The sequence below is a fragment of the Dermacentor albipictus genome, chromosome 7 (genome assembly GCF_038994185.2).
Source record: "Dermacentor albipictus isolate Rhodes 1998 colony chromosome 7, USDA_Dalb.pri_finalv2, whole genome shotgun sequence".
Lineage (NCBI taxonomy): Eukaryota > Metazoa > Arthropoda > Arachnida > Ixodida > Ixodidae > Dermacentor > Dermacentor albipictus.
In genome coordinates, this window is record NC_091827.1 from 3,715,692 (window position 1) to 4,856,985 (window position 1,141,294).

The 1,141,294-nt window shown below is 48.2% G+C and overlaps 7 protein-coding genes and 2 long non-coding RNA genes across 24 annotated transcripts; 3 read left to right on the forward strand and 6 right to left on the reverse strand.

Annotated features, from left to right (window-relative positions):
- Positions 1–38,286: 38,286 nt before the first annotated feature.
- LOC135920771 (polyamine-transporting ATPase 13A2-like) lies at positions 38,287–97,348 on the reverse strand. 3 transcript variants are annotated; one of them, XM_065455022.1, is made up of 6 exons: positions 97,099–97,348; positions 96,905–97,017; positions 64,781–65,089; positions 62,005–63,324; positions 48,146–48,735; positions 38,287–38,910 (listed from the first exon to the last, which is right to left on the reverse strand). In XM_065455022.1, the coding sequence occupies exons 2-6, from the start codon at positions 96,932–96,934 to the stop codon at positions 38,496–38,498; spliced, it is 2,664 nt and encodes an 887-aa protein (XP_065311094.1). In that variant the 5' UTR covers positions 96,935–97,017; positions 97,099–97,348; the 3' UTR covers positions 38,287–38,495. The 3 variants fall into 3 exon arrangements, with proteins under 3 accessions (XP_065311094.1, XP_065311092.1, XP_065311093.1); XM_065455020.1 differs by having other exon boundaries at positions 61,057–63,324; XM_065455021.1 differs by lacking the exon at positions 96,905–97,017 and having other exon boundaries at positions 61,057–63,324; positions 97,099–97,347.
- Positions 97,349–111,438: 14,090 nt separating this feature from the next.
- LOC135920784 (serine-rich adhesin for platelets-like) lies at positions 111,439–769,706 on the reverse strand. 9 transcript variants are annotated; one of them, XM_065455044.1, is made up of 25 exons: positions 769,497–769,706; positions 766,527–766,630; positions 641,106–641,194; positions 567,517–567,638; positions 470,759–470,922; positions 466,220–466,545; positions 461,415–461,566; positions 453,252–453,422; positions 433,956–434,163; positions 429,794–429,921; positions 231,007–231,345; positions 225,802–226,505; positions 224,057–224,372; positions 219,668–219,867; positions 208,333–208,594; positions 207,403–207,513; positions 196,473–196,658; positions 194,906–195,076; positions 192,163–192,256; positions 174,420–174,703; positions 172,244–172,401; positions 130,635–130,725; positions 130,116–130,171; positions 118,288–118,536; positions 111,439–115,878 (listed from the first exon to the last, which is right to left on the reverse strand). In XM_065455044.1, exons 6-25 carry the CDS (start codon positions 466,332–466,334, stop codon positions 115,851–115,853), a joined length of 4,023 nt encoding a protein of 1,340 aa, XP_065311116.1. In that variant the 5' UTR covers positions 466,335–466,545; positions 470,759–470,922; positions 567,517–567,638; positions 641,106–641,194; positions 766,527–766,630; positions 769,497–769,706; the 3' UTR covers positions 111,439–115,850. The 9 variants fall into 9 exon arrangements, with proteins under 9 accessions (XP_065311116.1, XP_065311112.1, XP_065311113.1 ...); XM_065455040.1 differs by lacking the exon at positions 766,527–766,630; XM_065455041.1 differs by lacking the exons at positions 567,517–567,638; positions 766,527–766,630 and adding an exon at positions 630,861–631,039.
- Positions 199,169–200,164, reverse strand: LOC139047379 (tigger transposable element-derived protein 6-like). The gene has a single exon (XM_070521205.1). It carries the CDS (start codon positions 200,162–200,164, stop codon positions 199,169–199,171), a length of 996 nt encoding a protein of 331 aa, XP_070377306.1.
- LOC135920788 (uncharacterized) lies at positions 654,192–667,599 on the forward strand. The gene is made up of 6 exons (XM_065455050.2): positions 654,192–654,687; positions 655,545–655,708; positions 656,703–656,832; positions 658,902–659,045; positions 661,305–661,612; positions 661,697–667,599. Exons 1-6 carry the CDS (start codon positions 654,544–654,546, stop codon positions 662,061–662,063), a joined length of 1,257 nt encoding a protein of 418 aa, XP_065311122.1. The 5' UTR covers positions 654,192–654,543; the 3' UTR covers positions 662,064–667,599.
- Positions 769,707–769,827: 121 nt separating the features above from the next.
- On the forward strand, positions 769,828–796,233 carry LOC135920783 (DNA mismatch repair protein Mlh3-like). 2 transcript variants are annotated; one of them, XM_065455038.1, is made up of 11 exons: positions 769,828–770,351; positions 770,444–773,700; positions 773,767–773,886; positions 774,608–774,684; positions 774,779–774,883; positions 776,441–776,510; positions 776,578–776,649; positions 777,903–778,153; positions 780,630–780,732; positions 787,457–787,608; positions 796,036–796,233. In XM_065455038.1, the coding sequence occupies exons 1-11, from the start codon at positions 770,134–770,136 to the stop codon at positions 796,120–796,122; spliced, it is 4,512 nt and encodes a 1,503-aa protein (XP_065311110.1). In that variant the 5' UTR covers positions 769,828–770,133; the 3' UTR covers positions 796,123–796,233. The 2 variants fall into 2 exon arrangements, with proteins under 2 accessions (XP_065311110.1, XP_070377667.1); XM_070521566.1 differs by having other exon boundaries at positions 770,258–770,388.
- A 4,988-nt stretch (positions 796,234–801,221) lies between these two features.
- gek (serine/threonine-protein kinase gek) lies at positions 801,222–1,110,880 on the reverse strand. Of its 5 annotated transcripts, none has more exons than XM_065455026.1 (44): positions 1,110,060–1,110,880; positions 990,726–990,817; positions 984,229–984,312; positions 981,895–981,990; positions 980,817–981,059; positions 974,260–974,316; positions 966,488–966,631; positions 962,269–962,437; positions 957,993–958,075; positions 951,448–951,664; positions 948,889–949,008; positions 946,768–946,901; positions 944,708–944,814; positions 944,478–944,613; positions 942,900–943,051; positions 935,795–935,936; positions 922,959–923,002; positions 920,278–920,383; positions 909,260–909,384; positions 907,742–907,847; positions 902,982–903,130; positions 900,358–900,467; positions 899,213–899,403; positions 894,869–894,940; positions 893,966–894,071; positions 890,224–890,295; positions 889,352–889,416; positions 885,037–885,176; positions 884,646–884,727; positions 883,337–883,480; positions 877,398–877,470; positions 877,253–877,315; positions 875,372–875,452; positions 873,747–873,910; positions 872,739–872,904; positions 869,350–869,454; positions 846,784–846,864; positions 839,245–839,342; positions 835,276–835,541; positions 831,144–831,243; positions 823,767–823,830; positions 816,585–816,727; positions 806,137–806,248; positions 801,222–801,864 (listed from the first exon to the last, which is right to left on the reverse strand). In XM_065455026.1, exons 1-44 carry the CDS (start codon positions 1,110,256–1,110,258, stop codon positions 801,746–801,748), a joined length of 5,322 nt encoding a protein of 1,773 aa, XP_065311098.1. In that variant the 5' UTR covers positions 1,110,259–1,110,880; the 3' UTR covers positions 801,222–801,745. The 5 variants fall into 5 exon arrangements, with proteins under 5 accessions (XP_065311098.1, XP_065311097.1, XP_065311101.1 ...); XM_065455025.1 differs by having other exon boundaries at positions 816,585–816,730; XM_065455029.1 differs by lacking the exon at positions 1,110,060–1,110,880 and adding an exon at positions 992,445–992,484 and having other exon boundaries at positions 816,585–816,730.
- A 1,710-nt stretch (positions 1,110,881–1,112,590) lies between these two features.
- Positions 1,112,591–1,116,922, forward strand: LOC135920775 (uncharacterized). The gene is made up of 3 exons (XR_010570305.1): positions 1,112,591–1,112,783; positions 1,113,601–1,113,704; positions 1,113,916–1,116,922. It is a non-coding gene; the product is annotated as an uncharacterized lncRNA (long non-coding RNA).
- A 3,406-nt stretch (positions 1,116,923–1,120,328) lies between these two features.
- On the reverse strand, positions 1,120,329–1,124,808 carry LOC135920786 (gem-associated protein 5-like). The gene has a single exon (XM_065455049.1). The coding sequence runs from the start codon at positions 1,124,584–1,124,586 to the stop codon at positions 1,120,393–1,120,395; it is 4,194 nt and encodes a 1,397-aa protein (XP_065311121.1). The 5' UTR covers positions 1,124,587–1,124,808; the 3' UTR covers positions 1,120,329–1,120,392.
- A 5,366-nt stretch (positions 1,124,809–1,130,174) lies between these two features.
- LOC135920787 (uncharacterized) lies at positions 1,130,175–1,131,024 on the reverse strand. The gene is made up of 2 exons (XR_010570309.2): positions 1,130,866–1,131,024; positions 1,130,175–1,130,801 (listed from the first exon to the last, which is right to left on the reverse strand). It is a non-coding gene; the product is annotated as an uncharacterized lncRNA (long non-coding RNA).
- Positions 1,131,025–1,141,294: the final 10,270 nt, after the last annotated feature.

Genomic DNA, 1,141,294 nt, shown 5'->3' on the forward strand with positions numbered 1-1,141,294 from the left:
GGTCTGGTTTTTCGTGTAAATCGCTTCCCACGTACCCGCTAAAGCCTATTTACACGTTAACATAAACGAATAGGCGCCGAATAATTTCCTCTAAAAAGTGAAAAAACGGTAAGCCTATAGCCCATGAAAATATCGTCTCACCCTCGAAAAATAAGTTCTCTCTAAAGGTCTGGTTCTTCGTATAAATCGCTTCCCACGCACCCGCTGATGCCGATTTACGCGTTAAAATAAATGAATAGGCCCCGAATAATTTTCTCTAAAAAACGGAAAAACGGTAAGCCTATAGCCCATGAAAATATCGTCTCACCCTCGAAAAATTTATTCTCTCGAAAGGGCTGGTTCATCGTGTAAATCGCTTCCCACGCACCCGCTGACGCCGATTTACGCTTTGAAATAAACGAATAGGCCCCGAATAATTTTCTCTAAGAAAACGGAAAAATGGTAAGCCTATAGCCCATGAAACTATCGTCTCAACCTCGAAAAATAAGTTCTTTCGAAAGGTCTGGTTCTTCGTGTAAATCGCTTCCCACGCACCCGCTAACGCCTATTTACACGTTAACATAAACGAATAGGCCCCGAATAACTTTCTCTAAAAAAACGGAAAAACGGTAAGCCTATAGCCCATGAAAATATCGTCTCACCCTCGAAAAATAAGTTCTCTCCAAAGGTCTGGTTCTTCGTATACATCGCTTCCCACGCACCCTCTGATGCCGATTTACGCGTTAAAATAAACGAATAGGCCCCAAATAACTTTCTCTAAAAAAACGGAAAAACGGTAAGCCTATAGCCCATGAAAATATCGTCTCACCCTCGAAAAATAAGTTCTCTCCATAGGTCTGGTTCTTCGTATAAATCGCTTCCTACGTACCCGCCGATGCCGATTTACGCGTTAAAATAAACGAATAGGCCCCAAACAATTTTCTCTAAAAAACGGAAAAACGGTAAGCCTATAGCCCATGAAAATATCGTCTCACCCTCGAAAAATTAATTCGCTCCAAAGGTCTGGTTCTTCGTGTAAATCTCCCCACGCACCCGCTGACGCCGATTTACGAGTTAAAATTAACGAATAGGCCCCGCATAACTTTCTCTAAAAAACGGAAAAACGGTAAGCCTATAGCCCATGAAAATATCGTCTCTGCCTCGAAAAATGTATTCTCTCGAAAAGGCTGGTTCTTCGTGTAAATCGCTTCCCACGCACCCGCTGATGCCGATTTACGCGTTGAAACAAACGAATAGGCGCCGAATAATTTCCTCTAAAAAGTGAAAAAACGGTAAGCCTATAGCCCATGAAAATATCGTCTCACCCTCGAAAAATAAGTTCTCTCTAAAGGTCTGGTTCTTCGTATAAATCTCTTCCCACGCACCCGCTGATGCCGATTTACGCGTTAAAATAAATGAATAGGCCCCGAATAATTTTCTCTAAAAAAACGGAAAAACGGTAAGCCTATAGCCCATGAAAATATCGTCTCACCCTCGAAAAATAAGTTCTCTCCATAGGTCTGGTTCTTCGTATAAATCGCTTCCTACGGACCCGCCGCTGCCAATTTACGCGTTAACATAAACGAATAGGCCCCGATTAATTTTCTCTCAAAAAACGGAAAAACGGTAAGCCTATAGCCCATGAAAATATCGTCTCAGCCTCGAAAAATAAGTTCTCTCCATGGGTCTAGTTCTTCGTGTAAATCTCCCCACGCACCCGCTGACGCCGATTTATGAATTAAAATTAACGAATAGGCCCCGAATAACTTTCTCTAAAAATCGAAAAACGGTAAGCCTATAGCCCATGAAAATATCGTCTCTGCCTCGAAAAATTTATTCTCTCGAAAGGGCTGGTTCATCGTGTAAATCGCTTCCCACGCACCCGCTGACGCCGATTTACGCTTTGAAATAAACGAATAGGCCCCGAATAATTTTCTCTAAGAAAACGGAAAAATGGTAAGCCTATAGCCCATGAAACTATCGTCTCAACCTCGAAAAATAAGTTCTTTCGAAAGGTCTGGTTCTTCGTGTAAATCGCTTCCCACGCACCCGCTAACGCCTATTTACACGTTAACATAAACGAATAGGCCCCGAATAACTTTCTCTAAAAAAACGGAAAAACAACAAGCCTATAGCCCATGAAAATATCGTCTCAGCCTCGAAAAATTAATTCTCTCCAAAGGTCTGGTTCTTCGTGTAAATCTCCCCACGCACCCGCTGACGCCGATTTTCGAGTTAAAATTAATGAATAGGCCCCGAATAACTTTCTCTAAAGAACGGAAAAACGGTAAGCCTATAGCCCATGAAAATATCGTCTCTGCCTCGAAAATTGTATTCTCTGGAAAGGGCTGGTTCTTCGTGTAAATCGCTTCCCACGCACCCGCTGACGCCGATTTAGGCGTTGAAACAAACGAATAGGTCCAGAATAATTTTCCCTAAAAAGCGAAAAAACGGTAAGCCTATAGCCCATGAAAATATCGTCTAGGCCTCGAAAAATAAGTTCTCTCCAAAGGTCTGGTTTTTCGTGTAAATCGCTTCCCACGCACCCGCTAAAGCCTATTTACACGTTAACATAAACGAATAGGCCCCGAATAATTTCCTCTAAAAAGTGAAAAAACGGTAAGCCTATAGCCCATGAAAATATCGTCTCACCCTTGAAAAATAAGTTCTCTCCAAAGGTCTGGTTCTTCGTATAAATCGCTTCCCACGCACCCGCTGATGCCGATTTACGCGTTAAAATAAACGAATAGGCCCCAAAACACTTTCTCTAAAAAAACGGAAAAACGGTAAGCCTATAGCCCATGAAAATATCGTATCACCCTCGAAAAATAAGTTCTCTCCATAGATCTGGTTCTTCGTATAAATCGCTTCCTACGGACCCGCCGATGCCCATTTAAGCTTAACATAAGCGAAGAGGCCCCGAATAATTTTCTCTAAAAAAACGGAAAAACGGTAAGCCCATGAAAATATCGTGTCACCCTCGGAAAATAAGTTCTCTCCAAAGGTCTGGTTCTTCGTATACATCGCTTCGGTTCTTCGTATACATCGCTTCCCACGCACCCCCTGATGCCGATTTACGCGTTAAAATAAACGAATAGGCCCCAAATAACTTTCTCTAAAAAAACGGAAAAACGGTAAGCCTATAGCCCATGAAAATATCGTATCACCCTCGAAAAATAAGTTCTCTCCATAGATCTGGTTCTTCGTATAAATCGCTTCCTACGGACCCGCCGATGCCCATTTACGCTTAACATAAGCGAAGAGGCCCCGAATAATTTTCTCTAAAAAAACGGAAAAACGGTAAGCCTATAGCCCATGAAAATATCGTCTCACCCTCGAAAAATAAGTTCTCTCCAAAGGTCTGGTTCTTCGTATACATCGCTTCCCACGCACCCTCTGATGCCGATTTACGCGTTAAAATAAACGAATAGGCCCCAAATAACTTTCTCTAAAAAAACGGAAAAACGGTAAGCCTATAGCCCATGAAAATATCGTCTCACCCTCGAAAAATAAGTTCTCTCCATAGGTCTGGTTCTTCGTATAAATCGCTTCCTACGTACCCGCCGATGCCGATTTACGCGTTAAAATAAACGAATAGGCCCCAAACAATTTTCTCTAAAAAACGGAAAAACGGTAAGCCTATAGCCCATGAAAATATCGTCTCACCCTCGAAAAATTAATTCGCTCCAAAGGTCTGGTTCTTCGTGTAAATCTCCCCACGCACCCGCTGACGCCGATTTACGAGTTAAAATTAACGAATAGGCCCCGCATAACTTTCTCTAAAAAACGGAAAAACGGTAAGCCTATAGCCCATGAAAATATCGTCTCTGCCTCGAAAAATGTATTCTCTCGAAAAGGCTGGTTCTTCGTGTAAATCGCTTCCCACGCACCCGCTGATGCCGATTTACGCGTTGAAACAAACGAATAGGCGCCGAATAATTTCCTCTAAAAAGTGAAAAAACGGTAAGCCTATAGCCCATGAAAATATCGTCTCACCCTCGAAAAATAAGTTCTCTCTAAAGGTCTGGTTCTTCGTATAAATCTCTTCCCACGCACCCGCTGATGCCGATTTACGCGTTAAAATAAATGAATAGGCCCCGAATAATTTTCTCTAAAAAAACGGAAAAACGGTAAGCCTATAGCCCATGAAAATATCGTCTCACGCTCGAAAAATAAGTTCTCTCCATAGGTCTGGTTCTTCGTATAAATCGCTTCCTACGGACCCGCCGCTGCCGATTTACGCGTTAACATAAACGAATAGGCCCCGAATAATTTTCTCTCAAAAAACGGAAAAACGGTAAGCCTATAGCCCATGAAAATATCGTCTCAGCCTCGAAAAATAAGTTCTCTCCATGGGTCTAGTTCTTCGTGTAAATCTCCCCACGCACCCGCTGACGCCGATTTACGAATTAAAATTAACAAATAGGCCCCGAATAACTTTCTCTAAAAATCGGAAAAACGGTAAGCCTATAGCCCATGAAAATATCGTCTCTACCTCGAAAAATAAGTTCACTCCATAGGTCTGGTTCTTCGTATAAATCGCTTCCTACCCGCCGATGCCGATTTACGCGTTAAAATAAACGAATAGGCCCCAAATAATTTTCTCTAAAAAAACGGAAAAATGGTAAGCCCATGAAAATATCGTCTCACCCTCGAAAAATAAGTTCTCTCCATGGGTCTAGTTCTTCGTGTAAATCTCCCCACGCACCCGCTGACGCCGATTTATGAATTAAAATTAACGAATAGGCCCCGAATAACTTTCTCTAAAAATCGAAAACGGTAAGCCTATAGCCCATGAAAATATCGTCTCTGCCTCGAAAAATTTATTCTCTCGAAAGGGCTGGTTCATCGTTTAAATCGCTTCCCACGCACCCGCTGACGCCGATTTACGCTTTGAAATAAACGAATAGGCCCCGAATAACTTTCTCTAAAAAACGGAAAAACGGTAAGCCTATAGCCCATGAAAATATCGTCTCACCCTCGAAAAATAAGTTCTCTCTAAAGGTCTGGTTCTTCGTATAAATCGCTTCCCACGCACCCGCTGATGCCGATTTACGCGTTAAAATAAATGAATAGGCCCCGAATAATTTTCTCTAAAAAACGGAAAAACGGTAAGCCTATAGCCCATGAAAATATCGTCTCACCCTCGAAAAATAGGTTCTCTCCATAGGTCTGGTTCTTCGTATAAATCGCTTCCTACGGACCCGCCGCTGCCAATTTACGCGTTAACATAAACGAATAGGCCCCGATTAATTTTCTCTCAAAAAACGGAAAAACGGTAAGCCTATAGCCCATGAAAATATCGTCTCAGCCTCGAAAAATAAGTTCTCTCCATGGGTCTAGTTCTTCGTGTAAATCTCCCCACGCACCCGCTGACGCCGATTTACGAATTAAAATTAACGAATAGGCCCCGAATAACTTTCTCTAAAAATCGGAAAAACGGTAGCCCTATAGCCCATGAAAATATCGTCTCTACCTCGAAAAATAAGTTCTCTCCATAGGTCTGGTTCTTCGTATAAATCGCTTCCTACGGACCCGCCGATGCCGATTTACGCGTTAAAATAAACGAATAGGCCCCAAATAATTTTCTCTAAAAAAACGGAAAAATGGTAAGCCCATGAAAATATCGTCTCACCCTCGAAAAATAAGTTCTCTCCATGGGTCTAGTTCTTCGTGTAAATCTCCCCACGCACCCGCTGACGCCGATTTATGAATTAAAATTAACGAATAGGCCCCGAATAACTTTCTCTAAAAATCGAAAAACGGTAAGCCTATAGCCCATGAAAATATCGTCTCTGCCTCGAAAAATTTATTCTCTCGAAAGGGCTGGTTCATCGTGTAAATCGCTTCCCACGCACCCGCTGACGCCGATTTACGCTTTGAAATAAACGAATAGGCCCCGAATAATTTTCTCTAAGAAAACGGAAAAATGGTAAGCCTATAGCCCATGAAACTATCGTCTCAACCTCGAAAAATAAGTTCTTTCGAAAGGTCTGGTTCTTCGTGTAAATCGCTTCCCACGCACCCGCTAACGCCTATTTACACGTTAACATAAACGAATAGGCCCCGAATAACTTTCTCTAAAAAAACGGAAAAACAACAAGCCTATAGCCCATGAAAATATCGTCTCAGCCTCGAAAAATTAATTCTCTCCAAAGGTCTGGTTCTTCGTGTAAATCTCCCCACGCACCCGCTGACGCCGATTTTCGAGTTAAAATTAATGAATAGGCCCCGAATAACTTTCTCTAAAGAACGGAAAAACGGTAAGCCTATAGCCCATGAAAATATCGTCTCTGCCTCGAAAATTGTATTCTCTGGAAAGGGCTGGTTCTTCGTGTAAATCGCTTCCCACGCACCCGCTGACGCCGATTTAGGCGTTGAAACAAACGAATAGGTCCAGAATAATTTTCCCTAAAAAGCGAAAAAACGGTAAGCCTATAGCCCATGAAAATATCGTCTAGGCCTCGAAAAATAAGTTCTCTCCAAAGGTCTGGTTTTTCGTGTAAATCGCTTCCCACGCACCCGCTAAAGCCTATTTACACGTTAACATAAACGAATAGGCCCCGAATAATTTCCTCTAAAAAGTGAAAAAACGGTAAGCCTATAGCCCATGAAAATATCGTCTCACCCTTGAAAAATAAGTTCTCTCCAAAGGTCTGGTTCTTCGTATAAATCGCTTCCCACGCACCCGCTGATGCCGATTTACGCGTTAAAATAAACGAATAGGCCCCAAATAACTTTCTCTAAAAAAACGGAAAAACGGTAAGCCTATAGCCCATGAAAATATCGTATCACCCTCGAAAAATAAGTTATCTCCATAGATCTGGTTCTTCGTATAAATCGCTTCCTACGGACCCGCCGATGCCCATTTAAGCTTAACATAAGCGAAGAGGCCCCGAATAATTTTCTCTAAAAAAACGGAAAAATGGTAAGCCCATGAAAATATCGTCTCACCCTCGAAAAATAAGTTCTCTCCATGGGTCTAGTTCTTCGTGTAAATCTCCCCACGCACCCGCTGACGCCGATTTATGAATTAAAATTAACGAATAGGCCCCGAATAACTTTCTCTAAAAATCGAAAAACGGTAAGCCTATAGCCCATGAAAATATCGTCTCTGCCTCGAAAAATTTATTCTCTCGAAAGGGCTGGTTCATCGTGTAAATCGCTTCCCACGCACCCGCTGACGCCGATTTACGCTTTGAAATAAACGAATAGGCCCCGAATAATTTTCTCTAAGAAAACGGAAAAATGGTAAGCCTATAGCCCATGAAACTATCGTCTCAACCTCGAAAAATAAGTTCTTTCGAAAGGTCTGGTTCTTCGTGTAAATCGCTTCCCACGCACCCGCTAACGCCTATTTACACGTTAACATAAACGAATAGGCCCCGAATAACTTTCTCTAAAAAAACGGAAAAACAACAAGCCTATAGCCCATGAAAATATCGTCTCAGCCTCGAAAAATTAGTTCTCTCCAAAGGTCTGGTTCTTCGTGTAAATCTCCCCACGCACCCGCTGACGCCGATTTTCGAGTTAAAATTAATGAATAGGCCCCGAATAACTTTCTCTAAAGAACGGAAAAACGGTAAGCCTATAGCCCATGAAAATATCGTCTCTGCCTCGAAAATTGTATTCTCTGGAAAGGGCTGGTTCTTCGTGTAAATCGCTTCCCACGCACCCGCTGACGCCGATTTAGGCGTTGAAACAAACGAATAGGTCCAGAATAATTTTCCCTAAAAAGCGAAAAAACGGTAAGCCTATAGCCCATGAAAATATCGTCTAGGCCTCGAAAAAATGTTCTCTCCAAAGGTCTGGTTTTTCGTGTAAATCGCTTCCCACGCACCCGCTAAAGCCTATTTACACGTTAACATAAACGAATAGGCCCCGAATAATTTCCTCTAAAAAGTGAAAAAACGGTAAGCCTATAGCCCATGAAAATATCGTCTCACCCTTGAAAAATAAGTTCTCTCCAAAGGTCTGGTTCTTCGTATAAATCGCTTCCCACGCACCCGCTGATGCCGATTTACGCGTTAAAATAAACGAATAGGCCCCAAATAACTTTCTCTAAAAAAACGGAAAAACGGTAAGCCTATAGCCCATGAAAATATCGTATCACCCTCGAAAAATAAGTTCTCTCCATAGATCTGGTTCTTCGTATAAATCGCTTCCTACGGACCCGCCGATGCCCATTTAAGCTTAACATAAGCGAAGAGGCCCCGAATAATTTTCTCTAAAAAAACGGAAAAACGGTAAGCCCATGAAAATATCGTCTCACCCTCGAAAAATAAGTTCTCTCCAAAGGTCTGGTTCTTCGTATACATCGCTTCCCACGCACCCCCTGATGCCGATTTACGCGTTAAAATAAACGAATAGGCCCCAAATAACTTTCTCTAAAAAAAACGGAAAAACGGTAAGCCTATAGCCCATGAAAATATCGTATCACCCTCGAAAAATAAGTTCTCTCCATAGATCTGGTTCTTCGTATAAATCGCTTCCTACGGACCCGCCGATGCCCATTTACGCTTAACATAAGCGAAGAGGCCCCGAATAATTTTCTCTAAAAAAACGGAAAAACGGTAAGCCTATAGCCCATGAAAATATCGTCTCACCCTCGAAAAATTAATTCTCTCCAAAAGTCTGGTTCTTCGTGTAAATCTCCCCACGCACCCGCTGACGCCGATTTACGCGTTAAAATAAACGAATAGGCCCCAAATAACTTTCTCTAAAAAAACGGAAAAACGGTAAGCCTATAGCCCATGAAAATATCGTCTCACCCTCGAAAAATGAGTTCTCTCCAAAGGTCTGGTTCTTCGTATACATCGCTTCCCACGCACCCTCTGATGCCGATTTACGCGTTAAAATAAACGAATAGGCCCCAAATAACTTTCTCTAAAAAAACGGAAAAACGGTAAGCCTATAGCCCATGAAAATATCGTCTCACCCTCGAAAAATAAGTTCTCTCCATAGGTCTGGTTCTTCGTATAAATCGCTTCCTACGTACCCGCCGATGCCGATTTACGCGTTAAAATAAACGAATAGGCCCCAAACAATTTTCTCTAAAAAACGGAAAAACGGTAAGCCTATAGCCCATGAAAATATCGTCTCACCCTCGAAAAATTAATTCGCTCCAAAGGTCTGGTTCTTCGTGTAAATCTCCCCACGCACCCGCTGACGCCGATTTACGAGTTAAAATTAACGAATAGGCCCCGCATAACTTTCTCTAAAAAACGGAAAAACGGTAAGCCTATAGCCCATGAAAATATCGTCTCTGCCTCGAAAAATGTATTCTCTCGAAAAGGCTGGTTCTTCGTGTAAATCGCTTCCCACGCACCCGCTGATGCCGATTTACGCGTTGAAACAAACGAATAGGCGCCGAATAATTTCCTCTAAAAAGTGAAAAAACGGTAAGCCTATAGCCCATGAAAATATCGTCTCACCCTCGAAAAATAAGTTCTCTCTAAAGGTCTGGTTCTTCGTATAAATCTCTTCCCACGCACCCGCTGATGCCGATTTACGCGTTAAAATAAATGAATAGGCCCCGAATAATTTTCTCTAAAAAAACGGAAAAACGGTAAGCCTATAGCCCATGAAAATATCGTCTCACGCTCGAAAAATAAGTTCTCTCCATAGGTCTGGTTCTTCGTATAAATCGCTTCCTACGGACCCGCCGCTGCCGATTTACGCGTTAACATAAACGAATAGGCCCCGAATAATTTTCTCTCAAAAAACGGAAAAACGGTAAGCCTATAGCCCATGAAAATATCGTCTCAGCCTCGAAAAATAAGTTCTCTCCATGGGTCTAGTTCTTCGTGTAAATCTCCCCACGCACCCGCTGACGCCGATTTACGAATTAAAATTAACAAATAGGCCCCGAATAACTTTCTCTAAAAATCGGAAAAACGGTAAGCCTATAGCCCATGAAAATATCGTCTCTACCTCGAAAAATAAGTTCACTCCATAGGTCTGGTTCTTCGTATAAATCGCTTCCTACCCGCCGATGCCGATTTACGCGTTAAAATAAACGAATAGGCCCCAAATAATTTTCTCTAAAAAAACGGAAAAATGGTAAGCCCATGAAAATATCGTCTCACCCTCGAAAAATAAGTTCTCTCCATGGGTCTAGTTCTTCGTGTAAATCTCCCCACGCACCCGCTGACGCCGATTTATGAATTAAAATTAACGAATAGGCCCCGAATAACTTTCTCTAAAAATCGAAAACGGTAAGCCTATAGCCCATGAAAATATCGTCTCTGCCTCGAAAAATTTATTCTCTCGAAAGGGCTGGTTCATCGTTTAAATCGCTTCCCACGCACCCGCTGACGCCGATTTACGCTTTGAAATAAACGAATAGGCCCCGAATAACTTTCTCTAAAAAACGGAAAAACGGTAAGCCTATAGCCCATGAAAATATCGTCTCACCCTCGAAAAATAAGTTCTCTCTAAAGGTCTGGTTCTTCGTATAAATCGCTTCCCACGCACCCGCTGATGCCGATTTACGCGTTAAAATAAATGAATAGGCCCCGAATAATTTTCTCTAAAAAACGGAAAAACGGTAAGCCTATAGCCCATGAAAATATCGTCTCACCCTCGAAAAATAAGTTCTCTCCATAGGTCTGGTTCTTCGTATAAATCGCTTCCTACGGACCCGCCGCTGCCAATTTACGCGTTAACATAAACGAATAGGCCCCGATTAATTTTCTCTCAAAAAACGGAAAAACGGTAAGCCTATAGCCCATGAAAATATCGTCTCAGCCTCGAAAAATAAGTTCTCTCCATGGGTCTAGTTCTTCGTGTAAATCTCCCCACGCACCCGCTGACGCCGATTTACGAATTAAAATTAACGAATAGGCCCCGAATAACTTTCTCTAAAAATCGGAAAAACGGTAGCCCTATAGCCCATGAAAATATCGTCTCTACCTCGAAAAATAAGTTCTCTCCATAGGTCTGGTTCTTCGTATAAATCGCTTCCTACGGACCCGCCGATGCCGATTTACGCGTTAAAATAAACGAATAGGCCCCAAATAATTTTCTCTAAAAAAACGGAAAAATGGTAAGCCCATGAAAATATCGTCTCACCCTCGAAAAATAAGTTCTCTCCATGGGTCTAGTTCTTCGTGTAAATCTCCCCACGCACCCGCTGACGCCGATTTATGAATTAAAATTAACGAATAGGCCCCGAATAACTTTCTCTAAAAATCGAAAAACGGTAAGCCTATAGCCCATGAAAATATCGTCTCTGCCTCGAAAAATTTATTCTCTCGAAAGGGCTGGTTCATCGTGTAAATCGCTTCCCACGCACCCGCTGACGCCGATTTACGCTTTGAAATAAACGAATAGGCCCCGAATAATTTTCTCTAAGAAAACGGAAAAATGGTAAGCCTATAGCCCATGAAACTATCGTCTCAACCTCGAAAAATAAGTTCTTTCGAAAGGTCTGGTTCTTCGTGTAAATCGCTTCCCACGCACCCGCTAACGCCTATTTACACGTTAACATAAACGAATAGGCCCCGAATAACTTTCTCTAAAAAAACGGAAAAACAACAAGCCTATAGCCCATGAAAATATCGTCTCAGCCTCGAAAAATTAATTCTCTCCAAAGGTCTGGTTCTTCGTGTAAATCTCCCCACGCACCCGCTGACGCCGATTTTCGAGTTAAAATTAATGAATAGGCCCCGAATAACTTTCTCTAAAGAACGGAAAAACGGTAAGCCTATAGCCCATGAAAATATCGTCTCTGCCTCGAAAATTGTATTCTCTGGAAAGGGCTGGTTCTTCGTGTAAATCGCTTCCCACGCACCCGCTGACGCCGATTTAGGCGTTGAAACAAACGAATAGGTCCAGAATAATTTTCCCTAAAAAGCGAAAAAACGGTAAGCCTATAGCCCATGAAAATATCGTCTAGGCCTCGAAAAATAAGTTCTCTCCAAAGGTCTGGTTTTTCGTGTAAATCGCTTCCCACGCACCCGCTAAAGCCTATTTACACGTTAACATAAACGAATAGGCCCCGAATAATTTCCTCTAAAAAGTGAAAAAACGGTAAGCCTATAGCCCATGAAAATATCGTCTCACCCTTGAAAAATAAGTTCTCTCCAAAGGTCTGGTTCTTCGTATAAATCGCTTCCCACGCACCCGCTGATGCCGATTTACGCGTTAAAATAAACGAATAGGCCCCAAATAACTTTCTCTAAAAAAACGGAAAAACGGTAAGCCTATAGCCCATGAAAATATCGTATCACCCTCGAAAAATAAGTTCTCTCCATAGATCTGGTTCTTCGTATAAATCGCTTCCTACGGACCCGCCGATGCCCATTTAAGCTTAACATAAGCGAAGAGGCCCCGAATAATTTTCTCTAAAAAAACGGAAAAATGGTAAGCCCATGAAAATATCGTCTCACCCTCGAAAAATAAGTTCTCTCCATGGGTCTAGTTCTTCGTGTAAATCTCCCCACGCACCCGCTGACGCCGATTTATGAATTAAAATTAACGAATAGGCCCCGAATAACTTTCTCTAAAAATCGAAAAACGGTAAGCCTATAGCCCATGAAAATATCGTCTCTGCCTCGAAAAATTTATTCTCTCGAAAGGGCTGGTTCATCGTGTAAATCGCTTCCCACGCACCCGCTGACGCCGATTTACGCTTTGAAATAAACGAATAGGCCCCGAATAATTTTCTCTAAGAAAACGGAAAAATGGTAAGCCTATAGCCCATGAAACTATCGTCTCAACCTCGAAAAATAAGTTCTTTCGAAAGGTCTGGTTCTTCGTGTAAATCGCTTCCCACGCACCCGCTAACGCCTATTTACACGTTAACATAAACGAATAGGCCCCGAATAACTTTCTCTAAAAAAACGGAAAAACAACAAGCCTATAGCCCATGAAAATATCGTCTCAGCCTCGAAAAATTAGTTCTCTCCAAAGGTCTGGTTCTTCGTGTAAATCTCCCCACGCACCCGCTGACGCCGATTTTCGAGTTAAAATTAATGAATAGGCCCCGAATAACTTTCTCTAAAGAACGGAAAAACGGTAAGCCTATAGCCCATGAAAATATCGTCTCTGCCTCGAAAATTGTATTCTCTGGAAAGGGCTGGTTCTTCGTGTAAATCGCTTCCCACGCACCCGCTGACGCCGATTTAGGCGTTGAAACAAACGAATAGGTCCAGAATAATTTTCCCTAAAAAGCGAAAAAACGGTAAGCCTATAGCCCATGAAAATATCGTCTAGGCCTCGAAAAAATGTTCTCTCCAAAGGTCTGGTTTTTCGTGTAAATCGCTTCCCACGCACCCGCTAAAGCCTATTTACACGTTAACATAAACGAATAGGCCCCGAAAAATTTCCTCTAAAAAGTGAAAAAACGGTAAGCCTATAGCCCATGAAAATATCGTCTCACCCTTGAAAAATAAGTTCTCTCCAAAGGTCTGGTTCTTCGTATAAATCGCTTCCCACGCACCCGCTGATGCCGATTTACGCGTTAAAATAAACGAATAGGCCCCAAATAACTTTCTCTAAAAAAACGGAAAAACGGTAAGCCTATAGCCCATGAAAATATCGTATCACCCTCGAAAAATAAGTTCTCTCCATAGATCTGGTTCTTCGTATAAATCGCTTCCTACGGACCCGCCGATGCCCATTTAAGCTTAACATAAGCGAAGAGGCCCCGAATAATTTTCTCTAAAAAAACGGAAAAACGGTAAGCCCATGAAAATATCGTCTCACCCTCGAAAAATAAGTTCTCTCCAAAGGTCTGGTTCTTCGTATACATCGCTTCCCACGCACCCCCTGATGCCGATTTACGCGTTAAAATAAACGAATAGGCCCCAAATAACTTTCTCTAAAAAAAACGGAAAAACGGTAAGCCTATAGCCCATGAAAATATCGTATCACCCTCGAAAAATAAGTTCTCTCCATAGATCTGGTTCTTCGTATAAATCGCTTCCTACGGACCCGCCGATGCCCATTTACGCTTAACATAAGCGAAGAGGCCCCGAATAATTTTCTCTAAAAAAACGGAAAAACGGTAAGCCTATAGCCCATGAAAATATCGTCTCACCCTCGAAAAATTAATTCTCTCCAAAAGTCTGGTTCTTCGTGTAAATCTCCCCACGCACCCGCTGACGCCGATTTACGCGTTAAAATAAACGAATAGGCCCCAAATAACTTTCTCTAAAAAAACGGAAAAACGGTAAGCCTATAGCCCATGAAAATATCGTCTCACCCTCGAAAAATAAGTTCTCTCCATAGGTCCGGTTCTTCGTATAAATCGCTTCCTACGTACCCACCGATGCCGATTTACGCGTTAAAATAAACGAATAGGCCCCAAATAATTTTCTCTAAAAAACGGAAAAACGGTAAGCCTATAGCCCATGAAAATATCGTCTCACCCTCGAAAAATAAGTTCTCTCGATAGGTCTGGTTCTTCGTGTAAATCTACCCACGCACCCGCTGATGCCGATTTACGCGTTAAAATAAATGAATAGGCCCCGAATAATTTTCTCTTAAAGAATGGAAAAACGGTAAGCCTATAGCCCATGAAAATATCGTCTCCCCGTCGATAAATAAGTTCGCTCCAAAGGTCTGGTTCTTCGTATAAATCGCTTCCCACGCACCCGCGGACGCCGATTTACGCGTTAACATAAACGAATAGGCCCCGAATAACTTTCTCTAAAGAACGGAAAAACGGTAAGCCTATAGCCCATGAAAATATCGTCTCTGCCTCGAAAATTGTATTCTCTGGAAAGGGCTGGTTCTTCGTGTAAATCGCTTCCCACGCACCCGCTGACGCCGATTTACGAATTAAAATTAACGAATAGGCCCCGAATAACTTTCTCTAAAAATCGGAAAAACGGTAAGCCTATAGCCCATGAAAATATCGTCTCTACCTCGAAAAATAAGTTCTCTCCATAGGTCTCGTTCTTCGTATAAATCGCTTCCTACGGACCCGCCGATGCCGATTTACGCGTTAAAATAAACGAATAGGCCCCAAATAATTTTCTCTAAAAAAACGGAAAAATGGTAAGCCCATGAAAATATCGTCTCACCCTCGAAAAATAAGTTCTCTCCATGGGTCTAGTTCTTCGTGTAAATCTCCCCACGCACCCGCTGACGCCGATTTATGAATTAAAATTAACGAATAGGCCCCGAATAACTTTCTCTAAAAATCGAAAAACGGTAAGCCTATAGCCCATGAAAATATCGTCTCTGCCTCGAAAAATTTATTCTCTCGAAAGGGCTGGTTCATCGTGTAAATCGCTTCCCACGCACCCGCTGACGCCGATTTACGCTTTGAAATAAACGAATAGGCCCCGAATAATTTTCTCTAAGAAAACGGAAAAATGGTAAGCCTATAGCCCATGAAACTATCGTCTCAACCTCGAAAAATAAGTTCTTTCGAAAGGTCTGGTTCTTCGTGTAAATCGCTTCCCACGCACCCGCTAACGCCTATTTACACGTTAACATAAACGAATAGGCCCCGAATAACTTTCTCTAAAAAAACGGAAAAACGGTAAGCCTATAGCCCATGCAAATATCGTCTCAGCCTCGAAAAATAAGTTCTTTCGAAAGGTCCGGTTCTTCGTGTAAATCGCTTCCCACGCACCCGCTGATGCCGATTTACACGTTAACATAAACGAATAGGCCCCGAATAACTTTCTCTAAAAAAACGGAAAAACAACCAGCCTATAGCCCATGAAAATATCGTCTCAGCCTCGAAAAATTAATTCGCTCCAAAGGTCTGGTTCTTCTTGTAAATCTCCCCACGCACCCGCTGACGCCGATTTACGAGTTAAAATTAACGAATAGGCCCCGCATAACTTTCTCTAAAAAACGGAAAAACGGTAAGCCTGAAAAGCCTATAGCCCATGAAAATATCGTCTCTGCCTCGAAAAATGTATTCTCTCGAAAAGGCTGGTTCTTCGTGTAAATCGCTTCCCACGCACCCGCTGATGCCGATTTACGCGTTGAAACAAACGAATAGGCGCCGAATAATTTCCTCTAAAAAGTGAAAAAACGGTAAGCCTATAGCCCATGAAAATATCGTCTCACCCTCGAAAAATAAGTTCTCTCTAAAGGTCTGGTTCTTCGTATAAATCTCTTCCCACGCACCCGCTGATGCCGATTTACGCGTTAAAATAAATGAATAGGCCCCGAATAATTTTCTCTAAAAAAAACGGAAAAACGGTAAGCCTAAAACCCATGAAAATATCGTCTCACCCTCGAAAAATAAGTTCTCTCCATAGGTCTGGTTCTTCGTATAAATCGCTTCCTACGGACCCGCCGCTGCCGATTTACGCGTTAACATGAACGAATAGGCCCCGAATAATTTTCTCTCAAAAAACGGAAAAACGGTAAGCCTATAGCCCATGAAAATATCGTCTCAGCCTCGAAAAATAAGTTCTCTCCATGGGTCTAGTTCTTCATGTAAATCTCCCCACGCACCCGCTGACGCCGATTTAAGAATTAAAATTAACGAATAGGCCCCGAATAACTTTCTCTAAAAATCGGAAAAACGGTGAGCCTATAGCCCATGAAAATATCGTCTCTACCTCGAAAAATAAGTTCACTCCATAGGTCTGGTTCTTCGTATAAATCGCTTCCTACCCGCCGATGCCGATTTACGCGTTAAAATAAACGAATAGGCCCCAAATAATTTTCTCTAAAAAAACGGAAAAATGGTAAGCCCATGAAAATATCGTCTCACCCTCGAAAAATAAGTTCTCTCCATGGGTCTAGTTCTTCGTGTAAATCTCCCCACGCACCCGCTGACGCCGATTTATGAATTAAAATTAACGAATAGGCCCCGAATAACTTTCTCTAAAAATCGAAAACGGTAAGCCTATAGCCCATGAAAATATCGTCTCTGCCTCGAAAAATTTATTCTCTCGAAAGGGCTGGTTCATCGTGTAAATCGCTTCCCACGCACCCGCTGACGCCGATTTACGCTTTGAAATAAACGAATGGGCCCCGAATAACTTTCTAAAAAACGGAAAAACGGTAAGCCTATAGCCCATGAAAATATCGTCTCAGCCTCGAAAAATAAGTTCTTTCGAAAGGTCTGGTTCTTCGTGTAAATCGCTTCCCACGCACCCGCTAACGCCTATTTACACGTTAACATAAACGAATAGGCCCCGAATAACTTTCTCTAAAAAAACGGAAAAACAACCAGCCTATAGCCCATGAAAATATCGTCTCAGCCTCGAAAAATTAATTCGCTCCAAAGGTCTGGTTCTTCGTGTAAATCTCCCCACGCACCCGCTGACGCCGATTTACGAGTTAAAATTAACGAATAGGCCCCGCATAACTTTCTCTAAAAAACGGAAAAACGGTAAGCCTTATAGCCCATGAAAATATCGTCTCCGCCTCGAAAAATGTATTCTCTCGAAAAGGCTGGTTCTTCGTGTAAATCGCTTCCCACGCACCCGCTGACGCCGATTTAGGCGTTGAAACAAACGAATAGGCCCAGAATAATTTTCCCTAAAAAGCGAAAAAACGGTAAGCCTATAGCCCATGAAAATATCGTCTAGGGCTCGAAAAATAAGTTCTCTGGAAAGGTCTGGTTTTTCGTGTAAATCGCTTCCCACGTACCCGCTAAAGCCTATTTACACGTTAACATAAACGAATAGGCGCCGAATAATTTCCTCTAAAAAGTGAAAAAACGGTAAGCCTATAGCCCATGAAAATATCGTCTCACCCTCGAAAAATAAGTTCTCTCTAAAGGTCTGGTTCTTCGTATAAATCGCTTCCCACGCACCCGCTGATGCCGATTTACGCGTTAAAATAAATGAATAGGCCCCGAATAATTTTCTCTAAAAAACGGAAAAACGGTAAGCCTATAGCCCATGAAAATATCGTCTCACCCTCGAAAAATAAGTTCTCTCTAAAGGTCTGGTTCTTCGTATAAATCGCTTCCCACGCACCCGCTGATGCCGATTTACGCGTTAAAATAAACGAATAGGCCCCGAATAATTTTCTCTAAAAAAACGGAAAAACGGTAAGCCTATAGCCCATGAAAATATCGTCTCACCCTCGAAAAATAAGTTCTCTCCATAGGTCTGGTTCTTCGTATAAATCGCTTCCTACGGACCCGCCGCTGCCAATTTACGCGTTAACATAAACGAATAGGCCCCGATTAATTTTCTCTCAAAAAACGGAAAAACGGTAAGCCTATAGCCCATGAAAATATCGTCTCAGCCTCGAAAAATAAGTTCTCTCCATGGGTCTAGTTCTTCGTGTAAATCTCCCCACGCACCCGCTGACGCCGATTTACGAATTAAAATTAACGAATAGGCCCCGAATAACTTTCTCTAAAAATCGGAAAAACGGTAAGCCTATAGCCCATGAAAATATCGTCTCTACCTCGAAAAATAAGTTCTCTCCATAGGTCTGGTTCTTCGTATAAATCGCTTCCTACGGACCCGCCGATGCCGATTTACGCGTTAAAATAAACGAATAGGCCCCAAATAATTTTCTCTAAAAAAACGGAAAAATGGTAAGCCCATGAAAATATCGTCTCACCCTCGAAAAATAAGTTCTCTCCATGGGTCTAGTTCTTCGTGTAAATCTCCCCACGCACCCGCTGACGCCGATTTATGAATTAAAATTAACGAATAGGCCCCGAATAACTTTCTCTAAAAATCGAAAAACGGTAAGCCTATAGCCCATGAAAATATCGTCTCTGCCTCGAAAAATTTATTCTCTCGAAAGGGCTGGTTCATCGTGTAAATCGCTTCCCACGCACCCGCTGACGCCGATTTACGCTTTGAAATAAACGAATAGGCCCCGAATAATTTTCTCTAAGAAAACGGAAAAATGGTAAGCCTATAGCCCATGAAACTATCGTCTCAACCTCGAAAAATAAGTTCTTTCGAAAGGTCTGGTTCTTCGTGTAAATCGCTTCCCACGCACCCGCTAACGCCTATTTACACGTTAACATAAACGAATAGGCCCCGAATAACTTTCTCTAAAAAAACGGAAAAACAACAAGCCTATAGCCCATGAAAATATCGTCTCAGCCTCGAAAAATTAATTCTCTCCAAAGGTCTGGTTCTTCGTGTAAATCTCCCCACGCACCCGCTGACGCCGATTTTCGAGTTAAAATTAATGAATAGGCCCCGAATAACTTTCTCTAAAGAACGGAAAAACGGTAAGCCTATAGCCCATGAAAATATCGTCTCTGCCTCGAAAATTGTATTCTCTGGAAAGGGCTGGTTCTTCGTGTAAATCGCTTCCCACGCACCCGCTGACGCCGATTTAGGCGTTGAAACAAACGAATAGGTCCAGAATAATTTTCCCTAAAAAGCGAAAAAACGGTAAGCCTATAGCCCATGAAAATATCGTCTAGGCCTCGAAAAATAAGTTCTCTCCAAAGGTCTGGTTTTTCGTGTAAATCGCTTCCCACGCACCCGCTAAAGCCTATTTACACGTTAACATAAACGAATAGGCCCCGAATAATTTCCTCTAAAAAGTGAAAAAACGGTAAGCCTATAGCCCATGAAAATATCGTCTCACCCTTGAAAAATAAGTTCTCTCCAAAGGTCTGGTTCTTCGTATAAATCGCTTCCCACGCACCCGCTGATGCCGATTTACGCGTTAAAATAAACGAATAGGCCCCAAATAACTTTCTCTAAAAAAACGGAAAAACGGTAAGCCTATAGCCCATGAAAATATCGTATCACCCTCGAAAAATAAGTTCTCTCCATAGATCTGGTTCTTCGTATAAATCGCTTCCTACGGACCCGCCGATGCCCATTTACGCTTAACATAAGCGAAGAGGCCCCGAATAATTTTCTCTAAAAAAACGGAAAAACGGTAAGCCTATAGCCCATGAAAATATCGTCTCACCCTCGAAAAATAAGTTCTCTCCAAAGGTCTGGTTCTTCGTATACATCGCTTCCCACGCACCCTCTGATGCCGATTTACGCGTTAAAATAAACGAATAGGCCCCAAATAACTTTCTCTAAAAAAACGGAAAAACGGTAAGCCTATAGCCCATGAAAATATCGTCTCACCCTCGAAAAATAAGTTCTCTCCATAGGTCTGGTTCTTCGTATAAATCGCTTCCTACGTACCCGCCGATGCCGATTTACGCGTTAAAATAAACGAATAGGCCCCAAACAATTTTCTCTAAAAAACGGAAAAACGGTAAGCCTATAGCCCATGAAAATATCGTCTCACCCTCGAAAAATTAATTCGCTCCAAAGGTCTGGTTCTTCGTGTAAATCTCCCCACGCACCCGCTGACGCCGATTTACGAGTTAAAATTAACGAATAGGCCCCGCATAACTTTCTCTAAAAAACGGAAAAACGGTAAGCCTATAGCCCATGAAAATATCGTCTCTGCCTCGAAAAATGTATTCTTTCGAAAAGGCTGGTTCTTCGTGTAAATCGCTTCCCACGCACCCGCTGATGCCGATTTACGCGTTGAAACAAACGAATAGGCGCCGAATAATTTCCTCTAAAAAGTGAAAAAACGGTAAGCCTATAGCCCATGAAAATATCGTCTCACCCTCGAAAAATAAGTTCTCTCTAAAGGTCTGGTTCTTCGTATAAATCTCTTCCCACGCACCCGCTGATGCCGATTTACGCGTTAAAATAAATGAATAGGCCCCGAATAATTTTCTCTAAAAAAACGGAAAAACGGTAAGCCTATAGCCCATGAAAATATCGTCTCACCCTCGAAAAATAAGTTCTCTCCATAGGTCTGGTTCTTCGTATAAATCGCTTCCTACGGACCCGCCGCTGCCAATTTACGCGTTAACATAAACGAATAGGCCCCGATTAATTTTCTCTCAAAAAACGGAAAAACGGTAAGCCTATAGCCCATGAAAATATCGTCTCAGCCTCGAAAAATAAGTTCTCTCCATGGGTCTAGTTCTTCGTGTAAATCTCCCCACGCACCCGCTGACGCCGATTTATGAATTAAAATTAACGAATAGGCCCCGAATAACTTTCTCTAAAAATCGAAAAACGGTAAGCCTATAGCCCATGAAAATATCGTCTCTGCCTCGAAAAATTTATTCTCTCGAAAGGGCTGGTTCATCGTGTAAATCGCTTCCCACGCACCCGCTGACGCCGATTTACGCTTTGAAATAAACGAATAGGCCCCGAATAATTTTCTCTAAGAAAACGGAAAAATGGTAAGCCTATAGCCCATGAAACTATCGTCTCAACCTCGAAAAATAAGTTCTTTCGAAAGGTCTGGTTCTTCGTGTAAATCGCTTCCCACGCACCCGCTAACGCCTATTTACACGTTAACATAAACGAATAGGCCCCGAATAACTTTCTCTAAAAAAACGGAAAAACAACAAGCCTATAGCCCATGAAAATATCGTCTCAGCCTCGAAAAATTAATTCTCTCCAAAGGTCTGGTTCTTCGTGTAAATCTCCCCACGCACCCGCTGACGCCGATTTTCGAGTTAAAATTAATGAATAGGCCCCGAATAACTTTCTCTAAAGAACGGAAAAACGGTAAGCCTATAGCCCATGAAAATATCGTCTCTGCCTCGAAAATTGTATTCTCTGGAAAGGGCTGGTTCTTCGTGTAAATCGCTTCCCACGCACCCGCTGACGCCGATTTAGGCGTTGAAACAAACGAATAGGTCCAGAATAATTTTCCCTAAAAAGCGAAAAAACGGTAAGCCTATAGCCCATGAAAATATCGTCTAGGCCTCGAAAAATAAGTTCTCTCCAAAGGTCTGGTTTTTCGTGTAAATCGCTTCCCACGCACCCGCTAAAGCCTATTTACACGTTAACATAAACGAATAGGCCCCGAATAATTTCCTCTAAAAAGTGAAAAAACGGTAAGCCTATAGCCCATGAAAATATCGTCTCACCCTTGAAAAATAAGTTCTCTCCAAAGGTCTGGTTCTTCGTATAAATCGCTTCCCACGCACCCGCTGATGCCGATTTACGCGTTAAAATAAACGAATAGGCCCCAAATAACTTTCTCTAAAAAAACGGAAAAACGGTAAGCCTATAGCCCATGAAAATATCGTATCACCCTCGAAAAATAAGTTCTCTCCATAGATCTGGTTCTTCGTATAAATCGCTTCATACGGACCCGCCGATGCCCATTTAAGCTTAACATAAGCGAAGAGGCCCCGAATAATTTTCTCTAAAAAAACGGAAAAACGGTAAGCCCATGAAAATATCGTGTCACCCTCGGAAAATAAGTTCTCTCCAAAGGTCTGGTTCTTCGTATACATCGCTTCCCACGCACCCCCTGATGCCGATTTACGCGTTAAAATAAACGAATAGGCCCCAAATAACTTTCTCTAAAAAAACGGAAAAACGGTAAGCCTATAGCCCATGAAAATATCGTATCACCCTCGAAAAATAAGTTCTCTCCATAGATCTGGTTCTTCGTATAAATCGCTTCCTACGGACCCGCCGATGCCCATTTACGCTTAACATAAGCGAAGAGGCCCCGAATAATTTTCTCTAAAAAAACGGAAAAACGGTAAGCCTATAGCCCATGAAAATATCGTCTCACCCTCGAAAAATAAGTTCTCTCCAAAGGTCTGGTTCTTCGTATACATCGCTTCCCACGCACCCTCTGATGCCGATTTACGCGTTAAAATAAACGAATAGGCCCCAAATAACTTTCTCTAAAAAAACGGAAAAACGGTAAGCCTATAGCCCATGAAAATATCGTCTCACCCTCGAAAAATAAGTTCTCTCCATAGGTCTGGTTCTTCGTATAAATCGCTTCCTACGTACCCGCCGATGCCGATTTACGCGTTAAAATAAACGAATAGGCCCCAAACAATTTTCTCTAAAAAACGGAAAAACGGTAAGCCTATAGCCCATGAAAATATCGTCTCACCCTCGAAAAATTAATTCGCTCCAAAGGTCTGGTTCTTCGTGTAAATCTCCCCACGCACCCGCTGACGCCGATTTACGAGTTAAAATTAACGAATAGGCCCCGCATAACTTTCTCTAAAAAACGGAAAAACGGTAAGCCTATAGCCCATGAAAATATCGTCTCTGCCTCGAAAAATGTATTCTCTCGAAAAGGCTGGTTCTTCGTGTAAATCGCTTCCCACGCACCCGCTGATGCCGATTTACGCGTTGAAACAAACGAATAGGCGCCGAATAATTTCCTCTAAAAAGTGAAAAAACGGTAAGCCTGAAAATAGCCCATGAAAATATCGTCTCACCCTCGAAAAATAAGTTCTCTCTAAAGGTCTGGTTCTTCGTATAAATCTCTTCCCACGCACCCGCTGATGCCGATTTACGCGTTAAAATAAATGAATAGGCCCCGAATAATTTTCTCTAAAACAACGGAAAAACGGTAAGCCTATAGCCCATGAAAATATCGTCTCACGCTCGAAAAATAAGTTCTCTCCATAGGTCTGGTTCTTCGTATAAATCGCTTCCTACGGACCCGCCGCTGCCGATTTACGCGTTAACATAAACGAATAGGCCCCGAATAATTTTCTCTCAAAAAACGGAAAAACGGTAAGCCTATAGCCCATGAAAATATCGTCTCAGCCTCGAAAAATAAGTTCTCTCCATGGGTCTAGTTCTTCGTGTAAATCTCCCCGCGCACCCGCTGACGCCGATTTACGAATTAAAATTAACAAATAGGCCCCGAATAACTTTCTCTAAAAATCGGAAAAACGGTAAGCCTATAGCCCATGAAAATATCGTCTCTACCTCGAAAAATAAGTTCACTCCATAGGTCTGGTTCTTCGTATAAATCGCTTCCTACCCGCCGATGCCGATTTACGCGTTAAAATAAACGAATAGGCCCCAAATAATTTTCTCTAAAAAAAACGGAAAAATGGTAAGCCCATGAAAATATCGTCTCACCCTCGAAAAATAAGTTCTCTCCATGGGTCTAGTTCTTCGTGTAAATCTCCCCACGCACCCGCTGACGCCGATTTATGAATTAAAATTAACGAATAGGCCCCGAATAACTTTCTCTAAAAATCGAACACGGTAAGCCTATAGCCCATGAAAATATCGTCTCTGCCTCGAAAAATTTATTCTCTCGAAAGGGCTGGTTCATCGTGTAAATCGCTTCCCACGCACCCGCTGACGCCGATTTACGCTTTGAAATAAACGAATAGGCCCCGAATAACTTTCTCTAAAAAACGGAAAAACGGTAAGCCTATAGCCCATGAAAATATCGTCTCACCCTCGAAAAATAAGTTCTCTCTAAAGGTCTGGTTCTTCGTATAAATCGCTTCCCACGCACCCGCTGATGCCGATTTACGCGTTAAAATAAATGAATAGGCCCCGAATAATTTTCTCTAAAAAACGGAAAAACGGTAAGCCTATAGCCCATGAAAATATCGTCTCACCCTCGAAAAATAAGTTCTCTCCATAGGTCTGGTTCTTCGTATAAATCGCTTCCTACGGACCCGCCGCTGCCAATTTACGCGTTAACATAAACGAATAGGCCCCGATTAATTTTCTCTCAAAAAACGGAAAAACGGTAAGCCTATAGCCCATGAAAATATCGTCTCAGCCTCGAAAAATAAGTTCTCTCCATGGGTCTAGTTCTTCGTGTAAATCTCCCCACGCACCCGCTGACGCCGATTTACGAATTAAAATTAACGAATAGGCCCCGAATAACTTTCTCTAAAAATCGGAAAAACGGTAGGCCTATAGCCCATGAAAATATCGTCTCTACCTCGAAAAATAAGTTCTCTCCATAGGTCTGGTTCTTCGTATAAATCGCTTCCTACGGACCCGCCGATGCCGATTTACGCGTTAAAATAAACGAATAGGCCCCAAATAATTTTCTCTAAAAAAACGGAAAAATGGTAAGCCCATGAAAATATCGTCTCACCCTCGAAAAATAAGTTCTCTCCATGGGTCTAGTTCTTCGTGTAAATCTCCCCACGCACCCGCTGACGCCGATTTATGAATTAAAATTAACGAATAGGCCCCGAATAACTTTCTCTAAAAATCGAAAAACGGTAAGCCTATATATAGCCCATGCAAATATCGTCTCTGCCTCGAAAAATTTATTCTCTCGAAAGGGCTGGTTCATCGTGTAAATCGCTTCCCACGCACCCGCTGACGCCGATTTACGCTTTGAAATAAACGAATAGGCCCCGAATAATTTTCTCTAAGAAAACGGAAAAATGGTAAGCCTATAGCCCATGAAACTATCGTCTGAACCTCGAAAAATAAGTTCTTTCGAAAGGTCTGGTTCTTCGTGTAAATCGCTTCCCACGCACCCGCTAACGCCTATTTACACGTTAACATAAACGAATAGGCCCCGAATAACTTTCTCTAAAAAAACGGAAAAACAACAAGCCTATAGCCCATGAAAATATCGTCTCAGCCTCGAAAAATTAATTCTCTCCAAAGGTCTGGTTCTTCGTGTAAATCTCCCCACGCACCCGCTGACGCCGATTTTCGAGTTAAAATTAATGAATAGGCCCCGAATAACTTTCTCTAAAGAACGGAAAAACGGTAAGCCTATAGCCCATGAAAATATCGTCTCTGCCTCGAAAATTGTATTCTCTGGAAAGGGCTGGTTCTTCGTGTAAATCGCTTCCCACGCACCCGCTGACGCCGATTTAGGCGTTGAAACAAACGAATAGGTCCAGAATAATTTTCCCTAAAAAGCGAAAAAACGGTAAGCCTATAGCCCATGAAAATATCGTCTAGGCCTCGAAAAATAAGTTCTCTCCAAAGGTCTGGTTTTTCGTGTAAATCGCTTCCCACGCACCCGCTAAAGCCTATTTACACGTTAACATAAACGAATAGGCCCCGAATAATTTCCTCTAAAAAGTGAAAAAACGGTAAGCCTATAGCCCATGAAAATATCGTCTCACCCTTGAAAAATAAGTTCTCTCCAAAGGTCTGGTTCTTCGTATAAATCGCTTCCCACGCACCCGCTGATGCCGATTTACGCGTTAAAATAAACGAATAGGCCCCAAATAACTTTCTCTAAAAAAACGGAAAAACGGTAAGCCTATAGCCCATGAAAATATCGTATCACCCTCGAAAAATAAGTTCTCTCCATAGATCTGGTTCTTCGTATAAATCGCTTCCTACGGACCCGCCGATGCCCATTTAAGCTTAACATAAGCGAAGAGGCCCCGAATAATTTTCTCTAAAAAAACGGAAAAATGGTAAGCCCATGAAAATATCGTCTCACCCTCGAAAAATAAGTTCTCTCCATGGGTCTAGTTCTTCGTGTAAATCTCCCCACGCACCCGCTGACGCCGATTTATGAATTAAAATTAACGAATAGGCCCCGAATAACTTTCTCTAAAAATCGAAAAACGGTAAGCCTATAGCCCATGAAAATATCGTCTCTGCCTCGAAAAATTTATTCTCTCGAAAGGGCTGGTTCATCGTGTAAATCGCTTCCCACGCACCCGCTGACGCCGATTTACGCTTTGAAATAAACGAATAGGCCCCGAATAATTTTCTCTAAGAAAACGGAAAAATGGTAAGCCTATAGCCCATGAAACTATCGTCTCAACCTCGAAAAATAAGTTCTTTCGAAAGGTCTGGTTCTTCGTGTAAATCGCTTCCCACGCACCCGCTAACGCCTATTTACACGTTAACATAAACGAATAGGCCCCGAATAACTTTCTCTAAAAAAACGGAAAAACAACAAGCCTATAGCCCATGAAAATATCGTCTCAGCCTCGAAAAATTAATTCTCTCCAAAGGTCTGGTTCTTCGTGTAAATCTCCCCACGCACCCGCTGACGCCGATTTTCGAGTTAAAATTAATGAATAGGCCCCGAATAACTTTCTCTAAAGAACGGAAAAACGGTAAGCCTATAGCCCATGAAAATATCGTCTCTGCCTCGAAAATTGTATTCTCTGGAAAGGGCTGGTTCTTCGTGTAAATCGCTTCCCACGCACCCGCTGACGCCGATTTAGGCGTTGAAACAAACGAATAGGTCCAGAATAATTTTCCCTAAAAAGCGAAAAAACGGTAAGCCTATAGCCCATGAAAATATCGTCTAGGCCTCGAAAAAATGTTCTCTCCAAAGGTCTGGTTTTTCGTGTAAATCGCTTCCCACGCACCCGCTAAAGCCTATTTACACGTTAACATAAACGAATAGGCCCCGAATAATTTCCTCTAAAAAGTGAAAAAACGGTAAGCCTATAGCCCATGAAAATATCGTCTCACCCTTGAAAAATAAGTTCTCTCCAAAGGTCTGGTTCTTCGTATAAATCGCTTCCCACGCACCCGCTGATGCCGATTTACGCGTTAAAATAAACGAATAGGCCCCAAATAACTTTCTCTAAAAAAACGGAAAAACGGTAAGCCTATAGCCCATGAAAATATCGTATCACCCTCGAAAAATAAGTTCTCTCCATAGATGTGGTTCTTCGTATAAATCGCTTCCTACGGACCCGCCGATGCCCATTTAAGCTTAACATAAGCGAAGAGGCCCCGAATAATTTTCTCTAAAAAAACGGAAAAACGGTAAGCCCATGAAAATATCGTCTCACCCTCGAAAAATAAGTTCTCTCCAAAGGTCTGGTTCTTCGTATACATCGCTTCCCACGCACCCCCTGATGCCGATTTACGCGTTAAAATAAACGAATAGGCCCCAAATAACTTTCTCTAAAAAAAACGGAAAAACGGTAAGCCTATAGCCCATGAAAATATCGTATCACCCTCGAAAAATAAGTTCTCTCCATAGATCTGGTTCTTCGTATAAATCGCTTCCTACGGACCCGCCGATGCCCATTTACGCTTAACATAAGCGAAGAGGCCCCGAATAATTTTCTCTAAAAAAACGGAAAAACGGTAAGCCTATAGCCCATGAAAATATCGTCTCACCCTCGAAAAATTAATTCTCTCCAAAAGTCTGGTTCTTCGTGTAAATCTCCCCACGCACCCGCTGACGCCGATTTACGCGTTAAAATAAACGAATAGGCCCCAAATAACTTTCTCTAAAAAAACGGAAAAACGGTAAGCCTATAGCCCATGAAAATATCGTCTCACCCTCGAAAAATAAGTTCTCTCCATAGGTCCGGTTCTTCGTATAAATCGCTTCCTACGTACCCGCCGATGCCGATTTACGCGTTAAAATAAACGAATAGGCCCCAAATAATTTTCTCTAAAAAACGGAAAAACGGTAAGCCTATAGCCCATGAAAATATCGTCTCACCCTCGAAAAATAAGTTCTCTCGATAGGTCTGGTTCTTCGTGTAAATCTACCCACGCACCCGCTGATGCCGATTTACGCGTTAAAATAAATGAATAGGCCCCGAATAATTTTCTCTTAAAGAATGGAAAAACGGTAAGCCTATAGCCCATGAAAATATCGTCTCCCCGTCGATAAATAAGTTCGCTCCAAAGGTCTGGTTCTTCGTATAAATCGCTTCCCACGCACCCGCGGACGCCGATTTACGCGTTAACATAAACGAATAGGCCCCGAATAATTTTCTCTAAAAAACGGAAAAACGGTAAGCCTATAGCCCATGAAAATATCGCCTCACCCTCGAAAAATAAGTTCTCTCCATAGGTCTGGTTCTTCGTATAAATCGCTTCCCACGCACCCGCTGATGCCGATTTAGCCGTTAACATAAACGAATAGGCCCCGAATAATTTTCTCTAAAAAAACGGAAAAACGGTAAGCCTATAGCCCATGAAAATATTGTCTCACCCTCGAAAAATAAGTTCTCTCCATAGGTGTGGTTCTTCGTATAAATCGCTTCCTACGGACCCGCGCTGCCGATTTACGCGTTAAAATAAACGAATAGGCCCCAAATAATTTTCTCTAAAAAAACGGAAAAATGGTAACCCCATGAAAATATCGTCTCACCCTCGAAAAATAAGTTCTCTCCATGGGTCTAGTTCTTCGTGTAAATCTCCCCACGCACCCGCTGACGCCGATTTATGAATTAAAATTAACGAATAGGCCCCGAATAACTTTCTCTAAAAATCGAAAAACGGTAAGCCTATAGCCCATGAAAATATCCTCTCTGCCTCGAAAAATTTATTCTCTCGAAAGGGCTGGTTCATCGTGTAAATCGCTTCCCACGCACCCGCTGACGCCGATTTACGCTTTGAAATAAACGAATAGGCCCCGAATAACTTTCTCTAAAAAAACGGAAAAACAACAAGCCAATAGCCCATGAAAATATCGTCTCAGCCTCGAAAAATTAATTCTCTCCAAAGGTCTGGTTCTTCGTGTAAATCTCCCCACGCACCCGCTGACGCCGATTTACGAGTTAAAATTAACGAATAGGCCCCGAATAACTTTCTCTAAAGAACGGAAAAACGGTAAGCCTATAGCCCATGAAAATATCGTCTCTGCCTCGAAAAATGTATTCTCTCGAAAGGGCTGGTTCTTCGTGTAAATCGCTTCCCACGCACCCGCTGATGCCGATTTACGCGTTAAAATAAACGAATAGGCCCCAAATAACTTTCTCTAAAAAAACGGGAAAACGGTAAGCCTATAGCTCATGAAAATATCGTCTCACCCTCGAAAAATAAGTTCTCTCCATAGGTCTGGTTCTTCGTATAAATCACTTCCTACGGACCCGCCGCTGCCGATTTACGCGTTGAAATAAACGAATAGGCCCCAAATAATTTTCTCTAAAGAAACGGAAAAACGGTAAGCCTATAGCCCATGAAAATATCGTATCACCCTCGAAAAATAAGTTCTCTCCATAGATCTGGTTCTTCGTATAAATCGCTTCCTACGGACCCGCCGATGCCCATTTACGCTTAACATAAGCGAAGAGGCCCCGAATAATTTTCTCTAAGAAAACGGAAAAACGGTAAGCCTATAGCCCATGAAAATATCGTCTCACCCTCGAAAAATAAGTTCTCTCCATAGGTCTGGTTCTTCGTATAAATCGCTTCCTACGGACCCGCCGATGCCGATTTACGCGTTAAAATAAACGAATAGGCCCCAAATAATTTTCTCTAAAAAACGGAAAAATGGTAAGCCTACAGCCCATGAAAATATCGTCTCAGCCTCGAAAAATAAGTTCTTTCGAAAGGTCTGGTTCTTCGTGTAAATCGCTTCCCACGCACCCGCTAACGCCTATTTACACGTTAACATAAACGAATAGGCCCCGAATAACTTTCTCTAAAAAACGGAAAAACAACAAGCCTATAGCCCATGAAGATATCGTCTCAGCCTCGAAAAATTAATTCTCTCCAAAGGTCTGGTTCTTCGTGTAAATCTCCCCACGCACCCGCTGACGCCGATTTACGAATTAAAATTAACGAATAGGCCCCGAATAACTTTCTCTAAAAATCGGAAAAACGGTAAGCCTATAGCCCATGAAAATGTCGTCTCTGCCTCGAAAAATGTATTCTCTCGAAAGGGCTGGTTCTTCGTGTAAATCGCTTCCCACGCACCCGCTGACGCCGATTTACGCTTTGAAATAAACGAATAGGCCCCGAGTAATTTTCTCTAAGAAAACGGAAAAATTGTAAGCCTATAGCCCATGAAATTATCGTCTCAACCTCGAAAAATAAGTTCTTTCGAAAGGTCTGGTTCTTCGTGTAAATCGCTTCCCACGCACCCGCTAACGCCTATTTACACGTTAACATAAACGAATAGGCCCCGAATAACTTTCTCTAAAAAAACGGAAAAACAACAAGCCTATAGCCCATGAAAATATCGTCTCAGCCTCGAAAAATTAATTCTCTCCAAAGGTCTGGTTCTTCGTGTAAATCTCCCCACGCACCCGCTGACGCCGATTTACGAGTTAAAATTAACGAATAGGCCCCGAATAACTTTCTCTAAAGAACGGAAAAACGGTAAGCCTATAGCCCATGAAAATATCGTCTCTGCCTCGAAAAATGTATTCTCTCGAAAGGGCTGGTTCTTCGTGTAAATCGCTTCCCACGCACCCGCTGATGCCGATTTACGCGTTAAAATAAACGAATAGGCCCCAAATAACTTTCTCTAAAAAAACGGGAAAACGGTAAGCCTATAGCTCATGAAAATATCGTCTCACCCTCGAAAAATAAGTTCTCTCCATAGGTCTGGTTCTTCGTATAAATCACTTCCTACGGACCCGCCGCTGCCGATTTACGCGTTGAAATAAACGAATAGGCCCCAAATAATTTTCTCTAAATAACGAAAAAACGGTAAGCCTATAGCCCATGAAAATATCGTCTCCCCCTCGAAAAATAAGTTCGCTCCATAGATCTGGTTCTTCGTATAAATCGCTTCCCACGGACTCGCTGACGCCGATATACGCGTTAAACTAATCGAGTAGGCCCCGAATAACTTTCTCTAAAAAAACGGAAAAACAACAAGCCTATAGCCCATGAAAATATCGTCTCAGCCTCGAAAAATTAATTCTCTCCAAAGGTCTGGTTCTTCGTGTAAATCTCCCCACGCACCCGCTGACGCCGATTTACGAGTTAAAATTAACGAATAGGCCCCGAATAACTTTCTCTAAAGAACGGAAAAACGGTAAGCCTATAGCCCATGAAAATATCGTCTCTGCCTCGAAAAATGTATTCTCTCGAAAGGGCTGGTTCTTCGTGTAAATCGCTTCCCACGCACCCGCTGACGCCGATTTACGCTTTGAAATAAACGAATAGGCCCCGAGTAATTTTCTCTAAGAAAACGGAAAAATTGTAAGCCTATAGCCCATGAAATTATCGTCTCAACCTCGAAAAATAAGTTCTTTCGAAAGGTCTGGTTCTTCGTGTAAATCGCTTCCCACGCACCCGCTAACGCCTATTTACACGTTAACATAAACGAATAGGCCCCGAATAACTTTCTCTAAAAAAAACGGAAAAACAACAAGCCTATAGCCCATGAAAATATCGTCTCAGCCTCGAAAAATTAATTCTCTCCAAAGGTCTGGTTCTTCGTGTAAATCTACCCACGCACCCGCTGACGCCGATTTACGAGTTAAAATTAATGAATAGGCCCCGAATAACTTTCTCTAAAAAACGGAAAAACGGTAAGCCGATAGCCCATGAAAATATCTTCTCTGCCTCGAAAAATGTATGCTCTCGAAAGGGCTGGTTCTTCGTGTAAATCGCTTCCCACGCACCCGCTAACGCCTATTTACACGTTAACAGAAACGAATAGGCCCCGAATAATTTCCTCTAAAAAGTGAAAAAACGGTAAGCCTATAGCCCATAAAAATATCCTCTCAGCCTCGAAAAATAGGTTCTTTCGAAAGCTCTTCTTCTTCGTGTAAATCGCTTCCCACGCACCCGCCGCTGCCGATTTACGCGTTGAAATAAACGAATAGGCCCCAAATAATTTTCTCTAAATAACGAAAAAACGGTAAGCCTATAGCCCATGAAAATATCGTCTCCCCCTCGAAAAATAAGTTCGCTCCATAGATCTGGTTCTTCGTATAAATCGCTTCCCACGGACTCGCTGACGCCGATATACGCGTTAAACTAATCGAGTAGGCCCCGAATAAATTTCTCTAAAAAGCGAAAAAGCGCTAAGCCTTAGCTTATGAAAATATCGTCTCAGCCTCGGAAAATAAGTTCTCTCGAAAGGGCTGGTTTTTCTTGTAAATCGTTTTCACGCACCCGCTGACGCCTATTTACACGTTAACATAAACGAATAGGCCCCGAAAACTTTTTTTGTCTGAAAAGGGAAAAAACGGTAAGCCTATAGCCCATGAAAATATCGTCTCTGCCTCGAAAAATAAGGTGTTTCGAAAGGTGTGGTTCTTCGTATAAATCACTTCCCACGCACCCGCTGATGCCGATTTACGCGTTGAAATAAACAAACAGGCCCGGATAATTTTCTCTAAAAGGGGAAGAAACGGTAAGCCTATAGCCCATGAAAATAACGTCTCAGCCTCGAAAAATAAGTTCGCTCCAAAGGTCTAGTTCTTCGTATAAATCGCTTCCCACGCACCCGCTGATGACAATTTACGCGTTAAAATAAACGAATAGGCCCCGAATAATTTTCTCTAAAAAGGGAAGAAACGGTAAGCCCAGAGCCCATGAAAATATCGTCTCAGCCTCTAAAAATAAGTTCTTTCGAAAGGTGTAGTTCTTCGTATAAATCGCTTCCCACGCACCCGCTGACGCCGATTTATGCGTTGAAATAAACGAATAGACATGACATGGCAAGAACTTTATTTGCTTCCTGAAGGACTGAGATCTTGGGGAGCTAAAACCGAAGGCTCCCGAAGATCAAGTGTGTGGCGCCAACCCCGATGGGACCGGGAGATGAAGTTCCGCCGGAATGTCGTGGACCCTCTGGATAGCCTGGAGTTGCATGTGGAGGTTGCTGCTCTTGAGCGATTCCTGCCATTGTTCTTTCGTGATTGGTGGAGAGGCGTTAAGGGCTGGGCACAGCCAGAGCATGTGTTCAAAAGTGCATGAGTCATGACCACATTTGGGGCACGACTGTGAGTGGGCAGGATCTATTCTGTTAAGAGACCGAGGAGTGGGATATACGAACGGGTTTGCAGAAGTCTGATTGTGCTAGCCTGAGGTTTGTTCAATTTAGGGTGAGGGGGTGGAAATGTCCTCCTGCCCAGTCGATAATGGGAAACAATTTCGTGGAAAGTACATAATCTATCTTTGTGGATGTTGACCTCGTTACGAGCCTGGCTACCCACGACAGCGTGGTACGTGAAATCACGCGCTCTCCGGTGGGCCTGCTTGTTAGGATTACATCCAGGCGGGTAAACTGAGCTATCTACATGGGCTGGGAACCACGAGATGTGGTATCCTTCGCTGCTCGCCGTAGTCCTTTGAAGTGCTTTAATTAAAATACTGTTCGCCTGTTCAGATACGAGAGCGGACGAGAAGGGTCTAACCGTCGTGCGCGAGTCCGAGAAGATGATAGCGGCGATCGCTCTCGCTTTTCACAGCTCAAAATAAACGAATAGGCCCGGAACAATTTTCTCTAAACAACGAAAAAACGGTAAGCCCATGAAAATATCCTCTCAGCCTCGAAAAATAAATTCTCTGGAAAGGGCTGTTTCCTATAAATTGCTTCTCACGCATCCGCTGACGCCGATTTACGCGTTAACAAAAACGAATAGGCCCCGAATTATTTTCTCTGAACAAACGAAAACACGGCAAGCCTATAGCCCATGAAAATTAATTTTAATTATGGGGTTTTACGTGCGAAAACCACTTTCTGATTATGAGGCACGCCGTAGTGGAGGACTCCAGAAATTTCGACCACCTGGGGATCTTTAACGTGCACCTAAATCTAAGTACACGGGTGTTTTCGCATTTCGCCCCCATCGAAATGCGGCCGCCGTGGCCGGGATTCGATCCCGCGACCTCGTGCTCAGCAGCCTAACACCATAGCCACTGAGCAACCACGGCGGGTACCCATGAAAATATCGTCTCTGCCTCGAGAAATATATTCTCTCGAAAAGCCTGGTTTTTCGTATATATCGCTTCGCACGCACCCGCTCACGACGATTTACACGGTAATGTGAGCGAGTAGGTGCAGATTAATTTTATGTAAAGAAAGGTAAGCCTATAGGCCATGAAAATATCGTCTCAGCCTCGAAAAATAAGTTCTCCCGAAAGGGCTGGTTCCTATAAATTGCTTCTCACGCACCCGCTGACGCGGATTTACGCGTTAACATAAACGAATAGGCCCCGAATAATTTTCTCTAAACAACGAAAAAACGGTAAGCCCATGAAAATATCGTCTCAGCCTCGAAAAATAAGTTCTCCCGAAAGGGCTGGTTCCTATAAATTGCTTCTCACGCACCCGCTGACGCCGATTTACGCGTTAACATAAACGAATAGGCCCCGAATAATTTTCTCTAAACAACGAAAAAACGGTAAGCCCATGAAAATATCGTCTCAGCCTCGAAAAATAAGTTCTCCCGAAAGGGCTGGTTCCTATAAATTGCTTCTCACGCACCCGCTGACGCCGATTTACGCGTTAACATAAACGAATAGGCCCCGAATAATTTTCTCTAAACAACGAAAAAACGGTAAGCCCATGAAAATATCGTCTCAGCCTCGAAAAATAAGTTCTCCCGAAAGGGCTGGTTCCTATAAATTGCTTCTCACGCACCCGCTGACGCCGATTTACGCGTTAACATAAACGAATAGGCCCCGAATAATTTTCTCTAAACAACGAAAAAACGGTAAGCCCATGAAAATATCGTCTCAGCCTCGAAAAATAAGTTCTCCCGAAAGGGCTGGTTCCTATAAATTGCTTCTCACGCACCCGCTGACGCCGATTTACGCGTTAACATAAACGAATAGGCCCCGAATAATTTTCTCTAAACAACGAAAAAACGGTAAGCCCATGAAAATATCGTCTCAGCCTCGAAAAATAAGTTCTCCCGAAAGGGCTGGTTCCTATAAATTGCTTCTCACGCACCCGCTGACGCCGATTTACGCGTTAACATAAACGAATAGGCCCCGAATAATTTCCTCTAAAAAACGAAAAAACGGCAAGTATAGCCCATGAAAATAACATCTCTGCCTCTAAAAATATATTCTTTGGAAAGGGCTGGTTTTTCGTATAAACTGCTTCCCACGCACCCGCTGACGCCGATTTACGCGTTGAAATAAATGAATAGGCCCCGAATAATTTTCTCTAAAAAACGGGAAAACGGTAACCATCTGCCCATGTTTGTTCCTAATGTTTGTTCACAATGTCGCCCAAGCTTTAACTTCTAGTACGCTGCAGTTTTATTTGCCATTTCCAACAGCGACGTTCAAATTTAATGCAGATGCAGGGTCATGTACTACACTTGACCGCGGTAGTTGGAAAAGTATGGGAGAGTCCTTTGCCCTGCAGTAGGCGTAGCCAAGATGATGATGATGATGATGATATGCTTGACTGACATATTTTGGCGCTGAGTGCGTTTTTCAACGCCAGCGGTCCGAGAGTTCCGCGGCGCTCCTGAGACGCCGGCAGCGTCCAGCAAGCCGCTTAATGGCCGTTTGAGCGAAACGAGACTCGCAATGAGGTTCTGTCCAGTGCACAGTATGGCGTGGTGTGATGTAGTGTGGTGGGGTGTGCCGTTGCGAACATGCACTACACCCATTTTAAGATTGTGGCTATAATACCATCTGCAAAAAGAACGAAAGAACAACAGGAGGTCGACCCACGCAAGAGGCCGCGTTCCTATCAGAAAGCTTGCCTTCGTGCATAGCGTTCGCCGCCAGCGTTTCCCGGTGAGCATTACGGTTACGTGAGCTGCAGTTGCCGGGAAGCGCGAGAAGCAGTCAGGGGCAGTGCAATGCTATCGCGTTCCACTCTTAAAGGCAAAGCTTGAGCGCCCTCCGGCTTTTTTTTTTCAGTTTTGGCGTGAAAGCTACCTTTTCGTGCGTTTGTGAAGCGCCCACTCGCATGTCAAGTGTAAAATTTTCCATAGAGACTACGGCGTGTCTAAATTATCAGAAACGGAGCTTTTTACGCGGTCCATAATTTCGTTGCAGTTGACCTTTAAGGGAGCTTACGACAATGTAGACAGGGAGTTGCTATGGGATATTCTGAAGCACGAGGACATCGACGACGATTTCGTGGAGGTGTTCAGCTGGGACAACCGAGTATAATTCGTATATTGGAAGGCTGGAAATGCACCAAGGATTGAAGCATGGATGATCCTCTGTCCCCCATTGTTCATGCTTTAGTTAAAGACATAAAAAGATGCCTACGAAGCAATTAATTAGGTTTTGAGCTATCTTACATTCGTAACGGGCAAAAGGTACAGCATAAGGTCGCTGGGCTGATGTATGCGGACGACATGATGTATGCGGACATTTCTAACAGTGGATAATGAAAGGTATTTAAGGAAACTTGATAATGTTAACTGACAATGCAGCGACGAATGCGTTAGGTTTAGCACAGCAACATCGGGAATTGTGACCTTTAATGAAGAGACGAGCGATGATGTGGTCGTAATTCATCAGGAAGTCATACCCATAGTCAAGCGATATAAATACCAGGTTGCATACATGAACGAAGGAAAGAACTACTTAGATGTCCACCAAGCAAATCTAGAAATGAAAGGGAAGTGGAGTGCAGCAATTAGGAAACATAGGGCACCTTGAGGCGACAGGAAATAAATTATGGTGCGAGGATACCAGCACTAATTAAGGTTCGGAAATGCGATTCTGTGCTACAACTTGGAGGTCTTGTCGGCGTTGGAGATTAACCAGAGGACGGCGGGCCGACTAGCTTTGGGCCCACAAATGAGGCGGTTATAAAGCGGCCAGGGTGGGGCTATTTTTTTTTTTAATCCGGCGAAGCGCAAATATTAGTTTTAAGGGAAGATTCAGGAACCTGGATGAAAAACAAGATGGCCCGCTACAGTGCAGAAATATCTGTACCTCAAGGGCGTGGACACGGAATGGAGGAAGAGGTCAAAAAAGTTAAATTTTGGGGAGCTTTTTTTACGTGCCAAAAACCTAGATATATATGAGGGACGCCGTAGCAGCGACTCCGGGTTGAATTTTCATCATCTGGGGTTCTTAAACGTGCACCCAATGCACGGTGCATGCTTGTTTTTGCCCCTCCCCCCCCCCCCCCAATCGAAATGCGGCCAAAATTTGATACCGCGACCTCGGGCTTAGCAGCGCAACATCGATGCCACTCCACGGCGGGTGTCAAAGTTGGCAACCGAATATAGGGTAATTGAAAGTGTAAATAGACAACCAAAAGGCCATAAACAAAGGAGGTGACAAAAACAGAGTCGGTAAATTGGATCCAATGGACGAAAAAAAATAAGACCATGCATATCTATATAAACGGCAAGAAAGAAATTAAGAGTGAAATTTTGAATGATAACGCAAAGGGGGAGTGCCTCACTATTTGAGCTGGCTGCCTCAGGACAACATGCGGGAGCGAAATTGCGCCGCAGGATGAGGCGTGTGTTTGGTGCAAAAAAATACAATAAAATAAATAATAAAGGATGCCCGGAAACGACTCGGCATATCGTAATGAAATGCCAAGATATTCGGCCAGTGGGACCCGTAGGGATCAGTGTGTCTACCTTCCAGAGGTGCTGGTATTCGAAGAAGTTTGAAGGGATAACTAACTGGTCTGCAGTCTAGAGAAGGGAGAAACGATGGGATTAGTGGTGAAAAAAGGAAAAGGCAGGGCAGAGATTGATAGAACCGGAGTCATTGCAAGCGTAGGTAATGGTGCAATATATATGTGACAGAAATACGAAAGATAGAGATCAGATAGGCAAAAGAAAGGGTAGATATCGATAGATGTAGTAAAACCAGATTAAATCAAGCATGCTGGGTGATTATCTGACCTCGCCCGTTTCAAAGGGGATGCCAATAAACACGATCATCATCATCGGCGTACGCAACGTCATCACTCGCCGCTGCGATTTTAATGGCGCTGGAAGTACGCCGACCCTTCAAACACGATTGACCCTCCAGTTAAGTTTTCTTTTCTTGGTACGAGACAAGCCCTGCGAGATTTCTGGAATGGTACTTTAATAGTCCATGTTAACTTAATATTAGCATTTAGTGTCCTTTTTAACAATTCCGACTTTCGAACCAACCGGACCAAGCTTCCATCTTAGTCACTCATCTAAACGGTTCTGCAGCACTATCAAACGTATATTGTTTTCTTTTTTTTTTCCACCAGCGGGAAGGTCTTCACACGCAATTCCTTTCACGTTCGGTTCACTGCCTCGCTCCAGTGCCCACACCGACGTGGGTCTCGGCGACAGGAACGCGCATCGCATCGGCGGGCTGCGCGTCGCTTCGAAACTTGGGAGCCACGAACAGCTGCGCCAGAGCGTCAACCAGCAGGTTGAGGAGCGCGGCCAGGACAATGCCCATCCTGAGCAGTAGCGTCTCCCTGTCCCTGGGCCACCGAGGCAGGCCGAGGGCGAGAGAGGCCGACGCGGCCCAGGGAAACATGAGGGCCGTGGTGGCTGCAATGGGCAGCACGCAGGCGACGGCCACGGGGCGGAGCCCGCCGCGGAAGGCGGCCAGCTGCACAGCCAGCAGCGGCAGCTGGTACGACGCGAGCAGGCACACCACGCTGGCGTCCAATCGGCGCTGCAGTCGCTCGGGCAGGCGCGCGTACCAGCCTCTGCAAGGAGGGCACCGACACATCCTCTTTTGCGAAGCCCTTGTAAACGGTGTATATAGGCTGTATAGGCTGTGTATAGGCTGTATATAATCTGTCCGCTTTAGATGCGCTAACGGTTGCAGTTTACAAAGCTGCGACATAACTTTTTGGTGCGGAAATGAGGATCTGTAAACTTCGATCGTGCACCAGTTTTTATTGCTGTAGCAATTGTATCCCGAATTTTCGCCATCGCCTTCGGCGTTGCCATGAGGTTCTGCATATGTATGTATGCCAAGTGTTTATGCATGTCGTATATGCAAAGTAGACAGCATACAACCGCGAATGTTGCTCACGTACACCAGGTCTTAAATTATTGACTGAATAATTCCTCAGCATTTTTGAGAATCATTATCATCATCATCATAATCATCATCCTATTTTATTTCCACTGCAGGACGAAGGCCTCTCCCTCGAATCCCTCGGTCTGAATTTTGCGCCAGCTGGCGGCTTGCTCTCCATTGAGTTGTGGGTGAGAGAATCTCCCGGGCATCCGTTGGATTGGGGTTATTACAGTGGCTTCCTGGGACCGTCCCAGTCAAGCCGGCCCGTTTAATGATACCTCGGGCTAGCGAATCGGCCGGTTCGTTCCCCTCAAGGCCTGTGTGAGCTGGGCACCATACCACCACCAGATGATATGGGCGAATCACAGGAAGATGGAGATCAACAGTGATCCAGCAAGAGATATGTACCACCGTAATGTTGCTGCAGCCAATTTTTCGACAAGGGGTCTTGTCGAATCTCCAAAGAAATCCCTTGCTTGACCACTGTTGGCACAGCGTCCGCGGCGCCTGTGCATACAGGTGTATGTATTGTGCGAGGTACAGCCGACTCAACGTGCTGCGAGCGTGTCTGCTCATGGTGGCATTCGACCACGTGTAGAGCTGCTTCCGCTGGGCGGTTCTTCAACCCTGCAGCGTGCAAGGCGCAGGTTACGGACAGGACCCATCTGGCCGTTGTGCAGGCCACACATCGGCGCGCAAGCCGGCCGAGGAGGATTGCTAGAGAGGCCGCTTGTGTCTATATACGGGAGCTAGAAGTATATAGCGGTTCAGCACTCTTTCAACAAGTCTGTGTGCGTGTGTTCTCTTTTCGTCCACTTTTTTTCCCTTTACCATTTGTATATTTCAAGATTTTTAAATTACCCCGTGCTTTCCTTGCTTTCATTACCTGTTGGCTTTGTGTGCTGCTTTCGATTTTTTGTGGAAAAGGACGACTCTGGACGGGAACACACCACACAGGGTTCGACGTGTGCGACTGTCCAGTTTCAAGGTTATTGCTTTACACAACAGCGCGTAATCGAGAACAATGTACATGACCAACCGTAATATGCAGCCGTACTTGGCTTCATGTGGTTGAGGCAATATATACGGGGCGCGGGTGATCATTCTTAAGTTCTATGGAATTTTAAAAAATCGTCTGTTGCAGATAACACAATTCTAGTCCTTGAGCTGGATTATTCAGAGGCGGACATGCACGAGGAATCGAAACACATATTCAGCACATTGTATTTAATGTCACTAATTAACTTCTTAATTAATTACTTTACGCCACACAAGGGAATTTACGAATTGTAGCCAGTAAGTTTGCAAGGCGTATCCAGTTGGAATGAATTTCCAGAATGACACTACTAGTTTGGTGATATGCACCATTACTCGCCGTAAAAAATGCACTCTTGTTCCACTTACTTTTTCGACAAAAAAGCTGTTTCAAGCATTTAAAGGCCTACTGCAACGAAATTTAACATGTGCTAGATTGGCTATAGATGCTATAGATTGGCTATACATGCTCTCAAAGTAATCTTGGCAAAGCCACAGGGCTGGTAATTACCTAATTTTGTTATTAGCAGCTATTAAATAGCGCCTGTGCAGACGACGCGTGCACCTGGCGGCAAAGCGGTAGCGATGCGAATATATTGAAGAATCGTACGTCACTGTTGATCTCTCAGTTGGGGCATTTCTCGCTCATCACTTGGGAGTCTGTCGGCGTGCGTTCTCCCTGTCGCGCTCGTGACTTGAGTGCCGATGCGTGGCGTGGCCGTCGGGGGCTCGAATACGTACTGCTCGGACACGAGCAACGTCTGTGCAGTACACAACGCCGAGTAGAGGAAGGCCGAACACATGCTTCCTGTCCCAGCTTTCAGGGCGAAAGCGCGCACCGTAATATTATGGTCCCTATAGTAACATCGTAATTAAAGAAAGTAAAACCGGAATAGACACTGTTTAGTATGGATTACGGTTTGACGTCACGGGGCAAACCAAGTAACCACATCTCAGTTCCACGCGTGCAGTGAAGACTGCGGAAGAACAGCGCGTCTGCGAACAACAAAAGCGTCGTGAACAAAAGCGGGAATGTGAGCGGCAACGGCGGGCGGCACGTAATACCGACGAAGATCGCGCCGCAAACGCCAAGCGTATGCGCGGCTTTGGTTGGATCACCGCTACCGACTGCGCTCCCATCGTAATTGTGGGTGATTTCAACATAGATGTGTCTAGGCCAGACGGAAAGGGGTTCGTGGCGTTTCTCTTGTAAAGGTTCGGCATTCAATGTTACACAAACATCAGGTGCCCACGACGCGTCATCGGTCGTGTATGGACCTCACATTGGCCAAGAACCTTTCCAGTATCGCCACAGAGCCACTGGCCGTATCATAGCGATCACAAAGTGACAGTCCCTTTGGTGACCGAATAAATCCAAAAAAGCAAACAAAGGAAGGTTAAAAATCAAGAAAGCATTGAGCATGCAATTTAATGAAACAGCAAAAAAATTGTGAAAAAGATCAGTTAATTGTGGTATGTTGTTCTTTTTTTTTCAATCTATACCTATTGCACGGATAGAAGGGAACTGAGATAAGGCTATGTGGTTTACCTATACAGCCCGTGACGTCAAACCGCGATCCATACTAAGCCGTGCCTATACCGGTTTTATTTGTTTAATTAAGATATTCATTTAACACAATACATACTGCGATACGCCTTGTGTAGGCATATCTACAGGGTGCGCCCCAGTTAATTTTGACTAGTAAGAAAACCCAAGAGCTCTAGAGAAATCTTACCGATTGCATATATATATATATATATATATATATATATATATATATATATATATTATCCACAGTCGCGTGTACTTACAGCCAATATTTTTTTCATCGCGAAGTATTAATTAATTGCTTTTAATTAGTGAACATTTTAATTATTACTTGAATCGCTAACATATCAATTACAAAGCTGTATAGGGCACCTCAAATAACCTCCGAATCAAGCATTTGTTTCGTGCTCAGCTTTGCCTCGATGGTTTTTCCGAGGAAAAAAATTACCGACGATTACGTTACTTCCTAATGCGAAATTTGAGCGCAGCAAATAAGCTCACACTTCCAAACGGATTGTCTGTAAACTGTCGCCGGAAAGCATTTGTTGCACCCTGACTGTTTGCGAGCCTTTGTTTGCGTTTGGCCTCGGCCTCGGCCGCGCGAACTGCAGGGTCTTCTCGGCGGCGGCGCTTAGCCTCTGCTTCGGCGACGCGTACTCCTGGATCATCTCGACGGCGGCGACGGTAAGCTTCTGCTTCGGCGGCACGCACCTCTGGATTCTGACGGCGACGGCGCTGGGCCTCTGCTCTGGCAGCTCGTTTAGCAGCAGCAGCAGCAGCAGCAGCAGCAGCAGCAGCAGCAGCTGCAGACGGAGGACTTCCATCGGTCGTCTCGCTCATGGCTCAGAAAGAACTGGCAGATAATTTCGCAGTGGCGAACGGCAGCGGCGATTTCGGCTAGGGCGGTGCACATATACAGATCCGCCGCCACCGATCTGGCTCTCTGATTGCCACCGCACAGGGGTTGCATTGGAGGAGGAGCGAAGAAAGGAATTAAGTTCGAGCCGGCGCTTTGACAACCGGAGACTCGCAGGAAGAGGGGGGAGGGGGGCGGCGTGTACACCCAGCGGCAAACGATGGGGGCAGAAGCGCGCGCAGCAAGCGGACAACACGATAAAGGGAGGAGGGAAGAGATAGCAGCGACTGACTGATGCCGCTGACGCCGATAGTGAGTCAACCCCAGCTGCGGAGTTGGTTTCAGGGACAACGCCGCCGATGCCGACACAAACAATATGATACCCTCGCTTCCGCAGCGCTAAGAACCAGGTCTAGCCGTGGGAAGGTGGTCACGTATTCGTCGACGTGCCGGGGCCTACGAGAAATAACCGGCGCGTCGGCAACTGAAGAGCAACCTATCCGCCACACAAGAACAGGGGGGGGGGGGACCCTTTCCTCCTCTTTCTGCATGGCGGCGACGGTGTTCTATGCAGTCACGTTATCTTGACTCTCTAGCGGCGTCAGCGGCATCCAGCGGTATCAGTCGGTCGCTGCTAGCGCTGGGGGGATGAAAGGGGGGCGGAGCTGGTTACGAGGCCGACGACAACGCCGACGACGACGCGAAACCCAGGAACGGACGCCAAAGAGCTGCGCTCTAAAAAAAAAGCGCGCGAAACATCCAAAATACGAAATAAATACCCGCTCGCGCGCCGCCCTCCCAAGCGAATAGCCATGGATACGCGGCTTTACTAGTGGCGGCAGCTCGATACAGGGCTTCACGCTACGTGATGGTCCCGGCATCATGAAAACACACCGCTGACACATCGATGAGCATAGCAGAGCCGTATACGGGGGGGATTTCAAAGTCAGGAAACCGTATCTTGTTCTGTAGATAGGCGCGCCTGGAACTTATGTTCCTTTTGTTCTCTTTAGCAATAGAAACAAACCTTGTGCATGCTATGTCCATCTAATGCGTTTGGTGGATCTGGACGGCCAACATATGCTGTTGTCGATTACGTAAAATATTTTTGCTTGACGTGTCAGTGCATAGATAATAGACAGTTTAAGTTTAGCGTTTGCAACCGAACGTAAACGCATTACGTACGTAACGAAATAGCGTCGTCCACAATGCGCATGCTGGCAACGTCATTGGGTTTCTGCGGTTTACGTGCATTGTTACGATCGGCCTGCAGGGGTACTGGACTGCAAACCTTTCACAGCTGCAGTGTTAGCGATCTTCAGAGAAGCGACCTTCGAACCCTCCCCGGCCCGCTGCAACGACTGGCTTTGTAAAGCAGACAATGCGCCTCCTGCAGACAGCCAGCGGCGCCATCGAGTCTAGCCACGTCCGGCGGACCGAGTATTGTTAGTTGATTCGCTGTCGCCTTCACGGTCTACTTGGAGCAAGAGAACTCCTGGAAAGGGTGTTTTGCGGTGCTTTCTCACGGGCTCCAGAAGTCGTCACAGTCAATGGACAGACGCGGCGGCTAGCTGCGGAGTCAGCGCTGGGATCAAGAGGCGCCTGCTTGGGTCGAGCGTATCGACCCCTGTCTACGACAACCCACTCTCTTCGGTGTGTTCAGTGAAACCAAAGTGCGAAAGTGAGTGTGTGAACCCTCCCCCTCAAAGGCGTGTCGATTACGATGACTTTGGACGCTCCCATTAGACGAAGGTTGAACGGCCGTTTTCCCTCACCTAAAGATCTAGGGAGGACAGATGGTTTTTAAGCAGCCGTTGTCGGCTGTTCGGTGTGCTTTTTTTTTCAGTCATGCTAGACTGATGAAATATAACGTTCTCCACCCCTTCATGTAGATGCTGTAAATAAATCCCATATTCCTCGTTCTCGATGAGAACAAGTCACTCCCTACAACAACGTCCTTAGTGTGGATGAGTTGGACGACGGCATGGGCCAGCTACCACTTAATTCATTCCCGACCCCAACTCTTACAGCATGCGCTATGATAATGTATACGTTATTTGGCGAGTTTAACGTTCGTAATGTTTACGGATGCTAAGAAATAGCGTTGTCGAACATGGCGGCACCCATGGCTCCCGCTTCAGCTTGAATACTCGTAATAGCTGCGCTCTCACTCGCTTGGATCACCAATAACTATTGCAATGAGCTTTCGTTTTCTCTAAACTGCACCTGAGGTCACCGGAGAGGTTAGTTATGAGCGCATAGCGCGTCAATTTTCTGAGATCGTTCGGCGATTCTGGCGCCCGTAGGCCTAGCGAGACGCGTCCATAATAGCAACAGCAAGATTGTTGCTAATGGATCGTCTTGGCTTGGATACGCTTGGCGCAAAGCACCAGTCAGCGCCCTGTTTTATAACCTCTTTTTTACGTTTGCGTTTCCGTGCGGTAAACTAAAGGACTTGAAAGTACGCGCACCGTAACGGCCCGCAGAGGTGCTTACGTTTAACGTAGGTAAGGCGACAAGCGCTACTCTAAAGCTGTCTAATAACGGGAGATCTCAACGGTACCACGCCAGTGACCTGCTCTTCAAGAAGAAAGTCATGCCCTTCACGAATGATGAGAAGGCTAAATGATCCTGGCTGTGGGTGCGCTTACGGCGACAAGAGGAAGGCAGCTAAGCTATTCCGGATGTGGCATCGTGGAGGGCGCCCTCGTCCGTCAATAATACTTAGAACGTACGAAGCCCGTGCGAAACGGGTAGCTTCACAAGAAAGCGACACAGAACTGCGACGGTAGTTCAAGAAGCGGAAACGGATGTTTCGGCATTCTTTGCTGCTAACCCTCAGGGTGGTGTGCGCGACACCAGTGCGGAGGCCGCAACCTCAAGGTCACCAGTGTAGAGAATTTTAAAAAAGGTCGTATGCACCCATACCATGTAGATTTTCACCAAAAGCTTGAAGACCTAGATTTTGACAACAGACTTGACTTTGCCAATTGGATTTTCACGAAATGTGAAGAAGAACCGGACTTTCTTACTCGTGTGCTTTGGACGGATGAGGCTAATTTCTCCAGAGACGCACAAGGTAATCTTCACAACACGCACTACTGGAGTGAGAGGAATCGCCACTGGATGACACTAACACGACACCAATACCACCTAGGGGTTGTTTTGTGTGTGGTGCGGTATTTTTGATGGCAACATCATCGGGCCCATCTTTTTTGGCAACAGATTAGAGAGTTATAGCTCAGCGAGCCAGCGGGCCAACTGGACTCGCTGAGCTGTAACTCTTTGCTAACGACGCAACGCTATACGTCAACGACATCCTCGAGGGCACCGTGCACGACGTCTATTGCAACGTTCCACTTGCGCACCTTCGGAACACCCGATGGTGCTCCTGCGCATAGTCAGCCTTGAATGTGGCTCGACAAGCTTTTTCCTGGACAGTGGATTGGACGGCACGGACCTGGCCTGCAAGATCACCGGACATAACACCGCTGGACTTCTTGTGGGGCTACGCGCAAGATCGCGTGTATAGCAGCGAAGCTACCACACCGGATGCTCTAAAGGCAAAAATGAGCCGAGTCTGCCGCGAGATTCCAACGTCGTTGGTCAAAGCTACAACAGCACGAGTGTTGGAAAGAAGCAAGTATAGTGTATTGCTTCAGATGGTGACCTGTTTGAGCACATGCTATAAGTGGCAGTGGAAAATAACCCCTCAAAACTGGTGTAAAACGTGACTGCTTAAGGCGCCTTCATGATGTCACCCCATTCTTGGATCAAAAAAGCTTGCGACAAGGATAAAAATAGGTAAAAAACTGCTTTGTTTTGCCTCTTCTCCGGAGTTCAAGAGACAGAAAGGGTAAATGACTAAACCAGTTAAACTTTTGGGTGTTTCTTTGTGGGCGGCTGAGACGCCTTACGTGCTTTTGGTTTATTTTTTGTTGAAATAAACTCCTGAGTAGCTCCTTTCTGTTCTTCCGACAGCTGCCTTTTTTTCTTTTTTGGTGCTCTTTTGCGCATTGTTTATTTTTTAACATTGGTTGACTTTCTTTAGTAGCTTTTTTTCATTCTGACGCTTATCGCACCACGCTAGTTAGGTCGCGAAACCTCTCGAGCCATCCTACATCAAGAAGCCTTGTACGATGCGGCGATAAACGAATGCAGCCGCATACGTTTCAAAGGTTGCTTGGAGGCGCTTGAATAGCGGTGCGCGAGCGCGCATGTATTTCATATTTCGCGGGCTTTTGTTTTTTCTTGGGTATACAACCAGGCACACTTGAGCACGAAGTAAATGCTTGATTCGGAGGTTATTTAAGGTCCCCTACAACATTGTAATTGACATGTTTGCGATTCAAGCAATGATTAAAAAGTTCACTAATTGAAATCAATAAATATTTCGTGATGAAAAAAATACAGGCTGTAAGCACACTCGAGTGGAATCAGTTGCCGATATCAGCAGATGACGTAGTCAATGCAGGTAAACTTTCAGACGCACTGAACGAATTTCTTTCGCTTACCAAAACACCGTTAACACACACACACACACACACACACACACACACACACACACACACACACACACACACACACACACACACACACACACACACACACACACACACACACACACACACACACACAACTGCCGTCACTGTTTAGTGGTTATAGGGTGTTGGGCTGCTAAGCACTAAGTCGGGGGATCGAATCGCTGTCACGGCGGCCGCATTTCGATAGGGACGAAATGCGTAAACATCCGTTTACTTCGATTTAGGGGCACGTTAAAGAACCCCAGGTAGTCAAAATTTCCGGAATTTCCCACTAGGGCGTGCGTCATAATCAGATAGTGGTTTTGGTACGTAAAACTTCATAATTTCATTTTAATCTCTCGAGCTGTTTTCAAGTGATACCGCTGTATTTTCTCTTTTACATTGCTGCGTTGTATTATCCAGCGCAAGTATTTCTCGTATATTCCTACCTTTGTAAATCAGGAACTCTACATGGAATTCTTTTGCAAGTGTTTTCCTATGATTTCTAGGAGCACTGCACAAAATTTTAGCGCTGCTGTAATCTTTGTTGCAGGAATGAAATTTTCGGTGTTCGTTGTACCAAAATGTATACACGCCCCCCTCCCCCCTATGTAATGCCTGATTAGCACTCAGTGTAAATGAAAGGAAAAAGAGAACACAAAGAAAAGTAACTGAAAAGCCATGCATGTGTTTCGTCCCACACATTGGGAAATAATATCTCCAAACTGGTGTAATCCTGGAAATATATTTCAAGTGGATACGTCTTGCAAACTGACCGGCTACAGTTTGTGAATTGCAATACGTGGCGTTAATTCGTGAATTTTCGTTCATTAGTTCAATGTGCGTTTCGATTTCTCGCCCATCGGGAATAATACAGCTCGAAGGCTGGAATTATGCTATCCGCCACAGGCGATCTGCGAGCAAGAGCGACGCAGCCCGCTTCGACACATACCTGCAGTGGAGCTGCCCGAGCAGGGCGACCTGCGCGGCCAGCCAGCACAGCGCGTGCAGGACGAACGCCGCCGCGTCCTGGCGCGGCGGCGGGGCTCCGCGCTGGCGCGACACGGCGAGCGCCGCCGTGGGGCCGCCGCACGCCACGAGCTCCAGGTACACGTGCATGCGGTCCGTGAAGGTGGCGCGCTGCGCGTACAGCACCAGCAGGGCGCAGGCCTGCAGGCACACGCTGAGCGCCACGTAGTCCAGCGTCGCGCCCCGGCAGCCGAGAACGCGCCGAGCGGCCAGCGCCACCCGAGGAACGTCGGCCACCGAGTCGCACGCCAGCGGAGGCCATGGGGCGCGACCGCCGACGACGATGGCGCCGCGCTGGCTGGCCGCTAGGCCTAGCGTGGCGCCGGCACACACGGTCTGGATGCCCAGCTGTCGCATCGCGGCCGCAGCCCTGTCTGCGGGCAGGCCTCCCAGTACGGACACCGAGTCTCGCACCGATGACAGCAGACCCGGGAAGTGCTTGCGCAGCACGACGAGCGTGCGATAGCTCAAGGCGTAGTGGAGCCTCTGGGCGCGCCGGACACAGGCGTCCTCCTGCATTGAAAGGCGCCACCGAGAGATGAACACCTTTAATTGGTCCAAGACCCGCGAAGAAGAGTTGCCAGATCTTCGGGAGAAAAAGTAGCCGAAAAATTCTGAGAAGTAGCCAGAAAGATGGCCAACTGCGGCAAAAGCTTTAATTAGTAGCCAAAAAAGTAGTCACGGTGCGACAAACCAGCAATTGTCAATTTTTGACGCGAAAATAATGAAGAGAGAAAGCAGAAAAGCCCGTAGTTTCCAGCGCTACCGATGGCAACCCAAGTAGCAGAACAAAACAAATGTTATCTAATATTTTTGTGTGATAATTTACCATAATGACTAGTTGACGTTATTTGATAATTTTCGCCGCCCACTTTCTTGCTTTCTTATAGCCGAAGAGGTATCGCCAGTTTCAGTACAATAAACTCGCTGCATGCCGTCCTTGCACTACTATGACTTCAAACGTTCCCGTGCGAACTGTATGACGTCACACGCTTCTCTCCCTGGTACGCAGTCGCATGGTCACATAGACATTGGCACCTGTGATGTCATGGCTGCGATGACGCGTTTTCGGTTGTTGCAGTCGTTTCTGGCGCCAAGAGCCATGGTCTTCGAGATTCTCTATAGAGGTAGCCGTCGCTGGTGGTGATATTAGGCCACCACCTATTGCTTCCGTCGTACGAAGGACGCAAAACCATTTCGTTTACGATTGGTCAATTCCTGTTACTCAGAGGGAGCTGCTCGGTCCTGTTCAATTATCCATCCATGAAAGTCCCGGACTGCCCGAAACGTTGATTTCAGCAGAGTGTTGAATATTGACACGTGGACTCTATCTTTTACGGGTGAGCGCTTTTACCGTCTAAGGAATGTTATCGCTCAGCGCAGGACACGCCTACATGTATCGGAAGTTTCTAGAATGTTATCGATGCTTCTATCCGCTGTCTGTTGTCGCCGAACCTTGTCTAATCTGATTGCATGTCTGCGCGACGCGAATGGTGCAGAACTTTGTGGAAGGCACGCGGCTCCCAGCGATTACTCTGGAACTTTCGACGACTGACGTACAAAAGCCGACGCGCTTGACCCGCTGATCAGATTGAGACGATCGCCGACTGTGTTCGCCGCTGTCGCCGTTCTTTGAGCGTAGCCTGTTTTTGTGGGCACAGGTTCGTCCAATAAACGTTAGTTTCGTCTTTCACAGTACTGCTACTGTGTTCTTTACGGTCACTACCACGTGGCAATATGAATCGCCTTGGGCCGTCCTGGACAGCCCAGGACAAGTCGAATGGGCCCACACACGATATGGCAGCGTGATATATTTTCAGCTCCTGAATTTGCTTCCACAGCTTGCACGACACAAAAGCATGGCCTTCAATATCTAGCTCTTGGGGCTGTTGCTTCGAGGGGGAAGTGTGATTCGCGCACTACCTATACGAATTACCTCCACCAAAGGTTGGCAGAAAGTAGCTAAGTCGCCAGGCACAATTTTCTGTCGCCAGAAGCCTTTAAAAGTAGCCGATTTAGGGAGAAATCGCCAAACCTGGCAACCCTGCCGCGGAGCACGGCGTAATAACATAGTGGGCCTGAGTCAACGTGAGTTGATCGAAACGGCGGAGGAGGTTTTTCCTTGTTCGTTGATCTTACGGGGACACTAAAGCAGTGTTCTTTTGGAACTGCATTGTTAATTTCGAGCTTATAAGTCGGTCTTTAGAACAATAAAGTCAAAGTTTAATCAAATTTTGCGCTGACGTCCAAGTACCGGTACGGCAGTCGGACGTCAATTCCAGTTAAGCAATTTGCCTCTTTAGAGGGCAGTAAATCCGTACCAATAAAACGTTAACTATAGGCCCGAGCTGACGCCGTCAAAATCCATGACGTCTAGGCGAGCTGGGCCGGAAGGATCACGGAATGGAGTGGAATGCTTGGTTCTACGACGCCAGAAAGGATGGAGTCGCAAACGGTTGCACACTGCGTGAGTCCACGGGGATTTGGTACGCGCACTGCAGCCCAGGAGGTGCGATTAACAGGTGGTCACAGAGTTATGCCGGAAAAGAATGATGCCCGTTAAAATATGCCACTGCATATGAAACAAAAAAGATGGTCCTGAACATTATAGCAATTCGTTTACTTTTCAAAGGAACCGAATAATATCAAGTACGCGAAAGAAAATGCAACATTATTTCTAACGTTGTTAAAGTGCAACTCCGGCGATTTTTCGACCATGTCAAGGTAATGGAATATTTAGGTTCCCGAGACCCTATTGTCACGCGTCTGATAAATTTCCTTTCGCAAATTCGCAAATAATTTTAAATAAGCAGAAAAGCGGAAAAACAAAACGGAAACCTGACCAAGCAGCAGAGCGAACCTCTTCGATGACGTCACGAGTGTTTCCACCGGGAAGAAAGGCGCGCAAGGCATGCCGGTCTCGCCCGCTGGCAGCGAAGAGCAGACGCTCTTCGCTGCCTGAGTTGGCGCTGAATCGTGACCGCGCCGGACGTTCGGTTGACAATGTCAGCTGCACCAGCTCTTCGGATCTGTCAGATATTGACAGATATGATTCTGACGAATTCGGTTGCCCCGAATCGCCGTTCCCATTCGACCGGCCACCACGAGAGCCAGCGCCCATGCGCTACATATCGTGCTGCAACATCAAGACCAAGGGTAGCCCAAACAACTGATTTAAATATAAGCGGTGCTTGCTATTTTGGGCGTTTTACCCCTTCTCAGGAAAACGCTTCGCATGCTCACTATAAGATGTGGAGCACGACCATTGGAATCCCACAAGAACGCCGCTGACAGTCCAAAGCACCGAACGGTGCATTTGTTTACACCGGCAGGCGCAGCGACTCACCGTTGTCATCAAATAATGGCAGAACATATCAAAACAGGCAGATTTTGTGCATGTAAGCACCGTTCCATCACTCTGAATCGCGCTGATATGAGCGACCACGCACCTTCGAAAACAGCGAGCGGGAGACTGTATATTACGGGAGGGTTATGCTGGGCATACACTTATCATTCTTCGTTTTCTCTTCATGCACACAATGTGTTCCGTAAAGTGGACATAGATAAGAACTTTGCGCGTATCGTCGTTTATTTAGAGAATGCGTAGTTTATCCCGGAAACGCCGATACCAGTATATATATATATATATATATATCGTTGGCAGCTGATCGATCGAAGTGGCTGTTTATGCTGCTGTATCGAGGGGCCTACGCTTGCTGCAGATTTGGGATGTATACGAGGCAAGCAGTGCACCTCGGAAGCTAAATAACGAGTCGGCATGACGTAAAAATACACCCATCTTCGTAGTCGCATTTAATTTAGGTAGGTGCCGGTGAGTGCGGCGGGCAGCTTTCCGTCGAAAGCGGCAACGTATCGATGTCGATATTGCTCCGTGTCGTCGCTTCTCGCTTTTTGTGTGTGCACTGTACGAAATCACGAATGGTTTATTTCAAATCCGTATGGTCAAAACTGAACTGCAGAAGTAGTTTTATTCATCCTGATAGCTTAATTAGCTTCATGTCAGTCGTTCAGGCCCGCCTGCGGCAGCCGCATCAACTATCTAGCCAAATCTCGACCTTACCTCTACCATTAAATCCTCCGAACCCTTACCCCACTAACGAGCTTTGGGAGAGAGCCTTGGCCAGCTCCGACCTCGAGGATCAGCAACGGCTGATTTGCGAGGGCCCAGGACGCGGCCCGAGCTCAAGGCATTCTGGAATGAGGACGCCTCTCCAAAGCTTCATTCACCGAATAAAAATGTTTATTCTCCCTCTCTCTCTCTACGGCCGCCAATTCAAAGTTGTAACCGATCATGACTCGTTATGCTGGCTTGAAATTCTGCGGGACCCTTCTGGACGACTGGCACGGTGGAGTCTACGTTTGCAGGAGTACGACGTGACCATCGTGTACAAGTCGGGCCGCATACACGAAGACGCTGACGCACTCTCGCGCGCCCCTATCGACACTACAGACCAAGACATTGACGGCGTTTTCCTTGGGGCCGTAAGCGTTACTGATTTGACCACACGGCAGCGCGCAGACCACTACGACCTATATTCGAACATTTGGAAAAACGAAACCCATCAATATCCCGGCACATCGCTCGAAAATTGTCGTCTTTTTGTTTACGACATGGCGTCTTGTATAAGAAAAACTCCGCTGCCACCAAAAAGACATACCTTCTGGTCGTTCCAGCAGACCTCCGTGCCGAAGTTTTATTCGCCTGTCATGACGCGCCTCCGTCTGGCCGTTTGGGTTTTACGAGAACGCTTGATCGAGTGCGCAAATCCTGCTACTGCCCGAAACTTGCCGAGTGTGTTAAGCGGTACGTCCAAGCCTGCTGTGAATGCCACTGCCGAAAGTCGCCAGCTGTGAAGCCGAGTGCGCAAATCCTGCTACTGCCCGAAACTTGCCGAGTGTGTTAAGCGGTACGTCCAAGCCTGCTGTGAATGCCACTGCCGAAAGTCGCCAGCTGTGAAGCCTGCGGGATTGCTGAATCCGATTGACCCACCTGGCAAGCCTTTTGACCAGGTCGGCATGGATCTTCTGGGCCCGTTTCCACTGTCATTTTTTGGCAACAGGTGGATAATCGTAGCCTCAGACTATTTAACGCGGTATGCTGAGACATATAATGTCACGATTCATAAGCAGCAGGAACTCATAAAAAGGGCAGGATCCTTTAATTGTAGGCCAACAGGAAAACGATCGCACAGGGACCTTTTCCGCAATGCGCGAGATCTTCGTCTCCCTTACATGCCGCGTACTGGAAGTGGCATTTGCCTCCCTCCAAAGAGAGCATCGTCCCGATGCTCACCTAGCGGCAGGAAGATGGGTCAGACGAGGTGTGGGCACTTCATTCCGAACAATATGGCTTCATGCGCCCAATGTGCACAACGTCTAATGGACGCTGCCCGGAGGAAGCAGGGCTGTCAGGAATTAACTCATAATTCAGGTCGCTGAGGCGCCGTAAAACCTTTTACGGGCCAAAGTGCCGCCTATAAGTAGCTTTTCTGAAAGTCCTCGCCGACGGATGGGCCTCCAAACCCATACTTTGTCGCCTGGCTGATATGTGATGTAGCGGTGCCGTAGATTGTATAGCGTCGAGCGTCATAGTCCTGTTGTCGGGCGATTTTGACGCGGGCGAGTTGTCTCGCTTCTTCAGCACGTTGAGCGAAAGCTTCAGCGTCCGTGCCTATATCACCGCAGTCATGTGGCAACATCGCATCGAGCATCGTCGTCACTTCACGGCCATGAAGAAGGTTAAATGGTGCCTCTCGCATTGTTTCCTGTTGAGCAGTGTTGTAAGCGAATGTGATGTACTGTAGAATGTCATCCCAATTTTTGTACTCCACGTCTACGTACATACTCAGCATGTCGGCGATAGTCTTGTTCAAGCGTTCTGTTAGGCCGTTCGTTTGCTGGTGATAGGCTGTGGTCTTTCGGTGAGCCGTGCCGCTGAGGCTAAGCAATGTCTTTAGGAGTGTAGCCGTAAAGGCAGTCCCTCTGTCCGTTATTATCACCGTCGGTGCACCGTGCCTCTGAACCACGTTTTCAATAAAGAATCGCGCTGCTTCAACTGCGGTGCCACTTGGAAGGGCCTTGGTTTCTGCATAGCGTGTCAGGTAATCGGTGGCAACTATTACCCACTTATTGCCAGTATTGGAAGTCGGGAATGGTCCGAGAAGGTCCATCCCGATTTGGGCAAATGGGCCAAACTGTGAGCCGACGAGCCTCGTCCGCGGATGCGGACGGCGTGAATGAGGAGGAGACACACGAGGAACCCTGCGAGACTTATTATGAAATAGCCCATCGGTATCGCTTGAGGCGTCGCGCGCTCCCACCACCGGCCAAGCAACTCGACAAAACGCAAGCGGTCGCGTTTCGGCGACTTCAGACAAATACATACCCACACCCAAAATACATTAACAAAATCACAGGGGGCAGGGAAAGCGACAAATGTAGGCTCTGTCCAGAAACAGGAACACTCACACACATAATGTGGGAATGCACCTCGCTCCCGTTCTCTCATCCCCCCGTCAGCAGCGAGACTGACTGGACAGCCTGGCTCAGTTCCGGGGACGTCGACCGACAATTGGAACTGGTGGACTGGGCGGAAAAGGTCAAGCAGGCCCAGGGCCTTACTTGAGCCCTAACGCTCAGCCACGTCCCTCTTTACCCTTCCCTCTTTCAATAAAGTTTATCACCACCACCACCAAATGGGGTCGAGGGCACTTGGACTGGTTGTAGTAGCCCAACTGGTTTCATATATGGTGGTTGCGTCGCTGACAATCGATCGAGGTACGTGCACACGTAATATTTCACAAAGGTGGCAATCCTTGGCCAGTAATATTTCTCTTTGACTCGGGCCAGTGTTCGCGTGTAGCCGAGGTGGCCAGATATCGGTTCATCGTGGCAGGCTTGCAAGACCTCATGACGGAGGCACGTTGGGACGACAAGTAGGCGGCTGCTTCCGCTTGCAGAGAAGTTCTTGTAAATAACATCATTACGGAAGAAGAATGATGGCAGGCTCCTTGCAAATGTTTTGGGCGCGCTTGTAATCCGGCCTTCTGAAAATTCAATGAGCGGAATCAGTTCGCTGTCTTCCCGCTGCTGACGAGCAATCGTGTCCCTGTCTAGAACACCTATAGAAGCCACGTCTTCGTCATCTTCTATGACTTCCTGCTCAATCGGTGACCTTGAAAGGCAGTCGGCGTCGGAGTGCTTTCGTCCGGACTAGTACACCATTGTCATATCGAATTCTTGAAGCCTTAAGCTCCAACGCGCTAGTCGACCGGACGGATCCTTCAAGTTGGTCAGCAGCAAAGTGAGTGAGGATCGCTGACAACACTGAAAGAACTACCGTAGAGATACTGGCGAAACTTCATAATTGCCCATACCACCTCAAGGCATTCCTTTCCTGTGGTTGAGTAATCAGACTCAGCACGTGAGAGCGTCCTGCTTACGTGTGCAGTGATTCTCTCGGCTGAGTCTTGCCACTGCACGAGCACAGCGCCAAGACCTACGTTGCTGGCGTCCGTATGAATCACGGTAGGAGCGCCCTCGTCAAAGTGAACCAGTAAAGGAAATGTTTGCAAGCGCTGTCGGAGATCATTAAACGCAGCTTGTTCATCGCCCCATACGAAGGTAAGGTCTTCTCTTGTAAGGCGCGTTAACGGTGAAGCTATATGTGAAAAATTGGCTGTAAATCTTCGGTAATACGAGCAGAGGCCTCTGAAACGCCTCACTGACTTCTTATCCGTTGGCGTTGGAAACATTGCGACGGCCGTGATCCTGTCGGGGTCAGGGCGGACGCCTTGATGACTCACAACATCGCCTAATAACTGGAGTTCCTCGAAGCCAAAGTGACACTTTGCTGCTTTCAGTGTTAAGCCGGCGGACCGGATCGTTTGTAGAACCACCAGCAACCATCTCAGGTGCTCCTCGAACGTTTCCGAAAAAACTATGACGTCGTCGAGGTATACTATAGGCATGTCCGCCACTTCAGGCCTGACAGAACCATATCCATGAGTCGCTGAAAAGTTGCTGGAGCTAAGCATAAACCGAAAGGCAGGACCTTCAATTCGTAAAGCACATCAGGCGTTACGAAAGCAGTCTTTTCTCTGTCTCTCTCCTCAACCTCGATTTGCCAATATTTTGGGGTCTACCGACGAGAAGTAGCGGGCATGCCTCAGCCTCTCGAGAGAATCGTCGATACGCGGTAATGGGTATACGTCTTTGTCACATGGTTCAGCTTACGGTAGTCGACACAAAACGTAGACTGCCGTCTTTCTTTTTGACCATCACTACCGGCGATGCCCACGGGCTTTTTGATGGTTGGATAACGTCGTCGTCGAGCATTTTCTGCACTTGCTCTCGGACCGCTTCGCGTTCTTTTGGTGCTACACGGTACGGGTTTTGTCGGTTTATTCTCGCTGTCTCCTCCGTGATAACCTGGTGCTTCGTCAGTGGCGTCTGACCAACTCTGTATGTCGACAAGAAACAATCGCGAAACTGGTAAAGCAGGTCCACAAGGCTGCCTTCCCGCTAGTGATAAGCTCGCGCTCACGTCAAGAACAGGCAACGGTGCCGAAGCGTCTTGCTCTCCTTGTTGAAATGGAAAGCATTCGCCGAATTCCACAATCTCGTCGAGGTAAGCAACTGCCGCGCCTTTTGCAATGTGTCGTCGTTACTTGCTGAAGTTTGTCAGCAGTAGTTCTGTTTGCTCATGCATTACTTTGACGAGACTTCTGGGCTTGGCAATACCTTGAGTGAGCGAAAGCGTAATTATCTGCTTGACAATACCTTCCCCATCGTACTCTGTGTCGCACCTGACGGAAACAAGACGGCAAGATAACGGTGGTACGGTCACGTCGTCTATGATGCGCAAAGACTTGCGTTGTAGTCCTGCACTTTCTTCCCCAGAAAAGGTTAGTATACCTTGTAGTATGTTGATGACGGCGCCGTACTCACGTAGGAAGTCCATACTTAAGATTACATCTTTGCAGCAGTTGGGGAGACTAACAAAATTTGCGATGAATGACGAATCCCTGTTGACCCTTGCAGTACACTTGCCAGTCGGTGTCAGTAGCTGGCCTCCAGCACCTCTAATGTGCGGCCCTGACCATTCCATTTTCACTTTGCGAAGCCTGTCCGCCAGTTTTTCAGTTACGATTGAAAGGTCCGCGCCAGTGTCTTCTAGCGCCGTCACATCGCAGCCGTCAATTGACACAGTAACATCGGCGCTAACAATCTCGTCTCTCGTCAAATCATCCGGCTCTATCGGCTTCTCGTTCGACGGCAATGGGGAATTTTCGGCACTTCGACGTGTGGCAACCTTCCCCCCTGAGGTCGCGGCCTTCAGTATCCCCAGCGTGGGCTGGGAGATCGCCCTCGGGCCACGTCGTTGGAACTGTGTCTTGCCGCGGGAACACGATGTCCCGGAGAAGGGGAGCGCGACCAGTAACCGGGAGTATCGGCTTGCCAGCTCGTCGAATTCGCGTCGATTTTCGCTCGGCTGCCGTCAAAAGCACGACGAGAAGCAGTCGATGGGAACGCTTGGTACCCTTCGACGCGGTAAGGGCAATGACGGTAGATATGGCTCGCTTCCCCACAGTGGAAGCACAAGGGCTTGTAGTCAGCTGTGCGCCAAATGTCGGTTCTGCGAAACGGTGGTCGCGTCGGTTGTTCCCTATGGTACCAAGGTGATGCCGGTGCCTACTGCTGGTGATACTGCGGCGTCGGCATCGGAGGTGGCGGTCGACGGACATCTGCGTAGCTGGGCTGCCACGTCCGGGAATTCGGCTCGGGAGCCGCAAACGTTTGCTTTATTTCTTGACGCACAACCACCGACACAGCTGTGCATTCATTTGGCGTGGCAGTGGGCTTCTTAATTTCTCCCTGAACAATTTCGCGTATCAGCCGGTGCAAGGAACCCTCGTCTGTGACCGTCACTGCTGCGGCGCTTGCCGGTCCAGTGCTCGTCAGGTGATCATACATGGCGGTTGTAACGCGCGCTCTGTGGCCGTCGATTCTTGAGTAAATTCATCGATGCTCGTCGGCGGGTTCCGCACAAGACCGGAAAACAGCTGCTCCTTTGCGCCGCGCATGAGGTGGCCTAGTTTTTTTGCCTCGGGCATATCGGGATCTGCATGACGACAAAGACGAGCCATGCCCTCAGCGAACATAGCAACAGTTTCATTCGGCTTTTGAATCCGTGATTCGAGAAGACGCTGCGCGCATGGTCCAGCCTTTCGGTGCTCCCGAACGTATGGAGGAATCGGCGGCGGAACTCATGCCAGCTTTGCCAGATTCCTTCGCGATTTACGAATTACGTGCGGGCTCCATATTCAAGAGATAAATACACACTATAGATAGCTTCTGTCCAGCATGCCACTCATTATACTTGGCTACGCGCTCGTATTCCTCGAGCCAGTCTTCTGCATCCTCGTAGGCATTGCCGTGGAAGCTCACGGGAGATCGAGGAGTCAAAAGAGTCACCTTTGCAGGGGCTGTGTCTGCCATGGCTTGGACACTCGTGGTAACACGCAGACTTCCTGGTAGGGCACCAAATTCTGGGCCTAGTAGCTAGACGACGACTGGCGCGGTGAACGGGCGTTTCGAAATGCGGAAAACGTCCTGGGTTTGATGTGGGGCTGTTGACAGGTGTCCCAAAATTTACCCAGCTGCTCCACCAGTGTCACGATTCACAAGCAGCAGGAACTGATAAAACAGGGCAGGACACTTTAATTGCAGGCAAACTGAAAAACGATTGCGCAGGGACCTCGTCTTACGCAATGCGCGAGATCTTCGTCTTTTAGGAACGGCCTGCAGAGGTGCCGACATGCAAAGTTTTCTCGGCCAGCTGCAGCTGCGAGCGTGGCGAGCTTCCCTGAAGAGACCATGGAAGCCTTCACCACCTGCCGCGGTGACTCGTTTCATAGGGATCGACGACGATGTGCCGCGTCAACACCCCCTCGGAGCCGCTATGATTAACGCGATCGGCGGACCAACTATTGTTAGTGAAATCGCCAACGTCTTTACGGTTCGACTGAAGCAGGGGGAATTCCTGGAGATGCTTTGCGGTGCCTTCTCATGAGCCTTTGAAGACGCCAGACAATGGACAGCCGAGGCGGCGGCTGTACGAGGTCAGCTCGGGGATTAAGAGGCGCCTGCTCGGGTCAAGCATCGTGACCACGAGTACCCACTCTCCTCGACGTGGTCAGTAAAATATGTGTGGAAGTGTGCGCAACCGTCCCCCTAAGAGGCGGGTCGACTACGATGACGTTGGACGCTACGAATTGGCGGTGAACTGCCGGTTTTCCCTCACCTAGGGATCTAGGGAGGACAGTGTTTATAAGCAGCTGTTGTGCGGCTGCTAAGTGTGCATTCCTTTGGTAGTCATGTTAGACTGATGAACTGTAACGTTCGCATGTAAATACTGTACATAAACCCATATTCCTCGTTCTCGATGAGAGCAAGTTCCTCCCTACAACCACGCCCCAAGCGTGGGTGAGTTGGACGACGGCATGGGCCAGCTACCACATATTTTATGGCCGACTACAACCCTTACGACTGGATGCCAGCGGTGAAATCGTTCTACAACTCTTACAGTGCCGCGTACACGACGTGGCTATATATATATATATATATATATATATATATATATATATATATATATATATATATATATATATATATATATATATATATATATATATATATATATATATATATATATATATATATATATATATATATATATATATATATATATATATAGCCGATTCCAACATGTGCGTTGCATCTGCATATGTTGGAATCTATGCGAAGCGGTTATTTAAATGGTTTACCACTAATGGTGACGCGTACTATTTTGTTGACTTCATGCTATCTAACGTGTAATCTAGTAGAATGCTTATACACCAGAAATGTCACAACTTTACTGTCATTCAATAGTTATGTTTATGCACAGTCGTCGCCCGCAATTTTTGATCCAGGCTGGACAACAACAGTTGGCGTCGTCGTCTTCTGTATGCGACTACATATGCTTAATAGACAGGTTTAGCATAGCAGAGAGGGACACGTATTGCTAGTCGTGCGAAATTAGGAAACAGGACACTACAGGAGAAGCGACAAACAGAAGGATCAATCGGTCACGTAAAGCCAGCCGGTCGTGGTCCGTACGAGCGCCGGCTTTTGTGAGGCCTTACGACGGAGTGAAATTGCGAGACGGTAGATGACGCACTTGGCGAGCACGCGCCATTACCGCCATCGCTGGGTTTCACAAAAGTTGGTGCTCGCCTGCGCTATAGCTAAGCATTTGACGGGCTGCACGTGGACGCACTGCCTGCACCAGATGAGGTATAGGCAAATTAACAGCAGCGCTGCTGGCGACATTGTGTTTAATCTAACGGGCAGAATATTTGTCGCAGCCACTGACAGAATTCCGCTTATATGCGAATGAATATAAGCTGAACGCTGGTAGCGGCAATTATCATCACGAATATTAATTCAAATTTGATTTTACGGAAAGGTTGTGCTGGATGAAATGCGCTATATATATATGGCAGCGTAGCAAGGCGCCGCCACCAGCTGTTGCTGCCGGCTTGTTGGTACAGCTAGTCGAGCCGCGATATAACAAACACGGATATAACGAATTTAAAGTGTTTCTCGCTAATAGCATCTAACAAATAAAGGCCTATATTGGACATAACGACAGCATTTCCAAGCCGGATACGACTTCGTTCTAGCGAGTTTCGACTGTATTCCGGCAGACGTCGACGACGTCGTCTGCTACGTCTGAATAGCATTACGAAGGAATTTGCACGCTGTTACTTTTTGTTTCGGTAGCTCGAAGAGCGAGGGCGTCGTCAGGATACGAATGTCGACGGCGGGGCCTCCGAACACGGTTTTGCGCGTGGCCACGAGCATGAGCGGCTCGTCGGGCAGCACGACGCCAGTGCTGCGGGCTACGGCGATGCAGCGGTAGACGTTTGCCTCGTCCACGACCACTGGACGGACATCAATGCGCCGCAGCTCTTCAATGGCGGGGGCAGCTTGCGGGTTCATCACGGGTTCAAAGAACAACAGACCTTCGAAGTTCAAGTCGCAGTCTCTCGCGGTGTCGGCGCGAGAACCCTCGTCAAGACAGCTTCTGCCAGCGATGGCGGCTATGCCGAAACCGCGTTCGTGAAACGACGCTGACACGGCTTTTGCGTTACATGGCGCCGGGTGATCGCCCTGGCACAGCGGGAATACGTCACCCGGTCTACCGACGCAAACGATCTCTCGGTGGTTTCTGGTTTCGTACACGATCGTGGTCCAATCCCTGCCCGCGCGACGGGGCTCACATTCTAGTACGCACAGTCTTCGACACTCGCTTCTCTCGCGGAGCAAGTCCTGTGCCTGGCGTTCTTCGATGACTGGTTTCATGTCGTTTCGACATGTACTCGCGGGTTCTGGCAACTCCGGCGTCACAGGCTTTGACGCTTCCGGCGCCGGTGGAGGGGGCCGCTTCTTGTGACACAGCGGGCAACTGTTTGCCACTTGGCCCGACAGGCGCCGTATCGCCCGCGCGCCGGCTAACAAGGCGGGATACGGAGAAAAGCGGCTGGGGGGCGCTAGCTGCACTCGTACTTGAGGAATCTCGGCTAAAGGCGGCCGTTCCCCGACGCTCGTGCGTTGGCTTCTGACGGTGCTGACAGAGGGAGCGCGAGGCTGATAGTCTCCCTTGCTACCTTCGCAGCAGTCATTGGTCCAAGGCGGTTCGCAGCTTTGGCTCACCTCTACGACGACAGATGATATCACATCCGGTGGGTCACGGGTCTCCCTTAGGTCTTCGTCGAGGCGCTGGGTACTCCAGAAGGGGTTCACAAAGGGAGCTAGCCTCAACGGTGGTCCTGGGGACTCTGGGGGTGTGTCCAAGCCGTAGCCGTCACCATCTGCTTTAAGGCCGGAACCCGCGGCCGCGAAAGTTGCCACTTCGTGCGGATGTCCCGCGGCGTGGCTTCCTTCTTTCCAGAGCGCAGCCCCCACGGCTGCCGCTGCCCACCGAAGCGGGTGTCCTCGTGGTAGCTGAGACAGCCCGCGTGCGATGACTGGCGCGAAACCGTGGCACCCCGCCGGGAGTACTCCGGCCAACTTCTCTGCGGCCTCGCACAACGCGCCCGCACTGTCGATGGCGACACGACTCGTTCTGCCCCAGCAGGCGACCGACGAGAGGGCGCTCCGCGAACTCGTCGCTCTAGCCGAGGCTAGAGCCGACACCGCGACCTTCTCCAGAAGCCAGTTGGCGAGGAGCGCTCGAGGAGGGAACAGCAGCAGGTGAAGGCTGAGCGCCCGGAGGAGCACTTCATCCCACGTGAAGCGGTCTCGGCCAAGCCAGAACAGTAGCGAGAGCAGAAACGCAGCGGCCGCCACTGCCCACTGAGCCGGCCCGAGCCCTTCTTCGTCTTCTACGTACAGCCATTCCGGGCGTGAGCACAGCATGGCGCTTTCTGTGGCGGCACCGGTCCTCAGGACGACGGCGAGGAGTTGGCCCCGCGAACAGGCGATTCTGGAAGGGCGCAGGATGACGCTCGTTCGGTGCTTGTGGACACTGAAGAGCTCGCACTCCGGCGCTGTCAAGGGCCACCTCGCGGCCAATGCGGGCAATGCGACGTCGCCTTGGTCCACGACGCAGTCGCCGGACAGTAACACCATGTCGCAGGGTGCCCTGTCTCCTTGCTTCAAGGCGATGACATCGCCGGGAACCAGCAGACTGGACTCGACTTCCTCGGCATTTGGTAGAGCTAGGGTTGTGGGAGAGTGGACGACGCGGCGGGAGCGGAACCTGCCTATTAAGCACTCGCAGGTTTGTGAAAGCCAGAGTGCGGAGACCACGAAGGCCGCTATCCCGGCTGTTAAGTAATGGCTGCGCAGCAGCCACAGGAAGGATCCAATCGCCAGCCATCGCGTCCCCGGGATCCGAGAGCGTCGCGCGACGGAAGTGTACTCGTTCAGGCCATGTTGCTGTAGCAGAGCTGACCTCCGATCGGAGTGCACCCCGGTGCTGGCGAGGAGTTGACCGCAGGTCAGCTGGCCATCGTGCAGGCCTCGTTCTTCCTGGAGGAGCCAGGGTATTGCCAATTAGGTTGGACTGCACAAGGCCCGTACCAGGGACCTGAAACTACGTCGTGCTCTGCGTCAAGCCTAACCAAGCTACCCCTAGAAATTTGCCAATCGCATCATTCGATGGGCGCGTTCTCTTTCGCACGTCTACTGTGTTTTCGTTCCGTTCGCGCCCACTCCGCTGTTGATTTTGAGCAATGCTTCTCCGAGTGAGAGATGATGCGGTGACATATGTCACTGGAGGACTACACATGATGTCAGAATCAAACTTTCTCGCGGTTAAAAGTACAGTACAGAAAAAAAGCAACTTCAGCTGTACGTAGATTACGCAGTCAAAAGGAGTCTGGCGGGGATGTTTATCGTCGTTAATGCGATTGGCATTCAAGTGGCAGTGCAAATGTAATTTGGTGGCAGGAGATTAATTTTATAGAGTATGTCACTTGATAACGTATAGTCGCTATTTTCGTATTGAGTAATCTGGTTTTAAGGTCTGTAAAGAGAACTGAAGTAGCCGCCGCTGAAAACGCGTCACGAATGAGCCGTGTGTAGCCGGGCTCCTTGCGCGCGCTTTCTTCTGGACATCGAATGGCATTTGAAGCTGGAGGTTGGGCTAGTTGACTCTGCAGTCTAAGAATTTCCAGCAAAAAGAAAAACTCCCAAAAATGGAAGCAAGTGGTCCGAACGACGTCGTTTATCAACTGGCGGTTTGAAGGTTCGCAAGGCACCAAGAGCGTAAATTAATAAATATCGTTGGAAATGCAGAACTATACTGCAGCGCATGCGTGTGTCATCGTAAAGCCTGACGTAGGAACTCCACCTACTTCTCTGTCCAGCCGACAGCATCTTTCTGTTCACCTGCTTCCTTCATTTGTGTGTTTTATCTGGAAATTATTATGATGCGCCTAATTGCGCGCGGGCTTTTTTGCGTGGCCTCCGAGATTGCAGTCGGTAGCGCGCCGGTGTGTGCCAACGCTGAGAAACAATCCCTTGTTGGCCAGCCCGCGACCGTACGTGGCTGATAGTATACACAATCGGGCTGCTGTGCCGAGGGACTCGCGACCAGCGCCGAAGCATTTCAATCTTTATTCAAAAGAACGCCACGGTATAGAGGCTGGAAACGCGATACAAACCGCAAGGTAATGTGGAAGTATTGAGTTTGGCTTCCACTGGGCGGCAAATTGTTTTTTCATCCACAATTTCATTTGCCTTTAGGTCATCATTTTTACGTTTGAACTGAAAGCTACAAATAATTTTCTGTGTGCTTTCTGTGATGACGCGGCAACAGATGCCGTTTTACGTTGTGCTTACGTCACGTGCCAAGTAGGTCGCCGTCTTTCAGTGTATGCAATATCGTACGGAATAAACTCCTATCGGTACCCCGTTGTCCAACACCGGCGCCACAATTTGCTCGGCTAACAGAGCGCGGTCGCGGTTAAGCGGGCCCACTCACGCGGAATGTGGCGCCGTCCCAGCGGAAGCGGACGCCGCGGTGCCGGAAGGTGCCGTCGGGCGCCACCCTGCGCACGGCCAGCAGGCGACCCGCGCCGTCGTGCAAGCTGACCAGCGACGCCCGCGCCAGCGGACACCGCCACGCCGCCAGCCGCAGCACCCAGCCCTTGGGCAGGAGCCAGCGCAGGGGCTCGTACCCGCCGCTGGGTTGCCAGCCGCGCAGGGCGCCCTCCTCCTCGGTCCCGTCTTCGCCGCCGAGCATGATCGCTTTGGTTGACTGCTTGCTTGCTTCCCGTGTGGCGCTTACCCACTGTCGGGGGGGATTGGCCAAGGAGCCGGCGGTCAGAGGTTTTTGATAATTCCAGTAAGCATAAGTTGATACCGCCTGGTTCTTGGCCAATCACCCCCCAGTGGGTATGAGCCAGCATTTGGACACAAGACAAGGTTAAAGGGAAGGGGTGAGAGAAAAACTTCAACGAAAAAGTAGGTCGGGGTGAGGTAGAACCTTCATGATAATTAGCAAATAGACTTACCTGGCAGTTACAGAATTAATGTAATTGTAATTATATATAAACAGCAAATTTTCCGGTATTTTCTGCGGCATTAGAATAATTTCGAACACACAATCAGCGATTTAAAGAGCCATCGAAATGTTGATTTCGAGAATTAACGTAACGTCGATCATAATCACCAAAATGATGATGATGAGCCTTAAGCATGGCAAGCACAAACAGTGGGGCACGCACTCTAAGGAAAGCTTGCACCAATATTTGTAAAATACCTTACAAGGCCCCTACATGGGGATTGAGTACGGGGGACATACAATCAAGTACACACAATAACAATAATAACAATCAAGTACATACAATAAAAAAACAGCAGCCAGGTGCACAGCCTCAGAGTCAGAGAAACATTAGCTATAGCTGCATATGAGTACAATAAAAAGGAACTCTATAAGTTTGTTACAAACGAATAACAGTGCAAGAAAAAGGTAGAAAAAATAACACAGAACAGTGAGTGTGATATTAATGTTTAACAAGGGTTAAGCCAGTTCAGTGAGTGCTTGAATTTTTCGCGGTCAGTTTCCGCAACTATGTTGTCGGGAAGGTTGTTCCAGAGGCGAATGGCACGTGGGATTGCAGACCAGTTAAATGCCTCTGCTTTGCCATAGATGCGCATGAAGCTATGATGATTGTATAATCTGTGCGACGTGTGCGATGACGTTTCTAGGTGTAGGTAACGTTTGTTAGTGTGGTGGGCGTATTTATGAAATAATGACATATTGGTCTTGCCTTTGCCCCAGGCGGTAATCGTCGTGCATTTTGCATGCCGTTCCTTTCTCCAACGCCGCACGCCCGGTGCTTGGAGGTCGCGAGCGGCATACGCGTCATCAACATGGCGCAGCATTCTTGAGAGAGAGAGAGAAATTACAGAAAGGCAGAGAGGTCGGCCTGAGCTATCTACTCTGGGGAAAAGGGACAGAGAGGGCTGGTGAATGATGATGGTGGTATTAGGAAGAGATGCAGTAAAAGGCACGCCCCAAAGCGTGTTTTTAAGTATAAACCGCACGCAAGCGATTTTTTGCGCGACAGCGACAAGCGACGCGATGGAGATGGCTGCCGCGTTCGCTCGTCGCCCAGAAGTCAAGCTCCAAGCGAGCGACCGCTTCGCGCGACGGCTCTCCAGTGTTGCCGGTATTGGGGGATCGAGTTAGCGCCAAACCTGGTGTGGCACTTTCTATAATTATTTAAGTTGATTTGTTTGACTGTACAAAGCAGCATAAAGTATTTCTGAAGGCCTTGCAATAGGTTTAATTTGTTTACATATCAAAATTTGGTACTTTGCTCGTTCCGTTTGTATACTGAGAAGTGCGCTCGTGCGCAAATCGGTAGTACGTCACTAATGTACATCCCGCTCCGGCTGCCTACTATTGGCTAGTCGCTCATAGCACTGGGCGACGAGCGACGAATTCTAGATTTGCAGAACCGAGTGAGCGCGCGACAATCTGCTCACGCGATGGACCGATCCGTCGCTTGAAGCCGTCGCTCGTCGCTGTCGCGCACAAAATCGCGCCCATGGGGTTTAGCCTTTAAGAGCAGAGGAATAATCAAGCGTCCTTCCTTTCCTTAGATCACTATCAAGCGCAGGCGAAACGCGATCAAGAGTAGCAAGTACACAGTTAGGCGATCTGAGACATCCCTCGTTCATCTCCACAGTTTATCACCTCCATCTTTTTTGTGGTGTCTTGTTAAGCAAATACAGTTAAATCTCGATCTAAATTAACCAAATCGATGGGATTCTTATAATTTCTTCGTTCAATTAAGAACGTCGTAAAATTGTAAACGCTTAAACCCGCCTGTTCGCAGTACCGCGATTTTGTTATGTGCAGCTTGATTACTTGAAGTGGTGGAGATTAACGATGAATAGCAATATCGGATTATATTATCGAAGAAAAAAATCACTACATTGGTTATTCACTTAACCTTCACGTTCTAATTGCGGAATTGAAATGCGAAAACGCTCGTGTGCTTGGTAGACGCTAAAGAACCTTCGGCGTTCAACGCAGAGTCCTCCAATGCGGCGTTCCTCATAGAGGGCCGTGTGCGATTTCGGAACGTTTAAGCCCCGTAATATTTTTATCCGAGCAGTCACGTAGTAACATACATTTACACTTATTTTGATAAATGCGCATTGCTGTTCCAGTCTGGGCTTGATCTTTCTTCATTGCTGAAATGTTTTCAATTGAACATCAATTTCTAAGGGTACCTCCTTCTAAATAAACATGCATATGAGCGTGGTGAGCAACAGTAACATATATGCTCTAAAGTAACTTATTTCGTACAAAATTGTCTATTGGCCGTAGAAGTTTTTTTTTAATATTCTGGAAATATTCAGCCTAACCTGAGTTACCGTGTCACACCTTGCGTCAATTCTATCATCATCATCATCAGCAGCAGCAGCAGCAGCAGCCTGGTTACGCCCACTGCAGGGCAAAGGCCTCTCCCATATTTCTCCAACAACCCCGGTCATGTACTAATTGTGGCCATGCCGTCCCTGCAAACTTCTTAATCTTATCCGCCCACCTAACTTTCTGCCGTCCCCTGCTACGCTTCCCTTCCCTTGGAATCCAGTCCGTCACCCTTAATGACCATCGGTTATCTTCCCTCCTCATTACATGTCCTGCCCATGCCCATTTCTTTTTCTTGATTTCAACTAAGATGTCATTAACTCGCGTTTGTTCCCTCACCCAATCTGCTCTTTTCTTATCCCTTCACGTTACACCTATCATTCTTCTTTCCATAGCTCGTTGCGTCGTCCTCAATTTAAGTAGAACCCTTTTCGTAAGCCTCCAGGTTTCTGCACCGTACGTGAGTACTGGTAAGACACAGCTGTTATAAACTTTTCTCTTGAGGGATAATGGCAATCTGCTGTTCATGATCTGAGAATGCCTGCCAAACGCACCCCAGCTCATTCTTATTCTTCTGATTATTTCAGTCTCATGATCCGGATCCGCAGTCACTACCTGCCCTAAGTAGATGTATTCCCTTACCACTTCCAGTGCCTCACTACCTATCGTAAACTGCTGTTCTCTTCCGAGACTGTTAAACATTACTTTAGTTTTCTGCAGATTAATTTTTAGACCCACTCTTCTGCTTTGCCTCTCCAGGTCAGTGAGCATGCATTGCAGTTGGTCCCTTGAGTTACTAAGCAATTCCATACTCTTTCTCAAATATGACTTGACGTAGTGGACAGTACATCGCAGATCTGCATACTGACACTCGCTGGACGTTTGATTTATTTTCGCGGCTTTGGAAAAAGAAACACAAATCCACGATTAATTTCCCTATACTCTCAAAGTTGCTTTTTTCGCATGTCTCATTGTCTACGGAGACTGACAGCGCCGGCTGTCAAAGCGCTGTCATGCACTCCATTTCGCAGGAAAGGCTTTGCACGTGCAGTTTTCAAATCGGTCGATCCAGTTTCCGACGCAACGCGTGTAACCTCTTGCCGGTTCGAGCTTAAACTAAACGTCGCGGATCTTGCTAACCACCTGTTCGGCCACGCGTAAACCATTCAGACTAACAGGGCCACTAATAACAAGAGCTTATGTCAGTGAATTAAGTAACAATACCTTGATTTGGGCGAGTCGTTTCATATTGACGGCGTTCATAAAACGAGCTAAAGACGACAGGAACACGCACGACAGGACGGCCGCTTTAAATTACGCTTCTGCATGCGATGACTCACCGAGAATGAAAAAAAAAAAAAAACGCCAGATACAGCTTTCCGGGAAAGGCACATAGGATTATAATAACGCGGGCAGCAGGAGACACCGCTACACGGTGTGACAAATAATAAAGGGCGCATTCATCTAGAATTAGTTACATTGTACTAGCAAAAAAAAAAAAATTACAGCCGCTACAGAAGTTCAGCTAGCAACGACATTACCAGTAAGTGGCAAAGATGAATGCATCCTTAAAGTAAGGCAGCACTTCAAAATTCACTGCTGGCCACGTTATTTAAACGATGCACATGTAAGCGCACATGCCCTTTAATTCTACACTGCCATGAATGTGTTAATGTGTGCCCCTCGAGGAGGATGCACGCGGCGAGCGCGCATTGATGCACGCGTTACACAACGCAGTGCACTTGCGCCACTTGCAAACAATCTGCGATGGAATGGTTCAACACAATAATAACAATCACGTCGAAGCCAATACAATAAGCAATTACATCGGTTGCGTCAAATTACGTGAGTTACGTTATTGCATTCGTAATAAAACAAAAAAACGTATGCAGAACATATCAATTTAGTGAGAAGCAAAATATGGCCAAAGTGATTTCGTTGCAGTTTTCGTGATCGGTATAAAAAAATTTAAAAATTCAAGAAATCTAGCGTGGCGTATTACATTCAGGAATGGTCAGCGACCGCTACATGAAAGATAATATTGACGTGCCCGTCTGTTTGGCCGGCCACTATTGAGAGGTGTATTAGAACTGCTAGACATTATGACAACGCCTATGTAGCATATTGAACGGACGTTGTTAACCAATGTAACCAAGAGCGTACAGCCAATTACGGCATCCTAAGGGCAAGGCAGGGCCGGGACAGCCATTAAAGTGCATTTACCGGCAAGGCAGGGCCAGCGCTGGATGTCTGACACAGTGGCTTTGCCAGCAGCGGCATTACGGAGGCAACGGTGGTCTTCGCAGGCACAGCCAGTGCCGGCTCAAAAGTAACATCGGCCCTAGTTGGCCCCATGTAATGTGCTGCCTGGGTAAGTGTACAGGGGTTTCTTTTTTTTTTCCATTTAACGCCGCCACAGAAACGCGGCCGGCATCGCACCCGCAACCTCGAGCTCAGCTGCGCAGTGCCATAATAATCGCTATACTCTGACGTTGTCCACAGAAGGTTGTTCTTTTCTTAACTTCCGATCACCAAACTTCCGATCACCAAATAGTATGCATATCACGTTGAGAATAACGAAAGCCAAAAACGGTCCACATAAAAGAAACTCCTTATCCTGCGCTATCTATCTATCTATCTATCTATCTATCTATCTATCTATCTATCTATCTATCTATCTATCTATCTATCTATCTATCTATCTATCTATCTATCTATCTATCTATCTATCTATCTATCTATCTATCTATCTATCTATCTATCTATCTATCTATCTATCTATCTATCTATCTATCTATCTATCTATCTATCTATCTATCTATCTAGCTATCTATCTATCTATCTATCTATCTATCTATCTATCTATCTCACTAGCTAGCTAGCTAGCTATTTTTTGCGCCGCTCTTCAGTTAAAACAACTTAAAGGAGTCTTAGCGCACCAGTTGACACCTGCGTACGGAGAATCAGTCTTGGTTTTGTAGATAACGGTTTTTATTACGGATGGGCTTTCAAATGTGGATGGGATTTATTCCAAGTTTAGAATACCAATCTAATACTACACACTAGTCATTAGTGTTCGTATTCGAAAAGAAATTACGAGATGTCAAATATTCCAATTAGCCAAATATTTCGCAACAACCGAATGTCAAAGTTAGATAACTGTTCTCCGTCCACCAAAAAATGTATCAATTTATCAGGAACGAACAAGGACAAAACTTTTCGAAGCTAAAAATAACAAAATACGTAATGCAAGCTTTGTTTTAGGTTTTGCGGTGGAAGTTTATATGACAACCTGTCAATTTTGCTTGTAGTGTCATTCGTGTGTCTTTGGCAGTCTAGTCATTCTGTCCTCCTTCCTGAAGCATAGGCAATCGTTGTGCCCTTCCCAGTGACAGTTGCCAGCCTGCTCCCTTCCTATTTCCCTCCTGTTCATTGCATGTGTTTCCGTATCGAAATTCAATCAAGCAATCAATCAATCATATATTTAACGTGCCCAGGAACAGCCCCTAAGGTGCCACTGCTGGCGCACGCATACATTAAAGAAGAAAATAGGAAGAAAACAAAGAAAGAAAAGAAACTCCAGGGTAAGATAAGCAAAAAAAGAACATCTGAATAAAAAGGACAACTATGAAGGTAACAGTGCACATACAACAAAGCGCAAGGTAACTACAAAAGAAAAATAGAAAATGCAGTCGAACATTGTGTGAAACTATAAAACAACACCGCAAAACTCGGAAAAGAACAATGACAGCGAGTTAGGGGGAAAAAATGGTCTCAAATCCACGCTGTGAAGGTGGTTGGACAGCTAAGCTGTAAATGACAACTGTATACGGCGAGTACCCATTGCGACGTAGGTTGAAGTTATTCACGTGGCGACGTTCACATGCATGTACTCCAACTAATTATTCGCCCAATGCATTTCGATGGCCTGCAACTACAGGCTCGCGCCGCTAGTTCGTGCGCCTATGCGGGGAGTGTGGACCAGAGCGAAGACGAGTTCGCCGCGCCTCGTATGCACGCGCGCTGCTCTTCGGGAGTCCTCGTTATATGTGGCCTTCCTAGTAAGGCGTCCTTTTCGTGCGCTATGGGCCTCGTCATGTCATACCAACACGGCCAAAACGCTGCGCCACTGAACTTCCTTTAGCAATGTCACAACACAAACCAGTTGTGGGTGCTTCTTTTACGTATACGAAAGTGTGGTTACGTCACTCCCTGCTTCGTATGCCACAGTCAAGCTGCCGTCGCCGCGACAGCTTGCGCAGCAGCAATCTTTCTACCGGGAAACGTACGCGGGGAGCGTTTCGCGTTGCACGTATAGGCGCGCAGGGGCGCCTTGTCATCAATTACGTGGTTCGGATGATTGTTCTTGGCATGTTCTTTATTGACACGTACGTTGTTCTGTATGTTGCACGCGCGGTTGCAAGAGGAATGCGTGCACTGTTCCCTTCACGATTCTGCCTTACGGTGTACACTTATGGGGCCGTCGATGACGACGGTTTTCCGCCCACGTTATACGTGCACGAGGAAATCTCTGGATCTTAGACAGCTTCAATGTAATATCTGTAGATTATGAAAGTAAGCGTTATATGTAAGGACTCTGTATTCTGTGGACGGTTGAGTGTTGGTGATGACAGGCGGGAACATGGAAAGGTCTATGTTCTCTGGTGAACTTGCATGGAATACGAAACACGATACAACTGATGAGTTGGGGGCAGGGGAGGATACCGTGAAGGAGCTTGAAGATAAACAGGCGGTCAGCGCAATTACGTCTCCAGTGAAGTAAAGGCAATGACAATCCAGCAGTGGTAGAACGAGGCCCAGTGTCCGTGTTAGCAAAAGGATGATGATGTATGCTTAGAAACGTTTTCTGGAACCGATCTACGGGAGTGATCATGTTTAAGTTTACGGAAATTTGAAAAAAAATCGCTTGTTGCAGATAGCATAATTCTCGTCTTTAGCTGGATTATTCGAAAAGGCGGACATTACTAGCACGAGACATCGAAACACATATTCAACTAATTAACGAAAATTTACGAATTAGCTTCTTAACTAAATACTTTACGGCACATATTGTAATATGAGTATTGTATCCGGTGAGTTTGCAAGAAGCATCCACTTGAAATAAATTTCCAGGAGGACACTTGTTTCTAGATAATTCCCAAAATGTGGGGTGAAATACATACGGGTGTTCCACTTACTTTTGTGCTTCAATGCATAAAAGAGGGTTGTTAAAAAAGGAAGTGGAACAACAGTGCATTTTTACTGCGAGTTTGATGGCGCATATCTCGAAGCTGATGTCATTCTGGAAATTCATTCCAAGTGAATAAGCCTTGGCAACTAATCGGCTGCAATTGTTAAATTGCAGTACGTGCCATTCAGATATATTCAGAAGCATTCAGAATATAACTTCTGTTTTTGCAGCCGTTTATTTAGCGTTTTGGAAAGTTAAGCATTCAGGAGCCATTCATTTTTTTTTTTTGACATCTTGTTTTATTCCAGGCTCTAACATTGTTGAGAAGCTATTCATGCAGTTTTTATTAATGAAAATTAGTGATTGTATTTTTTAAACTGATCATTTGTCCCTGATAGCTGTGTTTCTTTTCTTAGATTAGTCATTACAGGAGTTCTGCCCAATTATACCCAAGTAAATATTCCTGCTATAAATGTATGCGTATGCGTTTGGATATTCGATATAATATTCGTATTATAAAAAGTTCATATTCGCCTAGCTCTAGTTTTTATGTATCATACAACTGTTCCGCAGCGAACGTTTACTGCTTTTGCGATGTGTTGGAAGTGAATCGGAGTGCCGGATGGTCGGGGCGTAAAACGTGAGTGGCCGGAGCGGCGCAGCCGCCGGGTGGTGTAGAGCTCAACCAGGCAAACACACAGCTAAAATTGCAGTAACCTACTATATTCTGCTTCGCTGCTGGTGCAAATTTTCGGCAGCAGCGTAATTGTGAACACGATTACGCCGCCGTCGAAAATTTACACCCCAGCTAAGAAGAATGTAGTAAATGGCTCTCTGTGTGGTTGAACTTTGCACCACCTGCTGTTGTGATCCCACGCTGGCGTCAAAGAGGCTCAAAAGAGGCTCCGATTGAAGAGCGCCATATCGGCCCACCAGGCACATACCCAGGGTTGGAACGGCTCACAGATGCAGGCGAATACGCGCAAGGTGCCTCGAGCGGCCAGGCGCGCGGCAATTTTGCCTGTATTCGTGGGCTTCTTTCATGCTCGGAAAAACACTTTTGTGCATCCCGTATTGAGCGGCATAGAGCTGTATATCGGGAGTTTTTCGTGTTGCTGTACAGTCTCCTCATTGACATTTTTCATCTAATTATAATAATTGAATAGTTGATTTAGTAATTAATTGTCAATTAAGACTAATTATGCGATTAGGCTGAAGGCAAAAAAATAATCTTAGTATCTCCAAGCGACGGCAAACAATATTACCTTGGCTCTGTTCAGCTACAGGGTATTTGCATATTTTTAAATCTTGGTGCATGATAGTTAAGACACCCTGTATATTGTGAGTTTACATATATATGAGGCGAACGTAAATGTGCATTTTGTGGAGAAACTTTCCCGTTCCTGGCATCGGCGTTGCAAATAATTACTAATTAATTAAATTATGGGGTTTTACGTGCTAAAACCACTTTCTGATTATGAGGCACGCCGTAGTGGAGGACTCCGGAAATTTCTACCACCTGGGGTTCTTTAACGTGCACCTAAATCAAGTGCCACAGGTATTTTCGCATTTCGCCCCTATCGAAAGGCGGCCGCCGTGGCCGGGATTCGATCCCGCGACTTCGTGCTTAGCAGCCCAACACCACAGCCACTAAACAACCACGGCGGGCGCAAATAATGACGAAAGTTTAGAAAATGTGGACAGGAAGATTGCTAAAATCTGGACAATTTTCGGAACTAGAACAATAAAAGAAGGTTCCGGGACAGTGTATTGAGCACCAAATTAGGTTCATATTGCTTTTATTGGCATCAAAATATTTATCATGCCTTGGCCACCAACTTACGTGCTGCTTTATTATCCACCACTGAAATAAATTGTCAAGAGCATCTCAAGCAGCGCTGCTAGCTCAGCTTGCGCCTTTAAGATATCCTGAATGTCGGCTGAAGAACAAGAACTTCGCTTCTATAATGACGAGAGGTAAAAACCACCCGTGTGTTCGTTCTACGTCACAGCCGTAATCGTCATTCGCAGTTGTTAGGGAGCGCACACACTCAATGTCAGTTGCGTAGCACGACCGTCGTATATATTTTTCTGTATACAGAATCTAAGGCGCCTCTACTTCAAGTCGTGCTGTTTCCAGCCTTGAAGTCTAACTCGGTATAAATCCACACACTTATCAATGCTTCTTGAAGCTCCATAAATGTGGGCACACATGTCGGGCGCACATAATGCTCGGAAGGAAGGAACTGAGAAGGAACCGAAACAGGGGCAGCTGCTTCCGTTTCTCGCGTGGGCTGGGCGTATGCAACGGTGCGGGACTTCAAATGGCACCACACCGTGGTACAATAAAGCTCAGTGCAGCACACACTACATTTCACACAGGACACAAAGCATTGTGTGCCAATATGCAATAGCCACATGGATTCGTAGTAAACATCTGACGTTTCGTGGGCGAGTGCTCTTCGAGTGAAAATGAAACTATGCGCTTTCGATAAAGTCAAGCTCGCAGTGGTAAGAGCTGTTCTGAAAGCAGACGCTCCTTGCCAAGGCATCCGCAGTTTAATGGCAAAGTGAGCACAGTCACGTGCAATAATGCGCCAACCCAGTGGAAACATTACAGAAAGCCTGCACAATTAACTGGACAATATGTACTTTTCAGGGACACCCTACGTAAATTAAGGACATTTCGGGACAACGAAGTTCGGGGGAAAACGGTACAAGCAGTTTGGTAAATGTACGTACGTAGCTGACACTGACAGCGGGACATTTTACAGTGGAGCTGTTAGAACCTCGCGCTGAGTTTCTCTTGACGTGCGCAGCTTAGCCGAGCTGGGGGAGAGAGACTGAAAGCAGCGTATAAAAGTAGCATCGCGTAGCATAGCGACGCGGCGAGGGTCGGTGGAGCCTAGTGGGGGAGAAGGAGCGGCGCGAGCGAGAACGCGGCCCGGATGCGTGACCTCTCCTGTGGCGCGCGAGGGAGGAGGGGCGTTCTTCTCCGGCGGCTGGTGTCTCGATGTCCTCCTCGCCCGCCGTTCCGTACAGAGTGGAGACAACCGCGGCCACGCGGACGCCGTAGTAGACACGTTTGGCGGACGCCCCAGGGACGTGTTGCCCGCTGTGTGCTGCTTGGCACTACTTTACTGGCCTCCTCCCAGCCCCGCTGGTCTGGTTTTGCGACATATCAGTGCCACGCACATTTTCCATAACCGGGACATGTCCCGGAAATCTCAACTGTAATAATTACTGAACCATCGCTTTTCCCCCCTGTTTTCATGTATTATACGATGTTCGTAGTTAGTCTCCCTGGTGTTTTCGGTGAACAACACAATAAGGGACTTAGTTTATATTTGGCAAAAATAAGGGGCGCCTTATGAGTATTGTGCAGACAAAGTTCGAAGTGTGTGGGTTAACTGCGGCCTTAACTGTAAATTACCTATGCAAGTGATACGGAGCGTAATAAGCGCATTTTATGAACGCAGAATTCGTCCCGTTGTGCTGGCAGAACTATAACTGTCACCTATCTTGCGTCTTACCAGTACTCACGTATGGGGCAGAAACCTGGAGGCTTGCGAAAAGGGTTCTGCTGAAATTGAGGACGACGCAACGAACTATGGAAAGAAGAATGATGGGTGTAACGTTAAGGGATAAGAGCAGATTGGGTGAGGGAACAAATGCGGGTAAATGACATCTTAGTGGGAATCAAGAAAAAGAAGTGGGCATGGGCCGGACATGTAATGAGGAGGGAAGATAACCGATTGTCATTAAGGGTTACGGACTGGATTCCAAGGGAAGGGAAGCGTAGCAGGGGGCGGCTGAAAGTTAGGTGGGCGGATGACATTAAGGCGTTTGCAGGGACAACGTGGCCACAATTAGTACACTCTAAGAAAAATCCCGGGGAAAAGGGGAGTAACTGCGCCGTTAGTCCTAAAAAGGGCGCTTTCGTCCCTCAAAGGACCAACTGCATGAATGTGCGTGCCGTGTGCAAATTTCGGAGAGTAAGTGTTTAGTCCCTGGTCGGAAAGAGAGCAATGGCAGGACGAACGGCAACAGTTACTCCCCGGGCACTTCGCTGTTTTCGTCCGTGTCATGGAGCGATGCGGCGAAAACCGTATTGTCTATAAATCGTGAATGGTTCGAAGTTCGTGCATTGTCTATTGAACTGCATGCAAAGCAGCGCCTTGTCTCTTCGTGAGAAAATTACGTCAAACTTAAAACTGGAATGTGAAGAGGCATGTCCTTCGTGAGCGATACACATTAAACGCGCGCAAGTCATTGATAGACGGCTATATTTTCTTGGTCAATAGTACCTAAGTTCCTTCCGTTCCAAGGAGGTTGATAACTGAAGCGATGTGTACCTCGAACGGCACGTGCTAAGCGATAGAGAAATTGGCCTTCTCTGTTGTCTTCGGTGCGCCGTCTGAGCTCGCTACACGTATACATGGCGTAGTGTCTCAGTTTAAATCACCCTAAGAATACTCGAGCTGATTTCTTTTCGCAGTCGCTTATGGTTGCAAGTACACTCAACGTTAGACTCTCACTGCATAACTTGCACAAAATACGGAGTCACTGTTATATTGCCGCACTTGCGTTCCCATGCTTAACCTTCCCAAAATATCCAGTTTTGTCAACCAGGCGGCGTGGTGGAGTGGTTAGAGTACCAGACTTGTGAGCGAGAGGGCGTGTGTTCGAATCCTACTCTCGGGCATGTTTTCTTTTTTTCAGCTCATTATTTTTTTATTAGGGTATAATTGCCTAATTTCATTAATTCCACCTTTGCGGAGCATCGGAACGAATTACCGTTACTCCCTTGAGGAGCATCGGGAAAGGGCAACTGTTAGTCCCCGAAGGAGTAAATGCATGGGGAGTAACAGTTCATCCCATGTCAGTTCGTCCCCAAAAGGACTAATGGTTGTGGCAAATCAGTTAGTCCCCAAAAGGACTAACCTCCCTACCCCTTTTAGTCCTTTTTTTCTTAGAGTGTACATGACCGGGGTAGTTGGCGAAGTATGGGAGAGGCCTTTGCCCTGCAGTGGGCGTAACCAGGCTGATGATGATGATGATACCGGAGGCAAAGCGGGCACAAGAGAGAGCGCTTCTGAAAACAGTCCCCCGTTTTCATGCACGTTAGTTTAAGCTTGGTAAGAGGAAACATAAACACCTTATTAGCAGCCGTTCAATAGGACAAAACACGCCACTGAATGTCCCTTTTGTGTCTGGGCAAACGTGAAACTGTCCCACGTGGAAGCTGCGTCGATTCGGCGTCTGTTCCGAGCAACCAAAAGCAATGTCAAACTCTGGCTGACTACTTGGCGCGGTAGCACATGTATGTGCAGGAGCTCCGACCCCTTAGCTTTCCCTTCATTGTCACATAAAGTTCTCTGCGAGTGCAGGTCAAATTTAGTGAAAACGGGGGAAACGTTATGGCAAATGTGTGAGCGAAGTTGAGTGCGTGTTGATACATACTCTGCAACTATACAGCCTCAGCAAAACATTTAAGTGTCATAGAGTGTTTAAGCTATGCTTCCCAGTGTACTGAGATAACTCTACGTTACACGAAGGTCATAGTTCGTGCAAATGGGGGTTATTTTAAGTTCAATGTGTGGCGGAAACATCAAATTTCGTGGCCCAACTAGAAGCGTTGCTAATAATTATTTTCAACGGTAAAAACATGGGCACAGTAGTCACTGCAGTGCCTTTGTTTTTACCCTTTTTTATGTGTTGTAGAAGATTGATAGCAGGTTTTTCCGGTTCCCTCGTTATAAACAAGGCACCTTGTTAATATTTGTTTAAAATTATAGTGAAGCAGGTTATAGGTAATACGTAGGCGAAATTCAATGTACAGCAAATTACGTTCTTAGCAGTAAATTACGTACGCAAGTGATTCGGGGCGTTAAGTGCGTTTTATGATCAACACCTAATTTATCCCGCTGCCTTGAGAAAACTATGAATGCAACAGATGAAATTTATCCAATTTAGCGAGGGGGACATTACATAACCACTGTCATGGTTTAGTAAAATTTGTGGGGATTATTGCCTTTGCAAACACTCTTTAACAAGTGCTCGAAAGCGTTATATGCGGGCATGTTTTCAAATCACGCAGCCATGATACGGGCAACGTTTTCAACTACATGATTTAATTACAGGCCACTGAAATTCTTATTGCAACTGCCCGAAAGAAACAGCTTCGCTAGAAATTGGATTGTGATCCTGCTAGGTCGCACAAGTATGCGGTCCTTTCCTTTCTCTGTTTTTCTGTGTGCGTGTTTCCAGAACGGGTCTGCACTGTCGTTAAAATGCTGTAGGACCTCACTGGGATTACTGTATTTGCAGTTTGTCATACTGTGATATATTAACATAATTGCGTAGATTTTAGGCGAAACAGAATTAACACCCTTTCTACATTGTCCGGAGTCATTGCAACTTAAACTGAGTGTATATGAGCAGGTGCCAATATCTTTGAAGCAGGGAAGACGAGCCGGGTGGCGCCTAGGCTTATTTTGGAGCAGCGTTCGACAAAGACGCACTTGCAAAGGAACAGGTGCGTTTGATGAACTGCATGCAGGTGGCGTTAACCGGTTTTGTCCCAATCACTTCCACGTTGGTGGGGCAAAGTACAACGCTTTTAATCACTCACAAACACAGCTGACCGGGCACCTCCGTAATTCTCCTAAAATGAACGGCAAATATTGTTGCGAATGACCGCCAAGCGCTGCGAACTGGACAAAAGTTACGAGGTATGGGTGGACAGCTTGCCTGTTCTAGAAGATTGCACATCAACGCGATGGTTTCAAGTCGTTATACGTGTTCTGTCCACGTGAGTTCGATCCCCCCCCCCCCGCTCTGTCCCATTTGTGGTAAATCGTACAGGTGGCGAGCCACCTGTGTAATTCTTTATGGACAGAAACACTGTGCCCAACACTACGACCTGAACGACTCCAGCGTGTTTGTTCTAGCAGGTTGCACATCCCCCCCCCCCACAACCCTCCATATTGGCGCCCAGGAAGCAACTCCTAAAAGAGAAAGGGGAAAAAAGGAAGAAAAATACACACATCACGTGACTTTTTTTTCGGGCAGCAACAGTGCGCTGTTGTTGCCACCTGCTGCAGTGCACCACGTTTGTTGTCGACCAGTCGGCGACCTGGCGCCGTGTGGTTGTTTGCGCACGACCCACCACTGCACCCTGGTCGCCTCGCGCCACACTATCGGCAGCAGAAGCGCGCACGCACACGTGTCTACCAACGGCGCTGGCTGGCCCAAGGACAGCTGACGCCTATCGGAAGAAACAGCAGGGGTGCACACTTTCTTGGTCTCGGTTTTGTGCTTCTATACTTTTCCTCGTCATGGCTGTACGGGGAAGACCGCGCTTCAGCTCCCGACCCGCGGTCCGGGAGCGACCGACCGATCGCTCCGCTCTTCTGTCCGACGGGGGGGCGCCGTGAAAGAAAAAGCGCTCCCCCTTCTCGACAGACAGACGCACACGGGCCGGGAAGAGAGTTGACGAGATGACCGCGACAGCGGAGGCTGCACCTGGCGCTGGCCGTGCTGTTTGGAGGATCGCTTTTGGCGCAGCAGCACACATTCGATGCCTTGTGCAGAAACCAGTTACACGAGGGTTGTCGGGGCGGGGAAGAGAAAGACGAGGACGTAGCGCGCGGGCGACCAGGCAAGAGCAGAGAGAGAGAGAAAGATGCAGATAGAGAGAACCCAGCTGAAAGCGACAGGAGAGAAAATAAGAGGAGGAAAGCTGGTCACGTGACCGTGCGGCGGCGGCGCCGCACAGACTTGGACGAGTCACGTGATGTTTGCGTCACGTGTCATCCGCATGGGGGAACGCCCGCGCGCTGGAGAGCCAGTAGCAGCAGTGCTGGGTACTACTAGGAAGCAGCAAGGGGCGACCGCGGCGTGCCCCCCCCACATTCGCGCGCGCTCGGACATGATGGGGGACGAGACGGCGGAAGAGTTTGGCTGTTCGTCATCATGGCCACTTCTTCACAGTGAATCGCTTCCGTCGGATGCGGACTCCGGCTACGAGCCATCGCCTGCATTCACCTCGGCGAGAGCGTCGTTCGAGTGGCCCGCGATGGCGAGCGAAGACGACGCAGCAGCAGCAGCGGCGGCGGCGGACTGTCTTCCTCCTCCGCCGCCCAACGAGATGCGTTCGGCCGCCATCCCGATTCCGAGGCGCAGGCAGCAGCAGGCGCTCTGGCCCAGCGACGCGGTGGACGTTGCGACGCAGACGTCGCTTCCGCTCGGTGAGTGGCCCGCACCGAGCAGCCTGCTGGTGGTGCAGCCGAGCGAGGCCGCTCACCCCGCCGCCGCCGGCAATCCCCGGCCGACCCCTGACCTGCTCTTCTTGCCTCCTCCCCTGTTCTCCGCGGCCCCGGCCGCTCTGGTGAACCTAGTGGGGACCACACTACCGCCCGACCTGGTGCCCAGGATCGAGGAGCAGCGGGTGCCGAGCTATCGGCTCCGCTGGGTGATGGCCGGGATGCAGCTGCGGCGCATCGCTGACGACTTCGCGCGCCACAGGCTGGCCGTTTCCGCGCCTCCCAATGGCCGGAGGCGATCTTTTCCTCTCGCGTTCCTCCGCTTCGACTAGCCTTGATTCCTTTTCCCGGGTGTAGCCACGCCGCTGGTTGTGTGTGCGTCCTTCGACCAAACAGCCTGGGTGTGCGATGCTCAAGGGAGTGATTCGCTCACGAAGTGCCTTCGAAAGCTGCGGGATCATGCTGAACTGTGGACGAGTTCAAACTTGTTGCACGCCTTCGCGGCTCCAGAGAAACTTGGCGCGGGATCGTGTGAGCAAGCAGACACAATCGCGCGTTGGTCTCTTTTTTTTTCTTTTTTTACGAGACATTTAGCGACACTCGCAAAGACTCAAAATGTCATCAGACCATTTTGTAATCGTAGTACAGTTGTTCACATTGACACAAAGCCTACTTACAGCGTTGTTAATCACCCGCGCTAACTCTTAAACTAGGCGCAAGTTGTTTTGGTCACATGCACCGCTTTGTCATTGCGCATAACGGGAAATATTGATGGGTGCACAAAACCACTGTTTGCTTACTTTCATTCTGTAAGCGAAAGATCGTGGTGGTTTCCGCATTCGTTACGCTAAAAGGAACAGCATCACTTGGCCTTGAGCAACCGCGTGTACCACACATTGTGTGTCAACAAAGGGGCGCGGCGTCTGTTCTCGCTTTTTTCTTTTTCTGATGCGTGTTTTGTGTCTCTTTACAACGCTTCCATGCCACATGTTTTCTTACGCCAATGTGTACGACTAGTGAAGTGTCAGTTATCCTACCAACTCAAGTGCCTTCGTGGGACACTCCACGCCCGCTCAGAGAAGTCGACGATGCTCATATTTTTACGGACTCCCTCTCTCATCTTCTAGAAGCGCTGGGCGTTTTGTCTTGTGTGCCTTTAAAACGGCTTCGTTCAAGGCCGTGGCGTAGTGGACATCATTCGGCATTTTCATTGTTTAGTGTTCCTGTGTGCCTGCTTCGTGGTGGCCTAGAACGCAGTCCAATGCGCCGACCGTGGGTGTGTCTTGTCCATCCCGCAGAGCTTGCCCAGCGCACGCAAGCTTGGGCAAGCATACGCAACAAAACGCCTTCGCATGGTCTCGTCGCGACCTCTTTTGGCGGCGTAGGGAAACATCGCCGCCCGGAGCGTGGCCTCCGAGATTAAAGGCCGACGCCATTGGGCGCGTGCCAGTTACCTGACTTGTGTTAGCGCGCACTGGCCTTGAATCAATTCCAACGGGCTGCTTGTCCTCCGACTTCTGGGAACCGGAAGCAGGCCCAAGTCCTTCGGTCAGCGCATTGGGGTGCGTGCTGGGTATCTTAAGGCCTTCTCTGATCTATGTCCACGAACGCCACGACGTATTTTTAGAAGCCTTTTCCTCTTTTATTTGAATAGAGTTTGGTGCAAATGCGCCTTATACTGCCGGAAACGACTGCGTTCCTGAGCGGGGGCGGGCAGATATGTCTCCGTAAGATGTTCAGGAAGGTGTTTTTTTTTTTTTAACTATCTATACATGTATACCAGGGATGTGCAACGTTTCATGGCGGCGTGTTCATGTTATCGAGGCGCGCGAAATGTGGACGCTGCATTTGTTTCGTCACATGCGTTTGTTACTTGAGCAAAATAGTGTGGTGGTGGTCACACGTGCTGTGCCATCCATACTGTGAAGTGTCTGGTATCTCCCGCAGCTTTCTTAAAATGAAAAATATTGGCAAATTCTTGCGCTCTGTGGCGCGACTGTGTCTTGCAACTTCGGCGGAGACATTTGCATGAGACAAACGACGGAGCGTTCTACTTAAGAGAAGTGTTGTCATCACCACACTTTGCCTCACCTGTTTTCATGCTGCAGGTGTGAGCGCTGCGGTTCTGTACAGTGAGTTATATGTTATAACGATGGCGTCATCCATGGACCACTTTTGGCACATCCCTGCATTTACATTGCCTGAATATGTATTTTTGACAGTTTTATGGGCGGCCGCCATAATATATATATGTATTTGCCGCTCCGATCTCATTGCCTGTGTGATAGTTAAATGAAAAATAAATGCGATGCTGTTTCTGGCCATCTTTCTGTGTCTTCGTTTGGGATATACGCATCGCATGCTACGCTGCCACATCACAGATCATCAGCCTAATTTATGTCAAAACGGCCCAGGCACCGAAAATACACATGCAGAGAAGGTACATACGTTGAAATCCCTGACTTGACTTAACTGCGCCGAAGTTCCGGCTCGAAGTTATAAAACTAGAAAATCAACTTATTCACAATTAATATATAGAAATGAAGATGGGAAAGAGTGCCCGTCTAAACTTAAAAGTGGAGCTCTTTCATGATTACTTTATTATGGCGATAGCTTTCTTTAGTTAATTTCCACTTTGGGTGGTTGGGCGGTCTCGCCCAATAAATAGTTCCACGTACTCATTGATCACCCTACAATTATAGTTGTCTACCAGTTTGGGCCAGAGCATCAGCGCTCGCGCCCCTGCCGAGCAGACATTAGCCCGAATAACGACTTCCTGTCTGGCTGGACAACTTGGTTTACTGGTACATGTGCCCGCAACGACAGCTTAGGCACTGTGCATGTGCACATTTGTGGCCAATTCCCCCAAATGGATGAAAGGCGACACAAGGGGTGAGTAGCCTTAAATACATGAAAACGATAGCGCAACATCATCGAGCGCGGCCGCTTGATGGATAGTCACTACAACGAAGTTGCAGCCAGGATACTACGGATAGTAGGGGTTCGTACGGAGTTTCAACTGGTATGCAGTGACTGCAGCAGCATTTACTGTTCATGGCGGGTCTTGCAGCGCGAAGTGCGGAAGGACCGAAGGGCTATTGTTATTTTCTTTCAGTGCTTTGCGCTGCAAATCACGCCATGTACTTACACCAACTCGACCGAGTCGTTGTACTGCGTCGCGGTATCATTCCGCGTTGTGGTTGGCAGCGAACAATTGCCACTTCGCGTCTCTGCTGATGTGCCCATAAGGCTTCGTGATTCACGGATGGCATGGGGATATGCAACACAGGAAAGCCATCGCTGACTTTGGTAATCATCTTCGATGGTTTCTGCTACCATTTTATTTATATCCACTAGTTAGGACGAATGCGATCTGTTAAAGGTCAAGTACCCTTGTATTGCGACAGCTGCACGACTTCACCCTAGCTGCGCCCCCAAATTTCCGAATTTCATATCACCATCGCGTTCTCTGCCAATCGCTCGTTACGCCAGCCATCAGCTTCTCAAGTTTCCTTCACATCGTCCAACTTTCTGTAACATACTCCATCTCGCAAGTAGTTCGCACCACTGCCGAAGGGCGTGCACAGGTAATATCCTTTCGTAGCGGAATATAGTTCCGGGTGTTACTGTGTGATCATTGGCGAGATTAGGGAGTTTTATTTTTCCTTAGTACATGGCACGTTAGAGCGCTGCATGACATGTTAGGACCTTTTGCGCATGCACGTCGTATTGGCGGCGAGGAGTTACGGAGTCGCCATCTATCGGAAGCGCCTCGCTGGCGTAGTATGAGGGATCACGCGGCGCGCTCCTCATAGGTTTTGCTGTCAGCGCTCACTGAAAACACCACGCGCGAGCTCTCCCGCACATTTATGTAAGTACTTTCGAAACGAGAGAAGTTTTTTACTGTCTAAATAATAATCTTGGGCATACTGAAAGCACACAATCGTTTACAGACGCTATCTCTTTACCGAATACGTACAGTGAACGCCACTGCGCGCGGTCGCCGCGATGGAGTCTCCCGAACCGGCTTCTTGCGTGAAGGGTAGGTAAACGCTGAGACCAAACGATGTGAAATATGTTCTTATAGTGTTTGTGTAACTAAATGGAGCGTAATAGAACGAAGCCTCAATGCAGCGATCGCGCAGATTCGCAGCGACCGACTACGCGTCTTCATGCTTGTCCGCGCACTGTTTCGCTTTCTCCGCGCGCGCGTTTTCGCACCGTGCCATGAGCTTTAGTCCGCAGAATATGAGCATTTGACAGTATACAAGCAACCATTGTTGAGTGGGCGCTAGCAGAGCTGTTCAAAAATAATTTCATTGTAGAGAGTTCGACGCCGTCGCGACGATTCAATCTTTTTTTTTTTCGAAATTCTTTGACCTTTCAATATTATTTCTCGAGTTGCGCCGCACTGTATGTTTATCGGTGTTCTCAGCGTGCAATTTCCCGCTGCTCTTTTTTTTTTGTAATCCAGTGCATTAATTCATAACACATACATGACCATATGTCATGCTTTTTTTAAAATGTGCTTCTTACCGCTGCCTTTCCACTCCACTGAACTTGCCAGTATCTATAGCATCGACAAGTTCATAGACCAAACCGTCATGACATTAGTCGGGCAGCGGACTCGGGCGAGCGTCTCAGTGCGCGTTTTCAGAACATCGCAGACGGGGCGCCGTAGCAGAAATCTTCCTCGCGTCTGTTATTGGTGCATACCCGAGTTGTAGCCGATGACTGTTTGCCGGTTTTATGTTTCGCGAGCCAAGCTTCACGCAGCTTCTTGTCCTGCGGCTACGTCACCGGCCTCCGTTACGTGCGTCCGGCCCTGCGGCACCGAGCAGTAGCCTACCATGTTGCGCACCTTCAAAGGCAGCCACTACCTATTGTAATGCTTTGAAGCGTTGTAAAGGAGACACTCGAAGCGGGAAAATTTCGCCTCTAAATGGGGACCGCAGCGTACGAGGGAATTTAAACTCGTTTTCAGCTCGCTTCGGCGCGCCCGACGCAGCCGACGCGGCCGCTATGTCCACGTGATCCCTCCTAGAACGTCACGCCGACGGTGGCGCCAGCTTTTCCAGTGGTGGAGCTCGAGGCCAATACGGCGAATTACTGTGGCGGTGAGGAGGCGAAGCGGCGCGCATGAACACATCTCGAAGGCGATTCTGCCTTCCTATTGGCTAAGGAGCCCTGGAGCTTCCGCAGTGCTGAAAACGACTTGACAAGAGTATAGCACCAGTACGTCCCGGTAAAACGTGCCCTTTGGTGAAATTCAAGAGAACGAAATAAGGGCATACATGTGCATTCACAGGGCATACATGTGCATTCCAGTACAACTGTGCTTGTCCATCGACTACCGACACCGGTGTTCTTCGTGCTGCTCTTTTCGTGCATGCTTGAATACCTTTACAAGCATGCCGTTTTACTCAGCATAATGCAGCAAGCAAGCAGGCAAGAATTTGTGACGCACGCGTCATATACGTCTGAACAGCGAATTTTTTTTTTTTTTTTTTGGCCGGATACGAACATTCGTAATATAAGGGCTCCGCATATCGATTCCAATAGTTTAACTTCTCGCAAAGGAGAGGCGGCACAAAGATGTCCCTAGACTACTCCTGTCATGACTTGGAACTCCAGTGGACTGAGCAGCTTGCAAACCAGCAAAAAAGCGTACCACAACTTCTGGTTGGCTTTCCACGTGCGCTATACTTTTAGCCGATGCACTCGCGCTCCAATAACCGTAACAGACCACATATTTGCCACAATGTAATGTTTGAAGTTGTCGAATGCGTAATGTGTTGAGGTGAAACGCGAGCATTCGGTTCGAGCTGAAATATAAAGTGCAAATTTATACATGCACCTTTACAATTTATATGAATCAATAAAAAACTCCGTGCAGTAAAGCGAAACATGTTCCGTCAGCCAACCCGAATATAGGACCAAAAGAAGGGCAGGATTAGCAGCGCACAATGGGCGAGACCACCTGCTCTGCTCTGTGAAGCCGGCTCTGTTTAGCATACGCACAAGTGCTCGTGTCAGCCCACATGACGTGACATTTCCGACTTGCAACTTCCTTTTTTGCATTCACTGAAGGTACAAAAAACAAAAACTCAGAGCGACCGAGATAATTTCAGCCGGTGAATGAGTTATGGGAACAAAGAAAAACTGCGCAAAAAAAGGACAAGACAGAGAAAGAACCACACGACACAGGCGCAGACTAACAACTGGTCTGCGCCTGTGTCGTGTGGTTCTTTCTCTGTCTTGTCCTTTTTTTGCGCAGTTTTTCTTTGTTCCCATAATGTCATACCAACTAGCCCCTCACCGTACGCTTCTAGGCCGGTGAATGAGTGATGACATCATGACACACTGGCTCGTTTCGTTCCTGCGATGGCTGCGGCTTCGACAAAATAAACAAATGGTTCATTTTTCGTATGAGCTATGCTGCGCCATACCTACCATTATTGCTACTCGACGTCAGAATATTTTATGCGTGATTACACCACAATAATGTCGATGACACCATGATCCGACGTTTCAAGACCAATTTTAGCATCAAGTGTATCATGTATGGCAACTTTCGCAAGTTCGTCCTAACCTTCGCCGAGGTTCCCGAGAAAGGAAACGAGCCGTCTGGGCGAGGAAGCAGCCTCGCCGCCACGGCTCATCGACGGGTCGCGGAGAGCGAGCGACTGCCGTGACTCCAGTCGGTGCGCATTCGAGTGCGCGGCCGGGGCATGTCGAGACGCGCGCTCGCCCCCCTGTGTCTCGCGAAGGCTCGGCGACGGCCGTGGTACAACGCCGTACATTTTGGCCATAATTGGAAGACAAATCCAACACTTGGGTTCAAATTTCCGAAACCATTTGATTGTTGTTAGAAATTATGATTATATACGAACACCACAACGCATTAGCGGGAAATTAATATGGAACAAGAAAATAATAAGGTACGCGCGTTCTGCTCCATTTTACTTTAATAAAGTATAGCTACCCAGTGATATCGTATCTTTGCTAAAGCCAATATTTTTTTTTATATCTTGTGTTAAGCCCGGTCCACATGGTGCGATTGTACACTGCGTTTTCCGCATGCTATGATTTCCGCAAATGCGAACTTCGCCTTTTACCGTTTCATATGCACCGAGAACGGCAGCTGCGATTTTTTGCGTTTGCGAGCAACTAGCGGAGGACCGAATTATTCTAGGCGTCAGTTCGCTTCGGTAAGAACAAAGTAAAGGAACTTAAAAAAGTTTTTCGTGAAAGTTCTTTGGGTTTCAGTGCGTTACTCCATCGCAACAAAAATTAAGTAGGAAGGCCACAGTGACGTGTCTTCGATCCACATTGTGATTGGCTACCCGTCATTGCCGCATGTCCGTTTTCCCAGAGAAGTTCAGCACTCCGAACATCGAAAAATCACACATCGCACACACGAAGGGTCCGACGGTCCATTTGGCGCAACTGCGAATTCGGAAGTGCGAAAACGCAGTAAATTCGCACCGTGTGAAACGGGCTTTAATTAAAGAGGTGCAACTAATGTAAGAGTTTCAAAATTTGTTAGTAGAAGTATTTATTGTTTTCCGCTATACAGTATCTGGACATTGCCATAAAGTTACACTGTTTTCTTTATTAACATGTATTATTTCATCTTAGGTTTTACTTAACCGTATAGTCATCGTCTAGCTGTGGCATGAAAGCACCGCCCACAAGCTTATGCGGGGTGGTTGTTTCACTGTGCGTGTGCGCGGGCGTGCGTGCGACAATTCGACTATTATCATTATTATTGCTGCTAACCACCTTTTCTCAATCTGCCCCTTCTCCCTCGCTCATATTTATTTCGCCTCTATGCTAGCATCTCTGTTTTTACCACGGTCACCCATGTGCCGAGATTACTTGAGGGAAAATCGTGGAGTGCATCTGTGCGAGCGGTGCATCAACATTATATGCTGCACATTTCCTCAAGTTCGTGCGCTACAGCTTACCTGTGCTGGGCAGGACCTGAAGAACAAACGTACACGTCCTCCAGTTGGTTCAAGCTCAACCACTGAGATTATGCCTTCCGAGATGTCCATCTTCAGCAGCCACTGTGGTAACCGCGCGTGGTCACCCAATCACAACATATATTCGTGTCGACGCCTTAAAAATGCACATCAGGCATTTCGCCCGGATTCCATCACACCACCTCGCCTCACTTCCTGCTTCTAGGCCGCAATCTGTGTTCGGCGATATTATTGCTTCCCATCGCGCAGTGCTTCCCTCGAACTTCATGCCTGCAGCAAGATCACCATTGACGTTGTGGTGCCTATATCTCCTCGAAGCCCTCCCAAACCATTCCTGGAATCCCAAAGAAACCATGGTGTCGTCATTTTTAGCCTTACAACAAGCCACACTACTGCTCCTGCATGAGAAACGCAGCTGACGCCTTGATATTTACACGGATGGTTCAGTTTCTTGTGCAAGCTCAACAGGAACAGTGACTATTCCCGCGAAGACCGTCACCATAAAAATCAAGACATCGCACTCTACATCATCGACAGCTGCAGAACTCGCCACCCTCCGTGCTGCTCTACAGATCGTAATTGAAGAACCGTAACAGGCATGCATGGTCAATCTTCTTCGACTCCGAGGCCGCTCTCCAGTGCATTATGTCGCCATTTCGTCATGGACCGAATGAGCAATTAGTCACTGCCATAAGACTTCTTCACGACCACGCAATAGACAAAAACACACACACACACGCACACACACGCACGACATAGCGTATCAGTAAATATCGGGCCATTGTGGTATTTACGGAAACGACTATGCAGATGAGGCCGCCCGATCTACTTATGATGGTCCCCCATTGTGTAGCTATACCGTTATCCAGAACAGACGCAGCTGCAGGGCTTTGTTCGCTCGAACGTGAACTTACGCTTGCACAGCGGAACTTGATGGAATTTACCAACGCTCGTCTCCACAACTTTGATCACAACCTATAGTATACGGGTCCACCTTCCGTAAGGACTGAACCTAGAGCTGAGGATACGCTTCTGTGCCGCTTTTGGCTTGGCGTGTCCTTCACGAACGCGTACTCATTTCGGATGGGAATGGCCAACAGCCCTACATGCGATAACTGTAGCTTCGAGGAAACAATCGACCACCTTCTCTGTGAGTCCCCGCTTCAGTGCGCCCTGAATGGACTTTCAAGAGTTATATGTAGTCTTGACAAACGCCCTTTGTCGGAGGAAAAGGTCCTGGGACACTGGACGAGACCGTCCTCAGCACAGACCTTAAGCAGTGCCGTATTCTCATTTCCTTTTCATCTTTTATTTTTTCTCTTCCTTCCTTATTTCCCTGTTTTGTAATATCTCCTTTCTATTATATGTTATTCCCATTTTCCCAGCACAGGGTAGCCATCCGGTCTGAGAACTGGCTAACCTTACTGTCTTTCAATCTATTTCTCCTCCTCCTCCTGTTTTTACCTTGTTGAGGCGCACGTTGAGCACCGATGCCGGGAACGTTCACCCGATATTTCTTGCGCTGTTCCTTTTTCTTGTCTCTCTCTCTCTCTCTCTGTGTGTGTGTGTGTATGCGGCTATCGTTTTGGTCACGCTCTAGGCGCAAGTGGCGGCTGAAGCTGCGTCAATGCACTGCACAGAGATGTAGACAGGAGCAAGCGCCAAGCACAAGTCATCTGCTGCAAAGCAGATCACGGTCAAGCGCGCACAAACAAGAACAAAGTGAGGAGCAGATAACAAGCGCTTACTTCGAACTGGCCGTGTGCTTACAAACTTGCATCATTTGAACACTTTCCTTCATGACGTCACAAGACCGAAATGCCGACATCAAGGTGGCCATGCTCAGAAACTTCTTTAGACGGCAACAACAGAAGGGGCGCTGACACACGACACACCCGCCTTTATAATGCAATCTGCTTCAATTATCTCCCTAACCTCCCGATTCTTATTTTTGGCTACACATGTGGAACAAGGGTTTACACAGCTTCTTGTTCTGTATTCCACAGTCATGACGACGTTCAGAAAGATTCTTATCGCGGTAATTCCCCACCTTCCTCCTGTGTTCTAAAGGTATTTCATTCAGACACCTTCCAGTATGACGGATATAGCTGGAACCGCACGATAAGGGAACTTCATATACCACGCCAGACACACACGTTACAAAAGGATCACGATGTTTGACAGTGCACGGCTCTTTCTTTTTCTGGAAAGGATTAGACATGTGGCAAAGTTTCCCTAGCTTCTCAGGGGCGGAAAGCACTACTCTGTTATTGCTACGATTTCCTATCTTTCTTAAGCGGTGCGAAGTATTGTGCATATACGGAATTACTACAGTGCGTAATCTATTTCCTTCTTGAAAAAATTTTTCATTTTTTGTTCCTTTTTTCAACTTACCCTCAGCTAGAGATACTAGAACACTGCCAGGATACCCTGCTGACAAAAGTCGTGTCACTTGCCTTTCGAAACTTGCCATGGAATGAAAACAATTAAGGTTTCTTCAGGGCGTTATCTTAGCACTAAGGAAATAGGGAGTTTTATTTTATCGGTAACAGACCTTTAAAAAAAATGGCTGTGGCTTAGCTAAGGTTAAGCCCAGGATGCGAAGCATACTAGCCTTTATTTTAACGCGACAGCGTTAAGGAGCTCGTGTCGCAGAAAAGCCGGTGTCGTCGGCTCAGGCGTGCGGCGCTTGCTCAGGCGCACATTTCGTTGTCGCGCCGAACGCTGCGTTGCTCGTCGCTCACCGCGTCCGATGCGGGGCGCGTAGTCGCTGCGCCGTAGCAAAGCCACCTAGAAACAGTCTCTGTAGCACGCCGCAACCTTCGCTTCTCATTCCAACGAGCAGCTCTGTCTCCAGGAGGCATCTCACCTCGTGAGTGTCTAGCAGAGGCAAGCGCAGCTGCTTATATACCGCCGCGACGCCGCGAGCGACGGCGCGAGTTGGAGCCCCGTTTCTCCTCTGTCGTGACGCCACGGTGTCACGTGGTCAGCCTTGAAGGCGACGCCACGAGTTGGAGCCCCGTTTCTCCTCTGTCGTGACATCACGGTGTCACGTGGTATTGAAGGCGACACCGCCGCGCCTGAGGAGCTGGGTTGAGCTCTAGTAATATGCTTCGCATAAAATCACCCGCGACATGTAGCACAATTCTACTTCGTGAGCTAGATTACTCTCTGAGCCACATATTATCTGCAAAAACTAGCGAGATTGAATGTTCGACTAATTAACAACCCTGCACGGGGGAAGGGGGAGATAGAGAGAAATAGATACGAGCACAACCATACCGCGTACAATACAGAGCGGTAGGGTGCGGCGTTCCTACAGACTATCATGAAGCCCCGCAGACAAATTACCATAATCTGCGTAGCTGCTGTTGTAAATTTTTCACAGCGGCGTAACGGTGTTCCCAATTACGCCGCTGCCGAAAATTACGCCGCTACCTGTCTCGCTGCTGCTGCCCTGCGCCAGCAGCGAGACAGAATATAGCAGATTACTGAAATTTTAGCTCTGTGTTCGTTTGGTTGAGCTCTACGCCACCAGGGAGCTCCACCGTTCCGGCCACTCACGTTTACGCCCCCGCTCATCCGGCAAACCACCCAAACCATCCCCATTTGCCTGAATAGCGGACATGCTAAAGGACTCTAATAACGCGAGTAATGCCTTTAGCGTGGATGTTCTGTGGGAGTACTGAGCTAAAGCTTTGAGTTCTGATAGCGGACGATTGTCCAACTGGTCCAGTACTCTGCACAGCACTTGTCTCTGAGCGCTATATCGCGGGCAGACACAGATGAGTGTCTCATCGATGTTGCAAGTGGCGCACGTGGGGCTGTTGGCCATTCAAGCATACGAGTTCGTAAGTGCAACGCCTAGCCACAGACGGTACAGCATGGTCTGTTCACGTCGTGGTCACCCAGGCGGTAGGTGTATCCGTATGTTTGAACACAACGAAGGTAAACGACACATGGTGAAAGCGTTCGAGTCCCACAGAGGCAAAGTACATTCACGGGACATCAGTCGCAGCCCAGCCGCAGCGTCTGTTCGCGAAAGCATAATCAAGACACGTTGACCACTTTCATGTGCAGATTGGTTGGCTTTGTCGGCGTGGTCATTCCCGCTGATGCTGCAATGTATTGGAAACCATTGAAACATTATGTTGTGTCCCTAATCATGGCTGCGATGATACATATGTCGAATTTCTGAGGCCAGTTGTTCATTGGGTCCGTGGCGAATTGGGCTTTGTATGCACTGAAAGGCTGCCTTGGAAGTGCAGCACGGAGGGCCGCAAGTTAAGCACCCGTCGATGTGGTCACACATGAAGTTTTTAATTTGATTTATTCAGATATTTCCGGGATGAAGACTGCAGCAGTTGAGCTGTTGAGTTTTACCGAACCATCTGCGTAGACATGTTGCCGGAATCTGCGTACGTTGTGAATGTGTTCCAAAGTTACTTGTTTCAAAGCTTGCAACGGCGCCCCAGCTTTCTTTCTGATTCCTGGAATTGTCAATTGCACTTGCGGCCGGTGCAGACACCACAATGGGTCTGATAATCGTGTAGTAGGCGTAAATTTTGATGGCAAATAGGACTGATGTTTTAGAACACTTTTGGCAAAAGTTGAATATGGCCTCTTCTCTGGCAACCAAGCAAGCAAGATGGTGTGAGGGGTTCCTAGTCAGGTGACGGATGTGTGCTCTCAGGACATCTGTATCTATATAGACTGTCAAAGGAGTGTCTCCGGCAATGGCCACTGTTGCAATCGATGACGTAGTTTTGGGGAGACCGAGACACGTTCTGAGCGCTTGTGCTTGCACACTCTGAAGTTTGTAGATATTTGTAGTGCAAGTATATCCTAGTACAGGTAAGCTGTACCGCAGGAAGCCCCAAAATAGTGCTTTATATAGTTGCAACATTGATGGTACTTTTGCTCTCCAGGACTTCCCTCCGAGAAATTACCGATTTGTATCCACTCGTGTAGACCGTTGACCATTACCGACGAATACCAGACACTTGGCGACAAAGTAGAATGAATTTAATTTATAAGGGTAAGGGGGACAAAGTAAGAATTCACTCGTATAGACCGTTGACCATTCCCGATGTTATGGTCAACGTAACAGCAACTAACATTTCGTTCGTAACAGCAACTAACATTTAAATCGCTCCCTTGTCACTCTATCACCATCGCCACATAGACATTTTCATCGGGCGAGGAGGAAAGGGGGCGCGGCGAGCCTTTCCTCCTCCCTGGCTTGCGCGATCCGGCGCGGCGCTGCTTGAAACTAATGCTATAGAGGCTAGAAAGGTTCTTCTAGCCTCTATAGTATTGCTGTCGCGTGCTGCGGAACGATTTCGATATGTTTCAGATCGTACTTTGTGAAATTTATGCAATGTCCGTTCATATAAGGTCGTCAGGGAAGCAATTCGGTGCATCGGTAACTACAGTACGCGGAAATATCTCTTGGGGTCGCAAACATGTGACGCGCATTATCAGCCGGTGTGTATATGTGTTGCGAACTATTTTGCGTATATCGGTTTTAATTCAACGAAGAGAACCGGTGTCCCTATTACCAGCATGAAATGGTAAACCTGCTCACTATTTGATCGCTTGGCGTAGGGACTGAAACATAAATATATAAGAGCGCATGCTCGTTTATACGGCCAACCTAAGGCAACCACGAAACATCTAAGCGGCAGGCGCTATCAAATATTTGTGATACACCGGCATCGTTCTCACGCATTTCAAGTCCATAGTCTTGAAATCATTATATGTCTGCGCTGGCCTTCCTGCATGAGGCCGATGGCGCTGCTCAACACAGCGATCACTGCGGTTGGTGAGCCAGCATGATACATGCATAAGCTATAGATATATGTGCTTCGGCATTGCCTTTTTGCCCTGTAAAGCCGTAATATATTAGAGGGATCGCATTAAAAGATCGCGATGGCTATTCTTGAGGGCAAAATTTCCGTAATACGTGTGAGTGCGTCGTAGAGAACGGAACACAACCGAAAAAAAAAAAAGTTCGGTTATCATCCTATTTCTCGAAAAAGAAAGAGAAAACGGGCTTAACGACCTCGCATAGTCACGCCGCACAACGTTTACAGAACTATAAACGTTGATGCCGCATGCTTGGACCACGCGCTACACGGAACAAAGATATATGTAATCCAGTACCTACGACTGCTTAGGACGCTCGCGCAGTTCGTTAACGGTCGCTTTGCTGGACAAGCTTAATTCATACTGTAAGGTGTGCTGTTATTACTAATCAAAACAATTTTATTCATGGGTGGAAACCTCATCCCCCGAACCAAGTAGTCACGCAACCTAATCTGCAGTTAACAGTTCGAACGCTTGTCACAGTACAGCTCCTATCGTAGCAGAACGGTACCCGCGCACTTACAACCGTCTCGTGTATGTTTAATTGCTCCTAAACCGCAGCTTAGAACTAGAGGATAATACTTCAATAAGGTCACATTAGTGAATGGAGCATTCAGAAACACACAATTGATCTCTGAGGCTGATCGTAGGCTTAAACACGCGCACACGCATCGCGCTGCGTGCTCCGTCCGCCTCAACGCCGACTTAAACCACTTCAGTGCGTCTCACAGAACCGTTTTCCACGTAGAAAGAACCACGTCACACTAAATAAACTGCACGAGCGCGAAAAAAAAAAAAAAGCGCCAGAAACTACCGCCGAGCGCATACCTACCATGAAAAACGGAGCACTCGCCCACGCCAGCATGCCGACTGCCCATAGATGGCGCCACTGCGATAACGGTCTAAACGGTCTAGTGCAACGACAACAATTACCCCTTTCGAGAGCACTGCTGTCGCCCACTCACTTCGCACCCTTGTTCGCGCTCTGCGCGATGGTGTTAGAAAGCGGAAAACTTAAGACGTTGCGTACTCGAAACAACTGAGCGTGATGTTTTGGGATGTGATTTACAACCTGACATGAGAAGTTAGGTAATTGCGCAAGTAGTTAGGAATGCCATTTTCTCGAATTACGTATACGGAATGCTAACGGAGAAATTCACCAGTTTGCGCAAGACGCACTTTGTTTCAGTCACATGTTGTTCGCTCTCTCTCTTTTCAGTTAGCGTGGCCCGGGTTGGCTGGGACATACCCTGTATAGTGTCCATTTACATCAGCCACCATCTTAGATCCCTAGCACGCCTAGAACAGGCGTTAAAATAAGTCAGAGAGGTCACATGCCAACCACTGTCTGAATCAGTCTAAGCGAAGCTTGAAAAGATAACTGCGCAAAACGGCACTAAGCGCGCAGTCGTTTTCGGCGACCAGCACGTCCCGAACATAGCTCACTCGAAATGATAAAAGCCGCGACGGCGCACAATGGCCAAAGATAAAGGACAAATTGATAAGAGTGGTAATCCTGCGAAAACCGGTTACTGTGAAAAAGCTAACCATGTTCATGTGCTCATAGTAATAATTGCTAGGGTTTTACGTGCCAGAACCACGATATGAGTATGAGGGATGCCACGGTAGGGGACTGGATTAATGATGGCCTCCTGGGCTTCTTTAATGTGCGCCTAAGTACACGGGGGTTCCTGCATTTCGCCTCCATCGAAATGCGACCGCCGTGGCCCGGAATCGAACCAGCGTCCTCGAGCCAACAGCGCGACACCTCACCTGCTAAGCTAACACGGTGGGTGATGTTCACGTGACGTGTTGCACTGATGTCATCGTGACAAACATATTTCGACACAAACACGATGAGTATCTACATGTGTTCCGTTACGGGCAAACCACCAGGACCCACCTTTGAACTTGCGCCCATTCTTGCGCCCATTCATTTTTATAGGTTCTCGCATAGTTAGCCCACTTCCTCGTGGTTATTCTCCTCTCCGAAGAAGATCCGATCTTAGGTCCAACCTATCGAAATGAACCCTGAACGTTAACGCGAACAAAAAATTCATCTTTCACGAAAAGGCAAAAGCGGCAAGAAAGGCTTACCGTGAGAAACGTGGAGCCCGTTTCACCCAGAAGCCATGGCCATGAACACACTGGAGCGTGACCCGTGCTTCCCTTCTTACATGCTGGCGCCACGATCGCCCTACATACCCTGTTTTAATGCTCTCCCTTTTTATGCATAGCCATGTTAGCACAGTGTACTGTGAAACATCCTCTACTCCTCGGATCATCCCGATGCCCGGGGATCGGGTGTCTAATGAATGAAATCGATAACATGGAGATGAAACTATATGTTGCTTACGCTGAGCGACTCTGATAACGGTACAGAAAGGAGGGCATTCCACGCACGGCCGCGCTGCGAGCTCGGCGAGCTAAAAACATGGCCTTCGAAATTCATTTCCACTCGATGAGGCCCACATCTGGAGCGTTGATTCATCGCATGCTTTCGCATGTTTTCAGTGACCCAAATATAGCCACATACCCAACATGGCCCAAGCCGACGGCAAAAGTTCTGTAGCCCGATTTGGCTATATATAGCCAAACCTGGAAACACTGCCGCGCACACGAAAAAGAAGAAACTATCCAATTATTATTCAAAGGCTAAAATAATCAGCAAATCAGAAGCAAAAGCAAGCTCAAAGCATGCACAAAGATCTTATGATTTCACGCCACCACGGAAGGTGCCGCACGGAGCCCTGAAAAGCACTGAAAAGGGCGTGCGTCTATTTGTCGTACAAAAACCCCTCACGTGACCTGATCCTAGGTGCCTAGGGAACGCATCGTTTAGAGATTTTTGAGAAGGCGCAATGCTGGCGCCGAGCGACGCCGTGGCGTGTTGGTCCTCGTTCTCTGGACTGCGCGTTGTTCAACATTTCTCACGTGATTGTACGTGCGTTGCTTGTGTGTTGGTTGTAGGTTCTGTCTTACTTGGCGGAAAGCCGTGAGTAGTGGCGGTGCGGCAGTGCGGCTTTGGCCTCGGTGAGCTCTGGCAGTACAGAATCTGCTGCGTTGTGTGACCCGTGCTTTCTTGGCAACCCGGCGGTGGTGACAATTGAAATATCGAAGTGACTAATCGTCTCGGCAGCGAAGTTCTGCGAACCGCGATGTGGCGTCGCCGTGTCCGACTTTGCTTAACGGACATCGAGGGGTGTGCTGCTCGCTGCAGCAAGTCATGTAAATGCAACTGCGTCGACCGCCCGCTGTTCAGCGCTGAATGTGTGTTTGGTGTGCTGTGCTTGAAACGAGTGGTGCAGCCGTGCAGCGGGGGTGGCGGAGGAGCAGAGTGGCTTAGGGCTCCGTTTGCGCGTTCACAGACATGTGCTCTCGTCTTGGTCTCATTAGCGGCTGTCGCGGGATTGTGGTGTGCTAGCTACTTGCCTAGTGTGAAGTTTACGACGCTAACACACAACATGTTCACGTTTTTCCGCGCTATATGTCATTTGCATGACGGCCGAGTTGAAAACGAGACATATGTCTGTGTTCTTTGCGTTTGTGTGTTGTAAATTGTGGAAGTTCTGGGAGTCTTATTACGCAAGGGGTGCGAACGTAAACATAAACAAATATTTGTCAGTAATTTTGAATTACCCATAATGCCCTTACGACTAATAAGTGGGCTACACGGCCTGTGTGAATCAGCTACCGTATGTTGCGACGCTCTTCCATGTGGTAGACTGATGCATGGTGCGCGATTATTACTGTAGTGTTGTAAAAACCATTTGTTTATTCACTCAATACAAATGTACGGCTTCTTCGCCGCAGTACGTTTTAGTTACGCGGTGAAGCATACTAAAAGTGGGAGGGGGGCCGCTGTCAGCCAGCATAGTATGTCCACTTAGGCGACCCGAGAGGCGGCGGGTGCGCGAGTGTAATTCAAAATTACAGACACATATGTGTTTATGTTTACATTCGCACTCCTTGCGTAATAAGACTCCCAGAACTTCCACAGTAGAAAGTAATTTACAACACACAAACGCAAAGAACACAGACATATGTCTCGTTTTCAACTCGGCCGTCACGCAAATGACATATAGCGCGGAAAAACGTGAACATGCTGTGTGTTAGCGTCATAAACTTCACACTAGGCAAGGAGCTAGCACACCACAATCCCGCGACAGCCGCTAATGAGACGAAGACGAGAGCACATGTCTGTGAACGCGCAAACGGAGCCCTAAGCCACTCTGCTCCTCCGCCACCCCCGCTGCACGGCTGCACCACTCGTTTCAAGCACAGCACACCAAAAAAACACATTCAGCGCTGAACAGCGGGCGGTCGACGCAGTTGCATTTACATGACTTGCAGCGAGCAGCACACCCCTCGATGTCCATTAAGCAAAGTCGGACACGGCGACGCCACATCGCGGTTCGCAGAACTTCGCTGCCGAGGCGCTAGGTCACTTCGATATTGCAATTGTCGCCACCGCCGGGTTCTCAAGAAAGCACGGGTCACACAACGCAGATTCTGTACTGCCAAAGCTCACTGAGGCCAAAGCGGCACTGCCGCACCGCCACTACTCACGGCTTTCCGCCAAGTAACACAGAACCTACAACCAACACACAAGCAACGCACGTATGTACAATCATATGAGAAATGTTGAACAACGCGCGGTCCAGAGAACGAGGACGAACACGCCACGGCGTCGCTCGGCGACAGCATCGCGCCTTCTCAAAAATCCCTTAGCGATGGTGTCTCTAGGCACCTAGGATCAGGTCACACGAGGGATTTTTGTACGACGAACGCACGCCTGAAAAAGCACTTCATCGACGAGACGTTCATTCCGTTCATTTGAGGGATCGCCAGCCATTTGTAAGCAGGCGCGAGTAAGAGCGGGCGTGAGAGAGAAAATCTGGAGGCTTTTGCTCCTTGAATATATCACTCTTTACGTTGTAGGTGTTTGTCCCCTAGACACGCCGGCACTGCGGAGTGCGGCCGAGTTTACGCTCAGCCGCTGGGTGCCCGCGCGGTGAGGCAGTGGGCACGGACGCCCCCGCTGTCTCTGAAGGGACATGCCTGCGCGGTAAAATAGGTGACGCAGCGCGTTCTGGCGCCCGATTTGGCAACCGCAGTGTCGGACAGACTGTCTCGCACCTGCGGCGCTCGTGCTAAGTCAGTCGTGACGCGCTTTACGGCAATGTACCTTGTATATGACATCAGAGATGTTTCTCTGGGAGCACTAGCGACCGTACTAGAGCCCGGGCCGCATAGTGAAAATCTAGAAGGCAGAGCGCCTTAGCAACCGCGGTTGAACGCAAGTGGCTGAAAGGCCACCGGTGACGATGACTAGCGCCGTAGGCGCGAGAAAGTCTGTCCGACGTACGTTCGGAGGCAATGTTCTAACTGGTGTTGCAGAAGTCGCGGGGCAGGGTAGTGCTGAACTTAGCGTCACAAGTTGGCGGCTGGACGTAATTATCCCCTCTGCGGCGGGTCGGCCCGGCATTGCAGTATCTTCGGGATGAGTCCACGAATGGGGACTGCTAAACGCCTGCTTAACCTCCGCCGCCTGTCGTGCCGTTATTGCACTATCTTCGGGATCACTCGTGTCTTTTACTAATTGTAACAACGTGCCATTAGATGGGCTGTCCGCTATCGCGGAGAGCCTATTCTTTATGCGAACACCCCCTGGCACGCTTCTGCCTCCGCGGCCCCAACCCATGGGCTGCCCTGCTTCCAGCTTAGATCCCCCCGCTACCCCTTGGGTGCCCTGGAGATCCTGCGCCGCCTGAGGCCTCCGTTTGCCGGTTACATGTGCCCTCCTGGAGCAGTGCTTGTAAAAAAAATTGGCTGAAGGCTTAGCTTGGTTAAGCCTGGATGATTGCGAAAGCAATACCCTTGGCTGCGCCTTGGTTCGGCTGATGGTGTGGACATGGTTGCCCGTTGTTAAACTTATGGCTATACGTTGTTTTGCTTGGTTTCTGCTATTGATATCCTTGGTACACTTATGACTTATCTGTGTTATGCATGGCTATACATGGATTCACAGCGGCGCGCAAAGCTTCGCCTCCGCTATCGATGCCGCGAGCTGGGGCCCCGTCTCTCGGTCTGGCGTGACGTCACACCAGCGAGCGCCCTCTCTTGGCAGCGCCGCAGCCATTCGCCTCCACCATCAATGCCGCGAGCTGGGGCCCCGTCTCTCGGTCTGGCGTGACGTCACACGGTCACGTGACCAGTGGTGTAGCAACAGGGGGGCCGTGGGCCCCAGGTGCAAGGGTCCGGGGGGGGGGGTGTCATATACAGCTGAAGACACCCCTCTTTCCGCCGGCTTGACTGGGCGCAAATAGCAAAGTATGCTCCGGTATCTAGTAGCCCGAGCTCATGTACCCGATGGGTTGCGCCGCAGTATTTTCGGTTACAGCTCTATCAACACCCCACGAAATAATTGCACGAATGTGCGGGCTAAAAAATTTACTTCACCAAATGGTCGCTGAACTACTCGCCTTAGCGGAACGTTTCATGTGGGGTGCGCTCGTGCCGTGCGTTCATGCTGGGAGCAGGCGTCGCTAAACATACAGTCAGGTGTTATAAGGCGTTGAGGCTCTTGGGTTCTTCTTCCGTCCCGAACGCGCAGCGAAGACGAACGAAGACAGCAGCGAGAGGGCGTTCAACGAGCGCGCCCGGCGCTCTCGTTTACGGCGAAGCGTTCGTTGAGAGCGACATTGCATAAGCGCGGCCGTGAAAAGTCGCGAATGGGATTCTCTGGATCGTCTTCAGGCTCGGTGCTTGGAGTTCCTGGAATTTATCGCCAAATGGAACTTCTTACTTACTGTTATCTTTCGCTTGTTCCTCACGATCTGCGTGTCAGTTGCATCATGCGAAAGGAACTGTTCGAAGTTAAAGCTGATCAAGACGTCTCTGCGCTCCACCATGAGTGATGAAATTCTGTCAAACTTAGCGATACTGACCATAGAAAAAGAACACGTAAAAAATATATAAACTTTACCACTGTAATGAGTTTGCAGAAGCGAAGTGTCGGAAAAAGAACTTCTGAAGGAAATGTGTCCTTACCGGTCATTACTTTAGTGCAAAAGGCTCGATGTCCCACCATGGTTTGTGCATCAGCAATATGTATACTATGTTCTATTTATCAATCTTGAATCGTTGTATTCGTTCTCTATCAGTTTCGCGGTGTTCAATAAAAGATATTTCTCCTAACCCTAGCTAACCGTTTCTTTATCATTTTGTTGTGTGACTTCATGTTACAAGTACAGTGTCTGTGTCAGCTACACGGAATTGTATAAAAAAAGATTAATTTTGTAATAATATTTCCCGATATTCTATGACGTTACGTGTCTTTGTGATTACTAGGAACTCGGTAGCGTGAAAAATATGGCAGATAAGTTATAACCATATCCTGAATAATCCTTTAATTAGTACTTATAGAGGAAGCGCTTCAATTCGAGAATCGAGGACTCAAAGTCATAGTATTAACTCATGAAAAAACTTCTTAAACAAAATCGTTTTGGGTGCTACAGCCTACAGTACTTTGGCACTGCGGGCGGCGCCCAGTATGGCAGCAGCGACAGAAGTATTAAATAGTGGACCAGTGACGTTGATCGCTCAATCATCTCCATTGCGAGTGCAGACCAACAGTAGTGCAAGCTTTCGCTGGCACGGGCTTCATCACGGTCTTTTTTTTTATGGTGACGCCAAGAATCGACGCGAAGCGTGCTCTATTCTGCTCCCAATCTTGTGGTGGTACCGCAGCTCGGATAATCACGTTTGTCCGTATAGCAGCAAATAAAAACAAGGCTTTATTGATCAGAACAAAGACAACTCGCAATTGTAATAGCATTGGCGCCCGCGCCGCAGGGAGGCAGGTGGAATTTTCTAATAGGGTGGGGGGATCAGCGTCACTGACACACAATTTTCATTTTCGTTCAGGGCTGCCCGCAGCCAAAATACTGCGCGCCATAGTACCTATGACGACTTTTGTGAAGTTGTTGTAGGGCAAGATATTGTCACGTGGTGGTGACGTTAAGAACACAGTAGCAATACTGTGATAGACAAAACTAACTTTTATTGGGCGAACCTGTGCCCACAAAACAGGCTACACTTATAGTGCAACGATAGCGGCGAACACGGTCGGCGATCGTCGAAAATCTGATCAGCGGGTCAAGCGCGTCGGCTTTTATACACAATCGTCGAATGTTCCAGACTAATCGTTGGGACCCGCGTGCCTTCCATAAAGTTCTACATCATTCGCGTCAGGCGAATAAATCAGATAACACCAGCCCGATAAATATAAATACACGTGTCAATATGAATGTCGGGGTTCAATTTCGCAAATGCAATATTGCCGCTAAAATTGGTAATTAAAACTTTATAAAGATGTTTTTTGTTGCCTGAGACGTGAGCCACATTTTTCATGATGCCGCATTTGCATTGGCTGCCAAGCCTTAAAGTTTGACAGAAGATGTGCACATGCGCTTATCGCAAGTAATCAGTGCAGCACCCTGTGTTATTTGGCGCAGAAGAAACAGCGTGTATACCTGCTGCATTCGCGATCTCTGAGAAAGAAAGCGAAGGAGAGGGGGACCCGGGCGACGTGCGCGGTATCCAAGGTGGCTGTAGTGGTGCTGAAACCCGGAAATTGTCGACATCCTCGCCTTCCTCGACTACACGTGGGCGGGGGGGGGGGGGTTGACAGAAGACCTATGGGCCCCGGGTGCAAGACCACCTAGCTACGCCACTGCACGTGACGCGCAGCTGTGTAAGGAGGCGCCACGACCACCGATGGGCCGAAAGTGCGAGCAGTATTGCTTAGCAATAAAATTCAATCTGTCGTCGCGACTAAAAAAGCGACCCGCAACTTATACAACACCAGTCAGCCAGCGTCCGAGCGTAAACAAACTCGACCCCACTCCGCAATTCCGCCGGTACGCTAGGGACAAACGCCTACAACACGCGCTAGGAAACCTCCTCGGTAGTGCCTAGGTAGGGTCATACATTCAAGGAGCCAAAGCCCCCACATTAGAGAGTTTTAGCCCAGCGGAGCGGAGCGGGCGAGCGGAGACGCGACTGCGCATGCGCACCACGCTGAGGCGGCCAGCGGTTTTACGGATCAGCGTTTACGCCCGCTGGAAAGCACTCCCCAGCGGAGGGTATTGGCGGCGAGGAGTTACGGAGTCGCCCTCTATCGGAAGCGCCTCGCTGGCGTAGTATGAGGGATCACGTGGCGCGCTCCTCATAGGCTTTACTGTCAGCGCTCACTGAAAACACCACGCGCGAGCTCTCCCGGACATTTCTGTAAATACTTTCGAAACAAGAGAAGTTTCTTACTGTCTAAATAATAATCTTGGGCAAACTGAAAGCACACAATCGTTTACAGCCGCTATCTCTTTACCGAATACGTACAGTGAACGCCACTGCGCGCGGTCGCCGCGATGGAGTCTCCCGAACCGGCTTGTTGCGTGAAAGGTAGATAAACGCTGAGAGCGAACCGTGTGAAATATGTACTTATAGTGTTTGTATAACTAAATGGAGCGTAACAGAACGAAGCCTCAATGCAGCGATCGCGCAGATTCGCAGCGACCGACTGCGCGTCTGCATGCTTGTCCGCGCACCGTTTCGCTTTCTCCGCGTGCGCGTTTTCGCACCGTGCCATGAGCTTTAGGCCGCAGAATATGAGCATTTGAAAGTATACAAGCAACCGTTGTTCCGTGGGCGCTATCAGAGCTGTTCAAAAATAATTTCATTGTAGAGACTTCGACGCCTACGGGGACTGTGATGTGCCGTCGCGACGATTCAATCTTTTTTTTCTTCTAAATTCTTTGACATTTCGATACTATTTCTCGAGTTGCGTCGCACTGTATGTTTATCGGCGTTCTCAGCGTGCAATTTCCCGCTGCTCCTTTTTTGTAATCCAGTGCATTAATTCATAACATAAACATGACCATATGCCATGCTTTCTTTAAATGTGCTTCTTACCGCTGCCTTTCCACTCCACTGAACTTGCCAGTATCTATAGTATCGACAAGTTCATAGACCAAACCGTCATGACATTAGTCGGGCAGCGGACTCGGGCGTGCGTCTCAGTGCGTGTTTTCAGAACATCGCAGACCGGGCGCCGTAGCAGAAATCTTCCTCGCGTCTGTGCTTGCTGTATACCCGAGTTGTAGCCGATGACTGTTTGCCGGTTTTATGTTTCACGAGCCAAGCTTCACGCAGCTTCTTGCCCTGCGGGTACGTTTGAATAAGGCTGACACCGGCCTCCGTTACGTGCGTCTGGCCCTGCGGCACCGAGCAGTAGCCTACCATGTCGCGCGCCTTCAAAAGCAGCCACTACCTATTGTAGTGCTTTCAAGCGTTGTAAAGGAGACACTCGAAGCGGGTAAATTTCGCCACCAAATGAGGACCGCAGCGTAGGAGGGAATTTAAACTCGTTTTCAGCTCGCTTCGGCGCGCCCGAAGCAGCCGACGCGGCCGCTATGTCCACGTGATCCCTCCTAGCACGTCACGCCGACGGTGGCGCCAGCTTTTCCAGTGGTGGAGCTCGAGGCCAATACGCAGCGCGCGAGCGTACGTAAGGGCGCGCGGGCGTGTATGGGAAATGCAAGACGGCAGCCGCGAACATGAACGCCGGCAGTTCTGCATCGAAGACGACGACTGCCGCGCTGACCCGTACATCAGTACTCAGTACATTATTAAAAAATAATGCACTGAGAACATGTAATATATCTTTATTCAACATTTCTTGCATAATAAAAGCAAGCGTAATTCAATTTCATTTCTCAGTAACTCCTATTCGAACCACTAGGTGGGGCAGCAGAGCGCCCCGCTGTAAAGCCCCTCAATTTTCCAAAAGTAGCGCCATTCTTAGATCTTTCCGCCACCCCGCTCACCCAGGCGCTTCCTCCTCCACTCCTCCTGTCGCCCCAGCCTCCTCCGCTCCCCCATTGGCCAATCTGTGTCACGTGAAAGCGGGCCCCGCGCTTTTGTATATTTTTTTCTTTCTGGCGCAGAGCAGGCGCCGCGCTTTTGTATATCTTTTCTTTCCAGCGCGCTGCGACCCCCAATCTTGGGCCTGCGACCCCCATTCTTGGGCCTGCGCGTCGAAGTACGGCAGGCGGTTTGAAGGAGCGCTGTAGTTTTATACAATGTGTTAGGGCCGAGTGCTTAATTGCGATGCCGTGCTGCTGCGCCTACGGTTGCCACAACAGACCCAGTGACGGCAAAAAGCTTTTTGTTTTAGCATCCGCCGGGCGCAACGCAAAACGAAGAAAAGTGTGGATTCACAAGATCGGGCGGGCTGACTTCGAGCAAGTGGCAAAGAACGCGCGGCTTTGTGAAGTGACACGGCTCCTCCAACCTCTTCTTTTGACGCCCGTGTCAAAACGGGCCCGTGTCCAGTGCATTGGGGGTGCGTTAAAGAACCCCAGCTGCAAAAAAAAATTAATCCACAGCCCCCATTATGGCGTGCCTTATGAGATCGTGGTGTTGGGATGTAAAACCCAAGAATCAACTTTTCTTCTGTCTTGTGTGCCTTGACTGTTCCAGTTAACGCAACACTGCTTCCTTGTGAAAACTTACAACGCAAAAGAATAAAGACGCACGTAGTACACAGAGATAAAATTAGCACTTCAACAAAAGTGTTGCTGGTGCCAATGAGGGAGGGGGATAATTATTTTCTGAACCTCTTTCCAGTTGTCCCATCAAGTTCCTTCTTTCTTTTCTATCAAATTCTAACCATTTGCACTGCAATAAATAAATAACGATTTCATATGCTGGTACGTTGTTAAAATTATCTATTCCGGCTATGTGTGAAAACGTTGCTCATGGCCACCACAGCCTGTGCATGAGCTACGTACATCTGTAAAAGGCGCGGAACAGAAACGGCCCTGCTGCCAGGCATTGCTGACCGCAGACAGTCGGAATCTCTCACGCGCCGGCCGAACAAAAGCATCCTGCAGGTACGTAAATTAACCTACGAAACCATGTGCACATACTTTCGCGCTGTCAAAACCTGAAACTCTGGTAATTACTCGCGTGTCTGAGCACACCGCGTGCTTGTGTCGTGTTTCAGCAACACGAACTTTCAACGTGCGCGCGCTTTACGCCTTAAATCGCCTTGAATAATGGTGCTTTTCTCTATTTCTTCCGCAAATCCGACACGACATTCTTAAGGCCAGTTACCGACTGACAAAGCAAGATGTAGATTGAAAAAACTGCTCCGCAGGACTCGAACGAACTTTTCCGCGGATTTCCTCCCGTAGCGTGTTAGCCGTCGTCTGCTACGGCAGGCCCACCACCAGCGGCGCCACCGTCGAGGCCGCGCCGAGCGGAGGAGGAGGGAAGTGAATGGCGCTACTTTGGGAGATTGAGGGGCTTTACCCCGCTGTTTACCACTCTCTTTACCCCGCTCGAGCGGGTGATCCGCTGGGCTAAAATTCTTTTTTCGCGAGCCGCTCCGCTGGCGCAACGGTGGAGACCGCTCCGCTCCGCTGGCCGTACCCGCTGGGCAACTCTCTGTTTTCTCTCTCGCGCCCGCTCTTACTCGCGCCTGCGCACAAAGGGTTGGCGATCCCTCAAATGAACATCTCGCGTCCATTCGCCACAAAATGGTTGACTAGGTTGACGCCACAGTTCATGGGGCTTAGCACCACCTGTGTGAGGAGGGAACACTTACGGCAGAATTAAAGAAAAAAAAAGAAAACAATGCGATGCCGTATCCATTAAAAGCAGAAGTGACGTCGTTTTGCTCTCAAAGGCGCGAAATTTGTTTTGGCGGCCTGCCTATGTACAGAAAGCTGAGCTAGTTGGTGTTGGTAAGGATTCATACCTGCCTATAGAGCTGTTTGTTCAAATCGCCCGCCATTCCACTTGATGGGCGTTTTAAGCTTTCAGCAAAGAAAGCGATGCAAGTAAAGTTCCGCCGTACGGGTGTTCAGATCGCACCCCTGAACACAACTTACTTTCTTTCGAGCCCAATGAAAGCTTTAGGTGTAGAGTGGTGGTTCTGTCGTTAGACGCCAAGCCCGTTGGCCTGCGCAGTTACGCGAAAACAACGAAAGTAAGCAATTATCTAGCAGCCGTAACTCACTTTTGACTGAACATGCTGCGAAACGAAGCTACCCGCGTCGCCAAATTCAGACAAACATCGACAAGTAAAACAGAAGAATGTGTGATGGGGGCTTATTGTAACAGGTGAACTTTACGAGCGCGCCTTTCTACACACTTCAAGAGCTACATTGCTTTGCAACCGATAGCGGCGTCAACGCCCCCCCCCCCCCCCTCCCTTACGATGGGCGCTGCAAAAAGGTATTTCTTTATAACGATAAAATAAAATTGAGTTTTAATTTCTTTACTCGTCGCACATATATAAAATTTATTAGTAATTTTACTTTCGTTGAATGAATCTAACTGTGTCTCGCTTTAATTCAAGTACGCTTTTTTCTTTCCCAATGTTTGTTCCCTACAAAATAGTCGCGTTCAATTGCTGCTCCCATAACGATAGTTTTCTATTATTACTGTAAGAAACTATATGCCCATAACCAAGAATTGTCATAACCACCCTTGCTGATGTCTGTGACAATTTGTTCTGAGCCTCTTTTCGCCCGAAGCTTCGCAACCTATTTGGATTGACCTTGCCTAATCTGCCGCACCTGGGTCGAAGAACATGTCGCGTTGTGTGTTAGTTGGTAACAAGCTTTCATAGATGTTGCCTTAGCGTAGATAAAGTGCATGCATGTTTTCATTTTATTTTATTTACTTATTTTTTCCACGAAACCTGTCACCACAAAAACGAATTGACAACGTCAGTGCAAGGGTTTAAAGGTGCGTTTTGTTTCGTCCCATTCGCCATGTGCTTCTCTAAGAGCAGAAGATAAACATGATCCTTGACCTGTGATCAGCAGATGGCAACAAAAGGAAGGCCGCAAATCAGTCATGGAAGTGTGGCAATAGACCAAACGCATCCACTATAATCAGAAACTAAGAAAACATGAGACAAACCGGCACCTTCAAGAAACAGCGACAGAGGACTCGAGTCCTGGCCTACGCACGGATGTTCTAACATTTCTGGCCTCAAACCCTCATGCTAGCCTGCGGGACCTGGCCGCCCAGGTACCGATTTCCAAGTCATCAGTTTGGAGGATTCTAAACGATTGCCTTTCACCCGTACTGCCTTAACCGGCACCAATGCTTAAAAGATAGGGACCTGTAGAATCGTCTAGATTTCCCGAATTCAGTTCTCGCAAAAGGCATTGAGATACCAGACTTTCTTGAGCAACATCAGGTGCACAGGTGAAGCCTATTTTTGCGTTAACGCCTAGGTAAATTTGCATATAGTGCACACTATTGGAGGGACTCCAATCTACATTGGGTAAAGCAAAATCGGCACCAGTACCAGTGGTCGCTCAATGTGTGGTTCGGGATTTATGCCGATGCTATAATCCGTACCATCTTCTTTGATCACACACTGACTGGACAACATTATGTGAACAAAATTCTTGAAGGAGTGGTGGATGAGTTTCTCAGCAAAGTCCCGCTGTCACGTCTTCCACTTCGGTACTATCAGCAAGATGAGGCGCCAGCACACAATAGCAGCCGAGTACGAAACTGGCTGGATGAGACTTTTCATGCACAATCGATTGGAAGGCACAGGCCTGCAATTTAGCCGGCTAGGTCACCTGGCCTCACTCCACTTGATTTCTTTCTTTGGGATTATACCAAAGATCGTGCTTACACGATCGAGATGGACGTCAGTTTATTACAAGGCAAGGATAACGGATGTCGGCCGTAGAATTCTGGCGTCGGTCATCAAGAAAGCCACTGAAGATGTGACAAAACGGGCACAGCACTGCGTAGCTGCAAAAGGAGACCTACTCGAACACGTCCTCTAGGCAGCAGCTGGTGTTCCACGGAGCTTACGTATCTTAGATAAGAAGGGCACACTAAAATCCAATGTATTTCTTTATTTTCTGCAGACATCCCGATTGCCGATTTGGCCATTTTAGTTTACTTCCTTGAACGCATCGGTTTTGCCTTTTCTATACATGTTGGTCGCTTCCCGGTCTCTTTACTTCGCTTTTATTTTTTGACACGAACGTTTTATTTTTTTTTTGCAGCACGTATACACTTTCATGAAAAATAAAACGGTCACATCATTTCGCTTTGGTCCGAGGCAAGTTTATGGCACGAAATATAGCTTCGTGCACACTCTTTCGATGCAGTGCGAGCAATGCTGGGATTTCGAAAAATTCTATGCCTATTCCATTGGTTTTCGCATTTCGAGCATGGTCAGAGCAGCCCTTCGGCTGCGTTATCAACTGGCTTTTGTTATCAATATGATCAGTCGGCCTCGAGAGACGGATAATAGGTGTGACGTAGAAATGAGAGGAACAGTTGCGAAGCCGCGAAACTTGCTGTTGGTGCTCCTTCCATGCCATTGACAAGGCAATGCAGTTGCTTTCAATCAGCTAATTTCAGGTCGCTGCTTTATAATGCGGGTGGGAGCATGCTCACATGATATTTTTCATACTTCGCGAGGTTTCTTTGCCAGTCGGGAAAAATTTTATGCAATTAGTATGTCGCTGAAAACACTGCATTTATATGTATGTTATTTTGGGGCGCCTACAAATGCCTCACTGACACTTTGAAAATTAGGACAGTACTTCTCGAACATCAACTGCGATTACTGAATTAAAATCTCAATAATGAAACAATTACTGGTGGCTACTCCACTGTAAAGGAAACAATATGCACTAGGTTTCCTTCGAGTAACCCAACTGCTCTTTTTGCAAGTCTTGGTGCACGATAATTGGGGAACACTGTACAATTAACTCAGTAACTGAAATCAGGCCAAACCGGATACTCGTAATCAGAACAGCAGTCATGCAGAGCAGTGCTTATACTCAGCCTGTAGTTTCACCAGAAAGGCGAAGCAGTATTAGTGATAGCAAAGTATGCGACAATTACGCAAAGGAAGATTACACCACCGAGAGGACTTGAGCTGTGAAACTGAACTGTCTTCTACTACGAGGTCTTGTATATACTCGTATAACGTCATCACTTCAGCACTAAATTTTTCGAGGTCACACGAAGTTTCTTCAAGTGTAACGAATATATGTGGGGTTCAGAAAGCTAAGCCCCCCCCGCCGCGCCTGAAAAATGAAACCTCTCAGCTTATGCCACAGCCAACATGGTCAAGACAAGTGCAGAGAACTGCCGTGTTCTCTAATGTACCATTTCTTATTAGCATTTTTTCTAGGAGTGTGCGTACCATGGCAGTCATTTGATCACAGCTTGCATACTTTACTCATTCGTAATCCTAATACAGGCTTGCTAAATTATAGGCTATTTTTAGGGATAGCGTGGGGAATTTTATTTCTAATCTGGCAACCTTGCGTGTGGCAATAACAAAATGTGAATGCGACAGTAAAGGAGACAGGCTGGACAATAATGGTCACTTTATTCCACACATCTAGAAAGGCCACTAGTGAAGTCATACATAGCATACAGTGTAGCACCTGCGTACAGTTCTGCTTGGTGCTGGCCAACTGCATCAGAAACAGCACTGGAAAACAATGCGAGCTCTGTTTCTGAAGGAGCATCTGTGAGACATTCAACGCGTCTAAAACCGGATGTTTATCATAGAGTCTTTTTTTGTTGTAAATAGGCTTGTTTCATAGGGGAAAAAAACAAACAAGGATAAGAGACAACTGGCGAGAAATTTTTTTGCTCTGACTAGATAGTGGCAACGCAAAGCATAAATCCTGCCTTCGCAATGAGCTTGTGTTGACATTTTGCACTTAACGAAATCGTGATTCAAGGCGGCACTAAATTGCATAATAAATACTACAAGAAAGTAAATGAAAAAATTAATCTGCCACTGTGGGCTGTTTTGACTTAAAATGGATATATCTAAAAAAAAGGGGGGGGGGTGCTAGACCACATCAAATAGAGAGAAATAATAAACATGCTCTAACAAAAACAACTGAAAAATGATACCCAGTGAGAAAGTGGGCTACAGTCTGCAACAACAGAATAACAAGATGTGGTCATTCGCACGACATTAAAAAAAATATCAACAAGCTCTATAGAAAATAGTATTGATAAACTGGTATGTTCTTTTTCTTCTTTTTTTGCAAGTTTCTCGAATTCACAGCGTGGGACACATGTCATCCATTTGTGGAGACTGGAGTACACCAATATATTAAGCACAGGCATTGCATGTACTATTCAGTAGAAAAATATTTCCTCCACAGCTGAGGGTAAGCTGCAGCAATCACAGCATCAAGGCAATTGTGGCCAACTTTACCTTTCCAAGCAACTTCCTCAAGCAGACCCATCACCAAAAAAATGAGGAAACAGGTTTTGCAACAAATCTGAAGGCATCAAGATACCACACTGCAATGCTCCTATGGAAAGCATTAAGATAACTTGCCCAGACCTAATGGTTCATTCTTTTTAAAGAACATGCTTCATGTGGTAGGAATAAGGCACAATAAATTTCTCTCAAGGTACTTAAGTATTGTTATATATATAAAACAAAGAGAAACTTGAGCCAACATTTTTGATGATGGGTACGAGCTGCATAATATCAATGGACTGAATCTTTAGTTCACGTGAAACCCTAGAGAGCTGAACACAATTTTTTTTTTCACTTTGAAACTTAAATTTATATAAAACAAATTATATAAATTCAAGTTTTACATAATTTTCATGCAGTGTAAAATACGCGGGTCCTTTAAAAAACAGCAATCATTTAAACCTGAAAAACTGATTATTGTTTCAAAGGTGCACACTGACCTAGAATGGAAATGCACATGATTAAGATAAAGGGTCAGGCACATCAGCTCAGGACGTGAACAGGAACTTATCCAAAAGAACTGTAGCACTGTGCCACCCTACAGTGACACAAGAGGAAATCTGCCAGTCACAATGGTGAGCAGCTGAAGCGCCAAACCTCGCTAGTCGAAGTTATGGTTCCCAGGTGCCTATGGTTTAAAGGTCTATTACAGCCCTGCCTCAAACTCTTGACAATGATGCCAGAACACCGGAAAAGAAGTGTGAGAATGAATGTTTTAGAACTCAGCATGATTTCTCACAAGATGCTCTGATTGGGAGTCCAGAGAATGGAAAATCTACAAAGACAACAACAGCTAAACCATAATATGCATTAAAAGACACAGCTAATGCAACAGGAGAAATAAAAACAAGAAAGCATGGCATACAAGGCATGTCCTTCGTGCCACGCTAGCGCACAAAACACTGTGAACTTAACACTGCAGAACAAGACAAGGACAATGAACTAAGCACTTAATGAGTTCACTGACACGAAAAACCTGCATGCAATACATGTTCAAAAACTTGATTTGGCCCCTGTTTCATGGAAAAAGATAGTAACATTAAAGAAAAAAGAAAAAAAACTTGCTTACTACCAAAGAAGTGTACTGGCTTTATCACTAATCATCGCTGGCGTAACAAGTGCACTGATAATGCCCTCTGGGCAGTGTTTTAACATACTTCCTCTCCTTAAAGGGGCCCCGAACCACCCCTCACGCTTGGTGAAATAACATAGTCTGCGGGGAGCATGCGCTACTGTGAACATCTCAGCCAAGTTGTGCTGCCGTATACGGTGCGTGGAGCTTGCAAGCCGATTGTGAAGTCACTTTTCTCTCCAACACACTCTTTTCAACAGAAGCCTTCCTCCTTACTCTCTTAAGGACGCAGGCTTTACACCTTATTTCATATTAAAGTGGATTCCCATACGCCACTACTATTGGTAGCTGCAGTCGGCTACATAGCGTAGGTTCTGTGGCCGCCGTGGGGTTCCGCCACAAGTCCAGTGGCTAAGCGCACTGCGGCTCGCTGAGGACAATTGCGTTTGGCTTATGTTTGGCGCATCGTAAGCACCAAAATCGGAAGTCATGACGTCTACGTTAACATCCAAAATGAAATTTCAACTACGTGCCACAATGACAATTAGAAGGCACAGCGCTGTGGGCATGCACCACTGCGCAGTAGCCTTTGCAGTGCAAGGCATCGAAGGAACGGGAGCCCACTGGAGGCCATGTTTGGTGGCCAATAACTCCGCTTCTGCAGAATGCATTGAAGTAATTTTTGCGGCAAAGTATTTCTTAAACAGCCTATTTTCACTTCAAATGCCGTTTGTTACTTCAATCAAAAGTGGTTCGGGGCCCCTTTAAGGGCAAGCTATATGTATAGTAGTTCCATCTCGTGCAATCTTTTCTATCGGGTGAAAATGTTCTCTATCAGCAGGCTTGTGAGCAGTTCTGTAAATGATAGCTATATCTCATGCTTTTTCACTACCATGATTTGTTTAAAGTGCATTTCTTTAAAAGCACTACTGCCTTGCATTGCAAACAGGGCTACTACCATTATAGCTTTCAACTGGACCAGCCGGTACTCTGCCGATAGCCGCAGTTGTGAACTTTCCAGTCTCGTCTGGGTGGCTGACTGAAAAACCATGTCCCGCCAGAATCCATCAGGTAGTATAACAGCAAATTAGAAGACACAGTAAAGTGAGCAAATTAAGCTTCTGAGTCCTCGCAACACTTACACTCGAGAAAGTGCAACACCTTTCTTTACTTTGTATTGTTTTCATCTGCAATCGATGTTGCACGTAACTCGGTAATTTTGTTTCGCTTGAACCAACGATAGATATTTGCAGCAAATCTAACAACAGTCACCACTACAGCAGACTCCCATGGTTACTTTTTTTTTTCCCCACAACAAATGTGGCAACCTTAATTGCAAAGCAACACCATAAAATCATACACAGCCAAGCACTTGACGCCAACAGTGATAATCAAAGAGCCATGTCACACATTGGACACAGCTCCGATATGTATGATCTCATAAAAGACAACACAGCTGCTAGCAAATACATCACCATGAGATAAAAAAAAAAAAGAAGCAAAATGGAAACTGCTGCCTCAGTCATGCAGTAGAACATCTGCTACCTTCTTCTACCAGATGCAATGATGAATGCGTGAATGGCATGATCAATGTGATGTGGCGGTTTTGTCGTTGAGCACTTTTAGAGCATCCGCTAATATTAATGGAGTGCTTGATTTTTGCATATGGAAGTAATAATGACTGGCGACTAACGAAAAGCCAGAAATGGCTGTTTCAATAGCTAAAGGCAAGCCTATGTTTTCAGTTTGCATAGTAAGTGGAAAGTGTCACCAAATCTGATCAAAATAAATAACGATGAGATTATGAACTTTGATAAATTGAAGCAATGAATTTCAAACCATTTGCCTGAATAGACCAAGGTCGCTTCTATTTCTACAGGAAGTGTGTCACATTTGTTTTCAACATTCTTGCACTGTCTACAGACACTTCTTATAATGAAGTATTCCACAGTGGTATGCCTTGTGTGCAAAGATATAATAATGATGTGTGTTGTGATAATCCTAAGAAAATGCACGCAAGAAATGTTGATGTGCCATCTCGCTTTGGTTAATGAAAACCGAAGCCTGACGAGTATGCACAAACAACGAAACACCACAGACAAAAAAGAGAGAAAGAAAGCAACCTGACCACAGAAGAGAGCAAGCTGAATCAAGTGATGTCCCGAGCAAACTGAGGCTGCTCGTTGTTTTTCGACATGGGTCAATGGTGGCAGTGTCTTTGTGTGGACTTCTCCTCTCCTTTACCGTACAATGCAATGTGCTGGGGAGGGATGCTTCGTCTTGTTGGATGGATTCAGAGTCATAGATCAGTCTGGCCAGTCAAGAAATCCTTGCGGGTCATCTTGGACCCAGTTGCACTGTGGGGCTCATTCTAGCAAGAGGATGCGTCAAATTGTGCAACTTGGGGTGCTCCACCAACACTTAAATGGGCGGTGGCCCATGTGTGTATCTGCAAAAATACAGGGAGATGGGCAGCGTTAGCTTTTTAATAAAGGTCGCAGTTTCGCCCAAAAGGCGAAGCATCGATTGCGATAGCAGCTTAGTAGACAGCTATACGAAGTAAGGATAGTATACTTATCGGCCGTATCAACTTGGAAACATTCGCTTACTAACTGAATTAACAAGCACTGTGTCAGCGCGCACAGGCAAACATCAACACATCACACTCAATGAGCACAGACACTCGCTGTCAAAATGCTGGTGTGAGCGATCGTGGTAGCAGCATCCAGCGAAGTGGCCTTCACACAAGAGCCTGCGCACAAAGGTATCAGCCGTCTGCAGGTTCATTTAAAGATACCGTATTTACTAGAATCTAACGCACACTTTTTTTTCCCCGATAAAACGGGTCCAAAAATTGCGTGCGAGTTAGAATCGAGTAGGAACCTAAATCTGTGTTACCATATCGCCGTCGGCATTTCAAGATGGCCGCCTCGTACGCGCTTCGAGCCTAGCTGCCGTAGCTTTCTCCATGTGCTGTAGTATGTGTGCTTTGGGTAGTGCACCGTCGCCTTCCCGGTCTTCCCGTTTTCCGCATTTGCTCTATCAGCATAAAAGTGGCGACTGCAAAGACACGCCGAGTTCATCATAATGCCGCAATTAAAAAGAAAGCGATCACATCTGCAGAGACGGACGAAAATCAGGCTGCATCACAGGCGTTCGGAGTTCTCGAAACTTGCTTGCGGGACTGGCGCAAGGAGGAGAGGTGTTCTACACCGGCAGCTGCTAAATATGGCACAGCCACACGGCCCCTATCTTGAAGGCAATCTGCGGCGGAGACAAGAGTCTACAAATCTAAGCGCGCATTGCGCTGTTCACGTCGGCTAGTTTCCATCGAAGCGAGAAGCCACACCAAGGTCAATTCCCTCTCTCCTGCTATCACACTTCCTCACTCCAGAGTTTAAAGAGTTTCCACGGTCACTCAGTGAGACGTGTTCGTGCTTGTGTGTGCGTGACACCATGCTTGTTCATTTAGTTAGTAAGCGAATGTTTAAAAGTTTATACGGTCGATAACACTACTATCTTTACTTTTTGTATAGCTGTCTACTAATTTGCTAGTGTAATTGATGCTTCACTTTCGCACCAAATTGTGACTTCTTTTATCTATCGCAACTTTAGTGCATTGGGAGTTGTAGTTGGTAGTTGTAAACGAGAGAAAGTTGTATTTCTGTATGAAAGAATGAGCTGCACGGTACTGTAAAGTTCTTTTCTTTCTTTAGGTCAGGAAGAACGGCTGCGCGGTATGATCGAGGACGCGGTAGAATTGAGTAACTACAGTAACGCACGCACTGCTGTGCAAAGTACGCACTTGTTGACAGAGTTAAAGGTGCCACTTTCTCCCTTCCGCACTGCCTCCCCGCATTCCTCTATACATGACGCACGAGCTCGAGTGATGATCGTCAGTTCCCCTTGCGCCTGGTCGCGAAATGCGCAATTGTTGCCATAGCACAACGCCGCTCCCCTCCCTCCTGTACCCCCCATGGCCTTTTGCACAGTGGAAGACTGCGTGTTTGCTCTCCGCTTTCTTCCTTCGCGTGCGCCTGATTGAGCCACGATCGTCAGCTTCTCTCACGTCTGTTCACTCGCACATACAGCATATGACGCACGGCGATGGTGTCATCGCCATCAGATTTTGTCCTTGGACTTTATACGGAACATTACAGCGATGCCGACAGCAAAAATGTGCTTGTAGTTTCCATATAATTGCTATCACAATAAAAGCAAATCTAGTTTATTGATTGCTATTCAGTCAGGTAACACTCATTGCATCACACTGCTTCTTGTGGTTGTATGGTGGGCTTCACCGAAGGCAAAGCTTTCATTATGCTACAAGTTCTGGTTTAGATTCTTGGTGCTTGTTATACGTGAGCTCGATGTTTTTATGTCAAAGGCGACAAAAAGTCAGGACATAAACTCAAAATTCGGGACCGTCCTGCTAAATTCGTGATGGTTCGCAACCCTACTGCCGGCAAACCCCATTGAGAAGTGTGCCCGTTGCCTAACTTGTCAGAAGTATTTTCAGGCAGTCCATTATAACCGATATTTCATCTTGTCAGCTGCACTGTAAGTGTTATACACCAAGTATGAGATTCATGAAAGGGCAAACGAGAGTCAGAAAATATCCGGTCCTGCAAGGTAGGCAGTTATGTTATAAGTCGTCTGAGGTGTATCTAAACACGAAAAGCAGGGGTGGCCGTGAGCTGAAGCTATCTCTTAAATGCTGTTCAATGAAAAATGTTTAAGTGCATATTTTCTTTTGTGCCGGGGGAGTTGTGACACACATTAAATGTCTGTTAGAGTCAGTTGAAGCCTAAAGTAATAGTTGATCAACATACGGAAAGCTGTAGTACGTAATGTGTACCTGAGCTGTGGCCCAAAAGAGGTGTGGAAGTTATTGAGCAGATCACAGCAGTGTGGTTCCAGGAGACAGGCAACACAGTAAAGCAGCACCAACGCCACCTGGACAGGCAGAGCAGCTTTGAGCACCCGCCAGAGACGCTTCCGCCTGCTGCCAGCCCCTGTCGAGTCTCCCGATGTGCACCGTGCCGCCAACATGCCATTCGTTGTGATCTGGCTGTGGGACTGCTCAGTCACGGTGCTGGATTTCCTGCTAAATATAGAGAGCCAATAATCAACACTAAAAGCCAACAGACAATGCATCAGAGATAGCATAGGGGGAATTATCTGTTATTTTTAATTGAAGTGTAGAAATAACAAGAGAAAGCGAAATGAAATGATAACTTGCCACTGGTGGGAACCGAGCCAACATCGTACAATGCATTACATGCACAGCCTTTTGCTGTTAACCTATCATGGCACTATGTCCCCGTCCACTTTCATGGGCATCTGTTTGTGTGCACTAGGTCTGGCGATTGTAGTGCGAGGAAAATGTGGCAGGCAAACGACATCAAGTCCTTGTATACTCCATGCCATCAGGAGTGACAAATATGAGGTCCTCACTATGTCATGAACGAAAAGAGTAAGGAAACCCGAGGGGCTTCAATTTTTTTTTTTTACTCGCAACCATAGAAGCGAACAGACAATGAATCCACAGAATGCCCCTATTCCCCTATTCTCACCCACAAGAATCAACATTATGTTATAACATCTCAGCGTGATATCTGTACTCTAGCCTCCGAGAGTCAAAGTGATGAAAAAGGGAAGAACTGTGTGTTTTGAGCTAATGAAGAAATCCATCATCAAAATCCGAAATCCACTGCTGGAAAAAATGCTTTGCCCAGAGAGACCTGCCTCAGCTCAAAAGTGTCTGCAAATTTCCTTATCTCATTAATACATGAAACCCTCTCCCAGCTGCAATTCTACTTCCCGTATGTAGGAAACACTCGCATTCTCAAGGAAACCGCCAGACATCAGTTATATGGATTACAATGCTCGTGAGATTCCCCTTCATCCTTTTGATCAAGCTTTGTCAAGCTGTATTCTTGCAGTTCTTTTGCCGTGCCTCATAATCAGAAACTGGTTTTGGTACATAAAACCCTATAATTTAATTTTTAGTTATTTTGCCAGGGTGGCCATTAACACAGTACTACTTTGTGTATGTTGTAGATGAAACACCCTCGCCTATCCCCATTTGGTCATCCATCCATGTAAATTATTTCTTTCAGCTTCTTGGAGTCGGATCAATCATTTTCTTTTCCACTGCTCACTGTAAGCTTTTAGCATTCTTTCAAGTTTCCCTGACACTCCCAAGATCCAAGAGATCTCACGTAAAAATAATTTCATCCAAGATTGTGTAGAAGAACATCAAATTAAATGAAGTACATTGATCATAAACTGAGTGAAAAAAATAGCGAGACATTTATTAACCAGTAATAGTCGGACATTCGGAATATGACGCTACTTCGCTTGGAGAAGCAAATAACTTTAAATAAACCTCATTCACTGTTTCAGTGTGCACTGACGGCTCAATAAGCCAATTGCCTTTATAATTTTTGCATTTGACACTAGTGGAGACTGTTTCATCAGCTGATTCTGCAAGGAAATGCTCTCGAGCCTTGGACAATGGTTTAGTCAATTGGTTAAGTGCAGTGGCAAAACCGGTATGGCACGCTATTTTCAACAATAAGTACCCTATTTTCGCGCCTATAACCCACACCAAAAATTAAAAAAAAATAAAAATATCAACAGTAAAGTTGGGGTGCAGGTTATACATGAATATTGTCTGGAGGTGTGGCTTCACGGCAGTCCCGGCTTGTCTCCACACCTCGAGGCAAAGTTCTCCGCCATTTATTTTGTCAGCTCCTGGAAAAACCCACCCTCTCTCCATCACTATGTGTTGAAACACTTTTTTCCCCTTCTACATGGTTGTCCATTCTCCACTTAAGAGGTTGCCATTTTGCGTTAGCAAATACTATTACGCCCAGGGGTAGCACACTCTCAAGTTCAACAAATGGCCACAGAGGGCAAAAAAATCGACCGCGCAGCACTGCTAATAAAAGGAAGGCTGCCTGCGTGAGTTCAACATCCCCCGCTAGAGGTTCCATAATAAACGCAATATTAACCTACAATCTTTCTCCCACACTTATTGAAGCATTTTTATTACAAACAACATAACAAAGAGTACAAAATGATCATTGCTAATTAGATATCGTACTCTTTATTAGTAATTTTGGTGCTTTTTTTGCCATTATAAATGCAAATAGCCTTCAGCATCATCGATCTTCCACGTGACCTCCAGCCTGAATTTTAAATTTTTACTGGCATGTTTGCGTGCACAGTAGGCACGGATTCATTCGTTCATAGACTTAAGCTGGCTGCTTATTTTGTGTTAAAACTAGTGTGTTGCGATTCAATACCTTGCATTATTCAACTTGTGGTAAAGAGGCGCGTTACGAGCGGAGATGTTAGCTCGAAAGCAAGGTTTCTGTCATGAACCTTGCGGAACACATCTGTATTGAAACGGGAGCCGGTTTCTGTTGCAACTGACGATGGAAATAGCAGTGAATTGGTTAACATCGCTGCTTGGATTGTTACATAATATTCGTCTTGTTATCTTACACGTGGAGACAATTTAACTCTTTCGTTACTGAAAAAAAATGGTTGTTTTTTATAGGTATCGGAAAAAATTATTTATCACTATAAATAATAATACAGCACACATTGCAGCATAGCATATTGTGCATAATGATATGCTCTGTTCAAAAACATATGCTGCCAAACAAAAATAGTTATTAGGTAAAACAAAAATTTTAGAAATCGTCATTCTTGCTGCCAGTTAATAAAAACAGCAATAAAAAAACATGGTATCTACAAAAACAAAGAAAATTCAGAATATACATTTCAAAGATGGCTAACCCAGGAATAGCGTCTGAAGAACTAAATGCTCAGTAAGCCATTTTTTGGATAAAGAAAAGAAACTAAGACCAGTTCATCGCTCATGCCATGCGGTAAAGCAGTTTCTGGATATTGTGAAGCATTGGTGCCCTCTGCACTTTTCCTGCAAAACATCTGGTTTTTGTTCAACTTTGTGGTCCTCGTAACAAATTTTTCAGTTCCGCCTTTTCGGCATCTTCTGAGGATGGTCCAGTGAGAAACCCAAGGAACATACTTCACCACTTCGTCTAGAGTCATGCACCTCTTCCAGGACCGACAGCTCTCGGCATAGCTGGGCAAACTAAAAGGTTATGCATCCAAGCATATATGTTTGCATTTTTTCAGATTGCCTTTATCACCTCTGCAGAGAAGAAAAGTAGAAAGAAATCCCACGCCGTTGTAAACTGTCTTGCGCTGGGTGAGATGTGCTTCTTGGCACGAATGGAGTTTCTTTGCTGCCGATGGCAGCACATCATAACCAAGTGCAGTGTGCACTCTGAAGATAATCAGTAGAGCTCTCAGTTCATGCTGTTAAGAATGGCGAGTTGCAAGGCAAAATTGCCACCCAATTACGACAAGGGGGGGCAAGACGCGCATTCCGCACTCTCCGTCACTACAGCTAGGAGGCGTTCGAAGAAGCGGCCTTTGCGCTGAAAACCGCCTCCTTCCACCAGCCCCATCGACATTGTGACGGAACGAGTTCGGTGAGTGAACAATGGTTCCAGAGTTCCCCAACGCGGAGCTGATTTGACACGCATGGACAAGCTGCCGCGGGAACAACGTATTTTGGTGCTTCTCACGCTTCGGCGTGACGCAAAACAACGAGCTACCCTCGATTGGCACCGATACTTCCCGGAACGGCACCCCTCCAACGCCGTCGTTTGGGCATCGGAATGTGTGTGCCTTTGTGTCTGTAAACTGATCTGCGGAGCAGCGGCGAGTTGGTGATGAGTAAACGAACAGTTGCCGCCTCGTATGGCCGGCGGACCAAGTGTATAAAAACTGTGGTTGTGCGAATGCTGAACACACTTCTCTTGAGCAGTCATGTTAGACTGAGTCACTTCTCTCATGCAGTCATGTTGGACTGATACTCTTTTTCTCAAGCAGTCATGTTAGACTGATTTGATTTCTGTAAATAAACCTTTTTCCTCGTTCTCGATGAGAAACAGTTCTTCACTTCATCAACGATCTCAGCGTAAATAAGTTGGACGACGGCATGGGCCAGCTACCTTCGAATTCATGCCGTACTCCAATCTTGGCAAAGGACCACGGACGATGGGATTGAGCCCCCAATCCTGACAATGCAAAAAGATCGACAGATAGGTGCACATAAGGAAGGATGCTGCTCAAGGCTGCAAAGAAAACTCGTCGATGAACAGGGGCGGATGTCCCCATGCCGACTCAAAACATTGTCACTGTCAGAGCTTGAATCTGCTTTGCTGTCATCTTCGGAATCATTACTCGAGTGCTCATCCCTAAATTGAAGTGCGGGTGCAGCATAGTTTCGAGCACAACCCTTTTCTCGCGACACAGATGCGCGGGATGACGCCATGGGAGTGAATTTCAATAACTGCAGAGTGACACCGGCAGAGCCCCTTGCCGGGATTTTACAAGCTAAGCAAAACCGAAACGGTTGGAAACTGGCTGAAAATGCCAGGTCAACATGTTGAACATGCAGTGGATATTAAGAAATACACTTTGGCGCAACAAAGTGACTCGGACTCCAAACCAAAGCTCGCTAATGAAGAGCTGGCATCATATTCAGTTAATTATCACCGCTTAGCACTGTCGGATGGCAAATCCGGCCATATTATTTAATTCTTGCATTGCTGGGAGTAATTTGATTACCAAATTTTGATGCTAGTGCAGTGTAATCGTGAGTGGCATGCTTTTTTTCTCGAGCACTGTGGAAGGTGACAGCCACATCTCCTTTTCATTACAACATACGCACATTAGACCGCAAAAAGGTCCGTCAAAAATCACAACATTGCTGGAGCGCAAAAATTTAAACTGATTCTGAAAGTTAAGTGCCTGTACTAACTACTAAATTGCCTTGAGTGGATAAGAAAAGTCTCCAACATGTTGAAATCGGTGCTCTAAGGCATCGATCACCGGTGATCGATTTGAGTAGGCGTGGTAATGAAAGAGTTAATGAATTAGATCCTGCATTACACATGGGCAGTCGGGACCTTCTGTTGCTGTTTCCTAAATAAACTTTTAGTTGCGAGGCCGTCGTTATCCACACACACAAAAAAAGAAGGAGTGATATCATAACACAAAATTTTTCATCTCGTAGCCATGGCCATGGGTGACTGAGTAGCCTTATCAATTTGTTTTTTTTCCCGACACCGCCAACTTCTTTTTGTCCACAAAACTGAATAACCCTTTGGTAAATTGAAGTGAAAGCACTGAATTTAATGTATTAAACAGTTGCATGCATGATAATTTGCCCGTATTTCATACTTATTGGTTCCAAATAGTCTTGCTGTCCAGTTTGGTATTCCTTAAGTGAAGCGGTGCATCACGTTCGTGCGGAAAAATAATGCATCCGTTCTAACAGCTTCATCTCCTCCATGCATTTGCTTGTGGAACCAGCAGTGTGATCTCCTCTAGTGTATAAATGAGTACACAAACGTTCGCATTTGTGATCTTAATAATACTTCAGCTGTTGACATGCATTATAGTTAGGCAGACATCAATCTCATGGACAGTAGCAATATTTATTTAACATGCTGCTTAAGCACCCTAGAACAGACAGTGTACACCTGCATGTGCTCTGCAGCCACAAACCATTACAATACATATGCCACACCATTTTGCATTTCATATCGCAAAATTGTGCGTTTTCAATTCCTGATGCAGTCAAAATTTCCGTTCCAGACATGCAGTAATGAGGATGCCACCAGTGTAAAGCAAAACACTCCACGCACTAAAGAGAAGCTGCTGCCTGCTACAACAAGGCTATTGTGTGGACTCTGGCTGCTACTGTAAGGTACACAACACCAGGTTCAGAAATAAATATACTTGAAATATGCTGTATTGGCTTGCTAGTCTTGAGAAACATGTCATTTGTTTGTAGCAGATGATATGAACGTTTGTTCATGTTTACAGTTCAGCATAATTGGTTCAAACATAAAAGAAAGCACTACACGAGTTTGGATAATCTCTGCTGTATCTCAAGTGTCACTGTTCTGCTCTAACAGAGTCTGTGTGCCAAGCACATCTTGGTCATCACAGGAGCCCCCATTTCAGGCACGTACGCAGGATTTTTTTTCAAGGGGGGCTCCAAGCCATGGTAACTTTTATATGCAAGTGAGGTGGAGGGTACTTTTACTAGCACAAACTGAATAATGCCCACCATTTGCCATAAAGACGAATGAAGCCACAAAAGCGAATTGAAATAACGTGTATCTCACAGGTACGCATGTGAGATACACCTATTCTTTACTTGGTAAACAAAGAACCACATCAAATGGACTCGCGTACAAAGATGTGCAGGATGAACCTTGACAAGAATAAGTTAATAAGCGAAAATGCAAAATAAAGATTTCTAGTAACGTTTTTTGAATTAGCTCTGGAAGAATTTGAGAAATGTATATTTGTGGAACCATCACAGTTCTTTTGCATCCCTCGTTTACTGCTCTACCAAGTAGCAAAACCTACTCGTGTTATTTGGGAAGTTGCGTAACGATGCGTGGTCACCAGTGCCGTACAACCACGTAGAGCGCAGGACGCTGCGGTTCTAGATGCACTGCACCCACCGCGGAAGGTTAGAACACCCCCCCCCCCCCCCTGTTAGCACAGCAGGGAAGTGGCTGTGCCAGGCAGCTTGAGTGATAACTGTAGAAGCGTCATTCAAAACACGCGGAATTATTCTCCAGTTCTGGCGGCATTTTCTCTACTTCCTTTTCAAATAAGATGTTGGTCCATATATTTTTCCACAAACAATTTTAGCTTTTCCTCCCTGTTTAGCTGTTGCTTTGGCTTTCTCGCTTAGTAGATCGCTTAATTTCTCATCTCCTTGAGACTCTTGTTTCCAGTTGCCAATTTTGCACGAAAAGTGCTGTACAACAAGGGAAAAACCAGACGAGGTAGCAGGTGACAGTCATGTTGCTTATGGGTTTAAGGGTTATTGCAGGGTCTGATGATCGACGCTGTTTCGCAATATTTTATTTTCCACCTTATCTAACCGATTTTGCGGATATATGGTTCCGAGGATCTGCCAGCGTCGCAGCGAGCCGTCACTCGAGGAAATAATGAAGCCAAAGGAAAAGTTAAATGCAACTGGCGTTTTCTCCGGCCACAACTCGTTCCACGAGCATTCAGACCACCCGACTATGAACCGAATCCCATTCCTGGCCCCTGGATCAGTCTAAACAAAGAAGGTTGAACTAACGAAGCACCAGGGATGCGCGTGATCGTTGAATAGATGGTGACATAAATATTGCGTTGGGCAATATAAATACAATAAAATATTATAATTTAAAAAATAAACTACGCCCTACTTGCTGCAATAGATGGCAACAACTGAATTCATCTTGAGTTAATCACACGGGCACCGAATTGATGACAAAACTGGCCTCCACACCCCAGGAGATGCTGATAACTATCGGCATCAAAAATGAGTGAAAAAAATTGACTATTCCACTCCGTGAAGATGGAATGGCAGCAAAAGCTGACGACAGTCAAAGCTCTCAAACGAAAAGCAAAGTGTTTCACATCCGCTGCGGGTCAGCCTGACGATAGTGCAATATCGGGCTGACCAGCGGCGGAGGTGAAGCAGGCGTTAAGCGCTCCCCACACGTGGATCCATCCCGAAGGTAGTGCAATGCTGGGCCGACCCGCGGTGGAGGTGAAACAGGCATTAAGAACTGCCCATATGTAGGCCGATCCCGAAGATATTCCAATACCGGGCCCACCTGCGGCAGGGGTAAAGCAGGCGTTAAGTGCTCCCCTCACTTCGGTCTATCCCGAAGGTAGTGCAATGCTGGGCTGACCCGCGGTGAAGGTGAAGCAAGCGTTAAGCACTCCCTATATGTGGGACCATCCCGAAGATTCCGAAGGGCGCGTTATAGGTTCCCGAGTCCACAGGGGTATGTGCCATTGATCTTGGACCCTTTTCGCACTGTCACCAGGATAGACCCACATGCTGATTTGTTCTGTTAACAGACGCCGAAAGAAACTACGGAAGTTAGTCATACACTACTTTCACTTTAAAAGGCAGCAAAATGTTGACCACTGAGTAGATTGATTCGTCGACGCTTTAGGGATGTGTGTGAGGAGTGGTGCCTTGGGCGGATAGGGGAGGGGGGGGGGGGGTTATGCCGCTTAATTTCAAGGGGGCGGGCCCCCTCGGGCACGTGCCTGCCCCATCTACACTAACAGGAAGGGGCTGGAGCCGAATTTGCAAGGCTTTACACCCCTAACAAAGAAGCCATTCCAGAAGTATCTGCATGAGATATCAAGTCTACGGACGACTGTGTCAAGAGTGAAAAGAGCTTCAGCCATCACTCCACCAGCCTGGATATTCGCCGAGTCATCCAGGTACCTCAACAAAGACTTTTTAGAAATTCTTTGTGTTCAGATGCACCTGCAACCCTCTGACCAAGCACGGACCACGCTGGCCAAAAGAGTTCCGACAGTTTGCCCTTAATCAGCTTCCTGGCGATGTCAAATTCCATTTTTGCCAAGTACAATTTTTTTCTCTAAGAATGCAAGCTTCTTCATTGCCCATTCTTGTTAGAGGTCATTCTTCCTCACTCAAATACAAAGGTCAGTGGATTCTTTGCTCACGCTTGCATAATGCCAGTCGCTGTCTAATAGTATAACATATCTGTAGCTTTATTTTTTAGTGTACGTTGCCATGTGCAATTCCTCTCCTGAAATAGCGGATGCAGCATCGGCATGTGCTTTTCATTAACCTATGCAATGTGTGCTATGCAGCATTTTACTTATCTTAATGTATTTAGCCTTCAGTGCTTGCAGAGCAGAGTGGCTTCTTTCTTGAATGCAAGTTTTTTCCATTCCTATATTTATTTCCTAGGCTCGTCAGGATTGCTATTCTTGCTCGATAGCCTGTGTTTCTGCGCAAGCTACACTGAAGTGATTGACTGCCAAATCTAGTTTTGCTGCCCCACTTGGTCGTAGTCATCCTCTCGTGTTTCTTGGATGTGGGGGCCTGGTCACTTGCATTGGGAAGCAGTCTGTAGAGGTAAGCATTTGCTCCTGCAGTATGACATAGACTCGCAATTTACACACACCTAGATTCGCGCTACCCATTCGTCCTTTCCTGCTGCAGCCGTGGGCAAATAAGTTGTTCCTGTGACCTTTCTCGGCCGCGATTAGGCATGCACGGAGACCAGTATACATGCTACATGGTCCGACGTGTGTGAAGTTGACAGCCACATGGGTGTAAAGGCAGCAAAATTGGCTGCCAAATGTGATGCTCTCAAAACTGATTTGCCTATACCGAGACAAAGTGGGGAACCAAGTGCAAGCCACACATTAGCGGCCCCTGAAAGAAAAAAAAAACATGCAGGTTGAAAAGGAGTTAGCGCTAAAATGCCGGGTAGTCCACGTCACTGTGTTCGCTGCAGCAGCAGACGCCTGCGCCACCCGATTGCTTCACAATGCAAGTTGCTCATCTTTAACAGCGACTGTCGGCGCTAACAGGTGGGACACTCTAGCCAATCTGCTTGCGCTGTTGGTTGTCACTCGTTGCCAGACCGCCATGTGCGACAACGGGGAGCCGTTTTATGAGCTCATGTCAATGATCCCGGCATATCTCAACATACAAATTTTATTTGTGCTCTTGCACAAGAATGCGAACTGTTTGTCTTCTGCCAATAAAGTTGCACATTCTGTTAACTCACTTGTGGCTTGTTTGTATGGGTATCAGTAGAGGCTCTTTGGTCTCCTGGCAATTAGAACACACCAGCTACGCGGCAGCCTAAACAGTGAAGCATGCCGCATAGCCAGCAGGGTGAGCACGGCGCGTACCAGCGCGCGCTACCAATGAAAGCAGCCATATTAGATTTTGCTCTAAAAAAAAATAATTCATTTCCGCGTTCTGTTTGAGCAGTGCCGTCTGTCGTCCACCCACGCAAGTTCCATGCACTTCTGCTTCTTATTTTCATACCGCTGTGGAAGGTACAGTTTCTTTATTCTATGCGGCGCCGGCGAACTCGTACATCACCCGCTCCTGCGGTGCTCTCTCGGTGCACATGAAGCGCTTTGCAATACGTCAAATGGAGAGAGCGAAATCACCATTGGGATTTTCGGTTTGGTCACGTTTTTGCTCCGTTGCCAATGCAAGGGCTGCTCCGTCCACGCTGTCATCCTTTGTCACGTTAATGCTAGCTGCGCCTGCGATGTGGTCCGATTCCCGCCGGATATCACGTGACTGATTCGTGCGCGATCACGCTGTCATGTGAATTGAGCTTTTATCAGCATCGCCGAAGAATGGAGGGGACAGAGTCGCTGGCCGAAGATATTATGGACGAGTCATGAATCCGTGAATGGACTGTTTTTGCAAAGTTTTGAGCGGTTGTATGCAGTTATTTCTGCTGGTTAGACACGCGGATATCTTTTTTTTCACCCCCGGCTGTTGTAATTGTGGGTGCGGGTTATACACGGAAAAATACGGTACCTTGTTTCCAACATATGCTAACCTAAAATGGTTCACTTAAATAAATTGACACCTGATGGGTAGCCCAGTGGCTATGGCATTATGCTGCAGAGCATAAGGTTGGCGGTTAGATTCTGGCCACAGCGGCCACATTTAGATCGGGGTGAAATGCAATAATGCTGATGTGCCATGCATTGGGTGTGCACGAGGAACCCCAGGTGGTCATAAGTAATCCGGAGCCCCCCACTACAGTACCTTTCAGCAGTTCCGAAATGTGAAACCCCACAATGTAATTTTTTAAATTGAATATAATAACATTCGCAGTGACATGAAAATATACCAGAATGAGAACAAGCACAATGAGCTGCATACTGTACACTTACGTACAAGGCGACTGTTCCTTCCCACCTGCTGTAACTGTTTCAATCATTTTTCACAAGTGGTTACACCAAATTGATGTTTCATGCGGTCCCAGTATTTTGCATCTGGCTACGCTCGTGTCTCCACAAAAATTCATATCAATCAAACTTCATCAAATTAGATTATTATGCAAATGCATAAAAATGTTACTTACAGATGCCAATCACTTCACAATCACTTCCATGTTATCAGCTACTGATAAGTTTCATCGCAAATCACTTCTGCGGAAGCCCACAAGGTGGAGGAAAGTACATGAAAGGGAATGAGTCCCAGACCAGGATGAATTTTTCTTCAACTGCAAGGCTTTCTTTCTGAGAAACCTGTATGGGTTTCCTTTGTAGCTTTGTGCAACAGTATGGGTGGATGCCAATTTTTCTGTTTCATGATAAGAAGTTTATTAGTAGCCCACCAAGAAAAGCAAGCATAGATTTACAGCAGTACATTAAGAGGTCCTAAAGTAGAATGACCTGGGGGACCTGTTTCACAATGCATACAAGATAACGACATAAGAAGCAGCATGATGGTTCCAACAAGAGATTGCATATTATCGAATGACACACACACACACACACACACACACACAAAATCACAAGACGAAATCATAAAATAAAGAACTTTGCTAATAAAAGAAGAATACCTTATCATCATAAGCTAACAGAGGCATAAAGGCACAAGAAACCTGTGCAAGATCGTATAACTTATAAATATGTTAACGATACAAAACGAACATATCTGCATTGAAGCTAAGCCTACAATTCCAGTTTGAAATTACGAGCTCAGAAGCTTGCCATCTTATTGTGACCTCTCACCTTGTTGAAGGCTTCTCCAATGAACTTGGGACTCCTGCTTGGCCCTGCAACAAAGTCTGTTGAATAAAAAAAAGAAGTTATTGCCATAAGTGGGCGATAGAACAATTAATTACATTACTAAGGCACCGTAAGCTCTGTGGGTATTTAAGCAGACTTCTCTACGCTCTTTGCAAAACATACTGCAGTACTCATTTGAGTGACCAACATACCAGCCAAAAAAGATGCTCATAATCGCCCAGAACAAAAATTTTTAAATGCTTTTTACTGCCAACAGAGTACCTCTGCAATACACAAGTATAAGTTAAAGCTAAATGTTTCCGATCATTAAAGAAAACTAGGATGGCTAGTAAGGCATTGTGCATATATGCAAGAAAGAAATACAAATCCTAACTATTACAACTCAGAAGTAAACAGTGACTAAACTCAGGAGTACTGCCGACTAAAATTACAAAGTTTGGTTACCTACCGAACAGACAGATGTAACCTCCACACATTACAGCACAAATAAAAAGTGCGCACCTTTGCAGCATCTGGGCATTTTGGAGGTGAATCTTTCAGCATCTTCCACTCGCTCTGCATCTTTTGCAACTCAGTCAGCTTGGTGCCGCTCCTGGAAAGGTTGTACATGAACCTGATGCTAAGTGAAATTCTCACAACAACCTTGTTGCATTTTTGTGGAGCAAGTATCATCATCGGCATATTTTAAATACTACTTCTGGACAAATGTCTCTCTTAGAGATTTACAATTATCCCCATTTCTGGGTCAACCTAACTCGTAGTCCAGCTAACCATAAGTCAATGACTCAGCAGATACCACACTCTTCTTAAGCCTGAAATTTGCTTATATCTCAACATTCTATTTATCATCTGCCACCAAATATTGCATCTGCCTTTGCTTGGGACCAATTGTGTTACTACGTATAACAAACCGCCGATTATCTGTTGTGCATACTGAATGACCCAGTCTAGATGTAAATTTTCCCAGCAATACTGAAAATACGCCACATCAGTCTCAAGTGCCAAGAGGGACCTCAATGACTAAGAAATCAATGCCCCCCCCCCCAAAAAGACGGATAGAGAATGTGCTTTGCACCACCTGTTAAAAAGAGAACATGGAATGTGGAAGTCTTCAACTACACGAGGCTTCACACTGCACTGCAACTTTGTACGACAGTAAGAACTTAGCTTCGAAACGCTTTTTAACTATAGTTAAAGATTAACAAGAGTACAAGATTAACAACTTTAAAAAGTACTGAGTCAAACTAAGCTAAAAACAGGCATTTATTTTTCCTTTGTTAAGTTGAGGGCACAAAAAGTTTGACAAATTCTAGAAGATACATTGCTGTTATTCTATGAATTCCTTTATTATATTATGTCCCGAATTTGCCTTGGGGCTACGACTAAACATTGGCAGCTGCTGTAGTGCCGCCAGGCAGTTCACAAAAAGCACACAATGGCTCCGTAAATACCACCTCTCAGATTACACCGTGGCACGTTTTCATGCACATGGCAGAGAAAGAGGGGAACTAAAATCCTCAGATCATCAATGAATAGTACAACACCATACAATACCGGATACATTTTATTTTTTTTACTTCCCTTCTCGTTCTCTGTCAAGGCTTGCTGAAAATATCTAGTGTGCCTAGCAGACTTCATGGTCACCTGCTTACGTGCGCTTCAGAACCACAATGTTAGAGCCATTTGTAAAACTTTTCTTGCCCTTTCTTCTTCTCTCGTGTCTCTCGACGCGGCCAGAGACAATGGAATGTATAAAAAAAAGCTGGCAGATCCCACAACCTGGTGGGAATAGATGTTGTGTGAAGCATTGTGCGGGCAGAGCTTACCAAGTTAACGTTGTTTCATGAACTACCTGACACTCATGTCATGACCTATCATTTATGTTCATCATACACTCTTGTCGCACTATGCCAACTGTGGTACATACCAAGTTAACAAAACGACCGTGAGAGCACCAAGACGTAGTGCGTCTGGAAGACCTATCATTTATGCTAGTCATACACTCTTGTCGTACTATGCCAACTGTGGTACATACCAAGTTAATGAAATGACTATGAGAGCAACAAGACATAGGCAGCTAGCTAGCTTGTCAGATATCTCTACCAAACCGACCGGACCCACACTGTCAAAGTGAGAAATGTTCACCAAGAAATGCTTCGCACTTAAAAGCAGGCTGGTGAACAAGCAATTGGCAACTACGGCATCGATTCTAGTGGACCTGGAAAAGCTCCAATGGAGAAACAAGAAATAAAATTGATTTGATACTCTCTGCTGATTCCAGCATTGTGCAGGGTGTAGAAGTGTTAAGTGAGGCAAATTGCAGTGATCATAGGTTAGTGAGGTCTATGATTTCCCTCAATATGAACAGAGAAATAGTAAAATTAGTCAAGAAGAAACAGACCAGCCTAGACACAGTAAGGGTAAAAACATACCAACTTAGGCTGGTGCTTGCAAACAAACATGCAGCTATAGAACACACAGATGAAGATGACATTGTCCTGTTCAGCAACACTGGGGATGAATTACAACAAATGATTGAAGACTTTAACAGAGAGAGCGCAACAGAAGAGTTGAAGATTAATATGCAGAGGACAAAGAAAATGTTCAATATCTTGGCAAGGGAACAAGAGTTCAGGGGCGCGATCGGAGATATTTTGTTCGATACGCGTTCTGTTCAGTTGCTGCAATGTCACAAAGTTGCAGTATGCAAAATTTGTGACAGCGGGGCGGAGAGAGCAGCCAATCCGGAAGCGGTGACCTGCCCGGAAGTTTACCTCCGTTGTTTGTCGTCTGCTTGCAAACAGTATACTACAAAGCCAAATGCTTCTCGTCTTCCAATTGAATGAAATCTTTATCTAAAAAAATGTATTTTTTCTTCTCAAGCCCAAACACGTTTTCAAATAGTAGTACGTGTGACTACTGCAATTTATAACTATTAGGTTCTTTGCGTCGTCCCTAGGTGGTGTCGCGCACAGCGAGAAGGAAAAAGAAGAAAAATACGACGGGAAGAGTGGCGCACTTTTCAAGAGGCAGCAACAACATCCCAGTGGCTCACTGGCACCGATGATGTTGTCGATTTCTCTGCACAACCAACGAATTATTTGTTTCGAGAAACAAAAACGACGCCGGAATTCACTCTCTGCCATTTCTTCAAACGCGTTTCGCACCGCCACCCGCTCTTCTCCTTCCTCTAGAAACGCCAGCACAACAACCTAAGTTTCCAACGGAAGCGCCATTTTCTAGAATTAAACTATGGATTGGATTCAAACGTGCCATTCCGCAGCCGAACAGGCTGCCTGTTGGATCCAATCCAATCCACCAGACGCGCCATGCGAAGCCGTATGATCGCTCCAAACTTCTCAACTCCCGTCGCGTTCGGACGAAATGCTCGGTGGGCGGATGATTGACAGGAACGTGTCGTCATTTTGACGTCACCAAAAACGGGGCGGCGCCCCGCGGCTGGCGACGTCGGCGCGGAGTAGGCCAATCGCGCGCGCCGGTAACCGAACGAACGCGCCCAACAACCATCTCCGATCGCACCCCAGGATTGCCAATCAGCCTCTAGAATCTGTGAAGTACATTTATCTAGGTCAATTACTAATACGGGTACCCTAACCAAGAGAAGGGAATTTACAGAAGAATAAAAATGGATTAGAATGCGTACGGCAGGCATTGACAGATCCTGACTGGGAGCCTACCACTATCACTGAAAAGAAAGGTTACAATCACTGCATTCTACCAGTACTAACATATGGGGCAGAAACTTGGAGGTTGACAAAGAAGCTCGAGAACAAGTTAAGGACTGTGCAAAGAGTGATGAAACAAAAAATATTAGGCATAACGTTATGAGACAGGAAGACAGCGGAGTGGATCAGAGAGCAAATGCGGATAGCCGATGTTCTAATTGACATTAAGAGAAAGAAATGGAGCTTGGCAGGCCATGTAATGCATAGGACGGATAACTGGTGGATAATTAAAGTTACGGAATGGGTGGCAATTAAGAGAAGGGAAGCGCAGTCGAGGACGGCAGAAAATAGGTGAGGTGATGAAATCAGGAAATTTGCAGGTGCAAGTTGGCATCGGTTGGGGCAGGAGAGGGGTAATTGGAGATCGTAGCGAGAGGCTTTCATCTTACAGTGGACATAAATAGGCTGCTGCTGCTGATACAATTCTAATTGTGCAACAGGTCGTAAAGGTTTCGTTCAATAAGGGCATCGTTATACCGCCAATGAAAAACAACTTCAGCCGAATTCCACCTGTTGTGCGAGTCGGTAGCAAAGAAACCCCGAAATATCAGTTATTTGGGCAGCTGGTATGTGACTTTCTATTATGGCAGAGGGACGAATGTATTGGAAAGAAATTTCATATAAATGAAACCCTGGACCTGTGAAGAATTCTAGCGTACCACAAATTTATTGCAAAGAGATTTTAAATAGCTGATGTGGTTTGAAGACTGGAAGTATATAAGAAATTTTGTAGAAGATATACAAGAAATTCGATAGAGATGAAGCCTTCGGCCAGTGAAACATCGCAGCATCCCAAACCTCCGATTGCTGTTGTACAGCGGCATCATAATAAGTTCCATACTAGAGGAACGACGTCTCGCTACCAGAGGAGGAAAACTAGAGCTCCATACTGCCGAGCATGTGAATCGGTTTAAAAGAAACGATTTTAATACGGCAGATGTGGCCGCGAGAGGCGTGTACCAGGCAATAAATGCAGCGGCGAGGCACTCACCGACGTGCGGCGAAGGCCAAGCGGGTACGTCAGACGAACAAAACGCAGAACGGGACAGGGCGAAGCGGGCCGACTCGACCAAGCGCGCGTCTGACACTGGCGGTCCGGTTCCTCTCGCAAGAGTCCGAGAGTCGTGCACCGGCACCAGCGAAACGTCGCGGCGACAACTTGCCTACGCGAGCGATCGTTCGCGATTCGGGCGTCGCAGGGCGGCGACAACGGCGAAGCGGGCAGACGCCGTGACCGCTAGACATCGCGGGAGGAAGAACGCGCACCGCTTTCCTCTGGGCTGCCGCCGCGGAGGACGCCGCCGCCAACACAAGACCCTCTCGAACATGGGGAAAGGAGGATCACGCGAGAGGACGGGAGGAACCTCAAACTGCTTCCTCCCGCCCCTGATCTCTCTCTCACAACCGCTCACAAGTCAGCAGAGGGGGAGCACCGCCCGCACCGCCTCGTTCCGTAGTTGAGTAGAGGCTAGGCGGTTCACACTATTTGCGCGCAGCGCGGTTCGGCCGGACGGGAGTGAACGCGACAGAATGCAGTCCCTCCGCGCACTGCTATCGTAAACAACGGTATGACTTTCGTAGCGGAACAGACTTTCGTACGAGAACAGGAAGGTGCGGATGAAGAAGCTAAACCGACGAGGAATTGATTGGCATTAAATATAAATACATAAATCACGCATCTTTGAAGCGTATGCTAGAATTGTCCAGGTGTTCACTCTACCGCCGCCGTCTGTGGGCCTCTCCGATTGTCCATCCCTGACAGTGCCGGACTGCTGTCCCGCATTCGATTTTCTCGGGCAGCTTCGGCAGCTCCGCCGAGCCCAGTCCGAGAGCTGCCAGTATCGCGTTCGTCTTTCACGGAACTGAAATCGCGGACTGCCGGCGGCAGTCTTTGGACTCGGAGCTACCAGATTTCTGCTCGGACCAGCGCAAGCAGTTAGCAGACGACGGCTGGACGTGCCCATCTGAATAAGATGCGCCCGCCGTCTGCTGCCATGTTATGAAAGACGTCGTGTGCTTCTGCGTACTTTCTTGCGTGCTCCAGACGGCTAGCATTGAGCCCTCAGCCATCACATCTGTTCATCGGTGCTTTCTGTTCCATCACGCGATCTTTTCATGAGCGCACCGTTTTGCGTTTCGCATCGGCCTCGTACCTCGGCGTAACCGAGCGAACAAACAACGAATGATGAAAAAAGCGAACGCAGAGCGCAGTGGGGAATGAAAGACGGCGAAGGGAGCGCGAGGAGGAGGGTGCAGCGGAACCAAAGTTGGTTAACGTTGAGCGGAACCATGAGGCGGAAAGTGGAGGAGGAAAGTATGGCGAAAGCGTGCGAAGGAAAGCGTAGTGCAGCGCATAACATGCTCTGCGGCGACGACCGCTACGAGATGGCGCCAGAGTAGCGCGCCGTCGTCTGTTCACCGATGGCATGCGGAAACAAAGAGCTGCATGAGCGGAGGTTGCTGTGAATCGCGCCCGCGCGTCAGCCACGCGCTACCTCTTGCGACCTCCCGATTAGCGACACAGTCATGCCGCAGTTCGCTCCGTTTGCAATGTGCTGCACGAGACAGATTGTCCTCGCCAGCCAATATATCGCGAAATGGAAACACGTATAGAGCTGCGCTCAGAGTTGGAATTAGGGAGTATCGTAATCGTCGGGGAACTTTTCAAGAGGCAAACACAGCGATCAGGCGCATATGCTTGCTTTCCTCGATGAGCTTCGTGATATCTGTCATGCTTAATACTGTGTGTATTAAACAGGCGGATTTCGCGTTTCAGGTGAATGAAACTTTCGTGCGAGGAAGCATATATTTAGGGTTCCAAGTTTTTGGATTAAGCCGAAAAACATCCACCAGTAAATTTTTTTGACGATTCTGTTTTATCTGAAATAAGCGGATTTTTCCACCGCGCCTGCGAAAAAAAACAAAAAAAATTTTTTTTTTCGGACGGGAAAGCAACACCGGCCCGAAGAAGTTGACTACTTTTTAGAGCCAATGAGGAAAGTTTTTTTTTTTTCAATGCTAAGAGTGATTTACGGAAAGAATCGTGCAACTATCACTGACATGACCGTTGCTGAATATTGCCGTAGGTACTACAACAAGCTGTAATGCGCGCTGTACTATTGCGCTTGTGTTGACCCAACATCACTCTAAACATTTCATCTGATTAAGGTCACTTTCAGAATTCTGGATGCGTTCTTGTGTGGTTGGTGTCCGTTTATAATGCGCCACCATTAAAAACACGAAAAATAACCTCCGAATTTCGGATAATTATAAAGTAAAAAAAATACAGGCATATAAACGCCGATAACGCCCCTTTTTTCTTTCTAGGAATAAACTCTCAGAAACATCCGTCGAATTTAGTCAAAAATAAACACCGATAACGCGGAACCCTAATAATTATATTGCATGCGGCTGTTTCTGGCCAGCAGCTAGGGTGGTATAGAATCGAAACTTCACCAGTTGCTACTGTTCACATATGATGATCCCATAATTCTGCTGCCAAGTTCGAGCGTTCGATTTTTGACGCGTACGACATGTTGCGATAAAACGCACGCGCCGTCTGTCCGAGATCCGCGTTGCATGTAGTGACGCGGCGATGGGCCCTTTTGCAGACGGGTCTCTCGAGCTTCGAGGACCACACACACAACTTAGTTGGGCTTTCTTGTAGTCTCACGAGTTGCTTTCATAACTTATGAGTGTGACATTCGCGTGCGCTTTTTGTGTGAAAAGCGATGCGGTGCGATCGCGATTTCGTTTGTGTTCGTGTAGAAATATCGCTTAAGTTTCGCACGTAATCAGTTAAATTACAGTGGTTAGGTGACACGAAGAGGGAGAGAGAGCGACGTAAACTACTGTGTTTTGTGGTTGCGTCGGCAATGTGGCCTCCGAGACTGTAGTATCTCTGAAGCGGCCACACTAATGAATTCGCTGAGTACTGGTGCGATAGCTACGAGCAGACGCGGCAGCCAGGAGATTGACTCCGGTCACGGTATTATGGGCTGAAACTTCGGTCCACCGGATTCAGTCACCCAACGCCTGGGTCACATGGCTGTGACGTGCCCTTCTGCTGAGCAGCATTCAAAACAGCTGCGCGGCGCCGATTGTATCGGAGGCTCATACAAAAAGGCTGCGGGCGGAGTAATACACTCAGTCGTCGCGTAACAGATCTCTCACCAGTATCGCGTTGCGCTGCACACAACTGCGGAGAGCCCAGGGCGGGCGTCTACGGGAGGAGTGATGCGAGTCGGCGAGAGCGCGCGAGGAACGGGGGAGCAAACGAAACATAAAAAGCGCGGCCCAACGCGAGACGCCGGCGGGCGGGCATGCGCGGGAAAGGAGCCCCACGGCGGAGCTGGTTTGGCGCGGCGCGCGTCAAGGTTAGGCACAGTTTATTTCCGCCCGCCCGCTGAGGGTCATACAACTACTCCGATACCAGGAAGTAGCAACAAAGAGCTCGCCCTTTCTTCGTAGTATTTGCAGTTCAAACAAATAGGACGCACTTGACCGACGCTGAAAGCCGTTAGTGCAATTACACGAGTACTGACCTGACATTTGCGACGTGTTACTTTAAAAACTAAGATTTTGTGGTTTTACGTGCCAAAACCACGATCTCATTATGAGGCACGCCGTGGGGGACTCCGGAAATCTGGACAACTTGGGGTTCTTTAACGTGCACCAAAATCTAAGTACATGCGTGTTTTCGCATTTCGCGCCCATCGAAATGCGGCCGGGATTCGATCCCGCGACCTAGTGCTTAGTAGCCCTACACGATAACACCACAGCCACTAAGCAACCATGGCGGGTGACTTGTTACTTTCTTTTGCTTTAAAGGGGTCCTGAACCACCCCTCGGGCTTGGCAAAAAAACACAGTCTGCGGATAGCATACCTTGCAGTTGTTAGGAACGGCCTGCAGAGGTGCCAACATGCAAAGTTTCTCAGCCAGCTGCAGCAGAAGGGTTGGCGTTTTCTAGGAACCGACCGTCCTTCTCCAGCCTCTTGGCGTCACGATGTCTACCGTGTGAGGAGGACAATACGCCGCGTCCGCGACTAGGGTGGTTGCTTGGGCTAGTTGGTAATTCATGATCAAAAATAACGTACAGCGCGAAGGACAAGGGCAGCGATAGACGACATACACAGCGCTGTGTTGTCCCATCTCTGCAATCGACATACACAGCGCTGTGTTGTCCCATCTCTGCAATCCTGCGACTCTTCGTCGCGGGATTGCAGAGTTCGACGAACCAGGCTTTGTTACTGAACCCGCCACTACCGACCTGGTCTGCTGTGAACGGGGGAGTTCCCGAGGGAAGGCAATTGGCGGCACCTCCCCACGCGCCTTTCAAGACGTAAGCCCCGAGTTCTGCGAAGCCCGTCTCACCTCGGTGGGGGCAGTGAAACCAGTGCGGAAGTGTGTGTGTAAGCCCTCCCGCTCAAAGGCGGCTCCGCTACGAAGCCTGTTCGAACGTTTTTCCCTCACCTAGGGATCTAGGGATGACGGAGTGTTTATAAGCAGCTGTCCGTCGCCTGCTAGGGGGTGCTCTGTGCTCGTGCTCGACAAGCAGTGTGTTTGGAGCTTCGTGCTCGCATGCTGTATGCTACGTCTTGCGTGCTCCATTGGGGAGCCATGCTAGACTGTCGAATGTATCCCGTTTGAATGTAAATTTCTGCAAATAAATCCTGCTCGCCTAGTCCTGTCCTCCTAAGTTCCTCCCTACGTCCTACAACTCCTCCACAGTGGGCCTCTTCGATTTTGGGAGTTCTGGCAGCCAGCTAGTTCCGGTTCTGATAGGAAGTCACGTGGACTGGGATCCCAAGACAACCTGAACCTGCCCGAAGTTTGCAAAATCGAACAACGGGACAGCTGGCCGAATGTAAACATGCCACCAAAATGGCAGCGCCCGGCGAGGCCGGCGCGCACTCGGCGTAGTCGGCCCATTTATGCGTTGCCAGCTTGAAAATATATAGTTGCATTCAGGGATACGATCACTTTCGCGCGACTCGGCGGAGGACGCGCACGGGGCCAACCTCACCTTGCGCAGCGCAACAGATGGCCACCGACGTGGCGCATGACAAGACTCGAGATCGCGCGTAAGTGATTGTATACTCGAAAGCGATAGCTTGAGGATCCCTGCTGGCAGCGATCACGTCGCCCACCAGCGACATTGATAAGTTGGCGTTGTGTCATCACATGACATGAAAAAAACAGGTTATCGGGTAACGTCTCATACGCGTGAAATTTCGTGCCGACCTGCTTGGGCTTCGATTTCAGAAAGTTCGTTGCGGCTGATTGTGCTTCTCATTTTGACCCTAAGGAGCTGGGGACGCGGCTGGCGCATGAAAATGCACGCCGCCTGTGACCAGAAAAAAAAAAAAACGTTTCACACATTGGTCGCGATCATCAGAGCAATAAGCCAATGTACGTGTGTCTAATGTACAGAGTGCAATCATTGCATTCTTAGATCAACGGCCTGCAGTCGAACACTGTTAGATATGGAGCTGTTTCCTGCGATTACTTCGAGTTCCCCAAACCACATCGGATTGTAGCACAGCTAATTGAGGAATGCAGAAGCAGGAAAGCGCATTCCAGAGGAGACACGTGCAAACAAGTTTGCGGCCCCCAGGTCGTGTGCCGCCGGGATTAGAAGGGGCCCTGGGACAACGGAGCTCAATCGTCCCCCTTCGCCTTTGGAGAAGGCATTTGCCACCGCTGCGGAGCCGAGTCACTGGAAGCAGGTGGGCCCTTGTACAATGGAGCATGAGCGCCCCCCTCCTTCTCCATCTTAGAAGAAGTGGGTTGCACCACTGCGAGGCAAGACCGCAGAGAGCCGCCGGGTGTGACAACGCGATACGGACGCCAACCATTGGCTCGGAGCGGACTCTCCTATTGGTCGAACATGACGTGACTTCCAGTGCTCGAAGGGTTTATAAGACGCCTTCCAGAGAGACCTGAGCATTCTGGGACAGTTCCCTGATGCCCTGATTCACCTCTCTCGAACTTCTTGCCGCGGGCCGCAGCGTCCGAGTTGCTGCCGGCCCGTAATGACCGTACAACTGTTACTTGTCGCTCACCTCCCTGTACATAATGTAGAATAAATCCCTCCCAAGTTTGGGTTTTCATCTCAACGTCCGTCCTTCAACCCCGACATCTGGTTGGCAGCGGTAGGATCGCCTCCGAATGCATCAGCTGGTGGCAGCGCTACGAATCAACCTTCGTCGAGAGAGATCCTAAGGAACCGGGAAGAGCGAAGAAGAGAGAGCCTTACGCCGAAAGAGGTCCGAAGAAACTGGGAGTAGCGAAGAAGGAGCGAGCCTTCGACCCAGGGAGTCCGGATGAACCGGGAACAGCGGACGAACGAACCGGATGGCAGGGTGCTGCAACCGTAAGTGAGCGCGTGTTTTTTTTCCTTATGATTCGCCAGACTCAAATGTTGTGTGTTCATTTTGATAGTTCTGGGAATCGGGAGTTTGTTGCATTGTGTGTTTGCACAAATTAAGGAAAACAGTTTTAACCACCTGTCGGGGCAGCTGCCATGGATCTTAGAAGGTTGACGAGGTTAGATTTGTTGTTGGTGTGCGACGATTTGGGAGTCGAGGCGGACGAACGGATGGAAACGCCAGCTATCATAAAGGCGATTAACGATAGTGGCAATGATGAGAAAAGCATTGAGCTTGCTTGGGAGGTGATACAGGAGCCACGGGAGCGTGTACGTCGTGTACGTTTGCGGGAGCGTCGTGAACTTAGGAGTGAGCTTAAGCGTGAAGAACGCGAGAATGAACGGAAGCCGGAGCTTCAAGAACTTACTCTTAGGTGGGAGCGTCACGAACGTGAGAATCAACGCGAACGTGAGCTTGAACAAAAGTATGAGAGAGAGAAGGCAGCACTGATCAAAGAGATACAGTATTGTGATCAGTTATTGGCACAGAGACAACGGCTATCTGAGAATTCTGTAGGTAGTACAGAGCGAAAGAATGAGGAAGTGTCTAGCGGACTTTCGCCAAAAGCCGATGAGAAGAGAAGTGCCTGTGAGATTAGCTGCAGAATCATAAGTGAAGGGAAAAGGCTAGCTGCTAACGATGCCTTAGTGGCAACAGCGGCCGTTAAAGGCCGTAGTGAGAGCGACGAGGTGCTGTGCCAACAGATGACTGTAGAGACAGCTAGGCCAGCTGCGAACAAATTGGCACAGTTACCGAGCGTGTGCGTCGCTGGTAATGTTAGCGAGGTTGCTAGCGAAGAAAAGGGTACTTCTGACCCGACAGAAGCGAGCACCCATGTAGAGCCAGATGTGCGTGCAGAAGTGAAGTGCGAGCTGAGCGATGCAGTTGAGGGTAATTCTCAGGATTGCGAGCTGTGTAGCTCAAGAGAATACAACTGCATTGTTCAGGGATCGGTGCGGCTCTCCGCCAGTCTAGGTAGCCTAGAGAGGGATGATTCAGTTATTAATCATTCGGACTGTGCGCGTGAGACAGCGATCGATACCGACGGGCTGTGTGCCGATGCACAGCGTGAGCTGGGCAATGTAGTAGAGGGCAGTTCGCAAGAGTGCGAGTTGTCTTACTCGAGTAATGCCTGCTGCATTATGCCAGAGTCGGTTGAGCTGTCCGCCGGTCGAGGCAGAGAGAGTGTTGATTTAAGTGAGAATCACTCAGACTGTGCGGGTAAGAGACCGATCCGGGCCGACGAAATGTGTGCCGGCCAGCACGAGGCACGAGAAGGCGACATGAAGGCGAGTGCAAAGAGAAAGCGCCGTAAAAAGAAGCGCGGTAAAGACCGAAAGTCGGTAATTAATGTAGCGCCGCCAAAAATGGCGAGAAACCCAAAAGGGCAGGGCGCGAGGAAGAAGGTGCGGTCGTCTAGGACGATGTTGACGCATCCAGAACGTTCGAGCCACCGGTCAAAGGGGGACCGCGAAGAATGTTCTGCACGGACGCGGACAATGGGCACGAGGCAGTTAAACTCCTCGTCGTTCCGTAGTTCTTTTTACAGCTCAGCGTGCAGTTCGAAGAAACGCAAGGTGGCAGGACGAGACCAGGTGGGGAGTAGCGACGCGGTCAATCGAGTTCGTGTTGAAAGCGGGGCGCGGGGACGCAAATTGGCAGGAGACCGTAACGTCTTGGGGGAGCTGATAGTTAGTCAGCCCTTTTGTTGTCTCTCGGCAGCCAGAGCAGTTTTCAAGCCGCGACCAGCTCGGGGACGGCTCAGAGTAAGAGTCAGACATAAGCGTTCGGAAAAGGAGGCCAGGAGAGCTTCCGTAGAAAGGAAGTGCTTTGTTTTATTTTTGAGCATCGGAAAGTTTTCGCGATTTGAGACTGGGATTTCTTTCAATGTGTAAGGCTTGAGCTTTGTTTATGTTTTCGTTCGAGAAGCTCGAGATTTGAAAGACGCGTTTTTATGTAAACATGTAGTCTCGCGAGATGCTCATTAATAAGTAGATAGGCTTTTTTTGTGTGTGTGAGTAACCTGAAGGTCAAGGTTATCGTCGAAAGGCCTATGGTAAAGCGCGTGTGTTATTTAACCTTCTTTCTTTTTAAGTGTTTTTGAATTTTCTAAGGTTAAGCGCGTAGGTTTTTAGTAAGTGCATGAGTTGCACTGAGAGGCGTTCTTAGTTCCATTAGCGCGTGTCCTGTGTGGACGGAAGGAAGCAGACTTTATGACTGGGTTGCTAGTGTGTGTGGAGGGCAGCCGTATTCTGACTTCTATTATAAGTACGCGTGGAACGAGTTATTAAAAGACGCATTAGTTTAAGGGTTCTGCGGAGTGTGTAAGTCCCGCAATTTCAATTGTTCGTTTACGTCACGTGTCCAGTAGGACTTTCAGGGAAGAAACGTGAGTAAGCGTAAGTGAAAAGTTTGCCTACAACGCAAGTACGCGTTTTGTTTAGTGACCACAAGGCTAGTGCGCTTGTGATTACGTACTTGTGAGGTTGACCAGATTGTTCAGTGGCACCATTACGTGCGATAAGTACGCCACTGCGATAGATTGGAAACATGCTGTTCGTGTAGTTAAGCCACTTAAGGTATGTTCGGCTGTTTTCATTTGTTGTTTGCATCATCAACGACCCCTTTGTTTTGCAACAACAATAGTACTCTGGTCTTGTCGGCAATCGAGGAGAAATGGATAGCTGTTTGGAAGGGTGGTTGGAACTGCTTTGTCAAAATTGGGGAACTAAAAGATGAGGGTTGATTTTTGACTCAGTAATAGCCTGGCGAGTCAGGGGTGAAGAGCCTGCGCTTACGCGTGGTGCAGCGCTGTGTTTTTTGGTTTGTTTGACGTATGTTCTCCAGGGCCCAGGATCCCGAGGGTTGTCAAACGAGGCTCGACCCCAGTACCCTGCAGCTTCTTTCAGCGTTCCTCATGGCCAGCGAATTGAGTTCACCGGCCATTCAGAACAACCGGGGCGAGGACGAGCTGTTAGATATGGAGCTGTTTCCTGCGATTACTTCGAGTTCCCCAAACCACATCGGATTGCAGCACAGCTAATTGAGGAATGCAGAAGCAGGAAAGCGCATTCCAGAGGAGACACGTGCAAACAAGTTTGCGGCCCCCAGGTCGTGTGCCGCCGGGATTAGAAGGGGCCCTGGGACAATGGAGCTCAATCGTCCCCCTTCGCCTTTGGAGAAGGCATTTGCCACCGCTGCGGAGCCGAGTCACTGGAAGCAGGTGGGCCCTTGTACAATGGAGCATGAGCGCCCCCCTCCTTCTCCATCTTAGAAGAAGTGGGTTGCACCACTGCGAGGCAAGACCGCAGAGAGCCGCCGGGTGTGACAACGCGATACGGGCACCAACCATTGGCTCGGAGCGGACTTTCCTATTGGTCGAACATGACGTGACTTCCAGTGCTCGAAGGATTTATAAGACGCCTTCCAGAGAGACCTGAGCATTCTGGGACAGTTCCCTGATGCCCTGATTCACCTCTCTCGAACTTCTTGCCGCGGGCCGCAGCGTCCGAGTTGCTGCCGGCCCGTAATGACTGTACAACTGTTACTTGTCGCTCACCTCCCTGTACATAATGTAGAATAAATCCCTCCCAAGTTTTGATTTTCATCCCGAAGTCCGTCCTTCAACCCCTACAACACATATCGGTTTCGAGCTGCCACCTAAGCGTATACGATGGAGAGACGGAGCGAACACGGGCTAGCTGCAAAGCCTTCGCTAACTGCAGAAAAAAGAGATATATACATACGCCAGTTATGTGAAAAGGAAGGCCACCAGAGAAAGACGAAACCAAAATGTACCGCAATGTGTGAATGAGCGTCTACAACTTGTGTGGAACACGACGCAGATAACATGCACGCATGAGCGTACAGCGCGCTGACCACCGCCGCGAAGAAGCCCTCAGGGGACACACACACATACACACACGAAAGCTTCAAACGGTTCACCACTGCTTGTATCACACCGCTTCGCAATGCGGAACGGAGCGCAAGCACCTAAAAAGATAACGCTAGAAGTATGGAAATCCGAAGATGACCGTAGACAGTTGGCGGAGCGAGGTAAAAGTCCTCAAGCGCCCGCGTTGCAATCCGTGAAGTCCCCGCAAAGATGGCGGCGAGCGCCCATCGCCTCTTTTAGTCGTCTGCTAGTCAGAGAACTTCCAGAGAGCAGCCAGACCAAAATCGTCCTGGCAGGTTCTGGCAGCCCGCGGGTAGCCAGAACCGTCCAGCGCGAGCAAAACGAACGCCCGGCGGAAGTGCGTAGCGCGGTGGGCGGAGCAACCCGAGAAAAACGAAGACGCTCTGGCTGGCTCTGGCAGCCCGCGGGTAGCCAGAAGTGGAAAATCGAAGAAGCCCAGTGAACCACATCTCGGCCAATTTTTTGCAGTCGTTCGCGGCGTGTGGAGCTCGTACGCGGAGCGCGAAGTCATATTTTTCTCAAACGCTCTCTCTTCAACAGAAGCCTCACTCTTCGTGCTGCTAAATTTCGTCACATAGTAGATTCCCATAATTGGCCAATGGCTGACATCAATCAAGAAAGGTGTTTGGATCAGTGCGCTTCTTCCTATTGTTACACCCCTGTCAAGCGGGCAAGTGCACTTACGGGGAGTGCACTTCGGGACCTTGGGTGACACTTTAGGCTATGCGGTGCTAAACGGGAAAACAGAGCGCACTCGCATTTAAAAAAAAAAAAAAGCGACAGACTAAAATACTGTTTTTTGAAGATGTAGATTAAAATAACATAACCTTCTAAAAGCTATTGCTTTAGCTGTATTATTAATTAAAAAGAAACAATCTTTATATGTACTCGACAAAAAAACGACAATATTTTCTATCATAAGAGCGTTACAAGTCAAAGCAGGCCAATACGAATAATTAGCCAATAAAGAACAAGGTGGTGGCCTGCGACGAGGCGGCATTTGATCCCGCTAGAACAGAATACCAGCGAGTTCTGTTCCGGTTATTTTGTGAAAAGCTGTTAATAGCTAGAATGAACTTCTACGTCCTTTTTCTATGCATTACACTTTGTATCGTTGAAACCGCTGGCAGCGAGGCTGCGCACTCGACCAGCAAAGTGCGTTCCGTGAAAGCGCTCCGACAGGAGTGCACTCTTCTGCGAGTGCGCTCGGCTTGGGACGTTTAGATTTGGAAAAGTGCACTTAAAACCGAGTGCACTTGCCCGCTTGACAGCGGTATTACGCTGCATATTTATTGACGCTGCTCAACAGGCTGAAGTAAGCGAAAAAACTGCCATGGCTGAATGCGATTAAACCAAGTTTGTCGAGTGATAGCACGGTTTTGCTTGCTTCGGGAAAGGACGAAGATACTGCTCGGCGCCGTCAGCAACTGCCGCATCTACAACTGCACCACAAGACAACACGCAGACGCTGCTCGGCGCGGCAGCAGCAGCGAGTGAATTGACCTTCACGCTGCGCCTCGCTTCAACGCGAACTAAACGTCGAAAGCACAGTGCATACGAAGCTATCAGCACCTGGCGCACTTTGTACACATCGCAGATCGAGTTGAAGATGAGGCCCGCGTGATCGCGCACTTCTTCCACATCGCAGATCGCGTTTCAAGATATGGACGCCCACGCGGCGTACGCAGCAGCTGCCGGTAGTGGCAGGCTACTCAGTTTGACCTTGGCTGAGCTTGAAGGTAATATTTACGGAACCAGGCGTTTTCTGGGTTTGTACCTGGAGTAGTAGAGCTATCGCTCTAAAATGGGCGTTTCGAATTTCGATAGCAATTACGTACTTCCGGAAGTACGACTATCGCCGACCATCGTCTGCGGACGCTCGGTCGCGCCTGCCCGCGTAGGAATGGAACTTTGGTCACACACCTTATCACTGTCGTAGCTGTTGGGTCTCGCTAATTTCTATTAGTCTTGAACCATCAACTACGGTAGCTTTGAACCACACGAAACTCCTAGACGTACGCTTGCCAGCGCGCGCTCACTCTCCTGTGGGGGGGGGGGGGGGGTGATATTGCGCAAGGTGCTGCTGAAGTTCCAATTGGCTGGGCTGGGGCAATCAGAAAGAGACCGGCGCACCTGGCCAATCAGCATTTCAGCAGCAGACGAAATGGTCATGTCCACTAGGTGGACACTTACAATATATCCCTAGGCCCCTCCTGGCTAGACGACTTGGCAGACTTCGCTTAGTATTGAGCTATTGCGAAAAATGCGCAATTTAAATGTGGCTACTATCCATTGGTCAAGCTGTTGCAGGACAGAGCTGGCCCGAAACACATAGCACGACCAGACTGGAGCACATGAGCGCGCACTCCATTCTTGCCGAGCACATAGACGAGGCAACCTCGAGTTTGCCCGCGCAGCACCAGCGCCGAATGCTCCCCTAGCGGACCGATGGAAGTTTCGAGGGTCGTCGCTGCGCTAGCACGCGCCCGTGTTCTGACGGCGGGAGCGCTCGTGCGCGTGGTTTTTGCGATGCCGAGTGCGACCTCATCAGCCAGGAAAGGCGGCACGCAATACTGATGTGGTGTTGTTGATTGCCACAGCAGCCTCGAAAACACGACAGGTCGTACGCCGCCCGTGAAGTTCTACAGATTTCCTGGGAAGTGGTACGAGAAGGACAGACGACAAGCGTGAATAACTGCAGTGCGCCGAGTCAAGCAAGTCTCATACTTTCGCATTCGCGTGTAATATCTTGAAAGTGGAATAGTCATATGCCTGTTTTAGTGCTCGGCCATTTGTTTAGTCGTGTCGCGTTGTTGAATTGTGGTGGCATCCGCCGTTTGTTAGCGGTAAATGATTGCGTGTTGCGCCGCTAAGCTCTACGACGTGTGCTCGATTCCCAGCCACGGCGGCCGCATTTCGATAGGGGCAAAATGCAAGAACACCCTTGTTACCGTGTGCTTTGATTTTTGTGCACGTTAAAGAACCCCCAGAGGTTAAAATTATTCCTGAGACTCCCCATTACAGCGGGCCTCATAATGATTTCGTGGTTTTGGCATGGTTTTGGCCCTTAGAACCCCCGAATTTATTTGATTGCACTGTGCCTTTCCTCGCGATCGGCATGGACGAGCTCAAGAGAATTATTTCAATTTTCCAAACGCTGCAACTTAAATTACTAGTTGTGCAGGTAACGAAAGGGGCCGCGCGCTACTTTTGTGTGGTAGCAGACTGTATTTAATGCAAGCCGCGGTCGTCGCGTGCGTCGGGAAGCGGTAGATCGGAAAGCAGCCGCTCGAGACGTGCGCGTTATGTTTGTTGTTTGCCCATGCTTTCTAAGTATCTAAGTGTGCAAGTATCATAACTTGTAGTGGTACCACTCTTGTAGAATAATATATGCACACAATCACAGGAACGTTACCTTTGCAAACATATTATTGGGAGTAATTTAATCCCCACAACAAATAGGCACACATACTGTTTCATTTATATTCGATGCAGATGGAAGCGGCGCCAAACAGACCAATGGCAATCACAACAGTCTCCTCAGCAGTCAGCACCACCGGGACATGTGCTTTCGTACTGCAGCGACACAGCTCTTGAACAGCAGCAAGACACGTGTGAAACAGACTCCAGAACATGCCTTTGTGAAGTGACGGAACCGTCAAGAAGCAGCCCAATGGATCTGCAGTCATCGAGTATAGTATGACAAGTTCCTGCTGCCAGTGTGACTTATGTTGTAATTGAAATAAAAGTGGCCAAATTTCTGAACATGGTGCGTACCTCTAACTCGATGTCGTCTACGATCTTGTCGGACACTTGTGACACGCACTTGGCTTTCACTCTCCCATCACCGTCCACAATTTGTTCAACGCCGTACACGATCGGAAGCAGACGCTCCCCTATCGTGAGGTTGCCGCCACGAAAAAAAGCTGTCGGCGTCGGCAACCTTCTTGAAACCGCAGGGCAATCTTTGCATCGTTGTTGCGCAAGCAGGCGATCTGCCGCCGTCGAAAACGGAGCGCCGTGAGAACGAGCAGCGAAGAAAAGCGCGGACGGCACAATGTAAACAAAGCAGAGACTGCGCCACGGCGCGACCGCGCTGCTTGACGTTTCCACATCGGGGCGCTGTCAGGAGGCGCAGTATCAATAACTACCGGCCTATAACAGTGACGTCAGTGGTTTACAGGGTGGTTATGCAGATTATAAAGGACAGGCTGCAGGCATGGGTAGAGAACGACGGGGTACTTGGAGAGCTACAAAATGGGTTCCGGAAGCATGGGAGGCTAGAAGACAATCTGTTCTCGCTAACACAGTGCATTGAAATAGCTGAAAAGGAACACAGACCCCTATGGCTGGCTTTTTTGGACATCAAGGGAGCCTATGACAGTGTACTTCAAGAGGGTTTGTGGGGCATTCTGGAAACTTTAGGAGTGCAAGATGGAGTAACCAATTTTTTAAAAGATATCTATAAAGGTAACCGGGTGATTATAAAATGGGAAAAGCAGGTTTCCGAGCCTGTAATGATTCGGCGGGGGCTTAGGCAGGGGTGCCCATTGTCACCTCTGATGTTTATGCTGTACCTACAAGGTTTAGAGGCCAAAATACAGCAAAGCGGACTCGGCTTCAACCTATCATTTTTCAAACAAGGAAAATTGATTGAACAGTCATTACCAGGACTGATGTACGCGGATGATATTGTATTAATGGCTGACAATGCAGAAGATCTGCAGGAATTAATGGACATATGTGGTACAGAAGGAGACAGATTAGGCTTGAAGTTTAGCAAAGAAAAAAATCAGCAGTCACGATTTTTAATGATAACATTTGCGGCGAGCATAAGATACAGGAGGCCACGCTGGAGATAGTCGATAAATACAAGTACCTTGGGGTGTGGATAAATAATGGCATTGAGTATCTGACAGAGTACGAAAAATATCTAACGACTAAAGGTAACAGAAGTGCAGCGATTATGAAGAGTAGGGCACTGTGGATCTACAATAGGTACGATGTAGTACGAGGGATATGGAAGGGGGTAATGGTACCAGGCCTGAATTTTGCCAATGCAGTTCTATGTATTAGAACAGAGACCCGGCAACAGTTGGAAATTAGGCAACGTGGTGTGGGTAGGCTCGCTCTGGGAGCACATGGCAAGACACCAAATCTTGGAGTGCATGGGGGATCTGGGATGGTCTTCTTTCGAGGGCAGCGAGGCTAGTAGCAAGGTAGCATTTGAGGAGCGATTGAGAAAAATGGGGGAAATTCGGTGGGCTAGGAAGGTTTTCAGTTACTTATACACGATGAATGTTGACACGAGGTGGAGGAAGCGAACTAGATAATTGACAAGCAAGTACTTGGGCAGTAGCGGGGGGACAAGTAAGGAATCATCTGTCAAGAAAAAGGTTAAGGAGACAGAGAGGGGCATGTGGAGTACAGAGATGCAAACCAAATCGGCATTGGAGACATACATGGCGTTTAAGCAAGAAATAGCCAAAGAAAATATTTACGATAACTCTAAGGGAAGCTCATTGTTGTTTGAAACCAGGACAGGTGTACTGCGGACTAAAACGTACCGAGCCAGATACCAGGAGATAGATTTGGTGTGCGAGGCGTGTGGAGAGGAGGAGGAAACGGCTGAACACCTGATACTTGCTTGTAAACAACTTCACCCTGCAGTTTAATCTAACGGGGAACTATTCAAAGCTTTGGGTTTTAAAGACAGTGAAAGTAGAATAGACTTTGAACAGGTAGAAATAACTAAACGGAGACTATCTGATTGGCGGATAATATCAACGCAAAAGTAAAGGAGTAAATACATAGGTATGCATGCATATAGAACTATTAGGCTAGGTGGCGCGCGCCGCCGCCGCCCGATTCAAAGGGTTGAGCCTCAATCATCCATCCATCCATCCATCCGTAGCGCCGCCTGGCCATGGTTTTCTCGTCACTATATATGGCGGCATGAAGGTGGGCCTGCAGCGTAGCGTGGATACTGCGGCCACCGCGGGGTGCCGCGACGAGCGCGCTCGCAGAGTTTTTGCGGTTTGCCGAGGACAACAGCGTGCTCTGATTGGTATGCGTAGGTGAAGTCACCCAAACCCCGAGCGCCAACATATGATGAACAGACCGTCTGCTTCCCGAGTTGCACACCCTCGAGGTGTGTCGCCATCATAGCGGCTCCGGGGCCCGAGCCCCCTCCGGAGCTTTCCGCCTATCCTCCCAACGTTACTATAGTCGGATACAACTTTAGAAAAAAGGGGAGGCCCCGCCCAGATGACCGAAGCGCGACAGCCGATTGCCTCCGCGAATAGAATAGTCGTGGTCGAAAAATCCTGCTCCTGAAACGCGCAATTCTCGGTATAAATAAAGACTTTTGTATTTTGATGACTGGTTTAGTAGAGCTCTCATGTGCTACAGCACATGCCGGATAGCGACAGAAAAATAACCCCGTGCCTTCTACAACGCTGCCCGTCGTCTGCTCTTAAGCTTCATTGCAAGTGACAAAAGTAGAAAGAGCAGCTCTGCATCGCTTTTGCGCTTGTTCGCATTTACATGGCGTATCTACTGCTCATTTTCCAAGCTTAAAATGAAGCAGTTGCTATTGAAAAAGTACTTATATAAAACAATGCATTGATCGCTGAAGCGCACAGCTGACGCGACTTGGCCCAGTTCGAAGCGCGGGCGGCCATCTTCTTCATCGGCGGGGTCACCGGCCGTACGGCTCATGACGTCAGTCCGGAATGCGCGCCCATTGGTGGATGCTCGTGTGCATCCGCGTCGGAGGAGTAAACGCCCCCTTTTTTTTCTAAAGTTGTATCCGACTATAGATAGGGTACCCTCCGACTCCCCCCCCCCCTCCCCCCATCTCCCACATCTAACGTGTCATGAGTTTTGCCACCACATCATTTGAGGTTTCTTTTGACTTACCTGGTCCTTGTCACTTAAAATTTGATTGTGGCTAAAACCTTGCTGCATCATTGTTGGTGCGCGGACGTGCACGGATATTAAATCATACTTTTACTTTATTGCTACAAATCCTTACAATAGGCGGACAAGCGCATTAGAAGCACCGGCGGCGGCGGCTGCCTCATCCGTATTTTCTCACTCTAACATTGATTTAAATTTCCACTGTAAACACCATGCACATACAAGACATGTTTAAATGCACAGACAGGACAATCTACTTTATTATATTTTTTAAAGAGAAGGAGGTAGCCAATCAACAATTATTTCTAAAGGCATAGATAACCTACTATGCCTAGATAATGAATATGTTGATGTGTGTTCGCCTCGCTTCAAAATGCTTTGCGTGCTTCTTTGACCCTGTAAGAAACCTGTAGACTTCAGTGACCCCTTCGGCAGTCTTTTACCAACGGCGTACGAAATGCACGTGAATGATGTGTGTCTCAGTATCGCTTCTCTTTCCAGCAAGCACTGCTAACGACTCATGAAAAAAAAAACACAAATAATTTACAACATTTATTAGGGGTGGAAACATCGTCACTTGCATGCAGAGGTGATAAATATATACAAGGTGTCCCAATTAGCTATCATGCACCAAGGTTAACAAAACGCAATGCGTTACTTAAAGAAAACCTAGTGCATATTGTTTGCAGTATAGTGGAGCAGCTGGCAGTAACCTTTTGGTTACCGAGGTTTCATTAGGTAACTGTAAATAATAATTTAACTCAAGATTTACTATCCCAAATATTAAAGTGTCAATGACGCAACTGTAGGCACAACCAAGAGACATATAACTGCGGTATGTTCAGCGACTTACTAATTGCGTGGTAATATTTGCCGACTGATATATAAACCCTGCGAAATATGTAGGGTACCACGTGAATATGTTCCCACCTGCATCATAAAGCAGTGCTCCTTCCGAGTTAGCCAAAAGGAAATAACGAAGAACATCGTAATCGCGATAGTCCTTATCTACCGCGCCTCGGCCGAAGTTACACGTCGCGTTTGGTGTTAGTTGGAAACAAGCTGTGATAGCTGTTGTTTTAGCGCAGATAAAGCGCACGCATGTTCTTTTAATTTGTCCCCACAAAACCTATCACCACAGAAGTGAATTGACAACGCCAGAGCACACGTATAAAGGTGCGTTGTTTCGTCCCAGTCGCCATGTCTTTCTTTAATGAGCAGAAGGGAAAAATGATCCTTGCCTTGGGTGCTGCAAATGGCAACAGGAATTCCAGCGTCGGTCACCAAGAAAACCACCGCAGATGTGATAAAGCGGACTGAGTGCTGCGTGGCTGCAGAAGGAGACCTATTCGAACACGTCCTCTATATAGGCAGCAGCCGGTGTTCAACGGAGCTTATGAATTCATATTAAATAAAGCCACACTGAAACCTGGTGTTATTTCTTCCGCGCACGCGCGCGTGTGTCTGTCTTTTTTGTTTTTGTTTTTGCGTAGGAGCCCCATTATCAATTCGGCTCATTACTTTCTTGAACGCATGGGTTTTGCCTTTTCTCTACACGTTTGTCGCTTCCCGGTCTGATTTCGCTTTTATGTGTTACTATGAACCTGTTTTTGCAGCACGTATACATCGCTTAGCGCAAAACCGGAGTAATTGAAGATCGCAGGGAGAAGCCTTCGTCCTTCGTCTTGCAGTGGACATAAAACAGGCGGCGGCGGCGGCGGCGGCTGCTGCTGCTGCTGCTGCTGCTGCTGCTGCTGATGATGATGATGATGATACACTCTTATGAAAACTGAAGCCGTATGGTATGAAGAACTTTATTGGGTCCTGAAGGTCAACCCTAGGTTGACGCGGGCCGGTCCCACGTTGGGACTGTTAGGCCGAGCCCTTCAGCCACATCGCGAGCCTTCTGGACTGCCCGTAATTGGTCAGAGAGTGATTCGCTGTGTAGCATTTGCCGCCACCATTCTTGTTCCTTGTCACAGTCTGTGAAGACCACGGGGCACTGCCAAAGCATGTAGTCATTGTAGGCAAAGCATGCAGTCAAGCATGATGCCATTGCAGTCACTTTAATTTGGCTTTGGTCCGAAGCAAGTTTCTGCCGCGAAATATAGCTGTGCGCGAGCAGAGCCGGGATTTTGTAACATTCTGTGCCCGTTACATTGCTTTTCGCGTTTAGTGCGTGGTCACAGCTGCGCTTCGGCCGCGTTATCAAGGGGCGTTTGCTATCAATGTGATCAGCCGGCCATGAGAGATGGATAATAAGTGTGACGTAGAAATGAGAGGAAGGTATAGCTGCGAAGCCGCGAAACCTGCTGTTGGTGCTCCTTCAGTACATTACCATTATCAAGGTGATGTGCTGTCTCTTCGGGTTTGCGACAGGCAAATCAGTTGCTTTGCATGAGCTTATTTGAAGGCGCTGCTTTATGATGCAGGTTGGAGCGTAGTCACGTGGTATTTTTCATATTTCGTGAGATTTCTTTACCAGCCGGAAAAAAATTAGTACGCTATTAGTGCGTTGTTGAAAACGTCACAATTAGATGTCATTTGGGGGTGCCTACAAATGCCTCAATGACACTTTGATAACTTGGACAGTACTTCTCGAGTGGGATAATTGATTACAATTGCCGAAATAAATCTCAGTAACGAAAGAATTACTGGCGGCTATATACTCCACTGTACTGGAAACAATATGCACCGCATTTTCTTCCAGTAACACAATGGCTCTTTTTTAAAGACTTGGTGCATGATAGTTCGGACGCCCTGTGTGATTCACTCAATAACCGAAATGAGGCCAAGTCGGATTCACTCGAAATCAGAATCAACAGCAGTCATGCGCAGCAGCCCTTATACTCGGAGTCACACACACACACACACACACACACACACACACACACACACACACACACACACACACACACACACACACACACACACACACACACACACAGAGAGAGAGAGAGAGAGAGACTGCAGTTTCGTTGGATAGGCATAGCAGTATTAGTGATAGCGATGCCAATTAGACGAAGGAAGGTTACACCACCGTGAGACTCCAGGTTCGTGGTGGTGCGAGGAGACACAGGCTGTGAAACTGAATTGTCTCCTATTATGAGATCTTGTAAATTCTCATAAGGCTGTCACTTCAGTGAACATTTCAAAGTCACACGAAGTTATATATATATATATATATATATATATATATATATATATATATATATATATATATATATATATATATATATATATATATATATATATATATATATATATATATATATCGGTTCGGAAATCTGGTCGCGCCTCAGACCCCTCCACCCACCTCCCCGGAATAACGAAAACTTGGCGCCTATGGCCGCCATCATGCTTGAAGCTCCTTACGTTAGAACTCCTTTCAACGCGAATCCGAAGCGCGGCATCCATCGCTCGCCGCCGATGTGCGCGTCGCCGAAGTGCTCGCACGCTCAAGATGAAGTTTGTTCGACCCTCGGAGACTGTGCGACTGTCCTAGAGGTAAGAGCAAACGGAAATGTGCTATTCACGTCACTCGGTGCGAAAATAACCACGCGTAGCTATTACAGTACAGTTTAGCAGAGCAGCGGGATGAGACACCGTAAAATTAACCCTCAGCTGACGGATAGCCCCCTTTAGTTTGGCACGTCGTAGGCGCCAAAATCGGAACTGGCGGCGTCTATGCGAACATCCAAAGTTAACACAGCGCGCACGTTTTCTTTGCGGAGCGGTGCACTGCCGCATCTAAACATTCAGGCGCATGCGCAATAGCACGTGCGTATGAAATAGTTGAAGATACATACATGCATCGCCACCCGTATTTGTGTCTTTTCTGGCTCACAGCAATCCTGCTCCTCCTCTCAGGGTAGGAGCCACGTTGCTATATTGCAGAAGCGTGATTCACTATAATGCGGCTTCGCTATCCGTCTGTGTTGTCCATTTAAGTGGGAACACTTTCCTGGCAACAGGTGGCAGTGGCCCCAGCGAACCTCTACGGCCGAGGTGCGATGCCCGGTCGAGATAACCATCAGCGTGCTAATTAAGGGGTTTTACGTGCCAAAACCACTTTCTGATTATGAGGCACACCGTAGTGGAGGACTCCGGAAATTTTGACCAGCTGGGCTTCTTTAGCGTGCACCTAAATCTAAGCACACCGGTGTTTTCGCATTTCGCCTCCATTGAAATGCGGCCGCCGTGGCCGGGATTCGATCCCGCGACCTCGTGCTCAGCAGCCCAACACCATAGCCACTGAGCAACCACGGCAGGTGACCACCAGCGTGCTCAGAAGTGGTATACTACAACAGGATGCTGCGCATCAAATAATTATGACTGCAGCGATCGCGTGCACGTAATCTGGAGAAATGTGGTTAATTAGATAAGGTCTCATCGCAGTCGAAAATAGTCTTATTCAATGGATGGCTCGAAAAATCGTAAAGCCGGATAAAAGAAAAGAAACACATCAGCACTTCATAGTCCTACAGCTCAGTGGGGCTGTATTGCAGGCACGTACCCAGGATTTTCTTTTTCGGAGGGGGCCCCCAACCCATGGCAACTGTTCTATGAAAATGAGGGGTGGGGTGGGGGAGGGGTACCTTTACTAGTACAAACGTGAATAATGCCTAGCGTTCGCCATAAAGACGCGTAAACCCACAAAAAGGAAATGAAATAAGGCGTATCTCACAGGTGAGATGCACCTCTCCTTTACTTGACAAACAAGGAACCACATCAAATGTCCTCGCGCAGGAAAGATCAAGTACACAAGCGAAAGTCTAAAATAAAGATTTCTGGTAGTGTTTTTTGAATTAGCTCTGGAAGAATTATATAGAAATATATTTTGCGGAACAATCACAGTTCATTAAAACTTCTTTCTGGGCGAGTTGGTGCACTTGATTTGAAAATTGTCACAGCGTCAACGCATGCATTCACAAAGTGTCTCGTCCTTGTTACTTTGTGGATGCATGTGTTTAAGCTGTTACAATTTTCAGATCAAATCACAGTTCTTTCAATACATCGTTTACTAGCTCCACCAAGTGCCAAAACCGACTCGTATTGTTATTTGGGAAGTTGCCTAACGGTGCGTAGCCACCGGTCCCGTATAGCCGCGTAGAGCGCCGGACGCTACGGTTCTAGACGTACTGCACCCACCGCAGAAGGCTAGAAAAAAACCCACATATGCACCGCAGAGAAGTGGCTACGTCAGGCGGCTCGACTGATAACTGCAGAAGCGTCATTCAAAACACACGGAATCACTCTCCACTTCCGGCGGCGTTTTCTCTACTTCCTTTCTTAAATAAAAAGATGTTGATCCATAAATGTTTTCACAAAAAACAATTGATTTCTTAATTTTCGCTTTTCCTTCCTGTTCGGCTGATGCCTCGGCTCTCTTCCTTAGTAGATCGCGTAATTTCTTAACTCGATCCTTGGCCTCTTGTTTTCAGTTGCCAATTTGCGCGAGAAGTGCTCTACAATTAGGGAAAAGCCAGATGAGGTAACTGTTAACACTCATATTGCTTATGGGTTTAGCGGTTGATGCAGGGCTTGATGAAGGACGCTTTTTCCCCCCGATCTAATTTTCCTCCTTTCTAACGCATATCGTGGTACCGAGAACCTGCCAGCGTTGCGGTGAGCCTTCACTCGTGGAAGTGATGAGGCAAAAGGAAAAAGCAGCTGGCGTTTTCTCCTGCCGCAACTCGTTCCACGAGGATGCAGACCAGCTTACCACAAACTGAATGCCTTTCCTGGTCCCTGGATGAGTTTAAACAAAGAAGGTTGAACTAACGAAGGAACAGCGATGCGCGTGACCGTTGCAATAGATGGTGACCACCGAACGCATCTCGCGTTAATCGCGCGGGCACCGAACCGATGAGGAAACTGGCCTCCACATCCCAGGAAATGCCAATAACTACCGCCATCCAAAAAGGAGTGAAAGAGGCAGCAAAAATGTTGACCGCCGAATAGCTGTCAATAGCGCTTTAGGAATGTGTGGGAGAAGTGGTGGCGTGGGCGAGGAGCGGGGGCCCTTGGGTGCGTGCCTGCTGTGCGTTATATCATGCTATACGTTACATGTGTTATCTCGGCGTCGAATTCAGCGTGCGTTCGCTCCGAAAAATAAAAGGTAAGTCTTAGGAATACATTTCAAGAGCGGTTCGGGATTCGTATCCTTCAGTGAAACTATGTCTGGGCAAGTCTTTTGCGCTGCACATGCAGGAGTAAGCTTCATGCTGAGGCGGCCAATTTGTGAAAACAGGGAGCTGGTGCAATAGATTTACTGCAAAATTTATGACAGGAAATCTCGGTTAAAAATATAAGGAAGTGACTTATTCCGTTTGTGCTCAGTACGTAATGCTCAGTGCTACCTCTTCACTGCACTGCAGCTAGCATGCTGCGAAGATGCAGTGCGGAGCAATGCTGGGGACCCATATTAGTTCCCGCTTTTCTTGTCATTTTATTACTGTTCTTTTTCCAAGGACAAGAATTACCACGCATAACTTTCTAAAATGCGCTTCACTGTATCGTAAGTGCCAGATCTACCGCGTTCCACTATTTAAGAGAAACCACCTCAGTTTGAGATTTACGCTTGAGCACACTTGACGGCGTTGGATGCAAACCGTAGGGTTTCTTGGGCGAAGGGCCTCGGGAAATGGTCCGCAGAGGGATGGGTGCGCGTGTACGCTTATCAGCTCGACGATTAATTTCGACGATAAGCGGTGTTTAGTAAAGCTGATAATAATCGATTATCTGTGCGCTTCGTAAACCTAGTGTCACTGAACATTGGAGTACATGCGCATCAAAAAGTGCCCTTCAACCTTTTGGTTGTTGTTGGTGCTTTTGACATGTAATAAAGGTGGTTGCTCCATCAACAATTTTTTCAGCTGGCAGTTGGGCGCTCGCCCTGTCGCGTTCGCTTTCAGTTCCTCTCTTCGTCGTCTTCGCGCAGGTTTAAGACCAGCTCGCCTAAGTCAAATTGTTGCTGCCCACATGTGACGCTCATTGGACAATGCGCTAATTAAACCATAGTACCTACGTCACGGCACCTCAAGCGACAGAAGGAGGACACGTCGTAGACTTTTCATGCCGAGATAAAAACACAACAAACCAGTAAGTCTACTACACGCAATAGCGAGACAGAACGGGGAGGGGAGGGGGGAAGAAGAAAGTAGCGATTTCAACCGAAAAGCGAAGCATCAATTGCGACAGCAAATTATCAAACAGCTATACGAAGTGAGGATAGTAGTTTTATTGGCAGCATAAACTTGTAAACTTACGCTTACTAACTAAACGAACAAGCATGGTGTCACGCGCGCACAAGCAAACATAAACGCACCTTACGTGACCGCGCACACACGCTGTCAAAAACGCTGGAGGGAGAAAGCGCAGCAGCAGCAGCGAGCGAACTGACATTCGTGCTGTCTTCAACGCGAACAGAGCGCACGCGAAGCTATTAGCCCTCGGTGCACTTAGACTATCGCACGTCGCTTTCAAGATAGGGCCGGACTATTGGCGGCGAGGAGTTACGGAGTCGCCATCTAGCGGAAGCACTTCACTGGCGTAGTATAAGGGATCAGGCGGCGCGCTCCTCATAGGTTTTGCTGTCAGCGCTCACTTAAAACACCACGCGCGAGCTCTCCCGGACATTTCTGTAAGTACTTTCGAAACGAGAGAAGTTTTTTACTGTCTAAATAATAATCTTGGGCAAACTGAAAGCACACAATAGTTTACAGACGCTATCTCTTTACCGAATACGTACAGTGAACGCCACTGCGCGCGGTCACCGCGATGGAGTCTCCCGAACCGGCTTCTTGCGTGAAAGGCAGGTAAACGCTGAGAGCAAGCTATGTGAAATATGTTCTTATAGTGTTTGTGTAACTAAATGGAGCGTAATAGAACGAAGCCTCAATGCAGCGATCGCGCAGATTCGCAGCGACCGACTACGCGTCTTCATGCTTGTCCGCGCACTGTTTCGCTTTCTCCGCGCGCGCGTTTTCGCACCGTGCCATGAGCTTTAGTCCGCAGAATATGAGCATTTGACAGTATACAAGCAACCATTGTTGCGTGGGTGTTATCAGAGCTGTTCAAAAATAACTTCTTTGTAGAGACTTCGACGCCTACGGGGACTGTGATGTGCCGTCGCGACGATTCAATCTTTTTTTTTCTTCTAAATTCTTTGACCTTTCAATATTATTTCTCGAGTTGCGTCGCACTGTATGTTTATCGGTGTTCTCAGCGTACAATTTCCCGCTGCTCCTTTTTTGTAATCCAGTGCATGCATTAATTCATAACAGAAACATGACCATATGCCATGGTTTTTTAAAATGTGCTTCTTACCGCTGCCTTTCCACTCCACTGAACTTGCCAGTATCTATAGCATCGACAAGTTCATAGGCCAAACCGTCATGACATTAGTCGGGCAACGGACTCAGGCGAGCGTCTCAGTGCGCGTTTTGAGAGCATCGCAGACCGGGCGCCGTAGCAGAAATCTTCCTCGCGTCTGTGCTTGCTGCATACCGGAGTTGTAGCCGATGTTTGCCGGTTTTATGTTTCGCGAGCCAAACTTCACGCAGCTTGTCCTGCGGCTACGTGTGAATAAGGCTGACTGCGGGCTCCGTTGCGTATACATCCGGCATTGTGGCACCAAGCAGCAGCCTACCATGTTGCGCGCCTTCAAAGGCAGCCACTACCTATTGTAGTGCTTTTAAGCGTTGTAAAGGAGACACTCGAAGCGGGAAAATTTCGCCACGAAATTAGGACCGCAGCGTACGAGGGAATTGAAACTCTCGTTTTTAGCTCGCTTCGGCGCTCCCGAAGCAGCCGACGCGGCCGCTATGTCCACGTGAATTGAATTGAAAACTTTATTGTTCCACCGAGCTGGGGTGCCCGCCTCCCAACCTACACCTAGGTAGGAGAGGAGGACGAGGCAGTCCCCGCGCGTTGAGGACGGTGAGTCTTCACGGCCTCAACGGCCAGGCGGATTGCGCGACGCTGGTCGTCTTCAGCCTCGCTCTGGAGCAAGGCCTCCCAGGCTTCTCTACTGACAATGTTTTCCTTGGCCCCTGGGGAGCCAGCACACTCCCATATTATATGGTCTAGCGTACCTTTTTGCTTACAAATTTTGCAGAGGGCGTCGTTATAGTCCCTCGTCTGTGTTAAGTAGATCCAATGTGGTGATGTGTAATTGTTTCCCTGGAGGCGTCGCCAAATGCGAGCGTCCTCCAGAGAGAGAGACCGATGCGGAGGCGGAAAGATTCTTCTTTCGGCTTTGTAGTGATCGACAATTTCCCTGTACGTGATCAGGCTATCTTTTATCCCTGGAACTGGCTGCTCTAGATTTGCCCGGTGGTAGAGTGCTCGGGCGAGCTCATGAGCGGCTTCGTTGCCTGGGACTTCTTCATGGGCTGGTACCCAAATAAAAGTTATGTCCCTCCTGGGAGGGTTTTTGAGTAGAATGTGGAGGGCTTCTTCCGAGATTCTCCCTTTGTTAAAATTTCGGATAGCTAGTTTGTTATCACATAATATTACTCCCGCTTTTGTTCCCGCACAAGCGAGCGCTACTGCAACCTCCTCGGCTGTACAGGCGTCCCTCGTGCACGTGGAGCACGCTATTTTAACGCACCCGTCGCCATCAACCACCGTCGATACCGCAGCCCCGTCTCTGCCGCAAGCGGCGTCCACGTACGCTACGTTATGCGCCGGTGTGTCTTTAAGTTTATTTACTAGAGCCTTAGCCCTGTGAGCTCTCCTCTCCTTGTTGTAGATAGGATGCATATTTTTAGGTAGGGGCGCGATTCGGAAGCGCTTGCGCACGTCCAACGGAATGTCTTTCTTGTCAGTCGGGGCTCCCCTGTCACATTGAATTCCTACCCATTCCATGATTTTTCTCCCTGTCTTAGACTGGCCTAATCTTTCCAACTGAGACACTCGTACTGCCTCAGTGAGTTCAACTAGCGTGTTGTGTACCCCCATTTTGAGGATGAGGTCTGTCGAGGTCGAGTCTGGGAGCCCTAGGGCTCTCTTAACGCTCTTCCTAATGATCGCATCTATTTTATCCTTTTCTTCTCGTCTAAACACAAGATACGGTGTGGCATACGCTATACGGCTGGTAATGAAGGCTTGCATGAGTCTGAGGAGGCTGTTCTCTTTGAGGCCCCTGCCTTTGAGTGAAATTCTCCTAAAGATCCCCGTTACCTGCGCCGCGTATCCTTCTAGCTTTTTGATTGTCGTGAGGTTGCATCCATTTCTCTGGATATACATGCCCAGAATTCTTATTTCCTCCACCTTGGGAACCTCATTTCCGTTTACGAAAACAGTGATGGGTCTGCTGCTTCCAGCGTGTCTCCTTTGATGTTTTGGCTCAATGATTAACAGCTCCGATTTCTGTGGCGAGCACGCCAAGCCTCTGCTGGCCGCGTACTCTTCCACCATATTCGCCGCTATCTGTAGCTTAAGTTCGATGGCTGCGTCACTCCCACTGTTAACCCAGATGTTGATATCATCCGCGTACATGCTAATTTTAATCGATTTAATCTTATTGAGTTCCGCTGGGAGACCCCTCATCGCTATGTTGAATAGGAAGGGCGAGAGCACTGACCCTTGCGGGGTTCCCTTGCTCCCAAGTGTGATGGGAGGGGATTTTACATCCAGAAATTTTATATTTGCCTCCCTCTGTGACAGAAAGTCTTTGACGTATGCATATACCCTGTGTCCCACACCTACCTCTTCGAGGCCTACCAAGATAGCCTTATGGCTAACGTTGTCAAATGCCTTGGTGAGGTCGAGACCTAGGATCGCCCTGGTGTCAGTTGAGTCGTATCGGTCTAAGATATCATGCTTAAGTCTGAGCATGACGTCTTGTGTACTGAGCCCTGGCCTGAATCCAACCATTTCATGCGGCCAGAGATCATTCTCCTCCATGTATCTGGTCAGTCTCGTTTGAACAACATGCTCCATCAACTTCCCTACACACGAGGTGAGGGAGATTGGTCGCATGTTGTTCAAGCCGGGTACTTTGCCCGGCTTGGGAATAAAGACTACGTCCGCCTGTTTCCATGTTTTTGGGAGTTCTCCTTTCTCCCACACCTGGTTCATAAAGTTGGTTAATGCAATGATGGACTCATCGTCTAGATTCCTAAGAGCGGTGTTTGTTATCCCGTCCGGACCGGGGGCCGATCTCTTTCTGAGGTTATTAATCTCTGCTCTAACCTCTGTCGTGGTGATGGGAGCATCGAGATCTGGATTGGGAGGTCCCTCGTAGTCCCTAAACACCTCGCTCTCTGCTTTTCCAAGATATGTCTCTTGGAGCTCGCTAATGAGCTCGTCATCTGTGCCAACGAAGCCATGCCTCGCTCTCACCTGGTTTGTACTAGCTTGCATTTTTGATTTACTAGGGTCGATTAGATGTCTGAGAAGGCTCCATGTTTTGGAGAGACTCATATTGGTTTCCATCTCATCGCACTTGCTGTACCAATTTTGCTCGTTGAGCTGAATCGCATATGTTTCTATTTCTTTGTTGAGTCTGGCTAGTTCGCGCCGGATATTCCTGTTCCATCTTTGTGCCTTGAGTCTTTTTTCCAGATTACTCTTTCTGCTCCACATGTTCAGCAGTTTGCTGTCTAGTGCTGGGGGTGCGTCGTCATCCTCTATAGTTGTGGTCGCTTCCTCTATATGCGTTTTAAGGAGGTGTGTCCACTCGTCGATATTGTAGATATCGTCCGGCAGTGAGGCCTCCTTTCTTATCTCTCTGAATTTATCCCACTCCGTTAATTTCGGTTGTTTGATGAGGCGTGTTTTGACGCCTTTTCCTAGCGTGAGCGAAATAATAAAGTGGTCGCTGCCTAGATTTTGTCCTGTGCTTTTCCATGTTACTGTTCCCGCCATATGGCTTATCGTGAGGTCGGGTGCTGTGTCCCTGGTTATGCTGTTGCCTGTGCGCGTAGGGACGCATGGGTCAGTATGTAGAGTAAGCCCTAGCGTTTGTATATCTTCCCATATTCGTCTACCTTTGGGGTCCCTGTATGTATATCCCCATTCCTCGTGAGCCGCGTTGAAGTCTCCCATAATGATGAGAGGTCTCCCATCTGCGGCTTTGAGCGCTTTGCGGAATAAAGTAATGAATCTAATTTTCTTTTGCTTGGGTGTGCTGTACACATTCAGCAGGAATATGCTATCTCTATTTTTCTTCCCTGTGATAATCTCGACGAGAACAGCCTCTGCCTCGCTGGGGGAGACATCATGGACAATGGTTGCAATGTTTCGCTTTACGAAGGTGGCGACTCGGCATTTGTCCCCCTTGCCGCTGTCAAAGCTTTGGTAACCCGATAATCTAGCAGGGGCCTTTCCCGTTTCCTGCAGGACTATGGCTACGGGTGTTTCCTGTTGCAGCTCGAGGTATTGTTGCAGCAACGCTCTTTTTCTCTGGTACCCCCTACAATTCCACTGCCAGAATGTGGAGGCATTTTTCTTAACCGAATTTTTATCCATTTCTATTAAGAATAGCTTCTATGGCTCCGAATTTCTCGCACAGCCTAGCTATTGTCGTGCCTAAGGTATCCATTGAAGTGCTTAGGGCGTCTATTTTGCAAGATTGTTGGTTCACTTGCGCCTGTAATAGCGCAATTGCTCCTCCATTCTGTAGCTGCCCTGCTTTCATGGTTTCGTTCTCCTTGTCCATTTTCATCAGCCACGTTTCAATTTTCTTTTGCCAGCTCGCCAGCGGGTCGGTCTCCCCCGCCTTACGTTTGGATGGGGGTTGTCTCGTAAAATCCACATTCATATCCTCTTCCTCCTGACCAGATGCAGCTGGCACATGAGCAGGAGGAGTGATGTGGGTGTTGCATTTTTTGGGAGCCTCTGCAGGTACCCTCTCTGTTTTTAGCGCGCTCAGCTGATTTTGGGTTTCCCTCAGCAATCGTTCTATCCTCATGTTTGCTTTCTTCTGCTCCTCTATTTCTTTCTTAAGTAAGCTAACCTCATCTTTTTCAGCCTGGGAGCCCTTGCTACCAAAGCTTACCAAGTGGGTATTTTCTTCTTTCTTCTTTTTTCCCCATGGGTCCTTGGGGTCCCTGGGCGGCAAGCCGGGTCCCCGGCCCTGGTTAGCAGGTCCCCGGCCCTGGTCAGAAGGCCACTTGGCTGAAGTCTGCTGGCGGCCTCCTCCGGACCACGAATTGGACCTCCTTCCGGGTCTCGAGCTAGATCTCGCTCTCGACTGCTGCCCCGCGTGGTCTCTGGTAGCATCCCTTGCTCTGCCTCGGTGCTCCTCGCTAGGTGCCGAGGTGGTGTCCTGGGGCTTGCCTTGAGTTGGGGATTGCACCTGGAGCTTCTCTTGTTCTATCTTCTTCTCCCATAATTTTTTCTTGATGATGTACGGCATGCGATATATCTCCTGGCACTTGTTGTCGCCTAGGAGGTGGGCTTTCTTGCATAGCAGGCATCGAGGCTCGCAGCTGTGATCTGGTTCGGGGTTTTCGGCTCCGCACCCCCGACATCTGACGTCGTTGGGGTTCGGGCAAACATCCGCCCGATGTCCAAGTTTTCCGCAGGTGACGCATACTTCATATTTTTTCTTGTATAGGTAGCAGCGTGTGGGGAAGCATCGGAGGTAAACTTGCATCGGCACTTTCCAGTCTTCAAACAGGATCAATACAGATTTGGATTTCGCCCCAAGTCTTCTGACTCCAATGATCGATGGGTTTTTCTTATTTCTTCTAAGTGCATCGAGGATTTCCTCGTGAGTTGCATCCAGCGGGACGTCGTGGATCACTCCTTTCCCTCCGCTTTCCGGCATGGCAATATACGCCTTCGTCTCGACCATCGATCCACCGATGCGAAGGGCCGTGATCGCAGCGTATTTGCTTGCCCGTGCCGCATCTAGCGTAGCTATCATGATCGACTGCTGCGTCAGGTTTGGTGATGCTACGTCTTCGTCTGCAGCCTCCGGGTCGACCCCGGCTGCCTGGGCCAGGTAGACGTGCATGCGCAATCTTCCAACTTTCTCCAGGATGCGATTGATACCTCCTTTCGGGCGAATAATAATTTTCTCAGCACCTTCCGGAACCTCCGCGTGCTGCTTCTCGACCGATCTTGCAGCCAGCTTCTTCCCCAGCCGGAGGTTGGGCCTCGTACCGCTCCCCGTCGGCTCGCGCACGGCGGATGTGTCGCTTTGCTCGGGCGTGAAACGGCCTTTTCTCCGAATAAACCACGTCCCCCCGCTTGAGAGCTCGTCCGGGGGAGCAGCATTGTCCACGGTCTCCATTTCCAGGTCTTGTTAGCTTGCGAGAGCCGCACGGCCTCGCCTAGGCTTCGGCTCGGCCCCTTCGCGCGGGGAACTCGGTTAGGCCTAGCGCTCAGCTGGCCGCCTTCGAATTTCAAATGTCCGTAAAAGTCGAAAAAGGGGGCCTACCGCCAGAAATCCGGTATCCCCATGTTTCTTGTAGGTTCCGTCGGTCGCTTGTATGTAGAATTTCCAGGAAAAGTTCGATAGTCCGCCAAAGCACAGGAAAATAGCAGAGCCGGCACGAAGCACGTCCGCCCCGAGCGCTCCCCAAGGCTCTCCCCATGTCCACGTGATCCCTCCTAGCACGTCACGCCGACGGTGGCGCCAGCTTTTCCAGTGGTGGAGCTCGAGGCCAATACTCAGCGGCCGCCGAAGTAGACCCCCCCCCCCCCCCCGCGGTGCCTTGCGCACGACGGAGGACTGCGCGCTTCCTCCCCGCTTTCCTCTTCTGCGCGTGCGAGCTACCATCGTCGGCTCACCTTCGCACGCTTTCACTCGCACACACACAGCATACGGCGCGCGGCCATGTTATCGCCCTTAGACTTTGACGGGACACTACGGCGACGCCAATACCGACGAGAGAAACGCGCCTGGAGTGTCCGTATAAGTGCTATCGCAATAAAAGAATCGCAGTATACTCTCGGCGTTCACAGGTTAGTCGCAACTTACCCTCAAGCCCAGCGCCAACTTCGAGACCCGAGTGTAGCGAGTGCAGCACAGAGGTGAAGAGATGCGAAAGTAGCCCAGTGCGACGCCCCTTCAACTGCATTCTTAACTAATGAGCGGCGTAGATAACGCTCGAGAACGCCCAACACACAGGAGCAACTCCCGCATTGCAGTGCGCCGCGCTCCGTGACGCATTTTCGTGTGCCCCAAATTTGCACGTTCAGGATTCTCCCACAACGGCAAGAGGTGCGATACAAAACAAAATACTGGGAAAAAATAAAGGTGAGGAAAAGAAGCGAAGAAAGGAAGACCTCGGAGACTATGCCCAGGCTACGCAAAAACGACGGCCCTCTCGATGCCAAACTCGTCCCAGAGGCTACAGGCTACGAAGCAGAGCAATCGGCAATCGGCCCCGCGTGCACTTTTCCTGCTCCTGGGGGGCGCGACGACGAGCGCTGGACGCGCGCCTGCCCCGACGCGCGCGCCGCCCGGCGTGGCCCAGGGGGAAAGACGCGCGCTGCGTGCAGTTGCGGCTGTCGCCTCACTCGAACGGCGTTCCCGTTCGGCTGGGGTTCGTGACGGTCTCATTAAAGGCTCGCTTCGCGACTGCACGGGACATCTCGCGCCTGCAGCGTGCTCGTGGGCATGCTCGCGCAATGTGGCATTAACCTAATTAACCCGTTCCGCGCGGCCACTGCCGCGTAATTTTCACGCACCGCTGATTTACACAGGCGCGCGCGCGCGCACACACCTGTGGAGCAGGGCGCTCCGCCGTCTCACGGCCCGCGGCCTTCCCCGTGCACGGGGGGGGGGGGGGGAGGGCAGTGCGGGCACTGACAACAGCTGCGGCCGCCGCGGGGCAGGGACGACGATGCATCCAGCAGGCTGAGGTACGCAGGAAAACACGGGGGCTCAGCCGGGAATCACTTGGGGCAAGGATCCACTGGGGTGCACCGCCCGTGCTTTCTTTGTCGCCAGTTCACGTTGAATTTCGGAAGGAGAAGACGCGCCCGCGTTTGTACCACGCGAAGCACCGCAAGAACGCCTGGCTCGTATACGCAGCGCGCAGCAAGTGCTGGGGACTCCCGCACGGCCCCGGACTTGCACGGGCTGCGCCGAACGAGGTGTCTCGGCGCTCGTCACATTCCGGACTTGGGCTGGCCGTGAAAATTGACAACAAACGTTGCAAGAACCTGAGGGTGCTCGTCACGTACTTGGAAATTTCGAAAGAAACAATGTAATTTTTCTCATAGAGTTCCTTTTTTTTTCTCGTCAAGGAAGAGCGGCAGTGTAGTCTTAGCTATCTTCGAAATTCTGGCCGTGCTGTTCGCACTCAAAGCTGTTCCGGCGTTTGTGTCTTAGTAAGCGAAAGAAGACGGATGTCCTCAGCGAGTGAAACCCCAAAAGGGCATTAACGCAGTCATAAAAATGCCGTTTTCTATTTTTTCTAGTACACAAATATTTCCCGAATAACGCTAGGTTTACTCTTCTCCTTGGTATCTTAGTGTTGGTTGTTTTATTCTTGAACGAGAAAAAGGGGGGTTAACCGAGGGGCCCGATTTTTGTTAATCATAAGATGCCAACAAACAAAGACGCCAAGGACAAGACTGGGGAAATTACTTGTACTTACTAACTGAAATAAAGAAATGATAAATTAACGGAATTGAAACTTAGTCAAGCGTCACTTAGTCAAGCCCTTCAAGCTGTAGAAGTCTGGGCCGCGAAAAGTAAAATGAAAATTAACGAATCTAAATCAGTCATGCTCAGAATCACAAACAAAACAAAGCATGTTATTGAGTGTAATTATGAGATGAACTCAACAATTGTAACCGAAGCTGAAACGATAAAATACCTAGGTTTAACAATTTCGAAAGAGTTAAGTTGGAAATCACACATAGACAGAATTTGTGGAGCTGCAGAAAAAAAAATTATGGTTTCTTCGCCGAAAATTAAAGCTAGCAACCACACCCGTCAAACTACTTGCATATTTAACTTACATTAAACCGACGTTAGAGTATGCCAGTGTCATTTGGGATCTGTTTCAATCAGGATTAATAAACCGCATTGAGAAGATACAGAGAAAATCTGCAAGGTTCATTCCTTCCCGGTATTATCGTACTGACTCTGTTTCCGAAATGCTTTGGTTGCTTGATTTGCCTCCACTGGCTCAACGGCGGAAGTTGGCTAGACTTAAATTTCTTTTTTTGTTATCAAAAGGCCGCTTCAATATTGAAGCCGCACCCTATCTTGCTCCCAGGCAGGCTAGAAACGTCAGGTCAAGCAATCATTGCATGTTCTCAATTCCAAAAGCGTATCTGGACATGTACGCTTATTCATTTTTTCCGCGAACGATTAAGGAATGGAACAGTTTGCCGGCGTCTGTTTTGCAGTCAAGTAGCATTAAAATCTTTGAGGAACGCGTTAAAAACCTTTTATGAAATTGAATTTTAGTTGTGTCGTGCAAACGTTGTCACACTATTCCAGAAATACATATACAGCGAAAGCTCGTTAATTCGAACTTCAATAATTCGAATTTATGGATAATTCGAACTGTACGATTTGGTCCGGCCAAGCTCCACAGAAGTCTATGTATAAAAAAGTTCGTTAATTCGAACGCCAGAAGGTTCCCTCACGGTAATTCGAACTACGCTCGCCTGGCACACGGCCAGAGAAACGCGCTTTCTGCCTACACACAAGGCGGTATTGCCTCCGAAATTGAGAGAATGGCGAGAGAAGGCAAAATTGGAAAAAAATCTAACCGACGCGGGGTCAGCCAGAAGGCAGCGGCGGCTGCCGCCTCTCCGTTCTACGTATCCTCCGAGACTTCTTGCCCGCTGCGAATCTCGGAGGCTTTGCAAATCTTGTACAGCTGCTAATGTTATGCGGAGATGGCACGGCAAGCGCCAAAACACAGCGAATCAAGTACGTCGCAGCAGCGCTTGCAATCAAGAACCAACGAATCAGGGCCTTCGCCACGTTCACATGTTCAGCGTCTTTGTCTCGGCAGTCTTCATAAGTTGTGAATCTCTGTTTTCAGCTTAGGAGGTATTGGCCGTCGCGATTCATTGTGATGGTGTCAAGCCTCAGCTAACGTTCGTTTCGGTGGACATCGGTGGTGTGGCACAGTCGGACCCAGAGCTTCGACTTGAAGGTGGCGTGTGCCCGCGGCACACGCCATCACTTTTTGACAAGCCAAATTTCTGACATGCCCTACTGCTTCCAAATCGCAGTGTACTGTTGCTCTCCTTCACTTTCGTTAGTTCGAACTTTCGTTAATTCGAACTGAAGCGGCTTCCCCTTGCGGTTCGAATTAAGGAGCTTTTACTGTAATAGTCTTTCTTTTATGCTGTTTCCGATTTCACTGTCACAATGTTACAAACACGCATTTCTTAGCCAGAAGATTGTATTTGTATTTGGTTATTTGTTTTGCATTGTATTTACAACATTCATTGCTTCATGTCCTATTTACGTTTGTAAAGTGTTTACATTTTTTACGCTATGTGCAAATTTGCTGTACCCACCCTGTTACGGCCAAGACGGCCAACAGTATTTGAAAATAAAATAAATAAATAAATCTGAAAAAACAACTTGCCACAGGTGGGGAACGATCCCACGTTTTCGCAGTACGCGTGCGATGCTCTACCAATGGCAGAGTAGAATTGGTAGAGCATCGCACGCATAATGCAAAGACATGGGATCGTTCCCCACCTATAGCAAGTTGTTTTTTTCATCCACTTTCAATTCCGTTAATTTATCATTTCTTTATTTCAATTAGTAAGTACAAGTAATTTCCCGAGTCTTGTCCTTGGCATCTTTGTTTGTTGGCTTCTTATGATTTGTTTTATTGTGGGATTTTATCCCGGCAGCAACAACTATTCTCGAAAGGCTAAATGAGGTGCTCCTTGAAAGTGCTTAGCACACACCTTCTCAAGCTGTAGAAAGTGCCTGGGTATAATTGTCACAAATAAGTGCTGCATTCTTGTGCCCCGAAAACAGTAACCAATTTCAGTTCTTCCTAGTTATTTAACACTTGTTCCTATTGCATTAGATGTCCTACGTAGCAACACTCAAACAATGAAATCATTATCAGCAAAGCAAATTACTTCTGCTATCGTAGAATATGAGTATGCCACTGGTCAAGGAGGGCTTGCAGTAGGTTAGAAAGTAACAAACATTCTTGGCAGAAAAATTACTACTGAGCAAAAAAGAGAGGAAAAAATAAATGTGACTGTAGTGGCATGTGCATAAAGAAGGCAATGCGTTGTGATATGCTGCAGTCAGCTAAACTTTGTAAGGAAGGACAAAAGAAAATATTGGGCTCGAGACAACTATGGCACTCGGTATGAAAATACAGCACCTTCGTTACGTCCATTATTCGTTACAAACACATATTTGCTGCATGCTGGTATCGTAAAGAAATCTGACTTCATTAAATGTGGTATTTTGTGATATCCATGTTCGTTATACTGATGTTAGACATATTTGATATGTTGGAAAAGCTCTGTTACACAACACTCACTGAAAGCAGATATTCCATTAGCAAAGCAACTTTTACGTATTCGCTATGAGTCTCTCAGCTGTGCCCGCGAGGATTAACAGTTAAAATTTTCCTCACCCAAGTGCCTCAAAATGCTACAGCCAGTTTATGTACTTTCAGATGAATCAGCATCATTTATAAATTCTCAGTATGAAGCCAATACTTAGATAAAATTGTAATAGATGCAAGAAGGGAAGGCAAGGGCATCTCTAGTCTTGCACATTCATTTTGACATTTCGCTATGCTTCGAACCAGCTCCAGAGGTTCCCCTTTCATTTCATACAGTCAAACCTCATAATAAAGAAACCGCATCCGACATGTAAATACCATCGTCATAACTGGAATTCGATATAAATGCATATTCTTTAGGTGCTGATACTAACGATAAACATTTTAGATGTACTTCGTTATATCCAATAATTCGTTATATCGAGGGCAAACTTCGATGGGACTGCTTTAGCCGGGCGACTTCCTCACCAACACATTGTCAGGCACATAGGAAGGCGTGAGCAATAGCTACTCAGCTTTAGCTCGAGTGTTTTGACGCATTAGACTGACAGTATTGGCACAAAGTCATTTCTTGTGTGTGGTCGCAAACAAAGTGTGCTGCAACACTCAACTGTTCGTAGGCGTCATCCCACTGGCGGTACAGAGCCTGGATGTGCTTCCCAATGGCCAAGTCAACATCTTCTCCGCAGCCGCTCGCACCAAGCCGGTGGGCTTTCACCTTCACTTCCAACAGGGCATCGCGGATGTCGTGCAGTGAAGCCAGTGCCACCTGAGCAATAATAAAAAAAAAAACCCGCAATCCGAGCTGTTGTAGTTCAATCACAAACAAAATGGTTTCATCAGGAGTGTTTCAGCACAGGAATCCCTGCTGTATGATGTATCGCGCGACTTGCGGCTCAGTTGTTGTGAATTGCTAGCAAGAGCATAGTAGACAACACATTTTCTACATTACATGCCTAAAGAGGTCACAAGGACATGCTGTCAAGAATGGCGAGCTGCGAAACAAGATTGCCACACAGTTACGACAGGGCGACACGACGCGCACCTCTCCCTCTCCGTCGCTGCAGCTGGGAAGCGGCCTTTGCGCTGGAATCCGCCGCCTTCCACCCGCCCCATCGACATTGTGACGGAACTAGTTCGGCGTGTGTGAACAATGATTCCGGAGTTCCCCAACGCGGAGCTGATTTGACATGCATGGACAAGCTGCCGTGGGGACGACGTATTTTGGTGCGTCTCACGCTTCGGCGTGGCACGGAACAACGAGCGACCCTCGATCGGCACCGATAGTTCCCGGAACGGCACCCCGCCAACGCCGTCGTTGGGCATCAGAGCGCAGTTGCCTTTGTGTACGTAAACTGATCTGCAGAACAGCGGCGAGTTGGTGATGAGTAAACGAACAGTCGCCGCGTCGTATGACCGGCGGATCGAGTGTATAAAAACTGTGGTTGTGCGAATGCTGAGCACACTTCTCTTGAGCAGTCATGTTAGACTGAGTCACTTCTCTCATGCAGTCATGTTGGACTGATACTTTTTTTCTCAAGCAGTCATGTTAGACTGATTTAATTTCTGTAAATAAACCCTTTTCCTCGTTCTCGATGAGAAACAGTTCTTCACTTCATCAACGATCTCAGCGTAAATAAGTTGGACGACGGCATGGGCCAGCTACCTTCGAATTCATGCCGTATTCCGATCTTGGCAAAGGACCACGAGCGATGGGATTGAGCCCCCAATCCTGACAATGCTCACGACAAAAGTGCCTGAGCTATTAGTGTACGATTATTCTCTGCTAACCAATTACCTTTTTGTTCGATAAATAACAGCTTTTCGGTTAGAAATTATTCACAGCTTCTCATGTGACATGCAACAGTGATGCTTCGTGAAACTTTCCAGAATTTCTGTTTTAGTGAAAATATCTTGCAGTTTGTCAAAGAGCTGTTTTTCAAACATGGCTCTGTCTTAAGGCAACCAGATCCATGGATGTGACTAGTTACTCAGGTCCTTACTGATATTACTTAAATTGACTATAAATAACTCTTCCTGAAATTACCCATAAAGCTAAACAAAAAACAAAGATCCATAGCAAGAACAATAAGGGGATGGATGAGTCATGTGGGATGGTACATAATGCAAAGGTAAAAGCATCTCGAAAAGTGACTAATTCAGAATACAAGCCATAGAGCTAAGACTGCCTGATGCAATCTAAGCTCAAAACTACCAGAGAGCCAGAGAGGATTGGTAGAGTGGCACAAGAGGAAAAAATTAGGAAAATGCCCCCATGCGCTGTGCATTCCGACTTTCCCTTTTAATTTCTTTTCCCCACACTAGCTGTTATTATGTCATGTTCTAATATATATAGTTTCCTTGTTTCTTTTCACATTCCTGATTATGTTTGTTGCTGTTATGTATTACTCTGAGCAAGTTCCACATTGCACCTACACCTCCTCTCAGCCTTTGTAGGACTGCAGTATGTAAAAACAAATAAATAATATTTCGGCACAGACTACTTGAACATGATTCGTCAAATTGTGTGATTGCATTCTGGTTAGCCCGCTGCGTTCCTCATATTTTCCTTGGACCATGGGGTACTTCTCAATCCTCTGCGCATGACATCATCAAATGAACCAGCCAATCACACCCGCTCCCTCCTGCCCCGCGTGTGTGCTGCACTTTGCTCCTCACTCTTGTTGTTCCCCATGCTGTTAGAGCCGTCCGCCAACAATGCAGTGCCCAGAGAAGAAGGTAAACAAGGCTGTCGCTCTAATTAAAGGGGCACAGCAGGCCACGTACCTTCAGTTCCTGTGCTCTCCGCTCGACAGCCTGGAAGTCATGGCACAGTGGCCTGGCACAATCGCCTTCGGTCGTTGCCATTGGGTGAGGGCGGTTGACGAGCACCGTCAGGTTGCTCAGCTCTTCGCGAAGCGTGTGGATGCTCCGTAGCACATCGGCCTGGCTTGACGCACCTTTCGGCATGGCCTTCTCGCCGCGGCCATCGCTTGTCGACCCAACTTGAACACGGCTGCTGCTGGCGTCCTGCAGTTCCCTCACCAGGGCCTCCCACTGGCTGATGAGCTCTGAAATCAGAAAATGGAGGAGGTTTTCTTAAGTTTTTTTTTAGATTTAGCTTTGCTTTCTTCAAAGGTAAACTTCAGCTAGTACATAAACATGCATGCACACTAAGATTTTGAAGTTCCTTCAAGCCCTACCTGACCTTCTCATACAAGAGGCTAGCGACTGAATGTGGATCTGGCTAGCTACCGCGAACAAACATATCTCTCGAAAGTGTACAAAAGAGCATGTCACTTTTTGAGGAAGAAAATTGAAAAGTGCAGCGCCGTAACGGTCTCTTACAACAGCGGCCTACGCTGCGGTATCGTAGCGCCGCGTTCGAAACGAACGCCGCGCGTCGCGATAACGCCACTTCCGCCCCCTGGCAGCTAAAACCAATCTTCACGGCCACACTTGCCTCTCGCGGCGTGCTATCGATCGCAGCCGGCATTTTCTTTTTTCTTTCGTCCGCGCTCGCCGGAGCTAGAAAACGAGGCAATTCGTAGCCATCGCAAACCACTGGGAATATACTGACCACTCGACAGAACGGGTTGCGTGCGTAGCTTCCAGCCACGTCGGTCGACGCACGAACCCAAAACTGCGGTCCATAGCGGCTCGCGCCAGGCTTCAGGAACAAGACACCGCCAGTCGGCCAGACGTCGTTGAAGGCGGAAAACGAGGCCGTCCGATGCCAGACGCGAAGAGCGCGCCGCAAAAAGCCGCCGTCAAAACGCCACCAGGAAGGAGAGGAGGCACCGGAGAGGAGGAGAGTGTCACTCGTGCACCTGTGGGCTGCCTCCCACCGGGCCGGGCGTACAGTGGGTTTGTGTTCCGCGCGGCGCCTGTTCTCTCGTTTTGATTTTGCTGCGCCCGCGTGCACGACCTGCCGCTCGGGAAACGAAGGTGCGTTGCTCCGCCGTCAGCCGCTCGAGGGGTCGCGCGGCGGTGGCTGCCCTCCCGGCGGCCGGCACGACTTCTCCCCAAAGACAACACCCGCTGACGTCGCGTCTCGCAAACTGCCGACGGCTGTTTACTGCCGCCCGTGGGGTGGCTGTTGCATTCCTCTGCCGAGGTCGCGGGTTCGATTACCGGTCGCGTTCCCATGGGTGTGGAAAGAACGCTCGTGTTCCTTCAAAACTACATTTTCGTTCATTTCGCAGTGAGAGGTCGATTATTATGGAAGAGAAAATTAAAGCCAACGTTTTTGTATCTTCGCGCCGAAGTATTTTCTTCTACTGGGACCTTTGTGTGGCGCAGTTGAAGTGATCGAAAGTTGCCAAGTTCGGTGGCTCCTCTAAAATGCAAGTTAGTGCATTTTAAAGATAATAAATTATCCAGGCTGGTATAGACACCGTCTAATATATGACATCACAGGTAGCTGGTGCCGGAACTTCAAAGTGGCGGTGTTGCCATCCTTATCAAAGTGTCGCGCATTTTCTCGCGCACCAAGTGTCCTCTCAGGGTAACGGTGATGTTCTCTCTTATTAGTTTTTTTTTATGCGAAGCATATTACGAGAGCTCAACCCAGCTCCTTAGGCGCGGCGGTGTCGCCTTGAAACCACGTGACACCGTGACGTCACGACAGAGGAGAAGTGGCTTTGGCTCAACTCTTGCAAGACGGGCTGGGTGGGAATCGAACCAGGGTCTCCGGAGTGTGGGACGGAGACGCTACCACTGAGCCACGAGTACGATGCTTCAAAGTGGTACAAAAGCGCCTCTAGTGAATGCGGTGTTGCCTTAGAAACGAGCTGTTTCTAAGGCGTGCGTCTCTTGCTCAGGCGCACATTTCGTTGCCGCGCCGAACGCTGCTTTGCTCGACGCTCACCGCGTCCAATGCGGGGCGCGTAGTCGCTGCCCTGTAGCCCATTGTCTTACACCCCTTGGCGGGTCGACGGGAACGCTGTCGCGTACCACTCTTGAAGGCGAAGCAGTAATGCATCAGTTGTTTCTTCGTCTAGCCGAACCAAATATAGCCAAGCAACAGCAGTTCACCTGGCTAAACAGTGGTTCAACAACTAAAATAAAGGCTAGTATGCTTCGCATCCTGGGCTTAACCTTACCTAAGCCACAGCCATTTTTTTTGTATTGCAGCATATAACTTACGAATACACATGTGAACGAATTTTCCACCGTAGTGTCCCTTAAACAACCACGGGGTCAAAAAATAATACATTTCCCCATTAGCGTGTCCTATACAATCCATTGTGGCCCCAGCTTCGGAATGTTAAAGCAAACATTCTTTTTACTTATTATTTGCGAGCGTATGTCACACGGCACATTACGCTCAACCAACGCGCTCGACTGTATAGTAGCAACGCTTCGAAAAACCATCCTCTGCGGATATCGAATGCGTTCGGTGCGCGAAGCATTCTTCGCCTCATCATCCCACGCGCTTCGCCGCGGCCCGGTTCGCCTCGTTTCAGCTATTCGGTCATTCCAGCGACTATAGGCGGCGCGACGGTAGGTCAAAATGGCTGCCGAGACGGTGATAAGGCGATCTCGCAAGCGTGTGCATCTCGAGCAGCAAAGCACGTCAGGCCCTCTAGTTTCGCTGCAAACCGTACTTCCTCTCTCGCTAAAGAGACGCCAAGGTGTGTAAATGAAGGCGAAGCTACGTTCAACGCCGGTCACATCATGTGCTGCGGCATCAAGACCATTAGAGGCGATTTTTGCAATGGCGAGCGCAGAAGCGTTGCGGAAAAAGGAGACGTGGACAGCAAAGACGCTCACTAGCGACCAAGTATATATTCGGATACAAACCACCAGGAACGTGATTGCGCATGCGCTGACATCGAGTATTGTAAAAAAAAAAATGTTTACATTTTTTATATATATAAAATTCGCCTAACAGGGCATGCATCACTACATCATAATAGGTGATCACAACAACGGCACGTGCAAGTGGCCTGACAGATGTCATTCCAAAGAACCCTTCGGGGAGAGGGTGACAGAGGAGGCGGCATAGAAACTTCAGCCAAGGGCGAGGAACGTAAATTACTTATCCATCAAATGCACTGGCGGGGCACCAATACAAAGGTTAGCATGCGCGTGAATCTGATCTGGCTCGAGGATTTCCCTTTCCAGTCTGCCTTTGGTCTGCTTTTAATCTCGGTTTTATCGAAACGGGGTTTACAGCCACAATCCCTGCAGTGCGTAGGAACGTGCGCGGAGTTGGGGCCTTTCAAAATGAACGTTCTCTTAGCCTGTCATTTAGACAGCGCCCCGTCTGCCAAATATAAACTATCCCACAGTCGAGTGGTATCTTGTATACCACTTCGGTAGCACAGGAGGCGAGCGGTTTCGTGTGTGGCTTTTCACAGGTCTTGTTCTTCTTATGGCCGTTTTGCAGGGGCGCACAACCGAGAGAGCTTGAGAGGAGATATGAAGAGGAGGTCAACGCCGTGCTTTTTCCCCGATCCTTTCTAGGTTGTGTGAAATCGTTTTGTCACTGAATATATACTTAGTTGCAAGTGAGCGTCTTTCCTGTCCAGGTCTCCTTTTCCCGCAACGCTTCTACGCTCCCCTTTGAAAAAATCGTGTCAGATAAACTGGCCCACCAGCTTACTATTCCATTAGAGACACCGAGGTCAGCGTCGAATCGCTCTGCCTGCAGACGAGTGCAGTCAAGGGCTCGCCGCAGTGCGTTAACGCCGCAGTACACGAAGGTACAAACTCTGTAAAGGTCAGTATGTCGTTACTAGCCTTGAAAAGGCTCACGGGCATGAAGCCACACATTTGTGTTTTCCCAAACAGAAGTTGTTTTTCAAGCGCTCCTGGTTTCAACAAATTAATCCTGTGCGGTAAGACACAAACTTCAGTGCGTTTCGAAATGTAAACTGAGAAAAAAAAAACGGCTCTATAATGCAATTTACTAAACTCGTAACGTACAGAGGTGATCACGTTCGTCTAGAGCCTCGAGCAGCGTACGGCGGAGCAAATGAACTGAACTTAAGCGTAGCTGTTTGACTAAGGACAAAGTGCTTGGGCCTGAACGGGTTTCACGTTTTTCCACTTGCGTTTCGAGTTGTTTCTTCGTAACTCGGTACCTCCCTTAAAATGTGTTTCTTCCTTGCGCAGAGCTCGGCTCGATCGCTGTAGACAAGTGGGATCCCCTCTGTACGCGATTCAGTGTCTTGAAAATGTGGTGCGAGCTTCGTAACTGGTTCCAGTGCCTCAGGTCGTTACGCCTGTCCTGAAGTACATCTTAACGATACCTTAGCAGTGAACACTCGTTACGGCACAGTTTGAGCACTGCGGCACGCTGCACGTGTGATCACTATTCCCTTTTTTTTTTTCCTAATCGTCGCGTCCACGCATAGCGCCAGACCGAACCGCCGAAGTGCGTCGCATATTTCTATCACCGGGTGACTGCTTCGTAGGAGGAACGCGTGGCGCCGCTGGAGAGACCGAATACAGTTCCGCACTGCTTTGTTCGCAGCACGGCGGAGCTGCAGAATCGCCGCGTCTCTTGGCCGGCCGACTTCTCTCGTCGCACGCACGCTCGCGTCACACAAACACGTCGGTCCTACTGGTAACGTTCTGCAGAACCTCAAATCTAGACGCTGTTAAGTACGGCCCGCTGAAGTGCAAGTTTTGCCAGCCAGTTGCGACAGCGGCGTCAACTTTTCGTGGAACGCCACCGCAACCCTCTAGCCTCACGGCGTCAACAATAGCCGCGACCTCGACTTTCCGTCGCAGGAGCCAGGATGAGTTCGACGAAGCAGGCTTTGTGCCTGAACCCGCCACCGCCGACGTGGTCTGCTATGAACAAGGGGGTCCCCGGGGGAACGTAGTTCGAGGTCCCTTCCCAGGCGCCGTTCAAGACGCAAGACAATGGGCAACCGGCCGCGCTTCGGGGGTCAGGTCGGGGAATAAAAGGCACCTGATGTAAGCCCCGAGTTCTTGAGGACCGTGAACCTCGCGCAAAGAAGTGTGTGTGTATGTGTCCCACCCGCAGATCAGCGACTCGTTTACGATGACTGGTCGAATGTTTCCCTCACCTTGGGATCGAGGGAGGACCGAGTGTTTATAAACCGCTGTTGTGCGGCTGCTCAGTGGACTTTCTCTCGCCGTCATGCTAGACTGATGAACTGCAACGTCCTTATGTAGATACTGTAAATAAACCCATATTCCTCGTTCTCGATGAGAAGTAGTCCTTCCCTTCAACAACGTCCTCAGCGTGGATAAGTTGGACGACGGCATGGGCCAGCTACCTTCTAATTCATGCCCGACTCCAATCTTGACAACGGGTTATGAGCGATGGGATTGAGCGCCCAATCCTTACAACGCGAGATGGCTAGCTAGCTGGAAAATGCTTCGCTTAACTCGCACAGTGCGCGGGGTCTGCATAACGTTATTTAAGCTTTCGCCGATATCGTTATCGCATCTATAGGGTTCGGTTGTGTCGATCGTTAAGTATAGACAGGCAGCGCCATCTCCAAAAGCCTTTAATACGGCCATTCGCTCTCGTGCAATACGGTCGGGGAACGGTACTGCATGCCCTACAAAGGTCGTTACAGAAATGGGCGCTGCAATGCTGCAGTGTATGGGAAACAGTGCACATACGCTTAGTGTGCTAAGGAAAACGATACAGAAATATACAGGAATTTCACAGCGTATTCCTGAAAGAAACTAAACGTGAATACAATCACGCGCATATTTCCAGTGCGTAGTTACCTATAACTAATGTGTATACTTAAAGCAGCTCGATATTCGCATTCCAAGTGCCTCGCTTGACAAGCGCATGCAAGACAGTGTAAGATGGCCCACAGCGCGTTCGCATTATTTCTCGCTTCCCACGCTGCGCATTCCATGAGACCGTGCCGTTCGTAAACCGCGCTGACCGCATTTTTTTTCTTCTCTTCAGCGAGAAAACGGCGCGTCATACGTGGCACGCGACGGCGCAATAAAACCGCGCTGCGTCGTCAGCGATTCGTCGCCCCGAGAAGGAAACGCGCACTCGGCTCGATGCAGCTGCGACGCCAAACAACAAAAGCAAGCGGAGGCAAGGTGCATCAGTAAATTGCGCTGTCGTAATGCCGTATATTAAAACGAGTGTTATGAGGCAACCCATGGATCGATCTGAATTTAGGGGGATGGAATATTTTACAAAAATTGCCGAAAAAAAATTTGCTGAGGTTTTAACTCTCGTAAACGTATAGTTATCACAAGCGAAATGTCTGTTTGGCTTGGTTTTGCAAAGACTATGCACGCTGTGTTTCCTTATTAAAGCTAGGCCACACTGTTTCACACATGCGGCGCACGCTGCCGAACTGGTCGTCCGTGAAGTCGCGGTGAAACGTGGCCGTCGGGCCGGAGTTCGTCAAACGTTCGTTTCGGGTGCCGTATCCACCGGCTGCGTCTTCCTCTCCATGCTGTTCGTGTTGCAGAACGGCGGCGGTTGCAGTACGCTTGGTAAGCTTCTCTATAATGTGCTAAGCTGGCCTCCCTTTGCTTTCGCTCTAAAAAAAATTCAGGCACGAAGTTTACAAATCCGTAACTCTGTACCAAAAACAGCTGTTGCAGTTATGTAAATTGCATGTTAGAGCATCTAATGCGGCCAAATTTGATATATAAATATGCAGCCTCAAAGCCAAACATTCCGCAGAGATATGCCATGGTTGGGGACAATAACTGAATTAACCAATAAAAAAAAATACAAAACTGCAACCGAAGTATGTTTCAAGAAACCCGACGTTTCGGAGCCAGAACTTCAGGGGAGAATAAATGGCGGACATGGTGATGCGTTTTTGGCGGATAATTCGACAGGCATGCGTAGACTTTGCGCAGTCCTTGGTGGAATAAAGGTCACATTGTACAAAATGTTGGTTTCAAATCACTTGCTGCGACTCAAGTCAGCGGTCAACTCCCATTTCCGCATTGAAATGAATGCTCGGGTCTCAGACGGTACGAATTGTTACATATTTTAGAGGGGTCTTTCGGCGGTTCGCGAACGGTTGAAAGTGCTCTAGACCATCGGGCCTCATTGCAAACGCGGGCTTCAGGAATAGGTAACGCTGAGGCGACATGCGGCGATGACTGTTCACCGAAGTGCTGCTGGCAGTCAAGTCAAACAACGCCCGATTATTCTGAAGCAGCTCAGATGCCTTGCGGCAAGGATAGAGGCGAGAAAGAACCTCGGACTCAATCTAGACAAAACGAACAGACACTGGAAAGGTTGATAGTGTGAGCGTCAGTGGATCTACTGCGCTGACACCAAGCGAGATTACGTTCCTAAATCAGTTCTAAAGGCTCTACGTGTGCATTTTGAATTGTTAACACGCAACAACATGTTTGTTGGCTTCTTATGATATGACTAATGAAAATCGGACCCCTCGGTTATCCCCTTTCTTCTCGTTTAACACGTGACAAGTGGTATGTCCATTCTGTTGTTTGATAAGACGCTTTAATTTGTTGCCTTCTCTTTCTGCGCACGCCTCGCGTATATGTAGCCCTTGTTTCTTCAATAAAGGTTACTGTAAGTGTTTGTGTCTGCGTCCCCGTTTTGCGCGATATGCCATCAATTACCAACTTGTCCGAGCCTTGCCGATCTCACTTACATACAGCCAATCTGACTCTCTCGCTCGGCTCAAGCATCGTCACCTTGGATCTGCGATTTACCGACCCGGGATCGTCGAGCAGGGCACAGAGCGACGAGAACCGAACTCCGCACTCCCTTCTGAGCGTAGAAGCCACAACACCCCTCGCTGCATCATCTTCGGTTAAAGCAACGATGGCGCAAAAGGGCGAACAACAGGAGACGAACACAAAAGCGCCGAATTCCAATTAAACATGTTCATAAACACGTGACCACTAACTGCAAGAAACGTGGTAACTTTCACGAGAGTTACGATATGTGAAAATGAAAACAAGCCTTCGGCAGGAAGTAAGCGCTTTTCCTGCGCTGCCGTTGCTCGAATGTGGCCTGTACCATGGCCGCTCGATGAAAACGCACAGCGCTTTCATCGAGCGGCCGTGCCTGTACGTATGCCAACCCGCAGCCCCCCGTTTCGAAAACTAAAAGCTATGTGCAGAACGCTTTGAAAACGCTGGGTTTCGTCAAACACACGCGCTGCCGCGGATGCAGCGATGAGCCCGTGCAAACCGCGGTAAAAAAAAAAAAAAGAAGAAGACAGTAACGCGGAAAGAACAGGGTCCACGCACCACCACCGTCGAGTCTTTTCTCCCTCCGTTCACGTCCGCAGTGTCGTCGCCACACGCCCTTTTTTTGATCACGCGAGGCACGATTGTACCCGAACCGTCTTCACAACTGCTTCGCGCACGACTATTTTTGGGTCCACCTCCGCCGCGGCCCGAGAACGCTGTTGCGAAGAGCACCACGAGACCGGCCTTCGGCGACGGAAATACAGTGGCGCGAGACGGAAACACTTCGCGCGAGTTCGGCTCCCGACCCCTTTGGTCACGGAGTACGGCATGGTTATAAGAAGCCGTGTTTCTTTCGGAATAAACGTTGTTGAAAGTCAGCGCTTGTGGTGTCTTCTTGTCTCGTCTCTTGCCTACATTTTGCGCTGTTACTAGCAGGGAGTACGCGTGTCGCCGCGTCACCTCTCGGAAGACGAGCGAAGTGGTGGCGAACACCCGGCTCGTATACGGAGCGCATTTGTTTGCTAGCACCTACAGTAACTCTACCAATAAATATTTCACGGCAGGTGACTGGACCGTACAACAGAATTACACGAGCCTAGGAATGCGGTACGCGAGAAATACACCGTTGTCCACTTCAAAAATAACTTGTATCCAATTTGAAACTGTGCCGAACCGCGATAGGCAATTAATTCCACACTGGCAGCCTTCACTTTTTGTCAGAGGTGGCTTCGGACCTTCTGCTGAGAAGCACAATGCGGCCGCCATGGTAGGTATCTGGATATTATAGGAATATACCAGACACGTTTTTTCAAGCTGGAAAGGAACTACCACGGGCTACTAAAAGGATGATATCCTGGTCAAACCGGTAGATGTTTGAATTCTAGATTATCTACGCGCAAGTACAATGTAGGCAAGTACAAACAAGATAATCTGGCTCGACACAGTGCAAGGTGCGTCCCTGTGTTTGAAAAATGCTGTGTCGTTAAACAAGCAAGGTAACTGACCAGAGGAGAAATTACCGATGCAGATTTGCTTGACAGACTTCGCGAGCAATGCGTGAGCACCCATTCCAACTCTCATATTGACAAAGTGCTTCTGAGCAAGGTGTAAGCTATTTTCTTCGTGCTGTGTCGACTATAATTGTGCGACCGCAGAGATGAAACTTCAAAATCAGTACTGCGTATCTTTTCTCGTTCTAGGCGCTGACATATCAGGTGACTACGAATAACCAACTAGCCCAATTTGCGCTCTAGTGAAGGCGGCAAACTCTTAAAAGAAGTTTTCATTTGTTGACGCTAACGTTGGTCTCAAAATTCCTTATCTAGCAACATCGACATCTAGGACTCGTGCGACAGTAGTGCGTTAGCATTAGTCTTCCCCCATGACGGGCCTGGCCTCCATCAAAATTAAAGAAATCTTGCCACCATAAGATCTATACGAGTCTTATGGATCGGTCGGGAAGGTTATCAGCAGCTGGGTTTCCGGAGTCGGTGCAAGTTTTGGTCGTAGAGGGGCTGCTGAAAAGATGCGGGTCAGACAGCACAACTCAAGACGCGGCAAATCAACGGACGGAAGGCAGAGGGAAGGTAGCGGTAGTGCCCATATCTGCATAGAACGGCACATAGCACAAGAAAATGGCTAGCTGGGTGGACACAAACGTGGTCAACAGCGCCAGAAAAACACGGGAAAATATGTCGGTTAACAGACCCGTACCGTAAGCCAGCTGTCGGTTGCTCTACGAATCATCGTAAAGCACCAGTGGGTCGCGTAGAAGCTGTTGTTTATGAGCACCCGCTGTCCTGTGGGAAAAATACATCGGACAGACAGGAAGGTGTCTATAATGACCGGTTATACGAGGTATAAACGTGAGAAATAAGCTATGCGGTCATCGGGCAACTCACTGTCAGGAATGTGGTTGTGCGCCGGTGTATGCATCCTGCCGGGTTCTTGCGAAGCACAAAGATGTGCGCGAGATTACTGAGGCTCAGGCTACCTGTCGGAATAGCGATACGTGTGTTAGTGCCCCTTCGGTCGACTTGTCAGATAAGGAGGCGGCTTTTTTTTTTTTTGGACGAGTTGGCGCCACTGTGCATGGGTTAAATAGGTGGGTGTTTCCTGAAAATCAAGATGTTGAAGTTAGCGCATTGTGGTGCCGTCTCCCTTCTGTCCTTGTTCGCTGGCGCTAAACATGCTTTTCACGACCTCAGTCGCCGGTGAGAATGGCGCTGCGAGCTGCCACATCACGACGTCACTATACGCATCCTCTGTAAACTCGTTCGCTGAAACGGTTGTTACATACTGTAAACGAGTTGCGAAGCTCTGCCAGTCTCAAGTTTCGAGGGCTCAAACGTTATCAAAAAAAAAAAAAAAAACGTAGCAGGAACTACCTCGAAGGCCCAGGTATAGTAGAAAGCAGTTCACAGGAGCGAACATTCACCGCAACAAAGTCGCCGCTAAAGCTAAACAGTGCTCCACGAAGCAAGAACGAAAAACAAACAAACGCGGTTAGTGTTTTCAGAAGAGAACAAAGGCGAGAGAGTACCAGTTTGACATCTCGGTGCCACTAGTAATTATCGTAGGATTACACACACCGGCCAATGTGCCGTTTCTTTTTTTTTTTGCAATGTTTTGTCGCAGGCGACGGGACAAACAAGAAAGGCGATCGCTGAATTTGCAGTGCGCCAATCAAGGAGAGGTCAGCATACAACCTCAGTGGTGCGGCTGTTGTCGCCACGCTGCGAGGTTTCAGGAGGTTGGGGGTAAGGCCCCTCCATCCACCGCTGGCGCGTGTATGGAGGGGCTTTAGTTGGTCCGCAACTGGGATGTCGCGAGCGAGACGCGGGAGGCGTCGACCCATCCCCACGGTTTCTCGGCGATAGCATCTTCATCGACGAATCCCGCCACACGAGGCAGCATGCGCTTGGCTGGAGAAAAATCGTCTCAGCTCGGACACCCACGAGACGCCGCACGAGTGGGGATACGCTGCGGTCGACCGACCATGCGCGACCGCAGCTTGCCGTGGGGCTGCGTATTTACATAGACGCAAGCGCGAGGAAGGAAAGGCCGATGGCAGGTACAACCGCCAGTAGGATTCACGGGGCGCGTTCGACAGAGAGCCTCCCGGCTTGGTTGTTGTGGCCGCAGGGGTCATGTGTCTGAAGGGCCTGAAGTCGGTTTTATAGCTGACAGGGGGAACCTTTATTTCAACAGCTCGTCACGCGAAAAAAGAAAGCTGTTAGGTGGATTCAAGCGCTGTTGTCATCGAATATGGAGACTTTCTTTATTGAAGAATTCGGAGTGACTGTAATGTGGCAAGCATATTTGATGAATTTCGAGCGGGCAATGGTCAGCGAATGCGCCACAGCGGTGATAACCTCCGCAAGCGATAAAATTGCCTATGTGTGTAACAAGTGCATTGCCTCTGAAGAGCAAGAAAGATGTTATTAAGCACAACGACGAAGACAACAGCAATGTTTCAGGTCCCCCGCCCTGTGGGCATTAATGTTATGCGGCGCATGCTATCCAGCAACGCTTGGGGTTCCGCCAAAGCGTTACCGGTTGCACCAACGTGCTCGTGTAAAGCATGCTTCACATGCTGCGACCGGAGCGAAAGAAATCGGTGCATTCGCACGCGACTGCGATTTCAAGAATGCGACTCGTGCGACGCCCAGGCTTGCCTGCTGCCAGATATTGTGGCCCACGTACGCCGCATAATTCTTTTATAGTAATGTAAAAAAAAAACCACCGTGCTTTACAATATTATTGACCCACTATGCGTGTAACAACAATTGTTGCAACATTTGCACATCCTCAACTAGAATTTGCAAGCCCTGTGTGGTCGCCTCATCAAAAATATCTTATCAATATGCTAGAAGCTGTACAGAACAGAGCAGCACGTTTTATTTTTTGCGATTATAAGTGTTCTCATAGCGTAACTGAGATTAAACAAAATCATGACATCATTTCGCTTGAAACTCGCCGTTGCATCGCACTTCTCTGTTTGTTTCACAAGTACTTTCATGGTAATAGGCTGCCTCCGCTACCTCTCGCTAGGCCTTTGCGCATATCAAAACGCCTCCATAACAATTTCGGTTACTGGCGCATCTTCGGTCACACATTAACCTTCAACAGCTCTGCGCTTCCACGTGCCATTTCTCTGTGGAAGGATTTGCCCGACACTATCACTTCCCTTACGAACCATGATTCCTTCCGCAACCAAGTCAGCAGTCGTCTTTCAATAACACCTTTTTAATCTGTTCACCGACTTATCGCTTTTCACTGTTATTTCTCGGTTGCATTCTGGTTTGTACTGTGCATCAGTTACATTTTGAAAGTATGCTGTATCTCTTGTGTTTGAATGCTTTGTATTAGAAACGTATAAGTGCCACTTGCTACATAATATGTTTACTAGCTCTTATAGTACTGTTGCCGTCTATAACCCCCTTATGCCATGCTCCTATATATATATATATATATATATATTTTTTTTTTTTCATGTTTCAATCCCGTGAATTTTACTTTGCATTGTATACGCGTGACAAGAACATTTTTCTAATAGTGTAGAGTGTACACTCTACACTCTTAGAAAAATTTACACCCTTTGGGGCTTATCTTGTCCCACAACGATAATCGTCATCTGTCTTGCCCGCGTTTCCTTTCTTTAACGCTGCGAGCACGGTACTTTCCAGTCACGAACGGCATGCGCCTTATCAGTGTGACGCAGCATTCTCGACAGGAAAGTAGCGAGCGCCGAGTTTTCGAGAAAGGAAACGCACGCAAGGCAGATGACGATTATTGTTGTGGGACAAATATACACCCCAAAGGGTGCAACCATTTTAAGACACTCTTAAAACGGTTGCACCCTTTGGGGTGTATATTTGTCCCACAACAATAATCGTCATCTGCCTTGCGTGCGCTTCCTTTCTCGAAAACTCGGCGCTCGCTACTTTCCTGTCGAGAATGCTGCGTCACACTGATAAGGCGCATGCCGTTCGTGACTGGGAAGTACCGGGCTCGCAGCGTTAAAGAAAGGAAACGCGGGCAGCACGGATGACGATTATTCAATCTAAAAACTGTTTGCACCCTTTGGGGTGTATATTTGTCCCACAACAATAATCGTCATTTGCCTTGCTTGCGTTTCCTTTCCTGAAAACTCGGCGCTCGCTACTTTCCTGTCGAGAATGCTGCGTCACACTGATAACGCGCATGCCGTTCGTGACTGGGCAGTACCGGGCTCGCAGCGTTAAAGAAAGGAAACGCGGGCAAGACAGACGACGATTATTGTTGTGGGACAAATATACTCCCCAAAGGGTGCAACTGTTTTTAGAGTGTTGTTGTGGGACAAGATACGCCCCAAAGGGCGTAAATGTTTCTAAGAGTGGAGTGTTGGGCAAAGTGGGGTGTGTATCTTTGGGGTGTATCTCTGCCACACAACAATAATCGTCATCCGCCTTGCCCGCATTGCCTTTCTCGAAAACGCCGCGCCCGCTACTTTCCGGTCGGGAATGCTATGTCATGCTGATAACGCGCATGCCGTTCGTTGGGGCCACTTCCAAGCCGGAGGTGGAAGAGGACGCGACCAATAGACGAGAGGGCGCCACCTCTGAACTGTACGTTGTTGTGATCGGCTGTTCGCTCCGCGACACCCTTCGGTCACGGCTCGCACAATTATGGGGAACGCTTCGACGGCCTCATCAAAATGGTTGTCGACACGGATTATTTATGACCAGCGCGAGAGTACCTCGTTCAGGTGAGGTTTGAGCAATTAGCATGATACGGCCATCAGCTGTCAGCCGCACGAATTGGCATGTCCAAGCCGGAGACGCGGTCAGTGCGATGATCCGGCCATCACCTATCAGAGTACGACCGGAGTCAGCATACGTTCCCCTCTGGTCCCTGTTTGTGCCCATGTGACGTGCGTGCGTTTCCGAGAATGTCCCCCCCCCCCCCTTTTGTGGGAAAAGGCAACCGACCTCCGGATTGGTGGGACCTGATGTCATCGGTCTCCTGACTCCGGATTGAGTGAAGTGACTGAACAATGATCACGCAAGGCATAAAACGAGCAACAGATGGCGGCAGTGATCGGCGACTACAACTTCATCATCAAATTTTCTGTATTACTTTGCATTTTCTTGTACTAGCAGAATAATTTCTAGCAGAAGAAGCTTCGCAACCACTGACACCCACAGCCAGCGAGCAAGGCCTACCGTCTTCATCGGTGGTAGTTAGTGCGTACAGTCGAGAAAATGGCGTGCCTTTTGAGACATTCCCCTATTTACTGTACGCGAAAAAGGACCGTCGTAATAAGACAAACAACTCCGTGAAACTTTGATTTGTTGCAGATGGGCCATATTAGTACAGAATAAACTCTCCTAAGCAGAGCATCATGCTCAGCGTGCCGACTTTGTTGGCAGCCGCCGATCGCTCGAGCTGGTAGGCCTAGCTCCCGGTTGTCGAAGCAGCAGCTGACGGCGCTTGCAATGAAAACACAGTGAGTCATAAAGCGTTTATTTTCGTGAGCATTTTAGCGTCTGCACAATTATGTCGCGGTTAAATGAACACAGAGTTGGTTCTCTCTATACTCTGCCGGCAGCAAAGAGCAAAAAGGCGAGCCGCCTTGCACGGTAGTCGCTGCGCGCGGCCAGCGTGCGAAACCACGTGTGGGCAGTCGGCGACACGCCGTCCGTGTGCTTTGACGACTCCGCTCTTTGTTGAAGGAGCACGTGTCGCTCGCATCAGTCCCGTGCTGGCATCAGCAGCCTCTGAATATACAACATTTTTAACGCAATCTTCCTTCAGTGCGGAGCCTCGATGAGCCTGGCGAATAGCAGCAGTTATGACGTAATAGTTATGCGAAAGCCCGCAAGGTGGAGAGATGTAATTAATGAAAGGAAAATCAGACATCCACCAGTTCGTAGCAATTGCTACAAAGGAAACCCATACGGGTTCCCCGAAACAAAAGCCTCACAGGTGAAGAAAAATTTGTCCTTGTCTGGGACTCGAACTCGGGACCACCGCCTTTCCGGGGCAGCCGCTCTACCATCCGAGCTAACCAGGCGGCTAGCAGATGGCAGGGCGAAGTCGAATTTGTCAACAACTTGAGGCAAAGGCAACAGTTTGACATAATAGTTCTGTGGAAGCCCGCTTGGTGGATGTCTGATTTTCTCTTTATTAGTTACTTCTCTCCACCACTCGTACTGGTACCGATTGCGCTTTACCCAATGTGGATTGGAGTCACCCCAATATAGTGTGCATTATACAAGCTTACCTAAGGATTTCTGCGAAAATTGGCTTCATCTGTGCACATGATGTTGCTCAAAAAGTCTGTTGACTCATCGGCTTTTGTAAGGACCGAATTGAAGAAATCTAGACGATTCTGCAATCCCATATCTTCCAAGCATTGGTGCTGGTTAAGATGGTATGGACGAAAGGCCGTCAATTATAATATTCCAAACTGATGACTTGGAAATTCGTATCTGTGCGGCCACGTCCCGCATGCTAGGACTCGAAAGATGGAGTCCTCCGCTGCTATTTCTTGAAGCTGCCAGTTTGCCTCGGGTTTTAATCATTTCTGATGATAGTCGATGCGTTTGGTCTACAACCACACTTCCATAACTGATATATATTTGTAGCCTTCCTCTTGTTGCCATTTGCAGCTCCCAAGGCAAGGATCATGTTTACCTTCTGCTCATCATAGAGACATGGCAACTGGGATGACACAAAATGCACCTTTAAACCTTTGCACCAATGTTGTCAATTCACTTTTGTAGGGAAAAGTCTTGTGGCAAAAAAAAAGAAAGAAAACATTTGTCCACTTTATCTACGCTAAGACAACTATCACAGCCTGTTTCCAACTAACATCAAAACGCAACGTGTTACTTCGGCCTGGGCACGCCAGATAAGGAACTAGCTCGATCACAATGTTTTTCTTTATTTGCTTTATTTCGTTGTGGCGAACTCAGAGGGAGCCTGCTTGAGGGCACTGCTTTAAGATGTGGATAGGAGTGCAGTCGCGTGGTATTTTCCATACTTTGTGGGGTTTATTTATTTGGTTATTTTGAATACTTTCCTGGCTTGAAGGCATTACAGAAAGGAGTGGTAAGTACAAAATTAGTACAAAAAGTAAATTAGTGGTAAGTACAAAAAAGTACAAAGCAGCCCATAATTATACAATAATAAGTTTTAAAAGCGGCCGAAAATACAGTGGTCTTGAATTTGTCAATGTCAGAAATGGCAGTAATGGAGGGAGGGAGCTCGTTCCAGTCGACACTGGTTATTAGTGCGCAATTTGTATGTCACTGAAAACACCACAGTTAGATGTCCCTTGGTTGCGCCTACAAATGCCTCATTGACACTTTGATAATTAGGATAGTAAGTCTTGAGTTGGATAATTATTTACAGTTACCTAATTAAATTTCAGTAATTAAAAAAATTACTGGCAGCTGCTCCAATATACTGCAAACAATATGCACTAGGTTTTTTCTGAATAACGCATCGCTCTTTCTTTTAAATCTTGGTTCATGATAGTTAATTGGGAAACCCTGTGTATATTTACGACCTCTGCATGCAAGTGACAATGTTTCAATTTCTAATAAATGTTGTAAATTATTAGAAGTGTTTTTTCTTTTTTTTTCATGAGTCGTTAGCATTACTTACTGAAAAGATGAGTGATACTAAGGCACATATCATTCACGTGCATTTCACACGCCGTTGATAAAAGACATTGCCAAAGGGGTCACTGAAGTCTACAGGTTTTTTCAGGGTCAAAAGAGCACGCAAATCAATTTGAAGCGAGGTGAACATACAGCAGCATATTCATTCTCTAGGCATAGGCTATCCATACCTTTAGATATAATTGTTAATTGGCTAACTCTTTCTCTATTCAAAATATAATAAACTTTATCCTGTGCATTTATTTAAATATATTGTGTATGTACGTGGTGTCTATGGTGGAAATTAAAAACAATGTTGAAGTGAGAAAATACACGAGGCAGCTGCTGCTGTTGCTTCTAATGCGCTTGTCCTCCTAATGTTAGCATTGGCAGAAATAATGCGAAATTATGAATTAAAAGGTGTGCATGTCAGCGCCAACAATGAAGCAGTAAGCTATTAGCCACAATAAATTTTAAGCGAAAAGGTTGAGGCAACTCAAAAGAAACCTCACAAGATATGGGTGACAAAACTCTAGCAATGACACTTTAGGTGGGGGGAGGGGAGGCTACGGCATTGCAGGGGGGAGGGGAGGGGCACTCCGGAAAATTCCTGAGCGGACTTGGACTCCGGAGACCCCCTGTAGTCGGCACCTATGCACACACATACCCCATACAAAGCATACCCAGAAATTAGAGAAAACAGCTGGTGCTCGCAGCACCAAACTCACGTTGTAGCTGTGGTGAGTCTTCTCCATTCTGGAGGTGGATGCGGATCATCTTCAACCAGTGCAGGTTGGTCTGGCAGGTGGCTACCAGCTCCGCCTGTGGAACACTTCATCATTAATGACATGATGTCTCTCCTCGTGACAATGGAATTGCTTTAGAGGGACTGACAAGCGATCTTTAAGGACCTAGTTTGTTTATGGCACAACGCAAAGCTCACCATTGGTAGCGTTTACACATGCAGTGGTTACTATCAGAAGCACGTAGACATTTTGCAAGCAGAATTTTTAGACCTAAGACGCCTCCAAGAGAGTGAGAGTCCCTCCTCCAGCAACGCTGAGAAGTGAAAGCGATGTCGATAGCCTGCCTCACAAATTGTGAAAGTCGCTCATTGTTCTGCTTTCACCGAAGTGAGTGCAACTGTGGTTAACCACTTACATTGTGACCTTTTCAACCACTTTTGAAAATAAAAAACTCAGTGCCCTTCCACTCTGTGAAGAAGGATGACCAGCGAAGCTGTGTATGTGGGCCCCTTAATGGTGAACTGCACCTCTGCCGTGGGTCGGCCCGGCATCGAACTATCTTCAGGATCGGCCCATGTATGGGGAGTGCTTAACGCCTGCTTCACCTCCGCCACGGGTCGACCCAGCATTGCACGATCTTGAGGATCGGCTCAGGTATGGGGAGTAATTAACGTCTGCGTCGCCTTTGGCGCGGGTCGGCCCGGCATTGCACTATCTTCAGTTTCGGCATACGTATGGGGAGTGCTTAATGCCCGTTTCACATCCGCCGCGGGTTGGCCCGGCATCGCACTATCTTCAAGATCGGCCCATGCATGGGGAGTGCTTAACGCCTCCTTCACCTCTGCTGTGGGTTGGCCTGGCATTGCACTATCACCAGGATTGGCCCATGTGTGGGGAGGTATTTTTTTGCTTACCATGCCAATAACAGGAAAATTTGCTTGGACGGTAGAGGTATACAGCTTCGCTGAAAAAGCTTGTACTATAAGTTCGCATTGTTGTAAAAACCTTTCTTATATTTGTACGGTGTTTTTCCGAAAGTACAAACCTACGTCATGGCTCGCTGGCCCCTGTCGTGATTATTCTGTCAATAGATGAGCCAAGCCAACTCATAGAAAACGAAGGCGATGGCAGCGCCACTTTTCTACTCGCTACAAACCAAGGCCTATTGGGACATTGTAAGTTAGAAAAAGCTTGCATCAGAAAAAAGTGTACTGCATTTCTATACTAATGAAAAGACTACGAACCGCATACACTAATAGAAGGTCATATGACAGGCCTCTTATATACCCATTCATGTTTTTGCCGTGTGGGGTGCTAAAGGTCATTTTTCGTGACTTTTCGCAAATAATTGAAAATATAAATCCATGTTTAACGAGAAAAACGTGGCTTGTTTTTAGCCACTGTAATAGGCAATCTTTCCATCAGTAAGGTTACCTCAATTCATGTTCTAGGCGGTTGTCTGTTCCTTTAACTAAGCTACATACGATACAGCGTGTTCGCAAACAAGTCCTGGAAGATGTTTATATGGACCCAAGTCATTGCAGAGTAAAGAAATTGTAGTAGAGGTACTCAATGACCTATGGCATCATTGTACGAATGATTGGAATTTTCGAAAAGATACCATGAATACATACAAACTGACCCAACTTTCCATTATACCCTGAAATGCCGAAGGGCTGAAGTGATGGCACAGTTATGGGTGTTTGCTAAGCTGGCAATGCTGGGCTCAAAGCATAGGTGGAGCAGTTGGCCAGCGCTTTGCAGTGCTCCATTTAATTTCCAATTCTTTTTATAAATGTTATGCTTTCTTTGGCTCTTCGCAGCCCTCCACGTGGATGGCTGTCTGGCTCAGTAAACTGGACCTGTACTGGAGATGGTGTAATCAAAGGTTGCACATATCATTGGGTGAATCCTCATATCTGTGCACTGCATATGTTCCTGCCAGGGTTTCAATGTGGTTTTTAATGCAGGCTGATCCTGGAGGCAGCACATCATCACAACGCTCGCATGCCTTGTAGCATTTACCAAAAGAGCTAACCAACAAGTGTGCTCAGAAGTGTATCTCAGCGAGTCTATAGGGAAGCTATTGCCTGAGTGACAATCACCCTCAGTCCTGAAGACAAGTCCACTTGTCGAAACGTTGGCTCTTGCTTTCATCTTGTTTTCATTTTGCTCATCGTCCTGAATTGCCACCTTCCGCATTCCCCGTGTTTTCCCTGAATCACCTTCAAATAGTACTGGCATTTTTTTTTTTACAACCATCACACTAAGTGACAAATCCTGGTGATTACGGTGGCATTAGGACAGTGATGAAAGGTAAAAAGCACAGAAGACAAAATGAATTGCAACGAAATGCACCCATTGGTCTTCAACTCGTGGGCATGCACATTTCATTCCCTGCTAAACTACAGGCACAATAATTGAGCCGATGTCCAAGAGCTCAATACCCGACGTGGTAGCTTAGTAGGTATGGTTTTGCACTACTAAGCACAACGTCGCAGGATCAAATGCCGGCCGTAGCAGCCACATTTCAATGGGGGTGAAATGGGGGAGAAAAAAAAAAAACGCTATGTCCTTTGTATAGGGGTTATGTTAAAGATCCCCTGATCGTCAAAATTTATACGGAGTCCCCCACTATTGCGTGCCTCATAATCAAATTGTGGTTTTAGCATGTAAAACATCAGAATTCAATTCGATTTCAAGAGATTAATGAGGTAGCACTCACAAATTTAGGTGGTGACATTTTCTCCCGGGGCCCCTGAGGAGCATCCATGCCAGAGGCAGCGATCTTATGCAGGCTGTTGCGAATGAATGTATAAGCACGAGTGCTCTGGCCCAACAGGTGGTGAAGGTCCTCGATGTCTGAATCCGAGTCAAACTCCGTAGTGCCCCCAGGCTGCACAAATGAAAGCAACGATGAAACCAGGACAGATTTCAACCAGGAAGCGAGCTTACAAATGAACTTTATGTACTCTACCAATGTGGAACTTTAAGAACTTGAATAAGTCATAATTCCAATAATACATCAAAACAAGTCAACAATTGAGATCCCACTTGGCCTAGGTGAAGAATCTTCAGAGCATGTGCAATGCAGATTTATCTAGCTTACGACAATGAGGTACATAATTGGCAGGTTTGCCATGCTTCCAGCAGTCCTTGCTACTTCACTGCCATGCTGAAGTGCTAAGCAATCCAAGTGCCAAAGTTGCGACCTTTCCGATAGAGGTTTATCCTGGTGTACTACAAATGGCTATACATTGTAAAGCACTGGCAACAGTTCATTTATTTTAAAATGTTAAAAAGATATATAGAGAGAAAACTTACAATGTTATTCATCATTGAGCAAATCAAGTGCACTAAACAAGAGCTGACCTTAGGAATGTGAAGACCACAAAAGAAGCTATTATCGTTTGCAATGACCACAACAAGATCAAACTTGATGTAGCAGTTCTGTGGAAACCCACAAGGTGGAGAGAAGTAATTAATAAAGGGAAAATTAGACATCCACCCGTTCGTAGCAATTGCTACAAAGGAAACCCATACGGGTTCCTCGAAAGAAAAGCCTCAGAGTTGACCAGGACAAATTTTTCTTCAACTCTGAGGCTTTTCTTTCGAGGAACCTGTATGGGGTTTCCTTTGTAGCGATTGCTACGAATGGGAGGTTGTCCGATTTTCCATTTAGTAAGATCAAAATTGCATGAAATAAATATCTCCCATGTGCAGCAGTGCTGAAGAAGCTGCATTGTCCCAACCTGTTTCATGTTAGGAATGTGAATTCCTAGCGTCCATTTCGAGCATAGGTCAGCAGAAAAAACCGATACTCACTCGTACTCACTCATCAATATTTTCACAGCCTACGTACTCACTCACTGGCATTCACAGCGACTTCCATTCACATTTACTGGTACTCACTCACACACATGATCCTTGTGTCTACTCACACTTGCTGACTGTCACGCACGTACACTTAAAATCACTGTCACTGACTTTCGTTCATACCCGTGTTAACTGGCCCTCACTCCTGCTCTTACTTAGGTCCATTTCGTACGGTTCATTCGCCTTTCATCCTTCGTCACTCATGAAAGCTCTATCGTGCACCTGGGAAATGAGTGTGGCTGATGTTTGTGGTGCTCTTTCTGTCCTAAACCTCAGCAGCTATGCACCAACTAGCCCTACACGCTACTTTGCTAAATGAGTGTGAAGTGAGCATTCACCAGTGCACTCGTGAGTGAGTATGATGGACACCAATGGTTTTGAGCTCCTATTTTATCGCAATGTAAACGTCTAAGCACCTTGGTGGCAGGGCGGCCTTTGTGTGGGGATCGTCTTGGGAGGTCTCTGGGCTGGCCGCTGAGCGAGGAAGTGTCCGATGGGCTCCCGATGAAGGCCCAGTAGTCGTCCCCAAAGTCTAGCAGCTTCTTCACCTGGTCCTCATCTGCAGTCTGCTCGGAGTAGGGCTCGCTGAAGTACGGTGGGTCCTGCATTGTATGAGTAGAGGTGCACACTGTGTTTTCAAATCTATCAGTGACATACTTTCTTGTTAAAAATGAAAACACATTTTTGCAAATGCTGTTGGTTAGGATTGATAACCCATCAAAACTACACATGCACAGTATATATGGTCTGCTCTTAACCTAAACGACACCCAAGTGGCATTAAGAACAATGCTGGATCAACTTTATGAGAAAACAGGGTCTTGTATGAAGGGCCAGGGAGGAAACTGCAGTATGCCTGCCTTCAGTCAGATCTCCGCTGAATTTAGTGACGAAGTTTTAACTGGGTGCCTCCTTTAAGAGTGAACTTTACTGAATGTGCCCCGGGACAGAGCAAGCACTTCACCTGCAAAGTTCTCTACAGTGAATTTTACATCTAAGAAGAAAGCATATTTTAAAAATTTGAGCACTAATGGATTCATTTAACACGTCTGGGTGCACATTCTATCATTTGGGCAAGTTAAAAGTTATCAAGAGGTGCTTTCAGGTGTCAAGAAAGAAACAAAGTAATATGTGCAGTGTTTCAAGCTACCACACGCTGCAAAGAGAGGGTAATCCCACAAATGCCCAACATGAAGGTGTATGGTTTGTGCAATCTTCAGATTTAGCGAATTCAGTGCACTTCAACTACTTCTGGCCCAGTCTCTTTAGTGTAATTTGCAATGTTCTCCATGAACAGCTACAATATACGGTGGAATCACGATACGATAAACATGGGTACAGTGAAACTTCGTTAAACCGTAGTTGGCCAGGGCTCGGAAAAAGTACATACTAAACAGTAGTACTGCTTAGCCGAAATAGCATGAGATCACCTACTTACATGCCAAAAACGGAACTCAAAGAGAGTGCGATGAAAGGGGAAAAAGACATGCTGTATTTATTCCCTTCGTGCGGCAAAAGTGCTACTTTCGTTTGATGCTGTGGTGCCCTAGTAGCGTTGACAGCGGCCTCAAACTTACTGAAGCAGCGAGTCAGCCCCCTTTTTTCGGCAAACACTCGTATGGCAGATTCCTCGCTGGCGTTGCATATTCTTCATGCACAGGCACGGTAGCGTTGCAGAAGTCGTGGGGCGCCTTTTTTATTGTCTGGTGCTGTTCTCGTCGCAACAATTGCATTCATGAGGCCGATGTAACACGCAACTTCTGCCACTGTCCGGCCTGAATCGCCTGCGCTGTCACTTCCCGTGTCGCCCTCATCACTGTAGCTAGGTGACACTTAGGCAACAACAAAGGCAACGATGATGAAAAGTTGAACCTCGTAGCCAACATCTCTTCGCGGTCGCAGCAGTGCTGCCGAGCAATTTCTTCGCATTCCAAATGCCACACACCATAGTCAACAGTAGACCCATGTCGCGTGCTAGTGCCGACTTCTTTGTGTCACATTTGATAGCATGAACTATGTCTAATTTTATGCGAAGCATATTACGAGGGCTCAACCCAGCTCCTCAGGCGCGGCGGTGTCGCCTTGAATACCACGTGACACCGTAACGTCACGACAGAAGAGAAGTGGCTTTGGCTCAACTCTTGCAAGATGGGCTGGGTGGGAATCGAACCAGGGTCTCCGGAGTGTGAGACGGAGACGCTACCACTGAGCCACGAGCACAATGCTTCAAAGCGGTACTAAAGCGCCTCTAGTGAATGCGGTGCTGCCTTAGAAACGAGCTGTTTCTAAGGCTCAGGCGTGCGTCGCTTGCTCAGGCGCACATTTCGTTGCCGCGCCGAACGCTCCTTTGCTCGACGCTCACCGCGTCCAATGCGGGGCGTCCAAGGCGAAGCAGAGCAACGCATGAGTTGTTTCTTTGTCTAGCCGAACCAAATATAGCCAAGCAACAGCAGTTCACCAAGCTAAACAGTGGTTCAACAACTAAAATAAAGGCTAGTATGCTTCGCATTCTGGGCTTAACCTTACCTAAGCCACAGCCATTTTTTCTTCTACACTGAGAACCTGGCATCTTTTTTGATCCTAGCTTCGGCAATAACGCGAGTCCTTGCTCGCATGACGCCACAACGCTCTTTGGCACGGTGCCAAGTTGATGTTAATGTTGATGTGGCTTCACGCACAAACACACAGGGCACTTGCAGGTCATTGTTCTGATCTCTGAGGCTTGTTGTTCTGCCGGGCCGCCCGATGGAGACGACATACCGCCGTGTTTGTGCGACGAAAAGTGGAAACGCTGTGTGTTAACTGATACGTACGCAATAAACTGGTACGGTTTATGCGGATACAAAACACATTATGTTCAATGGCCGCTGAGTCGGAGATTTCACGCAATGCCAAAAACAAAACTACTGTTTAAGCAGGTACAGTTTAACAAGGTTTTATTGTAAAACCAATTAAACAAGAATGTTTGTTCCAATACACATTACAAATACAGTCGAGTCCCGCTACAACGAAATTGACGGTGCACGAAAAAAAATTCGTAGAAGCGAAAATTTCGTTGTTGTGAAATTCACAAAAATATGGCTAACCTGAACTGGTAAACCACAAACAAACTTTTATTTCCAGAAGTCAAGCAGTGTGGACTGCTTCCCTTTTTTTCCTAGGAGCATCATGACGCGATTTTCGCATTCGGAGAGTAGCTGCATCGCGACGTCGTCATCATGCACAGCCACGCTGTTTCTGATGACATCCAACGCATCCAGTACGCGAGATGTGGCCGGTGGATGCAGGTCTGGAACTTCGTCGTCATCCGACTGCCGCCCGTCGTCGCGGACACTTTTTATGATGTCCTCATCGCTCAATTCTTCACGGGCGATCACAATGACGTCAGCGTCGATGAAGTCGTCCAGCTCGACACTGGATGGCACACTTCCGGCACCTTGAAGGGCCGCCCAGGACGCAATTACGTCTGCTGGCGGTTGCACTGCTCCGTTGCAGTCAGCAGCATCCTCAGCGGAGTCGATGTCTGGGTCTCCGAGCTTGAGGCCAGCGTGCGTGAAGCAGTTCGCGATAACTGGCCGTCCAGTGGTAGCCCACGCAGCAGCCATCATCTGCAGCGCCATGTACAGGTCTAACTTCGTGTCGTGACCGGTCTCCACGTTCAATAGGAGACGCTGCATCACTCGCTGGCGGTAGGCGCACTTCAGACTTCTAATGACACCTTGGTCAAGTGGTTGTATGATCGAAGTGCAGTTCGGCGGAAAGTACTTCAGCTCCACATTTGTGAGCTCCACATCAATGATATGATGGGCGGAGCAATTGTCCAGCAATAAGCACACCCGCCGGCCCTGCCTCATGTCGCAGTCAAATGACGCGACCCACTCGGAGAAAATGGCCCGCGTCATCCAGGAGCGGCTGTTGGCGACATATTTTACGGGAAGGCTCCTGTTACCTTTAAAGCAACGGGGCCTCGCACTCTTCCCAATGACTAGCGGTGGGCGCTTGTCGGATCCGTCCGCATTGGCGCACAGCAGCACGGTCACACGCTTCTTACTGTGTTTCCCACCGTGGCAACGCTGACGTTTCATTTCGAGGGTTTTTGACGGCATCATCTCGTAAAACAGGCCTGTCTCGTCAGCGTTGTATATGTCACACTTGGCATAGTCTTTCAACAACGCCGAAACGTTTGTAGAGATCCAGGCAGATGCGCTGCCTGTGTCTGCCGATGCCGACTCGCCAGAGAGCGTCTTGCCGACAATGTCATGGCGGGCCTTGAATCTGCTGAGCCAGCCTGTGCTCGCCTTGAAATCTTCAATTCCCAGCAGGCAAGCATAATTCAGGGCCTTCTGCTGCACGGCGTTTCCACTGATTGGTATGTTTTTCGCCCTCGTCTCGACAAACCACGTGTACATGGCCTTGTCGAGGTCTTCGTGCGCCGACGGCGTCAGCTTCTTCCGCTTGGCTGATGTGCCCGAAGCAAGAGCTTGCGCTATTGCTTCTTTTGACTTCAAGATGGTGGACAGCGAACTGGGAGAAATCCCAAACTTCTTCGCAACGTCGCCTTTCTTCTCTCCGCTTGCGACTTCGGCCAGGATCCGAGCTTTATCCTTCAGGGATAAAAACTTTCGACATGGCGGCGCCATGTCGGAAAGCACGCTAAAACAGAACGGCTTCTCTGATCAAGTCGAATGCCGCAACACGTGCACAACATGAACTGCCAATTGCACTAACACTATAATTACACACCAATGGCGCCGAGATGCAGCATGGACTGACGAGACGACTGAGCGTCGGCTTTGGATTGTCTGCGGCTAACAAGTTTCAAGCCAATCCCAAAGGTAGGCCAGTCTCATCGCCGTCGCCATCGAGCAATGGCGGCCCCCATGCTCGGTCATAAACGGCAGCTTCTTGTGGTGCAAACACGCGATGATAACTTTGCAGACGCTTTTTTATGTGCAAAATCTTCGAAATTGCGTTTCCTGCGCGGCAAATTAAGTTTCGAGCCTGGAATCACTTCGTCAGATTTCGTTAAAGCGGAACGGCATAAGAAAAAGTGTTCATTGTGGTGAGGATATTTATGCATTTACTCCTATGGGCAGCTGATGGGGAACTGAGAATTATTCGTTGAGCCGGACATTTCGTTGAAGCGGCGTTCGTTGTAGCGGGGTTCGACTGTATATGCTTATAATGAAATGAGATATTGTTGCGTTTGCTATGAGCCAGATGCACGACCTGCAGTAGTGTAGACGGAGCCAAACACAACACACCCCCCAGCATATTGCACATCGACCAATTTATGCACAGCTCGCAGCACAGAGCTGCTAGAGGCCTGTGCCCTCTACATCTCTGCCTTGAAGAACATATCTGACCACCATCTTTACCAGTCCAGCCTATCAGGTGGTAGAACTCATCACCCGGACCTAGTCTCTTGCACTGGGCCGGTGTGGCGGTTGAATGCTGTAAAGGGAGGCATCCTTGTTGTTCTAGGTGTAGTCGCACTCCTCTGCTGCGACATGGTGTTGCCTCGGCGCCTTCCCCATGAACCAGTTCTTGAAGGCATTGCCTCTGTGGCCTGCGGTACACCTCTGAGGTGGCAATCCTGTATTCGTCTGGTTGGAACAGGACCAGGTTGTGCCAGATAAGCTGCAGGGTTTCTCGCTTTTCTGTTTCTACTGTGAAACACCTTGGACGCCATGAAGGGGTGAGGACTGCTGCCGATACATACCATTCCTGGTTGCATCCACACCCAGGTACCTTCTTGAGGTGTCCGTAAGTCCCTGTGTGATGTCAGCTACCGAAGACAGCTGCCCGTTTTTTTCTTGGATTGAGAATCTTTGTCACCCACTTCTTGACGCGCTGCTTTTGATGCACTTGTTGCTCCTCCTAGGGTAGCCTTGTTTGGAGTCTTCTGCCCATCAAAAGTTGTGCAGGGCTGAATACTGTGACATTGACTGCATCTCTGTAGTTCACAAGGCCCAAGGAGGGGTCCGCTGCTTGTCACTGTGCAACAAGCTCTTCACTGTGCATGCCATGCGCTCAGCCTCTCTATTGGACTGAGGTTAGTTTGGGCTGCTTGTGACATGTACAATGCCATATGAAACCATGAAGTGCGCGAATCCCTTGGACTGGAATGGAGTCCCGTGGTCAGATTGCAGTATTTTTGAGATGCCGTGCAGTGAGAAGATGCTTTTTGAAATTTTCATGACTCGGCATGCTGTTGTTGGCTAGAGAGTGACTATTTCCAGGTACTGCGAGTACAAGTCAACTAGAAGAAGGATTTTTCAAGAAGTAGTAAAGTCTGTCCCTTTATATGGAGCAAGTCTGTGCCAAGCACTTCCCAGGGATGATCTGAACGCATTGTGCTGCAGAGAGGCTCTACTGGATTCACACGATACGAAGCAAACTCCTCACACCTGAGACAAGATTCTTCAAGTCTGTACTGATGCCAGGCCACCACACCGACTCACGGGTTCGGGACCTACATCTGTTGATGCCTTAATGATCTTTGTGAATCAGCACCAACACACTTGGCGGGAAGGTGGCTGGGATGACCCTACAAATGCCTTTGAGAAGAAGGCATTTGTGAGAGCGAGTCGATGAGAGCAGCGTACTTTGCAAGGTGCAACGGAAGCTTGTTTCTCCTTGGGAAGCCACTCTGGCAGAGAAAAATTTGTGCACTGCACTCACCACCTTGAGCATGCACCATTTTGACGTCTTCTGGCTGCAGCGCTGCTACTGTTGCCAAAAAACCTCAGTGGCAATGCCTCAATTTTGTCCACAGGATGAGGAATATCTGCTGGCTTCATGAACATGTGACAATGTATAAGTTGCGGTAAGTGGCTTTCCTGGGACTTGCTACATCTTGAAATGGCATGACATCACTTTGAGTCTCAAACGCTGGATGCGAGGTGGCAATGCGTCCATGTATAGCTTGCCAAATAGTGAGGCTAGTGGTTGATGATCTGTTTCAACCTCAAACAACAGGCCTCACAGAAATGCGTCAAACTTCCGAACGGCCCGCACAGCGACTAAGGCCTCGTTTTCGGTTTGGCTGTACTTTTACTCTGTCAAGGAAGCAAACATTGCATTTGCAGGACTGTTCCCAGGCCAAAGGACCTCGCATGGGCAGAGACGATCATTGGGTGTGCAGAAATATACTTTGCCATGCAATGGTTGGAGGTGAGAATGTTTTTCACTGCAGCAAATGCAGATTCATGCTCATGAGACTATGTCCATGTGACATTCTTGCCAAGAAGAGCCCTGGTCATGGCTGTAGCTTCTGATGCATGTGGGAGAAAGAGGTCCAGTTGATTGACCACGCCTAAGAGTCGCCGCACACCAGCTACATCTGTGGGCAGACTCGTGTCCTTCACTGCCTTGAGCTTGTTGGGCTTTGGCTGGATGCCTTGCACTGGTATGTTAACCCCAAGAGAAAACTTCTCTCTGGCAAAAGCAGCATTTTTCGTTATTCAAGGTGATTCCAGCCTGAGGAAGCCTTAAAAAAACTAAATTATGGGGTTTTAAGAGCCAGAACCACGATCTGATTATGAGGCACGCCGTAGTGGGGGACTTGGGAATAACTTAGACTAACTGAGGTTCTTTAATGTGCACATAAATCTAAGTACACGGATATTTTTGCCTTTCACCCCCATCGAAATGCGGCTGCCATGGCTGGGATTCCATCCCACAACCTTGTGCTTAGCAGCTCAACACCATAGCCACTGAGCAACCATGGCGGGTGACAAAGCCTTGCGAGGACTTCTTGACGGCCAGTGTCATGTTTTTCCAAAGAGTGGCTAAAAACCAGGATATCATGAATCATGGAGACCATGCCTTCCAGCCCTTCCAGAATTGTTGACATTTACTTCCAAATAATTCTAGTGCTGATGTGATGCCGAACGGTATCTGAGGAAAGCAGTAGTACCCAAACAGCTTGAAAAAGTTTGTGAGCTCTTGCAATTCTTCCGCAAGCTTGACTTGATAAAAAACGAGACGTTGCCTCCAATTTGGTGAATACTTCCGCCAGAGCTTCCAGTGCCAGAGAGCCAGACAACGGTACTGAGAGGGCCTTGATGACATGCACACGTTGTGCAATGGACTTGCCGTTCCATAGCAAAGTCGCCGTGAAGGATCTCAGGATGTTGAGTGGCTGTGCACCCAGTCCCGAGAGGTTGTCAACTCTTGTCTTTGAAGACTTCTGTGTAGTTGTCAACAGTGATTTCAACATACTTGGCGTTGCCCAAGCTGTAAAATGTATCCAGCTGGACTGCAGACACCTTGGCCTGTTTTGCTTTCTGAGCACGACAAACATCAGCAAAATTGCCTTTTTTGTTGCAGTAGTTGCACTGCGAGTTGCATGCTGGACACTTGGAGGGGGTATATGGGGCGCGACCGCAGAAGTCACACGAACTCTGGCTAGTGGCTTTCTGTTTTGCTGGCATCACCTCGGCATGGCTGCCACGTCACGGCTGGAACCGACGTTGCTTGGCTGCATCGAGATTCACTGGACTTTGCACTGTTGCGTGTGTCCCAAGCTTACTCTTCTGTTTTTCGGCATCTTCCACTTGCCTTGCTTAAATCCACACATCCTTTAGGCTCAGCTGAGGGTTCCTGCAGAGCTTATCGGCAAGTGAGGAATTGTGCAGTCCCGCTATGAAGCAGTCGCAAACAAGACTCTCTTCGACTTGAGAGGGAGGGTAGTTGCACCTTTTATACAGTTTTTAGGGTTCCATGTAGAAGCTGTCCATGGTTTCACCCAGTTGCTGAACTCGTCTATGAAACTGCACCTACTCATAAACTTCAATGATCGGATGGACGAAATCTGCCGTGAACTTATTGACTACGACCGAGTAGTCGTTCAGAGATGTGTCTTGGCCAAAAGTCACAAGAAGCGGGCAAGCTTCCGGGCCCATGCAATACAGCCGAGTCCAAAGTTGAATACCGTGTTTACTCGAATCTAGGCCGACCCCGACTCTAAGCAAACTCCCTAAAATCCGAAGCCAACAATAAAGTATATATATTACTTTGAATGTAGGCCAAACAAAAGAAGTGAGGACAGCGTTCACAAAATGCAAACAGCATTTATTGAATCTGAATGTGCAAAGCTCATTCAATGTCGTCGTCGCTGCTAGACTCGTCGCTGTGTTCCTTGTCAATGTCACCTTCAGACAGTGCACTATCTTTGGTACCGTCAAGCGCATTAGATATGCTGCACTTTTTAAAGGCGCGCACGATCAAAGTACCTGGGATGTTGTCCCACGCTGCAGCTACCCAGTCCACCAGCTGCGATAGCGATGCACGTTTGATGCGGCCCCTTGCCGTTAGCATGTGGTCTTCGTCAGTCAATCAGTCCCTGTAATATTTCAGCAGACGATCCTTGAAAGGTTTGTTGATGCCGACATCAAGTGGCTGCAACTCGCCCGTCATGCCGCCCGGTATGACAGCGAGGTCCATGTTCGCTTGGGCGAGCGCAGCCTTCACATTGTCGGTTAAGTGTCCACGGTAAGAGTCGACGACAAGGAGCGAGTTCATTGTCAAAAGGGCTCCTGGACGTCGTCGCCACACAATCTTAACCCACTCTTCCCCCATCGCACCTGACATCCACCCGTTCTCATTTGCCTGCACAATGACATTTCTTGGGAAAGTTTCTCGAGCAGGCAGTATATCATATAAGGAGGGAGTTTATGTCCATCAGCTGTGCAGCACAGCGTCACAGTTGCGCGCTGCTTGTCGAAGCCCACAGAGTGCACCTTCACCTCCTTGGCACCCTTTTCATTCATGGTGTATGCCACTGGCATATCAAAATACACAGCCGTCTGGTCAGCATTGCCGATTTGCCCAAGGTTGCAGCCTGCCGCTTCTCTCTTTCGCAGCATGTAGCGCTGGAAAGCTATCAGCTTTTCTTCGAAATCGCTTGGCAGCTTCTGGGTGATTGAAGTGTGAAGTTGGAGGCTGAAGCCGACGCGCTTCATGGATTTCTGAAGCCAGCCCCGTCTGGCTTTGAAATCCTTTGGTGTTAGGCCTCATTCCCTCGAAATTTCCCTAGCTTTCACTTGGAGCACTTCTGTTGTCACTGGAAGGACAGCTGCTCTCTGTGTCTGAACAAAGTCGGCCAAAACTGTCTCCACTTCGTGGTGACGGCCTTTCTTTGGTCCACTAAATGCCATCCTCGTTGCGGCGCACGCAAACAGCTGCTGTCATTGTCCCCTCCAACGACGGACGTTTTTCTCGTCGACACCAAAGTCCCGCCCGGCTTGAAGTTTTGACAATGCCTCTGTGGCTATCACAACTTTTCACTTGAAAGCGGCACTGTAGTTGCATCTCCTGCTTGGTGCCATTGCGATAACACCACGCTGCACACCGATACAGCCAACACGACACAGGTCAAAATGGCGACCTCGCTTGTGTACGGTCAGCTACTGGCATGGCTAGTAGCGGCTGCGATACTAACTTTGCTATATGGTGCTAGCTATGCACCATATTTAGCAGTTTCAATGAAAAACTGGCAGGTCTTTTTAAAATCCTCGAATCTAAGCCAGCCCTAGAGTTTGCAATATGATTATTTGAAAAAAAAAAACTATCGGCCTAGATTCGAATAAATACAGTATCTCCCAACGCATGTTGAAGGCCTGAGGCAATGCTTAGTCTACGAATAGGTTTGACCAGGAACCAGCACTCTCCAAGTCAGACCGACCTGGCAGGTGCAAGGAAAGACTAGCCCATGATGTGGTCACCAGTATGGGTGCAGCAGCCAGATGAAATGAATCAGTATGTGGAGCAGCTGTTTGCAACAAATCCTTCTCCACGGACATGGTAGCTGCTGAGTGCGGCGGCTATGACATTTAGGCAACTGACTTGCGTGCAGTAGCCCAGCTGGTGATGGCAAGCATTGGCGAGGCCAAAGGAGGCGTTGGCGAGGCAGACGAAGGCAACTATGCAGTTGCTGACTGGAAGCTTCATAGATGGTGGATGATGGCACTGCCCTCGCAGTTAGTGGCATAAGAGGCCTCATTGGCAACGAAAATGAAGCAGTGTGTGACGCCATGACCACTTGTAACACCAAGCTGCACTTGCTACGAGCCAGATGCACAACTGGTAGCAGCATAGACTGAGCCGAACACAACACAACCTCAGCGCACCGCATGTCAACCAATTCATGCACAGCTCGCAGCACAGGGTTGCTAGACGTCTGTGTTGGTTGAAAGGCTGGGCCCTCTACAGATATGACAAAGGTATTTTCGTGTCTGATGTGACTTCGTTATAACAAGGTTTAACTGTAAACCCAGTATTTCAATTAACCATGAGAATGTTTATGCTACAAAACAGTAACAGCACAGTGATTTTGGCTCACCTGGTAATCATCCCAAACCTGGTCCGAGACTGAGCTCTGCTCCTCTACATGGGCCAAGGTGGGCGCCCGCGAGAACAGGTGGCTCTTGGAGCTGATGTACGGAAGGCAGTCCTGCACAGATGTGCAGATTCCACGTTCTCTGCCTGTCTATTTCATGAGGGTGGCAAAAGCAGTAAAAAATACTAGCAATACCAACAAGCTCTTTTAGGTCGTAAAGTTAGAATTTCTGCTGTTGGTCTGAACAAGGCTAAATACAATTCTATTTGGCCTAAGCTACATCGTCAAAAGTGTCTACAAGTTATGAACAATTGATCCGCTTGCTTGAATACCATTTGAACAAATGATTCCCATTATTGAACAATGGCAACATCTTTGTACTGAAATGAACCTGATGTTGTGGCATTTCACTTGAATGTCTTTTCACTTATGCAAAGCTTCTTGAGGCTCCTTGAGGTTTTTCAATGAAGAGTTAGCCACATTAAAGCTTATCGCAAGAGTTCAAAACAAAGATCTAAGCTACCATATCTTGCAAGCTGAATTTGCTTTCAGCCAACATGAGTACACTACCTTCACTGTCCTTTAAGACTCCAGTTGGTTTCTTGCAATCTGTATAGCAGTAACATGGAAGAAAAGCAAGAGCTTTGCAACACCTGCTAGTGGGCTAGTCGCTTCATTTCTTAATTGTGTGGTAGTGTATTGTGTAAACACTACATACACAAAATACAATGCCCAGTGCATCATACTTGCATGTGTTGAGCTTATGCGAAAGGCTACTGCATATGAAGCTGTAGCTTTGTGCACATGTCTTGCTATCTGGAAGTGCACAACTCACAAACATAAAAGAAGCGAGGTAATCTGAACTAGTAAGCTGCCTTTTCGAACAAGAGAGCACATATTTACAAACATATGGTGTTATAACGACGTCCTTACCTGGTAGTTCTCTGTGCCCGAAGATGAAGACACATTCTGCAGAGACCCAGTGGTGCCTGTTGAAAGGGATGTGGCGGAGGCCCGTCTAAGGCGGCGTCCGCTGTCGTCACCACTTTTCTGCCGCTTGTGTGCTGATGAAGAGCCAGACAGAGCCTCCGAGCTCGAGCCAGAGCGCAATCCCCGTAGGCCACGAGACCTTTGCGGTCGGCGGTCAGGAGATGAGGGGTCTTTCTGAACACCCACTGAGCTCGTACGTGGCCGACTGTAAGCAAGCAAATAGACCAAGAGAAAGAGTACAATTAATTTCGCCTGAATAGCAAAAACTGACAGCTTTAATTTCTAAAAGGTGTGGAACATTTATTTGTACAGGATGAATGCACAACAGTACCCTCCTGTTTCTACACAGTGCCCCTTGTTGCAAATTTTGTGAACTGCAAACTTTGCTGCAGTGCTGTGTGCATGTGGCACCAGATCGGCCAGAAATTCTATCGACCACTTGCAGAAAGCACAGAAATACACTTCCTCTTGGAGAACAAACAAACTAGTGACAAGCTTCCTGCAATTGCGTACTGCACAATACACCAGCAAGCAGCATCATTTTTGAAAAGAATATGCAAATGGCTCATCGCCACTTACTGCTGTCCGCCAAGCCTAGCCAGCATTGCTTCAAAGCCATAGCAGATGTTGCTTTAAGAAACAACCAATGGCAATTGCTAAATGCGATGTTGTGAGAACTCCTTACCTTCTAGTCACAACAATTCGCACAGAAGAGAAGATAGGCTGCTATCTGGGGCATCTGGGCTGTGAAGCCCGTGATGGCGCACTGCACGGGCTTGGGCTAGGCCAAAAGCCCGGACCCAGGCCGGCTGACAGGCTTAAGCCAGGTAAGCAGTTGTTAACTCGGACCCAGGCTAAGCTCGGGACTAGGAGCTTCGGGCTTGAATCAGGCCCGGTTGCAGTCGGGTCCGGATTAGGCCCAGGCACACTATTTGCGACTCCACAAAAGTGAAAACTATAGAAACTGCAGCCCAATGCAAATTTAAGGGCAGTGGTGTCTGTCAGTTCATGGGAAAGTCGAGGCAAGCAGGCCACGACACAGCAGCTGTGCATTGCGCAGATTAGTGTACATTAGCGGCGGTCTTCAGCAATGGAGAAAATGAAATCGGTGATCAAACGCACCCACTGTACACCCCGCTTTTTAATACGATCATCATTGTTTGCCTACTTCAGGCACATTTTATCTACCTATCTATCTATGAGGGACATTTCGAAAGTAAGTTTCATCATTTATTTTCACATGGAAACTTTACTGCCAAAAATAATACATCATGGCAACATGGACTATACACCTTGCACTATTTTTCCACATAGTCGCCACTGACATTAAGCCATTTTTCGTAGCGTGCATTCAGTTTGAAGAAACCATCTGGTAAAACTTGGTGCCCTGTGATGCAAGGAATTGTTTCAGAGCCTGCTTCAGCTAAGCATTGTTTTGGAAGTGACATCCCGAGAGTGCAGCTTTCAATTCAGGCAACAGGTGCCTATTCATGCCAGATAACCGCACACACTTCCGTTGGCGAGCACGTTGTCAGCACACGTCTGTCTGCCATCGTGATTTGTGCTCAAGTAACCCTGAGTTTCAAGGACTGCTGCTACTCTCTCTTCTTCAATACTCTGCGCATGCGTCATCATTCCTCCGCTGACGCTCCTTCCATCGTTGAACCAGCAACGGGCGTGGATTCTTATGGCGATTGTTTGTTTAACCTGATGCACCACCATCTCATTCAATAAAAATGATGAAACTTACTTTCCGAATGTCCCTCATCTCCATCTGTCTGTCTCTCTCTCCCTGTGTGCGTGCGTGTGTGCATGTGTGTGTGTCTTATGCCACATCACCCAATTGTTGTCTACTAACTTGAGCACTACGTATGTCCTCGGGGTCATGGTAGTTCCATTGCTGCCATACAGTCATGATTATCCCATTCTAGTCATGTCGTTCTTGCAACCCTGTCATACCATCATCATCTCATAAACGTCATCAAATTGTCGTCCTATAACTATCGCAGTTCCATCGACGACATTCCATTGTAATCATGCTGTCATTATTCAATCCTGATTATGTCGCGGATGTCATGCCATCGTAGTCATTGCGTCGTTGACTTACGGTCATCGTATGCATTTGCCGTCATACTGTGGTCCTGATGGCACCGTGGTCATTCCATCATTGGCATTCCAGCTTTGTTGTCAGATTCCCATCACACTGTTGTCTTCCCGCCATTTTTGTCACACCGTCATCGCCATGCCATCGTCATACGCTTGTCGTCATTTTATTGTCATCAGGCCGCCGTCGTCAAGCTGCTATTGCACCGTTGCAATCATTTCAGAAATTTAATCCAATTGTTGTCATGCCATCGATATCATACCGCCTTCGTCGTTCCAGCAACATAATTTCTCCTTCACTCCATTATATTTGTGCTATCGTCAATCAATTGTAATTATACTACTGTCATCATACCATTGTAATTGCGTCATGGTTATTTATCGTCATTGCATCAGAATCATCCCGTCGTCGTCACGTCATTGTCCTCATAATGCCTTCATCTTTCTATCACTGCCATTCCTTCTTCGTAATTCCATCATTGTCCCTGCATGCGCCATCGGCGTATGGTCCTTGTCCTACCATTGAAGGATAACCTTGGAGAGCAATGGTTATAACAAAGCGGGCCAATCTCAGGGGCAGTCTATGTCAAATATAGTTGAAGCACTTAAAAATCTCAGCAGCACCCCCACACATTCTAAATAAAAGTGTCTTAGTGAATACAGTGTGTCGCTATATCTCGCTACATTGCATGAATGCTAATCGCATTAACTTCGATAGTCAACTTAAGAGGAAGCTTTAGCTCAGGACCTCCTGTCTAAATACATGAGAAAGGAAAAATTGATTTCTCGGCAATCACTGTGGTCAATTTGAGATGTTTGTTGCATTTAAAAGAAAGAGTTAAAATCTAGTGACTTTTGGTCAACAAAAAAGTGACAAAAATTGAAAATTTTTAGATAGCGTAACTACCAAGTTCACAACTCTTATTTCAGCAATGAAAAGTGATATCACAATTCTATCCATTGCACCTAATAGTACATCTAAAATGGACAAAATTGATGTACAATACATGGCTCTCAAGTAGACCCCTAATTTGTGAGTAGAACTTTTGTGAAACACTTACAAACACAGTAAAAAATTCATGCAAGGTATAAATTGACATATCCTAATGTCTGCTTTGGTTGCTCTAAAGGATGCTGTTTACAGAACTGCGATATCTGTTATGGGTGCAGAGCTACGAATTTGTAAACTTCATGCTTCTATTTTTTGCAAACTTCCCAATTTTTGAAAATTCCATTAAAAATATTCGCGCCCTAAATCGAAATTCCGCTTCCAACAGTCCCTAGGATTTAACTTTCTCCCTCAAATGCAGCAATTGTTATTAAAATCTTCCCAGTGGTTATTTCAAAAAAAGTGTTTCTGCATTTTATATGTATTAGAATAGGCGGTGTCAGAGTTGAGTTCAAGCTAAAGCTTCCTCTTAGGAGAGGTTCTGCTGGAATTCTTTTGTCTTCAGGACACTAAAATACTCTGGCCTGTTCCCAGGTTATTGGAACCTCAAATTCCTAGGAGTGATCATGCTCAGGCGTGAAACAAACGACCTGACATTCGATGGAGATAGTGCTGCAAGTTTGACAGCACTCCTCGAGGTGGTTGGGAGCAGTGCTCCAAAGGCAAATTTCAAGAGTTGCTAGACATCCAGAGCTGAATCAAAATGACAAAGAGTTAGAAAGACATTTGCATTGCAATCACGCTAAAGATATTGGAAACTATTTGATTGGTGTGAGACTAGCTGAAAAAAATTCCCCATAATGTCTTCAGGAATCCCAGCTATCCTTCATATAGCAACCACACGAGGAAACAATGAGAGGAGTTTCGTTACAGTTACATTTTTAAAGAGATGAAGACGTGCCATGAGGCATAGTCGTATGCAATATTTTGTTGATGCACAAAAATATGCAGATTTTTGACAGCGATTACTGATGTGCCGCTTTGCACTGCCTGTGCAGGATCAATTTAGTGGAAAAGCAAAAATAAAAACATTTTGAACAAGTTCTTAGAGCACTTAAATAAAGTGGTAGAAAATAAAATCTTGAAAGTTCTTCACAATTTTTTTTTTTTGTGTGTGTGTTAAAGACATAGTGCAACTCGCTACTGGCTTCCATTATTCATTTTCATTATTTGGTCAAGTGGGTTGAATATTCTGCCACAGTTTATTGCACAATTTATACTTTCAAGTCTCCATTGTTCTCAGATATATCATGTAAGCCTAAGCGGGTATGCAAAATTTCTCAACATTAGTGAGGAGGATGTCAAAAAAAAAAAAAAACGCAGAAAATGTTGTTGTCTCAATGAATTTTTATGTTGAATGCTATTTTCACATGTTAAGTGCCTCGACCTTTGTGTTCGCAGTCTAGGTGAGTTCCCTGCTAATTTCCGTGGGCAAACAAACATCATACTCCAATCTGACAGGAAAAAAAACTATGCTGCCTATGTTGTACATGCGCTATACTGAAACAAAAGAAGACAGAGGCCAAATTTGCACATAATGTGAAGTGAGGATGCCTTAATTGTCGACTGAAAAACTGATACCATTAGAATGAAGCCAAATAAAGCAATAAAAACGACACATTTTGTGTGAAATTATCATTGCACATGAGCTTTGCAGATCACCAATTTCTGTTTAATGAAAAATGCTTCAAGTGGCCATGTATTATGGTATTCCTGAAAACCAATAGATCAGCTTATTTAATTTACATTCGCGACAAATTTATTGGCTCGAGTTCCATCACTGTACATCCCAATGATTATACGAGATTCAAAAGCAAGATGAAATGGCTGGCAGTGTGTGCGAGAGTGTTCACGTATGCCTTTGCTATAGTATATTCCTGCAGAAATATTTAGAGAGTGTAGTACGGCCGTTCATATCACACTTTAAAGCATGAGCATGGTGACCAATGAATGTACTTTTCGATTTCTTCCTCCCTAATTGTAAGCAACGTTATGCAACTCCCAGTGGCTTTTGCCAGCCTGACCCCTCCCTATTTTCCTAACTGTCCATTGTATATGTGTTTTCATACCAAATACTCGAATACATGGCACTTCGTACATACATGGTATTTCAAGATGCCTCATTAACCATTCGAAAACTAGCCTATCAGACTTTTGTTCGTCCTCATCTTGAATTCGCCTCGCCCATATGGTCACCGCATCAGGCTTATCTAATACAATCACTAGAACGAATTCAGAACCGCGCGGTACGTTTTATAACCAGGAAATATGACCGAGACACTAGTGTTACTAACCTGAAATTCTCGCTATCACTCCCGACACTAGAGCTGCGAAGGAAGGTCACTTTGCTCTGTCTTTTCCACAAAATAATTCATAGTCAGTATCCTACTACCCTTCCCCTTACCGAACCACATCGTACATCCCGTCGTCTTTGTAATAGCCACAGCTTTAGGCACATATTTAGCCGAACCATGACATTTAATTCATCAGCGCTTCCGCTGTCAGGATTTGGGGCTCAATCCCGTCGCTCGTGATCCGTTGCCAAGATTGGAGTCCGGCATGAATGACAGGGTAGCTGGCCCATGCCGTCGTCCAACTTATCCACGCTGAGGACGTTGATGAAGGGAAGGACTGCTTCTCATCGAGAACGAGGAACATGGGTGTATTTACGATATTTATATCAGTCTAACATGACTGTTTGAGAAAGTACATCAGTTTAACATGACTGCTTGAGAGAAGTGTCAGTCCAACATGACTGCTCAAGAAAAGTGTGTTGAGCCTCCGCACAACAGCAGTTTTTAAACACTCGGTCCTCCAGCGATACAAGGCGGCGAATGTTCGTTTCGTCAATGCAACCTACCCGCCTCCCGCAGGACGGTTTACGCACACAAAGGCACACACATTCCAATGTCTGGAGCCGACTTCAGAGGGGCCCCGTAGCACTTTGAGCCGTTCCGGGTAGCGCGTTGGGGAGTTTGGGAACAATAGTTGGCCCGCCGAACTCATTCCGCCACAAAGTCGATTTAGTCACGCTGTGGCTAGAAGTTGGCGGAGAAGCTCCCGGTATCTTGCCCTCATAGTCATAAGCGGGCGGCAATCCGGCACTGCAGGTGGCCATTCTTAACACCGCGTGCCATAAGCTAATGGAATGATCTTCCTGATCGCATCGTTGCCATTCATGACTCTGCAGTCTTCAAAGACCAAGTACTGCTCTGGTTTTCTCAGCAGTTTTATTCACTGCCTTATACTTTGTTAGTCACCCTTTTAGCCGCCATTTCAATGCTCCTTCAGAGATTGCATATACTGTACAATATTTTTCTTGCCTTAGATTTGTAGCTTTATACTTGTCATTACTTCTCTGTGTCCTGTGAAACTGTTACCCATTGTATAATGATGCATGAGCTGCTTTTCTGTGTCCTTCATTTTCTGTACATGCTCCCCTCACACAATACTCCTATTTGGAGCCTGTGAGTATTTTGAATGAATGAATGAATGAATGAATGAATGAATGAATGAATGAATGAATGAATGAATGAATGAATGAACAAACAAACAATCTGTGTGAGTTTTGCTAGCAATAAAATGAAGTGAAATGTTTATTTTTCTCACAGTTCAAGTAGCCAGCAAGAGAGGACACAGGGCAAAAGCTGCTTTGATGCAGCTTGAATACCACCCAGCGCCCGTTAATCACTGATTCACATGACAGTAGCTTCACAATAACCGAGACCTTGACCTAGCTTTGGATAAGCTCAAGGGCTAATGGGCTGAACAAAACCAGGCCGAGCTGGAATTTTTTGGGCTCGAGCCAGGTATAGGCCAAGTTTAACATCACTGGGCTGGGCTCAAGCGGGCCGACGCATGGTACTTTCAGGCTGGGGCTAGGCTCAGGCCTGAAAAACCAGCCCGTGCAGTGCTCTAGCAGGTGATGCGGTTGAGCCATCTCAGCTCATATTGGAACAAACACCAAGATGAACTTGCCTCTTGCCACAGCTTTCGTTTATGCTAGAGGTTTGACAGTGGTAGTCACTTATTATGAAAGATAAAATTTAAACGTCAATTTATTCTATCATTCTTCTATGAGTGATATGAAAGCAAAATACAGTTGCAGTTTTGCCCGAAAGATCGATTGCGATAGTGAATGAGTGGACAGTCATACGATGTAAGAAAAGTAGTTTTATTGGCCGCATAAATTTGTACACATAGGCCCACTTACTAAATTAATAAGCATGGTGCCACAAGTGCACAAGCAAACATGAACACATCTGACTCGATGACCACGAAACTCGCAGTCAAAACGCTGGTGTGAGAAAACGCAGCAGCAGCGAGCAAAGTGAGATGCGTTGAGTCTATCGCTTCAACGAAAAGTGAGCGATGACAACACACAGCACGCACAAAGCTACAAGCCGCCGATGCACCTAGACTCTACCTACAACACAGATTGCTTTCAACATACAGCCGGGCGACCACGCGCAGCCGTCACGTACACAGTTGCAGCCGGAGTAGAACGCCACCTCCCCCTGCCCCGATGCTTTGCAACGTTTGGTGCCTCGCACACGACGGGAGACAGCATGCTTCCTGCCTGCTTTCTTCTCTCTCACGCGAGGCGAGATTGAGCTGCGATCGTCTGCTCCCCTCGCACACATTCACTCGCACATACAGCGTAGGGCACGCGGCGACCGTGTTATCACCATTGGACTTTTTAAGGAACCTCACAGCGATGGCGGAAATGCACTTGGAGTGTCCAGATAATTGTTATCGCAATAATAAACTGTAACATCAATGGTGTCATTAAATCAGGCACTTTATAATAAAATCGTTAAACTTGGTAGTTATACACATGGCTATATCTTTCTTTCAGTATGACACACTATTTCCTCATCGCAAGTGCGAGGTCTCCCTAGCCTTCATGGCATTGCCCGCTGTGGATGAAACGGAATTGGTGCTGTAGTTGCTGGTTCTAATGTCTACAGGAGCTGAAACCATGGTGTAAGCTGCTGCAAGCAAGGTGGTTTCGCCAGGGGTCGAATTAAACATAATGCAGAAAGAATGCTAAGCACTGATTCCTTTGGTACTATTTGCCAGATTGTAACACACCTCCGAATCAAATACGCGCCCCATTTTTATGTGTTAAAAGTAGAAGACTAACACAAAAATGACATTAAAGCTACTAAACAAAGTAAAAATCAAACCTGCACACAATCTTTTAGTAAGAAAAGTTGTTGTCTGCCGGTTCCCTAAAGTCTGCTTCACCACAGGAACTTTTAGTCAGCTTCGCCGCAGTACACCCATGTAATGTGGTAAAGCCTACTAACATTGCAAAGGCGGTTTAGGTTTTATGTCCGATTGCACAGCGCAGGCGATTTCCCGCTCAACTCTCCTAAATAAAAATTGATAAAAAGGAGAGAGAGAGAGGCATGCGTTCAAATTAGGTAAATACTATAATCAAACATTGGGAGCTACAGTTTTTGCTTGAAAAACTTCCTAAAGCGGGCCAAAAATACGGAGGCTTAGCGGGCCCACACCGTCGTCTGAGCCTTCTCGACGAGGGTTGCTTCTTTAATGATGAGGTCGAGGTCGAGAATATAGTGGAACGGAACGGGCGGAAGGGAGGGGGGTTTATTTACATAGGAGATGCAAACTTATTTACAGAACAAAGGGTACTCGTACTAGCTGGAGCAGTGAGCATAGTACATCGTTCTTGTAGCATGAACTACATGTAACATGTAGCATGTACATGAGCTACATAGCATGAGCATGAGCTACATTGTTTTGGGAGAACACACCAGAAGAGACGAAAAGGTCAGCTTTTAAAACAGACATCCTCTCTAAGTGATTAGACTAAAGAATCTGATCACTGTGTTACTCGTAATCGTCAAATCTTTCACAAAATCCCACCCATGACTTCGCACCGTTCCAACGGATTCTGCCTCAAATGTTGCGTGATCGCCCCCACATGCAATGTAACCACGTGGCAATTTGAGAACCTGAAGTTGATGCAATTCCTACGGAAGTCCTCGACATTGTACTTTTGCATCAATTAGCGGGCTCTCCATGACGGGCAGCTTATCAAGGTCAGGATACTTGCCTTTGCGGTCGTTACTGCTTTCACGGAGGGTGGCAGTTGTTATTGCCTCGACGTGGGCTCCTTTGTCGTCTATGTTGGGCCTCATCGCGGTCTGGGCAATGCCAGTGGGACGTACCGTTAACTTCACAAAGCTGAAGCGATTCATCTCGGGAAAGCAGGAGTGGTTCGAAGGTCGCTTCCCCCACTGGCTTATCGTAACAGCGTCTATACCAGTGGCTGGCTTGAGGAACTGAACAGAATTGAATTCAGTCGCTTGAGTGACTGACTTGAAGCTAATTAAACCATTCGTATGAAGAAAACTGCTTTTGAAGTTCATTTTTCACCATACAGATTTGAAATAAATAGTTGATTTCTTATTGTGCCCACACAAAAAGCGAGAAGGGGCAACACGGCACACTATCAACATTGGTACATATGTTGCCGTTCCCGAAGGCTGCCAGTCACATTCACCGGCACTTCCCTAAATTTTGACTATGCAACAGGTGTATATTTACGTGCTGCTATCTCGACTCATTATTTAGCTTCCCGAAGTGCGCTGCTTGCCTCTCATCCCCAACTGGCAACAAGCTGGGGCTTCTTCGATAGAGCAGTGTAACCAACTGCTGCGTGCAGCTGCCAATGGTGTCAGTGCTTGCATCGGCGTTTCTGCGAGAAACTATGCGTTCTCTGAATCAACAATCATATGCACAAAGTCTTAATATATGTCTACTTTATGGGACACTGGAATTGTGGGCATGCTGAGAACAAATAATGATAAATAGGCACCATAATGACGCATACTACTGCTTCCCGTTCGCTGTTTTCAAAGGTGTCCGGTTGCTCATAACAGCGCAATTCAAAGTAATGCAACAGTGTTTGAACACATGCATGAAATCTGCACATTTTTCTATGCCCTGACATTTTTGATGTCAGTGATGCACAGCTTGCATTATACTTCAAGCAAACGACTAGCGGTCGCTTGTCCAATGCCGGTGTAAACAAATGCAATGGTCAGTGCTTTGGACACTCAGCAGCGCTCGACTACATCGTTTAGAATGTATGCGAAATGCTTCCCTGAGAAGGGATAAAACACATAAAATAGCAAACAGCACATATCAAACCAGTGGTGAGGGCTACTGCTTGTCTTCATGTTGCAGCGCGATGTATTGCGCTGGGCGCTGGCTCTCGTGGTGGCAGGTCGAATGTGAATGGTGATTCATGGCCGTTGAATTTGTCGATATCGTAGTTTTCACTGCGACTGCTACGAAGAGCTGATGCAGCAAACATTATCCCCCGAAGACATTGTGCCAATGGTCCAGCGCAGCCACGAAGCAGCCGAGTGTCTGCTCTTCACCGCGTTCATTCTCCATGCTGGCAGGACCAACATGCCTTGCGCACGCGCCTTCCCCTCTGGTGTGCCTTTTGTGACATCGCCCAAAGATGTTCACTAGGCTGCTCAGTCAGGTTTCAGTTTTGTTTTTTGCGCTTTTTTTGGTTATAAAGATATTTACAAACTTGTGGAACAATTCTGTAGCAAGATGCGCTACAGGGGTGACAGGAACGTAAAAATGCCATTACCTTTACATGGTCAAAAAATTCCCGGAGTTGCGCTATAAACACTCGTTTCACATTACCACTACGGAAAGCTATATGCTAGTTGAAGAACCCTCTTTTCAAAGATGAAATGCGAGCAAGCCGGTCGACTGAATATTTTGTCCTTCAGCCGCAGAAACATCAACTAGAGATTAAAAAAAAGAGAGATAAAGAGACAGCAAAGGCGCTGGACAATGGAAACGGGCTTATTTTGCTCCTGTAAACTTCCAGTTGTAAGTCTAATGTCTTTCCCACTTTTTTTTTAATCTTCCACAAGCTTTTTTGCCACTGGAAAGTGGTATCATCAATGTTGTGGCAGCCTCCTTTTCAGGGCCACTGTTGGAGGAGCCTCAAATTGTTATTTACTTGCATGAGAGGCGAGTGCTTGAGGTGATCATCTGGCCTCTGCTCGGCTTGTTCTTGGCCACGTGTCTCAACGACAATCCTATCCAGCTAGTTTTGGAGAATTTATGGCTACTTTTTCGAGTTTGGTTCCTGCCACCCCCATTCATGGTTGCACCATTCCACAAGCAGATATTTTTCATTGTGGACAAACGAAAAAGGCATACCTCTGTGCCTTCACTGTTGATGTGGATGCCAGCAAGTTCAGAGCCGTCTCGGACGTCGAGTGTGGGCACAGCTGCAGAGCTCCACATGGACCTAGCTCAATAACACTCCAGGGACGCTCGCGTGAGCGTTTCTTGCGCAGGCCCTGGCGCAAGACAACTTTCGGCGCTGCTGCGTCCCCTTCGGAGAGGGCAGAGCCAACCTGTTGGCAACGATCATAAAAAGAAGATTAACGAGGAGCAAGTTCAACTTTATTATAACAAAGTGGCCAAAGGCTTGGTTGGCTATCCAGAACAGATGCAAACACAAAGGATGGGTGGGGATTGCAAGATATGTTCTAAGCTAGCTTGCTGTGATTTTGACAGTGTCCACTTGCACCTAGTGAATCGTTTAACAGCAAACAAGGACTACACTGGATTCTACAGGAATCAAAAACTCAAAACACAGCATAGTGTGAAACTTCCGAGCCAGAATGGCCGAAATACGAGAAATACTTTTAAATCCATGAAATCACACTGATGTCCTAGCGATGACATTGCACCACGAAATTAAAAGAAAGGAGAAGAAATACTGATGTTTCATTTTATGCAGTAATAATATACCATTCCCCTTGCCCGCCTTCACTCGCACATACAGCACAGGGTGCACGGCGAAGGTGTTATCGTCCTTCGACTTTATACAGAACATGACGGCGATGGCGTAAATGCGCTTATATATTTGCTATCACAGTAAAAAAGATTAAATTCTGGGGAATTAACCCTTTCATATGACTGACGCAGCTGTATGTTCTCCCCTTTCTCCGTGAGCAGCAACACGAAGACGGCGCGCTCCGAGGTAGTTCCGCCATCTGCTGTATATTTCTGGAAGCATATTTTCTCATCTCTCGGGCTGCTCAGTCCAGGTGCTTGTTAGCGCACTGTGGAACGAGCCCCTTTGTGAGCGCGGCTGGGCCGTGTGTAGTGCACAAGCGTTGATTGGAGAGGTGGCTACAGGACCAGTGCTACCACGGTGATTTCCCGTTCAATCGTGCCATAAAGCAAGGACAACTCTTGCATGTTTCTGCCATCTGTCATGTGTAGCTAATTTTTTAACACTGCCATGGCGGCGCAATTGCGAAAGTGTGCACATCAGAACAAAACTAAATAGGCGGTGGAAAACAAAGGATAGGAATGGGAGGACCACAATAGGAGTGCATTTGACTTATCCGTGTCATTTTTTTTCTGTTGTGAATATCGAAAATAAATCACTGTATTTGCTTTATAATATCCGATGAAAGAACCCGTCAATGAAAGGGTTAAGTGAAAAGACCAAGCCCCAATTATAAAGCATGTGGTAGCCAAGTACACAAGCATTATTGCTTTTCATTGCCATTCAAAGGGTTGCTGAAGCAGTTAAAGAAAAAGTGAGTTTACAGCCGATCGTTATAGTTTTTTCACCCCCCGAATATGAAACTCATAGTGTAACAAGCCACAAGCCACCACAAGGCATTTCAATTCAGGAAATACGAGCAGCGGCAGCATCTGAGGGAGACGCCGCGGGTCGGTTAGTTGGCTCTAATGGCAAAGAGGATTCTGACGACATCGACGAGCAGATGATTTGAATCATGTGACCCATGCGTTGATGGCAACCATGCGCCGGGTCTTTCGTCACTAAACTTAACGCGCACAAGGGGTGGAGCTTTGACGAAAGTTCAAATGGCGATTGCGGCACCGCTACGCACACAATCGAGAAATTAACTTCAGGAATCAAATTGAAATGAAATGAAATGGTTTATTTGCATTAGTAAGATCTTGATGAGGGCTAGTTGGTTCATACTTAGAACTGAGGTGAAACAGCGCGAAAAAGACGAGGACACAAGGAAACAAAGTGCAAACAGTGCTTGTCTGTGGTATTTGTTTCCTTGTGTCCTCGTCTTTTTCGCGTTGCTTCACCTCAGTTCTATGTTGATTTGCCATCCTGTACATTTACAGATGGAGGGACTGTAGATAAAAAGCTGTCCTTCAACAGCTTGACGTGTCCACAATCCCTGTTTCTGCAGGGAGGCAGCATAACATATGTGCACATACATATACATAGATATATATAGCTGTATACATAGCTTCAGTGACATGTTACTCACTCACACCTTGCTTCATGTCAACAAAGAAATGCAATAATACAGATACATAATGCTACCAGATATTACATAGAAACCGTATACACCAGTTTCAGTTCCTTGGATGATGACGTGAAAAGATCAAATCGGACCGAATTATAGTAATTTAACAGTGTTGGTATTATTTATTTAAGGCATTGTTTCCCATAGTTTGAACTTGGTACACTACAATTACAGTGTAGCAGCCTTCAAAAATCTGCGTAAACATTCTCATTCTAAAACTTATTCAGCTTCCCTTTCAATGTGACTCAATGTGACACAATGTGACAATGTGACCGCAGTTGGGATTGTACCCACGAACGTGGACCCAGCTTAAGTGCAACCAATGTGGTCAGGGAGAAAAAGAACCCTTCACATCATGATCTTCTTCATGACTACACTGTGCCGTGCAAACTTCCATGGTTCATTACTGACTGAAAGCGCTTCCTTCTGCGAATGCAAGTACAAGTGTATAGAAAACAAGTAGATGCGATTACAAATTTGCCGTGTTTCTGCGTGCAGTCAAACCCGTACATATTGAATTATTGAATTACATTGAAGTACATTGAATTATTGTCTATATCAAACAGTTGTAACAGGCCTTTGGAAAACCCATGCAAAAGTACAGCTCTGTACTACGCGCTCATCAAATTCCCGTTCACCGCCAGATTTGATATATCGAATGCTGTGCAGCGCAGTGCCCCTGCTAGCGCACTTATAGCGATACTGCGATCACTTCTCACATCATCGGAAATGATGATGTTGATGAAACGGCACTGCTTTGGCAGGCACATGCTGTCAATGCATTGAATATGAAAAGCAGTACATGCCATGGAGAAAAAACAGGCAAGCTGCATGTCTCAAAACATGGGGAGCTTGTGCACCAAGGGTCATATTGACGCTCCATAATGCCAGATTTGTTTTATTAACCTTCACTATCTAACATCCGCATATTGTGATGAAGCATACTGACAGTGCAAAGAACTAACCGCTACGCAGTCAGATAGGCATATAATATATCGAACTATTTCGTGATCTCCTTTGGGTTACATAGACCCAGGTCTGAATTACAACCCGCACAACATTAAAAAAAAATTTTACGGAAAGTTGGAGCGGTGGTTATGCAAGACTTTCACCTTGAGCTGTGGCTCCAGGGCAGCGCTGCACCATGTTAGCAGTTGGCGAATAATGCATTTGGCGCTGGTGAAACACAATTTCAACTACGATGAGCTGTGCAGAATGGCAGCCTTTTACAGTGCAGCAGAAGCTGAAGATTATCAGCATCGTCAAAGAGGCAGTGAGCTTCTGACCGGACATACAACATGGACAAGCCATGCAGGACTTGAGCGTTGTATGCAGTTATTTTCCCCTGGGTGTTGCTATTGGCAGTGTGGTTTACATGCGGAGGTGGGCTATAAGAGTAAAAATACGGTGTAGTTTTTAGTCATGCAACCCATGTATCTTACTTGTTGGAACAATCGTTTGTCATTAACAAATCTCTAGCTTTTGTTTGGTCACATGCATTGTACTAGAGTTCCTATTTGCCCATTTGTGATCCTATTTTGCCACATTTCCTGATTTCACTAAAATGTCCACCTGCTGTGCTTTCAATTGAGAGCAGCACTATGGAAAAATAATAAGCACAGTACACTCTTAAACAAAATTACACTCTTTGGGTCGTATCTTGCCAAACAACAATAATTGTGATCTGTCTTGTCTGCATTTCCTCTCTCTAACGCTGCGAGCCCGGTACTTCCAAGTCACGAACGGCATGTGCGTTATCAGCATGACAGAGCAATTTCAACAGGAAAGTAGCGAGCGCAGCATTTTCAAAAAAGGGAACCCAAGGAAGACAGATGGCGATCATTGTTGTGTGGCAAGGAACAACCCAAAGAATATGTTTTTTGCCGCAACTGAACACACACAAAAGGAAGACACATAAAGACAGCACAACCTTTTGTGTGTGTTCAATTGCGGCAGAAAACATGTCTTTTAGCAAGCACCAACTAGGCCAACAAGCAGTTTTGACCCAAAGGATGTACATTTGTTTAACAGTGTACCATGACAACTGCTTCACTGAAGCAAATATAATATCTGTTATATGACACGAGCTCCAGATCTTCACGCTGCTGCAGCTTTTCCGGTGTGCTACGCAGAGCTGCCAAGACAAGCTGTTCAGTTTCAGAGAATTTAAAAGAATCTTTAACAAGTTTCTTGCTATGATACGATTGGTGAGCAAATAACTTGCCGCACCTACCTGTACGACGGTTTCCACAGAGCCAGTGCCTGACTTGCTGAGAAGCGACATACTGCGTGAAGTGTCCAGGCCCTGACTGCTGCTGCCACGAGAAGAACGGTGAGACGAGGCAGCTCCGTCGGACTCATCGCCAGGTTCCTCGGATTCATCGTTCGTTGTGTACTCGCCACTTGCATCGCAAGAACTGTCGACGCGACCCTCATTGCCTCCTGTCACGGATGTGTCTTCCTCCTCCTCTTCAGCGGATGCAGAAGTCAAAGGCGCAGACTCGCAGTTCTGAAGCCAGCACCGAACTCGTTCCGACTTGCCATCGACACTACAGACAACATTTGGCAACTAGTGAGCCAATGAAACTGTTACAAGTTATCTATGGTAAGCTCAGGATACGGAAAACAGCAAAACCTCATTGGTACAATCCCATTTCATACGACTAACCTAATACCGTCCACTTCTTATTCACCAGGTAATAAGGTCCCGGAATGCACAATCTTTCAGCACCAACGTTCAGTACATCACCAAAGCACAAGTGTATGATATGTTTTTTGGCCACAAGATCCCGTGTTAAAAAAAAAAAAAGAAGGGGTGCAAGGAGCATGTAATCAAGAACAGCAAGCAGCTTCCCTGCAGTAGTCACCTGTTTGTGTCACGTGAAAATGCTAGCGCACACTCAATTTCCTCTTCCGGTCCATGCAAATCTACTCACAGGTCATTGCTCGTCACATTCACAGCTTTCGACGCCAACCCTATTGCGATAAGTACCTTCACAGATCTGTTTCACAGCTCATGTGGCATAGCACCGTTGTAAGCGTACTGCACGCTCTTAATGGGCGACACCCCAAACGTGCCACCATTCCCTGCTGCAGGCGTCATCCAGTAACTAGATTTTGTTTCGGTTTCCCGTCACCATCTTAAAGCACTGTGCAATAGGAAAATGTCAATGTGTGCCGCAGGTTGGTCAGGCCCCACGAGGCACATCTTGTGATACAGCAATTCACGCGAGTGGGTGCACCCTGCCAAACTTCACTGCATGAAGAAGCTGCTCACCCAGCCCGAACTCTAGAGGCACCAACAAAATCTTGCTGAAGCCGCAAAAACGACAATGTGCATCTTGGGCCACTAGGGCCCCACGAGCTCGGCTCTTGTTCGCATCTCGTTATGCAACAATCTGCGCTATGCTTCATCTTACGTAGACGTCAACTACAATTGAGTTCACCAAATTTTTTTATGACTTCTGATCGGATGTCTTACCAGTTAGTATGTCATCTTAGCATTTCTTTACAGAACATATGAACAAGGTTATGTGTCAATGAGCAAACACAATATTAATGGCTCTTCCTTTGAAATTATCAGCTTGTTGGTGTTGAATTTTTGTGCATTGGTAGCAGATAGCAGTGCATTTCATTTATGCTTAGAGCCATTACTTTCCCATTTAATTCAAAATAAGTTATTAGTACACTTCCGTTATATTCTCCATTATAGTACCATCAAAGCAAGATTATTTCTCTAAATCGCAATACTGGTTAACAAAAAATAGTGCTGCTCATTTGCAAATTTTATGAAGAAATTGGTTTGACTGTATGAATTTTCAAAGTGAGGCTTGATTGTGCCAATACCCAGACGTCTAAACTCTGGCACCAAATTACGGCCTGCTACGAAACACGCAGTTACAAGTTCTCAGGTGAACGATTTAAAAGAATGAATAACAACAATCATATAGACTTTCTAGGAATTACAGTATTACAAACCCTGCTGCAGAGGCCTTTGCATCACCACCAAGCTGTTCCAGCTCCGCGAAGTCCATCAACTCATCATCCAGCTGCCCTGCAGCGGCCATGACATCATCTCCATTATGGTCCGAGAATGGTGCTTCTTCGAGCAGTGTCATCTTGTAGAAGTCGACGTTTGAGACGTTCGACTGGATGAGCGGTGACGCCTCGTACTCCCCTTCCTCGTACTCTTCTTCGTCAGCAGCCTTGTACAGGGCCGCACTGCCATTGATGTCGCCTATGCCACATCCGTCGATGCCATCTTTTGCCAGGCTGTCACGATATTCCCGGAAAACCGACTCCGCCAGCTCCGGGGAGTAGCTGTAGATTCGGATGCAGTCTTCGCTGGAGAGCTGCGTCGAGCTCTCACTCGAATACCCAACGTCGTGGAGCACCTCGAAGCGCCGCCCTCCTTTGCAGGCCAACTTAAGGTCCATGATGCCCGTCTGCCCAACCATGACACCCTTCTCGAGCCTTGCGGGTGGTACAGAGACTGTTGGAGGCACGGAGGTCAGCTGGTCTTCAGCGCGGGGTTCCTTGGTGCCGGTGTTACTGCTGCTGCCGATTTCCATGGTTCTGTCGCTTGCTGTGCTGCTGCTGCCGTCCCATTCACAGCTCAAGCGTGGTTGCTTGGTCTTGGGCTCATCACCGAAGCAGCAGTCACTGCCCGTCTCCCAGAGACCCTGAGCCAATGAGAATGTGTCAGTTCTGTCAGCAAGTACAGCCTCTGTCGTGACTTGGTGGTCATGAACATGCAGAAATACTAATGCTGTTGGCTGAGAAAGTAGAAAATGCATCAAGTGTGAAAGCCACTTATATCTTAGATCAAAGCATGCCACTATTCAGACACATGCAGCAACAGAGTAGCAAGCTGGGCTAGTTGATGGAAGTTCATATTGTAATATGGGGGGTACAGCGCTACAAACATACGGACAAATGCAGTAGAAATGGAGTGGTTGCGTGCGTCCTGTCCACTTCTACTTCTGTTGTCCGTGTGTTTACAGCACTGTACCACCTACCCACAACCCCTATTGCAAGATGAAATGCAGCAATGAGAAGAGAAATTACTTCAAGGGACACAATGCCTCATAAGAAGGGTGAGCGCTCTGGCAGCTCACCACATCAGATGAGAGTCCACGTTAATGGTTCAAGCAAGCAAAAGAACAGACATGGGAAAATTGTACTTTGTATATCTACATTATTGTGAAGTTCCCTGTCATATCTGCTACAGCAGGGATTGTAGAAGCGTTCTATGCCACCATGCCTACATCCCACCCAACATGCTTGCAGTTAAAGGGACACTAAAGGCAAATACTAAGTCCATTGCAGAATATCATTGCAGAAACCTCACAACGCTTGTTTCTTGAGAAGAAAAGACTTAGTTTACAAGAAAATTGAATCTGAAGGGTCCAAATACCTTTATCGCAATTAAAATCTCCCGCCACTCAACTGGGGAGTGGTGACGTTGCTTACGCTATCACTGCCTTTTGCTGCTGTCAATGAGTACAACGGCGCCTGACAGACGGCGGTACGGTTATTTGCACAAAACGGAAATGCACAGTCATGGAGGAACCGATCTAAGACAGAATGGCAGATTTGCTTCAGCTTCGGCTGCAGCTGCTTTTGGTCAAGCGGCGTGGACCGTTTGGGCATCCCGTGACATCACATGGAAGTGGAATTTTCTGCTACTTGCAGTTTGTGAGAGTTTCGCGAGCCAGCAAAACCAATGCAGCACTATGCGACAATGAAACTACTGAAACAGGAAAGTGCAGGCGGAGCAGAGTCAAGCGAAAATGAAACCTTTCGACCACCCCCGTCGCTGTCAAGGGTAATGTCAATCATACAATGATGTTTTTATAACGAGTGGTTGAGTACTAGTGACAGAATTTAAATTAGGAATGCCTTCGTCATCGGGCAAGTACTTAAATGTCCCGGTGGAGTCTCTAATCGTGTCCTGCATTTACCTAAATTTCTCTATTACTAAGGCTCTGTTCACGATAATATTAACACCTTAGAGATTCTCGAGCACTAATCGATCCCTTTAGCTTGACTTAATATTTGCCTTTAGTGTCCCTTTAAGACTCCATGGCAAAAATAAGAGACATGAAAGTGAAATTCAGAAAGCAGAATGGCAGAGGTGGTAAGAAAATGGATCATTCCAACAACCTGCAAAGTGCTGCTAAAGGCGAAGCCATGCAAGTTTTGGCCTGGATTATTGCGTTTTCAGTTTTGTTCTCAATGCTGATCACTAGCGACAACCCGTGCTTAACGTTGTACGACATTTCGGTCACGCCTGTTGATGCAGCATGCCGTGTGGGAGGGAGTTTTCGGCACACACTTGACATCGAGTGAAGGAAAAGGCAGGAGACACAAAACAAAAACAAGAAAAAAAATGGCAATAGCTAACAGGCCGTCCCATGATCCAATGCCCACGTGTTATTTGAAAGCGCGGGTGTATTAAAAGAAAGTGCAGAGCAGATTGTCCTTAGCATGGAGAGGAAACAGAGATGGTGAGGGCAGACGTTACTGTACTATTGTGAACAATATGAGCAGGAACACGCAAACGCATGGCAAATAGACTCGAAACCAAGTTAGAGTGATACGCAGAGGACGCTGCCAAAAACAGAAGGGAAAAGGGGGCACTCTTCCGTTACCTGTTGGCACTCCTGCCGCGCCTGCGTTTGTTAAAAAGGTCAGCCTAGGACATTTCTCTGGCAACCGATGGCTGATAAGACAGTTGCGTGCACAGTTACTTACAGCAAGTCTTTTTTTTTTTCAGTCAGGGTGATATATATATATTTTTTTTATGAACGCAGCTTTGAGGTGCTCGTTGCTGTGTTTAGCGCAAGATATTTTCATATATACCTCCATAGGACCTCATGTACATCTTATGGAATGCATTGTGTCACGTGTGCCAGATAAACGGACAGATTTCTCAGGGAAGTAGGCTTCGAATGTTTATGCTTCAAAACAGTGCTGCTATTGGCCACACTTCAGTGCACAAAGTTATCAGTAACTGCAATATCAAACAGCTTTATATATGTGCTTTTGCGATGCGAAGTTTCGCACTTTGTATAAAGATACACATGGCGGGAGTGCCAACAGTTATTAGAACAGCGTCCTCCTTTCCCCTTTGTTTCCGACGGCGGCCGCTGCGCATCGCACATAGCAGGGTTCGAGACTATCTGACACTCCTGCTCCCGAGTTCCCACTCACATTGCTCGCGATAATAGACGCAGTGGGTTATACTAGTGTTGTGCTTACATGGCACCATGACTGAACCTCAATAACATTGTCGGCTCGACTGTAAAATAGAGAGTAGGAAAGGTGTGCCAGGAGCAAGTTCATTGTAGTGCGTCCATCTCTAGTTTCGACTGAGCAAACAAGAATGTTTCGTGGGAAATCTTATAATGAGAAAATGAATTTACGATGGTATATATTACAGTAAAAGCTCGTTAATTCGAACCGCAAGGGGAAGCCGCTTCAGTTCGAATTAACGAAAGTTCGAACTAACGAAAGTGAAGGAGAGAAACAGTACACTGCAATTTGGAAGCAGTAGGGCATGTCAGAAATTTGGCGTGTCAGAAAGTGATCAAGTCGAAGCTCTGGGTCCGACTGTGCCACACCACCGATGTCCACCGAAACGAACATTAGCCGAGGCTTAACACCATCACAATGAATCGCGACGGCCGATACCTCCTAAGCTGAAAACAGAGGTGCACAGCTGATGAAGACTGCCGAGACAAAGACGCTGAACATGTGAAGGCGGCGAAGGCCCTGATTCGTTGGTTCTTGATTGCAAGCGCTGCTGCGACGTACTTGATTCGCTATGTTTTGGCGCTTGCCGTGCCATCTCCGCACAACATTAGCAGCTGTACAAGATTTGCAAAGCCTCCGAGATTCGCAACGGGCTAGAAGTTTCGGAGGTTACGTAGAACGGAGAGGCGGCAGCCGCCGCTGCCTTCTGGCTGACCCCGCGTCGGTTAGATTTTTTTCCGATTTTGCCTTCTCTCGCCGTTCTCTCCGTTTCGGAGGCAATACAGCCTTGTGTGTAGGCAGTAGGCGCGTTTCTCTGGTCGTGTGCCAGGCGAGCGTAGTTCGAATTATCCGTGAGGGAACCTTCTCGCGTTCGAATTAACGAACTTTTTTATACATAGACTTCTGTGGAGCTTGGCCGGACCAAATCGTACAGTTCGAATTATCCATAAATTCGAATTATTGAAGTTCGAATTAACGAGCTTTCACTGTATTGCTTTTGCGATTTCATTTATCGAGTGCATTGTGAACTGTTCCGACGTCTTACGTATCCTGTTAGAGAAAGCTGAAGCATTTTACGTCATAGAATTGGCGCACAAGCAGCCTATGGCAATGTTGTTGCGAGCTTCCCGATTAACAGCATGCAGATGTCTCTCAAGGAAGCTTGAGAGGCATCTCAATGAGCTTGCGGGATTTGATCCCGCAACCTCTTGCTTAGCAGCGTAACACCATAGCTGCTAAGCCATCACAGCGGGTCTGCATTGTCATCAGTGTTTGTCATGGGACACATAGCCTACAATCCACTCAATGAATGCTGCTATTTGATATCCTCAAGGCTCCCCAAAATGGCCTATGATCGTCAGATAGGTGCAAATTTGATCCCTGCTATTGCACGTTTGCACAGTTCCTTATTTATCATCTATATTTTTCATAGCAATGCTTGAAGTTGTTATGGTAAACATCATTCACACACACGCTGGCATGTGTAAGCCTATGCATCAGACACGTAAATACCACCAATACATCCGCTGTCACTTGTAAATACATTGAATCCAACGAGCGAACAAATCTGGCTTCTCCCCAAGGCTTCTCGCATAACAGTGAAGCTAGCTTTCGCGAATGTCTTTCTTACGAGCTACGCATGCGTGCAGGCACTGTCCTTGTAGCATACCAGAAGTTCCACAGGTAGGCGGTCACCCCCAGAAGTGTCTTTCGGGCACTTACCCCCATTACGCACACGGAAGCAGTTCGAAAAGGCACAGCTTCTCTAAAGAGCGGAGTCACAATGCGTAAGCAAATGGGCTTCTCTATGCAATGCCTGCTATGAGGTGAAGCCAGTTTTGACGAGCAGTGTTTTTTTGGCACTACGCACGCACGCAGGGACAGCTGCACGGGTCACTTGTAAGAACAGCTACAGGCAGTACTCACCCTTGACCCCTGGAGAAGCTGTTCCAGCAGGCACTGCCACTCTAGAGAACGGAGCCACAGGGCGTGCCAACGCTTTTCGAGGTTCGTGGCGACGCGTCGGATCCGCTGGGCATCGTTGGCGAACAACGGCTGGAGCGAAGACGCGGGACACTCGGCGCCGCCGTCTTGGGCTGCCTGCTGCTGCTGCGTGACTGCTGGCTTAGCATGGGATGGTGGCAGCTGCGATGGACTCAGGGTCGAATTCTTACCAGCCGCGTTCGTTCCCGCGCACAGTGCCTCGCACTGCCTCAGCAGGGACTTGACCAGCACGCTTCGAGACTCAATCTCATGCTGTAGAACCTGCAGAAGGTGACAAGAATGGTGAATTGTATATAACCAAACAGTGGAATACTCGGCTCTGAACCCTTCACTACAAGGCTGCCAAAAACGACACTAAAAGGACACTAAAGGAAAATGTTAGGCCGAGCTAGATTGAAAGATTGGGCTTCTTTAATAACGAGTTCATCCTTCTGGCCAAGGAACTTTTGGATGCTAAAAAGTGACGAAAACGAAAATCAAGGAGGCACCACTTATGTTGGACTATGGTACCTCTCAGCTGGCATCAGCACTGGTTCTTTATAACTATAGAGAGCGGAAAAGAGGCAGATGCATCTGCATTACGTCAACTCGTTCATGTTGATGCGGACAATTCAAATTGAGCAGCAACAGCGTGACCTTCGGTGACGATTTTCTACACAACAAAGTGATGCGTTAGCAAACAGAAAACAATGATATACTTCTCGGCGAAGAACCTATCGATGTAGCTCAGCTTAATATTTTCCTTTCGTGTCCCTTTGAGTTTTGATCGTTTCGACCCCAATATACCAGCTAAATCACTGCGGTACGGTGCAAGAATATCTCTCATAACACACCCTTCATTGAAGGTGGGAATGCATGCAGCGTGTGTAATGGTTAAGTCTCACATGTAAATATCTCCATGCTCTAATCAGCAATGTAATGAAGCCGCACTAGCTTAAACATGCACGAAAACATCCCACATACAAAGCATAAAGTAATGCGCAAAGTCCCTGTTTACAGTAAATGCCTACATACTCTATAAATGATATATCAAGCACTCCTGGAGCACAGCACCTATTCATTTACTTAAGAGGAAGCTTTAGCTCGGGCCCAACTCCGACGCGGCCTATTCAAATACATGTAAAACGCAAAAACGTTTTTATGAGATAACTCCTCGACCGATTTTGATGAAATTTGTTGCATTTGAAAGAGAAAGTTAAATTCTAGTGACTGTTGGAAGCGGAATTTCGATTTAGGGCTTGAATTTTTTTAAATCGATTTTCAAATATTTGACCGTTTGAAAAAAAATAGAAGCACAAATTTTACAAAGTCATAGCTCTGCATCAAGAACTGATATCGTGGTTCTGTAAGCGGCATCCATTAGATCATTCAAAGCGGACAAATTCAATATGTCATTTTACATCTTACGAGAATTTGTTACGTTGGTTACAACGGTTTTGCAAAAGTTGTATTTCCCTATGATAAATTTTTGTTTATATTCATGTGTAACATATCAATTTTGTCCACTTTAGATGTACTATTAGATGCTATTCACAGAATTGTATTATCGTTTTTAGTGGTTGAGTTACAGAGTTGTAAACTTGATAGTTTCGTTTTTCAAAAATTTTCTATTTTTGCCAATTTTTAATAAAAAATTGACGACCTAACTCAAAAATTTGAAACCAACAGTCACTAGATTTTAACTTTGTCTTTTAAATGAAACAAACCTTGTCAAATTTAGTGCAGTGGTTGCCGAGAGAAACGAATTCTCCTTTTACATGTATTTAGATAGGAGCACTGGAGCTAAAGCTTCCTCTTAAAGGACATGGATCTGAATGGAATTTGCTGAGTGTGTTCTTCTGTATGCTTCCGTAATTTCTTGAAAACATCAGACTTGAGAGTAGCGCACATTTTTTACGAATTAATTTCGTTCATTCCCTCGAAACACCTGCCTTGCCTGCTCCTCAGCTACTGGCCACATTGCATTATGAAGTAACAGGTGGTACTGAGGCAATGGCAGAGCATGGTGGGAATGAATGGCAGACGACAGGGCCGAGGAGTGAGCCAGGGATCGGCGTGAGAGTTGCTGTCGCGAAAAGTTACGTTCCTCCGTGTGAACGGGCACGAGATGAGAAGCAAGTGGTGTCGCTTTGTTGGCTGTGTGAACTTCAGCCCTCCGCCGACCGCACACAAAGTTTGAGCCGACGCCGATCGCGTTCAGCCGAGCTTAAGCCTATATGTCACAGTCGCAGAGTTCGTGCGTCCATACTGCTGGCGGACTTGAGCGACTAACCTGAAGCAAATTAAGCCATTAGGGTGGAGAAAACTGCTCATGTAGTTCAGCTTTTACCATACGGATTTGAAACAAACCACCCCTTATTTCGTACAGTGCACACACAAAAAGTAAGAAGCGACGACACGGGGCCGTCTCGACATCGGTACGTTGCCGTTCTCGAAGGAGCGCCGCGCCCTTGCACTCGCCAGCACTACCCTAAATGAAATGTGACTGCGTACATGGGTGTATTTTTACGTATTGTTATGCTGACTTATTATTTAGTTTCTTCAGTGCACTGTTTGCCTCGTACCCCAAATGGGCAGCAAGCGGAGGCCCCTTCGATGCAGCAGCACAAGCAACCGTTCAGCAGCCAACGGTGTCAATACCAGCATCGGCGTTTCCGCGAGACAACCACGCGTTCTGTAAATGAACGATCATGCGCGCGAAGTCCTCATCTATGTCTACTTTACGCAACACACTAACTGTGTGCACGAAGAGAATACGAGGAATGATAACTAAGCAGCATAACAACGCTACTGTACTACGGACACCCACCCGCTGTTTTCTAAGGTGTGTGGTCGCTCATATCGGCGCGACTCAGCGTGATGCAATGCTGCTTACATGCACAAAATCTGCCTGTTGTAATATGTTCTGACATGAATTGATGTCACCAATGAGCGGATAGCATTATATCTTAGGCGAACGACGAACGGTCGCTGTACCTGCCGATTTCAACAAATGCACCGTTCGGTGCTTTGGACTGTCAGCGGCGTTCTTGCAGGATTCAAATGGTCGTGCTCCACATCTAACAGTGAGCACGCGAAGCGCTTCCCCGAGAAGAGGTAGAACACATAAAATAACAAGCAGCACGTATAAAATCAGTGGTTAGGGCTAACCATGGTGTTCATGTTGCAGCGCGATCTGTTGCGCATGGGCGCGGGCTCTCCTGTTGGCGGGTCGAATGCGAATGGCGATTCGTGGATATTGAATTCGTCATAATCATAGCTGTAACTGTTTGACAGATCCGACGAGCTGGTGCAGCTGACATTGCCACCCGAACATCCGGCGAGGTCACGAATCAGCTGAGCGTCTGCTCCTCGCCGGTTTCGTTCGTCCCGCGGGCGAACGAATCCCTTGCGCGTCTTCGTGGCTGGTCGGGCTGGTGTACCTCTCATATGACGTCACACGAACAAGTTCGCTCGGCTGCACGGCTGGGTTTCGGTTTCGTTTTTGCGCTTCTTTGCATATTTAAAATTGTTTTCGAATTTACGGAACAATTCTAGTATCAGACGCGTGACAGGCCGGGGGCAGGTCTCGGGAGCCTAAATATTCCAATACCTTGACATGGTCAAAGAATGGCCAGAGTAGCCCTATAATGCTCTCATTGGACATAAGCCATCTGTTCCACCTATTTTGCTCAGATGGCGCACGGGCCACGTTATTCTATAAGTGCTTGTGGCCTCGTAAATACAAACGTTACTTGGAATTCGTTGTAAAGGTCGCACCGCGCAGCCCAGTACATAAATTATTCCTTCGTCATAATTGGTTGCAGAGGCGTGCGCTGTAGATGCGCTGGACTGTATATATTACACAGCAGAGGATACGAGATTGAGAGCATGAATAAACGGAAACTGATGAGTGTTACCAAAGCTGCAAACAGTTGAACGGAGCAGTGAACACATCACCATGGCTATTTAAGTTATCTGGCAAATTGAGTGAATCTGGAGCCCTCCAGTACGACGTGCCTCATAATCAAATCATGGTTTTGGGAAACCATGCATGCTCACAACAAGTTTCAGAACACTGAAAGTACTAAAAAATAAAACAGCACGTACGAAAGAGGAAAAAGAGAAAGAAAGCTATTTTATTCTTGCTTGAGGTTAATCAGCATAAATCTAAATGAGGGCGCGCTGCGAGAGTGCACGCTTATAGCGCTGTGAGGTTCTTTAGATTTCAGTGATGCTTGCACTAACGAATAAAATAAAATAAAAAGTAAGTGTAGCAGCACACATACCGATAATGTGAGACACGATATGTCTCACATTATCGTGCCACAACCTGCCTATAAATTACTAAAGCGAAACCATACCCAATGTTTCAAGATGTCATCAGTTCAAGTCATGTTGATCATATACACATCAAGTTGAGTATGTATGTGAAACCGTCTGAAGTTCGTCATTGGATTCACGTCAGCAAAAGTTAAATTTCGAATGTAGCAAACGTGATTGATTGATTGATTGATTGATTGATTGAGTTAAGAATCCTGAAAGAAAAAAAAATACTGCTTTCGGAGTCAAAAATTGCGATAGAAGCTTGCAACTAACGATAACCAAAATCGCATCTCTCCCAATCTCAAAATTAACTGCAAAAGCAGTCAAACACGCGCAGAAAACACGTACTCATAAAAGTCAAAGGAAAAATAAAAGAAGCAGAAAGACAGAGGCCTACTCACCGGCGGCGCTCAAGTGACCTCCTTACATCAAAACGTCAGCGCATTCACGACTAGCTCAACAAAAGAAGGGAAATCTGGTGCGGGCATACACATAGGCCAAGAAGGCCAAATTCGATCAAGGCACGCGAACTACTCGCCGGGGCAGGATCGGAGAAAGCTAGCCGACATGCAGTCGCGCATGGAGACACGGCCGGACAGCTGCGCGGGTTCCGCCAAGTGCGGTCAGAGGGGGGGTGCGGCGGCAACACCTGCCACGACCGCTCGCAATACTGCGACTCCAGCTCATGCCGATACCGTTGCAAAAGAATACAATCACTGCATTCCACAAGTACTTCCCTAGGGAACTTGGAATCGATTAACAAAGAAACTTGAGTATATGCTCAGGACTGCCAACCATCGAGCCACATAACGAAAAAAGTGGTAGGCACAACGTTACAACACAGGAGGGGTCTGGATTAGAGACCAGCAAACGAGGGTGGCCGATATTACAGTTGAGATGAGGAGGAAGAAACGCCGCAGTTGATGCGTAGAGCTGTTTGCCTGTATTAGGGCAACGAAATGGCTGCCATGGGAAGGGAAGCCATAATCGAGGACTGGGCAGGTGATTACACGGTTTGACAGGATACAGCCCGCCATCGTTGTGTCCAAGTGGAGTACCGCACTCCAGTGTTGCATGGCGTTAGATGATGAATCCTTCCATTTCTTCGTATTTGACGAGGACACGTACCTTTGGCAAACACTGGCTCCATCCAAGCTGAAGCGTCAGATGTACGCCCCTCTGGATCAATTAATCTCTCCATTTTCTAGTGGCCACTTTGTCCAGCTTGAAATGACCAGTAGCTGGTGTCCACTACATGGCAACTACGACGTGTTTCCGGCTCTGAAATTGCTTCCGGCGCATCGAATTTGGAATAGCATCGCCTTTGAAATATGCGTCTTTTTATCCAAGAATGTGATCGCTGGACTGATTTGGACACCAAAATATTCCATGACACAACGAAAAACCAAAAAGAAAACATGGCGGCTCCGCAATTATTTCTGGCGTTACAGAGCTCAGACACTGTAATGGCGTATGCATCCTGCAAAAGCATGGCCTTCGAGATCCTAAAGGGTTAACAGCGCACACAGACGGCGACAGAGATGACAACAGGACACAGCGCTAATTATTCTCGTTCTCTCTGTAGCCGTCTGTGTGCGCTGTTTACCCCTTAAGATGCTTTACCAACTAGCCCACCAAGCCATCCTTGAGAACTTAAGAGATCCGTTTCGTTTACTCAGAAGCGACGGTCACGGGGAAGGGAAACCTATCCCCCCCCCCTTCCCCTTCTGCAGTGCCTTCTGCTCTGTCCTGAAGGGTTCAATATATTAAATTATGACAAAATGGGCCTTTATTGTGGTACTCGTTCCTGATTTATTGGCACGAACTGTACGAACAGTACGATGCAGTGCACGGATTCGATAAAACGTGAGTACAGGCCCTGTTAGTGGGAAGAGGACGTCGGAGCAAGAGAGGCAACAGAGGGGGGGGGGGGGGGGCGGAGGTGGCGAGCGACGAAAATGACTCAAAGGAGGAGGAGAACCGGTTCCGACCCTTTGGCCACGGCGGCAACGCAGACGATTGCACACGACCTTCGAATCCGCTAAAAGACCAGTCATCCAACCCTTTCGTTGAACTACAACCATCTTCTCAACAATGACGTAACAGTCTAAGCGTAAAGAAAGAAAAGAAGTGCGGCCAAGCACAAATGACCTTCACGCCACGGAGAAAGGTCGCTCACGTATACGTATATACTGTTAAAGAAAAAGAGAAAGATGTCGGTCCCTCACAAGAACAGCGGCGAACGCAAATGAGAAGAGACAAGCAAGAAAGTAGAGGAATAAAAAACAGTGCGCGAATAGGGGGGAAACCAAGGCTAGCGAGGATATCGCCCTCTCCGGGTCGCGACACGGCAACCTCTTTCTTTTTCTCCACCCCCCCCCCCCCCTTCTCTGCGGAGAACAGAAGTTTTCACGTGAAGAAGAAAATGTGATTTAACGGGCAGGGAAGGAGTGCAACAGGCCCATCCTCCCTACAATGACCCGGAATGAGTCATCCCTGCGCACGCATGGACAAGCCGACTTCGCTAATGGTCCACACTTCGACAAATGGTTTCGAAACGCTTCGAAGGCGCAACAACAGCGTCAGGACTGCCAAGCCGCCTCTCACTGCCTCCACTATTCATGCTACCCGCCATTTTAGTTTCGCAATAAAGCTTACTTGTCGCTTCCTACACATTATTTGTCGACTTCCTAGACGACCAGCCGAAGGTGCCAAAAGTGCACGTCGCAGGCAACGAACACATTGCGAGTATATGCGCCCGTTATTGCGAGCGCACACAAAGCGGCCAACAGATGTTCGACTGCGCCTGCGCGGGGCGAGCAGAAGAACTCCAGGCGACCTCGATTCTCGTGGCGAGACTGCACGAGTGGCCTCGCGTTCGCTCAGTGCGCGTGCAGCCAACGAAGAAGCACGCAACGGGCGCGCCACATCTCGCGATTTCGCTTAAACGAGAATCTATATCGCTTTTGAGCTTGGCCGTCCCAAGCTTTCCTGCTTTGTCATACATTATCCCTCAGTGGAATTTCATGTCACGAAAGCGCGCGCCGAGACAAACGGCAAGACGCAGTCAAAGAGACAAAGTCGAACAAGCAAGATCGACACGTGCAAAAGAGGCTAACAGAGCTACGTTCTGGAGTGAACAATCAGCACTTCGCAACGGTTATCGATCGTGTGATATAGCAATCATAATATGATATTGGTACTGCGACACTGATAAAGCCACAGTACGCTCAGATGAGCATGGTTACACAACGATAACTGTAGATTAGCAGGATGCGTTGTTGGGCAAGTCGGTTCATTGTAATAGGAAAATTTGGTTGCGCTTTCTAGACAATCACATGTAAGAAGACAGAAGATTGCGCCTGTCCTGTCTTCTTACATGTGATTGTCTAGAAAGCGCAACCAAATTTTCCTATTATTATGATAACTGTAGAGTTGGCGAACACCCATATCTGAATTTTCAAATGATATGCTCTTCCGGAAAGTGTCCCAGGATACTATGCTGGACACTGTCAAATGCCGCCATATTGTGCAGTTGGCCATTTTGCCCTGTAGAAATGCTTACACCCTTAAGGGTATTTTCTTGTCGCAAGGTTAACTCCCCTACACTCTTCACTCTTACAACGGTTGCACCCTTTGGGGTGTATATTTGTCGCACAACAACAATCGTCATCTGCCTTGCTTGCGTTTCCTTTCTTGAAAACTCGGCGCTCGCTACTTTCCTGTCGAGAATGCTGCGTCACACTGATAAGGTGCATGCCGTTCGTGACTGGAAAGTACCGTGCTCGCAGAGTTAAAGGAAACGCGGGCAGCACGGATGATGATTATCGTTGTGGGACAAGATACGCCCCAAAGGGTGTAAATTTTTCCAAGAGTGTACACACCAAAGGGTGTACATTTGCTTAACACTCTTAGAAAAATTTACACCCTTTGGGGCTTATCTTGTCCCACAACAATAATCGTCATCTGTCTTGCCGCGTTTCCTTTCTTTAACTCTGCGAGCACGGTACTTTCTTCCGCCTTATCAGTGTGACGCAGCATTCTCGACAGGAAAGTAGCGAGCGCCGAGTTTTCAGGAAAGGAAACGCAAGCAAGGCAGATGACGATTATTGTTGTGGGACAAATATACACCCCAAAGGGTGCAACCGTTTTAAGAGTGTATATCGCCACACAACGATAATCGTCATTTGTCTTGCTTGCATTTCCTTCCTTGAAAACGCTGCGCTCGCTACTTTCCTGTCGAGAATGCTCTGGCATGCTGATAACGGGCATGCCGTTCGTGATTTGGAAGTACCGGGCTCGCCACGTTAAAGAAAGAAAATGCGGACAAGACAGATGACGATTATTGATGTGTGGCAAAAGGATATAATTTTGCTGCTTAAGAGTGTACACTCTTAAACAAAATTACACCCTTTGAGTCGTATCTTAATTGCCGCACAACGATAAACGTCATCTGCCTTGTACGCATTTCCTTTCTTTAACGCTGCGAGCCCGGTACTTCCCAGTAACGAACGACATGCGCGCTATCAGCATGACACAGCATTGCTGACAGGAAAGTAGCGGGCGCGGCGTTTTCGAGAAGGGAACGCAAGGAAGGCAGATGACAATTATCGTTGTGTGGCAGATATTCACTCCAAAGGGTGTAAACTTTTTTTGGAGTGTAAGTCACGAAAAGAATGCGCGTAATCACCATGACAGAGCGTTCTCGACAGGAAGGTAGCGAGAGCAGCGTTTTCAAGAAAGGAAACGCAAGCAAGACGATTATTGTTGCGTGGCAAATATACACCACAAACGGTGTACATTTCTCTAAGAGTGTACCATGAGGGCGTAGCAGAAATTTATATAGAGGACGACAGCGGAGCTCTAACTAGACGTGAGATGACAAAAGGCCTAGTTGAAAACTATGTAACCATTCTGACAGCCTTGGGCGCACAGAAATATCGGACACGAGAATGTCACGGGTATAGATATGAAACTCTCCCTGTGGGATACGTTTGTGCGCCCAAGGCTGTTAGAATGATTACGTAGTTTTAACTACGTCTTAGTGTCATCGCACGTCTAGTTAGAGCTTCGTTCTCGTCCACTATACATTTTTGTGAGGCCCTAACGGTAGGGGTGCTACCCCTGCTACAAGAAAACACCCTTAAGGGCGTAAACATTCTTAGAGTGTGTCAGCTCCAATTGACCCACAGGGCCGCTACGGCGTCTCTGATTGGCTCAAAACGCCGCACACAACACGGCGGAATTTTACAGCGTCCAGAATAGCACTCACGTTCTCCGTTTGTTGCTTACTCACTCTGCTATGATACAGGGAAGAGGCCCGGACGTTAACACGATCAAAGTGCGTCCATGGAACAAACAGGCGCCACGAAATCAAATAAAAACCCGCAGATCGTCTTCGAAAGCCAATGAAAGTCACGCAAGCAAACCAGCACCAAAAGCCCAACCTGGCTATAAATTGCGCCGACAAGAGCGCTTCACGCGGTCGTCCCTTAAGCCGTATCTTATGCGTCACTAAGCGTGCTAGGTCCTCCTGCATGTCTGGCACTCTTTTAGGCAGGTTCTTACCATACGATGCCAACGTGCACGTTCAGGAACAGAGACACGGGGGAAAGTTTACAGCCGTTCGTAGCGGCGCGATACGACGAGAACCGGGAATCGGCCGAGCCACGTGGGACAAGCGCGCCGCTCGGGGCTTTGAGAGGGGGACGACCTTGCGGCCCGGCGAGAGACACGCCTGGCGCACGAGTATACGTGCGTGGGACACGGGTCGACGCGATAACGCCGCGGACGAGCGCGGTAAAACAAAGATAAGCAGGCTGCGCGCTCTATATTTACGCCGATCGAACGCCCGCATCGACGAGCGTGCAAGCGACACGAAAAAAAAAAAAAAAAGGCTATTTATTTCTCGCTTCGCTTCGATGCCGAAAACGCGAGCACTATTCAGATACAAGGGCATGACCTCTAGACACGGCCTGGGACACTACGCAGAGGCATGCACATATAGCAAAGCTACGAAGCGAAAGCGAAGGTGGAACAGTAGTAAACCGTGCGGCAACGATAAGAATAACCAAAGGCGAGGTCATCGCATTCGAAGCGCCCGTACGTCGGCAAAAGAAGAAACCTCTACCGAGGCGGGACAACGAGTTGACACGCGTGATCTCTTGTACGATAAATAATGGACGTTGTCTTCAGTAGTTTTCAAAATTAACTCGGAGGCGATTACATAACATGTTTATCCGCAATATGAAGTATGAAGCGTGTGAAATTGAAGTACATGAAAGTTCTTTATGAGCCCATTCTTATCGTGAGCTTTCGTCAAAATTGACACTAATTCAACACATTCACTGATCGATCGCCACATACGAGGATAAAAACTCCTCTCTCATTTTCGTGCGCTAAAAATAACTATGGATTACCAACATGCCCAAGCATATGCACTTCCAAAATAAACATCCGTGACGCTTGATTCGAATACCGCGAGTTGACATGCACATTCGAGAAAGCATTAACGCACGCTGCAACGCGATGTTAAGCCTCCCTCTCCGTGATTAAGCAAAGAAAAGCTTTTTGTGCAAGAAACATGAAGATATGGTTACTTTCTATACGTACATAAAGATGCTGTCATCCGCATGTGACAGCGTGGTATTAAAGAGAGAGAGAGAGAAAGGGGGGAGGTGTCACGTTCCTAACACAAAAGTTGGAAATTTAATATGAATCGACAAGAAATGCGGTTATGTCACTAACCTGTCTTCGGGTCTTACGAGGATACAGACACAGTCCCAAAGGGGGCGTACAGCGTCGGAAAGTGAACGTAATGAGTAGAAGGAAAAGAAGGTAGGACAAGTAATGTATACGGTAAGGTAATATGCAACAGAGCCGCGTGACTGCGCTCATGCGCGATCTGCGCGCGGACCGTGGCGTACGTGAGCGGCCGCAGGGGGCGAGCTCCGCCACGGGAAAAGCTGGCGCCACCATCGGCATGACGTGCATGAGGGATCACGTGGACACAGCATCTGTGGCGGTGGCACACGGGAATGAAGCGCCGCCGTCCCTGATAAGCGATAAGCTCGACGCGCGGTTGCGAGCGCTGCAATACGATGGCGCACAAGCGCAATCACGTGGCTTTATTTCATATCTCGCGGGCCTTCTTCAAACGCCGAAAAAAATCACCACGTAACATGTACATTGCCACACAATCTCGGATCGGTCGTTTCTGAATCCCCTCTACAATTTAACGAAACACGCTTGGTTCCAAAGTGAAAATTTAAGAAAAATGCATAACTAATCTTAGTTAACTGACTCAGTAAGTGTAATAATAATAATAAAAAAACTCTAAGGAGCGCCACTTGGCGGCAAACCATATGTTGTTGGTTTCATTCAGCTGCGGTCAACCACTTTTTATAAGTCCTTGGTTGAAGTTACGTGAAACACCCTGCATATGTAAACAGTGCAGCGCCGAGCGTTGGCCGAACACGCAAGGACGACGTGGCCGTTCAGCTTTTTCGCAATGTCCCGATGTAGTGCAGGCCACGAATGTAGGCCACGAACTAAACTCAACACACAACGTGCCACTGTGACGCCCCCTCTGACCGGCCTGTTATCCATTTTTCACCGAGGCACTTCGCACAAATACCGCTAAGCCGACGGCAAAGGGCCAGCTCGAAATGTCGCCTTGTGGGCATCGAACCCACAAGCTTTCCACGTTGACAACAGCGCCAGATCACGTGCCTGCAGCGAGCGGAGGAATCGCATCTTGCAGGAACGCGTTCACGATGCGCTCTAACCAGCGGTGCCATCGAGGTTTCCACATTCTGTACGTACAGGGTCGTTCAAAATATGTGCGAACGCGGCGAATCGTGGCCGCGCTCCGCGGAGCGTCAGCGCAGCCGGCGCGGTCGCGCATCGAAACAATGTGGCGCAGGCGCACAGCAGTCTGGAGGCGGTGCTTCGTGTCGTCTGCTACAGTGCTGAAGCGCACCGTGCTTGCTTTGCTGGGAAGCGCGCCTAACTCTGTGCTGGCAGCGTCCAGACGTGGTGCCGAGATGGCACTGTCGCATTTTACTGATTGCAGCGCGTTGTTCAGTCCTGTGGAAGGGTATCAACTGGCAGAGGGAGCTAGCTTGGGCACGGCAATCTCTTATCCGATGGCGCGGCTGATAAGCTGCTGCAAATAAGTGCCAAGCTAAGCGACTGCTCTGTACTAGCGAATGATTCTCGGATGATTCTCGAATGATTCTCGGATCTACACTAGAGCTGAGAAATTTGAAACAACGCCTGCATTTAACCGAGAACGCTGCATTGCAAACACACGCTGCTGAGTTGCCGTATGCGGAACCAACAACAACGCGCTGCAGTCAGTAAAATGCGACGATGCCATCTCGGCACGTCAAGGCGCTGCCAGCACACAGGTGCGCTTCCCAGCAAAGCGAGCATGGTGCGCTTCCGCGCTGTAGCAGACGACACGAAGCACCGCCTGCAGACTCCTGTGCGCCTGCGCCACATTGTTTCGATGCGCGACCGCTCCGGATGCGCTGACGCTCCGCGGAGCGCGGCCACGCTTCGCCGCGTTCGCACATATTTTGAACGACCCTGTGCATCATGCATGTGTATGCGTACACGTACAGCGCTCGCCCACTGAATCGCGATCCTCGTTGCGCCGCCACCGGTGGCCGCTGGGGACACCCGAGCTCGTGGTGCACACGGCACGAAAGCGAGAACAGCGGCGGAGCCGACCGCCGTGCGGTCCAAGTATTTCGTTTCGATCGCTGGTCACGCGTTCGAACGCTGACGTGATAAGTAAGCTCGCTTATCAACAAGCCATGGAACGCCATGGAAGACAAGCAAGCCATGGAAAGCGTCAGTCGCTGTTCAGAATGGCGTCTCATTACTGTCATCGCCCAAGCGCGGCTGGCATCAGCAGATCTTGTTTACAAATAGCCGGAAAGCCACCTGGTGGACCAGTGCCAGTGGGGCACACCTCCTTCCAAGCACAGAAACGTCTGAGGGAGCCCGGGTGTCTTCACGCACTTTCATTAAACAGGACCGCACAATCTGAAATGCCTTTACACTCCACGTGGATTATCTTAGTCCAGCGTCAATAACCGTCATCAGTTCTCGCGCACCTAGGCCTGTTATTTAGCGCCCCGCTTAAGGCGCGGAAGACGCAAATGTTAAGAGCAGTGCTGTAGCGCGACTCGTCTAGATTTGCACAATGTCGTCGTCCCAGTTCCCTAGAGTTATATACACAGTGTGTCTCACGTAATTTGAGTCACGGTCTAAAAATTACTGCTCCGATATAGAGTTCACAGAACGTTTCTTTGACTACTCGTCCTTCGATAGATGAAGCATGGTGAGCACAGGCCCATTGCACTTGCGCAGGAATAACCGTTACCTGTATACGCGCGCATAAACTTCTTTTTTTTTTTTTGACCAGCGCTTCGTATATAACGGCTCTTTCATTCCGTGTTTCGAGTTACACGGGAGGAGTGCTGAAAACAGTGTTCCCGAACGCCAACAACGACGGTGGGCGCCTCTCAACGAGATTAGAATTCTTAAAATATCACTTTTCGGCCGTTTGTATTTCCCATCCCTGTCTTCCCAGTGGAGCGCCCGGCAAGACTCCTTCGACTACAGGGAACAAGACAAGGGGGCGAAGCGGGTCGTGCGTGCCGCACAGATGTACAGCGCAGCCTCCTGTCCATTGCTGGTCAGTCGTCGAGTTCCGTAGCTGCACCCGCGTCTTCGCTTTGCATGCAGGGCACCGTTAAAAAGAAAGCATTCTCGTGGCCGAGATCGGTATGTGCGAAGTGGCTGGATCGGCTTCAGAGAGGAGCCACGAATCACGCCCTCACGAGAAGGCGTCTCCGTTCCCGATAGACGCGCCACGGCGCCGCCGGCAAAGGCATCGCTGCTGGCCTACATGACGGAGCAGCGCTGCGACGAGCCGTTGCGTTTGCGTGGCCGATGATTGCCCAGGTGGAGCAACCGCACGCGTGCACACACACGGCCGCACAACAGCGCGGTCGCGACGCGCGCGTGCACGAGACCCGCACGCATTTTCCGAACCGCGATTGCGCATCACTTGACGGAACGCGTCTACCGTGAACTATTCTTTAGGACGTGTCTCCAAACGATAACCGCCATCGATTTCGCGCCGGTTTGCTTTCTTTAACGTCGGGCATCCGGTACTTCCGGGTCACGAACGGTATGCGCGTTATCAGCGTGAAATAGTATTATTGACTGGAAAGTATATCGGGCACAGAATTTTCCAGAAAGGAAACGCAAGCAAGACGGATGACGATTATTGTTTGGGTAGCCCCAGGGGATGTGAACTTTATAGTGTGGGGTCGTACGCGTGCGCAGAGCACCGTCAAGTAGAAGCAACGACATATCTGCTAGATGATGCAAACACTCAGGCTAAGGCGAGAAATGGGTGGAATGCGTTAATTCTGTACAGGGGGGTATTCTGTAACAGTACACCTAATGGGCATGTCCATTTCGTCTGCTGCTGAAGTGCTGTTTGGCTGGAGTGCCTGCCTCCTTCTGACGCCGTACCCCAGCACTTCAGCAGCAGACGAAATGGACGTGTCCGCAAGGTGGACTCTTACAGAATACCCCCCCCCCCCCCCAGGCGGGTAAACACGCGCTGCAGTCTATACGCGCCGTCTGCAAGTATACAAGAGAGCGTGGGATGAGACGAGTCGCGCAGCGTGCAACCAGCCACACCTCATTTGCATGAACTACAGAAAGAAGGGTGTGACGCCGAGGGTTTTGTGGAGACAGAAAAAAAACGGGACAGAGACTCGTCGGCGCTGACACCCACGTGGCAGAGGTGCCGTCTGTGTCCATGCCCGGATCGAGGAGGTTTACCGTGGTGGCGTCAACGGCGAGTGTTATTGTTAATACGTATGTTCACCCTGCGCAGATGAGAGAATAGAACGGGCTGGAGAGAAAGTGGAACGATCGAATAGTCAACATAGGGAAAGAATAATCAAGCGACATTACCAGCTGGCCCCGACACAACCGTGATGAGGCGAATGATCGCGTATACACGATTAAACGGTCGCAGCTCCAACGACAAACATTCAAGCAGGCACTTTTTATGGGACCAACGCGCCGCACGCGTTCCCCTCCCTCGCTTCCCATGCATGCATGCGCGACGAAAGACGACGCGCAAAGCTTTAATTCGGCCTAAGAGAAAAGAAGCCATATTCGGATTCGAGCTCGCTCCGGGAACTAGTGCACGGAACACGACGTCGATGTCTTATGCAACGCCTGCCTGCATGCGTATGCTAATTTACTTAGGTATTAAGCGGTGTATTCAAACGTCAAGGCATGCAGCTTCTGGGACGACGCAAAATTAAAATGACCCTTGAGCTGGCAGTACCCAAGCGAACGTGGCACCGGTGGCCACGTGTGCCACAGGGTAGAACGTATGTGCTCCTCCGAGGCCACGCAAGATACGATTAACAGGGTTAACGGAAACTTGGTTCTGACATCGAGGCCGAATCGTTGCCCGAACTCGCAAGAAGCTGCGTGTACAGCTCTATAAGGCCCGACCGTTACACACCAGGTTGTGCTCGTATACGTGTATACGGCGCCTTGTGTAGTTACAGCGAGCCGAGTGGCGGCGCACTTTTGAATCACAGAATTGAGTTCCTTTTACTTCTGGTTTGCATAACAATGTCGGGCGCCGCCCTAATACATGCTTCAAACGCGCACAGCCTCCCACAGACAAAAGTGGTCGACGGCACACAACTCCGTTGGATAGGGCAGATACATAACCTTGCTGAACGAGTTAGCATTGAAAGGATGATGCGAAACACGCATAAATTTGAATTCGCTTTGCGCACCGCCTATGCTGGCGCAGTGGTGCGGGCCTTTCTTTCTTTCCCGGGAAAGGTATTTGAATATCTTAAGGGAATGCAGCGAATAGTAAGCTGCGACATGTCCACATTAGTGCGCGTACATTTTAGTACGCGCACTAAAGTGGACTTGTCGCAGCTGGCTATTCACCGTATTCCCTTAAGATGTTCAAATACCTTTCCCGGGAAAGAAAGGCCTGCACCACGGGAACCAAACCCTGGCGCGCAATGGGAACGCGGTGGGCGTGCATCCAACAAAAGCAGGTTGTAACGGCGACCCCTTGCGACGGAGTCCGTGGTCCAAGCACGCTGCGGTCCACGGAAACGCAACTATATATATAAAAAAAAAAACGCAGACGTACTGACGATGGACGCGAAATTAAAGATAAGGAACTCTGAAATTAATTTTCTCTTCTAATTGCAACCTCCGTAAAATTAGCGGCACAAGACTGTTGAAACAGAACTTTATAAGCGTAAACAGACTTAGCGTTTCACTTTAGTGTACCTTCAACTGCCATCACAATAGGGGCCGTGCGCTGAACATGCACACTTCGGCATACCGGAGTGTGCATGCCCATGCTCCCGAAGGAAACGTGGTCCCACAATGCGGAGACTTCGACGAAGCGAGGGCGGGCATGAGGAAAGCCGCCACTCTTCGCAGCTTCCTGGATGGAAAGCTTCAAGCCTCCTCTCGACAGGGCCTGTGACACGACAGTGGGTGCGCGCGTATACAGGTACAGTCAAGCCGGGGGGGTGGGGGGGGGGACCGAAGACCCCCGCGCGCTTTCTGCAAGAAACAGGAAGAAATCTGCGGCACGCCAAACGCAGCGCAGCGGCTGCGGCTCCTGCTGGGCTGTCGAGAAGAGAGAGCGCAGCAATTTTCTTCAAAGCGCGCTTTCAACTTCCGTCAGCTGGCCCAGAAAAAAAAAAAAAAAAAAACGGCCCGGCCGCGCTGTGGGCGACTCGTTGTCGAGCAGCGAGCCTGGCCACGTGCCTCGCAACAACCTGGAAGCGCGTGCACAGCGCAGCAGCGTGCGTGCGCCGCGTAACGCGAGAAGGACCCGCGGGGCAAAGCGCGGGACCCGACGAGGCCTATTCTGGAAGCCGTGTCGGGCGCAAAAGCGTAACGCTACACAAGTATCAAGGTTGGAACACACCTGGGAGATATTTTCTTACGTGATGCTGAAGTTGATTTCAAAATGCCGCGGGCCTGGCGTTAGTGACGTTATTGACACACAGCAAGTTTGACGCCGTCGTGAAGCAATAAGAGCAGCGGTACGATAACGTTGCACCTCCTCCCCTTCCTTGTCGGTCTGCTCACGAGAACAGCGTACAGAGGACGTCGCTCATACGCACGCATACGTACCCTGCCGGTTTTAAAGAGATACTATACAACGGCTGCTCCAGGCTGTCAGCAAGTTGAAATTGCCAAGACGATACACGTCTGATCCCCACTGGAATCCCAGAATGTCACAAACACTTTTTCGCAGCACCGCGCGTTCGACAGGAATGCGAGGACATGAGCCCCAGTGCATTCTGCAGCAAACGAGTCACCGAACGACACCGACCATCACGCGGCGCAGCAGCACACGCGTTCACGGAGAGAGAGAGAGCGCACCTCAAAGGCGGCTGCAGCGCGCGCTTCGTTCCGGCCACTGCGTAGACGGACCAGCGCAGACAAGCCCTCGAGTTTCGCGCCAAAGATCAGCGGCACGACCAAAACGGCCCTCTGTGCCTCTCGGCAACACATAAAGTAAGATGCTTCCGGCGACTCCTTCTATAGAACGAACGGTAAGCCGCAAAAAGCACGAAAAGGTGCTTCGCGAGCGCGGTACTCGAAATCCTGCTCGCTCGATGCACAAGCATATGTGACTGAAACGACGACAGCCCAACAGGGCACGGAGGACTACCTCCGAGGCGGGCTTTCGAAAACAGGATCGCCGCTAGCTGCCCGGAACGACGCCGCTGATGACAGCTGCGCCACGCACAGACGCCACTTGGCCGCCACGCTCGAACGGCACGCAACGACGGCGTCTGGCCGAAAGAGCCGCACAAAATGGGGGCATCTGGCTTGTCCATAAGCGTGTGGCCATTTACGGATTACGTGTGACGCAGGCGTGAGGTGATTATGACACGAGCATACAATTTGAAACGTAGTTGTGGCGAAAAAAGTATGCCACCAAGCCGGTTACCTTTCTGGCCTATCTTTCTCTATAAAAAAATCACCCTTTGCACCACGCTACGGCGACAGGAGCTGTCTCTCATAATAACAGTGGTTACTTGGCAATCCCAGAAGCGGAATCCACTAATATAGTTAACTCACACCGATCCTCTATAAATGTATCTTTAAAGGCAGCGGTTCCAGGTGCGGTTCGCAAACGCGCACTATAATATCACGGCATTTCACGGGGCACGTTTTCGCACACCGCCCCATACCGGAATGCGAACGCCACCACGGCTGCAAGATGCGCGCACACCACACCTGGCGAACTCGCGACTCCAGCTTTGCTACACTCTTGGTTTGCCGGCGGGTCGGTCCAGCGGCTCGGGCCTCGGCGCCCGTTCTGGGAACAACGACGGGCGTGGCTCCACGGGCGCTACGACGCTCGACGCACACGGCGCCGACCGCCGGCGCTGCAAGTCGCGCACAATGAGCGGCAGCGCCACGCATTTGGTGGGTCCCCTCGTTTGAACACCCTCGCCTTTCGCAACCTCCTCAGGGGGAAACAAAGGGAATCCGACGGCGCCAGGGGCGCCACAACGCGACTGTCGTCGGGTCGCCGTACCACCCACCACCCATGGAGAGACGCTATATTGTGCGCTCACGGAGTTGCGTGCAATGTACCCGATGCGACATTCAGCAGCGTCACGCGACAGGTTGCCATACGGTCCTAGCCAAACTGAGCAGAGCTGTAGCTGGCTCAAACTTTTACACAATTCAGCGGGAAAACTGGACGACACCGAAGGCGGGAGTATGCGGCACAGTGCTGACGCAAGGGGGAGCCATTCCGGAAAGTTTGGCAACCAAGTAATTGAAAGTGTAAATAGACAACCAGGAGTCATAGTAAAGAAAGCGAATGAAACATACAGGGTAATTTGGATATTTACAAAAACGGCAAGGAAAAGATCGGGAGGGTAAAACTGTGCGATGACGCGAGGGAGAGTGCCTTGCTATAATATTTCAGGCCCGAGCCGCCTGCCTGAGGACAAAAACACGCCGGGACAAATATGTGGCAAGTGCGTGCTGAAAAAAGCGCCCGGAAACGACGCAGCACGTCGCACTGGAATGTCAAGATATTCACTCACCGAGATCCGCAGGGTTCAGTGTCCGCCTTCCAGGAGCAATGTCATTCAAAGAAGATGAAAGGAGCAGCTGGTCAGCAGTCGAGATAACCAAGAGACGATGAGAGTATCGGTGGACAGAGAGCAGGGAACAGGTTGATAGAACCAGAGTCATTGAAGCGTAGGTAACGATAAAATATAGTGACAGACATTTTAAATAGGAAAGTGAAGATCCAGATCAGGTAGGCAAATGGCTAGATAGCCATAGACGTAGTAAAGCCTAATTAAATCAAGCGGGCTAAGTGAATAGTTCTCCTCGCACCCCCATTCCTCACCCCTTCCCCCGTTTCAAATGGGGATGCCAGTAAACATAAAACCCCAATCATCATCAATAAACGTAATCAGCAGCAGCAGCAGCAGCAGACTATAGGCGACTATTAAGTACCACTCCTTTTCAAAGGAGATGCCAATAAATCATCACCATCACTTTGAGCCACGCTGGCGTTTCGAGCAAATCAGAGAGGCCACTTCTTGAGCCAATCACAGCTGACAAGATGGCGAATTAGATAATATGGCGGAATTCGACGGTGTCCGGAAAAACACCACGGAGTCAGCAATGTGCCATCCCTACCTTCCTTCGTGTCCGTCTTCTTCGACTTGAATCTTAGAAAAGTCGATGGGTTCTGGAGCCGTGTTTGCTGCTCAGACTTGTATACGTGCACCGTGTCACACTGATCGTGCTATGCGACGAAACCTACGCGTGGCATGATTCAATCACGAGCTGGCACCACAGGCGCTGGCGGCACACGTCTACGTCACAGGTGTTTCGTAAACGGCAGCATGTTTAGGGACAAGTTAACCTCTCTGACATCGCGGAACCCGTCTCTACGTTCTACTGGGAAATATACGGCGCATGCGCGTTGCCAGCCTTAGGAATCCGGAAATAGGAAGAAAAAAGCGCTATACGGAAATATGAAAGACAGGTAGCAATAGCTGCAAACGAAGTACCCACGAATGTTCTTCAAAGAGGAGTTGCCACACAGGAGGTTGCTTCTTTCTTCTATGTTTTTTTTGGGGGGGGAGGGGGGGGGGGCTTCCCCATGCTGTAACATCAGCGCATGCGTGGTGTACGAGAAAATCGTAGAAACGGAACGAAAAGAAGAACTCAAGATGCTTGCGATGAAGAAAAGGGCTGCAATGGCTGACTGCAAAACCGTACTGCACAGTTGAAACCATGAGGCGTGCCCAGGTACACAATAAAATATTCCGCGACAAAAAATCACCGCATGTATCAATCACCCTTTGCGTTTAGAACTTGACCATATACCGCAATAACGTCTAACGATCAAGTATAGCTTTCGTTTCACCATGCACGAAGTTTCTACTCCAGTCCCCCCCCCCCCCCTCTCCCCCCTTCCTGCCCTTATGACGCCTCGTCACGCGTGTCTTCTGCAGCATCGTCTGTCCGACAGCAGACGACTTTCAGGCGTACGACATGGAAGCACCTGCATATGGTAGACGTTAAAAAGGTTTTAATTAAATTATGGAGTTTCACTTGCCAAAACCACGACCTGATTACGAGGCACGCTGTAGTGGGGGACTCCGGAATAATTTGGACCAACTGGGGTTCTTTAACGTGAACCTAAATCTAAGTACACGGGTGTTTTCGCCTTTCGGCCCCATAGAATTGACGTTCGCCATACTCAGTGGTGTCGCTCATTTTAAACCAGAAGGGGCATTATTCTACAAATACCTTTTCTTTACGATGTGTGTGTCCGGTTATTTAACATTCGAAAGAGTTGCGAATGCCTTAAGGGAAAGCGACTATAACCTCAAGGAACTTTTATGATGTATTAATAGGACGCGAAAATGTCACATTATTCCGAAAAGTGCAGAATTTTAAGTGTTTATACTCTCTTGCTAACCGTAGGCTTTTCAACGCGTAGCTTGTCATTTTTTTTTATTATTGCCATTATATATGTCATCTTAAAGCGCGCTTATACTATCAAAAGCCCGCAGCGCCGTCTGGCCTCCTCAAGATCAAAATAAAGCGCGCCTATAACCATCGCCAACGAGAAAGCACAACCGCGACACGTAACGCTGAAAAATAAAAATGCTGTTTAGAGATGCTATACGGGATAAGAAAAGTTCACTTCGAAAAATGCCGAACAATACGTGCACCATGCGAATGAACATGGCGCGGTCTTGTGGTGCTTGGTTGACATCGAAGGTCTGCTTCTACGGCCAACGCAATGCTGCACCAATTTAAGACAGGAAGAGTCACAAACGATGCGCAGAGATTGGAGGCTAGTGCCATGCACTGCGTGCGATTGTCGTAATCGCACGCTAGAGCAAGCGCTGCTGCAGCGTTTGTTCCCTTGTCCTGCCACGCGGCTGCAACTTACGGGAAACCCAGACAGTTCCCTTTGTCTTTCAGTGGGAGCCACGCACGCGAGTGGCGGCGGCAGCGGCGGCATACCGGTGAACCCGGAAGTGGTGACTCGACGTGAAGAGACCACAGCGGAAGTGGTCGTTTGGCGGCCGTCAATGGAGAGGAAATAAAAGGGGGAAACGAGGCATTGAAACACAAGCATGCTCGCAGCTGTATATACGGTGGCACTCGGGACCCCAATGCGAAAAGAATGGCCGCATCATGATCGTACCGCCGGCGGCCAAATGACGTGGCACGGCCTATACGCATGCACGATATGTACACAAAGGCGTTTGTATTCGATGTTCCCTAGGCAGAAACCGCGATACGCCTGACCCCGAAACGACGCGCGAATAACGGGCGACGCTTCGCAAAAAAAAAGAAAGAAAAAGAATACGGAAGGCGACAGCGTGTACAATGCCCGCACTCCGAATATAATTCGTCGACTGCACCGAGACGTATCCCGTACAAAGCGGGTGCGTCTGTTACTATTCCGCAACGAACGTGACGCCATGTATACGTACAGCACGTTTGCGTAAACGCCGTGCAGTTAAGTATAATAATACAAGATGACCAGTGAAACACTGCCGCAGGTCGAGTACAGTGCCGCCCACTGCTGTGTGGAGCGCGCGGAGGGTCCGCTTTGCTCTGCGGGACGACACCTGGTGAGGTTTACTGGGTCCGAGACGGCGTGTCCAGGAACATGCGCGGCCTAATAAACATGCAAACTTGCGCTTGTTGCATTTAACAGGAGGTGATGTTCGTAAGCGCTTTTCTTATCTCTAACCGTCCGCGAGCGCGCTTCATTTGTTGCGCAAGCACCGGCGCGCGTTATCAGCCCATCCGCTTCATTCTGTTACGTTTGCCGTGCCGCAAGCGCTATCAGCTCGAATGCATATTAGGGTAAACAAAGGCACTTTTCAACGTCGCCACTCGTCAAAAGGCGTTCTGCATGTCTGTTAGGCGGCGCATGCTCCTGGGCACACTATATCGGATCCTGCCGCCAGGTGTCTCTGCAGAGCAAAGCCGGCCGGTCGCGCGCTCTACACAGCTGTGAATGGCACTGTACACTTGGTTGGAAATCGAGACGAAGCCGCTGTCGCGAACGCAGGCATGCGCCGTCCACTGTCCAATTGGTAGATCGATGAAGATTAAAACGTGCACAACCTTCGGGATCGCCTTTCTACGGTAAGTGGGCGTTTGATTACATCGGAACGAGTCGCGGCACTGGCCGAACGCAAAGCGCGCCATGTTTTCGGCGCCGGCGCTTGACATACACAGGCAAAGAGTTTCAGCGAAACGGGGCATCGTGACATGGAGGTAGAATGTGGGAACCTATTGGATCACTTTCTGTGCTTGAAAAAAAAAAAAAGGGGGGACAGAAGAAAGGGTAGCGCTGCAGCAATGGCTGCGGAGGGATCGCTGTGAACACTGTCGAACGTCCACTGATGCTTCGAAGGGCAACACCCGATGCGATGGGCGCGCGGACACGATTACTAATTAACGGACCATTTTTGTTCATCGTCGCTTACGGTCCCTTCTGTTCACATACCACACGCGCGGGCACTCCAGAGAACTGCGCACTTCTCTCGCATTTATTATAAGCGCGTGTACAAAAGACGAGAGCAAGGCGCGGTCAGTTAACTTGTATGTAAAATGACTAAGCCGTGAGGACGCACCGTCACGTGTAACGTCGACTGGTTCGAAGACTTTAACGCCCCAAAGCAGCACTTGATGATGGTTACGAGTTAACACTGACCGCCTTCTCTAACGTGTACCCAAATGCAAGTACACGAGCCTTTTTGCATAATGTGCCCCCAATCTAAATGCGGCCGCCGGTATTTCAACCCACGCACGCAGCAGCACTGAGCCAGAATTTGCAAGTCTCCTCCTGCTTGTGTGCGTTGTTATTCTTTCTTCAGCGCTGTCATAATGCATGAAAGTTCAAATGACTAACAAGCCCGTACTTCTGCATTAACTGCGCTCGACTTTCGTAAGCGGTTGCCGTGTACGAGACACACCCCAAGTCTTGGTTCTGGACACGGCCAAACTCCGCCATGATCTCGGCTTCGGCCACGTTGGCAGCTCGCAGCCAAGCAGAGAGGGCGTAGCACGAGAGTGCATCCAAAAGTCCCCTTGCTAAATGTGCCGTTGCCAATAGGGTACTGCACGAAAGACGACGACGCGCTTTGCTCCCCCCTTTTAACGACCGCTTGAACTTCCGTCCAAATGGGATCGTAGCGAACGATACAGAGGGCGTGTTCCACTACTGGCTGCAGCTTCGGAGACATTCTACAAGGTATAAGTACGCCTGGTAGCGAAGCTGCTATACGTCCTTCAATGGCGGCTTGTGGAGGCACGGCAGCGCCGTCTACATTTTGCGGGGCCAACTACTCGGTGGAGAAAAAAAAAGCATTTGCCGTTCCAGGCCTGTTGCGCCAAGTCGTCTACTGCACAAGCTCATATCATATTCACACATACAGAGCACATAACAGTACAAATGAAGTGTAAGTAAGTGAGAATATTGGCCACAACATCGCGTCATAATCTAGCCTGAATACACCGATCTGTACTCATAGACCTCATTCTATAACGGCACGCATTACACGGGTGAGGCTTGCGAGTGTTGCATGATTTCAGAACAACGGGTTCACCCAGATTTTGAACTAGGAACCATATGCACGTGTCTTTAGCACCGACACACATCTGTTATTTTGGCGTTAAGATAAAATCAACATCGAAATAATTCACAATAAGCACACTTTGTTCTTCACTAACAGCACGCGTGCCACCTGCAGCTTTTCTCCGGTAGTAAAGACGGTTAAACAGAATATTTAGTAAAAAGGTAGTTAAAAAATAAAGTTAGTGATCAAATCTCAAAAGATTAATACTTTATACATTGCCATTACATTTTATAGCCGCGCATAAGAGAGCCTTGACGACATTACAGCATTACACAATCTCGGCACATCTCAGCACGCATCGCCACGAGCGAACTTCAGAAAGCCTGCAATGTTTCGTACTGATAATTATTCGTAGATGGAAGAAAAAGCCTGAGACTTCACATTTTCCTGTTCTAATGACCTTTCGAATTATTTTCCAAATAATTCCATTGGTGACGCATTAAATGCATAATTTCCACCAACTAGTGTTTTTTTTCCCAGCAAGATGTAGTCGCGCTTCCATCGCACGACCGTGATTGATGTCGCTGCTCATTGTTTTGGAACCGGGTTCAGCCTCGCCTTCGCGACGGTGTGAATTCTAAGCCGAGACAGCTTCGAGGCCAAGTAATGGAACTCGTTTCGATGGAAGACGTTTCTGTGACGTGACGCCACCTCGCAACGACGAAAATAAAAGTTGAGACAAATTTCTGTATTTGAAGTCCTTGTGACTGCGAACCTAAGAAAAACACGATGTGACCTAATTACATCAAAGGCATAGGAAGGCGTGTGTACGCTTACTTGTGCGCAGACGACATTCGCGTCGACTTACCAAGCATTCTGCTCGGCCGCCATCTTGTTTGTACAGGAAATTACGCCATTTTTTACTTGGACGGCGTCCTACCGAAGCTGTCTACGTTCACTTCTTAGTGGGAATTGGAAGGAGACTTAAGACGGCCGCTGTTCACTTAGCAATCTGCTTTGCCGTCCACGACGAGTATTGGGACAAAGCCAGAGCGTGTATGGCCAAGCGTCAGTTGTCTTGACACTTCGCTTCCCAGTGCGTTTTCGGCGATCAGCCAGTAGTGCGGCCGTCAGCGACAAGAGGAGTGCGTGGCACGTGGGCACGCTCCGCGTACGCGCCGCCCAGCCATGAAAAAGAACTGCACTATGATCTGCAAGTGAATGTTTAACACAAACGGATTTGCAGCATAAACTTGTCATCATTAATTCGTCTGCGGCCACTAGATCGGCACCTACCAGACACGCAGCGTTTTTTGAGTCATCCTCCTCCTTAAATGCGCAAGCCTTTCTATGCCTATCCAACGAGAAAGCCCGTCCGTCCGCCTGTCACATAAGACGAAGCACGGCGCAAGCATCGAGCGCATTGACCTTCGTGATGCCTCTCGCTTCAACGCGAACTAAGCGGCGAGAACACAGCGCACACGAAGCTATCAGCACTCGGCGCTTCTGTACCCATCGTTTTCGATAAAGGGCCTGCCACTCCACACGCCACCGGAGCACGGTCGATCACGGTTTAGAATGGTTGGACGCGGATAAATAAGGCGGTAAAAAAAAAAAATGATCGGAACGTCATCAGGGCACCTGGCCGGCGCCGCCACCTGCTGCAGTTTGCTTGCGTCATCAATTCAACTTGCGGCGCAGTCCGCAGTAATTCGTGTTGCCGCAGCGCTGTCGTTTCTACCCGAAAGATCGTTTCATAACATTGACAATAACACCAGCAGGTTGCGTCGAGATGAACAAGTGGCACAATGCTTACGCATGCATATGAACTCCCAGAGGAGTTTCTGCGTACAGCTTTTTCTGACGCTGTGTGACCTTTCGTCTGATTACATAAAGAAATTGAATTTTGAGTGTTTTACGTGCCGTAACCATGCGCGATCCCATCATAAGGCACGCCGTAGTGGGGGACTCCGGATTACCTTTGGCCCTTTAAGGTGCACCGCAATGTAAGTACACGACATTTTCTTGCACATCGGAATGCAGCCGCCACGACCAGGACCGAAGCCGCGACTTTGAGTTCAGCAGTGAAACGCCACAGCCACTCTTTCAGCTGATAGTCGGCGTTCTGCCTCGTCATCCACGCTCTCCTTGCGTCCGAATTTCGCGTGCCTGCATTTCTCTACCACAAGTAATACACTTCCACAGCTTGCTCTGTCATTCAGTCAAGATAGGGAACTTGCGAATACGGCGGAACTCCGCGCAGAGTATACCCTCCAGGTTAACACGCGCCTACAGTTAGGAGACTGCGTACAGACGTTACGCCGTGCTCGCCTTCGGAAGTAGCGACCCACCCTTCTCCATCAACGTTCCAAGACAGGTGGTCGGAACGTATAACGACTACATCACGCCGAACGCGCGCTACGGACAGAATTACTGACGCCAAGACGCGCATGAGAGTGGCCCAGATACACAAACAGCGAGACCCAGGAGGGCATAACCAAATGATACGTAACCACACGGCTGCAGCAGCGACGCGGGCGTTTGCAATGCCGTGAGCTGGTCCATTTAGAGGAGCGGACACTGGCGCTCTTCCCGAGGGCAACTCAACGCCTCGGCTTCTCACCGATAAGCTAATTGGCGCGCGCATTGCGCTACACGACCCGCACGAGCACGGTTCCAGGTCGCACGACAAAAAAAAAAAAAAAAAAAAAGAAAAAAGAAACGAACGGTATCCGAAGAGAAACTGGAGCAGGCGTTATTAGCGTGACTATACCACTGTGCGACGACACGCGGTCTAACTAGACGAAATGTCGATAACTGAAGGTGTGCAATGAATCCGGGGCAAGGTAATTTACTGCAAAACCACGAGCCTCCGCGGTATCCCCCCCCCCCCCCCCACACACTCCTTGTTTTTTTCTACTGCACCTTTTAGCATGCCGCGTGGTAACAGAACGTAACAGTTTGAAGGCGCGATATATATACGACCGCGGTGCCTGTACAACCCCAGGACGCGTTCGTCAAGTGTCCGGGAGGCCCGCTGCAGGCGGTTTTGGCTTGCTCCGAGTTCTGGTGGCGATTATCTCGGCAATACCAAACCCTTCCGCCTGCCGTAATTAGAGACCAGCACACTTAACAGCATCCGTGCCTACCGTGGTGAGCGCACTGCGACGGGATATCCCGTATATTCTCGAATATACGCCGCAGCTAACATTTCTCTTTCTTTACGTCACAAAGCCCGCCAATTCGCCTTAACGTGTAACAATGTCGACGAACCCCATGGTCCGGTTTTGCATGTGCTGCGCCACGGCACGGAATCGAACCTCCGACCTCGCCCACACGAGGAGAACGTGGACGCAGCGTACACGCGAAGCACACCGTTCTGTTTCGACGGTCACACAATAAGGACAAGCGACTTCCGTAGTTAGGCCAGTTGGCACGGATACAAAGCTCGCGAAGGCCGGACGCAAAAGAAGAGAAAGGCAGCGTTGACTTGGAACATAGTTTGTTGAAAAAACAACGAGCGTGAGGCTCTCAACCGGATTTCGTGAATGCAGTAGTTCTTTCAAGAGGGAAGGTTGGGTAGGAATTCCATATCGGGGGCAGCTGGGGTGTGTGGAGCGACCCTTCAGTTGAACTTTCACGCAAGGAATACGCTACGCGTGTAACAAGAACGCGAATTAAGGTGTTCTTTAAGTACGCCTGTATCTGTAACCGTGACAATAACGAGACGTTAGATCTGGCGCCGTGTGTACACCATATAGGATTTTTTTTTTGTTTAGTTTCCTCACTAAACTCCCTTGCACGTCTACGCTCGTCTGTTCCCTTTACTACCTTGTTCCTCGTTTTGTGGCGCAGTTCGCATCGATTAATACAGGAGAAAGGACTTGCCAGCACACTGCTTTTATTCGAGAGCGCGCGTGCTATACACAAACACGGCCCATACACGAACGTGCGTGCGGTATCCGGGCGATGCCAAGCCCACCTGGGAGACACCCTCCCAAACCTGTGGCCGCCTCACGCAGCGTGCGCACTGCGGTCGCCCAAATTGCCGCCGGCGGGATGAGCCACGCACCGCGGTGCATGCTGTAGGGGTTGGAGTACGGACTCCGGGATGAAAACCCAAAACTTGGGAGGATTTATTCTACATTATTTACAAGGAGGTGAGCGTCAATTAACAGTCGTACAGACATTACGGGCCGGCAGCAACTCGGACGCTGCGGCCCGCGGCAAGAAGTTCGAGAGAGGTGAATCAGGGAATCAGGGCATGTCCCAGAATCCTCAGGTCTCTCTGGAAGGCTTCTTATAAACGCTTCGAGCACTGTAAGTCACGTCATGTTTCACCAATGGGAGAGTCCACTCCGATGACGCCACTTTCAGCCAATGGTAGGCGCCCGTGTCGTGGTGTCACACCTGGCGGCTTGCTGCGCTCTTGCATCGCAGACTGGCAATACACTTCGAACAAGGAGAAGGGGAGGGCTGCACCTGCTCCATTGTCCGACGCCCACCTGCAAATCCCGGCGGTGCACGAACTTGTAGGCACGTGAACTTGATGCCTTAAACTTGTTTGCTAGGCCGCTTCTCTGGAATGCGCTTTCCGGCTTCTGCATTCCTCAATTAGCTGTGCTGCAATCCGACGTGGTCTGGGGAACTCGAAGTAATCGCAGGAACCAGCTCCATATCTAACAGCTCGTCCTCGCCCCGGTAGTTCTGAATGGCCGGTGAACTCAATTCGCTGGCCATGAGGAACGCTGATAGAAGCTGCAGGGTACTGGGGTCGAGCCTCGTTTGACAATCCTCGGGATCCTGGGCCCTGGAGAACAAACGTCAAACAAACAAAACAGCACAGCGCTGCACCACGCGTAAGCGCAGGCTCTTCACCCCTGACTCGCCAGACTATTACTGAGTCAAAATCAACCCTGATCTTTTATTTCCCCAATTTCGACAAAACAGTTCCAACCACCCTTCCAAACAGCTATCCATTTCTCCTCGATTGCCGACAAGACCAGAGCACTATTGTTGTTGCAAAACAAAAGGGTCGTTGATGATGCAAACAACAAATGAAAACAGCCGAACATAACATAAGTGGCCTAACTACACGAACAGCATGTTTCCAAACTATCGCAGTGGCGTACTTATCACACGTATTGGTGCCACTGAACAATCTGGTCAACCTCACAAGTACGTAATCACAAGCGCACTAGCCTTGTGGTCACTAAACAAAACGCGTACTTGCATTGTAGGCAAACTTTTCATTCACGCTTACTCACGTTTCTTTCCTGAAAGTCCTACAGGACACGTGACATAAACGAACAATTAAACTCGCGGGACTTACACACTCCGCAGAACTCTTAAAATGATGCGTCTTCTACTAACTCTTTCCACGCACGTTCACTAAAGAAGTCAGAATACACGGCTGCCCTCACACACACACTAGCAACCCAGTCATAAAGTCTGCTTCCTTCCGTCCACACAGGACACGCGCTAATGGAACTAAGAACGCTTCTCAGTGCAAATCATGCACTCACTGAAAATCTACGCGCTTAACCTTAGAAAATTCAAAACCCTTAAAAAGAAAGAAGGTTAAATAACACACGCGCTTTACCATAGGCCTTTCGACGATAACCTTGACCTTCAGGTTACTCACACACAAAAAAAAAAGCCTATCTACTTATTAATGAGCATCTCGCGAGACTACATGTTTACTTAAAACACATCTTTCAAATCTCGAGCTTCTCAAACGAAAACACAAACAAAGCTCATACCTTTACATATTGAAAGAAAACCTAGTCTCAAATCGCGAAATTTTCCGATGCTCAAAAATAAAACAAGACACTTCATTTCTACGGAAGCGCTCCAGGCCTCCTTTTCCAAACGCTTCCGTCTGACTCATACTTTGAGTCGAACGCGGGGTGGACGTGGTCTGAAAGCTACTCTGGCTGCCGAGAGACAACAAAAGGGCTGATTCACTATCAGCTCCCCCAAGACGTTACGGTCTACTGCCAATTTGCGTCCCCGCGCCCCGCTTTCAACACGAACTCGATTGACCGCGTCGCTACTCCCCACCTGGTCTCGTCCTGCCACCTTGCGTTTCTTCGAACTGCACGCTGAGCTGTGAAAAGAACTACGGAACGACGAGGAGCTTAACTGCCTCGTGCCCTTTGTCCGCGTCCGTGCAGAACATTCTTCGCGGTCCCCCTTTGACCTGTGGCTCGAACGTTTTGGATGCGTCAACATCGTCCTAGACGACCGCACCTTCTTCCTCGCGCCCTGCCCTTTTGGGTTTCTCGCCATCTTTGGCGGCGCTACATTAATTACCGATTTTCGGTCTTTACCGCGCTTCTTTTTACGGCGCTTTCTCCTTGCACTCGCTTTCATGTCGCCTTCTCGTGCCTCGTGCTGGCCGGTACACATTTCGTCGGCCCGGATCGGTCTCTTACCCGCACAGTCTAAGTGATTTACATTTAAATCAACCCTCTCTCTGCCTCGACTGGCGGACAGCTCAACCGACTCTGGCACAATGCAGCAGGCGTTACTCGAGTTAGACAACTCGCACTCTTGCGAACTGCCCTCTGCTACATTGCCCAGTGCACGCTGTGCATCGGCACACAGCCCGTCGGTATCGATCGCTGTCTCACGCGCACAGTCCGAATGATTATCAACTGAACCATCCCTCTCTAGGCTATCTAGACTGGCGGAGAGCCGCACCGATCCCTGAACAATGCAGTTGTATTCTCTTGAGCTACGCAGCTCGCAATCCTGAGAATTACCCTCAACTGCACCGCTCAGCTCGCACTTCACTTCTGCACGCACATCTGGCTCTACATGGGTGCCCGCGTCTGTCGCGTCAACAGTACCCTTTTCCTCGCTAGCAACCTCGCTAACCTTACCAGCGACGCACACACGCGGTAACTGTGCCAATTTGTTCGCAGCTGGCCTAGCTGTCTCCACAGTCATCTGTTGGCACAGCACCTCGTCGCTCTCACTGTGGCCTTTAACGGCCTCTGTTACCACTAAGGCATCGTTAGCAGCTAGCCTTTTCCCTTCACTTATCAATCGGCAGCCAATCTCACAGGCACTACTGTTCTCGTCGGCTTCTGGCGAAAGTCCGCTAGACACTTCCTCATTCTTTCGCTCTGTACTACCTACAGAATTCTCAGACAGCCGTTCTCTCTGTGCCAATAACTGATCACAATACTGTATCTCTTTGATCAGTGCTGCCTTCTCTCTCTCATACTTTTCCTCTCGCTCAAGCTTACGTTGATTCTCACGTTCGCGTGCCTTCTCACGTTCGTGACGCTGACACCTAAGAGTAAGTTCTTGAAGCTCCTGCTTCCGTTCATTCTCGCGTTCTTCACGCTGACGCTCACTCCTAAGCTCACGACGCTCTCGCAAACGTACACGACGCACACGCTCCCGTGGCTCCTGTATCACCTCCCAAGCGAGCGCAATGCTTTCGTAATCATTGCCACTATCTTCAATCGCCTTTATGATAGCTGGCGTTTTCATCCGTTCGTCCGCCTCAACTCCCAAATCGTCGCACACCAACAACAAGTCTAACCTCGTCAACCTTCTAAGATCCATGGCAGCTGCCCCGACAGGTGGTTAAAACTGTTTTCCTTAATTAATTTGTGCAAACACACAATGCAACAAATTCCCGATTCCCAGAACTATCAAAATTGAACACACAACCTTTGAGTCTGGCGAATCATAAGGAAAAAAACCACGCGCTCACTTACGGTTGCAGCACTCTGCCATCCGGTTCATTTGTCCGCTGTTCCCGGTTCCTTCCGGACTCCCTGGGTCGAAGGCTCGCTCCTTCTTCGATACTCCCAGTCTCTTCGGACCTCTTTCGACGAAGGCTCTCTCTTCTTCGCTCTTCCCGGTTCCTTAGGATCTCTCTTGCCGAAGGTTTATCCGTAGCGCTGCCACCAGCTGATGCATTCGGAGGCGATCCTACCGCTGCCAACCAGATGTAGGGGTTGGAGTACGGACTCCGGGATGAAAACCCAAAACTTGGGAGGATTTATTCTACATTATTTACAAGGAGGTGAGCGTCAATTAACAGTCGTACAGACATTACGGGCCGGCAGCAACTCGGACGCTGCGGCCCGCGGCAAGAAGTTCGAGAGAGGTGAATCAGGGAATCAGGGCATGTCCCAGAATCCTCAGGTCTCTCTGGAAGGCTTCTTATAAACGCTTCGAGCACTGTAAGTCACGTCATGTTTCACCAATGGGAGAGTCCACTCCGATGACGCCACTTTCAGCCAATGGTAGGCGCCCGTGTCGTGGTGTCACACCTGGCGGCTTGCTGCGCTCTTGCATCGCAGACTGGCAATACACTTCGAACAAGGAGAAGGGGAGGGCTGCACCTGCTCCATTGTCCGACGCCCACCTGCAAATCCCGGCGGTGCACGAACTTGTAGGCACGTGAACTTGATGCCTTAAACTTGTTTGCTAGGCCGCTTCTCTGGAATGCGCTTTCCGGCTTCTGCATTCCTCAATTAGCTGTGCTGCAATCCGACGTGGTCTGGGGAACTCGAAGTAATCGCAGGAACCAGCTCCATATCTAACAATGCTCGCGGGCCAGCAGGTGCGTTCCGCCGGAGCGCACGTGACCACCTTCCAAGGCGACGCGCACTCTGTGTCGCAGGGTGTTCACGTGATGCCCGCTGCAAGCAAATGGGTCCACGAAGCGTTGTAGAGTCTGTACCTAATGATTACACACTACTGTTAGATTGACTGATTGATTGATTGATTGATTGGATTGAATGACAAGTTTCATTTCATGGGGACGAGGTCACTACATTGGTATTTTTGATAGAAGCTGTACATAAAGGTGTAGATTACATAGGGGGAAGACGGGTGTAGCTGATATGACCATCGATAAAAAAAGGAAATGGCCAGGCTTAGCTTGGTTAAGCCAAGAATGCGTTGCATATTGCGCGAGTTGGTGTCCAGCTTTTCCTCCGGTTGTCGTGACGTCACGTCACGTGGTTGCGCTAAAGGTCAATGGTGGCTGCCCGGCCGCGCCCAAGGGCTGAACTGAGTGATTGCAATATGCAACGCATAAAATTAAGGGGAAGTGAAGTTGAGCAAGTCGATTGATCGCGCGGTCTATCAGCGCAACCAGATGGCTGGCCAACGGAAGGAAGACACAGTAGTCTAGGTTGGGCGAAGAGACTAGACGCCTGTGTAGCAGGTGAAAGAACAACGACGTGGCACAAAAAGCGTTCAGTGGCTGCAATCTCCCAAAGAGCTGCGCTATTGAACGCGACTGACGCGCTGTGACAGCGCCGTGGCTTTGCTCGGAATACATTTCTCGGATGAGGCACAATTGGCGTGTGTGTCGATCTAGATGTGCGCCATCGCTCTCGCGCGTACTACATAAACATACAAAGCGAACATGCTTAAATTTCCACCTTAAGCTTGCAGTCGCTAAATATAAGAAAGGCCATAGGGGAAGAGAGGGCTTCGTGGTAAAGAACAATTAAGAAAAATATGACACTTTAAAACGGCGTGAGAACGTCATGATACTGAATACCGGCACGTGAAATACACTCTCAACCTTCTCCGCAATTCCGCAAGATCAAGCGACTTTACTATGCAGGATGCCTTTTGTGGGGCGGGTCTCCCATACTCCCGTCTCATACTTGGCGTGCAACGCTGTGGAAACTACACGCAAGGACACTCGCTAGCCTCCACGGAGTTGCACGCTACGTACGTACAGGGCGAAGTACGGCTTCAAACGCACTGCACAGGCCCGAGACACGCTGCTAAAGCGTGTCTCGCGCCCGTAATTCGAATATATACGAGGAAAACTAATTCCGTTACGCTGAAACTCGAAGACAAAGCATTCCAGCTGCCGTTTGTTTTGAGTGAGAGAAACTTCGCACGGGGGCACAAAAATTCCCGAACCAACTACAGAGGCTAACAATAGCAGCTTGGGCTTGTTGGTTTTCCATCCTGGTGTTAACAGCGCAAAACGTAGACGGACGAGAAGACGACACCACGAGCGTTCTTTCCGAACACGTCCCCACTCGTCGCACAGGCCGTGCGCATTTCGCAGCGGGCGACCACGCCCGTCGGACACGCGCACCCGGCACTTGCAGACTGTGGCCCAGCGCGCGCAACTCGTCGCACCACTGCCAGTGGTTCCGGTGCAGAAGCTCGACGGCGAATTGCGGTCCATGACGCAGCGCTTGTGGTGTCGTCTTCTCGTGTCCGGTCTACGTTTTGCGCAGTTAACACCAGGACAGAGGCTAACAGCTTCGCTGCAAAACAATTCCTCAAAGGGCCTTGCCGGAGACGCCAATTGTCGTGGACCGCTTTTCGCCGGTGGTCCACAGACTGCCCTGCGCGAGCAGCAACGTATCGCGAGCGTTTTTCCCGCGCTTTATCCGCACGGCGTATCTCTCCCGATGGCCCGTAATCTGTCGTTGGTTGCGTTTTCTGTTTATCCCCCTCGTCCAGAATCGCGGCGGTTACCTTGTCGACGGGAGAACTGACCTTTTCCTTCGAAGGGAAAGACAGCCGCCACAATACTCGGGCCAACACACTACTGACAGCCCAAGTCGAAGACGCAAAACTTGCAGCGATGAGATCGATTGCCCGACGTCAAGGCGGTGCAGCAAGGAACGCGAAGCACAATTTGTTTTCTCGTGCCCGCCGTTGGATTGCGATCTAAACGGTCGTGCAGCACACGAAGTGTAGTGTAAGCAAGACTAAGGCAGCGAAAACGATAAGTACGTATAGAGGATGAAGTCCGATAACCCGCAAATGTTTTTCGAGAAGTGCGTGGATAAATGTACGCACCACGTGCTCCTATTCAGATTTCCAGGCGCGCGCACGACACACGCACGCACGCACAAACGAGCACTTCTCCCCCAAAATAACAACAGCATGTAATCTATCCAAAGCAGCATGCATTTCGCGGTACATATTTTCAGGTCACGAACGGCATTCGCGCCTCTGCACGGGAAGCGCACGCAAGGTATGCACACACCAGCGATATACGGTTAGGGGACAAGCCACGCTCCAAAGGACGCAGACTTGTCTTAAGACTGCACAGTTGTATTTCTTCGCCTTCGATATTCCATTCTTGGATATACTGCAACGCCAATCATGGCAACTCAGCAACAGACTTTTAAATACGTAATAAAAGCGCTCTGTCCACGAAATTTACAGCATATTCCAAGCGCGCGCTTATAAGGGTATCCGCATCATAACGGACACAGCTTGCAATTAGAAATTGAACTAAAGGAGCCTATCAGAATGGAATCGTAGTGACAGCAATTCGCTGAGCGAAAACCCGGAAACGATTAAGCCCACCGGCTCTTTCGCACGGGGCATTCCGCAAGTGCGGCACAGACTCCATCGTTTCCATTTTCAACTCAACGCTGTCATTACGATCTCGCTTGTTTGTGCGCTAGAACAGAGCTCGAGCAAACCGTCAGGCTCGTCGCTGCAGGTAAAGATCCCAAGAGTACAAAGCGAAATGATATTACAAAGCTGCGCAGGCATAATTCAGGCGTCACGAGGGCTACCTGGCAGCAGGCTGGAGCAGAACGCAGCCCAGCAAGACCAACAAAAGCCGCACCACAAAAGAGGAAAACTATGGCAAACACTTGAGAGGGATCGGCCGGAAGACGCGCGACAAAGAGGTTCGTGGGCAACGGTCAGCATGTTGGCCATCGATGTACAACTGCTGAAGCCGCGGCTGGCTTCGCGAGTTGCCTGCACTGCACTACACGTGCGAGGGCGAGCTTCACAGTGAAGCCAACGAAGTACGGGTTGGCCACGTGCTTATGTAGGGTGGTCGAGTGCCACTCTGCAGAGCAAATAGCACCGAAGTGGCTAAGCTAACCATGGGTTCAAGATACCGCGCAGAAAACTGCGCGCCTTACGTTTCCACGCGACTTTCCACGTGAAGCTCAAGCCGATCCGTACGCCTTAGTTCTGCAATAAATTCTCGCGAGACTGCGCTACGTTGGCAAAGCCGAAAATGCGGTGAAAACAGGCTGTCCCCATCACACGCGAGCGAGGCGTCGTTCTTTTTCCCCGCTGACTTCCTTGGATTGAAACAAAACGCGGTTCTTGTATAGTTCAGCGATATATACTTGCACAGTTCGTGCTTTCCCGGATTTCAGCGGTGCAAATAAGTAATTGTTAATTTTGACAACATGGAAATAAGTGTGTCGTCAGCAACGTGTCGTTTTCTTTCCTTCCGTGTTAAAACAAGCGTCCGATGAACTACATTACTGCAACAACATCAAGGAGAAGAATGTTTCATTGCAGCACTGAGTGGGCCATGTCTGCTCAAACAAAACTGGATAATAGTTATCTGGAATGCGCTGATTCACCTTCCTTTTTATAGACACAAGGCACCGAGTATTGCCAAAGGGAAATGCTATGATGCAAGAACCGCTGCTCATGCAAGCCAACAAGAAACTCCTTTTCGAGAATGCCAACAACCCAGCAGTGCACGTAACTAAGGGCACGGAGGTGAATAACGACGTCTTTAAACGGCCATGGAAGTGACGCACAGCACGGTTCGTGATAATTTAGGGGACGCAAGCGGCTTGCGTCCCCTAAATAAAAGCTCTCTAATCTCGCAGCATGTTGCGAACGTGGGATTAGCGCGCAAAGGTATACGTGACGACGTCGCGAGTGGTCCGGTGCAAGTCCGGAGCACGCAAACAAAGAAAAGGGGGGGGGGGAGAGCATTTGTGCACACAACTTTACTATATATGCGCGGTCCTTTGTTTGTTTAGGTGTGCCGGTCAAAGCCAATTCGTGTGTACCGACCTACGGTACACGTATACTCGACCCGAAGAATACTGCGAAACTTTTAGAACACGGAGACCGGCCGCGTCTTACGTGTGTACACATTTCGGCGCTTCGCGAGGGCATCCTGCACATTATAGTCGACATAGCACCTCCACAATGGTTGACCTTAAAGGGCCCCTCACCAGGCCCCATAGCAAATTTTGGTTATGCGCTGGAAGTTACGTGTCCTCTAGGGAGCGTTCTGCTGCAAACATTTTTCAAATCGGCTCATTAATAGCCGAGGTAGAAATATTTCAGTTCCGCGAACCCACGATTTCAGCAGGCGGGCTCCACTGCCAAGCAAGACGTTTTCTCCGCTCGCCCCATCTAGTCTCCGCAAGCGAAATTCCTTCCTTGGGTACCCCCATACCAGACCTCGAGGATCGTGTAGCGCATGCGTCACAGGCCCCACCTTCAGTCTTTTTTTTTCTTGGCTTTTTTTTTTATTTTTCGGCACTACGCATTTTCGCCGACCTCGTCGCGCGCGAGCTGTTCTCTCGTTCGCGCAGCGAACTGTGCACAAAGAAACATGACTAGCGGTAAAATTCTGTGCTACACGAATACTGAAGAACAAGCGGATCGCAAAGCGTGATCACGCGCTGGAACACGGTAGAAAATGGCATAGTTTCGGAACCTGCGCACGTGACCGCCTGACAGCGGGAACAAGCAGACGAAGCCGAAGTGCATCTCTCTTGCTTCAGTGCGAAGTAAAACAAAGAAACACGCAGACATTCCGTTTGTGTGTTTTCAAACTTCAATTCGTCAATTCCAAGCAACAGGTCGCACAGATAACAGCTGGTGTCGTCAATAGTTATCGAAGTCACGTGTCACCACGAGCGACGTGAGAATGCGGGCACGATTACGTAAGCGCAGGAGCCCGACTACGTCGCCGTGCCTCTCCGGGCAGATTCGCCGCGAGCGAAGATGGAAACGGCATTCGGACTGCAGGCATTTCCGCGGCGCGTAGCGATGTAATACTTTGCAGACACGATCGTTATCGCGCTATGTATGCTGTGCGCTTGTCAGCTCAAAATGGCCAGACCTGGTGAGGCGGGGCCCTTGAAGAGTGTCGCGTGCGCGGTGCGAAGCTTGCGGTCACCACACGTTCGGTCGCAGACAGACTATGCATACACGCACGAAAAATACGCTTAGAAGCAGGACCGAGCGACAGATGCGCCCAGACTCCGCGTGTCCTAAAGGAGACAGATTTGTAAGAACTCAGCCCGACGCGGTCTGATGCTCAGTGCGGTTAGAACACCAGAAACGTATGAGCAAGCAGAACAAGTTTCGCGGCATGGGCCATCGGTCCGTTTCACAAAGAGAATGTTCGTACGATTCTCATCGCTACCCGCTGGTCGCTCCCCCGTACACTTTGAGCATTACCTGTCCCCACAGTAGACGCATGCTCAAACACGCACAGTGCCACCAACAGAGCAGGCCATCACCGCCTGGCAGTCGAGCGACCACTGGGAGCTGAGCTAAGCCGCGCAACGGCGCGTGAAAACGACTCGAGTACGCATAGCACGGTCAGCAGAGAAAAAAAAAAAAAAAACGCACCGAGTCCAACGCAACGAGGAGGGGTGACAGCCGTCGCCTGCAGGAACCGGCAATGGCGTTGCGTCGGACACAGTGTGCCTTGCCAATAATGGGCTGTGTGTATACAGGGTGGAGGCTAGAATACGCAACGCGGCGAGGAAAAAATAAATAAATAAACGGTGGCAGTTCAAGGAACCCATAAACTCTTGGTCGTGGGCGACTCCGAAAGGAACGCTCGTGCGCAACGACAGCAAAACGCGCGACTCTTAAATGACCGAAAAGCGAGCCCCGAACGGCGCCAGCAGCGCGTTTAAAGGTGCCTGCAGACAAAGGGGGCCACGTCGCCAAGCGTGCCCCACCCCCGAGGGGAGAGAACGAAAGAAATGCGACAGAGGCCAGCCGACACACGCAGCGCGACTACAAGGCGCACTCGCGAATAAAAAAAATAGAAAATAGCACGCACGCCGTGCCTGTATATATGCGGCACTTGTTATAGGGCGGGCCTCGAAAGTGCAGCTCCGGCACCGACGCGCAAGAAGCTCCCTTCCGCATATACAGTCCACCCATACATACTACACGTCCTTCTACTCAACCGACTCGAGATGTGCCGACCATCTGTGGTTATCCGCCGGGTGCGGACGGGCCCTCGTCCGTTCGGGTGAAACCAGAAAACGACTGGCCGACTCCGTTTGTCTGGCCAGAAATGTAGTCGCCGCGGGTTCGTGTTAACGCGTGCGCGTCGAAACGAGCAAGCGTTGTTTCCAATGCTTTGGTCAGCCCGTCAGCCGAAGGCAGGTTAAACCACTCGACCCGGCAAAACCGCATATGCAAACGATCACTGTTGTTCACGTGCGCGGTTTAAACCAATGGAATCGCGACGACCGCGCGCTTCGTCTCGGCAAGTGATGCTGACCCAACTTTTTCTTGTTGACGTAGCATATGCATTTTTGCATATATATATATATATATATATATATATATATTATTTCGCTATACTGTCGATCTGATCAGGGATCATAGCAGGAAAGGCATTTACATAGTTATCTTACAATGTAACAATATATTAGAACAATATTAAGCTTACACACAACAGAAAGCCAATCAGCAAAGGCAAACAATATAGTAGGCAGAAAAATAACGTAATACACTGTAATAATGTTACGAAAAAGGAAGAGGTAATCAAAAAAAAGTAGACAATTTACAAAGGTTAACAAAATGGTAGGCATTAATTATACAGTAATACATGGCAGTAAACTTAAGAGCAACAACGGGTAATGAGATTGTCGAATAGCAATGGTGGTACGTAATAAATATAAGAGGAAAAGAGGTAAACAATTTGCATAAATAAACAATGGTACTGAGTAATGGAAAGTAATAGAAGTTATAAAAGGTATACACAAGAGGTAGTAATCCATAAGATACGTTTCAGATGTCGTAAAATAAATTGGGATGATGTACACAATATAATGAAATAAAAGAAAATGACACAGAAATAAGGGTGACACAGGTACTTCATAATTGTGAAGCATGCAATTAATTTTCGGCAAATGTTAAAAAGTAGATAAGGTTGGGCTGTCTGTAATACTAGGGTCCAGCTTATTCCATTCATGCGTCATTATAGATTTCCCGAAGCGCACAGTAGACACCAACTGGACGCTTTTTAAAAATAAAATGATCGAACTCACTACGACTTACATACCAGCTATCATTTTAACAGAGCGACCTTCGTCCCCATGGTTCAACAACACATTAAAACGACTAAACAATAAGAAGAAAAGATTGTTTCGTAAAGCCAAGCGTACTAATACCGCTCCGGCATGGGAAAAATATTACGTCACTGACAAGGAGCTTGATTCTTTGGCCGCAACAGCTAAACGGACCTTCTACTCAACTACACTCCCTAAAACGCTGCAAAACAATCCCAAACAATTCTGGAAATACATTACCCCAAATAACCGTAAACCATTATTATTATATGATAACGACAATAACCGTGTTCCAGACCATAAAGTATCTGAAGTACTAAACTCTGTCTTCTCTTCCGTGTTAACTTCTGAACTTAACACTGACCTCCCAGACTGTCCTTACCTTAACAACCCAACGATGCCAGACATAACAATCGAAGCAGATGGTATCACCAAGCTAATTGAATCCCTCAAATTAACATCTTCAGCCGGCATCGATGGAATCAATTCCAAAATGCTTAAGAACACTGCGCACATCTCTAGTGTATTTTTATGCCACATCTTTCAGCAATCACTATCATCTTGAGTGCTGCCGCTTGATTTGAATATAGGTAAATAATTCCAGTACCAAAAAAAAAAGGATCATCGTCATCGTGCCACAATTACCATCCAATTTCCTTCATCAGTTTTTGTTCTAAACTAATGGAGCATATAATTTATTCTCATATTGTAAACTTCCTAACCTCCGCTATTTCTTTAATTTCTTTAATCCTAATAAACGCGGTTTTCAGAAAGGCATGTCCTGCGAGACTCAACTAGCTCTATTCGCAAATGACATCAGCTCGCATCTTGATCAAACCATACCCATAGACGCCCTCTTCCTAGATTTCCAAAAGGCTATCGACAAGGTTCCTCATGAACGGCTCTTTCTAACACTATCATGCCTTAATCTTAACCCTTGTGTTCTCCAATGGATACGCAACTTTCTGACTAACCGTCAACAGTTCGTTTACGCTAACCAATGCTCGTCCAATTTATCACCCGTTATCTCCGGCGTGCCACAAGGCACAGTTCTGGGGCCACTACTCTTCTTAATATGCATTAACGACTTACCGATAGGTTGTTTTTCCAAAATTCGTTTATTTGCTGATGATTGTGTAATCTATCGTCCTATTACTAAGGACGCTGATTCTCGCGCTCTCCAGTCCGACCTTAACGTCATTGAAACTTGGTGTAATAATTGGCTAATGTCCCTCAACACCAAAAAAACGTCGCTACTTACTTTCCATCGTCGCCAATAATTTATTTCAGCTAATTACATCCTCGCCGGTTCGGAAATATGTGCTGTGACTTCATATAAGTACCTAGGCGTTAACTTGTCCAATAACCTCAGTTGGTCCTCGCACATTTGCAACATTAGCAATAATGCCAATCGTGCACTATGCTACCAGCGCCGTAATCTACGTCTTGTTCCGCACTCAGTAAAACTACTCGCATATTTAACAATCGTTCGACCCAAACTGGAATACGCATGCTCAGTGTGAGACCCACACCAATCTAACCTGGCAACAGCACTAGAATCCATACAGAATCGTGCAGCAAGGTTCATTCATTCTGACTACGCTTACCACACTAGCGTTACTAAACTTAAATCATCTCTGAGCCTTCCCACCCTCGAGCAGCGCCGCAAAACAGCAAGACTGTGCCTCTTTTACAAATTTAATCACTCACTACTTCATCAGACCGACATCACCCCTGCGCATCGCACTTCACCCCGTCATAGCCATTCCAAAACTGTTTATCCCCCTCCAGCTCGCACCTCCGCTCATCTTAACTCTTTCTTCGTTCAAACAGCGAAAGACTGGAATCATCTACCTGCTGAAGCCGTGCACCACTCCAGTCACTCATCGTTCAAGGCATTCATTGAAAATGTGATCTAAATATGCCCACCCCTCAAGTAAAACCCCAAATGGGGTATTTGAGGTACCAATAAATAAATAAATAAATAAATAAATAAATAAATAAATAAATAAAAGGGAAAAACGAATGTTTATTAGTTTCCGTATACAATGGGTGTTCGTTTAATGATAGTGAGTGTTTATGTCGGGTGAGTCGTGTTTGCGCTGTATATAAGTATTTGGAACTGCCTATTTTTAATTCATTATGAATCAGTTGATACGTAATTTTTAATCATGCAAGCTCGACTCGGTTTTGCGAGATCAGTACACCGGCCTCTTTTAGCAATTCTGTGGGTGAGTCTGTTAACATATATTTATTGTAAATATATCTTACCTTATCGTAGTGCCTTCGTTTGAATTGCTTCTAGTTTGTTAATGAGTTCTTTGGTGAAAGGAAACCAAAGAGCGTTAGCATATTCTAATACAGATCTGAAAAATGTGTTATATGCTAGTAGTTTTGTGCTTGGTGGTGCTAGTTTGAGACGTCTGTTTAGGAAAAACAATTATTTTCTTCTGTACGGTCGAGATAACGTTGTTAACATTGCGCTCCCATCTGAAGTCGTGTGTTAACGTTAAGCGAAGGTACTTGAACTCCTTCACTTTGTTAGGTGTGGCGTTATTTAAAATGTAGGTAAATTATGATCTCAGCTTTTCTGTCGTAATTGACAAAGTAGGTGATTTCGTTACACAAAAAAGGCATTGCTTACGCCATTTGTATACATGTGAAAAAGCATGTGTGTGTGTGTGTGTGTGTGTGTGTGTGTGTGTGTGTGTGTGTGTGTGTGTGTGTGTGTGTGTGTGTGTGTGTGTGTGTGTGTGTGCGTGTGCGTGCGTGTGTGTGTGTGTGTGCGTGTGTGTGTGTGCGCGTGCGTGCGTGTGCGTGTGTGTGTGTGTGTGCGTGCGTCCAACCACGTTCGAAAACGATAGCACTGAAACACGTGGTGCGCAGGATGACAAATTATCACCGCATTCACACTACATAGGTGGCGATGCACCGGGCACGTTTTGACAAATCGTGCTACGCAAGAAAATGCACGCGAGGCAGCCAAGGAAAACTGCGGAGCGGACGTGGCCAAATGTGGCGTCGTACGCAGATAGCGAGTGGAGAACCGGTACACTCTTTTCGTCGGGGAGGCTTATCAGAGGCTGTAAAACGGTCGCCGCTAAGCATCCCGTATAACAAAACGCGAGCAACGGCGCGCAGGAGCGCGACATTCGAGATGCAAGCGGGCCACATTTTGGGAACGCATACGGCTCGTACGCTCGGCCCATCGAGATCCGCCGAGGCTGAAGTCCCGCTGTACAGGAAAGGGGGCGGAGGTCACCGGTTCGCGGAAGAAGCGAACGCAGTCGCCTCAAACGGGTCTGCGGACGCGTAAAAGCAAGCGGCAAGAACATGCGCAGTTCGTACGCAATGAAGCCGCGCGCCGTAGTCGGGCGGGGAAAAAAAGAAATGCCGCGACGCACGTGTCACTGGCCACGAAAGCCGACTGACCCCTCCTGCGCGCGTCGGGTCAAAGGTCGGACGCGACCGACCGCATACGAACGAGGGGTGTGCACGCGGACAACGCCGCAGGAGGCGCTCCGCCGGCGTCGCTTCCTCGACGAGCCGCGCGGCAACCCGGCCCCGCAGACGATGTGCCGAGCCGAGAATGCCAGGCGCAGAACGAATGCGAACGTACGCCGCCAGCACTCAGCGAAACCGACCACGGCTCCCCCAACTTCCTCGCTGCTCCGAAGTCGAGGAGAGCCTCGCATTTCGCTTTTTACACGGCGGGATGCAAAACCCTGCGTCAGCTGGGAACGCACGAAACACCGACGACCTCGCTTTAAAGTGCGCGAGACCCCTGGGCCTGTCAGCGTGCGCAGTTTTAAGCGCACCGAAAAAGGGCCGCAGTGGAAGCACTCCCTGCCTCAAGAGGCGTGCCGCCACACGCGGCTTGGTGCTTGCACACTGGCTGCGAGGTGCCTAGGCTCGTTGCGCCAGGAGTCGTGCATTTCTACGAAAACCAACTAGCCCAGCTTATTATACCCTTATTGCACAGAAAATTCGTGCGCTGACAAAACTGAGCGCGCAATGAGGCCTACTTGATCAGCTGCATCGAAGAGAAGAGGAGGGCGGGGGCAAATTTATTTAGAGCGAAGTAAATCTACTCGGAGAAAACGATTTCCACAGAAATTGTGTATTAAAGCTACGCTGTGATCAGTGCCGCTAAACTAATTAGGCGTTCCCGGGTACAAGACTGGATCGAAGTGCACACTTGACTATACAGAGAAGTTTGTTCGCACTTCTCGCAGCACACACGTATTCGAAGCGCAACATTTCTGCTCCGTCCCCTGCAGTGCCCCTGTGCGCCGAGGATCGCTGCGAGTCGCCCTGCCCTCCTCGTGCGTACTGTCCCCTCGCAGGGCGCGGCGCATTTCGCGGAACACCGCGACCAGCCGAGGTTCCACACTCCACTTGTTCCACGTCGCGCTCGGTGCGGGGGGCCCTGCACGCTCGCGTCTACAACGCCTGCGGACAGACACAGCGCGCGGCCATAGGCCCGCCGGTGATCGCTCGGAAACTGTCTCGTTTGCCGGATAACGTTGAAACGAACGTCCGGACAAAGAAAACTAAAGTGGCGAATGAAGGAAGAAAGAATTGTCCGACGATTACGGCACTCCCTAATCCCAAATTTGATAGGTGTTTTCACTTTGCGATATACTGAGGCAAGGAATTTGACACCGAAATCACCGCACCGACTGGCAGTGGGCCGGTGCCGTCAGTTGCTTCGCAGAGGGAGGGGCAGTATGGGAACGCTAGAGAGAGGGGGGATAAAAAAATTTTAAAAAAACAAGCCGACATAAAATTGTAGGAGCACGGGTGAGAGGAGCTTCGCTCCTTTTCGAGGAAAAGTGCGGTGCGGAAACTGACAAATGGAAATCGCGCGATGTGAGACACACGCACAACACACCACCGCTACAACAGGAACAGAGGTAGCGTGCACTGCTGCTACCGCCACTGGTGACACACCCAGTGTAAAACGTATCGTGCACCAGAGGGCGTGCCAACCAACAAGCCGTTCCAGCAAATATGTACAACCTGTACAGTGAACTATAGAAGTTTACGGACCACGGGATCCCAAAAGAAAGCGTAGAATTTCTGGGCAGCCTGTAAAAGTAGCCAGTAAAACCGTAGCGCTACGTTGTTCGCATATACTAGCAGCGGGTGGAAATGCGAACACCAGGCTCCGTTGTGAGGCTGCTGCGATTTCAAGCTTTTTCTCGGATTCCATGGTCTGTAAATTTTTTGTAGGCGATTGTACATGCACAGCATACCTGATTAAATGAAGCAGGCTATGTAACCATGTGTCATTGCCCCGTTTCAAAGTGGATGCCAATAGATCATCATCGTTCCAGGCCGGAAGCACGGAGCAAAATTAGTTTTTTAAAGAAGACTCGGGAACATGGATGAAATGGGTGGCTAAAGTGCACAAATAAAAAGTGGGCACGGGTAATGGGAGAAAGAGTTGGATAAAATTGGCAACGAAGTACAGTGTAATTGAAAGTGTTAATAGACAACGAGCAGTCATAAAAAAGAAAATAACCGAAACAGAGACGGAAAATTGGATACAAATAACGAAAACGATAAAGGACTACGGAGCTCTAGAGTCACGAGAATGGCAAGAAAGAAATGAGAAATGAAAATCTGCACCAGAACACAACGGGCAGTGCCTTGTTAATCGAGGCACGAGCTGGTTGCCTAAGGACAAAAACATAGCGGGTCGAATATTCGCAACTGAATTAAGTATGCGGCTGCTACGGAAAACATCCAGAGACCGCTTAGTGCATCCTAAAGGAATGCGAAGGTATCCATCCGGCGAGAGTCGTACACTAGATGTTGGATTGCGCAATATTTTTACGGGACACGCACAAGAGAAACACGGATCGTTGTGCGCGCGTTTCTCTCGTGCGTGTCCCGCCAGGAGGATTGCGCAGTACGACGTCTACAGCATGCTATACCAAAACGCCCAGTCTACAACCTTAACCCTTATACGTAGGGTTGAAGCGGATTCAAAGCGGAAGGAGGCATTAACCGTAACCGGTCAACAGTCGATACAAGCAAGGGACATGGGGACTACTGGTGGAAAAAATCTGGGAAGAGGTTAATAGGACCGAATCCGTTACAGGCCTGGATAGCTGTGCGAGGTATACATATACAGGTTTCAAGGAAGAAAGAAAAGATCAGGGAGAAATAGGCAAAATGGTAGACTGATAAGCATGTATAGATTACCCGATTAGTTCAGGTAAGCTGTAGGTAACTATGTTTCACCGCCCCGTTTCAAAGAGGGTGCCAATGGATCATCGTCGTTGTGAAACCGAGCGTGTGACACTCGATCGAGGCTGCGCCGTTCGAAGACGAACTAGCTGCGCAGCCGGCCCTCGCTGCGGGCGTGAGAAGTCCGGCGACCGGGCCCGCGGTGACCAGCAGGGCTAAAGTAGCGGACTAGCGGCAAACGCGGGTAGCTAGCTGCAAGAGAAACAGAACTGACCCCCGCTTCGGGGCTTGCGAAAACACATTGGGAGACAAGGAACGGATCTACACAGCCAACGGCAATAATCTTTTATTTCATCTCGAGTCGTCGCTAAAATTACCACTTTCGCTAGGTCAGATCCTACAAACGATTGCAGGAAATGCATCTGGTATACGCGCAGACAGTGATTATATTTCTATGGCTGACAATGCAGTTCCCGCATACTTCTTCGTAGAATGTCGTCAGCCGAGAATTCGCGCACCCCCGCACGTAACTTTTGAGCAAAGCACACACCACGCCCGCGCTCGCGCAAACAGCTTAGTCACGCCGTCGGCGGCCGCAAAAGAAATAAACACGCGAATCGTGTCATGACCCCGCGGCTCCGCCACATCACACACACGCGCGCGCAAATTCGAGATGCGCACCGTTCGGGCACGGAGCTCTGTACAAAGGGAACGTGGACAAGCGCGCGGCAAGACGCTCGACAAAATGGCTGGCGGATGTTAAAAATACGCACAGCGAAACTGCGTCCCGCCGACTGCGCAAACACGTTCCGGCGGCTGTATATACGAACTGCGTCCGTTGCGCCGCCCCTCCGCGCGACCTGCTGCGAAGGAGTCGCGAGGGCGTCGGGCCGGGGCTCGGCCGAAGCGGTTCCCACGGGAGTGCGACACCGCCCGTGCGCGAGCCACTGCGAATCCGTATGCACAACACAAACATGGCGGGACATCGAGGAAACGCGAACAGCGCCGTGTACCTGTGGAGGCGCGAACAAAGGCTGCAGCTAACACACCGTGTAGAGGAACAATAGAAGCAGATTTTAGGAATGCGCGCGTGTCGTGGGATTACAGCGCTGCGTTCCGCCGAGTGGTGCCCAACGCTCGGAGAAGCTTCGAACTCGCAACTCGGAGGAGGAATGACCCAGCTGTGTACGGCCGATCCCTGGTGGCAACAGGCCTAATCGTTTAAGGTATCGCGACATGCGCGGCAGATAATGAATAACCGAGAGTCAGGCATAGTATACATAGTGACGTTTCTACGGCAGAGTCCTGGGCACGCCTAGCCCTGGCCTTCTCTCGGTCTTGTTCAGCTTGTGCCCGACGCTCGTCGACGACTTCGGGGTCTCGCGACTAGCGCTCGATAAACTCGGTACATCCACAGGGCACATCGTAGCAAGTGCGAACCCAGAGCGCCCATGTGTCCCCCCGTTTCGCCGCGCGCTCGTCGGTAGACGCGATAAACGGGGGACACTTCTGACGCCATGTGAGGTTAATTTTAAATGCGTAAGCATTTCCATGCCTACTCAACGAGGAAACCCGTCGGGCACGTAAGACGAAGCGCAGCAGCAGCACCGAGCGAACTGACCTTCGTGCTGCCTCTCGCTTCAACGCGCGAACTAAGCGGCGAGATCACAGAGCGCACACGAGGCTATCGGCGCACTCAGCCCCCACGAAGATAGGGCCCACGCAGCCGCCACACGGTTGATAATGGTACGCCGCGGGCGGATGAGGCACCGCAGAGCGATAACAGCTTATAATGATCGGAAAGTCATCATCGCAGCTAGCGCCGGCACCTGCAGCAGTTTTTGCTTGCGTCATAAATTCACCTGGCGCCGTTGTCCGCAGCAGTTCGTGTCGCCGCAGCGCTCTCCTTTATACATGGTCGCATCAAGCTTCATAACGTTGATATGACACCGGGCTGCGTGAAGACAGCAACTGGTACAATTCTTCGGGATACTTCCAGAGGAGTTTCCGAGCTAATATTTTTCTAAAATCGACACCACGCGGCAGCACGGGAACGTGCTTTATGTAGAATTTGGTACGATCGAGATAAGCTTGTTTTCAACAACCGAGAAAATATCGTAGAGGTCTCAATCTTGAGTGACTGCTTGACTGCTCTACTGGAACTCCTAGCAATACCTGTGTAACACGCCTGTATTGACCCAGCGTAGACGTAAAACTTCGCGACGGTTGCACTGAGGTGCGCGTATATTCCAAAAACTAGCGCACGCGACCGCAGCGGATGGAAATACGTGCACGAAACAAACGGTCAAAAGGAGGCTCGAGAACAACCCCAATTCGATTTCGCCCTAGACGTGCGATTGTTCTCCCTCACGGACATCATATATATATATATATATATATATATATATATATACCAGAAAAAAAGCAGTTCTGGGTCCGGGTAAATATACACAGTGAAGTAGACGCGCGTATGAAGCGGTATATTGACGTTTCGGCCGGGGTCCGGCCTTCATCAGAATACATTGCATGGTGTCACTACAGTTAATATACATGCGCTTATCAACCAAATGAAGATACGTTAACATCAAAAACGAATAAAATGGGCGAACAAAATACATCCGAATCGTTCAAAGGATAGCTGACACGTGTATAGACCGATGGCGATTGCAAACATATAGTATAAAAACATACCGAAATGAATTGTAAGAACCAATCGCCACGTGACAACAAAACGTCTATATGCGCTCAATATGTGCTATGTTATCAAGCAAACACAGACACAGAAAAAGGGGAATAGCGACGTACTAGTAGAAGGGACAAGTGACAGGCTACAAAGACAGGCAACTCAATTTTCCTACACATTCATTCATACCACACGCGACAGTATCAAACTTATAGATAAGGAAGGATTCGCGGGCTTCTCTATCATAATTTGAGCGAAATCCAGATTCAAGCAACGTGACTTTCAGTTTATCAAATGAGTGGTCAGGAAGATGTACGTGTTTTGAGATGGGCAGGTTGGGCAACGTGTTAGCGTGGGATTTATGATTGTTAAAGCGGAATCTGAAAGGCCCTTCTGTTTGTCCGATGTACCGTTTTTTGCAGAGCGTACATTCAAGCATATATATTACGTTTTTTGTGTCACAATCGAAATCGCCTTTGATTTTTAAACAAAAGTTTGAAGACGTACTGGTAACCTGTTGCGATGTGGCCATGTAGGGACATACTTTACATCGCGGTTTTCGACAAGGATGGCATCCGATGGCATCAGGGCAGTCAGTCTTAGATGATGATGCTAGTATATCTCGAATATTTCTAGCTTTACGGTATACTGCTTTAGGCGGATCAGAGAATATGTTTTTGAGGCGTTCACTTTGCATTAGAATATTGTGGTGTTTCTTTAATACATGCGAAACATTTGAGACTGACGCAGTATGGGTTAGGACAAGATTTGCCTGGGGTGAGGGAGTCGGTTTGTTCTTAATGCAAAGAAGCGTCCTTCGGTCATGCACGTCTGCGCGTTTTATTGCATCGTCAATTAATTGTGGTGGGTAATTTTGTTTGGCTAAAGCGTTTTTTAGGGTACCACAATTCTTTTGAAACTCTGATTGCTCAGAACAAATTCTTTTAAAACGTAAGGCTTGGCTATAAGGAATGCTGGTCTTGCAATGTTTAACGTGACTGCTATCGAAGTGTAAATATTGACATCTATCTGTCGGCTTTTTGTATAAGGCAGTAGATAGTTTATCATTTAGCGCTGAAACGCTGACGTCAAGGAAGTTAATATTAGATGCAGAATACGTGTGAGAAAATGATATAGATGGATGGGCATTGTTAAAGTCAGATATGAAAGAAAGCAGTTCCTGTTCCCCATGAGGCCAAATCAGAAAAATATCGTCAATGTAACGTTTGTAGTAAAAAGGTTTTAAGGTCCTGGTTAGCAAAAACTTATCTTCTAGCTGACCCATAAATATATTGGCGTAGTTCGGGCCAATTCGCGTACCCATAGACGTCCCACTAATTTGCACATAGTGTTGTCCTTCAAATTCGAAGTTATTTAGTTCCAAAATAAGGGCTAGCAAACTTGCCAATGTGTCGCTGTCGATGAGTTTCTCGGGTGATACACATTCGTAGCAATTGACGACTGCCATGATGCCATCAGAATGTGGAATGTTAGTATACAAAGATGCTACATCAAGTGTGACCAAAAGAGAACCTTGAGGAATAATGAGATCGATTATATCCGACAGGAAGTGGGTAGTGTCTCTTACATAAGAGGAAAACGTAGCTGGGATATTACTAATCAGGGAATCTACGTAGCTGGACAAATTTTCTGTGACTGTACCTATACCAGAAATGATGGGACGACCTGGATTGTTTATCTTATGTATCTTAGGTAAAAGGTAGAAACGACCAGCGACAGGACTTAGTGGAATTAGAGAATGAACCGCATTGTCAGGCACCTTTTTCTTCTTGACGAGATCTAGCACTGTGCTTTTGATCAGAGATTTATATTGCTCAGTGGGGTCATGATCAAGGCGTTTATAGAACGTCGCGTCTGCTAGCTGTCTGTGGGCCTCTGCGGCGTAATCGGACTTGTTCATTATGACAACGGCACCACCTTTGTCAGCTGGCTTAATGACGATGTCTTTGCGAGAGGAAAGGGTATCTAGTGCTTTCATTTCACTGGCGGACAAATTACGGCGGAAGGGTGCTTGTTTTTGATACAATTGCAGAACGTCTCGTTGTACTGCTTTGATATACATGTCCAAAAATCTATCGCGCTGTGTGGGAGGGACCCAGTGCTTGCCAGAGGGTAACGCCTGTTTCGAATCGCTTGAATTGGAGCGGTCATGGAAGTATTCGCGCAAGCGTAAGTTACGGGCGAAATTATCCAAATCTTTCAGTAGTTGAAATTCATTATGTCCACCTGTTGCTGGACAAAAATTAAGACCACGACGTAGAACACTGCACTCCTCAGTTGTTAGCTGAACGTCCGAAATATTAACAATATTATTTAGCTCCTGATGGGCAAACCTACTAACAGAGGATGACGAAGAAGTGCCGGAGTGTACTTCTAGAGGTTTGGTTTGAAAAGGGGCAGAGTTGAATACTTTGTTCTGGCTTCCAGAAGGGCACACAACACCGTCACGGGACAGTTTCTTGGCTTTCAATGCGTAGATTTCATTACGTTTTTTGGTTGCGAATGCCTCTAACGCGGCGGATTGGCTAGAGGACAAGTTCAAGCTCGCAGCAATTTGACTTTCTTGGTTCATGAATTTCTTACTGGAAGAACGATAGTGATCTAACACGACACGGGTGAGTTGTAGTGAAGCATTTGTTAGTATGTTATCCCATCTAGCTATATTGCGCTCAGACATGTCCGACAGGGCGGGTTTTACAACAATACGGAGACCCTTTGGTGCAACAGCCGCAGCTAGGTAGGTATTTAGCGTATCTACATGTAGAGCATTGCGAATTCTTTTTTCTGTAACCTTCCTTAGCCTTAGAAATCCATGCGAACAGAGGTACGAAATGTTCCTACCGGGAGACACAGCCTTTAGTCAATTTGCCGGTGCATCATCCACGGTTTGCGTGTGGGCTCTGCGAAACTCGTAGCGGGGACCTTTCGGGGAGGAACCTGTAGCGTCCTGTGCTGAAGGCGACTGTTCAGCTGACGGAGCTATCACTGCGGCGTTCTTTGGGCGATTCTTTGAAGTAGCCTTCTTGCGGTTCTTTGGAGCAGCCTTCTTGCGATGGACCTGTGTCTTTCGATTGTGGGGTGATGACTCCTTTTGAGAGGGACTACTGTTCGTTGTCTGTTCTGTCAATAGCGCCGGGTCAGAAGATGGGCCTTCAACGCTCGGTTCCTTGGTGCAGTGCTGAGGCGGATTGCTGGGAGCACTGTCTGACCAAGAATGGTACATAGCACTGGACGGCTTGTAACAGAGGTGCCGAATGTGACAGGCCATGAGTGAGACGCCTTCGAAGTTCGGGTGCAAACCATCAGCTGCGAGCACGCGATGCGGGGGCAGCCATTCGAACCCATGGTCCAGGAAAAATACTAGTCGGGAGTGACTGCAGAAGTGTTTCAACAGGGAGTTGAAATAACACGCTTCTTGGTTAAAGCAGCGAACAAATGTGGCGCTGGGGTACCCTCGTCGGCGGTTCCTGGTCCTTGGCAGTACGAGAGTGGCATAGATTCTGGTGATTTCAGGACGTTCCTTGGCGATGTGATCAATGACTTCACAGTAACTTTGGAAAGCTTCTCGGGCTGATACTCGAGCTAGGTCGATGGTGCCTACATGAAGAACGATTGTTGTGGTGTTCTGGGGGACGAAATCCAATAGTGCTGGTACGTCGCTGATTGATGCACCGCACTGAGACACAAACGCTGGCGTTTCGTTCACCGCAGGATCGAAGTACTGGTAAATATGCTTCGTCTGGGAGTCGCCTACAACGGTCACTGACGGAGCTCTCTTTGGGTACTTCCAGTAGACGTGCTTCAACGCGGTCTTCTCCGGAACCATTGTTCCAATATACCAGAAAAAAAGCAGTTCTGGGTCCGGGTAAATATACACAGTGAAGTAGACGCGCGTATGAAGCGGTATATTGACGTTTCGGCCGGGGTCCGGCCTTCATCAGAATACATTGCATGGTGTCACTACAGTTAATATACATGCGCTTATCAACCAAATGAAGATACGTTAACATCAAAAACGAATAAAATGGGCGAACAAAATACATCCGAATCGTTCAAAGGATAGCTGACACGTGTATAGACCGATGGCGATTGCAAACATATAGTATAAAAACATACCGAAATGAATTGTAAGAACCAATCGCCACGTGACAACAAAACGTCTATATGCGCTCAATATGTGCTATGTTATCAAGCAAACACAGACACAGAAAAAGGGGAATAGCGACGTACTAGTAGAAGGGACAAGTGACAGGCTACAAAGACAGGCAACTCAATTTTCCTACACATTCATTCATACCACACGCGACAGTATCAAACTTATAGATAAGGAAGGATTCGCGGGCTTCTCTATCATAATTTGAGCGAAATCCAGATTCAAGCAACGTGACTTTCAGTTTATCAAATGAGTGGTCAGGAAGATGTACGTGTTTTGAGATGGGCAGGTTGGGCAACGTGTTAGCGTGGGATTTATGATTGTTAAAGCGGAATCTGAAAGGCCCTTCTGTTTGTCCGATGTACCGTTTTTTGCAGAGCGTACATTCAAGCATATATATTACGTTTTTTGTGTCACAATCGAAATCGCCTTTGATTTTTAAACAAAAGTTTGAAGACGTACTGGTAACCTGTTGCGATGTGGCCATGTAGGGACATACTTTACATCGCGGTTTTCGACAAGGATGGCATCCGATGGCATCAGGGCAGTCAGTCTTAGATGATGATGCTAGTATATCTCGAATATTTCTAGCTTTACGGTATACTGCTTTAGGCGGATCAGAGAATATGTTTTTGAGGCGTTCACTTTGCATTAGAATATTGTGGTGTTTCTTTAATACATGCGAAACATTTGAGACTGACGCAGTATGGGTTAGGACAAGATTTGCCTGGGGTGAGGGAGTCGGTTTGTTCTTAATGCAAAGAAGCGTCCTTCGGTCATGCACGTCTGCGCGTTTTATTGCATCGTCAATTAATTGTGGTGGGTAATTTTGTTTGGCTAAAGCGTTTTTTAGGGTACCACAATTCTTTTGAAACTCTGATTGCTCAGAACAAATTCTTTTAAAACGTAAGGCTTGGCTATAAGGAATGCTGGTCTTGCAATGTTTAACGTGACTGCTATCGAAGTGTAAATATTGACATCTATCTGTCGGCTTTTTGTATAAGGCAGTAGATAGTTTATCATTTAGCGCTGAAACGCTGACGTCAAGGAAGTTAATATTAGATGCAGAATACGTGTGAGAAAATGATATAGATGGATGGGCATTGTTAAAGTCAGATATGAAAGAAAGCAGTTCCTGTTCCCCATGAGGCCAAATCAGAAAAATATCGTCAATGTAACGTTTGTAGTAAAAAGGTTTTAAGGTCCTGGTTAGCAAAAACTTATCTTCTAGCTGACCCATAAATATATTGGCGTAGTTCGGGCCAATTCGCGTACCCATAGACGTCCCACTAATTTGCACATAGTGTTGTCCTTCAAATTCGAAGTTATTTAGTTCCAAAATAAGGGCTAGCAAACTTGCCAATGTGTCGCTGTCGATGAGTTTCTCGGGTGATACACATTCGTAGCAATTGACGACTGCCATGATGCCATCAGAATGTGGAATGTTAGTATACAAAGATGCTACATCAAGTGTGACCAAAAGAGAACCTTGAGGAATAATGAGATCGATTATATCCGACAGGAAGTGGGTAGTGTCTCTTACATAAGAGGAAAACGTAGCTGGGATATTACTAATCAGGGAATCTACGTAGCTGGACAAATTTTCTGTGACTGTACCTATACCAGAAATGATGGGACGACCTGGATTGTTTATCTTATGTATCTTAGGTAAAAGGTAGAAACGACCAGCGACAGGACTTAGTGGAATTAGAGAATGAACCGCATTGTCAGGCACCTTTTTCTTCTTGACGAGATCTAGCACTGTGCTTTTGATCAGAGATTTATATTGCTCAGTGGGGTCATGATCAAGGCGTTTATAGAACGTCGCGTCTGCTAGCTGTCTGTGGGCCTCTGCGGCGTAATCGGACTTGTTCATTATGACAACGGCACCACCTTTGTCAGCTGGCTTAATGACGATGTCTTTGCGAGAGGAAAGGGTATCTAGTGCTTTCATTTCACTGGCGGACAAATTACGGCGGAAGGGTGCTTGTTTTTGATACAATTGCAGAACGTCTCGTTGTACTGCTTTGATATACATGTCCAAAAATCTATCGCGCTGTGTGGGAGGGACCCAGTGCTTGCCAGAGGGTAACGCCTGTTTCGAATCGCTTGAATTGGAGCGGTCATGGAAGTATTCGCGCAAGCGTAAGTTACGGGCGAAATTATCCAAATCTTTCAGTAGTTGAAATTCATTATGTCCACCTGTTGCTGGACAAAAATTAAGACCACGACGTAGAACACTGCACTCCTCAGTTGTTAGCTGAACGTCCGAAATATTAACAATATTATTTAGCTCCTGATGCAGTACAACGAGACGTTCTGCAATTGTATCAAAAACAAGCACCCTTCCGCCGTAATTTGTCCGCCAGTGAAATGAAAGCACTAGATACCCTTTCCTCTCGCAAAGACATCGTCATTAAGCCAGCTGACAAAGGTGGTGCCGTTGTCATAATGAACAAGTCCGATTACGCCGCAGAGGCCCACAGACAGCTAGCAGACGCGACGTTCTATAAACGCCTTGATCATGACCCCACTGAGCAATATAAATCTCTGATCAAAAGCACAGTGCTAGATCTCGTCAAGAAGAAAAAGGTGCCTGACAATGCGGTTCATTCTCTAATTCCACTAAGTCCTGTCGCTGGTCGTTTCTACCTTTTACCTAAGATACATAAGATAAACAATCCAGGTCGTCCCATCATTTCTGGTATAGGTACAGTCACAGAAAATTTGTCCAGCTACGTAGATTCCCTGATTAGTAATATCCCAGCTACGTTTTCCTCTTATGTAAGAGACACTACCCACTTCCTGTCGGATATAATCGATCTCATTATTCCTCAAGGTTCTCTTTTGGTCACACTTGATGTAGCATCTTTGTATACTAACATTCCACATTCTGATGGCATCATGGCAGTCGTCAATTGCTACGAATGTGTATCACCCGAGAAACTCATCGACAGCGACACATTGGCAAGTTTGCTAGCCCTTATTTTGGAACTAAATAACTTCGAATTTGAAGGACAACACTATGTGCAAATTAGTGGGACGTCTATGGGTACGCGAATTGGCCCGAACTACGCCAATATATTTATGGGTCAGCTAGAAGATAAGTTTTTGCTAACCAGGACCTTAAAACCTTTTTACTACAAACGTTACATTGACGATATTTTTCTGATTTGGCCTCATGGGGAACAGGAACTGCTTTCTTTCATATCTGACTTTAACAATGCCCATCCATCTATATCATTTTCTCACACGTATTCTGCATCTAATATTAACTTCCTTGACGTCAGCGTTTCAGCGCTAAATGATAAACTATCTACTGCCTTATACAAAAAGCCGACAGATAGATGTCAATATTTACACTTCGATAGCAGTCACGTTAAACATTGCAAGACCAGCATTCCTTATAGCCAAGCCTTACGTTTTAAAAGAATTTGTTCTGAGCAATCAGAGTTTCAAAAGAATTGTGGTACCCTAAAAAACGCTTTAGCCAAACAAAATTACCCACCACAATTAATTGACGATGCAATAAAACGCGCAGACGTGCATGACCGAAGGACGCTTCTTTGCATTAAGAACAAACCGACTCCCTCACCCCAGGCAAATCTTGTCCTAACCCATACTGCGTCAGTCTCAAATGTTTCGCATGTATTAAAGAAACACCACAATATTCTAATGCAAAGTGAACGCCTCAAAAACATATTCTCTGATCCGCCTAAAGCAGTATACCGTAAAGCTAGAAATATTCGAGATATACTAGCATCATCATCTAAGACTGACTGCCCTGATGCCATCGGATGCCATCCTTGTCGAAAACCGCGATGTAAAGTATGTCCCTACATGGCCACATCGCAACAGGTTACCAGTACGTCTTCAAACTTTTGTTTAAAAATCAAAGGCGATTTCGATTGTGACACAAAAAACGTAATATATATGCTTGAATGTACGCTCTGCAAAAAACGGTACATCGGACAAACAGAAGGGCCTTTCAGATTCCGCTTTAACAATCATAAATCCCACGCTAACACGTTGCCCAACCTGCCCATCTCAAAACACGTACATCTTCCTGACCACTCATTTGATAAACTGAAAGTCACGTTGCTTGAATCTGGATTTCGCTCAAATTATGATAGAGAAGCCCGCGAATCCTTCCTTATCTATAAGTTTGATACTGTCGCGTGTGGTATGAATGAATGTGTAGGAAAATTGAGTTGCCTGTCTTTGTAGCCTGTCACTTGTCCCTTCTACTAGTACGTCGCTATTCCCCTTTTTCTGTGTCTGTGTTTGCTTGATAACATAGCACATATTGAGCGCATATAGACGTTTTGTTGTCACGTGGCGATTGGTTCTTACAATTCATTTCGGTATGTTTTTATACTATATGTTTGCAATCGCCATCGGTCTATACACGTGTCAGCTATCCTTTGAACGATTCGGATGTATTTTGTTCGCCCATTTTATTCGTTTTTGATGTTAACGTATCTTCATTTGGTTGATAAGCGCATGTATATTAACTGTAGTGACACCATGCAATGTATTCTGATGAAGGCCGGACCCCGGCCGAAACGTCAATATACCGCTTCATACGCGCGTCTACTTCACTGTATATATATATATATATATATATATATATATATATATATATATATATATATATATATATATATATATATATATATATATATATATATATATATCGGCGATGTTAAAGTCCTGCGGTCTTGAACTATTGGAAGATCGGTGCAAGAAGCAGAGAGTAAAAACGTTATTTCAAATAATTCATGGTGAACTAAAAATTAATAAAGAGTTGTACTTAAAACCTCCAGGCAGACTGAGCTCCCGCTTAAGTCATAGTGAAGCTATTAAACCGTACTTGTCCCGAACCAATGCCTTTCGTTGTTCGTTCTTCCCAGATTCAATAGAGCTGTGGAACAAGCTGCCTGCAGAAATTGTTCGCAGTTCTGATACTGCATTGTTTACAAATGCAATCAATGTTCTTTACTAAAACTGTACCATGTGGATATTGTGAAGTGTTTTTCTTTTCTTTTTTTTCTCTTTTTCCTTTTTTTCTGTTTGTGTGCGTGCGGCAGCTGGTTGAACATTTGAATACATGCCTTACAGTCTGTATATAGTATCTTGTATTGTATCCGTAGGACACTGTAGTGTATGTGCATATTTCTTTTGTATTTGGCTGTTTTGTATGAACGTATATGTAACATCCCTCCCTGTTATGACCCTCAACTGAGGGTTGACAGTATTTCTAAATAAAATAAATAAAAATAAAAATATATATATACTACCCAGGTCGCACGCGCTTGTGCCACTTCGCCACGCTCCATCTCACCGTTTCTCGTCAAAGCTCAAGTGGAACGCGCACTCGAGTCTAGCAGACACTGCCTCGCCAAATCCGTGCAGGACGCGCGGAATCTATAGCGAGAGCCGGCATAGAGAATTGGCGAACGTCTGTTTTTCGACAAGGGCTATAGCCGATGAATTATGCACTGCGGGCGCACTAGTGAATAACGCCTCTGGCCGTCTGCTTTCGAAAATGATCACAGATGCAAGAGCAGCAGTGCTGCGTTTTTTGCACGGCCAAAGGAAAGAGATAGGAGGGTGCATTACGTCACGCAGCCTGCAGCCTTGGCAAGCGAACGCTCCCTGAAGCCGCAGTGGTGGCCCGACGGAGGAAATTCGAGATTTTCCGAGACGTTTGGTTACCGGTAGTTGTTATTCGGTGCGCGCTCGGCTGGCAGCTGCGAGCTGCTCATATATGGAGGCCTCCATGGCTGCTCAGCTGCCCTGCCTGTATCTCTGGTCACATTTTTCACTGGATGCTTGTTCTGCTTCGGTCGTTTCCTGCAAGGCATACGTGTGTTCTGCCCTTTTGGCGAGTTGTGAGAGGTTCACAATCCAACGTATACGCCAGCGCATTTAGGCTACAGGTATACTTTGGCCAAAGTAAGCAGACCGTTGTGAGCGATAAGAAACGATATGCATTCTTAACATTTTTGACCGAGGCCTTGGCCCGTGTGTACTTTGCCCTGCTATGCCAGCTTTATTGATTTGTATTGTCGCTGGATCAGTGGGACCCTACGCATGAGGGTTTGTATGCATGCGATTGATCGCATTGCGGGAGCGGAGTCATCCTACGGGCCAAACGCGGTGAAGCTTATTGCCTCAGATGACGCTAACTCCCGGAAGAAACGGCGAATTGCATTTGCTACGTACGTGCTATGCTGTTACGCGGTGCGTTGTCAATTTATCTGCTCCCAAGAAAAGCAGCAGCAACTGCAAACAGCGCTTGTTCCAGCTTTTGGAGTTTGAGACCCATATACGGCCGGGTCATGTGGTCTCCGCTTTGTTCTTAAGCACTGACCCTGCTTCGAACAGAGCATACTGCGAACACGAACAAGTGGTAAGTAATCGGACGCATACGATCGCATTATAAAAAATTATGGGGTTTTACGTGACAAAACCACAATCTCATGAGGCACGCCGCAGTGGAGAACTACAGAATAATTTAAACCACCGTGCTTTAACGTACACCTAAATTTAAGCACACGGGTGCTTTCGCATTTCGCCCCAGTCGAAATGCGGCCGCCCTGGTAGGGATTCGATCCCGGGATCTCCTGCTTCGCAGCCTAAAGCCCCTCCATCCACGCGCCACCGACGCTGGTCGGCGGTGGCGCGTGGATGGAGGGGCTTTACCGCAGCCCAACAACTATAGCCACTACGCAACCACGGCGGGTAAAACCTAACATGTACCGGCGAACGAAAGAGAAAGGTGCGCTCCAACTCTAACTAAACTTCGCTTTATACCTCACACGAAAACTGACCAGTTTACAAAACAGTTTTTGGCCTCCCTTTATAAGTGAAGTATATATGCGTGCTTAGCTTCTGAAATGACAACAGGCATTACTATGCAGTTTACTGCAACACGAACCGCTGCGCACGCTTACCGCAAAAGCAGTCAGCAGTGTAGCAACGCCGCGCACCTTTCGGAGAGGCCTGCAACGTTTCCCTCCAGCTTCCGACGTGCTTGAGAGGCTTTCTGATGCGGCTCGCCGAACGGACACGCATAGCGCAACAGCGCGATTCGATGCCACAATCCAGAAACTTCAGCACGGCATTAAGCGAAAGTGCCGCAGTGCTAGCCATGTTTTTGTTGATTTGAAGAGCCTCAAGTGGTTTCGAATGTGTATCGAAAAAAAAAAGAATCAACCGGAAGTGCTGAAACCTGCCGCACGCGCTGACGTTTTTATCACGTGTTTGGCCGCCCCATCGGATTCGATCAATCGCGTTGCGGCATGCTCCCTCCCATCACTTCCTTCCTCCATGGTTTTCTGCGCCTCCGAAATCGCCACGTTTCGGAATGGGCGAGCAGACGACACCCGGTGCCGCTGGACTGCACGCAATAAGCGCACCGCCAGTGATACACATCGCCATAATTTCATTCGCAAACTATCGCAGCTGCAACAAGAGGCATGGCTTGCAGCTCTCCTACAACGCTGCACGCATTTATGCGGTGAGAATTGCGGGGACTCACGCATTCTGTGCGAAAATCACTGCCAGCTGATAGCTACTCCATGGACGACCCCGCGGGAAGAAACACCTCCCGACCCAGTAACTCTCGCGTTGGCTTTTATCCAGTTCGCATCGCATGCAGGCCAGGTAATGGCTCGCTCCGATTCCTCGCATTATTTGTTCATGCCTGCCCTCCTTTTACTTCAACGCAGACGCAACGTTCCGCAGGGCGACGCTTCTCAGCGGAAGTGCAAGCAGTCGTCGCGTCAGGGGCGGCGCTGTCAAAAGAACCCAGCGACGTCGATGACCCACCCCACATTTGAACGCCCATGCAGGCGCGTTATGTGCAGAAGTGGAACCAAACAACGATGCCTCGCTTGCTGGCACAGGTGTGCGCGTACAGCAGCTACGCAGGCACTTTTCTGCGCACGCAGATTCGGAAAAGAGCGTACCACGCTGCTTTCACAGCACCAGCAAAGTCACCATAGCAGACGCACACGCGCCTTGTGCAGCGAGCGAACGAAGCGGTACGTGTCTTCTGGGGCCGCTCCTGCCCAAGATGCGCCCGAGAGCCATTCGCGTCTACGCACTCGTCTCGCGCAATGACTCGCTCCCTCGCCACCGGCACGGCATTACGAACAGGCGCCATACATTTTGCCGACCTTATAGCGCGCATCATGCGTGTCGTTGCAGTCTTTCTCAGCTTCTCTGAGACACGTGTTTAAGACGACGGCTAACAACAAGAACGCGTCAAAGAGACGATGTCCGCGGCGCGCTTGCGTACGCTACGAAGAGAAAGCAAGGAGGTATTTCCCTCCGCACGCGAAAGTAGGTCCCAGCGAACGCGAGAGCGATGGCTTGTTCTCCGTTGCCGCTGCTGCTGCAGTTCGCACGGACAGACAGGTACACAAACACGCGCACACACGCGCGCAGGGCGTGAATTCATTTACTGCCTTTATGGTGCAATGCGTCCAATGGCGATGGGACGGCCGCGCACTCTCGCGGGAACGGCGCGATTTCGGGCCCTCGAAGCAGCTTCGCGCGCGATCTGGAACGAGAGCATCCCGGCCTTTGTGCGTCACGCCGAAGGCACGCTCGCACGCAGTGGGTAGACAGACAGCAGGTGCTTAATGCGCGCCTACAAAAGCCCGTCCCAGCCGTCGCGCTTTCTATCTTCATCGCAGTGCAGATTCGGCGAAGATAAATTAGCGATGCGATTTGGGCTGTTTGCGCGTTTGTAGGTGTCAGTGTTGGTGACTGCGTATCACACTGTTGCAGGGACAACCCCCTGAGCAGCGAAACGGCACTAACGAAATAACTCGTCATATATACGAAATTGGACGCAACGAGGTCAGTCCGCGGTTGATCGCACGGTGCGCGAGGAGCAGGACAGCTTTAAGGGAAGCTCATTACTTTTCGAAGCGAGATCGGGATGCGTTAGAACACTCACCTATAAAGCGAGATATAAGAAGGAAGAAGGAGCATGTGCTTGCTGCGGTAAAGCTAGGGGAACGACGGAGCATATTTTATTAGAATGTGAAGACGTCTACCCAGCGGTCGATTTAGGCACCACTGGCCTCCTTGAAGCCCTTGGGTTCAGCGGGAGCAGTGGTAAAGCAAACAGGTCCGCAATAGACATTAGTAAGAGGCGATTGGAAGAATGGTGGAAGAAAAGTAGGGAAACGACAAAAGACGGAGACGTACAAAAACACAGTTCGCAATAGGGGATCACAAAATTTGGACGTGGTAGTGCATAGTGTTTTTCTTAAAGAAGGGAATTGCGCTAAAAAAAAACACGGACGAGTAAGGACATGGGCGGGCGCAAACTCGCGACTGATTTTATTCAGAAGGAACACAAATATATATACCTAGATTCTTATTGCCTAATCATTGCCTAAGCGCACATGTCAAGAATGTTTTTTCTTTCTTATACAAATTTATACTGGAATCGCTTACGCAATCATCACCTGACCTATCAATGTAAAAAGCTTCTGCGAGTTCACGTGCTACCTGGTTACGACTGCGCCTTAAGATTTTGGTTCTAGCCAGCAAAGGCTGGCATGCTTTATCAGGCGTAGCCAAAGGGCATGCGCCGCAATGTAAGGGCAAATTTGATCCTTTTTCGTTAACCATAGAGAGCTTGTGTTCCCTAACGCATAAAGCATGCCAGCCTTTGCTGGCTAGAACCAAAATCTTAAGGCGCAGTCGTAACCAGGTAGCACGTGAACTCGCAGAAGCTTTTTACATTGATAGGTCAGGTGATGATTGCGTAAGCGATTCCAGTATAAATTTGTATAAGAAAGAAAAAACGTTCTTGACATGTGCGCTTAGGCAATGATTAGGCAATAAGAATCTAGGTATATATATTTGTGTTCCTTCTGAATAAAATCAGTCGCGAGTTTGCGCCCGTCCATGTCCTTACTCGTCCGTGTTTTTTTTAGCGCAATTCCCTTCTTTAAGTATGTACGACCGACTCGCCCAACAACGTGCTCTCCTGAATAGTGTTTTTTTTCCTTTTTCATTGGTTAACCTAGGTAGGATATTAGGCAGGATAGTAACAAGAGCTTGGTGGCGCAACCCACCGCCCCGTTCCAAAGGGGACGCTCATAACATCCATCCATCCTACGATCACGCTTGCGCCGGCCAATCCAGCCTGTGTCTGTACGCTAATGGCAGAGAGAAGCCGCAGCAAAACCCAAACTGAAGAAAGAATGTACTCGTTACAATTAAGAGGAAGCTTTAGCTCGGGCCCAACTCTGACGCGGCCTATTCAAATACATGTAAAAACGCAAAAACGTTTTTCTGAGATAACCCCTGGACCGATTTTAATGAAATTTGTTGCATTTGAGAGATAAAGTTAAATTCTAGTGACTGTTGGAAGCGGAATTTTGATTTAGGGCTTGAATTCTGTAAAAAAGATTTTCAAAAATTCAGAAGTTTGAATGAAATGGAAGCACGAAGTTTACAAACTAATAGCTCAGCATCAAGAACAGATATCACGGTTCTGTGAACGGCATCCATAAGGTCATTCAAAGCGGACAAATTTCATATGTCATTTTACATCTTACGTGAATTTGTTACGTTGTTTACAAGGGTTCTGCAAAAGTTGTAATTACATGTTAATAAAATTTTTTTAGATTCATGTATAAGATGTCAAATTTGTCCGCTTTAGATGTGCTATAAGGCACAATTCACATAATTGCGATATCCTTTGTCCTTGCTGAGTTACGGAGTTGTAAACTTGATAGTTTCGTTTTCTGAAAATTTGCGATTTTTGCCAATCTTTCATAAAAAATCGAAGCCCTAAATCGAAAAATTCGAAACCAACAGTCACTAGATTTTAAGTTTTTCTTTTAAATGCAACAAACCTCGTCAAATTTGGTGCAATAGTTGCCGAGAAAAACGAATTCTCCTTTTACATGTATTTAGATAGGAGCACCGGAGCTAAAGCTTCCTCTTAAATCCAACGCAACAAAACAATACGTTGTCCGATACCGCTTGACAGCACGCTCACGTTTGGACTCGGGCACAAACATAAAAATTAAGGAAGAAAGGAAAGAAATTAAAAGAAAAGAAAATGTCCTATAACGAAAAGCGATTGCCCGCCATGGCCCCGTTGCTGTAGTGAGGTTTTTGACCCGACGTTAATAACATATATATACGCGGCTCGAGCATAATAAGATAGGTGTTCGCGAGGTGTGCCGCGAAGCGGTACACTATAGCGGGACTCGTCCGCGGGTTCAGCTGGCGCTCTCGAACGCAATGCGTGCTCCGTTCGCACTCCAAGGTGCGGTCTCTGCTGCGGTCAGTCGGCAGCCGCACGAAAAGTGTGCTCGACGAAAGGACGGCGCAGTGGAGCCGCTCCTCGGAGTGGTGGCGGCGGCGCATCGCTACACGTGGCACTTGGCCGGCAGATCGCGAGCAACGCATAGCGGGGCGCCACGTAAGCTGAGAGAGAGACAACGATGGAACAACCTCGGAGGAGCGCCTCCCTCGCGAAACGAGCGAGTCCCGCCAAAGGGCACCGGCGTCGCTTCAACTCCGTGACAGGCGCGCCGAGGAGGAAAGCGCAGGCGCCGAGACGAACGGGCAACGCAAAAACGAGCCGCGCGCTGCACCAACCGCACACGACGTGCAACACGTCGTGAACCCGCCGAGAATCCGGAGAGAGGGAGCAGGACGAAGGGGTTCTAACTGACAGAGGCATGACCACGATGGAGGGAGCGCTCACGGTGATAAGGGGTGTGGAGCCGACGGGGAGTCATCACGATACCGGCGCGTTGCGGCACCGCTGGATCGGCCGCTCATCAACGTGCGCTAGGCTCCGCAAGTACACTGCCGTGCCAGGCGGCCAAGACAGGGGACGCCGTCGTGCGCAAGCGGCAAACCATCCTTGCCGGAGAGCGTCGATGCTTCGGGCACGCCCCGTGACCCAGAGATACGCGGGCCGTGCGGGCGACCTTGCAAAGGCCGCAGAGCAAAAGCAACACAACTGCGCTGCAGCACCAGCCGTGCCAAACACCGGAAACGCGCAGACTGCCTCTTTGATGCCGTTCGCGTGTTTAGCCCCTGGCTGGCACACGCGAACTCCTCCTCCCCGCAACAACGGCCCTGGAGCGAGCAGACACCGATGGAGAAGCGGTCATTACACAACTCGCGCCGGACCCTTCTCTGATCGCTCCGTCCGCAAGCGGGGTACGTCCGCGCGCTTCCTGGGTGGTGGTCACTCGTCTGCTAGCTTTAAAGGAACACTAAAGACAAACACTCGATCTGCTCGGGCGATAAAGTATTCTTTGAAAACTCTATTTTCGTTAATTTCACAATGATATGTTCACTGTTAGAAGAGATACTGAAGGTCAAAGCCCCAATTTCTTTTAATTTCCCGTCAAGACCCCCGCGCCGGTACGCGAGAACAAGCTAAACGCGACTATTACTACTACATGTTTGACGGTATCATTGATGCAAAACGGACTTGGAATAAGCTGAATTCTGTTATACCATCAGTAGTATTAAAGAGCTCAAGGCGGGTGATCAGGTTCTTAAAGATGAAGCGCTAGCCAACAAATTTATTACTTACTTTGTATTTCTAGTTGAGAGCACTTATGATCGAGATGCCTTGATGTATTTGCCCAGTACATTGAAGTTTTTGATATATTTGAAAACTTTAGGCAAACGAAAAGTGAGGATGTGAACGGATTAAAAATACAACCAATTCTTTTTGTTGTCGAGCTGCTCATTTCCTGCCTCGCTCACATTTTCAACATCTCTCTAACCTCTGGCATTTTTCGTCAACAGATGAAAATTGCAAGGGTAACTGTGGTGCACAAAGGCGGAGAAACAGATAATTTAACTAGAGACCAGTTTCAATTCTTCCATTGTTTTCAAAAGGTTTACAAAAAAGTATCCTCCTCAGGATGACTAATGAGTATTCTGTTTTAACACCACGTCAGTACGGTTTCAGGCCAGGCTGCTCGACTGAAACTGCTCTTCTTAAACAAACATAACTAATTTTGAAAACCATAGAGACAAGGAAACCAACATTGGGAGTATTCCTTGATTTCTCAAAAGCTTTCGACAGAATTAACCATGAAACACTATCAGAAAAATTGAATTGTTATGGTACACGCGGAATAGCTTTAGATGTAATAATAAGGTATACATAACCAACGGAAAGCAATGTGTATCAATAAACGGAAAATTATCTTCGTTTAAACTTATTAAACAGGGTGTACCTCAAGGTAGCATATTGGGACCCCTTCTATTTATCATTTATATAAATCCCATTGTGAATATCGATGATTCGATTAATTATATTATTTACGCAGACGATACTAGTTTATTCTACTCAGGAATTAAGGCGGACGAACACATGCATTTAGCAAATGAAATAATCATTAGCAAAATATATAACTGGCCGGTAAAAAACTCTCTCAAGTTAAATTGCGCCAAGGCAAAAGCGGTTCTCTTTAGAGCGAAGTCCACGCCTTGTGATCTCGCTCAGTGCCTCACACTCACACCAAAATGGAACATTCCGCTACAGTAAAAACTTTGGGTGTTATCTTTCGTGAACTGATGCTATAAACCACCACACCGATTACTTACAGGCGACGGGACAATGGAAAGAGATCGCAAGAAGGCTCTGCCGCACAAGGATAAGATCTGGACCACCTCGCCCCTGATACAGATTTACATCCTGAATGCAAACGTCCATTGTGGTGCCTCCGAGCGCCAGCTGGAGGCGCCAGGCCAATAAAAGGGGCTTCGATGGCACTCGAAGCTAAGTCGTCTGCATCTACACGCAGAAGAGCAGACGGCACACAGGCGGAGAGAGAGAGAGGAAAACGAAGAAGGGATCATTACTTAATTGAGTTGCGGAGGTATAAAAACAGCCGTGGCGGAAAACAACTGCAACAGCTTAATGCGCGTGATCTGTGCATTTGGCCGCAGCAACGCCACGCAGTGCAGTGGAAACTACACCGGGTGTCACAACTATCATGCAGCCAGATTTATAAATATGCAAAGGCCACGTAGCTGGGCAGAACGGAAGTGAACGGAACGGAAGGCTCTGCCGCTCAAGCCTTCAAAGGCTTTGGCAGGCCTGTATGAATGTACTGATTTCATTGTTGGAAATAAAGGTATTATTATTATTATTATTATTATTATTATTATTATTATTACGTTTGCCGTCGGTTGAAGATACTCGAATTACTTTTTGCATTGACTCGCTAATCGTTACTTCACGGTGGACAAAGTGATACAAAAATGCACCATAGTGACACATTCGTTAATCTATTTAAAAAATAGTTAATATGATTTCGTAATATATCAAAATTGGCAGTGGCTTAGCTCGGCTATGTCAGGATATACGTAGCGAAAGCTAAGGCACAGTATGGTTAGCCTTGGTTAATCTTGATTGCTAGTCCAGGTTAGTCTGGTTGTCTAGCTATGTTGCGGCATTTAGCCAGTCATTCGGCGCACTGTTCGTCTGTTTACTGGGCGATTCGTTTCCTCTTCATCTCGTTCCGATGTCGATTCCAGGCCTCCTCCTGCTTATCAGAATTGTCGCCGTCCATACTGCCGCCTCAACTGTGGTTGCGGCGCACGCGAGCTCTCCTTTTCAATCCTCCGACATGTTATCAGACAGGCGACGCAGCTGGCGAAGCGAGCGGAGGCGAGCGCAACGACGAGGGACGCGGTGTGACGTCATACCAAACGGCGACGGCGGAAAGGCGCGGCGCTGCGGCGGAACACCTGTGGCTCGGTGCTACTAGTGGCGCATGCGCAGTAGTGACTACGGAGAGAGAGAGAGGGAAATATCCGCGGCGAGGAGCGCTTTGTGACGTCATGTGCCTCCTCGTAGCCCCGCCACGGCGAAATCGCAAGTTCACGGCCCGTAGAGCTTCCGCTTTAATATACATTGCTCCAGTGTGCTAACGATTTCACCATTGCATCTGCCCATATCTGAATGGCAATGCATGTTTATGTATTTTTCGGAATATAAATAACCAGCTGTTAGTGAGTGCTCATCCTCTTCCTCTTTTCCAGTCTTCTCTTTTTCTTCCCTACTGGTGAACGTTGTCAGCGCTTTCTTTTCTTTAACTGCTCCCCCCTTTCCCAAAGCAGGGTGGGTCACGCTAAATCTGCAGGCGCGGCGAAAATGTCGCATTCGACACGCGTTCCTTCTCGGCGTTTCACGGAACTCGAAGCTGGCCATTCCTTCCCGCTTTATACACACAGCTGCAAAGAAGAGAAAGGGGGCGCCCGCTGGAACGAGAGCGCGATTTCCCGCGTAAAACACACTGCTCGAAGTCGCGTCGCCGCAATCATTAATCTCATCTTGCGACCTTCTTCTGCCTCGATCCACTCTACACTCGGCGACGCAAGGCCAGCGTTCTGGGGGGCAACGCCGGCCGACGCTCGAAATTCTTCCCCCTTCTTCCGGCCCAGGAGGCACCGCCGCGACTGGGTCAGAGAAACCGGAGCGCACCACGGACGCGCGAACACTCGATCGGGCTGCTGCTGCGCGCACCGACGGGGCTCCCCGTCGACACACATTCGCACCAGCGATGCGTCGAATTAGCCGCCGTGAGCATCGCGCAAATGAGCACCGCGGGACACGCCTGATCGGATCGCCGGCGCCGTTCGTGCTTTTTTGGGGGGGCGAGCCAACGAAGCGCGCGTGTGACCGCACGAGTTGCAGACAACGCGGCACATCGCACGGCACGCCTTCCTCAGAGCATGTCATGCGACGCAAATTAGTCGTCGTCGAAACCGACTGCGCGTCCAAAATAACCGGCTCCGCGGCACATCACAGCCATCGCCTCTTTCCTTTAACGCACGAATTAATGACATACGACGCGTATCACGGCCAGCCCCTACCGCACTCTTAAAGGGGGTACAGGCACGTGTTTTCGAAGCTGCACAAGTTGTATCGCACGCTTTTCGCGCACGTAAAAGCATGAAGGCAACCACGAAAGCCAGCAAAACACTTAAAATTCATAATGAAAGCCGGGCCAGTTGAGGTCATCGACTTTATCGCGGCGTCATATGACAGAACAAAATTTGCTGACGCGGTGTGGTAAAAGTCAAGCAGACCCGTCCAAAATTTTGAATTTTGGACGGGTCTGCGAATTTTGAAACCCCCACCTCCATAGCTACATGCGGGGTCGCTCACAGTCCTCGTGCTTATTTGGGACATTAAATATACGAAATCGATCAATCAAGCAATCCCTAGCATGAATGTTACCATATAAATGAGCCCGCGTCGTTTTAATGCGCACACCAAAAGCAGCGTCGCGGATATAAGCAGACGAAAGTGCTCGCCGGTTGAGGCGGAAGAGAGTGACACAGTGTTGTATACCAGACGCGACTTAGCGTCAGGTTACAAATAACGGAACGACGAGAGCGGAACACGTGATCTGCGCGCGCTCGCCCATAGGTTGGCGTAAAAGTAAATTAAGCTCTCGCGCTACGGGCACACCTTAACACCGAACTAGCGAACTCAAGAAAGAATGACCGGCCCGTTTTTCATCGCGGCTACAAGTAGATTTTAACTGCATTCGGAACAGAAACCAAACGGAGGCTGGGTTGTTCCGCATGGGTTGTTTGTGATCACGGGGTGTACGCGAGAAAGAGGAGGCTGCGCGTCGTTTCGCGCATGATGCACGTGGGCCGAGCATCGGGGAAAACGAACAACGCGTGCGGGCAAACGAGCGCGACCGCGCTCTAAATGCCATTATTTTTTTCCCCGAAGTTTATCCTAAAAAAAGAAAGGAAAGGCAAACGGACGAGTGTGTACTACGGCTTCTGTTCACGAGACAGGAGAACCACGAGAAAAAGAAAGGTAAACAAAGAAATACTAAAATTGAAGAACGGGGAGGAGGTCAGGGCACACGACACGCGCGGTGCTCCCGTGGAAGGAAGGAAAGGCGCCACTGCTTGGCGCGATGAGCAGGCGAGATAGACGAGAGCAGGCGTGGACGCCCGCGTTCCCAGCACGGAACGGCGGCGGCCGCTTCCTCTCGGCGGTGACAGAGCACGGGAACAACGCACGCCCGCCTTCCCTGCGGGAAAGTCCGCGCGAGTGCGCGACCGAAGAAACGCGCCCCGACATGGAGAGGACGCCACCCAGCGCCTACAATTACACACGCGAGCGAAATCAGGGACGTGGTATATAAACGGCATCTCGGAGCGGCAGCACGTCGCTGGACAGCCGAGGGGCGTCCCTCTTGGGGCACGAAGTTCGGAGAGACGCCGCTCGGTCTTTGGCAAGTGGACGAAAGGCAGGAAAAGTGGGCGCGGTGAAAAATAAAAAAAAAGAAGAAGACGAAACCGCGATTCGTTAGCATGCCGTACAAAAGATAGAACGAAGGATTCGGTATAAGGTGCTGGAAAGCTAGGGCTAGTTTGTCTGGTTCCACATAATTGAAAAACATCGATGTCAACTCGCGAACCAGGGCGCAGACTACGCTGTTTTTCAAGCAAAAAACACCAAGAATGGCGGTAAATGCAAATGTCTGCCAGTATCTGCAATTAAAAGAAACTTCGGCGCATCCGTGATGTTAATAAAAGAGAAAAAATAAGTGCTAGCTGTCACAGGAACGATATGACACCGACATTTAAATCAAGAACGCGTCAAGGTTTACCGTGCGAAGACCAACCACGAGTTCACGACGTGAATGCAACGCAAAGCACAAGAGTGCGTTAAGACAGGTGTGTGCACGGTTAGCGCAAAGCTGCAAACAAACACAGCAGCTGCATTCACTTCGTGCAATCATGTTAACGATGGATCACGTTATGAGCTATAGACCGATTCGCAGAAATTGCTACCGCTCTAAGGCTGATCACACTACCACAGATGTTCGGTAGAGTCATTCTTGCAAGGAGGAAAAACCTTTATTCTGACAGGGCGACCGCCCAGGACCCCTGCATGGGTGCCCGCACGACCCCACAGCCCGCGTCCATGTAACATATTCGTGACGCTGGCAGCCCGGCTGGCGGTTGTTTTCTGCCTTGCCGGGTCACCACCATTTGCCAATGTCAACGAGTCGGGTAATTCAATGTAACGAGCCAATGGAGATAAAAGTGAACAACGAGGGCAAGAACGCGGGGTTCGATCACTGGGCCTGTTCCCCACCACTTCCACTCGTTCAGAGACTCGACCATTTCGTGGTCGTTTATAACAGCAATAGACAGACAACCAGCTTCGCAAGTCAGTAAGCAATTATAGGCCACCTTCGATACGGACGTGGCGATACACGCATTGACCCGGATTAATTCGGACCATCAGGTTTTTATGCAACGATCAAAGGGAACCTGTTTCAGATTTCGGAAGCGCACCTGTGCATCCGCACTGCCGTCGAAATCGGTCGACGCCCTGCACGCCGTCTATATGGTATACGAGACAACGCGGTTGGCACCAGAACAATGCCGCGACGGTTACGAAAGCCTCGAAGGCCAACAAAAGTGCGCTTTCTATAGTATGTGCGCAGTCCAAAGTATGCGGCCTTGGCGGCTACAGAAGGGCACACATGAACGGTTCGTGGACCAGGATGCAAGGACGTATATATTCAACGCAACTCGTGAGCAGACACCGAGACGGACGCCACGAATATAGTTCCAGACAACTATTACTCGTGGGTCGAAGGGGACGCGCTCCTTGAACCGTCATTTACGAGAACCGCAGCAGAACACATTTGGCAGCGTCGGTAGGTTCCAAGTGCATCGTACAGAAACGCAGGTTCGGAAACCTTGATCCGGTCTTTGCAAGGACGCACTGAACGTAAATGTCGTAAACAGTCGAAACGGGACACTCGAACAGACGTCAGGAATGCAGTCAACCTCAAGCAATTGCAAGTGGGTCGAAAGGCACTGATGTCAAATGAGAATGCAATTTGCTAACCTATATAAGGTCAAAGGGCCTGGAAGCAAAGAGGTTGCGGATCGCGAAACACAACTTACGAACCATCAAATGAGTCCGCGGCGCTGTAAGCTATATAACGGGCAGTATGTAATACGTACATAGCTAGTAATGTAATGATATATATATATATATATATATATATATATATATATATATATATATATATATATATATAGCTTATCAACCTATACGGCCACGAGCCGCACAAAACCGGTGCGTCTGCAATTGCATGGGCCCGCAGCCACTGCAGGTGATGCCTGCCAGCGAGCGATGATTTCGAGGATCGAGCGAGCGCGAAGGAGATTGCAGGTTAACGACATAATTCGCGCAACCCTCGGAGGCTGCAATGGTCTGCGGACCAGCGATGCTCGAGGTCGCCGAGGCTGCAGTGCGCGGTAGAAACGGCGCTGGCGCGTCTCCCAGCTGGCGCATTAAAGGTCACGCTATGCGCGCACTGCGAACGTATTATGCGATGGCCGCGGTTGGAAACGCTGGCAACATGCACTTCGATCCCTTAATTCTCGCAGGCTATAAACACCGTGCGGCCATTGCACAAACGCATCGAGGACGGCAGCCGCGTGAGTAATTTTTGGCTTCATGTAATGCGATATACGGCATTGTAAGCGGGCCACCCCTATGAAAAATGTGGGCCGATCTCGAAGATGCAGTTGAAAACAGCGCCTCGAAAACGCCGCGCTGTCACGTGGGAATCACTGCGATAACCTGCCACGTGACGCACGGGCCACGCGTTTCAAGACCGACTCGGACACGATTGCGATCGCGGCCTGCGACGCGGTGCCGGACGACATGTCCTGCCACCACTCGGTCGTCACGCAATTCGTTTCACGATACTTTTCTCGGTGTGCGCGCAGAACGCCGTAACTTTGCTTCGCATGCGCAATGCGTTATCGTGCACAGACGTAACACTAGCCCACTTCGTTCCTGCGGCAATTCAGGGATTCAGCGGCACTCGGAAGGCGTCGCACGACATTTTTTTTATTCGCAAACTAATTCCGCTGCAAACGGTCCTTCACTGGCGTGAAGGGCAATTTGCGTCGCCGGACGACAAGCGTTTACGGTCGCGAGCACCAAAACTGTACACGCGGAAGCCGTGCCCACCAGGTGAAGCGCATGTGCAGATCGCTGGCGTGGCGGCAACCCAATCTATAACTGCGGAAAGAACGTGCCATACGGAACAGCTATAGTAAACGCAATGGCAAAGTTGTTTACCAGTTCTGGGAACGGCGAAAAATGGCACGTTGTCTTGTTCCTTTGTTTATTTTTTTTAATTTTCGTTCTGAGCTTCACGTGTCGCAAACCGGGAATACTTGAAGACAAAGCGTCTAGTATAAAGTCAGGGTAAACTGAATAACCTTAATCGCGTCCTTCTGACCCCTGCTTCTTTTCCATTAGTCAAACGAAAAAGACCAGCACACCACATAGTGTATATATGTTCGGGCAGAGCCTCTTAACTCTAAACAGCGCTTTAAAATCACTGTGAATACGCTGACACGCACGCACGCACGCACGCACGCACGCACACACAAACGGGGGGGGGGGGGAATCAGCTATAAGCACGAGGAGACAGGGGCCATCAATACGGTTATGCCATCATTACACCAGCGTCTTTTTAAGGTGAACCAAGGTAGCGGAGATTTAAAGCTCGCTGGTAGAAGGTTGAAATTGCCGGCCATTTCCGTTGTGTTATATGCCTGGAGGATGGGTAAACGCAGACACACACGCGCGATACATTTACAAGACATCAGCGGCGTGAGCGCGCAATTTCACATCTCTCCTCATCTTCGAACAGCCAGCATAACGGTCTTACCGCAATCACGCCGCCACTGCTGTCTATGTATAAGCTCGGAATCACCGCCAATCTCTCTCGCGGGCACGCAACTACCGCGCGAGTACACACACACACGCACACACACAGATAGAAAAGAGAAGCCGCCGATGCTCTCTTCGGAGGCGCCCACGAAACCGCTGCTGCTGCTCGCCCACCGCCGACGCCGCAAAGCTTCTCGAAAGAGCGCACCGTGCGCGCACCTCCAAACGCCGCGCTGTTATTACGCAAATCGACGCGCCGTATGTGTGCGCACACACGCACGCACACGGTGTTTGCGTTCTCCGCATACATCAGGGCTGATGCCGTGATCCGGTACACGCCCGCTGCACGGCCACCGCCGAGGGAGGAACGACGCCGCACCATGCAAGACGCGCCGGTACACGCGTGAGGGCGCGTGGCAAGCGATGAAGGCCGCGCGATTGCCCGATCGGCATCGGCGCACCACTTGACCGCAGCCTGGATACCCCCGGACCGGACGAGAAGCGCACCGCTATGCGCGCTATAAAAGCACACACACACACACTACACAGTATGGCGATTACGTAACGCACACCCGTGCGGATCCTTGCGAGCGCGCATATATGCCACGTGCACGACGCAATTCGAGACGGCCAGGCGAGCTGGGTGTCCGCGCGCTTGTCCGTGTGGTGCATATAACAGCGGCGATGGTTGTGGTTGTAGTCATGACGTGCCGGGAATGCGCGGGTGTATACGTTACGCGTGCAGGACAGCGCCTCGTGCAGGACAGCCAGTGGACGCGCAGCGGGTCGTCTATGTACAGGCAGCGCGTCCTTGACGGCGCAGCAGCGGCAACCTCCAGCAGTGATCGGATCATATGCGTACAAAACTAGATCAACATATTTGTGGTTACGTACAGTAGTGAAACAAGAAAACGGGGTCAGCAGGCGGGATGTATCTAGGTCGTTTAGCGCCTGCACTATGCTAGATGGCATTCCTCTATGTAGCGCGGCCGCAGACGTATCGGCGTTTGCTGAATCCGGGTTATAAACCGGAGAGATGTGTGTACGGCAGCAACAACGGTGCTAGCGACGTCTTGTGACGCGCGGTTTGACCACATGTAGAGTACAAAGCTAACACTGAAATGACTTGACCATAATCTGCTTAACTGCAGCTGTAAAACGTAGGTAGCGACACGATAAGTGCGCATGATTTTCCTTGGGCACACGCATTGTAACTGCACAAAGCATCACAAGATGTCGCTTCCTGATTTGCTTCTGCCTTCGACGGCTTCGGTAACCTGTTGATCCGTAAACGGTCACGAGCCTTGTTACGGAGAAGCTAAATCTCTCTAATGAGCACGTTAGGGCGTGGGTCGATCGAATGATTTGAATCGCGGCGTTTAACGTTCCAAGACGACACTGGGTTTATCAGAAACACCCAATTGGAGGGCTTCGGGTTAGTTTTGACAACGAGGGATTCGTTAACGTGGACCTAAATGTCATGCGTACACCAGCGACTGTTGATAATTCAGCCCCCGTGCGGCCTCCACGACGGGGAACCGAACCGGCGACTATACAGATTCTCGGCAGCAGAATAGCCGCGGTACCGCCTCGGTGCGCGAACCACCGATGGACAAAACACCGCTACCTTGGCACATCCTGCGCGATCAACGACCGATAACTGTGGGCTGTATTTACTTGACGGAACCGAGACCGACGCTACGACACATAGCAGAACACCGTACGGCAGGTTGCGCCACGCGGCTGACACATGCGGAACTCCGCCGAGCACTCCTCGCGATTCGTGCAGCGGCGTGTAGAGTACAGCTCTATACGGTGGTGATCACTGATTTCGAGCAGTACGTGGCACACAAATGCGAAAACAGAGTAAGAAAGAAGAAAAAAAGGACAGAAAAGCGCGAGTTTTAAGGAAATTATGCTACACACTTACTACCAATAAAGCGGAAAGGCCACTCGTGCACCTATTTAGGTGCACGTTAAGGAATGCCAGATATTTAAACCTTATGCGGCGTCCGTGATGACCACGGTGTTGGTTTAAGACGAAGAACTCCGCAACTCATTGAAAATTATTAGTAGTTTTATGCAGTATTATTAGTACGATGAAGTGCGTTCATTTAAACAGATGAAAAAGGGGGAGAAGGGTTGCCGCGCCGACGTCGGGCCGCTCCAAGGACGGCCGCGCACTCGGTCCGCCCCTTCTTCAGTCTTCGCAGTCGCTTTGGCGTAACAGCACTGACAGCTTGTTCCGCACAACATGCAACAACGAAGGCGGAAGTACAGAACACTGCCTGCACATTGTACTGCAGTGATGGCAACGTTAAGAACAAAAGTGGACGGATACTACGATGCCAGCGAGACTTCGCGTGTTACCCAGAACTGGGTCGTGGGAGCTTTAATTTATGCTTCCGACACCCCCAGATGACGCGATACGAGCTCTGCAAACGTCTCCATGCACTGCGGTCCCAAAACGAAACGAGGACGTTTATTGTATCAACGACCATACGAGGCGCCAACTTGGCGCGCGCACTCTCATGCTTATGCAGGAGTCGGTGTATGCACCGCACTCGATTCCGATGACGTAAGCGCGCCAGGGCAATGAACCGGAGAAAAGAAACGGTCAAGCCCGAGCCATACATCGCGCCGGCAGGCACACCGCGCATGCAACGCTATGGCCGCCCGGGCCTACGGATATACGCCGGCCGGCATACAGATTTCTACAGGGGGCCTAAATTAATCAGAACAGACGGAGAAGAAGAACTCCCGCAATTGCACGCAAGCACGGCAGGTGCGGCTCGAGCTAGCGCGCGTGCGGGCTCGAGAGAGTGCGCGCACACACACCTGCAGAGCGAAAGCGGCGACTTGTGCTCGGAGGCACGACACGCTGCGCCTCGTCTGCAGTGCGCCCGAGAGTTGCGGAATGTGGGGAGGGCGCACAGGTGCAGGCCGTCGTGCACGCAGTGCAATACACGAGATGTGAAGGCGGCGCTCTCCAGTGCATTCATGCATGCAAGAAGAAAACGGTGCCGCGATTTCACTAGGCGCTGAGTGATCGAAACGCGGCAATCGGCCCGCGTAGCGGACGGCGCTTTTTGCGCCACCGGTGATTGGAAAGGGGGGGGGGGGCGCAGACGCAGTCACAGATAGGTGTCCCCAGCGCCGGCAGCCACGCAGACAGAGTATTGCATTTCAATGGCCGAGCGCCGTCTACCTGCCCAAATGTAGACTGTTCCAGTTTGCACGCAAAATTGCTGAATGTGCGCTTATTTACGCGCCGTCCAACGAAAGAAGCAGCCGAAATACTGCTAAAGCGCCAATCCATCATGGCGAACGCGTTGTGTAGAGACGGATGACACAGGCAGACGAGAGCATCGGGTACAAACGCGTGCGTTCTTCGGAAGCTTAGACGATCGCGAAAGAGAAAGCGACGTTTTGCTTCGGCTGCCCGACAAAAGCGAGCGGTGAATACGCGATTGCGAACGCGCGCAGGAACTCCCGTGGTTTACAGGCTCGATTCGCGAATGGCTCACGCGGACTGTCGTCAGGCGTCGTAGCAACGGTCACGGTGAGACAGTGTTACAGTTTGGAGAACACGCAAATGCACGCACACACTTGCACGCCCGTTCGGATGCGAAGGAAATGTACGAGAGCCTCCCGTCTTCTTGATATATAGCCAAAATGTTGCGCACTGCAAGAAGCTGCGTAGAAATTTGGGTAACAGCCCACAAACAGTCCTGCGAAATCTACAGAAGGCCTACACGGAACGTCGACTGACAATATATTCACGGATAAACAGACGTAGCGCGCCGGCCAAGCACCCGGGCTTGTTGGCTGTGGCCGCGCACGTACTCTCTCTCGATTAAGTTGCCTGACGCGACTGGCGCGAGAGCACCGACCATTAATCACGGACGCATATTTATGGGCCCGTCAACGTGAGTTATACTGCGCACGCATGTGCAGGCCAGCCGCCGCCAATGGGCCTTCTGCACGAGGCGTGCTTCGCTCATTTCCCGTAAACACGAACAGGCGACGCCCGCTATTGTAAGAAAAGGTTCGCGGGACGAGAGGGCTGCTGAAAGAAAGACGGTTCGATCGCGCGCTTCATATAGCACGCTGAATGTTCTTCTAGTGCACCTAAATACTTCTGTAGACTGAATCGTAGAGCCTATCTAATCGCCCTGACAAGATGCCCGGAACAGTAGCCGCCAAAATCCTGCATGCCGCACTGCAGCGTGACTGTGTCGGAAGTGACGTATTTTTTCGCAAAGGCTACTTCTCATGACTGCAGCAGCAGATTTATGTGTCTGACGCACCGTGATCAGTAGAGACAGCGCGTCACGAGGTGTCGCCATCGGTGCTGCAGCTCCCCGTCGGCAAAGCGATAATACGGCAGAGTGAATGCGCATGCGCTATATACCGCATTTATCGCTCTCTCGTAAGTGGCTATACACTGTTGCTGTCCCTCGTATCATATTTCCGGCGCATGCGCACTGCAGCTCACGTTATTCCACGCGCAGCTCGCACGTAAGTAGCAGCGACGCTTATGAAATGGCAAAAGGGCTAGCGACATGCTACCCCGTATTCTCATCGTCATCATCGTCATCATAAAAGCTTCATTGTAATACTGAGGAGTTTGGGGCACGCAGGCTCCCGGGCCCCCGCACGACCCCATTGCATTCAAGCGTTTATGTTGATTCGGTCCATAATGCTGGCAGCCCGATCAGTAGCCATGGTCTGCACGACCGGCTCTCCAGAGCGCAGCAGGGTCTCCCAGTCCTCCCAGGTCTTCAGGTGCTCGAGGCCCCGCGGGGGAGGATCCGCCGGGCAATGAGAAAGGAGGAGGAGAGCAGAAGCGCGAGGTTCGGGACAGGGAGCACAGGCTGATGCGAGGAAAAGTGGGCGATGGTGAGAAAGAGTCAGAGGAGATGGGAGCGTGTGTGTTTGTAATCGGCGCCAAAGGGTTGCTTGTCGATTGCTAAGGGATTTGTGCGGTGCGGGGTACAGCTGACGCGCCACCTTGGAGGCATTCGTCAGCTCGTTGAAAGTGTGCGCGCGCTCCTTCGTGAATCCCGGATCGGAGGCCGCAAGAGCCCGGATTGAAGAACCTCGGGTAAGAGGTTTACGGCCTCGTTTCCAGGATTCCCGCAGTGCGCGGGCACCCAAATTAGCTCCCCATGACGGGGCGGGGGTGCAACGGGCGAGTCCAGTATGCAAAAAGCAGGGACGTGGACTCGGTCTCGTGCGAAATTTAGGATTGCAGTTTCGGAGTCTGATAAAACGTACCGTTGCTTCTGTGTTGATGATAGCTAGGGCAATGGCGGCTTCTCTCATACGATCCCCGATTCGAAGGTCGTCCTTCGCTCTACCCTGTTGGGCGCAGCGCCAGCCATAGGCCGCAGAATATATGCTACGCTCTTCAAGAAACGCCGCGGGGTGCGTCGTTGACGGGCAGCCACGGCTTACGTCGAAGGGCGGCGCCGTCACCCACTTTCTCGCGTTGAGGTGGAGGAACGCTTTAGAACACGGGGGACTCTCCCAAGGTCATACTGCTGCCGTTCCTGCTGGAAAAAATTTTAAGAGGAAGCTTCAGCTCGGGCCCAAATCCGACGCGGCCTATTCGAACAGCTGTAAAACGCAAAAAACGTTTGTCTGACATAACCCCTGGAGCAATTTTAATGATTTTTTTTTTGCATTTGAGAGGGAAAGTTGAATTCTAGCGACTGTTGGAAGCGGACTTTCGATTTAGGGCCTGAATTTTTCTAAAAAGATAAGAAGCACGAACTTTATATAAATTAATAGCTCTGCATCAAGAACAGATATCGCAGTTCTGTAATCGGCACCCACTAGATCATTGAAAACGGACAAATTTGATGTAATTTTATATCTTACGTGAATTCGTTACGTTGCGTACGAGGGTTCCGCAAAAGCTGTATTTCCGTATAAAAATTTTTTGTTTAGATTCATGTGTAACATAGCAATTTTGTGCGCTTTAGATTTACTATCACATGCAATTCACAGAGTTAAGCTATCATTTTTCCTTGCCGAGTTAGAGTTGTAAACTTCATAGTTTCGTTTTCTGAAAATTTTCGATTTTTGCCAATTTTTTTATTAATAATTGACGATTGAAATCAAAAATTCGCAACCAACAGTCTGTAGCGAAGTGACGCCGCCGTTAGATATCAGACCCATCAGCTCACCAGCGAGACGGAAGACGAAAGGGGATGAGCGCTGGCAGGGGCGAGGGCAGGACCGCAGGCACAACGGCGAGAGTAGCATTTGAACAACTAGGTTTATTCACTTGGCATTTACCCTAAGTTTAAACTGTACAAAAATATCTACAAACAAAACGGTGCCATACCCGTCGTCGACGGCTTGCCTGACCGGCCTGGTCTCCCCTGGTGAAGTTGCGCCGTCTGCTGCTGTCTACTTGCTCACCCAAAACTCCTCAAACTATTCCTTAGAGAGTTTTAGTATTGGGGACGCAAGGCGTTGGGGCCCCAAGCGCTTGGGTGCGTTTGCGTTTGCGTACGCAAGCAGAAACGTGTTATGGTACGTCCACACTAGCGACAAAAACGCGCGCGACACAACGCGCGCGGCGAGCGGTGCTGTCGCGCGCGGCAAGATTCACGAAAAGCGGCAGCAACGCGCGGCAAACGCGCAAATGGGTGCGAGACCCATTTTTCGCGGCAGACGCGAAACGTCCACCAATCAGAAGCGAGCCGCTTTACGAGCCGCGCTGTTGTGGCGCCACCTGTCGCATAAGCAAAGAATCATAACCTATGGGCTCTGAGACTGAACAGTGACACGCGCGCCGTAAAATCTCAGAGGCCATTTCCAGTCAAGGGGGCTGTTTTTGTTAAGCCTTACCACACCGCTACTGAGGCGTCGACGAAGAATTCGCCTCGCAATGGAGGCGTTTTTGGAAACCGTTCGCGGATATGCGTACCTCAATGATAAATCGAGCGTCGGACAAGGAGCTGCGCGCCAACCGCTGGCACATTATGGACAGCAGTTTGGCATGACAGGTGAGTAATTGGTGAAGGTGGGGAAGCAGAGTGTGCGCCTGGCCCTCAGTGTCCCTGTACCGCACTCAAAACTTTCTCGTCCGCTGTCTGGCACGTCGGCGTCGCACAAGTAAAGAACAAGCAAGTATTATAGTGTTCACAGTCACCAGTAGCTTCTCGTCCGTATCCGACATGCCTGAGCGTGGCCGGCAGTGGCGCAAAAAAACACACACACTTCCGATGGAAGACGAAATGGGCAGAACGGAGAGCGCGTTGTCGCGAGAAGTATCGAATGGAACGAGACAACGCGGGACTCCACGGGCCGCTGCCGCGTGCCGCAAAACGCGACTGTGGACTTCCCCGCACGCGTCTGCCGCGCGGGCGCTTGCCGCGTGCGGCCTGTCGCGCGCGTTTTTGTCGCTAGTGTGGGCGTACCCTTATAGGTTCGCGGCCCCAAACGCAAACCGCAAAGAGGTCGCATGCGCTCGCAGCACCACCAACGTCTGATCGTTGCTGCGTTATCAAGTTATAAAATATGAAATGAAGCATATGAAGTAAAGTACATTGAACTCTTTTTATTAGAAGCAGTTAATAGAGAGGTTTACAGCGTCCGGGAATCGGGTAAACGCAGGCTGGGGCGTTGGGGCGGAGCCATGAACTAGAGCGGCCTGCACGGTGCTGCCACCTGGTGGCGCAAAGCTCAAACAGACAAAAACAGCTAATATTGCAGTAACCAAGTGTATTTTACTTTTCTGGGAGTATAAATTTTTGGCAGCAACACAATTAAGCCAGTGCCGATAATTTACACCAGCAGCGAAGTAGAATAGACTTGGTTACAGCAATATTAGCTGCTTTTGTCGATTTGAGCTTTGCGCCGCCAGGTGGATGCACCAAGCAGGACACTCCCGTTTATGGCTCCGCCCCAACACCCCAACTGCGTTTATCCGAATACCAGACACCCTAAGCCTCTCCAATACACATAAAAACGACGTCTGTCGACACTTGACGAAATATTTATTAGATTATCTACCCGCTAGCTGCTCGTAAGTTCTCCTACACCGCAAGAGTCACGTGGGTAACGTGACCTCTTAGGGGCAGCGATGTTTTCGGCCGCTCCAACAACCCAAGGACGCAAGTAGACGTTGCGGTCTGCGCATGCGCAGTAACGTCGCCCCTAGTTCTTGCGTACGCAAGCCGCTTGCGTCCCCAACACTAAAACTCCCTCTTAAATAAGTTTCCGCAGCATCCAAGGGACAGGCTTCTCCACAAATGGGTTATTTCGTTACTCCGACCGATCAGGCAGGATGACAGCATCCAATAAGCGACAGAGTTTAAGGGGCCAAGAAATGGTCGCGTCAACACTCCGTATACAAAAGCACTGTGACCATAACTAATCAGCTTTTGACAGCCGAGCGTGGGAAGAGGACGCGTCATGTGCACGTCGTGACGTCTCGGGTGCGGCGGCTGCGGCCGGGCGGGAGCACATGCCCGCGGCGCCGTCGCTATTATTTCGGTACAAAGGCTTCCCCACGTCGAGGAGCCCACAAAATTCCCGGAAAGAAAACAAGGAGGCCCGCGGTATACTCTTTAGGCGACAAGTCGCTAGATTTTAAGTTTTTCTTTTATATGCAACAGACCTCGTCAAGTTTGGTGCAGGAGTTGCCGAGAAAAACGAATTATTTATAGATAGGAGCACCCGAGCTAAAGCTTCTTTTTTAGGCCCGAGTTGCATCTCGCGGTCCATCAGCCCGCTTGTTGAATGCAGGTGCGCGTGAGTGCACGCGAGCCAAGTTGAGACAAGTGCAACGAATGGCCGTAAAGCTCTGGCGCCCGCACCGTGCATCTTCCAGGTGTTCGGCGACTTCAGTTCGAGTGGCGCCACCTCAGCGAGTGCTCATATCGAGGGACGACGAAGGCAGCGCGCTTGCGTTCGAACGATTCGGAAACGCACTTCCTCCGCGAACACGTCCGAGACGGCAACGATGCGTTACTCGGAATACTCGGCACACGCAGGAAAAATGCGGAAGAAAGAAAAGAGCTGGCGGATGCCGACGCACAAGCCAATTGGCGACGTTAGAGCAATCGCCGAAAGGTTCACATTTAAAGGCGCCCAGTTATTCCAGCCCGCTGGCGCGAAAATAGAGACTTCAATTAGGAATTCTCAAAGAACGACCCGCTCCTATTTAAACGAGGAAAAGTACTTAGCTTCTTGAAATTAGTTCGGCAAGTTTTTCTTTTCTCGTTTTCCGTGCCGCCGAGTGGTAACAAGCAAGCCAGCGTTATACGCGTACCAGCCAGGCGGAAAAGTACGCGAAACCACGTGGCCCGGCCCGCTTTTCGGGGCACGCACCACACATCACCGGCAGACGCGCAGACGGTCGTTAATTGTGGCCCCGGGGCGAACAGCAGCGCCCCGGCAAGGTGCTTGTATGGCCAACGCGGTACCGTGCCGGAGGAGGCTATTCGCGGGCAATTCAAAAGAAATGAGGGGCGGACAAAGACGTTCCTAGGAGGAGGCAATAAGGCGAACGGACGGCAAGTCATTAAACAGAGAGAAACCAAGCAGCCGTCGTACACAGGCGAAGTCGACGCGCAAACGGAGCTTCGCTCGCACGCGCACAATGGGAAAAAAAGAAGACTTCGTTACACTTTTTGGCAATTAACGCGAGCGCACAGCTGACAAATGGTCAGTGGCGCAAACGCAAGAGCTGCCGCGTGCCAGCTGCCTCCTCGCGCGCGCAGCTACACGGCCGAAGCCGCGAGATGGCTTCGGCACAAGGCCCTCGGTGAATAGGCGAACCGTTATTTCGGGTGGAACGCAATTACGAGAGCGCGGTGGCACAGAGACGCAACGAAGGAGGAGGGAGGGGGGGGGGGGGGTCGGAGCCACGCGCTCGCTCCCGAGGCACAAGTATGGCGCATGAATATCGCGTGCATGTAGCAAATCAAACGGCGTTTGAAAAAAAAAGTGGGGCGAGATAGACTACGCCACTGTATGCGCACGTGCAGCAATGCTGGCCCACCACGCGCACACTGTACACGGCCGGGCAACGCGCCAGCGGAGGTGAGACTGGAGGAGGCTACACGCCAAGTCGGGCGGCTGCTTTCTGCGCGTGCACACACGCGCGCCACGGAGCGCGGGAGACCCAGTTTTCTATTCAAAAGACCACCGCGCGAGGAGGTCGCGCATACACGACCACGCATCGAGCCAAGATGAGTCATGAGGCGAGGAAGGCGGTGGCTGTCGACGGGACACGCGAGTCTTTTTCACGATCCGCGCACCCTATACGTACATATGCACGCACACACAACACACGCAGCTCGCCGTTATTACAACGCACGGCCGTGCGCGCGCGCTGGCTGCCTTGCTTACACGGAAGTCGAGCGAAAACTGCGCTCCATTCGAGGAACAGAGAAGGGGCACGCGAGATGACTGCAGGAAGGCAGGACGCGGAAAGCGCGCCCCAACCTGCGAGCGCCTCGCAACACGACGAAAGCCGCGGCGCGGTGCCTACAGCAGCGAGCCTGCGAACAGAAGCATTCCCCACATTCGGCGCCCGAGGTGGGAGATCTCACGACTCGAACACACGGACGCGGCTCCCGTTCTCAAATGGGATCGGTTTAGGTTTCATTTGGAAGCGCACGCAGCCAGATATTGCCCCATGTCTGCCCAATGCACGTAAAAGGGGACGGTGTCAGTAAATTACTCTTCTGTACAGTGCCGCAAAAACCCACTCCGATACAGAGAGACGGTAACAAAAGGACGCAAGAAACGAGAGACGCCGTCTTGAAATTCCCGCACCAGCTCGCCGTGACGTCATGAATTTCGACGGCGCTGCTCGGGCTAATAAACATTTATCAGTAAGGACGAGCTACTCTACAAGAGGCAAAGTGTGAACTTAAGCAAGTCTTAAGAACTTTTGCCGAGCCATAACGGCCCTACACAAAAATATATTTTGAAATAAGTGACGTCACACTGACACACCGGCGATTCGGTATCGGCGCGAAATTCGAAAAATAAAGCTGATTTATTTTTGCTCATAATAATCGTACTCTCACCGCGCAATTGGCCAAGATGGACTCTTGAACGTATGTACCTATCAGTCTGTTTTAGACAGACTTGGAGTTTCGCTACAGTTAATTCCTCGACTCATGTCGGCATACGCTCTTCAAAACCGTGCGTCCCTGCGTAGGGCGTAATTTTGGCGCACAACATTTTCCGTCATCAATCGCGTGTGCACACATTTTCCGCTATGTTCCTGTCAGGTACACCACCGTACGTTGGGATGCATATGGCGTCGGGGACAAAAGTGTGCTCGCCCAGCATTACACACACGTTTGACGCGGATTATTGTTCTGTGGCCAAATTACCACCGTGTCGGTGTAACACTCTTTTCAAGAGTACTGCGACGCTATAGGAATAAAGGTAGTGTGCACACTATGTCGCTGTGGACCCCGGTTACCGACGCACGTCTGATGAGGTTGTTCAACACGTACGCTAAACGGAGCTAGCTAACAATTGCCCTAAATGTAAAATCTACGCGAAGCACCGGCGCCCAGCCTCCTTTATGCTGGCATCCAACAAGTAAATTAAAGCTGCCGAAGCAAACGTCATTTGTGTGAAATGAATGGCTGGAAAAAGTGAGATCGTAAGTGCTGCTGTACATGCGCAGATTACATGCGGTTACATGGAGGTTCATGTATAAGTTATAACCCTTCTCCCTGTTAACTGCGCACCGGCTTCGTCTAGATTTTACTAAGAATTTATAGCACATTTGGACTGACACTGCGTGTTCCGTTGCCTGGCGTCCTTGTCGTTGAGGAGGCCTTACGACACAGGCGGGCATAATTTCGTTGTTCCAAAATGTCACCAAGCACTCTGTGGAAAAAAGACAGCCACACGTTTCTATGCAACGAGCAAATGTTATCGTGTTGTCGTACACGCAGTCTTCTTTTCTTTTTTTCAGTGCAGGCACCCGCGCAGATAGGCCGTCGCAGAAAACAGCAAGCTTGCTGGCTGCAGGCGTTTCGAGGAGTGGCACGCAGACTATCTTTTCCCCGCGATCCATCTTCCAAACAAATTACGAAAAGGACAAGCGAGCAAACCTTCCGCGCGCCATACACGGCCACAGCGCTCGCAGTGTGCACGCCTGCGCTTCGGTCGGGGTGCGCCGCCGAACGCGAACCTGCGCGTGGTACACGGGAGGCTCTCCCCGTGGACCGATAGAAACGAAACGCGGCCGAATGCGGTGGAGCTTCTCAAAGTAACAATTAAGATACGCCTCACCCCTACACCGGCCAAGGAGCGAAAAGTGGCCACAAAACAATGAAAGCACGCGTGGTCGCGTACTTGAAGCAGCGCTCGAGCCGCGGCCACGTAATCACGGGAGCGAGGCGATAGGACCGGCCGAGCCCCAGCGCGCACACCGCCACCAGGGGAGAGGAGCGGAAGGGTTTTCGGCTCGCAAACGGAGGGCGCGAAAAGAGAGGAGATACCTCGACGGAGCGGGCGCGCGCATCCAGGTAACGAGGTTGGTTATTAATTGGCATGCATGCCGGGAGCCCCCGATTCTTAAATAGCAACGGGGAGGTATCTTGACGCGTACGCTTTTTACATGGCGTTTACATACACGGTTACGCACGAGCACCCCTCCTTCGTTGCTCGCAAAAGAGTACCGCAGGGGCGGCATTCTTTACCCTGCGGAGCGCTTATTGCCTCGCAGCTCTTCGCTTTCCGCCAGCCTTTTGCCGTGCAGAAAACGCGCCGTATCAGAGCCGATACGCGAAACAACAACGCGTTCGCCGATTGCACAGCCCGGCGCACCGCCACGTACGCGCGCGCCGGCCCGTGAAGGCCTGCGCTTCTTCGCACCGCCCAGTTTTCCCCCGAGTCGCGCGGCAGAAAGCTACGCCGCAAGACGGTTTCGCCGCGAAGCACTGCTGGAACGACGCGCGCTCTTCTTTGAGCACCGACATCTTCGGAACTTACGCACTGCAGCTAGGCGGCGTGTATACCCGCATTCCAAACAATGAGATTCAAACAAATGGAGCTGCACTGTGCAGGCTACAGTTCAAGCACATCCTCCGAGAACGGGCTGCGCGCGGGACGACCTTTCGGGTGACACGCAGGCGCGCCCGCTTCCGGAGGCTACGGTTTAGCAGCTGCGAATTATTTCAACGAACTTAGTTCCTTCCGAGGCGCGCCTATAATTATGCGAGCAGGGAATACTGTGCCAACAGAGTCGCCCGAGGGAAATTTCGCACGCAGTTCCTCTCCTCGTTGGCTGCCTGCGGCCAGGGCATAACCTGCATAAATTGACCACTAATAAAGACGAAGACAGGGGAAGATGATACAAAACGACGACACGGGAGGTCAATATATGATATGCAGCAAACAGCAATTAGGCCAAACGGAAGTTCTTCGGTGCATAATCGGCGCTTTTCTGGCGTTCATTCTGCCGGCAGTCTGCGCTGCGCAATCTGCGCCAAAGCGCTTTGCCAGTAGTCAGGTTAGGTTTGGTCGCGACAGCAGTCAGTTGACCGCAGTCAGTCAAAGAGGACCAAGTTGCCACCAAATTATCTTTGCGGCGGCGAATGCAAGCACGCAAGCCTTTGGCTACCGTAAATGTGCGGGCCACACGTGGTATAAAGCAGCGCGAAAGGATGAGGTAACACGCGCGTCTTCCTTCTGTCCAACCGACTGGCCCAAGCTTCCAGCACACTGGCGCTTCGTCGGACAACGCGGGCCTCGCGTACGAAGGCTGGGGTCGGACAATGCCGGTCCAACGTCCGCACCGCTCGGCTACGTAAACACGCGCATTCCCGCCTCCTGTCCTCGCTGGCCGTCCCGCTTCACCGCCGCGTAGCCGGCCTTGCCCAGGGGCCGTTACGCCACGGCGAGTTCCGCTGCACCGCAGGCGCGACGAGGCCACGGTCACCTGGTGCATGCGTCATCGTTCGGAAACGCCGCCGCGCCACCCGTCACAGCAGCAGCGACCTTTTCACGCACCGCTCTGCGGGCAGCGCAACGCAAAGGAACGAGCGGCGCCCATTTGATTCGACTCGCTTGCGATAAGAAGTACAAGAACACGAGACAAGAAAATGAATAAATGCGAGAAAATGCCCGCTCCATCCTCACATCTACGGGCTGAAAGCGGATCAGCGAGGAATAACAATAATAATAACAATGAAAAGCAAGCCGCTTAAAGGGAAAGGCCTAAGAAAACCAGAAGAACGGAAGTGTTCGAATAGCGGTAGTTCTGAGTCGAATCGAATACGCATGTCTGAGCAAAACGATCAACCGTATGGCATAGGCCTGCCCGGCCGACCCGCCGCCGCGAGGGCTTGCGATTTTAACTCCCAAGGATCGGGAGGCTGCTCTGCTCGGCCCGCAGACCAACACCGGGTCGCCGTCCGTGCAGCGGCTGAGGGAGGCCGCCAGGGTGTGCGGGCTCCTGGCCGCGTATAGTGACCGTTTGATCCTTGATGACAACGAAGCTTTGCGAACGACCTCCCGATATCGAATAGGACATCGAATATTTCCTCGTTTTTACACATGGGAAGTCTTCTTAGAGTCCGTCTGATATAAAAAAAAAGTAATAGAAAGACAGAAAGGGAGGGTTGTTTAGTTCGCGCATGCCGCTGGACGCCCCGTCAATCAAGGAGCTTGTAAAGGAGGAACACTTGCTTTCACTTATCCGTGAAACACAGCATAACACAACAGGGGAAGAGAGAAATTCACCAGTCGCGCAGATTGCGGTGTACGTTCAAAAAGAGAAGTGCGATTCTATAGCACCTCGTATTGCTCTAGAGCGGTATGAAAACGAAACGAGACTAACCAAACAATAAGTTTCCTTGCCTAAATCGAGACGACAAATTCGTATATAGGCTGCCTAAAAGAGAGACATTTCGATCGAGCGAGACGCAGCAGAAGTCACATCGCCCGCACTTTCGCTCGAGAAGTGTGATGCGGAACAACCACGGCTCTTCTGCAGCAAAAGCATTCGGAACATTCATCGCCCTCTCTTCTTCGAGACCTCTAAGCGTCGTTCGGATTCTCAAATATTCGAACACAAACGAATACTGCACGATTTCTAAAAGCGAGGTCTCGAAATCGAATAGGAATCGAAAATTCTATTCGACTCGTATTCGAAATTTTGAATATTGGCATTGTCCTACTAGAGAAGAAAGCGCTAAAGATAACTTTCTGGGAGCGAGCCCCTCCAAGAGCGCGCTCACCGGAGTGCTATCCCGTACAGCACGTAAAATAAACGGAACGAGAAAGCGACAAGATGAAGCTAAGATGAAGCAACAAAGACGCTAGAGAGAGAGAGAGGTGCCGCGGCGGTTACGTTGGGACGCCGAAGCAGTTGCGCCACGTCCTTCACGGATGAAAACAATGAAGTGTGTGTGTGTGTGTGTGTGTGTGTGTGTGTGTGTGTGTGTGTGTGTGTGTGTGTGTGTGTGTGTGTGTGTGCGCGTGAGAGAGAGAGAGAGAGAGAGAGAGATAGAGATAGAGATAGAGAGAGAGAGAGAGAGAGTCCTACGTTGACAAAAGAAAGCTTCGAGCAGTCGTATACGTCACAAAAGGAACGTGACCGATCATTCTGACTTTTCAGCTGGCCGTCCGCCGCACGACAACAGGTGAGCGAGGCTGGAACTGCAGCGGCAATCTCAAGGTCGTTCCCAACTGGTCGTGGGGCAAAAAGAGGCGGGCGTAGCCCAACTTCAGTCAGGCCGTCCGCACGCATGCGAGCTTCGCGACGGAAGCTTTATTACGATAGCGGAAAACTGGTTAACGGAAGACCTTGGCGTCTTCCCGGGACTGAACTATAGGCCCTGAAAAAGGTACTGTACTTGTATTACAGAAAATGGGCTTCCATAATATTTCTATAAAATGGAACGAAATGGTTTCACATTAAAGCGCAACAGATCGAATGTTCGCGTTCATACGCCTCCCATAGCCTATGCATAACTCACGGAAAGCTATGTCGGTGGCGGGGTTGCTGCTAAATAATGCACACGATCGGCGAAGTTCTCTTCAATCTGGCTTCAGCGGTCCTGCAATCATGACGGATGTCAAAATACGAATGAGCCGCAATCGTTATGACGCTCTAATTAACTAAAATCAATTACATTTCTTTTCTCATAGACGGTTCACAGTAATATAGAAGTTGAACGCAGCTCACCGTACGTACTAAATCATCGTTCATGTATTGAAAATTGAGGTTTCCTGTGCAGAGCCATGAAGTGGGGCTCTCTGCTAGCGGCCATGCCGCCGAGCACGCGACGTCGTGTGTTCGATTCCCGGCCGCGGTGGGCACACTCCGATACCGCCAGAGGGCGGAGTGTGCAATACCGCCACCACTCGCGTGCTTATTACAGGCGCACATTAAAAGGAACTCCAGGTGCCCCTACACTGCGGCGCCCCTCGGGAGTCATGCGTACATATGATCCCGTTGCGATCACAAACTCAAAGCTGGTGTACCGTCTTGCTGAACAAAGTTGTTACAGGTACAAAGTATGGATTGAAACCGCACGCCTGCTCCCACAACACGCGGTGTTAAACCTTTATTGCTGCACACGTGTGTCTTTGTTGCTTACTCATAGCACTCTTTTCTGTAATATGCCTTGGGGCGTCGAAAGTACTTTAACAATAAAATAAAGAAGTGTGCCAGCAGCGGGAAGTTATACGTAGTTTCAGAAGGCTGCGAGAACTTCGTATCTGCCGAGAAGCACCGTGTACAACTAAAACCCGAACGAGCAGGTGATGCGTAACTTCCACGCGCAGACACGTATTGCAAATTGACGACGCCGCTTCCCTTGCGCATGCGTACACGTAACACCGAGAAGTCCGCGACAAATGGCGCACCTTTTCGCAAAACGCGCGTTTACGAAACCGCTCGAGGCCAGACATGCCGTTGGGAGGGCGAGTTGTACACACAGCGGTGCAGCAGGGGAATGTCTGGAAGCATTACCCTGCGAGCTCGACTGGAGCTGCAGCGGCTTGCAGTGAAACGCGAGTGCGTGGACAATAGCAGTGTCGATTGCAGAAGCGCATGCCGCGAGTAAATGGATCTTGAGGGACGAGCAGCCGCTGCTGCGCGTGCGCAACGGTGCTACAAGATTGAGAACGTGACTAGCAGCAGAGCGAATTAATGGACGATCCGATAGCGAGTAAATCATCAAAACAAGCAAAGCAAACACAGAAGACAAGCGCCGAATCTTTGAATTCAGTAGAAAGGTGGAAGGAAATTATGAGTGAAAGGAACAAAGCATTGTCCAGACGGTAACACGCGGGCGCTTTGTGCACATCGCTTCTCTGTCGTCCACTGCTGTTTGCAACGAATGTCGAAGCTCAACCGACTCGCCCAACTTGAAGCTACATCCTAAACGCCGAGTGTGTCGTTCGCTGTGCTCTCACGAAGAAGACAAAGCGCGCGCTGGCGGTGGAGTGGTACGCCTGGTGTGCCAGCTGCATAATATAATCGCGCGCGTCCCGAACCCGTTACGCAAGGGGGGTGGACCTCCACCAGTCAACGACGACGCGACGCCGTCCGCGCGAACAAGCGGCCCGGCGCGCAACGCTGGGGAGAACGCGCCGAAGCTGTCGTTACGGGGGCGGCACATTTGTCCGAGCGAGACGCAAGAAAAGGCGGCGGCGGCACCGATATCGGCCCACCGCGGCCAGGGACGCCCCGAACACGGCGGCTCCCCCGCGGGGGGGGGGGGGGGGCACCGCTGTGCGCGCACACGCATCGCCGACACGAGGGCGACGAACATAGACACCGCCACGCGGACCCCCACGCCTGCCCACACCGAGAGGAAGCTCGCCGAACCGGGAGGATCTCGCGCGAACAAAAAATATTCGCTTTTAAATGTCGACGTTGCCGGCGCCGCAGACTAGATATCACTGCGCGCACAGCCATTTACAATGCGATTGGCGTTCTTGGCCCGCTTGGTCCGCTTTCGCGTGCTGCTGCCGCGGGCTCATATCTATAGCCCCTGGAACGACGCTCTCGGTCGCGAAACAAAGAATATTACATGTCCGACCGATAGTAGTGAGGATGCGCGATAGCTGACGATAAAGGTGAACGTCTAACGCCTAAAATAAAAATAAAATAACGGATGCCTATGCAATGGCGCCGTATTTCATTCGAAATCACAAATGCGGAACACAGATTTTAGTGGCGCTTTCTCGGTGGACCTCTGACGCTGCGGTGGCGCTGTTGCACGGCTGCGATTAAGATTCTTAACCTGCTTGCACGTAATGGTGTCTTCAGCAGTACGGTGCATCGCTACACAGTGTTGTGTTGAGTTGGGTTTACTGGCGCATAAGCAACTCAGGCTATCATGCGCCAAACACAAGGTAAATTTTCTTTTAAAAAGTTGGGTCACCTCAGCGACGATCCTTGTCTGCGCAAGGACTCAGAGGATCCCAACAAACTAAAGACCTCAGTCTTCTTCTCAAATATGAGGTGGGTGAGGTGTATCACACAATATGAAGTTGTGGGAAGGCTCATTTATGGTTTTTCAAGGATAGCTGCTTCTCTTAAGCTGTACAATGATTTCAATGCTGATCGTGCAATATTGTCGACAGTCATCGCGAGATAGCATTCTTTTTTTTTAATTAACAATTTCGGATAATAGCCCTTTGTTAGTTTTGAGGGTTTCATCATTTTTTCGCCGACACTACCGCCGACATTGACTGCCGCGTAACTAGCGCGAAAAAAAAAAAAAAGCGAGAGAAGCAAAAACGCAGCAGACCCGTACAGCAGAACGCACTCGGGTGTCCGCTGAAAGTGTAGGTCCATTCGTGTCCGACACGAAGAAATCTTGCGTCACACAAACGTCCGCGACGGAGACGGCTTCCTTCGTCGTGGCCTCGTTAACGTGACACCGGGCCCAGGAGCGCGCAACAACGGAGCCGAGAAAGGAGAGAGCGGCGTCCTCGTTGCAGCCGCGTAATGTGACACCCCAAGGGCGCGCACCGCACACGCAACAGCAGCGACAAGAAACGGGCCGAAGGAAACGTATTGACATCTCGCCTCTGGTCCTGAAGCGAAATGCACGACAGCGTTCTTGGGTCGTTGCAGCGAAGGACGACCAAATAAAATTTAAGCCGAAGGAAAAAAAAAGAGAGCGGGGGGGGGGGGGAGTAGACTGTCGTTGGCGGCGCAAGGGCGAGGAACGTGAGTCATGGCGAAAAAGTCGCGACCCGCACGCTCCTGCCATCGCAGCAGACGTTTCGGCCTACGGCGAACACAATCCGCCCGTCAAGGCGCCCGCTGCGGCGCGTCGCTTCCTGACCCAACGCATTCGGCGGGCGACGCACACTGAGCGAGCCTCGGACATTTCTCTCGCGCGTCCTTCTGCCCGTTTCGTTGCAGCGCTTTCTTTCTCGTTTCAACAAAATCTCGCCCCTTCACGTGGGAGTTTGCGGAGCGTGTCTCCCTCGCATCTGCATGGCACACCCAAGTGCCGAGCTCCGTTTCCTGGTCTAAACAAACACCCAGTTCGGATTCGAGGCGCGTTCGCTATTCTTGGACCGCTGTCATACGCCGGCGCCGTGCATGCCAGCCGAGTGCACAAAGAGCAAAGGAGAGCAACGTTGCCCTCATTCGAAGGTGTCAAGATGCCTGGGCGGAAAATGCGTGAGGAGCTGCATGCGCGCCTATGGACTAAATGAAAACACTTCTGGGTTGCCACATCGTCCCTGCAGAATCGCAACCGCAGACTGTTTAGGATGCATTCGCACGTTCACACGAACGACAGGGTACGTGACACGAAAACGTAGAAATTGCTCCGTAGATAAGGCGGCGTACCGCATATGGGCAACCACACATTTCTGACCATACATATTTGGAACATCGACAGTAAGGCGTTATAACATTTCAGTTTGACGGTAGCTAAATTTTAGTTCATGTGTTCACTGACTCGATCGCATTTCTTGTTCGCAATTATTTGTTTGTATTTCCTTCCCTTCGTCGCTCCAAATGCCAACGTTTGCGAAAATGAATGCGCTGCCGATTCCAGTTCCCTTCCTGCACCGCGCCTGGTGCACTTCGGGAGTAATCCTTCGAAACGTGGGGTTTCTACCCTGGAATTCGCGCGGCTCCCACTTCCGAGACGTGGAGGCGCTGTTCTTACTTTTACGAGCAACAGCGTTCAGCGTATACACACACTTGCGGTGCGCGCAAACAACGCCATCGCCGCTGCTGTTTATGTGGCACACCACGCGAGCGCTGTCGCCTTACGTTCACCCGACTGCTGAAAAAGAAAAAAAAAGAAAAAAAAAGGAAGAAGAGCCCGTGCGACTCTCCAGCGTGCGCGAGCGAAGCGCCTCGATTCGCGTGCTCGCACGCATCGTACGAGAAGGGGGACAGGGCTCGCGTATATTCACCGTGGAGGCAATTAAAAGCAGAAGGCCCAGTTCTCGCATTCTGAAAATGCGAGTGCCTACTGCGGCTCGCCCGAGAGACGCGGCGAAGCAGCAGGGCGGCTGGAACAGCGCGTGCGCGGAAAACGGGTTGAAACAAAAAGTGGCTCGCGGCGGCGTCTCGCGTAACTGGTCAAGCAGGCGGGTCAGGGCGCCTCGGCGGCATGCGCTGCTCTCGCGTCTGCCGAGGTGCGGCCAATGGGCAAGCCAGTACGGATCGAGGGAGAAAACAGAAGCACGAAAAACGACGACGACCGAATGGACCGCTACAAAATACGGGCCCAGGGCTTGAGACGGTTCTGTGCGCGCGATAACAGCGGCGAGCGCGCGGCCCCAAGAAACGTCGTATCACGGGCCTTATCCGTATACTAGCTACGCCGGAACAAAAAGCTGTCAACCTCTAGTTCGTCGGAGACTTTTTGTGGGCTCGTTCTGTAGTCGCCTAAAAACAGTACCGCCACCTGGCGGCCGCGCCCAATGGGACACACCTCAAACGGCAACTGGAAAGGGTCGTTGTCTGTCGAGTTTCTGCATGAGAGAAATATGTTTTCTCGAATATTCGAATTACGGTCCAAAGCTATCGTGTCTGCGGCTTGTGTGTAATGCTATGTTCAGACTACGTTCGTAAGGCGCCGATTTTTCGTAACATACGTAAGCGGAAGCGCAACAAGCGTATGCGTCTAGTTCAGACTGCGAGCGCAAAGGTACCAACGTGCGGAATTCTCGCAAAAATCGTGGGTGAGAGTGTTAAAGGGTCGGCAACATTTACGACTGTTATGTTACGACCGTTGCGACACAGCCAATGACCGATAAGCTTTCGGCTTTCAACAACCGGTGACGACACTTCCGTCCTCCCGTCTGCAGACAGCTCCGGAAGTGCCATTCCGCCATTCCGTGCGCACGATTGGCTGTGTTCGTGAAAATTTTTGCAGTGCGGCTTGCGAGACTGTTTTCAGTTCATCTGGTTTATCCGCCGAGGAAATCGATGGTCGCAAATGCGTGCTCCGAACTTCGATGAGTGGTCTCATTAGGTTTTCAAGGAAGCGGAACTGCGATGTTTCATCTGCGATGTTTCATAACATCATGCGCGACATGCGCATGATGTTATGAAACATCGCAGCGTCACCAACTCGGAGCTTGGCGAAAAGGTTGTGAAAATCGCCGTCCACGGCCCTGTCCAGAAATACTTGCCGCACCCAAACCCTTCTGCGTCGCCTTCGTCGTCTTTGGGCGATTGAATACATGACTATAAGTTTGTTTTGAGCGTGAATTTCTTCGATCTCGGCCAGCGCTCGCATGTTGGCAGGAGCCATATTGGACCGCTGGTGACGTCGATTCTGCAGCCCGAAATTTGATTGGCCTGTTGTAAAAGCCGTAATTTAAGCAGCAGTAAATGTGAACAAAGGTGCCGGCTTAACTGCCGTAACGTTTTTTACAGCCGTTACGTTCGATACGCCAAAAGAGCTGTTACGCGCGTTACGATCGTAGTGTGAACATAGCATAAGTCGCACTTTACAAAATTCTGTGAGGCAACTGGCCGAGAAATTCAATCAGTTCAATGACGCACTTGCGCCTGGCGAAGGGCCTAAGAGAATGACGATGTATGCTGCCCTTCCGCATACGCCCGTGCGACTTCGCTTGTGTTGGTGGCGCTTGTCTAACGTCGGACACATATTCACCTTCATAGGGTGGAATGGAGGCGGATTTTAAAAACTTATTCCAGTGTATACGGAAACATCTTTTTAGGTAAGAGGCAGGCGCGTAGTGTCTCAACGCTAATACTTACTATTGCTCTTTTAACTTAAGTGCGGCAAGCTTTACCCATATAATTGCGATTATGTACAGATGAAAATATCAAAAATCCTTGAGCTCCTGTTAACGTGCACCAGCAATTCGCTCTTGTACTAAATGCAGAAACCGCTTGGGGCACATGTTCGTAAGAAGCGAGAGCATCTACGAGCAAGCACTTCATCTGTCTATCAGGTATGCACACCAAACGCGCCGAGACGTCCGAGTCGATGAGGAGTAAAAGAAACTGCGAGATTCGCAGATGTTCCACTCACCCCCACGTATTGCAAATGCCTCGTCTTTTGCAAATCTGGGCTTGTTGTAGGGTTCTACCAACGTTGCGTTAACTTTTACGAAAAAAAAAGAAATTATGTTTCCCTGGGTGGATGTTGCGAGCAACGCTATTCAAGCTGGGTCCAATCCCGTTATCCGAACCTTCAGCGAAACGAACAACAAAACGGACCGCGGCGTGTACGAAGTGGACCCCGTGCACATCGCCTGCCTCGAACGCTTGTTATATAGGCGTCACAATCCTCGGAGCTCTCCGCATTTCCCCACCAGATCCACGTGTACACCGCCGCCTGTCACCATCTTCTTTTCCCAGTTTCTTAAGAGCTGATGGTTTCATCTTTGGATATAGACCACTGCATCTCAGGTCCGCTGTTCCCTGAATAAGACAACGGGGTAAAATCCACGCCTCTCTCCGCTTACACAGCCACAAGGAGTGCATGGAACAGACTATGCGAAACGAGTTCCACTGCCACGAGCCAAGGATTAATTCAAAAGAATAATAAATTAAAAGAAAAGAAGAAGAAGGCCCAGGCAAGGGGACACGAGTCCATCAGTGGACCTGCCAAGACGAAGAAGCGCGCGCGCACAAAGGGGGAAAAAAAAAGTCGCGCGTGGCCCAGCGATCTGCCGATGGAAAGTCACCATTTGCGAGCAACGTGGTACCTGCAGCCGCGATATGCTGGGACGCAACCTGCGATCGTCGCTCGGAAGGGAACGGCGAGCTGAGAAATGAGCTTCGCGAAACGATCCTGACGTGCGCTAGGGACCGCGTACGAAACGCCACATGCAAACAATGAACGCGGAAGAAGAAGAAGAGTAACGCGGGGTTCTTGTAGTTGTGCAAGGCACCGAGCAACAGGGAAGCACGTAGAAGGAGGCTCCGCAGTAATAAAGTCCTACGAACGGACTGACGAACGGGCGGTTCGCGTCGTACATACATTGCAGACAGCATGACGCGGCTCCCACCGCCTTCTTTCAGTGCGATGGTACCTAAAGTCATATACTCTTCAAAAGACTGCTCTGCCCATCGCAGGAAAGAACCCCAAGCAAGAAAAAAAAATAAGAAAGGAACAAGAAAAAAAAAAGAGGGGGAGGGGGGTCGCAAAGAAGCGAAGCAGATCACATGAAAAAGCAATGGCTCGAAAGATGCTCGAGGAAAACTGGAGGTAGAGAAGGAGGAGGCTAAGCGAAAGAGTGAAAAAAAAACAAATAATCACCACAAATCAAATATGAGGAACGAAGAACAAAATAGAAAGAGAGAGAGAGAGAGTAATGGAGCGAGGAACGAGCACGCTGACGCATGAGGCGGCAACTGAAGCCATCGCTGGAACTCCAGGAGCGCACGACTAAAAGAAAGAAAAAGAGGGAGGTGCGGGGGGCGTAGAGGAAACAGGGTCGCCACCGTAGTTAGCCTACTTCGCGGCGTCATTGTTGCATAGAAGAAGGGAAAAAAGCAGAAAAAGAGTGCTACACGCGGTACGCGGCGTCGAGGCACGCATCTCGAAAGAGTCAACCCGACCGACCAACGATGGTGGCCGCGAGGGGAGCGCTCACGTCCGTCACGCCGGCAGCAGAAGGGAGCCGGACGAGAGGGGCAGCACTGAGAGGCGCTGCTCGCTCCAGCGGAAAGAGCGAGCAGAGCAGACGAGAAACTTCTCTCCCTACTTCTCTGCTGTCTCTCGGCGCGATCGGCGAGACGCGTAGAGCGCGAACAGAGGGAGAGAAGGCGGAGACTGTCATTGTCATCATGCCAAAGGACATATCTGACGTCACCCACCCAACTCTGGAGAGGAGCGCCGGCACGAAAGCATGGTCGAGCACAGAATGAGTACGCGAAAGAGCGCAAGACGAAGAAACCTTTACGGCCCGAATGACTCCGCACTGCGTCGCGCGTGCCAGGAGCGAGTCAGGCGCGAACAGTAGCGGGAGGACGATCGCAACATCTCGGCGTCGAGAGAGAAGCTGGATATTCGCGCATGGAACGCGGTCGGACACGCCTTCCCGTATACCATTGGGAAGCAATGAAGATTTCTCTTATCACCCACGGCCCCGCCGGCGCGCCCTGGCGGTACCTAATAGAGCTCCGCCGCACTCTGCGGGCCGGGTGTCGTAATGAATCGTGAGCGGCGTCTTTTGCGCCTTTTATATAGCGCGGCAGAGGGCGCGCTCTACTTTTTTTTCCTTCTATTTTTCTGCGGCGCTAACATGGGGCCACGCCCCGCATCTATAACGACGGGCGCACGCCTGCAGGCTTACATTCAAAGTGAGGGAGCGTAGTGCGAGGACGCAAGAATGCGTGACACTCGGAGAATACCTCTACGACTGTCGACAAAATAGATATGTGACGTTTCGTTGCCGGGTCGGGAAGGTCGTAGCCAGTCAAATTAAGAACGCCGGCGTTCACGATTGCCCCACTCGAACAGGATAGTGGACATATCGATGAAAATTTGGCGCAAACTGTGCCCGAATGAGCTTTCCATATATAGTGTGTGAGAGAGAGCGATGTGCAGTGCGGATAAATCTCCAAGAAAATACCGGATTTGAACTAAATAAATGAACGGTTCGGCTTTAAGCGCCAAAGCAAATACAAGGGTTATGACGTACACCGTAAAGTACGAGGCTCCCCAAGTTATTTTCACTATCATTTTTTCTTTGTTCGTTTTTCTCGTTCGTGCGTTAGCTGTTCTGTACAGCAACATTCTTGCGAATCACCCCCATCGAAATACGACCGCCGCACAGCCGGGAATCGAACCCAAGGCATAATTTGCAGCAGCAACAGCCCAATACCCTGCGTCAAAAATAAAGCGAACGGAAGCGCCGGGGCATGCGCGCCATTCGCGTGCACACAGCTAAGGAACACTGCGGGAGCAAGCGAGATGGAGAAACGTCATCATTAAATGACAATAAAAACTCCCATAAACAACGTAGCCTCAACGAGACAATTGAGAAAGGCCAGCGTAAGGGCTGCAAGGAATGAAATGACGCGCCCGATGCGACAATCACGCACGTTTAAAGTGATGATATATATATATATATATATATATATATATATATATATATATATATATATATATAGAGAGAGAGAGAGAGAGAGAGAGAGAGAGAGAGAGAGAGAGAGAGAGAGAGAGAGCAATTTGTGCCGCTCACATCGGAAGTCACGCACAGTTCGTCCGGTCAAACGGAACGCGGGCAGCCGTATTAATTACAACACGAGTGCAAACAGCGCGCGCTGTGCGACACGCACTCGCGTCAGTGGCGGCGTTCCCCGACTGCAGCTGCCCCACGAGTTTGAGCGACAGGTGGGAGGCGCCGCCGAAGCGCGACTCCCCCACCTGTATCATTTTAAGCAAAACCGGTAAAAAAGACGTCGTCGTGCAGTACAGCCCCATGTTCGGTAAACCGGCGATAAAAGCGGAGGAGCTCCTGCAATCAGCGCGGCGACATGCGGAAAGCCGACATGCGGAATTACACGCCACCGATCACGCATTAGAGTCGCGACTGAAATGCGCTGCTGACGGCATATACCGAACAATGGTAAGAATTGATCAGTGATACAAAAGGAGCATCGCATAAGACTGCGCTATAGAGTCGTCTTGCGACTTCACAAAACACCCAGAGACAAGCTGCATAAAGAATGCACATGCGGCCGCTTGATTGGAGAACACGCTGCCGGCACTATAATGTAACGTGCAACGATCACAACGATATTTTCTAGGCAAGCGATGTTGCGTTACAACAAGGACGAGATTTACTCGGACGGTATGAGGCCAGTGAGATTCGCACTAAATGTTTTAAACTCAGGCAGTGATGAACAGCGGTATAAAGAACAAGGAACGCCGCTGTGTTCGACAAAGGAACTTGAATTGGCGAGGACGACGTCCCTCGTGAATACAAATGCACTCGTGGAAACGTTGACGCTGTACGCAGCTAGAGAGACAGTCTCAGCCAAAGGTTCCGGGGGCACTGCCACTGATCTACTATAGTTCATCACTTCAAACTTCTGTCATGCTTTAATTAAACTGCCGCTTTCTCTGTCAAGCTTTCTCCGTCATACTGATGCACCTGATACACAAAAACCTTCAGTCGAGTGCGGGCGGTCGATTATTACATGAATTCATGGGCTGTACTGTGTTTTCAGATTGCAGCAACACAGACACCTCTCCAAACAGTCAGGTCCTCCCTCTGACGGGCGCAAGTAACCTAATCGCGCACGAAAAAAATCTGGATCCCGCGCACTGTGGTAATCAATTTAAGCGAAGCTTTGTGTGCTGTTTTCTTTGACTGAAGTAAACATAGCGGTGATTTCAGCAGCGAAAGTGTAATATTTCTTCAGCGTTTAATCCGATACGACAGTGTTGAGTTGATTACGTCGCATTCACCACTGCTGTTGTCTGCGTAGTCCACAGAACACACAGTGAGACGCGTTTGCTCGAGGCGCTGTTGCGCGTCATTGTTCCTAATCTCTCAGAGGGTTGAGCATTATCAAGACCTCACGTGGCACATTGCATCGCGGCAGCAGCGGTCTGCACTATGCTTCGCTGCGTAGATGAGACGCTCCTGTTGCGCGCGACGCTTCTTTCGGGGCCTGGGCGTGCGTTCTCGACGCTGAGTGGGCGCTTTGGAGCCATTCTGCTGGCACGTGTTTACGTGCTCCTTCATACGCGGCCAGCACGCTGTTGAAATGCCTGTTCCAAGCGCTCTCTTCGGGCTATGGACGATTGTAATGTTTACACTGTCGAAGACCAGCACGCGACCTCCACAGCTCAGCACCTGCATTTTTGTCGCATAGCAAAGCAAGCACAGCACGTGTCAACCGCCCAAACTGAAACACTGCCGCGGCGGCGCCGGCCGGGGCGCGTAGGGACGCGTAGAGTCACTGGAAAAGATTTCAGAGTACCGTATTCGTTTTCCCCGCGCCACTGACGCGTTCATTGGTCCAACCGTACCATGTGACCTCTGGGGTACCATATACCTTCAAAGCGCCTGAAGTTGGTTTTGGTGTGTGTGTGTGCGTGTGTGCGTGTGTGCGTGTGCGTGTGCGTGTGCGCGTGCGTTCCGATTGTCGCGCTCGCATTTGAATGCAAGGAAATCATGCCTGGCTGCTGCGCCTTCGGATGCAGCAAATGAACTGAGTCTGGAAAGACTTTTTTCTAGATTACGACCGGGAAAAATGACCGAGAGCGTCGTTCTGCCTGGTGTCAGGATTGGGGGCTCAATCCCATCGCTCGTGATCCGTTGTCAAGATTGGAGTCCGGCATGAATTCGAAGGTAGCTGGCCCATGCCGTCGTCCAACTTATCCACGCTGAGGACGTTGATGAAGGGAAGAACTGCTTCTCATCGAGAACGAGAAATATGGGTTTATTTACAGTATTTAAATCAGTCTAACATGACTGCTTGAGAAAAATGCATCAGTCTAACATGACTGCTTAAGAAAAAGAGTGTCAGTCCAACATCCTGCTCAAGAGAAGTGTGTCGAGCATTCGCACCACAGCAGTTTTTAAACACTCGGTCCTCCTGCGATACGAGGTGACGCTAACGTTCGTTTACTCATTGTAAACTCGCCGCCGCCCCGCAGGACAGTTTACGCACACAAAGGCACCCACGGGCGAATGTCCGGAACCGACGTCAGAGGGCAGCCGTTCCGGGTAGCTCGGAGCCATTCTGGGTAGCTCGTTGTCCTGCGTCCCGGTCGGCGCGTGGGAAGCAACAAAAAACGGCTTTCCCGCGGCAGCTCGCGCACGCGTAGCGGATCAGGTCCGCGCTGGGGAGTTTGGGAACAATAGATCGCTCGCCGAACTCATTCCGTCACAACGGCGATGAGGCTAGAAGATGGCGGAGGTTTCAGCACAAAGCCCGCTTCATCGAACGCATCCTAGCTGAAGCGACGGAGAGTGGGGGATGCGCGTCTTGTTCCCCGATACAAAGTCGTTTTAGTCACGCTGTGGCTAGAAGTTCGCGGCGATGCTCCCGAGATGTTGCTTTCCCCAGTCGTAACTGGGTGGCAATCTTGCATTGCAGCTCGCCATTCTTAACAGTGGTTACACAGAATCGGCCGGCAAAATTTCAAGCCTACAAAAAACACCCGCGTGTTCGAGGTATAAGTACACCTTGCTTGTGCTTTTCGGCAATGTTTTAGAAGATATTTAAGCGAAGTGCACGCGGTGTTAGCGATGCCACGAAAATAGTTCATTGCAGGGATCGTTCGCGTCTTGCACGCTTGACGCGGGTACACGTGTACGCGTTTGTTGCTCAAAACACGCGGTTATTCCGTGCTCATGGCAAGCGAAGGCACATTTGCCTTGCGAGAATTCCGCGTCCTCACGTGCACCAGGTACTCGCATGATTTCTCCGCGCACGTGAGCGCGCTCGCGCCTCGAGTCACTCGACCCATATGGCACTTGTTTTTCAAAGATCGTGACGATCGCAGTCAACACGAAGCCCATGATACCTCCTTTTTTCCACTTATCCTTCGCTCACTTATACATATGCATTTCGAGCTTGAAACCAATGGCCAGGTGATATTCACAACACATGTTTCAAATTTAGAGCTTGTAAGCCGAGCACATGCAATGAACTGAAGTCAGCATACATATTATGTTTTATGTTGAAATGCTACGGTGCATATCCAAATAATGTTGTGCTTGATGGATAGCAAGAAATACAAAACAACAGAACACCCAGTAGCTTTAGTTTCACTCTGTCGCTATGGATGCTACATAAAGCGCTCTAAAAGCAGAAGAATGTTATACATCGCCTATGTAACTTAGAAAAAAAAAGTGCCGCGTCACCAGCGGGCGTTCCTTTTTTTTTTTAAAAAAAAAGCAGGCAGTAAATCCTGGCAGTCTAAGAAAACAGTCATTCATAAATAAGTCGAGAAGAGTAGCCGCTAATGAACGCACTAGACAGCCGCGTTCATAAATCGCAATGTAGCAAACTCTAGCTCATTATCAGTGTACAGAGGTACATATAGGTTGCTGTAATCACGCAAATGGCTCATATTGGCCTTCCACAAGATTTAGTGCGCAAAATGGTCATCGAAGTTGGTTTTTACGCCTGCTGTGCACAGATCGTCTTACGATCACGGCCAAACACCGGTGCGCACACGGCAGTCGCAGTGTGTCGTGCGCATACGGCGGACAAAGTCGCCCTGCAGAATCGAGAACGCGTGGTATCCGTCTACAAACTGAATTAGATGTATCCGATTTAGCTTGTGAAATTATACAATGAACGTACGTGACTGTGACACTGTCAGGTGTTAGTTTCGTCCTGCTTGGGAAACATTCAATAGAAGCCGACGGCGGTCCACGATGTTCATGCCCAAAAGCACAAGCTTGCCTGATTCCGGCTCGAAGTGACGAAATGTTTTCTCCGTAGCTCGCACCACGGAAGGAAAAAAAAAAAAACGCGTGCATAAGCTCCCGATAGAAGCGCTTTATAAGCTGCTGCCCACAATCGTAGCACAGTTCTAGCAGTAAACACGATGGGCGTGCAAAACAACCACCGGCTGTATTACTTCGCACAACATTTTATTTTCGTTCTTAGCAACCATTATCTCCGGGCACGAAGTATTTGTACTTCAGTAAACATTCAACCCGATGTGTCACCGAATATCAAGCTCTTCCAAAACGGCGGCCTTCCCGCGACGCAGTCGGCTTGGAAGGTATATGGCGGTGGTCGCTCAGTGTTGCCAGTCAACTTCCGACATTTGCGGTACTCAGAAAATTTTTCCAGTGACTCTAGGGACGCGTAGTGTTCCTGTATACGCTCCCGCATGCTCCCTGCGGGAGCATATACAGGAACACTAGGGACGCGCAGTGGTGAGCGCCATCTGCTGGTGCTGCAAGAAACCCAGCGGCGCGCGCGAGCAGAACACACAACAGCAGCACCCGAAGAGTAGGGAGAACAGCCAAAGACAATTTGTTTACTTTAAAACTAAAACGAATTTGGCCCCGTCCTTCACCGACGGCTACAGAAAGTAACCTGCGAGCTTTCGAAGCCACAGCAATATAGATTCAGAAAAATGAAAGCGGGTAGACAACACGTCACGTTTTTACGCGCATGTGCTCGTATAATATTCGGCACTCGGAAATGGAAACAACACAAAAAATGACATTGATTGGACAATCCCCGCAAATCAGACGAGGCTCATAAAAGGAACACACGGCAGACTTTCCATTTGTGGACGCAGCACATGACCGAGATGTTCATAACACGATACCTCACGTCAGCAGCAGCAGCAGCAGACGGCGCCGAGCAGACGAAAACGAGCTACCGCCATCATGGATCATGGCGCCGCTCGATCACGTCTGCTGCTAGCAGCGGCCGGAAACGCGCCGATGAAGCGGCGTGAGTCTGCGCAGTCGCAGCGCTTCTGTGCAGCGCTGTACGGAGCTAGGGAGAGAATGTTCAGTCAAAAATTGCCCGGAACTTTCGTCGGGTCGCGTATATTCATCAAGCCTGAGCGCAGAACGTTTGCTAAATTCCAATGGTCGACAGATCGACATGCATATAGTGCTCGTGAGACACTCGATGCGTCGGTTGTGCTGCGGGAGTAGTGACCGAACATTCATAGAGCACAGTAGTGGCTGGGAGATCTCTTGGGAGTAACCCCCAGTGTACTGATGCATGGTCGTGGAATTCCCGCCACCAATATGGCGTGCGGCAAAGCGAATTGGGGAAACAATTGCCACGCATGGTCGTCTGCAGGCCTAGGAATTGACACCTGCTTCTAAGCTCCCAGTATTTAAAGTAGAGGCTTTAGCTCGGAGCCAAATTCTACTTCTTTCAAATACAAGTAAAACGCGTAAATCCTTCTGTGTGAAAAGCAATGGACCGATTTGAATGAAAGTTGCTGCATCTGAGAAAGTTAAATTCTAGCAACTATAGGGAGCGGTATTCTGATTTAGCACTTGGATTTGTTAATGAACATTGCCAAAAATAAGTAAGATAAAGAAAAAAAATTGAAGCACAATGTTCACAAATCCGTAACTCTGCACCAAAAAGATAATCATGTCGGAGTCATGGCGGCAAACAGTACGTGCTAGAGCATCGGAAGCGCGGCCAAATGTGATGTATTACAGCTTACGTGAGATTGCTAGAGTTCATAAATCCATAGTCAATGTTCATATTCACAAATTATCGGTATATTTTGGAACGGTGCAAGCTGGATACATCAATTCTGTCCGCTTTAGAAGTATTACGCAGTTTATTGAATTGTGATATCGTTTTTTTAATGTCGAGTTACAGCGTGTAAATACGATACTTTTTTACTAAATTAGGAAATAAATTGAAGGTGTATACATAAGTACAGCATAAATGCGGTGTAGCCGTTCGCCAGGCTTATGCCGTTCATAATCAACGAATCAGCCTCAACTTGTCTTGACGTCCGCGAAGCCTCTCACCGCAAAGATTTCACACGATTCAGAATTCCCGCATCGGAGCTCACGTATATACGGAGCTGCTGCATGGAACTAACTGAGCTTGCGGTAAACACAAGTCAGAAGAGCGAGAGCGGCATCACGACTCGCTCGCTCCGGCAGACGACGCATCGAAATTGCCGCCGCGTGATTCCGGCGGAGCCGGAGTTGAGAAATGAACAAACCGCACACGCGCTGCTGCTGCTGCTGCCACCGCGACGACGCACAGATAAAAGCGATCCAGAGACGGAGCCGGGGGCCGCTCAACCGGAGCGCGATCTCACGGCGGACCACACGTCGTGTACACGCGAACGCAAGTATCGTCGCGCGCACTAAAGCGGGCTTCTCTTTCTCTCCCCATAAAGAGTTTCACAGGGGCGAAACGCGCACATTCGAACGCCAACAAAGGGAAAGAGATCGGTTTCTCGATTCCCTAGCACGGAATCAAGATTACACAGCGCAGGCGATTAGGAGCCTTCCGTAAGTCAAGACCTGCCTGATCGTGGTACCCGCGCGCGCTCGCAAACACGGCAACGCTCGAGAACCAGGAACCGCCGAAAATTATACACCCCCACGACGGAGAGCGCTCTTTTAGCCCACTGGACACGTTGGCTCGGCTCTCGCACAATCCTCGCAAGCACGAGCACAGCGTGAAAGGAAGGAAAATAAAAGTACTACACGCCGCGTCCGGACAGAGCATTTCCGCTGTCATACAACGGCCGTGTTTTCCCATATAGCCGATCGCGAGCGATAGCAAGGAGCCCGCGCGCGGAGGCGAAAAGGGCTTCGGTAAACAGCGCGGCGCTCGATCCGCGGCAGGAAAAATGGCTGAACGCGTTCAGTTATAATTTCCTAAGCGTGAACTGCAGAACAGACAACGTTAAACTCTTTTGCGTGCACTGAGCAGACAACGCGGAGCTAAACAGACGATACGCCTGCTGCTGCTCCTTAATGAAGCAGGCGATATCTCGAAGACGTAGATCGACGACAAGCCGGATAACGCCTCTCTCTCTCTCTCCACCGCGAAGTGTGCATGCGCAACGTGAACGCCGGCACGCGGTTTGACGAAGCGTACCACTTGGAAAATATTCTAATCAAACGACATAAAGGGGACACACTTTACCGGGTCTATATAGCCAGAACAACGCGAGTTCGCGCTTTGCTATCGCCGAAGGCCTCATTCGCCGGCTGCACTTAAAGCCCCTACATCCACGCGCCACCAGCGGCGGTGGCGCGCGGATGGAGGGGCTTTAGCTGCACTAGCTGCCAGGTGATGCGTGTATTGGACCCACGCATGATGTAGTGTGGTGCACCATGTATATAAACAAACGGCTTCATACTGAAAATCGTACGTACGTACACACACACACACACACACACACACACACACACACACACACACACACACACACACACACACACACACACACACACACACACACACACACACACACACACACACACACACATACAAAGTGATGTGCTTCTGCCGCAGAAATTCAGTTCCAAGGCGACTTCATGACTCCTGACCGCAAACGAATTTCGACGCAAACGAAAGGCACGCGGATCACTCACTCCGTGTTCCCGACTCTCAATAACTTTGCCCCAAGTAACACCCACCACCAGATCCGAAACAAACCAACGTCATTGTAGAAACAGTTAGTAACGCGCCATGTAATTACCAAGCTCATGCCCCTGAACGCAACTGTATGCAAATAGAGAAAAAGTCCAAATCAACAGCGTAATGCGTCAGGAATTGTGGGGCAGATGTTTGCCTTTCGTCAGTCTTGACTGAAAAAGTAGAATGTCGAACTGCACCCCCCTTTGAGACTGCCTGTCGATGGAGTCCACAACAGTCAACGAGTTTACAAGCGTGCACGGAACTCACATCAAGCTCGGTGACGCTTACGTCACATGCCGTGTGTTCGCCATGAAAGATGAGTTCTGTTTCAGCCTTGAAAATATTTTGTGTGTGTGTGAGCGCGTGCGAATATATACGGCTGTAGCGCACAGGTGATTTATATACACACGTCACAACAGTCCAACAAGTAGCACCTGTAAGCCAATGACCCGCAGCGCCGGCACACTGCGCAAAAAAAAAAAAAAACGCAGTTGGGCGACCGGAAGTGGTCATGCGCAAGCGGCTACCGGAAGTTGCAAAACAAATCTTACAGCAGGCAGTCGGGCGCTTTGCACGCACGGCTACTGCAGCGTTGCAGCAAGGCTTGAATTCCAACACTGCAATAAACGACCGCGCACATGCACGCCGTCGCCAGCTTTCGGGTGTTATGCGAGGCCGCCTTTCCGAAGGGGGAACCGACAGGCGCTTGGGAGACATCCGTGCAGCGATGACGGTTCCCCTCTGGTTTTGAGGAACACGCAGGCTGTGGATTGCGCGTGACCCTGCCGACTAGGGGCTCGCAGAAGAAGCGCATCACAAAAGCGCATGCACGGTCCCTGTGCCGTTTCAAGTTATACCATACTAACGTTTAGGGCTGCGGTGAGCTTGCGACAACAGCTTGCACATGGGTACACCGGCCGGTATACAGCCGTTGCGACAGGGCCTCGACTAGCGTCACTGTCGGAACATCGCTTACGCTCCTTTATTCTCCCAAAGAGAGAGCAAAACGCCGCACGGTGCGTTGCGAGGACGGGTGTGGGCAAAGCAACAGCGCCCGTGTACACCGTGGTTTGGTTGAAATTAATGCGGAGTCACTGTGCGGCGCCTCCCAGAGCCCGTAATTGTGCCGCGGCTAACCCCGCGATTAATTTTTTTGTGTTCGACGCAGTCCCCTGACGGTTGAGCAACTAAGCAGACCGCACTAAATAGATGACTCGCGTAAGTAGTTGCCGCTCTACCATTAGCGGTTCCTGCCTGCAACTACGCATTCGAAGTAAACAATGCGCATGCGCATCCAGCGGTATCGATAACGGCAACACTAAGGTAAAAAAAAAAATGCCCTCTTTCTGGACACGCAGCAGTCAACGCGTGGAGTGCACAGTGCCTAGGCGATTGCCCGTCGTATACACTGGGCACCTGCGTATTTTTGTTGGCTTTTCCCGAGCACCACGCTCCACATATCACTTACTCGGCCCGCTACACAACGTCTCGCTACATGGCCACGCGGGTCGTCCGGTTAATCCCGACGTACGACAGCCGCGTATATCTCTGCGCCGGGTGCACGTCTCCGCCTCCCGAGTTCACTGCAGCTTCACTTCCCCAAACCGGAACAGTATGGTTATTAAAAATAAAAAAAGGGAGTCACGTGTCCCGCACTCCGTCCACGTTAGTTAGAGCGCAGCGGCTGCAACCTACGCAGGCCCCCGATAACTCCGGACAAAGAGGTGCTGCCCTCTGCTGGCTTGCAAAGTACGTGGGATCACCGGCGGAGAGTGCAGTGCACCGGCGCTGTCCACGTACACACGTACTACAGGGGAAAAAAACCAGTGCTCCCACGCACGCGTCCGATTACAGTAAAGTATACCGACTGAAGAAAAAGATCCCCGTCCTCTGCGCGGAGAAACGTGGAATGAAACATCTCGTTGTGCGATAGATCTACACAGGGCGCATAATCGGTGGGGCCACGACAAACGATTACGAAAGACAAAAAGGTCGAACGCGTATGCCCCACACAATCGGCTGTGTCGCTGTGTGGGCAGCGCAGACGCAAAGGGCAGCAAAAGGCAAATCCTGCACGCGGGGAGTCGGGGACCGCGCGCAGGAGAGTCGCCGAACATAGCTCATTTAGTAGTGACCCCGTATGCACGTTATGCTATAGCTGCGGAAGCACAACGCAACAATGTACGAACGCCCACTGTGGGCAGACGCCGGAGGATTGCCTGCACTGAAAGACACACGAACAGCTTCGTCATCCGTCGGTGGTTCCCGACATACGTGCACGCAGACACAGGGGGGAGAGGGGGAGGTTACGGGGGAGGGAGGGTGGGCGGACGACTCTAAAACTGGCTACCCGCCGCGGTGGCGGCTACGGTGTTGCGCTGCTAAGCACGAGGTCGCGTGATCAAATCGCGGCCGCATTTCGATGGGTGCGAAATGCAAAAGCGCTCGTGTCCCGTGGCGGTCAAAATTAATCCGGAGTCCCCCACTACGGCGTGCCTCAAAATCGAACCGTGGCTTTGACAGGCAAAACCCCAGAATTCAATTCGACTCGACAAACTGGCTATACAACGCAGTCACCGGCACCATGTACAGAGTGCAAGTAGACGGCCGGAAGACCGCTTATCTACGTCTATGACAAAGCCCACAGAGAGAAACAAGCAGCGAGCGAATTCCCGTTTCGGGTGTGGCCCACAGTGAGCCTCGCGTGAAGGTCCACCCGAGGGAAAGAATGCTCCCAGCAGCCCCTCGGTGTGCGTGCTCGGCGCGTGGACGCCATCGAACCAAGCCCGTGTCGATGCCGCACGCAGCGCACATCCACAGGCGCGGAGACCGCTGCACACAACGGTATGCGCCCGCACAGCGGAGAATGCGCACGAGGCAAGGGCGATCAGGCGGTGCTTTGGCTCCGCGGCGCTGTGCTCGCGCTTATAATATATGTCCTCGCTCAGCCGCGCTAAACGTAGCCGGAGTAGAGCGCCCGAGTCGAGCACGCTATAGGGACGGCAGTGGCGGCAAGAGCAGGTCGTGCAGCTGCTTCTCAGGTATACTGGCAACGAGGAAGCAAGGCTAAACAGACACGTCGGACGACGCACACGCGACGCCCACACACACCGCTGTTGGTGCACACAGGGAGAGACACGCCTGGGCCGAGTGTGCAGACCTCGCTTCCGCCACGACCCTCACCTACGCCATGCCGCCTCTCCACAGGTCAACGCGCCCATCGGAGCCCAGAAATCGCAACAGCTGCTCGTCGCTTGACTAACTGCGCGAGGCGCAGTTCCGTTTCCGGCCGTGGATGCCCAATATTTCGGATCACAAAAGCGTGCAACGTTTCTGCAAGCTAGAGCACGCGGCCGGTTCAATCAGAGGGAAATCCGAATGTACTCACCTGCGTACTCGTCGCATATGAAATTCTAGCAAAACCGCGAAAGCCGTCATAGACGCGACATCCAACAATGGTTGGTGCGTTTCTCATAAACTTCGGGCAGTGCAGCGACAGCCACGGGTCACGTCACGACACAATTGGGAGATCAATCGATCGCTTTATTTGCTTCGTCACAGTAGCGTGTAACACGAGGGGTCGGCAAATGTCATTCAAACGACAGCTTGAAGGGTCCTTCGTCTTTGTCAACAATGACAGCAACTGAAGACAGCACAATATCGCAACACTGTTATTGAGAACACAAAAGAGGACTCCTTCGTTGATCGCTGCTTCTGATCGTCCTCCGCACGACGCCTGAACTGAACGCATATAGAGGCTTCAAGGAAGGATTAATAGCGCACAACGGGACGAGCTCATCCGTCTCGCGTTACTGCTTTGCTAAATTTCAGCATTGTCATTAACTGACCATTGCCAATGCTTTGTTAACACGAGCCTGCGCCTTCGCTGCACTGCACAAAATTAACGAAGCGGAGTATGGCTACTTTTTTTTTTAACCCGGCGTTACGTGCATCTATCGTTTTGTCATTTCCTGCTAAGACCACGCAAAGCTGCTAATGCCAGCCACGATTTAGCTATTGCTGTCTGGAACGGCATCCCGAAATTGAACTTCCACAATGGCGCACAATTCCAGTAAGACGGAGAACGTGAAGTAGGAGGGAGAAGGAACACCCGATTGTACGCGGCACTACAGCACAAGCATGAGCTTTGCAAACAACTCAACGGTCAAATCGAAGCATTCGAGAGGTTACCGATTCGCCGAGAGCTTTCGCTCTTTCTCATTCCTCGCTCTTCGCTAGATCAATCGTCCCAACCTGTTTGTAGACGGGGCTGCGATTAAACAGAACCAAAGCAAGCGGTCCCCTATAAGGCTCTGAGAGTCTTCAATTTACGACAAGTACGCACAAACACTGGCTCGGAGCGACGTCTTCCGCTGAACGAACGGACAGAGTCCGTTCGGCCGGGTGGGAAGACGCACACTCGTGTGTTCAGTTGAAGAGGTGCTTCAATTCACTGAGGGCGCTTAGAGCACGAACCGATGAAGACAAGAAAGAAAGGCACACCCGCCTCGCCGCTGGAGCCCCAGACGCTTCCATCATCTCCGCATGCAGGTAGACTACGCCCGCTTCTTGAACGCGCTGTACGGGCAACCGCGCCCAAGGTATCGAGATTCCGCCCGACGAGCAACAAACAAACGCGTAAACAATGAAGGGGAAGCCAACGCTGCGTACCGTGCGCGCGTGTGTGGAGCTACGCATCACCTTAGCAACGGCTCCGCGGTATATCGATACACACCCGCGGCACCGCAGACAGCCGCTGCCTTCCTTCCTGCGCTGGCGAAGTCTTGTCGGTTGCCATCGGGCTTGATCACAGCGAGACTCCGGGGAGGCGACACCCGCATTTCCCGGCCGACGATGTGCAGTGAATGCACGTGCGCCTTGACCAGCTAACTTGCGGGGATTCCTTTCGAGGTTCAATGGCGAGGCACGCCTGCACAGGAGGAATCTCCAGATGAACGAACACACGGCACACGCCGTCTGGTGCCCGCCATCCGCTGTTCTCACATTTTCGATATGTTCCTCCGTCTTCTCGACTCCCCAACTCTCAATTTCATACTTGGCCCCAGCGACTTCATGCAGGGCTGCTAATTAGAAATTACGGGTCGCATCGGTCAACCAAGAAGGACGATCGGCGGATGAGCCCACTGTGCGCAGCTAATGAACGCGAAATCTTTCCATTAAACTATATAGTTCATTCACGCGAGCATGAACGGTGAAAGAAGACATGCTCTTCTGGTGGTGTAGCTGGCTCCCAATTTCCTGGCGGGGCTTGTAGTGTGCCGCACGCTGCGCGATCTGTCTGAGCGCAGCTGGGAAGCCAGTGACCTGTCGCAAAACCACGTATACAGTGATACGTCACGTTACAAATAAACACGGCTATATAGGACGCCTGCACGACTATCGGCTTGGACTATAAGAGTCAGGCCGAACCGAATCCAGCGCAACCAAGACGTGGCAAATATCGATCACGCCACAACGCATTGTGGTCTAACACACACGAAAATTCCGCGCAGGGTGGAAGGAGTGAACACTAGTAGCGAAGCCGCCGGCAACATTTCGTTCACATCGTATGTCAAAGAAACCACGATGAAACAGATTTCTTGCGTTATCGAAATCGACCTCAAGCAGCTTGCTCCAAGGTCTCCCATCCCGCGTCTCGGACTCACGAATTTTTGTGCGCTCGAGATCTTTCGACAGAATCAACCATGCAAGCCTTACTTCCAAGCTTCGTAGTGTATGGTGCCTAACGTGCCTCGTAGAATGTGAGAATACTCAGGAAAAATTAATTTTCACTATTTCTGCAATAAGAGGCTCATTACCGTAGGCAACCTTACGTTCTTTTTAAATTTTACGCCGAAATCACAGTGCTGGTACGTCAGTGTGACGTCACGGATATCGAAGTGTGTTTTTGTATTTGGGCTGTTGTGGAGCAGTAAAAAAAAAAAGAATCTCGAACCATCCCAAGTTCAGTCTTTGTCGCTTTCTGAGTACAATGCAGTCCACACTTACAGAGCAAACGTTAACTATAGGCCCGAACAGACGCGGCCAAAATCCACGACTTCACGGTGACCGAGATGAAAGTGCTATAGGTGGCTTAGCCAACCGTGGTCAGTTGGCGCTCGTCCACGCGTCCTTTCCGTACGTTCGAGTTGCTCGGCAGTGCGTGTTGCTTCAACACGAACGGTCAACTAATTTAAAGCTGAGAACAGGGCTGGTCAGAAGCTATGGACATTCGCGACTTCCCCGCTCTTGTAGGAAAAAGAAACACTCGAGGAGAGAAATATGACGTGTTTTTCTTGCTTTTTTTTTTCGAGCGTTCCTTTTTCCTACAAGAGCTGCAAGTGTCGCGAAATTAGACCGAACCCTAACCCTTCTTGCGTAGCCAGTGAACAGCGAGGGCTAACGCGCGACGCGTCGAGTCGGCGCTGCCCGACAGAAAAGCCGAAGCGACAGGCGAATGCACGCGTCCGGAAGGAGCGGGACTGGTTCGGGGAGGAGGCGTGTCATCCGCGTCTGGGTCGACAAAGCAAGCGACGCGGCCGGGGGGGGGGTCGACAACGGAACCCCAGACGCGAACAAGGGAAGGGGGAGGTGAGCACCTGCGCGCAAGCCTGCCAACGAACGGGACAAGGGCGCGCGAGCCGCCGCGCGCACGTTGAACGACGTCGAGACGCGGCTCGACAGCGCGCGTACACAGGGCGTACAATACGCCCACGCAGCCGTGGCAGGCAAAGGCTACAATCAGGTGGACCTTTCTTGTTCTCTCTCTCTCTCTCTCTCTCTCTCTCTCTCTCTCTCTCTATATATATATATATATATATATATATATATATATATATATATATATATATATATATATATATATATATATATATATATAAACACGCTGTTCGAAACAACGAGCGGAACCTCGAGCTAACTGCACCGAAAGGGGCGCTAATTATTTCTTATATATTTCTCTCCGCGGCATGTCTAAAAAGGTGCTCAAGCGCTCAGAGCGCGGCGTCATAACCGCCAATACAGTCAGACGTCTTCGCGCAATCTCCGCTCTTCTTTTGCTCCATGTACTCTAAGCATACATGTCACAGCGATAGGCCGTAGCTAATCACGAACGTTCATTAATAGCTCGTCACTAACACGCACTGGCAGAAAGGAACGAATAAGATATCCCCCATGCCTCGAATGTGTACCACATATAAGGCTAAGACACTCGGAGTATACCTAGCTCGCCCAGGCCTACAGCGACGTCGTTCAGAGGCTCTGCCACTCCAGAGTCACGCGACAGTCACGACCAGCTGCACAGAGCGTCACCGGCATACGAAGAGCGCGCGTCGAAGGCCACCTTCGCTCCGGCCGAACAGCAGAAACAACCCCCTTCGCTCTCGCATGCAGCGCGTACATCACGCAGGCGACACGCGCTCGCTCACTCGCGCCAGGCGGCCGTGTCCGAAGCACCGGTGCGCCGAGATAGTCGTGCGGTCGCCATCATCAAGGGTCGGGTTATGGAGGGGGGCACACTGCGCGTGGCACGACTGCTGGCTGCACAGACGACGACGGGGTGGAAGAGAGACGGCGCATATGGAACAGCACATTTCCCGCTGCCCTCCCGGACGCAAAACGCACGCCAACCCCTGCACGAACCTACGGTTGGTATTATATATATATATATATATATATATATATATATATATATATATATATATATATATATATATATATATATATATATATATATATAAAGTAAAGGACACACGATATATAAATGCAGGGAGCTATAGACGCGCTCGACCAACACACGCTCTATCACGGCTACATCTCTCGCTTGGTGAGGCATGTTTCTGCTTGACCACTGATGTGCAAAGAACACGTATGGCGCGTGCCGGACAAATAGCAATCGCCTTCCGATGACTGCCCGAGCGTTCAATGATTCTCAACGGCGCTTTAGCCCTAATAGCACCGAAGAGGTAAAGGCGGAGAGAAGAAAAAAAAAAGGAAAGAGAGAAACGACAACACGAAAGTAAAACGAAACGGAGCGCGCAGTACATAGGCAGCTGTACAATATAAACTATACGGGATACTTGGCCATCTTATGGGCCTTGGAATGGGTCCCTCGGATTATTTCGCGGGTGGGGAATGATCGAGGAAAGGACCAATCGGCATGTGTTCACATCGGATTTATACACACCTCAACAAGAACAGCGCTACCGTAACAATACAACGCACCTTTGGCAACGTCCCGATCAAAAAGGGCGGGGCGCACAAAGTGAAAGCGGTACCGCGGGCGCGCGAGAAAGAAGGCGCATCGGAGCGAAAGCTGTCCAGAACCGACAAGTCGTGACGTCAGCAGGCGGTAACGCAATAGCCGCTGCCGTGTCTTCGGCGCAGCGCCGCTCCGTGTGTATTCAGCCTCGAAGCAATAATGAACCGAGGAAATAAACGGAACACTGCGCTGCGAGTCGAGAAGGCGAGAGATGACGTCAACCAGGCGCGTGTATACAATGCACAAATCCATGGGTGGATGGGAATCGGCGCTCGCAATAGATCTATGCCGCCTAAGGAGCGACTTACACATCTTTTAGACCAGTATAACTAGCAGCTTTTTTTTTTCTCTCTCTCTCTCTAAAACACACGCAGGCCCTGATGCCACCCTAACGTTTCCCCAACAGCGTGACACCACTGACTTCTAAACAGGGTCTGCTCGGGCAGACAGCATTCTAAACTCCCGAAGTACTAAACGTAGCAAGTTTGGAGAACTTAGTCACCGTCAAAACGGCTCCAAATGCGAGATATTGCTTAATATCCGTAACGTCAGTGTGACGTCACAATGTCGTCACATGCGTGCCAGCGCTGAGGTTCTCCGCGAAAACAATAAGCAAGAATGGTGGTGGCAACAACTTCATTGAAAATCCGGGACATTCGTTGCCTATAGGCCACGAATTTGCCACGAATCTCCGGCCCGCGATGAGGTCCGGAGATCCTGTCTCCTGGCCCCCTAACGGACTTGCCGGATGGCCGCCTGTAGTTGATCTCAGAGTGTCTGAGCTGCGCAGCGCTTCATCTGGGGAGACTGCCTATAACCTCACATTCCCAGAGAATGTGCCTAAGAGACGCGTGAGCCCTGCCGCATAGTTTGCAGTTATATCGTCAGAACAGATGTCTGGATATAACCTCCCGAGATGAACGGGGCCGGGGAAGGCCTTGGGTTTGTTACTGCCTCCAGTCTACCGCTTGGGCCCTTGTCAAGTGTGGGGTTAGGGGGTGGATAAACACGCCTGGAATTTTGATAAAATTTTGTAATGTCACAGTATCTGGTCATTCTATCCCTCTCTGTCCATGCGCCCGTTGAATTTCCAACCCCCCGAGAAGGGGATTATTCTATGCGGGAGCGGAATGCGAGACTTCGCGCTACGCGGAGGACCTCCTCGTTGAGGTGGGGTACGGGGCTGTCGGGGGACGTCCGGGTCAGCATGCTGTTTAATATTTATCTTCATAAGCAAACAAACCACTTCCACTCCAGTGAGCAGAAATGCTGAGTACTGCAAGAATGCCACAATAAATAGATTGCTAATGTTGCTCTTTAAAGAAGCATCCAGTCAAAACACGAACTCGCAATGCTGGCCTCTTCACAGTGTCCTTAATGTGCGCCAGGGAAGAATTCTCGCGGCAAAGCATGTCGAAAACGCAGTCGAAAGGCAGGAATTGAAGAGCGGGGTCGGCGCCGCCTGGCGTCCCCTGCAGCAGCTAGCGCCGCCGGGGCCGGCATTCATCGGGCGCCGGCCGAAGCACCGCGAGACGTCAGGCGTAAACGGGCCAAGGTATCATCGGCGGTGATATCATCGACCGCCGGAGACCGGACTTCGTCAAACTGCTGCGCGCCTCGAGGAGAAGGCCGCATGTGCCGCACTACGCCGCTCGGCGCGAGTAGAAGACGGACAGAGTCGGTCGTCGAGAAATCGCCCGCCCAACCCTCCCCGCACTGTCCTCCACTGACAGATTGAAGCCAAGTCCTAGCACGCGGAACGGAAAACAAACAAAACAGGAGCAATCCCGGCCGAGCATCGGCACAATGCATTCATCCGAGACGCCCTCATTTCGTAGGCCGGCGCTTTTTCCATTTATAGGCTGCGGCTTTCTTCGACAACGCTTTCTCTTATCGTACGGATTTTATTTATCGCTTCTCTCGCCCTCTTTTATGCACACTCTCTTTCCGAACGGCCACGCCCATTTCACACCTCGTGCAGCGGCGGCCAAATTACGCGTATCGTGTTACGATCGCAACACCGCTATTCCTCGACCGTGCGCGCGACCGCGGAGGTTCTTTCTTCGTTTTTCGTCTATTTTCTCTCTCCGACAACAACCTCTCTGTCTTTCTAGGTTTCCTTCCGTCAACAGAAATTGCGGCCTTTCTTATCCATTCTTTTTTTTTTTTCCACGCGTCAGGAGAGAACTCGGTCACTTGTGACGTATACCTCCGCTGCATTTTGATACAGGTTCCTGGTCGACACTAGCGTGGCTTTCGAATGTCAACTACTTTTGATAGACCCCTGAGCAGAACTCTGGCAAGGTGAAATGTATCCGAGAGCTCGCATGGTTCGTGGGCGATAATCTGTCGCAATGGCTAAGTTAAACGTAGGTTTGATGAAAGCAAGAACAAAATGAGGCCTGGCATCGTACTCATGAAACCATTGTACGTACCCCCCCCCCCCCCGCTCTAGTTATTCTTGCCCATTGTCACTGGCTAGCGCGAAACAAAGAACAATAAATAGGGGTGTTTATAAGATAACGATGTCCCTAAGGATGTTTTTACTCAGACACTCGTTTCTGTGCACGGGCTATAAGTTGTGATAATGATAACACAATAAAAAGCAGGATGTTTTGGAACTTCTTCAGAGACATGTCAGTAACCATCCTATATTTTCCCGCATTTTGTGGCTTATTAGTTCACTCACGGCAACAGTGGCAGGTTGGATATCGTGGGAGCATGAATTCATTAACGCAGCTTAACTTAAATATAACGCGAGCGTTCAGAACCAAAGTTAGGCGACGCAGCTGGTCATGCCTAGAAAAGAAAGAGCACTAAAAAGAAAAATAAATTCACCGACGATTACGATACTCCCTAGTGCGGAATTTGAGCGCAGCTCTATACGTGGTTTCATTTTGCGACATACCGGCTGGCGCGGACAATCCAGCTGTCTCGTGCTGCACGTCGCGAACGGAGCGAAGTGTCATCTTGCTAAGCCAACTTGTAAGGGGTCGGGACCTCGTCAAGCCGTCCGAACTTTTAGTCCCGTACTCCTCCTTTTTTAAGGAAATAAAATTATTGATTGATTGATTGATTGATTGATCGAAGTGTGGCGCGACAGCCTTGCAGATCTGGAGATCGCGAGAGGCAGCGCGTGGTGACACGTGGGCGCGAGTCAGAGCAGCCGCCGCAAACAGACCTCCCAGACAACGCGCGCTACGCTGGCGCCATCTCGTAGCCATCGCCGCGGTACTACGCTTGTCACGCTGTCGCCATACCCTCCATCACCGCTTTCCTCCTCGCGTTTTTCATCCCCCGCTGCGCTCCACGTTCGCTCTTTCATCCTTCGCTGTGCTCGTTCTCTCGGCTACGCCGACGCTCGTCGCAGGAACGGGCGCCTAGGAGCTGTGCTCTAAGGTAGGGAGTTGAAGTGCGGAGTTGTAATAACGCTCCCCATTATTACTCTTCATCATGCGTCATTTAAATGCAAAGGCATCGCACACGATCGGAGTGAGGAAAGAAGACGGCACGGCGCAATGAATACGCTACCAGCCAGTCCAACAACACAAAACCCGTTCAGAAGCAGGAGCGTTGCAAACCACAGTCGCTTGCGCGCATCCGCTAGACAATACACTACAGTCGGGTTCGGCACGGACGAAAAACAACCCAATAGATGTGTGGCCTTCGAAAGCCGGAAGACTGCGAACCCGCAACCTGCGTGGCGGAAGCAGCGGCACGAAGCAGGCAGCCGCCGCCCCGACGCCACGAGCGTGACAGGGGCGGAAGGACGGCGAACACACGCAATGCCAAGGCCGCCTGCAGGAACCCTTCGTGCCGTACGCACGGCACGCAGGACCGTCGCCGCAAGCGGGTGTGCAGCACAGCAGGGAGAGAGGGAGAGAAGGCCGCGGGCGGCACGACGGGCCACAGAGTGAAGCACAATGATGGCGCAGTGCCAGGAGCAAGAGCAACCAGACAGCGCATGCGAGCCCATCGTGGCAACCACCCGCAAACTGACGCGTCGGTGCTAACTGGTGTCTATGAGTGTGCGATAATGTTTGTGTTAGTGTGCACAGTGTTTGTCTTTTAGCGTGTGCGGTGGTTGTTATGGCGCGTGCATGTGTTGGATGTGTTGGCGTGATTTAGTGTTTGTGTAAATGTGTGTATCTGAGTGTGGGACAACGGCTTTGTTATCGTGTGTGTAGTGTTTGTTATAGCGTGTGAACGCGTTAGTGATTGTACTACAGTGTACATAAGTGCACCTCAGCGCAAAACGCCGCGCGTCGGGCAGCGCTAGCGATAGAAGCACTCCCTTCCCCACACTACAGGCGTCGACGCGATGGCGCCTCCCCAAAACAGGCTAACTTAGTTACAGCAGCATTTCACGCATCACCCGAGCAATCGGACACCTTGGCGAGAAAGGAACGCTCACAGCGACAGAAAACACTCTCGGGTTCACTCGGCGCGGGCGAGATCACCTTGAAAGAGCCGTGACGTTAACGTGAACACGCCACTGTTGCAGCGCCACCACGCAGAGATAAAGACCTGCCAGCCCGTCTTTGGCAGGTTGTTTCGGTGTTGGCGCATATGTAGCAGATGTTATAGGAGATGTATATACACACAGCCAAAGTAGTACTGCGGTAAGTTGAGCTAATGTTGCACCAATTTAGTCCGATATAACATGCTTTTTCCGGCGACTGGCCCAGATTATTATTACTATATTGGAAATATATTGCATAAAAAGGTCAATTTTCATTCAATATAGCGTCACAGCAGAGACCAAAGTCAGAAGGTCAACGGTAATCATCAATACCATATAATTAATGAACTTTATTAAACGCATCTCTTTCCGTGTTTTGCGTGCATATATATATGAAGCGAGACGTAAGAGAGAGAGAGAGAGAGAGAGAGAGAGAGAGAGAGAGAGAGAGAGAGAGAGAGGCGGGAGGGGGGATTTGCCGCGCCGGAGAACCACAAGCACGCCACAGGGAGTTCATTCGAATGAATACAAACTTCTCGCGGAACCATTGGGAGATCTACCTCAGGAAAAAAAGTATCAGCTGCAGCAGCACTAATACCGACCAAAGAAACGGTAGCTTACGCACGAACCATTTATGCTTCCGCCCCAACCTGCAACAGGGAAAGAAGAGAGAGAGATTACCCTTGCTCGCCGTGAAGTCGTATTGCTTTTGGGACGGGAAAGCGCACTTCTCGGACGCCTCCGCGCGCTCGAACTCGCCGCTCCCTTGGTGGCGGAATAGCCGACGAGGCACCAGTCTCCGTGCACGATGCTTTCTATTTGCGGACTAACGACGAGACCGCGCTAACCAACGCTTCCTTCTTGTTTATTCTTCACTCCCCAAGCGGCCACGACTAGAAAGCGGCACATAGAAACGCAGACCAAGGTACGCCTTTCTCACGTGGTTCGCAGACAGTCTATGTACCGCCTACGCATACCACATGCCCCCGAGAAAACCACCGCGCTTTGTGGCCGACAGAGGCACCGCGGCTGCGCCCACGACGGACGCAGCGATGAATTGCGGAGCACGGACTCGGCGGCGGCAACACGTGCGGTGCCACTCTCTCTCTCTCTCTCTATACGAGGGAAAAACAATACCAGCGCGTAGGCATCCGTCTTTTTCCCGAGCACCCAGATATACGACTGCATGTTCAGCATTGAAAAGAAAAGCGAAAACAAACGAGACCAGTACTTGGAAAATCACGGAGAAACTCGAAACAAAACAACATCAGCACGATGCATATGATCCTCATGTCTTCTTGTTTTGTTTTTGTTTTCCTCTTTAACCCCCTTTCCCTTGGCGAATAAATCCAACCCGAAGTCTGCGTGCAAGGAGCCTTGGAACAGAGTGATATGGCGCGCGTGAAGTTGAGGTGTTCATATACTTTCTGCGGAGATCCGCGAGTGGTAGTGACTTATACATAGGGCAGAATTTGCCCTCCCCCTCACTGTAGAAATTTATCTACGGGGTGACAATTATTAAGCTTTAGGGGATTCTTAAAAAGTACGTGTTGCCGATAACATAGCTCCGGTCCTTGAGCTAGACTATTTAGGAAGGAGGACATTACTTGCACGAAAAATCGAAACACATCCATGTAATTAACAAAAATGTGCTCAATCTTATCTTTTTTTCTTCCCGCACATACGGCAATTAGCAAATTTTGGCCGGTGAGCTTGCACGGCATATCCACTTGGAATGCTTTTCCAGAATGACACCAGTGTGGCGATATACGCCATAAAACTCGCCATAAAATTGCACTGTTGTTCCACTTACTTTCTTCAACAAAACGCTCTTTTATGCATTGAAGCACCAAAGTAACTGGAACGACAATATAGTTCGTCCCACACTTCGGGAAATATCTTTAAAGTGGTTCGTTCCTCGAAATTCATTCCAAATGGAAACGTCTTGCAAACTCATCGGCTACAGTTCATAGCTCTGAAATTCCTGATCCCTGCCTTAATACTAGTGTAATACTAATACTAGTGTTTAAAAAAGGCGATCGTCTAAACATTGCAAACTACAGGACTGTATCTTTGAGCTGAACGCCACGTAAGCTCTTAGAACAGGCAGTCAAACGTCAAGCGTTCTGCGACACTGCAACGTCAACGAAACAGGGCTGCGGAACTCCCACGCTCGTCTCGGGCGAAATATAGAGCGATCGGAACGAACGAAGGAAACCCGCCACGATCGGAGAGCACGGAAGACGCCGCGCGAGGAACGCGCCGACAAACGCGGAGCTCGGCGAGCGAAGCTTCCGCCTGCAGCGGGGGGCAGAAGCGGCTCCGCCAGACGCCTCTGCTGCTTGCAGGGAGTAGGAGCAAAGTGCCAGAGGCCACGGAGAAGGGTAGAACATGCAGTTTTGTGAAGGCTGCAACTAGCGTCAGCCAATCGAGAACAAGCATGTATCAGGTGCGAAAAAGGCGGTCATAACGACGTCATCGGACCTTTACACCGACCTTCGAAATTCATTTCTTACCGTCGGGGACACGCACGCCTTGTCTGTCATGCTCTTTAACGCTGACTTTTAGCCTAACCAACTGAGGTTGATTCAGCCAAGCACGATTTCCTCTAGTGAAGGTGTGCGACGTCGTCCATTCGGTCCACCTGCAGGGTCTACTTCTCAGGAGGCGCTACGGCTCGCCATTCATTTCAGTCGGCGCAGGCTCCGCGTAGAAACGACTTCGCAGCGTGCTCAGCCCTTGCGGGGCGAGGAGCCGACGAGCCGGTGCTGTCACCAGCACGGCACCGATGCTGAATTAAATCGCCGGGCTCGAACGGACGCTCCGCGATGCACAAGCGTTTACGTGGGGGAGGGGACAGGAGCATGGGAACACGTGCAGGCAAATATGCGCAGAGCTTCATTACCGGGCGACTTCCGAGTTATCTCATGCGTGTATAACACGCAGTCACCCGGGGCTTTCAGATAATGCATTTTCTTGTGTCACGTGGCTGCAGATCATCCACGTGACTTTCTTACAGCATTGCCTTGGAAAGAAATGGAAACAGTTCGAAGTTCATAGAGGAATGAGCTTTAAAATGTTGCAGGCATACAGGAAGCATTCGTTTAAACTCAAATTATGCCTCCATTCGGCTGGCCGAGATTACGATTACGATTAAGTTCGGCTAGCTCGTGAGGTTACGCAGTTTGAAAATAAGGCAGCAAAATCAAGAAGAAAAGAAAAGGGGGGGGAGGGGGTAGTGGAGGACAGAGATGTGAGCGCGCAAGCATTTTTACGTCGGCGTACTCAGTCTTCCAGTCTCGTTTCATTTATTTGCTCGCTGTTCACAATAGACATTCATTTAATCCTCGAAGTATCAGCTGCCTTAAATACAATTCCCGCCAAAAAAGCATGAGACAAAGAAATTTCAACGCCTGCCCTATGATTTTCTTTCGATATAAAAACGAAGGAAAAAGCTTACGCGAACGGCATTTGTAATAACTGCGTTAATTATGCGTCGACAAGCTCCCCCACGACACGGTCATCGCAATATACGCCCGAAACCGACGACGACACTGCAGCGTATGACGTCACACTTCTGAATCACCATCGTGTTTATTGCCAATAGCTGCGCGAATTGTGTTACTCGAGTTATTTTTTCGTCGAGTCTAAAGAATAACATCTATTAGAGCAAAATGTATCCGACACTTATATTTAACTTCGATGTCAAACCTCGTTTGCGTATAGCTATGGTCATAGTATTCATGTCATAACAGCGACAACCTGTCCCGCAATTACGTACTAATTACTACTGTAAATTGTGCCCCAATGAATCCTACAATCACTCAACGCACAAAATATAAGCTGAAAAACAAGCTCCGCTCCTTCATCTAAATGCTGAAACGTGAATTGTTATGGACGTCGCCGGAGTACGGCTCTAACACTGCGAGGCGTGTTTCACTGGCTTTGGTAAAATCCCGCAGCGTTTCGTGTAAGCAGGCACTGCATTCAGCCACGCTGCACACGCAAACACGAACATAGACTCGCGGGTGCTAGTTGGAGTAGGTTGGCGCAGGACAGCGGTAATTGGAGATCGCAGGGACAGGCCTTCGTCCTGCAGTGGGCATAAAATAGGCTGATCATATATATATATGGGGACCAAAAATGTTAAGGTAATTAAGCTGAATTAGTAGATGACGTTTCTGCTATAGCAAGGCGGTCTTAGCGTGAAAGCATCGGTAAGTCAGAAAAGACGGGGGGGGGGGGGGGGGGGGGTGAGACGCCGTCCACATGTTCCCGTGACAGCTGCACATTAATTAATTCAATTAACTTCTGGTGTCGGCGGACCCCTTTTCACGAAGTCATATTTAAAGAAACGCACCCCCATCGAAACAGTTTTGGTGGAGGTGCGGTGCACAACAACGGCGCTCCCGAAGAACGACGACAACCCGCCCGCAGAAGCGCGATCCGCGGAGCCTCGCCGAAGTGGCCGAATTGCCGGTCTGCCGCCAGAGATGGCTTCCGACAACCCGTCACCTTCTTCCAGCTGCCCATGGGAGCCCTACATCGAACCACGGGCCTTCGCCGGAAAATCCCGGAAAACGTGGACGGATGGCTCAGCTTTTTCCAACGGGCAAGGCTGTTCCATGGCTGGAATGCCGCCGCCCAGCTTAACAACGTTGCCCTCTTCCTCGAGGGAACCGCGTCTCTGTGGCTTGAAAACCACGAAGAAAGCACGGCGACGTGGGAAAAGTTCGTAGACGAAATCAGGAAGTGCTTCGGAGATCCGGCAGCTGAAGAGAAGCGTGCAGAGCAAACCCTAATGCAGCGGGCCCAGGTTCCGGAGAAACCTGCACGATGTACATCGAGGAAGCGCTGAAATTGTGCAAGGCCCCTCAGATGACAGAAGGGGACAAAGTTAGTCAACTTTTAAAAGGACCGCCGAGAACGCGTACCAGTTCCTCATCGGAAAAGACAGTCTGGAATCCGTAAGTGACGTAATTCGGCACTGACGTGCATTTGAAGTATTGAAAGCTCGGCGTATCACCCTGGAAGTTTGGCCGCCTGGCCAACGTAACTAACTTCGCCAGTGCTGGCGTGGTCCCAACTCCATCCAGCCTCGCGTCAGCTATTCGGCAAGTGGTGCGCGAAGAGCTTGACCGACGTGAGGCGGCTTCCCTCTCGACTGAGCGGTTCGAAAGCCTTTTCTCACTGCGCCTTCGGCGAGACGTCCATCAACGCCGCCTCCGTAAAGGCCTACAACTTCGCTCCTCGTTCAAGAGCGCCAAACCATACTATGAACGCGCACCCCCAGTTATCAGTTCCACAACGGTTACTTACTGAGCGCCTCCACCAAGCCTGTTACGATGGGGTGCGTTTATTTAGGTGAACTGGGTGAAAAGGGGCCGCGCCGACACCGAGCCGCGGCAAAGACAAGCGCACTTCGTTTTCCTCTTCCATTAATCCATATTACATAATCGTAATATGATTATGAGGCACGTCGGGGGGACAGGTGGGTGGGGGCTTCGGATTGATTTTGAGCACTTAAAGTTCCTTAACGTGGCCCTAAATCGAAGTACACGAACGTTCTTTTTTTTAATTCATTTTACGTCCATCGAAATGCGGCCGCCGCGGGAGGGATCGAACAGCGACGTCAAGCTGAGCCACGTACGCATAGCCCCTAGAGCTGCGTCGGCAGGCAAGCTATAACAGTCTTGAAATAATGCTTTACCAACCTAAACTAATTCAACGCAGAACTTGGGCGTCGCTTTCGAGGCGAACACCCCAACACAACGGCACTTGAGCCTTCGCAATGATGCACGGTACTAATGATGCCAATGGTCGAGTGATGCGGACGCCCCTCGAACGCGAGAGCCTGGCGCGAGGAATGCGCTCGTCGGAAAGGCGAGACCCGCAACGCCACAAAGTTCGCGCGTCGACGCCGGAGCAGCGCCCGGGGGAGCTTCCGGTTGCAGCCGACGACGACCGCCGCCGGTCCCGTTGTTGTGCGCTGCGCCGGCGGTGGTGAGCCGACAGCAGCTGCAGGGCCGGTGCGAACTGCACGCGCTGTCGTGTTTCCTGCTCCGCCACCGAGCCCTTTACTATACACTAACGAGGAACTGACACTTAAGTGTATCCATTCTCCTTGGATAACACCATATATACGTGGAAAGAGTAGCCACATTAAAGGCTACCTAGACCAGCAGCTCGGACGCCCCTTCAAAGCTCCATAGTAAAGTTGGCCAAGAAGGTATAAGTTGGTAGTACAATTATTCAGCGAACAGCGTGAATAACGGTACACAGACCCTACACGACATGCCGTGTGCCTCTTTTCTGTGTACCGTTATTCCCGCTGTTTACTAAAGATTGTGCTCGTACCAACAAGCCCGGCTAGCCACTGGTACAATGTGTCCGCCGCGCGCGCCGCGCTGCGCGCCCGTCATGAGGGGGGCGCTGATTTACGCGACGTCCTTCTTGCAATGATGACAGCGTCGGACAGCGCGCGTGCATCCTCCGACGCGAAAAACGCGATCACTCGTGCGCCCCCATCTGCCCTACGGCTAAGCAAGCGTACAGCCCCATTTGTTCTTAAAAGGAGTACTAGAGGAAAATGTTAAGCCGAGATAGATTGAATGATTATAGGATTATGTAGTAACGAATTCATCATTCGTGGCGGGAAAAAAAGATTTTGTAAGCAAGGAAATTACGAAAATGGAAAATCGGGCAGGCGCCACTATGGTACCTCTCACGTGACGTCAGGACTGGCTGATTCACAAGAAACGGCAGAGAAGGGGTCAAGTGGAGATCACGTCAGCGCGTCTGTCTTGGCGCGTGCCGAGATCCAGATCGAGGAGCAGCAGCGAGGTCTTCGGCGGTGTACTCTCCACCGCGCGACAATATTGCCACGCTTTGCAAGCAGCGACGGGAACTGCAACCGAAGACCCTGTCACCTTAAAAATTGCGATCAATAATTTGTTAGACCACTCCTCTCAGTAAAGCCCTCGGGCCCTCACAGTATGGAAAATAAATAAGTCAATGAATCGGCACACGGAAAACGAGTGCAGATTTTCAGACGAATGATCTATCGACACAACTCGGCTTAAAATTTCCATTTAATGCTACTGCAATCATCTCGAAAGAAACAAAGGAATGTACAGTGTGGTCGTGTGTTAAACGCGCGCGCGCACAGCGCGTGCGAATTCTGCCGATCGGCCGGCGTTGTCGCACACGAGTTCACGCTCGTGGCCGACACGAGGGCGCAGCCAAGAAACGGCGCCTGCGGCACTGCCCAAAGAACCGAAGCACCGGCCTGATTATTTTGCACGCCGTTTCACCGGAGGCCTTCGGTTACACATATGATTTCACAATTCCTAACTCTCCAAATAGTAACGCTTGTAACTCGCGGTGCGCTGAGTATTCCACACGTGTAAGCTTTACAATAAAAACGTTACAGCAAGCAAAATCATGTTGCGTACATTATGTGCTAAAATAACATGTGTATACACAAACGGTAGATTTTGTGCAGTACGTGCCTCCTGGGCCCCTCCATTCTGGTGAAGCAGCAATACGATTGACCACGTTTTAACATACCACCCTTTCGAAGCATATTTTTCATGCTCGTAGCACAGCTCACAAGCCATCGTCATATTTTTAATACAAATAAATTTTACGCATTTAACAGAGAACCTTTTTCTTTCTTACTTTTTTTTTCAGGCCTGTTACATTCACCATCAGCAATTCGTTGTTCCATTGAAAACGTGTGACGACTTGCACACACGGCGATCTTCGCCCAGACCTCGCGCCAACAAAGCCCACATATTTCTCGGTTACTTCTTTATGCAACGCAAGCCCAATCGCTTTGCAGAATTATGGTGTTACTCGACGTTATTGATATGTGTTATATTATAGTGTCTTTGCCATGTGGTTGCTTCGTGTAAATTCGTAGAATTCTTTATTTCCCCTGCCATGTGCGCATGGTTTTATTCTTTAATATATACGTGCCAGATGCAGCCTTTATGTAACACGATTATATAATGTTCCGTAGTGCAGTGTGATCACCGCGAGTGGTATTCCTTTTCCGCGTATTTTCTTCCTACATCACTTTGTAAGCTACTGCCAAAGGGGGGACCGCCCCTGCTCAGTCAAGCTATCGAAAGGCAGCTTTTACTTCGGTCCCCCTGCATCATCATGTACGACGTGGTAAGCTTATATTATTATTATTATTATTATTATTATTATTATTATTATTATTATTATTATATCGCAATAAACCAACGAACAGCGAATAATAGTGGGGCTATTTTTAGTTTGCCATAGCATCACCGTACATTTCACACGCAAGGAGCGCCTCTGCATAACCGCTAAGACCTTGTGACGCTAAATGTTTGGGAAGATGCGAGCCTACACAGCGAAGCAAAGTAAGTCGCTTCTCGCCCGTCGAACCGGTGGTCTCCAACACGTTTATCGATTGCATATATCGTAAAACGTCACCGCTAGAATACGCTCAAATAACACAAACCATTAAATCCGGGCAGCGATAAGGAATAGTCCGAGCTGAGTAATGCACTCTGCTAATTTGCACGTGCGGAGACGCGCCTGTGCACGATGTTTATTTAATACGACCGGTCGAGGAACGCGGTTGTTGGGTGGGAAACGAAGCGGCACTTCATGGTCGAGCGCTGACATTTCATTAAGGCTGCATAAAACAAACGTCTTCTCTTCCCCTACATATTCAAGCAAAGGGAAACAGTCGCCAGAACCACGAAGATAACGCCTCCCAGCACGCTTGCCGTAGCTACTCGGACGTTGCATTTCCATTATCTTCGTGACACCAGGCTTCTGGCACGGTCTAGAGATAGACTAGAACGGGGAGGTATTAGAAGCTTTCTACATTGCAAAGGCAGAGGGCACGTGCATTAGCTGCCCTTCGGTGACGCTTACCGAAAAAGAGATTTCTAACGAGATAGGGAGGTCGTGATGTCACGATGGGCCATTCTAGGTTGTGTATTTAAAAGCGTGTTTCTTCAAAAAAGCATTTAGTTGGAAGTAGCGCCTTGTCCGCCGTACATGTTCCTCTTTTAGTTAGTGTCTTCGTAGCGTTCTTCAAGCATTTCCGAACACGAACACCGTGGAATGGCTGCATTGTTCTAGCGAAAGCTGTAACCGATGAACGCAATGAGCTCAGAATTTCTAGGAGGAGCTTTGATCGAACTGCGCCGCGCTGTTGAGCTCGCGGGTTCGATCGCGGCCGCAATAAAGGAGGCGAAATGCTAAGACATTCGCGCACTTGGATGCAGGTGCACAACAGGGGAACCCAGCGGGTCAAACTTAAGCCGGATCTCTGCGGCGCGCCTCATAATCGTATCGCGGTTTAGGATGCTAAACGTCAGAGTTTTACATTTATGAACGCCAGCAAAATATCGTAGTTAGTGCGTAACTGCACTATAAATACCAACTATTTAGGAAAAGGAACCACCGTATAAGAAGTCGAAGCTAGTAGCTTTTCTTTTTCTCTCTAGCAACGAAGATGCATAATGCGCGAGTTCATTTGCATGCGCAGGGAACATACGACTGCGGACACCCATTCTGGTGAGTAGCTCCTCTCTGACGCAAACTGCCACCTTTCACAATCGCCACTTTTGTTATCCGGTCGCTGATAACTCCGAGCCCCAACAAAACCCTGACCAATGGTGCAATCGACCGACGACGGTAAACAAGAGATACGCGAACCGCGCGACAAACCAAAGGTAAGGTTCAGAGGGCTTCGGCGCGTGCCGAGAGCAAAGCACACCAACCTACCTAAGGAGACGGCAAGGTTGATCGTCAGACGACGCCGTTGTCCCGGACAACGCGACGTGGAGATGGCGCGTGCGTCAACGCAGTTGGAGGCAGTGGCGACTGCCTCGCGCCGCAGTCACGGAAACGCCCAGAACCGGGCAAGTCCACTATCGAACACGAAGAACAGTCGGCGGCTCCAAGGCGCTGCGCGTACTGCACGGTGCACTTGGCGGCGCAAGCAATCACACGCCGGTCGACGGAGCAGCCGAAGCGACAGCCCTCAACAGGTCCCCCCCCAACAACCAAACCAGCTCGGCGGAAGCGAGAACCGCGGCTCTCCTCCAAGCGCGCAAAGTCGTCGCTACTGGCGCAGGAGTTCGCACTCACGACGCAAGATGCCGGGGTGCACCTGGCGGGCTGTCAGCAGCGTTCGCGCACAAACACAACTATCCGCACAGATCGAAGCACTTCGCAGTAGCAGCGACGACCACGTGTTGCGTTTTTTCTCCTTCACGACGGTGAAACGAGCGACGAAGCGCAAAAGAGTACGTGGTGGTTTGCGGGCTGCAGCCGCGCACGCAACCTGCACACACGACGAACGTCGTCGAAGCACGAAACGCCGGCCGGGCACGGGGCTACAGAAAGCAAGCTCGCCGAAACCTTCCTCCCCGCACGAGCGACGGCGGTCGAATGAAGTGGACGGCCCCGGACGGCCACTCGGCGAGCCAGTTGAGGGAGCGCGACTCGCGCCGCCACAAACGCACGCACAAACACAGGCCAGACCGGCGGCCGCCGGGCAACGTCGACGCAGCAGGGCCGGAACGCTCCAGCCGCTCGCTGGCTCTTGCTGCTGCTGCTGCTGCTGCAGCGCGCTGCGTGACGTCACGAGCGCGAACGTTTCCGCTTTTGTGACGTAGCTTCTCTCTTTCTGTTCTCTCTCCTCACGTTTTTTTTTTATCTCTCTCGAAGCCTCTTGCGCTACTCTCGCGCACCGTTCAGCTCAACGGCGCCACGCAAGCTGTCACCGCACGTAATCCGTTTCTGCTCCATATGCGAGGCGTAGATGCGCGCGCGCACACACAGACACGAACAAAAGAATGCAGATGTGTCTAGCAGAGAGTTTTCGCAACGCCTACTTCCGCAGCTACAAAACCTGAGCGCTGTTTAGCCGCATTACGTGTGGAAAAAAAGAGAAGAAAAGCAAACGAATAACAAATGCTTGCTAAAAGGGACACTAACGATAAAAATGATTTATTCTGCATCAGTAAATTACCTTTCTACAACGCAGAAAAACACCATTTTTACCACGGTAAGACGCTTGGTAAGCCAGAAAAAGCGCAAGAACGAAAGACGGCTGGCGACGCCTCCTTGAAGTTCCCGCACCTGCTCGTTTTGACGTCATGGGTTCTGATGGCACCTTCTAGGGCTTATTTAATCATCTAGCGTTACAGACTGACTACATTGTGTTTCTAAGGGAACCGAGTCAGTGGCGTAGCTAGGTCGTCTGCACCCGGGGCCCGTAGGTCTTCATCACCCCCCCCCCCCGGAGTCTAGCCGCGGAAGAAGGGTGTCTTCAGACGTATATGACACCCCCCCCACCCCCCCACCTGGCCCCGTGCACCCGGGGCCCACGGCCCCCCGGCCCCCCCTGTTGCTACGCCACTGAACCGAGTATTAAACATGGCAAGTTTCGGGAACCTTTACTCAGCCAACGCGGCCCAAGAGCGAAAACATACTTTGGAATCCCTGACGTCAGACTGACGTATACCGGCATCGGGGTTTCGGCACGAAATTCAAGTACTGATACTTCGACCTTCATTTTATCATCTAACAATCAAACTATTATCTTAAAATGACTGTCTGCAGGGTTCTCAAACAAAGCTTTATTATGTTAAACTGATTTACTGTTTCGCTTTAGTGTCCCTTTAGAGGAGCATTATCGACAGAACACCGGCACTTCCCAGTCACTGCAAAATGCACACCGCATGCAAATAAGGCCACACGAACGGCGATTTTGCGACGTGCACATCTACTTAAGTGACGTACATATAAACGGCGCTTACTGTAAACTATCAGGGACACATCCAGCTACTTTTCTTGCTCGCAGATTTATACTTGTCGAGAACTTCATGTACACTTCTTTGGGCAGGAAAAAAAGGAAGGCTGACTTAATAGCTGAGAGCACTTCCCACTTTTGAATTTCGTTCCCAACTCGCGGCGAAGCACTGCGAGCTGGTGCAAAAATTCAAGGTCGGCACCCGTCTCTCATCTTTGTGCCCTTGGATCTCCGGCTAACCAGGCTCACGGTGAGGCTTGTTACGCAATCGTATTCTGCGCACGTAGATTTGTTTCATTTCTTTATAGCGACTTTCCATAAAGTGCCCTAAAGGAGCTGCCATCGCAGCAACAGCGAAACAGAAGCGCCCGGCACTGACGCTCGCATGCAGTCATGCTATATGCGAGTGAACACGATGCGCTGCGCGGCACACGGCACGGTGACTCCCCCCCCCCCTCCCCCCCCCCCCCACACACACGAAGAGTTACTGACCGGTTGTATAACGTGACAGACGCGACACAAAACCATGAAGGTAGCGCGTCGTGTGTGCCTTACACTCGCCCTGTGTGTCGTGTGTGTCGCCCTATACAGCAAAACATGTTCAGTCAATCTATACAAACTCACCCATGTGTTGGGCTGCTGAGCACGAGGTCGCGGGATCGAATCCCGGCCACGGCGGCCGCATTTCGATGGAGGCGAAATGCGAAAACACCCGTGTGCTTAGATTTAGGTGCACGTTAAAGAACCCCAGGTGGTCAACATTTCCGGAGTCCTCCACTACGGCGTGCCTCATAATCAGAAAGTGGTTTTGGCACGTAAAACCCCAAATATTATATATTATATTAAACTAACCCATTTCCCGCTCAGCTAAACAAAATGAGCGCGCACACAGGAAATTCACCCTTTCAAGTTAATTAAATTATGCAGTTTTAAGTGCCAAGACCACGACCTGATTACGAGGCACGCCGTAGTGGGGGACTCCGGGAAATTCTGACCACCTGGGGTTCTTAAACGTGCGCCTAAATCTAAGTACACGGGTGTTTTCGCCCCCATAGAAATGCGGCCGCCGTGGCCGGGATTCGATCCCGCGACCTCGTGCTTAGCACCACGGCGGGGGCACCCTTTCAGACACAGCCAGAAGTCCCTGCGTGAATAAACATTAGAGCGCTCCACTAGTCCACTCGCGCCGCCAAGTCGCGGTTAAGTGCTGCACCGGAGCCTGCACAGGGTTTATGGTTCTATGGGCTATAGTCGGTTGGGTATACAGCAATGGGGGTCATAGCGCTGGACACGAGCGAGACAACAGGACGAGCGCTAACTTCTAAGCGAGTGTTCATTTCCAGAAATTTCCATCGTACTTGTAGGCCCGCACACCGGAAAGGCGATGGGCGTGTATTTGGATGAAAGGTTAGAGTAGATGTATAGTATTTTCCGCCCCACAGAAGTTGCTCAGCTAATGCAGTGACACAGATCCGTTTGCCAAAAAAGCGCGCAGGTTGTAAAAAGAATCATAGGCTCCCTCTTGTGTCGTGCGTTGTTGTGTACCGCCTTACGTTATCGTGCGGGAACGTTTACATCGGACAGTTTGGTAGATGCCTGAATGATGGGTTAAGAGAACATAACCTAAAAATTGAAGCGGGACGGTCATGTGTCGCTGCACTGCAGTGATTGTGGGAGTAAACCCTCGTTTACGAACTGTTCTGTTTTGTACAGAAATGTAGTTAAAGTTATGCGAGAAATTGTTGAAGCTGCTTTGATAGCGAGGGCCGCTGATAACTGCATCAGTTCCCTTTCAGTTGCTCGACTACAAGTGAATTTGCGTTGCTGGAAGCGGCTGGTTTTCATGTGCGGTGATTGGGTCTTTTCGGTATGCGGGCCTATACAGGTACGGCGGTTTTCTGGAAATAGACACTCACTTAGAACTTAGCGCTCGTCCTGCTGTCTCGCTCTTGTCCGCGACTTGACCCCCACTGCTCTACACAGGGTGTCCCGAATACATCATGCACGAAGATTTAAAATATGCAAATACCACGTAGCTGGACAGAACGAAGGTAATGCTGTTTGCCGTCGCTTGGAGATACTCAGGTGATTTTTTGCATTCCACCTGATTCTATACTTAGTCTGAACTAATTATTCAACTTCTCGGATATTATAATTAGAACAAAAGCGGCGATGAGAAAATTGTGGAGCAACACGAGAAACTCCCGATACTCTCTGTTGCCGAGTATACGTGCTACACATAAGTGTCGTTCCGAGCGTGAAAAAAGCCCGCGAATACAAGCAAAGTGCCTCGAGCGGCGTTTCGTTCACGTGATATCAGGCGTTTATAAGACGACAGCGCTAGCAAACGAACGGGCACGGAACAAACAATTCAGCACGCTGCACGTTCGATGCACCTGTGCGAGCAGATATGTACACCGGGATCACACACGAAGGCCTAACAGTACGCACCGTCCTCCGAATCCTTCGCCTGCAGTCGATGCTCCACAAAGAAAAAGAAAGGAAAGAGGCGCGTGACAAGACCAGCCCATCGCACCAAACGCTCGCCCTCGAATTTGATAACGCCCTGACGGACGCCGGATCCAGTGACTGTTCAGCCTTGCTCTATTTCGGTGGGAATTATTAACGTTTATACTAGTAAAAGTACATCCCCCCCCCCAATTGCACAGAAAAGTTACCTTGGGGGTTGCCGTCCCCCCTTGAAAAAAAAAAAAAATCCTGGGTACGTGCCTGCTGGATACAGACAGTAAGTTTACTCCACCAGGGACTACAGGGAACGTCCACTCAGATTATCTACAGAGTAAATTTACTGCGCTAGGGAATTCAGTAAACTATTACTGGGACAGGCCACAAAAGCGTAAACTTCCAATAAAGGAGTTTAGTAATCGCTTACCCCGAGTACCAGCTGAGTATACCTACTCTAAGGGGAGTACAGTAATGTTTACACCAATTGTCTATAGACTGAACTTACTCCATTAAGAAGTGCAGTAATCGTTAAACTCACTCCACCGACAGAGTAAATAATCGTTCACTCTCACTATGTACAAACAAAGCAAACGTGCACCACAGGGATGTGCTGTATGATACGCGCACGATAAATAAGAGACAGCGATTAAGGCCGTATGAGTGAACCACTGGAACTCCCTTTGGTTACTCTTCGACCGAGGGTTTTCCGGAGGAAGAGAATGCCGTCGACGCGTCCAAAAGGGCGGCGTTGAGAAAGAACCGACGAGCCCGGTCGAGTGCCGGAACGCAGCCTCGGAACCATTGTCTCGGCCACAACGCACGAGCGCAGGCGCCTCCTCGACCTTCGACGCCACGGCAGACACATTGGCAACGCCACGGTCGGAATTAGACAAGCAAAATACACAGTTGCTGCTTCGCGAAAGGGAGCAGCTGTCAAGCGCGCGAACTACGTCTTTCGTTTTTCGCACGACTTCTCGCCACTCACGTTTGATTCTCGCCCCCTACTGGCACTGCCGCCATTACTAAACATTGCAGCAACAGTTTTACGAATGTCTAGCGACACAGTGCCAGAGTTGGGAAATCAAAACGAAGACCGGGATTTCTAAGAAATTCCGAGAACAATGGCCGATCTCTTTCTTCGCTTCTATATCGCTTTAGAGAGCCTCCACGGAAAACGACGTGCTTGCCGTCTGCTACGCCATCTTTGGAAGGCAATGAGGAAGAAATAACGATCGAGCAAAGTATTCCGCTACGTGAAGCGTCATTTTTAAACAAACGGAGGGCTTGCTTCATTTTTGGTAGGGTGGATCGAAGGGACCCAAACCTGACAAAATCCAGCTAGACGATATCAATCCGGGGCTCGTCGGCTACACACGAACTACACAGGCGTTACACGCACACTGAGGCGTTCGGTGGGCACTCTTCTGCGGCTGCCTGAGGCCGCATCTCGCGTCGCTCGTAAAGTACGTCGGCTACGCACCGGCCAACTGGATCTTCACCAGAAGAGTACACCAGCGATCAGTGCCCACTATCCAGAAAAGGAGAGACTCAACCCTAGCGTAATCCGTACAGCGAGGCAGCGCCAAGCGGCCAGCGCGACGGCCTCTGACCTGCATCGAGCAAACAGCCGCCGGCTCGCACGGCCGACCGCACGTAGATCGTTGCGCGCGCGACAGTCAGAAGAAATTAGGGCCACAGACATTTGGTTGGTTCGACGCGCGATTTGCATCGGCGTAACGGCTGTCCGGCCCATACACAAACAACGCCTGCGCTGCCTCCGCTGATGGTGTACGCACGCGCTGCGCAAGCGTATACAAAATGCCGACACACGCCTCCGATTGCGTATCCAGGTTGCTGGCCCGGCCGCTTCGAACCACTATTGTTTATAGCCGATAAACCCACTTTGTAAGTGTATACACCCCTTCATGTGGGCACGGATACAAAGCGCGACTGTAACCATCCACAACAATACCGTGCAGTAGTGCTACAAGTATAGTGCCTAACGCACTGCTTGTGCATTTGCGCTCCTCCACCCATACGCGTCAGCGTCGATCGTCGTCTGATTGCGAGAACAGAGAACGGGGATAAAGTGTCCATCCAGTGGACATGTGCGTTTCGTCGGCTGCTGAAGTTCTGATTGGCTGGTTTGAAATACATTTCGGGGGACAAGCACGCCCCGGCCAATCAGCACTTCAGCAGAAGACGAAAATGCACATGTCCACTGGGTGGACACTTGCAGAATACCCTTTCCCTTTCTCTCTCTTCTCAATACACAAGCAGACGACGCTGCAAAATATGCGTTGACATACAACGACGCAAACTTCCTCGAGTACGAGACGCTTCCACCACGGTGCTTCGAATGATACGCATGCCATTCTACTGCAACGCAACAAATGTACGTGCATGCTGCCGAAACTAGGCCGCCTCTTCTGTTGCGCTCCATGCTCTTCGTATAGCGTTGGCAAAGTTGCCCACTTTAACAAAGCTGCCTGGAACGTGCGCAAAGCCGAGAGATGGAAAGGACGGTTTTGCATTGCAACAAATTATAGCTCAGTGACGCGCTCGTGGGTATGGATCTCCGCAATTAACATCGTATGCAAACAGCGCCATACAAAGAACCTCGTGAGCACATGCCGAGCGCACTATAATCGCCTGCAATCGCCGTCTCAGACGCCAAAAACAGGCACGCGGGGTCACAGCAACGGTGGCGACGTGCATTATTCAAAGAAAGCTCGCAGTCAACGCCTGCAGTGGAAGTGCCGACTCCTCAACGCGGGCGCCATGATCGAGGCCACCGAGGGGCCACAGACACGGGGCCGCTGGTGCGGCAACCGAAACGTGTATTTAAACAAAGGCGCCACGCGGCCTGCACGGGGCCAAATTGATTCACGATCGATGAGCCAAGTGTACACGGGTGGGCGGCATACGTGAGATGTCCGCAATCGCTGTCCGCGCGTATCACACGGCTCACCGGAGACTATATTTAGAAGAGGGGGAAGCTTCCGACAGTGCCCTCGGTGCACTCGCGTAGCCGGGAGGGATACACGACGCGTCCGCGTGAATAAACAGAGACAGGCAAGGCGCGCGCACTTGGGAACTAACGATGCATGAGCTCGCTGCAAGCGCTCACATGATCCACTGCTATAGCGCGCAACTTTGTCACGTGCAGTACTTCCGAGTAAAACTGGCTCCATTTCATAGGGGAAGACAATTACGAGCCTTCTACCAACATACAGGACGGTAGTCCGACGTTCACGGAGAGGTGTTTCAGCCGTACAAGTGAAGAAACGATGTAGGAAAGTACGTCGACTGATTAAGTTTTAGCCACGTGTATATCATCTATCTCACAGCTGCTTTATATCCATCCCCGTGGCCAGAACGATATAAAGGCAATTCAGTTGATATTTCGCCGAAAGTGGAACGGGACGGTTAGACAACGACGGCGTTGCCCAATCCAATACTCCTCGTTATTGCGAGCTCTATAGCTTATGGAGCGGGATTTGTGGTGGCAGCGCGACAGCGAGAACCGACGTGAGAAGACTTGGAATTTGTGAAGGGATTAGATGCGTGGTCATCCGAAAGAACGACGGCGCGAGGAAAGCCGCAGGTGCAAAAAAAAAAAAAGTTGACATTCACTTTAGCGCGCGCTGAAGAGGATGAAGGCGAAAGCCTACGCACTCGCGAGACATTCACTCAATTACGTTGACATTCGCATGCTTTGTTACTTCCTATTGGTCGCCACTGGTACTGCGTAGTTAATGGCACGTTAGAACGGTCGTGGCAAGTCTGAAGATAATTAAGACATATACGCAGGTTTATTGCACGAACGTTTGTCTTTATTTAAGCACTTTAATCGCCTTCTACTTTCTTGTAGCGCATGCAGAATGCGAGGGACACGGAAAGGCAAATTACAGGGAAAACACACAGCGCTAGCTTTCAACGACACATTTATTTCCAGATCTCGCAGGCGTAATTATAATACTCATCAAATCATCACAAGACAACGTGTACATCGCTCGGCAAATACGGACAAAACCGAGAAAACAACGCGCAGACATTTTTGTGGCCACACAGCTCTTTGTTTTATACATAAAGACATACTGGTGCATGCGCTTGAATTTTGGTGCCATAACGCCGGACGGTCGTCGGATTTTTTCACCTATGCGCGAGCCACCAGGCGAACAAACGAGGGCGCACGACATGCAAAGGTGCATCCGAACGCATACACGATGATGTGACAAGGACTAAGTACGACGAAGGAAGCTGGAAACAATAAGGAATGCACAGAAACACGACAAGGCCGAGTGCTGCAGGCCTGTCACGTCATGTGGATCCCCGTTGGCGTATATTTACTGACGCTGATAGCGCAGGCCCTACGAAGCATTGGCGGAACACGGGCCACAGAAACACGCATAACCCACGAAGAAAAGTAGGCGTAACTCGCTATAAGGAAGGCGCCGTCTTCAAAAACAAGCATGCTCATTCCGGGGTAAACATGATAGCTGGCGTGACCGAAAGTTTATTGGGCACGGTGCCGGCGTTAGCGCGCGCGCGCGCGCCCCGGACTCGGTGGCGCATTATCTCCCGAGCAGCGAAGGAAACGCACACGCGTAACCCCCCCGACGACCATGGGTGGTGGTGAATGCATGGAGGCTTCGGCGAGGCAGCGGCTGCGCAGCGCGCGCTCCGCGTCGAGACCGCGCGCTGCGATCCGCGGCGCACGAGCGGCACAGGTGCCCGCAGTCACGCCTCCCCGTGCAGACACGCGGCAGCTGCCGCCTCTCGAGACGCGTCACAAAGCGACAGCCCGCCAAGCATATGGCGCCTGCTCTCGCGGCATTTTTCCAGAGTGTACACCTTCAACGGCGACACTGCGAAGTCCCAAACGCGGTATACCCACATAGCGCTCAACTTTCTCACCTGATACAAAGCTGGGGCGAAACGCCGTCCGATAAGAGGACCACCTTCACCCTCTACGTATAAAATGCTGCGTCATGATCACCCCTTAAAGGAAGGAGCTTCTCGAACTGTTCTTTTAAAAACACAGCCGGGCTATGGAACATAGTATTCCGGTAAACGGCGCAAAGTTCGTGCGAATCTTTCTGATGCACTGAAACACACTTTGCAGTTCCTGGTGTAGTCTCTCTCTATTCTTGTAATTCTGAAGCGTTCTTTATCGCAATTAAAGAGTGTTTAGTTTGCGAACCTGAGCATGTCTTTTCTTGCATTTTTCTGGACGGAAGTATTTAGGTACAGCTGGCATCCCCAAACGGCTTCAGACAGCTTTGCGACTTTACGAATTGCGCACTCTCCAAAAAGACGTCTTATCGATTTGCAAGCGATTACGCACGTGGGCAAAAAACTCGCTGCCTCACGCGTTTGACAAAATACAATTTATTAACAATTCCGAAAGATAAAGCACGCCGCAAGGAAGGGCGTCTGCCACCACTAGCACGACGATTAGCCAGATCCGCGCACCACCACTCCCCATGGCCACTCCTCTCGAAACTTTTGTTGGAAACTAGGCTGCTACGCACGAGAGGCAATCGCAGAGGCCACGCTCCACGTCGGTCGCGCAATCGGACGGCAGCTCAGGCGCTCACGCATCCCACGCGTCAGCGACCCAGGCTCCCCCTGACGAGCGGGCAACGCCGTCGTCGACCCGGGCGAGTGCTGCTGGGGCGACACCCATGCACCGCGCGCGCACCGCTTCTGTAGTCGTTGACCCCGCGCGCCAGGCAAGCGAGAGACGAGCAGGGCAGGCAGGGGAGCGCGATTTTCGCGCATACGTACACAAGCGAAATCGCTCGGCTTGACCAGTCGAGTCCACGGTCGGCGCATGGGCTGCGTCGTCCGCGGGACTTCTTCCTTCATTAGACGGCAATGAACTGACGGGGCGGGGCTATATAGTATAGAGACCGTGGTATCACACGCACGATGCAAAAGATACAAGGACGAACACTGCAACCAAAACGCGAAACTTTCGCCAGCGTCTCATTTCCAGCGTACGCGTAGGGTTGCATGCACGCGCCAATTCCAAACGAATTGTACAGCCAAAGCAAAGCTCTGTAGCATTGTGCTAGGCATCAACAGCGATAAGCGGATATCATTTTCGTGCATCCGACGTGGCTGTGTGCAATCATCGCGGCAAAGGTAAACGCTAGTCAAGTCGAGCCGCTCGGCTATCGCGAGCTCGGCTTGACCGTAACGATACGGTCGTCTCGATGCCTACGCGCCGTTACGGTTGGCGTCTCGCACCACGTGCAGAAAGGAATTTCACCCGACCTTCTCTCACCATGCCTCGTCGAAATGAGACGTGACTTCTCCTGCTACGGTTGGCATCCAGCTCCTCGTGCAGAAAGGACTTTCTCTCACCCGACCTTCATCCACCATGCCACGTCGAAATGAAACGTGACTTCCTAATTCGCCGTGACCATTTCGAGTGTCTACCGGTGTCGCGAAAGCCCCGCAGTGTTTACAGGCCTCTTTTGTGTGTGTGTGTGTGTGTGTGTGTGTGTGTGTGTGTGTGTGTGTGTGTGTGTGTGTGCGCGCGCGCGCGCGCGCGCGCGAATTTAGAGGGACCCTTTTCTCGAACGGTCAAACTTTACAGGAGAACTTCCACGCACCAGCAATACGCAAAAGAGACGGAAATGTGTCTACAATTCCAGAAGCTCGGTATAACCGGAGGCGGGGCCCTCTTTCGCCAATCACTCTGTGCCGGTCACGTGACGTCGACGGAAGCAAGACCCCCCCACGATTGTAGAGAGCCTATTTAAAGGGCTCCGAAATGTACTTCTGATCACTTCATTCTCTTCTCATCATCTTTCATCAACCTTTGAATAAACCGTGCAAGTTTTGCACTATAAATCGTCTCGTCCTTGCCCGGTCGCCATGGTCTACCGGATGCCTGCAGCCCGCCGACAACGCCACGCTACCCAATAGTAATGTCGGTCCAGCTTCGACAGGCAGGCGTCGCTACAACTCGGCAGCAGTACGACACGCTACCCTGGGCAACGCAACAGCGCCCGTATTCAGAAATCCGGTACAACTTGAAGTCCATGCTTGACTGATCTAGGTGACGCCTGGCGGGAGCGTGCCCAAGCGGCTCACTGCGTTTTCTTCGGCGCGTTCCCGCCATGCGTTATCTTGAACAACAAAGTTAGGGAGCATTTCCGAATACGGGGGCTAGTTCCGATGAACACCAGTACGGGACAGCCGCGATTACCTTCGTTATGCTTTCCGCTGCATTCATGTTTCCTGCATAAAAACACGTGCTGAGTGCGTATACACACGTCCCACCACATCAAGGTAAGCTAAGCCAGCAGGTAAGTATACCGCTTATAGCGATAACCGGTTATAACCATGACCTATGTACACTAAGTCGTATATTGAAGCCGTAGGACCAAACCCCGAGCAGTTATAAGGCTCAGATTTTCCAACTAACCAAGCATGCAAGTCACTCTTATGCGAGTGGACAGCGCAACATGCATTTGTAGTTAAGCGCAAGACGCAGGCTGCATGTGTTCCAATACTCGCCATAGAAGGCAGAGTAAGACTACTACTACTAAGGCTACTTTGCTGTCTAAACAAGATGGCGGCTGAGCAGCAAGGTTATATGCGCCCGAGAAACGCAGTCACGCTTTGATACGCGTTTACTGTAAGTTACGTTGTGTTTTTCATAGGTTCGCCAACGCAAACAGTTAAAATACAGCGGTAATGCGTCCTTAGCTTCTTTCTCGTCACCGCGAGGTGAAACCACTTCGCAAAGGCGTGTTCCATGCGTCCTCCATATGCCTGGGCTCGAAGCTGTCTGCGTGTACACCGTCTCGGACGCTGGCCAGAAGTGGGACACACACACTGCAGCAGGCGCGCGAAGATAATATGGCATCCATGAAACCCGCGCCACGCTGCCGTTATTATGGCCTGTATAGAAGGCGTCGAAGATTGCGTTATTATTGTTATCATTCCTCTGCAGGGAGTGCCGCCCGTCTCCGTAAACATGGACGGCACCAACAAACCGTATGCGCGACGCCACACGCAAGAACTAAATCTGGGGTGCCGGCACGCGCAGTCAACTGTGTATGTATACGAACGCTGAGGCATATGCACGTGTTAGTGCTGGCCCGATGTTAATTCCAGTGCAACGCGCTGGCCATAAACAGAGCGCTTCACCTCAATCATCAAAAGGCGGCCAGGCGGCCTGCATCGGTTCTGCGCATCGGTTGGCTCCCGAAACTACACAGTTGGGCGGCCGGGCCTGCGTATTTCTAACCAGTGAGAGTAAAACGAAACTTGCCGGAGGCTGGGGCTTTATGCCAAGACAAACTGAAGGCAACGTACACGTCTTGCTCAGCCAGGAGCACGTGGTCCTTTAAGATCGAAACGCTCAAACATAGAATGCGCCCAGCTTTATCCATAATGTGCCAAGCGCTGCTCTCCATGGTGGCGACCTCTTACGGCGCTGCGTCGAACTGTAAATGTCGTTGTGTGGCTGCGTGTTCTTTATCTGCTACATATAGCGCATTGGTTTCCAAAGCAACGCAGATTTTCTCATACCTTTCTTTCATAGAAATCTCTCTTTCGGAGACCACGAAGTACTGGCGTGCAATATGGACAGCGTTGCGGCACACTCGAGGCGTGGCGGGCATTTAGCCACAAGCACAGCCGATATGCAGTTCATGGCTCGCTTTAAGTTCAGGCGTTTATTCTGCGAAGACCATGAGAATTTTTTTTAAATCTCCTGTGGCATGTAGCCCAATTATAGTCTTCGACGTGGTCTGCATACTCTAGGAGAGGAACATTACTTGCACGTGAAATCGAACTGCATACTCGACTAATTATAACGAATTCACAAATTAGCTTTTTAGCTAAGTACTTTGAATAAAGGGAAAATGAGACATCCACCCGTTCGTCAAGCTAAGTACTTTAGGCCATATACTGAAATTTACACATTGTAACCCGGGAGTTCGCAAGGCGAATCCACTTTGAACGAATTCTAAGGATAACGCCAGTTTCGAGATATTTCATAGCTTTGCGAAGAAATACACTGGCGGTGGCCAATGTATTTCTTCGCAAAGCTATGAAAGATTAAAAGTACGTCTTGCGGGGTGAGTTGGTCACAATTCATCTTGGGTACTGGGCGCGAACACCGCCAATCTTTCATAGATTGGCGGTGGCCAGTTACTCTTGCGCTTCAATTTGTGCTTTAAAGGGAAGCTGAAAGGTTTTCCAGAAAAAATGAGTGAACATCTGTACATAATGGTTTTCAACCCTCCGAATTCGAATATCGTATCCAAATTGAGCGAAAGAAAGCGCAAATATATTTTATTTTGACGAAAAGTGCAGCAGCGGACACGCCCAGCTCGTGCGTCTCGTTTCCGCCTGTGACGTCAACTCTGCGTCGTGACGTCAACTCTGCCGCTGCCGACCGCTGCCGCTACACATGAAGCGCGGTGCCAGGTAGTTTGGTGCTGTTTTCTGAGACGGTAATGGAAAATTTAGAGAGACTGCGTCTTTCTGAGGAGTTCGGCGTTACTCCCTACATGTACGAGCCGATTGCGAAGAGCCGGCCTCTCGAAGAAGCAAACGATGCTGGTGCGAGCAGTGCTTTAGACGCGAACGAAAGCAAAGCCTTGTGATCTCCTCGTGTTGGAAATGCTCTTTAGTGAGTGTGTTTTTTCCAAAGCGATCTAGTGATCTCGGCGATCTTTCGGTGATCTAGTGAGCTAGTTTCCGGTCAAACAACTGTAGTGTTGTGTTCCTGCATGCCTCCTCGTGGAACGTAAGCGGGGATGCGATCGTCGGCATTTGTGCGCTGTCCAAAGCTGTCGGCAATCTACAAAGACGGTTTAAACGCGCGAAAAGCTTCCCGGTTCATGCGGTACGTGTAGCGACCTACATCTGTTGACTACCACTCACGTTGACTACCACTCACGTTGATTACCACTCACGTTGACTACCACGCACGTTGACTACCACTCTACATACACGCAGACGCACCAACAAAGGAATGCAGGGTCGATCGAAGCAGATACACGATGGCACGCACGCAGAAACAAGCGCGGTCAGGCACGGTCGCGGACGCTGCGAAGGAACGAAGCAGAGTTGACGTCACAACACCGCGGTTTCCGGTCTCCGCTCCGCTCGCTCACTCAAAGGGGGGCGGAGCTACAGCGCAATTTCAACCGACGATTACGTCGCTCCTAATTGAAAAAAAAAAACCCAAATTTTACCGACATGGTTTATAAGGTTCCCGCATCCGTATATGAGCGTCTTATTGAATTCGACAGACTCTTCAGCTTCCCTTTAATAAGCAAGTGGAATGACAATGCATCTTTAACGCCAGTATGATGGCCCATACCTCGAAAATCGTGTCATCCAAATAATTGTTTTCAAGCAAATATGTCTTGCACCCTCACCGGCCACAATTTCTAAATTGCAATATGTGCCATAACGTAATTAGTGAAAAACTTCATTAGTGGATCGTTGTTAATCAGACGATTACGCATTTCGAATTCTCGTGCCAGTGATGTCGGCCACTTCGAGCTGACGAGCTCAAGGACTAGAATTGTGCTGCCTGCAACAGGCAATTTTAAAAAAAATCGCTTAAGAGGAAGCTTTAGCTCGGGCCCAACTCCGACGCGGCCTATTCAAATACATGTAAAACGCAAAAACGTTTTTCTGAGATTACCCCTACACCGATTTTAATGGTATTTGTTGCATTTGAGAGAGAAAGCTAACTTCTAGTGACTGTTGGAAGAGGAATTTCGATTCTGGGTTTGAATTTTGTTTTAAAAAATTTTCAAATATTCGACCATTCGAAAAAAATAGAAGCACGAAGTTTACAAATTAATAGCGGTGCATCAAGAACAGATATCGCGGTTCTCTAAACGGCATCCATTACACCATTCAAAGCGGACAAATTCGATATATCTTACGTGATTTTTTTTACGTCGTATACAAGTGTTCTGCAAAAGCTGTATTTCCATATTAATATTTTTTAAATATTCTTGTGTAACATATAATTTTTGTCCGCTTTAGAAGTACTATTAGGTGCAATTAACAAAATTGTATTATCATTTTTCGTTGTTGGGTTACAGAGTTGTAAACTTCATAATTTCGTTTTTTGAAAATATTCGGTTTTCACCAATTTTTAATAAAACAATGACGACCTAACTCCAAAGTTCGAAACCAACAGTCACAAGATTTTAAGTTTTTCTTTTAAATGCAACAAACTTCGTCAAATTTGGTGCAGTGGCTGCCGAGAAAAACGAATTCTCCTTTTACATGTATTTAGATAGGAGCACCCGAGCTAAAGCTTGCTCTTAATGTCTTCGCAGAAGCACCTGGCATATCCACACAATCACTCCGGCAAGCGGCCGCACTATGCTTAAACGATACTCTAAGACCTTAACAAGAACTCTTTGAAGAAAAGAAACTTTGCATGAATGTAATATGCGCGGCAAATATACCATCTGTGGTACATTCGACGCCCGATCACAGCTCTTTTAATGGAAGCGGAAATGGAAGGGAAGAAAGAAACAGGCGACAAACAGACGATGCACAACGCTGTTTCGTCTGCTTGTTCTTTCAGTCCAATTTCGGCACCACACGACAGTTAAGGAAGCCCACCCGGCCAACTAGCCGAAACCTTTCACTCTTCCAGCACCGTGGCCGATGAAAGGCATGCCGGCCCCGAGCTCCGAGTGTAACCCCAGAACAGCCCTCGTGCACTATATGTGCACATTCCAACGAAGCACGCGAACACCGCGAGATCGCCAGGTTGTTCGAATGAGTGTATAGAGCGACGTCCCGTTCGCAGAAGGAGCGCGAATGCAGTACACGACTGCGCATGCCGGCACGTGCCGGTACGAACGCACACACGTCGGATTGATGACCCGCGATGGCGATCTCGCGCACGCCACTCAGTGAGACGCGCACGCCCACGGGACTCGACCGCGGCGCCGCGCTGCACGGCGCCACCACGAGACAGCTTTCGTTGAACTGCTCCAGCAGACCTCTTCGTGCGCGTGCGAGAAAGCACGAACACGGCGCATGCGTTCGACTCGTGAGCAGATTGGAGGAAGTAGTTTGCCCATCGATTAGAGAAGTGCACCTGCTCTTCGAGCCGAACAACAGAACAGCGCGGCTGACAAAACAAGAGTTCGCGAAACTCTGTACAAGCAGAAACATCGGCTGCGTATTTTGCATGCGTACCGAATGAGCGCTGGCGTTGAAACAACTGCCTCTTTGGATGCCGTATTTAGGTTCGAGAACCTGACTGGTACCTGTGCTGTAGGTAAGCGCGTTCGGAGCGTGCGTCGATACAACTGACAACAAAACACAGACGAAAGAAGCTGTCCTGTCAATAAACCTGCATACAGTGCGTGTCGACAGCGACGTTAGAATGCGTGCGCCGAGCCACTTCGCGCTGAAGCGTTTCAGAGTGTAGCGTTACTATACCGTACGTGGCTCCCGCAGGTATGCCGTGCAAACTATTTCAGGGAAGACGGTATTAGCCCCGAGAATGAACTACAGGCGCGCTGCGAGCGCCGCTCGCGTGACGTCAGGGCACGGACTCGCGCCTGTCGTCTGCTACAGTTCGGGTACAGTGACATAATAGTTCGGGCGGTGTCCGGGTGCTTTCTGCGCTGTTTTCGTTTGCTCGCCGTCATTCTCTCTGCTTGTATACTTATGGCAACCGTCTCCAACATATTTTTACGACGTCTTCATTCGCGAAAATTTATTTAAAGAACTCATTTCTTAGATGACAATGCAGCTCTCAAAGGCAACGCTACAGTGCCAACCTAAGGAGCGCACACCAGCCCATTGCGGGTGTTTTATGCGCGGATCCACAACCGCAAGAACGTAGCACATAATAATCCAGTTATGACAACATACCTGCTGCGGTGCAAGAAGTATGTCCCAGACGACTTCTGCACTACAACTTTCTACAACAGTTACTTTGATTTACACGACTTCACAACAGTTACACCACTTCTACAAGAGTTACTTTGATTTTAATCCGCTAAAACAGGTTTGCTCACGACTAGTGGTTCATGGTACAATATCGAATTTTCACATTTCTTCGGTATAACGCTCGGCAGTAACATGAGGACATAACCAACACTGCAGTTTAGATTCTACAAGCACTACTTGCTTCTTTATCTGCTTCTCAAAATTAGGCGGTTCTAAACGTGTTTATTTTAAGTGGCGGTACTTTGAAGTAAAGCTAATGAAGGCTTACAGCTACTTGCAGAATACGAGAAGGAATGTACCAATATATATTCCATTTTCCGTGCAACATGTTCAACTCGAACACTTGAGAAATTTACTGGCGCTTGTTGCTTGAGGAATATACATGAAGAATCTGTTTGGCGAACTGACACAGGCTGCTCGGCCAAAATTTTTTAATAAAATATGCCTTTTGAACCGTATGGTTGCAGCCAGAAAGAAGTCGAAGCGTCCGTCAATTATGCGTAGCATGGGACATATTGAAAATACCGTGGAGGGTCAAAAATCAAGTGAAATATGCAAGGCTTGTGGAGTTTTCTTTATGAAGATTTGCGAGGTTCTCTTTTATGTACCGACGAAGCGAATAGTTCTCCGTTTGTATAATTAAACAACGTTGGACCGAGACACGGTGAGACAGAAGGGGCATGAATTTTCCTTTTCTAGGCAATCTAAGCTGCGCTGTATAGTAGCTCGAGAATACTTTAGCCATTCCAGTTGGAGCTGTAAAAAATGCATTATGGTTTCAATTCGAAGTTGTAGTGAACTGATGGGTTTCGCGAACAATGGGTGCCTCGCCATACCGACAGTCGGGTGTTACCGTTGCGTGAGGGTTGTGCCATACAGTCGATAATGGCTACTGAAGGCCACCATGAAACATTTCATCGCTTGCAATTGATTGGCTCTCGATCTTAACCACGAAACGTTTCTCTTAAGTGATTGCTACTGTGGTATTTGTGAATTAACTATGTAAATACTCTACAGACGCGCCGTCGTGTTAGCAGCCACTAGGAATTCGTTTTTTGGAGGCCTGTTTCGGAGAGGGTTTGTGAAAGCAGCAGCAAGCTTTTTCATAAGAAATAGTCAAGTATGACCATTTAATAATGCGTAAAAAAAGAGGAGAGATAGGCGCGTATTAACGTGCGCCTAACTATTTTTACGCATTAATAAATGGCCTTACTTGATTAGAACGACTCACTAGAGTAATAAGAATCATGATGACAGCTTCGCTGGGCAGTGTCTTTCTAACACGGATAACATGCTGACGCCAATTACCAAGATTTTTCTTCCATGTAAAATGCAATGTCTCTCATAGCTAAATACTAAGGGAGCGTTAAGCGTTTAGCGAAGCATCATACGCAACTTCGCGTGTTGAATTTGCACACATTCTTTTTATGCAAAATTAATGGACAGACACAGCGAATGTATGCATTGTAAAACCAGTAGACCCCTTCAACGCTAGATAGCGTGACAACGTGACACCTATCAACAAAGTGACGACTATCGTTTGGAATGGCCCGTATCATTTTCATCGCCTCTCTTGGCGGCCGGTGTCGGCGACGCTGGGGTGAAAAATGGAAAACGCCCCAGCGCCCTCTGAATCGTGCACGGTGCCCTCGGCCGATCGCCGACGTTCGCGCATCCGACGTCTCAGCAAGAGCTACTGCGCTTTAACGGCGCTTCAGTTGGTGCACACAAATGGCGCTGTATATAGAGTAAATGCGTTTCAGTGAGTCTTCTCCCGTCGAGCACAGCAGCCGCTGAAGCCCAGTTGAAGCCGAGCTTTCGAGTCGAGGCCCGTCTGTGGACGCACGGGGGGGGGCAAGCGTCGCCACACTGCACGAGCATTGGGCGCGCCGTTTTTGAGTGAAGTGGCCACGGCGATTCCGCCTTGGCGATTTCTTGGGGCAGATTTTGTAACCGAACGTCAGCAATCAACTCGCGTGCACTGTTCTTACAGAACTGTGTTTCCCGAGCAATTCCTCCTCGAAAGAATTTGTAACCAAAGTTGCTTGGTTAACTTAAACCGTACGAAATTTAGAGCTAACAACAATTTGTTACTGCCACTATACATACTAATTATGGAAAACAATTGGGATATTTCGCAGCATTACCTACTCGGAACAGCTTCCCACTAGATGTCAAGCGCTCTTCGTCTTTAGGTTTCTTCAAGAAAACATCATTCACTTTTCTACTAGATAGCCAAAATAATTCACATATCTAAGCTATTCACTTCACACATGCTTTTCGTTTTTCCTTTTTCCTAGTTTTTTTTTTTCATTTGTAGCCTTTATAAATATTTTTGGTTTGTTCTGTTGCGAATGCCTTAACTACTGTTTTAAATTCTACGGCTAGTTATTGACTTTATATTATTTGCAGTTTGTACTATATTTATTTTGCATAATCTCCCACTTAGTGACTACTATATTGCTGTTTTATGCTGTGTATAGTTGCACAAATGCATATATTTTCTTACAGAAGGTCCCCTTTCAGCCGCATGCTCTGGGACCTGCTTCTGTGTACTTGTGTAAGCATGTATATCCAGTTATTAAAGAAATAAACTGAAACTGAAAGAAGAAGCGACTTTTTCAGTAGAGTTTAACGTTACATGTGCTTCGTTCAGTCGAGAGAAAAAAGAAAACGCTTCGAATCGAGGTGCGTTTGTGAAGCACGGGGGTAAAAAGCTACAGAGGTACTTAAATCTCCTTATGTACATCGAAGTCGAAAGCAGTCTGACTATCGCGCGATACTTTTCACTTGGCCATGCGCTCGAATTGGGCAATGTCAATTCTGGGGGTGGGCCAGCTCGGTTTTGAACGTGGGGACTCAATTTTCGAACTGGGCAAAGTCAACATTTTGCGTGCACTTGGGCCACGCGGCATCCGTCCGACGCCGTGGCTGTTCACCGCGAGATTTCGCAGGGCGAGACGCAGCAGGTCCAGCACCGGGAACGTGACGTCATCACTCGGTTCCGTGGGTTTCGGTGCCGTCGGATGTCAACGCCGTACGGGCGCTAGATTTTCCGCTTCACGCGGCGTGTCATGATTTCGCATTAAAATGCGCCCACAGAAGCGCATCGCGCGGCAAGGCTGCAGCCCTTTCGCGAAGCGCGCACTTGGCGATCGGACGGCGCTTCGATCCGGGTTAATTCGGGGGCGTTGCCGGTCAGCGGTCGCGCATCGAGCAGCAGCACGCGCGCGCACTCGGGCAGTCGGCCACGGTCTCTCTCGCTCACGGCGTCCGCGAAACCCGGCGCGTGCGTGCACCGCGCAGACGGGCGCCGCCGCGGCGAGGGAAAGACAGCGCGAAGACGCCGCCGAGTGCGTAATGAGCGCGCCGCGCATTACAAGCGATCGTCGCCGCTCCAATTAACGCCACCGTGCGATTCACATGGCGGCCTCCGCCGGACAAGAAGACGTATCGCCGGTAACACGCCCCGCCGAAACTCGATGCGGCCCCCCCGCTCTTAAGTAGTGCATAAGGACCGGCCAGCTTCGGCGCATATCCGCGGGTCACGCCATACCGAGAGACCCGGACACACGCGAACACGCACCGGGCAGATTGGACGAGCGGCCTCTGGCGAGGCCATGGCGACCGGCGTCTTGCAACGGGAGCATGCAAATTTGTCTGGCGCGCAATGTGCAGGTATACGACGCGAGCCCCATAGCTCGCGGTACCTTGTGGGCAGAGTGTGGCCCTCCTGCCCAAATCTCTCGCTTCTTCTGCTCAACTTACATGCGCACCCGCCGTTGTATTACTTCCGGCGAGAGATGACGTTCGCGGCATGCACGGGCGACCGTGAGCAGCGCACTGGGCAGTGCCCGAGGCCTTCTTCTACACTGACCCCCGTCGGTCGAGGACTCAATGCAGCTGCCGCTGAGGCGCCTCGAGCATCGCTCCGTGAAACCCGATCGACGTTACCGAGTGACCGACGATGCTCGCGTTACGTATACGCGATAGATATTAGGCGGAAACACTACGTCTGCTAGAGTGACAGCGCAGTACATCATCATCATCAGCAGAAGCAGCATCTTTTCTATCCACTGCAGGACGAAGGCCTCACCCTGCGATCTCCAACTGCCCCTGTACTGCGCCAGCCGATTCCAACTAGCGCCCGCAAATTACCTAATTTCATCGCCCTACCTATTCTGCCGTCCTCGACTGTGTTTTCCTTCTCTTGGTACCCATTCTGTAACCATATGGTCTAACGGTTATCTAACCTACGCATTTCATGACCAGCCCAGCTCCATTTTTTTCTCTTAATGTCAATTTGAATATCGGCTACACCCGTTTGCTCTGATACAAATCGCTTTATTTCGGTCTCTTAACGTTATGCCTAGCATTCCTTCGTTCCATAGCTTTTAGCGCGGTCCTTGTTCTCGAGCTTCTTTGTCAGTATCCAAGTGTCTGCCCCATATGTCAGCACTGATAAAATACACTGATGGTACACCTTCCTTTTCAATGATAACGGTGAGCTTCCAGTCAGGATCTGACAATTTCTGTCGAATGCGCTACAACCCATTTTCATTCTTCTATGAATTTCCTTCTCATGATCAGGGTTCTATGTGATTAATTGACATAGGTAAACAAACTCCTTCACAGACTCTATAAGCTGACTGGCAATCCTAAACTCTTGTTCCCTTGCCCGGCTCATTATCTTTGTCTTCTGCATATTCATCTTCAACCCCACTATCACATTCTCTCTGTTAAGGTCCTCAATCATTTGTTGTAACTCACCTCCAGTGTTGTTGAAAAGGACAACGTCATCTGCAAATCGTAGGTTGCTAAGGTATTCGCCTTTTATCTCTACTCCTAAGCCTTCCCAGTTTAATAGCTCGAATGCTTTTTCCAATTACGATGTGAAGAGCATTGGGGAGATTGTGTCTCCTTGTCCGACCCCTTTCTTTATAGGTATCTCAACTTTTCTTGTGGAGAATTAAGATACATCTTAAAACTTTTTGTGCGCAAACAAACAGGGACGTAGAATAGAAGAAACACAAGGACGAGCGCTTTCTTACAACTGATTTTATTTTTGAAGAACCACCTGCTTAAATGCGTCCCTGTTTGTTTGCGCACAAAAAGTTTCAAGATGAATCTGTTCCAACTAGGCCGACTCGCAGTTATGCTTCAGAATTAAGATAGCTGTGGAATCTCTAGATATTTTCGTAAGCGGCCTGTACTCCTTGATTACGCAATGCCTCTATGACTGCTGGTATCTCTACTGAATCAAATACCTTTAAGTAATCTATGAAAGCCATATAGAGAGGTTGATTGTACTCCGCGGATTTCTCGACTACCTGAATAGTGCCATGAATGTGATCCATTATAGAGTATCCTTTCCTGAAGCCAGTCTGTTCCCTTGGTTGACTAAAGTACAGTGTTGCCTTTATTCTATTGCAAGTTATCTCGGTAAATATTTTATATAATACTGGGGGTAAGCTAATGGGCCTACAATTTTTTAGTACTTTAACGTCGCCCTTTTTGTGGATTATTATAATGTTTGCATTCTTCCAGTTTTCTAAGACCTATAGCAGTCGATAGACGCTTAGTAGAGAGTCGCCAGTTCTTTAAGCATTATGTCTCCTTCATCTTTGATTAAATCAACTGGTAGTCCATCTTCTGCCTCTTTTACCTGTTTCATGTCTTTCAAGGCCCTTCTAACCTCATCGCTAGTTATACAAGGAGTCTATGCAAGCTGTTCATTACTGCTTAAAATAGAGGTATCGTGGCTCCTCTGGGTAATGCACAGGTAAGTATAGAATTGTGCCGCTGCTGTTACTATAGCTTCGATATTGCTGATGATATTACCGTGCTTATCTCTCAGTGCATACATCTTGGTTTGTCCTATGCCAAGTTTCCCTCTCACTGATTTCATGCTGCGTTCATTTTTTACGGCTTGCTCAGTCTTTCTCACGTTATTATTTCCAATATTCCTCCTTTTCTGCTTGTTGATCAGTTTTGACAATTCCGTGAATTCTCTCTTGAGTTGGACACTTTCATTCTTTGTCGTTTCCTTATTAGGTCCTTTGTTACTTGAAAGAGCTTGCCTACTGGTTGCCTTGGTACCTTACTTCCCACTTCAATTGCTGCCTCTGAAGCTAGCCTAGTTACGGTTTCATTCATTACCTCTATGTCTTCTTCATCTAAGGCTACATATTTGTTTGCAAGTACCAGCATGAATTTGTGTGCTTTTACCCTTACTGCATCCAGGTTGCCCTGTTTCTTCCTGACCAATGTTAGTCTTTCTCTCATCAAGTTGAGGTGAATCCTAGACATCACTAAGGTATGATCACTGCACTTTACCTTACCTAACACTTATACACACAAAACAGCGCAGGACAGGCCTTGCAAATTACATACAAAGAACCTACAACACCTGCTACACGGGAAATGTCTTTCGAGGGAGACAAGGGCTCTCGCCACTGCAGCGTTGGAGAATCGTGCTGGTACGTACGTATGCCTCAATGAGCGCTGAACACTCAGCGCAAAGTAAGTATACCGCAACGCCGCGGGTTGGTTAGAGATCGCCGCGAAAGTACGACTGAAACCAATTACAAATAATGGCTTATGGAATGCGGAACAGATGACGGCTTCAGCGAATGGCCAGGCACAGCGAAACTTCAGCCCAAATTCGAGTGTCGATCACACATCACACAACGCATTTACCAATGCCGCCGCTTGTCCGCAGGTGCTCGTCACCCTCACTGCAGGAACAACTCGGGCACCGCTAGCTTGCAACAAAGCTTACCTTAACAGTGCGATCAACTTTCTGTTGTCCACGCTACGAGAACAAAGTTGCCGTCTCCGAATAAGAAGAGCGGGCGAGAACGCTTTCCCAAGCCAACCAGTTGGCGCACTCACCCGTAAGAAGCTGAGCAGGGTTTCGATTTATTTCACCACACCGAACTACCAGCCACCAACATTGGACGCAGCGTGCAAAGCGAGAGAGATGGAACACGACTCACTCGCGCAGATTAGGCTCGCACAAAGCCAGCGAGGACGCAATAAGAGCCCGCGGAAGGGGCGCACCCGAAGCGGCGACGTGGACAGAGCGTGTGTTGGTCGACGCACGGCAGACAAACTCCTCGGGTCAACCCGCCGAGCGCGCAGCCAGCGGTGCATGCAGTAACGCAAGAACACTGCACATTCTGCGAAACGAATCGAAACAGAAAGCAAAAGGGCTATCTCTCGCTCGCTCGCGACGCGCGCTTGCATGCAGGCGTTGTTCTTGGAAGTTGCGGGTCACCGTCGTCGCGTATCGGCCTGCAGGTTATTGCGGCGGTGCAGCGGAGACCTACAAAGGCGCTGGCTCATGACTAAAACCAGAGAGAGAGAGAGTCTAAGATAAGGAAGCAGACGCGGCATTCGGACCACTCGGCCTCGCGCCAACGCTGCTGCAGCTCCAAAACGAGCGGCCGCACTGGACCGTGGCGATCTTCAGCCGGCACTGCAGCAGAAGAGTCAGCCGTTTTCGCTGTTCTTCGGTTCGTCGGCACGCACGCATAGCGACGGACGCTGAGGAGAGAGCCTTCGCCGCTTTTACTGAGCGCAAACACGCAACGAGGAGGGTTCTAGCCTAGTCGCCGGAATAATCGACCCCGAGAACGCACGCGCAACCGAAGAAATGAGCAAGCAAACAACAAAGCGCGCGTGCTAGAGAGAAATTAAATGTGTTAGCGTCGAACGCTCGGCGATCCATTGACGCGTCCTCATTGCTAAGACGTCATAGCGTTACGCGGCGTACGCTATGACGTACGTACACCTTGCAAACACCGGGACATGGTTCAAAGCACGTTAGCTATAGAGCTTCGCTGACGAAGAAGATGGGCGTGCGATAAGAAGAATTTGTGTGCGATAGCACGCATGCTGAGCCGTACAAGCCAACCGCACTCGATGTTTCGAGGAGGCCCACCACCTCCTAACCTAACAAAAAATGTTCGACCAAAACGATGCTCTTATACTGGTCTGCAGAAGGCAAGGATACAAAAAGTATTGCGGCAAACGTGCACGGCTCACATGTTTCTTTTTTTTCCCCCTGCCCGCAGGAACGCGACGGCAGAGCCACCGCATGGCCGTAACGCCAGGCTCTGCAGCTCGTGTATGACTCTGCGAGAACAAAGGGCACGCACGACGGGAGAGGCTCGCCCTCCGGCACCTCTGTCGGCGCCAACCACGTGTGCACACGGCCACGCGCCACGCGAAGCGCATCGAGCCGAAACACCATCATCGGCGCCCAACGCCGCCCGGCGGGCGCTGTTAACCCGATTATATATATACCACGACGCCTCAGCGGCAAAAGAACACAGGGACAATGAAGTCGTCGACGACGTTGCGGCGAGCACGAGAAATGGACGTTCCACCTACACTATATACGAAACGCGTGCTCCAGCGAAGATTCTACGACACTACCGTCGTAATAGCGCCCGTTATACCGTATCTATTACAGTGAGACCCGCACTTTCTTTCTTTCTTTCTTTTTTTTCACGGTACCTTGGCAAGGCGCGCCTTTAACGGGAGTCGGCCTATGACTGTTCTCTAAATCGCGGACGACACGGCGAATGACGTACAGAACAATGCAAACACTGTCTACACGCTATATAAACGCAATATTAAATGCATAGCATTTATATGTTCACCCAACGAGAAAACCGTCCGTCCGCCATGCATAAGAGGATCGCTTTCAGGATACAGCGTCCGCAGCAGCGAGCGACTTCACTGTCGTGCTGCCTCAACGCGAACGAAGCGGCGAGAGCATCGCGGAGCTCTCATGCACGCGCCGCACTCGGCCACTCTCGCGGACCGCTTTCGAGGCACGGGACCGCGAGTCTCTCACTTGCTATCAATAAAGTTTTTCTGTCTCTCTCTTGGACGCTAAGCAAGCGGAGTAAGTCTATTCCACTATAGGAGATTGAGCGCCTCCCGTACCTTTCACGGGCGGATTGGGAGAAGCTCTGCCGCTAGATCCACTCCCCGGAGCAGCGCTCTCTATACTCCGCAAAAAATTGACCGAGTCGACCGCAAGTCGCTTGATGTCAGGCCACATGCCGCCCAACGCGGACGCGAATCGCGGTCTCTCGGAAGCAGAGAGTATAGTGCTTCGCATCGTCAGCTTTCACTGCTTACGGATAGCGATGAGCTCAAGTTCTGAATCGACCAGCGCGGACTCGAGCGACGAAGAAGCTTCGGAAGTTATACAGTGCATTCGAGCACGCTGTCTACATCGTGGTTCGACCGCCGGCCAAGAGACCGTAAGTCGCGCGTTTCGTCGACGACGTCGTCCACCAGTATTCGGATGAGGAGGTAACAACGGATCCTTTTCGGAAGTTCGCCTTTGATTTTGTTGACGAAATCACTTCGGGCTTACTCGTTGTGTTGCCGCCGAACCGATCGCGGACTTCGCTGCGTCTCCGATATTCCCGACACACAAGCACGGCGGACAAGAAACGCAGACTTACATGCCGTGTGACTTCCGTTAGTGCGCCAGGAGGCTAAAGAGAAGCACGAAACTTCTGAACACAACGCGCGCGCGCGTTCAAACCGAAAAGGCCGAAAACGACGAAACACGCTAGTAATGCGGGGCGCTGATGGGAGCTGACAGCGCACCCTGCCAATTGCTCTGCAGGTGGGAGTGCCTGCGTTTCAATCGCAGACATTTCGCTCCGCTGCGCGCTCCGCCGTATAGCGGAGTGCTCCGGCGCACAGTTCGTCGGCCACTCCGAAACTGCCGCTGGAATTCACTAATTGCTATAGACAACTCCCAGAGTAGTTTCTGCGTAAATTTGTTTATTTCATTCAACACTGCTGGTCAAGTTCAGCTGTATTGTTCACTACTAGCTGCTGCTCTCGAGCCGCTCCTGTCGTGCACCGAAGCTTACTACTACCTTATGGGTGCTGTTAAGAACGGCCCGCTGAGGTGCAAGTTTTGCCCGACAGTTGCGACAGCGGCGTCAACTTTTCTTGGAAATACACCGTCATCCTCTAGCCAAAGACACCGTCATCCTCTAGCCAAACGGCGTCACTAAGTCTACTGTGTACCAAGGACAATGCACCACGTCCGCCACTCTGCGTCGCGGGATTGCCGAGGTGAGTTCGACGAACCAGGCTTTATGACTGAACACGCCACCGCCGACTTGGTCTGCCGCGAGCGGGGTAGTTGCCGAGGGAACGTATTTGGCGGCAACGTCCCACGCGCCTTTCAAGACGCAAGACAATGGAGAACCGGCGGCCGCGCTGCGGGGGTCAGCTCGGGGAATAAGATGCGCCTTTCCCGACGTAAGCCCCGAGTTCTGCGAAGACCGTCTGACGTCGGTGGGGACCGCGAACCTGCGCGGAAGTGTGTGTGTGTGTGTAAGCCCTCGCGCAAACAGGCGGCTCGTCTACGGTGCCTGGTCGAACATTTCCCTCACCTAGGGATCAAAGGATTACCGAGTGTTTATAAACCGCTGTTCTGCGGCTGCTCAGTGTACTTTCTCTCGCAGTCATGCTAGACTGATGAACTGCAACGTCCTCATGTAGATACGGTAAATAAACCCATATTCCTCGTTCTCGATGAGAAGCAGTCCTTCCCTTCAACAACGACCTCAGCGTGGTTAAGTTGGACGACGGCATGGGCCAGCTACCGTCTAATTCATGCCCGACTCCAATCTTGAAAACTGGTTACGAACGGTGGGATTGACCTCCCAATCCTCACAGTGCACTCACAAAGACCTTCACTGCTAACCATGCTGCTATTCAAGAAACTTTAAAAATCAAAATCTTTGTTTTTTATTATCATCATTGTTTTTCTTTAGCTCGATCGTAGGGGATGCGGGTCTCACAATGGTAAATACAGTATAGAGAAAACGCTGTGTAATGTTTTCTGTTCTCTCTCATTTTTTTTCGCACAATGAAACGACGTTATGGCGCGCGTCACCGCCCATGCAGCTATAAAAGCGTTGCGTCAGGCCAACGTTATCGAACCGCGGCTTGTCCTATTTTGGGAGCCGGTGGCAGAATAAAGAGCAGCGGCGGTACATATATGCTCGATCGAGGTTTAAGTGGGTGCGCCGAGGTGAGGCTTTACGAGAGCGCTTTCATCTCGTCCAACCTTTGTCGAGGTAGACGTTATTATCGCTATAGCGAGTGAGGCTTGTTTGTTGTACCTTTGAGGATCCCTAAAGACCAATTAACTCGAAGCGTCATGGAGTTTCCAATGAAACGATATATATAGTACACGAACGACCAGCCTGGACTCATAGACGGGGCACGAGATATCACCGCGTTCGTATAGCGCAAGTACTCGAGGAGTGAACGAAATGCGCTTCCTCGGGGCACCCGTTCCTTACAAAAGCCGCAGGAGCACACGAAGTGTGGAATCGCCCCTTCTCTGCATCACGTCTTCGTGGAAAACAGCTTCGCAAATCCTGTGAACTTTCGGCGCCGACGACATGTATGCTACAGGCACCAATCAACGGCCATTACACATTACACCAACGACATTACACCAAATTTTCGAGCTTAAATAATGCATTGCATGTCAAACCGTACGTGTCCCTCAGCAAGCTGGCAAAACTTGAGTGCATTCGGTGCAATAGAACGTTTGTATTTCAATGTTTTAATATCGCAGTTGAACCGTAAACCCGCAACCACGCACACGCGATTTTCGAGCGACGGTGACAAGCGACAAGTCGGACCTCCGCGGAGGGCGGTCTGTCGCTTGTCCCGTCGCCGCGGTTTCTGGCCAGCCAGCTGGAAAACTTCGCGTGTCGCCTGCGGAAGCCTGCGCGGCGGCTTCCGTCGGCGACCGCGCGATTTTTGTGCAACAACGTGGTAGCAACCATCCCACCCGCTTCGAACCGATTTTGCAACTTGCTCTCTACCGTGGCAGTAAAAAAATAAATAGCAACATCAGCCGCCGCTTCGTCTCATCGAACGTAACGTGAGCACCAAGTATCGGCGCTGCCTTGACGTTAATATTGAGACCGGTTGCTTGTTTCGACGCTTTTAGGCCTGAGACGCCAACGAGATATGGCCACCATAACCGAGAGGCACGAAACTGTTTCAAGTTTTGCTCATCTGATAGAGCTGTGGCACTTCAAGCGGTACGACGGTGCTGTGGCCAGTCTGTTCCGCGTTGGGCCGGCTACAAGCGGTTACGACGAGCAGACGACCAGCCGCGATGCCTGAACAGCTCCTCACCGGCTTCACCGAAGTGCAGACGAAACGTGGTGCCAAACTACAACCAACTAAGCGGCCCCGCAATGGCGAACAAAAGCCTCGATGTCGCATTGCGTTTCGCGGACGCGAGCGGGGCAGTCGACGCCAGTGCTACGACGATGACCACGCGGCGCCTGGGGCGATGGAGAAGAGCAACGCTCAAGTGTTGACAGTAAAGTACAGGCCACGGCGGCCGTATTTCGATGGGGGCGGTGTGCACGGTAAAGAACAGCAGGTGGTCCAAATTATTCCGCAGTCCTCCACTACGGCGTGCCTCATAATCAGATCGTGCTTTTGGCACGCAAAACTCCATAATTTAATTTTAATGTTAGCATACATGGCTGTGGCCCTTGCTCAAGTGATGATTGTAACGTACACCACTGTGGCCCTTTGTTTTCCTCCCCCTTACGTGCGGGTTGTGTATACTTGCCTTCCTGTCTATATTTTTTCCTTTTTTAATGGCTAGGGCGAGCAATTGACATGTCTGTCCGTAGCAAAGGTACTAGCCGCATCACATCATCACCATCTGGCGGCATGGAAAAGATTTCCAGTGGCGATGACACCAAATTAAAGCCTGGGGAGGTATTCTGTAGGAGTCCACTTGGTGGACGCTTACAGGTGGGCTGATCCCAGAGATAGTGTAGTTTATGATGCAACATGGTGATTTTCGAATAATCGGCGCTAATTACGCCCATACCGTCAATTTCACCAACTCTGCGACTAATTACCCAACCACTCGAGAAACCTCAACAATTAATGCCGAGTACTGGTATAAGCCGATGGCAATAACTATCTGTCACCGTCACCCACCCACTTCGTTGTCCACAGGCCACTCGCGGACGTTACTAATACGTCAACGCTTTACAACTATGCATTTTCGATGCTGACGGCATGACCGGGCGCGTGAACGAGACAATCTTCTATTTCTGTCGCAGCCCACGTGACAGAGTACACATCTCAGAAAAACAGAACGAATAGGTCAGCACAGCTCGACCAAAGCCCCCCTTTTTTCCCATTGCTTCTCCACTAATGTTTCTTAATGTTTGAACTTGCCCGCTTTCGGTGAATACACGCAGGACGACAGATATTCAGACGCGAGACTACGTGAGGAGCCGGCAGGAGTGGGAGGGGGTTGGACTTGGTGGCAACAGCAGATGGCTAAAAAAAGCAGCACGCGTTCGAAGAGGCCAGACAGCTATACACACTCGCCGGGCCGGGGCCTTACGAAGAAACACACCAACCTCATCATCATCATCATCATCATCATCAGGACGCGTGCACCACGCTGGCAGCAAGAAGAAAACGCCGAACGAGGCGACGTGAAATGCAACCGCGACGCGCGCAAGAAAGAGCGCAGGCGGGGGAGCCGCAACGAAATGGGAACGGCCGTGCGACGATCGTTACTGCGCCGGTGTCATTCCGAGCCGCGGGACGGGGTGCTTTTTCTTTCTCTCGGTTTTTTTCTTCTTTTTCCGGCTAACTTACGGGAACTGAAGGACCGTTACACGTCGCCTCGCGAGACCAAGCGAGGGCGAGAGATTGGCGAGATGGGCGCATCGTGAAGCAGTCGACCGAGAATGATGGTCCGTGCAGTGAAACTCTAGGAAAGACAAAACCGAAGCGAAGGACATCGCAGTTGGATCGCCTTCCGCGAAGACGCACGAATGTAAAACGAAGATGATATGCGCTGCCTAATGGAGCGCGGGCCAGATATGAACAAGGATATAAGCGTGTCACTGTCGAGAATAAAAGAAAAAAAAAGCGCAGACGTTTTGGTGTCAGTATAACCTAATCAAACTAATCTATATCACATCACATCACAGCTAGCATCGATTGCAATATAAAACTGTTGAAATACGACTGCGTTATTTATAGGTAATTACTAATTGCACCGACCACATCGCACTTAATACAACCATCAACACACTATAGCTATTTGGTGCTCTAATTGGCAGATTGTCAGTTAACGCAAAAAAAATATGTCAGCGTAACCGTACCAAAGAAAACAAGAGCGTCTAACTTTGTATGCGAGATCAATAGGATACCGCTAACAGAAGTTCAGGAACATACATATCTCTAGAGTTGCATTAACCTCTGACCTCAGATGCGATAAACATACTGCACCCCAGCAGCGTTATGCAAGTCATTGTCCCTCAAGAGAAGTCTCGCGCTCTTTGCCACAACCATAATTTAGACGAGAACGAAATGCAAAAACGCCCGTGTGCATTGGGCGCCCATTAAAGAGCCCTAGGTGGTCGAAATTAATCTGGTGTCCCCACACTACGCCATGACTCATCAGATCGTGGTTTTGGCACGTATTTGTTTACTTTATTTCGAGGTACTAGCCCACGCAACCTTCGTAAGGCCAGTCCTCGAATACGATAACGCAGTCTGGTTCCCTCATACGACGACTACAAACAACAAAGTTAGAGGCGATACAAGGAAATGTCTTACGGTACATGGACAATAAATATAAACGCCAAGAAGACTTGCGAACGCTATGTACAAGAGCAAAACAAGCTCGTCTGAAGTTTTTGTTTGAGCTGCTATAGAATAACATAATGTAGACATAATGTAATCTCATTTTCTGACGTTAGAAAAACACGTCACAAACATGCGTAGGCGTGCCGTTGTTACATTCTGTTCAAGCGCTGTCGTTGTTTCTTCCCTTTCCCCTCGCAGCGGCTGGAATGGAACCGACTCGATCCCGCTACAAGGGACATCGAACCGTGATGAGAATTTACCTCAAAAGTTGAAGCAGCAGCGCGTAAGTAAAATAATTTATCATCGCATGAATCACCATCACAATTTTTTCTACATTTTGATGGTTTCGACGTTTTTACTTTATTTTATTTTACTGCCGGGTTAGTTGCCGTTATGTGGACGTACACCATGCTCTGTTCCCAAAATATTTTTTTATTCCTGTATTACTTAGAGTTCCGATATAATTGTCGTAACCGCCATTTTCGCCGCTAATTTCTTTCCGATATTCTTTTCTTCTTTCCTTTTTTGTAAATATTACACGTTACCAGTGCACCTCCTCACAAAATTTCATAATTTTTCTGACGCGTTAAGTGTTACCGCCCCGTTCGTCCTATTACATGTGTAACTGATCAGGTGCGTGTTTTTCAATGTCGGTGTTTTATTTAACACATTGCTTAATTGTCGTGTGGAAACGCTCACTTATATTCCTGAACTTACCATATTTGAACATTTGCCGTTTCTTCTTACTTTATCCTTTTGCGCTAATTGTTCTGCCTAGATGTTCTTTAACTATGTTTTATACTTAAATCCTGTGTACTGACATATGAATATATACTCTCCCAACTGCCACACTATCGAATGAGAGCACCTGTGTGTGTATATATATATATATATATATATATATATATATATATATATATATATATATATATATATATATATATATATATATATATGTATATATATATATATATATATATATATATATATATATATATATATATATATATATATATATATATATATATCGGCGCTCGGCGTTTTATATTGATGCACAGGGACAGGTACCGGCCGAGCGGAGCGAGCGCCAACAACAAAACCCCGCCTTCTTCGTCTTCTGCTGGCGCCCGCCTTTGTCACTAGACAAAAGATAAATAAATTAATATATATATATATATATATATATATATATATATATATTTGCGCACTCTCACGAGAGCGGGAAAATATGCGCGTATAATGCAGCGGCAAATACGTGCACTGCTGCCCAACACAAATAGGACTCGTGCACAGGCGGCCGGCTGCCAATTGTTTTTTCTCATTTCTGTGACGTCACGGCGGAGTCCATTTCAATTTATTTATTTACTCTCAGCGTCGAAGGATTGCAGAGCGGAGTGAGGGTTACAACAGTGCTTAAATATTAAAAAAAAACAGCAAAATGCACATAATGCACATTACTAATAAACGAAACTACATTACACAAAACAATCAGTCTTGGAGGCATTGCCATCGGTTATGGAGGCGACGGAGGCTGGAAGGTGGACGCCGGACAAAACTGAGACTCTCAGAAGCCGAGTTTCAATGCGGGAGCGAAATGACCTTGGCCGGTTGTTTTGCGTAGCTGCACGCACCGATTTGATAGTTCCGCGACTTTCTGTTTAAAGAGAAGTCAAGTACCCTGCACTGGTGTGACTGCAGAAGTTGATATGCAAGTCCTGGGAGACAAGTTGAACACTAGCGGTAATACCCACATAATCACCTCTGATGTAGTCCACAAAGCATCTGTTGTTTCTTTTACGAGTCAGGTCATTGGAGATGAAAAAAATGAACAGAACTGTCGCTTGGTTCCGCTAACAAAAAAAGATTTCACAAGCGATCTGGATGCATTGTTAGTACTAGGCCTAAGATTGTAGCACTGCATGGTCTGCGTGGTACAAGTTAGTGATTTGACGAGTAATGTTAAACTCTAAGCACTGGCATGCTTAGAATTCTAGATGGCCACGTGGCAAATCAGTTCTGCCGGAGCCCCGCGTAAACGCAGACGGAGCAATGCTCTGAAGCGCTGCACACAGGCGGCAACTAAGCTGCGACGAGAGGCCACAGCGCGCACGCAACAGCGTCCAACAATGTTTCCAGCGTGTTCCAAATTTCAGACAGGCTACACCGGGTCCCAACAACCGCCGAAGCAGCAGCCAACGGATTGGGTCACATCGTGCCGACGGTGCAACATGACGCGCCGGTTGCCGGAAAAACAAGAACCGCTTTGTCGCGTTATTCAAATGCGAAATGGAGGAGAACACGAATGACTGTCGCGGTACGTCCAAATGGCGCTGGCTGCGCCTGCCGCCCCCATCGCAAGATAACGCACGGATATATCTGTCAACCGATAAAGGAGCATCTCACTTTTCTAGCACCCGAACGCGGCAAGACCAACTAGCCCGACACTTAGCCCTTTTACGGAACACAAAACGTAAGTCTAAAATGTCACGCAAGTACTAATTTAATGCACGGCCAAAGCGGTGTAATACACTTTCGTGTACTCCTCAAGAAACGACCGAGCGCAGATGGGATGCTGACTGAACTGCCACTTATCGACACGAAAGGGCGGATGGCTATGCCGCAAACATCGTATACACGGCCTGAGTGTGCAGAAAATGGCGCGTGCCCTTCAATAGCACCAGATATGAACTCGCAGCGTGAGTACGAAAAAAAAAAAAGAAAACGACTCTGTTCGCTATAGGGCACCCATTTCTTTTCCAAGTACAGTGCACGATGAGTGCAACTATAGCAGCTCTCGTGGCGCACTGCTAGCGCATGCCTCCGCCAAGTCCAGAGGCGGGACTACAAGGCGTGTACACCGAGCGTTCGAAAGACACGGCGGATCAACAACACGTGACGCCCGCTCTACACGACGCATCACTTTGGCGGTGCAGCTTCGGACCTGACGCATAGGAAACAAAATGCTTTGCCTCAAAGCAAAGTGATACTAGACTTTTTTGGCCTTTGCTGAAGAAAATCTGCTTCACTTGTGAGCACGTGCTGTCGACTGCTTCCCTATACTATGCGCACAAAAAAAAAAAAAATAGAATAGAGAAATATAGCGGTTAGGTTTCTTTTTAACAAATATCAGCTTTCAGAGTCGCCCACCGAATCGCTAAAGACGGCTGGCCTTGATAACCTTGAAAAAAGAGCGAAAGTAGCACGATTAAAATTAACGTACCGGCTTCTTCACAACCAGGTAAATATGTACAGATTACTAGATACATTTCTATAACGTCAGCAAGGCCTACACGCAACAAGCGCTCCTTGACACTCACTGAATGCACGGATCATTCTAAACTGCCTGAATTATTCGTACTTTCCGACTTATTCACTAAGCCAGTTCACAACGATACACGAGGACGATTTACTCGCACTGCACGACCGAGCCATACCATTATAAATGTCTGAAGCTGTAACTGCGACTTAATAATTCCTTATTTTATATAATTTATTTATTATGTTGCATTGCCATGTGATCGTGTATTTTGTACCCCCTGTATCGTTTTTATCTGAACCAACTTATTTTATATTTTTATATATACCGTGATTGTCCTATTTACTACTGTTCATATATTAACGTACCGCTGTATAACGCGTAGTTTCAACTGTCATTCAAGAATCCACACATCCTTGCGATTTATCTTTTAGATATACTTGGTGAAACCCCTTTCCTGCTCTGTTTTTCGGTGAGATTGACAGTATTTTTAAACAAATAAATAAATTTGAAACGATTATTCTTATGCATAAGAGGTGTATACACAGAGCCCTGTGACCCAGGCACGGCTACATGTCGAACCTTTGTGCAGCTGCGCCGGCGTATTTCCATAAAGTTAAAGCATGCGCCCACTTCTAGCAAACGCTCCATGCCAACCAAAGCGCCCACAGGGAACATGAATTCAGTGCCGCCCGCGCCATGCCAAAACATTCATTACTTGTTGTTTTTTGTTACTGTTTTAGCAGAAAACACGATGGCGCGGTCAACCTCGTCGAGTGATCGATTTTAATCGCACGCTGTGAGGCACGGTAACGTCACGACACGTCCATCACTGGAGGCACACAATCGCGGGTTGGGCAGCCTGGAACCGAATCGGAAAAAACACGCGACCAGCACGCGCGCGCGGCTGCTCGCGGAACTAACGGTCGCGTCACGTTCGAACGGCGGCCGATCGACGAGGGCCGATGCGCGTGCACACGCCCGAAGCACGACGGTGAAAAGCCGTTACAGGCACTGAACGTACGCGATCGAAGGGTCAGCAAAAGAAGCACACGTATGCCGCCGACCGGTGTTGAACGGCAGAGAGAGGAAAGAGAAAGGAACAAAGCATGTATAGTGCATAGCCTGCACGAGGAGTGTCAACCAATCTTGCTGCCGGTTGCTGATACGACAGTTACGGTAGACGCAAAAAAGCAACCCGTGTCCCCGATGCGCCCATGTCCTTTCATCGTGGTTCCGCCATAACGGCCGTTACGCAAAGGAAGACTCCATGTGATGCATTTGATCCAGCCTGCCCCACATAAATGAGGAAGAGAAAAGAAATGGTGGATAGAGCAAGCACCATCAAGGCGTACAGAGAATTGCCATGACGTTGCACACGGACATATCCGTCACGTGACTGTGCAAATTGGCCCCTGCGCGCGCATTGCAAGCGAAGCAGTGCATGACCCCGGCCGCTATGCACACGCAGACATGCACACATGCGCATGTGCGTAAAACATGCGCAAAACATGCACACACGCGCACGCAGACAGTCACAAACGATGTTTTGAGTAACGAGTAGAGACCGGAACTTCAAGCAAAACGTCTATTTCTCTTTCCCTACGTCCTCATCGTGCCTATTTAACATATAAACACGAACTGTCCAGTGCAGAAACAATTCAGTGGTACGTTTATTGTGCCTATAAACGCCCATTTTGTTATTGCTGCCTGCATAGGATTTTCAGAGCATAAAAGTGCATTTCTGTCCTAGCCTCGTTTTGCTGACATCGCTGCGGAACTTGGCTGAAGGCCGCCGACTATTACCGTCCACACTTTTCCCGGTGCGTCGCTCACGGCGTCGCAGCAGACGAGAGAGCATCGCTGCGAGAAGGGCTCGAGCTGCGCTATAATACGCGACGACGCACTCCGCGTCTTTAGACGACAGGTCTTTAAGGAATGAATGAATGAATGAATGAATGAATGAATGAATGAATGAATGAATGAATGAATGAATGAATGAATGAATGAACATCGTCGTGAAAGGTGAATGCGCAACTCTGACCCGCCATGTGGCGCTGATTTTGGAAGTTCAGGAAAGGTTCAGCACCATGCCCACTGGACCTGTTGACGATAGGGTTATTTAGAAATTTGAATCTGCCCACCAACGAAAATCCCGGGTTTTCGGCACCGAAAGAACTGTGAAAAGCTCCCAAAGGCGAAGATTCTGGAATTCCGAACCTTCCGAAGTACAAGAACGCGCCACTAACTTCGGTGGATGTTTGAGCGTTTCCTTTCCTGCAAGCTGGCCAGAACTCGGTGAATAAAGGCGCAACATGAAACCCGAAAATGAAAACAGAAAAACATGAAATCCGAAGGCGATTGTCGTTGCTTTCACAATTCTTTTCCCAGTGACATTAAATTTCTGATAAACCTGGTAATCTACGCAATTTGCCTAATTCCGGTTTATCGAGAAAATAAAGTGGACTCTGCTAAACAGGGGTTTAGTGGACTGGGTTCCTTAGACAATCATAATTTATCTTCAGGTACACAGCGGGGGTCCTTAATATTAGAGCATATACATGCCTAAACGAAAGTATTTGGCGCCTATAGTATGAATGGCAGCTTTATAGTGCCCGTTATAGGCTTCCGAAACAGCATTTTCAGCGATCATAAACAGTCGGTCTCTCTCGCGTATAGCGCACACGGCGTGAATTCTCGATCCCCTGCCGCCCCCGTTGGCGGCACAACCGAGAGGCCTGCGCGCATCGTCGGCGCGAGCTGCACTCGGCGCGCAGTCGGTGCGCAATGCCGACACGCGATCGCGCTCGGCGAGCGCTACGCCGAACCGAGTGTGACCGCCTCGCGTACATGCAGAACTGCAGGCACACAGTTTCCTTCGAGTCTTCCGAATTTTTGAAAGACCATGCAGGAAAAGCTGCAAAACAAGTTCGTTGCATGCAAAGAAGGGGTAGTAAATCGGGTTCCCTTGTCGTGCGGCAAGTGTTATATCGGTCAAACCAGCCGATGCGCCAATGAGAGGCTAGCAGAACATCGCCGCAAGGTAAAGCAAGGCATCGAAGGCCACGTGGCAGAACAGTGCAAGTCATGCAATGGTTGCTATCCTATCTTCCACAGATGAACGATATTATTTTCTCACATAAATAAGTTAACCAGGGAGATAGTTGAGGCCAGAGAAATTCTTCGGCATGATCAGAGATGTGTGAGTGCCCCGTCTGTAGCATTAAATGATAAGGAAGTGAGGTTTCTGGAAGGTGAAACGGTATGACAGCGACAAGTTCGGTTTCTCCGACACCTGTGGCTATGCAGTTTTCACACTTTTGTTTTTGTTTTCTAGTTTCTTTTTCATGTTTTCTTGCCTTCCTGTGGGTGGTTTTTTTTTATAGTGGAAGCGTATATATACATGTCTCTGGCACAATAGAAGCCAGTTGAAGTTTGCGCATGTTTTGTGTCCCTTCTTCGCTGGACGTCCTGTCTTTGTGCGCGCAAAAGTCTCTAAAGACAAATGTAGGACCACGACAGGACAGTACTACGGACATCAACAATAAAGTTGTTAACGGTACCTGTCATGTCGTTTAGTCCTATGCACGTCTACTTTTGTATCGTGTTTATTTACTTTCAGTCAACGCAATATTCGCAAAAAACGTTGAATGAGCTCAAATTCGTGAACTTTACGAAGAATTCGGGAGAGTTATACGGATTGCCATGCCTGCAGCTGCCGCAGACACCAGCGCGAGTTTTTCCTCTGGAAATGTTTGCAAAAAAAGGGGGGGAAAGAGAGAGAGAGAGAGAGAGAGAGAGAGAGAGAGAGAGAGAGAGAGAGAGAGAGAAATGGACTCCATAGCGTAGGCAACGCTGAAGAATGTGACCGCCGCCTACCGAGCTCTGCCCCACGCCGCGCGCGCATTCTCCAGCGAACTGCAGGAGCTGCCAGTCAGGCGGCCAACGAAGATTGCGGCGGCGTATAGTCGACGGCGGTGACCCCTTCCGCGTCTCAAACATCGCCAGGCAGCATGACGTGCGTGCGTGAAACGCGGGATTGGCAGCGAGCCGCCGGGGTGAGGTGGCAACGTGCGTCCTGCTATAGATGCGTGCACCACTCCAGAAGCGAACCCGCTGGTCGTGTATTGTGGCTGCATACGAACTGTACTTAGAAGCACCCCGCTTCAGCTCTCTTGCTTTTTAAACAAATACGCGGGATTTACAACCACTTTTTGATTGCTGTGGGAGAACAAACGCAAACAAAAAGAAATAGAAAAGAAAGAAAAAAGAGAGAAAGACTGCACTGCGGAAGCTGATTACGCGTGCCCTCAAGGGCATCATCATCATCATCATCATGGTTACGCCCACTACAGGGCAAAGGCCTCTCCCATACTCCTCCAACAACCCCGGTCATGTACTAATTGCGGCCATGTTGTCCCTGCAAACTTAATCTCATCCGCCAACCTAACTCTCTGCCGCCCCCTGCTACGCTTCCCTTCCCTTGGAATCCAGTCCGTAACCCTTAATGACCATCGGTTATCTTCCTTCCTATTTGCATGATCTGCCCATGCCCATTTCTTTTTCTTGACTTCAACTAAGATGTCATTAACTCGCGTTTGTTCCCTCACCCAATCTGCTCTTTTCTTATCCCTTAACGTTACGCCTATCATTCTTCTTTCCATAGCTCGTTGCATCGTCCTCAATTTAAGTAGAACCCTTTTCGTAAGCCTCCAGGTTTCTGCCCCGTACGTGAGTACTGGCAAGACACAGCTGTTATACACTTTTCTCTTGAGGGATAATGGCAACCTGCTGTTCATGATCTGAGAATTCCTGCCAAACGCACCCCAGCCCATTCTTATTCTTTTGATTATTTCAGTCTCACGACCCGGAGTCGCGGTCACTACCTGTTCTAAGCACCTACCTGTCCTTCAAGGGTAACTTCGCTAAAAATCGTTCAAACCGGTCAAGTACATTGTTTTAGAGCTCCATTCCCACTCGTTCGGCTGCGAAAAGATTGATGTTACGGGATCAAACCAAGGCCACACTTCCTGTAACTTAATTTCGCGTCGAAGCCACAAAATTGATACGCTATTGTTGCCGACGTCACGTACTTCGAAGTATCTTCTTCTAATTGGACCCATTCCGATGTGGCAAAGTAATATTCCCGACAGCTACTAGGCGGAGTAGTTGTTTCTTTTAGCATATGATGTAGGCCTTCTTCACTGATAAACGATTGACTGAGGAACTTCAATGTGACGGCGCCACTGGTATTTTGATTGTATTTTGTATATTGTATATAGTATTTTGCACCGGTATGTGATATATAGTTTATTAAGCCCGCTCTCGCGATATGACTTTCTCTAATTCACGAAAATAATTTTACGATTACACCTTAAAATTCCTCCTTAGTGTTCTTGCAGGAGTAATACGCCATTTAACCAGTTCGAGCAAAAAAGTAATTATGGAGGAATAAATGAAGGACAAAGTTTTCGTTCCCGAATATATCGGCCGTACGCAGCAATGGCTTACGCTAAAGTGACGTCACGGAGTTAATTGATTTAAGCGACCTGGGGCCGTCTGTTTGGGGCTTAGGAACGACATGTATGGAGCCACTAACGTGTTTAATCGAAAGCACAGTGTTAGAATTACATGGCCGCGCCGTGCATTTTTGTTCCTGCTGTGACACTGTGAGTTACCAAGTCCAGCGATGATTCTTCCTACACTCAAGAAAAACAAACGCACTGAATGCCGGGGTGATCCAGACGATGGTGGTGGTGGTAATAAGGCTTAGCTGATCAATCTCGACGTTATACTAGTATGGATGGATGGATGCTATGAGCGTCCCCTTTGGAACGGAGTTGTGGGTTGCGCCATCGATCAAGCTCTTATATTTCCTAATCTTCTACCTAAAGAAGAAAGAAAAAAAGAAAAGGGGAAAGCCCCAGGATGAATTCCCATAACCAAACTTTCTGAACCGCTATTGTGAACTTTGTTTTTCTACGCCTCCGTCGTTAGTCGTTTCCCTCCTTTTCTTTCACCAATCTTTCAATCGCCTCTTACTAATCTCTACTGCGGACATGTTTACTTTTCCCCTGCTCTCGCTGAACCCAAGGCCTTCAAGGAGACCAGAGATACCGAAACCGACGGTTGGGCCGATATCTTCACATCCTAATAAAACATGCTCCACTGTTTCGCTAGCTTTATCGCAGCCAAGCACTTGCTTCGTCTTCCTTCTTATAGATCTCGCTTTATAAGTGCGTGCTCTACGGCATCCTGATCTCGCTTTGAAAAGTAATGAGCTTCCCTTTCAGTTATCATAAATTGTTTCTTTGCCAATTTCGTTTTTTCCCTCTCAAGTAGTTACTCATAGCATGTTTCTTTTCCATTGCCGCCACCCACGGGATTATCTCAGCTCTTTCACTTTCTGCTTGACGTTCTTTGTTGCTGTTGCCCATCCTACAGGCCGCATACTTGCTGGTAAGCTTCCTAGTTCTTTTCCTCCACTGTGAGTCAATGTTATTCCTGTACAAATACCTGAACACTCTCCCAGCCCATTTACTTTCTTCCGTATTCCTCAGTGGTTCTGCATAATAAATTTTACTGTGAGCTTCTCTCACTTCAAAACTTGTCCAGCCCACATCACCCTGCGAAGCTTCATTTGTAACCTTCCCGTAAGCGCCCAATGCGAGGCGTCCCACTGACCTTCGGCTGCCATCGAGTCCTGATTGTACCCCTGATTTCAAGCAAAGAATCGCATGTCCAAATGCAAGTCCTGGAACCATTACACCTTTCCAAGCACCCGCATAGACTATCCACCTCTCGTCCAGCGCCCTCGCACTCGATTTCTCTGCACTCCGCGGGAGCGCACGCATTCGATCCATCCGCAGATCTGACGAGAGCGATCTCGGTCGGAACGACGCGCTCCGTTCGTGATCCGGGTCGCCATCTGCCATTGGAGTTTAAGATAAAGCGAGCGACCTGCCTGTGGGCACGGGCCCCCGTGTTCGCCGTCATAAAGACGGTGCCTGTACTGTGGCTCTTAACTCATTATTCACAGCAGTCGGAACGAGCCAGCGTGGAACACGGTTCAGCGGAGCACGCTCGCTCCCCTGGCCGCAGATGAGACGCGCGTCCCGACACAACACGCCGCTGCTGCACAGTTGTGGGGAGCGACCCCCGTTCGTTCCGATGCCTGCCTGCGGCGGCGGCGATGCCCGAATGGCGGCTGCACGGATCGCTCCGGTGGAGCCCGAGTGACGCGACGCCATCCGCCGTGGCCGCGGGCCACATCAACGCCCGGTCACGTAGGCAACGCAACGAGGTTGCGCCGCCATCCCGCGCGCCGAGCAAGGCTTGCACACTATATCGGCCTCTCTAGCGGCTACAGCTGCCAGCCGCTGGCTCTGTTACTATAGGCGATCGAGAACTCGATTTGATGCAGCTGATCCGCGGAGTCCTACCGCCTCGAGGCAGCGTTGGGACTACGAGGAACGTCGCAGTCGATCGAGAGCTCTGGATTAACTTCGAACCGGCGTGCTCGGCAAAAGAACACCGGACACACGGGACGAACCACGGCGGCCAAATCGAGAGCGTCACGCATTAATAATACCCGCGCGCATGGCAGGACAGGCTGCCTGCGCGCGTTGCTCAGCTGGAAAGCACCTTCGAGGGGTCGCTGCCGCCTATATTGCACTGCCGAAGCTCGCTATAGGAAAGCGTGGGCCAAGTGCCTCATTATATAAAACTGGCGAAAGAACGGACAACAAAGCCCGACCACCATTCAGGTATACTCGTAAATGTGTACGGCTTGGATTAAATGAACACACAGTTGCAGAGCAAGTTGGCATAAGGATCCCCGATTTTCAAAGAGGCAGGCAAAGCACAAACACACGCGTACGAGAAAGAGAGCGAAACGCGAGCTGTTCGTCTCTTTAGTGTCCGTATTATTTTTAACGCCTACGTTTAAAATCCTGAACGGCTTGCATACCGCACTTTGCGAATTTCTAGCGTTTTTAGACGGCTTTAAAACTACCTGCCGAAGAAGGTCAGAAGTATACCGCTGTCACTGTTGTTCCTGGTGCCTGCCTTCAAGAATTGCGCAGCAGTTTAGGGGAGGGGACATATCGTACTCATTTTAGCCAAAGAGTACGCATTTGGGCTGATTGGTTCAAGATTACGAGCAATAAAAACAGCGCTAAACGACGGGACGAGTGAAGGGACACAGACTGTGTCCCTTCACTCGTCCCGTCGTTTAGCGCTGTTTTTATTGCTCGTAATCATTTTAGCCGTCGCGAACACCCAAAATCAGTATAGCCCAGACGACACAGTGCATCAGAAGCTAAGAAAATGCGTCCCATCCAAGATTCCTGAACTGTAGAACGGCCATCGCCCGTGCCTATGGGGAACCAGCGCTGGCCAGGAGGCGCCACGACATTTTTCATGCGTTACTAAAATATGCTGAAACCGTCCGATAGGGAGGCTACGAAGATGGCACGACATATTTAGCGATAAGAAACGTGCGCCTGTATCAATGTTTGTCTAGCCCGATGCGGCCAGCCAAGTTCTGTCCATGGCCATGCGCGCTGCGTAGAGCGCATGCGCTGCTACGTCCTAGCACGTCGGTTCCCTGCCGTTTGAGGAGCCGTGAAAAGTGTGACTCAAGACAATCGGTGAATTTGCTGACACGAAATCACTGCGTGTGCTACTGGAAACTGTGTCTACCGCTCGCTAGGCTGTGTGTTACGGCGCTGCTGTCGGCACGCGAAGCTTCAGCGCTGGTTGCCCATATAGCTCTGACGGGAAGGCCGCCGTTGCTCACAGCGCCCGTGTATATATATATATATATATATATATATATATATATATATATATATATATATATATATATATATATATATATATATATATATATATATACGGACACGAACTCGCGCGCACTCTACCGAAACCGACCACTGATGGTCAAGAGTGTTCTCACGAACACGAGATCTGTCGCCCCCCAGTCTCGGCAGTGGTAAATCAGGTTGGATAAAAGGAGCCGCCGCCATACGAGGAAGCCACGAGCATCGAGAGACCCAAGGTCGCCGAGCAAAGAAGAAGCTGCCGCTTCGAGTAAGGGTCGGCACCTTTCAGAGGTGCAGCGACTGAAAACCGCGTGAGGACGCGTATAGCGCAGGATGCTATGAATAAAGAAAAAAAGAGGAATTACACGAATGATTTCATGCGGGAGCTGTGTAAATTATGCGTAATCATTTGTTACGAATCAACTGTTGTGCCGTCGTCGTATGCTGCTGTGTTTGGTATAATTGCGAGGAACAGCGCGAAATATTCGTGAAACGGGGAAGCGCGGTTGCCACGCCGAAACGCTAACTGTGACCAACCATCGGCAGCATGAGACGACGAAGAAGAGGCGAGCATAGTGGCGACGTTCACTCATGTTTTGGATGACGGCGCTGCTTGGTGCCGTGTCCTCGCCGCTTCGTTCGCGTTGGAAGCGAGAGGCAGCACGAAGGACCCTATCTGGAAAGCGATCGCGTCTCACGTGACCTACAGACGGAAGGACGCACGGGTTTCCTCGTTGGGTAGGCATAAAAATAGAAAAGCACAGACGGCCACGCACTACCGCTATACTCCAACAACGCCAGCAGGCGCGAGTAAACGGCGCCGAGGAGTATGCACAACAGAAGAGACGAAGAAGCTGGGCTTACTTCAGCGCGATTTCACTTCAACGGGCGCTGCCGACAAAATTAGATACTTCAAACGGAACAAGAAAACGAAAGGTAAAGAGTTAACGAAAAGCTTGCGTAATCTCTCATCCGCGCCTAAACCGATGGCCAAATGTTGAAGTTCTCGCTCTTTCGAGCAGCAGCACGCCTTCAGTCAGCTTTCGATGGCGCGCTTTATGCGTCTCATAGGCGACCACAGAGCAACAACTTGAGCGAGCTGGTCTGTGGATAACTGCGGGCATGGTTCGACATTGATGAAGCATCTAGCAAGAGAACTACGCAAGCTGGTGCCCGTAAGCCCGTTTTCTCTGCTGCCTTCGCCTATTCTGCGATGCCCCGGACGATGCCAAGGGCGACGTGCTGGGGCCCATCAACCCGCGTCGGAGGCGCACGGCGGTCGCCTCAGGCCCGCAACATCGGCCGGCGCACAAGCGTCGCGACGAAGGGGCAAGCCGCGGAGTCGCGCGGCTTGCTACGCGTTCGCCCTGAAGAGACCTGCTGGACCACTGCTGCGGACACCAAGCAAAAGGAAAATAGAGAAGCCGCACCGGACACAGCAGCGCGAAAGGAACGGGACGTCTCGCGTCGAAAGAGACGACGCGGCTGGGCGTTCGCGCTTTCTGCCTGCTCGGCAGCTGCGCGCGTAGCTGCCGAGCGAAGGCCGGGTTTCAGAGCTCGACGAGCGCTCGCTCTCGATGCTTCCGCGACACTCTTTTCCGCCGAATCGCACTATAGTGGGCGACGGGAGAGCACGGACCATTCTTCTCGGGTTGGTTCGTCGCCTTCGCAGCACGAGAACGGTAAACATCCGTGTCTCGTACGGCGCGGCGGAGGCACGGATGCACAATGGTTTTCGCGTCGCTGCCGTGCACGACAGAACCCACGCGACGGATACGCAGCTGAGCGAAGAAGAGCGCTCTTGGGTGGCACGCTCGCGCAAACGGCCTTCGCGGGCGTGTTTACTGGGTGTGCACAACACACGAACAGGGAGGACACGGTACATTCACCACTTGCCTTCACAAGGAAGGATGTTCGAGAATCGGGCGGTTGTTCAGAACACTGCGCCCTGAGTGAGAGAGAGAGAGAACAGCTCTAGAGAAAACAAGTCAAACGAGCCGTGGAAGAAAATCCTGCGCACGCCGTGCATCGCTTCTTCTCGTTCACAGCTAGCTCTTTGGCGGCTAATACAGAAAAACGGCCCCGCGAAGTCACTCTTCGGCGGCGGCATCCGGGAGAGTGTGACGCAACCGATGATGCGTAGCCGCTCGGCCGCATGAAGCATGGTTTCCGTGGAAGCCCGCTCCCGTCGCGCCAAGCGAGAGCCAAGCCACTCCTGGCGGCGGACTCGTTTCATTCTGCCCAGCTACCGGAATCGCTTTAATTACGCGTCGCCACGGGGAGCACGCTCTTCTCAAGGTTCAGCAAAATAATACAAAACGAAACGCCAGGCGTGCCCGGAATCTAGAAAGAGCGTGGATCGAAGACGATACGTAATAACAATCTGCCTTCGGAGACGCGAGGTCAAGTGCCGGCTTCGCTTCATTATGCGTGGCCAAATAAGAGCTTCGCAACGCGACCAAGACAGGAAATAAGCGCGTTTGCAGAGCTGACACGTGGGACCATGTACACGGGCGGTGTGTATATAAAAAAGCACGGGCGGCACAAGACAGCCACGTTTTAAAGGGCACGCTATGTGGAGGGTAGAATACTGGCCAACCCAAACGCCCACTTCTGCGGGTTACAGATTTATCCCGCTTCCAGGATCCTTATGTTCAGCTGCAATCTTTCTATGCAGTCACATCGTGAATATTGCTGCCACCAGTTAGTGCAACCCGCGCTTATCGCTACAGGTACGTCGAGTCTTGGCCTTACTAGTTGGTTTGCGTTCAATAAAGTCTGCGCGAAAGTTTACGTACGAGCATCCCGAAGGACGAACATTTCACGCTGAACAACGCTAACGTGAGCGCGCGCAATATCACGGCGAAAATTTTACAAGCTATGCAAAAGATGTCACTGACTCGTGTAATTAAGAGCGTGAATCCGTCTATGGCCGCCGAACAGGTAAAAATCAATTGGATTGCTGTCGAATCAATGTTGCTGGCGAAGGATCCGTGCACAGTTGCAGATGATCCCCAATAAGTGCCACATTCCCCTTTATGCCAACCGGACCAAACCAGGAAACAGTGATACTTCTGCGTGCGAAAGAGCGCACATGCGTATCCCCGCCCACTGGCGCCATAAAATCGAGGTGTACGCCTCCTTCATTTTGTCTGAGACCCATAGGGCGTTCAAATCGCGAACAAAAACGCCGCCACGCTGGCGCCGCACTTCGGGCTGGGGTGCGGTCGAGCAAACGCCCCCCCCCCCCCCCCCCTCTTTCTCTCTGTACACAGTGTAGTAGTGCGCTAATACTGGCGGCACTGACTCGTATCACAGAGCACGTTGGATTCCACCGGGAGCCGGAGTAGGTAGCCGTGGCACGCATCTGGCGATCAGCAGTCTACGGTTCTGCGAAAGTTCTCGCTGAGAGAAAAGAAAAAGTTTTCAGGCGCTCAAGCAGGAGCCGAAGCCCACAGGTACTGGCGCTAAATGCAAAACGAACACGCGCGCACACTTCCTTCTGGCGTGCATTACGCACGCGCATAGGGACGACCGGGGCGGCCCTCGCTCGCTTGCGCAACCACATCCGCTAACCGACAGACCGACATCGTCCCGGTTCGTCGGTGCACACGCGACCACCGACGCCAGCAGGCGCGCGCAGCAGATCTCAGAGGCTTCAACTTCAGGTCACACGACTGCTAGCGGCGCTGCGATCGCAGGCGCGTGATGCAATTACGACGGGAACGCAGGCAGATGGCGCGGCGCCGAGCGGGCGCTTTTCCAAACCGCCTCTGCGGAGCAGATACGGCGCTTGCCTTCCGCAGAGAATAATAGCACCACCAGATTTAAAGCATCCATCACGCGGCACATAGAAGAGCACGCGAATCGGACGCGCAAGCGCGGTGGGATCGCGCGTGAAAAATGTAACGCCCAAAAAGCATTAATGCAAACAAGCACCTTTGTCTGGCGCTCAACGCGGGGCATGGTGTGCTTAACGGTGACGTGTTCGCGGTCCATCAAAACATCTCTCCTTCCCTCAACGCTGGAGCGAACAGTAACTGGGCGCGGACTGGAATAGGTCAGCACACAAGCGCCTGCGCCATACAGCGCGTGACAGTTTTCTGCAGCCTCGTCGACCATTGTTCGGCAGATACGAATCGAGCGAGCCAGGCGAACAAAACTGTGGAGACGCGTAAAGTATAAACCCCACGCAAGCGACCTTGCGCGCGACAACGACAAGCGACGCGATGGAGATGGCTGTCGCGTTCGCTCGTCGCCTACAAGTCGCACCTCGTGCGAGGGATGAATTCGAGCGACGTCTTCCCAGTGTTGCCGATATGCGGGCAGCAATATAGTAAGTTGATGTGTTTTACTGTAAAAAGCAGCATAAAATATTTCTGAAGGTCTTGCAGTAGGTTCTTATCGTTGCACGTATAAAAATTCAATCGTTTGTTCGTTCCGCGCGACAATCGGAAGTACTTGAGTTATGTACATCCAGTTCTGGCTTCGCGCTGTAGGCTAATCGCTCATAGCACTTCCGGACGACGAACTCTAGATTTGCAGAACCGAGCGATCGCGCGACAAGACCAAGCGATCTGTTCACGCGACGGCCCGATCCGTCGCTCGTCGCTGTCGCGCACAAAATCGCGCTCATGGGGTTTAGCCTTAACTGGTGAAATTCACATTGCGACCGCAGCGGGCACGTGCTCTTATCTCCCAGCATCGAATTCAACAACCCGAGGATGATTACTGAAAGGCATCCTCAAACCTGTCAAGACAACCGAAAGGTGTGCTACGCAAAACGTAAGACACGTGCGATTCACAAGCACCAACAACAACATCCAACAAACGCGGAGCCTTTCCGAAAAGCCGGGTCACATCGCACGCGACGTCAGCGTATCACTCGTGTTTGCGGAAAGCACGTGCGACGAGCCGTACCACGTGTGTGTGTTTACGGTGCGACTATACGATATATATATATATATATATATATATATATATATATATATATATATATATATATATATATCGTATAGTCGCGCGGGCGATCGGGTGTCTTTGCATACACGCGTGTTCTAACGCTTTACAGACGCACTAAAGCGGAGTACGAAGTCAGGCTGCATCGTCAAATATTGATACGTACACCCGGCAACAAAATATTACGGACCACGAAATCTGAGAAAAATCTGGATATCTCCGCAGCCTCACAACACAGCCTAATATTAGCATTTCGGCCCTCCACTAGAATATGCTAGAAACATCTTCGTATACAGTATTAATGGCTACTGCTACAGGCTGCTCGAGAATTGAACGTTTTCCCACATCCTGTGGTCCGTAAACTTTTGTGGGCGGGTGTACGTCCATGGAAAAAGGTCAGAACACAGTCATCCCTAGAAACACGACGAAGACGAAGGGGAGACTCGCGCGCAAGCTGCTAGCTATAATGGGCAGTGCGATCCGCTGTGCATGTAATGCTATGTTCAGACTTCGTTCGTAAGGCGCCGATTTTTCGTAACATACGTAAGCGGAAGCGCAGCAAGCGTATGCGTCTAGTTCAGACTGCGAACGTAAAAGTACCAACGTGCGCAATTCTCGCAAAAATCGTGGGTGAGAGTGTTAAAGGGTCGGCAACATTTACGACTGTTATGTTACGACCATTGCTACACAGCCAATGACCGATAAGCTTTCGGCTTTCAACAACCGGTGACGACACTTCTGTCCTCCCGTCTGCAGACAGCTCCGTGCGCGGGAAGTGCCATTCCGCCATTCCGTGCGCACGATTGGCTGTGTTCGTGAAAATTTTTGCAGTGCGCCTTGCGAGACTGTTTTCAGTTCATCTGGTTTATCCGCCGAGGAAATCGATGGCCGCAGATGCGTGCTCCGAACTTCGATGAGTGGTCTCATTAGGTTTTCAAGGAAGCGGAACTGCTGGGGCGACATGCGCATGATGTTATGAAACATCGCAGCGTCACCAACTCGGAGCTTGGCGAAAAGGTTGTGAAAATCGCCGTCCACGGCCCTGTCGAGAAATACTTGCCGCATCCAAACCCTTCTGCGTCGCCTTCGTCGTCTTTGGGCGATTGAATACATGACTATAAGTTTGTTTTGAGCGTGAATTTCTTCGATCTCGGCCAGCGCTCGCATGTTGGCAGGAGCCATATTGGACCGCTGGTGACGTCGATTCTGCAGCTCCAAATTTGATTGGCGTGTTGTAAAAGCCGTAATTTAAGCAGCAGTAAATGTGAACAAAGGTGCCGGCTTAACTGCCGTAACGTTTTTTACAGCCGTTACGTTCGATACGCCAAAAGAGCTGTTAGGCGCGTTACGACCGTAGTGTGAACATAGCATAATGCTATGTTCAGACTACTTGCGCTACGTACGGATCGTTCGCACGGAACGTAAGCGTAAACGCAAGAAGCGCAACTACTTTGTTCACACTACTGCTGCATTTAGCGGAAAGTACGCAACAATCGCAACCAGCCTGGGTGTAAGTGTTGGAGTACCCGCTACTTTTACGACATGCACAGATACGACTGTTACAACGCCACCAATGCACGAAGCAGTTTCGGTTTGCATCTTCCGGTCACGGAGCTTCCGGCCTCCCCATATTCCGCGTTTTCATCCGGTGACCGCCATCCCAGCCATCCGGCGTTGCAACGCTGTTCCTTGCTGCTGCTGCCAACGCCATCCGCGTTTTCCCGGGTTCGCGCCGAACGCGCGCGGTGTCCCTGAGTGCAGTGCGGTTTTCCGGTCTCATTGTGTTGTGTACATTGCCCGTGCCTAGTGATGATGCTAAGTGCGGAAGCTTTTTCGCTGTGCAGCGATGAATAACTAATTGAAGAAGTGCGACAGAGGCAGATACTCTATGACCCGCGCCTGAAAACTTTGGGCTTGAAGAGACTCGACCTGCGCTAACAGCCGCTTGCTGATCGGCGCCATGTTAAAAAATGCGAAACGCGGCTGTCCCAGAACGGTGATTGGCCAGTCGTAAAAAACGTATCTTATCGAAAGGCTCAATGTGAACGTAGGCAGTTGCTAGCTGCGTAAACAGTCCTTCCAGCAGTTGCGTAAATTGCAATAAATGCGCTACTTTTAGCGGATGCGACTGTAGTCTGAACGCGGCATAAGTAGTACATCGTGTACAGTCTTTTCTGTAAGTATTGCTTCATTCGTGTAACATTTTGGTGGAGGTGCTGGGTATCTCTCGGACGCCACGCAAGGAATGCAGGTGTGCAGGGACACTCGCCTGTGCCTCTAGACTGCGGCGTCCCTCGGAGCGCAGCTGACGTAAACAGGTCCTGAGACGCGAAGGATCTTAAACGTACCTATAGCCCGTTTCATACATCAGGTGCAACGCTGTGGAAGCTACGCAAGTAGTGCAGTCTCGAAAGTTTATCACTCCACGCGTTCCGTCCATGCTTCGCTGGGCGCCAGCGGCGCTTGCTCGCGCGAGCATGCATGTGAGGCTGCCGCGACGGGATGTAAATAAAGAAACAACGAAAAGCAAATTGATATAAGACGATGCGTTAGCAGCCGATTGAGTGCATGTCTTGTCTGCTTCTGAGGCTACATTCTTATTTTCATTCAGAACTGACCTTATATAAACATTTTCACAAAAATCGGTCGAAAGACACCGAACTGTTTCTAAATGCGAACGCAGCCACTGCAAAAACTGTCTGTAGCCTCCCCAGCGTTGCATCTGATGTATGAAACTGAGTATATACACTGGCAGATCTCTAGACCCGCAACAAAAGGCGACGCGCTCCAGTATATGTCACCTCCATCCTTTTTTTCGTGCCGTGTTTGTATATTGCGCTATTTAATTATGTCCAGCTCCTATATAGAGCTTCCTACAAAAGTTACTGGAGGGAACTATAGCGCCATGGTGCCTGCTGCGGAAGATGCAAGAAATAATGGCGGTTCAACCAGCATAATATTGACTATACATATGCACACATTTGTGTTTAGGAAATTGTGATTATTTTTTTTTAGAAATTTCGAGAGATAAAGCATAACTGACGCCAAGACAACCTCTGCAGCACACAAGCACGAGGATTAGACAAATCCCCGCAACATATGACAGGAATTCCCAAGGCACAGTGTTCGAGGCCACAGACATGGCAGCTGAGCACTCGCAGCGAACCCCCCCCCCCCCCCCCCCCCTCCGGATATAGTGCTCCAGCGGACTCTACACATCACTGTGCGCGTCCCTCAATTGCCAGAAGGGTGTTTGCGAAACCGAAGGCTCGGCACATGGCCTAGCGAAACCAACGCAACGCGCCGTGAACGGAAACGAAAAAAAGGACGGCGCGCGAGAACGCCACAAGCGCGCCAACAAAGCGACGCACTTCCGACTCGTGGCAGTTTTGCCTCTCGGTCGAAGTGCGCTGCAATTTCGCGCTCAGACGGCTAAGTAAAATTACCCGGCGATCGCGCACGTACTCTCGCACACTGCCGGAGCGAGAGCTAAACCCACGCCACATGAAGTATTACCTTGCAGTAAGTTATTATTATTATTACTATTATTATTATTACTATTATTATTATTATTTCTTCACATCGTTTCAAACGCATCCATGAGCATATAATGTCAACAGAGGCACATTCATGGCTTTACGCATATAGTTCTGGGTTCCCGCTTGTAGAAACAGCAATCTAAGTTCACGATAGCAAACATGACAAGAAAAGAACGCGCAAGCAGTTTACTTGTCGGCAATTACTAAATTCAGCAAGGTGGGCAAGCTAACTGTGCAGCAACTCCACTGGAGTTAAGTTGAAGTATGCGTAAGCATTGCGCCACTTGCGCATCTCCACGCAGCCAGGGGACGTATTCTGAAACGTTCGCCGCGGCGAACTTTTCGCACTGGCCACGCCTCCGCCGTTGCGGCGCGCGCTGAATGGCTGCTTTGACAAAACCGGAAATTCACTTGCGCCACCTGAATTTCCGGTTTTGTCAAAGCAGCCATTCAGCGCGCGCCGCTACGGCGGAGGCGTGGCCAGTGCGAAAAGTTCGCCGCGGCGAACGTTTCAGAATACGTCCCCAGATGTCATTGACAGTCTTATCAAACTTGATCCGGCCAGTATTATGAGTATAACATGACCTTTATCAACCCTTATCGGTCGTTGTGACCCTTATATGACTCGATGCGACCCTTATCGGTCCTTGTCACCCTTAAGTTATCCGACTTGATCCGACCCTTAACCTTCATCGGTACTTATAAACCTTATAAGAACTGCTCCGACCATTATAGGCACGTTATCCATCCGCGTCGAACTATTATCAACCGTGATGAGACCCGCATCACTGTACATCACTCCTTATCAACTCACTGACTGCTTATCTGTCTGTGCTGCGCAACAGGAAGAGCATGAACCCTCAAGGATCGGTAGCAATTCGATCAGTGAAAGAAATGAAAGTGAAGCGATCAGTGAAATTTTCACAAAATCGGGATATTCCTGTATATACAAGGCTATAGGTCGGTGCTACATGTGGTCCTAGAGATGGCTTTTATTCCACCGTCACCAAATCTTTCAACAATCCCTTCATAGAAACTGTTCTCCATTGACATCTGTTTTGTACAGCCGGTCCAACACATTGATGCGGATCAGATATATTCAGCTTCTGCAAGCGTAGGCGCTTAGACAAGTGGGTAAAACACTCGGCTTCTGAGGATACGGTCGTAATTTCGAAACTCACCACTGCCAGCGCTCTTCCTTTTGAATTTTTTCTTTACATTTTAGGGCACAGTTCTCGCGCCCGTTCCCGTGGCAAGCGTCGGTGCCGTACCTCGTGACCGAGCGAAAGACCACAGCGGGCGATGAAAGAGGGGCGACAGCGAAGATGGCGCGAAAAGGAAGGCGGTGGAGGAGGGCGCAGCGGAACCATGTGGCGTGGGCACGCGAGCATGGCGAAAGCGTGAGAATAAAAGCTTAGTGCCGCGCAAAACGGATTATGGTGACGATGGCTACGAGATGGCGCCAGAGTAGCGCGCGTAGTTTGCCTCGATGCGCTCACTCTCACTCACCTCCGCTGGGGAGCGCGCATCGAGGCGCCCTACGCGTGGTCTGTTCACGAAAGCGCTGCATGAGCGGATGCCTGTCTGTGGCTGCTGCTGTGAATCGCGCCCAAGCGTATCACCCACGCGCTTCCAGTCGCGATCTCCCTATTAGTGAGGCAGTCGCGCCACACTTCGCTCCGTGTGCAACGTGCCCCACGAGACAGATTGTTCGCGCCAGCCAATATATCACGAAATGAAAACACGTATAGAGCTGCGCTCAGAGTTGGCATTAGGGAGTATCATAATCGTCGGTGAACTTTTTTTAATGGTGCGAATCGTGCTACACGTTACAGAACAGACAGACGGACAGATTTCCTGGTTGAGTCGCCAAATTATTAATCCCCAGGTGCTAAAAAATTATTCGGTAACAAAGTTAACATTTCGGCTTTCCTCACAGACAGTGTGCTACTTCGAGACCTTGAACCATACGAATAAAATTCGGCAAGCAATTTGAAAGCACATTCATGAAAGACCAGAGAGTGAAGACTAAAACCTTTCTTATTCGCGAGCTCCGCATTCGTCCAGTTGCAGGTGGAAGTAACGGATATGCGTTCTGCAATACATGTGCGTATTGTTCTGGGCAGAAACATTTTTTTTTGCCACTGTCGGACATTCCAGAAAGTCGCCATAAACGTATGCCCGTGAGCAAAAGTACACGGACCACGGAAGGGCGTGCCAGAGGTGCTTTGTCAGACTAGGATGCCTCGACGTCAGCGCCGCCTCCCGCCTTGAAACGTATCGAGGCATCCCATGCCAGACTGAATCGACGCGCCTTCTGGCGGCGTGGTGCCTCCCGTCATGAATAGCGCCAAAGCGGGAGTGCGCATGCGCGTCCTACCATGTCCGCTAGCGTGCCGCGCTGCTTTCCCTGCCGAGGTTACGCTGCTCGTCGACTAAACGGGGTGCCGCTTGTTCGGCTCGGTCACATCCTCGCCTCACTGAGTGGATGCTCGTGCGACCGCCACAATTCACCTGCTATCGCGCGGCCTACTGCTAGCACTTTTCGATGAATCATGCCGAATGCTTCGCTTCTTATTGTGGCGTTATATTATCGGAAACGCTAGCAATATTTGCTGCCGCGTATTGAACAATGGTTTTCAATCGGCGTCATTTGTCGCGCAGGCGCAATGCGACAGAGTATCAACATTATAGTATCCGAAAGCAACAGTAGCACGTCGGCTTGCCGTGAGAATTCTCAAGACACACATCTGCCGGTTGTGCTGTTCGCCAATTACGCAACATAATCTACTTTCTAGGGGCAGATGTCAATCAAACTCCACAGCGGCGTGTGGCCCAATATTGCGATGTTCTTATATTTTCGCCCGTGGCAGTATTCACACACACCACGGCGTGCAGGTCTTGGAAGACCTGCACGCCGTCTTCGTTGAAGTTTAGAATAGCTGTACGATGCCTCTATTAATTACCTTCTTTGTGCTTAAGCGGTGCACACGGGAACCATTGATATTCAATCGCACTACAATTGGGCGACAAACACATCGATTGCAAAACATTTCTTGATCACGTGGCAGCGAATATCGGAAGCATTTACGATTACATAACGCCGCCGCAGAGGGCAAGGCTTTCCGCGCGAATCATCAAAAGGCGCCAGTAGAGGCTGTTAGCCGCACAACGTTCGAAGGAATCCAATGCGCGACGGAGGTGCGAGCCAGCTCTGCCACATCGCCGCAGTCACTCGCTGAAACAACGGCGCAGATGTGACGGAGCAAAGCAAGGGAAGTCGGCGAGCACCGTAACCTCTCCGGGGAAAGCAATTACGACACGCCGGCAGTTATGATAAGACGCGCATGCGCGCCACTGCTTTGACGCGACACACTACGGTAGGCGCGTCGGCGCAGTTTGGCATGACGTGCTCCCGTGGACCGCATACTTTTGCTTACGGGTGTACGTCGCGTATAGATCTCACGGCCTGCGTGCAGCGTTTTCAATCCCACGTAATACAGTTCGAGCCGTTACGCACTGGCGACAACGGGCCGTACACAAGACGGCGCGTTGCGGCCGCTCTGTCCAAGCACGAGCCCCAATGCGCGAGCGAGCCGATCGAAGCTCTGTAGATGCGACTACGTCCATCACGCCGCAATAACAGCGCGAAGGCGGAAGTGAGCACCGAGACCCGCACAGCAGAGTACAGCAAATGCAGACACTGTTCAGTTTGCGTTATTTTGTCACATTTTTGTTCCGTTCATACTACTTTTTTTTTTCTTAACACGGGGAGTGACGCGGCGTCGCGCGAACCGCTTCTTCCGACGCGGCCTCCATCTCGTAACTGACAGTCAATAACAAGACGGACGAGGCTCGTCTTTCGATCGAAAGCTGCGGGCAAACTCGCGAAGGGCAACGCGTACAACACGCCCGAGAGCCGCACCCGCTTAGCAGCCGTCGTCGACAAAGCGAGACAGGGGGCGCTGGCGTAGCCGCCAGGGGGCGGCACCGGTGGACGGACGGCATCGCGTTCGGCGATGGACTGGACTGCGCGGGCGGACGGGCCAGTCAATCACCCCGCGTAGCAGCGGCCGGAGAAACAACGCCGCCGCCACCACGTGGGGGTCAACGACCTGCGTCGCCGAGGCTTGGCCCACCTGGTGTCTCTCCCATGCTTGGGCAACCACGCACGCCACGCCTGGCGCACACTTTCAAGTTTCCCCCCCTCTCTCAATAACCCTTTCCAGCGAAGGACATTAGTCACGCTGCGCTAACTGTCCCCGAACTGCGCATTACCTAGTCGTTTGGAGACGGCAAAGGTCTTTCCGGCAGAGGTTTCGCTCAGAAACGGTAAAGTGGCTTTCCCACGGAGGCGTCTTTTGCTACACCCAAAACAATGCTGAGATGACCGATTGCTTCAGACCTTGATTTTCTGTTATTTTTATTTTTATGTGTGCAGTCGCGAAAAGCCGAGACCACAGATGAGTGTACAAAAATTAGAAAACAACGATTTTTCTTCGTAGTCCAAGCATGCAGGCTGAAATTAAATGGGACAGCCTGCTTGCACAATGTACTGAGGCAACTCCACGTTGGAAGGATGTGAAAGAAGAAATTTTATTTGATATTATTGGACGAGAGTAATGACACATACATGGAAGACAAACGAGTTCCGTTTCATTTACCAGCTGGGAAATTTTATTCCCTCGGGAGTACGAGGCTACTGACCTTGTAATCAACTTTTGATTCCAAGCGAACCTGCCCCACATAGAACGTAGCACTAAAAAACTTGCGCACTCTGGGCATAGCAAGTCGATTCTCGAGGGAGTTGAGAAATGCAGGTATATTTCTTAAAAGCTGCACACATTCCTCTGCCGACTTCTGCTTGAATACGCCCCGCTTTCGTTTGGAATAGCCCTTCGGTGTAACAAACAAAGAGTAGACAGGGGAAATTCCTCTCTATACATCGACGTCGGTGCTTCAGGCAGGTCTGCCGTGAACAACAGCCCTCAGCCCTCGTTATGTCTAGAAGGCCTAGACTTCAGACGCACGAAAGCTGACCTAATTTCCTAATTCAAACTTTTAAACCACACCACATGCAGCACAACAAAACAATAGGAATAATTACATCAACCGACATTACTCAACATCGTAGCGCGTGTCCGCAACCGTCGATGTAAACGTTATCTGCAGAGCCGCGGCACATGGCGTACGACCGGTGCCGGGTCAACACACGCGAGACGTCAATAAAGCAGACGCGGAGGGGGCACGGTCGGACAAAACTTGCGCAGGGAGCTAACGGGCCGACAGGTGAGAAAGTGTTCGCCCTCGTCGTCAACGACACCTGACCGCTAGTCCGACGAACGACAAATATAGTCCAGAAATACAGGAAGCGAATGGAGCGGACGTGTATCCGCGACGCTACACTGCGTGCCCATGACACCACGTGACGCAGAGATTGTGTCAACTGCAGGAGCGAATACCGACGAGAGAGACAACGGCAACCTTGACAATCTAACAGACAGGAGCAGACACGACAACAGCCGCCCAGAAGAGGTCAAGCTGCGGAGACAAAAGTGACAAATGCACTCGCCGATCGTTGCCTTGTTCACACCGTTGTCCTACACCAGTTCCCCGTTCGACTTCTGCACGATGAACCAGGCGTCGTCATGGCGACAGACCTAAACAGTCCGCTTTCGTGCGGGCATCGTATCGTCTGCGTCGCACGGCCGTCCCAGCACGCGACTCGTGAAAACGCGCAATGCTATGGCTAACTTTTACACTTCGCAATACCTGCCAACCTGTTAAATTAAAACTCGCGCGGACGCGACACAAAGGCCGGGGGAGGGAGGAAGGTGGGGGTGGCGTGAGCACGCATCTTTCTTTCTTTATTATTATTATTACTTTTTTGAAGTATTAAAGGTCGTCACGACCAGATGCCTTTTTTTGGGGCGCATATGCACGTATACTACGCACATCATTTACTTATAGATGACGCGCACAAACAGCAGCAGCAGCTACAAATGACCGACACGCAACATGTCTGCTCTGATCACAGGGACTTTATCAGCGCGTGTCCTGTTGTGATAGTTTTCGCTTCCTGTTCTCGATAGTCTTCTTTGCGCTGCTTCAAGTTACACTCATGACTTCCTCAGCGACGTTGCTGATGACTTCGCCTGCTTCAGAAACTTGCCTCAATAAATTTGCTCGGAGCAAGTACTCAATTGCGTAGGCTTCACCACCAGAAGAGTTCTAACGTAAGGCTCGGCGACCAACGATGGAAACTTTTTCGCGAACAGTATTTAGTTTTCGTAGACATTGACGCAACATGTGCTAGCTCGTGAAACAAGCCCATATTGTTATACTCAACGGAGAATTGAGAATAGCTGACAGGTATACTTTGTTTATTTTAATTTATTCATTATTTATTGGCACTGGTATCGGCTATTTGAATTGTGCCCGCGTAGTTCCTTAAAAAAACTACGGGTGTCAGGAAGCAGCCTGTGCCATTATCAAACCAAGCCTGCTGTCCCGAATATTTCAGAAATAAAGAGGTTTAGCGAAAAAAAAATTTTGTTCAAGAATATTAAAAATCTTTCATTACTAAATATATCTATATATTCCTTTCTTAAAAAAAAGAACAACGTTCACCACAGGGGGTCAGAAAATTTGGTTATTAGAATTCATGGTTTTTTTTCCATCTTTTTTTTAAAACCTAGGTAAGACATTAGGCAGTATACTAGTAAGAGCTTGGTTGCGCAACCCACCGCCCCGTTCCAAAGGGGATGCTCGTAACACCCACACATCCGTCCATCGTAGTGTGGTGGCGATATGTCAGCGTTCTGAGCGCGCCGGCGGACCGCGCCTCAGACTGCTACCAATCGCGAAATTCCTCCCGGTGGATGTCTCTCTTGCACGCCCTGTACAGCTGCAACGTGGACTTCGCATCCATGGCCATTCGGCACATCATTTATGTTTCGCGTTGGCGCACCCGACCGCCTCAGCCGTGCGGGGCAACAGCAACAAAAAGCGAACTTCCTGCGCAGCTGCTGCATCCACCTTGTTCGCAAGCCGTTGAAACTGACGTAGTCAAACACCTTGCGTTCCCACCGGTGCTTCTACATCGCCCGCAGCCGCCCATCACACGAAACCTTGCTGCTCGCCTCGCGTGCCTCAAAGATTGACCAGGCGAGGTCTCTCTGGACAGCCTCGTTCGCGACGTTCCCAATGGAAGCCAGTTCCGAGGCGTCCGACAGCCCGCTGGCCTCGCTCCAGCCACTCCCGAGCGGCGGCGACATGCAAACGACGGCGTTGGCAAAAGTGGGGGCAGGGACGTGTACCGCCTTCCAGAGTTCGCGAACCATGGCGTAGCAGTTGAGGCTACACACACCTCGCCGACGTAGGGCACTGTCGGCTCGCCTTGACGCCGTGCGTAGGTGATCTTCGTGGCTAGCAGTTTAGTCGGGCTGTGTGCGGAGGTTGACGCCCAGGTAACCATACTCCGACGCCCGATCAACAGTCCAGCCTCCAGGAAGCGTGAAGGGTCGATCAATTTCGGTAGAAACAGAAATGTGCAACACTGCAGACTTCTTGGTGCTAAATGAAAGGCCTAATGACGCCATTTTGTCCGCGCAGCTATTCGTCTGTGCGTGAAAAACTGCAGCACTTCCCGCCATGAGCATGATGTCAATAGCGAAAACAAGGCCAGGTAACACCCAGCGACCCTTCATTCATCCCTTCGTCAACGTACCCAAGGGTGAACACAAGACCCAACTTCAGGTGCTGGCGTTCCACATGGGACACACACGCAGGGGGGACAAACCCTGTTTTAGCCTCCGGGTCACGGAGACCTCGCGCGACCGGACGCCACACATGCTCGTGGCTACCCTGTTGTACAGACCCTGGAGCACACTGATCTACGTTAGCGGCACCTCCATATCGCTCAGGCATTGGAGCAGCTCCGCATTTGGGACGCTGTCGTATGCTTTGGAAACATCGAAAACGCGACAGACAAGACAACGCCTCCTATAACTATATGCCTGGAACGTCGCTCTCTTTTCCATAGGGAGCTCTCTGCCGAGTGTTGCGACCATGCGCCGCAGGACGGCGCGCGCCACCGTACTGGTGGTCCCCATGGCAATAACTGCCGCCGCCGCCGAAAGCTCACGACGCGCCAGCCGCTTGGCTGCCGACGTCGCTCCCGGTAGCCGCGCCACCGGCGTGTTTACAAGGGCTGGCCGCAAGAGGCGCTCGCCACCGTACCAAAAGGAGGAGAGTACAGGCGAGGGAAGGGCAGCGCGTTTGCGGCTCACGTTCCAGGCATAGTATATTATAGGAGGCGTTGGACAAGAGTACGCACTTCCTTGCAGGCGATTTCCACACACGGATTCCGTACGAGACCTGTGGCGCCATCTCTACGGATCATCTAGGACAACGGCAGCAACACCTATGACGAAAAAGTCAAGCCAGCAGCGCCGTAAGCACACTAGACAAATTATCAATTTTAATGAAATTACATCCGCTTAGTATTCGGGAGAAAATATATTAATTATGGTCACCTCTCTTAGGATGCCTAGAACTGGGAGGTGTGAAGCGTCGCGTTTCATACAATTACGCGAGGGAACTGTGGCGCAAGTCTATACGGGAGCTGCAGGGAGGGCAGTTCAGTCAGGGGAGGGACACTCCCCGGTTCCGGTGGCACAGGAAATTGGCGCCATCTCTGTAATGGGCGACGCAAAAATCCGTTTCCCTTGCATGGCCTCGTAGATCGTCGCGCGCACGCGCGCCGATCCAGGTGGCCAAGCCCTTCCCCCCGCTCAACTCCTCTCCTACGCCCTCTCTCCTAATACCCTCTCAGCTCCCTCACCTTCGACTGTCTACGCGCCCGCGCCGCCGTGCCATCCCCGCCGGCCCGGCTGCTGCTTAGTCCGCTACGTAACGCTTTATTTTTGTTATCTACTGTCATCGACATGCGTGCGCTGCTGTGCGTTGACCGACGTGGCTAGTTTCGTCAGTTCAGTGGTCCTCGGCAGCTGTGTGCTTGTGCTCCGCGATGTTTCACCCGTTTCACGACTCGTACCGCTCGTGCATCGTGCAGTGGTGCACAAATACCTCAAAAACAAGTCCTGCAAGGTTGTTCCGGGTGCCTAAAGACAACAGGTGAGCGCTCAGACCCAAGGACATCAGAAGGCACATGTACACGAACACAGCCCTGTCCATTTGTGTACTCCATGGGGGTCCGGACGTCGTTGCGCCTTGATTGTGCTACACTTGCTTCTTCCCGGTAGAGAAAACTGACAAATAGATGTTCCTCCTCATTGTCACCTGGTCTGTGACTTGTGTTTTTCTGTGCCAAGTCTCATTCTGCAATATCAGTAACTTGCCCAGCTTTCCATACTGCCCTAAGTGCTTTTTCTGTGTATCACGTTTTGCAAACCAACTAACAGCTGAAAAATTACTGTTAGTGTTTGTGTACTATCTCAGTAACCCCCGATGGGAAAACCGCGCGAAGAACCTTCATGTGTAGGCATGATACGCTTTTTTTTTCCTCTGGAAAGCATGAGCATTGCAAGTGTCTTACATGCAGATTTTTGCAGTTCGTGTTTATTATACAAGGGAGAGCCCAGTAGGTACGACTTAGTGCCCTAAGTGACGTAATTTTATTGCTAAGCATTGCATTCGGGTAGAAAGAAAAGTCGTGTTGGCTTGTTTTACCTGGTCTTTGATTGAGGAATAAGCCTTTCTGCGAATGTTTTCTATGCGCTGCTGCAAAAGCCGACTACCTTCTGTTCTCCTTGCCACCGTTACTCAAGTTGTGGCCAAGTGCAAAATAATGTGATAATGTGTTTTTCAGTTTTTAGTACAATGTTATTTTTTTCTGCCATGTTTTTTTCAATTTGTTCAGCAGTAATGAACATGTGAAGCATTTCATATACTTTCCTGCAGATTTATAAGTAGGCTTTCTTTTGGTATGGCTCTCAATCAAACAATGTTAGCATTTTATTCTATCTTTCAGGTATTTTGCGTGTCATTGTTTTTGCCATTACCAGTGAGTTTTCCCTTTTTATAGTTGTCATGACTATGTCATGCACGTCGTCCAATTTTGTGCAATATCTTAGTGCACATATCAGGAGCTCGTCTACATTTAGGTCTTGAGGACGTTATATAAAAATCTTGTTTTCATGTGTGTACATGAAATAGCCTTCGCGTTTTCTAGCACTTCCTTTTGTTATTTCACCATCTGCGAACTTTTGTCTTTAGTACTCTTGTATATGTCATGCACCTCTCACTATTGCTTATTTTTTGAGCGTGTATCACACCACGTTGTAAGAAAAATCTCTTTTCGGGAACGAAGTCAATAAAGCGAGACTAAACATCTGTTGTGTTGGAAGTGGAATTTTTTTTTATATCCCGGCACATGCTGGTATAATATAAGTATGGGCAAGACTGCGTGCGTGCCAACGCATAGCCCACGGTGCACCACGCGCCAGCTCGCAAGCAATGCGCGCGCTACGCCGCGCATTGCTTGCGAGCTGGCGCGTGGCGTGCGATAACAAGCGCGCTATAAAAAAGAAGAAAAAACGCGCCGCTTACGGGTAAAAACAAAAAAAAAGTGAGCGACGCGCGCGGCATGGGGGAAAGGGGGAAAGGGAGTGGAGCGGGTCGGCCTAATAAAAACAAAAAGAAAGAAAAACGTTTGGGAGAGGAGGTGCCGCGCGGCTGCTGTTGCAGTTGCCATGACAACGTAAACAATCATGTGCGCCGCCATTTTGCTTAATGCGTCGCCCATTGGTTAGGGCCGTAACTGAAGGGGACCTTGGCGCTAGCGTCGAAAGAGCGTCTGCTCGAAAACGGCCAATGGGATGTATACGGAGTGTCCGCCCCCTGGTTCAGTCCGCATGGGAATGATGGGCAGTACATGATTTTGCCTTGTTAGATACGCGACCGTTTCCTGAGCCTACTTCGAGTTCACCAGGCCACATCGAATCGAACTACAGCTAATTAAGGAGCGCACAAGCACGGATACCACATTCCTGAGGCGCGGCACGTGCAAACAAGTTGGCGGCCCCCACTTCGTGTGCCGCAGGTGGAGCTATTCACTGCTTGACTCTTCCCGAAAGTGAAGCGAGAGCCTGGCACTGTTGCGGGTAAAGTGGGTCCCGAAGCAAGACGGCTGTAATGCACTGTGAAAACTTGGAGGTGGCGCCCAATCCGCCTATTCTGACGAGGGCGCAGGGACTGGCCAACTATCTAGTGTACAAAAGAGGCCTCCGAGTATTTGAGAAAACAAAGCAAGAAAGAGATTGATACAACTGGAGCCATTACATTCATAGGTTACCGTTCCACGTGTTTTTGCAAAGCTCCCTCGTGTTAGCGTTCCTTAATTATTTAATATATCGTCAAAAATTTTAAAAATAGTGCAGCAATGGTGTTTTGTGCGTCCATGAAATTCGGGGTATAAATAGTTGCAGGAAGTGTCCCTTTTTCCAGCGGTGGCATGCAAAGAGCAATTTGCGAGTCCGCAGCTGACTATCCTAGCTGACAGAGCTCGACAGGAAAATTCCGCTGCGTATGCAACTGTAGAGGAGGTTCTGCAGTGAAATGAGACTCAACAGGAAGGTCTAATGCTGCAGTTCTCATGGAGGCAGCAGAAGTGGCTATGGAACATATGCTGACCACACACAATAACGTGACGATTCTTGCCTTGTGTACCATATTGCAAGCAATATGATAAGAAAGCGCCTTTTCCCATATGCAGGGATGCCTGCCATGTTCCAAGGGACAAACAGTACTGCAGCGGAAGTGCCTGCTGACGTATACGAAAAATTGAAGGGCTTCTGTCTTCTGTAGCCATCACAGCTACTGTACAACTTGATTCATGCCGTCGAATTAAGCAACCTAACGTATGTTTAACACAATATCTGCGCATTCAAAGACTGTAAGCAGCCTATATAACTAACTCCATTAGTTGCTAGATTTCTTTTATCACAAGGAATAATTTCCTTTTAAAAGGGCTTAGACAAGCAGCAAGTGAAAAGAAAGTAAAATAAAGAGGCTGAAGCCTGGTGTAGCTTAAGGCACCATAGGCCACAGAGGCATGGATACTGTTGCTGATAAAGTTACATATTACGAAGCCATTAAACAATGTTCAGCCTCATTTTTTCTACAACATTGACCATATATACTAGCTCCGCATTTGCATGACCTTAGGCGCCACTCAAAGATTCATTGGGAAAAAGAGAACACATAAATGGGCCTGATACTTCACAATAAATGTCAGTGACTGCTGCAGTAAGTCATGATAATGTCTCGCACACTAGCGATTGCTAATTTCAGAGCAATGAAACAATGAAATATTGGCGAAATATAACAACCCTCCCCCCCCACTACTGGAGCAACCTCGGGCTACTCTCCTTAACTACTTCGATAAATCATACAAACATTTGTAGAGATCATTTTGCATTTGCAACGATAGCAATAAGAATGCGGTACCTTCAAAATCTTCTTTATCGAAGAATGATTGTATTAAGGCTGGATTATTTTGCTGGCGTAAGGTTTGTGCCGATGCAGCGGTTGGAGGTTGTCCAGTGCTATAGGCATATATCGTGAAAGGTCAAAACTGCTGTTGTGTTCAATGCAAGTTATCCCTGCGAAAAGCAAACAACATGCAGCGTGAGCGCGATGCCACAGACTCTGCGAGCAGCTACAGTGCCCCGAGCGCCCGACAACAGCGCCACTGTGGCAGGGTCGCACATACCGGGAAGCTTGGAGTGGCCAGTTTTACCACCTCTTAATTGTAGCCTCAGTTCTAGCCAAATCTCTGTCTCGGCATTTGCGACACTTTTCACCGCAGAACATCAAGTAGCCCCGCTAAAAACTAAGAGTGACGTAATAGTTCTGCGCAAACCCCCAAGGTGGAGAGAAGTAATTAAGGGAAAATGAGACATCCACCCAATCGTAGCAATTGCTTCGAGTTGTTGACAAATTCACTTTCGCTCTGCCATTTGCTAGCTGCCTGGTTAGCTCAGATGATAGAGCGGCAGCCCCTGAAAGGCGATGGTCCCGGGTTCGAGTCCCAGACCAGGACAAATTTTTCTCCAACTGCGAGGCTTTTCTTTTGAGGAACCTGTATGGGTTTCCTTAGTAGCAGTTGCTACGATTAGGTGGATGTCTCATTTTCCCTTAATTAAGTAAAGCTTCCCCGCAACACCTGTGTCAATGTGACAAAGCATGCTTTACAGTGGCACTGAAAGTGTACTTTTTTTCCTTTTTTTTCCTTTTTTTCTTTTTTCACCCAACAAGAGCAGAGATGCTCCTTCAACGCATTACACTTTCTCCAGATGTACATCAACGAAACCAGGGTAAGCGGATGCGAAGCAAAACGGCGCAGACATTCGCACAACGTTCACAATGAAAGTAACGCGTTTTCAGCAGTTGCAGTGTCATGATCACTTGTTCTGAACTATCACAAGTTTCAACTATTCTTAACGCAATTACAATTGAGTGCAAAGCCTGTGAAACTATCAACCTGTAGCAATTCACTGAATTCAGCTTGCAACATCCACTATCATGTCCACCCACAGTGACAGAGCAGCTTGTCTCAGTTCACTCTGTCACCAGCAGTCCTGCAACAATCAACTTTCAGTGTAGTTTGTGCAGATACCAGCCTTAAATGTTGCGAGCTGAAGTGCGCAATACTGGAGATGTCAAAAGGCAAAGCCACCAGCAATGGGGTATAAAGCCCAACTTCTTTTCGCTTGCCCTCAGTCATGCAAGAACTTGCAGACAAACCTTTGGAAGATCCCACAATGTTCTGAAAGAAACTTAATGCCTTAACTTTTTTAGTGCACAGAAACCACAAACAGATAAGGTGGCGGAAAAAAACAAATACTAACTAAATTTGTCCACACAAGATGCTAGCTATATTTATCTATATTACCTGTGCCTTTTCCATTTTACTTTTTGGTGCAGTTGTCAATTTTTGTTTGTTTTGGCTTCGTTGAATTTGTGATAAAGCTTCCACATAAAATAGCTTCTCTATATGATATGTCTTCAATGTATAAATAGCAGGTATACAAATTTGCTGGAAGTTAGCGCTTCCGCTTGTATTACTCTTTCTGTGTCCGTGTCAGTGCACTTGTGCACTTGTCGAAACGGTGGCTCCCGGTTTTACTTTGTTCTCGTTTTGCTCATCACCTTTCTCTGTCTGTGGTTTTCGCACGCTAAAAAAGTAGGTCATGAAATAGCAACTAGCCCCATCTCTCACCTCGGAAAGAATCTTCCTTTTTAACCAAAACCGCACAATGTATGTTTGGCCAAAAGTAACCAAAGTCACACCAGTTTACGACAGCTTGTAGAAGCATGCCTTTCAAAGTAGTCCGTGATGAGGCACGAGGACGTAAACAGTTGAGTCCACGCCAGTGCATGCATGCATGCAGCCGAGACGATGCAAATCTCTTCACTGACGAGATCTATATTCCAGCTTATTTGTGAGCACCGCAGGGCACAAAAAAGCTTCAAAAAAAAAAACACAGCAGGAATACCTTGTCTGCATGCAATATGCAAGACTTCTTGCTTTATTGATTGTCGCAAAAATGCATTTAGAGTGTATAAATAATCTAGTTTTGATTTTGCTCTGTTTTCATTTATTGGCCCAAATACAGGAAATCCTCAATCTAAGGAACTTGTTTTCATGACTGGTTATAAAGTTGGCTGAAAATTGAATACTTAAACATAACATGGACATAATCCCACTGCATACATTTAGACATTAGGTAAGGTGATGCATTTTCTGATGCCAAATGAACACATTGTTCCTGATTGATTTCATTGAAATGCAGTGTTTAACGGTGCAAGGGCCAGGTGTGGCCAAAGAGTGCCAAAGCAAGCGAGTAATCACAAGTTTTAAATGCGGCAATTACAGGCAAAGGGTGGATGTAATATGGCTGTATCGAGACCTCAAGGACATGCACTGTAATGTTTGACATTCGTATGTATTAAAAATATGACAATGACACAGCATACCAATAGGTGTGCTATGAAAATGCTTTTCCTCTGTGTAATGTTTTCAGACCTACCTCACTTAAAGGAGGAATCAAAATTAGAAAATGCCGGAAAGTGTGCCATTCCTAAAAAAACTCTGTGTTCAGTGTAAACCCAACAGATAATCGAAGGAAGTTACTCCCATACCTGCCGAGCACAGATGAGCCAGATTTCATTCAGAGAATGGAGTTTGCATCGCTTTACGCAGAAGTACTGCAGTCGAAGCCTTCACGCCTGGTCTATAGTAACAACATTTCCAACTCGTGCTGTCGTCTGACTGCAACATACTTTTCTGTATCACAGTTTCTTGTGAGAAAAGTTGAGATTTGTGACTAGGATTGCAAACCGTAATCATTTTCCTTCATCGATGAATTGCGAACAGCACCGAGGCTTTCTAAAAAAGATGATTGAGTCCTCCTTGCTGAAAAAGAAGGCGGAAGAGGAGTCAAAGCTGACCTGTTGGGCACACAGTCTTTCTTGGATCTCAGCGTGCGTCCATGCTGAAGAGATGGCCATCTGGCTAGGCAGCCGGGCCTCCAGCTCCTTGAGCCAACGCCTCAAGCAGCGCATTTCCTGAGCCACTTCTATTTCCAAAGGCCATGCACAGACAACAGAACAAAAACAACACAAGAGCATCCGTTGAAGAGCTATTTCAACAGACGACAAGCACACATCAAAAGACAAAGCTACTGCAAAACCTCAGGAGGTAAATAAATAAGCTTAATAAGGAAATACTGCCCTTTAAAGGTGGCACTTCTAGTGTTGTGATAACATGCAAATTAAAATGACAGCGTGCTGCACAAATGCATACTGTAGATATTTCTATCGGGGAGAGTGAAAACCTTGTATCTGAAATGTGGCGTGGGAGTACAAAGGCATGCGTACAAGCGTCCGCAATGCTTTAGCACTGGCGGTCATGCGGAATTGGCACAGTCCAGAGAGCATTACAGCGATGCCCATGGCACTCTCATTGAAAACGTGGACAAAAGCTTTGTAAAGATTTTCAGAATTGGAGCAAAGAACATCTGCATCCTCCTCAATGTAATAAGCTGTCTGCCATCTGGGCAATAACCAACTTGTCCCGAAACAGCATCTACTAATCAATGACAGAGAAGAATGACGCTGGTTCAAACTACAGGCGCCACTGTGTTGGCTTTGGTCTTTTGTGGTCGAGGTTTTCATGGCAGTCTGCACCGTATTTCCATGAAGCACCACAGCACTTTAAAGATAATATATTCATGGAACATGCATTTTATTCTGATGAGGTAGCAAGACAAGGCAAAATTTTGACATAGGCACCATCTTTGCATGTTGCTTATAGCTTTGTGAGACGGAGAGATAAAAACTTTATTGACATGCTGGACAAGATAGCCACACCGATAACCTGGCCTGCTACTCTGGGTGCTGGGTGACAGTTATGACGTACAGCCAGAAACGTGTAATGGTAGTGGTTGGATCCAAGATTAGATGCATCAGCCACGCGTGCCCAGACACTTCTTATCTCTAGCTCAGCAGCTGCCGTTAGACGTCGCTGGCTGTTGCCAGAGGGCCCGGTGGCCGCCGCTCCCATTCTCTACACAAGGGTGACCCCGACTGTACACTGTGATCCCATAAGCACACAAATTAGCACAGAAAGTCTCAGACGCACACAATAGAGACATCTACAAAGTTTTGTTGAGTACGTGGGCCTCAGAAACACCTGTAGCACTTTGCAGGTGGTGCTTTGCCACTGGCCAAGAATGTACTGCGGCTCCAAGTTACTTGCAAGATATGCTGAGACATCTCAAGGAACCTATTGTAAGGTGCAAGGGTCACATAACAAGCCGGAAATTTATAGTCAAGACACCTGCAGCTACACTGAGAAATGCATTTCTGCAATTCAGCAGAAATGCAGAAATCTGCAGACTGTACTCTGCAGAAATCCAGAGAGAACAATCTGCCTCTCTATATGGCCTTCATACATTACGAAAAGGCATTTGATTCAGTAGGGATACCAGCAGTCATAAAGCCATTATGTAATCAAGGAGCACAGACCACTTACGTAAATATCTTGGAAAATGTCTACAGAGATTCCATAGCTACCTTAACTCTACACAAGAAAAGTAGAAAGATACCTATAATGAAAGGGGTCAGACAAGGAGACATAATCTCTCCCACGCTATTCACTGCATGCTTGGAAGAAGTATTCAAGCTGTCAAGCTGGAAAGGCTTAGGAGTAAGAATCGACGGCGAATATCTCAGCAACCTTCGGTTTGCAGATGACATTATTCTGTTCAGCTACACTGCAGTTTAGTTACAGCAAATGATTCAGCACTTTAACAGACAGAGTGTAAGAGTCGGGTTGAAGATTGATATGCAGAAGACAAAAATAATGATGAATAACCGGGCAAGGGAACAAGAGTTCAGGATCGCCAGTCAGCCTCTAGAGTCTGTGAAGGAGTACGTTTACCTAGGTCAATTAATCACACTGAACCCTGATCATCAAAAGCAAATTCACAGAAGAGTAAAAATGGGTTGGAGCGCATACGGCAGACATTGTGAGCTCCTGACTGGAAGCTCATCATTATAATTGAAAAGGACGGTGTACAATCAGTGTATTTTATCAGTGCTGACATATGGGGCAGAAACTTGGAGACTGACAAAGAAGCTTGAGAACAATTAAGTAAAGGACCGCACAAAGAGCGATGGAACAAAGAATGCTAGGCATAACGTTAAGAGACAGAAAGAGAACGGTTCGGATCAGAAAGCAAACAGGTATAGCCGATATTCTAATTGACATTAAAAGAACAGGTTAGATTGACACAGGTTAGATAACCGTTAGCCCATTAGGGTTACAGAATGGGTACCAAGAGGAGGGAAACACAGTCGAGGACAGCAGAAGACTAGGTGGGGCGATGAAATTAGAAAATTCACGGGCGCTAGTTGGGATAGGTTGGCACAAGACAGGGGTAATTGGAGATCGCAAGAAGAAGCGTTCGTCGTGCAGTGGACATCAAATAGACTGATGACGATGATGATGACAACGATGATGATGATGATGATAATGAATTCAGCAGAATGACCCTAGTGTGCAGGCAAATATACTTACTACAGTCACAGATGAAGAGGCAGACCAAAGCGGAGACACTTTGCAGAAGTGTGCATTTTGGAACTGTCATTATAATTCTGGAAGAAGTTGCTGGAGATCAAGGTGGTTGCGGACATGCTTATTGAAAATTCACTCAACAGTCCAACTGAGGAGAGATGTGACAAAAATAGGAAGATTGGCGGATTAAATGAGATTGTGTGGTTCAACATAGCAAAACTGCCTGGTCAGTTGTGAGGCACACTGTAGAAGATGTCTGTGCATTATTTTGACCAACTGTGGCTCTTTAACTTGCACCGAAAGCACGGTACAAAAGCTCTCTTGCAGTCTGCCCGATTTGGAGTGCGACCATCATGGCCAAGAAATGGACCCACAACGTATTGTTCAGCGTTGGAACGCCATAGCAACTGAGATATCATGACAGGCTAGCTGGAGACCCACCTTATTCCCTGAAGACAGGGCTGACAAGGGCCTATTGGCAGCCCTTGGAAACCCTTGGCAAGGACTGAACAATTGAAAGTAGCTAGCATGAAGGGATGGAATGAAGGATGTGTTTAAATTAAAGGATTCTCGAAGGAAGCAGGAGAGATGATGCCAGGCTTGGCAGAACAAGTGGAGGATGATACTGCACATAAGCTATTCCCAAGTTATGACAGTGTGGACAATATAGACATGGCATCAGAGAAAGCATTGTTGCGAGAGCATTGTTGTGCAGCTTCAGGTCAAATAATGTGGTTGGAGAAAAAAAGAGGATGAGAGTGGGCAACAACACGAACCCAAAACGGTAACCAAAGAGCTTTATGATGTCACCTGCTGTTAAGACAACTTCGCTGTCACTTCTGGTGTCATCCAGAAGTGGGTTGAAAATTGTCTGTTTGGTGCAACTGGACATGAGACCAAAGCCACCTTCACGGCCTTTGTATGCTTTACAAGAATGTAGTGCTGCGAAGCTGATTTTAGGAAAATGACCACATACATGCAACATATATTAAACCCTTGCCCCCTTTTCCTTACTAAAAGATATGGTGCGCGTTAGATGTCTACTTTGTTTAGGAGCGTTAATATCATTTCTACATTAGTGTTCTACTTTGGACACATAGAAAGCATGCACGTATCTGATTCGGGGTCATATTTAAATCAGGAAAATATACTGTCAGATAAATCAGCTTGTGTTTTGGCATTTCTTCTGTATTTTCTTTATTTAGACCCACTGGACATTTCAATAAATTTCATCGGTCCCATCAAGGTCTAATCAATGGAAGTTGACTATGATTTGACATGCAGGACATTTGATCTCAAGGTTTCTTTTTAGCAATAGCAAAACCGCAAGTGGGATGAGATGCTGACGCCTCATTGCAAATTACAAAACTTGCGATAGCGAGGTATGCAGATATGAAATTAGCAAGACAGAAGAGACGAAATAAACAGTTGCTTTGTCTTGTCTGTGTCCCTCCAATGTCTGGTAATTATGCATGTCTCCGTACTCAATGTTACTATTAGCATATTTCGTCACTAAATCTTAGTTGGTCTTGCCTTGGAAAGCCTCCCCAACAGCAGGAGCCAGTGCAGCCGCCCGGTCGGGGTCCAGGGCTCGCTGGACGGCCTCACGCTTGTTGCTCAACAGGTTCACTCGTCGGTTCACTTCCTCCTTGAGCGTGGGGTGCAACACTGCCAGCCCCTCAGCTTCCTCCAGGAAGAGCGACAGTGATGGCTGGCGACGACGCAGCTCACCGCCGACAAACTGCACACACACAATACACAACAAGCTGCTTTGTCGCACAACAGCTTCCGAGTAAAAGAAAAACAATACAAACAGATTGCAGTTAGCCTAAAAAAATTGTCTGAATTTATAATGCTCAAATTGTACTACGATGAAACCTCACATTTCCAGCCTTCCAGCTGGTAATTTCAATAACCTGGCAGACATGCACAGGAAGAATTTTCCACTTAATCATAATTCTTCAATGAATGAAAAATTGGCAGTTTTGCAAAAAGGACAGAGCATCTACAGCAATAGAAAGGTTCAGCATTTGACTCCAGCTCCTCGAACCCTGTTCTAGTGATACATTAGGGCAACATGTTGCCACAATGCGGCATGTGAGGCAGCTGCTACCAAGCAGCAAATATGGTGTCCTGGCAGCTACTGCGTGTCTCACAACGCTAACATAATGAAAAGTGCGGCCGGCAGTGTTGCAGATGTCCTGTCTCGATGGTGTACAACGACGGATCGTCTGCGCTGCAGCAGAGGTGTACATTATTGTACCGTACAGACAATGGCCGACTGACACAAAACTGCCAGCATTTGTTAGGGCCCAATGAAAACATTTGGTAGTTTTAGACTGTGTTTATTGGACGTTCCACTCAGACTATTGCTTGCACACAGCAGCTCAGAAAGAATTCTAGTGGGTGTACATTCATTCACCAAGGCAACAATGAAAGGCAGCATGCTGCCCTTGCTCCACTGCTATGCTGATGATGAGGTGGAGTGCAATGAATAACCAGCAACCTGGGGACCTCGAAATTCAGCAGGTACGAAGGCAGGAGAGGAGTGGGGCGATGACAAATTTATTTTTTTTTTGAAATTTCACTCAGTTTTTTCTGGGCAACAGCAACGTCACAAACAGTGCTGAATGGCACTCATTAGATGTCTCTGCACTTGTACTGTGACTGGAGACGATGTGTGCACGTGTGTATAATTAAGGAACACATATGCCTCGTGAGAGTGGCCTCTTTTTACTCAACTGCATAACACTGGAGAGCTAGGCCTACACTGCCTACACACAAATGGCTTACTTGGATTTAAGTGTGACTCTGGTTATCTACCTCATGCATATAGGCAATTATGATGTGACTGCTGCGGGAGTCTCCCAGACAAATCAGGCGAGTTCGTATGTATGGTAATGGTGCATCCAGTTGGCTCAGTCATTTTGTAGCCAAACGGACTCTGCGTACAACGTTGAAAACTGAAGTGAAAGAAGAGGTTAGGGTTGCAAGAATGTTCATGCCATCACCATGCTAGTTACCAAGCAATAAGTTGCATTCAACGAATGCCACTCTCTGTCTTCAACATAATTTGCGGTGTCATGAAACTCGGGTAGTCGACGGATCGTCTACAGATGACGGATTGTCTGCGCTGCAGCAGAGGTGTACATTATTGTACCGTACAGACAACGACCGATTTTCCGGACGCCTGATTTCTCGGACACACCGGATAATTCCGACTGTTTCGCAGTACCACCGTGTACCCCATAGAGTCAATGTATCAGAAACTCGCCATCCGATTTGCATTCCGTTGCCATCTGCTTTTACGGACTTATTGCCATGACCATATGTCCGAAACGACATTAATCAAAGCCACCACCATTTTGATTATCTCGACGCCTTGAACCAGCGCTCTCACACGCAAAACCACTCACAGCCTTAGCTACCACTGCAGCAACGCTAGGTTTAGCTGCTTCAATGTTCGCGATTAAGCTTCTTGCCGTTCGGTGCCGTGCTTTTCTTTGAAATAATTCACCGCTGTCAGCAATGGCACTGACTCCGCTTTTGTAATCCTTGTCATTGGCTTCGAAGCTCGAAAAGCAAGGCGCATTGTATAATGCCGATTTCCGATAATCAACTTCGCCTCAATACACAATTGTTGTGCAGTGTAGCACACGCGAAGTATTGCTGTGTAGCATACTGTAGGGGTTGTCGGACGATCTCGCCGCTACCACCAGTTGTAAGGGTTGGAGGTCGTAGGGAGGAACCTGGGAGGAACTAGGCGTACAGGGTTTATTTAAAGGTATTTACATTAGAACAAGCGATACATTCGACAGTCTAGCGTGACTCCCAAATGGAGCACGCAAGACGAAGTACAGCAAGCGAGCACGAAGCTCCAAACACACTGCTTGTCGAGCACGAGCATGATCACAGAGCACGATCACAGAGCACACCCTAGCAGCCGACAAACAGCTGCTTATAAACACTCCGTTCTCCCTAGATCCCTAGCTGAGGGAAAACGGCAGTTCACCGCCAATTTGTAGCGTCCAACGTCATCTTCGTTGACCCGCCTTTTTGGAAGAGGAGGGCTCACACACACACGTACGTACTGGTTTCTCTGCCCCCACCGAGGTGAGACGGGCTGTGTCTTGAAAGGCGCATGGGGAGGTGCCGCCAAATACCTTCCCGCGGGTACTCCCCCGCTCAAGGCAGACCAGGTCGGCGGTGGCGAGGTCAGTAACAAAGCCTGGTTCGTTGAACTCATCTTGGCCTTCCCGTGACGGAGAGTTGCTGATGCGGCGTATTGTCCTCCACATACAGTAGATATAGTGGCGCCGTTCGACTAGTGGATGACGGTGGCTTCCCAGAAAATGTCGACGCCGCTGCCACAGCTGGCCGAGAAAACTTTACATGTCTGCACCTCTGCAGGCCGTTCCTAACAATACCAAGAGTGGGAAGAAGCAACTGTCATGGCATACAGTATGTATTCCTTATTTATACAGGCGTGTATGCGTGTCCACTGCCGGCTGTTGTCCTGCAGTAGACAAAAAATAGGCTGATGATGATGATCGCACCTTCCATCTCCTCTTGCAGTACGAGCACCAATACGCCTAATAAGTCTACTGGCAGGCCTTCAAACGTTTTCGGGTGTTCCTGTGACAATTTGAAACTTTAGGGGGGGGGGGGAGGGGAAAGCACGCATTCATTTTTTTCTGACTTCCCGATTTTATAGGATGTTTCGCAGACCCTACAGAGTCCGAAAAAGCAAACGCTGACTATATACAGTAAAGAAGTGTACAGTACAGTAAAATCCTCAGTGGGCAATTTGGGTCTAAAAAGGTTAGTCTGCACCTGCTATATAGTCAGCAGGAATGAAACAGTATACAGCAGAGAAGCAAAGATTATTCACAGCTAGTAAAAGTCTCGGTAGAAGTCAGTCAATAGTAAGAGCAGTAAAAGTAGACAATCCTGAAATCTGCCAAATCACTCTCATTGGGGCTGTAAAAACAAAACAAGTGAAACATGTTGGATTTACAAATGCCTTGCCAATGCCTTCATCGCCTTCAAAATCTGACATACCATATTTATCCGAATCAAACGTGAACATTTTTCCGAGAAAAGGGGTCTGAAAACTGCCTCGTAAAACTGTTGACAGTAACTAGAGATTGGAAGGTGTTGTGTGAATCGGCGACCCACTTGCACACCTCTTCTGCACAAAATACCCCATGCATTTGTCCCCTTTTCAGGTATGTCTGCGCCCCTTCTTGCATCCAGACCTCCCAGTTCTTTCGACCTTAGCTCTTGAAGGCGCAGTTCACTGAGACATCCAGGGGCTGAAGTTGTAGTCATCCTTTCACAGTTTCCATGAGATGTGCACATGCTTTCATGGAATCCCTTATTGAGAGGCACTTTGGGTTAAGAAGTGACCCTTTGCATTTCCGCAACATATCATCAATCCACTTGTGCATGATTGCATTGCTCATCCATCCTTTTTTGTTTTATAGCACATGACCACTGTTAGAAAAATTTTCTTTTTTAATGAATTTGCATTTGAAGATAACCAGTGGTGGTAGTTTGTCACCCATAAGGCTGAATAGGACAACCATAGAACAGTTGAACTCGTTACAAGTCATCTTAATGCTAAGTGTATTGTTTCCGATACTCTTACCAGTCGGATTTGGCGGCATGTCAAAGGACATTGACACTTCATCCATGTTGTACACCTATTTAGAAAGTCTTTGTGTTAGCCTCAGTGCAACAAGAGCTACTCGCAGGCAATTAATATAAATGAAATGCTAATCTTTATAATAATAACATTATCATACCTGGCTTCGAAAATCCCACTCTCCCTAGAGAAGTCAGCACAAACTACTTGTTCTCTCGCTAGTCTTCTGGCTCACTTTGTTGTACTGTTGCATGCTGTTGAAAACTCAGATTATTTCTTTTCATGAAATGTCTAAAGCTATGGCAGACATACGAGCGAACAATCCCAGATTTTAGCCTGAAGGATACAGTGGAATGGCAGATCCATAAGGAGAATGCTCTTCTGCAACCACATTCCGCAAAGCTTTGCACTACAACCTGAATACAGCAGTCAAAATACATAAAGAGCTGTTTATCATACACACCCACCTTCCCATCATTAGATGTGTGAGCTAGGAACCTGCACACAAAAGAAGGACGATGTGCCATAGCGATTTCGACTGCAATGAGTGCTAGCACAGTGGAGGGCTCGCTATTTCAATGAAATAGGCGTTTATGAGAAGTTCTAGGAGTTATACACAATATAAGACAAGAGGATAGAGTAGAATGTACGTAAAGTGCACGATAATCGGCCTTAAAATACGAATAACTAAAAATGATGCGGCAAAGGCCCCAACAGTTCTGAGGCAGTGGTTAATATGGCAACTGGACATGCAATTTCGCAAGCTTCAGAGGTGGTGTTGAAGTAACGTATCCCCATCTTCATTGCGGTCCAGGTTTGGATTGCCCTTCAATACATTCTTTTTCCCCATCTGCACTTTTTTTTTTCGGAAGTGTTTGACGTACGTGGCAAGTGTCGGGAAAACATTTTTGCTACTTAAATATAGTAATGAAAAATGACAGCAAGCAATGCATTCTCACGGCTGCTCCACAGCCAGATCTAATGCACCGTAAGGTTATATGTATATGTTTACTGCATTTATTGTGCTGTTTCTACAATGGCTGTGACTAAAGGTATACCTAACGTCTCCTTTCATAATTTTTTTACAGATACGTTACACGAATCTAGTAGTGTTTTATTATGAAAGTACGTCCAACGTATTTCCGTGATTTTTGCAGGCTTCCTATAGATATGTTGTGCATAAACACACTCAACAGCTAAATACAAGCTTCCCTCACCATAGCAGTCGTTCAGCATGTACTGCTGTGCAGCGTACCCGAGTCAGCGCAACTGATGCAGATTGGTGTGCCCCAGCAACTGCCACATCTGCTTCCATGGCATTGATGCACGCTTTCACAGCAAGGAAAACACATTCCATTTGGTGCCCCCCGATGCGGTACTATGACAACTATGATTCTCACAAGTAGACTAATGATGCAGTTACACCTGCTACAGGTCCACTTAAGTGATTGATGCAAATGAGTCAGTATTCCAGAAATTTGCAATTACGAAAATGTTTAAGTCGAAACAGTGATCCACAAATTAGCGATACATTAACTAACCAAAGCACAGAAGTACAACTCTTGTCCAAACAGTTAGTTATAGCTGTTCTTATGTTTGCACATGTGAAGTTGCATATAAATGTGCGGTGTGGGGACGCTCGACTCTCTTGAACCCCATTATGTTGTTTTCCCTGCATGGTTTTCACATCTCCTGTAATCAGGCTTTGCCACATAGCTGGGCGACACCGCCAGTCAGTGCAATTGCAAAATGGCAGGAGAGATGGCATGAGTATTGCGCTGCTAATGCCACTTAACGGCAAGGTTACTCAGGTGCAAAAGGGAGTGCCCTCTCCCCCTTTGTCAGCAGAGCATGCAAACTTGTCACACCACCTGTAAGCACTCTCCGTCGGACTGTCTCGTCAGAGGTTTCGGTGCAGGGCACCGGGATGAACGAACATGATTGTTAAAATGCACCACTGTTACGCAAAAGATTAGATGATGATGTTCAGCATAGGGGTGAACATATTCACTCTATATCCAGCTGTAGTGAGTCAGACTTCCTCTATTTGTCAGCACCCATCGGCATGTTCAATTGGTAGTAATTCAGCTGGCTAGATTGGTGTAAAAAAGGCGCAATAAATGGCCTTTTGATGGCTCCAACTACTGCGTGTTTTGCAATGAGGTTTAGCGCATGTGCTCACAAGTCAAAGCACGCAAAAGCAGCCACTTTACGTATTGCAAGCAGCATTTGCTTGCATAAATCAAGCCTGCCAATATGGGCTGAAAATATTGCTTGTGCGCACAAACAATCGTTGCATAGCTGATTTCGCTGTGTTTAAGCGTGGGAAAAAGCGGAGTGTGAAGTTGTTCTTCAAATGCAGCAAAACACAACATTAACAGCACTGGAGACGGGAGACTTGGTTCTCGTAAGAAATGGACTGTCAAACACTGCATCTGTACACAAGGACCATAATGCTTTGCAACAACTGCAAGTCAGCCCGACAACTTAAAAAACTAACTGTTATATCGCCGCAAACAAAAATGAATAATTGGCTTCCGCAGCGAATATGTTTACACACCATCCCAGGAGAGATGAAGAAAAGGCAGGGGAGTAAAGTGGGCCTAAAGAGAAGAAGTTAAATCAATTTAAATTCTGGGGTTTTACGTGCCAATGAGAAGAAGTAGTCGAAGAATATCAGAGGGAGGGGGAAAGAGAAGAGGAGAATAAAGAAGTTCGAAATGGCGACATGACGCTTCATTATAAAATATAAAAACAATGAATAAACGGACACACACAAGAGAAGAGAACAGAAGGGAACTGGTTGAAGCCTATCACATAGGCAGAAAGGCAGCTTGTGCGTTAGTGAAACTTCATTATCATTATATAAGGCCGAGAAGACGTTTCTTGAGCACTGTGTATCATGAATATGTGATTAGATGCGTGATTGTAAGTTTGCTCTGTGCGTATGCATCGACTGACGATTTATATGTGCCTGCATTCTGTGAATAAAGCAGTTGCAAGTGGCACCCTGTCCTGTTCTCTTCTCTTGTGTGTGTCCGTTTATTTGGCGTCTTTATATCTTATAATGAACAGCTACCAACTAGCCCAACAAGAAGTGCTTTCAAGACATGGTGCTTGTTTTATCTGCAGTAAAGCCTCGTTAATTCAGATTGCAAGGGACCGAAAAAAGATGTCTACATTAACTCAATGTGGAATTCTTGAACGTACAAAGAAAACAATGAATAATGCTTACTACATCAACAACCTTTTATTTAGTGAATGAATGAGAAAATCCTGTTTTTATCTTGTACAAAAGCAGTGCAGAAACTGCAATTCTCGTCACCTAACGACTTATTCGCTCCTTCAGCAGCAAAGGCTTCACGACTTCCTTCACAGCGTGGCCACGGCATGCGCCTTCATCCGAGACGTGCTTTTCACAATCACGCACACATCCACATATTTTCTTGCAGGTGAGCTGGTTGCTAACAGTTCATCGCAATGTAGCCAGTGCACTTCATCCTTGAAAGCCTTGTACTGAGCAAAATCTAAACTGTTTGACACTACCACTGCAGACAAAATTACGGCTGCTATTCATGCGATCACGGATGATGATCTTGCAGTTCTGAAGGCACATGGCCGACACGCGCACTGATTAAAAACGGAACTACTGTTTGCTGCACCTGCACCTGTGAACCTGCACCTGTGAATGAAACCGTGGTGGATGGCAATAATGGATGGTGACTACACAGTTATGAAGGCATGCGGCCAACGCAGTGTACGCGTGACAGTAAATGCAAGAATAAAGGCTTTAACGCCACAAATAGACACAAAGAATTCCGGCGTTGCCATCATTCATGTACGATTTCCGCTGGTGACTATGGTGACGAAGACTCCGCCACTTCCTTTCGGTTGGATGCTGGCGCCATTCTTGCTCTTTTGCGTCACACATTCCCAGTGCTCCCCGCTTGCTGAGCTCCGAGTTGTCCAAATAAACTGGTGTGCAGCCATATACGTCTTAATTAATTAGATTTTGATTGCATTAAATAATGTGTATGCTTGCCGGGACCACGGGACTTATCCTCTGGTCCCCAAATCATCCAATTTTTCCCAATAATTGTGGGTGGAATAATTGAGGTTTCTCTGTATTTGACATGCATGGGCTTACTACAACTATCTATATATCTATCTATGTCTATAACTGCTTTTCTGCCTGCCTGGGCCACTGTGTAGTCAGTGGTTGATTGGGTAGCGCATTGGGATGCTATGCTGAGGGAACAGGGTTCGAAGCCAACCGTTGGACCAACTTAGGTTACTGCCTATGTAGCAATGCGTACATATAAGACGCTCTTCTACGATCCTTCATGCCGACATGGGTCACGGTAGCTGCGGGACTGGGTGTGTACCGCTCTTCAATGAAACTCTCTGACACTGACTTGGAGCATTGGATAGGTGCCACTCGGTGTGTGCTGGTCTTTAATGAAACTCTTTGATGACAACTTGCGTCACCAGGTATGCGCAAGTAGGTGTGTCAATGGATATCTTTCACTCCAACTAGGGTAACTAGGCATGTGCTACTGGGAATGTGCCCTACAGTGACAAAATAACATCCTTAATTAAGGGAAAATAAGACATCCATCCAATCGTATTAATTGCTACAAAGGAAACCCATATGGGTTCCTCGAAAGAAAAGCCTCGCAGTTGAAGAAAAATTCATCCTAGACCAAGAATCGAACACGGGACCACCACCTTTCCGTGCCAGCCGCTCTACCATCTGAGCTAAACAAGGCAACTAGCATATGGCAGGGCAAAGTCGAATTTGTCAACAACTTAAAGCAAAGGGAAGAGTTTAAAGTAATAGTTCTGCGTAAACCCGCAAGGTGGAGAGAAGTAATTAATTAAGGGAAAATGAGACGTATGGGTTTCATCTGTAGCAGTTGCTACGATTGGGACGATGTCTCACTTTCCCTTAATTAATTACTTCTCTCCACCTTGTGGGTTTTCACAGAACTATTACATCAAAACAACATCCTTTCAATCTATCCAATGCTGGCGTAAACGAAAATACATCCCACGGGTTCCTCAAGGACAGCAACTCGACGCTTGCTTTAGCAGGCTGTCCTATAAATGCAGTGGGTACGTGCCACTTTTTCAATGAATGTCTTTTCCCCCGATGCTTTAGCAAGCTGCGCGGTGAATGCACTGGGCGTGTGCCGCTCTTCAATGAACCTTTTGCCAAGCGGGGTGCCAATGGGGGCGTGGCAAGTGTGGGGACAATTCTAAACATTCACATGTACACCAGTGAGCAAAAGTATAAGGACCAGGGATTGCACGATAAAGCTGATTGCCTCTTTTTGCTGTGAATACAGCTTGAAAAACAGGATAGGAGTATAAACTTGGCACTGCGAACTTTTCAGTGCACTTGTCAATTTCAGTTTATGCACTGTAAAGATTTGGAGCGGTCGTAGTCGTTGGGAGGACCTTGGGGCGACAGGACTAGGCGAGCAGGATTTATTGGCAGTATTTACATTTTGAACAAGATACATTGGCAGTCTAGCGTGACTACCATATGGAGCACGCAAGACGACGCATAAAGCAAACAGCTTACAAGCACACAGCTCACTAGTACATTTTTAGCATGACAACGAGCACTCAGCTCCCAACAACGAGCATCTAGCAGCCGACAATCGCTGCTTATATCCTCTTGATCCCAAGTGAACGGAAACGTTCATCCAGTCATCGTTCGACGTAACCGTTCGACGTCACCGAAGATGACCCGCCCTTTTGGAGGAGGCGGGTGCACATACTCGTGTCGCACACACACACAGGGGCAAAGGTCCGGAGCCGACGTGAAAGGGCTTCGTAGAGCTCTGCTTTGTCCCGGGTGGCGCAGCCGAGTACCACATTCCTGAGCTGACTGCACGCCACGTGGCTGCCGGTCATCCGCAGTTCTCTGAAGTGCGCCTCGTCTGGTTGGATTGGAACACGTGCAGCGGGCTGAAAGCTGGCACGTTGCCACCCCGTATGGCCATTCCTAACAGCACGCTAATTACGAAAAAATGCAGTCCTTTCAGCGTCCCCCAGCACGCCGCACTTCTCTTCTTCAAGGCCATGAACAGACTTCTCAGCAGTGCCACTAGAAGGCACAGCATGTCTGGAAAGAAGCGTGAGTAAACAGCCCGGCACGGTGCATTTCTCAGCATTTGCCCGCACCAGCCCGCTGTGCAATTCAGAGGCCACGCACAGGCTTTGGGGCAGTGGCATTATATGGTGCTAAGTGTTCTTAGGGAAGTGAGAAAAAGGAGTCTTGTTGCAGTACATGCCTCAAACTGTTTTCGACAGTGCCAATATGCAGTGCCGCTATATTGATTCAATGGTAAAGACCTTACTGCCAACAGTGATCATGAAATATGTTCTGCCGAATTTTTTCAGCACGGATGACAGGAGGCTTATTGAAAGCGAGTAAGTGACAAGCAAATACAACAAAGTGGTCAAGAAATGACCTCCAAGAAGGCTGAGGTGACCCAAATGCAATTGGTACAGAGGTCATGCAGGGAGAGGACGCCCGAGAAGCCAGTTGATCAACTGCCCACCTAGACTTAGTCTTCCTTGAGGCCAATGTGGTTAACACACAACCCGTGTGGAACAAACATCAAAGACCAGCTGCTACTGCAGCTGCAGGGTACCGGCTGACCTTCGATGACAAGTCTGTCATTCAGAACAGCTTTGTCAGTGACTATGGAAGCAGCAGACGAAGGAAAACCTTCTATCCCTATGTCCTGCTCACCACAGCAAGTCGATGCAGACTTCAAACTCATGGTATGCTGACCTTGTCAACATTGAGTACTTAAACGCACCACCTCTGACATGGAAGATTGGCCGTGTCGTTAAAACGTTTCCAAGGGACGATATGGCATAGTCATTTCTGGCACTGCTGTCGAACAGCCAGCAGTTCCAATGCACTGTACAGCCGATATACATTTGAACCTCAATATAATGAACTCGGTAAAATCGGAACTTCACTTCATTATATCAAAATTTTGTTGTGTTGAAATTCGACCTTTTATGCAAATAGGTATAGTCACCGATTGATTTTTCTTACACGAAAAGGGGCCGCACAATTTTCCGAATTATTGGGCAATATAAAAAAGCAAATTTGACAGAGAAAACAATTCATTTTGATAAATTTGGGAGACGGCGATGAATGATACGGTTTCATGCCATGCATGTCGACGATATCTTCACATTGGCGGTACGAATTAAGCGAAGCCGGCAACGCTTTCGCGTGCACTCCGCGCCCCTGTGGCTGATAGCGTCACCCGCACTCCGACGACGCTATCAGGAAAAGCGCCTACGGCAGGGAGCAAATGCTTCGTCTGCCTCTAGCTCCAACGGGTCACCGAAACTGGAGATTACGCAACCTCCAATACTAAGCGCGCGGGAAGACAGCTTACATGGTGCCATGCCGTCACAACTAGCACGCCCACCCTTTGCACACGCGGCAGATTCAGCGCAGGGCGCGTGGCTGCGGATGCGCTCAGCCCCGCTTACAGCCATGCGCGGCCACGGCCGAGACGAGCGCTAATTTACCCCGCAGCTCCGACCCCGACCCCCTCACGCACGCTTGATCGCGTTACCGCGAGCACGCACCCCTCCCCCTCTTTCCCTTTGTTCGCGCGGGATGGCGGCACTCCTGAAGCCACCATCTTTCTTGTCTCACCCTCGCACACTTTCCCTCGTGCCTAACACATCGCGTGGGGCGCGATAAGACCTTATCGCACTTGGCCTTTATACGGAACATGCTGCGGCGCCACTTTGGCGGTCACCCTTGGCAGTGTTGCCAGGTTTGGCTATATATAGCCAAATTGGGCTACAGAAAAAAATTTTGGGCGTCGACCTGGGTCAGTTGGCTAAGTGGCTATAGTTGGGCTACTGAAAATCTGCGCCTTGGCTTTGTTTAGGCTATGAGTGGATCCCTAATCCACGCTCCAGAGGTGACTCTCATAGAGTAGAATCAAAACTTGAAGGCTATGTTTTAGCTGGCTGAGCCAGCAGCGTGGCCGTGCGTGTGTGCGCGAAACCCCCCCCCCCCCACTCCCCCTCAGTGCATCATTGTTTGAGCCGATGATTTTATCCTTGACGAACTTAAATTTACACCGCGCTTCACCGTGCTAACATATACTCCAGCAATGTTGTCTCATCTTCGTCTTATACCGACACCCAATCACCGGGCATCGGGATTAGCCTGGGAGTGGAGGGTGTATCACAGTGCACTGTACTAACATGGCTATGCTGATAAACAGAGAGCAATATGGTTGTGCCGTCGTGGCGCCGACATGAAAGAAGGGAAGCCTGGGTAAATGACATGCTCCAGTGTGTCCAAGGCGAAGGTGTCTGGTTGAAGTATCGCGCTAGGCACAGTTTCTGACCTAGCCCGCGTTTCCCACGGTAAGCTTTTTACTGCCATTTTCCTTTGCGTGTGAAATGAACTTTAATGCGACAGGCGTGAAGGGCCCCGTGTCGCAGAAAATCCAGCGTCGACGTCGTTGCTGTATGAAAAAATTATCCCGAACCACGTAGGCCCTTCGGCTGGCGCATATTCATTACTGAAGTAACTGATTTTCTCAAAGTAAAACGTGGCAGAAAATTAGTAAAATACGACTTACACTCACTCTATAGACATGGTAGTGTCGAATTGTAATTTGATTATACGAGAAAACTATGTTTGTTACGCGGAACCTCAAACACAAACCCCTTTTCTAGCTGCTGTTCAACATCTTAGTAGGGGGGCAACGGTTTGGGCTAGTTGGTTTTCCATGAGACTGAGTGGTGCAGCGCGAATCAGGACATGGGACACAGGAAAAAAACGAGGACAAGCGGTTACTGCCGAGTAGGATCGGCGCGCTCCGCTCGGTTCCATGCAACACCATACAGATGGCACTCGCCTCCACAGCATCGGCGACGCCTGTCATGCGAGTGGAATGAAAAAAAAAAAGAACCAGAAAGCTCGCCTTCATGCATATTGTTCGCCTCCAGCGTTTGCAGGTAAACATTATGGTTGCATACACTGCAGTTGCTGGGAAGGGTGAGAAGCAGTCAGGGATCTTTGAATGCTATCACATTCCACTCTTAATTGTGCATATTAAAGAGCTGAGAGCCAATTTTCATGGTACCTATTTTTTAATGCAATGGAAAGTTTGCTAGTCAGAGTGTGTAACCATGAAAAGGTAACGCGGAAAACGCCGTGGAAAAGTTTTTTTTTTTTTATCAGAATTTTTTTTTTATCTGCAGTGAGGATGTAGTCTTTCACTGGCAGCTTGTTGGCAGCGGTGGTAGGTGAGTGCGATAGTGATTATACGCCGGCATCAGTGGGAGGCAGACGACAAGTGCGGCCGTAAGTGTGACAAAGTAGTTTGTCTAACAATTCAACGTTCCTGCGATTGATGTTTTCCGAAGTCTTAAGTACTTTTGCGATAATAGCTACGTGTTTCCATTGTTTCCTGCCCAACTGCTTTGGTATTTAAACAGTCAAAGCGAAACCAATCGGATTGAAAACGAAACGACGATTTTATGCGTGATACGCAGTTCAGCATGTTGCCATAGCCATGCGTGCGCTTTTGATTTCCGAAGCATAGAATAAAGCGCAAATGTCTAAAACTATAGCAACTGCAATTTTAAGCAATAATTATGTTGTATTAAATAACAGCCGACTTACTTACAGTAATCGCATAGACTACATTCGAAGTACAAAGATTTCATTGCCAGGCCTCTCCCCTTACTGGCCTTTCAGATATTCTTTGCCAATTTTAAATAATAATCCCTACTTCAATCCCGAACAGCGAGCCTGTTTCTATCGCCATAAATCATGATCAGTTCATTTCCATCAATGTCCCACAACACTTTCTGACCAGTTGTCCTCCAAGCGTCCTTTAAGTTTTTTGTTCGTGCTTCCATTCGACATCAAGGGAGACCACGAGGGAGATTATGGAGGTCTACTATATCAGGAAAAAAGGGTCACGTTGCATAAGCAGGCCATCGTTAAATTTGCATGACAGTCAATTTGAATTATTAAGCCGCCTCATAGTGTAACATTAGATTACCGGGTTTCGCGTTTTTTGCCTGTGCAATGTTAATGACGCCATTGATCGGAGAGCACGTGGCTATGGGTTGTGTACATAAGTTTGTGTATGCCTTCGAATGAAGTTAGTTGTGAGATCAGCGCTGTCCTGTGTTTTCCTGCCTACTGTCTTCATCATATTGCGCTGCCCCTTCAAGATGTTTAGCTGTTGTAGATGTCAAGGGTCGACCGTCACGGCATCATGGACATTTTTTTACGATGGGTTGTACAAAAAGCGATTACCGTAGTCGAATGCGATAATGTATATACAGATAAAACTGAAAATAACAATGGCTATATTTGGCTACAAATTTGTTTTGCTTTTTTTTTGTGTTTGGCTACATTTGGGCTACAGTTTCTCTAGCTTTGGGCTACTCCACGTTGTCCGACCTGGCAACACTGGTCTCGAGGCGCACCATTTGAGGGGTTCATTTGCCCAGCTGCTTGTAATTCAATCACTTGAGCATCTGCGTCCGCGGAAGTTTCAATTTATTAGAGAGCTTCAGTTTAGGGTACACAAGGCGTTGGGGCCCCTAGCGCTTGGGTGCGTTTGAGTAAGCAAGCAGAAACACGTTATATGTTAGCGGCCCCAAGCGCAAGCCACACTGAGATCGCATGCGCTAGCAGCGCCATCAGCGTCTAATCGTTGCTGCATTACCATTTTTTTTTAATTATTAAATCAAGCACATGAAGCAAAGTACATTCAACTATTTTTATTAAAAGAAGTTAATATATATAAAAACGACGTCTGTCGACACTAGGCAAAAGATTTACAAGATTATCAACGCGCCTACGTTACGACTGAGGCCGAGGCGAAGCAATCCAAAAATACATTTGGTAAACTGCAGTTAGGCGTCTTGTGCAGCATAATCCGTTTCGGTCTGTGTTCTGTTTATTTAAAGCCTCCTGCAAATTTTGACATGCCGCCGTTGCCGCGACAGCGTGCCTGTGTGCTCTGCGACCAGCTTCTTTAACACGTCGGCCGTGAAATGCACACGTGCACACATCCTCACCGGTGCAGCCATGTTCTCCGTCTGTGTGGCAGGACAGGCGGCTTTTCTCATCTGGTCTCGCTTCTCGTAAGTTCTTGTACACCGCGAGAGTCACGTGGGTAATGTGACCTGTTAGGGGCAGCGATGTTTTCGGCTGCCCAAACCCCAACAACCAAAGGACGCAAGTAGACATAGCACTCTGCGCATACGCAGTACCGCCGCCCCTAGTTCTTGCGTATGCAAGCCGCTGGCGTCCCCTAAACTAAAACCCTCTATCGTCTCAGCATTTCTTTGCGGCGGCAGTGAAATTTCGTTATACTGAAATCGCATTCAAACAAACTTTGTTATACTGAGGTTTTAAATACATCCATGGTGTTCTATGGACAAGAGGGTATGAAAAGTTAAATACTTTGTTATAGCGAGAATTTCGTTATATTGGAGTTTGTTATATCGAGGTTTAACTGTATACAGCTGAAATGGCTCTGGCCCTGTGACCTATCATGGAGGCCTAATGACAGATTTGGAACAAAACATTGAAATATTCATTATGCAAAAAAGAGCTGAGGCGTGCAGATAGGACACAAGAGTAGAGAAGTGGACAACACGAACGGCAATCGTGTTGTCCACTTCCACTTTTTGGAACACAAGAAAATAAGGTACATAGAGGCTATAGGCATGTGACATATGGCTTTCACAACGTCACTTATAGTTGGGTACAACTTTTGAAAAAAGGGGTTTCTACTCCTCTAAGGTGGATGCACATGAGCGCCTACCAAGTTACGAGCCTGACGGCTCATGACATCAATACGGCTCGGATGCGCAGCATTGTAGAAGGCACAGGGTTATTTTTCTCTTGTGGTCCAACATGTGCTGTAGCATTCAAATCACGAGAGCTCTATCCAACCATTCATCAAAATACAGAAGTCTTTATTTATACCAAGAATTACTCAAGCAAGTTTTTTTGAGCGGGACTATTTTAGTCACGGGGGTAATCGGCTGTCGCATTTCAGTCATTTGGGCGGGGCCTCCCCTTTTTTCTAAAGTTGTCCTCAACTATAGGTAGCTGTAGTTCACAGACAATACAGTGATCATTCGCGCTTACTGAAGAGTCCTGTGCACGTGAAGAAACTGCCTGCTTGCTACTAATGCTCCATTTGTGCTTTTGATAAACAATGCTTCATAACGTACTATGTAATGACAGAAACTTGCTAACATTAAGAATACCAGGACGTGAACATCATTTTACATAAATTGTAATAACGGCTGTTAATTATTTGAAAACTATTCAAAAACTATTCATATTTGATGTTCGATTTGGTTCATTTGTTTCTGGCATTATTTGATTTGTATGCAATTCCATCTTAAAAATGACTATTTACACACCCCTAGAAGTAATGCAACATCAACTGTTGTGACATGGATGAAAATTTCATCACCATAATTGAATTCTCGTGCAAGGCAACAGCCTAGTGACACAAAAGAAAAGGCCCAGGCTCCAGAGTCATATTCATTTCACCAACTCAATTAGTACTGCGAATAAAGGAATTTGTATGTCTTTAGCGCACTCATATCTTTAGCTACTTTCAAGCAACCTTGAAAAGATCCTTCCATTATGCCTACGGAGAATTACAATGGCATCTGACTAACTCTTGAACATGCCCCGACAAAGCTAACAGTCATCCCTTCAACCTGAAGAAGTATGAAGCTTGCATGCATGCAGCAGATGTGCCACAAAGTGCTTGTAGAGCGAGAGAAAACATGTCTTTATAAGAAATACTTGGATAAGGTGCAGTTCTGTCCTGTAATTTCGAGCATCTGGAAACAGAGGGATGGAAGTAGGCTAGGAAGGGGAGGCTGATGTTTCACATGTACAATTCGTGCCCGTCACTGAACAAGAAGTTCACAAGCAGTCGAAAGGATTATGCTGCACTTGTCAGGCTATTTCGTCATATGGATCCATTTCACATATGTTTTTGGGCACAGTAGTCGTGGACGCAACTTGACAAAGACATGTAGTCCGTGTAACTTCTAGCTTTCTCACTCACGTAGCAGATGCTCGGTAGCAACTGGCACGATTGACTTACGTTAATTTGACCATGATGAGCCTGAGCCTGACGAAATTTCAAGAATTTTACAGCAAGTCGAACTAAATAAGAGAGAAAAAATTGTCATAACACACAGCTGAGTGATTTGACCATATTTGCACCAATACTAACACCCCCGAATCCAACATGTACCCAGTTTTTATGGGTTCAAACCAGAGAACTAATGTACAAATGACGATAGAGCTCCTAGACAAAGTAGAAATCAAATGCGCACCACCATTTTTCGGAAAGAAAAATGTAGCACGCCTCCGGTTCTGGCAATCAGAAAAAGACGAAGCCAGAAAACTTTGCCTTCACAGAATGAAAATTTATTTATTTAATGTCCATCACCATCATTCTTAGACTAGCATTACGTCGCCGTCTTTGAAGAACCAGTGCATGCCGTCCTCCACACGGTCCCCCACAGCACGTTTGAACTTCTGTATTTATCGAACGATTCCGCAACAGTCGCGAGCAAGGTGGTGGTCTCTGCCTAGATTAACACCTTAGCTAGCTCATCCTACAGCATATGCACACAATTCTCCGGAACACCAAGAACACATGACGCGACTTGTTGCTGCTAACTTAACTTGTAAAATAACTTATCGGTTGAATGTGCTGTTAAATTCGGACAGAAAGCAGTGCGCCATCTTCGTGGTATGCGAGAACATTCTGTTACCTGAGAATGTTCGAGTTATCTGGTGAATTTTGGAACCGAAATAACAAAAGTATATGCCCGTAGACATATATGTTTGCCATCCAGGACCTTATTTCGTGATTGCCAAAAAATCGATATAAGCAAAGGCGAACAAAGGAAGTCCTCTGTATTGCCTCAAGGCATCACACGCATCAACATCCTCATATCGAGTATGTTCTAGGTCAGATATAGACCCTTGGATACTGCCCAGCATGGCCGTGGTCAATGCTGTAGATGTTCACAGACAACAGAGAATTGGTGCCACGTGTGACCTGAATTTCTGGGGAACAAGATAGGGATCTAGTTTTAGAAGGTCACCTAACAGCCAGTGCCCTATGATGAAAGCCTGCCCTTTCTACTGGAATACCATAAGCAGCACATCCTTGGAGCCACAGGCAACTATGGCCATCACTATGTCTTCTATAGAATCAACCGAGCACTCGTCGACACTCAAGAAAAAATATTTTTCACTATCATTTCAAATGCAATTTACCGTCAAGCTAGAAACAGAGCACAAATGTTTCACCAACAGTCACATGCAGTGCAATAAAATTTGCAGGAGCTGCAGGCTGTCTCTGGACGCTGTGCATCACATGTTTTTGATGGTGAATAAGCTACCTATTGTGGTTACCCATCCTGCAAAGACTTTGTGCCTATGAATATCTTTTGTCAGGATCAACTGACCTACAGTTTATGTTTCCACAAGCTTCGAGTCCATTTGACTTTCGTGTCAATGACCTATCAACAGTATATTTTGTCTTTGATGCACTTCGATTCTTGGTTAAATAAAGCAGCCAACTTTTTTTTTTTTTATGAGAGGGTGCACCTTCTTCAACATGTTCATGATATTCAAATCCTGCTAGTTTCCAGCTACAGTTTACTCTACCTAAAATGTGACAGTTTTAAAATTGTAAGTTTTCTCTTTAACTGCACACATCAGCATCGACCAGAGTCTGCCACAATCAAAGTGCACACCACAGGTAAGCAAACTTTTCTTGGATTACTTTTGAAGGCTGCCACCAACATAACAGGAAGTTCGGTGCCAGTGCACACAGGTGCAAAAAATATGGCTAATAGGAAACTTTACTATTTCCTGTGCTATTAAGGAAGAGTATGAAATGAACAGTACAAAAGGAATGCTACATTCAATCCATCCTATTCCCTTTCTCTTCCTTCATAAAGGTGCAGGAAATATTTTACAATACAAAAAGTATTCTGTTTTAGGCTGACGACCTGTGGAAAACCCATGTAAGTGGCAGTGAGCATGTGTGTTGGCAACACTACATGTGAACGTGGAGAGCCGCTGCACTCACCTCAGCTACCTCGGCCTTGTGGCCAGAGGCAGAGTCAAGCAACGATGACTGTAGCTGATGTAACCAGTCATGCAGCAGGTTGAACTGGCGGACAAACTCGGCAAACGAAAGGGTCTCGCACGGCGGCGACACTCGTGCTTCTTCATCCAGGTCCAGTTCCCCACTTGCCTCCTAATAAAACAGGAAGACAGAACAGGCGTCAAGACACTGCTAATTCGTTACTGTGTTACTGCCGAGCAAGGAATGATGCCAGCAAAGCAACATGCACAGCCCAGCCAAGTGGGCAATGAAGAGCAAACAAGGCAACGCATGGAATAGAAATGACAAAAATTCACTTCTGGCTTTGCTTTCCCCAAGAAACACCATTTCAGAAGGAATTTGAGAACAGCACCTATTATGAACAGAGATACAAAAAGTCCCATGTTTACTTTCCTTGTCAACTTATCGGTCTGCTGGGGTAGCACTGATTGCAATATCAAGCCCATTCACTAATTTCCTATAATGCAATTTGCATTTTCAGTCCACTTCAGCAACATTTTCCATCCGTCTGTCCGTCCGTACATCTAGCCTTCTTATGCTGCTCTTCCCAGTGACTGAAACTGTCTACTAGCTCGGACCACTAGGTATGTGCTGGCTGCTGTTTTGCAAAGCAGACGTGGGCCATTGGGTGTGTGGGCAGTCCAGCAGGCCCAAGAGGTGGTGACGAGGCAAGGCCTCGAAGTCCCCTCATGGTATACCTGAGCCTCGGTCATTAAACTTCGCCGGATTTACAATAACGTTGTTTTCATCCATATGTGCCCAAATAGACAACTCACTGCTGGCTGCTTTATGCTGATAGTGGGCAGTCTGAGTCACTGGGTGAAAACCGATACCTTGCACTCCGTAACTACAGAACGAAAATATTGTGGGCTTTAGAACGCTTGAAATAGTCGCGTGACGCCATTGCACTTTTGAGGACTACATGTCCCTTGCCTCCCTGTCTAGACAAGATAGTAGTGAGTCATAAAACACTGTCACTTGTGGGTCATACCTCCCATGGGGAGGCAGGGAAATCCCCTATGGCTGAGTTTTTGTCAGGATTCGGGCTCTTGCTTACGCATGCCCAGGGCAGGCAGGGCCTGGGAGCCACATCGAGGAGTCGTAAAGTGATCCTCTGCTGGTGGCAGCCCCTCTGTCTGCCTGTCTGCCTGTCGTCGTCTTGATGTCCTGAGGAAGTGCAGTCCAATCATGCCCCCCTCGGTTCTTCTCTTTGTTCCTCTTTGTATTTCTTCTGCTGAAAACGCTGGCCACAGGATAGTTGGCCGTTCTAGACTGGGTTCCTAGTTCCTTGTTCTTTCTGTCACGTTTTGCCATTAATGGCCACTGGCAATCATTTGGCCTTGCTGTATAGCAACTATATTCCGATTGAATTGTACTGTTAAATCTGTGTTGCATAGAAATCCAGCATAATAAATGTCCTTTGTTCTTTCCGCAGAGCTTTGCCTACAGTCTCCCATCGCTCTTCCCTAGATGGAACTGGCTGGGCACGCATGCACAGCAGCGTGTCTTCACACAGGGAGCAAAGCAAGCACGCACGCAGCAGCCAGTATGGTGGTTCGGAGTGCTCGAAATCAACGTGGCCCAGCGTGTGAACGGAGCGGGGTATGAGACCACAACATAATAAAATCTCTATCAATAATTATTTTCCCATCAACAAATTACATGCGCACTACCATTTGAATGTTAATCGCAATAATGTAGGTAATCATCCACGAAGGATGCAATGTCGGACTTTTTTTCTTCTTTGTGCAATGTGCTTAGGGTAGATTTTTGGGGTTTGGCATTTGACTAAGGCACTGTGGAGTGACAAAGCACAACTGACAGAATGGATGAGCCGCATCACCAACCCCCAATCTGGAACGGTGTGCAGGTGTGCACCAAATGGGTGGTGTCTAACAGTCATCGTGCTTCGTGTAACATCACACACATTCACAGAGGGAAAAAAAATAAGAAGAGGGATTTCGAAAGCTGCAGCAAAGCTAGTAAGTGGTCTATTGTGCGAGTTTGAGACTATTCGCTGCATGCAGCGAAATAATATCCAACGTGCATATTCATGGCACCCTCGTCAACAGATCAAAAACATCTCATTATCGAGTTAAAAAATTCAAGTTCTCGCACCAGCCTGCAGCGGAATCTTGAATTTTGATGGCATGTACTCAGAAATAGTTAATGTTTTAATTGGCAAAGATGAACTAGATTGCGTTCTAAAGCCGCCACAGATTGATCTTGAAGAGTCTCAAAAAAATTTACTGTGCCACAACAGCAAAAATATAGAAAAATACTTTGAAATCTGTGAAGCCACACTGACACATCGGCACTAATGTTTCAGAGGGTAGTTTAAAAAAGGGCACTTCGACTTTATATTTTTGTTTTAGTAAACAACCTATCAGAGCAAGATTAATGAAAATAAAGTTCTGAAAGAATACTTTATCAGGATAAACTGATGTAGTGTTTCTCTTTCTAAGCATGACCATTGCTCAGATGAAAACTCTTTGAGTGGGCATAATAAGTTCACCCAATAAGGTTTTGGTCGACAGTCTGTAAGCACAGATGACCGACTAAGTCACGAAACAATGCCCGGTAAGCTTTTTCGCAACCTGGTACATGTAATTGCCAACACCAACATAACCAAACTTCATTTGCCGCACACACTTGACTACAGCAACGTGGGCATGCAGACATTGTGGATGAAAGTCTTTGAATCTCAATTTCTGTGAGTTACACAACATAATTACATTTTTAGCTACTGAACACAGCATTTCACGAGTTCTTTAAAACAAAACAAACTGAAAAGTTTGATCAGAAACATCATTAATGCAAACTGGCTGGAAGCAGTGGTCACCGCTGGCCAGACATTATATGCCTCGATGCAGTGAACAAGCTTGTCAAGGACAAAGTCGCTGAATTCATATTTGCCAGCCAGTGAGGAAATTCTCATTCCCGTAAGGATATCAATGTAGACTTGAGTGCTATCTTCAAACTGATATCTGTTGGTTCACAAGCACACTTACGTGCATATGCTGCCTTATCTATAAGTTAGAGTTTACTTTACTCTAAACCTTACTGTCTACTTTTTTAAAGTCTTTGACACCGTTATGCACGACAAGTTGCTAAGTAAAGTAAACATAATCTTAAATGATCCTCATCTGATCAATTGGACAGCTAGCTTTCTTAACTCTAGCTCTCAGTTCGTTCCATGTAATTTTACTTTGTCCTCGACTTGAAATGTAACATCAGTTGTTCGGCAGGGCTCTGTTCTGGGACCCTTGTTATTTTTGATATTCATAGATGACCTCCGTGTCGGCACATTCGTGGTATCTAACCGCGGGTGGAAATTGTGGTGTCACGACCTAGGTTGGCCTGTAGCATCAGGTCAGGGCCGGAACCTGGCTCCGCACCTCATAGAGTAATAGATGACCTTGCCCGAAATATTATTCAAAAGTCCATCTTTATGTGGACGACTGCATCCTATGTTAGGTGATTTCTTCTCGTAGTGATCACACCTTACTTCAGGATTCATCAGATTCTAACGCAAGATCATTAAAGGCTCCATATTGCAGAAAATCAGGCGTCAGCGTCCTGTGTCCGGCACCCAGCGTCGTATGTCGCTCCGGCAAAAAGAATTTCGAACCAAGTTCTGAATCACACATAGCCAACCACTCTTCTAACACCAAAGTTGGTCATACCTTGTCTTTAATTCTTTACAAAGTTATTCCTTGGAATTTTGCAAATGGCAGCCAACAAACAAATGTAATGGGAAAAAAAAAGAAAACACTGACAGCACATATATTTTATGATCACTCTTCTCAGACTGAAATATTAAAAGTGCGAAACAATAACAGGAGACCAACCCATGCAAGAGGCCACGTTTGTACCAAAACGTTTGACTTCATGCATAGCGTTGGCTGCCAGCGTTTCCTGGTAAATTTTTACGGTTACATAAGCTGTAGTTGCCAGGAAGCATGAAAAGCAGTCAGGGGTCTTTGAATGCTATTGCATTCCACTCCTAAAGGCGAAGCTTAGGCGCGCACGCTCCATATTTTTGCACCTGGTCTATGGATTGGCAGATGCGAATTAGCATTTCAACAACCATAGTAGTGTCACTTATGAACAGCCATTTTCCTTCACAGCATGTGTACACTTTAAACAACACAATAGTTCCCTAGGCACAGGTGTACACCTACCTAGGAATTATCTTCAGGCACAACATGCAGTAGTCAGAGCATATTGACCACATTACATCTAAAGTGCTAAGAAATTTACAGGTTACTTAAGATGAGTTATCTAAATCGCCAAAAACACTAAACTGCCAATGCATAAAACCTTTACACGCCCTGTATTAGAGTCCACTTCATGCGTCTGGAACACATTTAAGGTGTGCGACATTAACAAAATTAAATCTGCACAAAGGAAGGCAGTTCATTTCATTTGTCACTGTTATGATTGTGATATCTTGCCCTCGTCCGCAACTCTTTATTTAAATTTATTTCTTCTATGCACCGGGCAGCATGCCGATTTCATGAAGCTGCTATATTCAACATTTCGCTCGTCTTGTTGAATATCCTCTGACAATACCTCCCGTATGCCAGTGCTCTTCCAACTATACATGTTGCCACAACCTCCACCTAAAACCTTTCTTTGCATGCACTGACATTTTCAAACATAGTTATTTCCCAAGAGTTGTGAAATGATGGAACTAGTAAACCGGTTCCATTCATAAATTAGCAATGTCAGCTACTGTGCAAGCACTTGCGTGATAAGCTTAATGTGCAACTTATGTTGTCCTACATTATCGTCTGCTTCTCGTATTTGTTGTACCCCACTCCTGCAATAGCCCTGAAGAGGGCTTCAGGATTTGAAAAAATAAGTAAATGAACAAATAAAATAAAGATGTTCAGTCCCTTCAGCCGACAGTAATGCTGGATTACCCCTGCAGCCTATGCAATATTGTAAGCACCTTGAAGCACACTGCTGACGTTGCCTCTGCAGCATGGCATGCTTGGGCCAAACACACGCACAACGATAGACATGAATGAAATGCATTCAATAGCGAAATGGCAACCGGTAGCATTGCGACTACTGCTGGATTGCTGAGAATAAAGCACCTCCATACACGTGCACCTGGACGGAGGGGCCTTAGCTAAAACCTTATGTGCATGCGACTGATGATGATGATGATAATTATAACCAAATGGTGTTGCAGATGTTGACTGCCACAACAAAGCAATGAAATGTTTTGGTGCCTTTTTCTTATTTATTGCATTAGTCTCGTAGGTTTGAACGTGTACTTTAAATAAAGAAATACATTAAAACAGCAAATCACTAGGCATGGCCTCCAGCCATGGAGGCGCCTAAATCACGGAGGTCACAATTTCTACACTGTGGTAGCCATGCGGCCTACATGCCGAGCCCTTGGAGCCAGCATCTGTCGCCACAGTTGCTCTACTGTAAAAACGATTCAACTCCTTTCGGAATGCTTTCACACTTTGATTTTTTTGTACTTGCGAAAAAATAAGCATATACTGGTCTCGGCAGCACATTTGGTTTTATGCATATATAAGACACACTGTGGTATAAACATTTTTGGAAAAAGACAAGTCTTATACACCAAAAAATATGTATATAACAATGTGTTTTCCACTTTTGCCGATAATTTTCCATTCTTCAGACTGTACATTACGACATCATTTAAGTTATATAAGCACAGCCAACCAGAAAAGCTTTTGGAGCTTGGACGACACGGAAAACAATATTTTCCAGGATTTTTTCACTATGCTTGTAATACATGTTGTAGCCACAAGTAAGAGTACCCAATGAATTTCTTGTTTTGAAAATAGATGCATTGCTTGCAATGAAAATTAATTTGCTTCCCGAGATTTTGTGCTTAGAATAATGTTGACATAAGAAATAAAATGCCTTTGACCAGTCTTTTCTATATCAGGTTCAGCAGGTAACTGGAACAAACATCAATATATAATTTCAAACAAACACTAGTCTCTAAAATAAAGACAGTTAGTCATTATGAATGCCAACAGTTATAAAATTCATGTTTTCACACATAAGTTCATTAATCGGTATCAACAAGTTAATACTGCTTATTGAACGCTTCATAGACTAACTTAATATTTTTGTTTTGTCAGCCTCCCTCTTGCAGCATTGCATTGAGCCATTCACATTTATGATCCACCTACATTGCTTCTTTTTTGTTATCCAGCTTTCAGGGCCTTTCAGAAGTTCAAAAAATGACGGTTATGATGACAAAAATCATGCAGAGCCCATGTACCATGGAAAATGGTGTAAACAAAGCTTTGTTGAATAACAAAAACCAAATGTCGCATCACAATAGGAGGATTTCAGTGACAAATGCAGCCCTCAACTGGCCTTAGTGATGATACCTGAAACACGACACAATGCAACCACCAATCACAGCACCTAAATTTTCGGAAACCAAAAAGAACGCTTCCCTATAAATATGACCTCTTCACCGCAGTCCGCCTCAAACTGTGAAATTAGAATTTGGCAAATGTGGCTGCCAATGAACGACGGCGTGGCTGCAGGGGCTTCTTTTTCATGTAAACTTCTATCTTCATAACATGATTTCAGTAGCACAAAAAACTCAAAAATGAAAGATAACAGTGAGAGGAACAAGAAGAAAAGACAAGCACTTGTCTTCTATTTTCCTCTCATTCCTTCACTGTTATCTTTCATTTTCAAGTTTTTGTGCTACTAAAATCATGTTATGCGCTACTCAGATTATGTCAAGCAAACACCAACTCGTCCAAGAAGGGTTATCCTGAAGTACATTTCTATCTTCACATTCAGCTATAAGAGTGTGTGCCCCGTCATTTCTATAAGTAAATTGTTGCTATGTGATGCAACTCATGTGTAAAGTATCTTAAGTGTTAGCTTGCCTTGTTAACGCACTTACGGCGGCTGGCAAGGGTGTTATTCCATCTTTCTTGGCAATATCCATTGGATTCATACAGAACATTCGACTCAAAGTACAAGAATTGAAGGGCTTCGAGGATGCCAAATGCCAATAACTCAAGCAGGGGGCGCAAACCTTATTCAGACACATACACTGAAAAATAATGAATATGCTGAGCTTGAGGATGCGGATCATACCCCAGGCACAATCTTGGTCAGTGTGAAGTGCAAAAACACTCATGTACTTTCATTTTGCTGCCTATAAAGAACCCGAGGTGGTCCAATTTAATTTGGGGTCTCCTTCATGCAGACCTCATAATAACATCCGTGGTATTGGACATGTAAAACTCCAGAATCTAACTTTCCAAGGCTTCAAGCTCTTCAAGTGGCTATTCAATGGTGACTTTGCAATCATAATGATGTCAATCACTTTCTAACATGGTGGTTAGTTGTGCTTGGCTTGAGCCAGCCATTTCTAAAGCTTAGGACCTGAAAATGAAGCCACAATGGCTGTGGTGTGAACCAACTAGCAAAACAACAATAACAGGGGTACAGCATGGTCACTTCAACTAGCTTCATCTGGCTCCATGATGGCAATGGCAAGTTTTAAGAAGCCTGTTGTTGGCGGCTTAGGACATGTCACATTGCACTGCTTAGCAACACTCTGAAAATACCTAGGTTCCTTTCCCAACAGACAGTGTACATGGCATAGCTCCAATGCGAAGTCTGCAATTTTGAATGTTCAACAGTCACCCCCAACCCAAATTTTCGAGGTATTCAAGGAGCACATTTATATTCCAGAATTTTTAAGGGACATTGAATCAATTTTTCCAAATTCAAGGGTTTTCAAAGATATCAAGCAGGTTTTCAAACCCTGGGATAGAGCATTGGGCAGCTGTTGCGGGTGACTAGGTTCGAAACCCATTGCTGAGCGCATTTTTTTTACTTATTTATTATTATTATTTATTTAGAACTTTACTTAGAATGACAGACAAGGGCACATAGAACTTTGGGGAGATAAGCAAAGGAAGCTTTACTTTGAAAGCAGCATCACTCAAGGCCCTGAAGTCATACAGTTCCAAGTCGCATCTTGTTTCATACAACATTCCGTGCACATTCAACAATTCTGGTGTGAACGCCCCATCACATGCATGGCGGCTTACGGTCCCATGATTGAATACAGCATGCAAGTCTCACCCTGCACGTAGCAATGAGCTCATCATTCATGAGGTAGTTGTAGTTGGAGCTGAGGGCCTCCCAGAAATCGTCCTTCCGGGGCTCCAGTCCATTTCGCTGTGACAAGCTGCTCGGTGAAATGTTATCCATACTTTCGCTCAGTAGTGGCTGCCCTGCACGACAAAAGAAACTGCACATTGTCGCAGTTGCACAAGACCCATCACACATTGTCATCATTGCAAGCATTTGAACAATGGTGCACATATCATTTCAATTTTGTACCTTACTTTTAAATGGCTCTTTGCTTAAAGAATGATAGTCTAACATTCAAAAGTTTCCGCCAAGTGAAGCAAGTATGCTAAAATGAATACCTACTTGAATTGATGAGCAAAATAAAGTTCTGAAGGATTACAGTGCAAGAGGTGAATAAAGTTACTGAATTTGCATAAGCCACAGCAAGCTATAACATACTGTTCACTTGGTTGGTGCTGGCTGGAATTGTAATGGCAACAGTGGAACAGTTGCCATTACAATCCCAGCCAGCACCAAGCGAGTGCATTATGCATTTGCAAGTGCCACCTGTACTGGCACTAATAGCAACTGCAGAGTAGTGCAGAGCAGGATGTTCCACAGGTTCAAGGAAGATGTTCTGTCAATATAACCAGAAAGAACAAGAGCTTCATCAGCAATCAAGTCCCAAGATAAAGATAAACAGAAAACGAGGTTTGCCAAGGAGGAAGCGGCCAGGAGCCACCAATACAATGTCAAAGAAATTATAAAATGGTTGAAGCAAGAAGGAACAAATGTTAAAACAAAAGGGACTGCTTGCACCAGTTGGACACAGGAACAGCTTGAACATAAGACACCATTCGGAAGATGACCATGCATTTGCTGCTGACATCATAGCACTAAAACTGATGGGAACAGCAATTGAGTAGTAAGTGTTAAGGCAAAGTGCATGCTGCCATTTGACTGAATTCCTGGATTCTGCACATTGCATAAGCCAGTAATATTTCACCACTCTGTTTTGTTCTTACTTTTACGCACAGCATAGCGATATCTCTGAAATACCTTCGAAGACTTTGCTCCTCCTGTGTGTCGATGCCACGTCTAGCTGTTGTTTGTTCTTAAGTGAAATTTCACCTTCTACAAAAAAAAAAGCACTGTATACACTGGAGTTTGCAAACTTTCTCTTTTATGAGTTTGTCAAAACATGAAAACCGCTTTTTGCTACATATTTAAATTATCACTCCTTTTATTTAGGTACACAAAGAGAACACATGGCTGCTGATATGCTTCATGGAAGTAAATGGAAAGAAGAAAAAAGAAAGCATGTTGATTAGGTGCACAGGCAAAACGTAGATCATCATCATCATCAGCCTATTTTATGTCCACTGCAGGATGAAGGCCTCTCCCTGCGATGTCAAATTACCCTGTCCTGCGCCAACCGATTCCAACTAGTGCTGGTGAATTTCCTAATTTCATCGCCCCACCTAGTTTTCTGCTGTCCCTGACTGCACTTTCCTTCTCTTGGCACCCATTCTGCAACCCTAATGGTCCACTGGTTATCTAACCCATGCATTACATCACCTCCCCAGCTCCATTTTTTTCTCTTAATGTTGACTAGGACATCGGCTATACCCGTTTGCTCTCTGATCCAAACTGCTCCCTTCCTTTCTTTTAATGCTATGCCTAACATTCTTTGTTCCATCGCTCTTTGTGCAGTCCTTAACTTGTTTTCGAGCTTCTTTGTCAGTCTCCAAGTTTCTGCCCCATATGTCAGCATCGGTAGAATGCATTGATTGTACAACTTTCTTTTGAATGATAATGGTAAGCTTCCAGTCAGGATCTGACAATTTCTGCCGAATGCGCTCCAAACCATTTTTATTCTTCTATAAATTTCATTCTCATGATCAGGATTCCATGCGTTTAATTGACAAAGGTAAACAAACTCCTTCACAGACTATATAAGCTGACTGGCAATCCTAAACTTCTGTTCCCTTGCCCGGCTCATTATCTTTGTCGTATGCATATCAATCTTCAACCCTACTCTCTCACTCTCTCTGTTAACGTCCTTAATCATTTGTTGTAACTCGCCTCCAGTGTTGCTGAACAGCGCAATGTCATCTGCAAACCAAAGGTTGCCGAAATATTCACCGTTGACCTTCACTCCTACGCCTTCCAAGTTTAATAGATTGAAGAATTCTTACAAGAACGTAGTGAATAGCCTTGGAGAGATTGTGTACCCTTGCCTGACCCCTTTCTTTATAGGCATCTTCCTACTTTTCTTGTGGAGAATTAAGGTAGCTGCGGAATCTCTGTAGATATTTTCCAAGATATTTATGTAAGCATCCTGCACTTCTTGATTATGTAATGCCTCCATGACTGCTGGTATCTCTATTGAATCAAATGTCTTTTCGTAATCAATGAAAGCCACATAGAGAGCCTGATTGTACTTTGCGGATTTCTTGATTACCTGATTGATGACATGGATGTGATCCATTGTAGAGTATCCCTTCCTGAAGCTAGCCTGTTCCCTTGGTTGACTGAAGCCCCATACTGCCCTCATTCTATTGGAAATTATCTTGGTTAATATTTTATATAATACTGAAAGTAAGATAATGGGCCTACATTTTTTCAATTCATTAACGCTTTCCTTTTTGTTGATTAATATAATGTTGGCATTCTTCCAATTATCTGGGACTCTTCAAGTCGATAGACAGTTTGTATACAGGGTCGCCAGTTTTTCAAGCATTATGTCTCCTGTATCTTTGATTAAATCGACTGTTATTTCATCTTCTCTTGCCGCTTTTCTCCGCTTCAGGTCTTTCAAGGCCTTTATAAGTTCATCGCTAGTTATAGGAGGAGCCTCCGTAACCTGTTCATTACTACTTCAAATGGAGGTATCGTGGCTGCTCTGGGTACTGTACAATATAGAATTCTTCTGCTGCTTTTAATATATTTTCAATATTGCTGATGACATTACCCTGCTTATCTTTTAGTGCATACATCTTGGTTTGTCCTATGCCAAGTTTCCTTCTCACTGATATCAGGCTGTGTCCATTTTTTACAGCTTCTTCAGTCTTTCTCACGTTATAGTTTCGAACATCACTTATTTTCGCCTTGTTGATCAGCTTACCGTTCGACGAATTCTATCTAATCTCTTGAGTTGGACACTTTCATTCTTTCTTGTTACTTAATTAGATCCTTTGTTACTTGGGAGAGCTTACCTACTGGTTGCCTTGGTGCCTTACCTTCCAGTTCAATTGCTGCTTCTGAAGCCAGCCTAGTTACGGTTTTATTCATTACCTCTATGTCATGTTCATTTCTCTGTTTTAAGGCTGCATATTATCTTGCAAGTACCAGCCTGAATTGGCCTGCTTTTACTCTTGGTGCATCTAGGTTGGCCTGTTTCTTCCTGACCAATTTTACTCTTTTTCTCTTCAAGCTGAGGTAAATTCTAGACCTCACTAACCTATAATCACTGCCTAACACTTACATAACACTTCTACATCCTGCACTAAGCTGGGATCGGCAGCAAGTGTGAAATTTATCTCATTTCTTGTTTCACCATTAAGGCTTTTCCAGGTCCACTTTCTGCTGTTACGCTTCCTGAAGAATGTGTTCATCATTCGTAGCTTATTCCTTTCTCACGAATTCTAGCAGCATCTCTCCTTTAGCGTTCCTAGAATCGACACCATAGTTGCCAATTGCTTGTTCACCAGTCTGCTTTTCCCCCACTTTTGATTGAAGTTGCCCATTACTACAGTAAATTGAGTTTGCACTTTACTCATCGCTAATTCAACATCTTCATAAAACTTATCTATTTCATTATCATCATGATTGGAAGTTGGAACATAGGCTTGCACTTACAACTGCTGCTACCACTTGATTAATGCTGTAGAATTCGTCGATGTTGCCTGCTATGTCCTTATGGATTAAGAATCTCACCTTTTATCGCTTCTTATCTGGGCGTCCTCAATAGCACAGGACATGGCCTTTAGTCAGCAATGTATAAGCCTTGCCAGTTCTTCTAACCTCACCAAGACCAATGATATTCTAAACAATGCCTGATAGTTCCTCAAGGAGTGCTGCTAAGCTAGCTTTACTCGACAGAGTTCGGGTGTTAAAGGTTGCCAGGGTCAGTTTCCATTGATTAGAACTTCTTTCTGGGCGAGTTGGTGCATACTTGACATATAAAACTGTTTACAGCGCAAACACATGCAACCACAAAGTAAGGGACAGCGCTTGTGTCCTGTCCCTTACTTTGTGGTTGCATGTGTTTGCGCTGTAAACAGTTTTTATGTCAAGTTTCCATTGGCGGCCTCTATGGGCCCAGACATTCTTAGCACCCTCTTCTGCACTACAGGTCTGACCGGTGCCCTGGTCAGGTGCTCCACAGCTGCTGGGGACCGAAGGCCATTGGTTGATCGAATGAGTCATTTGGGAGGGAGTGGCCAAATGCTGCAAGAGTGCTCATAAGGGTCCTATTAGCTAAAGTACCACATACATCAAAACAAATGCCTGTAAAAACCGGTTACATTCAGCATTGCTGTGTATAGCTTAGGCTGCACAGTTAGTATAAAATTTCTCAGTAAGTTTGAAGATGTCCTACATACTGTACACTAACAATTGTTTGTGATTACACTTGAAGTGTTACTGCAGAAATGAACTACTAAATCTATATCCCTTCGATGACTATTAACACAGCTTGCATGCCACTTGAAACAGATTAAAACACACAATTTTTATGGGCATTTGGATTAGTGTGCAATTACAAAAATGTCTGCACACCACGGCTCAGAAGAAAAAAAAACTGCACACACCGTGGAATTTCAAGATCCCGTCCTGAATGTGTGCTGTCCTTGTCCTACTCTTTTGTTGTGTCCTCAACTCGATGCCCCCGTGTATCTTCGCGATTTCTTTGGCACTAGTTCCCATAGAAGTTCTGTCTCGGCTCTCTCGTCCCGTATTATGGCTACCATAATGGCTTTGGCTACGTCTTCCCTGGAGTCTTGCACATCCAAAGAATGATGCTGGTTGCTTGTCAAAGCTGCTGCAGTGACAAGGCCAGCTGCAGGAGACGTTGTCGTGGCTGTTCCCGTTGCTAGCGTATCTCCTCGAACGTGTCGAGGCCGGCAAGGGACGATGCCTGCAAGTGACGAGTCGAGTAACAATGGAATCAAGGTCATTCACACAGGTGTTACTCATGTGAGGCATGTGATGGTGCTTCGAGCCCCATCAATCAAGTGAATAACTCCTAGCATACAAAGAACAGAAATATGGTACATTAAAATGCTTTGATGGCAAATAGGTGCATTTTTGCCCTCTAAGCGTCAATTAATTTTCACTTTAAGAGACAGTTTGGTTTTTTAGATAGTCCCAATTAGAACGCCACGCCCCCCATTTCCTTCATACATAGAGTCATATTTCAAAACAGTAATTTTTCTAGGTGTAGTCTTAAACATGTGCCGAGTGGCTAAACTAGTCAAAGTCAATGAAAGTTGAAGGAAATTGCAAGAACCAACATCAAATTATGGGGTTCAGTGTCTCAAAGCAAAACACGGGCTACAAGGAGCACTGTACTGGGAGGCCTTTGATCCATTTCAATCACTTCGGATTAGCATGCACCTAAATCTAAGTACACAAGTATCTTTGCATTCCGAACAAATCAAAATGCATTTGTTGTGGCCAGGAATCAAGCTCAGCAGTAGAACATCTTGGCCACAAAGTCACCAGAGCAAAGGAAAACAAAACACTCCAAGTCAGTAGCGGCTATGTGCACCAACAGCATGGGCACCAGTTATACTGATAATCGCAACAAACCTGGCAGCGGTGACAATGCTGACAACAGTCATGATGACGATGGTAAATTAGATGTGGGTAGATGTGGTCTGATTGATAGATCAATTATTATTTATATTAATTGACTGATGCTTTATTGAAATTAATCATTAGTGGTATGATGAGCAATATCAGATGTTAAAGGGACCCTTAATCGATTTTGACGATTTTCTACAAACGTACTGAGTCGTTAGAGTAGGTCCTTCTGATCATTAATTGACGCATCTAAGTGTTCCGCGTAAAGTGTGTAATTTATTATAAGGTTTTAAAAATTTACATTGCTGCCGATGGCAGCACACTGCACGGCGGAATTTTAAGCCACCCCTACCCATACGACCCAAATCACCCATATGACGTCAGTGGGGCGAGCTATCCGATTGACTGACCAGGGCGCGTGATTGATAATTTTTCCAACTTTATGGTAAACAAATCATGTTCGTAATAGTTGTAATGTTAGTTAAATTGTTGTTATAGAAAGAAAGTAACATAAAGGGAATGCACAAGAACAATTTTTCAGTACACTTAAGCACTTCTGGCACACAGCAAGTGTCGTCTGCTTGTGTTACAACATGTTCCGTCTTTGACGAGAGCTCCACCGTCAGTGTCGGTCTGTCTTTTTGCAAGCACTATGATTCGACTTTGTTGCGTTGTGGACTGCAAACGTAGCGACTGGCAATATGTCAAGCTGCGACATCGTGTCCATCTGCAAGCCAGTAGATGAGCAGACTGGCTGCAATGCATCGGACTACCGCTATCCGATCGGCGCCAGGATGTGTGCGGTTGCGGCCGTCACTTTACAGCAGAAGATTACTAACACAATAGCATTTCGCGAGTCCGGTATTAGGGTAAATGCAAGCGCAAAGAGAACAGGGCCTGGCCGTGTCTCCTTGCGTGTCGTTTCATGGGATGAACAGAAGCGCAAATGTGAATGGTCTGCACAGTGCAGGTACCTGGTGGCATAGAGCTCAACCAGACACAGTAGCAGTAACAAAATTTATTCTTCTTTGCTGCTGGTGTAAATTTTTCGCAGGAGTGTAATCATTAACACATTGTTTTTGTAAATGTTTAAAATGGTTTACAATTGGTTAGAGCAATATTAGCTCTTTCTTTAGCTGGTTAAGCTCTGTGCCAATGGGTGGCTGGACTGTGGAGACTGATCAGGCCGCTCACGTACGTCTACGCTAAAGTTCCTTCTCAGCTTGAGTTCATGCTTCCACCGTTCCATCAAAACGTTCCACTAGTGTGTGGTTACCGAAATACCAGACACGTTCGGCGCTGCGACAGAATGCTCGCAACGCACGCACTTCGATAGCTCTCGTTTGGGGTTGATGGCCAAGCGGCTAGCGGAGAGGTTTCGCGCGGGCGGGCTCCAAAACAACCGGAAGTGGATGATGTGACGTCACATCGTGACGCGGAACCAGTGAAGGCGGAGCTTAGCCCCGATGGCTCGGCGAACCAGTTGAGGAGGAAAAGCATGGCTAGGGAGGAGCGTAACTTGTAATCACTTGTAGCTCCATTAATACGTAACGCTTCACTTAAATTGTGGTGCGAATGTTGTATTTAAGCTGTACCCTATGCGTCGTACAAAATTTGTCAGAACCGTTTCAAGGGCCCTTTAAAGAATTCAAAACTAAACGCCCACTAGCTTGTTTTCAGTATTGTGTAAAATATTCACCAAAATGATTTCCAATAGAATCAGGGTAATACTTGACTTCAATCAACCAAGAGAACAACTAGGCTGGCTTCATTAAGGGAAATGCGTAGAGTAGATAACCTTACGCATATAGGGTAGGGTAGAGTTGGACCATTACAATTACAGAAGGGGTGCCAAGGGAAGGTAAGCGTAGTCGTGAAGATGGCAGAAAATTAGGTGGAGTGATGAAATTAGGAAATTTGCAGGTGCAGGTCTGAATCAGGTAGCGCAAGACAGGGGTAACTAAAGATTGCAGGGCCTTTGTCCTTAGAGTGGACATAAATATAGGCTGCTGATGATGATGAGGAGCAAAATCAGGCAGCCATCTGCACTAATGTCCAGTTTACTTGCTCAAGAACAGGAAAGAAAATGACTGACTTGATTGCAAAGTTTTGACTAAGACGGTATCTGTTTGCGTCTCTCAGAACAAAAGCCACCCATGTGCGCTGCATTTTTGAGCCAGTGGAGAAAAAAATACACCATCTGCAGCACTTGATGCCTCAAGCAAAGTGCCAGTGACATGTAAAAGCTTTTGTGTGCCATTATAGGACTGAAAGAAAATATTACACACTTCTATGCCTTTGCAGCTAGACATGTACCGTATTTACTCGCATAATGATCGCACTTTTTTGTCAGGAAAACTGACGCAAATTCAGGGGTGCGATCATTACGCGGGTTAAATTTCCCGCGAAAAAAATTTTTTTTTCGTCCCGCGTTTGCTGCAGGATGCGGGTGCGGGACTTCAAAACAAAAATGGCGGCCGGCGGTGCAAGCCGAACGTGCCGAACGCGATTTTTTTTTCTTCTCGTGAGTACATTAGGTGCATTAAAACAGTTTATTCCGTATCAGTGATGAATAATATCGTTAATATCGGCAAGTTTGCGGCAATAACGTAGCCATGTCCACTTTGAGGGGACAGAAACAGATGGGCGCGCTTAGCTGCCAGTGACAGAAACGCATGGCCGGCGTGCTGCGGAAAGTGCGGCATCTGTCTTCACTACTATCCCAACACGGCACGTTTCCGCTAAGGCTGTGTTACAAGCGTCGACGTATGAATAGCGTACACGTTTAACGTATCAGTGTGAACGTGGCTACTATCATTGCCGCGCGCGGTTTGTTGCGTGCTCATGAGTGCAGATGCAAAGAACCGAAAGGCGCCTTTTTTGTTTTTCTTGACCACAACCATTATAAGGCCTACCCATAGTAAAGGCAAGTTCGGTTGTACCTCTTTTTGTCACGGAAGTGCGGAAAGTGATGGAAGTAATGAAATGAGGCATCTACTTAAGAATGTTTGGTGCGTGCAGACGAGTCGTTCGCGTAGCATTCGAGAGATGGTAAGCGCGATCATTATTAGCTAGACTAGGCACACGACATATCGCTGCGGAAAGTTTGGGGTGCGATCATTACACGAGAAATAAATAAAAAAATCGTATTTTGACGACAAAATTCAGGGGTGCGATCATACGCGAGTGCGATCATTATGCGAGTAAATACGGTAATTTATTGATGTATTTATTTATTGCCTCAAAGGCCATAAATTAAGGGTATTATATGAGGTAGACAGAGATTAGTAAGCTTGATATGTCAACCCAGACAAAGTGATGTTCAAGCATTAAAGGTAACTGTCTATTTATAGGACTGTTCACTTTTGCTTCGATGTATGAGCAGCTAACTGATGAGTTTTATTTAGCTCACATATGTAAATCAACAAATCCAAGTGAATTATTTATTAATTTAAAAAGTTTTCATTATTTGTGTTTAAATTTTTATTCATTGCCCAGCTTTCGTCAGAAGACATTGTGCAGAAGCAGTACACTAGTGCACTCACCTAGATGAGGTCAGGTACACAGTTCTGTTCAGCCTAAGCAGCGGCTGGCCATATGGACGAGTCAGTACGGCACACGAAGCCTCTGGCCGCGAGCAGTGTCGTCGCACCCTCCAGTTTGGTCGGCAAACACCGACACTGGGCGCGCGGCCATGCTCACAGGACACCTGCACAATGTGAAGAAACACAGCTGTGTCAGCTGGGACAAGGCGTTTACTGGTAAACCCCATATTAACATAACATGGCCCAGCCTTTGTTGAAAGAAACAACACCCTTAAGAGAATGGATTCAACCTAGTCTTGGCTCTGCAACATAACAGCACATGGAACTTCCTGGAACGTTTAGAATTTTCTCAAAGCTGAGAACAAGTGTTTGCCTCACTCTCATGAGCTCTTAAGCACTGTGGATGAAACAATAGGTGAAGCATTCCAAATTTGGCTGCAATCATGCAAGCACCAACATACAGGGTGATCCAAAGGTAGAAGAAAACTGAAAAATTCAATAAATAAAGAAGTGGAGACAGCAGCATGATGTGCTTCTCACAGAAATGCTCAGAATGACACTGGATTTCTTAACAATGAGAAATTTTACTGGCTGTATAACCATATTTCTCACATATGATATATGCAACACATTACAGTGAACTCTCCCTTGAGTAAACTTCAAGGGACCGAAGGAAATAGTTCACTTAACTGAAAGTTCACTAAACTAGATATTCACTAGACCAACATAAGACATGGAATACAGAGTCAAAAGTTTGAAGTGCAATTCAAGGAGCAAAAGACATGGCATCCATAGTATTATAAATGTGTGAAACGGAATTTGTACGTATCCACAAGTACAAGGTTCACAACAATTATAATGCTGTCTTTTCACTTAGAAAAAAAGAATATGTAATCTTCTTCTGCACTTGTACTTTTAAAGCCCAGGAAGTAACCAAACTGTACAAAGAGTCAATGTTTTTGTACACTTCTGGCACAGCTTGCTGTTGAGACACAAAGTATCTCAACTTTCCAATGTACCCTACAACTTCAGCTACAACCTGATCCCTCCAGGTTCTCGCTGCCTCTTGGTCGGCATCCTTGCTTTCGATGCAAATTGTTTTCCACGCGATCCCATGCCTATCCCGAAATCGTGTGAGCCATCCCCTGCTTGCTTCGAAGCCGCGAACGTCCAGAAGAAGAGCAAATTCGTTCGCTTTGCCCTGTATCATCGGGCCGGACACTGGAATGTTTTGAGATTGTAGGTTGTGAAGCCATACCGCAACGGCATCGTCCACTTCTTTGAAGTACCCCGTGCAGAGTCGTTTCCTGGCGGGATTCATCGAAGTTTCTCCTACAAGCTTCAATTTTTGTTTCACAATCGTTGACAACGTCGACGGTGTGATTCCATAGTCCTTTGCAACGTCCACTTGCCTTTGACCATTGTCCAGGTGCTGAAGGATTTCCAGCTTGTCCGAGAGAGACAACCGCATCCGTTTCGTCGCACTCATCTCGAAAGTGGGCACGCGAATTGCCATTGTTACTTAAAACTGGAAGGCTGAACGGAGCCGATGAAAAACACACCACGTGGATCGTAAAAATAAGCCTTGGGTGTCTGAGCGAGTTAGTTAAACTGAAATATTGACTGTTCCGAAATTCGTTTAAGTGAAACATTTTTGCATAGAATCTATAAGAAAACTGCCGGGGATTGTTAAAAAGTTTGTTATTCTGAAATATTCGATAAACCGACGTTCGTACAACTGAGAGTTTACTGTACTAATGTGAGCTGTTATCTGCTGCTGCATGAACTATTGACACAACTGAAGTCCCACATGCAAGTGGCTAACACAACTAATCTTGCACAAAAATTGTCATTATTCATAAACACAGAGTTAGCTTAACCAACTTTAGAGATAAAGCTCCCCATAACACCTGCGCATTAAAATCAGTAAGCGCAAGGGCGCTGCCATGTTGCTACTCGATGCAGGTGCGCAGGCGCAAACGCCAAAATGCGATTCAGCTGAGACGCACAATCACCACAATTCCAAGTCTTTCTCAGTATGTTCGTGCCTGCAAATGCATCTTTTCATGCACAGTAAACATATTATAGTCAAATTTTCTGAAACATAAATGGGATGAACTTTCCACAGTGTCCATAAGTACAAGATATATGTAAATGTTTGTTCTTGCGTCAGATTTCGAATATTTTAGAGTTATGAAATTGAGAGGTAGCAACATGTGGCTGCCACTCATTTCACCCGGCTCTTCCTCTAGAGTCAGTACACTAAGCCTAAGTTAAAAAGATTACGTTTTTCTTTGCCTTTCTGTACAAAGTGCATCATGGTACTGTCTATACATTTATAGAATTTTTAAAATGTGCGTTCTCTTGCTTTTGAACAACACTGTATATACACATATATTTCATGAATGCTGTAAATCGTTGCAGAGGCTCTCAAAATTCGCAGTTTCAGAATCTCAGAGGACAATCTACACTATTCTGCATCTCACCTTTTCATGACTAATTGAACAACAATAAATGCAGTAAGAACACATGCATATCCAAGAGAAAAGTCATGTGGCATATCTTTTTCTTGTCTATTAAGAACTAATTTTCTGTAGAACCAAAGCAAAAATTAACATGTAGAAGTACTATGTTCAAAATTGGCATGTGAACATCGCTGCATTGAATGAATGCAACAAACCACAGAATCAAGATGTGACAGAATAATAAGAAAGCTAATACAGTTGCAGCAATGCCTTCCCTCGACAAAAGTGACTGTCCAGCATGAATTTCACTACGCTAGGTATCACTGGAGGCCGAACACTCAAGAAGCTCATTAAAATACAATGTAAACTCATTCAACAAGGTGTCAGTTGTACAAAATCGTCCTTCTGTGCTAAACAGTAATCCAGAAAAGAAAAGTTTAATCTGATGTGCCTGGAATAGCTTAGTTATTGTAGTCATGAAGACGACTTAAGGAAGCACTTCAATATCTCTGCTGCACCCCCTCACACTACTATAAAATTTCACCTTTTGTTTTCACTTCCGAGTTTACTTATCATGTATCCAAGGAACAGAAACTAACCCTGATTTTCAAGCTGTATTTGTTGTAAGGAAACGGTGTTGTGAGAAACTAGACACAGTTACGGATATCACAGATGCACAGGTCACTAAGGAAACATTGGTTTCATATTTTAGCATGCTTAGCAGACTCTACAGTGAACAAATGGAAATATTTTGATTGCACGAGCGCAACCGTGACATTCGAGATCACCACAGCCTCCAAGGTTACTGTTCACAGTTACGGAAAGCGCGAACGGACAAGGACGAGTGAAGACCACAGGACTCGTCCTTGTCCCTTCACGCTAACTAACTCACTAACTCGCGAAGTTTGCCATGCCATTTTAATCAAATAACTGCACCCATGCGATCTCGCAGGCTCTGGCGCAATGCACCTATGTGCCTCCTTCACCTACAGCTGACGCTAGTTTTCTATGGCCCAGGGCTTAAAGGGACACCAAAGGCAAATACTAAGTCGATGTGGACTGTTTAAATTCCATTCCAGAAACCTCGCAACGCTTGTTTCGTGCCAAGAAAACACCTGGGTTACAAGAAAATTGCATCTGAAGGGTCCGAATGCCTTTTTGGTATTTCAAATCTCCCGACAACCAACCGGGGGAGTAACCACCCTTTGCTATCACCACAATTTACTATCACCACGCTTTGCTGTCGTCGGTGAGCAAAACGGCAGCACCGAGCCTAGACAGACAATTCTGCCCAGTGGTTCATTCAGGCATCTCAGGCTTCCTGGTAACCCTTGGGTTCAACGAGAGCAGGGGGAAAGTATACATGTATGCAGTAGACATTTGCAAGCATCGATTGGAAGATCGGTCGAAGAAAAATAGGAAAATGACAAACAACGGAGGCGTGCAAAAAAAAAGTTTACAATAGGGGTTCAGAAAGTTTGGTTATAAGAATTCATCCTGGGTTTCTTTTCCCCCTTTCCTTTTTTTTCTTTTTAAACATAGGTAGGACCAAGGAGAGAGAGAGAGCAAGGAAAGGAAAGGCAGGGAGGTCAACTAGACGAGCACCCAGTTTGCTACCCTACACTGGGGGTGCGGGAAAGGGGAATAAAAAGGAAAAAGGAGAGAGTAAGCACTGGGTGCGTGTGGGAGGGACACTATACAGACACTATAAGCGGTCTCTTAAGCCAGTGCACTTCAAGTATTGTACTAGTGCACGAATCAAGGACCAAGGAGGATATATAAAACTACCCAACAAGGATATATAAAGCTTTATATATCCTCCTTGGGTAGGACACTAAGCAATATAATAACAAGAGCTTGGTGATGCAACCCACCACCCCCGTTCCAAAGGGGATGCTCATAGCATCCATCCATCCAGAGATTCCCCGCTGCAGCTGCTTTTGGTGAAGTGGCATAGACCGTTCGGACAACCCGTGACATCACATGGAAGTAGAATTTTTTGCTGCTTGCAGTTTGTACGAGTTTCGCGAGCCAGCAAAACCAGTGTAGCACTACGCGATAGCAACACTACTGAAACAGGAAAGTGCGGGCGGTGCAGAGTCGAGCGAAAACGACATCTTTTGACCGCCGGCATAGGCACCAAGGGTAATGTCAACGAGTTATTTTTTTTCTTCTAAATATGAAATAGAACTGGGCAAGTAGGATTTCATTTCTTATTATTATTCAATACAAGGGTGTTTTCGCAACGAATGGTTCAATACTAGTGACAGAATTTAACTGAGGAGTGCTTTCGTCATCAGGCAAGTACTTGAATGTCCCGGGGGAGTCTCTAATCATGTCCTGCATTTACCTCAATTTCTGAATTATTAAGGCTCTGTTCGCGATAATATTCACGCCTCAGATATTCTCGCGCATTAATCTATCACTTTAGCTTGACTTAATATTTGCCTTTAGTGTGCCTTTAACCCAGGGCGTCTATGAAGTTGACATCTCCAAATTCCCTGAGTTTTTCAGGTTTTCCCTGAGTGCCCTTGCAAAATTCTCTATGAGACACAGATCTTTGTTTTATGTCAAGACGGGCTGAACCATGTCGCCCGATGCTGTCACTCTAGTAAGAAAGTTAATAAAAAATAAACGACTTAAACCAGTTCGAATAGTAAGGAGTAGCGTTTATTTTATTCAGAACAGAAAACTGAAGGGAGGGGTGAGTAAAATGCACAGCGAATAAATTGTCCTTTAAAAAAATGACAAAGCCCATTGCAACTTGAGTCGAATATTTTCAAATATGAGCTATTTTATCAACTGATAGCAAGCTCATCGGTATGAGGCCCGAACTTGATCACAAGTGAGATTCTCTCTTAGCAGCTCGACAGTCAACCTCAACTGCCCTGACGTACTCTATGCCCGCGCACAATGCGTCAGTGTTGCATTTCACTGCTTTAAAGAGTTTATTTGGATTGGATGAGGGATACCTGTATATCGGCGTCACCCAACATTATTTGTGAGGTCAAACTCTTTCAAAGAAGCGATGGCACAGAATTCCTTTCCCGTTCATTCCTCAATGCGTCAGTTCTTTCTGTTCTCGTCCCCCTTCCGCCGCGTGTTCGTCCAACGGACCAATTTAATCATTCGCTTGGTCAGTCGTACAGTCAGCGTCCAATTTTTTGCACTCCCTAGGGGCCGCAAAAGCGTCTGAAAAATGGAGCGGTCCGAAAAAAATGAATGCATGTCTTTTACTGCCCTGGAGGGCTAAAATCGCACAGGCACGTCCGGAAAAGCTCTGAAGGCCTGCCAGTACACTTATTAGGCACATCGGTGCTCGTACTGAGACAGGAGACGGCGGGTGCACGCGTGTCTAATTAAGCAATACAAACTTGTCCCAAGACGATTGCCCCTTTTCACACTTGTTAAGCTTCACCGCAATACTTCGTGTATGCTTCACCGCTTAACATTGCTCTATTGAGGCGAAGCAAGCCGACTTTCGGGAACCGGCATTACGCAACACGCCGTGCTTTCCGAGCTTCGAAGCCAATCGCGTGAACCACAGAGGCGGATTCGGTGCCATAGCTGACAGCGGCAAATTCCTTCAATGAAAAACACGGCACAGAACGGCAAGAAGCTTAACAGCGAACGTTGAAGCAGCTAGGTCTAGCGTTGTTGCGGTACTGGCTACGGCTGCCAGCGGATCTGCGTGCGAGAGCGCCGGTTCGAGGTAGCGAGGTAATCAAAATGGCTGCTGTGGTGGCTTTGATTAATGCCGTTCGGGACATATCTTCACTGCAATAAGTCCGGAAAATCGGACGGCGAAGAGCTTTTGCATCTGAAATTTCAGACGTTCTTATACATTGACTATGGGGTACCTTGGTAGTGCAGCGAAACCGTCTGAATTATCGAGCATCTCCCAAAAATCGGGCGCCCAGAAAATCGGGCTTTGACTGTGCAGTGACAACTCCTCCAACCGACGACACGGCGTCATAGACGATTCTTTACGATTCCTCTGTGTTACTCGAGCAAGCATTAACGCGACTTTCGTTCCTTTGCAGCTAATTTTCCCTGATAGAGGCACAAATTGACTTTTTCCCTAAGAACTATTCAAAATCCCTGATAACTCCGGTATTCCCGGTTGGTAGACACCCTGTAATAACCCTACAGCTTAAAGCAACGGCAAAGTAAGTATAGTTGGTAGCGAAGCTTCCACAGAAGCCTATACGTTCAAAACAGGGCGGTTCACCGGCGGTTCATGGGGCTTAGTGCCATCTGTCTGAGGAGGAAAAACTGCCGACGGAATAAAAAATAATGTGATGCCATATCGTTAAAAATAGAAGTGACGTCATTTTGTTCTCAAGCGTCCGAAATTTGTTGTGGTGGCCTGCCGTTACAGCTGTATATTCAATTTCCATGGAATTCGACTTGATGGGCGTCCCGAGCTTTCAGCACGGAAAACGATGCAGTAAAGCAGTGATTTGGGCTTGTTGGTAAGACATCGTGAGGCTTATAGCGCGTTAAAAAGACAAAGACGAAAGTGAGACGTGACACACACAGGCGCTAACTTGCAACAATCTTTATTTAGAGCAAGGGACCCATGCATGTATAGAACTTTTTCGCGTACATCATACATGCGCTGTTTGCAAAAAAAAAAAAAAAAAACCTTACACACTATTGCGCAGGTACGACAACTCCTTGCGGGAAAGGGCAATTGATGGTTTAGACACACAGTTATCGCCAAGCCTATCAATAATTTCTGCTTCTATGATTTCGCGAGTTATCCTATACCTCGGGCTTTTCCCACAATGGAGCAGTCTCTGTATGCTGGAGCACACGTCGAGTGGTCACCATCATCCACCCCGGCGACAGTGTAGCTGCAATGCCTGCAGTGGGCGTCAAGGAACCCACCCCGCTTTTCTGCTACATTACACCGGTGTCGGACAGTTTCAATAATTTTTATTTAAATATTTATTACGTAGTACATTGTTCAAAACGAAGAGCTTACAAAGCCGCCCGAAGGACGCAGTTCAGGCGAGCCCGTGCGCTTGCCACGATGCTGGCTGAACCCACTGCAGCTCCCGCATGGCGCCAGAGTTCCCCCTGGTAATCATCGTACGAAACTCCATCCATGCTTTGCCTAGCGCACGTACGCGCTGCTTGCCGCCTGTGCGGCTGTCGTTTGGCTGGGGGCGTCACAACATTTACGCCTCACTGTAGAAAACCGAACGAGAGGCTGCAGACACTTCTATTTGTCGTGACGAAACAACACTCTGTGGCAAAGTACGAATTACTTTTGCAAATTACCAAATTGCCCTTAGGGTGACAGCGATGTATTTGCCATTCTTATCAGCAGCAACACCAAGTCAGTCAGCACGGGGTTAGTCAGCACCGTAAGAGCGAATAGTTGCTACTTCATAAATGTTGAAATCCAACATCGCGAGAGCGCATATAGTTAATGGACACGCAAATAAATTGTGCCGCTTGTTCGCCCTCTAACCATCATGCGCGCTGTCTCCATACCCTAGGAACTCTCATCCTGGACGATCAGCACAGCGACGGCACGCCTTTCCCGCCCGTAGATTCGACTGGGAGCGCTGGCATGTATAAACCGAGGCACTTGGTTTACCGCGTTGATGTCTTCACGTCACGGTGTGGTTCGCACCGAAAAAATCGGTACGGTTGGAACACGTATTACACCTGCAGAGCCGAGTTTCAGCACCGCAAATGATATAACTTGAGTACTACCCAAACAAAAACATTTCTTTTTTCCCCGTGTTCTTTATTTCTGTCTAGCAGTCCTTTGCAGCACTGTATGAACTCACGGCTTCCGTCGTATTCCAGGGCCTACCTGTTGTCTTCCCGTGCCTTGTCTCGTCCCGTAACGTGGAAAAAAATCCATACGCGCCATCCCACGTAAAATATTTGGTGAACAGCAGTGATCTGAAATTAAGTGGGCAGGGTACGGCGGCGACAGTGTGCACTCGAAATGAGGTTCATGGCTTCGTGCCAAAACAATCTAGCGTTGGGCTAGTCGGCGATCTTCGGACACAAACGCGTTGTGCCCTGCCCAACGGCCACCACCAGAGAAGACGGACAACAACGGAGCGCTCCGAATTGTTGTCCATATTTGTGGTGTTATCCCTGCAGCGCGCAGCATGTCTATTTCCTCGGTTCATGCGGCTGATCTAACGACGGCCAACAATGGATTCGAAACCAAATTCGAAACGAAGTAGGCAGCAGGCTGTTCTCCGAGAAGCTTCCGAAAAAAACCTACACGTGAGAATCGGAGCGACCGGGCGGCAACACGCGCTAAAAAGCGAGTGCCGCTTAATTCCGAGAAAACACGGTAAACCGCGCGCCTAGTCAGCTCGTCTTCCTTCTTTCGGGCGACCGTGGAACTGCCGCTGAGCGACAGCGCGCCGGCATAGTCGTTGACAGCGTCGCGTAACCAATGACGTAACACCGCAACAGCGACCCACAAGAGTCTGCTCTTTCTGTGTCCGTGTTTCACTTCGCGCTAGAAGCCAAAATCAGGGTTGAGCCGCCGAGAGAGAGTTCGCCTCGTTTCCCGGTGTCCGACGGGGGCCGCGGCGCCAACGGCGAGGGAAACAAGACGAACGACCTCGCCTCTCTCAGCTAGCGGCTCCAAGAGCCGAGAGCAACGCCGCGTTTTCGGCATTTCCACTTTGAAAAAGGGCAAGGTCGCACAAAAAAGGCGAGTTAAAAATGTATCGATGCAGCTCCACTGAAGTCGCAGGCTGCGCTGTGGTTGAGCCCGGTGACGACGCCGGCGCAGTAAGTTTCAAACTGGATGTGAAGACGGCAAGTGAACGGTTGCCGAATGAAACGAGTACGTTGGCGTACCACTGACACTTTAATAGGTTATTCCTACTAACGTAACGCTGCCGCTTCCTCAAACGCGCATGCGCAGTCGGCGCTGTGGGTAACGGTAAAATGGCGCCAATATAATCAACAGGAAATTGATAAAATAAATCAATAAAAAAAACCAGCACAAGGTTGCAGATCCGGTACCCAGCGCGATGGTGGCACTCCGACGTTAGCTGCGTGGGGGGACGGGGAGGGGGGAGAAAAAAGAAGAGAGGGAAACACGCCCGCGAGTTTCATAAAATTTCAGGGCAACATACCGCAACGACACGATTAGTGCCCGGAGCTCTTACCAATAACTCAATCGAGCTATCAATAAATAAATAAATAAATAAATAAATAAATAAATAAATAAATAAATAAATCGCGTCATGCGTGCAGTGACCCCACCTCAAAACAGAATAGGCCTCTGGAAGGAAGGGAGGGGAGAGTTCACGAAGATGCAGCAGTACGTCATTCGCAGTACCGCGGGTAATCTCACAAACAGACACATGTGACAAAAGAGATTTCATTCAACTTGTAGTCGAAACCGAATTATCTCCTCGAAATGTCAAGAGTAGGCAGACAATCAGTGCAGTGACCGGCGACCACACCAGCAGAGCGCATAGAAAGGAAAACTGCATTCAGCCTTCGAGTATCAGCCGGAATGCGACACGAGCTCCACTCGTAGACGCCACTGGCAAGAAGTCACGAGCCAAAGTGCATGCAGCCCTGACCGGCGCTGTAGAAGCAAACGTGGTACACGATAAGACTAAAACAGGCGCCGAGTGAATCCCACACGTGGTACGTGTGGGATTCACACTAAAGGCCTTTAGGGCTATGGAATCGTAAAGCTGGTGCAAACCACCCGTCGCTTGTGCAAAGATTTATGGGATACAGGTTTTAAGAAAAATGTAAATACCATTAAGGCATGACGTTTCTAACTTGATAGATCAATGTACGTCGAAAAAAAAAATTCCTACTACAAACTGAAACTTCGAATTCGAGGCAATAATTATAGACAGAGTTCGCGCATATTCAGCTTTTCAGAAAATCTCAAGTACCGTAAAATATTGCGGCCAACTGCATATAAGTGTCCTTACATGAGGACAACGAACGCATCGGTGGCGTGGCTTCAAGGGCAGTTACCTCCTACGGTCATTCAATCGTTGGCGAAATGAAGTTTGAGAAGAGACTGACTATATATATATATATATATATATATATATATATATATACCAGCCGAAAACGTTAAGTAAAGAAGACTTCCAAAAAGTTCGTCGTCTCCTTCCTGCGTGTGTGTATATATATATATATATATATATATATATATATATATATATATATATATATATATATATATATACACGCAGGAAGGAGACGACGAACTTTTTATATATATATATATAATATACACACACGCAGGAAGGAGACGACGAACTTTTTGGAAGTCTTCTTTGCTTAACGTTTTCGGCTGGTGGACCAGCCTTCGTCAGAGTACAGTGTTCTTACAGATCTGTACTCTGACGAAGGCTGGTCCACCAGCCGAAAATGTTAAGTAAAGAAGACTTCCAAAAAGTTCGTCGTCTCTTTCCTGCGTATGTTACGTCGGGTCCTGCGTGCTGAACTTTGAAGAAAACTCCCATATACATATATGGCAGCCACTTTGTAAGCGAGCTACCCGCCGTGGTTGCTCAGTGGCTATGATGTTGGGCTGCTGAGCACGAGGTCGCGGGATCGAATCCCGGCTACGGTGGCCGCATTTCGATGGGGGCGAAACACCCATGTACATAGATTTAGGTGCACGTTAAAGAACCCCAGGTGGTCAAAATTTCCGGAGTCCTGCACTACGGCGTGCCTCACAATCAGAAAGTGGTTTTGGTACGTAAAACACCATAATTTATGACATTATTTTCTGTAAGTGAACTGCAAACAGTTCCCCCACCACCACCACCACCACCACCACCACTACCCCCATGAACGCAGTCCTACAAACCACCACGAAAGTTTGGAAGTCGAGCGAAAGCGAAAGAAAACGTCCCCGGAGAAGGACAGAGAGCGGATACACGACGTGGTAGAAATACAGTTACAGCAGCTGTTCCACAATCAAGAACTCACGACGAGGAAAAACAGGCCGCTAAGCGACAGCAGTCTCCCCCTTCGGCTCAATGCCAGGCCGCAGAGAAGCAACCACACGAGCAAGGGTGAAATTCCTCCCAAACGAGAAGCGCGGCACCATCGTGCCTCTTTCTTTACGACGTTTTCTTTCATTTTTCTTTCCTCTCTTTTCCTCCACGTAATCTCGACTGGAAGTCTTCAAGGACAGCTGCAAGCCACACTCCTCTACAGAACGAGAGGCGCGCGGGAAGCTCGAGTCGTCAGAGGGGAGTTCATTAATTACGAACCGTGTTCACTCCGTTGCGGTCGGGCGCCAAATTACGAGAGAATTAAAAGGCAGCGGCCGGAAAATCGCACGATTCGCGAGCGCGGCTGTGCGGATTGTATTGCGAGCGAGGAGGTCGCGCATAAACGTGTATACGACGCATCGCGATTCAGGGGCTCCACCGAATCACATAGCTGCCTAACGCGCGCGCAAGAACACACGCGAAAGAAATCATCGCAGGCTAATCACGAGAATAATGGTAGGGTTGGCTGGCAAATAACACGACAGACGTCTCACGAGCGGTCTTTGAGTTATGAGCGCACAAGAGCAGCTCCGAAAACGTGTGCCAACCGCACAAGACAAGGAACGCCGCGAATTACACGAAAGCGCCGGCGCATAAAATGTCGCAAGTCACAATGGGATTAAGAAAAAAAAAAGAAAAAAAAAGCTGCTTCTGGCTGTATGGCCTTGACGACGTCGGAGTTCTTCCCCCCCCCCCCTTTTTTTTCTTTTTTTTTATAGGGCGTCCTTACAGGGACATTAAAGGCAAATGCTAAGTCGACGCGGACTGTTAAATATTGTAGCTGCGCGACTCCAAAGCTGGCGAAGGAGAGGGACTCCCGTGCAGGCAGCGCCGGAGCTGAGCGGCCGGCCGCGGTCGCGCGGCAACCACGGACCGGCCCAAGAAAACCACGGCTGCGGCGGCCACCTCTTCGCGCCGCCTCCCACATTGTCGTTCCAGAAACCTATCAGAGCTAAGCAAATACTTAGTTTATACGAGTAAACTGCACCAGAAGGGTCCACACACCTTAAAAGCAATTCAAGTTGCCCGCTCCGGAGCGGGGCAGCGGTGACGCTGCATACGCCATCGCCAGCATTTACTGCTGTTGGTGAATAAAACTGCACCCGACAGACGGCGCTACAGTTTCCTGCGCAAAACGCAATACAGGGGAAACTAGAGTGTGCTTGACCACAGTCTAGTACACTCTAGGAGAAGCCGAGACAGATTCGCCACTGCAGCTGCTCTCGGTCAAGTGTACCATTCGGGGAAACCCGCGACATCGCAAGGACGTGACTACTTGCAGTTTGTGCGAGTTTCGCGAGCCAGCAAAACGAGCGCAGCATTACGCGACAACGAAACTAGTGGTTGAGTACTAGTGACAAAATTGAAATGAGGAATGCCTTCGCGCGCCGAGGGAGCCTGTTGTGAAATGTTGATAACACATAACTCAGTTTGAAGGAAAAAGTTAAAGAAAACTTGTATTCTGGTTATGCAGTCCAATTAAACAAATGAAAACATCGCAGCGTAGGACGCAACGTCCGCTCTCTATGGTCCCTAAAGAGCTCCTCTTCTCTCTCACCCACACACACGGGCACACAAACGCGCACACGGTCCCTATCCTCTCGTCGTCGAAGCTCCACCCCACCTCCAAAATGTAAACACCGAGGGCAAAGGCTGCCTCCGTCGAGGTGGTGCCGTCTCCGTTCCGGCCAGACGAAGGGTCCATTTCGCCTTGTCTAAGAATGGCGTCTGGAGTGCGCACGTGCGGTTAAAACAAACACAAGAATACAAAACAGAACACCTGAAATCGTGTCCAGCATTTACTTCAATTTCTCGATTGCTAATGCCCTGTTCGCGATAATATTCAAGCCTTAGACGTTCTCGACCATAGCTATATAGACTTAACATTTGCCTTTAGTGTCAATGTCAGCCTTCACACAGCTCTCCAAAGAACTACCTCCGCTCACTACCGGTCTATACGGCGTCAATGATATCAGTGCGATGTGACGGACATCGTTGTATTTTCGTCTATATCTGCAATGCTCTTGTGCGGGGAAAGTTATCGAAAGTTTTCAGGTGGAGCCTTCGTTCACTTCCAACGCAGAGCAATGGTTTTCGGCAGATAATCTTGCAGTTAGCGCTGTCAAAAAATGAATGGCGTCATTCATTCGGTGATGCGGAAATACTTGGGTGGCGTCGCCACCCGCTTCGTTTTTGCGACCGCGCTCGCAACCGCCGCGGCCGGGATCGAACCTGTGACGTCGCGCGCAGCTGCGCGACGCCACAGACCCCGAGCTACAACGACGACGACGTCGTCTCAGGTACTGGGTCCGATGCCTCGGATATTCAAGTATACGTAACACGCAGAGCTGCTTGTCTGAGATAACCCCTGGTCGGATTTTAATGAAATTTGTTGCATAAGAGAGAGAAGGTTAAATTAGAGTGACCGTGCAGCGCGGAACCTTGATTTAGGGCCTGAATGTTTAACAAAAACTGCGGAAATTCGCAAGTTAAGAAGAAATAGAAGCCTGAAGCTTACAAATCCGTAACAGTGCCCCAAAAACAGATATTGCAGCTTTCTAACGTGCACTCGAGAGAGGAGTGTTTCTCAAGCTCGTCCAATAAGTTTTCCAAAGAAAAATAGCAAAAAAAACGGGTGTCGAAGGAATTTTCGCTGTCTACCATTATGGCGTATCATCGCGGTGGAAATACATCAATTCATCATGTCGTCGTAACCCGAAAGTAGCAGACGACGCGCAACGGAGAGGGACATGGACAGGAAACTTGCGCATTGGGAAAAACGTGACTGGCATAACTATGGTGGTTCGTTCGAAGCTCTTCGCTCGGGACGACTTCTTTATTCCCGGCGAGTAGACGATTGCTTTCCTTTTATACATTTTAAGTACGTTGCTGGCGTTTCAAATCGCGGAGTGTACCTTGCTTAGTCCGACGCTTTATTAAATTAGTGATGTACGCTTAAGCTTCTTTTGGTTTGGTTAAGTTTTGTGTTAGTAATGCCTTACGCAGCAGAAATATTCTCGTTCTTGTCCGCAGGCACCGGTAGCATGAAAGGATAAATAGCTATAGGAAGCTTTGAAGTTGATCATGACACACATCGACATATCCTTTTCTTTCTTTTTTTTTGATTGCGTGCTTTAGATAATGCATGGCGTTTTTAGAGCAAGGGCTGCAGGGATGGCCAAGCACGCTTTATTTAGTTTAGCGGTGTGTGCAGAAGATGGTGTTTTCGCATTCGGCGCGGTGAGTTGCCAGTTTATTTATTCGTAACAAATTTAGAAGCAACTGAAAACAGCACCCGTTCCAGTTTTGGAGCATTCGGCCTGTCCACCAGCGCCGTTAGATTGCTTTCCGGCGCTGTGCACAGGGCCAAATTACATTGCGACTGGTTCGATTCGTTCCCAATTAAGTCACGCATTCACACTAATAAAAGTGACATTGCTCAAAAGAAAACCATCGCTGAATTTCGGAAGCCTACTGGAAGAAACGCAACTCGGTCCGGTTGGTTGGTTATCCTCGCGCTCCACTGGGGTTCGAGTATTTCCACGGGCGTCACATGGTGCGCGCTGCGTTCCCAAGCCCTGCCTCGAAGCCAGGCGCACGGCGAGCACGAACAAAAGCGCCATTCATCGGACGCAGAACTGTAATGTAACTATAAAATACTGCATTTTGTTTTGCGGGAATAAAACGTGCCGACATACTTGTTTGTTAATTTAAAAGGAAGGGAAGCAAAAGAAACTTGCACTGTATCGGCAGAGGGGGCGGGAGCAAAAGAGAGAAGGGGGGAACTACACGTACAGCAGGGCGACTATAGGCGACCACCCATACAGAGTTTGTCGCCCAGCCCCGTCAGGTCACGAGGAGCAGCCAGGCGGCGAGGAGGCCCGACTGCGCAACCAAGTCGCGGAGTGTTTTGTTGCCGCTCCATACAAACCACGCAGAGCCGGTTTCGATAATCTGAAAAATACTGTTCGGGCGCTAATCGTCATGGGCCGTTTAGCGTCTCGCGCATGCGTATACCGAGCCCGCTATTCTGCTAGGGCCGCTATTACGCTAAACTAAAACTGCCTAATGAATGGGGCACATGGCTGCAGTAAATTCAGAGAAGCGTGCTCACTCGAGGCGTCGCCCACAGGAATATTTTAAGAAAGAGAGTGACGTGAAATGTTAAAAATAGTTTTCGAATTAGTCAGTTCCGTCTCATAGCTGCCTCCCTCTCACTCGAGAGGCTATGGAAGCAGCGTCGAACGCTCTTGCCCACGCTGCGCGACGAAACATGTACAAATTAAGCCACTCATCCGTACAACGAGAGAAGTAAGCAAAAAGCTGTCGCCGGTCCCGCGAAAGAATTTCAACATGGAGCTCCCAGCGGTGAACCCGCATGCTCCACGAAATGGTTAAAGGAAAAGCATCCGACCGGCACAGAGGCGCGGGGAAGTCGGCGGTCGCAAAATTCGCGGAACGGTGTGGCTGCGACGCGTGATCGCGCCCCACCGCGGAGCAGCGCCGACGACGACGCTCCGGCATTCGAGCAATCTTCCCACGCGAAGCCTGAACGATCTCGGTACCCTTGGTGGGAGGCCCGAGCAAAGTTTATTCCTGGGGGGGGGGGGGGGGGGGGGGGGGGCAAGAATGCCGCAGTGCGCCCGCAACGCTCTACCTGACGCCTCGATTTGCGACCACCGCTACCGCCCTCGTGCGACGACTCCTTGTACACCGTATTGCCCATCGCTTTCACTCCATTCCCGAATGCAAGCGCTCCCTACATAAAACGCACATCGGGGATATGAAGCCGGATGCACACGGAACTCCCGCCGGAACAAGACCTCCTTCGGCTTCCCGATGATCGAGGAGCACGAAACTGAGGGCAGACACGAAGAGGGCCGACGACGGGCCGGCTGCAGGTGGTCTTGCGAACGAAGGACTGCAAGCACGTGGCCGTTTGCGGATTACCGGGTTGCCGGAGGGTTTTTCGGGAACCCGGCCTCAACGCAGCTAGCGACATCTGGTGTCTAAGCAAAGATCATGCAATCCTATTACAGCAGTGACCTACATTCTACTACAGCGCTGGCTTATAAAGCGCTATTGGCGACAGAGTCGTTCAATTATGGTGCCCCTATGAAATTTTTTCGACAAGAACACTGACCTGACGCAAAATAATTTCGAAAACCGACAAAACGGCACAAGATGCCACGGCTACCAGCTTTGATGTGTGCGTGTATATATATATATATATATATATATATATATATATATATATAGGAAGTCCCTACTATCATGCACCAAGATTTAAAACTATGCAAACGTCACGTAGCCGGACAGAACCAAGGTACTGTTGTTTCCCCTCGCTTGCAGACACTCAGACTATATTGCGCACAGGCTAATTATATGACTAGTGTTAAGTAATCAGCTTCTCGAATATTATGAGATGGAAAGTGTCAGTGAGAAAATTGTAGAGCAACATAAAAAACTCCCGATACAGCTTTCAGATGTTCAATACGCGCTACATAAACATGTTTTTCCGAGCGCGAAAGAAACCGCGATTACACGCAAAATTGCCGCGCGACTGGCCGCTCGAGGCACGTTGCGTGTATTCGCGGTTTTCTTTCACGCTCGGAAAAACACTTTTATGCAGCGCGTATTGAGCAACTGAAAGCTGTATCGGGAGTTTTTCGTGCTGCCTATACTGGAGTCGCGCTCCTCCAGGCGCCCCGCCAACCTTTCGCAGTAGTGCATGCATTTTTCGACAAACGAAGAGAAGTATTTCCAAACGCGATATCCCGACGCGCGATTGCACACACACTGTCGACGCAAGGCAAGAACAACGTGCATGTTGCGGCGTTTTACACGGCCTAGCATGCGAGACAGCACGTGAGGAAGAAGAGAACGCGATATAGTGCCGCGCGATGGCGCTGCTGCGATTAAAATCGCCGCGCGCTAACGTCAGCACCAGGAAATCGCAGACGGCGCCTAGAGTGCACTACGCAGGCAGCACGAGGAGACGCCACAAACGTTCGCGAAAAAAAGAAACAAAGAGAGAATATGAGAGAGGGAGAACAACTCATGCAATGGGACTGCTCGCACACCGTTCCAAGGCGAAGCAGGGGTGCGTAGTAAGCACACTATGCGCACGGGTGCGGCACGGTTCCGGCGTAGTGGCCAACCACGTGCCCACCCGAGCGCTTATAGCATACGCGGACATGCGCTGGTTATGCGGGCGCGTGAAGCGCAGTGCCCGCTCGCGAGCAGGAAACACGGGTGCTCGAAAGGGAGGAGTGCACAGAAGGCCAGGGCTGAACGCGGACGAGGTGAGAGAGATAAGGCACGCGGAGAGGGCGACATAAAGAGAGAGTGGCAGAGAGACAAACATCGAACGACATACGGAGAGGGCAATAAGCAGATGTCGGTACATGTAGAGCCAGACAGAGATAGACAAGGAGTTACAGAGAGGGAGATAGAGAGACGCCCGATTTCGCTTTCAGCCGCGCCCGCGACGTCGTCTATATATGGGTGGACGATATATGCACGAGTCACGTCGTAATTAAAACGCCCGCGGAAAGTCGGACCGACCAGCTGGTGGCACAGCGCACTACACACATTTCTGCGGCAATGAAGGAATGAGTGGGCAGAGCTCCTGCGCGTGCGTCAACGCGCCAAATATTCCGGCAGCGACTGCGACTTTGGTTTCTCGTTTCTTGATTTGGTAGAACGTGGAAAGGCAGAAAAAGCGAGTCAATTTTAACACTATACGTGATCTACTTTGCTTTACTTTGCTCTTGCAAATGAGATGTTTGTCGCTTCCCCAACTGCCTTCAGGAGCGCTGTTACTTTTGCGCGCTTTGCCTCCGTAGCGTTCCCTTCATTCTCACAGAAAGTTGTCCGCAGGTGTGAGAAAGGGCATCGAAGAATGCGGAGAGCGCCAAAGGGATCCAACTCGCCAGATCCACGAGAACGTGCGCAGACGGGTGGCTCGACACACGGCGCGAGAAGACCGCACTCGTCGCTCGCATACCGCGCCGAGTGGCCCGCCGCACCAGGGCTGTAGCCGCGCCGCGGAGGGTGACGAGCTCACGGGTTCGATTCCCGTCAGATGGTGCCGCGACCCGGCGCGTTTGCGTTTCTGCGAACCAACGAGGGCCGAAGAATTTGACAGCACGGGAGAACTTGGCGGCACTCAAGATACTGGTACCCCCGGAGAGTCGTGCGGCAAGTATACTGCCTGCTTACGGAATGTCGGACCACCCGAGAGATGGTGTGGCAGCAACAGAACACTGCAGCGACATCTTTAGACGGAGAGTTTAAACCCAGAGGTTCACGCGAAGCCATACGGTGCAATGACCAATCATATCAACTGCTGGCGTAAAGCGCTGATCGCAAAATAACCATTAACGTGCGGTCCTTTTTCCTTACACAAGAACACAAAAATGATTCAAAGGCATTGCAATTATATACAAAGCGTCACACATGTCGCTACTGCAGTTTACACACACACACACACACACACACACACACACACACACACACACACACACACACACACACCGTTTCGAGAGCAAAACGAGATCATCCGGGCAACCAGTCAAAACTTAAAGAAAATGGGGTCTCTGGTCCCCAACCCTAGCACAGGGCAGCATTACTTACACTAGTTGCTGTCCAAACAAGTTACAAAAAATATTGCTTCTGATTTCTTTCTAACACGTTTGTTCACGATATCACTGAAGCTGTAACTTCTAGTACGCGGAAGCTTTATTTGTCGTTTGCAATAGCGACGTTCAAAAGGCAGATGCAGTGCATCATACTTATTTATTTATTTATTAAACAGACTTTCAAGGCCTAGTACACACAACAGAAAGGAGTGGCGAAAATATACAATATTTGCAGTACAGGATAAGAATAGAAAATCAAACTAAAAGGCCCTTTGAACAGCGATATTGAAGTTAGTGGTGTCACAAATTGAAACTGTGGAGACCGTGACAATGCAGATGACTTGATTGCCATCCTATTGCGCTGAGACAGGGTTGCCTGTGCTCGTTTCAACGCCAGCGGTCCGTGAGATTTGCGGCGCAGGTTTTGCGACGCCTCCTCCGAGAGATGGCGCCACGCTGCGTGACCAGGCCGGCAGCGTCCGGCGCGACGCGGATGGTTGTGAGGTGCTTGCGAGTAACCGCCGTAATTACTCCAACGAATCTCCTTCGCCGGTAGCCATTTCATCCTTACATATATACCCTCGATTACCGGAGAGCCAGCATTTTTTAATGTCCACTGCAGGACGAAGGCCTCTCCCTGCGATCTCCAATTAGAACTGTCTTGCGCCGACCGACTCCAACTAGCGCCTGCAAATTTTCTCCTTTCATCACCCCACCTAATTTTCTGCCGTCCTTGACTGCGCTTCCCTTCCCATTCTGTAACTGCAATGGTCCTCCGGTTATGCAACCTACGCATTACATAACCTGCCCAGCTCCACTTCTTTCTCTTAATGTCAATTAGAATACCGGCTATCCGCGTTTGCTCTTTGATCCACGCTGCTCTCTTCCTGCCTCTTACCGTTACGCCTAACATTCTTTGTTCCATCGCTTTATGCGCGGTCCTTAACTTGTTCTCGAGCTTCTCGGTCAAACTCCAAGTTTCTGCCCCATATACGTTAGCACCGGTAGAATGCAATGATTGTGCACTTTTCGTTTCAACGACAGTGCTAAGCTCATAGTCGGGATTTGGGAATACATGCGGTATGCACTCCAACACATTTTTATGCTTCTGTATGTTTCCTTCTCATGATCACGGTCCCCCTGTGAGTAATTGACCTAAATAAACGTACTCCTGGGCAGACTCTAGAGGCTCACTGGCGACCATGAATTATATATATATATATCCCGAAATAGGGATACACGTTTCAAATACGAAAGTTAAAAGTGAGATCAGATAGGCAAAATGCCAGACAGCGATAGTTGTAGTAAGCACGCGAGGGGACTATCTGTTCCCGCTCCGTACAGAGGGGAGGCCAATAAAGATAAGCATCACCATCAAACTGCCGTCCAGGTACCGCTCAGGTAACCCAGAAATAGTAAGAAATACCCGGAAAGACTCAGCATTTCAACGGAAAACCGCGTAACCACGCAGTATGCGCGGATGGCCCTGGCAAATCGTCAGAAACGGCGCTTTCGTGAAGCGCCAGTTAGACCAAGCTCATCCGAAAAAATTATTTTCAATCCAGACACTCAGCGCGCGCTGACAGTGTATGCTACAGCCAGAGTTCAAGAGAAAAGGCCCATTTATGTTTCACTAGAATTGTGTATACGACTGGTAAACATAGCACGCTATCCGAGGGGAACGGCTCCAGAGGGGAAAGCTTCTTTAAAATAAGCTTCAGCACGACAAGTGCAAGCGCGCGTGTGTTCCATTATACAGCTCGACAAATAAGTCGAAAGACGCGCGGGCGTGCTGGCACTTTCGTTAAACTCGCCTGAGATGGCGCATCGACAGACAAAAAAGATCGGCTCTCATCAGCTGAAAATAACACAATAAAAAAATGTTCATCGCAAACGTGGTCCTGGCCGCCACAATTGTTCGCGCCATTATCACGCCCCCCTCCCCCTCGTATGAGCAAAAATAAATCGCGACGGGGGAATTCACTTCCAGCTGATTTAGAGGGCAGCAGGCGGAACAATGGCCGTAATTTATGTCTCTATAAGGAAGCGTCTGCCTATCACCTCCCTGATCATCATGCGTGACTGCAAATAAAGGACAACGTGAAATTACATCAATCCTCCCGTGCGCTTAAAATGCGACATGTATAAATATACAGAGAGAGAGAGCTAGAGAGAGATAGTGAGAGATAGTGAGAGAGAGAGAGCCTTTCTGTTCGAAAAGCCCCGCACATACACGCCAAGCGTTCCAGATGGTACATGCAAGTATAGTGGCGAATAACCATCCATCATCAAGCGCAGTTTCAGACACACAATCGCAGCTTTGACGCTCTTCCTTCACTATGCCACAAACGTTTAACGTGCCCGACCCCAACAGCGTATCCTTTGGCTGAATATTTTGTAAATAAGACGAGACGTAACCGAGGGCACAGCTGGAGTGAGCACATGATGTAGACGTGGTGAAGTCAATCGATATATCTAAATGTCACCGCTACGAATGTGGCGCAAGATAACCCTAACCATTAGAAGTGAGCGATGCTACCCCTCAATTGTTTTTGAGCACTGACCAAGATATGGCGTTTATAGCCTGCAGATGCAGCCACGGAACAACAGCGCCACGCGCGGAGGCGGGCTATACTACACCGCCCACGAACTCTCGGAATACAACGCAACACCGCAGCACAAGTGCGAGGGAGACACACCCGCATCTCGGAGACAACGGTCGAACGTCATGGCAGAACCGAGGCGAGGTACTACTATGCCAGTAGACGAAGGAAGAAAGGGGTGATCGACCGCGTACGATGCAGAAAATCATTTTAGCGCGGCAGCCAATACCTGAAACACACCATCGAACGGTTGAGACTCAAACACCAGGCGTTGCCATTGTTCATGTACTGCCCAGCAAGGTCACTCGAAAACTAACAACACCATATTACCAGACCCAGAAAAAAAGAAAAGGAACCCGCCTAGCGAATGGATGCACTTGCACATCGTGAACGAAACCTGCGCGGCCGGAACGCTTTGATCGATGAGACCGGCACTAACGTTCGCTATACTGAGAAGAGTTCACTGTATCGAAACTTGGGCACCACGGATTGTGCGCGTTGTACGGTTCTTCCTAACGATCTGGCACGTTAACAGGCCGCACGGCTCTGACGAGGCGAATAATTCAACGCGTGCATGTGTACTACTCATATTGTCAGGATTGGGGGCTCAATCCCATCGCTCGTAATCACTTGTCAAGATTGGAGTCGGGCATGAATTACAAGGTAGCTGGCCCATGCCATCGTCCAACTTATCCACGCTGAGGACGTTGTTGAAGGGAAGGACTGCTTCTCATCGAGAACGAGGAATATGGGTTTATTTACAGCATCTACATCAGCATGTTGCAGTTCATCAGTCTAGCATGACTGCGAGAGAAAGTGCACTGAGCAGCCGCACAACAGCGGTTTATAAACACTCGGTCCTCCCTCGATCCCAAGGTGAGGGAAACGTTCGACCCGCCTCTTCGCGAGGGATTACACACACGCACAGGCTCACGGTCCCCCCCTAGGCAGAGGACCTTCGCAGAACTCGGAGCTGACCCCCTCAGCGCGGCCGGCGTGGTGTCCATTGTCTCGCTTGTTGAACGGCGCGGGGGGAAGGGGCCTTCGTAGACGTTCCCGCGGCAACTCCCCCGCTCATAGCAGATCAGGTCCGCGGTGGCGGGTTCAGGCACAAAGCCTGCTTCGTCAAACTCGGCTCCAGCGACGGAGAGTCGAGGACGCGCGTATTGTTCTCCACACACAGTCGACTTAGTGAGAGGTTTGCGGTGGCATTCCAAGAAACGTTTGCCGTCGCTTTCGCAACTGGCTGGCAAAACTTGCACGTTGCCACTTCGGCAGTACATTCCTAACAGCTAAAGCTTGCATGTCAGCGGGCCGTTCTTAACAATATATATATGTATGCCCTTTGGAAGACCGCCAGTGAACGGGTCGAGTGTCTCTCGAAAAAGGAGTGGTCGCTCAGCCACTTGCGTAGTACGCACGCGCGCGTTGCATTTATCGCCTCGTCGGAGCCGTGCGGCGTGCTCACGTGCCAGATGGAACAGGAAGAGCGGTACACCACGCGCAGTCCGCGGTGCCCGAGTAGCACCCTCCTTCCGCGAGAGACACTCGACTGGCGATCTGCTGATTTCCAAAGTGTGTGCGTCTGTGTGTGCAGCACGCGCAACGTCCGTGTGTCACGATTTTTCGCGATTCATTTGGCATTTATGCCAACTAGGCCGAACGGGAGTATGGTGAGCTTTTTTGGGGAGGGTCCTTGTTTTGTCCCGTTTTACTTCTTTTTTCGGTCTCCCCGAGCACGCAGCTACGTTGCTGCGGTCCGTGGGACCGAGAGCCACGTGGGCGACGGACGCCGGCGCCGAGTTGCCGCTTTCTCTTCGATTGCGAAGTCCCGCGCTGGGTAAGAAGAGGCGGAGGATTCGGTACACGGGCGCAAGAGGTGGTCAACGCGAGAGCGCCGCTCACGGAGGAAAAAAATAAAGCGGCTGCAGGCTTACGGCAGCTTCCCGCCCCGCCTCTCCGGAAGCCCCGAACTGTCCCTGCCGTGCCAAGTGCCGTGTGCTGGGCGCCCGCTTTGCCTCGCGAGAGAGACACGCCGCACGAACTGACGTCGATCCGGGTGCGCACCGCGCGCACAGAAAGACGTACTTCGCGCACCCGTGGAGCAGGCCAGCTCGAATTCCCCAGGCATTGGAAAGCACGCGCAAGGCCGCACACAAGGAGAACGCATCAAGACGCGTATGTATATGCTCTTCAAGAAATGTCAAGTGGTGTACTAGACCACGAACAACGTTAGCATGGATAGCTGGGCGTGTTGGCTGAACATCACGTGATGTGAAAGGCGCGAAGAGGACGACGGGCGAAGAGCGAAACACACGGCGCCACGTGTGCGTTTTGTCCGTCGTCGCGTCACGCAGACCACGAACAAGAGGCACACACGCGCAAAGCTATAAACAGGGAGAAACGGGCCGGGCGTGCACAAATGCGTACACAGTGAACCCGGCACGCACATAACGCACACAGAGCAGATCCAGCCGCACAAGCAAAACAGCAGCATCCCGACGGGGCGGCGTCTCTTTTGAAGCCCCCGAAGGAAGTGTAATCCCGGCGCCGGACTGGGAAGTGCCCGCCAGCGGACACCGCAACAGACGCGGCACCGCCACGCTTGTCAAGCCACGCTGCGCGCCGCCGACAAAGGAAAGTTTGCGGGGACGACGCCTTCCGCAGACAAGATGCGGAGACGCGTGAACGAACTGTCGCACGACGAAGAAAGAACAAAGCCAACATTAAGGTTCATATGACCTACACGATCTCGAATGGCAACTACCGTGAGTGTCTCAGCTTCCTGTACCACGTATTGTGATGCGAGGATTCACGCTTCGAGCCCAGAGAAGGCGACACGATAAGCGACACGAGATTTTCGGTTCGTCGCCGATGATGCCGATATATTTGACGTGAGCCTGTCTTATACGGGTATATAAGCAAACTGTTATTCATTAATTAACCTTTCAATTAACTGCCTATTAGATAGTCTTAGCTTGCCCGCCAGGGAGCGCGAAGCAGTACGGACGTGCTTAATACCAGGTTTAATCTCTCGTACTAACAGGCGGGTATACAGTCGTAGAGCGGCAGCTTCCAGGTTTATTTTATGAGGACGACATTGTGTTGCTAGCTGTATAAGCGAAGTGATTTGCAACGTCTGGCTAATATCTGTGGACAGGAGAGAATTTAGGTTTGAAATTTAGACTCAGAAAATCAGGCGTTATGGCATTCAATGAAAACAGTGAACAGACAGATGCAACACGTTAAAAAGAACGCCAAACGGAATGTCACAGAGGCTGAAATGATCTCATGAGTGGCGGAAATGGAAAGGAAACCTGCCATGAGTAACCACGTAAGAGGAAAAAATGAAATCAGGAAAGAAACAATTTATGATAACTCAAAGGGAAGCTCATTACTTTTCGAAGCGAGATCGGGATGCCTTAGAACACGCACCTATATAAAGCGAGATATAAGATATAAGAAGAAGCATGTGCTTGCCACGGTAAAGCTGGGGAAACGATGGAGCATGTTTTATTAGAATGTGAAGATATCTGCCCAGCGGTCTATTTAGGTACCACTGAAGCCCTTGGCTTTAGCGAGAGTAGGGGGAAAGTAAACATGTCTGCAATAGAGTTTAATAAGAGGCGATTAGAAGATGGGTGTGGAGAAAAAGTAGGGAAACGACAAAAAACAGAGACGTACAAAAACAAAGTTCACTATAGGGGGTTTGAAAATTTGGTTATGGGATTTCATCGAGCGTATTTCTTTTTCTTTTTTAACCTATATAGGTAGGGCATTAAGCAGTATAATAGCAAGAGCTTGGTGGCGCAACCCCCCACCTCGTTCCAAAGGGGCGCTCATATCATCCATCCATCCATCCATCCATCCATCCATCCATCCATCCATCCATCCATCCATCCATCCATCCATCGCGCTTGCATCGGACTCCGCCGTTCCACGAGTCTTCAGTGTTCTTTTTTTTCTCTCTCTCTCTCTCTTTCTCTCTCATCAGAAAAGGCCCGGAAAACTCTCCCATCAGTCGCCCAACGTTCTAAGGAGCGTGTCGACAACAACCGCGTAGAACTTCGACGCCACGTGACACACCGCTAAGCCTAACCGGCAGCAACGGCCGGCGTCATCGCCGACGAGGATTCCCGCGACGGCGCTACGCCCAACCATGGCGAGCGCAGTGCCTACGACCAGCGAACCTCTCCGAACAGATTCCGGAAGGCACGGAAAAGAACGCATGGACCAGACTTGAGACTCGATGATTCAAGAAGCTCTTTGTTACAACCCCGAAAGAGCTGGCAATCCGTTAAGACAGCCAAGCAGTGTAAACAAGAACACTTGATGCGGAAACGTGTCAGCGCAAAACCCCAAGACCCCTTAAGGATCGCGACGTCTAAAATACAGACGATAAAGTGAGTTCTCCGACTCTTGCCACTAGTGAAAAACGAATACAAAATCGCCATATAAGACCTAACCACAGACTTCCACTGAGAAACGTGGCGATCTCCAGGCGCTGGCTCAAGCGATCATCGACTCGTGCCAGAACAGTGTTACCGACGACAAATTCGTCCTGAGAATCAACCCTGTCTCTAACATAGCCATCTTGTCGACTCCGTACCCGGCGGAGAGATCATGCCTCATCCACACGCATACACTCAACGGCAGGGCCATCCGCGCTAACGCTCATGGCCCACGTCCGAATACGAAGGCAAGGAGTGGAAACCATCACAGCCAGAATGATCGGCACCACGTTGACCTTTCTCGGCCTTCAACTGGCCCGAACGGCCTAGTACTAAGGCGGCGAACATGGCAGCTACCCGTCCACACCAACGGTTGAAGTCTGCAAGTTGTGTAAGAAGAGAGGCCACCAGACCGACGTTTGCCAAAACCCGGATGGACCCATCTGCAGACTGTGTGGGCTGGTTAACCCTAACGACGGACACACATGCGTGGTAAACTGTCTCGTGCGGGGAGGCTAACCCGACCGGCGACCCCTAGTGCAATTAACGACTCCGACCGGACAAGCCCTATGCATCACCACCGACCCTGACGTAACAAAACACCATGGTGCTCTTCGGAGGACGAAGACAACCACAATCCAGGCAACAGCGGCAAACCAGGCAGCAACGAGCGCAGATATCGCTCTCGCTCCATGTCAGCTAGTCCCAAGCACCACCGGCATCCAAGGAATACTGTTACGATCGGCCAGCCGGGGTAGTAACCTTCTGGTCCCTCCGGCCCCGCTGCGACGAATTGCTTCGTGAAGCCAACACTGCGCCTCCTTCGGACAGCCCCACGGCGCAAGTAAGGCTAGCCACGTTTGGCGGACCGAGTATTGCCAATTGTTTCGCTGTGGCCTTCACAGACTTATTGGAGCAAGAGAACGCCTGGAAAAGGGTGTCTTAGGACACTTTCTCACGGGCCCCGGTAATCGTCATGGTCGTTTGACAGATACGGCAGCTAACTACAGGGTCATTTCAGTAATCAAGACGCGCCAGCTTGAGTCAACCGTGACAATCCCTGTATACGAGACCCCTGTCCGTTCGGTGTGTTCAGTGAAACAAAAGTGCGGGTGTGTGAGTGTGAACCTTCGCCCTTAAAGGCGGGTCCTAGGACGACTTTCAACGCTCCGGTTGGACGAAGGTTAGACGGCAGGGCGGACAGAGGGCGGACAGTACTAAGCAGCCGTTTTCCGCTGCTGTGCGTGCTTCGTTTTTAGTCATGCTAGACTGATGAAAAGTAATGCTCTTCACCCTTCATGCAGGCAATGTAAATAAATCTCGTATTCCTCGTTCTCGATGAGGACAAGTTCTTCCCTACAAAAACGTCCTTAGCGTGGACGAGTCGGACGACGGCATGGGCCAGCCGTCACGGGACGGGGAACAGAAGCCAACGACCGAGATAAGCTGGGTGGGAGTGTGCCTCCTGTTACGATAGGCCTGCAGGGGTGCTGACCTGCGAACCTTTCCCGGTCCACTGCAGTTGTATCGATCGTCCTGTGGGGGTGGCGATTTCGGAGAACTGGCGACGCCAGTAAAGTTAACCGACCATGCACTCGTCGGAGGACTACTGGAGGACACGGCAATGTTAATTAACCATGCGCCTCCTTCGGAGAGTAGGCGCCGCCAGCAGGGAAAGCCACGTTTGGCGAACCGTGTATTGTTAGTTGGTTCGCTGTCGCCTTCACGGTATATTTGGAGCAAGAGAGCTCCTGGAAAAGGGTGTTTTGCAGTCCGTTTTTGCAGGCCCCAGAATTCGTCACAATCTGCTGACAGTCGCGGCGGCTACCTGAGAAGTCAGCTCTGGAATCAAGAGGCGCCCCCTGGGGTCAAGCGTGACAACACATGCGTACAAGGACCCGCTTACCTCAGTGTGTTCAATGAGACCAAAGTGCGGAAGAGAGATTGTGAGCCCTCCACCTCAAAGGCGGGTCGACTACGCCTCCAACGACGACTTTGGACAGTCCGATTGGACGAAGGTGGAACGGCAGTTTTCCCTCAACTAGGGATCTAGGGAGGACAGAGGGTTTTAAAGCAGCAGTTTTCGGCTGCTTGTCGTGTTCGTGTGCTTGGGGCTTCGCGCTGTGCTTCGGTCCTGTACTCCTAGTTCTCGATGAGAGAAAGTTCTTCCCTACAACCAAGTCCCAAGCGTGGGTGAGTTGGACGACGGCATGGGCCAGCTACCACTTATTTCATGCCCCACTACAAACCGTACAACTGGCAGCCAGCGATGGGAAGTCCCTCCCTTCAACTACGTCTAAACCTTACAACTGGCTGCCAGCGGTGGGATTGTCCTCAAACTCTTACACTCCATAGCCCAAACCACACAACCCACCCACACCGATCTCACACACACACACACACACACACACACACACACACACACACACACACACACACACACACACACACACACACACACACACACACACACAAAAGTGCTAAATACCAGAGGGTAATATCGAGGGAAACAGCTCGAAAAACGCCTCGACTGACGTAAAATTGAAATTAGCGAAGCGCCTGCCCGCGCTCACGCAACAGGCCGCTATTCGAGAACAATCGCCGCGCCCGCAGCAGCGGCCGCTACCGGCTAACCCCATATGGCACACCACCACCACAGGTACAAATGCTTCACCCACCAACGCGACAACTCACGATGTCGACGATGCCCGAGGGTAAGCTCACAATTCAAAACAACTACACATTATGCAGCAAAAAATGCACCAACGCACGCACGCTCAGATTAAGCAGTTCCTGGTAGAATTTCGGAAATGAAACGCAACGTAAACGAGACCCTTAAAAAGGGACCGAAACGTAGATGCAGACGTGGCGAACAACGACCACGGCAGCCAACAGAGGAAATTAATATTATGACCTCCGACAGAGACAGTACCACAGTCCCAGCGTCCCAACATAGACCGTAAACTCAAAACGGATGAAGAGAGCATCACGATCTGGTCCTGGAACTCCAGGACCTTACATGACAAACACGCGGCACCTTCACTTTACACACAGTGCCAGTTGAAAACTTCCGTACGCGAGCAGAATGCCCAAAGAATGACAAATGATGATCGCTAATCAACACCACGTCTTTCAAAACGCCCAATGACACGCAGGTTCCTGGCGCTTTTATATTTCTTTGTTTATACCCTCGCTGTGCTGCCAGCATGGTGTGAGCCGAAGCATCGCGCATGTGCTCATTGCAGTAAACAATGTTCAGCAAATGTCGGCCGCAACATAAGTCTTGAAACAAGAGCGTGCTGTGAAAGCTGAGGATACGCTCCCACGCAACTTCTCACGTCCGCGCCGCAGAGGCCTTCCCCCTGATCAGGCCGTCGAGAAGCCTTGCCAGTTCAAGAGCTCCACACAGCGCCGCGCCTGGTTTGCATCACTCCCGCCGAAGCCAATTTGTCATTCTCGCAGCCCTTATTTACAAGCGCGCTCACGCAAAGTTCGCAGGCCGGAAGCCTAGCACGGGGGGATAAAGCAAGAAAAAGAAAGAAAGGGGGGAAGGGTGGGGGCGCAGGGACCAGCGGCGGCGAGACGAGTCCCCAGGAGTTCAATCGCACGGGTGCGTGACGCTGTGCGCGAGCAGTGGGAGAGAGAGAGAGAGAGAGCGAGCACGCGATGCCGAGCGCAGCGCATGGAGTGAGTCAACGACACAGCACCGACAGCGAGTGGTGAAATGCCCAAGGCACGATAGTCGAAGAACTGCTACAAAAAATGAATAATTCTAATAATGGTAATGATAATCAATCATTTATTTACCGCACCCAGGAACAATCCCAAGGACTGATTGCGGGCGCACGTATACATTAAAGAATAAAAACTGCAGGGGAATATAAGTAAAACAAACAAGAACAATGAATAAAAAAAAAACAAGATAGTGCGAATTTCGGGCTTGTTGCTTCATGATCTTCGGATTGTACAGCGCACACGGAATAACTACACACACACACACACACACACACACACACACACACACACACACACACACACACACACACACACAAACACACACAAAAAAAGACAAGATGACCTTCGCGCTCTGCGTGGTCTTGTCCTTTTTCCACGAGATAACGGTAAGGGCCCCCGTGTCGCAGAAAATGCGGTGTCGGCGTCCCGCGTCGACCGCCGTTTCGGCAGAGGTAATTTCGAAAAACATGCACTCACCCAACCACGCAGGCCCTCCATGTAGCGCAAGAAATTTACTGAACTAGCTCAATTTCTCAAGGTAAAATTAATCAGAGAAATCGCGAAGTACGACTTACACACACCCTGTAGACCTGATATAGACGGATTGCAATTTGAATATACGAGAAAACATAATTCTATTACACGGAAACTCAAAACACAAACTTATTTCCCAGCGTTTCCACAATTCAAAGAGCGACCACGGCGCGAGATCAGCACACGCCGGCGCACGCGTTTATCTCGAAGGCCACAAAGCGGCGCGCCCGGTTCCTTGCAACACTTCGGGACGGCGCTCACCTCCACCGCATCGCGGCCCATGCAGGAGTCCGCGTTTCTACCAGAAAGCTTGCCCCCCCTTCGTACATAGCGTTCACCGCCAGCTCTTCCCGGTAAACATTATGGTTACATAAGCTGTAGTTGCCGGGAAGCGTGAGAAGCAGTCAGGGACCTTTGAATGCTATCGCGTTCCACTTTAAAGGCGAAGCTTAAGCGTCCTCTAAATTTCTGTGGTCATTCCGTCTAGACAAACGGAAAAAAGAACAAGTTTGAAAAGAAGACTACATACAACAAAGCGCAATGAGCTACTCAAAAACATTCGATCGTGTTGGTCACTTCCGATACATTTTAAAATTATCTGATCTCGGACTTGACTCGCAAATGCTATCTTGGTTTTGCTTTTTTTTGTTGTTACATTTAGTAGGCAGTTAACAGTAGTAAATTCTTCTCTTTCTGATGTGATTTCTGGCATGCCACAATGTAGCGCTTTGAGTCTTCTGCTTTCTTCATTTACATTAATGACTTGCAGCGTAACATTCCCTCTTGCATGCGACTATTTGAAGACGATTGCGTTATAATATATAAGGCTATTAAGAGTCCCGACGGCCATATCGCCCTTCGGAACGATCTTAAGCTACTCATTTCCGGGTGTTGTAATTGGCTAATGACCCTCAAGTCGTCAAAGAGCAAAATAGTCTCATTTCCTCGTAATCAGAAAAATTTTAGCTTCCTCTCCTACTCAATAACTCTCCAGTGGCTCTGGAGCAATCATATCAGTACGTAGGCTTAAATACGAGGGTGCGTCAGAAAGTCCTAGCCCGTATTTTTCTATTTTTTAGCCAAATCACAGCTGTAAATGCGAAGTCAACACATCCATTCCCAGCGGTGGACCTTTCTTGAACCAGCCCGGCCTTATCTGCCAGTAGCTCCGCGGCACGGCATTGCTGACAGTTGTTGAAGATGGCGGTTGTACTCCACACGTGCACGGCGTACGAGCAACAAATTGCGATTCGTTTTCTATGGAGCAAGAGATCAGTGCCCACCGAAATCCACAGGGTAATGCAGCCATGTATGGGGAAAGGTGTCTCGCTTTGAGAAGTGCGAGGTGGTGCGATTCCCCGAAAGGACGCGTGAAGACTTGCATGGCAATGAGCGCTCGGGGAGGCCGTGTGCGTCGCTAACTGACCGAAGGGACATCTCAAATTTAGCGCTGCGATAGGATGAATGTCTGAACCGGTGTGGGGACTACGTGGAAAAACAGTGTAAGGTACGCATAATAGTACGTATACTTGTAGTTACGTGTACGAACCTTATTCTGGCCAATAAACTCACCCTGAACAAAGCATACAAAACATATTAAACCACTTAATTATAGAAAAGAATCATTCAAAAATTCGTTCCTGGTTCGAAGCATAGACGATTGGAACAACTTGCTACATGATACAGTAGAATGTACGGATTTACAATCTTTTGTAAAGGCTGTTACCAATTACTTGTGAACGGTTGACAATACGTTTTATTGTTAGCTGCTTGTCGGTCGCAGTTGTTGCGGCACATTACTTTTTCGTTAGACCCATATAGTGCTATAACTATATGGGTCTATCACCCATTCATTGTAACTCATGTTGTTTATTGCTTCATATTTGTTTATATGCTGTGCCTTCCTATCCTGATTGCTTTGTATTGAATTGTTTAAACATCTACTATGTCTAGTTTGATGACAGCAATGTAACCGCAACTCCTGTCTTGGTTTGTGCTGAAAGTATGAATAAATAAATAAAATAAATAAAAAAGCATTAGCGGCAAATAGCGGCAAAGACTTTCTGATTCGCCCTTGTATCACGTCTGATCTTTCATGGAAAACTCATATGCATAAGCATATTCCGGACCCTCTCTGGTGAAGCAGCTCGCCGGGCGATATTCGCGAGGAGGTCGGAAGACGTCTCGGCCTCGATCTCATCCATGGCCAAGCTCGCACTGACTAGGCCATGACTAGGCGAGCAAGGCGCTCCTCTTAGCCAGGCGCGCGGCGAGTCACGTGGCCAGGCGGCGACCCAACTGCGGAGAGCGCATGCGCCAAACCGGCGGCCAGCGCACGCGGCGAGTCACGTGCTGCATCGCCAAGGCTACGGCGTAGCTGCGGTCAAATAAAGGTCAAATTGCTTGCGACGGCGAAACTTGGCTCGACCAGTTTAGTAAAGCTTTCGCTTCAATTATGGGAAAACATATTATTATTATTATTATTATTATTATTATTATTATTATTATTATTATTATTATTATTATTATACAGTGGAAAACGTCGTTTCGATCCCCGGCTAAGCCAAGCCTTCCTCTCACCGCGATGGCCCAGAAGCGGCTGCAGAGGTCGAGGGCTCGATTCCAAAGCCACGACGGCCGTATTTCGATGGGGGCGAAATGCTAAAAACGCCCGTCTACTTATACACACTGGTGCACATCAAACAAACCGACGTGGTTAAAGGAATTGCGGAGCGCGTCTCTCATAACAAAGCAGTGTACTTTGGGGGCGTTAGACGGCACGAGTTATTTGCAAGCCTTAAACCTGGCGAAGCTCTATCTCATCTCATCATCAGTCTATCGATGCCAACTGGAGAACAATCGCTGCCGCCAATAAACTACCAGAATCAGCTATCAGCTAATCAGCTAATTTGTTAAAGGATGGTGGGGAGATTGTTCTAGAGAAACTGGCCACCCTGTATACGCAATGCCTCATAACGTCGAGCGTACCGGAACATAATTCTAATCCATAAGAAAGGGGACGCCAAAGACTTGAAAAATTATAGACCGATCAGCTCGCTGTCTGTTGCCTACAAAGTATTTACTAAGGTAATCGCAAATAGAATCAGGATCAGCAAATTCAGTCACTAGTATTGGACCATTCGTTGCAAAAACATCCTTGTATTGAATAATAATAAGAAATGAAACCCTACTTGCCCAGTTCGATTTCATCTTTAGAAGAAAAAAAAAGAACTCATTGACATTAATCTTGATGACTATGCCGGCGGTCAAAAGATGTCGTTTTCGTTCGACTCTGCGCCGCCCGCACTTTCCTGTTTCAGTAGTTTCGCTATCGCGTAGTGCTACGCTGGTTTTGCTGGCTCGCGAAACTCGTACAAACTGCAAGCAGCAACGAATTCTACTTCCATGTGATGTCGCGGGTTGCCCGAACGGTCTATGCCACTTCACCAAAAGCAGCTGCAGCGGGGAATCCCTGGATGGATGGATGATATATGAGCATCCCCTTTGGAACGGGGGTGGTGGGTTGCATCACCAAGCTCTTGTTATTATATTGCTTAATGTCCTACCCAAGGAGGATATATAAAACTTTATATATCTTTCTTGGGTAGTTTTATATATCCTCCTTGGTCCTCGATTCGTGCACTAGTACAATACTTGAAGTGCACTGGCTTAAGAGACCGCTTATAGTGTCTGTGTATAGTGTGCCTCCCACACGCACCCAGTGCTTACTCTCTCCTTTTTCCTTTTTATTCCCCTTTCCCGCACCCCCAGTGTAGGGTAGCAAACTGGGTGCTCGTCTGGTTGACCTCCCTCCCTTTCCTGTCCTTGCTCTCTCTCTCTCTCTCTCTCTCTCTCTCTCTCTCCTTGGTCCTACCTATGTTACAAAAGAAAAAAAAAGGGGGGGGGGGAACCCAGGATGAATTCTTATAACCAAACTTTCTGAACCCCTATTGTGAACTTTGTTTTTGCACGCCTCTGTTGTTTGCCGTCTGCCTACTTCCACCAATCTTCTGATCGCCTTTTAGTAATAAGTATTGCGGAAATGTTTACTTTCCCCTGCTCTCGCTGAACCCAAGGGCTTGAAAGAGGCCTGAGCTGACTAAACCGACGGCTGGTCAGATATCTTCACGTTATAATTAGGGGTGTGCGAATATTCGAAATTTCGAATACGAATCGAATATTTTCCTTATTCGAAGCGTATTCGATTCGAGAAATGCATATTCGTAAATTCCCGAATATTCGAGGACGGCCGAATAATGGTCGAAACGGCGAATATTCGGACAGACTGTGAATAATTTAGCAATTAACAAATTATATGCTTGCTCCACATTCTCCTAAAAACATGTTTATTCACTGAGAGCTTCACATGATCCGCTCATTATCTGTATGCTCTACATCAAGATGGCAAGTTGGGCCAGTTTGTTGGGATTCCTAGTAAGGTTCGTTACGGCGCAACACAAAACAGGGACAAAAGAAGGTACAAAACGACGACACAGCGTTACAGCACTGTGATCTTAAGCGCTGTAACGAACCTTACTATGAATGTGCACGCTCTGTTCCAGTCTATCTGCATCAGGCCCGTGAGACATGATCAGTTTCGATTTTTTTTTACCAACCTTTATTCCAGGGCTCTTTCATAACAATATATGATGTACTTTCGGGCTTTGTAAGTATGCGCAATAAAATATGCACCTAGAAAATGTTACCTGGACAAATGTTGTTACAGTGCATAGAGAGCCCTTACTTTCTGAACATGTTGAGCAGTATATTTTCCTTCGCGATAATCTGTAACAAGCGTTTACCTGACAGAGCATTACCTGACATTACCTGAGTGCATTACCTATAATGAGTGCCTCTTTAACCTGAAGCAGCCTCGTAAAATGCAATATTATTTTTAAAAGGGTAATGAAGCTATTGTTACCTCGTTTTGCAATTTTTTAATACTAGACATATATTCGATATTCGAAGACAGTTTTTCGCCTTATTCGTATTCGATTCGTATTCGAAAATTTCAATATTCGCACACCCCTAGTTATAATATAACATGCTCCATCGTTTCCCTAGCCTTACATACGTTAAAGTGGGGAGAAAAATCCCTAGCCTTACAGCAGCAAGCACACACTCCTTCTTCATTGTTGCACTTCACGAAGCATAATGTAATGTATCTCATCAAGCACAAACTTTCCTCGCCGTCTGCAGCTGCAGAAAGGAGCCGGTCACGGAGGGTTGACACCCGAGAACCTCCGACAATATTTCCAGAAACGCGGCTCTTTCTTCAGCTGCCGGCAGGAGGCCAGGCAAGTTTATGCTTGCACGATCGCGGCAGCAGCTTGAATCTCCACAAACGAAGACAACATTGCACTTAAAAAAAAAAGAACAGGCAATTAACCATGCCAAGTGTTACACTGAATAAAGTAGATTCAAAAATGCGATCTTTCTGCAAAATTGGAGGGATAACAGTGCAGCAGTAAGAGCCATAACCGTACGGAAATTTCCTCTGTCCCCCTCTTTTGGTATGTATTAAAGGACCCCTCACCAGGCGACATGGAAAATTTCGGTTCTATACTGGAAGTCCAATTTTCAAATTACCTCATTGATTGCAGATATAGAAATATTTGAAGTGCCGCGAACCCACGATTTCAGGAGGCGAACGTCGCCGCAAACAGAGACCCTCTCTCCACTTGCCCCTTCGTTCTCAAATGCAGGAGACGCAGGATAGCGCGACAAATACGCCCGGGGCTCCACGTTCTTCCTTCCTTTCTTTCTTTCTTTTTTGTTTCTCGCACGCGTTTTTGCTTAGCGCCGGATTTCCGGTGACGGTCTCGCGCGCGAGCAGTTCGGTTGGTTACGTTTCGCGCAGCGGACGATTTTGCGAGCTCTGCACGAGAACACCTGATCAGTGCCGCAACCACGAGCGATGAGGCAGGCGCGAGAGGATGACAGAGCGTGATCGCGGCGCTGGAGCACGGTAGAAAATGACACAGTTTCGTTCTCTGCGCGGGCGACTGCACGATGTGGGAGCAAGCAGACGAAACAGAAGTATACACTTCTCGCTACGGCAAGAAGTAAAACAAAAACACGCAGGCAACCGGTTTGTAGGTTCTATTATTTATCTAAACTTTATTTCCTTCGTTGAAGAAACAGAATAAACAAATAACTGATCTTACCTCGAATAATTACCGAAGTTGCATGTCCCAACGAGCGACGTCACAGCAGTGTCAGGCTTGTATAGGCGCGCTAGCGTGACAGACGTCGATAGCGCGGCGCGCGCGAGAGGAAGGGCGAGCGGCGTTCGGCTCGAGATTTCAGCCCTTTCCGCGGCGCGTTGCGATGTGATGCTTTGCAGACACGATCGTTAGAGCGCACTGCGTGCACCGCACTAGTCAGCTCAAAATGGCCAGACCTGGCGAGGAGCACTTTAAGCGAAATACGAACCTCCATGCGTACACATCTATATAGCGTCCCTCTATGTTTACTATACTAGTCCGCGTTAGCATTAGGAGTGTCGAACTGAAAAGAAAGAAATGCGCGTCCTCCAAGTGAGGGAAGCGGCGGGATTAGAAAGAAGGCACGGGCGTGGTGTGGCCACTGGCGGTGGTCGCCGGACCAGCGTCGGTCGCACCCACGGCTCCTCAGGAGGCAGCAAGTGCGTCGAGAGAGCTCCCGGACAACGCGCTGCAATGTGGTGGAATCCGTTTACATCACGGATCCGGGTCGCAAAAGAGGTGCGACGCATTTCTCTCGCATTTACCGCTAAATGACACTGCTTCCAGGAATAAGCCCGGGCGCCATAAGCTTCGTTGTGGGCGCTTGAACCGGAAGTGGGCAGCAGGTGTTTCGGCAAGGCTCCACGATCAAACGCGCGCTGAGCACGCGGAGGACGAACGCAAGTGCGCGCGAAGAAGGCGGTGACGCTATTGAAGGTTCCGACGGACAGGCGTGAAGCGCAGGCGGCCGATATCGGGAACAGCGCGGCAACGGCAGCGCAGGGGTGGCGCAAACACAAAAGGGCTTTCATCGTGCTACGCGCCTGTTTGCGGCTTCAGGAAGAGGAACTGGGCGGCGAAAACGGAAGGGCGTGGCCATCTGCAGCTGCACCTGCATGCCAGTCATAGGCAAGCACAAACGGCCCTTAAGGGGCTCGACTTGATCATGTTGCCTGTTGAAAGTCGTCATATATATATATATTGTTAGGACTGGGGGCTCAATCCCATCGCTCGTAACCAGTTGTCGAGTCCGGCATGAATTAGAAGGTAGCTGGCCCATGCCGTCATCCAACTTATCCACGCTGAGGACGTTGATGAAGGGAAGGAGTGCTTCTCATCGAGAACGAGGAACATGGGTTTATTTACAGTATCTACATCAGCCTAGCATGACTGCGAGAGAAAGTACGTCAGTCTAACATGACTGCTTGAGAAAGTACACTGAGCAGCCGCACAACAGCGGTTTATAAACACTCGGTCCTCAATCGATCCCAAGGTGAGGGATACGTTCGACCAGACACCGTAGACATGTTGACCAGGCCCCGTAGGCGCATTTTATTCCCCGAGCTTACCCCCGCAGCGCGCCCGCCGGCTGCCCATTGTCTTGCGTCTTGATCGGCGCGGGGGAAGGGGTCTCCGTAGACGTTCCCGCGGCAACTCCCCCGCTCATAGCAGATCAGGTCCGCGGTGGCGGCTTCAGGCACAAAGCCTGCTTCGTCAAAGTCGGCTCCAGCGACGGAGAGTCGAGGACGCGCGTATTGTTGTCTCCACAGACAGTCGACTTAGTGACGCCGTGACTATAGGTTTGCGGTGGCGTTCCAAGAAAAGTTTGCCGCCGCTGTCGCAACTGGCTGGCCAAACTTGCACGTTTCCACCTCGGCAGGCCATTTCTAACAGCTAAAATTTGCATGTCAGCGGGCCGTTCTTAACAATATATATATATATATATATATATATATATATATATATATATATATATATATATATATATATATATATATATATATATATATATATATATATTCTTGTCTTTCTTCTTGTGTGTGTTATTTTTTGGCGCAAAATCTTTTCAGTATGCAAGATCACCAACTAGCCCAGCAGTTAACTCTTCTAAAATATCCTTGTGGCTTTGGGAAGTTAAAAGAAAGCAATAAATCAATGAGTATCTAAACTGCTCTACAATGTCAGTAATGTCGTTGCAAGAATAAAGCACCATTTACACAAACAAGACTGTTAAAAAGTAATCTTCGCAAAAGGGTTTGCAGTAGCTGATCAATCTAAAGGCTCAACCAGACGTACGCGTTCCAATGCGCCCGCACGCGCCGCACCACGCCTGGGCGCGTACGGCGTCAGGCGCGGAGGCTGTTTCGCGTGTAGGCGCGCGGCGGCGTCGAGACCTACAACCGCTAGGTTTTTCGCGCCCGCGCCGGAAGCTGCCGCTCGCGTCAGTAGCATGACGCACCTCACATGACCACGGCAAGCCAACGTCACTTCCGGAACCACTCTTCGCGCGACGTTCAGGCAAGCCCGGGTAGGGTGGCTAGAAATGGAGGTGTCAGCATCGGCTGGGCTGCGCCGCGTATGGCGGTGCGGCATTTTGTCATGACAGCGACAGGTGGCGCGCTCGTCGTCTCCGAGATGCCTAGCGTGATGTGTTTGAGCAATCTCTCCGGCTCCACGCGCGCGTCGTGAAGTCTGTGGTGAAGTCAGCTTCGCCTTCCCCGCTTTTGTTGTGTTTTCTTGCAATATGTAACACACATGCTTAACATGGCCGTTAAGCGAAGGCTAGACTGCCTTGAATATGGCAAGCTAGCAACACTGCGCCGCCGCGGCGAGACGCGCGGCTACGCGCGGCAACTCGTGAATCGTTTGGGTGCGCGCCCTCTTCCTCCGTCGGGCGCGACGCGACGTCGAGTCAGCGCGGCGTGTGCGGACGCGTTGGAACGCGTACGTCTGGTTGAGCCTTAACTGATCTTCAGTGGAGGGTCCTAGCAGTATGCTAAACATTTATTACAACACTAACTGGTACTAAATTCAGCCAATGAATGAGAGAGGCGCCAATTTCACGTTTAAAGGCAAGCGCCAGTTGCCTTCAACTGTAGGTTAAAAAGCACGATGATTATGACGTCTCGTTAATTTTCTCCCCGCCAAGTCGCAGTGCACAACGGTCACCTTGCAGCTGCCGCGGCACCTGCATATTCCGGGTGAGCTGACCCCCCCCCCCCCTCCCCATGTCGGCTATTTATATACCTCTCTGAAACAGTTTGACAATGTGAGCAACGATATATTGATACACGAGTAACACCTGCACAGATCGCAAACGAGTAGCGCTAAGAGAACACTTATAGGCGGTCCCATTGCAGTCTTTGACTTCGGCACCTCCTCCTGTACATTACCATCCTGTAATCTTTCTAATAATCACAATAAAACCGATTCTGACTGTCCTGATAATGTCACTGCTGAACCACGAACGAAGCCTTCATGAAGAGAGGAGGGCTCACAACGCGGCGCCGGTATGCGCACCATGTAGACACTGTCAAGAACGGCGAGTTGCGCAACAAGATTGCCACCTTGCCACCCGATTACGACAAGGGGTGCAAGACGCGCACCTCCCCCTCTCCGTCGCTGCAGCTGCGAGGCGTTCAAAGAAGCGACCTTTGCGCTGGAATCCGCCGCCTCCCTCCAGCCCCTTCGACATTGTGACGGGACGAGTTCGGTGTGTGGACAATGATTCCACGCGGAGCTGATTCGACCCGCCTGGTCAAGCTGCCGCGGGAACGACTTATTTTTGTGCTTCTCACGGTTTGGAGTGGCTCGGAACAATGAGCGACGCGCGATCGACAACGACAGTTTCCCGGAACGGCACCCCGTGCGGTTGCCTCTGTGTACGGAATGTGTGTGCCTTTGTGTCTGTAAACTGGTCTTCAGAGCAGCTGCGAGTTGGTGATGTGTAAACGAACAGCCGCCGCGTCGTAGGACCGGCGGATCGAGTGTATAAAAACTGTGGTTGTGCGAATGTTGGACGCACTTCTCTTGAGCAGTCATGTTAGACTGAGTCACTTCTCTCATGCAGTCCTGTTGGACTAATACTCTTTTTCTCAAACAGTCATGTTAGACTGAGTTAATTTCTGTAAATAAACCCCTTTTCCGTCGTTCTCGATGAGAAGCAGTTCTTCACTTCATCAACGATCTCAGCGGAAATAAGTTGGACGACGGCATGGGCCAGCTACCTTCGAATTCATGCCGTACTCCAATCTTGGCAAAGGACCACGGACGAAGGGATTGAGCCCCCAGTCCTGACAACTGGCTGACAGCGGTGAGATGGACTTTGCGACATGGTGCTGTATCTGCGGTGAGTGCTTGGTTTTTGCTTTGACTCTCTAGGCTTCATTTTTTGGTTGTTCTGTTTAGAACAGTAGGGAAGCTAGATTGTTGTGTGTTAGCTAGGTTGTGTTTTCCTAGCTAGATTTAGAGAGCAGAATCAAGGCAGTAAAGCAGCAGTCATGGAGTTAAGGACACTGCTGAGAGACGAGTTGTTGATTGTTGGTGAGGAACTGGGCCTAGATGTACGCAAGGAAATGCTCAAATCGGAATTATTGGAGCTAATTTCCAATCAGGCCAGTGAGCAAGATATTGAAATGGGATTGGAACTTCTCAAAAAGAGAGAGAAACGGGAAAAAGAAAGAGAAGAACGAGAGAGAGAGGAACGGGATAGAGAGAGAGAGGAACGCGATAAAGAAAGGGAGGAACGCGATAAAGATCGCGAGTTAAGAAAAATGCAACTGGAACTTGAAAGCAAACGTTTGGAGATGTCTCAAGGAAGTGAAGGCGCTCTGGGACGATCAAGTGAGGCAGAATCGTACCGCATGGACAGGCTATTAAAGCCATTTGAGGTCGGGACCGACATAGGCTTGTTCCTAAGCAATTTTGAAAGGACTTGCGAAAAGATGAACTTCGGCCCGAGTACATGGCCACAGCGGTTGCTGTCTATGTTGCCGTGTGAGGCGGCGGAAGTAATCGCCAGATTGAGTGTGCAGGATGCATATGATTATGCAAAAGTTAAGGCTAGTCTCCTGAAGAAATACCGCCTTTCAGCCGAAGCTTTTCGGCAAAGGTTTAGGAGCACAGGCAAGAAAGATAGCGAGGGCTATCCGGAGTTTGCATATAGCTTAAAGGCCAACCTAGTCGAGTGGCTTAAAAGCGCGGAAGCGTACGACAGCAGAGACATGATCATTGAATGCATGTGTCTAGAGCAGTTTTACAAAACCATCCCCCAAGCTGTGAAACTGTGGGTGCAAGACAGAGGTAATGTAAACACTGTGGAAAGGGCGGCTGAATTAGCCGAAGAGTACGCAACCCGTAGAAAGTTGAACGCCGAGGAGGGAAACTGGGACGGTCGAAATGGACCGCGGAAACCATTTCCGTTCAAAAAGGGTGCGCAAACTAGACGATCGAAGCCTGTAGACATGGCGGAAAAGCCCGCAGAAAAGAGCGAGGAGAAACTTAACGGAGAAACCGCACAAGAACAGAAAAGAAAGTTCGGATCTTTTAGACCAATTCGCTGTTACAAATGCCACAAACTGGGACATATAGCTGTAAACTGCGAGGAGTCTAGCGTAGTTTTTTCCTACGTGGAGGAAAAGGATGAGAATATGGAACTTTTAAGTCCATATCTCCACGACCTGCAAGTTAATGGAAAACCATGCCGAGTGCTAAGAGACAGTGCCGCCACGCTGGACATTGTCCATCCGTCCTACGTGATGGTAGATGACTTCACCGGAGAAGTAGCATGGATAAAACAGGTTGTAGAAGAACACAGCGTGTGTCTGCCCATGGCCAAAGTCAAAATCAGTGGACCATTCGGGGAGCTAGAGACTGAGGCTGCAGTTTCCAAATTTTTGTCACTGCAGTATCCCTACATCTTTTCGAATCGCTCGAATCAGTTACTGCGTGACAGAGGGCTCAAACTGGGAGAGGGCATGGTACAGGCATTGACCCGAGGCCAAGCTCGTAAGATCGCGGCGCTTTCGGCTGAAAATGCTCAAGCTCCTCCAGCGGAAGCAAAAAAGGGAATAACTTCAGTACCCGAATCCGAGCTAGGCCCGAGGGACAAAAGAACAGTTGAGGAGAGCCTGCCAGCTGACCAGCTCAATGAGAGCGTAGCACTAGAGTGTCAGAGTTCTAGCCTGCAGGAAGGGCAAGCAGACGCGCTCACAAGCGAGACAGGGTCGTTATTATCACCGGCCTCAAAGAACTTCGATCAACTCTTACGCGTGGATAGAGAGTCACTGGCAGCTGAGCAAAAGAATGATGAGAGCTTAGCTAAATTACGTGACACAGCTAAAGAAGGCATTGCTAGGCGCAACGTAACGATACATGAGAGAGGAGGATTGTTGTATCGGCATTACAGGGATCGAAAGGGTAAGATTTTAGATCAGTTAGTCATACCTACGAAGTATAGGGAGGACCTTTTGAGTCTTTGTCATGGAAATGGGTGGTCAGGCCACCTAGGCATAAACAAATCAAAGGAAAGATTGCTTATGGAATACTACTGGCCTGGCTGTTTCAAAGATGTCGAAAACTTTGTAAGATCATGCGACGCCTGCCAGCGTTCTGGTAAACCAGGAGAGACTTGGAAAGCTCCACTGAAGGTAGTGCCCTTAATAACAGAGCCTTTCAGACGGCTTGTAATAGACACGGTAGGGCCTCTTCCAAAAACAAAATCAGGCTACAGGTACTTGTTTACCATGCTGTGTCCGGCTACCAAGTTTCCAGAAGCAATCCCTTTGAAAGAGCTCAGCTCCACTGAAGTAGTAGACGCGCTTTTGACAGTGTTTGCACGAGTTGGGTTTCCAGCCGAAATTCAGGCAGATCAAGGGTCAGTATTCACGAGCGCACTGACTTCCACATTCTTGCAAAAGTGCGGGGTAAAGTTAATACACAGTTCTGTCTATCACCCTCAGTCAAACAGTGTAGAGAGGTGGCATTCGGTGCTTAAGCGAGTTTTGCGTGCGCTCTGTTACGAGCACAAGGAGGACTGGGAGAACTGTCTGCCGGCAACTTTGTTTGCTTTGCGAACGGTTCCACATGAGGCGACAGGGTTCTCACCAGCAGAACTAGTGTATGGGAGGACACTCCGTTCTCCACTGAGAATGTTAAGAGAGATGTGGGAGGAAAGAGGGGAGAGTCCAACCGTGGTTGAATACGTGCTAAATTTACTGGAACGGCTAAGCGCAACCCGAGAACTAGTCGGAAAGAACATGGAAATAGCTCAAAGGAACGCCAAATTCTATTACGACAAGAATGCGAGGCTTCGTACGTTTAAAGTCGACTTAACGATGAAAGCGGAAAAGTGTAGGTTTGGTTGTTCGCAGGTTACTTATCTGGGCCATGTTGTCGGTCAGGACATGAGACGGCCGGCTGAGCTGAAAATAGCGACGATTGGAGATTTTTCTCAGCCGCGCACGAAAACGGACGTTCGTTCATTTTTGGGACTTGTGGGGTACTATCAACGGTACATTCCGAATTACTCGCAATTGGCAAGTCCATTAACAGACGCCCTCCGAAAGGGAGCACCGAGTAACGTACACTGGGATAAGGACAAAGAGAACGCTTTCCAAAGTTTGAAGACGCTATTGGTTTCTCGCCCTGTGCTTCGCGCGCCAGACTACACAAAGGAATTCATAGTTCAATGCGACGCAAGCGACAGAGGTATGGGCGTGGTACTTAGTCAAGTCGGCGACGATAACGAGGAGCATCCTATCCTCTACGCCAGCCGTAAACTAAATGTAAGAGAGGAAGCCTACAGCGCTTCAGAGAAGGAATGCGCTTGTTTGGTTTGGGCCGCCCAGAAGTTGTCGTGTTACTTGTACGGAGCGAAGTTCATCTTCGAGACCGACCACTGTCCTCTGACGAGGCTCAATCAAATGTCACACAAAAACGGCCGCTTGCTCCGATGGAGCCTCACTCTCCAAGAGTACAACTTCTCCGTTAGATATAAGAAGGGAAAGTTGCATAGCAATGCGGATGGTTTGAGCAGGCTAATTTGAATTCTGCGTTTGGGGGTCCCGCCTAAATTTTAGGGTTACTAGTGTTAATTTTATTAAGCGAAGAAGATCCCCTCTCATTTAGCAGGATTCCCTCCAATTTGTCAGCAGGAATTTGCTTCAGAAATTGGCATAGCGAAATGCAGCATTTTTTGTTTGCTTCTGCACTTATGTTGTTGTTGTTTTTTTTGAAGCCTAGCGAGTTTAAAGTGAGAGCCAATGCACGTCATCTCGGCGCAGAGCCGTGTTGTGGGGTTCATTTTGCAGTTGCCTGTCCTTGTTGGATGTTTTGGGGCGGTGACATCAATGCACAGGTGGTCGCTGCGAGCCAAGACATCAATCCCCCCCCTGACCAGCAGCCGTTCTCTTCCTGCCTAGCGGTTGTCAGCGCTAGACAGTCGAGACTTTTCGGGCCATGGAGGCGCTGTCAAGAACGGCGAGTTGCGCAACAAGATTGCCACCTTGCCACCCGATTACGACAAGGGGTGCAAGACGCGCACCTCCCCCTCTCCGTCGCTGCAGCTGCGAGGCGTTCAAAGAAGCGACCTTTGCGCTGGAATCCGCCGCCTCCCTCCAGCCCCTTCGACATTGTGACGGGACGAGTTCGGTGTGTGGACAATGATTCCACGCGGAGCTGATTCGACCCGCCTGGTCAAGCTGCCGCGGGAACGACTTATTTTTGTGCTTCTCACGGTTTGGAGTGGCTCGGAACAATGAGCGACGCGCGATCGACAACGACAGTTTCCCGGAACGGCACCCCGTGCGGTTGCCTCTGTGTACGGAATGTGTGTGCCTTTGTGTCTGTAAACTGGTCTTCAGAGCAGCTGCGAGTTGGTGATGTGTAAACGAACAGCCGCCGCGTCGTAGGACCGGCGGATCGAGTGTATAAAAACTGTGGTTGTGCGAATGTTGGACGCACTTCTCTTGAGCAGTCATGTTAGACTGAGTCACTTCTCTCATGCAGTCCTGTTGGACTAATACTCTTTTTCTCAAACAGTCATGTTAGACTGAGTTAATTTCTGTAAATAAACCCCTTTTCCGTCGTTCTCGATGAGAAGCAGTTCTTCACTTCATCAACGATCTCAGCGTAAATAAGTTGGACGACGGCATGGGCCAGCTACCTTCGAATTCATGCCGTACTCCAATCTTGGCAAAGGACCACGGACGAAGGGATTGAGCCCCCAGTCCTGACAACACACTAAACGGCAGTAACGCGTGAAGTTACAACGAGGTCCGAATTCAGCCCCTAACTATATGAACGAAAAGACCGCGCAGTGCGTACACACGGCCCGGTATTCATTTCGTCCACCCCGTTCTCTTCGGCGGACCCGGTGCAGTTCTTCCCTCACCATGCAGCGGGCACGCACCGCTCTCTGCGTGCGACTCAAAGGTAAACCCCGCCTTCCCGAAGAGCGAGTCCGCACAGAGCGCTAGGTCATACGGTTCGACCGACGACGATGGGAACCACGGCTCAAGCCCGAAGCAGCCCGCACCAGCGCTTGTTACCCTTTTTCCCCCACCTATAACACTTTCCCTTCTCCTCCCACCTTTGGACGGCCGAGTGACCCCTCGCGTCACCGCACATAGCGTCCGAGAGCGCACGTACCTGCAAGTCTTAGCGCGTAAATATATCACCACGCCGTCCGATCCTCGGCCCCTTTTCATCCACATCTCGCGCGCGCCAGCGCATCACGCGCTCCCCTGCACACACCGTCCGGAACGGGTCCCGTCCTGCCCGGTGTCGTTTGTCAGAGAGGGCTGCGCTGCCGCTCCGATCCCACGGTTCGCCTCCGCACCGCCCTCGCCCAGGCCCGTTGGGTGACGCTTTATACACACGTGCATGCCCGCGCACCCGACAGCGCGTAACAGCGAAAGCACGGTTTCCAAGCGCGCTAATAACACAGTAAAATTTTTCTTCTTCCTTGGTGTTTTCGTTCGTTCTCGGCTTTTCCTAAGCCGCTGCACTGTTCTCTGCTTCGGTATTCCGGGACTAAAGATGCTGGATGTCAATTATTTGAACTGAATTTATTTACAGACATACATTAGCGGTTACACTGAGTACATATTAAACAAGGAAAACGGGTTCACATTTACTAATGCGGCTGAGCAAGGCCTCGGAGCAGTCCTCGCTCCGATGGGGCACACTGCCCGATCACACTGCCCGCTCAGGCGCGCACATTCTCACCCCGGACAGCCGCGGGACCACGTCTCCGGGCTCGCACCTGCGGCGGCCGCCGCTCGAACCCCCCGAGCCACCCGCGCCGCCCGACGCAAACACTCCCGAAAGACTCCCTTCTCCTGAGGCCAGCCACTACAGCGGCTCGCTGCGCGATCTATGGCGCTCGCCAGAACCAGTGTGCGAGAACCCCTGCCGCTCCCTTTATCGCCGAACAGCGTCCGGCCGCCGCTTTCCCAAAGCAGGCGCTCTCTGGAAGCGGCCCGGGTGCGAGCCAAAAGCACAACAGTGCAATACAACAGATACACAAACACAGAGTGGACCCCAGGGAAGTCGAGCAAGCACGCACTTCAACCAAACGAATGCACACATGAGCTTAACCAAGGTGAACATTGACAACGACCTTACAAACACATTCCTCTAGGCAATAACGATCCAATGCCAAAGCGCACACACGAGCTATAGAGCGATAAACAACCAAAGAGCACCCAGAGAGACAGCACACCACAGGTGCGAGAATCAGCGCAGGCGCGAGTATATCCCAGCGCAGCTATATGCAGGGCCAGCAGCGAAAGCGTTCACACGAACTGCCCACGGTACGAGTAATGCACGTGTACAGGGCATTATTGCTATACCGCCTTTGCTGCTGCCGCCGCCGCCTCCGCTGTGTGCTCCTTGGCGCGACGAAAGCGATGCGATATTCTAAAGCAGTAAAAGGGCAGCGAGTGTTCACGATCGCAAGCACCTCACTTACGCGGCGCCCCCAATCGGCCCCTACTGCTTCCTATAGCTCGGTGTGCACCACGCATTCTGAATGCACCGGGCGGCGCCATATCGCAAAAGCCTAACTACACAGAGAAGCATCGGCAGCGGAGAGCTTGTTCTGGGCCGCATCACGCCGCGACAACAATCATATCGGCGCGGCGAATCATTGCACATGCGTTTTCTTACTCTTCGACCCCCCCCCCACCCCCACCCCCTCGATCCTCCCAGGCCTTGTCCATCCGCGAGCATATTATAAACACACCTGGCCTCCACTTTCGCTGCCCATCGAGGCTACCCAGGTACACGAAGGGCCGGAGCAGGCCCGAGACCCCGCGCAATGATGGAAGCACGCCGTATAATAAAGAGCCCCCGGTTAACAGTCGCGCGAGAGGGAGAGGGACCTAAACATGCAGGCGCACCAGCTGGCCACAGTGAAACAACTCTCCTCCTGCGCCTGCGTGAATCGGAACAACGCCGGCACGCATATCACGCACGCACGCGCGTACGCATGCGCACACATGATGATCCCGAACCGTGAGACGCTCTCCTCCATCTGTAAGGTATACAAATTCATACGCACGCGGTGCATATCGTATGCAGCCATCCATCGCTCGCGTGCAATGCGTTAAATTCGAAAGGGAGAGGTGGGGGAGAAAGAGAGAGGTTGCAGAACAAACAGCGATACTCGCCAGGGGGCAGTCGTTTTCGATGGCTGCTACGGGGGAAAGTGCGTGTGCACGAATGTAAGACGAATAGCACCCTCGGCACGCGCATAACAACGCGCCCACGAAGAAAGCGGCACGCAGATAGGAGCCGCACGCGAAAGCTGAATGTATGAGCTACTAAATACCAGCGGTCGGCTAAAGCAGTAAGGCGGGCGGGCGGGTAATAGAGGACGCGCACGAACAAACCGCAAGCCGCAGTCGTCGAAAGTTATATGTAGAGTGAATCAGAAACAGGCGTGCTCGATTGCAAACGCGCTTGCGAGCAAAACGCCCACAATTTCGAGGTTGCGCCTGAGCCACCGCCTTGAGCCGCAGACACGGCCGTGTGTAATTATAACGGGAAACCCTTAGCGAGCGGAGAGGGCGGAGGACGCCCGGAGGGCGCCACGCTATCTCATTCATCCTGCGCCTCCTGGTGGGAAACAGCGGGACGAGGGAGAATTCGGGCCGCACGGGGCATGCTGGGCCAAGAAAGTGCGACCAAATGAACTTTCCAAAAGCTTTCAGCTATAGAACGACCGAAACGAGTAATTGAGGTCATAGCGCCAGATTCACACGGACTGGAAGGACGACAGGACGTGCGCTAACTGTCAACTGATTCGATTTCAGAGGTTTATGCCGAGCGGAAATCACCTCACGCGCAACAAACATTTTCCAGATAGGCAATTTCTCTTCTGCTCCAGACGGGGCGACGACGCAGTTAGCACCCTTCCTTGCAATCAAGCCTGCTTCGACAATTTCCCGCGTATCCTTATTTCTATTTCCAAACATGACGGAACAATCCTTAAACAGTGGTTTACACCCGCAATCGTCACAGTGCACGGGGACGTGGCCACGTCGTTAACAGTTCAGATTTTGCTTGTTCCCTTAAGAGGAAGCTTTAGCTCGGGCCCAACTCCGACGCGGCCTATTCAACTACATGTAAAACGCAAAAACGCTTTTCTGGTATAACCCCTGGACCGAGTTTGATGAAGTGTGTTGCACTTGAGAGATAAAGGTAAATAAATTTTAGTGACTGTTGGAAGCGGAATTTCGATTTAGACCCTGAATTTTGTTAAAAAGATTTTCACAATTTTGAAAGTTCGAAGAAAAATAGAAGCACAATGTTTACAAATGCATAGCGCTGCATCAAGAACAAATATCGCGGTTCTGTAAACGGTATCGATTAGATCATCAAAAGCGGACAAATCTGATATGTGAATTTATTCTTACTTGAATTTGTTACGTTGTGCACAAGGGTTTCGCAAAAGCATTATTTCCATATTACTAAATTTTTTGAGATTCATGTGTGACACATTAATTTTGTCCGCTTTAGATGTACTATTAGACGGAATTCACATAATTGTGATTTCATTTTTAGGTTGTTGAGTTCAGAGTTGTCAACTTGATAGTGTCGTTTGTTGAAAGTTATTGATTTTTTCCAATTTTTATAAACATTGAACTAAATCACCCGCCGTGGTTGCTCAGTGGCTATGGTGTTGGGCTGCTGAGCACAAGGTCGCGGGATCGAATCCCGCCCACGGCGGCCGCATTTCGATGGGGGCGAAATGCGAAAACACCCGTGTACTTAGATTTAGGTGCACGTTAAAGAACCCCAGGTGGTCGAAATTTTTGGAGTCCTCCACTACGGCGTGCCTCATAATCAGAAATTGGTTTTGGCACGTAAAACCCCATAAAAAAAATTGAACTAAATCAAAAATTCGAAACCAGCAGGCACTAGATTTTAAGTTTTTCTTTTAAATGCAACAAACCTCGTCAAATCGACAGTGCTACACGACGCTCGAACACAGCCGCTAGACGCTCGGCTGTCTCACTGCTGACGACGATCGTTCACGCTAAATTGACGGCAAGAAATCTTTGCATCGGAGGCTTCTTTTGCAAATATTTTCTGTTGAGATACTCATAGGTTTGTTTCATGCGAGCACGCTTTCCTCATTTCTCCTGGGAGTGGTTTTGCTCCATCACTTGATCCTGTCCGATGAAAAACGCAGCGACACAGTGCACGAACACACCCGCCGCTAACAGTAGGCACCGAGTTTGGCAAACTCTTCTCGTCGCAACTTCACTCGGGAGCGAAATAAAACAACATGGAACAAACACGCAGGATGTGCGTTTGTAGCGGTGTGTCGACGCGGGATCCTGTTTTCAGGCAAAGCATGGCGCAGCGTCAGCGATGCTCGCTGCAATATTTCTTCGCCGGATCACGGCTCAGAATAAACGCACGCAGCACAAATGGTGCATCGTAAACTCGCAGCAATATTTCCGACATCATAGGCCATCACAAACAGTTCGAGAATTCACTCTGACGAGGGGCTGACGCACACAGTTGACGCCGCTTGGCCCAGTTCGAAGCTCGGGCGGCCTTCTCCCTCGGCCGGGTGACCGGCTCATGACGTCAGTCCAGAGTGCACAGCCATTGGTGGATGCTCGTGTGCATCCGCCTCGGAGGAGTACCTGTAAACGCCCCCTTTTTTTCAAAAGTTGTACCTGACTATAGAGTTGTACAGTTCGCGGAAAAGGTTTTCTCATTGGTCACACACACAAAGGGGCCTGTCATCACTGCGGGTCCGAGCAGGTCAAGGTGCTTTGTTTGGATATAACGTACGTATGAGAAGTTGTCAACATAACTAAAAGCCTCGAGTACCAACCGCACGAGACAACCATGGCAAATTAGGAATACATCCTCCGTTTCGGTTGAGCACGGCCTTTCGAGCATCATTTTTGCCCAGGGTAGTACCAACACCTCCTAGACCCTAGAGTTCTCTAGAGGGTGTTGGTGGTACACGCCAACCGTAACAGGCCCTATGTACACTTGGGGAGGGATATTGATATCTGGAAAATGTTGCTTTGCGCGGGCGATGATTTTCACTCGTTTTGTCGGTATAAGTAGCGTGCTCTTCTGAAATAAGATCAATTGATAGTCAGCGCACGCCCTGTCGCCTTTCTTGTCCGTGTGAATACAGCGATGACCTCAATTACGGCGACGAAGCAATTAGCCCAAACATCTGCACTCACGCAAATTTGCCTAAGCTGAAGAAACACCCCAGCACACCTTTCGTGCGTCAAATGTGTATGCCGCTTAGAAAATATCCTGAACTCTTTCTTGATGTTATGAAAAATAATTGAACTCGTTCATTCTGCCGCCGTTTAATTCAACCGACCGGATAACTCGAACAATATTGCGGTGCCTAATGGTCGGATTTGCTGCGTATTGTAGGGGTTGGAGGACGGGCTTCGGGATGAAAAACCCAAACTTGGGAGGGATTTATTTACATATTATACAGGGATGTGAGCGACAGTAACAGACGTACAGACATTACGGGCCGGCAGCAACTCGGACGCTGCGGCCCGCGGCAAGATGTTCGAGAGAGGTGAATCAGGGAATCAGGGCATATCCCAGAATCTCAGGTCTCTCTGGAAGGCTTCTTATAAGCCCTTCGAGCACTGCAAGTCACGTCATGTTTGACCAATGGGAGAGTCCACTCCGATGACGCCACTTGCAGCCAATGGTAGGCGCCCGTGTCGTGGTGTCACACCTGGCGGGGCTCTCTGCTGTCTTGCCTCGCAGACTGGCAATCCACTTGTAGGCTGGAGAAGGAGCGGGGGGGGGGGGCGCCCGTGCACCTGCTTCATTGTCGGATGCCCACCTGCTCCCGGTGACTCGGCTCCGCAGTGGTGGCAAATGCCTTCTTCAAAGACGAAGGGGGTCGATTGCGCTCCATTGTCCCAGGCCCCCTTCTAATCCCGGCGACGCACGAACTTGTTGCCTTAAACTTGTTTGCTCGGCCGCTTCTCTGGAATGCGCTTTCCTGCTTCCGCATTCCTCAATTAGCTGTGCTGCCACTCGAAGCGGTTTGGGGAACTCGAAGTAGCCTCAGGAACCAGCTCCATATCTAACAGCTCGTCCTCGCCCCGGTTGTTCTGAATGGCCGGTGAACTCAATTCGCTGGCCAGGAGGAACGCTGAAAGAAGCTGCAGGGTACTGGGGTCGAGCCTCGTTTGACGAACTTCGGGATCCTTGGCCCTGGAGAACAGACGTCAAACAAACAAAACAGCACAGCGCTGCACCACGCGTAAGCGCAGGCTCTTCACCCCTGACTCGCCAGACTATTACTGAGTCAAAATCAACCCTGATCTTTTATTTCCCCAATTTCGACAACAGTTCCAACCACCCTTCCAAACAGCTATCCATTTCTCCTCGATTGCCGACAAGACCAGAGTACTATTGTTGTTGCAAAACAAAAGGGTCGCTGACGATGCAAACAACAAATGAAAACAGCCGAACATAACTTAAGTGGCCTAACCACACGAACAGCATGTTTCCAATCTATCGCAGTGGCGTACTTATCACACGTATTGGTGCCACTGAACAATCTGGTCAACCTCACAAGTACGTAATCACAAGCGCACTAGCCTTGTGGTCACTAAACAAAACGCGTACTTGCGTTGTAGGCAAACTTTTCATTCACGCTTACTCACGTTTCTTTCCTGAAAGTCCTACAGGACACGTGACATAAACGAACAATTAAACTCGCGGGACTTACACACTCCGCAGAACTCTTAAAATGATGCGTCTTCTACTAACTCTTTCCACGCACGTTCACTAAAGAAGTCAGAATACACGGCTGCCCTCACGCACACACTAGCAACCCAGTCATAAAGTCTGCTTCCTTCCGTCCACACAGGACACGCGCTAATGGAACTAAGAACGCTTCTCCGTGCAAATCATGCACTCACTGAAAATCTACGCGCTTAACCTTGCAAAATTCAAAAACACTTAAAAAGAAAGAAGGTTAAATAACACACACGCGCGTTACCATAGGCCTTTCGACGATAACCTTGACCTTCAGGTTACTCACACACACAAAAAAGAAAGCCTATATGCTTATTAATGAGCATCTCGCGAGACTACATGTTTACTTAAAACGCATCTTTCAAATCTCGGAGCTTTCTCAAACCAAAACACTAACAAAGCTCAAACCTTACACATTGAAAGAAATCCTAGTCTCAAATCGCGAAAAACTTTCCGATGCTCAAAATAAAAAACAAGACACTTCATTTCTACGGAAGCGCTCCAGGCCTCCTTTTCCAAACGCTTCCGTCTGACTCATACTTTGAGTCGAACGCGGGGTGGACGTGGTCTGAAAGCTACTCTGGCTGCCGAGAGACAACAAAAGGGCTGATTCACGATCAGCTCCCCCAAGACGTTACGGTCTCCTGCCAATTTGCGTCCCCGCGCCCCGCTTTCAACACGAACTCGATTGACCGCGTCGCTACTCCCCACCTGGTCTCGTCCTGCCACCTTGCGTTTCTTCGAACTGTACGCTGAGCTGTGAAAAGAACTACGGAACGACGAGGAGCTTAACTGCCCCGTGCCCTTTGTCCGCGTCCGCGCAGAACATTCTTCGCGGTCCCCCTTTGACCGGTGGCTCGACCCTTTTGGATGCGTCAACATCGTCCTAGACGACCGCACCTTCTTCCTCGCGCCCTGCCCTTTTGGGTTTCTCGCCATCTTTGGCGGCGCTACATTAATTACCGACTTTCGGTCTTTACCGCGCTTCTTTTTCCGGCGCTTTCTCTTTGCACTCGCCTTCATGTCGCCTTCTCGTGCCTCGTGCTGGCCGGTACACATTTCGTCGGCCCGGATCGGTCTCTTACCCGCACAGTCTGAGTGATTTACATTTAAATCTACTCTCTCTCTGCCTCGACTGGCGGACAGCTCAACCAACTCTGGCACAATGCAGCAGGCTTTACTCGAGTAAGACAACTCGCACTCTTGCGAACTGCCCTCTACTACATTGCCCAGCTCACGCTGTGAATCGGCACACAGCCCGTCGGTATCGATCGCTGTCTCACGCGCACAGTCCGAATGATTAATAACGGAATCATCCCTATCTAGGCTATCTAGACTGGCGGAGAGCCGCACCGATCCCTGAACAATGCAGTTGTTCTCTCGTGAGCTACGGAGCTCGCCACCCCGAGAACTATTCTCAACTGCATCGTCCAGTTCGCACTTCACTTCTGCACGTATATCTGGCTCTACATGAGTGCTCGCTTCTGTCGGGCCAGAAGTACCCTTTTCTTCGCTAGCAACCTCGCTAACCTTACCAGCGACGCACACACGCGGTAACTGTGCCAATTTGTTCGCAGCTGGCCTAGCTGTCTCCACAGTCATCTGTTGGCACAGCACCTCGTCGCTCTCCCTACGGCCTTTAACGGCCTCTGTTGCCACTAAGGCATCGTTAGCAGCTAGCCTTTTCCCTTCACTTATCAATCTGCAGCCAATCTCACAGGCACTACTCTTTTCGTCGGCTTCTGGCGAAAGTCTAGACACTTCCTCATTCTTTCGCTCTGTACTTCCTACAGAATTCTCAGACAGCCGTTGTCTCTGTGCCAATAACTGATCACAATCCTGTATCGCTTTGATCAGTGCTGCCTTCTCTCTCTCATACTTTTCCTCTCGCTCAAGCTTACGTTGATTCTCACGTTCGCGTGCCTTCTCACGTTCGTGACGCTGACACATAAGAGCAAGTTCTTGAAGCTCCTGCTTCCGTTCATTCTCGCGTTCTTCACGCTGACGCTCACTCCTAAGCTCACGACGCTCTCGCAAACGTACACGACGCACACGCTCCCGTGGCTCCTGTATCACCTCCCAAGCAAGCGCAATGCTTTTGTCATCATTGCCACTATCATTAATCGCCTTTATGATAGCTGGCGTTTCCATCCGTTCGTCCGCCTCAACTCCCAAATCGTCGCACACCAACAACAAGTCCAACCTCGTCAACCTTCTAAGATCCATGGCAGCTGCCCCGACAGGTGGTTAAAACTGTTTTCCTTAATTAATTTGTGCAAATACACAGTGCAACAAACTCCCGATTCCCAGAACTATCAAAATTGAACACACAACCTTTGAGTCTGGCGAATCATAAGGAAAAAAACCACGGGCTCACTTACGGTTACAGCACCCTGCCATCCGGTTCGTTCGTCCGCTGTCCCCGGTTCCTCCGGACTCCCTGGGTCGAAGGCTCGCTCCTTCTTCGCTACTCCCAGTTTCTTCGGACCTCTTTCGACGAAGGCTCTCTCTTCTTCGCTCTTCCCGGTTCCTTAGGATCTCTCTTGACAAAGGTTTATCCGTAGCGCTGCCACCAGCTGATGCATTCGGAGGCGATCCTACCGCTGCCAACCAGATGTAGGGGTTGGAGGACGGACTTCGGGATGAAAACCCCACAAACTTGGGAGGGATTTATTTACATATTATACAGGGAGGTGAGCGTCAAGTACCATTAGTACAGACATTACGGGCCGGCAGCAACTCGGACGCTGCGGCCCGTGGCAAGATGTTCGAGAGAGGTGAATCAGGGAATCAGGGCATATCCCAGAATCTCAGGTCTCTCTGGAAGGCTTCTTATAAGCCCTTCGAGCACTGCAAGTCACGTCATGTTTGACCAATGGGAGAGTCCACTCCGATGACGCCACTTGCAGCCAATGGTAGGCGCCCGTGTCGTGGTGTCACACCTGGCGGGGCTCTCTGCTGTCTTGCCTCGCAGACTGGCAATCCACTTGTAGGCTGGAGAAGGAGCGGGGGGGGGGGGGCGCCCGTGCACCTGCTTCATTGTCGGATGCCCACCTGCTCCCGGTGACTCGGCTCCGCAGTGGTGGCAAATGCCTTCTTCAAAGACGAAGGGGGTCGATTGCGCTCCATTGTCCCAGGCCCCCTTCTAATCCCGGCGACGCACGAACTTGTTGCCTTAAACTTGTTTGCTCGGCCGCTTCTCTGGAATGCGCTTTCCTGCTTCCGCATTCCTCAATTAGCTGTGCTGCCACTCGAAGCGGTTTGGGGAACTCGAAGTAGCCTCAGGAACCAGCTCCATATCTAACAGTATGCTTATACTTGCTGCGTAGTCCCGACCGCGCGTGTCCGTGTGCTCGAGACGCGCCTGTGGTTGCAGTACACGTATCTTGTTCGCCAGAATTTTCAGCTCCTTTTCGGCAGTTCGACATGCGACAGGTCAAGCTGCGACTTGCGCGTCACGTTCTCAAACTTTAAAAAGTAGCGTACGGCGAGTCAGTTCCGACATCAGCAACACACACAACGTACAAACAGACCTAACCGGGCCGTATGTGATAGTTGCGGTTTAATCAGCCTCTGCAAAAGCCCATATACCAAGGCCGCCGGCCACAGCAGATATAATCGCACAGCGATTGTCTGCAAAACACAAGCTCGGCTATTATAGCCTTGAGCAGTGCATGTGCCACACGGTTGCACAGCGATCTACCCTGCAAGCTGCGTTCGGCACCGCTTCTCGCCCAACAGCTGCGCTCGCACACAGACGCGCACGCACACACGGCCAGCTAGACCCGATTTCCTTTGTTCGGTAATTTAAAAATAATGGAGCTGTACCCGTTGCAATCGCGTCGACAATGCGGGCGATACGCGTGCAATCTGTTACTCCCCTAAATACTCCGTGCAGTGTAGCATAAACTGCAGGTCGCGTCAGCTATAACCAGAAAAAGAGAACCAGAAGAACAGCGCTCCTCGATCGTCCACCCTTGTGCGCTCGAGCGAATGGAAAAGCGCCTCACGGAAGGATTAGCGGAGCACAATGAGGCCTCCCCCTCGCTTGCTCTGGAACAAGGCAGCTCTGAACAATCGTCACTGATCGGCTGACACGGCGTCTCTGTCGCATTCGCAGCACTGCACGCAGTTGCTGGGGGGGTTGTGGAGGTTGCGCGCTGAAAGGGGGGCGCCCATCTCTCGCGCGCGGTCACGCCGAGCTTTCTTCGGCTCAGCGCGCCGACGAGAGAGTCCAGACGGAGGTGGGCTTCGATTTGAAATGCAGATACAGACGGCAACATACACGCACCATAGCCGACAGGCATCTACTGCTCCGATACCGCGCCATACAAGCGCAATAAAAGCGGGGCGTACGAGGAAGCGCAGGCGGCAAATGAAGAGCGAGGCCGAGATGGGCCCCGCGAGGTCGAGAGTTCGACATGCAGTGCCCGCGGGGACCAGCCTGCGGGCCGCCCACGCACCAGGACGCGCCGCGCATCTACGATGATGCGAAATAACAACACATCGAAATCCACGGGTGAGAACAGAAAGAATCAGCGCGAAAGGAACTTGCAAACGAGGCAATTATCGCGACTGTTATTCCCGCAGTATAGCACGAAGGGCTTTTAAAAGATCGAGAGGAAAGTGAAAGTGCATGGTCCCACCCTTATTATTCAAAATCATATTTTAACTGATTCGGTGCTAAGATGGTCATTTATCAGTGCAGGAAATACCGGAGGCCGAAGTTTTATTTCCGGAATTTATTGCCCGAACCTCCGGAAGTCCCTGGTGCGGCGTCCAGAATTTCAACGTAGTACCTCTTCGTATTAGGGCCATTCTGGGGCAGCAAATGTTTGCGAAACATAGGTTCAATGTATGGTTTATCTAGCATACACGGTAGGCCTTGCTCACCGGCGAATTATTAACTATATATAGAATCGAGTGAGAAAGAAATGCGCTCACTTGAGGATCACAGAAAGACGGTGTAGAGGATTTAGATAGATTATGTACAAATGCTTAATTATTTACGAAGACGATTATGTTGCCTGTAAGAGTCAGTCCACGAGCTGATACACGAGTGAAGTTCTTACGCTCCAATTAACACTTATTTCAATTTCTGTCGCAGGATGGCCACACGCCTGCCTTCCCCCATCGTACACGCTGTTCGGTCTTATGACGCAGCGTGCAGTAAGGAAGTCTGAGGAACGGGGGGGTTCGCGGTGCAAGAGAAAAACGCGGCGAGGATCGGCCAACGTGCCGGCCATAAAAAAGACAGTGCTCGCCGCCGCCGTCGGGTCGAAGACCTCGCAATCCGGCGGCGGCAACGAGTGGGGATCGCAGCTGCTGCCGCCCTTTGACAACGCGGACGACGCGCGCGCGCGGTCTGCGTGCGTCTCGACGCCCGCCGTTTGACCCGCAGGTCGGCAGGAAGTGTGCGCGCTGGAAACGAGAGGAGGGGGGACGGATGTGGCTCACGCGCGTGGTTCGTCTCGTGTGGGGAAGGCGCTCGCTGGCCCGATCTCGCTCCGAGGGGGCCTCAACGGTTGCCGACTCCCGCCACAACCGCTCACTCTTTCTTGTAATGTGACGACGAGTAGTCACGTGTCGACACTTGGATGCGCCGATGCGTCGATGATCTCACCCCGGGAAGCATCTTTACTACTGCTAGTAGGTGCAGCGGGGCGCGGCGCTCGACGTTTCTGCGCAGGCGCTAGTATGAGCGGGCGCGAGGGAGAAAATCTGGGAGCCCTTACTCCTTGAATATGTGACTCTGCCTAGGCACTACGGAGGAGGTGCCGACATGCCAAGTTTTCTCAGCCAGCTGCAGCTGCGAGCGTGGCGACCTTCCCCGAAGAGACCGATGGAAGCCTTCACCACCTACCGCGGTGACTCGTTTAGTAGGGACGACGACGTGCCGCGTCAACAACACCTCGGCGCCGCTATGACTAAACGCGGTCCGCGGACCAAGCATGGTTCGTGGATTCGCCGTGTCCGCTGTTTGAAGCAGGGGAGCCCCTGGAAGATATTTTGCGCGGCCGTTTCACGGGGCTTAGAAGTCATGGAACGGACGCGGTGGCCATTGTCTGCGGGGTCAACACTGGGATGAAGAGGCGCCTGCCCGGGCAAGTCCCGTGTCTCCAAGAGCCCACTCACCTCGGCGTGGTCAGCAAAACCCGTGTGGAAGTTTGTGTAACCCTCCCCCTAAAAGGCGGGTCGACTACGATGACGTTGGACGCTACGAATTGGCGGTGAACTGCAGTTTTTCCCTCACCTAGGGATCTAGGGAGGACAGAGTGTTTATAAGCAGCTGTTGTGCGGCTGCTGAGTATGCTTTCTTTCGCAGTCATGCATGCTAGACTGATGAACTGCAACGTCCTTATGTAGATACTGTAAATAAACCCATATTCTTCGTTCTCGATGAGAAGCAGTCCTTCTCTTCAACAACGTCTTCAATGTGGATAAGTTGGACGACGGCATGGGCCAGCTGCCATCTATTTTATGCCCGACTACGAACTTTACAATGCCAACAGTTGACCAAAAGCGAAGGAATAGAGCTGCACTGGTTGGAGGGTTTTGCACATTTGTAGGTCATCACTGGTTCTATACTGTGCTCGTTACTGGCTGATTCAGAGGGCGAAACCGGAAGTCGTTTGGGACCTGTATGTGCAATCATAAAAAGGGTCTACACTAGAAGCTAAGAACTCACACCTTCGCAGCGAAAAAGAAAAGTTAAGCGAAATGAAGCGCGCCGCTATTACTATCAAATCGCATTCCAGAACTATACACGTGCCGGCCTCCCCACTCTTGTTCGCCCTGAGCCGTCAGAATCTACAATGGGCGAAAAATAAAAACGTGCGGGGGCACGCACACCTGTGTACACGACGCCCCGCTTACAACTCGCGACAAAACAAGTGGCGCAAGACACGGCTCGCGTACACGTGACAACAGCAGCCGATGATGCATTCCCAGCGATCACAACGCGTGCAGCTGTGGCTAGATATGAAGAGAGAGAAAGAGAGAGAAATCGGGTCACCGACGAATCGGTGGTCACCGCATTCGTGCGCGCACGCAGAGTCGGGTCGGTCGAATTCCGTCCCCCCTATACACCCACCCCATTATTTTCTCGCACAGAGAGGCTCGTCGTTGGTTAGGAGCTGCCCGCAAACGCCGCTCGCATTTGACCATCACATAGTGTTCTATGCACAGCGGAGAGGTACGTACCATCGGCGCATATGCTCAAATTTCAGGAAGAATAAAAATTGGTTGCAGCGACAGGTACCCCTACAACTCATGACTGACAGGCTGCCTACCGTCATCCTTCCTTGAAAAGAAAGATGTACAATCGATGCATTTTAACACGAGCTGACTTGTGGGACAAAAGCTTCGGAGGCTCACCGAAGCTTGAGGAGCTAAGGGCCGCGCCACGGGCGCTGAAACGAGCAAAATGGGAAATGACAGGGCGTAACATTAAATAACGGAAGCGCAGAGGAATTCACTCGATATTGCACACTTGAGATTAGGAGGAACAAATGGAGTACGAGTCCGGTCATGTGTAGCGGTGGCGTGTGGAGCATTTGTGAGCGGACGTCTTTCAGAGCTGTCGGTTGACAAGCGCTGTCGATGAAGTACACCATCCACGGGGACGCAAAAGGAATGGCTGCTGGGCTAGTCGGTCTATCGTGTTGACAAGAAAACTTCGCTCAAAAAGAAAAAAATACTGCTGGAGCGTTCCTCCTCGCCCGTTCCCTGCGCCTGCGCCCACAAGTTGACGCAAGACATGGGTATAACTGCAGGTTGCCGAGAGAGGCCTTCGTCCCGCAGCGCGGACACGGACGAGATGATGACGATGAAATACCAGGCAACTTTGCTCTGTGGGCGCCGCCACTATATGGCCCGTTCTACACGATCTCTATATACCCGCCGTGGTTGCTCAGTGGCTATGGTGTTGGGCTGCTGAGCATGAGGTCGCGGGATCAAATCCCGGCCACGGCGGCCACATTTCGATGGAGGCGAAATGTGAAAACACCAGTGTACTTAGATTTAAGTGCACGTTAAAGAACCCCAGGTGGTCAAAATTTCCGGAGTCCTCCACTACGGCGTGCCTCATAATCAGAAGGTAGTTGTAGCACGTAAAACCACATAATTTAATTTTAATACATTTCTAATATGTATGCGCACAGACGCCGCTATAGCATAGCTGAGAAAGACGTGACAGAGTGGATAGGATGACAGATACGGACTATCCGAATCGTTATTAACTGCAGCGCGACAGAAAGACAAGAACGAACTGAGCACACAGAGCGATCGTTCACTTCGTTCTTAATTGTCCTTTCTGTCGCACTCCAGTCAATAGTGAATCCACACCAACTCGCCGGGCTCTCAGTTTTAAGTCAGATGCGTCCTGGATGCTCAGCGAGAACTGATCGTCAAGCATCACCGAATGTCTGCAGCGGGCGTGCATCTCCAACCAATACTTTGACTCTAATTATGGGGTTTTATAGGCGCCGAACCACGATCTTATTGTGAGGCATGACGTACTCCCGAATAAATTTGACTAACTGGGGCTATTTAACATGCACCTAAAATATGGGTTGTTTCCGCATTTCGCTATCTTTCGTCTCATCGGGTATTCCGGCTCAAAGTACACATGCACACAATCCTAACACACTGCTGTGCCTTTTCAGTAAGTTTAGAGTAAGTCCTCCTGGTAAATATATTTAAAGCTTCCATTTTGGCACGGTAAAAAGAAGAAAAATAAAGGATAATGTGTACGGAGATATATCGTATCGTTCCGTATAGTAATACATACAAGGAACGCAGAGTCTTTGTCAAAACAAGCGGCACCCTTGACTGGCGTGCGGTGAATGGCCTCAGAGATTGGGTGACGACATCGCGCCCGCTCAAAATCTCGCTAGGTTAATATGATGGCCGATCGAGTGCTGGTTGCGCCGTGTCACGCGCCCGTCGAACCTCTGGCGCTAGAAAACATCAGGCGAGGCCGCGAGCGCGCTGCTTTCGAGAGGTGCGAACGCAACTTGGGCCACAGGTCCCGGCTTCTTTGGTACACGCATAGGCGCTTCGTTTGACCCATTGCATGTGCGTGTACACACAGGAATGGACGGGCCGCTACCTTCTGGAAACAATAGTTGTACGCGCACACATTTTTTTTTTTTGTGTGGCCGGAATGAAGACACAACACGGGGGTGTGGGATGAGCAAACAGTGTGCCCGCCTCCCAGCATCGCCCAGTCGCTTCGAGAACCCGCTGATACCGCGTACGCGCTTACCCGCCGAAATTGGTGCACGTCAGCCACGGTCAGCGCTCCTATGGGATTCTGTTTACAGAAAGTGACAGGGCACCCTGCAGGGAAACGACCCTCCTTTTGACGAGCGGCATCTAGTAAGCAGAAACACCGTAACGCCGTCGGGCTGCTCTTCGGCTCTAGGACGACACCGAAGAGCCGCAAAACACTAACGTCACACACGTAAATAACAGTGTCTCTTTGCTTCTTCAGTGTTTGTCCATCCTTCTAGGGCCTCGGACTTCGCTCGACAGAAAGATGGTATTGGCTCGAAAATTCCGGAAAATTTCAATACTTTTTTACACATTCGAGAAATTAATGCCCCGCTGCACCACCAGAGGACAGACAGCCGTCCAGGGAGGCCATCGCGCCGCGGGCAATGCCGTCCGCGGCGGCTCGTAGGCGCCGCCGCCAGCGCTCAGCAAATACCAGTTTCTCTGACGGGCGCCGACAAGCGCGCACTCGAAGAGCGACGCGGCCGCCGCTGCGGCCACCGACAAGCACCACAAAGTCGAGTCAAAGAAAGCGAGCGATAATAAACAGCGAAGCGTCGACGCCTGTCGCCACAACACAGGCGGCGTCGCTCTCTCGCCGTCGGAACACACGCGACGCCTGCTACACGAACGCATATGGCTCAGACTATACCGGACGGTGTACGGGTATTAATTGACTTGTCTGAGGACGTGCTTTTGGATGCTCGTTAGCATGTGCACACCGTTATGTCTTATTGTATGGTAGAATAACTTTTATAGACACCTGGACAGAATTCAACATTCAGAATCGTCCCAATTTATCAGTTGCGTTAGAATAGTAATGATACTTTAAAACGCAGGAATGCCGCTACACATGTGGGAACTGGTTCGAAGAAAACAGTTGCTGTCAGTATACACTTCGCTGTCGACACGCTACACGATCGAAGCTCGCCAAACCAATAAAAACAGTAGGATTGTACATTGAGCTGTACGGAAAAAGCAAGACCCCTGCTTAATACCGGTGTGTTCATGTTCTAGCATTGGACAGAGACTGCGTTGACAACTGAGGAGACAGCTTCGAGCACAAGTATAATGGAACGGATCTGAAACAGTTTGTCGGGTGGCTACCGTCTGGAAGACGTGTCTGCGACATCACGCTACCTCGCGTCGACAAGAAAAAGCGAGGAAAAGCACATATTACCGCTCCATTTCAACACACTGCGTGTTCGAGCCTATGAAAAGCATGCGCCGCTTACATTAAGCGCGTAAGAAAGCGTGACTACGCATTCCTCCGAGTAGACGACCCTCGCGTCGATGACGATGCCGTCGTGTTTCCAAGCGTTCTACGCTGCCGCCATATTGTTTAAAAGCAGACTGGATCGGTTCTTGGCTTCGATGCTGGTCCTCGCGAAACTGCTTATCTCGTCTGGGGGCTTCTTTATGATTATTTATATAAAAGACACTTAAAACGGATGCTGTGCGCTTAGCTGTCTGTTCAGCCGTCCACAGCGAGCATTACAGAACACAGCCTACGATTCACGTGTAGATTCCTGCCACCAATACTGGAGCAATGGCTAAGTTCCAGCGGGTCGCCTTGCGATTTCGCTCCAGTGATTATCGAATTGAGGACTGTCGGTGCAAGCCGTTGCTTTTGTCTCCAGGCATATGTCTTACGCCAGACACGCACGCGCCCACGTACCATCATGATCTCTTATTCTAACCGGAGACAAGCGATGAGCGAGCCCTGCGGTCTACACAATCGATATGAGCGAACGGGCCAGCTGGTAGAATGCGTAAGCACGACCCCTGGCTGGGATCGAGAGAGAGACGGCTTTCGTTGGAAAACGCGGCGCAATCATCCGAAGCTCCCCCTCAAAGAAATAATCTTAAGCGAGGCCTTGGAACGAAACAAAGTGCCCAGATTGTCTGCGCAACGAGTGGGCTGACAACAATGAAAAATCACGCCCAAAGAAGTCGTTATTCTTCGCACGGGCGCAGCGGTGCCTGCGGGGAGATTATGACTGCGGCACATAGCCTCGTAACGCGCGCTGTGTTATGCGTGTGTGTAAACAAAGAGAGGCCCCACTCGCAGCCGTGCTTAAAAAAAAAAGAAAAGAGAGAGAGGTACGTTGTGAGCGAAGCGATATGGCTAGGGAGCTTTTCGTCCGCAGAGCCGTGACATTAAGAGAACCGGGATAAACACTGGTGGCACGCGAGCCACGTCGCGTGAGAAAGCGCTAATAGAAAGCTACACGATACCCGAAAAAAAAAGAAAGAAAGAAAACCCCAAACGTGTGCTAACGTCGCTGTCATAACATGTACCGTACCGCTGGAGCGTGTGTAGAAGAACACTGTCTTTAAAAAGCGAGGTGATTCACCCGACTCGCTACGCGGGGAATCCAGGGAGCGAAGCGGCCCAGCAACATGCTCGAGGATTGGTCAGCCGATGCGGAGGGCCTGCCGGAACCGGAGACCTCAAACGAAGTCCTGCACTCACATATAACCCGACATAACCCAATGTTACTGTCTTACACGACACACTAGGCCCGCATCACACAGTAAACTATACAAGCGTCACCTGGCGCAGGTTACACTCATAGCCGAACCCCTACGTATACTCGCACATTTCCCCGGACCGAGCAAGTCCTGGACGGCGAGCTAGCGACGCTCAGTCACATGCTCCGGTAACGTGAGTAGGACCCCGCTCCGCCCGATCTCCTGGCCTCTCCCTAACCTTCATCGTGGGAGGACGTGCTGCATAGCTCCAGCCTGGACGTGAGACTCCGGGCCGCGGAGCGAGCCGAAGAGGTCGCCGTCACGCATCGCCTGGTGGCCATCTGGCCTTCCTGACAAGCCCAAGGATTAGCTTCCCACTATGACGAATAAAGCTCTCTCTCGCTAGGCAAGGTGTATGGTCGGGATGGTCTGAATCGGCTCGGCTTCTGACTCGACTCGTTACATCTGGGGTCGTATTTGATCATGATTATTTTTATCTTCCATTCTTTCTGCCCTTCGTGACTGGCGGGCATAATGCCAAGCCTTCGCTATCACCAGTATCCCTTGGAGACTCGATGCGCGACGGGTGATAAGAAACGAATAAAGTTCAAGGAAAATAAACATCTAAGCATTGCACAATACGATCACTGGACCCGTATTCACAGGAAGGTTCTCACGCCAAAGAACTGTTCGTAAGAAGAAGTCCCATATCGTAATGTTGGGATATCTTTACCGCAGGAGGCCGAACAAAGACAAATGTTTCTGGTACGAGATAAAAGTCGAGCGAATTCAGGCCCTGCAATCTGCACAGCATAACGCCCGTTATTCAGCGCAAGCGACATATTTGCAACGCCGAATAGCAGATCAGCTATAGATTTGACCTTCTACACGGTCTTCGCGCGGGTTCTTAATTCTCTTAGTTCTAAGTTTAGCTTTTAGTGAATGATCCTTCCGTTTATGTAAAGGAAAATAAATTCAATAGAAAACAATGCGATCGAAGTAGAAACACCGAACCAGAAAACCTGGGTTCGGTTTTTCCGCGTAAATTGGTTACAATTTTCTAACAATAGAGGTAGTACATAATAAGGTGAGTTTGATTGATTTACTGAATGGTTGATTCATTGCGTTCAGCCTTACTAAGCAATGTTAGACGCTTCTTGGGACTGCAAGTAGGACAAGTATGCAACGATCCACCTTCAACGCAACCATGCACTTACGACGAAGGCGGACAGCTAATAGTAGTGCCGTCCTGTGCTTTCACTGCTCGTCCGAGTTGGGAGGTGCTGGTGAATAAGGTGGGTAACTTTTTTTGAAGAATGGTAACCGAAATGCCAAAAGCTGACTGAACTTGCAACGAGCAAGCCAGAAAGTTGTCGCGCATCAACGTATAAACGCATGCATGATATTACATAGGACGAACTCGACACATGCATGATCATAAAAATGAGGCCACGAGTTATCTACATCGAGTTTTTTTTTTCTCTTGTATTCAGCGGCATATCATACAGCGCATCAATATGTCCTCGCTATATTTCCTCCCCGCTACTAAATATACGAGAAAGAAAGAAAAAAAGAAGAAACGAGAGCAGAAAAAAAATTCTGCATACTTACATGACAAAGCGACGATCCGATTAAGAGGCACGCCGTATAGTGCATCAAAATCTAACTACACAACGGTTCTTCGCATTTATCGAAGTGCATCCGCCACGGCCGACATCGAACCCGCGACCTCGACCTCGTGAAGCAGCGCCACGCCGCAACTGAGAGAAGCACCGGTACGAAGACCTCGCGAACGAGAAAGGCGCCAACGAATTGAAAGAACGCCACGCACACAGAGTCGTGGATCACAAAAACAGCGACGAATGCTCGCACGCGTACCCAGCAAGACTAAGAAAGAGAAATACAACCGAGGTGACAGGCAGTCGGAGGAATATGTACAGCAAGACAGCGTTGGCTCGGCTCGCAAATGGCTTCATGCCGGGCCTCTTTCGCTGCCGTCAGGACCCCTGCACCAACGTCGCCGGCAAGGCGGCTCAAAGCACGCCACTGTGGAACAGCGCGCGAACGTGCACCATCGCGACACGTGACAAAGACGTCGCGTTCTTGCGCCGAATAGGCTCATCGCCGCACACGCCTAAACAGCGCCGCTCCGTGAAGGGCGTCACGAACTTATCGGCCAGCGCTGTACAACGCCAACGGGACGGACCATCGACCATTGCGGAGAGGGGGCCTCCAATTGGGGACGGCAGTTTGAAAACAACGGGACCCGTTATGCAGCACTCATGCAGTGCGAAGGAGAGCGGGGGAGGGGTCATCTTGTCGCGAGCGCGCCTTTCTTTGAAATGTGTCCGCGCACTTAGGCGAGAGCGGCGCGGGGCCGCTATGTGCGGCGTTTTAGGGTCGAGAGAACCCGTTAGCCGAACAGCGGATGAGGGAAAAGAAGGTACCCCTCTATGCGGCAGCCTCTCTTGCCTTGTCAGTCAATCGCTTCGAGGCAAGGCTTGCAGTTCGGTCTGGTGGGACATCGCAACCGCGTTCTGCGACGGCACAAAATGTGCCCGACTTCCAGGCGTCCTCGCGCCCATTCTCCACGCTAAACAGACCATATTTCTCTTCTTCCAAACTTCAGTTGCACAGAAAACTGATGGCGTATATTACACCGCAAACGGACTTGTCTCGTTTGTACCCGCTTCCTTTTTCGCTCGTGTGTTCCGTTCGTCCCGTCGGGCACAAACTCTTATAGGTCGGCGTAGCTGGACGGTCAAAATATGGTGGAAACTCTCACCCATAAAACGACCGTTGACTATAGTGTCACAGGCGTTGATACAGGGCCTGCGACAGATGGGACGGTTTTGACGCACCTGTCTTTCGATTACAATATCCACACTGGTCGGCCGGCATATTTCGCAGCGAGTTTCGTAACCATGCGAAATTGCCTTTGCTTTGTTCGGCAACGCGCCCTTTTTTCTCTTTCGCACTCTTTAAACAGACGGCCATAAAATACATGCCAGACGAACACTTACGTCACTTATTAACGAAGTATAAGCTGCTTCTTACAGAATACCGGGCATACCGAGACACCAAAAACATGGACGTAAGCAGCAGTGTTAATAGCGACACCTTGTTGTGTCATAACCAATCAGGAAGCGTCGGAAACACTTTCACGTCTGCTGCAGTTTTTGCCAAAGGAAGATATCCACTACATACATTCAGGATAACGTTCCTGTTGACACCTTGCCACTACCTAACTTGCACTAGCTTGCAATCGCAACAAATGCAAAAAGACCTTTTTACGTCAACGTTGCAAGCACCAGCGGAGCGGCTCATGCCTACGCCTCGGTTGTCTTCGGTGTTACATAAATGCTAATACGCATACAGACCGGCGACAACTGCCTCGTCAAACCCCGCGGACCCTGACGGCAACGTCGCCGCGAAGAACCGGTAGCGTTTTTAGAATTGCTAGTAGGTACAGCGGGGCGTGGCGCTTTTGACGGTGCTCGACGTTTCTGCGCAGGCGCGAGTAAGAGCGGGTGCGAGAGAGAAAATCTGGGGCTTTTGCTCCTTGAATATGACTCGGCCTAGGCACTACGGTGGACAAGTTTCTTTGCGCGTGTAGCGTGCATTTGTCCCTAGGCGTGCGGGCGTGGCGGAGGGGGGTCGAGTTTGTTTACGCTCTGCAGCTGGCTGCCCGCGCCAGGCTGCTCTGTAATTTAGAGGCGCAAGACAATGGGCAAACGGCGGCCGCGTTGCGGGGGTTCGTTCGGGGAAGCCAAAGTGCGTAGTGTGTTTGTGAGCCCTCCTCCTCCAAAAAGGCGGGTCACCGAAGATGACGTTGGACGCTACGAATTGGCGGTGGACTGCCGTTTCCTTCACCTAGGGAACTAGGGACCAATGGAGTGTTTATAAGCGGCTGTTGTCGCCTGCTAGAGAGTGCTCGTCGTCGTGCTCGTGTTCGTACTCGTGAGCTGTGTGCTCGTTTGCTGTATGCTTCGTTTTGCGGGCTCCATTTGGTAGTCACGCTAGACTGTGTAAATGTATCACTTGTTTAAAATGTAAATACTGTAAATAAACCCTGTTCACCTAGTTCCTCCCAAGTTCCTCTCAACGACCTGGTGGCAGCGGCGAGATGGTCCGACAACTCCTACAACTGTATGCCAGCGGTGGGATCGCCCGACAACTCTTACACTACCAACGCGGCGCATGCCAGAACGCGACATCGCGCGTAAAGCAGGAGACACACGGTACGATTCGGCGTCCGATCCGACGTGCGGCGCCGCATGCTCCGGCATGCGGCATACGACGATTCGGGACACACGGTGCGTGCATCCGAAAGATTGAGCGGCGCGTAAGCTCCGCCCAGATCCAGCCCTCCAGCTTGACTTCAGAGCCACGTCGAGAAACGCAATATAAACAACTCTGCACAACACTGCGTCGCTTTACGCGAACACTGCCAATAACGTTATGCCCCTGCGAGTGACAGAACACTTCACGACGGCGCGTCGTCCACTGACGACTCCGCTAACAGCCAGCGATAGGGCCGGTATAGGCCTAGCTAGGCAGACGCCGCGGCCGACGGCGCTTACGATCCAACCCGAGCTCGTCGAAGAGCGCTTATGTTTGCCAAAACAATTAACACTGTACACTTAGGTCGCCCGTAATTAAATACAATTGGTTTACTCGACGCAGTCGTTGCGAAGGGCAAACGTGCAAGCAAAGCGAGCAGCCTCGCTCAGACGGTCGGTGTGTGCTGTCTGCCCGCGAAATGCCCTCGCGTCGCGTCTCCTGACCTCGCCAGTAGCCTAGTCCTAGTGTACTAGGCGTTGCTTTGAATAACAGGCACACGTCGACATAATTTTACTGAACTGGTAACTATTTCGTGTCGCAAACAAACTGCAGCAGGCAAGAAAAAAAAAAAAAACACTGCGAGAAACCGGCCAGCCAGCGCTGCCTCCGTGGAGGGAACGTCACATGCCAGCTGCGCTGTCATTGGCTGCGGCCAGACGACGGTGTGGTTGTCGGACGCGTCGGACGATGAAAATCTGCCCGGTTTGTCGCACGCCGGACGCCCGATCCGGCGCTCCGGCACGGCAAAACACCTCGATTCCGGCTGCCGTTCCGGCGCGTCGGACGCCGGATCGGACACCAAATCGGACCGTGTGTCTCCCGCTTAAGTTACTGTACCGCCGAAAGCGATCGCTCGAGGATCCCTGCTCGCGGCGATCCCGTCGCCCACCGGTGACGTTGATGAGTTGGCGTTGTGTCATCACTTCACAAGACATGAAAAGTAGGATATCGGGTACGTCTTATACGCATAAAATTTCGTGCCGACGGGCTTGGGCTTCGATTTCAGAAAGTTTGCTTCGGCTGATGGTCCTTCTCATTTCGATCCTAAGGAGCTGGGGATGCGGCTGGCTCATGAAAATGCACATCGCCTGTGACCAGCGAAATGCTTCACACGAAAAACAATAATGGTCGCGATCGTGAGAGGAGTAAGCTAAAGTACGTGTGCTTATTACTCAACCAGTGCATTCTTAACATGAACAGCCTGCAGTTCAAGCACACACCGGTTTCGAGCTGCCACCCGAGCTTACGACGGAGAAACAAAGCGCACACGGGCAAGCAGCAATTGACGCCTTCGCTAAGTGAAGACCAAGGAGATATCGCCGCATACACACGCGTGATTTGCGAAAAGGAACCCCCCCAGAGAAAGACGAACCGAAAACGTACCCAAATGTGTGCGCTTGAGCGTCTACAACTTGCGCGGAACACGAATCAGACCACATGCACGCACGAGAGCGCGGCGCGCTGATCACCGCCGGGAAGAAGCCTTCGCGGGACACACACACGCATACGGACACAAAAGCTTCAAACGGTTCACTGCCGCTCGTATCACACCACCTCGCAATGTGGAACAGTGCGTTAGGAGCTAAGATGACGCTAGGAATAAGGCAATCTGAAGAAGACCGCAGACAGTTGGCCGAGCGAGGTAAATTGAAGTCCTCAGGCACCCGCGTTGCAATCCGTCAAGTCCCCACAAAGTTGGCCGCGAGCGCCCATCGCCTCTTTAAGTCGTCTGCTAGCCAGAGAACAGCAAGACCGACATCGTTCTGGCTGGTTCCGGTAGGCCGCGGGTGGCCAGAACCGTCCCGGCCCGAATAAAACGAACGCCCGGCGGAAGTGCGCGGCACGGCGGGCGCAGCAACCCGACGAAAACGAAGGCGCTCTGGCGGCCGGCAGCCCGCGGGATTCCGAGAGGCCCACTCTCAAGCATCCTTTCATGACAGGGCTCGTGAAAAACTAGTGCGACGTTCGTTCTGCCAGATGCGAGCTCGTGTTGCGGCTGCCGTGGTACGGCGCTTCGTGCGAGTAAACGTGGTGGCTTGCGCGAAACTCCCCGATTTCCATGCAACGCATTAGAGTGTAAAAATTGTCCTAATCATCGAAATTTTCCATCACAATCTTATCCTGCACATTCAAAGGCGAGAGCCTTCGTATTATGCTTTTAGACATACATTTTTAATGTGTCTCTGACTGCGATGAAAACAACAGATAAAATATAAACCTGACATCTATCAGTGCTATCTAACATTGTACCAGGTTGCACTGTACCAGGTTGCACTGTAGACAGCTTTTTGTCTGGGGTCCATTTTTCCTTTCCTTGAGGAAAATAAAACCGATTCTGATTCTGATTCTGATATGGGCAGGACCAGACGCAGTAATTTCGACTAGAAAGGCTCCCTTCGGAAAGGGCCTGTAACCACCTTCACAATGTTTCAAGTACGTAGACCTCACTTCTCCACTAAGGAACGACCACACGATTGTGTTCGACGTTAACGTTCTTTAAATAAAGCCACAGTGAGATTATAAAATCTATTCGGAAATAGAAGACGTTTGCTTTGCCTGAGTAGCCGACTGCGTTAGACCCACGCTTTCGTCATTTTGGAAAGTGCCCGCTATACCTGGCCCTTTTTTTGTGTGTGTCTTCGTGCATACAACCTCATTGTCGTTAGGACAAACTTTCAAGCACACATGAGGCTTCTGTAAGTTCATCCCGTTTCTATTGGGCACCGTGTATTTGAATCGCATAAACTAGACCACGGCCACGAGATCATATAGCATTCTCGCACACTGATGGCGTCTCGCCGGCGTTGCTGTCGCTGTCACGGGTTCACTGGAAGAGGTGTTTCGGATATAGTGTAATAGGGCGTCGGTTCGTCTCTACACGTAAAACGGCTTCACTGGTTATTAAAAAAAAAGGTTATACCTAGTGTATTTTCAAACAAAGAAAATAGCTTGACTAGTTTACAGTCAAACACAAGGGCAAGCTGCAATTGTTCGAGGCAACCACGTGACGAAACCAAACTTGATGCGTTGAAGGCATGCTCCCCCTTGCGATTTCGTCGAGAGATGCAGGTGGTGCACTGAAGCTTATGCTTTTTTTTTAAATTAATTTGCTACTTGTGACATTCATGATGACAAATACGAGCGGCCATTGTGGCACATTCTTTAATATAGCATTTAGCTGCGGAAGTCAGATCTTAGCTACGATCCACGCAAAATGCACGTGTTCGAGCATGCGCAGGACTATTCACAGTGTTGCTCCTTTAATCTGCTCCCGAAAGAAATTAACTGATGATTACGATACTCGGAATTGCTAAATTTGAGCGTATCGCGTTTGACAGCGGCCGCCAGAGTCCGCTCGTCCAGCATGCGCTGCAAACGGCACGGCAGCCGGTCGGGTGGTTAGCCACCGTCGCGTTCGCGCCGCGCTCGCCGCACTGGTTATTCACGAGCGCTGTTATCAAACTACGCTCGAGAGACACGCTTCGCTCGCGCTCTTCACCGTCGGCGCAAGCGAGTGGGCGCACCGCGATAGCGGAACGCGGCCGCTGCCCGGCCGTTCAGAGCGGCCTTAAGTTTTTCGGCCAAGACTGTATACGTGTGCGCGCCGTTACGTTCTCCCAGGATGTGCGTACGCGTCAGCGGCCGGACTACTTACCGTGGAAACCGGCGTCTCGCAGCAGTACAAACTACACACTTCCGGTTGATTGCGTCTCGCTTCACGGGAACTCATCCTAAAACAAACGCGAGCACGCTTTTCCTCCATCCTATTCAATAATTAACGCGCGCTCAATTCTAAACACGCGCAGGCAATCGGGCCATTCAGCCACGCTTTTTCCTTCTTCCCCGAACTAATTAATTGCGAATATATTGGTGGATCGATCGCCTCCCTTCGGCGCAGGCTAGCCGGCCAATAAAAGGCCACTTTCACGCGGCGCGACGATGTCAGTTGCGTGTGTAACGCGTGCAGCATGCCGCAACCAGGCGCCGCAAAGATGACGACGCGCCGTGCAAGCAACGAGATGCGCGAGCCCCACACACACCTCCGACGAGGGGGGTCAAAGTTCACTGGGGAAGCACGGAGGCGAGCTCGAAACACGCCGTTCAGGAAATGCCCACGAGGAGGAGGAGCCCCGTCTGGGCGCAGCCGAGGCACTCGGCTGGCTATTCGCGTCGATACCGTAACTCGAAGAACGTGCGCGACGCCAGAGACGCGCGTGCGCAGTCATATATGCGGGCGCCGCGTGACACTACTACTGCACGCTGCAGCGCCAGCGTTTAAAAGGGAGCCACGGAGAGAGAGACGAGTGCGCGACTAATTAACCCCTTTGTCGCACAGCCCCACAGAGCGAGGCAGGACTGCGATCGGCGGGCCACGGCCGTCGGACGCGACTCCGACCTGCTCGAACGAACGCAGCAGGGTCGACGGCACCGGCGCTGCTGACGAGAGAAAGGGCGCGAAAGAGCGGTCGCCCCCTCCTCCACCTTCCTTTAAAGCCTTTCTTTGTCTCTTCGACTTTCCGCTGCTGCTGCTGCTGCTGCTGCTGCTGTGTCCTTGCACGCCGCTAGCGCCGGCCAAGTCGGGACGTGGTTGGGACGCGGCCATGTCCCGTCTTAAAACATAAAAGGCATGCGTTGTCTGTGTTTTGTTTCACGACATTGGTTTATGAGCTGTCATTCTCAATATTCCAAGGAATAACTTTCTGAAGAATGCAAGACAAGGTATGCGCCACGACGTTGTAAGATTTGTCGGACGATCTCGCCGCTGCCACCATTTGTTCGAATTGTCGGACGATCTACGAGCTGTAAGCCGATCTCACCGCTGCCATTCAGATGTAAGATTTGGCAGTCGTAGCTGCAGGAAGGAGCTTGTCTCTTCGTCGGGACTTAGGAGAGCAGGATTTATTTACATGATATTTGAACATGAGATACATCGACAGTCTAGCGTGACACCCAAATGGAGCTCGCAAGACGAGCATACAGCAAACAGCTTACGAGCACACAGCTCACGAGTACATTTCGAGCACGACAACGAGCACACACTAGCAGCCGACAATCACTGCTTATAAGCACTCTGCTCGAAGTCATAGTTCGACGTCATTGAAGATAACCCGCCCTTTTGGAGGAAGAGGGCTCACATACACGTGCCGCACACACACACAGGTGTAACGGTCCGGAGCCGACGTCAGAGGGTCTTCGCAGAACTCTGAGCCGGCGCGGGTAGCGCGCCCGGGAGCACATTGTCTTGCGTCTTGGTAGGCGCGTGGGAAGGAGCCTTCGTCGGCGTTCCCGAGGCAACTCCCCCACTGATAGCAGAACAAGGCGGCGTTGTCGTGTTGCGCACAAAGCCTGCTTCGTCCAACTCGGAGCCGTCCCGGGTGGCGCGCCCGGCTAGCACATTGTCTGGTGTCTCGAAAAGCGCATGGGGAAGTTCCGCCAATTACCTCCCCTCGAGAACTCCCCTGAGTTGACCCCTGGCCAAGTGGCTGCCGGTTATCCGCAGTGCGCCACCGTCCGGGTTGGATCGGAACACGTGCAGCGGGCTGAAATAGCTGCAGGCCGATCCTAACAACGTGGAGGGCCTGCGCGGTTCTGGTTCAGAATTTTTTTCGCCAAGCGACGCCCGCGTCGTCGACACCAGATTTTCGGCAACACGGGGCCCTTAACGCTATCGCGTTAGTAGAGACTTTTAGCTTGTACGCTATTCCGGTAAACGGGAGCGGTTTGGGCGGATTGCCGAATGGTCGGGGCGTAAACGTGAGCGGTGAAGCCGCCTGGTGTTGTAGAGCTCAACCAGACAAACGCATAGCTAAAACTGCAGTAACTCACCATATCCTGCTTCGCCACTCGTGCAAATTTTTGGCAGCGGCGTAATTGTGAACACGATTACGCCACTGTCGAAAATTTACCCCAGCAGCTAAACAGAATACAGTAATTAGCTCTGTGTTTGTGTGGTTGAGCTTTGCGCCACCAGCTGACGCCACCGATCGGGTTGCCCACCTTGACGCCCCCGCTAAACCGGAAAACCGCCCGCGCTTGCCCGAATACCGGACACGCTAAAAGTCCCTAGTACATAAAAGGTGTGTGGCACAAAGGAAAGACGACCCGAAAAACTCGTGTCAACATTCGACAGTTTTAGTATAGCGTACGCTATTCCATTGCGAACGCTAAAATATAGCGGGTCGTCACTGCGCATGCGCTGAACGCTAAACGAAATAGCGGGTATAGCGGGCGTACGCAACGCAAACGAGTTAGCGTTAGCGTTTTTGCGGGGTTTGCGGAGCTTGCGGGAAACATGGCGGCGGTCCCGGCTGCCCGCTTCGAATTGAATTTGGCGTTGCTTTTGCAAGATGCACTTCGTTCGTAGCAAATGACTGTGTAAACGGCTTTTGCTTAGTCTCAGGCCGGTTCGACGACACAGTATTATGGATAACTTCGTGGTGTTTTCGAGATCGCTTCTCGTTTCGAACGAGTCGAAGCCTAACGAAAGAAACTTTCTAGATGTCAGCGCCACCTATCGCTACAGGCACGAAATAGCCGCAACGATGGCATATGGCCTCTGAGATCCGAAGATATCGCCGGCCAACTAAAGTTGTAGAAAAGGTGCGCTGCTTAGCGTACGCTATATAATAGCGTATAGCGTACGCTATAGTTACGTACGCTAAACTAAAGCTGTCTATTTACGCCGCGTCGCATGAGAAAGAGAGAGAGAGAGAGAGAGAGAGAGAGGGAGGCAGTTCTGCGAGCTACAACGCTTCAACCCAGAATGGCGCCGAAGCGTGCACAAGGTGCCGACGAGACGAAGGCTCGCATCATGGAGCGGAGCAAGGAAAGCAACCACAAGCGGATCAGACAAGGTAACATATCACGTCACGACTGTATACCGTCAATATATCACCACCAAATACCGCCAATGAACGCAAACAGCAGACGAAGCTTCGCTTAAATCGATACCCACAGTGCGTGGGATCTGCATATTTTTTTTTCTTCTCGCAACAAGCGCATAACGTGTGCGAAAAGAACAAAGAAATAAAGCAGGCGCATAAACAGCTACAACAAGCTACGTTTGTAAAGAACAAACAGGCACACGGACGGAAGCAGCTAAGCAAGTCTTGGAGCAGCTCTGGGAGCAGCAAATTTGGCACATTTGAGCAGGTCTGGAGCATGAATCGCCCGTTTTGGAGCAGTAAATACACGTTTTAGAGCAACTTGGTGAAGGTCAATACGAGTGAAACGCAGGCAAATGAAGAAAAGGAGTCTCTTATTTGACTTTGCAGAGCACTGTTAGATTATGGCAGACCAGTTTTGCGGAAGCCATCAAGGCGAGAAAAATTCATGACAAGGAAAAATTGTCCTCCACCCGAGTGTAGCACGAAGCTACAAAGGGAACCCGCACAGGTGCCTCAGAAACCCCCATTAACTTACATACCGGATGTGCCAACTAACTGTGGCCAAGAATAAAATAAGCGAGAGTTTTCCATGAAGAACTTGGGGAAAACGGGAGTAACTGTACAGTTGGTCCTAAAAAGGGCGCTTTCGTCCCACAAGGGCCTAACCGGAGGAGTGTGCGTGCCGTGTGTAAATTTCGGAAAGTGTTTAGTGCCTGGTCAGGAAAGAGAGGAAGAGCAGGACGAACGGCAACAGTTACTCCCCATGCAGTCCGCCTCCGTGTCGTGGAGGATGCGGCGAAAACGGTATTGTCGGTAAATCACGAGTAATTTGAAGCTCGTGCGCTCTCAATTAACTACACGCAATGCAGCGCTCTGCCTGCTCAGGAGAAAGTAGCGTGAAATCTAAAAGGTCGAATGTGAAGAGCCAAGCACTTCAGGTGCACAGCATAAGTGAGCAATACACATTAAATGCGCACGTCATTGATAGACTGCCAGATGTGCTTGGTCAACAGTGCCCAAATTCCTTCAGTTCCAGGGAGATTACAAACTCAATTGAAGCGATGTGTAGATAAAACGGGGCACGCGACAGACAAGTTGGACTCCTCGGTCCTTTTGCGTGCCCCGTTCGTGCTTGCTACACGAAGTACATCACGTAATGTGCCTCAACAATTTAAATCATCCTGAGAATAACCGGGCAGCTTTCTTTTTGCAGCCGCTTATGGTTGCAAGTACATGTAACATTATAGACTCGCGCCCCATAGCAGACAAAAAATGGCGAGGCTCTTTTGTATTGCCGCACCTATATATATATATATATATATATATATATATATATATATATATATATATATATATATATATATATATATATATCCTACAGGTAGCCACGTATCTGAAAACGGTTCCACATGCAACTTAATCGCGAAACTTTGGAAACTCACAGCCCTGCGGAAGTAAACAGCTCAACGAAGGCGCCATTCTGCGCATGCGGCCGGCTTTCTGTTTCTTTCTTTTCGAAATCATTGGAGCAGACGGAAAAGCCGTTGCAAATTCTGTCGAGGTGCCCCTTGTCGCTCGGGCTTATCTCGAACGGTGTTCCTCTCCGGTTCATACATGCCGGCCCACACGAAGGAGGCTCGCGAGAGAGTGCCTTTTACGACCCGTGCATGTCTTGGCGGTTGAATGCATGCCGAGGCTGCCCGCCAAGGCAATAAAGGCGTCAACAGCACACGGAAAAAGAAAAAATATATATATCTTCGTGCACCAGATCCAGCCGCTGCGTAGATATAGCTGCCAACTTTCCGTTTTTCTGTTCACCCGCCCCAGTATACCGCGTGTCCCTGCTAACATTAGCCAAGCGGTTCATAAAAAATCAGCTTAGAAGAACACAGTGCGAGACACGACTGAATGACCTTCGGGCTACGTTCGGTCGTCAAGAGGTCTGGCGACCGAACGTGGCCTGAAGAGTCGCACTGGCAGCGCGAATGAATTCCCCCCCCCCCCACCCGCCCCCATCCCCCTGTGGTATGCGTTATTATAGCGTACAACTGACTGCGTTCTATCGGCACATCAGATGGGCTAGAAACAGGAAAGATAACGTGCAAGTTTGATAAGAAGCAAGCGACCGCACAACAGGCGATGAGACGAAAAATTAGAAGGCAGCGACGTGGATTGCGGAGCAGCCCCGGAGTTTCAAATCCGGCAAGCTGTTCGGGGCCGCGGCTGCGCTAGTATTCGGCCTCTCCGCGTGATGTCGCTGGCTCTTTGCTAAGCCTCGCTCTTGGATGAAGTGAGCACAGCTTCCGCGAAGTTAGCCACCGAATTGGGGCTGACGCTCTAGCTGAGATAAGCCGCACATGCAGCCTCGCACCAGGTCGGGACGCAGACCTGCACTACCTCGTGTGGAGATGCCCCGAACTGCAAAAGGTCATCTGCTCCGTGTGGGTCTTCGCCCCAATTGGCGTCCGCAATTGCTCAACTGTATCGTCTCATTATTTTTATTTGTTTATCTTATTTGGAGACACCACATTCACGTGCAAAATATCTTCGTGGCAAAGGTAAATCAAACACCCCATTCAAACATTCTTGCCCGATTCTAGCAGAAGCTTTCCATTCAAAACATGTGTGCCAATTTCTTGTAGCGGAAAGCGGCAGGTATAATGAAAATCGAACGATTATGCTTTTTACAACACTGCGATGTAAATAAATGACGGCTCCCACTCATATAAATGAAGCAACTGCAAATCCACTCAATCTTAGCACTCGATCTTAGAATTCTCTAAAGTGTACACGACTCCTCGTCACGAATTGTGAAGAACTGTGTACGAGACTTCGACCAAACGATTCTTTATCTACACATCCCTACAAAAGATTCGGGTACACAATATCATATAGATAGCTCGTACGCGATCCATAAATGGGTCCCCACATGCAAGCTAACGAGAATTTAGAGCAAGCAGTTGCCTATACCCCCGGTTGCACCTTAATTTATTTCACTTAGGCAATATGGAATGGCGGAAACGCGGCAAAAGGCAACAACCCTTGAGAGAATGCATGCACGGTGTTGGAAGTCTTACCAGCCGGCGCTGAGCCGATGACGAAAGAATCGACTCTAAAGGCGAGGCCGGTTTACAAACGCAGTTTCCGAAACAACTTTCTCAATGCCGGAAAGAAAGTACCAAAGAAAGAAAGAAAGAAACTATGGCGGTAGACCAACATTCTCGAGCGTTTCCAAGCTACGCGGTAATTTTCCCGAAGCGCTTTTCAGAATAACGTCGCAATTCCGAGAAGACGCGAAAGAGAAGAAAGAATCACGCGTGCCTAAACCGAATCCAGGGACGACGGTTGACGCAACGCTACACGCCGCCATGCGTCGATAAAAGCGCGAGGTGCAATTAATCGCGAAACGGCGAAGCTCGCGCATATAGACACGCGCGAAGTGCGGGGTCCGAAGTGATCATGATCGGACACGCTCGAGCGCTCTCCATTAGGGACGCCAAATGATAGTCGTACAAGAAAAGGAAGCAGCGCCACCTCGGCAGACTCACGCTCGACGTTGCGCCACGCCTGAAGGCGCCATTAGCATCAACGCGCGGAGGTCACAGCGCCGCTCCATTCTTGCCACCAAGGGGTGCGGCAATTAGGCAGAATATACGGCAAGGAGGAGCATATACAGTAACATCTGGCACAATACGCGGTGAATACCGTGGCGAAACTATTATAGATCAATCTCCGCGCACGCTAAAATTGAGCTCGCCGAAGTGACCAGCAGAATAAGTTCTCCGGAAGCCTATAGTATAATGCCGAACGATGGTTGATTGCTGTCGGGACGATACGGCCTGCCATTTGTCGTGCCACCTATGGCGAACCACATTACTGTAGGAAGCATTTCTACCGGCTTTGTCAAGCTATCGAGATATAGTTTTTACCGCGGATTCCTCGGCTATGCTACCGTGCAAATATGTGATGGCGAAATTATAATTTTTAATATATGAACGCACAGTAAGCAAACAGGTGGCACAAACAGGTCGCACGGTAGTCAACGCTAGATGCTCTGGAAGCAGCCGGCAGCACGGTAAACTGTCACGCAGCTTGACCACGTGGACTATAGCATATGTAGCCATGGCTAAAGGCTACCTTAATTCCATGTAGAAAATCAATTCCATGTAATGCTTGTCCCTAATGATGTTTGCTTTGTTGCTGCGTTCGTTTGTGGGTCTGGTTCCGCGTGCTCGCTTTTACGCGCCATAGGGCGAATGCCATCACAGTGCCCTGCCTTCGGTCCTTTGAACCACCAGTGCTATCGTGACCACTAAAAATGAGCCAATTACAGCCGATGCTGACGAAAGAGGCGACGTGTCGAAAGCTGCATCAGGACGGCTCGGCGGCACTTCCGTCAAACTTGCCATATTATACACCAAGAAGAGGATCCGACAAGTGAAGTCGAGCGAATACAACGCGCGAGACTCGGTTGCGCGCAATATACAGTGCACAGTTTCCGGCACCAAACCGCGACCATCGCGAGAGCATCGGCCCGCAGGGCTCCTTCGAGGAGGGGGTAACGGGGGACTCGAAGCCAGGGAGGCTCGAGTCGATTAACGACCGCTCCCGCAGGACTGATGCCGCCTCCGATGCGTTCGACCCCGCCCACTTCGTGGCGGCGGAACTGCGATGCCGCTGCGGCCTACTTCCCGGAGGAGAGGCAACCAAGGGAGCGTGGGGCGCACTCTGCGGCCAGGCAGAGAAAAAAACATCGGCCGCGGACGCTACACGGTAGCCGCCGTCCCGCCGGTCAAACATGGCGCTGCTGCCGCACCGCCGATGCGCGAGACCCGAAGGAATTATAAAGTGCGCCGGGGGAGAGAGACAGGCTACGCGCAACGACGGACAGCGATAAAGGGTGCAAGAAGGCCGTACTAAAAGCCCAGCCCGTATAGTGCAGCGGCGAGCACGCACGCAAACCCAAAGGCGGTGGCCGCACAAGGGTGGCCGCAGGGCAGGGCACGAACGGAGTTGGCGACTTCATTACCATCGGAGGCTCGTCACTCAGCGGTGAGGGCATCTTTACGGTACGTACGTGCAAGAGTTCCGAGGTGGACTTAAGGGAGCAGCACGTAGCTTCCATGCAACGGAGAAAGAAGGGGCCGACCGCCTTTCCGGCAGAAGCGCGTAATGCCTGGACCTTGCAGAAGAGACATCCCGCCCGTCTTAGAACTCTAACTGCTGCGCCGCTTCCAGGGTTTCGGGGACGCCGTCGAGCGTGCGTGTGCCTCTGCGCGCGCGCACACGCATCACTCCGGCTGCCAAAACGGAGTGGCGCGGCTGCCGGCCGGCAGCTACGTAGGCATACGCGCACTCAGCTTTCGGACCAGCCGGGGGAGCCACGCGAGGGAAAAGATGCAACTATTTCGACCTCGAAAGCCACCAGGTCGCGCGCTGTCGGAAGGCTTCTTCGGCCGTGAATTTGACGGACGCTGTAAATCAAGCAACCGCCCGTTCTTGACGTGTATGATCACGCGCTGCTGTTGAACGTGACTGCGACCGCGGGACCGACGCGGACAACCCTTGCTCATCCCAACACAATTCTGGGGACGGTGAATGTTAGCTTGATCATGGTCTTCTTTAGTTTTTTTTTTTTTTTCCGGCGCAGCTTGGACAAAGAATATAATCGGATGATACACCACGGTCCAGTAAGGATGAGGGGAGAAAAGTCACAGGTGTCCTTAGCTATCGCCTAAGACACGCCAAGACGAAAGCCTTGTAAAGCCTTCTGCGATTCATCTCAATTCACCCTAATCCAATCACTAATAAATCGTTATTTAGCTTTACTAATCATTAATCGTCTCATATACACGGGCGCTGGTACCGGTTGGTACGGGGATGGGGTTTCGACGACTTTCGACAGCGTCTGCTTGGAGCTCGAACCAGATTGACCAGGAGAGGGTCCGGCAGGGAAGACGAGGTGATGTAAAAACAAGTAACAAAAGTTTAATACATCGTCACGGGTCAGCGGTACGCTCCAAGACAAAAAATTACAGAAACGTTCGGCGTGCGTGCTCCTGCACGCAAGAGCAGAGAAGCTGTGTTCACGTGGCGTCTCCCTGGCCTTCTTGTACCCTACAGCGCCATCCGGGCAACCTCATTATCTCTTGCTTTCTTGTAGAGGGCCTTCTCAGCACACTGGTCATCAGCCCACACAGATGAATGCGGTGAAAAACCATTTTCTGGCAATCCACACAGTGGAATACGGAGAATAACCGCTCACTAGTGTAGAGGTGGGGAGCGTAGATCACGTCGGGTCAACACACTGGTCAACCCCCACAGAGAAATTCGTAGAGAAACAACTCCCTGGCATAGAGGGAGTGAACTCAGGACAAAGTGCACACACCGGACGGAAGAGTCCTTTTATATTGACGAGCGTGACGATTAGGCCCGTAGAGTCTCAGGCGATTGGCATCCGCTTCATTCATCGCCGCACACTGCGAACCGTAACAACGGCTGGATATGCTTTGGTTCGCCTCTGGCCTTCCTTGGGTCAGGTGACATTCTTTTGTACCTCACAACGCGACCTTGAAACATATCTAAGTAAAAAGGAAATGAAAAATATATCGCGGTTCAAGAGGGTGCGGGAAAGCGTTCACCTTCATTCTCGGACGAACAATGACAAAGTGCGCCAACTCGCACAAGATACCGATAGGAATCGCTCAAAAGGGCACGTCACGTAGAACCACTGATAGGAAAACACAAGCGCCAGCGTCCTGTCTATTCGCAAGTCGTCCGCTTGCGATTATTCTTAAAAGGCAATATTTCCTTCACCATCTCGACAATAGCAGGCATCAGAACCGTTCTTTCTGGACTGTTTTGACATTATCACTAGTGCAAGAGATTACTTGATTGACAACATAGGTAGAGGAATCGCCCTGAGCTAGAGCGTTCTAGTCCGCTACTTTGCACTTGGAAAAAGGGGAGTGAAAGTACTGGGATAGATGAGAAGTGGCGAATGCTTATGCACATTAGACGGCGGTCCTAGCAGAGCCACTCGTCTAGTCACGTGTCCAAAAACTTCAATAGCGCTTTCGTTGTCCGCACAAGTTCATAGACCAAACCGTCATGACATTAGCCGGGCAACGGGCGCGGGCGAGCGTCTCAGTGCACGTTTTCTGCTACTCACTGAACATCGCAGTCCCGGCGCTGTAGCAGAAATCTTCCAAGCGTCTGTGCTTGCTGCATAGCCGAGTTGTAGCCGATGGCTGCCTGCCGGTTCTAAGTTTCGGGAGCCACACTTCATGCAGCTCCTTGTCCTGCGGCTACGCGTGAATAAGGCTGACACTGGGCTCCGTTGCGTACATTCGGCACTGCGGCACGGAACTGCTGTAGCCTACCACGCTGCACGCTTCCAAAGGTAGCCACTACCTATTATAGTACTTTCAAAAGTTGTCAAACAGACACCCAAGGCGGTAAAGCCTCACCACTTAATCAGAACTACAGGGCACGTGGGACTTTAAACTTTCGTTTTCAGCTCGTTCCGGCGCTTCCGAAGCAGCCGACGCGGCCACTGTGTCCACGTGATCCCTCATGCACGTCACGCCGACGGTGGCGCCAGATTTTCCAGTGGTGGAGCTAGCCCCCAATACCGCAGAGACAAAATTATAGGGCCGGCAGAATCGGGTCATTTACGTGAAACCGACAAAAACGGGTCGAGTACGCTTTTCCGGATCACATTCGGACGTCGTGCTCGACCAAACGCTCTCAAGCTGGTCGGGCTGCCTGAGCCCTTCTTACTCGACCTGTCGAGTTCATGTAAACGTATACAGCCAATGTAACCATTCTACTCCTATTAGCTTCCCTACCGCACTTCGTCCGTGGTTCGAACGCCGTTCGGCCAATGTTAACAACACGATCGGCACGTCGTGAGCGGTGGACGACAAGAGAGCACGGAGCGAAAGTAATCGTTGCGCGTATTGACTGGCCCCGACAACTGAAAAGACTCGGATAAAGGCCACATGCAGCAGTGGCAACTGATGGAAGTTGGAGAACGCCAAACCCGGGCCACGACGGACAGCGCCACCGTTCACATAAGTCGTCGCACAAGGTCTGTTGTAGTATTTGTGTCCACTTTTTTCTTGCCTTGACAAAACGTTTCTTTAAGCTCCAACAAAATAGCGCGCAGGATCTCGGAAGGCTCCAGGTTATTTTCGAACGTGCACAAACGTTTTCTTAATGTGTTCTCTTTTTTTTTTTTGCTGCTGCCGTCGTAAAGAGGCCGCGGCGACCGAGAATCGAACTCATGACCTCGTATTCGGCAGCAGAACATCGTAGCCATTGGCGCAAGCGGCGGCTAAGCCAGCGAATTTTTTTTTCTTTATTGGGCTAAGCCAGTGAATGATGCAATTCTCGAACAGACGACGCCTTAAATAAAGAAAAAAAATGAAAAGAAAATCGAACCAACGAGTGCCATATCATCGAGGTACGGGTGCGTGAAAGACGGGTTAAAAAAAAAAAGAAAGAAACGACGGGCGGCCGCCGCTCCAGGCGCATCGAAAGCGGCGCCCTCGCCGGCCCCGGGTTCAGCGGCGCGCGCCGGCAGAGCAGCCGGTACGCGCGCACACACACACCTCCGCGGCGGCGGCCTTCGTTCGCAAGAGGCGTCCTTCTTCGGGAATCCTTTGTTAAGCCACGGCACGCTGAAACGGGTCATCGCGCGTGCCAGCGTGCGGCGCCGATTCGGACCGAGCGATCGGCCGAGCGCGCCGCGCCGATTCGCCCAAATACCGCGCGAGATACAAAGGGAGACTCGCGCTAACCTACTGCACACTTCTCGCGGCGTTCAGCGACCGAGTGAACGGCGGCGGTCCCGTACGTGTGCGCGGGAATTTCGGGTTATCGAGGCAAAAACAAACAACGGCGAGGCACGTGACTCGGCACCGGTAACTCAACACGTCCGCCGCCTCGAGCTATCACTTCTATTACAGCTCGGTGTTGGTCAAGTCTCCAGCTCAACGCCTTCACGCTGTACACGAAGACGCCAAGCGTGCTCTGCGATTTGCTGTTTTCTAACGACAAAGTATGATTGGTCGACCGATCTGTAAATCAATCGAGTATATCGAGTACGTTTAAAGGGTCACTAAAGAACAACACAAAGTTAACCTACGTTACACTAAAGAATTATTTCAAAACCCTCCACTAATGCGATATAAGAAGGTCTGGAGAAAATAAAGTGCGAAACGTCTTTAGTTTCTCCCACTTCGCGGCGAAACCAGCCGGCGACGGCAGGCGGCTGGGGACGAGCTTCTTTCGCCACTCCAGCGGAGGCACATCAAGAAACTCGCGGACTGATTCATTAAGCTCCGGGTGAACAGAACCCCTTGCACGCACTCAGTGTGGCTCCATATTGTTGAGCGCTGGCGAAATAATTTTCCCTCTATCGTAAAGCTTGCAGCCAATATAATTAACCGGCGTGAGCTGATAACTCAGTTCTTACGAACAAGTGCAACACGACTGACTTCACGATAGATGCTCGATTGCTTCGTAAATCAGCATTCACTGGAATTCACGGTAGCCGTAAGGTAATGACAATAAATAGATAAATATGTCCAAGGGGTCTACCCCATTGGCTCTCTTCCACTGTGGTGTACAGTGCCTTTAATATAAAATTATTGACACGTTTATGGACCGTCAATCATACAACTTGCGACTGGAAAGGGTAAGCTGGTCCTGAAAAACCTCAAGGCCATTGCCCGTCCTTGGTTGGCTTCTCATGATACCAAACGAGCGATGCGAATTAAAGCTCCATCAATTCCGGCATTAAACACGAGACGGGAATCTAGAGGGCGCTTCGCAATGTGCGCCATGGCACTGGTGCGGTCTCGCTTCGTTCGCCGAGGTTTGATGAGAGGTCAGAACCACCCACCTGGCTTCCTATATTACGCCACGCACTTTCAAGTAATCGTGTACAAGAACTCTGCTCTGCTCCTGCCCGTTCGCTATTAATTCCACGAGCACAAAGTCGTGGGTTCGATGCGGGCGAAATGCAACAACCATGGTCCGTATACTTGTTGAAGAGCTCCAGATGGTCAAAGTTCATCTGGAATAACCCTACGGCGTACGTGTCTCACAGCCCGAATGTTGCTTTGGGACGTGTTTAACATCCATGAATCAATCACTTCATTTCGGCGTTAAGGTACATATGCATTGCGCATACTTATATTAATTCATCGATTCATTCAAAAAACAAATAAAATAAATAAATAAGCTAATAAATAAATCAGTAGTCTTTATATATTGCGTAGAAAAACGTGCTTAAGCTTACAAAAGGAGGTTCCCGTGCACAAGGCGATAAGACAGCATTTTGTCAGGAAGTTGCATAAGACAATAAATGCGAAATAAAACCGCAGTATACTGCTGTTTTATTTATTTTTAAGCATATATGCTTAGTAAATAAATAAAGTAAATTTCTTTGCAATACAAAAACAAAATACCTGATAAATGTTCAAAGCACTGCAACTTGATAAATGTTAACAATTTCTGACTTGAATTAAAATCTGTGGTTTGACGCGCTAAAACCACGATTTGACTACGAGGCAAGTACGCCGCAGAGGGGGACTCCGGATCATTGTTGGCCACCAGGGGATCCTTAACGTGCCCCCGATGCGCATGGACACGGATGTTCTTGCACTGCACCCCACGGAAATGCGGCCGCCGAGGACGGGATTCGATCCCGCGACCTCGCACTAAGCAGGCAAGCCGCTAAGCCACCGCGGCGGGTTAGCAATTGCTCCTTGAAAGTCACAGCCGTCGAGACATTGGTTTCTGTGGATGACGTGATACATCTACAGCTGTAAATTCTATCGGCAGTACGACTGATTTTCTCGTCCCGGATGTGACTTCACAAAGCTGCTCTACGCATGGCGTGGATCCCCGCACAAGACACACAGAAAGACTTGACGTTATATGCTGAAACATACTGTACCCTTCGCCGTGAGGCCACGGCACTCTAAAGGTGTGCCAACTGCATGGCTTTGCTTTTCTTTTTCTTAATGAACAGCGCAGCCCCTGGGCCGGTGATGTCGGGCTTGCGTAGACTTTCGCGACATTTCGCGTGGCTGCAGACGTGTATACGGCCGACAACGTTTCCGGTGCCGCGCCAAGCGGCAGAAGCGCTGACGGCCGCACACATACTGCGACGCATCGTCCATCGCCTGGTCTCGAGAGAGAGTGACATCATCCCCGTCAATGGTTCGCGGAGAATAGCGCCCCTGTAAGGATGCACCTATAGTGCGCGCGCCAACCGACAAACTATATATGTAGGCGACGCAGCGTTGTTACGGCTACCTGAGCGAAGCATTACGCACACACACACGTCACTAAATTACCAAATATTATTGCCAGTGTTTCAAGGTTCCACAAAGGCCACCTCCACCAATCCTTGGAATGGGTCCCCGCCAGGCGAAGATTGCTGCAGGCACAGAATTGCCGAATGCCTCAGGCTCCGCACGCTACCCAACATAAGCCAACTGACAAACGCTCATTCTCGCGTCGCCTGAGCGTGGCGGTCTCACTGACATAATGTTTGCATCAGCTGTCACAGTTGCATAGAGAAAGCCTGCCTAAGTTACGCCTGCGACACCTCAAATCATATAGCCGGCCACTGCGAACAAGAACGGAGCGACGATACATGCGCGCTCCTACGAGAGCGACAGTGCTTGCCGGTCGAACCACAGGTAGGGGTTAAAAGAAAACACGACTGTGAAGCAAAGACAGCAACAGAGAAGCAGACGACACAGGTCCGTGTTCTCTGCATCTCCCTCGTCTAAAATTTCAGGGAGAAGGTCTAATAATAACTGGTGATTTTAATTTGCCCTTTATTAATTGGCAAGAGCTTCATTATGGTTGCTCCACCTCCGGAGACACCATATTGGACATTAAGCTTTCCCTTAACCTCGAGCAAGTCGTGAAAGTAAACCCAAGAAGAGGGAATGAAGTCCTAGATCTTTTGTTTATCAGTGACATTTTCGGTGGAGGTACTCTGTTAGTTGAGGGGGGTATTTCAGATCAGAAATTAATTTTCTACTCATGGATTAAAGACACTGATAGGCAAAAAAATGCTTCTGTGATAAAAGTTATCAAAGGCCTTGCGCGGGCGGATGATGTGGCCGTAATAGACTACTTGGATGCTCATCTATGCGGTCCTATAAGTAATATAGAGGCAGCATAGAAACAATTTCGTAATGTTATCCACCACTGTATCGAAAACTTTGTGCCACTAAAAACGTTCCGTGAGCATAGATTAAACCCATGGATCACCAGAGAAATAATTCAGAGTAAAAGAAAAATAAAACAATGGAGGAAGAAACGTAAAACAGAATCCGAGCAGTTCAGACTCCTTACAGACGATTTGTTATGAAAAGTTAGGCAAGCTAGAAATATTTTTTCAAAACAACAGCCTTGCGGAGTTCATTAAAAGCGAACCTTCCAAGTTCTGGCGCTACTTAGGGAACACAAAAGTCGAAGTGTCCAAATTGAATGTCGATGGTGTCATTCAGACAGGTCCTTCTAGCATAGCGGAGACCTTTAACGAGTAATTTCAAAGTGTATTTTCTGAGTATGAAGAATATGAGCCACGAACCACCGCATCGGACCTCCCGCAGGACATTCCGGTAACGCGTGAAGGGGTTTTGGCGTTGATTTTAAATGCTGATACCCGTAAAGCTACTAGGCCGAACGGTCTCTCGAACCTATTTTTGAGGAGATATGCCGAACAAATTTCTTGGTACCTAATAGAGCTCTTTAACTTTTCACTCGAAATGGGCGAAATACCTGATGATTGGCGTCTGGCGCGTGTAGTTCCCGTACACAAAAAGGCAGCCGTCTTCTGCCTTCTAACTACCGCCCTTTTTCAATGACCAGTCAATGCTGTAAGATGTTAGAGCATGTGATTGCAAAGCGCATACAAGGCTCCCTCTCCGAATATCATGTTTTATCGGTTCATCAGCACGGGTTTAGAAAAGATATGTCTACAGTTACACAGCTGGTATCGACATTGCATAATTTGTTTAGTGTTCTTGACATGACTGGCCAAGTAGATGTATTGTTTATGGACTTTTGCAAGGCATTTGACAAGGTACCGCATGTTAAATTATTATATAAGTTGGAGAGCATAGGACTTCCACTCTATGTTGTTAGGTGGATTTCCGCGTACCTTAATCATAGGCAACAGTTTGTACAAGTGCAGAATTATTTTTCCAATGTGCTGCGAGTTACCTCGGGGTTTCCACAGGGGAGTGTGTTAGGGCAATTGTTGTTTTTAATTTCTACAAATGCTTTAACGGAGGTAATACCAAAGGATGTCTCAATGAGATTATTTGCGGATGATTGTGTGGTTTTTAAGACAATCTCAAATGCAAATTTAGAAGCAACTGTTCTGGCAATTCACGACTGGTGCGAGAACTGGGGCATGGAACTGAATAGGGAAAAAACTGTTCTTCTACGTGTAACAAGGAAAAAATGTCCGAGTACCTTCACTTACCACATTAACGTCAGCACTATAAAGGAGGTTGATAAATATAAGTACCTAGGGGTAACTCTCACCAGTAATCTTTCATGGGGTGTGCACATTTCAGATATCTGTGTGTCACCTTTTCAAAAGCTATGTTTTCTTAAGAGGAAACTTAGAAATGCTACTGTAAGTGTTCGGCTTCTAGCTTATAACGCATGTGTTAGGTCGAATTTAGAATACGCGTCCGCAGTGCGGGACCCATATGTTAAGAAAGATATAATAAAAGTTGAGGGTGTTCAAAGAAAGGCTGTACGGTTCATATTCGGAAAATACAGAAGGACGGATTCACCATCGTCACCGATGAAACGTAATAAGATTACAACATTAGAGATATACGCAGGAAAATAAACCGACTTTTGTTACTTTACAATACTCTGTCCGGAAAAATCGCCTTATCTGAACCAAGTTATGCTCAACCTGCTGCTACTAGGAAAACAAGGTACACAGCGGAACATTCACTGAGGCCTATTTTTGCGAAAACTAATTTCTACAAAAACAGTTTTTTTTCCCTAGAACAGTGAAAGAGTGGAATGAGTTGCCGCCAAGTGTTATCAAGGCCGAAGACTTTTCGGCAGAACTGGAACATTTCTTTTGTGAGCAATAGATACCTGTAATTGTATAAATGTACGTATTTGTAGCTGGTTTAGTTGAGTTCTGTCTGTTTCTTTTTAAATTGTTTCTCCAGTGTGTTAGCGTTGTTGCTTTTGCCCATTCTGCTGTTTGCGAGTTTATTTCTGTTATTTATTGTCATTCCGAAAATGCACTTCCTGCTAGGCCAAAGAATTGGCCTGCAGTATGGTTAAACAAACAAACAAACAAACAAACAAACAAACAAACAAACAAACAAACAAACAAACAAACAAACAAACAAACAAACCGCTGTCAGGCAATGCATCACACAACAGGAAGCCTTAGGTACCCAGCCCGAAGTACCTAAGGGCAAGGCAAGCAAAAACCGGAAAGGCGGGAAGCACGAAACTTACCGGCTTCCTCGCTGCCCGAGCAATCGACGAATGGGAGCTGCGGCCATCGCTGTTCGGGCTCGCGCAGCTCGACGCAGCCCGCGCCGCGGATCGCGGCACGGCGCCCTGGCACAATCGAGGACTCGTCCAACGAGCCATGCGTGAGGGGCTTGTTGCGTCCACAGGCGCGCACGTATTTTTACATCACGCGCACGCGGGCAAGCACGAAAGAAGGACACTTTTCACACGCACATCGCCGACACGTGCCACGACGGTCGGCGCGTTATCCCATCGCTTCCAGGACGCGCTCCGGCGGCGAAAATAGTCCGACGCCCGCGCAGGACAGGAATGACTGGCTGTTTCCTCAAGAGTGAAATCCGAGAAATATAGAAACGATCCCAAGTCGAAGCATGGGGTCGAAGTCATGCGATCGAGTCCGCCGATCCGAGCGCGTACGTACGTCACCCCGCTCAAGGTCGTTCGCCGCTGCTGTGCTCCCTTCCAAATGCACGAGACACCAACACACACACACCGGCATCCACCAGTCGTGAAAGCCAACCAGTTCGTACGTAGTATGGGCTCGAAACGCGCCCGTATAAAGACAAAACGCACCACTAAACACCGCGAAGGTGACGTGCAGACGATGAACAGACGATGCGCGCTCGACGACACACGATCCCGCGCGTCGCGCCCGGTTGAAAAAAAAGAAAAACGAAATAGAAACAAAAGCAAGCGCGCCGAAACGTCGCGCGGTGTGACACTTTCTCACGACGACGACAGCGGCGATCGGTTTCACACAGGCCGCCGCTTACCGCCGCCGCTACACCACACCACGACTCGACCGGCTCACGGCGAGTCTTCGCGTTCTGCCATCCGGTGAAGCGGACGCGGCAAATGAAGAGGCGCGCGCGGCCCTTTCCACCGCCGAGACCGTTCACACCGCGCAGCCTACGGGCTCCGCGCGGTCCGCCAAAAGTAGCGCGCGGCGGCGCGAGCGAACGAGCGCGCTCTGGTCGTGCCCTTTTCGAAGGCAGGACCAGTCCAGTGGTGGCCCCCGCGCCACCAGCACCACCACCGCCTTTCTTCGTGGAGGGTGTCGCTTCTCTCCCACAGCGACGAGAGCCGGCTCGCGCAACGCTGACCGCACGTATCCAGAAGACGCGGGCTCCCGTAGCCTGCACCGCTGAGCCCCGCTGGAGTGTGGTCAGCTAACAGAGCCGACTTCGAAGTGTATCGCGGAGGGAAACGCGAGTTGTATCTCGGGCCAGCAAGAGACGTAGACCGCGCGCGGGAGCACTGCGCGATGTTCGCAAGCTTTGCGATAAGAGTAAGACGGCCGTCCAAAGTCCCACACCACGAGGATGAGACAGGCGCTTTGGCGACGCCGTTCCGCTATACGACCGTTTGATAAGAGCTCCACAGTATATACACATATACAGTCAGTCAACAGGGCGACTTGGTTTGAATGAAGGGGATCTTAGCAAGAAAAGAAGCCGGGACTCGTTAAACTACGACAACCAGAACTAGTATAATCCTGACAAATGATGTAGGTTAGCAATTAAGTAAAGTCATAGGGTGTCCCAGCTAGCGTTAGCCAAACTGTCCAAAGATGATAAAATACATTAAAAAGAAACACTGTGCGAGATACGATTTTAAGGCGCACTGTTAGATATGGCGCCGTTTCCTGAGGCTACTTCGAGTTCCCCAAACCACTTCGAAACGCAGCACAGCTAACTGAGGAATGCAGAAGCAGGAAAGCACATTCCAGAGGAGCGGCCGAGCAAACAAGTTTAAGGCAACAAGTTCACGTGCCAACAAGTTCGTGCGCCGCCGGGATTAGCAGGTGGGCATCCGACAAGGGAGCATGAGCAGCCCTCCCCTTCTCCTCGTTAGAAGTGCATTGCCAGTCTGCGAGGCAAGACCACAGAGAGCCGCCAGGTGTGACACCGCGACACGGGCGCCTACCATTGGCTGAAAGTGGCGTCATCGGAGCGGACTCTCCCATTGGTCAAACATGACGTGACTTACAGTGCTCGAAGGGTTTATAAGAAGCCTTCCAGAGAGACCTGAGCATTCTGGGACATGCCCTGATTCCCTGATTCACCTCTCTCGAACTTCTTGCCGCGGGCCGCAGCGTCCGAGTTGCTGCCGGCCCGTAATGTCTGTACGAATGTTACTTGACGTCTCACGTCCCCTGTACATAATGTAGAATAAATCACCCCCAAGTTTTGGTTTTCATCCCGAAGTCCGTCCCTCAACCCCTACTTCTGGTTGGCAGCGGTAGGATCGCCTCCGAATGCATCAGCTGGTGGCAGCGCTACGGATAAACCTTTGTCAAGAGAGATCCTAAGGAACCGGGAAGAGCGACGAAGAGAGAGCCTTCGTCGAAAGAGGTCCGAAGAAACTGGGAGTAGCGAAGAAGGAGCGAGCCTTCGACCCAGGGAGTCCGGAGGAAACGGGAACAGCGGACGAACGAACCGGATGGCAGGGTGCTGCAACCGTAAGTGAGCGCGTGGTTTTTTTCCTTATGATTCGCCAGACTCAAAGGTTGTGTGTTCAATTTTGATAGTTCTGGGAATCGGGAGTTTGTTGCATTGTGTGTTTGCACAAATTAATTAAGGAAAACAGTTCTAACCACCTGTCGGGGCAGCTGCCATGGATCTTAGAAGGTTGGCGAGGTTAGACTTGTTGTTGGTGTGCGACAATTTGGGAGTTGAGGCGGACGAACGGATGAAAACGCCAGCTATCATAAAGGCGATTAAAGATAGTGGCAATGATGAGAAAAGCATTGAGCTTGCTTGGGAGGTGATACAGGAGCCACGGGAGCGTGCGCGTCGTGTACGTTTGCGAGAGCGTCGTGAAGTTAGGAGTAAGCGTCAGCGTGAAGAACGCGAGAATGAACGGAAGCATGAGCTTCAAGAACTTACTCTTAGGTGTGAGCGTCACGGACGTGAGAATGATCGCGAACTTGAGCGTGAACAAAAGTATGAGAGAGAGAAGGCAGCACTGATCAAAGAGATACAGTATTGTGATCAGTTATTGGCACAGAGACAACGGCTGTCTGAGAATTCTGTAGGTAGTACAGAGCGAAAGAATGAGGAAGCATCGAGCGGATTTTCGCCAGAAGCCGTCGAGAAGAGTAGTGCCTGTGAGATTGGCTGCAGATTCATAAGTGAAGGGAAGAGGCTAGCTGCTAACGATGCCTTAGTGGCAACAGAGGCCGTTAAAGGCCGTAGTGAGAGCGACGAGGTGCTGTGCCAACAGATGACTGTAGAGACAGCTAGGCCAGCTGCGAACAAATTGGCACAGTTACCGCGTGTGTGCGTCGCTGGTAATGTTAGCGAAGTTGCTAGCGAAGAAAAGGGTACTGCTGACCCGACAGACGCGAGCACCCATGTAGAGCCAGATGTGCGTGCAGAAATGAAGTGCGAGCTGGACGATGCAGTTGAGAATAGTTCTCGGGGTGGCGAGCTCCGTAGCTCACGAGAGAACAACTGCATTGTTCAGGGATCGGTGCGGCTCTCCGCCAGTCTAGATGGCCTAGATAGGGATGATTCAGTTGTTAATCATTCGGACTGTGCGCGTGAGACAGCGATCGATACCGACGGGCTGTGTGCCGATGCACAGCGTGAGCTGGGCAATGCAGTAGAGGGCAGTTCGCAAGAGTGCGAGTTGTCTTACTCGAGTAAAGCCTGCTGCATTGTGCCAGAGTCGGTTGGGCTGTCCGCCAGTCGAGGCAAAGTGAGAGTAGATTTAAATGTAAGTCACTCAGACTGTGCGGGTAAGAGACCGATCCGGGCCGACGAAATGTGTACCGGCCAGCACGAGGCACGAGAAGGCGACATGAAAGTGAGTGCGAGGAGAAAGCGCCGTGAAAAGAAGCGTGATAAAGACCGAAAGTCGGTAATTAATGTAGCGCCGCCAAAAATGGCGAGAAACCCAAAAGGGCAGGGCGCGAGGAAAAAGGTGCGGTCGTCAAGGACGATGTTGACGCATCCTAAACGTTCGAGCCACAGGTCAAAGCGGGACCGCGAAGAATGTTCTGCACGGACGCGGACAAAGGGCACGAGGCAGTTAAGCTCCTCGTCGTTCCGTAGTTCTTTTCACAGCTCAGCGTGCAGTTCGAAGAAACGCAAGGTGGCAGGACGAGACCAGGTGGGGAGTAGCGACGCGGTCAATCGAGTTTGTGTTGAAAGCAGGGCGCGAGGACGCAAATTGGCAGGAGACCGTAACGTCTTGGGGGAGCTGACAGTGAATCAGTCCTTTTGTTGTCTCTCGGCAGCCAGAGTAGCTTTCAAACCACGCCCACCGCGTGTTCGACTCAAAGTATGAGTCAGACGGAAGCGTTTGGAAAGGGAGGCCAAGAGAGCTTCCGTAGAAATGAAGTGTTTTGTTTGTTATTTTGAGCATCGGAATGTTTTCGCGATTTGAGACTAGGATTTCTTTCAATATGTAAGGTTTGAGCTTTGTTTATGTTTTCGTTCGAGAAGCTCAAGATTTGAAAGATGCGTTTGTGTAAACATGTAGTCTCGCGAGATGCTCATTAATAAGTAGATAGGCTTTTTTTTGTGTGTGTGTGTGAGTAACCTGAACGTCAAGGTTATCGTTGAGAGGCCTATCGTAACGCGCGTGTGTTACGATAGACCTTCTTTCTTTTTAAGCGTTTTTTGAATTTTGTAAGGTTAAGCACGTAGATTTGAGTGAGTGCATGATTTGCACTGAGAAGCGTTTTTAGTTCCATTAGCGCGTGTCCTGTGTGGACGGAAGGAAGCAGATTTATGACTGGGTTGCTAGTGTGTGTGGAGGGCAGCCGTATTCTGACTTCTCTGATAAGTACGCGTGGAACGAGTTATTAAAAGACGCATCATTTTAAGAGTTCTGCGGAGTGTGTAAGTCCCGCGAGTTTAATTGTTCGTTTACGTCACGTGTCCTGTAGGACTTTCAGGGAAGAAACGTGAGTAAGCGTAAATGAAAAGTTTGCCTACAACGCAAGTGCGCGTTTTGTTTAGTGACCACAAGGCTAGTGCGCTTGTGATTACGTACTTGTGAGGTTGACCAGATTGTTCAGTGGCACCATTACGTGCGATAAGTACGCCACTGCGATAGATTGGAAACATGCTGTTCGTGTGGTTAGGCCACTTGAGTTATGTTCGGCTGTTTTCATTTGTTGTTTGCATCGTCAACGACCCTTTTGTTTTGCAACAACAATAGTACTCTGGTCTTGTCGGCAATCGAGGAGAAATGGATAGCTGTTTGGAAGGGTGGTTGGAACTGCTTTGTCAAAATTGGGGAACTAAAAGATCAGGGTTGATTTTGACTCAGTAATAGCCTGGCGAGTCAGGGGTGAAGAGCCTGCGCTTACGCGTGGTGCAGCGCTGTGTTGTTTGGTTTGTTTGACGTATGTTCTCCAGGGCCCAGGATCCCGAGGGTTGTCAAACGAGGCTCGACCCCAGTACCCTGCAGCTTCTATCAGCGTTCCTCATGGCCAGCGAATTGAGTTCACCGGCCATTCAGAACTACCGGGGCGAGGACGAGCTGTTAGATATGGCGCCGTTTCCTGAGGCTACTTCGAGTTCCCCAAACCACTTCGAAACGCAGCACAGCTAACTGAGGAATGCAGAAGCAGGAAAGCACATTCCAGAGGAGCGGCCGAGCAAACAAGTTTAAGGCAACAAGTTCACGTGCCAACAAGTTCGTGCGCCGCCGGGATTAGCAGGTGGGCATCCGACAATGGAGCATGAGCAGCCCTCCCCTTCTCCTCGTTAGAAGTGCATTGCCAGTCTGCGAGGCAAGACCACAGAGAGCCGCCAGGTGTGACACCGCGACACGGGCGCCTACCATTGGCTGAAAGTGGCGTCATCGGAGCGGACTCTCCCATTGGTCAAACATGACGTGACTTACAGTGCTCGAAGGGTTTATAAGAAGCCTTCCAGAGAGACCTGAGCATTCTGGGACATGCCCTGATTCACCTCTCTCGAACTTCTTGCCGCGGGCCGCAGCGTCCGAGTTGCTGCCGGCCCGTAATGTCTGTACGAATGTTACTTGACGTCTCACGTCCCCTGTACATAATGTAGAATAAATCACCCCCAAGTTTTGGTTTTCATCCCGAAGTCCGTCCCTCAACCCCTACAGCACCAACCCTAGGTTTTGTAATCGTATCTTCCACCGTGATTTCGATATATTTTTTCACGTTGAAAAGCTTACCTAACGTTAGCAGGGACGTACGGTATAGAGAGACTAGATGTGTATAGCTTTCCTATGACCGTTAATGAGCAAAAACGAGGTCCAAGGTTCGATTCGTAGAGGGCGACGTTATACGATATGCATGCAAAAACGATCGTGTTTAGCGTCTTTTAGTTATCTGGGGCGTTAAGTTCATTTGGGGCGCTATAAGTATTTGATTCGTTCATTCATCGACGAGGCAGTTCTCTCGTAGCGACCGCGGGTCAGCAACTGCACCGGAAGTAGCTGATCTTGCTTTTACCATCTGCGATGGCCCGTTCCCCAGTCAGCGCCGAAACGTACCTTTGCGTACGCTGAACACGCCGAGCTCGCGCCGCACCGCCGAGAAAGCGCAGCAGTCCTGGGGAGGGTTTCAGAAGACGGCTCCACAGATGGGGAGCCTCAGATGGGGAAGTTAAGGAACGCTGTAAGCCGTGCGCAAAGAAGACAGAAGAAAGGGAAATGAGAGAAAAAAGGAATGAAAAAAAAATGGCGCAGTGAGAGAAACAACTCGAGCCCCGCTACGGCCATCGCGGTGTACGGAGTTGCCGACAGCGTTAACAACATAACAATAAGTCCCCGGTCAGTTTATGAAAGGCCCAATTGTCGGCCTCAACTTTGCACTGCTTAGGTTCTCCCGCATGCGATCCGACGAGGAAACTGTCGTTCCAACGGACCAATCAATCGTGTCGGGTTTAGAGGTCTATGTATGTCCTTCATTTACTGCGACAAAATGAATAATCGAAAACACCACGTACGGTACCCCTTTTACAGTAGTCCGGCGTCCCCCCGGCGGTCTATATAAGAAGGCAGCTGCGCTGAAGATGCACATAAAGGAACGGCGATGTGTGCCGCTGTCGCGTGCACGCGAACGAGAAGAGAAACGGGGCGGCCCGATTTTGGTGAACCACGACCACAGAAAGCCAACAGGCAACGAAGCCAAGCGGCGGCTATGGTGTCGCGCGATCAAATCCCGACCGCGGCGGCCGTATTTCAATGGGGGCGAAATGGAAAAACGCGCGTGTTCCGTACAGTGGGGGCCCGTTAAAGGTCCCCTGGTGGTCGACATTATTCCGGAGACCGCCACTATACGGCGTTCCTCATAATTAAATCGCAGGTTAGGCACGTAAGATCCAAGAATTCAATAGAGCCAAGGAAAGCATACATAGGGGCATAGCAGTTAGCTGTGCTTGAAATTGAAATGTAGAAAATAATGGAGAAAAAGGAAATGAAAGTGGACGAAAAGATAACTATAGTCGACGATGGGGACCGAACCTTGGTATGCATACACAGTTAAAGCTCGATATAACGAACCCCGATTAACGAAGTTCCCGATCTAACGAAGAAATTTCCATTCCCCCGCAGGTACAAATAGGGTTCAATGTTCTCATCAGCCCGAATTAACGAAACTAACTTGTCCGAACTCGATCTAACCAAGTTTTTCATGAAATAAATGAGTAGAAAAAAACGATGATTTCTTTCCAATCGTGACACAGATCGGTTTCTCTTCGAGCGCCCGCTCTAAAGCTGACGCCTTAAAACATCTAGGCGACCTAGTCAAGGCCCCAGCTTTATTTTGACGAGGCTGCACGCCGCGCCCATGCACGGAACAGAGGACTCAACATCGCCTCGGTAGGGGTGGTGGCTTTCGTTATTTCATGGTTTGTGCGACAGATGGCTTGATCAGCGGCAAATACGATGCCGCGGTCGCTTTTGCGTGTCGTGGCGTCACAATTCTAAGTTTCGAAGGACCGAAAAATTCCTTTCTCGATTTTACAAGCTTCCCTATTTAACGAAATAACTCAACCGTGGTCATCACTTCGTTAAACCGAGTTTCGAGTGTATAAACTTCATACACTCTCTCAAGTCTGCACATCGTGGGGTATGCGACAGGAAAGCGGAGCTTAGATTCGAGCACGGGCAGGCCCACATCACTGAGAGGCCAGGCGTATCCTTTGAACGCGACGCGAATGCCTTCCAGAAGGCCAGGGTTGTGTACGCGACACCTGCCATCCCGTTACCACCTGCGAGAAGGTCCGCGGTGAAGCATGCGCTCTAAAAAAAAGTTGGGTTGTATTTTGTCCTCAAACAATAATCGTCATCTGTCTTGTCCACATTTCTTTTCTTTAACGCTGCGAGACCGGTACTTCCAAGTAGCGAACGGCACGCGCGCCATCAACATGGCAGAGCATTCCCGACAGGAAAATAGCGGGCGCAGCGTTTTCAGGAAAGGAAACGCAAGCAAGGCAGATGACGATTATTGTTATGTGGCAAATATACACCCCAAAGGGTGCACCTTTGTTTGACAGTGTACATACGCCGTGTGTACATACAAGTACACCCGCGAAAGATCACACAGAAGATGTTGTGTTGATCTAATCTGCGGTGTATCCACTCCTGCTATGTCTCATGTATTGAGACAGCAGTATCTGTAAATAAATCAATAAATAAATAAAATAAAGAAATTCGCGACACGTAAATTGTAGCATGGAAAGAGCCTTGACCACCGACGACGTTGCACTGGACAAAAAGCAAAGGCGTACCGCGGTTTGTCACAAACGCATATAGCGCATAACCGCACAAGCAGCACACGTAATAATGACCAAAGAAACACGGCGCTGCAGAACTCACAACTAATTATTTAGCGGCAACTGTGGAAGTTATAAATAGGCACCAGGTTTTTAACATCCCCAATGCGTGAGAGTATAACAGAAAGTAATAATTACAAAAACAGAACTCAAAACCTCGTCGTGCCTAAGAATTCGAACACACAGTCAAAAAGCATGATTGACGGTAAACTGCTTCACATACATTCTTTCATTGTTTCTTCTTTTTTCATTACTAATAAAAAGAACGCCTCTGTAAGTTATTTCGCGAACTTATCTCCGTGCTGTTGTAATACTGATCCAGCCTGCTGTCTGTCTTATTAGCAACAAATGACAGACAGTCACGGTCACAGACGGACTCACAATTCTCACAAGCGACCACGTGGCGCCCTGGTGTCCATGGTGTCACGAAGTTCGCAAGGCGACACAGCGTCGCTCAATGCCGACGAAGGTCAGAGCCATTTCAAATCGGGGCCCGCGTCGTCGAGTGCGCGGCGCCCTCCCTTATCTTTCGCGCTGTGTCACATTACGTGGAATCTGAAGGCAGACGGTTCGCACACGTACACCGCTTGGCCCACCAAGAGGCCGCAGTGCTTCGCCGGTGTCCAAGACCGCGACGGTCACCGGCCCTTGCTGCTCGAATTGCGGCAATAGAGATTGGTCAGCGACTCTTGCGCCACCGGCGGGCGCTGAGGCAATCCGAGCTGATGCGTTAAGGTATACGATGAAAGCATAGTGATGCTTTCTCTATGATGAAAGCGAGGAACCTTGTGACGCATAGTGACTGCGTTTCTCCGCCAGCACCAAGCCTTCCCTCGCTTAGCAAGTCAATCGCAGCGCGGAACTTCCAGAAACCGACGTACATGGATTACTTCTACAACCGCCCCGACGGCTTCACCGAGTTCAATTACGGGACGCCGCATTCGACGGGGCGAAATCCGGAAATTAACTGCGAGCCTTCTGCACCGGGGCGTTTCTGTTTCTCTGTGGTCGCACACTTTTGTTGCAGCACGAGAGGTCGAAGACAAGATACACGGGACCCGTCTTCGTACTTTCGCGCTACAACTTTAGAAGTACACGTTACCGCATCAACTCGCCACACTTTCGATCCTACTGCAATACATCTCCCTCTCTCTGGTCGCCAAGGTCATGGAGGAGGCGTGTGTCGCGACTGCAGCTTTATTTCCCCAAAACCAACTACTAACGCCAATGCACCATAAGCGATGCCACGTTAAACACAATTAACAAGGCGTGCTTTTCTCCGCTGGTTGGTTAATGATACGGGGTAAACTAGGAGAGCGTGTAAGAAAGACACAGACAGTACAGCACCAGCGCTCGTTCTGTTCTACCCGTGTCCTTCTTACACCGCAACACAACAGCGTCGTTGGCACGAACGCGTCAAGCGCAACGCCGCGATGCGCAAGAAAGGCAGACGCGGGTTTTACTTCTAGACTCGCGCAATGCGCGTAAACGGCTGCTGCAGTGTGCCGCTCTCTCCTCCTGTCCCCGCCGAAACACACATCACCTGAAACGGGTTTGATTCGGAGGAGGGTGGACGTGCCACATGCAAACGATGTCGCATAGCAATTACCGTGATGGGCAAAAAGAATGCGATACGCTACGCTGTCACATTTGCGTAAACGTAGCTAATTAGTCGTCTTACAATATACTCCAGACGGAATGGGACGCACGGCATCTGTGCCCCTTTAGGCGATTATAAGTTTCCCTCTGCCCAACTTCTCGATTGCATTTCCCACTTCGTGGCGCCCTTTACCGAGGCTCTCAACAGAAACACCGGCTGTCTATTCTACGGCGTTACAGGGCCTGCCCAACTGCCATTTCTTTCTCTCAGAACCCTAACGGCCCTAACGTTGGGCAACAACGTCCTGCATGCCTTCACCGGAAAATGGCGCCGAAGCCCAACCTATATGACGGCTGTTCACGGGGCTCCACTCTCGGTGCAGCCGATCGCTCGCGAATTCCGAGGCCGACGCACGCTGTTATCGCGCACGCGCGGTCTGCGGCGCGTCCTCAGCTGAATTGTCCGCGAGAGCGCGGGCAGCACACTCTGCACGCATGTGTACAGCCTATCGCCGGGTTGCCGCGCACCCGTATAACTAGTAAAAACGGGTTATAACGTCGCCGCGCGGCGACTAATCAACGCTCGCGGGACGCTGTCCTCGCTCGCGCTCCAGCTAACGAGCTATTTGGGGGGGCCTTATCTGCTCGCCATTGTGCGGCGCTATAAGCAGGCGCCGTTTCTTGCGCTCCCACTGCTGCATGCAGCGGCACGGGCGGGCCCGTCCCGAGATGTCACCGAACGCCGTTTCCCTTTCCCCCCTTCCCCTCGACGAAAGACGCTCGTTCGGCCGCCGCGCGTTCGGCCAAAGGCGTCGCCGAGTCATAAGCGGGATCGTCGATGACGAACGTCTTTCGTACGCTGCCACCAATTACTGATTACCAGAAAATTACCAGAAATTACCAGAAAAGAGTGCGTCGCATAAATGAAAGAAACACATAGGCCAAGCAAGTCGATGTATACAGCATCGAATTTCGTACTCTTGTGTGGAGTAACGACGTAACTGTTACACTGAAGGAGTCGCAAATCTGAATCCACATTTACCACCTAACGCGCGGAGTGACGTCTTTCTGCGACCACAACGTTTAACACAGGGCATAGTTCGCGACAAACACATGGTACGTGGCATATATACTGGAAGCACGAAGGTGCACACACAAAATGCGATTTTATATTATTACCGCATGTCCTCAACTTATATGATGTATTTATTGAGAATGGAAAGCGTCGATCGCAGACAAAAAAAAAAAAACTGCTGTAATACGAAACACGCGGAGTGGCGACTTCTACGAGCAGGCCACGTTTCGTAGCTTCCTTTTGCGTTGCGTCACAAAGTATGAAACGCAGTGGAGTGGACTTTACACAAGAGACGCTCTGCAGAGTGCTCGAGATCCGACTCGCACCTCCGCGCGCCGAGGCCCTAAACTGCCAAACCGCAACGTTGTCAGCAGCGGTTTCGCGAGGGGGGGGTCGAGGGGCCTTCCTTCCGTTCTCACGCTGCCAGGCGCCGCACCAGAAAACCGAAGGTCACGAGCCTGCAGCGGGCTTTGCCCAGATATGCCAAGACCACGCGCACGTGTGTGTTTTAGGCGCACGCGGACCAGTAGCGGCCGCGGAGGAATTCCGCTGACCGCCCCAAGCCAAACAACAACACGACGGGGCCCAAAACCGATGACCTCTTTATCGCGTCGTGTTCGGGGTGCACAGACAAGCCGCGGAGTAGAAGACAAACAGTGCGCGCCAATGGCACGGGCGGATGCGCACACAACGCGCGCCAAGTCCAACTTCACGGCACGTTTCTCTTCACGCACGCGAGTCCGCGACCATTGCTCTGTTGGCGCGAGTTTCTCGACGAGACGGGGGCGTGGCTCCCGCAGAAATATCAACCCTTCCTCTGCAATAAAAGATCGTCTCGGACTGCAGTGTCTGCCGTTTCTGTTGTCGGGCTATACAGTTAATAAGCCTTTATACCGAAAGTCCTAGGGACCTCCCAAATTCTTCCTTACACAGGTCAATTCGTAGTAAATATCGCACACCGTACCGTTCGCAAGCGAGCAGGCCAAGCACGGTCAACAAAAGAAAACCTTTCTTTGACACGAAAAGAAGAAAGACTTAGTGAAATACCGAAATAAGCTGTTCTTGAGAGAATTGGTGCGAAGGCTAAGTAAAGTTATTGTTCCTGTCGCAAAGTAGAGCAGGAATTAGGAAAGAGGAGAGAGAGCAAGACGCCTCTCTCTCCCTCTCCCTTTGTCCGTTCCCATGCTTCGTGTTCTTCTACTTTTTGCCACGAACAATATGTTTAGTTAGTAAAATGCGTCGCTAATTTTGCGATTCACACAAATGTGACGACATTTTTAATTGCCCAGTTTTACATAGTTGTAAACTTTATAGTTTCGTTTTCTGAAAATTTTCTCTTTTTTTCACTTTTTAATAAAAGAATGACGACCTGAACATAAAATTCGGAAACAAAAGTCGCTAAATTGAAAGTTCTTTTAAATGCCACGAAACTCGCCAAATTCGGTGCAGTGGTTGCCGAGGAAAACGAATTCTCCTTTTACACGTACACTCGCCCACAAAATATTGCGGGGTGCGCGAGCGCGTGGCGAAGCGACCCTCCTCCGCTTCTAGCGGTGAACCCCTGGTGTCGAGACCGACACTTGCGCGCATGCGCGTCCCTCCGAGACTGCGAGCGTGCCTGTTTCCGCGCTTCCTCCTTGCGCGCCGGCGATATTCGAATGTAGTCGCGAGGTGCCCATCTTGCGATATGCACCGTGGCGGCTTCGACGGGCAGAACTTCGTTTATACAACAGAAATCAATTGTTCATTTTCGTCTAGCCTGATCTCCTTCTATAGATTGAGTTTTCTGCCACGCTCTTTTGAGGGAGATTTCCCGTTCGTAAAAAGAAACAAACAACGAAGATTGGCCATGAAAAGGTGCAGCGCAGAAAAAAAAAAAGAAAATCACTTGTTGCGTTCGCCACCAAGCCGGCCCTATGCGTCAGCGCTCGTGACTCGACGAAATGCGGCCGCAGTGGCGCGCGCAAGCTCACGCTTCTAAGCACGCTTCACACGTCCGTTAAAGCCGCCACAACGCATATCACAAGAGGGCCACCTCGCGGCTACATTGGATATCGCCGGCGCGCAAGAAGGAAGCGCGGAAACATGCACGCTTGCATCGGTCTCGACACCAGGGCTGCGCCGCTAGAAGGGGAAGAGGGTCGCTTCGCCACGCGCTCGCGCACTCCGCGATATTTTGTGGGCGACTGTACTTAGATAGGAGCACCCGAGCTCAAGCTTTCTCTTGAGAGTGGAACGCAACAGATTTCAAAGACCGCCGCGACTTGTCACGCTTCCCGGCAAGCGCAGCTTTCTTGCGGATGCGCCGAGCCCAGCGAGCCGCGCCGCTCGGAATAGCGGCTTGTGTTAGAGTTTCTGCGTAACAGAATTATGTTTTCTGGTATATTCAAATTAAACTCCGACGATATCATGTCTGTAGGTTGTAAACTTTAGGTCGTCGTTTACGGTTTTTCTGACGCATTTTACCTCGAGGAATTCAATTACTTCAGTAACGCCTCTGCGCCACGCGGAGGGCCTGCGTGGTTGTGGTTCGGAATTCGAAGATTTCTTTGCGACACGGCGCCCTCAACGCGATCGCGTTAAAACACGCCGCAGCCGAGCTCGCGCCCAGCCGCTTCACTCGATAAGTGACCCCGTGTTCGTTGCCCTTTCGGCGAAAGAAAGGAGGGGTCCCATCCTGCCCTCCTCCCCATCAAATAAAAAAAAGCAAATAAAACAGAAAGAAAGAACAACGTACACGGCAATATCGTTCGCGTCGGAGCCGTTGCGGCCAGCTCATTAAAAGCGCGTTCCGACTCCCCTCTTCTCCTAGCTGGACGTGTAACTTCCCAAAGCCGCCGACAAACACCAGACCCGCCCGCACCATCGGTAGGCGGACAGGGCTCACACGGACGTCGAAGAGTAAAAACTAAACACATACGCCGGTCGACGCAAAGGAGCAGAACCGAGGCGACACGCCGCCCCTTTTGTTTCACAGCGCGCGCGGCGAACAAAGCGATCTGCCGAGCGCGTTCCGAAACAAAGCGATCGTTTTTCTTTTCATCCGGCATTCAGAAGCGAACGCAATACGCGCGTGGAACCCCTCTTACGGCTAACATAATAAAATAGGAAAAAGTAAAGAACAGTGTCTCTATAGCTTGGGCGGGGGAAACCACGCGCTTGTGCTATGTACTGCTACACGTCTCGGACGCGGATGTTGCCGCAGTCCATACATGTATGCTTTCGACGCATTCGTAGCACTCTATAAACGCATCCGTTTGCAATGGTTTTAGCAGAACGCGCGCAATAGCGTTCGAGGACCGAGAAAGGGACTGAGGCTCCAAGCGCGATTTGTAGCACCGCGTGGTGAAAAACGCCGCCGATGAGTGCGGCCGAAACAATAAGGACAAGACACGGCCGCCTCGATCACGCGCGCACGGCGGGGCTCGCCCCGCCATGTGCGCGTGATCGAGGCGGCCGTGCACTAGAGTGTATATTGGGGGCGAGCTCCACCACTGAAAAAGCTGGCGCCACCGTCTGCGTGACGTGGCATGAGGGATCACGTGGACACAGTGGCCGCGTCGGGTGCTTCGGAAGCGCCGAAGCGCGCTGAAAACGAAAGTTTAAAGTCCCACCTGCGCTGTAGTTCTAAGTGGTGAGGCTTTACCGCTTGACAACATATGAAAGTGCTATAATGTAGTGGCTGCCTTGGGAGGCATGCAGTATGGTAGGCTACTGCTCGGTACCGCAGTGCCGGACGTACGCAACAGAGCACGGTGTCAGCCTTATTCACGCGTCGCCGCAGGGCAAGGAGCTGCGTGAAGCTTGGCTGGCGAAACTTAGAACCGGCAGACAGCCATCGGCTACAACTCGGGTATGCAGCAAGCACAGACGCGAGGAACATTTCTGCTACGGCGCCGGGTCTGCGCGATGCTCGGTGAGTAGCAGAAAACGTGCACTGATACTCTCGCCCGCGCCCGCTGTCCGGCTAATGTCATGACGGTTTGGTCAATGAACTTGTTGATGCTAGATACTGGCCAAGTTCACTGTAACGGAAAGGGAGCGATTAGACGCACATTAAAGAAAAGGCATGTTATATGGTCATGCTTATGTTATGAATTAATGCACTGGATTACGAAAAAGAAGCACAGGGAAGTCGCACGCTGAGAAGACCAATAAGCATACAGTGCGATGCAACTTGAGAAATATTATTGAAATGTCCAAGAATTTAAAAGACAAAAAAAAAAAAGATTGAGTCGTCGCTACGGCACATCACAGCCCTCGGCGTCAGTCTCTATAACGAAATTATTTTTGCATAGTTCTGATAGCGTCCACGCAACAATGGCTGCTAGTGTACTGTCAAATGCTCTTATGCTGCGGCCTAAAGCTCACGGCACGGTGCGAAAACGCGCTCACAGCGAAAGCAAAACATTGTGCGCGGACATGCATGCAGACACGCAGTCGGTCGCTGCGAACCCCTGCGATCACTGCATTGAGGCTTCATTTTGATATGCCCCATTTGGTTATACAGACAGCCCGCTATAAGAACATATTTCAATAGCTTACTCTCAGCGTTTACCTACCTTTCACGCAAGAAGCCGGTTCGGGAGACTCCATCGCGGAGACCGCGCGCAGTGGCGTTCAGTGTACGTATTCGGTAAAGAAATAGCGTGCATAAACGATTCTGTGCTTTGTTTGCCAAGGATTGTTATATCGACAGTCAGAAACTTCCCTCGTTTTGAGGGTACCTACATAAATGTGCAGGAGGGCTGCCGCGTGGTGTTTTTATTGAGCGCCGTAAGCGAAACCTATGAGGAGCGCGCAGCGTGCTCCTTCATACTACGCAAGAGAGGCGCTTCCGACAGATGGCGACTCCTTAAGTCCTCGCCCCCAATATACAACGCCGGTGCAAAAATAAACTCCACTCCCTTTCCCTCGACCCAGCAACATTTTTAAACGCATTTGCGAATCACTTAGCCGCGCGACTGCTGTATATTTTCTAAGGTGTGGTTAGGTGACTTAGTTACGCCCTCAGGTAAAACCCGCAACAGAAGCTTTCCTGACAAAGTAAGAAAAGATTCGCAGTTCTGCCGGAAATGCGAAGCACCGATTGCGATAGCAAATTGGTAGATAGCTGTACGAAGGAAGGATAGTAGTTTTATCGGTCGTATAAGCTTGTAAACATTCATTTACTAACTAAATTACCAATGACAGATTGCATAAGCGTGGCTCAACGAGGACGTAGAAAGAAACAGCCACAGGGAGACAGCGCTGTCTTTGTGTGTCTGCTTCTTTTTACGTCCTTGTTCAGTCGCGCTTACACGTTCTATCGCAGATTCAAACCAACTAGCCCGTCAACATGTTTTAACTAAACTAACCAGCATGGCGTCACGCGCGCACAGGTAAGCACGAACACATCTCGCTCGATGACAGCGGAAACTGTCTGTGAAAACGCCGGAGTTAGGAATCGCTGCAGCAGCCGCGAGCCAATGGACGATTTGCAGAATGGTGCGCGTCCTCTTGCGTGCAGCGGCAGTACTACAAAATTTGGTTGGAAAACAGGCCTCAGCTCGACCGCTTCTCGGCGAATTAAGTTCGAGTACTTGTGCAGGTCAAGTGTTTTTGCTTTGTTTATGTAAATACTAGGGTCCTTATAAAATAGAACCTACGTGTTCCTTTGTTATTTTGGATGAGTGCTATCTTTGGGTCAGTATTGAAGATGTGATCTACAATAAAATTCGCTAAGACGTTCAGAGTTCATCCTAAAACCCGTAACACGAAGATACACGTCGACCATGTGTCCGTGAGGCAAAATCAGCCGTCTAGAGCAACTTTGGCTGGAAAATGTATTTCTTGCTCATGCGCTTACTACTTTTATTTCTGCAAATGGCTCATTGACCTCCGTGCAATTGTCCCTTCAACGCGAACGAAACGTCGAAAGCACAGCGCATACGAAGGTACCGGCACTATACGCACTGTGCAAACATCACAGATCGCTTTAAAGATGAGATCCGCGCAGGCGCGCACTTTAGCCACGTCGCAGATCGCTTTCGAGACACACGAGCGCCGGGCACGCGTCCCGATACGGCGTGCGCCTTTCTACTACGGCGTCCGCGATTCGCGTAGCCAACGCCGTACTAGACGCCGTGGTTGTGTCCAGTCTGTACGATGCTCTGTACGGAGCGGCAGGCGAGGAAGACATCGAGACACCGTAGCAGCATGGTAGCAGCCGCCGGGCAAGAACGCCCCTGCTCCCTCGCCTGAGCCCCCTAATTCCTCGCGCGCCACGGGAGAGGGGGCACGCATTCGAGCCGCGTTCCTCGCTCGCGCACGCGAGATGGAACCGCGTTCGCCGACTCACCCTCACATGCTTTCGCTCGTGCGGAACCTCACGGCGACGGCAGAAATCCGCCTGGAGTGTTCACGTAATTGCTATCGCAATAAAAAAAAGGAAAGAACATAATTGGAGACCGGTTGTCAGGGTGCGTTATACGTTCGCACACGGGGGGATCTGTAAATAGGTTAAGCGGCTATCTGTCACCGCCCCGTTTCAAAGGGAATGCCAATAAATCATCATCACCAACAACAACAACCATCATCTTCACCACCCAGTGGACATGGCCATTTTGTGTGCTGCTGAAGTCCTGGTTGGCTGGGCCGCGGTACATGTCAAAAAAAAAAAAAAAACCACTCAGTACCCCTTCACTCTGGGAAGAAGGATGATTAGCGAAGCTGTGTATGTGGGTCCCGTAATGGCGAACTGTATACACCTTCGCCGCAGGTCGGAGGTGAATTTTCTATTCCGTTTAATTGGCGCTGCAGTGATAAAAAATATGGCGCTCCTGACCGTGTGGTGCATGATGAGGTGAATGAACCGCGTGGAACTTCGGGTGTTGAACCACGGCGTGCTTCGTGTGGTCTCAGGTGACTCAAGCTTAACGAGCGAGCTCCGCGCTTTTTCCAGTGGCAAAGATAACTTTCGCAAGCGAAAGACACTAGTAGCTGAACTATGGGGAGTACGTAAGTCATAAGCCACGGCGTCCGTTTCAATTGACAGTGCGCTATTCGGCATTAGAATCCAGTTCAGTACAAGTTCACAGTACTCCTTCACTCACTTCTTTCAAGTACATGGTCTAGTTATAGGGATAAATCGCTCGTGCAGCACTACGCTGACGCACTGAAGGAAACATGACACAGCGCTGTCATGTTTGAGTCAGTGGGTCCTTATACTTGAGCACTGCAAAAATAAATGATCTGTTTGCAATATGTGCACCGTTTGCAATGGATAGGAGGACCTGCATCATGCAAGACCTAAGCATGCAGCAGCGTAGACCAGGATTGCTTCGATGCTTGCATGAGAAGTAGCACATACTGCAGATTTATCGAACTAGTGTCTTTGGGGCTTTTATTTCATTGTACCTGATTTTGACTTCTCCATCAGAAATGCAAGATGCAGTCGCTCATTTCTGCATCGTGTTACGTTAAAAGTATCACTTCTTTGCTGAGATTTGACTGTTTTAAATTGGTAAGCTATCATCACTGTCAGACAACGCGCGATTAATCGGTAACGTTTCTGTAGTAGAAAGTTGTAAGCAGTACAGCGTGTTACTAAAGTTGTATGATTACGTATCTCATTTCTAAAAAAAATGCGGACCGTTCCGTGTAGAACGACAGAAAGCTGAGCTAGTTGGTAAGGATTCGTTATGCAAATAGAAGTGCCTTAACAGTTATCTCTCACGTAGACCAGCACGTGTACCCGATTAACGCGTGGTGTTACCATTCCTGAGCATGCGCAGATGAGTTTTGTGTCTTCTTTCATTTTTCGCCTCAGTGCTCCCTTCAGTTGTTAGTCGGCGTTCGTGTTGCCCACTTCTCTACTCTTGTGTCCTGTCTGCACGCCTCACTTCTATTTTACGTTCCGTGTAACATTTCAACTCCGCGAGATAAGTTGCGAGAGTTGGGCAGGCGTCGGTTTGAATCGCATTAACACTCTGTTGTTCTTTACTATACCGGTGCAACACGGGCACATTATATTGCGATCAAGCCCAATACAGATCAAATTTTTGTGGCCGCGATCAAGAATGGTAGTTGTTGCACGGTCCCACAACCCGGATCGATTTGGTAGAGCTCACTCAGCATTACGGTGCAGAGGACAGCCTACGATCGCGATCTACTGCATCCGGATCGTGTAAAATAGTGGTCGAAAGAGCCCGTGTAAAAGCTTCCGATCCGGATTGGACTCGACAGGCACTCTGCCTGAGTGACACTGCTGTAGATTCATCATGGATTTAGACAACGCCTCTACATGACAGGTCTGTGCATTCTATTTAATGACGTTTTGGTACTTGGACCGCAATTTCCATTGCCAAACCCGGCCTGACGAAAGCGGCAACGTCAAAATCAGCGCGGCTTATTCGGGAGCGTCCCCACTGGATTATATATGGCAAGCGGGAAAGGTAGCGTGACGTCAGGATCGAAGTGCACCGACCTTGTGCTATAGGAAGCATTGGTTCAGACACCTCGGGAACGTCACAGTCGTTGTGTCTAGCAACGCGGTGGTAAAAAACGTAGCTCTTGGTACTTGTGAGGCGACTTTCGACGCGAGTTATTTCACGCTGCTTTTAGTCTTTGACAAATAATTTGCCTTCGTTTTCGTTTTTAGCGCGCAGTGATATTGCATCACATCCCGCCACTCGCTGCCCCTGCGCGAAGCTGCTACTCCTGCCGACGCTCATTTGGTGGCACCCAGCGGAGGCTATAGACGAGCCCCAGTGTCTCCCCATTCAATGATGGACTCCAGTTCCAATGCAAGAGCCCCCTCCACCGACTGCGCCACACGGATGCAAATTTCACGCGCGAAGATGTTAAACTGGCATGCGAAAGCGAACAAGCGCGACTTGGCTATGTCAACAGCAACAGTGGTGCGCACGCTTGTCTCCTGGTTTTTTGGACTATACCTGCCGGGAAATAATTTCACGTGCAGGTGTCCGCCGTTTGTGTTTTCGAAGCCGTTGTGGCACTGAACGACAGGCTTGTGCGGTCAAACGAACGACAGTCTCGATGCCCGTACTCAACACAGTTATTTTAAATACTAGAGGCCGCTCCGATCGTTCAGCCACCACGGTAATGTAGGGTAGTGCATGATTTGGGGCTTCAGATGTCCTTGTGACTTCGTTTATTACGATTTATCGGGGTCTCAATTGGCTAAATTTCAATGCAATTTATACTTTCTTTAATACAGAAGGTACTAAGAGTGTGGAGCACGCATAATCGCTGCTAAATGCAGTCGTTCTGCTTGTCCATCCGTCCGTGGCATAGTCGTTTCAATATCGGGCTTCTGTGCTGGAGGCCCAGTGCTCGAATCCTGCCGTCGGACAGTTTCATTCAAGCTTGTTTAATATTTATACGGATACTTTCTTTAATATGATCACGCTACAATGTCACGAACCCGTTTAAAGCCAGATGCACCATTGCAAGCTTAGGCAAATCCGTGCGCTACCCATTATTCCCATGCTGGCTGAACTGGCCTGCCTGAGGCTCCCGTAGGCACAAGCGCCAGTTTCCTCCATTAATTATAATGTACGAAACTCTATGCCCCTACTCAGGTACACGACACACCTACGCAAAAGCGATGCCCAGCGACCTCCTAATTTCCTCTCGCGAGCGGTGCTGCTCAACAGCGTCCGTAGCGCCGCCTGGCCCAGTTAAAAACGGCAGACAGGGCTACCGTCACATGCTGCAAACGCGCACGGAGGAATACACTTGTATACAGTTAAGAACACAGGGACGCGGACGCGTATTGACCATAAGCTCAGTATTTCGCGAGCAAAGAACCGAGGCGAGTTTCGTGATATACATGAACGTATATGTATACAGCAATGGAGCTCTGCATTCATACATAGCCAAACTGCGTAGAGTACTACATTTGCATACAGTATATATATATATATATATATATATATATATATATATATATATATATATATATATATATATATATATATATATATATCCGAACACAACTGGCCCGACAATACGCTGAGAGAACAAGGGGACGCGTGTTTTATTGATAGCCATAACAAAACGCGAGAGAAAAGAAACGACGAGGCTTGCATAGAACCCGAGTATTCTCACAAATAGCGAAAAACACATGCGCAGAGGACAGCTCGGACAGCCGCGCGACGGTGTAAGGCTATGTAACAATACAGCGGTGGCCCCGTTTGCGAGGGATAACAATGCATGTAAATTTGGTCTTGGTGCAGTGGAGAGCAAATCTACATTTCGGGGCGAAGAACGTGCGTGAGCGCGGTCTACGTAAACCACTAAGGGGGCGGGCTATACGGTGTTCGTTAACGCGCGAGCATATCGGGCTGCCGATCTGCCACGACCAGCGAAATGCGTTCACAACTGTACAGACAACAATCTCTGCAGCAAAGCGCAGAATCGTGCATTACACACATCACCACAGTGATGACACCCCGGAGCCCCACAATCGCGTCGCGGTCTCCTAAGCAGCTCTGTCGCGAAGGGCCTAGAAGGCGGGTTTCCCCGAACTATATGCCGACACGTGCATACCCCGGCGTGCTGCACAGCGGGAGACAGCCATTTCCGGCGCACACAGAATTATACATCCAGGCTCGAAACCCTCCGAGACATTGCGGCACACGTTTGGGCGGGAGGAGATACGAGAACAAGGACGCCGTAAGGACGGGTTTATCTATATCGAGAGGCGGCAATAATTACGAGTCACGCGTTAGGCTGTAGCGCGGCGGCAGCACTGCACTCCACCCGTGTGCCCCACCGAACGTCAGCCAAGCTGTTCATCGAAAAAGAAAAAGATGTAAAAAAATGGTCCGGGGCGCGGGACGCGCATGCTTCCCCGACGCCATGGTGGCTGCATGCACGATAATGGCCGGCTAAAGGTGCGCCTAGCGTGTGCGCCATTGCACACGTCACGTCGCAGCCATCTGGCTGACTAAAAGTGTGACCTCTTTCATCAAAGGGATTGTACTGCTTCCGCATTCCCATACGCAGGCAGTCTTAAGTGTCTCTGCTGAATTTTACAGCGAAGCTGTATGTGGCTAGCCGATTCGTCCGTCCGTCTGTCGCCTGTACGCCGAAAATTCCTCCGGCGACACCCCATGCGCATGCGCGAAAAAAGAAAAAGAGAGGCGCGCAATCGTTGCTCTCGTCGCAGCCGAGCGTGCGCGCAGCAGTTCCGAAATGGGTAGGCCACGCTTCATACATAGTCCTGAGGAGCAGGCAGCTTTCCATCAGCAACGCCGCGACCACTACGGAACGAGCTCGTCTACGCCGTGCCGATCCTGCAGGCCGGGCACAAGAACGGGCTCCTGCAGCTGAGCGCAAGCAGCAACTGCGTACCTAGGATCCGGTAACCAACCAAGCCGTCGTTTAATGAACCGTCGGGATTAAACAAGTGAGAAACAACGGGGCCGCACGTTTCAGCTTCGCTAGTTAACCATCAGCACGGAGTGCTCGGGTGATTTTTTGTTTTTATTTGAACAGTTTCGCTAACGTTAGCTGGAACACACGCTACATACCATTTCATCCAGTTTATGCAAGTTATTTGATCGTGGCGGTGTACTGCATCGATATCGTTTGTTGGTATACATGCGTTCTTTATGGGAGGATAATGGATCCGACCTCTTACGGTTGAAGAACGAGACGTAGGACAGGCCTAGTAACGCTTTCATTCACAATTATTAATCGCATACTACACCATGAAATTCTAAGAACATTATCAGGACGTACAGGCGCGCAGAAAAGTAACTGGAACACGCGGGAGCCACAGCCGAACTGCACCCCAGAGCTCTCTCAATCCGCGGGTGAAGAAATCGATCTAGAGGTGGCTATGAACTCAGGCGTGAGCGCATGCGTGACCCGTTTTCTAGCTTGCCCCTGAGGCGGCTAGGGGGAAGCGTTCGGCCACAGTTATTATGTTCCAATTACTTTTGTCCGCACCTGTACCCTGGAGTACGTTAGGACGTCGTTGTGTCCGGCCTGAGAGCGTCCTCAACACGTCCTCAGAACAGGATATATTCAGTAGGAAACTTGTGTGAAAGCATCTCCCAGATGTCACGCTTGCATATTCAGCCTATGGGACGTCTTGGTCGGTACGCAGCACAGAATTTGTTGTTGTCGCAACTTGGTGCTTAAGTGCACGTGAGCCGAAACAGTGGAAGTTCTGTGCCGCATTTTTTAGTACTAACCCTGTGTTTGTGTTTCTTGCCACCATGGTGGCATAAAAGAAGTCTCCCCCCCCCCCCATTATGTTTAGGAATTATTCCAGGAGATAGCTCCTGGAATAACTAGGTCGCCGCACGCACGCTTCGACTCGCGCCAAGGCCTTAGCTGTTTCTTGTGTGGACATACTATCCCCGGGACCAGCCCACTTTTCGCAGCGCTTTCCTCGCAGCACGCTACTTAAATATTGTGCGAAGCTGTGCCGACTACGTTATTGGAACAAATTAATCATGCTCCAACATTTATTCACTGGAGAAACGCAGTCGCTGGTGACATCGCAATACGTGTTCCTCTCGCTTACACCCGTGCACCACCTACGTAGAAACCGACAATGTCGTAGGCTCGCGCCGAAAGGCCGGCGTAGGAATCACGCCGTTGCCGCCATACGATATTCGTCTTCAACGTGGTCATCGTCGTGCAACTATCGTCCCAGACAGGGACGCTCGCGACTCCCGCTACACCCCCCCCCCCCCGCAAACACACACAAGTACTCAATTTACACAAACACGTTGGTCCACCTGGTATCGCTTTGCGAAAACCTAAACAATGCTAGATAGCCAGATGCCCGCAAAATGCTTCGTATAAAGCCTGTTTCTTTGTTTATTTATTTCGTGCCTTCAAAACTTCTGGAAGCTTTACATTGCTACAAAATGACGCTGCGAGCTCCTCCGGTTCCCTCGTCTGCTCAACTTGCTTCAACAACAGAGGACGACCCCGATGAATGCCCTGAATGCGGTGTAACACAAGCATGCGATGGAACACTCACTCTGCCCATTGCTTGACACGGACTCTGCGACGGCTTTCCAGCGCGTTTCACGTTACACAGTACAACGTGCAGCTAGCCGCCGCTAAAAGAACGCACGACCAACCGGCCGTCCACGATCCCAACACGCCGCCTCGAGTCCATCGCGCAAACAAGACACGCAAAACTCACGCGGCTACAGTTTACCACAATCACGGTAAGCGGGCGGATCGCAAGATTTATGTTCTCCGCTTGCGCCACCCCGCGGCCGAGCCGAACGACACGGCGAACACTCGCGAAATCGTGTGTGCGCGAGGTAATAAATCTCGAGGTGGGAGAGGGGGTGGTCGAATCGAGTAAGATATGTACGCGCGCGCATGCACGCATCCTGTGTACACATGCGCAATCGTACACAAGGCGAGGAATCTCGCGCAACGCCCTCTATGCACAAACGACTGCAGAATACGCCAGCTCGAGACGAACGCGTAATCATACGGGAAGCGAAGACAGAAGAGCGAGCACGCGGTGGAGCAAGTGGACCGCGAAGACACACGCCTCGCGGTTATATGGCGCACACACGGACACAGCGCGCGAGACTGCTTGCACGCGCGTCCACCTGCTCGGCAGCTTGAAATAAGCGATGAGTGAGGGGGGGACACGCTGATAAGTTCCTGGCTCTGACCAAGAAGGAAGAGAGCCACGCAGAGTTGTGAAATGACACATTTGTTACACCGCCATGAGACTGGCGCATTTGGTACTGCGCAGTTGCAGCTTTTTCTAGACAGTTCAAATAGAACTCCTTTTGGCCCTCAAGCCAGCTCTCAGAAGCATGTCTGACGTCAGAAATGTCCTAAAAAAAAAGATGACCCTTTAGGAATTTTTTTCAAATTCGAGAACCGTCCCAAGTCCGAAGGGGCTAGGTCAGGTGAGTAGAGAGGACGGTGGATTAATTGGAAAGGCAGATCGTTAAAATTCGGAAGCCACTCTATCGAGCATGTAATGTGCAGCGGCATTTGCGCATGTACATCAGCTGTGGCGCTCTTCTATATGCGCGAGCATATGCATTGTCATTTGCATTGGCAAACACACCACCGTACACCACACTTATCGCATTAACTCTGTTCCTATTGATCACACGTGTACTTACAAATATCTAGGAGTTCATATGACGCCATCACTTTCATGGGTGAAACATATTGCCGCGACGCCATCTGTGCCCAACCACGCTGACGACGAGGACGACGACCTCGTGGGTGCAAGCGAGCGTGCTAGAGAAGAAGAAGCGAACACTGAACGCTTGTTCTAATTGTCAAGATTAAAATAACGCTCTCCGCTCTTGTCTCAAGTGAGCCGTGACACTGGTGGACGTGCTGGGTATCGCATCATCACCTCATGATAGGGACGACTCCTGCGAGTAGGCCTGCGTCCAGCCCTTCCAGACATCATCCACGCGTCGAGACACCTGTGCACCGTGCAAGCCGCCGCCTGCAAGGTCTGTGCCCGGAATTCGGTCCCTTGCAACGAACTTCGTCAGCGACATCAATGACTCAGGAAATGGCGATTGCAAGTCCAACACAGGTGACTATCCAAAACAATCTAGTCCCCTCAAGCTTCCACGGTGACACGTACGAAGACGCCGAAGACTGGCTGGACCAGCACGAACGCGTAGCTAAGGTCAATCAGTGGCGTCCGGACCAGAAGCTATCTAATGTGTACTTCGCTCTTGAAGGTAGCGCAAGGACGTGGTTCCAAAACCGCGAGGCACATTTGACAACGTGGGACGAATTTTGCCGTCGGCTACTTGACACCTTCGGAAGCACTGATCGCCGAGATAATGCACAACGACTTCTCGAGTTGCGCATTCAGAAGCCAAACGAAAGTGTTTCGATGTTTGCCGAGGACATGTCTCGTTTGTTTCGTCGCGCGGATCCCAACATGCCGGATTCGAAGAAGCTGAGCCATCTCATGCGCGGCGTCAAAGAACAGCTATTCGCTGGTCTCGTGCGTAACCCGCCTACAACAGTGGAAGAATTCATTAAGGAAGCCACAGCAATCGAGCGGGCGCTCCAGCAGCGTTGTCGGCAATACGAACGCCTGACAAACGATGCGCCTGCAGGAGCCGCAGTACTGACAGCGACAGACGAGACCTCGCTGCGTCAACTGATAAGAGACATTGTGCGCGAGGAGATTGCGAAGCAAACTGTGACACCGAAGGAGTTTACTGTCGCTTCGGTCGCTGAAGTTGTTCGCCAAGAAATTCGGCAAGCATTAGCACCTCCTGAGCCGCTCCCTGAACTGAGTCCCGAGCCGCGCTTCGAGCCACGCGCATATAGCTACGCAGACGCTGTCCGTCGCCCGCTTTCTACCATGTCGGTACAGCAGTACCACCAGCGGCCACCTATTGCTGCCTGGACACAGCGGGAGCATTTCAGGCGACCCCAGCCTCGCAGGACCGACGTATGGCGCACTGCTGATCGCCGACCATTGTGTTTTCACTGTGGCGAACCAGGGCACATTTATCGTTTTTGCCCTCATCGCCAGCGTGGCATCCAGGAAATGTCACCTGCCACTCCGCGCCAGTTTCCAGAGAGACATCCACGCTTCGACGACAGTGTCAGTCAGGAACAAGGCAGCTCAGCTAATCTGCGGTCGCGCTCGCCGTCTCCATTACGTTATTCTTCGCCGAACCGTCGCAGTTTCGCCGACGTGGTACGAGGCCGCTCTCCAAGCCCACGGCGGGGAAACTGAAATCAGCGACCTCCGGGGGGAAGGTTGCAAGTCATCGAACCGCCGAAAATCCCCCATTATTACTGAGAAACCAGCACAGCAACCCGGAGAAACGGGACGCCGACGAATTTGTAAGTGCCGACCTACTCTTAACAATTGATGGGCACGACGTGACAGCTTTAGTTGATACTGGTGCAGACTTTTCGATAATGAGTGAGCAGTTGGCAGACCGGCTTAAGAAAGTCAGAATGCAATGGACGGGCCCTTATATCCGAAATGCCGGGGGCCAGATAATGGTACCTACAGGAAAATGTACTGCACGGCTCCAGATAGGAAATACAGCTTTTGTCGCCACTTTTATGATTTTAAAAGAGTGCTACAGATCACTCATCCTTGGAATGGACTTCTTGCGGGAGTACGGCGCCGTGGTTAACATACGGGACGGCGAGATAACCTTGTCAACTGGTAAAGACACGAGCCAAGACGAAGAGCGCCGACGTACATCGTTACGTGTCGCCGACGACGACGTCTGCATACCACCACTATCATGCAGTCTTGTCTCCGTAAGTTGCGGAGAACAGTTTGACAAGGACGGTATAGCCGAACAACTAACTGCACTTCTGTTCCATCAAGGTATTGCCATCGCTCGGGGTATCGTCAGCCTAATCGGCGGTCGCACAGAGGTACTACTGACAAATTTTACCAATGAACGCCGGCACATCACTAAAGGCACCGCTGTGGCGTACTTTGACGAAATGGACCGCGTTCAACACTGCTTTGCTGTACAACAGGAATCAACCACCGATACTATGCCATCTATACCCGTCGTCGACGTTGACCCAGGTTTAGCGCCGCAACAGAAACAAGGGCTCAGAGAACTGATTGACCATTTTAAAGACTGCTTCTCTACAACGTCCCGAGTGCGTCAAACACCACTGACGAAACACCGCATCATTACGGAGGAAACAGCAATACCCATCCGACAGCATCCGTATCGCGTGGCTGAGAAAGAGCGTGAAGCAATCCAGCAGCAAGTCAAGAAAATGCTGGACGATGATGTTATCCAGCCGTCGAAAAGCCCTTGGGCATCGCCTGTGGTACTCGTTAAGAAGAAGGATGGCAGCCTGAGGTTTTGTATCGACTATCGCAAGCTCAATCGGGTCACGAAAAAAGATGTGTATCCCTTACCACGCATCGACGATTCCCTCGACAGGCTACGGCATGCACGTTACTTCTCATCGATGGACTTAAAAAGTGGGTACTGGCAAATAGAGGTCGATGAGCGGGATCGCGAAAAGACTGCGTTTGTGACGCCTGATGGGCTCTATGAATTCAAAGTTCTTCCTTTTGGTTTGTGCTCCGCTCCAGCCACGTTCCAAAGACTAATGGATACTGTTCTCTCAGGCCTTAAGTGGAAGACTTGCTTAGTGTGCTTAGACGATGTGATTGTTTATTCTGCCACATTTGATGAACATCTCAGTCGGCTACGGTCAGTTCTTCAAGCCATACGGTCCGCTGGGCTTACCTTAAAACCTGAAAAGTGCCACTTTGGCTATCAAGAACTACAGTTTTTGGGCCACATTGTAAGTCACACAGGCGTCAGACCTGATCCTGAGAAAATCACAGCCGTAGCAAAGTTTTCAAGGCCTACGGACAAGAAAGCAGTCAGACGCTTCCTGGGCCTATGCTCATATTACCGGCGATTAATATTGCGGGCTTTGCACGCATCGCCTCACCGCTCACCTGCCTAACCAGAGAAGATGTCCCGTTTATGTGGGGCGAGGAACAGGAGGCGGCATTTAACGAGTTGCGGCACCGTCTACAAACTCCGCCTGTTCTTGCCCACTTTGACGTGGATGCGCCGACAATGATACACACCGACGCCAGCAATGTGGGTCTAGGTGCCGTCCTTGTTCAGCGGCAAGACGGCGCTGAGCGAGTCATCGCTTACGCGAGTAGAACACTGTCACGTGCCGAGTCGAACTACTCCACCACAGAGAAGGAATGCTTGGCTGTAGTATGGGCCATTACCAAGTTCCGCCCGTACATATATGGCCGCCCATTTCAAGTCATAAGTGACCATCATTCTCTCTGTTGGTTCACCAACATGAAAGATCCATCTGCACGTTTGGCACGCTGGAGCCTACGGCTGCAAGAGTACGACATGACAGTGGTCTATAAATCGGGAAGACAGCACTTAGACGCCGACTGCCTTTCCAGATCACCGATCGAGTTGTCAGGCCGAGATGATGACGAATCCGCAGGCTTTTTAGGAGTTGTTAGTGCAGCTACCATCTCTCAACAACAGCAAGATGACCACGAGCTCGCTTCACTAATTGATTTCTTAGAAGGCCGCACCACAAACAAGCCCAGATTGTTCTCAAGGAACTTGTCATCATTCTGCATGCGCAACAGTGTTCTTTTTAAGAGGAACTTCTCTTCAACAGGGAAGAGATATCTACTGGTCATCCCTAAAACTCTCCGCAGTGAAATCTTGCAGGCCTGTCACGATGAAGCTACGTCGGGCCACCTGGGCTACACAAGAACATTAGCACGGATCAAAGAGAAATACTACTGGCCACGGCTCGCAACACACGTGAAGCACTACGTTCGAACGTGCCTTGACTGTCAGCGACGAAAAGTGCCACCTACGAAACCTGCCGGACTATTACATCCCGTTCAAGTGCCGGAAACACCGTTTGCACAAATTGGGATGGACCTTTTGGGCCCATTCCCAATATCAACTGCAGGAAATAAGTGGATCATAGTTGCGACAGATTACCTTACGCGTTATGCAGAAACCAAAGCACTTCCGAGCAGCACAGCAGCCGAAGCCGCGCAGTTCTTCATCGAAAACGGCGTCCTTAGGCACGGTGCTCCAGCGGTCATCGTAACCGACAGGGGAACCACATTCACGGCTGAACTTTTGCGAACTGTACTCACGCTCAGTGGCACAGCACACAGAAGGACGACAGCTTATCACCCGCAAAGCAATGGCCTTACGGAGCGCCTCAACAAGACTCTTGCAGACATGTTGTGCATGTATGTCGATGTGGAACACAAGAACTGGGACCAAATTTTACCCTACGTAACGTTTGCATACAATACGGCTCGGCAAGAAACAACAAGAATGACGCCATTCAGACTCCTCCACGGTCGAGAAGTCACTACAATGCTAGATGCTATGCTTCCTCATGATTCCAGCGATTCCGAGAATGACGCCGCAGATTTCACAGAGCGCGCCGAAGAAGCAAGACAGCTCGCACGCGTTCGCATAACTAGCCAACAAGACCGTGATGCGCGACGTTACAATCAACGCCATCGATGCGTCGTCTACCAGCCCGGCCAAAGAGTCTGGGTTTGGGCTCCAGTGCGCCGCCGAGGCCTCGCGGAGAAACTTCTGCGCCGATACTTCGGACCGTACAAGGTTCTACGACGCCTTAGCGACGTCAACTATGAAGTCATTCCTGACAGCCAATCCTGCTCGCGGCGCCGTCAGGACCTGCCTGAGACTGTGCACGTGGTGCGCATGAAACCTTATTTGGCTGAATGACATGGACACTTGCTGGTGGGCTGGACACCGGGTGCTACCCGCCAAGCATCGGGACGATGCTCCTTCTGAAGGGGGGCAAATGCCGCGACGCCATCTGTGCCCAACCACGCTGACGACGAGGACGACGACCTCGTGGGTGCAAGCGAGCGTGCTAGAGAAGAAGAAGCGAACACTGAACGCTTGTTCTAATTGTCAAGATTAAAATAACGCTCTCCGCTCTTGTCTCAAGTGAGCCGTGACAATATCCAAACAATTCGCTGCGAAGCTTCACGCACACTAGGGTATTTACGACGTAACCTAAAATCTGCATCGTCTGAAATTAAAAAACTAGCATATTTAACGTATGTGCGACCCAAACTTGAGTACGCATCATCTATCTGGCATCCCTCACAAGCTTATCTCGCCGATGACTTAGAAGCCATACAAAACCGCGCTGCTCGCTTCATTACGTCACAATATTCTAGACATATCAGCGTAACCACCTTAAAACAAACTTTGTCTCTCCCATTGTTTGCTTCACGGCGCGTAACTTCTCGTCTTTGCCTTCTTCACACTTTCTTTTATTTCATCCATTCAGGACATGCCTGCCCTCTTAAAACGCCCGTTTAGAACATCATCCCGTTTATCTCATAGTCGCCCCTTGGCGGCGATAAAGTGCCGGACCACGGCGATGAGCAGCTCATTCTTCCCCCATGCCATAACACTTTGGAACGCACTCCCAGATCACATTGTTTCGTGCAGTGATCGCAAAACATTCCGCGAAAAACTAAACGATTTTGATAATGCCAACATAACCACATGAATACCACATCTATTTATTTAACGCCTTGTTGTTATTGTGTATATGTTCCGCCTTCTTCTTTTTTGAAATTTTCTTTTTATGTACCTATTACAACTAATGTGCACTATATTATGTAACTTTCTTATGAAGCTGTTTTACTTTGATGCACGCCCCCCCTTATGTAATGCCTTCGGGCCCTTAAGGTTGAATAAATGAAATGAAATAAAATGAAATGAAAGCAAGAAAAGAGGATCTTTACGGTCAACTTTCCACGGCGTTTCATCTTTACTGCCTCCTTCAGGTGGTCCAAGAGGTTAGAAGAGTGCCCAGTAATACTATGCTCCTGAGGCAGGCACAGTCCGCCAACCGAGTGTGTCATATTTGTCTCAAAAACGGACGTTGTGACTTTCCTGGCCAACTTCCGGGCGGGGACGAACTACGGCCGCGGGGACCCCCGGTGGCGCCATTCCTTTGCCTGTTCCTTGGTTTCAGGATTATAGATGTGGAGCCGGGCTTCATCACTGTCGTAGTCTTAAAATCCTGTGCGGCTTCAAATTCGGCCAACATCACCTTGGATGCTTCAATTAGCTCATTATTATGATCAAACATTTCGGCAGCCACTTCGATGGAAGGATGGTCGTCCGATATTCACCGGTCCTCGGTAATCAGCTCATACATGGTGTAGGGGTTGGGGGACGGACTCCGGGATGAAAACACAACTTGTGAGGGTTTAGTTTACATTATATACAGGGAGGTGAGAGACAAGTAACAGTCGTACAGTCATTACGGGCCGGCAGCAACTCGGACGCTGCGGCCCGCGGCAAGAAGTTCGAGAGAGGTGAATCAGGGAATGCTCTGGTCTCTCTGGAATGCTTCTTATAAACCCTTCGAGCACTGAAAGTCACGTCATGTTTGACCAATGGGAGAGTCCGCTCAGATAACGCCATTTTCGGCCAATCGTTGGCGCCCGTGTCGCGGTGTCACACCCGGCGGCTCTCTGCGGTCTTGCCTCGCTGACTTGCAATGCACTTCTTCTAAGGTGGAGAAGGGGGGGGGGCGCTCATGCTCCATTGTACGAGGGCCCACCTGCTCCCGGTGGTACGGCTCCGCAGTGGTGGCAAATGCCTTCTTCAAAGGCGAAGAGGGGTGACGATTGGGCTCCGTTGTCCAAGGGCCCCTTCTAATCCCGGCGGCGTACGAACTTGTTTGCAAGTGTCCTGCCTCAGGAATGTGGCACCCCTGCTTCTGCATTCCTCAATTAGCTGTGCTGCGATTCGAAGTGGTTTGGGGAACTCGAAGTAGCCTCAGGAAACGGCGACATATCTAACAATGGACAGCATCACGCGTTGCCGGGTCAGTTGAGGTTAGGTGGCGCCCACCGCGGGGACCATTTTCAACGTAACCCCATAACCAAGTTTTGACAGTGCTGCAAGAGGGACACTTCTCCCCCTGCGTTTGTGGCATCTCAGTGTGAACGTACTTTGCTGACCTTCGCTGGATAAACGAAACTGAATTTCATGACAGCCTGTGGCTCCAACGAGGTGAAACGCGCTTGTGCCCCGTGATCGCAGCTTTTCAGAGAAATAAGAAAGAACACCTTTAGGAATCGGAAACATCCAAAAAGGGACACAGTTACATAATAAGATATTAGGCCGTCATATATGCCACCCTCATTTTTCTATTTCATCTAGAAGGGACAAAGCTAGGAATTTATCAGCACATCCTCGTGCAAATAAAAAAAAAATTGTATACAGAAGGAGCCGGCACTGTCTGGCGCCGGCAAAAAGAGCCGGCCCACGCACGCGTGCGTGCGCGCGTGTTTATTTTCGATCCCTAACTCATATTTACCAAGCGCATTTTCTTGTTTACCATAGAGTGCACATGTATTGCTATAGAAATTTAGAACGCTTCACTCGCTGTCAAGTTCTGCGGTCAAAGCCCAGTAATTCTACAAACTGGAGCTTGTCTCCGATAGCCACTTTCATAGGGTAATAATATTTCATTTCATTGATTGATCGACTGACTGAAATCCTACGCCGCAGGGCAGGCCATCGAAAGGCGCGGCGAGCTTCGCGCATCGTGCCCGAATTCTGTGCCAGAGAGCACATTTCAGATCGATAAGGCGCGGTGCATGACGTCACAGATATGACTTTCGACGCAACGAGGTAGGAGAGATAGAGAGAGACAGGCATGCGCAAATGAGCTTATGCGGGTACTGTAGCATGCAGCGCAACTATACAAGTCTTACCGACGTGTTATTTTAAAATGACAAAGGTGACAATTGATGAGCAGTTTCAAAGCTTTCCTTGTCGATGCTTACCATACTAAGTGGCGGCGAATAACGAAGAAAACACATTCAACCATGCCTGCACTTGCACTTCTTTCTTTCTTTATTTTATTTATTGCACAAATATTTCCCCAGTCCCACCATAAAAATGAAATCACACAATATTTATTTATTTATTCATTTATTTAATCTATTTGTTTGTTTGTTTGTTTGTTTGTTTGTTTGTTTATTGTACAGCCCACTACACGTACGTACCTAAACTACGCGCTTTTCTTAACAATAGCAAGCCGTCGCAGAGTTCCCTTTGATTGCTTGCCTTGGAACATTTTACTTACAGCGTCGCGCGTTAATGTGTTTTTCGACTCGGCTAGTTTGTATCGACATGTGACACTGCCCGACGCCTTTTTAGTAATAAGCGAAATGAAAATTGAGATCAGACTACTCGAAGCGCCAATCTCTTTTTCACACGCTACACGATCGCTTCGGTGCGGAGAAATTACACAACTCGGTTGGAAAGAACACGCGTGGAACGGAGTGGGACGCAGGAGCGCCGAGAGATAAAGGCACGTGTATATACGCCTGCGTATAGCTCGCGTGGTCCATCAACTGGTGCCCGAACCGATTGGGCCTGCTTAACACTGCCACATGACCAACTTCACGGAAAGCACGCCACGAGAGCAACCAATGCGCGCTTGGCGCATCGCAGCGACTGCGCGCAAGCACAGACACGCCTATATAGCGGGCGCGTCGATAACAATCCTTAACTGCAAACAAATAACGAGAGCACGAAACAAGATCGGCGTACAAAAACCCGTGCGACACTCCCGCGTAAGTCCAAGCTCGAGCGACGTCTCTAAAATAGCTGGCCTAATTAGTTCCTCTCTTTCCTTTCTGCTCCGATCGATGTGGTCGCCACGAAATCCCCGAATCGAAACTTCGTTTCACCCGAGCGCAGGATTTTTTTTTCTTTCCTTCTCACTTAACCCCCTCGCGTCGCTGTACAGAGAATCGTCGATGCGTCAGTGTATGTATTTTATAGGCTACAGAGGCGCACAGGCACGGCGTCACGCTGCGTCTTCGGTCAGGCGTGTACAGGTTGTGCATGCGTCGACGTTAGCGCAACGGCAAAATAAAAATACGGCGGATCCATTTAGTGGGCGACATATATAACCGGCCCAAGGAAACGGCCCGCGGGATTAATGGGCGAAAGCGGCGCAGTGACATCGTCCCAAATTGCGCCGCGCCGCCGCCAAATCAAAGCGTCTGTATACGCCGCCCACACCCTTTAGCCCAATTAGAGAGCATGCAGCTGACTCGGGTAGCTTTTCGACGTCTCTCTCTCTCGCTATTTCTCAGTTTGAGGACACACAACGTTCCCTTCATCTCGGCTTAGGTGCCACAGTTTGCTATGCGACTAATTGGTCTTGAGTAGTTCTCGATATCGTGATGCAATCTGCATGTGTCAACAAGAAAAAGAAAGAAAAACAATGCCGTGGAGAAGGCGAAGTGGTGTTCTGGTGGTTATCCTTGTCTTTCGACACGATTCATGACATCCGTTCTCTGCTGACGGCTTGTTACCGTACCGTGATGCCAAATACTAGCCTCTTGACCGGCTTTGCAGGCTCTATCACCCTACTTAGCGGAAAAAGCTCCTGTCGTGTTCACACTATATGGCACAAACTAGGACGTCTACAATGCCACAGTTCGCACTGCGAGCCTTAATGTGTCTTCGCTAGATTTCGCTATCAGTCGTCATTGTGTTTCGTCAAACTTACCTTTAATTTTGGGGTCTGATGTTGCGTTCATTGACAAGCACAATTCGTCTTTATTTGGCGACGCATATTACGCTTTTCTATTTCATAATTAATGCAAATATGTTTAATGCATTACGTGGTGTAGCTTCACAGGGCCCGTGTACCCATGCAGATGTTATATCAAGATGGAGAAGGCGTTAATAAAACAACGTTGACGAGAAGGCGGAGCAATGGTTTCGCAGCGGCTGTTTCCTTACCTCGGGCATCCATCCTTAAACGAAAGCCTATTCTCATCACGTGGTGCCGAATAATTTCCATACAAGCTGTAGCCGGCTTGAAGTACTGCAGATAACTTCCGTCGTGCTTATAGGTTACACACTAGCACACCTAATTTTGACCATGCGCATTTCAATCAGTCGCGAGTAAAATGACAATTGCTAAGCGATTCGATCACGTCGCGAATCTCATGTGCGAGCGGGCGCTACAGACGCGCGTGCACGCGACGCTGCTCCGATACTGCCGCATCTTTGGGCCATGGAGACGCAGTGTGTGTGGTGGAGATGAACGGACGACTTTCTTGGGAACCTGCTGCGGCGCATGTTACCGTACATGTGCGAGTCACGAACCGGTAAACGAGTTAACTGTTTAACGGCTTCAGGGTACACGGCGCAATTGCAAAGTTCCATTCATTCGTTCATCTTTATTTCCGCAATTCATGCAATAGAAATACAGGCAACAAGAGCAAGAAAAGCTCGTCCTAGGACAGTTCCAACGGGTCCGATTACCCGTGCAGATGCTATAGCATACAGTGCATTAAACAAATTGCCATTAATGATAAAACCGCCAAACCACGATATGCGTCACCAAATAAACACGAAGGTAAAATTATGATTCACAGTGATCACAATTACAGGTCTCAAAAGTGAGTTTCACGAAACAGAATGAAGACTGCAGGGCCCGATATCATAAACTGAAACGCACGATTTAAAACAAATAATTAGGGAAATTGCGCACTTTGAGATCTCTTCGTAGCACAAGATATATTTAAGCCTGAGGACATCGAGTCCTTTATTAGCGTGTTTATGAGATTTTCAATACTGTTCCAGGCATTATTTTAAAATGTAAAAATAAACACGCAATCTTGCGACGTAAGCTGTAAGTACTTTTCGGAGCTCTCTCGGGTTGCCTTCAAACAAGGGGGCACGCCACGCCTTGGACACATTGTGATGTTCGCCTAAATTAAACCGATCAGTATACTTAAAGGCTACCTGCGACTTATTGCACGAATTTTTTCAATGATCGAACAAGCATCGAAATTTTTAGGAACAACGAACGAAAGCAAAGAGAGAACAATTAGAAGGTGGCCCAACCTGAACAGACGCGCGTCTCAAGAAAGAGCCCGAGGAGAGAGAGCCACGCTGCCCACAACGCAATGGATGCTCGTCATATAGACCCGCACACACCGAAAGAAAAAGCGCGGCGCATCAGCTACGCTTGTCGTATACACAAACTGGCGCGACAAACTGGCGCGAAGCTTGACGAGCAAATGCCTCCCTATAGTTCTCGCGCATACGTGCAGGTAGCATACCACGCGCCGCAACCGGGGGAAGGGGGGGGGGGTGGCATGAAGAGCCGACCAGTCTAAAACAAACCACGTCGTTACCGCGCCGCGGGGGGGGGGGGGGGGTGCACAGAGCGACCGGCCGAACCGGTGCGCGCGGTCAAACAGAAACTGATCGAAGCGCTCGTCGGTCGCCGCAAACCCGACCGCATACGGCATACACACGGAATGTGGCAAACGTACACGAGCGTTCGAGGACTGAAAGAAGGCGAGACTGGGGCGGCGAATAAGAGGAGGAAGTCGTTTTCCGCGGACGCGTCCAATCTCCGCGAACAGCGGGCAGCCGCCGAGTTCCGCATTCGGCGCGGCACGCACAGACTACGCACAGAGTAAACACGTAGCGGAGACCACAACGCGGGAGGAAATCAAAAGGCGTGGGATTCTCTGGCCGACGTGTAATAGCGTGTGTCCAGCACCGTCCCTCGCTAAGTCGCGCTACACTCACTACGTATCGAAGACGGGCCTCCACGAGCAAAGACAAAGCCGTCAGCCTTAAACAAAAATGCGTCGCTCCTTCTTCCTCTCTCACACACACGCAGGAGGCGCGAACGTGCACACACGGCGCGTCACCGAGGGAGTGCGCATCGAAGCAGCTCCTCACACCGCGGGTAGCGCCACCGAGGAACACTCCCCGTTCGAACGGGCGCCCGGCAAGATCAACGGCAGCGGCGGCGTCGCGCAACATATTTAATGAACGCGGAAGAGCGTCTGGCCCACTCTCGCCCCCCCCCCCTTCCCCAAATCCATATATATGTATATATCCACTCCAGGTGCGAAGCAGAATAGCACTGCGGCGCCGGCTTCGTTAAGACACAATCCACTCAGCCGGCAGCCCCAAATCCGGAAAGAACGCATTCCCACATCGCCGCGTGTACTGCGGTCTCGGCAAGGTGGCGCGAGACGTTGATTCACGGACGTGCCGGCCCCCTGTACGCGCATCAGGGTGAAATGGCCATCGCGCGCCCGTGGGGCTCGGGCCCCGACCGTGCAGGGAGCACGCTGACCCGACCCAGAATGCTCCCTGCGAACAGACGGAGGTTAGTCGTACAACACACAGCACGCGGTTCCGCACGACCAAAGGGGGCTGTGTGTGTGAGAGAGAGAGGAAGGACAGCCAAGCAGGTGGAGGTTCCGCGGAGTGCGCGGTAATTAAAAATTCCTGCACGCGTCCGTATAGGCTTCGGACTGGCTGTGTGGTCCATTAAAGATACGCGCCGAGTGTGCACAGTGTGACGCGCTTTTGACTAGGCGGCCACTGGTGCGTCTCGATTAAATCAGCACTCGATGGGCAGGGAATTTAAAGCGGAGCGTCGAATGGCACACTCAGCGCGCATACACAGTGAGTTCGATCCTAACAGTTCGATGCGGAACTCGGCCAGTTCTCACGCATGCACGGACAGGCAGGCAAGGGTAAAGCGCACTGCGCGACCGCACCGTGGCTGCAGAAGGCAATACTTTGACGCCGTAAAAACCTCGTTTGAAACGAAGCGCAGAAGGGTTTCGCGACCCCGAACGTGGGCGACGCGAGCGCCGAAGAGTGAATCGCCGACGCGCCCTGCAGAATAATTCACGCCGCCTCGAACCGTGGGAACCAGAAAACAACGCGACCGCCGCGCACGCGGCCGACGCGTGCAGTGCAGCGGGCAGCAGAGGCACCGCGCTGGAATAAACACCGCTGCACGACAGTTGTGCCTTTCGCTGCTCCTAAGCCCGATTCCATTACGGGTTTCGCCAATGCTTACCACGAGTTGGTGAGCCTAGTGGATACTATTTGGGTTGCAGCACAAAACAAAGGGGTGCTTCGAGATACATTTCTTCCCCGCTGGGAAAGGCCCTGTAGTGGTCACGGAATGGATACCTGTCGACGACGGAGTCGAGATCACCCTTCGAAAGCGAAGGCCCCATTTTATTACCGTGGCCCCCGAAGCAGTGGCTGGCATCCGAAAGTTCGCAGGAACCCTTTGCCAGTTAACAATGATCCGTGCAGTTTCGCGTCCCGATATCGACGACGCAATGCGAAAGACGGTGTACGTGAAAACGTTTTATAAACCCAATGTTTACAACGGGCACCATACTTATTTCGGGTGTACATCGAAATGCGCTCGTTGTGACCGTTCCAATCGAACGCGCTAGCTTTGTTGTGTCATGCGAGAGAACGGCCCAGCTCTCCGAGTAAGTGTACGGTGTAGGGGTTGGAGGACGGACGTCGGGATGAAAAACCCAAACTTGGGAGGATTTATTTTACATTATGTACAGGGAGGTGAGACGTCAATTAACAGTGGTACACACATTACGGGCCGGCAGCAACTCGGACGCTGCGGCCCGCGGCAAGAAGTTCGAGAGAGGTGAATCAGGGAATCAGGGAATGCTCAGGTCTCTCTGGAAGGCTTCTTATAAACCCTTCGAGCACTGTAAATCACGTCATGTTTGACCAATGGGAGAGTCCGCTCCGATGACGCCACTTTCAGCCAATGGTAGGCGCCCGTGTCGCGGTGTCACACCTGGCGGCTCTCTGTGGTCTTGCCTCGCAGACTGGCAATGCATTTCTAACGAGGAGAAGGGGAGGGCTGCTCATGCTCCATTGTCGGATGCCCACCTGCTAATCCCGGCGGCGCACGAACTTGTTGGCACGTGAACTTGTTGCCTTAAACTTGTTTGCTCGGCCGCTCCTCTGGAATGTGCTTTCCTGCTTCTGCATTCCTCAGTTAGCTGTGCTGCGTTTCGAAGTGGTTTGGGGAACTCGAAGTAGCCTCAGGAAACGGCGCCATATCTAACAGCTCGTCCTCGCCCCGGTAGTTCTGAATGGCCGGTGAACTCAATTCGCTGGCCATGAGGAACGCTGATAGAAGCTGCAGGGTACTGGGGTCGAGCCTCGTTTGACAACCCTCGGGATCCTGGGCCCTGGAGAACATACGTCAAACAAACCAAACAACACAGCGCTGCACCACGCGTAAGCGCAGGCTCTTCACCCCTGACTCGCCAGACTATTACTGAGTCAAAATCAACCCTGATCTTTTATTTCCCCAATTTCGACAACAGTTCCAACCACCCTTCCAAACAGCTATCCATTTCTCCTCGATTGCCGACAAGACCAGAGTACTATTGTTGTTGCAAAACAAAAGGGTCGCCGACGATGCAAACAACAAATGAAAACAGCCGAACATAACTTAAGTGGCCTAACTACACAAACAGCATGTTTCCAATCTATCGCAGTGGCGTACTTATCGCACGTATTGGTGCCACTGAACAATCTGGTCAACCTCACAAGCACGTAATCACAAGCGCGCTAGCCTTGTGGTCACTATCCAGAACGCATACTTGTGTCGTAGGCAAACTTTTCATTTACGCTTACTCACGTTTCTTCCCTGAAAGTCGTACAGGACACGTGACGTAAACGAACAATTAAACTCGCGGGACTTACACACTCCGCAGAACTCTTAAAATGATGCGTCTTCTACTAACTCTTTCCACGCACGTTCACTAAAGAAGTCAGAATACGGCTGCCCTCCACACACACTAGCAACCCAGTCATAAAGTCTGCTTCCTTCCGTCCACACAGGACACGCGCTAATGGAACTAAGAACGCTTCTCAGTGCTAATCATGCACTCACTGAAAACTACGCGGTTAACCTTAGAAAAACCAAAAACGCTTAAAAGAAAGAAGGTTAAATAACACACGCGCTTTACCATAGGCCTTTCGACGATAACCTTGACCTTCAGGTTACTCACACACACACAAAAAAAAAGCCTATCTACTTATTAATGAACATCTCGCGAGACTACATGATTACATAAACCTCATCTTTCAAATCTCGGAGCTTGCCGAACGAAAACATAAACAAAGCTCATACCTTACACCTTGAAAGAAATCCTAGTCTCAAATCGCGAAAACTTTCCGATGCTCAAAAATAAAAAAAAAACACACTTCATTTCTACGGAAGGGCTCTTGGCTTCCCTTTCCAAACGCTTACGTCTGACTCATACTTTGAGTCGAACCCGCGGTGGGCGTGGTTTCCAAGCTACTCTGGCTGCCGAGAGACAACAAAAGGGCTGATTCACGATCAGCTCCCCCAAGACGTTACGGTCTCCTGCCAATTTGCGTCCCCGCGCCCCGCTTTCAACGCGAACTCGATTGACCGCGTCGCTACTCCCCACCTGGTCTCGTCCTGCCACCTTGCGTTTCTTCGAACTGCACGCTGAGCTGTGAAAAGAACCACGGAACGACGAGGAGCTTAACTGCCTCGTGCCCTTTGTCCGCGTCCGTGCAGAACATTCTTCGCGGTCCCCCTTTGACCTGTGGCTCGAACGTTTAGGATGCGTCAACATCGTCAGTGACGACCGCACCTTTCTTCTCCTCGCGCCCTGCCCATTTGGGTTTCTCGCCATTTTTGGCGGCGCTACATTATTTACCGACTTTCGGTCTTTACCGCGCTTCTTTTTATGGCGCTTTCTCTTTGCACTCGTTTTCATGTCGCCTTCTCGTGCCTCGTGCTGGCCGGTACACATTTCGTCGGCCCGGATCGGTCTCTTACCCGCACAGTCTGAGTGACTTACATTTAAATCTACTCTCACTTTGCCTCGACTGGCGGACAGCCCAACCGACTCTGGCACAATGCAGCAGGCTTTACTCGAGTAAGACAACTCGCACTCTTGCGAACTGCCCTCTACTGCATTGCCCAGCTCACGCTGTGCATCGGCACACAGCCCGTCGGTATCGATCGCTGTCTCACGCGCACAGTCCGAATGATTAATAACTGAACCATCCCTATCTAGGCTATCTAGACTGGCGGAGAGCCGCACCGATCCCTGAACAATGCAGTTGTTCTCTCGTGAGCTACGGAGCTCGCCACCCCGAGAACTATTCTCAACTGCATCGTCCAGCTCGCACTTCACTTCTGCACGAAGATCTGGCTGTACATGGGTGCTCGCGTCTGTCGGGTCAGCAGTACCCTTTTCTTCGCTAGCAACTTCGCTAACATAACCAGCGACGCACACGCTCGGTAACTGTGCCAATTTGTTCGCAGCTGGCCTAGCTGTCTCCACAGTCATCTGTTGGCACAGCACCTCGTCGCTCTCACTATGGCCTTTAACGGCCTCTGTTGCCACTAAGGCATCGTTAGCAGCTAGCCTTTTCCCTTCACTTATTAATCGGCAGTCAATCTCACAGGCACTACTCTTTTCGTCGGCTTCTGGCGAAAATCCGCTAGACACTTGCTCATTCTTTCGTTCTGTACTACCTACAGAATTCTCAGCCAGTCGTTGCCTCTGTGCCATTAACTGATCACAATACTGTATCTCTTTGATCAGTGCTGCCTTCTCTCTCTCAAACTTTTCCTCTCGCTCACGTTCGCGTTCATTCTCACGTCCGTGACGCTCACACCTAAGAGTAAGTTCTTGAAGCTCATGCTTCCGTTCATTCTCGCGTTCTTCACGCTGACGCTCACTCCTAAGCTCACGACGCTCTCGCAAGCGTACACGACGCACACGCTCCCGTGGCTCCTGTATCACCTCCCAAGCAAGCTCAATGCTTTTCTCATCATTGCCACTATCATTAATCGCCTTTATGATAGCTGGCGTTTCCATCCGTTCGTCCGCCTCAACTCCCAAATCGTCGCACACCAACAACAAGTCTAACCTCGTCAACCTTCTAAGATCCATGGCAGCTGCCCCGACAGGTGGTTAAAACTGTTTTCCTTAATTAATTTGTGCAAACACACAATGCAACAAACTCCCGATTCCCAGAACTATCAAAATTGAACACACAACCTTTGAATCTGGCGAATCATAAGGAAAAAAACCACGCGCTCACTTACGGTTACAGCACCCTGCCATCCGGTTCATTCGTCCGCTGTTGCCGGTTCCTCCGGACTCCCTGGGTAGAAGGCTCGCTCCTTCTTCGCTACTCCTAGTTTCTTCGGACCTCTTTCGACGAAGGCTCTCTCTTCTTCGCTCTTCCCGGTTCCTTACGATCTCTCTCGACGAAGGTTGATCCGTAGCGCTGCCACCAGCTGATGCATTCGGAGGCGATCCTACCGCTGCCAACCAGATGTAGGGGTTGGAGGACGGACTTCGCGGATGAAAACCCAAACTTGGGAGGGTTTATTCTACATTATGTACAAGGAGGTGAGCGACAAGTATCAGACGTACTGTCATTACGGGCCGGCAGCAACTCGGACGCTGCGGCCCGCGGCAAGAAGTTCGAGAGAGGTGAATCAGGGAATCAGGGCATGTCCCAGAATGCTCAGGTCTCCCTGGAAGGCTTCTTATAAACCCTTCGAGCACTGTAAATCACGTCATGTTTGACCAATGGGAGAGTCCGCTCCGATGACGCCACTTTCAGCCAATGGTAGGCGCCCGTGTCGCGGTGTCACACCTGGCGGCTCTCTGTGGTCTTGCCTCGCAGACTGGCAATGCACTTCTAACGAGGAGAAGGGGAGGGCTGCTCATGCTCCATTGTCGGATGCCCACCTGCTAATCCCGGCGGTGCACGAACTTGTTGGCACGTGAACTTGTTGCCTTAAACTTGTTTGCTCGGCCGCTCCTCTGGAATGCGCTTTCCTGCTTCTGCATTCCTCAATTAGCTGTGCTGCAATCCGATGTGGTCTGGGGAACTCGAAGTAATCGCAGGAAACAGCTCCATATCTAACAACGGTAACAACACACCGGCCAAGACTGTGCTGGAACGTAGCGACTGAAGCCAGCGCTCCGTGCTTCCGCGAATGTAAATATGCGGGGACGACGCAGATCCACGCCGGGCGGTCGCCACTTCGTCCAGCAGCGTTGTTTGAGATGCGGCGTCGGGCGCGAGTCTTAATTGGGTCAAGACAGATTGCGAGCACTGCGACGGCGAGCAGCTGAGGACCCGAGACGCTTCCCGAAAGCACCTCGGCGGCCTCCGCAAGAGCATTCTACGCTATTATGCGCAGACGCCCACGGTGGGTACGCTACCCTCGCTCTCTCTCTCTCTCTCCCTCCCTCCTCCACAATTCAGTACCGCATCTTGATATCTCGAATACGCGCGGAAGAAGATGAAGAAGACAAAACCAACTGGGTCAAAAAGCACGCGCCACAGTTTGACAACCGCGCGGATGAGACGTATTTTGCCACGGCAAACTCTGGCGCGCGAGCGCGCACTCAAATCCACCGTGCCGCACCCGCAGCAGCGGGGTCAAGCTACACCGCGGAGAAGCCTCGTCCAGGCGGCGCAGAAGCGAGGACAAGTACGCATCCTCGACCAAGGAGGACCAGGCTCGCGCGAGACATGTGTGCATTCCGGCGCGTCAGTCGCTGGCAGCGCGTGCCACGGTATACAGTACGGATGAACGTACACCAGAAGCGAGACCACTCAACCAGGCGCGGAAGCTGAAGGACACTTCTGCATACGTTTGTACCTTATGTGCGAGCGCACACCACTGGGCGCAGCGCTACATCAGGACCTGTCCTTCTGGAGACAGAGGCGTTGGTGACGATATATAATTTAAAGTAGAGACGGGCGAAATGCTGGGCTGCAACAGATGTATAGCAAGAGACTAGCTCCTCAGGCAGGCTACAAGCGGCTCTTTCCCGTTTTAAAGATGTTCAAATGATGACGATGGACATCATCATGTACAGACTCCCACTACAGAGTCCATTTGGTTCACGCGTGGTTCACTGTATTGCGTGCACCGGACACCACTGCCCTCAGTTCTCCGGTACAAAAGCGTGCCGCTACACCGCATCCCTCGCTCGTGGCGTGGTGCAGCCGCCGCGGTGCATGGGAGCCTAGCTGGCCAGGTGCACGCAGCCGAGGCGACATGCAAACGATCGCCGCTCGAACTGGTCGTGTTTGCGAACACAGCAGGCGCTTCCGCTGGACGCGAAAACCTATTCGACAAAGTTTCAACACAGTTGCAAGAGTGACCGGTACATCAAAATGTGTTGCGGCGATGTTTTCTTTTTTTTTTCCAGCTCCAGTCAAACGTGCCCGATCGTCCGCGCTGTCAGACCGTAACAAGCGACGTCGTTCGTGTACTGCGCCGTGCAAAAAGTGTTTCGAAACTTCGATGAAAGGACGAGAAGCTCGTGCTGAAACTAAAAAAAAGCTGCCGCGCGCATTGGGCGATGCGACCGAGTAGACGACCGGGCCTGTGCATCGGTTCAAAAGCGAGCGCGGCGTGCCTGCGCCGGAACCGGTTCCGCGCAGACCACGCGGCAATCGAGTGCGCCCTCTTGGCTCACACCGACCGAACATGCGGATCGGCCGGACTCGAACACTCAACCAACGGAAACACCAGACATTGCAACGACGTCCAGGATGTCCGCACACGACGATGCGTACCTACAGGAAAGAACTGCGAGCAAAATCTACGGCACGTAAAAACAGCTTCAATATAGCTAGGAATTAAGAATCAACGTGGTTTATTGTGCAGAAATTAAGCTGCATCTGCAGCACGTGGCTACTCTTAATTTAAAACACATTTCGGAAACAAAGTAACTTTATGCGCAGTCATCTGCATAGACTGTCGCAACCAATCAGTCTACAAAAAATACGCTAACAAAAGTCAAATGTATGTCGACTTTTATATACAATGAGTTACAACGCCAACGAGATGCTTGCAAGTAACGAAGAGGCTTGTCTGAATAAATTTTTCCTAAGCATGACCCTAATGTTGAAACAGCAGCAGCAGACCAGAGCAAACCTCGCCGGAAAATTGAGGCTCCCTTATAAATTACTGGATTCGTTAAACATGGACATGCAACGCGGCCAGACACAAAGTACTGCACAGACAGGCGCACCGGCAATTCTGCGACCTCTGGCGTCCTAGCAGAGATTGGCCAATCCATCGACGCGTTGAAGGAAGCGTCAACCCACGCGCTGCCGCAAGTACGAATACACAGGCCCACTGGCCCCTCTTGCTTTTTCGGCTACCTTTTTTTCCCCCTCGCTGTACTAACGGGTGAGCAAACATTGGAGACACGCCACAGCATTGTGCGCACTCACCGGGAGTAAACATACTCGGCATGGGAGCGTTTAGAGACCGTATTATTGCAGTCACGTCTCACAAATATAAGCCGCACCAGCAAGTGAGGATATATGGCTCGTGGTAGCACAGGCACTACAGTGCGCTGTTCCAATTAACGGTCAAGAAGACTTCTTCAGAACACGGTGGGCTCGAGTGAGCGAGCGAGAAAAGGGCGAATAAATGAGCAAACAAAATGAGCAAGTTAGGTAAGTGCGAGAAAGGGAGAAAGAAAGAAACGTCCAGTACCACGTTATGAACACAATTAATCCATTTGATAGGGAGCTGGTGCGCATACTTGAGCCGTTAATTAGGCGGGCTTTATATTTACAAAGCCGTACATGGATAAAGATTGGATTCTCGGGTATGACGCGACAGAACCACGATTGCACTATTAGGCACGCCACAGTGCGAGACTGCACGGATTAATTTTGACAGCACGGGATTCTTTAACGTGCGCCTAAACCTAAGCACGAGCGTTTTTTTGCATTTCGGTACCATCGAAATGAAACGATCTGTAGAAGCCGTGGCCTCGAGTTCAGCCATAGCCATTGGGATGGATAACGCGCCGGGTGTTGTGTATTGTGCATAGCACAAAAGAACAAACACGACGTATGTGGAAACTGCGTCCTTGTAGAAGGTTGGCCCACCAGCCAAAACGTCTGACAGAAAAAAAAAGAAGAAAGAACGCGTTTCCACGTACGTCGTGTTTATTCTATTGTGCTGTACCAACGGAGCCAAAGTGTGCGCTTCTTTTTTTTTTTTTTTTCGCCGCCACAACCACATGTGTTGATTATGAGGCGCGCCACAGTGGGCGACTCCGGAATAATTTTGACCACATGGGGATCTTTAATGTGGCCCCAATGCAAGGGACACGGGTGTTCTTGCATTTCGCCCCCATCGAAATTCGGCCGCGGCGGCCGGGATTCGATCCCGCGACTTGCTGTGTTTAAGAGCGCAACACCACATCCGCTATGCAGCCACCGCGGTGGATCCTATACATTGTCACACAGCAGTGAAGGTGAAGAAAACAGTACAGCGAGAACTGTGTATCACAAAACCAAGTCCTTATTGGACGAGAGAGAGAGAAACATTTATTGGCTTAAACGATTTACGTGCAGTGGGCGAGCCGACGTCAGAGGGCTTTGTAGAACCCTGCTTTGTCCCGGGTGGCGCGGCGAGTACCACATTCCTGAGCTGACCGCGCGCCACGTGGCTGCCGGCCATTCGCAGTTCTCCGAAGTGCGCCCCGTCCGGTGGGATTGGGACACGTGCAGCGGGCTGAAAGCTGGCACGTTGTCACCCCGTACGGCCATTCCTAACACCGTCAATTCGAGTTCCTCCAATATTGTTTTGTGTGAAACGTTATCAAATGCTCCCTTGAGGTCTAGTGCGAGCATTCGTCTTTCCTCTCCGCGGGCGATGTTAGCTATAACTTCTCTGATCAGTAAGAATGCGTCTTGACAGGATAGCCCCGTACGGAACCCTATCATAGTGTTTGGAAACCATCTTACTTCTTCAAGGTACCACTGCAGTCTTATTTGTAGTACTCGTTCGTACAGTTTACCCAGGCAGGACGTGAGAGAAATGGGCCTCAGAGCGCCTACTGAAGGGGTCTTTTTAGTTTGGGGATCATGATAACTTTAGCGTGTTTCCATTCCGGGGGCAATTGGCCTGTGAGCCAACTCTCGCCATTGAACAGTTCTGTGATTTTAGTCAGGACTCTAGCGTCCAGGTTCCGAAGCATCGCGTTCGTGATGACATCAGGGCCAGGAGGCGAGTTTTTGGCGGCTGCTTGAGCTGTCTCAAAGGCTTCTGCATATGTGAAAGGTTCAACTTTTACCACTAGAAGCAAGTGGCACTCAGAGCACGACGAGAGCGGGCAAGCGCTGCGCGCCGTCTCTGCCTGCCTTTGTTCAGCGTTATCCGCGCTGTGTACAGTGAACTACAATAAAACACGGCGAGGCAACGCCTCTTGTATCTTCCCGTTTACGCGCCACCGGCGCCAGATAATGCAGCAGCGCGCGGTGGCCGCCGGCAAATGCAATTATTTCGTCTGACGCCTCCCGCTAGCAGTCGGCAAATTCGAAAGCCGGTCACTGCTGCGTTACACTTTCACGGCGCTTTCTGCAGGGCTATGCACCTGGGGCAAGAAAAAAAAAAAAAGAACACGACCACACCTATACATCGAAAGTTACCGAGAGAGACAAAATGCGCCACGAAAAAAAAAAAGAAAATTACAATAAACAGGAAAAGGGACAGACGCTCCCAGCGCCTGATTAGCTTCCGGTACGATCGACTCCGCTTCGCTCGAGCAAGCTTCCGAGAGCGCGCCGGCGCGCACTATGCCAATCTTATCGACAGGTGGGACTGCGCGTGTGGTTCGTGGAGACCAGCCTTAGGCGCGCGGGGCAATCGGGGAGCGCGCAATGCGAAGACAATCAACAAGGAATCGGAAGAAATGTAGAACAAGAACGCGTTGGTAGAACCAGCTGAGCAGGCACAGGGGTGCAGTGAACAGCGACAGCCGGCATGGGTGCGGCGAGACACTTCCGAACGACGAAGCCGTCAATCCGACGGAAAAACGGCAAAACTATTTCCTGGTGGGAGCGGGACTGCGACTACATGCGCCGAGAGGACGCGTAGTTCGTGCACACACTGCACCGAGCACCGTGCGCAAGAGCGTAAAAAGCCGCGACCAATCGCCCGCGCGGGGAGACGGAAAAATTATCAATTCGCCCGGCGATGGCGGCGTTCGCTTCCAATCGCTCGAAAGCAATGGGGCGCACCATCTACGCGTTCCCCACGGTGGGAAGGAGGGGCAACGGCGCCCCCCTTCCCCACCTTTCTCTCTCTCTCTTGAATGAATGAATGAATGAATGAATTTTGAGGTTTTACGTGCCAAAACCACGATTTTATTTGCGTATGCTCGTGTGTTAGGGGGGGGGGGAGTATATAAGCGCAAATACGTTAACGCGTGGAACTCCACGATGGGTCGCTCTGTACGTCCACATCTGCCAACCTGTGGATACGAAAATTCGTAAAAATCCCGCGAACCCGACAGAATGGGGTGGCTGGGTGCACATGGGTGCAGCAGAACAACACGCACTTTTAAACGCGGCGTCTGTCAAACACACCGGAGAAGGAAAAGAAATATATCCGGTCGGGGGACCACCTCCAATGTGATTTCCAGTACTGAGCGCGACAAACCGAGTGGTGTACATAGGCGCAAGAACAGGTGCGATTCTCGAGCGCGCGCTCGAGACGAACGCACGCAGACACGCACAGAAACAAACGGGGCTCGGAGTGAAAGAGCGCTCCCGTGCTTACGTAGACATAGAGGCACATTGAGAACGAGACACACCCGTTCGGGAGAACCGTCCGGAGCTCTGCACTGGCGTCTTTCGTGGCCCACCAGCTGTGGCACGTAAAGTGCGGTTATACTCGATCCTCTCACGCCCGCCTGTTCCAATCCGCAGTTGCCACGCGTGCTCAGCGGCAGGACAGCGTTGTGGCCACCGCGAGGCGCAAAGTCAAAAGGCGATATGCGGGCGGCCGTGTCCCAATATATAAGCTGGACAAGTTGCTTACACGAGGAAGCGGAAATGAAAACAAAAGCGAGGTAACGCACTCGGCCTCCTGTCTGCAGCAAAAGGACAAAAAACGAAAGCGGCGCAGCAGCAGCAACGCAGGACGAGAAACACGGAATGCGTGAAAACATTAATATCGTTTTGAGGAAGAGAAAAAAAATCATAAATGCCATCGGACCCGGACTCGCACGCGACAAACGTACAGCACGCGAGACGATTGAGAGGCACACAGAAACGGGTTCATCCTACTCGCCCCGGCCGAAAATCAAAGCGAGTCGCCGATTAGAGCGTGATGGCGGCAAAGCCACGGCGGCCGCAGGGCCCCACTTGCTGCTCGCGCACCACATGCTGCCGGACGGCTTGGAAGTGGGAATATTATTCGGGAAACTAAACGGCCTCTCCCGCCAGTAACGCTTGGCTGCAAGGACCGTTAAGGGAGCAACGAACGGCGAGCGGTGACGCCTCCCTGCAGTTTCCGCGCCGTGACGTCGTGGATTGGTGAAGAAATTGCAGTCACGGACCAAGTCGAGGTGAAAACGCGAGTCCTTTCGGAACCAGCGTCAATGTGTGTCATTTTCACCTCGACTTATTCAGTGAATGCAAAATCAGCATGTTACCTGACCAGACGAACTTTCGTCGACCTCTCGAATAAGTCATGGACAACGTCAATAGAAGGGTCCAGTTAATCGTTTATCGGTTAAGCACTACGTGACATTCAGAAGGGGAAAAGAGCATTAAAATCTTGCAAGTTTCGACAACCTTTTTCTGCTACAAGAGCTACAAAAGGAAAAAGGAAGCCTCCAAAGTTGTGACGTCACATTCACGCACGTTCCGGCGTGACATTCTACAAACGCAAGCTTGGCCACCACTTTTCGCCCCCCGTCGGTGCTGAGTGACTCTGGCGTTGCGCTGCTAAGCACGAGGTGCCGGGATCAAAGCCCGGCCACGGCGGGGCCGCATTTCGACTGCGAGAACGCCCGCCGTGCGTCGAGTGCGCCCGCTACAATGCCGAGCCGTCCTCCACTACACGGCGTTCCTCGTGTTCAGATCGTGGTTTCGACACGTAAAGCCCCAGGATTTATTCTCAGTCGATCATTTTTCGCGCTAATAAAACAATAATGTTTCTCACTTTTTTCTTTTTCCTTTCTCCTATTCGCCAAATTTTATTCATTTATTTCAGAATTACTGGCAGCCTTCACAGAAGGCCTAAGGCAGGAGTGGGAAGTACATAGCAAAACAGCAAACATGTATAACGGGAAAAATGAATGAAATGACATCGCAAAGATTACTCTGTCAACCCAAATAAACATGGCTGCCGCCTGAATCAACTGGCAAAACAACTAAATGACGGCATCGTTTGGTCGCTCGATCTGGCCTCGTCTCGCACAACGACGGCGAGCGTAGCGCAAACAAGACCGCCGTCGGTGGCTGTGGACACGCCACACTGCTGTCGTTTAGCGACACTCTCGACAGAAAATGTACGGCTCTGTTTCGCGATAGCTGCAGTTTCCGTGGCCCCTATATGCGGAGCGTTGCGGAGTTTTCAAGGGGCACGTTTATTTTCAGTAAGCTTTAACGGAATCCCTTTTCCGAAATTCGAGGGTTTTCAAGCGTTCAAATAGGTGTACGACCCACGCTGGAGTATCTTTCGGTGGTTAAAGGAAAGGCCGGAAGGAGCTGCCAGGTTGAGACTTCGTTCTGGACGCAACGTAACGCCCAGAAACAGTTTAGTTAACAGCTTGAGAAAAATCGTTTGCAGTTTGTGACACGCATTGCGTTTGAATTTCGTTGTTACGCCTGCAGTGAATTGCTGTTGAGGTGTTGTCAGCTTAATGTAGCCGCTGCTTAATTATTGCAATACATGAGAGTCCCTCTTCTGTCTGAGTGCTTAATACTCGCAACTGGCTCTGCTTCTTTCTCGAGCGCCGCGGCTGCGCCTAACTGAATCCCAACGCAATCCTAATAACAACGCGGCGTCACGTACACGTTCCACCGCAGCGCGCGGCACCGCTTCCCTGCGGCTTCGGCGCCACGCGTGCAGGAAGGAGCGAACGAGGCCCGAACCGTGCCGCTGGCTCGTCCAGGCGGGACCGAGGCGCGCTACGTCGCCGTGGGTCGTCGTCAATTCCGAACCGAGCGATCGAAGGCTTCAACAGCCACACACGCATAAAAACAGGCTGCAGCGCCTGCAATGAGATGTGTTCAGTACATTTCCTTCTAGACACGGCCGTCCACTTTAAGGGCAAGGATAATCGCCCCGACGTTCACCTCTAGCCGCCGCCTTGCTCCGTTATCGTAGGGTGCACGCTAGAGCTCACCGACCACTCCTGGTCGCGCAAAGGGAAACCAAGTTTCCTGGTGAACCCGAAAACAGGGGCTAATCCGCTGATAACCATCGGGTAAATCTGTTAGCAGCCACGCACGAGAACATGCTTTAAACTAGTTTCGAACTTCTCGCAATAACAAGCGCGCTCTCCATGCGAAGGTTTTCCAGCAAGCCCTAAACTACGCTGCTTCTATGAACGATAAAAGAGGGATATAAAGCTCGTGCCCTAATCGTAACCGAGGTCCGGATGTAAATTTCCCGTTTTAATGCATCCTCGGCTTTTTCATGAGCTAAACGCGCTCATTTTCTCGAAAACTATATAATACTCCTATAGAGCTACGGTTATCCACGCGGCGAATTCGGGCTTCACAACCGATAAGGAAGAAGTCTAGCATACTATTCATCGGCTTCTCTGAAGTCTTTCCAGGATGAATGTGTTATTGGGACCATATAAGTAGATGCACTACACTTCAATCTCGGCGTATTCCTTGTCCCAAATCACCCGAAAAAATTAGGAACAGGAACGTCAAAGTTGGTGGCTTACTGTATTAACAACGTAGCAGCAGCACACGATCAAACATCCATCCTCCGTCATGTAAGTATAGCGTCACGCAAGCCAAGGTGGTGTGACGACGGCGATGATGACGTATACGCATCCATTTAAACGAGGTGCTAGCATTTGCCATCAAGCTTTCTTTAAGAGTTCTTTATGGGCTAAACTACCTTACTCCGCAGAAAGTTCACCTCAATCAATCGGTCAATGTAATTTCCCTTTCAAAGAGCACGTTTTCCAGAGCATGTTTTCCCTCTCTCTCTGTGGCACGAGCGTCCAGTGGGTTCGTAACAGTAAAAGTCTGTCGCAGGCGCTCCCCGTAAATCGCTGCTTCAAGCGACGCCCGATGCACAGGCAACGAAGAGCAACGCCACAGGAGGTTGCACAATTTCGTCCGCCCCGGCGAAACGACCCGCCGTGGATCGGGAACTCGATCGCACGAAGACAGGCATAGCTACACGGGTGAGCGCAACCACACGCCGAGCAAAGGAGAAGCGTGAAAGCTACGCGCAAAGGCAAAGACCAGCAGCTTACACCACACGCAGGCAGCTTCGCCGCATCGAATGAAAGCCCGCGGCCCTTTTCACGCACGGAAAAGGCTCGCGGGGCGCGTAAGGAAACGCCGCTCGCAATCGCATCTACCAATTATCATATCGGCGCGCGCACCGGCAGTTCTCCAGAAAGAGGACGGGGGGGAGTGGCAATCATCGGCGGCTTTAACCCATAAACGAGCACCGCCGCCGATCGGTCGAGAGCAGCCCACACAACACGCGCCATGCCTCGCAAAGAAATGACCGCTACGCAGCCAAGCCGCACGAAAGCTGCAGGCAGTGCAGGACGGAGACGAGGGGCGACGCGCACATCGCAGTCGCTCAATCCCACAACGCTTCTGAACAGTCCGATCACGTCGAGAAGCGAGATAGCCAGGAATACACGGCGGCGGCGCCTGCAGCTCGGCGGACCCGCGCACGTGATCGACAACGTGTAGCGTACGCCTGTGCACAGCATGTCCAGAGGACGCTGCATGCAGTGCACGGGTGTGCAGAGAGGGAACGTATGGAAGAGCTACGCGAACGATCGACAGCGCGTCTTCTAACTGGAACGCGATATCATCGAAAACGATCGTGCGAAGATTTCAGTATGTATTACTTGTAAAAGCAAGGCTTGCTATGCGCCACGCATTATTTGAGTCGCAATTCAAATATTGCAGTTTGGTATGGGGCAGAACAAAGCAGACAAACATCATGAAGCTCTCCGTTACGTAAAGAACGCGCTTTAGAGCGATTGCTGCCGTGCCTCACAAAACACGTTCGGAGCCACTGTTTGCCACCGATCGCGTCATGCGCTTATCCAACATGTACCGTTACCATCTTTCACAACTGCGCAAATCACAGATTGAAAACGGCATATTATTTTTATCCCAAGCTGCTAACCTCTATAGATATCAATAACATTCACTGCTACCCTACAGACACCGTGAATGCTCGTCTCTGTCTCACCCACGTACGAAGTACGGTTTTCAAACGCTAAATTATACTTCGTCCTCTTTACTAAACAGGTTTGACTAATCCTGGCATAGCCGAGCTAAGCCACTGCCAATTTTTCCTTACTTTCTTTCTTCATTTATTTCAGAGGCATGGCCTACCAAGCACCAGGGGTGGCGCTCGTGACGCAATTCCAGTTTGCCCGAGGGCTGTGCTAGCTGACGTGAAGCCGTGACTGCTCCCAACACGCATGCTCAACGAACGAGACACACGCGCGCGGCAACCACGCAGAGGCGTCAAATTAAGCCAATAAAGCAACGGCACCGAGACGCCCGCATCGACAGTGCCTCCGCAGAGGCGCCTGTGCGTACATATGCGCGCCCCGTGTTCTACACACCGACGACGCCCGCGCGAGCCGCGATATATACGGTGCACAGACGATATGACGCCGCGACAGCAGTCCTGACGCCCGCGGTAATGAGCGTGGCCGCGCTCAAGCGCGAGTGCACGCGTTCGAGATACCGTGCGCACTAGATTGCGCGATGAATTTCCATCGCGGCGGTCCATCATTAACGAGTGGAGAGGGGGACGAAGAAAACGATCGCGCGCACACCGAGCGGGCGCACGCTTATATCGGGGCTTCCCCAGATCCTTCGATGGTAGTGCTCGCGCGACACTGCGTGCACGTGTATGGCAAGTGACAAATTTTGGAGCAAGCATACTTACGCCGATTGTGGGCCTGCTATTACCCAAATATGGCGTCCGCGATCACGTCTGTGCAAACTATCTATAATAAACCGACGATAAAGTGATGAGGGAATCCGACACCAATCTAGGCGAAGCCGCGGATTGATACGCGCTCACAGCCACGCGGCTCGAAGGGTTAACGCGCGCATGTAGGTCAAGGACACGTCGCATACTGGCGGGCGGCAGGAGCAGCCCACACGCGCGTTTATTGAAGGCACCGCCCAGCAGAGCGTATTTTTAGCAACCCATCGAGATACTCGCGCCCGAAGATGAGTAATTGATTGGCCTTCCGCACCACTCGCGCGACCGTAATACGGCAGCTCATTAACGCAGCACGCATGCACGACAGCGCAACGAGTCAGCTGCTCGCAAGCTGCCGATCGGGGTTCGGCGATCGCACGAGAATCGCGCCAATAATAATTTATTACCTGTACTACTTTCACACGGCTGAATGCCGAATGAGACCGTCGATAGATTACGCGCAGATGCGCGGGCGAGAAAGGCACCTCGTTCGAGATGTGTGAAGCCGGTAGAGGGCGATCGAAAGTTCGCTGGCCGGCAGAAATAAAAGCAGCACTGGACCGATAGAGAGAGAGAGAGAGTCCTACACAAACATGGCCGCCTGCCTAGGCTCCACGATGGTCAACTATTACCATTCGGCTCGTCGATCCTCTCGGTTCAATAGAGTGGATAAGTATATAGGTGGGAAACACAAATGAAGGACACGGAGTTGTTGAAAAGCTAAATGGATCTAAGGAGGGCGTCATCCACTGTGCCGACTTTACGCCACCTGCGCGAGCAAACTCCCATGTGGTTGGAATGTGTCCCTACGTAAGTGCATTCCACAAAGAAATTGGAACCTAAAGCTGACTTCTTCGCGACAAAAGGAAAGTGTGGGGTGCAGGCTGTTTCGTGTAACCAAGAAGTTTATATAATGACAACGGTCAGCACTGTTAGAAATAAGCAAAAGTGCAAAGAACGAACAAATAAGAAGCAAGATCACAAAACAAGTGCATCGAATGCGAGTCCTGACTGTTCTGCGAAGCCAGCGCCCAACAGAAAAAATCTGGTAACTTTTCACAACGTGACCCGTCGCGGTGGCTTAGCGGCTGTGGTGTTGCGCTGCCAAGCACGAGGTCGCGGGATCAAATCCCGGCCAAGGCGGCCGCATTTTGATGGGGGTGAAATGCAAAAACACCAGTATCTGCGCATTTGGGACATGTTAAAGATCCCCTGGTGGTCAAAATGAATCCGGAGTCCTTGACAAGTTACGGCGTGCCTCATAATTTAATCGTGGTTTTGGCACGTAACACCACGTGCAGTGCGCGCACAGCACGCTGTAAGCTTATTTAGGAGGTTAAAAAGTAAACAAGAAATAAAAAAAAAAATCTCCGCTCACGCACTCCGTACACATGGTTAACCAGCGAAGCTTAAGCGTGCGGTTCCGGTGTTTATCACTGGCTTAATCCCGACAGTTCCTTAGACGACGGCTTGGTAAGCTGCCGAATCTTCGGTACGGTTGCTGCTTGCGCTCGGCTGCGCGAGCCTCTTGCGCCCCGGCTGCAGCATCGGCTAGGCGTAGACGAGCTCGTTCCCGTTTCTGCTCGCGGCGTCGCGGATGGAAAGCTGCCTGCTCCTCAGGAGTACGTATGACGCGTGGCCTACGCATTTTGGAGCCGGCGAGGAACTGCAGCGCGCGCGCTCGGGTGCGACGGAGAGCAACGAAGTCACTAATGGCGCAGCTAATCAAGCGCCTTTCTTTCTTTCTTTTTTTTTTCGCACGTGCGCATGGGGTTGCGCCGGAGGAGTTCTCGGCGTACAGGAGAAAGACGAACGCGCGGACGGACGAATCGGGAAGCCACATACAGCTTCGCTGTAAGATCGGGAAAGCTTGAACTTCGCCAGTGCGCATTGCCATTGGAGCCATTTCTTTGGTGCGCTGAAGTTGCTTGTGTAGCAGTTTCTAAATGCAGCGTGGGTATACAGCACCCATCACACTTAATCCGAACCCACCTTGAGCGCATTTTCAATCCTCCTGCCCACGATGCTGGATATTTATCGTTAGCGTGCCTTGAAACTGCCAGTTTAATGAGTGTCCCTTGTAGGGCCTTCCATGTTTGCTCCTGACAGCCATGCGCGTGATAGATTTGGTATGACCGGGTTAAGTGTGACGGCGACTGTACAGGAACGGTGCACACGCGCATGTAAACGCACCGGAATAAGAAAAAAAAACTTCGCTGATCCAACGTGAACGTTGGGGCTTATGTGAAGCGAAAGCCTTAGTGAAGTGGTAAGCGCAAGTAAGGGTGGTGCGTAAAATTGTCCACTATCATCCTACTGAACGCATAATTCACCCGCCGTGGTTGCTCAGTGGCTATGGTGTTAGGCTGCTGAGCACGAGGTCGCGGGATCGAATCGCGCCACAGCGGCCGTATCTCGATGGGGCTGAAATGCGAAAACACCCGTGTACTTAGTTAGATTTAGGTGCACGTTAAAGAACCCCAGATGGTCGAAATTTCCGGAGTCCTCCACTAGCGTACCTCATAATCACTAAGTGGTTTTGCATGTATTTAACGCTAATTACATGCAATGCCTACGTCTGCCCATCACGAAAGTACCAGCAGCATTGTCGTGCAGTGTTTATGTTCGCGCACAACACCGCTCACACGCCGTTATAGGAGTTTAGGAGGACGTCGGGATGAAAACTTGGGAGGTTTATTTACATTATTTACAGTGAGAGTCAATTAACAGTCGCAGAGTCATTAAGGGCCGGCAGCAACTCGGACGCTGCGGCCCGTCGCAACAAGTTCGAGAGAGATGAATCAGGGAATGCTCTGGAATGGTTTTCTGCTGCTCCCGGTCTGCGTCTTTTAAGCCCTTCGGTGTCTTGATGACACGTCACGTTCGGCCAATGGGCGAGCCCGCTCAGATGACGCCATTTTCGGCCAATGGTAGGCGCCCGTGCGATGGAGTCACACTCGGCGAAGAGAGTCGCTGCTCGGGTGTTTGTCCGAGGGTTTACTTCTCCCTGCGGTCTTGCCTTGCTGACTTGCAATGCGTCGTCACAATGGGCGGACGGGGACGACGCTTGGGCCCCAATTGTCCGAGGGATTTCTTCTCCCTGCAGTATTACCTCGCTGGCTTGCAAATGCCCTGTTCAAAGAGGGCAGGGGGCGACGCTGCCAGGCCTTCCCGGTACAACACAGCCATCTTGCCTCGGGACTCACTTTACCCGCCAGGACGGAAGAGTCCCTTCCCTTCACTTTCGGGAAGAGCCAAGCAGTGAATAGCTACACCGGCTGCACACGTAATGGGGTCCGTCAACGTTTTTGCACGTGTCGTGCCTCAGGAATGTAGCATCCGTGTTTCTGCGCTCCTTAATTAGCTGTGGTGCTATTCGATGTGGTCTGGGGAACTCGAGTAGGCTCAGGAAACGGCTAATTAAACGGCCCCGTATCTAACACCGTGCCGCAATGCAGAGTCCGAATCAGGCGGAAGCCTCTCCAGGCGCGCTTGTTGCCCGGCGAATAATGGCGCTGGCAGCCGTGTGTGCATTTAAGGATTCTGCGCACCTGTTGTGACACAGCCATGCTTGTGCATACACGCACGGAATATCTATGTAAAATTCAGGTAAACCAAGGAATCCGTTGAATGTAATGCACTATTGCACTAATTGTTAGGTGTGCTTTGAGATACCCGTGAGCCGACATACGTTCAGGTTTTATGAAGGAATATTTTATTCATGATTACACAGAATGAAGGCACGCTCACTGGTACTGCTTCGTCCGCCAGCGTATAAAAGTTAGAAAAGCCCGTTTGCGAATACCTTCATTGATCGCGCATACAATTAACCTTCGCATATACTGCCTACTTTACTTTAACGTTAACAAAACCTTTAAAAATCGCTTGTGGTATACAGCCCAAATGTACTGTTTCAGCTAGATTACCCAAAGAGGCAGACATTGCTTACTCTGAAAATTAACATAACCTAACTAATTAACAATATTTCACTTATCAACGTTTTAACTAATTACTCTAGTGCACACATTGCAATACACGAATTGTAGCCATGATGACATAAGGCATATATACTTAGAACGAATTTTGAAGCTAGCACCAACTTTGACATAAGCGCAGTCAAACTTGGGGTAAAAAGTGCACTGTTCCTCTTTTTTTATAACAAAACGCATTTACTTCCTACAACACCTATTCATCTATTCAACTGACGTCGTGCGCACAATTCATTCTAAGTGGGCATTACTTTCGAAGTCACCGGCTAAAACTCCTAGTTTGCAATATGTACCTAAAGCAATTAGTTGAGAAGGTAATTTGAGAAAATATGATAATTCATGAAGTATTCATTATGATTTCTCAAAAAAAGTAATGTTTGCCTCTGAATCTAGCTGAAGATATAGAATTGTGCAAGCTGCCACGGGAGATTTTTTTCTTTAACTTCTGTTAGCGAAAAAGAAATAATAAAAAAACCTTCATCTCCAAATACATCCACGTATACAATCCGCCGATCGACCCGGCGGTAGCCACGCCAAACCCGGTCAAAGGAAGTTTCGCTTTAAAACTGCTACGGCACACGCCGCGTGGCAGCTCCTCCGTTCCATCCCACAGGAGCACGAAAATCCTCGTTGCCTTCTTTTTATTTTGGTCCGTCGTCGTCCTACGCTATACAAGCACCTCAACGAAAGCGCAACGTAAGCTTTCTTGTCCGTTATCGTTTTCTCGTTTATTTCGTTGTTGTCGCAACATCAGCACTCAAATTCCGCCGTCAGAGCAAGATATCGAATCCCGATGCCACCTAGGTTGCAAATCTTTTGAGCTGTCATTTTGGTCACTATACGGGCAAGCCATCTGACCGCAAGACAGCGCCAAGAGCCGTCTTCGTCTTTACCGCCTAGACAAGAAACACCTAAAGCCTTCGCTCAAAAGGAAAGAGAAACAAAATCGAAATAAACATCAGCACGAAACAAGAAAGATAGAATACACAAAGAAAAAAAAATGCAGTTGAGATATCATCAGCGAGTACGTGGCGTCACATACTTGGAACGAGCGCAAAAAGTAAACGGGGCGCTCTTCTCCATCAGCTTGTGCGCAACACCACCCGACAACAACGGGGTGTTTATACTGCGTCCCACAAGTTGTTCGCAGCACTGTGGGCGCTGCAGGACCCAACCGGAAGTGCTGAATGACCCTCGAGATGCGTTCAACCACGCCCCGTCGTCTGCTCGGCGGTTTCTGAATTCGCGGCATACGACGTGCATGCGCAAAGGACCTTACATGTCGCGCATCCCTGCCACGCATTATATACCAAGCAAAAAAACAACCTCTAATCCCCCCCATTAAGAGGAAGCTTTAGCTCGGGCCCAACTACGACGCGGCATATTGAAATACACGTAAAACGCAAGAACACTTTGTTCAGGTAACCCCAGGCTGGACCAATTTTAATGAAATTTGTTGCGTTTGAGAGACAAAGATAAATGCTAATGACTGCTGGAAGCGGGATTTCGATTTAGGGCCCGAATTTTGTTAAGATTTTCAAAAACCGGCAAGTTTGAAAAAAAAAAGAAGAAGAAGCACGAAGTTTACAAATTACTAGCTCTGCATCAAGAACATATATCTTGGTTCTGTAAACGGCACCCATTGGATCATTGAAAGCGGACAAATTCGATATGTCATTTTACATGAATCTGTTACGTTGTTTACAGGGGTTCTGCAGAAGCTGCATTTCCACATTACTAAATTTTTCGACATTCATGTGTAACATATAAATTTTGTGCGCTTTAGATGTACTATTAGATGCGATTCACAGAATTGTATTATGATTTTTCGTTGTTGAGTTACATAGTTGTCAACTCGATAGTTTCGTTCTTTGAACATTTTTATATCATAATTTTTATTAAAGATTGACGAAATAAATCAAAAATTCGAAAGCAACAGTCACTAGATTTTGAGGTTTTCCTTTAAATGCAACAAACCTCCTCAAATTTGGCACAGTTGTTGCCCAGAAAAACGAATTCTCCTTTTACGTGTATTTAGATAGGAGCACCCGAGCTAAAGCTTCCTCTAATCAGACAGTTACGCCCGGCACTATATTTCGCTGAGCAAGGATATTGTCTGTGTACGCCTCCTAATTTCGGCTGAGATGTGAGATATGAGATGGAGCATAGGTGTCGCGCAGCCAGAAGTCAGGTAGGCGACGTACGTAAACAGCCAGACGACGCAAGGTGTACAAGAGAACGCAAGCAGGGCGTGGACACACTTGGGCACGCAAAAACGCTTGGGCTCGCAATTTCCAAAACTGGCTAATACCCACACGCACAGGCGCCACAGGGCGCGCCGGTTGCTCTTGAATCGGGCGCATGCTTCTCACGCGCATGCGCACCTGCGCGCGCGGAGGCACGAGGCGCCGCCGCGCGAACGGCGACTCCGGTCAACGCCGCAGTGGAAGTCACGACCCGCGGTGCACTGTTCGAAGGTCGCCCGAGGTCACGTCGGAAAAGGGCGGCGATGCTTTTTCTTCTTTCTTTGTCTCGGGCGTGAGCGCGAATATATAACGCACGCAGCAATAGATGCATCGCGCCACGCACACGGCCAATGAAACGAAGCTACTATGCATATAGACACACACCGCACACATTCGAGCTTCACACATATGCGCTACAGAAAGAACGCAGCGAAACGGCGCGTATGTTGCTGGCAAATTTCGTGCGTGTTAGCACCCACGAAAAAAAAAAAGAGGGAGAGAAAAGAAAGGAAAGGGGAGCGGACGCTGTGTATCCATAGTCTTCCGCGAGTCTCGACTTCCGGGTACCTCTAATAGAATTCCGATGCGAAGAAACGCCCGATCAGCCGTCGCTCTCTTTCGACCATCTATTCTTGTTTGCTGCACAATCTAGGCGCCAGGATTGTGCACGACTCTGCCGCGCCAACTCGGTGCGTGCGGCCACTATTTACGCCCATGCACTGGGGCAGTCGGCCACGCCGATTTCGTTCGGCCCGAACGCAGTGGCGGCCTCTCGCGAGCACGCACGTCGCGGGCTGAGGTCGGGCCCGACTCCGCGCTCGGCTCAAACCGCGCCCGAGCTACCGCACTCGCTCGGATACAGCATGCGGGTCAACCGATCTGTGCCGCACAAAACGACGAACGCGCACTTCGGGACGAGGCCTGCACATCTCGGAGGCTACGCTTGAAGCGCAAAGATTTCTACAAAATTTGCTAGAAGGAAAACTGGTGCGCTAGTGTACGTACGTACCTCCTCCCCCGCTCTCGGGACGGCGGGCGATGAGGGCGTCGAGACAGCACGCAAGGGCGATGTAAAATAGTATCGCAGCTCAGCCAGCGTGGGAATGATAGGCAGTTGACGGATTTGGCTAAACTGCGTCCTTGGAGCTTAAACCTACTTTCTGACTGTGCATATTTACCCTTTTCAGGCGAAATTTGTGTTGCAATTATTACAATTCGCAATGATTACGTTCGTGCGCAGAAATTCATTGCCCTGACGGACCCGAAAAAAAAGGACTGCTATTGCCTGAAAACTTACGGCGGTAAAGATATAGCCAGTAAAACGATTGAAGCCAGAAGCATGAAGAATAGACAATCGACGTACTAATCATTCCCGCGGTAGTCGAAAGATCGCAGCGCCAGACATCGCCCCTGGTAAATGTTGAAGGAAGCCCGATGCCTCGAACAGATTCGAGGATACAGCTCGCCGAGCCATGGGTACGCACGGTTCAAGCATTCTAGGGTTAGCTTGCTAGGATAGCCACGGCACACGCAGTTCCGAGCGAGCCCCGACACAAGAGGTGCGGACTAAGCGCGACGTGCCAGCCGGTTCACGGCCGCGCGCGGGCTGCCATCGTGTGCGCAGACGCCGACAATGAGCGGAATCGCCGCGATTATCGCGATAAGGACGCCCGTTGGACGCGCGGCGCATCGTTAACAGCACACGGAGGGCTGCGCCCAAGCCGGCTGCTCGCACCCGCCGCCTGCGTCTGCAACAAGGATCGTTCGCGCGTGTTGCGCGGGCGCCCCCCTGTCGTGAACGCGCGTGCGCTGAACGGCATGCTGCGCAGACGCTTGCGGCGATCGTCGTGACGAAAGCGACACACAACCTCGGGCGAGCATGCGCGCCGCGAAGCGCAGCGTGCCCAATGCGCCGCTCCCGAAGCCGTAGTGCTGTAAGAGGGGACTACGAGACTGTCGTGTTCGCAGTAATTCAGGTAATCAAAGATGGCGGCGGTGTCGCTTCCAGCTGGGCCCGGCACATGCACCGCCCGAGCGCTCCCTTCGTTGCGTGTCACCAACATGCATCGCACATCAGTCGCTCGTATAAACAACACGAGTGCAGAATACACCGGCCACACGGTCGCTCTGCGCACTATCGGCAAACATTAAATGGAACGTTTATGTCAACGCTGGTTGCGCTACGTGCACATCTACATAGAGTGCAGAGTGCAGGGGGGTCAGCAGACAGCACCGGCAGCTTGCACGGACACGCGCACCTTAAACTTACAATAAGACCGTGCCGAAATAATCACGGGAATAAACACAGTTTTCTTTTCCTGCGATCCATTGGAGAGTGGAATTTCTTACCACTGGATGTTCTTAACGCTGATAACTCTGTAGCTGCACTGAAATGCCAATTTTTATAATTCTCAGTGTTTTCATGCTGCTGACCTTGCATGTCGTTTGCTACTGACTTCTCTGTTCGTGTCACTTGCAATCTTCTCATGTGATGCAAAAAACCCTCCTGCTTCACGCGATTCATGCCTTGCAGTACTTTCAAATAAATAAATAAATATTACCGGACTTCATCTACGAAACCAAAGCAACACAGAGAAACGTTCAGAAAAATCAGCTTATAGACACATGTTGTTGCATAGAATAAATTCCTAATGACGATGATGATGATCATCATCAGCCTATTATTTGCGTTTACTGCAGGAGGAAGGCGTCTCCCAACGATATCACTCTCTTGCGCTAGCTGATCCCAACTTGCGCTTGCAAATTTCTCAATTTCATCACTCCACCCAGTTTACTGCCGTCCTCGACTGCGCTTCCTTTCGCTTGGCACACATTCTGCAACTGTAATGCTCCACCTTTTATATGTCCTACACATGGCCTGCCCAGATCCATTTGTTAAATGACAGCTAAGATATCGGCTATCCCCGTTTCTGATCCACACCGCTCTCTTCCCGACTCTTACGCCGAACATTTTTGGTTCCACCGCTCTTTGCGCGGTCCTTAACTTGTTCAAAATGTAAAAGGCGACGTGAGAAGGCAAAGCAACGCTATTACTACAGACACGACAGCGGTTGCGGGTAAACGGGACACATTTAAAAGTTCACCTTCAACAGCCATGCGTTGCAGCTATATCTGAGAAATAAATACCCGGCAAATTTGTCAAGGGGACAATTTACGCAAGGCGTGCAGAAACACAGCTGCATTAAAGCGCACCGTATAGGGTCTAGGCGACACTACGGAAGCGGTCACAAGCGAAATCGACACTGCTGTGTCAACTGCGGTCGCTTTGAGGCTATGGCATTGCTCGAGGTCGAAGGTTTGATCCCGAGCGCGGCAGCCGCCTCTCGACGGGGGCGAAATAAAAACTTTCGTGCACTTAGATTCAGGGACACGTGAGAGAACGCCACCGGGTCAAAATTAATCCGGAGTCCGCCACCGCGGCGTCCCTCACAATCCGATTGTGGCATTGGAATGCATAGCTCCATAATGCAATTAAAGTTTCATATTTCTAAATAATAATACTTGTACTAATAAATATGCCTCACATGACATATTTATTGCCATGTGAGAATATGCTCAACCCTCGCAGAAGTTATGAAGTATAAGGCGCACTACAACGCCTCAAGCAAACACGTACGTCCCCCTGCGTGTTCTGCGTACTACGCAGCGGTGCACGGCGCAAGGTAACGTTTAACAGCAAACCACTCTCTTGTTGCGCTAAACGTTGAAGAAATGGAACATTCACCGTGAACACCGCTAATTATCGTCAATGAAAGCAACCAACACAGAAAGCTTCGCTTAGATCTGTGGCGAACTTTCCTTCTACTCCTGGCGCGTTGCTGGCTTTATACATTAGCGAGTAGTGGGGTACGACATAAGAGGTAAGGAAGAGGAGATAAAGGATGGAGTAGATCAAGTGAAGGATCCGCATAATTTTTTATTCTTCCGTAAATTTCCTTCTCATAATCAGAGTTGTGAGTTACATCTACCTACAGGCTGACTGGCGATCATTAATTCTTGTTTCCATGCCAGGCTATTGACATCATCTTTCTTTTGTGCATATTAATATCTTCAACTCCACTCTTTTGCACTTTCTCAACTCAGGCCCCAGTCATTTGTTGTAATTCATCCCCTGTGTTTGCGTTGCTGAACAGGACAATGTTCAGCAACAAAGTTCGTGTGTACACGTGCGTGTGTGTAGATGCAGTTTGTGCGCTCACAGTACGTCTCCGCGCGCGGCGTCGTCAAGTGGCCCCCGAGAAGTGGAGCCTCACGACGCGGCATGACGGCGCACGGCGATAGACCCACCGCAGATTCGAGCACCGAGCCGAAAGACCCAGACGGCTCTGGCCGTACGCATGGGCGCTCTCCCAGGAACACACGGCGTCCAGGACAGTTAAGGCGTTTATTGATCACAAATGGCCAACATGTACCAGACTGCACCCAAACACACGGAGTACACTCGGCGCCCGCGGTTCCCGATGGCGAGGAAGGCGGGTTACACGCCGCGTCGAACAATGGTTTACGCGCGCGGGCCGAAATGCGTTCGCAAACGCTACCTAGCGCTTCCCGTCACCGACAATGGTCTGCGACGGTTCGGACACGCAAAATGTGACGCACTGAGCGCCTGCGACTACCGCAAGGGCGGAACGCAAAGCCACTCAGCAAGTCACACTTACGCAAGCTGACAAAGCACGTGAACGTCCCCAGGCCGGGGCGTTGGGGACACAAATAGCTGGTCGCTCACGTACAGTCGCGGACAGAATAAAATGGACCACGGCGAAGGCGGCCGGAGCGGCTGCGGGGGCGGCGCTGCTATCGCGCTTCGTGCGCTCTCGACGAGAGTACCCCGAGTGACGCCAAACTTCTCCTCCGCACCCTCGCTCTCGCGCTGGCGCTTGTCGCGCTTGATAAATTTCTAGTGCCACGTTCGGCTCCTCTGATGCTGACGGTCGGGACGAAGGGGCGCGTGAATCGCCAGTAGTTCAGCACTTAGCGCTGTCGCGCAGTAGCGGACGGCCGCAGCACATCAAAGCGCCGCGCTGTGAAGGAACCAAACTCGATGTTTTTCTTTTGTCGGCGATTTACAGTCGCGGACGCAATGAAATGAGCCATGGCTTCAAGCGAAAAACGCGAACCAGTGCCAACAAGTGAAGGCGCCTGATACGTGTTGAGACGTCTGCTCTTGCATGCACGTCCCTTTTAGTTCATCGCATTATCTCCTGCGAATAAACCCTAGCAGTGCGAGATAGCATGGGCAAATATAGAGTGGGTCGCGCACCGTCATTCCAACAACCTATCACGCACGGATAATTTGGAGTCTAGTGGACGAGACGACGCAGTTATCATTGACTACGCGGTATCGTGGTCACGCGACAGAAAAAAGAAACGTATAGGGACTGTGGCTTTATGGTGGCAGACGTCAGCAACAGCGTGAGCTGGGCGCACAGAACAGTGCACCCCCGACAACCCATTCCGGTAGCGCACCAGACGTTGCGGCGCTGTAGCGGCGTCACCTCGCGCTGCGCCCTACGATTAAATAGCGCTAAGTCGATGTTAGAGGTCTGGAGAGGCTGCGAACTAAAAGGGACGCGCATGCAAGAGCAGACGTCTCAACACGTATCAGGCGCCTTCACTTGTTGGCACTGGTTCGCGTTTTTCGCCCGAAGCCATGGCTCATTTCATTGCGTCCGCGACTGTAAATCGCCGACAAAAGAAAAACATCGAGTTTGGTTCCTTCACAGCGCGGCGCTTTGATGTGCTGCGGCCGTCCGCTACTGCGCGACAGCGCTAAGTGCTGAACTACTGGCGATTCACGCGCCCCTTCGTCCCGACCGTCAGCATCAGAGGAGCCGAACGTGGCACTAGAAATTTATCAAGCGCGACAAGCGCCAGCGCGAGAGCGAGGGTGCGGAGGAGAAGTCTGACGTCACTCGGGGTACTCTCGTCGAGAGCGCACGAAGCGCGATAGCAGCGCCGCCCCCGCAGCCGCTCCGGCCGCCTTCGCCGTGGTCCATTTTATTCTGTCCGCGACTGTACCTTGCAGCTTGCCTCTCGTGACCGGCGCTCGTCCCTGTCGCAGCACGACTCCCCCGCGCACGGCGATCGTCCCCAGTCGGGGACGATCGCCGTCACGCTACGTCACGTTCCCTACGTCACGCCCCACGACCCAATCGCAGGGCCGCGTAGCATGACGTCGCGGGAAGCGGCCGCGGCGCCCGGGGAAAATGGCGCGCGGTCGAGGGGCAGGCATTTGGGAGAGGTTTTCCTCGCAATGGCGAATAAGTCCGGAGCCTTAGGCACAGCAACGACTGCGCCCCGGTAGACCGAAGGAACTCCCACAAGTTGTAGATAATTCCCAAGATATTCACATATACCTTCTGTGCTCCTTGATTACGCAATGCCTCCATTATTGATGGTATCTCTATTCAATCAAATGCATTTTTCATATAAGTACGATATATAGAGGGTGATTGTACTTCGTATATTTCTCAATTACCTGACTGACACGGACCTGATCCATAGTAGTATATCCTTTCCTGAAGCCACCATGCTCTCCTGGTTGACTCAAATGAAGTGTTGGCTTGAATATATATATATATATATATATATATATATATATATATATATATATATACACGCCCAACTCGATTATGCTATCTGACACGGGCGAATTTTAAAAAGTATTTAAAACTTAAGGACGATCACCCCTTATATATGAAACTACAGGTGTACTTGCCATACTGTAGGCATCAGCACTGAAATCTGGGCTGGTTGATGTGCCCGCACCATGCTTTGAAAACCCGTTCGTCACCTTCCGGTTCATTGTCCGCGTAGTAAGCGCTTATTCTGAAAACACGTATTACACCGCATCGGGCAATTAGACAAGGCTCCGACGCCTGCCAGGGAGCACGTTCACGTCCGCACTCGGTCAACGCTCACGTGGAACACAGGCGCATCAATTACACGCCCGCACTGTTTACCGAGACCCGCGGAAAGACCGCAAATGGACGCGGTGCGTGCTTAGGGACAGATGTGCACACTGGACACCGTCGCGAGAAAAAAAAAAAGAAAAAGAAAAACGCCTGGCACAAGGTATACCATACGGTGGCGCATAGGAAGGAGCGACGAGAGGTCGCAACCCCCGCGGAGAACTCCAGCTCGTCCAAGTGCACGAACGCGGTACACAAAACGCGCGGCACACACAGTGGACGGGCGAGCGTTAAACGCCCCGCACGCACTGTGCGAAGGACGAGGGAAGGACCGCGTACGACGCCGATGCATCACAATCAAGGGAGAGCGACGCGCTGTCCGCGAACGAGCGCGCATCCTCTTCCTCGTACGGGGGTCGGGTGAGGCCCGCGAAAATCCATTTTCCTCCGCGTCCGCCGTCATCTCAAAGGCACCAAACGGCGCGCGCGCTTCGCGAGAAGCGCCACCTGCAAGACGGCGGCGGGCTGTGCAGACCTATAGAGTTTCTCACTACATTACCTAGAGGGAAATCTGGCGCTGCTGCGCTGTGGTATGCATGGGAATGCCGGTATATTGTGACTTCGGATTGGCATCGTTCTCGTGTTCTCGTAGAGACAGGACACCTTGAAGATGTGCTTGGCAAGTACCGTTCCGTCTGTCACAATGATTCATTTTCTGCTAGAACAGCACGTGAAAAGCTGTTTTAGCTTTATAATTAAGCGAAAACATGTTTTGTTTAACTATGAGAACTTGTTATTGTTTGTACGACTACATGTTACGTAAAAAGTATCAGTGGGCCGCTAAAGTTGGCGGACAGACAGACAGACAAAGAACTTTATTAATGGTCCTGAGGAACCGGCCTTAGGGTACCCCCCTTTTCAGGGAGTCCCCGTAGCCGTCGCGGGCCGCACCCACGTCGGGGTCGGAAGATCGTGGTCCTCCGCCCTGTCGCAGGCCCTCTGGACAGCCCGTAGTTGCTCTGAGAGGTCGCCGCTCTCAAGGGCTGCCTCCCAGTCGGTTAGAGTGGTTAGCGATGAGCTGCGTAACGCAGGGCATTGCCAGAGCATATGGGACAAGGAGCAGTACGCCTCCCCACAGTTGGAGGACAAACGACAAGGTTCGCGCTCGCTTTGCAACAGTTGGTCGTCTGTTCTTGCTTTTCTTCGCTTGGTCATGCATCGTGGGTGAGTAAAGATGTAATATGCGTGAATGGAAACATTTTATGAAGATTTTACTTTGAGAACGCGTTATTTGCGTAGCCATATCCACGTTTCAGACGAAGCCTCTTACAACACCAGCCAACACGAGCCTCGCAGACATATATACCGTCATTCCCATGACGACACGGTGCCCCCTTAAGAAACTCCCATAGACGGTGGCGCCAGATTACCCTCTAGGTGTTATAATGAGAAACTCTATGGTGCAGACACGGGACATCGCCGACAAGCGACGGCGCAGCAGAAGGACGAAGCCGAACGCCGAGAGACACGACGCACAGAGTGTGCGCGCCTGCCGTGTAGCGGCGCTCGCTCCGTCCTCTTCGCTCTCCTATTTTTCGTTGCTGATTTGTTTCTGGAAGCAATATTACACACACCGCGGCCGCGGGTTCCATTCCAGACAGTCACGTTACAATGGGAGACGGAATGCAAAAGCCATCTTGAATATATCGAGCTTTGCGCGTGAAAAGAGGCGCGAGTGGCAAAAATAAAAATTCGTCCCGACAACTGCCGCGCATTGAGGCAGGGCTCACCTTCTTTCTCGACCACAGAGCACGAGCACTTTGACGTCGAGGTTGCGAAAACTCGGATTTCCTCTCCCGTGCAGCCTATGCCCGATTCTGGAACCCCATATTCTTCTCTCACTAGCACGAAAGTGGCTCGCCCGGCACGCAGACTCGCTCAAATCGACGTTGATGCGGACGTATCGAGCCTGCGCATATACGCATAGTTCGGAGAATCGTGTACGAGGAGGATGACCTGGCACGCCGGTACAGACTCCGAAAAACGAGGGTTCAGACGTGTATACCTAACTATGGCGTAAAAAGGATGCGGGACGAGAATCACACAGGACGGCAAGCGTCGTGTCCTGTGTGCGTGTCGTCCCACGTCTTCTTGCCGCCACAGTCTCAATTCTGCAATACTACCTGAACATTCTCCCCTGATTGAGCAGCGTGCACACCTACAGTGGGCAGCGGTCGAGCAATGAGTCCCTAAAGAAATCGGGGTTCGAAGCCAGCAAGTGCGCGAACATGCATTCGCCGCGCTACTCGTGTTAGCAAACGTCGGCCAAAGAAAGTGTACGACAGCATCCTGGCAGCAGAAAATTATCCGCTTTTCTGTTATTTTTTAATATCTTTTTTATGCAGCGACGGAAACATAGAGATATGGCAGCAGCCCCTCGTCCAGCAAGATGGTCAAAGTGCACGGTGTAAGAGTTGGAGGTCGTAGGGAGGAACTAGGGGTACCGGATTTATTTACACTTTAGCGTGACTACCAAAAGGAGCACGCAAGAAGCACACAGCACACGAGCACACAGCACACGAGCACACAGCACACGAGCACACAGCCTCAAGCACACTGCTTCACGAGCACCAGCAGCCGACAAAAAACTGCTTAAAAAGCCTCTGTCCTCCCTAGATCCATAGAGGAGGGAAAACTGCTGTTCAACCGAAGTTGTAGTGAACTGATGGGTTTCGCGAACACAGCGTGCTTCGCCATACTGACAGTCGATTGCTACCGTTAGGTGATCAGGGGTGTGTCATATTGTCCATAAATGCTCCTGAGGGCCACTATGAAACATTTCATCACTTTCAATTGATTGGCTCTCGATCTTAAGAGGAAGCTTTAGCTCGGGCCCAACTCCGACGCGGCCTATTCAAATACATGTAAAAACGCAAAAACGTTTTTCTGAGATAACCACAGGACCGATTTTGATGAAATTTGTTGCATTTAAAAGAGAAAGTTAAATTCTAGTGACTATTGGAAGCGGAATTTCGATTTAGGGCTTGAATTTTCTTAAAACGATTTTCAAATATTCGACCGTTCGAAAAAAATAGAAGCATGAAGTTCACAAATTCATAGCTCTGCATCAAGAACTGATATCGCGGTTCTGTAAACGGCATCCATTAGATCATTCAAAGCGGACAAATGCAATATGTCATTTTACATCTTATGTGAATTTGCTACGTTGGTTACAACGGTTTTGCAAAATTTGTAATTACATATTAATAAAATTTTTTTAGATTCATGTGTAAGACGTCAAATTTGTCCGCTTTAGATGTGCTTTTAGGCACAATTCACAGAATTGCGATATCATTTTTCCTTGCTGAGTTACGGAGTTGTAAACTTGATAGTTTCGTTTTATGAAAATTTGCGATTTTTGCCATTTTTTAATACAAAATTGAAGCCGTAAATCGAAAAATCGAAACCAACAGTCACTAGATTTAAAGTTTTTCTTTTAAATGCAACAAACCTCGTCAAATTTGGTACAGTAGTTGCCGAGAAAAACGAATTCTGCTTTTACATGTATTTAGATAGGCGCACCGGAGCTAAAGCTTCCTCTTAACAACGAAACCTTTCTTTGAGGTGATTGCTACTATGGTGTTTGTGAATTGACTATGTAAATACTCTACATGACGCGCCGTCGTGCTAGCAGCCACGAGCAATTAGTTTTTTTGGAGGCCTGTTTCAGAGGGGGATGAAAGTAGCAGCAAACTTTTTCATAAGAAATGCGCGCCTATTTTTTTACGCATTAATGAATGGCCATATTTGAGAACAACACACCAGAGTAATAAGAATTATGATGGCAACTTCGCTGGGCAGTGTCTTTCTAACACGGACAACATGCTGACGCCAATTACCAAGATTTTTCTTCCATGTAAAATGCAATGTCTCTCATAGCTAAATACTAAGGGAATGTTAAGTGTTTAGTGAGACATCATACACAATTTCGCGTGTTGAATTTTCAGACATTCCTTTTACGCAAAATTTATGGACAGACACGGCTCATATATCCATTGCAATGCCCGTTGCATAGCTTGCGATATCCAGGCCGCAAATTTAATTGACTCACGCGCTTTAGGAGAAGGGACTGTGGTTCAGGCATGGCAGCAGAAAGAAGCCGACATCTCCTTCAATAGTTGCGGCTCCAGCCACCCATACACCAAGCATACACGAAGCGAACGAGCGCGCGCGGTAGCCGAGCGAGCCGGAGGAAGCGGCGTCCTGGCCGTGACGTCACTCGCGAGAGGGCGCCTCTCCTAATTCTCGCCGCTAATATGCCTCGTCATGTCATACCAACACTCCCAAAACGCTGCTGCGTTGCTGGAGTGAGGAAGCGTGGCAGCAGCAGCGAGCGAATTGACCTTCATACTGCCTTTCGCATCAACGCCAACTAAGCGGAGGGAACACAGCGCGCACGAAGCTATAACGCACTCGTACTCTGTCCCCATCGCACATCGCTTTCACATCGCTGTCCCGTCTCGCTCGCTCTGTGTTGTGTTTTTTTCGGCGCTATAACCCTCTTCTGGAAACATGCACCAACTAGCCCCCCAACAAGTATTACTCAGGGCCCGCACGGCCGCGTCAGACGAAGCAGCCGCCGGAGTAGAATGCCCTTCCCCCCACATCCCCCCCGGTGCGTTGCGCGCGATGGAAGACGACGCGCTTCCTCCCTACTTTCCTACCGTGCGCGCGCGAGATTGAGCAGTCGTCGTCGGCTCACCCTCGCACGCTTTCACTCGCGCATACAGCACGCGGCATGCGGGGGCGATGTTATCGTACTTGAACTTATACGGAACACCACGGCAACGGTAGAAATGCACCTGGAGTGCCCACATAATTCCTATCGTAATAAAAACAAATCGCCGAAGGTGCTAGTTGTTTTTCTTCTTCCAGGTGCATTTTCCATCAGCATGACATTCTCAATTAAAACAACAAATTATTTGCCCCTCTGATTTTCCTTGACTTCACTGACATCTGTTGGCATCACACGATTGTGACTCACAAAAACCGGGCGTCTCGGTTCCCCTCCTCCTGGGTATATTTTGATGCGTCTAATCACACAAGACGACAAAGTATGGCGCAGGCCATCTAACCATTCTTTCTTTAAGTTATCTCTCTCTCTCTCACTCTCTATGTGTCTGTGTGTTCTTTGCGCCCTGTGTTTCTTCAAGCAGAAGAACGCGCACCGACCCGGGCGATTCGCGATGACACGCACCTCCAATGTTCAGCACGTACCGCGTACCGCAGGCGCTCCTACGCGCCCTCCAATTGTTCCGCCTGCCCACGAGGCGCGCACACACGCGGTCGAGCAAGAGCCCACGACGCGTGTATAAAGACGCGGGAAACAGAGGAAGGACGTCATCCCGACATAGCGGACCGTTTCTATTGTGGCTCGCGCGCCGTTGCCGCTGAACACGTGATGGACGACACCCAGCATTGCTACTCGCTCCTGTTTCCGTACACACGAGTACGCACGAGCCATAGTCGCTAACGGGTCGCGCCGTGCCCAGGTCACCGGAAGCGCGTGGCCCTTTCCAAACATTTATTTCGCAGTTTTAGATTCAAATCTACGGGCCATTTCTCTCTCTTCTCTCGAGTTTACAGAAGGCATCGAGCCCGAGAAACCTGTCCACAGAGCCACACATAGGGGAGGGGGGGGGGGGGTTAAAGCATCATGACGTGGAGCCGTCGCTGAGGGTTGGGAGGATGTGTATACGCAAACTCACAGGGTCACCACGCTATTCACGTTCCGTGAGGAGAACAGTATAGCTTATGGAGAGTTTAAGTTGTCACTGGCCATATCTCGCCGAACTGGCGAGTCGACTTGCCCAGACACAGTGAAGCTATAGGGACACCCTCAGGACTGAGTGATGGCGTTTTTCACTGGTCGATCTGGAGCGGCCGCCGAAATCCTCGAGCGAGCGCTCGGGTTTCACAAATCCGAATCGGCCAGCGGAGCGCAAAAACGCTCCGCGGGGGATCGCACAGGAAGTCTGCGTACACGTGACACAAACCGGTTCCGGAAACAATGCCCGACTTCCGCTCTGTACGTTTCCACGGCAACCAGAGTCGCCGTCCTCCGTGCGTAATTTCACCGCTGCAGTCGCAATGTCCGTCAGTTCCATGTCGCGCCCGCAAGGATTGCGCATGGACAACGTGCATAGAAGGCTTCGTACAGCACCAGCGTCATTTCGTAATCGCTGAAGGTCCGAGCTCTCATCGCTAAACGCGAGCTCAGCAGCAGCACCGAACGCAGCCATTTTGCGAAGCAACACAATGTTGTGCGACAAAGCAACACAATTTCGCTTGAAGACGGAAGTGAGGCGAGCTATTTCCGCCCGAATCCGCGCCTCGGTGGCGGAGCAAGTGAGAGCGATCCGGCGCGGAGCGAGGTGATCCGAAACGACCAACGGAAAGCGCGAACCCGCTCCAGATCGACAAGTGAAAAACGCCATAAGTCTTATACAGTGGGCACGAGCGAGTGTGAGCCTAAGCCTGAGTCAGTCGAAGTGAGTGCGAGTTGGCGTGAGTATGAATCTGACCGAGTCAATGCGAGTATAACTGCGAGTCACAGTGAGTCTCAGTGAACTGGACCTTACGTGAGCGGCGCGCCTGAACGTAAGCCTTTATAACCCGTTGCCGGACTAAATTTGAGCCCATAAATTTAAACAGGACGCTTAAGCGATAGAAATCCCCAATGTGACGTCGCGTGTGTTCATTCGGCTAAAACGCGTCAACGTGCGCCCCCCCCCCCCCCCCCCGACTCGGGAAACGACGCTCTGCGCATGCTGCTTCCAGCGAGGGTGAACTACAGCGAGGGGTAAGCAAGGAACTCGTGCGAATGCATCCATACATGTGCATAAAGTGAAGTTTCTGCAATGCCGACTTTTTTGCACACTGCCATACGATGCGAGACGGTTCATATGCCAAGTCCGAGTTTAGTCAGTGCGAAAAAAGCGATTAATAAAGCACTATTTTGTGCTTGATACCCATTTCACTTTTCTTTAAACGAGTCTGAAAATCGCACCCGGCGTAGCAAATGATTCGAGACCGACTTGAGATGTTCTTACCTCGCATACAAGTATTTCTAACCGCATTTAGAATGTTTTTCTTCAGAAAAAAAAAAACAGGCTATAAAAGGTCAAAGTAAAGCTAGTCCACAGGTGGCATCGATTCTGCACGATTCCGAACGAATCTAACTTCCGTCTACCAACAAGTAGTGCTCGGCAAGCCGCAGTAAGTTGTGCAACTATACTCTAATTCACCCCTACTTCTATGTAACGCTGTACATACTCAAGCCAGAAAGAAAGACGCTCGCAATACTTAAGCATTTAGGAATGAATCAACAAGGTGGCGTTTCTTTACCAAAGGTTCCATGAGCTCAGTAATCGATGTCGCGCCGCAGCTTAGGGTGTTATGTCTTCGACAGAACATTGCGTTATAAATTGCAAGAAGTCGCTACAATTATGCGCGGACACAAAGTTGCATCACCATCATGCGTTTACAAAAAAAAAAAAAGAATACCCGCTCGGAAACTGAGGCCATTAGAGGTAGATAAGACATAATAAATACAAGTCACAGGGACGTCCTAAACGACAGGAACTACGACTATATACAAATATGTACACTATACTCATCATTCTCGTGGTAGTTAAACGATCGCCAGCGACAAGTTTCCCTCTGTAGTGACTTTAGTTGGAGGCCACGTTACCAACCGTCCGACGGCCTGCCGAGTATGCATTTGGCCGCCTTATTCAGCGCATTCACCGAGGGGCGCCACGACGCGGAGTACCATGCACTGCGTCTGCCCAAATCGCTGGATCCTCCTGTTCCACCGAGTGTGGTGCGCCACGTACGCGCTCTCGTGCACGGCGATGGCACTGCGCACTGCGGTCGGCCGACAGAGAGCTCGCACTTCCGCCTCAAGGTTGCACCCTCGACACCGCACGCGCGCTCGATTACACACGGGCTCGGGCGTTTACGGACATAAACACCGGAGGCTGTGTAAGGCTGGCGCTGCGAGACAATCCAGCGAGCACGCCCGTCCGCCACGCTTTCTCGCAGCACAGCACCGCAGGCACGTACGCAGGAGTCCGACACGCATGCGCGCGGGAGAGGTCGCGCGCGTTACATAAAGCCTCGTACACGAGCACCGAAACTGTACACCGGGAGCGGAGAACCCAACGGGCAGCACGTATACGCGATTCGCACGTTGCTCGCCGGCTGGGCTCGTATTAATCCTCGGTGGCTTTGCACGCAACGCGCAGATCACGAAGGTTTACGCCGATACGTGCCTCCGACTCGGTGCGGGCGGTTTGCGCGCATCGAAGCGTGCCTACCAATCTGGAAGGCGCCCACATGCGTTTCTCTCTCGCTCCTTGACTCCCATGGAGCGCCTCTTTACTAGCAGGTGTCAGCAGCGTGCGTAAGCTATGTATACACACACAGTTACAGTGCGGTCAGCAGCCACTTCCTTCCGGTATACGAAGTAGACAGCGCGCAGTTCGTCCCAGCGGCATTAACGGCGTGTACGCACGCTTGTCGGCAGGCAAGCGTACACACTGCTTGGGCTTCCTTTGCACTCGTCTATATGGGCGCGCACTGAACGGCCAACGAGAACAGTGCGTCCCCTCAGCAAAGCGATTGTCGGCCAACGCGGCTCCACCTGCAGCGGCGAACCGCGAGGATGATGTGTATACGCATACCGAAACATTGAAAACTGGCAGCAGTAAATCACAGGAATCCTGTCAGGGTGTCGTTGCTGAATTCCGGCTCGGAATATCAGCACGCGCGCTTTACACCGGACGCCGGACTGGAACCCTGAGAACTCCGTGTGATGTGAAAGTTTAAAGCAAGGATACTAGAGATAAGTACCAAATTATTTTCACCGCTGAAGTGTTTCTCCAAAACTTTGTTCGACCTTCACCTGCCGGGGAACGCTCGATTACTTACTGGCAGAGAAACGAACCTAGAACTCCAACTCTGTACAGTGTATGGCGCTGTAGCGATACAATACGGTATAGCTTCAACAAACTGGGTGCGTGTGACCGCGCGCGAAAGCCAGCGTGTGCCTTGAGAGACACGTTAAGAATCCCAGCGCGCAATTGTAGTTTAGCGAGAGGCCACATTCACAATATATTCCAGCTGCACGCCATACGCACATGCTATCGTGTAGCCCGAGCCAAACGTGCAAGCCCTCTTCAGCACACGTAAACACAGGGACGAGAAAAACAGGACACGCGACGTACTACATCATCGAGGACCCCAACGAAAAGGTGGAAGTTGTCGCTGCGGCGGAGAAAAGGCGGCTTCGCCTCCAACCAAATCCAAATCCACGTCACAAGCATCCCTTAAACAAGCGGCTCTCCTCACAATCCGACACTGGGCGCGCGCTGCCTTGCGATGACCCCGGAGGATCCCCCCTCCCCAGAGAAATAAGTGCCGACGACGTTGACAGGACAACCACGACACCGGCTCATGAAAAGTGTGCCGAGTTCTTTTGTGCGAGACGACCATTCTCCTCCCGACATCAACCGACAGCGTGCGGACAATCGGCTTTTTCGCACTCGGTAGAGTTGCTATCGCCAAGTGAGACGAGATAAGCAGCCACGTGGTTCTGGCGCGCGATCGAGAGCTGTGCGTACGCGACGGGGGAAAAGCCCACGGACGAGACACAGTCGGCGCCGAATCGCAGCAGTCAAGTGACCCGGCCGACAAGTTGACGCTTCTTTCGTTTTTTCCGGTTCAGAGGTGAAGCAGTAAACAGCCTGCATCGCTCTTCTCTAGGGCGTTCGAGATGGCCGGCTGCGGACTGCGCCAGCGTCCGCAGCTGCCACCTCGCGGTAGCCGTTGTTTTTCCTATACAGGGCGCACGGACCAGTAACATGCCGAATGATCATGCGTGGTCTCAGTGCGAAGTACGCCTTTCTAGACAGGTTTCCGACAGGATACAATACTCCGCGCAGTCTATCTTTTATTCCGGTGCGTCGTCCGGCACATGGGATGATTCTGACGCGCTTGAATTGGAAATGTTAAGCGCAAGGCACATGAACATGATAAAGCTAAACACGTGTGCGCAAAAAGTAACCCACACGTAGTACTATATATATATATATATATATATATATATATATATATATATATATATATATATATATATATATATATATATATATATATATATATAGAGCACGGTCGTATACTGACAACACCGCCAGCTGTTATTCGCCTCGATGTCGTTGAGGGAAAGTTGGAGGTGTTGTGGATGCCGCGAAGTCAAATTACAATAGCCAAGGCTGTGACGCCGATTGCAAGGGGTTAACTGTCTATTAGGATGGAATAGGAAAGCAATAGAATGGAAAATAAGCGGACATCAAAAGTTACAATCATGTTACAATTTTCGTGTTCTTAGCCGAATCTCCCTCCAACGGCCCTGCACGTACCTAAAGGCATCCCCAAACAGCAAGCTCGCCCCATCGTTCGTACCGCAGCGTGCACACAACGGGGCTCCAGGGTGACGCTATCCGGAGTTCCAATGGCCGTTGCCGTGACTCCTTTGCAGTGCAATGCGTCTTTCGTCTCACAACCTCACAAGACCAGTGACCCCCCCCTAACAGAAGAGCTCCACGTACGATGGGGCGTCCGTTCGCGGAATGTCTCGGCGTGGCTACGGTTCAGCAGCGATGAGTCGACTTCAAACCCACGGCACTGCTTCCGCGCACCGAACGGCGGAAGCCCCGACTCACACGCAACCCGCGTGTGCACTCTCCGTGCACGAGCCCCCCAACCCCCACACGGTTACAACTCTACGCCGCCGCCGTGTTGTTGTCGAGCCGCGCGTCGACTCTTGACCACCGCGCGTGCACGACCCGCACGTGTAGCCGCCCGCAGAAACAACGCCGAACTCCACTCCGCCCACGAATTTTTCAGTAGCTCTGAACAGTAGCTGAAGCAGCTGAAAGTAGCTGAAGGGGCCGTTTTTCAGGCACGTCACGAAACGGATCGGACGGATTTGATGCGCAGGTGCTTACTACTCGAAAACTATCAGATCCGGCGCTGTAAGACTTGTCGTACCAAAAACGAGTCCGACAGACTTCAATCGGGTTTTCAACTTGCCCCATTATAGTCCAGCTGTCGGAGAACCGATACTTCTAACGCGTCCTCGGAGAATGATCAGAAGGATTGGAACGTGAATGAAAGTATATTCTAAGCGATCTCCCGTTTTGAGATTCGAGAATTCAAAATTAACGTGCTTGCCTCTAGACCTTCCTAAAGAGGCACTTTGAGCCCTTTTACTCCCAGATTCTTTCCTGGAGAACTAGGCAACGCCCGTCCTTTCTCTCTCTTTCTCTCTGTGTGTGTGTGTGTGTGTGCGTGCGTGTGTGCGTGCGTGCGTGCGTGCGTGTTCTTCCGCACGTAGTGTCTTTACTGGGAAAATAACATCTGTCGAGAAAACGACAAGCAAAACGCGACCACAGTATACGGCTTATTCCTCGTGCTCCATAAAACATCAAATAACAAAGCGTGCTCTCGAGAAGGCACTATCCTCTCGCAATACACAAAGGCCTTCAACAATATTATCTGAACGCATGACAGCAGAACAAATGTAAACGTCCAAATACTAAGCGCGAGGGCAGCCCGAACTCGGCAATTAAGCCGGAGGCGAGAGTAGACGCGCGTGGCACGGCGAGAAAAGCGAGAAAATGACGAAGAAAGCACGGAGGATTACAGCTCGCCGAGTCCACGCTGCGAACACCCTCCCTTCCCATTCGAGGCGACGTGCCCACGCAGTCAAAGAGTCGGCATCGAGGCGGCGACGCTCGATGTCAGACATTTCGCGCCGTCGAGTTCTGCATTCGCAGCGCGGTGCGAACGCGCTCGCAAATCACCGCAACAAATTGTCGTGCTGCGTCGACGACACACTCGCCGGACACCGAAATGTCCCCGCCGCGTGTGTACTTGTATCGAAAATAAACGGTGCTGTTCGCGCTCACCTTCTACGCGGTGCTTCGCCTCGTCGGCGCGTGCTGGACTCGCAATCCGCGAGGCGACGAGCGGGTCATCATTCCTGGCACGGGGTATCCTGCAGGAAACAAAGTGCGAGTTACGTCATCACCTACGTACAGAAGCCACACGCCCGCACACATTTTATCTCTCTCTCTCTCTCTGTATCGCTCGAAAACCGCAAACGCTGCGGGAGGGGGGGGGGGAAGAAAAGGGAAAACAAAGCTACTTTAGAAAGTTCTGGAAATGGGAACTGCCCAATAATGCGGCATTATCGAACAGGCCCGCACAACAATACAGTATGATTGAGGTTCTGCGCATGCGTAGTACCGCTGAAGCTAATATATAGGTGCGCATCTTCTGTCTATTAACGCAGCCCGATTTGTGACCAATTGACCCCTTGGTTTGAACCGAGTTGAAGTGTAGTGTAACCTGTTCGTATGCGCGGTAAGGAACAAATCCGGGCCGCGATCGGAGATCGTTGTTCGACACGCGCGTTCAGTTTGCGTTCAGTTTCGCCTCACGTGAGTGACCTAGGCCGCTGTCAGGATTGGGGGCTCAATCCCATCGCTCGTAACTCGCTGTCAAGATTGGAGTGCGGCATGAATTAGAAGGTAGCTGGCCCATGCTGTCGTCCAACTTATTCACGCTGAGGACGTTGATGAAGGGAAGGATTGCTTCTCATCGAGAACGAGGAATATGGGTTTATTTACAGTATCTACATCAGTCTAGCATGACTGCGAGAGAAAGTACCTTGGTCTAAATGACTGCTTGAGAAAGAACACTGAGCATCCGCACAACAGCGGTTTATAAACACTCGGTCCTCCCTCTATCCCAAAGTGAGGGAAAGGTTCGACCAGGAGACGAGCCGCCTCGTGTACACACACACACACACACACACACACACACACACACACTTCCTTGCGCGAGGTTCACGGCACGGAGCCGACGTCAGACGGACTTCGTAGAACTCGGAGCTGAGCCCCGCAGCGCGGCCGGTAGCCCATTGTCTTGCGTCTCGAACGGCGCGTGGGAAGAGGCCTCAGTAGCCGTTCCCGCGGGTACTCCCGCGCTCGCGGCAGACCAGGTTGGCGGTGGCGGGCTCAGTAACAATAGTTGGTCCGCCGAGCGCGTATAGTCACAATGGCGGGGAGGCTAGAGCTTAACGGTGGCGTTCCAAGAAAAGGTTGCCGCCGCTATCGCAACTGGCTGGCAAAACTTGCATCTCAGCGGGCCGTTCTTAACACCGCGCCGACGCCTCGGCGCGGCCCAGGCCAATCGCGTGCGACGAAACTGAACGCAAACTGAACGGGCGTTTCGAACAGCGATCTCCGATCGCGGCTCTGTTTACTGACCAACAAACGCGCCTATTACGCTTCTTTCAAGTGGAATAGAATTCAATTCAAGTGGAATAGAATTCAATTGAACTTCATCAGACAAGGTATGGTCACAAAGAAAAACGTGTTTAAAACATCTGCATCCGTAGCATGATGCTAGTATGGATCCATGCAACAATTACTTGCATAAACTTGCAGGTAGAAAACAGATATCTACATCAGTTTAACAGCATATCGGACTAGCATTCAAAACAAAGAATTAGCAAATTTAATATATTCAAACATCAGTTTAACCACATGCCAGGTGAACACACAAAGCATATCGAGAGAAAAGAAGCGCACAGGAAGACACACACGAACAGCGAAAAAAAAACGCAGAACAGGCGCTATAATAATTTCTAATACTTCTAATAAATCTTCTAATACAAAACATGAGAAATTTAAAACGTCTAATGCAGTTCTTTGTAATAACGTTTAAGCATCACAAGGAAATCTCTATGTTGTTTTACATGAACTGGAACATTGTTCCATAAAGAGGTGTCAACACCAGAAAGCCGTCTTTTTACGTGCATATTTTTTACCAGTGGCTCAAGGAATTACCACATTCACAGCCTCTTGTCTTGAATTGCGAAGGCAGAAAATTTGAGCAGAGAAGAGGTACAGTGCTATTTAAAGAGTTATACACCAGTATTGAGTTCCATAATTTATTAGCAGGTGTAGGGGCATAATTTGGTAGTGGGAAAAGAGAGGTTTAGTAGAGGTCGCATAACTTGAATTCGACAAGAACAGGATTCCGCGTTTTTGCAAGATTGCAAGTGGTTTTCCGTACGAGTCGCATGTGTGGCACAACTGAGCATCCTAGTTGCGCACTGCACTGCAACGTCACTTCATACTGCGACGCCACGGGCATGCCGCTTCGACAGCACACACCAACAAAAGAAAGGCCCCGGACTCGAAACCGCCAAAAAGCGGCAACTCACGTGGCGACACTGCGCTGGCTGCGCGGCTTTACAGGCAGCGCGGCACCGCCGGCAACACCTGCCGAACCGCGTGCTCTGCGAGCGGTGGCGACTGCGCAGCCGACTAACGCGAGCTCGCTTCACCCCTGATCCCGCAGCCTCGATATAAGGGACCCGGAGACCCCGAGCTGGCAGTCGTCATTAGGTGAACGCACGGCGTTCACTTGCCTCCGTGCCGCTTTTACGCGCTGAGAACGCACAGCGGGAAGAGACGAGGGCGCACCGAGAACGGCCCGCCGCCACCGAGAGCGCTTCTTCGGGCGGGAGGCACATATCCCGCGCTGGTGCCGTTGCAAGCAGCAGCTCGACACTTACGGTCTACCCCAAGGAGACACCGATGAGCCGGATAGACAGATTATTCGTCCACATGGCTATCATTCTTTTCAGTGTGCTTATACCCTATTCACGAGCAAGTCCGCACAAACTATTACCGTGTGCGGGTGTTAACAGGCTTATCTACTCACTGAGCCTCGAATTGTGATCACACTGCTATGCAAATAAATGCAACCACAGGCGGTCGAATATAAATATATATTTGAATATATTTACAGTCGCCGACCAATTTTCAGGGCACGAACTCGCGACGTCTCGTAGGGGCCAAAAATTTTCTTTTTTCAATATTTCGCACTTCAAAGTGGGGGTACGGGTCTTACACGGGTGCGGCCCACACTCGAGTAAATACGGCATAACCCTTTGTTCCGTAGAATATTGCCGCCGAAGGTCCCACGCGCTGCAGATCCTCTATTTGAACCGCCCGCGCCAGAACGGACGAGCTGACGTAATCTACACGCGACCTCCCTATATGCCACAGTGTGAATAAGGCAGTGCTGATGTCACAATTGAAGCACCATATTCCGCAACAGCTGGCACGATTTTCCATTTACGCCATTCGATTGCTTACAAAAGCTATTTCTCGCAACGAATAACGAATCCGTTGTCACGCAAACCAAATCTTCCAATTTACAAGGGTGTCCCAGCTATAGTTAACCGAGCTGTCAAAAGAATAAAAAAGAAACACGGAGCAATATACGGTTATAAGATCTGGTGTTCGGAAACCAGACCTGTGACGAAACAATACCGCATGTTTTACAACTGTATCTTGCATTAGTGTCCTTTCTTTCGTTCTCTCCTTTCTTTTAGGAGCTTGGCTAATGTTAGCTGGCACACACGGTATATAGTGCGACGTAACAGAAAGTTTTAGCTTAACGGACGCGAGCCACGCAAGTGTAGGGGACGCAAAACACCGAGCGTACAAAAAAAAAAACTACAACTAAAGCCAGCAAAAAAAAAAAAAACGGCAATTTGCGTCCCCCAACGCTTGGGTGCGGCCTGCGCGGCCCTTAAGCTCAAGCTTTCCAATATTTTGCTTTAGCGCCCCTTTAAGCACTGCACAGAAACACCACACCTATATCAATGAAGAGTTGCAAAGTATACTTCCAAAGTTCATATTTCCGTTAGTGTGGTGGTAAAATCAATACTGATGAACAAATGAAGGCAGAAGCGCGTTTCTTTTTTTATTATTACTTCGCGAAACGACAACGCTGCAACGCCAGTTTTGCGCCACGGATTTCAAAGAATTTTTTTTTTCTCTTTAAGAGCGCAGATCTAAAGCGATATATTGTCACATGGTAGTGACGGCTGAGGACAAAGCAAGAAAGCTGCGAATGGCGACACTAACTTTATTGGGCGAATCTGTGCCCAGAAACACAGGCTACACTCAATGCTCAACGAAAACGGCGAACACAGTCGGCGGTCGTTGAATATCCGATCAGCGGGTCAAGCACGTCGGCTTTTATACATCAGTCGTCGAACATTCCAGAATAATCGCTGGGACCCGCGTGCCTTCCACGAAATTCTACATTATTCGCGTCGCGCACACCTGTGATCAGATTACACAACGTTCGGTCACAGACAGCGGATGGAACCATCGATAACATTCCAGAAACTTCCGATACATGCAGGCGCGTCCTGCGCTGTGCGATAAGATTTGTTAGGCGGTGAAACGTGGTCGCCTGATAAAGATAGGCAAGTACACGTGTCAATATGAAAGCGAACGGGGGATGAAAGACGCGAGGAGGAGGGTATGGAGACAGGGTGAGAAGAAAAGCGTAGTGCGGCGACGATGCTACGAGATGGCGCCAGTAGCGCGCGTCGTCTAAGAGGTCTGCCTGCGGCGGCTGCTGTGAATCGCGCCCACGCGTATCACCCACGCGCTTCCACTCGCGATCTCCCGATTAGCGAGGAAGTCACGCCACACTTCGGCCCGTCTGCAACGTGCCAGACTGTCCGCGCCAGCCAATATATCGCGAAATCAAAACACGTACATAGCGGCGCTCAAATTTCGCATTGGGGAGTATCGTAATCGTCGGTGATTTTTTTTTCGTATTTTGGCCGTTGTGGCTTTGTAAGTGTTCTTAAAACTTAATGTGTTTGGTCTTTGGTTATTTTAAAAGACAATACAGTCCACCTCTGCCGCTAAAAAAAACGAACTAGGCCCGAGCTGTCGTCGTCAAAAACTGTGACATCGCGGCGAACAGCTGCGGGATAAGGCGTTGTCGGTCTCTCCCTTTTGCACCCTTTTACGACTTGCCAAGCCTGCTATGACGGCGACAGCGCGGCTTTCTCGATATCGTACAAAAGTAACTCACTAAGACAGCTCAAACCATTGTTCTCTTTAATGCCCGTTTAATGCAAGGCACTAGATGGAAGACAGTTGAATAGTTCGCCGCTTTCGCTGCTGTGAGAATTCGCGGCGTAAGAAACAATAATTATATATAGAACCATTATGACAAGGGCCCAACTTCAAAGAGACACAGACACATATCACATTATACAATATGTCACATGTCGCACGCCCGCGCTACATTATGCCATTAAGTAAGCGCCAAGTAGCCCAACACGTCCTCCTGCAACCTACTGCAAATCATTTCTGTGGAAGCCCGCAAGGTGGAGCTATAATCATGAAAAGAAAATTCTCTCCACCACCCGACAGTCCGAAGCTGCAATGGAAACAAGTGTTTCTGAAAAACAAAGCCACTGCAGCACCACGACTATCGCGAGAACAAAAGCAAAAGAAAGCTTTTTTTTAAATTATTATTTCGTACAAAACAGAGGCAGAAGCATTTAGTGATAGATAAACCTGTTCGCTCGCTTGTTTTATTCGAACGATGACCAATGGTGGCGATTGAATCTTTAAGCACCCTTCCCGGAAGATGGCCTCCGAGATCGCGCGGATGCCGTGTCCCACGCCTAAACTGTCTGGCTCGCAAACCACCACCAGGCGAACGGCGGAGCGGGAGTGTAGGAGGTGGGCTTCGGCTGAAAATCCCGGCTCCGGAGGTCTAAACCCCATTCTACCCAACCGGCCTTTTTGAGCGCAGCTCTTTGGCGTCCGTTCCTGGGTTTCGCGTCGTCGTCGGCGTTGTCGTCGGCCTCGTAACCAGCTCCGCCCCCCTTTCATCCCCCCAGCGCTAGCAGCGACCGACTGATACCGCTGGATGCCGCTGACGCCGCTAGAGAGTCAAGATAACGTGACTGCATAGAACACCGTCGCCGCCATGCAGAAAGAGGAGGAAAGGGTCCCCCCACCCCTGTTCTTGTGTGGCGGATAGGGTGCTCTTCAGTTGCCGACGCGCCGGTTATTTCACGTAGGCCCCGGCACGTCGACGAATACGTGACCACCTTCCCACGGCTAGACCTGGTTCTTAGCACTGCGGAAGCGAGGGTATCATTGTTTGTGTCGGCATCGGCGGCGTTGTCCCTGAAACCAACTCCGCAGCTGGGGTTGACTCACTATCGGCGTCAGCGGCATCAGTCAGTCGCTGCTATCTCTTCCCTCCTCCCTTTATCGTGTTGTCCGCTTGCTGCGCGCGCTTCTGCCCCCATCGTTTGCCGCTGGGTGTACACGCCGCCCCGCTCCCCCCTCTTCCTGCGAGTCTCCGGTTGTCAAAGCGCCGGCTCGAACTTAATTCCTTTCTTCGCTCCTCCTCCAATGCAACCCCTGTGCGGTGGCAATCAGAGAGCCAGATCGGTGGCGGCGGATCTGTATATGTGCACCGCCCGAGCCGAAATTGCCGCTGCCGTTCGCCCTGTGCGGTGGCAATCAGACAGCCAGATCGGTGGCGGCGGATCTGTATAATGTGCACCGCCCGAGCCGAAATTGCCGCTGCCGTTCGCCACTGCGAAATTATCTGCCAGTTCTTTCTGAGCCATGAGCGAGACGACCGATGGAAGTCCTCCGTCTGCTGCTGCTGCTGCTGCTGCTGCTGCTGCTGCTGCTAAACGAGCTGCCAGAGCAGAGGCCCAGCGCCGTCGCCGTCAGAATCCAGAGGTGCGTGCCGCCGAAGCAGAAGCTTACCGTCGCCGCCGTCGAGATGATCCAGGAGTACGCGTCGCCGAAGCAGAGGCTAAGCGCCGCCGCCGAGAAGACCCTGCCGTTCGCGCCGCCGAAGCGGAGGCTCATCGCCGCCGTCGAGAGCAACCAGCAGTAAGCGAGGCTGAAGCAGAAGCTCATCGCCGCCGCCGAGAAGACCCTGCAGTTCGCGCCGCCGAAGCGGAGGCTCATCGCCGCCGTCGAGAGCAACCAGCAGTAAGCGAGGCTGAAGCAGAAGCTCATCGCCGCCGCCGAGAAGACCCTGCAGTTCGCGCCGCCGAAGCGGAGGCTCATCGCCGCCGTCGAGAGCAACCAGCAGTAAGCGAGGCTGAAGCAGAAGCTCATCGCCGCCGCCGAGAAGACCCTGCAGTTCGCGCCGCCGAAGCGGAGGCTCATCGCCGCCGTCGAAAGCAACCAGCAGTAAGCGAGGCTGAAGCAGAAGCTCATCGCCGCCGCCGAGAAGACCCTGCCGTTCGCGCCGCCGAAGCGGAGGCTCATCGCCGCCGTCGAGAGCAACCAGCAGTAAGCGAGGCTGAAGCAGAAGCTCATCGCCGCCGCCGAGAAGACCCTGCAGTTCGCGCCGCCGAAGCGGAGGCTCATCGCCGCCGTCGAGAGCAACCAGCAGTAAGCGAGGCTGAAGCAGAAGCTCATCGCCGCCGCCGAGAAGACCCTGCCGTTCGCACCGCCGAAGCGGAGGCTCATCGCCGCCGTCGAGAGCAACCAGCAGTAAGCGAGGCTGAAGCAGAAGCTCATCGCCGCCGCCGAGAAGACCCTGCAGTTCGCGCCGCCGAAGCGGAGGCTCATCGCCGCCGTCGAGAGCAACCAGCAGTAAGCGAGGCTGAAGCAGAAGCAAATCGCCGCCGCCGAGAAGACCCTGCCGTTCGCACCGCCGAAGCGGAGGCTCATCGCCGCCGTCGAGAGCAACCAGCAGTAAGCGAGGCTGAAGCAGAAGCAAATCGCCGCCGCCGAGAAGACACTGCCGTTCGCACCGCCGAAGCGGAGGCTCATCGCCGCCGTCGAGAGCAACCAGCAGTAAGCGAGGCTGAAGCAGAAGCTCATCGCCGCCGCCGAGAAGACCCTGCCGTTCGCGCCGCCGAAGCGGAGGCTCATCGCCGCCGTCGAGAGCAACCAGCAGTAAGCGAGGCTGAAGCAGAAGCTCATCGCCGCCGCCGAGAAGACCCTGCCGTTCGCGCCGCTGAAGCGGAGGCTCATCGCCGCCGTCGAGAGCAACCAGCAGTAAGCGAGGCTGAAGCAGAAGCTCATCGCCGCCGCCGAGAAGACCCTGCCGTTCGCGCCGCCGAAGCGGAGGCTCATCGCCGCCGTCGAGAGCAACCAGCAGTAAGCGAGGCTGAAGCAGAAGCTCATCGCCGCCGCCGAGAAGACCCTGCCGTTCGCGCCGCCGAAGCGGAGGCTCATCGCCGCCGTCGAGAGCAACCAGCAGTAAGCGAGGCTGAAGCAGAAGCTCATCGCCGCCGCCGAGAAGACCCTGCCGTTCGCGCCGCCGAAGCGGAGGCTCATCGCCGCCGTCGAGAGATACCAGCAGTAAGCGAGGCTGAAGCAGAAGCTCATCGCCGCCGCCGAGAAGACCCTGCCGTTCGCGCCGCCGAAGCGGAGGCTCATCGCCGCCGTCGAGAGCAACCAGCAGTAAGCGAGGCTGAAGCAGAAGCAAATCGCCGCCGCCGAGAAGACCCTGCCGTTCGCACCGCCGAAGCGGAGGCTCATCGCCGCCGTCGAGAGCAACCAGCAGTAAGCGAGGCTGAAGCAGAAGCTCATCGCCGCCGCCGAGAAGACCCTGCCGTTCGCGCCGCCGAAGCGGAGGCTCATCGCCGCCGTCGAGAGCAACCAGCAGTAAGCGAGGCTGAAGCAGAAGCAAATCGCCGCCGCCGAGAAGACCCTGCCGTTCGCGCCGCCGAAGCGGAGGCTCATCGCCGCCGTCGAGAGCAACCAGCAGTAAGCGAGGCTGAAGCAGAAGCTCATCGCCGTCGCCGAGAAGACCCTGCCGTTCGCGCCGCCGAAGCGGAGGCTCATCGCCGCCGTCGAGAGCAACCAGCAGTAAGCGAGGCTGAAGCAGAAGCAAATCGCCGCCGCCGAGAAGACCCTGCCGTTCGCGCCGCCGAAGCGGAGGCTCATCGCCGCCGTCGAGAGCAACCAGCAGTAAGCGAGGCTGAAGCAGAAGCAAATCGCCGCCGCCGAGAAGACCCTGCCGTTCGCACCGCCGAAGCGGAGGCTCATCGCCGCCGTCGAGAGCAACCAGCAGTAAAGCCCCGTTCACACTGAGACATTCGGCGTCCGGAGCGGCGCCCAGTTCGGCGGAACCCAGTTCGGCGGCGGCGAGATCCGCCGGAAAAGCCCCTTCCGCGCCGATCGCTCCCGCACCGATTTTTGCGGCAGCTGCCGCCGGATTGCCTCGCCGCCGCGCGGCGCTGACCAATTGGGGGGCGCGAAACAGATCTTCCAAAGATGGCGGCCGAGTCTCACGTCATGTCGCAGTCATCAAAGTCCGCCGCGACATCCACATCCGAAATGCTGATCGAACTGGTGCGCAACCACCCAGTCCTCTACGATAAGCGCCACTTGAAGCACAAAGACAACGTGCAGAAGGACGACTTGTGGCACAACATCGGTCGCGGGATTGGTGGGCGAACCCACCAACGCCGCTGCCGCCGTCTCTTCGGCGAATGCTTCTGCGCGTCATGCATCGCCAGAAAGGTGCTTGTCAACAGGCCGAGCAGTACTGCCTCTTCTTGCTCGGGGTTCATCATTGTCCTTCCAAGCAATGGTGGAGACGCGCAACATAAACACACGAACTCGACGCGAGCGGAGACAACTGCTGCGCAATTTCGAGCCGCGCGAACATCCGGGACATCCCGCGCTTGATTGGAGGTTAGCATTTTATGGGGCAGATGGCGCTGTATGTCTTTCCGGCGGCGCGGTCCGCAAGCAGTGTGAACTACGCGATTTTCGGCGGCAGGAGAATTCCATTCGCTGTAGACGCCGGATTCCTCAGTGTGAACGTACCATAAGCGAGGCTGAAGCAGAAGCTCATCGCCGCCGCCGAGAAGACCCTGCCGTTCGCGCCGCCGAAGCGGAGGCTCATCGCCGCCGTCGAGAGCAACCAGCAGTAAGCGAGGCTGAAGCAGAAGCTCATCGCCGCCGCCGAGAAGACCCTGCAGTTCGCGCCGCCGAAGCGGAGGCTCATCGCCGCCGTCGAGAGCAACCAGCAGTAAGCGAGGCTGAAGCAGAAGCTCATCGCCGCCGCCGAGAAGACCCTGCCGTTCGCGCCGCCGAAGCGGAGGCTCATCGCCGCCGCCGAAGCGGAGGCTCATCGCCGCCGTCGAGAGCAACCAGCAGTAAGCGAGGCTGAAGCAGAAGCTCATCGCCGCCGCCGAGAAGACCCTGCAGTTCGCGCCGCCGAAGCGGAGGCTCATCGCCGCCGTCGAGAGCAACCAGCAGTAAGCGAGGCTGAAGCAGAAGCAAATCGCCGCCGCCGAGAAGACCCTGCCGTTCGCACCGCCGAAGCGGAGGCTCATCGCCGCCGTCGAGAGCAACCAGCAGTAAGCGAGGCTGAAGCAGAAGCAAATCGCCGCCGCCGAGAAGACCCTGCCGTTCGCACCGCCGAAGCGGAGGCTCATCGCCGCCGTCGAGAGCAACCAGCAGTAAGCGAGGCTGAAGCAGAAGCTCATCGCCGCCGCCGAGAAGACCCTGCCGTTCGCGCCGCCGAAGCGGAGGCTCATCGCCACCGTCGAGAGCAACCAGCAGTAAGCGAGGCTGAAGCAGAAGCTCATCGCCGCCGCCGAGAAGACCCTGCCGTTCGCGCCGCCGAAGCGGAGGCTCATCGCCGCCGTCGAGAGCAACCAGCAGTAAGCGAGGCTGAAGCAGAAGCTCATCGCCGCCGCCGAGAAGACCCTGCCGTTCGCGCCGCCGAAGCGGAGGCTCATCGCCGCCGTCGAGAGCAACCAGCAGTAAGCGAGGCTGAAGCAGAAGCTCATCGCCGCCGCCGAGAAGACCCTGCCGTTCGCGCCGCCGAAGCGGAGGCTCATCGCCGCCGTCGAGAGCAACCAGCAGTAAGCGAGGCTGAAGCAGAAGCTCATCGCCGCCGCCGAGAAGACCCTGCCGTTCGCACCGCCGAAGCGGAGGCTCATCGCCGCCGTCGAGAGATACCAGCAGTAAGCGAGGCTGAAGCAGAAGCTCATCGCCGCCGCCGAGAAGACCCTGCCGTTCGCGCCGCCGAAGCGGAGGCTCATCGCCGCCGTCGAGAGCAACCAGCAGTAAGCGAGGCTGAAGCAGAAGCAAATCGCCGCCGCCGAGAAGACCCTGCCGTTCGCACCGCCGAAGCGGAGGCTCATCGCCGCCGTCGAGACCAACCAGCAGTAAGCGAGGCTGAAGCAGAAGCTCATCGCCGCCGCCGAGAAGACCCTGCCGTTCGCGCCGCCGAAGCGGAGGCTCATCGCCGCCGTCGAGAGCAACCAGCAGTAAGCGAGGCTGAAGCAGAAGCTCATCGCCGTCGCCGAGAAGACCCTGCCGTTCGCGCCGCCGAAGCGGAGGCTCATCGCCGCCGTCGAGAGCAACCAGCAGTAAGCGAGGCTGAAGCAGAAGCTCATCGCCGCCGCCGAGAAGACCCTGCCGTTCGCGCCGCCGAAGCGGAGGCTCATCGCCGCCGTCGAGAGCAACCAGCAGTAAGCGAGGCTGAAGCAGAAGCAAATCGCCGCCGCCGAGAAGACCCTGCCGTTCGCACCGCCGAAGCGGAGGCTCATCGCCGCCGTCGAGACCAACCAGCAGTAAGCGAGGCTGAAGCAGAAGCTCATCGCCGCCGCCGAGAAGACCCTGCCGTTCGCGCCGCCGAAGCGGAGGCTCATCGCCGCCGTCGAGAGCAACCAGCAGTAAGCGAGGCTGAAGCAGAAGCTCATCGCCGCCGCCGAGAAGACCCTGCCGTTCGCGCCGCCGAAGCGGAGGCTCATCGCCGCCGTCGAGAGCAACCAGCAGTAAGCGAGGCTGAAGCAGAAGCAAATCGCCGCCGCCGAGAAGACCCTGCCGTTCGCACCGCCGAAGCGGAGGCTCATCGCCGCCGTCGAGACCAACCAGCAGTAAGCGAGGCTGAAGCAGAAGCTCATCGCCGCCGCCGAGAAGACCCTGCCGTTCGCGCCGCCGAAGCGGAGGCTCATCGCCGCCGTCGAGACCAACCAGCAGTAAGCGAGGCTGAAGCAGAAGCTCATCGCCGCCGCCGAGAAGACCCTGCCGTTCGCGCCGCCGAAGCGGAGGCTCATCGCCGCCGTCGAGACCAACCAGCAGTAAGCGAGGCTGAAGCAGAAGCTCATCGCCGCCGCCGAGAAGACCCTGCCGTTCGCGCCGCCGAAGCGGAGGCTCATCGCCGCCGTCGAGAGCAACCAGCAGTAAGCGAGGCTGAAGCAGAAGCTCATCGCCGTCGCCGAGAAGACCCTGCCGTTCGCGCCGCCGAAGCGGAGGCTCATCGCCGCCGTCGAGAGCAACCAGCAGTAAGCGAGGCTGAAGCAGAAGCTCATCGCCGCCGCCGAGAAGACCCTGCCGTTCGCGCCGCCGAAGCGGAGGCTCATCGCCGCCGTCGAGAGCAACCAGCAGTAAGCGAGGCTGAAGCAGAAGCAAATCGCCGCCGCCGAGAAGACCCTGCCGTTCGCACCGCCGAAGCGGAGGCTCATCGCCGCCGTCGAGACCAACCAGCAGTAAGCGAGGCTGAAGCAGAAGCTCATCGCCGCCGCCGAGAAGACCCTGCCGTTCGCGCCGCCGAAGCGGAGGCTCATCGCCGCCGTCGAGAGCAACCAGCAGTAAGCGAGGCTGAAGCAGAAGCTCATCGCCGTCGCCGAGAAGACCCTGCCGTTCGCGCCGCCGAAGCGGAGGCTCATCGCCGCCGTCGAGAGCAACCAGCAGTAAGCGAGGCTGAAGCAGAAGCTCATCGCCGCCGCCGAGAAGACCCTGCCGTTCGCGCCGCCGAAGCGGAGGCTCATCGCCGCCGTCGAGAGCAACCAGCAGTAAGCGAGGCTGAAGCAGAAGCTCATCGCCGCCGCCGAGAAGACCCTGCCGTTCGCGCCGCCGAAGCGGAGGCTCATCGCCGCCGTCGAGAGATACCAGCAGTAAGCGAGGCTGAAGCAGAAGCTCATCGCCGCCGCCGAGAAGACCCTGCCGTTCGCGCCGCCGAAGCGGAGGCTCATCGCCGCCGCCGAGAAGACCCTGCAGTTCGCGCCGCCGAAGCGGAGGCTCATCGCCGCCGTCGAGAGATACCAGCAGTAATGCGCGAGACACATGGTGCGATTTTCCGTGCGATCGGTCGTACGGCGAGTCGTGTGCGTCTTGCCGCATGCGGCGATTCGAGACACATGGGTACGAATAGCTTTGCCGCTGAACTCCGCCCACATTTTTACTCTTTCATTGTTGCTTGACAAATTTCGGTGTTCGCCGTGTTGACGTCAGAAACAAGACTAATAAACTCGTGTATTTTTATGTTGAACACAAGAATTATGGTTTCTTCTTGTGAATTATAATCTAGTATGTCATGGTTCGCCAGAATAAATAATAGTTTGTGAATGCGACATAACTATGCCCTAAAGTTGGACGGATTCACATAGAAGTGCTGGCAACTGCGGTCTAGTCGCAGCACGCGCGGGCTCAATGCTTGGCGAGTAGCGTTGGTGTGTTGGCTTCTTCTTGTTGGCTTCGTGCTATTCTCGCAATGGTACACCTCGACCGCCGCAGAAGACTGCTTCTTCTTAAAAAGAAGGTTCTTCTGATTCAGAAGAAGAGGAAAGCAAAGCGAAAGTGGTGGGTGCGGCCGTCATGGAGAGACCGGCACACGGAAAGCGAATATTTTACGACGGTGAGTGGCGTTCTGAAGGATAACTATTTTTCACTTTTAATGAATAAATTGTACAACGCGATGGTGACTGAATAGCTAAATCCCATCACTGCTGCATGCCTGGGAAATGTTACTTTATAGTTGAGGATGTGACCTTGACATTAAGGAAGCTTCAGCACTAGACCAATTAGGATTTCCCTAGCAAGATACTTGTAAAATGCAGAAATGCTCCCGGAAAACAACCGCTAGACCGATTCGACTAAAGTTGCGTTTGAAAGGCAACGTGAAATTCTAGACGACAGAGGAAGCACAATTTGGATGTACGTCATCATACATGGAAAAATTGGCAAGTATAACTAACTTAGACACGATGTTTACAAATCGCAACGCTACAGCGAAAACAGATGTCAGAACGCTCTAACCTGTAACAGTACAGCTTACTAAAAATTCTTACGATGCTTACGGGTGTTTCGCAAAAGTCCTGCAAATTAGTAGTATTGTTTGATGGTGGTGCTATATAATACGTTCCTTTTGTACATTTGAGATGTTCACGTGCATTTAATACATTGTCATAGCTTTGTATTCTGCTAAATTACAGATTAAAACTTAGGACTAGTGTTTCTGTCCAATTTGGGAATTTCCAAGACTATTTGTAAAGAGATTGATGACCGAAGTAAGAAAACTTAGTAAATTAGTGAATTTCTCATTTTACAACAGACCTCATAAAGTTCTGTGCACTCTATGTCTAGAAAAACGTTTTCTCCATTTTCATGTAATTACAATAGCTCCTGAGCTAAAGATATATCTTGAAGCACTATTTCGGTAACACAACTTGCTGTAATCACTAAAGAGAGACCGAATGCGCATCTCTTCCTCAGATGCAAAGGATGCGTAATGGCGACATTGAATACTTCAAGAAGTATTACCGTATGACGCCGCATCAGTTCGATTTTCTGCTGAGCCTCTTGAAGGAAGACCTCCAGAGAAAGCACGTCGTCAGAGAGCCAATACTCCCTGCTGAACGACTGGCCATGACACTAAGGTAATGTATACCACATTTGTGTAAGGTGTTGCATTTGTAATAAAAGCTTTATGTCACTTTGCCACTGCGATTTCCATTCAATTACATTATCGGAACGTCTATTTGCAAGTACTAAAAGGAAGAAAAAAAGTAATGCATTGACAGGATAGATGGTTGTTATGAGTATTAAGTTTTAGTACAAGCAGGACAACAATAGAGGATACAGGACAAGGCACTACCGTCAACTAACTTATGTCAGACCCTTGGCTCATAAAAGAAACTTAAGGAGCAGGCGCAGAGGAACCATCATGATGGGCAGATTAAGAGATGAAATAATACGAATTAATCAAAAGAATCGTGTTGTGCGGAGCGTGACAGATGCAGCAAAAACGGGCACACATCCTTGTCATCCCATTGGTTGTGTGACACAATTGTATGAAGCAACAGAGCGATGAATTGGGCTGGTTGGTGCACATTCATTGTTATTGCGCTATGAGCAGCACACACTAATGGGGACAAATGGCGACTGACTCTGACCGAACACGCAAACTGACACAATTAGAGCTATCATTTGCACAATGTGCGCATGGTGTCATTAGAGCTGATTCTAAACTTTACGTATCAAGGTTGTGCAGCCATGTATCACAAAGAATTAAGAAACCTGTTTGCGGAAAGAAACATTCCAAGTTTGTAAAATGTACTGTTGGTATACTTTATAAAATTCACTTTACCTGTGACAAAGCGTCCATGGGCCAGACTGGCCACTGTATGTATGACTGAGAGCACGAGCCGCCTCTACCAACAGAAACTGCAATTAGCACAAGACGGCAATATGTGCATGTGTCAAGCTGTTTTCTAAGAGACTGTGATATTGAAAAGGAGCCAAGACACCACTGCCTGAGAATTGTCAGAAACGAATTTAAGAGACTTCTTTTAAATTTTGTTCTTAAGCAATAACAATTTTGAAATTGTCTGCTACAAGCTTTTAAAGTTGCCATTCTCACCCCTGTTGCAGGTACCTATCGTCTGGTGATGCCATGCAAGATATCGCCCTTTCGTTCAGAGTGGGCATATCAACGGCACGCATGGCTGTCCGGGTCACATGCCGGGCACTATGGAGCAGACTGCAGCCGCTCTACATGCCGGTTGGTATTCTCTGTTAAATCTGTTGCAGGCAATCACTTTCAATGTTCAAGCCCTAGTTGTACTTACAAAAAAGGCAATTCGACCTTGTGGTGTAGGGGTTGAGGGACGGACTCCGGGATGAAAACCCAACTTGGGAGGATTTATTTTACATTATTTACAAGGAGGTGAGCGACAAGTAACATTTGTACAGTCATTACGGGCCGGCAGCAACTCGGACGCTGCGGCCCGCGGCAAGAAGTTCGAGAGAGGTGAATCAGGGAATCGGGGCATGTCCCAGCATGCTCAGGTCTCTCTGGAAGGCTTCTTATAAACCCTTCGAGCACTGTAAGTCACGTCATGTTTGACCAATGGGAGAGTCCGCTCCGATGACGCCACTTTCAGCCAATGGTAGGCGCCCGTGTCGCGGTGTCACACCTGGCGGCTCTCTGCGGTCTTGCCTCGCAGACTGGCAATGAATGCACTTCTAACGAGGAGAAGGGGAGGGCTGCTCATGTTCCATTGTCCGAGGCCCACCTGCTAATCCCGGCGGCGCACGAACTTGTTGGCACGTGAACTTGTTGCCTTAAACTTGTTTGCTCGGCCGCTCCTCTGGAATGTGCTTTCCTGCTTCGGCATTCCTCAATTAGCTGTGCTGCGACTCGAAGTGGTTTGGGGAACTCGAAGTAATCGCAGGAAACAGCTCCATATCTAACAGTGGTCATAACAAACCTAGACAAGCTGAGGAAGGCAGTAAAGAAATGCGATGGAGACAAACTTTAGGCATTTATTTCTGGAAACACAAACCGAACTGTACGCTTAGAACATTAGTACTCATTAAAAAGGTTGAAGAGGGGGCGTGGCAAAGAACTGTTGAAAGACACCTACAGTGCAAGGTGAACACTTTTTCCGGGTGACCCTTTCAACATCAGCAGTTTCATGACCCTGGTAGACGAACTCTGACAAGAATTGTCAGAAGCCATGGTAGCCTTTTCCATTGACATAAAGGACGGTTCTACTCAATTCTCAATATGAACTTGTCGCACTTAGAGACTTGTTGAGAAATCTGGTGAACTGCCCTTCCAGGCGACATGTAGTGTAAGTGTAGAAGCCTTTTAAAGTCGCTAGGCAAGTATTTGTCTTCAACACTCATTAGTAAGTTTTATGTACCCAAAAAGGGAGTTTGCATCGGGTCATGTATAGCACCGCTGCTTCGCAATATCTTTCTAGCAAACTTTGACAGCAAGCTTAAACAAAAATTAGTCGAGCACATGCTTAGGATATTTAGGTACGCTGGTTTTTCTGATTACGTCCCGCATGTTTCCCAAATGTGTTGCTGCCTTTTCAGTCTAACCATTCAAAGCTATTCAAGAGAGGAATTGTTAAATTGTTTTCAAAGCTCATTAGGTAAGAGTTGCTCACACACACTATTATGACAGGTTTTCGATCACTGCAACGTCTGCCGGGAGCTGGTTATCCCCAGGCGCTGCAAAAAGCAGTGTTCGAGGCACAACTGAATTACTTTTTTTTTCTACACTCCTTAACCTGCCAAAAAGATTGTCAAATGTGAGGAATAGTAAAAGTGAGGTCGTCATTTCAGATCGTGCATCATGTCACTAGTGGTATTTCAGTGGAAATGTTTAACAATGCGTAGGAAACTGCCGATAAGATCGATCAATTTCTGTAAGCGTGGTAAAGAAAGGGTTAACTTGGGGCACAACTTTCTTGGGAAGTTTCACGCTCTATTACATTAAGGGAGTTCGTGGGTGCCCCTGTGACACAAGTATTACAACACTGAAAACATAGCTTTATTCACTGCAATTACTGTATTAGGTGAAGCAATCGTGATGCTGATTCTTAAGAGTGCTGTAAATTGGGCCACATAATACACTCACCAGCAGCTGTGGCTTTAAGGTATTGCATTGTTAGCTTGTGCAACATGCCCATAAGAGCATTCCGTATTGTGTTATCAGTCACCTGACACACCTGGTGAATCTGAAAATGGCATTTCTCAGCTTGCAGCACACTGACAAAGTACTACCATTAGCTGTGAAAACTGCTTCATGTTCCTTTTTTTTTTTGTCGCATACAGAAACCCGAGACTGCCACGTGGCTGAAGATTGCGGAGGGCTTTGGGCATACCTGGCAGTTTCCAAACTGCCTTGGAGCTGTTGACGGCAAGCATGTGCACATCAAGTGCCCTGCCAAATCAGGAAGCATGTACTTCAACTACAAGGTTAGTATAGTTTGCAATATACAACAGGTAACCTGAAGCAATGGGTCAGGCCAGTTGGTTTGCAACGAAAAAAAGAAGCTTGTGGGATTAACTAGTCTGCAACTGCTTATCTTCTGCCTTGAATAACAACACCAGGAACACAACAGGGAATGAACCAGCTTGCAATGTGCAAGGAATGCTTTAAACAAAGCTTGGATAAGGTGTAAATGTAGAAATCGGAAAGAAGTGTCAGAAAAAAATCCAACCTTTCTTCCTCAAAGGCCATGAGTTGTAGTACTTTCACTAATCTCCGTGCTCATTTTTTTCTTGTGGAAGTTTCTACATCCTTTAGCACATTCCACACGCACAATGGGGAACCAGCGCTAAAGTTTTCACGGCGCCTGCAGCGCCGCCCTGGCGGTCAGAACGTGCACAATGCAGCCTCCCCTGCGGACAAAAATTGCGTTGTGTGCCCTTAAAGTCGAAGGAAAACAAAAGGGCGCCGACGATACTGTTGCGTATACAAGTGCCACAACTAAGTCAGGATGAGGGAGGGTGTATCCTTCTGCGTCTTTCCATCTAAACCCTACGAACAAGAACGGAGGCGGCGTTGGATCCAAGCAGTCAGGCGAGCGGAGTAAGCTCCCGTCTTGTTGCCCTGTCAAGCTGTGTCAGGCTGGTTTCTAAATCAAATTTCGCGTGTATCCTTGGTTTATTCGATAGTGAAGACGGTCAGCCATGGCAGACAGTACTAAACAGCAGAATCTGCAGTCGGTATTTCGTCGGAAACAAAATGAGCAATAGCATGCACCATCCGGCATATGTACCATTTTTCCTTCGCAATGCCACTGCCAAGCCCCTTCCAACGCCACCGCACCAAGTGAACAATACGAAAGGTAAAAATTATCCATTCATTGCCAAGAATTATGTGGGAGGGAAGCTGCCTTGTAATACGAGTTGTATGCGCATAGTGCAGGCGCACGCGCGACTAAGCCACCTATCTGTTTATAAACATGCGCATGCGGATAAGGACTCGGCGCTGAGATGCATCCGGCAAATTTATGTAATCAGTGTTTAATGTAGCCAGGATTGTTACGGATCAAGCAGCGGAGCACTCAAACCTTTGCTTGCGCGAGTCAGCTGATGCGATAAAGCTTTCTTCTCCATTGACTGCTGTGGCGAAGTAAGATCAGAATTTTTTATGTCTAGCCAGAGAAATATGGAATATCTTCAGGCCAACTAATACTTACGAAACCATAGCGCAGTACGACCAGAGCCATAACTGCTAGATTTCGAGGCAGACAGCCACGCAAGCATGGCATCGATACACGACGCAACCGTTAAAGAAACACACGTGCTCGCCCCGACGCACTGTGAAAAATATATAAAGCTTAAAAAGCTTCTTTCGTCATTTCTTCACTTGATGGCGCTAGCTTCTTTACAAAAACTGTCCACTTGAAGCGGCGCGAAAACGGAAACATACGAACAATACGGCTGCGTCTGGTTGTGTGGCTGGAATATGCCGCGTTTCGTCGCCAGGGCGGCGTGCAACGCACTCTTTTCGACGCGCCGCCTATCCAGCACTGGTTCCCCATACCAGAGACCCGTAGCTCCTCACTACCCAAACAAACAGTTACAGATAACAGACAGCTATTTGACTTGGCATGCTTCATTCCTCTTTTCTTTTTCTTGTACTGTCTGGGCCTTTGGCAACAGTGGCTCTGATTTGTAATGTGTAGGTGCTTACAATGCCTCCTTTACTATATATGCCTGCCGCGTGAGCTGAGAAGCTGGTTCCTGCCCCTCTCCTCTTTACTCTTCCCCACCCGGGTCGGCTGCGTGCGCTAGCTGTGGTGCCCGCTGCAAACCTAAATCACACAGCCCTGCCTCTGAGATTTTAACGGCATCTTTTGCGATCCCGGAGGCTGTACTCATGGTCTCTCATCAAGCCATTGGTCGAGCGCATGCCAGCCTAGTAATCGTCACTTCCTCCGCAACAGAAAGTGGGCAGGCTGCGAGCGCCGTCTCTCTGCGACTACCCTGAACTACGGGAACCTCTGCTCCAATGGGAAGACTAGCGACGCGACAGGAATCTAGTAAAGGAGGCATTAGTGCTTAGCTCAGTGCTTGGATAGTGACAATACAGGGAGCAGTTTCTGACTGCATGAGCTGGTTGTACACTTGTTGGTGTGTTATGCTGCTACTTGCTTTGTAAATATATTCTTGTGCATGCTCTCCGCAACATTCTGGTACACTCTTGTGATTGCTTGTTTATTGCAGGGCACTTATTCCATTGTGCTTCTTGCTGTGGTTGACAGCAACTACAAGTTCGTTGTTGTTGACGTGGGTGCATACGGCAAGCAGAGCGACGGGGGAGTGCTTGAGCAGTCCATATTCGGGCAGTTACTGGACAAAGGCAAGCTGCAACTTCCCCGGGACCTTCCACTACCGAACACAGCCTTGCCAGCTCCTTGTGTCTTTATCGGGGATGAGGCCTTCCAGCTGAGAACCGATTTTTTGAGGCCATACCCAGGTCGAGGATTGGAGGCCAGCAAAAGGGTATTCAATTACCGCCTCAGCAGAGCAAGGCAAGTTAAAATGCTTACCACACTGCTTTGTAAGAACTGAAGGCTCATTATTTACCGCGAACCTTCTTTTTGTGCATCATGCAGAAGGTGTGTCGAGAATGCTTTTGGAATCCTGGTGACCCGGTGGAGGATCCTCGGAAGACCAATGGGGGAAAGCCCAGGAAATGCTGAGCAGGTGGTGAAGGCACTGTGCGTGCTTCACAACTTCCTGATAGACGTGCGCACAGGGAGTGATGACTTTTATTGTTGGCCCGGTTATGCGGATTCAGTAAGCTCATCGGGTCAACGACAAAGCGGCCAGTGGCGGCAATTACTTGTACAACCACCCATGCAGGTGGCCCGCACCACGGCACACAACTTCAGTCACATGGCACGATATGTCAGGGACATATACTTGCAGTACTTCAACAGCACTGCAGGGCGTGTTTCCTGGCAAGACGCCGTGATCTGAAGTTGCAGTCTTGGTGTCGTGGTGCCTTTCTAAAAGTGAGTGGTCTTTGTTGAGCTTGTGCATCAAAATGCCAAGGCATTTAGTAGCCACAGATAAATTGTCTGCCAAGTCCTCCGTTTTCTTCCAAGGAAGTAGAACGTGATAGCAACCGTCCTTGTTAGTTATTGCTTTCTCGAACTGTTGTAGTGTCACTTCACTGTCTATCATGCGATGCTGCACAGATCGCGATGTCTATTTTTCTGGACAACTTTTGGTGTTTTCAGAAGCACATATGCTGTCACTGTTTCTCAACACTGAAGTTAATCGAAGTACTCCAAAAGACTTTGTAACTTTCTCTGCTTTCGTCATCCGAAGCACTGAGTCAGTCTCTGCTTGATCCGTTGATACCACTTAGGATGCTGTCGTTGGCTTGCCAAGCTCGTGAAATTTAAGCGCCAATTCTGACAGCAAGACTCACAATAGAGTCCCGTGGGTGTAGGCTTGTGCCAAGAGTTTGACTGAGACTTGGTCATAGAGATCTCGAAGTTGCCTGACATTCAAAGATGACGAGACTGTACCGGATCTCAAAGGCTTCTAATGTGCTCTTGAACAATTATACTTTCAGCTCCAAAACATTTCATGAGAATATCTATGGGGTCCTGATAGCACTCTTCGGTTGCTTGGAGTACAGATATGGCCGAAGTGGCTGCTCCACTGAGTAGTACAACCACCCACGCCAGGTGAACCACCCATGCCACTCAGATAAATAAAATTGTCCATAGTGCAAAGCTCTTCCTTAATGTGCAGGGGCGTCTGTTGTGGTACAGCATGCAGATATTCTAGTCCTGCAGGCATAGTGCCCATTGGGCAAAATGGCCCGAGGTATTTTTCAAGAACAACAGCCCGCGTAGTGCAAGGTGGTCTGTAACTACATCAAATGGACGGCCATACAAATAAGGCCGGAACTCAGAGCTTAGATGATGGCCAGGCATTATTTTTCTCTCGCAGGGTAATTTGTCTTAGCTTTCGTAAGAGTATGACTTACATAAGCCACAACATATTCAGGAAACCCTTGTTTGCGCTGGGCAAGAACATTGCCAAGGCCAGCACCACTGGCGTCTGTGTCGACCTCTGCAGGAGCTGATAACTCGTGACGGCGAAAAAAGATGTTGGCAAAAGACAAAGCCTTGTGAAGGCCTCATCTCTCTCGGACGATCACGAAGTAAGGAGCCCGTTGCTGCTAAGTCGTTGGTTCACCACTGCAAAGGTGGAGCCTCTCTAAGTTTCCAAGTAGGCTTGTGATGTCTTCGGTGGTTGATACCTATTGGCTGACTGCCAGCAGTTCCAAGGAGCCTGGCTTCCCATCAGGACAACCTTCACTTTTGCGTCGCTCAATTTCAGCAAGTTTCCGTGTCACTATGTGGCTTGTGTCAGCGGTGCACTGCGATTCTTGAAGTTGGCGCAATTCAGAGAACACAACATTACGAAGCTCGTCAACGTGTAGTTTGTGAAAGCGCCAAGTTGTGGATAGAAGCAGAACACGGGCTAGGCGCTCAAACAGTTAATCAAAAGTTCACACTTCTGCCAAGGGTACCAAGGCAGAATCATGCCACAGCATGTCCGAAGTACTTGTGCCACCCTTGATCTCATCCGCAACATCGCTTTGCAAAACCGAGTCAGTGGGTTCCTTGCTTTGCTTACGGCACTTCTTGAAAGGTGCGGTGTTGTCATGCTTCTCAGCTGGCCTTATTCACCATTTTTTTTTTCTCTTTCGACTGATAGCTTGGGCAGTCTGGAAATATAGTGGGCACTGTATATCTGGAGACGGGTGCTTTCCGGGTTGTGCAAAGCAAGACATTACCACTATAGACAGCTTTCCAGGTTTCGTTCACCAAATGTGCCTTGAAGTATCGTTTGCAGAGATGGTCAGTAGATTGCAGTGTATAGTATGGTATTCCTCCATACCCAAAGCCGCTCTTCTTTCTGCACAGAGTACGAAAGTTTTCCGGCACACAACTTGTACCCTGCCGTGCATCGTGGGGCGAAACACTTTTTCTCCATCGCTTCTATGGTTGCTCGCACCTCATAAATTCACACGGTCAAGGAAAATTGTCAAGGATTGCGAATAGTTTCCCAAAACAAAGGAACAAAGACATTTCGATGTCAAACATGGCCTCATGGTAGAGCAGACTGAAGTGCTACCCCACAGATTTACGCCTACTGGTATAGGGAAGGCGAACTTGTTGGAACAACTTTTCTACGTGGCTGCTCCGCTGCACCTTTGGGCCGACCTGTCATCTTCCTACATCGTGGTCAGGGGCTATATGATGCTGGCAAAATTGCGTACGAAGCGTCTGAAGAGCACAATATCATCATCAAGCTAGCAGAAGCATGTGTGCCACTTCAAGCCGTGCAGAACTGTGTCCATTGTGCACTCAAAAGTGGCGGGCGCATTACATAGTCCAAAAGGCATTGCATTAAATTCATATAAGCCGTCGGGTGTGACAAAAGCCGTCTTCAGCCGATCGGCGCCTGCCATTGGTACTGATGGCAAAGCAAGAGATGAAAAGAATTCTGCACCTTGTAGACTGTCAGTCACATCTATGTGCAGGAGAGGATGGACGTCCTTGCAAGTGATCTTGTTGAGGTGCTGGTAGTCCACACAGAACCGCATGGAACCATCTTCATAACATGGACGATGGAGGATGGCCATGGACTCCTAGATCAAATTACCTTGCGGCAAAGCATGTCACTAACTTGTTCATTGATGACACGACGTTCTGCAGGAGATGCACGATACAGATGTTGCCGAAGTGGTAGTTTTTTGAGCCAGTGTCGGTACAGTGTGTAACACTTCACGTCCGGCTCAGGGAACAGTGCCCAACATCGAAAGAAAAAAATTCTTCTAAGAGGCACAAAAGCTACAAATGCTGGACCAGTTAAGGCCATCGACAATACAACGACCAAACATACCACTGGGCGATGTCAGATGTAAAACTGCACTGAGCGCTGTGTAAATAGCAGAGTAATTGTCGTCGGGCATGTCCATAACTTGTACGTCGTTGAGTACTTCTACATTGGTATAAGACATTCCCTGCGGAGCCCCATAACATGGTATGGGAATGGCTTGCAAATTAAAATGGTACTGTAGCCCTGTGTGATGGCCTCTGCCGCAAAACGTAGCAGCAGACCTTTCCTAGTTGTCAAGTGGATAAGTGGAGACGGTAGTGCAAGAGCATCTGAAATTCTGCTGCAGTACATGGACACGGCCATTGATGCATTAGGAGGAACGTAGGTGGTGGCGTCTTGGACGAGTAGTTTCCTCGAAACTGAAGATTTCTCAGTGAGCAGTAAATCTAACAGTGGCGAGAGTTCTGTTTTGGCCTGTGCACAATGCCGTTGGCTAATGGCATTGTGGCGTGAGAGCAAATCCTAGCCAAGGATGTCATGAGAGCACGGGGGAAGGATGAATTCTCTGTTGTATAGAATGTTGTCAATAACAAGCAGTGCAAGCCGCCAAGGAGTTCATGTGCTGAGTACTAACTTTACAGAGGGACAGCCAAGAAAGGGGCACCGTAACTTTCTGAAGTAAGCTACAAAGCTTAGTGTCCATAACACATACGGTGGCTCCTGTTTCCACAAGTGCATATGCGCGAGTTGCGAATGTCAACAAAACAAAAATGTTTGGGGGTCTGCATTGAGGACTATCACATTTCAACGGTGCTTCAGCCCTTGCCTCTACGACTGTGACGATTAGTTTTACTCCTCCCGAGTTAGGGGTTGAGGCCGAATTGGTGACAGTGAATGGCAGGTAGTTGGCATTGGGCACAGTGTCGGCGACATAGCCGACGGGGAGTCGTAACACAGATGGTTGGCCGGCTTGTCACTGGTGGTGTGGCGCTGCGCTGCTGCTGTACATGGTTACAAAAGTGTGCAAAATGACTGGCATAGCCGCACGCAAAGCAAATTGGTCAGTTGTCGGGAGTACACCACCGGTTTTTGCTGGGGCAGGTCCCATCCATGCCCAGAGGATGCATAGTACGAGGCAGCTGCTTATGACTGCATGGCAGGCTGCAATCGGGACCTAGCCACGACGTTGGTATAACGGATAGGCATACCCGGAGATAGAGGTTGGGTCCTTGCAACGACTTCAGCATAGCCGAGTGGTGCATTTACCGCGACCTGTTGGGGCGTCGGAACAACTACAGCGTAGCTTAGTGGTGCAGCCGCAGGAAGATGTTGGCGCTGGTCTGGCAAGATCTCGTCAATTTCTTGCTCGATTGCGTGATGGAGCGGAAGCATAAGATTTGAGGTAGGCTGCTTTATGTGCAGCGGCTGAGCGATGGTCATCAAAGAGAGCTGGCGTGCAACTTCCTGACAAACGCTTTCATTTCTGCTAGCAGAGCTTATTGATCAGAGGTGGTAGCCAAACCAGCAATGTGTTTATTGCACAATGAAGGGCAACGTGTCAATGAGCGCTGCCTGTGGAGCTCCTCGTAGCTTTGGCTTAGAGTGATGATGTTAGTCACGGACTAAGGATTCTTTGCAAGTAGCGTTGAAAGTATCATCCTCTATTTCTTTCATGACACTTCAGGTTTTGTTGGACTCCACCATTGCTGCAGCGACTCTGTTGCAGAAGTCCAGGACATCTGCAATGCAGCTCATAAATGATTCACCCGGCTGCTGTGTACATTCTTCCAAACGCGACCTTCAATGCAGATTGCGCACAGCAAGGTGGCCAAACACAGCCACTACACAGGTGTTGGACAAGGACCGCATTAAAAAATCGGTCTCATGGTTGTGTCAAAGACTGGCCACAACCGCAAGATAGAAGAGCACGTTGCTCAGTTTGGTGGGATTGCCCCATTTGTTGTGGGCACTTATCGTCTCGTATGACATCGGCCAGTCCTCCACGCCAGTGTCTTCCATGCCGCTGAAAATGGCAAAGTCCCTGTGGTGAGGCAGGCACACCAGCGCACGACCGACTGGGGAGGCGCTTTCTGGGATGCGTCTTCAGGCATGGCTGAGCGTACGGTACGGGATCAAAGTTCCAGGATTGATTTTGTAAGCCAAAGCACTCGCCATCTCTTGTAAAGGTGTTTATCACCAGTGTTTGGGCCGACCGTCATAGTAGGGCACGAACTCGGCATGGGAAGTGTTCCTCGAGCACACCACTGGAGGTTGACCCACTAGAAAGTGCTGGAGAGGATGGCCCACTACAGCGTTTTTCACCACACTATAGGTTAAGTGTGCAATTTAAATTTGACAGCGCTTTCTTTAGAGAAGAAAATAAGAGTTTTGAGACATGGAGAGGCAAACTGTAGTTGGTAGCAACTACAAGTTTACAACTCTGGAATGCAACACTTGTGCTATATGTTGCCAAGTCTTCTAAATCACGGATTCTATCAATTTCAATTTGTTTTTGTGCTTCAAGCAAGTTTCATGTGAAAGTTAACGCGAGAGCATAATTTCATATACATGATGTCTCCATTGTATTTGCAACCTTGTTTAATGATGTAATCTGATGAAATTTTTAATAAAGCTGTGTTTCTGTGAACCCTTGTAATGGGCAGCGGGCTCGTCAAGCTGCCAAATGGCAGCTTTTATTCACTGCTACCATCTGTCAAATAGTTGAAATAAATGCATTGATGAATGGAAAGGACTAGGGCTGTGAATACTGAAATGCATAAAACTATAAATACTGCAAGCACAGCAGCCTGTCATGCTTTGCTGGCAAACGAAAGCATACAATGAAATCTGACAAAGTGTGAAATGATCTCGCAATAAGTTGGCCAGCAGCGACCTGAACCGGTGGAAAGTTTTCAAATGATGCCTCTTCTCAGTTCTATTGCACCATTGAGAAATGCAAAAACAAAAGTAAGGTGGGTGTGAAGGTTGCAGCTGTAGAAAGGCACTTTCCAGTCGCATCAAACATTTTAAATGGCTAAAATGCTGTCTGGGTACGTACCAGCCATGTGCAGCTTTGTCGCAGTCCATTTTTTTAGTCTCCTTTTTCTGACTATTTAGTTCCCTAAGCTGTCTATCCCACACTCCTACTTTGGAAAGGCATTGATAGAAAAGTTGCTCATGCTTTCTGTGGGAAAATGCAAGTCGTCATTCTACAGAGGCCAATCACTACGTTGATCACGAAGTGCCACAACGATCTGTGGAACTTGTGAATTGATATCAGTGCTGTGTGGCTGCAGTAATTATTGAGTCAACGTGAGATGAATTTCGGCGTAATTTTTCTTTGTCACATACAAACACAAAGGCTCTTTATTTTACATACATGCTCTTTATTTCAATTACAATTTGTAAGCAACAAACACTGCGCCTTCACTACAAGACCCTGTTATTCTCGGAAATCGAGGTGCCTAGAGGACATTGAGGAGACAGTCCCCACAAGCGGCGGGCTGCATGCCTGCAGCCTCGCCGCCACCCCTGGTTCGACCCCCCCTTCGCTGACCGCAGGCATCTCCCTCCGCCTCGAGTCCCGCGTTTTACGACCCTGGCGGTGTACAGTAGCCTGTGTCGCAGAGAGAGTAAAGTGGCATTTCAAAGAGAAAGGTTGTGTGTATGCTTGCTCCCCCAAGTTCGCGAGGCGCCCTTGTTGCGTGGGAGCCGCTTGGGGCGAGTGTACGCGTGAGCTTTACTTTGCGTCGCGTTTTCTGGCCCACAGTGGCACATTCGCGGGCTGCTCTTGGCCAGAGCTAGTTTTGTAACCAAGTGCGCGGTTAGCTAGCTGAGTCCGCGGTAGAGAACCCCCTTTTTGTTTACACTCAGAAGTGGGATAACCCCAACAAGCCCGTCAAAATGAGCCAGGAAGGCGAACATCCGTACAACACACGTCTTGCTGCCCAGTCGCGCGCTGCTGAGGAGGTGACAAGCGCCACCGAGCTCCAACGACACAACAGGCAACGCAATGATCGCGGCGCACCACACCAGCTCCAAGAAAAGGTCGCCCAGCTTTCGCGACTACAGGAGGAGATTCGGGAGCTCGGCGGCTCTACTCCTGCTTCCTCAGCACCGTCGTTCCAGCCGGATTCAGGCCCGAGCAACGGCATCTTGGGACAGCTCACCAAGGCCTTCACTGCAATGGCCCGCATGATGGAGAGGATGAATGCGCCCTCGACAGCGACATCTGTTCATGTGAGTCCGGACCCCTCTAGCGCAGTCCCAAGCTTTAACGGGGACAGCGCCCAAATCAGTGCTGAAGATTGGCTGCAAACATTTTCACGCGTTGCGGACTTAGCCAACTGGTCTGAACAACAACGCCTAACTGCAATTCACCTCAAGCTGCAGGGCCCCGCTAAGGATTGGCTAATCTCGTCAGCAACAAGGCATCAGTCGTGGCAAGAGTTCGAAACTGCATTTAAATCAGCCTTCGTGACTGAAGAAAGCATGCCGGACTTATGGAGGAGAATGGCCGAACGAATTCAGAGTCGTGACGAGGAGGTGACGAAGTACGTCAGAGAAAAGGAACGAATGTGCACCAGGGTCAAGCTAAGTCTGCCGGACACAATTACCAAGATTGTCAGATGCCTCTGGTCGACTGAAATGAGTTTAGCGCTGCGGGACAGAAGCTACAGAAGTGTGGACGAGTTGCTTCGAGCTATCAAAGCGTATGAAAATTTTACAGAAAGCCGCGAGAAGCAATACCCATCGGCACAAAGATTCGGCAGCCGAAGCCGACCGAGCAGTGGCCACCAGTCATTTCCTTCGTCAACAGAAGTAGACGACGCTCTACGAAGCAGTACCGTGCGAGGAGTGCGACACGCGGACAGAGTACGTTGTTACAACTGCCAAAATACGGGCCACCTGTCGCGTCAGTGTTCTGAGCCACGGCGCCCACTTCACTGCACGAAGTGCAATTACGATGGGCACAGCGCGAAATTTTGTCCGAATCAGAGCAGCTCAGAGAACGTGACCAATATTGTACGCACCACGCCTTCAAAGAGGGTGTACAAAAGCGTTTGTATTGACGGCGTATGGATGCCCGCTCTTCTCGATACGAGTGCCGATGTGAGCTTGATAAAGCAGACGCGTGCCGTACAGCTGAGCAGGGAGCTTACGGCACCTCTGGGAGCGGCCATACGCGGTGTGGGTGGACAGCGGTCATCCCTCGGTGAACTGTACTTAAGGGTGCGCGTCGATGATGTTGATCTTCCCGCCGTTCACTTTTACATAGTCAGCGACGACGCCTTTGTTGGACCGGACGTCATCATTGGTACGGACGTGATTGACTTGCCCGATTTGCTTCTGGTCTGTAGTGGTGGGTGTGCCCATTTACTAAACCAAAGGGAAGCACAACAGCTGGCAGGTCTTGTTGCAGAATTGGAAAGACCGAGAGAGGTCGTCAAGTGTCGCGAAAGAGTTGAGGCTGCCCCTCGGACGATTCTGTCTGTGCCGGGAACGCCTTCCCTTGATGAACCTGATGTTTTCAGTGACCCGGTTGCGAACTACAGCGACGTCAAGTTGCCCATGAAGCAAAGTCAAATACTCAAGTGTACACCCGCTCCTTGCAACATGCCAGAGCAAGTTTTAGTGACCACCAATGAGGAGGCCCATGCGCTGCAATTAATAACCCGAAGTGATAATAATGTTGGCTCGATCGTCTATGGAGAGGAGAAAACACAGCCTTGCGTGTTGCTTAACAAGCATAATAATTGTTGTGCAGTGCAAATCGAAGAACTGGGGTGCACCGGCATCGCTGAAATGAAAATAATGGAGCTCCCTGGAAGCAAGCCGGTTTTCCAGCCACCATGCCGCAGCTCTTACTATGAAAAGCGGGTACTGAAGGACATCACTGATGAGCTGAAGTCATGTGGATTAATCCGTGACAGTAGTTTCCAGTACAGCAGCCCTGTTCTTCTCGCACAGAAGAAAGGATTTCGCATACAAGAGGGTGATCAACTACCGCCGCCTCCGTGGCCACAAACAGTTAAGGACACAGGACAGCCCACGAAGACACAACCTAAACACAGAGGCCCGTGCATTGTTACAGAGGTGCTGCCTGCAGACACATATCGCATCTCGAACCTACCAATATCGAAGGTGTTGACGCGGCCAGACCATGTCACGAGCGCCCATGAAAGCCAGATGAAACAGTTTAAATTGGCGTCGGACAGCGAGTGCGGAAGCGAGTGAGAATGATGAGACTCTCTCGGGACGAGATCGTGCAGGATGGTCGAGTGTAAGCAACGAACACTGCGCCTTCACTACAAGACCCTGTTATTCTCGGAAATCGAGGTGCCTAGAGGACATTGAGGAGACAGTCCCACAAGCGGTGGGCTGCATGCCTGCAGCCTCGCCGCCACCCCTGGTTCGACCCCCCCTTCGCTGACCGCAGGCATCTCCCTCCGCCTCGAGTCCCGCGTTTTACGACCCTGGCGGTGTACAGTAGCCTGTGTCGCAGAGAGAGTAAAGTGGCATTTCAAAGAGAAAGGTTGTGTGTATGCTTGCTCCCCCAAGTTCGCGAGGCGCCCTTGTTGCGTGGGAGCCGCTTGGGGCGAGTGTACGCGTGAGCTTTACTTTGCGTCGCGTTTTCTGGCCCACAGTGGCACATTCGCGGGCCGCTCTCGGCCAGAGCTAGTTTTGTAACCAAGTGCGCGGTTAGCTAGCTGAGTCCGCGGTAGAGAACCCCCTTTTTGTTTACAAAATATAAATACAAAGTACAATACAATACAATACAAATACAATAAATACAATACAGTAAATACAATACAAAAAAAATCCGCGTGTTGATAAAATTGCATAAACAGGCCTGGAGTGTGGCCTGATCCCGGTGACCAGAACCGGTAACGCACTCCCTCACCAGAGCAGGATTGGCCACCCTGGTGCAGTACATGGCCACAACCTCCTATATGAACAACACAATCAAACCCCGGCCCTCAGTCCCCAGCAGCTGCGAAGCAACTGACCACGGCGGCGGTCAGACCTGCGACGCTGCAGAGGGTGCTAAGAATCACTGGCTCCGGACAGGCCGCCATTGGAATATGAACCTGGCAACGTTTAACGCTAGAACGTTATCTAGTGAGGCGAGTGTAGCAGTGCTATTGGAGGAATTAGAGGGCAGTAAATGGGATATAATAGGGCTCAGCGAAGTTAGGAGGCCAAAAGAAGCATATACAGTGCTAAAAAGCGGGCACGTCCTGTGCTACCGGGGCTTAGCAAAGAGAAGGGAACTAGGCGTCGGATTCCTGATTAATAAGAATATAGCTGGTAACATACAGGAATTCTATAGCATTAACGAGAGGGTGGCAGGTCTTGTTGTGAAACCTAATAAGAGGTACAAAATGAAGATTGTACAGGTCTACGCCCCTACATCCAGTCATGATGACCAGGAAGTCGAAAGCTTCTATTAAGACGTGGAATCGGCGATGGGTAGAGTGAAAACTAAATACACTATACTAATGGGTGACTTTAATGCCAAGGTAGGCAAAAAGCAGGCTGGAGACAAGGCAGTGGGGGAATATGGCATAGGCACTAGGAATATCAGGGGGGAGTTATTGGTAGAGTTTGCGGAACAGAATAATATGAGGATAATGAATACATTCTTCCGCAAACGGGATAGCCGAAAGTGGACGTGGAGGGGCCCGAACGGTGAGACTAGAAATGAAATAGACTTCATACTCTGCGCTAACCCTGGCATCATAAAAGATGTGGACGTGCTCGGCAAGGTGCGCTGCAGTGACCACAGGATGGTAAGAACTCGAATTAGCCTAGACCTGAGAAGGGAACGGAAGAAACTGGTACATAAGAAGCCGATCAATGAGTTAGTGGTAAGAGGGAAAATAGAGCAATTCCAGATCAAGCTACAGAACAGGTATTCGGCTTTAAGTCAGGAAGAGGACCTTAGTGTTGAAGCAATGAACGACAATCTTGTGGACATCATTAAGGAGTGTGCAATGGAAGTCGGTGGTAACTCCGTTAGGCAGGATAGCAGTAAACTATCGCAGGAAACGAAAGATCTGATCAAGAAACGCCAATGCATGAAAGCCTCTAACCCTACAGCTAGAATAGAACTGGCAGAACTTTCGAAGTTAATCAACAAGCATAAGACAGCTGACATAAGGAAGTATAATATGGATAGAATTGAACATGCTCTCAGGAACAGAGGAAGCCTAAAAACAGCGAAGAAGAAACTAGGAATTGGCCAGAATCAGATGTATGTGTTAAGAGACAAAGCCGGCAATATCATTACTAATATGGATGAGATAGTACAAGTGGCTGAGGAGTTCTATAGAGATTTGTACAGTACCAGTGCCACCCACGACGATAATGGAAGAGAAAGTAGTCTAGAGGAATTCGAAATCCCACAGGTAACGCCGGAAGAAGTAAAGAAAGCCTTGGGAGATATGCAAACGGGGAAGGCAGCTGGGGAGGATCAGGTAACAGCGGATTTGTTGAAGGATGGTGGGCAGATTGTTCTAGAGAAACTGGACACCCTGTATACGCAATGCCTCATAACGTCGAGCGTACCGGAATCTTGGAAAAACGCTAACATAATCCTAATCCATAAGGGGACGCCAAAGACTTGAAAAATTATAGACCAATCAGCTTACTGTTCGTTGCCTACAAACTATTTACTAAGGTAATAGCAAATAGAATCAGGAACACCTTAGACTTCTGTCAAGCAAAGGACCAGGCAGGATTCCGTAAAGGCTACTCAACAATAAATCATATTCACACTTTCAATCAGGTGATAGAGAAATGTGCGGAATATAACCAACCCTTATATATAGCTTTCATTGATTACGAGAAAGCATTTGATTCTGTCGAAACCTCAGCAGTCATGGAGGCATTACGGAATCGGGGTGTAGACGAGCCATATGTAAAAATACTGAAAAATATCTATAGCGGCTCCACAGCCACCATAGTCCTCCATAAAGAAAGCAACAAAATCCCAATAAAGAAAGGCGTCAGGCAGGGAGATACGATCTCTCCAATGCTATTCACAGCGTGTTTACGGGAGGTATTCAGAGACCTGGATTGGGAAGAAATGGGGATAAAAGTTAATGGAGAATACCTTAGTAACTTGCGATTCGCTGATGATATTGCCTTGCTTAGTAACTCAGGGGACCAACTGCAATGCATGCTCACTGACCTGGAGAGGCAAAGTAGAAGAGTGGGTCTAAAAATTAATCTGCAGAAAACTAAAGTAATGTTTAACAGTCTCGGAAGAGAACAGCAGTTTACAATAGGCAGCGAGGCACTGGAAGTCGTAAGGGAATACATCTACTTAGGGCAGGTAGCGACTGCGGATCCAGATCATGAGACAGAAATAATCAGAAGAATAAGAATGGGCTGGGGTGCGTTTGGCAGGCATTCCCAGATCATGAACAGCAGGTTGCCATTATCCCTCAAGAGAAAAGTGTATAATAGCTGTGTCTTACCAGTACTCACCTACGGGGCAGAAACCTGGAGGCTTACGAAAAGGGTTCTACTTAAATTGAGGACGACGCAACGAGCTATAGAAAGAAGAATGATGGATGTAACGTTAAGGGGATAAGGAGAGAGCAGATTGCGCGAGAGAACAAACGCGAGTTAATGACATCTTAGTTGAAATCAAGAAAAAGAAATGGGCCTGGGCAGGACATGTAATGAGGAGGGAAGATAACCGATGGTCATTAAGGGTTACGGACTGGATTCCAAGGGAAGGGAAGCGTAGTAGGGGACGGCAGAAAGTTAGGTGGGCGGATGAGATTAAGAAGTTTGCAGGGACGGCATGGCCACAATTAGTACACGATCGGGGTTGTTGGAGAAATATGGGAGAGGCCTTTGCCCTGCAGTGGGCGTAACCAGGCTGATGATGATGATGAAATACAAAGTTCTTTGTACAGGCTACATAGCCTCTTCTTGAGGTGGCCTGAGTGGCACCAAGCTAGTTGGGACAATTCCTGCCTCATAGTGGTTCAGGATATCGATGATATGTATCTTGCACAGACCCAAAAGATGGTCAGGCACCCTGCTCATTTGACCATTGAGGGATAATAAAAAGTGTTCGTTGTTTGATATCTTTGTGTCTAGCTCTTTGTTTATGTCATCAAGAAGTCTGTCTGTGTCATCTTTCTTGCGCTTAGTTTTTCGTGTTTTTTCTAGAGAAGAGGTTGGTGAATTGTGTGAAAAGGCAGTAGAAACATCTTGAGGAGAAGGCAAAGAAGGAAAAGATTGTGAAGAGGAATGAGCTGCAGAGCCTGAAAGATATGTAGAAGTAGATGGGGCATAATTAATAGTGTTTGTTTGTGTGGTGTCTGTGTCGGTGTGATCTGTGTGAATCATGGGCAGGAGTATTTGGGAAGGGCTTTCGGAACATTGGCTCAGAATTTCTTGCGCCGAATCTTCATCCAAGTCGAGGTTGGTTGTCGTTCTGCAAAAGAACACAAGAACACAGTTTAAATTTCACTTTGTTGCTTTGCAATTTGTGCGTTGAGTGAACAACTGTTTGATACATAATGCCTTTTTGTCATATAGATTTGTCTTTGCCAGGGCAACAGCTGAACATGTTGACTGACTTGTTTCGATAACTCATGCCTACCAATTCTGCTGAAATTGTAAAAATGCAAATGAGGAAATTGTGATGGTACCTGTACTGCCCTTTTATGGCAATGCAAGGCACTAGACGGAAGCATTGCATAATCAAGGAGTACTGGAGACATACGTGAAATTCTTAAGAAACATTTAAAAATATTATACAGCTACCTTATTCTTGCACAAGTACAAAATTGCCAATAAAGAAGGTAAGACAAGGAGACAGTGCCATGCCATTCACTGCATGCATAGAGTAAGTATTCAAGCTTTACACTGGGAAGGCTTAAAAGATCAACAGCAAATATCTCAACTTTCGGTTTGTAGATGACATTCCACAACACTGGGGATGAATTGCAACAAATGAGTTACGACTTTAAACCGAGAAAATGTAAATCTAAGTCAATTACTCAATGGGAACCCCGATCATGAGAAGGAAATTTACAGCATGTAAGCATGGGTTGGAATGCATACGACAGACATTATGAAATCCTGACTGGGATTGTTAAAAAAAGTGTACAGTCATTGCATTCTACTGGTGCACACATATCGAGTAAGAATGTTGAGGTTAACAATTTAGCTGAAGTTAAGGGCTGTGCAAAGAGTGATGGAATGAAAACTGTTAGTAGGTGTAACATAAAAAGACAGGAAGAGCGTGGTGTAAATCGGAGAGTAAGCTGAATAGCCAATATTCTAGTTTAAGATAAAAACTGCAGTTAGGCAGGCCACGCAATGCGTAGGGCATAGACTTACAGAATGGGTGGCGAGAGAAAGGCACAGTCAAGGAAAGCAGAGAATGAGGTAATGAGGTAATGAGATGAAATTAGGCAGTTTGCAGCTGCAAGTTGTAACCGCCTAGTGCAGCACGGGTAAGATCAGCCTTCGTCCTGCAGTAAAGATAATGGCAGATTATGTTGATGCTTGGGGATTGCTTGCACCAAGCAAGCAATCCCTGACAACAAATACAACTTGAAGCCTTGAACCTTGCTCTAAATGGTGCCTGGCATGATGAACAAAATGTGATGACTTTAGGCATTCATGCCGGGCATATCAGGTCAAGCATGGGCTTAAAGTTAAGATGCATTTCTTAATACAAGGGCAGCCGAGCTTGCTGCTCCTCTAAGTATATAAATATCAGTATATGAGTTAATAAAGCGCATTCATCCCCCCCCCCCAAAAAAAGACAAGGTGTGCTCAGGGCAACCTCCCCCACTTTTTTTTTTCCATGTCCGTAGGCTAAAACGCAAACACTTGCAGGTTTGCCTATGTTGACTGCTCCAATTCTTTTCGAAGTTCATGTGACCACCCGTCCTGTTTAGAGCCATAATGCAATAAAGATGATGCGTTCAGTGAAGATTTGTTTACTCACGGCCGCGGCTCCAGAGTGTCTCGCAGAAAAAGCATGTCTTTGAAATGCTTCCACGAGGATGTGGGCTCCCCAGCTGCTGCTCCACTCTTCTTTCTGGCGTCCCTCAGCTTCTTGGCGAAGGTGTCCCGCAGGTTTCGCCATCGTTTGCTTATTTTTACTATGTCATCTGCAGAGAAAAGGCACAGTTGATACATTTTCTCTAAATCAAATCACATAGTAGTGCCATAGTAATACCAGCACCTAAATGTTGACATGCTATTCAATAAGTTGTCTATTTGACCTGCTACTGAAGTTTTCCTGAGCACAGAATGAACACAAAATTACAACTGATGCATCTGCCCTGTACTAAAGCTCCGATGAACATAATTATAGGGTTTCTGGCAAAACCATTAGAGAATGTAGTATGTTTGCGAGCTTCATGTTCTGCATAAGCTTGTGGCAAGCTCTGCATTTGATATTACTTTGCAATGTGAACATTCTTTCAGTGAGTGTATGTGACCGCTACCTTTTTCGGTATTTGGCCGGAATAATTTAACAATTCCACTCCCATGCCGTTATGCCATTCCTTTTAGCGCTTCGCCAGTAGTCGGAGCGGAGCTCCGCCGGAATCATATAGGCCGTGAAAAGAGTACGATACATTCGCGCGGAATAATAATAATAATAACCGGCTTATTAATAGGCTTATCTGCAACATCAACTAAATTAATGGTCTAAGCTACAGAATGGTCCTTCAAAACGAACGGACGGGTTTGCGAAACGCCAGAAACAGACAGCCAACTTTCACGACACATGGCGATGAAATGACAATTATCTGCGCGGTTACACCACACACATGGCGATGAAATGACAATTATCTGCGAGGTTGCACCACACACACGCGCGCGCGCGCACGCACATAAATTGACCTCGTTGCTGGGCTACAGAATAGATGTTTGGTAGTTAAACACTGAGCACTCACCGTTCGTCCCTGCTAGTCCTAAGCTCTTCGCGACGGCAATCCAGCTTGCGGTGCGAAGTGTTGTGTTCCGGTAGTCCACGCTTGCCTGGTCCCACAGCGCGCGGTGCCCGCGAACCAATGCAATTAAAACTTCATTTTCGTTCGCACGAACTTCGGCGGCGTTCATTTTTCTTTTTCGTCCGACTAGCGCCGCTTCTGCCAAAGAAATAAAAAAATGGCGTCCCTTGAGCAGCAGGGCTGTCGGAGGTCGTGGGCTCGATGCCGCGCTGTCATTGGCTGCGGCCGTCCGACCGACGCGGCAGACGCATGACAATATTCAGCCGGTCGGTCGCATGCGCGGCGTGCGATGCGACGCCGCATGCGGCGGGTTCTGTTGGGAAACCGTTGAGTGCGGCAGCCGATGCGAATAGTCGTACGACCGATCGCACGGAAAATCGCACCATGTGTCTCGCGCATAAGCGAGGCTGAAGCAGAAGCTCATCGCCGTCGCCGAGAAGACCCTGCCGTTCGCGCCGCCGAAGCGGAGGCTCATCGCCGCCGTCGAGAGCAACCAGCAGTAAGCGAGGCTGAAGCAGAAGCTCATCGCCGTCGCCGAGAAGACCCTGCCGTTCGCGCCGCCGAAGCGGAGGCTCATCGCCGCCGTCGAGAGATACCAGCAGTAAGCGAGGCTGAAGCAGAAGCTCATCGCCGTCGCAGAGAAGACTCTACCGTTCGCGCGGCCGAGGCCAAACGCAAACAAAGGCTCGCAAACAGTCAGGAACAGCTTATTTGCTGCGCTCAAATTTCGCATTAGGAAGTAACGTAATCGTCGGTAATTTTTTTGAGTGCCCTTTGCCGCTACGTAAGGCGGCAGAAGCGTGCCGAACGTGTTGCGTTACGTAACAAAGAGGCCGCGCGAAAGGCTACCAAGATACGCTCTAATAATCCCGCACTACGTATTAAAACATTAACCTTAAACAAAACAAAAAATAAATGAAAGGAGGAGCACGCTATCAGTGGAAATAGTGTTATATTGCAGCGAGCGCATTCTCCCTAAAATACAAAGGTGCAGCGCACACTTCTCAGTGCGACAATTGCATTGCATCCCAAATATTCCCTCACACAAAGGAATACAATTTTTGGCGCCAAGTAAAATTGGCGCGAGAACGATGAGCGGGCACAAACAAACAAAACTACGCGTACAACAATCTCGCCAAGTACAAGCCCTCTACCTAACGTGAGGCTGCAGATAAATGTGCGATTTCCGCGACCCGAAGAGCACTGCTTTCGAGCGTCTGCTGCCTCTCCCTCTGCAGCGGGGGTTCTCAGCAATGCACCGAGCTCGCACGCGCCGCGCTGACAGATCGCGTCGAGGCGGAGCACGGCGCGACGGACGCGAGTGCGCAGGTGCGCTCGCTTCTTGGCGCCACCTTAGTAGACGGCGGCGCGACACTTTCGACGGGGCTCTCGCACAAAAAATACATCCCCGCCGAGTGTGCGGCCCGAAGGCCGCCCGCCGAGAAAGGTCACTTCACAGAGCGCGCTGCTGCTGCCGCCGCCGTCGAGGGAACGCCGACGCGACGCTCGAGCTTGCGCACTGGCCCGTCCGCACTTCCGATTCCCTCTACAATCCCGGCGATATTTAAGCGCACACACACTTCCGCTAAGCTCGCACGCAGGTATCGAAAAAGGACCTGCGTACTAAGAGGACGCTAATAACAAACACACATTAGACTGCTGAAGTAGTCTTTAAAAAACTGGCATTCAATTGTCGGCGAAAAAATTGCCGACTATTAAGCGGGGGGCAGGGGGGAGGCAGAGAAAGCGAAGCTTTGTTTTATTCTATTTGTTATTTAGAAAGCGCAGTGCTGTGTACCACGTACGGCAGTGCAACGTCACACATCTAACGCACCTGTTCGTATTCGGAGCCGTCTTGGCACAAGAAGGGCTCCGTAAACTTTCTACTAGCCTCGTGCGCGAGCGATAGCGCGGCGTTGCAAACGTAGCCGGGGGGACTCGGCCTTTGTCGTCTGCGACGCCCCGGCCAGGCTTAGGGCTTCACTTGCGTGCGCCTGGCTAGCGTAGCACGGCGCTCTCCAATCACTAGAGGTTTTAGCCCAGCGGGTTTACGGCCAGCGGAGCGGAGCGGGCGAGCGGAGACGCGACTGCGCATGCGCATCACGCTGGGGCGGCCAGCGGTTTTACGGAGCAGCGTTTACGCCCGCTGGAAAGCACTCCCCAGCGGAGCGTATACGCAGCGCGCGAGCGTGCGTAAGGGCGCGCGGGCGTGTATGGGAAATGCAAGACGGCAGCCGCGAACATGAACGCCGGCAGTTTTGCATCGAAGACGGCGACTGCCGCGCTGACCCGTACATTAGTACTCAGTACATTATTAACAAATAATGCACTGAGAACATGTAATATATCTTTATTCAACATTTCTTGCATAATAAAAGCAAGCGTAATTCAATTTCATTTCTCAGTAACTCCTATTCGAACCACTAGGTGGGGCAGCAGAGCGCCCCGCTCTAAAGCCCCTGAAACTTCGTAAAGTAGTGCCACTCTCCTCCTCCGCCTTCACTCCTCCTCGTTTCTCCTCTCTTTCACGCTCCCTCCTCGATCATGGCACCGCCTACTTGCTCGAGCGCAGCAGACGACCTTTCGCAGAGTGAATGCACGCATAGCAAGGTAGTGCTCTTTAGGCGTTCACGTTGGCTTTCCAGCTCCGCGTAACTTCGTGTACAGCATAGAATCTTTAGTCGGATGCTTATACAAATTCGGTAACGGCAGCTTTTGTTTCATTTTTGATAACTATTTCTTTAAAAAGTATCTGACGGTGTGTTAACGCTGTGCGTTGACGACTGCGAATGTATCGCGTGCCCTACAGTTAGGTACGCAACATTTGTCAAGGGCGTGTCGCAAGATATTGTTGCGAATGGTTGTAAATAACACGTTTACCATCGAATGACAACCTCTTGGCTTCCAGCAAGCCCTCAGCCTAAAGAATCCGCGCCGCCCTTACCATGTGAATTCGCGGCGCGTATCAGCTATGACGTACAAAGGCTGCCGGAGATCACTGCTCTGGAGGCTCGAAAGTGTATTACAAGTACAGTGCCGCCAACGTGCGTGCTTGCCAATCTAAGCGCGCGCAAAGCCTCAGAGGTGGGCGCTGGTGCTATTACGTTTCTCGTGTCTCAACGCCGACAGAAATACCGCGGCCGATCATCGAGTCGGGACTGTGCGTACACAAGAAAATAAAATGAGTTTTTAGCATTCCTGCGCGAAGCGGGAGCGCGATAACAATGCTTGACCCAATCTCAAACAAGACTACTGTGGCCTTCAGTAATTTTTTGAGGTTAATGACTTATCACGAATAACACTTCATCGTGCGTTGGTTCGTCCGTTTACTAAGTGACGTACTTATCGCGAACAGAGTTGCACTGAGGTGCATGCATTGAGGACGGTTGAACTCCCTTCGAAGTAACATTTGCGAGATATATGACTTTATTAGTGAAGTCATGATCGCGCAAAGAATCCCCCGCCATGACGCGGCCGAAATTGCGGCAAGTGAAATGGTTTTATCCATAAATTAAAATGATATGAAACGGCATTCGAGTTGCAAGTTAACAGTTTATTTTCACATAGATGCATTACAGATTTGCCTTTGCAGTCACAAGTCCGTGTGCACCATTTATTGTCTCATTGCGTAAATAAACGCACCAGCCTAAGAGTCCTACAGCAAGCGCGTCTCAATAAGGCATAGTGACTGTAGAAACTAATAGTAGCATAGACGAGCAAGCGAACGACTATATGAGCGCGCGAACTAACGAGCGAGCAAACGACTAAACGAGCGTGCGAACGAACGAGCAAACAACTAAGCACGAACGACGACTAAATCAGCCAGGGAACGGGCGGGCGACCGCACGTTTTCTTTGCGAGTGCTGCACCGCCGCATCTTCAGCTTCGCACACTTTAAAGCTCACGCGAATTAGCACATACGTCTCAATTACCTATGATGCGGTCGCTCGACGACGAACGCACCGCGTAACACTGTTTCGGGAAAGCACGCACGCTTTTCATCGGTGCCTCTGTATCGCAAATCCACCGGGCGACCGCCAACGAGGAACACGAACAAATGTGGCAAACAAAGCTACTCTGTCTAAAGAAGGCTAGTAAGTAACCACAAAAGGCAGAGAGTTGCTCTCCTGAGGCGCTTTCATGATCGAGACTGAAATTTTATCAAAAGGACTGCGCTGAATCTTACAAAATTTCGTAATCACGTTATCGCACGCAACCTCGCGTGCCCGCGAACTCAAGCCGGTTGGCGTTCAAAACGATCAAGCGCACCAAATATGACTAACACGACCACGTAGTGCGCATATAAGCAAAGCAGACGTTGCGTAAAAATCATGTTAAAGCGTGCGTACAAATGACAACATGCACAGTGAACTGTGCAATATCTACTACGTTATTGCCCGCAGCACAATACGCAAGCCTGGCACATACAATACTCCGAGAGAGTCACAACTTACATCACATAGTCGCGCGGAGGAAGTTGGTCGGAAGTTCTCCCTCCCGATTCGGTGAAGCCATGTCTTTCTTCTTAACCCGTTGCGCTTACCGGACGGTATCGCGAACATATTCTTGCCTTTGCTAAAACTATATTGGCATCCAAACGCGTAGCAGGTCATGGTAACAGAAAATGACGTGAAGCGACGTCGCAGTTGCCACAAAACATCCTTCAAGGCGTTCACAAGATCAAAACAACACAAAATAGGAACGGAAAGAATGCCGCCAACAAGCGCCGCTTCTCGAGCAAAGATGGCACTGAAGCGCGACTGTAAACAAACAAAGCCGGAGCAAGGGGCCGCGTGATGCCATTAGGCCAATAGCGACGCGGTGTCGGCTTCGGCCAGAGCGCTGGAGGAGGAGGCGGCATTCTTCAAAGCGTGGCACTACTTTACGAAGTTTAAGGGGCTTTACCCCGCTCTTTACCCCGCTCGAGCGGGTGATCCGCTGGGCTAAAATTCTTTTTTCGCGAGCCGCTCCGCTGGCGCAACGGTGGAGACCGCTACGCTCCGCTGGCCGTAAACCCGCTGGGCTAAAACTCTCTACTGTCGGTATCTTCTTCTTTTTTCGCGTAACGTTAGTTTTATTAATTCCTGCATTAGGAGGACGACAAACGTTACATATTTGGTGTATCTGCCACACAAACACCCGATGTGGTTCTGCGCGGTGCCTGTGCTTTGCTGCCCTCCGACCGTGTTATTTCGCGCTGCCTAAACCGAGGATGCAGCACCGTCTCGGCCAGCGAGCCACCCCTTCCCACGTGGTGTGGGCTGCGGCGCTGCGCTGCTAGGCTTCAGCTCGCCGGTCTCGCCGCGCAGGCCGTTTCGATGGGCGCGGAATACAAACAAACGCTCCTGTATACTTTACTCGCGTTAAACAACCGCAGGTGGTCAAAATTAATCCAGGGTCTTTTACTACAAGGCGCGCCTAAATAACCATGTGGTCGTTTTCGGAACGTAATATCCCAAAATTATTATTTTTAAATAGAGTAATTCTTTTCTCTCATGAAGCCACAGCCGTCGAGGGCAAAGACTGTCAGGATTGGGGGCTCAATCCCATCGTCCGTGGTCCTTTGCCAAGATTGGAGTACGGCATGAATTCGGAGGTAGCTGGCCCATGCCGTCGTCCAACTTATTTACGCTGAGATCGTTGATGAAGTGAAGAACTGCTTCTCATCGAGAACGAGGAAAAAGGGTTTATTTACAGAAATTAAATCAGTCTAACATGACTGCTTGAGAAAAAGAGTAACAGTCCAACATGACTGCTCAAGAGAAGTGACTCAGTCTAACATGACTGCTCAAGAGAAGTGTCCTCAGCATTCGCACAACCACAGTTTTTATACACTCGATCCGCCGGTCATACGACGCGGCGACTGTTCGTTTACTCATCACCAACTCGCAGCTGCTCTGAAGATCAGTTTACGTACACAAAGGCAACCGCGCTCTGATGCCCGACGACGGCGTTGGCGGGGTGCCGTTCCGGGAACTATTGGTGCCGCTCGAGGGTCGCTCGTTGTTCTGCGCCACTCCGAAGCGTGAGAAGCACAAAAATACGTCGTTCCCGCGGCAGCTTGTCCATGCGTGTCAAATCAGCTCCGCGTTGGGGAACTCCGGAAACATTGTTCAAACACCGAACTCGTTCCGCCACAATGTCGATGGGGCGGGTGGAAGGCGGCGGATTACAGCACAAAGGCCGCTTCTTCGAACGCCTCCCCGCTGCAGCGACGGAGAGGGGGAGGTGCGCGTCGTGTCGCCCTGTCGTAACTGTGTGGCAATCTTGTTTCGCAGCTCGCCATTCTTGACAAGACGCGATCTCGTTATCCAGTCTTAAAGACATCTCGCCGAGAGAGGAAACTACAGTCTACATGCGCAGCCACGCAAACGAGGCACGATCGCAGGGATCATTCGCAGCGTCGACAAGCGATATTGTAGCTGAAAACAATTTTTTTTCCGCTCGCTACCCTAGTCAAATTGTGCTGCACATAAAGACGTTTCTGGACAATAAAAACCTCATTATTTCACTGACAAGCCGCGGCAAGCACCGCGCTATATCACGCTTCGCAATCGTCAAGCGTGCTTTACACTATCTTCTTGCAAATAATTCTCATCGCCAATTTCCAATGTAAAGGTTTTATGCTTGTTCAGATTAGCATAGCACTATTTCTGTTCAACGCGCTTTCAGACTACAAGAAACCACACGGAAAACATCCCTTTATCAGCGTATAAGAATAACAATATTTTATAAGCGAAGAAAACGCAGGAAAGCGTGAGAACATTTCATTGCGCATTTGTACGTCTGCCTTTCCCCTCCCCCTTTTTTTCTTTTTCTCGAGTGTTTAGCGCTCGAGCTACTCTTTCAGTCCAGTAAAAGCAAACCTAAACTTATCAATTTTTCGTTTTAGCTTCAAATACTCAGGACGCGCTTAGACAACAAACTATATCGATAACGACGATCTAAGGAAAGGTTATCGCCTGTACTTTGTTACGCGATAACACAAATTTTGATCGCCGGACGAACCACGGGCGTGGAATGTGCTCGCTACGCACGGCAGGAGCCAAGAGAGGACGCGTTACGCCGAGCCGACCAACATGCAGGGGCGAGCCGAGACGCGGTAGAAGTGATCGAGCGTAATTAAAATTGTCTCGCGAGTGGTCAACACTGCAGCACAAGACTACGTAACCTTGTATTGCCCATTAATCATGTCCGTTCCCTCTCCGGTTCCAGACGGCACTTTGCTGCAATGCCGCCGAAGCAGTGCACGCATTGGCGCACCACCTAGTTTCCCCGAGAGTGATGTCTTCCGCGACATGCTTATCGCGCCGGGCAGCCACAAAACCGGAACGACTGCGGCCAACCGAACGGGCCACCCCATACAAGCAGTAAGCGCTGGACAGACAAACACAGCATCACAGGCAGCGGAGACTCGGAACCTGAACGGTAACATCGCAAACGCTGCAGCTTCATCGTCAAAAAATGGTAGGCGACCCTAATCTTTCACTAAGTGCGTGTCTCTTAGTGGCACTCGCACCTCGGCGCTGGTGTTCTTTGGTTAACTTTAGGCCAACGCAACCCACGAACCGAACTCGGAAGCATTTGTTTTCTATTAATTAGCCGGTTAAATATCGCGCCACCTTTTCGCGTGTGACGTCGTTAGTGACGTCATTACTTACGCTTTCTACTTCCGGATTTCCAGGAATTTTGCCAAAGTCGTGCTCACGTGGTGGGTCTCTAAAGTCTAGGATTCTGTGTTTTGGTGTGCGGTAATCAGTGATTTCTAATTCTTATTACTCCAGACACTTCAGTAACTCAACTTGTAACTAAAACCTCTGATATTGTATCTATAACGAAACGCATGAACTTTGTACTGTACTGTTTTTTTTTTTCTGACTTCGAATTTTCTCCGCGGTCACCTCAGGGGGTGAACCGGGAGTGCTGCGCACGAAACAAGAGAGTCACTCGATGCTCGTGCCACTAAAAGGGCCGACAAATCGTGAGCGTCCCACGAAATGACGAAAAGCCAACGCCGTACACGCACGTGTACACACTCGCGACTACAGCAGGTGTCACCATGAGAGCAGTGCATCCTATAAGCGTGGTGACGCCGGCGACTCCGCTCGATATCGCGGGGAACAGTGCCCCGGAACGTACTGTTCTACGAACCTGTAGACTCACATTTCGAGAACGCTTGCAGAGCCGGTCGGCCGACAGCCTTAAAAGTTTCATTCACGTAGCGAGCGCGCAATAGAGGAGGCAGCGTGCTCGCATTTCTGCGCTAGAATCGCAACGGTGTGACCGAGGAACGCGTCTACGGCGACCGTCACAGCTTCGAGCAGTACACATCGATCAGTCGAATCTTGTACTCGTACTTGTTAACTGCACTCCGACAACTAACGCAAAGTGAAACAATTTATTTGACGTATTTAAATGTTAAAAGCGTTGCAGACAGCCGCTCCTCTGCCCTTCGTGAGCGACAAAGCCGAAACGCGCGTATTTGTTTCGAAAGTTGTGTAGTGTTTTACAGACGAAAGAACGTGTGCGTGCTCAATGCACAGCGATGCTGCCACGAAGAATGACATTGGCGATCGGATGTGTAGACACAGAGGTGGCTCATTCGGCATACCGAAACTGCAGACAACACAAAGCATTTGACTGGTTGATTGACTGATTGAAATGCCCCAAAAAGCACGTGGGTTACAACAGACGCCGTATCAGAGGACAGCGAACTCGCGTACTGCGCGGCAAAATGCCCAGCGCGAGCCTCTCGAACTAAATAAAGGGGGCGGTCTCCAACAGCGCACCCCGACCGGGGCTGGGGGCGAGAAAACGCGGTACACGCGTGCTCCCCCCATTCGCCGGTAAACGCGCTCTCAGCGTAGCGAAGTCACGGGCGCTAAACATAGGAGGGAGGCAGAGTCCCACCCCGCGGCCTCGACCGAGAGCCGCCAAGAGACGTGGGACGGGAAGAGAGCGCACGCACGTTTAGGAGGGGTCACAGGGGGTCATAGAGGCGCGTGAACCCGCACCAATGTGCCGTTAATTACGGGAAGACGACGAACGACGGGGGAGGCGCTGCCAGCTGGGCGCGCTGACGCCGTCCGCTCGCGGTGCTCGGACACGAGGCGACGCGCACGCCGCTGCTCGCGGAGAAGCCGCGGGGGCTTCGGCGCAGCAGCAGCCGTGGTAGCGTTGGCAGCAGCAAACGGAGCTCCTATCGTAACGAGGGGGGGGGGGGGGGGGGACCTCGTTACGGCGCACCGACTCGTCTCGAGGAGGCAGGGAAGGGAAAAGAAAAATAAAGAGCGGCCCCGATTAGCGAAACACGTATCCGAACGCGCACAGGCACGCCGAAGCTCCCTTGTACCGTGGCCGAAGATTCGAAAAGACTCAAAGGGGCGCCTGCGCTATGCTGCACAGCGAGATGCAAGCAGTACGGGAAGGCCAAACGCAACACGAAAGAAAACACATTTTGAGAAGCTCGGCGAGAGATCGTACAAGAAAACTGACGGCCACGGCGCAAGACAGGGCTATGTAGTATACGTATAGTATACTTTGATGCTATTATAGCACCCGAGTCCATCTACTATTATTTGGTGGTAACAACTAGACCAGATCACTGCGTCGGCACAATGGGATGGTCGAGGACGGGGCGCACATTAGGTCTCTTCGATCTGGCCGCACCTTCGGCACGGGGAGTTCAGCCCTTCCGTCCTCGATCTGACAGTGCAGCGAGCGCCACATGCACCGCGGTCTTCGATTTGACATATCGCGCGGGAAATAAGGGGGGGGGGGGGGGGGGCTTCAGAACGGGTTCACGGTTCTCCTGCACTCGAGATCAAGGAAGCACAGGCCTCGTACAAACGCTTGGTAGCTGACAACGTAACAGCCGATTCGCGGCGCGCGACCGCAAATACCACGTATCCCACGGAATTTGGGCCAAAATGCAAAAATATGCATGTGCCACTAACGAACGCAATGCTGTTTGCCGTCGCTCGGAGCAAGGCAAACATATTTGTTTTATTTCGTGTATATAATTACACAGTTAGTATTTAATCAACTAATCAAATACTATATGACGCAATATCCACGCGGTCAGTCGCGCGGCACTTTTGTGCATTTCGCGGGCTTTCTTTTCAATACGGGCTACATAAAGGTTATTTCCAAGCCTTAAAGAATATTTTTTTTTTTGTCAGGCTCGGAAAAAAACCTTTATGTAGCACCTATTGAGCAACAGAAAGCTGCACATGGAAATTTTTCAGCATGGTCTCGTTGATGCTTACTCCAAATATTTAATCAGTTTATAATTAATAATATCGAATTATTTAATTAGGCGAAATACCAAAAAATATTGTCTGACTTGCTCCAACGACGGCAAACAACATTACGTTGGTTCTGTCCAGCTACTGTTACGATCAGCCTGCAGCGGTACTGACCTGCGAACCTTTCCCAGCACGCAGCAGCAGTTTCGATCGACCTGCAGGGGTAGCGACATTCGAACCCTTCCCGGCCCGCTGCGACGAGTCGCTTTCGAAAGCCAACAATGCACTTCCTTCGGAGAGCCGACGGCGCCAGGAAGGTTAGCCCCGTTTGGCGGACCGAGTTCTGTTAGTTGATCCGCTGTCGCTTTCACGGTCTACTTGGAGCAAGAGAACTTCTGGAAAAGGGTGTTTTGAGGTGCGTTTTCACGGGCCCCAGCGTACATCACAGTCTGCTGACAGTCGCGGCGGCTACCTGAGGAGTCCGCTCTGCAATCAAGAGGCGCCGGCTGGGGTGAAGCGTGACAACCACGGTGTAAGAAGTACACCGTGGTGACAACCCATGTCTACGAGGACCCTCTCCGCTCGGTGTGTTATGAGAATCCAAAGTGCGGATGTGAGTGTGTGAACCCTTCCCCTCAAAGGCGGGTCGACTGCACCGCCTTTCGTCGTACACCATGGTGACAACCCATGCCTACGAGGACCCTCTCCGCTCGGTGTGTTATGTGAATCCAAAGTGCGGATGTGAGTGTGTGAACCCTTCCTCTCAAAGGCGGGTCGACTACGCCTCCGACGACTGTGGACGCTCTGACTGGACGGCAGTTTTCTTTCACCTAGGAATCTAGGGAGGACAGAGGGTTTTTAAGCAGCAGTTTTCGGCTGCTCGGGGTGCTTCGTGCTTGGTGCTTCGTCTTTCGTGCTCCATTTTGCAGTCATGCTAGACTGTTGAAATGTATCTCCTGTCTTAATGTAAATATTGTAAATAAATCCCGCACTCCTAGTTCTCAATGAGAGCAAGTTCTTCCCTACAACCACGTCCCAAGTGTGGGTGAGTTGAACAACGGCATGGGCGAGCTACCACTTATTTCATGCCCGACTCCAACTCTCAAACTACGTGGTACTCGCATATATATATATATATATATATATATATATATATATATATATATATATATATATATATATATATATATAATTTCGGCACAACTTACACGGGGCGCCATATATCTCGCTGCCATTCGGCATAAGGAGGCGAGGCACAAATTTGATGGTGCACGAGTGTAAACGCTTGCAGCGGGCTCGCTCTCGTTCGAGAGGCTTTCCCTCGGGAGGCGACGCAGCAGCTCGTTCGCTGCCACGCATGGCCTCTATTCGCAAGAACCGCGAGGGGGCGCGAGGCGCCAAGGTGCCCCGCTGTACTTGCACGACGCGAGCTCGCCGTAGTTCGGAAGGTGCAAGGAAATCAGAGAGACCTTTCATTGGACAGTTTTGACCGGTACGCGCACATGCTCTACTGTGTAAACATGATTCGTGTCTGTAAACAAAGGAGCATAGGCCACGCAAATAGAGCATATACGGCTATTCGTTGACAAGTTCTGCGCTGTTTTCAGCGTTCAACCAGCACCTTTGCGAATTACTTTTTGAACATTTCATCGCGTGCATCACCTGCACTGAATGTGAAGTCAGCTTTGCCGCATCTTCGTGACGTCACGGTCTGCGAATCTTCCTCTTCCGTGGCGAGGAGAAAGCTTCTCTAAAACACAGCGCGCCACCGAGCTGCTTTTCTCCCAAGTGGCTTTTTGAGGTCAGGCAGTGACATGACATTGACACGCCTGCATATATCCTCTCGTCGAAGAGACGGTGTCGCGCGCATTTCAAAGCCACTCCAGCTAAATATCAGCGCTTTCTTTCTGCTATGATGAAGACATTCAAGAACCACGGCAAATTGGCTGTGTTTATGTTGTCGCATACACGTGGCGCAAGATACGTGTTCCCTCTTGCAACAGCGGCTAGATTAACTTTATGTGCACACGATAATTCTCGAACCTTGGCGCTCGCAACTTTCACGGTATATATAATGTGACGCGTACATCCATGCATCATGGCGACGCTGCCTGCACGTCTAGAGGAGAGCGGACTTCTTTGCGCTCTGCTCGGTTGTATTTTATTCTGCATGCAGGAGAGCGATAACACTGTCACAACTGAAACAAAAACCTTGGGTACATGAATACACCTGCGCTAAGCCTTTAGACACATGAAATCGTAGATACTGCAAGCGCAGCAGCCTGCTGCTTCGCAAGCGCGAATTACACAAATGAAGGAAGTATGCAGCACAGCGTCAAATGACCGCGCGTACGAGCAAGAAAAAAAAAATGCGCCAAATTCTTATGCACGGAGACACACTCCGTTGACGCATACAGACACAACCGTCATCGTAAGCTTTAATTTGCATCAGTTTTCATCGAGGGCCGTCAATCTCGGCATATCTTGCTGTAATTCCGAATATGAAGTGAAGTTGAAAGGACTAAGTGCAGTTTGCGCTCGTGTAAAACAAACCAAATATTGAACGAACTGTGCTTCGCACTTTGCGACCGAACAGGAGGAGCGACTTTGGAGGCATATTCGATTTCTGGCGACGTGCCTTCACTGCGATCCCTTGACCAGGAAACAGCGGAAGACTCGGACGAGAAGTCGGCGAGCAGCGGGCTAAAACCAGTGGCAGGTCTAAATACTCATTTTTAGATAAATACTGCTCCTCTTCTTACGGCGTTTAACGAATGCGGGGAAAGATCACATAATGGGCACGAACGACAGAAAGACGCGGACACCATATATCTGCGAAGGAGGTCGGCTCTCTACAGGGTTCCTCGGCAATTGAGACTCGGAACAATGCGACGGGCACTTTGAACGCGGGCTGTTCGTGATGCATTCAGTCACGCACTGCGTGTATATGCATCAGCCGCGTGCAGCTTTTTTTCTGCCTCAATCGATCTTTGAAAAGTCTTCTTTTTCGACGATTTAGTGCGCAAACCGAAATCTGCTTTGAAATACAGCCCACTTCTCCTATATATTTTTGAAGGGCAGTGATAGGCAAGTCGCCCGCACTTCTTTCTGTGCTTGAAAACGCAGCAGTCGCGCGTTCCTCAACGGCCAATCACCGCGTGGCGCAGTCACACTATGTGAAAGAGTTGTCTAATCAAATCGCGTGCGCGACATGAATGCTTGTACAGTTTTCAATGTACATTGGAAACTGTACCAATGCAGTCTCCAATGTATATATACATTGGAGACTGCTCTTGTATACAAGAGCATTTACCTCAGAAGCTCATCAGGTAAAGCTCCAGTGACCCCTTTGCTTCGCCAGTGTGATCATAAAAGGAATCATAATCACGAGTCCCAGGGCGGATCCAGTGTATCGCCGCATCGAGCAAAGCTTCCGAAATGAAGGCGCGGCATGTTTGTATTGCGAAGGAGCATTACACCCCTCCTCCGAACCTCTCTCTCTCTGGATCCGCCAGTGATGCTTGCAGAGAATGTGTGGCGCGAGACCATGCGGCCTCTCCGAAAGCGGCAGACTCATTTGCATCCGACGACGATGACGACGACACGCGATCCTCATCCTCTAGAAGCCTTTATTACTTCTTATCACGGATAACCCAAAGGGACGGACGCAGTGCTGCGCCTTGAGTACTGCTGTGAAGTTCGGCGTCCCAGCGGCCACGAAGGTTCCATGGCTGGTGCCGTGCCGGGTGCCGAGATAAACAAGAGTTTTACAGAGACGTCCGAGCAAATGAGAAAAAGTTTTATGTACAAATTTACATGGTAATCGTTTACAAGAACGGCTCCGTGATTCTCAGAGCACATTACACGCTAAAGTCTTTGCATGACCGAGCGCACATCACAATACTCAAGATCCCCTATTTAAGCAGTTGATTTCCCTCTTTCACTCGACGAGGTAATTCAATGTCCTTTTTCTCGGCCAATCGAAACTGTCGCACAGTCTGCAAAATACCACACGTGGTGTCGCACCAAGCCACCGGGCTCCGCTTCTGGTGTCCAACCTTCGGCCCGCCCTCGACGCTGTTCCCACTAAGTCATCAGCGTAGGCCCTCTACACGTGGCCTATGGCCCCGTTACAGTTTGGTGTCCCGAAACTCGTCTCATTCGTCAGCTCCGGGTCCTTGAATAGACACATAATCGCTTGCGAATTAGCTTGACGTGACAATGGTTTCGTCGCCATCTCTTTGGCGTCGAAACGACGATGAAGCGCGAATGGCATTCCATAGATGCACGCTTTTTCCGGTGTGCATCCTTTGTAAAGGAGGACCGCCAGGCACAACCGTACACAAGCGCTGTGGCGGCGCTGGCCTCTTGTTTCTGGAGCCATTTAGTTTCGGCGAGCATGGCCCACGCCTCCTAGATAGCGCAAGGCCGATGTGCACTTCGATCCGGGACGTCGTGCTGCGTTCTCCGACTGTCATAGAACCTAATGGGATAGGCTCCCGAGTGAGCCGCGGTGATTTTGACGTCAGCGCTTTCGTCATGCCCGGCTTGGCAATGGACATTTCGGTCCAAGAACTACTGCACGATGTCTTAAAGCAGAGTGCACAGTCCCGCGCGGCGGTTGTTCGCACGTGCGCGCGCAGACAGATCGCGCGACGCAGGGACAAATAACGAGCGCATAAACAAGCGGAATGCTACGCAGACTCGCGGGAGGAGACCTCCGGCTTTTATTCCAGCTCGCTCGTGCGGGCATAACAGAGCCGCGATGTGTAATGTACGTGTAGACAAGGCGCGTCGCCGACGAGACGAGCATAGTGGCGTGCGCTCTTCCGCCGCAGCTGCGTAATAAGACGGCGAGCGCGAGGTCAGCAGCTGGTGCCGTTCCACTGGCAAAATACTTGAGAGCAAAGACGAGCGCCGACCGCGGAGGCACTCGCCGCGGCCACGGACAAATAGAATATGACAAGAACTGCAGGACAAAGAAAAAAAAACGAAAGAAAAAGCGCGTACGTTGAAAAAAAAAAAGGGGGGGGGAGGGCAGTGGAAGAAGCAATCGGACAAGAGAGCAGTCCAAGCCGAGTCAGTACCCGCAATGGACATGACTAGTGCGGCGGCGCAGTGTTTAGGTACAGCACTCGTGGAGAAGAAGCTGCCTTCCAAACGACGGGAAGGAAGAATCGCGCCACCGCCTCCGAATGTCCATCGGAATTACGAGCTGAGCCGAAAAGAATAAATGTAGAACAAGTAAGCAGATCGTTGTGCGAGCACTTTGCGGTGATAGATTTAGCAAAGGAGGGGGCGGTGAGAACGGCAGCGGAGGACAGAAGGCGACAGATAGACAACGCGGCTTGATGGATGGTCCGCCGACCCGCATGGACCACGAACACCGCGACATCCGCCCATCAGGGCGCGTGTGCGAAAAAAACGTGAGAGGCAGCAGGAGAGGAGGGCTCGGCAAACCTGGGAACACCAAGCAGTTTGGGACACAGAGCGCCGGTGCTGCGCATACCGCATTTCCTCGAACACAATTCGAGCACACCCCTCTTTCATCCTTTATTTCTCTACGTGGCGTTGGGCAAAACAAAGAGGAAAACGTAAACACGTGCAAAAATGTCTCACGACTATGCGACTAGAACTTCGTTTCCCCAAACTTTTTTTGGCCGTCGCCTTAAGGGAGTTTTAAATAGGCGCTCCAAAATTAAAGAGACAGTAAAGGCAAATACTAAGTCAACGTAGACTGTTTAGATACAACTCCAGAAATATCGCAATGTTTTTCTCATGCCAAGAAAAGGCTTAGTTTGTGAGAAAATTGCTTCTGAAGGGTCCGAACACCTTTTTCAAAATTCAAATCTACCGCCACCCCACCGGGGGAGCGGTGACGTTGCATACGCCATCACCACTTTTTGTTGCCGTCGCAGAGTAAAACGGCACCCGACAGAAGGCGGTATACCGAGCCAAGACAGAGTGGTGGATTCGCCGTTGCAGCTGCTTTTTGGTCAAGTGGCGTAGACCGTTCGGGCATCCGGCAGCATCACGTGGAAGTTGAATTCTCCGCTGCTTGCAGTTTGTGCGAGTTTCGCGAGCCAGCAAAACCAGCGCAGCCACTACGCGATAACGAAACTACTAAAACGCGAAAGCGTTGGCGGCGCGGAGTCGAGCGAGAACGAAAGCCTTCGACCGCCCGCGTCGTTGTCAAGGGTAATTTCAATCAGTTCTTTTATTCTAGAAATGAAATAGAACTGGACCAGTAGCATTTTATTTCATTTTGTAATACCCTATGAGCATGTTTCTTGCAACGAGTAATTGAGTACTAGTGACAGAATTCAACTGAGGAGTGCTTTCGTCATCGAGCGAGTATTTGAATGTCCCGGGGAGTCCCTAATTGTGTCCTGCATTTACCTCAATTTCTCGATTATTAAGGCTCTGTTCGTGATAATATTAACGCGATTCTTGCCCACTAATCTATCCCTCAAGCTTGACTTAATATTTGCCTTTAGCGTCCCTTTAAGGTACCCCGACCAGAAACCGCTTTGCGTTCGAGGCGCGCGTGTGTGCGCGCATGTGCAGACAGGAGCCCAAGCGAATCAGCACTGCACACATGAGGGGTGACGTGCGGGAGCCGTCGCTTCGATAGATGGCGCCATGGTTGTTTACACAAGGCTTAAAGAAACCGCAGTGCTTTCTAGTACAACAGTGAAGACACCCCGTTGCATGATTTTCGCTGCTATAGACAAGAACGGCACCGCGAGCGGCGCTGCTGCGCCGGTGTTGAGAGCGCCACATGCGGGGCAGAATTCAACTAGCGGGTGGTACGCCTCTCCCATCTCTCGTTCACGTGCACCGCCTTGATTGCCTTTTGTAGTGCGCGTGTTTGGACACGTTTCCTAGAGCACGCGGTGTGTGCCTACGTGTGCGTGCTTGGACGTTTTATTCGAAGGACGATGTAAACGCTTCTGTTTACCTTTTAGAAGAACGGTACGCTTGACGGTTATTTTCATGGCCGCAATTCGGCGAAAGGGCAGCGTCTGCTTAGCCGTGTAAGTGACGCTGAGCAGGTAATTGGAAACGACATCGTTTAAGTTATTTTGTCTCAACATTCTTATTTTTCAGATGCACTCTCCTTTTTGCAAGATTCAACTAACAGCCTTATGAATTGATTCAATAAAAATGCCATTAGAGTGGGTGTCTTCAAAGCACGTTATCTGCCTGCACAATCTCTAGAAGAAAGTTAGCGTAAACCGTCCACCACTGGCGCACCCTTCCATCTTGTTCTACCTGTACGCCCATTCCCTTTGTTTCATCTGTTAAATACACCCGAGCGTCTTACTTGACGGTCACTTCGCCTGGAGTTCCCACTTGTTTTGCGCATGCTCAAGGCTTCCTGCAATTATCCAACTTCGTACATTATACAACATGAGATACTATATGTCATTATCTGTTCGTAAATTGATTCTACAAGCGACGGGTTATAGTATACTTGGTTATTAGCACTACGGTGTTCGGTCACTGCGCGATTCAATGTCAAAATACAATAAACTCTATCCTTCGATCTATTTTGAAAATTATTAGGTATGATTTAGGATATAGCCTTCAGCAATGACCTTTCCAAAACCTTAAGGTGCTAAAATTTGAACACCCTTCTCAAAGAAACGGCTATATTGGAACATTTCCGGTCACACAAGTACAAAGTCGAATATGTTCCTGCGCGTTGCCTCTGACCTAAAGAACGTTTTCGGGCGACTCGCTGCTCTACCAGATACGGTCAGCGCACTCGTTAATACTGCATACCCTGCTGTGTCAATCAACTACCAGGAAGTGCCTTTCGCGCAGAAACAAAATATAAACTACAGCAATTTCTTCATCGCACAATTCTTCAATATTCTAGCCCTCGGCTATTTCTTTCGGGTTCATTCCGATCGTACATGACGACATATTGTTAAGCCATTTCATTACACAGGTGTTGATGCGTAAGAATAGACCATGAAGGTAGTAATTTTTGTTTGGTTTTCTTTTGGTTTTCTTTTGGTGTCCTGTACCCTGCTGTTATCACGTGTGCATTCCTATCCCGTTCTTTTTTCTCTTCCAAATGTTATCACAGCTTCTGAGCACAAAAAAAAACGAAAAAAAACGACGTTTTCTTTTAGTATTATATAACTGCATGAGCACTATCTGGTTGCTCTACCTTAAACCTTAAGTGCTACCTTAAACTGCATTTGAGCGTAAGTTCCATGTTTTTTAACGCTTTCGCGTTATCCGACGTCCGGCGTCCTGCATCAGAAGTGCAGCGCCGGACATCGCTTCGGCAAAAGGAATTTCGTACCAAATCTGAACCATGCATACCCAAGCACTCTTCTATCACCAAAGTTGCTCATACCTTGTGTTTCGTTCTTTACAATGTTGTTCCTCGGAATTTCGAGAACGGCAGCGCATAAACAAATGTAATAAAAAAAATGGCTGTGGCTTAGGTAAGGTTAAGCCCAGGATGCGAAGCATACTAGCCTTTATTTTAGTTGTTGAACCACTGTTTAGCCTGGTGAACTGCTGTTGCTTGGCTATATTTGGTTCGGCTAGACGAAGAAACAACTCATGCGTTACTCTGCTTCGCCTTGGACGCCCCGCATTGGACGCGGTGAGCGTCGAGCAACGCAGTGTTCGGCGCGGCAACGAAATGTGCGCCTGAGCAAGCGACACACGCCTTAGAAACAGCTCGTTTCTAAGGCAACACCGCATTCACTAGAGGCGCTTTTGTACCGCTTTGAAGCATCGTACTCGTGGCTCAGTGGTAGCGTCTCCGTCTCACACTCCGGAGACCCTGGTTCGATTCCCACCCAGCCCATCTTGCAAGAGTTGAGCCAAAGCCACTTCTCCTCTGTCGTGACGTCACGGTGTCACGTGGTATTCAAGGCGACACCGCCGCGCCTGAGGAGCTGGGTTGAGCTCTCGTAATATGCTTCGCATAAAAACACCTACATCGCATATCTTTTACGTTAGCTCTTCGCTGACTGAAATATGAAAAGTGCGAAACAACAGGAGATCAACCCACGCAGGAGGCCACGTTTCTACCAGAAAGCTCGCCTTCGTGCGCAGCGTTCGCCGCCAGCGTTTCTCGGTAGCATTTCTACAAGTGCTAGTAGGTACAGCGGGGCGTGGCGCTTCTCGAGGCGCTCAGCGTTTCTGCGCAGGCTGTGAGACACGGGACCTTTTTCTGAGCCCCCTTCGAGTTCCCCAGACCACATCGAATCGCACCACAGCTAACTGAGAAGCGCAGAAACACGGATACCACATTCCAGAGGCGCGCACGTGCAAACAAGTTGAAGGCCCCCACTTCGTACGCCGCCCCTGGAGCTATTCAATGCTTGACTCTTCCAGAAAGCGAGGGGATAGCCCGGCACTGTTGCAAGTAAATTGGGGCCCAAGCGTCGCCCCCGTCAGCCTTTGAAGAGCGCATTGCAAGTCAGCAAGGCAAGACCGCAGGGAGAAGTAAGGCACCGTGAAAGTAAGGCACCCTGCCCGCCTTGGTCCGCCGTCGCCCCCACCTGGCTCTTGTGACGGCGCGTGAGTCAGCAAGGCAAGACCGCAGGGGCACCAAGCGGCGACTCCCTTCGCCGGGTATGACAGCATTGCACGGGCGCCTACCATTGGCCGAAAATGGCGTCATCTGAGCGGACTCTCCCATTGGCCGAACATGACACGTCTTCCAGAGATCGTAGGGCTTAAAAAGAGAGACCGGGAGCAGCAGAAGAGCATTCCAGAGCATTCCCTGATTCACCTCTCTCGAACTTCTTGCCGCGGGCCGCAGCGTCCGAGTTGCTGCCGGCCCGTAATGACTGTACGTCTGTTAATTGACGCTCTCTGTATATAATGTAAAATAAACCTCCAAAGTGTTTTCATCCCAAAGTCCGTCCTCGACTCCTACAACTCGTGACAGCGGTAGGATCGCCTTCAACTCCTACAATTAAGGCGCGACTAAGAGCGGGTGCGAAACAGAAAATCTGGGGACCTTTGGTCCTTGAATATCTGACTCTGCTTAGGCACTACGCTGGAGAAGTTTCTTTGCGCGTGTTGTATGCATTTGTCCCTAGGCATGCCGGCATAGCGTAGTGGGCTCGAGTTTGCGTAAACAAACTCGACCCCACTCCGCAATGCCGGCACGCCTAGGAAAAAACGCTTAGATCAACGAGCTGACGCATGCCTTCAAGGCGATGCGTCAGCTGTACCCTACACCGCACAAGTCCCTTAGCAATCACTAAGAACCCCTTTGGTGCCAATTACAAACACAATCTCCCATCTCCTCTGACTCTTTCTCACCATCGCCCACTTTTCCTCACATCAGCCTGTAATCTCTGTCCCGAACCTCGCGCTTCTGCTCTCCACCTCCTTTCTCATTGCTCGGCGGATCCTCCCCCGCGGGGCCTCGAGCACCTGAAGACCTGGGAGGACTGGGAGACCCTGCTGCGCTCTGGAGACCCGGTCGTGCAGACCATGGCTACTTTGGCAATTACCCGGCCATGTCCGTGGCCAGCGTTATGGACCGAAGCAACATAAACGCTTGAGTGCAGTGGGGTCATGCAGGGGCCCGGGAGACTGCGTGCCCCAAACTCCTCAGTCTGCACAATAAAGTTTTTATGATGACGAACACGCGCTAAGAAACCTCCTCCGTAGTGCCTAGGCAGAGTCATATATTCAAGGAGTAAACGCTCCCACATTTTCTCTCTCGCACCCGCTTTTAGACGCGCATGCGCGCAAACGTCCGGGGCCTCCAAAACTACCACGCCCCGCTGTACTTACTAGCAATTGTAAAGTCGCTTCCCCCCGGTAAACGTTACAGTTAGATAAGCTGCAGTTGCTGGGAAGCATGAAAAGCAGTCAGGGGTCTTTGAATGCTATCCCGTCCCACTCTTAAAAGGCGAAGCTTAAGCGTCCTCCAATTTTTTTATTATTATTTCTCTCCTGATTGCTGTTAGGGCATTTTTTTCTTTTTTTGCATGTTCCTGCCAAAAAACGTTTTTGCATATTATGTGGTGTCGGCGATATCGGAGTTTTGCAAACGGTGTGTGTCGGCTCTGCCTTACAAGACTAATACGGGTTTGGTAGGCCTATCACGTATTGGTGCTGGTGAAACTCTTACGTTAATAAAGTATTATTATTATTATTATTATTAAGTAGCTTACATAGGCTAGCCGACAGTTTGTCGCAACGACGATTCAAAGGGGACGTCATTACCGACCATCATCTTTGACTCAAGGGGGGCGGCCGCGCGTCGACTGAAGGCGCACTCTGTATAGAGCACGGGTAAGTGCACGCAAACAGAAGAGTGAGCGAAAGTCGTTGGTTTTCGTTCTCCATAGTTTCGAATTTCGACGCGCACTTGTAGTCGGGCGAATGTCACGAAAAAATGCATCACCTGACGCACGCACACACATCTGTAGATGCCACGGGCGCCTATACGCGTCCGTTCGACGAGCGGGCCGGCGCAGCTAGCTACGGGATCTTCTCACGCCAGCCAAGTGCCAGACGGGGCCGCGAGCGCACGTCGCCCCGTTCACGGCGCTCGATCATCCATACCGAGCTTGCCGGGCCTTTGTTTCCACGCGCCGACTGGGCCAGTGGCCCCGACATGCGAGAGAAATGAACGGGCGAGGCAGTCGGCCATCGCCCAGTCGCGCGTTGCTGACACGCCTCGCATTCGGAACACCGCATCGCATGCAAACGACGGGCAGCCGCTGCGATGACAGAGTAGACCACTTCTCTTCAACAACACACCCAGACTGCCACACTCCACCCCCTTACAAACCCGCACAGAAGAAAATACATCGGTGCGGCTTTATGGCATGGAAACTGAGGTGCGGGAAACGCGGACAAACCATATAAGAACGGAAAGGACAACAAATTCGCTGACTATTAACTGAAAAGTCGAATGTTGCAGAATATACGGAAAACCGAAAAACAAACAAAGATCTATCTGCTCACGCTCTGAGGAAGGCAGCGTCAACGTTTATCATGGACCTTCGACATGCACCCTCACCCATGCACCTTCACGTATGCACTCACGACAGGCGCACTGATGCGACACTCCTTCTTTGTCAAGATAATCAAAGGCCTGCTAATACGATCTCGCAATCAATCACGGAGAACGGAAATGAAATTGGGGAGAGCATCACGTCACGCAGCCACTTTTTGGCAAGCGAATCTCTCCGTGACGCCTCTCAAACTCGTCGTATTGGCCGGGAATATTCGGTTCCGGGGGCACTAAAACTTACCGTGACCATAACGTGTTGTGCTCTGAAAGTGCTGGGCAAAAAAAAAAAAAGAATTAAAAACTCACTGACGTTTACGATACTCCCTAATTCCAACTCTGGATGCAGCTCTATACGTGTTTTCATTTCGCGATATCTTAGCTGGCGCGAACAATCTGTTTCGTGCGGCACGTTGCGAACGGCGCGATGTGTGGCGCTACTGCCTCGCGGGAGATCGCGAGTGGAAGCGCGTGGGTGATACGCGTGGGCGCGTTTCACAGCAGCCGCCGCAGACAACCATCCCAGACGACGCGCGCTAATCTGGCGCCATCTCGTAGCCATCGTCGCCGCACTACGATTATCGTCTCACGCTTTCGCCCATAGAGTTTCTCACTATAACACCTAGAGGGAAATCTAGCGCCACCGTCTATGGGAGTTTCCTAAGGGGCGCTGTGCCGTCATGGGAATGACGGTATACATGTCTTCGAGGCTTGTGTTGGCTGATGTTGCAAGAGGCTTCGTCTAAAACATGGATATGGCTACACTCCTAAAGTAAAATCTTCATGAAATGGTTCCATTCACGCATATTACATCTTCCAGTGAAGTTTACTCACCTACAATGATTAACCAAGCGAAGAAAAGCAGGAACAGACGACAAACTGTTCCAAAGCGTGCACAAATCTTGCCGTCTGTCCTCCAACTTTAGCGGCCCGCTGATACTTTTTACGTTCCATATAGTTGTACATGCAACAAGTTCTCATAGTTAAACAAAATATGTTTTTGTGTAATAATAAAGCTAAAACAGCTCTTTACGTGCTGTTTTAGTAGAAAATTAATCATTGTGACATACGGAACGGTGCTTGCCTGGCTCTCCGAGAACGATTCCAAGTCACAATATAGCGGCATTCAAGTCACAATATATCGGCATTCCCATGGATACCACAGCGCAGCAGCGCCAGATTTCCCTCTATAGGTATAATATAGTGAGAAACTCTGGTTTTACCAGACCATCCTCCTCCGCTTTCCTCCTCGCTTCTTTCAACCCCCGCTGCGCTCCGCGTTCGCTCTCGCGTCCCCCTCTGCGGTCGTCCTCTCGGTGAGGCCGACGCGGTCACCGACGCTGGCAGCAGCAAGGGGCGCCCAAGCACTGCGCTCTAAGACGGCGAGGAAAGACGGAAGGAAATAGGCCGTCCTCATTCTCGCTAGAGTGGCGGGCTCAAGTCACTTAGCGCCGCGATACCCGCAAGGGGAAGCCACGACGATATTTTCGGAAATCACGCGATGACAGTCGCGAATGTATGGCGGCGCGACACGGACGGCATGGACTCTTACCACGCCACGGGGCGCACGCGAGCGGCGTTCGCAGTCGTAAGAGCAACGTCGCGCAGAAGGACAACTTCCGTGCAATCTGGCGCATACGGCGCTCGTCGCTCAGTCAATAGGATTAACATCTCAACACGGTTCCAGCTCCTCCGTTTAGCCTCGATACGAAGGACTACGGAGAAGAATTTTGACGGCATGTCATGTCATCCCGCTTGTACAAGAAAAATTAAAGGGAGAAAAAATAATTTTACGCACTTTGGTAATCAACATGTCATGCGAAAGATTTTGCGGGTATAGATGATCATTTGGGGATCCACTGAGAGAGTTACCAGATGGCGCAAGATATTCGTGTATGTCCAAAAATTGGGTGAGTGACGCGAGCAAGTGTCTGACGACAATGACGAGGCGATCGCCCGAATGATTTATCGTGTTCTGGCAACGAAACGTTATACACAACATTTTCCTTTAAGATCCACGAATGTAAGACATTGGATGAAGTGAGCTGATCCCGAAAGTTTTGCAATGTCGCACACAACGTCTCAAAGCACTCGCTGCCAATATAGGATCTAAGTATTCATGGGGGAAAGATAACTCGCTTCGGAAAAAGGTAAGCAAATTGTTGATATCCTACGTGACACGCGCACCAACCGTCTAAATACTTACACGTGGGAAAGAGCTGCATAAGGCACGTTGTTATTCTCACGCGCCGTGCATGCGTCTGGGGTCCAACGGATGGACAATCTGGCTGTGACGCTGCGAGACCGCCCTTCGAACGCCATCACCCCGCACGTCATTTCTTCATTGAAGACTCCCCCCAGACGGGGCGATACGGAAACCTGCCTACCGCAATGTGCCTGCTAAGACGCGAAAAAAGTGTTTCGCATTAAAAGTGCAAAGCGGAAGCGAATTTTGCTCTAAAACTGTAGCAAGCGACCACCTACATGAATGCAGCGGCGAACCACAGTCGAACAGAGAACTTCAACAGACGCGCCAGCCAATCACGTTTGCTAACTTTTGCTAACTTACGTGACGTCGGGGAGGCGTATTTATTTCAGTATTGACATCCGTAGCTCGAAAACTAGGTGTATTTTGGGGCGTTGAGGCAGAGACAAAACAGGCAGAGCAGTTTTGCAGGCGGAGCTCATGCTCAATTCTCAGGGTGTTCCTGAGCACATTTATGTTATGAGCCAGCACACGCATACACCCATCGTCACGGGGCCAATGTAGTCCCGTAAAGCCACGCGCTGCTTCCCCTGCGCCTTTCTTTAAAAAATGAGGTGCGAAATCTAACATTTCGCACATGATCGTAACAGCTTGTCTTTCAATGCGTACACGTGAACCGATGCGCGGTTCTTGGGACGGCAAACCCCAGGAATCCGAAGCTGAGCCGCCGAGTAGCCGCGTGTAGTTGCCGCACGACAAACGCCAACAGAAAAAATGCCTCGGCCGGACCAATGCGCGTCGCATATGGTCACACGCAATACGTACGGGTAGCACAGTTCCGAAGAGCACTCTCTCCGCGAGCCAAGCCCCTCTCACTAGAATCGCGCGAACGACGCCGGTCCAGCAATACAAACTCGTTTTCGAGAGCCGATGTATATGGGGCGGTGCGGGCGAAATTGCTCAGGGTCCGGCACAGAGAGAATGGACACACACAAACAAACAGCCCATTCGTGAAGACAGATATATGGCCGCGGAGTAGGACAGGTCGCCACAAGAGCATAGCATCACCGCTAGACACACACACAGGCCCGTTGCAAGTTTCCTTTGCTTTTTTTTTCGCTCGCAGCGCCGCGTGGCGACTGCACGTGAAAATGAGAAAGAAACAAACAAAAGCCCGGCGTCCACCACTCTCGATCTTATTCGCAGGTCACGTGCGAGCGCAAGTGTTTGCGCCCTCCAATCGGGTGGCCTGCGCGCACGCACTCACGCCCGCATAGCACGTGCGCAGACTGTAGTACACAAGCCGGTGAACGGGTGAACGATACGTGCGCTATGCCTGCGCAGCGGGCGCCGCACCACCCCACCCTTCTTATTCCCGCGAGGAAGAAAGTGCGCAGCCAGAAGCAACCGAGCGAGCGTCGTCGCGTAAACGCGCGAGGCCGCGGAGCGAGGCGACGAACGCTGTGCGCCGCAACACGCGGGCCCCGCTCCCCGTTTCCCAAGATGCACCCGGCGGGACGCCAGACGCACAGTCTCCCCAAAGGGAGCAGAAGGTCAGCGCGGTCCCGGTAAATCCCGAGGAACGTTTTCACTGCGCGGCGCCCATGTGAGAGTGGTTTTAGCGCTTTCGTTACCACGCCTATTTACATCGATCAGCGGTGATCGATGCGTCAATTCGCCGATTTCGAAATGTTGGAGCCGTTTCTTGTCCACTCAAGGCCACCCAGTAGTTCGTACAGTCACTGCACTTTCAGAATCAGTTTTCCCGCTCCGGCGAAGTTGTGATTTTTGACGGACCTTTTTGCGAACCAATGTGCGTGTGTTGTAGCGAAATGGGGCGTGGCTGTCACCGTCTGCCGCGCTCGAGAAAGAAGCATGCCGCTCACGATTACGCCGCACTAGGATCAACATTTTGTAATGAAATGACTCCCAGCAAGTTAAGAATGAAATTATATCACCGGCTCTGCCCTCTGACAATGCTGAGCGGTGATAATTTCCCGAAAATGACGGCAGCTGTTCACTAGTGGGCTTTGCTTTGGAGTCCGAGTGGGTTTATTTCGCCAAAGTGTATTCTTTAAGGTCCACCGCATGTCCAACATGTGCACCTGGCATTTTCAACCAGTTTCCAAGAGTTTCGGTTTCGCTTATCTCGTAAGATTCCGGCAAGGTGCGTTCGTTGCCCGTGTCACTACGCAGTTATCGAAACTCGCTCCCATGGCGACGTCCCGCGCGGCTGCGTGGCGAGAAAAGCGTCCCATTTGAAACTTTGCTGCACCCGCGGATGAATTTAGTGAGGAGGACTCGAGTTATGATTCCGAAGACCACATAAAAACAAACTTAAGCTCTGACGGCGATGACGTTTTGAGTCAGCCAGGGACATCCGCAGTGGTGCACTGGCTAGTTTCCTTTACGGCCTCGTGCACGCCCACCATGCCGATCTTTTTGCACGACCCGAGAGCTCTGCTGATTATCTTCAGCGCGCATACTTCGCACTGTCATCATATGCTGCCGTCGGCAGCAAAGAAACTTCCGTTTACCCCAAGAAGGCCGCCCGTATCACGTCTCGGCCCAGCACAACGGAGCAGCGTAAGACAGTGTACAACGGCGTGGGATTTCTTTCGGCTCTTCTTCACTGCAGAGGCGATAAAGACAAAAAATGCCAACAGATATGTTTGCATGCATAATTCCGCTGTTGCGCACCTACACTGAGAGCGATCGTTCCTGGAAAGAGGTGAATGACTCCAGATGAACTGATGAAGGACGTTCCTTGGACTTCACATCGGGCCATCCTCAGCAGATGTCGAAAAAGCGGAACTGCTAAGTTTGTTACGAGGACCGCAAAGTTGAAAAAAAGAAATTGGAGAACGCTTAAGCTTCGCCTTCAAGAGTGGAATGCCACAGCGTTATCGCACCCCGTTCGCACCGCCTACTCAAACGCGCGACGCCAGCCAAACGTCGCGATCGGCACAGATAGCCGGGCTACGGTGGCTAGCCACCGTAGCCGGGCCCCGACGCGCCACGAAGGCGGACGTGATCATGGGGCGAGTGGCGCGCCACGTGTCGGGGCAGCGCCGTACATTGCGAGGAGGGGGTCTTCTGTGTTTGCCGCAAGATGGCTCTGCGTGTGCGCAGAAGAAATTTAGCGGAAACGTACTTCGCTACTCGTGAAACTGCGACTTCTGTAAGTTACATGGTCATAATTACCGATACACTCCGCAGTATAACTTTCTACGGCACGTTTCTAAGGCAACACTGCATTCACTAGAGGCGATTTTGTCCCGTTTTGAAGGAACAAACTCGTGGCTGAGTGGTAGCGTCTCCGTCTCACACTCCGGAGACCTTGGTTCGATTCCCACCAGCCCATCTTGCAAGATGTTTTCTTTATTTATGAAGTGCCTTCTGGGATTTATCGCTCACGGCCAACGCGGCTGACGGCGACGACACCGGCTTTTCTGCGACACGGGCTCCTTAATGCTGTCGCGTTAAAACCACTGTCTGTAGTCATACAGACAATAAATAAGTATATATATATAAGGAAGTACCTAAATCATTATGCGAGCAGCTAGTTTTTTTTAAACAGACGTCGAAAGCATAACAGAACTTAAATGCAGTGGACGCAACTGTTAAGAACACCAGTTCTGTGGACGCGTTCAAAGGTCTGTGTAAACACTGCTGAAGTCTCAATCGGAATTGCTTAGAGAAAAGTGAGAACCTAGCGCACGCTTTTTTGCCCCTTTTAATATGCAGGCGGTAATGTAGTAAGCGGGCTTTATCACCTGGACAACGACCGTAGATCGCAACGATCGTTGCGTTCGCGGCCGACATGGCCGTTGCCCCATGCCCACGAACCTACTACGAACAATCAAAAAGAAAGAAGAAAGAAAAGCGAGAGAGACAGAGAAACGAAAAAAGAAAGCTAGAGGCGACTGGAGGAAACACTGGCCGCGGGCGGAGACCTACCAGTTACTGCAACACAGGCGCGCGCGTGCAGCAACAGCCCGAGGCACGTCCTGGTCACAGTGCACGAAGGTCTCGGCAACAGAGCGCACAATTTCTGCCGCAGCACCTCGGGCACCCACTCCGTTCACGTCAGCCAGTCACCCGAGCGGCGGATCGCAACCCTTCTAATAAAAGCGCACGCAATCGATGATCGCCGGCGGCCGCGGTCGCGCATCGCAAAGAGAGTCGCACCACAAACGACGCCTCTCACCGCTATGGACAGTTGCGTGCAGCACTGTCGGAGTGCGCGTCTCATTCAAAGGATGGATGGATGCTATGAGCGTCCCCTTTGGAACGGGGTGGGGGCTTGCGCCACAGAGCTTTTGCTATTATATTGCCTAATGTACTACCTATGTTTAAAGAAAAAAAAAACACGATGAATGCCCACAACAAAACTTTCTGAACCCCTATCGTGGACTTTGTTTTTGCACGCCTCCGGCTTCCGTTCTTTGTCGTTTCCCTACATCCAACAATCTTCCAATCGCCTCTTACTAATCTCTATTGCGGACATGTTCGTTTACTAAGGGCTTCAAGGAGGCCAGATGTGCCGAAATCGACCGCTGGGTAGATATCGTCACATTCATTCTAACGAAACATGCTCCTACGTTTCTCTAGCTTTGTCGCAGCAAGCACATACTCCTTTTTTGTGGTATCTCGCTTTATAAGTGCGTGTTCTAGGGCATCCTGATCTCGGTTCGAAATGTACCTTCCCTTTGAGTTATCGTAAATAGTTTCTTTCCTGATGTCGTTTTTTTTTCTTTTAAGTAATTACTCATAGCAGGTTTCTTTTCCACTGCCGCCATCCATGATATTGTCTCAGCCTCTCTGATTTTGCGCTTGGCGTACTTTGTCGCCATGTTACTATACCATTCGCGTACTTGCTGGTAAGCTTTCTAGTTCTTTTCATCCATTGCGAATCAATGTTTTCCTGTACAAATACCTGAAAACTCTCCCAGCCCATTCACTTTCTTCCACATTCCTCAGTCGTTCTTCATAATTAATTTTACTGTGAGCTTCTCTCACTTCGAAGCTTGCCCAGCCCATATCACCCGGCACAGCTTAATTTGTAGTCTTCCCGTGAGCGCCCATTGCGAGGCGCCCCACTGACCGCACTTGTAACCACACAATCTGAGGCTAAACACCGGAGTTGAGCGAAGTATAATAGTAAAGCAAAAGCCCACTACATACGGCTGGTAAGTTCACTGTTAATTGCTCACTTACACTGACCTTAGACAAACGTGAGGCATTTCAGTAAATGATTTACGCCATGCTAGCCCACATAATAGCTTTCAAAAACATCTACGTTGCCTAAAACTTACGGGCAAGCTTTAGCGACAACTTTGGCGACTTTGTAGCAAAATTTAGCAAAAATTCAGAGATTTTTTTTTTGCCTCAGTTTAGCCACACGCTTAAAAAATCATGGCAAAACTGTATCCGATGTCCTGGCGTTGCACAAATTGCAATTCGTGTACGGTCCAGCTAAAACCATAGCATTCCTATTTTTTGGTTTTTGTTTTTGCGCACGACGTTAGCAAACTTTGCTGCATCACGACATCACGATAACGTCCATATACGCCAGGTCCAGCGCATTGAGACCAATTTTAATTTAAAACTGAATATCTTATGTGTGTTTCCGACCTTCCCAGATAGCTGCGAAGTCACGTGTCATGTTCTAAGCGCGCGAGAAGCGTGTGGTAGAGCTTCTACAACCAGGAAAATGTGTTCAAGAATTTAAGATTCTGGAGTTACACGTGCCAAAACCGTGGTCCGGTGACTGTCAGGCAGGCCGTAGTGAGAGGACCTTTTGATACCCTGGCGTTCTTTAAAGGGCCCCTCCTCACCAGGTCTGGCCATTTTGAGCTGACGAGCGCAGATCATACATTGCGTGATAAAGATCGTGTCTGCAAAGTATTACATCGCTGCGCGCCACGGAAACGCCTCAAATTTCGAACCGAAGGCCGTTTTTCCCTTCTCCTCGCGGCTGCCGCGCTGGGAGCCGAAGGATGAAAAATTAAATTATGGGGTTTTACGTGCCAAAACCACTTTCTGATTATGAGGCACGCCGTAGTAGACGACACCGGAAATTTCGACCACCTGGGGTTCTTTAACGTGTACCTAGATCTAAGTACACGGACGTTTTTCGATCCCGCGACCTCGTGCTCAGCAGCCCAGCACCATAGCCACTGAGCAACCACGGCGGGTCGGAGGATGACGTGCACGTGTTTGCACTGTGACGTCGCTCGTGGCGACACGTGACTTTGATTATTCAAGGCAACATCGGTATTTAGCGTAATACGCTGCTTGAATAGACGAATTAAAGCTTAGAGAAACAATAACACACACAAACCGAACGTCTGCACGCTCTTGTTTTACTTCGCACCGCAGCAAAAGAGATGTACTTCCGTTTTGTCTGCTTGTTCCTATATACGTCGTGCAGTCGCGCGCGCAGACGCCGAAACTATCCAATTTTCTATACCGTGTTTCAGCGCGGGATCACGCTCTACGATCCGCTTGTGTCTGCCTCCGTATTTGTGTAGCACTGACTTATACCGCTTGTCATGTGTCCTCGTGCACAGCTCGCAAAATCGTGCGCTGCGCGAAACGAGACAAACACAACAGCTCACGCGCGACGCTCAGCGAAGTGCGCCGCGCCGCAAAATAAAGTGAGGAACGGAAAAAAAAATGAAGACGGGGCCAGTGACGTATGCGTCACGCGATTCTCGAGCTCCGGCACGGGAGAACACAAGGAATGAATTTCGCTTGCGGACGCTAGACGGGGCAAGTGGAGAGAGTGTCTCACTTGGCAGTGGAGCTCGCCTCCTCAAATCATGGGTTCGCGGCACTGAAATATTTCTATCTCGGCTATTAATGAGCCGATATGCAAAATATTTGTGGCAGAACGCTCCCTAGAGGACAAGAAGCAACTAAACAAAATTTGCTACGGGGCTTGGTGAGAGGCCCTCTTGCGCGGATCTAAGCGCGCGGGCGTTCCTGCAGTTCGCCCCCACCGAAATGCGGCCGCCGCGGACGGCATCGAACACGCCAGCTCGAGCTTAGCCGGGCAACACCGTCTTGGGTGGATAGCGTCTTCATCCACACCCGCCGAATTGCGTGTCCCATTTCGTGCACGCAACTAGCGAGAGGTAGACGTACACGCCGGCGACAACTCAACCGAGCACCCGACCCCCGGGCGAAGCTCGACACGCGCGCGGACGCATCGCGTGCGGGGAACCAGCCAGGTTCCGCGGGAGATGCGCAGGAAAGGAGGCCACAGGGTGGACGTCGGCGACTTTGGGCAAATGAACGAACGGCGTCGGGGTCGGCACGCACGTACGCGCAGCCAGCGATCCATTTAAGGTCGGCAGACGCCCCGAAAGGGACGTTCCCTTCCCTCTTGCAAACCGTGCGGATACGAGCGAGCATGACGCCGCGTCATTTCTCCCCTTCTCCCTCGCGCAGCGTGGTCACCGACGCCAAAGCACCCCCTCCTCCACCGCCCCGTCGCGCCTCACAACTCAGCGCCGCCAGAGGGCGAGGTCGATGGCTCGCGGTCACCAAACCGAGCGGCGAAGCCCTACGTGCGACGCAACGTTCACGCTCCTTCCTGTTGAGAGCGCTTAAAGGGGGGCGAGGAATTGCGCAGTAGCCACATACGATGACGGTAAATTTATAAGCGGATAGCTGAAAGCTTCTGTAGAAAGCGTTAAAAGAACGATGCGCTCGAAGGCGTACATGCAGTGAAGATATTCAGGCACCGCTAGTTATGTTGCGCAATTCCGTAAAGAACAGAGCCTTAATTCCGCGTGAGAGGTGCTATGGATGCGGAGTAAACGGCTTAACGTGCATAACTGTTCTCTATACCATGCGCTTTTAATGTTTGCAACGTTGCAGCGACTCGATAACGCGATCTCTGCACCCTGTCTTAGTTAAGATTTCGAGTGTGTGAAAAAAAAAAGTGTTTTGGAAAACTACTCGCCGTTATACTGCAGTTCTACTGTGTGAAATTATTTTTATGCCTAAAATAAAAATTTAAGTAAGAATGAAAAATATTCGCGAACCGTTTTGCGACTGCCGATCGCATTTTCGCACTAGGCAGGTGCATCGTTCACGCACACAGGGTGCATTCGAGATAGCGGATGTAATTATAGATGCAATGCCGGAAATAGGCTCTCCCGACTAGCCTCTTTAAAGAACTAGCTGTGCGCGCTCTCGCGTGCTTGCAACAACCTCAACGTAGCGTACTGTAGTATAGAACACGGATGCAGGAGCCCTGAAAACACAAGCTCAACTCATTTGATGGCTAAAGAGATGGAGAAAAGAAAAAATGTGAGTCGCTCTTTATTACTACAACAGAAAGAATTAGTTCAAATTTCATCATTAGGTGATCTTTATTTTATTATTAGAACGAAACATATCGTTATATCGTTAGGATGACCATATACGCGTCTTAATATAGGCTCAACAAATAATCTCTTCAAATAAAATAATGCAACATGTTTTCGCTGTAATAGATCTCCCAGCCCCGGATGGGTATGCTAGAAAATTATCATAAATATAAGCGATGATTATTCTTTAAGACGTCTCTAGAACGTGCCAATTTTCGCGCTATTTTTGCCATTTGTTAATTTTTGGCATTTTGTAACCAAATAAATACGTGGTGTAGTTGCACACTTTTCTTATTTTTTATTTAACGAGCAACCATACGAAGGTTTATAACAAATATTTTCCAGCTTCATCGCCTTAGCTAAAATGGCCTAAGGATACCCTAAGTTCGGGGTTAGTCACAGGTAGTTGCTCAAAAACCAAAGTTTGACAATTTTTCAACAAAATACAGGGCAGGACATAAAATTAATTCGTTGATTAAGGCGTTGATTTACCGAAAAATGATTGGCGGGGTACAATGCGTTAATTTTAGAGTGAGAGGCCTTCGAATGTCTAAAATTTGCAAGTCGTTAAAACGCTATTTTCCACCTTTAGGTAAATAACAATGCTCTTTAAGTTTCGCAAAACGAAGTTTCATTCCTTTCTACATAGACATTTTCGTACCACGTATAAACATTTCGCTGAAAACTAATACAGTGGGGACCTGTCCTAGTCTGAAGGCACCCACTATTCGTAAATGCATGCGGATTCTTTTTCTAATACTTTTCGAAAATTTCAAAACGTCAACTGCGCCCACATAAAGATAAAATTTGTGCTATACTACGGTAAATATTCACCCCCACGAGCTAATATAGACAAAAAATCACCGCCCAAGCACTCTGTACAGATGGTTAACCAGCGAAGCTGAAGCGTGCGGCCTCGGTCATTATCACTGGGTTAATCCCGAATGTTCATTAAACGACCGCTTGGTAGGCTGGCGCATCCTCGGTACGCAGTTGCTGCTTGCGCTAGGCTGCACGAGCCTGTTCTTGCTGCAACATCGGCACGACGTAGACGAGTTCGTTCCCCGTTCTGCTCTCGACATTGCTGATCGAAAGCTGCCTGCTCCTAAGCAGTACGTATGACGCGTGGCATACCCATTTTGGAGCCGAAGAGAAACTTCTGCGCGCGCGCTCGGCTGCGACGAAAAGCAATAACGTCGCTACTGGTGCAGCTAACTCAACACGACTTATGTTGAATTCCAATGGCGGAGTCGGAGCAAGTTTTTCTGCTCGTTTCGGAGCAAGTTTGTTACAATGACGGAGTGAGAGCGGGAGTAAGGTGTTCCAATGAGAGAGCCGGAGTGGATTCAGAGCGGGAGTCGATCACTCCGTGGAGCAGAAAAAGATGCTCCGCCAAAATCGGCGGAGTGGACCGGAACTCTGCGTGACGTATTTCCTTAAGAACGTTTGTCTGCTGGGAGGCGCCACCGGTCACGACTCGCGAGGAAGCAAAAGCTGCTGCACGCTTGACGAGATATCCATTCCGCACTGAAAAAAAAAAAAACGACAGGTGAACGGCGCTGAGGAGACAAGTGACCGGTGCGGCGGTGGTGGGAGCAAACAGCGGAAAGAAGTGACAACACTCACGGTATCCTGGGTAACTCGGCGATACAAGTTCCGTTTCCGCCTTGCTCCGGCGGCGCAGGTTGTGTTCCACTCGCGGATTTGAAGGCGTTGCTCTGCGCCAGAGTCGCGTGCTCGCTCGCGGAGTCCGTCGGCTGCTCCGACTCCGCCATTGGAATTCAACATACACAAGGCCTTTTCACTCCGATCCATGACGTCATGCTACGCGGCACACTCCCTTATGCTATCTTCGGCTGGTCGCTTCCATCCCCCGAAGCAGAGTCGGGCAGATCCGGCGTTCCCCGAGCTCAGAGGTAGAGGACGAGCGCGCAAGCCAAACGTGCGACTCGCTCTCGGAGGAGGCAATGGCAGATGCTAAACCACGTGACTACTACCAACGTCCGATGTTTCGCTTATCGAAAGCTCCCGGCGCTGCCGGGAAAACCGGCGGACGCGCCGGCGGGACGAGCGTTCGTCGCAGTGGCCTAGGTTGCCTAGGTTACGGTGGGCCGTCGCCAACAGCAGCGACGCGGCTCTGCGATGACGTTTCAATTTCGACGACTGCTCCGACGACAGGGCTCGGAGCGCCTCAGAGCGCTCGAAGGTGGAGGAGAGCAATCGAGAAGAACCAGCCGAACGCAGGGCGGGCACCCTCTTTCAACCAGCCGAAGACAACGCCGCTCGCGAGAGCGCTCCAGAGCGCTCAGAAACGACCAGTCGAAGATGGCATTAGAATCTAATGGGGATACTCCCGAGCAGGCAACAGTGATTTTGACATCACCGCTTTCATCACGCCAGTCTTAATTGTCAATGGAAATTTCGGGCCAAATAACGTGACGTCATTGATCGGAGTAAACATGCCTTATGCTATCTATAGGTGGTGTTGGTTAATCGCGCGCTCCCCTCTTTCTGTTTATCTCTCCCTCTTCTCGCGCATGCGCATGGGGTTACGCCGGAGAAGTTTTCGGCGTACAGGCGACCGATAGACGGATGGATCGAATCGGCTAGCCATACACAGCTTCGCTGTCAAACATGAAATCTTGCGTAGAAGTGCAGGCTACGTCACTTAGGTAGCCATACTTTGCAGCGATCATTTCGCACTCTTTGAAGAGCCCTGTGCATGCGCAAATCTAGTGTGCCCCAAATGCTTCATTTGGGTTTTTGATAAACAAGACTGTATAGCGTACTATGGAATAGCAGCCACTGGCTAACCTTAAGAATAGTGGTTTGTGAACATCGTTTCATGTTAACAGTGATAAAAGCTATTCATTATTCGAATACTATTAGAAAAACATTCGACCTTCGATTCGATTCGATTCGCTTCTGTCACTATTAGGTGCATATTCGATGTTGTCTCAAAAATCAGAATTCGAACAACAATAAATCTGACTTGATTTTCTGCTATCCTTTGTCGCTTCTGGGGAAAAGTTAGCCCGTCGCACATGAAAGCTAGGCCGATTCAATGAGAGTTTCGAGAAACTATTCTAGGGACGATAAAGAACTCAAAGCGCTGTCAAACACTGCCGGACTATTTGGTGTGGTAACACATGTGCACAATCTCCGCCCCCGCAGCTTTGGCTTCACTGCCGCACAAAGCCGTCGTTCGGCGGCGAACGGTTGCGCGAGGAGGAGAACAACCGGCGCGAAAGAGGCAAAGAAAGCATCCGGCTAAAAAAAAAAAAAGAACAAAGAGTACGACCGATGTATACAAATCCGAGCAACTGAGACACAAAAAATAGCGAAACTGTACGAGAGAATTCTCCCACCTATACGGGCACCTGGTTTGGCACTTCCCGAATCCCCCCCCAAGAATTTTCGTACACTCTGCCGTACCCGACAAGTGTTCCTTGGTGTTGCGCCGGCTCCATTCAGTAAAATGCGCCTCTACTTCGGTGTTCCATACGCGCACCCAAAGCACGGTGCAATGGCATTTCTGTACTCCGCCATCTTAGGAACGTGGCTCGAATTGAACCACGACCTTTCTTTATTTTTTGAATTCTGAACTGCGTAGCCACACACACAACTTGTATATGCGCGCGCGCAATGCCCGTATCCCGATATGCCAGACCACCGGCTGCCAACAGATCTTTGCAGTGATCGTAAGTTACACGACGTCGTTACAGCGTGCAAAGGGATATGCGAGTCAACGGTGCAGTATTTCCTGGGCGGCGATATACGATCCGCATTCGCCAGACGGCGCCGACCCCGATCAGTTCGAGCGGAACCGCCTGACTAACCAGCGGCGGCGCAGCGCTGCCAAGGCCGTCGTGGTGCTTGAGGCGACCCTATAGCTCGGAGACCCGATTAAAAAAAGTCGTTTCTTTTTTACTTTACAATTTTCTTTCCCTGCATTTAATTACCGTGATTCTTTTGATCTTGCATCCCACTATGCGTCGCCGGCCCCAATTAGTAGACACGAACGCGGCCATCTCTAGAGAGAACGCATCAGCGCCACAGACGAAGGGATCACCTTTGCTCGATGACAGGCCAGAGGCAGCTTGCACGAAGCATTTCATTTTCACCTTTTTTTTTTTTTTTACTTCTCATTTCTGCCCCTGACAAAGAGCTTACCAGAGTCGGGGTGTGAGGGGCGCCACCGTATTCAGAGGTGATCCACTGACAAGGTGTTTAAGCCAGTATTTCATGCCAGAACAGCATACGCGCAATGCGCAACTAAATACGATGCCCACTGTCAGAGTCCATGCACTGCCCGATGCTTCTGGCAAGCTGCTACACACTAGGAGGCAGTGCGCCGGTCCTCACGAAATGCCAACATGAGGGGGGCGCGGGCGGGAAGAAAGCAAAGTATAAGCAAAGGCTAAACGCGAAGCTCGATCGGCTGTGGCCGCAGCACTGTTCGATAGAAAAGGCTTGCAGTCGGTCGACCGCTCAAGTGGGTTCACGACGTAGCGCACTCGCTATGATGTTGACCGAGAAGCTCACATAACGAACACCTCGACACTGCAATAACACAATATCGAGAGACCGAGCAAAGACGTACACAATTAGTACTGACACGACGAAAAACGGTACTTTGAACAGCAGTCGACTGCTGGAAGTGAACATTCGATGAGGCGACACGTGCGGAAGGAGAGAAAAACTACGAAAGAAGGGGGAGGGGGGGGGGCGATGTAAAGCAAGAAAGAATGCTCAAAAGGAGGCACGAAGCTCGGCACAAGAGTACAACAAATTTTGGAAAATATCGAGACGGATAGAATGTCTGTTGAAAAAGGCAGGGGCGTGGGAGGGCCTATACGTTCCCTGGTAGTCTTCTGCGGAAACTATAGTGCAAGAGAAGCTAGTAGGTCCAGGCATGTGATAATTACATGAATTATTTCATACAAAAAGAGGACGTTGGCACGACTACTTCTGCAGCTATGCAACGGAAGTGTAGGATAATTATCTAAACTTGAAAAGTTGTTTGTGCCCGAGGTTAGAAAACGATGCTTGTATATGTTCATCATTTTTTTCTGCACACGTTCGATTAACATGTCGTATGACTTGCTCCTGTCATCTTACCACTGAGACGTATTCAAGTAATGAAACACATATGGATGAGAACAACTTGAGGAAGGGAAGTTGGGTAAGGTAATTTCGTAAGTCTGCAGATGGAACAGAGCGTACGTAGGCCTGGTGTTGCAACGCGCTTAGCGTGGGCGGAGAAGCTTAACCGAAAAGCACACTAAGATAGCTTATTTCAACAACCCTGCTCAACACTGCACGGTGAACATAATCATGGCAGACAATATTATGTATTTCACGCGAATACGACAAATTCTGGTTAGGTGAATTTAGCGTGAGCCCGTTAATCGGCACCATTCAGAGAATGAAGTAATAATAATAATAATAATAATAATAATAATAATAATAACAATAATAATAATAATAATAATAATAATGAGAACAAGAAGTATACGACGACTCCGTGCAGGAGCAGAAAGGAGAAAACGAAACGATGCCTGCATAAGGGATACGACAGCGTAAACGTACACAATCTCGCGCACACCACGATATCACAATCGGGCAAATACTAATAAGACTGTTTTGGACCTCTATAGAACATGGTTAAAGCCAAGCTTCAGCGCTGAGCTACACATGCCAAAACTGCACAGACAGGGCGCTGAACATCGACGTGGCCTTACTGCACCGATGGCCACGCATGCACGACAGACGCATCAGGAGCTTCCGCCGCGTCCGCACGTGCGCGCACTCGCCCGGGAGCTGACCGTTCTTTCGCGTGCACGAGCAGCGCTGGTCCGGTTTTTATCCCAGACGGCCGCGATCGGAGCTCCGCGGGTGCTTTCGCATAAACAAACCACAGGCGGCCGGTCGCTGGGTGCTAAGAACGGCAACCCCGCTAATAAACAACGCGAGGTCAGCCAACGCGGGTCGGCTCGCCTATGCAATAACACAGTACACAGAGGGTCACAAGACGGGCATCAAAACACGTCTCGGAGACATTTGCCGTCATGGGCATCGGCGTCCCGTTGCGACTCCCGTCAATGCGATCGTTCAAGCTCGCATGGGGATGGATGGTGGGTGGCACATGGATTTATCTAATCTTCGTGCCTGTGGCTTCAGATCGTGCTCATGGCGTCACCTATTGCACCTAATCTTGCTAACCTTCCCAACATACCTTGTCAAACGTATGAATGCATTAAGTTTCTGCACATATGCATAATATTTATCAATCGTTGCACCTTATAAGGCAGTACATGGGCTGGCTAACGTCCGTATAATGAACAAAAAAGATGACGGTGCGAACGCCGAATAAAGGAGAACGGACGATAATACGGCGGAAAAGAAAGAAAGGTCACATGGTTTCACCGGGCACCGCCCCTGCGGAGTGGGACCGGATTGTGCATTGCAGAAGTAGACCACTGCAACAGTTGCCACTCCAATAAAAATTGGGAAAATGGAAAGACCACGCATTGTGCGCACGGGCGAAGAACAAGCCTAGCGCGAGGAGAGGCATCGACAGCAGAGACCGAGCGCCGCAGAAGCGAGAGTCTAATCGTCGGCGTGCAGCGCAGGCTACCGACGAAGATCGCACACTAGAGGCTGATCGTAAGCGTCAAGCTAGATCGTTCGATTTCGCGTCCGAGCGGCAGAAGCGTGAGTTTGCTGCGAGTTTCACCGGGGTGAATTCCAAATTCAAGAGAATGTTTTGGACGCGGAGTTTGGCCGCAGTTGCTCGGTCTGAGATCGACAGCTTCGCTGGCTAATCCGTCACCACACGAATGGTTCGGGCCGAAATTTTTTTGCGTGATAGCCTCGTAAAACACCGACGTGCATAGCGGAGAACACTGTGCTTACACAGCACGATCCCGCTGATGAACTTGTTCCCCCTGGCGTCAGCGCTATGGTGCCAAACGAAACATTTAAGCAAACTCTTCAAGTCCTGGGCACGGCAAAACAACTCGGCGCGATACCGTTCAAGCAAGTGAAGTTTTCTGGCCAATGCCAGCCTATAGGCTCCTCAACCTGGGCCAGGCGGCGCTAAGGACGCTACTGAGAAGCGCTGCTCGCGGGAGAGGCCAGCGAGCGCAGCTGTCGCGTCGGTGTACTGTGCACGGGCAGCATTATTGTGTTTTGTCAGAGTTTTCGGACGATCTCGCCATTGCCACCATTTGAAGGGGTCGAAGGTCGTAGAGAGGAACTTGGGAGGAACTAGGCGCACAGGGTTTATTTACAGTATTTACACTTTAAACAAGAGATACATTCGACAGTCGAGCGTAGCTCCCAAATGGAGCACGCAAGACGAAGCATACAGCATGCGAGCACGAAGCTCCAAACACGCAGCACAGAGCACACTGACGAGTACGCAGCTCACGAGCACGATCACAGACGAGCACGCTGACGAGCACACTTTAGCAGCGACAAAAAGCTGCTTATAAACACTTCGTGTTCCCTAGATCCCTAGGTGAGGTAAAAACGTTCGACGTCATCGCAGCCGAGCCGCCTTTGAGCGGGAAGGCTTACACACACACGCACGTACAGCTTTCACTGCCCCCACCGAGGCCCAAAGGAGTCGCCTCTTATTCCCCAAGCTGACCGCCGCAGCGTGGCGCCGGTTGTCCATTGTCTTGCATCCTGTTGTCGCCACGAGTAGCAGCAGACTGTGACGAATCCTGGGGCCCACGTACCGCAAAGCACCCTTTTGTTAAGGAAGCTCTTCTTGCTGCAGAGAGAACATATCGGCGGTGGCGGGTTCAGTAACAACAGTTGGTCTGCCTATCGCGTTTAGTCACAACGGCGCCGAGGGGGTGTTGAAGCGGCACCTCGAGGTCCCTACGAAATAAGTCACCGCAGCAATTGTGATAGGCTTCCACGGTTCTCTTCGGAGAAGCTCGCAACGCACGCAGCTGCAGCTGGCTGAGAAAACTTGAGTGTTGCCACCTCGGCAGGCCATTCCTAACAGTTTCCTGCGCATTTGTTCGCGCAAGCCTGCTGGTTAGTGCCGCAACAGGCCCGAAACGACGAAAGGCCGACACCCGTCCGTGAAATTTTACGTACTTCCGTGGCAGGTGCAAAAAAGAAGCGCGCAATTACTGCTACATTGTTGCCAAAGCCGTGCTTGTTCGCTTCCACATGCTAAATTTGTAGCCGTGTCGTGCAGTAAGTCGATGAAGTTCTCGCGTGCGACTGGAATCTATAATTAAAGGGCCCCTCACCAGGTCTAGCCATCTTGGACTAATAAGCGCAGATCATACATTGCGCGATAATGATCGTGTATGCAAAGCATTACATCGCTACGCGTCGCGGAAAGATCTGAATTTTCAAACCGAACGCGGTTTTTCCTTCTCCTCGCGGCCCTCGCGATCCAAGCCGGAAGATGACCTACTCGTGCACCTGCGCCTACGTAGTGGTGTCCGCAGTATGACGTCGCTCGTGGTGACACGTGACTTCGAGAATTATTCAAGACTCGTCTGCTATCTGTGCGATCTGTTGCTTGAATTGACGAATTGAAGTTTAGAGAAATCATAAAACACACAAAAGGAATATCTGCGCGTTTTTTGTCTTACTTTTCAACCGAAGCAAGAGCGATTTACTTCCGCTTCGTCTGCTTGTTCCCACGGTCGTGCATTCACGTGCGCAGGTACCGAAACTATAAGATTTTCTACCGTGTTCTAGCGCGTGATCATGCTCTGCGATTCGTTTGTTCTGCCTCAGTATTCGTGTAGCACTGAATTATACCACTAGTCATGCGTCCTTGTGTGCAGCGCGCAAAATCGTGCGCTGCGCGAACTAGACAACAGCTCGCGCGCGACGCCGTCAGCGGAAGTGCGTAGCGCCGAGAAAAAATGCGAAGAGAAAAAGAAAATGAAAGCGGGGCCTGTGACGCATGCGTCACGCGCTCCTCGAGGTCTGGTATAGGAGAACGCAAGGAAGGAATTTCGCTTGCGGATGCTACACGGGGCGAGTGGAGAGGGCGTCTTGCTTGGCAGTCTTGCCTGTCAGTGGGGACTCGCTCCGAGACAGCCGAGGTGAACGGACGTGTCGTCAGCGCGCTCCGTAACCACCGAGACGACGCGACCTTCACCGACCGCCCTTGCCCGGGTCGCTATCGTCGGGAGTCATATGGGAAGCGGCCTTCTCGCCGTTTCCCACCGACCACCTTTTTGAAGCGGACTCTCCCATACCAAGCTGCGGTGGTGACGCCGCACCCTGCCGCGCCCAACGCCGCATGGAAGATGCCTTACACCGTAGAAGGCTCCGATATCACCGCCGCGGAGTTATCCGACGGCACATGGACGGCGTTCGAGATGCAACGCCGCTACCGACGCCCATCTCCGCCTGAACAACAACCTGCCGGAGCCCAGACGCCGGCCACGACGCTGCCTGCCCCGAATGCGCGGCAACGCGGTGTTAGATATGGAGCTGGTTCCTGCGATTACTTCGAGTTCCCCAGACCACATCGGATTGCAGCACAGCTAATTGAGGAATGCAGAAGCAGGAAAGCGCATTCCAGAGAAGCGGCCGAGCAGACAAGTTTAAGGCAACGAGTTTACATGCCAACAAGTTCGTGCGCCGCCGGGATTAGCAGGTGGGCATCCGACAATGAAGCAGGTGCAGCCCTCCCCTTCTCTTTGTTCGAAGTGCATTGCCAGTCTGCGATGCAAGACCGCAGCAAGCCGCCAGGTGTGACACCACGACACGGGCGCCTACCATTGGCTGAAAGTGGCGTCATCGGAGTGGACTCTCCCATTGGTCAAACATGACGTGACTTGCAGTGCTCGAAGGGTTTATAAGAAGCCTTCCAGAGAGACCTGAGCATTCTGGGACATGCCCTGATTCCCTGATTCACCTCTCTCGAACTTCTTGCCGCGGGCCGCAGCGTCCGAGTTGCTGCCGGCCCGTAATGTCTGTACGACTGGTACTTGTCGCTCACCTCCCTGTACAAATGTAGAATAAACCCTCTCAAGTTTGGGGTTTTACATCCCGACGTCCGTTCCTCCAACCCCTACATCAGGTTGGCAGCGGTAGGATCGCCTCCGAATACATCAGCTGGTGGCAGCGCTACGAATCAACCTTCGTCGAGAGAGATCGTAAAGAACCGGGAAGAGCGAAGAAGAGAGAGCCTTCGTCGAAAGAGGTCCGAAGAGACTGGGAGTATCGAAGAAGGAGCGAGCCTTCGACCCAGGGAGTCCGGAAGGAACCGGCAACAGCGGACGAACGAACCGGATGGCAGGGTGCTGCAACCGTAAGTGAGCGCGTGGTTTTTTTCCTTATGATTCGCCAGACTCAAAGGTTGTGTGTTCAATTTTGATAGTTCTGGGAATCGGGAGTTTGTTGCATTGTGTGTTTGCACAGATTAATTAAGGAAAACAGTTTTAACCACCTGTCGGGGCAGCTGCCATGGATCTTAGAAGGTTGACGAGGTTAGACTTGTTGTTGGTGTGCGACGATTTGGGAGTTGAGGCGGACGAACGGATGGAAACGCCAGCTATCATAAAGGCGATTAACGATAGTGGCAATGATGACAAAAGCATTGAGCTTGCTTGGGAGGTGATACAGGAGCCACGGGAGCGTGTGCGTCGTGTACGTTTGCGAGCGCGTCGTGAGCTTAGGAGTGAGCGTCAGCGTGAAGAACGCGAGAATGAACGGAAGCAGGAGCTTCAAGAACTTACTCTGAGGTGTCAGCGTCACGTACGTGAGAATGAACGCGAACGGGAGTATCAGCAACGTAAGCTTGAACGTGAGCAAAAGTATGAGAGAGAGAAGGCAGCACTGATCAAAGAGATACAGCATTGTGATCAGGTATTGGCACAGAGACAACGGCTGTCTGAGAATTCTGTAGGTAGTACAGAGCGAAAGGATAAGGAAGCATCTAGCAGAATTTCGCCAGAAGCCGACGAAAAGAGTAGTGCCTGTGAGATTGGCTGCAGATTAATAAGTGAAGGGAAAAGGCTAGCTGCTAACGATGCCTTAGTGGCAACAGAGGCCGTTAAAGGCCGCAAGGAGAGCGACGAGGTGCTGTGCCAACAGATGACTGTGGAGACAGCTAGGCCAGCTGCGAACAAATTGGCACAGTTACCACGTGTGTGCGTCGCTGGTAAGGTTAGCGAGGTTGCTAGCGAGGAAAAGGGTACTGTTGACGCGACAGACGCGGGCACCCATGTCAGGCCAGATCTGCGTGCAGCAGTGAAGTGTGAGCTGGACGATGCAGTTGAGAGTAGTTCTCGGGATGGCGAGCTCCGTAGTCCACGAGAGAACAACTGCATTGTTCAGGGATCGGTGCGGCTCTCCGCCATTCTAGATAGCCTAGATAGCAATGATTCAGTTGTTAATCATTCGGACTGTGCGCGTGAGACAGCGATCGATACCGACGGGCTGTGTGCCGATTCACAGCGTGCGCTGGGCAATGTAGTAGAGGGTAGTTCGCAAGAGTGCGAGTTGTCTTACTCGAGTAAAGCCTGCTGCATTGTGCCAGAGTCGGTTGAGCTGTCCGCCAGTCGAGGCAGAGAGAGAGTAGATTTAAATGTAAATCACTCAGACTGTGCGGGTAAGAGACCGATCCGGGCCGACGAAATGTGTACCGGCCAGCACGAGGCACGAGGCGACATGAAAACGAGTGCAAAGAGAAAGCGCCGTAAAAAGAAGCGCGGTAAAGACCGAAAGTCGGTAATTAATGTAGCGCCGCCAAAGATGGCGAGAAACCCAAAAGGGCAGGGCGCGAGGAAGAAGGTGCGGTCGTCTAGGACGATGTTGACGCATCCAAAATGGTCGAGCCACCGGTCAAAGGGGGACCGCGAAGAATGTTCTGCGCGGACGCGGACAAAGGGCACGGGGCAGTTAAGCTCCTCGTCGTTCCGTAGTTCTTTTTATAGCTCAGCGTGCAGTTCGAAGAAACGCAAGGTGGCAGGACGAGACCAGGTGGGGAGTAGCGACGCGGTCAATCGAGCTTGTGTTGAAAGCGGGGCGCGAGGACGCAAATTGGCAGGAGACCGTAACGTCTTGGGGGAGCTGATAGTTAGTCAGCCCTTTTGTTGTCTCTCGGCAGCCAGAGTAGCTTTCAAGCTTCGCCCACCGCGGGTTCGACTCAAAGTATGAGTCAGACGTAAGCGTTTGGAAAGGGAGGCCAGGAGCGCTTCCGTAGAAATGAAGTGTTGTTTTTTATTTTTGAGCATCGAAAAGTTTTCGCGATTTGAGACTAGGATTTCTTTCAATGTGTAAGGTATGAGCTTTGTTTATGTTTTCGTTTGAGAAGCTCGAGATTTGAAAGATGCGTTTTAAGTAAACATGTAGTCTCGCGAGATGTTCATTAATAAGTAGATAGGCTTTTTTTTGTGTGTGTGAGTAACCTGAAGGTCAAGGTTATCGTCGAAAGGCCTATGGTAAAGCGCGTGTGTTATTTAACCTTCTTTCTTTTTAAGCGTTTTTGAATTTTCTAAGGTTAAGCGCGTAGATTTTCAGTGAGTGCATGAGTTGCACTGAGAGGCGTTCTTAGTTCCTTTAGCGCGTGTCCTGTGTGGACGGAAGGAAGCAGACTTTATGACTGGGTTGCTCGTGTGTGTTAGGGCAGCCGTATTCTGACTTCTCTGATAAGTATGCGTGGAACGAGTTATTAAGACGCATTATTGTAAGGGTTCTGCGGAGTGTGTAAGTCCCGCAAGTTTGATTGTTCGTTTATGTCACGTGTCCTGTAGGACTTTCAGGGAAGAAACGTGAGTAAGCGTAATGAAAAGTTTGCCTACAATGCAAGTACGCGTTTTGTTTAGTGACCACAAGGCTAGTGCGCTTGTGATTACGTACTTGTGAGGTTGACCAGATTGTTCAGTGGCACCAATACGTGTGATAAGTACGCCACTGCGATAGATTGGAAACATGCTGTTCGTGTAGTTAGGCCACTTATGTTATGTTCGGCTGTTTTCATTTGTTGTTTGCATCCTCGACGACCCTTTTGTTTTGCAACAACAATAGTGCTCTGGTCTTGTCGGCATTCGGGGAGAAATGGATAGCGGTTTGGAAGGGTGGTTGGAACTGTTTTGTCGAAATTGGGGAAATAAAAGATCAGGGTTGATTTTGACTCAGTAATAGTCTGGCGAGTCAGGGGTGAAGAGCCTGCGCTTACGCGTGGTGCAGCGCTGTGCTGTTTTGTTTGTTTGACGTTTGTTCTCCAGGGCCCAGGATCCCGAAGTTCGTCAAACGAGGCTCGACCCCAGTACCCTGCAGCTTCTATCAGCGTTCCTCATGGCCAGCGAATTGAGTTCACCGGCCATTCAGAACTACCGGGGCGAGGACGAGCTGTTAGATATGGAGCTGGTTCCTGCGATTACTTCGAGTTCCCCAGACCACATCGGATAGCAGCACAGCTAATTGAGGAATGCAGAAGCAGGAAAGCGCATTCCAGAGAAGCGGCCGAGCAGACAAGTTTAAGGCAACGAGTTTACATGCCAACAAGTTCGTGCGCCGCCGGGATTAGCAGGTGGGCATCCGACAATGAAGCAGGTGCAGCCCTCCCCTTCTCTTTGTTCGAAGTGCATTGCCAGTCTGCGATGCAAGACCGCAGCAAGCCGCCAGGTGTGACACCACGACACGGGCGCCTACCATTGGCTGAAAGTGGCGTCATCGGAGTGGACTCTCCCATTGGTCAAACATGACGTGACTTGCAGTGCTCGAAGGGTTTATAAGAAGCCTTCCAGAGAGACCTGAGCATTCTGGGACATGCCCTGTTTCCCTGTTTCACCTCTCTCGAACTTCTTGCCGCGGGCCGCAGCGTCCGAGTTGCTGCCGGCCCGTAATGTCTGTACGACTGTTACTTGACGCTCACCTCTTGTAAATAATGTAGAATAAATTCCTCTCAAGTTTTGGGTTTTCATCCGCGAAGTCCCGTCCTCCAAACCCTACAGCGGCCGCCCTCCACCGCCGACCAGAAAGCGCCCGCTTCCCCGCCTGCCCTCGGACGACCTCAAGATAGTCCTTCGCCCGCAGGGCACACTCAACCTCCACACCGTCGGCCCCGCCCGGCTGGCTGTTGCCATTTACGCAGCAGCCAACGTCGACCAACGCCTGGCAGTTACTGCCGACCAGGTTAGAATGCACCCCACTAACAACACAGTGACAGTGAGCACGCCTGACAGTGCTCGTGCAGTGTCATACGCCAAGGTCCGCGCCATCACCATCGACACCACAGAAGTCCCTGTTGCCGCCTACGCCCCAGCCCCAGACAACTCCGTGCGAGGGATTCTGTACCGGGCTTACAGCTATGAAAGCGACGCCGAAATCTTCGCCGAGCTTCGGGCTCGCAATCCCGACATCCCTATCGTTGCTGCGCGGCGTATGGGCCAGACACGACACTTTGTCGTCACGTTTGCCAACACCAAGCTGCCCCGATACATGCGGTATTTGGGCTTCACTTTCGAGGTCTTCCCTTACAAGGGGCGCCCGGAGGCTTGTTTCAACTGTCGCAAGCTAGGTCACAGAACAGATGTGTGCCCACAACCGCGCCAACCCATTTGCCGCCGCTGCGGTGTGGCCCACGAACCTCAACCAGTCGGCCAACCACCCACTTGTCAAGCCACGTGCATCGTATGCAAAGGTCCACATCCCACCGGCAGTAGAAGCTGTAAATACCGTTTCGTGCCAACCAGCCGAGCTAAATCTTCCAAATCCTCCACGGACACTGAAACTGACCCCGGCACCTTGTCACGTGGCCATCAGTCTCGCTCTCGGAGCCGCGACCGCCAACAACGACCCCCAGGAAATGACGCTTTCCCACCACTGCGAAGCAGCGGCTCCAGTCACAACAGCCCTAGCCGCTCCCCATCGCGCTCTCGGGACTCCCGGGCAACCTCCCAGGTCGGGCCGGATACCAAGTCCACCAAACAGGTCGCGTGGAAGAGCCCTCCACCAGCCACAAGCCAACTGCCCGACCCCCAGGTAAGGGAACTGGCAGAAATGGTTAAGCAACTACAGCTACAGTTAGCACAGGCAAATGCTAAAATTCATAGCCTTGAGTCTGCACAGGCGCACCCACAACCGCGGCCGCAGCAGGTGGCTCGCGCTCCCACCTCCGACTCCACCAATGACCCCAACATGGACACCGACCAGCCCAAGTGCAATAAGCGCAAGGCACCTCCCCCCTCCTCTACCTCTGACCTTGACGCAAAATTCGAAACTTTTGACGCCCACTTATCTAAAATAGAGGACGTCCTAAAACGGCTGACCCCCACTATCGACCAGCTCATTGAAGGCTGCACTAAAATGGCAACCAATATTCACACCCTAACCGCACGCCCCGACCACCTCGCGGGCCCTCCGCAAACTGACGCCCTCACGACATCAAAGCCCACTCAGTCGCCTGGTGCGCTTCCCTCTACCGAGAGTGCAGCCGCGCGTGCGTCTGCTGGCGGTATTATCAAAACCGACGTAGCGTTTCCGCAGCGTCCCGAACCCTACAGGAAACGCGATGGCTAGCGCGCCCATCACAGTATGGCAGTGGAACTGCAGGGGCTTCAAGGCAAAGCGGAGAGCCTTGGAGTATACCCTGCAGGCCCAGCCATTTACACCCCACATTATAGCCCTCCAGGAAACATACACCGACACAAAACTAGCCAGCTATACTGCTTACAACCAATCGGTGGCGCCGGATCTCCGCCCGAGCACCGCCATCCTTGTACACCGCAACCTCACCGCCAATCAACTCGATCTTGACTACCCCGAAGTCCCACACACTTTCGTGCAGGTCCTTCCAAACAGCCGAACCGAGTCCCCACTCAACATCTTAAACGTGTACAGCCCCCCAAGTGACAAGAGCACTAATGTAGCCACTCTCCTCCGCAAGGCGTGTGCGATCGCGCGGAACGAGATGCTACTTATAGTGGGTGACTTTAACGCACCACACGCCGAGTGGGGCTACCCCAGCAGAGCCTGCGGTCGTAAAGGAGCCAAGGTTTGGGACACTTCCCAGACACTGGCTCTGGCGCTCCTCCTCGACCCCGAACGGCCCACCCGTATCGGTAACAGCATCACGAAAGACAGCTGCCCCGACCTCACTTTCGCCCGCAACATCCCAGATGCGCGCTGGGACAATCTCGGTATGAACATAGGTAGCGATCACTATGTTCTCAGCACTACGTTCACAGCCACACACAGCAAGGGCCCTCGCCGCACATTCAAACACACCAACTGGGATGCTTTCCGGTACGTACGAACTCAGCGTCCGCAAAGCCCCATAGACGACCTCAACACATGGACAGATACTCTGCTCCGCGACGCAGCCAACGCCACCTCCACAGTCACCCAGGAGGAGGGTGGCCCCACCCCAGATGCTAAACTCATGCATATGTGGGAGGCCCAGCGCAGCCTCCACGCTCGCTGGCTCCGACGCAAACACAACCACCCTCTCAAGCTTCGCCTCGCTCGCCTAGAACGAGAGATCGAAGCCTACTCCACCAAACTTAGTCAGGAACAGTGGTATCAGACTTGCGACCGACTCGATGGGCAGTTGGGATGCAAGAACACATGGTTTCTGCTCAAGCACTTGCTTGATCCGACCCACACCAAGTCAGCATCACAAAAGAATCTCAACCGCGTTATACACGCGTTTCCAGGCACGAACCAGGAACTCCTCGCTACCTTGAAAGACAAATACATAAACACCTCCACCGACATTCCCACCCCCTTAAATTACAAATGCTCCCAGAACCCAGACATGGACAGAGACATCACGGCGTCGGAAGTCCGCGCCGCTCTCAACCGCATCAAGACCACTGTGGCCGCCGGCGATGACCATATTACCAACAAAATGCTCCGCAACCTGGACGACCAGTCGGTCGCAGCACTTGCGGACCTTTTCAACCACCACTGGCATGAAGGTCGCCTTCCAGACTCCTGGAAGCATGCCAAGGTAATCTTCATACCCAAACCAGGCAAACGACTCGATATGGGCAACCTGCGGCCCATCTCGCTCACGTCTTGCCTGGGGAAGGTTATGGAGCACGTAGTTCTGAACAGACTCCACACTCACGCAGACAAGGAGAATCTCCTCCCCCCCACGATGTTTGGGTTCCGGGCTGGACTCTCTGCCCAAGACATCATGTGGCAGATACAACACGACATGCTCGACCCGGGTCCCATCCGGGCGACACGCACCATTCTCGGCCTCGACGTCAGTAAAGCGTTCGACAACGTGTCGCACGCTTCTATACTGACCAACCTCTCACAGATGAATGTAGGCACTCGCACCTACAACTACATTGCCAACTTTCTTTACTCCACATTGGAGACCTCTGCAGTGACAAAGTCACCATGGGCACCCGGGGAACACCACAGGGAGCTGTTTTGTCCCCGTTCCTATTCAACATTACTATGCGGGGCCTTCCCACACTTCTCGACACCATACCCCACATTAAGCACTCAATATACGCCGACGATATTACCCTCTGGACAAACACTGGCTCGGACGGGGAGATACAAGATTCACTTCAACAGGCAATCGACACCGTCCACACTTACGTACAGGCAAACGGTCTCGTTTGTTCGCCCACCAAGTCTGAACTGTTAGTTATACGAGACAGACGTGTTCGCCGACCCGTCCCCGACCCTCAAGAGCCAATCACGCTTCACATTGCCACCCACCCCATAGACCCCGTACAGACCATTCGCGTGTTAGGCATGCTGGTTCAGAACAACACGCAGAACTCGGAAGCCATCCAACGCCTCCGAACCACAGCCCACCAAATCAACGGCCTAATCCGCCGCATTGCCACTCGCCGCAGGGGAATGCGGGAGACCGACCTCTGCCGCCTCACAAAAGCCTACCTCATTAGTAGGATTGTCTACACATACCCTTATTACCACCTCCGCCGCAAAGACGAAGAGGCAGTAAATAGCATCATCCGCTCGGCGTACAAGGCGGCAATGGGACTGCCCCAGTCCGCCAGCACACAGCGTCTCCTTCAGCTTGGAGTATACAACAGCCTCACAGAGCTGATAGAGGCACACAAGACTGCACAGGTACACCGTCTTTCTCGCGCCGAACACGGTCGTTACATTCTTAATCGTCTTAATATCAACCCTACAGGTGACATCCACCCCACTGCTCCCCTCCCGACTGGAGACTTCAGTCGGCTAGTCATCAGACCCATGGCCAAGAACATGCTACCCGGCCGTCACGATAGGCGCCGCCAACTGAAGGCTGTTAGATATGGAGCTGGTTCCTGCGATTACTTCGAGTTCCCCAGACCACATCGGATTGCAGCACAGCTAATTGAGGAATGCAGAAGCAGGAAAGCGCATTCCAGAGAAGCGGCCAAGCAGAAAAGTTTAAGGCAACGAGTTTACATGCCAACAAGTTCGTGAGCCGCCGGGATTAGCAGGTGGGCATCCGACAATGAAGCAGGTGCTCGAGCGCCCCCCCCCCGCTCCTTCTCCAGCCTACAAGTGGATTGCCAGTCTGCGTGGCAAGACCGCAGAGAGCCCCGACAGGTGTGCCACGCGACACGGGCGCCTACCATTGGCTGCAAGTGGCGTCATCGGAGTGGACTCTCCCATTGGTCAAACATGACGTGACTTGCAGTGCTCGAAGGGCTTATAAGAAGCCTTCCAGAGAGACCTGAGGATTCTGGGACATGCCCTGATTCCCTGATTCACCTCTCTCGAACTTCTTGCCGCGGGCCGCAGCGTCCGAGTTGCTGCCGGCCCGTAATGTCAGTACGACTGGTACTTGACGTCTCACCTCCTTGTACATAATGTAGAATAAATCCCTCTCAAGTTTGGGTTTTCATCCCGACGTCCCGTACCTCAACCCCTACATCTGGTGGCAGCGGTGGGATCGCCTCCGAACGCATCAGCTGGTGGCAGCGCTACGAATCAACCTTCGTCGAGAGAGATCGTAAAGAACCGGGAAGAGCGAAGAAGAGAGAGCCTTCGTCGAAAGAGGTCCGAAGAGACTGGGAGTATCGAAGAAGGAGCGAGCCTTCGACCCAGGGAGTCCGGAGGAACCGGCAACAGCGGACGAATGAACCGGATGGCAGGGTGCTGCAACCGTAAGTGAGCGCGTGGTTTTTTTCCTTATGATTCGCCAGACTCAAAGGTTGTGTGTTCAATTTTGATAGTTCTGGGAATCGGGAGTTTGTTGCATTGTGTGTTTGCACAAATTAATTAAGGAAAACAGTTTTAACCACCTGACGGGGCAGCTGCCATGGATCTTAGAAGGTTGACGAGGTTAGACTTGTTGTTGGTGTGCGACGATTTGGGAGTTGAGGCGGACAAACGGATGGAAACGCCAGCTATCATAAAGGCGATTAATGATAGTGGCAATGATGACAAAAGCATTGCGCTTGCTTGGGAGGTGATACAGGAGCCACGGGAGCGTGTGCGTCGTGTACGTTTGCGAGAGCGTCGTGAACTTAGGAGTAAGCATAAGCGTGAAGAACGCGAGAATGAACGGAAGCAGGAGCTTCAAGAACTTGCTCTTAGGTGTCAGCGTCACGAACGTGAGAAGGCACGCGAACGTGAGAATCAACGTAAGCTTGAGCGAGAGGAAAAGTATGAGAGAGAGAAGGCAGCACTGATCAAAGCGATAGAGGATTGTGATCAGTTATTGGCACAGAGACAACGGCTGTCTGAGAATTCTGTAGATAGTACAGAGCTAAAGAATGAGGAAGTGTCTAGCGGACTTTCGCCAGAAGCCGACGAAAAGAGTAGTGCCTGTGAGATTGGCTGCAGATTCATAAGTGAAGGGAAAAGGCTAGCTGCTAACGATGCCTTAGTGGCAACAGAGGCCGTTAAAGGCCGCAAGGAGAGCGACGAGGTGCTGTGCCAACAGATGACTGTAGAGACAGCTAGGCCAGCTGCGAACAAATTGGCACAGTTACCGCGTGTGTGCGTCGCTGTTAATGTTAGCGAGGTTGCTAGCGAAGGAAAGGGTACCTCTGACCCGACAGAAGCGAGCACCCATGTAGAGCCAGATCTGCGTGCAGGAGTGAAGTGTGAGCTGAGCGGTGCAGTTGAGGGTAATTCTCAGGATTGCGAGCTGCGTAGCTCAGGAGAATACAACTGCATTGTTCAGGGATCGGTGCGGCTCTCCGCCAGTCTAGATAGCCTAGATAGGGATGATTCAGTTAATCATTCGGACTGTGCGCGTGAGACAGCGATCGATGCCGACGGGCTGTGTGCCGATTCACAGCGTGCGCTGGGCAACGTAGCAGAGGGCAGTTCGCAAGAGTGCGAGTTGTCTAACTTGAGTAAAGCCTGCTGCATTGTTCCAGAGTCGGTTGAGCTGTCCGCCAGTCGAGGCAGAGAGAGTGTTGACTTAAATGTAAATCACTCAGACTGTGCGGGTAAGAGACCGATCCGGGCCGACGAAATGTGTACCGGCCAGCACGAGGCACGAGGCGACATGAAAGCGAGTGCAAAGAGAAAGCGCCGTAAAGAGAAGCGCAGTAAAGACCGAAAATCGGTAATTAATGTAGCGCCGCCAAAAATGGCGAGAAACCCAAAAGGGCAGGGCGCGAGGAAGAAGATGCGGTCGTCTAGGACGATGTTGACGCATCCAAAATGGTCGAGCCACCGGTCAAAGGGGGACCGCGAAGAATGTTCTGCACGGACGCGGACAAAGGGCACGAGGCAGTTAAGCTCCTCGTCGTTCCGTAGTTCTTTTCACAGCTCAGCGTGCAGTTCGAAGAAACGCAAGGTGGCAGGACGAGACCAGGTGGGGAGTAGCGACGCGGTCAATCGAGTTCGTGTTGAAAGCGGGGCGCGGGGACGCAAATTGGCAGTAGACCGTAACGTCTTGGGGGAGCTGATAGTTAGTCAGCCCTTTTGTTGTCTCTCGGCAGCCAGAGTAGCTTTCAAGCCGCGACGACCGCGAGGACGGCTCAGAGTATGAGTCAGACATAAGCGTTTGGAAAGGGAGGCGAAGAGCCCTTCCGTAGAAATGGAGTGTCTTGTTTTTTTTATTTTGAGCATCAGAAAGTTTTTCGCGAATTGAGACTGGGATTTCTTTCAACGTGTAAGGTATGAGCTTTGTTTATGTTTTGGTTTGAGAAAGCTCCGAGATTTGAAAGATGCGTTTTATGTAAACATGTAGTCTCGCGAGATGTTCATTAATAAGTAGATAGGCTTTTTTTTGTGTGTGTGAGTAACCTGAAGGTCAAGGTTATCGTCGAAAGGCCTATGGTAAAGCGCGTGTTTTATTTAACCTTCTTTCTTTTTAAGTGTTGAACTTTCGAAGGTTAAGCGCGTAGATTTTCAGTGAGTGCATGAGTTGCACTGAGAGGCGTTCTTAGTTCCTTTAGCGCGTGTCCTGTGTGGACGGAAGGAAGCAGATTTATGACTGGGTTGCTAGTGTGTGTTGAGGGCAGCCGTATTCTGACTTCTTTAGTGAACGTGCGTGGAAAGAGTTAGTAGAAGACGCATTATTTTAAGGGTTCTGCGGAGTGTGTAAGTCCCGCAAGTTTAATTGTTCGTTTAAGTCACGAGTCCTAGAGGGACTAAAGGAAGAAACGTGAGTAAGCTGAATGAAAAGTTTGCCTACAACGCAAGTACGCGTTTTGTTTAGTGACCACAAGGCTAGTGCGCTTGTGATTACGTACTTGTGAGGTTGACCAGATTGTTCAGTGGCACCATTACGTGCGATAAGTACGCCACTGCGATAGATTGAAAACATGCTGTTCGTGTGGTTAGGCCACTTAAGTTATGTTCGGCTGTTTTCATTTGTTGTTTGCATCGTCGACGACCTTTTTGTTTTGCAACAACAATAGTAGTCTGGTCTTGTCGGCAATCGAGGAGAAATGGATAGCTGTTTGGAAGGGTGGCTGGAACTGTTTTGTCAAAATTGGGGAACTAAAAGATCAGGGTTGATTTTGACTCAGTAATAGCCTGGCGAGTCAGGGGTGAAGAGCCTGCGCTTACGCGTGGTGCAGCGCTGTGTTGTTTGGTTTGTTTGACGTATGTTCTCCAGGGCCCAGGATCCCGAGGGTTGTCAAACGAGGCTCGACCCCAGTACCCTGCAGCTTCTTTCAGCGTTCCTCATGGCCAGCGAATTGAGTTCACCGGCCATTCAGAACTACCGGGGCGAGGACGAGCTGTTAGATATGGAGCTGGTTCCTGCGATTACTTCGAGTTCCCCAGACCACATCGGATTGCAGCACAGCTAATTGAGGAATGCAGAAGCAGGAAAGCGCATTCCAGAGAAGCGGCCAAGCAGAAAAGTTTAAGGCAACGAGTTTACATGCCAACAAGTTCGTGAGCCGCCGGGATTAGCAGGTGGGCATCCGACAATGAAGCAGGTGCTCGAGCGCCCCCCCCCCGCTCCTTCTCCAGCCTACAAGTGGATTGCCAGTCTGCGTGGCAAGACCGCAGAGAGCCCCGACAGGTGTGCCACGCGACACGGGCGCCTACCATTGGCTGCAAGTGGCGTCATCGGAGTGGACTCTCCCATTGGTCAAACATGACGTGACTTGCAGTGCTCGAAGGGCTTATAAGAAGCCTTCCAGAGAGACCTGAGGATTCTGGGACATGCCCTGATTCCCTGATTCACCTCTCTCGAACTTCTTGCCGCGGGCCGCAGCGTCCGAGTTGCTGCCGGCCCGTAATGTCAGTACGACTGGTACTTGACGTCTCACCTCCTTGTACATAATGTAGAATAAATCCCTCTCAAGTTTGGGTTTTCATCCGCGAAGTCCCGTCCCCCAACCCCTACAAGGCACAAGCCTTAGACGTCACCTACTCCGCCGACGAACATGCCATGTACGTGGACGCGGCGAAATGCGACTGTAACACATACGTAGCCTGCGTAGCGACGCCAACCACCACTCTCATCAGTGCCGCTACAGTGCGCACACACTCCTCCACCGCTGCCGAAGAGGTTGCGATCGCGCTAGCCATCGCGGATCCCCGCACAAGCACAGTTCTCAGTGACTCTAAACAAGCCATCCAAAATTTCTCAAGAAACTCACTCTGTCTCCCCGCCGCACACATCCTCCGCGGTTGCACTCTCGACAGAACTATAAGCTTAGTGTGGGTACCTGCTCACGCGGGGAACTCTGGGAACGAAGGGGTCGACCGTTTAGCCCGAGGCCTAACTAACCGGGCGGCCGGCCCCTCGAACCCAGATGCGCTCGCAGAGGCCCCCAAGTCCTACGCTGAAATTACAAACTTCTATAAGGAGACGAGACGCGTGTACCCGCCTCCCCACCCCGACCTCGAACGAGCGCAAGCCACCATGCTTCGCAGACTGCAGACCGATTCAATACTCAGTCATTCTAGACTTTATTTAATCACTGGAGGGGATTATGACCCCGTCTGCACTAAGTGCGACCATGGAGTGTTCGCCACTCGGGCACACATTCTCTGGGGATGCGAGGGTAACCCTCCCCCACGATCATTACTGCCAGTTCCCTCCGAAGAGGGTTGGAACCAGCTGCTGACAAGGCAAGACAAGAAAACGCAACTCGCACTCGTTTCGTGGGCCCAAGACGTCGCCCCCACCTGGGAGCCACACTAGGCCTACCTGCCCTAACTTCCTACCCTGCAGTGGCAAAATAAAGTTGTTTCTCTCTCTCTCTCTCTCTTGCCTGTCAGTGCATCCATTTTGGACACTTCATCAAGCTGACATTAGGAGAGTTAAATCAATACGAGGGCGGTCATAGTCAAAGGAACTTCCTCAAGAGCCGTTATGCAAATGTACTTCACATTGCTCCTTGTTGCCGTTTGTTCGTCATTTCATCGCTGACGCGGGTAGTGTGTAAAAATCACGACACGTGCACTGCGATTACAGGCTCCACAACCTCTGAGAGTAAATTGAGCAAGCCAGAAATACCTTACGGTGTCCTTAATGCTCGAAAATCTAAAAAATAACTAGCCTCCAATTACACAACTACCCAACGTGCTTAAGTACATTGTACCTGCCAACTTACGAACATTAAAATTCGTAACATTCCACGATCAGTACACCGAAGAGGCCGGGCAGTCGCACGGAGTTTTCTTTTTCTTTAACGCTTGCTCTGAACTCAAGAATTTTGCGGAATACACACGCGCTTTGTTAACGATGGTCATTCACACTTAGACGCCGCGCACAAGTAGCGTCTAACAGCAGACGCTGATACGCAACACGGTGTTGCGCAGACCACGGTGACCTTCTCGCTCAGCGAATTTGCTGTTGCCGATTTTCCCTGCTTTAGGAACTTGAGTGTACAAACTTGCTCGAAAAAAGTAACCCCTGCCGTCAAATTTCCGACAGAAGCCTCGGCAGTCGACGAGTGGAACTTCTTCGCGGACATAATTTACTTTTGCGAAACTAGACGCAACATTGGTAAAATGGTAAAATGACCACAAATTCGTAAACTTTACGAAAATTTCGGGACAGTTGGCGGGTACGTAATTACCAACTCAACTTTTAGCCATATCTACTAAGAAAGAGAAAAAAAAGGAAAGGTTAAAATGATTAAAGTTTCGAGCACGAATCCGGCGATGTGTCAGGTGTTAATACGTACCACGTGACCAAAATGCGTCACAGAATAACTAGGACGGGCAAAGAGAAATTTCAATGAATCCACTTAAGGTGACCCAAACGTCCTTAATATCAAGTGTGCTACTTCAAAAGACATAAAACTGGCTTAGAAGGCGGACGCCACGAAACTACATGTTAAACAGACGTTCGCGTGAATAACCGTCAGAGTTGACACATCACACGAGACGCTATCAGACGGGAAATAGAGTCCATACGTCACACCTTCTCGCCTTTCCAGCGCTGTTCAGTACTGTCTCGCTCTATAGAGCCTAATGCAAAAATGTCTCCAAGGCTGTTCGTATACACTGCAGCTGGAAGCAGACTTGCATGTTGTCGCATTAGAGAGACAACCACACACGCGGGGAGAGAGGACATAAAGTTCACAGCTGTCGTTCTGCCGTCCCAGCTACAGCTCTCAATTGGCTCGATCGTGCTTGCCAGAAACGCTTGCCTCCAATGAATGCGCAAAACCACGCGCTAGGAGAGAAACGGCAACGGCCTTGGATCGGGAGGCGACGGCGGCGTCACGCACAGAGAGAGGGAGAGCCGGCCGACGTTCGCGCCAGAACAGCCACCCATACAGATGCGACAGATGCGGCGTACGCGCAAACTCCGTACAGCGCAGCCAAAGCCGAGCCAGCGCCAACCGCAGAGAGGGAGACCGGGCTCCGCCAATGTGCGCTTCCGACGACCGACGACTGAGCGGAAAGACTTGACGGAAGGATTAGTAGCGCACTTCCCTTCTCTCTCGTCACCGATTGGTTGACAAAAGAGCCCCCGCTGCACTGCACGACCTTCGCGAGACGGAGAGACACGTGACTTGCCAAATAATCCGTCGCTCATTATACGCTGACGCCGAGTGTGCTTCCCCACTCACGATCGGACACACGACTTGCCCGTCCAGTCGGAGGGGCGCACCCCCGGCGCAACCTTTGCGGTGGGCGCCGACCTGCGTCGCACAATCGCGTCTCGGCGGGGTTTAACGCGAACATTACACGCTCACGACGCGACCCCCCATGCCGTAACCCCTCGCAGAAATTAATCGAGGCGCCTTTTAAGCGACGTCTCGTACCTTTGCATACACAAGTCATACAGCTTCGCTGCTACGGCGAAGAAATCACAACGGGAGGTCCCTCGCGAGAGGGACAGGAAAGCAATTCCCTCGAAACACACAAATCGCGCGCATACACGAACGCGCAGCTTAGTTTGCTAAATTCTACGATGCCTATTCAACTTTTATTTTCACGCCAGTGCCAATACCAAGGTATCAAAATGTTTATTTATTTATAGCACCGAAACACTACAGTGCATGACGCGAGAAACGCCGATAGTGAAGGCTTTCGGGCAATTCTTTATCTCTTGAAGTTCTTCAACATCAAGGCGTGTTTTTCGAATGCTTCGGTTTCAGTACCGATGTATGACTCCTCTCTGAGGCCGCGCGCGTTTAACTGCCAGATGCGTGGCGGCAGAGTGTCGAACCGGTGACTCTGCCCTCGACAACGGCGGCAAAACCATACAAGGCACCGCAGTGGGCAGAGTGAAAGAGGGGGGGGGGGAGGAAGGCCTGTGTCTTCTCTCTCACACAGCACCGATTGCAAGCGTTAAAAATAACGCACATAACTGCGTCATCGGGGCTGCACATGCACATGACCCTAGCTCAGCTTCCCGGGTCGAATTCCCGAAGCTTTTCTTGCGTGAGTGCTCATTGCCAGCGGGTAGCCGCGTTCGCTAATAACGTGTCCAACATCAGGATTGGTAGAAATGTTCGGTTAGGAACAAGTGGCGCAAGCCCTTTTTGTGAACACGGTCCCTGTTCTTTTGTACTCTTTTTGCGCCCTGTTGTACACCCTGTCGGTACCCTCCCCTACTTTTAAAGCTCCCTAATTTCGAAAGTGACCTGAGGCTGGGGCGGTGGCCACAAGAATCAACAAGCTACGGCAAAATTATCTGCAGCGCAGGAGAAACGCCGAGGCGAAAAACGTCCGCGGGGAGCACACACCCACACACACACACATGTGTATTCGACCTCGGGAACTCTCCGATGCGGAACACTGCACAAAGAGGAAACAACGGGTATGGAAATGAACGCAAATGCTTTTGTTTCTTTTCATAACTCCCATCTCATACGTAATAGCACAAGAGTCGTGGGAACGAGATGCTGATACGCTTGCTTCGGCGCGCATTTCCTCTTCGCTGTGCTACAGTAAGAGACGCCAATGGCCACAGGCGCGCCTTGAGACATGCACCATTATCATAGCTAGCGCGCTCTTTCCGCACAGTCTCAGAGCAGTATAGGAGTCACGGCGATTCCTGCTGCGAGGTTAACGTATATGGCACTCCATAACGAAGTACATAACCATAACCTCGCACTTTTGCAATCACAAATGCACAGTGTACATTCTGAAATATTGTGCACTCTCGGGGGATCACATACCTTGTCCCCCCAACAACAACAGTTACTCACCTTGGTATATTTCCTTTAATTATCGTTCTGTACTCGCCCGTCAGGAACGCTATATGCCACGCTGGCACCCACATGCGTTGTTTGGTGACCGGAGAGTACCGGCGAAGGAAGATAGACGAAGCGCTTGACGATTATTAGAGCGATGGTTCCACTACTCCAGGTATAAGCCCAGGAAACGCCTGGTTCCATAAATCTGACCTTCAAGCTCAGTCAAGGTCAAACCGGGACGTAGCCTGCCATTGCGTACGCCGCGTGGACGCCTATATCTTGAAAGCGATCTGCGATGTGGACAAAGTGCTACGAGTGTTGGTAGCTTGGTATGCGCTGTGCTTTCGACACTTCGCGTTGAAGCGAGACGCAGCATGAAGGTCAATTCGCTCGCTGCTGCTCCCGCGCCGAGCAGCGTCTGTGTGCTGTCTTTTGTTGCAATTGCAGATGCAGTAGTTGCTGACGGCACCGAGCAGTGTCTGTGTCCTTTCCCGAAGAAAGCAAAACCGAGCTATCGCTCGACAAAATTGGTTTGACAACGTTCAACCACGGTACATTTTTGTCTGGGGTCAAGATATGCCCCTCATGGTGCAAAATATTGTTGCGCAAAACAAGCAGACGACAGGGTTTGACACTGCACATCTTCGCTGTTCGTCGCAATTGAACAATAATCTGCACTACTAAAACTAATACTGAAACAACTACTTGAAAACTCGGCCACGTATAGTGTATTACGATCTAGAAAATAAATAACGTCATCAGAATACGTCGACTTATTCTTCCTTCCTTTCTTTCTTTCTTTCTTTCTTTCTTCCTTTCTTTCTTTGTCCGCCATGGAGGATAGAAATAAACTAGGAGAAAGCATTGTGTCGTGGCAAGCCAACTCCCCGCGAAGCCGTTCCCGTCGCCTTTTCCCTCGCAGTGTCGGCCCAGCGTGCACAACCTCCGAGACTCGGCGTATTAGCCGAGAATGTATGGTTCCCGGCATGGTTTTAGAGCGAAAGCTCTACAACAATTCCAGCCACTGTAGCTCTACTCCTCAAGGTACAGGCGACCGATTCCTCAACAGTAGCGCGCGAGCGTCGACTGGCCGGCAGGTCAGCGCCTTCTAATAGCGCGAAGTCAACTTCGTCTGCGAAGCTCTTCCCACATGCATGGCACCTTCCATGTCGCTGTTAACTTGGCGGAAGCTTGCGCCACGTTTGCAACTAGATCGAAAAGTTCATAATCAACTCTTGCGCTACCCTCTCTTGCCCCTGTGATAAAGTTGCATTGCAAGCCAGGGGCACACGCTCCTGCTGTCTCCAATAAACCAAGAAGCGTGCGCCGAATTAATCATGCCAGGGGCTGTGTCGGGCTGGTAGTGTTAGGATTGGGGGCTCAACCCAATCGCTCGTAACCCGTTGTCTAAATTGGAGTCCGGCATGAATTAGAAGGTAGCTGGCCCATGCCGTCGTCCAACTTATCCACGCTGAGGACGTTGCTGGAGGGAAGGACTGCTTCTCATCGAGAACGAGGAATATGGGTTTATTTACACTATCTACATCAGTCTAGCATGACTACTTGAGAAAGTCCATCGAGCAGCCGCACAACAGCGGTGCAGGTGTGCGGTGTACATCAACGGCCGTTCATGGCATATCGTTTCCTACAAAAATTACTACTCTGGCGCTGCAAACTACGAGAATGATGAGAATTCGGGGTGTCTACCAAGTTGACATTTCCAAATTCCCTGAGTTTTCCAGGTTTTCCCTGAGTGCCATTGCAAATTTCCCTGAGTGATGCAGAACATTGTTTTATATCAACACGGGCTGATACCATATCACCTGATGCTGTCACTCTCTAGTAAGCACATGAAAAAAAAAAGCAACTTAATCCAATTTGAATACTAAGGAGCAGTGTTTATGTTATTCAATAAGAGAATAGAAGGCAGGGGTTAGTAAAATGCGCAGCAAATAAAGTGTCTTCGAAAACAATTGCAAATAGGGTCGGACATTATCAAATACGAATAAAAAGGAGATGCATACAAAGGCAAATATTTTCTAATATGAACTATTTCTATCAACTGATAGCAACCTCAGTGGGATGAGGCCTAAACTCTGTCACTATTGAGATTCTCTCTCAACAGCTCGTAAGTCAACCTCAACAGTCCTGACATACTCTCAACCCGCGCACGACGCCCGAGTGTTGTGTTGCACTGCTTCAAAGAGTGTATTTTGGTTTGGATGAGGGACACCTGCATCTCGGCATCAGCCAAAACTTTACTTTTTGAGCTCAAGCTCCTTCAAAACGGCAGCAGCAAGCTTCCTTTCCCGTTTATTCCTCAATGCGTAGGTCACTTCTGTTCTTGTCCTCCTTCCGCCACTCGTTCGCCCCAAGGACCATTTGAAGCATCTTGGTCAGTTGCACAGTCCACGACCGATTTTTCGAACTCCCTAGGGGCCGCGAAAACGTCCGAAAATTCGGCCAGTTGCAAAAAAATAAATGCGTGTCATTTACTGCCCTTAGGGACTCAAACCGCCACAGGCACGTTCGAAAACGCTCTGAAGGCCTGTCGCTACACATATTAGACATATCGGTGCTCGTAATGTGACAGAAAATACCGGGTGCACGCGTGTATAATTAAGGAATACATACTGTGTTCCGTGGCAATAGCCCCTTCCCACGCTTGTTATGCTTCACTGCAATACTTTTGTGTATGCTTCACCAAGTAACATTTCTTTCAGAGGCGAAGCTGACTTTCAGGAACCGGCATTTTCTATGTCAATCGCGAGGATCACAAAGGCGGAGTCCATGCCATTGCTGGCAGCAGCTAATTCTTTCAATAAAAAACTCGGCACCCAACGGCAAGAAGTTTCATAGCGAACGCTGAAGCAGCTAGGCCTAGCGTTGCCGCAGTAGTTGCAACGGCTGCCAGCGGATCTGCGTGCGAGAGTGCCGGTTCGAGGTGGCGAAGTAATCAAAACGGCAGCCGTGGTTCCTTTGATTATTGCCGTTTCGGACCTGCCGTCACAACAAACCGTCCGGAAAATCGGACGGCGAAGAGTTCTTGCGTCGGAAATTTCACACGTTCCGATACGTTGACTCTGTGGGGTACGTGACGGTGCCGCGAAGCCGTCCAAATTATCGGGAATCCGGAAAGTCAGTCCTTGACTGTACACTAGCAACTCCTCCAGCCGACGGCAGGGCGTCAAAGACGATTCATTACGATTCCTGTCTGTTACTCGAGCCAGCATTACTGCGACTTTCGACCCTTTCAGTAAAATTGCCGCGAATTTTCCCTGATAGAGGCCCAAATTCCCTGAGTTTTCCCTGACTTTTTCCAGACTACTAAAAATCCCTGAGAATTCCCGGTTTTCCCGGTTTTCCCGGTTGGTAGACACCCTGGTTAATGACATCTTAGTTGAAATCTAGAAAAAGAAATGGGCATGGGCAGGGCATGTAATGAGGGAAAATAACCGATGGTCATTAAAGGTTATGGACTGGATTGCAAGGGAAGGGAAGCCTAGCAGGGGGCGACAGAAAGGCGGGCGGATGAGATTAAGTTCGCAGGGACAACATGGCCACAATTAGTACATGACCGGGGTAGTTGGAGAAGTATGGGAGAGTAATTTGTCCTGCAGTGGGCGTAACCAGGCTGATGATGATATAGGGTGTCCGAACTATCATGGACCTCGATCTAAATATATGCAAATACCACGTAGCTGGACAGAACCAAGGTAATGTTGTTTGCCGTCGTTTGGAGATACTCAGATCATTTTTTTTTGCATTCCGCCTAATTACATATTTTTTCAACGTTCTCAAATATTATAATTAGATGAAAAATCTCAACGAGGAAATTTTAGAGCAACATGAAAAACTCCCGACACAGCTTTCTGTTGCTCAATACGTGCTACCTAAAAGCGTTCTTCCGAGCGTGAAAGAAGTCCGCGAATACACGCAAAAGTGCCTCGAGCAGCGCATGTAGCGCATGCGCCGTGGGTACGAAGCCCACGCCAGCGCTTTGTATCGGTGGACGCGCTTCGGCGTGTACCGCGTCTAGTGCGTCCCACGAGGCACTTCGCTCCCTTCCTCACCCTTTCGCCATGCTCTCCTCCTCGCGCTTTCTGCGTTATCGCCGTCTTTCATCCTCCGCTGCGCCCCTCATCTCGCCCTCCCTTTCGCCACCTTTCGTTCGTTCTGCCGGTTACGCCGACGCTCGACGCAGGAACGGGCGCCTAGGGACTGCGTTCTAAAGCAGGCCCCACTCGCCTAATTGCGTGCAATTACTACGTTGCCATTACTATATGTACGGTTCGTAAATTTAATGCCTGTGCTAGGCACGCTAACCGGCTTCTTTGGGTAGTAAATGCTGCTACCTGAACCCTTACTAGCTACAGTTACTATAGAATGTGAGCAAACCTTAATCAGCGGCTTTTATCGCTGTATTGGATTGCACTATACTTTCGGGACGAAACGGGTTAGGTGGTCACTATAATATTGCGGTAAGTTCCCAAAGAAATCGAAACGCTTTCAAACAAGTTTGCAATACACCGCGCGTATGGAGGCGCCTGCTAAACGGCGTCGCACGAGCTATATTATGAGGCGCACCGCGCGTGGCCGGATCGATAGAGGCATCCCTGCGCACCGCCGGCACATATCCGGCGGTCTATACGCGGGCTCGTCACGCGTCCGCACAGAGAGAGTATCGACCCGTCATCAAGACTGGGACGCGGAACCGGGCACGCGCCAGACAGCGTCCAACCCAGTCGATATTGGAGAGAACGCTGACCTTGGCACGCTGAGAGCTCCCCGGCTGTTAGGGGAAGCGAACGCGGCTGTAGCGCTGGCCTCGCCCGACCACCGGCGGGCTTCACCTGCTTCCTTCCGCCCAGTTCCCACCGAGACGCACGCACGCAGTCCCTACGAGGACCACCGGCGCGTGAGGAACAAATATATACGGACGAATGGGAAAACGCATGGGTGATGGAGTGCGCGTGTGTTGTAGACGTTTGACATGCACTCACCGGGAGGGAAGCAGTTGGAAGAAAGGCGTCAGCACCCAAGCAAAGTGGTTTGCCGTTACTAGCAGCGGCACAGACGACGCTCAGCGGTGCGCCGTTTTCACGTAGTAGCAGGCAGAGTGAGCGAAAAGCAACTCTCGAATATAGAATAAGCACAACGATTTCGCCGATGTTCGAAGAGTGCGTAACAGCGCAGCTTGTTTTCTTCGAACGTACGGCGGCGACCAATGGTGCAGCCTCACGACCGCCATTTCGAGACGCGACACGCACCGCATATCAGCGCGGAAGAAATGCGATTCTGATCACTGTTAGCTGGAGCATCAATGCAATTCGCTACAGAATTTGAGGGCTATAGTTCTCGAGAATGATGCCAAGCGCTCAAGTTTTCGCTGAGCCACTCCATTACTTTTCGGCGTCAACTCTCCAGCCGCAGACCCCAAAGCGAATAGTCGAGCGGCTCATGCACTGCGATTCGTCTTGGTGCGCACCTAACGACCAAGTCTTCTTTGGGTGCAGAATAGCACGCAATCCGCTTAGTGCGATACCATTAAAAGTGATGATAATAATGCAAACTAGCACACAGCTGGCGCAGAGACTCGCAAAAGTTTACGAGACATGGGTTCCACGACAAACATGGATGTTCGATCAAGGCAGAAAGTAGGGCTAGTTGGTGTGTCATCATTATTCAAAAAACTAGCAAAAGACTATCCCTGCTATTTTGCGCTAGTTTTTTGAATAATGGTGAATGTTCGCTCCATATTGCGAACCTAATTCTAAGGATCACTACGTAGGTCGCAAACCTTGCTACAGATTCAAGCTTTGAATTCGACGCCATAGCTACATTTACATGAACGCGGCACTAGAGCGTCACATTCTTTGACGAATCACTGTAATTACTTTGCCCTGGCCCGAAACGAGCCAGCATTCCTATCTCCCTCAATGCGATACGCCAGCGTTTACATGCACTCCATGGTAAGACTTCTTTTCGTTTCGAACTACTCGCTCACAAAACGCTACGAAGGCGAATCAATACGATTCGCCTTCGAAGAGCATTACCGCCGTTTACACGAACACAGTGCGCTAGAAATGCGATGCAATGCGCACCCAGATTTCGCGGCAATTCAGCTTTCTTCGCAGATTCCGTGTCCAGCAAAGTTTTGCAGATGACTTTACACGTGTGCATGAGGGGCTTATGCAGCACCGGCGCATCTCGAGTGGGACCTTCCCCTCCCCCCTTCCTCCCCCCCCACACACACACACAAATTCAAGCCACCGAAAACACCTGTCGAACAGTGCGCCACCGCCGCCGCTTCCACGCTCGACGCGACGGAGGAGCAGAAGAGAGAGAGGGAAAGCCCCGTCGCCGCTGAAGAGGCCGAGACGCCCTCGTCTCTCTGCGGAGAAAGCGGTCACGGCGGCTGCGCTGCGTGTCGTCGAATTTGCGTGCAGTGTTAGCCGGTTTCAATCGGAAGAACACTGAGACTGGAACAAATACTGGAGCTACTTTCCGCCGAAACATTACGCGCATCTCGTAGGCTCTGACTCGGTAATTAGTGTCCAGTGGCGTTTAGCAATCACATTAGTCGGCCGGTTAGGAGACTCCATACTGTAGTGGCCACCTCGATCGCCGTGCACTACACTACAGGCTAAAACTATAGCGCTAGACTACCGTCCTTTCTTTTCCTGCTTAGCCAAGACCGACGCCGTGTTTTGAGGTATAATGCGTGCAATCTAAAGTCTACTGCTTCGGCGCCAGCTCACCTAACTAATTTGCGCAAATTATTTTACTTGCCACTTAATGGCACGCCTTACGCATAACCCCTTCAGACCACATATCCTGATGCACGTGACCACGCACTGCAAGTTGCTAGTCCGCGTGTGAGCATACCAAACGATTTCTTTGTTTCCTTCTTTCTTTACCACAGCAGCCAAAGGCTGGAACGATATTTCCCACCACCTCGCAGCTATCGCCCGTCCACCGAACTTCTTCCATAGCCTAGCGAGTCACCTATAAAGTTCAATTATCGCCACGATTGAACTCCTTGTGTGACACTGCTCTGGAAGCCTCCGAGGAAATAATGATGAAACGAAATTAGCAGGCCGACGCCAGGTTAGCCCTTCGATTCATCTGGTCTCGAATTGTCGGCGCCAGAAACACACATGCAACCCTAGAGGGATAAATTTGCCACGCAGACGAGCGTAATGCGTTTGCCGCGTGCGCGTCGCTTGCGGAGACGATAGCACAGCAAGATGTGGATCCATGTGGACCCGGGACCCTTACCTATCCATCCCTGCCTCTAGGCTGAAACGCCATTCTTTCCGAAGTAAATGCACTCGTACGAAATGCAAGCACGCTCGGCAAGAATATAGTAACCTTCGGCTAAGGGCTCAGACAAACCCCGAATGCAGGGTCCAATGTGCGATGAGTCGGAACTGTCTGCACCTCCTTTCGTGCTGCAAGGTCTTCCTGAGCTACTGCAGCGATGCACGAAACAATTTACCTCGAGCGCAGCAAGCATGCGACGAGCGTGCTGCCAGCAACAACGGGGTGGCAGAGATCGGGGTGTCTTCCAGGAGGAGGAGGAAAAGCGCGCAATTTCGCCTCGCCTGCATATATACATAAAAAGGCACGCATGTACGCCCATCGCGGAAACAGCGCCGCCAATTAGACCATTAGACGCCACGGTGCAGATGATAAGCACGCTATACAGCAAGACAAGAAACGACGGGCAGGAGCATTAAGCGTGAAGCCATTACGACAAAGGGTATAACGCGAGACACTCCCCCGTCAATGGCTCGCGCGCTTTACGTAATGTGTGCACCGGGAAGGGCGACCACGTGCGCAACGGGTCCCGGCCTTCCTCGTAAAGCGGGTGTCAAGCAAGCACGCCTCATCAACCCGCCCAACAACGACGACCAGTTGGTGGGACTCCAAAAGCACCACGGGCTGGCGGTGGTGCGGTCAGAGGTCTCGGAGGACGAGTCAAACTGCCGAGGCGGAGAAACACGAAGGGTCGTTTCTACTACGCCACTTCATTCCTGCCCTTTTAACAACGGGTGAACGGAAAAGACAAGCGTCGCAGAGTTGTTACGGGTTCCGAAAGCAACGTCTCACTCCATAAATTCACCAGAACGAGTTTCTAGAATGGTTACATTACGCCAAGATACCCACCCTCGCCTAATTTCTTCCTCTGGCAATTAACCTTAAGCTTTAATCGAAGCTGCGATAAGCCAATGTGCAGGAAGAAAAAAATTGGAGGACGCTTAAGCTTTGCCTACAAGGGTGGAACGCGATAGCGTTATCGCACCCCGTTCGCACCGCCCACTCATTCGCTCGGCATGCTCTTGAGTCACACAAAGACGCAACGTGCGCCTGAGCAAACGGAACGAACCAAAGAACTCGGTGTCTCGGAGGGAAAAACGATCTACGCGAGCCAAACGTCGTGATCGGCCGCACGGACAGCCGAGCCGCGACGCGCCATGAAGGCGGACGCAATCATGGCGCACCGCTGGGCATTGCTGGGCCCCGCTGGGCATCTATATAATCTTACTACACTATTTATTGTCCCTTCATATCTCTAAAACCACGGAGGAGTTGGAACTATAGAGTGGTGAGCAAGCATCAGGCGCAAAGCCATTACGAGAGGTATGGAAAACCACAGCTGTGGGAACAGTTGGGAGACAGCCTGGACAACGCTTGTCGTTGTAACGACTCGATCCCGAGTACGTGCTTTTACATAACGCCACAGAAAAAAGGCAAACATGTGTGACGGGCTTTGTTCGTTCTTTCTCTCTCTCCCCCAAATAATATTGGAGAGCGGGTAATGGGCGCATCCATGTTATGTACTATTCAGCGATCACGAGCGGTTCGTACTGGAAGAAGCGAGAAACAGAAGGCGGATAAAACTATACCACGACTAAGAGGCACGTTGGTCGCTCTCTCTTATTTCAGAACATCTCCGATACACGCGGGCGAAGGAAAGCGTTTGTAAGAGCAGTGCGAGCATCCCGCCTGCGCGCATACGCCTTCGGAGTTCTTAGTAACTCGCCGATTCCCGCAGAAATATCCACGCGCTAAGCATCCATGCTAACGAACTCGCAACCGGCGGCAGCAACAGAACTGCACAGGAGCCAACGGTGCATGCTAAGAGAGAGCCACCGCAGATATCTCTGAATTTCTTCCTCCGCTAAGTTATTGCTTTCGTATTCAGTGGCACGCCTTGAAACATCTCTAGATATATGAATTCGAGGCAAGGAATCCTGTTTTTAGCACAGCGACTTCGTGAGCATAGGGTGCATTATTCTTCACAGAAGAAGAATTTGTTTTCTCTAAACACTAGGAAGGAAAGTGTTGAGACTTCCTGTAAAGGGGCAGTGTCCATGCCAAGCCCAGAAATTCACTGTCGAGTGCTGTTCGCGACTCCAAGCAAATTCTCGTCACCTAGCGGCCGCGCCGAGAAACGAACGATCCAGGTTCAAGCTTGAAGCAAAAGAGGTTGTCCCATCACGGCGCGCACTGGACGTCTCGAAATTCTGAAATCGTCGTGATGCTGCCGCGTACAGGTCCGGGAAAAAAAAAATAAAAAATAAAAGACGGATGTCGAAATACTTTTGTTATGTGCTACTATGCGCGTCATCGCAGTGGAAAGACATCAATGTATGATTTCATCGTTTCTAGAAAGAATCAGTTGAAGAGCATCGCAGAGCGCTTTGGATAAGAAACTTCCGCATTGGGAAAAGGTGGCTGATACTATACCGTTTTTTTTTTTTAACACTTGACTCACGACTCCTTTCTTTCCAGCGAGTAGACCACTGGTTTCTTTTTTGTTTATTTTGTGTGTCTTAATTGCTCGCGTTTCAAATCGCGGGTATACTTTGGTTATAGGCTTTGATAAATTTTAGTGATGTACGCTTAAGCTTTATTTGGTTTTCTTCGTTTATAGTTTTTTGCGCCAGCATCAGTGTTACCAATGCTTTAAGCGGCAGGGATATTCTGGCTAACGTACTTTTATCTGCAGGCACGGTAGCAGCAATGATAACTGCCTCTGAAGGTCTGAATTTGATCATGGCACATGTTATGCCGCGAGGCGGCATATCGTTTTCCCTGCATCCTTTATTTAGCGGTGCAAGCACAAGATGCCGCTTCCTCATTCAGCGCGGTGACTTGCCAGTTTGTGTGCTCGGAATAAATATAGAAGCAACTGCAAACAGCGCTCGTTCCAACTTTGTGTGTGTGGGGTCGATCTGCGCACACACCGCTAGTTTGCTTTCCGACACTCCACACATGTAAATTCGTTTCCACGTCGCGCATTTACGCAAAAACCTGATTTTGCCAAAAGGAAACCTTCGCTAAGCTTAGGAAACCTGCTGGAACAAACTCAACTTGGTCCGATCGGTTGTTATTCACTTCTCACGTATTGCCGGGCTTGAGAAATTCAACGGGCGGCAGGTGTCCGCTGTGTTCGCAAGCCCTGAATACCTCGAACACCGCGTAGTGCGAGCACGAACGAACGCCAATCATCGGACGCAGACGACCCGGTCACACGCATAATTAAGCTTGCTACAAAAAGAAATGTGCACCCCGACTCGCAAATGGAACCCTCATTTGTTTTCATACCAAGACAACACACTGACCAAATAACTTTTGCTTTCTAGCCTCGTTCTACCGGTGCAGAATATCCATATTTAGGTTCTAAGAGCGCGACAGACGTTACTGCTTGTGCGATGCTACATGTGATACGCTGCAACACGAGTCGCTGCAGTGCGGAGTTGCCTGCGAAGATGGAAAGCAGTGCGGCATCGTACCCACCGCAGCCACGCCGCGAATAAGTGTGCTTGCACCTTTCGGAGAGGCTCGCTACGCACAAACGCTTCCTTTATTTGTAACCTCCGGTTCGTTTGAAAGGCCCTCCGTCTTCAAAAAAATCTGATGCAGCTCGTTGGGATGGCCAGACGTTTGCACGCACAGCTCAAATATTTCTGCGACCTCATGGCGAAATCACTCAGACCGACCTAAGTAAGGCGATCGGCAGCAAGGACGCTTTCGGCTTCCACGAAACACCTCGATTCGACGCCACAAAAGAGAAACCTGACCACAGCACCAATTGAAAGAGCGGCCGTGGACCTGGGCATCGTAGCCAGTGTTGCCATCACAAGTAGCGGATTCTGGCGTTTCCAATAGCACGATACGGAGCCTGCCATTTTGTAAAATACGAACTGTATCGACCAACCGAGAGTAGATTAATAAACCGCCCACATAACTTGGACTTATCAGATCTCATCCCCAAATAACTGCGCGACAATAACAAACGTGGCAATGAAAAGCGGAGCAGGACGTAGTTCGGTTGAACTACGTCCTGCTCCGCTTTTCACTGCCACATTTGTGCGGAACCTGCAACGGCTCGCCGAAACGTCCATTTGTGAGAGACATGCCCCACGCAGATGACAACCGAACTGATTAAACTGCGAGCAGCCCACACCACGAGCAACGCACTTCACGATCACCAACCAGCCTCAAGTGTTTGTAGAAATATATGGCACATGTGAGTAACAACGGAAAGACGTAGCAAGGCGAAGGTGAGCACGTAACATGCGCGGCGTCATTTCCGTGGTCCCACTATAGCCACGAACACTGCATGTATGCACACATATATTATAGTTTCGTAAATAGTCGTCATTCTATACTACTATCTCTCTCATTCTATTTTGCTTCCCGTCCCCCCCCCCCCCCCCATGCATGATGACCACCGTTCAGGTGTCGGCATGCAACTAAGTTAGGCTGTTACAGTGCAGCAAGCAGCAATTTCCTCCGTTTTTTCTTCATTTTTCAATGAATAAGCAACCAACTACAATAACCACTACATACTACTCCACATCAGTTAATGAGCGCTAGTCGTCTGCCTATATAAGCTTGACAGTAATTAGAAAGAGCGCCCACCTCTTCCGCTAATATATAACGCAGCTCTCATAACCGAACGCAGACAACTAGCGGGAATCGTGGAAGCCATCCGAGCTCTTTAAAAGCTTCCGCTTTTCACCGATGCAAGCGTCTCACAGGCACGCGCCGAAAAGGCGACGAAGCGAACCAAGACACCTTTCCGACGAAGTACGCGACGAAGGCGTGCTCCACACTGCCCCCGCGTGGTCCGCCGGAAGCAGCTGGTCGACACGATTGCGGACACGGGCCGTCTTTCTTTCCGCGAAATCTCCCTTCCACGCCCTCGTTCACTGTTCCGGCTCGCAGATCGGAAGGAGTAAACAAACGTCCATCGGGCACCACGGCGCGTGCTCGCCGTTCTCTTCGGGCGGCGACGACGTGCCGATGAGGAACGATACACTTCTCACGCTCCGAGCCACTCACGGGTGTCGGCGTTCGGCGAAAGTGAGACGCTTTAGCAACGCCGCCTGCCAGCCAGCCCACATTATGCGCGCGCTGGCCGAGAATACAAGCGGCGGCGGACATTTTAATTCATAACGGCAGAAGGCGATATACGCGCTGTAGATCGGGCAGAGATTGCCAGCGTTCCCTTCCTCATTGTCTCTCTCCCTTTTCTCCCAACACCACTTTCGAGGCGGCCGAATTCGCATCACTCCCTGCTTGCGCAGCAGTTTTCTACGCCCCCATATCTCGCAGCATCACACCTCCTCTCCCCCTTCAGCTCTACCTTCTATACAACTACGGCCTACCCCTCCCTCGCCGTAGAGGTGGCCTCGTTCGCTCTGCTCATTTGCATACGCGACCGCGCTGGCGTAGCGCCGAGACAACAAAGCCGTCGGCAGTGTGACTAAAGGAAGACAATAGCCGGTTGGCCTATAGCTCCAACGAGGAGGAGGCCGGGTTATATACGTCGCTGTACGCTGTCGATGTCTGAGAAGGCCCGACTCGGGCGAAGAAGTGCTGCTCGTAGAAGTGGCCCGCCATTTTGGCAAGATGAAAGCAAGAGGGACGACGTTGAGCGTAGTCAAAGTGTTATGGAAATTAACGCATGCACGTCGCGTCGCGGGCTGAGAACGGGGCTGCCGTGGTCCGGACGCCGCTTCAGAAGAGACGGCGTAGAAGCCGCTGGGCGACCGTGACAGGCGGAAGTAAGACACGCGGTCGCTTCGGTTTCTCCAAAAGCGGAGCTACGACTCGTCGTGTGGTCGGCAGCTGGAAACTTAAAATGGGGCCGAGTTCCCGACACGTTGGGTCACACGCGAAGAGGCTACGAGCAAAAGAAATCACAACGAGGCACAGTGCAGTGGACGCAATCAGACAATCAGACTCACGGGAAGCAATTCCTGGAGATTTGAACTGATGGAACGAGGGAAGCCTATCAGCCTGGAGCCAACGTTCAGGGGGCGGGGGGAGCGGGAAGACACAAGAAGCCGTTTTATCAACCTCAGAAGCAAAGACACGCACCACTACCTGCCGCGCTGTTAAAGCAGCAGAGAAATCACTCGACCACGCTGTTCAAAACGAGGTCGCGGTTCCGTGCACCAAGCCCTGGGTGCACCATATAAGAAACATCATGGCAAAAATTAAGTACTGCAAAACAGTACCTCGCGTAACTCCCGCTTTGATGCTATGAAAAGTTAAAATTCCCATCTATCAAACGTTGAGCGTCAACGCGCGGGCACGCTTCAGCTAAAGATGAGTGTTCGAGGCTTACACAGACTGCGAGAGAGAGAGAGAGAGAGAAACGGGTCAGAAGCAAGTGTCGTAGACTACGACTGGTGGTTTCTTTCAAGCTAACACGGTGAACAACAGCGCGCACGGCGATTTAGAGGCGGCCGGGAGCGGCTAGCCGGCACAAAAACAAGTTCGTTAAATGATGGCCTGTTGGGGACACCAGCGCAGCACGTGCGCAACCGCTATAACTCGGTTAACACCAGGCCTGACCCGAGCGATCGCGTCGGCGCGCCCTCGATAATTCGCTCAGTTTATGTCGACGACGCTCAGGCGATCGCGTCGCAGGGAGCGCTGATGCAACCGCGTTCGCTAGACGCGCATTCCGCTGCAGTGCGTGGCGCTCAGGGCAGCGCACGACCGGCGGCGCCTTTTTTAATGCGAACAGTGCACGTGGCGTTGCGCACACCCGACCCCTCGCGGAGAAGCGGGAAACGCCGCACGCTGGTGTGTACGCACAGAGACAACCAAGCACTTGGCCAAAGCACAGTGAGGAATAAACGCTGCCGGAATTTCTGATTGGAACGGAAGCAAATTACGAGAAAACGTTCTAAAGCAACTCACGGGCTATAAGGCGTTGTATAGTGCGGCGGGCTCCGGGTTATAATTCTGATCATCCTCAATCGTTTAACGTGCGCCAAGTAGAACACAGGCCCAGACGAGGAAATTTAGGCTGATCCACGAATTAGTCGCCGTTCCCATGCCGTACGAAGCTCTGTACCAGCGGCGTGAACGCCAAAACGATTTCCCTACATAGAGCCTCACATACGAAGCTCTATGACAGCATAGTGGATTCAACGAGACGCTTCAGTTTGTCGATTATTCTGGCGTATTCTGTGTAGGTTACGCACGTGTCGCGCACTGCGCATATCGTTTCATGTCTCATCGTACCGATCTGGAGTGTAGCACGCAATACACGTGTGATCCTTTTATGATCCGTGTGATCCACCTCTTACACGTGCGATCCTCTTTCTCCACACACATACGACGGCCGCGGAGATCGCGCTGCGGGGCAGACGCGAGGCACTGGGGAAGGAGGCAAGCGCTCGGCTGGCTGCTGTCTTCGAGGAAGCGAGAGCTCGGTCTACGCAAGCGCCGCCTTTCGCGGGACGCCCACGCTGAAAACGTGGTCCCCGCGCGGCGGCACTCCAACGCGCCAGAGGAACGCATAGCATACGTGCTCCGCAAGGCGAGACGACTGCACTGCGCCGCGGGAGAAACGCGCCGGCAACGCCCACGCCTTGCCCGCGCTGCTACGCTGGTGTACGTGCGCGCGAGCACGCCTTACAAGACGGCATATCGCTTACCCGCGAACACTACTGTTTCTGGTCACCGGGACGACTTCTTTCGAGTTTACGCAATGGTACTTCCGGAGCCAAATGCCGACCGTCAAGGGCAAAAGCTAGGACGAAAAAAAAAAAAGCGAGTTTATTCGCTCCAGCTTGCCAGCGTGTACTCATTAAATGCGTCGATAAACACGTGCTGGCTCACTGTTCTGATAAAAACGGGCAATCAAAATTACGGTGTTTAGCGTGCGAAAGCAAGTTCCTGGCACTGCGGCGACTACGGGCTACGGATTATTTTCGACCACCTGCAGTGTTCTTTGACGTGCATCCAAAGCACGGTAACCGCGAGCTCATGAAAACCTTGGCAGTGTGTATAAGACGAGAGCCGCTTCAAGAAGACAGACTTGTTACCAGCGCACGAATTTTAGTGTAACACTCTTATTCAGTGCCGACATAGTCGCAATGTGCCTTCCCGCGTTCACTCTCTCGCGAGAGGTCGAAGTTTGGTTCGGGAAAGGATCCTTGCCGCTTACCTCCTCGCTGAACGCAGCTCGAACGTTATTGGAAAACTTCGACTCTTATAAGCTACGGGCAGCCCACAATCGTGTCTTGTTCTTTGTCTGTGTGAGAGACATACATATATAATAGAAGGGATGAGGAGGGGAAGGGGAGAAAAAAAATGGCTGTGGCTTAGGTAAGGATAAGCCCAGGATGCGAAGCATACTAGCCTTTATTTTAGTTGTTGAACCACTGTTTAGCCTGGTGAACTGCTGTTGCTTGGCTATATTTGGTTCGGCTAGACGAAGAAACAACTCATGCATTACTTCTTCGCCTTCAAGTCCAAATCATATCGGACAGTTTTCCAGGCACAGACGCGGAACTACTAGAGAAACTGAAAGAACGATACATAGGACCACCATTAAACACAGACGCCCCAAACGAGACGCGACCATACCTTGGAAAGGCGAATTCCAAATTAGATGAACCTTTCACATATGCAGAAGTCTTTGAGGCAGCTCAAGCAGCCGCCAAAAACTCGGCTCCTGGCCCTGATGCCATCACGAACGCGATGCTTCGGAACCTGGATGCTAGAGTCCTGACTAAAATCACAGAAGTATTCAACGGCGAGAGCTGGCTCAAAGGCCAATTGCCCCCGGAATGGAAACACGCTAAAATTATCATGATCCCCAAACCTAAAAAGACCCCCTCAATAGGCGCTCTGAGACCCATTTCTCTCACGTCCTGCCTGGGTAAACTGTACGAACGAGTAGTACAAACAAGACTGCAGCGGTACCTCGAAGAAATAAGATGGTTTCCAAACACCATGATAGGGTTCCGTACGGGGCTATCCTGTCAAGACGCATTCTTACTGATCAGAGAAGAAGTTATCGCTAACATCGCCCGCGGAGAAGAAAGACTAGTGCTCGCACTAGACCTCAAGGGCGCATTTGATAACGTTTCACACAAAACAATATTGGAGGAACTCGAATTGACGGGATGTGGAGAACGAACGTACAACTACGTGCGGGCTTTTCTCGCCAACCGCACCGCCACGATAGGAATCGGTCAAATCACTTCCCAAAAGTTCAATATGCCCGGTAGAGGAACACCCCAAGGGGCAATAATCTCACCTTTGCTGTTCAATATGGCGATGTGTCGCCTGGCGCGACAGCTGGACCAAATCCCCGATTTGGGTTACACACTGTACGCAGACGACATAACGCTATGGGCAGCAAGGGGCTCTCTGGGACACAAAGAACAAGTGCTACAGCAAGCAGCCGAGGAAGTAGACAAATTCTCGAGGAGTAGTGGCCTCAAATGTGCCCCCGAAAAATCGCAGGTCATTCGAGTACACTCGAGGGGCTACATATCCAACGGACCTGTCAACATAGTTGTGGAAGGACACACGGTCCAAGAAGTTAAGGCGATGCGTATTTTGGGTTTCTGGCTCCAAAGCAGCGGAAACGCATCCCACACCATCAAAACATTGAAAACCACCGCAAATAACATTGCGCAAATGATCCGTCGTGTAACTTATAGGAAAGTGGGCATGCAAGAATACGACACGCTGAGGCTCGTCCAAGCACTAGTAATAAGCCGAGTCACGTACGCCCTGCCCTACCACTTCCTTAGTCGCGAGGAGGAAAGGCAGGTCGACATCATAATAAGATCAGCATATAAAGCGGCCCTCGGACTACCCAAGGGGACGCCCACAGATCGCCTGCTGGCCTTAGGAGTACACAACACATTCGAAGAACTAAAACAAGCCACACTTATCTCCCAGAGGGAACGCTTGAGCTACACTCACGCAGGACGGGCCCTACTGACAAGGGTACGTATTTCCCCACACCCACAATTTATCAGCGAACAGTTATTACCACTACCACCCTCAACACGAGCTCGAATAACAGTGGCACCCATACCCAAAAACATGCACCCTGAATACAATAAAGCTAGGCGAAAAGCACGTGTACAACATATTAGAACAATGTATGAAAATAATACCACGTACAACACAATATACACAGACGCAGCCGCGTATTCGAACGTGCACTCGAACGCCAGTGATGCCCCAATGAACATCAGGAGGTACGCAGTGGCAATCATCGACACGAAAGCACGGCAACAATTTACGGCTTCCGTTAGGGCAGGCACTCCCGCGGCTGCCGAAACTTTCGCCGTGGCAATGGCCCTCGCTCACGCGGAACGCACGCAAAAGAGCGTCACCATAATAACAGATTCACAAGAAGTATGTCGCCTTTTTCTCAAGGGCCACGTGACCAAAACATGTCACTCAATAATACCGACGAAATTCGCCCATCATCACCGGATCCTATGGTGTCCAGGTCATACAGGCCTTGAGGGGAACGAACTGGCCGATTCGCTAGCCCGAGGTATTATTAAGCGGGCCGACTCGACTGGGACGGTCCCAGGTAGCCACTGTAATGACCCCAATCCAACGAATGCCCGGGAGATTCTCGCTCATCAGCGTGCAACCAGAAAAAAGTACCCTACCCCTCATCCACAACTCAGTGGAGAGGAAGCCGCCAGCTGGCGCAAAATTCAGACTGGGGTATTCCCCCACCTTAAATTACAGAATGCCATGTTCCCCACTCGCTACAGGCCCGACTGCCCGTGGTGCGGAGGCATACCAACACTACAACACATTACTTGGGATTGTGATTCACACCCGTTTGATACAACACACCACACAATGGAGCAATGGGAGGCACAGCTAACCAGCTCAGACCTGGCGGGACAACAGTCCTTCATAACACAGGTCAAGCGGGCGGCCGAGGCCAGCGGGGCCTTGGACTAAAGGGTCTCCGACCACTGCACGTCAATCGTTTATAAATAAAAGTTTCTCTCTCTCTCGCCTTCAAGAGTGGAACGCGACAGCGTTCCCGTCGACCCGCCAAGGGGTGTAAGACAATGGGCTACAGGGCAGCGACTACGCGCCCCGCATTGGACGCGGTGAGCGTCGAGCAAAGCAGCGTTCGGCGCGGCAACGAAATGTGCGCCTGAGCAAGAGACGCACGCCTTAGAAACAGCGCGTTTCTAAGGCAACACCGCATTCACTAGAGGCGCTTTTGTACCGCTTTGAAGCGTTGTACTCGTGGCTCAGTGGTAGCGTCTCCGTCCCACACTCCGGAGACCCTGGTTCGATTCCCACCCAGCCCGTCTTGCAAGAGTTGAGCCAAAGCCACTTCTCCTCTGTCGTGACGTCACGGTGTCACGTGATTTCATGGTCACCGCCGCGCCTGAGGAGCTGGGTTGAGCCCTCGTAATATGCTTCGCATAAAAGAGTTCACGTGCATTGCGATTGCCATAGGTAATGAAAATTGACATCGCTGTGTCACAGACGATCGCTCAGTCCTGTCGCCTGCAGCAATCGCAGCAGCAGCAGCAGAGACCGCATGTGTGTGTGCACGCGCGCGTCTGTTGAGTGCGCGAGTCTAAAATGAAACGGACCCCCAACACCACGCGCGCTGGGTGTTGGGTGCCGCCGCCTGGCCTAGGCAGCTGCGCTTGCTCGCAGCGCAACGAGGCAAGCAGGCACGGCACATGGCCGCCGATGGCGCCCCGTTCTCAGCCCGCTTCCCTATATAGAAAGAAGCACGCCGCCTGTGTAGCAGCCGACCGAAAGAAGCGAGCAGCCAAGGCCGCGAAAAGCAGCCGCGCCACCCGAGCCGAGAGAAGCTCGCTGATAACGGAATCGAGAGAGACGCGGGGACGCTTCTCTGGAGACGTCGACGAAGCCCCTCCCACCGTCCTCAACGCTGGTACCTCTGGCGCGAGGGGGTCTCGTCAAACCACGACGAAGTTGGAGGCGAGGGGGAGCAGACAGAACGCGTTGCGGCCTTCCTTGCGCACAAGTCCGTGCTCCTTCGAATCACTCATGTGCATGCATACGGAAAGCTCCGCTTCCCCCCACCTCGCCACCTCTCTATTCCCGTTTATACAATCGCTTTCGGCATGTAACAAATGAAGCAGGACAACACAGAACACTAAAAAGCGGATACGCTCTTGCTCGAAACCTATAAGGACCCACCGATAAACGCTTCATAAGCGCCGCCAAGGCCCTGCGAGGACATGTGCACCTAAATAAATAAATATCTATCTATCTATCTATCTATCTATCTATCTATCTATCTATCTATCTATCTATCTATCTATCTATCTATCTATCTATCTATCTATCTATCTATTTTTTTTTTGCATTCTATCGTCTAGCGCAAAACCTGGCGCCTCAGGTCTATCCCGAGGACCCGGTGTAAGAAGTATATCTTGAGGGTGATGATGTACGGCCGCGTCACAGCCGACGCAACGACTGTGCATCGCGAGATGACGGGCGAGTCCTTGGACTACCATCTGGCCCGCTGTCGCCCCCCTCCTAACCCGGTATTCGTGAGCGCAGGGTCACGTAGGCAAAGCGGAGGAGCTCGCTCTTTTATTAGGCTCCGGGTTAAAACCGCTTCGAACAAGAACGGCAAATCCTCCTTCCCCTGCACGTCTCCAGTCTCAACACTTCTTCGTCTTCCCTTCTCTGTAGTGTGGACCGGTAATGCAAAAGGTAAAGCCAGACATTGTTGCTTGCGTCATCTACAAGCGGAGAAACCAGGCTCAACCACCACGAGGATTTGGCAATGACGCCTGCAAGCACGACGATGAAAACCACAAACCTTGACCGTGATTACAGCGGGAACTGAGGGACCAAAGAGCAGCTCTAAACAAGACAAATCTAGTAGATAAGCTTTAGAAAGTAGATAACTCTGCTGGCTGAGGCGACGGTTCAGATAATCGATAAGTTCTAATACTATATATATATATATATTCTGCTTTTCATAATAAAAAATTAATTTCTGGGCTTTTACGTACCAAAACCATGATCTGATTATGAAGCACTTTCTTACCACGTGAGGCTCTTTAACGTGCATGCAATGCACGGTACACGGGCGCTTGTTTTTTTTTTTTCTTTTCACTTTTGTAGCCACGCAAATGTGGTCGCCGCAGTCGAGATTTGGTCCCGTGACCTCGCGCATGGCAGCGCGACGAAAAAACCACTAAGCAACCACGGCAGAAGACCCACTATACGACTCCGTTTGCGATCCAAGGTGTAAAAACCTGCCGTATTAGGAACCGCATCAAACACCTCCCAACGGATTTCATCAGATCCAAGCATACGCCGCGGCCATTTTTTCATACACCACACGCCGCTTGGGATGACGCGTCCTACCACGTGTCTCCTGCTGACACACTCGCCTGCATAACCCAGGCGTGACGGGTCTAATGCAAGCAGAAGCGTTACAAGCTGTTCGGTTGCAGCGTGACTGCAACACGATCTCGCTTTTCCGAGTTGGCACGTGAGAAGCATGCATGCAGCCGCCTATTTTGAATGAACTTCTCAGTGAGGTATCTTCAATATAAGCTAGAACGGTGCTGGTTTAGACAAGGACACACGCCACAGGACGAACGCCACAGGACATCGCTCAACCTGTGGTTCTTTTTTTTTCCTTTTTTTGTGTGTGTGTGTGCACTTGTTTGAGTGGCGCTGTATCAGCTTATATTGAAAGGGCATCGCACCAGCCTATTGCACTGGAGGACATTGGTTCAAATCCCACCATCACCAGGCAATTTTTTACTTTTGTACTGGAGAGAGACCAAAGCGGAGGAAAGACAGGGAGGTTGGCCAGTGTAAGTACCGGCTGGCTACCTCTCCTCTTCTTTTTTTTTCTTTTCTTTACTGGAGACGTCTGAGACGAGACTAGACAGGAACCAACCGCGAAGTTTCTGGTATGACGCACAGCACGAGCCACAGTAGAAAAACGTCTTTTTTTTTATCCGCATTAATGTAATATTATGCGAAGTTGCTTCCTCATGCCGGCTATGATGCACCTGGCTCAGGAAATGCCAGCACATGCAGGATAACTTGAGCACGCGCACCTGGTGAATGCGTCTACGTGGACGGGGCTCGGCCGGATTCCTCCGAACCAGAGGATGCATATAAAGAAAGAAACCTCGAGTAGAACGCGCTGGCGCGGCAGCACGGTCGCCGCTTCCTGCTTGGAGTGCCGCTCCCACCCAGTCCCGCTTCTCGGAAGCCCGCATCGCATAACGGTTCGTCAAACCAGGCTTCGCAGGAGCCAGGCGCGATCGTCGATATAGACAACCTCGCTTGCGTGCAGCTTCCTCCCAGCGTCCGTCTGACTAACGACGCGCTAGAAGAAACTAACCATGACGAGACGGCGCTATCCGAAAGACAATTACCGTTTATAAAAATGCTCCACGATAACCAAGCCAACTTGTGCCCTCGCCTCGTTTGTCCTCAGCGCTAAAAGCGCTCCCCCCCCCCCTCCCCCACTTAAAATAGTGGTCCATCACGCTCCTCCTCACGTGTGTGTGCGTGTGTGAGGTGAAATGATGCTTCACCCCTAAACTGCAACATTTCTTTGGTGTCCCCGGCCATATTATAGCATACCAGTTTACACTACAGAAGTAAAAAAAAAAACGAGAAGAAAACGTATTCGGTATTCAATTCGCTATTCGTAACCAACTTTCCTTTTTAAATATTCATTAGGTTTACAATATTGAAGGATACTGGCGCACGCCTACTCTTCATTCAATTAAATTCAATTCAATTCAGTCTTTATTTTTCTCTTGGACAGAGAAGGAGACAGGACTAAAAGCTCGTAAGCTTGACGCTCTGCAAAATTCGTGGTGCCAGTGGGACAAGCCGACGACCTTATCCGTCCAGATATGTTTGGGAGAACGCGCTCAAACACAGGCGGGAAAGAAGCGTCAGACGTGCACTGTTTCATCTGCCTCTTTACATGGGTTCTGCTTGGGGGCGGGGGGTCCAATTCTAGCCACCATAGGAGACAGTCTGTGCAGAGAGCTAAGGAGACGGCCGAGACAGCTTCGAGACCGTGTAATGGAGCGCGTTTGGAACCGTCTGGAAGACGTATGGAAGACTTTTCTGCGACGTGGCGCCACCTCGCCAAGACAAAAAGTTGAGAAAAGCACGCATTATCTCTGCATTTTATGTCTTTGTGATTGCGAACCTATGAAAAACACGATGCGACTTACACTAAGGGCGCAGGAAAGCGCGTCTACGTTTTCTTGTGCGCAGGGCAACCTTCCTGTCGGCTTTCCAAGCGTCCTGCTCAGCCGCCATCTTGTATGGACAGGAAAGTAGCCTGCATCGTCATCGACTTCGATGCTGTGTTCGCGAAGCTGCCTACATTGAAGTCTTCGTGAGAAGTGGAACGAGACTGAAGATAGCTGCTGTCCGCTTAGTCATCTGCTTTGCCGTCTGCGATTATTCGAACACAGCCTTTGTTTCAGTCAGTTTGCTTTCGAGTGTTCGTTTCAGTAACTCCAAGGTTGCAAGAATAAATTGTTGCACCCATCTGAGAGACAAGCGACACTCGAGTGTCTTTCATCAGGGTGCGTCACAGACAGCTTCTCTCACAACTGATATCGCGCGGTCGAGATAAAAAGCCTTGAGTGCGCAACGCAGATCAGTCGTCACTTCACTGATACTTTCTCTTTCTTCGTGAAAAGCAGGGCTGCCGAGTGAAAGGATTTCGAGAGGAGTCCGGACGCCAAAAACGTCGAACGGGGAAAGGGTGGGGGGTGGGGGGGTCAGTGGCGGAAACCTGCAAGTGGTGCGTGGCCACCTCCACTCATAGCGAGAGCACAGAGTGAAACACATGTGCAGTGGTGCATCGCGCCACCTATAAGAAACCAGGTGCGAAACAATCGAGCATAGAAGGCACTGCGGTGTGAAACCTCAACACGGACGAACTGTGCCGTTGTTTTAAGGTATACTGCCCCTAGATCACATGCGGTAGGATAACGTTCAACTAGAGAGTTTTAGGTTAGGGAACGCAAGCGGCTTGCATACGCTAGAACTATGGGTCACAGTGACTGTAACATTGTAAGGAGCGCGTGCTGGAGGGATTAACGAATGATAATAAATAAATAAATGCGAAGAGCAGCAAACGGTGAATGCGACTCCTGAGCACTGCATACCCGCACGAAACATGCAGCAGACGCGTCAGCCGGCACCATTCAGAGCGAAACCCGCAGCTCCCGTTGCAGACGCTCTCGCACGTGCCGCCAGACCACGGGCCTGACTAGGCGCGCATTTGGTGTCGATGCCGCGGTGGCTTTCACGGGTGTACCGACCCGTGACCTTGAACGATGAATCCACACATGTGCTCGCGGGTCGACTCACGGTCCTGCATGATTCTCATCGTGGAACGTGGAGTCGGAGTCAGCTAGAAGGAGTCCTCTCGTTCGCCAGCGCTTGCGACACATGCCTGTTTGAATCAGCAACAAGAAATTTTCGCACTGCGCCATGGTTCAAATGCGCAGCCACATCGCACTTTTGGATGTAGTCACGCTTAAGATACATCGCGATTTGGACATTAGTGTTGCCCGTCACAATTTACGTCGACGGTATACATTCTCGTTGTCGAAGGCTCAGGTTTTAAACGAGTGTAAAGTGTAACGGTCGCACACTGTATACCACGATGACGTAATACAGCGCTGGGACTTAACGAGACCGTCAAACCTACCTTCTTGCAGCCTTTTAAGAGGAGGTTGATTGCCCGTAATTCTTCCTCTTCATCATCACCAGCCTATTTTTATGTCCACTGCAGGACGAATGCCTCTCCACGCGATCTCCATTTACCCTTGTCTTGCGCTAGCTGATTTCAACTTGCGCCTGCAAACTTTTTTTTAATTTTTAATCACCCCACCTAGCTTTCTGCCGTCCTCGACTGCGTTTCCCTTTCATTGGCACCAATTCTGTAACTCTAATGGTCCACCGGTTATATACTCTATGCATTACGCCCAGCTCCATTTCTTTATCTTTGTGTCAACTAGAATATAGGCTATCCCCGTTTGCTCTCGATTATACCGCGACAAATAAGCATTTCTCATTCGTACAGTCCGCAACACGAAAAAAGAAAAAGAAAGAAGGAAAGGAAGTTTACATATAAAACCAATAACCATGAATAGGAAAAGCGATCGGCCAATGTTTTGTAGTCCTATGGTTCAAATAACTTTGTTAAATACGAACGAAAGAGCGGAGTGAGGCGAAAGTGAAAAAAGAATAGCACGTCTCGCAGACGGCACAAGCTTAATGTGGGAGACACCTGTTACCAAAACGTACGGACACCCCAATGAGAGGCTGACCAAAATGCGAAACAAGCGTAAAAGCCGCAGAACGGCGCGCCGAGTCCCATGCAACGACACTGGTAGCAACGTGCGCTGCGAATATTGGGCATGGACGCAGCAGATCAACGCGGAGAATATCGCTTGAAATGGAACGGCACAGATATAGTGGGTTCTGCCAGATCAAAAGAGCGCGACCTGCGGAACGAGGACAAAAGCAAAATATCGAAAAATCGGATGGGTCTCGATCATGGCAGCCTGTCTCGATGATGCTGATCAAAAAAAAAGGGGTGCTACCAGGAGGCCACTGAGCGCCTTGACACGAATGCTGGAGCTGGCGACGGTAGAGGAACAGTCAGTGAGCGAGACGAATAATGGGATCCGAGGGGCTGGATTTTTTGTTGCAACCATACCAAGAAAACAGACAACGAACCGAGCGAAAGGAGCTGTGCGCTCGCAAAAGGATAACAATTAGAAAGTGCTAAAATTGTAGAACACTCACGGGATATCTTAATTTGCCGCTAAAGCTGGTTTCAAATGCCCGACATTGCGTCATCGGCATTATCGTGGCATCATGACACAAAGCTTGCTGCCGTCGTGAAGCTATACCTCAAGGTGTGATGATATCGCTCATGATCAAATAAACAGCAAACGCTCTGCTCGTTTCTTTTTTCTATGTGGCAGCGGCATCGGTCACCACGGATGGCGTAATGGCACATTCACCTCTTTTAAACTTGTTCCCAGGCACAAAGCACTGCGGTGTTAGCCCCATCCGACAAGACTCTTAAGTAAATCATTTAGGGTGACCTGCCAGTTCAGAGGATTTGGACCCTCTTTTAGCGCGCAAAAATAAACAATAAGTCGAAACCGTCACGATAAGTACTTCTTTAAGTGCACCACGCAAACAACACGGGGCGTTCGTAAACAACGCGGTCACCGGATCGCACGCCCATTCCGCGAGCAAAAGGAAAACGAGAGAGAACCCGTTCGAGACGCGAGGCGAATCTCCCGGATGTTGAGACAGACGTATACGGCATCGCCGGCATGCCGACCCTAGCGTTCACATCATTGCGATGCGAAGCGCGGCTTCAGCGAGAAGACCGCCCGGACAGGTCCTCCCTATATAGAGATTGAAGTAAAGCTTAATCGCACAGTCGGAGAAGGCGGCTCATCTGCGGGTATCCAGCAGTGACCGAGTAACAGCTGCAGTCTATTTCACAATAGGATGCGATACTGGAAGTGGAAGCCCCAGCAGGCTCCAATCAATCGGCTGCACGATCACGCAAAAATGACGTGTGTCGCTGCCTCGTACGTCGCTAAGCATCGTTACAACGTCGTCTGCTCAGTTTCGAGCAGATCCGGCCGCCCACAGCAGGCCTTGCACTACCTTCTGTGCTCCAGCATTAAACTATTGTGAAACAGTATTCATTTAGTTATTTATTTTCTGAATATACTTTCAGTGTCATTGCGGCGTTTATGAAAGGAGCGGTACATTGTTGCAGGTGTTGGCTCCCAACGCAGGCTGAACCATGTTGATGGCGACGGAGAGGTTCAATTCTGACACCGTGTATTCCGCACGAATTGATACGAGTTGGTGTCGACACTTGAAAACAGCGATCAACACACGTGATGGGGTGTAGGATGACGCAGCAAAAGGGGTGCGTTTGGGGTCACGGTTGGCGAAGAAAAATTTGATGAAAAGGACAGAGGCAGGCAGCCTTGATTGGGAAGATAAAGGCTTAATTTTCAGGCCAGCGCGACATGTGGCATTGCGTCATACATGGAAGACCGACACTCCTCACTGAAAATCGCTATTTCATCGAGAGAGAGACGAATGTCGCAAGCGTCGCTGTCCACGAGCTGAAAATGTGTGGCTGTTTCGGCGGCCTTTCTCGATCACGTCGTGCTGTGTGACCCGCTAGCATAGACGTTAGCGAAGCAAGCCATTCGCTGCCTGGTTCTGAATATACTCAGACTGAATACAAAGGTTGCAGAGTTTCACATTCAAAGCCAACGCGCGGGATGGCTCAGAATGACCAATTAGTGAACGGTGAACATGCATACCGACTGTATTATCAGAGTGACATGCAAAGTGCACAACAATATGACAGAAAAGAAAGGAGGCGCTTAAATACAAAACTTCCACGACTCGTCCTGACAAAGTAGAACAGCGACGTCGATTCTTGAGTCACAAAAACCATTGTAAGCAAAGCGTAAACAAAAATATACATGACCGTTACAGCCGGCCTGCGAGAATCGCAAGGGCCTCTTTGATCCGATGCTGTCGGTACTATACTCCCACCACGTTGTTCTCTCTTTCCTGCTTTCCTTTTTTTTTTATTTTTCCATCTTGGTCGACCTTCGCGTCTCAAGCTTCCTTCTACTTCCACCAGGCATTTCAGCGGCGACATCCAGCTCTCCTGGTAACCCGCGTCGCCCCATTGACTTTCTACAGTTAAAAAACAAGATTAAAGACAAGGGGGGGGGGGGGGAGAGACAAAGACTGCTGGATAAAATCGCGCCGCGAAAAGGTCAACTTGCGGGAATAATGAACGTATGTGCCTTCGATGCGTAAAATGCCAGCAGCTTTCGCCTTCGTCCTCCAAGAAGACCGAGGAGGTCGCAACGTTCGTCTGCAAAAGGTCCTTCCAGTGGTCGACTCGACAACAGGGAAGTCGCAGCGAATAAAATGCAGAGAGGGGCGACGAATCGGTGTCGTTTTATGCATTCCAAGCCCACATCGTCACTTGACCACGGAATCATTTCGTGTCTTGTAGTGCGGCGCGTCAGGAGTCAACTCGAATCGCCAATTCATTCGTTTATGCCAAGCCGCTAAATATTCGTCTCTATCGTTCGGGATAAGTGTGACGGAGACTGAAGACCACACGTTTATGTTCGACGCTTGTATAGTTTCACGTGATGTAACGGACGCAGCTTGTCACCATGCTAGTACCCAAACTTGGCGGCGACGAGGACGTCGGTGCACCGCATTATCACGCGTATATTGTTCTTATTGGGGGCGACCATATTTCACCGGATTACCAGATTCGGCGATTTGTCGCTCGGCGCAATCACCCGTCGATCGCACTGTCACGTTTCTTGTTTACGCAGTTTCTAGACGTGCTAGTAGCCCAACATGGCGCCCACGGCGATGCAGGCCGTCTATTACTCGACTTCAAGAATTTGTACGCATTCATAACACCAAACGATTATTTTGACATTTAAACCTCCTCGAGTATTGTTTGTCCTGCGTAAGCTTTCCTGGTACGTTTTCTTTTTCTTTCTTTCATTCTTTTTTTTTTTTGCTGCTGCGTTTTCATTGTGTTGTTATGTGGCGTTAAAATACCTCGTCCTTTATTTGTATGTATGAAAGCTGAACTGTTTCATGCTGGTGTTATGCGACTTCCCCTATGTCTGACACTATCATGTTGATCGTTTTTACGGGGAACCGTTCTCATCCGTCGAGGCTTACAAGCATGTTTTCAATTATTCAGTCATCCTCATCACGCGACACTCCACGAATATATGCCGCGAGAATTGTGAATAAAAATACGACATCATACAAGCAACTGCATGGCCATGACTATATTCGAGGTGCGTGACATGCAACAAATATGCAAGGCACCAATAAAAAAAGAAGAAAAACATTGCCGAGTGATTCCACTCTGTGAAGCTGGATGACCAGCGAAGCTGTTTAGCGCACGACACAGCGGTGACACAGAATTTTGAGCAAATGGACGAACACGTGGACTGTCCTGACCTGTGGCCATCGTGACATTATGTATGTACGCACGCACATTAGCTTATCACCTCTGTTATTAAGCGTGTCCGTCACGTAAGACAATAAATGGCTCATACCCTCTTAAGCAATGGCTCGTATACTCCCCATTACGACGACAGAAGTGAAACTCTACACTGGAATGATGCGCGGCAACGGAGCCAGCTGGAAGACGACGAAGAACGCGCTGAGCAGTGGCACGAGCGCGTTCGCGTTGAGAATGTTTTAATAGCCCTTTTTGAAAAAGTCGTACAAAATATTTTTTTTCAAAAAAATTCATTTTTATTTACCCTTGTGCATGGGGCTTCTTTGGGTCCCAAGCGTGACGAGGGTAGTTCACGGGCGCGTTACAGTTCCCCGAGCCCACAGGGGTGCATGAAAAAGGACCACCAGACTGCACACAAGTGTATTCAACTGCACATGTTTTACGGTGAAATCACAAAAGCACAAGGAATGCTCTTCAACAAGCAGCTTACTTATTCCGAGCTCTCACTTCTGCAGCGGGCGTTGTTTGAGCATCCTTTAGACCTGCTTTTTCATACCGGCGCACCGTTATGGAAGTTACATTATTTGTGGAAGATTACGATGAAAAACGCGCCACAGGCTTCGGTACTTGACCACCATACTAAATAGTGTAGCCATGGGCGACTGACATTCACTCCCGACGAAAAATGGCGCGACTGCAAGCAAAGCTCGAGCGCACGCGGAAACCATCAGAACTATAGGGAGAAACAGTAATTGTCGAGATCGAATCCAGATTTACGAAAGCTGTCTCTCGATAATGCACATTTCAGAAGAAAACAACATAATAGCTGTGTCACTAACGCAAGCAGACCCCTTCTTTCTTGTATGACAAGTTTTCAAATAATTCCCCCCAGTATTCGAATGTCCATATGAACCGCCCTTCTCACCATCGTCATTCGCATCCTAGTTACCGAGTTTGTCATTACACTGCACGTTATCAAGCGTTGTTTATACGAAGCTCAAGTGAAGCATTAGGAGAAAACAAGCCGCTTGTTCGCAAACTACGGACTCATTGGTGGTTGTGAATGGTGGCGGCTTAGCCGGAAAATCTAGTGGGTGAGTCTTCGCGTTATTTGTAAGCTATGGACGTCAGAATGGAATTTATCGTGAGTTGGTGATTTGAATTACTTAAAAACTATTCCAATTCCCGAATAGTGACTATTCTATCCGAATACCAAATCGAATAGGGCAATATTCGATTCGTTATCCCAAAGTTTCGAATATTAGCACACACCTTATTCGAAGCGTGGACTGGTGGTCCACTATGCAGTGTCGTTGAGCGGAAATGCGGGCGGGAAGAAACGGAGTGGACGGGACAGACGCTCACTTACAGCTGAAGTTTGATGAAGGGTTTTCCGGGGAACGGAGGGCAGCACACGCGCAGTCAAAAGGCTGATACAAAGCTCAAGCATAATCACATGCAAAAAATACTAACGCCATATCTAATTTCTTTATTCGTCAAGGCAACTGACGGATATTTAGACATGCATACATTTTAAACAAGTGTAATGACGGACTAGCGAGAGAAATTATTGAGGCTGGCCAGATATACGCACAATCTGCCACGTGTGTCAGTGTCCCGTCAGTTGTCTTGACGGATAAAGAAATTAGATATCTCCTTCGGTGTTAGTATTTTCTGCATGTGATTATGCTTTGTGTCAGCCTTTTGACTGCTCACGTGCTGCCCTCCGCTCCCTGGAAAACCCTTCATTAAACTTCAGCTGTGAGTGAGCGTCTGTCCTGTCCACTCCGATTCTTCCCGCCCGTATTTCCGCTCAACGACACTACCCCATTCGACCACATGCAGACTGCAAGCCGCATCAACCGCTCTGTGCGAGCGCGCATGCACACTGTAACAGCTGCTAATGCGACGCGCGATGTCATGTTGACGTCCACTAGCGTTATAGCTCCGGTAGTGCTCGCAAACATTTCGCGCGGAGTGCGACTGCTGTATTAACGAGCGGTGTCCAAAACACTGAATGCGGCGACACGTCCACGGACACCTCAATACGGCTTATCGCACACCAGACAAATCAGTTTTCAGTGGCGGGAAGTGAACGAGGACAAGACGGTTCTCGCCGAAACTGCTTTGTTGTACCTACTACGTCAACGGGAAACTAACATCATCAACGAAACTAACATCAACGAACGCCTGCTGCACAAACCGCAGGATCTCTTTTCGAGTCTTGCGAGAAACTGAACAAGCGAAAGGTCGACGCGTAGTGTTGCAGAAGAGCGTTTTTAATTTCACGTTGCATCTACAGCCAGTCTGCGGCGTTTAGTCCAGCGTTTCCTCCAGTCGTAACAAGCTCGAGTGTTGCGCGTTTCCGCCGGTCTTTTGTGTCTTGTAAGTCATCGTTCTGCCAAAGGGAAAGAGCGGCGCAAGCAACGAGGCAGTGCGGCGTGGATTTCCTATAGCTCGATTCATTTGGCCCGCTTGCATTTCCGTGGGAGTAGGTCAGACCACGTAACTTGGGGAGCCGGAAAAGATTCTCGGACGGGCTCAGAGGAGCGCACGTAGTACCACAAACACACACGACGAGCGGCGTGGAGATTAGCGCCAGACGAAGCGCAGGTAAGAATAGGCGGTGCGCGCTCCGCACGGCAATCGCCGACGCTCCCTCAAGAAGGCTGGCGGGCCGGTCGGCCGACCCCCACTAATTTGTGTCGCTGGAACGGAAGACGACCGCAACATAGGAGTGGCCCATAACTGCGCTGTGCACTGACTCGACGACGTCCTCCCTTTGATGCCGCTAGGGAACGGTGTAATTTCTTCTACAGACCATAAATGAGACAATGCCGGCGAGACTTCCTTCACGACCGAACATCACGCCAGGCGATTGTTAGTTTCGCTAGCGTCTCGACGCATTGCGACTGCTTGGGCACTGTCAATCGGCCGCGATAAAAGCGATCCTCATGCGATATGAGGTTGGTCTACTGACCTTGAGTGAGAGAACGGCTCGCAGCAGGGCAGACTGAGATGGTTTGCGAACGGGAGAAACGTGCAGACGCGTCGGCGCTTTCGAATGCGTTCGCGGGCGCTTTCCATACAGCAGACCTAAACGCAAATGACCGCTGCTGGTTTACATTTCAATAAAGGCTTGCAAGAGGCGTGCACGGAAGCAGACATTGAGCATACGCAACAACAGGACACCGAGAAACAGTGAATACATTCGTTGCATTAGCTCCGTGCCGCCAACAAAGCCCTCCAAGGAGGCGCATGACATGTCACTCACCTCGAGTGGCCCGGGTCGCCGAATATCTGCGAGATGCACAACTTGAGCAGGAGTTACGTAGAACCTGATGCGACAACAACGTCCCACATACCTATATTTGCACGCTTGGTGTATCCCTTGAGCAGCACAGTGAAAGGACACTATCGATTTTCACCGCACCAACATCAGACGGCACGCGAAAGCCGCCATGCGCAGCTGATGCGTAATTTCTCCGCCAGATGACGCTTGAGCCGAAAGCAAAACTTTTTTTCTGCGCATGTGCGCGTGTTTGTCGGTGGCGTCCCCTACCGCGCGCTTGTAAAATCAAGCAGTTGGCCTCCGTGATGGCAAACTGCTGACATTCTCGGAGGCTCTTAGTGTGAAGCGTTACAGATGGCGCCCCTGTATGTAAACAAAACATCAGTCAGCTGTCGCACATGGTAACATATTTGTGGCCGCTAATTATATACTTTAATTTAAACGAACTGCAGCTCGTAATGGCTTCGTTGGCCGCGCGCGAATATGTTGATTGCATCCGTCACACACGCGCTTCTTCATACTTGGTGAAACTTGTTCGACCGCGGCATTTCTCAAGTTTTCGTGAGAAGTGTGATGTGTGTGCAAGCAAGTGAAATCACTCTTCTTGAAGTGTACAGAAATGGAGCTGAAGCGGCTGCCTACCGAAGTAGTAAGCAAGCTGAGGGCGGGAGTCGCAGTCGTGAGTGTCGCGCACTGTATGGAAGAACTCGTTCTGAACGCCTTGGACGCCGGTGCAACGTGTGTTGCTGTTCGTCTGAATATGTCCTACCATAAAGTTCAAGTTGTGGACAACGGTCATGGAATGCCGAGGGATCAGCTTGAAAACTGTGGGGAAAGGTAGGGAGCCTCAGCCTTGAGTCCCTGTGTGTGTGGGGTAGGTTCACTCCAAGGTGCCGGCATTTTTATTTTATTTTACTTTTTCTTTATAGGTACTGTACCAGCAAATGCAGCACACTCAGCGATTTGGAGCACCCGAAGTTTTACGGATACCGCGGGGAAGCTGTATCAAGCATTGTGGAAATGTCCGGAATAGTCCAGATCGAGTCCAAGTCATCCACATGTGCCCATTCGTGGTGCAAAACGTTTGCCCGCGGTAAACTCCGGGAACTCGCACCGTCCGCCACAAACAGACCAAGCGTCGGCACCACAGTCACAGTTTTGGACTTCATGTACAACTTACCTGTCAGAAGAGGCTGCCTCTCAGAAGCAATCGACTTTGAATTCTGCCTTCAACACCTCGAAGGCATCGCGCTGAGCCATCCGGAAGTGTCGTTCACTTTGCGCAATGACGTTACCGGTGAAAAACACTTTCAGACACACAAAACGAATTCCGTACTTGATATCTTTGCTCAACTGTTTGGAGCTCAAAGAGCAGCGACACTGAAGCGCACTTTCATCAAGAAAAAGCACTTCGCTGTAGAAGCGTACATTAGTCTTGAAGGACACACTACAAAACAGCTGCAGTTTGTGTACCTCAACAAGCGCCTGCTGCGCAAGACTCGCATTCACAAGCTTTTTCACAATGTCATCAAAAAGTATGTGCTTGGGTTTCACACAAAGTCAGTGGCCCTCCCCGGAAGTCCAAGCAAGCTAAGAAACAAGCAACCTGTGTTCGTCATCATTTTTGACTGTACCTCTAGGACCTTCGATATCACATACGAACCGCAAAAGACTTTTGTGGAGTTCACTGATTGGGACGAAGTGACAAAGTTGTTTGAACAGCTGCTTAATGACTTCCTACACGAGCACGCCATCATAAGCCACAACTTTGTCATAAATGGTGAGCTAGCATTCTCACAGAAAACGCCTCCTGAATGTGAGCCACCAGTGAGAACCGATTTGAACATCAACATTGAAAATGTGCCAAATGCACTGGTTTCAAGGAAGGTATGCAGAAAGGGGCCAAACAATGTAGCAGAACCTGTTGAAGAGGAACGTATCACATTAGAAGACATTGCTGTTTCTACAGTGCACTCAGCCAGTGAAAAACATTTAGGGCATACTGAAATGCCGTTGGTGCATAGTTTGAACACAAAGGCTGACATGCCCCAAGGCAAGGACGTAGGTGCTCATCGTCCCAAAGTTGCAATTGCCCTACCGCCATCTTTTTCAGCTGTCTCAAGTACAAGACCATTGCTCTGTATGCCAGGAAATGACACACTCTTGGGCATTGGCAAAAAATGTAACTTCGTGAAGCGAGGTCAGTCTAGAACAATGGATTCTGAACAGACATGTGGTAGAGCAAAGCAGTGCAATGTTCCTGAAGACATTCATACTCAGAGATATAGGTCTGCTTACCATCACCAAAATAATCCAAGAAGTACTGATGCAGCAAGTCCCCGGAACACAGATATGGTACACGGGTTTATTCACAAAGAGTCTAACTGCCATAAACGGGCAGTGTCCTTGGCTCCAAAAACAAATTTATGTATCAAAAACACTAAAAATGCACCTGTAGTTGCATGTACGGAAAAAAAGAGAGAACTAGCTGCGAAACATTCAAACTCAAGCGATGAATCACTCATCAGGAAACTTTATTGCAAGTATAATTCAAGCCCAACGAGCTATCACCAAAATAACCCAAAAAGGAAGATGAATGACACACCAATTCCACAGCAAACAGATGTAGTACACAAGCCCTCCCATAAAGAACATGGTTGCCATGAAAGAACCATGTCTTATAACCCAGAACACACATTGCACATCGAAAGTGCTGGAAATGCACCTGTAGCCACATGTATGGAGAAGACAAGGCAACAAGCTTCAAAAAATTTGCACTCAAGTGAAGAAACACTCAGCAGAAAAATGCATTGCAAAGATAATTCAAGTGATGCGAGTGACGCTTGTGATGCATCCAACAACTTGGTGGCTGTCCCTTCAGAGAAGGCGCAAGGTCATGCAGCTGCAATTATTGACCCCATATTTTCACAGAGTCACACTCTCTCCACCAAGTCAATACCTCTGGCCACAAAGCTACACCGAAGAATGAAAACTCACCTTCTCACCACCAAGCATGCAAGTGCTACACTCACATCTTTTGCTACTCCTGACATCCAATCGTGCGAGGCAGCAGCTCGTTCTTGTGCAACGAGTGAGTCATTCATGCAGACAGCAGATTTCAGATGCTTGTGTGTGCAGGTGCAACAGCTCTGCCCCTTGCATGGCACAGAAGTCATACGTAGTAAAGTACTTAGATTTGACCGACGTGCGCTTCAGCATGACGTGGAAAATGCCCTTGATGAGACAATCAAATCAGCATGTCAGACACAGAGGTTCATACCAGAAACATCGGCAGAGCCTTTCACTTGCTCAGATCATCATGAATCTTATTTCACCCTAGGTCAGAACAAGGAAACAACCGCGACACTTGTGCAGAGCACACAACCTTTCACAATGCATGCAGAAACGAAGAGCGACCCCGCTACCTGTGAAGTGGTGGAAATGGCCTCTCTCAGTGGTTCTTCTGTAGAAATTGATGGAATCAGTTCCAGTGAGGAGTTCGCACCAGCTATCACAGCGGAAGATCAGTCGACAGAAGCCCCTCAAGCCACGTCCACATCACCACCATGCATCGGCCATGGGAGTTCAGAAAGTGGCCGTGTACCGACTGCTACAAGAAGCTCTTTTTCACTCAGTCAAGTGCGGCTGATTCAAAACAACACCCAAAAACATCCAAATCCAAGTGAAAAAATATCCAAAACTTGTAAGGAGGGTGTAACATGCAGCCTCTTTTCTGCAAGTCCACAGAAAAGCGCATCGAAGCATATAACGGTTACAAAGACATTACATGTCGCTGAAATGATACCTCCTTGTATGAAGAATGACAGTTCGTGGAGCATAGCAACCACTGAAGATGAACTGGAAGGTCTCACACAGCCGTCACCCGTTGAGAATCCATCACAGCAGTCAAGTAAATGCAAAGAACCTAACACATTTGGCACTGAAACCATGCAGCAACAACTTGCTAGCCTTACAGAGGGCTCTGCTGCCATTCAAGGAGACCAACCTCCTGCTGTCATCGTTGAACAGAGCAGAGCAGATGATAATATGTCCACTGTTGAGGTTTACCCTGGTAACTGGGCAGCATGTATAGATCCAACATCGGGTGAAAAAGTGTTCATCAATATGACGTCAGGAAACTCATCTTTTAGCTTACCATCACTTTGCCTCGAGCAAGAGAACCATGGTAAGAGATGATCTCTCAGTTTGTTTGAAATGTTTCTGATACACAGATTTGCCCCCAAAATCACAGCTACGACAGAAGCTCGTGACACAGCGCAACAAAGAAACTCTTCCTTGGCTCCCGCTCCCTTCATACAACAGTTTCAACCCAGGCCCCAAGATGAACGGCCACAGTTTGGGTGTTCACCAGGTAACAAACTTTCAGTGGACCAAGTTTTACATTCATAACAAACACTTGCGAATTGAAATTTCTGGAGCACCTAGAATTCAATTTAAGGTGGTGATTTTCCAATGTGCAAAATTTGCCTGAATGTGCTACTTGTGTTATTGAGGGCAGCATAACATGAACAATTAAAACGAAATGCAAATGTAATCACTTCTATGTTGATCCGTCACACTGACTCGGTTGCAATGGTACCTGCTGCCGAGCATGAAGCGATGGGTTTGGTTCCTGGCTGCATTTAAAAAGGGACAGAATGCAAAAATATCTGTGTACTTAGGTTTAGGTGCATAGTAAAAAACGCCAGCTCATTGAAATCAATTCACAACCGCATAATACAGTGTCTTCATAGTCCTGTGTGTTACTTTGGGACGTTATAACCCACAGCTTGATTTGACTTCTATTTTGCATACAGTATCATCATGTGCTAATAGTAGAGCTCTACTGCTACCAAAGCTTGTTGATAGCACTAGAGTTCGGTTCTATGAAATGCATTGATGGTATATAACATGCAAAGGAGCTTATTGTCAATTTGTGATTGATTTACATAGATTTGCATTATGGCACATTAATATTGCAGTCATGATGCTTAGTTTTCTCTCAGTGCATTCTTCATGCAAGTTTTTGCTATGCACGCTTTCACTATGCAAATTCTTCAGTGTGGTGTCCAATCTCCCTTGTTCTCTCACAGATCCCGAGCAAGCAGACGTTGCAAACATAGTCCGTGTATGGAACAACCCAGCCCTTTTGTGCAGCACCACAGGCCAGGTCAGCCCCCTCAATACCTAAAAGCACTTAGCAGATATCATGCTTTTCAGGATGCTTTGTTTATCAGTTGTGTTTTCTGTGTGTTGGCATGAAGGATATTGTGGATGGTGGGCTGCACTCGAACGATGGTGGCCCAGGGCCAATGTACAGGATCACACAGTCGTACAAGTTCAGGAAGGAGATGCTCGCTTACGTTCAGGTACCTGTGAAATATTTGTCGCTATAGTATGTTGCTCGTAGAGAAACATTTGCACTGTTTCTCTCTTTACTGTCAGTCACTGCTAACTTAACCTTGAATTAAAAAATAAAACAGCATATGGGATAACCAGGGGGAAGCCTCAGTTCAACACCAGGATTCCTGCGAGAGGACTTCTTCTGAGTTATCTCCTCGTCATAGTTTCTCTAAAGCAATTCTTCATATTTGATAGTGCTAGACCAGCATATAAATTAAAGGCCAACTGCAACCAAATTCGTGCTGTGTAAAAAGCAGATATAGAGCAGCCTCCTTGAAAAATTTTATTTTTGAAATATAGAATTGACGTCTTTGACAATAAAACTCTAAAAAAACATGCCACCGTTACTGCTCACTAGAAAAGACACAAAATGCAGAATGTTGAGAACCAGTGTGGTGCCTGGGCATGACCTCACTGATCAAGGAGTGCTCGCAACACACTGAATATTGGGAGCCATTTCTTAGGTACCTGCTAAGCAACAAATTCCCACGTTGTCTGCCAAGGTGGTATTTAATGGCTGTTAATAAAAAACAAAACATTTGCCAGCCCTTCAGCTTTGCCAATATTGCTTTGATAGTATATGCTTCTCATTTATAACCACTTTAGCCAAAGTGATATTTGGTTGCCGTTGGCTTTTAAGCCTAGAGGGTATGCCGGGTGTTTCAGCAAACAGTTCCAAAATGTTCTAATATTGCCTGTGGCAAATAGTGCAGTTCTAGTCCATGAGCTGGTCTACTCAAAGAGGCAGATATTACTAGCACAAGAAATTGAAGTGCATAATCGACTAATTAAGTAATGCAAATTAAGCTTCTAACTAATTACCTTATGGCACATATTGCAATTTACAAATTCCAGCTGGGGAGTTCACAAGGCAGATGCACTTGGAACGAATTCTCACCAATTTTGAGATATTAATTCCTTAAGTTTGCGGAGAAATGCATTGGCAGTCCAGTTACTTTTGGGCTTAAATGCATAAAACGACGTTTTGTTGAGTAAGTAAGTAGAACAACAATGCATTTTTACCGCAAATTCGACATAGCATATCTCATAAATGGTGTCATCCACACAATTCTGTTCAAGTAGAAATGCCTTGCAGTTTCACTCACTAGAATTTGCCATTTGTAATATGTGCCATAAGGTAATTAGTTGAAAACTTAATTTGTGGATTTTTGCTGATTAGTCGATTATGCATTTCAATTTTTTGTGTAAGTACTGTCCACCTGTTTGAATAGGCCAGCCCATGGACTGGAATTGTGCTATCTGCCACAGGCAATCTTAGAAAAAAATTTTGTGTTCGCTGGAACGCCACATACAGCTTGCTAGGTGTTGGAACTGACAGAGATCTTCCTTTATTTGCAAATTGTTGATCAGTTCAAGTCATTCCAAGGCCCCTTTGTTTTCTTGGGCCTAATGTGTGTAGTATAGCAAGTAAACTATAGTGGAGACATTTCATTGTGTAATTATCAGTAGCTTACCATATTATCAGTGCAGTCAGAATGGACATGTACACCTCTGTTTTTCAGTTAATAGGTCAAGTGGATGCAAAGTTCATCGCCTGCCTCATGCCTTTGTCTCAAAACACGGTTGTTCAGGGTAAGACTCCTTTTGTAAGTGCTCGGTGTACGAGATGCTCACAATCTACTCTTCGGTTTGCTTCCAGGAGAGAGTCTGATTGTGCTGTTTGACCAACATGCTGCTCACGAGAGAGTTCGGCTTGAGTGGCTGTTAGAGAGTAAGTAAAAAGTCATGACCTAGTCATGCCCCTTCTGGTTATGCTAATGGAATAGAATGTGCTGCTTGAATCTGCTGCTAGAATGTCACATTGTGAACTGCTGATTGCACCATAACTCTGTAGCGCACAACCAACACCTGAACATCAGCATGGGGGAAGGGACAAAAGATGACAGGGATGATCTGCCAGCTCTGCTCATATAAGTTGCTCTCCAAATGCTAAAAGTGTTTAAGAAGAACACAACAAATCTCACTGTGCCTGTTGTGTATGGCGCATCATACTGCCAAGCTCAAACAGAACTCTATAGCAATGCTGTAGTGAAGTTTCTAGTCCGACTGCATAAATAAGTGGCGTTTAATAATACAAGTTGTGCATTCACTGCCGTCCCCCCTGTTGTATCTTTGTTTATCATGGGCGATTATCTAGACTTGTAGACAGCATACCTGTGCGACTAATATAGTATCACGTGAGTAATGTGCTGTGTTCAACCTTGTATGATTGCAATTAACATCCATATCTATTTGTCATGCCTTTTTATGGTTTATAAACCAGCTTTCATGCAACAAGCGTTTCACATAGTAGTCAGCACAGCATCCCCCAGCTTGTTGTTCTGTGTCCCGTGTTAGCGCTGTTTGCTCCCAAATATGTAGAATTTGCCACGAAAAGTTTACGGGACACGATTTCCATGACAAATGTGAATTTATGCTCTATTAAAGGCATGGTACTTCTCATTATAATAGATTGACGTGAAGATCGCAGACACTAATACACAATTAAACTTATAATTCGAGGCTATGTCCCAGGCTTCGCGACAATCCAGGTTTTTCGCAAAGCTTGTATCCCATAAACTTTTGTGGTGAACTAGCCCACCTAGTCACATTATCGTAGACAGCAGTAGTAGATCATAAGGTTATAATTTTATTTTGCAAACAACTTCTAGATAACTATGATGTTAGGAGAATAAGTCATGGCAGTTGTCGATAAATATTGATAAACCACTGTGCACACAAAATACTAAGGACATAGACAAGTGCCGACTCGTAACTCAGTCTATTTCTGCAAAACATAATACATATATACCCCAGCTAACTCCAATAATTAGAAAAGTTGCACAACTTTCACTTCTGTTGCGATACTAATAATTGAATGACAGAGCCTCATATAGCTATCGCATTAAAACACGCAAGTGAAGCGTGAGGACCTGCAAGTATTTTTAGACCTGTAGGCAGTGGCTCATCCTTTGACTGTTGCAGATCAATACGAGGCAAGAGGACAAGCACGATGCGTTCGATCCTCAGCATTGAACATGGACCTGACCATTACCTTGGAACCTGACACCCTTCGACGGGCGGTGATTTGCGAGAGAGAAATGCGCAAGCTTGGCATCCACTACACTGTCCAGAACTCCAGCTTGTCATTCAATCGTCTTCCTGCGTGTCTCCTAGAAAGAGATGAAAGCGAGCAGCGAGCTGGCCGGCCATCGACCCTTGCATCTCGTATGGAGGTAGTTACCATTGCTTTTACAGTCAGCCAGAATTTGACGGACTTGTCTGAAAGAAAGTGGGCAGAAAATACACGAGACGAGTGTTGTTACAGGCCACTCCTGCACATTGAAGAGAGTGCCGAGTAAAGCAAGGATTGAAGAAGCGCCCATGTTACTGTTGGCTTGCTAATGTGGCTGTAGCTTCTCCATGTATATTTTGGATAAATATATTTTCCCTTATTTTTTACCTACTCTTGATCCCCATCGCACTTTTGTGAGGGCGCCTGGTGAGGACAACCATTGATGTTGCCACCGTTACGGAAGGAGCCACCTCTTCTGCCATCATAGAAAAAGTCAAGCGAAAGCCACGCCACAGCTCCGTTGTATCGAGTTAGTACCTGTCACCTATTCAGCAGGAGTTGAGGAACTAATTGGCTCAACATATTGAAGCAGCTACAACCGACTACATGAACGCGGTGTGCCACAGCACTCATGGCATTAGTTTTGCATTAGTGTGTCCACTGTCCTACTTGTGCCGCTGCTTTAATCAATACGGTAGACGTCCATTAATTCGATTTTTGGTTCACTCGATCCTGGCCGGCGCCAATGCATTTCTGTGGTCCCAAATTTTCGTTATTTCGATCTTAAAAGTGGCCTTCGCCAGATAATTCGAACTTTATCAGTCAGCACGCATGCGCCTGATCCCTACGGTGACCCTGATAGCGACCCCTTTAGTGGCAGCCAGAGGAAGCTTTAGCTCAGGTGCTCCTATCTAAATACATGTAAAAAGAGAATTCGTTTTTCTCGGCAACCACTGCACCAATTCTGACGAGGTTTGTTGCATTTAAAAGAAAAAACTTAAAGTTTAGTGACTGTTGGTTTCGAAATTTTGAGTTAGGGCGTTTTTTTTTATTATTAAAAACTGGCGAAAATCCGAAATTTTCAAAAAACAAAACTGTCAAGTTTACAACTCTGTAACTCCTGAAGGAAAAACGATACTACAATTCTGTAAAAATGCATCTAATAGTACATCCAAAGCGGACAAAATTGATATATTACACATGAATCTCAAAAAATTTAGTAACATGGAAATACAGCTTTTGCAGAACCCTTGTAAACAACGTAACAAATTCACGTAAGATGTAAAATGACATATCGAATTTGTCCGCTTTCAATGATCTAATGGATGCCGTTCACAGAACCGCGATATCTGTTTTTGATACAGAGCTATCAATTTTTAAAAATTGTGCTTGTATTTTTTTCAACCGGTCAAATATTTGAAAGTCGTTTTAAGAAAATTCAAGCCCTAAATAGAAATTGCGCTTCCAACAGTCACTAGAATTCTTTCTCTTTCAAATGCAACAAATTTCATTATAATCGGTCCAGGGGTTATCTCATAAAAACGTTTTTGCGTTTTACGTGTATTTGAATAGGCCGCGTCAGATTTGGGCCCGAGCTAAAGCTTCCTCGGGACAGCAAGTTGAGGACATGTCATCTCTCTTCGAAAACGCCTATTTTCGGCCCGCCCTAGGAACATGTTCAAGCAATAATCGCAGATCACAATGTGTCATTACAGTATTTACCCGATTCTAACGCGCACATGAAAAAAAAAAGAAAATTGGGTCGAAAATTACTTGCACTGTGGACAGACGCAAAACCGCCTTTACAACGTTCGTATGCTTTGCCGCAAAGCATGTGTGTACTGCGGCGAAACTGACATTAAAATATCGTGTGGAGACATCGACTTAACCGGCCGCCATTGTACAACAATTTTTCTTGATAAAAAATAGGGTGCGCGTCAGATTTCTACTTTGTTTAGGAGCTTTAATGTAATTTCTGCGTTAGTTTACTACTTTCGTCACACAGAAAGTGGGCGCGCATTTCATTCTGGGGTGCGCTGGCATCGGGCAAATACTGCGAAATGAATCTGTGTGGTTTGACATTATTCTGAAACATGTTTAATTCGACCCGCCGGATGATTCTATCAATTTCGTTGGTCCCGTAAGGTTCGAATTAACAGAAGTCGATTGTAATATAATCAGCAGTGAAACTAGAAGTGATGAACATGACGACTGTGTAGGCAGCATTTTAATTTACAGATGGAACAAAAATCAGAGAAACCTTGTTTGACTTACATTGGCCTATCACCATGTCGTGTGATGGTTTGCTGGTTTTATGGGTGTTTATTTTATTATTTCTGTACATGCTATCATGCTATATTTGGCAGATAGGTAGAACATTTGTATGACAGGCATTAAGATATTATGCAGATGCCAATAATAATAACAAATGTTGGATGTCAGTCATGGTGAAAGACTGTTAGCAGCTACAAATGTCATAAATGCTGCAAATATTGGGCATCTCAACTTCATTCTTAACCTTTATGAACCTTAGGTATGGCTGGAGGTACCAGGTGCTTTTGGCATAATTTTTCTCTCCCGTTCTGAACTTGAACATTCTCATGCTACTGCATTTAATATTTGTCTTCCATTTGCAGGAGCTCCTCAGAGACCACACAGAAGTGCTGTTGGGCACGAGGCACAGTGCTATTGCCTTGCCAAAATTCCTGATGGATGTGCTCAGCTCCCAGGCATGCCATGGTAGGATAAATAGCCACTGCACTGGGCAGCATTACAGCGCAAGGGCATTGAATGAAAGCTGATGTCATTCACCTAAAAGCAACACAGAGTGACGAAGACCAGCCATGGCATTCTGGTGCCAAGTACGAGATTGCAGGTTTGATTCCCGGTCATGGCAACCATATTTCAATGGCAGTGAAGTGAAAAAATGTTCATGTAGTACTTAGATTTAGGTGCACATTAAAGAACCCCAAGTGGCCACAATTTCATCTGGAGGCACGGTGTCTCTCATAGCCTCAATGTTGTTTCGGGACATTAAGCCCCATGAATCAAACCTGCAAACGAGAGCCATATGTGTTTAGAGGCCTGCTTAGGGAGGCAACCGCGCTTTGTAAAATAGTATATTGCAATAGTATATCATAAAAGATGAGAACAAAAAGGTTCATACAGATTTACAAAGATGCCAATCAAGAAATTGGGAGAGAATATTCGCACGATAACACAAAGAGCAGTACCTTGTTATTTGAGGCCCAAGCTGGCTGCCTGAGGTCGAAAACAAACAGGGGCAGATATTCACAACATAATGAAGCATGTGCCTGCTGTGCAGCAGAAAAAAAAGGGGGGGGGGTGAGACTAATCTGCACATTGTAATGGCATGCCAAGAATGCACCTAGCCAGAGCTATAAGAAACATCCACCTTCCAGAAGTGCTGAGGTTGAAATCTGATGGGAGCATTAACTGCAGAAGCATATGCATTTGGGCTGGTTGGTTTATGACTTGAGAGGAAACAGCGCAAAATAAAAGGACGTGAGAAAGGGACAGACAACAGTGCTAACTAAGAACCAAATGTTTATTCTTTCAAGCAGCTTATATAGGCATGCTACTGTGCAAGAAAGACCAGAAAACATGTGATGGGAGCTAGCGTGGGAATAAAAAGGATGTAATCACTCTGATAAGAATGAAATTTCCTTTGGAAAAGTGCAATTGAAGGAAAGCTTACACAAGCATCGCCACTCCTCTGGGTGTGGAAGCCTTCAGAGATTAGTCGTGTGTGCTCATCATGATAGTTTTACAGTATGGCACAACCTTTAAAAAGTAGCTCACAGCCACATTCAATGCAATGCAATGACAGGTAGCTATCTCTTCCTCGCTTACTCACCTTATTTGAGTGTTTGCACATGCAGTCGTTCACACGAAACCGAGTTTGTCCGACATAAAAATGTCTGCAAGGAACAGGAATCTGGTAAACAAAATTATAAGAGCACTTAACAAACTGCTCTGTATGCTTTATTTGGTAACCTTTTTCATTGTCAGTCTAGTGATTAATCCTTTGGTACAGACTGCCAAGCTTATTTGGGGCAGTGAGCAGCAACGATGGAGTAAGACAGATAGGAGTGCCAACTCCACTCGTCTGGAAGGCACAGATCCTGAAATGCTGGTTGCCGGTTCACGGTGCATTCAACAGACAGTGCTACACATGAGAAAAAAATGTGGAGAGGGAGGCTGGTCCAATCAACCGACGGGGTGGGTGCGTGGCTGTTGCTATAGCAATGGCGCTAGGCCGTGCTTGGTCATGTTCTTGCACCTCCTTGCACATTCGTTGTGTCATCTGCCGGTGCATGCTCCGACGCCAGCAGTGCGCATACATATTGCAGTTTGCAGAGAGGCATTTGCAGACTAAACATGTCTTCATTTCATTTTAATTAATTTACTGGTATTATACCTTACAGGTCCCATGTTGTGCTTTTATTAAGGGAGGCTACATGGCATTGTGCTGTGCACAGGAACATATAATAGAAAAGAAATGAAATACGAAGACTATGCGAGAAAAAGGAGGCTAGAAAATAGGGGAGGGGCAGATACAACGGCCATCTGTATGGTCTCAAGCTATGTCAGAAGACAGTAAAAACAAGCTTTTAGGGCAAGGGTGCCTTTTATAACTGTTTTTGTCTGAGCATCGTTCAAGTAGACAGCTGCTTTACTTGCCTCTTTTCTTGCGACACTTTTTGTGTTGCCCAGTTCCCTTCATACCGTGTGGCGGCTCCATGAATGCGGAAGCTTGACTCTTTCTGGATGCAGTAATTGCTCTGGCAAAACTGAATTTTGACTTGTGCTTGAAGAGTTTGTGCTGTCGTCATTTCATGCTGTGGAGCTGCATGATGCTACTTCCTTCAGCAAAATTGTCATTGCAAGGCATGTTTTAACCATTCTTTTCATTGAACATACTCCTGTAGACTCCTGGCTGTGAATTGCGAGAAATTATCTTCTTGAAGCCAAGGCTGAGAATTACCGTTACGGCACGTGCCTGAATAAGGGAATGCACCTGCAGTGTGTGCAGTTGTAGACAAATTGCTGTCCTTCTGCCTTTCCGCATTGACGTCTTGTGGCAGCATTGAGCACCAGTGAGTTGCGCCTGGCTTCCCTCGAAAATAGTAGAAACTGCTTCCTCTCGAAGTGCACCAGAGGACCTTCTTTTTGTCCAGTAGGACGTTCTCCTTATGTTTGCTTCACTACTTATCCGAAATAAGGCACTACTTGAAATCTCATGCACATATTTCATCTTTTGCTTTGGGCGGTCGCATACTTCCAGGTATATTCTGACGCCACTGCTGCAGCAGCTGCGAATCAGATGGTGCTGTGAAGAGAGAAAACTTTCCTGTCCTTTACCATATCCAGATTTACAGCGAAGCATCAGTTACTATTCTTTTGTTCTACCTTCTTCAAGGGCATGATTAAACATACCGCACGCACAGCAAGCAAAGCACTGAACACGAAAAGTACAAAGCACATAGCCTTCATTTCCGCACAGATGTTCGGACATGAAAAATGTGTACTTTTGCTGTGCCTTTTCGTACGACAATATTTTTTGTCTGCTTTCTCTAGGGACATATAAAAATTCTTTGCATACGTGCAGAAAAAGTAGGGGCATGTGTTCATTTCCGTTTTCTTTTATTTGTGTGCACACAGTTTCATGTTTGATCGATATCAAATCGAGACGGCCGAAGGTCCGAGATTCTAGCAGATGACAAGCTAGACGTGCGCTGCCACCGCCACAGTTTTCCACCACTTCCATATGTTATGTGTTCCACAGGTTACTTCCATATGTGCATGGGCTATAGCCCATGCACATATGGAAGTAACCTGTGGAATGGTTTCCATGAGTCTCAGCAGATGGCGCAACGCAAGGAGAGTAGTTGGCCGGTCTTGGAAGGTGAGGAGAAAGCATGTGCAAACGCCAGGAAGTGGAGTCAGTGGAGCGAGCACAGAAGTGAACTACCAGGTGCCTGGCATTCGCGTTTCGCGATTTCTCCTGAGCAAATGCATTGCGTGACAGTGGAGTTGGCATTCCCGTCTATTTTACTTTGTGGCACTAGCCTGACAACTGCCCTGTTAATGACCTCCAGATTGTGAGATATCTTGTGCACATGCAGAATTACAGGGACCCTTTGCTACGAGCAGTTCTAAGGCTGAGCGGCTCCCAGATTCTTGCTTTCGAAATCAGCTAATAGACACTCGGCGATGGTCCTCACTCCCACACATTCCCTCTTCACATGTTTTCTGATTTTTCTTGCAAAGTGGTACCTGTATATGCTGCTTGAAAGAATAAACATTTGCTTGTTAGTCAGTGCTGCTGTCTTTCCCTTTCTCACATCCTGTTATTTTCCACTGTTTCTGCTCAAGCAATCACTGGTCAACAGTCAAAATAAGCTAGCAATGTTAGGAGTAATAATAATCATCATCAGCAGCAGCCTGTTTTATGTCCGCTGCAGGACAAAGGCCTCTCCCTGCGATCTGCAATTTCCCCTGTCCTGTGCCAGCCGATTCCAACTAGCACCAGCGAATTTCCTAATTTCATTGCTCCACCTAGTCTTCTGCCGTCCTCGACTGCGTTTCCCTTCTTTTGGTACCTATTCTGTAACCCTAATAGTCCAACGGTTATCTAACCGGTGCATTACATAACCTGCCCAGCTCTGTTTTTTTCTCTTGATGTCAATTAGAATATCCTCTATACCTGTTTGCTCTCAGATCCAAAGCGCTCTCTTTCCATCTCTTAATGTTATACCTAGCAATCTTTGTTCCATCGCTCCTTGCACGGTCCTTAACTTGTTCTCCAGCTTCTTTGTCAGTCTCCAAGTCTCTGCCCCATATGTCAACATGGTAAAATGCACTGATTGTATACTTTCCTTTTCAATGATTACGGTAAGCTTCCAGTCAGGAGCTCATGATGTCTGCCGTATGCGACCCAACCCATTTTTATTCATCTATAAATTTCCTTCTCATGATCAGGCTTCCCTGTGATTAATTGACCTAGGTAAACATACTCCTTCACAGATTTTATAGGCTGACTGGCGATCCTGAACTCTTGTTCCTTTTCCCGGCTATTCATCATTATCTTTGTCTTCAGAATATTAATCTTCTACCCAACTCTTACACTCTCCCTGTTGAGGTCCTCAATCATTTGTTGTAACTCATCCGCAGTGTTGCTAAATAGAACAATGTCATCGGTAAACCGAAGGTTGCCGATATATTCATTGTCGATCTTTACTCGTAAGTATTTACAGTTTAATAGCTTGAATACTTCTTCCAAGCACACAATGAATAGCATTGGAGAGATTGCGTCTCATTAAAGACTTTTAGCTTGTACGCTATTCCGGTAAACAGGAGCGGTTTGGGCGGATCACCGGATGGTCGGGGCGTAAACGTGAGCGGCCAGAGCGGTAAAGCCTCCTGGTGTTGTAGAGCTCAACCAGACAAACGCATAGCTAAAACTGCAGTAACTCACCATATCCTGCTTCACCACTCGTGCAAATTTTTGGCAGCGGCGTAATTGTGAACACGATTACACCACTGTCGAAAATTTACGCCAGCAGCTAAGCAGAATATAGCAATTAGCTCGGTGTCTGTGTGGTTGAGCTTTGTGCCACCAGCTGGCGCCACCAATCTGGCCGCTCACGTTCACGCCCCTGCTAAACCGGAAAACCGCCTGCGCTTGCCCGAATACCGGACACGCTAAAAGTCTCTATTGTCTGACCCCTTTCTTTATAGGTACGTTCCTGCGTTTCTTGTGTAGAATTAAGGTAGCTGTAGAACCTCTGTAGATATTTTCCAAGGTATTTACATAAGCGTTCTGTGCTCCTTGATTACGTAATGCCTCTATGACTGCTGGTATCTCTACCGAGTCAAATGCCTTTTTTGTAATCTATGAAAGCCATATAGAGAGGCTTATTGTACTCTGCGGATTTCTCGATAACCTGGTTAATGACATGGATGTGATACAGTGTAGAGTATCACTTCCTGAAGCGAGCCTGTTCCCTTGGTTTACTAAAGTCCAGTGTTGTCCTTATTCTATTGGAGATTATTTTGGTAACTATTTCATATAATACTGGGAGTAAGCTAGTAATGGGCCTATAATTTTTCAATTCTTTAACGTCTCCCTTTCTGTGTATTAGTATGTTTGCATTCTTCCAGTTTTCTGAGACCTATAGCAGTTGACAGACACTTCGTATAAAGAGCTGCCAGTTTTCCAAGCATTATGTCTCCTGCATCTTTGATTAAATCGACTGTTATTCTATCATCTCCTGCCACTCTTCCTCGTTTCATGTCTTGCAAGGCCCTTCTGACCACATCGCTAGTTATAGGAGTAGTTTCTGTATCCTGTTCATTACCATTTCTAATGGAGGTATTCCCGATTCCTCTGGGTATTATACAGGTCAGTATAGAATACTTCCGCTTCTTTTACTATATCTTCAACATTGCTGATGATATTACCCTGCTTATCTTTCAGTGCATACATATTGGTTTGTCCTATGCCAAGTTTCTTTCTCACTGGTTTCGAGCTGTGTCCATTTCTTACGGCTTCTTCAGTCTTTCTCACGTTACAGTTTCGAATATCACTTATTTTCGCCTTGTTGATCAATTTGACAGTTCCGCGAATTCTATCATATCTTATATGAGTATTAGTGCAAAAGTACTAGTATAAGAGTATTAGTGCAAAAGTATTGGTATAAGAGTATTAGTCAAAAAATTTACAGGCATAAGCAAATGTACAGTCTACAGGTGTACGTTTTAATTAGGACACAAAATAAAGTAGAGATAGGAAAAAATAGGGATGCCATTAGAAATCATCAGTGATGATAGAGCTCTGCAAAGTGAATTTGGCAAGTTCTGTGTTTGGAAAATTCAGTGATATTTACCAAACTGTTTTTTCTTTCATGTTAAAATGCAATGGAGTTCACATTCTTATTAATATTTGTTGGTTACTCTGCATATATAAACAGGACATTATAACAATATTGCATGCTCACGATCAAAAGGGCGTAGTAAAGGCAACAGTCTTTGAAAAGGAATTTTGGAACCTTGGCCACATCTATTGGCTCTCCTACAAAGAAAATCTATGCCAGCAGACCTGTAGTGAATGCAACAACAGTGCTGACGCATGTTCAGGGCATCATGCTCTGAAGCATGTCTTTATACATTATGGAGCTTGTATGGTATTTTCACAGTGGCAGTGTCAATCTTAGTGTGCATTCGTATCACTTTCCTACTTACAAAGGCCCTGTTCTCTATGAAAATGACACTTCAGACTCCTTGGAGGTACTGTCTACAACTCCAGCATAGCTTTATATTTCGCTTAAATGTCCATTTAAGCAGACTTTATTGACAGCTCAAGATGGAAAGTCACATGCTATCTGTTGCCTGTAAAAATGACCCTCAGAATGAAAGCTGAGCTGGTTTTTATCTGCAGGTGCCATCAGGTTTGGAACTGTGCTGGAAAAGTCAGAGTGCACCAAGATCTTGAGAGCCCTGTCAAAGTGCACGCTGCCTTTCCAGTGTGCCCACGGGAGACCGTCTGTTACGCCGATTGTGGATCTGCGATTCTTGCCATCTGAGGAGAAGGTTTGCTCTCTCTTGCAACCTTTTTTCTTTTTTCATGTTAACATAGTTTGTCTGCACACTCGTCAGCTACCATGCTAGCTTATGTTCACTTTGTGTACAGATCGGTATGAACAGTGTGCAAGTACAGTAGAGGTGAAATAAACGATAGTTTGAAATCTCAGCAGCTGTTATATCACACAATTGTGACAATCAGCTAAGAGAATTGAAATAGTGAAGTGAATGGTACCTTGACCATGGTAACAAAACAGGAGCAATAAACCATGCAGTCAAATGCAGAATTATTCCAACACGTGTAGTTAATCCCATACCAACATTCTCTTCTATTTTTCTTTACACATGGTTTGCGACTTACCTAGCCTGGCCTTAACATGTGCCATGAGGACGTATCTCTTTAAAGAGCTCACTTGATTCTCATGCTAGATGCCAGTGTCACAACACAACTAGACCTTGTCATTTTTTGAATGCATGAGTTGCCACGTGGCATACTAGAGTTATTAAATAAATGCATGCAGGCCTGCTTCGTCAGAAACTGCAGGAATGCTTGATGGTATCATCTGTGATTAACAACAACTAGTCAGGCTGCTCACCCTCTTGTGCGCACACTCCTTTCCAAATGCACTGTAACATAACCCCCGGCGGCTGGAGCGCTGTCCCGGTGCTTGTTAAAATGATAGCGAACTAGATGAACAGTACAGTTTTAAAGAAATGTGGATGACGTCAGTTCGGAGCTGGGACGAGGATGTTGTGTCTTCAATAGGGGCAATTTTTAAATTTATATTACCTAATCGTAGCATTCAAGGAGTACAGACCGCTTACGTAAATACCCTGGAAAATATCTACAGAGATTCCACAGCCACCTTAATTCTACACAAGAAAAGTAGGAAGATACCTATAAAGAAAGGGGTCAGACAAGGAGAGACAATCTCTCCATTGCTATTCACTGCATGCTTGGAATAAGTATTCAAGCTATTAAAGTGGGAACGTTTAGGAGTAAGGATCGCCGGTGAATACCTCAGCAACCTTCGGTTTGCCAATGACATTGTTCTATTTAGCAGCACTGCGGACGAGTTACAATAAATGATGGAGGACCTCTACAGGGAGAGTGTAAAGAAGAGTTCAAGATCGCAAGTCAGCCTCTAGAGTCTGTGAAGGAGTATGCTTACCTAGGTCAACTAATCGCAGGGAACCCTGACCATGAGAAGGAAATTCACAGAAGAATAAAAATGGGTTGGATCGCATACGGCAGACATCATGAGCTCCTGACTGGGAGCTTACCGTTATCATTGAAAAGGAAAGTACACAATCAGCGCATTTTACCGGTGCTGACACATGGGGCAGGGACTTGGAGATTGACAAAGAAGCTTGAGAACAAGTAAAGGACCGCGCAAAGAGCGATGGAACAAAAAATGCTAGGCATAACTTTAAGAGACAGAAAGAGAGCGGTTTAGGTCAGAGCAAACGGGTATATACAATATTCTAAGAGGGTACATATCCTTTATCGTGATCTGGTTCAGCTGATGGTAATCAACACACAATCGCCAGCTGCAACCCTTCTTTTTGACCAAGACAACCGGCGATGCCCAAGGACTCGAAGAAGGCTCAATGACACTTTTGGTTAGCATCTTGTCCACTTCAACTTGGATAACGTGGTACTCTGCGTGAGACACACAATAACATAATCGTTGGATAGGACTAGCATCACCGGTGTCAATCTTATGGGTCACAACGGAAGTCTGTCCCAGCAGGCGCTATATATTAGTACATACATTCGCTGAAAGACCCAGCTGTGGTCAGTGCCCTGACGTGTGCAATGTTCTTACAGCGCACAAGGACTCGAAGAAGGCTCAATGACACTTTTGGTTAGCATCTTGTCCACTTCAACTTGGATAACATGGTGCTCTGCGTGAGACACACAATAACATAATCGGTGGATAGGACTAGCATCACCGGTGTCAATCTTATGGGTCACAACGGAAGTCTGTCCCAGCAGGCGCTATATATTAGTACATACATTCGGTGAAAGACCCAGCTGTGGTCAGTGCCCTGACGTGTGCAATGTTCTTACAGCGCACAATCTCTATTTGTACAAGGTTCATCCAGGTCGATGTGGCCGATGGAAACGATTAACGGCATGTGGACAAAGGGAAGAAAAGCAGCACGTGTGGAAAACATGAAAAATGGGCTGATTAGCTACCAGAAGGAACACAGATTGTATCAGATATGTGTGTGGAGTGTTCACACACCCATATTTGCACAGTTCGGAGCTGTCTGCCCACATGCAAGCTTAAGCACACAGACAAATTTAGCACATGGGCTTGCGATAGTGTCCGGTTGGTCGCCTGCGGATTCGAACGTCGCTTCAGCGGCTGTCAATCTAATCCGTACGCATGATGTCGTGACCAGTCACTAATCAGCCACACATAGGAACATATGAACAAGTTAGCAGCCCGTTAGCGCGTCGGCCGGCGGCAAATTTTTATCACAGCCACACAATCTGACCCATTAGGCTTAATTGGAGCTGTGTCCATCGGGTGTCAGTGATTAAAGTTACGGTTTCATACCGAATCAATGGAGGTCATTCGCAGCAACCTCATGGCACTCAGAATTAAAGCCGACAAACTGCCTTGACAACCAGGGTTGCCATGTCCTCAGAAGAAAAACTGGCTGAAAAATTCTGAAATGTAGCCAAAAATGTCACCAACTGCTGCAAAAGCTTCGATAGCAAAAAATAATAATAATAATAATAGGTACGGTGTGACAAACCAACAATTGTCAATTTTGGATGCGAAAATAAAGAAAGAAAAGGTGAGAGAGATCTGTAGTTTTCTGCGGAACTGATGGCAAACAAGAATAACAGAACAAAACAAATGTTATCGCATATTATTGTATCATAATTTAGCATAATGACCAGTTGACATTGTTTGATAATCTCAGCCACACACTTTCGTGCTTTCTCATAGCTGAAGCAGTGTCGCCAGTTTCAGTACAATAAATTTGCTGCACACTGTCCTTGCACCACTATGACTTCTCTTCAAACATTCCTGTGCAAACTGTATGACATCACATACATTCTCTATCTGGTATGCAGTCGCAAGTGCCTTTAAGAATCGTACACGGACACTGCACCTGTAATGTTAAGGTTGCCATGATACGATTTCGGTTGTTGCAGTCGTTTCTGGCACCAAGAAGCATGGTATTCAATCTTCGCTACAGAGGTAACCGTCGACGGGGCTGAGATTAGGATACCATCCTATTGCATCTGTCTAGTGAAGGATGTAAAAGCATAGCCTCTAAGACTGGTTAATTCCTGTTACTCAGAAAGAGTTTCTGTGCGCCACCTGTAGAGAAACTTCAACGGGCCCTTTCAGTTATCCATCTATGACAGTCCCAGACTGCACGAGGCATTGATTTCAGCTAATGAGCATTCCATATGAAGCGTCTCAGGCAGCCCTGCACAGCCTGGGACACATAAAAGAGGCCCACTGGTCATATGTCCGCTATGATATGTTTTCAGCTCCTGGGTTTGCTTCCAGAGCTTACAAGACACAAAAGCATGACTTTCAAGATCTGGCGTTCGCAACTCTTGTTTGGAGAAAGCCGTTGGAGGGAGCGAGCGAGATTTGGACACTACCTGTACCAATTACCACCGCCAAAAGTAGCCAGAAAGTAGCCAAGACGCCAACCACAAGTTTTGGTCGCCAAGAGCCTCTAAAAGTAGTCAAGGAGCCTCTAAACTTGGTAACCCTGTCGCTAACGAGAGCAGTGTACTGGGTTACCATTGTTCACTAGGCTGCCATCCTTGCGAAATGCTATATATGGTGGCCCCTCATTCTGAACGCAGTTCGTAGGTGCACCAGTGACCTGTTACAAGACTAGCTTTCATAAAAAATATTTTCCAGTCCTTTGTGTATGAACTAAGGTATCAATGCTGGCATACTAATCTGGTGTTCCTTTCAATAAGAGCATACTATACATCTAGATTCCTAGGTAGCCAAGTTACAGATAGCTAGTAACATTCTTGTTACGTAATGCAAATAGATGCCTAAGCATGTGCACCACCTCTATTTTTTTTGCACAAAATTTGTAAGCATAAAACGTTGTGTTAGATGTTTCGATATTTTATCAAATATACAGCTTTTTCTTTTCTTGATTCGATTCAATTTGAACTCTACTATTAGGTATTTACACACCCTTGGTATCTTACACTGTGTTCATGATGCACAAAGTGGTCACATGGGAGCAGAACGTTGTGACGTATTTGTTACTTGCTCCAGTTTGTTTGGCAGTCTGCTAGACTGCTTCTCATTGCATGGCCCAATGTAGCAGCGTAACAGACCATCGAGCAAGCTGGAGCAAGTGCCAAAGCATCACAATGTTCTGCACCCTTGCAACACCCCTACTACTTCCTGACAAATAAACCTCCTGGGAAACAAATTCAAATCTGGTTTGTGGAAAAGTTAATAGTATAAATTACATTTAGGATGCTCCGAGGCTTGCTAGTACTTTTTCTAGGTTTCAAAGATACAGGGCCTTTATTTGATTCAAAGGAATGAAGAATTTAAAATGTAATGTCGGTTAGCCCCTTAATCTAGTAGCATTACTGCTCAACCTTTTTCTAGAATAATGCAGGGGGTATCTGAAGGGTGGTTGGCAGTAATATACACTTTTTACAGCGCCATATACCCATGGATGCCACCATTTTTGCTTATGTGACAGCGCCCGCCATTCAGCACCTTCTGAATGGCACTTGCTCGCTTGCTTACAATAGCCTTGGCGGCTGCAGGCCCAGCTCAGATCACTATTGTTTTGGCCACCATGGGGAGCAGTGAGCGGGTAGGCTAAAAATGCAGAGGGAGTGTAAGTTTGTTTATACGTTCCATCTGCACTGCAATCTTATTGTGTGCAAGCTTACCACCGGAAGGCGACAAATGTAGCAGCCTGATGTTTGCTTTTACTATTTACATTCTAATATTTACAGTGGTAGATTTGCTGGGTTATTATGGTCGTGCGCCTGTTGTCGTCGTTACCTGTATGTGCAACTACTTCATTTGTGAATGTGTATGTGTGTTGTAAGAGTTGGGGTCAGACATGTAAAAAGAAATAGCTGGCCTCTGCCATCGTGTGACTCATCCACGCAAAGGACATTGTTGATGGGAGGAACATGTTCTTATCGAGAACGAGGAGTACTGGGATTTAATTACAGTATCTACATGGATAGTGGAGAATGTTACATCCCATCAGTCTAGCATGACTGAAGTGAAGCACACTGAGAGCCAAAAACATCTGCTTACATCTGTAGGTGAGGTAAATCTGCCCCTCCGTCCAAGCGGAGCATCCGAAGTCGTCGAAGGACCCACGTTGAGGGCGAGAGTTCACACACTCACTCCTGCACCTTTCTTCACTGAACACACAGAAAGGAGGGGAGCTTCATAGAAAGGGGTTGTCGTGCTTGACTCAAGCTGGCGAGTCTTGGTTCCTGGAATGACCCCTCAGTTAGCTTTAGCGTCTGTCAAATGGCCGTGGCCAGAGTCCGTGAGGGCACGCCTTAGAACACCCTTTTCCAGGAGTTTTCTTGCTCCCATTGGTCCGTGAAGGCAATAGTGAACCAACAAACAATACTTGGTCTGCCAAACGTGTCTCGTCTTACTGGCACCACACGCCTGTCGGAAGGGGGCGCATTGTTGTTGGCTTCATGAAGCGATTTGTCACAGTGAGGTAGGAGAGGCTAGAAGGTCAATACCCCACCCCCGCTGGCCGATCGTAACAGTGTGTGTGCGGAAAGCGCCTGCTTGCAGTCTGCTCCAACCACGGTGGTTGCTCCCTACTGTTTAGTTCTTGTTGTCAGTACTGATAAGATATGAGGGCGAATCAGAAAGTCTCTGCCCCATTTTTTTATTAGCCAAAATAAGGCACATACAAATTACAAATGTACATACTATTTTATGTACATTACATTATTTTTCCACATAGTTCCCACGCCAGTTCAGACATTTGTCCCATCACAGCATTAAATTTGAGATGGCCCATTGCATCCATGCAGGAAATCTTAGCATCAGCCAGTGATGCAGGTGGCTTCCCTGAGCGATTATTGTCATCCGAGTCTTCACAGCTTTTTGCGAATTCACAACACCATGACATCACACCTCTCAAAGTGGGACACCTTTCCTCATACGTGGGCTGCATTTCCCTGTGGATTTCGATGGGCATTCATCCCTTACTCCATGGAAAACGAATCACACTTCATTGCTCATATGCCGTGCATGTGCGAAGCACAACCACCATCTTCAGCAATTGACAGCAGTGCTGTGCCACGGAGCTACCGGCAGATAAGGCCGGGCCGGTCCAAGAAAGGTCCACCGCTGGGTATGGATATGTTGACTTCGCATTCGAATAAATAGGGGCAAATACTTTCTGATTCACCCTCGCAACTTGCAAATGATTTTATCATTACTTACAGCGCAGATTTAGATATTCACGTACGTGTCGTAAAAAAAAATTTTGCAAGTGGCTGAGTGATTGCTCACTTGCTGTTGATTTCCAATGCAGAGAGAAAACGTGCAGCACCCGTCTATTATTCCACGTTTGACTTCACTGTTGTGAAAAGTGAAGTTGAACAAGTATGTCAGTCGCGTGGGAAATACATAGCGCTGACTTGCATGCTTATCGAAGTTCAACACTGTGTTATAGTGTTGTGCCAGCAGTGGCCCTGAAACACTTCTTGAACATGGTAAAGGAATGTTGCTAATGTGTTAATGAGGCTTCTGCAAACATGTGAGACAAATATTATTGCACTGCATGCAGCAGGGAATTTACAATCTCGTGTCAAAAGCAATGAACAGTCACTTACGCTCGCATCCGCAATGTCGTCATTGAAAGAAGCTGGCCTACCAACGCTATTGGCCGATTTTGTGATCGCAAAAACATTACCATTAATACATAACTGTAATTTTGAGTAAAATAAATGGAAAATAGTTGTGTTTGTAATCTGAAAAGGACAAAAATTATTTCACCTTGGTACTGCGCGTAAATGCGTCTGCTGCGCATGACCTTCGAAATGACAGCTATCGCCGCCGCCATGGGGCGCTGCAATAAGCCGTTTTGCTGCCGCGACACTTAACTTTTGACCGGGACTTTGCTCTCGTGGCTTCTCTGCTGCATAGCTTCAAGCGCGCTAGTTGAGACAAAAAGGGAGAGAGAGGGAGAAAGCTGATTATCGGTGCAATAACTCCACTTATAGCTGAATAATAATAAAAAAAAATTTCGCCATGAGATTTGCGGGACAACATACTTTAATAGTGAGGCCATTCTACGATTGGTTGGAAAGGTGTTTCAGGGCTCTTTTAATGCTGTGTACTTGCTGTGGGTGGTGTCAGCCTAGCTGTCATTGCCGGCAATTGCCTATCCAGCGCTGGCAATAGCGCTTGTTGTGCTCGCCTTGTGAAAAAGTGTGTCTGACAAATGGGAGCAAATATACGCATTAGTTGTGCAGCTGAAGTGGATAAAGTTCACCCAGTTTCATCCCATGCATTCAAGTCTATTTCGCAGTTCTTGCAGTTCATGGCAGAACACTTCTTCACCTCTGCTCTTCCACATGTTAAGTAAATAGTGCTAAGCGACTCCCGGCCTCAGAGTAAAATGTTGCTGGAGTGGCGACTCGCAGCTGAAGCCTGCTTGCTCATGATTCAGAAAGCATTCAATGGCGACAAGCCCCTAGTGTGCAGTGCGCATAATGCTAGCTGTAGAAGGTCTGTAACGCATTTATGTGTTTAAGAGGGCCTGAGATTGAGCTTGTTGGTATGTAAAAACAGAAAGAAAGCACAAGAAAAATGGAACCAGAAAAATAGATGCCTGTCCTGTATTTCTTTCTTGTCTTATTTTTTTCCCCACTGTTTTCCCGTAATGATGCAGTTATGTCACGCAATGACTGGCAATACACTTGATTATACACATCATGGTAGCGATTAATGTTGCTGTTGTGGTAATTTCCACTGCCAATGACAAGACGGGTGCGAGCTTAGACAGAGACAAGGGTGCGTTGACATCTTAGTGGACAATATCATCAGCATCAGCAGCCGACAAGACACCATCCTTACTGTAGAAACAAAGTGCGATGGGAGCACCACTGGTCAACTCAGTAGTACTTCCTTTCCATTTTCTCTTCAACGGTGGCCGCCACATATCGTCCCCAGAAGAAGGTTTTGGGCTAAAGACCAGATACTTCCATCTTTCCTTTCATAAATGGTACATGGTCATTCCCTGCTGGACATCAGGTACAGGCCCTGTCACTTGTGTGTGCATTAATTAATGTCATGTGTAGGTATGTTCTTCCTTGTCACTCTAGTTTCATATTAGTGCACAAGATTAAGTTATGCTAAACGAATTAGGCTTGCTGTCAAGCTTTTCTTAATTCCTTCTTTGTTTCTCCAGGAATGCCGGAAGCCTAACTTGGCTACTTTGCTTGCAAGGCTGAAGAGCAACATCAACCCTGAGATGATGGTGGTGAAGATTAACTAGGGAGATGTCTGTTCAGGAATGCCAACAAGCAGTTGTAGTTATGAATGAATTGACTGCGAGAGCTGTGAATATGGCAATGCTGCCTATTAAATAAAATCTCTATGGGTCTTATATCAGTCCTGTAATATATGAAATGTGTATGCACACACTGTGATGACATAATAAAATTAACTTCCACTAGATAATCGGACTTTTTTTTTGTAATGCCACTCCAGTCCGTACAGAGAATAAGTCACACTATCAAACTGGCCACCAGCCAATATCATGCTGAATATCGCATGCCTATAGCAATAGTAGTGCGAAGGTGTGGTTTTGGCTCCCACCGGTGGCAAGTTGTTTTTCCGTCCACTTTCATTTCCTTGTAATTTATCATTTCTACATTTCAGTTAAAGCGACAAATAACTTCCTCTATGCTTTCTTTGGTTTCACATGATTCTGATTAACTGAAATTGGGCCCCTTGGTTGCCTTTATTATCGTTCCAATTATTTATTTAATTTTTATTTATCGATACTGCAATCCCGATACTGTGATTACAGCAGGGTGGGAAGAAAGAAGTAAGCAATTTCACAAAACAGGCAAAACGTAAACCAAAAAGAAATAAGGGTGCGTCTTTCCTGTCTTGTATGTTTCCTGCATGCATCTTTTTTGACAGTTTTTTTCTTAATAAATAGTGCAGATTGACGCTCTGCAGCCAGCATGAGGAATACAACATTTTGATAAGATGTCAAACAGTAAAAAAAAAAAAATCCAACGACAACATCAACAACAACAATAGAACAATAAAGTGACTGAATGCAGTAACACACACTAGGTTATAAGTTGTTTGAACAACGTCAGTGACGGTTGCAACACTTCATTTTTAGTGAGGTTATTCTAACCAGTAATAGTTTGCGGAAGAGTGAGTATTTAAAGCAGTTATTACTACGGACACGAAAAGGAGCTAACGTTAGCTGATGTCATTGTTGGGTCGCATACTCAGATGAAAAATGAAGTAAATGGGCACTTTCAGTTCTGTAGTGTCCTTTAATTAATTGGTACACGAGTTTAAGTTGTGCAGAACGATTTCGCTCAGTTATTGTCGGGAGGCCAGCTTTAACCCTTTCAGGGTCAATGACGTAAATATACGGCGCCGCGAACAAGTCCAAAATGGTCGATGGCATTTATTTATGGCGCCATCGTAAATGTAAATGGGCACCTTCAGTTCTGTAGTGTCCTTTAATTAATTGGTACACGAATTTAAGTCGTGCAGAACGATTTCGCTCAGTTATTGTCGGCAGGCCAGCTTTAACCCTTTCAGGGTCAATGACGTAAATATACGGCGCCGCGAACAAGTCCAAAATGGTCGATGGCGTATATTTATGGCGCTGTCTGTACATTTAAATAGCGTGCCAATTTCCTAATTTTTTCTTTTCTGGCATGTGCTGCCACTATGGGAATACAGGGAATTTTTTTTCTCATGCCTCCCTCTCTTGGTTTTTGTCGCATGGTTTTAGAGCTTCTATATACTACCACTTGCGCATTGGCGCATGCATGGGCGGGCAGCGGTTCGGGTTTTGTTCCGCGGGCGGTTTCAGCTTCTTGTGCTCACGAAACTGATGGCTATCTCATTACTAATCGTTCAAAGGGCAGCCACCTGTTTCTCACTTGTTTAGTGCTCACAGAGGTGAGCATAGGAAGGGTGCGCTGTGCATGCATTTCCTTTTCTTTTTGGGGGGACATTCGTGATATCTAATTGCCTCTGGTTGGCGATAAGATGAAGATTAGCGGAAGTTTGTCACTTGTTTGACGGGCACACAACCACACAGTTTCCTTCGGTGCGCTCATCTACACAGTTATGGATGTGAATATTAGAGTAAGAGCAGGAACATTTGAGACTTGCGAAATATTCTCGTGTGCGCATATTCTAACTAAGCCTTGAACTATAACAATGCATCAAATTTTTTTTTTCTTATAAGTTCATTTCCGTTTTTTTATTGTTGTTATTCATGAATAAAAAGTACATATACATGTACCAATGCAAAATATCTTTTTCTCACTTTACGGTTACCCTAGAAAAATTACAGTAAATTTTTTTCGAAATAGGTCCCTTAGAGGAATTGAAATCTGCAATAAAAAAAATCGACACTGGGCGGTTGCATAAGGTGAAAAAAATCAACCCTGAAAGGCTTAATTAAAAGTTGTGTTACTGATATACATTGACGTCGGGAGTTGTTATATATGCATCGAGCAGCCCACCTCTGAACTCTCTCTAATTTGTTTACGTTAGCCGTAGTGAGTGGATCCCAAATGTTAGCTGCCTAATCTTAGGTAGGCAAAACAATACATTTGTAAGCAAGGTGGCAGACAGATAGAACAGACAACCATTAATAATGCCCATGTTAAGAAAAGAATTTATGAAAAGCATTACACATGGAATCAGTTTGTTTATTTCAGCTAAGATTGTTAGCGACCCAGTGGCCTAAATACTTATATTCTGTTGCTTCTGCAAGTGTCACGCCATTAGTGCTGTAATCAAACAGTAGGGCATTCTTTTTGTGAGCGATCCTCATTAATACAGATTTTTCAAGGTTGATGGACATTTGCTGTGATTCACCACATGCAGAAACTTCTTGCAACATGGTATCCAGCAGTAATTGCTATGAGGCACTTCTTACTTTCGTATAAATGACACAATCATCGTTGTAAAGTCTAATTTTCACAGGAGCGTCACAGACAATATCATAAATATATATAAAAAAACAACAGAGGCCCAAGAACAGGGCGCTGAGGGACACCAGAGTTAACTGCAAGCCTGTCTGAACAATGATAGTTAAAAACAATGAATTCTTGTCTGTTTAAAAGGTAGGCTAAAATGCACTTTACTAATTGTTTGTTATGAAGTATTGGGTCTAATATACAAATTAACTTTTCGTGAGTGACCCTGTCGAAAGCTTTCGAGAAATTAATAAATACTGCATCAATCTGTGTTTCATCGTTAATTGAAGAGGCAAGATCATGTATAGTTTCTACAAGCTGTGTACAAGTTGAGTAGCCTCTCCTGAATCTATGCTGATATTTAGCAAAAAAAATTCACGAGCAATTATGATACTACCCGATGTGAAATTTGAGTGCACTTCTCTACACGTGCTTTCATTTTGCGATATATTGAGGCAAAGAATTTGAGAGAGAAATGTGGCAGATTCAGCAATCGTCAAAAATCTTATCTGTGGGCCAAGTGCACCGGCTTTTAAGCACAACTCGTCAAAGGTTTCAGTGTAATCGCTGGTGCTGCTTGGCTTCCAGAACCGTGACAATCGAAACAAGCATGAACAAGACCAAACCAAGCAAACCAAACAAGTGCAAGCGAGATCTGACGCGAGCAGACAATAGTACGAAACAGGCGGTCTGGTTGAGACCAGATACAAGTATGCATCAAGCGGTCAGGCTGGTCCACATGAAACCTGTTTCCTGCATGCACGTCACTGATCACTGAAAGGGCCGCACTCATTGGTGACCGCTGTTTGCGGCTTACATCTTCTTTCATCTGCCGCTTCATGCTCGCTCTTTCATCTTTCGCTGTTGTGCTCAATCATTCGGTTACACCGACACCGACACTCGCCGCAGGAACAGGCGCCTAAGAGCTGCGCTCTAAAAATTGTTAGCTTCGAGAAAGTTTGATGCGCGATTGTGAATTGTGTGTTCAAGCACTTTACAAGCAGTCGATATTAGCGAGATTGAACAGAAGTTCTTGATCAATGACTTGTCTTCACTTTTTTGAAGCAGTTTTACTCTAGCAGTCCCCCACTCTCTCAGAATTTGTATAAGGGGACATCGCACTAGCGCGTAAAGAAGGGCACGGACAGGAAAATAAAAAAAAGACACTCCGAACGCTAGCATTCGGTGTGTCTTTCTTCATGTTCCTGGCCGTGTCCTTTTTTTACACGCTAGTGCGATGTCCTCTTATACGAGAACCACCAACTAACTAGCCTAGCTTTCTGCCTTAAATCTCAGAATTTGACCTTCACATACGGACCTTGTAAATAAAACAAACATTTAGATGTACATTGTGCATGTCTTTTCAAAAAGCATTATGTATGGTGCCCAGTCCAGGTGATTTCTTTACATTGAGGTTAAGCAGCATATTTAAGATACCATGCTCACTAATGATAAGGTCCTCCAAAGGCGGGAGTGAGGCTTCAAATTTTGGAAAGATATTATTGTCGTTAGTGAATACAGATTTAAAGTGTTCATTGAAGACATTAGATACTGTTTGTGCATCAGTGACCAGAACACCTTTGATTTCAAACCGATCATGGGTCCTCGAGGTTGGGGAAACTAAACGCCAGGATTTCTTGGAAGACTGACATAAAGTTGGGTAGAGATCCTTCAAGATCACAGTGAAGGCCCCGAATCTGGCAGGTTTGTTGCCTTCAGATGGCATGCGAGGGTTTACTGGTCAGTTGCTTGCTCATTCACATACTCATACCTGCCGCAAACTTAAATATTCATAAGATCCACGGACATACGCTTGGAGGGACTGTAGGGAGGCAGGGCGATAGCACCTACTGTTTTTTAAAGCTTCCCTTGACCACACGCCTTTTCAGGGATACATACACACTATACAGCATTTTGCTTTCCACTCGTATTAGAATGTGACTGTGGCAGCAGGGTGTCAAGCCCATGACCTCAAGTTCAGCAGCAGAATGCCACAGGCGCTGAGCAATCACGAGAGTTAAAATGAGATAGTGATACAAAGAGAAGTATTTAGTTTGTTAGCTGCATGAGTGTACACGCACAGCCACTGCTAGTGGGAACACAGAGCCCATGGAATCGCTCCATGGAGTTCCCCACTACCGGCGCCTCATGAAGTCTTGCGGTGCAGGCACAATCAAAGCGATTGGCAAAAAGCCCGGGGAGTCATCTGCTATGGTGAGTCACCTGCGAAGACTTCACAAGGCGCTGGTGGTGGCACTCCGCAGAGCGCTGCCCATGGGCTCTCTTGTTACCACTAGCAGTGGGCGTGCCTGTACAATTGAATGCGTGCTTGACACTATGTTTGTTGACACATTGTGTAAACATCATTGAAGTACTCCAGAACAATATGTGACACAGACACACATTTAAAAAGAGAACCATACTTGGTTTTACTACTCTCATCATGTTTTACATTTATGTACACACATGTTTGTGAATTGGCAATTTCTACTGACAAAGCAGGCAGCAACGCGTTCCTTATGCAACAGCAGTAGCAGAGAAATATCATGGCAACGCACGCAGAGATAGATAAAAGGCAAGCAGGGGCCACATTTTGCAACGACTATCACAAATACATCCCTCTCACATTTCGTCAGTGGCTTGCACACACACACTGTGGCATGCTGTTTTCACTATCAGCTACACCCAGAAAGGTCGTCATTAGCATGTGTAGACCATCACATGCCGGTTTACATTTTTTTTCTTTTTCCGGGATCAGCAATTCAGTATGACTGATGACTGAGGATCGTTACAAACTGTGGCCCCAGAGAAATATTTTTTTCTTCTGAGTGAGCCGCGACTGTTGCGTGTCTCCTCACGGCGTCATGCCATTCAAAGCCAGTGAGACTGCACAGTGTGCACATATGCAGGCAGCACGTAATTAACACCTCAGTCAGGATTAGAGTCACGTGATTGAATGGTCTTCCCATTGTGATCTCGCATAGATTGCAGCACATCGCCTCTTGTATAGCACCTGCAGCACCTACAGTGCTCACTTATTTTGTACTCTGTAAAAAAAAAAAAAAAGAGACGCAAGAAAGGAAACAAACAAAATGCTTCAAACACAAGTTCTTCTAAAAAGACATCATGCCAACTAAATGTACACACACAGTTTCCTCTCTTTAAAAGAAGGCCTATGTTCGTATAGAATACTCAATAAACAACTTTGCTCTCCACATTACGAGGGGAGGATGGAGAGGGGCACGCATGCAACTATAGCACAGCTCACTCTTTAGGCTACTCCCAGGCTGTGGTCTTGAAATAAATTAAAACAAACTTTGTTGCAAGAAGCTATACACATGCACAACATGTGCATTCTAGCATTGGCGAGAGTGCATGTGCTGGTTTACTTGAATCTTTGTTGTGCACGTACCATCAAAAGAGGGCATCAATTGTCCTCACACAGAACATTGTGCGCAGGCAACAAGAGCTTAAATACAATAGCAAAGCTCACAAGAGCGAAAGTGCAGAGGATTGGCTAAGCGCACTGTCAAAATCGAGGGTACATGCTCTCAGAAAAGGCAGCTTTGCCGTGTCAGTCTGTCTGGTGGTGAAAACCTGGGGGCAATACATCACTGCAGATGCAAGCAGCACACAGCAACCCGAATAAATAGTCTCACAGAATAATCTCTTTGAAGGATTTCGGTGGCCAACATCATACATTGGTGCTCTCGTTGTCTTTGTTAAAGATGCTTGCGTGAATGAACAGTCCTTCTGTAAGACAATATACAGGAGCACCAGTAGAACTTTCACAGCTACATGCCTACAGAAGTTAAAAGAGCCACAGCTCTTCACTCTACTGAGCTCTAGACCACTGGGTGTGCTAGCTGCATAATGGCTTCAAAACTCCTTGCAAGGACTGCACAACCATTCCCAAAGTCTTCAGAACATAGAAGCCTAGAAAGGATCTAGTAATAATTATAGTAAAAACACGCAACTTGCACTGCAGCTGAAATATGCAGTAAGAAATTGAACAGTATGATCATCACTTGCAGGAGCCACATTCAAAGTGCACAGTCTCCATCAAAAGTTTCCAAACCGTGGTATTTCTGTAAAGCTGAATATTTCTGCAGCCTGGTGAGCATGCAGCCTTATATTCGAAATTCCAGCCTGTATACAGTTTATGCAAACAACATAGTGTTGTATGGTTTTGCTACTGTGACAAATTGCAAGGAAATGCAACATTATCTCTGGTCTCGTGGCCAGCAAACTTTTGATGCCAACTGTATTTCCCGCCACCCAGCTCATCCGGTGAGCCCGTCTGCAACAGAATTTTACTTTATTCTCGTGTCTCCAGAGTTCCGAAAAATTCTGCGCATGTCTGTACATGGTGTTGGTTTATATCTATAAAACCATGAACTTGCAAAATTGCAGCAGTTTCTGCCCATTTTTCTAAAGTCATGCACTGCAGCAAATTCAGCAATTTAGAATTAGGAAGGAACAGCGCCAACTAAGAAGATCACAAGAGGGGAGAACGACACAGGACAAGCGCCAATTTAGGGTGCACATTTCTGAATATCAGAGCCATAATCACCATAACTATAGTGGTTTCCAAATTCTGAGATGGACTGTTGCTGTTTTGCAGAAACTGCAATGGCGTCAGCAGAGTACGACTACACTTCAGTGCTCACCAGAAGTAGCCACAAAGGCAAACAATCGCCAGTTCTGTGCTTCACAGCGAGAGTATTTTGAAAAATGGGCAGCGGCTGTAAGACACACAAGTGTGAAAAACATATCTGTACACAGTACTACAGTCGAACCTTGATACAACAAACATGGATATAACACATTATCAGATATAACAAAGTACGTTTAAAATGTTTCTGGCCGATATTAGCACATATCAAATATGTGCTTATACAGAACATCGGATATAATCAAGGTATTTTCTTGTCAGATGCGACTTCATTATAAAAAGGTTCGACTGTACTTGCATTCTGGCAACAAGATTCTGTAGTGGCAAATTGATTGTTCTCTACAGTAATATAGCATGTAGGTACACACAAAAGCAAACACATGCCCCCTTGTCCCTGATTTCAGATTACCCAGAAAGAAAAAAGAAAAGAAAGAGAAATGAGGCCAGCAGCAACACTAGGCAATATTTACAAGTCACAGGTAGTGGCACAGTCATGCATGGGACAAGTTATATTAACAGCCTCATAAAGTACACGTTTCATTGAATTTAAACATTGCACAGTAGTGGACCAAAATACTTTTCATAGTGCGATCTTCCTGCCTTGACAAAGAATGCTTCAAAAAAATTAATGCAGCACTTGCTTCTCTTGACGAAGTACATACTATATGTCACAACAAAAGCAGTCGTAACAATGCTCCAGCCGGTGTCACTCAAGAAATCCTACTTTTGGAAAGAGATAAACACTACATCGAATGTGCAAAGCACTTCTAAGATAAGCATCATAAAGCCAGCCAACTTTAAACATGGCCTTGGCCAACTAACTTTAATTTGGTTACATGAAGCTCGCTGACCTCTTAGAAGTGCAATCAGGCAGACGATTCTTGCAATTACCAGAGAAAGTTGTTACACTGCATGTCAACTCTCCTATGTACGACACGACACCATTTCAGCAAAATTAAGGTATATCAGGCAATATGAGGATGTGACTGCAGCAATGTTGGCTTCTGTTGGCACATGTGAACATGTCATGCTTTACACCTGTTTTACAGTGAAATCCTCAGAAGAACTGTACCAAGTATATCTTGGGCAAAGACCAAAATGGGAAAAAAAAAGAGCCATAAAAAAATGTGTTACCACAGCAGTGACTTAATACCCGTCAAAGTAGGCTCACATGCAGTTGCACACGGAATCTGCTGAACAGCATCACGAAAGGCAATGTTAATCAGGCAAGAAGTCATTTGCCCTGCATTCCCAGCCACTGATGTGCCACGGTTTACATAGTTTCTTTTTGCTTTCAATAATATACATCTCGTTCATGCTATTGGATAACATATCTACAATACACTCTTATTTCAGTGTCAAGGTTTTTCAATGTCAACTAAAAAGCAGCTAGCAATGCTTGGGTCATTCAAGTGGCTGCGAGCGACTCGGTGAGCTACTCCAACACCAAATCAATGCTCATCCTCTTTTTACCGATTTCAATGAGAATGAGTTCTGGCTATTTTTAAGTATGTACCTATTATCTACGTACACATTAAGAGGAATAAGAAATGCCATCATGTGTTTTGAAGGCTAGTAGTAAATGCTACTAATGTTTCTATACACAGATGCCGCCAACAGAGGAACTTAAAAAGACAACACTGCGCACACAACATGCACAGCTAACGTATAATTGTGGGTACCAAGTTTATTTATACAGAAACCACTGCCTGATGTACGCAACTCAACATGCTGTAATACATTCAAGTTTCAATCCTGATTGAGGAGCCTACGTGTGGCATGACAGTGCAAAGCACAATATCCTGAAAGACATAGTAGGGTTTCCCCTGTAGCCTGAGCATTTTCAATGTCGGCGCTAGCAAAACATTTGAACTCTAAAAAGAATGAGGTCTTCAAGAAGCCATCACATGCTTAGAACAGGCAAGACACTCGAAGCGAGTTGCCAGACAAGAATAAAGGGCTCGCGTCGGTTGGCTGCTTGCACCTTTGCCACCGTCTTGGGTCCCACAACAATGTTGCAAATTTTTCCTGAAAGTGAATACTTGTGACATGAGCGTTCAGCGTCTCTGCGAGGGTGTTGAACTTCCCTTCAGTCGCACCTTGGCATGAGCTAGGCACCAACCCTTCGATCAGCATCCAGTGTAGAGGTCATCCTGCATACCTGGCATGAACAGCTGCCCTTCGCCATGCACTTTGTAAAGCTTGGTAGATCATACTATCAGCACCACAAGTCGAAAGTTTGTATGCAAGTCCAGTCAACCAATCTAGTCACTGCACAAAAACCACATTATCTGAAACAGGCATGACTGCTAAAAAAATGCAGACACCAGTGTTTCAACATGTGTCATTGATACCACATCAATGCAAAGATAGACCTCAGTGGCCACTTGTCGAGTGTTTTCACCTGAGCAAAAACAAATGCACCAATTTAAAATAAAAAAGCTAAACAGTGCTCTTCATATCTTCTTTTTTACACACACACATATCAGACACACACAGAAAAAGAATGCTTGTGAGCAGCTGTGATGCTGGAACCAGAAACAACCAAGGATGCAGCAGGTCGCGAGATGGTTGGTTGAATGGTGACCTCTGACCCCAGCGTGACCTTAGCTCTGAGACTCGTAGCTGGAGGAGAACTGCTCACGCGTGTCTTCCAGTCCGAGACCCAAGTCGACGGGACTCGGCGGGGTGCTCAGGTTCGAGCTGTTGTTGGAGGCAATCGAGTGGCGTGGGCTGGCCTGCTGTCCTCTCGAGTCCTATCACAAGCAAGCACGTGGGGAGGCAGGGAAAGGGGGGTCGGTGGGGAACAAAGCACATGCTGTGAGATGGAACATCAACATAAGTGCAGGGGTTCCACAAACTCCTGAAAGCACAAGTTTTTCTGAACACTCTAGTTTATTATTCTTGCAGCACAAAACAGCACATCATGAAGCTGGACAAAAGTTGAACGGCTTGCTTTAAAATAAAGCCACATCTGACAAGGAAATATATTGCTGTTATATGTGATATTCATTATAAGTATACATGCTGATATCAACAGGGGAAACAAATATTGCAATTGGATCTATGCTAAAAAAATGAAAGTGTGGCACCCTTCACAAGCCAACAAAGGGTCTCCTGTTGATTGCCAGTCAGCAACGTGCCATGGCAATGTGTGGCCCCGTATGAACAACATTAAATTGCAAACGTGCTCTGCACTGTCGTTAATAACTTGAAGATATACTCACATGGAAATAAAATATGGCCCACCGAATTTTAGTATTTCTTCATTAAATATGATAATTTACCAATATATCCTTGTTCATTATAATGACCATACTAGAGTTTGTTATTGTTGACACACGAAACAGAAGAGACACTAAAGTCGACAGACTGCTTCCTCAGATTTACAAGCCTTGTCTTCTGCTAAAATTGTTTTTATGTAAGCACTGCACAATAATGTAGATACACAGTGGTAAAAGTAAAAAAGATCTACATTCTCGCCTATGTTTACCAGACAATTTAATACTATGGTGGTCCAAACAAAATTACTTGCAATAGCACCAAAACAGAGCATTCTATAAATGATTGGCACAGAAAGATCGGTAAAAAAATTATTTTAAGGGAACAAGTTGTTTTTGAAGTTTCTGAAATGTTCGCCAGTGTGTTATAAAATTTAATTAGTAAGCACAAGTTTCATTCAGTTGTGCTCTTTTACTTTGATGGCACTGTAAATCAGGCACTAAATTGAGGATAAAGAGATTAAATTTTTTTGAAGACCCTGCTACAGTTTCCAAATAAAGTTCCTTGTAAGATTTCAAAAATAGGCCCTATCTTTGCCACACAAAAGAAGTGTTGAAAGAAAATAAGCCCCAAAAAGAAATGATTGATTATACATACCAGCCCTTAAGAAATATACAACAAAATGTTAACAATCATAATTAGTAAAGTTGCACCAATATTGTACCAGTTATGCCTTTAATGTGAGCTAACATAACTTTTACCGAGTTTATTTACTAAACAAATCAGCATGACAATGAAATAACATGTGTTTTTAAACAGTCTGGCACCAAGTTTGTCAACATTCAATATTGCAGTGTTCGTAGCACACAGCTGAAAGTGCACATAATTGAAAGCATTGTGTGCGGCAAAAATGACCGACTAAAAGACTTTTATATGTTAGCATTTATTTGTTAATTAATTAATTAATTAATTAATTAATTAATTAATTATCTTGTTACTTTTGTGATTGACTAACAGTTTATTTATTTATTACTTATATACGTGACTGCAAATAGCTTGGCACCTTTTGTGTGGTGCACTACAAGGGCGGTATTCTGTAAGAGTCCACTAAGTGGACTCCTACAGAATACCCCCCCAGTACAAACTGAATGGTACATGTAGCAGCAAGAAAACACAATAAATGTAATGCATGGAAAAAGAAGGGAAGGGCAATGCCAGCATTTAAATGGCACAGGCCCAAAATATTTGACCTCAACATCAACACTTCAAATTTGAATCAAAGACAGTAGATCTCCATTAATTCGACTCTGGATAATCCGACCCCAGCCGAAGGCCCGGGCTGGCACCCATGCATTTCCATGGGTCCAAACTTTCGTTATTTCTATCTTAAAATTGGCTTTTGCCACATAATTCGAGCCTGAACAGTCAGCACGCACGTGCCTAACCACAACGGTGACTTCAACAGTGACCCCTTTAGTAGTAGCGTCTGTGTAAGTACAGCTTAAGGGACAGTGAACGCATTGAACACATATCATTTCCCACCGAAAACACCTATTTTCGGCTTGCTTTAGGAATATTTACAAGCGATAACCGTAGCTCACAATTGCTGATTAGGGTATTTACCCGATTCTAATAAGCAGCTTGATCTTTTTTCTTTTCAAGAAAATTGGGCCAAAATAGACTATGCGTTGCAATCAGAGAATACCAGTGTTTCTTCACAGTGTTTCTATGCTTTACCACAACACATTCGTGTATTAGGGCAAAGCTGATGTTAAAAAAATTATGCAGAAACTCTACTGGTGTTGTCTATAAGTCGGATACAACTTTAGAAGATAGTGGCGTTTGCTCCTCAAATGCGAATACGCGAGCCCCCACCAATGGGCACGTACTCTAGACTCACGTCATGAGCTGGAGGACTGGTGACCCCACTTGATTTTGAATTTCTGAATCATTCAGAAATCACATGGGCTCCTTGCACCAGTTTGCCGTGTCAGAAAACAAGATATGCAAGCTCAGAGATGGATGCATACAACATTGACAGGTATAATATGGACAAGCTTTATTGTGTCACTTGACACATACAGACAAAACCTGCCATGTAATTTCAGTACAACTATTTGTACAGACAGTGCAACCAGTACACGGCGGTTCCACATTTGCTATGAACTTCAGGAAAGGCAGGGACTGAGCAGAAATTGGGGCTTGGCTTTAGAGTACAAAATGTCCTGATGTCCAGTGTCCAAGGTGTCCAGATGAGGTTACTCAGCTACAGCAGTTAAAAAAGTTAACAAAAAGCTAGCAGTTGTTAAACAAACTGAAAGGAAAAAAACACCCTCGCCAGCCTAACAATATCCCACAGCAGTCAGATTAGAGTACCATATATACTCACGTAATGAACACACTCACATAATAAATATGCCCCAACTTTGCTCTTGAAAATTTTTGTTGCTTTCCCCCGCATAATAATCACACACCCAACTTTGCTCCTGCTGTTAGATATGGAGCTGTTTCCTGCGATTACTTCGAGTTCCCCAAACCACTTCGAAACGCAGCACAGCTAATTGAGGAATGCAGAAGCAGGAAAGCACATTCCAGAGGAGCGGCCGAGCAAACAAGTTGAAGGCAACAAGTTCACGTGCCAACAAGTTCGTACGCCGCAGGGATTAGAAGGGGGGGCTCGGACAATGGAGCATGAGCAGCCCTCCCCTCCTCCTCGTCAGAAGAAGTGCATTGCCAGTCTGCGAGGCAAGACCGCAGAGAGCCGCCAGGTGTGACACCGCGACACGGGCGCCTACCATTGGCTGAAAATGGCGTCATCTGAGCGGACTCTCCTATTGGTCAAACATGACGTGACTTACAGTGCTCGAAGGGTTTATAAGAAGCCTTCCAGAGAGACCTGGAGCATTCCCTGATTCCCTGATTCACCTCTCTCGAACTTCTTGCCGCGGGCCGCAGCGTCCGAGTTGCTGCCGGCCCGTAATGACTGTACGACTGTTAATTGACGCTCACCTCCCTGTACATAATGTAGAATAAATCCTCCCAAGTTTTTGGGTTTCCATTCCGACGTCCGTCCCTCAACCCCTACATCTGGTTGGCAGCGGTAGGATCGCCTCCGAATGCATCAGCTGGTGGCAGCGCTACGGATAAACCTTCGTCGAGAGAGATCCTAAGGAACCGGGAAGAGCGAAGAAGAGAGAGCCTTTGTCGAAAGAGGTCCGAAGAAACTGGGAGTAGCGAAGAAGGAGCGAGCCTTCGACCCAGGGAGTCCGGAGGAACCGGGAACAGCAGACGAACGAACCGGATGGCAGGGTGCTGCAACCGTAAGTGAGCGCGTGGTTTTTTTCCTTATGATTCGCCAGACTCAAATGTTGTGTGTTCATTTTGATAGTTCTGGGAATCGGGAGTTTGATGCATTGTGTGTTTGCACAAATTAATTAAGGAAAACAGTTTTAACCACCTGTCGGGGCAGCTGCCATGGATCTTAGAAGGTTGACGAGGTTAGACTTGTTGTTGGTGTGCGACAATTTGGGAGTTGAGGCAGACGAACGGATGAAAACGCCAGCTATCATAAAGGCGATTAACGATAGTGGCAATGATGACAAAAGCATAGAGCTTGCTTGGGAGGTGATACAGGAGCCACGGGAGCGTGCGCGTCGTGTACATTTGCGAGAGCGTCGTGAACTTAGGAGTGAGCGTCAGCGTGAAGAACGCGAGAATGAACGGAAGCATGAGCTTCAAGAACTTACTCTTAGGTGTGAGCGTCACGGACGTGAGAATAAACGCGAACGTGAGCGAGAGCAAAAGTATGAGAAAGAGAAGGCAGCACTGATCAAAGAGATACAGTATTGTGATCAGTTATTGGCACAGAGACAACGGCTGTCTGAGAATTCTGTAGGAAGTACAGAGCAAGTATCTAGCGGATTTTCGCCAGAAGCCGACGAAAAGAGTAGTGCCTGTGAGATTGACTGCCGATTAATAAGTGAAGGGAAAAGGCTAGCTGCTAACGATGCCTTAGTGGCAACAGAGGCCGTTAAAGGCGGCAAGGAGAGCGACGAGGTGCTGTGCCAACAGATGACTGTGGAGACAGCTAGGCCAGCTGCGAACAAATTGGCACAGTTACCGCGTGTGTGCGTCGCTGGTAAGGTTAGCGAGGTTGCTAGCGAAGAAAAGGGTACTGCTGACCCGACAGAAGCGAGCACCCATGTAGAGCCAGATGTGCGTGCAGAAGTGAAGTGCGAACTGAGCGATGCAGTTGAGAGTAGTTCTCGGGATGGCGAGCTACGTAGTCCACGAGAGAACAACTGCATTGTTCAGGGATCGGTGCGGCTCTCCGCCAGTCTAGATAGCCTAGAGAGGGATGATTCAGTTATTAATCATTCGGACTCGTGCGCGTGAGACAGCGATCGATACCGACGGGCTGTGTGCCGATGCACAGCGTGAGCTGGGCAATGTAGCAGAGGGCAGTTCGCAAGAGTGCGAGTTGTCTAACTCGAGTAAAGCCTGCTGCATTGTGCCAGAGTCGGTTGAGCTGTCCGCCAGTCGAGGCAGAGAGAGTGTTGATTTAAGTGAGAATCACTCAGACTGTGCGGGTAAGAGACCGATCCGGCCCGACGAAATGTGTACCGGCCAGCACGAGGCACGAGAGGGCGACATGAAGGCGAGTGCGAAGAGAAAGCGCCGTAAAAAGAAGCGCGGTAAAGACCGAAAGACTGTAACTAATTTAGCGCCGCCAAAGATGGCGAGAACCCGAAATGGGCAGGGCGCGAGGAGAAGAAAGGTGCGGTCGTCACTGACGATGTTGACGCATCCTAAACGTTCGAGCCACAGGTCAAAGGGGGACCGCGAAGCATGTTCTGCACGGACGCGGACAAAGGGCACGAGGCAGTTAAACTCCTCGTCGTTCCGTAGTTCTTTTCACAGCTCAGCGTGCAGTTCGAAGAAACGCAAGGTGGCAGGACGAGACCAGGTGGGGAGTAGCGACGCGGTCAGTCGAGTTTGTGAGGAGAGCGGGGCGCCAGGACGCAAATTGGCAGGAGACCGTAACGTCTTGGGGGAGCTGATAGTGAATCAGCCCTTTTGTTGTCCCTCGGTAGCCAGAGTACCTTTCGGTACGCGACCCCCCCGAGTACGGCTCAGAGTATGAGTCGGTCAAAAACGTTTGAAACGGGAGGCCAAGAGCCCTTCCGTAGAAATGAAGTGTGTTGTTTTTATTTTTGAGCATCGGAAAATTTTCGCGATTTGAGACTAGGATTTCTTTCAAGGTGTAAGGTTTGAGCTTTGTTTATGTTTTGGTTTGAGAAAGCTCCGAGATTTGAAAGATGCGTTTTAAGTAAACATGTAGTCTCGCGAGATGCTCATTAATAAGTAGATAGGCTTTTTTTTGTGTGTGTGAGTAACCTGAGGGTCAAGGTTATTGTTGAGAGGCCTATCGTAACGCGCATGTGTTTTATTTAACCTTCTTTCTTTTTAAGTGTTGAATTTTCTAAGGTTAAGCGCGTAGGTTTTCAGTGAGTGCATGATTTGCACTGAGGAGCGTTCTTAGTTCCATTAGCGCGTGTCCTGTGTGGACGGAAGGAAGCAGATTTATGACTGGGTTGCTAGTGTGTGTGGAGGGCAGCCGTATTCTGACTTCTCTGATAAGTACGCGTGGAATGAGTTATTAAAAGACGCATTATTTTAAGAGTTCTGCGGAGTGTGTAAGTCCCGCAAGTTTAATTGTTTGTTTATCTCACGTGTCCTGTAGGACTTTCAGGGAAGAAACATGAGTAAGCGTAAGTGAAAAGTTTGCCTACAACGCAAGTACGCGTTTTGTTTAGTGACCACAAGGCTAGTGCGCTTGTGATTACGTACTTGTGAGGTTGACCAGATTGTTCAGTGGCACCATTACGTGCGATAAGTACGCCACTGCGATAGATTGGAAACATGCTGTTCGTGTGGTTAGGCCACTTAAGTTATGTTCGGCTGTTTTCATTTGTTGTTTGCATCGTCAACGACCCTTTTGTTTTGCAACAACAATAGTACTCTGGTCTTGTCGGCATTCGAGGAGAAATGGATAGCTGTTTGGAAGGGTGGTTGGAACTGCTTTGTCAAAATTGGGGAAATAAAAGATCGCGGTTCATTTTGACTCAGTAACAGCCTGGCGAGTCAGGGGTGAAGAGCCTGCGCTTACACGTGGGGCAGCGCTGTGTTGTTTTGTTTGTTTGACGTCTGTTCTCCGGGGCCAAGGATCCCGAAGTTCGTCAAACGTGGCTTGACCCCAGTACCCTGCAGCTTCTATTAGCGTTCCTCATGGCCAGCGAATTGAGTTCACCGGCCATTCAGAACTACCGGGGCGAGGACGAGCTGTTAGATATGGAGCTGTTTCCTGCGATTACTTCGAGTTCCCCAAACCACTTCGAAACGCAGCACAGCTAATTGAGGAATGCAGAAGCAGGAAAGCACATTCCAGAGGAGCGGCCGAGCAAACAAGTTGAAGGCAACAAGTTCACGTGCCAACAAGTTCGTACGCCGCCGGGATTAGAAGGGGGGGCTCGGACAATGGAGCATGAGCAGCCCTCCCCTTCTCCTCGTTAGAAGAAGTGCATTTCCAGTCTGCGAGGCAAGACCGCAGAGAGCCGCCAGGTGTGACACCGCGACACGGGCGCCTACCATTGGCTGAAAATGGCGTCATCTGAGCGGACTCTCCTATTGGTCAAACATGACGTGACTTACAGTGCTCGAAGGGTTTATAAGAAGCCTTCCAGAGAGACCTGGAGCATTCCCTGATTCCCTGATTCACCTCTCTCGAACTTCTTGCCGCGGGCCGCAGCGTCCGAGTTGCTGCCGGCCCGTAATGACTGTACGACTGTTAATTGACGCTCACCTCCCTGTACATAATGTAGAATAAACCCTCCCAAGTTGGGTTTTCATCCGCGAAGTCCGTCTTTCAACCCCTACACTGCACAGTCCCACGATCGAATGGCTGGGCTGTAGTTTTTCCGGAGGAACTGGAATCTTTTACAGTCTCGCACATGTGTCTAGAGTAAATGCACTTCATCTCGATGTCCGTCACTGTGTTGGAAATATCTAATAATGTAAGGGTGTGCAAATTGTGACTTTTGAGACCGAATCGAATGCAAGTTGAATATTGCCAGAAGTGAACCAAATTGAATTGAGTATTGTGTAGTTTTCATATAATTAACAGCCATTATCACAATTACTAAAAGATGCATTCACATCCTAGTATTCTTAAGGTTAGCTAGTTTCTGCCATTACATATTACGTTATGAAGCATTATTAAATAAATGCATAAAGTGGAGCATTAGGAGCAAATGAGTAGTTTCTGTGTATGCACAGGACTCTTCAGAGCGTGCGAACGATTGCTATATAAACTTGTAAAGTACGGCACCTAAGCGACACAGCCTGCTCCACAATGCAAGTTCTCATGTTTTACGCCTTCATTTGCCCGTGAAGGTTAAAAATTTCCCATACTTTTGCTCCAATTTTATTTTTCATTAGGTGCATTTCACATTTTGAAATATTCACAAAATATTCGAAAAATATTAACATTTACGAATAGAGACTATGATTCGTTACTACAAAGTTTGGAACATTCGCACACCTCTATAATAATGTCACGTGAGAAAAGCTGAGATCAGCTAAATGAAGTTATACAGCTAACTTAGGCAAACATGCCGTAGCGGCATACTGTTAGGGGCAGCTGGTTTGATGATGGTGAAGCTGAAAGCAAAGTCAAAACAAGGTAACACTGGCAGCAAGCATGTAGTAAGAATAGGCAGCAAGTTATCACGGTTACTCAGGACCTGGCGGACAGACCAATCGCGATTAAGCTCAGCCTGCTTTTACCGCATGTTTGCCGCCTGTGCTGTCGCAAAGTCACCTCACAAGTTTGCAAGGGCAAAAAATGCACATGCATGATGCACAGCCGGTGCTTAGTCAGCATAGTGGATGTAGCGGGGTGTAATGTCGAACTGGTGTGCCTGTTCCTCGCTTTTCTGCCTGTCTTTGGTTTTGCTGTGTGTGATGGGCCCTAAGTCAGGTTATAGGCCTGCAGAGAGACAGAGAGTTTATCTGCTTACAAAATGGAAATGCTGATCAGACATCGATAAGCATTGACATGCCCGTGAGCAGGATGGTCGAGGAAAGAGACGCACAAAGAGTGCCCGTCAAAATAACAGGTGTTTAAAAGCAGCGCTTCAATGTGATGCTTGCAATAACCACAAACGGCTGGAAGTGGCCACAAGGACGAGCTCTTGTCGAACCACAATGTAGATGACGTGGCCGACAACAGGTCTGGTGGTTCTGATGCGGAGTGAAGTGCAATCAAAACACTGTTACGGCTTGCAATGCAGCCAAGAGGATAGGCCTTTCGGTCCTGACGTGGGAGCGGCATGCTTTTGGCTAGGAATGTAGCGGGACCTGAAGGGCCTGAATAAAGTTTTTCATACCATACCATACAGTTTGCCAGTTGTATATGTACAGAAAAACCTTGTTAAATCATACCCGCTTAAACAGTGGTTTCGTTTTAAAAGAAGAAAAGTCAAATCCCTGACTCATAGGCCAGTGAACATAATGCGTTTTGTATCTGCATAAACCGTACCAGCTTGTTGTGTATGTATCGGTTAACATGTAGTGTTTCCACTTTTCATTGCGCAATCATGGCGGTGCATCGTCAGAATCGGGCGGCCCGGCAGAACAACAAGCCTCAGAAATCAGAACAAGGACCTCAAGCGCCCTGCCCTGTGTCTTGGCATATGAAGCCACTTCAACATAAACATCATTTCGGTGTTGGTTCTTGATTTTATGCCAGAGCGTTGTGGCATCGTGCAAGCAAAGGCTTACGTCATGCTGAATCTTGAATATAAAACACCGAGCGCTCGGCATAGAAGAAAAACTGTACATCATTCGTGCTATCGAACGTGGCACGATGAAGCCGGCGTTGGCACGCGACAAGGATCTACAGTTGACTACGGTGTGTGGCATTTGGAATGCGAAGAAGTTGATTGGCAGCGCTGCTGTGACTGAAAACAGATGTCGGCTACGAGGTTCAACTTTTCGTCATCGTTGCCTCTGTTGTTGCCGAAGGGTTGCCTAACGACAGTGATGAGGACGACACGGAAAGTGACAGCACGGGCAATTCAGGCCCAACAGTGGCAGAAGCTGCGCGTTATGTCAGCCTCATGAATGCAATCAACGTGATGATAATGGCACCCTGTAATGAAAAAGGCACCCTGCGACTTCTGCAAGGCTACCACGTCCGCGCACGGAGAACATGCAATGCCAACGAGGAATCTGCCATGCGAGTGTTTGCCAAGAAGAGGGGGCTGGCTGAAAAGCTGGTGTTGAAGCTTCAATTTGAGGTCGCTGTCATTGCTGCTAGGCCGCCGCCGCATCAAATGAAAATAACAGACTTTTGTCACGCGAAGTGAATAAATACTGCATGTTTTTGCCCTTTCATTGCACTCTCTCTGAGTTCCATTTTTGACAGGTAAGTGGGCGATCTCGTGCTATTTCGGTTAAGCAGTACTACTATTTAATATGTACTTTTTCCAAGCTCCATAACTACGGTTTAACGAAGTTTCACTGTATATTTTACTGCAAAAGTAAGTTATATAATGCATTTTGAGAAACAATTACCATCTTACTTTTCCATTTTTGCTGTTTCAAAAGAGTTCCCATTAAATTTACTCCACGTAATAAATGCACCCCCCAACATTGCTTCAGTTTTTTGGGAAGTATGCTCATTATTTGAGTATATACGGTATTTCATATAGAAAAACTGCCTAGAACTGCAGTTTCTTTGAATTAAATGTATACATTCTGTAACTAAAATGTCTGCTATCAATACAGGAGCCATGCAGAACAACTCACATCATGTGTTGAGCTTTGAAGCATCGAGCCATGTTCTTGTGATGATAGTGATCCTTCGGGTGACGCAGTCAGCGAGGATTTTGCTGTCCTAGGTACCGTGCCAGGCGCCAATGGCGCTGGCCTCTTGGGTTGCAATGGAACACCTACTGCGCAAACAGATCACAAGGGAATAAGAATAAATGCGCACTTGAGTTACTGCAGTAGAGTCCAGTGTTAAAGCAGTACTGATATGAAATTTCTTACTTGTCATCCTTTTGCATTATTATTGAAGTTCGAGCCTCCTGAACCTTATAAAAATGTTGACGGTCACTTTAGTGTACGCTAAAGAGGATGAGGACCAAAGCCTGTGCGTGCACGAGACATTAAATTACTTGAAATTCTCATTCGAAGGCATTGCGACTTCCTATTGCTTTTGTCCCACCAAAGGTTGTGGGTTCAATACCTTAATTAACTTCACCTTAATTAGCAACGAACATCGTGGGTGTGACTCCTAGCAAAGGTTGTGGGTTTGAGTGCCTGAATTAACTTCGCCTTAAGTAACACCAAAGGTCACAAGTTCGACTTCCACAAGTGGTTGTTGGTCCGAGTGGCTGAATTAACTCTATCTTAATAAACAGTGCCTAATTAACTCTATCTTAATTAACCGTGCCTTAATTAACGCCTCATGTCGTGGGCTCCATTCCCACCAAAGATTGTGGGTTCAACTCACACCAAAGGTTGAAGATCTGACCCCCAATTTTTGTACCATTGAATTTTGGTGCCATTGAATTTTCTGGACAGTTGAATTTTCGACTCACGGGCCATCTAATGCTTTTGCCTTAAAATATACTGACGAGCATCAGAGCATCCTAGATAATATACTATGATACTGGTTTGTGTGAAGCAGTCTTGGTTTTGGTACCCCAGAAGCGGATGCATCATTATGTAATCATGCAGTGTCCTCATACAGTACCTGCAATTGCTGCAACGGCCACACACGAGCACAGCTAGAAGTAATGTGTGCAACACCGTTAATTTCTTTCTGAGCAACGTCAGCCCATCCAGCCTTATTACTACTACATGACGTGAGCACATTTTTATGTGTGTCATAACAGTGACACCTTTTTCTTGCAATGAAAAGACGGAAACAGGAAAACATGGATGTTTATCGGCATTATCCTGTCTTTTCGCCTATAACACAAGAAGAATGTACAAACAGCCACAAACTAGCCCCTCTCATCACCATTTTGAGTGTTGTAACAGTACAATAATGCTGATGTTGTTACGATCAACTTTAGCACCAATTAAGTAATGAAATGAAATGAAATGAAATGAAAGTTTATTTCCATCTTGTAAGGTACAGATCTTGTAAGATACAGATGGAGGGGTGGAGGAAAAAAAGCTGTCCATTGAACAGCTTGACAAGTCTCCCATCTCCCATTTGGGCAGACTATACTAGTATATACTAGTTATACTAGTATAACTAGTATAACTAGTAACTAGTATAAGTGATTCCTAGCCTTCATACTTGCTGTCATACTTGCTATGTGCGAGAAGCAGAGTTTGTACAACTTGAAAAATGTTTCAGTACTCCTTTAAAGGAAACATGCCTTTAATGTTCCATAACACTTGTTACAGCCCAGGTCTGAATTGAACACAAAGCCTCTACTTAGCACAAATTTGGATAAATATGATCTCGAAATCTGCAGTAATATGCAGTGATTGTTCAGTTAATGCTTAAGTGTACTGCTGATAAATGTTAACTGGAACATCGGCTGCATTCTGCTACTGACTTTAACCATTTCAGTGTCACTGACATGCCGGTTCATTTCGATGTTCCTGCTCCGCCATGTCACTGGCGTACTTGTGCGTTTTCCACTTTCTCCACTTGGATGTGCACAGTAACAGGAAGTTGGCGAGCTCTTAAGTAGTTGTACCATCTGTTGTATATTTCTAGAAGCATATTTTCTCCTCTCTCTGAGTTTGCTCAGTCTGGGTTTTTGTTAGCAGCTATAGAATGCACCCCGGCATGGTCATTGCTGTACCGCGCGGAGTGCATGCTCCAATTGATGGGAGGGGTGGCTCCCCAACTTCATACAGCGCTATGGCGGCAATTCTGCATCCAAACATTGGTGAGTAGCGCAAGGCCATCACTCTTGTGCATTTCTGCCATCTGTCGTATGTTTATAAAAGTGCTTATTTTTTTCAACATCTTCCGCTATCTCTCGCATGCCACCTTTTAAAAAAAAGAAGGTGGTGTGTGAGAGAGAATGGGAGATGTCAGTGTGCTTTTCTAGGATGGCTTTGCCCTCTATCGTATCCCTTTCATCTGTAGCTATCTGTGCCATCTTTTGCTCTCTTTGCATTGTCTGGTGGGGTTCGAATAAACTAAAGCACTCCTTCCTTTGGCATGGCCATGTGATCACACTGAGATGATTGCAAAAGGATGGATAGGTGGGCTAGTTGGTAACGCATATTAATAAAAGCTTACAGCGCGAAAAACATAAAAGATGTAGAAAAATAAACACAAACCACACGCGCTCACTCGTAACTGATGTTTAATGCACATATGAAAAAATACATATATAGAAAATGGACACTTCGCACATTTCAAGATGAGGCATAAAAACAGCATGCATCTAAGGCACATGTGAATATCGATTAATAAAATTGAATTCTTTATCATGTAGTAATAAGGATGGTTGGCCTACACACAGCGCGGAATTTTTGGTGATATGATAGGCTTCTGAGATTTCTTGTGTGATTTGGTTAGGGTGACAGAACAAAATGACTGTTTTTGAAGATGAATTTACACAGACATGATTTACAATGTAAGGCAAGATGAGAGGATGGCGCACCGTTTAATAAATTTTTGTGTTCTCTTAGGCATATGTTGTGGCGATGCACGACTCTCACGCATCCCCTGATATGTTGTTTTCCCGCACGGTTCGCGTGGCCTGGCGTCCGCGGCGGTCGGAGTGGTACAAGCGCGATGCGAGAGATGGCGCGAGTGTCGCACCGCCGCGGGGTTACTCGGGTGCGGGAAAGACTCTTGGATTCAGGACAGCAAACAGTCCGGACGTGCCGTGCCGCGTGTGCGCCGTCCCATGCTTCTGCGAGACTGTCTTGCGTGGCCGCCTTCGGACGCGCCACCGTTGGCGTGACCGTACACGCGAACGACCAGGTGTTGGGATCCAGCATGGGGCGAACATATTCGCTCGCTATCCGTTCGTGGTGAGTCGGACTTCTAGATTTGTCGCGCGCCCATCGGCATGTTTTGTGCATAGCAACAGGGCTAGCTGGCATTGATCTATGAAAGGTGCAATAAATGCCCCTGTGATTGTTTGCACTACTGTGTTGTCGTTTCTTTGTCCCAAGAGCACGGACGAGAACCCCACAATGTTGACACATCTGCCTTTTTGACCAATGTACACATGACCATAGCTTAGGGGAATTCTGTATACTACTCACGAGACACAATCGAAAACGATTAACATGTGTCTGGATCCACCCTCTATCACCCACTGACATGGCCTGCGCCCTTCTGTGCACAATGGAGCAAACGCGACTAAGCCTGTGTGGTGCAGAGAATGCCACCCGAAGACCACAATGCTTTGCCACATTTTTTAGGCTGTGTGAAATTTTATGTACGTAGGGGATAACTGCCAATTTTTCGTTTCCTTCATTTTGAACAGAAGGACGACTCCCGCATTTTTTTTCCTTTGCAATGCGCACAAGCTTTTCCCAAACTGATGTGATGAGGTACATAGGGTAACCCGTGGCCTTAAGGAGTTCCACTTGCATTCGAAAACTCATGCTCAACTTGTGCACGCAAGTTTTTTCTAAGGCCGCGCGTAAGCATGACAGAACAATTCCGCGCTTCTTAATTTTTGAGTGGCCCGATGCGAATTCTAAAATAGGTTTTGTAGATCTTGGAGTGTAGTGCCAGCAAACATGATCCGAACCGAAATTCATGCACAAGTCAAGAAACTGTAATCTATTATTGCTCGGCCGCTCGGAGGTGAACTTTACACCCATGCCTTCTTTTTGAAAGCAATCGACAATCTCGTCCATACTCCAATCTGCCAATAATAATCTGCCAATAAAAATCAAATAATGGTCCACATATCTGAAGACTGCTATACCCTCTGGAAGCTTGGCATTTAAAGCACTATCTACAGCGCCAAGAAAAATAGAACTTAATATTGGTGCCACGCAAGAACCTATGCAAACACCTGACTTCTGCATATATAGTTTTCTGTGCCAAATCACGATGGTAGATTTTAAGTAGAAGGTCAGAATTTCCAATAATGACTCAACCGAGATGCCACATCTATTCCTAAAGGCAAGTTCGTCGTTACATTCTACAATACAATCATCAACATGGCTTAACAATTTGTCGTGCGGCAAGGAATAATACAGATCAACTACGTCAATGCTGAAGGCTGTGAAGCGAGCAAGGTCATTCCAGTTAAGGTGCTCCACAATAATGCCAGAGTTGTTAGCATAAAAAGGATCTGTTATGGTTAACGCAGAAAAGTGCTTCTGCAGATACTTAGACATGGCTAGCTGCCAGGTGTCCTTTTCCGACAGAATTGCTCTAAATAGCATTTTCGGTTTGTGTGTTTTGATTGTGAAAAACCACACGAGAAATCTCGGAAGCCTATCATATCGCCAAAGATGCCGCGCTGTATGCAAGCCAACCATCCTTATTACTACATGATAAAGAATTCAATTTCATTAATCAATATTTGCATGTGCCTTAGATACATGCAGTTTTCATAGCTTTCTCTTGACATGTGTGAAGCATCCCTTTTCTATTTATGTATTTTTTCATACGTGCATTAAACGTCAGTTGTGAGTGAGCATTTGTGGTGTGTGTTTCTTGTTCTACGTCTTTCGTGTTTTTAGCACTCTAAGTTTTTATTAACGCACTGAGATGGCTGCTCGCATGACGCCTTCAACTGTTGATTGGAACCGCGGCTCTTCCAACTCCAAACAGGAGCCAAGCTCGAACTTGGAAGATGACAGCATGTCGTCCGAGGAAGAGGCAACTTGAACCGCATAGAATTTTGACCCTAACACCGTGAAAAAGTGCCAAGAATTATGGCATTGTTGAGGCTGCAATAGCTTTTATTGATTTTATGCTGTGGGATTGTATTCCTTTTGTCATACATACCAAGGTAGCATTTGCAATTATCCATGTCATTCTTACCCCTTCTGCATAACCATGAATAGACTGTTGCATTCGTTTCATAGTATCTGAGAACAAAAACCCGATGTTGAGCATGTGTCACCTCTGAAAAGAACCCTACACTGAAAGGGTTATGGTGCATTTCTTGAAAGCACAGGAATTCCACTAAGTGGACGTGACCTTGATACTGCCAGGCTTCAACACTGCACAATTGGAATATGTGTGCATATATGAATAATTTCAAGTTATCTCGTAAAACCTTCTTAATTAACTAGCATTCAAACGTAATCAGTCATGCAAGAAACGTCAACTTTTTCAAGAAACCCAAACTATGGGACAGAATTCCGCAATCTGCCACAGGAGACTTCTAATAAGTGTGTTTCCAAATTTACAAGTCACCCATTATATTGGGGGCGAGCTCTACCACTGGAAAAGCTGGCGCTGTTGTTGGTGTGATGTGGTATGAGGGATCACGTGGACAGAGCGGCCGCATCGGCTGCTTCGGAAGTGCCAAAGTGAGCTGAAAACTAAAGTTTAAAGTCCCACCTGTGCTGCGGTCCTGATTAAGTGAGGAGGTTTTCTCACTTCGGGTGCCTACATGACAACACCTGAAAGCGTTATAATATGTAGTGGCTGCCTTTGAAGGCGTCGAACATGGTAGGCTACTGCTCGGTCCGCAGTGCCAGATGTACACAACGGAGCCCTGTGCCAGCCTTCACACGCACCTGCGGGACAAGAAGCTGCGTGAAGCTTAGAACTAATTGGCAAGCAGCCATTGGCTACGACTCGGGTGTGCAGCAAGCACTTCCAGGAGGAAGATTTCTGCTGCGGCGTCGGGTCTGCAATGTTCAGTGAGTAGCAGAAAGCGCACACCGAGACGTTCGCCCGCGCGCGCTATTCGCCTCATGTTATGAAGCTCTAGTCTATGAATTTGTTGATGCAAGATACTGGCAAGTTCACTGGAATGGACAGCGAATGGTAAGAAGCACATTAAAAAAAAAGGCATGGCATATGCTCATATTTAAGTTAGCACCAAACAATGAATGTACTCTGGGTTAAGAAAAAGAAGTAGCAGGAAGCTCCTTGCTGTGAAGACCGATAAACATACATTGCAATGCCACTTGCGTAGTAATGATAGTGAAATGTCCAAGAATTTAAAAGAAATAAAAAAAGTAAATCGTTGCAACAGCACATCACAAGTCGACGTAGGCGTCGAAGTCCCTAGTTATAATGAAATTATTGTTTAACAGCTCTGATAGTGTCGACTCAACAATGGTCACTTGTGTACTGTCAAATGCTCATATGCTGCCATCTAAAGCTCACGGCATGGTGCGAAGATGCACTCACAGAGAAAGCCAAACATTGTGCATGGACATGCATGCAGACGTGCAGTCGGTCGCTGCGAACCCGTGCAATCGCTGCATTAAGGCTTCATTCTGTTATACTCCATTTGGTTATAGAGACAACCCACTATAAGTGCATATTTCACATAGTTTGCTCGCAGCCATTGCCCACCTTTCCCGCAAGAAACCGGTTTGGGGGACTCCCATCGCTGCGAACGTGCGCAGTGGCCGTTCACTGTATGAGTTCAGTAAAAGTGTCTTTAAACCAGTCTGTGCTTTCTGTTTGTCCAAGATTATTATTTTGACAGTAAAGAACTTCTGTCGTTTGGAGAGTACTTACAGATATGTACAGGAGGGCTACCGTGTGGTGTTTTTATTGAGCGCTGAAAGCCAAACCTATGAGGAGTGCGCTGCGTTATCCCTCATACTATGCAAGCAAGGTGCTTCCGACAGATGGTGACTCCATAAGTCCCTGCCACCAGTACTGTAGGAGCCGAATATACTCGGAGAAAATATCAAGGGAAAGGAAAAAGAAGACATTGAAGAGATGGTCGGCTTGGGAACAAAGCAGTAGGATGTAAGGTCTTACATTAAGCAGTTTCAAACCTCTTGCTGGGCATGTCTGCTGTAATACGCACACACAAACATAAAAATAGATTTTATAACCTGGTGGCTTCACAGACTTGACCCATGCTCTTTTCTCTTCCATGGCTGCAACTCCTTGCACTGTCTGTAGGTCAAAAGAAATAAGGAATAGCATTGACATTTCTCACATATTTCACTTAAGAAACTCTAGGCATAGCTATAGGAATTGGGGCACGCTTATGATATTTAAAGAGGCCCTGAACCACCCCTTGGGACTGGTGAAAAATACAGTCTCCGGATAATGCACGCTGCGGTGGACATCAGTGCCAAACTTTGCAGTTGTTCGTAGCACGCAGATCGTGCAAGTGGAGTGCGAGGTCACCTTTCTCTCAAACGCTCTCTTTTCAACAGGATCCTGCTCCTCACTCTCTTCTAGATGCTTTAGTTCATAATACTACTGCAGATTCCCATATACAGCTGCTACTGACAAATAGCTGGCATCAATCAAGAATGGTGTTTGGGTCAGTGTGCTTCTTCCTACTGTTACTGTGTATATTTATTGATGCAGTTTAAAAGCAGGCTGAAGTAATTAAGCAGGTAATTAAGAGCCCGACCAGCTTTTTCAACCCCCCCCCCCGAATATATATATATATCCTTTTTTTTTTTTGCACTTGAAGAAACTTCATGTGACCTCGAAGAATTGTCCATTGAAGTGATGGCCTTATGTGAGAACTTACAAGACCTCATAGTAGGAGACAGTTCAATTTCACAGCCTCAGTCCTCTCCCACCACAAAGAATCTGGCATCTCTCTGTGGTGTAATCTTCCCTTGTGTAATTGTATATATTGCTCACTAATACTGCTTCACATTTCCGGCGAAACTGCAGCCTCTCTCTCTTCTTTTTTTTCTTTTTCTGTGAGTCCCGAGTATAAGCGCTCCTGCACGTGACTGCTGTTGATTCTGATTTCGAGTGAATCGAGTTTGGCCTCATTTCGGTTACTGAGTGAATTATACAGGGTGCCCCAACTATCATGCACCAAGACTTAAAGAAAGAACAGTTGCGTTGCTCGAAGAAAACCTAGTGCATATTGTTTCCCGTACAGTGGAGTAGCTGCCAGTAATTCTTTCGTTCTTGAAATTTAATTCGACAATTGCAATGAATTACCTAATTTGAGAAGTGCTGTCCTAATTAGCAAAGTGTAAATGAGGCATATGTAGGCATCCCCAGACACCCCCAAATGACATATAACTGCTGTGTTTTCAGCAACATACTACTTGCATGAAATTTTTTCAGACTAGCAACCAAACTTCATGAAATATGAAAAATACTATATGACTGCGCTCCCACCCACATCATAAAGCAGCGGCCTCAAATAAGCTGATTGAAAGCAACTGCATTGCCTGTCGCAAACCCGAAGAGATGGCACGTCACCCTTGGTAATAGGGAAGGAACACCAACAGCAGGTTTCGTGGCGTAGAAGCTAGCTATTCCTTCCTCTCTACATCATTCTTATTATCCGTCTCTCAAAGCCGACTGATCACATTGATAACAAAGGCTATGGATAATGCGGCCGAAGTGCCACTCTGACCACGCATGAAACGCGAAAAGCAATGTAATGGGCATAGCATGTTTCAAAATCCCGGCTTTGCTTGCACCGCATCGACAGAGTGTGCACGCAGATATCTTTCGCTCCAGGAATTTGCTTCGGACCAAGGCCAAATTAAAGTGACAGTTTTATTTTTCATGAGCATACATAAGTGCTCCAAAAACAGGGTCGTGGGAAAAAATAAAAACGAAATAAACATACTGGGGAGCGACCCACGTGTAGAGAAAAGGCAAAAGCGATGGGTTCAAGAAAGTAAATATACAACACGTCTAAATGAGACGAATTGGCTATCGGGACGCCTGCACAAAAAACAAACAAAAACATACATCAGATTTCAGTGTGCCCTTATTATCTATAAATTCGTAAGCGCTGTTGAACACCAGCTGCTGCCTAGAGGACGTGTTCTAATAGGTCTCCTTTTGCAGCCACGCAGCACTCAGTCTGCTTTTTCACATCTTCAGTGGCTTTCTTGATGACAGACACTTGAATTCTATGGCAGACATCCATTATCCTTGTCTTGAGCTAATCTAACGTCCGTCTCGATCATGTAAGCACGATTTTTCACGTAACTCCAAAGAAAGAAATCGAGTGAAGAGAGGTCATGTGACCTAGCTGGCCGATTTAGAGGCATCTGCCTTCCCATCTATTGTGCATGAAAAGTTGCATCCAACCAATTTCGTGCTCAGCTGCTGCCGTGTGCTGGTGCTCCATCTCTCCGTCACAGCCAAGCACGCACGCAGCAGCTTCTCTCCAGCTCTGAAATGGGTAGGCCACCTGTGATACATACTCCTGAGGAGCAGGCTGCTTTTGCTGAGCAATGTTGCGAGCAGAACAGGGAACAAGCGCGTCTACGCTGTCCCGATGCTGCAGCAACGGCGAACTGAGGATCCGCCAGCCTACCAAGCCGTTGTTTAATGAACCATTGGGAATATAACCCAGTGATAAACACTAGGGCCGCGCGTTTCAGCTTCGCTGGTTAAAGGGACACTAAAGGCTAACATCATGTCAACATGGACTGTTTAGAAACCATTCCAGAAATCTCGAAATGCTTTTCTCATGCCAAGAAAAGACTTAGTTTATGAGAAAATTGCATCTGAAGGGTCCGAATACCTTTTTCTCCCGCCACCCAATATCTCCCACCACCCAACCGGGGGAGTGGTGACGTTCCATAAGTCATCACCATCCTTTGCTGCTGTTGGTCAGTAAAATGGCACCCGACAGACGGCAGTATCGAGTCAAGACAGAATGGTGGATTCAACGCTGCAGCTGCTTCTTGTTCAATGGTGTAGACCGTTCGGGCACCCTGTGACGTCACATGGAAGTTGAATTCCCTGCTATTTGCAGTTTGTGCAAGTTTCGCAAGCCCGCAAAACCAGCGCAGCACTACGTGCTAATGAAACTACTGAAACGCGAAAGTGTGGGCAGCGCGGAGTCGAGCAAAAACAAAACCTTTAGACTTCCCACATCGTTGTCAAGGGTAATTTCAACGAGTGTATTTCTAAAAATGAAATGGCAAGGAACAAGTACCATTTTATTTCATCTTATAACACAACACAAGCATGCCTTTTGGAATGACTGGTTGAGTACCGGTGACAGAATTTAACTGAGGCGTGCTTTCATCATCGGGCAAGTACTTGAATGTCCCGGAGGAGTCTCTAATTATGTCCTGCATCTACCTCAATTTCTCGATTATTAAGGCTCTGTTCGCGATTATATTGATGCCTTAGCGATTCTCAAGAACTAAAATATCACCTTAGCTAGACTTAATATTTGCCTTTAGTGTCCGTTTAACCATCTGTACTGAGTGCTTGGGCGATGATTTTTTTCTTCATTTCCTTCATTTCGTTCTTGCTAACTCAAAAGGAGCCTGTTCGAGGGCGCTGCTTTATGATGAGGATGGGAGTGTAGTCAGGTGGTGTTCGCCATATTTCGCAGGGTTTTGTTATCAGTCGGAAAAACATAGTGCGCAATTGGTACGTCACTGAAAATACTGCAATTAGATGGCCCTTGGCTGTGCCTACATATGCCTCATTGACACTTCGATAATTAGCATAATGTGTCTCGAGTTAGATAATTAATTACAATTACCTAATTAAATTTCAGTAGTGAAAAAAGTACTGGCAGCTACTCCACTGTACTGGAAACGATATGCACTAGGTTTTCTTCCAGTAAGGCATTGCGCTTTTTAAAAATCTTGGTGCATGATACTTAATTGGGACACCCTGTATATATTTATCACCTTTGCATGCAAGTGACAATGTTTCCATCCCTAATAAATGTAAATTATTACAAGTTTTTTAAACAAGTCGTTAGATTTGCTTAGTGGAAAAAGAAGTGATACTAAGACACATATAATTCACGTGCATTTCACACGCCATTGAAGAAAGACTCTGCCGAGGGGTGACTAAAGTCTACAAATTTTTTTTTTTTTCAGGGTCAAAAAAGCAGAAAATGCATTTTGAAGTGAGGTGAACATAAAGCAACATATTCATTCTCTAGGCATAAGCTATCAATACCTTTAGAGATACTTGTTAATTGGCTACCTCCTTCTTTTTAAAAATATAATAAACTTTGGTCTCTGTATATATTTAAATATAGTGTATATGTGCATGGTGTTTACAGTGGAAATTTAAAACAATGTTGAAGTGAGAAAATATGCAGTGAATAGTACAAGTGAATACATGAATATAAATATAATTATGAAATAAAGTGAAAACACAGACGACAGCGCTGTGCTCTGTGTCCCTCTCTTCATCCTGTTGTTTAGTGCTGTTTACTTCTCGTAATACAACATCAAAGTTGAACTGTTTGCTACGGTGACATTCAGTAGGTGAAGTGTTGTGGCCACACCCCACTCCGCTTTAGCCTTCACAGCGCAAATCATTGAAGGAGTGGAAGCACCGCAAACCCTATGTTTATTGCCAATAATTCCACTTCTGCTGTACGCATTGAAGAACATTTTGCAGCAAAATATTTCTGAAATATTCTAATTGAACGACAAATGCATTTCTTGACTTCAATAGACATGGTTCAGGGCCCCTCTAAACAAAGGTGAGTATAAAAATATGTGTGCACATTTTTTGCAAGAAAGGACAGTGCGGCACATGCTTGGGAGTCTACAAGCATTGCATAACAAAAATATTGCAAGCTACTGGTAGCTTGGGCACTCAGGAATAAAGATATACAGTACGGTCTACTCTTGCACAAAATTTGCAGGAACATAAAAGTAATATGCCAGCACTGATTACGGCTCAGTTCTATATGAAAATCTGGAAAATATTTCTTAATCAGAATGTCTGTTCAATAAATTGCCTGATTTTTCTGAAGCTGAAGTGTAGTGAAGTTATGTTGCACTGAATGCCAATGAGGCTTTCAATTTATAGTGAAACTGTGTTTTACGGCAATCTTTTATTGCATAGACAGCCTGGCTTTCCAGTTTTTCTCCAAAATACAGAAGGTTTTCTCCATATTTACAGCAGGTGGTTTTTGTGGGTTATTGTCAGCTCATTAAGGCCAATCTGCTCGAAAGCATGGACCATGCATTAATCACTGCTTAATCACCACTCCGTGCGCAGTCACTGCCAATGCTGGGCAGGTTGACTGCAGCAGGTGCCGACAGTGAACAGCAGGCACCTTTTCAGATGGTCGCGGTTGCCATCATTTGCCACTTGTCAAAATGGTACTTGCTGTTGGCACATGTCGAATAATAATAAATCTAGTGCCAAAAACACGATCGGAGAGAGAGAGGAGTAGATAAAAAAAAAAGAAAGGTAAAAAATTGTGTAAATGACACATCAGTAAGTTTGTTTGATTCAGAAATGCATTATCTGGAAAGTGTTTGTTAGTTTTGTTAGCATTAAGTGAGGTGCAAGCACAAATACGATGTGCATGCGTCGTGAAAAAGAATACTTTTATATGCTTACTGCCTGACAGCGCTCACCCTGTCTTTATGTCCTACCCTCTCTGTGACCATGTTTCCGGTTCACCTGTCAGATTACCTGTCACCTGTCAAAGATTATGAAATAAGAAGGGCCCCGGAAAGTTTACGCCACATACCCCCATCTCTGGGTCTATCCGCCGTTCATGCAAAATGTTGACAGTCAGTAGTCAGTGCATTATTCACTTGAAACCTTCGCACCCCCCGTGTAAATCCAAAGCTAGTCTTTTGATTACAAAAAGCTACAAAAAGAGAGCGCTGCGTGTCAATGAATGGTGTCAGGAACAAAGCTGCCGTATGGCGTGTCGCAAAGATAGTGACTGTGAACAACATTGGTGCCATACCATACACTAACTTTCGTTGGTGAGGCAGTCGATTTGTTGGTTTTCCGAGAGTTGTGCAGCTGCTGCAAACAGATCTGCATTGAATGAGCACCTGTTGTGTTGTGTACTTAATTCTAATTTTGTTTTTTCAGATTGGATTGAGATTTAGCAGATTGAGCAATGCAACACAGTAATTTTCGAACACACTCGACCCCACTTAATACAATATTCAAGTGCTAATTTTGTAATAACTAATAATTGTTATACAGGGTTGCAAGAAAAACAACATAGGCGACAAACATACAAACATTTAAATTCAACACAAAGAAGTACAGTAGAATGCACTTATAGCACTACTGCTTTTGACAATACTGAGATGCAACAGTGAGAACCTGCACCGTTAACTTATGTGCATGTTCTGTTAAAATAAACCATTTATTACAATGCTGCCATGCCCCATTATTAGTTTCAACAATTAAATCTGGCTACTGGGCATCTGTGCCAAAAGGAAAAGGAAAGTGAAATCAAGGAAAAGAAAGAAAACTTGAGCCGCTTTGCTGCATCTGCTTTTGTGCAGCGCACCCTGCACGGCACGCCTTCGGCAGCCCTATCCTATCTTCCTTCCATCCTTCCGACGTCAGTGAGAGGGTAGGAATGATGGAAGAGGGAGGCACGAGGCCAGCAATGGCATGTGATGAAAGCATGCCGTGCAGGGTGCATGGCACAAAGAAGGGTAAGGCACTGTGGCTCGCATTAAAACTTTTTTTCCCCTGGGGATTTCGCATTATTTTTCTTTTTGGCACACACCCAGTAGCAAGATTTAATGGTTATAACTGATAATACGGCATGGGAACAGTGTAGCAAGCACTTTATTTCAAAACAGAACACACACAAAAGTTTACAGTGCATCGCCTGCTCATTGTTATATCTGATATATTGTTAAAACTAGTCGTTGTAAATGGGTACGACTGTACATTTAATTTGAATTTTGCATTTGTGCAATCATGCTTTTTGCATTGACCAAGCTCCATAGATTAAATGCTAGTTGCCTTCAACACAAGGATTGAAACTGCCCATATGACTGGCTATCATTGGGCAAAGTTATCTGCATTTAGCCTCCAGTTCTTCCTACTAAAATAACTAGAGGGAAATAGATCATTCAGCTACCATGGAAATGATGGACAGTACAAAGTTTTCTCCAATCCTTGAGCTTGTAGCTTCAGGCATTCTTGTGGATTTGTTTATTACACTTTTTCTAAATTTCCAAGCAATCATATTTTTCTAAAGGCACAAAGCCAATAAGTCTCTGTGCACATACATAATGACTGTTACACTTTCAAATTGTTACACGTTTCATAATCAAATTGTTACATTTTCCAACGCAATATTTTCTCGGAAACTGGTCTATTGCAATCTCATAAAGCCACCTAAAGCCAGAAGGATGATGTTTAGGCAAATCCATGAACAATTCACCATTCTCATACCGGATGAAATGCCATGCTTGCAGCTTCTGTAGGCACCAGTGCCAGATTTCCCTCCAGTAAATTCTGTACGAAACTCTAAGGTGCTAAAAATACAGGAGGGTCCTCACCGTGGGCAGATCAATGAGCTTCTGCAGCTCACTGGGACCCATGTGTTGAATGTGGTTGAAGTTCGACGGCGCAGATATCATCCTCGACCGCCGGTCACCACTGTGTTAAATAACAAACAAGGACAGAAGTCTATTTCAGCAGCATGCTTTCTGTTCATTAACATGTGATTCGGCTGCATGTGTGTTCCAAGTGGAAACAGGAGTGGATTGATGAAGGGAAGCCTCCCATAGGATTTTCTAACAGACCATTTACAAGGTTGCTTAACAGCAACACTTATCATGTAGAAGTTACGAGGTGCCGATATGGCCTGCTGACCTTAGGACCTTCCCTAGATTGTATTTGCACACATGCAAACTTACTTTGTACCATGAAATAAAGCGTGAGTTAGCATTAACGTGTGTAATAATGCATTACAGTCCACACCCATTACAATGAATCCTCATACAATATATTTTTGCATATAACGAAACATTCTTTTCACTTAGTACCTGCCATGGTGGCCCAGTGTCTTTGATGTTGCACTGCTAAGCCTGAGGGTGCAGGATCAGATCCTGGCTGCGGTGACCACATTTTGATGGAGGCAAGATGCAAAAACACCTGTGTACTGTGCGTTGGGTGCATGTTAACGAACCTCTTATGTTGATGTTCGTTAACATGCACACTATGCACAGTACACTCGCCAGCCACCACAACGGGAGAAGAAGACCGAGGGCCCAGGCCCTACACAAGACGCACGGGACCAGCTCCGCTGTGGTGTACGTCGACGCAGCCCAGTACTCTAATCGACCCCACACGTATGTAATTTGCGCCGTTACAGGCCCAGGGCTCAAGGCACAGACAGCTTCGAGCTCTCTATGCGTTGCCACCCCCACCGAAGCAAAATAAGCCACCATTGCGTTGGCTCTGGCCTCAACAGACGCCTGTATAGTTATGAGCGACTCCAAAATCGCCATAACAAATGTTGCACGAGGAATAGTGGCACAGACTGCACTAAAGCTCCTACAGTCACTATACAACACAGACGAACCATACTCAATAAAGTTGATATGGATCCTGACTCATGCGGGGAATCCAGGGAACGAAGTGGCCCACCAACATGCTCGAGGATTCGTCAGCCGAGCAGAGGGTCGGCCGGAACAGGAGACCTCAAACGAAGTCCTGCACTCATATCACGACATCACCCCATATTACAGTCTTACACGACACACTACGCCTGCACCACATGGTAAGCTAAACAAGCGTCAGGAGATAACCTGGTGCAGGTTACAGACACACTCATAGCCGAACCCCTACGTATACTTGCACATTTACCCGGATAGAGTACGGTAAGTCCGTACTGTCATCTATGGGGTGAGCTAGCAATGCTCAGTCACATCCTCTGGGACTGTGAGGAGGACCCTCCTCCCCCCATCTCCTGGTCTCCCCCATCACCTTCATTGTGGGAGGAAGTGCTGCTTAGGGAGACACTCCTCAAAACAACTTTTTTTATTACTTTTATTAGAGGTTTCAAAATTCAGTCAAGTATAGAGTTTTCTCTGCATATTTCAAATATGACACTACTTCTTGTGTAGCTGTTATACCGTATTTACTCGCATAATGATAGCACTTTTTTGTCAGAAAAATGGACGCAAAATCAGGGGTACGATCATTACACAGGTTAAATTTGCCGTGAAAAGAAAAAAAAAATTTGCTTCATCCCGCATTTGCTGCAGGGCACCAAAACAAAAATGGCGGACGGCGGAGCAAGCCGAACACGCCGAATGCGATTGGTTTTTTTTTGCTTCTCGTGAGTACATTACCTGCGTTGAAACAGTTTCTTCCGTATCAGTAATGAATAATATCGTTAATATTGGCAAGTTTGTGGCAATAACGTAGCCATGTCCACTTTGAGAGGACAGAAACAGATGGGCGCGCTTAGCTGCCAGTGACATAGAAACACATGGCCGGCATGCTGCGGGAACTGCGGCATCTGTCTTCACTACTATCCTAATGCGGCACGTTTCCGCTAAGGGTGGGTGAATATCTTAGCTGTGTTACAAGTGTCGGCATATGAATAGGGTACACTTTTAACGTATCAGTGTAAACGTCGCTACTATCGTTGCCTCTCACGATTTGTTGCGTGCCCACGAGTGCAGATGAGAAGAATCGAAAGGCGCCTTTTTTGTTGCTGTTGACCACAACCATTATAAAGCCTACACATAAAAAAGGCAAGTTTGGTTGCAGCTTTTTTTTAGTCATGGAAGCGCGGAAAGTGATGAAAGTAATGAAATGAGGCATATACTTAAGAATGTTTGGTGCGTACAGACCGCTTGGTTTGTCTTGAAGAGTCGTTCGCGTAGCATTCGACAGATGGTAAGCGCAATCAATATTAGCTTGGCCTGGCACACAACATATCACTGCGGCAAGTTCTGGGTACAATCAATACAGGAGTGTGATCATAATGCGAGTAAAGACGGTAGGTTTAGAGTTATGTGATTCACAACAGGAAAATATAGTCATTTTTATAGGCATTTTTTTATGTAATGAATTTTCACAAAAGCATCGTGCTGTAGCTTGTTTAACTCACTGTAGATCACAAAGTGCCAATATCTAGACAAACAGTGTGTACAATTACTGAAGCTATGCAAAAAATTGGAACATTTAAAGAATTTTTTTTTCTAAATTCTCTGAAATATAACCATGTACTTTTGTAACTTAACCACATCCCTTACTGCTTGGAGATATTGCAATTTCAAGTAGATAATAGCACTGTACATATATTCAAGAGTATGTATGCCAAATTTCGCTAGCATAAGACAATTATAAGTGTACAAGATTAATTTCATGTGATTGTGCAAAAAATTAGTTGAAGTGTCCTAACTTTTTTTTTTATAATTCCAGTAATTGTACATGCTGTTTGATTAGATATGGCACTTTGCGGTCTACAAAGAGCTAAATAAGGTACAGCACAAAGCGTTTTGTGAAAATTTATTACATACTAAAGTGCCCGGCAAATCACGCTTTTGCCATTGTGTAGGACTTGACTCAAGAACTATAGCAGCTATGCGAAAACTAATGACATATTTGAAATCTGCTTGAAATGCTCAATGAGTGGGTGGATTTTCAAATCTCTAGTACAGAAATTAAAGAAATTATTTTTCGAGGAGCGTCTCCCCTTAGCTCTAGCCCGGACGTGCAAATCCAAGCCATGGAGCAAGCCGAAGAGGTCGCTATCACTCATCGCCTGGTGGCCATCTGGCTATCCTGATGTGCTTATGAATTAGCTCCCTACTCTGACGAATAAAGTTGTCTCTCTTTCTCTCTCTGTTAACAAACCTCAGGTGGCCAAAATTAACCCAAAGGATTCACCCACTATGGCGTGCCTCATAATCATATCGTAGTCTTGGCACATAAAAGCCCAAAATTAAAAAAAAAAAGAATCTTGTTTACTTTGGTCTGCCTATATTATCAATGAAAAAATTCTGATTCTGACCCAGCTATAACTAACAACAGGCTACAACAGGCAAATTTTGTCTAGATGGTGCAAATACAATGTACAGTTGGTCACGACACTTTCACACCAGCTATGTAAACCCAAAGCTTATCGTGCGACGAGTTGTTTGAAGCAACAAAAGGAACAAGGGGAACGAGGGGAACGAGGGGCCTCCATATGGTGTGTCACAAAGACTGCAGCTGTGAGCCACATTGCTACCATGCCATACACTCGCTTTCATTTGTGAGGCAGTTTGACAGCTTTTGGAGTGTTGTGCAGCTGCTGCAAATAGACCTGCGTCGCTTCAGCACCAAATCGTTACTTTAATCGTAGATGCCTGATGAAGCATCGTTGAGTAGGCCTAGTGGCACGGGAAGTGCGGCTGTGACGAAAAGTCGCTGCTGACCAATGTGGTAACGGGCTGCAAGCTATCACGGAATAGCTGCCACTAATATGTTTGTATAGGCAGCTCATCAGTGATCAGTCCCGCAACCACGCGTACAGGTTAGATTGATGACTGTTGAAGCGGCATCCGTCACCACATATCCTGCACGATCTGCATGCCTATTGGCAGGTAATCGGCCCGATCTTCGCACATACTTCATTGCTTTCTGAGTACTGTATCTACCATTGTTTTGCAGTAAAGAAGCAGTGCTTACCCCTTTTGTTTCTCGGCTTCACGTACTGAAAACCTCCGCCTGGCTCGTGTCACGAGTGCTGCGGCCATGGAGGACGTGGATCCTCGTAGAGAGGGTGCCACATGTGACATGCCTCCAGTCATCACGGGACGATGGGACCCCGATTCTGTGGGCCCACAGATGCGAATCGCATGCTCTCGCCTATGGATTGGGTGCATGTAGATCACATGAGGCGCCTCGGTGACAAGAGTGAAGCACACCTGCCCATCACGGCACAAAGGCTTTGTCTGAAAATTAAAAAAAGTATGGTATTACATTAATGGCCCATGAAATACATTTCAAGGCTGCATACAGGCTATGAAGTCGTACCACTGTAGATGAGATATTCATGTGTTGAAATGATTCAATACACAGCGATGAACAATTAAAAAGCACTAAGCAAATGATCACATCAGTTAGCATCCCACACTCCATGCTGGTTGCGTTTCAGTGTACTTGATGCGTTTAGCGGGACTAAGACAACAGCACAATACAATCACTGACCAATAACTTGGACTCAATGGGGCTTGCCAAAACGTCCAAATAATCAGGAGTTCGAAATACCTAGGGGTGGGACTGCGTAAAGACAATTTGCAGCAATATTTTGGAGCAATAAAATTGCATTTTGCAGCAATTTGGAGCAGATAAAATTTCATTTTGAAGTAGTATACAACAGGCCAATCTGAATTTCGGTGGAATAATGGAATATGGCAGCGCACTTTGAAACTATGATGAAACAGGATAAACAAACACGAGCGCTGTACTGCAACTGTCTTAAGCAACGTCTTAAGCTGAATTTTGAAGCAGATTACTCTGATACTAAAGGTGTCTAATGCTACAAATTTGGGTAATATTGTCTGCAGATTTTTTAATTAGTGTTAGCAATCCCAAAAACATGCATTCTGCAATAGTGAATGTGACATTTTTAAGTATAGCCTAAGACATTTTTTATCAATACATTTTTCTTTTATGTCCTGACAGTGTAGGTGAAGTGCTTGGAAATGAGGAGATGGGGGGACGTCCTACTCCAGCAGCTGCTGTGTATGGCACGGCCCCTATCTTGAAAGCGATCTGAAATGGGGAGGACAGAGTGCACCGAATGCCGATAGCCTTATGTGCACTATGTTTTCACTACTCAGTTCGTGTTAAAGCAAGAGGCAGCATAAAAGTCTATTCGCCCGCTGCTGTCGCCGCACTTTCTCACTGCAGAATTTTGACAGCGAGTGCACGTGGTGATCGAGTGAGATGTGTTCAGCTTTGCTTGTGCACGCGTCGCACCATGCTTGTCAATTTATTTAGTAAGTGAATGATGACAGGATTATACGATTGATGAAACTACTATCCTTACTTCCTACTTCCTACTAATTTGCTATCGTAATCGACGCTTCACCTTTCGGGAGAAACAACAACACTTCTTTAAAGCCACTTTTGCATAACAGATCAAAGCAGTTCCAGAGCACCTAATGCTTAACTTTCTGGTATAAGTTATACAGGAGCGTTAAGAACAGATTAGAATAGTTTTATGCTGTACCGTATAGCGTAAAACTATTCTAATCTGTTTTTATTCCAAATCCACCATTAGCACCTCGTGATAGGTCAATATGGCTCAGGCCTCACCCATATGGGCATAAAGAAAGATTGGAATAGTTTTACGTTATACTGGCCCTAGAGACAGAGACACCCGCCCGCTGAACCCGCCACAGCGCGCGCCTACTGAATATTGAATTTGTTCGCAGCGCCCTCAGCCTACTTTTTGTTGTTTTGTGCCTCAGCGAGGGAGTGCCGCACCGCTTGTCCCGCTCAACCGTATTCTAATAACACTGTAAAGTACGGCCGTTCCAACAGCAGCAACAACAGATAGGAGTGGCCGTGTGCGCACTGGCCACTTGCTGGAAGCGCTTAAAAGTCCAGTGTTATAAGCGTGAAAATTACAAGAAACTGTGTGGGAGGCGCCGTCGTGCGGAATGTGAATGACTGCGCTCTTTTTCAGAGAAAGAGCTCGCTCGCTGTTTGCAGCCACTGTCGAAGCACACATGCCAAGACCTTTCTGGCACATCGTGGCACAATTTCAGTCAGTTTCCTGTGTTTGGCGCAGTTTGGCACAGGAATTTGAGTTTGTACCAAACTGGCATAATTGGCACAGGAGTCCAACCTCAGGATACTGTATTCATAAAAAAATAATTGACTTTATTTAACAAGTGGCCAAAACAGGTTCTCGGACTGTTGCTTTAAAAGCTACCATCAATCTCACGTAACCATAGGCAAGACGCAGCGTCTAGGAGCGACAGCATTCTTGCCACAGTGTCAAACATGCTATTTTTCGCATGACTGGCATAAGACACATAAGTGGGCCCCATCATTCTCAGCACAGTGCAAAAACGCTGCCGCCCGTTGATGTGTCCGGTGATGGTCAAGCAAAATATCAAGCAAATGAATGCATCTATCAAAAGTTATTGTCCATGAATGAGGCCCAAATATGTCAAAGTTTGTTGCCGCGCTCATATACACTTGCCCTTGGCATAGACATTTCGTGGCCGTGATTTTCTAGCGATGAATTTTATGCTATTCCTCCTCACGCTTCATCAGTGGTCAGAGCAACGCTCTGCACATGTTATCAATGGGATCAGCCAGCAATGAACACATGATAAGAGTGACGTAGGATGAAGCAAAAATAATCACCACAAGATCGTGGCCCTTATCTCAGCCATTGTCATTCTGTCTTTACTACAGAGAGCTGAAAGCATAGTCAATGCATGCACCAAATTCTCATCGGCGACTCGGTTTCGCTAGTTTCAGTTTCACGAGGCGCCAGTGACATGGCCGACAACCATGCCAGCAATGTCTCAAAACGAAGACATCACTATCTCTGCTTGACTCGGTGGCCATATTAGTAGAAAGTTGTGAACGCGGAGTCCGAATTATATGACAATGTGCCGTAAGGAGCCCAAAATATTGGTCGTTCTTATACAGTAAGTTTATGGGGCTAGTGGCAGTTCCACCGAGCTTTCTGAATATTCAAGCATGCCCTAATAACTGGCGTCAGAATAATTGGCCTTTGACTGTATTTCTAATGCATCAACTTTGGGCCAGTTGGTCCGACATGATTAAAGAAGAAAAGAACCGCGACATCAGACGGGACATGACGAAGGAGTGGAGGTGACGACCCTAACCTAAACTAACCTAACCTATACCGCTCGTCCTGGCCACTCCTTCGTCTTGTCCCGTCTGAAGTCACAGTTCTTTTCCTCTTTAATCTTAGTGCATCAGTCATGCCACCATGAATAAACATGAACATATGGATGTTAGTACGGCAGGCAGAAGTGCTCTTTATGCACCTAGCAATCATCTTTGAACTAATGTCTCTGAAATGCCACATAAGTAGTCCTGCCAAGAACACCCTCGCAGCTTCAACACACCTAACCAGAGCAGCTATCTTATAGAATGATGGAAATACAACGAATGCACATATCAGAATGCATGCTAAGCAGGAGTTAGTTATCGCTGGTCGGTTTCATGCATATAAATATGACAGGTCTAACCATGATAAGGTCTAACATTTGAGTGTATGATAATTTTTCCTTTCATGAACCTTTCTCCACGTTGTGGGATTTTGCAAAACTGATTTGCCATATTCAGTGTCCCCGTATTTTGAGTTGTCAATTAATTTGCCTTGCACTGTGATCTGTTAGCCTCCTGGTTAGCTCAGATGGTAGAGCAACCGTCTCAGAAAGGCGTTGTTCTTGGGTTTGAATCTCGGACCAGGATGAATTTTTTTTCAACTGCCAAGCCTTCCTTCTGAGAAAGTGATATGGGTTTCCGTTGCAGCTTCATGCTACATTCGGGTGGATGGTAAATTTCTTTTCATGACATATTCCACTGAAGAAACATTTGCTTTGCTTGTAAAATGAAAGAAAAAACATGAGGTGGGAGTGGGATTGTGGTACGACTTGCCTTTTTGAGGTTCATTGTTTGCACCCAGTCCCCAGATGTCACCTCGAACACATCCACGTGGGATTCCATGTACACACAGAGGTACGAGTCAAAATAACCTGCACATGCGTTTACAGATCAGTTTCAGGCTGCAGCATGTTTCAGAGCTGTGACGATAAGAAAAAGAAACAAATGCACCAAATATGCAACGCATACACACACAATGACTTTAGAATTAAGTGTATGACATCAAGCATTACACGGAAAACCATCTGGCCAGTTAAAAGCATGAGTGAAAAGTTCGGTCACCTGCCAATCAAAAAAGGAGAGAAAAAAAAACAAACCAAGAACTGACCATTTGGGGCACAACCCCAATTTGTTGGAACCAGAAGTTGTATGGAACTCAGGTTAGCTGTTCCATATGAACAAATGTTCTGTATGAAACCTAGAACATCAAAGGTTATGATTATTAGTATTTTTTTTTTGCTTAGTCAGTGACCCTATCCTTTATTCAAAATGCCGCAACAAAGAAAAAAAAAGTGTCGTTTATGCAAAAGTACTTTGCTTAAGCTACATGTATACATGCGAAGTGTTTCAGAATGTGGTGCCTAAAAAATGTGACTTTCTTCCCGAACACGAAGCTTGACACTGACACATGAACTCTGCGAGTATCTGCACAACCTAGGTGTAAGTTTTTCAATTATAGTCTTCGCTGTCAGGCAACAATGAAATTTGGCTTTTTGATGAGCAATGCATAAACTATTGGGAATGCGTGTACAAATGAACATAGAAATGAGCCAACTTGGCAGTAACATAATTTCACAACATGATGAAAGACCTGTCTGCAACAACAGAAAGAGTTCCAAGTTCAAAGCAGATGCAATTTCTTCTCAAAAAGTGAGTGTTAATCACAGTGAGATTTGTCATTTGTTTCATTTTTTGGTGCTGAAAATGTAACATGGGATATGAAAAAAAAAAGTGATGCATTTTTTTTTTCAAGTCTCTTTCCTCATATTCAATGCCAAAAGGCCAGATGAATCGCATATTTTGCTCTGAAGAGGAAAACAATTGCAAGTAAAAGAAGCTGCACTGAAGTGGACAGACTGGCTGCAATTTATTTGTCGTTTGACAGATATAACATTGCTGAAACCAATGCACATATATACAAAGGATAAGGCACTGTCTACAGTATTTTATCTATATGGCTACATCTGATTTATAAATAGGATGTTTGCAGTGATGGTTCTAGGCTCTTGATGCTTATAAAACATACACTCAAGGTTTTCGAAACTACAGCAAGAATACTGAAAATCGTCACCTGACATATTGCATTAGCTGGTACAACAATGGCATCAATGCAAACAACGGTTTCCCCGAAAAGTTCCGAGAGGAGAGGCTGCCATACTGTTTTTAATAGGTGCACAGTGAAGACCGACATGGAAGGGTATGCCTCTGCATTAAAATCAAAGAAAGTACAATATGCAGATTCCTTAACAGCAGTGGTATTACCGTAAAAAGCCACACATAATACAAGTTTTTTTCCCCATTATTAGCGCCCCAAATTTTTGCCTCTTACTATATGCGAATCTGAAAAAAAATTTCAGTCAGGAATTTGGGCTAGAAGTTTTGGTTTCTTTATTGCTGCGTGGTTACGGCTTGGTTTCGTTATTGCTGTGTGACTACAGCATCGTTTCTTTATTGTTGAGTGCGCACGTTGGCAGCACACATGCAAACCACGCTTCACGAAGTACATCTTTTTTATTCCGCATTGAAGGACCAAAATGTACGGACTACGAAAACAGTACTCGGCTGCTTTCAAGAGAAAGGTTATTTTGGCCGCATAGGACATCGGCAACAGTGCGGCCGGGAGGCAGTTTGGCGTCAACCAGGGAAGCATCTGCGTGTGGCGTTGACAGAAGGAAGCCCTTTTCGCGTGCAGCGGAACGCGAAGAAGCTTTTGCTGTGCGAAGAGTGGGGCATTTCGCAAAAGCTGCCCGAATCGTTCTGCTTGTGGCTTTTCAGCGCCACATTATTTCGTTGCGCAAGTCCAAGAACTTCCAGCTAGGGCAAATCGGCAATGCTGACCAAACACTGGTTTATCTGGACATGCCATCGCCCCTCACCGTGCACAATAAGGGCTCTAAACAAGTTTATTTCTGGTCCACTGGCAACGAGAAAATGCGAGTTACCATCATGTTATTGTGCATGGCATATAAATGCAAGCTCCTGCCCTATGTCGTCTTCATGTGCAAGACAGTTCATAAAGGTGAGGAGCTGCCAAAAAATGTGGTCGTGAGGTGCCATGAGAAAGGCTGGATGAACGAGAATCTTGTGCTCGACTGGATAAAGTCTGTCTGGTGTAGGCGGCCCAGCGCAGTGTTGTCGTTCCTGTCTATCCTTGTGCTGGACGCATTTCACTGCCATTTGGCCAACTCAGTGAAGACATTGTGTGAACCCGGCACTGAACTAGTCGCTATCCCGGGTGGGATGATGTCTCAGCTGCAGCCTTTAGATGTTTGCATGAACAAGCCGTTCGTGGACACGGTCAAGCGGTGTTACGCAGATTGGATGCACTCAGGTGAGCCTGCAGTGATGCCGACCAGGCGGCTGAAGCAGGCTTCGCCAGCCACGCTATGCAAGTGGATTGTGGACGCATGGGCCAGCATACCAGAGGACCTTGTGCCTCGTGCATTCAAGAAGTGCGGCATCTTGAACACGCTCGATGGCACAGAGGATGAATATCTTTGGGAAGATATGTTGGACAAGGAACTATACGAAGAGAGCACAGCTGAGGAAGATAGCGATACAAGTGCGGAGTGCAATTTAAATAAATGTTTTCCTCATGTGTTCCTAACTTGTATTATACATGGATAAAACTTCTTTCTTTTCCATTTCACGTCCCAAAAATTTTGCCTCGTACTAGTGTATATGTGGATTCGTATTATAGACGGGTTTTCACGGTAGTTGATGAGGTCTGAATTCACACTACGGCACTTACTGCTACTTGAGTAATGGCAAGGTCAAGACACACGGTTGAGTGAGTTCATTGGTCACAGCTTGCATGGAACACAATAGACAAGGAAGACAAAATATATTTTTCATTTCTTTCAGTGTCTCCTTGTATAATGGATTCTTCTTCTGATGCAATTCCATGCAGCCTGATTAGGCGTTCTGTTCACTACCATGCGTACTCTGAAAGGCTGACACAAAGCTTCCAATTAAGCAGAGAGCAATATGGACTGCAAATACACAAACTGCAAAAGGAGCAACTGCAATGCAATAAGGTTGTGGCATCCTATGATTAAACGACTGTCCACTGACATCGTGGACAGTTCTTTCGGACAACTCCATCGTCTTTATATAGAGGGCGATGCACTCGGTGTCAATAGCTGCCCTTCTGCTAAGGGAGTTTAATAGAGCTTTTGGTAAAGGGAGATCAGCGATCTCCCTCGGCGGCTGAAGGGAGTACTCTCGTACCCATACTGGTTGTAAAACTGGGGACTTAATGATTACTTGCATTAAAACTAATGTTGCGTGTGTTTAAAACATTTCTATTGAATTAAATAATGGTTCAAGCATAATTCAACAACAGTTATTTTTACTGCTGCACAATGCTCTCGACCTAGGCTGCTTGGCACCATGTTTTTCTCCTCTTTCAGGGCATTCACTTGAACCCGACAGAAGGGGGTTGAGTCGGCTTGTAGGCCTGGAATATGCCGGTCGAGTTCGCTTGCAAGTTGGGCTGAACAAGCATTGTATCGGGCTCAGTCAGCCCAACTGCATGGGGTAGGTTGACCGAGCCCAACCCGACTGCAGTGTCCGTGTAAACGTGGACGGGTCGGGCCCGCCAGTGCTGAGACTTGCGCTGGACCACTGTAGCGTCGCGATTTAGGCACCAGCAGCAGGAATAGTGTCACGACAAGGCCAAGACAAGCATGAATGATCCGAATATTTCGTATAATACGTTTATTCAGATAATAAAATCGTGTTATGATGCTGCTTTCCCACTACAACAAATAAAAACCTACAAGAAAGCTAGGAAGCCGTGGGTAACTCGAGATATGTATAAAAGAATGCAGAAACGTGACAAATTATTTGATACATTTATTCGGTGCAGGGATCTTGCGATACTAAATGAATACAAGAAAATAAGAAACAAGTTGACTTCAGACCTCAAAAAAGCTAGAAACAGGTATTACGAGCATATGTTTTCTACGGTATCAAACAATCCAAAGAAATTATGGAATGCAGTTCGCAGGTTAAAAGGAACCCAGCATAACACAAACCCGAATACTCTAACGTTTGATGACACTGAATACAGTGAAACTTCCTTGGCTAATAAATTCAACGATCATTTTTTACTTGGTGGTGGGTCATCCTACTCTAGTGGTTCATTACTGCCACCTGAAAGATTTCTAAACCACGAGACTTCCAATTCTATCTTCCTATCACCCTGCACTGAAATGGAAGTGTATACCGTTATTAAGGCTTTAAAAAAAGATACTGCAGCAGGGACTGATGACATAAAAGCAGGACCAATCATATCAGTTGCTGATGTTGTCTCGGCTCCATTATGCCATATCTGTAACAGCGCTTTCGTGAATGGCATTTCCCCCATTCTATGAAAATTGCCAAAGTGATTGTATTGCATAAGGGAGGCTCTGTCACTGATTTAAACAACTATAGACCGATATCCATACTACCTCTTTTCTCAAAAGTGTTGGAACGACTCGTAAAGTGCAGACTAACTAAATTTCTAGATAAAAACCACGCCCTTGTGGACCAACAGTTTGGCTTCCGTGAACACAGATCTACTGAAATGGCACTTGTTAAGATCAAAGAAAAACTCCTCAGTAACATCGAGAACAAACTATATACGGTTGGTCTTTTCCTGGATATTAGAAAAGCTTTCGACTCCATTGAACACACCATCCTATTTAATAAACTGACATACTACGGAGTTCGCGGTGTGGCCCTGAAACTGATTCAAGATTACTTCACTACCAGACAGCAATACACGTGTTATAATGGGTTTTGTTCACACAAGAAAGAAATTGCACTCGGTGTCCCTCAAGGGTCAATTCTGGGTCCCCTGTTCTTTATTCTATACGTAAACGATATTGTAAACATACCGCTTACTCCAGACATAGTCTTGTATGCTGACGACACAAGTTTGTTTTTCTCAGGTGACAGTTTACGAGTGTTAGAAACTACAGCTAATAATTGGTTAGATCAACTTTCAGTTTGGTTATCAGCAAACCACCTGCAGTTAAACGTCAATAAAACAAAATACGTGGTTTTTAAGCCTAGAAATAGGCCTGATGACTGTGCTTTTTGTGTGAAGTTCAATAGTTGTGTAATCGAGCGGACTTCAGCTTTTAAATTTTTAGGTGTGCTTTTTGATGAGAACCTGAGTTTTACACCTCATGTAACGAAGATTCATTCTAGCATTTGTAAGTCAATAGGCATATTGTTTAAAATTAGATACTTTGTTCCTACTTGGTTGAAACTCCGCCTGTATTATGCTTTAATTCAGTCTCATCTTAGCTATTGCCTGTTGGTATGGGGGACTACATTCCAATCAAACTTGGATCGATTGATATGTCTCCAAAAACGAGCAGTTCGCTGTGTTGAGAACCTTGGACCCCGCGATCACACGGCACCTTTCTTCATAAAGCATGCACTTTTAAGAATTAATCAACTGTACGAACTTAAGCTCGCTATACACATACGAGGTGAACTCGAGAAAAATTCACTCATCTTTTATCAAAACCACCTCTCAAGTTACACCCAATACAATTTCAGGCATGACCATATTAGAGTTCCATTTTGCAGGACGAACTACGGTAAAAAACAATTAGCATACTTAGTCCCATCCTTCATAAATGCACATCCTAACACGGTCACTATCGCGCAAAACTTCAGATCATTAAACTGCTTTAAAAGTGCCATGAAAAAATATTTGCTTTCCCTTTCTGATTGACATTGTGCTAATTGGTTTTTTGTGTGTCTTATGTACAATTATTTTAAGTGCGTTTCATTTTGTGCTTGTATATATGTTTGTGTGTGTGTGTATATATATATATATATTATGTATATAGTTTTTTTTTGTGCTTATATTACTCTGTTGATCCTAAACGGTTTCTGCTTAGAAAGTTGTATAGTTATTATTGTATTTAATGCACGTATGTTTGCAATGTATGCTATGTACGTCTAATCCACGCTATTGATATGTGTGTATACTATCTGTATGTTATATGCTACCACACTGTTGAGCAATGTATGGGTGACAGGGCCTTAGTCAGGCAGACAATGTACTGCCTTTAGCCTTGCCATCCAAGACCTTCACTGTGTCTGAATCAATGCTGAATAAAAAAAAAAAAATTGTGCAGTGCAACCTCATTGCAGTGATAAGACACACGAAGACGGCATCGAGAAACGGAAGTGCAGTTCAAATGCGTTGATGTCTCAGCTCGACGCTGTGTGCCATTGTTGTTTACTCATCAGAGATGTGTTCATGTAAATGCGGTCACGTCGAGCACAGTCAGCTTGATTTTTTACTCCATCCGCTCTCCTCAGGCTCATGTAAATGTAGCCTTTGTCGTGCTAGTCGTGCAGTGGTCAGTGCGGTCACTCGTGACTGACATCAGCACAGTACACAAAATAAAATAAAAGCTCATGAGGTCATCGTGCACAAAATGTTGTGTTTTGAGTAGAATTTGCAGCACTTCAGGTCACAGAACACAAACCCTACTCACCAGGCTGCAATGAAACACACAGATAAGTACAAGGTGGCTAGCGTTGCTGTCAGCACTGCTATGTTTAGCAAGCACACATTTATATTTAATGAGTTGTATGTTTTGCACTTCAAATATATTGATTAAGTTGCGTTTTACGGAAGAAGCGTTTATAATAGCTAGGAGCGTAATCAGAAGTTGCGTTTTTGTACTAGTTCAAAAATCGAACACTGCTGAATGCACCTCTGCCGGCTTCTTTTAATAACTTGTTATTGGCCATGTGACACAACCAGAACTTCTTTCAGGTCCTCTTATCCTAAAGGAGTTTGTGCATGCCCGTGTGACATGGGTATTACTAATGTTGCCAACTAACTCCTTATAATCTTAATATACTGAGCGCACTGCCAGTTTACTCAAGGCCTTGTGCTCTACTGATTATGTGCACTTAAGATGTATCATTGCATATGACTCTAGCTCAATGGTTATCGGCACCAATGTGAGTAGTCCACGAGCAGCACAACTGCAATTCAACATGCAGAATGCATGATTAAGCATCACACTCCATTCTGTCATTCTTAGTTTCTCTGCTGCATCACAACCTTTCTGAGGACACAAGTCGTGCGCTGGTACATCGGCATCCGTTCACCCATGCCTTTGATTACACTGCTTATGGGAGAGGCCAGCCGGCAGTTTTGTGTTGACATCGACAACAATGGTGATTTTTCTGTATGGTTCTATCGAAGTAAACCTCGCTGGGCAGCTCAACATACTCAGAAACGCTAACAAGGGAGTTGAAAAGAATGACAGGCAATGAGCGACTCACTGACTGACAGGGGCACAGCAGAGAACATGACCTCCTTGTCGCGGGTCTTCTTCCCTTGGCCGTTCACGAACACTCCCAGCTCTGGTGACATAAAAAATGCGGATGGCATGATTTATGCATAGCATCAATTAAAGGGTATGACATTTGGCGTATTAGCCAAAGACAAAGTGCTGGGGTCATGGGATTGTTAACGACTTCAGCATTCCTACGGAAAAGTGTGTCATCATTGCGAACCTGAGAGCTTCTCATTGAGCTAAGGCAAATATAGGGTGTCTACCAAGTTGACATTCCCAAATTCCCCGAGTTTTCCAGGTTTTCCCTGAGTGGCTTTGTAAAATTCCCTGAGTGACACAGAAGAAGAAGAAACAGAACTTTATTTGATGTCAAGATGGGCTGACGCCTTGTAAACAGATGCTGTCACTCTCCAGTAAGCATCTTAAAAATAAAAAAAGGAAGCAACTTAATCCAGTTTTATTAATAAGTAGTAGTGTTTATTTTGATCAAAAAGATAACAGAAGGGAGGGGTCAGTGAAAAGCACAGCAAATAAAATACCTTGGAAGAAAAGTAAAATCCATTGCGAATTGAGTCGAACATTCTCAAATACAAATAAAAAGGAGAGGCATACAGAAGCAAATATTTTCGAATATGAGCTATTTTTACCAATTGATAGCAAGCTCATTCGTATGAGGCCCGAAGTTTGGCGCAAGTGAAATTCTCTCTCTCAACAGCTGTTAAGTCAACCTCAACTGTCCTAACATACTCTCAGGCCGCACACAAGGCCTCAGTGTTTCATATCACTGCTTAATGAGCTTATATTGGTTTGGATGAGGAACACCTGCATATCGGCGGCAGCTAACACATTTTTTTTTTTTTTTGCGAGCTCAAACGCCTTTAAAGAAGCGATGGCATGCTTCCTTTCCCATTCATTCCTCAATGCGTAGGTCCTTTCTGTTCTCGTCCTCCTTCTACCAAGGGTTCACCCCACGGACCATTTGAAGCATCGTCTTCGTTAGTTGTACAGTCAACGTTTGATTCCTCGGACTCCCTAGGGGCCGCGAGTACGTCTGAAAAATCAGACGGCTCGAAAAAAATGAATGCATGTCTTTTACTACCCTTAAGGGCTCAAATTGCCACAGGCACCACCCGAAATAGCTCTGAATGCTTGCCAGTGCACTTATTAGGCATACCGGAGCTCGTACTGTGACAGGGGATGGCAGGTGCACACGTATATAATTAAAGGGACCCTGAAACAATTTTGACGATTTTCTACAAACGTGCTGAGTCGTAAGAGTAGGTTCTTCTGATCATTAATTGACGCATCTAAGTGCTTTGCGTAAAGCGTGTAATTTATTCTAAGGTTTTAAAGATGCACATCGCTACCGATTGCAGCTCATTACGCGGCGAAATTTTAAGCCGCCCCTACCCATATGACGCAAATCACCCATACGACGTCAGTGGGGCGAGCTATCCAATTGGCTGACCAGGGCACGTGATCGATAATTTTTCCAACTTTATGGTAAACAAATGATGTTCGTAATAGTTGAAATGTTAGTTAATTTGTTTTTATAAAAAGAAAGTAACATAAAGGGGATGCACAAAAACAATTTTTCAGCACACTTAAGCACTTCCGGCACACAGCAAGTGTCGTCTGCTTGTGTTACAACGTGCTCTGTCTTTGACAAGAGCTCCGCTGTCAGTGTCGGTCTGTCTTTTTGCGAGCGCTATGATTTGACTTTGTTGCGTTGCGGACTGCAAATGTAGCAACTGGCAATTTATCAAGCTGCGACATCGTGCCCCTTTGCAAGCCAGTAGACGAGCGGACTGGCTGCAGCGCATCGGACTGCCGCTGTCTGATCGGCGCCAGGATTTGCGCGGTTGCGGCCGTCACTTTACAGCGGAAGATTACTAAAGCAATAGTCTTTCGCAAGTCCGGTATTAGGGTAAAGGCAAGCACAAAAGGGACAGGGCCTGGCCATGTCCCCTTGCGTGTCGTTTCATGGGATGAACAGACGCACAAATGTGAATGCTCTGCATGGTGCAGCCACCTGGTGGCATAGAGCTCAACCAGACACAGTAGCAGTAACAAAATGTATTCTTTTTTGCTGCTGGTGTAAATTTTTCGCAGGAGTGTAATCGTTAACACATTGTTTTTGTAAATGTTTAAAATGTTTTACACTTGGTTAGAGACATATTAGCTCTTTCTTTGGCTGGTTAAGCTCTGCGCCAACGGGTGGCTGGACCGTGCACACCGATCAGGCCGCTCACGTACATTTACGCTTAAGTTCCTTGATCAGCCTAAGTTTATGCTTCAACCGTTCCATCGAAACGTTCCGCTAGTGTGCGGTTAATGGAATACCAGACACGTTGGGCGCTGAGACAGAATGCTCGCAATGCACGCTGCTTTGATAGCTCTCGCTTGCGGTCGATGGCCAAGCGGCTAGCGGAGAGGTTTCGCACGGGCGGGGGCGGGCTACAAAACAACCGGAAGTGAACGATGTGACGTCGCATCGTGACGCAGAACCAGTGAAGGCGGGGCTTAGCCGCGATGGCTCGGCGAAAGAGTTGAGGAGGAAAAGCATGGCTAGGGAGGAGGGTAACTTGTAATCGCTTGTAGCTCCATTAATGCGTAATGCTGCACTTAAATTGCGGTGCGAATTTCATACTTAAGCTGTACCCTACGTGTCTGCGAAATTTGTCCGAACCGTTTCAGGGACCCTTTAAGGAATACATACTGTGTCCTGTGACAATTGCCCCTTCCCACACTTGTTATGCTTCACCGCACAGCATTGCTACAATGAGGCAAAGCTGACTTTCGGGAACTGGCATTATTGCAACGCGTCGTGTTTTCCAAGCTTCGAAGCCACTGGCAAGGATTACAAAAGCCGAGTCGGCACCATTGCTAGGCGCGGTGAATTATTTAATGGGCACTTTGCAAAAAATTGGAGGACGCTTAAGCTTCGCCTTCAAGAGTGGAACGCGATAGCGTTCCCGTCGACCCGCCAATGGGTGTAAGACAATGGGCTACAGGGCAGCCATCACTTAGGAGGCGCCCCGCATCAGACGCGGTGAGCGTCGAGCCATATGGTCGAGCAACGCGGCGTTCGGCGCAGCAACGAAACGTGCGCCTGAGCAAGCGGAGCGAACCAAAGAACTCGGTATCCCGGAGGGAGAAATGATGCACGCCAGCCAAACGCCGTGATCGGCACGGGCAGAGAGATAGAGAGATAATGATCTAAAGAAAGGAAGGACGCTTGATTCTACAGAGGGAGCAATGCGCGCGTGGCGCGCCATCTGTCGGGGCAGCGCCGTACATGGAGAGGAGAGGGTCTTTTGTGTTTGCCGCAAGATGGCTCTCCGTGTGCGGAAAGCGCAGAAGAAATGCAGCGAAACGCACTTCGCTACTCGTGTAATTGCGACTTCTGTAAGTTACATGTTCATAATTACCAATATACACCACAGTATAACTTTCCACGGCTCGTTTCGAAGGCAACACCGCATTCACTAGAGGCGCGTTTGTACCTTTTGGAAGCATCGAAATCGTGGCTGAGTGGTAGCGTCTCCGTCTCACACTCCGGAGACCCTGGTTCGATTCCCACCCAGCCCATCTTGGAAGTTGCTTTTTATTTATGGAGTGCCTGCCGTGATTTATCGCTCACGGTCAACGCCGCAAAACGCTGACGCCGACACCGACGCCGACACCAGACGCCGACACCCGACGCCGACACCGACACCGACGCCGACGACACCGGCTTTTCTGCGACACGAGCTCCTTAACGCTATCGCGTTAAAAAGCTGCTGCGCATGCGCGAGCGCGCCGCATGCGGTTGGAAAGCTAGCAGATGACTCCCCGCCTGGCTGGGCAATGCCACCACGTTCAGGCAAGCTCCCATGTCCACGTTTCTGAATGCCATGCCAGCGCACTGCGTCGCGTATGGATGTACGAATTATTACGGCAAGGATAACATCATTTTTATTATTTACTTGTTTTCATCCGAGTAGCGGTACCCACTAAAAAGAGCGTCATGGGTGAACACTGTAAAGCGGTTGAATGCGGAAAGCTGAGTTTGTTAACTCGGGGATTTCGACTCACAGCAAGCAATTTATAACAGCTATACATCATGAATTTTGGTCTGTAATGAGTCCCTTGTATTATTATCTGCCCTTCTTCAATTTTAGGCCAGCTTCAAACTCTTCTAGCCACCCTGACTATGTGCCAACTATTTTCACATACACTCGAACTTTCAGGCAGGCTGCAGTGCAGCGGCACTGCAGCCTGATAAAGGATAGAGAAGCACGTAAAAGCACGTTAATGACAGCAAAGTGACTGCAGTGTGGCATATGCGCGGCAGTGGCGGCTAGTGGTTTCAGAATGCATTTTCGTGCTCGGTGTACGCTCGTAGCTCTCAGCACATGGGCTCGCTCCACTGGCGTATCACTAGCATAAACCGTGTGCGTGTGTGCGCAGCAGCTAATGCCTGCATGTTTATTGTGAGACGAAATGAAAATCAATTGCTAACGATTATTTTGATAATCATGTCATACCGTCTCGTCACCCCTACACATTCGATAGCACATAGATTGGCTACTTTATGCGACGAGTTATATGACATAAATGCAGTCTGTTGGAAAATAGGGCGCAAAGTCCGCAATCATTCTATGCTGCCAATCCAAGTGCGAGATAAGTGAGCGCTATAAAGCAAAGGCTAGCCAATGGAATGCAACCAGCTTTGACAGCTGATGATGCAACAGGTTGTATGTGTTAGCATATACCCAAGCCACTCGATCCAGTTCATCCCTGAACTTCATTTTAGCTTTGTTTTAATACATACATGTAACAGTTTACACAGCACTAAATGTGCATCGTAATGCATATAGTTCAGCTTCTACAACACCGCAGAAAGAGAAAACCAAGAGTGAATCTACAGATTTCAAATCCAATGGGGTAGTTGCAAGCTGCCTGAACAAGAAGCACTTATGGGTCACTGACGCTCAGATTGAGCATAACATTCTTCATGTAACCCTTTTTCTTAAACGTCCAACCACGATGGGCCTGATGCATGGTTGCGGTTGTTGAGTGCAGGGAGCTCCACCCCTGGTCATTAACGATCGAGCATCACGAAAAGTCACCAGTCTATCCTGTGTCCAAAAAAGGAATCGGAATGTAGTCTTCCTCCATCATTTTGACACAATGTAAGAAGACTAAACAAACAACGCAAGCTGAATTTCCTGCCATGAAACTCGATGGCACAGGTAGCAACAAGGCAATGACAGGGAATGTTTTCCACACAAATACTCGCTCCCCCAGTGGCCTGAATGCTTCCTCAGGCCTACGACAGAGCACGCTAACTTTTTTTGCAAAGTGGTGCCCGACAGCAAGAAGCTTGCTAACGAACGTTGAAGCAGCTAGGCCTAGCATTACCGTTACCGCGGTAGTGGCTACGGCTGCCAGCAGATCTGCATGCAAGAGCGCCAATTCAAGGCGGCGAGGTAATCAAAATGGCAGCGGTGGTGGCATTGATTAATGCCATCTCGGACCTGCGGTCACTGAAAAAATATGGAAAATCGAACGGCGAAGGGTTCTTGCATCCGAAATTTCAGACATTTTTACACATTGACTCTATGGGGTAGGTGAAGGTGCCGCGAGGCAGAAAGTTAGTCGTTGACTGAAGACTGGCAATTCCTGCAGCCGACGACACAGTGTCAAAGTAGATTCTTTAGAATTCCTCTGTTACTCAAGCGAGCCAGCATTACTGTGACTTTGATTCCTTTTCAATTAGAAGCACGAATTCACTGAGTCTTCCCTGAGCATTTCCAGACTATTCAATGTCCCTGAGAATTCCCGGTTTTCCCGGTTGGTAGATACCCTGCAAATTGACGGCGTTTGTCTTGAGAGCGAGACAGGAAGTTTCCCAGGATTTCAGCTAAAGATGCCAACACGAGTAGCGGCTTTACTTTCTGGTGAGTTTGGGTCATTGACCTCTCTCTGGTTATCGGTGAAGCAATGTGTCTGGTGTACTTGCTTCCCCCTTTCCATGAACAGCTCAGGGACGGTGTGCGTGCTTTGTGTGGACCTTCTCCTCCTCAGAGGCAGTGTTTTGCGATGGCTACAGGTCATTGGATTGGCCAATGATGATGTGACCTGCTTCTAGGGCTTGTGTGAATATTCAATTGACTATTATGCTATATTCAATATTTGCTTCAGTTCGAATTACAGTATTCGAAGTTTTTGAGGTGTTTGAAACAAACTTATATACACATTTTCTCACCTACAAGCCAAAGCCCCAATTAATGCACACATACATACCAAAAAAAAGTGTATATTTCATGGTAGTAACTGCATACAATGCCCAAATCATTGCAAAACAGTCTTCATATGAGGATGCACGAATCGACCACGTTGCATCTTTGGCAGCGGCTCTGTTCTCTACTTTGTCGGCAATGCTGATGGCAGAGAACTTTGCCCCTGAAGGTGGTTTAATGGCAATGCAGCAAGCGCTCCTGTGGAACCACACCTCATAGTGAAATGCTTACTGCCTTGAAGCCACTCCTTAAAGGGGCCCTGAAACAGTTTTCGAACATAGTAAAATATTGTTGCCGATCTGTAAATGAGGCTCCTGTGTACATGTGAGCCAAATATTATTGCACTGCCATGCAGCAGGGAAATTACAATCTCGTTTCAAAGCAGTGAACAGACGCTTGTTCTCGAATCCACATTGTCGATCAGAAGCAGTTGGCCAAACAGCGCTATTGGCTGATTTTGTGATTGTGAGACCATTCTCAGTAGTATATACAGTCGAATCCACTTTAACAATATTCAAGTGCCACGAAAATTCCATTGCTATAACCGGGTTGCATGAAAAAATTAATAGGGATGTCAGAGCTGATATGAGAAAACTATGTAGGCAGGGAGGCCAGTGCCCCTCCCCACCACCTTCCCCCGTTGCTGATTATGTTCGCTCGATTAACTGCTTCCCGGGTGCTCCGATTGCGTGTAACAAGCCATGGCTGTCGACTTCATCGTTATAACCGATAATGCTGCATCGGGGCATTGTAGTAACCAAGTTATTTCACCATGGAAAACATACAAAAGTTGATGGTAGAGCAGCTTCTCATTGTTATAACTGATATATTGTAAAAACCTGTATCGTTATAAGCGGGTTTGACTATAATTGCTAGTTTTAAGTTAAAATAAATGAGAATAAATATGCTTACAATTTCAAAATGACAGAAAAGTCATTTCACGTTTGCACTGTGTGTAGCTGTGTTTGCTGCAGGTGGCCTCTGTGATGGCAGTGGCATGCTGTGTAGCGTAGTCTACAGTGGCCGCCGTGGGGTGCTGCGACAAGCCCTAACACAGCCGTGACACTCAAATTTTAGTAGAAGCTTTGCCCGCTTGGCTTCTCTGCTGTGTAGCTTCCAGCCCGCTAGAGGAGACGAAAAGTGCGCGAAAGCCAGGTACCCTTATGATAACTCCACTTATAACGTCGAACCTCATTAACCTGAACACGCTTAAGTCGAACTTCGAGTTTATTCGAACTGACACTGTGGTCTAGAAAAAGTTATGTGGATTCCGATGGGCGAAAATGGCCAGTAATTAGAATGCGCAAGCATTTGTGACAGTTAATTTGAACATACCGCACTCTAGCAATGTTCTCAGTAGCACACTAAATCACGCAGCGACGCCTCCGACCAAGCATTGCTCTTACCCCGCCAGAGGAAAAGCTTAGGAGAGACCCCTCAATGCCACACGTGAAGGAAAAAAAGGAAAAATGTAGTGGAAATTTCACCCTCTCTCAAATGGCAAGGCTGTTGTTTCTGCATTGTGCCGTAATACCCCAGCCACACTAGTGGCAAAATGCGCGCCGCGGGAGGGAACGGTCCTAGGCCGATTTTTCACAGCTCGCCATGGCAGCAAGCGAGACGAGCTATGAGCGGAGGAGACCAATGAGAGTGGCCCCTACAGAGACGTACATGCAGGAAACTGGTGTCATGCGGACCCACCCGACTGCTCTATTCGTACTCGCGTCTGGTTCAGCCAGGCCGCTCGTTTCACACTATCGTCTGCTTGCTGACGTCAGCTCTCACTCACGCTTGTTTTGGTTGGCTTGGCTTGGTCTCGTTTGCCCCCCCCCCCCCCCTCATTTTTTTTACAATGACAAGTCTAAACCAAGATGTCTTGATGAAAAGGTTGTCGGAGACAGTGCACCATATCCTATTCTGTACGACAAGAGAGACCATAAATACAAGGACGTGAAGGCGACGCCCAATACTTCATTCTCCTTGTCTTTTGATCGCGTCAACCTCACAACAGAAGGGAGCACACTAACATGATTACTATCAGCGGAAACAACTTCATGATCTTGATAAGGCATGACTTGTGTTAAGAACTCAGGATTAAGAACGTAAAAACAGTACCAATCTGTCAGCAGACGAAGGAAAAAGCGTGCGAGCATGCAAAGGTAAGCAGCGGCGGAGGCCCAGTCCAGCCTCGGCAACGCTATTGCTTTGGTGGCAGTCTTAGGTGGCAGTGCTTTAAGTAGCAGAGGTAATCAACGCCACCCATCAAGCTGACAGGAAAGTAAATCCACTTCCCTTCTGCCCTGCCTCTCAACTCCCTCGTAGCTCTCTCGCTTTCAACGGTCTCCGCACATGCATGCCTCCGCACCAGCGCCTCCCACCCCACCGACCCAGCACCAGCTTCCTCCTTGAAGTGTCATTTTCTGTCGTGATTGGAGGAAGCGAGAGTTGGCTGGCATGGGCAGCTTCGTGGTCCTCGCTCATTACATGCTTGCGCCACAATATTTCATGACTTGCACCGTTTGTGCATCATGCTATAGTGCATGAATACTTCAAGAACAAGTCCTTCTTTTAATTCCAACAAATTTTCGGGCCCCTTCAAGTTCAAATTACCGAGATTCAGCTGAAGTCAAATTATTCGAAAAATTTTCGTGGCATGAGATTTGTGGGACGACATATTTTAATACTGATGCCATTTTATGATTAGTTAGAAAAGTGTTTCAAGTCCCCTATAGTCAATATTCGCATATAAACCACACCCCGACCCTTATCGCTTTTCTTTTTTTTTAAATTTCAACGTGGCACTAGTGCTATTGAACGCTATCCCAATATCTCCGGAGCAGCCGTGCGGTTATCATGTGATGATCCCGTGCTCGCTTGCCAAGGGTAGCGGGGCGAGGGCACGTTTCGCCACTCCCGCTGCTCTTCGCACCTGGCTGCGATGCGGCAGCAAAGGCACCCCCATGCTTTCCCCTTTCTTGGAAGCGCTATTCCCCCAATGTGTCTCGGTCTCTCGACTGAGGAGCTTGCAACTGGTTGCATCTCAATTCAGCCGTGGAGACCGCCGCATGCCGTGCCCCTGCAGTGCTCGGCCTTCGTCAGTGACTGACCGCCCCAGGGCCCAAGCGCGCATCTACTCTGGGTGAGCTGAACACTTATCAGCCTCTTGTGTGGTTTTCACATTATGCGGTTTTTCACCTCAGACGTGCGGAACGCTCAGCTGCTGTGGTTTTGTATTTGTGTTTGTTTACTGTTGTTGCCTCTGTTGGTACATGTAACTATAAGGCGAATAAATATCTTAACTCGAAGACTCACCCTGTCCCCCTGGCCTGAACCCGGTGCGGTCACAACTCACTGCAAACCGTGGTTTAAGAGTCACAGCTCTGACTGCTAGGGCTGCTGCGAAAGTGCGAGCGAGCAACTGCCACTCTGCCAGCACGGTGCGATCCAGAGAAGGGTCAGGTGGGCACGCGCAAGCTTGAGTAATACCCCTATACTTGAGATGGTAACCTTGGTAGCCCACACCCAGCAAAGAGTGCTGGGTGATGCCTAACAGCCAAGGCAGGCGCAGCGGTGGACGGTGAACTACCGTGGGACGTTTGGTGCCCATCGGTGATTGGTAGGGGTATGTGAATACCAAATATTAGATATAGAATCACATATCGAATCAAATCAAGAAAAAGAAAGTCTGTTTATTGAATCGTATATCAGAAAAACTTTCACAAAATCTAATGCTTGCGAATTTTGGACAAGAAAACACGGTGCTGCACATGCACGAGAGTCTCCTAGCATTGCATATCAAGAATGTAGCAAGCTGTCAGTGACTTACATATATAGAAACTAAGATATACAGTACGCTCTACTCTTCTTAAAGGGAACACCATATTAGTATGCCAGCACTGATTGAACAGCTCAGTTCTAGTATATGAAGGTCCAGAAAATATTCTTTTAGTCCTTAGAATTTCTTCTGAATAGCATCAAGGGCTTTTCTTTTTATCTAAAGCTAATGAATTGGTGATATTAGGTTGTATGGAATACCAATAACCTTGGCTTTATAGAGGACCTGTGTTTTGTGGCAATCTTTTATTTATTGCATACAAATTTTTGCTTTCCAGTTATTCTCCGAAATACAGCAGGGTTATCCCAACTTTACGGCAGGTAGGTTATCATAATGTTCATATAACAAGGCCTATGACATCAACCACTAAAAGGGCACCCCAGATACCATCTGCGCTTGCCTCAATTCTGTCAGACTTCCCAGCCCTCACAAAGCCTTAAATCTTAAGCTGCCAGTACGTCATAATGTCATGCATCATATTGTCACCACAAGCCCCCCAGTGTTCTGCTGACCCAGGCGCATTGCTGGTGACCGCCTTGCCATCGTAAGGGGAGAATTAAACCACATGCTGCAACTAGGTATCATATGTCCTTCATCGAGCAGTTGTCTTCAGCTCTCCGCATGGTACCAAAGCGTGCCACAGGGGATTCACACCCGTGCGGTGACTACCATGCGCTCAACACATGCACCATACCCGATCGCTATCCACTCCCCCACACTGATGACTTCACAGCCAACCTAGCTGGAACAGTAATCTTCAGCAAGAGAAATTTTGTGAAGGCCTACCATTAAATCCCTGTCGAGCCAGCAGACATCCCAAAGACTGCAATTGCAACACCAATTGGGCGTTTGGAGTACGTCCACATGCCGTTCGGGCTGAGAAATGCTGTGGAGACATTCCAGACGCTGACCAACGAGGTCACCCCGGGACTCCTCTTCGTCTTTGCATACCTTGATGATCTTCTGGTGGCTAATATTTCCCCCGAGCAGCATAGCAACCATTTGCGCCTGCTATTTTCTTGGCTTCAGGTACACAGCCTTTATATCAACCCGTTATATCTGCTGTTATACCTGCTGGCCTGAACCCTCTCCTCTCACTGACATAACGGCACTTACAGTGGTTTCAACATTGTAAGTGGCTGGATCTCGCACTTCAGGTGCCCCAGCACTGTTACAACCAATCGCGGCCGACAGTTCGAACGTGATCTCTTCCGAGAACTCACGCGCCTGCTTGGCATCTGCCATGTTCATACTACCGTGTATAACCCATCGGGAAATGGAATGGTTGAACACCTTCACTGTCAACTTAACGCCACCTCGATGGCCCACCAGGCTCGCTCTTCTTGGGCTGAAAACCTTCCTCTCATACTGCTAGGCATGCGCTCCTCTTTCAAGGAAGGTACAATGTTGTGACTGCCCTGTGAATTTTTCCCACCAGCTACTGTTGCCACACCCAACCCAGACAGCTATGTTCAGCAGCTCTGTTTCCTGTTTGCACATTTGTGTCCTTGCCCTAGTACGGTTGCATCATCAAGAAATGTTTTTGCCGATGAAGACTTGCCTACAGTGAGCCACATTTTTGTACGGTGTGAAGGCATCTAAACATATCTTATGCCACCATATGACAGCCCTTTCAAGTTACTCAAGCGGACAGAAAAGCTGTTACTATCGACCTCAAAGGATGTGAAGAAGTTGTGGTGATGTACAAGGTCAAACTAGTCAAACTAGTGACCTTGTCATCATTATTCGCATTTAGTGATTCCACAACTGCTGAAACAACGGATCTACCCGATCGCCCGGCATCAAAGGCTGTTTTTTTAGCGCCATTACACTGCTGCTGTTCTCTTAAAAGGGGAGAGCCTTCTAGCAGCCACAGTCACCTTTTTTGGCCACCTTTTACATATTGCACGCTCCGGCGCGTGTGTCTCATGGCTCGAGCAGCAAGCTGCGAGGTCAGAAGAAGAACAAAAAAAAAAAGTTTTTCAGCTCCTGCCATTGGTCCAAACGGTTCTCAGGCCTTTTGCTCGCTGACTCACACATTGTCGTAGGGGACATAACCTCGGTCGCTACATTAAGGCCAACCTGGACGACAGACGAAATGACCGTGCATCAAGTGACTTAATTGATCACCCCTCCACACGTCCTCCACAGGAGCTGTCCGCACCGTTTTTGCCATCTGTCAAGGATTCTGGAATTTCGAGGCTCCCGGCAAGTTTGCGCGATGCTCGCTCACTGCCCCCCTTCCCCCGCACTTATCCGCCATCTGCGCAAATGCTTGCAACTGGCCATGACACTTTCGCATCCGCCATCTAAATCAAAAGCTATAGTCTTGTGATGGGTTGCTCTAAGCTACAAAAATAGACTGATGTGCATCTATGAATGGCGCTGTGAACAAGAGGCCGCCGTACAGTGTGTTGCAAAGATGGCAGCCATGAATAACTTTGTTGCTATTGCGTGCACTCAACGTCGTTTTCGAGGCCGTTTGTTGACTCTTCAGAGCGTCATACAGCTGCTGCAAATAGATCTAAGCTGATTCGGCACCAAACCATAGCTTTAGTTGCAGATGATGTCACCCGAGGAAGCAGCGCTGATTAGGCCTAATGGCCTAGGCAGTCTGTGACGAACATTCATCGTTGGCCTATGTGGTATCGGGTCCGCAAGCTGTCACGGAGTGCTTGCCACTAATATTGCCACGACAAACTTGGTGACATTCAAGTTGCGCGCCCTTTGCATTGGGCACTGTGCACGCCGTACAGTGGCGCTGTTCAGCAACAACAGGCAGCGATCTTCGTGGCACGGGCAGCCAGTTGGACCCGGCTCGCACGCGCCACGCGCACGAGGCGTCACGCGAGGAGAAGAGGAAGACGGTTCGAGCCCAGCTTGAGAACGCGACTGCCGCGGATTTCTGCACGACCTCAGTGACTTTTACTTGTGGGCACAAGTTCGCCTTGAATAAATATCCTCGTTTTACTAACATCGTTACATTTCTGGTGGAGGTGCGGGGTATGAGTCGAAGCCCCACGAACGAAAGTCAGCGTAGCCCCGACAACCCGTGAGTCCGTCCCGTGGAACTGACACCTGTACACCAGCGGACCAGCCGCCGTCTTCGAGGTGACTCGCCCGAATTCGGCCCTCTTCTCTTCTTGCCAAGAGAAACTCCCACAACGGACGCCGCCACAATGACTACCCAGGTAACACCGGCACAGCTAATCGTAAGCCAACCTCGCAAGCCGCCAACATTCCATGGTGACTCGTTCGAAGACGTGGAAGATTGGTTGGAACTGTTCGAGAGAGTGGCGAGCTTTAATGAATGGAATGAAAGACAGAAGCTCCGTAACGTATATTTCGCGTTGGAAGACTTCGCAAAAACGTGGTATGAAAACCACGAACCCTGTTTGACCTCTTGGCAGGAATTTCGACGACAACTGCTAGCAACGTACGCGAGCACGGATCGTAAAGAAAAGGCGGAAATCGCACTTCAAGCCAGGAACCAGCTCACAAACGAGAACGTGGCGATGTACATCGAGGACATGTCCCGCCTGTTCAAGCGTGCTGATCCCACCATGAGTGAAGATAAGAAGCTGCGCCATCTCATGCGTGGAGTAAAGCAGGAACTCTTCGCAGTTCTCGTCCGCAACCCACCGCGCACGGTCGCCGAGTTCAGATGTGAAGCAACGACCATCGAAAAAACACTGGAACAGCGGGCTCGGCAATACAACCGTGAGGCAAGCTGCGCATCCGTCCATGTCTTCCCTGGAGGCCTGCCAAACGACCTGGAAGCCCTGCGGGAGCTTGTCCGGTCAGTGATCAGGGAAGAGCTCAACAAGTTGCAGATACCTCAGGCTCCAGCTGCGCTATCTATTGTCGACGTTGTCTGGGACGGACTCAGGAACGTCATACGGGATCCAGAGCGTGAGCCACAGCCGACGCGGCGCACCCCAACGTACGCCGACGTACTCAGGCAACCCGCGGTACACAGTAGTGGAGCAGTTGCGACGACCGTTCCCTACCCGTCGACAGTACGCAGTGCACCTCGTCTACTGGAACCACCGGCTGCCTATCAGCCTTTAGCACGCAGTGCACCTCGTTTCGAGGAACAAAGGCCCCGCAAAAGTGACGTCTGGCGTGACCACGAGTGCAGGCCTCTGTGTTTCCACTGCGGAGAAGCGGGTCACCTGTATAGGTTCCGCCCGTACCGTCAAGTTGGGTTAAGGGGTTTTCCCTTAAGCGCACCATGCCCCCGAAACGGTGAACGGCCAGCGGAGATCGAAGAATACTTGTCGACGCGCCAAAGCCCCGTTACTCCTCGCCAACATCAACCACGGGCACCGTCGCCCATGCGCTACCGATCGCCTAGCCCACGCGCGTCTCCAAGATTGCCTAAGCGTCGTTCACCAAGCCCGCACCAGGAAAACTGAAGCAAGCGACCTGTGGAGGTGAGGCCGCTGATAACCAGAGTTTCGAAGATCCTCCAACGCGATTCCAGTGCGGTGACGAGATAATTCCAGTCTACAGGTGCAGGAACGAAACGATTACGTCAGATTTGCGGTTGATAATAGACGGATGCGAGCTGAATGCCTTAGTCGACACCGGCACTGATTATTCAGTAGTAAGCTTCGAGATGGCGAAGCACCTTAAAAAAGTTGTGACGAAGTGGACTGGCCCGCAGATACGCACGGCAGGCGGCCATCTTATCACGCCCCTTGGCCGATGCACCGCAAGACTTACGATAAAAGGCTTCACATACGTTTCTGACTTTATTGTACTGCCAGAATGTTCACGGGAACTTATATTGGGAATGGATTTTCTACAAGCTAACGGCGCCATAATTAACCTACGTAGGTCCAGTGTATCTTTCTCGACAAAACAAGCTATACCTGTGGAAGTATCGGAGGAGCGACGTCTCACTGCACTGCGCGTCGTTGACGATGACGTAACTGTGCCGCCACGCTGCAGTATAATGGTTCTTGTGGAGAATGAAAGATTTTCTGACCGCGAAGGCATAGCAGATGGAAACATAGAGCTCCTTTTCAACAAAGGCATTTGTGTGGCTCGGGGCCTTGTTCAGTTAAGCGATGGCCGTGCAAATGTCGCACTTACGAATTTCGGTAATGAATTCCAACACATCGCACAAGGAACAGCTATTGCCTATTTCCACGAGTTCTGTGAAGCGACCGAATTATGCAGCCTAACTACGTCAACTGCCCTACCAGGAACCTGCAGTGTCGACAGATCAATTACCGTCAACCCGAGACTCCCTGAAGCCCAAAAGAAACAGATATATGCCCTGATAAAGGATTTTTCTGACTGCTTCTCCACATCCTCGAAGGTACGGCGCACGTCTGTTACGAAGCACAGAATCATAACAGAGGACGCCACAAGACCGGTATGCCAGCACCCGTATCGAGTGTCACCAAAAGAAAGGGAGATCATCAAGAAGCAAGTAGAGGAGATGCTTTCAGATGACGTTATTCAGCCTTCCAGCAGTCCATGGGCGTCTCCGGTAGTGCTGGTTAAGAAAAAAGATAACACGCTTCGATTCTGCGTCGACTACCGTAAACTGAACAGCGTAACCAAGCGGGATGTGTACCCCCTTCCGCGTATCGACGATACGTTAGATCGGCTCCGATGTGCAAAGTTTTTCTCCTCCCTGGATCTCAAGAGTGGATATTGGCAAATAGAGGTGGATGAACGGGACCGTGAAAAGACAGCATTCGTAACCCCTGATGGCCTCTACGAATTTAAAGCACTTCCATTCGGCCTCTGTTCCGCACCGGCAACTTTCCAGCGAATGATGGACTCTGTGCTTGCAGGATTGAAATGGCAGTCATGCTTAGTGTATTTGGATGATGTGGTCGTATTTTCCACCACATTTGACCAACATCTAGAGCGCCTGCGACTAGTGTGAGAAGCTATTCGCGCAGCAGACTTGACAATTAAGCCGGAAAAATGTCAATTCGGCTTCGATGAACTTCGGTTTCTCGGACACGTCATCAGTGCTGAAGGCGTTCGGCCAGATCCCGAAAAGACAGCAGCTGTTGCAAGGTTCCCGACACCCACGGACAAAAAGTCAGTGCGACGTTTCTTGGGTTTATGCGCATACTACAGAAGATTTGTGGAAAACTTTTCAAACATTGCTGAGCCCCTTACAATACTGACAAGAGAAGATCAACCTTTCATGTGGACAAGCGAACAACAAGACGCCTTTGACGAGTTAAGGAAACGCCTGCAAGCTTCTCCAATCCTTGCCCATTTTGATGAGACAGCCGACACTGAAGTTCATACCGATGCGAGTAACGTCGGCCTCGGTGCCATACTAGTGCAGTGGAATAACGGCCAGGAGAAAGTAATTGCTTATGCCAGCCGTAAGCTCTCGAAAGCAGAGGCCAACTACTCCGCAACCGAGAAAGAGTGCCTTGCAGTCATTTGGGCAATATGTAAATTTCGGCCCTACCTCTATGGTAGACCATTCCGAGCAGTCAGCGATCACCATTCGCTTTGCTGGCTGGCGAATCTCAAGGATCCATCCGGATGACTAGCAAGATGGAGCCTCAGGCTTCAAGAGTATGACATTACTGTCGTATACCGATCCGGGAGGAAACACAGCGATGCCGACTGCTTGTCACGCGCACCCGTCGAGACAACTGTGCCAGAAGAAGAGGATTTCCCGTTCCTTGGCATTGTTGACGCGTCACAAATTGCTCAACAGCAACGAGATGACCCGGAATTGCTTCCACTTATACAGCGCCTGGAGGGACTCGACGTTCAACTGCCGCGTATTTTCTCTAGGGGGCTATCCTCGTTCTGTCTGCGAGGAAGTGTACTCTACAAGCGAAACTTCGAGAACAGCGAGACAAAGTTTTTACTTGTCGTACCCGCATCTATGCGAGAAGAAATTTTGCATGCCTGTCACGATGAGCCGACGTCTGGACACATGGGCGTGAGCCGTACAGTCGCCAGGATTCGTCTGAAATACTACTGGCCCAAGTTATTAGCATCAGTGCAGCACTACGTCAAGACTTGTCGCGAGTGTCAAAGGCGCAAGACTCCATCCGTAAAACCGGCCGGCCTCCTCCAGCCAATAGAGCCACCAAAAGCCCCATTCCAACAAGTCGGTATGGACCTCCTTGGACCCTTCCCAACATCATCTTTAGGCAAAAAGTGGATAGTTGTGGCCACGGACTATCTGACCCGTTACGCAGAAACTGATTCCCTGTACAATGCAACGGCTGGCGAAGTCGCAAAATTCTTTGTCCACAATATCGTACTCAGGCATGGCGCTCCCACAGTTGTTATTACCGATCGTGGAATGGCCTTTACTGCGGACCTAATGAAATGTTTGTTGCGAATGACACATACTGATCATAGGAAAACTACGGCGTACCACCCTCAGAAACACGGTTTAACTGAACGCCTTAACAGAACACTGACCGACATGCTGTCGATGTATGTCGACGTTGAACATAGGCTGTGGGACGAAATTTTGCCATACATCACCTTCGCATATAATACGGCCGTTCAGGAAACAACACGAGTCACCCCGTTTGAACTTGTATTCGGCCGAGTAGTATCCACAACTTTGGATGCTATGTTGCCGTTAGATGAAGAAACCCATAACTCATCTGACCTGGATGATTTCTTGCAACGAGCCGAGGAGGCACGACAGCTGGCAAGGTACTGAATACGCCGCCAACAACGCATCGACTCCAGCCGGTACAACCAGCGCCGTCGTGAAGCTCATTACCAGCCCGGTGACAAGGTGTGGGTATGGACCCCAGTGCGACACCGTGGACTGTCTGAAAAGCTTCTGTGCAGATACTTCGGCCCTTACGAAATACTTCGTCCTATAAGCGACGTCACTTACGAAGTGAAATCTGCTGGACACGAGAGCCCAAGACGGCGCAACTCCACGGAAGTTGTACATGTTGTCCGCATGAAACCCTACCAGGAGAGGTCATGAACAACAGCAACAACAACAAAAAAGTGAGCGCCCACAGGAACCCCTACTTCCTCTCACGCATCGGGCCGATGCGGTAAGGAGGGGGATAATGCCACGACAAACTTGGTGACATTCAAGTTGCGCGCCCTTTGCATTGGGCACTGTGCACGCCGTACAGTGGCGCTGTTCAGCAACAACAGGCAGCGATCTTCGTGGCACGGGCAGCCAGTTGGACCCGGCTCGCACGCGCCACGCGCACGAGGTGTCACGCGAGGAGAAGAGGAAGACGGTTCGAGCCCAGCTTGAGAACGCGACTGCCGCGGATTTCTGCACGACCTCAGTGACTTTTACTTGTGGGCACAAGTTCGCCTTGAATAAATATCCTTGTTTTACTAACATCGTTACAATATGTTCATATGGATGGCTCATCAGTGATCAGTACCGAGACCACGCGTGCGGGTTAGATTGATGGCTGTTTGAAGCAGCACGAAGTTTGCCACTGCAATCCAACGCAATCTGTGTGCATATAGACGGCTAACGTAATATGCGCTGCTTTTGTTGTTCTGTCTGTCCACGCCATGTTATCATTTTTATCAGTCGTGTTGACCTGGACAAACCTCACTGACAGAGGCGAACCCGGCCGATGTGGCGCCGTTCTGCGAATTGTACCATTTCGGACGTTGTGTGCGTGATCTCGGCACCGGGCCAACGTCAGGGAGTGCTCACAGTGACAAAGTCCACTACTGCATCAGCCGGGGCGGCCCATTCATGGCACTCTCGGTGCTCCTTTTGTTTCGAAAATGAAGTGAAACGCTTGCTTGGGCGGCATCAAACATTGCGCACATGTGACATGTGGCACTCTATGGGTCTCTACACTGAACAGTAAACCCTCGTTAACTCGAAGTTGTAAAATCCGGGAAAAATTTCGAGATAAGCAGAGTTTCGAGTTGAGCAAAATGCCAAAAATTTCAGTGACCGGGTCACTGAAAAAACCAGTGACAACCAGCACTGCTAACAAACGCTCCACAGCACGAGGGGAGCTTTTGCAATAAACGCAGAATTCCCAGGAAAAACTTAATTTTATTGTTTTGGAAAGAACTGGGTGATGCTTGCCTGCTTGGCATTGGCATTCGGCACGAGAAAAGCGTCCTCGAGCTGCTGAACGCACCGCATGAGCCGTTATTCACCGCCGCTGCATTCAACTTTGTTGCGGAGCAAACGTAGCAAGTTCCTTGTTTCTACAGTTGTCGGCACTTCTCTAGGTGGTTCTTCGTCAGTGTGATCACCGTTGTTCACTGCTATTTCAACAATGTCGGCATCGGACAACATTCCGGTAACGGGCACGTCCGACTCGTAGAGCGCGTACTCTTCAAAAGTGATTTCGCTGTCTTCGGCATCGCTGGCGCAGCCGGCAGCTTTGCGGATTTCGTCACAAAGTTCATCGCAATCACTGAACACGTCAGTGTCTGGCTCGAGCGATTTCTCGGCGCGCGAAAATCCTGCTTGCGCGAAACAATTGGCAATCGTCAATGGACGCACTTGTCGCCAGGCTTCGGCGATCAGGTGGACTGCACCCAGCAAATCTATTTCATACTTCTTACCACTGTCGTAAGAGCACAAAATGCGGTGCAGGAGACTCTTCCTGTAAAACTTGTGAGCAACCTCAATGACTCCTTGGACCATCGGCTGGAGCACGGACGTCATATTAGCAGGCAGGAACTCCAGCGTGACCGCCTCCACGTTGTTGATTTTTCCGTGGCCGGGGCAGTTGTCCACAACCAACAACACTTTCCGGCCGTCCCTTGCCATTTTGCGGTCAAGAGCACGTACATACTCTTCAAAGAACACTGCAGTCATGCAGGCCGTTTTATTGGCGCGGTAAGTCGCATCTCTCGGGAGCCATGCATTTCGGAAGCACCTTGGATTGAGCGACTTACCGATAACAAGCAGCGGCAGTTTTTCATCGCCGGTGGAGTTGGCTCCGAAAAGTATCGTCACTCGGTCTTTGTGCTGCTTAGCGTCTGAGCACACTTCTCCCTTCGGCGTGTATGTGCGGCTAGGCAGCATCTTATAGAACAGTGCTGCTTCGTCGAGGTTGAAAATGTACTTGTCCGCGTAAGCCTTTTGCAGCTCAGCGAGGCGGTGGTTGCGCCAGGTGTCTGCAGCCCCTTCATCAACAGTGCCGCTTTCGCCGTGGATAGGCTTCGAGGCTACGTTATTTCTTTTTTTAAATCGTTCAAACCAGCCATTGCTGCAACTGAAGTCTCTGTGGCCCATCTGCAACGCCAAAGCGTCTGCCTTCTCCATCATCATTTGGGTTGTCACGGGAAGGTTGGCTGCCCTGACATTCCGGAGCCACAGCATGAGTGCTGCTTCGACGTCCGGGAATTTCGAGGCCCGAATCCGCTTCCGCTTGCTGGAAAAACTTTGCTCGAAGCCATCAAAGATCTTCTGCCGATTTTTTAAAACTGTCGATAGCGTCGACAAGGGGATGCCAAATTCTTTGGCGATGCTCGTTTTGGATCTTCCCGCTTTCTCCACTTCCTTGATTAACGCGACTTTTTTCTCCAGCGTCAGAGACTTACATTGCTGGGGCAGGACATCGTCGTCGTCCGTTGACAACACACCACACACACAACAAAAAAAGAAAATCGCAGTCAACGCGTCGTGCGCACAGCGCAACGAAACAAAGAACAGAATCGTACACGCACAATAACGTTCACACGTGCGAAATACGGTGGTACGACTACTCAATAAAACCCATGATCCCCCGCGCGCAAGCGGCGCACACCACGTGACTGCTTCCAAGGTTACTTGACGTGGTTGACGGAAAACGGCTGCATTTTTTTATTAACTTTTTATTTAAAATAAGACACAGCTTATTCATTCGACAAAAATAATCAATCTTATAGAGTGTGGCGGGAGAGGAAAGTACAACAAGGATAACCAATAAATACCTTTTTTTCAGTGACTATCATAAGTGGGGCCGATGATTCAATGCAATACAGCTCTTGAAGCCCACAGAAAGGCATGCTCGTAAAGTTATTTTGGTTACAATACACCCCCTTCACACGTGTTGTTTTGCTTGTCAATGTGTGTCTGAATTTAGTGGCATGGGTAATTTCACAGTTTCTTAACCTGTTCAATCCAAAGTAGTCAGTTATGACCATCAGATAATTGTTTACTTTAGCTGTTTTCATGCTGCTGCGATGGCTGACAGGCTTGGTGTCTGGCGATGGGACTAGCACTCTACACCCACAGCTTTCGTTGGCCTCCAAAGAAGGTGTGTTTTGTGCAGGGGTGTGATTTCGACTCCCGTGCAGCTGACCGTCTGCTGCACCGGTTTCCGCGCTGAAAGCTCGAAACGCCCATATAGTTGAATGGCGGCGCATTTCAAGATATAGCTTAATGGCAGGCCACCAAAACACATTTCACGCCTTTGAGAACAAAATGATTTCACTTCTGTTTTTATTGGATATGACATCGCATTAATTTTTGTTTTGCCAGAAGTGTTCTCTCGTCACACAGATGGCACTAAGCTCCATGAACTGCCGAAGAACTGCCATGTTTTAAATGTATAGGCTTCTACGGAAGCTGCGCTACCAGGTATATTTACCTTGCCATCACTTTGAAGTTCCCGAACCAGATCACCATGATGTCATGGATTTTGAGAGTATTTGCCTAAGCCTCGTTAATTTTTTAACGGTAAAGATGGACCACATTGTATTCTAAAGTAGCTGAAGACTGTACTTGGCAAGTTTTAAGAGCCTTTACTGCCCCACAAAGGCCTAAATACAAGAAGGCACACTGAAATTCACAATGTCACACTGATGAGCTGGTACTGTGGCTTCAGTATGAACTTGAAAAAAATTGAAGTCTGATCTTCATTTTCTATTCTGCTAACCAACCTCTTACCGTGAAATTAATGAAAATTAGAGTGTTGAAAGGATATTTGGTCAGTCTTAACTAATTAAGTGTTCTTCCAAATTTACTATCCTTAAATTGACACTGAAATAACGTCAAAGAGCAACACTGCATCAGTTCCTTTCAAGGCAATATTTTCATTTATTAGTTGGGAAAAGGTTGATCATCGGTGAAAAAAACAGTCTACGCTTTCACTCCTTGAATTTATGTTTAAACCACAGCACCAGTACTTTGGTATGATGTCATGCTGTATGGGCAGCTTCCCTGCATTAAGGCTTCTAAAACTACCCGAGTCATTGATTCCACTACAATAGAATGCAACCCCCATTTATCGATAAGCTATTAAGCAGCTTCAACTAGATGTAGCTAAATACATGATGTGACGAGCAGCTAATGCTGGAAATACAAGGCTACATCACCACCTGTCTGTCATTTTTTTGCTTCTTTTCTGGCTTACACAAGCCTCTGTCTACAGTAAGACTGGCGTTTTTGACGTTACAGTAGTGTAACTTAGCAGTATAGCTAAAGTCATTGCCCCTTTTTGAAAGTAGAAGTGCCATTACTTACGACTAAACACCAGCAGGTATTCATTGTTCGGGAGTTCCACAGCCATAAAGGCATCCATGGGATTGTGGTGGAGGAAAGACAGGTTGTTGTCAGGCTGGACTAAACCTGCAAGTTGTGACGTAAACAGCAGATGACAAAATGACTGTAGAATACTGCAGATATATCCCCAACAGAGTTTTAAATCATCTGCTAATAAATGTATCACAGTTTACAGAATTGCAGAGTGCCAGTTCACAGACCTAAGCAGCAGTGTTGGTAGTGCCATGTTGTGATGCGTTATTCACCCTCAACATGTTAGAAGGTTTTGTGCTTGTCATTGTGCTTGCAGAAAAGGGAGAGGGGGGATGCATACCCTTTGCACTGATGATAACCACTGCCAATGCCCTAGCACCAGTATATGGGTAGAATGTGGTCACTGCAATTACAGTTTTCTGTACCCTAGTCATGTCAGTGTCACACGGTGGCACCACCAGCATTCCTGCACAGATCTGTGTCTTCGGTGCTGCGTAAATTTAATATGTCCACAGAAAGGCTAAAGATTTCTTATCTTAAGGCTTAATGGATTTGGCCCTTTCATTTGTATCTGTTGGAGGGGCCAACAAAAGCAGTATAGAGGCACAATTTGCAGCAAGAGCAGGTCATTGTGGCCATCACATTAGGCAAGAAAGACAGATGCAAAGGTAAATGGGCAGCGCTGCTCTCTAGCTCTTTCTTGAAAATTCTTAGAATGTTTGTTTCAATAAGACTGGTTGTTGGGCGAGTTAGTTCATACTGTGAGGAAATAAATGGACTGCTAGAAATTCAAGACAAGGTAGTAAGAGACACGGACAAGCGCTAACTTTCGACTAACTTTATTCTTTGTCGCTCGTCAATGTATGTCATTAGTCGCACTGCTTGTGATTATGTCCTTGTCTACGTACTTGTCTTGAATTCCACGCAGTCCATTTGTTTCCTCACAGAATGTTCATTTAGTTGTGGGGTTCACAATATACAATGAAAACAGAGAAGCACATGCAAAACGTGTTTCAGCCACCTCGAACGAGGCGTGCCTTCCATTGAAGCCAAATTTAGGCATCTGCAATGCTCACAAGTTCAAAGCAAAGGATACAATTACATAAACCGTGAAAGTGGAAGAAAAGACCAATTCCACTTTTATTTCTCTATTCCTTATTATTTCGACTTTATCAATTTAAAAAGTACAGATAATTCCCTTATGCCTACCTTGGCTTCACTGTCCATTACTACAATGCATACATAAGTTCCTAATTATTTTTGAAATTGCACGAGAAGGAGCAGCTATTGCCAGCATGCAGTGCCAAGACTCCTCTATTTATTGTTATCTCAATAAAAAAAAAAAGGTAGTTATTGTTTGATTCAGTATTGGAAGCAAGAACTTCAGAAGGCTAGAGGTGTGGACAAGTTGGTATACATTGATGACTGAAAGCAAGACTTTTTGAAAGATTTGCATTCACCTTCACCTGTCTAAATTAACGTTATACAAATTACTCATCCGCACCAAACTTGAATATGCAGTGCAAATTTGGGATCCGTATCAAACTAACTTGATATAATCTTTATAAATGGTACAAAATAACTCGGTTCGTTTTATAGTGTCTAAATAAACGCAGCAGAACTGCAAGCATGGCATTAATGAAAGCTAACCAACTACCTTCCGTTGCTTAATGCCATATGATGCTCCGCCTAAGCCTCTTTAACAAACTATATCATTATCCTTGCCTGTGTGATCTGCTTGTCCTTTCTCCCTATTATATTTCACGTCATGTAGACCATGCCCAAAGGGTTGGCATTCAGGTATGTAGGACCAATTCATTTCTGCACACTTACGTACCACGAACGTCTAATGATTGGAACTGTCTAGCCACACAGTAACAATCCCAAACCATGACAAATTTGTGAATGCATTAACCAATATTTTGTAACATTTCTTTGTCACGCTTCTGTTTCTTTTTTAGCTAATATTTCATTGTTAGGCAATATTTTTGTGACATTCTCTATTGGGCCCTTGTTTTGTTCTAGCTAATGTTGTACAGTTAAACCTTGATATAACAAAGTAGGTAAAATCGGCAATTTCCTTCGTTATACCAAAATTTTGTTGTATTCAAATTCCGATTTTTATGCAAATATGTACAATTGCCGATCGATTTTTCTTACAAGGAAAGGGGCTGCAAAATTTTCTGAGTTATCGGGCAATCAAGAAAAGCAAGTTTGAATGAGAAAGCAATTCAGTTTGACGAATTTGGGAGTCGGCAACGAATGATACAGTTCCATGCCACGTACGCGAACGATATCTTCACAACAGCAATACAAATTAAGGGAAGCCGGCCACGCTATTGCGTGTACTCCGCCCCCGCGTCTGATAGCATAGACTGCACTGGGGCGACGTTATCATGAATAGTGCGAGCAAAGGGGAGCGAATGCTTCATCTGCATATCACTCCAGTGGGTCACCGAAACCTGAGAGTAAATATGCAACCTCCAATACTAAACTCGTGGAAAGACAGCTTACATGATGCCACACCATCTTGGCCCACCCACTTTTTGCACACGCGGCAGATTACCTCTAAAGCAGCGTCGACGGCTGCGTATGCGCTCAGTCGCGCTTACAGCCATGCACAGCCAAGGTGGAGTGCACGGCATAAATCTCAAAGTCCGCCAAGTTATCCTCCCCACTCACGGCACTGCCCCTGGAGCGCGCTTGATCGCGTTACCCCAAGCTCGCTCCCCTCCCCCTCTTAGCCTTTACTCGTGCGGGAAGGCGGCACTCGTAAAGCGATCATCTATCTTGTTTCACCTTCGCACACTTACACTGGCACTTAAAGCACACAGTGCAGGATCTTATCGAACTTGGACTTTATAAGGAACATAGCGAGGCTCCGCTTACGCGGTGGCTCTTGTGGTGCTGCGCGCGATTGGAGAGGTGCGATTGTAAGCAGCTGCTTGTATTTCACTCATTTGACCAAATGCGTCCTGGAAGTTTCCATTTATTGTCTCGGCATTCCTTTGTGGCGGAAGTGAAATTTCGTTATATTGAAATCGCATGTAAACATACTTCGTTATATTGGGGTTCTAAATACATGGTGTTGTGTGGACAAGAGGATATGAGTAGTTATGGTCCTATCGATAATTTCGTTATATTGAAGTTTGTTACATTGAGGTTTAACTGTATAATTAGCAATACTTTTATACATTCTTTAAATTCATTATCCTATTCTGTATCATTATTAATCACTTCCCTCTATAATGTCTGTTGACCCTGAGGGTAAAATAAGTAAATAAATAACTAAATTAGAATAAATTTAGAGAGTATGACATTCAAACAACTCTAACAAATAAGACAGGCTACAGAAGTTAACTGATGGTTCCACTCACAGACGGGCTCTGTGGTGCCCTGTAGATTGTACAGGTAGAAGAGGGAGGGGAGGCCAACGCAGAGTCGGTCCTGCCAGACGTCCAGACATTGGGCCACGCCGGGAACACTGATGACCTGTCGGCCGCCGTGACGGCTCTTCGTTCGATTCACCTGATGAACTAGGACCTGAAGGCAGTTATTGACAGTATAAGGGCATGACATAGTAATCCATTAAGGCAAGCGCACTCGTCTAAACATTGGCTCAGGGTTGAGGCTCCTCATGTTCTCACACTGTTAATGGACAACACTAGTTTTACAGACATATAAAGAGGTAAAACAAAAGTCCAAAGCTGGTGCTTTAGAATTGGATGACACTGAGGGTCACAATATCATTTAGGAGTTGCGGCCAAGGAATATGGCAATGTTTTTGGAACCAAGAGCTATACTAGCATCGGGTAAAGGTAACCACAGTTTTTACAGTGTTCTTTTCTTTGATAACCAATCAATCAATACTCGAGACTATTACTTGAGCACATCTCTTCCAATCCACGAGCTAAACATATTGTGCCTGCTTTTCTGAACATCACAGCTCAATCTTCAAAGCTTCTAAGCCTAACGACAAGTAGTTCTGGAGCATTGTATGCTCGGCTCCTCTGTTGCAATGGTAATAGTCATTTTTTGGCAGGCTTTTGGCACCATGGTCAGTTGTGGCTGAAGTAAAAATCTGGAACTTGGCCAAAAAAGCCCGGGGAGCAGTTTTTCAGTAATTCAGCTGTTCTTTTTTTTTCCAGACCATGTTTAGCATTGTGCATCGACACGAAACGACGTGACACTGTGTTTATGTAAGGAAATAAATATTTAGAGATCTCAGGACAGCAGGAGATGGCAAAACCTGCTTTACAACAGAAGTGCATGTGGCAGCAAGTGCTTTTGTGGCATCAGTACTGCTCCTTGCAAATGGTACTGTTCCTGTTGTTAAATACTTCTAGAACACTGTCAAATAACCAAATGCAGAATGCTGTGAGAACCTGTTTTTTGACGGCGACACAAAAGTAATAGGTGGGTGTGCCACCATGGTCCATGTGGGTAGTGCAGAAGGTGGTGCAGCCCTTCGTGTCGGCCACTTTGATCCAGTCCACGTCGTGCCCATCAAGTGCGCCTACAGGAATCAAGCGCAGATGCCGTTGCTTGCCTGCATGAGAAACATGGCCACATCCAAGGATGACTTGGACCCCTGTCAATTGCACACTTTTGTGCATGCTTGGGTTGATGCAAATTTAGCTTAACACATATTGAGCCTAGGCAGCGAGGGACTGGAAGTGGCAAGGGAATACATCTGCTTAGGGCAGGTAATGACCACAAATCTGGATCATGAGACTTAAATAATCAGAAGAATAAGAATGGGCTGGGGTGCGTTTGGCAGGCATTCTCAGATCATGAACAGCAGGTTGCCATTATCCCTCAAGAGAAAAGTGTATAACAGCTGTGTCTTACCAGTACTCACGTACGGGGCAGAAACCTGGAGGCTTACGAAAAGGTTTCTACTTAAATTGAGGATGACGCAAAGAGCTATGGAAAGAAGAATGATTGGTGTAACGTTAAGGGATAAGAAAAGAGCAGATTGGGTGAGGGAACAAACACGAGTTAATGACATCTTAGTAGAAATCAAGAAAAAGAAATGGGCATGGGCAGGACATGTAATGAGGAGGGAAGATAACCGACGGTCGTTAAGGGTTACGGACTGGATTTCAAGGGAAGGGAAGCGTAGCAGGCGGCGGCAGAAAGATAGGTGGGCGGATGAAATTAAGAAGTTTGCAGGGACAACATAATTAGTACATGACCGGGGTAGTTGGAGAAGTATGGGAGAGGCCTTTACCCTGCAGTGGGCGTAACCAGGATGATGATGATGATGGTAATGATGATGATATTGAGCACTCTACAAGTAATTTTGAAGTAATGCTCGGCATCACCATACCATGTGCTCACTTTGGGATGCCTGGATCAATGCAGATTGAACTCAATGCATATAGAAGACTGCTAAAGGTAATTTTGTTTGTTGCCAAAATTACCTTTAGCACGCTCCTTACGCTGATTCAGCTCAGCGAACATTAAGCACAACTACAACTATATTTAAAGCATGTTTGGCACTAACTCGTTACATGCACAAGAAAAATTATGCTTGGGTCGATTCAGATTAAACTCAATGCAAGTTGAGCACTGCAAAAGGTCATTTTGGCATCACCTCACCACATGCACACTTTCAAGCATGCTTGGGTCAATACAGATTGAGCTCTATGCATATAGAGCACGCTACAAGCTATTTTCAAGCATGCTTGGCATCAATTTTGTTACACTTGCTCATGAATTGCACTGAGATCCTGTTCAAAATAGTTTCAAGGCAAGGCCCATATTCAATAATGTTCCATTTGATTTTCCATTCTTATCGTATCATATCCAACATGAAGCGGCCAATCCTAATGATAACAGCAGCATAGCAGCATTTGAATCACATCAGAGCCAATGAGGTGGGACAAAAAGAATGAGAAATGAAATGGGTCATAAAATAAAGGGTTCTTCTGTTAAAAATCAAGAGTAGTAGTTTGCACTTAAGCTTCATTTGCATGGGGAGGCAGCAACAATGGGTTTCACATACCTGCAATAGCAATGAGGAGTTGTTCCTCTGGAATGTATTCAAGTTGGGCAATCCTCTTGCCATCACCAATACGGGCAATTTCTGAAGAAACAGACAAAAGTTGGTTGAGGTATGCACATCTGAGGAAGCAAATGGATCAGGAACAATAGCCTAGCCTTCGAATGAACCTGTTGCTGGTCACAATCTGGTCAATACTCGGGTAATGCATCGGATGGCAAATCAGACGAGCACAAAGTACACAAGACAGGACAGCATGGGTGCTAGAGGGAGCACTCATGCTTACAGACTGTGCCTTACTGTCTTGTTTTTCATGCTCTAATTTTGCAACAATGGCTTCCTCAACTGTTGTATTTTTTTGTCAGTATAGTCTTCAGAGACAGCCAAGATGAACGCCGCAACATTCTTTGAAAAGCTAGAGATTATTTATGGTCAGCAACAAGCACATTACTAGTTGATCATTAGACCATGATGATGAAGAGTGATAGAGTGGTAGCTGCTACAATGAATGCAGGGCACATTTGTCCAGACTTGTGTTGAACTGTGTTCAGCGTGGTGTAATGATGAATTCCAATGGCAGATTCAGCGCACTTCCAGTAGTAGGTTTCTGCTCCTTGCAGAGCAAGTCTATTTCACTGGGAGATTAAGTGCCTCCCATATTTTTCACTGGCGGATAGGGAGGAGTACCGCCACTAGATCCACTCCATGGAGCAGTGCTCTCTGTACTCCACAAAAAGTTGATGAGTCGACCGAAAGTAGCGTGATGTTAGGCCACCCACTGGCAATGGACCGCTAGGGCTCGCGTGCCTATGAACGCACATCGCGGTCTCTCGGAAGCAATGAGTGGTGCTTCGCATTGTCAACTTGCACTTTTACTGCTTACGGACAGTGATGATTTATCTAGCTCAAGTTCCGAATCGACCCACGGTGACTCAAGTGATAAATAAGCTTTGGAAGCTAGTGTATTCTAAGCAAGCTTTCGACATCACATTTTGGCCACCAGCCAAGAGACCGAAAGTTGCATGTATTGTGGCCGATGTCGTTCACCAGTATTCGGATGAGGAGGTAACAACAGCTCCTTTTTTGGAAGTCCACATTTTAACAGCCTTTACTTTTGTTGATAAAATCCAGTTTCGAAGGCATTTCAGGCTGTTTTAATGTGTTGCCACTCAACATTTCGCGGGCTTCACTGCATCTCTGATGTTTCCGACGCAAAATCACAACGGACAAGAGAAGCAGACTTACATGTGGTGTGACTTCCATTAGAGCATTAGAGCACGAAGAAACACAAAACTTCTAAACAAAACGTGAGCTCGAGAGCTCAAGCCGAAAAGACGAAAAATGCGTGGAATGTTGGGCACTTGCGGAAGTGGATGTGTGTTAGCACCCCTGCTAATTACTCTGGCAGGAGTGTGTGCGTTTCAATCGCAGATTTTATTAGGTTGCCCTCCGCCATAGTGGAGCGCTCCTGCGCAGAGTTCGTCGGCCACTCCGAATCTGCCATTGGAATTCACTATTAAATTTGGCTGCTGTTATTACTGTTCAATACTATGTCTTAACCGTCGAGTTTGGTACATCTTGGGCTGACTGTAGTATATGTGTGGTGTCCTATTAAACTATTTTTTTCATCAGCTGCTTTCATGCACATAGCTTCATGCACACTGCTACGTCATTCCAATATAAACTTACCATACACCCCATATAATACTGACACCACAGTACTTGAACAAAAATAATGCTGATAACATTCTCTGTATGTCTACTGACCTAAAAATTAATATAATATTTAAAACCATTGCAGCGCACAAACAGAACAGTAACAAGCATACCAGAAAGATGACAGGTAATTTTTCATGACCTATGCCAGCATTCACTGGGACATACCTTCCCTGTCCAAATCCACACAGTAGAGCCCTTCCTCAGTACCTAGAGCAACTCTGTCAGCTTCTGAAAGAAACATTTATGACATGGTTTCAGTGCTTATTGCTAATCGTCAATGCAATGCATTGCTATTAGAAGCACAACTCACCTATCACAGCTGCTGATAAGGCATTCTTGATAATCACAACAGTGCTATCTAAGATTTCCTTTGCCTGGAATACCTGCGCAGAACGTGTTAAACCGTGTCACAGGGCAATACTGCTTGGTGTGAATCCCATTTAATGGTTACCAACTTAACTAAGTTATCTAATAATGTACTTCCACAAGTCCTTGATCTGGTCATGGTTGCTATAGCATGTTCTTCCAACAGTCAGGTATAAACTCCACAGGTTATGCATTGCCCCATGTGCAGCAGGCCATCCCATGTCACAGGAGTGTAACATTCTGCCAATTTTTTTCTCTCAAAATATTACACAACACATATTTTAGACATTGAAGATCTTTAAAAGCATTACATTATGAATGAAAGCAATCAGATATTTGTTCTAGAGTTGTGAAGCTGTGCAAACTATTGCAAATAAAACATTTGAATCTACAAGTACAAGGAATTCAGCCTTCAACTGTTGTCAGGCTACTAAAGGGTATGCTATGCTGAAAACATTGCATTGTGATTGCAATGCACACAACAAAAGAGAGTGCAAGTAGACTCCTAATGGCCAAAGCCTTTAGTGCAATTAAAAAGGACAGGGACATCACAGAGACACAGGACAGCACTAACTTTCAACTGACATTTATTGAAACACAGAGGCAGACATATAGTGAAGCAGGCATGGAAAGATACAAAAATACGAAAGATAAATCCCACTCTACGCATGCGCATGCCATTACCGTCCAGAAACGCGATTTCCTTGTCAGAAAGATTAACTGAAGGTGTGCTAACACAGACTGCTGCCTTTTTCCGAATTAGCCAGGCTTCGAATATTGCACGCATGCAGCGGTCTTTGCTTCTGGCGTCTACTGTGTAGGCGTCGAACATTGGCTTGCACATTTTGCTGGGACAATCATGGCAATGTTCAGAGAGGTTCCCGTCTCTTGGTTTCGCCACATTTCGCTTGTGTTCTGCAAGCTTTTCATTAAGGCATCTGCCAGTTTGCCCTATGTATACCCGACCACAAGTTTTGCCCCCCCGCACACTCCCCAAACTTATTTCTATGCTTCACTTTACATCCCCTTGATCGTTTAGGAAAAGGGTTCGTCAACTTACACAACTATGATAGCTTGTCTGGGGCAGAGAATGTCAACTTCACATTTGCCTTATTGGCCACCTCCTTCAGCCTATGGGAGATACCGTGCATGTATGCAATCATTGCTGTCTTTTTCCTTTCGGTGGTTTGTTCACAGCGGTTCTTCTTGCACTTCTTCACCAAGCCTTCCATGACGGAAACAAGCACATGTTTGGGATAACCAGCCACAGAAAGCCGACTGGCTTGCTCGCTTAGGCTGACAGGTATCAGGACAGGACATGATTTTTTTCATGGCGTTGGTGAAGCACATGTTCACAACTGCCCGTTTAACAAGCTTCGAGTGGGAGGATGAATATGAAAGGAGTGGTTTGTTAGCCCCAGAGTGGTAATACCAGCTTATGAGATGAGAAAGGAAATGCTTGAATTCAAATCTGCAATTGAGAGAGAACTACGGAAGGAAATAAGAGACCTAAAACACAGTGTGAGCTTTTTGAATGAAGAAGTCGAATAATTAAAGGGAGAAAACGTTGATCTTGCGAGAGACAACAGGTCTCTAAGGAGCATCAAAGAAAAGCTGACAACTGAGTGCGAAGCATTGAGAAAACAAATGTCTCAACACGATCACAGGATCATTGCCTCTGAACAATACTCTCGGGAATGTAAACTTGACATTAAGGGAATACCCAAACTTGCTGATGAGGACCTTCCTAGTACCCTTCATGAGATTGGCGCACTGTTAAATGTTCCCATCTCGAAAGATGATGTTGAAAAGTGTCACCGTGTACCTGCAAAAAATGCCACTTCAAACCCGAACATAGTAGTGCGATTCAAGAGCCACTCTAAACGCGATTCGGTGCTTCAAAAAGCAAAGAAAATGCATGTCTCGACAAAGGATCTTGGCCACTTCTCTAAAACGCCTGTGTTCATCAATGAACACTTATGCCCAGTTTTAAAGAAACTTCTTGGCATGGCAATAGCTAAAAAGGAAACAGGAAGTTTGTGCGGACGAATGATGGGCATATTCTTGCACGGAAAGATGAAAACTCACATGTTCTGCACATTTGTGAAGCATTTGACATTGAAAAGATTGCCTAGAATCGCTGTGTGCTATTGTGGTGCATTCTTTCTTTCACCATAATGATATCACCTCATGAAGTCAATTGTCTTGTAGCAAATCGCTTTTGCGACAAACAGTGCTGCTTTCATCTAAACATTCTTTCAGCACGACATAAGAAAGATGAACTATCTGCTTTTCTTAATACCTTTTCTTTTACATTTCAGATTTTAATGATCATGGAGACTTAGTATACTCTTGAAGACCAGGTTTACAGGCAACATAGTTATAACACTTACTTCCTTAACCGTACAAAGAAAAAAGGTGGTGGCCTTGCCATTTTAATAAAGAATGGCATAGAATCTCAGATAGCACCAGAATTTTCTTTCATTAATTCTGACATTGAATGCTTAACTCTAACGTCCCGAAATTACGTTTGCTCTGTCATATACAGACCACCTGATTCATCTGTAAATAACTTCCCCAGTGTTCTTGAAAAATTATTTAATTACGTAAATGACAACAACTTAAGACTAATTCTTGGTGGCGACGTTAACGTCAATGTACTGGAGTCTTCTCCCCTCGTAACTGAGTTTGCGGCTACGGTTGTGTCAAATGGTTATGAGATAGTAACAGATTGCCCCATACGTATCACACCAAATTCGGCAACTTTAATTGATGTTTTTATTACCAACATAAACAAAGATAATGTGTAGTCAGGTTTATTGTGTTGCAATATGAGCGGCCACCTAGCACTTTATTTTATTACAGACAGTGCTACCAAAAAGCCCACGGAGTTACCAACTAGAACAGTTCAAGACATCACACCTCTTACCTTAGCTGCTTTTAGCACAAGTCTTTCCCAAACAGATTGGAGTACAGTCTACCTTTCATTAACTGTATATTCAGCCTACGAGACATTCATAGCTATCCTATCCATAGCTATCCTAAACAGGACACCTATTTGCTCAGGCATTACGGAAATAGAAATAGATGGCCGCATTGTTAAAGATCTAGAGCTTGCAGAAAAATTTAACCATTTTCTCATAAACGTTCTACAGCCAACGTAAAAATTGCAGCCAACGGTAACTCGTGCAGAGAGTGCAAAAATGAAGAGCATCTTTTAGGACCAACCGACAATGAAGAAATAGCCTTAACGTTCTCTGCGCTAAAGAAAACCAGTGCGCGTGACAAAGATGGCTTTCAGATATCTCCGATCAAGCATGTAATCCATATTATAGCTCCTGTGCTCACTCACATTTATAACCTGTCTTTATCGACAGGCTGGTTTTCCAAAACAAATGCAAACGTCTGTTGTGACTGTGCTATATAAAAAGGAGACAAAAATGACCTTACCAACTACCAACCCATTTCTATATTACCGATATTTTCAAAAGGCGTTGAAAAAATTATTTTTATAAGAGTCAAACTTTTGCACCAAATTTCAGATAATAACAAAATCACAATACGATTTCATGAAGGGCAGGTCGACTGAGACTGCGTTACTAGCCCAAAAAGAAATGATTCTAAAATCTTCTGAACACGGGAAACTCTGCATTGGAATCTTTGTAGATTTTTCCAGGGCCTTTGATCGTCTCTGTCACTACACTTTAATTGAAGAACTAGAAATGTGTGATATTCGTGGCATCCCACTTTCACTCTTGAAATCATACCTTAAGTGCCGATCACAAATCGTAAAAATAAACAATTACTTCTCTTCTCTTCAGCCGATAATCACTGGGGTACCACAAGGTAGCATTTTAGGGCTGTTACTTTTTAACTTATATATCAAAGATATTGTAAAAATTAGTGATAAACCTAAATATGTAATCTATGCCGATGACACTAGCATTTTCTTCACTGGTAACAATATGGGTGCATTGACTGCACTTATCAACACTACATTAGAGAGCCTAAATGCATGGAGGGAGCAAAATTAATTAGTCATTAACGCATCAAAAACAAAAGTTGTCATTTTTCAGTTGCGGATGCAGATTAGTTCTCCAGGCGATGCCTTACGCTCAGGTAGTGCGACAATTGATATTGTAGAGACTATTTAAATTTTAGGAGTGTTCTTTTTTAATTGCATAATGTCATGGGAACTGCAAATTATGAAGTTAACTAATATTTCCAAATGTGTAGGTATGCTTGCACGACTGCTTTCCATGCTTCCAGTTTCCGTTAAGGTAACACTTTATAACAGCTTGTTTTTATCGCATGTCAGTTATTGTTTTTTGTTATGGGGAAGTAAAACAGCAACAAACATTAACAGACTATACAAACTGCAGAAATAAGCTATCAGGCACATTGCAAATGTTGACTACTATGCACACACAGGTGAATTACTTAAGCGGTTTAACATTATCCCAATTCATCAGCATTACGAGTATTACCTAGCAATAAGATACAAAGAATCCCTGCTCAATAGCAATCGCGCTTTTTTGGATATTTTTCAACTAGAACCATACACTGTCCCATACACTACTCGTCACCAACAACACTGGATCATTCCATTGTGCAGAACACACTTTGGCTGACAAATGCTTCGCTTCACTGTTCCTGTTTTATTAAGCAAATTAATTCAAAAAAAGATAATAATTGAAGAATGTAGCGCATGTGTTATTAGGGAAGCACTTTTATCATGAAATCAATGCAATATTATTTATCACTAACTAAGCTTTCAGTGTATATTGTAATTTGTCTTCATGTATTGTACTGTGTAATTTTACCGTAAAAGGAATCTGTGTATCTATATCTTCAGTTCATTATGAATCTATGTGTATTAAGACTTGTAAAATATTAACCCCTTCTTGCTATGAATGAATTCTGTTCGTCTGTCCTCAATGCTTTCTATGTATCAGGGAGGCTCGGGTTCCCCTCAAGTGACTAATGTCACTTTTAACCTGAGCCTGCCCTCATCCTTGAGATGAAAATTAACTGATTTGATTTGATTTATGTGGGTTTCTGCAAAAATTAGCATTAAATCTAAAAATTGCAATTTGTTGTCAGCCGGTAGTTCATGAGTCAAATCAAGTGGCTTAAAACAGTGGCTAAAAAGTCTTAGAAAGGATGTAGACATCATAGGTAGACATCACAAACTATGCCAAAAAAGTTTATATATTTTAAAGAAGTTCTCATGTTTTAAGTGCTCTCCATAACAAAAACTTTCAACACTTCTTTTTCCTTGCTTTCAGCTTCTGACATTGCTAAAAAACCATGTCATTGACAACATGCATCTTTATATCTATGGTGTCTAGTGAAAGTTCTAAACAGACAATGGTGCATTGTTTCAGGACAATATGAGGCTGCGATCCACAGTCCACACACAGTGTTGATGTTCAACGTCCGCATGTACAGCTGCCATTGTAAAATTTACTTTCTTTTCCTCTCAGCAAATGTTCATTACATTTCCATTAGTTCTTTTTCAGTGCTGGTATGTAACAACAATGCATTATTTGTCACCCATTCTCAAGTCAGTCAGCAGTTTTACTCGAAAGACCTCTGCATCCATGTCTCCATTTCGCCTCATTAAGTTAATGCAGTGCAGCCAAAGCTACAGGTTGCATCAGCCAATCAGCAACAGATGCCTGAGCCTTTCCAAAGGATAACTGTTTGCCCACTGTGAGCCGCTAACACTATCAGTGATCCTTCAGCTCACCCAGTATTGCGCACAAGAGGATTCCAGTAGTTTGTTGCAACCTGCAGCTTTAGCTGTGCTGCATGTATTTATTGAGACAGAGCAAGAAGACAGAAAGCAAGTGTTGCAATTTGCGCATGTAGAATACTGACTGTCCGGTGCGGCAGCTTGTTTCGGCGCAGAATACGATGCAGTTCATTGAGCGCATCCACCCACTTGACCTTCTCGCTCTCCTTGTCCACCATCATCAGTGTCTGGCTCTGCAGCCCTGGAGGGTCCATCATGGATGTTGAAACCTGCATGTGACAGTGTGCCATCACTGTAGAATGCTGCAAGCAGGACCGCCATGATGCATACAAACACTGAAGTAGCAGAGCACTATGTCAAGAAGTTGAAGCCCTATATCAATGCTTGTGGGAGAGGTTCGTGGCACTCTCATACCCTGCCCTTTGAAGTCAGACAAGGGTGCTGAATATGCGAACACTGTGCCTTGTTGAGGAGGTGGGCTTGCCAACTAGTAGAGAGGCAGGTCATACAACGAAGCCCATCAGGATTCAGCTTGCGAGGATTGTGTGCCAGCAAAATGTGTGTGCCGCCATGCATTTTTGTGCATTTTGTCATGTCACGATGCAGGGCAAATTAAATGTACTGGTGCCCATTTGTGTGCTTGTGCCTGCACGGCACAGCGAGTACACATGTTTCCTTTCTTTCTGCAAATGTTGCTACATATAAAAAGTGATATGTTAATGCAATTAACTGAGATGCGATTACTGAACAAAAGAAGAAAATTTTCAGCTAGCAGATGTCTGTCCACAGCCTAAAACAACTGTTTTACAGCAACTCTTCATTTCACCAACAACCAGTATCCAGGTTCCACTCAAAGTGCGACATTGTTAACCATGATACACATGGGCTAAACAGGTGCACAATTTTCTGTGGCAGTGAAGGAAAAGCAACAGGGGAGGAGCTCCTGCACATGTGCCAAGTAGTTTGGCAGAGCTTTCGTTTTATTAGAGCAGTTACTGAATCAGCAAACTATCCACGTGCAACGGTTTCACATTTGTGAAAATACAGAAAAGTGAAGCAAAGAAATAAAAGTAGAATTAATACTGATGTGGTGTAATTTATGCCTTATTTTAATGTGCTTATGTTTACTGTTCCTCAGCTTAAACAAACGCAAAGTAGACTTTGAAACTACATTCAAAAAACCCCCTTGCTGTACTTGTGCGGAGTTTGCCAATGAAGCATTACCCCCCATTAACATAGAAAGTTGTCCACAGGTATGCAACTAACTACGATTTCCTCACAGCCAATGCTATGTCTTCAAGTTGAATTAGAATTATTTCATGCTACGCTTCCATGAGCAACAGCCTTATTGTGCATGCAAAATTAAAAAAAACACATTCCTAAGCTGCAAAAAATAAAAACTTTCTGGCAGAAGGGAGGACTCCAAAACCTCACCCTGAATATACAGGGAATGTCTTTCCGGTTGGCATGGATGACATCTGACTCGAGGACTGATGTCACAGAGAATTCTTCGTCCCTGTAGGCAAAAAGGAGACAAGGATAGAGACGTAAAAAGGAGTGCTCAACATCTCTAAAGAACTCATAACACATCTGCTCATCTGCACATGCAGACACACAAATGTCTTTGCATAAAGTAATTACAAATGAATAGATAACAAAGCAAGATTCATGCAGCTCATGGGCATCACAAAGGCACTTGGAAATAGCATGCAAATGAACTATCTTACATTTACGTGGGAATCAAATAGTCTTAAACTTTCATTAATACATTTTTTTTTTCTGAAAGGACCAACAGCGATGTCTGTGAAGGCAGATCCTGGGGTACCTCATGTCCAGCACTTGGGAAGCAGCCACCGCGGGCTGCACATTCTTGTCCTGTAGAAGGTCGTACAGGAAGAGCTTGAAGTCGCAGACGGCCACAAACTGACGCTGCCAGCCTTTCTTCACGCCCCCTTGCTTGGGCACCTGAGCAGGTATTCAACAGAAAGAGGCAAAGTGACAAGATTTCCTTTGAACACACTACTCTAGTAAACATGGATTTCAATCTACTCTTGGGAGACCGCCTAAAAGACCTCACACACTTGATAAGTGGCTGATTGACCCAACACTGGCCAATGTGGTCGTGCTAATGGAGCTTACTGTAGCCTCATGAGGTTATAGCAGCGCAAACTAAAGCATACACAGAAAAAGTGAGACACAGAGACAAGTGCTAAGTTCCAACTATTGGCTTTTGTTTATTGGCCGTATTTATATGCACAGAGGAAATTAGAATTCGGAAAAAAAAATCATGAAACCATCTAGGTGCACATGCATGTGTTTCATAAAAAGAATAATTCTTTTGTTGACAATGCAGCAGACGGCCTACTAAAACAATTATCTTCCCGCGCCATGCGTACAGCCTCAGCGATAGTGCAAGTATATTCATCCTTATGTCTAGTTACCATGTGGATGCACTTCACTCTGGTTTGCACCCACAATCACGGCGATGGATAGCCAAGAACCCTTCTCTCCCATTTCTCCACATTGTGAGTGCAAACCGGAGTTCGTCGGTTCTTTTGTGTTTTGCTATCCTGTTATGTTTGTAGCATTGGAATGATGCTTTTTGAGAGGGGGGCATTGACACGTGGACTAGCTTATCTTTTTCGGGTGAGCGCTTTTCATCGTCATTATTTGTCACCCATCCTCAAGTCAGTCAGCAGTTTTACTCGAAAGACCTCTATGTCCATGTCTCCATCAAATCAAACAAATGTTATTGCACAGCGCGGGATGCGCCTGCATGTATCGGAAGTTTCTGGAATGCTATCGATGGTTCTATGCTCTGCCTGTTGTCACCGAACCTTGTGTAATCCGATTGCATGTATGCAAGACGCGAACGGTCTAGAACTTTCTGAAAGACATGTGGGCACCTGCCATTACTCTGGAACGTTCTATCGCTCGTGTATAAAAGCCAGCGGGTTTGACTGGCAGTTAAGATTTTCGGCAATCACTGGCTGTGTTCACTGCTATCGCCGTTCTTTGAGTGTAGCCTGTTTTTGAGGGCACAGGTTCGCCCAATAAAAATGCTAGTTTCATCATTCCCAGTTTTGCTGTTTTCTTTACCGTCCCTACTACGTGACAATATAAACCTGGCCAATAAACAAAACCTGATAGTTGGAAGTTAGCTCTTGTTCCCGTGTGTCTCTTTTTTTTGCGTATATAACTTATTTCACACAGCTATAAGCTCATGTTGTAAAGCCAACTGGCCCAATCTTTCGTTTTACTAAGTTACTGTAGCCCTCAAGCTCATAATACCAGAGGAAGCGAACCAACCACAAATGAGACAATGTCATCAACATCACAACCTTACTCCCATCACCTTGAACCATCACTAGAGCATCCAGTTCTCCCCAGACAGTGTCTAGAATCCAATTAGTGGTATGTGAATATTCAAAACTTTTCAATAACGAATAGAATATTGTTGAATTATATTCAGCCTTCGAACTGAATAGTCACGATTGATAAAGGCGAATGTTTTTCTAATTGTTTTGAAATAATTTAAATCGTCACTTGAGATTGATCAAATGCGAATTTTGAGCAGAACTGTGATAAAATTCATCCCAGCGGGTGTCGCAGACATAAAACAAAAGAAATTAAGTAGCAGAGCACACTATATGTCAATCAGGGAGCCAGACATTTCTGGGTAAACTACCTTAGTTCACACTCCACAGTGCTTTCTATGCAAACAAACTGCTTATTTTTATTTATTCATATTGTCACGGGCGAAACAACAGAGACAGCCAGGAGTCCACGTCTTTACCGGAAAACAGACAACGAAAACACCTTCCTCTTCTTCCAACCCCTCAAGCCTGTACGTGCCACAGCGGACGACTCATATGCCATGGCATGTGTTAATATAATGCTTTGTGTGTGCTTTTTATAAACAACGCTTAATAATTTGCAATATAATGACAGAGGCTTGCTAACATTGTAGATGTGCTGTGATGTGAACATTGTTTTTGTATTAATGGTGAGAATGGCTGTTCATTATTTGATAACTATTCAAAAAGTATTAAATATCCGATTCACTTCTGACACCATTCAATTCGTATTTGATTCGTTCTCAAAAATGGCTAATTGTACGCCCCTAAACCCAACAGATGTTCCTCTCCCTTCACTCTATCTTTCTCTAGCGCAGCATTTGACGCTATAGTATTATCATGATCATCATCATTATCAGTCTAATTTATGCCCACAGCAGGACAAAGGCAGAGGCCAACAATCCATGGTTACCCCTTGCCATGTGTCGCCCTGTGGCTGCAAACTTCCTTAGTTCATCACACCACCAAATTCTCTGCCATCCTTGTCAGTGCTTCTCTTTCCTTGGTGCGCGTTCAGTCACTCTAAAAACCATTGGCGATCGGCCCCAAGTACTGCATGACATGCCCAATGGCACTTCTTAATCTTAATCTCTATTCAAACGAAATTCTGCTTCTTACAGTTTAGCAGTTTTATCAGTTTATTTTTATTATTACATTGTATGTTAATTACAGCACATAAGGTATATAGACGAGGGTGTCAAAATACAAGACTGCAGTCAGTATTCAGCTTTCTCCCTTAAATGCAACAAATTTAATTCAAATTGACGGAGTGGATGCTTACGAGAGCATTTCTGAATTTCACATATATGCAGAAAAATGGGGAATCGATCCAGAGTTAAAGCTTTCACTTAACATTATGCTTACCATTTCTCATTCCATTGCTCGCTGCACAGTTAATAACATCCTTTCAAATTTCTTTGCTTTCCTCCAAGCTTACAGGTTACTCGTAGGATGCACTAAAGATATACTGGAAGGGACAAAACACTGCAAGTGACAGAATATGAACAATTCACAGTGTCCTGTCTATCGCACTGTTGGTCCTGCGCACCATGAACAAACCAGTTAAACTATGTATGCTTATTATTATATACTATTCTGTTCCAAGGATATCAGCAAGCTGCCAATCAGGATGTTGGAATGCCTGCCTCATGTGATGCAACCCATGTATTGTTAGTCTCTGTTTTTAATGGCAGATATGCTATCAGAGAATGAATGCAAATGATAATGTCTGGTTCACCACTGTATTAGGATCTTCAACAAAAGGGCTTGGTCGTTCTCTTTGAAACACACACGGTGACAAAGATGAGGTTTACCCAAATTTAAGAACTGAAAAGCCAAAGCACTGCAATTCTCTTAAATGTCTGCTGCTTAAAGGTTTATCGAATTCGAACCAAGTTGCAAAACAATGGCTGAATTGAAAAAGTTGGTTGGTTGGGGACGTAATAGTTCTGCAGAAACCCACAATGTTTTTTAAATTAATTTTTTTTCTTCAACTGTGAGGCTTTTTTTTTTGAGGAACACATATGGGTTTCCTTTTTATAACTTGCTACAATAGGGTGGGTGTCTCATTTTCCCTTTATTAATTAGTTCGTTGGTGTTTGTGTAGTTAGTCTAACTGCAATTGTCCCCAACAAGACTAACTTCAGTAAGATTTTACCTTCAGTACTCATAACTGTTTTTCACTGAACTGATGACATGTTACAGAACCCCTCCTGATAGGATAAATGAAATGATTAAAGAGATATTAGAGCTTTACATGTTTCCTTTATTATTTTCTTGTACACATAAACCTTGATATAATAAATATGAATATAAAAGATTATTGGATATAACAAAACAAACATTTTCTCACTGATATTGGCAAGTAACAAATGTATAAATAGATGTGAAGAAAGACAGGGGGTTAACCGAGGGGCCCGATTTTTGTTAGTCATATCATAAGAAGCCAACAAACAAAGGTTGTGGGATCGTTCCCCACCTGTGGCTAGTTGGTTTTTCATCCACTTTCCTGTTCATTAATTATATTTCATTTATTAGGCATGAGTAATTTCCTCTATGCAGTCCTTGGTGTCAGTGTTTGTTGGCTTCTTATGATATGATTACATAATAGAGGTATTTGTGTTGGATGGGATTTCATTAAAACGACATTCAGCTCTCTTGTCTGATGGTTAAAATTTTCAACTCCCTAAATGTCCATTCGTGTGACATCAAGATGCAGTACAATTTCCAGCAATAATGTGCTACAGAAGTATAGTTAAAATGAATTTGCATTCTGGCACTTACCTTCACATAACCCTCGTAAGCTGTGCCAACACCTCGTGTAGGATCAATCCCTACTGGCCTCTTCGCTGAAAAGCAGGTGACACTCATGTACTTTCAACATGTCACAAAGACTACCACCACGACAAGACTACTGCCTGGTTTTGTTTTTTATCATTCTCGACTTGCTTCATAGAAAACAGCAATAGAAACATCAAGGAATGTCTGCAATTTCAACATCTGTGAGCTAACATGTTAAAGCTGAGAGAGCGAGAGAGAGAGAGAGAGAGAGATGAAAAAATAAAATACAAAAGAACAGAGAAAGAAAAATGGCAAGGAAAGCATTCGGAATAAAAGTACAAAATGTCAAACGGAAATTTAAAAAAAAAGGTCATTTGTGTGACGGAAAGTGCTAAAGTTGCACGGAAGGAAAGACTGACAGGGCTCCCCTTCACACAAATGCAGCAAAAGCTATTCCAGCAATTCCAAAAACAGGTAAGTTTATGCTCTGAATCTGAGCAGTAAGCGCCGCAACTGACATGCAAAACCATATTTTGCTGAACAATTAGTTCTATGTCTATACAATTACATTTTGAGCAATCTTAACAATGTACAGTATTTGTCATAAGGAAAAGATGCCACATGTATGACCCCAGCTAACTCTGGAATGTCTGGCTGGTTTCCCATTGCATATGCATAGTAGGAAAACTCATGAAAGGGAGTAAAACCCATGTCCCTTCCCAACAGAGCTTTCAAGCGCCAGGAGTTAGTTCCAGGCAGCCATGATTGAGCTACTTGTTGCTGCTTGTGGCTTTGTTTCTTTGACAAATACTGTGCAAGAGATGACAGGCCACAATTAAGCATGCTGTTATGATGCAATTTAAAACACATCTTACTCTGGTCCATGGGCACAGGACACACTGCAGGCACCTTGTCTTGGCAAGTGACATGGCAGGCGAAGCCACATACTGCACAATGCCAAAGATGAGAAAACCTGGGTTGTTTTTTTTCTTCTTTTTCATTTGCTTGCAAAATACGTGTGAAAGGTAGGTGCCACTTTTCAGAGGAAGTTTTTCCTTTTGCGAGAAAGTTGTTCTGTCATGCTTTTACAAAGGAACGTGCACTTTCTCATCTTAGCAATGTACACTGCACATTGTGTTTGCATTTCAGCAGCACTCACAAGAACGACTCTCGCAGATGTGGCTAGTGGTACCATTATGCAGCCTTTTCTGGCCCTACACTTTCGTGGCACCTGTGTTTCATGTGCTTTATTCATGCTCATAACAATCAGCATGAATACGTGAGCTAAAAGAGAACGATCTCCTAGTAGTTGATAGCAACAGCTAAATGTAGGCATTATATACACTTAATTTTCACAATCAATATCCAGAAGAATTTCGGTGATAAGATCATGCCTGATGCGGATTTCGAGATAAAATTTTTTTAATTGCAACGGCACAAATGCATTAGTAGCTTACAAGATGCTAAAGTTCGGATGTTGCAAACTGCAAAATGCAGATTGCATTTTATATGCAGATGCAGATTGCAAAATTATATGAACCTTCATGATCTCCAGTGGAGCCAGCAAGGAGGTGCCAGTGCGGCTGTAGCGCCGAGCACTCGCCGTTGTCATGCCAGCAGAGTGCCCACATTGATGCGCTGGTCGCATCTTATTGTCAGAGCGACCTTGGTCACTCCCCCTTGGCTCCACCTCCCCCCGTCCCCGCAAAAAAAAAGCATTTGCTTTCTTTACTTTGCGACACTTTCTTTAGTTTCTTTGCATTTCATTTACATTTTTATGCAATCCTTGGTTTTCTTCAGTGACAATCTTATCAGGAGCTGGCAATCGCACACAACCCAGTCTTCTTTGTAAGCGAGATTGGTGGTATTTCTTTACCTAGGTAGACCTTATCTCTGTATTCCATGCCTTCTGCCGTCTTCGGGACCCGTTGAGAATTGGAAACTTTTCTACCTTTGCACCCGTCAGATTTCATGTTATGAAGCAGCTTCGTCGCCAGAAAGGAAAGTAAACAGATTCCCTTATCTTGCACAAATCATGTCCTTATAACCATCAGGCTATGACGCAGCAATAGAAGAAACTCTAGATAACCAGACAGATCCTGCAATGTTGGTCATTGAACAAATGAACTGCACAGTTGGCTGCTGCTAAAATGTGTGCAAAACAAGCAAACCAGTTCTTCACATCCGTGTCAGCCAATAGGAGCACTTCCTGCATTCCATGCAACTGCAGTAGTGAATAGTGACGCTAGTTCTCCCTTTATGCGATTGTTTTTTTTTTCTGTATTATTTCTGTGTGGAGAAATACAGTGCTTTGGCTATCTGAATTTCCAATCTCTCGTGTCTTTGACAACACAAAGATGGCGGCATTGTGTAACGGGAAAGCTGTGCGATCAGCGGTGCAACAGCACCTCCTGAAACCCCATTTTCTTCCAAATTTCAAAAACAACACACTAAAGAATTGCAACTTTCTCAAATTCTGCTGTGTACTTCTTCATAATATTTCACCATGAGATAAAAGAAGGTCTTAAAATTGTGGAAAAGAATTAATTGAAAAGAAACTCGCCACCCCAGGCCTGCAAAAGTGGATGTCCAGCAAAGCCGTTGAAAACCACCACTACAACTGTTGAGGGGCATACACAATGCTTTATGGATTTAGAGTAATGGTAGGAATGGGAGCAATGGCAATCTTTACAGCACGCCGCAGCCCATAGTGGTGCTTCAAGAACATTGAAATCAGTTGCTAGGCTGGTTATTTTATATACGAAAGGCTAGGGACATCACACCCCACGCTGCAAGCTGGCATCGCAGCAGGATCTTTACTAGTAATCTTTACTGGGACACGTATGTGGGGAGCCCTAAGTGCTTTGCATGCTATCACAAGCGCCTTATCATCAATCATGTGGTTCAGTTGCTTGTGTTGAGCTTGGTCTTTATTGAAACATACACTGTTCTGTATGTCGTATGCGTGATTCCAAAGAATGCACGCACTATTCGCTTCACTTTTCCAAGTGCTTGTAGCCTCTGCCATATGGGGGTATGAGCCATTGCATTTTTTGCTTGCTTACAGGGGTGTGAGCCATTGATGATGATAGCTTTCTGTCAACGGAAGCGAAAGAATCCCGGGATCCTAGCCATATACAGCTTTTCTGTAAACAGAAAATATTTTGAACAAGTTGGCAATTTTTAGATTTTTAAATTTTTTTTTTAAACGTTTTGGGCGACAGGAATTTTGGGTAAGGTGGTAGCTTGGGTGAGTTGGTGATTCAATATCGACATGTTTACATAAACATAACAGAACTATACATATATATAACTATATACATGCTCATGTATATAGTTCTGACGATTTTGCAAATAACAATGAGTTAAGTCAGTGCCTGTGTTGTGTCGTTCCTTCAGGCCTCGTCATTTGCGCTGTGCAAACATGTCGATAATTAATTTTGGGCGATAAAAATTTTTAGTGCTACCCCAATAGATTCACATGATTGAGGTTCCACTGCAATGTAAGAACAATTGAACAAGTTTGTCATAAAGCAGACATAGCATAAGCTGTTGCATGCAGTTTTCACATGCCAGTACTGGCATAATGAAGTTTTGATATCGGTAGGTTCTTATTTCGGCAAAGTGCCCGAATGCTATGAGGAAACTGAAACAATAGGAAAACATTAGAAAGTGGGAGTGTAATCGGCAAACATTGTAAGAAAGTGATCAGAAATGGCAACAACAGAGAAACAACAGAAAACACAAGACAGTGCAATGCTGGCCTTATTAGCGATGCATGATTAGATGTAGTGTGGAGATGCAGGACAAACAGGAGAACAGAGACACATGGCAGTGTGTGCATCTGCTCTCCTGTACATCTTGCATCTCCATGCTGTGCAGTATGGTTCACTGTAAAAGGGAACACTTTGCTGGTAATAAATCCGACATAACTCAAACACTTCTTCTAATTTATTGAGAGCAAAATGACTGACTGGACACATTTAGCTGACATTTATATATTAAATATTAGTCTGCATGCCTTCAGGCCACATTTCAGCCACAATTGATAGCCAAATATTAACCAAATGTTCTCTTCAAAAGTGGACCATACAGCACCTCTAAAGATGTTAAAGTAGAGAAATGTGAGGAAAAAACAATATGGAAAATGCAACAACATGAAAGCAACAGAATAAAGTCAGCAATAAAAAAATGGCCAGGCTTAGCTTGGTTAAGCCAAAAATGCGTTGCATATTGCGCGAGTTGGGGCCCAGCTTTTCCTCCGGCTGTCGTGACGTCACGTCACGTGGTTGCGCTAAAGGTCAATGGTGGCTGCCCGGCCGCGCCCAAGGGCTGAACTGAGTGATTGCAATATGCAACGCATAAAAATAGAAGCAACTTAATAACAAACATAGCAAACTTAAAAGAGAATAGACCCACATATGAGATGCGCAGCAATGAAAAATGGCTCATACCCTCAATGGTGGCTGCCCGGCCGCACCCAAGGGCTGAACTGAGTGATTGCAATATGCAACGCATAATGGCTCATACCCTCAATGGTGGCTGCCCGGCCGCGCCCAAGGGCTCAACTTAGTGATTGCAATATGCAACGCATAAAAGAGTAACTGTTCTGCTTACCTTCACAGACAGCCCCTTGACGAATGAGTCCAACCATAAGGGAAGTACAGTGATTGCATTTTAGAGGGGCTACAAAGGTCCGTACTAGAAACTGGTGGGCTTTGGGCTATTCAAGACAGAAGGAAGAAGACCAGAAGTGCACTTTTCACACAATACTCTCTATGCACACCTTTATTTCAAAAGCACTGCGAGACAAGCACACGCACGCACGCACACATGTGTTTGTGTGTTTATTAGTTCGTCCTGCTTTGAACATATATAAATTTTCAATGCAAGATAAACTAATAAATAAAGAATGCGAGAAATGCTTGACAGCGAATACAGAAAGAAACCCAAGAATGTCTATTCACAATCTCATTTCTTTAGTTAGATACTAAATAAGTTTTGTCCATATCTACTGTAACATGTGGCCAATATATAACAGAAAAAGCTCGAAGTAACTCTCTTAAAACATTCTGTGAATGATAAGGGATCAAAAAAACATCTTTTGTCCTAGTTTCTTCCAATAAAACAAAATTATAATCATGCTGTGCATGTTGTATTTCAATCCTTGTTACAGTAGACCAAAGCATAAGTCTCGACTTGTTTTAGATAAATTCTAGAGACAATGGCAGTGTGTGTTGTAGTGCATTTTTAATGGCAGCTTTTTCAGGTACAAACAATACCTGATTTCACTGATATGCTAATTTCAGGCAAGGTATAATCTCGTAGTGAACACAGGTCTTAAAAAATAAAAGGCTATCCATATTAGGACTTTTGGATACTACAAAGCCCATTACAGATATTGAGGAACAGATCATTTGAGGCAGAAAAACTAGCTCCTGTTTATGCGTGCATTTCTACACATAAAGATCAGAATTGGCAACTGAAGCACCCAGAATCACTTAGCAAAATGAAACCTACCTTTGGTGTAAGAACGGTTATTTGAGAGCGAATGTCAGCAATGGGCGATGAAATTTTGATTCCTCTGTGTTCCTGCAAGAAAATGCATCCAACACAAAGTCACTCAGCAGAAAAGCTGAGGAGGTACACAATGCACAACAGAAAAGAAGAAAAGACAGCCCATGAGAGTCGTAGCAGATTGGGAGTCTGGTCCTAGCGCAGCATACAGTACAAACATATGCAGGTGTGCACAGCCGTGTAATTGGAGTGGTTAACAAAAATAAAACAGTCAGTGTGTACTCCTGAAACATATTTTGACTGTGTATATGCTTCAGTGGCATCTGAACTGGTGCAGGTGGCAAGGAGGAGGGCGGCAAGGTTGATGATGAGGATCATAGAGACGGGCAGCACAAGATCAAAAGGTAATGTAATAACAAGCTTCTTCAGTTTAATTTTATTCTTTTCTTATCTGTTGCGAGAACATGAGAAATAAAAAAATAAAATACTTGTTCCAAAATTTGCCCACCTGTCTCAAGACAACACACGTAACAGCAGACTAGTTTTTAGAAAGCTCAATAGTTTGCATGATTGTTCAAATATCTACAGTTATTCGATCGGCGCACTATGTTAGCAGATTGTTACGACTGATATGGTTGCATTTTGTGTGAGAATGGGGATAGGCAACGGGTATGTACTGGCAATTATGCCCACCTCGGCAAAGACGCACTTCAGAAGTCATCCATGCAAGTTGTGTTCCATGGCAGATAAGTTGTTTCAGGGCTCTGTGAAATCAACATTTCTGACAACGTTCTAAATTCGGCCGTTAAGACAACTAAAACTAGATCAATTAGATAAATACGAACAGTGGAAATGACTACGTCCTCAAGGTGGGATAACAACGAGTTCAGCTGCACGACCTTTTGTAACCACGACACTGCCACTGCTAATGAATGCTGTCATTTTCTCTGTGAGCTGATATTAGGGGATTTCAAAATCTTCTTTTGTTTTGTGCCATGGTTCAACACACGTTTGGTGCTTAGCCAAGCAGAGCACAACACTCTTCGTGTTGTAGAAATTATTTGTGGGGCACAATGTGGGCGCTTTTAACCATAGGTCTTTTCGTCAATTTCCCATTTCCGACCATTTCTGTCAATTTTCTGAGTTTGGCACAGTTTTGAGCAGAAATTTGCATTTGTATCAAAATGGCGCAATTGGTGCAGGATTCTCGCCTCTGATTTCCCCGAGGCATTTCACGTGATGGTCACCACCCTTGTTTGACTAAGATTCTTGGCCCAGCATACTTTATCATGAGAAGCCAAGGGGGTTAACCGAAGGGCCTAATTTTTTAATAATCATATCATGAGAAGTCAACAAACAAAATGCCAAGGACAACATAAAGGAAATTGTACTTACTAATTGAATTAAAGTAATGATAAATTAATGGCAATGAGAGTGGATTAAAAAACAGCTTGCCGCAGGTGGGGAATGATCCCGTGTCTTCGCCCAGCATACTGTTTCATGAGCCACCTAAGCATGAAGCTACCTGCTCATGAATTAGTGAAGGTTCACCTAGGTTTCTCAATGTTGCCAGTTAAGAGGAAGCTTTAGCTCACGCCCAACTCCGACGTTGCCTATTAAAATACATGTAAAATGCGAAGATGTTTTTCTGAGATAACCCCTGGACCGATTTTAATGAAATTTGTTGCATTCGAGAGAGAAAGTTAAGTTCTAGTTCTAGTGACCATCGGAAGCAGAATTTTGATTTAGGGCCTGAATTTTGTTAAAAAGATTTTCAAAAATTCAAAAGCTTGAAAAAGGTAGAAGAACAAACTTTAAAAATTAATAGCTCTGCATCAAAAACAGATATCGCGGTTCTATTAATGGCATCCATTAGATTATTGGGAGTGGATAAATTTTATTTGTCATTTTAGATCTTAAGTGAATTTGTTATGTTATGTACAACGGCTCTGCAAAAGCTGTATTTCCACATTACAAGCTTTCTTGAGATTCATGTGTAACATATCAATTTTGTCCGTTTTAGATGCAATTCACATAATTGTGATATAATTTTTTATTGCTGAGTTAGAGTCTTGTAAACTTTATAGTAGCTTTTTTTTCAATTTAAAAAAAAATTGACGACATATATAACAAATTTGAAACCAACACTCACTAGATTTTAAGCTTTTCTCTTAAATGCAATAAACATCGCCAAATTTGGTGAAGTGGTTGCTGAGAAAAACGAATTCTCCTTTTACATGTATTCAGATAGAAGCGCCCGAGCTAAAGCTTCCTCTTAATTCTAATTTATTTCCGTCTTAGAGTGCTTGGTTATACCAAAGACAAATGCATGTTGCGCACTTCTGTAAGTATATGTGAAACCGTAAAATATGTTGTTGTATGTAAAGGTTTCACTAGAGTACTGCAGGTAGAACCTATCCATTGCTACATTCTTCTTGCTAACATCGTTGTCTTCTTCCTTTTCCTCATTACCCCGCTGGTGATGTGGATCGCCACATTGTAGTACCTGAGGTTGACAATGAAGCAAGGCAACCAATGTTCTGTGTTGAACCTAAACTTATTTGCTTTGAGTTCACATATGTTGAACATAGCATCAATCAGGTAAGTGGGGGGGACAAAGTTTTTTCAGCCACAAAAGAGGTACATTAACTCCTTGTCTATCAGATGCACTGACGTCACACTGATATATTTAAGTCAGAGTTGATCCAACGTCAGAGCAACATTGCCTGCAGTGTGCAGGCAAGTGCGCTAGTGTTTAAAGATGTTGAGTGTTCTCTTATATTTAAGCGCACCTGCCTGCGCACTGCACGCCATGTGCCTGCTCAGCTCATTTTCAATGAAGCCAAGTTGAAGAGCCAAGCAAAAGGCAGGCTTGAGGCTGATTGGACCAACTCTGACATAAGAATATTGTTAAGGCATGAGACATTTATTCACAAGGCTCGGCGCGAAAGCACTGGATGGGACGAGGCTGCCAGACCGAGAAAACAAAGTCCTCCTCTTCCTTCTCTTCCACGGCTCCTTCCCTTCTGTTTCGTACATACAAACGTGCCATTACACTGCTCCTCACGCAGATGAAGCCTGCTGGGCGAGTCAGGTGGCCTTGTGCCAAGTGCACGGCTTGAGCCTGGTGACATGCGTTACCTGAGTCCTGGCTGAACGTCGGCCCTTGGTGGTAAAGCGCGCTATGCTATAGTTCACCTCGCTGAGGTGGCTGAGTATCACAAGAGGGCTATCACAGTGTACGAAACCATGCTTTCATACTGGGCTCCACAACCAGACCAATTCACCAGCAGCATAGGCAAAGGGGGGGTGGCAGGTGTTGTATCTTGCCTTTAAAGTATCCTGTGAAGCTGGCGTACCTAAACGAGCAAGTCAACCAGTCTTTTTGGCACAACAGAGTGTCTCAGCTACAGAATTATCGTCAGTAGTTGACAAAGGGAGAATGGTGTCTAGTGTACAATGAGGAGGGCACGCATACAGATGAAAGAATGGGCTGTAGCAAGTCGTCTCGTGCCTTGCAGTGTTGAAAGTGTACATCATTGTGATATGCACATGACGTTGTACTTATGTTGTGAGACTGTTCCGGCTGCCGTGACAGAAATCTAAGAACCCTCAGATTTCAAAATATTAATTCGTAATACTAGGGTGTTGTTAACATGGGGGACACGAAAACTGAATAACGATTGTTATTCTGAAAAGTTCGGTATGTTGAAGTTCGTGGCATTGAAATATTTTTACACTGAAACTATAAGCAGGTAACAGAAGATTTCTGAAAGGCTTGTTAATCTGAAAAGTTAATTATTGTGGTGTTCATAGTAAGAAGTTTTCACTGTACATGGCGAGTTTTGCAAGTGTTTCATTTGAGCTTGTGCACGCCAGCGGAGTTGCCACGGAGGGGTGAATGTGTCTGTAAGCGCACGTGTCTGATGTTGCAACCTCATGTGTCATGTCATAGTCTATCTTGTTTTAAGGAAGCATAGTAATGTCAGCACATGCATATAGATTTCTTTTTTTCCACACCACTTCCGCGCTCCTCTTTGCGAGATGTTGAATGGACTAGCCCAACAGCTAATTATTCCCCTACTTGCATTCATAGTCGCTTTCATTCAGTCATCGGCACCCACTCAAATTCTGCATACATCCACTCACACTTGCCGACAGTCACCCATGTTCATACTTGCGTCCACTCAAAATCACCATCACTGTCTTTCGTTTGGACTCAAATTAACCAGCACTCACTCCTGTTCATACTCACACTCATGGTCACTCACTTACGCTCGGTTTCACATCGGCTGAAAAGAGTATGGAGCAAGAATTAGGGGAGTAGGAGTGAACCATCAGTCGCACCTCAGCGCTGGTTGTCTTGCTGATGACCGCCACAGGGGGAAGCGGTGGCGAGTGAGGTCCCCCCTCGAGCTCGGTTTCAGTGTCATTGGTGACCTGGTCGGGTGACTCGCCGCTGTCGCTGTGATTTAACCTAGACGTGTCCTTCAGGAACTGGTCCAGAAAAGACATCTGCGAAGAGGGTCGCTCCAGGACTGTGACCGGAACACCAGGAGCAACAAATTAAATTTGAACAGAGTGCAAAAAGCAGTGTTTGTACATCAACTAAACGATCAGTCAAGTATTCATTTCAGTGCACAGGACAAGCTTGCAAACCACTTAAGGTCAATTCCTAGTGAAGTATTAGTGCAATTGAAATAGCGATTAAAATACAAAGTGCAATTAAAATTGGGAAATATAAATAATGTGTTACATAGAGGATTTTGTTCAATCAAGGTTTGACTATATATTCAGAACATCTGGCATTAAACGTTAGTTGTAAGTTAGCGTCTGTTCCAATCATGTCTCTGTGTGTTACCTTGTAGATTCTGCGCTAAAACACTAACGAACATGGATTACCAACTAGCCCAAACCAATGCTCTGCTCAGTCACCGATAACTTTCACAAATGGTAGACTAGCAACTCAGTACTTATTTAAATTTCTTTTCCGGAAGAAAGACTATGTTAACTGTTTCAACTGAGTGAGCTGGGAAAACATACACCAGTAACGCAAGGAATAAATACAAAGAAATAATTAAAATTTGAATTAAGAAAAAAACAAGACAATGTACTCACAGTGCAAAAGAAAACGTGGATGGAAGCAAGAAACAACAAGGACAGCATAGACCTCCAAATGTTTTTATTACTTATAAAAAGAACACTTATAAATGTTCCTCATATAAATGTTCTATTGTTATATACAATTTTTTTTTTTCTGCAAAAGATAAAGTGAGCTGGAAGTTGATGCTGTCCATGTCGTTTCTTGCTTCTGCCTGTGTTTTGCTTTGCACTGTAAGCATGTTAGGGGCGACCCACCAGCTAGCCTACATGTTTACATTACTTAGAAAACCATTTGAGACAGGAAGAACTGTTAGAATGTCAAGCAATCAAAGGTAGCATGATCATGGTCAAAGATTAACCAAACCCAATCAAAGAATAATGAAACTCACATCCGTCTCCTGCTGCGTCTAAGCGCTGTTGCAAATCTCGGATTTGGGAGTCCTTCTTCGTAGACTCCTTTCGAAAATGGTCAAGTTCCTGTTGTAGCTTTCGCTGCTCCCTGTGTACAAGAACAGGATTAATTTCAGCATGTGGCTTCAAGGCTTCCTATCACGTATGCCTAGCCTATGCTAAAGCAAAAATATTGTAAAAGGAAGTAAAAGGCATTTTAATTTAATGTGCTAAAAGAGTCAACGGCGACAAAATTTTGGACCACTTATGAAGCTTAGCTTAAGATAGCGTAAAAATAGAGGAGCTTCTATGCAAAATTTTGTTGTTCGAATTACGAGTGTAAGCGACACAAAAGACTAGCAAAAATAGTCATTCTTGGTACTAACAGTGAAAAAAAAAAAAATGCCACCATTACTGCTCACAGGAAGTGACACATGACATAGAATGCACAGCTCCTTGGCATGACCACCAAGATTAGGTGGCTGTATTGATTAGGTGGCCCACGGGTACACACAGCGCACTGATAACCCTCACAGGTGATGTGCTGGGACTTGCATCAAAGCTGCCAACCATGGGATGCATGCATCGTCTGCTTAGGTGCTGTTTAGAGGCTGCTAATATGAAAATTAAAGCAGGTGTCTACTATGTTGGAATTTTCAGATTCCCCGGCAGACTGTGACATTGGCAGTTTAGGCACAATAAAGAAAGAAGTGGTTTATAGCTTGCCAAGTTACTGCCAGCCCATAGTTTTCAACTACCAGTAAGACATCAGTCAGTTGGAACGCACTGTGTTCCATGCATGCTCCAACTACCAGGCGCATCAACCAGCAAGACACCATAATTTGTGGATTGCATAGGTTTAGTTGGAACCATCGCTTCGTTCTACCATACCATTATACTCACTATAACATACTGTAAGCACCAACTTCCCTGATTTAAAGCACCCAAGATGAAAATTCCCATTTTTACCCCCTGAAATTTCCGGAACTTGCAAATTCCTTGAAAATTCCCAGGCTTTCCCCTATTGTAGACACACTGTACAGAATTACCAGCCCTGCAGCTTTGCAAAAATTGTTTCAGTGGTATATACTCAGCATCCCTAGCCTAACACTTTGTAGGAAGATTTCACAACTTTCCCTTTTCCACAAACTCTATTATAATTTCCCACATGTCAGGAACACTCTCCTACTTCCACCCAACCGATTTTCTAAGTGTCTCTTTAACAACCTGAGTCTACAAAGTCTTCACGGTTCGTCTGATGCCTTCAACAACTCTTTCTTAACTAGTGCTATTGAATTGTGGAACCCACTGCCCAACAGTATCATAAATTAAGGTGATCCAGATAAATTTAGACACCTATTGTCATGTTTTTTAAACCTTCAACCTACCACTACTACGCTGTTACTCTAACGTCTAACTTTTCTTTACTGCTCTGTTATATTGCCGGTTGTGTTGCCATTTCTACTGCCAGTTCGTACCTTACTTTGTTTTGTATTTAATTTTTCTTGCCCATCGTCTACTAACATGTATACTAAGTTTTGTTTACTGTTGTACAAATGAGTTAACCATTGTATAATAATGACCATAGTGATTCTTGATGCTTTTGCCCCCCCCCCCCTACTTTGTGTAATATCCTGAAAGGGGTCCTTAAGGGATAATAAATGATGATGATGATTTATAAGCAATGCCGAAGAGAAATTTTGTTGCAGTTGGTTCTAAAGCAAACAGGTAATTTGAAAGGCTATCGTGAACATATTCTCTATTCAGCATCTCCTAACCACTTCGCATCTAAATTGATTATAGCGAGTCTCAATGCATAACCATATTCTCTCAACCCAAATCTTTTTCTTTCATCTCAAGGACTTCCAGGAAAAAAGACTAATGAAAGAAAGAGACTGGGAATGACACGAGTTTATTTAGTTTTACAAACTTTTCAGTGCATCAGTTTGATCCTCCATCACGACAACCTGGACTTTAAAAGTTAAAGGTTAATGTGCAACCTTTGCAGACACTGCATAGACATTAAAAAATTGCCACACTAACTGTAAATAACTGTGATCATTGTAAGTAAATTACGCTTTCCTGCTACACTGCATTATCGTTAGCACCATAACTTTAATTTTTTTTTCTGTATTGGCCATTAGCATTCACTGTACATTTCTCTTGAGACAATACCCTTTGGGTTCTGCAAAATCTTTTAAAAGGACCACTTGTATGCATCATCTAAAAAAAAAAAATATGGACCCAGCATGAGCTTCTACATGTTTCAAGCATGTTCTTATCAATAACAAGCAGTATTTTCGGGTACAAAATTTTGACAATCAAAATTATATGAAAAAAAGATATCGATCTATGCCAGTTGAACATACGAAGTAAGTACTTTATACAAAAATGGTTTAGGCAAGAAATGCTGACAACCACGGTTGTTTTTTTTATCACAAATCCATGTAGAATATGCACACTGACATTATTTTTGACAACAAAAATGATGGCAATGGGTTATACACTCGAATGACCACTTGAAATAAGTCCTTCACGTAAGACTGGCGAGGCCAAGAAGATGTCACAATCAGGGTTTGTCTTTCTTTATCACAAAAGGTCTGAGATGTGCACACAAACTCACTTTTGCTGGGCAACGAGTTCAGCACGGACACGCGTGAGTTCCTCACTGACAGCCTGCTTGGCCTGAATCTCACTCTGGAGGTTTGACTGTAGCGTCAGTAGCTCCATCTTCTCAAGCTTCTGGGAGCGTCGGTTGCGCCAATTCTTGTCCTGCATTTCAAATGCACATGACATCTTTGACATCACTGGCCTGAAGGAGAGCGCTTCACCCAAACATTAATCATGTTTTTATTATTATTGTTTTCATTGTTGTTATTATTATTAGGGATGAGCAAACACTCAAATATTCAATTTTAAATTGAATATAGAACATTTTAATAAGTTTATCAATTTGCAAATCAAATACTTGATATTCTATTTTTCGAACATCGGTACCTGTGGTCAATGACCTAGCTGTGGTCAGTGCCATGACACGCACAGCGTTCTCTCTGGTACACGGTTCATCCTGGTAGAAGATACCGATTGAAACGATTAACGCGATGCAGACAGAGGGAACTACAACATCAGTGCTTATAGAAAGCATGAAAGCATGTGTGAATATCGGCCCTATTAACCACCGGAAGGCACGCTGATCACATCGAATGCGCGAGTTCAGTGTTTACGCACGCAGATTCGTGCAGTTGGAAGCTCTCTACCCACATGCAAGAACACAGACGAACTCTGCACACACGCTCACGGTAGTTGCCGGCTGGTCGACCACGGACCCGAATGCCGCTTCAACAGCCACCAATCACTGTGCCACCCGTAGGAACACATTAACGACAAGATTTACAGACAATTTGTGACCCGTTATCACATCAGCTGGTAGCGAATTTTCATCACGGCCACAATGTCTAGCCCATTAAGCCTAATCAAAGATTCGTTGTCGGGTGCGGCTACTTAAGTTATGGTTATCGAATCGACGCAGATCCATTTAACTGGTCGCACAACCCTCAGAAAGCCAACAAATTGCCTCGCCAACCAAAGCAAATACATGAAATGATCGCTGCATGGTTCACAGCCACCATCATTGCATAATACCACATGGTGGCCTCTCATTCCGAACGCCGTTCGTAGGCGCACAACGGTCTCTTGTCATAGCTTTGAGTGATCCATCACAAGACTAGCTTTGGCTTTACATGGTGGGTTTGAAAATATCATGTGACAGTGCGCTGAACCCCAGCTGCAGACACATTTACACAGATGGCAGATAGATGCGACGAAAAAGAAAAAAGGGGGGGGGGGAGGGGAGACATCGTGTGAGCTTGCCATGGACCTTCCCATTGGAGAACTCTGTACCGTTGGCGCAGACAGCGGTCGACGCATGCGGCCTCAATGACAACGCAGAGTGGTGCTGAGTGACGTGATGCGCATTCCCCGCTTTTGTCTGTCGCGCAGATTGGCCTTACAACGAGCTGACGATAATCTACAGAAACCACCTGCCATAAAGATGAAAAAACCCTCATGTTCTCTGAAAGAAAACTGAAAAGCAATACTTTCTAAGCAATAAAAGACTGCCATTAGGCACATTACTGAAGACCTCATTGGTATTTAGGACAACTTTGCTATTTCTTCAGCTTCAGAGTGAAAAAGAAGCACTTAATTCTATTTGACAGACATTACATAAATAAAAAATACTTTTCAGACCTTCGTGTACAAATTGAGTTGTTATCAGTGCTGGCATAGAAATTTGGTGTTCCCTTTATTAAGAGTAGTGCATACTTATGCGTCTCGATTCATATACATTTAAGCTACTGATACCTAGCAAGATTCTTGTTCAGTGTCATGATTAGCCTACTGAGCATATGCAGCACTGTGTTTCTTGCACAAAATTTGGAAGCATAAGAGTTTCGTAAAATTTTCTGATATTTGATTTGATATTCTGCATTTTTTTATTCAATTCTATATTCAATTTGAAATCTACTATTCAATATTGGCTAATATTGGCTAATTGGCTAATTATTATTATTATTATTATTATTATTATTATTATTATTATTATTATTATTATTATTATTATTATTATTATTATTATTATTATTGAAATAAAAGCCAATGCCAGTTACAAAGCTTTGTTCTTGCATACTGAAGAAAATAAATAAGGTATTTTAAATTATTTATTTATTTCCTGCCTTTCCTTTCAGTTCTTTCCATTTTTAGAAGCTGAAAAATATTTTGAGGCTGTCAGGGTGTCTACCAAATTGACATTTCCAAATTCCCTGAGTTTTCCAGGCTTTCCCTGAGTGCCTTTACAATATTCCCTGAGTGATGCAGAACTATGTTTTATGTCAAGACATGCTGAAACCATATCGCCCTATCCTGTCCCTTTCTAGTAAGCATCGACTTAATCCAATTTGAATGCTAAGGAGTAGTGTTTATGGTATTTAAAAAGAGAACAGAAGGGAGGGGTTAGTAAAATGCACAGTAAATAATGCCTTCGAAAGGCTGAACTTTGTCACAATTGATCTTCTCTCTCAACAGCTCGTAAGTCAACCTCAACTGTCCTGACATACTCTCAGCCCGATCACGACACCTTCGTGTTGTGTTTCACTGCTTTAAAGAGTTAATTTTGGTTTGGATGAGGTACACTTGCATCTCGGCATCAGCCAACACTTCGTTTTTTGAGCTTAAGCTCCTTAAAAATGGTGGCAGAGCGCTTCCTTTCCCGTTCATTCCTCAATGTGTAGGTCCTTTCTGTTCTTGTCCTCCTTCCACCACTCGTTCACCCCACAAACCATTTGAAGCATCTTCTAGGTCACTTGCATAGAACATGTCCGATTTTTCAAACTCCCTAGGAGCTGTGAAAACGTCCGAAAAATCGGTCAATTGGAAAAAATAAATGCATGTCATTTATGTCAAACTGCCAAAGGCACATTCGAAAATGTTCTGAAGGCCTGTCAGTACACATATTAGGCATATCGGTGCTCGTACTGTGACAGAAAATGCCGGGTGCACGCGTGTATAATTATGGAATACATACTGTGTCCCGTGGCAATAGCCCCTTCCCAAGCTTGTTATGCTTCACTGCAATACTTTCGCGTATGCTTCACCAAGTAACATTTCTGTACAAAGGCGAAGCTGAGTTTCAGGAACCGGCATTATGCAACGCTATGTGCTTTCCAAGCTCCTAAGCCAGTCGCGAGGACCACAAAGGCGGAGTCCATGCCATTGCCGACAGTGGCGGATTCTTTCAATAAAAAACACGGCACTCAATGGCAAGAAGCTTCATAGCGAACGTCGAAGCAGCTAGGCCTAGCGTTGCCGCAGTGGTGGCTACAGCTTCGAGCGGATCTACGTGCGAGAGCGCCGATTCGAGGCGGCAAGGTGATCAAAATAGCAGCGGTGGTGATTTTGATTAATGCCATTTCGGACATGCGGTCACGGCAAAATGTCCGGAAAATCAGATGACGAAGAGTTCTTGTGTCCAAAATTTCAGACGTTCTGATACATTGACTGGTGCCGCGAAGCCGTCCAAATTATTGGGAACCCAGAAAGTCAGTCGTTGACTGTACATTGGCAACTCCTTAAGCCGACGACAGGGCATCAAAGACGATTCATTACAATTCCTGTCTGTCACTCAAGCCAGCATTACCACGACTTTCGAACCTTTCAATAAAGTTACAGCTAATTTTCCCTGATAGAGGCATAAATTGCCTGAGCTTTCCCTGAGTTTTTCCATACTACTCAAAATCCCCAAGAATTCCCATTTTTTCCAGTTGGTAGACACCCTGGCTGTATTATGTAAGGATTTTCCTTCAATTCTGTTCATTTGCTATTACTCGTCGCGGTGAATGGTCGATATTGGCAATAACAGAGCCACAGCTTTGTGAAACCCAATGACAAACACTAAGAAGTAGGGGTGTGTGTGTGTGTATTCAAAACTTTTGAATAATGAATCGAATGTTGTTCCAATTGATTTGAGAAGAGTCATTATTTGCAGGACTGAATATTTTAAAAATAGTTTTCAAATATTTCTTATTAACAAATGCGCACAATCGAACTTGAAGCCGTACCAATAATACAATAGCTTTCATTTCAATCATAGTATACATGACGTAGTAGAGAACACTGCATTGCTCAGGGAGCCAGACTTTCTCAGCCAAACCGCGATTCAACAGTGGGTATTCTTTCGCACTAAAGATCTCGTTAATTTCACCCTTGTTAATTTGAGAAATTGAGTCATTTACACTCTCCTTCTGGTCCAGACAAGCATATGCAATGTTCCATAATTTTCAGCAGCGTCAAAAAAGTTTTGAAGGCGACAAGCCAGATAGCCCTGTGATTGCCCGTGATGTCACTATTGCAACAGCGCTACCACATTTATTCAGTTTGTTGTAACCAAACTGAGCATGACACTTGGTCAGTGTAAGTGGACAGCTCTCTGATAGACTCCTTGAGAAATTTTTTGAGTGTAGAAAAGCTGTTCATGGTAGCCAAAATTTTCACAACATACAATGGCCCTAATTTTGGGTAGAACAGACTTCTAATACAACAGACTTTTCTCACTGGATTATAAGAGCCCATTACAACGAGCGCAGACTGTATTGGTGGGTCAACTGCTTGGTCATTGCTCTTCTACATTCAGCACACTTATAGCCACTCTGATGTTCACAGGAACTGACAAGAAGACATACTATGAGTTTGTTTGATTGTCCTCATGTTGAAAGTACAGTACGTTTATGACAGCTAATAGAATATAACATTTCATGCAGGCAAGTATAGAAAACAAAGGATTACCGCAATGGCTATAAGGTACATAAGATTGCAAGAAAGGAGCCTTACCGCAGTAGGCGTGGGAAGGCCACTCATTCTGAGGTAGTCCAGTTCTTCCGTCATCTTAGTAGCCAATGCCTGGAGGTAACCACGAGCATCCTTCTCATCACTCACCCTGTTTAGAAAGCAGCAAGACTGTTAATGTGCAGTTGTGAAGCGCAAATGCTAATCAATTGCTGCCGCAAGGCTAGGAAATCAGTAATCACATGATAGTAATCTCTGATAGATAACCTGCACTCATAGTTTACAACACAGAGCAAACAGACAGGACAAAAATGCGATGAACTTTTACCTTGCACAGTATGGTTCACTGTAATAGGGAATACACAGGTAAAGGCACGTTATACTCCAGCATAATGTGTGCACACGCATCAGCCACAGCGACGTTGCACTCGCAAATGACTTGCATCTAGCTCCAGCTACGCAATGCAGCTGGCATAACTGGTGCTGCCAGGCACTTTCCAACGTCGATGACGAGTCTTAAGGCTGGGAGCTTACCCTACAAAACCCTAGGCTTGCTTCACTAAATTGAGAATATACAGCCCACACAGCATGGTTAGAGAAAGTCTGTAGGAAGTGCTTATATGTCTGTTTCAGGGTGATACTGCAGTGCCATGTGTGAAACATGTATGATCTCACTGGTTGGACCGGCTGCCCACAATAAATTGTTAACTTAGTCAGAATTAGTTTCTTTTGACGGGCTTAAATGGACACCTTTTTTTTTTTTCCCCCGCTGCGCAGGGCATGTCCATGCCAACATTGGAGACAGCACAGCAGTCAACAATGAAAACAGGAAATCCCACACGTTGTAGAACAACGCTTGTAGAGGCAGAGCAGAAACAAAGAGTGCACGCATGTGGCATTGTGCATGCAAGCAATGCAAGCGCAGCTACAGTGGCCCAGCGAGAGTGCACGCCGCAGGGAATGGATGGCGCAGGGTGGCTCTCTGCGCATGTGCGATGGTTGCTGTGACAACATGCAGTGCCAGTGCGGCTGCAGTTGGTTGGAGTGTAGAGCGCTGAATTTTCGCCATGCTCGGCATCAACGATGTGACATAGACGTGACAGTAGGCACAGTTCACCATGCTCAACACACTGGAGTATAACTTGCCCTTTAGAAGTCTGCCAATAATTACCACCGAGATATAATAAAAAGGCCTACGGGTGATGCTTTTTTACATATTATTGCATGTCCATTTGATTACATAAGCCACTTATTGCTGATAAAAAGGTGCAAAAATGTTCCCGGTATATTGGCTTTATTACTAAGTGGGTATTCCCTTTACAATGGGCCATTATAGACATCACGAAAAATTATGACATTCTTCGTGTAATGCAACAAACTTTCACATAGTGGCACTGTGTTGTGAATACTACCTACCACATTCAATATTCTTTACTTTTATCTCTTTTTCTTTCTTTTTTTTGCAATTTGTGGAAGTCACTGAAAACCGTTCTGTCACAGAGTCACAAAACAATTTCTTCAACTCTTCACATGATGACTCAGCGGTGGTGAGGAAACACTCACCACTGAATGATCTCACTGATCTGTGCCTCCCACTGGGCGACAGATTCCTTCTTCTCCCTCAGTTGGCCAATCTCTTCCTCCAGGCAACGACGTTCTTCCAGTTGCCTCCGCAACGTCTCTGTAAGCTGCACAGCGAAATGCGGCCTCAGTATCACCACGTCGTCAACACTACTAATGCCATGCTGATAAACGTTGAAATGATCAACTTTATGCAAGCAAGGAAAGCCTCAGCCAGGAGCCGTTTCAACTCAAGGACTGGTCTTCATAGACAAAAACAAGTACTCTTGTCAATACAATGGCCCTTGCCTGGGCTTCCCCTGTGCATCCAACGTTGATAATTTCAAGTATCGGTATTCCTGTAAACCCATCGTCTAGTTTGAAGAATGTACAAGGGTAATAGATGACATGAATGAAGCAAGTGGTCGCACACAAGTGCATTTGTGTGTCATGTTACTTCATCTGTGTTCTCGACTGCCCTTGAACATTCTTCAGTAGTACAGTCAAACTTCGCTACAACGAACGCCGCTTCAACAAAATATTTCCAATTCCCCGTCAGCTAGCCATAGAAGTCAATGCAAAAAAGTTCTTGCCACAACGAACGGTTTTTCGGGCTTGTTTTCGCTTCAACGAAATTTTCACTCGGTTGAGCTGGGCTTTAAATGTTTCACGATAAAATAAACATAACCCCAATCGTGTGCAATTTTTTGTACATCCACGCCACTTAGGTTCACCGAAAACATGCGCCCACTGCACCGTCGCCAATAAACTCATGGAGGGCGCCATTGTTTGGTGGTGATGACGATGGGGCTAGCTGCCTTGCGACAAGGCACAAGCCCACTTTGCCAAATGGGAGCCACATCCAATCCCTATTCGTCCTAGGTCGCGCGATCGCTGGCGCAGCGTGGCGACACAGATTTTCGTTTGTGTTTGTGCGCACGGCCAGCATGGCGACAAAGCAGAAGTTTCTTTCCTTGGAGGTGAAGGCGTAAATCATCAGCGAGGCTTCGAGCGGCTGAAAGAAAGGAGACGTTGCAGCAGAGTTCGGCATCTCCAACACCACGCCATCGACAATTTTGAAGTCGAAGGATGCGATCACAAGTGCTCTTTCTGCGGGGGTGTCCGCCAAACGGAAGAAGTTGACTCAAGCTGCACACGAGGATCTTGAAAAGGCGTTGTTTACATGGTTCCTCGACATGCGTGCCAAGAAAATGCCAATCAGCGGATGCGTGCTGCAGCAGAAGGCACTTGACTATGCTTGCATGGTCGGCATTGATGATTTTAAGGCAAGCACAGGTTGGTTGACCAGCTTCAAGGCCCGACATGACATCATTGTGAAAGTGTGCGGCGAACAAGATGCATCGGCACCGCCTTGTGCACTGGATGTAATGGATGCTTTTGACATCATTCGTAATTTCACTGGCGCCCACGATGATGACGTCGCAATGCAGCTGCTGACCGAGTGCGAACATCGCACCACGGCGATGATGACCAAAGGACGGAGGCAAACAAAGATGGCAGACTTTTTTCGGAAATAAATGACATTTTTGAATGTGTAGCCGAATCTGACAGTGTTTTGGGTCAGATTTCGTCACAACGAAAGGTAACCGACTTTTTCCGGAAATAAATGATGTTTGTGAGTGTGTAGTCGAATTTGACAGTATTTTGGGGCAAATTTCGTCAACGAAATTTTCGCTTCAACGAAATTTTTAGCGCGTCCCGTGAGTTTCATTGTGGCGAGGTTCGACTGTACATCTTATCAGCCAAATTAAACCTTTAAACTCCACTATGTCATTTTGGTAACACAGAACGACTGCTCCTTGTCACACAGTCATGATGGTGAGCGCAGGATAGGCAGGAAAAACGAGTTAGAAAACACAAATGTTTTACTGGATGAGCATGAGCCCAGAAAGCAAATAAATGCTCTAGCGACAGTGACAATAAGCATAGAGACAGCACTTGGCAGACGAAGTGACACAGTTTGCTTGCAACGCTTAATTTTAATGTGTTGTTGTGTGATATAGATTATCAGGAGGATAAAATGTTGATTACAAAATGTACAGTACTACAGCAAAACCTTGTTAATTTGAGCCCCGTTAAATGGGAAAATCGGATAATTTGGACTCGTGCTCTAGTCCCAGCAGGCGCATGCATTGTTTGATGGCATCAAACTCTCATTCATTCAAACAAATTTGTCTTCAAACCAATTAATTTGAACTCTCGGTGTAGAGCGAGTGTGGAACGTCGCAAATGTGCTATGTAAACGAGCAAAGGGGGCACTAGCATCCATACAAAATGAAGCAGTGAAATCTGTATTCCCAGTCATCAGCAGAAAACGACAGGAACACCTGAATACTTCGTGTTTATTTGTCTTTATAGCCTTTATTCTGGCGTTTGCCACTGTGCATGACACTGCATTGAGTGGTGTCATGCACCTTTAGAAATGCGCAGTCGCCATCCATGATCGTGTCGATAGCGACCACAGTTCCATCCGCAGTGGTGTTTCGTTTTGACACATTGCAAGCAGTGGAGATGGGTTTTTGCGGGGCTCACCTATGAGTGACAGTCACGAAAGGGCACGACGCTTCTCCACTTTGCAACACACAAAGGTCCTAGGACATGATTTGCCGACTTTCCAATACAGAGCAAAGAAGGCGCCGGAATCAGATTGCCAACAAACAAATATGAAGCCAAGATACAACACAATGTGGCAGACACTGTTCTTAGGGGCAAAGGCTCACCGCAAGCGTATGCATGCCTGTTGCGCTAGGGCCAACCGGGTAGCAGTCCACCAAGTTCAAACACGAGAAGTTGTGGGATCAAAGGTACCATGTAACCGACTCGTTAAGGGCCTGTGAGCATCTGCCACAGCGATGAAGCGCTCAGCGGAAAAGAGCTGCTGTGGCTGCGGCAAAGTGGTTTTGTCCGTGGCAGTAGTTTCGTTTTTAATTGGTACACGTTGGTTGCGTGCCTTCAGAACTGTGTAGTCACCATTCTTAATTGGAGCATTGATAACGACCACGGTTTTGTCTGCAGCAGATGCAGCAAACAGTAGTCTCGTTTTGACTCGGTGTACGGCGGCTGTGTGCCTTCAGAACTGCATAGTTGCCATCCATCCATGATTATGCTGACAGCGACAACAGTTTCATCCACAGCAGTTGCACCTCGCAGCACGTAGTTTCATTTTGATCTGTGCGTGTAGTGCCCACGTGGAGCAGTAGTTACGTTTTGACTCTGCAACGTGTAAGCGATACCACGGCATACTAGCATCAAATTCGCTGGTACATTGCGAAAGGTCAACGATCTGTTACCAACCAGGTCAATGTGCGCACAGTAGCGAAATGCATTAGTAAGATCTTGATGAGGGCTAGTTGGTTCATACTTAGAACTGAGGTGAAACAGCGCGAAAAAGACGAGGACAGACGAGGACGAGGACGAGGATGTCTGTGGTATTTGTATCCTTGTGTCCTCATCTTTTTCGCGCTGTTTCACCTCAGTTCTTAGCGAAATGCATGTCTAGGATAAGATGCGAGTCTCGCACTGCGGCTGCAATGCGGAAGAAGCCCCGATACCTTCACTGCTGCGAATACTGATCAGTCGCGAGGTGATAAGAATTGCACCTTCCCCATTGCTTTTGTGAAAACACACAGAATTTGCGCATTCATTCAGCAAACAAAATCGTGTTAATGATGCAAAAATTTGTTTACTGTTCTCTTGGACTCCTTGATAATACTACATTCTGTTAATTCGGATGTTTGTTTCGCTCCCGTGAAATCCAAATTGCCAGGTGTTACTGTACCAGCACTGTGGCCTGTGCACAATTATTTACCATGGTATAGAGAAACAATCGTATGTACAGTGACAAGAGTCGTGATGTGATACAGCAAGTATGTGTAATGCAAGGATGAAAAAGCGATAACATTGATACTAACAAAAAAGAAAGTAATAGATCACAAGTATGAAGCAATACAGGTGGCAGTGCTGCAAATAAATCGCACTCGCAACAGAGAGAAATATTTGCTAATTTTTCACTCAATGTAAAAGCTAAGAAACTGAATGATTTTACAACCTTAACATTCTTCAACATGTGGTTATGTACAGTCAAACCTACTTATAACAGTATTCAAGTGCCATTAAAATTCCATTGTTATAACCAGTAATTGTTATAACCGGGTTGCATCAAAAAATCAAAATAGGGGATGGCAGAGCTGACGTGAGAAATTGGTGGGGAGGCCAGTGCCCCTCCCCTCCACCTTCCCCTGCCTCGTTGCTGATTGTGTTCTCTTGTTTAACTGTTTCCTGGGTGCTCTGACCGTGTGTAACAAGCCACAGCTGCTGGCATTAAACAATGGCACTGCTATAACAACTGTGAAGAGGTGTCATGGGTGGCAAGCGATATGCGAGCACCGCCGAGGCATCACTTTGGTGGCGCCAAAAGGGGCCTTTTAAAAATGGCGAGAAAGCTGCCACGGCAGCCTGTCAGCTTGAGAAATCCAGAAGAAACGCTGAGAAGAAATTGCCACAAGCATCTCGCCACGTACTTCTCACTGGCTTGAATGAGAAAAGCCTATGTCCGTCAGCCATGCATGCTTGATGGAAAGTTTGCCAACACCCTTCTCCAAGGCATCAAAGTGCTCCACGTAGTGCAGTGGAAGGTTCCGTGCAAAAATGAAGCCCCGAAGGGACTTAATCATGGCGGGCCTCCTGTGAGGACAACCTTGAGGCAGCCTGCCCGACCGCAACATCGCTGCCGTGGTCACCATTGCTATGCGATGCAAGCACGATCGCGACGATCATCTCATTGGTTAGGAGCCCTTAGTTTCCAAATCTATAACCCCGCGCTTTCTTTTCACCAGCAACGTGGTGCGTTGCCGATGATCAGTGGGCGAATCAGCCATCTTCCGTTTCGGCGATGAGTTAGGCGAAGTTCAGAAACTGCGTGGCCAGGAACGACTTCGACACAACCAAAAAAACGAATGCAAGCGATTAAGCTGTTCACAGAACTGCACTGAATGAGGAGCCAGTGAGCAACATGCGAGCAATCTGCCTAATCTGCTTGCGGCGGAGTTGGCGTGGTCCATTTGTGTTTCGGAGGGAGGGACGATGTAGAGCTGTGGGCTCAGCCCATTCGTGTTCGGAGGGGTGGAAGGGCGATGGGAGAGAGCCGCGTGGAGATGGCTGGAAACTGAGCGTACGGCAGCTGTTGGAGCAGTGGCCCATTGTGCAGCGGCTCGAATTTCTCGTTTTCTTTTTTCTTTTCAAGGATTTTGCATTTCGCTACCTTTCGGCTCAGACATCCAGCAGCCAGACTTCATCGTTATAACTGTAATGCAGCATCGGGGCATTGTAGTAAGCAGGTTATTTCACCATGGAAAACATACAAAAGTCGACGGTGCAGCAGCTTCTCATTATATAACCGACATATTGTTAAAACCGGTATCGTTATAAGTGGGTTCAACTGTATGTGTATGGCACATTCAGACTACTGTGCTTTTATGCATCATCATCATCATCTGCCTATTTTATGTCCACTGCTGGACGAAGGCTTCTACTCGCGATCACCAATTGCCCCTGTCCTGCGCCAGCCGATTCCAACTAGCACCAGCAAATTTCCTCATTTCGTCGCACCACCTAGTCTTCTGTCGTCCTCTACTGCAATTCCCCTTTCTTCTCTTGGTACCCATTCTGTCACAGTAATGGTCCAACGGTTATCTACCCTACGCATTACATGACCTGCCCAGCACCATTTTTTTTTCTTTTCGTGTCAATTAAATGTCGGCTATACCCATTTGCTCTTTGATCCAAACAACTCTCTTTCTGTCTCTTAATGTTACGCCTAGCATTGTTCGTTCCATTGCTGTTTGTGCAGTCTTTAACTTGTTCTCAAGCTTCTTTGTCAGTCTCCAAGTTTCTGCCCCATATGTCATCACCGGTAAAATACACTGATTGTATACCTTCCTTTTTCAATGATAACGGTAAGCTTCCAGACAGGAGCTCACGATGTCTGCCGTATCAGATCCAACCCATTTTCATGCTACTGTTAATTTCCTTCTCATGGTCAGGGTTCCCTGTGATTAGTTGACCTAGGTAAACATGCTCCTTAACAGACTCTAGAGGCTGACTGGCGATCGTGAATTCTTGTTCCCTTGCCTGGTCATTCATGATTATCTTTGTCTTCTGCATATTAATCTTCAGCCCTACTCTTACACTCTCTCTGTTAAGGTACTCAATCATTCGTTGTAACTCGCCCGCAGTGTTGCTGAATAGAACAATGTCATCGGCAAACCAAAGGTTGCCGAGGTATTCGCCGTCGATCCTTACTCCTAAACCTTCTCAGTTTAATAGCTTGAATATTTCTTCCAAGCATGCAGTGAATAGCATTGGATAGATCGTGTCTCCTTGTCTGACTTTTTTCCTTATAGGTATCTTCTTACTTTTCTTGCGTAGAATTAAGGTGGCTGTGGAATCTCTCTAGATATTTTCCAAGGCATTTACGTAAGCGGTCTGTACTGCTTGATTTTTTTTTGGGGGGGGGGGGGGTTTACGTGCCAAAACCACTTTCTGATTATGAGGCACGCCGTAGTGGAGGACTCCGGTAATTTTGACCACCTGGGGTTCTTTAACGTGCACCTAAATCTAAGCACACGGGTGTTTTCGCATTTCGCCCCCATCGAAATGCGGCCGCCGTGGCCGGGATCCGATCCCGCGACCTCGTGCTCAGCAGCCCAACACCATAGCCACTGAGCAACCACGGCGGGCCTGCTTGATTACGTAATGCCTCTATGACTGCTGGTATCTCTACCGAATCAAATGCTTTATCGTAATCCTTAATCTTAATCTTAATCCTTTTGTAATCCGTAATCATACTCCGTAGCTTTTATACAGACATGGCAAAAATAGCCAAGCTAATAGAATTAGACAAAACTAATCTGTGAAAACTACTGGTGCTTGAACAAGGCAACATTTTAAGGGAGCAATGGTAACTGTAGAAGGTTCGATGCAAACCAGAATCAAAATTTATTATCCTGAGATGACTTCAAGAGAGCAGTGTTCTGGGCTATTCAAAACTCACAAAAAGTATCTTTCAATAAAGTATATTAGTTTCCGGTATTGCACTGATATTTGTTTATTATATTACCTTAACTTATACCTATCACAGAACTCTGGTAAAATTACTATTAATATGACAAAACTTCGATACGGACAACCTTACTGAGAAATTAAGTGACAGAGGGCCGACTATCTTTAGGATAATACTAAGGGACCTTAAAACCGGTCAGAAGTATGCCACATGTTCAGCTGGAATCATACAAATATAACTTCATATTTCTAAAGAACTTGTGCTAAAAGGGAGTGCACAGAAGTGTGTACGAATTTTTTTAAAAGCCTCGTTAGTCCAAAAGCTCTACAATTTTTGTTTAATTATTATTTCTCCTTTCAAGTGAAACACTTCCTACAGAAGCTAACACTGAGCCTGCCACCTTCCTTTTGCAATTCCTCGTATCTATATTGACACATGTACTTGTCTTTATCAGGCGACAAGTTTTGCCGCCTGCCGCCAGTGCGCCGAAGAAGCCCGACAGCTCGCCCGCCTGCGAATCAAGAACCAGCAGAGGACCGACAGCCAACACTACAACCTCCGACGACCAGCCCGGCGACCATGTTTGGGTATGGACCCCGATACGCCGACGAGGACTGAGTGAGAAACTATTGCGATGCTATTTCGGACCCTACAAGGTCATCCGACGTATTGGCGCACTGGACTACGAGGTCATGCCAGACGGCATTTCGCATTCACAGTGACGTCGCGCACGACCTGAAGTGGTCCACGTGGTGCGTCTTAAACCATTTTACGGACGCTAACGAACTTTCCTTATTTTTTTTTTCTCTTTGCTATGAGTGCTTATTTATTACTTTCGTTTGTTTGCAGCATCGGGTTGATGCTTTTTAAGAGGGTGGTATTGACACGTGTACTTGTCTTTATCGGGCGACAAGTTTTGCCGCCTAACAAATGTTATCGCACAGTGCGGTACGCGCCTGCATGTATCCGACGTTTCTGGAAAGTTATCAATGCTTCTACCCGGTTGTCTGTTGTCGCCGAACCTTGTGTTATCTGATTTCATCGCGTAACGCGAATGGTGTAGAACTTTGTGGAAGGCACGCGGGTCCGAACGATTAGTCTGGAACATTCGAAGACTGCTTTATAAAAGCCGACGCGCTTGACCCGCTGATCAGATTTACGACGATCGCCGACTGTGTTCGCCGCTATCGTTGTGCTTTAAGTGTAGCCTGTTTTGTGGGCACAGGTTCGCCCAATAAAAGCTAGTTTTGTCTTTCACAGTACTACTACTGTGTTCTTTGACGTCACGACCACGTGACAATATTGATACGGCGATAATGCATACATCAAGGAAATGCAATAGTGTGTATATACAGTTTATATAACGAAGTTGATAAAATCAGCAATTTGCTTCGTTATATTGAAATTTCGTTGTATTGAAACTCACTATTTTATGCAAATAAGTACAGATGGTGATATATTTTTCTTACACGAAATGGGGCCGCAGAATTTTCTGAATTACTGGGCAATCGAAAAAAGCAAATTTGGATGAGAAAACAATTCATTTTGATAAATTTGGGAGCCAGCAATGAATAATACGGTTTCATGCCACGTACGTCGACAATATTGACACGTGTACTTGTGTACCTTTGTCGGCTGACCACGTTTCACCGCCTAACAAATGTTATCGCACAGCGCAGGACGCGCCTGCATGTAATGGAAGTTTCTGGAATGTTATCGATGGTTCCATCCGCTATCTGTGACCGAACCTTGTCTAATCGGATTGCATGTATGCACGACACGAATAATGTAGAACTATGTGGAAGACACACGGGTCCCAGCGATTATTCTGGAACACTCGACAACTGATATATAAAAGCTGACGCACTTAACCCGCTGATCAGATTTTGCCGATCGCCGACTGTGTTTGCCGCTGTAGTCATTCTTTAAGTGTAGCCTGTTTTGTGGGCACAGGTTTGCCCAACAAAAGTTAGTTTCGTCTTTCACAGTATTGCTACTGTGTTCTTTACACGTCACCACCACGTGACAATATCTTCACATTGGCAGTACAAATTAAGCGAAGCCAGCCATGCTTTTTTTTTTTCACATCGGCAGTACAAATTAAGCGAAGCCAGCCATGCTTTCGCGTGCACTCTGCCCCCGTGGCTGATAGCATCGCCTGCACTGGGACACTATCAGGAGAAGCGCCAGCAGCGAGGAGTGAATGCTTGGTCTGCCTCTCACTCCAACGGGTCACAGAAACTCGAGATTATGCACCTTCCCATACTAAACGCAAAGGAAGACAGCTTACATGGTGCCCCACCCTCTCAGCAGGCCCACTCTTTGCACACACGGCAGATTACCTCTAAAGCAAGGTGCGTGGCTGCGTATGCACTCAGGCACGCTTGCAGCTATGCGCAGCCATGACCAAAACGCGCGCCAAATTACCCCACACTCCGCCCCCCTGCCTCCTCGTGCGCAATTGATCATGTTACCGCGAACTCGCTCCCTTCCCTCTCATTCCCTTTGCTTGTGCGGGAAGGCATCACTCGTGAAGCCACCATCTCAGTCTCGCACACTTTCCCTCGCACCTAAAGCACACAGTCTCTATACAGAACATGGACTTGGACTTAATTTTGGACTTTATACGGAACATGATGCAGGTCCACTTCAGCGATCGGGCAATCGGCAGCGCACGATTTGAGAGGTGCATTTGGAAGTGCCGTTTATAATTCAATCATTTGACCATCTACGTCTGCGGAAGTTTCCATTTATTGTCTCAGCATTCCTTTATATTAAGGTTCTAAATACATGGTGTTTTATGGGCAAGAGGTTATGAAAAGCTACATACTTCGTTATATCAAGAAGTTCGTCGTACCGAGGTTTAACTGTACATAATACATACAATGGGATAAAGCAGCCAAGCTGACTGCGAACTCATGGTACACTTTCTGACCACCTTGTATTCTTCGCGCTCAAGGCACCGTTGCTGTGTTTGTGCGCAAATGCCACATAACAATACCTTTTCGTAAAGCAAAATTTTAGCCACAACGGTTAATGGCCCCGATGGTCAACTTGTTATATCCTCTTTGAGACTCGCGGTGAATTTTAATGACAGTGTCGGAGAAGCTATTTCTACTCTTTTTTGAACAAGTGCATTCCAATGCCAGACTGAGGGCTCTAGATGTCGTCTCTACTAAGAAATCAGGAGCAGTTTACGAGCCATGACCACTCTGTGGAGTAGCCAAAGGTGTTCTGTGAAAACACGGGAGTGGACCAGAATTCTGTGCGACTTATTTCCTTCAGGCAGGCTTTCTCTTTGTTTTACAGCTCCTCATGCTTGGTGGCACCACGGTAGTCGTGGCTTTCGTGGTAATGGTGAATGCCATGGTTGACTAGTTGAAGCATATGGCATTCCTTTGGCTGCTCCATACTGATAGCTGAGATTCGGATATTTCAAGTTATGATACTCAAGACAAATTGGACACAGACATTGACACTGAAGCTGCCGCTTACGAGTGGGCATTTAACAGATTGTTTTGCTTTATCTGGCAGGTAAAAGTAGAATCGGATGATCACATGTACGGTATGCTGGGAACCCTGGACTTGGTAGAGCCCTTCCGCTCTGATGCTATGCTGTAGTGCAGAGGACTGTGTTCCAATCACAGATTAGGCAGCGTTGCTCTATGTCAAAAAGAGGTGCTCACACACAGAGTCGGTCAGTTGCTCTGAAGCGGCCACTGAAATTCACCAGCAATATAGTGTCATCCAAACAAGGTAAGAGGTTCGCAGGAAGGTGGAGCGATAAACAGTGGTCCAAAAAGGAAGAACTGGAGACAATGTTTTGATGAAGGAGACTTGCTTTCATCAGCACCCTTGTTCAGCCACTGCTGAATAAAGTGATGTGAATGTCAATTTCAAGGTAAGCACAAGTGTTCCTCTATGAAGACACGAGACTTACCCTTTCCCTTTCTTCGTTGAGCTTGTGGACTTCCTCGCGAAGCAGTGCCTTCTCTCGCTCGTGCGCTTTCTTAATCTCTGCTAAGGTCTCCTGGTTCTCAATGGCACTGAAAGAAGATTGCCTGATTAAAAATAGTGAGAAACACTTGACAAGTGAAAAAAAAAAGTGATCTGTCATGTACTCATCCTGTCCACATGTCCAAGGTGTCATTTATATATTTCATCCTTACTCTAAGCATTGTGTTTGAGAGCTTTGTTAACCACTCTAACTGGAAACGAAAGACAAATATTAAATAAGTTAGACTAGTTCAAAGATTTTCAAAATTTTATTTGAGTTTCCGTGATGAAAAAAAACTTGCAGGTCCTAACACAATGCCTGAGCAACTGGTAATGTGATAAGCATTATCAGGACTGGCCCACTGACACATATGGTTGGACTGCTTCCAGGATTGACCCATCAGATATTCTAGATCATCACAAATGGAGGCTGGGACTGTCCTGTACAATGCTATTGCATTAGGAAGGCTTTAAATACGAACATCAAATTTTTTTCTTTAATTTTATCACGAAACTTCGGTGCCTATGACATTAGAGCGAAGTTAGAAATTTCATGGTATTTAAGTGCATTTTTGTCCCTTCTTGAGAATATTGTGTAGCAATTTTTTTTTTTTACAAGCAATTAACTAGCTCCAACAAGACGCTATCAAAATCTATGATGTCATCACAGGCGAGCTAGTATGGGAATTCGAAGTTGCTTTTACCCGCTGCAGTGGCTTAGTGGCTATGGTGTTGCACTGCTAAGCACAAGGTCGCAGGGCCAAATCCTAGCCACTGCGGCCGCATTTCATTTGGGGAGAAATGCAAAAACACACGCATCCTGTACATTAGAGGCATGTTAAAGATGCCCTGGTGGTTAAAATTAATCTGGAGTCCCCCACTATGGTGTGCCTCATAATCAAATCGTGGCTTTCGCACGTAAAACCCCAGAATTCATCATCATCAAGTTGCTGTTGCCATCAGCGTTTTGCTTTTCAATTCCTTCTAATTTACCAAGGCTTCACTACAGTAGGAAATACCCACTCGGAAATTCCAGAAGTTTAGTCATGCTTATTTGGATATATTTCTAAAAAGTCAGGTAAGATATACAAATTTTTCATCAATGACATAGGGCAATTTACACTGTTTACCCATAAAACATATTTTTGTTCCACATAGTAACTTGTATTGCAATGATACTACAATGTTATGTATGTCATATGTCATACCGCATGTTTACGTGCACAGCCCACACCAAAATTTCAAAAAAGTAACAGGAAAGTGGGACTGCGAACTATATGCAAATTTCACCATAAAGTGTGGTTTCACGGCAGCACACACCATACTGCCGTGAAGCCACACCTCAAGGCAAGGTTCTTCGCCATTCAAAGTTGGGTTCTCTCCTAGGGAACCCCACCTCATCTCCACCCCTGCGTGTTGAAGCTCCCTCCTTCCTCCCCTCTTTCCCATTTGCCCATTCTTCTCCGCTTTACAGGTTGCTATTTTGCGTTTAGTAGTCAGTGAATAGCTCACGTGGCGGCGGCAAACTTACACGTCACCTGTTCCCACGGCACTCCTTCAGTCTGCGTGAAGTGCTTCGGGATACAGTGGGGAGCCAAATCACCGCTGGGATTTTCGCTTCGGTCACGTTAGCTCTGTCGCCATTGCCGATGCGAGGGCTTCTCCGTTAATGTTGTCTTCCACTGTCGTACGAGTGCTAGCCGCAAAGTGATCCGATTCACGTCAGATATCATGTGACTGATTCGTCGGCGATAACATCTGGCAAGTGAATCCAGCTTTGTCAGCACCGCCAACGGCTACAACATAAACGTAGAGCGTCCACGAATGGAGACTGATTTTGTTAGGATTTGAGCAGTGTTGTATACAGTTACCTTCACAGTTTATACAAGGGAATATCTCTTTTGTTCTTTCGTTCTTTCTTTCCGGGCTGTTGTAATTGGGGGTGCGGATTATATGCAGTGGTAGGTTATGCGCACAATAATACGGTACATACCTTTGAATTCTCGAGTGCACATGTGTGCATGCGAAGCTTAAAAAAAAATCATGGTGTTTTACGTGCCAAAGTCCTGATGTGATTATGAGGCACGCCGTAGTGGGGGACTCCGGAAATTTGGACTACCAGGGGTTCTTTCACGTGCACGGGTGCTTTTGCATTGCACCCTCATCGAAATGCGGAGCGATTTGATCCCGCGACCTCATGCTTAGCAGCCCAACAACATAGCCACTAAGCAACCACAGCAGGTGTGTATATGAAACTCATTGTGCCAATTTTTTTTTCTTTCTACGTAGCCTAGATGCTACATCACAAAACTTTTATGAGCATGGGTTAGTGCTCGTGCACAAAATACGTGACTAGTAGTCATGCTTAAGGCTCAGCTAAAAAGCTCAACTCAGTTGTATATATATTTCAACTACAAAAAAAACATGCATGCAATCCTTCAATAATTGGTCATTCATTAACGAATTCATCAATGACTTTCTTCATAATCCCCTAAATGCACATACTAATATGTTTGTATTTTTTGTGTGGTGCTCACTTTCACTCTAATATTCACTCAATGAGCAATCGAGGAATTAATCCAGAAACATACTTCAGCTCCAAAAAGTATGAAAAAGATAACTTACCTTTCGACACGAGATTTCTCGCTCTTCTCTTTTAGTAACATCACCTGCAGGAATATGAAAATATATTCTATTAGTACTTTCAAATATTTTTATTGTGGTTGAAGCGCAACCTTTGTTGAATGATATAGCACTTTCCCATCTTTCGTAGCTGGTGTGGTGAAAAATTTAAAAATGGGCTACCAGGAGCAACAACACCTACAGAACCTATGCAAGAACTGAAATATGAAGTTGTTTTTACTTAAAATAAGACATTAACCTTATTATTTTTTTAAACATCAGGGTTAAGTTGAGAGAAAAATAGGACAACCAGTGCAATGCAAGACCCAAATGTCAGTGCGCTTGGTGGAACTGCTAGCGGACAGATATTGATCCAGTTTCTTACTGTACAGGTTAGAGACAGACATTCAGTTTCCTCTATTAGAGACGATTCAGTTACATTGATCGTGCTACCAAGCCCACAGTGTTTGCTCCGTTTGCTGCGTGATTGTTTGTATGTCATCAGGTTGCTATTGCTGATGTCCAGAGATATATAGCTAAACCCTGGTCCACCTTCGGAGTCTGAATCTGAGGGCAACCCAAGCAGTCAACTGCTTAATTAAGAAAATTTTGAAAGAGCAGACAAAGACTAACGAAACCCTAGTCATGCTGAATTCAAACTTGGAACAGGTGGAATCAATAGTCGATGATATTCAGACAAGAATTGACTACCAGAAAGTAGAAACTGTACCACATGAACAAATTTGAGAAAAAGTTAAGAGGAGAGTGACGAAGCTTGCAGGAGTACGAACAAACTAGTTTCTGAATCAGCAGCAAAGGTTGATGCCCTTGAAAATAGAAGATGTCAGAACAACCTCATAATTTACGCCATGAATAAAAAAGTAGAGCACGAAGTAAACGAAGAAATATTTAAAAAGAGATTGGTGTTGAAATCATTTCTACGAAACCTGACCATAGAATTTTTTCCAAGAATGCAGAGAATCATTGCCCCATCATCCTGGGGCTTGCCACCTTCAGTGACAAGAATAAAATATTGATATCCTGCTTCAAAATGAAGGGCACTTGAATTTCTATATTCGATGACTTCTCTTTCTCTAAAGAAGTTTGCGACCTGCACGGAAACTTGTAGCACTCTGCTGCTGGAAAAAGGGATAGGGGTCCAAAAGTTTCTGTTGTTTTCGATAAGCTAAAAGTGAATCGCAAGCTTTATGTCTGGGATACAGTTCAAAAGAGCCGAGTGGCATTGCCCCAATCTGTGTGTTACTGTGCTAACACAGCAAAACTGTGTAAAGAAACTGTTAGTGAGATAAAGACATTGGGTGCAAGCATTGGGTGAAACTTATTAATTGGAATCACTCTTACAGAACACCAGTCATCGGGTATTACACAAGATTCTAAGAACATTATGTAAATTTATATAAATACTTTGCCACACCGACCACATATCTATTAAGAAAAATGTTTGATATTCCACTTGGACCAGAAGATTTCTTTAGATCAAGAATACGCAAAAAGGAGAGAATGTTGGCTTTACTTATATTCATTTGTGGCATCGGGTTACGAAGGGGATACAATGGCAAGTGTGCATGTGACGCCGTCCTCACAAAAACTTATTGAAAAAATAAATGTGTTGAATTTTGAAGAAACTATACAAGGATCAATACAAGTTTCAATACAAGTTTCTCCCGCCGAACACCACAGCGAGACTGCAGCCCTTCGACCAGGGTATCATAAAGGCATTCAAGGTAGGCTATCGGAAGCGACTTATTCAATGGCTCCTCGTAAACCTCCGCATGGGAACCGATCTCAAGATTGACCTGCTCGGCGCGATCCAGATGATTACCGGTGCTTGGGGCGACGTGAAGCAGGCCACAGTAGCCAACTGTTTCGGCAAGGCAGGCCTTGATGTGGTAGCCCGGTAATCATCTGGATCGCACCGAGCAGGTCAATCTTGAGATCGGTTCCCATGCGGAGGTTTACGAGGAGCCATTGAATAAGTCGCTTCCGATAGCCTACCTTGAATGCCTTTATGATACCCTGGTCGAGGGGCTGCAGTCTCGCTGTGGTGTTCGCCGGGAGAAACTTCAGTTCAATGTGCTGCAGCTTGCAAGTCGTTTGATGGGCCGAACAGTTGTCTACCAGAAGGCAAACTCGGCGGCCCAACTTGCCCAACTCAGCGTCCCAAGCCTGCAGCCATTCAACAAAAAGTTGACGTGTCATCCAGGCCTTCCTATTACAGCCGTAGCGGACAGGAAGCTGTTTACAATTATTGAAGCAGAGCGGTGACCTCCTCTTCCCGATCACGAATGGCCGTAGCTTGCACGAGCCGTCCATGTTGGCTGCAAGCAGTACCGACACACGCACTTTGCTCATTTTACCGCTGTGACATGAGGTTCCACGAAAAGCGAGCGTCTTATTCGGCAACGTTTGCCAAAAGAGACCACTTTCGTCTGCATTGAAGATTTCTGCAGGCGAAAACTTCGCAGTGACCTTCAGCCACTCCTCAGAAAGCCACTGCTGCATCTCCTGGCTGCTGACAGCCCCACTTTCGTCTGAAATGGCCTTTCCTACAATGCCGTGGCGGTTTTTAAACCGTTGCAGCCATCCAGTGCCACCGCAAAAGTTCTCTTCGCCAAGAGCCGCAGCAAACCATTTGGCCTTTTCGATTAACATCGGGTTATCCACGGGAATATTTTTCGCTCGGATTTCAAGAACCCACGTATACAGTGCCTTCTCCACTTTGTCAAAAGTAGCAGGGTGCACATGACACGCTCCCGAGCGACTTTCCTCACCTGCTTTAAGCTTGATGTCCTGCTCGTTTTTTAACAATGTACTAAAAGTACACCGCAGAATGCCGAATGCGTCTGCCACGGAGGACTTTTCTCCAATCTCGACACGCCGGATTACCTCAAACTTTCTTGCAAAGTCCAGATTCTTCCTCTTTTTTATGTCCGCAGATGCCATAACTCACCACATGACCGCAATCATACATGCTACACACGGCACGTCGAAACACAGGTACACACAAGAAAACGCGCGATGCGCAGATGGAGCAGTCCGAGCGAAGCCTGTTCATAGAATAAAGAACCAACATTCGAGCGGCAGTCAGCACGGCTGCGAAGGAACGACAGAGGGAAAAGAAAGAAGAGAGCGAGGAAAAAGATCGGCGGAATATGCTGTCGAAGGCGCTGTGGGTGCGATTGCCGCTTCGCTATGCTTCGTTTCTTGAGCCCTCTCTGGCAGCGACCGTGCCGACCCCTCACTCTCTCTTCCTTTCCCCAGGAAGCGTGGCTTGGAAACGTTGCCGCGTCTAAATGCCGCACACTCTCTTCATTGAGCTCCAATGGCCTTGCCCAATGCACACGCCGGCGGTACAGGAGGAACGAGAAAGCTCGCGCCGGTGGGGCGCAAGAAAGGGGGAAAGGCTCTGCGTCTCCGTTGCTAGGCGACGGCCGCGCATGTGCAGAGGAGCAGCCTGCTGACTGACTGCAGAAATGTTTTCCCCTGAGGACCGGACACGAATGTCTTTGGGAAAAGCGCACCTTCCAGGGGCGCAGTGCGGCGCGGCGTTCGATATATCGAATGTCCGACAAAAATGGAATCGATTTACTACGCAATTGTCCTATACTTTTACATATTATTTTCAAGGGGGTAATCTGTGTGTTCGATATAGCCAAGAATTCGAAAATACGCGGCTTCGATATATCCGGGTTCGCCTGTATTTGTAAGGCTGTTATGCTGCATCTAAAAAATCACCAACTGCCTAGTGACAACTAACGTGGCTTCAAGGCTAGTCTATGCACTACTGGCTGAAATAACCAATGACTTCGCAAATTGTCAGGATTGGGGGCTCAATCCCTTCGTCCGTGGTCCTTTGCCAAGATTGGAGTACGGCATGAATTCGAAGGTAGCTGGCCCATGCCGTCGTCCAACTTATTTACGCTGAGATCGTTGATGAAGTGAAGAACTGCTTCTCATCGAGAACGAGGAAAAAGGGGTTTATTTACAGAAATTAACTCAGTCTAACATGACTGCTTGAGAAAAATAGTATTAGTCCAACAGGACTGCATGAGAGAAGTGAACCAGTCTAACATGACTGCTCAAGAGAAGTGTGTCCAACAATCGCACAACCACAGTTTTTATACACTCGATCCGCTGGTCCTACGACGCGGCGGCTGTTCGTTTACACACCACCAACTCGCAGCTGCTCTGAAGACCAGTTTTCAGACACAAAGGCACACACATTCCGAAGCCCAAGCGACGGCGTTGAAGGTGGTGCCGTTCCGGAAAATCGACGCCGCTCGAGGGACGCTCGTTGTTTTGCAACATGCGGAACCGTGAGAGCGCAAAAATAAGACGTTCCCGCGGTAGCTTCTTCAGGCGTGTCGGATCAGCGCCGCGTTGAGGAACTCTGGAATCATTGTCCACACACCAAACTCGTCTTGTCACAATGTCGAAGCGGGCTGGAGGAAGGCGGCGGATTCCAGCGCAAAGGTCGCTTCTTTGAACGCCTCGCAGCTGCAGCGGCGGAGAGCGGGAGGTGCGCGTCTTGCACCCCTTGTCGTAATCGGGTGGCAAGGTGACAATCTTGTTGTGCAACCCGCCGTTCTTTACAGCGCCTCCATGGCCCCAAAAGTCTCGACTGTCTAGCGCTGACAACCGCTAGGCAGGAAGAGAACGGCTGCTGGTCAGGGGGGGATTGATGTCTTGGCTCGCAGCGACCACTTGTGCATTGATGTCACCGCCCCAAAACATCCAACAAGGACAGGCAACTGCAAAATGAACCCCACAACACGGCTCTGCGCCGAGATGACGTGCATTGGCTCTCACTTTAGACTCGCTAGGCTTCAAAAAAAACAACAACAACATAAGTGCAGAAACAAACAAAAATGCTGCATTTCACTATGCCAATTTCTGAAGCAAATTCCTGCTGACAAATTCAGCAATCATGGAGAGAATCCTGCTAAATGAGAGGGGATCTTCTTCGCTTAATAAATTTAACACTAGTAACCCTAAAATTTAGGCGGGACCCTCAAACGCAGAATTCAAATTAGCCTGCTCAAACCATCCGCATTGCTATGCAACTTTCCCTTCTTATATCTAACGGAGAAGTTGTACTCTTGGAGAGTGAGGCTCCATCGGAGCAAGCGGCCGTTTTTGTGTGACCTTTGATTGAGCCACGTCAGAGGACAGTGGTCGGTCTCGAAGATGAACTTCGCTCCGTACAAATAACACGACAACTTCTGGGCGGCCCAAACCAAACAAGCGCATTCCTTCTCTGAAGCGCTGTAGGCTTCCTCTCTTACATTTAGTTTACGGCTGGCGTAGAGGATAGGATGCTCCTCGTTATCGTCGCCGACTTGACTAAGTACCACGCCCATACCTCTGTCGCTTGCGTCGCATTGAACTATGAATTCCTTTGTGTAGTCTGGCGCGCGAAGCACAGGGCGAGAAACCAATAGCGTTTTCAAACTTTGGAAAGCGTTCTCTTTGTCCTTATCCCAGTGTACGTTACTCGGAGCTCCCTTTCGGAGGGCGTCTGTTAATGGACTTGCCAATTGCGAGTAATTCGGAATGTACCGTTGATAGTACCCCACAAGTCCCAAAAATGAACGAACGTCCGTTTTCGTGCGCGGCTGAAAAAAATCTCCAATCGTAGCTATTTTCAGCTCAGCCGGCCGTCTCATGTCCTGACCGACAACATGGCCCAAATAAGTAACCTGTGAACAACCGAACCTACACTTTTCCGCTTTCATCGTTAAGCCGGCTTCAAACGTACGAAGCCTCGCATTCTTGTCGTAATAGAATTTGGCGTTCTTTTGAGCTAGTGCCATGTTCTTTCCGACTAGTTCTTGGGTTGCGCTTAGCCGATCCAGTAAATTTAGCACGTATTCAACCACGGTTGGACTCTCCCCTCTTTCCTCCCACATCTCTCTTAACATTCTCAGTGGAGAACGGAGTGTCCTCCCATACACTAGTTCTGCTGGTGAGAACCCTGTCGCTTCATGTGGAACCGTTCGCAAAGCAAACAAAGTTGCCGGCAGACAGTTCTCCCAGTCCTCCTTGTGCTCGTAACAGAGCGCACGCAAAACTCGCTTAAGCACCGAATGCCACCTCTCTACACTGTTTGACTGAGGGTGATAGACAGAACTGTGTATTAACTTTACCCCGCACTTTTGCAAGAATGTGGAAGTCAGTGCGCTCGTGAATACTGACCCTTGATCTGCCTGAATTTCGGCTGGAAACCCAACTCGTGCAAACACTGTCAAAAGCGCGTCTACTACTTCAGTGGAGCTGAGCTCTTTCAAAGGGATTGCTTCTGGAAACTTGGTAGCCGGACACAGCATGGTAAACAAGTACCTGTAGCCTGATTTTGTTTTTGGAAGAGGCCCTACCGTGTCTATTACAAGCCGTCTGAAAGGCTCTGTTATTAAGGGCACTACCTTCAGTGGAGCTTTCCAAGTCTCTCCTGGTTTACCAGAACGCTGGCAGGCGTCGCATGATCTTACAAAGTTTTCTACATCTTTGAAACAGCCAGGCCAGTAGTATTCCATAAGCAATCTTTCCTTTGATTTGTTTATGCCTAGGTGGCCGGACCACCCATTTCCATGACAAAGACTCAAAAGGTCCTCCCTATACTTAGTAGGTATGACTAACTGATCTAAAATCCTACCCTTTCGATCTCTGTAATGCCGATACAACAATCCTCCTTTCTCATGTATCGTTACGTTGCGCCTAGCAATGCCTTCTTTAGCTGTGTCCCGTAATTTAGCTAAGCTCTCATCATTCTTTTGCTCAGCTGCCAGTGACTCTCTATCCACGCGTAAGAGTTGATCAAAGTTCTTTGAGGCCGGTGATAATAACGACCCTGTCTCGCTTGGGAGCGCGTCTGCATGCTCTTCCTGCAGGCTAGAACTCTGACACTCTAGTGCTACGCTCTCATTGAGCTGGTCAACTGGCAGGCTCTCCTCAACTGTTCTTTTGTCCGTCGGGCCTAGCTCGGATTCGGGTATTGAAGCTATCCCCTTTTCTGCTTCAGCTGGAGGAGCTTGAGCATTTTCAGCCGAAAGCGCCGCGATCTTACGAGCTTGGCCTCTGGTCAATGCCTGTACTATGCCCTCTCCCAGTTTGAGCCCTCTGTCACGCAGTAACTGATTCGAACGATTCGAAAAGATGTAGGGATACTGCAGTGACAAAAATTTGGAAACTGCAGCCTCAGTCTCTAGCTCCCCGAATGGTCCACTGATTTTGACTTTGGCCATGGGCAGACACACGCTGTGTTCTTCTACAACCTGTTTTATCCATGCTACTTCTCCGGTGAAGTCCTCTACCATCACGTAAGACGGATGGACAATGTCCAGCGTGGCGGCACTGTCTCTTAGCACTCGGCATGGTTTTCCATTAACTTGCAGGTCGTGGAGATATGGACTTAAAAGTTCCATATTCTCATCCTTTTCCTCCACGTAGGAAAAAACTACGCTAGGCTTCTCGCAGTTTACAGCTATATGTCCCAGTTTGTGGCATTTGTAACAGCGAATTGGTCTGACAGATTCGAATTTTCTTTTCTGTTCTTTTTGTGCGGTTTCTCCGTTAACTTTCTCCTCGCTCTTTTCTGCGGGCTTTTCCGCCATGTCTACAGGCTCGGATCGTCTAGCTTGCGCACCCTTTTTGAACGGAAATGGCTTCCGCGGTCCATTTCGACCGTCCCAGTTTCCCTCCTCGGCGTTCAACTTTCTACGGGTTGCGTACTCTTCGGCTAATTCAGCCGCCCTTTCCACAGTGTTTACATTACCTCTATCTTGCACCCACAGTTTCACAGCTTGGGGAATGGTTTTGTAAAACTGCTCTAGACACATGCATTCAATGATCATGTCTCTGCTGTCGTACGCTTCCGCGCTTTTAAGCCACTCGACTAGGTTGGCCTTTAAGCTATATGCAAACTCCGGATAGCCCTCGCTATCTTTCTTGCCTGTGCTCCTAAACCTTTGCCGAAAAGCTTCGGCTGAAAGGCGGTATTTCTTCAGGAGACTAGCCTTAACTTTCGCATAATCATATGCATCCTGCACACTCAATCTGGCGATTACTTCCGCCGCCTCACACGGCAACATAGACAGCAACCGCTGTGGCCATGTACTCGGGCCGAAGTTCATCTTCTCGCAAGTCCTTTCAAAATTGCATAGGAACAAGCCTATGTCGGTCCCGACCTCATATGGCTTTAATAGCCTGTCCATGCGGTACGATTCTGCCTCACTTGATCAACCCAGAGCTCCTTCACTTCCTTGAGACAACTCCAAACGTCTGTTTTCAAGTTCAAGTTGCATTTTTGTTATCTCGCGATCTTTATCGCGTTCCTCTCTCTCTCGTTTTTCTCTGTCTCGTTCTTCTCTTTCTTTTTCCCGTTTCTCTCTCTTTTTGAGAAGTTCCAATCCCATTTCAATATCTTGCTCACTGGCCTGATTGGAAATTAGCTCCAATAATTCCGATTTGAGCATTTCCTTGCGTACATCTAGGCCCAGTTCCTCACCAACAATCAACAACTCGTCTCTCAGCAGTGTCCTTAACTCCATGACTGCTGCTTTACTGCCTTGATTCTGCTCTCTAAATCTAGCTAGGAAAACACAACCTAGCTAACACACAACAATCTAGCTTCCCTACTGTTCTAAACAGAACAACCACAAAATGAAGCCTAGAGAGTCAAAGCAAAAACCAAGCACTCACCACAGATACAGCACCATGTCGCAAAGTCCATCTCACCGCTGTCAGCCAGTTGTCAGGATTGGGGGCTCAATCCCTTCGTCCGTGGTCCTTTGCCAAGATTGGAGTACGGCATGAATTCGAAGGTAGCTGGCCCATGCCGTCGTCCAACTTATTTACGCTGAGATCGTTGATGAAGTGAAGAACTGCTTCTCATCGAGAACGAGGAAAAAGGGGTTTATTTACAGAAATTAACTCAGTCTAACATGACTGCTTGAGAAAAATAGTATTAGTCCAACAGGACTGCATGAGAGAAGTGAACCAGTCTAACATGACTGCTCAAGAGAAGTGTGTCCAACAATCGCACAACCACAGTTTTTATACACTCGATCCGCTGGTCCTACGACGCGGCGGCTGTTCGTTTACACACCACCAACTCGCAGCTGCTCTGAAGACCAGTTTTCAGACACAAAGGCACACACATTCCGAAGCCCAAGCGACGGCGTTGAAGGTGGTGCCGTTCCGGAAAATCGACGCCGCTCGAGGGACGCTCGTTGTTTTGCAACATGCGGAACCGTGAGAGCGCAAAAATAAGACGTTCCCGCGGTAGCTTCTTCAGGCGTGTCGGATCAGCGCCGCGTTGAGGAACTCTGGAATCATTGTCCACACACCAAACTCGTCTTGTCACAATGTCGAAGCGGGCTGGAGGAAGGCGGCGGATTCCAGCGCAAAGGTCGCTTCTTTGAACGCCTCGCAGCTGCAGCGGCGGAGAGCGGGAGGTGCGCGTCTTGCACCCCTTGTCGTAATCGGGTGGCAAGGTGACAATCTTGTTGTGCAACCCGCCGTTCTTTACAAAATACAATGAATGTGAATGGCAAAATTGATGCAGTGTTTTTGGACTTTTCCAGGGCATTTGATGTTGTTCCTCATTATGACTTAATAGCCAATGTGAAAACTGTTGGTATTGAACACAACACTGTTTATTGGATAGCATGCTTTTTAATTTCAAGGAAATGTTAATGGTTGCATCACTGACACTTTGGAAGTGTACTCAGGAGTCCCTCAGGGATCTGTGCTTGGGCCCCTGTTGTTCCTGGTTCATGTAAATGATTTACTTTGCAGTGCATTCATGAGTCAGAATCTAATTGTTTGCAGATGATTGTGTTCTATATACTAGCATAAACAAACCTGATGATGAAATTAGATTAAATGACACACTGCATTTGATTTGTGCATGGTGTGACAAATGGGGATTGAAGCTCAATACCTCTAAAACTGCGAACATTACATTTACCAATAAGGGACAGCATTAACAATTTCTTTATACCAGTAATAAAGCTAACTTTCAAAGAGCTGAGCAAGTGAAGCAGTTGGGTATTACACTCGTGAGTAATTTAAGCTGGGAGCTGCACATGGATAACCTCAACAGTAACGCGCTGAAAAAGTTGGCATTCTTAAAAAGAGATTGCATCATACAATACCAGCAGTGAATCTTACCACTTATAAAACTCTGATAAGACCAAGGTTAGAGTTGCAGACTTGATCTGGAGTCCTCATCAACAGCATTTAACTTTTTCAGGGTCAATGACGTAAATATATGGCGCCACAAACAAGTCCAAAAATGGTCGGTACCGTATATTTACGGCGCCATCTGTACGTTTAAAAAGCACGCCAATTCCCTAACCTTTTCTTTTCTCTCGTCTGCTGCCACTATGTGGGAATACAGGGAATTTTTTTCACGCAGCTCTCTCTCTCTCTGTTTTTGTTGCATTGGTTTGTTTTAGAGATAGTTTGCTCCCACGCATCCATATACCTACTACTACTCGCGCATTGGCGCACGCACAGGCGGGCGGGCGGGCGGAAACTTGGGTTTTGTTCCGCGGGTGGTTTCGGCTTCTTGCACTTGCAAAACTGATGGCTATCTCGTTACTAATCGCTCAAAGGACGACCACTTGTTTCTCGCTCGTTTAGTGCTCACGGGGGTGCGCATAGGAAGGATTCTGCCATGCATGTGTTTCCGTTATTTCTTCTCTTTATTTTTTGGAGACTCGCGAAAACTAATTGCCTCTGGTTGATGATAAGATGAAGATTGTCACACATTTTGCTTTTTTTTGATGGGCACACAAACCCACAGTTTTCTCGAATACGCATACCTACGCAGTTCCATTATGCTATGGATGTACATAATAGTGTAAGAGCAGAAACATTTGAATCTTGTGAAATATTCTTGTGTGCACATTTTCAGAGCCTTGAACTATGTGTATAACAATGCATCAAATTTTTAATTCTTATAAGTTTATTTCCTTCTTTATTGATGTTATTCATGAATGAAGAGTACATATATACCAATGCAAAATATTTTTTTCTCACTTTACGGTCACTCTAGAAAAATTACAGTAAATTTTTTTTCGAAATAACTCCCTAAGAAGAACTAGGAATCTGCAATAAAAGAAATCCGACTCTAGGCGGTTGCATATGGCAAAGAAAATCGACCCTGGTGGTGCCAAAAAACATGCACTCGCCAAGAACAAAAGAAAAAAAAAGAACAGACGTTTCGGGCCCCTTACGGGTCCCTTGATCACAATGAAGATACAACCATAGGCGCGTGGCTATTTATGGGTAAGGTATATTTCTAGTTTTTTTATTAGCCCTCAAATAGTTAATAAAAAAACTTGAAAGGTTGGAAAACTTAGCTATGAGGTTCATTTATTCCACTTATTTGCATCTCTCTAGCGTATCCCTCCTTCATAATAGGACAAACTTGTAAAAACTCACTCAGCATAGAACAGTGTCCAGATTAAAATTTTTTTTTATCAGCTTTATCATGGTGATTTTAAGTTATCTTGCAAACATTACATTAAGGAGCCATTTAGACACTTCGATAGAATGTACCACAGTAAAACAGTTAGATAGCCTTTTAGTCACCTCTACTTACATCAGTATTCCTTCTTTCCCCACGCTATTTTATTATGGAAAACGTTACCAGAGGAAGTGGTTAACGTAAATACAACACAATTGTTTGTTGATTTCATAAATAATTTTGCATTTCCCTGTTAACACAGATAATATTGTCGTTGTTTTTAGCACCCAGCCAACTAATGTTTGTGAACGCTGCATCAGTGCTTTGTATTTCCGTATGTAAAGTCTTTCATGCATTACACTTATGTGCTCGTTATGACTACTCTGTACTTAATTCTATATTCACTAGGTTTCTTTTTTTTCACATTTCTTTGTATTCTTTGTATTTGTTACTATGTTTTCTTGATTTTATCCACTCATGCATGGGCCTGAGGAGGGCCTGCAATATTTGTAAATAAAATAAATAAAATAAATAAACATCTAAAGGAAAATTCACATCCTAGGCTTCCTGCCCCAGACACAACTCACAAGAAAGATCAGTGTAAAGGGATAAACACTGGTGTCATCTCCAATAGGTTTATGTCGTTCGAGTTCCACATCGGTGTCACTGTCATTGTCAGTTTACTTTATGTCCACTGCAGGACAAAGGCTTCTGCCAGCAATCTCCTATCACCCATGTCTTGCTTCAGCCGACTGCATCTTATGCCTGTAAATTTCCTAAATTCATAGGATCACTTAATGCTCCACAGTTCTTGACTGTCTCAATTTCCCTAGGCCTCCATTTTGTTACTCTAATAGACCAATGGTTATCTGCATTACTCAGCTCTATTTCTTCCTGCCAATCTCAGCTAGAACATCAGCTACACTGAATCAGTCTTTAGTACGCACAGTCTGTCTTCCCATCTCCCAACGTTACAATTATTTTTCATTTCATCACTCATTTCTTGCCAAGTTCCTTTGTTATCCACCAGGCATAAGACAAATAGGATAGCAGTACTGGTAAAATGCACTGATTGTATACTTTTGTAAGGATATATACTTTTGTAAGTAAACTGCTCGTAACGGACTTGGGTGTGCCTGTCACATGTGCTTCAACCCATTCTCATTTGTCTGAAAATTTCGTTCTCACCATTTAGGTACTCTGTAACTACTTGGTCTAGACAAATGTACTCTTGCAGAACTTGAAGAGGCTGACAACCAATGAGCATATGCAGGAGGACAGCTATGATGACAGCAAGGAATTAATGGAACCGCATGCACTAAGCAAGAGTGCTCCATCAACTTACCTCCTTGAGCAGGGCGTCCCTGGCCCCATCAGCCTCTCGAAATTGGTCACGAATCGTGCCCAGCTCATTGGCATGCCGCGTTTGCAGTTGGATCTCCAGCTCCCGAAACTTCATCTCTTGGTTCTCCAGCTCATTTTTCAACCTAGACAGAAGGGAACATGACAGGACTGCTACATGGGAACCACTGAAGCAAACGTGAAGGCATGGTAGTAAACCTTAAAAATGAAATGAATACTATCATGCACACCTTCTCACTTTGTCAAAATGTGATATACCATGTTTAACCATGAAATACATGCCAAAAAGATGAGACTTCAGCGACACCACCAGCCCTGAACAAACTTACTGTAACAGAAATTATGCCCAACTACGGCTAGCACCGAAACATTTTGCAGAACTCCCACAATCCTATGCAAGCTCTAACCACATGTCGCTAACCAAGAGGTTGCAGCGGAGTGCCAGGACCAGAGGACCAGCGAAGCAGGCTCTTAGAACGAACTAACACGTACCATGCTTACACTGTGAGCACGTGCCGCCCAACTTTATTTTCATCATAATGGTAAAGCCTTTAGCGCAATTCAAAAAGACAGGGGCGTGACAGAGACACATGATCGTGCTATTTTCGTCATCTTCTTGCAGTGCCGACCAAGAATGCCGACCTTTAGTGCTCACACACGGCGACGTCAGTGGGCGCTAAAGGGCCCTCCACCCAGATGAAACGGCGAAATGTACTTGTAGACGAAGTGGAGATCGTGCTGTCTGGGTTGTGTGCAGATCTGCGGATACGCCGGCAACATCTCCAGAAAGTTTCGTGGGAGGCATGTCGCAGTAGGCTGGTTAGAGGTGGTCTAATGAGGCCTACCTCTTCGCGACCATTCGATAGGATGGTGGCTACTTTGGCGTCTTGTGGAGGACACAGTATGGCCAATTGTAGGAGCGTGTAAGAGGTGCCTTTACAGCGTCTCGTTTGAGAAAAACGTCGGTAAACGACGCAAGGACCGGATGCACAAAGATGCTGTGGTCCGAAGATCGAAACGGGATGGGGCGCAGTTGCTTAATGCAGTTCTGTAGGCATTGAAGGTACTGAAGCGGCTGGGGTGAGGGGTTCGAAGTAATGGACAAATCTCCAGGAAGCCACAGAGGTGCACCATAGACAAGTTCAGCCGGAGAACAGCCAAGGTCATGATGAAGGACAGTGCACAGGCCGAGAAGCACCATAGCAAGGTGGTTTGACCCAGTGCTCCCTATCCAGGCGTGCAGTGAGGGCAGCCTTGAGCTGGCGGTGGAGCCACTCAACCATGCTGTTGGAAGAGGGACGATACGCAGTGGTACTGCAGTGTTTAGCACCAGGCAGGTGGCTGAGGGAAGTGAAGAGGGTACAGTCAAATTGCCAGCTGCAATCAGTGGTCATGATGCTGGAGCAGCCGAAGCGGGAAACCTATGCTGAAACCCTAGTAATGACCGTTTCCCTAGTAATGTCTGGAATGGCCATGTGCTTTGGGCCAGTGGGTGAGGCGGTCGATCATTGTTAGAATGTACCAGCAATTGTGAGGGAGGAAGTGGTCCAACCAAATCAAGATGGACGTGGTCAAAGCAACAGCCAGGTGGCGAGAAAGACTGCATGGGAGTCCTCGTGTGGCAGGTCACTTCGGCCGTCTGGCACACGAGGCACAAACGTGCACACTGGCGAACATCAATGTTAATGCTTGGCCAGACATAGCGCTGTGTAATGAGGCGCTGCGTGGCTCGGATGCTTGGATGGCAGATGTCGTGAAGAGATTGGAACACTGCATGATGGAAAGCAGCTGGAATGAGGGGGCGAAGTGTCATGCCAGAGGTGTCACGACATGTCACACCAGAGTGAGCCAGCTATGAATGGGTGAGGAGCGAGCTGTAGACGTAGGGAATGGGGATAATCATGCAGTGCTTGCAGCTCAGCGTCTTCCATCTGCACCCGAGCTAGATGTTCCCAGTCCACATTTGATGAAGTGCCGAGAGAGGAGGTGCGGGAGAGTACACCAGCTGCTTCGTTTTCAGTGCCTTTGACGTGCCGGATATCCGTAATGAACTCCAACGTATAAACCAGTTGACGAAGTTCACGTGCGACATACTTGGAAGAGTGTACGAAAGACATACAGTAGAGGTTTATGATCCATTAGAACATAACATGGCTGGCCCTCCAAGAAGTGCCAGAAGCGCTGGATGGTGGAGTATCTTAGATAGCAAGCCGCATGCGGCCAAACACTGTAGCAAGTCTCGAAAGGTTGGAGCTTCCAAGAGAAGAAGGCCAGTAGACACCACTTGGAGTCGATTAGCTGCTGGAGAACAGCGCCGATGGCCATACCAGAAGCGTCCACCATGATGCGAGTAAGTATGTTATTTCTCAAGTGGATGAGGTGCACCAAATCGGCGACGGCTTATTTAGAAGCTCTGAAAACAGCTTGAGCTTATGGAGACCAGGAAATCGCGAATGAGGAGCTCTTGGTCGGGTGCAGAACGTCAGTCAATACATGCAGAAGCTCAGTGCAATGCGGAATAAGGCACCTGGAGAAATTCACTAGGCCCACGAACTCACGCAGCTGGCATAAGGAAGTGGGTGCTGGGAAGTCTTTTCATGACCTGGATGTGGGAGAGGAACGGACGAATTCCCAGTGCCAAGATGTGATGACCGAAGAACTCGAGCTCGAAAGACCCAAAGACGCATTTCTGAGGGTTGACAACTAGGCCAAATTGTTGAAGGCGTTGAAAGAGTTCCAGGAAGTGATGCTCGTGATCTCATGGATGGGAGTCGTGACGACGATGTCATCGATGTAGTCAAATACAGCCAGGAGTCCATGCGTTACCTCGGCAATGAATCTTTGGAACGTTTGAGCTGCATTGCGTAGCCCAAAGGGCATGCACACCTACATAAAACCTACTGCACCTACGCCGAAAGGTGCAGTAATGGCTGTCTTTGGGATATCGGAAGGCTCAATGGGGATTTGGTGATAGGCCTTGACAAGGGCTACTTTACTAAAGATTTTGCATCGTTCCAAGTGGCCTGCAATATCTTGAATGTGTGGAAGGGGATAGCTATCGTGGAATGTCTTAGTGTTGAGTGCCTGTTACTTGCCGCACAGACACCAGTCACCCAGTTCTTTCTTGGGCACCAGATGAAATGGGGAGGCCATACTACTGGACGAAGGGCGAATAATACGCAGCTGGAGCATGCGCTCGAATTCCCGTTTAGCAATCGCCTGTTGGTCACCGAAGAGGCAGCACAGACAAGTTGCGGCGGGTTGGCCACGCATGACAATGTGGTGGGTAACACTGTGCTTGGGTGGATGATTTAAATGGAAGGGCCTCGTCACCTCAGGAAAGTCTTTGAGGATGCAAGCGTACGGGCATGGTGGAATCAGCATGTGGATGCCAGTGGGGGCGACAGCCAACAGAACTCCAGGGATGGAGAGTTGCGTCTTGCTGTCAATCAGGCAACGACGGCGCATGCCGACATCGAGGTTGGAATGGGTCAAGAAGTCAGAGCCAAGGATAGGCTGATTGACGTCGGCAATGAAGACCCACCGGAACATGCGCCGCAGGCCAAGATCGAGAGTGAGGGACCGTATACTGTACATGGCAATGGAGGTAGAGTTTGCTGCACAGAGCATACGGCCAGCCGACTTACAATCGCGGCCACGCTTGGAGGACGGCAGTACCCTGACCTCGGCACCCGTGTCTACAAGGAAGCGCAGGCCGGAATAGCGACCCATGACGATGAAAAGGCTGTAAGGAAAGATCACAGGCCGCCATCAGTGATGTCACAGTGCATTTCCCGACCACTGGCATGGGGACTTGCACTGGCAGGCATGGTGCTGGAAAGTGCAATGGTACCAGCAAATAGGCGAGTTTCGAGGACAGTGCAAACGGGACAAGCTGGGGTGTGAGGAGGAGCAATGCTGGTCATGAGAGGACATCCAAAGGGCATTGACGGAGATGGCAAGCTGGTCAATCCGGGACTCTTAGCGGGCCATGAAAGAGGACTATGGTGTTGAAGAGAGAGCGTCAACAAAAGAAGCCGCGTCTTGCACTCGACCAGCGAGCTTAGCGAGGCGGTTGAAGGCCAAGTCTCCTGCAGCGGCCAAGACAAGGCGGGTGGACGGCGGCAAGCACTGCATGAAGAGCTGCTTCAACAGCGCACCGTTAGCGTCGACGCTGGTTGAGACCAGGAGCCATCGCATGCTGTTGAACAGCTGGGAAGGCCGGCGCTCTCCAAGCTCCCCAGAGGTGAGCAGGTGCTGGAAGCGCGCTCTCAGTAACATGGTGGAGTCCAAAATACTTTGCTTCAGTTGCTGGTACAAGACATCACCCAAAGATACAGTGATGATGTTTGCCACCTCGAGAGCAATCTCAGGAGACAGGTTGGCAAGTAAGCGGCGATACCGAGAAGACTTCGAGGGAGAAGCAGGCGAGTGGCACGCCACCTGTCAGGGCAGAGCCGTACATTGCGAGGGGAGCGGGTCTTCTGTGTTTACCGCAAGATGGCTCTGTGTGTGTGCCAAGCGCAGAAGAAATGTAACGGAAATGTACTTCGCTACTTGTTTAACAGTCACTTCTGTAATTTACATGCTCATAATTGCCTATATACACCGCAGTATAACTTTCTACGGCACGTTTCTAAGGCAACACCGCATTCACTAGAGGCGCTCTTGTCCCGCTTTGAACCATCAAACTCATGGCTGAGTGGTAGCATCTCCATCTCACACTCTAGAGACGCTGGTTCGATTCCCCCTCAGCCCATCTTGCGAGTTGTTTTTATTTATGAACTGCCTTCCGCGATTTTGCACTCACGGCCAACGCCGACGACGCCGATGACACCGGATTTTTCGCGACACAAGCTCCTTAAATCTTTCGCGTTAATGTGCCAAGCCGTGCTGTTTCAAGGGATACTGTAGCCTACCTGTGCAGTACAAGGCGAACAAGTCATGGATGACCCCCCTATTTTCACAGAGTGAATGGTGGCATTCGACTGCGACATGAAGTGGCTGGACCGTAAAGTTTTCTTGCTTCTGGACAATTGTTCAGGACATCACTCCGAAGAAGGCAAGCTCACTAACACAGAGCTGAGGTTTTTCCCTCCAAATTGCACATCTGTCCTACAGCCTCTTGACCAGGGTGTGATTCTGAGCCTGAAGCGTGCTTATCGTGGGAAGTTAATTCAGCGGCTGCTCTTCAACACTGAAACTGGCCGAGACACGAAGGTGGACATGTAAGTGGCGCTGCAAATTATGTCTGCTGCCTGGAACACGCTGGGTTGCTCAATAATTGCAAACTGTTTCAGGCACGCTGGATTTGCCAAAGATCTATCCGTAGACTTTGCTGGCGCAACACTAGACGTTACAGACAACGACAAAGAGGCATCAGCGGCACCGGGGATCACGGCCGCCTGGAAAACACTGGAAAAAATGGGAAACATGCCGCCTAATCTCGAGCTTGACGAATATATTGGCGCTGATAATTGTGTTCAATAAGAGGTGAGTGATGAGCAGATTATCAAAGCCACCCGGAATGATGAGGACTCTTCCAATGTCGAAGATGACATACAGGACGTGCCTGCCGAGGCAACTGCCTCACAGGTGATGGACACTTTCGATGTAATCAGGAATTTCGTTGCTGTCCGTGATGACGATGTCCCGATGGGTCTGCTGACTGAATGTCAAAATTGCGTGACAGCGTTGCTCGCCGTGAAGCGCAAGCAAGCCAAGCTCACAGATTTTTGGCATTAAAAGATTTTACTGCTGCTTGGGCAATTATTTCTGCGTTTCATATCAAATTTTTGTGTTAATGAAGTTCTGCGAGAACTAGTTTTTTTTTTTTTTTTTTTCGGGCACCGTGAATTTCGTTGTAGCGGGATGGGCATTTTTTGCGAGTTCAATATAGCAGGGTTCGACTGTACTGGTAAAATGCACTGGTTGCACACCTTCCTTTTCAATGTTAATGCTAAGCTTCCAGTCAGGAGCTGACAATGTCTGCCATATGCGATTCAACGAATCTTTACTCTTCTATGAATTTCCTTCTCATAATCAGAGTTCCCAGTGATTACTTGACCTAGGTAAACATACTTCTTCACAGACTCTACAGGCTGATTGCCGATCTTGAACTCTTGTTCTCTTGCCCGGCTATTCATCATTATCTTTGTCTCCTGCATATTAATCTTCGACCCCACTCTTACAGTCTCTCTGTTAAGGTCCTCAATCATTTGTTGTAACTCGTCTGCATTGTTGCTGAATAGAACCATGTCATTGGCAAATTGAAGGTTGCTGAGATATGCGCTGTATTCTTTACTCCTAAGCCTTCCCAGTTTAATAGCTTGAATACTTCTTCCAAGCACGCATTGAATAGCATAGGAGAGATTGTGTCTCCCTGTTTGACCCCTTTCTTTATAGGTACCTTCCAGCTTTTCTTGTGTAGAATTAAGGTAGCTGTAGAACTTCTGTAGATATTTTCCAAGGTATTTACGTAAGCGTTCTGTACTCCTTGATTACGTAATGCCTCTATGACTGCAGGTATCTCTACTGAATCAAATGCATTTCCGTAATCTATGAAAACCATATAAAGAGGTTTATTGTACTCTGCGGATTTCTCGATAACCTGATTGATGACATGGATGTGATTCACAGTAGAGTATCCCTTCCTGAAGCCAGCCTGTTCCCTAGATGATAACGATGATAATCATGGTGAGGAACATGATACCGCTGACGATGGTGGCAACACGATATGTGTTGCCTCTAAGATTTCACTTCACACTTTTGTGTTTTTGTCTTGTTTTCTGTGACTGTGATGAGACATATGACACACAAGAGGCTCCAGACAAGATGACATGAACTGTGCATGCAAGCATCTTGTATAAATTGTTGTCGCAAGCAAAATTTTGCACAAGCATGCATCCCATTGGCACATGTGACACAAAGGCTCTACAAATCAGTGCAAACTCACTAGCTAGCAAACCTAGCGAGTAAAATTATAATGAGGGAGAAGTAGGAATAACAAGAGGAAAGGTGCTAATTTTTCAGGAGTTCAAGGCTGAGCCAGGAATGAAGTGTTTAATGCAAATGAAGAAATGGCCCACCTGGAGACCTCCTGAGAAACGTCGTGCACTGGCCGTCCAACCTGGCACTTCTCGAGCTCCCCTTCGAGGTGGTGCACATATTCGTCGCTGCGCTCTCGTAACCGCCGCTCCTTCAGGGCCTCAGCTTGCGTCTCTTCTGCACGAGCTTCAAGCTGTGGTACAAATGACAGTACTTTTTCTTTATGCTGACTTATACAATGGGGCTCTGATAACTATGGATGAACAAGTTGGATCATTCACCAAGTCAAGGTGAAAAAGCAGACACTAAGGAGTCCATACAAACTCCATGGTCACACTAAGGAGCCTGCAGTGTGAACAAGGAGCCCGTACAGGCTCTGTAATATATATATACTGTATATATATTTCACCTTGACTTGATCAGTGACTGAAATTTCTTCATTCCCCATATTCCCTACCAGACACATTTTCGTTGAAACTGACTGACTGGTAATTGTCCTCGTCTGATAGTTACACTTTTTTGCTAATCTTAGCCATCTTAAAAATTAATAATTTCAAAGGAGCCTAGCTAATCTGGACTTAGATTGCCATTGAAAAATTTTTTTATCCCTCATTCTGTCACAAAAAGCAATTGGGGCAATTTCTGAAGAAAAATTTCTTGACAAAATGGAAGGGTAAGGTGTTCAAAACTTTTCTAGGCAATCTTAGTGAAAAAACCTGTACTTGTCTCCCTTCACAGCTTACATTTTTCTTAATAACAACCTTAATGAGTTACTCTATCTTTATGAAGCCTAGCTCATCTGGTTGCTAGGCTGCCACCGGGACATTTTTCATTAACCGACCTAATTCTGTCTCATAAATAAGCAGTCTTGGTAAGTTTTAGAGTGCAGCTCTTAGGGGCCTGTTCCTGCAGCGAGGGTTTCTGCGGCGTCATAACTGAGCAAACAAGCATAGCAAAAGATGAAAGAGCGAATGAGGAGCAGGAGATAAAAGACACAAGCTGCAAATGGCGAAAACTAATGAGAGCGGCCCCTTCAGTGGTGCATGCGTGCAGAAAAATGGGGTCGTGCAAACCCACCTGAGCGCTTGATGTATACTTACATGTTGTCTCACCGAGACCGCCCATTTTGTACTATCGCCTGCTCGCGTCAACACTCACTTGTGCTTGTTTGGTTAGCTTGGTTTGGCGTCATTCGCACTTGTTTCAAGTGTCATGGTTTGCGACTGTTTTGTAATCTGATTGTATGTGTACCATGAAATGTGTAGTACTACTTTCTGGAAGCCACGCAACACCAGTGATTACACTAGAATCTTCGACGAGTCATGCATAAAAGGCGACGCACTTGACCCGCAGAGAGATTTCCGACAGTCGCCAACTCTGCTACATGTCTCTCTCAAATTCTTTGCCTCAATATGTTCTGAAATGAAGAGACGTATAGAGCTGTGCTCAAGTTTCGCATTAGGCACTATCGTAATCGTCGGTGAGTTTTTTGGGGAAGAGAATTCCTTGATGTAATAAAACAAATATGGTGCTAAAATTTAGTTCCTTAACAAAAATTGATACTTAGGGAGATAAAAACTTCCTTTTGAGGGAGTTCTGCCAAAATGAGGTGTACTTGCCTCCCTTCGCAGTTTGTCCGCTTTTCTAAGGTCTTGTCGGAGGCTGTCGATCTTATGCATTGCACTCTCCAGCTCCTCCTCCTTGTCGCGTACTTGTCGTGAAAGCTTCTGCTTCTGTGTCCGCAACTCTGAAAGCCTGGCATAAAGAGGGGACAAGATAACACTGTAAGTGTTTGAAAAGATTATTTTAGTGGAAAGAAGTGAAAAATAAGAATGCAGTGTACTCATACTTGTCGCTGACTTCTGTGTACTCATCCATGGCAAGTTTCTTCTGTGCTATTGCATCCTTCAGCTCTTTGCTTTGCTGTTTTAGTCTCTCCTGGGCATCGTTTAACTCCTGTGAATGAAAAGGTGACAAACATTTTTTCAGTACACAAAAATTTCAAGAGCTGTCTTTGATAAGCGATAGCCAGGTCACCGTTCACTTGAAACACAGTTGAGAATGCTGTAATTTGATAGCGCATGTGCCCAGTGACATGTTGTTTTTTCATATTTCGCAGGCTTTCCTTAAATGCCAGAAAAAAGCACCATGCAGGAGGTATGTTGCCCCCCCCCCCCAAAAAAAAGGATTCCTCGTACAACCTAACAAAATACATTTGGCTTTAAAGTGAATATTAAATTTCTTTTTTTCATAATTCAGTTTGTACCCCTGTCACACAGACACCCGCAAACTTCGTTGACATGAAACTCCCTAATGGAGATTAACGGCAATGGAGTTGCGGCCGTGCTACACAGCACAATGCAAGCTTTCGACAGACTCCGCATGGGACAGAAGCAGCGCTGCTGCGCTTACTTTTGCATACAACTGCTCACATATACACCAGCCGTTAAAGGTAGGTTTTAATGTGACAGCATTAAGGAGCTTGTGTCGCAGAAAAGCCAGTGTCGTCGGCGTCGGCGTCAGCGGCGTTGGCCATGAGCAATAAATCCCGGAAGGCACTTCATAAATGAAAAACATCTTGCAAGATGGGCTGGTGGGAATCGAACCGGGGTCTCCGGAGTGTGAGACAAAGACTCTACCACTCAGCCACGAGTTCGATCGTTCAAAGCGGTACAAAATCACCTCTAGTGAATGCGGTGTTGCCTTAGAAACGTTCCGTAGAAAGTGATACTGCTGTGTATATTGGTAATTATGACCATGTAAATTACAGAAGTCGCAGTTTCACGAGTAGCGAAGTATGTTCCCGCTACATTTATTCTGTGCACACGCAGAACCACTCGCCCCATGATCACCACTCGCCCCATGATTGCGTCCGCCTTCATATCGCTTCGCGGCCCAGCTCTCTGTGCCGATCACGATGTTTGGCTCGAGTAGACCGTTTGATAGGCGGTGCAAACTGGGTGCGATAACGCTATCGCGTTTCACTCTTGAAGGCGAAGCTTAAGCGTCCTCCAATTTTTTTTCTACGCAGCATGTAATCTAATAAAATCACAGCAAGAAAGTTTACTGTATGTTACTGCATGTTACTGCAAGACTTGTTTTCCAAGCATACTGAAGTTGAAAGCGATGTCATACTGCGCTCTTGCTTTCATGAATGGGCATCCTGGGTCACACTGTTCGACCAGTGCGCTTCGAACTGTGATTCTGTGCTGTGTAATAGTGTGTGTGCGTGTGTTTGCAGTGAGCTCAATTGCTTCCAGATGAGTGACGAAACAGATAAACAAACGAAATGGCGGAACGACATTTCCCCATGCGCCATGGTGAAACATTGGTGCAGAAGGTCCAGGCGCTATGTCCTTAAAGACAAATTAAAAACTCCCATTACCTGGCGTATAAACCAAGGCAAAAAAAAATAATAGTAACGCCAAAATTTGTAAGTGAGCCAGTTATGATAATTTTATTAGCGTGGTTTTCTTTGCAGCTGTAGCTATCTGGGAATGAGAGTACTCCATCCAGCCATAACGGTCATTGCTGAACTCCCCTCGCCAAAATCTCCATTGAACTTCTTTTGGTGCAAGGAGACCATGGGACACGGAAGAGCACAATTCCCTTGACGTAAAGACGAAGGAGCTAAATAGAGTTCGCAGGTGCCCGTGTGACAGGGGTATCAGCTAAGTAACTAATTAAGCAGGATATAAAAGCTACTCTGAGGAGCACCACATGACAGCAAACAATATAACATTTACCGCATTTTTTTAATCCTTGGCTCAAGTTACGTGATACACCTGGTGCAACTTTTTGACTGCCACCTATGTATCACAAACTGCTCCAGTTGCCTCACTAGGCTGTTCTGCAATCCAAGTGCATATATACTTGACGCAATGAGGACTCAAGTGGACAATCACTCACTCGCTGAATATCTTCCTTCTCTACCCGCGCTAGTCGCAAAGCCTTGTCCAACTCCTTGAGCTTGGCATCCCCAACAGGGTAACTCCCGTGAGAATTGGACAAAGACTGCCGCTGCTGCAGCTCCAACTCCAACTCTGTTACATGCACACCAGAGATGAACAAAAAATGAGCATTAGACAAGCTACGAAACAGGTTAATGAATATAGCACAGTAACCCTTTATCAAAAGTTAAAAGCCTGTCTAATGGCATGAGGTTGAAACTCCATGAAAACCACATAATTTCCATTTAAGCTTCCTATTTCCACATGGTTGCAATTTCACTATCAAGCAGTGCGACATACCACCATGCTAGCTGTCTGTACAACAACATGCTATAACTGTGGAATTTGTCTAATTGGTGAAATCATGCATGATTGGCATGCTGGGTCACTTACAGCCCAGACAAGAAAAGCCAACATGCTGGCCAAAATGCATGCCCGTATTTAAAATGTGTACTTCTGGACATCAGATCATGTCATTGCAAGTTTACCTTGCTGAGTATTCAACGTTGTTATGACCAGAAAACATATTTTTGAGGTGTATGTGAACAAATTTTCACTTTGCTATAACCAATATTGCATTGAATCCTGAATTTTTTGTGATGGTACAGCCGCAGAAAATCCACTGATGCAAAACATGAATAGCCAGATTTTAAGTTTTCTTCATTCTACCCAATGATTTGTTATAGAATAGAAATAATCCTGGTAATCAATGATGGGATGCTGCTCTAGGATGGTAAAATTGGTTGGTTAGTTGACTGACTGATTGGTTCATTATTCAATTAACTAATTAATGACAGGTTTCACTCCTCAAACTGTCTTATTCTTCATATATGCCTCGCAGTGTTTCAGTATAAGCACTAGAAATTTAAATGACCAAAACTCACATGTTTAGTCACTCAACATAACCTCTCTGCTAAGCACTAAAACAGGTAAATACAGTGAAACCTCATGAAACCGTAGTTGGTTGGAGTTCGGAAAAAGCACGTACTAAACGGCAGTACTGCTTAACCTAAATAGCATGAGATCGCCCACTTATCTGTCAAAAACACAACTCGGAGAGAGTGCGATGAAAGGGGAAAACAACATGCAGTATTTATTCACTTCTCGCGACAAAAGTGTTTTTTTCGTTTGATGCCGCGGTGGCCTAGCAGGGACGACAGCAGCCTCAACCTTACTGAAGCTGTGAGCCAGCTCTTCAGCCAGTCCCCTCTTTTCAGCAAACACTCGCATGGCAGATTCCTCGCTGGCGTTAAGTACTCTTCGCGCACGTGCGGCAGTGCTGCAGAAGTCACAGGGTGCCTTTTTCATTGTGGGGTGCTGTTCTCGTCACGACGATTGCATTGATGAGGCTGACGTAACACATAACTTCTGCCACTGTCGGGCCTGAATCGCCCGTTCTGTCACTTTCCGTGTCATCCTCATCACTCTCGCTAGTCAACACTTCGGCAACAAGAGAGGCAACGATGGCGATAAGTTGAACCTCATAGCCGACATCTATTCGTGGTCACACACATGAGAAATGCCACACACCGCAGTCAACAACAGATCCCTGTTGCGTGCCAGCGCCGACTTCTTCGTGTTACGTTCAATAGCACGAACGATGTCTCATTTTTCTTCTATGCTGAGCGCCCGGCATCTTTTTTGATCCGAGCTTCAGCAATAACGCGAGTCCTTGCTTGCATGACGCCACAACGCTCTCTGGCATGGTGCCAAGTTGATGTGAATGTTGATGTGGCTTCAAGCACAAACACACAGGGCACTTGCAGGCCAGTGTTCTGATCTCTGAGGCTTGTTGTTCTGCCGGGCCGCCCAATGGAGACGACATACCGCCGTGTTTGTGTGACGAAAAGTGGAAACGCTATGTGTTAACTGATATGTACGCAATAAGCTTGTACGGTTTATGGGTATACAAAACACATTATGTTCAATGGCTGCTCAGTTGGGGATTTGACTTAACTACTTTTAAAACGAAGCTTAACTGCGTACGGTTCAACGCGATTTTACTGTACACAGCTATAAATGAGACAGCTTAAAATCACTCATTCATCCCAGCAAGAAATTTCACTGTGAGAGCACACACCTGCATTCCTTTTCTTGAAGGTGTTGACTTCATCCTGAAGCCTACGGACCTCACCATCTGTTGATGATGTCCTTTGTAACACTTCACTGTTCGAATTTGGCAGTCCTCTTTTGAGATCACCTAAAGGAGAAAAGAAAAAGAAGAAAACAACTGTACAAAGATCAGGAAGTGCTCTGCACAGGCAATACATAGCAACACTGCCATGCAAAAGACTGGCACATCAAACATTGCCCACATTTGAAACTATTGTGAATACAGTTAACATGTGATTTTTCAGACTTCCGGTGGGAACCAGCATTATGCAATGCTTCACCCTTGCTGCGCTTTCCACACGTCCTAGCCATTGGCGAAGACGCCAAAGGCAGCATTCGGCATCATTGCTGACAGTGGCAAATCCTTGAATAATATATAAGGCATTGAACAGCAGGAAGCTTGGTAGCGAAGCTAGCGAAGCTGGTAGCGAAGCTAGGCCTAGCGTTGTCACAGTGGCTATGGGTGCCAGCAGGTCGGTGCGCAAGTGCACTGGTTCAAGGCTGCGACATCATTGAAATGGTTATGGTGGTGGCTTTGATTAATGCCATTTCAAACTAGCGGTCACAGCAAAAAGTCTGAAAAATTGGATGCTCCAAAGGGTGCTGACATACGAAATTTCAGATGTCCTTATACATTGGCTCTATGGGGTTCATGGCATTTCAACATTTCTGAATTATCAGTCATGTCCTAAAGATCAGTCATTAACTGTGGAGCATTTTAAAGTGTGTGAACATAGAAGCAACCTGTACTCCCACAGAGGAAGTTTAAAAGATCAAAAGAAAGGTCATATACACAACTTATGAAGTACTTAAAACAAATATAGTTTGGGCTGGTTAGCGCTTGCATAATAAAACTTGGGTAACATTACTTGGGTAATGAAAGAGATAGTCATTACAACAGGACATAAGCAAACAGCAAATTGGAGAGCTTGTGTTTGCGATCTGCTTCATCTTTTGCTGTGAAAACAATTTTTCTCATTATTTAAACAACAGGACATGATGGAGACAACCAACACAAGAGCTCGTGTCTGCTGTCTGCTTCATGTCCTGTTGCAAGCACCGTTTGTTTCATTGCTCATATACCAGAATCTAGACCAAATGACAAACACAAGCACTCATCTTGGTTGTCTGCTCCGTGTCCTGTTGTGAAAACTACTTTTTTTCTTCGATATTAAGCAAAGCACATGAAGGAGATGACATACACAAATGTTCAGTTTTGTCATCTGCTTCATGTACTACACAAAGAGACCAAGAAAACAAATACAAGCACTCATGTTTCTCATGTGCTTCATGTCTTGCTCACCTGTCCACACCAGCATAAAAGAAGAAGCCGCCAATAAACAGAAAACAGCACAGGTGCTCATCTTTCTGGTCAGTGTCAGTTTTTCTTTTCTTTCTTTTAATCTCTTAAGTATAATGACCCAACTTGCCAAACACATCTTTTAAAGGGCCCCTCACCAGGCCCCATAGCAAATTTTGGTTATACACTGGTTGTTGTTTTTGTGTCCTCTAGGGAGCGTTTTGCCGCAAATTTGTTTCAAATCGGCTCATTAATAGCAGAGACAGAAATATTTCAGTACCACAAACCCATGATTTCAACAGGCGGGCTCCACTGCCAAGTCTCCACTCGCCCCTTCTAGCCTACGGAAGCGAAATTCCTTCCCTGCGTTCTCCCATACTGGGCCTCGAGAATCATGTGACGCATACGTCACAGGCCCCACCTTCATTTTTTTTTCCTTGCTCCTCGCTTTTTTTTTTTTCGTGTTTTTCGGTGCTACGCACTTTTGCCGACGGTGTCACGCGCGAGTTGTTGTCTCGTTTGCACAGCGCACGATTTTGTGTGCTGCGCACAAGGAAACATGACTAGTGGTACAATTCAGCGCTACACAAATACTGAGGCAGAACAAGCAGATCGCAGAGCGTGATCACGCGCTGGAACACGGTAGTAAATGGCATAGTTTTGGTGCCTGCGCACGTGACCGCACGACCGTGGGAACAAGCAGACAAAGCGGGAGTACATCTCGCTTGCTTCGGCACGAAGTAAAACGAAAAAACACGTAAACATTTAGTTTGTGTGTTTTATTGTTTCTCAAAACTTCAATTCGTCAATTCAAGCAACAGATCGCAAAGATAACAGATGTTGTCTTGAATAATTGTCGAAGTCTCGTGTCACCACGAGCAACGTCACACCGCAGACACGATTACGTAGGCGCAGGGACACAATTATGTCATCGTCTGGAGTGGAGTGCGGCGGCTGCGAGTGAAGAGGGAAACGGTGTTCGGATTGAAATTTCAGATCTTTCCGCGGTCCGTAGCGATGTAATACTTTGCAGACACGGTTGTTATCACACAATGTATGCTCTGCGCCTGTCAGCTCAAGATGGCCAGACCTGGTGAGGGGACCTTTAAGTATATAAAGCAGATGACAAAGACAAGCTCTTACATTCGTCATCTGGTTCATGTCCTATTGCAAGCAGCGTTTCATTCAATACTTGTACAGTACTAATCACGAAAAGGTATCACTCACTAGCCAGGCGCTGGCCCAGCTCAGCATTCTCCCTCTCTAAGGCTCGAATCCTCTTCTCACATGACAGGTGGCTCTGGTCACCCGAATGGGTAGCAATGCCGTCCACCACTGACTCGCCCGCACCACTAGCCAGGCGGCTTCCTAATGTATATGTAAAGCCCACAAAGGGCAGGTGCAGCCCAGAGAACACTGCGTTGGTGCTCGGTGGTCCCGACTCCTGCGCAGTGCACGTAACATGTTACATTCCAGGAATAAAAGCTCCCAATTTTGTAGCATGCAAGGTCAGGCAATGCCAAGTGACACTATTCTTGCAGGCAGTTTTATCAAAGGGTTATCAAACTGCAGCATCATGTTTTGTAGTAACTATCCCAACATGCTTTTCAAGCTTTCCAGACTTGAGAGACAGATGGCAGAAATTTAAATTTATAATGATATCAAACAATTCTTGGTTCTAAGCCATAATCATGTCACATTTAAGATCTCAAGTGTTCAATACAATACTAGAGTTGGTTATCACAAAGAGTAAGTTCTCAACACATGCCTCTATACAAGGCATCTATCTTGTTTATCTGCACACAATAAACTGACATTCCGTGTCCCATAAGTCATAAGTCTCATTTTGAGGCCTCCCTGTCCTTCCGTTCCCTGTTTTATTCCATTTCATAAGATTTTCTTTCAATTTTTAATGTCATTTTTCTTACTGTACCGGAACACAACACCTCTATGCCTCGACACGTAGGTTAAGTACTCATGCTTTCTCACATTTCCTTAATGTCTTCCTCAAGAATTCAATCAAACGATGTATTGCCTTCTTCACTAGACATTTATAAATATCTGAACAAGGAAACTGCATCAATGCAGAACACAAACCTGTTTTCTTTGCTTGGGCCAGTAAGATGAAAAAACTACCTCACACAAAATTCAAGTGCAGGCTTGTTATATAGTTAGTCGAATGAAGTAGACTTCTGTTAACCCCTTAAGTGTTTCGAACGAGCTCAGCTTGTCAACACGATCCTGGTTAACCTTGCTTTGGATAAGCTCGGCTCGTCAACGGCAATATTTCCAAAGCGATTTGGATGAACCCAGCACTACCACTTAGTTTCTCTTTTGCTACATAGACGATTGCAGTGCCAGCGCTTGTAATTCATGGTTATTTCACTCATTTTTTGTTTTACTACATAGATGTCAGCACTTTTTCAGCGGTTTGAAGGCTGCATTGATTCAGCCTTCATGTCCTACAACACAGGTGGCAGCCATTTTGTCAGCGCTGGAAGGGCACTTTTGTTGCGATCATTGTTTTCTGCTACATAGCTGACAGCACTTTGTCAGTGCTCAAAGGCTGGATTTTTGGAATTGCACATTTTTTGTGCCATTCGGCAGATCTGAAACAATCTGGGGTGAGCCCTGTGGCAAAACTTTGTGCACTGTTCCATGCTTCATGAAGTTCCACATAATTTGTGACCTGCCTTAGAAATGCTAGAATGGACAAAAAACTTTCTTCGGTGTAAAGAACTTTGCTTTGTAGAATAGTAAAATAAAGCATTTTTTCTTTAGAAAGCTTTAGAAAGGTTTTCTATGGAGTGAATTTTGAAAATAAGCCATAAAATAAAGATAGCAAAATAAGGTCACTTTTGGCCAAAATAATAAAACATTTAAGGGGTTCAATATGTTAGCGACGTGTCAGAATGGTAAAAGCGAATCACTCTCAGATACTATTAAAATGTTACAGTTGCAGGTGGCAGACAGAAAGTAAGTCTGTATTCGTCAGGCCCACAAGGAATCACCTTACCAGCCTTCGACCGAATCGACTGAACACACTTCCATGACTGAGACCGAACGGCATTACAGGGAAATACTAGAAGAAAAAGAAGAAAAGGAAAGAGAAGAACACATTCTGTTCAATAAACTGGAACGCTATTTAGAATCTTGTACCAATCTGGTAATCTACTGCTTATCTGTAAGAAGCTGGTAAGTGGGCAAGCGTAAAGACTTTGCGGTCATCACAAGCATCAACCACTTTGCTGTCATCCGGTCAGAAACTCTCACACTTTTTCGATGCTGCACAGAAACAGCACTCGTATGTGAACAGCTGGCCAGCAGGCAATTTACTCCGAAAGCTTCCCTCTGGAAATTTCCTGAAGCTCCATAAGCTTTGTTCTTGAGTCACTTGTGCAGTGTGCCAGTTTCCCATTAGCATCATATTTTAGGTGATCACAACATAAACCATTTTCTCTGGAGTAATCGTAATTGCTTTCTTCAGTGCTTGCAACAGAGAACTCTTGCTGGATCTCTGTATGCAAAATATATCCCTCTTCGGCCTTAAAATCATCTTTGCATTGACTAAACTGATGTTAATATTCTACGTAAAATGGCACATGCAAAAAAATGGCACCGTCCTTTCGATGCCTTCAGGAACGAAAAATACATACGAAATTCTTCAAGTGTGCTGCTGAAGAAGTGTTTCCCTCAGACAAATGTGCTATGAAATGCAATTATATATCAACAATAAAGGAGTTCCCGTAAATTGCCGTAATACACACAAAAAAAAGCACCAATGCACGCAAGAGCATGTGCCCATCCGTTGGCGCATAACACATCCATGTTATGTGGTAAAGCATATGAATGCCACAAACTCAGTTTTGGTTTCGTGTCCAGTTGTACCATGCAAGCAATTTTCTTGGAACAAAAGAAAGAAAAATGGGCATATTACAAACAGGTAAATAGTGTAATTGGACAATGTGAGCTACAGTTATTGCTTAAAAATCCTCCTAGGGTAAATAGGCGTTTTCGGCGGGAGATAATGTGCGTTCAACGCATTCACTGTCCCCTAACCTCTGTCGAGGCCGACACTGCCACTAAAGAGGTCGCAATTGGGGTCACCGTAGGGATCAAGTGCAAGCATGCTGACTGGTCAAGTTGGAACGTTTGGGCTCACAGAAATGCATGGGTGCTGGCGTGGACCTTCGATTAGGATCAAATTAACCAAAAAATTGTATGAATGGAAGTCTACTGTATTGAAGCGTAGGGAAGGGCCTGATGTATGACCACAAAGAGTTAAGAATCATAAGCAAAGCAAGCTACTTGTATGATGAAATCAAAATGAATAAATGAGTTCATACTACAACATGCTGGGAAGTTTGAAAGAACACTCCTTTCATCTTTAGCTGTAGCTTTTCATTCCAAACCTCAAGCGGTGCTCTTTTTGCTGGTTGGCACCAATGCTGCCAAAGATGTGTACTAGTAATTCACGGTTTACTTCGCTGTGTTATGCTGTAATGAGTCATGCATGTCAACTCATTCTCTACACAATGACAGTGAAACAAATGTAGACTACAAAATAATCAGGGTGTCTACCAAGTTGACATTTCCAAATTCCCTGAGTTTTCCAGGTTTTCCCCGAGTGCCATTGCAAATTTCCCTGAGTGATGCAGAACTATGTTTTATATCAACACGGGCTGAAACCATATCGCCTGATGCTGTCACTCTCTAGTAAGCACATGAAAAAAAAAAGCAACTTAATCCAATTTGAATACTAAGAAGCAGTGTTGATGTTATTCAAAAAGAGAATAGAAGGCAGGGGTTAGTAAAATGCACAGCAAATAAAGTGTCATCGAAAACAATTGCAAATAGGGTCGGACATTATCAAATATGAATAAAAAGGAGATGCATACAAAGGCAAATATTTTCTAATATGAGCTATTTCTATCAACTGATAGCAACCTCAGTGGGATGAGGCCTGAACTCTGTCACAATTGAGATTCTCTCTCAAGAGCTCGTAAGTCAACCTCAACAGTCCTGACATACTCTCAGCCCGCGCACGACGCCCGAGTGTTGTGTTGCACTGCTTCAAAGAGTGTATTTTGGTTTGGATGAGGGACACCTGCATCTCGGCATCAGCCAAAACTTTATTTTTTGAGCTCAAGCTCTTTCAAAACGGCGGCAACAAGCTTCCTTTCTCGTTTATTCCTCAATGCGTAGGTCACTTCTGTTCTTGTCCGCCTTCCGCGACTCGTTCGCCCCAAGGACCATTTGAAGCATCTTGATCAGTTGCACAGTCCGCGACCGATTTTTCGAGCTCCCTAGGGGCCGAAAAAACTTCCGAAAATCGGCCAGTTGGAAAAAAATAAATGCGTGTCATTTACTGCCCTTAGGGGCTCAAACCGCCACAGGCACGTTCGAAAACGCTCTGAAGGCCTGTCGGTACACGTATTAGGCATACCTGTGCTCGTACTGTGACAGGAAATGCCGGGTGCCCGCGTGCATAATTAAGATATACATACTGTATTCCGTGGCAATAGCCCCTTCCCACGCTTGTTATGCTTCACTGCAATACTTTCCCGTAAGCTTTACCGAGTAACATTTCTGTACAGAGGCGAAGCTGACTTTCACGAAGCGGCATTATGCAACGCACCGTGTTTTCCAGGTTTCTAATCCAATCGCGAGGACCACAAAGGTGGAGTCCGTGCCATTGCTGACAGCAGCGAATTCTTTCAATAAAAAGTTCGGCACCCACTGGCAAGAAGCTTCATAGCGAACGTCGAAGCAGCTAGGCCTAGCGTTGCCGCAGTGGTGGCAACGGGTGCCAGCGGATCTGCGTGCGAGAGTGCCGGTTCGAGGCGGCGAAGTAATCAAGACGGCAGCGGTAGTGCCTTTGATTAATGCCGTTTCGGACCTGTGGTCGCGGCAAAACGTCCGGAAAATCGGACGGCAAAGAGTTCTTGCGTCGGAAATTTCACAGGTTCTGATACGTTGACACTATGGGGTACGAGGTGGCGCCGCGAAGCCGTCCAAATTATCGGGAATCCGGAAAGTCGCTCGTTGACTGTACCCTGGCAACTCCTCCTGCCAACGACAGGGCGTCAAAGACGATTCATTACGATTCCTGTCTGCTACTCGAGCCAGCATTACCGCGACTTTCGACCCTTTCAATAAAATTGCCGCTAATTTTCCCTGATAGAGGCCCAAATTCCCTGAGTTTTCCCTGACTTTTTCCAGACCACGCGAAATCCCTGAGAATTCCCGGTTTTCCCGGTTTTCCCGGTTGGTAGACACCCTGAATAATATGCATTAGTGCGCAAAGCAGTCTACATTTGTTTCACTGTCATTGTATAGAGAATTGCATTGCAGGCTTATACAGTTAAACCTCAATATAACGAATTTCAAGGTAACGAAATTCCCGTCGCAAAAAAGTATTGAACTTTTCATAACTTCTTGTCCACAGAACATCATGTAATTATAACCTCAATATAATGAAGTGTGTTTGCATGCAATTTCAATATGACGAAATTTTGCTTCCGCAGCAAAGGAATGCCGAAGACGATAAACGTAAACTTCCGGAGATGCAGATGGTCAAATGATTGAATTACAAGCGGCTGCCTGCAGAAGCACCTCTCAAATCGAGCAAGGCGTGACAAGAGCGCCCTGCGCCCCACGCACTTTGTACTTTAAGTGCGAGTGAAAGTGTGCGAGAGAGAGACAAATGGTGGCTTCATGCACACGAGTGCTGCCTCCCTCATGCGAGCAAAGGGAAAGAGGGGAAGGGGAGCGAGTTCACGGTAATGCGATCAAGCACATGCGAGGGGAAGGGGGGGGGGTAATTTGGTATGCATGGCGATTTCTGGCACACTTTTCAGCCATGGCTGCACATGGCTGTAAGCGTGGCTGAGTGCATACGCATGCGTGCACCTTGCTTTAGAGTTACATGTGCCGTGTGCAAAGAGTTTGCGTGCCGAGACGCCGTGGCATCATGTAAGCTGTCTACCGGTGTGTTTAGCATTGAAGGCTGCGTACATAATTTTGGAGTTTAGGCAACCCATTGGAGCAAGAGGCAGACGAAGCATTCGCTCCCCGCTGCCGGCGCTTTTCATGAGAGTGAGAGTTTTTCATGAGAGTTTCATAACATCGTTCTTTTAGAACGATGTTATGCATGTACTAGGCTTCTCTTCTTTTCTTTCTTTCTTTCTTTTCTTTTTATTTATTTATTTTTTATTGCTGTTTAGCAAAAATTTGTCCCATGGAGTGGAAAGATGCAAAGATCAAGAATGAAGATACTGAAAATCCAATTTCCTGACAAAGTGGTGCCGAATCATATCTGCCGATGGCAGCCTTAGTGTCATTAAATTTGCTTGTTTTGAAGGTTAACTCCACCTAGAATGAAATGCTGATGTAAAGGCCAATTTCTGTGTAAGAATCACAATTTTTATAAATGGGTTCGAGTGGGTTATTTTAATTAGAACATCGCTTGCAAAAAAATGGCAACTTAACAAAAAGCATTATGTGAAAAATGTTGCGGCCTTTTCAAGAAAAGAACTTGAGAGTTAAAGGTTAAACAAAGAGAGAAAACTTTGCCTTCATATTTATGTAGCAGCCACATCTTGATTTCTAGTACAAGATCTCAATAATGAACGCGTGACTATAACATGAGTCTATACAGTGTCTAACCATAGAAACATATAAATGCAGACTTGGTGCTACACAAAATGGTGAATTGAAAAATAGATATTGTCTAATTTGCTCTAAACAATAGGTATGATAAACATCCTCACTGGTTGCTTGAGGTCAGCGTCATCCACATCGAAGTTGGAGGTGTCCGTAGGACTGCTGACCTCCGGAATGTAGGGCGCCCGACCTGCAGCCACAGTTGGAGTTCGTTAATTAAGTTGTGCACTGATACAGAAGGAGTCCCAGAGTTGATCTTAAAGGGGGAGGTGGGTCTTATAAAAAAATTATTCTTTGATATATGGTGCTGAAAACTTGTACATATATACAATGTAATGTGCATATTTTGAGCATGCAGTCCATTCTTGCTTATCTCCTCTGGTTCTAACTTTACGTGAGCTCGGTTTAAATATTTTTTTGCAACGATTTGCAAAATATCTGTTCCTGAAATTTCGTTAAACAAGGTACCAATGCCTTCTGTGTGATTCAAGGAATGCAAGGTTGGTCTTTTCCTGGATATTAGAAAAGCTTTCGACTCCATTGAACACACCATCCTATTTAATAAACTGACATACTACGGAGTTCGCGGTGTGGCCCTGAAACTGATTCAAGATTACTTCACTACCAGACAGCAATACACGTGTTATAATGGGTTTTGTTCATACAAGAAAGAAATTGCACTCGGTGTCCCTCAAGGGTCAATTTTGGGTCCCCTGTTCTTTATTCTATACGTAAACGATATTGTAAACATACCGCTTACTCCAGACATAGTCTTGTATGCTGACGACACAAGTTTGTTTTTCTCAGGTGACAGTTTACGAGTGCTAGAAACTACAGCTAATAATTGGTTAGATCAACTTTCAGTTTGGTTATCAGCAAACCACCTGCAGTTAAACGTCAATAAAACAAAATACGTGGTTTTTAAGCCTAGAAATAGGCCTGATGACTGTGCTTTTTGTGTGAAGTTCAATAGTTGTGTAATCGAGCGGACTTCAGCTTTTAAATTTTTAGGTGTGCTTTTTGATGAGAACCTGAGTTTTACACCTCATGTAACGAAGATTCATTCTAGCATTTGTAAGTCAATAGGCATATTGTTTAAAATTAGATACTTTGTTCCTACTTGGTTGAAACTCCGCCTGTATTATGCTTTAATTCAGTCTCATCTTAGCTATTGCCTGTTGGTATGGGGGACTACATTCCAATCAAACTTGGATCGATTGATATGTCTCCAAAAACGAGCAGTTCGCTGTGTTGAGAACCTTGGACTCCGCGATCACACGGCACCTTTCTTCATAAAGCATGCACTTTTAAGAATTAATCAACTGTACGAACTTAAGCTCGCTATACACATACGAGGTGAACTCAAGAAAAATTCACTCATCTTTTATCAAAACCACCTCTCAAGTTACACCCAATACAATTTCAGGCATGACCATATTAGAGTTCCATTTTGCAGGACGAACTACGGTAAAAAACAATTAGCATACTTAGTCCCATCCTTCATAAATGCACATCCTAACACGATCACTATCGCGCAAAACTTCAGATCATTAAACTGCTTTAAAAGTGCCATGAAAAAATATTTGCTTTCCCTTTCTGATTGACATTGTGCTAATTGGTTTTTTGTGTGTCTTATGTACAATTATTTTAAGTGCGTTTCATTTTGTGCTTGTATATATGTGTGTGTGTGTGTGTATATATATGTATGTATATATGTGTATATATATATATATATATATGTATATATATATGTATATATATTGTGTATATATGTATATATATATTATGTATATAGTTTTTTTGTGCTTATATTACTCTGTTGATCCTAAACGGTTTCTGCTTAGAAAGTTGTATAGTTATTGTTGTATTTAATGCACGTATGTTTGCAATGTATGCTATGTACGTCTAATCCATGCTATTGATATGTGTGTATACTATCTGTATGTTATATGCTACCACACTGTTGAGCAATGTATGGGTGACAGGGCCTTAGTCAGGCAGACAATGTACTGCCTTTAGCCTTGCCATCCAAGACCTTCACTGTGTCTGAATCAATGCTGAATAAAAAAAAAAAAAAAAGGACCAACTTTATTGCTCTGCTTTACCTAGAACAAGAGTTGCGAGACTTCAAAGTTAGTTGCCAGCAAAACACTTTTCAAGTTTCAAGTTCAATACCTTGCCACTCCTGTTCTAGGTAAGCCAGAGCATCAAGGTTGGTCTTATTGCATTTCTTTTCGACTCATACAGAAGCCATTGAAACCCTATTTAGCGAAATCTAAAGAACAGATGTTTTGAAAATCTTTGCAGAACATAATTAAAGGAATCTTGCATAATCAAATTCGAATCAAAGGAGATAAATGAGATAAACAAAAATAGACCTTATATTGTAAATAAGCACATAGCATTACATATATGTACAAGTTTTTAGCACTATACCTCAAAAAAATAAAGATTTAAAGTTTTTGGTCTATGTCCCACATCCCCCCTTAATGCTGTACGCACTCTCTTCAAGACAAGAAAATTTAAACTGTGTTTTCTTCACAAAATAATGCACAGCACGGTTGACTCTGTTGCTGCTACTTAACGCTGTCAAACTGCATATCGTGACTCATTTCACAAAAATTCTTGTTTAAACTCGCACAAATTGCTTTACAAGTGTCCAGTACACTGTTGGCAAAGCTCGTGAAACTTCATTGCTCCCGCTTCAAAGTTTTAGTTTCACTGCATGTTTCCCCAATAATTCCTCAGTGCTTCCTTGACTCCTTTAATGATCCACTCAAACCAGTGCAATATCATTTCATTCCCATGGCCATAGATGGCTTACTGTATGCTACTGCATATTTCTTTGCTATATTATTTTTGTAGTTGCGTTCACTACCGCCCGCTTGCAGTCAATTCTGACACTGTCTACCATGCTAAAGGCTCAAAGTAGTTAGTGGTCGCTCATGCCATTAATGCATAAAACCACAGAAAATGAAACAAAGGAGTGACGACAATTAGTTCATGCCACAAGGTGGTGAATTATCCTTCTTTGTGGAGCATGAAGGAATATGTTGGGCCACTATATACAACACAAAAAAGCTCGGATGCAAAAGAATCAGCAGTTACAGCATGCCACAAATAAAAAATGTGTTCTGCCACGAGACCTTTATTCTTTAGTAGCACAAAGCGGAGATGAATAATGTCATCCATGTGCAAACACACCTTACACATTCTTTCACATTTCTCAGTTTACTCATTCTGACAGTGTGTTAGAACACGAATTACTGCATTTTCAACCTCATAGCCCAAACCAAGTAGTCAATACATTCAGTTGTACATTGGTGTACAGTCTGCTGTAAATTTTGCTTTCAGGTGTGGCTCCACATCAAAGCAGTTTGTGAAGCCACGCAGCACTCAAACAGGGAGCAGTAGTGATTGAAAATACCATACAACAGCACTTTCGGAACTTTGCTTTGAGCTGATAATGGTGGTTTACGAAGATTTGAATGCTGTCTTATGTGTGTATTTCTGTTCTTTCAACAGAGCAGACATGCGAGACATACTACATTGCACTTTCCTGACTCACGTGTGCAAGCATGAGTTGCCAAGAAATATGTGGGGACTGTGCCTAGGTACTATGGAGGAAGACACGTTTAGGTTTATCCCTAGTTGAGCTGCACAACGCAATTGTTGATAATTACTCTGTAATAAGCCGTCACTTTGTTCGCCTTTCGTGGCATAGCAAATGAAAGATGACCGCTCAGAGTATTCAATTTTGAGCGGTCAGAGTATGGCGTTCATGATTTAAAGGTCTGTGGTTCGAATAACCATTTGATGGAGTTCTTTTTCCTTTTTCCTCCTTTTTTCTTTTCAATCTGCATTATTGTATCATTTCCCCGTTTCACATCTCCAGTAGTTCTTTGCCTATGCTTCACCAGCAGGCCTCATACATAGGGTTCCTGGCAAGGGGAGCGAAGTGACCCTGCACAAAGCGCAGGTGTGGGGACTTAGGTAGATGCTGTTAGCAGCCACTGACTAATGAATAATGACACATTGTTACAGTTAATTTATTTCTTTGTATGCTTCCCAATTATGGACCCTGTACCAGCTGCTGTGATCCCGTATGAAAGGAAGTTAAGGGCCAGTTCCTGCCAAGAGCACATTGCCATTGGCTAGAAACGAACACAGCAAACCGTGTGCTCCTCCACAGTACCTAGGCGCCGTCCCCACATTTTTTTCCTTGCAGCTCCCACATGCACACAAGTGTTGAGCATAGGCAACGCAGAAATACGCATTCTATGCACTTGCACTGGTCCCGTGTACTTCTTTTTAAAGCTGTGTGGTTGAATGCAATGCTGTCAATGGAGAAGTCCAAATAATATTCATGACAATGTAACATACTCTCTCGTATGTGGTCCCAGTCAACACTGCTGAACCACGAATGGCTCTTGAAGTCCTGCAGTCCATTCTGCCCAAGTCGAGAGTCAGCGCTACAGATCAACCGCCTCATAAGGTCCTTGGCGTCTTCCGAAATATTGCAGCCAGGGTCATCCGGAAAATCAAAGCAGTTCTGAAGACAAAGAAAATAGAAAAGTGTGACCATCAATTTGCTTATATATATCTCCCGCTATAGCATCAAATTCCATAAGTGTGGAGATATGGCTAGCTAGGAGTAGGCACAATGACTAAACATCCCGAGTGGACCGACGCGGAAAGAAGTGGAGGCAGGACACAACAGGTAGGAAAGAGTGATCCTTCATTCCAACAAATGCTTTTACATCTCTGTTAGGAAAGGGGGGGGGGGGCATTTACACCGTATTTATTCGAATCCAGGATGATAGTCTTTTTTCAAATAACCGTATGCCAAACTCTAAGGTCAGCTTAGATTTGAGGATTTAAAAAATGCGCCAGTTTGTAATTGAAAATGACAAATATGGTGCATAGCTGGCGCCATCTAGAAAAGTCAGTATCACAGCCGCTATAGCCATGCCAGTAGCCAAGTGAAGTACACGAGCGACGCTGTGAGTGACGTCGCTATTAGAGAGTTTTAATTTAGGGGTCACAAGTGACTTGTGTACACAAGAACTAGGGGTGGTAGTACTGCACATGCGCACAACCAGACGTAGGGGTCTGCGCATGTGCAGTACCATGGCCCCTAGTTCTTGCATATACAAGCCACTTGCGTCCCCTAATCTAAAAATCTCTATTTTCATACAGTTTCATACAATATGTTGGTCGTAACGGTATGCAGCGTGGCCCATAATGTGGCATTATCGTAATGGCACCAAACAGGTGAAGCCACTATGGTGCCGCTTTCAAATGAAAAGCTGCACTAGCCGCAGAGGCGGAGAACAGATATTTGTCCTGTGGAGCACAATAAGAACAACAGTTTTACTGACTGTCGTATGGGTGTGGTTTATAATGTTCCCTTTAGCTGTGGCCAGTTCTATGTAGGGCAAGTGGGGCGATGTATCAATTATAGGCTAATGGAACATAAAAGGTCGTTAACCGGTAGATCACCATCTAATCTTTCCCTACATTGCCAAGATTTTAACTGCATGCCAGAGTTAGATAAATGCACAATATTGTACAGGCACAAGAATGAAGATACGCATCTTATGATAGAGACATGGCATATCTATAATGGTGGAAGTGCGTGTGTGAGTCAGGCTTTGATTACTTTACATAATGAAGAGATTAAGTACCTTAACAGTTATCTCTCACGTAGACCGGCACATGTACCCGGCGTCTGAAGACACCCCTCTTTCCGCCGGCTACACCCGTTGGGGGGGGGTGGGTGACAGAAGACCTATGGGCCCCGGGTGCCAGACGACTTAGCTACACCACTGTGGATGCCCAAGATTTTGAACCACCGCCAGATGCCTTGACTCATCTAATCCGATATCACAATGAGAGTGACAACTTTTTGTCTGCAATTGTGACCGGGGATGAATCATGGTGCCGCCACTATGAGCCTGAAACACGACAGCAAAGCTTACAGTGAAAACATTTCAATTCACCACCCCCAAGGAAAGCAAAGGCCGCCATTTCTGCCGGAAAGATGTTGTTGACTTCTTTTTTTTCGATAGACAGGGGCCGTTATTGATTGAATTTGCTAAATCTGGAGAGACTATCAATCGTTTCCGATATTGTGAAACGTCGGATTGGTTGCATGTCGCAATCAAGAACAAACGACATGGAAAATTGAGGAGTGGGGTCATCTTGCTTCACAACAATGCCCTTCCGCATGTCGCTGATGTGGTTAGTACAAAACTGGCAAAGTTCAAGTGGGAAACGCTGTACCATCCGCCATACAGCCCAGACCTGCCCCGTGCGACTTCCAAATTTTGATGCATTTGAAAAAGCAGCTTAAGGGAACCAGATTCACGTTAGACAATGACATGAAAGAGTCAGTTATAGACTTTCTGAAGCTGCAACCCAAGGAGTTTTATCAGTAGGGAATCACACGACTTGTTAGTCAGTGGGACGAATGTCTAAATGCTCATGGAGATTACTTTTTTTATAAAGTACCCCGTTTGTCACATATTTATTTGCATTGGCTCACTTTCATTTGACTTTCCCTCACATATTTTGCAGAACTCCTGCTTTTTTATGTGCTCTTTGTTGCGACTGTAAATTCGGTGCAATTACTTACAATACACGACCGGTGACAGTTGCTCCTGCGCAATACATTGTAACAAAGGACAGCATCATTGAGATTTTTCTCTAGTTGTTGCATATGCACAAAAATGTAAACAATGTTCTTGAATGACAGAGAGGTGTGAATGGGAGAAAGGCAGGGAGGTTAACCCTTTGAGGGTCAAATTATTTTGAAAGAAACTTTCCCAGGTGGTCACATTACTTTATTGCGGATCTTGAATGTATAAAATGTATGAAGTCGAGAATAAATAGTAAAAAAAAATTAGGAACAGTATTTTGGTGTCAACATCACTCAGAACTGGAAAATGTTCAATAGCATTTTCAGAGTATAGTACTCCTTGAAACACGGTTCTATGCACAGCGCCTTATCGCAGTCTGCACACATAAGCACCTGACAGCCACACACAAACCACACCTAACACCTGAACACCTAACATCTGACAGCCACACCTAAACACCTGAACAGACACCTGCGTGTCTGTTCTCCTCTTGGGGCAACAAGTTGTGTTGGAGCACATATGACATCTTCTCTGCATGCGGCTGCCTTGGGCAGAGGTCTGAGGCACCCTCTCACGTAAGCGTGTTGCCGCAGAGAGCGAGAATACCTTGTGAGCAGCAGTGATAAACAAGCTAAGAGCAGCAATCAAGAAAGAAATCAACTTCCGCAACCCCTGCGAGAGCGTGCCGACAAAAAGAAAAATTACGTTTCGTGCACCCCCGTTGCGATCATTCGGCGAAACCGAAACCGCAAAATGGGCGCTGCCGCAGTCTGCGCGACGCGCTGAAGCTAGAAATCAGTTCTGTTTAACCCACCAAGAAGGAAGCACAATTTTCAAACGCTTCTTGTAAGTTCCAAGAGGTGCCAGCACCTCCCAGTGAGCAAGCATCGTCATTATGGCGTGAAATTTCAAACGGAGGGTCGAAACCGTACTCGTGCGGCAAAGACCTTGCGGGACAGAAAACCGCCGCCGTACATGTACGGCAAAAACCTTGAAAGGGTTAACAAAGGTTCCTTAAAATATTTGTCCTTAACTTGTTCATTTCATGACCTTTACATTTTTCATATCAGCAGCATGCATTGCTTTGCTAATTTCAAACTGATATAGTTCCAAAGTTCGTGTGACACTTTCTATATAATCAAATAGACAAAAAACATGGAAGCACTGATATTAGTTTTTCGAGCACAATTTTGGGGACATACTAGTATATTGTTTTATGAAAGAATACATATTTTACTTGTGTTGACAGTGCGTAGCATTCAAGAATTCATTTGCATCATTTTTGGCAATGACAATGCAGTTATTATTAATGTATTTGATCTCTCGACACATTCCATATGGAGGAGGCCGAGCTGCAACGTGAGCCCCACCCCCAAATGAAATTTCTGGCTATGCCACTGTGTGGTGCTGACTGCAATAAAGTCATTATTTAAGGCTAAGAGACATTACTCAACTCCTTTTCCTTTTCTTTCTTAAAGCTCTTTAAGGTGCACAGAATGATGTCACGAATGCTAAGGCTTACACAGTGTACCTTGCCTGCAGCAAAAATATTTGACACTAATGATATAACGTAGATGTTGTGATGCTGAGTGAAAGACAGTGGTTATTCAAGCCTAACAAGCATGTGCGGCTCCTTTTCCTTCTCATTTTTGAGGCTATTTAGAGTTACATCACCAATGCTAAGGGTTTATGTAGTAGGCTTTGCCTGTGGCAAGTACTTGTCCCTGTGATGATAAACTTGTGATGTTTAGCATGTGATGCTACCCATGATGCTGATCCTGCAATGTTGATAGCAAGAAAGTAGATAATCAGGCCCAACAGGCATTATGCACCTCCTTTTCCTTCTCTTTTTTAAACCAGTTAAGAGACAGATATACATAATTAAGCGACCAATGCTAGTGATCAATGTTTAAGCAAATATCTTGTGCAGCAAATGCTGTAACGCTCTCTGCAACACCTACCTTGTGATTCATGATCTTGCCGTAGGTCTCGACGAGACTCTCAGCATAAAACGGGGTCTCGCCGTAAAGCATCTCGTACATGCACACCCCCAGGGACCACCAGTCACACTCGGGGCCGTACCTGCCCTGCCCGTCTTCCATAGCCTGCCATCAAAACAATGAAGATGCAAGCATGAACATTGAAGAGTCAACAAACACAGCCACAACCAACAATCGACAGAAATATAGGAACTCTGTTACTCAGAAGCATGGAATAGAGCATGCATTAATAGTACTGAAAAAACGGACAGGGATGAACACTTCATGAGAAATCTGGCACTGTCAAGAGAAAGGAGTCGCACAAAATGCTACCAGCACGCATCTACACATTGCTATCATGCAACTAAATCTGCTTCTCTGTAATTTTTCTAGTAAAGAGTTTCTCCATTAATGCTCATTCTACAAGTTCCTACAAGTGTTATATCAATTCTCATACTCTGTTTCTGCCAGCCACCAGACTAACATAAAAGCAAAGCAACTGACAGTGAATGCCTACAACATTACCCTGAACTTGGCCCACTAGCTAACAAGCTCTTACTCTGGCTATCGAACAAAGCATCAGAAGCTTACAATCTACTTTGCGAACGTGTTTCATGGTGACATGTGGGTGAAGCATTTCCATGCTGGTTCTGAAATTGTAAAGCATGCAAAGAACAGTCGGGCAGGATTCAGCACCCAAATGCCAGCATGTAAGGCACATTCAAGGAAATGCAAGCGTTACCAAGCTGATAAGAAGTACTGAATTCAGCCATGTCTAATTTTCCATGTGTGTCATACATTAGCACACAAGCAGTACAATAGTGCATCACAGGTACATGTAGTTTTAAGCTTCTGTCATTTGTCTCAGAGCATGTAACCAGCAAAGACTCCACTCTACTTCGGTGCATAAGACTGAAACATTCATATATGTGTAACATACACATAAATGGGTTATGTGCATGGGAGGGTAAACAGGTGCAGGACGTTTGAATAAGCAGAAGGTTAGGAGCAAGCAATGTGAACAACATGGATAACAGTAAAGACAGGACTGAAATAGTGATCAGGCTGTGATAACTCATCTTCAAGTGCTGATGCAGTAGTTAAAAGTGACAATACAAAAGGACAAGGGGGGACTTGGTGGTACTTGCAGTGTCTGAGAGCAAAAGGAACATAAAATATGCTTGCCCCTGCCATTGTTGAGCTTGAAAATATGAAAAAAAAGACATGCTGAAGAAATTGCCAATCATATGAATGCTGAACAGATGAAGTTCAAGATATTAGGATATTGACACGTGTACTTATATTTATCGGGCGACCAGGTTTCGCCGCCTAACAAATCTTATCGCACAGCGCGGGACGTGCTTGAGTGTATCCGAAGTTTCTGGAAAGTTATTGATGCTTCTATCCGCAGTCTGTTATCGCCGAACCTTGTGTTATCTGAATTATTCGCCTGACGCGAATGATGTAGAATTTTATGGAAGGCACGCGGGTCCCAACGATTAGTCTGGAACATTTGACGACTCTGTATAAAAGCCGACGCGCTTGACCCGCTGATCAGATTTTCGACGATCGCCGAGCGTGTTCGCCGCTATCGTTGCGCTATAAGTGTAGCCTGTTTTGTGGGCACAGGTTCGCCCAATAAAAGTTAGTTTTCTTGTTCACAGTATTGCTACTGTGTTTTTTAACGTCACCACCACGTGACATCTGGTGGAGGTGCTGGGTAAGTCCGGTCGTGAATGGTAATTCTTGCCGTGCACATTCCAGTTGGCGTTATGAGGTGTCCTCCAGCAGTCCAAATTTGAGGGCCTTCCCACGTAGTCTTAACTTTCTTCAACTGGGCAGCGATATGTCCACTCATGACGGAGTAATCAGCCCCTGTGTCGACTAAGGCGGTGACTACGTGGCCGTCGAGAAGCACGTCGAGGTCGGTGGTTCTTTGTCTTGCATTACAGTTCGGTCTTGGTGTCGGATCACGACTGGGTCGCGTTGACCTGTGGCTGGTATGTGACGTCGTCAGGACGTCTTTCGTCGTCACATTCTTTCCTCCCAGACTTCGTCGGGACGGCGGCGTGTCGTTATGTCGTCGAGGTAGTTTCTTCGGCGTCTTCGGCGGCGGCGGAGGATCTTCGTCAGTTTGACGGACAGCAACTGCACCTCCATCAGTAGCTGCTTTTAGTTTTCCGGATATGGGCTCGCAGAGCGGCCCCAAGCTGGACCAGTGTATGGTCGGCGCTGCGGTGACAGGTAGCGGCCTGGTGACGGCGAACGGGACGGTCGTCGAGAGTTCCACTGAGTGGCGGTTAGGCAATCGGCGATTTCACGTGGGCGCTCCCCAAGCTTTGGACGCGGCACGTTGACGGCGAACCCTCTCAGTCCCAGGTCGCGGTATGGGCATCGGCGGTACACATGGCCGGCTTCACTTCACTTCACTTTATTACCTTAAAAACCCCATTAGAGGGGTATTACATAAGGGCTGGTTAATAAAATAAACATTAGAAACAGGCGTTCATCTTGAGATATGGGTGACAACAGCTTCAGTAAAGGCAGATGGGCTTGTAATGGCTGCGATGGCGTGTGGAAGGCCGTTCCAGTCCCGTGATGCTCGAATAAAAAATGATGCTTGAAAAGTGGTGGTCCGGGCACGTGCGCGTGCAACTTGAAGCGGATGACCGGTGCGATGAGATATGTATGAAGGGGGCGTGATGTACGGTGGGTGATTTAGGGAGCTGAAAAAAAATGAGCGGAAGAGAGAGAGGGTGGCAACCTGTCGACGGACAGAAAGCGTTTCCAAGCCAGATTGCGCTTTCATCGATGAAATGCTGATATCGTATGAATATGAAGATTGAATGAACCTAGTAGCGCGATTTTGCACAGCCTCAAGTGCATTTATGATATAAATCTGATGCGGATTCCAGATGGGAGATGCATATTCAAGTTTAGATCTTACAAATGATTTATAGGCCAACGCTTTTACTTGTTGTGGGGTATGACGCAGATGTCGTCTAAGAAATCCCAGTGATCTATTAGCAGCTGAGATGATGTTAGTAGCGTGCAAGCGCCAGGACAGATCACAAGATAGGATGACACCGCAGTGATAGCAGAGCGGGCCGGGCGGTGGTCAGGAGCGCGCCAAATGTCCGTCTTCCTCGCGTAGGTGCACTGGGCGACGGGTATGCGTGCTGGCGGCGGCGGCGGTGGACGACGAAATTGCGTCGTTGCAGGGCCCTGGTGTGGTCGCGGAGGGGGACCTGGACGGCGTGCAACGGCAGCGTATGTCATCACTTCTGGCTGGGGCTGCGGTAATTGTGGTTGCAGCTCAGGAACTCCAAGCGATCGGTGCACCTCTTCTTTTACGATGTCGGCAATCGAGGCCACTTGAGGCTGCGACGAAGGCAAGACCTTGCGCAGTTCTGCGCGCACAATGGCCCTGATGGTCTCGCGCAGATCGTCCATGGCCAGTGATTGAATTCCTGCATAGTGGGTAGAGCTTGTACGGCGGTTGAATTGCCGGTTCCGCATTTCAAGTGTCTTCTCGATGTTCGTCGCCTCACGAAGAAACTCTTCGACGGTCTTCGGTGGGCTTCTTACCATCCCGGCGAAAAGTTCCTCCTTTACACCACGCATCAGTAGGCGGACTTTCTTCTCCTCGGCCATATCTGGGTCAGCGTGGCGGAATAAACGGCTCATTTCTTCCGTAAAAATGTCAACGTTCTCGTTTGGTAGCTGCACTCGGGTGTCCAGCATAGCTTCAGTCCTTTCCTTGCGCACGACGCTTGTAAAGGTGCGTAAGAAGCCGCTACGGAACAGGTCCCACATTATCAAGGTCAATTCCCTGTTCTCAAACCAAGTTCTCGCGGTGTCTTCTAAGGCGAAGTAGACATGCCGCAGCTTCTCGTCGGAGTCCCAGTTGTTGAATGTTGCGATTCGTTCGTAGGTCTCCAGCCATGATTCCGGGTCTTCAGTCGCTGCTCCACGGAAGGTTGGTGGGTCCCGAGGTTGTTGTAGGATAACAGGGGACGCTGGGGCAGCCATTGGGGTTGCCTTGGCCATAATCTTCTTCGTCTTCTCAGGAAGCAGTCCGTGCTCCGGGGGCAGCTGTTGTAGACGACGGCTTACTCGATGGTCCTTGACTACGTTGGTGCTCTCTTTACGGTCCGGGCTTGGATCACGGCTTGTCGGGGGCGTCTTTTTCACTGTTTCTTTTCACTGTCTGGATTTCATCTCTCTGTGATAGTTGAGCACATCGGAACAAAAAAAATATTGACTATTGGAATACTGTACACTAAAATGGTTAGCCCAGAACACGGAGGAAGATAGATGGGAGTGCTGATGTGCCTAACTTGCAATGTATTTCACAGAGTAACGAATGTCCCAGTGTCATGCCCTGCTCAGCTTTCTGCAGGGCTGCCTTCCAATCGCTGGTCTCCTCTTCATTATGATCACTGGCGTTTGACACAAGATAAAGGAGACAAGGTGGTGTAACCAAGCGCTGCCTGCTTTGTCCTGCATCACATGCTAGCCATCATAATGAGAAACCAACTCGCCCGAAACTACACCTTGCTTACCTCCTCTCTTCTATATACATTTGTAACATACTTAGCTTAGCATTGCTTAACAGCTAGCTGTTATTGCAATGTCTGCGCTGCCATACAGACAGAGCTATCAGGAAAAATTACTTCCGCACAATAAGGAATGGTGTCCATCAACCAGTAAGGCCACCTTGATATTAAGATACTGAGTCACCTGAAACACATGTAATTGAAGTTCGTCACCCTGTTGGCTACAGCTGGAAAAAAGCATGATGGGCAAATTTCTTCCCCGAGCAGGCACGTACCCAGGATTCTTTTTTTTGGGGGGGGGGGGGTAGGAAGCGAGGGGGGTACCATTACTAGTACAAATGTGAATAACGCCTACCATAAAGATGCATAAAGCCACAAAAGAGAAATGAAATAAGGTGTATTTCACAGGTACGCCTGTGAGGTACACCTCTCCTTTAGTTGAAAACAAGTAACCACGTCAAATGGATTCGTGCAGAAAAGAGGCACAGGAAGAACACTCCCAAGAACAAGCAAACAAGTGAAAGTGCAAAATAAGGCTTACTATAGTGCAATACAACTTAAAAGTGAAACTTGACAATAAATAGCTGCAGTGAAGCAAGCATATTATTACAGTTCAATAAATAATTAGGCTTTTGCAATTCCGCTATAATAGGGGAGGAAACGTATGAAATTACACACCAATAATTTTGTTTTTGTGGTTACCGCCTTATTTGGGTAAGAGGAAAAGTTTGATGTACGAATTATTTGCAGCCTTGCGGAAAAACAGTAGCTGGCGGTTATGAGGGCGTGGGTGGGGAGGGGGGCTTCACTGCAGACTGAATTTGTATCCGACTATAGTAGCGTTTTTTTTTTTTTGTTGTTGTTGTTGTTAGCTCTGGAAGAATTATAGAGAAATATATACTTGCAGAACAATCACAGTTCTTTTGGATCCCTCTTTTACTGCTCTACCAAGTTAAGTGCCACAATCGACTCGTATTGTTATTCGGGAAGTTGCGTAACGATGCGTGGCAGTCAGTTCCATACGACTGCATAAAGCACAGGACGCTGCGATTCTATACATACTGCGCCCACCGCGGAAGGTTAAAAAAACACCTACATAAGCACAGCAGAGAAGTGGCTACGTCAGGCAGCTGGAATGATAACTGCAGAAGCATCATTCAAAACACACAGAATTGTTCACCACTTCCGGCGGCGTTTTCTCTACTTGCCTTTTAAATAAAAAGATGTTCATCCCTAAATATTTTCACAAACAATGGTTAAATTTGTTAACTTTTGCTTTCCCTTCCTGTTTCGCTGTTGCCTTGGCTCTCTCCCTTAGCAGATCGCTTAATTTCTCCATTCCTTGCGATCCTTGTTTCCAGTAGTCAATATTGCACAAAATGTGCTGTACAATTAGGGAAAAACCAAACGAGGTAACGAGTGACAGTCATATTGCTTATGAGTTTAAGGGTTATTGCAGGGTTTGATGATGGACGCTGTCTCGCATTATTTTATTTTGCTCCTTATCTAACCCATATCGTGGGCATATGGTTCCGAGGATCTGCCAGCGTCACGGCGAGCAGTGACTCGAGGAAAGAATGAAGCAAAAGGGAAAGTTAAACTCAACTGGTGTTTTCTCCGGCCGCAACTCGTTCCACGAACATACAGACCAGCTGACCACGAACCAAATCTGTTCCCTGGTCCCTTGATAAGTCTAAACAAAGAAGGCTGAACTAACGAACCAACAGGGATGCGCACAACCGTTGAATAGATGGTAACAACTTAATGCACCTCGAGTTAATTGCGAGGGCACCAAATCAATGGGAAAACTGGTCTTCACACCTCAGGAGATGCCGATTCAGTACCGCCATCCAAAAGGAGTGAAAAAAGCAGCAAAATGTTGACTGCCAAACAGCTATCAAGTCTCAACATTCATTTGGCGGCGCTTTAGGAATGTGTGAGGAGTGGTGGCATGGGCGAGGAGGGGAGGGGGAGTATGCCTCTTAATTTGGGGAGGGGGGGCCTGTCCCCCCCCCTCCCCCTTGGGTATGTGTCTGTCCCTGAGAGCTCATAATAATGTTGGTGCTGCAAGAGGGCACAGGTGCGATGCAATGCAATGCAATGCAGCTATTGATTGGTTTAGTAATAAGTTTCCATGCCACCTATGTGTTATTGCATGAAGCTTGAATCAGCAGGACCCAAGTTGGACAGCCTTATCAGGCGAGTTGGCACTCTTGCCTAATTTGCTTCTTGGCACCAAAATAAGCAAAGCAGCACTTATGGAAAACGTCAGGTAGTTATAAATGACTCTACAGCAGACTACTGGGCACTACCAGAACTGTACAAGATCAGAAACAATGTATTTCAGTGGCATATGAGCAAGCAAGACAGAAAAATGGGCAAAGGGGCAAAAAAAAAATATAAAGCAATGTGCACAATCCACCAGCACAGATGAATGAATTCACGCAAGGAGGCAACAGATGCAAAGTTGCAGTGGGGCTGCAGGCAGTAAAATGAAAGGCAAGCAGAAGAGTTGCACCCACCTTCTTATCTTCCCAAGAATACTGAGTAGTGAGTTAACAAGTCGGCAATTAGGAACCTGTCCATAATGCATACTGCACACACATTTTCAAACAAGCAAAGTGAAGGCAGATATGGTAGTATGACAAAAAAAAGGAAAACAAATGCAAGAGAAAACGAAAACAAAAAGTGTTCCGCAATGAAAGTGGCGAAAGGAAAGAGAAAAAAATGTGTTTTTCGTGGAGGGTTACACACAGCCGAGCAAATGAACGGTGTGCTTGTGTCTCTAGCTAGCCCTAGCATTGAAGACAAGTTCTGATCTAGCTCTCAATGCATTGCAAGTGTGAGTGCTGCATTAGTGAAGCACAGCGGGTACTGCATGATTTCCAACACGCTGAAATAATAGTTAATAAGCGAAAGGGGTCTAAACAGCAGCAGCAACAAGCAAACAGTGAAAAACAGTACGGCAGCTAGTTTGGCAAATGTGTTTGGAAGAAACCTCCGGAAAAAAATTGCTGCCACTTCGAAGACGTGCAGCAGCAATCCATTGCATGTTTCTGGCTGAGCTGTCTGTGTTTTGCTGCAATGTAAACAAGCGTTCAAGCACACAGCAAGGCTGAAGAAAGCCAAGTAAGACAACAACATTTTACTCATGCTACAAGGAACGTAAATACACACAGCAATGTCAAGGCTTACCCTTAGGATTTCAGGAGATATGTAGTCAGGAGTGCCTACAGCAACATTGGACTGAACCTGCAGTAAATGAAGAAAGTTTCTGGAAATACTTCTAGTGAGGAAGCTGTGTACAGCACAGGTCAGTGGTCACACAACACATCATGATCTTCATTTACCGAACTGCTGCCCATAATATGCAGCTGGCCTTTTAAAATGAGCACATTTTCTGAATATTCTGCTCGTGTACCAATATATATGACCCTTGTAAGGTTTTTTTTATTGTGTTGCTTTCTTTGTTGTACCTTTGAAAACCCTTATTGATGGCCTTAAGTGTGGCTAGAACACAGGACTGAGAATCAAAGACATTCTGCTTATACTAGTATTGCAACCATAGGCGGCGACTATGGGGAGGCTCCGGGGCTCAAGCCTGCTCTGAAAAACTCTGGGGAGGGGGGGTGGGTGCTGAGCCCTACTCCCCCCCCCCCAGCGATGTTGAAGCCCCCTCACATTCCTCTACACACACCTAAAGTGGAATCACCAGAGCTTTCTCCCCCACATCATTTGAAGTTCCTTTTGACTTTCCTCAACCTTATCCCTTGAAATTTTACTGGGGCTAATAGCTTACTGCATCATAGTTGGCGCGGACGTGCACGGCTTTTAATTCATACTTTCACTTTATTTCTGTCAATTCTGACAATACCTGCCTCATCCATATTTTCTCACTTCAACATTACTTTAAATTTCCAATATATTCAGGTATACACACAGTACAAAGTTTATTACACTTTTGAAAGAAATGGAGGTATCCCATTAAAGCTTATTTCTAAAGGTATGGATAGCCTATGCCTAGAGTTGCTATATGTCCACCACGCTTCAAATTGCTTTGCGTGCTTTTTTTGACCATGAAAAAAACCTATGGACTTCAGTTACCCCTTCGGCAGAGTCTTTTATCAATGGCGTGTGAAATGCGTGTGAATGTCATGTGTCTCAGTATTGCTTCTCTTTCCAGTAAGCAATGCTGATGACTCGTGAAAAAAGGAACATTTCTTGTAATTTACAACGTTTATTAAAGATGGAAACATAGTTGTGTGCAAAGGTCCCAAATATGTACAGGGTGTCTCCATTAACTATCATGCACCAAGATTTAAAGGGCCCCTCAACAGGCCCCATAGCAAATTTTAGTTATACGGTGGAAGTTGTTACGTGTCCTCTAGGGAGTGTTCTGGCACAAAAATGTTTCAAATCGGCTCATTAATAGCCAAGATAGAAATATTTCAGTGCCGCTCACCCATGATTTCAGCAGGTGGGTCCACTGCCAAGCAAGACGCTCTTTCCACTTGCCCTGTCTAGTCTCCGCAAACGAAATGAATTCCCTGCGTTCTCCCATACCAGACCTCGAGGATCGCGTGATGCATACGTCATTACGCCTTCACTATTTTTCGCCTCGCTTTTCTTTTTTTCCGTGCTACTCACTTCCTCTGACGGCGTCGCGTGTGAGCTGTTGTCTTGTTCGTGTCGCACACGATTTTGCGCGCTGTGCACAAGGAAACATGACTAGCGGTATAATCCAGAGCTACACGAATACTAGGCAGAACAAGCAGATCACTGAATGTGATCTCGCGCTGGAACACGGTAGAAAATGGTATAGTTTTGGTACCTGTATCCGTGACCGCATGACTACGGGAACAAGCAGACGAAGCGGAAGTACATCTCTTTTGCTTCGGTGCGAAGTAAAACAAAAAACATGCAACATTCTGTTTGTGTATTTTATTATTTCTCTACCCTTCAATTTGTCAAGTAACAGATCGGACAGATAACAGATGTCTTGAATAATTCTGAAAGCCTAGTGTCACCACGAGCAATGTCACACTGCGGACACCAGTACGTAGATGCACGCACACGAGTACGTCATCTTCCGGCTTGGAGTACATGGCCGCAAGGAGAAGGAAAAACGGCATTCGGTTTGAAATATCAGGTCTTTACACGGCGCGTAGCGATGTAATACTTTGCATATACGATCATTATCGTGCAATGCATGCTCTGCGCGTGTCAGCTCAATATGGCCAGATTTGGTGAGGGGTCCTTTAAAAAAAGCACAATGCCTTACTCGAAGAAAACCTAGTGCATATTGTTTACAGCACAGTGGAGTAGCTGCCAATAATTTTTTCGTTACTGAGATTTTATTAGATAATTGTATTTAATTATCTAACTCGAGACATACTATCCTAATTATCAAAGTTTCAATTAGGCAACAGCTAAGGGACGTCCAACTGCGGTGTTTTCAGTGATGTACAAATTGCGTACTAATTTTCCCGACGGATAAATAAACCCCGCGAAATATGGAGAATACCACGTGACTGCGCTCTCACCCGGATCATGAAGCAGCGTCCTCGAACAGGCTCTCTCCGAGTTATCCAGAACGAAATAAATGAAACAAAGAAAAACATGGCAATAGAGCTACTGCCTTATCTGCCATGTCCAAGCCGAAGTAACACGTCACGTTTGGCGTTAGTTGGAAACAAGCTGTGATAGCTGATGTCTCAGCATAGATCAAGTGCACGGATAATTTTTGTTTTTGTTTTTTGCCACAAACACAACCTCTCACAACAAAAGCGAATTGACAATGACAGTGCAATGGTCTACATATATATATATTGTGACGAAGAACATCGGCAGGCTAAAAAGCCCCGTTGCCATCGCGTGGCTCATACCCAGTTCGTTCACTGGCTGCGCCCTAGCTGCTGCTGCCGCGTTGGTCGCTGCTCCTCTAGGACCTGAATAAACCCCCTTTACAATTGGTGGAGGTGCTGGGTACAACAGGAATTCTGGAACTTCGCCACTGGACACTGCAGCCTGTCTTCATTATGCCGGAAGAAGGACCACCTCAACCACAACCCGCTGCCCCGGTGACTACCGTGGTCTGCCTTGGCCCGTTGCGTCAACGCGACCCACCCATCTTCAGCGGTACCGAAGACCATGACATAGAAGACTGGCTCGTTGACTACGACCGGGTGAGCATCCACAACCACTGGGACGACACCAAAAAACTGAATTACGTATCGTTTTATTTGAGCGGTGTCGCCAGCATGTGGCACCGCAACCATGAACGTGATCTCACGACATGGACAGCCTTCAAAACTAACGTGACGGAAGTATTCGGGCGCCCCGCTGTTCGCAAGCTTCGCGCCGAGCAACGTTTGCGCAGTCGTGCGCAACAGTGCGGGGAGACATTTACTAGTTATATAGAAGATGTTGTCGACCTCTGCAACCGCATCGACGTCACAATGGCTGATGCCGAGAAGATCCACCATATCTTAAAAGGCATTGAAGACGATGCCTTCCAGATGCTGTTGGCGAAAAATCCGGCGACAGTCTCCGAACTCGTCAGTCTCTGCCAAAGCTTTGACGAACTCCGCAAATAACGCATAGCCACCCGCCAATCTCCTCCTCAGGCGACTTCAATGTCGAGCTCGGCTGTTTCCCTGGATAACGCGTCGCTGCTGCTGCAGATCAAGGAGTTCGTCCGTGAAGAGGTGGCTCGTCAGCTTTCTCTGGTTCCCCTTACACACGGCCAGTCGAATTCTCCATTGGCGCCCGCTCTCCAATCTGTCATCAAGGAGCAGGTAGCCGACCACATTCCCCCTTCTCTCCAGCAGGCTCCGGTTGCCACTCCCCTGACGTACGCCGAAGTCGCTTCGAGGCCTGCACCACAGACCTACGGTCCCCTTCGCCCACCTTTGCGCCCGCCCGTATCCGCTCCATTCCGGCCACTGGTGCAGTATGCACGACCACAAGATCATTGGCACATGGAAGACAACCATCCAATTTGTTTTTATTGTGGCCGTGCTGGACCCTTAGCACGTCATTGTCGCCTGCTTACACCGAATGTCTCCAACAATGTGTGTCCATATGCGCCACGTTTCCGACACCGCCGCAACTATTCTGACACCTTTGAATCTCCTGCCGTCGAGACCGCATTCTCCGGTCGCCGTTCACCTTCTCCTCGCCGCCGCTCCCTTTCCCCCATGCAACGTCGGCGGAGCCCTCTGCGCCAGGAAAACTAAAAATCGCAGTTCAGGAGGCCAGAACTGCGGTGTCTGCGAAATGTATAAGCCCTCACACTTCCCAGAAAAACGTTATTGAAGTCGCAATATAAGGAACATTGACACCAGCACTTGTCGACACCCGCGCTGCACTTTCAGCGATAGATGCCCGCATTTGCCGCAAGATAGGAAAAGTGACGAAGCCGCTTTCTGGACTGTCTCTTCGCACTGCCAACGCGCAGCACGTCGAGCCATCTGGCACCTGCACCGCTTGTATCCTCATTCAGGAGGTCCTCTATATCAAAGAATTCATCGTGTTGCCATCCTGTTCACACAACGTCATATTAGATTGGGACTTTCTCTCCGCACATCATGCGATCATTGACTGTGCCCGCGCTGAAATCGAGCTGTTTCAGTGTTCAGGCGATATTATCACTGACCAGAGGAACCCTTGTCACAAAATCACCGTTTCTGAAGACGTCATTATACCTGCCTGGTCTTTCGCCCTTGTGAGTATCTCTTGTGACTCTGTAGATGACGGAACAGCACTCTTCGCTCCGTCTGAACTTTTAGTTCGCCGCCGTTCACTACCACTGCCGTTCGCCATCCTCAAGTTCTAAACTGGCGCCTCTCTGATGTGCGTGTAAAACCCATCGGCCGAACCAATTACTTTATGCCGCCATGAAAGCCCTAGCAGAGCAGAACCCTTGGCCTCATCTTCAATATTTGACACGACGGACGACTTCACTTATCTTGCCGCTCTCGAGGCATCGCCTCCTCAGTCACTGCCGCGTTCTTTTATGCCAGCTATTGCCAGTGACCTTACGTCGACGCAGCGCGATGAACTTCTTCACTTGCTCGAAGGCTTCTCTTCTTTCTTTGACTGCCAAGCAACATCCCTCAGCCGCACAATGACTGTCTCGCACACCATCGACACTGGGAGCCATGCGCCCATTCGGCAGCGTCCCTACTGAGTATTGGCGACTGAAAGACGCATTATCTATGACCAGGTGAACGATATGCTGAAACGCGGTGTCATCCAGCCTTCTAGTAGTCCCTGGGCATCACCAGTCGTCCTAGCTTAAAAAAAAGACGGGACCATACGATTTTGCGTGGATTATCGAAGGCTTAACAAGATTACTCGAAAGGATGTATACCCGTTGCCACGTATCGACGACGCTCTTGGCTGTTTGCAAGGTGCGGAGTTTTTTTCCTCCTTAGATCTCTGCTCTGGCTACTGATAGGTGCCCATGGCTGACGCTGACTGCTCTAAAACTACGTTTGTAACACCAGATGGCTTGTATGAATTCACTCTGATGCCGTTCGGTCTGTGCAACGCGCCCGCCACTTTTGAACGCATGATGGACGGCATCCTGCGCGGCCTGAAGTGGCACACTTGTCTCTGCTACCTCGACGACGTTGTAGTCTTTTCCCCTGATTTTCCGACCCATCTTCGCCGTTTACATCGAGTTTTGACCTGTCTCCGGAATGCTGGGCTCCAGCTTAACTTAAAAGAAGTGCCTATTTGCAGCTCGAACATTGACTATATTAGGCCATGTCGTCTCCAAAGAAGGCATCCTTCCTGATCCTGCGATACTTCGCGCCGACCGACCGACCGACCGACCGAACAACCTTTTTTTAAGTCTTGGTGCATGAGTTGGGGAACACTGTATAATTCACTCAGTAACCGAAATGAGGCCAAGCCGGATTCACCCGAAATCAGAATCAACAGCAGTCATGCGCAGCAGCGCTTATACTCGGACTCACAGAAAAGAGAGAGAGAGGCTGCAGTTTCACCGGAAAGGCGAAGCAGTATTAGCGATAGCCAAGTATGCGGCAATTACACGAAGGAACATTACACAACCAAGAGGGCTCAGGCTGTGAAACTGAACTGTCTCCTACTATGAGGTCCTGTATATGTCATATAATGCCATCACTTCAGCGCTCAATTCTTCGAGGTCACACGAAGTTTCAAGTGCAAGATATATATATATATATATATATATATATATATATATATATATATATATATATATATATATATATATATATATATATATATATGGTTTGGAAAGCTGGTCACACACCCCCCTCCCCCACTTCCTTCGGAAAAATGAAAACTCTCTGCCTATGACTGCAACCCAAATGAAAATATTTGAGTGAGACAAGCTAGACACATAGATTGGTCTGATTTATGAGAAGGTGCATAGATGAAACTAGTTAAGACCATTTGGAACCAAAGAGGGCATATAGATAGCAAACTCAGAATTTCACTAGAGACCAGTTCGAATGATTAACATCTCTATTTATGAGAACCAATCTTTAAGACAGTGAGCGAGTCGCACAAATCAATATAATTTAGTGCAAGTCTGTAGGCATAGTGGCACTGTGCCCAAGAATAATAAAACAGTCATGTTGATAGCCTTTGTCTTGGCCTCCGCATGTGGCCTTAGGTGGCCACTGCATATGAAAACTGAAGGAATACTCATGTGCGATACACAGAACAACGTTTTGAACTTCATTAAGAGTGCTCACCGTTCCGTCATCACATAGTCGAAGACAGGAGCCGAAGTCGGCCAGCCGTATGTGGCCATTGGCATCCAGCAGCACATTGTCGGGCTTAATGTCTCGGTGCACGTAGTGCAACGAGTGTATAGAATCTATGGCGAGGATCATCTCAGTAATGTAGAAACGTGCCATCTCCTCAGGAAGTTTGTCCTCAAACTTGCTGAGCAGGGTCAGCAGGTCTCCTCCGCAGTAGTAATCCATGACGAGATACTGTGCGAGAAATAGTAAAGAAAGTTGATGCCACAAGAACAAATAAGCTGCAAAAGCCTTGCTCTATTTGTCTTAACAATAACAGGTCACATCGCAGGGTCTAGCTCTGCTATATATTACAACCTTCTCTTAGGACAACATAAAAATACCAGCAAGTCACGATAGCCAAAGAGGCAATAACACACCACTAGCCAGCAAAGAAGACAGCCTTTAAATACAGATAAATGTGAGAACTTTGTTAGACACAGAGACCAAGCTATCACTACGTAATACTTCTTGAGTGGTCAATACGCCCTGAGCATACAAAATAATAAAAACATGAAACTAATATTTTTTACATTATGGTTGGTCGTGAACACTGCACTGCCCACAGACACATCAAAAGTAGTTCAGTTTGTCACATTGTAAAGGTGACTTATTAGCTTAATTCACACAATATAGAGTCCAACTGCTAATTCTGTGCTTTTGAGCCTACAGTTATTGCATTTAATATCACAACAAGTGCGCACAATATAGATTACAATCACAGACTCACAAACTTCATACACAAAGCTTCTAACAGTATCTGCTGTATGTGCCAATACATGCATTTCAGTTTGAAAAAAAAAATTTAATGTATTGCGTTTGGGTTCAAATGGTTAGCATAGCATGCTTTATAAAAAGCAAAAGCTGTTGGTTATTATTAATGCAGAGCACATTCCTGCACAGCTATGGACACAGAATTCCATGACAAGTAAAAAAGAATCTTCCCTGCAGGCATCAAACAATGTTAGTTAATTCGAGTTTAATGGCGCAAAAGCGACTAAGGCCATGTTGCACCAAACAATGTCCTCACCAAGTTGGTGTCATCTTGGAATGAGTAGTGGAGATTTGTAATCCACCGCCTGTCACCAAAAACAAGCACGTCACGCTCTTCTTGGAAACAAGCCGTCTGAAAGAAGAAATTACAGCAGTGTAAATAAATGCAAACACGAATAGAAAAAGAAAGAAAGAAAAGAAATATCTACTGTCATCTGAGGTCATTCAGAAATAAAAACAGACAGGACACAGGAAGACGTAGATAGCACAGATGCTAAACACAAGAAGTTACACGTAGAAGTGCCAGAATCTACTTTGTGTGCTTCCCATATTTTTTTCCATAACAAGACCCTCACTAGGTCACATCACAAATTATGGTTTACACTGGAAGGTATAAAATGGTGTCTAGGGTCATTTTTACCAAAAGAATGTTTAAAATCAGTTTATTATTGCAGGAGACAGAAGAAATTGAATATCCTGTTACTATGTTGGCAGGAGGTGAGCGCGACTGCGAACAGAGACACTCCTCCTCCCCCTGCCCCAACTAGCATCTGCAAGCAGCATCCTTTCTTTGCTTTCTCCCATACTGGAGCTGAGGGACAGTGTCACATTCACATACAAACCCCAACTACTACTTTTTTTTCTTTCTCTTCTTTTTCTGCTGCTTGGCTAACCGCAAAGTATGATTTACCAAAGTCATGTGTCATGGTGAGTGTCGTTGCTAGCAGTGCATTTTATGTAGAGACATTTGCGCGTGCGACCTTGACCCTCTGGCTGGATGTGGACCATCCTCGAGAAAGAGGGCTATGGCATTTGGTTTGAAATTTCAGCTTTGTTTGTGGGCAGTGCTATCATACCTTGCAGACACAATTGTCAGCATGAGATGTACAGGCGCTGACAAAAGTGGTATACTCCACACAGATTGCTACTGCAGCGGTGTGGCTCGGCATTTTGGCGAGCTGAAGCATGAAACATTGACACGAGTCAAGCGACATGCCTGCAGATAATAAAGGGCACCCATTGGCTATCTCGATCCCAGATGCTGCCTGTAGATGGCGTTGCGATGCAGTTTGCCATTGCTCCGGCTTCCGCTGCGCAGAGTATACCACTTTTGTCGGTGCCTACATGCTGTGCTTGTCTGCTTCAAGTGGCCAAACCTGGTGAGGGGCTCTTTGATCTGAGAAGAGGAATCTTTACTTTAGAAACTCCCACATAAATACATGAGAATTGGGAAGTTGTTTTATCGAACATCCATTTCACCAATTTTTATGAGGTTTGTAGCATTGAAAAGTTAGAATCTAGTGACCGTAGCAAGCAAATTCTATATTTAGGCTGTCAATGTCTATACAAAATTTATGAAAACTGAAAAATTTTTAAAATACTACTGAGAAATCAAGCTTGCAACTCCAGCTCAAATTAAAGAACGATATCACAATTCTCTAAACTGCACCTATTGAGACAGTATAACGGACAGCATTGATAATTGTTCAACACTCTGAAGTATACCACTAACTTATGAGTAGCACCATTGCAAAATCTTAATAAGCATTCTAAAAATTTAATGTATCCTGTAAACTCATAGTATACCACATTTGTCCATTCCTCATTATCTAGAGAAAGATGCAGTTCACAAAATTGCAATACTTGTTTTCGGTGCAGAATTATGAATTTGTAAACTTCGTGTACAATCTCTTTTGACTTATCCAGTTTTGTCAATTTTTGTAAAGCATTTGATGCAATAAATCAAAATTCTGCTTCCCTTCAGTAAGTAGCATTCAGTTTCCTCTCTTAAATGCAGCAAAATTTCATTCAAATCGATTCATTGGTTGTCTAGGAAAGCATTTGTGTCTTTAACATGCATTTGGATATGGAAATTGGGGTTGTAGTGTTCAAAACACGGAAACTATGATGTCATTTCCGAAGGCTGAAATTGCTTGCAGCACCTACAATATGCAAAAATAAGGCCTTTGAAATTAGTTTCTGTTGCGCTGAGGGAGCAGTTTCTGGGGGTGCGACCACCTATTGCTTGCAAAAACTTCTCCTGAGCCATGTCCATATTGAAATATTGCTGATTTGAAAACGTGGGATGTCTATATTAATAACCCTCTGTAAGGTTGTTAATAGCATTTTGTTATTGCAGTATTCATACATCACTGTTATCTTAGCACAAAATATACCTTAAAGTCATTAAATTAATACAGTACCATCTAGCACAAAGAAAAACTGCCAGAGCATACATATTTAAAGATGCAAATTGGGCACAGAAATCTGCTGATCAATGAAATAAGCACATGTCTTAAATGTGTAATTATTACACTGGTATAGCTTCAAAGCAAACAACATAATTTCCATAAACATTTTCTAGACTCACTTCAGCTCTCTTGAGCATCTCCCACTTGTTGAGGATCTTCATGGCATACACTTTTCCTGTATTCCGTTCTTTTACAACAGCCACCTGCAAGAAGAGACCAAAACATACCCAGTAATCCAGTTTAAGTCCGTACTATCAGCATAAATTCAAATGTGAACAATTCAAAAACTATTCAATGCACTGCTCTGTTGTCAGGTTCACCTGCATTTGTAACAGTGGCCTATTTCAGACTCCAAAACGTACACTTGGGACTACCCGTGCCTAGAAATCGGCTGCAGGGCAATTGCACATTGCATTGTCATGTAAATACACAAAATAGGCATTCTGATCTGTTATTTCCTCTTTTCGTTTCAAGTAATACTGATGATACTTTCCCAGCAATGCACCCTCTAGACCAGTCCTATTCAGCAATGAACGTATCAGTAGAAGTGGCAGCCTTAAAATTTTATTTATAATAATTTAGTAGAAAATACTACTAAAATTTACTCAAGATGCTGACTTTCTTAAAAAGAGTTATGTATTTTGCTCCGTAAGGACACTGAAAACAGGCGCTCTTCTACAGTTGCAGCCAGAATGACGTGCACGAGAGACAAATGAAATACCAATGTGACAGTGGCCTAAATTTCTGTTGACAATCTACTTTCTCTCTGTCGAGTTCGTGACAGCACTTCAGATAGGCTTGAAGGCTGAATAACTCAGCAGGTATGAAAAACCATGCTTTGAAAAATTGGTCGATGACAGTTTTAGTATTTAGAAAGTTTTGCTTTAAACAAAGTGTAAGTAAAGAAACCACAACATTATCGATGTAATTATGACAAATTTAAACAAATTGCAAAAATTGTGCATTTCACTATAAATTCACACAATAAAACGATTTCTTGGGCGAGTTGGTCACTTATTGCAGGCATAACAGCAGCACCGAAAAACACACACAAAAGAAAGGAACAGTGACAGACACAGACAAGAAAAAAAGCAGTGATTGTCTGCATCTGTCAGTTTCTCCCTCTTTTGCGTGTTTTTTGACGCTGCTGTTATGCCTACAATAAATTCACACAAGTTTACATGAAAATAAAAGAGATTTTTGTGGTAATATGCAGGTAGTCCAGAGGGGAAAAGAGCGTACGTACAAGTTAGGTGATGTAATTAATCAATTATAAGTGAGGATTGAAACTTACACTGAAAAATGTGATTTAACCATCTGCAGTATTCTGTGCTACTTCAATAACCTTGCTAATTAACCAAATGGAGCGTCGTGAAAACAACACTAAACACAACTTTAAATTTAGCCATGTTCATCCATTCAATGGTGAGTTATCTGAGCAAGTGTTGCCTGATGCAGTTATCTTGACGAGTAAAAAAATTTGAAGTTTTGATGAAGGTTGTCAGCTTTGCCGAAGTGCAAATCACATCCTTATATCTCTGTGAAAGTCCACGCAGCAATACTCAAGATCAACATCCTTTATCATAGACCTACACAATAGACTGCAACAGAGAGTTGCAAAATTTTTCTGATTTTACAAAATTACTAGTCGCTTTTGGAAATAGCACCTCATCAACAGCCATTCTTGAGCACACCCCGATTCAGCATGTGCCAGCTGGTTGAAACCGTGGAAGAAGTCACAACAAGAAACACTTGTAAGTAAAATTTTTTTTTATAGTCAACCTTATCCTCACATTCCACACATAGGTGTTTTCAAAACTATCATCTGTGGACCTTAATGCTCCTCAAAATATATTAAGATGAGCTCAACAGATAGTCACAAGCAATCATCATTTATGAGAACAAGTGCTGGAGAGCCTTGTTATACAATATGAACAACCTATCTATATAAAGCTGCATTCATGCACACTGTGTTCAGATAAAATAAAGATATATATCCAAGTTTCATCCTAGACGCCAGCGCTCGTTTCTCCCCTGGTTGAATGATTTCCCCTCCAACAGGTGTAGGTTTCCGCCCCCGCTTCCCTTCACGATCGCGCCCGCATTGTTAAGAACGGCCAGCTGCAGTGCAAGTTTTGCCGACCAGTTGCGACTGTGGAGGCAACATTCCGGGAGCGTCGCCGCACACCTCTAGCCACTGCGTGACTAAGTCGACTGTGTGTGAACAACAATACGTGCATCCTCGACTCTCCATCGCTGGAGCCGAATTTGACGAAGTTGCCATTGTAACTAAACAGGCTCGGCGGACCAACTATTGTCACTGAGCAGCGGGAACGTCTACTGACACCCCTTCCCACGCGCCGACCAAGACGCCAGACAATGGGTGGCCGGCAGGCGCGCTGCAGTTCGGGGAATAAATACCCCTACGGTGCCGGGTCGTCTCCCCTACGGTGCTTCGTCTCCCCTACGGTGCCTGGTCAACCTGTTTACAATGACTGGACGAACGTTTTCCGTCCCCTTGGAATCAAGGGGGGACTGAGTGCTTATAAGCCCCTGTTGTGCTGATGCTCGACACTCTCTCTCAAGCAGTCATGTTAGACTGATATAAATACCGTAAATAAACCCATATTCCTCGTTCTCGATGAGAAGCAGTCCTTCCCTTCATCAACGTCCTCAGCGTGGATAAGTTGGACGACGCCATGGGCCAGCTACCTTCTAATTCATGCCCGACTCCAATCTTGACAACGGATCACGAGCGATGGGATTGAACCCCCAATCATAACAGCATTTAATTCGCGCTGCGCGCGAAACGTCTCTTGTTTGCGACGGAGCCTCTTCGGATGACCGGAAATTATTGTGTTGTTAACTGTGACGACAGCAATGTAAACACGAAAGGGTTGATGCCACCAGTGAAATTTTGTCGATTACAAGAAAATGGTACGTAAAAAGCAGACGACAAACATAGATTACTGCGGTGCGCCGAACGAAGTAAACAACTGGCAAACGAAGCGAGCTGTTCATTGATCACTCCTGAGTGTATGACGGTTTTTATATGTAACCCACATGAATTTAATAGTTACTCAGTATATAATCCTTTTATTCATATAAAATCCTTCAATTGGTCGACCAGCGCGTGTCCTGTTTTCTTTCTCGTGTTTCGTTTGTGTGTACGCTGCCCAAGAATGGAAACCACTTCTGTTGTATGCGCTAGCAGTGGCCAAAGTTTATGCGTGCTGAGAAATTGAATATGTGCACGAAGCATTGAACATGACAGGATTTCATTCCTGCACGGCACCGATTGATCGAGTTACTGGAGGATACATGCACGCATCTTGGTCGCGCCGGCATTGCTGAAGCAGAAATGATTACTAATACTTTCAACTTCCGTCTCTTGAGCACTGTTAAAAAATGGCCAGGCTATTTACATTGCTGCCTCTATTCTATACTGTAGGGGACGTACTAGTTAAAGTTGTGTGCGCGTGTCGTACTTGTGCTATGCAGCGATATATTTTGTTTATTTCTGCACAGTTTCGATGGAAGTCCGTTGTCGTCATCAGAGACAACACGGATTTGTAGCAAGCATTTTGTGAGAAACTGAAAAAATGACTTTAGCTCGTATGTGCCGTATGTATGTACAACATCACATGTGCTGACGATTTTCCCGGCGGCACATACGATGTCGTTTCCAATTACCTCCTTAGTGTCACTTACATGGCTAAGCAGACGCTGCCCTTTCGTCGCATTGCAGCCATAAAAAATAATTGTCAAGCGTACTGACCTTCTTAAAGGCAAATAGAAGTGTGTACAGTCTGTTTCACACTTAGGCGAAAACTCGGAACGTATTGCATAGCGATGCAGCAAGCAATGGAGTCGTGCGGCGGCAGCAGCTCGAGCAGGCGCAGACGCTCGAGGGCCGGAGTCGTGATCTGCGTCGCCTGCTACAGCGGTGCGCGCTCGCCGCATTGTAGGGAAGCGTGGTACTGTCAGGGGCAGTGCACCGATTTCATCAGTTCAGCGCTGTCAGCATTGGGGGCTCAATCCCATCGCTCGTGATCTGTTGTCAAGATTGGAGTCCGGCATGAATGTGAAGGTAGCTGGCCTGTGCCGTCGTCCAACTTATCCACGCTGAGGACGTTGGTGAAGGGAAGGACTGCTTCTCATCGAGAACGAGGAATATGGGTTTATTTACAGTATTTATATCAGTCTAACATGACTGTCTGAGAGAGTGTCTCAGTCCAACATGACTGCTTAAGAGAAGTGAGTCGAGCATCCGCATAACAGCAGTTTTTAAACACTCGGTCCTCCCACGATACAAGGTGACGCGAACGTTCGTTTAGTCACCGCAAACTAGCCGCCTCTCCGCAGGACGGTTTACACACACACATGCACACACACACGTGTTCACGGTCCAAAACCGACACCACACGAATTTCGTAGAACTCGGGAGCCATTCCGGGTAGCGCGTTGTCTTGCGTCTTGGTCGGTGCGTGGGAAGAAGCCTCCGTCGGCGTTCCCGCGGCAGCTCCCCCACCCGTTGGAGATCAGGTCCGCGTTGTCGCGTTGCGCACAAAGCCTGCTTCGTCGAACTCCTTCAGTCACAACGCATCCTAGCTGAAGCGACGGAGAGTGGAGGATGCACGTATTGATACTGACACAAAGTCGACTTAGCCACGCCGTGGCTTGAGGTCGGCGGTGGCATTCGAAGATGAGGTTGCCACCGCTGGCGTAACTGGCTGGCAAACTTGCACTGCAGCTGGCCGTTCTTAACCGCGGGAACTGAGCTGATATTCTTTACTAAACGTTGTGCGACACCAAACTCTCAGCCTTCATTAGCGATAATGGAGTTCCACAAACTTCTTTTGATAGCATGCTTCGTTTGTTCTTTTGAAAGGCCGGGGTACTGAGCGCGTGCACGCATATTTCTTCACTGTGTGTGCTGCTGTGATAAGCAGCGACAAGACACACCAAGATGTGCGCGCAACATGCTCAGTCTTTATTTAACTCGAAAGGAAAAAAAGCACTCAAGAATGATAACTATGGGAGTCGAACACGATGAAACAAACAGATACGATTAAAGGAATGTTTTAGGTTAAGACAATGAGTTGAAAGTGATTTTTCTCAACAATCATTCACTACACCAGACAGACCCTGCCCACCCGCGGGAAATTGGACACGTCACGTTCAGAACATCAGTTAGTATCTCGTCATGTCCACAGCGGCAGCGATGACAGCGCTCATCCTGGGAGGCAGTGAAGTGTAGAGCGACTTGATCAGGGATGTGCTCATTTGCAGCACATCTCAGTCGCTGACGATGGTGGATCGAAGCCTATCCTCGGGCGACTGATAGAGGGGATGGTGTGCCAGCAATACTTTCAACGAGCCCAAGATATTTTAAATAATGTTGGCGCCCGGGGATTGAGGCGGCCACTCCAAGAGAGTGACGGCGCGCGCATTTCCAGCAGTTGTTGCACAACACAAGCAGTGTGGATCGACGGCCTATCGTGTTAGAATATATAGTCGCCTTCCAGGAACGGGCCGTCAGAAATGTATGGAATCAGTACGTCGTCTATGACTGCCCTGCACCTTTCAGCGATGAACTTACCTTCGAGGCGTATCAGTGGGCATCGCACAACGCTTAGTAAAGAATACCGGCTCATTTCACGCAGTAACGATGAGATCGGCGCACTGCAACTGACAGTAGAACGTTTCCCGACAATGCGGCCAACGCGCGCCGCCGTAACAGACGACGCCGTTCAAGAGCCCGCCCCTCGAGCACCTGAGCCTGCGCGAGCTGCTGCCGCCGCCTGACTCAAGCGCTCACCGCATCGCGATGCAAAACACTCCGAGTTTTCCCCTAAGTGTGAAACAGACTGTACATCGTCCTTCGAATAAAACATCCACGCACGCGCACGTAGGCACACACCGCGCGCGGTACGAAACGTGCCCAAACACGCGCAGTGCAAAAGGCAGTCAAGGCGGTGCGAACGAGAGATGGGAGAGGCGTACCACCCGCTAGTTGAATTTCGTCCCGCATGCGGCGCTTTCAACGCCGGGCGCAGCAGCGCCGCTCGCGGTGCCGTTCTTGTCTGTAGGAATGTCACGGCGACGGCAGAAGTGCACCTGGAGTATCCGTGTAATTAAAGTGCTGTCGCAATAAAAAGAAGCCCATACATATACATAAGCTCGACGCACGGCACGCGTTCTTTATATCTGAAAACATCAATATGTGCTTACAGTATATTATGCGACAAAATACCTTTTTCTTGGCTAACTGGACTGTCGAAAATGGCTCACCGGAAGTCCTCTGGAGTCACGAAAGCACTACTGCCATATCGTGGACGCAAAGGGTCTATATGGTTCTGCGTTTCGCTGCCGGCACGAGTGCTGCACGCGTGCGCGCTAACGTTCCCGCCAAGCAGCTGGGTGCAAGTTGTATAAGGATACACCGATCTCTCTACGCTATCGGATTAGCTTGGGTTCGTTTAGCACGCGCAGCCGATTGTGGCCCCAACTTCACCTCTGCTAGAAGAACGATGTCAAGAACCACATCAACGCAAGAGACCTGGAAGACGAACGCCACGATGCAGTTAGGTTGGGCTCCGGGCAAAGACCTCACCTCTCCAAACGCTCCTCTCCCGATGACCTTGAGCACGTCGAAGTCATCCTTGGTCAGCCGCAAGTCCTTGATCCTCTGCACCACTGGTTTTACTGTTGAGAAAAAAGAAGGGGAATCAAAGTCACTTACGAAATCGGACCTCTAAACCTCGCACAGGCTCCGCAAGGTAAACAATAGGGAAAAAGTGCATCACTGATCGCCGCGGCCGTTTACCGAACCTACGACCTCGTACGGGGCACGTCGTGACAATACCACGGCGGGTATCGAAGAATCAACGAGGCGGTCCACTTAAGTATTTCAATAAAAGCAACAACTTCTTACACAGCCGTTAGCCCTGGCCCCAACCGATGACGTCGAGAAAACCAATTAGGCAAAATGAAGGTGCCTGCGCGGGCGAATTTCAGTGCCTCCAGCCGCATTCTAGGCACGCCGGTTCAAATGTTCGAATAGAATTATCGCGTACGCAATACAGGCAGGAACCTTGCATAAAGTGGGTCTACAAGATGAACGAGCACGAGTGCATTTGTTCGCTTAACCGAACGGTAACACGGGGCGGCATTAACTAATTCCACACGCGGCAGCCCGTAAAACAAATGCGAGGCTCATAAAACACGCAGGGCAGCCAGCACTGCGATCGTGGCAGCTTGGGAGTTGCGTGCAACGCCGTCGAGCAGGCGGCGTTGCAGGTCTCTCCACACGGCGACAGGGTCGTGGCTACCCTGAACGAAGGCTTGCTGCAGCACAGAGAGGCGGTGTTTCTTTCGCTCGTGTTAAGTGAAAATTCGACGTAGTGACATCAAAACACGCGTGTATTTCAAGCAGAACAAAACAGAACCCCACAGAGAAACATTTTCTTTACTAAAGTGAAGTACGTGCGGGATGCAAATTTCCGATACGATGGAGATGGTAGCATCGCCGGCAGCCTGGCATGTAACTCCAAGTGTTGGGTGATAATTGTAGTTACACAGCTACCACATCGCGCACGCACGCACACACACACACACACACACACACTATATATATATATATATATATATATATATATATATATATATATATATATATATATATATATATATATATATATATATATATATAACACTCAAGAAAGAAAAAAAGAGGATAGTTATGGCATATGTTTTTCCTGAAGTTTTGGCCGGAGGACCGGCCTCCGCCGGAGTGACTGCAAGTGTAGTCGCGTCACAGTTATATATCTAGACACCAGACACTCCTCACTTTGTCCCGCACGAACATACGCATAATCAAGCCCTAGTCAAACAAAATGCAAAGCGAAAAAAATTTGATTATGGTGTTTTACGGGCCAAAACCACTTACAAATTACGAGGCACGCCGTAAGGGGTTTTTCAACGTGCACCTAAATCTAATTACACGGGTATTTTCGCATTTGGCCCTCATCGAAACTCGGCCGCCGTTGCCGGGATTCGATCCCGCGACCTCGTGTTTATCAGCCCAACACCATGGCCACTAAGCAACCACGGCGGGTAAATGGAAAGCGAGTACATGGTGGAAAATGTAAAAATAGCCAGGCAGTAGAAAACACAGCAGGTAGGAAACTTCACAACATGTAATCACGTAATCATGCGGTGCTAAAGAAGCACAAGCAGCACACGAGTAAAAGATGAAGGCTAGCGCTGTATTACGCACTGCAGCAGAACGCAGTATCTCAAAACGCACACAAGGATAGATTTAACAACGCACACGTGGACGAAAACCGGTGTATCATGCATTATAAAACCAAAGCTTTCTATGGTCTCAAAATTGCAATAGTCACGCCCGTAGCATCACTCATCATGCGACCCGTGTAGCGTATGCCATAGCCGCAGCTGCCAGCCGCCGGGCACAAATCTAAACTTTCCCATATATATTATCGTAATATATCGCTCGCGCCATCGTCGTCGTCTTCCACAGCTGGCTCCGATGCCGCTCTCCCATACTGCCCCTCCCGCTGCCAAGGCACTGACGGCACTGGCCCACTGTCAGACGGAACGGTGATTTCGGTCGCAAATTCATTGCCTCAATATATCGCGAAATGAAAGCACGAATGCATATAACGAATAGATCGCACGAATGAAAGCGGATGTATCAAAATAAATGTGTGTGCGTACTTTTCGTCACGACGACCACCGATCAAGACAATAAGTGTGTTCGTACATTTGTTCAAAATTCTGCGTCACCTCTCTGTCGTGTGCGACACAACTTTTTATCCACCTCGGAATGGCTCACGATTTCTTTTTTAATTATTACTAACAATCTGGGGGTCCCAAAAGTGGTTTGCAGCAAGAGAGACGAATCTTGGGCACCTCATTCCCATGCTGGCCGAAACTACAGAAGCGCCGTACCTGCCGCTCTGGCAGGCCACTTGCGCCACCGCAAGTCTGCACGATCGGCTGCCACTCGCTGTCTCGACCGCGGGACTGCAGTGCTTGCCACCAGACAACTTTAGGTCATCCGGCACAGTAAGAATGGTGGCCTGCAGCCTCTTCACGTGCGCACTATATGGCACTGTTCCTTGTGCGTGCGGCGACACTGTGGCGGTCTCTGCCAACGTCACTAACAATCCCACCACCATCTAACACTGTTTCCCTACGGGCTTTCATCGAAAATGTGACATCTCACCTGCGGAACTTATAATGCTCCCTACGTCTTCCCTTGGATAGCGACACTGTAGCTGTGAAGCTTGTAACATCCCTTACCACAGCTCAAGGTATGTGCGTAAGGCCTGTCACAACTGCCTATTTCATTTAGAGTTAAACCATGCCATACCACTTCATTCCATTTCTCTTTAGCAATTGCTGTAGAAAACCCTACAATAACGTGACCTCCGAGATCGCGCCGCCAATCTCGGATGCCAACGCAAAGTTTCGTATATACCGATCCCATAGCGCTGCACGCAAACAGGCGACGTTTAGGAGCAGCGGGCGATATGTAGGGCAAATGGCCGTGCTGCGCGCGCGTCGTCCTTCGGGAAGCCAACGGTGCGGACACGACAATCACGCCCTGCCAGTGACCCTCCCTCCTTCTTCGAACCGCTTCTTCTATGGCTCTGAGGGTCGGCAACCCGGCCGTTCTGACCAGCCGAGGAAAAGGAGGTGGCGTACGTAGTACAATGCTGCATTTCCCTTGCTAATCGGACCAGTCCGAAGGGGCCCCCATTCAGCCGCCGCCTCGGAGGAGAGCCGAGACAATGCAGCGCTGATGAACGGTGGACGAGGCCTCGTGTGGCAGGTGTCTGCTGCTTGGTGCTGCTTTTCTGTACGACCCCACGCGCTCCACTCTCGAACTAAGCAGCCTTCAGGTGTACGCTCTGCCTTTCCGGTATGAATTTGGCTGTTTAGGAACAACAACAACGGCATCGAAAGTAGTAAAAGAATTTAGAGGAACAAGGACCCGATGTGGAAGAAAAAAATAAGCAGCAGTGAAGATTCCTCCAGACCAGCTGGCCGCGGGCGCTGTACCGCCAGGTAGTGCTGACACCGACAGCTGAGGTTATTATTGCTCTGCACTTCTGTGCGTCTTAAAAACGTGGAGCGATTCTTACTTTTGGATAGAATGACGCTTAGGAAGAAAATACATGTATGACACTTAGTTATAGCTGTCACTCACTGGCACGAGGATATCTTAATAGCGCCATACAGGTTAGTGGTACATTGTAGGGGTAAAATTCACAGGCAATGGGTAAAGAGCACGCAGGGAGAGTGTGTTAGCACTGTGGAGAAATTGAAGGTTTCCGTGGCAAGTCGGCGCTACGAGACGTTCAAGGAAATGATATTTGATAAAAGACGGCCCCTCGGCCATAAGAGCCGCATGTACTACGCCGGTACATCAAACCAGTCTGCATTCTACAGCGTATCGAGATGCGAGTTGGAATGTGCCTAAATCTATGAGATGACATCACATGGCCAACATTCGACAGGACCGTAAGTTAAAAAAAATTCACCGACGATTACGATACTCCCTAATGCGGAATTTGAGCGCAGCTCTATGCATATTTTCATTTCGCGATATATTGGCTGGCGCGGTTAATCTGTTTCGTGCGGCAGGTTGCAAACGGAGTGAAGTGTGGCGCGACTGCCTCACTAATCGGGAGATCGCGAGGGACAGCGCGCGGGTGACACGTGGGCGCGATTCACAGCAGCCGCCGCAGACAGACCTCCGCTCATGCAGCGCTTTGTTTCGATATGTGATATCGGTGGCGTCATCGGTGAATAGGCGACGCGCGCTACTCTCGCGCTCTGGCGTCATCTCCTAGTCACCCTAGCCGCAGAGCCCGTCTTGCGCGGCACTGTATATACATTTTTACTAACACGGTATTGCCACAACCTCCTCCTCCTCCTCCGCTTTCCTCTTCGCGCTCTCTTCGCCGTCGCCGTCTTTCACTCCCCACTTTGATCCTTCGCTGTGCGCATTCGCTCGGTTACGCCGAGGACGCCGAAAGATGCCGACTCTCGCCGCAGTAACGGGCTGCGCTCTTAGATTAAATTCTCTCAAAACCACGATCTGATTATGAGGCACGCCGCAGTATGGGATCCTAATTAATTTTGACTACGTGGTATTCCTCAACGTGCACCCAATGAACGGTACACGGGCGCATTTGCATTCCGCCTCGATTGAAATGCGGATGCCGCGGCCGGGATGATTTCATCCTGCGCCCTCGGGCTCAGCAGCGCAACGCCAAAGCTACTACGCCAGCGTGACGGGTGCGTATACGTACCACAAAGAAACGTATGCCTACACGTAAAGAGCGGACACTGGAGCTGTTCGACCAGCCGGCAAGCGGCATGACGATGTCCGCTTGGCGGGTGGTCGAACCTCAAACGTTGACAGCTTATCATACGTCTACGGGGTTACGTCCACGCATCCCGTTTCCATAGAGGCTGACGCTGGGCAGGTCATGTGCCGCTGGTTAGGCCCACCCCACCGCGCTTTTCCACGCATCGCCTCACTCGTTCGGCAAGGTGTTTCTTTCCTATGCAGATTTATTCTTGTTGTTTCTTGGGGTAAGGAACATTTTTGGCAAGACGTTGTCATACTGGCGGTGAGCGTATTTTGCAGGTATAGCATAGAACCTTGAGCCATGGCAGTCGTTCACCCTGCACGCACCAGTTTGCTTTTGCACTAGTATTTTCCGGAAGAGCACATGCATTATTTCCAATGCGTAATTTTCCAAAAATCACTCGCAAGGCCTTCGCTTTAAAGCACAGAATTTGTTATCTGTGGCTCAACCATGCCATCACACAAACATTTCATTTGGCGTGGCTCGAGCAGTGTAATGCGCATTTGGGATCGTTTTGCGAAGGATGTGCCTGACAGTATGTGCACGCTGAATGCGCCTGGTCCGGTTGGCAATGTCACTTTTACTTGACGCATTGCTTGTCATGGCTAAAACATTCTTGCAGTCGGTGTCTTTATCCAGTGTATGATCTTGCATTCTTCTGTTCAATTCCCTATGTAAACAAGAAAAATAAACGTTTTTGAATGGAACAACCGCTTCCTATTCTATGCGGCTGAAAAAAGCGGCTTAAAAACTACAAAAGAATTGCAATAAGGAGAGCTCTGATCGCATTAGCTTTCCAATCTGCATGAGCCAATCCAGCCTTGCAAAGGTTCTTTGAGAAGCTTGGCGGCTTTTCCAGTAGAAAGATTGCGATCCGCGAGTTTAGTACGCCTAATATGTATGCAGCATGCTTAAAAAAGCAAATATTAAAGTTGCGCTGCACTACAGACGACGTGGTTGAACAACTTAGCAGCCAAAGGTGAACCAGAATCGAAAGCATTGCCATCGAAACTGAAACCAAAACGGAGCTAAATCACGTGTATACAATCGCGGTAGCTCAATTGGCTAGAGCATCGCAAGCGTAATGCGAAAACGTGGGGTCGTAACCCACCTGCGGCAAGTTTTTTGATACACTTTCATTGCCATTAATTTATCATTTCTTTAATTCAATGGGTAAGTACGAGTAATTTCCCCTGTTTTCCTTGGTGCCTTTGTTGGCTTCTCATGACAGGTCTCAATACAATATCGGGAGACAAAAGTAGCTGTCTGACCAGCCGCTCAGGGCACCGGTGGTAATTCAGTAGCTCGATCGGCCGCATGCAGGGCCCTATACGAGAGTGTCCGCTCTTTATCTTTCTCTATGTATGTACTGCGGTGTGTATGCACGTAACGGCGATCCGGCTTTGCATACTCCGGGTTCCCGCTGTGGGTTTCGTGTACTGAAACTGCGCGTGTTGGACTGATAAGACCAAAAGCCATGTTCACAGCGCACATATGAAACGTGAAAAAAAAAACCGACGAAAATAATACACATTAAACGACGAGTAAGACTTCCAATTTTTTTCTATTCGTATAGACGCATTCGATGCGCTGGCTATAAGAAGGGGGCGGCAGGACAGAAGGCAAATGACAACATCCGAAATAGATACAACCTGACGTTGAGGTTGAAGAACTGGCAGCCGAGGTCAGGTAGACACTAATCCGGACCTGACGTTCATCGTCCACTCGCAAGACTACGCCTGGACGAACACCGGCGAAACTCTGGGAAGCGACCACTGCATCCTTCACACGGAAATCTATGCAAGCGGCAAGCGTCGGCGGAAGCATCGCTTCTCGGTTACAAACTGGGACAAATTCCGCGAGTCCAAAAGAATGCGAGCCAGTGAGGGATCCATCGCCAATATCTCATCCTGGACGAGCCAACTCCTGGCCGACGTGGAAGAGCATACGGAACATCTTGACCCGGAAGACGCCCCGGAAACCTCCAACGTCGACAGCAGGCTGCTCCACATGTGGCAGGCAAGATCGAGCATGCTCCGGCGTTGGCAACAGCAGGGGAAAGATAACCAAGCCCTAAAAGAAAGAATCACTCGACTCGACGCAGAGATCTCCGATCACGCGACCGAGGTCACCCGGCAGCAATGGTACCAAATATGTGATCGCATGAGGGGACGCCTCAGCGCAGCCCGGACGTGGCACCTCCTACGCCACCTCCTGGACCCGGACACCACCAGGGCCGAAGGCAGAAGAAACGTGGCCAAGTTAATCCACAGGCATGCTCAGGACCCGGGGGCGTTCCTGGCCGAGATGCGAGACAAGTACATCGGCCCGCAACTCAAGACACCGTTACCTGCGGCCTACCAGGGCCGGCCGAACGCGCACACAGACGAAGACATTACGTTCGCTGAGGTGTCGACCGCCGCCTACAAGCTGCGGACGAAATCGGCGCCGGGTTCGGACCGCGTTACCAACAAGATCCTACGCAACCTGGACGAGGCCGCAATGGAGCAGCTCACCGAGTTCATGAACGAATGCTGGAAGACGGGCGCCATCCCGGAAAAGTGGAAGACGTCAACGATCGTCTTTATACCAAAACCGGGCAAACCACTCAATGCGGACAACCTCAGGCCGATTTCACTCACATCATGCGTCGGCAAACTGATGGAGCACGTGGTCCTAGACCGTCTCAATGAACGTGTAGAAGATGGGGACGAGTTCCCCCACTCTATGTTTGGTTTCAGGCCACACCTGTCCTCCCAAGATCTGCTCCTTCAGTTAAAAAGGCAGGTGACGCAAACCGAAAGTCCGGCGGACGCTCGCCGATTCCGGTTCCTCCTGGGCCTCGACCTGAAGAAGGCCTTCGACAATGTCGCCCACGCAGCGGTGCTCGAGGGCCTGACCCAACTGGGTGTCGGAAACCGAGCGCACCAATACGTCCGAAACTTTCTCACCGACCGGAAGTGCCGGATCAAAGTCGGCGAACATGAAACTGAATTTATAGAGCTGGGGAGCCGAGGCACGCCGCAGGGATCAGTCATCTCCCCTTTTTAACGCGGCGATGCGCGGGCTCCCGGAACTGCTGTGCTCTATCCCTTGGCTTCACCATAGCCTCTAAGCGGACGACGTGACGTTATGGGCAGCGGCGGATGATCCACAAACTCTTCAAGAGATCATGCAACACGGCATCGACGTCGTACAAGCTTATGCGGAGTCGAGGGGCCTGACGTGCTCACCGGGAAAATCCGAATAGCTCCTGATCAAGCCCGGCAGAGGTAGCTGTCCCAGGGGATTACCACGGAGAAAGCGCTTCCTTGAACTTAAGGTCGGAGAACTCACCATCCCGGAGCGCCCCAGTATCAAAATATTGGGGCTAGACTTTCAGAACACGCTGCGCTGCGGGCTCATGTTAAAGAAACTCCAGAGGGCGACCAACTACACACTACAGCTCATTCGCCGGGTGGCTAATCGGCACCACGGCATGGGTGAGGGCGATCTGCTTCGACTTGTGCAGGCATACATAACCAGCAGAACCATGCACTCGACACCATATGTCAAACTCGCAGCCACGGACTTAGCCAAATTAAACACCATGATCCGACGAAGCACAAAGGCAGCCTTGGGCCTTCCGGAACCCGCGGCCACCGCAAGGCTAGAGGCCTTAGGCATGCATAACACGATCGAGGAGCTCTTAAACGCTCACCACACAGCCCAAGTCCGTCGTCTCTCGCTAACCCTTGCTGGCCACAGAGTCCTCCGGAAGCTCAGTCTCGAGGCTATTCCTGAGGTTACAAAGTACGTGACGATTCCGCGAAAGATGCCCCACCTCTACCCCGCAACATGGACCTCGAGTTCCATCAGGGCCGTCGGCAGGCCCGTAGTGAAGCCGTTTGGCGACGCTACGGCTCGCAAGATGGAGTGGTCTACACAGACGCAGCCAGACACCCTCGCGGCGACCTCATGACCGCGGTGGTAGCGGATCACAACGGAGGACTATTAGAACATACAACAATCACGGCTGACCGAGTGGTGGAAGCGGAGGAAACCGCGATTGCCATGGCCATGCATGCGGAAGCGAATACCGTCATCAGCGACAGCAAGCAGGCCATCGGCAATTTCGTCCGTGGTAGAATTTCCAAACAGGCGTACCATGTCCTCACACGACGTCCCCTAAACGGCTTGAAAACCCTCCTGTGGACCCCCGCTCACGCGGCTGTGCCCGGCAACGCATCGGCTCACAGTGTGGCTCGATATCTCGCGCGCCGAGCCTCCTCCGCGGATGCGGACGGCGTGAATGAGGAGGAGAGACACGAGGAACCCTGCGAGACTTATTATGAAATAGCCCATCGGTATCGCTTGAGGCGTCGCGCGCTCCCACCACCGGCCAAGCAACTCGACAAAACGCAAGCGGTCGCGTTTCGGCGACTTCAGACAAACACATACCCACACCCAAAATACATTAACAAAATCACAGGGGGCAGGGAAAGCGACAAATGTAGGCTCTGTTCAGAAACAGGAACACTCACACACATAATGCGGGAATGCACCTCGCTCCCGTTCTCTCATCCCCCCGTCAGCAGCGAGACTGACTGGACAGCCTGGCTCAGTTCCGGGGACGACGACCAACAACTTGAACTGGTGGACTGGGCGGAAAAGGCCAAGCAGGCCCAGGGCCTTACTTGAGCCCTAACCCTCAGCCACGTCCCTCTTTACTTTCCCCCCTTTCAATAAAGTTTATCACCACCACCATACAACCTGACAACATAAGTCGCCTAAGTGGATGAGCAGAGCTGCCATTCAAGCATTGGACACTTGTCGGTTACACGTCATCGAAGGAGCACTCACGCACTTGTTAGATTCGAGACACGATGTATGTATGTATGTATGTATGTATGTATGTATGTATGTATGTATGTATGTATGTATGTATGTATGTATGTATGTATGTATGTATGTATGTATGTATGTATGTATGTATGTATGTATGTATGTATGTATGTATGTATGCATGCATGCATGCATGCATGCATGTATGTATGTATGTATGTATGTATGTATGTATGTATGTATGTATGTATGTATGTATGTGCACAGTCTCGAACACTTCGCCCCGTCCACATGCATGAGTTCACGTTTCCACGGCCGAGACACGTCCGCACGCACAAAGCACCAATCGAAGTCAAGAGTTGGTCCCGCGACACATTTGTTCACCCCTCATTTATCCGCCCGCATTAGCTAAACGTGCTGTCAACGTGTATCTCGGTGCCTACAAGCGTCCATAGGATTAGCGCTCAAAATCGCGACGTATAGCGCCAAGGCATAGCGCCCTTGTACACCGGCGAGCACGCCCGTAGAAACGATAAGCGGCTCGTACATCGTGCGCGCACGCACGCACACGCAAATAGCTGCATGCTGCGGCCGCATTCGCGGCGAGAGGAATGCACGATCAGTCACGACTACATGATAGACGGCTCGCAAGAGGTATCCCATAGCAGTAGCAGTTTGCTGCTCTAGTGTGCTATCAAACTCTCTTGTGGAAAGAGACTCCTTACATACAGAGCACTATCTAACCTTCACTGACTCAAACGTTCGATATGTTTAATGTTTTTGGTCACGTGGAAGCAATTCACCAAGGCAGTCGCAGAAGACCCGGCGCCACGAGGCAACATAAACGAAGAATCACTTGCAGAGGAAGCCCAATCGTTTGCTACCCTCTCACGGCACTCCATGATCGCGCTGAGGGTAGCGTCGAGTGTTGTCCTCTTATACCCAATTATACAATCACATTCTTTCCTACCGGCTACTCGGAGCTCTCCCGGCCGATTCCCCACCGCAACCAGTTGCAAAGCGTGAGTCACGACGGCAGCTGTCGCTTTGTTTTCCCATCATCGCTAGCGCAACGGTAGAGTGCAACCATTGTACACTTTTCAAAAGCAATGGTAAGCTCCAAGTCGGAATTCGGTAATGCCTGCCGCAGACACTTCCACCCATTTTTATTCTTCTGTAAGTTTCCTTCTAATGATCAGGCGCTCCAGTGAGTAATTGACCTAGATAAACGTACTCCTGTACAGACTCTAGAGACTCACTGGCGGTCATGAATTCTTGTTCCTTTGCCAGGCTATTGAACATTACTTTTGTTTCTACCCTACTCTTACTACCTACTATCTTCTACCCTACTCTTACACTTTCTTCCGCAGGTCCGCAATCATTTGTTTTAGTTAGTCCCCAGTGTTGCTGAGCCATTTCATCCGAAAACCGAAGCTTGCTGAGATATTCGCCGTTGATCCTCACTTCTAAGACTTCCCATTCTTAGCTTGAATACTTCTAAGCATGCAGTGAATAGTAGTGGAGAGAATGTGACTCCTTGCCTCACCCCTTTCTTGATAGGTAATTTTTCTTTTTATGTGGGGAAACAAGGTAACTGTAGAATCTTTGTAGATATTTCGCTAGGTATCCACGTGCGTCTCCTGTGCTCATTGATTACGCAATGCCTTCACGACTGCTGGTATCTCTACATAATCAAGTGCCTTTTCATAATATATGAAAACCATGCATATAGAGAGAGGTAGGTTGAACTCCACAGGTTCCTGAACTACCTGATTGATGACACGAACATGATCCATTGTAGAATATCCCTTCATGAAGCCAGGCTGTTCTTTTGGTTGATTGAATTCAAGTGTTGCCCCGACTCTATTGCAAATTATCTTGGTGAATATTTTATACAACACTAAAAGCAGATAATGGGCCTGTAATTATTCAATTATTTAACGTCTCGCTTCTTATGGATTAGTATAATGTCGGCATTCTTTCAGCTCTCTGGTAGACTAGAAGTCGTGAGGCACTGCGTATGAAGGGCCGCAAGCTTTTCAAGCATGATATCTCCTCCATTTTTTTTATTAAATCGACTATTATTCCATCTTCTTCTGTAGCCTTTCGTTGGGATTTGTGTTGGAAAGCCCTTCTAACTTCATCGCTAGTTACAGAAGGAGCCTCTATGTGCTGTTCACTATTTCCAAAGAAGGTTGCGTGGCTGCTCTGGTACTGTACAGGTCAGCATAGCATCATTCTGCTGCTTTTCCTGTATAATTGAAATTGCTGTTAACATTACCCGGCTTATATTTCCCTGCATACGTCCTGCAGTGTCCTATTCCAAGTTTTTCTCACCGATTTCATGTTGCGGCCATTTCCTATTGCTTTCTCAATCTTTCTGACGTAATACCTAATTTCGAATATCGCTTACTTTCTTCTTGTTCATAATCTTCGATAACCAAGAAGAAAAAATCAAATTACACTAGTAAGTTATTGTCGGAAAACAATTCCGTTCATTCTGCTGAAAAGGGGATTGTTGGTGAAGTACGGCGCTGCGCTGCTCAGCTCGTGGTCGCGGGTTCGACTTCCCGCGGGGCAGCCGCACTACGATGAGAGCGAAATGCGCTCGTGCACTTAGATTTAGGTGCACAATAAGCAACGCTACGTAGTTAAAATTAACTAGGAGCCATCCACTGTATACGGCGTCTTCCAGGTGTTGCTGCGAGACGGTAAATCGCTCGCGAGTTAACAGATAGAGAACATGGAGGGAACTTACTCCCCCGTTTTTGTTTTGTTTATATTCGAGCCGCAACCACACCGCCGGTACATGCGACGTCACGGACGCGGCCACTGCTAGCGGGAACGCGAGAGCCCGTGGCAGCGCGTAGAGTTGCCGCCTGTGGGCTAAAGGCAGCTGCAGGCGACGCGGAGCGCCACCAGCGGCGCTTCATCGAGTCTCGCCAGATGACTCACCATAGCAGACGACCAATTACTTTGATTGCGCCTGCACCGCAAGGCTCCACGAGGCTTGCGGAGGGGCACTCCGCGGAGCGATGCCCCAGGCATCGTTCCGCGGAGTCTCTTAGCCGCAGACACAAGTGTTCCCGCTAGCAGTGGCCGCGCCTGTACCTTCTCGTATTTGGGTTGTTTTGGCGAAGGAAAGGTTCTCCAAACTTGTCCAGACCTTCGTTCCCACAGATATGATTCCAATCTGTTTCTCATTTATCGATAAACAATTAATTACTCCAAAGCACACACCGTCGAAATCCATAACGTCACGGCGAGCTAGTGCGTGAACTTCAGTGAGACGTCATCTGTCTTAATTTTTTTTAAGCATTAGCAAGCTTCCTCTCTTGGTATGAACGGCCGGCTAGCCTTGTTATAGAAGTGCAATTTAACACTACAACTTAGCTTAATATTCCTCTTTAGCAAGACAGAGACACGTCAATTTTATGACAGCCACGATCGCCAGTTTCTTGAAATAGTTATACTATTAAAGTCGGATGCCTCAAGGCAAGCATCTCGCACTGCAGCACATGTAGTTGTGTGGCGTTTCTCCAAATTAGTATTTATTTAGCGTGGTTTTAGCGATATGCGAATCAAATAATATTGCCGGGGTCTTGTTGCAGTTCAAGGGGACAATGAATAGAAACACCAAGTCAGTCCATGCTGGTGGACTCTTCTTCCAGAGGCCGCACTCGTAGAAGGCGGCGCGAAACGTGTTCGGGCAGCGGTCATCACATAAGAGACTCGCGTCTCGCCCGCCTTCCATCCAGCAATGTTCCTTTCCTTGTGGCTTGCATCGTTGGATGGAATTCCCTTGCTGACGCGCCTTGATTATCGCCGCGCTGTGTGCGGTGACGGGAAATCTTCAGAGAACCACGAAGGGATGTACGGTGAGCGCCCTCGGCAGGCCGAGTTGGGGATTGATTGATTGATTGATTGATTGATTGATTGATTGATTGATTGATTGATTGATTGATTGATTGATTGATTGATTGATTGATTGATTGATTGATTGATTGATTGATTGATTGATTGATTGATTGATTGATTGATTGATTGATTGATTGATTGATTGATTGATTGATTGATTGATTGATTGATTGATTGATTGATTGATTGATTGATTGATTGATTGATTGATTGATTGATTGATTGATTGATCGATCGATCGATCGATCGATCGATCGATCGATCGATTAATATATCATATAGAAGAAACTCCCGTGCAATGCGTGGGACACGTCGTAGTGGAGGGTTCTGGATAAATTTTAACCACGTGGGGTTATTTAAGCCCGTGAACTTCAATAAAAGTGCACACGTGTTTTTGCATTTCACCTTCATAGGAACACTCCACAAGGAAGAGCGTTCCTGAGATTGGCTTGTGTATTTCTAAATGAGAACTCTCCATATTTATTAATTTATTCATTCATTTACTGCCAATCCTTCATTGGGATTATTGCATGGATGAGAATAAGTAGACACATCAAGATTTTTAAAAAAAGGTGAACATACGCACGAGGAATAGAAAAGTCACGCATAAGCATTTACAGAGAAAGAGAAGCGAAGAGGAAAATATAAAAAAAGAAAATTGGTTCGCCATCCCGTCCCTGCGAAAGTAGATGTCCAGAGAAGCTGTTGAAGCCCCCCACCCCTACAACTGCTGAGGGCGGTAAGCAATGCTTTATTGCTTTAGAGTAATGTAGTAATGGTAATTAAGAGTAATCGTAGTAATGCGAGTAATGGTAATTTTGACAGCACGCAGCCGCCCACAGTTGGTGCTGCAACAACATTAAAATCAGTTGCGAGGCTGGTTATTTTACACACGAAAGGCTAGGGACGCCCCTCCTCACACCGCAAGCTGCCGTCAGGGCGGCAGCGTGCGCAACAGCAGTCTTCATCGAGAAAAGCATGCGGGGAGCGCTACGTGCTTCACACTGTTACCACGAGCGCCTTGTCAACAATTACGTGGCTCCGATGATTGTTTTGCGCTGGTTCCTTATTGAAACGCAGGCTGTCTGCATGTCGCATGCATGATTCCCAAAGAATGCATGCCCCGTTCATTTCCATTTGCCGGCTGCTTCAAGCTCCCGTCTTGCGGCGATACGAGCTCCTGGCCCCGTATTGCCGTCGGGAGCGGCCCACATTTTTGCTGACGGACGCGGACACGAAAAGTGCCGACCAACTAGAGGCTAAACTGCTGCGCTGTAAAATAAAATCTGCAGATATCTCACGCGCTGATGAGGTGGGGCGGGAAAAAGATAAGGCGATACTCAAGTGGGCCCACAACATTCTGAGGCAGCCCATGTCACCGTCGACGTTGCAGCTAAGTAGACCGCAGAAAGCGAACAAGCACGCTGGCTGCCTTTAGAGCATACGCCTGTTGTACCAATTACAGAGAGGTATGTGCGCAATAACGGAAGCAAAAACAAAACAATAATTATGCATGTGCTAAACAGCTTTTTCCACGAGTTCAGGAAGCAGTTCATTCGTCGACAGAGCAGCCGTAAATTCATCTGAGAAATTCCATTCTCGCACTGCATGTGGACAAAGAAAAACTAAACACGTTATTACTGCAAAACAGAGAACAAAAATATCTAAAGTGAATTCATCTTTGCGTCGCGTTTGTCTGCCAGAGTTGTAATTAGTGCTACCCGATTGAACTTGAAGCCAGAGTGCAAAAATTTCAGCCTGCGCACCTTAGGTCGGCTAGATCAAGTCGCGAGGCCAGTGCATCACAGGTATCGTTTGTGCGTGTGCGAGGAACAGATCAACTCGGTCCTGTGAGCCATATAAAGAAGTGAATGCGACCTAACCGTGTTGTCCCAAACGCTGCTGCGCGAAGTGAGCCATACGGGAAGGCATCCGGCGCGTCGGCAGAGACCAGTGACCCACTCAACGGCTCCTGGACAAGCGGCACCAAGTGCCGTCTCGTTGTGTGACGTACCGGCGCACAAAAAAGCAAGCACACACACACACTCTCTCCCGTGTATACGGAGAAGTGGAGGAAGAGATAGAATGGCCGAAAGGGCGCGTGTTATTTCGGTTCGGAGTTCCAGACAGGACTGCAGGCCGGATGGAGGCGACGAAAACAGCGCGCCGCTCGGCTGTACCGAACTTTCCGGCCCATAACCGGCACGCACTCTCCACCACCAAATCACGACTTCCGGAGGGCTACGCGTGAAGCACTGTGTAAGAAATGGCTACTTGTTACACCGTGGCCTGAAGAGACTTTCGATTCGGATATACGCATCATCACCATGTTATTTTCCGCTCCCCGCAGAATTAAGGCGTCTCCTTTAGTAACTGGTTGTTTGTTGAAATAAATAAAAAACCCGCGGCTCTTATACGCAGTGGTAATCGGCATAAGCGAATCTTCCTTTGTGTTTGCGAAGAAAGCTGTTCCTGCTTAGCAATCAATTGCGAGTAGAGGCCACCCGACCCAGTTGGACCCATTTTCACTAGGAACCTCCTCGCTGAACAGAAACATGTTGCTCTGGATCGTGCACATACACGTCAAGCATGGCGACGATGCAACTAACACGACGGCATAGACGATGACCGTACGATGACGACGGCACGACGACACTGGAATCACTACGGTAAAACGACGGCGACATAGTGACGACGACCGCACGAGGGCGACGCTGGAATGCCGACGATGGTACGTCGACCGTGGAATGACGGCCACCGCATCACGACTTGGGATGTCGACGCTGAAGTGAGGAATGATGGCATGGCGACGACGCTGGAAAGATGCCGATGGTCTGTCGACGACGGCATGACAAAAATGTGATCCCCAAAGTGGAATGACGACGGCAGCGTTAAGCCGAAGGCATGACGACAATCAGATGACCACTGCAGAATCGCCACGACAAAGCAACGACGACGGGACGAGCTCGGTGCCACGACGGCGAATAACTACGCGATGACGACTACGGCATGACGACGATGGAATAACGGCCTGACCGCGACGGAAAGACGATTAAGTCTTGTCTTGGGCACACGCCTCTTGTGGCATGCGTGCGCACTTTATTGACGATGTTTTAGCTTTAGACGCATCCCTCAAACAGCAGGAGCAAAGTTGGATCAGCCGAGACTGACAAGCAGCGCACTGTCTTTGTTACCACAGTAAGTCTTCCAACGACTTCGCTGTTACAGATTTCGCCTGCTTCAGCAACTTGTCTGTATCAACTCGCTCGAAGCCGGCACCCTTCGTGCACTTTTTCACCATAGGAACGCTTCCAAAGGGGAGTTCGAATACCGGCGAGCGAAACATTTTCACGGACGCTATTTTTCGTAAAACCTGACGCAACATTCGTAAAATCGAAAACCGATCCAAAATTCGTAACGTCTGCAAAAATATTTAGAGAGCTAGCAGGTATGCCTAACGATATACGTATAGAATGGCTTAACTGGTTCTTTTAGTTCGCCGATAAGCACGTTCCTGCGTTGTAGCGGAAACCGGTATCCTTTCAGGAATTCGTCAAAGCAGAACAGAGAATACGCCCAAAAACACAAGTGCAATTAAGCCGTCATTCATTCATTCCGCCTCTGAATTTCTCGCCTCATACGTCACTCGCCAACGACGTATATTATATACCCCCCGTATCCGAGACAGCTGAAAGAGAGCGAGAGATTCCTGAGAATAAAGAACATGCTTGACACGGCACTCTCTCAACTACAGCCCAGTACATTTTATTGCTGGTATTCAATACGGTTACAATAAGTCGCCGTCGGCATGCCACCGGACGTCGACAAATAAAGTTGATCACGGTTCCAAGACGCTATACACAGAAAAGGATGCGCGTTCGACATCAATCACTCTTTTGTAACGAGATTGTGGTTGATTTGGCCGCCGTGGGAGTACGTGGATGCTCGTGTGCTTCGGTTCGGTTCGTGTGATTGCCCTTAATTCAACGTCCCTCTTTTATCACACCCTTGCGGGGTAACGTGTTTCGTCAATTTATAGAAACATAAAATAATTCTTATCTGTATAATATCGACTAGAATATAGACAAGTTTGTAAAGACTATAATAAATATCCTTAACTATGCAACGATGATAAAATCATCTCCTTGCCCACACTTACGACATGACGTGCATCGCCAATGTATAGAATCCTGCAAGACATCGATGCGAAGTCTATCTATAGAAATATGCAGACTGCTTCGTAGCGAGCTGTATAGTTTTGGCTATGCAACGACGTTCATGAAAGGCATGAGGGCGCCTCCCTCCCTCTATGCTCGCGCACAATCTCGTCAGGTGCCGTTCAAGAGGACCTCTACACCACTCCACCCGTTTTCTCGCCGACGCTGTATTTTTAGGTGCGGCGCAGTCTACACGAACGAAGGAACGCGGTGGGATCGAGCGTGGCAGCGCGCAAAGCCTGGTGACGTCAGGGCTGGCTGGCTGGCAGCGCCTTCTTTCTAGCGAAAACCATCACACAGCTCGCAACTATTTCCTCCTCCCCCTCCCTCTTTGTTTCTTTCAGCAGCCGTGGCGGCGGCGAGGCCGAATTCCTGCACCAACAACGAAACCGCCGCACCGCGCATAACACGGCACGGTGTTGCCCTTCGCGCAGACACGCACATCAGCGCTGCCAGCGCGCGCGCGCTGGCGCAAGGCCCTCTAAACATGTGCACACTCCGTCTCGCCGAATTCTACATGCACTGCAGCGAAGGCTATACAGGTCGCGCCGGTTGGCCCATAGAAGGCCCATCCGTCCACACAGTACAGTCCCGGCCGATCGGTCACTTCTCAGTAGTATCGCCTTCATTGAGTGCCTGACCAATGCCGTATTCTCCAAGTTTCGCTTTTCGTGGTGGGGCTTTCAATGAGTCGTACCCCCGAAGTATCACTTTCGGAGAAATCTTTAAGCTACTCACAAGGTCTAGAAGAATTTATTGTTGGGCTACATGGTCTTGCACTGCTGACGAGAAAAATTAGCGCATTACAAAGGACAACTCACACGTGAGTTGTCTTTTGTGTTGCGCTATTTTTCCTCGCCAGCACTACTGACAGGCTGTCCATCGCTCTGGTTTCAGCCCACTACAGGAAGAAGGCCTCTTCCCTGCAGTCTCTAATTACCCCAGTCCTGCGCCAACCGATTCCAACCAGAGCCTGCAAATCTCCTCATTTCATCGCCCCACCTAGTCTTCTACCGTCCTCGACTGCGCTTCCCTTCTCTTCTCGCCCATTCTGCAACACTAATCGTCCACCAGTTATGTAACCTGCGCATTACATGACCTGCCCATGGAGCTCCATTTTTTTCTTCTCTTAAGTCAATTAGAATATCGGCTATACCCGTTTGCTCTCTGATCCAGACCGCTCTCTTCATGTCTCGTAACCTGATTAATGACATGGATGTGATCCATTGTAGAGTATCCTTTCCTGAAGCTAGCCTGTTCCTTTGGTTGATTATAAAGTCCAGTGTTTCCATTATTCGGTACACCAATGCAGCCTCTCCAGCCAGGGAGCCCCAACAAAAAGAAGAAGGCATACATACTTACAGCGAAATTTTCGCTTATTATAGAATGGGAAGGAAAACACTGCCAGAGGCGCATAAGAAACTAAGTAAGCAAGAAGAGAGAACATGGAGGCAGCTCAAACCGGGGGTGATCTGCAACCCCTACATTCTGAAGAGATGACACGATAACACTGAAAACATGAATTCCAAACACTGCAGGGCAAAGGCGGACATCATCCACGTAATATGGACATGTCCTAGTGTTAAGAACGGCCCACTGAGGTGCAAGTTTTGCCAGCCAGTTGCGACAGCGGCGTCAACTTTTCCTGGACAATGCGCCAAGTCCGCCACTCTGCGTCGCGGGATTGCCGAGATGAGTTCGACGAACTAGGCTTTGTGACGGAACCTGCCACCGCCGACCTGGTCTGCTGTGAACAAGGGAGTCCCGAGGGAACGTAGTTCGAGGCCCCTTCCCACGCACCGTTCCTGACGTCAGCCCCGAGTTCTGCGAAGACCGTCTGACTTCGGTTGAGGACCGTGAACCTGTGCGGAAGTGTGTGTGTGTAATCCCTCGCGCAAAGAGGCGGCTCGTCTACGGTGCCTGGTCAGCCGTTTCCCTCACCTTGGGATCGAGGGAGGACCGAGTGTTTATAAACCGCTGTTGTGCGACTGCTCAGTGTACTTTCTCTCGCAGTCATGCTAGACTGATTAACTGCAACGTCCTGATGTAGATACCCACATTCCTCGTTCTCGATGAGAAGCAGTCCTTAACTTCAACAACGTCGTCAGCGTGGATAAGTTGGACGACGGCATGGGCCCGCTACCATTTTCATGCCCGACTCCAAGCTTCACAACTGATTACGAGCGATGGGATTAACCCCCCAATCCTCACACTAGATACAATAAACTGGATAGGGATAGAAAATCCTGGGAGACTTTAATGACCAGCTCGAAGGAAGATGATCGAAGAGAAGACATCCGCATGGCCCTGGACACCGCTGAGCTCCAAGGGAAATCAGCCAGCTGAAAAGGGAGGAGCAAGCCGAAGAGACAGGAAGACTCTCCGACTCCCCGGGGCTCTTTTTGCGGGTGCAAATAAACGTTATTTCTCTCTCTATCTATCAACTGCAAATTATCTTTATATTTTATATGACCATTTTATAGAATACTGGGAGTTAGCTAATGGGTATATAATTTTTCAATCCTTTAACGTCTCCCTTTTTGTGGATTAGTAAAATGTTTGCATTCTTCCAGTTTTCTGGGACCTTTGAAGTCGATAGACACTTCGTATAGAGAGCCGCCAGTTAGTTTTTCAAGCATTATGTCTCCTCCACCTTTGATTAAATCGACTGTTATTCAATCTTCTACCGCTTTTCCCCATTTCATGTCTTGCAAGGCCCTTCTAACTTCATCGCTAGTTACAGAAGTCTCTGTAACCTGTTCATTACTACTTCGAATTGAGGTATCATGGCTCCTCTGGGCACCGTACAGGTCAGTATAAAATTATTCCGCTGATTTTTCTATACCTTAGAGATTGCTGATTACATTACCCTGCTGATCTTTCAATGCATACACCTTGGTTTGTCCTATGCCAAGTTTCCTTCTCACTGATTTCAGGCAGCGTCCATTTTTTACGGCTTCTTCAGTCTTTCTCACGTTATAATTTCTAATAACCCTTATTTTCATCTTGTTGATAAGTTTTGACAGTTCCGCGAATTATATCTTATCTCTTGAGTTGGACATTTTCATTTTTGTCGTTTCTTTATTAGCTCCTTTGTTACTTGGGAGAGCATGCCTACCGGTTGCCTTGGTGCCTTGCCTCCCACTTCAATATCTGCCTCTGAAGCTAGCCTAGTTACGGTTTCCTCTATGTCATCTTCATCTCCATGTTCTAAGGCTGGATATTTGTCTGCAAGTACCACCCTGAATTTGTCTGCTTGAAACCATACTGCATCTAGGTTGGCCTGTTTCCTCTTGACCAATTTTACTCTTTCTTTATTCAAAGTGAGGTGAATCCTAGCCCTCACTAACCTAAGATCACTGCACTTTACCCTACCTAATACTTCTACATCCTGCACTATGCTGGCATTGGTAGAAAGTATAAAATTAATGAAATGAAATCAATTTCATTTCTTGTTTCACCATTACGGTTTTTCCAGGTCCACTTTTTGTTGCTACGCTTCCCGAAGAAGGTGTTCATTATTCGCAACTTATTCTTTTCGGCGAATTCTACCAGCATCTCTCCTCTAGCGTTCCTAGAATCGACGCCGTAGTTGTCAATGGCTTGTTCACCAGCGTGCTTTTTCCCCACTTTTGCATCGAAGTCACCCATTACTACAGTATACTGAGTTTGCTCTTTTCTCATCGCTAATTCAACATCTTCATGAAACTGATCTACTTCACCATCATCGTGAGTGGATGTTGAAGCGTAGGCTTGTACTACCTTTAATCTATACCCCTTATGAAGTTTGATTACGACTACTGCTATCCTCTCATTAATGCTGTAGAATTCGTCAATGTTGCCCGCTATGTCATTATGGATTAGAAATCCCACCCCGTATTGCTTCTTATCTGGGATAGCTATATAGCAGAGCAGAGGACATGGCCGTTAGGGAGCACTGTATAAGCCTCACCAGTTCTAATCTCACTAAGGCCAATAATATCCCAAACAATGTCTGATAGTTCCTCAAAAAGTCCTGCTGAGCTAGCCTCACTCGACAGAATTCGGCTGTTAAAGGTTGACAGGGTCATGTTTAGATTGGCGGCCTTTCAAGACACAGAGATTCTTAGCACCCTTGGCTGCGTTACAGGTCTGACCGCGCCTTGGTCAGGTGCTCCGCAGCTGCTGGGGATTGAGGGCCATGGGTTAATTGCAGGAATCATAAGGGAGGTTTGGTTTGGCACCACGCTTTGGTTTAGCATCGCACTAAAGGCGTTATACATTTCACAAAAATGAAAGTACATGGTGTGCCAATATGAACGGGAATACAATAATTATGTTTGAAGCTAGCCGTTTTATTTGCTCTTTCGATAGTCTTGAGCAGGATTTTTCATAACTACATAGATAATAGCAGTGACTCAGGCTCTGATTTACACATCTGCAGCGACTGCTGTTTTAAAACGGGCCAAGAGTTCTCTCCAATTCGCAGTGCGTACTTTCCCGAATGAAGTCGACCTAGAACAGTAGTTTCATACTAAGATTAGTCGGGCAAAACTGGCGAAGTAGTCGTTGCCACACTAGACCTTATCCACCATTGTGGGAAATAAGGGTAGCTTAGGTGACTTTTCACGTTTTTCTTCCGTTATAATTTAATTCGACATTATTGAAAACGAAGAGTGCGACATTTTCTGTCGTCCTTTCTTCTTCTATATTCAGTTACGTCGCGTGGTGGGACTCCCGATGTTTTCTCGGAGAAGTTACGACTACAACTAGTTCATCTCGTCGCGTATGATATACTACCGGCTCACGAATAAGCCTCGACACTTTCCAGTGTACCGGCGCCGAATGAAGATTAGGTTGCGTGGACAATGAAACTTGTCGAGGGTAATTTCTTGTTATATTCCGCTAAGCAGTCAATTTTTGTTTCAGCGTTTCTTGACATACTACGCTATTGGCCGTACTGCACGGAATACGTGCGACGTGACGGAGTTCGTGGGAGGCCGGACGATGGCGAGAACACTGGGAAGGCCTACGCGGTATACGCGGGCGCGTTACAGGCAACGCGGGACCGACCGGCATTGCGACCAACGGGCTCGCGCGCACAACCTGCGAACAACGACGGCGCCGTGTTCTTTATCCCATTTTCTCGCTAGCTTTCCGCGATCTCAAAGACTGATCCTCTCGCGGTGACCGTCAGTGGGCATCAGTGGGCACTGACGGGCTTGACTTCCTCTTTTCCTTTTTCTTCTTCCAACATTAACGGTGCACCTGCGGCGGTGTGCCAGAGACGGTGTGATACATGAGGTGCAGAAAGAGCATTTAGAAATGACCGAAGAGTTAGATAGCGAGTACGTAAAGGGGTTAAGAAACTCTGCACCACGCATTGTGAAAAGAAGGCGCTGGTAGAGTTCCAAGGTGCACAACTACGTAAACACGATGAGATGACTAAACACATAGGTACGTGGCTGTAAGTTGTTTATAAGTTGAGATACATGGAAAAAGGAGAAGGGCGGGGATGGGGGTTGCATCAAGGCCACTGATGCAAGTACACGGACACAAGGAAAGCTTTCTTTTTTTGCTTCGGCGCCAGCGAAGACGGCAGGTGTGGCTTTTTCTTAACAGTAGTGGTGCTCCACTAACAGGATGCGGCTTGGCTTTTGCTTTTCGGAAGTGGTACTTTTTCAACCTCCGGCTTGTCGTTATTATTAATGAGCGCGGACAGCGGCGAGGGAAAATCTCTCGAGACAAAGCAAAGCGGCGAATGCGACGACAACGTCTCCGCTATGGTTCAAATCGTCGAGTCAGCTGATATCGGTATAGCATCTTTTAAATTCAACTTCCATTTTGTTGAGAAAGAAAGAATAAAGGAAGAAACAGTTGAGTACACGAGGAGAATGTACAAATCAAATTTTCCATTGAGTTTCTCCTCTGATAATCGGTTTACTTCTCCTTCAATCTTATTCCTTTTAGACTTTCGCGCGAAGCCGTCACACCGATGACATCATTCTGAAGTCTGAGTATTTCAGAGTATCACAGCGCGTGTATTTAGGCCAAGGTGTGTGTCTCTCTTTTTTTTTTTTTAATGCGAGAGCATTACTTGGCTCCTTCCGCGACCCCGCCGTCATCGGAAAGCCGTAGCAGAAAATTTGTGGCAGAAAAACGGCACACACATTACGCATCTTCATCTAACGAGAAAAGTGGCCACGGCGAGAAATCGATCCTCTGCCCCACCACCACTGCTACCGCTCCGAAGCCTTGCGCGCTAACCACTGCGCCGCCATTGCAACAGGCGACTGGGATGAATATCTTCGAGGCGATGGATAGATGCTATGAGCGTCCCCTTTGGAACGGGGTGGTGGGTTGCGCCACCACGCTCTTGTTATTATATTGCTTAACGTTCTATCTAAGTCAAAGGGGGAAATAAAAAAAAAACGAAGAATTCTCATAGCCAAACGTTCTGAACCCCTATTGGAACTTTGTTTTTATACGCCTGCGTTATTTGTCGTTTCTCTACTTTTCTTCCACCAATCTTCCAATCTCCTCTTACTAACGTCTACGTCGGACATTTTTACTTTCCCCCTGCTCTCGCTGAACCCAACGGCTTCAAGTAGGCCAGAGGTGCATAAATCGACCACTGGACAGATATGTTCATGCATTCTAATAAAACGTGCCCCATCTTTTCCCTAGTTTTACTGCAGCAAGCACACGCTTCTTCCAGGCGGTGGACGTGGTTGGGCTCTGCCTGGCGGGCCATTCACCAGATATGGCGCATTACAGGAGTGGCGCCACTATCGGCGCAATTGAGTCTTCGTCGTCCGAAGTTGAATCGCTCGCGTCTGCAACCGCCAGGCGAGACAGCAAAGCGCGACCGGAGGCGCCAGTTCACTGCCGACGAAGTACGCCACCATCGCAACGCGGCCAAGCGTGCGAAGCGAGCTGCTGCAGCGAAACAACGTTCACCAACCAAGCCCCCGACAACCCGAAAGGTAGAGCGAGCGCCTGCACCGAGGCAACGCTAAACTCAGCGACATGACTCAGCGACAAGTAATGCCCTCGCACTCACACATCACAGGAACTGCTTAGGTGCTCCCCCCCCCCCATATCTTTTCTTTTCTTTCCGAGTCTAGCGCTCACTTACTTCTGAGTTCAGCCCTCCTTTCATGAAAAACGATTAGCTATATGCCATACAGCAGACGCTGTAAATACTCTATGACGCCACGGAAATGTCAAGGTGGAAGCTCCACTAACCATTCGTTCCTTTTTCTTTCTGTGTGTTGAGAGCGTGTGCGTGAAAGAGATGCCTCGGGTTCACTGCTCGGCCCTCCCCCGCTGGTACGTTCTAATCTAGGACAAAGCGCGCGTGCGTCGAGTGCTCCGTGCGCGTGCAACGAACCCATGTCTCTGTCTTCAGTCGCTTGCAGCTGCTGCCAAGTCGGCACGACCGCCTGAGCAACACTGCGGCCCAGCTACATATCGAGAGTGAGAGAGAAATAAAAGATGCTTGCGCCAAAATTCACGCACGCGTCCCAGCTGACGCTCTGCTACGGTCCTCACTCTCTGACATCCCCCTCCTCCCGCCCTCCTGCGTGCTGAGACCCCTTGCCGAGTCGCGAGGAGTACTGTAAAACTCAAGCTTCCGATGGATCTACGCTTTCTTTCTTTTTCTTTTTGTCGTCTGCGTTGACGTGGAACACAACGCACGCGACGGGATACATCCGAGATAGGACACCGATCTCTCTCTCTCTCTCTCTCTCTCTCTCTCTCTCTCTCTCTCTCTCTCTCTCTCTCTTTGTGAGTGAGTGAGTGAGTGAGTGAGTGAGTGAGTGAGTGAGTGAGTGAGTGAGTGAGTGAGTGAGTGAGTGAGTGAGTGAGTGAGTGAGTGAGTGAGTGAGTGAGTGAGTGAGTGAGTGAGTGAGTGAGATTTTACTTCGAAGAACTGCACACGGAGTCTTGAGGGGGCAACCACTCAGTCAAGATGGACTTAGTATTTTTCTTTACGACCCATTTAAGTTAAGATGCGCCAATGATTCACTCAATATTGCGCACTTTCTTTCCTAACACGTCTTCGTAATTCTGCAACGCTAGCTTTTCTTTCTTTTCAAAAGAAACTATGGCAGGGCATAAAGCGGGGGGGGGGGGCATATTAAACGGTAAAGACATCAATAGAATAAATTTCCAAAAGGAACAGTGCTATAAAAAGATTGCCGCATATTGCAATATTCAAGGCACAGGGAATACAAAGCAATATCTGAAGGTATACGCACACTTGCTACCATTAACAGAGCAAAAGGAATACTGTTTATGAAAATAATATACAACAATGCAAAAACACGCGATAATATACACTAGACTGGGCATTCGTGAACGGTATTAAATGGGTAAAGCATGAGTAACTGACAGCGGAACGTGTCGGGGTTAGATATGGGGGCTATGTTATCGGGGAGGCCATTCCAGAGACGAATGGCACGGGGTAGTTGCAGATGAATTAAATGCACTTGTTTTACCGTATACGCGCATGAAACTGAACTGATTATGTAATTCGCGTGAAAAAGATTGGAGTATTTGTAGTTGTAACCAGATTCGTTTATTAGTGCAAATATATTTGTGGAATAAGCACAGAAGAGCGATGTTGCGGCGGCTATCTAATGGCGGCAGTTGAAGGTCTAGTTTAACTTGTGTAATGCTGGTGTTTATACCGTATATATAGTTGCCGTACCGTATACCGTATTATGAACCGGGCTGCTCTATTTTGTATCCTTTCTGTCATATTGATTAGGTAATTTTGATGAGGGTACCAAATTGAGGAGGCGAATTCTAACTGCAGCAGAATGAATGTTCGGAAAGCGAGTTTTCGAATGTTTGTCGGGGCATTTCGCAAGTTGCGTAGTAGATAGCCAAGAGAACATGATGTTTTGGCGCATGTAGAAGTGATGTGTGGGACCCATAATGATTCTCTGACACCAAGGTACTTGTATGATGAAGTGTGGGAAAACATAGTGTTATTAAGGTGATACGAAAATTTAGAATTTACACGTTTTCAGCTGAAGCACATCACCTCGTACTTTGTAAAGTTCAGTGTCATGAGCCATTTGTTACACCAGTTAGCGATGAGATTAAGATCTGCTTGAAGTGCCAAGCGATCGTCAGTCGTGTGAATAGGACGGTAGATTATGCAGTCATCGGCAAAAGACGCATGCAGGGAGTAATCTGGGCGGGTAAGTCGTTAATGTAGATTAAGAAGAGTAAGGGCCCGAAAACGCTACCTTGCGGCACACCAGAGCTAACAGAAGAAGGTGGGGAAGAGAAATGAACAACACTGAACTCTTCTGGAAAAGAAAGCAAATTACGAATCCACGATAATGTTAAAGAGTCAAGTCGTAGGGCAGATAATTTAGAAGTTAGGCGGCAGCGGGGCACGCGATCAAAAGCTTTAGAAAAGTCGAGAAAGATACAGTCGGTTTGAAGGTTGCAGTCCATGTTAAAGTGCAAGTCCGTCGTCAGTTCAAATAATTGTGTGTCACAGAAAAATGCCTTCCTAAACCCATTCTGATTAGAAAAAGAAAAAGAAATTGTGAGTTTCTAGGTGGTTGTACACGTTTGAAGTGATTATGTGCTTAAGCATTTTGCAACATATGCAGGTTAAAGATATGGGCCGATAGTTGTCAGGCGAGTGAACATCTCATGATTTGTGAATTGGTATTATTTTTCCTATCAACCAATAGGTGGGTAACTTTCCAGATGCTAGGGATTGTTGAAAAATATGGCTTAAGACCTTGCTTGAGGCAGCGATGGTGTTCTTTAATATCTTGGAATTAATGTTGCCAATACCGCGTGAAATGGATATTTTGAGGTTACTAATGAGAAATTTAACGCCTTCAACTGTGATAACAATTGGTTCCATGTATGCGGCGTCAAGTTCGGGAAAAGTTGGAACATTAGAAAAATCCTCCTGAGTGAAAACAGATTAAAAAAAAGACGTGTTGAATACAGCGGGCCAACCGGCGCTAGAAATAGTTATGCTCTCTGTTCCATGTAAAGTTATGGTGTTAGTATCTCTTGTCGGAGATATGGTGTCGCCAAAACTTTTTGGGATGGGAAGTTAGCAGCGATGGTAGGTCTTGCGAGTAGTATTTATCTTTTGCGGAAGGTATCGCTGAGCCGTAATTGTTTGAAGTCTTTGTATATCTGCCAAGCCTCAGCAGTTGTCAGGATTGGGGGCTCAATCCCATCGCTCGTGATCCGTTGTCAAGGTTGGAGTCCGGCATGCATTCGAAGGTAGCTGGCCCATGCCGTCGCCCAACTTATCCACGCTGTGGACGTTCATGAAGGGAAGGACTGCTTCTCATCGAGAACGAGGAATATGGGTTTATTTACAGTATTTATATCAGTCTAACATGACTGTTTGAGAGAGATTCTCAGTCCAACATGACTGCTTAAGAGAAGTGTGTCGAGCATCCGCACAACAGCAGTTCTTAAACACTCGGTCCTCCCGCGATACAAGGTGACGCGAACGTTCGTTTAGTCACCGCAAACTAGCCGCCTCTCCGCAGGACGGTCTACACACACACATGCACACACACACGTGTTCACGGTCCGAAACCGACACCACATGAATTTCGTAGAACACGGAGCCGTTCCGGGTAGCGCGTTGTCTTGCGTCTTGGTCGGTGCGTGGGAAGGAGCCTCCGTCGGCGTTCCCGCGGCAGCTCCCCCACCCGTAGGAGATCCGGTCCGCTTTGTCGTGTTGCGCACAAAGCCTGCTTCGTCGAACTCCTTCAGTCACAAAGCATCCTAACTGAAGCGACGGAGAGTGGGGGATGCGCGTATTGATACCGACACAAAGTCGACTTAGTCACGCCGTGGCTAGAGGTTGGCGGCGATGCTCTCGGGATGTTGCCTCCACAGTCGCAACTGGCTGGCAAACTTGCACTGCAGCAGGCCGTTCTTAACACAGTGCGCACGCGTTTAGCCCTGTTATACGAACGCTTCTTTCTATTCCTTAGTTTGCGAAGAGACTTGTTGAACCAAGGGCTGGATTTGTCGTTAGTTATGGAGACAATGGGGACGTACCGGTTTACTAACGCAGTTACTTTTTCCCTGTAGAGTACCCAGTTGTCGTTTACGGATCGACAATTAAAAGAAGGTAGTGGCACTTGGCAAAAAAATTGTTCTAGTTGGGAGTTAATCTCATCGCAATTCGCTCTGTTATAATCGCGAACTTGTTTTGTTGTTGTGCCAGACACGGGCTTCGTGATGCTAGCAACTAGTTGAATGGAGTTATGATCATTAAAGCCACTCATATTAGAAATGCAAATTATTGTGTCAGGAGCGTTTGTGAAAACTAAGTCCAGGGTATTGGAAGCGCACGTAGGCACCTTCACTGTTTGGAAGCGGTTAAAATCTGACGAAAGATTGATTGGTTCCAGAGACGCCTGACATGAAGATGACACATGTTCCCACTCGATAAGCGGAAAACTGAAATCACAAAGAAGATAAACGTGGTTGGATGGACACAGTTGGAGCGCTTTAGTAACACTTGTAAGGATTGGGAGGTCAATCCCACCGTTCGTAACCAGTTGTCAAGATTGGAGTCGGGCATGAATTAGATGGTAGCTGGCCTATGTCGTCGTCCAACTTATCCACGCTGAGGACGTTGTTTAAGGGAAGGACTGCTTCTCATCGAGAACGAGGAATATGGGTTTACAGTATCTACAGTATGGGCTTACAGTATTTACAGAATATGATTTACAGTATCTACATAAGGACATTGCAGTTCATCAGTCTAGCATGACTGCGAGAGAAAGTACCTGAGCAGCCGCACCACAGCGGTTTATAAACACTCGGTCCTCCCTCGATCCCTAAGTTAGGGAAACGTTCGATCAGTAGACGTAGACGAGCCGCCTCTCTGCGGGAGGGCTTACACACACACAAACTTCCGCACAGGTTCACGGTCCCCACCGACGTCAGACGGTCTTCGCAGAACTCGGGGCTTACATCAGGAAAGGCGCATTTTATTGCCCGAGCTGACCCCCGCAGCGCGGCCGCCGGTTCTCCATTGTCTTGAGTCTCGAAAGACGCGTGAAACGTTGTCGCCAAATACGTTCCCTCGGCAACTCCCCCGCTCGCGGCAGACCAGGTCGGCGGTGGCGTGTTCAGTCATAAAGCCTGGTTCGTCGAACTCATTTCGGAAATCCCGCGACGCAGAGTGGCGGACGCGACGTATTGTCCTTGGTACACAGTAGACTTAGTGATGTCGTTTGGCTTTCCAGGAAAAGCCGACGCCGCTGTCGCACCTGGCTGGCAAAACTTGCACCTCAGCGGGCCGTTCTTAACACACTGTCCCGCAAGTCATTAAAGGAATGGTTACAACCTGGCGCCCGGTAACAGGCGCCATTGAGTACACCGCTGGACGACACACGAACAGTAGCCCACACAATCTCGAGAGATGACCCGGAATCGATAAAATCCTTTAACGAAGACAATTTTGCGATTATCTGTCGGTGTTTTTTTTTAGTAGGATATTTTCCCAGCCGATGAACCCGTTCGTACTGCATACTGGTTGCGGAAAGTTCGAGTTTTTCCTCGCAAAACTTGATAATCTTTTCCTCAGACGTGGCCCAATCTTCTTTTTCGTCATCCTCTAACCCAAGAAATAATAACTTTGATCGTCTTAATCTGTTTTCTGCATCATCACATCTGCATGTTATTCGCTGTAGCTGGCTTGAAATATCTTGCAGGGTATTCTGAGGGAGAACCGCTTCACTGGGAGCAGTTACGGTTGCGCTAGCTTCAAATGCAGCTACTCTCGCTAAGAATTTTTTTATTTTTTGTTTTATCGTTAGTAGCGGCTCGTTCGTCCTTGACAACCTTAAATTCAAGCAAAGCTGACTTCAGCCCAGATTCCAGTTCTTCAATTGCCTCCAGGGCGGATTCGAAAGCAGCGGATTCTGTCTTGCTCATTAGGCCAGGGTTGACTCAACATCTCCCGATAACATGAGATGCAACTTAACGGAGGAAGAAGATACACACAGCAAACACGAAAATATCAGCTTTTTAACGCTAGACAGCTCCAACTGATTGCTTAACCAGCGCTAACTGATTATTAAGCAACAGCCGGCCGTCAGGTCGTAGCAGCTGGAAAGAGTTCAAAGGGCAAATGCAGCACGTTGTTACTGGACGTTACATGATCACCAGGAACGCTCCCAACCAGACACAGTATAGACTCGTAAGCGAGGTACCGAACGTTCCCGGTGCCACGCACAGAAGACTTGTATCGCTCGCCGCATACAGTAAATTACTACGCTCCGCACGCTTTTACGACCATGATTAAAAAGGCCCAGGCAGGGCTGGACCTCCCCGAGAGCCAGTAATTGCCTCAGCGGGAACAAGTGCACAAACGATTAACAAACAAGGTGGCGAAAAGAGGTCGCGCGATAGTAATCTCGCTTTCATTGTCTTGAGGCTGTGCAGAGTTCCCGACCATTGCACTCACAACAGTTAGCCACTTAATACCCCCGCTGCGCTAAGGCGAAACGCGCTGATCGCCATACCTTGACCGGGGTTCCGCCCGTGGGAAACTGAAGAATCAGATTCAGGACAACGAGACGTCAGCGTATGGTGCCTGATCCGAGAATAAAACTTGGCGAGGTATTAAAAAAGCCGGGTACGTGCCGTTGAGGCAGCGTTTGGCATGTCTGCAACCATGACATAGGTGATCAAAAAGTGCTGAACTAAGCGAGTTGGTAAGCGTTCATTTCTTGGGACGCAAGAGTAAAAACATGAGGCGGAAAGGAAACGCACTCACCGCACGTAGTCTAAGTCAACCGTCCAGCGCCTTGTACCAGCTTCACCGATAAAAACAAGTTAGCCGAGCAGGCACTGTCGAAATCCGTGACGTCACGGCGAGCAGTCGCCCCCCTTCTTCCGTACCCGCGTTACTTCTCCCGGTATAAGTGGGTCTTTGGCATTGCAGAAGCGTCGACAAAGCTCGCCTTGTTTCTGTTCCGTTAAATTTTACAACAGCACTGTCAGATACAGCGTAGAAATGCAGTGGGAAGCATACCGTTTCCTAATGTAAATCTGCATTACTGTCTGTTCTACGATAAGCACAAGAAGCGTTTTGTGTCCTGCGTTATTGAGGGTTTTAGAGCGCAGCTCTTTGGGGCCCGTTTCCACGTTTCGCGTCACCATCGGCCTCGCCGTTGTGCCTCGCCGTCACCAGCTCCGTAACCGGGGCCAGCGCGCTGCTCTAGCTGCGCGAAAAGCTTTAGCTGCGCGTGCTCCTGGCGCCATCGCTCGGTCACGACGCAAGCCTTGCTTTCCCCTTGTCCTCCGAAGCAGGATCGCGTGTTCTTGCCTATCCTCTCGCCCCCATTCTCCGCGCAGCACCGTTGCGGTGACTCGCCGCTATCGTCCTCTCCGCCCTCGCCGTTCCTTCTCCCGCTGTCGCGGCACTGCCGCGGTGCCGCCGGCGGGCGCTCCTTGCCGCCTCGCGCGTGATCGACGGCTCTCTGCTCCTCCGTCTCCGCGTCGCGTGGCATGGCTGTACAGCTCTCAGCAGTGTATCTCGCTTCCCCTTTTGCGGAGCGCGTTCCTCAGTGGCATTTGTCACCTCTGGCAGTGCTTGCGCCTGGTTGTCCTTCTCCCGCGTCCACTCTTGCCCTATACCTCCCCTTACCTGGCGCTGTGCCGTAGCGGTGACTCGAAAGACAGTTATAGTGTTTCGTCCCCTTGCTTCTACTTCCCACCTCAACCTTGTGCGGCCACATTGAGGCCTGTCCGTGAGTGAACGAGTGTTTGACCTCTACTCAATACTCCTGTTTTCCACCCGTTTCCTCATCCCACCTTAGAAGAAACATTAAATAACTGCTAATCTCTCTATCCCCCTTCTCCGCGGCGGTGACCCACTATAATATGGCGCGATGGCGCGTCGCCAGAGCGCCGGCTCGATAGTGGCGGATCGCGGTGTGTGCTGCCCAATCCGAAACGCAGAACCGCCTCCGTTCGGCATTGCGTGTTCTGTATGCGGTTGCCTGTTGATGAAATAAAGCATAGCTGTGCTCACAGATCGCATTACCAAGAAGCGTAATCCTCGGCCATTTTTTTCTTGCGATAACAAGTATATGGACACACCAGGCGCATTTCTGTCGTCGGCGTCGCCGTGAGGTTCCGTATGAGTGAAAGCGTGCGAGGGTGAGCCGGCGAACGCGGTTCCATCTCGCGTGCGCGAGCGAGTAACGCGGCCAGGATGCGTGCCCTCTCCTGTCGAGCGCCAGGCAGGGGGGCCAGAAGACGAGGGAGGAGGGGCGTTCTTCTCCGGCGGCTGCTATACTCCGTTTCATACATCAGGTGCAACGCTGTGATGGCTCGAGATACATTTTGCAGTGGCTGCGTTCCCACTTAGAAACAGTTGGTTGTCTCTTGGCCTATTTTTATGCGTTGCATATTGCAATCACTCAGTTCAGCCCTTGGGCGCGGCCGGGCAGCCACCATTGAGGGTATGAGCCATTGTTCATTGCTGCGCGTCTCATATGTGGGTCTATTATCTTTTAAGGTTGCTATGTTTGTTATTGAGTTGCTTCTATTTTTATGCGTTGCATATTGCAATCACTCAGTTCAGCCCTTGGGCGCGGCCGGGCAGCCACCATTTACATTTAGCGCAACCACGTGACGTGACGTCACGACAGCCGAAGGAAAAGCTGGGCCCCAACTCGCGCAATAAGCAACGCATTCTTGGCTTAACCAAGCTAAGCCTGGCCATTTTTTGTGAAAACGTTCTTTATATAAGGTCAGTTCTGAATGAAAATAAGAATTTACCCTTCGAAACGAAGAAACCATGCGCTCATTCGGCTGCTAACACGTTTTTTTTTATATCAATTTGTTTTTCGTTGTTTTTTTTTATTTGCAGCCCGTCGCGACAGCCCCATGTGCATGCTCGCGCGAGCAAATGCCGCTGGCGCCCGGCGAAACATAGACGGAACGCGCGGAGTGATAAAATTTGGAGACCGGACTACTTGCGTAGTTTCCACAGCGTTGCATCTGGTTTATGAAACGGAGTATAGGGTGCCTCGATGTCCTCCTCGCCCTCCGCTCCGTACTGTTAAGAATGGCGAGCTGCACTGCCAGATTGCCACCCAGTTACGACCGGGGACCAAGACACGCATCCCCCGCTCTCCGTCGCTGCACCTAGGATGCGTTCGATGAAGCGGGCTATGTGCTGAAAACCGCCGCCATTCCTCCAGCCCCATCGCCGTTGTGACGAAACGAGTTCGGTGGGTGAACTATGGTGCCGGAGCTCTCCAGCGCGTACCTGATCTGCTACGCGTGAGCAAGCTGCCGCGGGAAAGCCGTTTTTTGTTGCTTCCCATGCCCCGATCGGGACGCAAGACAACGAGCTACCCACCATTGGCTCCGAGTTTCCCGGAACGGCGCCCCTCGGACGTCGGCGCCGGACATCGGAATGTGTGTGCCTATGTGTGCGTAAACTGTTCTGCGGAACGACGCCCCTCTTACATCGGCACCGGGCATCGGAATATGTGTGCCTATGTGTACGTAAACTGTTCCGCGGGGCGGCGGCAAGTTGACGATGAGTAAACGAACATTCGCCGCCTTGTATCGCCGGCGGACCGAGTGTATAAAAACTGCTGTTGTGCGGATGCTCGATACACTTCTCTTGAGCAGTCATGTTGGACTGACACTTCTCTTGAGCAGTCATGTTAGACTGATACACTTCTCTTGAGAAGTCATGTTAGACTGATACACTTCTCTCGTGCAGTCATGTTGGACTGACACTCTTTTTCTCAAGCAGTCATGTTAGACTGATTTAAATACTGTAAATAAACCCATATTCCTCGTTCTCGATGAGAAGCAGTTCTTCCTTTCATCAACGTCCTCAGCGTGGATAAGTTGGACGACGGCATGGGCCAGCTACCTTCGAATTCATTCCAGACTCCAATCTTGGCAACGGATCTCGAGCGATGGGATTGAGCCCCCAATCCTAAAAACTGGTGGCAAATTTTGCCTTGCAGCTCGCCATTCTTAACAGTACAGAGCGGAGACAACCGCGGAGACATCTTCAAAGCGATCTGCAATGTTTGCAGAGTGCGCATAGGGCCGGTAGCTTCGTATGCGCTGTACTTTCGGCGTTTCGTTCGCGTTGAAACGAAAGATGCATGAAGGTCAATTCGCTTGCTGCTGCCGAGACTCCTCACTCCACAATTTTTCACAGCGAGTTTCCGCGCTCATCGACCGAGATGTGTTCCTGTTTACCTGTGCGCGCGTAGCACCGTGCTGGTTAATTTAGTTGAAACACATTGGCGGGCTAATTGGTTTGATTCCATGATATAATGCGTAAGCGCGACTGAACAAGAACGTAGAAAGAAGCAGACACAAAAACAGCGCTGTCTCTGTGTGTCTGCTTCTTTATACGTTTTCTTGAGTCACGCTTACATATTCTATCATTGTTAATTTAGTTAGTAAGCGAATGTTAGTAAGTTTATACGTTCGATAAAACTACTATCCTTACTTCGTACAGCTATCTACTAATTTGCTATCTCAATCGGTGCGTCGCGTTTCGGGCGCAACTGCGATTTTTTTTCATTTGCACTATCATATGTGGGAGGATATATATATATGGACCAAACTGGTTGCTGGCTTAATGAAAGGCTAAAAGAGCGCGATTAAATGTGCACCGAGCTATTCAGGGACGCATGGGAATTCACTGTCGCGGTTGTGGATGTAAGCCGAATTTGGTCGGTGCGAAGTGCTGAAACAGCACCGATCACAACTTATGCGGGACGATATTCAAAGCCGATTTCATAGCAAGGGCTGGCACCACTTGTGTTAGCGCGCCATCGTGAAGCCTATACGTTCACAGGAAGTACGATTTCTCGATCAGTTCAACCGTGCATGACAGAACTGCGCGTGTTGTGTGGCTTATGATGGTGTAGCTTTCTCTAGGTGTGACGTTTTGTGACGTGTTATGACGACATTGCTCGGTGCTTTCTTGTGGCTATATATTTCGTCCAATATGCCAATAAAACCAGTTGGAAGTCAGCGCTCTGTTCCTTCTTTTGGCCGGCTCGGCTTGTTTCTTCCTTTCCTTGCTGCGCTGTACCAGTTTAATAAAGCCTACTAATACAACAGCAGGGTACTCTGGCGCTGCGAACGTTCAGCTAAACGATTGGATTTGGTTATTTATCGAGCTTTATCTGCCCTTAATGGCCTAAATCTCTAGGCAACCTTATTTTTCTAAACACAGAAGGCGATATGACTCTACGCACATGCAGAATCGTTGCGAATTGTTGCATTTCTGAAGCAAAACTTTGTTGAACAAGATCCAGTACAACGCCACAAAGCCGCTTAAACCCGATACAACGAAGTTTAGGAAATCCATGTACTATCAACCATCACTCCAACGCTGGCTAAACCGCCACGCCTGCCGCTCGCATGAACGTCGGACACTGTCGGAAACTCGACGGTCTGAAACGCAAAGTGGGCGGAGCCCTCTCCGTTGTCGCGCAGGGGGACATACAAGAATGGCGCGTGCCGTCGCAGTCGTCATCTGTCATCGCCACACGGCTGGACAACAGCGGGGCCACCGCTCTCTGCTGCAGTCGTGCTGCCTTGCATGCGACACACACCGCGTACAACGCGTCTCGTCACCGCGGGTCGTCGCGTTATGCGCGGCGACGGAAGCGACCGTCAGTCGCGGGTCGGAGCGATATGCCGCAACAACAGCCGACGGCGGCGCGTTGGCATGCGACGACGGCTGTGGAGAAACGCCGTCACGCAGCGCCGCTTTCGAAAGCGTCCGGCGACGCACGCACGAACGCAGGCTCTCGCTATGCGCCCACCTGGGGTTTTGCGCGCCAAAACCACGATGTAGTTATGAGCTAATATGCCGTAGTGGGATACTCCGGATTAATTTTGACCACCTGGTCTTGCAGCTGTCACTCGAATAAGAAGAGAAAGACGTCCTCCACAACCTTCCTCCGGCCTCTCTGATATAGTAGAGACGGAGGTTACGTAACTTCCTTGGCGCAGCGGACTGGCGGGAGTGCCCGCTAATGTGCAACCCTAACCTGAATGACTTTCAAGCACATATCACCCCCCCCCATCAACCCCTCCCACCAACTATCAACATTACATCGCCAACGTCCACATACGCGAACCCACGTAACACAAAGTCAGAGGCGCGAAAGAGAGGATATCGCAAAAGCATGAGAAATGTAGGCACCATAACCCCATAAATAATACGGCATTACATGGGATCACACGCTTTTTATACATGATCCCATGTGACCATATAGAATTGCGAACACAAAAATTATGGGGCATACGTCTCTTCTTCTTTCCAATACAAACGCTGCGTCGTATATCTTTTCTTAATATTATACCAGTTTTGTAGAATTTCATTAACAGCCGATGGACCGCGTTGAACAGATTGTTTATCGTTGACGTCGTCCGTAGAAGAAAAGTTACAACCAAGGCTATGGATGAGTCTAATTGGTCAAAGCCCAATTCCTTGTCGCAGAAAAAAAAAAAAAGAAGCAGTGGAGATTCAGCGCCAAACGCGAGAGAAATGCGTTAGCATTACGTTGCAGCTCATCGAGGTACCGCATCCACGACTTACACCGCGTTCCCCACATTGCAATGTGTTCAGGAGCTCACTTAACATACGTCCTGCCTCTTTGAGGAGCGAAGTGCCAATGACGGGGATACGAAGCGCATGTATACAACTCAACCACATGACCGGTTTCCGACTTTTTCCACTTTGACACTCCTAATGCTAACGCAATAAAACACCGTCAAACACGAACCACCGCTCGAATTCCGTACTTGAACACATCCGCTTTTAAATTGTTTTCCCCTATTAAGGTTGTGTTGATTCATGGCAGAAGATCCGCGCTTTCAACGAAATCGGTAACCAAACAAAATTCGCCGAGGGAAAAGCCCAGTGAGTCACCGCGAGCATTACTAATAAATGGTGGTCACGGAAACACGGCGTCACCCGGCGACGATGCCTTGGGCGGACTGCAAAGGAACGCCGTGCATAAATATACACGAGCGGAGAGCGAGGCCCCCGCCCCCTGCCTTTTCACCTCACATTTCATGCACTGCACCTAGGACGATCAGCGTTGGCACAGGCACTCCTACAGTTTAATGAAACAAACGTGGTCATTGCAACGAGACGCCAACTGCATTTATACTATGTGTTTCACGTATATGCAAGTCCCATGTAGCTGGGCAGAACCAAGGTAATGTTGCTTGCCATCGTTTGGAACAAGTCAGGCTATATTTAACTACAATGGCTGGGTGGGATCGAACTCGCGCCATGCGCGGACTTCATGGTGGCGCCTCTAGACAGCACGGCGTGTGCAGCGAGAAGCACGAGAGAGGTAGGACTGCGTACACGTGTCGTTAGGCGGAGGGGGCAATGCGGTGCGCGTCGCCACATGGCTTCAATGCTATAACTGCAGTCGCATTAACGTCGCGTTCATCGTGAGATGGGTTCAGCTTGAATTTCACATTTCGCCTAACCACATAATTAGTTATTGCTAATTAATAAACTTCGCTAGGTATATTCGCACTAATAGAGTCAACGAGAAAACTTAGGCCATCCTGAAAAAATTCCCGATCCATCACTTCCAGATCTTTTACGAATTCCCGATCCCGTTCACTTTCGCTAGTGAACGCAAAACGAAGCCACAACTATACTATTTCGGCCGCCACCTCACCCCTGTTCGCGTTCAGCTTTTAGAAACTGGTAACGTCGCTCTGAAAGATACGCATACTTCCAAACAAAGAAGAATGAAGAAAAAAAGTCGCGCGCGCGTAATTTCATTAGCACCAATTTTTACTTATCGGACCCTATATCTGCAAGTGTAGACATCGAGGACGATCATCATTCCAAAGTGTGTTCTCCCGTCGGGGCCAGTTTGGTACAGGGAATCTCGTCGCAGCTTGCCAGCTTCAGTATTCGATTCCTTTAGGACAGTGCAGTTCCACTTTACCGATAAACGGACAAGTATAATACACCCGAGCAGGCAGCTCCAAAGTCCATCACGTCACGGCTACCTGGTGCGGGAACGCCAGGGCAGCGTGTGTTTTCATCTCTGCTTCGTTGTCTGTCGCCACTACAGCATATCTTAGTATTGATCCTCCCTGTCCCCTGAACGTTGTGCCTATCAGCGGTAGGCTCATCAGTTCACGCTATTATTTTTTTGTTCGCTGCTCTCCGCTCATTTTTCATGCATGTGAACCAACGAGGCTCGCGTCCCACCGTTCTTGTTTTGCAGCTCGTTACGCTGGTTTGTTTCTTTTATATGTTTACTACCAGCACCATTGAATCTCCGACTATAAGTGTGTAGCGCCCATGGGTGCACGGTGTACGGTGGTGGCACACACAGGCGACACGAGCACGGATCTTGCGCAAGATTCGCGCCTTGTTCTGGTGTCCTGTGTGTGCCGCCACCTAGCTAGCGTAACCATACGCCCTACAGCCGTGTCATACCAATTAGTCCCCACTGAAGCACTTTACGATTCATTGTTATTTGATATGAAAACACACCAAGCACAGATAGGGAGAAATAGAGGAGGAGCAGGCTGGCGACTGCCACCGAGAAGGCCGCACAAGCCTGCCCCATGTCGAGGATGATGGTCCGATAGATTCACCTCGTCTTAGGCCCGCGGCAAATCCGTACGCCATAACAGCGACTCTCCTTTCCGTTTCTCCCTCGGTCCTCGAGAGAGAGATTCGACAACTTCCTCGGCCCACAGGGGCGACGCTTCGCGAGTATCTCGACACGCCACACGCGTCCCCGTTCTCGCTCCCAGAGATCGAGATGGCCGGCAGAAGACTGCCCGGTTTCCTGCTCAGATGCGAGGGGAAAATAAAAAATAATACCAACTTCCGTGCCTGCGGCTTCCGCTATGCGTGCCGAGCCTCTGATCAGCTCCGAGACGGTGTGACAGCGACTGCCCCCTCGTATGCCACATGGCACGCCAGTTGCTGTCGAGAGCACGGCTAATCCTGCTGAACAATAATAATGATAATAATAATAATAATAATAATAATAATAATAATAATAATAATAATAATAATAATAATAATAATAATAATAATAATAATAATAATAATAATAATAATAATGCATCATAAAACCACACGTCCAGGGCAACCAGCTATTCCACCGATCAATTCATTCGATGATACAACGAAAACACCTTTCTTAATGAAGAATAAAAAACAAATGTTACAACAGCTCCTTGGCAGAAGATAATTGAATTTCATAATAATAATAATAATAATAATAATAATAATAATAATAATAATAATAATAATGTTTCGAATAGTAATAATAACAATAACACTTTGCGGCGCGGAGTGTTGGCAACGAAACAATACGATCAGGCTTGTCAAAGCAACGGCGCGCGTGCGTGCGTGTTGTTGAAGACGAGAGAGGGAGAATAACGGAAAGGGAAAAGCGTGCCCAAGGGCGGGGCCTGACCTAGGAGATGTTTGCCCCTCCAGATCGAAGTCCGCGAGTCGCGTCTCCCATGGCAGCGGGAAGCTTGAGGTTAGTGTCAGCAGTCAATGAAACTTTTGCTTCGCAATTAAGTTTAACTAAAGCTGTTGCGCGGAATAACCGAGGAATAACACGCGCACCAGTGGGAAGACGACAATCAATTGCTCCGGCTTGAAAGGAGGCTCGCCGCACTGTTGTGACGCACCCCTCCTCGCACGTGCGCGAATCAGGTAATTTTTCCAGCGGCTTTGCAGAAGCAGGCCGACGCCGCGTCGCCGATACACGTCCCTGTCCCGGCGCACAATTAGGCGGCGCACGCACGCGCTCTGCCGGCCGGATGCACTGCAGTGCACTGCACGTCGTCGCGAACCCCCTCGCGGGCCTCTCGATCCCCCCGGGAGGGCGAACCCCGGGGTGTTAACCCCTCCCGCGTCGTTGGCAGATGCCGCCCCCACAGCGCTTGCACTACGCGTGGCGCATCTCCGAGGCTTAGCGTGCGTTGTCGTCAAGCGGAGACGCGCGGCCAACGTCGCAGGGCACCGCGGAAGCGCGTCGCGAGGAGAAAGCGCGAGGTCGCCAACCCGAAACCCTATTGTTCGGCGAGGAGAGTGGCTGAGCGAGTCGAGGCGGTTCAAATGTTTCACGAGGGGTTTATGGAGAAAAACAAAAAAAGAAATACAGAGCTCGTCTACCGTGCTCAGGGTGCAGGTTAAAGAACGAGGTAGTCAAAATTAACCAGGAGCCACATGCTACGACGTGCCACATAATGTGATCGTAGTTCTGGAACATAAAACCCACATTTTTTCAATCGTATTTCTCATTTGAAAACCAAATTGGCATTGGAGCAAATCTCACTCCCATTTAATGAAGAGGACTGAACACGCAGATTAAATGTTCACTAGAGGGCAACCAATTTACTCCCTTACGGGTATTCTCCTTTTTACAGCACTTTGCCTGTAGTATGCAAGTGCCTTAAAAAAAAATTAGGCCGTACATAATCATTTTAAAATTGTATGCGGTAGATAGCCATAGTGTGGCCCTTGAGCATGATTACTCGAAGCGAGGGACATTACTCGCACAGGAAATCGACATGCAAAACAGACTAACTAAAAAAAATCAGTACATTTTTCATTAGTTACTTTGCGGCACATATTGCAATTTACGAATTGTAGCCGTTAAGGCATATCCACTCGTAACGAATTTTAACGGTCGCAGAGGTTTTGAGATATGCGCCGTGAAACTTGCGGCAGGAATGCACCATTGTTCTACTTACTTTTTCAACAAGCTTCCGTTCTATACATTGAAACAAAAGAGCAACTGGAACGCCCATGTATGTCGTCGCACACGTTGGGAATAAATATCTCGAAAGTGGTGTCATTGTGAAAATTCGTTCGAAGTGTACATGTACGCTCTGCGAACTCATCGGCTAGAATTCGTAGATTACGGTACGTGGCGGGAAGTAATTCTTTCCAAAACTGGCAGCTGTAAGGATTGGGGGCTCAATCCCACCGTTCGTAACCAGTTGTCAAGATTGGAGTGGGGCATGAATTAGATGGTAGCTGGCCCATGCCGTCGTCCAACTTATCCACGCTGAGGACGTTGATGAAGGGAAGGACTGCTTCTCATCGAAAACGAGGAATGTGGGTTTATTTACAGTATCTTCATAAGGACGCTGCAGTTCATCAGTCTAGCATGACTGCGAGAGAAAGTGTAATCGAGCAGCCGCACAACAGCGGTTTATAAAGACTCGGTCCTAGGTGAGGGAAAGACGAATCCCTAGGTGAGGGAAACGTTCGACCAGTCATCGTAAACGAGTCGCCTCTCTGCACGAGGGATTACACACACACACTTCCGCACAGGTTCACGATCCTTCACGGTTCACGGTTCACCACACACAGTCGACTCAGTGACGTCGTGGCTAGAGGTTTGCGGTGGCGTTCTAGGAAAAGTTGACGCCCGCTGTCGCAACTGGCTGGCAAAACTTGCACGTCAGCGGGCCGTTCTTAACACAGCATCGCCCGGAGGGCGAAGTACTGACTGCGCGGTGGCACGGTGCAGCATTGCGCTCGAACTGTTCGGACGGTGCTCTACAAGTCACTACAAGTGATTACTAAAGGTGTCACGTCGGAACAAGACCTGAGGGCACATACAGCCCACGCGAGCCTGCTACGTTATGTCGCCCCCCCCCCCTCATCCCACACCCCACACACAAACACACACGAACATTTTTAATAGCTGTGCATCTACAGGCTATGTCGCCCGAACTAAGCTCTAGGAAAGCGTCACAAGTCTGTTGCCTTCAGTTTACTAACCAGAGACTTTCAAAACGATTGCTCGTGGAAAGTATACATGATGCTGGGCAAAAAGTAACGTCCTGCCGTCCATGGGCTGCCTACAGTTATTCTAACAGACTTTAAAATATTACATATGTAGACCTTCTGCAGGCTCGATCCCCAAACAAATTTTTGTGGGCACCTGCGTCTTGCTACAACTGTGCGCGGCAATAAAGGGACGGTTATAAGTACGCGCACGCCCGTGTGCTCAAAATAGTTCCGAGTCTCATTCGGGCTTGTATAAGCTGGGGAACTGAAAAAAAAAGTTTGTACGTCACTATATCACTTATAGTAAAATCTCTAAGTAGAGTCAACATCAGTTGACATGTTACGTAGGTCTTGTTTGTTGTTGTTGTGACACCCAGCGACCCAAGTTGGAGTCAAAAGAGGTTCACTGAAGGGCCTCGCACATACCCGTTGGCTCGTCTCCCATATTTTTAGGCATCCTCGGGACCGACCCAGGAAGACGGTTAGATCCTGGTCAGATATCCATTATGGAAAACTGGGCTGAACATGACAAGGATGCTTCGCATTACAATAGAGACAAACTACACAAGTCAGTGTTAGGCCACGAATTTAATCTTATCGCTTTACTGTTCCGCCTCGTCAAACTCTGGCGGACTACTTATCGCAGTAAAAGATGTCCCGAAGCTGTACCTACGTGGCTTTTTCCTCGTTGCTGGTTGGCCCAAACGGCATTTGCAGAAGATAAGCAGTACCTCGTGGCACACATACAGCGAGCGCTAGGTCGGTGTCATGAAAATGCCCTGGAACAAGCGTGCTGTGCCCCTAGCGACAAATAGAGTCTTTCTTTTCTCTCTCTCTCTCTTACCGTGTTACAATACATGCATATTATTATTGTATTTACCACGATATTTCATGTGAAGCAGACACTGTATCTCGAACGAGATGCCAGGTCTACCTCTCACGAGAAGTCGCGGCTCGTGCAAAATTGACAAACCGAGCGCGAGAAAGCGAACACAGCGACGCTTTTCTCCCCCTCTTACTTTTTTTATTGTTCCGGGCGTTTCATGCCTTCAGTGCATTGCGCGATCACGGCGAAATAACGCGGACACCATTAGTCGAAACAAAGCAATCAGCAGGGGGAGAAGGGGCAGGAAAGACGACCGTCTCGCTCGCTATGCACGCAATCCTCGCTGCCTTTCAGGTACGCGAAGGTGGCGATATTCCGTGCTTCGATAACGAGGCCGTCCCTGCAAGGGCTGCGTCGAGTGCACTGCGCTGACACCTCGAGCCTTCGATCCCTGGCCCTCGCTTCTGTGCCTGGACGATTCCGCCCTGCACCGGATCGGCTCCTTCTCGCCAAGATTAGGACAGTTTGCGGCCAATGCACCTGATGTAAGAACGGGTGGACTCCGTATTGCAGTGCACACGGCGTGCCTTCCTGGTGGCGGACTACATTCCCAGAAGCACTTGGAAAAGTTCAACGGGTACTTTTGGGAAGTCCAAGAAACTCTCAGAAATGAGCGTTTCTTGGCATAGTGGCCACCTTTAAACCGATAAAACATACTTTTTTTCTTTAATTATGGGGTTTTACGTGCCGATCGAAACCACCTACTGATTATGAGGCACGCCGTAGTGTGGGACTCGGGAAATTTGGACCACCTAGGGTTCTTTACCGTGCACCTAAATCTAAGTACACGGCTGTTTTCGCATTTCGCCCCCATCGAAATGCGGCCGCCGCGGCCGGGACTTGATCCCGCGACGCCGTGCTTAGCCGCCTAAAACGTCCACAGCCACTAAGCAAGCACGGCGGGTCAATAAATGATTTCATTAATTCACTGTTTAATTTACTCACTCATCAATTCATTCCGAAGGGCCAGAAAAAAGAAAAAGAAAAGCGGCGGTCCTTCGATCGGCGGGCGCGTGTCAGCCGCGGTGTTTCTGAGCCAAACTGTCGAGGACGAGGTCGCGGGTTCGATTCTTCTCGGAAGCGACAGCTGCACGCCGATACGTGGGCGAGGAATGCGAAAGCGTCGGGTGGCAAATTAGAGGGCACTAAATACGAATAGTCAGCTGAGCTGCAGTGCTTAATTGCTCTATACCAGACACACACGCGAGCGGACTCTCATGGTAAAGTCAGAAAAAGAAGAAAAAAAATGAAGAATAATGAAAAGAGAGGGAAAAAAACGCGCAGGTGAAAGGAGAGTTTCAAGTTCGTGCGCCAGTTCCTCGTCACGTCCTAAGAATGACATTCTACGCGCAGTTATTGCATGTGTACGCAGATGCCACGCTGCGCGTGTTCCTCCGAAGGGGGAGGAAAGAAAGAAAGAGGCAGCGGTTGCAGTGGGTGCCGCCATCGTTGACTATTTACCTTTCTGACACACTGGCTGTCTCACTGACACGGAATTGTCGTTTCCTCACGGGGGCACGAGACGTGGTGTCTTCACGTAAAACACTGTCCGATGAGCACTGCCGTCGCGGTCCCAACGATGAAACCAGTCAACCTTCGCTTCCCTTCAGTTTCTTCGACACGCGAATCATCATGTCGCCGTTTACCAAGAACAGCGACAGCGAGTTCCACGTCGCATAAAACACGCCCGTCACGGCACGGCTGGTTAGTGAAGCTAAGAGAATACTATAAACCAACGGACTTGGGGTGTTGGGCCGCTAAGCGCGAAATCGAAGGACCAAATCCTGGCCACGCCGTCGCATTTCGATCGGGGCGAAATGCGAAAACAGCCGTGTACTTAGATTTAGGCGCACGTTAAAGAATGCCAGGTGGTCGAAATTATTCCGGAGCCCACAGCTACGGCGTGCCTAATAATCAGACAGTGGTTCTGGCACGTAAAACCTCGTAATTAAATTTTTTAACGGGCCTGTGCATTCATACGCATCGAGTGCTTGTGAGACGATCGTCTATTCGAGCAGGTTTCCTGTTGCTGTGCCCTCAAACCATGGCTCATACACACGGGGGATTCACTACATTAACTACCCAGAGAAAGAAAGAAACGATCAAGAAACACAATAAACTTGGACGGAATATGGCAATAGCAAGTGATTTGGCACAGCACGCAAGGAAAACAAGTGCACCACAATCGGTACTCCCGCTGGCATCGGCCTTGGCAACCAGCTCCCAAAAAAGCAGGGATATAATAATAATAATAATAATAATAATAATAATAATAATAATAATAATAATAATAATAATAATAATAATAATAATACAAACTCGCATGGGCCACTCAGAAACACGTTGGACGGCAACTTTCCTTTTTGCCATCTCCCTGCACTTCGGGCATTTCCGCAGAACTCAAGCGCGCGGTCATACGACAGCCGTAACGCGAGAACCAACTTAACCTCGGCCTAACCTCGGTGCCTCCCGCTGAGAAGCGCTCTCCCTCGAGGCCTCGTTCACTAAGCTTGGCGCATATTCTGGTGACACTAAAGAGACAAATGATTTCACCCGTGGTAGTAAGTGACCCTTCGCATATAATGGGCCGCAGTGGTTGGATTGTGTCGTGCGTGTTTCCCTGCCTAAACACAGCACGGAAGTAGTGCGGACTAGGGTGCACATTAAATCCCAACCCAGCGTTATTCTCACCTTTTCTCGCACATATGTTTCGTCTGCACTTTCTGCCAGCAGCGACAGCAATCAGAGGAAATGGTGTCTCGCTACATGGCACTCACCCTCTAGAACCTTCAACAAAGCAATTGATTGATTGATTGATTGATTGATTGATTGATTGATTGATTGATTGATTGATTGATTGATTGATTGATTGATTGATTGATTGATTGATTGATTGATTGATTGAGCGAGCGAGCGAGCGAGCGAGCGAGCGAGCGAGCGAGCGAGTGAGTGAGTGAGTGAGTGAGCGAGTGAGTGAGTGAGTGAGTGAGTGAGTGAGTGAGTGAGTGAGTGAGTGAGTGAGTGAGTGAGTGAGTTTGCCGCGCCAAAGCGAACATATCGTCTAAGATAGAGACGCCTTTGCGCAGTGACTTTGACCGCTCTGGATGATTTCTTGTCGTGCCTCCAAAGATCGGCAGGCGAACGCGCTTGCGCCCCGAACCCACACCGAAACCCGCCACCGAACTCGCGACCTCCGGGTCGGCAGCAGAACGCCCCATCGACCGAGGCGGGTGGAACGAATGACGCGAACGTGCAGCCTGGTGCCGCTGCAATGTGTGCATACGTAGAGTTACTGTATACGCTACCACACCTGCGGTAGCATATACAGTAACTCTATGCATACGCATCGGGGGAAAGAGACCGAACTAAAAATGTCACCGCGTTGTCGATGACAAGTGCGCGGTGAAGGGGGAAAGAAGCGTTCGGAGAGGAGGCTTTACATGGCCGCAAGCGCAGCGCGCTCGTCGTGGCTACAGCAAAGGGGTGTAGCGTTTCTCTCCTCATTTTTAGACGAAGCGAGCAGCTGCGTCGGCGGTAGGTGTTGCAGAGCCCCCTTCGAATATTTCGGCCATGCCTTCGGGATGCCGTCGACGATTCTGCGAAAGGCGCGGATTGACGACAGATGCGTCATTCCTTCTCAGTGGGCCGGCTTCCGAGAAACCCCCCGAAGGAGAGCCTGCTATAAAGCAGGCTGCGCAGCTGCACTTGCGGGGACAGGTGTGCGGGAGCCTTGCTCACGCATGGCCCCCTCGACAGCTGTGAGCGCCAGGGCAAGGCGCGAACCGAGCCGGAACAGAGGCACGCGCACGCCGCCAGTGAAAAGCTGCTGGGCTGAGCCGGGGCAGAGCCCACCGCGACGAGCTCGTCCGACTGCGCGGACACACGAGTGGGTTGAACCACACAACGATTACATTGAAAAAGATTGCAAGCAAGTGCGTATTATATATATATATATATATATATATATATATATATATATATATATATATATATATATATATATATATATATATATATATATATATATATATCGTACACACACACTTCTGCGGAAGCTGAAGAGGACGACGAGAGAGTTGCAAAAGTTGCTTGGGCGCTCGTACTGCGACGACCGCTGCCGTAGCATGCGCTCCATCGTTGTTGCTTCATTGAGGAATGGTGTGAGCACTTGTGTAACCCTTTACTCTTCACAAACTTCATCAGTGTTGCAGTGCGTGTGCTTTGTATGTTTGCTTCGCTTTCTTGGATTTGAAGCGTCGAGACGATGCTTTCTGGAAAGAAGGGGGGGGGGGGGGAATGCCACGTGCATAGCAGTTCGCTCTTTTGTGGGTTCGGCGCTTCTGCGGAAGCTGAGGACGCCGAAGTAAGCTGGGTGTCGACAACGACGAAGACGCGTTCTCAGTACAGGTGTCGGATATGATCTCTGTTATTTCTTTAGATTGAGTTTCATAGTTCTTGCCATATTACATATATATATATATATATATATATATATATATATATATATATAGAGAGAGAGAGAGAGAGAGAGAGAGAGAGAGAGAGAGAGAGAGAGAGAGAACGACAAGCAAAGGATATTAAGCCTCAAGTCTGATGAAAGGATGACGAGGGTAGTAGAAGATAGAAAAAAATGTATTCATTCCTCGATTGCTTATTATTATCATTATTAGCTTTTGATGTAGTTTGCCATGACCTCCTCATTACAAAGCTCACGCCAATGAACATACACCCTTCCATCACTACCCTGGTATCTAATTGCCAAAGCAATAGATCGTGCTTCGTTGGCATTAGTGAACAGAGCTTTCTTAGCTATGAGGTCACTAGCAGAGTTCCTTAAGGATCCGTTCTTAGTGGCCCTCTTCTCTTCCAACTGTTCATAAATGACATATCGTCAAGAGTGCAGCACGCTTCCTTCTAAATGCTGACGAGTTAAATATATTTAAAACTGTCAACAGTGTTCGCGACTGCGTTGACCACCATAAGTACATTTTTTTCACTCTCTAACTGATGCAGAGAAAATAAGCTATTCTCAAATATTTCCAAAACTATGCTGTTAAGTTAAACGCGGAAAACACATCATGTGCAATTTTCTTACACCCTTCCGGATCTGTAATTTCATCGCCCACGTCGGTGAAATGACAGATCTTGGTGTGCCAAACGCTAAGCTTCTCTTGACACGCTAATTATGCGAAACAACGCGCTATTCGCGCTCTTCGTACTGTTTGTCGTATATCGAACGACTTCCACTCCCCTGCCGCCCTTCGCAAATTGTATTCTACGGTGCTTTTCTCTCCGCTATTCTTTCCGGGTTTCATTTTCCTTTACCCTTCCCCAGTCAAATTAAATCAAAATCTATGCGTGTTCAATTAGTACATGATTTTATGCGAAGCATATTACGAGAGCTCAACCCAGCTCCTCAGGCGCGGCGGTGTCGCCATCAATGACCTTTGACCCCATGCCATACCACGTGACACCGTGACGTCACGACAGAGGAGAAACGGTGCTCCAACTCGCGCTGTCGCTCGCGGCGGTATATAAGCAGCTGCGCTTGTTTCTCGGTGGCTTTGGCTCAACTCTTGCAAGATGGGCTGGGTGGGGAATCGAACCAGCGTCTCCGGAGTGTGAGACGGAGACGCTACCACTGAGCCACGAGTACGATGCTTCAAAGCGGTACAAAGGCGCCTCTAGTGAATGCGGTGTTGCCTTAGAAACGAGCTGTTTCAAGGCTCAGGCGTGCGTCGCTTGCTCAGGCGCACATTTCGTTGCAGCGCCGAACGCTGCGTTGCTCGACGCTCACCGCGTTCAATGCGGGGCGCGTAGTCGCTACGCCGTAGCCCATTGTCTTGCACCCCTTGGCGGGTCGACGGGAACGCTGTCGCGTTCCACTCTTGAAGGCGAAGCAGAGTAACGCATGAGTTGTTTCTTCGTCTAGCCGAACCAAATATAGCCAAGCAACAGCAGTTCACCAGGCTAAACAGTGGTTCAACAACTAAAATAAAGGCTAGTATGCTTCGCATCCTGGGCTTAACCTTAGCTAAGCCACAGCCATTTTTTCATTTCCTGTCCAACCTAAGCACAGTGTGCTTGTGGGTTATTCAGGCAGCAGGGTGAACCACCGAATGTGTACCACAAAACAATGAAGTAAGACACACTAGTACATACCATGCATAATATACAAAACTATGTACACATAATGAGCAATTATGAATAGAACTCGAGCAAAAATTAAAATAAGCAAATAAATAAACAAATGACATCATAATAGCTTGGAATGAGCCATATCATAACATTTCACAGAACATCTAAAGAGCAAACAAAGAAAGCAACCTTCAACATGCAAGAAGCCATAAGTAATTTATCCGCAAAGATAAGCGCCATTTCCTTATTGATTTACTCATTTTTCGTGTAGTCTTGAAATTGCCAAACGCTTCGCCAAGTTCATCAAACATTTGCGGTACGTAATAGCCTCTTATATTCGTCAGTGACGCGCGACTGTCGAACGCCCAGACCAACGCGAGCCGGGGCTTTGCCCAGACTCGAGTCCACAGCGGCGCGGTTGGGGACACGTGTCGCGCGCACGACCAAGACCACAGCTGCTCCAATCGCGTGCAGCGTCGAACAGGCGTTGGCATCGGCGGTCGCAAGCACATGCAACTCGTTTCGATACGGAAAGACTGCTCTCCTTATCGTACGGCGTACGCGCACGATGCGCCAATGCGAATTAAAGGGAGTGATTGTGTTCCTCTTCGTGCTGGGTAGTCTGGAATCGCTGTGTGAACGCAGGTTAGCAGTAGTAATTGGTTCTTTATTACTAAATATGAAACGCGGAAGAAAGTAAATTGCTGCTGACGCCTGATCGACAGCAAGCAGGGGAGAAAGTACCGGCGAGGAATTCGACGGCAGAGGATAGATAGACGGCAGTACAATTAATGCTGCACACACGGTACGTGCGACGACCGCACCCGAGCAAATCGTTCAACCTTAGCTCGCATGCACTGTCAGCTCACAGTGTGCGCGGGTTACGGCTCCGCACGCCGTCACTGCATGCGCCGATTGTACGGCAGCCGGGGTGCGGGCCCTGACGCAGCGTGTTTCTTCGAGGACTGTAATATTAAAAAAAAAAAGAAATATGTCTTCGAATAAAGGGACGGTTCTTCGGAGACACGCCGTCAGTGGTAGCGACCACGGGGTCATTGGTCGCCAATGAACAAAAATCTGTAAATTAACTTTGAATTACAGCGAGGAGCACGGAGGTCCAGCGCGCAGGCTGCCCACTGCTGCAGGGTGACGTAAGCAGAACGTCGCCTCCAGGGGCGCGGCTTTGCGTTCGCTGCAGCCTCCAGGTTTCAGTTTCACGCGATCGGACAGCCGAATTTCGGCGTGCTACGATTCCGCGGCATAATCGCATTTTTCTAGATACAGAAGTTGATTTGGCTTGTGCGGAGAGCTCACTTCAATTTGACATTTTCAGTGAGCCCGCTGAAACTAAAAGCTTAAACATTAATTTGTTTTTTGTTTGTTAATTAGCGACTATTTAACATGTATCTACCATCACCTCATGACCGCCACCACTGGCGACATGTCTACGAAGGAACCGTAAGTTTATTTAAAAGCGGCTATATTTAAACATTACTTAAAGTCTTCGTAGAAACATCTTGTATAATTTCAGACTGCGTTAGACTGATCCTTATGAGCTGCTCTGAGCAAAGATCGAATTTTGCCATCGGGTCATAGCGCACATGCACAACAGCGAGCGAAGCTGCAGAATGCTTGATTTATTTATTTATTTATTTATTTATTTATTTATTTATTTATTTGTTTGTTTATTTATTTATTTATTTATTGCACAAAAGCGACCAAGACTATGACGCGCCAGCCACAAGAAAACATAAAAATTAGTGCAATTATTATTACAAGCGACCACAGTCGCAACATCCTAAAGTTTCCTTAAAAGGCCTCTCTCATCCGGGCACTTTATCAGAAATAATGGCCGGTAAAACAAGTGCGCTATCGTCTAAAATGAAAATTGCATGCAGGAGTATTTGTTGTCCATGTAACTCGCGAAAATCTGCTTTTCTTTGCAGCTGCAAGATGGGTCCGCAAAGCTTTCCGTTGGCGAATGAGAAGCAAAGAAAAAAAAGAAAACAGAAAGCAGCCGTGCCATCACAGCGGTGGGACTTTCGTAAACAACCTGCGCCCAGCGCGAAGTCCGTGCACACACAAGGCGAGCGCACGCTATCTCGTGCGGGGATGTTTTTGTGAATGGCGGCCCCCTCGATTGCCGCTAGCTGGCCGTCTCCTTGGCCACCCCGATCGAAGCCTTCACTTACGCCAGTCTCCCTCCTCCTCCTAGTGTCAGGTGCCTCGGTGCCACGGTTCTCGAGGCACCCTGTCCTACAATGGAAACACACACGCTGCTGCAGCGTGTGTGTTTCCATTGTAGGACAGGGTGCCTCGAGAACCGTGGCACTGCAGCGTCGACGAGCGGCATAGACGAGGAGCGGAGAAACGCCGACTGAAGGGCGCCTTCTTAGAAATAATACCGTGCAGTGTACGGCGTACAATAGTCACGAGGCGACCAAGCGGTACTGCACAGCTGAACAGTGCGCCGGAGGCGTAGTGGCAAAAGTGCGCTTTGATGTGCAACTCGCAGGACGCGTTCACACCGGCGATGTGCAGCCCACGGGCGAGCGCGCCGTCGGATCACCGAAAAGTTGTTACGATTGGCGCCGCCTGCTTCTCGCACCGCTAAGGTAGAATAATGATCGGCGCATTGCCAATCCGTTCCGCGGCATCGATACTTCAGTCGCGGAGCTAAATAACATCCCTCAGTGACCATTGCTTGGCGACGCACTTTATTGCGGTGCATACAACTACACATCTGTGCCCAACCTAATCTTCTTCTAAAGCGCAGGCAAAACCCCTTTAAAGGGAAGCTGAAACACTTTTCGAAAAAAATTAGTTCTCTGCGGCATTCTACAGTTTTGAGTCCCCTGAACACGAATATCTCGTTCAAAAAGGGCGGAAACAAGCGCAAGCGGCTGTTTTTTCATGAAAACGCGCACCAGCGCCTCGGGGTATCGCGCGAACGCCGCTGTTGCCCGTGATTGGTCGGAGCCGCTGTGACGTCAGTGGCGGCAGTCGCCGGTAGGCGCCGCCGCATTGCCGCCGTTTGAGAGCGTAGCACGCTGTTCTGTTCTGGCTGCATAGCTGAGTTGTAAGCATTATGGAACGTTCTCGCTGTCTCGGACAGCTTGTATTTTCGCCGTACATGTTCGAACCGACAGCCGATACGGAAAACGATGGCGGCAACGGCGGCAACGACGATGTTGAGTGTGCCAAAAGCGAGAGCGATGTGTACACCTTCTCGCGCGCTGGAAATCTTAGCTGTTACGTATGCTTTTTTTTTCATGTAGCTGCACGTTCCAATGACGGGAGAAAAAATGCGCTAAAGTGTCACTGGGAACTTGCTGCTGGAAGAATGCCGAAGCACTAACTTCTAATTAGATTGTAAACACGGGTACAATTCCGCGATGTCAAGCACCTTGCCGCTGCTTGTCTGAAGTCCCGCGGTTTTCTGAGCGTTGATACACGATCGCGAACATAAGCGCCGCGTTTCAAAGCGCGCACATGCAGTGCTGCGAGGTACAGTCATGGAAGTTGCTTATCATACACATCCAGATCGAGATGGTCAGGGGGATTATATGTGCAATATTCAGAATATGGTTCGACGACTTTGCGATTATGGCTCGATCAAGAATCGGTACGCGCGCTCCATGCTAGTGTTGACATAAAGATATTAGGCAGTTTTAGCACCGCCGTGTGGTAAACATGATAACTGCAACCGTACGTCGAATGTCACTAGGCAAGCCTATACTCCAATTTATACCTCAGGTGCAACGCTGTGGAAGCTACGCACGAAGTCCGGTTACCAAAATTTATTACTGCGCGCGTTTCCGTCTATGGTTCGCAGCGTGCCAGCGACATTTGCTCGCGCGAGCATGCACGTGAAGCTGCCGCGACGGGCTGCAATTAAAGAATGCCGAAAAGAAAATTGATTTAAAAGAACGTGTTAGCAGCCGTATAAGTACACGGATTGTTTCTATGGGTAAATTCTTTTTTTTCATTCAGAACTGAGCTTATATATGAAAAGTTTTCTCAAAAATCGGGTCAAGAAACACCGAACTATTTCTAAGTGCGAAAGCAGCCACTGCAAGAAGTATCTCAAGCCTCCACAGCGTTGCACCTGATGTATGAAATGGAGTATAGCAACGCTAGCAACAACGCGTTTCCGCATTTGTCGTAAGGCTATCCGGCTATCGCGGAAATGGTCCGAGCACAGCACAGTTGATTTCGTCGGCACGAACTTATCTCTCCTCACCGCACTGCGCTGCAAGCTTCTTGTGCTTCGGGAACCTGTGAAACACCACATCGTCTCGCCCGCGTGTGTTCGCGCAGCCGATTGCTGCACAGAACGAGGGCATGTTGGGCGCCCTTGGCTGTAGGCACTCACGCAGCACAGAAGGAAAGAACAGTTTACGAAAATCGCAAAACAAACGTGAGCGGCGGTGGCGGCAAATCTCTCGTAGCGTCGTTCAGTAAAGCGCAGGACGGAAAGAGGCATGCCAGCGCATGCCAGCACGCCGGTCCGGCAGCTCGGTCCCCGCCAGTGACGTCACTCTCGCCGGTTCTCTCCTCTGGTAACCTCCTCACCCGGCGCTCCGCGAAGCGATGGGGGCGTGTCCGCGGGGGTGATTTAGAAAGCGATTTCCGCCCCTTATATTAACAAAACGAAGAAAAAAATTTCGGAACCGTAAATTATTAGGTCTGTTCTTCCCAATCCCAGCAATTCATGGAAATTGAAAACCGCTTCAGCTTCCCTTTAAGTCGTCTTACGGAAATTGGACGAGGCTAACTGTCTAGAAAAGACGAGCGAAACAGCGCTTCCTACGAGCATTACCCGAGATAATTTTGGCGCGGCGATGGTGCACCTACCACGGAAGCGATGTAAGTACATGGATATATGTCCAATGTTCATGCTTGTAGCTTGCAACATTCTTGTGCGTTTCTTCTAAATTTCGAAGAAATCGTATTTTCCTGCGCACATGCATGCATGTGTCAAATACCTGGGTGCCACGCAGGTATTTGACACACAAGTATTTGCGCCTTTGACAGGTATTTTTCACCCAGTTCCCATGTTCTTAGTCCAACTCACCAGTTTCTTTACTCGTAGTCACATTGAATCTGAAGTTTCTTTATACATTAACGCCGCACGATTTTCCATACTTAGCAAATACATCGCACCCGCTAGATCCACAACCACCAGACATCACCATTAGTTGAATATGTCAACTTTTCACCATCACACTTATGCGTTTAAATAATTTTTTTAAATTCTTATTTTGTCCGTTCTATAGAATTGTGGAATGCTCTGCCTGGTTACGCCAGATCTTTACCACTCAATGAATGTCTATTGTATATGACTCATCGTAGATGTTCAGTGCCCTTTTTAAGCTTTTCCATGCATTGTATTTCCACACTCCTGCGGTAGCCCTTCGGGGCTGCAGTACGTTGAAATAAATAAATAAATAAATATTCTGAATCGTTCCACGTAAACGTTTTTCTTTTCATTTTTTAAGCTGCACTAAGTCTTGAAGAATTGCCGTAGCAGGCAGCACAACTCTAACAACTGAACTAAATTACTCGGTTCGGCGGCCACTATTTCTACGAGAAATCAAATTGCTTAATTTAATATTAACACAATTGTACTAATTATATTTCTAATTACTTTACGGCGCATATTTCAATTTACGAATTGTAGCCGGCGATTAAGTTAGCAAAGCGTATCCACTTAAAACGTGCCAAAACCACTTTCTGATTATGAGGCACGCCGTAGTGGGAGACTCCGGAAATTTCGACCGCCTAGGGTTCTTTTAACGTGCACCTAAGCCTAAGTACACGGGTTTTTTTCGCATTTCGCCCCCATCGAAATGCGGCCGCCGTGGCCGCGTATCCACTTGGAACGAATTCGCAGGACTACGCCAGTTCCGAGATAATTTTGAAAGTGTACGACGAAATGCATTGCAGTTCCAGTTGCTTTTGTGCTTCAATGCACAAAACAGCGTTTTCCTAGAAAAGTAAGTGAAACATTTCTACGGCAAGTTTGACGGCGCATATCTCGAAACCGGTGCCATCCTCAGAATTCCTTCTATGCCGATATGCCTTGCATACTCACTAGCTGGAACTCGTAGATTTATGTATGGGCCCAGAATATTTAATTAAAAGTTAATTAGCGTAATAGTTAATCTTTCAATTAGGCATTTTCATTTCTCGCAAAAGTAATGGCTGCCTCGTCGAGTGATTCAGATCATCGGTTAGAATTGTGCTATCTGCCATAGGCAATGTGCTATCTGCCACAGGCAGCTAAAAATGAACACCCCGTATAATGCAACACGTTGCTGAAAATGATCAACAGCTGGTGCGGAAATCTACGCCCTGCACCAACGGCTCCCTCCGGGCAGCAGAAACCGATCTCCGAGGCTGTCATCTTGCTCGCGGCATGCGCCGGAAGCTTTTGCAGGAGCTGGAAACACGTCACGACCGCCGTATGTCGGACAGACACCGTGTACAAAGACATCTGAAGCCAGAAAGACGAAGTTCAGATACATCCGTGTACCATCCATCTTCATTCCTGTGCTGGCTTTACCTTCGTACTTGCAGCTCCCACAGACATTATAGCGCCAGAATTTCCTCAACAAAGTGATGGCTGCAGGAAAACTCTACGCTGCCACTTGGAGGCAGAAGAGCACCGAATTGCCGACGTCACGGACACAGATGCAGGCAGCAGAGACGCTCACTTGTTCAACGGCGATTCAGCGCTGTTCTACTTTCAATCGCCCAACAACGGCTCACGCTTCTGCAGTCCACGATGCCAGCGTGACGTATATTGTTGCCCTCTCCATCAACATGTACATATGAAAAAGGAAAGAAAAAAACATCACTTTTGTTATATTAACGCCCGCCGGAGTGTAGCGAAATAATCGCTGAAGGATCGTGAGAAAATCTAACCACGCAAGAGTAAAACATGAACAAGATACAACTTTCGAGATTCGGGTCCCTATAAAACGAAATACGGCCATTACTTACCGATAAACAACGACGTCACGGAGAACTCGGAATCTTTACGGCAGCGTCACCAGCAGTCCATAATTTCTTTTTTTCACCGGCTTTCCCCGACACCTCCCCTTCTTCTCACCCTTAAGAATGACCGTTTCGCTACTGCAAAAGCGTAATATATCAACACAGCTGAGCTTTGTCTTTCGATTGAGCGCCGCTCCTTCAATCACGCACCGAGGGATAAAAGTTCGCGCGGAACGCAAATGCACGTCGCGCGCCAGATCCTGGTGCTCGCAAACTGGCGATTCCTAAGCTGACGAGTCCCGGGCCAATCACAACCATCCGCACTAATAACATTCACTAGGAAGACAATTCAGGCTACATTTTGATTGACATTTTTGTATAAACAATCATTGTTGTTCTGTGGGTAGCATCACTTTGTCTAGTTGCCGCTCACAGTGCTTTCTTAAGGACGTAGAAGCTGATGTTGACGCGACATATTATGCACTGTTTAATCAAGAACACGGTTGTTTGAGCGAAATACCAATTTCTCTTTGGCGAAGGCCCAAGGATGGCTGGCTGACGCAGAGGGAATTTTCTTCTTCCGTGTGAAATGCTTCGAACATTTCACATGTTATTTTGTCGAAGAGGCGAGGCACAAACACGGTTTTTTCTAATAAAGGGCCACATCCACAGCGGCGTTCCTGGCAATATTCGAAATTCCCGACACCCAATGCCGCGAACTACAGTGTTGCAAAAAAAAGAAAAAAGGACGAAAGGAAAGGAACCGGCTTCTCTATCTCAATAGCCTCACGTTCTCAGAGAACTACTAAATGCCTTCGCTAAAAGCGTTGGGTATGGCAACCACCACCGCTGCGCTGCACGCTTTTCGCGAGACGCAGCTCCGCGGGAGGGGGAAGAGGTGCGAGAGAACGTTCGGCTCGTCGTTACCGGTTCGGCTGGCGGCGAGCGCGCCGATGCGTACGCGGCGGTTATCCATTTCTCCGCGCCAAACACCCTCCACATCTCGGAGGGACCGGTTACGAAGTGCGTGTAACTGCACGCACACACTACGTAAGTGGATCCAGCGGAGCGGAGGCGGCGAATCTGCGCGGTACAAAAGTCAACCGCGCCACGGCATGCAGCGTACGTACCGCTATGCTGCTATGACGACGCGGCGACACGAGCGAGCCAGCTTTCCGCGTTCAACGCAACGCGCCCCGCCGCCATTCCGCGACAAGTAGAGAGGGGCGGAACGTCTCGCATGCTGGAAGTGCGTGTACATGCAAATATGCCAGCCTCGCTGCGGCTCCCGACGCTACGCAGTACGAGCACAGCGATGCAGAAATCGTGATATAAGGCTCTGGAGTCTGCGTATTCCTGAAGAAAGGTTCCTCACCTCGAGTCCAAAGATAAGGAACGGCACTTTTAGCTGGCTCCTTTGTTGCGTCTCTCTCTCTCTCTCTCTCTCTCTCTCTCTCTCTCTCTCTCACACACACACACACACACACACACACACACACACACACACACACACACACACGTAATTTTGTTTAGTCCACGAGCACACATCGTGAAAACGGGTGTGGATCTTGTTTACGCTAAGATCTTTTTCCACGGTCGCGCTTCGTGCCGTTGCGTGGAAGTATAAAATGCATTCGCATGACGACGATTTACCGGAAGTCTGTCTGCTTGCAAACGGATCGTAGACACACGCGTGATCAGACATCGTCACCGACCACATGTCTTGCGTGCACGTCAGTCCGCGATATCCGACCACTCAAAACGGCTTCCACCGCAGACACAGCTGTGGCGTGGCGCGGAACGCCTGGCGTCAGGTCCGGCGTAAGCAAAAACAGGTGCGGGTCGCCAGATGCGCTACGCAAAAGATATTGCGAGAGGAATTACTGCGCAATTAAGTCAAGCCTGTGTGGCGTGCGTCTTCTCGGAAGCTATCCAAGACTGAATGCTTTCCAGCAGACTCCCAAACACTTGAGCGTAGACTGACAAAGTGATTGGCGTTCTCTGGGAAGTAACCGCGACATATTCCGCGCCCAACGTAGAGCGCCGATGGAGAAGATAGTGCAGTCCAACACGATGGTCAGAACCGCGCGGTGGCACGCACTGTATCCACCTGGCACCGTGCTTCGCGGTGGTGCGCGAACTATACCGCACAGACAGTGCAACAGAGCGCGATACCACCACCACCTTCTCAGGGTATGTTAAACGCATTCTTTGATAGCAAGCGGACTTGGTTCTTCGAAAATGTTCCAATACGAAGTAAAAAGTGATTATTCAGTGTACGATATACTGCTCGGCCAACTCAGTATAGGCGAGCGGGTATGGCATCTCGATCGATCACTTTCGGCATATCGGGGATTTCCACCTTGGTGCGACCTATTGTCGGGCGCGACTTCTCACTGGAGCTAAATATATTATACGAAAGCTTTCGAGAACTGGTCACGTGAGTGACGTGGTGACGTGAGTGTGACGCTGACTTTCAAGTAGGTCACACTTTTCGTCGCATCAGCTTCATGAAAGATTAGCCCCGATCAACTCGGTCTGAAAGTGATGTCACCGACAGCGGTCAAGCAGGGGGCGCTATTCTAGACACCACGTCAAATCCCACCATGTTGACGAATGAGCTTTATTGTCAGATCTGATTGGCTCAAAGACTGGCTATATGCTCCGTACGTTTGACTCAGAACGCAAACATGGAGGAATTTGACATTGTCCCGGAGAGCGCCAAGAGAATACAAGCGGAACCCAGCACTGACTCCTACGAAGATTTCGAACGACTCACCGACGGGAGAAAATGAGTCAGCGACTTTTTCAAATGTAAATGCTACATCGTTGCAATGCTGCAATGCACAAGCACTCAGGCTCGTTCTTGAGGCTTCACTCAAGCCGGCTTTGGCGAAGCCTCTTGTGCGCGCCCGACTTTCTCGTGAAACAATGAAGAACAGAGAAAAAAGCTTCGGGTCTGCCTGAGGCAAGGATGGAAACGGTAATCACAGACGCGGCACCGAAAACACTTTGTCACTTGATCCAGAGACGCCATAAGGCGTGGGTCTCTTTGCGAGTAGTGTGTCGCAGGAACAAACCGGAAGCAGGACCAGCCTGGTCGTACACTCTCTTCGTGATTGCCGTGCGAAGAAACACACACGAAGGCACAGTGCTGTACCTGTACCACTGGACACTAGGATCGTCTCGGACACAGTGCGCGAAGTTGACAGTCATACGAAGTGCAACAGAAACAAACGCTCAGTATAAAAGAAAAAGCGAGCAATATAACATTTTACGATGATTAACGACCTGAGTGCGCTTAGCTAGCGCCGAGATTTAGTTTCAAAAGGTCTTCATTATGTTCTTTAACGAATACTTACACTCTGCACTATGCCTCCTCCGCAGGAAGCAAATCTAGAGTGCGCGGTGGGGTACCTAAGAACTCCATTCTGGCATGCACAGTCATCAATCATCTCCTCAGATTTCATCATCTCCTACGTACACTTACGTCCTATGCGGAAGGAGACCAATAGGAAGACCGATTGGATTTAAAGTTTCAAAGCAACGCGCGGGCTACGAGTACTTTCAGATGGCGACACACGAGCGTACTTATTTTAGGCGCAGCTCCTAGACGCCCGTTCCTGCGTTGAGCGTCGGCGTCCCTCGGCGTAACCGAGCGAACGAGCACAGCGAAGGATGAAAGAGCGAACGCGCAGCGCAACGGGGGATGAAAGACGGCGATAGCAAGGAGAGCGCGAGGAGGAAAGCGGAAGAGGAGGGTGCAGCGGAATCATATGAGTCGGAAAGCGGAGGAGGAGGGTATGGCGAAAGCGTGAGAAGAAAAGCGCAGTGTCGCGCAAAACGGGCTCTGCGGCGACGACCTCTACGAGATGGTGCAAGAGTAGCGCGCCGTCGTCTGTTCAGCGATGACGACATTAAAGGCATGCGGCGAGCGCGTCCACCGATACCATATATGGAAACAAGGCGCTGCATGAGCGGAGGTATGTCTGCGGTGGCTGCTGTGAATCGCGCCCACGGACGCGTCACCAACCCACTGCCTCTTGCGATCGCCCGATTAGCGAGGCAGTCACGCCACACTTCGCTCTATATGCTAAGTGCCGCACGAGACAGAGTGTCCGCGCCCGCCAATATATCGCGAAATGAAAGCACGTATAGGCTTGGGCTCAAATTTCGCATTAGGGAGTATCGTAACCGTCGGTGACATTTTTTATTGATACTGCCCCTAATTCGAATGCGGCTGCCGTGGTAGGGAATTGAACTCACGACCTAGTAACACCGCAGCCACTGAACCGCCACGTCGGATTGAAGCGGAAACGAGTGGTATCTCTAAATTGGGGTTTTAAATACGGTACAAGCGGTAATACTTCTGATAAAGCAGCTGTCAGGGCTCATTCCACGCTTATAGGCGAGTAATAGTCAGAATACGTATATTTCCAGTCGCGCATTACCTCTTTCCGTCTCTCCACTTTTACAGCACGAAAGATGGTACAGTATAACCCAGATATAGCAGCGCTTCCGTTGTCACACATTCGCGACGACAAAAACTAGCCATATGTAAGACGTACACTCGTACGCGCGCAGCAGCAAGTGGCCGAAGGCGAACGCGCGCATAATCGTGTAACCGTTGTCAGGATTGGGGGCTCAATCCCATCGTCCGTGGTCCTTTGCCAAGATTGGAGTACGGCATGAATTCGAAGGTAGCTGGCCCATGCCGTCGTCCAACTTATTTACGCTGAGATCGTTGATGAAGTGAAGAACTGCTTCTCAACGAGAACGAGGAAAAAGGGTTTATTTACAGAAATTAACTCAGTCTAACATGACTGTTTGAGAAAAAGAGTAACAGTCCAACATGACTGCATGAGAGAAGTGACTCAGTCTAACATGACTGCTCAAGAGAAGTGTCTCAGCATTCGCACAACCACAGTTTTTATACACTCGATCCGCCGGTCCTACGACGCGGCGACTGTTCGTTTACTCATCACCACCTCGCCGCTGCTCTGCTGATCAGTTTACAGACACAAAGGCACACACATTCCGAAGCCCAAGCGACGGCGTTGAAGGGGGTGCCGTTCCGGAAAGTATCGACGCCGCTCGAGGGTCGCTCGTTGTTTTGCGTCTGCCGAAACGTGAGAAGCGCAAAAATACGTCGTTCCCGCGGCAGCTTGTCCAGGCGTGTCAAATCAGCTCTGCGTTGGGGAACTCTGGAATCATTGTCCACACACCGAACTCGTCCCGTCACAATGTCGATGGAGCTGGAGGAAGGAAGCGGGTTTTCAGCACAAAGGCCGCTTCTTCGAACGCCTCCTAGCTGCAGTGACGGAGAGGGAGCGGAATGCGCGTCTTGCACCCCTTGTCGCAATCGGGTGGCAAGGTGGCAATCTTGCTTAGCGGCTCGCCATTCTTAACAGCGCCTCCATGGCCCGAAAAATCTCGACTGTCTAGCGCTGACAACCGCTAGGCAGGAAGAGAACGGCTGCTGGTCAGGGGGGGATTGATGTCTTGGCTCGCAGCGACCATTTGTGCATTGATGTCACCGCCCCAAAACATCCAACAAGGACAGGCAACTGCAAAATGAACCCCACAACACGGCTCTGCGCCGAGATGGCGTGCATTGGCTATCACTTTAGACTCGCTAGGCTTCAAAAAAAAAACAACAACAACATAAGTGCAGAAGCAAACAAAAAATGCTGCATTTCGCTATGCCAATTTCTGAAGCAAATTCCTGCTGACACATTCAGCAATCATGGAGAGAATCCTGCCAAATGAGAGGGGATCTTCTTCGGTTAATAAAATTAACACTAGTAACCCTCAAATTTAGGCGGGACCCCCAAACGCAGAATTCAAATTAACCTGCTCAAACCATCCGCATTGCTATGCAACTTTCCCTTCTTATATCTAACGGAGAAGTTGTACTCTTGGAGAGTGAGGCTCCATCGGAGCAAGCGGCCGTTTTTGTGTGACATTTGATTGAGCCACGTCAGAGGACAGTGGTCGGTCTCGAAGATGAACTTCGCTCCGTACAAGTAACACGACAACTTCTGGGCGGCCCAAACCAAACAAGCGCATTCCTTCTCTGAAGCGCTGTAGGCTTCCTCTCTTACATTTAGTTTACGGCTGGCGTAGAGGATAGGATGCTCCTCGTTATCGTCGCCGACTTGACTAAGTACCACGCCCATACCTCTGTCGCTTGCGTCGCATTGAACTATGAATTCCTTTGTGTAGTCTGGCGCGCGAAGCACAGGGCGAGAAACCAATAGCGTTTTCAAACTTTGAAAAGCGTTCTCTTTGTCCTTATCCCAGTGTACGTTACTCGGTGCTCCCTTTCGGAGGGCGTCTGTTAATGGACTTGCCAATTGCGAGTAATTCGGAATGTACCGTTGATAGTACCCCACAAGTCCCAAAAATGAACGAACGTCCGTTTTCGTGCGCGGCTGAGAAAAATCTCCAATCGTCGCTATTTTCAGCTCAGCCGGCCGTCTCATGCCCTGACCAACAACATGGCCCAGATAAGTAACCTGCGAACAACCAAACCTACACTTTTCCGCTTTCATCGTTAAGCCGGCTTCCCTCAACCGTGAGAACACCTGTTTGAGGTGCGATACGTGTTGTTCCCAGCTGTCCGAAAAAATGGCTACATCATCAAGATAAGGTAAGGCGAACTCCTGCAAGTCTTTTAGGACAATATCCATTAACTTAGAGAAGCTAAACGGCGCGTTCTTCAGCCCGAAGCTGAGTGCGAGAGGGCGAAAAGTGCCTACAGGCGAGATGAATGCAGCATAGCGGCTGGCACTTTCTGAAAGGGGAACTTGCCAGTACCCCCGCACGAGATCTATAGTTGAAATGTATTTAGCAGCGCTAACTCTTTCAATTCGTTCCTCAATGTTGGGTATCGGGTACAGCTGATCCCTAGTGATCGCATTTAACTTCCTGTAGTCAACACACGGACGAGGGTCCTTGTTAGGGGTTTCTACGAGTATTAGCGGTGACGTGTAGTCACTCTCAGCGGGCTCAATAACTCCCAACTCTAGCATGCGCTGTATCTCTGCCTCCATAATCTCTCTCTGTCTTGGAGACACCCTGTAAGGTTTTGATCTTACTGGTTCGGTAGAGGTCAGCTCAATTTCATGCGTTATCAGTTCGGTTCTACCCGGCCGATCGCTGAATCTGTCGAGATATTCCCCTAACACCCCTTTTAGCTCATCTAGCTGCTCGGGTCTTAGAGCATGCGAGCTTACCGAGTGTTCTACTACTTCTTCTAGGCCGATTTCAGAGTTGGAGGTTGCCCTATCCTCCTTAAACTTGGTACCGATGCCATCCGGCTCTTTGACCGTATAGTTAACGACTCCGCTCCGCTCTACATACGGCTTCATCAAATTGCAGTGATATATCCTCACTTCCTTCCTGCGACCGGACATTCTCAAAGCATAGTTAGTTTCTGAAAGTTTGTGCAACACTTTAACGGGCCCGTCCCAGTGAACTTCAAGCTTGTTCTTTCTTGAAGGTTTGAGGATCATTACCTGGTCTCCGGCGTTAAACGTACGAAGCCTCGCATTCCTGTCGTAATAGAATTTGGCGTTCTTTTGAGCTAGTGCCATGTTCTTTCCGACTAGTTCTTGGGTCGCGCTTAGCCGTTCCAGTAAATTTAGTACGTATTCAACCACGGTTGGACTCTCCCCTCTTTCCTCCCACATCTCTCTTAACATTCTCAGTGGAGAACGGAGTGTCCTCCCATACACTAGTTCTGCTGGTGAGAACCCTGTCGCTTCATGTGGAACCGTTCGCAAAGCAAACAAAGTTGCCGGCAGACAGTTCTCCCAGTCCTCCTTGTGCTCGTAACAGAGCGCACGCAAAACTCGCTTAAGCACCGAATGCCACCTCTCTACACTGTTTGACTGAGGGTGATAGACAGAACTGTGTATTAACTTTACCCCGCACTTTTGCAAGAATGTGGAAGTCAGTGCGCTCGTGAATACTGACCCTTGATCTGCCTGAATTTCGGCTGGAAACCCAACTCGTGCAAACACTGTCAAAAGCGCGTCTACTACTTCAGTGGAGCTGAGCTCTTTCAAAGGGATTGCTTCTGGAAACTTGGTGGTCGGACACAGCATGGTAAACAAGTACCTGTAGCCTGATTTTGTTTTTGGAAGAGGCCCTACCGTGTCTATTACAAGTCGTCTGAAAGGTTCTGTTATTAAGGGCACTACCTTCAGTGGAGCTTTCCAAGTCTCTCCTGGTTTACCAGAACGCTGGCAGGCGTCGCATGATCTTACAAAGTTTTCTACATCTTTGAAACAGCCAGGCCAGTAGTATTCCATAAGCAATCTTTCCTTTGATTTGTTTATGCCTAGGTGGCCGGACCACCCATTTCCATGACAAACACTCAAAAGGTCCTCCCTATACTTAGTAGGTATGACTAACTGATCTAAAATCCTACCCTTTCGATCTCTGTAATGCCGATACAACAATCCTCCTTTCTCATGTATCGTTACGTTGCGCCTAGCAATGCCTTCTTTAGCTGTGTCACGTAATTTAGCTAAGCTCTCATCATTCTTTTGCTCAGCTGCCAATGACTCTCTATCCACGCGTAAGAGTTGATCAAAGTTCTTTGAGGCCGGTGATAATAACGACCCTGTCTCGCTTGTGAGCGCGTCTGCATGCTCTTCCTGCAGGCTAGAACTCTGACACTCTAGTGCTACGCTCTCATTGAGCTGGTCAACTGGCAGGCTCTCCTCAACTGTTCTTTTGTCCCTCGGGCCTAGCTCGGATTCGGGTATTGAAGCTATCCCCTTTTCTGCTTCAGCTGGAGGAGCTTGAGCATTTTCAGCCGAAAGCGCCGCGATCTTACGAGCTTGGCCTCTGGTCAATGCCTGTACTATGCCCTCTCCCAGTTTGAGCCCTCTGTCACGCAGTAACTGATTCGAACGATTCGAAAAGATGTAGGGATACTGCCGTGACAAAAATTTGGAAACTGCAGCCTCAGTCTCTAGCTCCCCGAATGGTCCACTGATTTTGACTTTGGCCATGGGCAGACACACGCTGTGTTCTTCTACAACCTGTTTTATCCATGCTACTTCTCCGGTGAAGTCATCTACCATCACGTAAGACGGATGGACAATGTCCAGCGTGGCGGCACTGTCTCTTAGCACTCGGCATGGTTTTCCATTAACTTGCAGGTCGTGGAGATATGGACTTAAAAGTTCCATATTCTCATCCTTTTCCTCCACGTAGGAAAAAACTACGCTAGACTTCTCGCAGTTTACAGCTATATGTCCCAGTTTGTGGCATTTGTAACAGCGAATTGGTCTAACAGATTCGAATTTTCTTTTCTGTTCTTTTTGTGCGGTTTCTCCGTTAAGTTTCTCCTCGCTCTTTTCTGCGGGCTTTTCCGCCATGTCTACAGGCTCGGATCGTCTAGTTTGCGCACCCTTTTTGAACGGAAATGGTTTCCGCGGTCCATTTCGACCGTCCCAGTTTCCCTCCTCGGCGTTCAACTTTCTACGGGTTGCGTATTCTTCGGCTAATTCAGCCGCCCTTTCCACAGTGTTTACATTACCTCTGTCTTGCACCCACAGTTTCACAGCTTGGGGGATGGTTTTGTAAAACTGCTCTAGACACATGCATTCAATGATCATGTCTCTGCTGTCGTACGCTTCCGCGCTTTTAAGCCACTCGACTAGGTTGGCCTTTAAGCTATATGCAAACTCCGGATAGCCCTCGCTATCTTTCTTGCCTGTGCTCCTAAACCTTTGCCGAAAAGCTTCGGCTGAAAGGCGGTATTTCTTCAGGAGACTAGCCTTAACTTTTGCATAATCATATGCATCCTGCACACTCAGTCTGGCGATTACTTCCGCCGCCTCACACGGCAACATAGACAGCAACCGCTGTGGCCATGTACTCGGGCCGAAGTTCATCTTCTCGCAAGTCCTTTCAAAATTGCTTAGGAACAAGCCTATGTCGGTCCCGACCTCAAATGGCTTTAATAGCCTGTCCATGCGGTATGATTCTGCCTCACTTGATCGTCCTAGAGCGCCTTCACTTCCTTGAGACAACTCCAAACGTTTGCTTTCAAGTTCAAGTTGCATTTTTCTTAACTCGCGATCTTTATCGCGTTCCTCCCTTTCTTTTCTCTCTCGTTCTTCTCTCTTTTTCAGAAGTTCAAACCCCAGTTCAACTTCTTCCTCACTGGCCTGTTCGGAAATGATATGCAATAATTCTGATTTTAGCATTTCTTTACGTACATCTAGGCCCAGTTCCTCACCAACAATCAACAACTCGTCTCTCAGCAGTGTCCTTAATTCCATGACTGCTGCTTTACTGCCTTGATTCTGCTCTCTAAATCTAGCTAGTAAAACACAACCTAGCTAACACACAACAATCTAGCTTCCCTACTGTTCTAAACAGAACAACCACAAAATGAAGCCTAGAGAGTCAAAGCAAAAACCAAGCACTCACCGCAGATACAGCACCATGTCGCAAAGTCCATCTCACCGCTGTCAGCCAGTTGTCAGGATTGGGGGCTCAATCCCATCGTCCGTGGTCCTTTGCCAAGATTGGAGTACGGCATGAATTCGAAGGTAGCTGGCCCATGCCGTCGTCCAACTTATTTACGCTGAGATCGTTGATGAAGTGAAGAACTGCTTCTCAACGAGAACGAGGAAAAAGGGTTTATTTACAGAAATTAACTCAGTCTAACATGACTGTTTGAGAAAAAGAGTAACAGTCCAACATGACTGCATGAGAGAAGTGACTCAGTCTAACATGACTGCTCAAGAGAAGTGTCTCAGCATTCGCACAACCACAGTTTTTATACACTCGATCCGCCGGTCCTACGACGCGGCGACTGTTCGTTTACTCATCACCACCTCGCCGCTGCTCTGCTGATCAGTTTACAGACACAAAGGCACACACATTCCGAAGCCCAAGCGACGGCGTTGAAGGGGGTGCCGTTCCGGAAAGTATCGACGCCGCTCGAGGGTCGCTCGTTGTTTTGCGTCTGCCGAAACGTGAGAAGCGCAAAAATACGTCGTTCCCGCGGCAGCTTGTCCAGGCGTGTCAAATCAGCTCTGCGTTGGGGAACTCTGGAATCATTGTCCACACACCGAACTCGTCCCGTCACAATGTCGATGGAGCTGGAGGAAGGAAGCGGGTTTTCAGCACAAAGGCCGCTTCTTCGAACGCCTCCTAGCTGCAGTGACGGAGAGGGAGCGGAATGCGCGTCTTGCACCCCTTGTCGCAATCGGGTGGCAAGGTGGCAATCTTGCTTAGCGGCTCGCCATTCTTAACACCGTATACGAAGCGTCATTAGCGGTCCCCGTCGACGGTCGGACTCGAGGCGTCAAACAGCTGTTAGCAGGCGGAGATAGCATCGCCCGCCCGTCCACCGCCGCACGCGACTCGACGTCGTTCACGAGCGTAGCAGAGTCGCGTGCCTACAGCAGCGCGCGCATACCACGGCCAGGCCATGGCGTTGTTGCTGAATTCTGAATCTTCACGACTCGGAGCGTATCGCGAAGCGATCGCCTCTTGCGTTCAATATTGTCGCCCGCGCGACCATAGCGTGAGGCTGAATGCCTCGCTGTTCTGCTGGCTTGGCGTGAGGTGGCGAGTTCGACTGCCGACCGCCCCATGCTCTTCGGGCCTTATTCGTGACCTGACGGGAATACGGGCTCCTTTGCTGTTGCAGAGGCGCAGAGAACACAGAGGATCACTCGTGGTGAGTGGATTCGAATGGTATATGGGGCTTCTTCGGGAGGTCGGCTTTACCAATCGACTTGGCAGGCCTCCTTGCTCTTCTTTTATTCCCCTTACCCCTGTGCGGTGCTCATAAAGCGTCCTCACAACGAGAGACAGTTACGAAGTTGCACTTTTCAGTTTCATTCCTATAAAATTAACATACCATACTAGTGATGTACGTTCGTATACGCGTATGCAATAAGCTTATTTTCCGTCAAACGTTTATTATCACTGAGCACACATCTACGCAAGCTGCGTATGTTAAGCCGCTACAGAGTGTTCGCGAAGTGATTTGGTTGTCCTCTTTTATATTGTACGACGGTGGTACTTGTACCTTACTAACACAGCTTAAGAGGAAGAAGTTTTAATTGGCTAGAGGCCAACTACGACGCCGCGTGTTCAAATACATATAAAACACTGAAATGCTTTTATGAGACAACCACTGGACCGATTTGAATAAAATTTATCGCATTTCTTCTGCAAGTTAATTCTAGTAGCTGTAGGAAGCAGAATTTGCTTTAGGGCTTTTAAAATCCGCGGGCTTTCGTTTTTCACGAATAAAAACGGCCACGTTAAGTCCATCTCGTTGGAAGTGGCTGGGCTGGGCAATATTTGTGAAGCTTCACAACTTTCCTATTGACGCCTGAACGCCTATATTTAAAAAGTTAATTAATTTATCTCGGCTAATTACTCAAGAAAAGACGAGCAAAAATGATACTGTAAGTTTAGATAAACGCTAACAACATCCACGCGGTTTCTGTTCTGAAGAACGCATAAATTTTTTCTTTTTTTTTTCAAAATATTGGTCCAAGTTAGCTGGGACACCCGATTCTCACTCCAAATTCGCTTGGGAAGACCTCGTCTTTCGTAGGTTGAATCATCTCCGATCATTTTTATGCACTGTTCCGTTGCACGTGCCAGCGTTCCAGCATAGTGCGGCGTTGATTGAGCGTGTTAGCGGTCTCCCCGGTACGCGAGTTCTCTTTCGCTGTTCGAAGAGGGCTTCAAGTGGACACGACGTCAAGAGAGAGGCTGGGGCGTCAAATTCAACATTATGTTTGCGCGTGTTCGCGTGCCGATGGTAGCGGCGCACAGCTCACGGTCCGAGCTTTGCACGGAACGCCGCGTACAGTCCGCGCACGCGCACCCCGCTGCACGCGGCGGTGAGACCCCCTCGTCGCCGTGCCCCATATTTCTCCGGTCCGCGCGCCAAGCGTGCATTTAGATGGCAACCATCTCTGCCGCGCCGCCGTTGTGCGGGGCAGCAGTTTCGCAAGCGGAGCGCGACGCCGATAGCCATCGCCCGCTGTGTGCGCGCGGAGGAAGCTGCGCACGCTCGCCGTGCCAACAGGCGAGACGCGCAGCACGGAAACATCCAAGAAGAAGAAGAAAACGTTACAGACACACACAAAAAAACACACAAACAAAGCAAGCAGGTTGTGAGGAGCTCGCGCTTGTACAGAGATGGCTTATCTATCTCATTCTTCTCCAACTTGCGCAGCCATTGCGCGTCTTAAGCTAGCTCGAGGCTGTCCACAGATAAATGAGTCACTCCCGTTCCTTTCTTCCTTTCTTTATTTCAAAGAGCTCGTTCAAATAGGGCTTCCTAGAAAAAATTACTAGAAGGAACTCTGGCACTGCGATCGTTCAGTCACCAAGGGAACGATGGAGTTAGCACGCGGAGTTGTGTAACCTTTGTGCACTTGAGGTTCAGAAGCTCTCGTGGCATTCTTTAGCGCCCTTTATCTTACTAAATTTCCAAGCAACCATATAGCACGGAGCACAGAGCGAAGCGCGAAATCTCTGCGCACAAGCATAAACACTTGCGAAGCGTTGAACTTATTACGTAATGTCTCGTTTGATGTGAGCCACGTGCAACGTCACACAGTCGTATGAAGCGACAAGTACGAAATTTAGGCAAATTTATATCATAATCATCATCATCAGCCTGGTTACGCCCACTGCAGCACAAAGGCATCTCCCATACTTCTCCAACAACCCCGCTCATGTACTAATTGTGGCCATGTTGTCCCTGCAAACTTCTTAATCTCATCCGCCCACCTAACTTTCTGCCGCCCCCTACTACGCTTCTCTTCCCTTGGAATCCAGTCCGTAACCCTTAATGACCATCGGTTATCTTCCCTCCTCATTTATACACGACGCGTTAATCCCATACAGTCTGACCCGCCATACCTGCAGCTTCCGTAGACGCTGTGGACAGATTCCCCCCCGATTAACTTGTGCAGGAAACGCCACGGCGCAGCCTTCGCGCGTATCGACGAGATCGAGATAAATGAGTCACTCGCGTACCTTTCTTGCCTTTTTACAGCGAAGCTCTCTATGGCTAGAATCTGGAAGAAAAATGTGTCCGAGATGCTGACAAAAACAAGTCAGCATGCGGCTCGATCCTGGTGATGGTGCAGAAAGGGTTCAAGCTCAATGGCGCATACCCCTGCCCAAACGCTAGTCTATGGCGATGCGTGTGGAAGCGTCAGTGTGTATCTAATATATATATATATATATATATATATATATATATATATATATATATATATATATATATATATATATATATATATATATATATATATATATATATATATATATATATAAGAAGAAAAAAATGAACAATAAATACAAAAAAGGACAGATGGAACGAACAACGAAAAAAATGAGTCCGCGTCTTTATTCAACCAATATAGCATAACCACCATACAGAACTTGATATGGCTATTGAGCAATACAGCTTCGCTGGTCTACCATCTTGTGGAATGGTTCTGAATGGTTTTTTGTATTTTTTATGCCACTTTTTTTAATGACCATCTGCCAGCAAATGTGCGACGGCTATGGTCGTGGAAGGAAGGACGTGCATGCATTACACAGCAGCAGCAAAGCGAGGAGCTGCCCGTGGCACAGAATGGGTGCACGCTCCGAACCGGTATCGTGCGCGGCGTGCATCGCAAAACCGCACCGCACACGTGCTCCGAGTGATCAGCGCACAGGCGGGAACGCGGGGAAAGAAAGAAATGAAGAAAACCAAATATATGCTGCATTAGAGCGACTGCATCCTTGTGATGCGAAAGTGGTGCGCCAGAACCGAGGCACCGTTTTCACTATTTTATCCACACGACTCGTGCCCCCTGCCAACGTTCCTCTAAAGTTAGCATCACGCCATGCTCGCAAATAGTAGGCAAGCTGCCGACAGTGACGTCAAGTGACGTCCCGATGACGCGACATGCATAAATAATAAGGAAAAAAAAATAGATAGAGGGAAACCGCAAAACTCTACTTGCGTGTATTTATCAGAGAGAGAGAGAGAATTTATTGAGAAAACTACAGAGGGGAAGCCGAGAAAAACAGTGGAGTGACGATGAGCGCGGGCAGTGAGGTACACTCCAATGCCCAAAGGGCCCGTTCACAGCCTTGAATCGAGGCCCGTGTTAATTGAAAACTCTAGACGGGAGCCTTGATGGCTCGCTCGGATGCTATTATGTCCTGCAACGGGGTCGCCCCCAACACGTTTTCGCTCAACGACGGGTTATTCATTAGCGCCAACGAAGAGGCCAATGCCTGCCGTTCACGGTCACATTTGGGACACGTACGTGCTCCACTGTATCGGGTATTTTGCACGGCGAGTCTGCTCGTCGGATGTGATGCAGACATCGTGTGCAAGAGGCTCGCATGGCTACATTCGACGTCGCACGACATCCGTATTGTCCTACGGGGTATCGAGCCTACAAATACGTTTGTGACAATTCTCTTGTTGTTCCCGATGTCTAGGTGTCTCTTTCCGCAGAGTCTCGGTGAGAATTGCGCCTGTCTTTGAGAATGATACGGTGAGGAGTAAGCCGTCAATCAAGGACATTTTTGCTGTTGCATCAGCAAGATCACTCCCGTGTAATCCAGTGTAGAGGAACCCACTGCTATACATGATACGGTGTCCTTTTCTTTCAGCAACAGCTTAGAATTCCGCAACATCCTTTTTCCTCACGATATACTGAAGCTGGTCTGGAGTCACATAATATGGTCCACGTCCGAGGGAGAAATGTGCCTAATAACTTCTCGGATCGCCACAAGCTCAGAAGCAGTTGAGGTATATTCTAGTGTTCCGGTGAGTATCTTCCAACGACCCAATGAGCCTGTACAACAAAGGCCGCTGTTGAGCCGGACAACATGCTCGAGTGTGAATTGCCCGAGTCTTGATTTCGGGAAAGTCGTTTTCTTTTTTAATTCCTGGTATTAACAGCCGCACCAGAGGCTTGGTAACCACTCATGGGGGTGTGCGTGGTAACTGGGCATAGGCGTAACCAAACAAGTCGATGGAATCGCGTGAAATAAGTTTCGAAAAGCTGCTGTCAAGGCGTAAACCGTGCATAACAGACAGATGGTGATGTTCATGTCAAGTAAGTAGTCTCAAGAAAATTCCGGGATGTTCGTGCGGAGAGATACACAACCACCGGAGCAGCGCAGGCCTCATGCATCAAGTGTGCCAAAGGCGGTCGTGCCACGCGGCATGCCTAGGCACATACGCAGAACTCGCGCTTGCAGGCCTTCCGACGTGCGCGCATTTTATCTCAAGGAATGTCAATACACCTGGACAAGTTTTCAGAAGTTATGCTTCACAGACTGTAGTGTTCAAAAGTGCGAAGCGACCAAGACACGTGTCGTCTGCACTTCTCGTCTGCGCTGTGCCCGCTCGCTTTCGCACGTTCAGCTTTGTCCACAGATAAAGCACCAAGCTAGAGTAACCCAGAATAACTAAACCAAGTAAACTGACGATACAGTTGACTATGCACGTACGTACAAGAATTCGCAGAAAAAAGGCGGTGCAACGCAGGCGCGACAACGAAAAGCACTACCGTGCAACTCCTCCGAGCGATGACGAGGGGAGTGAGCAGATTTCTAATGGCGTTTTTCACTGGTCGATCTGGAGCGGCCGCCGAAATCCTCGAGCGAGCGCTCGGGTTTCACAAATCCGAATCGGCCAGCGGAGTGCAAGAACGCTCCGTGGGGGAACACACCGGAAGCCTGCGTACACGTCGCACAAACCGGTTCCGGAAACCATGCCCGATTTCCGCTCTGTACGTTTCCACGGCAACCAAACTCGCCGCCCTCGTACGTAATTTGACCGCGGCAGTCGCAGAGTCCGTCATTTTCATGTCGCGCCCGCAAGGATTGTGCATGGACAACGTGCATAGAAGGCTTCGTACAGCACCTGCGTCACCTCGTGATCGCTGTCTTCCGAGCTCTCATCGCTAAACGCGAGCTCTGCAGCAGCACCGAACGCAGCCATTTTGTGAAGCAACAACTGTGTGTACCAACCGGGTACCGATTTCGCTTGAAAACGGAAGTGACGCGAGCTATTTCCGCCCGAATCCGCACCTCGGCGGCGGAGCAAGCGAGAACGATCCGGTGCACAGCGAGTTGATCCGAAACGACCAGTGGAACGCGCGAACCCGCTCCAGATCGACTAGTGAAATTCGGATTCGCTGCCGCGGAGCAAGAAATCCTACTCCGAATCGACCAGTGAAAAACGCCATAAAACTTTCTCCTATAGGCTGTCAGGATTGGGGGCTCAATCCCATCGCTCGTATCCAGTTGTCGAGATTGGAGTTCGGCATGAATAATAAGGTAGCTGGCCCATGCCGTCGTCCAACTTATCCACGCTGAGGACGTTGATGAAGGGAAGAACTTCTCATCGAGAACGAGCAATATAGGTTTATTTACAGTATTTAAATGCAGTTCATCAGTCTAGCATGACTGCGAGAGAAAGTACGTCAGTTTAACACGACTGCTTGGGAGAGTGTCTTAGTCTAACATGACTGCTTAAGAAAGTGTCTCGAGCATCCGCACAACAGCCGTTTATAAACACTCGGTCCTCCCCCATTCCGAGGTGGCGGAAACGTTCGTCCAGTCATCGTAAACACGCCGCCTCTCCCCGGGATGGCTTACACACACACACGCACACACACAGACACAGATGCACGGTTCGGCGCCGACATGAGAGGGGCTTCGTAGAACTCAGAGCTGACCCGCGCAGTGCGCCCGGGTAGCCATTGTCTTGCGTCTTGGTCGGCGCGTGGGTAGGGGCCTCCGACGACGTTCCCGCGGCAATTCCCCTACTCATAGCAGATCGGGTCCGCGTTGATGGGTTCGGTAACAACAGTTGGCCCGCCGAACTCATTCAGTCACAATGGCGATTTAGTGACGCCGTGGCTAGAGGTTTGCGGCGGCACTCTAGGAAACGTTGACGCCCGTTGTCGCAACTGGCTGGCAACACTTGCACTTCAGCTGGGCCGTTCTTAACAACGCGAGCGAATCCAGTGAAACCTCCCCCATATATCCGTGTCCATACATCCGTATCGGCGCCTCGTTATTATCACCTTTCTTAAAGTAATGATGCGCTTGAAGGCGCATATCGGTTGTAGTGAGGATTTTAGGTAGCACAAGCGGCACATTTGCAGACGTAGTACCGAATGTGTGTGTGTGTGTGTTTGTGTGTGCGTGTGTGTGTGTGTGCGTGTGTGTGTGTGTGTGTGTGTGTGTGTGTGTGTGTGTGTGTGTGTGTGTGTGTGTGTGTGTGTGTGTGTGTAATCCGAACCGAAGCTGCACGGTTTTAAACCACGGTTCTGCTATATGGCACGATGAACTTGCGGTCTAAAGTAGGCAGCAGTGAGCTGCCGCCACCGAACCAGATCTGAATTCGACTCGCCCGAATGCACAGCCGCAGTCACACTCATCGCCAACAGCGAATATACACCTGCAGCGGCCACTGTTTCCAGAAAATGGGCGCCAATGGTTTGGAGCAAGACACCTTAATTAATCTATGGCGCTTTCAACGGATCACAACCAGGCAGCTCTTACAACAGGGCAAGCAGCAGGATGGCGGTGTTTGGGTCAAGTGCTCAGCAATTGAAACGTCGGACGGCGTGGCGGCCAGCCTCTTTCGGAACGCTGGGTGATCGCCGAGGGGCCGAATGCAGTCCATCACAAAGGTTCATAATAGGTTCGATACAAAAATACACCAGATCGGCGTCCCCAGCGCCAACAGGAGGCGCAAAAGAAGTTCCGGCAGCCACGGGCTTCAAGCGTCGCGGTTCAATCGCTGCGCACTGCACGTCGAATGGGCGCGCCAATAATTATGAAACGATCAGTTAATGTGTCGCACTAATCTTCGGCGCCGATGACGACCAGCGCTGCACAAAGCATTAGCCCAAATCGCATTCCAAATAAACGAAAATTGGAAGTACTTGTCCACTATTATTTCCGGCCACGGAGAGTGCATTCCTCCAAAAACAGAGTTATGAAATGTTATTCGAGTAAACAACTGAATTAGTACAGCAATTACTTTGTAATTAGTTTGCTGAAGCATCCACTGCTGAAATCTCGCTCCAGCGTATACAGAACGTTGATGCGGACTTTGAGTTAAGCTTGTCGAGCTTAAATCTGAATATCTGAGATATCAAACCCAGCGCACCAAAAACGATACATTAGACTTGGTGAGCTCGAAGCGGAAGAAACAGCTACACAAATAAATAAATAAGTAAATGAATTAATAAATAACTAAGTAAATAAATATCTGGAAGGCGCCTCGTCGAATAAAAGAGACTTAGCAAAACACACCGAGTTTCAGCAGGAGGTGTTTGGCAGCCCAGCTGCGCGCAATTTGTTTACACGACGCTCGCAGCCTCAAAATCGCACGTGCCAATTCCGACGCACGCGTCAGCAGGCGCGTCTTCGTCACGGCTTCGTCAGTGCCGCGTGTGCATGATAACGAGTTAGTTAGTTAAATGGGGTTTAATGGCGCAAAAGCAACTAAGGCTATGCTGCGCCAAACACGAGGTGTTTTAAAATCCAGTTTGTGAAGGAAAAGGGTGGGTTAGTAATCTATATTTTATGTAAAAATCCAGTGTCTTGTAGAAATTTACGGACGTCACATAATGGGACTAGCGGATGATCCCCTAAAATCAGAGCAGGGTGTAAAGGTATGTGTAGTTGATATAATTTGTGCAAAAATGTTCGTCTGTGTGTTTCCGTCTGCGTACACGTGAGTAATATGTGCATAACTGTTAGTGGCTGTTGACATTTCTCGCATGTTGGTGTGTCTTCTTTCGTAAGTAAGTAATTGTGTGTGAGGTGTGTGTGCCCAATGCGTAGTCGGCATAAAACTACTTCGATGAACCGCTCCTGATGATAGCATGACTTCCACTCGCCAACTATGGGTTTCGTGAGATGTAGCTTGTTGTCGGCACAAAGGTCCCATTCGCGTTGCCATTTTACCCTTAAGGCTTTTCTAATTGCACGGATGCTATCTTTGTATGGGAGTGTTGTGTTTGTGATGTCTTTGTGCGCTGCCATCAATGCATATCTATCAGCTTCTTCGTTACCTGGTATCCCAACATGGCTTGGGACCCAGCAGAAATGAATTGACCTCCCGTATTCGTTAAGCACCACCATGTTTAAAATATCTCCAATCAAGGGTTCACACTCAGATTTAAGATTTAGAGCCTTTAGTGTGCTTAAAGAATCTGTGTATATGACTGCATTTTTGTGTTTCTCAGCGATAATATTTTTTACAACAAGCCATATAGCGAAAACTTCGGCCGTGAAGACAGAGGCGTGTTGTGGCAATCGAATACTTGTTCCCCAATTTTCCGTTACGGCGCCCACTCCCACGTGATCTTTTGTTTTAGAGCCATCAGTGTAATATTGCATGTTATTTTGATATTTGTCCTGAAGTGCACGGAATTCTTGTGTAATGTGTTCGTGTGGGGTGTCTTTCTTCTTTAAATGAGTCAATGTCCAGTCGCACAACTGTGTGAAATCGTACCACGGGGCCAACCGTTGTGGTTTCTTGGCAACCTGGAGGACTTCGTGGGGAATGTCATAATCCCGAACATATTCCTCATATCGCAGGACAAGCGGTTTAATCGTGTTTGGTTTATTTGTATAGTGTAGGCGTGAGTTGCATTGTGTGAGTATATTGTAGCATATGTGTTGTGGTGATGACTGAATTCTTAGTACGTAGGAAAAAGTGAGTAATGCTCTACGCTGATGTAATGAGGGTTCATTACACTCAACATATAAACTTTGCACAGGTGACGTTCTGTAGGCGCCACTTGCCAGTCGCAGTCCAAGGTTATGTACTGGATCTAGTCGCTTGATGTATGACTGTCTGGCTGAACCGTAAACCACGGAGCCGTAGTCTAAAAGGCTACGCACAAGAGACCGGTAAACTCGTAAAAGGCATGTTCGGTCGGAACCCCAGTGTTTATGGGACAAAACTTTAAGGATATTTAGAGCTTTATTTGCTTTAATCTTTAGTGCTTTTATGTGAGTTAGGAAATTAAGTTTGCTGTCAAAGGTTACTCCTAAAAACTTATGATCTTGTTTCACCGGCAATATGGTGTCGTTCAATTTTAGGACTGGATCGCTGTTTAGTCCTCGTTTCTGAGAGAACAAAACAGTAACTGTTTTCTGTGTGGAGAAGCGGAAACCATTTTTGTTAGCCCATTGTGTAAGTTTATTTATTGTCATTTGAAGCTGTCTTTCACAGGTTCGCAAACTTGAGGCGCGGCAAGCTACTTGGAGATCGTCTACGTAAACAGAGTGCATAAGAGATGACGGTATAATCTTATTAATTGAATTCATCTTTACTATAAACAGCGTCGTGCTGAGAACACAGCCTTGCGGAACGCCATTTTCCTGTGTAAATGCATTAGAATGAACTGAACCCAGACGTACCTGAAATGTTCTGTTAGACATAAAATCAGCTAGGCAATTTAGCATTTTACCACGGATGCCGAGGTCAGCCAGGTCTCTTAAAATTCCGTATCTCCATGTGGTATCATAGGCTTTTTCTAAATCGAAGAAAACTGCAAGACAGTGTTGTTTGTGTAAAAATGCATGTCGAATTTCATGTTCAAGACGGACAAGATGGTCGGTGGTTGAACAACCCTTTTTATATCCACACTGATGGGGGTCTATGAGGTTCCTTGATTCTAAAATAAATGAGAGTCTTATATTGATAATGCTTTCATATGATTTTGCCAAACAGCTTGTGAGGGCAATGGGTCTGTAGCTGGTTGCGGATGTTGGGGATTTACCGGCTTTTAGAAATGGGACTACTATTGCTTTTTTCCACTCTTCGGGCATTATACCTGATTCCCAGATTATGTTGAAAAATTTGAGGAGAGCGTCTACAGATGCCTGAGACAGATGAGCCAGCATGGCGTAGTGAATGCGGTCGTGACCTGGCGCTGTTGTTTTCCCTGCAGAGAGGACTCTGTTTATTTCTTGTTGTGTCAGGGGGGAATTATACGGTTCATTTGACGCGCCAGTAGTGGGAAGCTTCTGTTTTTCAGCGCACTGTTTGTATTGCAAAAATTCCTCTGTATAATTCCCTGAACTGGATACATCACGGAAATGTTCGCCAAGTAGATCTGCCTGTTCTTGTATTGTTGTTTGTGTGCCTGGACATGTAAGTAGTGGAATTGTGTACGATGAGTACTCTCCTCTAAATTTCCTGACCTGGTCCCACATACGTTTTGACGTTACTGTACTGTTGACTGAAGATATGTATTTTTGCCATGAAGATTTTTCAGCCTGTCTTCTAATGAATCGTGCTTTGGCTTTGGCTTTTTTGAAGTTTAAGAGGTTGCAGTAGGTGGGGTACCTCCGTAGGATTCCCCAGGCCTTATTTTGTTCTTTTTTAGCGTTGGTACACTCCTTCGTCCACCAGGGGTTTAGCCTTTTGCTCACATTTCCCGATGACTGGGGTATCGCCTTTTCTGCCGCTGAGATTATTACCTCAGTGAATTTTGTGTTAAGTTCGTTAACGCTTAGGTTTGGCGAAAAGACATCTTCTAGTTTCGAGTTTTCCGTAAATAGCGGCCAATTAGCGAGTTTTAGTTTCCATCGGCGTGGCCTAGTGGTTAAGGTTGATGGTGATGATACGAGTTTAATGACTGCTGGTAAGTGATCACTACCATATGGCGTGTCGAGGGCTTGCCACCTAAGATCATTAAAAAGAGATGGTGAGCAAAAAGCTAAATCTAAACAGCTAAAACTGCGGGCAGTTGGTGAAAAGTACGTTGGGGCACCTGAATTTAAAAGGCAGATATCATTGGATAAGATAAAATCTTCAACCAGCTGTCCTCTTTGGTCAGTTTTGGCACTGCCCCAAAGAGTGCAATGAGCATTAAAATCCCCTACTAAAACAAATGGTTCCGGTAATTGATCTATTAAATTTTCTAATTGTTTAGTAGTGAAGTGGGTGTGGGGTGGTATATACAGTGAGCAAATGGTGATGGTTTTGTAAGACAGGATGGTGACAGCTACGGCTTCTAAAGATGTATTCAATTGGACGTTTCTGGTAGGAGTGCCGCCCTGCACAACTATAGCCACTCCGCCTGACAAACGGGTGGAACAATCGCGGTCCTTTCGGACAACGGTGAAACCTTTGAGAATTTGACTATTTTTTGGACCGAGATTTGTTTCCTGAAGACATACGGCAACTGGTGAAAAGATGTTGATGATGTCTTTGATGTCACCTAGATTGTGCATGAGACCTCTACAATTCCAATGAATAATAAAAGCCATCTTGAAATTGAAAGGTAAAACTGGCACTATGAAAAACTAAGAGGTGGGATTATAGGTGACATGGATAAAAACGCTAATACAAATGAGCGATAACCTTCAGGTTATCGCTTTCTTATTTTGGGTGGTTATTGGGATCTTGTCCCTCTTACCACGCTCAAGAGAGCGCTTGTCCTTCGGTGTCAATGACACCGGGGTTTTTGCGTCGACCTCCATCGCTCTCTCTGAGGCGCTGGAGGATCGAGAGTTAGGCGCCGAGACACGTGTCTCGGGCCTTGGGGTTCGCTTGATCTTAGGGCCCTGCGGGGCTGGTGTCTGCAGGGCCGTCGAAGAGGGTGGAGCAGTACTGACTGCTTCCACCACGGGGGCGGGAGGAGTCACTGCGGCACCACTGCGCGTGGGCTCGGAGGACTCCGGAGGCCTCTGTGACGCTGCCCCCGCCTGCGTCACTTCGGCATAACTTCTTCGCGGAAGATACGAAAGCCACTTTCGGGCTTCAAAGAACGAAATTTTTTCTTTTACAGTTAGAGCAATGGCTTCTTTTTCTTTTTTCCAGCAAGGGCAGGACCGTGAATAAGCTGGGTGATCTCCCTTGCAGTTAACACAATGTGGGGAAGAAGTGCAATTCTCAGATTGGTGTTCGTTGGAGCTGCATTTAGCACAAGTTGTTTGTCCTCGACATGCATGTGAAGCGTGTCCAAACCTTTGGCACTTGAAACATCGTCTGGGGTTTGGAATATATGGTCTTACATTGACTTTAACATAACCTGCATCGAGCGAGGTAGGCATTACGCTTGTTCCGAAGGTGAGTATAACGTGTTTGGTGGGGATTTCTTGATCGTTTCTGCGGATTACTATTCTCTGTACCTTGGTAACATTTTGTTCCTGGAAACCTTCCAGCAGTTCCTCGTCGCTTAGTCCAATAAAATCTTCTTCAGATATTACTCCCCTACTTGTATTGAGTGTTCTGTGGGCTGAAACAGTCACTGTCGCCTCGCCAATACTGGTAAGTTCAGACAGCTTATCTGCTTGATCTTTACTATTCAATTCTAGGAGGAGGTCCCCGCTAGACATTTTGGAGGCTTTGTATGTCTGTCCGATTTTATCTTTCAGGCATTTGGCGACCAGGAATGGAGAAAGCTTTCTAATAGGCGTGTTACTTTCACTGTGGACTACATAGTATTTGGGGAAGGATGGAGCGTTGCTTCGAAAGGAGAATTGAAACGGTACTTCGGTGCGGCATCTTTTGAGACGCCGATCATGGACAACAGAGATTTGAGCTGCCATAGGAAAGTGTGTGTGTTCGGCAACAGCGCCGACCGCCCACCACGGAGCCCAACGAGGGGACGCGGCAGGGCTTGTGTCCAAGCCTGCACGACGCCAGCCGTACGCCGTCACTATAACCAAATATGGTGTACCCAAGGTAGGATATCCACACAAGGTTAACCCTTGCCGCCGTAGAGAAATGAAGTAAATGGAAGAGAGAAGAAGACAGGAAAGGTAAAAAAGTGAGAGATAAAGACGAAGGTTTGAGGAGAGAGAGATAGGAAGAGGCGACTACCGATTTCCCCCGGGTGGGTCAGTCCGGGGGTGCCGTCTACGTGAAGCAGAGGCCAAAGAGGTGTGTTGCCTCCGCCGGGGGGCCTTAAAGGTCCGATCACCCAGCATCGGCTCAACCTCCAGGATCCCCCTTTCCCCGGACACGGCTAAGCCGCGCACGACTACACGCGGGAGGGTCCAACCCTCGTGTGCTCGGGTCCGTGGTGTCGCAACACACCAAACGCCTGCTGACGCAGACGCCCCTGCGGGGGCATGATAACGAAGTGCGGTGGCACAAGTGCGTGAGTCACACGCAGTTCCTCGTGCAAGGTCGAGCGAATCTTGAATGTATCGTTTACGCCGCCGAGTGTGAATACGCTACGGCGAAGCGTGCATGCGCGATTGCCCCCCGGTCTCGACGGTGCCGCCGAGGTGCACTGCGTGCCGCTCCGCTTTGTTGTGCGGCCTTCGAGCAGAGCGTCTTGGTTTGTAGACGTTGCGCTGCTCGGCCTGATACGGAGAACACCACTGCATACGGCGTGCCTCATAATTGGCACGAAAGTTAAATTTTTACCTTAATCAAGTACATTCCGGCACATTACGCGCCATAACTAATCTCATTATGAGGCATGCGTAGTGGGGGAGACTCTAAATACTTTTCACCACCTGGGGTTTCTAAAGCTAACACTAACGGAATATGTTAAGTCGAGCTATATCGATAAATTATTCGTCTAGAAGCCTATCATCGTTTTCTGTGGGACAATAGAGGTTCCCCTTTCTTTTTTTCTTTTTGCTGCACCAAATTTTTACAATTTGTGGCAGTCAGCACAATTCTAATTTCTTATTTAAATTACTCGATGAGGGGACATTACTTCCACGAAAAATAAAAATGCTTTTTTAAGCAAATATTTAACAAAATTACACTAATTACCATGCTAATTAATTACTTTACAGCACATATTTCAATCTACAAATTGTAACCGGTGAGTTCGCAAGGCGATATATATCCACTTAAAACGAGTTCTCAGCACCCCACTAGTCTCGAGATATTAATTTTCAACGTGTCCGACGACATGCATTGGCGTTCCAGTTACTCTTGTGCTTCAATACATAAAACAGCGTTTTCTTCTTAAAAAGTAAGTGGGAACAGCGCTGTGTTCGTCCTTTCTTCGTCTTGTGCGCCGTCAACCTTGCGCTGCCCCCCTACTTTTTTTTGCCGCAGCTTTGATGGCGCGTGAGTGAGTGAATAAACTTTATTGCAGGTCCGGCGAGGACGCGAACTCGTCGCGCACCCGGCTAGTCCCACGTCGGGACCGGCAGGTCTAGCCCACCGGCCCGGTCGCGGGCACGCCGGATTTGCTTTTCTAGAGCGGGGCTACGCAGAAGCGAGTCCCACTGATGGTGCACATCTCGAAAGCAACGCCATCCTCAGAATTCGTCCCAAATCGATATGCCTCGCAAACTCACTAGCTGCAATCCGTAGATTAAAATATGTGCTGTAAAATAATTACTAAAAGTTAATTGGCGTGAGTAAGTCAATTATTTAATTGTAAGTGCGAAAATTGACAATGCTCACGCATCTGCGCAGATGCGAATTGCATTGCTGTGTTTTGAAAGATTTGATTGCTTGGGAATTCGGGGAGATATAGCGTAGCAAATAACGTCACAAGAACGTACGCCTAATTCTGATTCTAATTATTTCGTATTTTAAGTACTGGTGTATTTTCATACGTTACCAGCATTTCTTTTTCTGCAACTTTGCCTTCTTGTTTGCTGTATCACTGCTTCAATTATTTTTGTTATTAACTTTCATCGAGGGTCCCGGTACCGTCGTTCGCTATGGGTCCCTCGTCGTCTGTACATATGGATTTACGAATCTCATTTCTTGAAGCGTAATAAAGAGTGATTCATCGATTGACTGATTGGTTATTTATTTATTTATTTATTTATTTATTTATTTATTTATTTATTTATTTATTTAAGCCCGAAGCGAGCACGAAGATGAAACAAATCCATGTAGTAACCATCGTTCCCTCGATACCTGAAGGACGGCCAGGTTTTCCTCTGTGGATTTTCCCAGGAAACTCTACGAGTAAAAAATCAGAGGTGATTTGGCGGTAACTGCAAGATAAATGCGATGGTATTACGTCACACCTCTGAGAGGTGTGACCCGGGTGAACACGGTTTAAACCGCGTTCACCACATTGCAGAAGTTCAGGAGCTCACTCGACACACGTGTTGTTTCCTTCGAGGAGCGAGGACTTACTGACGATAGTCCGGAGTAGACTACCGTGAGCTGCAATACATATATATATATATATATATAGTCATGAATAACAAAAATCAAGCCCCCTTGTTTCGCTTCGACTCTCGAGTTTGAATTTGAGTGCCTAAACCACGATTCGATTACCAGGCACGGCGTAGTGGGGTACACCGGACTAATTTTGACCACCAGGGGATCTTTAACGTGCCCCCAATGCACGGGCGTTCTTGCATTTCGCCCCCATCGAAATGCAGCCGCCGCGGACGGGATTTCATCCCGTGACCGCGTGCTTAGCAACGCAACGCCATAGCCGTTAAAGGGAAATACTGAGTCGACAAAAGGAAAATACTGAGTCGATGTGGACTGTTTAAATACCTTTCCAGAAACATCGCAAGGCTTGTTTCATGTCAAGAAAAGACTTAGTTTACGAGAAAATTGTATCTGAAGGGTCCGAATACCTCTTCCGAAATTCAAATCTCCCGCCACCCAACCCGGGAAGTGGTGACGTTGCATACGCCATCACCGCCCGACAGACGGCGGCACCGAGCCAAGACAGAGCGGCGGATTCGCCGCTGCAGCTGCTTTTTGGTCAAATGGCGTGGACCGTTCGGGCATCCCGCGACATCACGTGGAAGTTGAATTCTCTGCTACTTGCAGTGTGTGCGAGTTTCGCGAGCCAGCAAAACCAGCGCAGCACTACACGATCAGGAAAGTACTTGAAAGTAAGGTTGGCAGAGGTCGGTCCTCGGCTTTTAGGCGCTAACATTTCGCCTTTTCATTCACACTTTTGCGCACCTAGCGGTAGACCCAGCAGTAAGCCCAGCTTGACGCTTAAAGAAAGAAATAATTGTAGAGGATACCTCAAAGGCTCTCCGCACACACCTAGATCTATACGCGCGTTTTCCCTTAAATTTTATTGTTGCGAAAATGCTGACGAGAAATTCTGCCGACATTTACAGCAACACCATGTAATGGCGGCCAATCACCGGGGCGCCGACAGGCCGCGATTGCCCCCGCTGACCGCGTCCACCGGCACGCAGAGGAGGTCGCCGGCGCCGCCATGGTCCGTCGCGCGCGCAATCGGTGCGGTGCGCCGAGCTAATCGGGCAGCGCATCTCTCGCAACACACCTCTGGGTCACCGTCGTGGTGAACACATACCGCCCTCTCCTCAATCGACAGGTACTGTGCTCGCCAGGGAGGGGAGGGAGCACAGCACGCCCCCTCGGAGTTAAATAAAGGTCTGCAGGTCGCCGCCGGGTCACGTCAGGGTCGCGAAGACAACGACGGCGTCGACAGCAGTGTCGCGACGGTCGCCCGCGCCGAGCCGTGCCCGGCGCAGCGCCGCCACAACGCCGACGCGTGTGGCGCAAGCGACGCGCGCCGCGCCGGGCGCACGACCGTAGCGCGCGTTAAGCACGGCGCAGCGCGACGCGCATTTCTTGCGCACCGTTGGCTGCACGCGCGTTCGGCGGACCCGAGTGCGTGCGTGCGTGGAGGCGCGTAAACGAAAGGAATCGCGTCACTGACGGCGGAAGCGGGCAGCGTGACGCATACATTACAATCGCGCGTAAAAACCGCGTTCGTCGCGCATTCTGCCTCCGCACGGAGAGCGCCGTTCGTCGCGAGGCAGGTGCGGCTTGTGGGACCCACGAACCTCTCCTCACCAACGAACCCGTATCAAATCGCGCCCCTCCGTTACCACGCACTCCCGCTATAGGGTAGGCGACCCTCATAAAAGTGAGAGAGAGAGAGGAATAGCAAAGAGAGGAAAGGCGGGGAGGTCAACCAGACGAGCGTCCGGTTTGCTACCCTACACTGGGGGCAGAGAAAGAGGAACAGAAAGAGGAAAGCGGGATAGAGGGAGCACTGTGTGCGCACGAAGCAAAGCGCCCGGAAATCAGTCAAGTCCAAGCAAGTGCTCCGCCGATATTTTAGGTTGCCGTCATTCTGCTGTCTGAAGCTAATCTTAGTGCTTCCCCATAGCTGGTGATGCACGTTGAAGTCACCAGTGAAGACCAAGGAGTCGGTGGCTGTCAGCAGTAAGCTGCATTGCGTGGCAGTATATTGTTAAGCTAAACCCCAGCCTTTTTGAGTTCAGTGCGAATAGAATGATGCCGGTGAGTTCAGTGTTCCTGGAAAAGCGCAATGCGCTGGAATACGAAAAGACAAACAGACGCGGTAGACGAGACGTGCACTGCTGAAAAAAGGGATCATATTATGGGGTATTACGCGCCAAAATCTCGATCCCATTATGAGGCACGCCGTAGAGGGGCACTCCGGAATAATATGGACCACCTGGCTTTTTTTCTTTTTTTTTTTTAATCGTGCAGCTAAATCTAAGTACCGCAGGAGTTTTCGCATTTCGCCCTCACAGAAGTGCGGCCGCCGCGGCCGGGATTGGATCTCGCGACCTCGTGCTTAACACCATAGGTGCGCTGCTGAACGACTGAGCGTTCGACCAGTGCTGGAGGGAGCTTCGAAAAAGCGACACTGAATGCGTCGGCGGCGATGAAGAGACCGCCGCCGCTGCCGACGTCACGCCCCCCCCCCCCCCCCCCCCCCACCAGGCGTGGCAAGCGGGGCACGGTGTCCTTCGAACGGGAGACTTTCTGCGAGTCGGGTCGGGCAGGAAGGAAGCGGCCCGCAACGGCGGAAGGCGGAAGAGGCGGGGCGCGCTACCGGAAACCCAAGATACGCGAGCCCCAGCAGCAGCCGCCGCTACACTTGGAGCACACACGCACGGCACTGCTGCGACGCCTTCGCCAAGGAGCCGCCGAACTAACGCAGCGTCTGCGCAGGTGGCGCTGTTTGAACAGAACCCTTTGCGGCTCCGTTGGACACGCGGCTGTCGACTGCAAAACAGGCACAACCAAGAACGGATCACCGTGACGTCAGGGCGAGCTAGAGCAGGAACTCCAACATGGCGCCGCCACGAGTACTTAAGAAAAAAGAGCGATCCACAACAGCACTGCCGAGAACGCCGTGCAGCCACGATCCATCGAGCCTCTCGAGCGAATCTTCGGTCGCGCCACGAACAGGCTTTTCTTTCTTTTCTCGCAATGATGTTCCTCGTGAAACTGAAACAGAGCAACGATGTGCATATCGCGACGTGGTGCTTGCTAACTCTCGAAATAAATAATCCCAAACCCACAATACGGCGAAAGTACGTAAATATTTTTCTCCATATTATTATTATTATTATTATTATTATTATTATTATTATTATTATTATTATTATTATATTCCCCTACGGTTATCCTATTCTTTATCCATGCGTGCGCCAGCACTTTAACCTTACCGTTGTTTCCTGGGCACGGTACATAAATAAATAAATGACTGATTATTTATTTATAGTGTACACTTGCAACGACAAACATATATTTCGCTTAAGGGAACTACATATTAAGAGATCGTCCGCGCCTTTAAAATTAAATGAAATTATGGGGATTCAACGTTAAATGAAGCAACTCACCATGAGAGAAGCGTTCCCCTCCCCCTCTATTACCGCCGGCGGGCACTCACAATGCATTGCCGGAGCCCCTTGGGTCATCATCAACATCAGCCTGATTACACCCACTGCAGGGCAAAGGCCTCTCCCATACTTCTCCAACTACCCCGGTCACGTGCTAATTGTGGCCATGTCGTCCCTGCAAACTTCTTAATCTCATCCGCCCACCTAACTTTCTGCCGCCCTCTGCTACGCTTCCCTTCCCTTGGGATCCAGTCCGTAACCCTTAATGACCATCGGTTATCTTCCCTCCTCATTACATGTCCTGCCCATGCCAATTTCTTTTTCTTGATTTCAACTAAGATATCATTAACTCGCGTTTGTTCCCTCACCCAATCTGCTCTTTTCTTATCCCTTAACGTTACACCTATCATTCTTCTTTCCATAGCTCGTTGCGTCGTCCTCAATTTAAGTAGAACCCTTTTCGTAAGCCTCCAGGTTTCTGCCCTCTACGTGAGTACTGGTAAGACACAGCTGTTATAAACTTTTCTCTTGAGAAATAATGGCAACCTGCTGTTCATGATCTGAGAATGCCTGCCAAACGCACCCCAGCCCATTCTTATTCTTCCGATTATTTCAGTCCCATGATCCGGTTCCGCAGTCACTACCTGTTTTAAGTAGATGTATTCTCTTACCACTTCCAGTGCCTCACTACCTATTGTAAACTGCTGTTCTCTTCCGAGACTGTTAAACATTACTTTAGTTTTCTGCAGATTAATTTTTCGACCCACCCTTCGGCTTTGCCTCTCCAGGTCAGTGAGCATTGTAGGGGTTGGAGGACGGACTTCGCGGATGAAAACCCCAACTTGGGAGGAATTTATTCTACCTTATGTACAGGGAGGTGAGCGACAAGTATCCGTCGTACAGACATTACGGGCCGGCAGCAACACGGACGCTGCGGCCCGCGGCAAGAAGTTCGAGAGAGGTGAATCAGGGAATCAGGGCATATATCCCAGAATCCTCAGGTCTCTCTGGAAGGCTTCTTATAAACCCTCCGAGCACTGCAAGTCACGTCATGTTTGACCAATGGGAGAGTCCGCTCCGATGACGCCACTTTCAGCCAATGGTAGGCGCCCGTGTCGCGGTGTCGCACCTGGCGGCTCTCTGCGGTCTTGCCTCGCAGACTGGCAATCCACTTCTAGGCTGGAGAAGGAGGGGGCTGCTCATGCTCCATTGTCGGAGGCCCACCTGCTAATCCCGGCGGCACCCGACCTGGGGGCCGCAAACTTGTTTGCACGTGCGTCCTCTGGAATGCGCTTTCCTGCTTCTGCATTCCTCAATTAGCTGTGCTGCAATCCGATGTGGTCTGGGGAAGTAGCGTCAGGAAACGGCGCCATATCTAACAGCTCGTCCTCGCCCCGGTTGTTCTGAATGGCCGGTGAACTCAATTCGCTGGCCATGAGGAACGCTGAAAGAAGCAGCAGGGTACTGGGGTCGAGCCTCGTTTGACAACCCTCGGGATCCTGGGCCCTGGAGAACAAACGTCAAACAAACCAAACAACACAGCGCTGCACCACGCGTAAGCGCAGGCTCTTCACCCCTGACTCGCCAGGCTATTACTGAGTCAAAATCAACCCTGATCTTTTAGTTCCCCAATTTTGACAAAACAGTTCCAACCACCCCTCCAAACAGCTATCCATTTCTCCTCGATTGCCGACAAGACCAGAGTACTATTGTTGTTGCAAAACAAAAGGGTCGTTGACGATGCAAACAACAAATGAAAACAGCCGAACATAACTTAAGTGGCCTAACCACACGAACAGCATGTTTCCGATCTATCGCAGTGGCGTACATATCGCACGTAATGGTGCCACTGAACAATCTGGTCAACCTCACAAGTACGTAATCACAAGCGCACTAACCTTGTGGTCACTAAACAGAACGCGTACTTGCGTTGTAGGCAAACTTTTCATTTACGCTTACTCACGTTTCTTCCCTGAAAGTCCTACAGGACACGTGACGTAAACGAACAATTAAAATTGCGGGACTTACACACTCCGCAGAACTCTTAAACTAATGCGTCTTTTAATAACTCGTTCCACGCGTACTTATAAGAGAAGTCAGAATACGGCTGCCCTCCACACACACTAGCAACCCAGTCAAAGTCTGCTTCCTTCCGTCCACACAGGACACGCGCTAATGGAACTAAGAACGCTTCTCAGTGCAAATTATGCACTCACTTAAAATCTACGCGCTTAACCTTAGAAAATTCAAAAACACTTAAAAAGAACGAAGGTTAAATAACACACACGCTTTACGATAGGCCTCTCAACCTTGACCCTCAGGTTACTCACACACACACACAAAAAAGCCTATCTACTTATTAATGAGCATCTCGCGAGACTACATGTTTACTTAAAACGCATCTTTCAAATCTCGAGCTTCTCGAACGAAAACACAAACAAAGCTCATACGTTTACATATTGAAAGAAATCCTAGTCTCAAATCGCGAAAACTTTCCGATGCTCAAAAATAAAAAACAAGACTTCATTTCTACGGAAGCGCTCCTGGCCTCCCTTTCCAAACGCTTATGTCTGACTCATACTCTGAGCCGTCCTCGCGGTGGTCGCGGCTTGAAAGCTACTCTGGCTGCCGAGAGACAACAAAAGGGCTGACTAACTATCAGCTCCCCCAAGACGTTACGGTCTCCTGCCAATTTGCGTCCCCGCGCCCCGCTTTCAACACGAACTTGATTGACCGCGTCGCTACTCCCCACCTGGTCTCGTCCTGCCACCTTGCGTTTCTTCGAACTGCACGCTGAGCTTTGAAAAGAACTACGGAACGACGAGGAATTTGACTGCCTCGTGCCCTTTGTCCGCGTCCGCGCAGAACATTCTTCGCGGTCCCCCTTTGACCGGTGGCTTGAACGTTTTCGATGCGTCAACATCGTCCGAGACGACCGCATCGTTTTCCTCGCGCCCTGCCCATTTGGGTTTCTCACCATCTTTGGCGGCGCTACATTAATTACCGTCTTTCGGTCTTTACCGCGCTTCTTTTTACGGCGCTTTCTCCTTGCACTAGCTTTCATGTCGCCTTCTCGTGCCTCGTGCTGGCCGGTACACATTTCGTCAGCCCGGATCGGTCTCTTACCCGCACAGTCTGAGCGATTTACCTTTAAATCTACTCTCACTTTGCCTCGACTGGCGGACAGCCCAACCGACTCTGGCACAATGCAGCAGGCTTTACTCGAGTTAGACAACTCGCACTCTAGCGAACTGCCCTCTACTACATTGCCCAGCTCACGCTGTGCATCGGCACACAGCCCGTCGGTATCGATCGCTGTCTCACGCGCGCAGTCCGAATGATTAACAACTGAATCATCCCTATCTAGGCTATCTAGACTGGCGGAGAGCCGCACCGATCCCTGAACAATGCAGTTGTTCTCTCGTGAGCTACGGAGCTCGCCACCCCGAGAGCGATTCTCAACTGCATCGTCCAGCTCGCACTTCACTTCTGCACGCAGATCTGACTCGACATGGGTGCTCGCGTCTGTCGCGTCAACAGTACCCCTTTCTTCGCTAGCAACCTCGCTAACCCTACTAGCGACGCACACACGCGGTAACTGTGCCAATTTGTTCGCAGCTGGCCTAGCTGTCTCTACAGTCATCTGTTGGCACAGCACCTCGTCGCTCTCACTACGGCCTTTAACGGACTCTGTTGCCACTAAGGCACCGTTAGCAGCTAGCCTTTTCCCTTCACTTATGAATCTGCAGCCAATCTCACAGGCACTACTCTTCTCGTCGGCTTCTGGCGAAAATCCGCTCGATGCTTCCTCATTCTTTCGCTCTGTACTACCTACAGAATTCTCAGACAGCCGTTGTCTCTGTGCCAATAACTGATCACAATCCTGTATCTCTTTGATCAGTGCTGCCTTCTCTCTCTCATACTTTTCCTCTCGCTCACGTTCGCGTGCCTTCTCACGTTCGTGACGCTCACACCTAAGAGCAAGTTCTTGAAGCTCCTGCTTCCGTTCATTCTCGCGTTCTTCACGCTTATGCTTACTCCTAAGTTCACGGCGCTCTCGCAAACGTACACGACGCTCTCGCTCCCGTGGCTCCTGTATCACCTCCCAAGCAAGCTCAATGCTTTTGTCATCATTGCCACTATCTTCAATCGCCTTTATGATAGCTGGCGTTTTCATCCGTTCGTCCGCCTCAACTCCCAAATCGTCGCACACCAACAACAAATCTAACCTCGTCAACCTTCTAAGATCCATGGCAGCTGCCCCAACAGGTGGTTAAAACTGTTTTCCTTAATTAATTTGTGCAAACACACAATGCAACAAACTCCCGATTCCCAGAACTATCAAAATTGAACACACAACCTTTGAGTCTGGCGAATCATAAGGAAAAAAACCACGCGCTCACTTACGGTTGCAGCACCCTGCCATCCGGTTCACTTGTCCGCTGTTCCCGGTTCCCTCCGGACTCCCTGGGTCGAAGGCTCGCTCCTTCTTCGCTACTCCCAGTTTCTTCGGACCTCTTTCGACGAAGGCTCTCTCTTCTTCGCTCTTCCCGGTTCCTTAGGATCTCTCTTGACGAAGGTTTATCCGTAGCGCTGCATGCCACCAGCTGATGCATTCGGAGGCGATCCTACCGCTGCCAACCAGATGTAGGGGTTGGAGGAACGGGCTCCGGGATGGAAACCCCAACTTGGGAGGAATTTATTCTACCTTATGTACAGGGAGGTGAGCGACAAGTATCCGTCGTACAGACATTACGGGCCGGCAGCAACACGGACGCTGCGGCCCGCGGCAAGAAGTTCGAGAGAGGTGAATCAGGGAATCAGGGCATATATCCCAGAATCCTCAGGTCTCTCTGGAAGGCTTCTTATAAACCCTCCGAGCACTGCAAGTCACGTCATGTTTGACCAATGGGAGAGTCCGCTCCGATGACGCCACTTTCAGCCAATGGTAGGCGCCCGTGTCGCGGTGTCGCACCTGGCGGCTCTCTGCGGTCTTGCCTCGCAGACTGGCAATCCACTTCTAGGCTGGAGAAGGAGGGGGCTGCTCATGCTCCATTGTCGGAGGCCCACCTGCTAATCCCGGCGGCACCCGACCTGGGGGCCGCAAACTTGTTTGCACGTGCGTCCTCTGGAATGCGCTTTCCTGCTTCTGCATTCCTCAATTAGCTGTGCTGCAATCCGATGTGGTCTGGGGAAGTAGCGTCAGGAAACGGCGCCATATCTAACAGCATGCATTGCAGTTGGTCCCCTGAGTTACTCAGCAAGGTAATATCAGCGAATCGCAAGTTACTAAGGTATTCTCCATCAACTCTTATCCCCAATTCTTCGCAATCCAGGTCTCTGAATACCTCCTGTAAACACGCTGTGAATAGCATTGGAAAGATTGTACCTCCCTGCCTGACGCCTTTCTTTACTGAGATTTTTGTTTTGTTGCTTTATTTATGGTGGGCTACGGTGGCTCTGGAGCCGCTATAGGTATCTTTCAGTATTTTTTACATACGGCTCGTCTACACCCTGATTCCGTATTGCATGCAAGACTGCTGAGGTTTCGAATGAATCAACTGAGTTGCCCCATAACCAGCATCAAAAGCGTACTCTCCCTTCTCTCTCTTCCCCTTCTCCCTTCCCCCATGAAGGGTAGCCAACCAGACCCTTCACTGGTTAACATCCCTACCTTTCTATATTCCTCTCTCTCTCTCTCTCTCTCTCTCTCTCTCTCTCGTACTCAGGCAATGAGCAGTTCATTTCCACCCGATACAATGATCCTCTGGAATGCCGTTCCAAACGACAATTTTTGTGCAGCGATTGGAAATCATTTCGTGCAACACTCGCCACTTCAGAATGCGTGAATATTTCGCCAACTTCACCGTGTATCAATCATTGACTTTGATCTGTGTACATTGCCACAAGTGCACTGTTTTCTGTATATTGCCATTCTCCTACTAATCCCTTGTTTACCTTTATTTATTCTGTTTAACCCTCCACATTTGCCGTGTTTGTGCTCACTAAGCTTGCATGTCTATTATGCGTTGTTCTAACTGAATTGTATCCCGTCCTTATGTAATGCCCTCGGGCCTTTAAGGATGAGATGAGATGAAATGAAATCGGACCGAATAAGAGCAGCGATGTGGACGAGTTGGTTTAAGCTCGCGGTGTAAATTTTTGTAGCGCGTAGCACTGATGTGCGGAAAGAAAGGACGCCATTCCTTCGTCCCTGCTTTTCACCTTTCCTTCTGCAAATTAGTTCTTCGCGCTGCAGAAATTTACACCGCGAGCTAGTCGGACCCACAGATGAAGCCGAGAGAGCTTCACCCCAGTGACGATACCGCAAACGTGCCGCGTGCAGCGTATGGGAGTGGAATGGGGAGGGAGGAAGAGGGAGCGGAAGCTACCCGAACCCGCGGAAGTTGCCCCACTGACTTCGTCGCGATAGATCTCTCTCGAAAGTAAGAAGTACAGGGGGGAGGAGGGGGCGGTGTAGAAAAAATCTTCAGACGGCTGGCATTATACGCGTTCACGAGAGAAAAGAGAGAGCGAAGTAGGAAGAAAACAATTCGATTCGAATCTCAAAGAAACTGCGGAAATTAGAAACTCGCGAAAGAGGAAAAGGCCGCGCAACCCGGTTGTTGTCAATATGGCACAGCCCAAAGTGATAAAGAAATAAAATAACAGAGAGAGAGAGAGAGATAGAGAGAGAGAGGTTCTGCTCGGCGGTTAATCGTTGCGTCCCAAAGAAGTGGCTCCTCTCTCGCAACGAGAAGTCGACTTGCAGCGAAAGCTGTTTGGGTCACCGACTTCGACGCTCAGATGGTGCCCAGAGCATCCGGGCACTTTTTCTCGAACAAAGAAAAGACTGTGCGAGGAGCTTTCGTATCGCGAAAATAGGACCAGAAATACTTTGCCTGCTCGTTCCGACGCGTGCACTGCGCGCGACGCTGAAGTTCTTGCGACAGACCGCGTCACTCGCGAGATGACGGCTCCGACACCCTCGATACGCGTTCGTCAACCTCGCTTTCGTGCGCCCGTCGACATTTTGTGACAGGGGTCGCAAGCTGCGCGGGTGGTGCAGTCCGAAGAAGCGTGCACGCACCTACCGCCTTTCCTCCACGTTCACGTCGGACGACGCATCGCGGCCTCGTGTGCCTGTTCGACTTTTCGGCATTCATCGGTGGCAGCTGTGTCCTCGGGACCACGTGTCGAGACCTCGTTTACTCCCCCGTCCGTCTGTCCCCGCGCCCAATTTTCCAACTTGCGGCATTTCTTTTGGCATTACTGTTTCTTTTAAATTACTATTACGCGACCAGAAGCAGCCATGCAGCCCCGTAAGGTGACCACATACCTCTCCCATACCGTTTTTATGAAAAGAAACAAGTTGAAGCTTCTCCAGCGGTCTGTTTGTTGGGAGATCAAATAGGAAGACAAGGAGGATAGCGGTGCCTTTGTCTCGTCATCCGACGGCTCCCTGTCCTGAGTTCTTAACTCACATTTATGCTGTATCTCTTTCTCAGTTCAGCGCCGAGGCTGACTGCACAATCTGTTTTCCCTCACTTAAAGGAAGTAGCAGCAATTAAAAGCTAACGCATTCATTAGCTTGCCGAGACTGCACCCGCAATGCGATGGCAACAGACCATTTACGTACAAGCGTTTAACTACAGAGACGTGTTTCGCGCACAACGAAGACACTAATGTTTAAACGGTGTATACAGGCAAGTCACCTTGGTAAGAAAGTTAGGCGCTCCGGTAGTTAGGTGAAATGCCCTAGGTCGCGGCACTAACAGCTTTGTCTCCTCTCCGCGCCATAAGATGGCACTCGTCGCGTTCCTGCTGCCAAAGGGGATGCCAGTCGTCCAAAGGTATGCCAGCAAATCATTACCATCATCATCCGTCGTCCCCATCTCCGGTAGCCTACCGTCCCGCAAAAGGTGACGCGTTCAAGCTAAAACGCTCAACTATAGCGGCGGCCGCAGCCGGTATCAGCGGGCATCGTGCTGCGCTGGCCATCCACGCACACCGACCCACACACGCGGGAGGCGCCGCCAGCGGGCACCTGGGTTCGGGCGGCCGACGCCGCGTGAGTCAGCCTCAACGGCCCCGACAGAGTGGATGGGTCCAGCCTTCCTCTCCCCTAAGGTCGTTCATTAGCCGGGAACGAGGTACCCTGGCCAGGGGGGTAAGCGAGAGCCGGACATTGGCTGACGGGGGAGGCCAATAATTCCAATCAACGACGACTCCCGCTCGAGGAGGGGTCGCGCTGTGTAACCCAGTGGCACCCGAGAACGGAGCCATGCCCGCTCTCGCGAGGGACCCTCGGTGCAGTTGGTGCGAATCAAATATAGATTCCGCACAAAAAAAACATGGCGAAAACAAGACTGTGTGTAGGGATGTGACTGCGTTGTGCGTTCTTTTTTGTTGCTGATGACGATAGATGGCGGGAATCAAATCGTTTGCTTTACTAAAGGGACAGATAAAATTAAGTCCAACCATAGAATAAATTATTATTCTGCAATAACAAAGAAGCCACCGTTACCGTGAGAGATGGCTTCGGAAGCCAGAAAAGGCGCAACAACAAAGGACGAGAGGCGCGCGGCACAGCTCGTAGCGACGTGGTGGATTTCGATGGCACGTATGCCGTCCCTTAGTTTACCGGTAAAGTTGTATCTTGAGGAGCCAGAGAGCAACCAAACCTAGCAAGTTTCGAGAACCCCGACGGTCCAAGATGCACTGAAATCCGCGACGTCGCCCTGACGTATCGGCGCTAGCGGTTCGGCCGAAATGACCCGCTCAATGAATGGCATTTCTTCGTCTGTTGGCAAGACGCGAAACCAGCATAAACGAAAATCGAAGGCAGAGGCAAAGCTTTAAAGCGGCACTCTGACCGCTGGACCAAACACTCGCCACCGACGCAGTTTATCGGCAGGAAACCGCCCTGTCGAAGGAGGCGACAATCGTGTAACCGCGCAGGAGCACCAGCCGGGAGCAACGGGAGCGCGGTAGGTGCGCTTGCTCTGCGGGCACGGCTGTGACATGCAGGCCGGCCGAACGATTAAAAACTGCTGGGAACCAATTATTCAGCGGTCCCGAGCTGGGCCGAAACTGCGAGGGGGAAAAGCGAAGGAAATGGCAACAGGGCAAGTTGGCTTGCGTAGGCTGGCTGCCATCGCATAGTGCTCTCTTCTATAGTTTGCTTCTTTCCTCCGTGGTTGCAACAGTGGCAAGTGGCAAGTTCGAAATTTGTTCTGTCGCCTCGTCCCTGTCGCCTGTTCTGTCCTCGTCGCGTCTTCCCTCTGTCTCTCTGCCTTTCAACATCGGTTTTACATATTTAAAGAAATGACCCGACCTGGCGATCCGAATGCGCGGGCTGCCTAACCGAGTAAAAAGCGCACGTTTAATATTTCCTCGAGGGAACTAATGAGAGAGAGAGACAATTGGAAAGTCTCATTAGGACGAGTTATCGCAACACACGTGGCGCCATTTTCATGTACAAATAAAGGCACTCGCTCTGTTTGCGAAACGCCCCGGCGAGAGGCCACGCCTGGGCGCCGTCCGCAGTGTGTACGCGGGGAAGCGCCGGTACAGTGGTGCACCCCACACCGCTAACGGAATAGAGGGCCACGAAAAAGATAAACCGAACGACGGCGGGAGGACGGGGCAATGGGAAAACGCCCACCGCGGCGACGGCGGTGTGGTGTACGCACTGGACGAACGAACAATTGGATTTGGGGGTAAGGGACGGCTGCAGGCTCCGCGCGGGTCGGTGTGGGTGGCTGACGCTACGCGATCAGGGCTGCAACAGGGCTTCGAATCGCCCTTACCCGCCTGCGGTCTTGGCAGCTGCTCTGTTTCCCAAACCACGACGAAAGGAGAAACAGCGAGAAATCATACACCGCGCAAGAGCAGCGGTGTGGGTGCTGCCATCGCTGCAGTGCGAGGCTCGAGTTACGGTTGTTGGTGTCGGAGATGTGCACCGCACGTGAGCAGCAGCGCTCGGAGATCGAAACGCGACACTCGGAGCGCGCCACTGGTGGGCGCTGCGGTCACCACCGAGCTAAAGTCCACTTTTGTGTCGCGTGAGCCTTCGTGGCAAGACACGCGGTACAAATTGAATTTCTTTCTGACTGGTATTCCGTACCGGTTAGACGCTTATCCTTGCCGCCATTTTAGCGCTCCTTGTGAAGATCGACCGTGGCCGGAGCAGCACGTTTCAAGAATGAATAGGAACTTTATGGTGCTCTAAGCAAGTGTACTCGTCGCCGTGCAACCGGGAGAGAGCTCGTTTATGTTTCTCGCAAAGCTCGTTTATGTTTTTCGTAAGAGTCATGTGCGTGTGTGAAATGAATACTGGGTCAGGAGAGAGAGAGAGAAAAAAGAAAGCAAAAAGAAAAAGAACAACAACAAAACTAGATTGCGACCATATGGTTAGAGCTTCGCGGTGCTGTGCTGAGGGAGCGCGGTTCGATCCCACCAAAGAGCACGTAACCCGTAGCCCAGCACGTGCTGGGCCGAGCACGGGCCCGTTCACTGATCAGCCTAGGCCGGGCCTTCGATCACAAGGGAACGCCCGGTATAGATCCAAGGTACTCGCGAAGCTGAAGGGACAAGTTAGTGATAGCCTGATTACACTGTGATATCATCAACCAATCAATTTTTATTATTACATAAAATATACAAATAGTGGTTAGACAGTGGTTAGATAGTGGTAGATAGATCAGATGCACTGAGCATAATGCAATCTTGATCATATTGTACAGAATCCGTACCTTTTCGTGCCCAAGTTGGAATATGCTCTTTTGAAATATCAGCTTATTTTGCTTGCTGTTCACCTAATAGAATTTTAAGCCTTTTTTCTTTCTTGCTGCAAGAAATGTATTTTTCTAGAGTTGTTTCAGCAAATGTCTTTCAACATAATAGTGTTACAAGAGAGCTTTAAATAAAATGTCTCAAAAGAAATTGTTAAACCAGCATTTGCTTTCGTTGGCTTTTTCATGTTAGCTTATGCACTTGCTGCACAAGAACTTTTTTTTTTCAGTGTTTTTGACGCATTTCACACGAGTTACTCCGGCGGGCACGGGCCCGTTCGTGTAATTTTAAACCCCGTAATGAAGCATTCGGCAGAGAAACAACTGCGTATGGGGTCAGACATTACGATCAAGGCGAAGGCTACGTATGTCAACCACTGGTGGTAGACCCTTTTTTTACGACGGAACTGCACAATTCTCTATAGTCGGATGCAATTCCAGACCGCAGTGAAGCGCCGCCCACGCCCTCGCAACCGTCAGCCACTGTTCCTCCGCGAGGCTGAAAAATGTTCTGTACTTCCTCTGGTACTTCTAACTTTCCCTATTACCTAAAGTCGGTAACCACAAGATTAAAATTATTAGCGCGTAATTTCAAACATTTTCACTCGTCTATTATAGTGGAACTGTGAAAGCATAATTATTTATTGAAATGAAATACAACGCATACTTCGTTCCAACGATTTATATTCAAGTTTCACTTCAGTTGGCATTGAAGTTTCATGAGTAAAACGGGCTCAGCGGTGAAACTAACTGCACCGTGAAACTATGAAGAGTGAAATTCTCAGACACCATACACTTTGTCCATGTCTGTTGCACACCTCGTGGCTTCCGCCTATGAAAAGACTCAAGAACAGCAGACGCTCCGGATCTATCAAGTACGACACCATATTGAAAACGTCGCATGACGACGATTTTATTTGCTTCTGTGATTGGCTGGTGGAGTAACAGAACCCCACGCGGTCCATGCGCCTTAGTTTCCAACTGCTGTGTATCCTACTATACACCCCAATGCACTTGTGTCCGTGGGCAAAAATGTGGCCAATCCCGGAGTTAGTTAAACACTGGGCTGACCGCGCCGGAGGTGAAGCAGGCGTCAAGCACTTCGCCAATAATAATAATAATAATAATAATAATAATAATAATAATAATAATAATAATAATAATAATAATAATACATGAAATAAATAAATCAAGATGAGTTGTTTCAAGTCGATGGGCATACTGGGATCGCCTGTGAACAGCGCACGCACTCTGCCTGTCTGCGTGCACCGCCAGCCACAGGTTGCACGGCACATGTGCCACATCGGGAGGACACGCGAAACGAGAGCGCGCGAAATCAGCGGCGCGCACCGCCGAGCGACGTGCCGTCGGCACTAGAGTGTTGTAGGGGTTGGAGTACGGGACTTCGGGATGAAAACCCAACTTGGGAGGGATTTATTTACATATTATACAGGGAGGTGAGCGTCAAGTAACAGGCGTACAGACATTACGGGCCGGCAGCAACTCGGACGCTGCGGCCCGCGGCAAGAGGTTCGAGAGAGGAGAATCAGGGAATCAGGGCATGTCCCAGGATCCTCAGGTCTCTCTGGAAGGCTTCTTATAAGCCCTTCGAGCACTGCAAGTCACGTCATGTTTGACCAATGGGAGAGTCCACTCCGATGACGCCACTTGCAGCCAATGGTAGGCGCCCGTGTCGCGGGGCACACCTGTCGGGGCTCTCTGCGGTCTTGCCACGCAGACTGGCAATCACTTCTAGGCCGGAGAAGGAGGGGGGCTGCACCTGCTCCATTGTCCGACGCCCACCTGCAAATCCCGGCGACTCGGCTCCGCAGCGGTGGCAACAGCCTTCTTCAAAGACGAAGGGGGTCGATTGCGCTCCATTGTCCCAGGCCCCCTTCTAATCCCGGCGACGCACGAACTTGTTGCCTTAAACTTGTTTGCTCGGCCGCTTCTCTGGAATGCGCTTTCCTGCTCCTGCATTCCTCAATTAGCTGTGCTGCCACTCGAAGCGGTTTGGGGAACTCGAAGTAGCCTCAGGAACCAGCTCCATATCTAACAGCTCGTCCTCGCCCCGGTTGTTCTGAATGGCCGGTGAACTCAATTCGCTGGCCAGGAGGAACGCTGAAAGAAGCTGCAGGGTACTGGGGTCGAGCCTCGTTTGACGAACTTCGGGATCCTTGGCCCTGGAGAACAGACGTCAAACAAACAAAACAGCACAGCGCTGCACCACGCGTAAGCGCAGGCTCTTCACCCCTGACTCGCCAGACTATTACTGAGTCAAAATCAACCCTGATCTTTTATTTCCCCAATTTCGACAACAGTTCCAACCACCCTTCCAAACAGCTATCCATTTCTCCTCGATTGCCGACAAGACCAGAGTACTATTGTTGTTGCAAAACAAAAGGGTCGTTGACGATGCAAACAACAAATGAAAACAGCCGAACATAACTTAAGTGACCTAACTACACGAACAGCATGTTTCCAATCTATCGCAGTGGCGTACTTATCGCACGTAATGGTGCCACTGAACAATCTGGTCAACCTCACAAGTACGTAATCACAAGCGCATTAGCCTTGTGGTCACTAAACAAAACGCGTACTTGCGTTGTAGGCAAACTTTTCACTTACGCTTACTCACGTTTCTTCCCTGAAAGTCCTACAGGACACGTGACGTAAACGAACAATTAAACTCGCGGGACTTACACACTCCGCAGAACCCTTAAAATAATGCGTCTTAATAACTCGTTCCACGCATACTTATCAGAGAAGTCAGAATACGGCTGCCCTCACACACACACTAGCAACCCAGTCATAAAGTCTGCTTCCTTCCGTCCACACAGGACACGCGCAAATGGAACTAAGAACGCTTCGCCGTGCAAATCATGCACTCACTGAAAATCTACGCGCTTAACCTTACAAAATTCAAAAACGCTTAAAAAGAAAGAAGGTTAAATAACACACGCGCTTTACCATAGGCCTTTCGACGATAACCTTGACCCTCAGGTTACTTACACACACACAAAAAAGAAAGCCTATTTACTTATTAATGAGCATCTCGCGAGACTACATGTTTACTTAAAACGCATCTTTCAAACCTCGAGCTTCTCAAACGAAACACTAACAGAGCTCATACCTTACACATTGAAAGAAATCCTAGTCTCAAATCGCGAAAACTTTCCGATGCTCAAAAATAAAAAAAAAACAACATAACACGTTTCATTTCTACGGAAGCTCTCTTGGCCTCTCATTCCAAACGCTTGCGTCTGACTCATACTTTGAGTCTAACCCGGGGTGGACGTGGTCTGAAAGCTACTCTGGCTGCCGAGAGACAACAAAAGGGCTGATTCACTATCAGCTCCCCCAAGACGTTACGGTCTCCTGCCAATTTGCGTCCTCGCGCCCCGCTTTCAACACAAACCCGATTGACCGCGTCGCTACTCCCCACCTGGTCTCGTCCTGCCACCTTGCGTTTCTTCGAACTGCACGCTGAGCTGTGAAAAGAACTACGGAACGACGAGGAGCTTAACTGCCTCGTGCCCTTTGTCCGCGTCCGTGCAGAACATTCTTCGCGGTCCCCCTTTGACCTGTGGCTCGAACGTTTTGGATGCGTCAACATCGTCCTTGACGACCGCATCTTTTTCCTTGCGCCCTGCCCTTTTGGGTTTCTCGCCATTTTTGGCGGCGCTACATTATTTACCGTCTCTCGGTCTTTACCGCGCTTCTTTTTACGGCGCTTTCTCTTTGCACTCGTTTTCATGTCGCCTCGTGCCTCGTGCTGGCCGGTACACATTTCGTCGGCCCGGATCGGTCTCTTACCCGCACAGTCTGAGTGATTTACATTTAAATCTACTCTCTCTCTGCCTCGACTGGCGGACAGCTCAACCGACTCTGGCACAATGCAGCAGGCTTTACTCGAGTAAGACAACTCGCACTCTTGCGAACTGCCCTCTACTACATTGCCCAGCTCACGCTGTGAATCGGCACACAGCCCGTCGGTATCGATCGCTGTCTCACGCGCACAGTCCGAATGATTAATAACGGAATCATCCCTATCTAGGCTATCTAGACTGGCGGAGAGCCGCACCGATCCCTGAACAATGCAGTTGTTCTCTCGTGAGCTACGGAGCTCGCCACCCCGAGAACTATTCTCAACTGCATCGTCCAGCTCGCACTTCACTTCTGCACGCACCTCTGGCCTGACATGGGTGCTCGCTTCTGTCGGGTCAGAAGTACCCTTTTCTTCGCTAGCAACCTCGCTAACGTTACCAGCGACGCACACACTCGGTAACTGTGCCAATTTGTTCGCAGCTGGCCTAGCTGTCTCCACAGTCATCTGTTGGCACAGCACCTCGTCGCTCTCACTGCGGCCTTTAACGGCCTCTGTTGCCACTAAGGCATCGTTAGCAGCTAGCCTTTTCCCTTTTCCTATGAATCTGCAGCCAATCTCACAGGCACTACTCTTTTCGTCGGCTTCTGGCGAAAGTCCGCTAGACACTTCCTCATTATTTCGCTCTGTACTACCTACAGAATTTTCAGACAGCCGTTCTCTCTGTGCCAATAACTGATCACAATACTGTATCTCTTTGATCAGTGCTGCCTTCTCTCTCTCATACTTTTGCTCTCGCTCACGTTCGCGTTCATTCTCACGTCCGTGACGCTCACACCTAAGAGTAAGTTCTTGAAGCTCATGCTTCCGTTCATTCTCGCGTTCTTCACGCTGACGCTCACTCCTAAGCTCACGACGCTCTCGCAAACGTACACGACGCACACGCTCCCGTGGCTCCTGTATCACCTCCCAAGCAAGCCTAATACTTTCATCATCATTGCCACTATCGTTAATCGCCTTTATGATAGCTGGCGTTTCCATCCGTTCGTCCGCCTCAACTCCCAAATCGTCGCACACCAACAACAAGTCTAACCTCGTCAACCTTCTAAGATCCATGGCAGCTGCCCCGACAGGTGGTTAAAACTGTTTTCCTTAATTAATTTGTGCAAACACACAATGCAACAAACTCCCGATTCCCAGAACTATCAAAATTGAACACACAACCTTTGAGTCTGGCGAATCATAAGGAAAAAAACCACGCGCTCACTTACGGTTGCAGCACCCTGCCATCCGGTTCGTTCGTCCGCTGTTGCCGGTTCCTTCCGGACTCCCTGGGTCGAAGGCTCGCTCCTTCTTCGATACTCCCAGTCTCTTCGGACCTCTTTCGACGAAGGCTCTCTCTTCTTCGCTCTTCCCGGTTCTTTACGATCTCTCTCGACGAAGGTTGATTCGTAGCGCTGCCACCAGCTGATGTATTCGGAGGCGATCCCACCGCTGCCACCAGATGTAGGGGTTGGAGTACGGGACTTCGGGATGAAAACCCAACTTGGGAGGGATTTATTTACATATTATACAGGGAGGTGAGCGTCAAGTAACAGGCGTACAGACATTACGGGCCGGCAGCAACTCGGACGCTGCGGCCCGCGGCAAGAGGTTCGAGAGAGGAGAATCAGGGAATCAGGGCATGTCCCAGGATCCTCAGGTCTCTCTGGAAGGCTTCTTATAAGCCCTTCGAGCACTGCAAGTCACGTCATGTTTGACCAATGGGAGAGTCCACTCCGATGACGCCACTTGCAGCCAATGGTAGGCGCCCGTGTCGCGGGGCACACCTGTCGGGGCTCTCTGCGGTCTTGCCACGCAGACTGGCAATCACTTCTAGGCCGGAGAAGGAGGGGGGCTGCACCTGCTCCATTGTCCGACGCCCACCTGCAAATCCCGGCGACTCGGCTCCGCAGCGGTGGCAACAGCCTTCTTCAAAGACGAAGGGGGTCGATTGCGCTCCATTGTCCCAGGCCCCCTTCTAATCCCGGCGACGCACGAACTTGTTGCCTTAAACTTGTTTGCTCGGCCGCTTCTCTGGAATGCGCTTTCCTGCTCCTGCATTCCTCAATTAGCTGTGCTGCCACTCGAAGCGGTTTGGGGAACTCGAAGTAGCCTCAGGAACCAGCTCCATATCTAACAGTGTGCACTCTATGGATGGATGGACGGATGTTATGAGCGTCCCTTTTGGAACGGGGCGGTGGGTTGCGCCACCAAGCTATTGCTATTATACTGCCTAATGTCCTACCTAGGTTACAAAAGAAAAAAAAGAACCTATGAACACCCACAACTAAATTTTCTGATTCCCTGTTGCGAACTTTGCTGTTGTACGTCTCCGTTTTTTGTCGTTTCCCTACTTTTCTTCCACCAATCTTCCAATCGCCTCTTGGTGTGTGCCGACGACTCTAGTCGCCACACATCAGCGCGCCTATAGGGGGCGAGCGCCACCAGTGGAAAAGCTGACGCCACCGTCGGCGTGATGTAGTATGAGGGATCACGTGGACACAGCCGCCGCGTCGGCTGCTTCGGAGGCGCCGAAGCGAGCTGAAAACGAAAGTTTAAAGTCCCACTTGTGCTGCAGTTCTGATTACGTGGGGTGGTTTTCCCGCTTCGGGTGTCTGCTTGACAACACTTGAAAGCCCTATAATAGACAGTGGCTGTCTTTGAAGGCGTGCAACATGGTAGGCTACTACTGCTCGGTGCCTCAGTGCCGGACGTATACAACGGAGCCCGGTGTCAGCCTTTACACGTACCCGCAGGACAAGAAGCTGCGTGAAGCTTGGATCGCGATACTAAGAACCGGCAAGCAGCCATCGGCTAGTACTCGGCCATGCAGCAAGCACTTCCGCGAGGAAGACGACGTCGAGGCTGCGACGTTCGGTGAGTAGCAGAAAGCGCGCACTGCCCGGCTAATGTCATGAAGCTTTGATCTATGGACTTGTTGATGCTTTATGCTGGCAAGTTCACTGTAATGAAAAGGAAACGGGTAAGAAGCACATTTAAAAAAAGCATGGTATATGCTCATGATTGTTTTAGCACCAATCAATGAATGTATACTGGATTAAGAAAAAAACGTAGCGGGAAAACTGTTCGCTGTGAAGACCGATAAACATGCATACATTGCGATGCAACTTCAGAATTAAATGGTATTTAAACGTCCGAGACCTTAGAAGAAATAAAAGGAAGGTTGAATCGTCGTGACGGGTCATCACAAGTCGCCCTTGTAGGCGCCGAAGTCCCTAGGTGTAACGAAATTATTTTTGAACAGCCCTGGTAGCGTCCACGCAACAATGGTTGTTTGTGTACTGTCAAAAGCTCATATGCTGCGGCCTCACGGCACGGTGCGAGGACGCGCTAGTAGCGAAGGCGAAACATGGTGCGCGGACATGCATGCAGATGCACAGCCCACTATAAGAACATACTTCACATAGTTCGCGCTCAGCGATTTGCGACGTTTCACGCCATAAGCCGGTTCGGGAGACTTCGTCGCGGCGACTGCGCGCAGCGGGCGCACACTGTACGTATTCGGAGACACAATGTCTGCAAACGATTCTGTGCTTTCCGATTGCCTTCGTTTCGAGAATAGTTACAGAAATACCCAGGAGGGCGTGTCCTTGTTGAGCGCCGACAGCAAAACCTATGAGGAGCGCGCCGCGTTATCCCCCGTACTACGCAAGCGTGGTGCTTCCGACGCGTGACGACTCCGCAAGCCCTCGCCCCCAATAGGGAGGGAGAATACAGTGGCGCGCGACATGTAGGCTCCCTAAGCGCGCTGCGGGGAACCGACTATGGGGATACCTGTGCCCGAGGAGGAAGGAAACTAAGGAGAGGCCCTGACGTCACTCTTTGTGAAGCTAAAGTGAAGCCGGAAGTTGGCGTTGCTCATGGCGTTGCTCCGCCTATCGGGCCAGCTCTCCTCTCTTGTTTACATTTCTCGCGAAACCACACCGCGCTGCGCGCAACCGTGCTGCTCGGACCCACGTGTTCTGCAGCAATACTAAGCAATCGTTAGCACGTTAGCATGATTCCGCGAAAGAGGGCGACATTTCCCGCGGATATTCCTTCGTCCGTAGCCATTCCCGTGGCGCGGTACATTGCGTACAGCGTTGCGTGCGCGTTCATTTCACGAATTTTAGTTCCTCCTGTACCACCTGGCCACAGCAACATCCGGGAGAGCACGGTCCAGATAACGCAGCGAAAAAAAACACGAAGACCAACGCAAACCTGCCCGCACGGCGCCTTTGCCACGGTACGAAACCTACGGAGCAACACGTGTGAGCGCACAGAACCAAAACAAAGCCGCCATTGTGGCCCGAAAGGCGTGGCCGCTACGGCGAAGAAATATAAAATCAGCAAAAAATAGGAGAACGTACTACGTCACATCCTCCACACTTTTCTCCTAGCGCGCGGAGAGGGTGGGGCCTCTCCTCAGTTTCCTTCCTCCATGTCTGTGCCGTACAAACAAAAGATGGAATTGTGATAATTACTGCGTATATATATATCCAGGCACACCCAAGTGTGATATCGAGAAGTTTATGAACACGCAGTCTGCATGGGTTAGCCGCGATGACACTACCCCTGTGATCATCGACGGAGACTTCAATGCGGACATATCAAAACCTGACATGAAATGGTTCACTCAGCTTGTGCTAGAAAAATTCGGTTTCAAGTGCTGCACCAACCACCCACCTTGAAAAAGATAACTCCCCTTGTCGAAACGTCGGCTACCGCTTTTACCTTGTTCTCGTTTTGCACACCAATCTAACCCAGCCAACTACACGACAACGATCGTCCAAAGATTTAACTTTCGCCAAGATTCTGTCTAAGGTTGTAACCGAACCAATCTGTATATATCACAGTAATCACAAAGCTATCGTCACTACCATTACCAAATGAATAAAATAAGTGCATGTACCCTTGTCTCATCCTGTGTGATGTGCTACAACTTCGCTGATCATCCACCCTCACAGAGAGGAATGGCTCCTCAATTTTTGAAAAAGTTGATGGCAACACTTATTGGCACCAACTGTACACTGAACCTGTCGTTTCCTATATATTCCGCATTAGGCATGTCGCTGAAGCTCCCTACACCGTATGCCCTTTGCTCTTCACTGGTGGTGACCCTGCTCACTGCCCGTTTCCTTGCATGGTTCTTTAGCAGCCAAACCGGTGGCACTGCCGACTGTTTCCTTGGGGCCGCAACGGCGAACGCTGCCTTCTCTCAGGACAGTTGCATGCGCGGACAGAGCTCTAGCAATTCTGTTCTTCCTTTTTTTTTATATATAGCAGCAATAAATATCAATGTCATTATTGCTTAAATGAAGGCTAAAGGATAGCAGCATGAAATCGAATTCAAGAACATGACACTGAAGATAAGATTAAAAGAAAGAAATGTGGACGCAATGTGTGTACAAAAAAACACGTAGTCACAAAAAAAAAGAATAAGTTACGCTACAGAATTATTCACAGGAGCAGGCGCCAGTCAGTCGCGACGCCGGATATGCATTTATTAGCGACGCCGGCAGTCCAATCAGCGCTTACAATTAAAAAGCGCTGTGAATTCGGCCACCGGTCGCCCGCGCTCTGCTACGGCAACAGACAGGCGTGAAAAAATGTCAAGGCCGGCGTAGGGCAGGTTGTACGGTGAGATGAGGAAAATGAAGGGCACAAGTTGGGCTCAGCTGAACTTGGTGACAACGAGAAGTTTTCGCCAGAGTGAGTGACCTTCGTCCTACACGATGGTGGTGGTGATAGTCCCGATGCAGATGAAGGAGAAGGTGGAGGAGGAAAGACTTGCTTAGAAGCCAAGGTGTGGGAGAGGCCACCAGGAAGCGCAGCTTGCACACCGCGCGAAGAAAAAAATGGTAACCACGCGCTAACGCCACTACGCGCCGAGCCTCACGACTTGCCAACTCGCAGGACACTAAACTCCCCACGGTGATTATCGCCACATCGAGACACTCGGGTTTCCCCGTCACGGCAAAAAACGCTGCCCGAGCCGCACACCTTCGGCGATTACACCGGATTAGGGACGAACGCAAGACGACGCCACGGCCTTCACGTACCGAGCCGATCGCCAGCTGCGTTACGCACGACGTCCTTGCGATTCGGCCACGCACTCCCGCGGCGCCGTGTACCCGGCTGTGAGGCAGAGTCTGTGTTCGGCACAGGAAACGGAAAGAACGACTCTTATGCGCCAGGCAGAATACTCGCCAACACGCTGCGCTGAGTGAAACACCTGGACGAACGATTCGGGCCACGGTGCAGGTGGTAAATGGATATCGATGGCAAACGATAAACCAGTCTGGACTGGTCAATTTGGTCTTTCAAAAGTGTCACTTGGATTTCAGTGGTGAAAAAGTAAACAAATAAAAGTCGATTATTCGAAGAGAAAATGAGAGCCATGCTTCCCTGTGTGAATATTGGCGCCGAAACCGCTGCTCCCGTGACACCCTGTAACAGATTAACAACGCAAAGACAAAGAAAGAGACAGGGTGAGCACTGACTTCGATATAACTATAGCTTGTTCGGTGTATATATATGGTGAGAGAATAAGAGTGAGAAAGCAAATACAACAACCACAAGTAATCAACCAAGCAGAACCATCAACACACAAACAAAACGAAGTCTTAGCTTATGTTACGTGGCTTCCACGCGTGAAATTAAAAATTTTAGCTCTTTTCTTGATAAGGCATTTGTCGTAGCGCTCCATTTTAGCGGCTTCCGTTATCTTGTCAGTATGTTTCCGCCCCTGCCAACAGCACAGCAGCACACAAGCTTGGGTTCACAGTTTCTTCAACATTTGCAAACAGAAACCATTGCTTTTTTTTTTGCTTTTTCACTTTTGTCTAAGGGACTCCACGCACTGCGAAAAAAAAAAAGTGCGGAAGTCATCGTCGTCGTTGTTGTTGCCTATCACGTGTGTGGCTCCTACCCACGATGAGGGATTGGCCAAGAAATGGGTGGATTATTTCAAATTAATATGGAGCATAAATTTCCGAATATCTATGGAATTAGCATTGAATAGCGTATAATCATCTGTTAAAATAAGATCAGGAAAGTCATACCGAATGAGTAATAATTAATTTAAAAGTACACAAAAATATTGAACTCCGCAGGGCATTCGTTTGGATTCTGTAAGAAATGTTTGGATAGAGAAGCAAGGATCCCCTGTGGCTGAATCCCAATGTGGGCGCCCCGAACGAATGAATAGCAGGTTCCGACGAGTCCAGGCAAATTCTTCAAAAGGTATTTCCAACAATCTTTTTCTTGCCGCAGTAAAGTGGCGACAAGATAGAAGAAAGTGGTGAGTCGTCTCCTCCTCATTACAAAAGGAACAGAGGGGGAAGGGAACCAAACCCGACCTGTGAATTTAGCGTTTGTCCCGTCATTTTCGTTGTCCTCGTCCTTTGACTACGTTGCTAGTCTGTTCCAATCAAGTGTCCCAAACCAGCGCCTTGCTCCCACGGCCTGTGTGATGTCACGAACGTCTTTGCAGTCAAGGCAGAAAGCTGGGCTAGTCGGTGTGACATCATTAATCAGAAGACTAGCGCAAATAACAGGGACACAGACGGAGGAAGCGACAGGACGAGCGCTAATCGCATCGAATCGCATTGCAGTCTCGGCACGCGCACTCCCGAAACGCGATCTTTGTTTTCCTCGATGCTGTACTCTCACCGTTTTATTCGTCTTCTTTATTCTGCCACACCTGCGCTCGACTTGCCCGCTCACCTTCCCTTACGGCCGCAGTACCTCGCATCGCTGGTGCACCGATTGCCGGCCGCCCAGTGGTGGGCACGTGTCACGCCGCTTCCTGTGCGCAGGCGGAGTCTGCGCAGACCGATCGAGACGCACTCCGCCGTCGGTTTTCTCCGTGGTTTTCTCTGACCCCCTTTTCGCCACGCTTTCACCGGGCTCGGCGCAGAGGGACTCGGCCGCCACCCCGGCCGGCCGGTCTGCTGCGTCGAGTGGCCGTAACGAGGTTGACGGCACACCGGCGTGGCTGGCCCTGGGCCGAACATCGAGGCGATTCGGCTGGCCGCTCCTGCTGGCGGCGTGGAGAGCGTGCGAGAGGATTCAACAATGGACCAGCCCCGACGACGACGTGGCCGCCGTGTGCTATGCAGCCAGCGCAATCCTCGTGCAGAATTTCGCGTTCGACTTTACTGAGAAGCTCTGCGTGCTGCCTTTAGAGGGAGAAAACACGGTGTCAACGAGGTTAACCGGCAACCACAAGAATCGGGAAAACCGAGAATCTCGAATTTCAGTCACGTAACAACTGCACGAAGCCAACGTACAATGAACCGAAATAGTTAGACCAAGGTTAAATCTGGCGACACCAAATTCATGATGAACGAGGAAAGCAAGGGGTATACGCAAAAAATGGGCCAGTATATGACCTAATAACCGAAACGACGGGACTTGGAAGTTGTTTACGTCGCACCTCTTTAAATATGAACCAGCGACGTTTTGACAACGGCCACCCAGCACTGGCTTGTCGGTTCCCATTTTCCGGAATGCCAAGATGACGAAAGCCTAAACCCCATGAGCGCGATTTTGTGCGCGACAGCGACGAGCGATGGCTTCGAGCGACGGATCGCGCCGTCGCGTGAACAGATCGCTCGGTCTTGTCGCGCGATCGCTCGGCGCTGCAAATCTAGAATTCGTCGCTCGTCGCCCGGAAGTGCTATGAGCGAATAGCCAATAGCGCGAAGCCGGAACTGGATGCACATAACTCAAGTAATTCCGATTGTCGCACGGAACGAGCAAACGATTGGATTTTTATACGTGTAAGGATAAGACCGCAAGACTTTTAAAAAATATTTTATGCTGCTTTTTACAGTAAAACACATCAACTTAAGCTAATAAAGCACGCGTCACGCTAGTTTTGGCGCCTATATTGCTGCCCTCATACCGGCAACACTGGGGGAGACGTCGTTTGAACAAAGTTTGAACACAAAGTGGACACTCCGAACGAGGAAGCTGAGGAATAGATACCTACAGCCGAGGGAGGGGATCCAAAGTGGTTCTAGTGTGGGAAAGGAGGTGAAGGAGACGGAAAGAAAAATGTGGGAAGAAAGAATGCTCGGAAAGCCATCGCTATCAATGTATAGGTCACAAAAACAGGAGATTAAGAGAGAGCTCTTATTTGATAACTCGCGGGGCAGCTCACTATTATTCGAGGCTAGGACGGGGGTTTTGAGGACGAAAACATACAGGGATAAATTTGAAGACGTGGACCTTCGGTGCGCAGCTTGCGGAGCAGAAATGGAGACCACTGAACATATAGTGCTGAGATGCACAGCCCTTCGCCCGACCCAGGCAGAGGGAACAGAGGCAGATATGGAAGGGGCATTAGGTTTTCCCGGGGAACGAGGGCAAATAGATGAGAAAAGAGTGGCAGTAACGAAGGGGAGGCTAGAGGATTGGTGGAGGAAGTCAAGGGATAGATAATAACATAAATCGGGGACAAAATGTTTCCTCTACTGTTTTAGATAGTTATCTTGGGGGGGGGGGGGGGAGTAAAAACTAGGTTGGGCAAAAAAAAAGAATAATAATAAAATAGGAGGGGGGGGGGGACAAAAGGCTAGGTGGCGCCAGCCGCCGCCCGTTACAAAGGGTATAGCCGCCATCCATCCATCCATCCATCCATCCATCGAAGTCATTGCTCGCACGAGGTGCGACTTGTAGGCGACGAGCGAACGCGACAGGCATCTCCATCGCGTCGCTTGTCACTGTCGCGTGCGAGATCGCTTGCATGGGGTTTACACTGAACGGGCGAGCCGTCTTCAACACCTTCCGTTGACAACTGTATTTCCGTACCGGCAAGAAAAAGGGGACCGTATTCCAAGAGTCGCTGCGGGCGATATTTCCGGGCCTTTTCTGGTGCACAGGCCACGCATTTGTGCACAGACGACTGAGGCGAGCGCGTTCTGAATTTCATTTTCAGCGGTCTGACCCTTTCGGTTGCTGTGTGACAATTGTGCACGCTAAGATAAAGCATCAAAAGCAGGAGTGCCGATGAAAATAATGATAATTAGAACGTATCGCGCACATCATGACACACTTCAGCTTGGACGTGTGCCGCAAATTTGTCAAGTGCTTTAGTATAAAGAACTGTATGTAACGTGGGCTCTCGGTGCGAGTGTGTCATGTTGCGGTTTCAGCTCTTTAATTTGTTTTTCAGTGTATTATGTCCGACACATTTTCCAAGTGCCTGGTGCTTTCCAAGTAATCTTGACATGGAATAATTGGTGTTCTCATATCTGACTCACTGAAGAACTAAAAATTCAGAAACCGTTCTGCAGCTGTTGCACGCGTTCATGATTATCAAGATCCAGAAAATGCGGCGGAACTACATTATCAATGGACAGAATTATTCGCCGCCCGGGGAGGCTGTACAACCTAGAACGTGAGTCTTCCCTTTTCGCGAGGGCTAACGCATACCATTTGACTCGCCGCTTCAGAACGATCTGGATGTGCTGCCAAAATACCCGCCGCGGCGGCTTAGCGGCCATGGTGTTGCACTGCTAAGCAAAAGGTCGCGGATTCAAATCACGACCTCATTTAGATGAGGGCAAAACGCAAGAACGACCATGTCGCGTGCATTCGGGGCACGTCGAAGATCCCCGGTGGTCAAAATTAATCCCCCACTAGGCGTGCCTCATAATGAAAACATAGTTTTGGCACGTAAAATCCCATTATTGACTTCGTTCATTCATGCTATCAAGATCACGTAGGACTGCTTAAAGCTGCATAACGAGCAAAAATCAACCTATCAGAGATAATCAAGCTTTGGCCGAGCTACTGAAGCCTACTTGAGCTTGCAGTAAAGCTTGATTAGCGCTGCTGTGTTACCTTTGATGCGATGCCGGAGCGCTACGCAACGATTCGTCGGATACACCATAAGCTACATACATCATCATTATGACGTAGGGTGGACCAGGACGAAGGAAAGCAATTACGTAATGTACAATTTATTAGAAACAAACAAATATTCATACGCTACAGTGATGATCAGAAGCAGCAGCCAATCAAGCTAACAGTAGCGTCCTCTCGCGCATAGAATGTACATAACTTAATATATAGGTGGTATGGGCCCGTCTAGCTGGTGGTGTTGCGCAGTCATCCTGCCCAACGTAAAATTCGCATCAAGCGTCGAAATAATTTTTTTTTTCTCATTGCTTCAGAGAGCGCGTGCTCTCACGTTCGTGCTAAGGCCATTCCTATGACATCACCCTTTCTGGCTCCCGTTACCCTATAACAAAGTCCCGTTATCGCTGCTAAAAGCGTCTGCGAACGACAGGGGTCCCACGACTCGAGAACGTGTCGGCGTACGTATACATGCGTGCTGCCACACTCGAAACCAAGGATGTGACTTTATCGCGCCATTGGATAGCAATAGGAGTGTTTACCGCCGACGAGCGAGCCAACGCAGGCGAACTGCGTATTGTGCGGCACCAGCGCGTCCGCCGCGGCCGAGTTCGCGCGTGCCTGTGTGCGTGCGACCCGTACGCAAACGAGCGAGGCGGGTTGCGTCAGCGGGGCACAGCCGCCACACGAACTCGGTGCGTCCACTGTGGTTTGGACCGCGCTCACCTGCTGACGCGTGGCAATCCTCGTGAAAACGGTCCCCGTTAGGTTTATCTCTTTAGAAACACATTAGGGGCCCTGCATCGGCCACTGAGTAAAGGGGGAATCGCAAAAACAAAGAGTAACACGCCTACTCGTGCATTAGGTTAGAACAGTTAGACGACACAATGGTGACACTTTCCTCCGCGACACCAGCCGTGGATATTTATTTCCTTTCGTTTTGCGGTTGAACTGAGCGTCAGGGGCTGCTTGAGTCGTTGGCTGACCTATTTGAACGTTCCAAAGCAGCGCAGAGGCAACGAGGGCGGAGCGATAGAGGCCACTGTGGAAGTGCCAAAGGTATATTAGACAGCTGGACAAGAGTCTTGCAGACTTGCAACTCGCACGGTGGATCCGTAACTTCACAGAGAAGCACCACGCGCGCGTGCATAGACGACTCCCTTTCACGCTGCATGCTCGTACGCGCACTCTATGGGGGCCAAGAAGGGTGGGCGTTCCTCGCAAGAGGCGGCGGCGCCATTTATATGGCGCACCCGCTAATTGGATTAACCACACCTGCGGGGCCCGAATATGTATCCAATCGTTCGCTTACAGCACAGTGCCTACAAAGCTTCGCTCAAACGGGCCTTCCACGGCTAACACGAGCCCCTCGACCTGTCGCTTGCACAGCTGGCGCAATTAAACCAGCAGCGCAGTTTTAACTCCACTCCCGCGCGCAAGCAACGCCGAGCTCACTCAGTAGCTCGCGAAGAAGATGCGCCGCCGGCTAAACAAGGGTCGGCCGCCACTGCATTAATCCCCGGCAAATTGGATCGGCGGCCGTCGATGCGTTGCACTAGCGACCCAGATGGACCGTTCCTGTCCTAAATCGCGCCTGCAATCCTCTCTTTTTGGCGACAAAAAAAAAGAATACATCGGTATCGAAGGCGAGCTCATTTCAGCAGTGGTGTACCTGCGGGAACGTCCGACTGCCGCGATGTTGCGAGACCGCGAATGAAGAACGCTATCACTTACCACACCGGTGTTTCTACGTTCAAGTAGTATTTAAACACTGCGCCTTCGAAACGATAGAGCGTTCCTTCGGAGACACGCCGACAGCGGTGCCGACCGCGGGGTGACGGGTGATGCTGTTTAATTAGTCGGCAATCACCAAAGGTGCGTTACGTGGCTTTCAAACTTTGTTTCAGCGGGCTCGTCGTAATTGGGAATTTTAAGCAATCTCTCCGTACAAACCACATGAACTTGTGGATCTAAAGAAATGCTATTATCCGCGGAACTGCAGCACGACGAAATGCGGCTGCCAGAGCGCGCGAAACCGAAACTGGGACGCTGCAGCGAACGCAGAGCCCTCGAGGCCACGTTCTGCTTACGTCACCCGACCGCGAGCGCGCTGGGCTCCTTCGGGCCCGGCTGGTCCTGCGCGGGAGAACAGAAATGCGCCGCGCGGTGCAGCACGCCAAAGGACCGAAGTCGTTTAGAGAACCTGTGCTGCACCACAACGGCTCGGATAAGACAGGATACTTTAGAACGAGTGACGTCACACTTACTGCTATGAGATTTCGACATGAAATTTATAAGAAAAAAGAAAATTATAACTATGACTCAGTTTCTCTCCCATTCAACCTATCGCCGCGATACTATCGGAAATCGAGCTTTTGAAACAAAACTTTATGAAACTAAACTGATTCAGTGTTTCTCGTTAATGTGCCTTTAAGCGGCCTGTCCGTGCACTTTTAGGTGGCTGCATCTGCGACAACGCTTAGCCAGTTGTCCATATATGCCATACAGGCCGATGGTGCTATATTGGACGTCACCGTATTGTGTAATTCTGAAATGACGGCATTATGGCACAACCAGGCCTCACGACATGGCGGAATTTGACTTCCCCAATAGCGCTGCGCAGATGTGAAATTGTAATTTCAAGAGCAACGCAGTAATTGACATTGCACCAAGCTATGCTTCCCCTTCGTGCGTTTGAAGGAAAGACGACGAAAGCATCCCTTTGCTGTCATCTGCGAGCAAAGAAAAGGACGTGTTGAGTATTTCAAGAAAGCAACGAGGCGGTGATGTTAATAAGACGACGCAACGTAACATTCTACTCGACATAATTTGAATCACGGAACGTTCAGATGTGCAAAACTGCGTATGGCCTACTCACGGGCCTTACAAAACAAATAGCCTAGGCAGCTTATTTTTCTACGTAAAGTGGCATTACCTTAAGCGGCGTGAATTTAAGATAGCTAAGTGATCGTTTTAGTCTTTCCCAACTTTTTTTTTTTTTTGAAGGGTTACGAGCGTCAAGCTGTTATTCCTGGCAATTTTTCTACATTAGTGGGATCATATACAATCGGCTAGTAGCGGTTCGCGTCACAATTAAGCTGTCATTCGCAGCCTTTCTCTGCTAGTAGCCAGCATCACGCACATCAACTTTTTGATGTAAATAAACTATCATTTCCGCGGTTAATGCAAACACGGGTGGCGGAATAATTATCACTGGACGCCGGCGTCACACGAGTGAAGAAACCGAAACACCACACCGCGTGTTCGCGTCACACTGTTCGAGAAATCGAAACTGCGACGAAAACGGCAACGTTCTGGCTTCTTGTCGCATACGGACACGCGCCTACGGCGTCGCGGTCCTTCTCTCCGTACAACCTCGCCCTTGCGGCCTGTAACAACGGCGAGAGCTTGGTCTTTGGTCATCTGCGTAGTGACACAGTTGTCACTACGCAGATGAGACAGGGCGTTCTCACGGCAGCGTATGCCGTACGGGTGCGCCAAATGAGCTCGTTATTCCGTTCCGTGAGCTGTACGGAAGATGCGAATGCGAGATAGCTCGCTATCCGCGTTTCGCATGTCCAGAAGCACCTGGTGGATGCCGCAACATCGCTGATCGTTCCCAAGCGATAAGGGATCCGGTGACGGCGAAGTTGAGAGCCTGCTCTGCCTGCAGCCACAGCCAGCGCATCGAACGGGCGCGTTTGGAACGGCCGCTGCACGGTCGTGGACGCAGTAGAAAGGTTACGCCTGTTCAGCCATTAACGTCCGGATTCTTGCAAAAAAGCGCAATAAGCACGGGCACGTAAGACGTTTGTGGTACGCCTGTCCTCTACGTCGCGTGTTTATTACGTTGTTTCCAGCCCATGGCAGGCTTTCAGCGCATAATTGCCCAGAAATCATTGTAACGAAAAAAAAAAATGGACACAGCGGTGTCTTTCAGCTAATCCTTATTCACAAGCATGCAGACATATTGCATTCATGACCTCAATAAAACAACATAAGACCGCCAATCAACCAGATGGAAAAATACGTGCGATGACAGGTGTCAAAGAAACGTATCGGATTGATGAATGCAAAAACACGCACATGTTGGCGAATAGTTGGAAGACGACCCTCTGTGGTTTCTTTCTCGTGATTTCTGTGTAATTCTGTGGGCATATTCTGCCATGGATTCGCAATTCCAATTCACCCAAATCGAAACCTCTTTCCAGACAGTATCCAAGTCCCTCCCTATTTAATCAGTTGTGTGTGCTTTCGGTTACAACGTTACGAACTTATAAGTTAGCTTGTTTAGTACACAAGATACTTTACACCAACTCTTCCTTTCCTAATAACATATTTAAGTTCCCACGTCTGCCTATTAGACGAGGAACTAATGGCAATTTAAGTCTTCCCAGTTGCAGCAATGTGTGCAGAAAAGCCTGCTGGAGCTTCTTTGTACACTAGGCAATCTTTGCCGGCTACATGTGCCCTGCTGGAGCAGTACTTGTAAAAAAACTGGGTCTATCGTCGCAACGATATCGCCCTGCGACTCCTGCAACACCAGTCACAACCTTGCCGTGCGCAAACCTGTAAATTTGTGCCCATAGAAATAAAAACTGCCATAAACTTTGAGCTTGCTCGTAAACAGTTTCACCTCTGTAATCAAGCAGCACAAATTATTTTCTTCGCGGTTGCTGTCCATGTTCTTGCTTTTGGACATAGTGTCGCTGGTTAAATGAATATATCTGCCTTTCTTAAAAATGTGTATTTTTTAATAGGCCTGTAGCTAACCTACAGTGGCCCTTTCGTGCTGGACCGGAAACACTCCGGAAAGGTTATTGGTCAAAATACGCCTCTTATTTTTGACATTATACGATTAGGAAACATTATACATGAAGAGCTACTATGAAAATTGCAGACATTCCTTAAAATATTAAAGCAATCAATTACTGGCAATGCACAACAGTGTGGATGCAGGCACACAACCTTGCTTTTTCTTTTCCTCTGAAAATGTTTTTGACGATGTAACATGAAAATCGACAATTAATCGTCTAAATTTTTTTTCTGCTCCTGTACGTTCTTACATATTTCAGCTGCTTTTGTTTTATGTAATTACGCACTAAAAATAGCAGCTCCCACAGAAGTGTTCTTCCTATACGGTAGGGACCCTTCAACAAATTTGTTAGGTCCCAAAAGTGTGTACATTGTAACTGTACAGCCTATTTATGTTAAATAAACTTCCAAACTATTGGTTGATTGATTGATGCTTAACGTGATTTTACACCAGACCGCACTTGAACCGTTCTGATTTCTTTTTTTTTAATCTAGAACTGGCAGTCCAGTTTGGATTCGCACGCGTTCAGATGTAATCGCAAATCGTTCTTCTTCAGACGGTGTGCGCGAACAGTCAAACAGGCCATTTTTCTTGTTGAGCTCGCCGTTTCTGCGAGATACTGCAGCGAAAACAGACATACACACGAGCAAAATCTTGAGCAACGTATGCCGGTAAAGAAATCTGGCACCACGTTTGGAACGAAAACACACACGCACAAGCAATGCCAAAACATTAAGCGGTGATTGAAGACGGCGTTTCCGGGGTTCAACTTCCCATTTGCACAGGAGCGATAAACGTCCATTTAGGTCATGGGAACACGATGGGTCACTTACGAGAGGATACACGAATGTAAACCTAGATTACCGTCCAGAATGAAGGCTACTAATTTCGTTTTTGTCTCTATCCACTACCGCTACCAGCAGTGCTGCTCATCTACGACGTCACGACACATACCTCTGTATCGAGACACAAAATGTGCATTAAGAACGGGTGAAGTAGAGCTTCGTGCGATGTTCGTCTCGTAAATGACAGTTTCTTTATTCACTCCTCGTCCTATATAAAAAAAAAAGAAACAATGACAGCACCTCATTTATTTCTGACATACTTGACAGGCACAGTCGGGCGTGAGCGCTTAAATTCTCTGCTGCAGCGCCCTAAATTATTTTCACTAAGCTTCGCAACGACTATCAGCGACACAACCACCTGTCGTCAGGGTAACCGCGCGACGAGATGTCAACATTCGACGTCCGTCCGTCAAGGTGCCAACGAACTTCGCAGGGGCCTCTCGCCAAAGGTCGTTGTTTACGGCCAGATTTAGGACCCCCGCGGACTCTCGGCAGCGGCTTGAATGGCTAAAATTAGACAGCACGATGCGAAAGACGGTTCCGCTCTGGGGATGCCCGGAGAGCTTTTTTCAAGCTGCGAGCGGGCGGGTTGAATCGAGCGAGACCGGTACGCCAACTGCCGATCGGTCCAAAAGCCGCACTCTTATATTGTCTGGTGAACTGTACCGAGCGACTGCTCGCACCTGCTTGCTAATTGAGCAGCACAATGGACAAGCAAGCGTCGTTCATAAAGGATCGATTGAAGCGAGAACCGAAAGGTCGCTTTTCACATCCAAGACGGTCGTGCCAGAAACGTCGTAAGAAACGTATGTAATGCTTACGCTTATTTCAGAACTGCAATGTTAGCAAGGCAAAGTGACGCAAGGCACGCCGGCCAGCGCGACGGAATAGGCACTGTTTAGGAAAAACTCGTTCCACTCACCGTATTCTACGAAGTTGGTCATGGTCTTTTCCTTTCGCAACGAAGAGTTGCAGCACTCATCGTACAGCACGATTAACACGTCCAGGAGACCTTCAACCGTGAATGCTTTGCCGCTGACCAACACCGGTCCGCCCAGGAACATCTGTTCCAACTCGCGGATACGGTCGTCCGGACAGCGGGTGTCCGTCCGCTTGGACATAGCGGCTCACCAACGATGGTCCAAACTCTAAGAAGCTGTGTTAGCGTTCAGCCGATCGCTTATCCGGATCATGCGAAGCGCCGTACCGCCCCGACTGTACGCAGGGGGACTCGGACGCAGACGACAAACACTCGCTGGCCCCCTGGAGATGCGGGCATTCCGGAGACGGCACAATATCGGAGCTCACGGCCACGCACAAACGCCGTCTGTGTGACGCCGATGGAACATGATGCGTTCAATCTAGCCCCGAGGGAAACATCGCGAGCGCGACGCATACACCACGCACACACGACGCACAAAAACCACACACACAAGAAAACCGCACTTCACGCCCGCTTAGGCTTAGTGGCCGCCGCACGCAAAGACCGAGCGCCTGTGAGGTGTGGGCAGCGTAAACGAGATGAGTCGTCCGTGTTGGTGTGTTCGGATAGCCTTGTTGAGAGAGCACGTAGACCCGCAATAAAGCCGAGGAGTTGCGCTCTTAAACTAAAATCGCGGGCTTGCCTACGCCATTATAAAAATAATATATCTAACGAAGCAGAGCTGAAAAGAAAATGCTACTGCTAAACCTGTCAAGCTACGCGCACTCACTCGCGCAGCCGCTGCTTCCATCCGCATACTCGGCCAATGGCGGATCTCTCGTGCAGAACGTTGGGATTGTAAGCTTCAGAAAAACGCCAATAGAGTACGCTGCATTCGAAAACGAAAGTGAAAATGGTTGTTGGTTGGTTATGAACTAATTATTAATTAAATTTGTTGTACAAAGCAAGAAAGTGGCAGGATTGGAGTGAAAAACCTGAAAAAAAAACACGATACTCGAACGTGTGGGAAATTGGTCATGTTCAAAACCCAACGTGTATGAAGTAATTCTGGTTTACGCAATCGCTTCTGTCGCATTCAACCAGAAAAAGCATAGCCTTCAAGATATGCATCTGTTTATTTAGAACAGTAGTAATTGTAGATTACAAGGAGATGCCTTCATCCTACAGTGAACATAAAAATAAGCTGATGATAAATATGATAATGATTTAGAGAAGGGGCGCTAAATTTGGAACACCTATGGTAGAATCTATCGCAAAAATTGTGTAATTATTTAATGACGACATTTAACTTATCTATACGTAAATTTCGGAAAAATGTAAGTTTGAGAAAGGCTAGCGCTTCAGGCTAGCGTCTAAAACCTTGCGTGTCCAAAATCCTTTCAAAGTGGCCGAGAACAAGTAAGAGCACAGCTAGCCAGTGGCTAGAAGGCCCTTCTAGCCACCCTACCCTAGCACAGCTTTAAAGATTCAAATTTTAACTCTAGAGGGCGCCACCTTATGAGGCGTGGCCATAGCGCGGACAGGGCGTAGATTTGGACGATTCGGCCTGTGGATTCGGCAAATCGCTATCGCACCGGGCGCCCCGATGCGCCGTTTCTTCCAATCACGGTTCCACTAAAGTAACCAAATTCCCCGGTGTGATTTGCCGAATTCACCATGAAATCTGACGTATATGACACCTTTTCGGCTCACAAAATCAATTGACTCGCATACGCATTCAACCAGCAAAATCATAGCCTTTAAGATTGGAAATTCAAAATTTACAATCCAGTAGTAGAGTTTACTAAAATCCTAGAACGGGGGTGTAGGTCTAGTGGACGCCTAGGGAAGCGCCGAGGGTGCTGCAAATAACTTTAAAATTTTTCGTTAGCCCGCAGCAAACGCTACGAAAGTCGACTCTGGTCTCTCTCAGTGACGGATTTGATCGGCAATACTTTCCACTGAATAACTAGTACGCATACCACAGCTACACTTGTGAACTTAATTAAGGTGTTGGTAGTGTTGAGCCCATAGAATTTCATATTAGTATACATTTATTTAGAAACTCTATGGCTGAAAACCAACTTTGCGCTTAGTGAAGTGGCGGCGCTCGCTCCCACTCTTTGGATTGGCGCGACTCGATACGTGCTTGCGCTCGAAGTTCCGAGGGGTGGCACACTCTCAAGTTCAACAAATGGCCACAGAGGGCGAAAAAATCGACCACGCGGCGCTGCTAAAGAAACAGGCATAGTACAACAATTAAAAAGGTTCCCCGTTGAGCGCATTATCTCCCGCTAGAGGCGCCGTAGTAAGCGCAATTTTAACCTTCAAACTTTCTTCAACAGTAAACGAAGCGTTTTTATCGCATGATAAAGACTACAAAAGTATAATTCCTAATTTTACATTGTACTTTTCATTACCAACTTTGTTGTTTTTTGTCATTTTAAACGCAAAATAGCGTTCAGCATCATCGACCTCCCACGTGACCTCTGGCCTGGATTTAAAATTTTTACCGGTATGTTTGCGTGCACGGCAGGTACGGATTCCTTGGTTCGTACATTGGTTGGTTAATTTGTGCTAACACCAGTTTATTGCGCTTCGATATCTCACGTTATTTAACTTGGGGTGTAAGCCTGAAAGCTAGGTTTAAGTCGTGAGCCATGTGGAACACGTCTGCATCGAAATGGGAGCCGGGTCCAGCTGCGACTGGGGACAGCAATACCGGTGAGTCGTTTATGCTTCAATCGCTATGTAATTTATTCGTCTCGTTAACTTACAGGCGGAGGTAAGTTAACGAACTAGATGCTGCATTACATAAGGGCAGTCAGGACCCTCCGTTGCTGTTTCCGAAATAAACTTTCAGTTGCGAGACCATCATTATGCACACATTCACGAAAGAGAAACGATATCGGAACGCGCGTCACATTTTTCATCTCGTTTTAGCCGTAGCCATAAGTGACTGAGTTGCCTTATCAATATATTTTTTTTTTCGAGTCCGCCGGCAACTTCTTTCGTTCACAGAACCGAATAACCTTTTGATAAACTGAAGCTTGAATTTAATGTACTAAACAGTTGCACGCATGATAATTCACCCATATTTCGTACCTGTTGGTTCCAAATGTTCTTGCTGTTCAGTTTGGCTTACCTCAGGACATCTATTTTTGCAGTAGTGAAGCGGTGCATCACGTTCATGCACAAAAAGAATGCATCAATTCTAATAGCTTCACGTCTTTCATCTATTTGCTTGTGAAATCAGCAGTGTGATCTCTTCTAGTGTATAAACGAGCGCACAAATGTTCTTATTTGTGATCTTAATAATACTTAAGCTGTTGACATGCATTGTAGTTACGCAGACATCGATTTTACGGAGAGTAACCATATTTATTTACCATGCTGCTTAAGCGCCCTAGAACAAACAGTGTACATTTGCATGTGTTCTGTAGTCACAAACCGTTGCAATGTATATGTCGCACCGTTTCGCATTTTATATTGCAAAATTGTGCTTATTCAATTTCTGATGCAGTCAAAATTTCTGTTCCAGACATGCAGTAATGAGGATGGCACCAGTATAAAGCAACACACTCCATGCACTAAACAGAAGCTGCTGCCTGCTACAACAAGGTGGACTTTGGCTGCTACTACAAGGTAAACAACACCTGGTTCAGAAATAAATATGCCTGATATATGCTGTATTGGCTTGCTAGTCTTGAGATACATGTCATTTGTTTGTAGCAGACGATATGAACATTTGTTCATGTTTACAGTTCAGCATAATTAGTTCGAACATAAAAGAAAACATTACATGAGTTTGGATAATCTTTGCTGTATCTCATGTGCCATTGTTTTGCCCCAACAGAGTCTGTGCCAAGTACATCTTGGTCATCACGGGAGCCCCCATCTACACCAACAGGAAGGGGCTGGAGCTGAATTCACAAGACCACGAACAAAGAAGCCATTCCAGAATTATTTGGATGAGATATCAAGTCTACGGACGACTGTTTCAAGAGTGAAAAGAGCCTACGCCATCATTCCACCAGCACGGATATTGGCCGAGTCATCCAGGTACATCAACAACAAAAATTATTTGTCTTCAGATGTACCTGCAACCTCTGAACAAGCACAGACGACGCTGGCTAAGAGTGTTCTGTCAGCTTGCCCTTCCTTAGGGAGCTCCCTGGCCTTGCCAATTCTTGCCAAGTATAATTTTGTTTCAATGAATGCACGCTTCTTCATTCCACACTTTTGTTAGAGATCATTCCTATTCCTCATACAAACATTAAAGGTCAACCGATTCTTTGCTCATACTTAATGCCAGTCACTGTCTAGTAGCATAACATATGTGTAGCAGTTCTTTCTAGTGTATGTTGCCATGTGCAATTCCTCTCCTGAAATAGCTGATGCGGCATTGGCGTGTGTCTTGCATTAACCTTTACACTGTGTGCTATGTAGCATTTAACTTTTGTTAATGTTTTTGGCTTTCAATGCTTGCAAGGTAGAGTGGCTTCTTTCTTGAATGCAAGCTTTCTCATTCCCATATTGAATTCCTAGTCTCATTCAGGATTGCTATTCTTGCTCGACAGCCTGTGTTTTTGTGCAAGCTACATTGAAGAGATTGATTGCAGAATATGGTTTCGGCGCTGTGCGACTTGGTACTTGTCACCGTGTTACGTTTCTCATATGTGGGAGCCTGGTCAGTTGCATTGGGAAACAGTCTCTCGAGGCAAGCACCTGCTCCTACAGTCTGCACAGTGACATAGACTGCGAATTTACACGCACCGTGGTTGGTGCTCCCCGTTCCGTCCTTTCCTGCTGCTGCCGTGTGCAAATTTTGCTTGTGGCCTTCCTCAGCCATGATTTGGCGTCAACGGAGACTCTCATACATAATTACATGGTTCTAAGTGTATGAAGTTGATATCCACATTTGTGGAAAGGCCTGCAAAATAGTTATGTCCACAAAACCGACCATGTCCATATATGGAGAATGTGGCGGACCAAGTGTGAGTTACACATTAGTGGCATGCAATAGAACAAAAAGAAACATGCAGGTTGGAAAGGCGGTAACGCTAATATGCCGGGCACTCCATGTCGCTGTTGGCTGTGGCAGCAGATGCTTGCGTCACCCGATTGTTTCGCAATGCAAGTTGCTCATATTCAACGCCGACTGTCGATACTAACACGTGGGACACACCGTCCAATCTGCTTGTGCTGCTGGTTGTTGCTTGTTACCAGACTGCAGTGTGCGACGAAGGCAAGCGCTATGCCTACAGTCGGACGGTTAAATGTGCCGCAAGCAGCCCATGTGCGTGTATGCTCACTGTTGTCATGTAGATCGCAGCCAATGTATAGATTGAGCGTTATGTTAGAGTATGCTGAAGTGATTTGATTACATAATCTTGTTTCAATGTTGTCCCACTTGGTCATGGTTGCCATGTTACATTTCTGGGATGTGGCAGCCTGTTTAGTTGTATTGGCCAACAGCCTCTCGAGGTAAGCACCTGCTCCTGCAGTCCACACAGTGACACGAACTCCTTGTTTACATGTACTGTGATTGGTGCTCCCTGTTTGCCCTTTCCTGCTGCAGCCATGGGTAAAGTGTGCTTGTGGCCTTCTTTGTACATGATTTGGCGTGAACAGAGACTATCATACATGATTACATGGTTTGAAGTGTATGAAGTTGATATCCACATGGGTGGAAAGGCCTGTAAAAGTGGCTGCGAATTGGCGATTCCCACAAAACAGACCACATCCATATTGAGAGCAGGTGGGACACCAAGTGTGAGCGACACATTAGTGGCCACTGAAAGAACAAAAAGAAACGTGCATGTAGGAAAGGAGGTAACACTAGGATGCCAGGTAGTTCACGTCGCTGTGTTGGCTATGGCAGCAGGTGCCTGCGTCACCCGATTGATTTGCAGTGCAAGTTACGGTGACTGTCATTGCAAACAGGTGGGGCACTGTCCAATCTGCTTGTGCTACTGGTTGTCACTCGTTACTAGACCACCATGTGCGACGTAGGCAAGCACTGTGCCTGAAGTCGGATAGCTGAATGTGCTGTATGCAACTTGTAGTGCGTGAATGCCCACTGTTGTCATGTGGATCTTAGCCAATGTGGGGTGTATTGTCTGAACCTTATGCGGTGATTGAATGCAGAGTCTAATTTGATAATGGTCGCCATGTTATGTTTCTTCGATGTGGCGACCAGGTTAGCTGCATGGGCAACAGTCTCCCGAGGTAACCATCTGCTCCTGCAGTCCACACAGCGACAAAGACTCCCAATTTACATGCACCGTAATTGGTGCTCTCCCCATTCGACATTTCTTGCTGCAGCCGCCGGCCGATTATGCTTGTGGGCCTTCATCGGCCGTGATGTGGCGTGAGCGGAGACAGCACACGTTATTACATGGTCCGAAGTTGATAGCCACATGGGTGGAAAGGCCTGCAAAAGTGGCTGCAAAATGGTGATGCCCACATGGAGAATGTGGGGCACCAACTATGTGTTGCACATTAGCGGCCCCCGAAAGAACAAAAAGAAACGTGCAGGTTGGAAAGGCGGGAACGCTAAAATGCCTTTTAGTCCATGTCGCTGTGTTGTTTGCGGCAGCAGATGCCTTGCGTCACCCGATTGCTTCGCAATGCAAGTTACGGCGACTGCCAATGCAAACAGGTGGTGCACTGCCCAATTTACTTGCGCTACTGATTGTCGCTCGTTACCAGATCGCCATGTGCGGCGACGAAAGTGAGCAGTTTACGAGCTCGCGTTAATGGTTTCAGCGCATCTCGACATGCAAATTTTATTTCTGATCTTGTATGAGAAGGTGCACTGGTTTTATTCTGCCAATAAAGTCGCACGTCCTGTTCACTCACTTGTGGCTTGTTTGTATGGGCGTCAGTAGAGGCTCTTTAGTCTCCTGGCCATTAGTACGCGGCAGCTGAGGCATGCCGCAAAGCCAGCGAGGCGAACACGGCGCGTACCCAGCGTACGCCACCGCTGTAAAGCGGCCATATTGAATAGAGTACTAAAAAAAAAGCATTTCCGCTTCTTGTTTAAGTAGCGCCATCTGTCGGGTTCCCCACTAAGTTCCATGCGCTGCCGCTTCTTATTTTCGAACCACTGTGGAAGGTACAGTTTCCCTTCTCTAAAGTTGTTCTTTATTCTATGGTGTGCGCGTGCCTGTTCAGTGGCTCTAGAGGAGGCACTGGCCTGTTCCATGCTTGGCCTGCCTGCTCGTCGCACTGGTTCTATGTCGCTCGCTCCAAGCGTCGGCTAGCGTCATGATTAGCGCAGGCGTGCTTTTTGCCGCGTATGTAAGCACGCAGGAATGCCGGAAAACATACATGCAAAGGAACAGGCACGGTGTAAGAATATTATAATATTCTTGCACCGTGGGGACAGGAAACTGCGCTTTATTTTCCTTTACTTTGTTATGTACCTGCACACTGGGTAAGCGCCGAGCGATAGTTTTCTAACAAAACGTAGAAAAGAGTCTTCGCAGCGCGCGTGGCTGTTAATTGACTGCCGGGTGCAGTTGCGATGAGGAGGTGGCGCTTCACTTTTTTGCCAATACCTTGCTATTAAAAAAAAATATATATATATGCAGTTTTACGAGTCAAAACAACGATCTGATCAGGCCCGCCGTAGTAGGGGACTCTGGAAATTTGGACCACCGGGGGTTCTTTAACGTGCACTTAAACTAAGTACACGGGTGTTTTCGCGTTTCGCCTCCATCTTAATGCGGCCGCTGTGGCCAGAATTCGATCCCGGTACCTCGTGCTTGAAAGCCCAACACGTCCATAGCCACTAAGCAACCACGACGGTTTCTTCTTCTTTTTTTTTTTTCTTTCGTGAGCGTTCGTGATGGGGTCCAATAAGTTGTTAGAAGCCATCGCTCGGCGCTACCCAGTGTAAAGGTACATCACCAGGTAAAGGGAAAATAAAGCGTAGTTTTCTGTTCCTTTGCTTGCATGTTTTTCCGCCATTCCTGCGTGTTTACATGCACGGTAAGGCCACGGCAAAACACTTTGTCTTTAAGCGCGAGAGGCGAGCGCTCTGTTGAAAGTCCAGTAAGAAAAGCAGGCGCACAGCTATCTGTGCTTGCAAGGTAAGCGCACGGCAAAAGGCGCGTCCGCGCTCGCCGAAGCCTTATATAGCGTGAGCAGCGAGCGACCTGTTGAAAGCCATCTCCTGAACTCTATAGACATCTTCATAGAGGGGAAGAAGATTCCTGAGGTATCCCAAGATCCTTGGCATGTGGATACAAAGCAACTGTCGTGTGTATCACACAGACAGCTGGCAAACACTACAGCTCAGATCACGAGGGTGATCGCAAGAATCTCAAACAGACGACGAGGTATGAAGGAAGAGGACACATGTAGGCTAATACAGGCCCTCGTGGTCAGTAGGATTGTATACAGTGTCCCCTACCAAACACCGCTCGAGCAGGAAAAAGAACAATTAGAGGCAATCCTTAGAAAGCTTACAAATGCGCTCTCTGACTGCCAGTCAACACCTCGACGGTGAAATTCCTTAAATTGGGCATAAACACAGTGCAAGAACACATCAAAGCTCACCTTCTCGCGCAGAAAATGAGACTCGTGCCGACTCCAACGGGTTGGAACACACTGAAGATACTGGGTGGGAGGAATGCTTGCAGAGAAATTAACAACACGGGAAGCATAACTAAAGAGATTTGGGAAATCATGCACCCTAAAATACACAAAAACATGCACCCTAAAATACACAAGGCCAGAAGAAAGGCAAGATCAGAAGCACACAACAGATATTTCGCAGGGAGAAATGACGTGTTATACGTCGATGTGACCACATATAAAGAACACTCCAGGGCAGTAGTCAGCGTTGATGATCACCAGCTTAGAGAAATCAATTGCGCTTCAATCAAAGGCAACATCATCCTCGAGGCTTAAGAAGCGGCAATTGCACTCACCATCACCCACCAGGGCGAAGAGGCCACTACAGCAATACTTACGGACTAGCAAGAAGCGTGAAGAAGGCACAGCAGTGGACGCATATCCACTGCGGCCATCTCATACTCAAGACAAGAAAAATAGTCTTTTCACGATGCTTCATTACGTAGACACCAGGTCATGAAACTGTGACGGGGAACCAGCCTGCCGACGCCAACGCCCGAGCATACACCAACCAGGAGGTGCACCACGACGGGGAACCGGACACAGTCACCAGATGCTATGGAGCAATTTTAAAAAACCAAAAAGCCCTAAGGAGGATCTACCCCCCTCCCCACAAAGACCTTAGCAGAGAGCAGTCGGTTGCATGGAGACAACTGCAGACTAATACGTACCCCAATCTGAGTCTGCTCAGCAAAATCTATCCGTCAAATATGACAATAAATGCCCGCTATGCGGGGAACACGCAATACTTTACCACGTTACATGGGCCTGCCAAAAGCCAAAGGTAGCGTCAGTACACAAAACACCAACACCGGAGCAGTGGGAGGCTGCACTGTCCTGCTCAAAGCCTGAAGAACAGCTCAAGCTGATTGACAGAGCTAGCAAGATGGCAAAGGCCACAGGGGCCCTGGACTGAGGGCTGTACCTTCGCCGGTATACCTCCTTTGTGCAAATAAAGTTTTTCATTCATTCATTGAAAGCCCAGCAGTAGAATAAAGAACCAGCAGGCGCACACCAATCTGTGCTCAGAAAAGCGCGCGCAAGCACGTAGCGAGTCGCTCCAATCCAATCGAGAAGACGGAGAAGGGGGAATATGCCATTACCCAATGTGTCTTGGTCGCGAGCGCAATCGGTTAGGTCACGGCCACACCAGCAAGAAAAAGCACAAGCAGAGAAAACAGTGACATTATCCTGCCGTGGAGCGAATGTTTCCTACACGCCTTTCATAAGTGAAGCATTATTTTTCGGTCGTGAATGCACTAGAGTATGCAGAGTGCACTCTATTAGAGGAAGTATCTCTCCCCTTTGTACTGGTGCCAGCAATGAAACAGAGAACTTCCCATCTTCATGAATGAGCGCTGCGAGCTTCAGAGCGGATGCGCCCCCCGAATACAGCAGTGCTCATTCGTGTATTTTACTTTTGAGCACTGCATGAGACAATAACAAGCTGCTACATAAATTTTCAAAGCAAATTTTCATTTATCTGATTAATAAACTCTACACAATCACAGGCTTCTTTTTCTAACTGCAGATTTTCAGAGAAAATTAGGAGAGTCTAAATTTAAGAAAACATCTTTGTGTGCAGGAATATGTACAAATAAGAGAGACAAGCATAAAGACAGCTTTCACAAAACAAACATTTTATATTTTTTTGTTTTCCACCATAAGCAAAGGAAGACAAACTATGTTATACATCTGAAACGAGCTGTATCCAAGCCTCAAGCCTAGTCTTTAGTTCAGTGCAACTCTTGTCATCAGTGTTATCAAGAAAAAGCACAAGACGCCTGAGCACTTGCGTCTGTCCTGGAAATACACAATCCGGAGCAGCCACTTTGAATTCCTCTAGGCGAACTTTGCACAACTCGACTTCCTCTTCCAACAGTGATTTTGACAGTTCATCTTCAGCTGCACTTGTCCCTGTCGTAGAGGACCTCTTCATTTGCACGTCTGATCTCCAAACAAGCAAATTCTTCTCAGCTAAAGCAAGTCTATTGGTTAAGTGTTCCAAGCAGGCAATGGTAGGTGAAAGCATCAATGAGGAAATACCCTGTACAAAAGAGCTGCGTGCACTCGGTGATTCTAACTGATCACATACATCTACGAGTGCATCACAAAGATAGAGCAACAACAACTCCCTGCCTGGATCTACAAGTGCATTGGTGTCGGTCACCAATGTGCTGAACATAGACCAAAGGCTTTGGCATGATTGTGGACAATCAAAACCCTTAGCTTTGAAATCAGTAGCTACATCCAGCTCATCGAAAAGCAGACAGTGACTAGGATTAATGTCCACTTTTACTTCTCCTGTGAAGGTACTGTCAGTCACTTTTCCACAAAAGAGGAGCATGCACAGGTCAGCAAACAGCTTGCGATCATATGCGTAGGCGGCCGACAGTGCCCTTGCAAAGTAAAGCTTCCACTGGTCTGGGCTGAACAGTGCAATGGCCAGACAGCCAGCCACATGAAACAGTATGTGCTCCTTCGTGTCATGCAAGAGTACTATTCTTGAAGCATGCTCTCCATAACCAAGCAGCTCACTTAGCTCTGTAAAACCAAGTATGCTAACTAAGGTGTTGTAGCCATTGCTTTCATAGGCTCTCAGTATGGAGGACAGGAAAGTGGTAGCAGTGTTCTTACGGCTGCTCCACAATAACTTGCAAGTGCTGTCTTCAGTCTCGAAAGTATCCCCCTTTTCTTGACCAATTTCATCAACGGCTTCAACAAGAGCTTTATGCAGGTGAATGAAAGTTAGGAATGCCTGGCTCTTTTCGAGCTTCTCAATGAAACAAATTGTTTGATCCCATTCGTTGTTGGTCAATGAGGACTGCAGCGCTGACTGAAAAGCAATTTCCATCTCTGCCAACAGGCCACTCTTTCTTGCTATGTAAGCAGCTGATCTGAGTGAGTGTGGGTCTCTTCGGTTCATCAGCGAAGCAACTGCTTTGTCGGCATGCCCGATGGCAAGGTAACACTTGGCGGCCTGCTCGAAGTTGCCAACTCCTGCCGCTCTCTCAGCCCACGATGCATATATTTTTTCAACTTGAGGATCATCGTCTGGAACGTGTGCCCTAGCAATAGCAAGGGCTTCACGGTGCAGGCTGTTTTCGCAAAGGAGGTTCAATGCTTCTTCCACCTTGTGACAGGCCAAGTAGTAAAGCACAGCACGGTGGTGGTCTCCTTCACTTGCTAGCTGGGCAGCGTACCGCTCGCACATTTCAAACCACACACTTCTAGACAGCGATGGTGCTTGGGCTACCAGGCTGTCGGTGAGGCGCCGCTCCACTGCTGCCTCTCGCAGGGCTGTAGCGAGGTCCCCCTTCCACGTCATCATCTGAAATGCGTAGTCGAGGTTGTGCTCCTGTTTGTGGTGTTGAATCTCTTTGTCCAGAACTGACAGTGCACCAGACGCATCAGTGTACATGCCAAGGTGACTGTGCTCAGAATCAAGTTCAATGGGATCTCCTTTACGCTTTGCCAATACGTCAGCTAGGTACTGAGCATCATCTGACCGGTTTTCTTTGGGTAGGTTCTCATGCTGAGAAAAGCATGGGAAGTAGGACTTCATGGTCTTTGACTTCTTTTTTGATCCGCTTGCTGACGAAGCCTTGCTTGAAGATTTCACAGGCACCGTGCCAGTGCTCTGGTTCTGTGCACCAGCTGTCTCCATAGCAATTTTGTGTTCGCCGTTAGCAATTTCACCATTGACACACACTTCAGCACCATTGTTCGCTTGGTCTTCAGTTTTGGCAATGTTGTTGTTCCTGTTTTTGTCATCGGCCTTGGCTTTCGAAACTTTCTGAGGCTTAACAGGCTGTTCAGAGAGTTTCCAACACCTGACGATGTTGTCTTCCCCTCCACTGAAAAGAACGTCCGAGTCAACAGGGCTCCAGCAAACACTGAACAAACGCCTCGTGTGACCTTGATACGTTGCAACAAGTTGTGCTTTGTCAACATCCCAAACCTGGACCGTTTGGTCGAATGAAGCAGATGCCAGCAGATTTTCTCGAAATGGGCTCCATGCAAGTGACACAACTTTGCTACTCTGCCCCGAAAACTGCAGGGTTGGCTGAAGAACTCGGTAGATGCTGGGGTTAGGTTTCTCGAGTCGGCTCAAGTCAAAGACGGATATTTTGCCATCAGTGGACGAAACAGCAAGCCAGTACATCAAGCGGCTGCTGCAGTCAGAAAACGGTGCCTTACAAGGATGCCATGCCAGACAATCCGCAGGCTTTCTTTGCACTTCAAGGAGAGCAACCTTCTTTAACAGTGGGCCTTCACAACTCTTGAAGAGCTCTACAAGGCCATCGGAATTGGAAAGTGTCAAGATGCCAAGGTCCTGGTTGAAAGCTACACAGACACGTTTGGCATGTGTCTTATTTTGGGTGGGGCTAAATAAAATGCTCTCAATATCTGCAGCATCCTTGTCAAGCTTCGAAAGCCTGTGGATTTTCACCCTGCTATCATCACATGAGAGCACACATGTCTCGGGAGATGCTCCTTCATTGAGAATGAGGTCCGCCCAGCAAATGGCGTAAGTTGTCCCCTTGTGAAAGGTTTTGGACACAGTGATCTGCCGTGTATTGACATCTGCCACACAGACTTTACCTTCTTCGGTACCCAGCGCCAGGATAGCTTCCTTTCTGGGGTGCCAAGCAACTGCGCGGACCCTATCTTTCTTTCCAACAGTAAGCACCTTGGCACTGTAGGGGTTTGTAACACAGTCGGTCCGCCAAACCTTGACGCTTCCATCGCCTGCACCAACAGCAAGTGTGGCGCAGGCGAAAGGCGAAAATGCGAGGGAGTAGATAAACCCTCCGGCGCATGAAATGCAGTACGCGGACTTCTTGGTCACAAGGTCCCAAAAGATGATGTTTCGATCTTCCGATGCGGAAACAACGTACATCTTTGTTCCTTTCTCGGTGTCTCCAACGATGCACACATTGTAAACTGATGCAGTGTGCCCGCCCGAGTCCGCATCGTGGTCCATAAACGTACATCCTTTCGCTGCATTAGGATCACAAATACACACATCTCCAGTGATCGACGAGGTAACAATCCTTTCGACGCCTCCCGGAATCCAGCAGGCGGCTATCCATTTGTCCCGAATGTCTGCACTTTTGCCCTTTTTGGATGACGGAACTCTGAGCGATGTCAGAAGTGTTTCTCCAGCCACGTCCCATACCTTCATAGTGCGATCGAGCGCAGTCGAACACAGGCGAAGCGGGTGCTGCGAAGGGTCCTCCCCAGGGATAACGTTCCAAGATAACGATAGCACCATAAGGCTGTGCCCCTTAAGCTTGTAAATGACATTGCTTCCCTTCTTAAGCCCTTGTACGACGATAATGCCGCTGTAGTAACCAACTGCGACGACGTCTGGATCGGTCGGATGACAGCGCAGAATTGTTATCTCCTTCTCCTGCGGTCTGCCGCCCGCAGGCGCAACGGCTCCGGTCATGAGGTTCCACTTGAGTACCGTGCTGGCTTTGCTGCTGAAGACCACGGATGTCGACAGCGTGCCTCTCCAGTCGGCGCAGCATGTCGAAGAGTGCGACGACACTGTGTGCTTAACGGCTCGCGCTTTCACATCCCACACTTGTACCATGCCGTCGCTGGTGACGGTCAGCAACGCGGGCACCTCGTCGGCGTCGGCGCGTTCGCTGCGACAGAACATGACAGAAGAAACTATTTCCGTACTTGGCGCCGCCACCACCAGCCATTCTTTCAACACGGGTACACCATTCCTGGCGTCGAGCACGACAACGGTGTGTTTGGCCGCGTAGCAGTAGAACCCGGAGTCGCAGCCCCCTGTTGCAAAGGGTTTGTACCAGTTCGGCGCTGGGGGCATGCACAACATTGTCCCGGTGGTAGCAGCCTGATCCATGAACGCGTTTCACTTGTTGCGTTGTAAATTAAGCCACAGGGGCGACCGCCGATTTCGTGATTCGTTCTCAAATACTTAATCCACTTTTACAGACGAAACGACATTGTTACGTTTTTGCCGTCACTGAGACAAGTGGTTCTCCCACAGAACACCTATGTTCTCCGTCATACTCTGACACTCGTGTAGGCCGCCATATTTTTAAAGTCACGTGATCCGTAATGCAGCAGTTCCATACGAAAAATGCGAAGACGCGGGATCATTCCTCACCTGCGGCAAATTGTTTCTTCATCCCCTTTCAAGTCCATTAATTTATAATTTATTTATTTCAATTAGTAAGTACAAGTAATTTCGTCCGTGCTGACCTTGGTGTATTTGTCGGTTTCGTATGATATGATTGATGAATATCGGACGCCTCGGTTACCCCCTTTCTTCTCATTCGTACAATAATTATGACAGTTTCTTCCTCCATGTGCAGCACTCATGGTTAGAGTGTAATAGAGTGGGATTATTTCTCACTATATTAGTGAGAAACTCTATGCCTACTTCGGCCATCTCCCGAGTGTTGGTGCAGGGTGCAGCGCGTGCTGTTCGTCTCGGAGGCCATGCTTCACACCTCCCAGTCCTAACCACATACAGGGAACTGTAACGAGACGTTCACGACGTTCATTTGAGGGATGGCCAGGCATTTGTGCGCAGACGCGAGTAAAAGTGGGCGCGAGAGAGAAAATCTGGGGGGCTTTTGCTCCACTCTGCTTAGGCCCTACCAGAGTGATTCTGGCCCTACGGAGGAGGTTTCTCTTGGGCCGAACTCCGACGCGGCCAACTCAAATACATGTAAAACGTAATAACGTTTTTCTGAGATAACCCTTAGGCCGATTTTAATGAAATTTGTTGCATTTCACAGAGAAAGTTAAGTTCTAGTGACTGTTAGAAGCGGAATTTCGATTTATGTCCTGATTTTTCTTAAAAAGATTTTCAAATATTCGACCGTTTGAAAAAATAGAAGCACGAAGTTTACAAATTCATAGCTCTGCATCAAGAACAGATATCGTGGTTCTGTAAACGGCATCCATTAGACCATTCAAAGCGGGCAAATTTGTTATGTCATTTTGCATCTTACGTGAATTTGTTAAGTTGGTTACAAGGGTTCTGCAAAAGCTGTATTTCCATATTACTAAATTTTTTTCTATTTTCATATCTAACATGTCAATTTTGTCCGTTTTAGATGTACTGTTTGGTGAAATTCACAGAATTGTATTATCATTTTTGCTTGTTGAGTTAGAGTTGTAAACTAGATAGTGTCGTTTTTTGAAAATTTTCAATTTTTGCCAACTTTTGCTAAAAAATTGACGACCTAAATAAAAAATCCGGAACCAACAATCACAAGATTTTCTTTTAAATGCAACAGACCTCGTCAAATTTGGTGCAGTGGTTTGCCGAGAAAAACGAATTCGCCTTTTCAATGGCGTAGCAACAGGGGGGCCGTGGGCCCCGGGTGCAAGGGGCCAGTGGGGGGAGGGGGGTGTCATATACGTCTGAAGACACCCCTCTTTCCGCCGGCTACACCCAAGGGCGGGGGGGGGGGGTGACAGAAGACCTATGGGCCCCGGGTGTCAGACGACCTAGCTACGCCACTGCGCCTTTTACATGTATTTACATAGGAGCACTCGAGCTAAAGCTTTCTCTTAACGCGTGTTGTAGGCGTTTGCCCTTGGCATGCCGGCATTGCGGGGTGGGGAAGAGTTTGGTTACGCTCGGACGTTGGCTGCCGGCGCCCACAACAACGTTCAACATGGAGGAAGCCTCGAAGTTGTGCGCAGCGATCTGGTGCACCGAATACTTCTCCATTGTAGGCAGGGAAGTGCCACATACGTCGCATTTCATCATTTTCTTGACATCCACGGCCATTCTGTGAACGTTCCTGATGTGTTGCAGCATGTTCTTCCTCTGTATGAATCGTTTGCTGCAAAATTCTCAGCGACGATCGTCATCGCCGATGGCAGCTCGATCACAGACGTGCGCCATTCCGAAGCGGAGAGGCGGCGTGAAAGCACGTGGTTTCTGCGTCATTGCACGCACTAGGGTTGGCAATAATACAGGGAAGAAACCTCCCCAATCACGTGACACACTAGGTATTCAGTGGCCCCGTAAGGACAGTTGGAAACCAACTCAGGGAACCAACATCCGGGAACGCAGGGTCACGTGGATGCTGCCTTCTATTGTTCACCGGCCTCAGCCGGCCTGCGTGGAGACGCATGTGCCACGAAGAAGCCCTACCCCCTCCGCGCGCTAGGAGAAAAGTGTGGAGAAAATGACGTAGAAGGGTCTCCTCTTTCTTGATGTTTTTTTTTATTTCTTTGCTGTAGCGGCCACGCCTTTCGGGCCACAATGGCGGCTTTGTTATGGTTCTGTGCGCTCACACGTGTTGCTCCGTAGGTTTCGTACCGTGGCAAAGGCGCCGTGCGGGCAGGTTTGCGTTAATCTCCGTGTTTTGTTGCGGTGTGTTATCTGGACCGAGCTCTACCGGATGTTGCTGAGGCCAGGTGGGACAGGAGGAACTAAAGTTCGTGAAATGAACGCGCACGCAACGCTGTACGCAATGTACCGCGCCACGGCAATGGCTACGGACGAAGGAATATTCGCGGGAAATGTTGCCCTCTTTCGCGGAATCATGCTAACGTGCTAACGATTGCTTAGTATTGCTGTGGAGCGCGCGGGTCCGAGCAGCACGGTTGCGCGCAGCGCGGCGTGGTTTCGCGAGAAATGTAAACAAGAGAGGAGAGCTGGCCCGATAGGCGGAGCAACGCCATGAGCAACGCCAACTTCCGGCTTTACTTTAGCTTCACAAAGAGTGACGTCAGGGCCTCTCCTTAGTTTCCTTCCTCCGTGACGTTCAATAATTGTCCTCTCTCTTGCACACGTTTCCTTTCTTTAACGCTACAAGATGATCCCCAAAGGGTGTAATTTTGTTTAAGAGTGAATACATAAACTTTGTATGACTTTGAAATTGAAACACGGTTTAATTTATCATCAAGGTACGCATTGTTCTGCAATTCTGTTCTCGATTAAGCGCATTACTTATTTATTTTTAAAACAGCAACAAGAGCCGTACATGCACTTATATAAAAATACAAATCAAATATTCATGAAAATAAAATTTTTTATTGCGAGAAAGTGTTGCGCCTTTGAGAGGAATGCTGCGAGTGTCGTCTACTACGACGCCTGCTCGCGGCGAACGCGAGACTTTTCACGCAGACGACAGGCACTTGCGAGCTCTTTCGAAAGGCAAAGGCTACGTCGGCTGTCACAATTGTTGAACATATTCAAGTACTTTTAGGCGCTTCTGCTGCAGTGCTAGCTGGGACGCTTGTGGCCTTCTACAAGTATGCTTCATTATATTTTATATTGACGTACCGCTTCTTCTGAAGCGCGCGCCAGCGGCTGTTATGGCGTGGCTTTGCGCTTACCGATTTTGCGGCAGCAGGCTACAGCCAGGAAGCAGCAACCTTTCCTACTGCAAGTTTTTGTTCTCAAATGTCCTGAAACACATTTCAATGAGCACATAAACGAGCAATGCGTGATGAAGCCTTCAATCAAATTTCATTGTCAAGCCACTAGAACTACAACTGTCTTTGTAGTAAACAAAATGAGTTATACAAGCAGTCAGCCTTCATTCTATTGCACTCTGCATCAATAGTAGGGCAAAGTTACTGGCAGGTTATTAAAAACCCAGCACATATGTGTGCAGCTAAACTTTACAGCTTTAAGGCTTGCACTGCAAATATAACCATGTACAAGAAGCCAAGCAGCTGTAGCCCACAGGAAGTTGCATCTACGTATACTGACCACGCAATGAGCGGCTGAACGAAATTTGTTACGTGCAACGGCAGGAGACAGGAAAAGAGCAGTGTGCGTGGGGCAAACGGGGGAAGCCGATATTCTATTTTTAAGAGAAAATAATCGAGCTGGGCAGGCCATGTAATGTGTAGGGCATATAACCGGTGGACCGGTAAACGCCAGCCCGATCAGTCAACCCAGAAGAAAGCAGCAGTAGGTGCACAATTGCGACGCATTTTAATGAAAGCCCCACTTAAGCTTATTAGTAGGCACACCACGTTTTCTACGTGCTTTAAAGGTTCTAAGCATAGAACATGTACGTAGTATTGTGCTTGTATCAGTAGTGGCGTTGTTTTGCTCTGCGAAAGATTGATAAAGCACGTAATGCTACAGCGTCAACCTAACACACTTAAAGCAAGGTCAAAATGGTGAAAACACGTTCTCTCAACGTTTACGATGCCGTCGCTTTCTCGTCAGGGCATCGTCACCACGCAAACATCGGCCCAGCCGCTGGGCCAGCGCGCTATCGCCACTTCGAGCAACAGAACAAAGGTCTGAACAAAGGCCGCCAAGATCTGTAAGTGGTGGCGCTGGCTAACCCAAGTAACCACGGATATCCGGGCGACGTCCGACGGACGTCCTTTCTGGATATTCGGGATGTCCGTGGGATATCCATGAATGTACGACGTACGTCCGAGGGACGTCCCTGGGGAATCCAAAGGTAATCGCTTTGGCATCCGTAGTACGTCCGACGCGGACATCCAGCATGGACATTCAGGGGACGTTCAGTATTTATATATATATATATATATATATATATATATATATATATATATATATATGTGTGTGTGTGTGTGTGTGTGTGTGTGTGTGTGTGTGTGTGTGTGTGTGTGTGTGTGTGTGTGTGTGTGTGTCTTCCCGGGGATATTCCAGATATACACATGCCTTGAAGCGACAGTAGTGGCCGGGACACATTCAAGCACCGGACCATTATATATACATATATTACATTGGTCTAATGCTTGAATGCATTCTTGTTTTAAATAAACGAGAAATGAACTTACACCAACTTCCAAATACAATTAAACGTTTATTGTCACCTTATACATAAAAAGACCAATAAGCAGATATATGCGTACTGTTCAAAGAACAAATAAATACACGGATAAAGAAGAAAACTTGCAATTTCAATAGCACAACACAAGGTAGAGAACAGCAGAACAAAAAATACTTATTGCCCACCCTGCATTGACATTTGTGTTTGCAGCATGGAATAAAAAGAAAGAGCAAAAATACATCAATTAGCATTATTAAGCAGCGAAAGCAACAGAAATGACATGAAGGAATTAATCTTGACTACATCACTTCACTAGCACTCTGCGACACGGGCACAAAAAATGACATTAACTGGCTAATGCCTTAAACTTTAATGTCATTCGCGGGGTGCCACACGGACATGCTTAATGGTATTGCAGCTTAAGTGTTATTCGCGACGTAGTGCGTTCTCGTAAGTCAACTTGCCGTCAAATGCGTACTCTCGTTCCCAATGTCTCCACATTCTGACGTAGCTAAACGAACTATTAGTGAAGAACAATCAATATATTCTTCACTTTCTTTAAACAATAGCTCTTTCTCGTGGCGTAGTGCGTTCTTACAATGATTAAAACTCACTTGGCCATCGAATGCGTACTCTCGTTTACAATGTCCCCGCCGTGGCCGTAGTGACCATATTCTCACGATATTAAACAAACTTGTAGATAAAAACAACTAATATATTCTTCACTTTTTTAAAAGGAGCTTTTTATTTTTCGTAGAGATCAGCAGGCGATCTTGCTGCTACTGACGGCTACAGCTCTGATCATGAGCGCATTAGCCAGGAGAAGCTCTTTGCCAGGAGAATCAAAAGGGCGCCAATGAAGAGTCCGCGGTAGCTAAAGAAAAATGTAGACTCCGGGGTCCTGCTTACCAGAAAACCCGCATTGACTTGTGCGTACACCTCTCCTAAGGGATCCTGTTCCGTTCTCACAGCGAAGTGAACCATCCGAAGCGTCACGTAGAGTATATCCATCAGGGAAACAAGGCACATTGTCCTTAGTGAGCGTAGTGTCACAACCACCGTCCTGAACTTCCGATGTCGCCTCGGTGCAGCGACCAACATCACAAGGCGTACAAATGTTTGCAGGGACAGCCCGACCGCACATGTTAATGCATGCGTGCGGGGTATACGCGCCACTGCACAGTTCTAGACTTGCGAATTCTCGAGCTGTTGACTGCTGGCTGCCGGTGCGAGATCCGAAGTCCTCGAATATCGTCTTTGTTTCCAGCGACGCTCTTTTTTCGCGCGTGCGGCTTCTCCCGCAGTCTAGGCATCCTGGCACCTGTGAAGAAAACACATTTCAATACCCAAACGAATTAAAAAAGAAATCGATGTAGCTGTCATACCTTGGTAGCTGAGTAGGAGACTTCGGCAGGCACGGAAGGTGACAAACGCTGCTCCGCTGCCCTAAAACGATCGCAGAATGAAAAAATGGCGTGGCGACGATGGCTAGAGCTTGGATTGGATTGGATGACTGCAGCGTTCTGCTTTGCCAAGGTTCTAACACTTCCACGTGCATCTACGCAAACATAAATAGGTTTTTAAAATAATCTATTATTACACAGTTAAATATTTACTTATTCTGGGAATATTCGGTATCTGATTTTCGAGTTTTTTCAGTTTCTGCTAAAGCTGTCGGCGCCAGAATAACATAGCCTTTGAGATTACTGTCAATGCATGGCGGCTCTGACGCATTATAGCTTTCGTAATCGCTTTCAACGCATGCAGCCACCAAAAGCGTAGCCTTTGAGATTTGTTTTTGTTACCTATAATGATATTATTGTATGCGCAATTGAACACTGCAGACAACTTCCTGTTTTAAGAAACCAGCCAAAAACAGGCGCACACAGGAAACATACGAGAAGACAGGAAAGAGGCTGGAAGAGGCCTGTCTTGTGTATGTTTCCTGTGTCCGTCTTTTTTTTTTGCTGGTTTTTTTCTTAATACAATGCACCAACTAGCCCAACAACGTGTTTTACTTCCTGTTCCAATGATAAACCTGAACCTACATGTTAGGAGGTCAGGACCAAAACTCTATGATCAGGAAATTTTCATAATGAGGGGTAACTTGAGTGCTTGGCTCTAGGTCGAATAAGTGGCTTCAAATGGGCGCTTATATATTCTGCTAGTCATCCACAAGCATTTTTTTAAAGCAAACTACAAATTGTTTGTATGACCCACCGATAGAAAAAAAAAATCGTATTTTAATACTGCGATGTTAAAGTGGGCAGAATTTATATCAAGTTGGAAATATATTTATTTTGCTTTGAAAAAAAGAATGAACTGTGTCCGATAGAGAACAAAAATAAACAGATATAATATGAACAAACTAAAATTTCCGGCAATATATTTATGCTAGTTTATATATAACTCACTAGTGTATATCCTGGGCATGCCTATTTATGGACAGCCAGCGGACGTTCAAAATGGGATGTCCCATGGACATCCCGGTGGGATGTCCTTCGAACATCCAAACAGGATATGGACTTTTCATGTACGTCCCACGGACGTCCGTGTTGGATATCCGGATGGATGGACGTTGGGACTTATGGTGGACGTCCCACGGATATCCGTGGTTACTTGGGAACACTCCCAGGGTTCTAGAAGGAAACAAAAATACCCAAGAAAGTGGACGGGGAAACGGCGCCGGCGATAGCTCAATTGGTAGAGCTATTGGCGGCGAGGAGTTACGGAGTCGCCATCTATCGGAAGCACCTCGATGGCGTAGTATGAGGGATCACGCGGCGCGCTCCTCATAGGTATTGCTGCCAGCGCTCACTGAAAAAGCACAGAATCGTTTACAGACGCTATCTCTTTACCGAATACGTATACAGTGAACTGCACTTCGCGCGGTCGCCGCGACGGAGTCTCCTGAATCGGCTTCTTGTGTGAAAGGTAGGTAAACGCTGAGAGCAAACTATGTGAAATATGTTCTTATAGTGTTTGTATTACTAAATGGAGCGTAATAGAATGAAGCTTCAATGCAGCGATCGCACAGATTCGCAGCGACCGACTGCGCGTCTGCATGCTTGTCCGCGCACTGTTTCGCTTTCGCTGCGTGCGCGTTTTCGCACCATGCCATGAGCTTTAGGTCGCAGACTATGAGCATTTGACAGTATACAAGCAACCATTGTTGCGTGGGCGCTATCAGAGCTGTTCAAAAATAATTTCGTTGTAGAGACTTCGACGCCTACGAGGACTGTGATGTGCCGTCGCGTCGATTCAACCTTTCTTTTTCTTCTAAATTCTTGGACGTTTCAATATTATTTCTCGAGTTGCGTCACACTGTATGTTTATCGGTGTTCTCAGCCTGCGATTTCCCGCTGCTTCTTTCTTGTAATACAGTGCATTAATTCATAACACAAACATGACCACATGCCATGGTTTCTTTTAATTTGCTTCTTATCGCTCCCTTTCCACTCCAGTGAACTTGCCAGTATCTATAGCATCGACAAGTTCATAGACCAAACCGTCATGACATTAGTCGGGCGAGCGTCTCAGTGCGCGTTTTCCGAACATCGCAGACCCGGTGCCGTACGTAGCAGAAATCTTCCTGGCGTCTTTGCTTGCTGCATACCCGAATTGTAGCCGATGACTGTTTGCCGGCTTTTTGTTTCGCGAGCCAAGCATCACGCAGCTTCTTGTCCTGCGGCTTCTTGTCCTGTGTGGATAAGGCTGACACCGGGCTCCGTTGCGTACGTCCGGCACTGCGGCACCGATTAGCCTACCATGTTGCGCGCCTTCAAAGGCTGCCACCACCTATTGTAGTGCTTTCAAGCGTTGTAAAGGAGACACTCGAAGCGGGAAAATCTCGCCCCTAAATGAGGACCGCAGCGTACGAGGGAATTTAAACTCGTTTTCAGCTCGCTTCGGCGCTCCCGAAGCAGCCGACGCAGCTATGTCCACGTGATCCCTCATAGCACGTCACGCCGACGGTGGCGCCAGCTTTTCCAGTGGTGGAGCTCGAGCCCTAGAAGCTTAGCTTCTAGGCACTATATAGTAGAGCATCGCACGCGAAATGCGAAGGTTGTGGGGTCGTTCCCCACCTGCGGCAAGTTGTTCTTTCATCCATTTTCATTTCCATTAATTTCTCGTTTCTTTATTTCATTGATTAAACACACGTAATTTCCGCTATTTTGTCCTGGTGTCAGAGTTTGTTGGCTTCTTATCATATGACTAATATAAATCGGGCCCCTCGGTTAACCCCTTTCTTCTCTTTTGTTACATAACGAGGGTCTGGAATATGGCAACATTGATGCCTTCAGGCAGCATGTGTGGGTTTATTGACCGGGTTGCCTTCACCCAAAAAGATCACGTTCTCGTGACGTCTTCGGCAGATAGGATGTTCCACGTCCGCCGCCAAGGTCTGTGAGTGGTGGCGCTGGCTAACACTCCCAGGGTTCTACAAGGAAACGTAAATTAGAGCTGTGCACGGGCTCGGGCTGGCCCGAAAGCCCCGGCCCGGCCCGCGGGCCGTTATCGGGTCATTTGGAGATTCTCTTACTCGGGATTGGGCCGGGCCCTGGCCATGCTTTCTATTTCTCGGACGGACCGGTCGGGCTCCCCGATCTCGACTGCGTGCGTACCTTATGCGAAAGTATGCTTGTCGTCTCGCATATAGGTACAGCAGGAAGTGCAATGTATTTATTCATCAAAAATGAAATCTACAGGGACGGGGGAAAAGTACAAACGCTAACAAAAGGCAAACGAAAGCCAGCGGAGGCTCGGAATGCGTTTTCGGTTCTGTGCGCGCGCTGCATCCGTATATATTAACGATTTTGTCATAGGGAATGCAAGAGTTCAACATTATAAGGTCATTTAAATAAACTGATTTTCCTGATATTGTTTCTTTTTGTGTCGGCGTCGCCTTATCGCAGGTCGGGCCGGGGCCGGGCCCGGGCCGGGCCTTAACTCGGCCTGAGGCCGAGCGGGGCCAACTCAGGCTTCTTTAGCGTCGGGCCGGAGCGGGCCGCCTGTGGTAGTGTAGGGCCCGGGCCGGGCGCGGGCTCAGAATTGCGGCCCGTGCACAGCTCTAACGTAAATACCCAAGAAAGTGGACGGGGAAAAAGCACAGCGATCGCTCAATTGGCAGAGCATCGCACGCAAAATGCGAAGGTTGTGGGGTCGTTCCACACCTGCGGCAAGTTCTTGCATCCATTCTCATTTCCATTATTTATCGTTTCTTTATTTCATTTATTAAGCACAAGTAATTTCTCCCATGTTGTCCTTGGTGTGAGTGTTTGTTGGCTTCTTATGATACGACTAATAAAAATCGGGCCCCTCGGTTAACTGAAGAGCTGAAAAAGCAGTCTTCTCGTTTAGAACAAAGACAGAGCTTTGCATCGCGCTGCCTCACTGCGGGCAACTGCGGGTCATAGCAATTGCGCTTGGAGTGAAACCAAAACTGCCAAAAAATACCTGTAGACTAATTATCTAGTCAACAAAATACCAATCCGCAGCCTGTACTTCCCATCATTCCCAGGATTGTTAAACCAACGTTCTGTGGTTAAACCACGACCGGGTTTATTAAGTAATAAAGTAATAAAAACTAATAATTAAGTAATAAAGCCGGTCGTGGGTTAAACGATCGCAGCGCCAGGTTTTTCTCTAATTTTAAGACCCTAACCGAAAGACGTTACGGTACCATGTTTAGAACCTTTAGAACATTACCCTTGAAATGGTATTATGTGTGTCAGACTTCTGCAAGCTCTGTCGGCGCTTGTAGTACAAAAATCTATGGGCACTTTGCTGAGCGAACTGCGATAGGCGAAAGCCTATGTATGACTGCCTCTGTTGCTGTTGTCTGAACTGTTCTGCGAACGGACGCCGCTATGGCCTCGAGCATGGGCATTGCAATCACAGCCGTATGGCTGCAAGGTTTGTCGCCGATGGGCGCTCTCCCACACCTCCTCTCCTTGCTGCCCTCGCCGGTGATCACCGCTTTCCCGCGTCCACCGAATGGTCCACCACGGACTGCGCCCTGACACTCATGATCCACTAAAGGCTTACGACCTTAAGCCTTAAAACATGACCTTTGTGACTGGCTTTTGTTACTCCGCCGTCGTCGTGATGTCTTATGTAGGCCGTAGTTTCCTACAACGTAATTATTGTATGAAACTCTATGGGCTAAACAATGTTTTTCATGATGTTAAGCGCTATCCAATATATCCGACACAGTTCGTCGAGATCAAGCACGTACGCTGCGCCTATGAAGAGATTTTGCGCTCACCGCTGCACTGTTCTTGCTGAAATTTTACAGAAAGATCGCATTTTGGAGTCCATGTCATTAGCACAGCACTTTGCACAGTTAATTGCCAGGTTTTAAGGAAAACGTGCCAATTTGCCTCCGTTTATGAAGATGCGAGCTGCTGCCGTGACGGCGCATGGATGGATGGATGGAAGGTAAGAGCGTCCCCTTTGAAACGGGGCGATGGCAGTTGCCACCATGCTCAGATTTTTATTTTGCCTTTTATTTTTATCTGTGTTGTGTGTTATTGAATTTCTCGATTTTCTTTAAATACGTCTTCCTACCCTTTTAACCTTATGTCACCTCTCTGCTTTTGAGCCACCAATCCTCCAATCGCCTTTTGCTAATTTCCACCGCACATTTATTTACATGACTATCATTATCTCTGAACCCTAGGGCCTCAGGAAAGGTGACTGTGGCCGCATCGACATCGGGATTGATACCATCACATTTTAGTATGAGGTGTTCCATTGTTTCTACATATTTACCACACACAGTACATGTGTCTTCTTCTTCGTTAAATTTCGTTTTATAGCTCCGCGTTCTAAGACATCCTGATCTAGCTTCAAAGAGTAGGGCACTGCCTCTTGAGTTATCATAAAACGCTTCCTTCCTGATCTGCTGTTTCCAGTATCGATATATAGTTCTACACCATGCTTCTTTTTTATTGAATTTATCCAATTTTTACCTTCCGCATTTTTAACCTGTCGTTTAATGCTCTGTCCTTTTTCGTCCTCGTGCCTGGCATACTTATACTGGTTAGCTTCCTAGTTCTTTTCCGCCATTGTGAGTCAACGCTCTTTCTGTATAGGTATTTAAACGCCTTAGCTGCCCACCTGTTATCATCCAATTTCCTCAGACGTTTTTCGTATAGGATTTTACTCTGAGCTTCCTGTGCTTCGAATGATGCCCAGCCCATATCTCCTTGTACTGCTTCGTTTGTGGTTTTCCCGTGGGCACCTAGTGCTAACCTTCCCACAGCTTTCTGATTTACTTCTAGCCTCGACTGAACCTCTGCCCTTAAACACAGGACCGCATTCCCGAAAGTAAGCCCCGGCACCATTACTCCCTTCCAAATGTCTTTCCGTACCTCATACCTGTTGTAACCCCACAGTGGCGTAGCAACAGGGGGGGCCGGGGGGCCGTGGGCCCCGGGTGCAAGCGGCCAGTGAGGGGGGGGGGGGGGGTGTCATATACGTCTGAAGACACCCCTCTTTCCACCGGCTACACCCGGAGAGGGGGGTGTCAGAAGACCTATGGGCCCCGGGCGCCAGACGACCTAGCTACGCCACTGAACCCCACAATGCCTTATGTTTCATTATCCCGGCATCTCTTCGCCCTTTTGCTATTAGAGACTGTTCGCCACCTGCCGTCAGCTGCAGAAATCAGCGTTTCAGTGAGGGATGCCACGTGTTGCCCGCTCCTGGATCAGGCAGCAGCAAGGCTAAACCCCATTGGCAGCCCTACCCAAAACTGCTGAAACGCTGCTTTCTGCAACTGGCGGCAGGCGTGACAGAAGTTTGTGCTTAATCGTCGCCAAAGTTTGTTCTTTATTCTACGCCGTCGCGGCAGCAGTTCGCATCCCCATAAGCGCAGGCCAATTTACATTTCTCAGCACTTGTCTTGACTTTTCATTAACCCAACTTATTAGTCAACCAACACGATCCACTGAAACTTCTGCCAATATACTAGACTTAATCTTAACTAATAATCCGGATATATTATCTGACATAACTCATGAAGCAGGCATCGCTGACCATGATGTCATAACTGGATGCATTAACTTTTGCGTGAGCAAAAGAATAATTACCAAAAAGAAAATAAGGTGTTACGGTAAAGCCAATTTCGACGCAATTAACAATGAATTAACCACATTTTCAGGTCAATTTCTGCATGATTTTCATTCCCGTTCCATTGAACAGAACTGGGTCCTGTTTAAGGCCACCCTCAGTTCACTCATTGACACCTACATTCCTGTGTTATCCATTTCCTACAAAAGCAGTTCTCCATGGTTTACTAACAAGCTTCGGCGGCTTAATAACAAAAAGAAAAGACTTTACAGGCAGGCTAAGCTGACTGGTGTAGCGAGTGCTCATGATAAACACAAAGCACGTGAAAAGGCTTATAAGGCATTACTAAAATCCACTCGCAAAAACTTTTTTTCTCATGATTTACCATCCATGCTAAAAACTAATACTCGTCACTTTTGGCGTGTGGTGAACCCTGCAATTCGCACTGACATCATTCTTACTGATTCTTTTGGTGTTCCCATCAGCGATTCAGATTGCGCTCAACTTCCAAATGATACGTTTGTAACAATTTTCACTCATGAAAACATTAACTCATTGCCAACTTTAAAGACATTAGTGGGAATCACAATGCATGAGGTAGACATCAGTGAGGCTGGTGTTTTATCTCTACTAACCAATCTTAAAATGTCATCTAGTGCCGACCATCTAGGTTTCAACAATAAAATTTTAAAGAATACATCGCATAGTATTTGTCCTCTGTTAACAGCTCTATTTTCCCAGTCACTATCAACTGGTGGTATTCCTAATGACTGGCGCATTGCTAAAATAATACCCATTTTCAAATCAGGTGATCGCGCTTCTCCCCTTAATTATCGTCCCATCTCCTTAACCAGCACTATTTGTAAATTACTCGAACATATCATACACAGTCAAGTAATCAACTTCCTTGAAGACCATAACATTATTTTTAAGCATCAGCACGGTTTTCGCAAGGGCTACTCATGTGACACACAACTTGCCGAATTTATTAACGACATACACGCACTAATAGACGCCGGGTTCCAAGTTGACGCAATATTTTTAGATTTTTCTAAGGCATTTGACCGTGTTCCACACCATAGGTTGGTACTTAAACTTTCACAGCTTAACATTCACCCTACTATAATTGCATGGATCACCGATTTTCTCTCATCTAGAATTCAGTTTACATCAGTTAACAATTCTAACTCATGTTATGCTGATGTTACGTCTGGAGTTCCACAAGGCAGCGTACTTGGTCCTTTACTCTTTCTAATTTATATTAATGATTTACCCAGTTGCGTTTCATCTAAAATCAGACTATTTGCAGACGATTGTGTAGTTTACCGATGTGTAACAAGTAACACCGATAGCCACTTACTACAAACTGACCTGGACGCAATAAGTGCATGGTGTTCTAATTTGTTAATGCCATTAAATATTTCCAAAACTAAACTCATGTCTTTCACCAATAGGCCACGCATTCTAACCACCTACTCCCTTGATAACAACCCTGTGGAACTCGCAACTACTTACAAGTACCTTGGCATCAATCTTCAATCAAACTTATCATGGAATAATCATATTAACCTTACCCTTGCCTCTTCAAATCGTACTCTCGGACTTATTAAACATAACTTAAAGGGGTGGAGACATCAAAATTTTCGTTCATGCGTTTGTTGATTCAAACGTTGCGCCATGCTTCAGGGAGCACGATACACACAGCGGGATTCATATATATCCGATAAATAATTTAATAATAGCATTATTATACCGAGCGATTTCGGTTTCGGTTTCTGGGCTCCGGGGGATGCTATGACGTCACAGAGGAGGAAACGCAACATGGCTCGGTCACGTGGGCCACAAAAAATAGTGACGTAAAACTACGCTGCGTCGTCTGCTCGCGCATACGAGTGCTCTGCCAGCAGAGGTCAACTGGCGATTCGAAGTGCATGTCGCGATTATTATAATTATTGCGAAGAGCGACAACAACGGTAAGAAAATATTGCGGCTTGTGAGAGTCGGTGATTCATTCCGAAGCGCCGTAAGCTTTAGCTTCGAAGTGAACCGGAAAAGGCCTAGCCACGATATCGGCGGTGCCGAACGATCAGAGGCGGTGAAGCTGCCGTCGGTGCACAGAGTGACCATTCCTCGGACGCTGATTGGCCGCTTCGCCGTACGGCTGCCGCACAAATGGGTCCCGGGCCCGCGCTCTCTACAGCTAGGAAATCTGGCCGTTCGCGAGCAAAACCGCCGTCGCACGGAGGCCCGCGAACGGCAAACGGCGTGCGGCGAGTTTCCGTGCCGGTAACGTGGACGGGCCTTCACATTGAGAAAGGCCAAGCGAAGGAGAGACCGCTCCGAGCTGCCGAACTATGCGACTATGCGAGGAGAGAAGCGGACAACACGAACGCCGCATATCCTGGTCCCTTTCGGAGTCGGCCGGCTACACTCAAACGTTATGCCCCTCTAGCCACCACACAAACGTGCAAAGGCCCGTCGGCACGGCAACTCGCTGCACGCAGTTTGCCATTCGCTGGCCGCCGTGCGGCGTTCGTGTTGTCCACTTCTCTCTTCCTGTGTCTGTGTCTGCACGCCTTACCCCTTCTTTGCATTAAGAAAGGATTTCTATATGCCTGTATATAGCTCGGTCATAGTGGAGGTTATGCTCGGTCGCTCGGCTCAGCAGGCTCCGTAATCGGCATTTCATCGCTACTCATCATACGTCACGTTTTTGTGCTGGTGTGCTATGACGTCAATATTTTCGTTCCTCCTCTGTGACGTAGTAGCTGCCGCGCTAGCGATGGGTCTCGACTACGAGAAGGAGTTTTTAATGACTTTTTGGAGCTGAATTAAAATTATTTTTAGATGTTTGCAGCGTCCGATACCTCGTTCTGGGTGTCCTTGCATACGGAAGCAGCCTGCAACATACTTTTTATAGCCACAAAATTTGGTGTCTCAACCCCTTTAAAAGAAGCCCCAATGCATGTTAAAAAACTAGCATACACAACATTAATCCGTCCTAAACTAGAATACGCGTCTGCCATCTGGGATCCCGAACAAACGTATATCATAAGTAACATCGAAGCCTTGCAGAACCGTGCTGCGCGATTTATATTTTCAGATTATTCACGTTACACCAGCGTCACCGCGTTAAAGAATAAAGCTGACTTGGACAACTTAGCACTTCGCCGTAAAATTTCTCGCCTAACACTTTTCCATAAGCTTTATCACCATCCATCACTTCACGATGATTTCTTTCAGTCACCAACAGTTATTTTTCCACGCCGTGACCATCCATACAAAGTCAAACGCATTAACTGCCAGTCATCCCATTATGCATCTTCGTTCTTACCACGCACAATAACTGAATGGAACGCCTTACCATCAGTCATTGCCACGGAACCAGACTTGACTAAGTTTCAACATTTAATTCGCTCACGACTTGTCGACTAATCGTATTATTATTCTTTTTTGGGACTTTTACAGTGTTTTTCGATATTTGTTGGTGTTTTTAGTGCAGTTGCCTTATGTTCTCCTAATATGTACTAATGTTTTCTCTGTAATAATTGTGACCTAATTATCTTGTATGTTAACTATGTTTCACTGTATTATTACTTCTGTTAACCTCTCTTGTTTTTAGTATGTACAAACTACAACCAGTGCTTGTGATTGACCCCCCCCCCCATGTAATACCCTCGTAATGAGGGCCTTTGGGGGTATTTTGAATAAATAAATAAATTAAGAACCAGGCAGTTA

What these genes read in the sequence shown, in the direction of transcription:
- LOC135920786 (XM_065455049.1), bottom strand. Translation starts at nt 1,124,586, where the DNA reads ATGGATCAGGCTGCTACCACCGGGACAATGTTGTGCATGCCCCCAGCG.
- LOC139047379 (XM_070521205.1), bottom strand. Translation starts at nt 200,164, where the DNA reads ATGATGCCGTCAAAAACCCTCGAAATGAAACGTCAGCGTTGCCACGGT.
- LOC135920784 (XM_065455039.1), bottom strand. Translation starts at nt 466,334, where the DNA reads ATGGGAACTAGTGCCAAAGAAATCGCGAAGATACACGGGGGCATCGAG. An exon ending in ACAAGGCCGAGGTAGCTGAG is followed by an intron (nt 434,164 to 453,251) that starts GTGAGTGCAGCG and finishes GTGTGTGTGCAG; the next exon opens with TTTGTCGGCGGTGAGCTGCG. An exon ending in AGCTTCTCCAGGGGTCAAGG is followed by an intron (nt 226,506 to 231,006) that starts GTGAGTACTGCC and finishes TCATTGGCTCAG; the next exon opens with GGTCTCTGGGAGACGGGCAG.
- LOC135920771 (XM_065455020.1), bottom strand. Translation starts at nt 96,934, where the DNA reads ATGGGCGCAAGAATGGGCGCAAGTTCAAAG. An exon ending in GAATGGGCGCAAGTTCAAAG is followed by an intron (nt 65,090 to 96,904) that starts GTGGGTCCTGGT and finishes CCCCCCCGACAG; the next exon opens with TGGGTAAGCGCCACACGGGA. An exon ending in GGGACGGCGCCACATTCCGC is followed by an intron (nt 63,325 to 64,780) that starts GTGAGTGGGCCC and finishes TGGCTCCTCCAG; the next exon opens with GAAGAACGAGGCCTGCACGA.
- LOC135920788 (XM_065455050.2), top strand. Translation starts at nt 654,544, where the DNA reads ATGGTACACCTCGACCGCCGCAGAAGACTGCTTCTTCTTAAAAAGAAG. An exon ending in CGACTGGCCATGACACTAAG is followed by an intron (nt 655,709 to 656,702) that starts GTAATGTATACC and finishes CCCCTGTTGCAG; the next exon opens with GTACCTATCGTCTGGTGATG. An exon ending in TACCGCCTCAGCAGAGCAAG is followed by an intron (nt 661,613 to 661,696) that starts GCAAGTTAAAAT and finishes TGCATCATGCAG; the next exon opens with AAGGTGTGTCGAGAATGCTT.
- gek (XM_065455025.1), bottom strand. Translation starts at nt 1,110,258, where the DNA reads ATGTCCAAGCGGACGGACACCCGCTGTCCGGACGACCGTATCCGCGAG. An exon ending in GGAGAGGAGCGTTTGGAGAG is followed by an intron (nt 984,313 to 990,725) that starts GTGAGGTCTTTG and finishes CTCTTCTTGCAG; the next exon opens with GTGGCTGTTGTAAAAGAACG. An exon ending in GTGTCGCCGTCAAAAAACAG is followed by an intron (nt 872,905 to 873,746) that starts GTTCTCACAGCA and finishes AACTGCCTTCAG; the next exon opens with GTCCTAGTTCATCAGGTGAA.
- LOC135920783 (XM_065455038.1), top strand. Translation starts at nt 770,134, where the DNA reads ATGGAGCTGAAGCGGCTGCCTACCGAAGTAGTAAGCAAGCTGAGGGCG. An exon ending in CTTGAAAACTGTGGGGAAAG is followed by an intron (nt 770,352 to 770,443) that starts GTAGGGAGCCTC and finishes TTTTCTTTATAG; the next exon opens with GTACTGTACCAGCAAATGCA. An exon ending in AGATGCTCGCTTACGTTCAG is followed by an intron (nt 774,884 to 776,440) that starts GTACCTGTGAAA and finishes TCTGTTTTTCAG; the next exon opens with TTAATAGGTCAAGTGGATGC.